The sequence below is a fragment of the Delphinus delphis genome, chromosome 6, assembly GCF_949987515.2.
Source record: "Delphinus delphis chromosome 6, mDelDel1.2, whole genome shotgun sequence".
NCBI classification, from domain to species: Eukaryota; Metazoa; Chordata; class Mammalia; order Artiodactyla; family Delphinidae; genus Delphinus; species Delphinus delphis.
Window position 1 is genome coordinate 10,865,441 of NC_082688.1, and position 1,153,433 is coordinate 12,018,873.

General features: G+C 44.8%; 7 protein-coding genes and 4 long non-coding RNA genes across 21 annotated transcripts in view; 5 read left to right on the forward strand and 6 right to left on the reverse strand.

Moving 5' to 3' along the window:
- Positions 1-241: 241 nt before the first annotated feature.
- Positions 242-58,772, forward strand: PSMB7 (proteasome 20S subunit beta 7). Its single transcript, XM_060014171.2, has 8 exons — positions 242-357; positions 790-883; positions 1,882-1,979; positions 3,449-3,589; positions 9,091-9,206; positions 28,473-28,531; positions 55,811-55,962; positions 58,542-58,772. The coding sequence occupies exons 1-8, from the start codon at positions 242-244 to the stop codon at positions 58,651-58,653; spliced, it is 888 nt and encodes a 295-aa protein (XP_059870154.2). The 3' UTR covers positions 58,654-58,772.
- A 1,060-nt stretch (positions 58,773-59,832) lies between these two features.
- NEK6 (NIMA related kinase 6) lies at positions 59,833-145,191 on the reverse strand. The gene is made up of 10 exons (XM_060014172.1): positions 145,070-145,191; positions 101,998-102,116; positions 92,186-92,326; positions 90,732-90,794; positions 87,575-87,685; positions 83,048-83,156; positions 81,893-82,000; positions 71,201-71,295; positions 64,636-64,749; positions 59,833-61,400 (listed from the first exon to the last, which is right to left on the reverse strand). The coding sequence occupies exons 2-10, from the start codon at positions 102,085-102,087 to the stop codon at positions 61,290-61,292; spliced, it is 942 nt and encodes a 313-aa protein (XP_059870155.1). The 5' UTR covers positions 102,088-102,116; positions 145,070-145,191; the 3' UTR covers positions 59,833-61,289.
- Positions 145,192-290,453: 145,262 nt separating this feature from the next.
- On the reverse strand, positions 290,454-322,130 carry LHX2 (LIM homeobox 2). Of its 2 annotated transcripts, none has more exons than XM_060013307.1 (5): positions 321,600-322,130; positions 307,481-307,683; positions 306,117-306,520; positions 300,275-300,480; positions 290,454-291,047 (listed from the first exon to the last, which is right to left on the reverse strand). In XM_060013307.1, exons 2-5 carry the CDS (start codon positions 307,678-307,680, stop codon positions 290,760-290,762), a joined length of 1,098 nt encoding a protein of 365 aa, XP_059869290.1. In that variant the 5' UTR covers positions 307,681-307,683; positions 321,600-322,130; the 3' UTR covers positions 290,454-290,759. The 2 variants fall into 2 exon arrangements, with proteins under 2 accessions (XP_059869290.1, XP_059869289.1); XM_060013306.1 differs by lacking the exon at positions 321,600-322,130 and adding an exon at positions 309,220-310,067.
- On the forward strand, positions 321,159-338,204 carry LOC132427081 (uncharacterized). Of its 2 annotated transcripts, none has more exons than XR_009519802.1 (3): positions 321,159-321,376; positions 336,996-337,073; positions 337,899-338,204. It is a non-coding gene; the product is annotated as an uncharacterized lncRNA (long non-coding RNA). The 2 variants fall into 2 exon arrangements; XR_009519801.1 differs by lacking the exon at positions 321,159-321,376 and adding an exon at positions 326,696-326,811.
- A 77,947-nt stretch (positions 338,205-416,151) lies between these two features.
- Positions 416,152-909,618, forward strand: DENND1A (DENN domain containing 1A). 5 transcript variants are annotated; one of them, XM_060014177.1, is made up of 22 exons: positions 416,152-416,322; positions 518,189-518,232; positions 541,484-541,533; positions 552,235-552,354; positions 628,282-628,351; positions 648,266-648,346; positions 652,256-652,309; positions 666,348-666,458; positions 686,356-686,456; positions 703,118-703,163; positions 726,979-727,080; positions 758,331-758,456; positions 840,763-840,867; positions 841,240-841,327; positions 843,251-843,291; positions 845,626-845,697; positions 846,920-846,976; positions 855,536-855,667; positions 887,911-887,999; positions 902,009-902,137; positions 904,898-905,153; positions 906,253-909,618. In XM_060014177.1, exons 1-22 carry the CDS (start codon positions 416,205-416,207, stop codon positions 907,441-907,443), a joined length of 3,183 nt encoding a protein of 1,060 aa, XP_059870160.1. In that variant the 5' UTR covers positions 416,152-416,204; the 3' UTR covers positions 907,444-909,618. The 5 variants fall into 5 exon arrangements, with proteins under 5 accessions (XP_059870160.1, XP_059870161.1, XP_059870156.1 ...); XM_060014178.1 differs by lacking the exon at positions 902,009-902,137 and having other exon boundaries at positions 416,156-416,322; positions 906,253-909,613; XM_060014173.1 differs by lacking the exons at positions 416,152-416,322; positions 518,189-518,232 and having other exon boundaries at positions 541,409-541,533; positions 906,253-909,617.
- On the forward strand, positions 737,812-738,760 carry LOC132426518 (mitochondrial fission regulator 1-like). Of its 2 annotated transcripts, XM_060013309.1 has the most exons (2): positions 737,812-738,265; positions 738,336-738,562. In XM_060013309.1, the coding sequence occupies exons 1-2, from the start codon at positions 737,812-737,814 to the stop codon at positions 738,500-738,502; spliced, it is 621 nt and encodes a 206-aa protein (XP_059869292.1). In that variant the 3' UTR covers positions 738,503-738,562. The 2 variants fall into 2 exon arrangements, with proteins under 2 accessions (XP_059869292.1, XP_059869291.1); XM_060013308.1 differs by having other exon boundaries at positions 737,812-738,760.
- Positions 909,619-911,405: 1,787 nt separating the features above from the next.
- Positions 911,406-932,980, reverse strand: CRB2 (crumbs cell polarity complex component 2). The gene is made up of 13 exons (XM_060013310.1): positions 932,887-932,980; positions 926,225-926,548; positions 923,665-923,860; positions 923,395-923,534; positions 922,712-922,897; positions 922,424-922,537; positions 918,408-919,280; positions 917,810-918,318; positions 917,066-917,231; positions 915,501-916,284; positions 914,581-914,697; positions 913,843-913,960; positions 911,406-911,939 (listed from the first exon to the last, which is right to left on the reverse strand). Exons 1-13 carry the CDS (start codon positions 932,978-932,980, stop codon positions 911,715-911,717), a joined length of 3,846 nt encoding a protein of 1,281 aa, XP_059869293.1. The 3' UTR covers positions 911,406-911,714.
- Positions 932,981-975,153: 42,173 nt separating this feature from the next.
- On the reverse strand, positions 975,154-980,714 carry LOC132426520 (uncharacterized). The gene is made up of 3 exons (XR_009519717.1): positions 980,510-980,714; positions 975,896-975,950; positions 975,154-975,450 (listed from the first exon to the last, which is right to left on the reverse strand). It is a non-coding gene; the product is annotated as an uncharacterized lncRNA (long non-coding RNA).
- Positions 980,715-1,009,724: 29,010 nt separating this feature from the next.
- STRBP (spermatid perinuclear RNA binding protein) lies at positions 1,009,725-1,147,347 on the forward strand. 4 transcript variants are annotated; one of them, XM_060014183.1, is made up of 19 exons: positions 1,009,725-1,009,858; positions 1,089,514-1,089,682; positions 1,092,891-1,093,111; positions 1,097,996-1,098,161; positions 1,102,484-1,102,628; positions 1,110,242-1,110,333; positions 1,110,870-1,110,965; positions 1,112,099-1,112,210; positions 1,112,877-1,112,974; positions 1,113,173-1,113,284; positions 1,123,683-1,123,775; positions 1,124,167-1,124,366; positions 1,128,488-1,128,646; positions 1,131,905-1,132,039; positions 1,132,243-1,132,383; positions 1,134,996-1,135,119; positions 1,139,381-1,139,425; positions 1,145,304-1,145,437; positions 1,147,301-1,147,347. In XM_060014183.1, exons 2-18 carry the CDS (start codon positions 1,089,680-1,089,682, stop codon positions 1,145,306-1,145,308), a joined length of 1,947 nt encoding a protein of 648 aa, XP_059870166.1. In that variant the 5' UTR covers positions 1,009,725-1,009,858; positions 1,089,514-1,089,679; the 3' UTR covers positions 1,145,309-1,145,437; positions 1,147,301-1,147,347. The 4 variants fall into 4 exon arrangements, with proteins under 4 accessions (XP_059870166.1, XP_059870165.1, XP_059870163.1 ...); XM_060014182.1 differs by lacking the exon at positions 1,147,301-1,147,347 and adding an exon at positions 1,146,134-1,146,283; XM_060014180.1 differs by lacking the exons at positions 1,145,304-1,145,437; positions 1,147,301-1,147,347 and adding an exon at positions 1,141,936-1,142,924.
- Positions 1,143,373-1,145,216, reverse strand: LOC132427087 (uncharacterized). Its single transcript, XR_009519804.1, has 3 exons — positions 1,145,050-1,145,216; positions 1,143,667-1,143,757; positions 1,143,373-1,143,497 (listed from the first exon to the last, which is right to left on the reverse strand). It is a non-coding gene; the product is annotated as an uncharacterized lncRNA (long non-coding RNA).
- A 591-nt stretch (positions 1,147,348-1,147,938) lies between the features above and the next one.
- Positions 1,147,939-1,153,433, reverse strand: part of LOC132427086 (uncharacterized) — a 7,360-nt gene continuing 1,865 nt past the window's right edge. Inside the window, exons 1-3 of the long non-coding RNA XR_009519803.1 lie at positions 1,150,263-1,153,433; positions 1,149,274-1,149,374; positions 1,147,939-1,148,422 (exon numbers count right to left, since the gene is read on the reverse strand). The exon at positions 1,150,263-1,153,433 is cut by the window's right edge and continues 1,865 nt beyond it. This is a non-coding gene — a long non-coding RNA (uncharacterized lncRNA). The remainder of the gene's footprint in view (positions 1,148,423-1,149,273; positions 1,149,375-1,150,262) is intronic.

Here is a 1,153,433-nt window from a genome sequence, read left to right on the forward strand (position 1 = left end):
ATTAGCAGTAGAAACCGCTCTGGTCTGGTGGGCAGGAGGCCTAGTCTCTGGTGTGCCCACCTTGGGTAAGTCCTTTCCCCCCGACTTTTCCGGGTGTCAGTTTCTCCTCCGCGCCACTTGGGGTGCTATACTCCAAACATCTCCAGGCTCCTCTAGGAGCCCCTAACTCTAAGATCCATCACCCTAGCGCGGAGTTTCCTCCGCCCCTTCAGCCCTCGGTTGCCGGCGGCGCCGGAAGTGCATGGCTATTTTCGTTTGCTCCCGCCCCCGGCCCGGAAGTACTTTTTCGGGAAAGATGGCGGCTGTGTCAGTGTATGAGCCACCGGTTGGAGGTTTCTCTTTCGAAAACTGCCGCAGGTGTGGCCATGTCCCGGGCAGGGTTCAGGGCGGGAGTGGGAATGCGGTGCCGGGGTCGGAGTTGGGTTGCGGTCTGAGCCGGGAAGTCCGAACGAATGGTGGAGCGCGGGGCCCGCGGCCCGCGGCACCTGTGACTCAGGGGAATTAGGGCCTGAGCGTGTTTCTCCTGAGGCCGGGTCGGCTCTTCCACTTCCCCAGCGCACCGGGACACCCTCCATCTCCGGGATGGTGGTGCGGACCCTCTCAGACGCTCTCTTCGCAGAAAAGCGGGACAGTAGTCCTGCTGTTGGGAGGAGCCAGTGAAACAGATGGGCTTGAAAGCAAATGCTAGTAGTTTTTGCTTCTCCCGAGTTCCCTATTAGAAACTCTTCGTGCCAGTGCGGCGCAATGTGGTCCTGCCCTTCAACCCTTTATTCTCTCATTTGCTCTCAGAAATGCCATCTTGGAAGCCGATTTTGCAAAGAAAGGATCCAAGCTTCCAATGGCCCGGAAAACTGGGACGACTATCGCAGGAGTGGTTTATAAGGTAAGCTGGGACAGGCTGAGAGCAGCAGTGTCAACTAATTTCAGGAACCAGGCCCCTTGGCCTCTTTTACTTCTCTGGGCTGTGTGAGGAAGGGCACATCTTACAGAGTACTATGTCAAGAAAAGCTCCTTTAGGAGAGACTATGTCAGTTTTGTGCACTTATCGGCAGTTTATATACTTTGCTCACTCTTCAGTTTTCGACAGGAAGCCAGTTTTCTGTCTTAAGTTACTACTTTAGGAAGCAGGATGATGTAATGAGAAAACAAAAATGTTTAACCATTTAGCTTTATTTGCGGCCTCTAACTTTGGGCAGGTCATTTTCCTTCTCACAGCCTCACTTTCTAATCCATCAGGTGGACATAATAACTCCTGACTTAAATTGTTGTAAGGGTCAAAAGAGATAACTGGTTATTGTTGTTAATGGTAATAAGTGACATCTTTTAAAAAGAAATTGACAGGCGTGGCTATTTTTTTTTTTTTTCCCGGTACGCGGGCCTCTCACTGTTGTGACCTCTCCCATTGCGGAGCACAGGCTCTGGACGCGCAGGCCCAGCGGCCATGGCTCACGGGCCCAGCCGCTCCGCGGCATGTGGGATCTTCCCGGACTGGGGCACGAACCTTTGTCCCCTGCATCGGCAGGCGGACTCTCAACCACTGTGCTACCAGGGAAGCCCAGGCATGGCTATTTTAATGGAAAGATTTCTGCATCTTAATCCAAACTTTTCTGATATTGGCTCTGTGATTTGTAAGGAATTCACTGACTCTCTGAGCCTCATTGAAAACAGGAATGATAGTTCCTACTGCCTACTGAGGGTTCAACCAATAATGTTTATTAATAAGCTTTTCGTTGAATGCCGAAAGTATAGCACAATATTTCAGCGCATGGTGGGGTGGTTGGGGGAGCAGGGGATGGTCAACATTGTTTTTTCTAAACTAGAGTAGAGAACTGTGGTTTGTATATGTGAAGTTGTTTTAAAGTATATATTTCTTAAAAATAGGATGGCATAGTTCTTGGAGCAGATACAAGGGCAACTGAAGGAATGGTTGTTGCTGACAAGAACTGTTCAAAAATACACTTCATATCTCCTAACATTTAGTAAGTATTGATTAGTTTGAATGACTCATTTTTAAACATGTCAGGGGTAAAATTGAATTTACTCTTTCTCTCTAAAACCTGTTGTTCAGCCTGTATTTTCTTTCTGTCTCCCTTAAATGGCATTTCCATCCATCTGAGCTAGCCATCCCCAAGTCCTCTTTTTTATTTTAAAAAATATTTATTTATTTATTTATTTGGCTGTGCTGGGTCTTAGTTGTGGCACCCTGACGCGTGCGGGATCTTTAGCTGCAGTGTGCGGGATCTTTTAGTTGCGGCATGCAGGCTCTTAGTTTCGGCATGCGGGGTCTAGTTTCCTGACCAGGGATCAAACCTGGGCCCCCTGCATTGGGAGCACAGAGTCTTAGCTGCTGGACCACCAGGGCAGTCTCTCAAGTCCTCTTTTTGCTTTAGTCTTCAGTTCATTTGGTACCCAGTTCTGCCTTCTGTGTGCCTTTTGAATCCACTCCCTTCTCTCCTTCTCTCTACTAAGGCCTTAGCTCGGATTCTTTTTTCTCAGCTGGATTATTGCAGTTGTCATTTAAATGGTCTCTCTGCCTTTGGTCTTTTCTTTATTTGTATTGTTCACTCTTCTGCCATGTTGGGTTTTGTAAAACATGGATCTATTATGTCCCTTTCCTGTTTAAAAACTTTTCAAGAGATTTTTCACATTTCCACACTGCTTTCAGGATAAAATCGAAACTCTAGCATGATATTCAAGGTCTTGTACAATTTCACAGAAAGCTTACCTTTTCATCCTATTTAGCTGCTATCACTCTATGTTCCAGTTATACCTGGGCTGTCCCTATTTCCCTCATGTCCCTGTTCTCCGCATGTCCAAGCTGTTTTACCCTTGCTTTTGCTAGCCCCTCTGCTTAGAAATGCCCTTTCTTCTTCTCTGTATAGTGTTTTTATTCTGTCCTTCCAAATCCAGCTCACATGAAACCTCTTCTCAAAGATCAGAGTTAACTGCTCTCTCCTCCAATTTCCTACAGCATTTTCTACCTATGCTACTATATTGTATTATATGTCTCCTCCACTCAAGTTTGAAATCAAGTGCTATTACTGTGTCATATTTTCTTTATTCTCAGCACTTTGGAGCTTAGTACTAGATATTTGGTATCTAGTACTAAATACTTGGTAAATGTAAATTGCAAGGCTTTTGACGTTCCTTGCTTTTTTGTACAACTTGGATATTTTCTAGGATCAGTAAAATGCACACTCTGTTCAGAACATAGAAACTAATGATTTGAAATATTCCACTGGGCTACAGAAAATATATTTGCATATAATTAGATGTGCATTCTTAATTTTATGTCTATTTAAGCTTGGTTAGAGCAGTTACAGTGCAGGTATACTCAAAAACATCTCTCTATGTCCCTGAACTTTGTGGAAGTTTTCCAAGAAGCTCCACTTCTAATTGAGCCCTTTGGTAATTGAATTTCAGCTACGTTTCTAATTGTATTTTTTAGTTGTTGTGGTGCTGGGACAGCTGCGGACACAGACATGACAACCCAGCTCATTTCTTCCAACTTGGAGCTCCACTCTCTTTCCACTGGCCGCCTTCCCAGAGTCGTGACGGCCAATCGGATGCTGAAGCAGATGCTTTTCAGGTAAGGTTCCAGGATGGGGATTTCTGTAGTATTTTTTTCTTATGTCTTAGATTTTCAGCCAAGGGAAGCCTGGAAGCTCGAGGAAAGGCATTAAGAAATACACATTTTATTCCAGAAATCAGTTGTTACTAAAAAGACACTTTAATTTCATAAGACTTTTGATAATGTATTTGAATTTACAGGGTCTGGGTTTTTTTTTTTTTCATGAATGAATCACATGTGACCAATTGAGTCATTTCCTGAGGCTTAGGGTATTGCTGGATAAAAAAACCTTTTTTGTTCATAGTAAGAAAGAGCTGGAAGGAACCTTTGAGTTCTTCTTGTGAACACACACAAACACAAATGATTGTTTTTTCTCCCTTTTTTAGGGGCAAGATAACAGTGAAATGAAAAGTGATTATTTGTAGTTGGCTGTAAGTGGGTAGGATAGCGTTACTATTAACCAACATTTATTTGTTTGTGCCAGGCCCTGTGCTAAGTGCTTTATGCATGATCTCACTTTATCCCTTTAACTCTGAGTTAGGGGCTATTAACATGTCTAATTTGTAAATGAACAAACTGAGGCTTAAAGAGATGCATTAATTTGCCTGACCTGACGTTCACTCCCTGCTGACTCCCACAGAGTTCCTCTTAGTAGTTTTGTTTCTCTTTAGTCCTTACGATCACATCATCACTTTGTGTTTGTATAGGTCTAGACAGTTTTCAAATTTTAAGTCCATTTTCTCATTTGCTCCTCATAAAGAGAAGAGAAGCAATGTAGTATAGTGGAAATAGCCTGGACATTTAGTCTTGGGTTGGAATCCTGGCTTCTCCTTTTGTGACCTACCTTAGCTTTAATAAATTCTCTCCTCTTTCCTTCTTTATAGAATGTGTATCATGATACCTTTTTAAAATTTTTTAAAAAGTTGGTCAGAGGCCTATATTCTGGTCCTCATCATTCATTAAGCAACCTGCACAAGACATTTTCTTTATCTCTGTCCCAAGTCGTAGCAGCTGCATCCAGGCCTGTGAGAGTTAAAGGGGCGCAGGAACAGAAGGCAAAGGTTGTAAGCCGGCAGCTCACAGGCCGTATTCAGCTTGTAAAGAAATTTCATTTGGGTCACATAGTGTTTTAAAAAAAATAGTGGCAAATAATTACAAATTGGGAGCTTTGAATTTAAAATATGGATTTCCAGCTTCTTCTGATAAAAGCTCATAAAGCGGGCGGTGATGTGGGACTGAGTGGCCGTTGTTGCCTTTGGAAGTGGGAGCATGTGTTCTGGCCTGTCAGACCTTGCATGGCTCACTTCTCTGTTTCCTGCCTGGCCCTTGCCTTCCTGTGAACTTGCAGGTCTTCGTCTACAAGTGTAGCATGGCCCCTGGGCTCTCAGGAAGTGGATATGAGGTTTAATATAGCTACGCAGCAAGGCCGGTAGAATAGTTGCCATTTTACAGCAGAGGATACCAGGGTTTATGAGTCATATGGGCAGGAAGCCTAGTCCATATCTACCCAATTCCTACTCTGGCTGTGAGCCTTTATGTCAGTGATTTCCATTTATTTATGTACATAATCATCATCCTAATCCTGGAGAATTATCACCTATCAAATAAATTCTTCCAGTGCAGTGTGAGAACTTGTTAAAGCACATCTGTTGTCAAGATAACTGAAGACATTTGTGATTTTGAATGTAAAGCTCCCTCTGGTGGTTTGTGTGGTGCATTACATTTAAAACAATTTTTAAATTTGTAAAATTGCAGTAAATATCATTTCAAGATTGCTTGCAGTGTCATTTAGCATTTAGCTAAATCTAGCAGATGTTTCTGTTAATCTCTTTAGAATGTTTCAGGAATTCTAAATTCTCTTTTTTCAGTGTTTTATTTTTAGTTTAACATACTTGGTAAAAGTTAAATTTTATCAGAGTTTTGAGAAGAACACAAAAATTTAAACCAGGATAATTATGGTTCTTTATGTCTTTTGACATTTTTGTTGAGTTACGTAAAGTGGGTCACTAGTATAAGAGAAAAATCATAGGATTTGACTTTAGAACTTTGCCTCAGATCCTGTCTACAGTGCTCACATTTGTGTAACTTTGGGCTGTTTACCTCACCCTTCTTATCCTCAGTTTCTTCCTCAATAAAATGGGGATAATAGTTCTGTCTCTATAACTTTTGGGGAGGAAATGAATAAAGAAACAAGGCTTATGCAATGCCTAGTACAGGGCCTGATATATAGTTAGATCCTCATTCAGAGGCTGAAAAAAGAATACAAGGTGTACTCTTGCTCTCTTCTTCCCCCTGAATAATCTATTTCCTTGTATGTGAATAAGTGAGAAAAGAGGGTTTGATAAACAGAAGTCTTTTTCCTTACTTCAGCAGTACTTTTATTTAACTTCTGTGGTGGCTATATGTAGAAGATATCTGTGATACTTGTTCCTTCTGAACGTAGAGGCTTCTTGTTGAGTCTAGCAGAGAGCTTTGATATACTGTATTCTGTATTCTGGAAACTATTTGAATATGTAGAGGCTTTAAAATTTTATTTTATTATATTGTAATTTTTTTTTCCTTACAAAAGTACTATATATTCATTGTAGAAAATTCTGAAAATACTGTAAAGCCCAAAGAAAAAATAGGCGAGAATCACATTTTGGCTGGTTGTATATACTCCTAGACTTTTAAATTTATTTATTCGTTCGTTCATTCACTTGATCATCCCTTCCTCCCTTCCTTCCGTATTATAAGTGCATGTTCACAGTAAAAAAGCTAGAAGATATAGATAAAAAATTATAGAAATTATCTGAATTTCTACCACCTATAAGCAGTCGGTGCTAACAGATTATGGTATGCTCTTCAAGGTTTTTCCTATGTTAAATAATACATATTTTGTTCTATAAAAATGGGATCATAGTTGTGCTTTCTATCCCATAATGTAACCTAATCTTTTCACCTACCAGTGCCTCTTCAATAGTTTCCATGTTGGGGTATTTCAAAAAGAAAACCTTTTTATAAATTATTATAAAAGTAATGTATGATCATTGTAAAAAATTCAGACACTATAGAAATGTGAAAAGAAGCAAGTAGATTTCAGCTGACACTCTGCCACTTAAGCACATACACTGTGAATCTTTGAGATCTATTTTCTTAGACCTTTTATACTAGGCATATATACTCATGTATGTATTTGCAAAAATGGAATCCTGCTATATGTGTTGTTTTGTAACTGACCCTGTTCACATAACAGTATATTGTGAATATTGTTCCCATCAGTAGACGAGCTCGGCATCCAGAGATTTTACCTTGAGCCATGGAGGACTTCTGTAACTCCTGAAATAGTGAAAAATTTTTGTGTGTACACTTGTTATGGGCGAGGGTTCCACAATTTTAATCATTTTTTCCGTGGGGTCTGTGCCCCCAAAAGTTTAAGAACCATAGATCGGTATCCTAATTTTTGTTGGATCACAGTAATCTATTTTATTAACCAATTTTTGAAGATTAACAATATTGCTTACTTTAAAGTGTTTAAGGTATTGTAAGGTATTCTGCCGATCCTTTGGAATATAGAATCTTTAGGTACTTGTGTTATTAATTATTTAAGCTATATTCTAAAATAAATTCCTAGAAGTAGAATTGCTGGGTCAAAGGTAGGCACATTTAACATTTTAATATATATTGCCAAAATTGTCCTTGAGAAAGATTACCATCGGTAGTGCATGAAAAATGCAGCATGGTTTTTAACGATTGTGTAGTGTTCCATTGTATAGCTGTATTAGTTTAGCTAATTCTGACTGTTTCCACTTCTTTAGCATCATAAGCAGTTACCACAAAAAACATTCTTATGCATTCATTTCTGCGTATTTGTCCTTTTATATCAATAGAATTAGATTCCTGGAAATAGAATTTCTGGATCCATTTTTAAGTATTTCATTGACTTGCCAAAATATCTTAGACTCTTCTAAAGTTATCGAACAGATTATGTTTTAGCTTGGAAGGGAACTAGCTGGTTATTAATTGACTTTAACTAAGCAGCGTGTTTGGCAGGCAGTTGATATAGTGGATCAAGCACTGGGCTGAGGGGGGAGTGGTGGATCTGGTGATTCTGGCTTCTCATCCCAGAGCGCTGGGATCTAGTCTTGACCCTTCTGCCAGCTCATGCGGCTTAGGACCAGTTTCTTCCCTTTTCTGGGCCTCTGTTCCCTCTTGAGGCTGCTTTTAAAATCCTTTCCTGCTCTTTATTTTTTCACTTATAAATGGAAGATTTGAAATAATAAATTGGTAATCAAGGGACACGGGAAATACTGGACTCGACCTAGAGCGCTTTCTGATGGGTAGCTATGTCTCAGACAGTCTAAAATTATGACTTTGATTGGTTCTTGTGTTATTTATATCAGTTTTAATGATTGTATCATTAGGCAAATTCAGCATGTGTTGGTTTCATTTTTCTTCCCAGAGATTTAAAGGCTCACAGTGGAGAACTTTAAATCCAGCATGTTTATCTAGCATAGCAGTTCTAATGGTAAAAAATTGAACCAGATACAAGGAAAGCAATCTGTAGAAGCGGAAAACCAACTAAGTAGAGGGTCCAAAGGAACAAATACGTGCAGAATTAAACAGAGGTGGGGGTGAGGCGGAAAATGTATTCTTGCCCATGTTCCTGAGAGATACAGTTTTAAACTGTGGGCAGGAGCAATGGGTTTTATATAGGCTGTCATGGAGTTACTTCATTCACTTCCCTGCATGATGAACTACTTCTTTCTTTTACTCAGTATGAGCTCATATCTGTCATAATTTTGTGGATTTATTCAAGGGAAAGGTTTTTTTTTTTTTTTGCGGTACGCGGACCTCTCACTGTTGTGGCCTCTCCCGTTGCGGAGCACAGGCTCCGGACGTGCAGGCTCAGTGGCCATGGGTCAGGGGCCCGGCCCAGCCGGCATGTGGGATCCTCCCGGGCCGGGGCAGGAACCCGCGTCCCCTGCATCGGCAGGCTGACTCTCAACCACTGCGCCTCCAGGGAAGCCCGAGGGGAAAGGTGTTTTGACATTAGCTATTTTCCTATGAGGCTATGGTGAGGTTGATAATTTGAACAGCTTTAGTTGAGCAACAACTCACTGTTGACTTGAAGGGAGCTTATCTGCTAAACACAGAGAGGTATGATGGGAGGGGTGCTGATGATCTTTGGAGTAAGCCAAGCTTGGCTCTGAGGCTTAAAAATGTCTTTGGGTTGGTTTTCTCTTCTCTACCATGAGAATTATAGTGTCTTCTTTTGAACGGGGTTGTGAGACTAAGATTATGTAAGGCACATGGAATGCCTCACACAATTTACAGTTTTTATTGGCTGATAGTAGATGTTCAAGTATGTTCGCTCCATTCCCTATTTTTTTCCCTTCAAAACAGTAATTATTTAATGAAGCAGTAGTAGTGTAAGAAAAGCTTTTTATTGTCTGACTTCAAATACAACTTTCAGTTAAGTTATAGTGATGCAATGTAGACTCATTTTTGTTTTTTCTTATGCATACTCTTATCACCAGGTATCAAGGTTACATTGGTGCAGCCCTAGTTTTGGGGGGAGTAGATGTTACTGGACCTCACCTCTACAGCATCTATCCTCATGGATCAACTGATAAGTTGCCTTATGTCACCATGGGTGAGTGTAATGTTTCCCTGATGTTTCAGAATCGTCTTATTTACTAAGGTGGTCTCTTAAAGTCGGTTTATTTCCTGATAGAGGAGGCAGTGCAGTACAGTGCTTTGATTCCTTCTACAAGTATTATTGAGTTCCTCCTAGGGATTAGGCCCTGTTTTATGTGCTTGGGATATAGCAGTGAACAAAATTTAGATACAGATTCTTGCCTGCAGGGAGTTTATATTTTAGTGGGGGTGGACAGACAATAACAGCAACAATTATAAATATATTTATATGTTAGAAAGAGATAAATCGTAGAGAAAAAAACAATGCAGGTGATATTATACTTCAGTTATGCAAGATATTACCTTTGGGGGAAACTGAGTCAAGAGTGTACAAAAATGTGATGTATTATTTCTAACATCTGCATGTGAATTTACAATTATCTCAAAACAAAAACTTAAAGAATGTTAATGCAGTGCAAGGGGACTTGAGAAGGTTAAAGTAGGTTCATGAAGAAGGTGAGGTCTGAGTGGATGGGCCTCCTGGGCAGAGGGAAGGCTAGAGTGGAGGCCTCACTGGGGGAATAGGCCCACGCAGAGATTTTTTTTTAAGCTAGAGTGACCAGAGTTCCTCTTTGCCACTTAATCTCTGAGGGATCCTGGGCATGTAATTCCTCTCTGAACCTTGATTTCCTTACTTGTGAAATGGTATCAGTAATACCTACCATGCATACCAGGTTATTTATAATGATTAGAAATAATGTGTATAAAGCATCTGGTCCAGTGCCTGGCCTATAAATAGTAGCTACGCCTGTTAGATCAGCCTTGTACATTTGTATTTTAGCTCTAAATGCTAGATAAGAGTACTTTTTTTTAAATGACTAAAAAAGTGATCAAATTATATTTAGAAGAGTTGGGATTTTTGAATTTAACTTTCATGCTAAATTTCTGAGTGAAGTTGCATATGTCCAGGGACTTCCCTGGTGGTCCAGTGGTCAAGACTTCACCTTCCAATGCAGCAGGTGCGGGTTCTATCCCTGGTCAGGGAGCTAAGATCCCACATGCCTCATGGCCAAAAAACAAGAACAGAAACAATGTTGTAACAGATTGAATAAAGACTTTAAAAATGGTCCATATCAAAAATCTTTAAAAAAAAAAAAAAGAAAGAAATTGCATATGTCCAGTAACTTGAACAGGTCATTTGTAGCTGGCGTTTTTCCAGCTGTTGTTTACCTTTTGCATTTTTTGTCTTGGTATCTTGGCTCTGCAGAGCCAGGAATAATGGCTGCCTTGAATAGTTTGGAAATTGCTAGCTTGAGACTTTGCTATTCCATTCCATGTAATGCACAAGCGTCTTATAAGATTTGTATGCAACAGATGTTCCATGTTTGTGAGAAGAATGATTTGTCCCCAGATACTGTATGGAATAATTATTTTTAAATGAAGATACTTACAGTAATTTTAGAATTGCTCTGTTCCATTTTATTTGTTATTTCCATCAAAGTAGTGTTTTTATTTCCCTCCATTTGATGCCTTTAAATGGTAGTAAAGGTGGAATAGCCTTTTCTATTAAGTAGTTTCATTTCTTCTTTTTTTTATTTAAAAAAAATTTCACACTTGCAGGAAAGTAACAAAAATGTACAATGAATAGTCATATATACCCTTTACTCGTGTTTGTCAATTGTTAACATTTTACCACGTTTTTGCTCACTCTCTCATACATTATTGTTATTTTTTGGTGTATGGAACCATTCGAGAGTAAATAGCAGACACCATAACCCTCTATCTCAAAATCCTTTAGGATGTTCTCTTACATCACCTTGATAAAGTCATCAAAATCAGGAAATTTAATATTGATACAAAGCCTTTTCATTTTTAAGATGGAAAAATTGAATTGGTTTCTGTTGCTTTTGAACTGTAGTAATTTGTCTTACGAGCATAATCCTGAATTTAGGAAAAGTTGTTGAAAGTGAGTAAAGCAGATTTGTGTCTGCTCATTTCATTCCTGCAACTCCACTTTGTGCTCTGTCCTGGCTGACAGTGATCTTGCTTCCCTCCAAGTCCAATGTGAGTCCAGGGTGATGGCTCCACAGCTTTGATTTTATGGCATACTTCTGCTCAGAAATCATCACTCTCCACAGTCTGGTTTTGCTTTCATAAGAGATTAAGAAGATTAAGAAGAGCAAGACATCAGTAACACCTGATTTTAGATACACAAGTAAGTTGTTACTTTGAGGTTTAGTTTGTTTGTTCATCTGTTCATTTATCAACTATTTCTTGAGTGCCTTCTGTGTAAAAGCACTGTAGCAGGCTCCACAGAGAGAGGTTGAATGTCTGGATCCTTACCCTCAACATATTCCCAGTGTAATGGGGGAGATAGCTGTATAAACTGACAAGGGCAGTAGGTACAAAGGCCATTGGAGGCCCAAGGGAGAAAGGGTCTAAACTGGAAGATTTCACGGAAAGCTTCACTTCACTTGAGCTGAATCTTAAAAGAAGGATAAGTTACTTTCATTCATTTATCAGATATTTATTTAGCATCTGCTGTGTGCTAGGCACTGGGAATATAGTGGTCAACACAGCACCTATCCTCAGAGCTTATAGTCTCTGCGGGAGATAGGAATTAAGTAAATACACATTAATCTAAAAGAATGCACTGTGCTAAGTGCCCTGGAGGAAAAAAACAGTAATAAGAGAGAATACAGGAAGGAGCATGTGGATAATGGGTGTTTGGGAAGTCCTTACTGGGCAAGTGACATGAAAACATTTTCTAATGAAAGTAATTTATGAACATGACAAAACATTCAAGTGGGGAGAAATATTACATGAAAAATAAGTCTCTTTCATATTTCCCCAAAGTAACCACTGTTAAGGGTTTATTGTGTTTTTTCCTCAAAAAATGTTTTATGATCCATCTATATATATCTCTATCATCTGTCATCTATCTGTCAATCCCTATTAAAAATACACAGCTGAGGTCATGCTGTAGATGCTGTTCCATTACTATTAACTTGTTTTGAATAAGTTTTTGTATCAGTGCTTGTAGATCTATATCAAATCTACAACAACACCTTCATAGAATTGTATTACATGTCTCTACCATGATTTAGTGACCCATTCTCCTATTGATAAGTATATGTCTTGGTGTACTTGTGTAAGTACATCTGACAAATTCCTAGTAGTGGAGTTCTGGATTAGGGTGTGTGCATGTATTGCTCAGAATTCTCTGTTGTAATCATTAGAATCACTGGATGATTTAGGAAAGGAGGAATTTTTATTTTTTAAAGGATCGTAGGTGGCTCACAGAATAGCTAGGAGGGCAAGAACTGGGTTTGGGGCCAAGAACAGTTTCAGAAATAATGCTGCAGAATGGGCCATTGCAGGCGAAGGCAGAATGCTGCAGATCACACTGCTGGCCCAGCTGGCGCAGGCCCTGGCTCGCTGCTCACTCTGCTGCCCTGGCTGCCTCATCTGGAACTGAGGCTTCCTGCCATCTCATTCACTGTCTGAGAGTTCCTTATAGGGAAGGGTGGTCACTGTCCGAGAGTTCCTTATAGGGAAGGGTGGGTGCTTGGTTGGTGATGATTGGTGAGGCTCAGTCATCTGTTTATAAGGTGGGGGGGTTCCCCAGACATAGAAAGGAAGTATAGCTACTGGGCAGCCCCCCAAAGTGACAGATGGCTGGTCATACAGTGCATTTTACCTTTTGAGAGCTGTTGCCAAATTGCCCTCCAAAAAGATTGTACTAGTTTGTATTCCACCAAGAGAATATGAGAATGCCTTTCTCTTATAAACTCTCCTACTTTGGATATTCTTGCCAGTCTGGTAGGTGAAAGATGGGGAAAAGAAACACTTAAGCTGAGACCTGTATGATAAGTAGGAATCAGCCAGGAATTTGCCACCCTACTCCCTACCCCCAAGGGAAAGACTTTTCAGGCCCTGCAGTGCACAAGGGACCAGTATGGTCAAAGAACTGAAAGGCCAGAGTTTGCTGGATGGGTGAGGCAAGTGCAGTGGGTGGGGGGAGTGTTCCATGCTGGGGGCACAGCGGAAGAGGTAGAGGGATGAAGATGTACTGACGTTCAGGAGGGTGGGGCAGAGGCAAGGCTGGAAAGCTAGGCCGGAGAGAGTCCCGACAGTACAGGCTAAGTTGTTTGATTTTGTCCTGGAGGTTCTCGTATACTCTTTTCAAGCCAGGGGATGATAGGATAAGATTCGCTTGTTAGAGCAGCCTGACAGCTGTCGGAAGGAGGATTGGCATGTGGGAAGTCTAGAGGCAGAGACAGAGATTACACCTGCCCAGAAATGTTTATGTGTGCATGGGTCCAGTGGCACAGGGATGGTCACGGTCGTCACAGAGAGCACTCAGAAACCAGCCAGCCATTAGGCCACCTGCCGGGTCTCTGACCATCCTCTCCTGTCTTAGTGCCAGTTCCTTCCTGGCTCTTGACCACAGTGTTGCAGTAACTCCTCCACCGGGGTCATCTTCCTTCCAGTCTGGCTTTAGACCCTTTTTCTTCCTCCTCCTCCACATGTACCTTAGGTGTTTGTGGCAATAGGCCCCTTGCCCCCCTCTGAACTGCCTTTCCCACCCCACTGCTGCTGTGCTGCCTTCTTTCAGAAATGCGTTTTCTGCCCGGAGTGCTCCTGCTCCTCATCCAAGGTCTAGCCCAGAGGCCGTTCGCTCGTGACTGCCCCAGGCTGTTAGCAAGTCCCTCGCCGGTAATTTGGTGTGCAGCTTGATTCCAGGGTTTCAGCCGTGTCCAGACTCTCCTTTCCCCAGCTCTTGTCCTTCCTGCCCCTACAAGAATCTGAGATCTCTGTCAGTAGAATCTGTCTCACTCCCAGAGTCTCACGGAGTCCTGTGTGACTCAGTGAATATTTGATGGTGAATTAATTTTCTGATTCTCTAACTTGCTCGTGCCAAAGCATGTGTAAAACCTAGTGTTAGAAACCTTAACTGCTGTTTATTGTTTGTGAACAGTTTACAGTACCCCTGGAGTAGAGTTGGTTTAGATTGTTCCATTTGTGTGGCTCCAGCTGAGCTGTAAGGGAACAGCACAAAGCACTGCATATGTGATAGGTCTTTTTTTTTTTTTTGCTGTACGCGGGCCTCTCACTGTTGTGGCCTCTCCCGTTGCGGAGCACAGGCTCCGGACGTGGCTCACAGGCCCAGCCACTCCGCGGCATGTGGGATCTTCCCGGACCGGGGCACGAACCTGCGTCCCCTGCATCGGCAGGCGGACTCTCAACCACTGCACCACCAGGGAAGCCCTTTTTTTTTTTAAAGCTTAGTATTATTTTAAATTTAAAGCATATTTGGAAGTGTCTCTGTGCCAGTGTCTGCTGGTGCCATCGCATTATTTTCAGTTAAAATTCTGTGCAAGGGATGCTATCATTACCTGCTCATTGATGAGAAACCTGAAACTTAGATTTACTAACCTGCCCATTGCTGCCATGCCTGTAAGCAGCAAAGCTGGGATTTGTCTTTCAGCGCAAGCAAGCCTGAGCTCATCACAGCTGCTTTGATTTTATCATCTTACAGATGTTCTTTCATTAAGCTATTAAGTTTTGCTCCTGAATACTAAAAATATTTATACAAATTCCCAAGGGGCATTTATTTGTTTGGCATATTTTCGACTGTTCTTTGTGTGGATTTTCTTTCCTGCGTATTAAAAACAGTATTTACTGAAACAGCTTTATAGTATCAAAGGAAATTTAAAAAAATTATACACAATTCTACCATCCGAAGACAATATGAATTTTATATTTCATTTCTTTCTGATCCAAGTCCGTTGTGAAGAGGCGCCTTTTATCGGAGAATGTGAAATAAAATACAGTTTTTGTGCTGTCCAGCTTTTGTCTTTGCCATTCTTTTAGTTTCTTTTGGCCATTGTTCACTTTTGAGCAGGGCTTGATGCTCTCCCTGCTGTGCGAGGTGTGCTGCGCTGCCTTTCCTCCTGATGGAGTTCTGGCTTCCGTGGAGGTGGTGGTGGTTTTTCTTTCTTCCCTTTTTTTTTTTTTGAGGGGATGGGGAGCTGGATATTGAGAGAACCCCAGAAGTGCCAAAATTTGGTGGTTTTGTTTTAATTCATGCGACTTATTTTGGGTGAGCTACAAACCAAACCTCCAGCTACAGATAAAATAGAAGGCCCTCCTAACTGAAATGTGCCCACAGAACGTTAACATTCCCTGTGGGATTGAGGCTTTCCGTAAGTGTGGTGTAAGTGAGAAAATGAATATTTCATGTAAATTCTCATGTTTTAGTGAAAGTAGGAGTTTTTTATTATAAATAATAAAAATACAACTTTGTAATGAATCTTTTCTTTTTCGTGAGTGATTTGACAGTAAGAGCTGGAAGCTACAAATTACCTGTAAGACAAGGGTGTCTACATTTTGTCTACCCATGGGCCTGTATTGGCGACTAGCCAGGCGCCTGAAGGCTACTCTTAATTTATATCGAATAGAAGACACCTGTCTTGTCTTGCGCATCTCTAACATGCTGGCACAGCTCCTTGAGCACAGGGTCCAGGAGCCTCCTCGCTGAGGGCTTGCTTTCCCAAGGGTTTGCTTAAGAGAAGAGGGTATCAAACTCCTCGTGGTGTGGCCCTCCCTAAAACCTTTTTTGTGAACGGGGTGTTGGCCATATCATATCGTGTCATGTGTGGCCATGATATCAAGCAGTGTTCGTCCAGCAGCTTGCCAGCTGCAGCGCCAGCAACTGTTGTGAGACACTTGACTGATTTAGTCTTTGCACCGCTGTGAAGTGGGTACTGTCATCCCTGTCTTGAGGGTGAGGAAATTGAGGCTCAGAGAGGTATGCTGGGGTCACACAGCCTGGAGGTGAATGATCTGGCATGAGAGCCCTGGTGTCTGTGACTTTTCCCCCTTGGCTTTGTTATTGCTGTGAGTAGTGTGTGGCATGTGGTCCAGACGAAATGTGTTTTGGTCCATTCTCAGAAAAGAAGAAAGGACCCCTTAGGTTTCATTTAATTATTTATTTTTTAAGAAAATAATTTGTAAGAGACTGCAGGTGGTTGATTAGTGTGATTGTGGAAAACCAGGCAAGATTTTTGACTTTCCTTTAGTAAGAAAGGGAAAAGGGTTATAGTTTTTTTTATAGACAAAATACGGGTTCTTTTAATTCTCAGATTAATTAGCTTATTCTTTTAACTTGCCAGCTTTTCTTTATTAAGCAAACTGAAGTACTGTCAGGAGAAGCTTGGGGACCATCTTTTGCTGTTAGTTTGGCAGTGTTCCTTGTAGCTGCATTGGCAACATATATAAAATTTTTATTTTGCCCACTTATTCACATAGAGAATTAATATGAATGAAATTTAAAGCACGACATTCCTGGAAATGAGGCCCTTGGACAATTTAGGAATACTAACTTAAGGAATAAACATTGATATGCACCATTAGGGAAGACTTTGGGTCACTGCCAGGGCCGTCCAGGTAAAATTCTATCTCTAGATAAACTGGTTATACAATTTCCTAATTACTGGAATGTACCTCAAGTCCCAGTTTACAGAGCCCCCTAGCAATTAAAAAGATTCGGGACAGAGTAGTAAACATACCAGATGTCTCACCTTGTGGGCAAAGAAGAGTCTTAGAATTAAGTTGGAACTTAGGAACATCAGTAGGGAATTCAGACCTGCCATTTCTCCATATTTTTACACTAAAGTGCAACCTTTGTGCAGACATTTTGTTATCTCCACATGACTCGATTTGAAAGATTGTCCTGCGCTGTATCAAATCAGTGCACTATAAGATGGCAAGTATTTCTTCCACATTCATTTTCAATGCTGAAGTCAGATGTGAACTCAGCAGCACTGTATTTAGTTTATAGGCCCACGTAAAGCCTTCTCAGAGGGCACATGACCTTGTAGCTCTAGTGTTGCTGGAAATTCTTTTTCCTGACTAGTGTGGGCCAGGTGACTGTGCAGGCGTTCTGTAAGCATGGGTCTCCATCAGGACTGGAGTGAGTCTTGTCCCCTGATCTCTGTGGGTCAAGGACTATGCGGTGGCGGGAACCCCATCCTGGTGGGAGCTTTGTCTGTACAGCCAGTGACCATCCAGAGCCGGCTTTTCTGTAACCAGCTGAGGTATTACCTAGAATGCTAGAGAAAGGGATGGAAGCCCTGGCTTCAGTCACAGCCCTGATTGACCAGAGCTAGTCATCACCTAACCTCTCTGAACCTCAAACCCCTCATTTCTAAAAAGAAGCTGATTTTTTTTGACTTGAAGGTCACTGGGTTATTGGGATGCTGCCATGTCATGTGTGTGAACACGCTCTGTAAAGCACTATGTGCTTTTCCCCTGCATATGTTGCTCTGGAGTTGTTTTTAATTTTCTGAAGTAGGGTGGGATAGTGAAAAGAGCTGGGCTTTGTAGTCATACTGGGTTCAGATCTAAGTCCAACATTTATTAGTTGTTTGACTGTGAGTGTTGATTTCTCCTTCAGGAAAATGGGGGTTAGAGGATCTGTTCCATGGGTAATGTGTGAGGATTAGGTGAGATAACCACATGTAAAAATCTTTGTGTGTAGAACATCATTGATGTTTGATGCATGGTGTTCTGATAATTTTAGTGCTAACACATTCTGTGTGCAGTTCTGTGTGCTGAGATTTTTCTGGCAGTTTTTCCTGCTTTGATTAATATATATAAGATGAATTTCAGAAGATTTAAAATGTGCGATGCATGGATATTATATCTTAAAATTTGTACCACTATGGAATGCCAGGAATTAAGCAGCTGGGAACCAAAAGCCCATGAAAGTTGGGTTATGCATCTTGATTCCTGGTTGTTGCAATGGTGGTACTAAGCCAATAGATGGTGCCATTATGTTAGGAGATGAGAAAATATTTACTTCTGCAAGTCATCATGTTGTTTCAGGGAATGTAATAGAACCAGTCCTTGCTGGTTCTTTATCTGTTATAATTAGAGTAGACTTTGTTCTTGATTCTGTGTAGAAAATATTAAATGTCTCGTAGGTAAAATAGTGAGATATTGAATTAATGTTAGGGTGCTCTTCCTCCTGTTTTTTCTGCTCTGACATTTCACCATGAAGTCTTTTGTGATTTGAGTTCAGTCCTTAGTCTATAACCAAATAAAAGCCCTTGCTAGGAGTACATTTCAGAACTTAAGTGCAATGCGCACAGTTTTAAGTCCTTTGCTTTTTAAACCCCATTTCAGAGAGAGTGGGGTTAATTAGTTCATCTTTACCTGCTTTTGTTTCAGAATTGGCCCTACTACAAAAAGTGCCTTTACATTCTCGTAACCTAGTGCTTGATGATCTTTTACTTTCTTGTTGGACAGACCAAGTGGAAAGTCGTTTTATACATCGGAAGACTTTTCATGTGGAGGTCATGTAACTAGGGATTTGTTGGCAACCAGATCTGCCATTACTAGCTGTGTGTTTTTGGTTAGGTTCCTTTACCTCTCTGACCTTAGTTTTTTTTGTTTTGTTTTTTTGCATCTATAAGGTGGAGATAATGCCATCTAGTCCACGGAGGAATAAAGTGAAAAAATATATGTAACAGTGTTTTGCACATTTTTCCGGTAAATAGGATTTATTATTGTTTGCACAAGGCTCTATGGACAGATAAACCTTTACTTACAATTAAGACTAAGTGTGTTTTTATAAATTATTAAACTCTGTAGTCCTTTGTCCTAGAGGGTTCTAAGGGACAGGAAAACTTGGAAAAGGCCCGCAAAGGGATTAACTTGCAGTTTGGGAAGATATTTTGAAATGTGGGCCAGAGTAAAGGGAGCCTTTGAAAGACCTGTCAGCTCTAACTGCCTCGAACTCCTGCAGCGGGAGAGAAGTGTGTGCCCCGCGCTCTGCAGTGCTGAGTGAGAGCTAGTTTCCTGGTGGGGCCTGATGATTGTGGGAGCCTGATGATTAGGAGAGGTAGTTTCAAGGTAATTTTCATCCTCCATCTTATCCTTTACACATAGGGTTAGGTGATGACTCCTCTGTTTGAAGAAGAACAGTTTTCTGTCCTCATACCTTGTGGCATTTCATTAAAATACATTAATAAAACACAGCCTTTCACTTTTTAGGCCTGAATGCCCCAAATGTTAGTCTTTTCTTAAGAATAAGTGTTTATAACCTGTCAGGTCAATGAGACATTGCAGCTGCAATTATAAGAAAAATCCCTGTTCTCTTCGAGTGGTGTTTTACATTATTTACGTAGAGCAAAATTTAACTCCTTTTTGACTACATTACATTTAGAAAAGGAACTGCATTTTTTGAGAAATTAGTTTCTGAATGAAATGTTGTTGGATGCTTTAAAATCTATTTCTTAGCATATTAAATGGAATATATATATATGTATATTTTCATTGGGGATAAAATGACATTGAGGTACATTTGCTGATGAAAAGGAAGCATTCTTTCCCCTCACGAGGGGTTTAAATGTAATACTCAGTGCTTACTCAGGAGTGAAAACATCAAATTAAACTGCTTATGCTGACAAAGGGCAAATCTGGATTTCAGCAACCCATGCAAGATTGTCTGATTGCTTGGCCTGCCTCTCCTGGAAGCTTTTGGCCAAGACTTACAATGAAATGCATGCATACATTTAAACCATTTCAAGTCAGTGTCTGAGTTTTCCCAAGCTCTAAGAGGAGTTCCACTGCTCTCTAGTGGCTGAATGTGGTCCCCCGACACCAACATTCTTTTATTTTCATGAATCAGCTCTTCACACATTGGCAGTATTGGCCTCCAGAGCAGGCACCAACACCAGGAGACCAGACCTTGTAGACAGAAACAGACTGAAAAATGATCCCCATCCATGGGTCCGTGGAGAGCACCAAATTTTGTCCAGGATGAGTGGCCAGTTGACTAACAATGAGCAAGTGTGAGTAAGCACTCTGTCAGGGAGAGCTGACACTGATGGATGAGAAAGTTCTTGGTGTTACTCTTTTATCGCTGCATACATCTTACACGTTGGCAGGCCACGGTGGCAAACAGGTCCTTGGGTGCTTAAAATGGACCACTTCTTAGCAGAAGGAGCAGCTCTTTTCCTGAAAAGATCTGGTTGAACTGATTTGGGGGAAAAGCAGTTAGAAATCCATTTCCTGCTGCCTCTCAGAACTTCATGACTTTGAGAGAAGAAATTTTAAAGACGTCCATTTCTGTTAAAGACCTGAGACTTGTTGAGAATGATTGTATAAAAGAGCCCCTGGAGGACGGGGACCTTGTGTTAGAGTATTTGTAACAGCTGACTTTTATTGAGCTTTTACTATGTGCCAGGCATTCTGTTTTACTTGTGCCATGTCATTCAGGTCTCAGCCGACCTATGAGGAAGACACATTCTGTCATCTTCCCCTTTGTGCAGGGAGGCAGCCAGGGCAGTAGGGCTGCTGTCCTGTAGTTTCTGGGGCACCATTCACCTTGTGCTTGCTGTGGTGGTGCCGCCTGGAGCAGCTTGGCAGTCGTGCAGGGCTGGGAGGGCCTCGATGGTGTGCTGTGGGAAAACAGGCAGGAAGCTCAGCTGTGCCACATCTTTTGCATCCGTGTTCCAGAGCCTGCCGCTCAGTGGGCACCTGGGATGGTTGGTTTGAAAGAATGAGTGGAGAGTTGCCCTTCTGAAAGGTGCATGGGCTAAAGAGCCACAAGACCTAGATTTGAATCTTGGCTCCTCTTATTGCCTTTAAATCAGCTGAGCCTCAGTTTCCGTGTCTGTAAAATGAGGAAATACCTGCGGAATTTACCTGAGGAAATAACAATAAATGAGTTAGGGTCTGGGACCGATAAGGTCCTAAGGGTAAATATTTTCCCTTCCCCAGTGTGAGAATTTGTGAGCCTAGACCTTATTAGAAAAAGCAGATTTCTACCTGCTGGCTTTCAGATCCTTCCTAGAGCTTGACTTAGAGCAGCATGTTTTAGAAAATTATTTGTCTTTTATAGTTTCTTCAGCATGTCTGATAAAATAGGTTCTAGAATTGCCGAGTTTGATTTCATACTTGAGTGAACCCTGACATGTATAAAAATAACGCGTTTCATGTTTTAAAAAAATTCCCACTCTCCTTAAGCCATATTAATGGAGGTATTTTTTTTAAATATATAGAGCAAGTAAAAGCAATATCTTAGTAAAATTTTCTTGATACATTTCAAATTTTGTCCTGAGTTGGATTGTTCTCTCAGAAAAAGTTAGGATTCAAATTGAACTACTAATACTAATGCTGATAAACTAAAATCAGAAACACTCTCAGAGGGTTTAGAAAATGGAGACTAATTTCACTGTTTTATTTTATTTTTTTTGAATGGGGCTATTTAAAAATAAATGCTTAGATACTTGAACAGCATTGCTAAATAGTGAATGGCATCTGTTTAATCATTTAAAACATTTAACTGAAATCCCAGTCTCATTTGAATTTCCAAGCAAAACAACACAAATTAACTGTATCCAGATGTGTGGAAATCATTCTGCTGTAATCTGAGCAAAAAGTAAGTTAGAAAGCATGCTTTTGAGGGTGGAGAGTTAAGAAAATAGAGCTGCTTCCATGCTTACTTGCTAATCTTAATTTCAAGCATTTGGCTCTGTAATTTAAGAGGCAGCACATGGAACAGAAGCAGTGTTGGACACTTTAAATTTAGGATGATTGGGGCTCACATTCCCAGATTTGCTAATCACTAGCTGTGTGATCTGGGCAAGTTCCTTATCTCCAAAATTCAGTCTTCCCTCCTGTGAAATGGGACTGCATTTACCTGCCATGTCTGAGGAGCAGACAAAACTCATGTGACTGTGCTTTGAAATTTCATAAAACACCACGTGGACTGTGTCTGTTGTGGTCTGTTTAGTAATTTGTTTGCCACATAGTATATACTTCTGGATAAGTGAGATCTGGCGTGGTGCTGATATGCTCAAAGGACTTCATTGTTAAGATGATTTTATCTCTTTTTAAAAAATTTTGGTGCCTGTTCTAAGGAAGCCCTCCTAAGGACTGTGGTAGAGAGACATGGTGTGTTTATTTGTGATGATTGACTGCTGTTGTTCCTTGGGACTGTTGACGCATGCGTGGGTTGACCTTCAGGCCCCTGTGTACAGATTTCAGGACTAAGCTGCCTGCTGCTGCTGTTACACAGCAAGACTGTGACAGCTGGCAAGGTCTTGGTCTTTTGGCTTTTTTTTTTTTTAATCCCTTAACAAAGTTGAATTCTTATTTTCTCCAAGTGTATATCTTAAAAAATTGTAAGTAATGCATTGTCTTTGAAAAAAAATAAGAAAACACAAGTAAACAAAAGAATGTAGCACCACCCAGAAATAAGCATAATTTTTAAAAATTTTCTTGCAGATGTGTATAATATGTATTATATAAACATATCTGTTAATTTTGCTTGGGAACATCTTTTTCCCTCAGTAAATATTGTATCATGGACATTGCCAAAAAATATTATATTTAATCACCATGTATATAGTATTTTTTAATTTTCCCTATCTCCTGATTGTTGGTGTTGGACCTTTACATTTACCTCCAGTTTTTGTTATTGTTGCTGTTGTTACTTTTGCTTTTTTCTAATCTAAACAGCGATCATAATGTCATTTGGGTACTTATCCATTTATTTCTTTAGAATATGTTTCTAGCAGAATTGCAGGTTTGGTGGGTGTGTATATAGCTTTATGCTTTCTGATTGATGTTTCTAAATTGTGTTAGAAAAGTTCTATCCGTTTGTGCTTCTACAAGAATGTTAGATTGCCCTTTTTACTACATCTTTATCGGCACTGGGTATTATTCTTTTTAATTTTTGCTAATCTAAAAGCCAAAAAATGGCTATTTAGTTTCAATTTATATTTCTTTGATTACTAGTGAACTTGAACAGTGTCTCTAAATGTGTATAGGCCTCTGCTTTTTTTCTTTTCTGTAAACTGCTGTGTCCTTTTCTCTGTTGGTGTATTGATGTTATTTATCTGTGAGCTCTTTTTACTTATTAATGCCCTGTGTGTTGCACATATTTCTCTGAGTTTCAGGGCTTATATTTTACATTGTTTACAGGTGTTAGTCTTTTTTTTTTTTAAGCCAGTCGCTTATTATTAATAAGACAGATACTTCATTTTAAAAGCATGGCTGGTCACAACTACTGAGCCTGTGCGTCTGGAGCCTGTGCTCTGCAACGAGAGGCCGCGATAGTGAGAGGCCCACGCACCCCAATGAAGAGTGGCCCCCGCTTGCCACAACTACAGAAAGCCCTCGCACAGAAACGAAGACCCAACACAGCAAAAATAAATAAATAAACTAACAAACGCCTACCCCCAACATATAAAAAAAAAAGAAAAAAAGAAAAGCATGGTTGGAGATGTGACCCTTGTGGCGTTTATGCCTGAGCCCTCTTCTCCTGGAGGTCTGCAGTGTGGGTGCCCCATGGAGTCATCTTGAAGGTCTGAGGGTGAGTCAGGCCCTGGCAGTCAGAGATGGGGAGCAGGACCGTGCTTTCTGGGACTCACAGGGGCGTCTGTTGAATTCTTTTAATAAGCATCAAACCCGGACAGCCAGGGTAAGGCGGTGCCCACCCAGGTGGCTGCAGTGGATCAGGGGGTGCAGAGCAGTTTCTGTCCCTCGTGGATGAAAGAGGGCTGAGTTGCGTACCCTTCCCCCCATCCCTGTCTCTCCCCACAGCCTGCGTGCTGGGCGGTTTGGGAGTTGGTGGTTGAGCAGATGGGTGTGTGTGGATGGCGTGGGTGAGCTTGGGGAAGGACAGTGGGTGCAGAGGCAAGTCAGTGGGTAACTAGGTAGCCGTCACAGTGTCGTGCACACCCTCTCTCTAAATGCTGGTCACTGGATTGTACCTCGTATTGCTGTTTTGAAGAGCTTTGTTCTGGAAGCTGGCTTCTAGTAACTGTGGGTGGGCTGAAAAAGGCAGACTTGGTGGAGGTTGCTAAGGAGCAGCTACCTGGAAACTACTGATGAGACAGAGCTTTGGTAGAAAAATGCAGAAATCCAAGGAGGGCGTTTCATTCCTGTGATATCATAGAGTTCAGACCAGACTAGGACGTATAATAGGACATGGTTTTGTGGGTTTAAAGGCTTCTTTTCTTTTGAAAATTGACTTGCTTTACATTTGAGTTTGTCTTACATTCATCCCGGTATGATAAATTAGGCAACAAATGTTCTTTTACACTTTATCAAGGCATTTATTGCTGTCACTCCTTCAGGGCCAGCTCCGTTTCCCCAGCTCCTCCATTTGAACCGTTGTACTCAAATCAGCCCAGCCTAATGTAGCAAATTCTATTTAGTGCTCACTGTGTGCCAGAGACTGCTAGGTATGGCGGATGCAGCTGTGAAGGGATGGGCAGTTGGCAGAGATGAGAGTGATAAACTCTCATGGGGGTGTGGTGGTCAAGGAAGCCTTCTAGGAGGAAGTCATCTCGCAGTTGGGGTTGGATGGGTGCCTCGGAGTTCTGTGGACTGTCAAGGGGGCAGAGGGAATAGCACGTGCCAAGGTGGGATAGGCTTGAAATGGTCTGGGCATTTAGGAAATTCTTGTCAGTTTAGTGTTGATAGAGTGTCAAGTGTGTGTGTACATTGGGGAGGAGGAGGGGCTGAGCGAGCCAGAGACCTGGTCATGGAAGGTCATGTGTGTCTGCTCTGAACTATATTGTGGCCTGTAGAACTTTATGTTTGAGAGAGTGACATAGGGTCACACCTGAGACAGGAATCCTCCCCTGTGCTTGTTAGTCCTGTAATCCTAGACAAGAAGCTTTATCACTTCATTGGGTTGCTGTGAGGATGACCAAATGACAACATACGATGTGTGGCCCACGGTGGGTGCCCAAACAGAATGCTCTTGTTCTTCCCTCTTGGCTTCCTCCTCTCTCCTATAAGAGAAATTGAGGGTAGGTCTCGTACTCCTTGCTCTTAGAGCTCGTCCTGCATTTGTGGAAAGCATATTCCCTCTGACATCCATTTCCTTCACCTGACACGCCCACTGTCTAAAGCAGAGCCCCCTATACCCGGTACACTGTCCCCTGGCTTTTCTGTTTGTTTATTCCTTAATGGGAAACCAGGCCGTTCTGACTGATTGTCTAAGGTGGCCTTGTTTTTGGAATAAAAAATCAGGATAAATCCTTCAGAGGATTTTTGCCTTGGTTTTGGGTATGAGAGTGCCAGGTTAATAGGTTGATGCTGAAATCATGGAATGTCTATGGACATTATTATTATTATGGTTTATGGGGAAAATGGGATATAATATTTAAACATTTTGTGAGTCAACTGGCTGCTCTATTACTATGGAATTTGATGATTTATTATATATAGTTTTAAGTGGCATTGAAGTAAAATCTGGGAAACTTGAATTGAAATTATTTAAAAAGACCTGTCTCATTGAGTTTACCATCTTTTTTCTTTTTAATGGCAAACTCCTTGTTCCTTCCCCCGGTTGCATTGCCTTGAAATTATGTGAGGATTTGCATGTTGTTCTCTTGCCATTTTGGGCGTTTGCAGTCATATTTGAAATTCTGTCTTCTCTTTTCTAAGCAGCAGACACACATTCAGAGTTTCCTAGAAACCTGTTGACAAAGTCAATTGCACTCCATTTCCTAGCACTTATGTGTACTTCTGAAAAGGGGGCGCCAAAGTCCTCCTTTCCTAAAAATGCTAGGAGCAGGAGCTAATTTGCAAGTGATTTAGAAATTGTTTTTAATGTTGAATTTCCCCTTCTTTTCAAGTTTATTTGGAGTCCACTTATCTTTGATCTCAGGGGAAGCAGAATCAGGCAGTTTAGCAAGCTCCTGTTTTCCTGAAAACATCTCAACTCTGTGCACGTGCATGTGTACACCTGCATGTATGTGTGTGTGTGTGTAAGTTGGTGTGTGTGTTTTGGGGGGGTGTGATGTAAATGGGGAAGCAGAAATACAGTGTAATAGGGATTCCTGTGTCCTTTCTATGTTTACCTCTCCTACACCTTCCACTCTAAAAAAAAAAAAAATCACTGTGATGAGAAGCATCACTACATTGATAGACACTTTTTGTTCTAAGAATTTAGATTTAGCATGTACTTCCACTTATGGAAATTTTTTCTGTGGTGGTGTTTCTCATGAAAAAAAGCTTTTGATAAAGGAAGAATTATTATATTAGGAGGGAAATAGTTTTCATTTCTTAAAGTATTAGGTGAAGCTAAGTAGAAGGAAATATATGTGCCTGGGAAAAATTAGAGTAAAATTAATTTCTTGTGAAACTGCGAAAGAAAGGATGGCCCAGGAGAAAATACAGGCTAGTAGTCTTTAGGGAAAGATGTCTTTAAGGTAAGTTGTGTTTCCCCTTTTACAGTAATTGATTACAGTTTTCCACAAAATTGTTAGCTCTTAGGTAAATAGCCGTCCTTCCCCTGTCCTTTTCTAATGTGTATTTCTGGCCTCTGGTGCGTTTACCCTTGGGCTCTTTGCAGAGACATTCTTGGACCAGGTTGGAAAAGAAGTATTTTTTTTCCTGAGGTTTCCTTATTTGCAATTTTCTTGTTTCTTCGTGACAGTTGTCCTCTGTTTTCCATACAAAACCAGCTCGTTTTTTACTACGAAGTCTGAGACTGGTTCTCACCAATGCCTTAAAACAGGTTACTTTCCCCCCTTGATCCCTGAAACTCAGAGTAAATGTGAGTCACAGAACATTGGTGAACTTTGACTCTATTTCCAGATTTTCCAGGACACATAAACTATGAAATTGCAAGGTTTGATTTTGGTGAATTTGTGTATATATATCTAGTTTTATTTGGGTACACTAGTTTTATATCTGTTTAATTTCTCTTTCCTTTCTAAAGGGCTTTTAATATCTCTTTAGGTTCCTTTTTTTTTTTTTTTTTTTGTGGAGAAAAAATTGTGAGAGGGGGAAAATGGGGTTGCCTTTTGCTCCCAAAGCTTAAATGAATAGTCATTGCCCGTAATGCCGTCTACGCTCATAGCTTCCCCCTGCTTTAGATGCGATGTATCCGGTGCTGTGAAGGTAATGATCCTCAACCACAGCAATATTCCCTAACAGGAGTATCTGTCATATTCATTGGGATTACCATGTTCATTGATTTGTGTCTGTAAATCTGCTGTTTCTACCCTTTAAATTTGATCTATAATTGGACCTCCTTAAATGGTTCAGATAAGGTAGTCTGTATTTTCTCAATGCAGCGATGCTGTCAGCTTCTCCTTTTTCATTATACATTCAGCAGACTTGATAAAATCAGCAGGACACCTCATTTGAAACTGTTTAATCGCTGCCTTTTTCCTTTGCTAAACCATTGAGGTGGTCAAGCGATGTACACAAATCATTTTAAATAGAAAATATGGTTTTCTCTGTGACCCAGCTAAATAGATAGTGTTATGCAAAACAAGTTAAAAAGTAATAAATGCCAAAAAAATCTTCTAATTGGAGTAAAAAATTGTGGGCAACTCTATCCTCTCTCCAAAAGTAGAGTATCCTAAAATATTGCCAGGACCCTGTAAAGACAAGATGATGGTTTTCTAAAGATTCTCTGGTTTCTGAACAAAACAAGTTTAAATTTTCATAGTGCTGAGCTGCCTTTTATATCCATTCAAAGGGAGCCCATACTTATTTGTAATGCCTTTACATCCTGCTTTTGTAGGGAGAAATTTGCTGTCTGTTAATATCTGTGCAGCATAACCTTTCAGCCATTTGCTATTGTGATAATAAATTTTTGTTTCTTTGTCATTTTGTCTACTCAGCTGTTACTCCTCAACGTACAAACTAAAAATAATAGCTCCAAATAAATGCCACATAATAAAGTGTTTTACAGTTGTAGCTGGAATAACCTGGTGGCCGTAGCTCACAGTCCTATTACCATTGCTGGTGCTGTAGTTTCTTCCCCGTGTGTCAAGGTGACTCTACCGGGGCCAGCTCATTAAAACAATCTATTCTTTCTAACTGGCTTGGTATTTAGCGCTATACCCAGCAGCCTGCCAAGGCACAGCTTTGGAGCACAAGAGTCACAGCACAGGATATATGAAATTATGTGGCATTCATTTTTGAACAAATACAAATTATCCATAACCTCATTTTCATGCTTCAGGATTTTATTGTGAATGATTTACAGTTACTCCTGTCAATAGTAGAAGTAGGGCCAGTTGCAGGTTTACCCGAGATAGTGGTAAGTGTGACTCCAGGCTTTTGAAGAGCAGTGTTTACCTGGTTTTTGTGGCCCTATAGTGTTAATATTTACATTGTACTTGAATGTGACATTGGGTGTGTTTTGCCATTTTTACTGCCCCGAGGTAAACTTGAGATGGAGAAGCTGGGAGTTGGTAAATATGCTAAAAATGCATCTTTTTTCCTACAGGTTCTGGCTCCTTAGCAGCAATGGCCGTGTTTGAAGATAAATTTAGGCCAGATATGGAGGTATGTAAGTTCCTGCAGTTTTATTCTCTTTCACATTATCTTTCTAGTTGTATGTTGGACATTTACAAATTGATTGCTGATTCCTCCAAAGTTTGAACAGCACTGCTGTTAGTTGGAATGCTCTTTGGCACAGGTACTATGTTTGCTGAGAAGACTGGTTACTTGGGAAAGCTTCATTTTGGAGTGGCCTGCTATGCCCTCCCTCAGGCTTGAGGAGCCTGTACTGTTCAGCTTTTTGCTCTGGCCTTTGGGCTGTCTGGGAATCTTCTTGGCTGTAAATGCTGCTGCAGTGTAGCATGTTTTCTTATGCGTTATCAGAATATCTCAAAATGACAGGTGTTTTGTTTTTTCACGAAGAATAGAGAAACTGTGTATGTCTTTGCATGTCACACAGACCTGGCCTGAAAACGCGGGCAGTTTGAAAAATCCCTGAAAATGCGGGCAGTTTGAAAAATCCCTATAGGTTGTTCTGCGTTTGGCAGAAGATGGGGACAATACCATGTGTGTAGTGGCCTGTTATCAGAGCATGATGTATGTATCTGGTGTCTCACATATATTTATAAGACATTCTTTTGTTATATTTTCTTTGGTAGTGGGGAGGGTGGTATCTTCTGAATGACATTCCACCTGTGTCTGCTTTAATGATAGATGTACCTCCATTAAGCAACCCCCTAGACCCCAAAATCTCCAAGAACAAGCCACAGGTCTTTCATTGTCGCTTTGGAAGGAGTGTTCAGTATGCTTGGATACTTTATGGTACCATGTTATTCCTCCACTGTGCTTTATCCTCGCTGCTGAACTAGCTTGTAGGCACATTACGTCCTGAAGGCAGCCCTCATCATCTGCCCTTGTTTTTTCGATAGATGTTAATTTTTTCATGGGTAGTATCAACTTGTTTTCAACAGTTATTAGGCTGTTTATGAGTGGTTTGCCCTATTCCTTAATATGTAGGTTTCTGCTCTTCCTGCTTTTGCAGTAGTGTTTTGTGTAGATACCAGCGGGTGTTTCTGGGAATTACTTTTTGACAATGCTTTATGCCTAATCATCTTTGGAAAAGATTGCATGTTTAAAAGTTTTTGTTCTTCTCTAGCTCATTGTCATTAGCGCATCAAGTGTCATTGGAGCTCGGAAGCTCTCTGATCTTCAGGTTTGGGCCAAGTGCCAGGAGAGCAGAGAATGTAGGGTCGTGGATGCTGCTCAGCCAGGACAGGGGTCTCCTGCCAGAAGCCACTACATCCTTGGTATTTGAGGATAGCACATGTAAGGGACTTGGTCACTGATGGCTAGTTTTCTCCCCTTTCTTGAATTATCTGCAGGAATTAAAACGTGTGACTAAAGATAGAATTTAGCTATAGGTGTTCTGTACTAGAAACAATAGTCTTGCTCCAATTAAGAATAGTAAACAGGTCCAAGTATCAACTGTAAATGAGATTAGAATTCTGTTCTCATTTCTCAATGTGAACATTTATTCCCATATCAGCATTATTTTCTGTTTGGGGTTCTTAAATACAGAGGAAAAATAAGATATACTAGGTCACTTAAAAAGAAAAATTAAAAACGATCTCCCAGTTTTCAAACTAAAGGAGAGGAATTCCTAATGCTCCACAAATCCATTAGAACTAATGCAGGTATAGAGAGAAGGACTGATGATTTTCATTTAGAAAATCACCTCAGTAGTGTCAGGCCCTCCTTTAAACCACATTAATCTTTTCAAATTTTCTTGAAAGCTGTGTCTGTTTCCAATTGATTGGGACTTCCATATGTTAAAGAAAAATGAGAATTGCATAAAAAGTTGAAAGCATGAGGTATATTAAAAGTGATTTTACAAAAATAAGCTCAAAATGGATTAAAGACCTAAATGTAAGGCCAGAAACTATCAAACTCTTAGAGGAAAACATAGGCAGAACACTCTATGACATAAATCACAGCAAGATCCTTTTTGACCCACCTCCTAGAGAAATGGAAATAAAAACAAAAATAAACAAATGGGACCTAGTGAAACTTCAAAGCTTTGCACAGCAAAGGAAACCATAAACAAGACCAAAAGACAACCCTCAGAATGGGAGAAAATATTTGCAAATGAAGCAACTGACAAAGGATTAATCTCCAATATTTATAAGCAGCTCATGCAGCTCAATAACAAAAAAACAAACAACCCAATCCAAAAATGGGCAGAAGACCTAAATAGACATTTCTCCAAAGAAGATATACAGACTGCCAACAAACACATGAAAGAATGCTCAACATCATTAATCATTAGAGAAATGCAAATCAAAACTACAATGAGATATCACCTCACACCAGTCAGAATGGCCATCCTCAAAAAATCTAGAAACAAGTGCTGGAGGGGGTGTGGAGAAAAGGGAACACTCTTGCACTGCTGGTGGGAATGTGAATTGGCACAGCCACTATAGAGAACAGTATGGAGGTTCCTTAAAAAACTACAAATAGAACTACCATATGACCCAGCAATCCCACTACTGGGCATATACCCTGAGAAAACCATAATTCAAAAAGAGTCATGTACCAAAATGTTCATTGCAGCTCTATTTACAATAGCCTGGAGATGGAAACAACCTAAGTGCCCATCATCAGATGAATGGATAAAGAAGATGTGGCACATATATACAATGGAATATTACTCAGCCATAAAAAGAAGCGAAATTGAGCTATTTGTAATGAGGTGGATAGACCTAGAGTCTGTCATACAGAGTGAAGTAAGTCAGAAAGAGAAAGACAAATACCATATGCTAACACATATATATGGAATTTAAGAAAAAAAAATGTCATGAAGAACCTAGGGGTAAGACAGGAATAAAGACACAGACCTACTAGAGAATGGACTTGAGGATATGGGGAGGGGGAAGGGTAAGCTGTGACAAAGTGAGAGAGTGGCATGGACATATATATACTACCAAACGTAAGTTAGTGGGAAGCAGCCGCATAGCACAGGGAGATCAGTTCGGTGCTTTGTGACCGCCTCTAGGGGTGGGATAGGGAGGGTGGGAGGGAGGGAGACACAAGAGGTAAGAGATATGGGAACATATGTATATGTATAACTGATTAACTTTGTTATAAAGCAGAAACTAACACACCATTGTAAAGCAATTATACTCTAATAAAGATGTAAAAAAAAAGTGATTTTAACACTCTGCTAAAGTAATTTTATATTATTTATTTAGACTTTGGATTTGAAATGATTCAAAGGCCATGAACTTAATATTGCTGATTTAGGGAAGCAAAGGGAAATGTGAATCATCCCTTCAATAAAATTTCTGATATTATCAGTCTGAAGAGTTGTGTTCCTTAGATCAATTTTATCTATAATTCAGAGCACTTGTTGTTTTGTATTAGCTGCGAGAGCTTGAAACAGGTTTACTGAATTCCCATTTCAGGTTGTTAATTAAATTTACAATTTTAGGTGAGTGGTTTTTATTCACTGAACTTATTGACACTTGACACAGACTGACAATCAAAAAAAGTCAGTTTATTAAGGAGAAGGTAGTACTTGCTTCTCCAGTGAAGTAAGTTTAAAAGTAAATAGAAGGCAGTGGTAATACTTTTAAAAATCTAAAGGGAGGGCTTCCCTGGTGGCGCAGTGGTTGAGAGTCCGCCTGCCGATGCTGGGGACGCGGGTTCATGCCCCGGTCCGGGAAGATCCCACATGCCGCGGAGTGGCTGGGCCCGTGAGCCATGGCCGCTGAGCCTGCGCATCCGGAGCCTGTGCTCCTCAATGGGAGAGGCCACAACAGTGAAGGCCCACGTACCGCCAAAAAAAAAAAAACTAAAGGGATATTAGATAATAAAATTATTGTGAAGACCAGGCAACTAACTGCTGGCCACCCTGCTTTCTTCTGGTGACGATTAAGTGATGTGGTTTCAGTGGAAGGCCGAGACTGCTTAGGAAAGTTGAGAGAACCCTGTTTTAGTGACTTTGCTGTGAAAGAGAATTCGGCCAGGGTGTCATTTCTGGCTCTGCATTTGTATAGAACTCATGGAAACATTTGGTTTCAAATTTCCAAACTTTATTTTTCTTTCCATGGAGGCTTTCTGTCTTTCTGTGGCAAGAAGCTCTCCATAACTTTTCTTTCTTGCCTATTTTGAGACTGAAGGGTTGGAATGACTAAGTCTGCTTATTTCCCTTCAGTAGGGGAAAGGATTCTGGACGTGTCTCAAACAAACCCAGGAGACCTGCCTCTCAGGTCTTGCATGGATCTCCAGGACAGTAACTGCTGCTCACTTCATAGAGAATTGCATGGGGAGGGGAAGTTTCAGGCTCTCATAATTACAAATCGTTTGCCAAACAGTGATTTTTAGGCCAGACTCATGAAACAAACTCTTGGCTTTATTGTTAAAACAAATAAATTAGGAAAAGCCCATAGTCTTTTTTTTTTTTTTTTTTTAAACTGCAAACCTGTGCCTTGGACAGTGCTGGGCCTAGACTGTAGTATTTATGGAATGAAAGTCCCTGCCTCCTTAAAAACCTTTAATGTTTTCTCAGTGTCTTTGGCTGCACAGTCTGGTATGGTAGCCACCAACCACATGTAGCTGTTGAGCACTTGAGTGTAGCTAGTCTGAATTGAGAGGTGCTGTAAGTAGAAAACACATCCCAGATTTCAGAGACTGGGTCCAAAAGTTTAAAAACATATCTCATTAGTAATACGGTTACATGTTGTAACAATATTATTTTAAGTATATTGGGTTAAATAAAAATATTATTAAATTTTTTTCACCTATTTTTACTTTTTTATACGTGGCTACTAGAGAATTTAAAACTAAATATGTGGTTCACATATTTCTATTGGACAGGGCTAGTCTTGAACTTGTCATTTGCATACTACATTTAAGGATTCTGCCATGTCTGGATGCCACCTCTACTGTTATTTTTTTTGAAAATTTTCTTTTACATCAGCTCACTGTTTTATAAATTGAGTTATCATTTACATAAAATAAAATGCACAGATCTGAACTGTATAGTGCGATAGATTTTGGCATTTGTAATTACCCAAGTAACCGTCAATCAGATCAAGACAGAACATTTCCTTCACTGCAGAAGTTCTCCTTGCAAGTCAGTTCCCTTTCCTCTCTTCCCTACAGCCACTCTAGTTCACCTATTTAATTTTAAGTTTATTTTTAAAATACAGTTTGTATCTATGAAATCCTGGGTTTGATATGATGGTTATTTTCCCCCCAAGACATGAAAATGAGTGCATACTATTAATATAAATAAAAAATGTATTCCTGTATCACCATCATGTAAGCCCAGGGGTATTAATATTAAACTTAGGAAACATAGGTCTGCATTCCTGCTCCACTTCAACCCTTCTCGCCTGCTTGCTGTTCCTTGAATACAGTGTGTGCTGGCTTGCTGTCGAATCCTGCTCGCTGCTGGTGCGTGCCAGCAGTGCTCTCACCTGCTTCCTCATTCATTTGTGTTCCCGTACTGCATTGTACACACCTGTCCCATTGTTTTATGGCTGTTTTCAGGGGCATCTCCGCTACTTGCCGAGAGAGGGGAGACCCTTGAGGGCAGGGACCATGAAATCATCTCTCCTCTTCAGCTCCTGATGTTCAGTACATGTTTATAGAGTTGAGACAGGATAATCCGGAGCTAAAGCAAAATCTGAGTCATCAAAAACCACCTGGGAAACGGAGGGGACTTTCTCTTGTTCCCATCTGGAAAGTGCTGAACTTTTTTCTTTTCTTTTTTTTTTTTGAGATAACAGAAGAAGATAACTAGTACATTTCTCATGTAATACACAGTATTGGGCCAGAGTCAACAAAGCAAACACCCCATTGAGTACACGGCCAAAATGAAGATGGGCCAAAGAGCAGATGCTCATTGGGAAATTACAGGCCAAAAAGCAGAACAGTGAAACCTAGCTGGGATTCATAAATGCCTAAGATGGGCTTCTGCCTTTAGAAGTAATCTGAACCAGTGATTTGCTTCAGGTAAAAGCTCTGACTCAAGGTTTCAGAGAAACCGCCGGCTAACTGTGAGTTTAAGGCCCATTAAAAATCTTTTAAAATTCTCATCCAGTTGTGGCCCTAACACTGCCTGTCCTAGTCTTGGGATGCTCATTTTCTTGTTTTTCTCCTTGCTGTTAGCCTGGAAGTTCTCTGAGGGCAGGAACTGTGCTTATTCGTTTCTATTTACTCACACCTAAAATGGTGCATAGTAGGTAGTCAGCCAGTATTTGTTGAATGAGTGGATAAAAAGATGTCAGAAGCAACCTTTCTTAGTTGGTCCCAGATTTACATTCCTTTGAAACAGTTTGATAACTTCACCTTTAGTGTTCATAGTTCTCAGATGGATAAAAATGAAGGCATTAAAAAATTGTATTACTGCTGATAAATCTCATTCTTTGTTTTTATCAGCAAAGGTGCTTATTTGGACACTGTACCTATGTATTAGCAGAATAGTGGATTTTGAAATGTGTGAGTTGACCTAATGACAGGGCTCAGTTGTATTAGAGGGTTTTTTGGTGACGATGAATTGTGTGGAGCCATTCCCCTAGAATTTTTTTTTTTTTTCCTATTGTTAAGGCTGGCATAAGAACTAAGCCCCTTATCCTGGTTATTATCCACAGGCTAGCTGGGCAGGAAATTAGTGATAAACACACTGTGGCCTTCTGAGTCCATTTTCCAGTTAAGTTATGAGGAATTTGACCACTGTACCTGGAAATATGGTGTTAGCTTTGTGCGAGTATGTATCTTGAAAATTGCTGAAATAAAAACTTTTATTTTAGGGTGGGGAGGGTTAAGGAAATGAATCTGATAGCTTAGGTTAGTTTTCCTTCCATCCTGTTTCTTTGTAAGAAGGAATGTTTCCATTTGGCCCAGTGAGAAATTTAAAGTCTTGAAGATTATAATTCATAAAAATGGGTAGAAGATTAATATTTAGTCTGTCAAGATCAGTACTGTCCCCTCTTTGCACTAATTGTCAGAAAGCGTGTGAGGGCTGCTGAAGGGTAGCGGTGTGCGGCAGGACCCTCACATCACAGGGAGATGATTCAAAGGCAAACTGTCCTGCACCCTCTGGTATCGACTTGCAAATTAGCATCTGGAATCTAATTAAACAAGCTTAATGAAAGTAGCAGCTGAATACTGCTGGAAAAGACAATCAGCTTTTTTCCCCTCTCTGATACATACTCTGTACTATTGAAGTTGGTCAACAAACACATCATGTGAGCACAGTTAAAAAAATTAGCATTTATTTGAAGAATAGAAACTGTTTTTCATTCTGTTACGCATTTGGCATGCTTTGGCGTCCCATGAGAGCCATGCCACAGCAGATAGTGCACAATATTTATAAATCCATGACAGGCAATAATAGCAACTTGAAAAATTCTTTTGCTAGAATCTCAAGTTGAGAGCTGCCAAAAGCTGAGAGGATCAGATCTGCAGTGGCAGCTGCTGTGCCCTACAGTTAGAATTCTAGACTTTGAAGATGCTCAACTTAAAGAAATGAAGACTGCAGGCTTAGCCAATTTTTGCAGGTTTCTAGAGCTCTGGCTCTCTGCCTTTTGAAGATGAGTTGCTGAAGCTTCTACCACTGCCTGAGGCGTGCTAACACCAGCAGGATCTTTTTTTCCCCCCAGTCTTAGTGTGTCTTCAGTTTTAAGTAGCACACGCTTAGTCAGTGCCAACTGTGATGGTCCTTTTTCTGGTCACAATACCGAGGGATGAGCTCTTACCCTATACCCTTTAGAGAGAAGCTGCAAAGATAGATGGTGACGTATACAAGTGCCACTTCAGCCGTCTGATTTATGGAGTCATATTTTATCACTTGGCAAGTGCTGGCCTCTAGAGAAGCCCTTACTGCTAAAGATGTGAGCAGTTATCGCCCTAAAGGCTTGTGTTTACCTCACAAACGTGATGCCAAACACGTAGCTACGGAGGAAACAGAATTAATCTGTCATTGCAGGCAGCTATAGATCCACTTTACATAATGAAAGAGTTGATACCAATATGGTGTTCTATAGCAAATTTTAGAAGTGACTGTAGTTTTTTGTTTGTTTAAGTCTAATAGTAGAAAGACACTGAAGTTTCAGATTTATTTGTGCCATGCAGATGGACAATAGTGTAAGAGATCTGCATTATTTTGATTAAAAAAAAAGAATCTATTCAGTTTGGCACATAGACTGGTCCCAAGGGGAAGCATAGAGCATGAGTTCAATGTGGTCAGATGGAAAAGGGCACAGGAGCTTAGGAGCTAGAGGATTGGCCTGTGAGTGTGTTTCCACTGTACGCACGGCACGACTGTGGGCAAGCCACAGCCCGGCACTGTTCATCCAGAAGACGGGGATCCAGAGACCTGCCTGTGGGTTGCTGTCAGGATTAGATGTGGTCTGTAAAGCACGTCATATGACGGCTCACACAAAATTGGCTCTAAAATATGGCAGCTGCTTCTGTTTTTTAGTAATTCAGTAGTAGGATACAAACATCACATAGCAACGACTAACATTATTTGTACTTGTGTCAGGCTTGATGATATAGATAGATATGATTCTTTTTAAAAAAAATTTTATATTTTATTTATTTATTTTTGGCTGCGTTAGGTCTTCGTTGCTGCACCCAGGCTTTCTCTAATTGTGGCGAGCAGGGGCTACGCTACTCTTCGTTGCGGTGCGCGGCCTTCTCATTGTGGTGGCTTCTCCTGTTGCGGAGCATGGGCTCTAGGTTCGTGGGCTCAGTAGTTGTGGCTCGTGGGCCCTAGAGCGCAGGCTCAGTAGTTGTGGCACACAGGCTTAGTTGCTCCGCGGCATGTGGGATCTTCCTGGACCAGGGCTCGAACCCACGTCCCCTGCATTGGCAGGAGGATTCTTAACCATTGTGCCACCAGGGAAGTCCTAGGTATGATTCTTCTTTCTTATCTGAAAGCTTAAAATCGGAAACAGGCCTAGCTAGTGGTCATGACAGTAGAAGAAGCCTGTTTAACACACAGCACAGGCTATGGAAATATTTGCCTTTTTGCTACGGGGCGAAGGTATTGAAAACACAGCAGTCATAGTAGCTGATGCTTTTTGAGTGCTTATGCTGTGCCAAGCTCTTTTCTAACAGCTTTGTCTGCATCATCTTATTTACTTTTCAACAGTCGTGTGGGGTCTGTACTTTGTTATCCCTGTTTTGTTGAGAAGAAAAATAGGGTGTAGGGAGGTCACATATCTTACCCGAGGTCACACAGCCGGGCAATGATGGAATCATGGTTTGAACCCTTGTCAGTCTGGCCCTCCGATGTGATCGATCACCCTGCTCTTCTGCCTCTTTGCTAGGCCTGTAGTTCTTTGACAACAGAGTGGGGAAGACATCTTACTCCAGGTGAGCGGAGGTGTGGGCTGCTTGGGCTATTCCTTTTCTCTGATGAGGTCTTGTGAAGATGGCACGAAGCCAGACGAATGTCAGAGGAGGTGTATAAACCTCTTTGGTGAGCTCAGTGACTGGAAGGAACCCAGGGATGGAAAGATGCAAAGTTAGAAATACAGAGATATTGGGAAATATAAGTAAGTCATTTGGCTATGGAAGGTTATTTTTTTCTTCTCTTTGAATTCATCAGAATTTATTTTCATCTTTTAATTGTCCTCCCCCGCAAATATCCTGAGGTTGTTTTTTCCCTCAGAGTTTTCAGATATTTACAGGGGAGCTGTTTTTCTCTATATAGCTAATGTTTAGATGGCATAGCCTTCTTCAAATTTAGTAATGAGACCAATAAGCCTTTAAATATTGGTGAATGGCATTTGTCCATTTGAGGCAAATCATAAATAACTTGAACCAAAAATAAATAAATAAGCAAGACTATCATATTTGAATAATGAGGTGTTCTTTTTACCCCAACTGCCAAAACTTTTTAATCTTCGTCAACAATTGTTCTGTCCTCCGTCTTATTTAGGTTGCATCTGTGCGACTCAGCTCAGGAGCCCTGACAAGCGGCATATGAATTCTGTATTCATTAGTGATCTTGATCCAAATGCCTCTGTCCCTGCCACGGGGGCTCAGGTGTGGAAGCTGCTGGCTAATCCCACCAGCTGACATTCAGAGGTTTAATGACTCCATAGGAAGGTGACCACTCGCTGGGAGGTTTTGCTGGCGGAACCCACACAGCAGACAATGGAGATCAAGGAAGATGATCAGTGTTTAGCCGAGCACCTTCCTGTGTGACTTGAACCCTGCTAGCATCAAACAGAGTTTTAAGTAAATGCAAAATTAAAAACAAAACAAAACAAAAAACTTGCCCTCGATAGCTATCATAAACAATGATTTTCCTGTCTGTATTGATATTGATGGTGTTTAAGACTGTTTTTCTTGTAGCAGTTTAATAGGTGTCAGCTTGATAAGCTGAACTGACTCACTTTTCCAGATTTTTAGATTTTAAGGTTATGTTTGTCTGGTACTACATCTGTTTAGGTATCTTGTATATCTGGGAAAAAATATATATATTAAAGCCAAAATTAATTCTTATGAAATGTTCCTAAGAATCTATGCTGACATTTTTGTTTCTTGTGATCTCTAGCTTTAAAAAAATTACTATCAGAATGTGAATTCTTTGATTGATGGGTGACATGTCACTAGATGTTTTGACTTTTTTTTTAAGTCCTCTGTTCTAAAAATGTTGGATGCCTTATTATTTTAATAACAGCTTCATTGAGATATAGTTTACATGCATACAGCTCACTTACTTTAAGTGTACAATTCTGTGGTTTTTAGTATATTCACAGAGCTGTGCAGCTATCACCATAATCCATGTTAGACCATTTTCATCCCCCTCAAAAGAAATGCCATATCCATTAGCAGTCACTCCCCATTTCCCCTCAGCCCTCCCAGCCCTAGGTAACAGCTCATCTGCTTTCTGTCTCTACAGATATGCATGTTCTGGACATTTCATACAATAGGAATCATACAATATGTCTGTTGTGACTGGCTTCTTTAACTTACAGTATTTTCATAATATTTCATCCTTGTAGCATGTATTGATACTTCATTTTTTTATGGTTGAATAGTATTCCATTGTATGAATATGTCACATTTTATTTACCCATTCATTAGTTAATGGACATTTGGATTGTTTTCACTTTTTGACCATTATGAATAGTGCTGCTGTGAACATTTGTGTACAGGTTTTTGTGTGGACATATATTGTCATTTCTCTTGGGTATATATATACCTAGGAGTAGAATTGCTGAGTCATGTGGTAACTCTCTATGTTTAACTTTTTGAGGAACTGCCAGACCGGTTTACAAAGTGGCTGGGTCACTAGTAGTGTATAAAGATTTTAGTTTCTGCACACCCTTGACAACATTTGTCATTTGGCTTTTTGATTATAGCCATTCTGGTGGGTGTGAGTTGGTGTCTCATTGTCTTAACTGATGGATTCCTTATTGGTTAAGAACTAATGCAACTACAGAAATGTTTAAATGTAACTATTGAAACATTTGACACACTTCTTTATGCACTGGATTTGGGCAGTAATTGGGATAGTTGTGTGTTTAACTATTGGAAGGTCCCTTTTAGAGGCTCTCCCTGAGGCTGTTTCTGTCATTTGCTTTTGGTCCTAACTCCTGCTTATTTGTTTTCCTTAAAACCTGAAACATTAGACATAGTAAAGTGTGTCTTTTTTGTTAGATCAAAAATGTATTAATTTTTCTCCAGTAATTTTCTCTTGTTGTATTTAACGTTAAAAAAAAGTTTTTAGAGGTGTCAGAACCCAAAGATATAATCCCTGGGGCCCTGTATAGAATTATTCCTGGTAGTGATTTCCAGTGGAGTTAAAGACTTAATTTTAGAAATGAACAGATACCAAAGTTGGCCTTATGGTTCAGTGAGTGATTTGGAGAATTACCATTCAACCTTTAGAATAGATGATAAGACACTGTTGATGGTTTAAAGCTTCTCACCAGCATCAGATGTTTTGAGTTGCCCCCTTTTGAAAGAGTGAGTTTGTTCTCCTGAATTTGAACCCACTGGTGGGCCAGCTTTGGAGAGGCAGAAAAGAGAAAAGGACTTCTTGAGTTAAGTTTACTCCCTTGGATCTTCTTGCTTACATTTTCATTTTGTGGTGTTTTGTAAGGCAGATGCAAGTTCTCTCTGCTGTTTCACCTGATGATTCAAGAGCAGGACTTTGCTCCCTACCATACAGAGTTTGGAATGTCACAGATATATAATTGCTTCTCTCCCTTTGGATTCCTTCGTCTTCCTTGACTTAGAAATGGCCACTTGGGGCCAGGCCTCTGGAATTCAAGAATCAACAAATCTAAGGGAATTGACCCTCTGTAAAATTTGAAGTACTCCATTTCGAATTCTTTGAAGAGTAATGAGAACACTGCAAATGGTATACTGCCATAGTTATTGACTTTGAAAACTCGTTGTTGATTTTTCCACCAAAAATATTTCTGTGCAAAAATTTTTCCAGGTCTTCTGCCCTGCTGCGTATACACTGAACTTCATTTTCTTATATAATCAGTAATATGTAATCGATCAGCAGGTGCTAATTGGGTACCAGCTGAATGCATACACTTGGTGCTGTAATTCAGAGGTAGTATTGAAAGAGACCATTCTGTATGATGGTGGAAATTCCTTAAACAGCTATGGGCAAAGTAGCTTGAAAACAAGGGATTATTTTACTCGGTAGTAGATAGGTGATTATTTATGATGCATTTCTTTGGAGCAGGTGTTCCATTTGAGATGTTTTTGCTTTACATATTTACTGTAACTGTGGAAAGTTAGGGGAAAATACACTGTACAGGAGAAATAGTTCACAAAGTATGTTGCTTGCTGCACCTGTGGCAAGGATCCAGCAGACAGAAGGTAACTTCTTTGTGACCAGAGACTCTTGAATCAGAGAGAGGTAAGAGCTAGGGATAATGCTGGATAGAAATAAATGTTTGGTGACTTTCAACTATACAGGTGGAATTAAAAGGAAGGTGTTATTGCTGATATATTCGGCATCATGATATCAAAGAGAATAATAGACTTCTTTATCTCTTATCAAATTGAATTGCCTTTGCTAACTTGGGACTCAGGGACATAATTTAAGGTACTAAAAAATGCTTCCTTTATGTAGGTTGTCTTTTTTGTTACTCAAGCCAAGCCAAGACTTGGAATGTCATAGCTCCTTGGGAGAAGAAGTAAAAGCAGCTCTTTTATTACTTACTGATTTCATTCCATTCTAGAAATCGTATTTTGTAAAAATTTTGAATCATAAAAACATTGAACAGTGGCTTTCAGGAGAAGATGGGAACCCACACCCTCCACCCCGGCTGCTTGAATTTCACTGTCAGAAGTGAGGCTCTGTGTCTCAAATCCAGGAGGTCATCTGTGGGTAGAGACTTGCAAGCTCTTGAACAATGGATTTCTACTTTTCTTGTGTATAGGTTAGAGAAATATAAGAAATGAAATATAGGACTGAGTGTTACTGGATGGTAGCTTAGAATCTTATAAGTTTTGCCTTGGCAGGTAATTTGGCATAAATTGTTAATGTAAATCTGGGTTAGTGGTGAAGACGTTATTTTAGTAAAAAAGATAAACTGCTGATTAATTCAGCATAGAACTCAATTACAAATTGAAAGTGTCTCTGCGGGACTCCCGGACCCTAAAGACAGCAGATGTTGAATTGATACTCCAGCATATTTCACAGTGGTATGAAATATTAACATGGTTTATTATACTTGTGTGGTGTGCAGTATTAGAAAGGGGGAGGTAGTGGGCATGTGGGTGTGCAAAGCAGCCACACATTATACATTCGCTAATGTACACTGAAGTGTGATTAAGGATTTTGAGGAAGTTTTGTCTTCTTATTTTTAAAAAATCAAATAGCTCTGTGGAAAAATTAAGTTTAAAATAACATTTGGGGCTAAGTATTTAAATGTGGTACCTATGTATGTTTACATTGTACATGTAAATGAACATAAATATGGTAAACTTACTGACACAGGATATTTAAATGTTAAATGGGACCACTGCCTACAAGAGTAGGGGAACTTGAGGGCTTGAACTGTATTTTAATGAGTTAATTGTAAGCTTTCATGGGCTGGAACGTTTTCATGGGCTGCTGTACTGTTTTTACCTTCTGATCTAAAACATATGGTAATTTTAAAATGCCCCTATAATTTTCACAGGCAGAGAAGTTTCATTTCTAGCCAAAAAAAAAAAAAAAAAAAAAAAAAAGCTTTTATAAGGTTTTCATATATCTGCATCAACTCAAGGGGGGAAAAGTCAGCAAATTTTATGTATCAGAAGACCTGAATAAATGGAGCTGCCAATATTTGAAGGGATTGGCAATTCTTAAGAGGTATGAGAAAGTTGGCTTAGATGAGATATTTCAAAGCCATTACTACTATTATGACAGTTATTTTTTTTGCATCTCAGCCTGTATCAAGTCGAGGTTTTGCTAACCGAAGTAAAAACAGTTCCAGAAATAGCCAAATGATTACAGTAAGAACAAATGTACCTTGGATACCTCTGCTGTTTTGAAGGCTTTTTTAAAAAGGTGCTTTCTCAAAGACTTCTGAGACACATAAAAGTTGGCAAAGGCAAACGCAGTGGGCAAAGAAACCAGAAGTTTCTTGGTACCTACACCACCGGAAGAACATCTTCTATATCCCCATTAGAGTCACCATTAAGGCTTCTGTAAACTATTGAGAGATGGTGGTCATTCTGAGATGTGAAGGGTGGCCTTGAGATCCATTCACCTGAGTTCTATTTATCTCCAACCAGGTGCCAAGCTCTGTGATTATGAGGCAGGGCCCTTTCTTAGTGACATTTACAGCCTTGGGGGGGTGGTGGACAGGCCCACAAACAGTACTGAAAGTATGAGAATGGTGCATATAAGGGGGGTGTAGTGGTCACAATCAGAGGAATTGGTGAAATCTGTCTGGGGAACTTTAAGGTGGCCTCAAAGAGTATGTGACTCCTCACTTGAAATTCTTTTTGTCTTGGGGTTTGACGAAGGGGTGGGGTAGGGAGACTGAAGAGGAGAGGAAGCTATTCCAGAAGAGGGGCATCACCACATACAAAGGTGTGAGGACTCCTGCTCTAACTTTCTCTCAGTTGTGTAATCCTGGAAGTTTGGGCAGCTGAACATGTTTGGAAATAGGAAAACAGAACTCCAGACAGTGTCTAAAGTTGTCTGAGTGGTCATTTCCCAAGTCAGTGTGGGCTTTTAATTAGCATCCGCTCTTCAGTGTGGGATAAGGCCGCGCTTAGCATCCCTGTCCCGGCGTGTGAATATTAGTTTAGAAAGCTGCCACGTTCCATTAGAGGTGGTTGTGTTTCGGCAGTGGGTGCAGGAGCTGTGTAGACTTTTCAAATGTCCTTTGAGATTTACGTTACAATGTAATTGGGAGATGCTGGTACTTAGTGTGTTGTGCATGGCAGAATGTGAGATTACCTGCTGTAATGAGACCCCAGCAGCATACCTCAGGAAGGTAGTTAAAGTTTTAACCTTAACAGATAATGTTACTTGCTGGTTTCTGTGAGGTAATTTATACCACTCTCCCCTAACCCTGAAATTGTGCAGAAACAAAAATTTTTTTAAATGATATGAAGTTGTGCTAAATAGATATTTTAAAATTCCACCAAGTAGTACAGATTTTTGAAAATATTTGCAATGAACATTGTATCTGTAGAACACAATCACTCATAGTCGTTGTCACCCTGTCATAATGTTGGAATATGTTTTTTTCTAAAATCAGAACTGTGGTGATATTGGAATGCTGAAAAGACTTAAGGCCTCATTAACTTTGATTCCTTGACAAATATATTAGTTTCTTTTAACTCAGATAAATTGAATTGGGGTGGTAGAGGAATAAGAACAGGGCATGGTGGAAAGTGTATGCATGGACTTGGAAGAGGTTTAGGTTGAAGATTGATTTTTGCTTCTTCTGTAACACCTGTAGCCCCAGTTTGTAAAATATAAAACTCATTTGTAAAATGGGCTTAAAGTCAGTACCTGAAGGAATTGTTAGGAGGACCATATTTGTAAATTGCAGTCAGGCTTAACAAAAGTTTGCTCTCTTATCCTCTGACTACTTCTTGCCCCAAAATGTTAAAAGAAAATTAAAATGCCTTTTCTTGGTCTGTTTCAGTTAAGATTTACAATCAACAAATGGCCTGATGGGAAAATTAAGTTAAATGGTATCTTTTTTATTGACATACAAGGTGGTTAAAAAACAATTTGACTCATTCTGTTTGCTGAGAGGTTTATGCTTTTTTTTTTTTTTTGCGGTACGCTGGCCTCTCACTGTTGTGGCCTATCCCATTGCGGAGCACAGGCTCCGGACGCTCAGGCTCAGCGGCCATGGCTCACGGGCCTAGCTGCTCCGCGGCATGTGGGATCTTCCTGGACCGGGGCACGAACACATGTCCCCTGCATTGGCAGGTGGACTCTCAACCACTGCGCCACCAGGGAAGTCCTATGCATGTATTTTAGGGAGATATAAACATTTGAATGTAGTACTGATACAGTGAATTTGATAGGCTTTTTGCTTTGGGATTTGATGAATGTACATTCTGTATTAGAAAAATTCATTAGGATGTTCTTAACAAGCCAGATGAATGATGGAATGATAGAGTAGTATTATTTAAGCAATATGTTTGCAACTTTGAAGAATTTTAGAGGTACTTTAAAAAGATAAACCCATGAGTGATTAACCAGTTATATCTAAGGACTAGACAAGTATCATTACTGTTTTTGGATGCTAATTGTTTGGAGGTTCTGCTGTCCTGAGCGAAAAATCCATGGACTCTGGAGTTAGACAAAACTATGTTGAACCTCAGGCCTTCTACCTGTTGGCCATATGCCTTTGGGTTAGTCATTTTCCCTCTCTGAGCCTTGGTTTCCTGGATTTGTAAAATGGGTGTAAGGGGTAGTACCTACCTTAAAGGGTAATTTGGAAGAGTAAGTGGAAGAATGTACTCGGCACAGTGCCTGCAAACAGTAAATGTAAGTTCTCTTTTCTCCTCCTTTTAGAATAGAATTTCTAGTGAAGTATAATAAGTGAAAATGTGCTACTTAGTACACTTCTTGACACGGCAGTGAAGTTTATGGAAGATGCTCATGTGAACAGTTTTATGGCATCATTTTGAATTTTATTTGCAGTATAATTGCTTGTTTCATAATTGATTTGCTTTGAACTAGAGGTTGAAAAAACAAAGTGTACTGAGTTATTATCAGTTGCCCACTGCATTGGTAGTTCTGAAAGGGTTAAGCTTTTTTTTTTTTTTTTTTTGCGCGATACCCGGGCCTCTCACTGTTGTGGCCTGTCCTGTTGCGGAGCACAGGCTCCGGACGCTCAGGCTCAGCGGCCATGGCTCATGGGCCCAGCCGCTCCGTGGCATGTGGGATCTTCCTGGACTGGGGCACGAACCCGTGTCCCCTGCATCGGCAGGCGGACTCTCAACCACTGCGCCACCAGGGAAGCCCAGGGTTAAGCTTTTGATAACTGTTTGTGTAAGTTAGAAAGAGGGGTAGAATCCAATCAGGTTAACATTCATCATGGGTTTCCTGCATACCAGGCACTGTGCTAGCAGTTTCTCCTGTGCAAAGAGTCTTTTAATCCTCATAACTGCCCTAGTGCTAGATGGTTTTAGGCCTTTTTTGCAGATGAGGAAATTGGGACTTAAAAATGTTGAGTGACTTTACCACCGGGGTAACATAGCTGTAAGTAACAAGACTAGATTCATACCTGGATCTCCTGGATCTTAATTCTCTTGCCTCTGCCTCTTCCCTCCTCCTCCCCAGCCCCCATCACCATGATCAATATGGCAGATATATCCATTGGCTCCAGAAGTTTCCTTACGCCCTTTTGGAAGGCTCCCTCTTCCCCCAAAGAACCTTAAGTAACAGTGTATCTGAAGGCCATGTGTGCCTGGGGTCCCAGGAAAAGGTGGTTGCGGAGGCCTCATGGAACAGTATCTGAGTTGGTAGCACCTCATGATCGGGCTCACCTGCCCCATCCTGTCTCTGCTTGTCTGCTTTACTTAGGCCTGTCTGCTTCCGCTTCCTCGGAACTGTACCTTGCACATGGCCAAACCCTCGTGACCATGAATCTCCCGTAGAGCTTCCTTCTTTACAGTCTTTTGGCTCTTGCCCCCGTAGGTAACTACTCCCTTATACTCTTTCTACCACGCTCCAGAGGCCAGACAGGAGTATTTTGAAAGCCCTGCCACCAGTGAAGTGGCATTTACAGGTTGGTTCCGGCCCAGGTCATTTTTTCCAGAACAACCTCAGTATACTTTCATTGGCTTTGCCTTTATCTTGTGCCTTTTTGGTGACACCTTCAGAGTTCCTGCTGCAGAATCTATAATTAAGTTAATCATTGTCTCCCATCAACCCACCAGAAAAACAGCTGCCAAGAAGTTACAAAAGGCCTTTCTGTGAAGGCTGAGTTTGCTTAGGGTTTGGTCAGTGTTCACGACTGATGCTGAACGTCCAGGTGGCACTCTCTGCTTCTCCCTCTCCTGCACGCCCCCCTGCCTGCTGCCTCCTCCTCTCCCACATTCACCTCCCAGTCCTGCTGTTGGTCCTCCCCCGCCAGCCCAGGCCCACCATCACCGGCATTCCCACCATCACCGGCACTCCCACCATCACCGGCACTCGTGGGGAATACTATCTCCTGCTTTCCTGTCGCCTGCCTTTGGCCTCTCCTCCCCCACTGCTTCCAGGCTGCAGTTTCAAAAAGCACACATCTAACTACATCATTTGCCAACTTAAAATTTTCCATGTCTTCCCACTAGTGTGAAGGGTCAGCTCTCTGCATGGCCTGTGAGGCTGTCTGGGATTCAACCATGCCAAACTAGCTACCTGACCACACCCTTTCTCCTTCCCATTTTCATAGTTTTATTCCTGCCATCACTTCTGCGCCTTGGCTTGGCTGCCATTCACGTGAGTGTCAAGACTCAGCCCAGTCTTTATCACCCGAGCCCCGTGAGACCTCTGTACGCTCGTAGTTCCATTGTCAGCCTTGCCTCTTAAGGACTCTCACCATATTGTACTTGTTTCCCTCTGGACTCTGCACTCTTTGTGGGCAGGATCTGTATCTGTTCAGGCCTTATTGCCAGTGTTTGTCATAGTGTCCGTGGAGTGTATTAGTATCAGAGCAGAGCATTAGTAAATGTTTGCTGAACTAAGCTGACCTGTACATTTGTTTCATGGGTTTTGCATCATTTGAAATTTGCCTCATTTTTAGCCATCTTTTTTTTTTTTTAGCCATCTTTAAATGTCCTAGAACAAGGGTGCTCTGTACTTCCTTGGATCTCCTTCCAGTCCTTCCTGATCCCTGTGGGGCTGTAGAAGCAGGATCATACAGTGTAACAGCCCCTGTAGCCTTCCCACGCACCCTACACTCGGCACAGGTTTCCTACCCTACAGGCTTTGGAGGTAGATAGGCTCCATGTGAACGTGGCTGTTTTTTACCTTTGTTGTGACCAATTTACTTCATTTCTCCCCCGCCCACCTCTTTTCAGGCCATAGCCCTTGCAACATCTCCAGGAGTTTATCGGCAGAGTTATCACTGACCGCATTGTTTTATGGAGAGAGAGAAATATTATTAAGATCTTATTACTACCTGGGGCGGCTTGGTTTTCATTCGGAGGATTCTTGAACATATTTCTCACTCTTTCTTTAAACCCAGTCTTTCTTGTATTTTGTTTTTTTTCTCTGATTATATTTGATTCAGTGCAGCCTTGGAAATATATATTTGTATACACATATGCTGTGAATGCTGATTTCTTCTCCTTGTGGAAAGCAATATGTTCCCGTCTCTCTTGGTCCTTTTCCCTCTGGAAGCCTAGGTGTTTTTCCTTCCATTCGCTGTCTCAGAATCCAGCAAAACCTCTTGCCCACCACCTTTTTTCCTGTGGTGGGATAGGAAGACGTAGGCTTTGGTGGTGCCAGGCACTAACTTGGCACAGATCCCTGAGTCCCACTTACACACAGCTGTGTGCCTTGATTGCACCAGCCAACCATTCTTGCCCCTTAGTTTCCTCTGGTACAGGTGGAGATAATGAGGATTAAATAAGTAACATAAGTGTTTGGCTCAGACCCAGGGATGTGGTGGGTGCCATGTTAGTTCTCCCACACCCTTACCTCTTTCCTTCTAACCCTTGAACTTGCTGCCACTTCTCTTTGTAAAGTCTGTGTGTCAGGGGCATTCCCTTCCCTTTATTCCTCCCAACAGCCCTTGGACAGAGGCATTATCCCCATTCTGACGGCCCCCTATGGCTCAGAGAGAGTTAAGCACTGTGTTCATTAGTGACCCAGTTCTTCCAGGCTTCTCTTGTTCTGGGATGGCCTTTCCTGGCCCATTGTGGTTGTGCAGCCTTTCATATCTCTCCTAGCCCGGGTTGTGCTCAGGCTTTTGCATCATTCAGTGATCTGGGACAGGCCAAGTTGGCAGGGACTTGGTTGGCAGTTCCTTGAATATGAACTCCCCTTCCCATCCCGGCTACAAACCTCTTAAATCACTCCTGCACCCTCAGCCGGCTTGTCCTTCATTATTTGCATCATCCAGATACTGGATGCCACAAAAGCTTCTGAGGGAAGAAATGGCAGCACCATCTAGACCTTAAAGACACAGTCACTAACTCACCCCCCACTCTGGACACACTTAGCACCCGCTGCAGCTCAGTTACACCTGGCAATTCAGGTGTTTACACAGGCAGACGGCGTTAACCCAAACAGCTCAAGCCAAAAACAAAACTCAGACAGCTTTGCTTTTGTCACACAGTCCACTCTGAAAAAAAAAATTAAATTAACTTTTTCCATTGTAAAATATGTGGCTATACAGGGGATACATCAGGTGTGTTGCATGGTACAGGAAGCACACTGCTTTTGGGGGGACGGTTTTAAACACTTTTTTGAGCTGTTTAAATTTTATTCAACCATCAGCCATGAATGACTCCTTCAGGCCACATCAGTGGCATAGTCAGAACCTCAGCTTGTCAACAGGCCACTGCAGAACATTGTGTTTAAACCTCTTCCTTTTGTGTGTTTAACTGTCTTTGAATCCTCTTGCTCCCTGGTCCCCAGTTGGGACTGGTGCAGTTAGGGAATTAGCCCATTTTGGTATTGATCTGTTTCATAATTAATTTTATGCTTTAGTTTGGCAAAGCCGTGAATGCATTTGAAGTTGATGTCTCATTTTTTTCATTTGTCGACATTCATGCCAAGCACTGTGCTAGCTGCCTGGGATGGAAATGGCATGATTTTGGTCCTCTTTTTAGAGTCCAGACTCTTGTCACACCCAGACTTTAATCTGTTCTGCTGCAGATCATCAGAGCAATAGCTTTTTTTTGCTGTTTCAAATCAGAGTGACAAAAGATTATGCAGATTTTTTCCAAGATGAATTTGGACTGCTTCAATTCTTATTGAGTAAGATCGTTAGTTTTTAGTAAAGGAGCAAACTGTTGTGAACTAAATGGTCCTTGTAGATTTAACTGCAAATAGGAAAATTGTTGAAAATTGTGAGAGAGTTCAGCTATGATGCCACCCACATCCTTATTCCCCTCGAGCAAAGGTAGGAGAGCCACTGTCCCCTGACTCTTGCCTTGCCGGTGGGACAGAAAGCAAAGGGGTGCCTCTGAAATGCCCTGAAGGACAATAGAGCCAGGGGAGCTCCCTTCTTTATGAAGAAGGCTGAATATTTCTTTCTTTTTCAACCGCCTTAATGTTAGCGCCTCAGCCACATAAATGGAATGTATTTTCCAGCAAATAACCAATTTTATTTTAACTTCTTTAAAAAATTTTAGTTACAAATCTATTGTTTCAGACGACTTGCCATATATGTGTATTTTCAGATTCCAAAGCTGTATTTTAAATAGTATGTTAGGTTTTTAGTCAAATGCATATTTAATATTTCGCCTGCCCCCAATGTAAGTAAAGCACGGTTCAGAAAGTAGAACTGAACAGTAGAATGTCGAGGGTTTATTTAAAGAGTGTTAATTTGATGCTGAACTGTCCAGGGTGCCCACTGGCTGGAGCACCTACATTTTACTCTGGTGACATTCCCAATCTAAAAATCACTTAAGTGAGAAGAGAAATTTGATTGTAGCTGTAGACAAGAATAATGTGGAAAAGTTTCTTTGCAGCACTACTTTGGACCTGCACCATAGCGGATGCTGAGGTAATCTATCAGTTTGTGAGTGTCTACAAAGTGCAACTCTCTAGATAACAGGTTTAAAGTAGAGATTTAATACAGCCTCCATCTCCTGTGATGTTGCAGTGACAGTTTAAAACTCATTCTCTGAATCTCAGCAGACTTTATAGCTAGCAGTGGGCCAATATAAAGTTTAATAGCATTACAACACATAAATCATCTTTTAAAGATGCTACTAGTAGCTGCAATATTAAATGCAGACAATCGCCTGTGTTATAAATAATTTATCAAACACCGTTTCAGATTAGCCTTCCATGCTGAGTTATTTATTTTAGCCTTTTCTGTACGATTCCTAAGGCACTTTTTGAAAGATCCATTACTGGTCAGTTTAATGAACTTGGGGGTCTGTTTTGTCCCCTCAAGCACTTGGGTACAGCTGTGGTGACCATTACATGGCCGACATGGACCTCTTTTTGCCTTTTACAAGTGCTGCCCATTTGTCATGTAGCGGTAAACGGAGCTGCACATTGGAGTCCAGGGACACATTGTGCGATGCAGTGATGGAGACAAACAGATAGCTCTATAAAGTGCTGCTTGTCACAGCTGACTTGTAGTACAAGTAGTACATCACTCTTATTGTAATCTCATTTAAGAAGCAGGGGCGGCCCGGGGGACTGATATTCCCAGTTAGTTTGGTCTTCGTAGCCATAAAGCAGGAAGTGCTCCTTTTATATTCTCTGAACTTTTAGGGGGTGTGCTCTTTGCTTGGATTAATTATTATAGGAGCTTCTCCACAGCACTGTGTGAAGATTTGTCAGCAGGTTTGTTTGGACCTCCTTCTCCTGGCCTGGGGTTTGGTACAGGCAGTCACTCCTTAGAGATAAATTGTGTTTCTAGGAGCCCTCTGGATTGCTGTATTAATAAATAAGTTACCATTTTTTAAGTAATAGCTATATGCCAGACCCTATAGTAGGTGCTTTCTATACTGCATTTTTATATTACAGAGGAAGAGCATGAACTCAGAGAGGTGAAATGACTTGCCCAAGGTTGCACAGCTGTAAGTAAGTAGGAAACTGGAGACTCAAACCCAGTCTGTCTGCTTCCACATCTGCCAGATGACCTTGAACCTGGGTTGCCCAATTAACTTTCGAGCACCAGGATCATGGTGATCTTTTGGCTGAGCAGCTCAAAGTAAAAGGAAGCTGCCATTGGCGTGGAGAGCCTTTTTTAAAAAAATTCATTATTTATTTTAATAGCCTGGATGAGTCTGGCCGCTCTGTCTACACATTGAATCCAAGTTCCCTTGTGACTAGCAACGTAAATCCATGAGCAGCTGGCCAGGGGAGCATGCTGGCCCGGCAGTGGGAGAGAGCCTTACAGCTGGGGTCACAGGCTCTGCAGGGCCCTCGTCAGAGCCCCTCTGTAGCAGCTGTCCCCAGGCGGATGCTGCTCAGAACTTATTAGGTCACTTTGCCTCTTCCAGAAAAGGGAGATGCAATTTCCTCATGAAGAATGAATCCTAAAGGAAGAAACAATGCTTCTGCATTTATTGTAAGCCAGAGACAGATAAAAATGTGGTGTTTTCCCCACCTCTTGCTTTTAGTTTATGGTTTTTCTCAGTAGTTTTCCTAAATATTTTGTAGCACGTGTTAAAGACAAGACTTGTTTAATTATGAAATTCACTATAAAGAAAACACAGTATGAATATGCCCAGTAGCATATTTGCATATGTGTCTAGAATTCTGGGTATGGAAATACTGTGGTAAAAGACCATATTTGTCATATGATACAATTCCTGGCACATAGTAGGTGTTTGTAAATATTTGTTGAAGACATTAACTATGTAAGTAATGGGCAGACAAAAGAGCCTTGGTAATTTTCACTCTGCCTTTTGAGGATTTTTGGTGGAGGTGAGGAATACGTGAAATAAGACTTTGGATCTTAATATCGATTTCTGCCATATCACATTGTAGAAATGTTTAAGTGGTGATCTGTGGGCAGTTTGGGAAACAGTGCCTCCCCCTGTCATGGAAATGACCATCAGAGGGACTGCTAGCTGGCTCAAAGAGAAGTTGGCAACCACCATCTTTCTCTTAAACTTGCTCAGGTTCTGAAGATCCTTGCTGATGGGGGAATGACACCCTGAATCAAGGGACTGCTGTCCACTGTCCCCAACTTGCTCAGGAGCCCCCAGCTCAGAGCTGAGACAGATTACTTATGAGCTGGTGTGGTGCTGTGGCATTCTGGCTCTGGAGCCCAGTTGGCCTGTTTTAACTATTTATTAGCTATGTGACCTTGGGCAAGTCATTGACACTCTCTCAGCCTTAGTTTCTGACAGTACCAACCTCAGAAGATGGTCAAGGGCAGGGGTAAAAATGGTGATGATCATCAAAGTGCCTAACTCAGTAGTTGGCACATTATAGTAGGTGCTTAATAAAATGTAAGCTTTATTCCATTTCATAACATCTTCAGTCCTGTGTGTATGAGAGGTGGGTAGGACTGGGGAAAGAAAATCAGAGACTTGTGATATTTCCTTCCTTAATGAATTATCTTCCCTGGAATTGGGGGTGGGGGGGGTGGGAGGAATTTAAACGGTATATTTCTCCAATTTTTATTTATTTTTATTTTATTATTATTAAATTTATTATTTATGGCTGTGTTGGGTCTTCGTTTCTGTGCGAGGGCTTTCTCTAGTTGTGGCAAGCGGGGGCCGCTCTTCATCGCGGCGCGCGGGCCTCTCACTATCGCAGCCTCTCTTGTTGCGGAGCACAGGCTCCAGACACACAGGCTCAGTAATTGTGGCTCACGGGCCCAGTTGCTCCACGGCATGTGGGATCTTCCCAGACCAGGGCTCGAACCCGTGTCCCCTGCATTGGCAGGCGGACTCTCAACCACTGAGCCACCAGGGAAGCCCCTTCTCCAATTTTTAAAAGCATTACACTTAAATAATAGCACACATGATAACTTTATGAGTAACTCAGGCTATATGTAATATATTTTACACATTTTTAAGTTTTATAAGTTTATCTACTCACATTAAAGAATATTTGCAAAATAGAGGAAGATTCACCTGTAATCTCAGCATTGTCAGCATCCTGGTATCAGTGGATTGTAATGGATTGATGTCAGATATGCATGCCTAATATAATGTGTATATCTCAGTTTCTTGTAAGTCTTCCCCCATCTCCGTCCCCAAATATAAAATAATTTGGGAAATTTAAATCTGCAGTACTAAGTGCTGCCAGTAGCATTTGTGACATCCACTTGGTACTATTGGCTGGCTCAGGGCATCAGCAGCAGTGATGAGAAAAGCAGTGATGACAAAGCAAAATAATAAAACAGCAGAGAAGAGAAGAGGAGATGTAGGTCAGGAGCAGAGGTATAAGCAAGATGCTCTGATACACAGGACGCTCCCCACACCCCCACCCCACGGGTTATGTATTAACAGGCGCAAGTTGGAATGGTTTTGCATTTGTTAAGTTAGTGGTTGGATTGTGCCGTCTCTGTGGTAGCAGCAGCAGCGGCAGCGGCCATCTCCTGCTCTAAGGTGCTTTATTTGCTACCACCTTCACTGGTTCTGGTAAGGCTTTTGGCCTTCTTAGGCTTGGGAATCCCAGGAGAGAACTTCTGATTAGAGGATCGTGTTTGAATGAATTCTGTGGGGCTGTATGTGCACAAGAGAATAACTGGTTCCGTTGACCCCACATAGGTGCCACTCAGGAAGTGGAAAAACCTGGTGGGATAAAGGTCAGAATAACCCCCCCCCAGCCCCTGCTGCTGGGTTGCTGAGGATCCCATTTCCAACAGGGCCTTCTCTATCCTTCTCTGAGTCTGAAGAGGGCGCTCATGTCACTGGAATCCCACTTACTGGCTTAGGGCCGGCAGAGGAGCAGGAGCTCTGAGAGCTCTCTCCCATCTTCTCAGGGCTTGAAGACAGTGGACCTGCTCTTTGATCTCAGGCTGGAATTTTGGGCAGGGCATCCGTGCTTCTCCAAGGATGTTACTTGGATGAGCTCTTTGCTTCAGCTTGCATGTTTATGGACTCTCATGCCCTGGTGTACGGGGAAAGTGGGCTACAGCTCAAGTTAAAGTCTCTTCTTTGGGAGATTGGTTCATTTTTTGTCCTTGTTACATAGAGAGCTTGAACTTGGTGTTCCCCGGGTCCTGCCCTGCTGCCTCTGGCGCCTGCCTTCTGTTTCACTGCCCTGTTTTCTGAGTGCCTGGTGTGCAACCTGTCCTTCAGCCCTCCCTGAAGCTTTACGGACCCCAGCCAGTGTTCTCACAGCTTCTTCTCAGTTATCCGTTAGCCCTTATTACACTGCATTGTAGTTAACCTGAGTCTGATGCTTCTTGGTAAGAAATAAATTAATCTACTTTTCCACCAGTAATTGTTGGAGACTTAGACTTGCTCTTAAAGGAAAAGTAAGAGAGTGATTCAAAGAAAGGAATCACTTCAGTGAACATGCAGACTCATTAGTGGGAGGGGATAGATTCTTTTGGGCAAGAGGTCCCACCCTTGGCTCTGCCAACATTTCCCCAGGGCTGTGTTTTGGTGTTAGTTTTTTCCCCATGATATTGACTTTCTTCATTATGTTACCAGGAAGCAGATTCCAGCCATTTTTGGACGTTTTTCATCAGGGGCCTGCAAACTACACTCCATGGGCCAAATCCAGCCCAGCGCCCATTTTTGTTTTACGACGTTTTATTGGTACAAGCCACGCCCACTTGTTTGCATATTGTCTGTGGCTGTTTTGTGCTACCATGACTGAGTTGAGTAGTTATGACGGAGACTGTGTATCTACAAAGTCTAAAATATTTACTACCTGGCCCTTTGTTAAAAGTTTCCCAACCCCTGTTTTAGATGATAAATTGCCCTGTCAGCCTACAGTTCTCAGTTATGTGGTGAGCGTCTGACGTGAAGCAGTTTGTTTAAGAGGGAGTGTGTGCATAAGGAGCTTGAAAGGCCTGGGTCTCTCACTTACCAGCTGATAAACCTTGGGCAGATATTGAGGTACTCTGAGACCTTTCCTTCATTTATAAAACAGGCACTGAAAACAATGCCTACCTCACAGGTTGGCTTTCTTTTTTTTTCCTTTTCCTTTTCTCTTACTGCTTGTGAAAGCACTCTGTGGACATCAGAACAGGCCCTCCATTTGACTGTGGACACTATTGTTACTATTTTCTTTCTCAGGAGGAGGATGCCAAGAAACTGGTGAGTGAAGCCATAGCAGCTGGCATCTTCAATGACCTGGGGTCTGGAAGTAACATTGATCTCTGTGTCATCAGCAAGAGCAAGCTGGATTTTCTCCGCCCGTACTCAGTGCCTAATAAGAAGGGGACCAGGTAAGTGAAGGAGATTCTTCCTGTGGCCACCCTTGTTATATTCATGGCATCTGGACAGGGTTTTCTTGATTCTTACCCACGTGAAGTAAAGCCAGAGTCCCCAAGCCAGCTTTATTCAAGGGACCTTTGAATCATTATTTGTTTTATGATTGTGGGCTGCTGTCAGGTGTAGAAAAGTGATACAATTTGTAAAATGTTGATGGAAAGACTCCTAGACTGGGGATTGCGGGGAGAGCTTTGAATCACGTGCTGTCCTTTCTCTAGTCTCTTAAAGATGCCTCAGAATTCCGTATGAAATTCTGTAAGAAGGTACATTCTCCAGGGCATCCAACCCATAGCTTTTCCTCAGAGTGGTTTTCATTCCCTAGATGGTTATCAACCATTGGTTAAGAGTCTCTGAAAGTTAGCCTTGGGAGCTAACTGTTGCTTCCTGCTCTGGAGGGAGCCATGCCATTGAGCCCATGGCACGTGCCGAGCAGGCACTGCTCTCCGTGGTGCAGTCCAGCTCGGAGTCAGGGGCGAGCTTATAGTTGATTTGCTGGCGGAACTGGAAGATGTCCAGCCCTGGTGGCAGGTGAGCTGCTCATCAGCAGTCCTGTATGGCCGTCCAGCTGCCTGACCTCTTCCTGGAGGCTGAGCTGCTCAAAATGTGGCTTCTGAGCTCTGCTCCAGCGTCTTCATCTGAATGCACACAGCAGCATTTATAAACTGAGCCCCAAGCTCCGCTGGAGGAGAGCAAGCACATCACCAGCCACGATGGTGCTTTAACTCCCACCACATGTACTCAACTCCAAGTCAGGAGTAATTCACAAGGAACAAATAGAACATTGAGAACCAGCAGGTATTCACCGCAGTGTGCGCTCAGCATTGCGCAGACGTGTTCACGATGGGGTAGGGCAGCACAGCAGCAAAGAGCTCTGGCTCGGGGTGGGGACCTGTCATGGCCTGGTGTGGTGACTTTGGGCATCTGTCTTGGAAATGATGGAGCAAGACTAGGTGATCGCTAATGAGCCCATGGAATTCTCGGGCCCTAGGTGGGGAGGGAAGCAACCTTTCAGGCCTGGGGCTGTGTTGGACCTGGCCTTGCAAGTTCCCATTGGCTCCTCTGCAGCCCTGTTTTGCAACCCACTGTTGCTTCAGGTAGAAGCCCTCCCTTCATGCTGCTGAAATAGGTGCTGTAAGCCAGGATGGTGAGGAGGCTCTTGTTGTGTCCAGACCTCCCACAGACGTTGTGGTTCAGATGAGTCAGGCGCACAGAAGTCACATGGGGCTCTGGCTCCAAGGCCACAAGCTGCCACGGGTCCATCCAGTGTGGGGGAAGGAACAGCGTCTTCACACCAGCAGGGGAGGGGCGGGGCACATCTTAAAAAGGTGCTGCTGCTCGGATCCTTTCAGAGAACTTTGTGGGGACTGTGGGAAGGTTTCGCAGAAATAAAGGCCAGCTTTTCTTGGCTGTGCCTACTCCTGGTTTTGTACAGAGCTCTGTTGTGTCGCCCTCTTCGAGCACAAGCTCCCATTTGAGAGGCTGGCTTTTCAGGGAGCACGTAGTCGTGGCACAGCCAGCAGCCTCCTCCTAGTCCATGTCAGGCTGACAGCTGGGGACAGATAAGAGACAGCTGGACTTGTGCTGCTGCTTGACAGTGTTGTAATTCCTGGCCCCACTGTAAAATCAGCCGTTGAGATTTTTATCTTCTAGACTGCCTTGTGCTCAGAGAAACCTCTGTCAGATTCACCTTGAGAAGGGTGGTATTGGGTGTGTCCTCATGCTGATCTACCATGTCCCTCTTGAGTCTCAAAGAGTGTGGTCAAAAGTGACAAGCCCAGGGCTTCCCCAGTGGTGCAGTGGTTGAGAGTCCGCCTGCCGATGCAGGGGACGCGGGTTCGTGCCCCAATCCGGGAGGATCCCAGATGCCGCGGAGCCGTTGGGCCCGTGAGCCATGGCCGCTGGGCCTGCGCGTCCGGAGCCTGTGCTCTGCAACGGGAGAGGCCACAGCAGTGAGAGGCCCGCATACCGCAAAAAAAAAAAAAAAAAAAAAAAAAAAAAGTGACAAGCCCAGAGTCTGGCTGCAGGTCATTTTTATACTGTTTATGCTTCCAAATATTTTTAAAGTGTTTAAGGTAACAGTTATGTCATTCTTGTTACTTCAAGAGAGTGGCCATGGCAGCTTAATGAAAAGGATTCGCTTCCTCCTGGTTACTGAAAGGTACTTTAGGGAGGTTGAAGCTTGAAGGCAGAGGCCGAAATGCTTTCCAGCATCTTCTGGGGATGGTGAGGTGGGGAGGGAGATTTGAATGTCCACCTAGTGCCTGGTGCTCTGTATTATCTCTTTTCACGTGCATCATGTCTATGAGGTATCCCCATTTTTTAGCACTTGAAAGCCGAGGAAAGTGAACCTTGGGGGAGCTGAATCCTCCCAAGGTCGCAGAACTGGGAGTCAGGAGAGCCAGGATTCCAGTCCAGGCGAGCCAGGATTCCAGTCCAGGCCTGCTTGCTGCCTGCATACTTGTCCCTCTCTCCAGCCCTCCATCAGGCCCCTTGGGGGGATCCTAACTCTCTGCGTTTGTTTTTCTCTCATTAGGTTTGGCCGGTACAGGTGTGAGAAAGGGACCACTGCAGTCCTCACTGAAAAAGTCACTACTCTGGAAATTGAGGTGCTGGAAGAAACAGTCCAAACAATGGACACTTCTTGAATGGTGTTGGTGGATGTCTGGTTATTGCTCTAGAAGACTGGGGGCAATGGAGGCTCCCCCTGTAAGACATTCGGCCAGTGTTTGCTGAATGAACCCATTAAAAATGAAAACCAAGTTAAGTGGCTGAAGTCTCGGGGCTGTGTGGTTTTTTGGGCTGCTAAGGCCCATCGACCTGGCCTCCCCTTCAGGATGTTACTCCCTCCCTGAATACTACTCTGCGTTCAGGTGGGTGTAAGAGCAGTTTAACCCTTCTAAAAACAGACGGGGCCTCATTTGTTGCAGGAAGTCAGACTGGGTTGCTCTGATTCTTCAGTTGAACATTTATTACACGCAGCCCTTGTGCTAACTTACTTACTTACTTTCTTTTTGTTCAGGGTAGTCCCAGGTTTTTGTTTTTGTTTTTTTAGGATGAGTGCAGCACAGCCTTTTACCCCAACAGCCAAGTAGGAAAGAAATAGAGATGATCAGTTCTGAGTACCAAGAAAAAGCAGGTAGGTGGACAGTTTTGCTTTGCTATAGCTGCATGAACCTGGGTGAACTCCACTTTGTTTGGCCAGTTTCACGAAGTCAAAAGAATGCTTTGAGCCTTACTATCTGTAATAATTAGGATATGATCGTTTCTCAAACAACACTCAAGCCTGGTGAATGGTTGAAATTGTATACCTCCAGAGGGTCCGAGTAGTAGGCAGAATTGTTCTCATGGTGTCGAAAGCGGATGGCATGCAGAAAGCAAGTTCATCTATGTCCAACGCTGATACTGCCAAGGGAGACAGACACAGTAGGGATTCTGAGAGCCGTAAGCAGAGTATTTGCAAAAAAATCTGTCTGGAATCAGAAAAACTTTCAGTGGTGAGTGCCTGACTGTCCCCCAGAGCGAGCATGGCTGGGGGGACAAGAGAAAGAGGCCTGGTGCCATGGTCTTCCAGAGTGAGCCCACTCTTGGGCCAGCCTCCCTCGTTAAACTGCCAGGAGTGGGTGGGGAGGACAATGGAATTATTTAGGATAGCAACTTGGCTGACGATTTATCAAAATTATCTGGGGAGCTTAAAAAAATTCCCAGATTACTTAGAATGTCTGGGGCCTGAGAAATTGTGTTTTTAAAGGAGGCTCTAGAAATTGTGCTGCGGTGTGAAGCTGTTGTAAAATTACTCATGAATCGCACTCATTCACGGAAGGAACCCCACTTACCCCATTTTATTTCAACCATGGAGAATGAGTACAAAGCAGAGGCTGCATCTGAAGAAAATTTCTCAAACCCGACAGTGTTACAGTAGAACAGAGTTCACACGTGGAAACAGCGCAGTGGCCCAGCCCAAATCCTTTATCCCCAGGGAGGCCTGGTCAGAGCTCCTGACCAGGACACCAGTGGAGCGGACAGGCATGTCCTCTTTCTGGAGGGCTGAACTGTCACTAAGTCGTGGGTGACAACTTAGACCATTTGAGGATTAACTTGAGTGTAAAAACAAAATTCAAACTATTTCCTTCAGAGCTTGAGTTTTCCTTAAGTTCACATTTATAAATTAGTCTTCACAGTTAATCCTATTTGGGAACAAGAAATAAATGAACACATTTCTGGTTTCCTACAAATAATACAGTTGTACATTAACTCTTGACTTACATGGTCCATGGACTTGAGCTTTGTGAAGGGGTGAGTGGCTACCATTTTTGGATCATCTACAATGTACTGTAAGGTAACTTACATATTTTATTTCAGATTCTGTCAGTCAGCAACCCTGAAGGTAGATGTTATTAGTCCCATTTTACAGATGAGGCAACAGGCTCAGAGAGGCTAAGAAACTAGCCCAGGGTCATGGTAGGAAGGTGCAGAACCAGAACTTGTACAGAGAATAGCCTGAGGGCAAAGCCCGCATATTTTTCGTATCCTGTGCTTCCTTCTCATGGAGGAAAACACTTAACACTGATCATTAAATGAACTGCCAGCATTCAAGCAGGTGAGGTGCCTAGTACTAGCAGGTGTTCAGGAGAGGATGGCTGAGCCGGGCTGCACAGAAAACACTCATGGCTTTCAAATACTATTTGCCTCTATACCAGATGCTGGGTTCGCCTCATCGTCATTCATCAAGTTATAAACGTAGATAAAAATATTAGGAAAATCTCCACTCTACTTAAAAAATTATTTCCACTTTCTCCCCTTACAAGGGAGTAAATTAAGCACACAGCTTGATTGTTTGAAAAGATTCTAAGAGCTAAACCAAACTTACTACTAACCATTTTAAAAGGCTCACTACAAATCACACAGTCTCCTGGATTCTCCTGTTAGTTCAAACCTTGACAGGTCACTGAAGGAATTATCCGAAAGATTCACATTACAATCCAGATACAAGAGGTGCCTCAGTGGCTCACTGAACCATCCACCATTGTTAACAACCCAGCTGAGAGTGTTCACAACAGTTTAAAGAAAGGACTTTCAAATTTGACCACCAGTAACACGTGACCAGTGCCCCTCCCCCCAGCAGCCCTGTATTCACCATCTGCTGTAAAGCCCAGCCCCTCTTTGGGGAACCTGCTGAACCCTCTTGTCTTAGTTGGTCTCGGCTACCAGGTGGCCACTTTGGAGAGAAGACTCAGGTAAGGCAGAGCGGCGTGGCTTCTGAGAAGGCGCGCTGCATCCACGCTCAGGTGCTCGAAGTCCACACGTGCATCTGTTTGGCAACCTGGTGCACGTAGCTGATGTCGGGTCTCTGGTTGGGGTCGGGGTGGATGCACATACTGACCAATTCTCGTAACTGCAAGGGAGAGAATGATCACGTATTATTCGTAAGCAGCCTTGTCGAGGCTCTGCATTAACTCATGAACCCTCAGGGCAACTAGAAGATGAGGAATGGCGCCCAAGACAGGTGAGTGGTGGGCGAGGAGTCACAGTCACCAGGGGAGAGCAGGACCCGCACCAGGCCTGTCTGGCCCCAAAGGCCATGCCTGGAGACCCTGAGAGTGGTATCTCCAAATAATTTTGAACTTTCAACTGCCTACACTACTGGCTAGATCTGTGTGTACAGTGTGTGTGTCTGCTGTCAGTCATGCAGATGCCCAAACCAGAGGACAAAACTCAAGGCAAGGGCTTATTGATCATAATAAATGTATTAACATGCAGCAGAGCTGCAGTCTGCCTACCCCCTGGCCTCTTTATTGTGCTCATGAAAGACGGAGCTTTTAATTATACAGACACTGAAGGCTGCTACTGCCTCGGGGTGGGGGAGGGGCACCTTGATCCTCTGATCACCTCCATTCTTCTGATAGCCAGAGTGCCAATTATTTTAATGGTAATTAAAATAATGACCTTAAAAAGCCTACATCTTAACTTGCATCACTGGGCTCACTGCAATTTTTTCATTTAAATACCTGCTGCTGGAGGGGCTGGCCAGGGCCGCAGCAGGGAGAGGGGAGATCCTGACTAAGGGGGCTCACGGGGACTCTGCGGCCATGGTCAGCAAGTCTGGGGTGGGCACGAGGGTCATGCGGAGGCCCGGGCTACGGTGCACACTCCCTGTTTCACTCCTGAGGTGTTCTAGGCTGAGGGGCCTGGGGTTGCTCCCCCAGGAGATGCTCCAAACTGCCTGCTGCCTTTCTGGGGATTTCACTGCTTTATAAACACTCGGAAGCCCCTGGGCAGATGCAGCTGCGCCTGCAGCTGACTTGGACCCTCCTAGAGTCTGAGGTTGCCCACGATGAGACCATACTCTTCAGAACCTTACAGTATTCAGGGGAAGGTAGCTGTGGTTGGCCTCTGACAGGTTAAAGTGCCCAAGAGAGCCACATTAAGGTAAAGTCTCTGTGGCCCGAATTGCTCATTTATAAACCACACAGTTGGCAATAAGTGCATGTTTGTAAAGTTCAGAAGAGAAAGGGTCTTATTTCCATTTCTAAGAGGACATATAACTTCAAAAGTGAGGTGTGCCGAGGAGCTCCAGTGCTAAGAATTAGCACCTCCAGAAGTTCCACGTAACCAGTGAAAGCCAGGTGCTCTGGGGAGTAGGAGATCTGGACGCTGAAGGACTGACTTGGGAGGGAAGAGGGCTGAGGGCTTTATGTGGACTTGTTCATTTCAGCTTCATAACCATGAGGCAGAGGTTATGGTTCCCATTTATAGATGGGGAAACTGAGGCACAGAGAAGCTGTCATTTGCTCCAGGTGGCATGGCTCCAAGCTTAACAAATTCCAACAAACAAAATTCCAAATTCTAACGAAAGATGGGGAAGAAAAACCAAATGCAACTATTAACTTGGTGAAGAGCTCTAACTAGTTTTTCCTTTCCTGCCAACTTCCACTCCGGAGCATAAGTACTTCCTCCAAAGGTACTCATAAGAACTCTATAGGAATCTGCGCTCCTGACCCTCACTCTGGCTGCTGGGAGCCCGCAGAGCCGCAGGCATGGCACTGGGAGCAGAGGGTGCCAGGAGAAAGGTGGCTGATGACCTTTCTAGCTGGCCTGCCGGGATACAGGGTTAGTGCACACTGGGGCACCTGGTTGCTACAGCTTGGCCGGCCCAGACCCAGGGCCCTGGTGGGCAAGGGCTGCTCCTTCCAGAGCTTTCAGGATTGTGAAGTGAGCAGCATGGATGGCTCCTCACTGTGGCTGGATGACTGGCTATAGAAGAGGGGCGGGTGCCCTCAAGAAACAGGATAGCGCAGTGGCTAGGTGCAGGCCATCTGGGCCAAACCCTGCCTTCACCACGAGCAAGTTACGTGACTTGGGCAAGTTACTTAACCAGTCTGTATCTCAGTTTCCTTCCTGGTAAAATGGCATTAGTGGGGTGGGGTAGGGGGGGATTCAACACAGTAAATCATAAATGTGAGCTGTTATTATTGTGAGGCAGTGGCCTGTGGTCCTGCAGGGTGGACCCATGGAGGACTCAGACTCCCGATTACACACACTAGCATTGACCTTGAACAAAAATAACCCATATTGAGCATTTACTCTGAGCCAGGCCCTGTGCTACGGCCAGATGATGATGGTTGTAAATGCATTGCCTTAATCCTTAATCCAGTAAGGTAGATTCCAGGATTATCCCATTTTACAGATGAGGAAACTGAGACTCAGTTCAGTGATTTGCCCAAGAAAGGTGAGGGGAGTGTGTAAACCTATGCATCTGTTTACACTTTTTTTTTTTTTTGCGGTACGCGGGCCTCTCACTGTTGTGGCCTCTCCCGTTGCGGAGCACAGGCTCCGGACGCGCAGGCTCAGCGGCCATGGCTCACGGGCCCAGGCGCTCCACGGCATGTGGGATCTTCCTGGACCAGGGCACGAACCCGTGTCCCCTGCATCGGCAGGCGGACTCTCAACCGCTGCGCCACCAGGGAAGCCCTGTTTACACTCTTAACCACGCTGTGCTGTAAGCCTGTCATCTCATCCTCACTTTTTATCCATGAAGGCGAAGTATTAGGCCTGTTTTCAAGATGAGGGAACTGAGGCAGATGATGCTCTCCCACAGCCTCACCTGTCACAGCCTGATGGCCAGACGTGTCAGGCTGTCCTGCGCTCAGTGTAAAATATTGAAAATAAAAGGCCAAGGGGTCTGACCTAGGTCTGTGGTGGCAAGGAGACCAGGCTGCTTGCTTTGGTTCCCTGTCATGGGAGCGGAGGGGCCGGCCAGGCCCTGCTACCCCCTGCGTCTGGCTCCTGTTGCTGGACGCCGGGAGCCTGTCTCTGGGCCCCGCAGCAGCGAGCCTCCCACTCGAGCGCTGGGTTGGCAGCCAAACGGGCAGGAGGGTGCTGACGGGGCAGCTCCTGCTGGTTCCTGCCAGTGGGTGGCCTGCAGCCCTGCTGTCGGGGGCTGAGACCTCTGGTAAAATCAGCCTGCTTGTTTCCCCTTCTGAGTCACTTCCCCAGAAATCTTCCTTCTCGGCTCTGTTAAGTGAACCCAAGCTCAGCCCCACAGCCCTGGGATCTTGGAGCTGCCCCTCTTCGAGCCCTGTGGGTCGCCTGGAGCTCACCAGGCCCAGCCCCGGCGGCAGCAAACTCACCTTCTCAGAGTAATGTTCTCCGGGGAGAGGCGGGTAGTCACACTGCTCAATCTTCTGGCAGAGGGAGAAGAGGTTCATTTTATCTCCATAGAAGGGGCTCTGAAGAGCTGCCATCTGCAAGGAGAGGGGGATGAGAGATGAGTTTTCAGCCTTGAGGTCCAGGGCAAAAGGGGCCGCTGCAGATGGGGGTGTGGTGCTTCCGGGTCCTCACCGCAGCGGCTGTCCAGCCAGACTCCCCTGTGTCCTGAGGAAGCTGGGGTTCAACAGAAAGTGGCAGTTTTTACACAATCCTTGTTATATAAGCAAATTAAACAGGACAAACGTTTCACTGACAAAACTGTAAAGTCAGTAAAGAAGGGGCAGCTGAGTCCTGAGGGCCAGCCGTGAGCAGGCACACGCCTGGCCTCTGGTTTCCTCATCTAAAGTGGACGCAGCTCCACCTGCAGGGCTGTGGTGAGGCTTGGCTGGCACAGGAGGCATCACAACCTGAGTGGACATCTGGCTCCATCCCGAAAGCAGGCCCTCTGCTGGGGGACCGTGGAGGCCCCAACGGGTTCTCACCCCGTCAGGGAACTACCCGGACTTCCCACCCCACCATTCAGAGCACGATGGGGGGGTGTCTTCAACAGGGGCACACAGGAGCCGTGCTGCCCGTGAGGCAGCCCAGCACGGCGCCCGCCAGCCACCTCCGCAATGGGATTCAAGCTGCCTGTCACTCCGGCTCACTGTTGCCTGCCTCCAAATGACGGCCCGACGACACCTGCTAATGAAGTGCCGTTGGGTAATGTGCCCACCTGTCCGTTTGGCCCTGGTTCCCTTCAAGGAGCCGGGCTGCCAGGGCCACTAGGCACAGACCCCACAGCCGGGGCCTGTGGGACACCTGAGGAATCCTCACTCCCCTTCAGGCTCCGGGAGGTGGGTGGGCGAACCCTGTCTCCGGGCTGGGGGAACCCATGGTAGCCCACCAGCTTTAGTTTCCTGGTCTGCCCCACGCTCTGTTCACCCCTGTGAACAGGTCAGGTGATCCCGAGAGGAAGAGCAGGGCTTCTCCTCCAGAAGAGCACAGGGGCCTTCAGAGCCCAGGCAGTGCCCTTGGGCGTCCAGATGGCCTTGGGAGAAGCAGTGTGGCCTGGAGACTTGGGGGGGCCAGGTGCCTGGGCCCTGACTGAGTGCTTTCAGGTGGGTGTCTCCTCCCCCTGACCAGGGGCTTGGGCCCCTCTGAGGAGGGCTGGGAACCCACCTAGACGGTGAAGCCCCCCCTGCGGGAAGGCCCTGGCACTCGGCGGGGCAGGGTGAGTATGCAGAGGCTCTGCCCGCTGTGGGCTCAGGCAGCCTGACTGAACTGGCTTTACCATCTAGCATGCAAGATGGCGTCACTTGGGTGATGTATTTCCAATAATTAAAATGAGAACCTCAGTGCAAAGGGTTAATTGGGCAGTTTCAAAAGGACATCTGTTGCTACAGTAGAGAGCAGCTGAGGCTCCAGGGCAGTCATTCGGGGTGATGTGGTGCCCTTCAAGTCATGGCAGGAGGATTAAGATGGATTTTCCTGGAAAGCGTGTCTGTTCAGAGTAGAAAGGATGTCGGCCCCACTAACACAGGCTCTGGTTTTTCACGTGTCTGACCTGGGAGAGGGACTGGGTGATCCTTTCGACAAGCCAGCCTGATCTGATTTGCACAAAACTTGCTGTGTGGGACTCCAGAAGAGCCCCAGAATGGCGAGGCATGAGCCCCGTATCTGCCGTTCCCTTCAGAGAATCTCTCCATCCTTCCTGGTACCTTCCCCACACTGTTTCAGAAAAGCTTTCTGAACAGGGTCAGCAGCGAGCTATGCCAGAGGAGCCCTCTCTGCCTCCCTGGCTCCCAGTGGCTTCTGCATCCATAAATGCAGATTCTAGCGGAAGCAGCGTCCCCGCCTGCTGCCCTCCAGCTGCCGGCCACGGGCCTTCCACCCAGATCAGAGCACTGGGCTGTGAAGGAACCTCTGGGGCTGCTTGAGACACTGGGATTAGAACGGTTACCCCGGATGGCGAGATCTCCTCGTACCGGCGACCACCCACCTCTGACTGGTTGAAGCAGAGGAGGAATTGCTGTTTGGGGCCTCGTTAGAACTGCCAAAGCCACGGCTCTCAGTGCTGCTCCTCAAACGCAGAACTCTTCCTGCCTGGCGTTACTGGGATGACACATAGCCGGGGAAATGGGAGAGTGTGGCCACTTGCCCCCGCCGGGAGGGCTCAGGGAAACTGGTGTGTGACTTACGATGTCAGAAGGAGAAGGGGATTCTGACTCAGTGGACAGCGACTGCCTTTGACTCTGGCCCTGTCAGGGCCTCGGACATCCATCTCATCACCAGTATCTCCCGAACTCTTCCAGGAGTGAAGGTTGAACTCAGAGGTTAGTTGCCAAGCAGTCTGCAGCCCTGCTTCCCCACGAGGTAGGGGGAATCCAGACCATTCTCAGGCTCAAGCCAGAATTCCAAAGCAGGATTCCATACAAGGCACTGCTGCACCTGTCCCCCGGCCCACTTTCTTGCTGGTCTCAGCCTCCTCAGGCTGAGGCTGCTGTAAGAAGGCCCCCCACTGAGGATCCTGATTCCTTCAGCTCTGTGCTCAGAGCTGAGCTCCCATAGAAGAATAAATCAATCCTGCAGAGCCCAGGCAGCCTGCTGAGTGCCTCCCGGGGTGTGCCGGGTAATGAAAATAAAGCGCCAGGTCTTCCAACAGGCCGAGCTTGGGCATCCCTGCTGGGAGCTCCTGGAGGGGCCACTGAAGTTGCTGGGGGATCCTCACAACCGGGCCTTCCCCTCAAAGGGGCTCTGAGCAGAGGCCCTGCATCTTTCTCCACCAGTCACGCCTTCCCTGGTGGCTGGAGAGAAGGGGAGAGGCCCTGGCTCCACAAGGACCACTGGTCCCTTCCTGGCTCCTGCTCACTGGAGGGCAGGCATCGACAACCTGGGTACCAGTGCCCATCTAGGTCACTTCCTTGCTGTGTGACCCTGGGAGGTCTCTCCGCATCTCTGAGCCCGCTTTCTCCCTTACAGCAAAGCTGGGACTGGCCTGGTGTGATTCTTGTGATTCACTACAGTGTCCAGGGCAGTGCTGCTCCCGGAGGCTGAGCTGTCTGGCCCATTTCTCCTATGCTGACCTCTTCAAGACAGATCCCACTTGGCACCCACCCTGAGGAGCTCAGGCCAGGTATCGTGCTTTGTGGCGGCTCCTCACTAGCCACGGGTCAACATCAGCATCTTAAGGTGACCTCGGGAGGTCCTCAGTGGACATCTGGACGCCCAGGTGGAAGGGGGTGTGGTGGGCCGAATAAAGGCCCCCAAAGATGTTCATGTCCTAATCCTTGGAGCCTGCGAGTGTGCTGCCTTATATGGCAAAATAAATTCGGCAGATGTGATGAAATTAAGGATCCCCGGATCGGGGGAGTGTCCCAGGTGATCCAGGTGGGCCCTAAGTGTAATCACAGTATCTTTATAAGAAGGAGCAGAGGGAGATTTTTGAGTACAGGAGAAGGAGCTGTGTTGACTTAAGTGATACGAGGAAGAGGCTACAAGCCAAGGCATGTGGGTGGTCTTTTCCTTTTCCTTGCCTTTAGTCCACTGAAATCGATTTTGGACTTCTGGCTTCCAGAACGTAAGAGAATAATTTTATGTTGTATGAAGCCAATCGGTAATCTGTTACAGCAGCCGTAGGAACCTAACCCAGGGGGCTCCTGAGACTTCCAGCCCGCACCGGGGCTTGTGGGAAAGGGCAGGCCTGTCCCCACTGTGGGCAGGTTTTCTCTGGCTCTGTGCCGTCACCTGCCGCGTGGCCCAGGTGTGTTCCCCTGGCTCTGCCCAGAATCCTCGGATGTGATCTGGGTGTGCGGGTGAGGTGGGGAGCCTGTCACAGATCTACAGCTGGCGGCCTCAGGACGCACCACAGGCTGTGCAGCGGGGGCTCCGGTCGTGTCTGGGGGTCGTTGCCTCCCAATTACCACGGCCCTTCCTGTCTGCTGGGAAAACATCTGGTTCTGTCTTCCCACAGGGCTCAGGGGTGGCAGCCTGGGGAAGGGCCCCCACCGCCTTTTGCCCGTAGAGGGGCCGCCACGCCAGCCCTCTTCTGTGGGAGGCCCAGGGCCACTGGGTTCAGGTCAGCTGTCCCCGCAGACGCAGGACTTGACTGATTTCATTGACTTGCTACTGCTGACACGCCCCTCCCTGGCTGCGAGCCTCAGTGATGAAATAAACCGGCACCTCCAGGCTGGGGCGCCGCTAACAGAGGCTGCCTCTTTAGAAGTGCGTTTAGGCGCCCAGGGCAGGGACTCAGGACTGCAGTCTGCCTCTAGGGAGCTGGTGGCACCAGCTCGGGAGCCCTGAGCACAGGAGCAGGGCCCAGTCACACCCTCGTCTACTGTTTGTCTACGTTTGAAGACTCACACGATTCACAGAGGCAGGAAGTGGCTTACAGAAATCCTGAACGCAGAATGGAAGAGTAAAGAACCCTGGACAAGGGACAGCATCCACGAGGGCAGGAGGACAAAGCCGAGTCTCCGAGGGGACAGACAACGGCTGGACTTTGGCTCCCCGCTGGCCAAAGCGAAAAGGGAAATGTGGCCAGCTGCTCGCCGGCACCAGCTCAGGGGGCTCTTGGGCAGCGAGGTCGGCAGTAACAGCGCTGCAAAGACCAGTCCCGCACTGCCGGAGGGCCGTCTGAGCCAGGTGCCGTCCACACCTCATGAGGCAGGTGTGACTCCCATTACACTTGGGCAACTGAAGCTCCTGGAGCTCCAGGGCCTTCAGGGGGTGAGCGGGTGCTGAGCTCTGACCTCGGGTTGGTCCTTCTGACCGAGGTCTGGGCCACACCAGGCCCCGCCTCTCTCCCACCCAAACTACCACAGCTATGGGAGCTGCGTGCTCCCCACGAGGAAAGGATTCACAGCTTTGCCCTCCTCATCCCCAGGGGCCAGAAGCCACTCTGCACCCTCATCCACTGCAGCCCCACTGGGGGCACCGCCTGGATGCAGCTGCTCCTGTTTGGTGCTCATTAAAAGAAGTCCTCCTACAGCAGATGCCCCTGTGAGTCCCAGAAAGCATGGTCTGCTCCCCACCTCTGACTGCCAGGGCCCGACTCACCCATAAACCTTCAAGATGACTCTGTGGAGCGCCCACACTACGGACCTCCAGAAGAAGGGGGCTCAGGTACAAACGCCACAAGGGCCACATCTCCAATTGGCTTCATCTTTACCCACAAGGCCACTCTTTTAAAATGAAATGTCTGCTATTAATAGGAGGCCACTGGCTTACAAAGAAAGATGCTGTGAAGTGTAAACCTTGCAGAGGGATCAGAGTTTTGATTTCATGGTCTCCATCTGTAATGCAGGGAGCGGGGAATCCCAGTGCCAAGAGACCCCGACCGCATAGCTGCCCCGGTCCCTGTGCATCAGCAGTGGGCAGCTGAGTCCCGAAGTTTATACCCACAGGCCATGAGGTCAATTCCCACCATCGATACTCCCAAGGAAGCAAAGAAGTCAGTCTCTGCAACTCCAAGACACTCCTAGTGGTCCCACAACATTATCCTGTGCATCGCTGCCCTAGGAGACTTCAGCTCATCAGTTCCAAGCCAGATTGCAGGGATGCTCAAGTCCACCCCAGGGAGAGCAGAAAAATAATCAAGGTTCCAACTTTAAACCCAAACCATGCTTGGTGTCTCACAGCCCTAGAGGGTCCTCAAAGCCTTTCATAACTGTTATTTCATTCATCTGGCCTATGACAATGCAGGACAGCTACTATTCCCATTTTACAGATGAGGAGACCAGTGGAATCCTGCCCAGCACGGGATGGGCCAGGACCAGGGCCAGGGCGGTGGGAGGGTGTGGCCGCCAGCTTGGAGATACTAGAGGGCTCAGGCTTCCCCGCCTCTCACCGGCAGCTGCAGCAGCTTCGTGGCCAAGTGTGGCTTGTGCTCCCTAGACCCCCGGTTATCCAGGGTCCCCGGTGGCTGGCCAAAATGGATGGGGGCTTTACGAGTTCATGTTGTCTCACGTCTGAGCCTACCAAGACTCAGAAATATTCCTGTCCCTCCGTCCAGGGTGGCCAGCAGATCTGGAAACGGCCATCTGGTGGCTCCATCTCCCAGCCCAGGGGAGACAGTGGTGGTCTCTAGGGAGACCCACGTTGCTGAGCTTGGAGGAACGTGACCGCCCCTCGTTGGGGAGCGTTTCAGAGGCATGGGGCCTGATCCATGGATAAATGCCGAATAGTGAACAGAATCACCCTGGTTACCAGGGAAACCGGGGCAGCCAGATCGCCCTGCCTGTGCTCCTTCCATCAGCAGACACTGGACTCTCCGTCTGGTTCTAGTTCATCTCCCTTCCCAGATCTGAGCATCCCAAGGGGGAGTGGCACCTAGCCTGCAAGTGACCACCCCTCTAACCTCTTCCAGCCTGACGCTGCTAATCAGGCAGACGTTGGACCGAGTGGGGTGAAGGACAGGACCCAGATGGTACCAGGCCTGCCTCAGCTGGGTGCCCACCATGCACGCCCCACCAAATGCCACTGAGCTGCAGGCCAGACACTCACCTCGTACAGCAAACAGCCCAGAGACCAGATGTCAGACTTGAAGTTGTAGCCGTTCTCATGGATCCTCTCCGGTGACATGTAGTATGGTGTCCCCACTGAAACACAGCAAAAGGATGCGTGCTTATCCTCTGTGCAGGGGCAGCACAGGAGGGAGAGGTGGGGAGGGTGAGGGCTGGGGAGAGGCCTGGCCTCAGCCTCACCAGGATCCTGGGCAGCCCCCTCGCCCTCTCTTCCTGTCCCCTCCTCTGTCAAATGAGAGGGCTGGGACAGACTGGAAGTTCCCACGCTGGCAGGGCCCTAAAAGCCCCTGGAGATAGGGACCCACCCAGACCTGACAATCAGTCTGGGGGCTGAGTGGCTCAAGACTGGTGTTTCTGCCAACTGCCCGGGGGGAGTGGGACACAGTGGCCAGGCTCTGGGAAGCAACGGACCAAAATACCCTCTAAGGTGACTGTTTGAATCCCAGAAGAGTCCAGATAAGGCTCTCAACAGTGAAAACAACCACTGTGAATGTGGACCAACCACAGTGTGTGTTAGCCCATCTTACAGATGGGGAAACCGAGGCTCCGAATAGTGGCAGGACTGAGGTTCAAACACAGATCTTCAGGCTCCAGAAACTGAACTCTTAGCCACCACCCTTGGCTACTAGCACCAATCAGCATGTCCAGACTTGGGGTTGCCTGAGATTTCTTAGCCAGAATAGAAAAGATACTAACCATTAAAGAAAAGATTGATTAACTGGACTTCATTAAAATTAGGAACTTCAGTTCACCAAAAACCCATTCAGAGAGTTAAAAGGCAAGCCACAGAGTGGGAGAAAGTCGTCTGAAAACATATACCCAACAATGGCCTCATATACAGAACATATTTTAAAACTTCTATAAATCAATATACAAAAGACAAACATCCCCCTCCCTCAAATTAGCAAAAGACTTGAAGGGGTATTTCACAAAGGAGAATATCCAAGTGGCCAATAAGCACATGAAACGATATTGTGTTTCTCATTACTCATCAGGGCAATGCAAATTAATAGCACAGTGAGGTACCACCTACCACCTACCCACCTGAATGGTTAAAGTTAAAAAGACTGAGATAAACCAAGGTGGTGATGTGCGGAGCAACTGGAACCCTCATGCATTGCTGACGGGGCCATAAAGTGGCACGATCACTTTGGCAGCAACTACTACAGCTGAACACTGCCTACACTATAACCCAGCAATTCCACTCCTGGGTACACGCCCAAGAGAAATGAGTGCTCTGTCCATCAAGAGACATGATCAAGAACGTGCAGAGTGGCTTTATTCATAATAGCCGGAAACTGGAAACAAATGGTAATCACCAGTAGAAGAGGTAAACTGATAATGTGGTCTATTCACACAATGGAATACTAAACAGCAACGAACAAGAGCAAATCTCAGGTATGCGCCACAAAATGGATCAACTGCACAGACGCAATGTTGAGGGAAAGTAGCCAGGCACAAAAGAGCACCCACTATTTGATTCCATTTTTATCAAAAACAGGAAAAATTACTTTATGGGGGAAGTGATCAGGAAAGGGCTTGAGAGAGCTTTACTGTATGCATATCATGTCTTAATTAAAAAGCAGAGGAGTCACACTTGAATATCTGGAGCTGGGCAAAGATGGGAGGATTTCCTGACAGGTGGTGAGCTCCCCATCACCAGAGGCGTGCAAGCTGCAGCAGAGGGGCTGAATTGGCATGGCCGAGGAGGGGCCCAGGAATCTGGATTTGTAACCACAGATTTGTAACCTGAGATTCTGATATCAGTCCATTTGGAGGATGACTGTTCTGGAGGCTTTAGGACCAGATTTTAAAGGTTGCTACACAGAGGACATTTTCACTGGCCTGGAGTCACCATGTGAATGTGACAGTGGCTGCTGCTGTTTTGGCCAGAGTCTGTGAAGGGAGCTGGAGTCCAGTGTGGCAGAGGCTGAGGCTGAGTTGTGGGCTGATGACCCTAGGAAGGAGGGATGTCCAGCACCACATGTGGGAACACAGGGGACCCTGGGAGGGGAAGAGGCCTTTTGATGAGCTAGACTAGGAAAGTGACGGGTGCCCCAAACCAGGGGCCCAGACTTCAGGCTGTCATGGGCCAAAGATGTTTCAGAGCAACTTATGTTTGCCAAGTAAAGGTGTTTAAATAAAACACAAAATCCCAACTACCATTTCGTGTCACTACTATTCAGTTTAACACTAGAACAAGTATTTGGGTTGGCCAAAAAGTTTGTTTGGGTTTTTCCATAAGATCTTAACAGAAAACCCAAACGAACTTTTTGGCCAACCCAAATACAGACTCCATCTCAAGATCAAGGACAGTACTTCACATTGAAAAAGTTTAGCTGTTTGAAAACTTTATCATCTTGCTTTTCTCATCTCATTGGAGACGGGTGAGAAATTCTATCATGCCTGACTTGTAGAGGCTGTGAACAGTGTCGGAAACCCACGCTCCTGGCATGAGCACGCTGGCGGCAGGACCTTGTTACCAAAGTGTCCCAGTGCCCTGCCCAGGGCTGGGTCATAGCAGGCACCTTCTAAGCATATACTCACTGAATCAATGAACCCATCTGCATGTTATCAGATAGTATGTAGCAGGGTTAACACTTTTTTTCTTGTAGTCTAACACACTATTTACTTAACTGACGTCTGCCCAAGAGGGACTACCTGATTAGTGCTTTATCAGGGTACCAAGCATCCTTTGATGGCAATAATCCCAGGAGAGCAGACATCACTTAAATACATGTTTTGCGAACTGTGTCATCCTATATGCATACTTAATGGCTGAAATCAGGGGGCTAATTGCTATTCAGCAGAAAGAGCTGTCAGTCAACACATGAACCCATGTGGGATTCTATAAGCAAACTGCGGCTTCCAGTAGCAACCCCTTGTATATTTCAGCCACAAGGGAGCAAAATGAAAATGAACGGGCAAGTGTGAAATGGATGACTTGTCATAGCCAAACCACAGGATGAAATCCAAACAGTTCTCACTTAACAGCGGGAACCTCAGACCAAACTATAAGTGTTTCTAGCACTCAGGGTGCTGTGGGGGCACGTGCCTATGAGGTGAGAACAGTCTCCTGCAGAGAACAACCACAGGGGGCTGATGGGGTGCAGAGACAGCGGGGGAGGGGCAGAGGTCAGAGGCCCTGTCCTCAGTGAGGGACAGCAGTGCCCACCGTCTGGCTGCACCACATCCTTAAGACCCCTGGCCAACCCTTGTCCCCGACCTGGCCAGGTTGGGAGTGTGGGCTGGCCCTGACACCTCTCACCACCCTCAGTCTTATCCTCTGCTCATTCTAGATGAGTGGCCAGGCTTTGGTCTAGGGCTGCCTTGGCCAGGCCCATCCAAAAATGAAGTCTCTGAGCAGCTGTTCCCCCTGCTCCAACCCCGGCCTGCCCTCCAGTTCACCTCTGTGCCTCTGCCTCCCGGTGAGTTCCTCAAGGTCAAGTTAAACTGCCCCCTCCCCTGGCCACAGAGAGCTAGCTGCTTGGTGAGGTCTGGACATTTGGTTTGTTCCCCTGTCCCTCTGCTGGGCCTCCAGATCCCTGCCTCAGCCCTGCTTGGGGTAAAAGCCTGGGGGCACCAGGGAGAGAAAGGTTGGGGGCTTCACCACCCCTTCCCTCCACTCTCCACCCCAACATTCTACCTCTTCATTGCTCCTTCTGCTTGTACCCCAGTTTCCACTGGTGTTAAGGGGGGAAAGGCAAACGCCCAAATGTGATTTGTACTTTCTTCAAAGATGCCACTGCTGCATACGCCATTCCATCCATCCATCCATCCATCCATCCATTCATCCATCCATCTATCCATCATCAATCCATCTGTCTGTCCATCCATCCATCCACCCACCCATCTGTATTCAATGTTAACTGTGCCTTGACGCTGTGCTGGGCCCTCCCAGGAGTGGGTCCATCAGGAGGTGGTGAGTTGCCTGGCCCAGCAAGTGTCCAGAAGGAGCCAGCTGCGCAAGGAAAGACTGGACCGATCAGTGGCTGCAGCCAAACCACCTGGAAGAAGTTGTCAAAAACCTGAACCCCCAGCCCAACCCCAGGCCTGTGGAACCAGAACCTCCAGGGCTGGAACTTGGACACCTGCATCTCCCACAAGCTCCCAGAGTGTCTGATACGTGTTACAACCTGAGAGGGGCTGTGCAAAGCCTCCCAGACCTGCCCTCCTTTCAGATGCGCAGAAACATCGTGGAACAAATGAATTCATGAAGCATTAACTGAGGGAAGTTTGGCCGGCCGCTGGGTCCTCATGTTCCTGCCTCTGGGCAGCTTCTCTTGTCCCCTGACCCCAGGGGAGGGGCTGCCCCCCCCCCCCCGGTCTGTGCTCTGCCTCATCAGAGGGGTTCTCAACTTGTGCTAGAGGCATGCAAAGCTGCAGGGGGCGAACACAGCGCCTCGTCCTGTTTTGCCAGCTTTCCCCGGGAATAAGCCTGTAAAACCCGATTTTTATACCAACAGGAAGTGCTCAAACATTATAAAGGGCAATGCACAACCTGCGTGAGTTTTAAAGATAAAAATGAGAGACTTCAAAGAAGTTCCAAGCTTGCAGCGGCCCTGGAAGATGTGACCCTGAACCCCGGGGGAGCGGCGATTCTGGGGAAGAGAGGTAGAAGCTGGCACGGGGAGGAGCCTCCACAGACAGTGGCCCTGAAGGTCCGGCTCCCTGTCCTGCCCAGGGGTGGGGTGGGGGGTGCCCCTGTGGGCCCTTGCAGCCGGCAAAGCAGCAGCACAGTCCCACGGAGATGCTCAGACGCAGAGCGAACGCAGCCAGGGTCTCAAATCCCCTTCCAGCATCTCCCCATCAGACCTGCAGGCTCCCAGCCCCGCCCCCAGCCTCCCCTCCGGGGATGGAGCTCTGCATATGAAAGAGGAGCCTAACAAACCCTGACCTTCCCCGCGTCTTCACCTGGAACTCCCAGATTTCAAACCGGGCAGATATCAGAGGAGAACGCGGGACCTCAAAGCAGAGGCTGATTAAAGGGCCCCGCTTCCCAAGATGCGCCACTCCTGTCAAAACAAACTCTGCCGTGTTTTGAAATGCTCACGGTGTTTGAAACATGTTCATTAGATATGAAAAAGGCAAAGATTTCACATGAAGGGGAGGCTGCGTCTGTGGGCTGCACTTCTTCCCCGAATGGTGGTTTTGAAAATGGCTGGGAAACGGGGTGTGGGTGCTGACACGCATCTGCTGGGCGGGCCGCGAGGCCTGGGCACCATCCTGACGGCAAAGGAGCTGCACCCCAGCTAGGTCTGAACCCACTGCAACCACTGGTGAGCAGAGAACTGAACGGCTGTCTCCGCCTCGTCTCCCCATCGGTGGAACACGGGGTGAACTCATGGTCCTCGGGGTCCTCTCAGCCACGCTTCAGAGCCTCGGTCTCCCTCTCTGGAAAAGGGGGATAGTTCAACCTCCTGGCACACAGACATGCAGGCAGAAGGGCTCTGGGAAGGCTCTGCTGCTACCACAGACCCCGGGGGGTGGAGCTGGGGGGCAGTGAGGGGAGTGGACTGAGGAAAGGAGGGCTGGGGGTGGCCAAGTGGGCACAACAAAGGAGCAGGTGAGGACCAGATTCCTCCTCGATGCTGCACGAGACCCCGGCCTATGAAACTCCCTCTCCGCTGCCCCCAACATCAATCAGGCCTCACATCCTGAGGGGGCTGGCCGCTGCCCTAGCAGCTCCGCCTCACCTGGATGACTGGCGGCTTAGCCCCCCGCTGTCCTGCCCCTTCCCACCCGTCCTACACCCCAAGGCAGGGGCCGTGTCCCTGCCCCTAAGGCCGACTGGCTCATCCCTCAAGAGAGAAAAGCCGGGTCCTCAGCCTCGCATTCGACTCCAAACTCCAAACTCTCCCCACTCCCCGCAACGCTGGATCTCTGGGCAGCAACACACACACATACACGCACACGCACACGCACATCCCTACAGGCTCACCTGTGCCGCCACTTGTTATCAAGTTCTTAAATTAATTACCAGCTGACCCCATGCCAGGCTACACTGGGCCCTCTGGAGAAGCAGCGATGTTGAGAAAACACTGCACTTTTATCAGCGTTGACTTGATTCCAGACTGTTATATCTGCCTATTTTTAGTTCCCACATGGAACATCTCTAACAGATATGAGAGTCAGGTAGCACGATTCTGCGATTCTACGCAGGACCCTGTGTTTTCCAGGTATCAGGGGCTCATCCAAGGTGGCTCAGGGAGCCTCGGATGGAAACCCTGGCGTGGCCATGCCTTGCCCGCCACGTGGCTCTGGCTGGAGCACCACCCACCTGGCATCACAAAGGTGCTCGCCTCACTGCACCTGGAATTCCTCCCCTGGTAACCGGCTGTGATGATTCCCACCCCCAGGGCGGCTGGAGCACTAAACAAGACACCACCTGGGACATGGTTATTAGAACAGCGCTTCCCCTGCAGGCTGTAGGCTCCAGCGGGCAGGGGCCTCCCGGGTGAGCGGCCCAAACCTCTGAGTGAGTGAATGAACAAGCTGGGGTTTGCATCCTAGGCCCGGGTCGATTCCTCATTGGCCGTCCCCTTGAGCCCTTCCCTTCCCTCCCTGCCACCAGCTCATCTTGTTCTAACGGTCTGTGTCCCTAAAATGCCAGGGATGCGGCAGACAAGCCAGGAGCCACTCACCAGCCACAGGTGATCTCCCCTCCGCCAGGTGTCAGCGCTTAGAACCTGGGCTCCACCTGCTGAAGCAGGTTTTCTGGGCCAGTTGTTCCCAGGTGTCCTGGGCTGCCAGGATGAAGCAGGAGGTCTCCAGGGACACATCTGCATGACGCTCTGAGCCCACACTGATGGGGCCCCCGGGGTGCCTGGCCGTGGGCACACTCACGGGGGCGCTGTCCTGACAGGAGAGGCTCAATCCTCCTTCCCTGTGGCCCAGGACAAGCCCCAGGTCCCACACGGCCCACAGCTATGAGGCTGGGTGGGCTTCCCCGCAGGGCGCTGTCAGTGTTCCCCACCCAGAGAGCTCACTGGGCCCCAAGCCCACTTCCCGGCTGGTGCCGTGGAGAGCTGCTGACCCCCCAAGGGCTCCAGTCCCTGCCCAGGGGCCACAGGGATGTGGTGGCACCTCTCTGAGCCTCAGTTCCGTCATCTGTCAAATGAAGGTATAAGCCTTATGGGGATAACGTTTTAAGAAGCAACATGTTTTTCAAACATCCTTTAAGCCTTGTCTTCTTTGTTAACCCACCTCCTTGGCGAGTTCAGTGACTATAGAAAACGGAAGTAAAGAGCAGCCCTGGGATGGGGTGCGGCAGCTCCAGCCGTGCACAGCCGAGTCACGGAGCCCAGCACTGTGCCTGCACACAGTGGGCCTGCAGGAGACGGTTCTGCCTGCCCTCACCCAACACCACCCTGGGACTGTCGGTCTCGCCACCAGTCTGGGGGCCCCGAGAGCAGAGAAGGCTGCATCCTCTCATGTCCCCATAACCTCACGTCTCAGGCCCAGCCCAGGGCCAGGGCGTTCGGCTCGGGAACGCGAGAAGGAGGGATTTATGCCCCACGGCCATGCCGGGGCTCAGCGGCCTGGGAAAGCCAGCATGCCCTGACCGCAGGTACCTGACAGGGGTTGCCCCCAACTGGACCTGTTCCCCCATCCCCCCGAGAGGCAGTGTGGAGCCCTGCACCGGCCTGGGTGTGAGCCTGCCTTACCTCCCACCCCTGATCCCAGCCCGAGGCTGCCCTGTCTCCTCTGCGGAGTGGGAAGGGCCTTGCTCTCCCAGCCCCACAATTTGTCTTGCAGCTGCTGCCGTTGCTTGGAGCGAGACTCTTGCTTGTAGCTTGTGAGCTGTGTGTAGGCAAATCTTTCATTTTTCTTTCATTATGCCGGCGTGTACTGTCACTTAATTTTTATGTATGCAATCCTTCCTGACAAATATGGTCTGCTGCCTGGTAATTCGTCTGACGCTCATTCTGTTCTGCGCTCTAATTACGGCTCCTATTCCTGACACCGAAGCAGCCGCTCTGCCACCGCTGGGTACCGCACCTGTCAGCCCGGCCATGGCATGACTAATGCCCTTTCATGCCAGCCTCGTGTTAGCAAATACGGAGGCGGGGAGGGGGCTGGGGGAGGAGGAGGCAGGAGGAGATGGGATGTGCATAAGCCCTGACGTGGGTCAGCAGCCTCCGGGGCAACGTGGCTGCCACCAGGGCATCCCCACATAGTAGGTGCGCAGAGATGCAATGGATGCATAATTCCTACCCACGCACAGGGTCTGGAGGCGCCTCCGCCCCCCAAGTCCTTCCCGCGTCACGACGCAACTGCAATTAGTTCAATCTCCTGCGCCACCAAACGTGTGCACAAGACTTAGCTGTGTGCAGAACCTCGCTACGGAAAGGGGCTCTTTCTCCTGTGTCTTGGAGACCTCAGGCCCTGGGCTTTGGCTCTGCGCTGATGCCGTCATGGGGCCTGGCCCTCAGTTCTCAGTTCTCGCAGCAGGGCCATGCCGAGCCCATGCTTCTCAGCTCGGTGGGCAAACGGCCCCAGGAGGGCTCCTTCCACCCACCACGCAGCCCGTCAGCCACTCAGAGGCCTCGGGAAGAGCCAGGCTTACCCGGGCGGCCTTTTCCCAAGTTCCAATTCCTTCTCATTAATATAATAAGTGCACCAGTCCAAGTCAATAAACTCACACTGTCGGACGAGCCCGAATTTCTGCCCGTTCCTAATGATGTGATCTTAACCAGCTCTGACGAGTGCCGCAGTCTCTTCCCCAGCGGGACGGAGGAGGGCTGGGGCCTGACTGACAGGGGACGGGAGACAGTGGTTTTAACTCTGCTCTTTGACGGTTCCCCCTGAATTTCTGGCCTTTTTGAAGCTCTTAAACCAGAGGGGTAAACGGTCCCAAACTGACAAGACACACTGATTTTCCCAAAGAGAAGGGTCTGAGGGGAGCGGGAAAGACAGTTTCCTCCCAGGAACGGGGGGCTGGTGGCTGAGTTCCCGAGGGAGATCCTTCCAGGACCCCTGAGCCTGGTCCCCTGGAAGAAGCATGGGCCCTGCCCCGGGAGGCCTGCATTTGGGTCCTGGCTCTGCTGCCACACGACTCAGAAGAATCACTCAAGTTCCTTGGGTTTTAGATTCCTCGTCAGCACAAAGGAAGGATCCCACAGACCCTCACATCTGTTTGAGGCATGAATGAAGTGTCACGAACTCACGGGTTGGCGGGTCCTTGAACATCCTTTCATTCTGACCTAACGGAAGAGCCATGACACGCCAGCTGCTAAGGAGGCCGGGCCAGGGGTCCTCCGGGGTCAGGTGGGGACGAGGGTTTCAAAACGACACACACACACACACACACACACACACACACACACACACAGTCCCAGCTGGGAGCTGCCATGTTTCTCCAGACTGTGTGCTGCACCCCGAGAGCCTCCAGCCATCAGGACCTGTATGAACAGTGACAGTTTCCACCAGGAAAGTGTGTCTTCCAGAAAGCACCTCCGCCGTCACCAGAAGACGCTGTGTGTCTCCCGGCATGCCGCAGGCTCTCGGGGACAGGGAGACACGAGATGTACTGGCTGGGCCGTGGAGTGCGGGGCGGATGAGTGCAGAACAGAGTGGTTTTCAAGGGGCCAGGCCTGTGGACGCGGCAGCGCACGGGGAGGTGAGCCTCAGGCACCGTCCCCTCAAACGCCACCCCAAAGAGCCAGGAATTGCTCAGGGAAAGGGGAGGTGCCCCCACACCCCTCCCCATCATGAAATGTTCCCCCACGGCCCTGGTCATAGCACATAGGGGACCCTACTTCTGTGTTCCACTGGGGACTTCGCTGGTTTCTAATTAAATGTCATTCTAATTAAACGTAAAATTCTTCATGGGTCCAAGTTTTGCATTCACTCACGTATCCGGATTCCGAAGCTGGGCAGTGCTTAACGTGACCCAAAACACACACGTGACCTCCAAGTCTCCACTGGCGTCCAGCCCTCAGCGCTCTGGCACTCCTGGGGTGGTGCCTACCCACTGAGCTTAGCATTCAAGGCCCCGCCCACCTTCCTTGCCACCCAAGGTCCCTCGACCCTGATCACCTCATCCCTTCCCCCATGCCCTGCCAGCTCCTATTCACTCCCCACAGCTCAGCTAGAAAGTCACCTCTACCAGGTGAGCACTTGGTCCCCACAGCTTTGAAACTGCCTATTTAAAAGCCCAAAACGGGAACAGCTCAAACGTCCCCCAGCAGGAGGAACAGCCCGCGTAGGTGAATGAAGTTTTGAGAACTCCCGGGTTGGCAGGTCCTTGAACATCCTTTCATTCTGACCTAACACAAGAACCACGACGCACCAGCTGCTAAGGAGGCCGGGCCAGGGGTCCTCCGGGGTCAGATGGGGACGAGGGTTTCAAAACAACCAGACGCACACACTCACACACGATGGGATACCACGCGGCAACGAGAAAGACGGAGTGGCTGCCAGTGAGACCACAGAGCCACATCTCCCCACCCCCTAGAGCGTGAGCGCGTGAGGATGCAGGGGAGCCCCATCCTGGGCTCCTCGGAGCCTTGGTTTACTCCCCTCTGGTCACTGTTCTGAAGAAGAATGTCTGGGGTTCAACAAGGCATTTTGCTGTGCTAACCAACCAAAGGCACCATGGGGACAGGGTCCGCATCTTCCCATGTCAGCCAGGACCCTGCGGGGGGTTGGGCGCGGACAGGCCCCTTACCTAGGGAGTGGGCCGCGGTGGTCTCGGAGCTGAAGAAGCGGCCCAGGCCGAGGTCACCGAGCTTCACGATGCCCGTGGCTGTGATGAACACGTTGGCAGGCTTGATGTCTGCAGGGGAAGGACAGGGGTTGGTGTGGGATCAGAGGTGGGGATGGCTGGGGAGGGGCAGGACAGAGGAGGCGGCCTGGGGGTGGGTGGAGGGGAGGGCCCTTCAGGTGATGGGGGCTGAGCCGCCAGTCCTGCTCCCTCAGGGCGAGGCCCCAGCCCTGCCTCTGCCCAGCTGTGGACCTTGAGAAACGTAGCCTCAGTTTCCTCATCTGTGAAATGGGTCTAACTTCACTCTGTCACAGGGCTGCTGTGAGGTCTAGGAGGGCAGGGATTTTTGCGCTCGTTTCCTCTTTTACAGCTAGAGCAGGCACTCTGAGAAAATTTGTGTAACAGATGAAGGAGGCGCTCAGGGAGGTAACCTGTGCTGTTCCCCAGTGACTAGGGCAATGCCTCGCATACGGCAGACACTGATAAATGCAGGTGGAATGAATGTAGGGACGAATCAGTGAAGTCATCTACGTGACTCCTTCCAGCAGGCTCCTTCCTCACAGTTCAGGATGATGTCAACTTTCAAAAACACTTACCTCCTCTGCCCAGCCAACTCCTACTAAGACTTCAAAGCCCATATTAAAGTTCCCTTTTCCAGGATGCTTTCCTTGCCCTCCCAGGCAGAGCTGGTGGCAGTACTGGAACTGGCCATGAACCGGTCACCTCTCTCCCAGTCTCTCCCCCCAACCCTTGCTGCAGCCCCCTCTGTGCTGGCTCCAGGCTGGTGTTGGGGGCTGGAGAGTATGTGCCGAGCATGGTCCCTGTCCTTGGGGTCCATGTAACTACACGGTATTTGGTGCTCCCACCATGGGGGGCCCCTGACAGGGGCAAGAGCCACGAGGCACGGGTGTACATTCGAGCCTGGGGCCTCACACGCCCATTCTCTGACCCCATAAGGACAGGCGAGATGCTGGACACCCACGGGATGGGGAATACAAAGTGGTCCAACTTCCACATGGCTGTCCCTTAAGAAGCCCGGAGCCGAGGGGAAAGCTGCGTCCTGGGGTCCAGCCTCCCTGCCGGCTCTGGGCCCCGAGGCCCCGGCGGGCCAGCACGTACCTCGGTGCATCACCCGGCGGGAGTGCATGTGTTCCACGGCGCTGCACAGCTGCACGAAGTACTTCCACACTGTCCTCTCGGGAATGAGCCGCTTCTGCTTCTTGAAATACTGCAGTGGGGGAGACAGACACATGGGCAGGCCTGGGTGATGGGCCGAGAGGAAGGGCAGCTGTAGGGTACTGGCCCCGTCCTATCCCCAGCAGTCGTCTGTCCGCCGCCAGCACCAGCATCGGGCCCCCTAAGGGCAGGGCAGACCTTACCCAAAGCGGATGTCCTGGACGGCTTTGCTGAAGGAATGCCTGGACCACATGTTTTTCTTTTTTTTAAAAAAATATTTATTTATTTAGGCTGTGCCGGGTCTCAGTTGTGGCACGCAGAATCTTCGTGGCGGCATGCATATGGGATCTAGTTTCCCGACCAAGGATTGAACCTGAGCCCCCTGCATTGGGAGCGCAGAGTCTTATCCACTGGACCACCAGGGAAGTCCCCCCGGACCACATTTTGAAGGCTACTCTCAATCACCCTTTCCCTGGAATCTCCTGGACACGCATCCGTCTCCTCCCACTGCCCGACAGGGAGTTCCTTGCAGGAGCGACTGGTGTGGACTCTCTGCCCTGGCCCTGCTCTGGCCCAGGATGGGGACACCCAAGCCATGCTTGTGGTTCAATCACAGCTCCCCTCCCTGGAGCCAGCGAACCCCAGCACACATAACCATTAACAAGCATGGCGAGAACCTCAAGGAAGCGGGCTTGACATTCTCAAATGGACCCCCTCAGCTTCGACAGGCAAAACCTACTCTGTTGCCTGGAAAATCACACATAATGCTCCAGAAAAAAAACAAACCAAAAAACCAAAAGCCACCCGGGCTGCACGGAGGGAGCTGTAAGTAACCAAAGGACCTGGAAGAAGTGAACTGGGAACGTGCCCTCGTCCACTGTTCAGATCAGCATCCCTCTGGGGGATCTCCTGTGAGCCAGGCCTGTGCGGGTCGGGGGGCATGACTCACACGCTGGTACCTTGGACCCAGGTTTTTGTGCCCTTCAGAGCAACCATCTTTTTCCAAAGCAGCCAGGGGAGAAGCCTTGGCCCCTTTGTCAGGGCAGCCGAGCTGGCACAGGGAAGACGGGGACCCAGGACACACTCCCAGCCTGGGATGGGGCATGGGGTAGAAGGTGGGACCCGAGCTAACCTCTGCTAGGCACATGTCACATGCAGTGTCTGTGCTGGGCCCCACACAGGGATGACTGCACCCATCTCACAGATGAGGAAACTGAGGGTCACATGGGAGCTAGTAAGGGGCAGAGTCACAACAGCTCAACCCCAGGCCTTCCACTCAGGAAACCCAAGTTCTTAACCCACTTCTAAGGACACCAGTAACCACCTGATGAAGGATCAAGATCAGAGAGGCTCAGTCACTTGCCAAGGGTCACCCAGCAGGGGCGGCAGAGCTGGGATTGGATGTGGGCCCCTCCAACATTGGGACAGTCACAGCGGAGCCCCTGGCCTGGCACTACAGCCCCAAGAGGCTCCATTCTCGGAGGAGGCCTCATGTGTGATCTGCCCCGGGCTCCTGGCACGGACCCCCCAGCACAGGACCCCCATCCCTCCCGGGCCGCCCCAGACCTCTGCGGTGGGCCGGGCTGGGGTGTTATTTATGCCACGATGTTAGCTTATCCTCATTAGAGCATTTAAGCGGGGATGTGCACGGCTGTGAGCCGTGACTTTCTAACTGTCACGTCCTGTTGGTGTGCGTGACATTTAGCAGGAATGCGCAGAGTCTCTGGTGGGCTCTGGGGTGGCAGCAGCTCCCGGCTTCACCATCCACTGTAAATAACGCCGGCACCATGGCCCTGGTGGTGTTGCTTGGCCCCTGAGGCTGGGGGCCCTAGGGACTCAGGGTCTGCTGGCCAGGGGCCTCCCAGGCCAGCCCTTGGTATGGCCCCAGACTGAGCCCTGGCAAGGCCCCTGTTCCCCTCAAAATCCAGAGGTGGCTAGAGAGTGGGAAAGGCCAGAGAAACCGAGCTGCTACCAGGCCCCAGGCACTGTGCTGGGTGCATTACAGACAGGGAAACTGAGGCACAGGGACCCGTCCAAGGTCATCCAGCAGGTGTATCTGACTCTGGGCCCAGGGTCTTTCTACTGCCCTGCCCTGCCTGTCCCGCCTGCTGGGGACAGCACCCAGCCAGGCTCTGCAGGTGAAGGGCCACAGCAGGGGGAACAGGCTCAGGGAGGGGCAGGGCAGGGTGAGGGGCCCCGTGACCGAGGGAGGGGAGGTGCCAGGCCAGGTGAGGAGAAGGGCTCCCGGGACAGGAGGGCCTGAGGCGCCCGGAAGCCGGGCCACTGCCCCCAGAAACCCAGGGGGTGAGTGACCGACTTGAACCCTGAGCCAGGGTTGGCCCCAGGGAAGTCTGGGAAGGGGCACGTGGTGAAGGGAAGGCACCCCACCCCAGGCCAGGCACAAAGGGTGCTGGACACCCACGTGCCTCCCTCCTGTCTCTCCTGGCTGGAAGAAGCTTGCATCCGGGTCCCGCAGCTCCCACACGGCCGTCCCCTGTGAGGCCCCCGGGACAGGGGTGGAAACTGAGGTTCAGGGAGGGGAGGGATTTGTAATTTGCCCAGCACCCCCTAGCCCACTGTCTGACTCCAGCCCCACTCCATGGACTGAGAGGCTGTGAGGGGGTCTGGGGTCCCCTGGGGCTGACAGGGTGCAGCACCCTCACCACAGGCCATATTCCAGGGTCTTTCCTCCCGCTGTTCTCCCCCCAGCCCCGCCCCTCCCTCCACTGGGCATCCAGTCCTTCTTCCAGAACACAAAGCTGTCATGTTTACTCTGCACCACGAGTCTCAGGAAGCTTCTTGCTGACCTCGGGGCAAGGTTCCAAATCCTAAGCCTGCATATGAGGCCCTGGTTGGTCCGACCACCCTCCGCCTCACGCTCTCCACCCCTCCCCTCGCCCAGTGCTCTCCCGGACCAAAGTACTTTGTGGACCCCTGGGTTTCCATCCCTCTGGGCTCTGGCACAAGCTGTTCTGCCTCTGGGCTGCGGGTATCCCCTCATGGGTCTCTGCTCATGTGTCACCTCCTCCAGGAAGCCTTCCCTGGCTCCCACAGACCCTGAACTTGGCTTGTTCATGGCAGCTCACGACTGCTTGTTCACAGCCCTGCCCTCCCATTAGAAGGTGAGCTCCCTGAGGGCACTGCCCCGCCAGCAGCATCCCTAGGTCTCAGCATGGGGGTGGGCACACGGTGGATGCTGGAGGCATGCGTGTTCTGTGAGAGAATGGCATGGGAAGGAGAAACAAAGTGGGGCGGGGGTGGGGGGGGGGAGAAAAAGAAGTAAGACGTGATATAGCACATCTGTTTCCACCAGGGATCTGTGTGGAGATTAACCTCCCTGCAAATGCATTAATATGTCAACGAAAATATAAAAACAGGTGATAACAGCTCAAGTAATGCCGCTTCCCAGAGACGCCTGTATTCCTAGGAGCCAAATTTCAGAATAGCAGGCGCCGGGCAATTAACTGCTCAATCCCCAGTGCCTGGTGGGAGAGGTAGAGAATCCATGTCTGGCCCTGTTTGCAAGTGTGGCTGAGAGCAGGGTGTGGGCTTGAGCGTGGCCCAGCGTGGCTCACGGACAGACTGGGCTCCTGGGAGGGAGGCGATGCAACCCCACGACAGCGCTCTGTGGATGAGGGTCTAGCCAGCAGGGGAGTGAGAACCTTGAGGAAGGAGCGAGGAGTGAAGCTGAGAGCTCAGGCCCGGGGGTCCCATTTAGAGGCTGTGCTGCCTCAAGCAGGTTACTAAACCTCTCTGAGCTTCGCTATCTAAGGACGATGTGGACTTGGTGAGTGATGCATGTGCTCGGCAGGGCTGTGGCCCACAGTAGGTGCCCATCAGGGGAGCCGTGATGGTCCCCGAGTGCAGACTCAGGCGGACCTGGTCCTGGGCCCAAGGAGGTGGGGCAAGGGGGACGGGGCAGTCTGGGGACTGCTTGTGGGACTTGGCAAGTTGCCCAACCACTCCGAGACCCCCAGCCTCAGCCATTATATGGGAAGGAAGACGCCTCTCCAGGGCTGGAGGGGCCGCAGGAAGGTCACCTGGGGGATGATGTCCACTGGAGGGCCCTAGGCCAGGAAGTAGAGACCTGGGCCAGAGGTGCCGGTCTGTCCCCACGTGTGGGATCCTCGGGCAAGTCTTTCAGCCTCTCTGGGCTCAGTTCTCCCTTCTATAAAATGAGCCAGTTGGCCCCAATAGACACTTTCCCAGATTCCATGAGCTGGGGTCCGACCTCCATGGGGCTCTGTCCCCATCCCTGTGCAAGGCAGAAGTGGCCCACGAGCCACTGCCCATAGCTGGCCTTCTCCCAGCAAGCGCGGGTGGGACCCGAGAGGGGCCACAGCTGAGGCCTGTGAGCATCGGCAAGGGGGGCTGAGTGTCCCGCAGTGGCCACCTCTGCCTGAGGCCAGGGCAGTGAGGAACCCGGTCGGAGGAGGGGCCCCCGACCCGGCCCCCACCAGGCGCCCTCACCTTGATCATCTGCGAGAGGTCGCCCGCGTCTGCCAGCTCCAGCACAATGTTCAGCTCGCTGTCCTCAATGAACGAGTCCAAATACTTGATGATGTTTGGATGGTTCAGTTGCTGTCCGAAGAGAGAAAAAGAGGGAGTAGGGAGCCCCTGAGAGGCGGTACAGCTGGAGAGGTGGGGTATCTGGGGGGAAAGGCCTGCGCTTGGGAGTCAGGCAGACCTGGGTGACACTGGGAAAACCATTTTGCATCCCCGAGCCTCAGTTTCCTCCTCTGCAGAATGGACATAATGTTTTGGAGAGAAGTTGTGAAGATTACAGGGGCTGATACCCTTGAAATGTCTGACATGGTGACTGCACAGAGCTAAGACTCACTAGACACTGTGGAAATGACCCCCCTCTTCACCACCCAGGCCCCTCTAGGGCGGGGCCAGGCCCCCACTGCTCCGTCACTGCACTCCGCAGAGCACTTAGAAGTGTCCGTCTCCTTCCTTCTTCCTTCCCACTTCCTCAATTTCTGACCCACTTTTTTTTTTAATTAATTAATTTATTTATTTATTTTTGGCTGTGTTGGGTCTTTGTTTCTGTGCAAGGGCTGTCTCTCTAGTTGCGGCGAGTGGGGGCCACTCTTCATCGCGGTGCGCGGGCCTCTCCCTATCGCAGCCTCTCTTGTTGCGGAGCACAGGCTCCAGACGCGCAGGCTCAGTAGCTGTGGCTCACGGGCCTAGATGCTCCGCGGCATGTGGCATCTTCCCGGACCAGGGCTCGAACCCGTGTCCCCTGCATTAGCAGGCAGATTCTCAACCACTGTGCCACCAGGGAAGCCCCTGGCCCATTCTTTGTGAAATCTTGGGGAAAAAAATCATTCCTGGTGTGAAAGCTGCCCTGAGTGCGGTGCTCAGTGCCAGAGCCCTGCCTCTGGTCTGATCACCATCGCCCGTGTGTTCTCCAGACAGGACAGCACCCCACTGACTGGAAGTCAGCCCCTGGCTGGCTAACAGGAGACCCTGGCAACTGCTTATAACTGAAACTGTTTACACCAAAATGATTCCAGGATCTGGGGAAGGCACAGGGGACGCAAATATTCTGCCACAGTGTGGTCGCCTGCCCACAGGGGCTCCCCTCCAGAGGCCACTTGAAAGCACATTTTCCCAAAGGCCCAGAAGGTTGCTGGGCAAGGGACGTGCATCTATGCTGCATGCCGCCCTGCACCCAGTCTTGGATTCTGAAATGAGGGGAACGTCGGCAGACATCACACAGCCACACATCCGCCTCTTGTTCTCTCCCTAAGCCAGCCCTGGAGGCTCCTACAGGGCTCGCCTTCCTGCCCCACGCCTGGCAGCCTCTCAATGGTCCTGGCATGAACGGTATGAACGATGTCGCCCAGTGGCCCCTCCGAGAACCGTGTTTCCCTCTGTTTTGTAGGAAACACCTCGTGCCCTGGAACATCCTGTTGACTTCCACGGGCAGGCCGGGGAGGTGGGTCAAGTTCTGGAAAGCGGCTGGCCTTGGGGCAGAGGTTATAACCATGGCAACGAGGGCTGCCTCTGACCGGACGCTACACTGAGTCCTCCCAATGCATCTTCTCACTAATTCCACCAACACCTCTGAAGACACAGCACTGCTGTCAATCACCCCCTTTGACAAATGAGGAAACTGAGGCCCCAAGTGGTCAGCAGCCTGCCCACAGCCCCACAGCTAGTGAGCAAGGGGTGGGTCTGCCTCGGAAGCCCACGGCCGACCGCACTTGGCGGCACTGCAGCCTGGGGGAGGGTCAGAACGCCCTCCCGCAGAAAGGCCGGGTTCACGCCACCTGGGGCGGCCTCACCAAAGGGGCTGTGGTCACACACTTCTGCGCCCAGGAACCGAACAGCCTGGCTCAGTGTGCACACGCATACAGTTCCTCACTCGTGTGAGCAGTACACGTGTTCTTGGCCACAAGTGGGAAGACAGGGCAGGGTGATCATGACAGCTGTTCCCCAGGGCTGGGTAATCAGTTCCCAGCATCACTAGCAGGTCCCGAATTTGACCATTTCGTAAAACTTTAAAAATGTTATCTGAAGGGTGTTTTTGGACCTGTGATAGCTACAAGCCTCCCGCCTCCAGCCTTGCCCCCAGGACCCATCGTGGCCAGGGGCCACCCCAGCGAGCGCTCACAACTCCCATCTGGCCACGGCCCCTTGCTCGCAGCCACTACAGGGCCCCCCCTCTTGTTCCCATGTTCAAGTCTCACATCCTGAGTGTGGCATTCAAGGCCACTACAATCTGCCCCCCTCCTTCCACACTGAACCTTAAGCCTGGGGAGTAGGGCGGGATCCCCAGGAGAGAGCAGCCCTTAGACCAGGCTTGGTCTAGTCCAGAAAGTTCTGTCATCTCTGACTCTCAGGAGGCCACTGGGGAAGCCAGCGGGGAGGGGGAAAGGAACGACTACAGACACCACCACCATCCCTCGCCTTAGATAGGCCCCTGCACGTCTGTCCTTCACATGACCCTGTCCAGTCAGCCCAGCTCTGGCTGAACCAGGGACTTCCGCCCACAGAGGAGCGGGCATACCAGCTACCCCTGGGGAGACCATCCCCAACTGTGCCTCCTCCCTGTGGGAGACCTAGCAAGAGCCCAACAGGCTGACAGCTCAGGGGCCCTGGGCCCCGCCCGCAGCCGGAGCCCAGGGCCACGTGCTTGGCTGTTAACTCTACCCAGTGCCCCAGGCTGGCTTTGCTGCGTCTCCCCAACAGAGAGCATCTCCTGGGGGGAGTAAGAGGATGGGAGAGAAAAAAGAGAACACACTGCGGCTGAATATTCAGATGTGCGTGCCACAAATACGAGACTGAGAGGAAAGACAGGATGAGACAGAGAGGGAGACAAGAGACAGACAAACTGAAGTTCAACCCAATGCCCACCCTCGCTCCTTCCCCAGTAGCCTGGTCCACGGGCCGCCATATCCAGGATCCACGTGGGACAAGGACAGCCAGTCTGGGGGCAGAATGAGGACTGGGCAGAGGTGAGGCGGGGTCCCTGCTAGGCCACAAGAAAACAAACAAGCTGCTGTCCCCCGCAGGTATGTTGTTTCTGAATCTAACGGGCTGAGGGCTGTGATGGACATGATGCGGCCCAGACTGGCCCAAGGAAGTGAGGGACCCCCGCTCAGCCCAGGGCACTCACCTTCAGGAGGCCGATCTCCTTGACACAGTCCTGCCGGGCCTTGGCGTCCATCATCTCAAATATCTTGGGTGAGAGGAAACAGAGAAAGAGTGGTTAAAACCCAGCACCCCCAGAGGGGGCACGAGGCCCAGGACCCCAGTCCGGGTTCTCCCACCTCCTCGCCGAGGGAACCCTGTAAGGACAACAGTTCGTATTACTGGGTGCCCACCACGTGCCAAGTGCTGTGCTGACCAATTTCCACCAAATCATCAGGGCAACTCCCATGAGGCAGGAGTTACTGTCGCCGACTTACAGAGGAGGAGACTGAGGTCCAGAGAAGCCCAGTGACTTGCTGAGGTCGTGCACTGGTAAGTGGCAGGAAACATGCTTGGAGCCTCAGTCTTCACGTCTGTAAATGGGGCCAACGGCCTGACCTCACAGGACCGTCATGTGGACCGAGTAAGAAGAGGGGGTACAGCATGCGCCCCCTGACCCCCAGTCCCCCTAGTGTTCACTGTGTGGGTCCTCCCAGCATCTTCTAACTCACAGGAACAAACAGGAGGGCGACACTGCAGCAGCCCCACCACAGAACCCATCCTGGCACTAAAAACCAACACCAAGAGAACCCGGGTAAGCCCTTCCTTGGCAGACAAAGAGCAGAACACAGGCCTTTTCTGAACCGAGGAGCCCATCTCTCCTCCGGCCATCAGAGGCCTCACGTGCAGCTCACAGATCAACAAGGAGGCGACCACGTTGGCCGGCTCCAGGCGGGGGGTCTTCGTCTTGTCTCCCCACCTCGTGACTGTGTCTCAGCTACCTTCTCTCTCCTGGGCCTCCTCTGCCCAGACTGTTAATCTCCTTCTTTAAGGTAAATGAGCAAATAGAGGGACCCTGGAAGCTCTGCTGGAGGATTCAAGACCGTTCCTGCAGCAAAGCAGCGTTCCGACGGGCTCAGTGGCTCTCATGGAAAAGCTTCCTGCCCGGGCTTTGCTGCCTAAAGCCCATCTGTCCGACCCCACTCCTCTGTTCAGGAGGGACTCAGAGGTCGGGCAGGGCACTCAAGCCCAGAGCTGACCACAAGCGTCAGTGGCCACAGATCTGAGTCTCAGCTCCCTCCATCCCTGGTGAGTTTTCCACCTCTGGGAGGATGAAGGTCCCTACCCACAGGGGTGCTGTCACAGTTCCGTGAGCGCCAGCGTGATCCAGTATACAGCAGGTGCTCAGCACATGCTCCTTCTTCTTCTCCTTTATGGCTTACAGTGAGCTTCCACAAAGACACGTAGCCCTGATTCTCCCACAGTCCCGTGAGTGAGATGCGCACTAGTTTCCCTCATTTACAGAGGAAGGGGGAGGGGGAGGGGGAGGGAGGGAGAGAGGGAAGGGAAGGGAAGAGACGGGACTAGACCAGAGCTACAATGTTCGGACACAAGCCACTCCTGCCATGTGGTCTTGACCCCATGGGGCTGTTGGCTCACCTGCACCTTCTTCAGAGCCACTGTCTTCCTGTCCAGCAGGCAGGTGGCCTTGTACACCTCGCTGAACTGCCCGCGACCGATCTTCTTCTCAATCTGGAAGTCAGCCAGCGAGCAGCGAAAAGACAGGGCGTTCGGGTGCCTCTGGAGGGGAGGAACAGAGGGCATCGGTGACCAGCCAGGCAGAGCGGAGGGCCAGGAGCCGTGGGGGGGGGGGCGGGGGGCTGCTGCCCCTTCCTGAGCTCCAGCAGTGCCCCTACAAGGTGAAGGAGGGACCCTGGTTGCCAACCCCACTATCAGAGCCCCCCTCGCCCCCTGGCGCTCTCCACACCAGCTCCATTTGATGCCAAGGACCCCACTCTGCAGATGTGATCTCTTCCACAGCATTTACCACCACCCCTCAGTATGTGATCACTTTTTCCTTTGCTCATTTCTGTCTCCGCCCCCTGAAGGCTGGCTCTGTGGGCCAGCGCCTCGCCTGCCTTTGTCACTCCTGAATCCTTTCTGTCCCGGTGGAGCCAGGCAGCAGAGTAGGTGCAATAAATGTCTAAGGAAGCAACTCACCGAAGTCACACAACCACGGGGAGGCCCTGTGGGCCCTCCATGTGCAACCTCAACCCTAACCCTGCAAGTCATCCTAAAAGCGGCAGCTTCCCTTCCCGGGGTAGCCAGTCCCATCACAGAGACGAGAACACGAAGGTTAAACTTGCAGCCTGACGCTCTGAGCCCATTTTTTGGATACACTGCCTCCTTTATGGCAACGTGAAGAATCTGGAGACTTCGTGATGACTCTCCAGGGGCCAGCATTGAAAGCCATGATTAAGCTGTAGGACCTGCCCAGGGATGGAGCCAACAGGTGAGGCAGCAGTGGCCAGGTACCTCCCCGCCACCGACACACACACAAACACACCTGCAAAGGTACTCTCGGGAAGAGGAGAGGGGGGGGCGCCAACGCTGGGCCCTGGGAGGGGAAGGGGGGGAGAGAATGCCCCACATCAGCCTGGCGGGATGCACCCTCCCTCCTGTTACTCTCAGGCGGGGGATCACTGACACTGGGGACCCTCCCCAGCTGGATGGTGGCATGAAGAAAGGGTGTCTGTTGTTGCCAGATGACTTCCACGTAGTAGGTGTGCAGAAATGTGTGCAGGATTCAGTCTGGGGAGCAGGGGTGGGTCAAGGAACCTGAAAGCCCCACTGCAGCAAGAATAAGCCGCTGAATTTTCTGAAGTGAAAAATGTCTCTTCCAGACTTGGGCCAGATCATCTGAGAGTGTGGAAGATCAAGTATTTCACTGGGCTGTGTTCTGGAATTCTCCCTACTAGGAATGCCAACGACAGACCAGTAGGCCCTGGAAGAGCCTTGGGAAACCTGACATTGGAGCCAATCAGCCTGGGTCGCTGGCTGGTGACCTTGGCGGCCACCCTGTGCCTTGGTCTCCTCGTCTATAAGGGAGAAGTAGGGTGGCCATGAGGGTCCCATGAGATCGCTGAGCCCTGCACACAGTAGGTGCTTCGTGGTTGCAGTCATGTTACGGGCAGGAGTGGGCAGGGCAGGAGTGAGGAAGCCAGGGGGGCCCCGAGCAACTACCCACCGCCTCTGCACCGGCCGAGGCTCAGCCGTGGGCCAAGGAGACCCTAACGGGGACCCTCTTGCCAGGAGTGAGAAATGGAACTCAGCCTCGCAGCCCGCAATCCCGCTGCCTCCTTCCCTCAGCAAGATGACAGCTGGGCCCACCCCGACTCTGAGGTCTCCAGGACTCCAGAGATTTGAAGATGCTCCACCCGGGGACCCGAGCAGAAGGGAGGGCTGGCGGAGGAAGAAGACGATGCTCTTACCAGCACCTGCTGGTCTCTGTCAGGTAAGTTCTTCAGTCACAGCAACTGACCTACCTATGCACTGCGTGTCCACCTAAGACGAGCAAGCATGCATTTACTGACCGCGGACTGCATGCCAGGCACCGTGCAGAATGCTTCCCAGGACGCTGCGAGCGGACATCATCGCAACCTCCATTTCAGGAAACCGAGCGGAGGCTCCAGACCCCACCACGAGTAACGGCGGGGATTTGAACCCGGGGTTGGGTACTCCAGAGCCTTCACCCTTCACCTATACCCGTCACCCTGTGCTGTGTGGCCTCCCAACTCAGACGCCACTTCTGCGTTTCCTCTGAGAGCCTGGGACTAGCCAGGCCTGCACCTCCTGCTTCAGCCACCTGGGTCCCACCCATCCCCCCACCATGGGCCTCACCAAGTGGGCCCCTGTCTTGGTCCCCTTTCTGCCCCTCGAACTAAGGCTCTGACCCACTCGAAGCAAGTGCTCAGGGCATGTTTGTCAAATGACACAACGAAATGCACCCAAAACAGCCTGGTGCAGAAGGGACTCTGACCCAGCCACTGTCACTTCTATGGGTGCAGCTGAAATCACGCACCCTAGAAAAAGGGAGCTTTCGTGGCACTTGGAGGGATCACACGTGGTCATGAAAATAACGACGACAGGCTTTCGTGTATTAGGCACCTACTGTGCGTCCGCTGCTGTACTAGATGCTTAGACAGGTCTCAGCACTAAAGTCTCCTAACGGCCTTAGGAAAACAAGACTTTTTTTTTTGCGGTACGCAGGCCTCTCACTGCTGTGCCCTCTCCCGTTGCGGAGCAGAGGCTCCGGACGCGCAGGCTCAGCGGCCATGGCTCATGGGCCCAGCCGCTCCGCGGCATGTGGGATCTTCCCGGTCCAGGGCACGAATCCGTGTCCCCTGCATTGGCAGGCGGACTCTCAACCACTGCGCCACCAGGGAAGCCCAAACAAGACTTATTAATCCCACTTTATGAATAAGGACACTGAGGCACAGGCAGTGGGGAGCTGGGACTTGAACTCCCTGACGACAGAGACCCAGCTGCGCTGCCAGGTGACGTGGGGCAGTGAAGAGTCTGGGGGATGTGCTCACTAACGAGCCTGGCTCTGCCAACGTGGGTCTGCTTCCCTCCGTGGCCAGTGGTCAGTCCCCAGTGCTCTCCACCCACCCCAAGGATGTTCCCCAGAGGCCACGTGGCCCAGCTCCACAGCCACTGGAAGCTCCCAGAGGATGCAGGCGACTTCCCAGCCACCATCCCTGAGACTCCCCTGCACATCTGCATATGCGATGACCCAGATTTGCATTTCCTGTCACAGCCCATTCGACCTAATTAGAGGAAAGCTCTGAGGAGGGGGCAGGTTACCCGGGCAGCAGCACAGCGGTGAGGGGGCTCAGGGGCCTCTGCTGCCCTTACAGGGGTTAGGACCGGGCCCTGTCCCCAGAGGGGCCTCTGCTCAGGTGGGGGTCACCACGGGACACGGGGCTCCTGGGCGCAGCTGCCTGAGCCAGCAGAGTCCTGACCCCGATTTAACTCAGGGGCTCGGAGAAAAGCTGAACTGAGCTCTTGCCCCCAAAGGCCAGGCCTCTCCCTGCTGCCACCCACCTCCTGGGTGGGCCCTGGCAAGTTCCACTCTTGTTCCTGCGTCAGAGAGAGGTCACCCATGATGGGGGATGTTAGAAACACCAGCCCAGGACTTCCCGGAGGATTCCAGGACAAGAGGGTCTGGGGAGCTCTAAACTGCTGGGCAAACACGGCGCTGGCCCCGAACAGCTCCCATGATGGCGGCTCCAACACATCCTCCTGATGGCCTTTCTGCAAATGGCTCATGCAACGCTTACTGTCCCGTTACGTCCGGGACCCCATGCTGCCTCCCGGGGAAAATAAACACAATCCCTGGGCCCAGGTTGGCAGAGGGGTGACTGCCACTCTGGCTCTGTCGGTTGAGACACTAAAGCTGGGGCCTGGAGGCCTGGGTTCCAGTCCTGGCTCTGCCCCTTCCCGGTGAGCCCTCTGGGCCTCGGTTTCCTCATCTGTCCAACTGAGATAGTCAGCGCGCCCTCCAGAGGGTTGTTGGCGGTTAAATAAGTTAATGAGTGAACACTTAGAAGAGGGCCCAGCACTTAGGAAATGCCGCGTGTTTGTGTTATTATTACTATTGGGTTGGCGTTGTAGAATGTCTGGAGAATGCCAGCACCCAGGGGCTGGGGGTGAGCTGAGGCAGGGTGTGCCTGGCCTGGCGGGAGCCTGGCCCAGGGACCCAAGCACAGGGAGTTGTCAGCTGTCATTATCATCACCCCCGTCCACACCCCACCAAGGGTCTGCGCCGGGCATATTTCTAGCCCCAGGCTCTTTAGCTATAAAAACTAAAATGAATGTTTCTTCTTCTTCTTTTTTTTTTTTTGGCCGTGCCGCATGGCCTGTGGGATCTTAGTTCCCTGACCAGACATCGAACCCAGGCCACAGCAGTGAAAGCGTGGGGTCCCAGCCACTGGACCACCGGGGAATTCCCTGAAACGAATTTTAAAATACAAGAATAAGATCAACGACATCCCATTTCCTTAACACCCCTGATGCTGGGTACCATGCTGGATGTTTAAAGTACACCATCTCACTTAGGTCTCCCCAGCCCCATTTCACATATGAGGAAACTGAGGCTCAGAGAGGTCATTTACCCAACATCCTCTGGCTACAGGGAAGTGGTGAGGTGAATGTACCTGCAGCTTCTGACTTTACCGACCTTGTGCCACTCACCCAGGGCCTGTGCTAGACAACAGGCTCGCCTCCCTTTCTAGGCTGTGCTGTGGGCACCAGAGGCCATTTCTGACCTACTCATCCCCCTTCCCCAGGGTGGGAGCCCCTTAGCTCTCCCGAAAAGGTAGAAGAGATGGGTGGAGGGGCAGGGAGGAGGTGGCGGTAGGCCTGGGGAGGACTCACAATCTCAGAGAGGAGGAGCCTTTGGGAGCAACTCCCTGGGCAGCAGGAGGAATTTGGTGGGATCAGGAGTCGATGACGCGGCCGAGGTCCTGAGTCACCTGCAGGCCCGATCGCACCCTCCCAAGAAATGGAGGACACGACCAGACATACAGCAGGGGGAGGGAGTGTCTTGGACCACCCCAGAAAGCTCGGAGAGACCCAGCTCTCTTCCCCAAGTCAGATCAAATTAGGCCACAAATGCTCCCCCACCCCGCGCTAATTTGAGTTTAAAATGTTTGAACCACAATAAGCCTCAGTCATCGACAAACCCTTTTTTTTTTTTCAAGCAGGAGCATAAAATTCCATGTTAAAAGAATAAAAATGCATTCGCCCAATTAATTTTCTGAAATCTCATTAAAAAATTTAGCCTGACTAAGTCAGACTTCTGACCTGAATTTTAATCATCTTTACCCTGGATGGGTCTTTTTTCCCTGATATTTGCAATGCATCATTAATTTTAAGGCAACCGCTTCTATGATTTTAAAAAGCACGCTTCATCAGAATGACATTTCCTGTAAACGAGTTTCACCTTTAAAGACATCTGACATCGTGTGCAGGGAACTTCTCACGGATGCGGCACATGCGTGTAGAGCAACGTGCTTTAAATCCATGTGGCACGAAAGAAGGGTGCGATTTACAAAGAGTCCATATTGTCAGACTCTGTACGAGGCCAGCCCCACTCAGCTCTTCACGATCTGGCTAATTTTGTCCCCGAAGCCAGTCTCCCCTCCCGCAGCCCTCGTGGCAAGAAAATGCTCTGCGGGGCCACAGGGCCTGGATCCACCCCTGGCTCTGGGCTCTGCCCCTCAACAGCAAAAAGGACAAGTTACCACTCATCTTGGTTTCCTCCCCTGCAAAATGGAGCTCTGAATAAGGTCTCCTTCTCTTGAGTCGGTAGGAGGACGAAATGAGGTAACTGCCAGGCATCGTAATGTAGGTACAACCACCACTGTGACTGTCTCAGCTTGGAAGTCTGTCTACACTCAGCTTTGTGCCATCAGCTCCCGGGAGCAGCGAGCAAGACGCCGGAACATGGGAGACGCCTGATGACAAAGCCTAAGGTCACCTCAGTTGTGGTAGCTCCCCCCAGGACGAGCCTCACTGACCCAGCTCAGAGAAAGCTGAGCTTAAACACACGGATGAGAGAACCTGGAACCAGCTCCAACGACTAACAGGCAAAGACTTGAAGGGAAACAAACCATAAAGAGCGTCGGCCCCCATGCCAGCAGGCTGGCCACGTCCTCTACCTCCCTCTCCCGAATCCCTTCAGTTACCAAGGGCAGTTGGATTTTCCCCCTGGAAGTCTCTGGCGTCTTCCCTCCCTGTGTCGGGCCCATTTAAGGCCAAAGCATCACGTGACCTCCTATTTTCACCTAACCTGTGCCTCGGGCCCCAGCTACCAGTGACCTAAAACCCAAGCCCCTTGTCAATTTAAACCCCAAATGGGCTCCCCATTTGCTACAGATTCAATTCCAAATGACAATGTGGATTCCAGGCTTCTCATAAACACCAGCTGTTACCTTTTCTAAGCACAGGTATTTAAATCCTTATCCAACCTGACTGGTCCTGCACCTTCAGGGCTGGCTCTTTCCTCTTCCTGGAACATCCTCCTCTCCCTGTTTTGCCCCAAACTCCTGCTCATTGTCAGCCCACGTGTCATCTTCTTTCTAGAGAGAGCTTTCCTTGTCAACCCTGATGCCCCGGGCAGAACAAGCCACCCCATTCTCTGGGCTCCCCCTGCATCGGTCCATCCCTCCCTGGGAGCCTCACCTCTGCATCATCTTTATTCACTTATGTGTAGGGCTCGCCCGTAGACCCAAGGCAGAAACGAGACAAGCACTTGCTGAATTTACAACACTTAGCAAACACTTCTTGAATTTTAATGGCCGTTAATATTTGGTCATTAAATCTTATCTATCATCATTGTTTTGGGAAGATTTTCATAAAGATTTTGGTGCAATGCAGAACTAATGACAGCTGTCCCCATCCCCTGCAAAGTTATGCACATTCCTCTGTCTCTGAACAGTGCCGAATATAACTGAACTTGGCACGTCCCAAGCAGGTTTGCAAAGACTTTCCAGATGGAAGACACATTAGCCAGGGATTTCTCAGACAAGAACACCTTTCTCCTTCTTGGAAATTCATGTGTTTCTTAGTGGGTCAGCTGAGCCCTGCGTTTCTTTCCTGATGAAAATGCTCTGAAGCAAATTGGTAAAACCATAAACCATGGGGGCATTTTAAGCTCTTCTTCTCAACTCCACTCATTCATTCATTAGAAACCTCAAGAAAACCAAGCATGTTCAGCTTTCCCAAGTATATATGAATTTCACGTATGATTCAACCCAGTTCAGCAAACATATTTTCATAGGCTGACAGCACCCAGAGCTAGAAAGTTCCTTGAAATGAACAAACCACTAGCCTTGGACACAGAAGGTTAACAAAAGCCAGAGTTTGAGTATTCGCTAAATTGTTCTTTCTACACTGGGGGTATTTCCAGCCCTGGGCTCTTTAGCTGTGAAAACCAAAATGATTTTTAAAATATAAGAATAAGATCAATGACATACCATTTCCTTAACCCCAACAACGCTAGGTACCATGTTGGGTGTTTAAAATATACCATCTCACTTTCTTCATGGCCCCATTTTACAGAAGAGGAAATTGAGGCTCAGAGAGGTCATTTACCCAATGTCACCTGGCTGGTGAGGGATGGAATTGGGAACCAAACCCAGCCTGGTCCAGAGCACAGCATTTTGCCATCATGCAGCCCGGCTCTTTTCTCTCAGGGTGATTTCAGGGAAACAGCTGTGCCTCTTGCCGTAAAGGAAAATGCCTGTGCCGTCACTCTGAGGTGTTTCTGTGTCCTGAAAACAGGCAAGATTCCAGCCGTGATCTCTCCCCAGACAGTGTTTAAATACCAGTGCTCTATGAGACGAGGAGAGAGAAAGCGCCTGACTGTTTTCATTCCAGCCCTGACCTGCAGCAGCCCCAGCGTCAATGCGGCTGTGCCCCAGTTCTGCAGACCCGGCCAGATGCTGGCGAACCAGGGGCATCCTTCCCGCCAGCCGCTAGCCAACGCTGAGTAATCGTATCTAATTACACTTAACTATGTCATCACCCACTCCAACATGTGCGAGGAGACACCCAGAAGATGCCACTGCCACGGGAGCCCACCACCTCCTCGCCTTGTTTGTGACATAATTATGGGACTCTCTGCTCTGCCAAATGAGGCTGTAATTAACCCTAATTGCTCAAAATGCAACTGGCTAATTCTGGGAGATTAATCAAGGGGGACTCAATTGTTAGTGAATGACTTAATATGACAAATTGCTACATTACCCGAGGAAGCCCCACTGCCCCCAGCCATCGGGGAGGTGTTCTGGTGGACCCTGGACCAGCAGTGTCTATGGGCTTCCCAGCTTTCTCCCCAAATTCCACCTAGGAAATGGGCCCCTGCATCCCAGCCAGTAACTGGAATGGGGAGGATGAACAGCATAGATGCCTTTGGACCCCCTGTGCGTGTGTGCACGCACATACACGGTTTCTCCTACTTAACGTGTCACCTCTGTGTGAATCTATAGATGTGCCCCTTCCCTTGGGCTGATGCAGCGTCACACCAGGAAGCACAGTTTGATGACAGCTCAGGCGCAGGAGAAGGATTTCAGACTCACCTGCCTCCTTGGCCAGGCACCTTTGGGCAGTGTAGAACCTATACAACTGTACATGGCAACCCTGCCCAAGCAGGTCAAACACCAGTCCACCTGAAGTCCTCCAACAGGACTAGGCAGTCAGAAGCTGTGACAATCCCTTCCGTGGCTCAGGAAGGTGGCTGACTCTGAGTCTCCTCCTGACGTAGGTCTCACAGGCCTGGGACACAAGCCAACTCTGGACAATTACTTTTCATCATTCCAGGCTGCCCACAGGATGCTACAGCACCCGGCCCTGGCCAATCTGCCCAGCCAAGCTCTCTGTCCCCTCTAGTTCTTTGCAAGCCACTTCCCCCAGGAGGCCTCTCTGGTCCCCTAGTTCAGACCACGTTCCTTGCTGGAGTTCCACTGACCCCCAGTTTCTTCTGCTTTCTTTCTTGTCTTTCTCTCCTGTGAGGCTATGTGCTCCCTAAGAGCAGACCTGGGTCTGTTCACACACGGCGGTGTCCCGGGTGGTGCACTCCATGAATCTGCAGTCCATGAACTAGGCAGGCGAAGCCCCACCCCAGAGGCTTCTGTCCAGGAAGGGAGGCAGACCCAGGCGCCAGTGACCCAGCGGATGCGATCACGGCCATGATCTAGTGCCTGTGCGCAGGTGTGGAGACAGCAAGAGACGGGAGTGCCGTGGAACAAGAAGGCTCCCCAGAAGCAGCGGCATTTGGACTGAGGCCTGGAGGTGTCAAGGAGGGCACCCCAGGCCCAGGGAATGGCATGTGCAAAGGCATGGGGTGTGCGAGCAGCTCACAACCCCAGATGCCACTTTCCGAAAAGCTGTCAAAGGCTGCCTGGCTGAGAGGGTGGGTGGGGCCCGTGTAGGGAAAGCAGCGTCCCCGAAGCTCCGCGGGTCCTAGACAAAGCGGCTGAAGAGGCCCAGAACACAGCTGAGACCGGAAAGGAGGCAGACCAGCTCAGAGCCAGGAAGCGCACCCCCTCCGCTCGCCTGTGCCCCTCACTCTCCTTGGGGCCTCCACGACTCCCTCTACGTCTGTCCTTCTAAGCAGTGCTGACCCCTCTGAGATAACGCTGTCCCATTCACACGGAAACCCCAGGGACAGGACCAGGGCCTGGCATTCCAGCCCAGAGTGTGGGACAGAGAGGCATCTGTGAGTGTGGCTGACTGGGACGGAGGGCAGAATGGTCAGGTAGTGACTCTGCTCCCATCACTGGAAGCATTCAAGGTGCCTGGGGGCTGCCAAGGGGCATCCTTCCGTGGCCGGGACAAAGCAGCCTCAACGATCTGTGTTCCTCCAAGACTCTCCAGTGCACTGCAGATGAAGGAGGAGGGCTTACCTGTGGGTCGGGAGGGTGCGCGGGCCCCGGGGTGTGGCAGAGGTTGTTCGGGCTCCCTCCATGGGGCAGGTGGCTAGGCTGTCCTGCCATCCTGCATGCCAGCCGCACGAGGACACGGGCTGCAACAGAAAAGAAGGGCTTTCTTACACACAGGCCTGTGCACTTTCTCTTCTCGATGGCCCTCGGATCGAGGAAGTAATTTCACTTGTCTCATTTTACAGATGCGCAGGCTGAGGTGCCAAGCTGTCAGGTAACTCGTCCTTGGTTATGCGGCTTGGAAGTGGCCGAACTAGCTCGATGGCCCATGTGACACACCTCCCTCCATCACGCTGTCCCGACTAGGTTGCTAGGGCTATCCCCGTTGGATAGAGGGGAACACAGATTCTGTGCAGGGAAGTCTAAAGGTGCCCCCACCATCCAGCAAGGGAGGCGCCAGATTCAATGCCACACGTGCCGGACTCCAAAGCCTGTTCTTGCCCCGTTGCTGTCCTCTGGGCCTCACCCCCATACAAACCCAGGCTGGCAGCCTAGTGGCCAGAAGAGAGAGACCTTGAGTCAGACTGCAAGTAGCAGCTGCAGGAAGGACCCCACATGCCCGTCCTTGCTGGGACCTGGTGCACCCGACACTGGGAAGGCCGAGGCCACGGGTCCTACTCAAGTCCTGCACAAACCTCCAGGCAGGGGCAGAGCCCTCTGCACAGGGAACAGCCCCCTCAACCTCCAGGGCTTGGGCTGCCACATCGGAGGCCCCCAGGAGAGTCAAGGATGCCACTCACCAGCGGCCATAGTAACCGCAGTAGCTGTCCTGATTAATTGCCCACCATGTGCCCAGGCCTGAGCTAAAGGCCATCTCAGTACCACCCCCAAGATCGCTTCCACTGCTGGTGTCACAGGCAGCCTCTGCTGGCCTCCCCAGCAGACAAGCACCTCCAGGGCAGGACCCAGGGTCAGGCGCACAGAAGACGCTGTGTGGCTCGCGGTGCTCCTGGACGCAAGAGGGAAAGCGTTCCTCCTCGGGAGGAAAGCCCTCCGTTCACCCACAAGCATTTCTACAACACCTAAACCTCGGTGTCCAGGGCCAGGCCTGGGTTCCCCCAGGATGCCTGGAAGACACGGGGTGCAGGGCGGGCATGTGGCGAGGGCCCCCTAATCAGGCTGCTGTTCCTTCCACCAGACCCCGCCCTGGCATTCCCACGGGCACCTCTCACTTGACCCTCCCCAAACAGAACCCCGAAGGGCTGGCCAGGCTATCAGAGCAGCTTCGTCTATACCCTCTGGAGCACTGGAGTCCCTAGGAATCAATGACCCAGGGGGCGAGTGTGCAAGCCAGTTCCCTGCCTCCGGTCAGGATGCTCTGGGGGTAAGTCACTCCAGAGACCCAAATGGGGTAGTGATTTGGTCTGAGATCACACCCTGCTTGTCTGCCTCCCCCACTCCCTCGTGGTTTCCCCCATACAGTCTCGTCTCAGGGTCTGCTTCTGGAGAACCCAACCCAGGACATCGTCTTTCTCTCCAGACGGACTCTGCCTCTCGCCACCTGTAAGTCACCTGGTCACCTGCACCCCCAGCCATCCCCACCAGCCGAAGCCCAAGCTGATAGGCGTCGCCTGGTCCAGTGGGTTGGCAGGTCCTGCTGCGTGAACCGGGTGATCTGGGCAGTGGGAAAGGAACCCACACTGATGGGGCTGTTACGGTCAGGGCCACTGAGATCTGGTCACAGATCACACTTCCTTCCTCCCCACTGTAGCTCTGTCTGGTAGCTGATGGGCCAGCCCTCCCGGGCTTAGAGATGTCTACGACACCTGTCAGAGTTTGGCCACCAAGTCCTGAACTGCCTGCCGAGCTGGACCTTCGGCCTCCCCGCCTCTGCCCTTGAAGGCACTCCGAGCCTCTCTAGAATCTGCACGCTGGCCTCCAGCACCCATCCTTCCTCTGTGTCCTCAGGGCAGCTCCTCCCTCACACCCCTTTCCTCAGCATTTTGGGGTAAAACTGCTCTCTAGCATACAAAGTAGATGGCAGAAAGCAAGGACACATGGAGCAGGGGCACGGTCTGCAGATGGTACCCGCCTCAGCCTCGCGGGGAGGCCCTGGTGGCTGAGAGCAACCCGTCAAACCCAGCCCGGCCTGTGCTGTGTTCTGCCTGTGCAATTGCCGGTTTTGCTCCTCACGCACGGCATCTTACGTGCTTCATCCTAACGTGTACATATAAAGAGGTAGATCTTGTGCTGTCGTCTCTTTGCTCTTATCTCAAAGGGGTGTCATGTGGAGGGTATTAAGGGGTGTGCCTGTACTTCTGAGGCCTCTCCCCAGCCCCATACTCCCACCTCTGCCCCAGCCCAGGCCTCGCCCCCGCCTGGACTCCTGGGTCTCCACCAGTGCCCGGTGCCCTTTCCGCCAAGCCCTCCTCCTCCAGATGGGCCACCAAGGTGGCTTCCTGCAATGCAGATGGGGCCACAGCACCTCCCCACCATCTGCGCCCGAGCTTCCGCACTGGAGCGCACACCCCCCGGGTGACACAGTGAGGACCTGGGTATGAAAAGCCCCAGGATAAACAGATAAACACGAGCAGCTTCCCAAGGCAGTGCTGTTACTCAGGAGGGAAATGTGTGCGGCAATAAACCGGATACAGAGGGGACAAAATGTAAAATGCGCATGAATTTTAAGATAAAACCGGAGACTCCTGCAAGCTCTGCAGCTGCTTCGGGCTGCAACCCCAGACCCCTCGGGGTGACATGTTCACCGTCCTCTGCCCTTAGGGAGACCTCCGGGGGAAGGCTGGAGGAGAACTGTCTTCAGCAAAAAGGTTCTGTCTTTATCTCAGAAGGCACCAGGTGTGGCCCAAAGGCCAGGTCCACACGTGACTGGCTCACCTGCCCACCTGCTCACAGACCACGCGGGCTGGAAACCACGGATCTCCATCTCGGGCTCCAACGTCCCGCCTCACCCAGCCTCCTAGGGCCAGCGGGCCTGGGTTTGTATCTCCACCCTGTCACTCCCCAGCTGGGACCTTGGGCAAATCACACTGGGCAGAGACCTAGGAGGTATTTGCGAATGTCATTCCCCACATGGCGATCTAGCATCTGCACCCAGAGGCGGTCTGCAGGCTCTCAGGAGCTCACCTTGCTCCTCACACAGGGCTCTAGGAGCAAAGTAAGGGGCTCTGGCCTCATCAGAAATAATAGTAATAATGATGGTGAGCCAACAACTGTGTGTTCTTATCATGCTGGGCCCTTTCTTTATACATTTCACCTCTGTTAGCCCATCTCACCACCATCTCACTAACACCACCTCCACGAGACAGCTTCTGTTACTGTTCCACTTTACAGATGAGGAAACTGAGGCACAGGGAGGTTGAGAGATTTGCCCAGATCACACAGATCACAGGTGGTGAAGCCAGGACTCAAACCTGTGATGCCACCTTTCCCATAACCCCTGCACTGCACCCCTCACAGGCTGTTACTAGCAATACATCACTTCCTTTCCAGGGGCTCCCCAAGGAACAAGGCCCCTCCACTCAAGAATGGGGCAGTGCTGAGTGGGTAGGGGTGATCCCAGGGCCGGTGGGCCACGAGGAGCCATTCCCCCGACAGGGGGCCCAGAGCCCTCTCCCTTCGGGATGGCAGCGAGCAGATGCAGCACTGCTGTCCACACGCCTGGTGTGCCAACCCCCGGGGGTAAACTGCTGTGCCTAAGAGCAGTTCTGCCCGGAACCTAATAGAACCGGCTATACCTCATGTCCCCGCGAGGAGGAAGGGCCTTTGCTCCAGGAAAGGAGTGTGCAAGTCACAGCCCACCCCCGCACCCTGCCCCCCAGTGCCAGAGAGGGCCAGATAAAGGGCAAGGGGGCAGAGGGGGAAGGAAGGGGGAGGAGAGAGGGAGGAGGAGGGAGGAAGGAAGTGAAGGTTCTCTGAGGCGTCCAGTGGCCAGATCTCTTCCACTTAGCCTGGGCTGTTGACAGACCCATTTTACAGACGGGGAATCAGGCTCAGAGAGGGGAGACTCAAGGTCGTGTTGTGAGTAGGATACAGAGGGCAGATCTGAACCCAGCTCTGATTCCGACGCGCCTCCCAGGTCCAAGACAGCCTCGGCCTCTTGAGGCTCTCCAGGGTGTTGGATTTCAGAAGATTTGCATTCTGTTTGTCTGCACCCCAACAGAAGCCCAACCCCTTTACCCTGGACATTCCTGCCAGAAACGCCTTCTTAGGGGGTTCAGATGCAGAAAGACCAAAGGGATCCGGAGGGATGAGACACGGAGAGCAGGGAAAAGCCCGGGAAAAGCCCCTCCGTGCACTGGGCACCTCCGGGAGCTGCCTGTGCCCTGCGGCTCCTGCCAAGTTGCAGAACAATGGGGCCCAGGCTGCCAAGCCCAAGTCAGGGGCCAAAAATCCGTGGAATGTGAGACCCGGAGCCCCAGGCCACACGGAGCTGCCACCTCAAAGAGGGCCTTTCTTCTGCCAGGAGCGGGCGATGGGGTGGCAGAGTGCTTCCCAGCCTGGGTTCCACACATGTGCCCGTCTACCAGGCACCCGGGGCCTGGATGAGGATGAGTGCCAGGGTAAGGCTGCGGGTCTGTTTGGGAGCCTGACTCGCCTGGGTTCAAATCCTGGCCCGGCTTCCTTTAACCACGCAGTGTCTCAGTTTCCTCATCTGGAAAATGGGGCTAACAGTAAGATCTACCTTTCAGGGTCACTGAGAATTAAATGTGTTAACAGATGTAAACTCCTCAGGACAGAGCCTGGCACATGTGAAGGGCCCTCTGAGGCTTTAGCTGTTACCAGCGTCATTACCACCGACCATCCCTGGGCAGTGGAGGACGAATTGTCTCCATGTGACAGACACGGGAACTGGGGCTCAGAGAGCGGCAGGGACTTGCCCAGGGTCACACAGCTGGTAAAAGAGCTGGGGTTGCTGGACCCCCAGATCATTCTGTCTACTGCACTGCACGGCCTCTCTGGAATGGCTCTGGAGCAAATACCCTCCTCGTCACCTACGAGATCTGGGGCTGCCTTTGCAAAGCCCCCCGACATGCTCCTCCCGCCCTGGCCTTCGGCAAGCCTCTTACTAACGTGGGGTGTGTCCCAGGGAGACGTGGGGGCTTGGGTTTAATCCAGGCACTTCCTGGAAGCGAGAGGTTCCCACACTGGGCTGGGCTCTGAGGCTTGCCGAGAGGCTTTTCTTTTTTTTTTTTTTTTTTTTTGCGGTACGCGGGCCTCTCCCTGCTGTGGCCTCTCCCGCTGCGGAGCACAGGCTCCGGACGCGCAGGCTCAGCGGCCATGGCTCACGGGCCCAGCCACTTGGCAGCATGTGGGATCTTCCCGGACCGGGGCACGAACCTGTGTCCCCTGCATCGGCAGGCGGACGCTCAACCACTGCGCCACCAGGGAAGCCCCCAAGAGGCCTTTCTGACCGTGACTGTCACCTGGGGCGCTTGCTTCCCAATTTCTAAAACTTCGTCTAGGGGAAAGTCACATCCCTCCTTTGTCTCCTGCCAAATACCACACTTCGTGGAGGCTGGCGGCTCATCGAGGCCTTACCCTCCCAGTAAAAGATGAACCAAGACACCAGAAGGCTCAGGCCAAAGACCCAGCTTGGGGCAGGTTTGGGGGCCTGAGTGGATAGGGTCGTGGGGGCAAGTATCTGTCTACACCTCACCTGGCTCCCCAACCCTGAGGTGGAGGCAGCGAGTGTCTGCCTGCCCTGTTCTGCATGGTGTATGTGCATGTATGCGTGTACGGTCAGGCCACAAGGCTTTGAGCCCAGCCGTGCTCTCGGTCTGTCCGCTGGGGTAGGGGCGTCACTGCCCCTGGTTTGGGTGGGGCTGGTAAAGGCCCACGTGGCTCCCAGGCTGACGGGGAGAATCACAAAGACAACCTTGGAGACTCAGCTTCGGCTGGACCCGGACCCTGTGCCGTTTCTCTGGGGAAGAGGCCCCTTTGCACTCCTTCCTGCTCAATGAACAGCTTCACACGTTGTTTTCCCAAAGGAGGAAACCATCCTGGTGACTTCACACCCTCCTACACACACGGAATGAGTGACCCAACGCCGGTGCAGGCACCAGGGGCTATCTCTGCTTGTCCAGCAGGCTCCTGGCAACAGAAGCTTAGGATAGGTGCCCGCTGCTGGGGGCCTTCAGCCAGCCGGGAGAGGAGAAGCGCCACAGACCAGTACGGCCCAGCACACCCCTACACAGATGGCGCTCTGAGGCCCAGCGGGAGACCAGGCAGCTCACAGGCTGGCCACTGGTGAGGCCAAGGCCGGACCAGCTGCAGCATCAGCCAGCATCCACAGCAACACCTCCCCTGAGCTGAGTAACCTGACATCTCCCAAGAGACCCAAGCGGTGCTATCACCCCCCTTTTGCAGGTGAGGAAACCAAGGCTCCACGGGAAAACGTGACTTGCCAAAGTCAGTCCACACAGAGGAGAGAGCTACCATTTGAACCTGCTCCTCAGACCAGGGAGCCTGTGAGTAACGAGAAAGGGGTGCCACCGACTTCGTGTCCCCACACGAGGCCTGGGCAGTAAGGAACGCCCCACCCACGCAGACCGGCTGTAATGACGGCGCATCGCTAGCGGAGCCCGCACTGTGGGTGCGCCAGGCACGCGCCAAGGGCCGTGCACGCCTCGTTCCACCTCACAGCCACCCTAGGTGGGGGCCGCTATAATCCACGTAGTGCAGAGGAGGAAATGAAAGTTCAGACTGGTTAAGCAACGGGCCCAACGTCACCCAGCAGGCGTTAGGCAGAACTGACACTTGAAACCACGTCTGCCAGACTCCCGTAGTCCACACCTCCTTGGACAGTGAGGGACTGAGTGAATGAATGAATGAATGAATGAATGAATGAATTCTGGCCCAGAGGTGTGGCTCTGGCTACTGTGTCCTTCCCCCACCCGGCCCCCCTTCCCTTCTGGTCTTGGGATAAGCAGACGTTGCCCATTCATCACTTGACAGGAAGCAGCTCGATCTCAGGCCAGAGTCACGGGGGCCTTGGGAGCTGTAGGGGATGAGCCACAGATGGTGTCTGGTTTCCTGACTGGGCCTGGTAGCCCTCACCACCCGCCCCCCCCCCCACCGAAAGCCACACTTGCCACTCAGATTCCGCAGCTCCACGACCAGCAGGAGCCTGGCTTCTCTGAGACACGGGACCCCGTGCAGCCCCGGGAAGGGCGGTACAGCCTTGCAGAGAGGTCCCTGAGCCCCCTCCTCAGGGCAGTGGGGCCGCTCACGGGGTGGGTCTGCAGAACCCGGAGGTCAGCGGCTGAGGGGCAATGCAGCACCCACCCAGCTCACCTCCCCGGCACCCTACCCCATCCTTTTCTTCCAGCTCCCCTCTCCTCACCCACCCCCCACCCCCATCTCTCTCCAGCCTGAGGCCTCCCTCCAGAGCTCCAGACGCCAACCACCAAAAGTTCCAGGCACTGAAGACTCACCTGCCCTTCCCTGGGTCTTCATCTCAGCGACGGGGTCTCCTGTCTGCCCAGGAACGCAGCAGGAACCCAGGCTCCTCCTCCGGACGCCTCGCCCTCCCTCATAGCCCACACCTGGTCTTCATCCAGCGCTGCTGATTCTTTCCCCAAACAAGTCTCCACTTACCCAGAGCCCCTGCCCTCTGCTGGCCTGGCCCCTTCTCTGTGGGGTCCCTGTAGTTGCCTCCTGCCTGATGACCTGACCTCCAGCCCCACCAAAGGAGGGCCCCCCCACCAAGACACAAATCTCAACCTGCTTCTCCCCACCCAAAACCGCGCAGAAAAAGGCCCACACGCCTGAGCAAGGCGTCCCAAACTCCGTCCAGCTGGCGCTGGCCTGCCCTCCTTAAAGTCTACCCCGCCCCAGGCCCCTGCACGTGGGGGTCTCCCCTTCCCAACCACACAGCACCCCGGACCTTCCACACACCAGCCTCTGCCTGGAACCTATGACCTCTCATGGGGTAAAGTCCCCCTCCTGCGTCAGAACCGGGTCCTGGGTCGTAATCAGGCTCAGCACTTCTCGTGGGATCCTGGGAAAGACCCGCCCCCTACCTCATCCACAAAGAGGAAACAGCTGGACCCCGCAGGGTGGACTCCCAGGGGCAGTCGGGTGGTACCAAGCAGCCTGCAATCTCCCAGTCAGTGGAGGGGGGCTCCTCCACCCTCCTGACGCCCCAAGCAAGAAACATCTGTGTCCACGCTCAGGATCCCCGAGGTCTCAGAGCAGGAGAGACCACCAGGCAATTCACAACACATCACACCCACACTGCAGGGCTTCCCTGAGCCTTTCTACAACTGAGGCGGCTCCAGATCGCCTTTCACTTTCTCCTTCTCGGGTAAGAAAACCCAATTCTGGAAGAAAAAAATGTAGGAGCTGTAAACATCTCTCAGTTCAAGGAGCAATGAGGCATTTGGGTTCTACCCGGGAAGGCCTTTGGCTCCAGGACCTGGTGAAGGAAGATCTGCTGAGCACTTGCTCTGCACCAGGGAGTGACACGCAGCACCTCGGCACACTCCTCCACAACGTCTGCGCTGCCCTCTTACAGATGAGGAAAGATCGGTGCCGAGCAGTTAAGTGACTTGCCAAGGCCTTGCCGCTGGTAAACGGCACGCACCCGTGTTAGAACCCAGATCTGACTCTCTCCAAAGTCTGGGTTTTAATCTCATCTACCTGGGGACATCCTTGGAGACCACTACGGAGCTGGGGGAAGCTGGGGGGTCTCACTCTGCGAGGAGCCTCAGACCCCTTAGGTAGGTCCACCATCCCAAGGACCCCTGCCCTCCAGGGAAAGGAACCTGCTCTCTCCTCGAGGCCTTGGCAGGCTCTGCCTCCCTTGCCTGGAATGAACTGCCTCCCGGCAAACCTGGATCCTCCTTCCAGGCCCAACCCAGGGCACCCGCTCTAGGCAGCCTTCCTGGACTCCTCTAGTCAGCCACTCCCAGGTTCCACCGACCTGGTCTCTGTGCCGTCACTGTCTGCACACGTCTTCTTCTCCCTCAAGTGGAGATTTCCTCAAGGGCAGAGACCAAATCACTCTCCTTGTGGCCCCAGCAGGCCGCAGAGGGGCGGTGACCCAGTACGTAAACACCAGAAGCCAGGAGGGAGAAGCCCGGGGAGAGCAGAAATTCCTCTTCTCCCATATCCTGTCTCAGACCACGGCTCCTGCCCTGCCAACCGACAGCCGAAGGGGGAAGCCCAGCAGAGCAGCCCTCAGGCAGATGGAGGCTCAGGGTTTGCAAAGAGCTTGCCCCGGGCCCAGGAGGACATCCATAATCCCACCAGTGGCCTCTACACAGGGGAAGTTCTTCAATCCCTGGCCTCCCCTAATTCCCTCTCCTGCTCTCTTTTTAAGGTTTGAAAGGGTGGCTGTTCCTGGCAAGAGAAACTTCTGTGGAGAACTCACTGCTCAGACATCAGGAAGGGGCCCAGGTAGCCAAGACCCAGGCGGGAGACATAAGAATTCCTTCTCCTGTTTCCCTCGTCACCTTGGGAGTTCTGGCAAAGCCCGGGATCACCCAGCATGAAACTTCCCCCCATTAACCTGAGCAGTGACAAAGGTCATGCCAGGCTGATGGCACTGGCCCACGGGCAGCTCCCACCAGGTGGGTGGTCAAGGGGGCAGCGGTGGCAGAGGTGCAGCCACGGTCAGGTGCTCTGTGAGCCCAGGCCCCGGAGGTCGCCAGGGCCTGCCTCCCTGTCACTTGCTAGGCACACCCTCAAGGGCAAAGGCTGTAGCCCCAGGTGGCAGGAAGGGGTGAGGGGCTCCCCACAGCAAAGGCAGGGCAAAGGCCGGTACCTTGCAAAGTGGCTCTTGAGAAGCTCTGGGGAAGGTCTCGGCTCAGGGTTGAAGTAGATGTGAGCACGGTACCGGGACTTCTGGGGATCTGGGTGGCCTCCCCGTGCCAGGGCTGGTGAAGGAGGGGAGGCCAGCCCTGTCTCCATATGGGACTTCCCCTGCCCAAGACTCCTGTCCCCGGCCACTGCCAAAAGGGAACTCCCCCACCATGAGCTGCTCCAAAAATAGCTCTGGCTGCCACCTCCGTGGTGAAAGGGACTTGTCACTGCCACCAGGGAGCCCACTGCTCACCAGGGACTGGAATCTGATGGCAGTGGCTGTGGGGTCAGTCCTGGAGAGAGCGCAAGTGTGCCGGAAGCCAGGGGGCGGCATGCAATTACAGTCCACTCTGGGATTGCCCAATCCTGCTCCCCCATTTTACCCTCCAGGAAACTGCGGCAGGAGGGCAAGAGACTGGCCCCGGGCCATGGGCACAGCAGTGGCAGTGCCTGGCTAGGACCCGGCCTCCTAAACCCACTCCATACCCACATGGTCAGGCAAAGGAACTTGCCCTGTAGGCTCTACCAACCCCTCACCGCCACCCCAGAACCCAGAACACTGACAGTAAACGCCGAGGTCCAACCAGCCTGGGAGGGATGAAGGGTGCTTCCCTCACCCACAGGGCTCCATTCCCACCCACCCCCATGGGGGCCAGCCAACGCTAAGAATCATAAATGTTCTTGCTGTCCCTTTAAAAGCTTAACCCTGGGGGCTTCCCTGGTGGCGCAGTGGTTGAGAGTCCGCCTGCCGATGCAGGGGACACGGGTTCGTGCCCCGGTCCGGGAAGATCCCACATGCCGCGGAGCGGCTGGGCCTGTGAGCCATGGCCGCTGAGCCTGCGCGTCCAGAGCCTGTGCTCCGCAACGGAAGAGGCCACAACAGTGAGAGGCCCACATACTGCAAAAAAAAAAAAAGAAAGAAAAAAAAAAAAGCTTAACCCTTTCTAATCTCTCTTTTGTGAGCTGAACCAAAAATATTTGCTGCCTAAGAGATGACAGCCTTGGTAGGCAGCAGCCCTGGGTTCAAGTCCTGGCTCTGGTGCACCCCAGCTACGTGGGCCCCAGGGTTCTCGCAGGTAAAACTGGGACACAAATAGTGTGCATCGCCCCGGGCTGTGGAGGGCTCCATAACATCAGGGGCCTCAAAAGTGCTTAGCCCCAGGCCTGACCCCGAGCAGAGCCCCAGTCACTGGAGCTACTGTTGATTATTAATCCTTATCCTGGCCCCGTGCTCTCGCACACCAGGCTGTGGATCCAGGATCTGAGTCTTCCCACCTTCCCTTCCTTCTACACATCCTTCCAGCTGCTGGCTCCGTTGAGGGCCTGTGCTGACCATGGGTGACCCCAAGATCGCATGAATGGAAACCCCCTTGCTCTTACGGGGTCACAGGAGAGAACCCAGAAACACAGGGACGGATAACCGCAAGCCAGAAAGAGCATGAAAAGTGTCCCCAAGAGAAGGACTGAGAGACCCTCACTTTGTGACCCAGGCAAGATCACGGACAGCTTCTTCCAAGGGTTGGAGTCTGGGGTAGCCTGGAAGGAGAAGCAGGGTGAGCACCAGAGGGACGGGAATTCCAGCTGAGAACGCAGTGGGGTCAAAGGCACGGAGGCTGGCGGACCTGCAGGCATGTGGGAGAAGGCAGGGACGCCTCCAGGCCGGCCCCAGCCCTCCATCTCCGAAAAGAGCTCCCGTGGTCAGAACACGCCTTCCTCTCCAGAACGAAAGCCAGCTCCACCCTGGGCAAAACCCACCCCCACCCCCCGCGCCCCATCTGCAGCTCGACCGCGGGGACTGACGAGGGCATATGGCAGCTGAGGCCCCAGAGGACACACGGAGCCAGATCCTGGCACCGGGACTCGGCCACCTGCCAGCACACCTTCCCCGCCAGCCGGGCCCAACTGTCGGGCAGATGCCAGGTGCCGGCCCCTGGGTGACTGCAGCCGGGCCCAGGCCAGCCGTCCACAGGCCTGGGTGGACTCCCCGCCCAGGCCCCGGCTCACGGGGCACCCCTGGAGGACCGTCCTCCACGACCCGGCGAGGTGGGCGGCATCAGCCTGCACGCACAGCAGAGGCTCCAGGCGGGCCGGTCGGGCCCCCAGGTTGGGCACTTTCTGCCTAACCATTGCTTTTCTTCTGCTTCCGGCCTCCTTTCTGCTGAGAGGAATTCCCTCCAGGGCTCCCATCTAGGACACGGTAGCACCCAGGGAAAACACAGATTCCTGGAGCCTTCCTCTTCCTCCTGGGCCAGGATGGCAAGAACCTCCCTGAAGTTTACCTTGGCTCGGATCAGCCTCCATGCCCGTGGGCACACACGCACTGCCAGTCACTCCCCGCCTGTCCACCTGGGACACAGAAGGGAGGGTGGAGCTGTGCTGAGGGGCACAGACGGGCTCGCAGTGCCCAGACTCTCAGGGCCGCCTGGGTCACCGGGATCCTCCAGCGCGACCTCCATGCAGCTCAGCGTGGCTCGGTCTGTGGGTGACAGTGTCTCGTCCATCTAGTCCTGCCACCCCACGCAGAGTGACGGGCCAGCGCACCATCTCCGCTTCCAGGCCACACCACAGTGGCCCTGGACCTTCCCGTGTCACATTCCCCACGGGATCCTCGTGGACTCCGCGTTGGGCCTGGGAAATTATGAGGCCGTTTTTAACCCCTCGAGGGTGAATCCCGCTCTGAGCCACGTCGTGTGGCATGGTGGCTCAGGACTCACAGGGTCTGGGACTCTCAAAGGGCCGCATGGCCTTGGGACAGTCATGGCCTGTCTCTGGGTCTTGGTTTCGCCACCTACAACACCGGTGGGTCGGGCTCTGCAGTCTTGGGAGGGCTATTCTTGTGCCAACACTTTTTATGAGGCTGAGGGAGAATTTGCAACTCGCTGGCGTGCCCTGAAACTGAGATCCAGGAGCTTGTTATCTAATCCTGTGCTCATGTCTGGGAGGAAAACCAGACCTTCTGGGTCTGGAATTGCTAAGGGACACTCTCTCTGACCTTGGAAGATTTTGTGAGCCCCCCAGCCCCCTGCACACTGCCCTCCCCACTCGCAACAAGCCACAGCCATGTGGGGGGATGGCTCAGAGGCCTCCCAGCTCCCAGACACACAGCCACGGGAGTGGCGATGTGTACACAGTGCGGTCCACACACAGAGCACCCCTTAACTGCCAGGTGCAGGGCCAGATCCTTGAGGGGTGCTGGCAGCTCATGTGCTTACAAAACGACCCTGTAAGGCAGAGAGTGCGTCCATTTGACAGATGAGGAAAGTGAGGCTAGTGAGGTCACGTGACTTGCTGGAGGTGTCCCAGCTGGAGAGAGGCAGAGCCTGGATGGAAATGTAGGTCTGAGTCCTCGTGGTCGTGGGGGAACCAGACCCAAGTGCTTAACTGTGTTGCAGAATCAAAGTAGGGGCCACTGATTCCAACTTGGGCCAATCAAGGGGGCTGCAGGGAGGTAGTGGCACTGGATCTGGGACCCAAGGGCCAGGAAGTGAGGTAAGGCCGCCCAGCACAGGCTCTGGAATCTGACGTTCAAATCCTGCACTGCCTCTGTCCAGCCGCAGGAGCTCGAGTCAGGCCTGTAGCCGTGTCTCTGCAGTTCCCTCCTCTGTAAACTGGGGGCTGTGTAGGACCGACCTCGTGGGGCTGGTTATGAGGACCGCGTGGAGGACACGCCGGCAGAATGCCAGCAGCTCAGGGCTATCAGGACTAGGTATACACAAGAGCTCAATCAATGTGGCTGTTGCTACTATTATGCTTACCGTTATCACCATTAAAAACCAGTGCTGGGCTTCCCTGGTGGTGCAGTGGTTGAGAATCTGCCTCCAATGCAGGGGACACAGGTTCGAGCCCTGGTCTGGGAAGATCCCACATGCCGCGGAGCAACTAGGCCCGTGAGCCACAACTACTGAGCCTGCGCATCTGGAGCCTGTGCTCCGCAACAAGAGAGGCTGTGACAGTGAGAGTGGCCCCCGCTTGCCGCAACTCGAGAAAGCCCTCGCACAGAAACGAAGACCCAACGCAGCCAAAAATAAACAAATAATAAAAATAAAGGAATTCTCTTAAAAAAAAAAAAAACAGTGCTCATTCAACAGCGATATCCCTGCAACAAATATTTCTGGCAACCCACTCTGTGAACCAAGTGTTACAATAAGGCTGGTCTTCCTTCCCCAGGGGACCCCAGTCTCGTGGCCAACCAGGCCCCTGGGCCTGTGAATGTGGCAGGCGGGGCCCACGGCCTCTGGGGATCTCCCCCTTTTAGGGAGGATGGGAGAGGCCACACTGGCTCCTGCTGCATTCTCCCAGAAGCTGGAAGTGATGGCAAAGCATTTTACAAAGTTACCAGGACGATGAACCTGAGTCATCCCCCTCCCCCCACTGCCTCAATAAAATAAATCTTGGCCGGTGCTGGCTGGCGAGAGACCCTATATATTTACATGACGATCGTGCCTCATGATCACACGGCTCGTGATTCCAGCAAGCAGCGTGTGGCAGGGATGACAGTGGTCCTAGGAGACTCACTATTTTCCGGCGACTTTTATTGTCCATTATATCCCGGCGTTTACAGGGCTCTGCTCCGGGCCTGGCAGGAATATCGCACACGGCGGGGCTGGCAGGCCTTAATATTCCAGTCGCAGTGTTGCGGATCAGTTTTCGCGTCTCATCCACGCCACCCCCCGAGTCTTTGTGTGATACCGAGACCGCAGGCAGCTCCAGGGGCCCTGGAGGGAGAGGGTTGAGGGGTCTAGAAGCACAGGTAGGCCCACCCAAGCCATCTGCTTGGCTCCAGTCTGCTGTCCCAGACCAGCGGACACTGCTAACTCCGTGGCCTTCCTTGGGCATAGGAGGGGGCTGCGCAAAGCAGAGGGGTGCACAGGCGCACCGGAGCCGCGACTAATGGCTTGCGGGGGCTGCTTGCTAAATTCTCAGGGACTTTGTGAGACAGTTATCATGTTGGCGCCTTGCAATCAGGCACGCTAGGAATACTTACACCCTGGAAATTGGCAAATGCTACAAATCAAGGCTTTGTACAAATCCCTCTCCCTCCCACCCCGCCACCCCTCTGCCCAGGGACCTGTTTGTTAAACACCAGCATATCCCAGGGAGCGGGTGGCCCAGCAGGCCCTCGTGAGCACCTGGAAGGACACGCGGACTTAAGAGTCAGGTGTGAATCCTGACTTCCTCACATACCACTTGTGTGTGAACTTAGGTAAAGTTACTTCACTTTTTGAGCCTCAGATTTCTTATCTGTAAAAGGGTGACACACCTAAACTCCCAGGTTGCTGTCAGGATTACAGCACCTCGTGGCAAGTTCCCTGGGTGATGCCTGATATATAGCAGGTGCTTAATAAATGGTACCTATTGTCATTCACTCATGCAACACTTACTGAGCACCTACTCCGTACCAGACACTGAGTGATAGGGATACAGAAATGCCCCAGGGGAGGACAAATATCAAATCCTTCACATCCGGACAGATCTTGATTCTCTGCAGAGGGATTTTTACCCACACCATCTTACGAAGCCTCATGACAACTCTGATAGGTGGGCACAGCAGGAATGGTGCCCAATTTTGAGATGAGGACATGGGGGCTCAGGGCTGGGCATGACTTGCCCGAGGCCCCTGCCAGGGCCTATCCAGATAGGGCTCAGCTCCAAGTCCACTCCAGGCCCACCATGGCACCCATCTCTGAATTCCCAGGCCCAGCCGGGCTGGCCCCGCTGATGGTGCCGGGAGAACCCAGGGCGAGGGGACTCCGGGTCTAGGATCCTCGGCTCTAGCCTCGGCTCCACGGCCTCCCTGCTCTGGGTCCTTCCCCTCCTGGGCCCTCAGCTCCCCATCGGAAGGCTGAGAGGACTGAGCTCAGGACGCTGTTGGCCCTGATGGGTGAGGGTCTGCCTCTAGGCTTCCTGGCTTGGCCAAATGTCCCTCTGTCCCCCCAGAGCCAGGGAGGCCTTGGGCATATAAACATCTCCTGAGCCCCAGCCAGAGCCCAGGAGAGCCAGGACCTCTTAAGCAGGAAGGAAGAGGGCCGTGAGCTGGGGCTCCCATCCCCCTATTCTGGGCTTGCCATCTCACCCTGCTGGCGGGGCTCACCCACCCATTTCACAGATGAGGAGACTGACGCTCAGAGAGGGGCGGTATCACCAGCCTGGGAGCAGGATTCATCTCCTAGCCTGGCAGCTTCCAGAGCTCGTGGCTGCAGTGCCCACCGAGCCCCTCGGTTCTGACGCCTTGGCGGCCTGCAGACGAGACCGTCCTGGCCACCCAGCCTCAGCCCAGAGTGGTCGAGGAGCGTTTCGCTGAAACAGGAGAACAAGAAAAGTACTGGCAACTCTGATGACTCAAATAACCTTTGAAACCAGGAGGTGGGCGGAAGCGGGCGGCATTTCTGATGGGTTTCACCTCACTTCCTAGAAGGATGTATCACCAGCTTCAGTTCAGTCAACACTCACCCGACCGTCAACGCAGACCTGTGCTCTGGGCGGCACGTCTCAGCTCGCTTGTCACCGAAGACATGACAGGCTGGCAGGTGGGAGTCACCCAGCCTGTCGTCGGGGGTGGGGGGGAACTCTTCTCATTTTACAGACGGGGAAACTGAGGCCCAGAAAGAGGGCAGGGGTTGGTTCAGGGATGCACAACAGGGACTTAAGTCTTCAAACTCCTTTGCCAAAAGGTTAATTTTTCTCTTTGGGGAGCTAGAAAAGGAGACTCTCTCGAGCTTTCAAAGGAAAAAAGGGAAGAAAAAAGAACTAGCAGCTGAATGGAATTGCGACAAGGCCCCCAGCCAGCCCGAAGAGGTTTCCGAAATTCTGCACAGTCTGAAATCTTACGGGCTGAGGGGTCACACGATTTCCTCTTCAGAAGGCAGAGTTGAAACAGTCTGACTGAGGGGGCCGGGGGAGGAGAGAAGTGTCCACAAGACTAGGAATCCTGAGTTTCTGTCTGGCTGCTCTGATGACTTTCTGGGTGACCACGGTCGAGTCCCTTGCCCTCTCTGGGCCTCAGTTTACCCTGATTTATTTACTATGCACCAAGCCTTACTCTAATGCACTTAAGTGAGGTTAACCTACTTACCCCTTATATAACACCGCTGGGGTTTGAAGCCAGCTAGCGTGGCTCTGGCACCCACACTCCAACCACTGAGCCACAGGGCCCTCCGGCCTGCAGCAGGCATATCTCCAGAGTCCTTCCTGCCCTCAGGGGCTTTGCCCATCTGTGGCCTGGATGCCAGCAGGCAGGTTTCTAAAGACACTACACCATCCTCCTTAACTCGCCTGCTGCTCTGAGCTGCTACCTTATCCGTGAACTCTGATTCCTTCACTTTGTTCAGCAGTCTTTATAACTATTTTAGCTTGGGAGACCCTCGGGAAACTCCCAGGTCACGGCAGCCAATGACCCACCTCTTTGAGCCTCGCTGGGAGCCGAGAGTCCAAGCAGGAATGGATGACCCTGCTCTGATGTCCATTTTGGAGTTTTACACTCAGGTCGGCCTCTGGGACCGCAGGAGGGAGACTGCCATTCAGGCATCCAAGAAAGAGAGAAAAAAACATCTATTCATAGCCAGACAGAACCTGCTCTATGGAAATCACGCTACCGACGCGACAAGCAGCCCAGCTGTGCAAGAGATTCCCGAAGAGCCTGACCTGGGAACATCCACGTGGAAGGCTCAAAGGCTTGGGTGGTCACCAAGCTTATAAAATCTGCCTGGATGCTCAACCATGAAATTCCTGAGGGCATAAGGTTCTGACCCAAAACCTGGGCTTGTCTTCCAAAACAAAATTCTTCAGACAACGGACATTTTTTGGCTTCGACGAACAAGCTGCTGATCTCTGTTTCACTCTGATCTCTATCTAGAGTAAGGAACACCATGGTGAGAACATGCTCCCACCCCATGCCACGCACTGTGCCACGTGTTGGGGTCCACCCGGTCATTCCCAAGGGCGGGTGTTACTATCTCCATTTTGCAGATGGGGAGACTGAGGCTCAGAGAGGTGCTGACTCCCACAGCTGGGAGACGGCAAAGGTGGGGTTTGAAATCTGGTGCCGGTCTGGAGCGTAGGGGGTTGGGGATGAATCCCAGTGGAGCCTGCTGTCTGCATCATGAAGGGGAGCTCCAGCTGGACATGGAAGCGTAGGGAGAATTCTGTGGGGCGGGTGCACACGGAGTCTCGGACCCTAGACGCACACAGGCTTCCCTCCGCACGTGGGAAGAATCCCTGCAGAGGGACGGGTTGGGAGGGGTGGCCCAACAGCAATTAAAATCACCCCGTCGAGGCTGCCTCAGTCCCACCTTTCCAAAGACACTGGAATCCACTAACTGGGAATGCGGAGCTGAGCACCCAGAAAATCTCCCACGCTGCGTTCGTATCATTGCATCAATGGCAGGTGATCATTAAACACACGTGCAGTGGCTGCCACGCCACTGGGAGCAGGAGAAACCCTGAATCCACTCATCTGAGGCCTCATTGTCTCACCAGAGACCTCAGAAAAAACCCCGAAGGATCCGCCAGTCTACTTCCTATACTTGAAAGCAGGAAGACAGGAAACCGAGGCTCAGAGCAGAGAAGTGATGTGTCCAAGGACATTAAACCGTTTGTTCAATCGACCAACACATAGTGGGACCAGCCTCCGTCCTCAGTGGGGCTCCTTGTTTAGAGAGAGACAGGAGCCGCATAAGCCGACACCTACAGCCCCACGGGATGGCTGCTTTGTACACCCAGGGTGTGGAAACACAGGGAAAGCTCTGTGCGGTCCGCCTGTGGAGGCGGGGGTGTTTCCTCGTAATAGGAAGCTGCTCTGAGCGGAGGAGCAGGGGGAGGCCACTCCCGGCGGAAGGCACAGCCTGTGCAAAGGCCTGGAGGCTAGGCGAGCCCAGCATCAGCTGCGGGACAGAGGCGCTAAGGACAGCAGTGGCCTCAGGTCTGCAGAGGGGAGGGACCGAACTTCTGCACACAGAGCTGGTAAGGGGTGCAAAGCCAGGGCCAGAACTCGGGTTTCCAGACCCCCCTTCCAGGGCTCTTTTGCACACTCTGCCTCCTGTGGTACCAAATCTAGGTATGATTTACTCAATGGGTTACGTGATGAATTAAAGCCCCAGTCACAGTTTAGCAGCACCCAGCCTCCACCTCTGCTACGTGCACTCTGACCTCCCCACCCCTTCCCTGGTCATCCCAGGTAACTGGCCACGGACAGGAGGAAGGAAATGCCTCCCTCTCAAGAGACCCTGCTGGGGCCCTATCTCAGGAGGGCCATAAAGTTTACATTCTGGGCTCCAAGACACTCTCTCCTATTTGGTATTTATTGAGCATCCAATGTGTGCCAGCCTCCGTGCTAGGCACCGGAAGGATTCATAAAAGGTGGTTACAACCTCTAACTCACTCAGCCATCCCCTAATCCTGAGATGGGCAGAAATCCCTACTCCTATCACCCGGGAGAGGAGCTGTGAGGCTCAGAGAGGCCTGGGACTTCCTTGATCAAGATCACTGGGCCAGGACGGGTCGGGCTGGGACGCTCCCCCGGAAACGTCTGGTTACAGGGCCTTTGCCAAAAGAGATAAGCGTCCCTGGGGAAACAGAAGAGCCTGGATCCCTCCTTCCCGCCCTGCAGGCTGCCCTTTACCCACAAAGCAGGCAGAGGCTGCACTGGCAGGCGCCACCCAGCAGGGCGGGGCACTGTCATTATGGGGAGGGGCCCCTCTCCCAGCTCAGGGAGCACAGCCAGGGTTGGCGGCTCATGCAGGGAGAGGAGAGGCTCTCGGCTCTAAGCTGCCCGGGCCGGTGCCACGGAAGGACTAAGGGCTTGTGGCCAGTGAGGCTAGGACGCAGAGCACGGACACTGGGGTCAGCGACCCCCTGGCCAGGTCACCTCCCGAGTCTCAGTCTATTCAGCGGGGGTGACACGACCCGGCCCTGGCTATGGTGACAGCTCTCCCTCCCTGGACCGGGGTCCCTGGGCGCCATCCGTCTCCTCTGTGGGAATGTTGGTGGGGCCTCTGGGTACCCTAGTTAACCCAACCCAAATGGCTGCAGACACGCCGAAGTACTAAGGCTCAGCTACGTCCTATCCAGACAGGGCTGCCTCCTCACCCCTCCTGTACCAGGTCGAACAGCATCCCTACAAAACTCACGTCTACCTGGAACCTGGAAATGCGGCCTTAACTGGAAATAAGGTCTTTGCAGATGGAATCAAATTAAGATAAGGTCACACGAGATTAGGGTGGCCCTAATCCAATGGCTGGCATCTTTAAAAGCAGAGGGAAACGTGAACTCAGAGATGCACAGGGAGAAGGCCATGTGACAACAGAGACAGAGATTGCAGCGATGTGTCTACAAGCCAGGGAACGCCAAGGACTGCCGGTAACCACCAGAAGCCAGGAGTGAGGCATGGAACAGACTTGCCCTCAGAGCCTCCGGAAGGAACCAACCCTGCCAACACCTTGAATTTGGACTTCGGGCCTCCAGGACTGTGAAAGGATAAATTTCTGTTGTTTTAACCCACCCCGTTTGTGCTGATTTGTTATGGCAGCCCTAGAAAACGAATACACTCCCCACCCCGGCCCACCAACCCCAGCACAGCTGGCTTTCACATGCAGCTGCAGTTTCCCAGGTTCTCCAGGCACTGCAGACTTATCGAAGAGTCCCTCAGCCTCAACTTCTGTTTTGGGTGCTGCAGAGGAAGTAAATCAGTGGTTCCCAGGTCTGGGGATTTCACAGGCCTGTAAAGCGTCCCCCAAATTCTGAAGACAAACATAAGGTTGCCAACGTTTTCTGACATCTAAATAAAATTTCTATCTGTGATCACCATCCTGTGTAAAAGAAGGACACCCGACATAAGAAAGTAGCTGATGCCAGGCCTGTCCTTAAGTTTTCTCATGTCACCATGGATCAGTGAGAATGTCACACAGTTTGGGAACCAAACTCCAGCCGCTGTGCCCTGCTGGGTGACTTTTTTCAATCCTCGCCGAGAAGAAGGGAGGCTAGCCTCCTCCACTCTCCTCTGAGTACAAAAAGGAGGTTTTCTCCATCTCAGAAACTTGGCAAGTATATTCCAGTTAACCTGTGGGTAACTCCAGTTAATCCCCTCTAAGGACTGGGTGATCTCCCAGCCCGAGGGAGGCGTTCCAGGCCAGTCAATGAGGGAGGATCAAGAGGAAAAGAAAATAAAAAGGAAAAGGAGGAGGGAGAGGGCGAGAGAAGCACTGACCCTTCTTGTGAAAAGAAAATCAAATTGTGAAATCATGCAACAAGCAGACATCACGGTCCGCATGACTCCAGCCCTCTTCAAAGACACCTCGTAAACCCACGCCCAGCCTCGGAGGGAGAGGCCAGATGCCTGGCGCTGTGGGGAGGAGCTTTCGAAACATCTGGCCCCGGAGGCCTGATGACCCAATGGAAGCCAGTCACCCTGTGCTCCGTGACCGCTGAACCCACGTCTGCCTCGTGGTGACCAGAGGTGTGCCGGCAGAGCCGCTGAGGATAAAAAGCTGTCTGAGTTCAAGGAATGTTTCTTTTCCAGTAACTCGAGAGCTCTTATCCCATCTCAGAGATGCCCCCCAACACTGGGGAAACTCTGGCCTGGCCGTGCCGGGGTGGCCTCGCCGGGACAGTCTCAAGAACCTCAGATGATAAGGCCGATGCCCTCGCCTTGCAGGGCTGGAGTCCATCTCTCCCTCCCTCCCCTTCTGCACGCCCAGGCCAGGGGCAGGGTGGGCCCCAGTTCTCAGGAAGCCAGGAAACACACTCTTTTCTGGGCTAAATGCCCAGATTCCTTGAGCAGTCATAGGACACGCTTTTTCTGAGCTGATCCAAAGCCACAGGCACGGACTGGAAGCTTCTTTGGGCGGCATGAACCTGCGGGGACCCAGGCGCACCTGGAATTCCAGGCTGAAGGCCGGTCAGCGAGAGAGGCCCCAGCTGGCCCCGTATGGGCAGGGGCTCCATCCTGCCCCGGTGGGTGACTGAGGGCTCAGAGCTGTGCTCTTGTGGGCCTCTGTTTCCTTTCCAAGAAAACGAGGTTCCTTCATTCCGTCATCATTTGCCAGGCTTTTCTTGAGAGGCTCGCGGAACCAAGCACTGTCTGCGGCACAAGGCAGAGAGGGCCTTGTCCCTCCAGAGGTGTGTGGTCAAGAGGTGGATCCAGACATGGCAGCAAACAGACACGGTCATTTCTGACACAATAAGTGCTACGAGGGAAATGCAGCTGAGGAGTGGGCCGGCGGGTACAAATAAGGCTTCACGGGGTCGCTGGGACAATGAAATCAGATGGTGCAGCAAATTGCTTAGCAAATAATCAGCACTCAGCAGATAAGTGGTGTCCTCCCTTCGTCCCACTGCACAGGTGGGGCAACTAAAGCCAGAAAGAGAAGGGCTGCAGCAGGCTGTCTAAGGATTGGGGTGCTTTGGGGGCCTTACTGCCCCACGTTTCCTGGGCAGCCAAGAGAGGCCCCACCGGCCCCACCTGACCCTGCTGGACTCCCTGCTCTTTCTTGGTGGGAAAGCCTCTGATATCATGCCCCAGGCTAGACCACTGAAAAAGTCTATCCTTCTAAATCATCAGGCCCCCGGCCAGCCCACAAAAACCACCAGCAAGACTGTTCCAGCAGGTGAATGTCCCCCCTGAATTTAAATCTGGGGTCCTTCGCCTATTTGCTAGGAAATCTTGGCCAACTTTCATCACCTGAGCCTCACTTTTCATGATCTGAAAACGGGGAGCCCTCCCTAAAAAGCTTGCTTGACATGTTCAATAAGATCATGGAAGCAAAGTGCTCAGGGTGTGCCTGGCACACAGGAGGCCCACCTGCCCTGCCTCCACCTGCACCAAGGGAAGGGGGAGTGTGGACCTGGTCTGGGCAGCCGGGTCCAGCCCTAGGGGAGCTTGGCATCAGGAGGGAAAGGCTAAGTAGAGGGGCTGGCGCTCTAACTGGAGTGGAGGGTCAGACACGTGTGAAGAGCGGCCCCGCGCCTTCTTTGCTGGGCGTCTTGGCCACGACCCTCACCTCTCTGAGTCTCAGTCTCCCCGGCAGAAAAATGGGTTCTGGTGATGATGCAATGAGACCTCACCCAGGTATGTGAAGTCACCCAGACAGTATGTGGTACGTTAGTCCACTCGCCCTCATTCATCCATTCTAAAATGTCTGGGCTGCATCCCAAGTGGGTGCTGGACCCTGTGGGGGGCCAGGGTGGGAGGGGTGCGGCCCAGCCCCTTGTTGGTGGGCAGACCCGTCTCCTCTAGAACCACCCTGGCTCTGAGAGGGGGCACAAAGGGGGTCCTGGGTTAAGCTAGGCTCACCCTCTGTGGGAAACGATGACCGGACAGATCCTGGGAACAGCCGGCTCACCCCCTGGGTGCCACTGACCCCATAACACGGCCTCACACCAAACCTGACACTGTGAGCCCCTCGCTGCGTGCCACACATCAGCTGTAAGACAGGCCAATGACCAGGCAGGCCAGGGGAACCTCTGACCCCAGCTCGCTCCCTCTAACACTCCGCAACCACGTGCCACAGACAAACATTAAAGCTCAGAGCTGCCCGTCTGAACAGCTTCCCCTCTGACTCCTCCACACCAACCAACCAATCAATCAGTCAATCAATCAGTCGATAAGGCGAGAATCGGAATTCAATCATGGTGACAATACAATGGGCTCCCCAGGAAGCGAGTTAGAAAACCGGGGCTCTTGCAGATTAATGAGCCTGCCTGGAAATCTGGGAAAATAAATGTATTCCCGGGGCGGACGCACTCCCATTACCTCCGGCTTCTCATCCCAAGAAGACAACACGCAGAAATTCAGATTTAGGGAAAATAACACATCCCTGGCACTTGTTTTCCCTTCGCAAAGTGGCTACTGTGAGCTTTACATATTTTATCATTTATTCACACACTGTCCCCAGCAAGTTGGTAGGCGCCGGCCTTGTTTTTCACAAGAAAGCTGTGAGAGAGGCTGGGGATGTCCGCCCCAACACCCAGCTGACAATGGGCTGGGGTGGTGGGTGGGAGAAAGCCAAAGGTTCTTCTTTTTTTTTTTTTTTTTTGCTGTACGCGGGCCTCTCACTGCTGTGGCCTCTCCCGTTGCGGAGCACAGGCTCCGGACGCGCAGGCTCAGCGGCCATGGCTCACGGGCCCAGCCGCTCCGCGGCATGTGGGATCTTCCCAGACCGGGGCACGAACCCGTGTCCCCTGCATCAGCAGGCGGACTCTCAACCACTGCGCCACCAGGGAAGCCCCAAAGGTTCTTTTTGGGTGGAATTGCAGCCTCAGGCAGCTGAGAGGCTCTGGGGGAGCCCACAACGACAACCACACCAGCCTCCTGGGCCGAACACCCTCCATAACACCAAACTGTTTGCCACACACGCCACCAAAAACGCCATCCTGGCCACACCTCCCTCCCTCATCAACCTTCAAGGCTTCCAGGTGGTCGTGACTCTAGAGCGCAGCATCCAAGGCCTCCTTCCTCCTGACCCCAACCCCAGCTGACACCGGTCATCCACCACATCAGCTCCACAGAGCCTCTTACTATTTCCTGCAACCCACTGCTGCACACCTCTGGCCCCTGCACATCCTGTGCCCTCCACCTAGCTCCCCCCTCCCGCCACCTGGCTAACCCTACTGATCCTCAGGTGCTTCCAGGGGAGACAGATCTGGGTTCAAATCCTTGCTGTGTGATCTTGGATAAGCCACTTCATGTCTCTGGGCCTTGAGTTTACTTATAAAATGAAGCCATGCCAAGGTGAAAACTAGATGATAGCACATGTAAACCCCTGATGGCTGCTCTGTTAAAAAGGAAATAATAGCAGTAGGAGGAGGAGTTGTTTAAAAAAAGATAGCGGATAATTCTATATAAATAATTCCATACTGTTAAGAGAAAAGAGCTGGCATTTGTGGAGAAGGCACCGGGCGTGGGGCATGGAGCCCCCACCCCAGCCAGGCCTTTCCCCTCTCAACACACCCCAGCCACACGCAAGCCCCCTGCTCACAATGAGCCACTGGGGAGTCAACAGCCCCTTCAGCCTCTTGCAGGAATTCCTTGTTGCTTCCTGATCCTTCTTGTTCCCCCCTCACTCTTAGTCTGACCCTATGCGCCTTGGCCTCACTCCATCCCCACCCCCACCCCAAGTCCAGGCATCAAGTCAAAGGGCAAAGAGCTCATCACCCCTTCTTTACTGATGAGGACACTGAGACGGGCCCATAAGGAGTCACTCCCGAGGCCCTGAAGCAGTTTAAGCCACAGCGGAATATTCTTTCAACTTGCAGCCTCGACTTCGCCCCCTGACACAGGTGTCTCCAGGTAGGAGTCCAGACTGCTGACACTGGGCCCCTCCTCATCTCTGCTCCAGGCTGCCCATCTCTCCCCCACTCACCAGGCCAGCCCCCATCCCCTCTCATCCACCCTAACACCTGCAGCGCCCTCCCACATCGCCACCACCAGCCTCCAACACAGGCCACGCATGTGCTTCAGGGAGCCACTCCCCAACTCAAGACCCTTCCAAACGCCCATCGCCCATAGGCTCAAACCCTGGATCATCATAGGATCGTAGGATCACCGCCCATAGCATCAAACCCTTAAGGGATCACCTGTAGCAGGCCCATAAGGTGTGTGAGTCATGACATTCCTCCCCTTGGAACAGATTCTCTCCCTCCAGCCAACCCATTTGCCCCCAACAGAGGCCTGGGCTTTGGACACAGTGTCTAAGTCTCTGAGTTTCAGCTGTCTCCATGATAACGACGCCTGAGGAGCAAACTGAGGGTGCATCACTCCTTCCCCCTCATCATTGTCACCAAGGCCTTCATGGGGCCAGGCCCTGGGCTGGGCCTTGGGCTCACAGAGGAAAGTCGGCTTGTCCCAGCCCTGGAGAGGCTCCAAGTCCAGGGGACTGACCCATCCGTGGGCCCAAGGGATAGGGGCACGCCAAGAGGGTAAGCACAGGGGGCTGTGGGGCTCAAAGCAGAGTCCTAAGTAGTGTCCTGAGGTCAGAGGAGACTCCAGGAGGTGGTGAGGTTTGAGAAGCAAGAAGAAAGGCATTACAGCCCAAGAGAGCCTCCAGTTCAGCACAGCAGAGGGATGGGGCCCGTCTGGGGGAGAAGGGGTGCAGCTGGACGGGACATTGCTGAATGCCAATCTGCCCACCTGTGGGCTCTGGGTTCCCTGATTGTTACCTCCTTGGCCACTCCTCACCACAGTCCCATGAGGAACTTCATTTCAAAGACGAAGAAACTGAGGCTTGGAATGGTTATTTATTCAAAGGCAGCCAGCAAATTAGTGACATGGAGGGGAGGCTCTTGGTTTAAATATGTGGGCACCTAAATCTCACCCCTGGAAGTTTAAATATATGTTTTTAAAAACATTCACTACGGGCTTCCCTGGTGGTGCAGTGGTTGAGAGTCCGCCTGCCGATGCAGGGGACACGGGTTCGTGCCCTGGTCCGGGAAGATCCCACATGCCGCGGAGCGGCTGGGCCCGTGAGCCGTGGCCGCTGAGCTTGCGCGTCTGGAGCCTGTGCTCCGCAACGGGAGAGGCCACAGCAGTGAGAGGCCCGCGTACCACACAAAAAAAACACAAAACAAACAAAAAAAAACATTCACTATAAGAGAATCCCAATGAACAGTTCTTTCAGAGATGGCAGAGCCTTCATCTATCCTTCCTTCCGGTATTTGTGGAATTCCCAGCGTGTGTCAGGCACACAGTCTCGCCCTCCCCAAGTTTACAATGTGATGAAGCACACAACTAACTCAGAATGAGAACAATGACCCCTGGGGTCAGAGCTCAGGTTAAGAATTGTATTAACTTGAGTCCGGTCCCTCTCAGACCTCCTCTCTTCATTCTTGTGCACACAGCAGACATTGCTAATCAATCCCAAAGCCTTCTCAACATGCCCTCTCAGGCAGCCATTACCAATCTATCAGAACTGGCACTGGAGGTGACAATTATTGCCATCCCTGTTGCCAAGGGGCACACAGGACGTTAGGCAGAGTGAGTAAAGAAAGTCCCTCCCCACTTCCCTCCTCCATTCTCAGGGGCCCAGATGCCTGAACTCCCACCATCAGATAGTGTTCAGCACTGCCCTCAGCCAGCATCACTGTATAACAGCAAAGACCCCTGGATGCTGGCTCAGTCGTGTGGAATCAGGGGCTGGAGCAGGGCAGGCTGGTGACGGGCATCTGGACTTGGGAGTCCTCGCTCTGCTACTTCCTATCACCTCTTGGAGGGGCACTGCTGTTCTCCAGAGGGCGGCCCAGGAAAACGAACAACCCCCAGAGCTACCACGTATGAAATATATGATCTGAAGCAAGTTTCTGGATTCTCTGAGCTTCTGTTTCATCTGAAAACAGAGCCAATGACACCCACTCCCCATGACATACCCAAAGCGGCTGGCACAGGGTCAGGCATATGTGACGACCCCATAAATACTGGGTCCCCCTTCCTCCCTTCCTCTGAACTCAAGGTGTGAGTTCAGGGTGACAAGCCCTTTCCTTATGCGTTGGGGGTAGGAGCCGTCCAGGTCCTGTCCACTCTCCTCCGAGAGGTGTCCCCGTGTGGCCTGCTGCCCCCTTCCTCCTTGGCCCAGTTTCTTAGGACCCAAGGCCCCATCCATTTGTAAGAGTTTGGTTTCTCTCTCTCTGTTTTTCTTTCCTTTCCCCTCTAAGCAGAACTGCTTGGTGGCTGCCTGCCTCTGTTCCCAAGGCAGTTCCTAAGGGCCCGTGTTGTCCCGCAGAAGTGATGGCGGTAATTCCGTTAATGGCAAGCAAGACGAATGGTACCTGGTGCCCAAAGGGTACGAAGCGAGCCGGAATTGGAGGAAAGTGTTGCCGGAACACACCCTCCTTTGGGGCCTTATTAGGTCTTAAAAGAGCTGCCGCACTCTCTAAAACCTGCTTTTGCCAGCAGAAGCTTCATTTTACAAATACACAACAACACAAAAACCCGTAAATGGGAAGAAAACCCTGAAGATTGCGCTCCCTTGCTGCAGCGAGGCGGTGAGCTGCCACTCAGAGCTGAAGTCTTTAGCCTCGGCGACTCCGGGTTTAAATAAATGAGCCTGAACGCCAGCTCACCATTTTGTGAACACAGAACATGGATGTTTCTTTGCCGTTTAAGGACTGTTTGCCAGTGGTGGGACGGGACGGCTTTGGGAACGTTTTCTTTTAAAAGGCTTGTTGGTCCCAGATGCCATAAAACCCTATGGCCCTTTCATCAGTCCCAGGAGGAATCCCTGACACAGCTCTCTTCCCCCAAGTCACACCCACAGGCCCTCATAACACACCATCATCTCTCCCGGCTTCTCCTGCCCTGAGAATCAGTGGCATCTCAAAAGCAACTTCACTGCAGAAGGGGCGTCCGTTTCCCCAATGACCCAAAGGGCTCACCCCTCCCCCCAGTTGGGGGTCAAGCTGCTGAACTGTTTTGGGGGCTTCAGTGTGTCCAAATGCAAAATGCGGGTGGAGGCCAGGGCTGGGACGGACATAGCCAAGGCAAATGACAGGCAGAGCAAGTGGACATGAAGTCAGGCTGCCCGGGGCTGTGTGACCTTGGCAAGCCGTGGAACTCCTCTGGGCCCTGGCCTCCTCATCCGTAACACAGGGCTAACCCCACCCACCTCCCAGCCCTGGAGCAAGGAGTAAATGCAATCCCAGCTCACTGGGCAATGGTCACTTCCCAGGCCACTTTGAGCACTGATGGTCTTTCTGTTCTCAGCACACCCTCCCATAGTACCCAGCATCACCCAGACACATAGTAGGCCATTCACACTAGAGCAGACTGGTTTAGGACATATGCTTCGAGAGCCAAAGGCCTGGGTTCAAATCCTGGCTCAGCCACAGACCCACCGTGTGCCCTTGGGCCAAGGACTCAGCCTCCCTTCCCTCGTCTGTAAAATGGGACTAATAGAACCTGCATCACACAGGGTCACTGAGGGGAGTCAGTGCCATAATACATGGCCAGGGCCTGCCTGGGGTGGCCCCGGGGGCCAGCAGCCCTGAGAGGGAGTGGTTGAGAGTCCTGGGGGAGCCTGAGAAAAACTCCTACCTCCTAACTGGGAAAACCACTTTCTCAAAGACACTGGAGGCAAAGCAACCCAACGAGGCCACCTCGGGCCCCCTGGGAGAGCCGGGACCTTGAACAACAGGCAGCATGTTAAATCCCCAACAACAACCTTCCCAGGGCGTTAAGAGACTTCGGAGAGCCTCACCCCATGAGGCAGACTGGGGACACCAAGCCCCCCACATCACAGCCCCTGGTCATCTGTCTCTAACACCTGGACCAGGGACGCTGAACCTACTTTCCCCATTTCTTGTTTCCGGTCGGTCTCCCCACAGGAATGCCAGCTCCATTTTGTCTCTTTTGTTCATTACGCGTCTTAGGACAGTGCCTGGATCTGTGGGATCAATGAATGACCAAGCCAAGCAAGGAAGGGATGAACTCCCCGGGGAGGGCGGTCCTGGGCTGAGTGATTTCCAGCGTGTCCCAGCATGGAGAGGTGTTCCTGAGTGTCACAGGTGCCACCACGCTGCAGTCCTCGCCCCACAGTGTCATGAATTATCAATACGATAACAGCCGCCAACGGCTGAATGCCTGTTATGTACACGCTCACCTCACTGGATCATGAAAACTCCCCCAGAGACAGGAATTGAAATTACCCCCTGCTTTGCAGTGAGAAAACTGAGGCCCCAGTGCGAAGTGACGAGCCAAGGAGACGCGGTGAGCAAGAGGCAGAAGTGTGACTTGCATCCAGGTGTGTCTGACCCACCATCGCCCTCCTTCCTCTCTGATCCGAAGAGCAGCCCCAGGGCTGGCTGGATCTTGGAGGAGGAGAGCTGGAGTTGGAGCCTCGGGACCGCTCCCTGCCAAGAAGGGTGACTGCCCAGAGGCAGGAACCGGCAGACAGCAGAGGCTGCGGTCCAGCTCCCTTCCCGTTCCACGCACACGCGGCGGTGGGGGCAGTGGCTCAGCCGGGCAGCGACCCCAGCCATCCAGCCACGCCTGGGAGTCTTCGAAGAGCAGTGGCTTTGGGGATCACCCGGGCCTGGGTTCAAACCTCAGTTTTCCAACCATGTGGCTTATGGCTTTGGACCGATGGCTTCTTTCTCTGAATTTCAGGTATCCTCATCTGGAAAATGGGGTCAGCCTAAAATCGTTGCAAGGGTTAACTAAGGGAACACAGATAAAGCACTTGGTCAGATCGCTGGTGCACAGTAGGTACTAAATAATAAGCATTAGTGAACTTTCCCAAGGCTCCCTCATTCATCGCTTTGGGAATGGCCAGACATGTACATCCTGTGGCTGCCTGGCTCTCCAGTTCCAGGGCTGGGAACAGCGTGGGTGGCTGGTGGAATCCGAGCGCCCGGCCCTCTCTGATCTCCAGGGCAACACCTGCTTGGCATCGTTCCCGAGGAAACAGGTCAGCAACCTTATCATTCGATTTCTGACCCTTGTCACTCAGGAAGTCAGAGGCGATGGGTTTGTCAACACAATAACATCTGGCAACAACGTAAGGGATTAAAGCAGGGAGGGCATTTCCAAGGAGGCCCATGATCACGGTGTGTCCTTTGCACGAGACGCCCAGGGTGAGGAGGGAGCCCAGCGGGCCACCTGATAGCGGTCACGTTCCGGGCCAGCGGTCTGTAGACAGTACCTCACAGCAGAATTTTCCCTTCCAATAAGGCTGGCCTCGACCACATGTCGAGACCCAATACGGGGACCTTGCTCTTTGTGAAGGGCTGTAGTTCTCCCAGCAGGGGCAGCTTCACGGGCAAGAGATCAGCATCGGCACATGTGGCCCTGTCCTCAGGAGGGAGACCCTCGCTTGGAGTTCCATGCTCTGTGTGCACTCTCTCGAAAGTCTTCACCTTATCTTTGAACTTGTGTTTTCTAAGCGAAGTTGGTGGAACAATGGTGCATGTGCTGGGGGTGTGAAGTCTCAGCTCACGAGTGGTCCTGCCTTGCCCAGGGCGGGTCTCAGCTGCCCACCTCCCTGCCTCCAACAACCTCTGCTGTTCTCCACCCTTGGCAAGGGCCTGGCTGCAGACATGGCGAGGGCTGGGGTCAGGTGTGCCTGCCCACCGAGCCACAGGGTGGAGCCGTGGGCACCTGCGAGGGTCTGTACTCACCCTGTGAGTGTCCCTGTGCCCAAGGGATCATGGGCACAATAACAAATTAAAAACATCACGACAGGTGGGGAGAGAGACTGTGAAAGGAAGGAAAAAGATTTCTGCCTGCTTTTTGAACAGGGGACCTACATTTTCATTTTGTACTGGGCCCCCCAAATTACGTGGCTGGCCCTGCCTTCCATTTATTTATTGATCCTTGGGGACACCCCTGCACCTCTGCAGAGCTAGAAGACACCGCTCTCGGGTCTGAGGCCATCACTGCCTAAGAAGCTTCTCAGAACAAGGCCCCCCCCCACCCCCTACCCACCCTGCCTGCCAGGCTTGTTCTTTGAACTCCTATCAATCATTGGTCACTGATTGCTGTCTTGTGGGCCAGGCCTGGTTTTCCGGTGCCGGGGATGTGACGGTAAACCAGATCACAGAGCACTGATGGAAACAGGCAGGAACGTTGGTAGCAGAGTCAGGCGGTCCCGCAGAGCAGCAGGGGGGGCGAGGCGGGAAGAGCTGGCACGTGCAGGCTGCCTCTCGAAAGCAGGGACGTGGGGGTCGGCTCTGGGAGACGGGCAGGAGCTCCTCCATCAGTAAGGTGGGGCCACCCTGACTCACCTCCCGGGGCTGTCGGAGATTGAAGGGGCTATCGTGCCTGAGGGGTGTCTCCAGCCGGCCGGAGCAGGCACGGCAGAGAGAGGGGACGGCACAGGCACGAGACACTAATGCAGGGCAGTCAGCAGCCGACTCCCCAAATGACTGCAAAGCCAACAATGAAAAAACATCGGAGACGCAGCACCGCCATATCCTGAGCCCCTACCACACGCCAGGCACCTGGCTAAGGTGGCTTGATCTCACCCCCGGCCCCCTCCTGGGGTAGATATTTATTCCTGTGGTTTCTATTCCCACTTGACATTTTACAAACATCACCTTACTTTCTGTGGTTTAAAAAGTCCAGTTGGTACCGAGCACGGGGTCAACCATGCTTTTCTGATATGACGCGTCACGGATAGAGAAGAATTCACACTGACTAAGAGCTCAGACTGCACAGTTGGGCCAACCTGGGTGTGATCTTGGACCACCCCCCAGCTGTGGGTTCTGGGGCAGATCTGACCCGCCCTGGGCCTCAGTTTCCCATTTGTAACTTGGGGTTAACAAGAGTCCCATCCTGGAGGGGTTGCTGTGATGAGTAAGTGAGGTGACGTCAGTGAAGGACGCAGCACACAGCCAGTGCTTGACAAACGTCAGCCAGTGCTCACTGCCGTGAAACCCCAAAACATCCAACGAGAAACCCGAGCATCGCATGGCGCTTCCCGGGACCGTGCGAGTCTGCTCCCTCCTTCCTAGCATCTGCCACAACTCTGCTCCGAGACCGCTCTCTCCCCCCATTGTCATGTCACATCAGTCCATAAATATTTAAACAACATGTCATCAGATTATTATAACATATGATCTATAGCACTGATGTGCTGCAGTTCTGCACATTTGGGCTTCGTTTTCGGAATATCGAGACATAAAATATTTATATATTTAGCCAACCACGAGATCTCACATTCTGTCTCAAAATGCTGGGTGGTGGCAAGACGCTGAACTGAGAGGCAACGTGTGAAGGGGATGCCTTGTTCTCACGTCGGTTCCTGGGGCATCTGGATTGTTTCTGGTTCATTCCGGGGACGTCATTGTGTGGCCCGTGAACGGGTTTATCGCAGCAAGCAGAGGGCCGGGACTAAAAAAACCCCGTAAGGCGGGGCAACAGTTCAGATCACTTGGGCTCTGTCATTTTCCTTTCTGTATCGCCACAGATCTGCGCATAGTAGGTGCTCTTAAACGTCTACTGGAAAACAAGTCAATTCACCTGCAGCCCACAGCACCACCCAATGGGCTGGCGTCCAGCAGGGATTCAGTCACATTTGCTCCCCTGTTTCATTCCATCCCCACTGCCCAGCACCAGGCCTGGCCCGGAGTGGGATCCAGTGAATGTTGCTGGATGAACGGCAATTGAAGGAATAAACGCGTGACCAGATAAATCACTTAATTAGCTAATAAATGAATGCGGGATAATGACTCTGGTCATGTCTGCTGGTCGGAATTATACTGTGTAAGACCCTCCTCCAGAGAAACAAAGGCTCTCCAGTCACCCGTAGTGGGTAGGCAAAGGGGTTTTCCTGGGTAATTAAATACCTCGATTGCTAACATTAGCACATCACAGTGACCATATGTCCTGGAATTTTCAGTACTATGCAGTTTCAAAGATGCCACCCCCTAAGCCATTCGAGCATCCAGGAACTTCTCACACACCAGCGACGAAACAGCTTCTTCCAAAACTGCCTCTCCTGTCCCCAAATGTCACTAAAATGCTTTTACAGACCACTGCTGTTTTGGGTGTTTGGAAACAGTGGTCATCATGTGTCCAACCTAGAGATGATCGACATCTGACGTCCTGGGAGGTCACAAAAGTATTCGCAAATTAAAGTTATTAGCTTGGAGTAAAAGTATTTTCTTTGTGTGCTCCCCAAATGCCATGCTGTCACCATCAAGAGCTGGCATGCCCCACCTTTGTCCCCAGCCTCTGCATAAAAATCCAGTCTTCATTTCCTCTTGGGTTGGCTGAGGCTGGCATTTAAAACAAACACAAAAGGCCACTAAAATTCCTGAGGGAGACGAACAAAGGAAATGCACACGCACTGAGTCAGGCACGCCAAGTCCATGCTTGAGATCCCGGTGTAACTAAATCCGGCTGGACTTGGCTGGACCCGCCAAATGCATGGGGTGGGCTCCCTGTCTGTCTGCCATGTGCTGCCCAGTGGTCCTGCCACCTGGGCACCCACCCTGGTGGTCCACCAAGGCCACACCAGCTAGGGAATCGTTTCCTCTTTCAACCCAGGATTCCCTGTTTTCTGGGCTGGGGCAGAATCTGGGCTCTTGTTCATTTGCTGCCTAGCAAATGTCTGTGCCCAGAGGTGGCGTGGGAGACTTAACCCCTTCCCCTTCCCTGAGCAACACCCCCAAAGATATGTCCTCTAAAAAATAAGCGTGGTTTATAGACAATGCAGCTTTAAGACATGGCGCCCACCAAATCCTACCCAAAGCCCCCCCTCTACAGACTTCAGGAGGCACCTCTGCAGAAAAGGGGCAAAGGAGGGAGACCCCTGTAACTCTGGGAGGTAACCTCCGTGTTTAGGTTCCTCTACTTGGAATAATCCAAGGACAAGTCTTTCTCTCAGAAACCTTCTCTGCACAGGGGAGGGGCCGTCGGGCACAGCTCAGCCTTTTGCTGGCCACTGGGAGGAATGAAGAGGGGGTGCTTGCAGCCAGTCGAGTTTGCCACCAGCTTCAGTAAGTCCACAGAAACATTCTTCAAGGATCCTGTCACTTACCCACTTAAAACTTTCCATCCATTCAGCAACTATTAATTGAGCACCTGTGTGCCAGGCACGGTACTGGACACTGAGGTACAGCTGTGGTCCACAGACCAACTCTTACCCTCATGGAGCTCACATCCCAGTCTGGGAGGCAGATAACAAACACACGACGTCAGGGATGGATAAGGGCCCTGAAGAAAAATAAAGCAGGGCCAGGGAATGGGGAGTGAAGGACGTGGGATTAATTTTGACAGAGTGGGGATGGTGGGGTCTCTTTGGAGAAGTGACTTTTGCAGTGTCCCTGTGAAGGCTAGGAACAAGTCATGGGAAGATTAGGAGGAAAAGGATTTCAGGGAACAGCAAGTACAAAGGCCCTGAGGTGGGAGTACGCTTGGCATGTTTGAGGAAAGGTAAGGAGGCTGGGGCGGAGTGAGTGAGGGGGAGACTGCTGAAAAGTAAGGCTGCGAAGTAGCAGGGGCCCCACTGCTCTTGCAATAAAGACCAAAGCTCACAGATCCTGGGGGGCCTTGGCAGCCTCCTCTCCCACTATTTGCCCCCTTGGTTCATACTTTTCCTCCCAGCTGCCTAGGAGGCCCTCGGCCTGGCCTGGCCACCAACGACAGCCCACACAACGGGCACTTCCAGAGGGCAGCCTTCAGACCAGACCCCAGGACACAGGTTTCTCACAGCACTAAGGCTTCTTTATGTCTGTTTCTCTGTCCATTAAATGGGCATAATGGTACCTGTGTCACAGAACTGCAGGAGGATGAAGTGAGTTAATCCATGTAAAGGGTTAGAACAGAATGTAACATGTGGTGAGTGCCTGGTACAAAGGCTCTATTGAAGGGTCCAAAGGCTGAGAAAGTGGTAGGAAGTTCCTGGCTTCGCACTGCTTGGGGTCTGTCTGCAGCACAGGACCGCAGTCTGGCTCCCAGCTTCCCATCCCACGGCCCCACCTACCCACTCACGCTGTGGGCTACCTGCCCTTCACCCCAGCCTTCTCAGGCCTCCAGGCCTCCAGCACCTTGCCTGGCAAATCTCACGTCTCCCTCAAGGCTGGGGAGTCCCTCCCTCCTGGAAGCCCTCCCACTTCCCCAGAGAATGAATCCCAAAGGTGTGCCTGCTGTAAACTGCTCACAAGCACCTACAACGGGGTCATGACACAACTTCTGCTGCTACAGGTGGTGGGTGGGACCATTATAGGGTCTCTGTGCCAGCTCCCAGCATAATGCCTGACTCAGAACGTCAGGACGTATTTCTTGAGTGAATGAGCGGACAGATGACCACATAGCAGCCAGCAAGGGCATATCTGCTTAACAAAATGGAGTCCACTTAACCCAAGCAACAGTGAAGGGTCTGTGTTTCCGCACTGAACTGTTCGCCCACATTCTGGGCCCAGGTGCCACGAACCCAAGCCTTGGCCTGAAAGTTGGGAGAACGATCTGATTTCAGCCACAGAACAGCCGCAGCCTGCGTGGGAGACCTTAGGCTGGTCACAATCTTTCTGTGGGCCTCATTCTCCCTATCTGTAAAATGGGAGGCTTTTAAGCTTTTATTAAAGCATCAGAAACTTTTCTTTTTTTTTTTTATTTCTTTTTTATTTTTGGCTGTGTTGGGTCTTCCTTGCTGTGCGCGGGCTTTCTCTAGTTGCGGTGAGCGGGGGCTACTCTTTGTCGCGGTGCACAGGCTTCTCATTGCAGTGGCTTCTCTTGTTGAGGAGCCCGGGCTCCACACGCGCTGGCTTCAGTAGTTGTGGCTCGTGGGCTCTAGAGCGCGGGCTCAGTAGTTGTGGAGCACGGGCTTAGTTGCTCCGCGGCATGTGGGATCTTCCTGGACCAGGGCTCGAACGTGTGTCTGCTGCATCGGCAGGCGGGTTCCTAACCAGTGCACCACCAGGGAAGCCCAGAAACTTTTCTTATAAAAATTTTTTTTCCAAATAAAATTAACCATTTTAAAGTAAAAATTAAGGGGCATTTAGTACATTCCCAATGTTGTGGAACCACAACCTCTACCTGGTTCCAAAACATTTCCATCGTCCCAGAAGGAAACCCTGTACCCGTTACGCAGTTTCTCCCCATTCTCCCCTCCCCCACACCCCCGATAACCACCAACCTCCTTTCTGTCTCTAAGGGTTTATAGATTCTGAACATTTCGTATAAGAACCTTTCTTAAAATGACACCTGAGCAAAACCTCCTTATATAAAACAGGAAGGAGGAGAAGGGCCGAGGCTGAAGACGGTAGGTTTATCTCTTCCCCTCCCCCTTCGGGGAGCTGACATCCCCCATCCTTAGTGGCCTTTCAGGGAAGGCTCTGATCCCAGACCCTTTCTTTTCAGAGTTCTAATCCTAAACTTGGGTTTCTAAGGCAAATCACCCCAAACGGTGCCCGAGAATCAAGGGCCTTGAGCCTGGCGTTACTGGCCCACTTGCCAGATGAGGAAGTAGAGGCTGGGCCCACATGAAGCCCTAGCCTGAGCTGACTGCTGGGGAGGAGCTGGATTCAAAGATCTCCAGAGCCCGCCGATGCTCTCCCCTCACCACACACACCAAGGTGGGGTCTCAGATGTGAAGAGCTGGCCAAAAGCCCACAGAAGCTACCTCACGAGGGCAGCCAGTCCCGGGGGACAAAGGTCACTCCTCTCCCTCGGGGAAGACAAGTCAGCCTGAGGGAGCCCCAGTAGCTTAGGGGGCGCCAAACACGCACAGTCTCCCTCAGCCCTCGCTGTGCAGACTCTCTGTGACGACCCTGTTGGTGCAGAGGGCCACCTGCTCACTTCCAACCAAGAACTGCCTGCCCCCGGCCCAGGTCTGCGACAGCCGCTCCGTCAGCACAGACCTCTGATGGGGCCAGTGCTGTATAAATAATTAACAAAACATCTGCCTTGCTTAATAACACACCGTGGCTGACACAGCTCTCGGGGCCTCCGGAGACCCTTCAACTCCAAGACGACGCACCAAAGGCTCACTTTCCTCTCCGTGGGGCTGGCGGGGGGGCAGGTAGACAGGAAAGCAAAATACTGATTTCTAAACATTTCCCTGAGATGCCCAGGGCTACCCTGACATTTAAATCTTGCCTCTTGGGACTTCCCTAGTGGCGCAGTGGTTAAGAATTGCCCTGCCAATGAAAGGGACACGGGTTCGAGCCCTGGTCTGGAAAGATCCCACATGCCGCGGAGCCACTAAGCCCGTGCGCCGCGACTACTGAGCCTGCGTGCCACAACTACTGAAGCCCGCGCGCCTAGAACCCGTGCTCCACAACGAAGAGTAGCTCCCGCTTGCTGCAGCTAGAGAATGCCCGCGAGCAGCAATGAAGACCCAATGCAGCCAAAAACAAATAAATAAATTTATTTAAAAAAAAAAAATCCTGCCTCTTTCCAAATTGCCATTGTCTCCTCCACTCTATTTTGAGGGTCATGGTCATCGAAAAGTGCTTCAGTGGCACCTACCCGGAGGGGCCCCCGACACCCCCTTTTAACCTTGTTTCGGGCCTCAAGATACAGGGGCACTGAAAATACTGCTGACAAAGAGATGACCTTCCCGGCCCTGTGACCCTGGGCGTGTCCTCGGTAATTAAATAGTTCCTAGTCTCTCACCAAGCACCCACGTGCTGAGCATTTTGTAGGCATTATTTTATTTAGTTCTTCCCTCGCACTTTATGAGGTCATAATACTGCTCCTGTCTTCTGGATGAGGAAACAGGCTCCCAGAGGTGAAGGACTTTTTCACAAGCGGCAGGTCTGGGCCTCGCACCTCACTCATTTGGATTGTGGGTGAGTGCCTTCCCCCTCTGGGCCTCAGCTTCCGTCCTGTAAAATGGGCGTGCAGCTCTTCTCTGGATGGCGAGCCTGCCGAATTCCTCACCTGCAGCTTGGACTGATCAGAGCTGAGGGTGGTTTGTATGGTAACCCTGTCCCTTTGCAGGTCTCTTCCGACAATCCCCAATTTCAAAGACTTTGGGGACAATAAGGAACAAGAGACGGCAGGCCTTGGGGAAAGGGGTCGAGTACAAATTCCACCTCCACTGCCCACTTGCTGTGAGAACGGGTCTGAGGGACTAAACCCCATGGCCTCAACTACAACTCAGGGACCTCGGAACATTCTCCTTAAACAGCTCTCGGCTCTCCATTCACTAGGATCGAGCACTGCCCCCTCCCCCAGCCTAATTTTGAAGTGTGAGGGTTAAACAACTCCGGGAAACGCAGGCCCTGCAGGCTCTCAGTGGCAGCCTCCCTCCCCCTTCCCTTGTCGGAATTCCTTCACACTCTATGGAATTCTTACATAAAGCCCCTTTTTCTTTTCTGTGAGGTCACCATCATGCAGATGTCTAAGAGAAAGAAAGACTGGCTCCACATGGATCAAGGCCGTTGGAACTGAATGCGTTTCAGATCCCAGCTGGCCACCTTTCAATTCTGTAGGCCCCTCATTCAGCCCCCCTCACCCCCCAAAACAGAGCCAGCTACAGTGTCGAGTCGGGTTTGGGGGGCAGTGATCCTGCTGGTACATGCTGAGAAGGCCTGGCGAGAAGACCCGGCCTTTGCCACCAGACCACCCGAGAAGTTGTCTGTGGAAAAATCCAGAATTGGAGACAACGGCAGAGGTTATGTATGAGGGTTTGTTTCCACACAAGTAAGTCTTGTTAGAGGGACAGATGTCAAAACGCTAGATCACTCTCCAAGTTCAAGTTCCCGAATTAAACGTCACAGGAAATTACACCACCAACTGATTTGCCCCAATGTCAGCTCCTGTCTGAGGAGGCCGTTGGTCTATTTCAGTTTGGGCCAAAGGAAGGGTCTGTGCGTATGCCACCCAGCTCAGACAGGGATGGATGAAGCCACTGGCCTGCTTTTTTTCTCCTTAAGTTAACATTTTCCCAAAAGGCTATCTTGTCACTACCCAAGAATCAGAAGTGAGAAAATAGGCAACTACCAAAAGCCACCGAGGGTCTTTGGCCAAACGTGGCCATCCTTCACCTTTCAAAGCAAATTCACAGACACCCAGGGGTGCCCAGACCACCCAGACACCCCCTCACTCCACAAGCACCCTTTCCCCAGAGCTCCAAGTTCTGACCACCATCTGAGGCGATGGCCAAGGAAGGGCCCATGGGCAAAACAGTTTCCTAAGAATGATGTCAGCAAAAAAAAAAAAAAAAAAAAAAGAGAGAGAGAGAGAGAGATAAAAATGTAGAAACAAGGACTATTTTTACCTCCCCAAATCACAGGCCAGACGGGAGAGAAATCCATCAATGCCAGAAATGCGGCTGGGCCTTCGCACAAGATCTATTATTTCACACCTTAAATTAACGCATCTCAAAGCAATTTGCAAATGTTCATCAATTTGCAGAACATACTTGCAAGGGAGAGAAATACCTTTATCTTTTCAACACCAAAGGACGCTCGCAGGAGCACCCCACACCCAAAACCACACAGGTCTTCGCACACAACATTCCTTTCCAGTACAGTGTAGTATAAACCGTGGTGTAAATGGAAATGAACGGGGAAGAGAGACAGGCACGGGACTGAAATGGTAAGGAAGTGACAAGAAGCCTACGTAGAAATGATGCTGTTGTCAGATATTCAGAATTGAGAGTCCGGCCCCGTGGGGGTAACTCACCATCATCAGGGGTCAGGACGCCGGGCTCTTCCTGAGGGCAGCGTCCTAGGTTGCTTCCACCCCACACAAGCCTGGAGGTGCCAACCCGTATTCAATCTCGGATGACTCACCAGGGCCCTCCACTCTCCACCCTCTACCTCCCTGGCTCGGTCTGACCCAAGAAGGGGAAGGGAATAGTCTTCTCTTTTTGACAACTGTTTTTGACACTTCCCTTCTGAAACCAATTTTTGGCACTTTGAGAGGAAAGAAAAAATGTAAACCGTGGCCCTTTCTATCTGACAGCTCTGGCTCCTCTGCACCAGAGGGGCAAGTGTGGACGAGGAAGGATGGCAGTGCCTTCAGGAAGACCTCTCCCAGAAGTCTGGAGCCCAGCAAAGAACCCAGCGTGTCTTAATCCGCAGCAGGACAAAGGCAGACAGACCTGGTTTAAAGTTAAGAACTTCAGCTCTGGAATCAGAGATGTGGGTTTGGATCCTGACTTTGCCATTTGCCAGTTTACGACCCTGCCCAAGTTACTTCATCTTCCTCTCTGTAAGATCAGGATAACAACCCCAAACGTTCGCACTGGGCCAGACACATGGTGCACAGCCACTGTGACCTTCCAGGTTCGGTGGAGAGACTATGGGCTCTGCCCAGTCACGCCTGGGTTCAAATCCAAGATCAACCGTATATCATCATGTGATCTTCAGCACATGATTTAATCTCTCTGTGCCCTAGTGCCCTCACCTGTAAAACGGGCATCATGATCGTTCCCATCTCATGATGTTGGTGAGTGGACTGAGTGAAATAAGGCAATTAAAGCTTTTAGTACCGCGCCTGGCACATGGAATACCCTCCATGAATGGTGGCCACTAGCCATGGTGCATAACTTTCATAAAATTGTGCACATTTCATCGCTGAGCCTCATTTTTCTCATCTGTAAGATGGAGATAATAACCCCTACCTCACAGTGAAAACTAACTAAGTATATGTACGTTTAAAGCACTCAGCACCCAGTCTGTGCCCCTTCAGAAGGCAAATCCTGGTGCAGTGGAAAGAGGATGGGCTTGAAGTCAGGCAGGTGATAGGATTCTGCTGCCACCTCCTCTCTGTGGTCCCAGGACACTGCTCGAACTCTCTGAGCCTCAATTTCCTTGTGCGTATAAAACCAGAAGCCACGCTCCACAGCCTGACGTTTGGGAGGATTGTGGCGCCCAGAACAGTGCCCGGCACACAGTGGGTGCTGCATAAATGTGAATTCCCTTCCCCCGCTCCTTCCTTGCTTGAAGCCTCCAGAAGTCCCATCTGGCAAAGCCAGGAGCTCCGTTTCTTGAACCCTGAACGGCCCTCTACCCAGACCAACCTGGGCTGCTGCTTACGTCGGGGACTTTATTTTGCGGAGGTAGAAACTACTTTTTAGTCATTTCCGAAGCAGACGGGACGGCAGAGGCTGACAAACCGCAGGGACCATTTTAAATCCTGGGCCTTTCTTCTGGGAAGTTAGGCAAGAACCTTCCCAAATGTTTGCCCGTGGGGCTCTCTGCCAGGGAGTGACTCATCCACAGCTCCCCACAGGCATATTTTATTTGGGGGTGGGGGATTGAGGGAGGGCCTGGCCTTGCTGGGGGAGGGGAGGCAGCATTTCCAGCACACCCAGAGGTGGGTTTGGGGTGTTTTTTTTTTCATTTTTTAGGACAAAAAAGAAAAAGAATGTGGGTCTTTTTTGTTTCCTTCCAGGTTTTGTTTGCTAAAAGAAGACATCCAGAGTTCACTCAGTAAGCTGCTGCGTGGGGAACAGGCGTTTTCAGCCGGCTCTGCAGCCCTTTCAATGAAATTCTTCTTCCATTAACGCCACGGTTTTTAAAATGTCCCTCCAAGGTTTGCCTGCGCACACACTGAGCTCCTAAGACGACATGTTCCCCTCAGAAAGGCAAGCCAAATTTTGACAATCCAGAGGAACTAGGGAGCTCCAGAGATTCAAAAGTTTGCCTTAAAGCAATTAAGACTTTCGACTGCAGAGATTTTCAACATTTATAAAGCACACCAAAAACTGTCAGTTAAAACATCAAGGACAGACCTCGGAAGACAGTGTCCAAAGCCTGCTGTGATCAATTTGTTACCGTCTTGGGGGCTCACACTTGGAGCCCAGGCTCGATACAAGTAAATCAGATGAATATCTATCTACTTAGGCAGGCAGAGAGACACCCCCAGATACATAGACAAGTGTCCCCGGACCCCTGGTCTCCCCAGGGTCAGCCCCACCCTGGGCCTGGGGAAAGGGTTAAAAATTCACCAGGGCCAGAGAGGGGCAAGAACAAAGCCAGGGGACACAGAAGAGTTTTTGGGAAAACTGAACACAGGTCCTCCAGTGCCAGGCCAAGAGGCTCCACCAGGCCCAGCGCAGCCCCAGCCCAGTCTGGAGCCCCTTGGAGGGTCCTGCCAGTGGTCCTGCCCAGGCCCGGCGGGGCTCTGCGATCTGACCTCTGGCCTCTCATTCACCAAAGAAAACCCAGCACCCATGGGGTGCCCACACCAGGCCTGCTTCTCTCCACGGGTTCCCCTGACATCCGGGCCAGCGGCGGGCACATCACGCAGTAGGCCTGGTGGGCGCAAAGGGGGGCCCTCAGCCTCCACAGCAAACATACTCGCATGCTCCTGTACACAAATTACACACTCACATCCACATATGTACACTTTTGCCCTCAAGGGCTCATAAATACACACACAAATCACTTGTGAACGCTCCCACGTGTGCGCGCGCACACATACACCCAGAATCCACACATTCTCGGTCACAAAAATGAGATCCCACACGAAGCGCCTGGCGCATAGTAAACACTCAATAAATGCCTAAGCGGGAGCCATGCCCGCTTGCCCCGCACTCACTCACACCAAACTCCACCACCCCACCACGCCGACGCTCCGAGGTGCACACGCACCAACTCGGCCACAGGCACGCGCGCACTCCTGCGAACACACCAGGAGGGACAGATGGACACGCCGCCCACGCACGCTCGGACGCACGGCCGAGGACACACTCAGACACGCACGCTCACGCGCGTCCCGACCTCCCGCATGCACACCCGCCCGCTGTCCCCCGCGGAGCCTCGGGCGCGTGCGCGGGCACGCGCGCCCCGCTCGGCCCGAGAGTGGGTGGCTGCCCCGCGGCCCGGCCTCCGCCCCTTCCCCGGCCCGCGCCGGCCCGATCCGGTCGGGCCCCGGCCCCAGGCCACTCACCGGCTCGCGGGCGGGCTCGGCTGCCGTAGGGAGGACCGGCGCACGGTCGGCGGGAGCGGTGGGTCCCACACGAGTTGGCGGCGCCGCAGCTGCACGCTCGTCCGCTGGGTTCCGCCGCCGCCTGCGCGGGCCCGCGCGCGCGCTCCCGCCCCTCCCCGCCGCGGGGCCGCGCCGCCCCCTGCGCTCGTGCGCGCTGCCGCCACGCAGGCTTGGGGGGCGCCCGGGCGGCGCCCTCACCGAGGCCGGATCCCCTCACTCTCCCAAGCCCACTTAGCCGAGGACCCCCTCCCCATTTCAAAGCTGGGGAAACTGAGGCCCAGATCACACAGCGAGTCAGGTCCAGCATCTCCCCTTCTTCTCGGGCTCTAGACACTTCGGGTCTGCAGTCAGTCAACCCCGTGGACCCCTCCCACGCATCTTTGCATACCCATCACCTAACTTTGCTCCGTCACAACCCAGAAGATACTAAAATCGGTTAATCAACAAGCGCTTATTTTGCGCCTGAATGCGGGCACTGAAGTAGGCTCCAAGGGTATCTCGCTGTGGTGAAGGCACTGCTCTCTGCCCTCAGAGGGCCAACGTCTCCTCATCTGGAGCTCCCCACTTCCTGTACACCCCAAGACCAGTAAGAATCAACGTGCAGAGGTTTCTGGAAGAAGTAAGACTCTGCTAATGAATGCTTAACACCCCCTCGAAGGAGACAGAGTCTGTATGGGGGCCCAAAGGCAGCAGCTCAGCTCCCTGCTTCACTTCCTAGGGGGACCCCACCCCCCAAAAGGGGACGCTCCTGGCCCAGACAGTTCCTGTTTCCACACTCGCTGCTTTTCCTCTACATGCAAAACTGTGCTGTGTCCCGCAGGAGGGCAGGAACCAGGGACTGACGCTGGCTGCCTGCCAGCTGTCCAGCTTGGTCACCGTGCTGGGCACAGGGGGATACCCACTGGGCCTGTTTGCCCAGTGAATGGACATGTTTCAGCTGGCTCGGATGTCTGACAATGATGACACCAACTGAACACCCACTGTGTGCCAGGCTCACGGCTGCACACTCTGCCTGCCTGGTGCTGTTCAGTCCCACAGCCATTATTTGAAGGAGACTTTATGCTGCTTTCGTGCCCATTTTACAGATGGGGTAAATGAGGCCTAGAACTGAAGCTTAGAGTAACAAATTCTCTTGCCCAAAGTCACCCAGCTGGTAAGTGGTTGAGCTAGAAACTGGACCACAGATGATCTGATTCCTGTGCCTGTGTGCTTAATTTAGGATGTGAAGAGTAGGGTTCTGTGCTGCTGATACAAGAAGGGGCAGACGGGGCAGCAGCCCATCTTTGTAGAAGCCAGCCCTTCTACAAAGCGACAGGGATGAAATGGATCATTTTGCAAATTGGTTAGCCGTTAGTTGGGGATCTGATTACAGCCTCACCTCACATGATATACTTCACAATAAATGCCAGATAGATTGAACAGTTAAATGTAAAAAATAAGCATTGCAGAAAACAAGAGGAAGTAATAGAAGTTCTGAGATTGTGTGGCAGTCTTACTAGTAGGTGAGTGATATTGACTATATTCCTGCAGGAAACATTCATTCATTCATTCATTCATTCACTCGACACATACAGCACCTTCTATGGGTCAGATGCTATTCTAGGCACTGGGTTACAGTCATGAACAAAATACAGCCCAGACTCTCTTGGGGCTTCAATCTGGGGGTGGGAGGTGGGGGAAAAGAGAAGTATCTGGCATGGCAAGGAAAATAGGTTTGATGGAGAAAATAAAGCAAGGAGGGAGGAGGAAAGCCCCCCAGGGGTGCTTTTTCATAGAGAGTGCTGGGAGAAGGCCTCTCTGATGAGGTGACATTTGAACAGAGGGCTGTATGAGGGAGTGAGGGAAGAGGTCCTCTGTGTATAGGACAGGTTCGTGCTCCAAGAACCATCCTAGTGCGCTACAGAGCAAGAACCTGAAATTCCTCTTTGAAGGAAACTTTGCGAGCAGCACCTGACCACCGAGGAAAGCAGCACTGGGACCCCCACGCATGTCTGTATAAGAATCTACCATTTGTAAAGCCTGTTCCCAGCCTCACAGAGCCCCTGTAACAGGTACTCCCAGTGTCCTCATTTGCCATTTAGGAAACGGAGGCTCAGAGAGGTCAAGAAGTGTGCCACAGGTCACACAGCCAACCACCATCAGCAGAGATGGGTCTGGCTGCAGGCCAGCTGTTGGCTGCTGCTGAGTGTTAGGGGACTGAAGAAGTCCTGGCCGCCACCTTCCCTCCCTCTGGGACTATAATTCAGGAACAGGAGGGCCTAGGGCATCTGCTGTAGGCTTCTAGAGACAGGAGGGTGCAGCAGCAGGACTTGAGGGGATGCGGGGGAGTCATCCCCACCCTGTTTTCCTGGCCTTCCTCTTCCTCACCTCCTACTTACTTCCCTCTGGCCTGGTCTCAGCCCCTGGTGACATGCTGGGGGGAAAATCAGGTTAAACTCTGCCCAGAGACCCTCCAAGTGCCCTGCACTACCCTCACTACCCTGGCCATGGCAGGGGTAGGTAGAGAGAAATGGTACAATGCAACCTGAGCCCCACTCAACTTTTGTTTTTAACGCAAAGCATTTTTCTGTGAGTCCCCAAATGAGTCACTGTTAAGAGGTGCTTTGCAAAACGAGTCCCAGAATTAGAATCAACATCTCCCCACACACAGTGCCTGACGCTCCCTCCCACGGCATTTGTGAATCTTGTCTAGGAGAAAGGCTCTCTGTTCACCCCCAAGGGTTTCAGGATTAAGCCTGTGTCGTTTCATTATCTCTCTGCATTAGGGGAAGAGAAACTACTCTTGCTGGGCACCTTCTCCATGCCGGGCTCTGCATTTTCCCAGCATCCCTCGAAGTGGGGGTCAGGATTTCTGTTTTACAGATAAAGAAGCTGAGGCTCAGAGAAGGAAGCTGGTTTGGACCCGGGTTTACCAAAAGCTTATATTGTTGTCAGTATTTTGGGGGAGTGGTAGTGGGGGGAGAGGGAGCCATAAAGTACTAGGATCACACCATGTTCTTTGAAGCCCCTTTGTCCCAAATGTCCTCTTGCCAGCTTCCCGTTGGTGGGCATTTTGGGGGGATGGTCTGGGTTTTCCCAGGAACTCTTGTTTGTTCTTATCGTCTGAGTGTGATTATTAATAGCACTCCTTTTCACTTCAAAAGTGTCTTGGTTTATTTGATAAACTTTAATTTAATTAAAGTTTAATTTAAACTTTAATTTAATTTAATTCAGATTTTACTTTATGAAATAGAGGCCTCTTGTCTGCTGGGCTTCTCTCCACCTCCTGATGTCTGTCTGTGTATCTGACCAAGAACTTTCACAAGAGTTTATGGGGATTTTCAGGAGCGGCAAACCCAGCTGGCTGGGAAGGGAGTCAGGACTGGAGTCAGGGCTCCCTTCCACCCCAGCTCTGCCCTTTGCTCCCTGTGTGACCCTGGGTCAGTTTCTTGACTGGCAAAATGCGACCTTGACCTTTTAGGATTTCCCGTTGCTCAGTGTAAGCTGGAAAACCAATTGAACATTTTGGTAAGGGCTGGGAATGCAGGAAGCAGCACTGCCCTCCATGCCATCATATGGCTGACCTTTTAAAATAGCAAACCTTCTTTTTAGCTAGTTTAATTTTTTAAAGATTTATTTTTTGAATAAATAAATGCCCACAGTTGCCCACAGTTCAAAGTTCAAAGGTGCAGAAAAAAAATGGTGAAAATTTCCTTTCCACCCCAATCCCCAGCTACCTCCTTCTTTTCTCTGGAGGGAACGAGTGTTGCCAAACACACTCTGTTCCCAGACAGTGTGCTTTGTGTGTGTGTGTGTGTATACACGTGTGTGTATTTTTTCTTCTCTTCTTTTTCACGCAAATGATAGCATCTGATCTACAATGCTATACAACTTGTGTTTCCTTCACTTCTTGGAGACTACTTCCTATCACTCCATAAAGAACTATTTCCTTGGGCTTCCCTGGTGGCGCAGTGGTTGAGGGTCCGCCTGCCGATGCAGGGGACATGGGTTCGTGCCCTGGTCGGGAAGGATCCCACATGCCGCAGAGCGGCTGGGCCTGTGAGCCATGGCTGCTGAGCCTGCGCGTCCGGAGCCTGTGCTCCGCGGCGGGAGAGGCCACAACAGTGAGAGGCCCGCGTACCGCACAAAAAAAAAAAAAAAAAAGAACTATTTCCTTTTCTATGACTGTGTAGTATTTCAGAATATTTGCATTTAATCCACATTTAGCAAGCACCTTCTCTGTATACTGTTCTAAGCACTGTGGGATATGACAGAAGTTTCAGCCATGGTCCCTGCCCTCAGGGACTTATGGTATGATTGGGGAACAAGAAAAACAGAAAACACTGGAGGGGCATAGAAGAGCAGTTTCTCCAATGGCCCCCATGTTCATTGTGAGGTTTGGCTTTGGGGCTAATTCTTTTTTATTATTCTCAGCTCCAGAGATGCGTTGGGTGGATGAAAGAGGCCAGACATGGGTTCTTTTGAAACTTGAAAACTCAGCTGTGTGCGTTCAGGCAATCCACTTCTTCATTCTGGGCCTCAGTTTGCTCATCTGTAAAATGGGGACAGTCAGCCTCTATCACAGGATGACAGTGGTCACATGAAATTGTATTCCTGAAAATGCTTGGTGAAGAGTTAAGTGCTGTGCTCCTAGGCTGGAAGATCTGGGGAGGCGAAGACGATGCCCTAAGAAATGGTACATTAAGTGCAAGGTGTCAGCGCTCTTCTGCCCAGAGGGAATCATCCTGTAAGCTTTTCACGCTTTGCTGATCCTGTGATAACTGCTAAACTGTTATCTCCTCCAGCCTTTGGCAGCCTTAGTCGCCAACTTTGAGTCTGTTAGAGGCTTGACCTGGTAGACCCCCCCCGACCCAGGAGGCCCCGGGATGTGGGAACAACACAAGTTCACTGTCTACAGTTAAGGTGGTGGTGGAGGGGGACTTTGGGGATTATCATTCCAGATGGGACTGGCTCAAGGGCATGCAGACAGGAAGAGGCAGAGATACACCCAGCGATGTTGCTACGTCCCTGCAGGTCCTGCCACCAAACCTCCAATACTTGGTGTTTCAACAAACAGATTCAAACCCTGACTCGTAATGAGTACCAAGAACTGTGCCTTTCATGTATGTTCTCTTAACTGACCTCCTCAGCTACAGTTTGAGGTAGTGATGCCCATTTGCCCGTTTTGCAGATGAGCAAACTGAGACTCAGAGACTGTTGATACTAAATTAACAAAGGAGTGGGTGCTCTGTCAGTCCCCACTAGGAGCACTCAAAACCACTGCGCCCCTATGTAAAAGGGCTGGCATCAGATGTGGAGACGGGGGACTGTGGAAATGTTATTTTGGCCTCCGAAGGATTTTCATAAGCTCACAAAACACTGGGACTTTGGCCCAGCTTTGCTTTCTGGATGCCTGTTCTCTCCTGATATTGAGCTGAGGGAGACTGTCTGGCTGTGGCTTCTTTTCTCTCCTCCCTGGGGGAGGGGTGCTGATGGATTCGCCTGGGCCTCATGCAGCTGCCCGGAGCCTGACACAGGGGAGACATGAGATTCATGGTGTGACTGGAAGTTCTTGCGTGCCCAGGACAGTTCTGGGCTATGCCTACTGTCTCAGCATCGATGGTAGTGTCCCCTTTCACTCTCAAAAGTGTCCTGGATTGGACAATAAGTTATATGGCCACCCTGTTATTCATGTCAAATAGAACAATAACTTGCCAGGTGAATAAGTAACTGATCATCTCAGTCGGGCACTGAGTCATGCCCTGTGTGGTCCACTCATTGGCTCTGTGTGTGACATGGGTGTCAATGTTCAGATGAGATAGTTTACAGATGAGAAAATTAACGTGGTTAACCGGTCTGTCTAAAACACAATTTAAGGGGGCATCTGGTGAGTCCAGAATTCTGCTTTGAGCTGAGTTAGCAGGGTCCCATGCTGGCCATATTTCTCTCCCAGGCATCCAGGTGTCTCCCTGGCTTTGGGGGCCAAGTGAGGGGTCCAACTGCCCTTCCTGAGATTCCTGGGACATGGGGCTAAAGTGAGTCTCCTCTGGGCCTGAGGCCTCCCCTGTGCCCACCACGGGGCTGGATGCTCTCAGAGCAGATGGAGGCTGGGAGACCTCTGGATTTAGGGCTGATGACACCATCCATCCATCGACCCCAGATACCCCAAATGAGGGAAGTGCTCTGAAGGAGGAGATGGGCCTTTGGTTGCTAGGTTTCCCAGCCCTGCCCCTGGCTTTCTGGGAATGGGTGTCATTTTTCCAGGCATCAAGACGTGCCAGGATTGTGCTGGGGGCAACGGGGTGGAGGGACCAGTTGGAGGCTGGAGGCTGGCGGAACGGGCACGGGAGCAAAAGGAGGAAGACGGCTGCGGCGGGAATCAGAAGAGGCTTCATTAGGTTTCCCTGAGGAGGGGCTTCGCTGCCACTCCCTCCCCCCAGCCCCAAAGCAGCCCTCTGTGCCAGAAGTGGGGGCAGAGAAGGTCTAACCCATTGTTGGGAAAGAAAATGCATTTCCCCTCATTCAGTGATAGTCTGAGGGACTTGGTCCGGGGCGGCCATTGCTGTTTTGGGGTGATTCCCCTGAGGCAGGGTGTATGGGTAGAGAGGTGCATCGGAGGAGAGGCAGTGAGTTCTGGGGGCTCCAGAGCCCCTGAATAAGGAGCTGTGTTTGGGCACTGCTCAGCTCAGAGCTGCAGGCTTTGGGTTCTGAGCCGTGTTGCTCAGGCCGACCTAGGCAAGGCAGCCACTTTGACCCCATGCGTTCTTCCTGAAGCCAGTTGCCAAATACCACAACCCAGGCTCTGCAGCCAGCCCCCCAGAGCTGGGCTGGGGCCAAGGCCCTCGGCAGAAGCTCAGCCCTGGAGCCAGTCAGACCAGGCTTCAAAGTCTGCTTTGCCACCTACTGGCAGCACAGCCCTGGATGAAGCTACCTCACCAACCAGAGCCTCAGGGTCCTCGCTGGGAAACCTTCTCACCAGGTTAGGGTGAGGTGAAGATACCAGGCCAGCTCCTGGCTGAAAAGCATATCAGTATCAACTGTTCGTCAGGCTCAGAAACTAGCACTTTACATTTTACAACTGTCATTTCTTTTAATCATCCCAACAAGCCAGTGAGATGGGCGCCAGGGTTACCTCCCTTTGCACCACCCATCCAGCTGGGTGTTTGCCTCAGTTTCTCTGCCTGACAAAACAGGCTCAGAGAGGTCAAAGGCTCGCCCAAGCTCACACAGTGGGGAAATAGTGAAGCTGTAATTTATGTGATATGCAGATACATTTCACTGGCACAGCTAGCTCCAGGGTCTCATCTATAAAATAAGCATAATGATACCATGAGTCACTTCCTACTTCCGGCAAATCCCATACTATATGCCTTTACGAGAAAAAAAAAAAATCCCTTAGTAGTGTTTGCCAATTTCCATGGTGTAAAGTACTCCCAGCACAGCCGATTTAAACCTATCAACATCCGCTCTGGAATTCCCAAATATTTAACAATCTGCTCTTATTCAACAGTTTGCTCTCACCAGCCAGTGCAAACCAGCTCTCATACGTCACTGGGTCCTATTATCCCCCCCTTAGGCCCTGTAAAGGGGTGGCCCTAGTCTCAGTGCTTTAAGATTCCATTTTCCTTTGCTAGGAAAGAAGGAAGGCAGCCAGCCTGTACTGAGTACCTACCGTGTGCCAGGAGCTATGGCACTGCATCCAAACCTAGAACTTCCTTTAATCGCTACAACCCTTCAATGATCCCCATTTTATAGGTGAGAAAACTGAGGCTCACAAAAGTAACACCTACTGGCCACGGTCATGCAGAAAGTAAATGGCAGATTGACGTGTATACACTATTGATACTATGTGTAAAATAGATGAGAACCTTCTGTAGAGCACAGGGAACTCTACTCAATGCTCTGTGGTGACCTAAATGGGAAGGAAATCCAAAAAAGAGGGGATATGTGTGTATGTATAGCTGATTCACTTTGCTGTACAGTAGGAACTAACACAACATTGTAAAGCAACTATACTCCAATAAAAAATGTTAAAAAAGAAAAAAACCAGTAAATGGCAGAGTCAGCCTGCCTGACAAGACTCCACCTGAGTGGGCTGCGTCTTGGGAGCTCCGGGTCTGACGTGGGCAAGCCCTGGCCCTTTCTGGGCTTCAGTTTCCCCATCTGTAAGAAGGAGTTGGACAAATCAATTTCTAACCATCCTTTCTGGACTAAATGAGTCATCATTTTAAGATTCCAAGAGCAGAGTGGGGTGAGGGTGAGGGCTTACATCAATGGAAAGAACAAATCCCTAAAGGGAAGGGTTTTGCTTGTTAACAGGGGAGAGGTGTGCAGGAAGGGCATATTTCCAACTGTGCCTGGGACACATGTACTTGGAGGTGGTGTGGTGCTGCAGAACCAGCCTGGATTTGAACTCTAGCACCTCCACTTCCTGGCTGTGTGACCGTGGGCTACTAGCTTCACCTCTCTGATCGGTCCTGCAAGTAGGATCTTCCTGTTGTTCTGGAAGCCTAAGGGGCAATGAAGGGTCCCCGATGTGCAAACTTCTGCACCAGGTAGATGTGGCAACGTCCCTCTACCTTTACAAACCATCACAACTTCTTGTCTTTTCTGGCCCTCATCTCCCCAAGTGGATTGAGCAAAAGCCAACCCTCTTTTCTCCCTGGCCTGGAAGCCCAGAGCAGCTGAAAGGGGATGGGAAAGCCTGAGGTTTCTCTTTCCAGCGAAGGCAGAAGCCAAGCCCCACCTCCCACCCCCCCACACACCCCCGTCTGGGCCCACCTCCCTCTGGCCTGCACCGGCTGGTTGGTCTTCTCAGATTTCTGAAAGCCTATGTTCCCAGAGGAGGCATTAAGGATGGAGGAATGCAGACCCGGGTGTGCCGCGCTGAGGGGGCTGTGAGAGAAGCAGTCTGGGGGAGAGCCCCCCCCCAGCCCCGCCAGCTGCATCCCAGCCCCCACCAGAGAGGAAGAGAGAGGAAGCGGAAAGGACAGCAGTACAGCAGCTCTCAGAGGAGTTCAGGATTCTTGCATGGGGAGGCGTGGGGAGTCGGGAGGGCCCAGACTACTTGCAGAGTATGAAGGCACTGGTGAGTCTGGGGGGTTGCGATGACCGTGGACAGGGTCCCGGTGCAAGGGCGCTGTTGCTGAGGATGATGGAAGGGGAAGGATATTCTCTGAGCAATGATTGTTTTCTGAGCATCGTAAAGCTCTTTACCTGCAGAGCCCAGCTGTAACTGGGCCTTCCTGCCCCCAGCCCGAGAGCAGGCTTAGCAGGGAGTCACAGCCAAGAGGAAAACGAAGCAAGCAACCAGCAAAGCAAATGCATGAGATTAAAAAAAAAACCCATCCAACTCAAATCCAATTCCCAAACCGCTGCAAAGAGGAGCAGCTCTTTACTGAAGCTCTTCTGGAACACTGGCAAGGGGAACTAGACTAATCAGCACGTCCTGCAGGAGAACGTCCTAAAGCCAGCGTGAGACCTCACGCCCTCTTCTCGGTGCCTGCTCCCGCCTCCCCTCCCCTCTGTAGCTCATTCTCCATTTCTGCCTCTCCTCTTATCGCCAGGGTCATAGATTCCGGTTTCCGTAGGACACACCGGGCTCGTGTCTGTTTATTACTCATAGTGCCCTCTTCTGTGCCCGAAAGTGTCCTGGCAGAGCAGTAAAGGGTACGGCCTTCCTCCCCACGCCCCACTGACCTCCAGCTTCAGCAAAGGCCCTGCCGCTGAGCAAAGGACACCCATAGAAGGTGAGGGAGGGAGCGAAACTCTTACCCGAAGTGTTCTCGTTTATTCTACACCATATCGACCTCGCCAATCAAGTCCACGTTCTAGAGATGAGGGAATGAAGGCCCAGAACTTAACACTTGCTCAAAGTCAAAGATCCAGGACATCCCAAAATTGAGACTCAAACTTGGCTCTGCCCAAGTTCAAATCCCTCACGTTTCCCACAAGGTCAGGTAGCGTGGCTGGTCGGAGAGGATCAGCTTGGCACTCTCTTCATTTCCAAGGGAGAAATCAACAGGCTTCCTCATGCTGGCTATGGAGACCCTGAGGCCCAGAGAGGGTTTGTGCCTTACTCGAGATCACACAGTACATAAGCAGCAGAGCTTGTGCTAGAACCAGGCCCCTTATTCCCAAAGCATCCCTGAGTTTTTCCTGAGCAGACGGGGGGCCTCAGTGACACTCTGGGGCCCTTGACTGAGCCTCTCCTCCTAGCCCACGCTTGTTGGACCCTCTCCCAGGAGAATGGAGCCAGACCCCAAGCCACGCCGCTGCCCCAAGTAGATGTCATGGGCCTGGGATGGGAGGAGTGTACAGACTCTGGAAACTCCTACTGCTGTGCCCGTTCGTCAGGGTCACGGGCATGGAATGCCACATCAGAAGTATCCTAAATGAAAAGAAGGAAAAGAAAGAAGTATCCTAACTGTGTCCCCCAAACTTAGTTTGGGATTCAAGACCTTCTCTTCTCCCCACCCGCCATGTGCATCTTACGCTCCAACCATATGGTTCTAGGCAGACCCTGCTTTTTCTGGTCCTCAGGCCTTAGCACATGCTGTTCCCACTGCTGGGAGTGCCCTTTTTTCCCACATGTCTGAAGAATTCTTATCCATCAGGACACAAATCAAATGTCCCTTCCCAGGGCAGCAAAATCACACTGATGGGTCTAGGGATTGTTACAGCCAGTGTCCTTTCTGATTGGCCAGTGACCACGGCAAGCAGGTGGTTAAATGTTTAGACCCTCCCCTGTGAAGCCTCTCCTTTCCGCCTCCTGGCTGTGCTGTGCATCCCTCTGCTGCAGCCCTTGTCCCACCGGCTGGCTTGGTTCTGCCAAGCAGGAGCCATGACTGGTCCATCACGGCATCTCCCCAGGGCTACACCAGTACCCAGGCAGGTGTGCTAACTGTTTGGACACAGGTTCTGCTCCTTGGAGCTGGAGGGGCACCAGGAAACCTTCGACAGCTCTCGTTCCTTGATGGGAAGCGCTTCCTATGGGCTCACCCCTTCCATCTGATGAGTATTGGTCCCAGATGGAGAAACCAAAGCACAGTGAGATGAAGAAACTTAGCCAAGTAAGTGATGGGACTGGGACTTTTGGGGGAGGGTCAGGGGAAGTCACAGGGTTCAGCACATCTGGAGTGCAGTGGATGAGCCGCACCCTGGGAAAGCCACCTTCGTGACCATGGTATCTCTCCTGCCAGGTAAGTTGGGGACTGGGATTTGAACCCAGGTTTCAACCTACAGTCTCTGCTCTCTCCATGCAGTCTCTGAATCCTAGGCAGCCCTGTTTGAGGAAGGGCAATCTCAGCTTGGGGGACTCTGCCCCCGCCTGCCAGACCCCTGCTCAGAAGAGTGAGGAGGGTGCTGACGAACGCAGGCTTACTCCACCCACCTGCGGGGCCCCTGGCCGGGAGGGCCACATGACATGGACTGAACCTTTGCCCTCAGCCTCCCTTCTCAGGCCTCCAAGGGCAAGCCTGGTCTTCGGCTGCCCTCGGCAGCCATTCCAGATAAGGATACTAGGAAGCAGTTCTGCAAAAGATGTGGGACTTTCCAGGACAAACCGAAAAGAGAAGACACGAATGACCCTCCCACAGGGTCACATTAGCCCTGACCACTTAGGTCCTTTCTGTCCCAGATATCACCCACATGTCCAACTGTTTGTAACTCTCAAGGGGACTTGAAGGTGGCTTGGTGGAACCAGCCCCAAGCCTGGAGTCATGAGATCTGGGTTCAAATCTTGGCCTCAGGGCTGAACTTGCCCTGTGACCTTGGCAAGCCACTTGACCTTTTTGACCCTTGCTGGCTTTGTACATAAAGGGATTGTTGGAAAAATTAAACGGAATAATACGTACCAAGCGCCTAGCGTGGGGCTGAAGTTCCCTCTACAAATGGGGATTGAATTGGAGTCTGAAATATCCGTTCCTCCAGAGAAAGTCCCTTGTTTCCTTCCCTGCCAGTCTTGGTAATCTACAAATTCCCCAGATACGATCAGCACGCCTCCTTGCCTTAGCGAATCTAGTTTGACCTTCATGCTCCGTGGGTGGGGAAAGCACAGTCTCCGCTTTCCTCTTCTGTCCAGAGCCCTCTCCTTTTGAGTCCGCCTAGGGAGGCCCTGGGCCTCTTTTAGATGAGATTATTGCTCCAAAGAAAGTCCCTGTACTATGAAAATCATAGAAATCGGAATCTTGCCACCTCCACCTCCAAGTGGTTTGAACTATTAATAATTTTTCAGAATGGCTGAGCTGCAAACCCAATATATGAAAGTTCCAATTTACTGAACACAAAAGTCATGCCTGAGGATTCACTGCTGGGTTCATTTAAGTAGTCCGTTCCCCCGTGCTGTAAATGGGTCTCCCTTGATAGAATTTCAATCTCCACACGACTTCTCAGATGCTTCCATGGAGCCAGATCAAGTTGGGTCTACCTGTTCCAGAAGTCACCTGAGCAGGCATTTCAACTGGAAGCTTCTACCCTGAGCTTCGTAGATCACGAAGCCAGCTCACATCCAGAATCTCACCTACAACAGACAGCAGAAGCTTACTGCGTCCATTTTCCAGTCTGAGAAATGGAGGCCCACAGGGTGGAAGGGGTTCACCTCAATTCCTGTGTGGAGTCAGGGCCGATGAGGACTACAGTGACCTTTCCCGGTGACCCTGAGCACTCTCCAATCTTAAGGCAGAGTTTGTAACCTTTCCTTCCCTGGTGATTTCTCTCCTCCCGGCTCCCTGTAACCAACAACGTGAAGTCCCAGTTTCTGAGGATGACAGCCTCGTGTCCCGGCATCTACTGACGTCTCCAGCCCCACTTCCGGTGCTCCCTTTGTGTTCTAGCTTCACAGGACATCCTTCTGGCCCTGCATGTGACTTAGAATTGTTGCCCATGTCAACCCCTCTGCCTCAAAGCTGCTGACGCGCGTGGGGATGGCGGGGACGTAGGGATGAAAGTCGTAAATGGGTGAGTGTGCACTTAGGGCTGCGCTGGGATGAAGCACCCTAGACGCTCAAGGTGCAAAATGTAAGGAGATGGTTCCTCAGTAAGTTCAACATAGATTAGCATATGGCCCAGCAAATTCCACTCCTAGGTGTAAACCCAGAAGTACTGAAAACGGGGGTTCAAACAAAAATTTGTCCGTGATCGTTTATAGCAGCAGTATTCACAATAGCAAAAGGTGGAAACCATTAAAATGTTCATCAACAGATGAGTGGGTAAGCAAAATGGGATACATCCACATAATGGAATATTAGTGGCCATGGCCATAAAAAGGAATAGAGTAATGGTATATGCTACAATGTGGTTGAACCTTGAAAACATTATGCTAAATAAAAGAAGCCAATCACGAGTGACCACATATTGTATGATTCCATTTATGTAAAATGTCCAGAATAGGGAAATCCATAGAGACAAAAAATAAATTAGCGGTTGCAAGGGGCTACACAATGGAGAAATGGGCAAGGATTACTAATAGGTATGGGGTTCCCTTTTGGAGTGATGAGAATGTTCTGGAACTAGATAGTGGTGATGGTTCCACAACATGGTGAAGGTACTAAAAACCACTGAATTGTACGCTTTAAAATGGTTTTAATGGTAAATTGTATGTAAGGAAGAATCACTCTTGGGTGCCAGCCTGCGCTTGCAAGCCCCGAGGGTGACTGCCTTCTCACATTTTGTGCCCTGGTTGCCTCACTCTAAGCCTGGTCCTGGTGTCCACAGCCTCCCCCATGGATGAGAGAATTCTGTTTGCTTGTAACTTCTCCTCCGCCCACCACTTCCCTGGAGACTCCTTTCGTTTGGCAGTTCAGTTCATGGGCTGATGCAGAATAAGGACGTTTGGTAAAAAGAGGCAGAGACAGAGAATTAAGAACAGGAATTGTTTGGGAACAGCCAAGAAATACTTAATGAAGAGAAGAAAAATTATAGAGAAAGGAAGTGGAGAGGGAAGAGACAACTCACCAGGCTCAGTTTTTTAAACGGCTTTATTGAGATACAATTCTCATACCATACAACTCACCCGTTCAAAATGTACAAGGCAGGGACTTCCCTGGTGGTGCAGTGGTTAAGAATCCGCCTGCCAATGCAGGGGACACGGGTTCGAGCCCTGGTCCGGGAAGATCCCACATACCCAGAGCAACTAAGCCTGTGAGCCACAACTACTGAAGCCCGCGCACCTAGAGCCCGTGCTCTGCAACAAGAGAAGCCACTGCAGTGAGAAGCCCACGCACCGCCACGAAGAGTAGCCCCCGGTCGCTGCAACTAGAGAAAGCCCACGCACAACAACGAAGACCCAACACAGCCAAAAATAAATAAGTAAATAAATAAATTTATAAAAAGTGTACAAGCCAGTGGCTTTGAGTATTCAAAGGGTACCAACTTCCGGTTATAAGAAGAGTAAATTCTGTGGACCTAAAGTACAGCATGGTGACTGTAGTTAATAACACTGTATTGTATACTTGAAAGTTGCTAAGAGAATAGATCTTAAAAGTTTTCACCACAAACACACACACATGATAACTAGGTGAAGTGATGGGTGTGTTAACTAACTTTGTTGTGGTAATCATTTCACAACATATACATATATCAAGTCATCTCATTGTACTTTAAACTTACATAATGTTATATGTCAATTATCTCTCAATAAAGCTAGAAATGAAACACATTTAAAATCTGGCTTTTAGTATAGTCACAGATATGTAAACTTATCAGCACAGTCAATTTTAGGACATTTTTAATCACCAAAAGAGAAACTATCCTCCCCTCCCCAAGCCCTTGGCCTCTGCATCAGTGACTCAGTGTTCATGCCTACAGGGATGAGGAATCTCTGGAAGGAGGGGGTGAGCCTAAACCAGGAAGCAGCATGGCAGCAAAAGGCCCTGTGCAGTCATGGGTGGAAGGGTGTTTGGTTGGACCGCTGAAGAGAGCAACCTCACGGTCCCTAGTAAAGGCAAAGATTCGCATGCCTAATGACCCAGCAATTCCACTCCTGATTGAAACCCTTGAGAAACTTTTGTATTTGTGCACAAGAAAACTAAGTAAGGGCATTGGCTGCAGCAGTTTGTGATGGGGTGGAAAAAGGACACAACCTAAGTGTCCCTCAACAAGGAAAAGAATAACTATATTTTGAAACATGCACACAGTAGGCTATCCCATGACTGTGAAAATGAATGACTGCAGGTGCATGTTTCAACATGGACATGTTTTGAAACCATGGTGTGGTATGAAAAAAATCAAGTTGTAAAAGAATGGACGTTGTCTAATGCCATATATGCAAATTTTTATCATACAAAAACAATCATATATAATTTCTAACTTTTTATTTTGAAACAATTTCAGATTAGAGTTGAAAAACGGAACAAAGAATTTCTGTATACTTTCAGTTTCCCCAAATGTTAGCATTTTACCACGTTTGCTTTATCATCCTCTCCCCCATATTAAAAAAAATATATATATACATATACACGTGTATCTATACATATATATTTGTATGTATATCTGATTTATCATTCTTTCCCCTCCAATCTCACTCGGTAGGCGTATAGATATAGTTATAGATATATACACGCATACATATATACACATACATACATATGCATGTGAGAGACACGTTTGTGTGTGTATATATACCCACATGTACATAAGACATCATTTTTCTTTGAGCCATTTGAAAGTCAGGTTTATTGAGAAATGAGTTACATATGGTAGATTCATCCTTTCTAAGTATAGGCTTTGATGAGTCTTGGAAATTGAATACAGTCTTGTAACCACGACCTCAATTGAGATACAGAACACTTCCATTACTGCAAAAGTTCTTCGTGCCCCCTCGTAGTCAATCTTCACCCCATCTCCAAGTTCCTGGAAACCAGTGATCTGGTTTCAGCTCCTTTAGTTTTGTGATTTCCAGCCCCTTATATAAATGGAACCATAGACTGTGAGTCTTTAATATCTGACTTTAATTATTATCATGCTTTTGAGATTTATCCATGTAGAGATTGTCCCATGTTTCAGTAGTTCATTGTGTTTAATTGCTGAGTGGTATTCCACTGTGGGAATGACCAAGTTTTGCTTATCCATCCACCAGTTGTTGAGCATTTGGGTTGTTTCCAGTTTTTGACTATTATGAATAAAGCTGCCATGAATATTCATGTACAAGTCTTTGTATGGACATGTGTTTTTGTTTCTCTTGAGTAAATATCCAGGAGTAGGATCATTGGGTCATATAGTTAACTAAATGAAACCGCCGAACTATTTTCCAATGTGGTTGTACAACTGCAGGAATCTGCCAGCAATGTATGTTTCAGTTGCCCCACACCCCTACCAGAAGTTGATGTTGTCAGGATTTAAAATTTTAGCCATTCTGTAGGTGTGTAGTGCTGACTCACTGTGGCTGTAATTTGCACTGACTAATGAATAATGGTGTTGAGTATTTCATGCACTTATCTGCCACCCATCCATATGTCTTCTTTGGAGAAGTGTCTCTTCAAAGCTGTTGCTCATTTTATTATTGGGTCGTTTGTCTAACTTAAAAGAACTTTAAGGGAATTTCCTGGCTGCCAAGTGGTTAGGACGTGGCACTTTTCACTGCCAAGGGCCTGCGTTCAATCCCCTGGTCGGGGAACTAAGATCCCACAAGCTGTGCAGCATGGCTTAAAGAAACAAACAAAGAAACAAATAAAAGAACATTAAAATTTTTAAATTCTGGATCCTAGTTCTTTTTTTTTTTAATATTTATTTATTTATTTGGCTGCGTCAGGTCTTAGTTGCAGCATGAGGAATCTTTAGTTACGGCATATGGGATCTAGTTCCCTGACCAGGGATTGAACCCAGGCCCCCTGCATTGGGAGCGTGGAGTCTTAACCACTGGACCACCAGGGAAATCCCTGGATCCCAGTCTTTATCAGACATTTGCTCCCAGTCTTTGGTTTGTCTCTTCATTTTCTTAACAGTGACTTTCATAAAGGAGAAGTTTTTCATTTTGAGGAAGTCCAGTTTATCAATTTTTTGTTTTTTATGGTTTGTGTTATTTGTATCCTAACAAATCTTTATCTGTCGAGGTCACAAATATATTCTCCTATATTTTCTTCGATAGTTTTCATAGTATTATATTTTACATTACATCTAAGATCCATTTTTGAATTAATTTTTGTATCTTGTGAAAGGTAAAGGTTGAGGGTTTGTTTTTTTTTTAAATAGATGTCATTGTTTCAGCATCATTTCTTTTTTTTTTTTTAACATCTTTATTGGGGTATAATTGCTTTACAATGGTGTGTTAGTTTCTGCTTTATAACAAAGTGAATCAGTTATACATATACATATGTTCCCATATGTCTTCCCTCTTGCGTCTCCCTCCCTCCCACCCTCCCTATCCCACCCCTCCAGGCTGTCACAAAGCACCGAGCCAATATCCCTGTGCCATGCGGCTGCTTCCCACTAGCTATCTACCTTACTACGTTTGTTAGTGTGTATATGTCCATGACTCTCTCTCGCCCTGTCACAGCTCACCCTTCCCCCTCCCCATATCCTCAAGTCCGTTCTCCAGGAGGTCTGCGTCTTTATTCCTGTCTTACCCCTAGGTTCTTCATGACATTATTTTTTTCTTAAATTCCATATATATGTGTTAGCATACGGTATTTGTCTTTTTCTTTCTGACTTACTTCAGTCTGTATGACAGACTCTAGGTCTATCCACCTCATTACAAATAGCTCAATTTCGTTTCTTTTTATGGCTGAGTAATATTCCATTGTATATATGTGCCACATCTTCTTTATCCATTCATCCGATGATGGGCACTTAGGTTGTTTCCATCTCCGGGCTATTGTAAATAGAGCTGCAATGAACATTTTGGTACATGACTCTTTTTGAATTTTGGTTTTCTCAGGGTATATGCCCAGTAGTGGGATTGCTGGGTCATATGGTAGTTCTATTTGTAGTTTTTTAAGGAACCTCCATACTGTTCTCCATAGTGGCTGAACCAATTCACATTCCCACCAGCAGTGCAAGAGTGTTCCCTTTTCTCCACACCCCCTCCAGCATTTATTGTTTCTAGATTTTTTGAGGATGGCCATTCTGACTGGTGTGAGATGATATCTCATTGTAGTTTTGATTTGCATTTCTCTAGTGATTAATGTTGTTGAGCATCCTTTCATGTGTTTGTTGGCAGTCTGTACATCTTCTTTGGAGAAATGTCTATTTAGGTCTTCTGCCCATTTTTGGATTGGGTTGTTTGTTTTTTTGTTATTGAGCTTCAGCATAATTTCTTGAAAAGTGAAAAGACTATTCTTTCTCCATTGCATTACCTTGGTCCCTTTGTCAAAAATCAACTGACTACATGTGTATGGATCTATTTCAGGACTTTCTATTCTGTCCCATTGATTCATAGGTCCAAACTTAGGCCACTATTACACTGTCTTTCTTACTGTTGCTTTATACTGTCTTGAAATAATGTAGAGTGAGTCCCTCAACTTCATTCTTCTTTTTCAAAATTGTTTTGGCTATTCTAAGTCCTTTGCTTTTCTGTGTATAGTTTAGAATCAGTTTGTCAGTATCTACAAAAAAGTCCTGTGGGATTTTGATTGGGATTGTGTTGAGTCTATAAATAATTGAGGTAGAATTGACATCTTAAAGTATTGAGTCATCTGATCCATGAACATCGTATATTTCACCATTGATTTAGTCACCTTTGTTTTCTCTTGGCCATGATTTTCAGTTTTCAGTGTACAAATCTTACTTCATTAGATTTACCCTTAGTTTTTTCTTTTTTTTTTGCAGTACGCGGGCCTCTCACTGTTGTGGCCTCCCCCGTTGCGGAGCACAGGCTCCGGACGTGCAGGCTCAGCGGCCATGGCTCACAGGCCTAGCCGCTCCGCGGCATGTGGGATCTTCCCGGACCGGGGCACGAACCCGTGTCCCCTGCATCGGCAGGCGGACTCTCGACCACTGCGTCACCAGGAAAGCCCTCGTGGTTTTTTTTTTAATGCTATTGTAAGTGGTATTGATTTTTAATTTTAATTTCAAAAAATTTATTCCTAGTACATAGGAATGAAATTGATTTTTGCATATCAGTCCTGTAGCCTGCAACCTTGATAAACTTACTTATTATTTCTGTTAGATTTTTAGTAGATTTGGGGGATTTTTCTACACAGATGACTGTGTTATCTATGGATAATCAGAGTTTTAGTTATTCTTTTCCTATCTCTTTGCCATTTATTTGTTTATTTGTTTGTTGTTTTATTGGACAGGCTGGGACATTCAGTACAATGCTGACAAGTGGTGACAGTGGATATCCTTGCATTGTTCCCAGTCTCAGGAGGAAAGCATTCAGTCTTTCACCGTTACGTGTGGTGTTAGCTGCAGGTCTTTTTTTGGATGCTCTTCATTAGGCTGTAGAAGTTCCCTTCTATTCCAAGTTTGCTGAGAATTTCTTTTTTCTATCATGAGTGGGTTTCAAATTTTGTCAAATGTTTTTTCTGCATCTATTAAGATGATAATATGTTTTTTTCTTTCTAAATCTGTTGATATGATGAATTATTTTGAGTGATTATTTAGTGTTAAACCAACCTTATGTTCCTGAGATAAACCCCACTTGGTATTGATGCGTTATTCTTTTAAGATATTGCTGGATTTTGTTTTCTAATATTTTGTTAGAGATTTTTGTACCTATATTCATGAGGGATATAGGTTTATAGTTATCTTTCTTATGTCTTTGTCATGTTTTGGTTATCAGAGTAATTCTGAACTCAGAGAATTAGTTGAGAGGTACCCTCCCCTTCTATTTTCTGAAAGAGTTTATATATAATAATATTTTTTTCTTAAGTTAATTTAACTTGGAGAATTTACCAGTGAAGTGAAATTCACTGTGAATTTCCAGTGAAGTGAAATTCCAGTGAAGCCCTGGAATTTTTTTCATGGGAAATCTTTTATTAGCCATTCATTCCTATTCCTTAATAGATATAGAACTATTTGGGTTATCTATTTTTTCCTGAGTGTGCTTTGATAGTTTGTGTCTTTCAAGGAATTTGCCTGTTTCATTTTTTTCTTTCTTTCTTTTTTTGGCCGCACCGCGTGGCTTGTGAGATCTTAGTTTCCCAACCAGGGACCGAACTCGGGGAGCTGGCAATGAAAGCGGTGAGTCTTAACCACTGGACAGCCAGGGAATTCCCTTCCTTGTTTCATTTAAGTTGTCAAATTTATGGCCATAAAGTTGGGCATAAACATTCCCTTACAGCTTTTTAATGTTCCTAGGATCTGCAGGGATGTTCTTTTTCATTTTTGATATTGGTAATTTGTGTCTTCCTTTTTTTCCTGTTCAGTCTGGCTAGAGATTTATCAATTTTGTTGACAGTTTCAAAGAGCCAGCTTATGGTTTCATTTATTTTCTCTTTTGTTTTTCTGTTTTCTATTCACTGATTTCTACTCTTATCTGTATTATTTTAACATTTCTGCTTGCTTTGGGTTTAATTTGCTCTGCATTGTTTAGTTTCTTAAGCTAGAAGCTTAGATAATTAGTTTGGGAACATTCTTCTCTTTTAAATGTATCATTTAATACTATAAGTTTTCCTCTATTATACGGCTTTAGCTTCATCACACAGACTTTGATATGTTGTGTTTTCATTGTCATTGAGTTCAAAATACTTTCTAATTTTCTTTGTGATTTCTTTCCACGTATTATTTACTGATGCATACAAGTATATTAAAAGTTAAAACAAAATCCATAGATGAAAATTATACACAACAACTTCCAGATGGGGCTTATCCCTGGGAGTGAGGGATAGATGGATATGGGATGGGGAAAGTGGTAGATATTAACAATGCTCACCAACGTGTCAGTTCTTATCTTCTTCTAAGCACATGAGAGGATTACACTTCACTGCTCCTTTGAAGTTGGACATAGACACATGACTTGCTTTAGCCAGTGAAACATGCGCAGAACTGACTTATGCCACTGCCATTTGTAAACATTTAAGAGCAAATGTGTGAGTCTTCATGCTCCTTTTCCTACATGGTGAATCCTGAAGTCTCCTACTGAGATCACAGCATCATAAAATGGTGGGGCATTCATCAGCCTGGGTTCCTGAATGACTACAGTGAATACAGCTCTCTCTAGTCAACCCTCATTGGATACAGAGAATGAGAGAGAAATAGACCTTTCTTATTTAAAGCTTCTGCGATTTGGGGATTGTTTGTTATTACTACATAACCTAGTCTTGCCTGACTAATATAGGGAGCTTTGATTGTATTTGTTACGTTTTGGTTTTGGTTTTTTACAAATCTAAAAATTCATTTTTTTAACATGGGTAGTTGGTACATGAGTATTTGTTACAAAATTTTCTATAATTTCTGTGCATTTCAAACATTTAATTTTCTAAAGAAAAGAAATATTAGAGGAAGAGAGGAAGTTGAAGAGGAAGAAGCGACTGGGGAGATGAGTTCCTTTGTTCTACAACCCACATTTTTCTCCATCTATCCTTTGGATTTGGTTGGGTAAATCAGGGGAGAGAGGCTTGACTGTTTCTCCAGCCGGATCATCATCTACGAACAGGTGCTCCTCGCCCTACTTCTTTATATCACTTGTCACCATCTGGTACATTATATATTTATTTGTATGTTTATTGTCCTTCATCCCTTAGAAGTAAACTCCTTAAGATCAGGGACTTTATTTCATAACACCAGTGCTTAGAACAATGCCCGACACGCAGAAGCAATTTAATACTTGTTTATTAAATGAACACATGCAAAATGTTGCTTCCATTGGCCATCTCTGCTCAGAGAGGAAAAAACTCCATCTTCTTCCTGTTCCACATTCCTTCTGACCTGCCCTTCCACCGAAGCAAACACACAATGCAGCTGATAAAAGTGTAAGCATCTCTTTACTCAAAGGTTCAGATACAAGTTCCAAAACCGTGTTTTGGTGTAAAGTGTATGTGTGTGTGTGTGTGTGTCTGTCTGTCTGGGGATGGAATGAGGGGACCTGGGGTCTGTTCTCTTTGTGTAGCCATCTCCTTCTACTCCTTTGTCTGCCCAGGTGGGAGTCTGGCTAAGAACATCCAGCAAGGCATGAAGGACAGCACCTTTCCACCAAGACCCTCCCCACAGCCTCAGAAAGAAGCCTGGAGGTTGGCTTTCTCCAGCAGATGCAGGGAACATGGGCTTAGCTCCCAGGGCTGTTGTAAGGACCTTTGGCAGCCCCTGCCCCAACACTCAGCTGCAGAAATTCCCTGGCCACCTGGGCACAGAGACACTCTGGCTCCACCAGCCCACGCAGAAGCCTCAACTCATGTAATTAAACATAATGACACATGGTGTGAGCTCCCAGCATCTCATGCTCTAATGACACATCTGCTTCCCAGCTCATCTCCGGGGCCAGCGAGGCTCTAATTAGGTCTGGCGTCAGCAGGTGGGAGAGCCAAAAGGCGAGGGAGCAAGAGAACCCTGGCCTTAGAGTTCATCAACCTATGTGCCAAGTCCAGTTAGGCTACTTTTTGACTGTGGGTCTTTGGACAAGTCAGTTCATTTCTCCAAGCTTTCATTTTCTCATCTGTAAAATAGGGTTATAACTTTACACCACACAGGGCTGTTGGGAAGAGTGTGAGTCCTCTCCTTCAGGGAGGCTGCCAATCGGATTGGAGCTGGACCTGGTTGAGAATGGCCTGGGTCCTGGGGAGGGTCTTTGGATGCAGGGGAAACCACCAAACCTCCAAAGGCCAGTTTGGCCAAAGTTAGTTCTCCAAAGGCTCATTAAAGGACCACTGCCCCATATTACTAAATTGACTGATTTTCCAAAAATCTGTTTAAGAAATATTCTTTTTATGTTCAAGGTACATTTTTCTAATGGAACACCTAGCAGTGTTGCAAGGACTATTCAACGAGGCCAAAGCTAAGGGTCATATTTACATATTTACTCATAATACCCTATGAATAGCTTTTCATAGTTTCACATGGAAAATTTTCATTAGAAACTGATTTTTTTAAAAAATCCCTTAAAAAGTCATTTTCTGTTTCATCAGCACTTTAGCATCTGGCAGATTCTTTTGTAGATTTTGCTAAAGAGTTAACTCCACCGATTGTCCACATTTACTGCTTTGCTCAAAATGTATTTCTTTTAATTATCCTTTTCTATTTTGATTTCAACTTTTATTAAAATTACACATGCACTTTGCTCTGGATGCAGTCTCCTGTCTAATCTGCCTTTGCCCCCGATTCCCAACCACCAGAGGCAACTGCTTTCAGCAAGATACAGCAGCGTCTTTTTCCTTTGCCTTTATACTTCTAAATAACAGGCTTGCATGGTTCTTTCTTTTTAAAATTTTTACATAAATTTATTGTTTACTCTGACTTATTTTCTTTATTGAGTTAAATGTATAAAATAGCAATGTATATATAGAAGGATTTGACACATAATATATACAATCATCTTTAAAAAGTCAGGATGCAAGTTATGATAAAAAGTTCTTTTCTATCCCAAATATAGGGTTATTTCTTTTTTTTCTTAATAAATTTATTTATTTTTGGCTGCTTTAGGTCTTCCTTGCTGTGCGTGGGTTTTCTCTAGTTGCGATGAGCGGGGGCCACTCTTCATTGCAGTACGCGGGCTTCTCACTGCAGTGGCTTCTCTTATTGCGGAGCACGGGCTCTAGGCGGGCGGGCTTCAGTAGTTGCAGCACATGGGCTCCGTAGTTGTGGCTTGCGGGCCCTAGAGTGCAGGCTCAGTAGTTGTGGCACTCAGGCTTTGTTGCTCCGTGGCATCTGGGATATTCCCGGACCGGGGATTGAACCTGTGTCTCCTGCATTGGCAGGCGGATTCATAACCACTGTGCCACCAGGGAAGTCCTAGTGTTATTTCTTGATTTTCAGTTTTAGACATAATCTAAAATCCCTTTCCCTGCTTCTCCTGGTCCATCTTCTTATATGATCATAGTATACATTTTGGTTAGATAAATATTCTGGGTTTAGTTTGTGACAATGTAAATACTGTTGACAGCCCAGCCATGTAGAGTACTATGATTGGTACTGGATTCGTTTTTAGGGGAGAATGGTGTTTTGAAAATATGACCTCAGTGCTAGGTGTGCTCATTGCTACTGAAGCATTGTTGCTCTCAGTCCTTCTCAGTGAACAGAGCCGAGAAAACGCAAGCACACGCACACACGTTAAACCATGTCTGTCACTCATAGGTCCACTGGTAGTCCAACGCGATAAGGTTCTTCAGGGTCCTCCTTTCCATACTTGTACCTCCCTTGTCCATGAGAAACCTGGCTCCTTTAATCCTCGGTGGGTTATTCATCTTCTCCATCCCCCGTATAGACCCGTTCTCTGAGCTACCAGGCTGCTGTCCCACCCAACTTTAACTCTGACCATAACGGCCACCATACCGCCCCATTAGGAACTGACTTGTGAATTTCAGCTGGATGAGATGAGGAATGCACCCAGGCAGGAGGAAAAAAGGAAAGGGGGAGGGGAAGGAGGGAGGGAAGGAGAGAAGATAGGCTGCCGGAGATGGGATGGTTTTGAATAGCTGTAGATTTCAGGGATTTTCAGGAATATTCAGTTTGTCTCTACCCCACCTCCCTGATGCTGCCGTTGGAGGGACTTGGAAGAAAGACAGGAGGGAGAAGAGGTGGCACCCCAGCCTGAGCTGCAGCTCCCGGAGGTGGAGAGGGGTCTGGCTTCCCATGGCCCTCCAAGGCCTCGCCAATTCATCTCATACACCTTGCTAGAAACGTTACAAATGAAAAACAAATTTTTTTCGGTTGGGGTAAATTTGGTTAGCTCAATGAGTTGGCGATATGGCAAACTGATCCTTTGATGAACTAACTCAGTCATGGTGGAGGCTGAGGGGTGAAGGGTAGTCTCTACTCACAGACTCTGGGGTCCCTGCGTCTAAACCCAGAGTGGCTCTGCTCATTTGCATAGAACTACTGAGATTCCTTAGGTTTAGAGAGAAAATTGAGCTTGGGTGCAAGCCCTGCTGTGCCTCCAGCTTGCTGTGACCCTGGGCCAGCCTCCTGCCTTCCCTGGGCTTCAGCTCTCCAGCTGGCAAAGAAGAGATTAGGTTCTAAGTTCTGTGTGTCTCTGCTTCAGGTGGGTGACACATAGAGCTGGGGACCAGTAGAGTCCTCTTCGGCCGTCAGTTCCCAGGGCAAGGGAGACAGGAGCCACCTTCCGCATCCTCCCCAGAGAAGCAGGTCAGCCGGCTGGGCCTGGGCCTGCGGCCAAGGGGAACCTGGAGACAATGAGCCGGGTCACTGGGCACTGGGGCAGGTTTATGCAACTTCCGCCCCGCGCCTGCAAACAAGACTTTGGCCCCAGACTTTGAGCTGGGCAGCCCTTCCCCTTCCCCCAGGACCTGGGCCACCCAGCATAGGGGACAGGGCTGGGGAGCGGACAAGGTGCTTTCTTAGTCCCAAGGGCAGCCAGGTGGCTACTGATTCCTTGAGGAGGGTCCCCCCAAGAGGTGTCAGAACACCTGCCGCAGGGAAAGTGGAGGAGGCTCCTTGTGACTGTGTGTGTGCACGTGGGCAGTTGCGCCGTGCCTGCGGCTGTGGTTATCCCCGCGGTCACCTGCATGGGCGCAGTCCTGGAGGGTTGTCTGTCCGCTCGCGTGGGGGACAGGGATGAACGCAACAGCCTGCACGGTGGGAAGTGTACCCTGGTGTTTGAGGACACCTTGGCGAGCTGATGTGTGTGTGTGTGTGAGCTCTTTGCATGCACACATGTTATGGGACGTGTAGCAGATTGCATACATGTGAGATTGTGCATGTGGATGTGGTTCCCTGGGGGTTTGTGTAGGTGTGTGGCTGTGTGTGCTGATGAGCGCGCATGTGGGTGAAAATCCATGTGTGTGCATTGGGGGTGGGTGTGTCTGCCCATTGGGGTGCACGTGCACTTACGCATGTGTGAGTCCCCAGATTGCTGAGCCTGTGGCCTCTGTGGGAGTATGACGGTGTGTGGCCTTGTGTGGCCTCTTTGGTACCTGTGAGTGACGTGAAGTATAGATGCTCCTCCAGGTGCTGGTGCAGGACACGTGCCCCTTGGGCCTTGGTCCAGCTTCTCACATGCTTCACCCCTATGGCTCCCCGCAACCTGCCGATGACTCTGCAGACTTCCAGCAAGTCTCTGTTCTGAGCCCTCATTTCCCCACTTACCATGGAGGGTGAGGTTAACCTGGGGGAATTTGGGGGCTCCTCCTACCTTGTGGGGGCCTGTGCAAGCACCCCAGAAACATGCAAATAGGGGAAAATTGAGAGCCCAGAAATCCTAGGATTTACAGTGGTCCCTGGGTGAGGGGCAAGAGGCTTCAAAGTGACAGATGAAGCCAGGGACCCAGAGCCCCAGATGGGACACACCCAGGAAGGGCCTGTGAGACCCACCAGAGCCTCCCATGTGACCAGCCTCTGCTGTGGCCTAGAGGCAGGGGGCTGGCTAAAGTGACCTCTACCCAGGGCTCTGGAAGGGAAGAAGGGAGGGGAGGACCTCTGTGAGCAGCCCCCAGTAGGAGTCCCAGAGGTATGGTTGGGAGGCAGGACTCCACCCCTCTACTCACTCAAACAAGTCTGTCCCTGCCTCCTTTGCTCTTTGGGGAGTGGGGCCCCGGGGCAGCTGTCCTGGCTTGGAGAAAGCCTTCATTCCCCTTAGGGCTGGTTTTAACATTCAAGGCTTTGGCCTGAGTCCCAGGGACAATCCTGAAGGGGGAGGACAAGGTAGGCTTGCTGAATGGCTGCTCTGTCCAGGTCCTCTGCAAGTGTGGCCAGATGGGGCTTCCTTTGCCTCTTTCACTGCTTTCTCCTCTCCCCCGACTTCGTGCAGGCGAGCCTTTGGGAAGCCATAGTGAAGAGACAGCCTCGCCGCACATGACACACTCCAGCTGCAGGAGACGGTGTTAGCACCAGACAGCTTTGTTCGCCTTGGAGCAGTTTCACTGCAGAGAGCTAGAAGGAGCTAGAGCCCTGTCCAGCCGCCCTGTCGTGTGCCCTCAGGGGTCTAACTCCAGCCCTCCAGTATAAAGACTCTGGGCTTGGAGAAGAGGGAGGATGCCTCTCTCTATAGATAGATAGATAGATAGATAGATAGATAGATAGATAGATGCCTGCTGTAAGAGTCAGGGCCAGTCAGAAGCCTCTCTAAGTATTTCAGACAGAAGTTTAATACAGGGAATTGATTACACAGGAGAGGGAAGGGCTGAAAAGTCAGACAGCAAATGGTGAGGCAATCCCATTTGGGCAATGGCAGAAGCGGCTACCGCTCGTGGGCTGGAGGGACAAATGGGGGAGGTGATGATACTGCTAAGCAGTAGTTTGAATCACGGCAGGAGCCACCACCCACCTGAACCACCGAGGAATGGATGGTTCTGCAGGCGCTAAAGACACAAAAGACAGCAGCCAGTGCTGGAAAAATGACACGCGGCCCCCCCACCCCGGCCCCCACTAAGCAGAGAAGGTAGGGGGGAATACCCTGGCTTCTCCCACTCCCCAGTCTCCTACCAGAACCTCCCACTGGCTCACCCTGGCAAAGGAGCCGGGGAAAAGCAGTTTGCAGGAGATGGGCAGTCGCATTTGAAAGCAAACGGGCAGTGGCCAGCCTGCTTTCTCATCATGTACTCTGAAGACTTGTCGGGAAAAGCAAAGCAATACCTGGCACCATCCCCAGGACTGTGGATATGATTAACTTTTGATAAGAGTTTGACGGACCGCACACCCTTCCCAGTGCCACAGGCTCCCTGAGTGGAGTTTCATGCCGTCCCCACCACAGTCCAGCAAACCCAGGACAAGACTCCCTGGGCTGTAGGTGAGGAAACGGAGGCTTTCGGAAGGGAAGTGGCTTCTCCCAGGCCCCACAGCTGGAAAAGGCAGAACCAGGGCTCACGCCCACATCGCGGGGACTTCAGGGACCGGAGCCTGGGAGAAAAGTTATGTCAGGTGTCAGGTGCTACCGTTGAGAGCAGATGCTGATTATCAATCTGGGTTGGGGGCTCTGGGTAAAATTCTGAGACGGAGAGAGGAATTGAACCGGGTGAGGCCAGCCAGGAAGAGAGCCGCTGATGGTAAAATCTGGGAGCGTGGCGTAGCGGTGAAGAGCGGGACCTTGGAGCCCAAAAGACTGGGTCACATCTGCTCTGCCACTTCCCAGCTGTATGACGGGATCTCTTTGCGCCTCATTCCTTCACCTGTAAAATGGGTGTAATAGTGATAGTAGTACCTGCTTCATGGGTCTGTTGCCACCATTATGTGTTATTTTTATTTTTATTTTTGCAAGTGAGGAAATGAAAGCTCTGAGAGGTAAAGCAAACAAATGAAGATGGCACTACGAGGATGTATGACTGAAGTCTGTACTGAATCTGTGGCATTCTCTTGCATCCCTTCGTTCTCTGCCTGGCCCCCCAGACTCTTTCCTCTCTGGCCCACAAGCCCACAACCCCTCACCACTGTCGTGTGGATTCTCTCCACTCCTCTCATACTCCACCCTGATAAGCCACCTCCTCCTGCCGGCCTCCACGCTTCCTGTTGTCGCTGATCTCTGGGTGGTGGCAGCATCCCTAGTATAGTGTCTCGGCTCTTTTACACTCGAGCAACTAGTCCCTGTATTAACTTCCTTCTAGTGAGAACTTAGAGTGTTTCAGTTTTCCTGAGGAGACCCTGTCTGATACTGTCATCACCCCCATCGCGGGTCTCCTTGGACCAGTCCCTCTCTGCACACTTTCCATGTGTTCATGGATTTAATCATGTTGCACTAAGCCTAGGTTAGGTACCATTACCCCACTCTACAGAAGAGGAAGTAGGGGGTACGGAGAGGGGAAGCATCTGCCTGAGGTCGTGCAGCTCATGAGGGGCAGAGCTGGGGCTCCAAGTCAGGAGGTTCAAACCCAGAGCCCACGCTTTGACCACTGCACGTACTGCCTCACTTGCTGTCAGCCATCGTGACTGCCAGGGGACCGCTCAGCCTCAGAACCCTGCCCCAATGGTGGACAGTGGCCTCTGTGACTTCCCTGTCTAGCCCCAAACGCCCTGCAACAGTGCTCAGAGATACAACAGGATGGTGTCTCCCACATGTTCTCTTCTCCAAGCTGAAGACCCCAGGGTCTGGGGAGGGCCAGGAGGTGATTTCAGGCCCTTCCCCTCCAGGCACGCTCCCAGGTCTTCCTCCAGGGTCCTGGGAAGACCTCCCGCTCTGGCGTCTCTTCGCGTCCAGCCGTTCCCTCCACGCTGCCCCTGGACACTCCCAGGACCCTCGATGACTCACCCGCACAGCACTTTCACTTCCTCCTTCTCTGGAATAGGTTTTTGACCTGCCGCAGCTGCAGCAAGGAGGCCTCCTCACTGGGGGCTTGAAAGGCCATGAGGGGTGTCCGTGGGCCCAGGCCTGAGGGGCTGGAGTGCTGCCTCTGCTGAGGGCAGGGTGGTGGGAGACTTCCTGGGCCTCCTGGCCAGACACTGACCTGAGCTGGACTCTGTCCGAATGGTCAGTCACCCCCAGCACCTACGCAGGCTGGCACACAGGGAGGTCAACTTAGCATTTTTTTAAAATTATTTATTTATTTATATATTTTGGCTGCGCCACACGGCATGGGGGATCTTACTTCCCTGACCAGGGATCAAACCCATGCCCCCTGCTGTGGAGGTGCGGAGTCTTAACCACTGGACCACCAGCGAAGTTCCCATCCTAGCATTTTGAAGCTGGAATGATGCCACTCGTATTTATTGATGACACTGGAGGGACCCATCTTCATTCATTCGTTCATTCCCTCATTTAACAAATCCATCCTAGCCTCCTGTGCACCAAGCAGGCTCCCGCGGACCAAGAACCCAAGGCTTGGTCTCTGCCCGTGAGGAGCTCACAGTTGGCAGCGTGGTGGGTGGGGTTGGCTGGGGGGCAGATCCATAAACAGAAAACCCAACTCAGTAGGAAAGCCTTGGAGCTATTTCTGAGATCTCTTCACACAGTTTACCAGAAATGTTTACACCCAAGTGCTTCCTGATTACAACCTGGCTTCCTTTCTCCCCTTAGAGCACACGATAGCTCCCAGCTACTCCAGCGAGCAGGCAGAGGCACGGCTGAAAGCTAAGCCTCCTTAGCATCTCAGCCCAGCCTCCTGGGTGCAGGTGTGCTGTACTACACTGGGGGCAACATTCACACCCTAGTCTAAGTGGATGGCACCTGGTGAAATGACCCAGTTGTGGAGGTTACGCTCTTGGCTCGGCCATTGTCTGACCGTGTGATCTCAAGGAAGTTGGTCATCTTCTCTGAGTCTTGGTTTACTCATCTGTAAAATGAAGCTATTGATAGAACCACAGCATTGTGTTTCTTAAGAAGTCAGTAGATCATCCAGGCAGAGCACCCGGCACTGTAAACATGAAATGCCTGCTGTCACAATGAATGCTACTGTTTATGATGAGGGTCTGTGAGTACCTGATCCTGCGTGCTTGTGAGTGTGTGTGTGTGTGTGTGTGTGTGTGTGTGTGTGTGTGTCTAGGGGGTGATCAGGGAAGGCTTCCCAGAAGAGGTGACATTGGTGTTGGGTGTTAAAGGAAAAAGTGGGGAAAAGCATTCCAAGTGAAGAGAAAAGGGCAGACATGGTTAGGGAGTGAGGAGGCTTTGGGGGATCCCAAGAGTGGCCTGAGGTGTTCTCCAGCTTCTGGGCTGAGTTAGGGCTGGGCCTGAGCTCCCCAGGCCCCAAGGCTGCAGGCTGGCTGAGGGCCCCTGTTGTGTCTGGGTGGGTGGGGGCTGCCCCAGCTTGGTGTCTGAGGTGCTGGCAGCAGTTTCAGGCCTCTCACCTTTCTGCCCCCTCCCGTTTCCAGGCCCCCACTTCCTTCCCCTGCACAGACCGCAGAAGCCCTTCAGAGGAAGCTGCTACTTATTTTAGCAGTGATCCCTGGACCCTCCCACCCACAGCTGCCCCCGCGCCCGGGCCCCTTTAGAGGCACCAAGTTATTCTCCGAGCCTCAGCTCAGAGCACTCAGGGGTGAGGAATATTCTACCTGCTTCCCTTCAGCTGAACCAGGCTGATCTTGGAGCTGGGAGACACGACTCAAGCCCAGCCCTGACACTAACTTACAGTACGCTCTCCAAGTTCATCTTCCAAGCCCCCATGTCCCCATCTGTGCTACAGGACCTGACACTAGGCAGGAACTGACCTCTGGGCAGAGAATGGGGTGGGGTAGGGGTGGATGTTCTGCAAGCCGGCCTGGCGTTTGGCTGGAAAGGCTTGAGAGAGTGTCTTGGGGAAGATCAGATTCGGGGGACCTGAAGCTTTGAAAAGTACTTTGAAAGTCCATCTTTAATAAAAAGAAAAGAATCACAAATACAAATTTACTTACGTAAGTGAATTTTTATTTAGAAAGAACCAGTGCAACCGAGGAACCATGAAGCCTCAGCTTTTCCAGCATAGTGGAAAACTGCCCCTGGACAGGGCCCCCAAAGTCCTCGGGAGACAATGGGGAAACTGAGGCAAAGGGAGAGGGTGTCACCAGCCCAACGGAGTCACACAGCTGGTGAGCGGCAGACTGGGATTTGAACCCAGATTTGTTAAAAATCAATGCCCATGTTTTACCCATTACCCTCGTAGCCTCACTGGGGTGAAGAGGGCATTAGGGAGGAGGGAAGAGTGATGGGCACACAGGGAGCCAGGGTAGCGCAGCACAGAGAGAACACAGGCTCTGCCCCTTTCTAGCTGTGTGACCCTTCCTGAGCCTTGGTGTCCTCATCGTAAAATGGGGTGATGTAGGGCAGTTGTGGCCACTGACGGCAGCTGGCACATGGCAGTTCTGTTTCTCCTTCCATTCAGGGCTTCTAAGTTCATTCCAAACCACGCTGATGGTAGTAAAGGCTAACACTTACCTAGCGCTTGCCTCGTGCCAGGCACTGTTTTAAGTACAGCGTCTTAAACCCTCAGTCTTCTAATCCTCACAACAATACGATGAAGTACGTAAGATAATCAACCCCATGTTCCAGATGAGGAAACTGAGGCCTCAGATCCATGCTGGGCTCTGAGTTGGGCACCAGGACTACAGATGTGACACGGCTGTGGTCTGTGTTCTTGAGGAGCCCAAAACTGGTGGGGACAGAGGTGTCAGCACGTGTATTATTAGAACCCCAGATGGATGCTGGTTTGGGGTCCCAGGAAAATCCTCAGGGAGCAGAGGGGAGGGAGGGATTCCTTTTGACCAGATGGCTTGGTGCCGAAGATGACATTCGAGGAGAGCCCTGATGGATGCCTAGAGGAATTTTCCAGGTTGATCACAGTGGAAAGACGTTCCAGGTAAAGGGAAGAGCACATGCAAAGACAAGGAGGCAGAAGAGAGCTTGTGGGGAAGGGAAGGACCAGGAGGTTACGGATCTGGGGGGTGCAGCCAGGAGCAGCACAGATGCGGCTGAAGAATTAGCTTTTTGCCTTCTGCTTTCCTTCTTGGGTTCCACGCCCAAGCAGCAGGTTCAATACGGTGGAAGAAACGTCTGTGAGGGAAAGGCCTGCTGTGTGATGGTCAAGGGCAGGACCTGGCACCTCAGCTAGAGGCAGTCCCTGACACCAGTCTATTGGATTGGCCCAAAAGTTCATTCGGGTTTTTCCATAACGTCTTATGGAAAAACCTGAAAGAACTTTTGGGCCAATCCAACAGAATGGCCCTTTGCTGCCTCCCCTCCTGCTTTTCCAGCTTTGACAATTCAGGGGCCTTCGCCAGTCCTGCAGGGGAAGATGTGGGCCCCAGGTTACCCCAATGACCAGCTTCTCTCCTCCCCAGTCAGAGAAAGCTCACCGACCTCCACATGTCCATCCATGTGTCTGTCCACCCTCATGTCCATCTGTGAGTCCGTACCTGCAGTGCTTACCCAGAGCAGATGCTCTTCATGCACTGCCCGTATCCCCCTGGTCCACCTTTGAGGTCCCTGCTCTGCAGTGATGGTGTCCCCACCACAGAGGCATCTTCCCGTCCCCAGCTCCCACATCTCCACTTCCCTGCCTGGAACTTTCTCTGGTACCACAGGAACCTGACCATTTTCTTGCAGGGTACTCAGAAATACCAGGGCTGGAAATGTCCCCAGAGGGAGTCCTCGCCCAGTGAGGAACAGAGGACACTGGCAAAGCACTCCAGCTTGCCCATCGCCGAGTCTGGGCACATTTCATAAACCATCCTGCGGGATCCCCACGGGACTGAGCTCCAAGGACCCACCCAGTAGCCTGTTCACTTGCATACTTCTGCTTCCCGAGATCCCTGTCTCCCAAACAATCCACCTGCACCCCTTGGCCACCCCATCCCCCTCCCGTTCATCTGTTCACGTGTTTGCCCAGGCAGCACATGCTCACGGTGTCTGCTCTGCTGGACGCTTTGAGAGATGAAATGGGCACAGCCTTGCCCTCAGGGCCCACAGGCTTGTGCAGGTCGACGTGGCCTCCCGAGGGGTACTCCTGAGCACCACAACCCCCACAGGATGAGCTGGGGCAAGAGGAGAGCACGTGCCACGCTAAGCCGCTTCCTCAGCGACTCGTGGTTCCCCACCCTTGGCTTTCTCCTGCATGTAACTTTCCAAGGAAGTTTCCAGCAACCTGTGCCATGGCCGAAAGGAAGGAAGGAAGAACAATAATTAACACTTGTACCCCCTGCACAAGAGCTGCTTGACACATATTAAAATGCATTCGTCTTCCCAGCAGCCCTAGGCAGTAGGTACTCTTAATCCGAACACCATTTTACAGATGGGGAAAGTAAGATGCCAAGAGTCTTGCCCAAAGTGGCCAGGTAATGAGGCATTTCAATCCAGGCAGTCTGACCTCAGAGCCTGTGGTTTAGCATCTGTGTTTTACTGTTTGAAGAAGGAGGGAAGGCAGGAGGGGAATTGATTTGATGCAGAAGAAATGATTCAAATGCACATGAGGGTCTGGGAGGAGAAGGCAGGTCAGCTTAGAATAACATGCCTGAACCCACACTTCCACACCAGCGTGCCATGTGTACACAAAGACAAGTCTGTACAAGCATGTGTGTTTTGCCAATGCAGATGTAACACATAAGTTGCAAATACACACATGCTTTGCGCACTCGGGGATGTGTTTATGCATAGGTGCATGCATCGGGGGGTCCAGAGGCGGCCACACCAACACACGTCTGCATGTGCGAACAGGCATCAGCACACGTGCATATGCACAGACAGATGCACACGCGTGCACCGTACACCTTTATTTGCACCCATGAATGTCTCACCGCCCATGGGCACACACACAGGTACCCGCATCCGTGGACCCCTGTGCACAACGACACACACAAATACAAATCAGTGGCCGGTTCGAATTCTTTGCTTAAAGAAAAGTTGTGACTGTATTAAAAATGTAGGACACATTAGCCAAATAATTAAAGTGAGGAGCGTGGCAGTGGGACTTCCCGCCGCTCTCTCGGGGCCACCTGCACTAGGCTGGGCTCAGCGTGGCTTCATCCTGTGCATTTGAGGGAGAGGCACTTTATTGCAGTAATTTATCACCCCCATAAATGTGGCTCCTCTGTAACGTGGAATAATTTGGGAAGAAATATGTTTTCAAAATTAAAAATGCAGTTGGCATGTGCCCCGTCAGGTCTGCAGGGAGACATCGCAGCAACTCCGGTAACTGCCCGTGTAGCTCTAATACCTACAACTTCCATTATTTAAAGTGTGATTATATTTTTCCTGCTTGGAGCTTTGTCAGCTATAAATAAAATATAAGGGTGAATTGTTGTGGGGCCTGGTAAGCACTTCCATTATTGGTACTTAAGGGGGCTTGGGGATGGAGGGAACGGGCAGGGGGTGGGGAAAAGAAGGGAGGCCATTTGCGGGGTACCGACTGGGCCCGGAAGCTGAGCTGTGGGTATGGACGGGCCCAGTCCATTTTCTGGTCGAGAATCCTTTGAATCCAGAACGACATGACCTCAGGAACCTCGGCTCTGTTGCCCGAGTCCACCTCCAAGCATAGCGGGAAAACCACCCAGAGCAGTTGCTGTCCGCAACGTCTCCCTACGGGCCTGCCCCCTCCTGGCCTCCCCAGGGAGTCCACAGTCATGGGGCGCCCAGGGAAAAGGGGTCTGTAAGAGAAAGGGGTTCATCAACTAGAAGATGTTTGTTTTTCCACAACCAGGAGTTGTTGGTTCCAATCGAGTCCAGAGCTGTGGCTGGGTGAGAAAGGGGGATTCACAAGGAAGTGTGTATATGGATAGGGGCGTGGGTTGCTGGCTTTGAGTCAGAGAGCTATTCCAGAGAGAGAGCCACTAGGAAGGGAAGGACGCTCTTCCAAGAACGACCAGATTGGAAAACATATATATTTGTTTTGTCAAAAAGAGAAAAGGAGCAAATCAGAGCTGGATGCAAAAGAAAACTGGAAATCATCTCTTTGCCCTTCCTCCTGTGTCTTCCATGTTTCTCTAAACCTGAAAGCTTGGATTGTGTCCTGGAAGCTTGGATTGGTGTCTGCCAGTTCATAGATACATGACCAGGGGCAAGTCTTTTTTTCACTTCATTGAGCCTCAGTTTGCTCGTCTATAAACTGGGGATAACAGTGCCCATTTCCAGGGTTACCGTGGCAGTTAAAGAAGATAACATCTATAGAGAGTTGGGATTGGCTCTTGCCGCACTCCAGGTGCTCAATCACGTTGATGAAATAAAGTCGAACAGGGGTCCAGCAATCATGCTCCTTGGTATTTATCCAAATGAGTTGAAAATTTAGGTCCATACAAAAACCTGCAAGCAAATGTTTATAGCTGCTTTATTCATGATTGTCAAAACTTGGAAGCAACCAAGATGTCTTTCAATAAGTGAATGGATAAACAAACTGAAATGAGTTGTAGGAACGGGAAGTTATTGTTTAGTGGGGATGGAGTTTCAGTTCGGGAGAAGGAAAAAAGTTCTGGAGAGGGGTAGTGGGGATGGCTGCACAACTTAAGGCCAGGGAACTGTACACTTAAACGTGGTTAAAATGGAAAACTTTTATGTTATGTATATTTTACTACCAAAAAAAAGACGAGCTATTAAGCCATGAGAAGACTTGGAGGAAACAAATGCATATTGCTAAATGAAAGAAGCCAGACTGAAAAGGCTACATACTGTATGATTCCAACCATATGACATTCTGGAAAAGGCAAAACTGTGGAGACAGTAAAAAAGATCAGTGGTTGCCAGGGGTGGGGAGTGGGGGAGGGGAGGGAGGGATGAGTAGATGAAATACAGAGGATTTTTAGGGCAGTGAAACTATTCCACATAATACTATAATGGTGGATACATGTCATATCATGTTTTCCAGAACCCACAGAATGCACAACACAACGAGTGATCCCTAATGTGAACTACGGACATTAGTTGATAATAATAATGTATTGATATTGGTTCATCAGTTGTAACAAATACACCACAGTGATGCAAGGTAGGGAAAATGGGGGGTTATATACGAATTCTGTGTACTTTCTGTTTCTTTGTAAACCTAAAACTGCTCAGAAAATCAAAGTCTCTAAAAGTGAAAAATTAAAACAAAACGTCTAGGGCTTCCCTGGTGGTGCAGTGGTTAAGAATCTGCCTGCCAATTCAGGGGACACAGGTTCGAGCCCTGGTCCGGGAAGATCTGACATGCCGCAGAGCAACTAAGCCCATGCGCCACAACTACTGAGCCTGTGCTCTAGAGTCCTCGAGCCACAACTTCTGAAGCCCACGCGCCTAGAGCCTGTGCTCTGCAACAAGAGAAACTACCGCAGTGAGAAGCCAGCGCCCTCAACGAAGAGTAGCCCCCGCTCGCCGCAGCTAAAGAAAGCCCGTGCAGCAGCGAAGACCCAACGCAGCCAAAAATAAATAAATAAAAAAGTAAAGTTCCCTTTAAAAAAAAAAAGGTCTAAAAATTAATAATAGGGCTTCCCTGGTGGCGCAGTGGTTGAGAGTCCGCCTGCCGATGCAGGGGACGCGGGTTCGTGCCCCGGTCCGGGAGGATCCCACATGCCGCGGAGCGGCTGGGCCCGTGAGCCATGGCCGCTGAGCCTGCGCGTCCGGAGCCTGTGCTCCGCAACGGGAGGGGCCACAACAGTGAGAGGCCCGCGTACCGCAAAATAAAAAATAAATAAATAAATAAAAGTAATAAAAAACACTGGGCAGAGGTCAGCACTGGCCTTTTCCTTAGATGCCATAAAGAGCAGGGCTAAGAAAGAGTGGATATATGTACATGTACAACTGATTCACTTTGCTGCACACCTGAAACTAACACAACATTGTTAATCAACTATATCCCAATAAAAATTATTTTTTAAAAAAAAAGAGCAAGACTGGAAGGCATCTTAAGCAATTGTTCCCCTGGTGGTTTCCAAACACTTTTTTTTTTCCAAGCAAAAATGTATGGGGTTCCCAATATACTTAAAAAGTTTACTACGACCAGAGCAAACCGGATGGGACCAGCAAACAGGTTTGGACTGGCTCAAGCTACATGCTATGGGGGGGGGGGGTGCTCCCTGACTCTACCTGTCCACAGCTCCCCTGGTTGGCCTGCTTCAGCCCTGCTGGATCAGCGGAATTTTTCTGAGCTACATAAACTGATGCAGCTGCTTCCAACCTTTTGGAGCTGGCCCTAGCTGGTTGCATTTGTCCTAAACTAGCTCAAACCACTCTGAACTGGCTGAAATTAGGCCCAGATCTAGAGTCAAGGGGTGTGTCCCCAGATGGAGCCCCAAAGGGAAGAGAAGCTGAGATTCCATTTGGGAGATCAAACAGGGAGTCTGGATGGCTCAAGCTGGATCAGACCAGTGGAGACAGATGAGCACATTGCTGCTGGAGCTGGAGAGAGAGTGGGGGACACAGGCCTCTCGCCTCTGCCTCACCCCCTGGAGAACCTCCCTGGAGGCCCAGGGCTGGGAGGAACAGAGGCCGTTTGGGTTGGGCGATGGGGAGGGTCATGGGAGGTGGGGGAGGGGGAGACTCTCCTGAGGACTTGGGAGGCGGGAGGGATGGGATGGGGCCCGAGGGAGGGCTTTGTAAAGAGGCAAGACCTGGAGCAGGTCTGTGTGCTGATGGGAAAGGACCAGTGAAGACGGAGGGGCTGATGACGGAGGAGAGAGGAGACATGAGGATTCAAGTCCTTGAAAAGGTGAGAAGGAACAGGACCCAGAGCACAAGAGGCAAGATCGGCCTCTGAGAGGAGAGGGGACATGGCCTTTGGGCTTCAGGAGTGAGGAAGTGAAGGCGATGGCAGATACAGCAGGTCCATGCGGTGGGGGGAGACTAGGAACCAGTCATGGCTCCTGGCACCTGCTCTCTGAACCTAAGTCTGGGGCAAGGTCATCTACTGAGAGCCAGAGGGGTGGCCAGGGGGTGGTAAGTGTGAAAGAGAGACGTAGGAAGTGGTCACCCCAGAGAAGAGATACACAGAGGGCTCCGTGGGCCAGTTCGAAGTGCCCATCTGACGTCTGGGTGGTGAAGTTAGAGTGAAACCCGATTTAGAGTGAAACCAGGCAACTTGGCCGTGTGATTTTCTCCAGCAATATTTACCGGTGTGAGATGGCATGGGTGTCCGGAGTCACCAGGGGAATAGGGTGATGTGGTGATGGGGCTGATCAAGATGAGAAATGAAGCCAGGCGGGGGTCATTGGAGGGGAACAGTGGTTAGTGGGAAGGGAGCTGGGCTAATGGATCGGAAGGCTCCACGAAAATCTGGAAACGACCGTAGTGGGGGCACTTGAGCAAGGGGCTGGATGGCTAGGAGACGCGGGTTTGTGTGGGGTGTTCATGGGGTGGGAAATTGAGGCCACGTCAGGAAGGAGACTCTTCCAAAGTCACACGGTTATTGATAGCTGAGGAAGAAACTCCTAGCTCTTGGTCTCTTCCTAAGTCATTCACTCATTTATTCAATAAGTTCCTGTCAACTGTTTGTATGCTTTAGTAATTTCAATGCATGTGTATGTTGATTCTCAGCGGACTGTTTGCAGCAGCCATTGTGGGTGCCCCACCGATGTCCCCTTAAGCACTTGCTGATGGTGTCTGATGCAGGCACCTGTGATCTTCTGCCCGAGTGCTTCCACTTTACCCTGCTACAGAGTTGATTATCAGAGGCCAGAAGCACTGAACTGTTCACACCTTGAGAGGCAGCAGTCAGCCAAGGGTGCATAGCAGTGCATAGCAGTCCCTTCGAGCAGGACAACGCTAGGGCATGTTCTACTCTGTCGGTCTCCCAGGGAGACGGAGCCTCAGTTGTCCGTAGTGGGAATCTCCTTATTAATACACACTTTATTGCCTTTTCTTCTCCGTGTTCCTTCTCCATTTCCCTACTTCTGTTTTCCTTGGATAAACTTTAAAATAAACTAGCTGCTTATACTCCATCCTCATCTCAGGATTTGCTTCCAGGGACACCCAACCAAAGACAGTGGGTAATTCAAATGGTCCTAGGAACAGACTCTCAGGATGGACTTCGGGAATGGAATCACTGACCAGCCAGAGGGCAACAGTGACCGTATTGTTGGTGGTGAGTGGAGTGGTGCTAACCCCTGGCGTGCTGTAGCCTCACCTTTGCTGAGACTCTTGTCTTACTGGGTTAGAGGTGCAGGTGAAAGAGAAGGCGCTGATTTATCCAGTAGCTCCAGCGCTTGAGAGGTGAGGGGGCAATGGTAACTCAAAGGACTGCAGTTATTTTGCAACTGCCATGACAGCCCTGAAGGATGAAAATGACAGGCTCAAGTCAGCCCACTATCAACATGGGGCCCAGTGAGAAAGCCAGAAGGCTACCAGGGCAGCACTTAAATAAGAGCCTTTTAATTCCTGAAGCTGGAGGGCAGACTGTGCTGAAGATCAGACCCAAGACCTAACTGAAAGAGTAGTGGAGGAAAAAGGGGCTAAATTCACAGCCCCAGTGAGTCTTCTAGGCTGACAGAAGAGCTGGTATAGAAAGGCTGGGACCCCGAGACCTGGGATGGGAACCTGAGCCCCAACGTCCCCTGAACCTCTGGATGGTAGAAATGTTTCCTCCTCTTTGCTACAGCCTCCCGGTGGTGGGACGTAATGCCAAGGCCTCACCTGGGGTGGCTGCCTCTCAGAATGATGTGGGTTCCTCCACAGCACCCCCTACTTCTCCTAATGGCTATGCAGACTGGTCACTAAAATCAGTTCTCAGCGTGGTCTGAGGGGGGGTTAGCATTTCCTCTTTAGTAGGAGGAAACAACTTATCTACCAAAAGAACTGCAGGACCTGGCTCATGTGTGCAGCACCCCTGGGAGGGGGTCTCGAAGGTTCTATATCAGGGCAGGGAGGAAAGAGGCTGTCTGGGGAGAGGACTGGCAGGGGGCGCTGTCTAATGACTCAGGAGCCCTGAGCCACTCCTGACACTGCTGGAATGGCTCCATGAGGCTGAGACATGTAGACATGGGGCTTAGTCGGTCTACAGGGAGATGGAAATGACAAAGCCACCTTGCCAGAGCCCTGGGGAAGGGGCCAGGAGGCTCAGAGGGTGGACATGTGGGAATGGATGCGTCATGTAAGACCAGAGAATCACCAACATGCCATCCTGGGGTGGACAGAGGCCACAGATGAGTGCCGGCTTAAGTCCATCTCACGGTGGGTCTAATGGGTCCACGGACCCTCCCATGGTCATCTCTCCAGTCCCTGAGTGTGTAAATGGGACGGATGTACCTAACAGTTGGCAGAACCCTCACTTGGCTCCCTGCCCTGTGGTGTAGAAGACTTCATAATAGGGAAGGTGGAGGGGAGGGCCCTAAACTGCCCCCACCCCAGCCAAGATAGTAAATCAGAGGCAGGAATGGCAGAGATCGGCGCCACCCACAAAGATGGGAAGGATACAGGAGTCGTGGCTCCTATTATATCCCCATTTGGTTCAGCAAGGGAGCCCCTGTGAAAACCCAGCGGCTCAGAGATGACGGTGAATCACCATAAACTCGAGCGCGGCAGGCCCCATCCCAGGTGCTGCATCAGAGCGTCACAGCCGCCGGCGCCTCGCGTGGTTATTGATCTGTAGAATGTTATTTTCCATCCCCGTTGGAGAGGAGGGTCAGAAGCAGTTCATATCCACCTGGGCAGAGGGCAGTATTTTCACTGATTTACCCCAGGTGACGTTAACTCTCGTGCTCCCTGTCACGGTGTCGCTGAAGGGGTCTTGAGCCTCTGAACTGGGGTGGTTTTGCACTGTGTCGACTTAATTAAGCGAAACTGCATTTCCCAGAATTTCTTTCGCTGTGTCACTCTGGGGTAGTGGGTCACAGGACTCGCAGAGGGAGATTTGGAAGATGGAAGTGAACAGCACCATGTTCATTTCACGCCTGGAAGGTGGGTGCCCGGGATGGGGCGCTGGGGCAGCCCACGAGCGGCGTCACTGAGCTGCTGACTCCCGGGCCGCCTGTCGAGGGCAGCAGCCGGGTCCGCGGCTTCTCCGCCTCCTGCCTCTTCTGTGCGCCAGGCACTACCCCAGGTGCCGGGATGTGGCAAGACAGGCCAAGTTCCTACTTTTTGTCATGCTTATAACTCTCTTGGAGGTCAGTGAGGGGCCCAGAAAATGCTTCCAAAACCGGTTCTTCACAGCAAGCCTGTATCCTCCACCACTTCCCTGTACAGTGTGATCCCATTGTTGTGGTTACAACAGTCAAGGCCATTCATGTTCCCATCTCTCTCTATTTCCATCTTTGTTTCTATCTCTCTCTTCTGGGTTTGTATCCAGAAGAACACTCTGAACCATTAGCAGCGGTTATCTCTGGGAAGTAAAATCGGGAAGGAGACTTTTCCTGTTTATTTTACATACAACCGAGGCAAAAAGAAATTATGCCATGTGCCCAGGATCACACAGTTGGTGAGCGGCAGAGCTGAGGCCTTGTGCCCGCCCCGGCTTACACATCCCATTTCCTCCCTGGCTAGGACGCAGTCCCCCGCCTCTCTCACCCCGTTCAGCCTCGCCTGGCCTGTAGATTTCCAACCCAGACTTTCCCCTGAAAGCCCCTTATGCTGTCACTGCCTTTGTCCTGGCTCTGTGGTGAAAGGACAGAATTAGAACCTGCTTCATGGGGGAGGGGGGTGGCGATGGCTGCAGAAGAGAAGTGACTTTCAACTTCTAGGAATCGGCTCTGACAATCAGATAGGGCAAGGGGCTGAGTCACTGGCGGGCCCCACCAGCTGGGTTTTAATCAGGTCAGATGGTGGCAGGGCGTGAGGGCGGGTGGAGGTGCAGAGGCTCCAGATGCACTTCCTCTCTCAGAGGCCCAGGCCCCTCCATGCTACTTCTGCCTCATCGGTGGGCAGGACTTGCCCAGCACGTGTCAATCCAGGCCAGCTGGCGTGGCCTAAATGTAGGTCCTAGGACGTCAGAGCTTGAGAACCCAAAATGTCATTTTGCGGATGAGGATACTGAGACCAAGTGAGGTCAGGAGACTTGCCTGAGGCCACACAGCAAGTCAAAGTCGCAGCTGGAACTCAAACCCCGGCTTCCCCGAAAGCTACCACTTGCCTCCAGAACGAGTGCTCTTCCCAAATACCTCACTACCAGCCTGGGGCACTGTCCTGCAGCCAGTTCCCCTGGTGGGGAGGGGAGGGAATAGGGCACTGCATAAAGGATATTGTCAGATTAAATGTGCAAATGTGTACACAATTGCCTAGAACATAGTAGATACTCAATAAACGTGGCTTTTGTTTTTGCTGTACAATGATTTCCTAACTGACTTTGGCAGAATCCTGGGCTCTCTAACCATATCTCAGTGATCCTGGGTGGGAGGGGGTGAAGAAGGAGGCCGAGAAAACGGGGCTTGGGGCTCCCCGCCATTCTCCCTTCCCCCCACTGCCACACACACATATCCCCTACAGACCAGAGTATTTCTGTCTTTATCTGTCTTACGTTTTGGAGTTCTGCTTAATTTTTTTTAATGGTTCTGCTAAAACTCTAGCAGTCCACCTCTGCCTTCAGGTTGCAAACATAGAGAGGACCTACTGGGATCACAGAGAAATAAGAATCACGGTGCTGTTTTAACACATGCATTTGTTACGCGTTTGACATACGCGTTAAGAAATATTACATTTGATTGTCGGTTTCCTGGGGCCACAGGAGACTGTGGCCGCATCTGTGGGTTCCCACTCAGTTGCTGTGGGCTACTTCCTCCCTGGCTAATGGAACCCTCTCGGTTTGGTTGACCACTGGACACTGCTATGATTCACAGAGGCCCTTCCTCACCGCGAGGAGGGAGGAGATGTTCTCTAATGAACCAATCTCCGTGATTTCATCCCTCGTGCCCGTGATCGGTTAGAGCACAGGTGACAGGCCCGTGACGTGACTTTGCCCATTAGACAGGAGGAGACATGTATGGGGGAGGAGGCTTCTGGGGAATGAGTCCCCTTTGATGAAAACCAAAAGATACATGAAGAAAAGCTGCTTCCTTCTCCTGCCTCTCCTCGTGGCTGCGTGAAGACATGACTCCTGCCCCTCCAGCAGCCATCTGAGACCTAAGGGGACAGGCCTGAGGAAACTGACGCCACTGCCCAGAGTGCCCGGACTCGTCAGCTGTCGCTATGATAATGCCACAAAACAACAGTCCCCCAAACTCAGTGAGTGACACCTCAAGGTCACGGGTCAGCAGGTTTACTGTGGTTCAGCTAATTCAGGCTGGGCTGGGCACTCCGCTGCAGGCTGCGTTGGGTTCCGGTCTATTCAGCGTGTGTTTATTCTGGGGTCCAGGCTGAAGGGGCCGCAGTGAGCAGAAGACAGCTCCTCTCCTGGCAGATCACAGGGACTTGAAGACAAAGCAACTCACACAAGCACTCTTATTAGAGACTTGGCTCACATTCCAATGGCCGGAGAGCTACACAGCCACACCCAGCACGGCGGGTTGGGATACACACGCTGCCCGCCAGGGGAAAGGGGGCCAGCAAATATCTGCTGACTGACACACTGCAGCCTAGCACAGAGCCGTGGACCTGGGAGCAGCCCCGCCCCCCTTCAGCTTTCTCATCTGTGAGACGGGACATTCTGCCAGCAGAGCTGGGGTTTCTGCTGCTTGCAGATGGGAACGGCCAGCAGAAGCCGGGGTACAGGGAGGGGCTGCAGGGCCTCATAGGGAGAATGAATCTTTAGAAAACATGGATTCTGGAGTAAGCAACAGGGCCTGAGCAAAACGGAGCATTCCAGATTTGAAGCCCCCCCTAATTCTACTATCCCAGTGAGGTGTGTGCCACACAAGGACAGGGAGAAAGCTGTCGTGTGGTTTGAACTGAAAGAGCATCTTCATCCACATCTGTATCACGTTGGGGCTTAAGCAACTCCACTGTAGGCACCTCCTGACTGAGCATAAAGCGATTTGTCGCAGACCTAGGAGCTGCCTGGGCTTTGGGCTGGGAGACTTCAATAGGGTCTGAGGCTGGGCCGAGGCAGAGGCAGGGTCTGGGTGGAGCAGACGCTGAGTGCAGTGTCTCAGAGGCCAGCCGAGGTGTCCGCAGGGCCGGAGAGGTCCACGGCCCAGTGAGAGAGGCAGAGGCAACAGAGGCCAACACAGCCCAGTCAGGTTCATGGGCCCATGCAAGACTCCGCTGGGGAACAACCGGAGCTATCTCATGGGGGTGGCAGAGAGGGGGTTTGAGGTGGACTGGCATTCTGGGACGAGGAGGTGGGCCGGGGACTGGGTGTGCATCTTCATGGGATACTTTTGCACCCATAGGCTGGTGAGACCTGGGCAGCCTTAGGTCATTGGCTGAGGTTCTCAAGTTCAGCACCCACTCGGCTGCCCCTCCAAATCTCCAGTGCCCAGCCCCCAGCCAGAAGACAATGGGGAACGTGTGCTCAATGGATGAGGAAAGAACAGCAACAACAAGAAACATAAAGCAATAGCTGCTTCTGTCCAGGGGTTGTGGAGGGTGTCCCAGGAGGACTTTAGAGACACCTGGGGCGTTTAATGTCCTATAGACACTGGGGTTTCCTGCCTCCCTCCCTCTGATGTCTGGTACCCCCTACCTGATTTCAGGCAGGGGGGCTGGGTGGCAAAGGCTGGTCCACAAGGAGCCCATCCAGACTGGCCATGAGGCTCAGTGACCAAAACGATGGTCAGAGTTTGTGGTTTCAGTAGCTAAGCACGGGCACCCTGGTGTGTGTCCCAAATTAGTTATACGTGTGTGGTGAGCGGGGCCGGTGTGTCTCACTGAGCATGACCACAAGGCATCCAGGGACCACACTGGCAGTGGGGGAGGATGGTGATGGCAGGAGAGGAAAAAGGAGGAAAGGGTAGGCGGGTGAAGCCCAGAGGAACTTCTGGGACTTTAGGGAACTCAAATGTGTCATGGTCAATGTGACCAACAGGGCCTTGGGGACTCTGCCCACAGAATGTCACATAAGATCTTGCAACTGCCTTGCTGGGAGGGGTCGTTGTCACCATTTCACAGATGAAGGAGCTGAGGCTCCAAGACAGGAAGTAGCTTGTGCTGGAATGAAGAGGATGGGGACCCACCAGCAGCTCAGATGGCAATGGCCAAAGGGCCGGGGGATTCAAGCTTGATTCAAGTCAAAACTGATCGCCAAGAGGGTCCACCTGGGCAGGCAGGTGCAGTGAGCATTCTTTGTGCTCCTCCAGCCTCCCATCTCCCTTCTCTGAGACCTGCCCACCCCCCCACCGCAGGGCAGAGTCCCACCGATCCTGTTAGTACCCCATCTCTCTGCTCCCCTGACAACAGCTGGCTGGACTAGGGTTGGATGCTGACTCAAGCTGAGCCAATCAGCTTCTCTCTCTTGTGACTTTGGCATTGAGATTCAGAAATTCTGGGCTGCCTTTTTGGCTGGTTATTTGAAATGAGTCATAAGGCTGAGTCGGGGGCCATATTTGGCCACCTGTTCATAAAATAACTGAGAAAGGACTCGATCATAGAGAAGCTGAAATGTGCTTACAAGACAGAGAGATGAGAGAGAGAGAGAAAGATGGGAGAGATACAGCCATACAGGAGAGATCATGAGACAAGGAGAGAGACAGAGAAAAGAAAGTGAGACAGAAAGACAGTGAGAGGAAGAGAAAGGCAGACAGAGATGTGTTTGTGAGGAAAAAAAATGAGGAGGCAAAAATGTAGAAAACCAGAAGTGTGTGGTATGGTGGAAGGTGACAGGGGAGAGGGGCTTTCAAGATGGAACCATTCCTCAGCCTTGAGTGCTGCCAAGAGGGTGAGCGATGCAACCACTGGGCCAGGAGTGGGGCTGGGGATGAGGGATGAGGTCCTCGGGGTCAGCGCTTCTCAAATTATAATATGCACAAAATCACCTAGGGGTCTTTTCCACCTTTGAATTCCGATTCCTCAGGTCCAGAGTGGGACCAGAGATTCCACATTTCTAACAAGCTCCCAGGGGATGCTGACGCTGCTGGTCCTCGGACCACACTTTGAGTAGCAAGATCCTAGGGCAGTGATTTTCACCTTTGGGGGCATGGTAGCAACACCTGGGGAGCTTGACCAGCATGGAGCACATCTGGGACTCATTAAGTCAGAATCTCCAGGGATGGGGCCAAGGCACTGGGATGTTTTAAATTTCCACTCTTGATTCTAATGTGTAGCTGGGGTCAAGGACTCTTACTAGGGAGTTCAGAGCAGAAGCCAGTGGTTGTAGATAGCTCTTCCTGTTGAATTCTTCCATGTATATTATTATATATTTATATTATGTATATTTATTATTATCATTATTTAATACTATTGTTCTTAGCGTTACTATTTATTGCAGTGCATTGATTATCACCATCGATTATCATTATTATTGTTATTTTAAAAATAGGAAGCACTGATGTTTATTGAAGGATTGCCCTGTACCAGATACCATGCTATATGGTTTGCGTGTGTTATCGTATATCACAGATGAAGAGGTTCAGAGAAGTTAAGAATCTTTCCCATGATGACACAGCTAATACGTGGTGGAGACAGTTTGCAATCTCAGATCTCTCTGAATCAAAATTTGTATCCATTATTCTATAAAACTGTGTTTCTCAAATGTTCTTCGTGATAAAGATGATCTGAGACACATTAAAATACAGATTCCTAGGACATTCCTCCTGATAATTGGATTTATTAGCTCTGATTTAGTAACTCAGGTCTCTATATTTTGATCCCCAGGAGATTTTATTACCAGGCAAACTTGAGAAACACTGCTATAATAATTAGTGATAGGGTTGTGGCATATTATTTTATTGTTGACAATTATTCATTCCCTTCCCTGTAAGAGGATTATAAGCCCCACCCTTGCCATGCCTCCTGGTAGGTGGATAGAGTTCTCAGCACCACTGCCAGGCTCAGCTGTGTGAGTTGCTCTGACCTTTGGAAAGTGAGTGATGTGACACCCAAATGTCTAGCACAAGACTTGAACACAGCTGCATGGTTCACCTTGCTCTCTTGCCCTTTGCCCTCTGCCATGGGAATGACACATCCCAAGGAGGAACTGATCCTTCTGCCTAGGTTGCAGAACAAGAAGACACATGGGGCAGGGCTAACCTACAGTCCTTCTTGTGAGAAATAACAATTTGTTGCTGTAAGCCTTTGAGATTTGGGGGATTATTTGTTACACAGCACAGCTGACTAATATAATATTTATTTATAATATTATATAATAATAGTGGCCTCTATTGAGTGCTTTTATGTATGAAGCACTATATATATATAAATGATCTCTATTCCTAGCAAAAATAAACTGCAAGCTTAAGGATTATTATCTCCATTTTAGATATGAGGAAACTGAAGCTCAAAGAGGTGAGATGACTGCCTAAAGTCACACTGCTAGGACTGGCAGAGCCACTGTCTAATTCCAAAGCTCTTCACCCCACAACTGAGCTTTCTTCCCTCTTCCCCTTCCCCTTCCCTCTCTTTCCCATCTCTCCCCTCAGCTTTCTGCCAGCATCGGTCCCAAGTGCAACCTGTTGGCAGAAACAGACATATGCAATGTCTAATTCATTTTAATTAAAATATATTTTAGTGGATTTTTTTTCCTGCGGCATAACTCATTTTGATGGGAACCCATTGGATTTTAATGGGAAACCTATTAGAGGAACATATTGTGATCTTTAATGAAGCTGGGCTGTGTGGAGAACCACCTACAGGTAATTAGAAGCCCTCCAGGCTCTTGGGGAATAAGGTGAAATGAACTTCGGTTTGTTTAAGACAATTAGTGCAGACAATGATCTGGGAACGAATTAAATGGTCCTTGATTAGGAGCAGCTGTGCAGGTGGCATCTTCAGGAAAATGGGACATGCAAGTGGGGCTTTTAAGAAGGAGTGATTATTAGTGCTTATCTGTTTGTATTGGCAGCCGGCACTTCCACCAGGCTGTCGATTTGATCAAGTGGCTCCCTCTCCCCACCCCGCCTCTCCACGCTGCCTTCCCTCACTGGTACATGCTCCTTCTGGGTCTGCCAGGTGTCTCAAGGGACCTGCCTGCCTCTGGTGGCAGAGGGGTGCGTCCACATTGGCAAGGCTGGGGGCCTCTACACTCCCACCAGGAAATGCTTCCATACTGATGGGCACTTCTGCACTGGTAGGGTTGGGAACCTCTGTATTCTCAAGGATCACTGTTTCTACACTAGTTAGAATGGGTACTTCTATGCTTATATGCATATATGTTTTTATACTTGAAGCTCTAAGAACCACTGTACTCTTAAGAGGAGGCATTGCCCCAGGTCTGGGATGGGCTCACCCCTGCTGGAACCCTTGGCAAATCCACACTGGGAGGAATAATAAATAGTGAATCGACCATGCTAGGAACTTCTATACTATAGAGATGAGCATGTTTCTCCTTTGCCCTGAATGAGAGGCTCTTCACATGCAGGGAAGAATGGGAAGGCTGCCTGGAAGAAGAGACATCTAAGTTGAGTCCTGGTGGGAGTTAGCAAGAGGGTAGTGCTGTATTGAGGAGAATAGAGGGCACAGCTGTGGATGCTTCTACACTGATCAGAACAAAAGCATCTGCAGTGGTTGAGCTGGGAATGACCATCAGAAAGAATGGGTGAATCTGTACTGGCAGGGAAGGGTGCATCACACAAGTAAGGATGGGCATTTCTACCCTAAATTTGCTAGAATGATGGACACGTCTGTACTAGCAAGGATGGGCACTTCTATGCTGGCAGGGGTGTGGTCCTAGAAAAGAATAAAGTTTTTGCACTGAGAGGGAGGGGATTCTCTTCACTGGTGAGAATGAGCGCTTCTACACTGGTCTCTGATATCTCCTAACTCTTGACCAGTAAAACCAGAGTGATTCCTCTGACTTCCTCAGTCCCAGACCATTCCCTGAGCTTATGGTGTCTCAGCTCACAGCACAGAGGTCCTCTGCCCAGAGATGGAGGAGACAGCCATGCTGTGGATGGCATGGGGCAGGAGAAGAAGCAGGACCACAAGCTGTCTACTTGCCCAGGCACAAACTAGGAAGAGAAGAGCCCCCATCCCGGGAGATGCCCAGAGTGGATTCCAAGCAAACTTTCTGATACTCAGAAAGAGACCAGAGAGGGTGGCAGCCAGGACCCCCTACCAATACCAAGCAGCTCTGAGCCCCTTCCCCATCCCCTCACAGCTCTAGCTTCTGGCAGGGGCTGCTGTGAGATTCCCCGTGCAACCCTGACACGGGGCTGTAGCTAAAACATTGGTCTGGCAGTTTTCCCTCTTTAAGTTGAAGTGTGATGTTGGCAGGCAGTGAGCTGTGGTGGCAGGCTGCCAGAGGGAGCATGTGTTGGAAATCCTTGTTCCACGTTGCAGCAATCTGGGGCTCCCCCACCCACAAACTGCTCCAGAGCCAGCCAGCCGTGGGAGCCTCCCACTGATGCGGAGCAGCCACTGAGATTAGGGGACGGGGAGGCAGAAAGGCTTAAAGAAACCAAGGAGAAAGATGTAAATAGAGAGAGTCGGAACTGAGATGGAGTCAGAGAAAGACAGAGAAACAGAACCACAGTCAGAGACAGAGACACAGAGAGAGACAGAGAGTCCGAAGGACAGAGAGTTCCAAGGAAGACAGAGAAGACAGAATTTAAAGAAGATAAGAAGCATGAGAGGTTGGATTAAAATGACAGGTTGGGTCCAGTCCTATCTCCTCAAATCTCTAGTTATAACAGAAAAAATATATATGTATTGATGTAAATGTGTTCTATTGTAATAGTTGTATAAATCAAGAAAGAAAGTCCTCAGTGAACCAGAAACTTTGTGGAATTCCAGGAAGATGGAAAGTAGACAGGCTTGGACTGACAGAGGAGCCCATAGCCTAAAACACATGAGGAGGGCATCACTGTGCAAGGAGGCAGGGGGTGGGGGTTGGCTCCAGGAATGCTCCCAGCTCAGAGTCAACAGGACCTCGGGGTACCCAGAGCAGCAGGGGGACCTGGGAAATCATGAGACTGAGCAATTGAGAAGCTGCATTTAGAGCAGCCAGGCTGGCCCACCTCTGCCCAACTGCCCCCCACTACTCCAACCCCCACCACCATTGCTCATAGAGCAGCCAGGCTGGCCCACCTCTGCCCAACTGCCCCCCACTACTCCACCCCCCCCCCCACCATTGCTCATGTGAGCAGCGGACAGCAAGGGAGTTTACCCACAAGCCAGAGCAGTGAGTGGATATATTTGGGTCTGAGAGTGAAGGACATGCCCTGGGGAATCCAGTGACACACTAGGAAGTAGGAAGAAGACCAACTTCTATCACATACCATTGGTGGAACTCCTTCACAGTGATGATCAGAGACAAGCTTTTGTGATTGAAACCATCCTTCAGAGACAGGCAAAAAGGGATTCTCAAAGCAAAGGTGAACAGAAAGCCAAGAATACCCAAGCATTTGAGGAAAATCAACACTCTGCAAGAGAGGCATCAAACTTAACAAAAAGAAGGCCTAAGACCAAAGGGAATAGACCCAAGAGAGCCAACACAAACAAAAAGAAGACTTTAAAGTAGTATAATTACCATCCCTAGGGAGATTGGAGAAGATATCATACCCATAAATTGAGAACAGGCTGTTACTAAAATGACTCACTAAGAGATCTTGAAATTTTAAAATAATTGTTCAAATTTAAAACTCAGTAGGTTGGCTGAATAGTAGAATGAATATAGCCAAAGAGAAATTGGAATAAATTTAAATATATGCAGCCCCTATGCCACTTCTAGGTGTATGCTCAGAGAAACACTTATGTTTGTGTGTAAGGAAACATGTATGAGTGTTCACTGCAGAACTGTTTGTAATAGCAAAAAATTAGAAACAGCCAATAATCCAACAGACTGGATAAACACCTTGTGGTCTGGTCACGTTATAGAATCCTATACAACAGACAAAATGAATCATCTAGAGCTATATGTATCCAAAGGGATAAATTTCAGAAATATAATGCTGAGTGAAATAAAAAAGCAATGCAGAATGATAAATTGGTATAATACCTATTATATAAAGTTAAAACATGAATATAATAGTGTATATTTTTTGATGCATTCACTATAACATGGATGATTATACTCCAATAAAATTTACATTAAAAAACATACGTGAAAAGTGCGTATCCAAAGTACGTAAAGAACTCTTATGATGTGAGACTTCTTTATATAGATTTTAACAGAAATTCCACAAAAAATATATGAGAATGGAAATAGTTACATGAAAACATGCTCAGCTTCACTAGTCATTAGAGAAATACAAGTTAAAATAATAATGAGGTACCATTACATACTAAAGTTAAAAAGACTGGCAATACCAAGTGTTGGCAAGGATATAGAGCAACTGGAATTCTCATATACTGCTGGCAGGAATGCAAAATGGCACAGCCACTTTGGAGAACAGTATGTTAGCATCTTATAAAGTTAAACACACACTTAACATATAACATAGCAATTCGACTTCCAGTTATTTACTGAAGGCAAATTAAAACATATATCCACACAAAGATTTGTACATAAATGTTCATAGTTGAATATTACTCAGAACAGACCCAAACAGGAAGTAATCTAAATGTTTATCAACTGGGTAATGGATAAATGAATTATTGTATAGCCATACTTGGGAATACTACCCAGCAATAAAAAGTAATTAAACATTAAATAAGGCATGCAAAAACATGGCTGAATCTCAAAAATATTATGTTAAGCGAAAGAGACCAAACTTAAAAGACCATTCACTGTATAATTCAATTTATATGAAATTATAGAAAAGGCAAAGCTATGAGGACAGAAAGCAATTGTTGTCTAGGACCAGGGTTGGCAAAGAGGATCAATTGCGAAGGGGTACAAGGAGGGACTTCCCTGGTGGCACAGCGGTTAAGAATCTGTCTGCCAGTGCAGGGGACACAGGTTTGAGCCCCGGTCCTGGAATATCCCACATGCCGCGGAGCAACTAAGCACATGCACCACAAATACTGAGCCTGTGCTCTAGGGCCCATGAGTCACATCTATTGAGCCTGCATGCCACAACTATTGAAGCCCTCTCACCTAGAGCCCAGAGTGGCTGTTAGCAGTTTAAATTCCCAGCATCAGCGTAATAGGGTTCCCTTTTCTCCATGCCCTCTCCTGCATTTCTTGTTTTTACACTTTGTGAGGATGGTCATTCTGACTGGTGCAAAGTGATACATCTTTGTAGTGTTGATTTGCATTTCCTGCATGTCTGGTTGGCCAAAAAGGGCATCTGCAACAAAGACAAGCCACTTCAATGAGAAGTCTGTGTACCGCAAGGAAGAATAGCCCCCACGTGCCTCAACTAGAGAAAGCCCCGTGCACAGCAATGAAGACCCAACACAGCCAAAAATAAATTAATTAATTAATTAATTTAGAAGAAAGGGGGGCACAAGGATACTTTTTGGGGTTATGGAATTGTTTTACATCTTGATTGTGTTGGTAGTTACACAATTTCACACAAATGCCAAAATTTATCAAATGGCACAATTAAAATAAGTGAATTATATACTACAGAAATAATACCTTCATAAAAGGTATTTAAAAGTTATAAAGGCCAAATTCAACATAACTGTTATCCCTAGACAATGAAGGAAGGGAATGGAATTGGTAAGAGAACAAAAAGAGCTTCAACCGTATCGGCAATATTTTATTTCTTAAAAATATAAATATGAAAAAAATAAGGCAAAATTGTAATAACTGAAAAGTTGGGTGGTGTGAACCAGTATGTTTGTTGTATTATTAATTCTTTATACCTTTCTGTATTATTGAAATACTTCAAAGTTGTTGTCAAAAGAACAAATTAGTGGGAATTCCATGGTGGTCCAGTGGTTAGGATTCAGCACTTTCACTGCCATGGCCCAGGTTCAATCCCTGGTTGGAAAAATGAGATCCTGCAAGCTACACAGTATGAAAAGAAAGAGAGAAAGAGAGAAAGAAAGAAAGAGAGAAAGAAAGAGAGAGAGAGAGAGAGAGAGAAAGAAAGAAAGAAAGATGGAAAGAAAGAAAAGAACAAATCAGTGAGTTAAAAATAAGCTGAGGGGGGCTTCCCTGGTGGCGCAGTGGTTGAGAGTCCGCCTGCGGATGCAGGGGACGTGGGTTCGTGCCCTGGTCCAGGAAGATCCCACATGCCATGGAGCGGCTGGGCCTGTGAGCCATGGCCACTGAGCCTGCGCGTCCGGAGCCTGTGCTCTGCAACGGGAGAGGCCACAACAGTGATAGGCCCACGTACCACAAAAAAAAAAAAAAGCTGAGGGATTCTCTCAGACTGTTGTGCAAAATGACTGAGATAAAGACAATGACAAAAATAGTTAAATGACATAGAGACTAGATACAGAAGTTTCAAGATTCATCCAGCACTTTGTAGGTGTTCTGTAAGCAGAAGATGGAGAAAAGAAAACAATTAATTAATCAATAAGAGAACATTTCCATTGAAGAAAGGCAAGAGTCTTCAGGGTGAGAGGATCAATCAAGTGCTAAACAGGTAAATGGAGGAGGAGGGTTCACCCCTTGGACACACTGTGGTAAAATTTCATGGAGAAAAGTCTTAAAAGCTAAAGTTAGAGAGATAAAGAGAGAGAGAACTGCTCATCCAATTGGCAAATAATTTCTCTTTGGAAGACAAGGAAAAAGAGCTTCAAATTTCTGGAGAAAATTGTTTTGATCTTAAGATCCTATACCCAACCCAACTAATCTTCAAGAGTGAGAGGAAAATGAAAATGTTTGGGACAGATGCTCTGAACAAAATTTATTATTCACAGAATCTGTGAAGGAACTACTCAAGATTGCACTGTCATAAAAGAAAACAAAAATGAACACAAGGCCATAAAAAACATGGGATACAGGAAACACTGATTTTAAAAAAGAATAGTAGAGCAGAAGCAAGAAGAACTACAATCCTGCAGCCTGTGGAATGAAAACCACATTCACAGAAAGATAGACAAGATGAAAAGGCAGAGGGCTATGTACCAGATGAAGGAACAAGATAAAACCCCAGAAAAACAACTAAATAAAGTGGAGCTAGGCAAAATTCCAGAAAAAGAATTCAGAATAGTGAAGATGATCCAGGACCTCGGAAAAAGAATGGAGGTAAAGATCGAGAAGATGCAAGAAATGTTTAACAAAGACCTAGAAGAATTAAAGAACAAACAAACAGAGATGAACAATACAATAAATGAAATGAAAACTACACTAGAAGGAATCAATAGCAGAATAACTGAGGCAGAAGAACAGATAAGTGACCTGGAAGACAGAATGGTGAAATTCACTGCTATGGAACAGAATAAAGGAAAAAGAATGAAAAGAAATGAAGACAGCCTAAGAGACCTCTGGGACAACATTAAACGCAACAACATTCTCATTATAGGGGTCCCAGAAGGAGAAGAGAGAGAGAAAGGACCTGAAAAAATATTTGAAGAGATTATAGTCGAAAACTTCCCTAACATGAGAAAGGAAATAGCCACCCAAGTCCAGGAAGCACAGAGAGTCCCATACAGGATAAACCCAAGGAAAAACACACTGAGACAAACAGTAATCAAGTTGGCAAAAATTAAAGACAAAGAAAAATTATTGAAAGCAGCAAGGGAAAAATGACAAATAAATTACAAGGGAACTCCCATGAGGTTAACAGCTGATTTCTCAGGAGAAACTCTACAAGCCAGAAGGGAGTGGCATGATATACTTAAAGTGATGAAAGGGAAGAACCTACAACCAAGACTACTCTACACAGCAAGAATCTCATTCAGATTCAATGGAGAAACCAAAAGCTTTACAGACAAGCAAAAGCTCAGAGAATTCAGCACCACAAAACCAGCTCTACAACAAATGCTAAAGGAACTTCTCTAATTGCAAAATACAAGAAAAGAAAAGAACCTACAAAAACAAACCCCGAACAAGAAAATGGTAATAGGAACATGCATATCAATAACTACCTTAAATGTGAATGGATTAAATGCTACAACCAAAAGACACAGGCTTGCTGAATGGATACAAAAACAAGACCCATATATATGCTGTCTACAAGAGACCCATTTCAGACCTAGGGACACATAAAGACTGAAAGTGAGGGGATGGAAAAAGGTATTCCATGCAAATGGAAATCAAAAGAAAGCTGGAGTAGCAATACTCATATAAGATAAAATGGACTTTAAAATAAAGAATGTTACAAGAGACAAGGAAGAACACTATATAATGATCAAGGGATCAATCCAAGAAGAAGATATAACAATTATAAACATATATGCAGCCAACATAGGAGCACCTCAATATAAGGCAACTGCTAACAGCTATAAAAGAGGAAATCGACAGTAACACAGTAATAGTGGGGCACTTTAACACTTCACTTACACCAATGGACAGATCATCCAAACAGAAAATTAATAAGGAAACAGAAGCTTTAAATGACACAATAGACCAGATAGAATTAATTGATATTTATAGGACATTTCATCCAAAAACAGCAGATTACACTTTCTTCTCAAGTGCACACAGATCATTCTCTAGGATAGGTAACCTCTTGGGTCACAAATCAAGTCTCAGTAAATTTAAGAAAATTGAAATCATATCAAGCATTTTTTCTGACCACAATGCTATGAGATTAGAAATGATTTACAGGGGAAAAAACGTATAAAACACAAACACATGGAGGCTAAACAGTACGTTACTAAATAACCAAGAGATCACTGAAGAAAGCAATGAGGAAGTCAAAAAATACCTAGAGACAAAGGACAATGAAAACACGACAACCCAAAACCTATGGGATGCAGCAAAAGCAGTTCTAAGAGGGAAGTTTATAGCTATACAAGCCTACCTCAAGAAACAAGAAAAATCGCAAATAAACAATCTCACAAATAAACAATCTAACCTTACACCTAAAGGAACTAGAGAAAGAAGAACAAACAAAACCCAAAGTTAGCAGGAGGAAAGAAATCATAAAGATCAGAGCAGAAATAAATGAAATAGAAACAAAGAAAACAATAGCAAAGATCAATAAAACTAAAAGCTGGTTCTTTGAGAAGATAAAATCGATAAACCATTAGTCAGACTCATCAAGAAAAAGAGGGAGAAGACTCAAATCAATAAAATTAGAAATGAAAAAGGAGAAGTTACAACAGACACCACAGAAATACAAAGCATCCTAAGAGACTACTACAAGCAACTCTATGCCAATAAAATGGACAACCTGGAAGAAATGGACAAATTCTTAGAAAGGCATAACCTTCCAAGACTGAGCCAGGAAGAAATAGAAAATATGAACAGACAAATCACAAGTAATGAAATTGAAACTGTGATTAAAACTCTTGTAAAAAACAGAAGTCCAGGACCAGATGGCTTCACAGATGAATTCTATCAGACAGTTAGAGAAGAGCTAACACCCATACTTCTCAAACTCTTGCAAAAAATTGCAGAGGAAGGAACACTCCCAAACTCATTCTATGAGGCCACCATCACCCTGATACCAAAACCAGACAAAGACACTACAAAAAAAGAAAATTACAGACCAATATCACTGATGAATATAGATGCAAAAATCCTCAACACAATACTAGCAAGCAGAATCCAACAACACATTCAAAGGATCATACACCATGATCAAGTGGGATTTATCTCAGGGATGCAAGGATTCTTCAGTATACGCAAATCAATCAATGTGATACACCATATTAACAAATTAAAGAAGAAAAACCATATGATCATCTCAATAGATGCAGAAAAAGCTTTTGACAAAATTCAACACCTGTTTATGACAAACACTCTCCAGAAAGTGGGCATAGAGGGATCCTACCTCAACATAATAAAGGCCGTATATGACAAACCCACAGTAAACATAATTCTCAATGGTGAAAAACTGAAAGCATTTCCTCTAAGATCAGGAACAAGACAAGGATGTCCACTCCCACCACTATTATTCAACATAGTTTTGGAAGTTTTAGCCACAGCAATCAGAGAAGAAAAAGAAATAAAAGGAATACAAATTGGAAAAGAAGAAGTAAAACTGTCACTGTTTGCAGATGACATGATACTATACATAGAGAATCCCAAAGATGCCACCAGAAAACTACTAGAGCTAATCAATGAATTTGGTAAAGCTGCAGGATACAAAATTAATGCACAGAAATCTCTTGCATTCCTCTACACTAATGATGAAAAATGTGAAAGAGAAATTAAGGAAACACTCCCATTTACCATTGCAACAGAAAGAATAAAATACCTAGGAGTAAACCTACCTAGGGAGACAAAAGACCTGTATGCAGAAAACTATAAGACACTGATGAAAGAAATTAAAGTTGATATCAACAGATGGAAAGATATACCATGTTCTTGGATTGGAAGAATCAATATTGTGAAAATGACTATACTACCCAAAGCAATCTACAGATTCAATGCAATCCCTATCAAATTACCAATGGCATTTTTTACAGAACTAGAAAAAAAAATCTTAAAATTTGTATGGAGATACAAAAGCCCCCCAATAGCCAAAGCAGTCTTGAGGGAAAAAAGCAGAGTTGGAGGAATCAGACTCCCTGACTTCAGACTATATTACAAAGCTACAGTAATCAAGACAATATGGTACTGGCACAAAAACAGAAATATAAATCGATGCAACAAGATAGAAAGCCCAGAAATAAACCCACGCACCTGTAGTCAACTAATCTATGACAAAGGAGGCAAGGATATACAATGGAGAAAAGACAGTCTCTTCAATAAGTAGTGCTGGGAAAACTGGACAGCTACATGTAAAAGAATGAAATTAGAACACTCCCTAACACCATACACAAAAATAAACTAAAAATGGATTAGAGACCTAAATGTAAGACCGGACACTATAAAACTCCTAGAGGAAAACATAGGAAGAACACTGTTTGACATAAATCACAGCAAGATCATTTTTGATCCAACTCCTAGAGTAATGGAAATAAAAACAAAAATAAACAAATGGGACATAATGAAACTTCAAACTTTTGCACAGCAAAGGAAACCATAAACAAGATGAAAAGACAACCCTCAGAATGGGAGAAAATATTTGCAAACAAATCAACGGACAAAGGATTAATCTCCAAAATATATAAACAGCTCATGCAGCTCAATACTAAAAAAAAAATAACCCAATCCACAAATGGGCAGAAGACCTAAATAAACATTTCTCTGAAGAAGACATACAGATGGCCAAGAAGCACATGAAAATCTGCTCAAAATCACTAATTATTAGAGAAATGCAAATCAAAACTACAATGAGTTATCACCTCACACCAGTTAGAATGGGCATCATCAGAAAATCTACAAACAACAAATGCTGGAGAGGGTGTGGAGAAAAGGGAACACTCTTGCACTGTTGGTGAGAATGTAAATTGATACAGCCACTATGGAGGACATTATGGAGGTTTCTTAAAAAACTACAAATAGGGCGCTTCCCTGGTGGTGCAGTTGTTGAGAGTCCACCTGTCAATGCAGGGGACACGGGTTCATGCCCCGGTCTGGGAAGATCCCACATGCCGCGGACTGGCTAGGCCCGTGAGCTATGGCCGCTGAGCCTGCGTGTCTGGAGCCTGTGTTCCACAATGGGAGAGGCCACAACAGTGAGAGGTCCTCGTACCACAAAAAAAAGCAAAAAACCCAAAAACAACTACAAATAGAATTACCATATGACCCAGAAACCCCACTACTGGGCATATACCCAGAGAATAATAATAATTATTATTATTATAATTATAATATAGTAATTATAATTATTATAATTCAGAAAGACACATGCACCCCAAAATTCATTGCAGCACTATTTACAATAGCCAGGTCATGGAAGCAACCTAAATGCCCATTGACAGATGAATGGATAAAGAAGATGTGGTACATAAATACAATGGAATATTACTCAGCCATGAAAAGGAACGCAATTGGATCATTTGTTGAGGCGTGGTTGGATCTAGAGAATGTCATACAGAGTGAAGTAAGTCAGAAAGATAAAAACAAATATCCTATATTAACACATATATGTGGAACCTAGAAAAATGGTACAGATGAACTGGTTTGCAGGGCAGAAATTGAGACACAGATGTAGAGAACAAACATATGGACACCAAGTGGGGAAAGCGGTAGGGGGGTGGGGTGGCGGTGTGATGAATTGGGAGATTGGGATTGACATGTATACACTGATATGTATAAAATTGATGACCAATAAGAACCTGCTGTATAAAAAAATAAATAAAATTCAAAAATTCCAAAAAAAAAAAAAAAAGAATGGACAAACAACAAGGTCTTACTGTTTAGCACAGGGAACTATATTCAATATCTTGTGATACACCATAATGGAAAAGAATATGAAAAAAGTAATGTATATACAGGTATAACTGAATCAACTTGCTATATATTTGAAACTAACACAACTATATGTCAATAAAATAAAAAGTTTTTAAAGTAAAACAAAATAAAAAAATAAAAAAGAATCATAAAACTTTGTGGCTAAGTCTAATTTTTAATAGATAATAAAACAGCAGCAGTGGCAATGGCAACAACTACCCAGGAACTAAAACCCCAGATGATCTCAATGTGGGGTGTATTCAGGGGTGGGGAAGGGAAGTGAAAGTGTTCTTAACTTGTTCAAGGAGAGAGTGTAGATACTGAGGAATCCTAGAAACATATAGAAAAATGTAAGTTTAAATATATGTTAAACATTTAAGAGAAGGAGATTTCTCTTTCTGAGTAAGATGTAGTAGGCTATGGCAGGCCAGGACTCTCACTACATTAACTAGGAATAAAAGAGATAAATTGCAAAATCATATTATTAAAAATATCACAGAACTATGGTAATGAGGACTAGATGAACTAAAATCCAGAGGAGTAAGAGCCCTTCCCATACGAGTTGGTGATCTGCCTCAAGAGAATTTTCCAATTCTAAGCTGGACCTGAGGGTCTTATTTAGCTCAGGCTGAGGATCTACGTAAGGAAAGAGAAGAGAACAAAACTTTTGATGATCTTGTAGAGCCAGTGGAATGGGTGGAATCTATAGGAGTACACAATGCAATGCGCCCACAGAACATTTTTTGAGTTCTGGGTTATGTGGGAGGATGAGTGGCTGAGCCCAAAACTTCTAAAAAGTGGAGTGAAATCTGTGCTTTAACAGTGCTTTATTGCACTAGAAGGAGGAGACTGCCACAAACACTGGTGCTCTCATCATCAAGAGGCTCAAAACTCCAAAGAGAAAAACGGAATCTCTCATAGTCATTTAGAGCTGAGGAGTCAAAGACATTCCAGTCTCTTAATCAAAAGCTCCCAGGGGTTTGGAAAAATCAGAGGTAGGCTGAGACTTACTAAAAGGGCAACTCAGCCCTGACCCAGCTCAATCCCTCATTGTACTGAAGTGATCAGTTCCCCCATTCTATCTGCCTAACAGAGGATTGGGGAAATCTTCATCTGGAGCCTCTATGATTCTTTTATATACAATGTGTGGCATATTTTTTTTTAATTGCTAAACATGTATAAGGGCAGGGAAATGTGAAAAATAATCAATTTTTTAAAATAGAAGCAAACACTCAGATAAATGAAATATTGGAATTATCAGACAAGGACTTAATAACTATGAGTAATATGTTAAATTGAATCATGGAAAAGAAGGACAAAATGAATGATAAGATGGAGAATTTCAAGATATTTGAAATTTATAAAAACAATCAAATAAGCATTCTAAAACAAAATTATGAAAACGAAAATTAGAACTCATTAAATGGGCTTAACAGCAGTTTAGACACAGCTGAACAGGTAATTAGTGAAGTGGAAAATATGTCAGAAGAAAATATTCAGATAAGTCAGCAGCATGGAAAGAGGCAAAGATGGCAATACATAGAAGAGTGACAAAGAGCTATGGGATACAACAAGAACAGGGAGCCTTCCTCTCTTTTCTCTGTTATAATTGTGTAATTGTTGTTCACGAAGCAGGGAAGAGTGGTAATGTGGCAGAAAAGGTATTTTGGAGAGATAATACCTGAGAATTTTTCAAAGCTAGAAAGGCAGTAACCCCAAAATACAGGAAGTTCAGCAAACTGCAAACATATAAAACCAAGAAAAACCACATCTGAGGGCATTATAGGCAAAATATTGAAAACAAAAAAGAAAGATCATCTTAAAAGGGAAAAGAGACAGGGCGAGAGAGAGTCGTGGACATATACACACTAACAAACGTAAGGTAGATAGCTAGTGGGAAGCAGCCGCATGGAACAGGGATATCGGCTCGGTGCTTTGTGACCGCCTGGAGGGGTGGGATAGGGAGGGTGGGAGGGAGGGAGACGCAAGAGGGAAGAGATATGGGAACATATGTATATGTATAACTGATTCACTTTGTTATAAAGCAGAAACTAACACACCATTGTAAAGCAATTATACCCCAATAAAGATGTTAAAAAAAAAAAAAAGGGAAAAGAGACACTGAAGAGGAAGAGACACGTTACCACATTACCTTCAAAGAATTACAGTAAGACTTACAGCTGACTTTTCAATGGAAACCACAGAAGCCAGAGACAGTGGAATGAAATCCTTAAAGTGTAGAAAGAAAAAATCTGGCAACATAGAACGTTATACACAACAAAAATAGCCTTCAAAACTGAAAGTGAGATAATGATATTTCATATAAATATAGGTTGAAAAATTCATTGTCAGCACATTGGTGCTATAAGAAATACTAAAGAAAAAATTTCAGATTACAGAAAGCTTTTTCAGATTAGGAAAATGAGCCCAGATGGGCATATGGAACTGCAGGAACAAATGGAGAATGAAGAAAATGGATAAATATAAGGGTAAACGCTGTTTATAACAGCAATGATGCAAATGTGTTGTGGAGCTTATAAAATATATTAAAGTAAAATATATGACAACAATACTACAAAGGTTTGGAAGTGATAAATGGGGTTAAATTGCTGTAAGATGCTTGCATCCTTCAGAAAATGGTAAAAGGACCCGCAGCTGTGGTACAATATCAAATGGTCTAATATACATGTAACTGGAATTCCAGAAGTAGAAAAGAGAGAAAAATCAGGTCAAGAAATATTTGAAGAGATAATAACTGAGAATTTCCCAAAATTAATGAAAGACACCAAATCACAGATCCAAGAAGCTCAGAGCACACCAAGGAGTATACTTTTTTTTTTAAGAGAGAGTTACAACATATTCAAACTGCTAAAAATTAAAGATAAAAAAAAATCTTAAATCTTATAGGTGCCAGAGATAAAAGGCACACTGCATACAGAGGAACAAAGACGGGAATTATAGCAGACTTCTCACAGAAACTACATAAGCAAAAGCCCTTAGAATGACATCAACAAGGTTTTAAAAGGAAAAAAAAAATGTCAACCAAGAATTATCTACTTAATGAGAATATCTTTTAAAAATTTAGGAGAGGGTTTCCCTGGTGGTGCAGTGGTTGAGAGTCCACCTACCGATGCAAGGGATACGGGTCCGTGCCCTGGTCTAGGAAGATCCCATATGCTGTGGAGCGGCTGGGCCCATGGGCCATGGCCACTGAGCCTGCACGTCCGAAGCCTGTTGCTCCACAGCAGGAGAGGCCACAGCGGTGAGAGGCCCACGGACCGCAAAACAAACAAACAAACAAACAAAAATTTAGGAGAAATTTAAAATTTTTAGATGAACAAAAACTGAGAAAATTCACAATCAGCAGATCCACACTAAAGACATGTTGGAAGATTTTTTTAGGTAGAAGGAATAAAATACCAGACAAGAGCTTGGATCTACACTAATAAATGAAGAATAAAGAAAATAGCATAAGTTAAATACAAAATTCAATGTATTGTGTGTTTATAGCATATAAAAAATAAAATGTATGACTAAATAGCACAATGGATGGGAGAGAGAAATTAGAAATGTACTGTTGTATGATCCTTACACTATGCATGAAACAGTATAATATTCAAAAGAAAAAAGAATCATAAACAAATATTGAATACTAATTAAAAATATGTATGCTAAAGTGCTTAAGGATGAGGTGTACTGATGCCTGAAACTTACCTTTAAAGACATAAAATATAAGATAGATTGGTGATTTGGTATTAATATTGAAAAGCAAAGACCAACTATCAGTGTTTGAAGGCAATAAGTGTAGAAAATCCAAGAGGGAAAATGATGAAAAGCTGTAATAAACTAGTAGGAGAATTTAGTAAAGAGTCTGGATATTAGAACAACATACAAAAATCAATGACTTTCCAAACCATTAGTACTAACCAATTATAACATTTTACACAGAAATTCTCACTCATAATAGTATCAAAAAGTGTAGAGTACTCAGGAATAGACTTAATAAGAAAGGTGTCTAGCCTCTATAAAGAAAAGTGCACAACTTTATTGATGTAAGTAAAAGAATACTTAAAGAAAGATATACAGCGTTCCTGAAGGAGAAGATTTTTAAACCACAAAAATTCTGTTCTCCCCAGATTAATTTATAAATTCAATGCAATCCCAATTAAAATTCTAATGGAAATTTTCAAGCTGATTCTAAAGTTTATTGGAGGAGGCAATATATACAAGAAACCTTAAAAAGAGACTTTTTAAAGAGACTTCATGGGGCTTCCCTGGTGGCACAGTGGTTGAGAGTCCGCCTGCCGATGCAGGGGACGTGGGTTTGTGCCCCGGTCCAGGAAGATCCCACATGCCACTGAGTGGCTAGGCCCATGAGCCATGGCCACTGAGCCTGCGTGTCCAGAGCCTGTGCTCCGCAACGGGAGAGGGCACATCAGTGAGAGGCCCGTGTACCACAAAAAAAAAAAAAAAAAAAAAGAGACCACTATAATCTATCCAAATGCAAAGTTATATCTATGAAAGCTTTGTGGTATTGATGAGGGAAGATATCAGTGGACCACCAAAACATATGGGATTTAAAAAAAATAACTATAGGCACTTCCCTGGTGGTGCAGTGGTTAAGAATCCACCTGCCAACTCAGGGGACATGGGTTCAATCCCTGGTCCAGGAAGATCCCACATGCTGCAGGGCAACTAAGCCCATGCGCCACAACTACTGAGCCTGTGCTCTAGAGCACACAAGCCACAACTACTGAGCCCACGTGCCACAACTAATGAAGCCCGCACATCTAGAGCCGGTGTTCCACAACAAGAGAAGCCACTGCAATGAGAAGCCTGGGCACTGCAGTGAAGAGTAACCCCTGCTGGACGCAACTAGAGGAAGCCCACGTGCAGCAACAAAGACCCAACGCAGCCAAAAATGAAAATAAAAAAACTATAAAAGTTTTAGGAAAAAATAGTAAAAGAACATTTTCATAATCTCATGGCAGGAAAACCTTCATTACAAAAAAATAAAATAAAGTAAAAAGCAAACAGTACCTAAAAGGAAAATATAGACAGATATAACAAAACATATATAAAATTTCTATATGTACCTTAAGAGCTAGACTAGACAAAAGAATGACAAACAAATAACAAACGTTCCGTGGCTTACTCATTTTCTACCTGTGGCAGACATCATTAATCAATCTTAGAACAATTTCCTGTTGAAACTATACAAGGTTTTACAGTTCTCTCCAATAAGACAATTTGGGCAGACACTACCAGTCCATTGTACTTAGCATAAAAGGTGAAACCCTTTGACACCCCAGTGATATACAATTCTTTCCTGTAGATGTGACCTATAGAGGTATTCATGAGCTTCCCAAGATAAAAAACTTTTGTCAGTACGAGATCATCCTGTTCCCTCAGAGCTCTCCTTGGTGCTGAAACTTGGTCTGATTCTCCCTGCGATGGATCCTGCCACTTCTCACGCTGCCACCATTGTTCATTAGGACCAAATTTCCCAACGCTACCAGAGATACACCTTGTAAATAAACAGGACCCAGACTATGCTAAAGGATGAGAAAAGAATAGTTCGAAAGTAAATAATTCTGAAAGGGAAGTGTTAGAATTTGTTATGAGGTAGGATCTAACAAGACCAGAACCCAGGCAATTGTGGGAGTCAGAATCAGAGAAGCTGTGATGAACATTAGAGCATCCTGTAAATCATGAGTGAAAGTGTGGGTAGGGGATGGGAATCCAATAATATCAATCTAGGTATCACACCTGGGACAGAGTGAAGATGGGGCAGGTCTTAGAGACAGGAAATCAGACCCAAGTTCAAGCAGTGGGAAAGGGGAGTTAGAAATAAGTATATGGACATTGATTAAATTCAAGTGGACAGACTCTTGCTGGCTAATTGATACTTATTTCTTCATGGATACTTTTTTATCATATGTCTCAAAGCCTCAACCCTCTAATCACATGGTTGACTTTCTGGCATGGTCAGCCTCCATCCTGAGTCATCCCATTAGCATAAACTTTCTAAGGGCCCACCACAAGTCACCTTACTAGCATAAACTATCATATGTGGTCTGAGGAGGCCATCACGAATAACAAAGATACTCCTGTCACTCAGGAAATGAGAAGGATTTGGTGGTTACCTTCCGGGAACCAGAGATAAAGGCCAGCAAAGTTCTTTATTACACACTGGCCATACCTTCATAAATTGTCCCTATGTTTAGCTCTCCCCAGTTTACCCAATTTGAGGACGCCGTCTCTTTCCTGCTGGGACCCTGATTGGTACAAGTGAAACTAAAATTAGACGCATCACTTCTAGCACTTCCTTTGACAATAATTTAGTCACATGGCCATACCTAGTTGCAAAGGAGCATGGAAATATAGTCTCTAGGTGGGTGTGCATGTGCCCACCTACAACTCTGCTGTGATGGAAGAAAGAAAGGATGTTTTTGAGGGAATAAATGGCAGCCTGTCACACCGTCTAGGCATTTTTAAAAAATAAATTTATTTATTTTTAATTTTTTGGCTGCATTGGGTCTTCGTTGTGGTGCACGGGCTTCTTATTGCAGTGGCTTCTCTTGTTGTGGAGCACGGGCTCTAGGCTTGCAGACTTCAGTAGTTGTGGCATGTGGACTCAGTAGTTGTGGCTTGTGGGCTTTCTAGAGCGCAGGCTCAGTAGTTGTGGCGCACAGTTGCTCCGCAGCATGTGGGATCTTCCCAAACCAGGACTCGAACCCGTGTTCCCTGCATTGGCAGGCGGATTCTTTTTTCTGTTTTGTTTTGTTTTGTTTTTGCGGTACGCGGGCCTCTCACCACCGAGGCCTCTCCTGTCGCGGAGCACAGGCTCTGGGCGCGCAGGCTCAGCGGCCATGGCCCACGGGCCCAGGCGCTCCACGGCATGTGGGATCCTCCCAGACGGGGGCACGAACCGACGTCCCCTGCCTCAGCAGGCGGACTCTCAACCACTGTGCCACCAGGGAAGTCCCTGTCTAGGCATTTTTGGGTTTTTTGTTTTGTTTTGTTTTTGTTTTTGTTTTGCGGTACACAGGCCTCTCAGTGTTGTGGCCTCTCCCGTTGTGGAGCACAGGCTCCGGACCCACAGGCCCAGCGACCATGGCTCACGGGCCCAGCCGCTCCACGGCATGTGGGATCCTCCCGGACCGGGGCACGAACCCGTGTCCCCTGCATCAGCAGGCGGACTCTCAACCACTGCGCCACCAGGGAAGCCCTGTCTGGGCATTTTTAACATCTTAAAATCCTTGCCAATTTGATAGACAAAAGACGATGTTTTGTCTTTTTTTTTAATTTATTTTATTGAAGTTAGAAAGGTATTTTGTCATTTTAATTTGCTTTTTTTTTTGCTCACTAAAAAGGAAGGCCACATTTTCACTTTTTACTGGCCATTTGCCTTTATTTTAATGTGATTTATCTTTTAGGTATTTGGTCTACTTTTCCACTGACTTTTTAGAGACTTTTACTGATCAAATGAGCTCTTTTAGGTTTAAAAATAATAACTCTTTGGGCTTTCCTGGTGGCGCAGTGGTTGAGAGTCCACCTGCCGATGCAGGGGACACGGGCTCGTGCCCCGGTCCGGGAGGATCCCACATGCCGCAGAGTGGCTGGGCCCGTGAGCCATGGCCGCTGAGCCTGCACGTCCGGAGCCTGTGCTCCGCAACGGAAGAGGCCACAGCAGTGAGAGGCCTGCATACTGCCAAAAATAATAATAATAATAATAATAATAATAACTCTTTTTTGTCAAAAGGACTTAAAAAAAACAACAAACCTAGTTGAAAACTGAAATGAAGAAAGTAAATATAAAAATCACAAAAAAGGGGGACTTCCCTGGTGGAGCAGTGGTTAAGAATCCACCTGCCAATGCAGGGAACATGTGTTCGATCCCTGGTCTGGGAAGATCCCACATGCCGCGGAGCAACTAAGCCCATGCGCCACAAATACTGAGCCCACGTGCCACAACTACTGAAGCCCATGTGCCACAACAAGAGAAGCCACCACAATGAGAAGCCCAAGCACCACAAGGAAGAGTAGCCTCTGCTCGCCACAACTAGAGAAAGCCCGCACGCAGCAACGAAAACCCAACGCAGCCATAAATAAATATCCTTTAAAAAAAAAATCACTGAAAAGAGACTTCCCTGGTGGTCCAGTGGGTAAGACTCTGTGCTCCCAATGCAGGGGGGCCCTAGTTCGATCCCTGGTCGGGGAATCCCGTATGCATGCCACAACTAAAAGTCTGCATGCTGCAATTAAGAAGTGTGCATAGGGCTTCCCTGGTGGCGCAGTGGTTGAGAGTCTGCCTGCCGATGCAGGGGACACGGGTTCGTGCCCCGGTCTGGGAAGATCCCACATGCCGCGGAGCGGCTGGGCCCGTGAGCCATGGCCACTAAGCCTGCGCGTCCGGAGCCTGTGCTCCAGAACGGGAGAGGCCACAGCAGTGAGAGGTCCGCGTACCGCAAAAATAAATAAATAAATAAGCTGGGCAATCCAAAGGCATTGATTACAAATCATGGCACGACCATTAAAAATGAAGACACTTTGCAGGAACTACAGCAGACAGAGGACGTGGTGAATTGTACTGAACAAAATCCAGACTGTGAAAACCCTACAGGCCAAATGGGCAGATTTCCTCAACACATAGATTTTAAGGAAAAGAACAAGATGAAGGGGGAAGCTGTAGATTAAAAGAATTTAGGCATATTGAATTTTTTAAATGTCCAACTAAACTATAGTGTCTAAGTGTATCCAATAGAGCGATAAAACTACAAAGAAATGCAAAGGAGTAACTGACATAAAAATCAGGGTAGTGGCTCTTTTGCAGGGAAGGAAGCAGTTGTGACTGGGCAGGGCACCGGGAGGCATTTGGGAAGCTGGCTAAGTTCTCTTTCTTGAACCAGGTGGTGGCCACAAGGGTGTCTGTTTATTATTTCATTAAGCTATACATTGTGCTGTGCAGCTTCTATCTCTCTATTTTATCTTATAATAAGAAGGTTTTTACAAAAGAAACGATGTTTCCCTAAAAATAGGGAAAGGTGTTATAGGAGAATGTTAGATTACATGGGAAATGCTCACACGTAACGTGAAAAGGCAGACTGAACTTATCAAGCGATGCCTTTTTGTAGGTAGATGGATGGATGGATGGATGGATGGATGGGTGGATAAATGATAGATGGATAGATAGGTAGGTTGGTAGATAAGACAGATGAATAGACAGATGACGGATGGATAGATAGACAAATACAGTGAAAGAAATGATTATGGATGAAAATATACCAAAATATTGTTATTAGTTAATATCTAGACGTGGGCTTTTTCTGACTTTTGTTTTCGTTCATGTTTCTGTACCATCTGAACCTTGTCCAGTGAATCTTTTTGTTTCCAAGGAATCTTTTAAATAGACTACTTTTATTTAAAGATGGTTTAATTTTCGGGGGAAAGAAAAGAATAAGGCACATACCAGACACCAGGCCAACCCCATGCCACCTGTCCCCGGCCGGCCCAGCCCTCCTGCACTTCCCTCTGCTGCTGTGGTTCCAGCAGGCACAGCATTTCACAGAGGCCCGCGTTTCTCGAGCCCTCACTCTGGGCCTCAGCCTCTGGTGTTGGCTTCTTTATTCCTCTTGTCTGCACTTGTCAGGAACATCAGGGTGCTGGGAGGGTCCTGGAGAGAGCATGGAAGCTCTGGGCTACCCCCATCCCCATACCCTTATGCATCTCTTTCATTTGGCTGTCCTGGGGTTATAGCCTTTATGATAAACTAGAAAATGCAAGTAAAGTATTCTCCTGAGTTCTGTGAGCTGTTCTAGCAAATTATTGAACTGAAATAGGGGTCGTGAGACCACCGATTTATAGCCAGTCGGTCAGAAATACAGAGGCATCTGGCATCGGAGGTGGGGGCAGTCTTGTCAGACCTTTAACTTGTGGGACCTGATGCTAATTCCAGGTAGGTAGTGTCAGAATTGAGTTGAATTGGGACTTCCCTGGTGGCAAAGTGGTTAAGACTCTGCGCTCCCAATGCAGGCGGCCCGGGTTTGATCCCTGGTCCGGGAAGTAGATCCCACATGCATGCCACAACTAAGAGTTCTCATGCCACAACTAAGGAGCCTGCCTGCCGCAACAAAGGAGCCTGTGAGCCACAACTAAGGAGTCCACCTACTGCACTTAAGACCCCATGCAACCAAATAAATAAATAAATTTTTAAAAAAAGAATTGAGTTGAATTATTGGACACCAGTGGGTGTCTGGAGAACTGGAGAATTGGTTGTTGGGTTCAGAAAATACTGCAGAATTCCCATGCCCATTTAGAGGATAAACAAACTGAGGCTCCAACAGATGAAAATAACTTGCCTGTTGTTCAAGATGTGGAAAGACCTAGCAGGAGTTCACAACCGGGGCTGTCCGAATTCAAAAGTGGGTCCTTCATCCCTAATTTACACAACCCCACCCACAGGGACTCTTATTTGGTACCTTTTGCCTGATTTTTTTCTTTTAAATTTTTTGTAATGGCATTTATAGTAGAAGGCTCAGAAGAAAGAAACATGTGTGGCCAGGCTTTTTCACAAATATATCTATTCTTTCTAAAACACTGAAAAGGTCTTGGCATCCTAAACACTCCCCAAATGACATATTAGGAGGAAATCTTACGTTTTTAAAGAAGCTCTTACTTTTCTGGTAGTGGTATTCATGTTGACTCAGGGAGAACACTGGAATCACACAAGGAAAAGATCCAAGGCCTCTAAGTGCACCTGCCCTGCAGGGCCGCCAGGCCCACTCAGCATGGATTTCTGCTGGGAGTCCAGCAGGGCGCTGGGAGTGTCTCTGAGGCTGGATGGGGGACCCCAGATCTGGCGAGGAGACAGCCAAGGACATGGGGCTCTCCTGGGAGACTCAGCTCAGAATAGGTCATTGTCTGAGTGAGGGTCAGGGCCAGGAGGAAGCTCATGGGTCTTCTCCTAGGCTGCAGAGGCAGGTAGGGACTGGTGGGTGGGTGCAGGATTCTCACAGGAGCTGGGGATGCAGTATCCCCATGTCGAGCTCATCCTCCAGTCCCCCAAGTGAGTGAAGAGCCCTGCCAACTGCCCAGAGCCCCCAAGATAGTCAGGACACATCCTCCACTCCTCCCTCCTTGCCCTCCCACCATGTCCTACCCACTCCGCCCCCTACATCTCTCAGGTCCTCCCCCTTCTCTCCTGCCCAGAGCCGCTTTGCCTGCCCAGGCCGAATAGCTCATGGCTGTGGCTCTGTGATGGACAGCACGTGACACAGTGCGTGAGCACTGCCTGCCAGGCTCTGTGCCGAGCCCTTTACATGCATCAGCTCGCTTGATTCTCAAGGCCCCGTGAGGTGGACGCTATTACTAACCTCACTTTACAGATGAGGGGACTGAAACCCAGAGCTCTGTCAGTTGCCAGCATGATGTCAGAGTCACATGTTCTAGTGAAGACTAGAACCCAGGCAGCCTGGACCCAGAGCCCATGCACTTCACCCCAGGCTCAGAGACTGAGAACGAGGGCTGTGGCATCAGACGTGTCTGGGTTGCAAGCTGTGTGACCTTAGGAAATTCACTTCATCTCTCGAGTCCCGGTTTCTTCATCTATAAAACCAGGATATTGATCTTACCTTGAGTTGTGGAAAAGGTAAGGTGAAATAACACACATAAATCAATGGATGTTCGCTATTATTTCATCACTGACAGCCTTCCTGCCTCCCATCTCCTCTCCTGTGTCCCGCCCAGCAGGCTGAGTAATCTTTCTAAAATGCCATCTTGATTCCATTATTCCCTGATTAAACCCTTCCACATCTCTCCAAGGCTCCTCATTGCTTCAAGATACAATCCTCTCCCTTTACCCTGGAATTCAAGTGCTCCCTGATCTGGCCTCTGATGTTCTTTCCCCAAATCCTCTCCTCCCCCAGCCCCTCCTGATCTGGACCCTCCCTCTCATGTCCCACGCTTCATCCCCCCGCCTTTTCCCTTACGTGTCAGACTCCTCACGCCCCTCCCTCTGCACAGCCTGTTCCAGCCTCCCCAGAACACATTTCCCCTCCATGTCCTCTTGGCACTCTCTGGCTCAGACCTCAAGACTCAAGTTGAAGTTCACCACCTCTGTGGCTCCCTTTCTTTTCCTGGGTGAATGGACCAACACTTTCCCCTCCACCCAGCCTTGTAACGCCTTTATTGTTACCCTTGCCATGGCTTATGGAGTTGTAGTTTCTGTCTCTGCTACTAGAATATAAGCTCTTTGAGGCAGAGACCGTATGCAGATGAAGCATGCCTGGCTTGAGGTTGGGAGTCCCAAGTGGCCCTGCCCCCCAGGGTTCCGAGGGCCACTTGGGACTTCCAAGCAGCCTTTCCATCTGTTTCCCTGGGGAGACAGGGAAACACCTGCCCGGGGAGGATGCTCTGACACTAAGGGTTGGGAGTGGCCCTTGTTGCAAGACACCTTTGGAGGGATCTGCCTAGCTCACAATGGCCCCCTTCTCCCCAAACTTTTCTCCCACCAGAGGCAGACTTGGGCATAGCTGATTAGACTATAGGTGGTGGCCCCAAATGGTCCAATCTCAGCCCAGAATCACATTCAAAGACACAAGAAACAGCCGTCCAATAGGATGTTAAGAATTCTAGCCGGTACCTGAATTTCAAGAACATTGAAGGGGATCCAGGTCAGAGCTCACACTGCAACTTCTCACCAACCCCTCTGTTCTCCCCAGGCTCTCACGCTGCCTTTTCCACACCCAGTCCCCATGATGCCCCCTCCAGTTTCCCTCTCCTTCTTCTCCCTTCCTCCCAGTTCTTTATCATGTACATCATCTCAGCCTCTTGCCTCTCCTTCCTTCTCTCTGCTCCTGCCTCCTATACCCATTCTTCTGACTCTTTATGACTCAAGATCTGGGAACCACGTTGGCAGGGGATGTAATGCACTTGAGACTGGCACATTAATAAACACTGTCCCCAACATGTACACCAGAGACCGGGCATATTAGGGCCTGGCACTTCCTTCTACTATTCTCTTATTCCTGATACGAGTCTCACATGCGATTTGAATAGTATTACCGTATTTATCCTCAGGACTCACCGCAAGCCCATATCACCTGTCTTTTCCCACACCCTGTCAGCCTTTTATAGTTCACAAAGCCCTTTTACATTCCCTGTTTCCCTAGAACTCCACGGTAACCCTATGAGAGTGCTACTAGTATTGTCCCCATTTTACAGATGGAAAACTAAAGTTTACAGGCACTAAATCGCCTGCCCAAGGTGCCACCAGCAGAATTTGAACCCAGGCCTTCCTGAGTCCAGGGTAGAGCTCTTCAACACTGCTCTCCACTGTCTTTTAAATGAAATCCTCTCAACAGCTGATGCTGAGACCACCATCTTTATATTAAGATACACACAAGTGCACCGTCACACCCACCCACATGGAAATGCCCCCAGGTTTACACACACATACACTCCGATGTGAAAAATGCCTTGCAGACACCCACTGGCGCATACATACACAGAACCCCGCAGGGGTGAGGACACAAACTTGGGTACACGTGTCCGCACGCAAATGTACAGTCTCAGGCAACACACGTGTGTGCACCACTAGAAAGTTTCATTAGTATGGACGAGAGCGGGGCCAACCCCACAGCTCCCCCTGTGGTCCTGTATCGCCGTTGATCACCCCCGGATCCCCCAGTACCATGGCCTGCCCTGCCTGAGCCCCTCTGCACCCTCTTCCTCCTGTATGTTCTTTGTGCCCCTTCCTGAACTCAGCTCTGCCACCAGACTCTGCTGGGACCTTGTTATTTTTGCAGCTGCAGGGAGCAAACCCTTAGAGAGAAGGGAAGCCTTTGCTAAGAGGTCGGGTGCCTAAGGCTCTGAGTCACTGCCAGCCTAGCCCCGTGGGGTGAAGTTTCCCCAGCTCAGCTGAGATGAGGCTGTGGTCAGCCTGGACCAGCTCCAGTGTCTGCCACAGGGACCTTCCCTGGCAAGCTGGCTCAGTGCTCCTGCCAACTCTCCCCTCAGGGCTGGGGACACCCTGAGTTGGCTCTGGGCCTGGAAAGGTCCCTAGACCAGCAGCCAGGGGAAGGGGATTCTGCATCGGTGAGGGTGGAGGCAGATCCCTGGAGTCTCCCTGATTCACTTCCCCTTTGAGGGCAGAGAGCTTCAGGGCTCCGTCCATTTGTGTGGATCAGAGAAACTGCAGGGGGTTCGTAGGACCAAGGGGCCCACCCAGGAGCCTGGAGGGGGTCAAGCTATTTCTGGGTGGGGATCTTCACAAGAGGGAAGGAGAGAGTGGGGGAGAAGGAGAGGGAGAGACTTGGGGCTTGGGGACAAAAGGAGGGAAGCAGAGTGTGTCTTATCATGGGTGGAGTCTCCTGTTGGATGCAGAGACCAGGGAAGACCACCTCCTGAAGACACTTTCATCTTGCCGTCTCGCACCCACCTCCATGACCCCTCACCCATCAGCCTGCCGAGACAGTAGAATGACTTTTTGGATTCATATTGATAACTTCTATTCCACTCAGGGCAATCAGTTTAGCCAAAGTGATGTCCTTCCTACCAGCCTGACATCTGGCTGGAAAGACCCTCCCAGGGTCCTTTCCTTGCTCTCCCACCTCTGAGACACACACGCAGCCTCCTGGGTCCCAGAGCCTCCGCCAAGGGTTGTCTACAAAGTTGGGCACCTCTGAGTCCTTGGCTGTCAAGGAGCGGCTCCCAGGACAGCCTGGGGGCACCTTTTCGGGCCCAGGGCCTGGGAGAGGTCTCTGAGAGTTCCCCAAACACACCCACCCTCTCTCTGCTGCAGAGAGGGAATGTTGTTGATTTCAGTGTAGAGACCTCATTATTTTGCTTTCCAGACCAGAAAGCCCCACACGTGGAGTTAATTCCCCATCCTGACATAGGGCTAGGGCCAGCCAGAATTGGGAGATCTGCTGAATACCCACTGGACACCACTGTTTCCATTACAGGGTTAATTAGTCCCCAGGAGCCTCAGCCGAGGGAGGCTGCTTGGGCTGGGAGTCCAGAGACCCAGATGCTACGTCTGCATCTGCTGGTGACTATCTGGGTGAGCTTCATTAGGCAAGCCCCTTTTCTCCTCTGGGCTTCAGTTTTGCCATCTGCAAAATGAGCAGGTGAACCTGGAACCCAAAGTCTTTTCCAACTGACTGGAACTTTCCATGACATTCTGTGATGCTGACATTCTGTGATGCTGACATTCTGTAACAGCCTACCACAGTCTAGGAGATCTAGGATGACGTTCCAAGTCATTCCATGACATTTACAGCCATCTACAGCATTCTAAGATGACATTGGAAGGCAGTCCTTGACATCTGATGACATTTACAACCATCTACAGCATTCTATGACATCTTTTGACATTTACAACAATTTATGACATTTACAAGAATTCACGATATCCTGTGACATTCTCTGACATTCCAGAGCATTTTACGACATTCCTTGACATTCAACAGCACTCTATGGCATTCTAGCCACGATATTCTGTGACATTATGTGACATCCTAAATTTATATCATGTGGGTTTATCTCTCTTCCAAGAGGTCTCCCTGACATAGCCGGAGAGACCATATCTCCCCTCAAGACCCTCCTCAATTTTCCTCCTGCCCAAGATGCATGACCCTTCTGTGGTCAGAGGTCCTTGAACTGGGGCCTATAGAGCCAACTGGCCATTCCAGAATCCTGATATGGGCTTTGGGGTTGCAGGAGACAATCTCTCCAGCAACAGTCATCTCCTTAGGGTGTTTTGCTCCCAAAGAAATCTTTCTCCCATCCCCTGCTGCCACCAGAATATTCCAACTGATGACCCCTTCCTTCAGGATAAGAGAGTCTCTTTGGCACAGTATTGAGCTTAAGCATATAATAGCAGATATTTTAAAAACTTTGACCTCTGGGAATGGCAATGTTATATGGTTCTACCTAACGGAGCAGAAAGAACGTGGGAATGAGACAGCCCCAGGGACAAATACCAGCGCTGCTATTTCTTAGCTGTGAAACTTGGGGCAACCTCGTGTGACCTCACTTTCCTCATCCATAATTGGAGATAACAACTTCTTATCTAAGGGGTTGGTAGAGGATTCAATGAAATAATGCAGGTACAGAGTAAGGCCAAAGATCTGAACAGCATAAGAAGACCTCGAAAATCTTCCTTCTCCTTTTTTCCTTCCCCTGGAACAAGAGTAAAATAGCTCATGCATGAGATGGCACAAGTTGAAAAAGAGAACCCAGGTTTTGGTCTTGGTCCAGCTACCTCCCCACTGTGTACTCCTGGGGTCTTTTCTGTGGACCTCAGCTTTCCCATCTGTTAAATGGGGTGGGAGACATTCAGATCAACTTGAGGACCTTCTGGCTCTGATGGTCTGGGCTTTTCTGGGGAGGGAGGGTGACAGAACAGGGAATCCTGAAGTCTGGTGGGGTAAGCATGGGTAGCAGTGGGTCACCATAACCTGTGAGGACAGGACACTGCAAAGTGGGAGAAGCAGGTCAGACCTGAAAAGTGCTTCTTTCTAACCATTGTGAGATTACAGTCTTGGTTATTATGCTCCTCCTCCACAGCGTTCTAGGAGAACGGCCCCAAGATCTCTGGCTGACGGGGTGGACAGGTACCTCACCCGGTGAGCGGTACGGTCTCCAGCCCTCCAGGCCCCTGAGGAGTGGGAACGACTCCGGCTGGTGTGGAAACCTTAAGAGACTGCGCCCCCTGGTGGCCAGGCGCTGTCGTTGCAGTACAGGGCTCCCAGTCCGGGGAGGTGACACTCGCTGACCAGTGGCTTGGTTCTGGCAAATTTCTTTCCAAGACAATACTGGTAGCAGGGCTTGGAAAGAGGTTGACCCAAGTTGGGGCAAGCCTATAGGGCGGAAGGCTAGTAAGAACCCTTAAGTAACCTCTTCAACGGCACTTACTGTGTGCCAGGCAGCATGTTGGGCTCTCCAGCCCAGTGTTGAAAATGAGGCATTGCTCTGCGAGGAGCTCACAGCTCGGCGGGCTGAGGACCTACTATGTGCCCAGCTCGTATCTCCTGGACTCCTCACAAGACTCCTGGGAGGTGAGAATGATCGTTCCCATTTTACAGGTGAGGAAACCTATGTCCGAGGCCACACAGCTCTAAGGGGCAGAGCTGGGATTCATTCCTAGGTCTGGATGAGCCCCAAGCTGCCCATCTCATGATGTGTGTGTAGTAGGAAGAGCCCACGCGCTGCCAGGCAAACGACTCATCCCGGGTAGCCTCCTTCGGGAAATGGGGCCTGTGAGGTGCCTGGGGGTCCCACAGGGGGGGAGGGAGTGTCCTGATGCCCACACCCTGTGCCCAGTGGGACCTCCTCGCACAAGTGGGATGCTCCCCAGAGTCCAGGCATTGTTCTCATTGTCTCGGCCCTCTCTTTGTCTCAGGAACCTCCCGGGCTGGCTCCTCCCCTGGCGGAGATGGGGGCCAGCTGCCTGGAGAGCCGGGCCGCACCGGCTGGCCATTAGAGTCCTCACAAATGCCTCTCTCACGGGACTCCCCACCCCAGGGTCTGAGGGAGTTTGACACGAATCTACAAATAGCCGCTGTTTTGTTCCTTTGTTGGAAGGAAGGGGCAGGCAGAGGGGCTCCAGCTCCTCTTAATGACCTGCCCACGAAGAACAAAGCCTTTTCTCTGCATCCGCTCTGCTTCCGCAGCAGCGCCCGGGCCTCCTCAGCCCACTGAGATGCAGCCTGAATAGTGGTCCTGCTGGCGGAGGCAGGGCCTGGGTCCAGGCCTCCGAGCCGGAAGACCCAGGCCCCAGGCTGGCCTGCGGCAGTGCCCAAGGTGTAGTGAGGCCTGTGGGAGGGGCTCCGCGGAGGGCGGGGTCTGCCTGTGTCCCCTGACATCGTGTGTGATGTCACACCACGCGGCGCAACGGATGGAGTATGGGACTGCAAATCGTTGTGTGTGGCTGTTTGTGGGCAGGTGACTGTGGGGCTGTGTGTCACTGAGCTGGGGACACTGCGTGGCTGCGTGCAGGTGACACCATGAGTGAGTGAGCCTCACGACACACAGGTGATGCACAGTTGGTGTGTGTGGCTTGACACGGGGTGATGCGGCCGACTCTACAGGTGACACTGTGTGTGACTCTGTATTGCTGACCCTGGAGGTGGGGCTAACTGTGCAGGGGACGTCGCAAGTGGCATTGGGGAAAAAAAACTGGGCCAGAGGTAAACACACCACATTCCTGCTGAAGCTTGTCCAGGGGAAAGGGGGGAAGAGTGGGACTTGGGAAGTGGTGAGGAGGGTCCCAGCTTCATCTGCAACGTTTGGGTTCGTTTCTCGAAGGAAGAACATATGCATATATTACTGTCTAATTTTAAAAAGATTTGAAGCAGATGTGACCAAAAAGTTATTTGTTATTAATCTAGGTGGTGTAATTCTGAGTGGTTATTTTACTGTCCTTTGGGGTTTTCTGAACTTTTAACCTCTCAAAATCATTAAAAGCAATACATGCTCATGATGGAGTTTGTTATACGCAAAAGTTAACACTGACTTCATGTCAGGCACTGTGCTACACGCTTTACATAGATTATCTCATTGAATATTGACTACAGTCCTAGGAGGGAGGTACTCTTAGCATCCCCCCATTATAGATGGGGAAACTGAGGCTCAGAGGCCCTCTGGCAGTTCTGCCAGCTCTCACCCCAACTTCCACACCACATGGGATTTCAGGAAATTTCAGAATCTCCTTATGACTTTGGTTAACCTTAATCCTTATCTCCCTATCTCCACATACAGTCACATTGTGGGTTAGGGCTCTAACGTATGAATTTTGGAGGGACACAATTCAGTCCATAGCAAGCTCCAGGAGAGTTGGTCCCAACAGGGATTAGCCAGAAGGTGACCATGAGGGTCACCTCAGATGACCCAGGTTTTGAGGTGGCATCCTCAGATGATCTCTTCCTGAGGTGAAAATGGGGAGTGGAGGCCGTAGCCTCTTTGTTATTAATTATAACATCCCTTCACTTACCCCCTTAACCCACTGCCATCCCTCTAAGCCAGGCCCCAAAAGGTGGAAACTGGGGCCCTCCTGGCTCGCTGCCTCACTGCCTTCCTGACTTTCTCTCACTGCTCCATCTTTGTGGTAGGATTTCCCCAGTGTCACCTCCTCCTTCCCAACTCTAACCACATGGCTAAATTTTTAATTGATAAATAGGAACTTTTAATTGATAAATAGGTAGTTGACTATCGTCTAGCTACAAAATCCTATTTTTGAATGTCTGAAGTTGAATGTGCCTTTCTCTTTTTACTTCTTCTATAATGTTCCCAATTCCCCCCAGGCCAATGGATGTTCCCTGACCAACTGTTGCAAAGATCAGAATTTTATTTTTAAAGTACATTAATAATTTTCAAACTATTAAGCCCATTTACACACAGAATTGTTCAGAAGCACAAGTAGAATCATCTAACACATATTGTTGTAAATTTTGCTTTTCATATTAGAAAACATATTAGAGATTCTATATCAGTAATATACATCTACTTTATTCGTTTTTGATAGTGCTATAGTATTCCAGAGTTGTAGATATACCACAATTTATCCAACCATAATTCTTCTGAAGGACATTTAAGTTGTTTCAAATATTTTTGTATTACTGGCAATGCTGTAGGGAGTAACCTGATCCTTGTATGCATGTGCTAGTAATTTTGTAGGATAAATTTTTACAGTGGAATTGCTGGCAGATAGAATATACATACTTTTCATTTTGATAGATATTACTAAATTGCCCCCTTAATTAATTACAATTAATGTAAAATTAATTTACATTTCCTCTAACAGCATATGAATGTGCTCATTTCCCCACCCCACTCCATCACTGAATATCACCAGTTTTTTAGTTTAGTAAATCTGTTGGGCAAAAAGTGGTTTCCTCACATGTTTTAATTTTCATTGTTACTAATGAGCTCAAGTTTTCTTCATCTATTTACTGACCATTTGTAATATTTCTTTCTGAAATACTTGACCATATACCTAGCCCATTTTACTATTGGATTGCTGTTGTTTTCTTATTTGTTTGTGGGAACTCTTTATATATTGTCGATATTACTCTTTGTCTGCAATATAAATTACAGATACTAACTCCCAGTCAATTTGTTGGTCTTTTAAATTTCTTTGGTGCCTTTCACTGCATAAAATATTTTATTTTTTGTGGAGTTGGATCTGCTTAGCATTTTCTTTATAACTCCTGGGTTTCATGTCTTTCTTGCACAAGCCTTTGATGGAGTAAAGATATTAACCCTTTCAGTAAGAAGGGGTCTTGCTCTCTGAACATTGTCGGATGCTGCACCTGATTTGAGGTCCTGAGACTGCAGCCAAAGGAAGTCACCTACCCCCAGCCTGGCATGGGGGAGGGGGCATCCCAGAGGGTAGCGATGGAGGCACTGAGGGCCCCCAGTGATGTTTGTTGAACAAAACAAGCTGAACTCTTGGGAGCTGGTCCCTTTGGAAGGGCATGGCTTCTTAAGAGGCCCCAAGGGGGACCCTGGGAGGAGCCACTCGTTGATCCTCAGCTGCCTGGGAGCCTGCAGGAGGAGCCCGTGCCTGCCACTGTCAGGTCTCCTTCCTGCTGTGGCTCTGGCAGCCCACATTCATAGCCACTCACAGTCATTCCCACCCCAAAGCACCAAACACAGATGACATACACACGGCCATGCAGAAACACAATAAAAAATGCATACGTGTATACCCACATGGGCATCCATGCCACTCCCAGCCAGAGGAACTTTTCTGAAATGTAAATCAAATCATTTTCCTCTCTTGCTTAAGATCCTTCAAAGGCTCTCCCACACCCCATGCCAGATAAAGTCCCAACTCAGCCTCTTCTTGCACCATCTGGTCCCTGACTCCATTCCCAGCGTCAAGGCTCACCAGCTGCCCCATCCCATGCTCCCAGTTCTCTAGGTGTGCCAAGCCCTCTCCTTCCCCTGGGCCTTTGCACATGCTGTTCTCTCTGCTTAAAAGCCTTTACCCCAATACTTCGTCTACTGACTTCTCCCAAACTAGAGCTTCTCAAACTATCTATGGGGTGGAACCAAGCTGGGTTTTTTTTCACTTTCCATCCCATGATGGAGAGATGTTTTTGTAGAATACAATAAAATAAGTTACTTCAAAAAACTTAAAAACAAAGTGAGGTATAACCACCTTGGAAAATAGTAGTTTTACATAAAGTTAAATAGTCACTTACCATATGACCCAGCAATCCCACTCCTAAATATGTACCCAAGAGAAATGAAAACCTATGTCCACACAAAACCTATATGATAATAGTCATAGTGGTTTTATTTACAATCATTGTAAACTGAAAACAACTCAAATGTCCCTCAATGGTGAATAGATAAACTATGGTACATCTATGCACTGGAATACTATTCAGCAATAAAAAGGAAAGAACTATTGATACCCACAGTATGGGTGAATTTCAGATGCATTATGCTAAGTGAAAGAATCCAGACTCAAAAGCCTACATTCTGTATGATTCCATTTACATGACATTAAAGAAAAGCAAAACTATGGTGACAGAAAACAGATCAGTGGTTGCCAGGGGCTGGGTTTTGGGGAGGGGAGGGCACTGATGATAAAGGATCATGAAGGAACTTTTTTTTTTTTTTTTTTTGCGGTATGCGGGCCTCTCACTGTTGTGGCCTCTCCCGTTGCGGAGCACAGGCTCTGGACACGCAGGCTCAGTGGCCATGGCTCACGGGTCCAGCTGCTCCGCGGCATGTGGGATCTTCCCGGACCGGGGCACAAACCCGTGTCCCCTACATTGGCAGACGGACTCTCAACCACTGCGCCACCAGGGAAGCCCCATGAAGGAAACTTTGAGTGATGGAGATGTTCCGTATCTTGATTGAGGTGGTAGTTACATGACAGTGTTTGTCAAAATTCATAGAAGGATACATTCAAAAGGGTGTATGTAAGTTATACCTCCAATAAATCTGACTTTTAAAAAAATGTAAATACAAACTCCATTTGCTTATTGTGGTAAAATCTACATAATGTAAAATGTATCATTTGACCCCTTTTTGAGTGTACAATTGAGTAGCATTAAGTACTTTTGCGTGTACAACCATGTTACATAACCGTCATCGCCCTCTATCTTCAGAACGTTTTTCAGCTTACAAAACTGAAACTCTGTCCCCGTTAGACAAGAGCTCCCCATTCCCCCTCCCTCCGGCTCTTGGCAATCACCATTCTACTTCTTTCTCATTGTATGTATAGACCACATTTTGTTTACCCATTCATCCGTCAACAGATACTTTTGCTGTTTCTGCCTTTTGGCCATTGTGGATAATCAGACCGTTACAAACATTGATGTACAAATACAAGCCCCATTTTAAAATGTATCAGATTCAACAGACATAAAATTACTCTGTCCATTTTCTCTCAGTTTCATTATCCATCTCCCTAGTCTGCCTTTGGAGCAGCAAAGCCAGCCTGGTCCCTGGGCTGGCTGGACTCTACCTTTCCTGAGCTCCCAGTCATCCCCCACAATCCCCTGGGTGTGTCACACCTGCTGGGATGGTCTGTTTGGGATCCAGAGCCTCCTGAGGTAAGACTAGGTCTGAGTCTTCTCTAGCTGCAGCCTTGGGGCTGGGGTCAGGCCCAGGCAAAGGGCTCAGGGAAACTGCAGCCAAGTGCAACACTCCCGTGTCTGGGGCCACTGCAGGGCTGAGGCTTGAACTCGTATCTATCTGACGTTGTTGGAAGGTACATGTGGTGACACTGGCCCTGAGCTGGAGGCAGCGTTCAAGGCCTGCCCCTCTCTAGCTGTCATGCTCAGGACTCTTCCCCCTTGCAGGCGCTTCTGCTCCCTTCCAAGCTCAAGATGGAATCACTCAGTCAAGGAGTACTAGTTTTTGCCCACCTTGTGCTGGCCCCTGAGCTGCGGGCTGGGCTACACAGGTGAGCCATGGACGATCATGGACGTTAATATGCATATACACGTGTGCACTACATACATGTTTCCTAGGTATGGGGGTTTGATATGTGTGTGAGTTCCAGATAACTCAAATTTTGATTTTTTGAAAGAACAATCATCTCCTTTCAAAGACTAGGGGTCAGGGAAGGTGGTTTTAAGGCATGTTAGGAATATAAATCTCATTCCTAGTGGTTACCCTGGCACCTGAGCTTCCAGGGGACCATAGAGAGTTTTTTTTTAAGGTGAAATATAGACACATGTCCACACTGACGTATGTGCTTACACATAAACACACAATACTGTATGACTAACCCCAGACTGGCCCATAAACGCATGCTTAGATATACACATAAACTCACAGACAACCACACATAATACAAAGGCCAACTGCCAATATTTATTATTTCCAATGAACCAAGCACCGTGTTAAGTACTTTACATATACTGCTACCTAATCCCTTTGCAAAAATCAGTCAGGATGAGCATTATAATTTTCACCCCCATTTTACAGATGAGGAAAACAAGGCTCAGAGAGGTGAAGTGAATTGCTTAAGGTCACAGAGCTTGGAAGTGGTTGAAGTGGGATTTGAATCCCAGTGGGTGAAAGTCCGAGGCCAGCGTGCACAATCATTAGACTGTTTGCTGACACACAGCTGCATATGTCACGAACCCACGAGTTCACACACAGATCACAGGTACTGACACATTGACGCACACCTATAGGCACACACATGCCTGTGGACCCCCACCTATGGCGCACTTGTGTGCAAAGACACACACAGGCACATAAACACGCAGTCAGTTCCCGGCAGGCTCACAGCCACACATTTTAATGTAGGCCACTTGCAGCTGCATCCGCTGAGTTTACTGACTTGAGTTTGTGCAGAGCTAAGTCCAGACTCAGATCTGGGTCCTCGCATAGATTTCCTCCCTGCCTGCCCCCTCTTGGGGCAGGTAGGAGCTCGGGGGTTGGGCAGTGCTGCGTTGAGCCCTGCCAGCTGGTGGCCCCGATCCTCTGAGGACACCTCCCACTCCAATCCGCCAGGTAAGCAGAGCCACCCTCGGGGCCAGCTTCACAAAGCGCCACCCCTGGGAGCCTCCCAGGAGAGACTGAGCTCAGGAAACCTTCCAGGCGGCTGCCACAGTGGCGCACCCCGGCCCCAGCCCACGCTTCCTGCTGCTTGCAGCTCCCTCTCCGGCCACAGGTGTGGATTATGGAGGCAATGACCCCCACCTCTCCTGCCTCATTTTCCATTCAGCCCCCAAGTCACCCCACGCCCCAGTGCACATGGGGCACAGAGCAGTGATACCTACCCCAGCTAGCAGTCAAGGAAGAGGGGTCTAAGCTGAGATCTTAACCTGAAGGTGTAACAGGAATTAGCCGGTGAGTCGGAGTGGAGGAGAGCTTTAGCCAGAGGGCAGCATGTGCCAAGTCCCAGAAGTGAGAGAAAATGACACCTCTGGGGACTTGCAATTGATTTGTCATGCCCGAAGCGGAACAAAAAGGATTGCAGAGTGATCAAAAGCCTTGGTTATGGGGTGCTTTGAGTCTTATGAGACTGAACCTTCCCAGGGTGGGTAGGGGTAAGCTCAGAACCACAAAGGCCTTGGGCAGCTGCCAGAGTGGCCACTATTTTAGGCCTCCCTTCTTTGGCCACCAGACCACAGAGCACGGCCACTGACGCTCTCAGACCCAGAGCACTGACTCACTGTCCTGGGGCCACTTGGCAGCCCAGGGCTTGCCCAGCCAAGCCGGTGGCCATGTCTCACCCTCATGAGCCAGGCCAGTGACACTTCTGGGTGGATATTACTATTCCCACTTTACAAGTGAGGAAACTGAGTCCTGCAGAGGCATCTTTTTAAAGCAAGAGATTGATCCGTCTAGAGCTGGCCATGAGCAGAAAGATCCCTCTGGGCGTGGCCTGGGAGGACTGTTCTTTCATCTGGGAGGGGCAGGAGAGAATTAGTGGGGCTGGGAGGCCTGGGAACAGAGACTCAAAGATTGAGGCTGGATTCCCTTGGATGGGAGTGGGTCTCTGGTCTTTGGAGTGACCTCTCATGCCACTCCCAGCTTTAGCCCCCTCCCTGAGAGTCCGGAGACCACCCCCACCATTGCCATATAGACAGCCCCAAATAAATCTTTTTAAGAATCCTAGAAAATGCCGTTAATTTGTATGGTTCCCAAGTAATTTCCCTGTGAAGTAGGTTTATGGCTGCAACTGTGGTGACTCCACCCCTCATGAGAGAAACCCTAAATCCCTTTCTGTCCAGCCTCCAGCTCAAGCTTTCTCCTGAGCCCTGGGTCCTTGGTCCTCAGCGGATCAATGTCCCCTGGCCATGAGAGAGTAAGCATAGAATTAGGAGTTACACAGGCCAGAGTTTTCATCCTGATTCTGCACCACAATCAGCTCTGTGACTTCAACAAGTCCCTTCCCCTCTCTGGATCCCAATTCCATCAACTGTAAGAATCGGGATGATTGTTAACTATTCCATGGTAGTTTATTGCAATACTGCAGTGATGATTTAATGATAAAATGTATAGAAATGGCCAAGCGCCATGCCTGGCTCTTAGTAAAGACTTTAAAGTTGGATGGCGATTCTTAGAGGGCTCCATATTTTCTGTGTAAAAGAATCTAAATTCTGGGGCTTCCCTGGTGGCGCAGTGGTTGAGAGTCCGCCTGCCGATGCAGGGGACACGGGTTCGTGCCCCGGTCTGGAAAGATCCCACATTCTGCGGAGCTGCTGGGCCCGTGAGCCATGGCCGCTGGGCCTGCGTGTCCGGAGCCTGTGCTCCGCAACGGGAGAGACCACAACAGTGAGAGGCCTGCGAACCGCAAAAAAAAAAAAAAGAATCTAAATTCTGTAGCTCAGAATTCCAATCTCTTCTAAATCAGACCTCAGCCCAGCCCTTCAGACTTATCTTTCCCAGAGAAAGCAGTGGGGCTCCACAGTGGGACTCAGGGGGCAGGAGGTTCTAGCTGTCCACTGGGCAGCACCCCCTGGGGGAGAGGGGCTGAGACTGCTAATGCAGCCTTATAACCTCTGCTAGTCTGGAAGGGCTCTGAGATGGGGTATCTGAGCCTGTGGGTGGAGATCTCTGTGCCTCCATTTCAGGTGACCTGCATGACACCTCTTCCCCTTTATCAGCTAGGGCTGCCACTATCTCCCGCTGATCAAAGTTTTGGACATGGTTGGAAGACAGGTGTGTGCCTGGGAGTGAATAAGACACTCCATTTCCCAGTGGCCCTGTTCCCAGTACTAAAGGACTCACAAACCAGGCCCTCACCAGCCTGAGCCCAAGATCACCTATGTTTGATGATTGCCCTAGAGAGATCCAAGGTGGACTCCCCACTCTAGTGAGAATGGAGAGTGGGAGGCCTTTAGTATCTGTGGAGGCAGCAAGGAAAAGGGGCTAGAGCAATAGCCAGATACTTGTAGATTCAGATCCCAGCTCTATTATTTGCTGTATGCCTGTGGACAAGATGCTCTCTGTCACTGATCTTCAATATTTGCATTTGTAAAATGGGAGAAATGACATCTACATTGCAGACCCATTGGGCATATTATTTATTTATTTATTTACCTATTTATTTATTATTTTTTACTTTTTGGCTGCATTGTGTCTTCGTTGCTGTGAGTAGCTTTCTCTAGTTGTGGCGAGCGGGGGCTACTCTTCGTTGAGGCGCGCGGGCTTCTCATTGCGGTGGCTTCTGTTGTTGCGGAGCTCAGGCTCTAGGCTCACGGGCTTCAGTAGTTGAGGCACACGGGCTCTAGAGCACAGGCTCCGTAGTTGTGGTGCACGGGCTTCAGTAGTTGTGGCTCACGGGCTCTAGAGAGCAGGCTCAGTAGCTGTGGCTCACGGGCCCAGCCGCTCCGCGGCATGTGGGATCTTCCGGGACCAGGGATCGAACCCGTGCCCCCTGCATTGGCAGTCGGACTCCCAACCACTGCGCCACAAGGGAAGCCCCCATTGGGCATATTAAATGAGATGACATATGTACAGCATTGGAATAGTGCCTGGCACATAGCCGACTTGATAAATGTCCTCTTCTCCCAGCTGTTAGCACTAGTACCCAGGACAGCTCCCCATCTTGGCCCTCTTGGCTGCTGTCCACGGTGCTGATAAAAGATAACAGTCTTTTCCATTCTCTCCCCCTCGCTCCTCGTCCATTGACCTCTGTGATATTCTCACAAGTCTTAGAGATCAAGGGTAGTGATTTCACAATTTTCTCTCAAACCATTATCACCAGGCTTAAAACACAGTTGTAGAATGAACGCTCTCATTCCCACAGTGGGCAGATGTGTGTCTTTTTCCTCCTGTACATTCCATTGAATGCCCATTGTGTTGGGTCCAAGAGCTCCAGGTTAATAAGTAGAATTATAATAAAAACAAGAAAAAAGCACAATACTGGTTGTTGACCACGGATTGTTAACCAAGTCTTCTCATTACTCCAATCTCATACACCACTGTCCAGAAATCCAAACATTTTCAACAGCACCTAATAATGCTTGCCTCCTCTCTTCCTTTCCAGTACTGATAATGTGTAGAAAGAAAGCACCAAGGCTCCCAAATCTCTGTTACTACCCATTTCTCCATTCAGGGGTGTGGTCAAAGCCATGATGATTCTCAGCACATCTTCCAGCAGGGCGAGTCAGATACAGACAAAGCAAGAAAAGAGCACGGGATTTGGAGTAAGCCAGATCTGGGTTTGAGTCCTAGCTCTGTTACTCACTAGCTCCCTGATTTGGTAACTTCTCTGAGCCTCAGTTTTCTTTTCTTCTCTTCTTCTTTTTTTTTTGGAGCCTCAGTTTTCTTATCTATAAAGTGAAGTTAGTAACTGCACCTCCTCCATAGGGTTATTGGGAGGATCAAAGGAGATGTTGCTCCTAAAGTCTTTAGTAGTATCTCAATAAATGCTCCATTAATTGGTAACTATAATTACTTCAGGTATCTGACTCTGAGACTCAAAGAGGAGACACCCATCACCATGTGTCCCTTCCAGTGAAGTCAGCTTTAGACTCCTTAATGTTGGAGGCTGTCCTGGGGGCTTGGCTTTCCTCCCACTCCCATGGGCTGTTGTACCTCCCAGAGCACCAGTTTACTCCTCTTTCTTTCCCTGTTCAGTATAACACCCCCACCTCCCCACACACACATACTGCCCGTCTTGTCAATTTTTATTTAGTACAAGTCCACCTCTTCTGAATCTCATACAGAGTTTGGTTAATATCTATTGGAGACAGACAGGCAAACTTGGGCTTGAATCCTGGCTCAGCACATGCTAGATGTGGTACTTTAGACAAGTCACTTAGCCTCTCTAGCCTCAGTTTCCTCATCTGTAAAATGGTGATGATAATATCTCTTTCCTCATGAGATTCTTACAAGGAGCAAAGGAGAAAATGCATTAAAGTTCTTAGCACAGATGCACATGGCAAGTGCCGACTACCTATTAGCCATTATTGTTGCTCTTCTTGGTTTCCTGATTTTTGTTTCCATCATTCTTTTCAAGGGATGCTCTGTTTTCTCCCTGACAAGTTGGAGAGTAGAGAGTCTTACCTCAAGCTCTTTGGAAGCAGAGTGAACACCTGTATTTGGAGCCCATCTTGTGTACTCTCATCTCTTCAGGAAAGACATGCATGGAGCACAGCCTGAGTCCTCTGGGACTTACTTAGGGTTGGGATCCTAAGTGGAGTACTCAGCCTTTGTGGTTGTCTTTGTTATGTTGTGTGTGTATGCGTGCACACGTCAGATTGTGTGCTTGTATATCTGTGAGTGTAGGAATAGGTGTGTCATGTGATTGTGTGTGACTTTTATGGAAGTGCACATGTAATTGGGTATGGAAGAACATGTGAAAATGAGAAATGGTTGTGTGTGTAAGGTTACGTGTATGTGTGTAACAGGGGTGCAGCTGTTGGATGTAATGCCAGCTCTTCAGCCATCTGCAGGCTTGAGGGGTCCTGGGCAATTCACAAGGTTGCCGGTTGCCAGCACCTGCCACTCTGAGCACCATCTCAAGCCTGTCGTTTTGGAATAGCACGCTTCAATGACTCACGATCCTGCTTACTCGGAATTTTTCATCATCCAACCTAAGTGGGGTATCATGAAAATATTTGCCAAACACACCAATGGTATCCTGGGAGGATGGGTAGCTTTTTTAAGAAATTTTTCCAGTGCTTTAAAAATCACTCAGTTTGTACCCTCTTGTTTATAGTGAACGCTTAATTACCCATGATTCTTATCTGTTCATTAAAGCAATGCTCCTAAGGGACCGTGTCTTGACAATACAGGGTTAGTCATTAATTCGCATTAATTTGAAAGTAATAAAAATTTCGCAGTGTCCCATAATTCAGACTTATCACTAATTCACAAACACCTTCCCCCCAATTATTCCAAATCAGGAAAGTTCTATTATTTAATAGCAATATATACAATACTCAAGGGAAATAATTTCTATGTTACTATTTAGAATTCAACAACAATAACCTAAGATCTTCATCTGAATAGAGCTGAATTCTTTCAAGGCGTTTAGCCACCTATTGTTTTCTCTGATTCTCATAACAGGTCGGGGTGATGATGCCTGTTTGTCGGAGGGAAACGGATGCTCACGGTGGTGAAGCGAGCTGCAAACCAGGCTCACAGTCAGTTAGTGAAGGCAGTCAGAATTAAATCCAAGCAGTCTCAGTGGACTCAGTTTCTCAAAACACAGTGAGTTGACCCCCCCAAAATTCAGAAGGAACTCTCACCCTTGACTGTGGGAGCAGGAAAGATGTAGTTCTCAGCAGTTTGTCATTTCATCTGCCCCAGGGCATTGTTTCAGGAAATAGTAAGAAGCAGAAATTTTAGCAACAGGAAGGAATTCCTCAAAAACCTCTTCCTCTGTGCCTCCTTCCATTTTTTCTGCCTATGTTCAGCCATCTCCTAAACACCTACTGTGTGCTGGCCTTGTGCTAAGGTCAAAGGCAGGCTCCCAAGTGGGTCTGTCAGCTGGACTCAAGGACCTCACAGTCTAATGAGGGGAGGTGGAGACATAAAAAACAGTTACTCCAACCTAGCATGCCCTGTGGGGGCAGGGCAGGCAGTTCAAGGGATTGCAGAATAGGGTGGCAGATGCCACCCTTCGGGGTGTGGAGTCGGGGAAGGGGAGGGATAGGGAGTTGAGTTAGCCAGGCCAGGTGTCAGGGGCTGAACTGTGTTCCCCAGGAATTCATATTGAAATCCTAAGCCCCACTATCTCACAATGTGACTGTATTTGGAGACAGGGTCTTTGAAGAGGTAATGAAGGTAAAATGAGGTCCTAAGGATGGACCCTAATCCAATATGACTGATGTCCTTATAAGAAGAGGAAATTAGGGCTTCCCTGGTGGTGCAGTGGTTGAGAGTCCGCCTGCCGATGCAGGGACGCAGGTTCGTGCCCCGGTCCGGGAAGATCCCACATGCCGCGGAGTGGCTGGGCCCGTGAGCCATGGCCGCTGAGCCTGCGTGTCCGGAGCCTGTGCTCCTCAACGGGAAAGGCCGCAATAGTGAGAGGCCCTCATACCGTAAAAAAAAAAAAAGAGGAAATTAGGACACAGACATGTACAGAGGGAAGACAACGTGAAGACACAGGGAGAAGACAGCTGTTCCCAAGCCAAGGAGAGAGGCCTGGAACAGTTCCTTCCCTTAACCCTGCCAACACTTGATCTTGGACTTCTAACTGCCAGAACCGTGAGAAAATACATCTCTGTTGATTAAGCCATCCAGTGTGTGATACTGTGTTATGGCAGCCTGAGCAAACTAATACACGAGGACAGAATCTGTCATGTGAGGGGAGCTGCACGTGCTCAGCTGGCTGTGGAGCACGGTTGGTGGGGGTAAGGGCAAGACTAGAGAAGGACTCCAGGATCAGAAGATGGGGGCATTGTGTATGCCAGGCTCAAGATTTTAGATTTTTCCTAAAGGCCATGTGGTACCATGAAAATTTTTAAGCTAGAGAGAAATAGGTCTCTAACTATAAGTACCCAAAAGGGGGGGAAAAACCCAACAAGGCCATAACAGAACAAAGAAATCTTAGGAGTGGCCCCCTGAGGCTTCTGGCTCATGGAGATGACTACAAAGAAGGCCTTGCAGCAGAGAGGGAAGGCCACAGGCTATGAAATCAAACAGATCTGGATTTGAATTTCAGTTCCACTATTTTGTTCATGCATTCATTGATTCACTTGGCTCACAAATATTAACTGAGCACCTACTATGCGTTCTAGGCACTGGGAATGTAGCCATGACTAAAATATGAAGCCCTTGCCTTCAGAGAGCTTACATTCTGCCATACGCAATAAACAAGTTCATCAGTAAATGTGTAATATGTCAGGCCACGAAACTGTGGGGAGAACAAAGCAGGGAAAGGACACAGAGGGGAAGAGGGACACTTTTTTCAACCAGGTGGTCATTGGAGCAGTAACCTGGAGGAAGTGAGGGATTGCATTGTACAAAGATCTGGGGTTTCTAAGAGTATCCCAGGCGGTGGGACTGAGGGGCAAAGTCTCGGCAGGTGTGGCAGACAGACTCGTAGCTGCTTTCCAACACTTCCAGAAATATGCAGAAGCCAAGTTCCTGGACTGGGGTGCCTTGAGCAGAGCGTCCTCAGGAGTGGTAGGGATGAAGGTCTAATCAGGTAGGCTGAGGAGTGAACGGAAGAGGAAGGGGCAGAAACAGCAGCTCCAGACCACTCTTGCAAGACTTTTTGCTCAAAAAGAGATGAGCCAAATGGGGTGGTGCCTGGAGGAGGATGCAGGGTCCTGGGAAGGTTTTCTTCCAGGAGAAATCACAACATGTTTGTGTGATGGTGGGATGGATCGAGTGGAGCGGGAAATTGCTGGCTCAGGAAGGAGAGGCAGTACTTGCAGGGGTCCGATCCTTGCTGGGTGAGGGGGAGGGTTCTGGGGCATTCCCAGGCAGGCACCTGCCTCCCGAAGGAGCAGGGGCAGTGGGGAACACTCTGTGAGAGCAGGGAAGGTGGAGAAAGTGCGAATTCATTGGTGCAAGAAGGTTGGAGGGCCTGGGGCAGGTAGATTCAGGCTGGTGGTGCCCCGGAGCTGGCTTGGAAGAGCTGACGGTTACATTTTCAGGAACGTTTTGTGAGCTGGTTAGTAAACCATTGGCAGGTTGAAGTAGGCTACAGTGGGAACATTTACACCATGGAAATTGGCAAGTGCTACAGATCAATGCCTTCTTATCCAGAGAGCCATTGTCTAACATTTTCCAACACATCCAATCCAAAGAGATGGTTCTCTTCCAATTGCCTCAATGTATCAGTGAGCCTGGAAAGCAAGACAGTGAGCTGAGCATGAGGAAGGGGGAGGGGCGTTAGAGATTTCAGGAGAAAGAGAGAGTTGTATGACAGTCGTCTTGGAGTCATGGAAAAGTCATGTTGACCAGGAAACTCCCTGGCTTGTACAGCAGTGCTGGGAGCCCATTCCCTAGCCTCGCGCCCCTGGGCAATTCGCTTGGCCACTCTGAGCCTCACTTTACACATCGGTAAAATTGGAGTTCTGATTCCAAGGTTATCGGAAGCATGAAGTAAGGTCAGGCACATGAAGCGTGCTGCCAGAGAAGGGGACAATGTACTGGCTGAATGGGCTGTGCTCTGGATCTTGGGTTTGCAAAAGAAAGGCTGAGGACATCTCTTGCTTTCGGCTATTCAAGGAGGGTGCCTGATGCCCCTCCCCCCAGCCAACCTCCTCCATGGATTGGGATGGATGGAGTCCAGCTTCAGGCTCAGAACATATTACCCCAACTTCCCCCGATCTACATATTTATCACAATACTGCAACTGCATAATTTAAAGTGGGTGTTAAAAAATATTCCAATGTGTTATGTGATTTTTGCATTCCTGGGTGAAGAAAAATTGCTGCAAGAAGGTGGTTAATTATTTCAAAAGGCAAATTCCATGGAATGAAATAAAAATAGACTCCCTGTCCAGAGGGAAAGTGAGAAACAAAGGGGGAGACATGAGGAGTGGTCCCCTCTGAATAGAATGTGGATGTTTCAAGTAGTGAGTGAGTACATGGGACGGACGCAGACTCTGGGCCCCTGTCACATGGCCAGGAGAGAAGAGGACAGTGGGCAGAGAGGGTGCCGGCAGGGAGAACGGCGAGGGAGCTGTGGCTGCTTGGGACATGGTGGCGTCCTCGACAAGGGAGAAGCGTGGTGGTGCAGCGAAGTGGTTGAGTCTGGCAAGCATTGTGTTGACAAGCATTGGTTAAACTCGAGGCATGGAGGTGAGGGAAGAGGTAAAGTGGACTTTTTATTTAAGGGAAGGGTGGACGGTGGTGCCTTTTGCTGGAGGTCTGGATGAAGTCCAATAAAGAACCACATTCTTCCCCATCTCAGTTCTGATCAAATTAAGAAATAAGGTCAAGGCTGATGAAGGTCAGCTGTCACCTTCGTTCCTGACGAAAGCATATTTGTGGCTGAGAGCCAAACAGGCCTGCAAGCCGAGCCTCAGAATAAGGTCCATGTACCCCTGGGAAGTGCTGAACTGGGGAGCCTGCCCAGGGGCATAGAGGAGCAGAAGAGAAGCCCTGTTCCCTGTGGGCAGCTTGCTCCCAGGGATAAAAGGGAAGCCCTGAGCCCAGTTGATTCTTCCCAAACTCATCAATCAGAAAAGTTACTCTGCCTCCTCTGGGGCAGGAGGGTGAAGGGAGCGAGGGAGCCACGAGTTATACTCACTAAGGCACAAGGAAGGCGGTGCCTGGCATTACCCCGAAACACCTTGCACACAAATGGGGCGGCCAGAGAGACAAGTGGGCTTTGGGGAGGACAATGGATTCAGTGTTGGCTGCGGGGGACCCAGGTGCTATGCGACTGGTGGGTGGAGGTTTGCTTTGCCGTAGGGTGCAGGAGTCCCAGGGTCGAAGCTTCCCTCTCACTTGCTTCTAAATGATTTCTTGAGCAAAAGAGGAGGAAGTGGGAATTCCCTGGTGGTCCAGTGGTCAGGACTTGGCGCTTTCACTGAAAAAAAAAAAAAAAGGAAGAAGAAGAAGAAGCTGCTTTAGGAAAAGTGACAGGAACTTTGCACAAAGCCTCCGTCTCCTCTCTCCGTTGCTGCACTGAGGTTGGCTGTGTGTCGCTAACCCATTGGCTCCCTGCTTCTGATTCTTTTCTGCCCACATCTCCCAGTCCAGAGGAGTCTCCGGAGGTCTGTTGAATGAGTGGATCATTGCTGGAGAGGAAAAGGCAAGCCCTTCTCTCTACGGCAGCATGAAATTTCCTTCTCGAAACGGCTGGGTGTGTCACTGAACACAGACCTGCTTGCCCCCCACTGCAGGTAGGGGTGTGGGTTCATGTCTCAGTTTCTTCTCCAACTCAGACGTGGCCTCAGTCAGGTGAGTTAGATCAGCATTGTTGTGTGACGGGTGGCAAGTCTTGTGTCCTGATGCAATGAGATGGCAAAAATTGCTTTTATGAAAGGTGGCAGTGCTGTGAGCTGGCTGGCCTGGGAGGGTGCAGAAACCCTTCTTGGGGAACTCTGCTCCTTTATTAAGGAGGCACCCCCGTGAGCCCATTTGGTCAGGCCAGGCCTCTGGACAGGGCCCAGGGGGAGAAGGTCAGACAGTGGAGGGTCAAACGGTTCTGCCTGGAAAGGAGTTCAGAATTGCTCAGGGGCACTGAGAAGGAGGGGCTGGGGAAGAGAAGAGCCTAGAGGGGGCCCCCACTGTGATGGGGGGAGATAGCATAGGTGGGAGGTGGGAGGGTTTGATGCCTGCCAGCAGGGACCACCTGACGCCCATGCAAAATTGCTTCCTCTACACACAACAGCTTTGCATGGGTCACTCTTTGGGGAATGAAGGAAGAGAGCTGGCAGCGCCAGGATGCCTTGCTGTGCCCAGCAGCCGGGGGAACCATGGCCCGTGAGGGAGCTGGGCACGAAAACGTGGAGCCATTGGAGAAACAAGCTGCAGCGTGGGCTTGAGACAAGCCCCCCCCCCCCAAATAGACTGAAGGAAAGTGACAAGGTGACCGTGAGGGGGCAGAGGCAGGAGGGGGACCAGGTCCTGCTCTTCAAGGAGTCAGGGTGGTCGTTTTGTCTAGATACTAAGGTTAAAGGTGACTCCAGGATCCTGAAGGCCTCGGAGGCCCACGGGCAACACTAATAATGAGTCACGTGCCCAGCGGTTTAGGGTCACCGCTATGATGACATCGCTTCCGCTCACTGGCTTTCTGTCACGACTTCTTGAGTGTGAGAGAAAGGGTGGGCCTATCAGCCTGTGCCTGCGAGCACCAGGGTGTGAGCAGGTGGCTCATGTGAATGTCACATGTCATGTGTGTGACAGTGGAGAAAATGTCGTGTCTCACTGGCGTGGACATAGACAAAGGACCAGATTGGTGGTGGACGGTGGGCACGTTTGGCCATCTCGGGGGCTGTGCGGGACACTGCCTCCTCCAGCCCCTGCAGCCGGGCAGTGGTGAGAATGCCAGGAGCTCGCCAGCCCCACCGCAGGCCCCAAAGAGGCCAACACAGCCCTGCCCTGAGCGAGTGGGGTGGAGGTGCAGCTCTGTAGGGACTGTGCCTGGTCTGTGTTCAGAACTGTAAGAGGTGAGCCTGTGAGGGCTTTTGAGGTTGGGATCGTGCTTTACCATGTTTGAGGTTAGTGCAAGTGGCTGTGTAAGGGGGGATGTGGTGTATTCGCGTTTGAGGGGGAATGTATGTAGGTGGTGGATACACCTGTGTGCTTGAGGGGGCCACATTTGCATGTGTGATCACGTGTGTGTGCGTGTGAGCGTTGGTTGGGAAGGCAGGCGAGTATTTGGGTGTTTTCGTCAAATGTTTGTGAATATCTGTAAGTGGGAGCGTGTGTGGTGCAGTTGGAGGGGCAGGCATGTTCCCATCTGTGTGTGTGTGTGTGCATATCAGTGCACCGGTGACCATGCGTTACTCACTGTGAGCCCTCTATGCCTTAGTCTCCTGGTGGGTGAACTGGAGGTGGTGAGCACACACCTCCCGGTTTGTTTCAAGGATCTGATGAGACTGTGTGTACAGAGACTTAGCAGAGTGTCTGGCGTGCAGTGTGGCTCTACCAGCACTTGCGACTATTATTGCAAGTGTGGTTTGCATATGCGGATTAACATCTGCATGTGTGAGTGGGTGTGTGGATGTGAAGGGGTGGAGGTGCCCAGGTCTCAGGTGCGTGATTCCTGGCGCAGGAAAACGGAAGACAGACGGATGGGAGACCCCAGGGCTAGGTGAGGCACTAGCTATAGCCCGAGAGGCCAGACCCAGGCTCAGCTAGTGTCCCAAAGGCACTGAGCCCTTTCCCGCTGCCTCCTGGGAGGACCGAGGGCCTGGCCAGACAAGGGTTCAAGGGGCCACCCTGCCCTCCTGCCTCTGAACCTACCCAAAGATCTGACAGGAGGTAGTGGCTGCGACAGACCAGCCAAGGGACCAATCCCTTCCCTTGCAAACTGACAGCTGTGGCTCAATTAAAATCAACAGTTCACAGGTGTTCCTGGTAATGACTCATGCACGGAAAGCTCCACTCCCTTTAGGGCTCTTCTAAAAAATTTCAGAGCTCTTTAAATTTTATTCACCTCCAACATCAAACCCACAGAGGAAGTAATAAAAGAGGCTTGGGGAGGGGCACTGCACACACGTGTGTGCACGCACATGCTTGCTCACTCATAGACACATACATGTGGTAGCACACACAGGCACACCCCTTTGCCACTCCCACACACGGACCCAAACATCCACACACCGAGATGCACACTCAAACACACACACACACTCTCCAACACATGCCATCCAAATCCACACCCAAGCTCACAAAGCCCCTGAGTGACCCACACCTCAAACACACTCGGCTGTATTGACGTTCTCTCGCCACATAACAAATGCCCACAGACAGCTGCCTAAAACAATGATATTTATTATCTCACAGTTTCTGCGAGTTGGGAGTCTGGCATGGCTTAACTCCAGGTCTCAGAAGGCAGCAGAGAAGGTGGCTGCTGGGCTGTATTCTCATCTGGAGGCTCAAGTGGGTGGAAACCCCTCTCCACACTCATTCAGGTTGTTGGCAGCATGCATTTCTTGGCGGCCTATGATGGAGGGCCCCAGCTGTTTGCTGCCTGCAGCTCCTTGTCTCACGGGCTCCCTCAACATGTCCACTTAACTCATCCAGCCAGCACAGGTTTGTGTTAGCGAGATGGAGCAGTGTGTGTGTGTGTGTGTGTGTGTGTATCATGTGTATGTACCTAATCATAGGAGTGACATCCCATTACCTTTGCCGTGTTCTATTGGTTAGGAGAAAGTCAGAAGTCCCACTTCACTTGCTCACGTACACTTAGCCACCCTGGATGCACACACTCAGAGATCACACACCGCATAAGACCATCCGCCAACCCCCCTACCAACCCTGTACACGCACACAGCACATCCAGCCCACCTTGGAAGGTCCCACATAGGCTGGTCAGACAGAAGAGCACTTGACGCTAAAGCCACCCTGGTGGCCAGACACCCTCAGAAACGAGAAGCAAAGCCACTGCCCAGCACCTGCTCCCCACGTCACTGCCTCTTGTGGCCTTTTCTGGTTTCCTGGTTCCTGGTCCCACCTCTTCTCCACCCTCTGTTCATACTCCCAGCAACTGCACAGGCCTGATCCCTTGACTCCACCCCCAGATGGACACCCACCACCCCTTCCCCCAGCCTTGGTCTTGTCACAGCCTAGACCCCACCCAGTGTGACTGGCAGCTCCTTTTCAAGTAAAATCCGTGACACTTTTTAAAGTCCCAGCACTTGCACCATCCCTTCCAGCTTCACGTCAGCACAGATCCATTATTTTGGTGTCTTTGACAAGTCTATTCAATTGTCTGAAAACGCTCGTTAACAATATAGAGCCCCATAGCACATCACTAGAGACCTCTCCAAAGGCTGATAGTGTGGGAGGAGATGACAGGAACCTGGGCATCCTCGGGTGAATCACTTCTCTCTGAGCCTCAGTCCCCTTGTTTATAAAATGTGAATAAGAATTTTTCCTAATCAGTATCAATTAAAGCTAAGCCTACACCCACCCCATGTCCAGCAACTCCACTTCTAAGTATCTCCCACAGAAATGCGTACACGTTTCCATCAAAGCACAATTATAGAATGTCCACAGCACAGCTATTCGTAACAGCCCAAACTGGAAACTACACAAACGTCCATCAGAATAGAATGGATTCCCACTCTCTCCCCTTTTTCTCCTTCTCTTTCTCTTTCTCCATATACACACACACATACATACTTTTTTTCTGAACTAACACAAGGACATTCTCTTTCATACCTTTTTCTTACTCAAAAAAATTTAATCCCGATTGAACGTGGACTGTAGAATAGAAGGGGAAAAAAGGCTAGATTGGATACACACCTTGTGGTGTATTCACACAATACAGCAATGGAAAAGAACCGTCTAGAACCACAGGCACCAGCGTGTATGAGTCTCGCAAAATCAAGTGAAAGAAGCCTGACACAAAAGTGAACATACTTTGTGATTCCATTTACAGGAAGTTCAAAAAGAAGCAGAACCAATCTAGGGCATTAGAAGTCAGGGTAGTGACAACACTTGGGGGAGACAGTGACTGGAAAGGGGACAAAACGGGGACGGATCACATGGGTGTGTTCAATTTGTGAGAAGCCGCTGAGCTGTACACCTATTATTTGTGCAGTTTTCTGTACGGATGTGTTACAGCAACAAAAACTCTAAAATAACAGAAGACTGATGCTGGATGCCTGATGCACGCCTGGTTCATAAGAGCCACTCCCGTTAGGATGAGCTCTTCCTTCTCTCTGAGAACATTCTCCTTCATGAGGGGGAGGGAAAAAAACAGAATGTTCTGTTTTCCGTTAGCATTATACTCGCACCCAGTAGTGAGTCTCTACCTCATGTCTCTCTCCCCAGACCCTTTGGTTCTGTTCTAAACATTTTTCACAAGCTTTGACCTTTCCCCCCAGGCTTCAGACCTTCAAACCCTCGTTCCTACCCTGTCGTGCTCCCCCGGGTCCTCCTTAATTACTCTCCTCCTTCCGTCCTGGCTGGGCTGGGTAGCGCGCCCGGGGTGTTCACGCTGATGTCTCTGGCTGCCCCTCCCCTCCTCGCCCGGCCCTCACAGTCGGATCATCAGCATTTCCTCTCTGCCATCTCATTCTGCAACTTCATAATCAGCCTCAGCTTTCCTGTGAATTCTTTGACATCTACTCTCCAAGGGAAGAGAAAGCCCAGGGAGCAGAGTCTGATCCAGGCGCTGCTGGAATGCTGGCACAGCTGGGGACACCGGGCATCCTATCTGTGCGAGGACTCCCCAGGCCTCCGGGGATACAACCCAGTAGTGACTTCAGAACTGACAGGTGGTCCCTGGTACACCAGGACTCACACTTTTGAATTAAAAACAGATTTTAACCTGTGCATCTCGGAGGCTGTCTGGGTCTCACTCTGTGGAGCAAGAGATTTGTGGTCCTTGGTCTCTGGGGCTGCGTGACAGTGGCAGCGAGAGGGAGCTAGGATCCACTGATATGGAACAGGAGTCAGAAAACCTTCTCTGTAACGAGCAGGGAGTAAATATCTGGGGCTTTGCAGGCAAAACAATCTGTAAATGAATGAGTGGGGTTGTGTTCAAATAAAACTGTATTGGACTTCCCTGGTGATGCAGTGGTTAAGAATCCGCCTGCCAATGCAGAGGACACGGGTTTGATCCCTGGTCCGGGAAGATTCCGCGTGCCACGGAGCAACTAAGCCCGTGCGCCACGACTACTGAAGCCCGCGCACCTAGAGCCCGTGCTCCGCAGCAAGAGAAGCCAACACAATGCAAAGCCCACACACCTCAACGAAGACCCAATGCAGCCAAAAGTAAATACAAATAAATAAATAACTTTTTTAAAAGAAAAAAAACCCAGCAGTAACAAAGACAAACAAACAAAAAACCCAACTGTATTTACAAGAGTAGTTTTCCAGCTCTTGATACAGAAGTTATGCAGCCTTTGAGAACTTCCTTGAGCCTCTTGGCTGTGAAAACGTCAGGCCCATATTCCCTTCACGAGATTAATAAGATCATACCAACTGCTTTCTCCTTGTATTGAGGATTAATCTCAGATCTCCTCTTCTCTTTAACTACCCTGGGAAGGGATTCAGGTGGATTCCAGGTGTGAAATATTGGCCTTCACCAGGGTTCAGACCCATCACCCACCACAGGAATGACTCCCAAACAATGAATGGGCCCTAAGTCACCGAGACCACAGACAGGATTCACCCTGACTCCTTCCTGTCACTCATTCTCCATTGATTTCCTGCATCCCACACCTCTTCTTCTTGCTTTGTTACCCTTTAATGCAGGTCCTCATCACTTCTGTCCTGGAAAACGGTAGTGGCCTCCACTGGTCCCTCTCTGCTCCTTCTTCTTCTACATACCTATGAGAATAATCTTTCCTCATTCAGACGGTGCTATGCCTCTAAAACCTTCCATGGCTTCCCATGGCCTATTTACAAAGCCCACATTCCTTAGTTTAGTCTAGTGGACACTTACTATTTGGCTGCCCAGCCTCTTCCCATTTCGGGGACCCCTGTCCTCTTTTGGAAACCTCCCCTTAATCTCACGTTCCCAACACAAATGCACATTTCATCCGGAGGATTACAGCATAAGCAACTATATTAGGCAGCATGACCCCACCCTGAGCCACAGTTGATTGGCCCAGTGGTGGGCACATGACTCAAGCTGGATCAATCAGAGGCCGTCCCTGGAATTTGGGCCCTGAAATGGATGAGAGGTCAGGCTCTTTGTATGGCTGAACCTTAAGACGTATAAACTTAAGAGGCCTTGTTGGCCATGCCCTGCCATGTGGACCCAGGAGAAGGAAAAGTCAGGTGTCAGAGAGAGCAGACAGAGAAGCACAGAGAGAAGTGGGGCATGAGACAGAGCTCATTTCCTGGGCTGGCTACCAGGGGCTTCAGGCCCTGGTTCTGTCTGCACCCAACCCTTGCCCTCAGGGAGCCAGCCAGGTCCTCCAACTCACCTTCACTTGGACTTGGGTCTCCCAGAGGTGCTTTCTGTTGCTAGCAGCCAAAAGTGAGATTCCAAATACGTAACAGTTGGACCATGTGGCCCTAACAATCAGTGACATTGGCCCTGGAGTAGGGTCTCAAAGATCACCTGGTATTCAGGACATTAACCCTTTAGTTGCTTGAGGATAGAAAGATCCAGCTGTTCCAGGGGGAGCCAAGGTGGCCTGGTGTCAGAAGTGGCAGTGGTTGCTGTCCAGGGATTTGGGCCAGCAACTATTTACCAACCAAACAGAAGTGTTACAGTATCTGAAGAAAATGCCAGAACAAACCAAACCAATACAGCCAGACCCGTCACACTCAGACTCCCCCATCTTAGTCAGCCTGAGTGGCCATAACAAAAGACCGTAAACTGGGTGGCTCAAACAACAGAAATTACTTTTTCACTGTTCCAGAGGCTGGGAAGCCCAAGATCAAGGTGCCAGTTGATTTGATTCCTCGTGAGAGCTCTCTTCCTGGCTTACAGATGGCCTTCTCACTGTGGCCTCATGTAGCCAGGGAAGGGTAGGCAGGGAGGAGGGGAGGGGAGGGAGAGGGAGAGAGAGAGAGCCCTCTGGTGTCTCTTCTTATAAAGACACTAATCCCTTTATGAGAGCCCCACCCTCATGACCTCATCTAACCTCAATTACCACCCAAAGGCCCCACCTCCAAATACATTGGGGATAGGAATTTCAACATATGAATATTGGGGAGACACAAATATTCAGTCCATGACACCACCCTACCTTCAACATTCACTCAACAAACATTTATTGAGTGCCAGGTGCTGGGAATCAGTAGTTGGTCCCTGCCCTATACTGATGGTCACCAATGGTCACCATTCTGTCAGCATGCCCCACAGCAGTCCCTTTCCTTTCTTCCCTGACCTCTTACCAGCCTCCAAAACTTCTCCTCCTCTCAGAAGACCTCTCAGAACCTCCCTCTGCCCCTTTTATTCCCATCACTCTTCATACTCCTCTCCCTGAATCTATTGGAATTCACTTTATATTCATATCCTCCGGGTGTCTGTCTCTACCACCCCTCACCCTAAACACACACAGGTCGAGAGCTTTCAGCAGATGGAGATGAGGTCGGGGTTATCTTCACCTCGCAGAACAGCAGCTAGCCCTGAGCTGTGTGTATAGCAGGGGCTTTGACTGCCCTCCTCATTGATTGCTGGTAATCCAGTTGTATTCTGCAGAGATGCTTTGCGATGGGGTTTGGTGAGAAGCTGGAGCCAGTGGGATGACTGATAATTCTACAAGGCAAAGCTGATTGCTCTCTCCCCACCTTAAGCTTTTCACTGTTTTCCCCATCCATTCCTTTTGGATAAAGGTCAAGCGCTTTAACCTTAGGGGTCAGTAAGCTGCTTCCTGATCTGGGCCCTGTGTACAGATCCAGCTTCACCTGGAAATTCCAGTCACGCTGAACCACTAGCCCTTTCTCCCCTCTCTTGCCTCTGACCCTTTGCACATGCTATTCTGTCTGCCTGCGTCAGTCTCCCCAGCAACCCTCCTCTTTCTTCTGGCTAACACGTAGCTTGCTCCAGGAAGTCATTCCTGCTGCCGTCCCACCTCCACTCCCAGAGACTGATCTGATGGTCCCCTATGCACTCCCACAGGGCCCTGTACTTCTCTTGTTGTAACCTTTATCATGGTCATCGTCTATTTAATTGTCTGTAATCCTTGTAAGATCTACGTAGGCAGTAGCTGCCTCTGCCCAGCCTAACTTGGTACACACAGGACCTGACAGTGCCTAAACGTTGCTATTCAAGCGTGGCAGCATCAGTATCACCCATGCACTTGTTGGAAATGCGGCTCTTACTGGCCCTGCCCCAGTCCCCCAACCTACTCTACCACAATCTGTATTTTAACAAATCCCAGGGAACTTGTGTGCACATGAAAGTTTGGGAAACACTTATCTAGGTCAGTGATTCTCAAACACTGGGGAATTTAAAAAGCTGATGCCAGGGTCCCCTTGCCCTGAGATTCTGACATATTTGATCTGAGGGGGGCCTTGCACGTCTGGCCTGTTTAAAGCTCTTCACGTGATCTAATATAGAGCAGGGCTTAAGCATCCCTGATCTGCTCAGTAAATAGCCCTGAATGAATGAACTAACATCTAATGAGCATTTCATAGACTCCTCACAACACCCCTGTGGGTGGGAAATAATACTCTCCCCATTTCATAGATGAGGAAGGTAACGCTCAGGCAGGGGGGAAGAATTGCCAAAAGTAGTGGCAGAGTCCAAAGCCCATGATCTTTGCCCTCCTCTGAGCTGCCTTCCAGGACAAGGACGAGGACAGTCCTCAGGAAGGAGGCTCCGTTCCGTCCTGCCTGTTCTGCCCGCACAGGCGGCAGCCCCTGTAGGCACGTGGGAAAACAAGCCCCTGAGGGCACCAGGAGGCAAAAACACACATAAATAAAACTTGAACCTCAGTGCCCGCCGTGAAGATGAGGCATATATTTATAAAAACCAGCAGAGCCACTGTTCCTCGGTTTCGTGTTTCATTTACGGCGAACACAAATAGCTTCAGCACGAATATCTGGGATCAAAACAGAGCTGCAGGTTCCGGAGCATCTGTGCTATAGGAGGTGCAGTATGCACTGAGATAATTTTAGCCAAATGTGTTATAAACAAGATCTGCAGAACCGCGCGGCGGGCTGAGTTTTGAAAACTTAGGATTCTAAATGTATAAATTGTTTGGAACATTTAACATCTAGTCATTAAGCAGTCACCCCCTTGCCCTTCGTTTTCAGTGAGAAGCTTGCAGTGCGTCAGCCTCCAGCTGACACCCCCTTCCCAAGTATTAAATAGGGACCACTAGGCTGTGATACACACACACACACACACACACACACACACACACACACACACACACAGAGGTATGAGCGCACACACCAGCTGGTCCAGACCATTCCTTGGAAGGCAAGAGCAACACCGAGGCAAAACGTCCGTTCACCGCTGTGCAGTAAAGAATGTTTCTCAGGGACTGAGGCCTTTTTTTTTTTTTTATTGAATTTTTAAAGTAGTCTTACACCTCAGGTTCCAAACAGGCCCCTAGGATGTCAGGAGGGAGGAGGGGAGGCAGGGAGGGAAGAAGGAAGGCACAGGGATAGTTATACATCATGATGTAGTCTACACTACCTGACTAGGCAAGGGTATTGTTCCCCTTTTACAGGAGATAAAACTAAGGCTGAGAGAAGTGACATGCCTAAATCATAGAACTGTCAGGAAGCAAAGCTGGGATCTCAACACAAAGGGAAATTGTTTAAATGGCAGCCAGATGGCAGACAGGGAGCCTTGAACCCACTTGCGTCGTTTCCTTTAGAATATCTGGAACCCTTCTTTTTCCTATTAAACAACACTATGCCTACATAGTAACAAATGGTACAGAAGAGGCTGTGATAAAAAGCAAGGCTTCTACCTTTTCCACCCAACCCCAGCCACCCATCCCACCTGGGAAAAACAACTTTTTAAAAAAATAGTTTGTCTTTCTGATTCTCTGGTGGGTAGCTCGATAAGTCTAGCTAATTTGCTTTTCTTTCTGTTTCTTGGTTTATCATCTTTACACAGTATCAACCCCATGATCTGAAAGATGGGAATTTAGCTTTCTTAGTCTATCTCTTTTCCTGTTATTCTTCCAATGTTTGGAACTTAAATAATTATTTTTAAATCTTCCAACTCTTAACCTTTGAAACTTTAAATGGTATGTAAATAATTTACTTTAAACCATTTCTTGTTCACTACTGTTAAACCATCATTTATTTTAAAGAATATTTCTTGGCTCCCTACTTTGCACCCCTGCCCTTTGTTCCTCCTTTCTTCCGGCTACACTTTTATTTTCACATTGTCAAGGTTGCTAGTATTTATATTCTGATCTTCAGTCACAGCCAATACCTCTGTGCTTTGGCCACAGTTTGACTCTAAAAACTGATATTCAAGAAAGGACATTTATACTATTGTGATTGTGTAAATATTATCCATTAATGAGTCAAGTAATATCTTAGGATTCCATTTCTTCTCTTAAAATCCAGTGTCAGGACCCCTGGGTCACTGGTAGGAGACGTTTCCTAGCATCACAGTCAACCTGATTCTCTTTTCTAAGCTCTGTCAAACACTCAAAACATTGCCACATTTTAGTTTGATTTGTATTTGGACCATGATTTTCTTACAAATTTTTGCTTTTCCTGGAGTTTTTAATTGCATTTTTTTCTTTCATACACTTTATTATATCTTCCTTTTTTTCAAATTACTAAGAGTCTATCAAATCCCCCATTTCCTCTTTCTGACCCATCCATTCTCCTTCTTCCTTCTGGACAGGTTGCTTTCTAACCCTGCAAACTCATGGTCCTCCTGCTGCCTTGGGTAGGGCCCACTCTTCCTGAGTCTCATGTCTTCCTCTTTCTGGGTGTATTTACTTTTTATTGCTAGAATACATCCTAAAAAGGGGTACATGGAATTATACATTGCTGTGTGTCTAAAAAATCCTCTCCCTTGTGTTTGACTGACAATAAGAATGGATTTAGAAGCTAAGTTGAGAATAATTTTCTTTCAGAATGTTAAAAGTATTTCTCCTTTGTCTTAGAACCCCGTGTTGCTGATGGAATGGCTAGTGCTCGTCTGATTCCATTCTTATGTTGTTGGACTGCTTTTTCTCTCTGAAATTTTTTAAGATTTCTCTTTACCTTGATATTTCATGAATATGTGCCTAGGTATGGGTATTTTCTCGTTCATTGTGCTAGGTACCTTGTGGGTCCTCTCACTGTAAAGATTCTCTTTGGGAAATTCTCTATTTCTTCAGCTATTTCCTCCCTTCTGTTTTCTGTTCACTCTTCCTAGGACTCAAGATGGTCCATATAGAACTCATCTTTATAATATATATTATATAAATTAAACTCTTTGGATTTTTGCTCTGTGTTCTGGAATGTATCTTCACCCTTATGTTCCAGGCTTTCTGGTGAAGTTTTTCTCTACAGTCATAATTTTAGTTCTTCAGAGTTATTTCTTGCCCTCTGATTATTCATTTTTTCATGACAACCTGACTTGGTTTCATGACTATAATATTTTCTAACCTGAGTATATTAATTAAGGATCTTTAAAAGTTATCTTCCATTCTCTGAGTTAGTTCTATTTCCTCCAGATCAATTCTTTTAAATAGTTGAGGACTTTATTTTTTTTTAACTTTTTGTTTTATATTGGTGTATAGCCGATTGACAATGTTGTGACAGTTTCAGGTGCACAGCAAAGTGACTCAGCCATACATATACATGTATCCATTCTCCCCCAGACTCCCTTCCCATCCAGGCTGCCACATAACACTGAGCAGGGTTCCCTGTACTATACAGTAGGTCCTTGTTGGTTATCCATCTTAAATATAGCAGTGTGTACATGTCGATCCCAAACTCCCTAACTATCCCTTCCTCCTACCTTTCCCTGCTGGTAAGCATAAGTTGATTCTCTAAGTCTATGGGTCTGTTTCTGTTCTGTAAATGAGTTCATTTGTATCATTTCTGTTTAGATTCCTCATATAAGGGATATCATACGATATTTCTCTTTTTCTGTCTGACTTACTTCACTCAGTATGACAATCTCTAGGTCCATCCATGTTGCTGCAAATGGCATTATTTCATTCTTTTTAATGGCTGAGTAATATTCCATTGTATATATGTACCACATCTTCTTAATCCATTCCTCTGTAGATGGTCGTTTAGGTTGCTTCCGCGTCTTGGCTATTGTAAACAGTGCTGCAATGAACTCCAGGTCAACTTTTCTGTTTAGCTTCATCTTTCTCTTTCATGATGCTGGTTCTCTTCCTATGCCTGCTGCTCTTTGGGTGTCTGTTCATATCTATAAAAGGAACGGGTAACTGGGTTTCCTCTGCTGTCTTGTAAGGAGATTAGTTTTCTCTGAGGCCTCTCACCAACTGAAGATTTTGACTGTGTGGTCTGGTGGGGTAAGGTGGGGCACGTGACGACTTGTGGGCTTTGTTTTAAGGCAAATATGTTGAGAGCCAGCTGGAAGGCCCCCAGATGTCAGAATGAGGAGACCTTCACTCTAGATCACCAAAATGCATACCAGGAGCTTCCCCAGACAACATGCTTACTCTCTTTACACAAGAGCCTTCTGCTTTTCAGCCTGGGGTAAATGCTGCAGGCTACTTTCTACACAAGATTAAAGACAGAGCTGGAGAGACACACAGCTGTAATCCCAGGTCCAGACCTACAGGTAGTGCACTGCCTTCAGCACCTCTTCTGCCTTGACTCTAGGGCAGAATCTCTCCCTTGGCGTCCACTGCCACCTCCTCTGTAACCCTCTTGGAGTGTATTCTAGGCTGTGCCCATTCCATCCATCAGCCCACTCCCATCTGTTTTCTACCTTTCACACATTTGTTGAAATTCCTTGTTTCCAGAGAAAGATGGTGAACCCTCTCCCTCTCAACATTTGCTCCTGTGGACTTATTCTTTGTTTAACTTAACTTTTCTCCTTTTATTTTTATTTTGTCAGGATAGGAGATGGGAGACAAAGGCATGGACCCAGTTGTGCATCTTGGAGTGGAAGAGCTGAATGCCTGCATTCTACCAGGAGTGACTGATGAGTACCATATTTTACAGGTTCTAAATATTAATGACTTTACATTAAAGTTATTTTGTATAATAAGATTATTTAATATTGTAGAGATTACATTAAGTAAATGACCACCCACCACAATGATGATGTCTTTACACATTTGAAGTAGATTTCAGGTAGATTCCAACTGTAAAGGCTGTCAGGAATTACATTTAACCAGGTAGCTTTCATTTCCTTACCACGTTGTTTCTCACAATGACGCAGGCATTGTGAAGCAGGCATCATGGCCCACCCTTTGCAGATGAGGGAACTGAAGCTGAGAGGAATTGAGTTACTTGCTCATGACCACACAGTCAGGAAGCAGCATCCCCCAGAGAAGTTTCCAGGATTTAGCAAAGCTGAGATCAGGTGGAATCTGGAAGGAGAAACTCCAATTTAAGAGAGAATGAACCCACAAATGGGAAAAAATATTTGCAAATCATATATCTGATAAAGGATTTGTATTCAGAAGATATAAAGAATGCTTACAACTCAATAATAAAAAGACAAATTAAAAAAATTACACGTTGGGCAAAGGATCTGAATAGACATTTCTTCAGGGAAGATATACAATGGCCGATGTGTGAATTATATCTCAATAGAGATGTTTAAAAATAAGAGGGAAAACAGATGGGAAAAAAATGAGGGAATGAAACCAGAATATCATCGTTTAATTTGTGGTGCAGTGCCAGGACAAAGCAGGAAGGACCCAGGCCAGCTGAGGTAGGGGTGGGGGACAAGTGAGACCTTATTAGGAGTAGGGGGGTAGGTGGCACAAGGAGGAAAAGAGACAAACAGGGCAGGTCAGTGACCATTTTTAACAGTTACTCCTGACCCTTTGGGTGGCTGCACCTGTTTTAAGGTGACAGTAATCCTGTGTTATAGGGTGTAGTCTCCTGCTGGGAGGGTTCCCCCTCCCCTCACCCACTCCTGTCCTCCCCCCGCCTTCCAGTAACAGGCTCCACTTATAATAACAGTTAACTTCAGTGGCAGGCACTGGTATAAAAAACTCTTTTACAATCTTTTATGACAGAAAATTTAAAACATACATAAAAATAGGATGAACTCCCACGTCCTCATGCCCTAGCTTCAACAGCTATCGATGTTTTGCTAATCTTGCCCCATTTATGCATCCCCCACCAGCATGTTCTAAACTCTCTATTTATACATAGATCATCTTGTTGAATTCTCACAACAAGCCCATGACGTCGATACTCTGATCATCCCCAATTTTTAGATGAGGAAACTGAGGCTCAGAGAGGTGAAGTCACTTGCCCAAGGAAGTGGCAATGCTAGGATTTGCACCCAGGACCACATGATTCCAGACCCTGTGTTTTATATTAACCCCAGCTGTGTGCAAAAGAGGAGTAGAGAAGGATGCCCCCATCTCCCTGCAAGCAACCCCCAATCTCAACACTTCCTGCCATCTTGGACCCATCTTGGAATGAGTGTTGACCCAGAGAGGTTAAGTGCTGTCGGTGCCAGAGTAGAAATAGCAGAGTCAGAAGCAGGAGCTCTGCTATAGCTGACTCTGTGACCTTGGGTAAGTCACTGTCCCTCTCTTGACCTCAGGTCCCTCGTGTGTCAAATGGGAATAAGACTTCCTACCTCATAGAATTCTTGTCAGTTTTCACTGACACAAATAATAAAAATGCCCAGCATATAGTAGGTGCTCTACAAATAGTAGTCATTCATTATTTTTTTTAGCAGCAGGAAAGTCATATGGAAGAGAAGGTGGGCAGTACAATCTACAGGCTAGTCTAAGCTGGGGGTCTGGGGTGTCAGGCAAGCAGAAGAAGGAGGGCCAAACCCATCTGGGTTATCCCTTTTTGGTTGGAGTGGAGCCTCTGTAGAAATCAGGAGCTTTTTCTCTGTGTTTTCTTCTAGGAGTTTTATGGTTTCAGGTCTTTAATCCATTTCAAGTTCATTTTGTGACTGGTGGAAGGTAAGGGGTCTAGTTTCATTCTTTTGCATGTGAATATCCAGTTTCCCCAACACCATTTATTGAAGAGGTTGTCTTTTCTTATTAAAGAAAAGTATGATTCTTGGCTCCCTTGTCAAATATTAGTTGACCATATATATGTGCGTATGTTTCTGGGTGCTTGATTCTGTTCCATTGATCTATGTGTCTATTTTTATGCCAGTACCATATTGTTTTGATTAGAGCTTTGTAGTATAGTTTGAAATCAGGAAGTGTGATGCCTCCAGCTTTGTTCTTCTTTCTCAGGATTGCTTTTGGCTATTTGGGATCTTTTATGGTTCCACACAAATTTTAGGATTTTTTTCTATTTCTGTAAAAAATACCATTGGAATCTTGATAGGGATTGCATTGTATCTTTAGGTTGCTTTGGGTAGTGTGGACATTTTTAACAATATTAATTCTTCCAATCCATGAACACAGGATATCTTTCCATGGGTGTCTTCAGTTTCTTTCATCAATGTCTTACAGTTTTCATTATATAGATCTTTCACCTTTGTGGTTTAATTTATTCCTAAGCATTTTATTGTTTTTGATGCTATTATGAATGGGATTATTTTCTTTATTTTTCAGATAGCTCATTGTTAGTGTGTAGAAATGCAACTGATGTTTGTATGTTGTTTTTGTATCCTGCAACTCTACTGAATTTGTTTATTAGTTCTAACAATTTTTTTGGTGGAGCCTTTAGGGCTTTCTACACATCCCAATTGTTCTAAACAACCCATTTTAATGATGTGGAAACTGAGGCTCAGAGTAGTTAAAGAACATGCCCAGAGTCACAGCTAGAACTCATGGTCCTGACTCATTTCAAAGTCTGCCTAACTCCAAAGTCTTCCTAACGCAAGATATTGCCTCTGCTGTTCAGTCCTTGAAACAGTACGAAGGACTAGATGGTATAACACCCATTTTTGAGAAGTAACAGAGAAGGAGAAAGTTCAGATTATGCACCTCAACACCTGTAGCTTCCTCCCCATCCCAACTGCTCTGCCACTACCTGAATGCATATGTGATGAGTGGCTGTCTATACAGAGATTGGGAGTGACCGTGTGCATCTGTATATGCCTCTGGGTGTTTGTGTATCTGTGAACGTGTGGTGCATATGTGTGTGCTCCCATTGTGGCATGTGTTGATATGTGTCTGTATGATGTAGGTTGGGGGAGTGTCTGTGGCGTGTGTTGGTATGTGTCTGTATGATGTGTGTGGTGTGGTTGGTATGTGTGTGATGTGTGGTGTGTGTTGGTATGTGTCTGTGTGATGTGTGGTGTGTGTTGGTATGTGTCTGTGTGATGTGTGTGGTGTGTGGCGTGTGTTGGTATGTGTCTGTGTGATGTGTGGTGTGTGTTGGTATGTGTCTGTGTGATGTATGGGGGGAGTGTGTGTGGTGTGTGTTGTGTGTTGGTGTGTGGATGGTGTGGTATGTGTGGAGATCTGTTTATATGGGGTGGTATGGGTCTTCAAGGCATGTTGTGCTGTGTGCATATGAGGGAGAGACATGGGAGATGAGTGGCGCAGTGTGTGCTCCAGCAGAGGAGCTCCAGCGACTGGTCTCGGGCGTGTTTTCCATCCTCGAGCATCCCAGCATCTTGCTGACACTGATCTGGGTCTGGGAACATCCTTCCTGAATAAACATGATGTCATTTCCATTCCATTCAGCCTGCACTGGGACAGCTGCTGTCAGCATCACTGAGGGAAATGCCACCTCGGCCCTGACAGCTGCCACTTGGCACACTTTGTAGAGAGCTTCTCCGGGAAGAAAAAAACCAACCAGTCATGCAGATGCTATTTAAAGTATGTTGCATCTTGATGAGAAATGTAGAGGAAGCTAAAGTGTGCTGGAGGGATGGCTCAGGACCCTGGGCTGGGAGGAGGGGGAAACTTGGGTGCCCATATCACACAGGCTCTATGTATCTTGGGCTAAGTATCGCCCTACCTCCCATTTTACAGATGAGGCCTAGAAAGGGGAAGGGGCCTGCCAAAGATCAGAGAGCAAGTCAGAGTCACAGAACATGAGAGCTATAAGTCATGGTCAAAATTCCCAATCTAACTCCCACATTGTACCAATGGGGAAACTTTGGCCCAGAAAGGACAAGCAGTTTGCCCCAGTTCATACAGCAAATCAACGGCAGAGCTGTGGCTAGAACCCAGCTCTCAGGCATGAGTATTTGACCTTTGACTTGAACACACTGATCGTCTCTGTCTTGCATATAGTAGGAGCTAAACAAATATTTGTTAAATGAGATTTGCATTGCTTCGGATGGCTTAGAAATGCATTGGATTATTCTTTTCTCATCCCTGCCTTTCACAACAAGGAATATCACGTGCCTGCCTTATCCAGCTACTCTGGAACCTCTAATATCCTGGAATTAGTTTCTACTGCAGCAGGAAGCATGTAAGATGCTCCTGGTCAGGCTGACTCTCACTCTTTTAAGTTGGTGCCTTGAGTATTCAGCAAACCCAGGTTTGAGTCTGACACTTCCCTGACTTCTCCTCCTTATCCAAACTCCTAATAGTGGCATTCAAGGTTTTTCACCACCTGATCTCTTTCCACCTTCCCATGCTCATCCCCATCTCTTCCCATTAACCAGTGATCCTGAAATTTGTCTTTCTCCCTGAGTAAGCCATGTCCTTTCACACCTCCATACGTGCTTTTCTCTGGAAAGACCTTTCTCTGCCTGTCAAACTCCTACTCATCCTTCAAGACCCTACTTTAATATCACAGAACAGGCAGAGTAGCTGATCTTGGGCTCACAGCCTCTTGGATATCCCTTGGTCATAAATCTTACCACAATGAGTTGAAGCTGATGATCTGACTCCCCTAAAACGTCAAGAGCAATCAAGGGCAAGAATAGAGACTGAGCGATGTCTATATCCCCAACATCTAACTCAGAGCCTGAAATGAAAAATGTTCTGAAGAAATGTTCATTGAATGAATGCCCTGCACAGTGACTTGCTGATAGGCCATGGCAGAAACCCTGGTCCGGAAGGCCAACCTGTCCCTGGAGAAGTGAAAGAAAGAATGGTACCAGCATGGCATTGAATTCCAGGCCAAATTAAGAAGTCACCCTCGAGCAATTCATAAAATTCAGTCAAATGTGTCTTTAAGATCTTAGCTCAGTCCTTTCTGGCCCACCCCTCCCACTGTCTGACAGCTCCACTCTCACACCCAATCCTGCTAACTCGCTTATACCTAAAGCATCCACCAGGCTTGCTTTCTTTTTGTGGCCTAAAGCTCTAAAATAACTTATTTCAACCTTAATCTCCAGAAAAGTTCCATTATTCTCATTGAGACAGACTGTCTTGGATGTTGGGAAAGCAATCTGACTCATAAAAATGTGTAAAGGAGCAGGACCTCATTCAACTTTCTCAGAGATCTCTGCAAAGGAGAAGAAAGGAGTTGAGAAATATTAGTAATAAAGGGATTTAGCAATAAAACAGAATTGGAAGTGAACTCAGACAAAAAGCACTTTCCTAATGTTTACAAAAGCTTTGAATGGCAGAAATTTACACAATAGATCTCTATGGTTCCTTTGCTTTCTCTATCACCCCGTCTAACTACTTTATTTTATTTATTTATTTATTTATTGCGGTATGCGGGCCTCTTACTGTCGTGGCCTCTCCCGTTGCGGAGCACAGGCTCCGGACGCGCAGGCTCAGCAGCCATGGCTCACGGGCCTAGCCGCTCCGCGACATGTGGGATCTTCCCGGACCGTGTCCCCTGCATCGGCAGGCGGACTCTCAACCACTGCACCACCAGGGAAGCCCCCTAACTACTTTAGAATATTGCTGATATTGGCATCCTTCTGATAGACACCAGTCTCATTGATATGTAAAGTTCAGATAATCTTTGGAATCTTCAAAAGTGCTTACTTTTAACTTATGGAAAACTTATTATCTTTCTTATTTTTCTTTTAACTTATTGAGAGTACAACATAGGCAATGCTTTTGGACCAGATAGGAATAGAAATCTCTCCTCCTGCCTCTTTTGAAGTCAATTATCATGGTCACAAAAGGGCAGAATTAGGAGAAGACTAAAGAATATATTATAAGATTGAGGTTATAAAATAACTGTCAAAGTATCTCAGAATCAGGTTAGGACTCAGACATCAGTCAGCTCCAACTATCAATGAATCCTCTGTAGATCTGTGAGTCAAACAGCCTGAGACTTAGGTCTCCCTAGGTCTCCCAGATGTGGGAGAGTGGATGGGCGGGAGGACTGATCCTATCGTTTCTAATAGAGTAAAGGAAGGCGTTGATGAACAGCCCTCTTAAAGAAGTAGTCATAGGGGCATAGCTGGAGAAGAAAAGGAAACGACTTGAGTTGAGAACCTACATGATGCCATTTAAGTATATGATCACAGTTATTACAACATCTCACTAAATAGGGTCAGCAATTTTCAAGGTGTGATTTGCAGATCCTAGACATCCCCAAGACTCTTTTGGAGGCTTTGCAAGTCAAACATTTTCATAGCAGTACTTGGAAGTTATTTGCCTCTCTTTCCTGTAGTTTGACATTAGTGCTGATGGGGAACAAGCAAAGGTGAATCGAGACAGTGTCATCAAGCTGTACTAATGATCATTATATTCTTTATCACCACACGCTGCAGTATAAAAAGTGCCCCTGATGAATCGGTAAAAATTACTATTATTAAGTTTCAACCCTGGAGTAAATATCTTTTTAATATGCTGTGTAAAAAAAATGGGAAGTACACAGGAAGCCCTTCTGCTGCATATTTCAATACAACATTTGTCTCAAGGAAAAGCACTGTGTGACCGTTTGAATTGCGAGCTCAACTACCCACTTTTTTTTCACAGAATACGATTTTCCCTGAAAGTTCTTTCACGCGCTGTATAAATTTTGATTAATCAGACTTGGGCATTTGACAGACATTTCTTCAAAAATGAAAGAAGGAAAACAACTCTTGGTGTTTGTTGCCAAAGATAAAATTTGAGCTTTCAGGGGAAAACTGAGTTTGCTTCCTTACACTTAAAGACTAATGAGGTGCTGTCAAGTATAATTTTTTGATATTATATATTGAGATGTGTCACTATTTGGAAGATACGCCTAGTACAGTCAACCAATATTTTCCAAATGATGCATGTGTAGGTAAAAGACCCATTCAAAATGCAAGACAGGCCAATATATTTTTATGAAACAATACAAAATGTTTACTGATATGATTCAGAGTCTACATTGCAACTCACCTTTTAAAAAAATATTTATTTATTTATTTATGGCTGCGTTGGGTCTTCTCTGCTGTGGGTGGGGGCTACTCTTCGTCGCACTGCGTGAGCTTCTCATTCCAGTGGCTTCTCTTGTTATGGAGCACAGGCTCTATGCGTGCATGCTTCAGTAGTTGTGGCACACGGGCTTCATTGCTCCACGGCATGTGGGGTCCTTCTGGACCAGGGCTGAAACCCGTATCCCCTGCATTGGCTGGCAGATTCTTAACCACGGCGCCACGAGGGAAGTCCCTGCAACTAACCTTTTAAAAACTACTACTTGTCAAGTTTTGGTGTAGTATCAAAGAAGAATAGCCATAATTATCTGAAAAGTCTATTAAAATACTCCTCCCTTTTTCAACTACATACCTGCATGAGATCAGATTTTTTTTTCACATAATTCAACCAAAACAACATATCACAACAGACTGAATGCCAAAGCAAATATGAATCTAGTCTTCTTCTATGAAGCCAAACATTAAAGAGACTTGCAAAATGTAAAAGAATGCCACACTTTTAACAAATATTTTTTAAAATATATTTATTTTTCATAAAAATGTGCTATTTATGTTACTAGGTAATGGGTTTTGTGTTGTTCTTTTTCAATAAATTCATGAATATTCTTAACTTTTTACTTTTAATATTAATATAGTAAATATAACTAACGTAAATTAAAACTCTTCCTGTTTATAAAAACAATAATTTTTAAGGAATCCAGAGACCAAAATGAGATCCACTGCATAGAGTTATTATCTCCACTTTATAGAACAGGAAACTGAGGTCCAGGGAGGTAAAGGGACTTCTCAACAGTCACCCAACTACTGGGTGACGAACCAAGATTTGAGCTCATCTGATTGCAAAGCCCACATTTTTCATCGTTCTCTACTTTATTGCCTTGACATTCAAAAAACATCTCAACAAGCACAGGAATCCTGCTTTGCAGCTTTCAAAGAGCTTTTACTTTCGTTATCTGCTTTCATTATCACAACATCTTGGCAAGACTGGGATTATTTACATCTTCTCTGAACAGAAAGGGATACTGAGGCTCAGAGCGTTGTAATGACTTTGCCCAAGGCCCCAGCTGGAAGGTGCAGGGCTGGGATTTGAGCCAGGATTTTCCAATCGTAGAATTTGCCTCCTTTTCACTACTCTCAGGTGAGCCAGTGTATGTGTCCATCTACACAGGTTCTCATACAATCACTTGTTGGAAACACTTTGACTATTTGAAGTCACTCTGTGATATTTACTTTATTTTTATTGAAGTATAGTTGATTTACACCGTTGTGTTAATTTCTGCTGTAGAGCAAAGTGATTCAGTTAAACATATCTATATACATTCTCTTTAATATTCTTTTCCATTATGGTTTATCACAGGTTATTGAATATAGTTCCCTGTGCTATATAACAGGACCTTGCTGTTTATCCACCCTGTATATAATAGTTTGCATGTGATATTTACTTTAAAAATACTTTATAATTTGGAATTAGGCTGGTTCATGTTTCTCACATACGGAAAAGTTAGTACATTTGGAAGATGGGGAGAGATTATAACGCCAGGATAAAACACCGTAACTATTTTTGTTCCCTAGAACAATGCGTTGATTCATAACTACTCAAATAAATTAACTTTCTTACATTGAGTGATTCATGTGCTGAAAGACAAAATTTTCGTATCATTTGTCTTAGCTTGGATTCCTCAAGACAATGATTTGGGTGCAAATAATTTATTTGGGACATGATCCCAGGAAACGTGGTGAGGGGGTAGAGAAGTGACAGAGAGAAAGGAAAAAGCTGATAAAGGAAGGGTCCATTTATGCAGGGGTGACCACTGTGGGCAACTGGGTCTTAATCCCACTGAGGATCCTCAAGAGGCTGTATGGAACATGCATGCCTTAAAAGTGTCCGGCTGAGGGGCAAGGAAGCTGGAGTTTTGGGTTTTTTTGTTTTTTTGTCCGCACGGTGCTACACGTGGGATTTTAGTTCCCCCACCAGGGATCTAACCCATGCCCCCTGCAATGGAAGCACTGAGTCTTAACCACTGGACCACCAGGGAAATCCCAAGCTGGGGTATTTATCCACTAGTTCCCTTCCCTTGTTATTGAGGATTTCTGCTAGGGCAGTAACTCTCCATCACTCGTGACTACCCACAGGTGGGCTGAGAATGACCAGAGATGCCCTCAGGTGGAGAGATAGAGTAGGCCCCCAGCTTGTAGGGAATTGTCTGCAGGTGACCTTGGGATAGGCTGATGGGACATGGGTAGGGCACTGGCAACATGTTCCTAATAGCCACACCGTTCATTCCTTTATTCAACAAATCCATATAGGAGCCTCCTCTGTGCCAGGTCCTGTCCTGGGCGCTGGAGCTACAGAGGTGATTGACCACCTCAAGCCCCGCCCTCATGAAGTTGCACATGGGCGGGCTCTCATGACTGTACTTCATTGAAACAGAAGAGTAGATCATGCTGCTTTCACAACAGCAACAGATGTTGGTTGAGTTAATGGATAACAAACACTTTAGAAGCAGACTTTATTTAATTAATTAATTAATTTAAATGATGCTTCTGTGAACCTGTGCCTGGGCATTTTGTTTAAAAGACACACTTGTAAAAGATTAAAGTTCAATTGAAAAAGAAGAAGAAGAGCTCCAGGGAAAGGGTAGAAAGAATGCAACAGATGGATATTTAGAGGGTCTCATGATACTAATGGCAGCTCTCTTTTTTTTTTTTTTGGTAGTTAGGGTGATATTCTTATAAATGTAAGAGAGGCTGATGGTGACAATTGTATTGATAAAAGCAATAACTACAATTTTGCTGTCCCTGTTATGAGACACTTTGCACACATTTTGTCATTTAATTCACACAACAACCCTGATGGTTGGAAACTGTTAGCTCCATTTTACAGATTAGGAAACTGAGGCTCAGAGAGGTGCAGTAACTTGACCAAAGATATAGCAGCTTAAAACCAAAATTGATCTAAATCCAAAGTCCTGACTCTTCCCCAGCCATGTGGTGAAGGAAAGAGCAAAGAAAGGAGAAGAAATGGGTAAGAGATGGGGAAGGGGGAGGAGGGGCGAAGAGGAAGAAGAAAAGGAGAGGAACAAGGCAGAAGAAGGAGAACCCGTGGGAACAGAGCCACCTGTCACCTAACAGTTGTCTTCATCTAAATTAGGAAGAGGCACCCCTCTGAGCCGTCACAGCCCTACAAGCTTGGCTGGGAGGAACACATTGTGTGTAAAGAAAATGATGCCTCTTCCTGTTGATGGATGAAACTCTTACCAAGGCATGCAGCTTGGCAAGCAGAATGAGGGCTGGATTTCAGACATTCTTTGTCCCTTGCTTGGCGATATTGAGGGAGGTGAATCAGAAGAGAAAAAAGTTCCAGTGTGAATGGGTTCAAGAGAAGTAGGAGAGCTCCCAAGAGGGGTTGTCTTTGGAGGTCCCTCAAGTAGAATCATGAAGATGTTCAGTGTCCGGAAGCGACAGGAGAGCATTTGATGGAGAGAAACCTTTTCTCATCCACACTTCCATCTCCCATCCATCTTATTCATCTACCCACCATCCACAAACTCATTTGTGCTTCCGTCTCCTTCCCACCACCCGTGCACCCATCCTTTCATTGTTCAGTCACCCCAAAAGCCCTTGGAACCCACTCTGTGAAAATGTCTCAGGTGGATTCTGGGGGCCCAGAGGTGACTCAGTCAAGGTCCCTGCCCACCTTAAGTCTGAAACTGGAGACAGAGGTAGTCAAGAATGCAAGTCCTCAGGGCCTTCAAAGAGATGCGAACAATAGACGTTAGGAATCAAAGCAGGAAAATGAAGAGAGAGGATGGGAAGGGAGGGAGGAAGACAAAGAGAGAGAGAGAAAGAGAAAGAGAGGGGGAGCAAGAGAGAGAGAGAGATAGAGAGAGAGGAACTGTGTGGAGACAGGAAGATATGGGAAAACTACATGGAGGAGGTAACATCTGGTTTAAGCTTTGAAGAATGGGTAGGATTTATTAGGGAAATGTAAATCAAAACCACAGTGAGATGCCACCTCACACCTATTATGATAGCTACTACTAAAAAAAACATACAGTAACAGGTGTTGGAGAGGATGTGGAGAAATTGGAACTCTTGTACACTGTTTGTAGGAATGTAAGATGGCACGGTCGCTGTGGGAAACAGTACAGAGGAGCCTCAAAATATTAAAAATAGAATTACCACGTGATCCAGCAATTTCACTCAAATTAATTGAGAGCAGGGTCTCAAAAAGATATTTTTACACTCATGTTTATAGCAGGATTATTGACAACAGCCAAAAGGCAGAAGCAACCCAAGTGTCCACTGATGAATGAATGAATAAAAAATACAATACCGTATACACATACAATGAAATAGTATTTAGCCTCAGAAAGGAAGAAATTCTGATGCATGCTACAGCATGACTGAATCTTGAGGACATTGTGCTGAGTGAAATAAGCCAGCCACAAAAGGACAAATACTGTATGATTCCACTTATATGAGGAACCTAGAGCAGTTAAATTCTTAGAGACAGAAGGTAGAATGGTGGTTGTCAGGGTAGGGGTAGGGGGGACAGTAAGTTGTTTATGGGTATAGAGTTTTAGATGTACAAGATGAAGAGAGTTCAGAAGGTTGGTTGCACAACAGTGTGAGTGTATGTAATACTATTGGACTGTACACTTAAAATGATTAAGACAGTAAATTTTATGTTATGTGTATTTAACCACATTTAAAAAAAAAAAAAGAATGGGTAGGATTTAGACATATGGAGATAGGGAAGAAGGAAATTCTAGGCAGAGATAATGTTGAGAAAACCCTGGAGGTACAAGATGAAACCTGAAGGCAGAGAAACATTCGTTTTACCTTCAGCATAGAAAAGAAGAAAGAGGCATGGCTAAGACGCAGCTTCCTCAAGGACCTGGGCAGGTGGCAGAAAGAGGGCTTGGATGGAACTGACAGGATGCAGGCACAGGAACATGTCTTGATAGAGAGGACATAGGATCCATCACTCCTTAGAGACCTCATAAGGTCTTGGAACTTTGACCAAGTCATCCCAGTTGTTTCCTGCAAGATGGAGATGGGGATACCTGCATCAGGAGTCTGTTTGTGAATATCAATGAAGATCATGGCTGGGAAACGGTTTTTTATGCTAGAAATTCCTGAAGAAGAATAGCTATTGCTGTTATTATGTAGCAGCTAAGTCCAAACCAGAAATTAGAGTCTGGTTGATTATGGAACTACTAAACTAGTCATCCTTAGCATGGGTTGACATCATGGAAGTTTTAGTATTGTGATTGTTGAATAAGAATAAATTATTTTGATGCAGAGGATCCTAGAAAAAAGAGTGTGGATGTTCAAAGACCTTGTAGCAAAAGGGATGGTTTTCAGCCCTCTATTAGTCAGCTATTGCTATAATAAAGCTGTATAACAAACAGCCCCCAAACTCAATGGCAAGTAACAATAAGTATTTACTTTTTACTCATGAGCCTGTGGCTGTGCCAGCTCTGCTGGGCTCTCCTGTTGCTGGCTGGGTTTGGCTCCAGGCTGCAGGTCAAGTTTAAGTCTGCTCTGTGTGTTTCGCATTCTGGGAGCAGCAGCTACCCAGGGCATACTCCTCTCATGACGGATGGCTAAGACCAGGAGGCCAAGCAAACAACAGGAGTACCTTTAAATCTCTGCTGGCATCATGACTGCTAACTCTTCATTGGCTGAAGCATGTTACCAGGAGGCCCAACCCCAAAGCAAGCTGGAAAATACACCACGTGCTCTACTGGGAGGCACTGCAAAGTTGGATGGGAAAGCGTGTGACTGTGTATTTCACAGAAGCAATGAAGAGCTAGGAGCAATAATCCAGTCTTCTCTAGGCCTCTGTGCCAGAAGGATCAGCCGAAGAGACTGAAGGAACTGGGTTTGGGATAGATCCAATGAGGCCCCCAGCCCAGGTGATGCTGCTTCCGGGCCCAGCAGACAAAAAGTGACCCAGAGACCCAGAGTTGGAGAAAGGAGAATCCTGCTCCCCTGCCTACAGCCCCCATTTCTCCTCCACAAACCAGAATGCAACTTGGCTATCTTGAGGGCTCCTGGCAGCAGGGGACAGCAAAGGACATCTTGCTGTGCCTGACAGGGACCATGAGGGGCACCTGCAGCCCAGGTGGCTCTTTCTCCCTTGTGGGCTGGTGAATGGCCATGTGGTGCCTGGAGTGGGAGGATGTGTTCCGAGCACTTACCGGTCCTTCCGTTGCTGGGGACAAACCAAACATCTGGGGAGACTGGTGGCATGGCTGAAGTCTTGCAGGCGACTAGGCAGAGCCCAGGACCAGTTGGGGATTGGGGGCTAATGTCAGTGGGGCAGCGTTTGTATTCACAGGCTGGTGAAGTCTGGGGTGGCCAGGCTGCCACTACAGTTCTACTCTAAAGATAGTTATTTAAAAGAAAAAAAAATGCATATGCTCTTTGACCCAGCAGTGCCACTTTTAAATTTAACCTACAGAAATACACCAGTGACCGAAAATATGTGTATCGAAGGATGTTCATTGTACTATAGCTTGTAACTTGACAAGACTAGAGACAACTTAAACATCCCTCATTAGGGGGTTAAATTCATTCTGGGAATTCATCTAATGGGAGCCTAGGGCATGCCATCTTAGAAGGTCACAAACCTCAGGGGCCACCATGGGGGTACCCAGGTGGAATTGTTTGCCCCAACTGCTTCCTTCCTTCCACTCAGGACCTGGGAACATAGCTCTAGACATGAGGTCAGCTCAGCCCACCACTGCCTGGGCCCACCTGGGCTGTGGGAACTTCCACAGGGCACTCACAAGGGACCTGGAAACTGGGTGTAAAAGGCAGGGTCTTTCTCTGGTTTTCAGAAGGATGTCTGGCCCTAGGCAGTGCCGTTGTGCCTCCAGTACTTAGGCATGTGTGTTCAGTGGTAAAGAGCACGGGCTTTGGAACCAGACACCATATCAAGTCCTGGCACTGGGCTCTGAAGAGAGAGAAGAAGACCACGCCCTCAAGACGTCCCCACAGTGCAGGGTGTCAGTCACGGGCCCTGACAAGTCAGGGGGACAAGTGCTATGACAAGATACACAAGGGCAGCAGCCAGAGCCACAGGTCACTGAGTGCCCCCGTGGGCTGGACCTGAATTATTTCTTATGCTCCCAACAGCCTTGTGACACGTGTTCAGTAAAAGTTATCTTAACTGACCTGCATGTAACCAACTTACCAGGCCACTGGCTGCCTTCCAGTCCCAGGTCAGAAGACACTGACGCAGCCTACCAGCGCTGGTGGCTCAAGCTTCCGTAGCATTCTTCACCTCACCCAAGCTCTGCTCCCACTGGCTGAATCAGGAGAGTCTGATCCCCAGAAGGTTTGGCCAATTTGTATTTATTGTTGTGATCATATAATTTAGCTAAATAAAACAAAAATCATGAAATCTGACTGCAAGAAAGAGAGAGAGAAAAAGTAATGTTTTGAGAAAAACTAAGTCCAATGCTTTGGAAATATGCAATAAAGATGAATTGCTAAAAATAAATCTGTTGATTTCGTGTGGGAGAGTTTCTGGGAGGGAGGGGATAATAACAATGTGGAATTACAAATTCAAATTGCTTCACAAGTGTCCTTGCATTCCATTTAAAAAGAAACAAAGAACTGGATATTTTTAGTGCCGTTCTGTGGGTACAGGCAAAACAGACAAAGCAGAACTCCAGCCAGAGGACTTGAACTCAAGGCAGTAGCTTTGACCTATACTGATTGTTCTATATTAGAACAAAATGTTTAAAGTATTTATGACTCCATTTTTAATAACTGCCTTTCTTAGCCAACATTTTGATTATCTAAACAGCTACTTGGACCAATCAGGTTACCTGAGAGTTTTTACAGGACTATTATGCCCATTTTACAGATAAGGAGAGTAAGGCTGGGAGAGACAAAGTGTCTTGTTCTAGGTCACACAGCCAAGAGGTCCTGTATTGGAAACCAGGCTGAGTGGCTTCCCAGCCAGGATCCTCTGGTGGGCGAGTCTATTGAGTGTGAACTAGAAACTGAGTGTGAGGGTGTGGGTGTGAGAATGAGTGTCTGTTTGTATGTGTGTGTGTGTGTGTGTGTGTGTGTGTATGCACATGCACATGTTTCTGACACGGGCTCAGTGCCAGCCTGGCCCACCTGAAGTTTCCTTTTACAATTGTGCTCAGACACCAGCCCTGGGCCCACCTGCGTGACCTCCATGCAGAGGCAGGTCTAGACACCCCCAGGGAAGAGCCTAAGGGATCTAGGCTCTGAGGAGCAGGCTTGCACATAAGCAATCAGGACACAGCCCAGAAAGGCCCCCAGCTTGCCTGTCCTCCTGGTCCAATGAAGGCAGAAGGTGGTCAGCCCTACGAACTCCTACACCCTAAGGAGGGGCCCAGCCATGTTGGCAATCTCGAACCCCACCCCCTCCTCAACCATGATGAGGCTGCCCACATGGGCCCACTGGGGACCAACACCTTCCCAGGTGGCAGCCTCACCCTTTCCCAAAGGTGGTGGGTGTAGCTTCTGTATGGGATACCTCCAGGCTCAAAGGACCCCAATTTGGAGCCCCTATACTCTGCTATTCTTCCTGAGAGCATGCAGGTCCCACGGCAAATTGGGATGGTGCAGGAAGAAAGCCAGGCAGGCTGGGCTGAACTCACCACTGTCCACTCAGGGAGGCCTGGGCAACGTGGGCATTTGTCCTCCCCAAGGCTGTCTTCTCATCTGTTAAATGGGGGTGGCAGCACCCACCTTACGACAGGCAGGAAAGGCTCACACTCAGACTATCTAGGTCCAAACTCGTGTTCTAACACTTGCCAGCTGTGTAAGCTTGGGCAGGTGACTTAACCACTCTGTGCTTTAGTTTTTCTCCTTTATAAAGTGGGGATGATAACTGTACCAGTCTATTGGGCAGTTGTGAACATAAAATGAATTAATACGTGTAAAAAACTTAGAATAAGGATGCAAGACACATAGAGTTATATCTGTCTGCATTACCATCATTATAATAATTTTTAACCTTGTGGGTGAGCAGGAAATTAAATGGATCCAACATGATGCCCATAGGAGCCCAGGACATCCCGGCTACCCCTCCCAGCCTAGGGAGAAGGTGGGGAAGACACAATGATGATAGACCTGGGAACTGCCCAGCCCCTGAACCAGACTCTACTGTACTTTCTAGGGCATAAATATCCTTCCCATGCTCTGTACTGTCTGCTGTGAGCTCATTCCATGTCTTCTCCCTCATTTAGTCTAATAGCAGACCTCAGAAGGATTCTCATTCCCATTTTCCAGATGAGGTAACTGAGAAAGTTTCCAGGGTGTTTTACTGCCACCCAGAAGTTAGGATCCCAGAACATTCAAGTCGGAAAGACCCTGAGGGCTCATCCACCCCAGGGGTGGTTTCATCTCCCACGCAGCTGGGGCTGACTGGTCTCAGAGGCCTGCTTGAGAAGGATTTGGAGGCTAGATGGGACCTGAGACAGAAAGTGCTCTGTGATTGATTAGTGATGTCTTCCACGGAGGCAGGCGTGTTACGTGGAGATGTGCACCCTTGGTCAACCTGTTCTCATCCATCCCCCCTACTTAGTGTATGGCCTAGAGACGGAGGCACTTGCCCATGGTCTCAAAGAAGACAGTGCACAGTGGAGCTGCCCAGCCCAGGATCTGTTCCCTGCCTGGCACTGCATCATTTCCGCTTTCTTGGGGAGATATTTACTTGGTGCTTCTACCCTCTGTGGTCCTGGCTTCTAGGAATCCAGGAATTCAGAGTGGACTGAGGAGCCAGTGGGTGGCAGCCCCTGCCTCTGCCGCTGCTCCTGCCAGGTCCAGAGGCGTCTCGTGTGCCCCTGTGGGCTACCACTCTGGAGGTATTTGTTATCCAGAAAATTCAGGAGCTGCCCCCAAGGAGACTTATGAAGAAAGCAGGTCTCTGGTACGCCATCCAGCTGTACCCATCACCCAGGGTCACTGGGTGACCCAACAGGGTTGCTCCCACCGTTGTACAAGCACGATGCAAATGTGTACAGCAGAAGATGTTGGCCAGGCAGCTAGAGCAAGCAGGAACACGGGAAATGCACGGAAATGCACACACCCTCAAGCCAAGATTTGAAATTCATCTGTGTACACAGATACGTATTAGTCACAGAGACTCAATAACAGAGAACCCGGAGAATATAAAGTAACAAATACCCACACACACCTACCACTCTGAGTTAACAAATGTAGATGATTCAACGTTTTTGCTTTAGACATTTTTAATAAAAGAAGAGGTGTTGAAGATTTTTAAGTTGCAGCCCTTTTTTATACCCCTCTCCAGTACCATTCCCTTCCTTACACAGAAGCAACGACCACCAAGAATTTGGTATGCACCCTCCCGGTCCTTTTTTTTTCTTTTAATTTGGTTGCGCCAGGTCTTAGCTGCAGCAGGCGGGCTTCTTAGTTGTGGCCTGTGAACTCTTGGTTGCGGCATGCATGTGGGATCTAGTCGCCTGACCAGGGATCAAACCCGGGCCCTGCGTTGGGAGCGCGGAGTCTTAACCACTTCGTCACCAGGGAAGTCCCACAGTTGGTTTTTTAAATCCACAAATAATACATAATATGATTGTCTTTTGAATTTTTACATAAGTGATGCCATATGTATTAATAATTCATTAATTCATCTCATTTATTTTTCTGTATGGTGTGAGATAGGGTCTAATTTTATTTTTTTTCCGTTTGGAAAGCTTCTCCAAACCCTAATTATGCATAGTCCATCCTTTTCCCTCACAAATTTGTAATGCTTTTTGATCATACACCAAGGTCCCATATAACTTGGGTCTGTTTCTGGACTCTCTTTTCTGTTCCATAGATTTATTTGTCTACCTCTGTGCTAATAACTAAGATGTGTTCATTATCAAAGCTTTATAATAAATCAGGATTTTTAATGATTTATTTTTATTGAGGTAACATTGGTGTGTAATATGTTTCATGTGTACAATGTTACATTGTATATTTGTTTCTGTATACCCAAAAGTGTGCTCATCCCCCAAAATTTAGTTTTCATCATCACAGTTGATCCTCGTTACCCATTTCACCCTCCCTCTCACCCCTTCCCCTCTAATAACCCCTACTCTGTTCTCTGTATCCTTGTGTTGGTTTTTGTTTGGTTAGGTTTGTTCATTTATTTTTGTGTTTGTTTTTTTTTTTAACTCCACACATGAGTGAAATCATATGGTATATGTCTTTCTCCATCTGACTTATTTCACTTAGCATAATACCTTAAAGGTCCATCCATTTTGTAACAAATGGCAAGATTTCATTTTTTTTTATGATTGAGTAGTATTCCACTGTATAGATATACCACATCTTCTTTATCCATTCACCCGTTGATGGAAACTTAGGTTGCTTCCATATCTTGGCTATTGTAAAGAGTGAAAATAGGGGTGCATATATCTTTTCAAATTAGTGTTTTCCTATTCTTTGGATAAATACCCAAAAGTGAGATAGCTGGATCATACGGTAGCTCTGCTCTTAATTTTATGAGAAATGTCCAGACTGTTTTCCATAGCAGCGGCACCAATTTACATTCCCACCAACAGTGCCTGCGGGGTCTCATTTCTCTACATCCTTGCCAACACTTGTTGTTTCTTGCCTTTTTGATAATAGCCATTCTAAAAGGCATGAGGTAATATCTCACTGTGGTTTTGACTTGCATTTCCCTAATAATTAGTGATGTTGGACATCTTTTCATGTGCCTATTGGCCATCTGTGTGTCTTTGGGAAAATGTCTATCCAGTTCCTTTGCTTATTTTTTAATTGGGTTGTTTGGGTTTTGTTGTTGCTATTGTTGAGTTGTATAAGTTCTTCATATATTGTAGTTTGGATATTTACTCCTGGTCAAATATATCATTTGCAAATATCTTTTCTCATTCAGTAGGTTGTCTTTTCATTCTGTTGATAGTTTGCTTTGCTGTGTAGAAGCTTTTTAGTTTGATGTAGTCCCATTTGTTTATTTTTGCTTTTGCTTCGCTTGCCTGAGGAGACATATCTAGAGAGATATTGCTAAGACCAATGTCAAAGAGCATACTGTCTATGTTTTCTTCTAGGAGTCTTACATTCAAGTCTCTAATCCATTTTGAGTTGATTTTTGTGTATGGTATGAGATAGTGGTCAAGTTTCATTTTTTTGCATGTAGCTGTCCAGTTTTCCCAACACCATTTATTGAAGAGACAATCCTTTCTTCATTATATGTTTTTTTCTCCTTTATTGTAAATTAATTGGCCATATGTGCATGGGCTTGTTTCTGGGCTCTCAGTTCTGTTCCATTGACCTATATATCTGTTTTTCTGCCAATACCGTGCTGTTCTGTAAATCAGGGTACTTGTTAGGGTAGGACCCCTACCTCACTCTGTCTCAGATTTGTCTTAGCTATTTGTGCCCTTTCACATTTCTGTGTGAATTTTAGAATCAGTTTAACAAGTTTAATGAGAAATCCTATTGAAATTTTAATTAAAATTACATTGATTTTATTAATTAATTTGAAAATTAAAGTATTTATGATATCGAGTCTTCCTTTCCATAAACATAATACATATCTTCATTTATTTCTTATGTGCATGTGTGTGTTCTTCAATAATATTTTGTATTTTCTCCATTGAGAAACATCTTTTGTTAGTTGACTACTAGTGTTTATAGTTTCAAACCTATCTTTTTTCTGTTACATTTACATTTTAATTGGTTATTGCTGATGGATAAGCACACTATGGATTTTCTATGTTGATCTCATATCCAGCAACATCAATTCCTTTCCAGTTCCAACCAGAAAGATGGGGAGCTTTGGACTTGGTAATTTGCAGGGCCCAAGGCAGGATGCAGTGCAGGCTAGGTGTTTTGCTTTGTTTTTGTTTTTTGTTTTCTTGGCCGTGCTGCATGGCATGTGGGATCTTACTTCCCCGATCAGGGATCGAACCCACACCCCGTGCAGAGTCTTAACCACCTGGCCGCCAGGGAAGTCCCTAGGCTAGGTGTTTAGAGTATGGACTCGGCCATCTGACAGGTGAATGGGGTTTGAATCCTAGATCTACCACTTACTAATTGGGTAAGTTACTTAATCTCTCTGGACTAATGATCACACCCATTCCCTGGGTTATTTCAAGGAATAAGGCAGATAAAATGCATAAAAGTGCCTAGCACAGAGAAAGAACTGAGGCTGGTTCTTGTAATTATTACTAACTGGCTTCTCCTGCATAACCAGGGAGATAATTACCCATAGTAAAATAAATCAATTCTTGACTCTATTCATCACGGAGAAGCTACACTGAGTTGCCAGTGTTTAAAGCAGCTTGATCACAAATTATCCCCCATAATCAGTGATGGCCCTAGTTACTGCTGACTTGGAGCTCACATTTGAAACCCATTTGTTTTCTCTGTCTGTGCCATTTTAATACATGGCCTCCCATTCAGAGAGCAAATGGCCTGTCATTGACCGTCCATATGAGAAGCCTGGAGGACACCTGCCCATCTTTCTGACCCTGCCCCATGCCCCCACATCCTGAACCACTCTGAGTAATTTGGTGAACATCAAGTGCTATAGACTGAATGTGCCCCCCGCCCCGAATTCATGTGCTGAAATCCTAACCCCAATGTGATGGTATTTGAAGGTGGGGCCTTTGGGAGGTGATTAGGCCAAAAGGGTGAAGTCTTCGTGAATGGGATTAGTGCCCTTATAAAAGAGCTTTCCAGAGAGCTCCCTCACCCCTTCTGCCATGTGATGACACAGTGAGAAGATGGCTATCTTTGACTCAGGAAGAGTCTTCACCTGACACAGCATCTTCCAGCTCCTTGATCTTGGACTTACAGATTTCCAGAACTGTGAGAAATAAATTTCTGTTGTTTGTTAGCTTAGTATATGTCATTTTTGTTATAACAGCCCAAGTGAGCTAAGAGACCAACTCAGACCATCCCCAATATACCCTTCAAACAATTCATGTAGCTATTTCTTCATAATGTGGAAACAGACAAATGGACAGACATGCAATAATATTAATTTTACTGATATTATTAGTAGTACCACTGCTCTTCCTAAGATTCCTAAGACACTCTAATCGACTATTTACACAGGGTTCAAGTCCAACATCTACGAAACCCAATGCCCAGAAGAGAGCTGGACATTGGGTATGGTTGACAAAGCAAGAGAAATGCATCTGGGTGTGAGGAAGGGCTTGGTAAACAGTCAAAGGAGAACCAGAGAGTACACCCAAAAAGGACTCCAGAAAGTCCCATACTGTCTCAAGCTGTGGATAACATTCGTGCACTTTGTTCATAGAATCCTACCCTGACCGAAGCCCCAGCTCCCAGGACTGCCCCCCAAGGGCTGTGGGAATTGCAACAATAGGATCTGGTGTATCATTGCTGATGGCACTAAGAGAAGCACTTTGTAGACATTATCCATTTAATCCTCCCAACAAACCACAAAGGAAGTGAATATCCCTGTAGAGGAAGCATGCCTCAGGAAGGGGCAGGGCTAGGATGTGAATCCCAGAGCCACTCTGAGATTCTTAGTTTAGTTTTTGTTTTTTTCCAAATGAGTGATTGCTATCATGGACTGCTAAGTATTATTCCAAGTTTAGCGAGTGCCTTCAGCTGGCCCTGTAAGTAGTGCCGCCGGGCTGCGGAGTTTTCTGCACTGCTGACTGTTTTCAGCAGACTGAGGAGTATTTGATTGAGCTGATGAGTACTTCTGCTCAGCTGCTGGGTATGGGGGCAAGTCCTGAGCTCATCTGGGGGGTGATCTGATCGCCCAGCCATGGCCAGGGCCCTGGCTCTAGCATTTCCCTTGGGGTGCCCCCTGGCAGAACAACTTCCCAAACTCTGCACGGCAGCTGCTCTGACTTCTCGGAAATAGCTGAGGCTGGCACACCTCGTCCCTTCTTTCCCTGGGTTCCCAGGGAGCCTGAGACACAGCTGAGGCCTGGGTTGAGGTGGGAAGAGGCCTCTGGGGCCCTGATCACAGAGTTCACCCTGGCAGAAGCTTTGGGGCTCAGGGACCTTCCCCCACCCCTTTAAAATCTGCCAGAGTCAATATTGCCACAGACAGCAGCCTTGGCGATCAGAGGAAAGGGACTGAAAGAGTGAACTGCCAGGCAGATGCTCAAAGACCCCAAAGCCTCAGAAGCCATTGAGTCTACCACTCTAACCCATTGCACAGGTGGGGAGAGTGAAGTCCCAAATCAGCCTCTTTACAGAAATCTTATAGGATCTGCCCTTGGAGACATATATTAGCAGACCTTGCCCTCTCCTCCCTGGGAGGGGGCCTGAGAGGGACCAGACACAGCTTATGCCCTCCATGCCCCACCCCCAATGCCTGTGCTTGACCTTCCCCTCTGGAATCGAACCACACATCCCAGATACTAGAACTGGGGCCCCAGAGAACTCTGGATTCACTTCCCATACAACACTCTGTACGTACTTTTAAAGTGATAACAAATCACTTGTCAACCTTTCCAAATTTATAACAAAGGTAGTATATGCTTTGCTAAATATACACCTACCCTCTGACCCAGCAATTCTACTCCTGGGTGTATGCCTAAAACTTGAGTGCATATATCCACCAAAAGACCTGATACATGTGTTCACAGCATCCTTGTTCATAACAGGCCCAAACTGGAAACAACTAAATGCCTTCAACAGGAGACTGGATCAATGAGCTGTGGTGCATTTCTGTGACAGGGTACTACACAGCAATGAGAAAGGAATGAACGACCGGCACGTGCAACGTGGATGAATCACATGTTTATTATGTTGTGCCAAGGAAGCCAGACACAAAGAGTACTTACTTCATGTATATGAAGTTCAAGAACAAACAAAACTATTTGAGATGATGGAAGATAAGATAGTGACTACCTCTGGAGGTAACTGGGAAAACCGGGAAGGGGCAGAAGGGAACTTCCTGGGATGCTGGAGATGTCTACACCTTGATCTGGGTGTGGGTATGTGGGTATACATACATATGTAAAAAAGTTATCAAAAATGCACTTATATACACACTTTCTGTATGTTATGCCACATTCAAAAATTTAAAGTACATATAAGCTGAAAAAAATACAAAAAGTACAGAATTCCTGTCAGGGAGTAACAAATAATTCAGTAATGCAGAGTCTAGGCTGTATGTAGAGGAGGCCAGAGAATTAGGCAGTTGAGAAAGAATTTTTTTCTTAAAAAAATAGGAAAATATTTAAATACAATAGAATATACTTATTTCAATGCAAAAGCCAGCATCACGCTTTAAGGGAAAACATTGAAGGCATTCCCATTAAAATGAAAAATAGGAGAAGTGTGTCTATTATCAACACTATTATTCAATGTAGTTCTGGAGGTACCAGCCCACACAATAGACAAGAAAAAGAAATGAGAAGTATAAAAATCAGAAAAAAGGAGGAAAATTGATCATTACTTACAAAATCAACTTAAAAACAATTATAAATAATAAGAGAACTCAGTGAGGTAGTGGGTGCAAAATTTAATACCTGAAATTAATAGCCTTTATAAATACAAAACAGCCAGTTAGAAGAGATAATGAAAGAGAAGTCCCTGTTTACAATAGCAGCAAAAAGATAGACTATTTAGAAATGAATTTCACAAAAATAAAATGTATAAGATTTATTAGAAACATACTTTAATAAATTGCTGAGGGGAACAGAAGAAGACTTGAACATTATTGTCATATATATATATTCTGGTAAAATACCAATAGGAATTTTAAAAGAAGCAAGCTGATTCTGAACTCCTTATGGCAACATAAGTAAGGAAATTCTGAGAATTCTGAAAAAGAAGAGTAATGAGTGGGGACTAGTCTTAATAGATATTAGAACATAGTATAAACCTACAATGTTTTAAACAGTGTGCTATTGGTGCATTTTAGAAAGATGGATCAATAGAACAGAATAGGAAATTTGAAAGCATATTTGTAGTGGGTAAAACTGTGTCCCCTCAAAAGATATGCTCAACTCCTAACCCCTAGTAGTAGGAGTATGATCTTATTGGAAATAGGGTCTTTGCAGATGTAATCAAGTTAAGATGAGGTCATACTGAATTAGGGTCATATTGGATTAGGCCTTAATCCAATGGCTGGTATCATTATAAGAAGAGGGAAATTTGGACATAAACACTGAGAGGAGAGGTCATGTAAAGACCAAAGTAGAGATTGGAGTTATGCTGCCACAACCCTAGGAATGCCAAGGGTTGCTGGCAACTACCAGAAGCTAGGACAGACCAACTGGATGGTTTGTTCCACCGGAGTCACCAGAGGGAGCCTGGCCCTGCTAACATCTTTTATTTATTTATTTATGTGTTTGTTCATTTATTTTTGGCTGCAGTGGGTCTTCATTGCTGCACGCGGGCTTTCTTTAGTTGCGGCAAGGGGGGGCTACTCTTCATTGCAGTGCATGGGCTTTTCATGGAGGTGGCTTCTCTTGTGGGCTCTAGGCACGTGGGCTTCAGTAGTTGTGGCATGCGGGCTCTAGAGCACAGGCTCAGTAGTTGTGGCGCACGGGCTTAGTTCCTCCACGGCATGTGGGATCTTCCCGGACCAGGGCTCGAACCTGTGTCCTCTGCATTGACAGGCGGATTCTTAACCACTGTGCCACCAGGGAAACCCCCTGCCAACATCTTGATTTTAGACTTCTAGCCTTCAGAACTTTGAGAGAAAAAGTTTCTGCTGCTTTAAGTTACCCAGTTTGTGCTAATTCGTTACAGCAGCCCTGGGAAACTAATACAGTAGCTAAATGCCTACAGGAATTTAGTATATGACAAATGTAACATTGCTAATCAATAACAAAAAGATGAATTATTCAATAAATAGCACTGGGACAACAAGATAGCCTGCCAGAGAAACAGCTGAAACCCTACCTCACACCATACACCAAGGCAAATTCTAGAATGAATAAAACCTGGGAGTAATTTCAAAAGGATTCTTAGAGTAAGGAAAGCCTTTAAAAGTATAATTTGAAAAAATGAATCCATAAATGACAAACTTGATAAATTTGGCCACACAAAAAATTTTAATTCTTCATGAAAAATAATATAAACAAAGTCAAAATATATATATATATATTATAGACATATCATATGCTATTGACAAGGGCCTGATATTCTTGCTATTTTAAGAGTTCTTACTTATCAGGGAGAAAAAACAAAAAACCTAATTAAAAATAGGAAAAGTGTATAAACAAACAGTTCCCAGGAAAAGAAATGTAAATGATTCTTAGTCTTATAAAAACATGGTCAACCTCCCTTGTAGCAGGAAAAATGAAATTACAGCTACTAGATATCATTTTATATCTAACAGATTGACAAAGATCAAAAAGTTTGATAACATGCTGTATTGGCAAGGGTGTGGGAAACAGGCATTCTCATTCATTGCAAGTGGGAGGGCAAATTGGTACAACCTCCGTGAAGAGTGATTTGGCAATATGTAAGTAAATTAGAAATCTACATACCCTTTAACCCAGCCACTCCATTTCTAGGAATTTACCATACAGATACACTTGTATATGTGCAAGTTGATGTATGGATGTGGCCATTTATTGCAGGTTTGCTTATAATAACAATAGACTTGAAACAGCCTAATTTCCCATCAGTAGGGCACTAGTGAATGAATTATGGAACATCTATTAGGTGAAATACTATGGACTGCTTTTTTGTGGGGTTTTTTGTTTGTTGCTTGTTTTTCACAGAGGCTTTCAGGATCTTAGCTCCCCTACCAGGGATGGAGCCCGGGCTCTGGCAGTGAAAGTGCCGAGTCCTAACCACTGGACTGCCAGAGAATTACCTGGACTGTTTTAAAAGAATGGAGGGCTTGCCTGGTGGCGCAGTGGTTGAGAGTCCGCCTGCCGATGCAGGGGACACGGGTTCGTGCCCCAGTCCGGGAAGATCCCACATGCCGCGGAGCAGCTGGGCCCGTGAGCCATGGCCGCTGAGCCTGCGCGTCCGGAGCCTGTGCTCCGCAACGGGAGAGGCCACAACAGTGAGAGGCCCGCGTATCGCAAAACAAAAACAAACAAACAAAAAGGTTAGCAACTGGTGACTCCAGGAAGGTTATGTGGGCGTTCATTGTATTATTGTATTACTACTTTTCCCCGTGATTTTGAAATTTTTTCAAAATAAAAAGGTTTTGTTTTTATTTTTTGCTGATAGTGTGTCCCACCCCAGACTCTATTAAATCAGAATCTCTAGAGGTAAAGCTCGTGAGCCAACCTTTTCTCCCAAGCCAGCTGTATTCTGAGAACCACTGGACCAGCACAAACCTGGGGTGACTGGGGCACACCAGCATCTCACTGCAGGCTGCTTTCCTCCTCCGTGGAGCGCAGGTAAGGTGGGCACGTGCAGGACTGGGAACTGGGAATCGGGGTCTGGGGGCAGACACTAGCTCCCCCTCGTTATCTTGGGGGAAGGGAGCCCTGCACTTTCCTGCTCTGGGATTGGGGGAGAGGAGGGGAGCCCAGTGCCAAGCCCCGCTTCCCACCCACCGCCAGGGCTCTCTCCGGTGGCCTGTGCCGGGACACGCAGGGAACCCTGGCCCTGGCAGAGCCTCTATCAGATAAGGCCGCCTCCCCCGCGCTGGCAGCCCTCGGAGCCCGCGAGAAGTTTACGTAAGCCTGTTGTTGATGGAAAACAAACGCACAAACGGGCATTTCCTGGCCTGCTCAGAGCCGCGGCGGCCCCAGACGCTGGCTCACCCCAGAGCGGCTCCGTCCTGACAGCTCCCCTGGGGCCTCGGGCGAAACTCTGGGGGTCCAATTTGCTGGAAGCCCGGATCTCAGGAGGCCACCCATAGCTCCTGCCCCAAAGCCCAAGCTACCCTGCACACGAGCCCAACATGCAGGGGGCGTTTAATTAATTCTTGTTCTTAACCTCTCTCCTGCGTGCGGGCCCTAGCATCAGCCTGGGCCTCCCGAGGACCCAACTCCAGCCCTGTCCCCGCCCCAGCCTGGAGCCCAGGTGGGGCCCATCCAGGCATCCATCAGCACCACTCTGTTGAGTGCTCGTTGCATGCCTGGCCCTGTTCTGGGGCAGCACGGGTGATGGAGGTATGGGAACCAGGAAAGAACTGAGAATGGGCATAGCTAGCAGGAAATTAGGGGGGAAATCTCATCTATACATGGTGCCTCCTCCCTTGCTTTTAAAAGTAAGGAGAGCTAAGGCAGACCTTCACAAAGCTGTTGGAAAAAAGAAATGAGACTGCTGAGGGGGTCCTTTACCCACTCCCCATCCCATCCCCATCTTTGCCTGGAGGGAGGCAGACGACCAAGTTTCAAATCCCAGCTCCATGATCTCACCACCTTATGCCCAAGTCTCTTTATCTATGAAATAGGGCTAATTCTTGTGCCAACCTCAAGTATTGAGAATTAAATGAGACATTTTGAGGATTAAATGTGGTAATGACTATAAAACCTTTTTTTTGGCCATGCTGCACAGCTTGCAGGATCTCAGTTCCCCTACCAGGGATTAAATCTGGGTCTCACTTTGTGACCACCTAGAGGGGTGGGATAGGGAGGGTGGGAGGTAGGGAGACGCAAGAGGGAGGGCATATGGGGATATATGTATACGTATAGCTGATTCACTTTGTCATACAGCAGAAACTAGCACCCCATTGTAAAGCAATTATACTCCAATAAAGATGTTAAAATAAAAAAAAAAATCTGGGTCTCAGCAGTGAAAACCCAGAATCCTAACCACTAGGCCACCAGGGAGCTCCCTAAAACTTTAAAATCATAACTATCGTAATGTCAGGCACAAAATATCACACAGAAACATGTCACTATAGATATAAATATATTATGCCCACCTGCCCTTTCCATCTCAACACAGATATCTGCCTTTCAAGGTGGGCTTTCCTGATCCCCACCATGGGTCAGGTGCCCCAGTTACATTCCCTTCCAAGTCCCCCTTCATCCACTCCTTCTGGCAGCCCTCCTCACCCATGTCACCACCCAGATGTGTGTCTTCCCCGTCAGACTGTTCACTCATTTTGTGCCAGGCTCTGTGCTGGCCCTGGGCACCCAGATGTAACTCACATTCTAGCCCTGTCCTCTAAGGGGACTCCACCTGGAGGGTAGAGATATATGTCTACAGAGAGCAAGGAATCACTATGAGAATGTTATAAGAATTACAAAGGCTTATGTGGGCACAGTGCTGGCATGCTACCTGACACACAGTAGGTTCACCCCGAAACCATAATTACATAAAATGATGCTGTTTAACAGTGGAAAGACCTGGAGTCGAATGCTGGCTCTACCATTTGCTTGCTGTGTAAACCTTGGGCAAGGCACTTTCTCTGGACCACAATTTCTCCATTTATCAGGGGAGATGCTAACATTAAATCCCCACCTTAAGGCCCTGGTGGAATTCAAACAAGTTGATGCATGTGGAAGCACTTTCTATCAGAGGTTAACCTTATCAGCTACAAACTATCCTGTCAAGGCCAGTATGGGGAATACAGCCTCGGACAAAGGCTTTGGTTTCAGGACCCAGCCTGGACACCCTGTTGTTTTGCAACCTATGGCTAACGGCTCAGCCTCAGTTTCCTCATCTGTAAAGCAAGGATAGCAGTGTGTACCTCCTAGGATGCCGTGAGGAGCTGAGGAGATCACAATGATAAGAGTTAATATTTGTTGCACATTTAATCAATGCTAGACAGGGTTTTTAAGTGATTTTTGTATGTTAACTCATCTACTGTCATTTTACAGCTGGGAAAATTGAGGCAGGGAGATTTTAGGTCTTGCCCAAGGTCACACAGCTGGGAAATAATCCTGGCAGTCTGGCTGTCACTGGAGCCCAAGGTCCTAACAACCCTGCCTCACTTCCTCCCGGGAACCTGTGTAAAGAGCTTAGAAATGCCACACAGTCAGGCCTCAGCAAACAGTACACATTATTATGATTCTATTAATACATGTGTTGATATCATTACGATCTTAATTACTCATCAATCCCTCCTCAGAGCAGGGCAAGCTGAAGCGCTTTGGGCCTGAGTGGGTGCCAGCTGAGAGCTGGCGCCATGAGCCCAAAATGTGGGCAAAGCTTTCTTTCCTTGTCACACCCAGTGAGAGTCAGCGCATGGGGCGGTGGGGCAGGTGGGTCCGGCACTGGGGCTGGCCCCCGGTGAGCATGGATGTCACAGGTGGCCCCCTTTGCCCAGCCTGGTGCTGGACACCCACCTGGCTCCTGGAACAGGGCGGGGCCGGGCTGGAGAGGCCGGGGCAGACACTGGGCCTTTTGTGTCCTACTCCCCACGCAGCCCAGCCCAGAAACCCATCCCCACCCCTGCCCCAGGCTGGGCACAAGGTGTGCAGTGCCCTCCTGGAAGAGGAAAGAATTCAGGATGGAGTTGGGAGTCCAGCCAGTACCCTGGCTCCACTGCCTTCTGGCTGAGGTCCTTGGTCCAGTCCCTCCCTGCTCTAGGCCTGGTTTCCTCATCTCCAAGGGGAGGCATAGAGAGCTGGACTCAGTACAGGTAGGGCTTAGGGAAGGGGGAGGAAAGGAAAGTAGTGGTCCTGAGGGGCTGCAGTAAGGGAACAGGGCAGGGGCCTGGCCACCCCTCTGTTGGGTGCAAACGTGGTTAGTTTTTCACCCCCTCCCCAGACAGGCCCAGATCACCCTCAGCTCCCCGCCGCAATCTGCAGCACACACACACACCACCTTGAACACCTGTGTTCACCTGAGCTCTCATCCCTGTGCAAGCACACAGACTTAAACACACCCCTGAACAAAGACACACACGCCTGATCTCACACACACACACACACACACACACACACACCCTTGATCACAGACATATACAGACACACACTCCTAGTCATAGACACACATGGACAAACGCCCCTGAAAACAGACTCACACACGGACACACACACCTGATCACAGACACACACATCTCAACAAAGACATAGACAGCCCCAAATTAACATACATACCAACACGACTACACACACAGATACACTGACATCCAAACACACCTCCCTCCAACCCACACCCACCACACCTCGGTGCACACCTCACACCCTGCCTACCCATCATACACCAGGCAGACGGGGCTTCAGTCCTCATTCGTGGAGGCCACTGGCGGGGTCGGCAGGGGGCAGAGTGAGCCCCCCAGGGAGCCCAGGATGGGTGCCTGGAATTGCACCTTCTCTTCTCTTCCCATACTTGGGGAGTCCCTCAGGCTTGAGCCCAGCACCTCTGCCCAGAGGCCCGCAGGAATGAGCCTAAAGGAAAGGAGGGCATTTGGGGGGACCTATTGTGTGCCGATCCCTGTGCTGTGTGCTTCCATGCTGTCACAGCCCCTTGACTCTGCCTAACGCAGTGCCTGGCACACGTTAGGGACTCCAAAGCAGAAGCTGAGGAAAGCGTCCAGAGCCCCGAATAGAATAGAGATCGGTCTCTGACCTCCCTGCGGGGCATTTCAACAGTGCAGACCCCACCGGGACAATGTCGCGGTGCACCGCCAGGCGGCGCCCTCCGCCCGGCCCCTGCGGGGGCTCTGGCGTCCCTCTGCCAGTTCCTGCTGTGCCAGGGCGGCTCCCCCGGGAGCTTCGCTAGGTCCCCGCGGGCGCCCCCGCAGGATGTCTCGGCTCCTCACCCTGCCGGATCTGACCTCAGCTCCGGCTTCCGCCCCCTCCCCAGTCCCCAGGGGCCTCCTCGTACAGCTCCGGGCTCGCAGCCGCCCCCTGTGCCCGGAGCCGCCCCCAAGCCCAGCCCCACCCCAGGCTGTCTGAGAACTTCTGAGGCCGTCCCACAGTGGAGCCTCCTCCCTCGCCTCTTCTCTTGGAGCAAAGACTCATAAAGGTGCCTGAAGTGAAAGACCGAACTGAATTGAATAAAGAGCAACAGCTCCCTCGAGCCGAGCAGAGCATCCTGTGGGCCAGGCACTGAGTCACATGCTTCAGAGTCCACAAAACTCTATGAAGTAGGCGTTACCATTACCTTCAGAGAGGTTAAGTAGCAGCAGAGTCTAGGGCCAAAGCTCTAAAGGCAAGATTCTCAGCCACAGTGAAGGTTCATGCTGACATTTATTCTCTCCAGGACCTAGGAAATATTTTTTAAGGACCCACCATCTGCCAGGCACTGTGCTGGGTGCAATATAGAGACGAACACGGGGATACTGGGTCATAGAGCTTACAGTGGCAGGAAGGAGAATAAAATAGTCAGATTCATCATTGATTTGCTCAACTGCTAAAGAGATGTTACTAGGGACCCTGTGCCCAGCAGTGTGCTGGCAGTGCTGACCTAGGCAGGAAGAGGCCAGCCTCGAGTGCCCCTGTTGCAGGGTAGAGGTGAGTGGGGACAAACAGACAATTACTGCCCTGTGTGGTGAGTTCACTCTGAAGGACACAGTTACAGCACAGTCAGGAGGGAAGAAGGCTAAGCAGGAAAGGCTCCACAAAGGAAGGGGCTTCTGAGCAGGAGTTTTTGAGGAGAGAAGGGGGTAGGACCCCCATGCAGAGGGCCCACCCAGCATATAAATCATGGATGAGTTTGGTGTGCTTGGCTAGCATTAAGCCCAGAGATGGTCCTGAGTCCTGCACCAGAGGAGAGAGACCAGATTGTGACTGAGTTTCACACACCAGCTTAAGGACCAACTTGCTCAGGAGGGATGGGAAACCCAAAGCAAGGAGTAAATGTCCCAGATCCCTTTCATGCCTCCGTCACGTGACTCAGAGGCCCCTGATGGGAAGGATGGGCCAGCACTTTGATGTCTTAGAGGCATCGAAAACTTGACAAGTGCAAACCCCAAATCCCTGGTCATTTTCCCCCATCCTCTTGCCAATGACTTTTCCCACTGCATCGAAGGGTCCCACCAGCTGCCCAGTTGTGGCTCTGCCCCCTCTTCGCTCTCCCTCCCCATAGCCAGCCCACCTCTTCTGCTCCCATGCAGTCGGGTGCCCCATCATTTGAGTGACCGCACATTTGTCTCTGTCCCCAACTGCCCTGATTCATCTCTTCCAATTTCCTGGTGCTCTTGGAATAAAGATACAGGCAAGCTGCCTGGAAAGCCCATGGCCATGTCTCCAGCCCCAACTCCCACCATTCTGGCCCTTGCCCTGAAATCTCCAGTCATACTAACTACCTTTGAGTGCCTTGGACCTACCGGGCTCAGGGCCTTTGCACATGCTGTTACTCTTTCTTCTCCCCCTCCCCCTCCCACTTGCTGAGTTAATTCCCACTCACTTATCTGATCTCTCAGTGACACCTTCCTCCAGGAAGTTGTCCTTTCCCTCACCTGTGTGTATGGTCTCACATACACCTTATCACATACATCATTAGTTACTTTTGAGGCTATTTGACATTTGTATCCCCCACAAGACTCCGAGTTCCATAAGGTACCGTCTTATTCACTGGTATACCCGGTGACCAGCACAGGACATGGCTCTCAGTAAATGCCCTTTAGCAAGATGAACTTCTGCTGCTTACTGGCTGGGTACCCTTAGGTTAGTCCCTTCCCCTCTCTGAGCTTACACTGCTCATCCCTAAAATGAAGGGGCCAGGTGGGTAGTCCCCAACTCAGGCTGCCTATCAGAATCCCTGATTTTTAAAAGATGCACAGGTAATCATCATCATCATCATCGAATTGGGAGTGGAGAGTGGGTGGAGGTATAGATGTTACAAGAATGAATGAACAGTGATACCTATAGAAGCTGGGCAATGAGTACAGAGGGGTTCATTATACTTTTCTGTTTACTTCATCGATGTTTGAAATTTTCCATAATAAAAAGCTTTGTGTGGGCTTCCCTGGTGGCGCAGTGGTTGAGAGTCCGCCTGCTGACGCAGGGGACATGGGTTCGTGCCCTGGTCCGGGAAGATCCCACATGCCGCGGAGCGGCTGGGCCCGTGGGCCATGGCCGCTGAGCCTGCGCGTCCAGAGCCTGTGCTCCCCAACGGGAGAGGCCACAACAGTGAGAGGCCCGCGTACCGGAAAAAAAAAAAAAAAACTTTGTGTAAGATACACCAACCTGGGCTCCCCCACAGTGTGGGTATTTTAGATAAGCTGCTGGTTCTGAGGAAGCTAGTTCTGAAGCACAGGTCTGGCTAGAGGCTCTCCAAGGCAGCTTCCATCTCCAAATTTTCGGTGATTCTCTCCTGCCCACATGAGTGCTGCTCACTGGTGGAAAAATCCCACACCCTGAGCACCCTTCTGCCCTCTCCCTGGATCCCCCTGTGGCCTCAAACACTTCCAGGTCAGTCGCCGGATCTTCCAACTCAAAAAGTTTCCCCAAACATCCACCCCCGTTAGGACGCTCTTCTGGGCTCCCTCTGCCTCTTGAACCTCCAGTCCAGGTGCACAAGACCCCAGGATGGGCCGGAATTGTCTAAGTGCCCCCAGCCACAGTGCCTGGCACGGTGGATGGATGGATTGATAGGTGCCAGCTGAATTTCTAGAACTGCAATGAAAATCTCTTTGTGGCCCCCGAGCTGTGTGATCCTGAGCAAATGACCCCTCCTTGGCTTCCTTCTCTGTGAAATGGAATGACACTCCCTGCCTCCTGATGCTGTGGGAAGGGCTCAGTGAGATAATGAACATAACGGCATGGCAAGCTGCGTAGGGCTTCCATCCCACGCAGAGCCGGACTCTCCTTCCTTGGGGCTCCTGTAAGCCCCCGGGCTTCCCTCATGCTGACAGTGTCTGGCTGTTGACGCGTCTGTCTCCCAGAAAGCCTGGGAGCCATAGGGAGGGGCCGTTGGCCAAATTATCTCCACGTCCCCAGACCTCGATGCCCAGCACTGGGCCACGGAGAAAGGGAGGAAGAGAGGAGGGGGAAGATGGAAAGGAAGGTATTAAGGGCCCACTGGCCCTCCTAGAGTCCCCAGGGGCCAGAGGGTCCAGGGCGGCCCCTCCCTGGGGCCTCAGCTGGCAGATGAAGCCTGGAGGTGTTCACTCTTGCCAGCAGAATGCACAAGCCATAGCGGCCAACGCTTCCTCTCCAGGAAGCTGGTTCTGCCATGTGGGACTCTGACCTGAGTACAGGGGTGGCAAGGGGGTCTGCTTGGTTGTATCCTGGGCCTGCAGCCCAGGAAAGAACAGGGGAATCAGAGGCATCTCCCCAAGGCCCCCAGGGCCAAGCTCCAGCTGGTGTTCAAGGCTGTCCATGAGCTGAACCTGACCCACCTCCACAGGAGCAACCCCGGCCATTAACTTACTCTCCACTCCCCACTGTTCTCCGTATCCTCTTGCCTGTGCCCAGGCTGTGTCCTCGCCAGGAATTCTCACCCTGCTCCCCTCCTCCACCCGGTCACCTTCGGTTCATCCAAGATCCCCACTCACATAACATCTCCTTGGAGTCTCTCCCAACTTCTTGAGACAACTCCTCACCCCTCCCCTGTAGCTCCCCTCATATTTAGTCAAACATGAATACAGCATGCATACATTCTCTCATGGAATCCTAACAATCCTCCTACAAGGCAGATAGTGTTGGCCCCATTTTACAGATTAAGATACTGAGGTTCAGAGTGGCTAAGTACCTTGCCAGAATTCTTGCAAGGCAGAGAAGACTGTGGAAGGTCTCTTCCATCTGCCCCAGGCCTCCCCTCTCTAGGGAAAAGGAGAATTCATAGGATGAGACAGGGCAGGGGACAGTCATTGTCAAAACCTCAGCCCCTGCAAACTGCCTAATGCCAGGCCTGGGTATAGGTCCCCAGAACCAGGAGGCTCTCCATGTTCACAGCAGGTTGGAGACCAAAAGGTTTTGGTGATGGTTCCTTGGTCCCCTCTGGAGCCAGCATGCAGGGAAGTGGCAACACTGCCCCAGAGTCTCAGGTAGCAGTGATGACAGCGTCTTCTCCCTCCCTCCCATCACCAGGGGACAGCGCTGGGCTGGCAGCCTAAGCCCAGCCTCATCCCCTGCCCCACCGAGTGCCTGCTTTCCAGTCTGAGTCTCTGTTTATTTGTGCTGTCCTTTTGGTGCCACCTTCTCCCTCTCTGAGTGTCACTCTTCACCAGTTCAAAACGACCATCTCTATTCCTCTCGCTGTCTCTCTGTCAAGGTCTCTGTCAGCCTCTGAGTCTGTCCCAGGATCTCCCTTTCTCTCTGGGTCTTCTCTATCTCCATCTGCTTTTCTCTCCATCTTGTCATCTCTCCACCTGTGACTTTGACTCTGTCTCTTAACCTGGATCCCTGTCTCTTGTCTCTCTGCCTCTTCACTGCTCTGTGGCTGTTCTCTCTCTTTCCATCTCTCTTTCCCAGTCCACTGCGGATCCGCCTCTCTGCCCTGTATCTTTGTCCCCATTGTCATCTCTCTCTGTCTCTGCGTCTGTGCACATCTTTGTCATTGTCCCTTTCTGCCTCTGTGTCTCACTCTTTCTCTGCCTCTCTCCCCATCTCCCCGTCTCTGTCACTCTCTCTGAGTGTCTCATTCTGTGTGTGGTGCTCTCAGTCTGGACTCAGGGGAGAGCAGTGCCTTCTCCGCAGCACCCCCCATCCCTGGCCCAACAGCAGGCCCTGCTTCCAAAGTTGCTCCCATGTAGAGGGCAGGGGACCCCTGGGCATCATTCCAGGGCCTGCTCCCTCTGGGTGGCAGTGCTGACAGACAAGATAGGGATCGGACTCAGGTCTGTCCAGGCCTGAGCAAGGAGCACAGCCGGGTTATGTGGGGGCATCTGGGTGCCTGCAAATGTTTGCACGTGTGCAATCTGGGTTTGTATGCGGGTCTCCCTGTGTGGGGTGCTCTGGGTGTCTGTCTGGATAGATCTGTGAGCGTCTGGGCCTGTTTATGTCTATCTGCTAGATTTCTGCACGTGCGTCTTTGTGTGGGGCTGTCTGGGTGTGAGCACATTAGCCTGTGGGTCTATCCATCCATTAGAGCCTCAAGAGTGTGCCTGTGTCTGTGGGTCCCTGGGAGTACCTGGAGTTGGGCTATATCTGTGTGGCTGTCCACGGGCCAGGCCCTCTGCTTGCATTCTCTTACCTAGTCATCAAGGAGGTGTAGATTCTGTTACCCTATTTGACAGATAGAAAAGTTGAGGCTCTTAACCCACATGCTTGGATGTGTGACTACGAATGTGTCTGCTTGAGGTTGAGAGCTTGGCATCTGGAGACAGACCTGGTTCAAACCCTGGCTCCTCCACCACTAGCTGCCTGACCCCAGGCAAGGTGGTTAATCTTGGGCAATCCTGACTTCATTCAGCAAAAATGTATCAATCAAAACCAGATAAAACTAATCCATGGTGCTACAAGTCAGAATAGGAGCTACCTTGGGAGGGGTTGACAGGGAGGGGGCCCAAGGGAGACTTCGGGGTGCTGTAAATGTCCTGTATCTTGATCTGGGTGGTGGTTACATGGGTGTGTTCATTTGGAAAACAGCAATCAAGCTGTTCATTTCAGAAATGTGCCCTTTATGCACATTATACATCAATATAAAAGTTTACAAAAAATTTATTGAGCTCCTACTATTTGCCAGGCATTAAATTGCAATAGAAACAATAGTGCTGTGTGTGTGTGTGTTTAACATTTCAGAAAGTGAGTCGCTTCAGGCTTTACGTACTTTCAACCCATTCCTGCCCTACTCCCTTTCCCCACATGGTCCCAATCATGATGGCAGGAGGAGGAAGGGAGAGGGACCACAGTCCTGGGCTGGATTGCTGCCCTGCCCAACCTTGCCTGGCTGTGTTCTCCTCAAAGCAGCTATGATTTTCCCTCTGGGTTTTCAAATTGGTGGGCACTGTGGGGCATTTTGCTAGACGACGGCTGGCATTCGATCAAGCTGGTAACAGAGTACTCTGCAGTAGGGCTCAGGGCAAGAAAGGAGAGGTATAAGATGCTCAGTGGACAGACGTCACACTTGCTTGATGCATCCAGCAATGACAGGCAGTGCCTGGATACACACATTCCTGCTCTCCACCTGCAAGGTCCTGACGTGTCACTTGTCATTCCATAAAATATATTGAGCTCCTACATGCCAGGCCCTCTGCTGGGCCCCGCAACACACCTCACTTCACCCTCACTACAACTGTCATATAAAGGTCATGACTGTCACCTTCCAGCTGAGGAAACTGGGGCCTGGAGAGGTGAAATGACTTCCTTCAGCTCACGCTGCTCCACAGTAGAGATTCCAACCTCATTCTGCCTGGCTCTCAACCTCCATCCTCTCTGGATGCATCTTTTCTCTGGGCTTCTGAGGTTACCTGAAGCTTTAGTAAAGGAACCAAATTCATTTGGTTTTGCCCTCTTGGAAGATTTTGAAATTTTGTGTCTTATATTAGGAAAACTTGAGCTTATGCTGCCCTTTGGTGACAGCGTTCACTCCTCATGGGGAAAGGCCTCCCTCATTGCCTGACATACCCTTCCAGCCCAGGGAAGAGCAGAAGAGGCAGGTGTAATGACCTTTGAGCTTTGTCAAAGGATCCAGCAGGGCATGCTTATTTAATATTTGAAAGAACACATGCATGAATGAATGGTATTTTGCTTACATGCTCCCCACTTAGCACACGTGCTAAGATGATCTCTTGTCTGTCTCTGCCTCCACTCTAAATTCCTTAAGGGCAGGGACTGTGTCTACTTCATCTCTGGATCCCAACAAGCAGCCCAAAGTCTGGCACAAAAGAGGGTCCTCGCAAATATTATAAATTATTATAAATAGGGGAAGACCTTGGAATTGATCTCTGGGCTTCAGTAAGACTCTTAAGTCCTGTGAACTCGGCACACCTCTGAACAGCAGTGGCACCAGCTAGTTTCAGTAAGTGGTTTTATTACTGGTTAGATTTTACAAATTCTGATATTTGAACAGACTTCCACCTTAAAATTCTAAAACAACAAAGCGACTGTTGGAGGGGGTTTGATTTTTTTCCTTTTTTTTTTTTCTTTTTTAGGACTATTCAAAGTAACAAACTTTTTTTTTTTTTTTTTTTTTTACATTTTTGCTCTGGTCATAAATATACAGAGAGAAAAAGAGGGAGAGAAAAATGAACAAGTCATCCAAAGTATGGAGATAAAACAGTATTCCTAAGGCACGTGGCAGTCTTTGAAAATACAGAAGCTCTAGCCAACTTAAATTATTTGTTGTTTTTCCTCGCTCAGTCCACAAAACTGTACAGTGACACAAATGTTGTGTTGCAGATAGATCTTCCAAGTAATTCCAGTCCACACCGCTGTGTCTGCAAGGGGCGTAGTTATTTTCTTCCTCATTTTCCAGGCGAGATCCTAAAATGTGGTTAGTTAGTTGCTCAAAGCCTCTATTTTAAAATACACTTGGAATTCAACTAAAGATAATTTCTTTTTTAAAGAAATTGTGGGGCGGGGGCGGGGGGCCGAGAATCATTAGAAAAGGTTGGTAAGAGTCGTTTGCGAGGGGCTGTGAGGCTCGTGGCCCTCCAGGTTGCCAGGCACAGAAGTTAAGACGGATGTCACAGTCGGCAGGGTGGGGCTAGTCAAGTCTGTGAGGGTGGTGGGCGTGCTGGAGGGGCTGAGCGAAGCGTTGGACAGCTCCGAGGCCGGTCCTGACGGCGTCCCCGTCTGCAGCGCCGCCTCCGTCGACTTGTCCACGCCAGTGTTTTCCTGCCGTAAAAGGTTGCGCCTGAACTTGGCCCGGGCGTTCTGAAACCAGACCTGCGTGGGGGAGAGGGAAGGGCTGGTCAGAGGAAGGCGGGCAGGACGAGGAGAAGAAGGGCAGAGCATGCCTCCGGACTGTTTAACTCAGAGATGCCAATCGGTGTTCTGCCGGAATGGGGGTGGGGGGGTGGGGGAGCTGTGTATTAAAAAGTTGGGCTGGCAATATTTTGTTTTGTATTTTTATTGTTAATACAATAAAAATGTCCTTTCCTCGAATTGCCTGTTACTGGGTTTCCCCTTCTGTTAGAAGTTTCTCAAATATTGTAGCCACTAGCCACATGTGGCCACCCAGCACTTGAAATGTGGCTAGCCCCAAGACGGCTGGTCTATAGGTGAGAACCACATCAGATCTGAAGGAAGTAGAATATCTCGATGGTAATTTTTATTTTGATTACACGTTGAAATGACAATATATTGGGCCAAACAGGATATATCCTTAAAATTAATTTTACAGGTTTCTTTTTGCTTTTTTAATGTGGCTACTGGACAGTTTTCAATGTAAAATTACATATGTGGCTCACATAGCATTTCTATTCTGCTCTGGCAGATTCACACAAACCGAATCTCGATAATTTTCCACCACGGTTGAGAGGTTCGTTTTTTTGGCAGTCGCCTTTAAGCGGGCAAGAGATCCCACAAATTCTTGTGGGTACCATTTTTCAAGTTTTTCATGGCAAGTCTGGGAAATACCAGAACGATGTAAAGAACACACAGGAATCAGTCAATAAAGAGTTACTAAGAGGAAGAGAAAGACGCAGCTCCTAATCCCTGCCGCTATCTGCTGGAGAAGCCGCCAGCATCCTGGGCCACTGGGTTTCAGGTCTCAGGGCGGAGTGGACAGAATGGGAAGAGCTGCCCGATGAAAGATTCCCTCTCCCGACCTGCCATGTCCCAGTATCCTTTACGAGGGAGGTGGGGTGGGGGGCCCAGTTACTGAGCTCTGTGTGAAGAGAATGCCCAAGAGAGAGAATAAGGGTTTGCTTTCATTTTCCCTTGAGCACCGACACACGCACACATTCACACCCAGACCACTGCACACAAGCCTGTACACACGAAGCATCGACACTTATCTACACAGCACCCCCCAGCCAGTATGCCCACCCGTCGAACTGCACAGAGAGATCCCGCTGTACCCCGAGGTCCTCAAAGTACTTTGGGAGAAGCCAAGAAAATCTGGGGGGAGGAGGGTTGGGGGATGGGGTGGGAGGTTGTATCTCCCAGAGAAAAAAGCCCAAAGGGCAGGGCCCCTTCCCTTCCCTTTGCGTGAAGAAAACGCTCGCCGGAAGCCTCCCGGGAAAACAGAGGGCCTTGGGGAACTGAACAGATTCTAGGGTGTCCAGCTGCGTCCTTCCAGGTGCACCTGCATCTCCTGTCTTCCCAGTGTCTCAGACAGGGACCGGAAGGGCCAGCCCTCGGCCCCACCCTCCCCTGGGGACCACCCCAGCTGCAGGGGCCTGTGGCCTCAAACCCTCTTTTTGGTGGCCTGATACAACTTGCGCTCAATTAAAAAGCACAGCCTTTAGAATCCTGGAGTAAGGAGGGAGATGCAGACCCTGTGAAGTTGGGAAACAAAGCTCTCTCCCGCTGGCCTTTCCAGGAAGAAAGCACATTTTCCCTGGCCTTTGCCCAAAGCAAGCCCATCACCTCTTCTGGGGGCTTGCAAATAAGTACAGTGCTTCTAAGACCAGCCTCGACAGGCACTTCTTGCGATGGGGGCTCCTTCCCTGCCCGGCCTGCAGGAATCTACAGAGGTGGGACTCTGTGTCCGTCTGGCCCAGAGAATGACCGACGGAGAAAATGATGGAGAAAGCCCCCAGACACCCTCAGAGAGAAGAGGCGACTTCCCCAAAGTAACACTGCAGATTGGGGATGAGGAAGCCTGGAGCTGTGACACTCTTGCCACCGTCCTGTCCTGAGCATGTGTGGCCCTGTGAGCGTCCTGTGGGCCTGACTCTCCAAGTGGTAGCAGGAGCGGGAAGCCCCGGGGGCAGTGCATCGCCCATCGGTCCGGGGCTCCAAGCCCTTGGGAAGGGCTGGAACAGTTAGTTGCTGGCTGTTTGCTATTTCTCTGGCATTGCCCCTAACAGAGGTTTGTAAACAATGACACCATCTTCCACAACTGCCTTCTCTGCTTTACCGAATCTGAGGCGCTGGGAATCTGGTGGATGAAAGTCAACAACTCAACTAAAAGCCATCTGCTGCGGGGGTTTGTGTGGAGTTTGTTTCTCACCTTAAGCCAGGCTTCACCAGAATTCTCCTGGGTATTTCAAAAAAATCCCCTCCCAAGAGGTTGTTGGGACAGGGACCTTGTCTAAGTCATCTTTATATCCCTGGGGATATGGCAGAGGGACTGGCAAAGATTAAGAATCAGTCACATGCATTGAGTTAATAGTAATACTAACAGATAACATTTACAGACCTCTTCATGCCGGGCACCCAGCCATCCTCTAACATGCACGGTCACAGGTTATCTCCATGATAGGCCAAGTAGGGAGGTACTATCATTATCCCCACTTTATAGATTTAAAACCAGAGAGGCTTGGAGAAGCAAAGTCACTTGCCCAAGGTCACACAGAGGCCAAACTGAGATTAAGATCCAGGATTATCTGCCATAAAAAGTCCATGCTTTCCCTACCACATGATCCGGTGTGAGTCAGTGAATGAATGAATGAATGAATGAATGAGTGAATAAACACAGAAGCAACTATGATGTAGTGGAAAGAGCACAGGCTGTAGCTTCCAGCTCTGGTTCTGCCACTGACCAATCAAGTGACCCCTGCTAGTCCCTTACCTCTGGGTCTGCCTGAGTTTCCCTACCTGTACAACAAGGGAGTTGGACCACACCACATGATCTCTATGGCCTCTTGGAGTGCTGACAGGCTGCGATTCTCTGGCAGCTGCAACAAGGAAGATGATCTGCTCTACCCACCCATCTTCTTAAACTGACAGCCCTCTCTCTTCATCTCCAGGGAGTGCCTCAGTCAGGTGCCCAGGGGATCCCCAGTAGGTCCTGGGTGGAGGAGGAAGCCCACATGGTTACATGGCTCCTCCTCAGACATCCCCTGGCCCTGAAGGCTGAGCTTTGCCTCGCAAATCCCCTTCCCCAGGATTCGTTCATCAAGGAGACCAGGAGGGTCAGTGGGAAACCCACTCTGCCCCACAGATCCCCTCCAGGGCCACTAAGGAAACCAGCCAAAATACAAACGCTTCAAGACCAAAAATGTCCACTGGCGGTTTCTTTTTATGACATCAAAACCAATGGCTGCATCCAAAGCATCTGACCAGACGGGACAAGTGGAAGTCACCACACAGCCACTCCACGCAGTCGCAGAGGAAATGCCTTGTGACGAATGTTATGTGAGGGAAAAAAAGGATAACAAAATGACATCCTCTGGTATTGCAACTTCATAAAGCAAATAATAACGACCAATATTATTCACTCAGAAGGCAACGTCTAAGCAACGTTCTAAGGATTTTACACATATGAACTCCTGTTAGTGCCTTACAAGGTCAGCACTGATATTATCATCAGGTGAGGAGACTGAGGCCCAGAGCCCAGCCAAAGACACAGAGATGAGATGTGCATCCCAGCAAGCTGGGCCCACGCCCCTACCCACTACTTAACTTCCAAACTGCACACCTGGATTACTGGTTTCCTGTGTCTTCATATGGGTAACTTTCCCCCCTAGTTTTCTAACCTGCCTGTATGGTGGTTCTATTATTTTATAAACTTTAAAGAAAGTTTTCTTTAAAGAATAAAAAATAATGAGCAGTGGACTGGATATCAGGACCCCTTAGGTCCAGTTCCAGGGCTACAACTACTTTGCTCTGGGGCCTTGAACAAGTCGCTCCACCTCTCTGGGCTTCAGTTTCCTCTCTTCTAAACGGAGAGATTTGGGCCAAATCACCTATGAAATTCCATCCAACTTCAACCATCCGTGACTGGATCAAACACTCTGTACAGCCCTGTGCAAATGACATGCAGAACAATGCTCACTCTCCCCATTTTACAGGTGGGGAAGCTGAGGCTCAATGAACTGAAGTCCTAGTTTAAACCTCACCTCCTCAGGGAAGCCACTCCTGACCACCTCCCTCCCCAGGTCAGGTCCCCGTGTTTATGCTCTCGTTGCACTCCTAGATTTTTCCATCCTAGCACTTCTTCTATTTTATTTTTGTCAAGAGTTAAATAAGGGTTCTGTGGTCAAATACACTTGGGAAATGTTGGACTAGACAAAGTTGAATCTCTTCAAGATTTCTCAATGCCTGTATTAATGCCAGTGTGCTCTGCTCTCTAAGAGAAGGATGCAGTCAACCTTTGGCATTTCCCAAACTTATTTGGCCCTGGAATCATTTAAAGGTATTTTTACTATGAGATATTTCAAATATACAGAAAAATACAGAGGTCAATCTTATCACCATTTTAATTATTTATAAAGTACCTTGCTGGACATTGTCTCCCCTGTGGACTGTACATTCCAGCCGGGCCTGTTCATTGCCAGGGTCATCACTGAATCCTCAGTACCTCATGCCCCGCCCAGAACACGGCAGGTCAGTGTATTTGTTGAAGTGAGTGAATGGAGGAAAGCTAGTGTCCTCAGTTCTTGAGCTCTCACATAGGCTAATGATGACTAACTGGTCATCTGAAGAATGCTTTTAAACTGCTGGTTGTTAAAATGTATTTTCCTTCAAAGTCACACTGGGAACCCCTAAGGAGACGTTCACCCATCCAAATCCATCAGCTCACCAGCCCCTTCCCCAGCCTAGGGCATCTTAATATTCTTCCTTCCTAATCCTTCCCCAGGAAGGAAGAGAGGCAATGCAGAGGCGCATGGATGTGCTGAGCAATGCTCTCCAAGAACTGGTAAAGCTTAATGTCTTAATGGACTTCGGTCCAAGGAGCCATTCTGTCTCCCGGTCACCTTGCCCACTGGTGACAAGTGAGTACTGTGATTGTCATGCTGCTGCTTCTGGTGACAATTCTGAGCACTTTTTACACCCCTAGGGCTTTACAACAGAATTCCTGCTTTCCTACCAAGACATGGCATCTATGACTCACTCCTCCCCTTGTCCCCCATCTGTCCTGCTGCATTCGGCAGCTACATCCAAGGGGAGGGGGCGCTGAGAATCCCAATCCCTACACTGTGCCATATTGGAAAGAGCTGTGGAATCAAACCAATCTGGGCTTGACCCCTCCCATCACTTATTAGCTGTGAGCCTCACTTATTAGCTGTGAGCCTTATTAGCTGTGAGCCTCAGTGCAAGGGTTTTAGCCTCTCTGAACCTCAGTTTCCTCATCTGCAAAATGAAGATAATTAAAATTTCTAAATGTGTGCAAAAGGGGATGGTAGACTGAACCTTACTAGGTAAATGTGTATGAAATTAATATTTTTGAGTCCCTCATATACACTTTATACATTACACTTTATGTCATCTTATTTACTCCTTGCAACCACCTAGTGAAGCACTGTTATCATCCTCATTTCATAGCTGAAGCTTAGAGAGGTTAAGTCACTCGCTCATAACCGGGGCCTGCCCCCCCCCCCCACACACACACACACACACACACGCCCCTACCTCATCCACTTCTGCGAACTCAGCCTCAACCTCAACCTGCCCTGCCCTTCAGACTCTCTCCACAGGGTCGAGGTGGACCACAACCTGCAGGGGGCACCCGAGGCCTAGCACAATTAAGCTTGTGTAGCCAGTGATGAGAAGCCATTTCATGGGCACCTACTTTGTCTACTTTGTACCAGCAGGCACCATGCTGGAGCCTTCCCATTCATTGTCTCAATCCTCAGGAATCCTCAAGGTACAAGCTATTATTATCTCCACTTCAAAGACAAGGAATTGGGCTCTGAGAGGAGAAGTTAAAGTGCCCAAATCACATTGTTGTTATGTCAGAAAGGACTTTAATCTCTGTTACCTTCCAAAGCCACACCACCAGCTGCTTCGCCCCAAACTGCCCCCATCCCATCTCCCCTAGCTGGCCCATCAGTAGTCAGAACACCTGGGAGAGAGCCCCACCCTATCAATGCCTGGCTCCTGTGTCCTCAAGTAAATCACTTCACCTCACTAGTTCTTAAGCTTCTCATCTGTAAAATGGGCAGGAAAATATTAAGGTAAGGAAGACGAGTGGCTGGAAAGACAAGGCTTTGCAAACTGCTGCATAATCATGAGCTGCTGTGCTGTTAGGGAATACTAAGCATTTGTGCAGGAGATTGGGAGGTCTGGGAGGAGGGAGAACAGGGGTCTGATGTGTCCTGTGGGTATGACTGCCCTCACCCCAACAACGTACAGGCCATAAACGATACTCACACTCAGAGGCTGTCACTGCTGGGTTGGCTTAGAGGAGAAAGGGCAAGGCCCACTGATCAGACGCGCCTGGATTTGGATCCAGCTCTGCTACCTACCAGCAAAGTGTGACTTGGGGCAAGTGGAAATCATTTGGGTCTCAGTGTTCTCCCATCTGTACAGTGGAGGAGAAGGGATCATGATGCCTGATAGCGAGGACTCAATGAGCAAGTGTACTTCATGAGTCTTTCAACACATAGCAGACACATAGTAGAGCACTCAAACATTTATTGATTAGTGCTTCTATCAGTGATTCTCTCTCTCAACTAGTCCCATGCCCTGGCTTTTCTGAGTCCCCATGGTGGAGAGGGCATGCAGGTGTGAACAGCCCTGGCTCAGGATTCTAGGGGAGGAAGAGCAAGTCTAGACCCAGGTCACACAGATGAACCCTTCCTCACATACAGGGTAGGTAATTGGTTTCTCCCCTGGTCTCCCATAGAAACTCCCTCCCGACTGATCACACTATGGGGAAACTGATTGTGGGTCTGTCTCGACACCTAATAGGTGAACTTCTTCAGGGCTAGGACTGTGGTTCATTCACCTCTGTGTCCCCAGGGCCTGGTGCCAATAGCTATTTGGTCAGATGAAAGAATGAGAGATAACTATGCTGGAAATCCAATGTGTTCCTAAATCAAGCTTCCTGCCTTACAGAGGCCAGCAGAGATCAGCTCCCCACCCCAGATTCAGACCCAACCATGGACATTTACTCTTTGTTTCACTTAATCTGGATAATTGGCGAGGTATGTGCCCTAATGGTGCCCATTTTACAGATGAGAAAGCTATGGCTCAGAGAGGGTAACTAATTTGTGCAAGACACACTGCCAGTGAGTAGACGGGCAGAACGGAACCCAGCTCTGCCTGACTTCAAGTCCCTGTTCCTGCCCCTGCCTGCTCTTAGGGCTTTTTTCACGGATCCCTTTTCCCCCACCAACTCACCATAAGGGCATCTAGAGAGAGGAAGGACTACTAACCAGAGAAAAGGCAGCAACCACAGATCCTGCGTCCAAATTCGCCCAGGGCTGAGGAACAGAGGGGGCGCCAAGAAGAGTCGCCCGACCTAATCCCCAAAAGGAAAAGTCGGAGGAAAACGGGCCAGCGGGATCTGAGACCCCAAGGGGCCGCCTCTTCTAGTGCCCTGGTCAGAGGGACCTTGGGCAAAACGGATCCCAAACAGGAGGGGCGGGGCATGCGGGGAACTCCAGGGCGGGGGGCGGGCCCAGAGAGGCGCATCGGCGTCTCATTGGCGGGTCCTCAGCTCCCTCCGCTACGTCACTGAGACCGCGCGAGACCAAGCTGCGCCAGACCCGTCGCGGTGCGCCTGGCCGGCAGCCGGGAGCCTGGGCGCCCGGACTCCAGGCTTCCCGGAGATCTGCGGACCCTCGCCCGCGTCACAGTCCCATCCCGCCACCAATGTCACCTCCAAAATGCTTTCTTAAAAGTTCTAACAGACTCGCAAGAAAGCTTAGGGTGGCTTCACAGCCTTCGGTGTCGTCACCATCACCCTCACCCACTCGGTGTCGCCACCCACCCCCGGGCCCTCAGTCCTCAAAGACTTAGGGCTAGGGGGTCGGTCGCACTGGCCTGCCCTCAGATTCCAGCACCACTCCTCCTGCTGTGGGACCACAGTCAACTCACTTCATCTCTCGATTTTCTTACCCAAAAATGTGCATTGTTATCCCTACAGTCACACGTTCTGAGGAATAAATTGGTTAAACTAGCTATAAAGGGAGCTATTCTCCCACCTTATCATTGTACAGATGTGGAAACTGAAGTCCAACCACCAGAATAATTGTTTATACTAGTTAATATCAGTCAACTGATTATTCTAGTTAATGTTATCCTAGCTACCATCCACTGAGCGGTTGTCAGCTACTGTGATGGGCACTTACATTATCTCAATTGCTCCTCCAATAAGCCTTCAGTGTAATTTCTTGTGCCCATTTCACATACAAGGAAACTGAGGCTCAGAGGAGTTAGGTGACTTGCCCAGGACCATGAAATGAGTAAGAGGAGGAGCTGAAGATTTTAAAAGTGGTGACCCAAGGCTCTGCCACAAGTTTGGGTCATACAGGCAGCTGGGATACCTGTATCCCCAAATGGGGTTCTTAACATTTTGGGGGTGGTGGACAGACCCTTAGGGTATCTGGTGAAAGCTCTGGATTCTCTCTATCAAGAAAGCACCCTCACATACAAGTGCAATGCTGCTTGTTTTCAGAGGCACCCATCTACTTCCACCCAGGGGATCTGCCCTAATCCCTCTCCCTTACAAACCTTGCTTCTGGGAGAGTCTGAGAAGCAACAAAGAAACAGAAGGTAAATCTAGAGAGAAACAGGAGAGAGAGAGAGAAAGAGAGAAAGAGAGAGAGAGAGAAACTAGAGAGAGCAAGTGAGGAACAAGAAGCAGAAGGAGCAAATGGCTAACAGCAGGTGCCTTGGACGGGCATCCTGGTTTAAGGGGCCAAGGTTGCCGGTGGGGGTGTGGGGGGAAGCTCTGGTTTAACTGAAATGCTTGAACCTTTTACAACATGAGCATATTTGAGTGTCACTTGGGTAATAAATAGCAACTAAGAATTGCTTACAAGAAAGAAAAGAGACTGAGTGTGTAGACAAAGAGGACAGAGGGACACACAGACACAAAACAGAAACACTGAGGGACAAAACTTGAAGGAGAGAAGACAAAGTTAGAATGGAAAAAAAAAAGATTGAAATACAGCTAGAGATAGACTGAAGAGATGGAGAAAGAGAACAGAGAAAGATAAAGAGATAGGCCGACATAGAGCGGAAGGTCCTTCCAAGGCCCACGGCCACTGTGGGATTCCACCCCAGGTCCTGACGCCACAGATGCCCCCACCCCTAGCCCCGGCCTGGCTGACCTGGAGGACCCGCTTGGTGAGGCCCGTCTTTTGCGCGAGCTGCTTCAAGTCCTTGGCGTCGGGGTTGTGGTTAATGGCAAAGTAAGACTTCATGGTCCGAAGCTGGTGGTGCTTGAAGGAGGTGCGCATGCGCTTCGTCTTCTGGCTGCTCGGGTACGGCTGGTCGCGGTCCAGGTGCTCCGCATCGTTCTCGTTGCAGCTCAGGGCTGGGGAAGGAACGCAGAGGCAGCAGGTGAACCTCCTGGCCCGGACCCCCACAACACTGCTACGTCCACACCCACCCCACGCTTCGCCAAATGTTTCTAGCCTCAGAACCACACGGTGGGTGCTGCACCCTGGTGAGGTGGAGATATTATCCCATTTTATAGATTTATAGGGGAGTTTGAGGTTGAGAGCCATCTACCCAGGGTCATTCAGCTAGGAAATGCTAGATTCAAACCCAGCTCTAGGAGAATCCAAAAACCATTCTGAGCCATCATGTTACAATAATAATAGTAATAATAACAACAGCTACAACTTGTCAATGACATTCAACTCCACAAGATGTGCTAAAGGGCTTTACATGCACATTTTCATCCTCAAAACAACCCTTTGAGCCAAGCATTATTTCCCCCTTTTTACAGATATTGAAACTGAGGCTCCGAAAGGGAAGTCACTTGACTGCAGAAGCAGGCCCATGATCTCCCCGTTTCTCCCTGCACTCCCTAAGGAGGAATGCAGTCTCCAGTCTCCCCTGACCCTTCCCCCCACACAGTGTCTCGGGCAGGCACCTGGAAGTCACAGGCTTCAACTCACTTTCCATACTCTCCACTCACTTTCAGTTCTCCCTCATCAGTTCCTACAACCAAAGGTACTGGCACGATCCCTTAGCCCTGGGCCGCGGGCACTGGGTCGAAGGTTGGAAATTGTATTTTGTAGCTTAATCCTCACCACTGCCCTATGAGGCAGCTGTTTCCCAGTTTGACAAATGAGGTGAATGAGGCAGGGAGGTAAAGCTATCTTTGGAAATCTCATGGAGTGGCAGAGTTCTAACCAAAAGGGAAGGAAGCTGGAGGAAGAAATGAACATGTATGCCACACCCAGGGTATGCCTTTGGCTCTACATACATGGGCGGAGGGGGGCTTCACTACTGCTCCAAGGGGTGGCTACTGCTATTCACCCCATTTTAGAGATGAGGAAGCTAATGCTAAGGAAAATAAAGCCACACCATTGGTTATGGCTGAGCCTAGATTCAACACTGCAGTGCTTGCCTCCTTGCTGTTTCTTTCCCCTACACCATAAAGGCAGGCAAAGATGAAGCATGACTCTTTGGGGAGCCCGTCCCCATCCAGAAGGGGCCCAGCTGGGCCTGCCAATGCCTGGAAGGCACCGGGGTGGGGGACAGGGATGGAAAACTTGGGCCTCAGGAAGTTGCTTAGCAACCTGGTGGCTGATGGGGACACGCAGGACCCCTCTCCAAGATCCCCTCAATACATCCTGAGCCATTCCACACATAAGGCTTACTTTGGGGAATGCCTCATAAGAGATTAATTCATTCCCCCTAAAGTGGGCAACTGGGAATATATCTCCTGTCTCATCACGTGCCCATAATAGAGCTGCAGATTTAGCAAATAAAAATACAGATTGTCCAGTTAAATTTGAATTTCAGATAAACAATAAAAATTTTTTTAGTATGATGTCTCAAATATTGCATGGGACATACCTGTACTGAAAACTGCTTTGCTGTTTGCCTAAAATTCAAATATTGCATGGCATACACTCATACTAAAAAATTATTCATTGTTTATTTAAAATTCAAATGTTGTATGGGATACACTTACACTAAAAAAATTTACTTGTCGTTTACCCAAAATTCAGATTTAACTGGGAGTCCTGCATTTTATCTGGCAATACTACCTCAGAAGTACTCCTGCTCTCCTGGTGACCTACTCCTCCCCTGTCCAAGTGAGGAGTGGTCCCTTACAGAAAAATTTCACAAGATGCTGGTCTTGTCCCTAACCTAGGAGTTGTCAGCAAGTGGCTACACCTCCTAAGGGCTCCTCCCATAGGCACCCAGGCACCCAAGTCCTCCAGCCAGGCTACTCCCACTGAGAGTGCTCAGAGTGAAGAACGAGGATCCAGCAATTTAAAGGGGATCACAGAATGACTCCGAATGGGATCCATGGAAACTGCCCTGCCCCCACTGTGGGGAGCAACCCTCTTCTTGCCCCTAGTCCCCAGCTCCACGGGAGGGGGGGGCAGGCCTCCCCACAGGGGATCTCTGGGCCCATTCCTCCGCCCAGCCCCTGCCTGGGCCTTGCTGCTGTTAATGAGCTCCATGGGGACCCTGGCGCCCCACGAACCCAAGGGACGTGCCCTGAGTGAGGCCTAGATGGGGGGAGGTGGTTGGGGGAGGGAGAAAGAAAGGGCAGAGAAAGGAAAGAAAGGGACAGATGTAGAAAGACAGAGAGAATGGAGAGAAAAGGAGAGATGGTAGGGAGGGAAAATGGACAGAGCCAGGAAAAAAGAGAGAAGAGGCAGAGGGAAAGAAAGCAGTGGATATGGAGAGAACCAGAGAGAAACAGCTACAAAGACAGAAAGAAACCAGGAGAGACACAGAGAGAGCCTGAGGGGACAGCAAGGCCCGGAAATAGTAGGGATGTTGTGTGGTGGAGGGTCCAGGCCACGGAACTGAATCCCAGGTCTCAGGGAGACTGGGTCCCTGCGGGGTGGCTTTTTCGAAGCTGTTACAGGCTGGGGAGCGGTGAAAAGGGGAAAGGGAGAAAAGGAGAGGAGGGCAGAAAAGGAGTCGGCCCAAGGCAGGGAGGCCGAGGCCGGCCAGCGGCTGGGGCAGGGGGCTGCGCTGGGGGCAAAGAGGCTGTTGAGCCCAGATTTGGTCGGTGCCCCAAGCCCCGCACTCTCGCCCCCAGCTCCCCAGAAGGATCACGGTTCCCCAGGATTGGGTCCAGGGAGGAGCAAGGGGATGAGGGGAGGGGGAGGACCAAGCTTTCGCTCTCCTTTTTTTTTTTTCCTCTCAATTAGGCCGATTCAATGGAGCTAAAGAGCTCGTAAAATCATGAATAATTTACTCGTGATCTGTTATTAACCCATCGGGTTTCGAGCTCTTGTCGCTGGGACTGAACCTGTAATCAAATCTGACTTCGCCTCATTTTACTAAAGACTAGATTGTAGGTTCAATTGTCTAAATAATGGATTGGAATCAAATCAGTAATTACGCCGCCAGGCACACACACACACACACAGAAAGCTGGGGCTGGGGGAGGCCCGGGCATCCGGCCGGTCCGCGCGGGACTCCCGTGGCCGCGGCGCGCAAACCCGGGCGCAAAGCGTGCGGCCCGGGCCCCTCACGGGCTCCGGCAGCCTTGTCCGCGACCCCGGCCGGCGGGCAGCCACGCTCTGGGGTGGGATAGGTTTCAGTTCCGCCTCTGGGACCTGGGCTGCGCTCTCGGACCAGAGGGGCAGCCAGAGGAGGACCGCCGCGGCCATCGCCCCGGAAGGACTTTCCGACCCTGCGGCCCCGCCGCTCTGACTGCCCTTCCCCGAGCGAAGGGCCGGGCGCACCGACGGCGCCCCCTCGCCACTCTGCCCGAGCTCACCGCGCTGTAGTGAGGTGCCGCCGCTCCTCCACCGGACTGTCCCCCACAGCGATGGGCTTTGCAGGGGGTCCGTGTGGCTGGGCCCCTGGGTGCGGGACACTCACACAAACAAGCTCGAGTTCTCAGTCAGAATCACGCACACACGCACACACACACTTGCCCGGACACACGTCCGAAATCTCACCCTCCACCGGGCCCTCTTTCCAGTCCCAGCGGCCCCGCGGCCCACACTGCGGCCATTTCTCTCCTGCCAGCGCCGGGAGGGGAGGGAGGGGGACAGCAGCCAGACCAGGGGAGGCCTGGCCGGGCTGGAGCAGCGAGGGAGGCTCCCCCTTTTCCCAACCTATCCCGGGAGCCCCGAGTAAGCGCGCCGCAAAGCCACCGGCGGCTCGCAGTGCGCGGTTAAGCCCGGGCCAAGGCCAGAGACGTGAGCGTCGGGAGAGAAAGAGACAGGAACAGAGAAACGGGAGACGCACGCAGAGAGAGAAAGTGGCGCCTAGAGAGCCGAAAGGAAAAAAAAAGGAAGACAGGGACCAGAGAGAAAATGACGAGATGGCATGCGTGGGGAAGTCTCGTAGAGGTGCCAGCTCCTCTGAAACTCAGCCTCCAGCCACATCTTGCTCGGTGCGGCGCGGCCTCGCCAGGGAGGGCGGCGGAGCAGCAAAAAGCACAAATACACCTCGGTACCTCCTACCTTTCAGTTGCGAACCCGGTTGCGAACCTGTCTGCCCGGGAAAACATAATCCCGCTCCCAACCACCACGCGCCCTGTGGCCCAGCCCGCCTGCTGTTCCTACTGGAGGCCGATCCCACTTGATAAATAGACCGGCCTTGTTTTGGGGGACCTGATCTGGACTCCGTGTGGTCTATTCAGGGTGGTGGGTGACGAGGGATGGAAGTTTTGGAGAGCCGCATCTCTGGTAGAGCCTTCAACAAATATTAAATCCGCCTCGCAGACCTGGCCGCAGCCCCCTCACCATTTACCAGACTGGGGGCTGTATTTTCCTCCCAGCTCCGCACACCAAGACACACATGCCCCACGATCACCCAACAAGCAACTTCGTTGGAGCGAACAGGGGACCCCCACCCGCCTCCCATCCCACCCCCCGCCCGCCCCCCGCCCCGAGCCAGCTCAGATTTTTAAAAATCAAAATAATCCTGACTTCTTCCCCACCACAGCCCTCTCCGCACAGTTCAGGGTTTTTGTTTTGTTTTGTTTCCACTTGTGCATTGGACTAAGGGGAAAAGGAGAAAGAAAACAAAGTCTCCGAATCCAATTCTGTCGCAGACGAAATAAAGAAAGTAATTGCAAATAAACTCTATCAAGTTCAGAAGCCCAGGGAGTCATAAACCTTTCCCGGCCGTGCAGACTTCGGGCAGATGTTAATGGTTCAATTTGCCGGGCCTCAGAACCCCCGCAGCTGTCCTGAGCGTGGAGGGACGCGAGAGGGGGCAGAGCCTCTCCCGGAACAACCCGGGGTTCAAAGATGCCGGAAATGCGAAACAAGTCCTCCACCCTACCCCGGCGCAAGGCCAGGCCTACTGGGTCCCAACCCGGGGCGCCGACTTTGGAGGGTCGCGGCTCTCATCCCAGCGCCCCGCTGTCACCCGGAACTCGGAGGAAGAGCCCCGGGGGGAAACCGAGACCTGGCAGAGCAGGAGGATTGGGTGGGACACTACGACCCACTTTTTCTCAAAGGCTCCTGGGCCCAAGTTTCCCGAGCCTGCCACACTCAGGACACTTCGCATGACCCCAGCTGCAGGCCAGGCCAAGCTCGGTGCCCGAGGCCACAGCCAGTGCTTTCTCTTGGGACCCCTGCCGCTCTGCTTCGCTCATCCATCGCCCCAGATCCTCTCCCTCAGCCACGCCAACCTAGAGCCTGTTTGGTGTCGGCTCTGCCTTGTTTTCTCTATCCTTGCACTTTCTGCACAGCAAAGTGGGTAAAAGGCCCAAACCAAAAAGCTGTTTCTAAAAAATTTCTCAGCGACATGGTCCTGCACCCAGAGCATCAGGACCATTAATGCACCCTCTCCTCCCGCTCCAGCCGAGAGCGCAAGGGCTGGAGCCCAGGGAGCTAATGTCCCTTCTGCCAGGTCGTCCGGTGGGCCTGGGGAAGCTAAAGGCTGGAGTACCCAGAGTGCTATAAGTATACATGTATAAGACACTGAAATTCACTCGGCTCTTGGCCGCTGACGCAGTGCACTTTCCCTCAACCCGTCGGGGCGCTCGGGGCGCCTCGCACTCACCAGCGTTGTAGGCCGCCAGGTCCGCCCCGGGCCCGGGGCTCTTGCGCTTCCTCGGCCGCCCCTTCTGCACCGTGCCCACGCCATTGTAGTAGGGAAGACCCAGAGGGTTGGCCCCGGCTGCACCCAACCCCGCGCTCTTGGCCGCGGCAGCTGCCGCTGCTGCGGCTGCCACATCCGCGTGGTTGAAGTGCGCGGTGTACTCGCCCTGCAGCAGCGCCTCGAAGTGCAAGCGGCAGTAGACCAGGCTGTCCTTCATGCCGAAGTGGTCTCCCGTGGTCAGCATCTTGTTACACGTAGTGCACGTGAAGCAGTTGAGGTGATAAACCAAGTCCCGAGCTCGCATCACCATCTCCGAGGCCGAGATGCCTAGGTGGCAGCGGGCGCAGCGCTGCACAGAGAACCGCCTGTAGGGACCATCGAGGGAGGGACTGTGGGGACACACGGTTGGGTACCCCCCCATATCCCTCCTCCAAGTGCCATTGCTGCCACTGGCGGAACTCCACTCCTCAAGACTGGCAACCAGGTCTTAACTTGGAGGATGGGGGGAAGATGGAACTAGATTTTGGCCCAGGTCTGGTCCTACCCTGAAATATAGTTTCCCTTAACCATTTTCGTGCCTACAAAGACTTTACCCAGAGTCTGAGCAAGCCCTGGGAAAGCCTTTGCTCGGGAGTAAGGGGAACTTCCCAGTTACCCCTTCCTCAACCTCTAATCCTGCCCTCCACAGCAGTGCCTGGGCATCCTACAGACGTTTGTAATTTGTAAGAAACACAGAGACAGAGAGAGAGAGACAGACATACAGACAGAGAGAAAGGGAGAGGAAGAAAGAAAGAAAGAGGGAGAGAGAATAAGCAGACCTAACCCTAAACCCAGAGAGGAGAACCAAGGAACCTGGAGCCTGTTAGTGATTCCCGTTCTTCAGTCCTGGCCAGTTTTCACTCCCATCTCCAGGAAAGACCCGGAAATGCACCCAATCCCCCAGCTCTCCCTCCAACTTTGTTCCACACCAGCCTAGACTGCCTGGGTTTGGGGGGGGGGGGCCTGTTTCTGTTCCCTCTAGTTGACCCAAGAAACTTCAAAGGGAGAAGGGTGCAAGGACCCCCAACCTGAGCTTATTTTTGGTCTAAGCTAAGAAGAGGACACTTTCTGCTTTTCTCTGGGTCCCTACACTTCGCAGATCTTTCCAAGATTTCCCTCAAATTGCTGTTTAAAAAGGATGTCAACCAATTTGTACTGGCTTGGAGAAGGGAGGACCTAGGCAGGGAACCCTCCCTTGGGACTGGAGGGAAGGCAACCAGAGAAGATTGCATCTGAGATGAGGGGTCCTGGGTGCCCAGGTCAGTGGGTCCCGAGGTGGGGGCTACCTGTAGTAGTCTTCCTTGCAGTAGATGCTTCCATCCTTGCTGAAACAGGTGAGCTCCGACTCCAGGTTGAGCTTGCACTCGCAGCACTTGAGGCAGCGCATGTGCCACTGTTTGTCCACCGCCAGCAGGTAGTAGCGGTCGGAGATCTTGCCCCCGCAGCCGGCGCAGAGCGCAGCGCGGTCACTGCTGATGGACGGCATGGTCTGCGGAGGGAGGGAGGCGCGAGTCCGCAGCGCCTGCGTCAGCCTGCGACCCCGCCGCCACGCCACGGGGAACCGGGCACCTGCAGCTCCCTCCGAGGCTCCAGCTAGCCCTAAACGCGGGGGTGGGGGTGGGGTGCCTGCCAGGGTGTGCGGTGCTCTTCCTGCACCCCAAAAGGCCCATATCCAGGGGGCTCAGGACCCAGGCCCGCCCATGCAGCCCAAGCCGGCCACAGGCCCAGGACCGGCTGCTGGCCTGGATAGATCTTCCTCCTTACTTCTCCCCCTTCCTGTCCCCTCTGCTCTTTTCCCAGAAAGGCTCATGCTGTGTTTGGGGACTGGGGGCAGCAGTGGCTACTTCAGCCAAGCCCTCCAAAAGCTTCCCCCGAACTGTTTCTTAAAGGAGTCACTCTGCTGGGTCCCAGGAAAAGGGGTAAGATGACCATTAAAAGTCACCCTCCACACAGACTCCTCTCCAGAGACTCGGTGGAGCTCCTGGCCCCTAATCCCAGTGATCTCTGGATCCTTAAGCCGAAGGTTCAGGCCAGGGCAAATCGCGGGGCAACCTCTGCCCCTCCACCACCTCTGCCACATTGTCTGGGGCCCTCTTGGGTCCTGGGAGATGGTGAGTGGGGTGCATGGGCACCCTCAAAGTCTCTGAGCGCAGGATAGGCCCAATCCAAATCCTCTCCTAACCAAACTGACAGGCTGAGAGGGTTTAACTGGGGAAGAAGAGCTCAGAAGCAGAGGCACGGGGGCTGCTGCTCTTGCTTTCCAAGCAGAGAAGCTTCGCTCGTGCTCCCCACCTCCTTGGCCTCTAAAGGTCACTTCTGGGCCCGGCTTGGGCAGCGTCTGCTCATCGGGCCCCCAGGGAGGTCTGAGGCAAGGAACTGGCTATTTGGGGCTGGGCTGGTGGAGCCAGGTGTGGAGATCCGAACGGACTCTCCTTCCACAAGAGCCAGGCCAGAGCCTGAACTCCCGGCCCTAACCGAGCGAAGTCGGGCCAGCCAGGAGGCCCAAGATGCGAACAACGAAAAGCCCTAGCCTAGAAGACTTCGACCCCTGAAACTGCGCTGGGACGGGAACCCCGATTGCCAGGAGGCGGGGAGAGGCCCAAGTCGGCTGGAGCCCCAGTGCTGCCGGTTTGTTCGCCTTCCCCGCGCCGCAGGCGGCGCCGCCAGCAGCCAGAGCCGAGTGGTGGAGGAGAGCGAAGGGCTGGCGACCAAAGAGCCCGTTGAAGTGAGAAGAGAGCCATCGGGCCGCGGGTAGGACTTCGCTCCCACTTCGGGAGAAATGCTCTCTTCCACCCTCAGCGTCTGAAATTTCGGTTTCAACCTTGTTTCCCTCCTCCGCCAGCAGCCGGGTTTCCCCTGAGCCGGGAGCTACGGGCCTTGCATCCTGTCCGCGGAGCCCCAGCGTCCAGTCCCGTGCGGCACGAAGGACGCTCCCCAAATTGCCCCCAAACTTAGGAGAGCAGAGGAGCAGACCGAGCCGGTCCCGTCCCAGCTTTTGGCCCCGACCCCGCAGCTGTGCGCCTACCGTCTCCGTGTCGCCGCGGTCGATGGCGGAGCTGATGGCGGGAGCCTCGCTCTTGGCCCTGCGGTCCATCTCGTCGATGACCCCGTGCACCTCGGGGCCCGACAGACTGTGGAACAGCATCGCGGCGGGACCGGCGGGGCCGGGGGCGCGGCTCCTCCGCGGGAGGGCTTGCCCCCCGCCTCAGCTGCCTGGCGCTCCCCGCGCTAACGGGCCCGGTGCATAGCCACCGCGGCCCCGGCCCCGCCCGAGCTCGGCTGTGCCCCCAGGCCGGGCTCCGGGCCCCGGGCGCCCGCGGGCCAGGACGCCTCCCGCCGAGGAGCGGGGGCAGCTACATCGCGGGGCGCCTGGTCGGCGGCGCCAAAGCCAGGGTCACAAGGGCACGGGGCGGGTGGGGGGGTGGGTGCGGGAGGGGGCGAGAGACCAGGGCAGAGGTCAGCGCCCGCCGCGGGCGCTTTCACGCCGCGGGCATCGCTCGCCCGTCTTCGGCGCCCCCGGCGCAAAGCAGGAGCGCAAACTCTGCCCGAGGCTGCGACGGCTGCGGTCGGGGCTCACCCGGGAGCGACTAGGTGCCCGCGGCCGCCCAGCTGCCTGGACCGCTCCCCTCCCCGGGATGTGCCCCCAGCCCAAGGCAACCCGCCTAGGCGCTGGGTCGGCTACTGAAGTAGGGGTTTCTCGGAAGCCGGCGAGCGGAGCAGAGACACCGGGAGAATTGAAGAAGAGGAGGAGGAGGAAGAGGAGGAGGAGGAGGAGGAGGAGGAGGAGGAGGAGGTGGAGGAGGAGGTGGAGGAGGAGGAGGAGGAGGAGGAGGAGGAGGAGGAGGAGGTGGAGGAGGTGGAGGAGGAGGAGGTGGAGGAGGAGAAAAGAGGAGGAGGAGCAGAGTGGGAGGAGGAGCCGCCGGCCGCGGGCCCAGCCGCGCGCAATGCTCTCCAAGAGCGCGCCGAGCCCAGCCCCGGCTCTGCAGTCCGCGCCAGCCAAGCGTCCGCGCCTTTTCTACAGCCGCGCCTGACATCACGTCCTGCTGCCGCGCCATTGGCCGCCCGGCACCCCGGGCCCTGGCAGCGCGTGCTCCGGGAAGGCGGGAGACCCGAGAGGGAGGGGAGCAGCTAGAGGAGGAGAGGAGCGACGAGATGGTGGGAGCTGGTGGGCGAGGCTGGAGGGCGGGGGCGGGAGGGAGGAGGGAGAGCGCGGGGTTTAGAGTTTTAAGCTACAAACAGTTTCCTGCGATTGCTTCGGGAAGGAAATTTAAACCCTCTTTCCCCGCCGTCTCCATCCTATGAAGGCGCAGCCGCCAGAGGATGCTTGAGGAGGTCTCACTCTGGTCTCCCCTCGGCCCGGAGCCGCCCCTCGGGCACCGGCTGGGGAGGCCTGGGAAGGCAGGCCTTGGAGCAGAGCTGGGAGAGCCTTGGGCCGCTTGCCGCCGAGTTCTGCCTTCGGCCCAGGCTCCGCGCCGCGGGCTGCGGACTGCCGCGCAGGACTCCCGCGGACCCGACTGAGCCAGAGAGGCAAGAACCGGTGGGAGCTGTGGCTCCTGGGGAGTGGGGCCAGCCAGCTTATCCTCCCTTCAAGTGAGCTAGGGCCCAATTAATGGTCCAGCATGCAGCTCCTCGCTCTTCCCAGTCTCTCTCCAGCCTGGAAGAGTGGGTGCGAGCATGGCTGTAGGAACTAGGAAAGGCATGGGTTCGGATCCTAGTTCTGCCATTTACTTGCAGTGTAACCTTAGGCAAGTGACTTAACTTCCCTAAGCCTGTTTCTGATCTTTAAGTGAGGGACAGGAAAGCCCTCTCCACTTGGATGTGATGAGTGAAAGAGATCACGGCTGTAAAATGCCTGGAACATAGTAGGCACTAAGCAAATTCTTTCATCACTTCCTTTTCCCTCTCCCCCCTTTAAAAACTTTCCCACTCCGAGCTACATTAGGCATCAGTGAGGTTCTCAAAAACCCCAGGCCCATTCTCTGTCCGCTGGGTGCCTCATGCCACAGACCCAGTTACTGAAGGGCATCCATCCTGCCTCCTGGCAGCACCACTTCTCCACCAACCTGGCCTGCCGCCTAAATCCCAACTGCCACCCCAACCCCCAGACTTTAGGCTCAACCAAGGATCTCTTGGGAGCGATACCCGGGTGTGTGGTGAAGCGGGATTTAGGAAATAAAAGGTGATTGTAGAGAAAAACTGAATGAGCTAGTCAGTTATAGGGTCCCATCTCCTGGCTCTGCTTTGGAGGCGGGTTAGTGTGAAGTGACTTGATTGCCAACAGGAGGTAAGGGGCTAGCCAGGATCTGTGTAGTTTATCTTACAGGGCATAGAATTGAGGCAGCACAAAATCATACTTTACACAAATCTTATATAAGTTTCAGGCATAAATATACGTGTGCTTGTAACGTCCAAGCACAGTCATGCTCATGTGTGCAAATGCACACGTTCATCTTTGTTGGCAAAAACACGGCCAGCAGGAATGTAGAGCTAGCACGTGCACTGCCAGTATAAGTGTACAGTGCCAGGCAGGAGGGTGCATCTATATACTGGAAACTTGCACAGTTATATGTACAGTTGCACACTCAGGCGACTCTACCTAGATCCCTGCGAAAGATTCTCCGAGGCCACACGATTCTCTGAGGCCATGTTTTGCATATTTGCAAAACTCTTGAAGTTACAAGTATGTGTGTTCATGCTGCACATGCACGGATGCCCCAAGGCGAGGCAAGGAAAGGACCATAATCCCAAAGGTGCGCGTGCACGAGTGTTCACACAGACGTGTGCTCTGGCGCCTGCACACGGCCAGCGCCCAGCCACACGGATGCCTAAAACACAAGCATGTCTTACTGACGCATCTGGGGTACTTTCTTTCAAAGAAAGTAGGGAGTGAAAATCTAATCTGGGAGTCAGTGGGGTTCATTGGGAGGTCGCCCAACGTGTAGGAAAAAAATTGTTAACAACGCTGGAGTGTTTGTCCTTGGTGCAGCTCTGCGCCCAGGCTGGTGGTTGCAATACGTTTTCGAGAACTCGAGGGGCTGCCTTAGGAGCTGCGGGGCGGGGGGAGGAGCACTCGGTAACTCTTGCCGCGGGCTTCCCAAGAAACGTGGAAACACACCCTGCGTCTCTTCACTTCCCCCGTATCTGTAAGCGCACGCTTTCTTCGACACCTCACTGACCAGCAGCCCACACCCATCGCTGACCTACCCCAAATTCCCTGGCAGTCAGGATTCCCGCCGGGAGCGCCCGCCTATTTATCCCTCCGTGGCAGGCTGGGACGGGCTCCGGTCTGCAAAAGGCTCAAACCCATGTCCCGCCACGGGATCTGGGGACCCCTCCCCGCCCCCGGGTTCAGAGGCCGGTAACTTTGCTAATCTCCCCCAGCGGCGGGGGGACGTGGTACAACCGCTGAGCCCTGTCCGCGGAGACTAAACAAGGAGAGGAACAGGCTGTAAACACACACCCTGACACGTGAGTGACATTTACGCGGTGCGAGAAGCCGCAGCCGAGGGGATGGCAGAGGGTGGGGGGCGCAGGCAACCGCGGGTAAATGGAACCTTCTGGGGCGCCGGAAACAGCGGCCCTTCGACGCCCCTCCCCCAGGTAGGGGAAGAAACTCCCTAGGTCCCTTGAACCTGCCTTTTGTGGGAGGTGACAGGTGAACGGAATTCAGGTCTGGCTACTCTCGCCGCTGCCTACCTCCCCACCATCTGCTTCCTCGCAGACAGACAGACCGGGCGCATAATGAGGTAGCAGCCTCCAGCCGGCCACCGTGACTAACTCAGAACAAAAGCGCTCCCTCCACGCCTCTTCCAACAAAGGGGCCACCAGCCCCGGCGCTCCCCGAAGGCTGCGGGGCTCCCGGCTGCCGGCTGCGGAGCTGCGGGCGCGCAAACTTCCCGGGGCTCCCGGGGCTGCCGGCGCCACAGAGCCGGGGCCGCGGAGGGAGGAAGCACATGCCGCCCAGAGAAAGTGAGGCCGGGCCTGGCGGGGGAAGAGGGGGCGGGAGCCCGGCAGCCGCGGAAGGAGGGTGATTGATCAGTGCGCTGTTCCCGGAGCTCCGTCCCGTTATTAGAGGCGGCCAAAGCAGGGCCACGCAATAACCGCCGAATCGCCAACTAATTGACGCTGCAGGCAACTACTTCATTGTGCGCGCTGGTTTTATGTCTTCATAGCCGGTGATTGACAAGGTGTAATTAGTCATCTCACTCGGTGATAAACATGGGCACCCTCCTCCCGCGGCATCAGGCCGTGTGTACCAGCAGAGGAAGCGATAGTTGACGCTGATATACCATTAAATCAAAATGAAGACGTTCAGAAGTGTGTGTTTGCTGTGACGCTCTGATGGTTTATTTCTCAAATACGGCACCAACAGATTTACTTGATTTGCAAGTTAACTACAACATTAACTGGTTTTATTTATTTTGCCTCTTCTTTCCTTTTCCTAGGCAGGGATGTTGCTCTTGGAGAATGTGAAGACAGTTTGCTTCTTGACAAGCGAGCGAACGGGCGCCCAGATTTTTGCAGCCTCTCGAGTCTCCCCCGAGGGAAATGCAGGCAGAGAAAACGCCTGATTTGGGAGCCACCAGGGAAGGATTCCGCGCAGGGAGAGCCGCCCTCTTTGGCCCCAGACCCGCCTGCCTGGGGACCCCCTTTGGGCACCGCCAATGGATTATCTGAAACACTGAGGATGGTGCCGTGGACTGGGGTGGGGAAAGCCTCTTGGATAATAACTGCAAAGAAGAAAGAGGCAAAGACAACTGTTTCTTCTCTGCTTTGCAGCAGGAAGAACTGTGTTCTTAAAGCTGTTGGCTGCAGTCACAGGGCCAGTTGCCTGCCTCGGTTCCCTGAGTAGAGTGTAATGTCTCCCGCTCTCAGGGTTGCACCCTTCAGCAAATTGTACTCCTTGCTCGGCTGCAAAGTGGGTCTTGCTTAGGGAACTCTGTGTGTGTGTGTGTGTATGTGTGTGTGTGTGTGTGTGTGTGTGTGTGTGTGTGTGTATGGGGGTGTGTCCCTCTACAGTGAGGCTGCTACTGGAGGTGCTGGTTATTCATTTCAGAAACCTGGTGGTTTAAATCTTTAAAAGGGAGGGAGCACTCCTGGTTGGGCTCTCTAGAACTGCTGTGGTCTGTCTCAACCCTAATTCTGGTTAGAGAATGGCAAGGACTGAACAAAGCCACCAATATCTGAAAGTCCACTTCCAGTGTATCACACATGCCCCCAGGAACCCCCCAGGGGGGTAAGCGCCCTGCATTTTCCCCTTCTCTCTAACCTCTGGCTCTCATTTATATAGCAGAGGAATGGTGATTCCTTGCCACCACGCAGGAATGTGGGGTTGTGGACCTCTCCAAGAAGAGATGGGGTGAAGCTGAGTCACAAGGATGGCAGAAAAGCCCCATATCTTCAACAAGGACACCCCTTCCCAGGCCTGGGGGAGGAGGTGAAGGGGAGAGTGTTTTATATTATGCGAGAGGCTGTCAGTCAGCAAATCAGCTCAGGCATGGCCACCTCTTGATGATATCAACTCATTGCCTTGGTCACACCTTACAGAAAATCTGCTGGTTACCACTATTGACAATACAAATTAGTGGGGCCTTAGCTGTTTCGAAGAAGAACCCCAGTGTCTGTGGATAGATAAGTGGCTTGGCCCGACTCAGGCATGGAGGAGCCCAATTCCTCCTCCTCTTCTCCCTGCAGCGATCTGAACAGTTCCGAAACTGCCTCCCAGAGCGTTAGCTGAGCAGGTTGGGGGAACTAACCAGGGCCCTCTCTCTAGGGCCCTGTTAAATGCACTGAACTTAAAATGAAACACGAAGTGTGAATTTCAGGTTTGAACATGATGCATCAGGAAACGTGGAGGTTGGCAGCCCTTTCCTCCCTCCTGCCTTTCGGTAGCAGGTATTAATATTGTATTAAATGTTATGAGAAAGTAAGGGCTGCGGAGAGGAATGTACTCAGATGCAATTTTGTCAAGGTTTTTATCTGTGATTATGATTCCAGATGTAGAAACTCCCGGAGGAGGGAAATGAGGGGCTGCTGGCGTGTGACATGTGTTTTAAGGTGTTTGGCAGTGTTTCTCAAAGTGGTGACAAAACGTTCAATTTTATTACAGGGAATCGGCAAAAGAAACATGAATATACTAAGTCGGAGATTGTTCATCTCAGCAAAAGGATTTACCATTATTGATTAGGGTGGGGAAAATTTTTATCTGGGTCTGCTTAAATCACATTACATTGTCAACAATGTAAATCTGTCAGATCAGATTATTCTTAAAGAACAATTGTAACAAAATACACAATAGCTAATTGCATCTCCCCACCTACTAATTTCCATGCAAAGATGTAAACTATTCTGGAAGGAAAAAAAGTAAATATTGCAACAAGATGTCATTTTTTTTTCAACGGGTGTAACTACCACCATTCCTTGAGGGTAATTCTTCTTAATCTAACCCAGAATACTACCCAGTCCTAGAAGAGCCCCAGTCCTAGAATTCTGCCCATTTTGTTAATCTGGTTGCTTTTTAGATAGAAGCACAACTAACAGCTGTAAATTTCCTCACACTGGGAACCTCATTTTGCTAACAGGAGAATCAGGAAGATTGTGTGGAAAAAAAGTGGGGATGGGGGAGGAAGCAGCTGAACTCTTGACTAACTGACAACTCTTGTATTGACATGCATTTGAGACTGGAAAAATTCCTACCACGGTCTTTCTCCATTCAAAGGCATCTCTGCCACCCCTTTCTGACAGCAGGGCACCCCTAAACTCTATTTCCAAGCAAGGTTTCCTCATAAACATTTTATGAGCTTCACTTACACTAATCGACAGGGGTACCCAGCCAGCGCTGACTAGACTGGAGGAGGATTTGGTAAACATTTCCACAGAACAAAAAGAGGGGGTTTTGGCTAAAGATGCTGGACTTGGCTCTCCCCTGAGTCCCCAACCAGAGGATCTCTGCACACTCGCAGGATGGATCGCCCCATACCTAGCACACTCCAGACGTCTGTCAGCCCATTTCACGAAGCTCACAAGTATTCAGCCCCAGCCTTTCCTTAATCCAGGCTAAAGAATGTTGATTTTGGTTTCCCAGCCACTGGCACTGTTTTACCATCACAAAAACATACTCGCTCCGAGCACAAATCGCACCTTCTTGGGAAGTAAGAAGGTTCCTCTCCTATGAGGTGATGTAGGACGTGGTACATTTCCAAGGGGAACAGTGAGGTTGCAGGGAAGGGAAAATGCTCAGCGTGATCACCACCTTCTCTCACCCTGCACTTTCAGCAGAGCCCTTTCTCTACCCCAGCCCAACTTTCCACTGGCTTGATTAGCAAATCTCTACTGCTATTTGGGGAGCTGGCATTGTCTCCTTAGGTGAGGAGTGAGTCATTTCCCACATAAGCTTCAGCCTTAGCCCAACCTCTTGCCCCCTCCCCCATTTTTATTCTTCCATTAATTAAAACAACTAATGTTCCATCGATTATCTTTGCATGAATGAAAATCGTTACGGGTCCTTGCAGGTATATGGGAAATTCTGTTTGCTTAAGTATTCACACTTTGATTTCCAATAGACTCATTTTCTCAGGCATAAAGAAATTCAAACAAAACAAAACAAAAACAATCTCCTGATACTTTGCAGTAAAGCACGAAGACCAGTAGTAATGAGTTTGTGCCGATCTCTTGCAGGAAGAAATGTTCAGATGGCCCCATTTTAGAACTGAATTATACTATCTGGTAAAGGCTTCTAGACAGTTAAGGAAAACATTGATAGGTCATCAGACCTAGGTTTTGAATTTGTGCTTGTGTTGAATCAGATGAGCTCATCCAAATTTACTTTTAAGCTACCATCAGTCCTCAAAAGTAAAGAGGCAGGGGACAATCAGCTCTATTTGGAATTTCCCCGCTAGTTGGCCATTTCAGCTTGCATCTCCATTTCTGGGGGCTGCCATAATTAGAGCGATCTATTTTGCATTTACTTCTCTTTGCAAGCACTACATTATTCACTCTTTCCTGTGCTTATTAAACAGTGCCACCTGCACCAAATTCAACAAAGCTCTTCCATCAGTCAGCCCAGTAAGGATCCAAGACCATATATTATCATTAATTGAAGCTCAATTGAATAGTTGACGATAGAGGCATGAGTAAAAGTAACACATTTTTCTAGGACCTGCTTATAAGAATGTTTTAAGCTAAAAAAAAAAATTCCCCAAATTGTCGTTTTTTACAAACTCATTTCATTCTCTCTGTACAGTAATTCAAGCAGCAATTAGCAAGTCTTTTAATTAATGAACTATTCCCTGTATGTCACCAAGGTGCCTCCAGCACAAACGTCCTCCTTCATAAGGTACTAGAAAATGCAGTCAATATTTTGTCACCCAAAGCCTTCGAAGCTGACCACCTCGATAGCCCTAATACTATCAAAAGGATCTGAAGAGCCAGGGACAAAGCTGGGAAACAGAGGACAATTTTCAGAAAACTAGCCATGAATAATCTGAATCCAGAGAGAGGGAGTGGCAGGAGGAAGGGAACCAGAGACAGAAAGGAGAGGCAGAAAATGAATGTAGATAGATACCAGTGGTTAAAGAAAAGCACAGAAAGTTTGTAGCAAAGATGGGACCATCTCTGAGCCTCAGCTATAACAAACTCCATCAAAATGTTGATGATTTACACATTTTTAGGAGCTTGAAACCTCACTGTGCATTGTTCTTATAAAGCTTTCTGCTTTGTTCAAAATACTGCTTATCTTTGGCATTGTCAACAGCTCTGCATCTGGGAGAGATTAATTAAGTGATAGGTCAGACACAATGAGGTGAAGGGGCATGTCCACCCAATCAGGACTGATTCATCCATTTCTAGGTGAATCAACTTTGTTGAGGGATGCCAATTTCAGTTCCATTTCCAGGGAGGATTTATCAATAGGAATGCCTGAGCTCCCCCAGTGAGGGGCTCTTAGCTGGAAAAGGTATTTCCAGACAGAAAAATCTAAAATCCACACTCTGTCTTTTTCAGATGTGAAACCAAAACATAACTATAAATTGTCTGTATGCTTAAGTTTCACTGATCTGGGTGAAGGCTGATTTTCTTGAACATGATCTTTCTACAAAATAGCTAATTGGATGATTACAAATAAGATTGCCATGCAACACAATAAAAAAAATTTAAAAGTCTGCTTTCTCTTCTCCCCCTTCCCAACTATTTCTCATTGCCCCTTCCTTTCAAAGTCCACTTTTAATTTCTAGAAGGCAAACTGAAAGAAAGAGACAGGAAAAAGAGGAGGAGAGGATGAAAGAGAGAATGAAAGAGAAATAGAGAGGTTTTCTAATGTGTCGGCTGAATTTTTCCAGACCAGTTAGAGGTTATCTTTAAACCTTCACCACCACCCCCATACACCCCACACCTTTCTAAAAAATCTTTAGATCAGTGAGAAATTAGCTAATCAGGAAAGGCTATGTGGCCAGTTCACCCTATTCTTAACCAGAAGGGTTTTAAGGACCTTAGACCCTACTCCCCAAAATGACACTCTCCCCATCTCTTCAGCAGCATGTCAGTCTGGGTGAAAATTGTGGTTGCCTCTGTGTGTGTGTGTGTGTGTGTGTGTGTGTGAGAGAGAGAGAGAGAGAGAGAGAGAGAGAGAGACAGAGAGAGAGACAGAGAGAGAGACAGAGAGAGAGAGACAGAGATAGACAGAGACAGAGACAGAGAGGCACACAGACAGAGACAGAGAGGGAAGTAAACTCCCAGCCTGTGAATAATGCTCAAGTAAAGTGACTATTCCAAACAAAACACTTGGAATATTTTTACTCTATTCGTGAACACCCCTGCAAATGAAGTTCACCTTTTCCAAGGTGTGTGTGTGTGTTTGTGTATGTGGGAGTAAACAATGGTTTGTGTTTTTTGTAACCAATCAGCCATTTCCCCTTCTCCAAAGAAATGTAGAATGCCAGTTTCTTAACTATCCAATTCTTTAAATCATCTGGGATCCATCTATATTTATAAAACTGAGCAGAAACACTTAGCAGCCTGATCAATAGCCATTGACTGGCAGCGCACCTCACACCCGAACATGCACAGCTTGATCATGTATATTTGATCATCGAAAAATTCAAAGCATCTTGCAGAGTGTATCAAGCTTCCCATAAAATAGTCTATCTTTTTCTGTGGTCTTAAAAAGAGTGCCGGTTTCTCTCTCCCTTGCATTCATCCATCTATCTATCTATTTACACATACACACACACACACACACACACACACACACACACCCCTCCCTTCCTGGAGAGTTTATTGCTCATATATTTGATGAAGAACAAGGTAATTAACTGCAAGGCTGTACATCTGGGCGGCACTTCATATCCATTGTAATAATAAAATTTTTTTCCCATTTCAGCAGAAGAAAGGCTAGTCCTGCCCACAGATTCAGAGGACCCCAGCATCTCCGTCTGCAAAGCCTCCTTTTTATAAATCCTGCCTCCCTCTTAAGTGATGGCATGCACAATTGCACCAAGGGGCACTCAGTTTATCTGTAAAAAAAAGCATAGTTGGAAAAGCTTGTCCCTTCTCAGACCTTCAGCATCAGCTACTGGGGGTTTGGAATAGACATGGCTGGCTCCTCTGTCCCTAGTCTCCTTGGCAGCAAACAGGGACAAGAGTCCACAGGGCTTGTCCTATGAAGAGCCACAAGTAGAAGAGGTGTATTTTGGGATCTCAAGGGTTGATGTCCTGAGCACATGCCACTAAGTTCCAGTATCCGAAAAAGACTCAGCCCTGTAGACTTTTCTGATAGTCTGGGGTCAAAAGGCTGGTTCTAAGTTTCTCCATAAAGTATGCCAGATCTGTCCAAACCGCTCCAGTCATCTGGCCGGAGGACTACCAGCTGGCAGGCCCGCTCCAAGCCTGCAGCACAGCCTTTCTAACCGCAACCCCAGAGACCTCCCACCCCACCCCCAGCCAGCAAAACAAATTACCTGCAGAACCTCCCATTTCTGGAGTCCCCTGCTCTGTATTCCGAATCGTGCCCAGGACAAATTTCTCGGGACCCTTCCTTCTAAAAGCAGCAGCATCTGGGCCGAGGCTCCCTCCTTTATGTGTGTGTGTGTGGGAGACTTCATATGATAATACATGTAATATGATATAGAATGACAGAATGCATGACGGTTGCCCATAATACGGAGAAGTCAGTCAAAGGACAGAGGGGACATTTGGATAATTACCATCCATTGGGTAGTCAATCACTCGAACAGAGAGAAACTGCACAAAACCCACAATGGAGTTGGGAAACAAAAGAGACCCGAGCCAGACTCAGGATTAACCGGTCTAAAGCGATCTAAATGCTTTTGTATCTGAAGAACTGAGGCTCCCGGTTGCCCCCCCTTCCCACTCCCAGGGAACTAATTGCGGGGATCAGAGTTAAAGCCCTCTCCCTCCTTTCCCCTTTCTCTTTGTAGACTGCTCACCACGTAGAAAAAAAAAAAATGATTTCTCTCTCTGTGTTCATTAAACTATTTTAAAGTTAAAGGGATGGGGGAGGGTGGCTCCAGGTGGGCCCTCAGCCCGGAAGCTGGGGTTCTTCAGCCTTGGAAGAGGCTGGGACAGTCTCAGTCGATCTCAATTCTTTGTTTCTAGGTGAAGTCTTCCCTGCTCGCCCCTGGAAACAAGTGCCCCATTCACCTGGGCAGCTGCCCTTTGCCTGGAGGCTAACATGGATGGCTGGTACCCTGCTTTGGATGAGGAGTCCCCATAATTGGCCCCTGCACTAGAAAAACAGAAGGTCCACCCCCTAGCTGAAAACTCAAATGGAGTCAGCACCCTCAGAATTACACGGCGTAAGGCGTAAAAGGGTGACAGAGAAGGGGGTCTAGCCTTCAAAATGGGTAAGAGAGAAGACGGTGGCAAATTGTGAGCAGACAGAATTTGCTTCTCAACTGGGCAGTGAGAAAGAGAAAGAAAATCCTTCTCAATGGGGCAAGGAGAGACTATGCTTATTTGGGGAAAGGGATGAGAAGAGACTCCTTCTGACTGAGAAAGAGAGAGGTAAAGAGGTGATTCCTCAAAAGAGACATAGGAAAATGGTCCCGTAAATGTTGAGACTCCGAGATGAAGGTGAGAGAGGAGGAGAATTCCTTAAAAGAGAAGATACAGACCGAGATGTCCGTAGCTGAAAGAGAGACTCCCCGAGTCCCGGGACAGAAAGATGGGTAACTATCTCACCCAATTCCCACCGGGTCCTCCCGATGCGATTCTAACTCTCCCACGGCCCTCCCGGCCCGGCGGGACTCGCGTGTCCCCGCTCCTTGGCAGCGGCGGCTCCCGGTCCCCGGCCCGCGGGTGCCCGCCGTGCCCCCGTCCGCACGCGCCCCCGTCCGCACGCGCCCCCAGCGCAGCCCCCTACCTCTCGGGGCGGCCTGGGCACCTTCTTACCTTTCCGAGTCCTCCGCCGCGGGTGTGGCCGGCTCGGCGGGCGGCCCCGGGCCAGGGCCGGGGGGCGGGGGGCAGGGGCGCCGGGCTGGGGGGGAGCGGCAGGGTGAGGGCTGGGGGGGCTGGCACAGTGCCCAAGGGGGGCGAGGGGGCAACGGGCTGCCCCAGGGCCCGCGGGCGAGCCCGGCCGAGCCGGAGGAGGGGCGGGGGGCGGGGGCCCGAGGAGGGGCGCCAGGGCCCTGGCCGGCGGGCGGGGAGCTCCAGCCTGCGGGACCGGCCGGGGAGCCGGGCGAGGCGCGGGAGGGAGACCCCGACCCCGGGGAAGCGGAGGACCAGGCGCGCGGATCGGGGGTCGGGGGACGGTTTTGTCGCCTCGGCTGACAAATCAATCAGGGCCCGCCGAGCCGGGGCACTGCCACCGGCGCTGCGGTGCTCGCGGCTCTCCGGCCGGCCCGGCGCCGCCAGCTACCGGCTGCCTCGGGTCCGCTCGGGCCGGCGTCGCGGGCGGGGCGGCGGTCATTAGGCTGCGGGCGCGTGCGGCCCGGGCGGGGGCGGAGGCCGAGCGGCGCCGCATCCCGGCCTCCACCCCCGCCCGCCGCTGGCCCGGGCCCGCTGCGCACTCCCCCTCACCCCCGCTCCCCCGTCACTGTCACTAGCTCTGGCCGTTCCGTCTGTCCGTCTCTGCCCGCCTCCCTCTGTCTCTCTCCATCTCCCGGTCTCTGTCGCGTTTCTCTGTCTCCCTTCCTCTCTCGGTCCCTCCCGAGGTCCCCAGCTCTCTTGCTCACTGCGCCTCTGTATTCTCTCTTTGCAGCCGTGGTGCTCTCTTACCCTCTCTCCTCGGTCGCTCTCACCATTTTCTCCCACTCTCTCTTCTTTCTTTCTTGCTACCTACTCTCACTCTCCACCCCTTGCTCCCTTTGCTCAGGAGGACTATTTATCTCTCCCTCCTTGGAACAGCAGCCCCAGCCCCAGAATCCAACTTAATGCATTTTCTCTGCTCTGAGACCTCGGACAAGTCACTTCCTCCCTGCCAGCTGCAGTTTCCGTGTTGAAGGAGTTAATACGCTGCTCTTGGTGATGTGGTTGGGAGGGGCGCCGCAGGCAAGGCATGCGGGAAGTGCTCAAGGACTCTGGTTCTCCCTCTTGGAGTTCATACTTACCCAAGTGCAGCAGCCACTGTGGCAGCCGCCTATGACCAGGGCTCACCAGGTGCCAAATGGGCCCCACAAAACCTCTGTCGCTAGCTTCCTGGGCCAGGACAAGTACCAAAAGGCCAGTTCAGCAGGGAAAGTCAAGGGTGGTTTCTTCTGGGGTCTCGAAAGCCTCTCCTGAGGAGCATCTGTGGTCCCCAGGGCAGATCCCAGAGCTGGATCTGACATCTCAGGCCCTGTCACCTGCTGGTTCCTCCTTCACTGACACCAAGCAGAAGGGCAATACTCTTTCCTGTCCTTAAACCCAAGCAGGAGAAAGATTATTCCTCCCTGCCTTCACACACACACACACACACACACACACACACACACACACAAAATGAATGACTTTTAAGCTTCAAAGACGTTTCCTGGGTAGAGTGCAGCTTCAGAGTCAGACAGCCTGCCTTGTGAATTGCTGTACCCTAAGTGTAATCCTCATTAAGAATTTGTTGAATAAAAGCTAGACAGAAGAAATAACCTTCTACAGGCACATGATGAATACCATGGAAGATCCCAGCCACAGTCCTAAAAGGGAGGCAGTTATTGTTCTCATTTCACAGATGACGAAACCAAAACTTAGAGTGATGTGACTTGCCCAAGGCCACACACTAAGCGGCCTTGAACCCACACCTGTCTGCCTTCATGCAATTGGCAGTCTAGCTGGGGAGACAGACTATAAAAAGCAATTCCATTATTCTTTCATGACAAGTGCCAAGTAGAGAATGCAGTTGAGACCAAACATCCAGGGAAACTGACCTGGGCTGGAGGCTCAGGAAGGGCTTTCTCAAGGTGAGACCTGAAGTCAGGTGTGGGGCTTGCAGTTGGCAGGAAGTGGGAAGGTGCTGCTAAAGGGAAAGTGTTCCTGGAAGAGTGACCAGCATGTGTGAGGCTGGAGAGGTGGGCGGGGCCAGGCCTAGAGGGGGAGGGGCTTATAGATTGAGGAGGAGCCTGCACCTCAGTACATGCTAACCACATGAGTCCTGATTTCCCTTTTCTTGACTGGAAGGGGGAAGCCAGATTCAGTCCCCTTACATGTTCTCTGCCTGTCGTCTGTCTTGGGGGTTGTCATCTCTTGTCCTTTCCTCTGCTCAGTCCCAGCACTGTCCACCCGCAGTGTCATTGCCTGCCTTGGCATCTGTGTCGCCCCGTGAGTGTGACCTCCCCCAGACCACACATCCAGGCTTGGTTCCTTCCTCTCTGTGCCCCTACAGTCAGCCGCACAGGAGTGTCTTCAGCCGGCATTTGTTGTTGGACCGAACAGTCGGGAGCCATTGAGTGCCAGCTGTGTGCCAGGTTCTGTGCTGGGCATTGTCCCTGCCTTCCCAAAGTGCTTGTTTCATGGGGAAGACACTTTTGAACATACAGGATGGTAATGACCATTATGAAGGGGTCTTGAGGTGTGGGAATGGAAGCTGTTTGAGGGGAAGCCTATCCTGGTCTGTTCACCTTGTACAGTCTTCAGGGTGTGGCACAGGGCCTGGGACAAGATGGACACTCAGTAACATGCATTGAGAGGATGAAAAAGAAAAGTGAAGTTTAAATGCAGAAGGACTAAGGATAAATCGGAGTTAAGTGAGCCAGGAGAAAGGATGGGGAAACTTGTCTGTGAAGATCTAGATAAGAGCAATACACAGACAGGAGGAGAGAGGAGGATCTGTAGAGAGGGAGGGAACGAATGCTTATTGAGCTCTTCCTCTGGGCCAGGCAGGATCTGGGCACTTTTGTGCAGTTATCTTGACTAACCTTCACAGCACCCCTGCCTTGGAGGCCCTGTTGCTCTCCCTTTTCTGAATAAGCATTGGGGTCCAGAGAGGTTAGGTCACTGGTCTGAGGTCACACAGTCAGTAAGAGCCTGCATCTGAATTTGAACCCAGGTCTGCCTGCTCCTCTCCACTAAAAAGAGGAAGCAAAAGAGGAGGAAAGGGAGGAGGAAGGAGATGACTGAGAACAAAAGAAGAGCAGTGGCAAAGGAATGAACTCTACGAGGAATTTTTCAGCTTAAAAACAATTCCCATTTCCTAACTCTGCAGAGGCTGGTGCGGGTCGATCTGAGGCGAGCCGGCCCTCTGACTTGCAGGAGCCTGCGGAGGGGCCCCAGTGAGCTGCTTCAAAGCCGGCCTCTTCAGTACAGGCGCTTTTAAACTTCACACGGGAAACTTTCCAGGGTTGACTTTTTGCACTTTGTTTCCAAATCAAGAGATGGGGAAGTCCCTGTCAGCCCAGCGGGGAGGAGATCTCAGTGAGAGTCTGGCTCTGGGTTTCCAGGCTTGGCATCAAGCTCCCCGACCTCCCAAGGGAACCTGGAGGGTGGGGCAAGGCGGAACCTGTCCCCTGCCCTCAGTGGGTTCCCAGGGAGAATTCAGGGTGTGGGCATGGCAGCTGATCCCTCCTGGGGGGCGGGGGGGGGATGAGGCTTCTCTTCCTGTGTCCTTCCAAGCCTGGTTTCTCAGTGGGTTCCTGGTGGTGTTTGCTGACAGGTGTGACCGGCTCACGAGGGTCATATGTGTGCCTGGCTCTTCTCTGCCCAGCAGCCTCCAAACCACAACACACCGTCTGTCATCTGATCACCATTGTGAGAGGTGGCAAGGGTCTTCCTAACCCTCAGCTCCTTCTGATTTTTGGAATTCAGATTTGGATTTTGGATGTACATCAAGAGGCTGGCTCCATGCATTTTAATTAAGCTGTCTTTTTTCATTTATTACGAATACACTCCTCTTAACTATGATTTATTTGTTAAACAAAGCACCATAAGCCATCACTTATTCATCTTAATTTCAACAAAATTAAAGTAGTCGCTGTTAGATTGCACCTAATTGCGCTTGCAAGGAAGAGAATGGAGATGTTAATCAAAATAAATTGAAGATAAACAATAAAATCATTACATCTTTGCGGCGGTAAGTGTAACTAATCAGTTTTGACTCCAAGCGACCAAATAGGAATAATGAATGTGTCACCAAAGACACATTCATTAAGGAAAGCCACAGCGGCCTGGGTCCTCGGGGCAGCAGACAGCCATCCTGCCCAGGTGGCCCTGAGAGTTCCCGCCCCCCTCGGCTGGGCAGAGGAGCCCTGAGGAGCGAGGGCAGCGAGGAGGAGGCTCAGAGAACAGGAGAGTGTCCTGGCTGGGAAGCCCCGAGGCTGCCCTGCTACAGAAGGGTTCTCTCAAACTGATGAGAAAACTAGAGGTTCCAGGCCCATTTCTGGACATTGCAAATAACCAAGGATGGGGAGAGAGGCCAGGAGAGAAACAGACAGATATACAAGAGACACAGTCAGACACATGCCAGGGGACATAGAAGAGATGAGTCCAGCAGAAAGAGACAAGGAGAAAGAGAGACAGGCAGACAGAAAGAGACCAGGACGAGAGGCAAGGAGATAGAGGGAGAGCAAGTCCAGGGATGGACAGACGGACAGGATGGATAGAGTAAAGAGTCTGTGAGGAAGAGGCAGCTTAAACAGAGTGATGGAGGAGGGATGGGGACTGAGCCCCGGTGGCAGAAGGGAGACGGAAGAGACAGAATCAGGCGGGTCTGCAGAAGTGGAGGCTCACTGGCCTGAAGGAAATCATCTTTCCTGTGAGGACAAGACATAAACACATGTTAATTTCAATCCAGTTAAAGCTCAGGAGGTTTCGCGTTAGGATTCTGGACAGAGTGGTCTTTAGGAGTCTGTCCAGGTAAGTGACTATCGGGACAGAACCCCTGTACTGGGCTCTGAGAACACAGAGGAGGAGGGTGGCACTGAGGTGGGGGAGACAGGAGAACACCTGGGGTGGTGGGCTCATCCTCAAACTGCAGGGATTTTATGAACCTAAACAGTCCAGACTGAGGTCCCTTCCTCATGTCACAGGTTTCTGTGCCAGCCCTTGGGTCGCTAGCCCGGCTCCTGATGCAGAGCCAGAGAGATGCCAGCCCAGGCTGCTCTGGCTGAGGCTGTCCAAGCGGCAACACTTTCCAGGCTGGGAAAACCAAGAATGTGGGCAACTTTGGGAAATGGGAAAGTTCGAGGACGTGGCCATCGTGGTAAGACTGGACAACCAGGAGAGACAACCTGAAAGACACATGTGTTTTGAATACCTGCCATGTGCCTAGCCCTGAGCTGGGCCCGACAAACACAGAGTTGAATCAGATATAGCCTCCCTATCTCAATTTCCCCATCTTTAAAGTAGGATTAATAATAGAGCCTTCTTTCTGTGTTTGTTATAAGATTAAATGACTTAATATATGTGAAGAGCTCGGAACGGTGGCTGACCCTTGGAAAGGACTTTGTGTTTGTTAAATAAAAATATAATAAATCCCTGCTCTCAGGGAGTGCAGAGTTCAGTGGAGGAGACAGACTCATTAGCATTCAAGTTCAGTCCAGTGGGGTAAGAGCCATTACAGATACACTTCAGGATGCTCTTGGGGGTCCAGAGTGGAGATGAAGCCCCCAGCAGAGCAATCTTGAAGGAGGAGTAGGAATCAGTCAGATGAACGGCATGGGGATAGGGAAAAGAATATTCTAGGTAAATGGGCCATGTGAACAAAAGCATATGGGCAAGAAATGACAGGATGTACCTGGAGATGTCAAGCAGATTGGAATTGAGGTGAGGCTGGAGACCAGGGACTGAGATCTTGATGTGTCTTTGCAGAACCAGTGAAGAGCATCTGAGTGGACATTTATTCTTTTTCATTGTTGCTGTTTGTTTATTGTTGTTTTGGCTGCACAGCAGTCGTTTGCTATACTTGGAGTGGGACTTTTCTTTTGGGATTGCATCTTCCCCCTTTTTACCCCTTTGTCCCTCCCAGTCCATGTGGTTCTAGTAGAGGCAACACCACCATGACTCCAGGGGAAGGACCTAGACCTAAGCCAGTCAGCACATTCCATTCCTGTGGCCACAGTGATTGGTTGAGGGAAGGCTAAGCGGGCCCAACGGGAGCCAATCTAGGACTTTGGCCTGAGGACCTGACAGAGGTCTTTGAACCTTTCTGCTGGTCTCTAATCTAACAGGATGCAGGGTTTGGGGCTGCTGCCACCATCTTACCGTCATGTGGAGCTTGAAACCAAAGCCAACAGAACAGAAGGCAGCATGACAGAGCAAAATGAGTCCCAGTGACATCGTTTGAGCCCTGAATCCAGCCAACATGAATCTAGCCTTAGCTCTTGGCCTTTTTGGTTTCATGAGCCAATAAATTCCTTTTTGTGTAAGCCAGTTTGGGTTGGGTTTTCTGTCACTTGGAACAGACAGTTCTAGCTGATAGGCTTCAAACAGGAGTGCGATGCTGTCATGTGTTTAAGTAACATCACTCTGGCAGTCACAGTGCAGCAGAGGGACTGAAGGGAGTGAGCTTGGAGGCAAGGAGGCCAGAGGGGAGGCTGGAGTGGTCATCCCAAAGAGGGCTTATGATGAAGAGCAGGCCGAGCCAGGGACTTCTGTCACCACCAGTGTGTTAGGTTCTTACTGCCGCCGTAACAAATCACCGCAAACTGGGTGGCTTAAAACAGCAGAGAATTATCCTCTTACAGTTCTGGAGGCTGGAAGTCTCAAATTAAGGTGTCAGCAGGGCTGAACTCCCTCTGAAGACTGTAGGGGAGAATTCTTCTTTGCCTCCTCCAGCTGCTGCTGGCTCCAGGCATTCCTTGGTTTGTGGCTGCTTATTCCCACCTCTACCTCCGACTTCACATTGCTTTCTTCTCCTCTGTGTCTGTGTCTTTTCCTCTTCTGCCTCTTCTAAGGACACTTGCCATTGGACTTAGGGTCCACCTGTGTAATCCAAGATGACTTCATCTCGAGTTCTTTAACTTAATTACATCTGCAAAGACCCTTTTTTCCAAATAAGGTCACATTCATAGGTTCCTGGACATGTACATATCATTTTGGAGGTCACCATTCAACCCATTACAGCATCCTTAGTAAGGACTGCCTAAAACAGAAAGAAGTGTTTCCAACTCCAGTTCTCTGTGGAGCCCATTTCACTTCTCAGAGCCTCAGTGTCACCATCTGTAAAGTGGGTCAAGATGACCAACATACTAGGTGACAGAATTGTGTGAACACTAACATCCAGTTCAAATACAGGAATTTAAAGAGAAATGAGAAAGCAACTTCCATATTGCTGCCTCCTGTTCATGCCCTTTTAGGAGTATTTTGATGGCAAAAAACAGGACCAATTTTCTCATAAAAATTCTTCTATTCAGTTAAAGAAAGATGAAATTGTAAGGACTGCCACCTTTTCCCTGAGACACAATGAGGCCCAACAATGATATTCCATAAATGTGCGCTCCCTTCCCCACCTTCAACTCATAATAAGGAAAGGGAATTCAAATTAAGATAGACCCATGGGGAGGAGAGGAGTTGGGTTCCACCAACCTGGAATCTCCTTCCAAGTGTCCTCAGCTGGGACCTTGAGGACCCTGCTCAGAAGTGCTTCCCCATCTCAGCTCCCCTCCATCTGGAAGCTCTGCCTCCTTCAGTCTCCTGCCTGACCAGGTGAACAGCATGGTCATGACAGCTCCATTTACTGAGCATTTGCTCTGTGCCAGGCAGAAGACTCAGGGATTTCCATGCATTAGCTCAGTTTTCCTATTAACAGAGTCTATTACCATCCCCTTTTTATAGAAGAGGAGACTGAGGCTCAGAGGGGGAAGTGGCTTTCTCAAAGTCACACAGCCAGCAACTGCTAGAGCCAGGTCTCCAGCCCAGATCTGTCTGGTGCCAAAGCCCACGCTTGTAACTAGGGCACTAACCTGCTGGGGTGCAGACTCTGCAGGGCCAGTGGGGCTGGGGTCTCCCAGGCTGGCAGCAGGAAGAGGTAACCCCTCTAATGGTGTTGGGCCAAGGCGGCAGTACTGTCGCTTCATCTAGGGGGCTCTATCAAACAGGAGGGGGCCCCTAAATTCCTCTTTGAAGTGGGAGCCAGAGGCAAGAGCTGCCCTACAAGGGATGGCCGGATGCCACGTGTCCATGGAGGGCCAGAAACACACCAGCTACACCCACCACAGTAGAAGTCAGCATAACTCAGAGGAGCCTTGAGTTGGGCACCAAAGCCTGGTGGTGGGCAGAGGGAGGACCTGTTTAAGCTGAAGAAATGGAGGCCTTAAAACCCACTATATAAAAATTAAACGCAGAATTACCGTATGATCTGGCCATTCCACTCCTAGGTATACATCCAAAAGAATTGAAAGCAGAGATTCAAACAGGTATCTGTACACTCATGTTCATAGCAGCATTATTCATAATGGCCAAAAGGTAGAAGCAACCCAAGTGTCTGAGATAGATGAATGGATAAGCAAAATACGGTATATATATACAGTGGAATATTATTCAGTCTTTAAATGGAAGGAAATGCTGACAAATGCTACAACATGGATGAACCTTGAGGACATTATGCTAAATGATATATGTAAGCCACTTACAAAGGGACAAATACTGTATGATTCCACTTGTATGAGGCACCTAGAGTAGTCAAATTCCTAAAGACAGAAAATAGAATGGTGGTTGCCAGGGGCTGGGGAGAGGGGGAATTGGGAGTTACTGTTTAATGAGGGCAGATGAGAAAGATGAGAAAGTGGAGATGGATGACAGGAAAGACTGCACAATAACGTGAATGTACTTAGTGCCATTGAACTGTATACTTAAAAATGGTTAAAATGATCAATTTTATCTTATGCATACTTTACCACAATTAAAAAAAACAAAGCTGAGAATTCCCTGGTGGTCCAGTTGTTAGGAATCCGTGCTTTTACTGCCAAGAGCCCGGGGTTCGATCCCTGGTTGGGGAAGTAGGATCCCACAAGCCACACAGCGCGGCCAGAAAATAAAATAAAATAAAATAATTTTTAAAATAGTTTAAAAAACCCACAAAGCTGACATTTCCCTTACTTCTAATAAAAAACTTCCTAAACTAAAAGGCAAAGGCAACCCCCCCCCAAATATAATCCTTATTGAGTGCTGTGTGTCAGGCATTATACTGAATGCATTCCATTCATCATCTATTTAGCCCTTTGCAACAATCACAGTGGTAATTATTTCTCCTAGTTTCCACATGAGGAAACTGAGTCTCCCAGAGACTCACCCCAGGCCTTACAGCTAGGAAGGACCTTGAACCCATGCCCTTAAACTACTATGCTCAGAGGGGGAAATCGACTTGCCCAGGAGCACACATCCAGAAAGTGGCAGCTCCAGGCTTGTCACACTTGCCTTGGTGCAGGGGCAGAGTGAAAAAAAATGGGAAAAAACAGAAGACTTTGGCATGTTTAACCTCTGGGCAGAGTGGAAAAGCAGCCCGGAGGCTGGCAGAGAGGGTCTATAAGAGGCCAGTAGGGAGCCCAGCCTTACAGCAGATATCTTTCATCTTAGAAAGTCCCTGGGACAGCTTTTCCACCCTGTGTTTTACTGCCTGCTGGGAGTTGCAAGGAATCAGAGCATGTCCAATAAATGTTTTATTCCATCCTGAGCTGGTCCTCCTCTTGGGCAAAATAAGCTCCTTTCTCCAGGTGGAAATGAAGGGGCAAGCATTTCTAGGGCAACTACATAGGGAATGGTCTCATTATTTCACACAGAATAACCAGCTCAGAGAGGTAAAGCAGCTTGCCCAGGCCCACACAGCAGATCAGCCCCCAAGGTCCAAACCCAGGGTGCCTGGCTTCTGGCCCAGGACCCAGCATATACTATACTCCACTCCGGAGCTGTCTGAGAGTTGGGGCTGCCTCCATCTCAGCCTCCGGGTCTCCCTTCTCTGTTCTTCTAATGGAGGAACACTCATCAGGCTGTGGCCACTGAATTGCCAAGTCATCAAAAATCTATGATGGTGACTTTTCTTGGGAAGGCCCTTCCTGGTGGGACCTTCTGCCTCCTTCTCCAGCCCCATCTCCCACCAGCCTCTGCCCTCCCTCCTCCCCCAGTTCCTCCAAACCACTGTCTTCTTTCTCACTCCAGGCCTTCACCTCTGCTGCTCCCCCTTCTAGAGGCTACCCCACCCCCTACTTTGCTGACGTAACCACGGCTCATTCTCAGGTCTAAGCTTGAATGTCTTCTGGGAAGCTTCCCCTGATCTTTACCCTGTCAGCACCTGCACCCTCTACCACACATGCACGCATACACACTCCTACACACTCATACATATATACTCACTCTCACACACACACATACCCACTCACACTCAGACACGCACACACACGCACACACCTTATCTAGTGTTCATGGCTATGTCCCCAGTGCCTAAAACATCACCTGGCACAGAGCAGGCCCTCAGTAAATTTTGACAAATTGAATACATACACGAGAAGAATGCCATCAGACTCATTTAACAATCCTGGATCTGTCACCAAGCAAATGAGGAGGCCTTGGGCAAGATGTTTAAGCTCTCCAGGACTCAGTTTTCTCATGAGTAAAATGGGTATAAAAAAGAACCTTCCTCACAAAGGTGCGTGGAGTCAGTGAGTGATTCTATGTAAAGTGCTCGGCCATGACCTAGGTCATAGCAGGGCCTTAGTGAACCTTATGTACTGCTGTGCCTTGAAGCTTGTGCCCTCACCATAGCCCTCAAGTACCCTCTGTTGAGGAGAAAAATCGTATGTGCAGAGATCAATATCTGCTTCCGAAATCTCTGAGCTCTTGAACTGGAAGTTTGAGGCACACAAGCACCATGGCCTTCAAGGGCTTTGTGATTCAGTGGAGGAGAAAGCCCTTAAATAAACAACAGAGTGTCAGCGGGCTGTGGTAGAGGGGTTCTCATGGGAGCCCCAAGGATGGCTTCTCAGACGATGTGAGGCTGGAGCTTTGCTGGGAAGGAAAAGTAAGTTTCCCAGGCAGAGATTTAGGTGGAGGGAAGTCCTGTCTGCAGAGGGAAGAACATGGGCAAAGGCCTGAAGGTATTACTGAGAACGGTGAATCAATCAGAAAGACAAAGTGCCAGCTGCGGGCTGGAGGGGGCTCAGGGGAAGGTTGAGGCCAACCAGTGAGGAGATGTAAGGGAGCCTCCGTGCTAAGAGAGCTTTGACCAGTAGGCCAAAGGGAGCCGTGGCGAAGTCCCAAGCAGACTGGGGGTGAATATTAGAGGGTGACATCATCAGATTTGCTCTCTGGAAAGAGTGTGAACAGGGCTTAGCCTGGCAGAAGAGATTCCTTAGAACATGTTCCCCCTAAGTTCATAGAAATAAAAGTCAATGGGATTGGGGGTCAGGTAGACCTTGCTTCCTCTGGCTCCTCGCTTTAGGGCTTTGTGGTAAGTGGCTGGCCCTTCCTGAGCCTGGAGTCCCCATCTGTAAGTCAGGGACAAGAAAGGTGACATGCAAGTGTGACTGAGAGGATTTGGCGAGATTCTGGGTGTGCAAGTGCCCCACGAAGCAGTCACACAACCAAGTCTGGCTCCTTCCTCTTTGGGCCCAAGGAAAAATTTACCCCAATTATCTCAAGGACTTGGGTATGACCAAAGCTCCAGGTCTGTTTTATGCCCATTAGCCAGGCTCATTCCAGAAGCAGCCTCTGGGACTTTCCAGAGCATACCCCTTATTAAAGACATCCTCCAGCGCTTCCCTGGTGGCGCAGTGGTTGAGAGTCCGCCTGCCAATGCAGGGGACACGGGTTCGTGCCCCGGTCCTGGAGGATCCCACATGCCGCGGAGAGGCTGGGCCCGTGAGCCATGGCCGCTGAGCCTGCGCATCCGGAGCCTGTGCTCCGCAACGGGAGAGGCCACGACAGTGAGAGGCCCGCGTACCGCAAAAAAAAAAAAAAAAAAAGACATCCTCCAAAGCGGGTGGGCTGCCATCACCCGTGTAGACCTGACCGCGTCTCAGGCAGAGGCAGGTAGACCTTTGTAGCTGCACATCAGAGCTGCCCACCCCTGATCCCAGGGTTTAGAGACAGAGTGACACAGACCCTCGTGCTCAGGGAGACCTCCTTGGTGCAAAACTTCCATCCACCTGGCTAGCACACCCTCCAGGATGCAGGGAGATGAGGGCCTTCAAGGAAATTCAAGGCATACTGGGCACAAGCTACGAGTCCAAAGAGTTTACAAAGTAGCTGGGAATATGTAACGTTCCCTCCCTCCCAGCACTGTAAACACATTAAACGTTGCTCTCTTCCCCTAAGAGGTCATGCTTTGTTAATAATAATCACATCGACCATTCGCTGAGCCTTACTACGTACCAGGCACCTTGCTAAGTTTTTCCTTGGACTGTTCCTCTTTAAACATTGTGAACTATCTACAGTTGTCAGTCCCATTTCACAGACAAAGAAACTGAGGCTCACAGAGGTTACTTCACTTGCCAAATCAGCCATCTGGAAATTGGTTGACTGGGATGTGAATCCAGGTCCCAAACTGTTTGTTTAAAAAGCCCCTGTCTAGGGGCTTCCCTGGTGGCGCAGTGGTTGAGAGTCTGCCTGCCGATGCAGGGGACGTGGGTTCATGCCCCAGCCAGGAAGATCCCATACGCTACGGAGTGGCTAGGACTGTGAGCTGTGGCCGCTGAGCCTGCGGGTCCGGAGCCTGTGCTCCGCAATGGGGGAGGCCACAGCAGTGAGAGGCCCGCGTACCGCAAAAAAAATAAATAAATAAAAATAAACAAACAAACAAATAAATAAATAAAAATCCCCTGTCTAGGAAATTCCCTGGTGGTCCAGTGGTTAAGACTCCGTGCTTCCACTTCAGGGGGTGCAGATTCAATCCCTGGTTGGGGAACAAAGATCCCACATGCCGCGTGGCATGGCAAATAAATAAATGAATGAATGAATAAATAAATAAATCATCCTTCTTAAAAAAAAAAAAAAAGCCCCTGTCTAGATGAGGAGATGGAGGAAAAGATGTTATCAGCTGGGCAAAGGCTGGGCTCCGTTGGGATCTGGGAGGCAGGTAAGGGGGTCTGTGGGAGGTTGCTAAGCAACAAGATGGATAGACTAGAAACAGAGCAGGGACTGGTCTCACTGGGGCTGCACTGCCAGACACCAAAGTGGGAAGAGGGGGCTGGGGGACCCCTGACTGATGCTTCTTACAGCCCAAACTCATCTCTCACCTAACCCATCTTTTGCCCAAACACGTTTTCTGGCTCTCCATTAATGTTAGGGCAAAGTCCAAATCCCTCAGTCTGGCACTCAAGGCCCTTCACGAGCTCTCCATGCCTAACCCTCTGGCTCCACCACTGCCCCTCAGCCCACAGGAGAGCCTCATTTCTCTTTCACAATCCTATGCTTTCGCACATGTTGACTCTTCCTGCCTTTTCCATTTGATGAACCCTGGCCCATTCTTCCACACCTAGCTCACACGTCAGGGAAGCCAAGTCAATCTCTCCTACTTGGTACATCTGTGTGTGTGTGTGTGTGTGTGTGTGTGTGTGTGTGTGTGTGTGTGTGTGTGTGTGTGTGAGAGAGAGAGAGAGCGAGAGAGAGAGAGAGAGAGAGAGAGAGAGAGAGAGACTCTCTGTGTCTCTCTGTGTTTCTCTATCTCTAGCAGAGACTAGGTCACAAGAAATGTTTGGGAAACAACTAATGAGCCAATGGAATGGACCAAGGCTACAGCTATGCTCATAGGAAGCTCAAAATGCTGTCCCTGGGAAAGAAAAGAAGTGAAAGCCCATGGGAGAGGTCAGGGTGGCTGGAGGGTTAGTCCAGTTACCTTTGACTGGCTAAATTAAGAGACTCCAAGATTTTTGTCTCAAGAAATATTTTTAATGGGCTTCAGATGACTCATTCCTTGACAGCCTCACCCCACCCATAACTTCCAAAGGGGCCTCATGCCACTGCCTTAACTCGGAAATCTTCCCTCAGCTCCACTCACTCACTCACTCACTCACCCACTCCATTCTGTAAGTCAGGAGAGGTTGGGTTCTGCTGCAGTAACAACCCCCCCACCAAGAGTCTTCGTGGTTCATCCTGTATGTACACTGCAGGTCGGCTGGGGACCTCTGCTCTAAATTGTTCCCCTCAGGGACCCACGCTGAGCCAGGCTCTTTTTTGGGCTTCTGTGATTGCTGAGGCAGGGAAAAGTGAGCACCGTAAGTCACTCACTGGCTCTTAAAGCTTCTGTTCAGAAGTGACTCACATCACTTCTGCTCATACTTTACTGGCCAAGGCAAGTCACATAACCACACCCAATTCTACATAAGGCAGCGAGCTGCAATCCTCGCATGTGCCTTGGAAGCTGAGAGACTGAAATATTTAGCAAATTACATTAAGTACCTCTCCACCCATCACCTTTTACTGTGCACCTACTACTGCATGGCATGCATGGCAGGAGTTCCAGAACTGGAGGGGGAGAGGGTTCTGCTCACCTGTTACCTCTGGGACGTCACCTATGACCCATTTCCATGCTGTTTCATGTCGCCAAAACTCTGCACACATAGTTTCTTCTGCTTCAAATGCCCTTTCTCTCTTCAGCACTTGGCAAATTCCTACCCTTTCTTCTTCCTTCTCTTCCTCCCTCCCTTCCTTCTTTCAGTTAATAAATATATACTGAGCACCTCGATGTGCCAGCATGGTGCTTCGTGTTTCCAAGATCCAGCTCAAGTATATCATGTGTTCTTGGAGGTCCTCCCCAATCCTCCCACTTCAGAAACAAATGCCCTGGGTTCCTAGCACCTTGAACATCATCCCTCTGCGTGTCCCTTTGGCTTGTAAGTATCTGTGTCCACACTGTCTGCTCATTAGGCTATGAGTTTTGCAAGGGCAAGGCCTGTCTCTCATTCATCTATCTCCCCAGTCCCTGTGCTTTTGCTCAGAGAAATATTGTTAACTGACTGGCCAACCGGCTGATTGAATGAATGAATGGATGTTCAACAATAACTTGCATACGAAGTAGGAAATGACTTCCCACTACATGTAGAACAAAATCCAAACCCTTTCCCACAGCCTACCAGGTCCTGCCTGATCTGACCCCGGCCTACCATCTTCCAGTTCTGATCATCTTTCAGACCATCAAACGCCAAGCTCATTCTTGGATCAGGGCCTTTGCACCTGTCATGCCTTCCTCCAGGAATGCTCTGTTTCCAGTTAATCACTGGGCTGGCTCCGTGGCCTCATTCTAGCCCCAGCTCAAATGCTACCTCCTTGGGGAGGCCTTCCCTGACCACCCAGTCTAAAGGCAGTCCGCACTGTTCTCTTGAGCACATTACCTGTTTTATTCTGTTCAAAACACTCTCCATCTGAAGTTATTTAGTTCATTTATTTACTTGTGTTCCTATAGTCGGCTCCCTCTTAAAATATGAAGTTCAGGGATCTTATCTGGTCTGTTGACAGTGCTGTCGCCGGAGCCCTGAGGAGTGCCTGGCACAGAGCAGCTGCTCAATTCATATTTGTGGAAAGAATGAGTGAAAGGTAAATATGACATATTATCTAAGAGGGGTGCAGCCTAAATGGGGGGATTCAGCTGTTTCCTGCCTGCCAACCAAGCCAGAAGTCTTGAATCCCTTGGCCTTCCATTGCTTCCTTAGATGTTGGGGGCGGATGCCTGCACCTGTGCTTCTAGGACACGTACACTCTTTTTTTTTTAATTAATTTTTATTGGAGTATAGTTGATTTACAATGTTGTGTTAGTTTCTGCTGTACAGCAAAGTGAATCCGTTATACACATACATATAGCCACTCTTTTTTAGATTCTTTTCCCAGATAGGTCATTGAGTAGAGTTCCCTGCACTATACAGTAGGTCCTTATTAGTTAGCTATTTTATATATAGTAGTTAGGACACTCACACTCATGATGTACACATACACATGAACCCTGTGCAGCCGTCCCTTAGGTCAGAAGAAAGTACTTGGTCTGGAGCAGAGAGGTCCTGCAGGCCGTCTCCTTGCTCACCTAATTCTTGGCTCCAGGCCGCATTTCTGCCCACTGCCCGAGCTCCCAGCCCCATGCAGCTGTGGCATAATCCTGAGTTTTAAAGCAGGCTTGGGTGTTGCTCCTATTCTGCCTTTGAGGAGAGGGCACGGGGCAGCCATAGCAAAGCTGGCAGGGCAGACAGAGACTTCAAAGGCTGCATCTTTAACTGTCGGTTGCCAGGTAGCTGGGAGACCAAGGGGCTCGAGGCAGGGTGGGGCGCAGCTGGGAGCAGGCAGTGCCCACACGTGCTGAGTTTGGGGAGGGGGCTGTCTCCCCTGCTGAGGCAAAGCATCTTCATATTTCCTTTCTTCTCTCGGTGGCAGGTGACAGGTGAGAGCTCCTGAAGGGCAGCCTGGGGAAGATTCATCACTGGGTTCTCTGCACCCTATATGGGACAAAATGGAGTACAACTATACTCTCACGTCCTCCCAAAGTGTGTCTTCCTTGCAGTGTGGGGAAACCAGCCCTTTTCTAAGCTCACATTGGTTCATTTTTTTTTTCCAGAGGACAACTTTGCAGCCTGTAAACACACTTCAAAGCCGCACACCCCGTGACCTGTAACGTGCCCTGCAGGCACAAACACAAGTATGCATAGATCCACTTAGTAATGTGCTCCTTTAGTTGTTCACACAAAATGATTTATTGAGGTTCCACTATGTACCAGGCACTGAACTAGGCACCGAGACATTCTCATGAACACACAGACATGATCCCTTTAGTTTCCCTTAAAAAATCTCAGAGCTTAGTAAGGGAGAGAAACATTGAATAAGCTATTCACAGTAATCCTTAGTTGAGATTATACTAAGTACTGCAAGTGAGAAGTGCAGGGCACGGTGGGAAAAGGTTCAAGAATCCTTCCAGACTAATAAGAACCTGCTGTATAAAACAATAAAATAAAATAAAATTCAAAAAAAATCCTTCCAGCAATGTTTTTTGTAAGTGAAAAAAGGCAGCAAGCGAAATATGCATCCGTAGGGGAGTGGTGAGAAAAATTGTAGATCTATACTTTGAATTACCATGTACCTATGTCTTGGGCAGTTTGATCTGCTATAGCAAAAATACCATAGACTGGGTGACGGGTGACTTATAAAAATAATTTTATAGAAATTTGTTTCTCACAGTTCTGGAAGCTGAGAAGTCCAAGATCAAGGTGCTGGCAGATTTGGTGTCTGATGAGGGCCTACCTTCTGGTTCACAGATGGCCATCTTCTCACTATAACCTCACATGACAGAAGGAAGCAGGGAGGGTGCTCTCTAGAGTATCTTTTATAAGGGCACTAATCCCATTCATTAGGGCTCCACCCTCATGATATAATCACTTCTCAAAGGCCCACCTCCAAATACCCTCACGATGGAGATTCTGTTTCAACATTTGAATTTTGGGGGGACACAAACATTCAGTCTATAGCAACCTATTAAAAAGAATGAGGGATTTCCCTGGTGGCGCAGTGATTAAGAATCCACCTGCCAATGCAGAGGACACGGGTTCGAGCCCTGGCCCAGGAAGATCCCACGTCTACTGAGCCTGCACTCTAGAGCCCATGAGCCACAATTGCTGAAGCCTGTGCACCTAGAGCCTGTGCTCCTCAACAAGAGAAGCCACCGTGGGCTTCCCTGGTGGCACAGTGGTTGAGAATCTGCCTGCTAATGCAGGGGACACGGGTTCGAGCCCTGGTCTGGAAGGATCCCACATGCCGCGGAGCAACTAGGCCCATGAGCCACAACTACTGAGCCTGCGCTTCTGGAGCCTGTGCTCCACAAGAGAGGCCGCGATAGTGAGAGGCCCGCACACCGCGATGAAGAGTGGCCCCTGCTTGCCACAACTAGAGAAAGCCCCCACACAGAAACGAAGACCCAACACAGCAAAAATAAATAAATTAATTAATAAGCTCCTACCCCCAACATCTTCTTTAAAAAAAAAAAAAAAGAGAAGCCACCGCAATGAGAAGCCCACTCACCGCAACGAAGAGTAGCCCCTGCTCACCACAACTAGAAAAAGCCTGCGTGCAGGAATGAAGACCCAGTGCAGCCAAAAATAAATAAATAAATAAATAAATAAATTTATTTAAAAAAAGGAAGAATGAGGCAGGTTATATGAATTGACAGTGAACAATGTTCTCAATATAGTGTTAACATTTTTTAAAGGTGTATGGTATTTATTTCTGAAGTGCTAACAATTATTTGTGTGTGTTATTAATATTTGCATGGGGAGAGACTGGAAGAATATGTTCCATATTGTTAACAGCTGTTATTTCGGGGGAGAGGAATACCTGTGACTCACACTTTTTAAATGTTCCAGTGATATTTGAATTGTTAAAAATAGGCATGAAGGGGCTTCCCTGGTGGCACAGTGGTTGAGAGTCCGCCTGCCAATGCAGGGGACATGGGTTCGTGCCCCAGTCCGGGAAGATCCCACATGCCGCGGAGCGGCTAGGCCCGCGGGCCATGGCCGCTGAGCCTGTGCGTCCGGAGCCTGTGCTCCGCAACGAGATAGGCCACAACAGTGAGAGGCCCGCGTACCGCAAAAAAAAAAAAAAAAGGCATGAAGTACTTTCATAAAGAGAAAAAATAAAGATTTGAGGCAAAAACTGACGCTGATCACTTTTTTTTTTTTTTTTTGCTGATCATTCTTGAGATGATCCAACCAACCAGAATCAAGGGCATTCAGAGAGTAAAATCTTCCTTCTTGAAGACAAATTTCCTTCCACCTAGGATTAAATTTAAAGGAAGAATCACAGTAACTGGGGGCATTGAGGGCACTTTACAGGTCAGCATCATGCAGTGAATGAATGTGAACTTCAAAGTTGGGGAGAACTGGGTTCTTATCCTGGCTCGGTTGATCTGGGTAGGTCACTGGGTCTCGGTTTCCTCTCCTGCAGGAAGGTTAGAATAATCTCTTCCTCACTGGGTTGTTTGCAGATTAAATGGAATGCTACATTAGAATTTTCTTGGAAAGCTACAACTCGGTGATTCTAAATAGAGGGAATGCCTTTGCCAGACCTGGAAGCATCATATGGAATTGTTGGAAGAAAAAAAATAATTTTGTTCTTGGCTCTTCTTGCAGGGAAGTGGAGTTTGCTTACATCATCCACCTAGGAAATTTCAGTAACATGCCTTGCTCGTTGATAAGAAGCAGTGATTTCAGTGTGCTTCCCTCGGCATCCCTCTCTGGCACAGAGGAAGTATCAGAGTTTGCTGACTGAATAAATGAACGACCTACTCCAACCTAGAAGTGACTTATGGCTCAGCCAGTGTGAAACTCAGCTGAACAATTCACTGAACAAAATCCACACCTCACTCCCCAGATAGTCTTGGTAAAATTGTCTGTGAAATGTCTTAAGCATAATCACACCAGGCACACTTCCACAGCTAATACTTTGTTGTATTATATGGAGTCTGGGGGCTGCTTGGACCTAAGCTGTGTCTCAGGGCACTATTCAAGGGGTTCTGGCTTCAGGGGTGATCTCCAAATCAGAGGAAAAAATAGAATTCTTATGAGAAACTCAAATAAGATACCATTTTATTTTTACTACATGCTAGGCGTTGTCGTAAGCCCTTTACCTGGATTAACTCACAATTCCCTACAATACATACTGGTATTATTCCCATTTTACAGGTGAAGAAACAGAGATCTGCTGAGGGCAATTTGCCCAAGGTCACACGACTAGTAAGGACCCCAGCCAGGGTCATCAGAGAATACAAGGATGACAATCACTGTCCCATTCATTTAGTACCCACACGTGTCTGACTTTGGGCACAATGCTTCCAACATCTCATGCAAATCTCCCAAGTCTCCAAGGGTGAAGACCAGACTCTCATTTTGCGAGTGAGGAAAGTGGCCCAGAGGTGCAGAGCCTTGCCCAAGCACACACAGACAGGAGCCCAGATCCTTCTGGCAGTCTGAATCTAGATTTTGAGGCTTTTCTACAAAGCTGACTCCCAGCCAGCAGGTGGGTGGGTAAAAACCGAAACTAGGGGGGCACCTGGGGCCTCAGAGCTTCACGCAGACACATGGGTACCAGATGGGTAATGGTCAGACTAATCCCAGGCCCCACCTACCCGAGGTGTTGCGCTTCTGTGTCCCTCCCCTCCCCACCCCACTGAGGTCAGGATCGGTCCAGAAGCCTGGCAGGCTGAGGCCAGGAAAACCCAGCTTGGGGCTGCCTGTCCTGGCCCAGTCCTGAAGGCCTTCATGGAGAAGGGAATGTAGCTACCCAGGAACAAGCTGCCCTGGCACACAAGCCCAAGGTGGAGACAGAGGCTGATGGAAGGGGGACCCATTGTCCCCAGTGCAGGGGACGGAGGCACCAGAGAGAGGTGGGGACTCCTCTTTAGTCTCCCTGCGTCCCACTACCCCTTTCCTCTTCTACCCTGAAGCCACAGGGATCTTTTTTTTTTTTTTTTTTCTTTTTGCGGTACACGGGTGTCTCACTGTTGTGGCCTCTCCTGTTGTGGAGCACAGGCTCCGGACGCGCAGGCTCAGCGGCCATGGCTCACGGGCCCAGCCGCTCCGCGGCATGTGGGATCTTCCCGGACCGGGGCACGAACCCGTGTCCCATGCATCGGCAGGCAGACCCTCAACCACTGCGCCACCAGGGAAGCCCCACAGGGATCTTTGGAAAACACAAATGTGACTCTACCACTCTCTGTTAATGACCTTTGGAATAAGGTCCTGGCTATTTAGCTTGGCTTCCAAGGTCCTCAGAATATGACCTGGCTTTTGCCTTCCTCTCTAGCCTCATCTTCTACATATCTTCCACCTCCCCTACACACACACACACACACACACACACACACACACACACAGTCATTCTGAACGTAGTTTCCTGGAGGTACCAGGCTCTCTACGCTTTTATATCTCTCTACCTGTTGTTCCTTTTGCGTAGAATGTTCTGTCTTCCTTCCTTGCCCAGCTAACACCTACCTGACCTTGATGTTGATCTTCACAATTCAGCTCTGGCAACACTTCCTCCAGCAAGCCTCAGGGACCCCAAAGCTGTGTTGGGTGCCCCACTTGGTACCCTAGCACCCCCCTCCCCCATCACTGTGTTTATCAGGCTGGATATGAACTGTTTTGCTGTGTGTCTCCCTCCTTATATTATGAGCTCCTCTCAGGCCGGACCAGCCTGCCTGCTTCACCTCTACTTCCCCTGAGCCCAGCCAGGCCCCATGGAGGGCAGGTTAGGGCTGGACCAGTCGTTGCTGGGTGAATGAATAAACCAATGAGGGAACCCCAAACGCTTTCCCATACTCTTCTCCTTTCTGTCTCTTCTCTCAAGACTGTGTAACCCGCCCCAAGACGGTTAAAGCATGGAGATGCTCCAACATATTAGCAGCGTGAGGACCAGGTGAAAACAAATGGTTACCAGGCTGCCACGCCACGTCCACCAGGCTCCTGCTTGTTCCTGGCATCACATACGGTCTATACGCCTGCCCGGGAGAGGGGCTGAGCCCAGAGGAGTCTGGGGGCTGCAGAGCTCAGAGTGTGTTGTGTTTTGTGTGTGTGTGTATGTGTGTGTGTGTGTGTGTGTGTGTGTGTGTGTGTGTGTCTGATAGGGGAGGAGGAGGAGAATAGAGGGGAAGCAGAGAGATAAATGAGGAGGGAAAGAAGGGAGGAGAAAGAGAAAGTGATGGAGAATGAAAGAAACAGAGAAGGCAGAGAAAGTTAGATGGAGATGAGAGGAGCGGGGAGGGGAGATGAGGGAAGGGGAGCTGACTGTATACCACTTACCCAAAGGAGAAATGGAAATGAAGCTGTGACTTCTTATGAGCTTGAAAGCCAGTAGACCAAGAATTCAGCCAGTTAATGGGACTCTCGGGAAACACAGAATCCAAACAAGGAGAAGACAGGAAACTGGACTGTGAAGGTTTGATCACAGAAGGTCTCCCAGGGTCCCCTGACCTCACTCTGGTGTCACTGTATCCAGAATTACCCTTAGACCCTCCTCCACACCTGCTTCTCAGAGGATCCTCCTGCTTGAAATTTTCTAAGCCCCCTTCTGGTGGCCGACACTGGCTAAGCTGGCTGTACCATCCGGTGTGGTACTCTGAGCTTAGGGCCTTCATGGACCCTAGGATTCATTTCTCCCCTTAATCAGATGACTGACGAGCTTCCAGACTTGTGCCCACATGGACCAGACATACTCCAGTTCTAGGAAGACAGTCCGGTGAGTAGATAACTCTTTCCTGGTGGCCCATGTGGAATTTTGCAAAATCTTGTGAGATTGGGCCACCAGAATGGTGCTGACTTGCTGATTTTGAGTGACTCAAATTGTTTGTATAGACAGGAGGCCCGCAAAAGGTATTTTCCCAGTGCCCTGCACACTCTAGGAGGGGCCCTGGCAGCACCTTCAGATCAGCCAGGTTGGAGTGGGGAAGGGGTGTCTCTCTGAAGAGCTAAAGAAATGATTGTTTTAAGCCATTAAGTTTGGGGATCTTTTTTAAAAATAAATTTATTTATTTTTGGCTGTGTTGGGTCTTTGTTGCTGCATGCGGGCTTTCCCTAGTTGCAGTGAACGGGGGCTACTCTTCATTTCAGTGCGCGGGCTTCTCATTTCAGTGGCTTATATTGTTGCGGAGCATGGGCTCTAGGTATGCGGGCTTCAGTAGTTGTGGCGCTCAGCTCGGTAGTTGTGGCTCGCGGGATCTAGAGCGCAGCCTCAGTAGTTGTGGCACACGGGCTGAGTTGCTCCACGGCATGTGGAATCTTCCTGGACCAGGGCTCGAACCCGTGTCCCCTGCATTGGCAGGCAGATTCTTAACCACTGTGCCACCAGGGAAGCCCTGGGATGGTTTTTAATGCAAAAATAGCTAATGGATATATCCACAAGGCCCTGTATGAGCTTCAGCGGAATGGCCTCTCCTTCCTCAAGTTCCCAAGCACTATGCAGACATCTGTCTTACCTTGATCTCATGTTGCAGTGGCAGGGAGATGCATCCTAACTCTCCTCCTAGACTGTGAACCTCTTGAGGGCAGGGAATCTGGCTTGATGTTTTTGCCTGACTCTGGGGCCCTTAGCAGGCAGGTAGGCAACTAATGTTGGTGTGTGAACACATGGGTGGCATCAGTCCACTCATTAACATGTGACACAGCCAATCAGGACAGTCTCACCAAGCTCACAGCAGTAACCATCCCATGCATGTGAGTTTCATTCATTCATTCACAGGCAGGGATGGAGCAGCTCCAAGTCCCCACAGCTGAGGAGCTCATGGCCAAGTTGGAGAGATAAACTCATACAGAATAGATTGCAGCGAAATGAGGTAAGTACCATGATGTGTAAAGAGCAGTGAGGAATTGCAGTATGGGGTAGTGGCTAAGAGTGTGGGCTTTGGTGTCAGAAAAGCTGTGAGTTCAAGTCTCAGCTCTGTCATTTACTTGGGCAAGTTACTGAACTTCTTGTACCTCATGGTGGCATACGGATGAGATTATTTATGTCTATCGCTTTGCATAATTCTTAGTGAATAGTAAGTGCTCGTATTGGTCCTCAGGATTGTTGTTACAAAGGTAGAACAAAAGATGGAATCATAATAATATAGGTCCACAATTTCAAAATCCTAAATGCTCTGAAAAAGAACACCAACATTTTTTTCCCAGAAGTTTAGTGACAAAACCTTGCCTGACCTGACATGAAACTATTTATAATCTTCATTTAGTGTGTGAATACTCAGGAATGTCCTGCAGAAACAGTAATGATTTTAATGGTGGCCTGCTCCATATTCTGCCCAAGCTTTTTTTTTTGTAAGGTATGTTATATGAAATTTAGCTATTTGATAAAATCCGAAAAATTCTGAATTTTGAGGCACATCTAGCCCTAAGGCTTACTGTCCTCAGCATTCCACACAGAGTAACTGATGTAGTCGGTATGTATTTTGCCGGAGAAGGGGAAAGGTCTGGGAAGTTTTGCGCGGAGGTGACGGTTCAGCTGAGTCTCAGAGTTGGGTGCAGATCAGCCATGGGAACAAGGCAGGGAAGGGCTGGCGGGGAGAGGGCGAGGGGAGAGCACCAGGATTGGAGTTTGACAGAGACCACCAGAGCACTGAAGGCCTCGTGTGCAGAGCCGAGGGGTTTCCACCCTATCCAGTTTCAGCAGCGGAAGGGCCAGGTCAGAGTTGCATTTTAGGAAGATCCAGGTGGGCAAAATACTCCTCCAAGTGTCTTGCTAGAACTCAGAATCACTCTGCCTCCAGCCTCCCCCAATCCACCCAGACCACACATGGAAATGAGGCTTCTTTGGCATGGTTTGCCTGGCACAACTCAACTTCTAGAAAACGTATCTGTAAGAATCGATCATGCCATGGCAGGAAACCAACAAGTAAGCAGGCAAGTGTGGCTCTGGGGAGTGGGGAAGCAAGGTTCTGCGGGCAGTCTCCAACCCTGATTCCCCTGCCGCCCCACGGCTTCTGTGGCATCGTGGCTGACCTGGCCCACAGGACAGGCCCAGCCCCGGAAGGGCTCACAGCTCAGTTGCTCCTGGTCTCTGCTCTGTGACGGCTGTCACACACGCTCGACAGCACCCATTTGCAGCCCAAACAGACACTGTTCACTTCTCAATTTGGTTTCAAATTTTGCTCTTTTTGTTCCTGTTTTTCATTTAGATTTTTGGCTGGTTCAAGTTCGACAGGCAATTTCGACACTGAGATTGAGGGGAGAGAATATCGCCTGTAAAAGAGCAGATGATGTGTGTGTCTTGTGATGTTATTAATTTTAGAGGGGCCCTAGGAGGGCCCTTACACAAATCGAGTCTGTCAGCCAGGTCCCCTGGTTTGTGGCACCCCACTGTCTTCATCTAGCGTGACCACCCACCCCTAGTTTTTCAGTCCCCTACCCTTAATTCATAGCCCTGCTCCTACCCCCCAAGGCATCCATGCTTGTGTATTTAATGTGACCTTTCAACCCATCTTCTATATCTTTATTCACATATATGTAAACATATTGCATTGCTTTGAGTGTGCCTTTAAATTTTTATGGAAGTGATATGTTATACATCTAATTCTGTTACTTACGTTTTCCTTTTTTTTTTTTTTTTTGCAGTGTGCGAGCCTCTTACTGCTGTGGCCCCTCCCGCCGCGGAGCACAGGCTCCGGACACGCAGGCTCAGCAGCCATGGCCCACAGGCCCAGCCACTCCGTGGCATGTGGGATCCTCCCGGACCGGGGCACGAACCCGCGTCCCCTGCATCGGCAGGCGGACTCTCAACCACTGCGCCACCAGGGAAGCCCACGTTTTCCTTTTGACATTATCTGTAAGTCAACTTAAGTCATTCCTTTCAACTGGTGTAATATTTCATCTCATGCATTTCCCACATTTTATTTATCCATTTCCTAGCCAAAGGACGTACAGGTTGCTTCCAGTTCTTTGTCACTTTAAGCACCGTTGCCATGAGCATCTTTGTACTTGGCTAGAACACAAGTTTCACAATCAACCAAACCTGGATTGAATTCTGCTTCCACTGCCCCTTCATCGTGTGACCTTTAACCGCAGTTCCATCATCCGTTAAAAAAAGGAGAGGAAGAATAATAGTGACTTCTCACACCAGGCCACGTGCCCAGTGAGAACAGGCCCTTACATGCCTTCTTTACTGCTCCAGCCACAGGCTTCTCAGAGCCTGGCATCAAGTAAGTGCTCAATAAATATGCATTGAATAAAATGAGTGTTGTGTAGATCACCTGACATACTACATATGAAAGCGCCTTGGAAATGCTAAATATACCTATACAAATATGAGTTAGTTTTATTAACAGTTCTGTAAATAAAATTAACAATCCATGTATAATTCCAATAAATTAAAACATATTTAAATAACACCACTACCAGGGTTTACATTCTGCAGGTGTTCCGAGTTCTTCTGCCTCTTCTTCCTACCCACCTTTCTTCACATCCGGAAACAGTTTCTGAAGATTAATCAAATGGGCCTGGTTTGGGACTGGGAAATCCTAGACTGGCCTGCCAGAGCATCCAAAGGCCTCCTCCGGGCCACCTTGGCCTATAAAACCCAGGTAATGCCATGCACCCACTTCACTAAGGTGTTCTGAAGATTAATTATGGTTCGTAAAGGGCTTTGAAGATGAAACACACTTGTTATGGAAATAAATGCCTTGAGAGGCAAAGCTTTCTTCAAGTCTTCCTTCACGCCTTCTCTCTTGCTGTTCTTGCCTTTAAAGAGCCCTGGATGAGTTCAGAGGTAAGGGTAACCTCCCCACGACTCCTGTGGGAAGCCGACTTTGAGTATAGACTTCTGCAAACAACATATAGATGTGACCCCTCGCTGCTAGTTTTAAAATTTAAACTCCTGCTCTATTTCCTAAGTAGCTGAACTAAGCTGGTTCAAAATACATTAAACAGATTCAGCAATGGGGTGGTGAAAAGTATTTCCAATACTGAGCTTTTTGCTTCCAAATTTAATTATTCAAATTGGTTTAAAAAAATTGGGTTCCTTCTCCCCATGTCTTCCCAGATTTAAATATATTTGAAGTGGAGGGAATGTGAGCCAAATGTCTTCCAATGGTGAGGTGGAGAAAGCATAGGTGTTAGTGTCAGATCCCAGCTTGCTGTGGGCAAGTTTTGTAACCTTTTTGAACTTCAGTTTCCCAATATGTCAAATGGGGTTTGTAATAACTCATATTAGGGTTATTGCCAGCAGTAATTGAGTGGATGTAGGAAATGCAAGTAGAGTTCATGCAATAAATGTGAGCCATTAATAATAACACAGCCAAACCTGGTGAGAAAGGTGGTATCATCCCCACTTGACAGATATGGAATCTGAGCTCAGAGGGGTGAGGCGCCTTGCCATCATCTTGCAGAGGGAAAGTGGGGTGCCAGGATTCAAACCTGCTCTGCCTGACCCCAAAGCCCTGGTCACCCACCAGTGGCCTCATTCCCTGGATGCAAGTTTGTTTCCTAAAACCAAAGCCTGCAGTATATGCCAACCCCAGCAGAGACAGAAAGAGGGAGCCCAGTGGAGCCACTGAAGCCTGGAGGGTGGCAACTCCATGCCACTGAGTTGTTTAATCCCAGGTTTCTGCATTATAATGGCATTCCATATGTTCACTCCTCATTTCTCACTATCCTGTTAACACTTGCATGCCCAGGTGAGAAGTGCTGACTAGAAGCATGTTTTCTCACACACCACGGTGGCTATAACATCCTGGTGGCTTTGAGGGCTCCTGACACTGAGGGGTGCTCCTACAGTGGAGGGTCTCAAGGCTGCTGAACCTTCCCCTCAGTCTAGGCCCGGGGGCCTCATTTTAGCTCAGATTGAAGTCAGCTTGGCCAGATCCCTCATGCAAGCTCACTTTCATTCGTGTCCATGCACTGGTCTTCCTTCTTTCTTTCAACAGACATTTATAGAGCTCCTACTACGTCCCGAAACACTGCTTGGTCACCCTGTTCAGTGTTTCCCACCTGTCAGACACTGCACTTTTTAGGCATCATCTCATTTAAACCTTACAACAGTGCTTTGAGGTAAATGTTACTATCATCACCATTCTGCAGTTGAAGAAAAAAGACTCAAGGGCACAAGCGAGTGTCAAAGTAAGGAATGGACCCCAGGTTTCTCTGACTTCACCGTGTGTGCTCTTAACCATGACAACATACTGCCTTCTTGAGGGCAGGCCAGCATCTCATTCATTTCTTAGCACCAGGCCCATAGTGCCATATACAGTAGGTGCTCAATAAATGCTTGCTGTTGAATATATACCTGAAGTGCTGGGTGATCACTAACACTTGTATGATGCTCTACAGAGTTTGCAAACTGCTTTTCACAGGGAAGGTCGGTTTCATGACCCCGCTTTATAGATGCAGTTTGCAGGGTAAATAACGCATTTCAGGGCCATGAATAGATAAGAGGCTGGAGCTTGGATTTGACTCAAATAAACTCACAGTGAAGACACAGCACGCAATGGAGCTGCAGAGCAGAGAAGTATCAATCTGGTTGAAAAATATGGAAATTACAAAGCACTAGAGCTTAAGCTGAAATCATATGAGCTTAAGCTGAAATCATATGCCCAGCACATGTTTTCTGAAAACATTCACATCACTAACATGGTTGGTGTGAGGTTTCGGATATTAAAATTATGAAAGAGCAAAGCAAGATGTGAGAGGCTGAGATGGAAAGAGAACAAAGTAAAGTTTAACCTTGTCACCACCTCCTAGAAACCTCTCAAGGATCCAAGTTTCTGACCCAAATTCATCTTGAATAGTACAGCGTGTGGCTGGCAACCATGCTATAAACAGGCAGATTTAAAGATTTGAGACAATGTTCAAGTCCAAACTCAGTTACTTTCCAGCTATGTGACCTTGGACAAGCACCCTTGACCTCTATGTGTGAGTCTGTAAGATGGAGATAAATTATGGCTTGCTGGGATGATGAGTGTGCTTTATAAATGATCATGTCACATGTATATATATGTATATATATATAATAGTTTAATATATTAATATTATTAATTTATTAATAAACTAATCAATTAGCTTATTTAATTAATAAACTACAGTTTATAATAAACTATTAATATATTAATAGTTTAATATAACTGCTATATAGGTTAAACTACATTTTGTTACAATAATAATAAGCAAGCCTAAAACTTCAGTGGCTTAACGCAATAAATGATTTTTTCTCACTCATGCTCCATGTCCGTCACGGGTCAAAATAAGGACGCTGTTCATCTGGTTACAAAGGGACTCAGGCTGAGGAGCAGCCATCTTCTTGTTTATGATTATTGTCTCTAAGGGGAAAAGGGGATTTGGAGGGTTTCCCCTGGATAATCAGGTGTCCTGGCCTGGAAATGACACATACCACTTTTTACTCACAATTCATTGGCCAGAACATTTCACATGGTCCTACCCAATCATCAGGGGTTCAAGAAGTGCAACTCTACTGTGTGCCTATAAGGGGAGAGAATCAGAAATACTTGTTAAATGGTATCTACCATTCCCTGAGCATTTATCTCGTGCCAGGATGCATTTATCTGGTGCTGAGGGTTTTTCAGATACACCTCTTAATTCCCTCAACAATCCTCCAAAGCAGGGACTTTTATCTTCAGTTACTACTTGGGCAACCTGGCACTCAAAGACGCGAAGTAGCTTGTTCAAAGGTGCGCAGTGAGTAACTAGCAGCATCAGAGTTGACAGCTAGGTAAGAACCCCTGCTCGATCCCCTGAGTGAGAGGCAGTTATCCGAACCAGGTGGTCAGACATGTTGCTGGAGCAAGAACTAGTATTAACTGAGCCTCTCCTATGTATTAGTCTATTTACTGGCATCTTAGTTATGCCTGAGAGTTCATTTCCGTGTTAATGACAAAGAATCTGAGGCTCAGAGCGGTTAAACAACTTGCCCAGGGTCCACAGCAGAGGTAGCTCTTGAACCCACGTCTTTCTGGGTCTAAAATCTGAGCTTGTTTTACACCCCTCTGCCCCACTCCTCCTTACTATTAATCATAGTAATGATCATTACTTATTGTTTATTATAGTAATGATAGCACTCTGGAGTGGGAGGCAGAGTTTGTAAGAGCATGGATGGCAGAGCTAGATTGAACTTGGGTTCTGCCACTTCCTAGCTGTGTGACCTTGGGTAAGTCTGTCACCTCTCTGGGTCTCAGTTTCCAAATCTGTAACATGGGACTAATAATCATACCTACTTCATGGAGTTGCAACGAATAAATGAGATTGTCATCATGATGATAGTAATAACTAACATTTTTCAAGAATTTACTGGGTCTAGATACTGTGCTCTGTGCTTTACAGACATTCCTTTTCAACTTTTTATTTGGGAATAATTTTAGATTTACAGAAAAGTTGCAAAGATAGTACAAAGTGCTCCTGTATCATCTTCACTCACCTTACTCCTAATGTTAATATCTTAACATAACCAAAGTACATTTGTCAAAACTGAGAAATTAATATCGGTATGACACTATTAACTAAACTACAGACTTTATTCACATTTCATCAGTTTTCCCACTGTTGTCCTTTTTCTGTCTCATGATTCAGTCCAGGATAAAACACTGCATTTAGTCATGTCTCCTTAGTCTCTGCTCACCTTTACATGTGTTCTTTCATCCTCATTTTCTGTTGAGGAAACTGAGGCTCAGGTGATAAAGTCACTGGTCAAGGTCACAGAGCCCCTAAGTGGTGGAATTAGAATTCAAGCCCAGGCCTGTCTGATTCAAAGCCCAAGTCTTTACCATTCATAAAGAAATTATCAGAAAGAAATCCAATGTTCTGAATCAGATCAGCACACAGAGAATACGAAGCTCAGAGGGAGAAAAAAGACTAAAGCAGAGAGAACGGGCTTCACAGCTTTAGAATACTAACTCAGCATGATCTCCTCAAACCACGGCCAAACTCCGGGCAAAATGTTCAGTGAGGAAGAGCCTCAGGCTGGTGAGTGTGCACCTCGGGAGCTATGCGAAGGAATCAAGCTGAGCTCCGGCTTAGCCACTAGCAGAGGGGGTTCCCCAAAGGGCCAGGCTGCCCACTTCCTGGCAGCAAAGCCTGCTGCAGAGCATCCTGATAGAGGCAGGAGGTCAGCAGGATGGGGGCCAAAGACAGGACCACAGAATTCATTTAACAGGTGTTCTGTGGTGGCTCTCGCTGCCCAGAGCACAGAAAGGAGTGGCTGCACCCACACCAGCCACCGCAAATGCGGCCTTATTAATACTTCCCAGAAATCATCTCGGCTTGCCTGGTATTTTAGGTCTTTAAGCTGCAGGGAGGAAGAAACAAGAGGAGAGTCCTGATCTTTTGTTTCTTTAGGGGGAAAGAAGGGATCCAGTTGGAGCAGTCAGTGCATGGAAATCCAAGGGAGGGCTCTCTGATCCTTCCTGGACCCCCAAGCCCTGGGTGTCAGGCCCAGGTATGGCTGCTCCAACACAGGGCTGGGCAAACAGCAGGTGCCAGTGACTACATGTTGAGCATGTGAGCAAGTGAGCTAACTAACTCACATGTTCTCCAGTACCTGGTACAAAACGTGGTACCTAGTAGGGACTCGTGGGAAAGAAAAGAAATTAATCAATTTACTTAGATCTGTGCCAACATGCAGGATTCGAATTGGCACTTGAAATCCTTTAAATGTTTGTTGACCCAATGGATGGGCCATGATTAATGTCTCCAGGGATAGATGTCTCGTCTGTGGATTGCAATCCGTTAGCACAGAGGTGCAGTGGGCCAGAGTGGCTGTGAATACAGAATCTAGGGCTAGGGCTCTTAGGGTTGAGTCCCAGCTCTGCCACCTACCAACTGTCTGACCTTCGGCAGGTCACTTAGCCTTATCTGTCTGTAAAATGAGGGATGAAGATGGTGATAATATTATGTACTTCAGAGAGCTGGTATGAGGATTAAGTGAGTCAAACACACACACACACACACACACACACACACACACATCCCCAAATGTGTGTGTGTGTGTGTTTTAATCTGTTCATCTGGAACTTAGCTCAATTTTATAACTGAGCCTGACACATTGTCAGCACTTCACAGGGTTAGCTATCATAAGAAACCTTCCCTGCCTCTCTCTCCCCCCAGCCCAATTCTAATTTAAATGCCCCTCTAAATCTGACTTAGAGGCACCCTGTGTGTAATCTATTACAGCATCTATTTAAGTCAGCTAATATTAGTGATTGTGCAATGAATGTTTTTAATGCTCAATAAAACCAAAAATCTTAGAGTGCATCACACAGAGCGGGGAGAATCCCTGTTTTGTGTTTCCGTTGTAACACATATGCATGTATGGGTTCAGGGTGGTGATGTAAAATGAATTTCTTCCAGTGGGTCACAGTAGAAAGTCTGAAAGCCACTACCTCAGAAGGGAAACGCTAAATGGTCTTCCTCAGCAGAGAAGAGGGCTGGCTAGCCCTCAGATGAGTTTCGCTATTCACTTCCTCCTGGCCTCTGTGGCCAAACGACCTCTAGGAAGATTTCACTCCTCTTCTCCATGCCCCATGTGCTTGTCCAGTGCTGTATATGTAGGTCTATGGTTTATACAGAGAATCACTGAGCAAAGCTCAGACAGGCATTGCACTGGGTCTTTCACACACCTTAGCTCGTGTAATCTGCCCCACCAGGCATGAAAGTGGCTCTCAAAGTGTGGTCCCCTGGGAGCTTGTTAGAAATGCAAATTATCAGGCTGAATCAGAAATGCAGGGGCTCAGCAACCTGTGTTTTACAAAGAACTCCAGGTGATTCTGATGTAATCTAAAGTTGGCAAGCCACTGCCCAGTGAGGGAACTGCGGCGCCTTTGGGGAAACTGAGGCTCAGAAAGAGGAAATGACGTCCCCAAGATCACCCAGGGAGGAAACGACCAAATCAGGATTCCAACGCAGTCCCCACAAGGTAGGACAATTTTTCATGAGCCCATCCCTCCCACTAGATACCGAGTCCTTCCTGGCAGAAGTCAATACTGATACATTTCTATTTTCCCGATTTTATATACAAGTGAGCCTGATCTACAAGTGCTCTGTGACCTCCGATGGCTGGATAAAAATCATACACATCCATTAAAAATCAACCCAGGTGGATGCTCTCATCGGGTTCAAATGGGCATAACAGCCCCAGGCTGGAAAAGGAGATACACATGAGGATGGGGAGGGCGCACCTCTTGATCAGCAAATCTCCCGAGAGCCCCTCATGCAAGTTGTAGCCCAGAGCCGAGTCATGCTCAGCTTTGACTCCACTCTTGAATGGGTGTCAGTTCCAAGAGGCTGTGTGTGTCCGGGGTGGAGTGGGGTAGGAGCCAGGAAATGGTTAACAGTTTGATAAAGTAAAAAAAAAATTCTCTCGTGGTTGTGAGACTTTCCAATAATGAGAAGTCAACACAATTAGACAAGGCACTAAATTTGTGTGCAGAATGCCAGCTGTCACTCTTCTTGACTAGCTCAGATCAAAGAAACGTATTTTATCTCCTAAGTTATTAGACATGATAAGGCTATTAAGCAGAGATATTGTCATAAGAAATATAAGAACATAAGAAATACGTTGCTTGCTTTGAAAATAAACATCTCGCCTTTGCTTCTTTTTCTCTGTGAAAAGCTGAGAGAAATCAAACTATTAACTTGGGCCTTTCCAACACGCTCGCATCCTGTCATCTTTTCCCCCAATCAGATCTGGGATTTTAGCTGCAGTCCTTCTCCGTCTCATTCCAGAATGTCTGAATATTTTGGAACTATGGGACTGAGAAGCTGGGCAGAGATGCCTGTTAGCTGTAGTCTATCCCTGCTTTCACCAGTCATAACAGAACTTGCCACTGTTCCAAAGCTCTGTTTGCTTTGAAAGGAGTTCATCCTCAGATGTCTTTCCAAGTGCTTATCCTTATCCTTTCTTCATCTCTAACCTAGATCTGGAAGAGCTCACTCTTTATTTCTACAAGTAACAAGGCTGATTGTCTGGACCGAGAAGGGCGCTTGAACTGATGACGTTCTTTGCTTCATTCACTGATTGCGTAGGTGCTGAGGAGCTCTAGGGGGAAAAGATTTCGTAACACTCAGGGTCTGAGATGGAGAGAGGGGACATGTTCAAGAGGGGATACTGAAAAGGAGTTCAATGAAGAGACTATTTGCATGGGTAGACGGGGCTATGGGATGCTGAAGCACCTCAGGATTAGCAAGAGAAGGGAGCCATTACTATCCTTGGTGTGAGAGGCAAGGAGAGGGGGGGCTTCCTGAATTTGATGAGAGCTGTAGCTGCGGACAGGTGCCAGTGATGTGGAGTCGTGGCCATGGAGAGAAGAGGCAGCTTCTGCCAAACCACAGTGTACGGGGTGTGAGGCTCCATCCCTCTCCCCTCCTGCCCTCCAGTCTTCTGCTGGTGTTCCCTATTGGCTGAACCCAGCCAGAAGCCAGAGGGCAGCGGAACCGGGGGCACAGAGCAGAGTGATGGAGAGGGGAGAGTGGATCTGGGGAGCACACGGAGAATACCCAGTAGGCACTGAGCCCTGCCCCCCACAGAGGTTTGGACTTACCCAGAGTTGGGGTGGTGGAGACCCTGCTACATGGCAGGGGAAGGATGAGAGCTCTGAGAGAACTTCCCATCAAGTTGTTTGGTATAATGAGAGAGACTTTAAAAGGAAGGTGAGAGCAGGCACTCATGAAATCCATTCTGTCGTGTGCCCCAGATAACAAAGGGCTACATCCTTGAATTGAAAGAACCTAAATACTTCACTGAATTCTGTGACACTCAGGCCTCAAACAGCCTTGCTGTGGGGACCCGCCCTCACCAACTGAGCACACAGAGGGGGGCGTTCTCCTCACTTCACAGGGCGAGGAGCATCCCTGGATGGTGGCTCGAGCTGCAGGCCCAGAGGTACCAGAAGTGCCCTCTGTACAGGGCCCCACCAGTCCTAGTCTGTCCAGATGAGACAGTGTGCGATGTCCAGGTCTGGGATGTGGACAAATGTAAGCACCCCTGTGAATCCCAGATCTGCTTGGAACTGTGAAAGCCTGGTTTTCTAGAACCCAGAAAGAGAAGACTTTGTACTAATGCACCTGTTCTCACAGGCTGGCGAAGCCTGGGACCTTTTCCCATCCTTATGGCTGACCTTCAAGGTAGGGATTCTGGCCCATTTTTAGAAATGAGGATTTGGTTCAGAGGAGGTCATGGGCTGCCCCCTTCCGGACACTCCCTCGTTCCCTCTGCTTCTGTCACACCAGCCTCCTTGCTGGGCTACAACTTGCCAAGCTCATCCTTCCTCCGGCACCTTTGCACCTGCCCTTCCCTCTGCCTGGAACATTCTTCTCCCCCAGGTATCCACATCATTCACTCCTTCACCTCACTTAGCTCTTTGTTAAATGTCATCTCTTCAGAGAGCCCTTCCCCGAGCACATGACCAAAACCATTCCCCTTCCCACTCAGTTTTTCTCCCTACACTGCGTTAGCTGTATCACAAGCTGCAATCGTCTAGTTTTTGTTTTGTTTTGTTTACTCATTTGTTGACTGCCTGCCCCAGGCTCCATGGAGGCAGGGATTTTGTCTCATTCTTAGAACAAGAGCCTAATTCCCTAAAAATCACATAAGGATTTTTTTTTAGGTGAAACTCACGTAACATAGGATTAACCATTTAAAAATGTACCATTCAGTGGCATTTGGTATATTGACAATGTTGTGCAGTCATCACCTTCAACTAGTTCCAAAACATTTTCATCACCCCCAAAGGATACCCTGCACTATTAAGTAGTTTCTCCTCATTTCCTCTTCTCTTCAGCCCCTGGCAATCAACAATCCGCTTTTTGTCTCTATGGATTTGCCTATTCTGGACATTTCATATCAGTGGAATCATACAATGTGTGACCTTTGTGTCTGGCTTCTTTCACTTTGCATAATGTTTTCAAGGATCATCCATGTTGTAGTGTGTATCAGTGCCTCATTCCTTTCCATGGCTGAATAATAGTCCATTGTACGAATACGCCACATTTTGTTCATTCATTTGTTGGTTGATGGACATTTGGGTTGTTTCCACCTTTTGGCTATTATGCATAATGCTGATAAGAACATTCATGAACAAGTATTTGCTTGAATACCTGTTTTCAGTTATTTTGGTTGTATACCTAGGAGTAGAACTGCTAGGTCATAAGATAATTCTATGTTTACATATAAAGGTTTTAAATAAATATTTGTAGAATGAATCAGCGAGTGAGTGAATGAAAGAAAGAATGAAAAAAATATCCAGGTCTTTCCAACTCCCAGGTTCCCTCTGTTCTGTCACATTACCTCCCTAGGTAATGAAGGGGACTTAATGGCCCTGGGTAAACTGAGGTCTTATCTACCACAGGACAGTGCCATGCACTGACTGGCACATAGTAAGTGCTCAGTAAAATACCGAGGATATATAAGTAATGTTGCAGAGACCATTTTTGTGCATTTATTTTGTCTCCATCATTGATTGTTGATGTCAGATTTTTGAGAAGGGAAATGACTATATCAAAGGGCATAAACTTTTAAAAGTCTTTTGACACATCCACCAAATTGCTTTCTGAAAAGGCTCAAATTTTTTCATGACCAGTCTGGAGAGTGTTTGGGCTCATTTAGATTGTTCTAACTGGTGGCTGATTGCTTCCTGTTGGAGGAGATTTTCTTCTGGAACTGTCTCTACCATCATCTCTAGCTAGGTAAATGGTAGCTGGGATGATTATTAGTGTTACTTTGTTTTTCTCGTCTCTGGATCTCAGTTTCCCCACCTGTATGATGCACTCCAGCCAACATGTGCTTCTTGGAGTCGATGGTCTTCTTTCTCTTGAGCACTGGCCCCAACTTGAGCCCAGGATATACCCCGGCCAGTTCGAATCTCTGTACTTAGAGGCCCCAGGAATGCAGCCTTCTGGAAATGAGGCTAAATTAGTTCTTCCAAAGAAAATGCCCATTTGGAAAATGACTTCCCATGTCTGTGCAGCCATGGACTTGCCTTTCTAGTCGTGTCAGAATGCGTTGTGCTTGGCATTAAATGAAAACTGAGTGGTTTATTACTGCTGTTAGTGATTATTTGTGTGGGGCTGTAGGTGTACACAGCACCTTACAATGCCCAGAGGAAACCGGAACAGAGGGCAATGTTTCTACCCTCAAGGTACATCCTGCCTTGCCTGATGGTGAGGATGGGCGCCCATTGGAACTGGACAGGCTCACACAAACCAAGACTGTCTGAATGACTGGGAAGAGCTGGAGGAAGGGAGCAAAAAAGGATTTCTCAAGTGCCTCTATGTGCCCAGTACTTAGCAGACATGATCTCATTTAATCTGCTAAATAATTCTAGGGTTTAAGGGGTTTTATCTCCATTATCAAGTGAGGAGATTGAAGTCTAGGCTGGATGCTCTTTTTCCCAACTGTGTCAGGTGTGATGATACCACTGTGGATACATTTCCTGGGTGAGGACTGCAGGAGACAGTAGCATGCCCTAGAATCCTGCCTAACTTGGAAGTTGGGGTGAGCATGTGGGCTTTGGAATCAAACAGACCAGGGTTTAAGATTTTCTCCAACCCAGGAACATGGGATGAGTCACTTCTCTTTCTCAGCTTCAGTTTTCTTCTCTGTAAAATGGGGATAAGAACCACTTCTACCTGGTGGTTCATGTGAGGATTAAATGAAACCATGTACGTACAGTGTGTGGTACATAGAAGAGATCAACAATTGTTGATCCACCACCAGAAAGAGTTGAGGAGGGACAAGGGGTGGGGGAAGTACAATGGGTGCTGTTATCCACAAGTCACTTAATAGCTTGATGCCTCAGTTTCCTCATCTGTTAAATGGGAATGATCAAGTGTCTTCCTCGCAGGGTGAGTGGGAGGATTAAATGCATTAATACAAGTAACAGCACTTAAAACAGTGCCTGGTGTGGGATAATCGCTCAACACATCTCTGCTATTATTTTCCTAACCCTCTTGACTTTGGGTTGGATCAGGAGGCCCTACAGAATAAATCATTTGTTAGGAGGGGGTGGGGAAAGTAAAAGCCACAGTGAGGAATGTTTGATCCCCTAGCAAGGAGGGGAGGGATGTTCTGGCTCTTAGGCCCCAGTATTTTCTGTCCTACCTCTGGGCTCTGGGCATTGGGGTCTGGTTGGATAATTGGCATCACCCATTCTTGAGATAAGAGCTGTGTTAAGAACCTGGTCTGCCAGGGTGAGGAGGGGGCAGGAGCAAATTGTGAGTTATCATCATAAAGGAGCAGAAGAACCCTGAATTGGGAATTTCCCTAACTGTGAGGATGGTGACCTAACCTCATTGAGAGGCTGCGAATTTGAACTCTGATTATATACAGAGAGCCACTGCAGGTACATGTTTAACAGTATTGTTTATTGATTTATTGTTAACATTAACACGGTGGGGGGTGGGCACATATTGAGGCTCTGCATATGCTGTTCCCTGCATGAAATTCCTACCCGCACCCCCTCCTATTTTCTTTTTTAATTAACAAATATGTGTGTATGTGTACTATATGCCAGACCATGGTATTGACTGGGGCTTTGCCTCCTAGAGCTTATCTCAGATAGTCAGGCAGGTACCATCTACTTCTCAGGTTCCATGCAAGATTTCCCTCAGACAGAGGAGGAACCCAGAGACTTTCTTTGGTGTCTTGATAAAATCTGAAACCAAACACACAGACCCATCGCTCCTTGCCACTCTTCGGTTAGATAACTTCTTCTCTTAATCGGGGTGTCAGCTTCAATCTCACTTTTTCTAGAAGATGCCACTGATGGGCCCTGCCAGAGGTCAAGTCTCCCTGTTACATGTTTCCATCCTGGACTTCTCCCTCATCCAACTCATCATGAATTGCCATTATGTGTCATATAATTTAATATCACTCCCTCCACTAGACTGCCACCTCCAAGAGGGCAGGGGCTGTGTCTTTTCTCACTTCCATACCCCTCAGCAACAATTGTCCAGCAATCGGGAAACCATCAATAGAAACTTATTGAATGAGGAAATGGACGGAAAAGAAAGCATTCTGAGGGCAATCATTTAAAATAACTGAGCATACACATTAAAAACCTTGTCTTTCTTCCCGCTTGAGCAACGGAGATGAGAGACTAGAGCTTTGGCAAACCAGGTTGAGCTCGGCCTTTTGGGGCCGAAACAAGAAGAGAGAGAATTATTTTTTATTTTTCTCACCTGCTTCTTGTTGCCGGATGCGCCAAAGGCAGCTGAATGTAGGCTTTGCTGGGTCCACAAGGGAAGCCCCTAAAGGTCTCCCTTTTGAGGCTGGGCCTCCCCACTGCCAGGCCTGTACCTCTGTCTGGGGTTTCATCTACTCTTTCGGGTCTGGCTCCTTCCCCCACCCGCCTCCCCGCTGCTTGAAAATCTTTTTCTGTCTACCTTTGTTTTTGGGTAAGTGCCTCATCTCTCCCAGGAGGGCCCAGGGCCTTGTCTCCACTCAGGGCCTGGAGACCCGGGGCTGGACGTGCCAGCAGGCCCCAGCCACTCAGACCCCCGCACGGCCTTGACTTCTTTCCTCAGAAGCTGCGCTGGCTGGGCTGGTTGGGATCCGGCAACAGTTCCCTCCAAACTCCCAAGCTGACTGCAGACATTTGTGCTGTCAACAGAATTGCAGAAAATGCAATTCGTGTTGTTAATGAGCAGCTTGTTTGGGTAAACAAACCAGGTGAGGTGAAAAAAGTGATGCTCTCCAGTAGAAAACACAAGTGAACATTAGCCAGATGGAGAGCTGCACGCTTCCACACGCGTCCTTTTCAGAAAGGCTCTGGGTGGCTGGAAAGGACGTCCCTTGCACTGCATGGGAGCTGGGACTCTGCGCACCAACTGCCTGGCCTGGATTTCCTCCCAAGGGAGCAGAGACACCTTGTACCCTGCACTACCCTGAGCCTGGCACCGGCCCTCCCGTCCTGTTAAGCCTTTACCTGTTTCATCATTAGTTCTCATAGCACCATGCCAGGGGTTGTTATGAAATCCATTTTACAGCTGGGGAAACCGAGGCTTCAAGATGAGGAAGAAGCTTGCCCAAAGTCAGGATGGTGGATTTGAACCCAGGTCAACCTGACTCTTCAAGTCTGTGGTCTCCCCACCTTTCCACACAGTTCTCTGCCCTCAGCCCTGCCTCCCTGGCCCCTCTCAATCTGATGGAGGTGTCTGTGGCTGCCATGAACTACTTCCTCCCTCAGACTGTGAGGTTGAGGAAAATGTTAACTTCCCACAGCGGGGATTCCCTACCTGACTGGTCAGGATGGCATGGATTTCTGAAAGTCGTGCAGGTGGATCTTTGACCAGCTTCTCCATAACAGTGTGTGTGTGTGTGTGTGTGTCTGTGTGTGTGTGTGTGGATGTGTGTGTGTGTGGATGTTTACCCATCCATTCCAAGGACAACCCATGTGGCTTGTCCCTGGAAAATCAATAATTTAGGGGCCTTCACATCCTCTCATCATAAACTGACTGCGTCCTGCGTCTAGATCATTCAGGGAAACACACACACACACACACACACACACACACACACACTCACACACATGCACATGGCTATGGCTATATTTTACAAACCTGACTTATTTGGTTAATTACAATGGCTAAATCTGTCCCCCCATACAGACAGGACCAGGAAGAGGGAGGTTCACATTGCTGGCTCAAGTCTGCATATGTTTCTGACTCTCTCTCTCTACATTGCTCAAGAAGAAGAAGAAAAAAAACCCACATTACATTCATATGTTATAATGCCATGAGTTATTTCCCCCTTAGCATTCAAGGGTAAAGAGTCCATTAAGCTGTCATCAGCCACATTACCAGCAGGAGAAGTCGGGGCAGACAGTTTGGCTTTGGCTGCCCGGAGCACACATGCTCTGCCCCAGGATGAGCGCTCTGTGGTGTCCGTGTGTGCGCTGCCCTAAAAGCAGAAATCAATTACTCCCACTGCTGTTAGAGAGATGATCTGGTTGGGGAGGCTTGCTGTGAATGCAGCCACTGTTCATTATTGAGCTCTTTATATATATTATATCTTTTTTACTGCAGGAAAACTGAGGCTTGGGGAGAGAAAGAAACTGTGTCATAGAACCAGAGCCTGGTACATGCTGGGGTTTGATCCATCATCACCCTGACTCCAGACCCTGGGCATTTCATCACTAAGCCATCCTGCCTCTCCTGCAAGTGTTGGTTGTTTATTCTATACAGGATGCCTATGTCGTAGAAGCTCCCAGATTTTGAGGGGCTGTATACTAAATGTCAGGCCCCACATATTATCTCATTTAATCTTCACCACAACTCTAAGGCAAGTGCTTCTAAGAGCTCCATTTAACAGCTGAGGAGACTGACTCTTGGGAAATGGGAAGGGACTTGCCCAAAGTCACTCAGCTCAAATGTGGCGGGAGTGTGTGAATGGAAGATTTGTTTTCCACTCTGCCATGCTGCCATCCAGCTAGGGACACAAGCCTGGAAGCTGAGGGGCTTCCCCAGGCAGCTGACTTTTCTGAATTCAGATGGGTTTTCATAGAGCAGCTCAGCTCTTTCCTTCATGTAGGTGGAAGCCTTCCCTTTGAATGAGCCAATTATGTTCAGAAAGCAAAAAATAATGTATGCATATTAGCTAATGAGGATGCTGCTCAGGATATTTTTAGCTGAGCTGAGAGAGACAGAGAGAAGAGAATGAGAATTGGTGGAAAGTTGTTTTGGAAGAAGAGGCAGCTTGGGAATCAGACAGCCCTTTAGCACAACTCTCAGCTCCTAAATTGCTTTTGGCTGGGTGACTGTGGGCAAATCACCTCTCCTCTCTGAAAATGTTATATCTGAGTACCAAACTTTCAGGGGTGTTGAAAGATTGAAGATAATGTGAGTAAAGTATGTGGTCAATGGTCACCAATTGTACCTATGATAATTCTTTTTTCAAATACTCACTGCTGAGTCTTCAGTGTTTATGGATATAATAATTTTATTCTTGTTACCTACCCATGAAACAAGTACTAACAATACCTCCGTTTCCCAGATGAGAAAACTAAGTTAAGGTTAAGTAATTTGCTCTAGTAGGGCCAGGATTCAACCCCAGGCAGCCTGTGCCCTAACCATCACACATACTGTCTCTATTGTTCCTAAAGAGATTTGACTTTCACCACTGGAGGCAGAGCTCACAAGAGGTTGGGTCATTATTTTCAGGAGGTAGAGCCACCTTTGAGGACCTCAGTAAGTTATCTACAAATTAAGAACAACTCTGTCATTGAACTGGATCAGAGGATCTCCTCCCCAGTGTCATGGCCACTCTGACTGACCAACAAAAACCCTGCCCAGGCCAAGAGGTCAAAGAACTATGGTATTAATCTCCACTCAGATGCTAAGGCAAGTATGTTACCATCACTCACTTTGTGTTCCTTGATTTGTGAAGTGGAAGATATATTAGGATTGAAACTTTAGAATTCCATCAACTATATTTTCTGCTCATAACCAAAATACTAAAATGGTTATGTGAGCCTTAGGAAAAGGGGCAGTTGAAGTAAGCAGGGAAAATAATTTACATTATATATATTAGTGATATATATAAATACATAGGGAGAAAGGTATAAAATAAAGGAAAACTGGCAAAAGAGTCCAAGAGTACAATGGGGCAGAGTCCTACAAACTCTCCAGCTCACTCCCAAAAGGGTGGGGGTACATGGTGACCATTTTCAATATGGAAGAGGAGAACAGGACCTCTGGAGTTTAGGCCTGAGTCTTGCCTAAAATACTGGTAAATCAGGTGGACGTGGAAGCAGCTCTAGAGCAGGGGGCCCTAGAAGTCCTGACAAGCAGAATTAATACCCAAGGTGGTTTGAGAAGAGCCAAGGTCAGCGCTGGGTAGACAATGCATGTATAAAATGTAAAACAGAGGTAAAAATAGAGGTGCAGAGAGAAGGAATGTGGAAGAACAAATTGCAAGGTAGTGAGCCGGAAAACCCAGAGATCTAGGCACCAGGGGCAAGGCGAGGGGGTCAGAAGCAAGTTCAGGAACACAGAGATCCTTTTATAGGGTGTCCAGTCTGTACTGTGTCTAACCCACAGACCCTCTTATTTATAGAGGTATACCCGGCAACGAGCATTAGGCGCCAAGCACACAGTAAGGCCACTGAAAATGTTTGCTCAATGCTACGCTGAGGGGCTGGGGAGAGGAATGGGCCTCAGCTGGGAGCAGAAGAAGAGTTCTAAGCACGGGACCTGGCACAGAGGAGGGATTCGGTATGTGAGTGAGTGGATTGTTGATGACACCTACCTTGGGTCTCTAAGTACTAACAATGTTAAGCGAGATGCACTGATTGTTTTAGGAAGACAGCAGGAAGAATGCGGGATCCAGAGCTGGAGGCTGGTGACACTTGGGAGAGGAGCCGGTGGCCTGTTGAGGCCCTGTAGGTTCTAATGGGAATTCAATTCATGTTGGCATCTGGGTAAAGCTTAAATCAGTGGTTCCCACAGACCCAGTGATCATGGAGCTGTATCACCTGAGGAACTTGTTAAACCCACAGTTTCTGATCTTGCTTCTAAATCAGAATATTCAGGATCAGAACCCTGGACTCCATATGGCTAACAAGCATCACAGGTGATGCTGATACACATGGCTAATTATGGGAACCAAGGCCTTAAATCATCAATTCTCACTGGCCTTTCTTAGAATTTGGCTTTTATTGGTAGTTTGTTGTTAAGAAGACAATAGTTCACATTGAGCCATTACTAAAAGCAAGGTAAATCTGTGTGCTTCACATGCGTTCACACATTTAATTCTCACAATGACCCTGTGAGGAAGGCACTATTATCCTCATTTTACAAATGAAGGCACTGAGTCTGAGAGAGGTTACTAATTTGCCCATGGTCATGCACACAGAGCCCATGCTCTTAGCTTCTATAACAAAAGACTTAAATACATCAATCTCCATTCGTGTATGGCCAGGAGAGGACTACAAAGGAATTACATGTGCTATATATTCTTGTTTTTTTAATTTTTTAACAATATGAAGTTATTATTATCACTAAAGAAAATATCTGATGAATTAATGAATAAATTGGTGAAAGAAAACCATAGTAAAATAAAACATTATATCTTAGGGAACGAACAAATAAGCCCACGATAGTAGTTAGGGCATCTGGGCTAAGTCCTGGTTCCATCACTTTCTGGCTGTTTCACCTCAAGTAAGTCGCTTACGCCTGCTGTGTGTCAGCATCTTCATTTTTAAAGCAAGGATGATAGCTCTCCCTGATTATTGAGCAGTTGGAAAAATATAAACCAATAAGTATTTGCAAGGTATTGAATAGTACTGTTAACAATAATGGAATAATGAATCATACGATCAGAGAGCAGGTGAGCACCCTGGCTGGGGTTACTAACCAGTAAGGGGAAGGGCTCAAGCATGCCTTTAGCCCCCAAAGAAAACAAAGACCTTTCCCTATAGAAAAATTAACTCAAGTTAGATAAAAACCTAGATGTAAGAGCTAAAATTATAAAAACTCTTAGAAGAAAACATAGGGGGAAAGCTTTACGACATTAGATTTAGCAGTGATTTCTTGGATATGACACCAAATGCACAGGTTACAAGAGAAAAAATAAATTGGACTACATCAAAATTTTAAACTTTTCTGTCAAAGGACACTTCAGAATGAAAAGGGAACCCACAGAATGGGGGAATGTATTTACAAATCATGTAAATGATAAGAGGTTAATATCCAGAATACATAAATAACTCCTACAACTCAACAACAACGACAACAACAACAAAACAACCTGATTAAAAAAGGACTTAGACATTTCTCCAAATAAGGTATACAAATGGCCAATAAGCACATGAAAAGATGCTCAGCATCACTAATTAGGGAAATGCAAATCAAAACCACCTCACACCCATTAGGATGGCTACTATTAAAAGAAAACAGCAACTAATTCACACCCATTAGGATGTCTACTATTAAAAAAAAACAAAGAACTGGACTTCCCTGGTGGCACAGTTGTTAAGAATCCGCCTGCCAATGCAGGTGACATGGGTTCGATCCCTGGTCCGGGATGATCCCACATGCCGTGGAGCAACTAAGCCCGTGCACCACAACTACTGAGCATGCGCTCTAGAGCCCTGGAGTCACAACTACTGAAGCCTGTACGCCACAACTACTGAAGCCCGCATGCCTAGAGCCCGTGTTCCACAGCAAGAGAAGCCCGTGCACCGCAATGAAGAGTAGCCCCGGCTCGCCGCAACTAGAGAAAGCCCGCGCGCAGTAACGAAGACCCAACGCAGCCAAAATAAAAATAAATAAAATAAATATATTTTAAAAAAACAAAACACACACACACACACACACACACACACACACACACACAGAGAAAATAACAAGTGTTGGTGAGGAGGTGGAGAAATTGGAACCCTTATGCCCTGCTGGTGGGAATGTAAGACAGTATGGTGGTTCCTCAAAAAAAATTAAAAATAGAATTACCCCATGATCCAGCAATTTCACTTCTGAGTATATACTCAAAAGAACTGAAAGCATGGACACAAACAGTTATCTGTACACCCATGTTCATTGCAGCATTGTTCACAATAGCCAAAATGTGGAAGCAACACAAGTGACAGATGATTGGATAAACAATGGAAAGGAAGGAGATTCTGATATATGTTTCACCATGAATGAACCTTGAAGACATTATGCTAAGTGTGATAAGCCAATCACAGAAGGACAAATACTGTATGATTCCACTTATATGAGGTACTTACAGTAGTCAAGGTCGTAGAGACAGAAAGTAGGATGTGACTGCCAGAGGCTGGGGGTGGGAGGAATGGGATATATTGTTTAATAGGTAAGTTTCAGTTTAGGACGATTTTGGAAAAAGCTCTGGAGATGGGCGATGGTGATAGTTGCATAATAATGTGAATATACATACTACCACTGAACTGTACACTTAAAAATGGTTAAAGTGGTAAATTTTATATTATGCATATTTTACCACAATGTAAAAAAGAAAATATGAAAAATAGAAGGTAAAGATGTACTAATTCAGTTTACAAGTTCAAATTTAAGAAAAAAATTAGTACCAAATCTTGTTCTGAGGCTTATTATTCTTAGGAAATGTGCCTCAAATGAGTAAATAATTCAATATTTATTAGTCACTGCCTGCATGCCAGGCTCTGTACTAGATGGTGAGGTCTAGATATGGACAAGCTGATATTTTTCCTGGCTTTATCAATATGACAGTTTAGAAGAATAATAATCTCAGGAATTCCCTGGCTGTCCAGTGGTTAGGACTCAGCACTTTCACTGCTGTGGGCCCTGGTTCAATCCCTGGTCAGTGAACTAAGATCCTGCAAGCCGCACGGCAAGGCCAAAAAGAAACAAAAAAACAAAACAAGAACAATAATCTCCTTTATTAAATACCAAATATTAAGCAGGAACCTTACATTCTTTATTTCATTTCATCTTCATGAGGTGGGTATTATAATCCCCTTATTAAAGATGAGGAAACTAAGGCTCAGAGAGTTTAACTTTCTCCAAGTTCACTCAGCTAGCAAGTTGGGTCTGCCTAATTCCAGAGTTGGTTCTCTTAACGACTGGTACGTATTGCCTACATTCACCTCTTAGGTGATCCACAATGCACTTTGCCAACCTGCAAGTTCCCGAGAAGTTCAGTAAAGAAACCCATTTAACTTGGTATGATTCTGCATATCCCAAATCTACCTCATTACATAACCCTCCTTTTTTGGGTGAGGGGAGCAGCACCCCTATTTAATTGAGCTGTGGATTCTTCCTGCAGAATATAACCACAACACCCAAGAGAATTAAAAACATATGTCCACACAAAAATAATCATAGGAATCATAATCGCCAAAAAGTGGAAACAACCCCAATATCCACCAATAACAATTGTGCACAAATTGTGGCCTATCCATACAATAGAATATTATTACACAATAAAAAAGAATGAAGTACTGATAGATGGTACATGGATGAACTTTGAAAATATTATATTAAGTACAAGAAGCCAGACAGAAAGGCCACATTATTAAATGATTTCACTTGTATGAATAGGCAAATCCACAGAGGCAGAAAGTAGGTTCATGGCTGCCAGGGGCTCGGGGGAGGGCAGGAAAGGTGAGTGACTGTTAATGGGTGCAGGGTATCTTTTGGGGATGAAGTGTTCTAGAATTAGACATTGGTGGTAGTTGCACAACTTTGTGACTATGCTAACAACCACTGAATTGTACACATTAAAATGGTGAATTTTATGACGTGTAAATTATATCTCAGTTAAAAAATATATATAATCACAACTAAGTATACTAGGAATAATAGACCACTGGCCCAGCAGTCCTGCCGTTTCATACTGTATCATTAGTGGGGTATTAAAACTCCTTGGGGTTGCTCTTCTCCCCTCAATAGACACGATCCTTTAAATCCTGAGCAGAAAAACCAAACAGGTACAGAGGAGTGAGAGCCAGCTTGGAAACCCAGGAGCATCAGCGTCTGCATGGGTGGTATCACACACACTGTTGGACTTTTTATCTGCTAGATGTGCTTAGTTAGCCTATTCTGACAATAGTCTAGAAGGTAAAGTTCCTAAACCCCTTCTCATCACCAGCAGGTTTTAATTCCAACAGGTGATTCTGCCACGTACTTGGCAGAGAGGTCTCCTTTTGTTTGAACGACATCAGATTCACTTAGATGTAAAGGAATTATAAAACAGTAAGCTACTGATTAGAGAATTTTGGAACTGAAAAGGACTTTGGAGAGAGGTCATCTGGCCTGAATCTCTTACTTTGGATATAGGGAAACTGAGGGCCAGAGAAAGTCAGGGGCTTGTCCAAGGTCACACAGCCAAGCATGGCTTGGCTGAGATTGCAATGTCTGTACTCCCCTTCTTCCCTGGAAACACACCACCCACCCCGGCTTCAGCTGTGCACATGATTTCTGAAATAAAGGCTATATTTCCTAGTGAGATGTGGTTGTATAACTAAGTTCTGACCCATGGAATGTAAATGGAGCAGTAGGTGCAACTCCAGGGGACTGTACTTAAAGATTAGGGCTTGGGGTGGGGCATGACCGTCTTCCTTTCCTTTGGCTTGGTCACAGATTAGAAGGTGAGGTAGTTCAAGCAGCCATCTTGGACCATGAGCTGGAAGCTGCATCTGGAGAATAGGGGAGCAAGAAAGTAGAATTGTGGCTAACCAACCTCAAAGAGGTCACAGTCTGAGGAATAGAAGACACGTTTACAACCTAATGCAGAATAAACACCAACCCAAGACCAAATCAGCTGCCCTGTCCTGTTGATATGCCTTCAAATCTTAGAGTATGATTTATGGAATTGTCATACCAGCTCTGGAATGTTCATCTCCTGACCTTATGTGAAAGAGAAATAAACTTCTATTTTTTTCAGCCACTGTTATTTCAGTCTTCTATCATCCACAGTTGAACTGACTTCTAATTGTTTTAGAATGTAAACAATTACATCCTGGGCTGGGAACTCAGGTCTACTGAATTCAAGTACAGGACTATTTATTATGAAGATTATTACTATTAATAATAGAAGCCAAACTGTGCTAAGCGTCTTGCATATAATAGTTGCTGATAATTTTTGAGTGCTTACTATATATTAGTCACTGTTTACGTAATTTGTGTCATTAACTCATTTAATTCCCATGCCACCTCAGTAAGAGAGAGCCATTACCATAATTTCCATTTTACAGACAAAGAACCTGAGGCACAGAGAAAGGGAATAACTTACCCGAAGGCACATATTTAGTAAGAGACAGAGCTGTGATTTGAACCCAGGCAGTCTGGCTCCAGAGCCTGCCCTCTTAATTCCTCCATCACACTCTCTCTTATGATGTGAGCTCCTCCTTGAGCTCTCTACCCATTCTACTGAGGAGGAAACTGAAGCAGATGATTGTCTAACCATTTGCTTAAAATCTCTCTGCTAGTCAGTGTTGGAGCTAGCATTAGAAGCCAGGCTCCTAACTCCCAGTTCAATGCGTTCTCCCCAGACCACCCTGCAGTCTCAGAGGCCACCTGGACAGATATATAGCCCTCCCCATCCAGTCTCCCCCTCTGTCATACACACACACACCACCACCACCACCACCACCACCCAGCAGGCACTCAGACATTTTTGTGGCCAGGATGGCTACAACCTCCTTTGAAAAGCAGCCAGCTTTGCCCTCCACCAAATAACTCTGTTTTATTTATAGTCTCCTGCTCAGAGCTTTTGAACTGGCTGCTCATTCCAGGCAAGATCTTGATAACAACTGTTCCTTGGACAGGGTTCATAGGAAACTAGGTGAATAAACACCACAGAAGCCCTGCCTGTCTAGTAGAGCTTTGCTCCTGGGGTTGTTTATAAGTCAGTGTTGGTGTCTGGATGCAAAAGATTTGAATTCAAAATGGCAGTTTGGACATTTTAAATTTTTGTTTGTTTGTCTGAATTCAAAAAACTTCATTCTGTGCCTTCAACAACCTCAGGGCATAGGCAAAAGAGAGATATTATCTTTATCCAGAATGTAACTCCAAAAGGAGTTCTTGCTTTCTCTGCTCCCTGCCTGGCTGGGACTAGTTACTGTAGTGACTGTGGGGTGGGGAGCCACTCCATGATTTTATAAGAGCTAAAATGTTAGAAGAGATGAATGGAATTTCAGAACAGAAAAGTATAAAAAAGAGAAGAAAAGCCTAATTTCAAAAGTGAACCATGAACCTACAGTGTCTTCTGACTTGTGGCCAAAGGTGCCATCCTAAAGCATAACTATGTCACGTGTCTGGAATTATTCAGCCCGGATGCTAATCTCCACTCCACCAGTTGCTAGCTATGTAACCTTGAACACATGCCTCAGTTTCCTCTTTGTGAAAAGAGGGGGTAAACTCATAAGATTATTGTGAGCATTGGTGCTAACCATGTAGGGGAAATAGCGTGCCTGCTTCAGAGAGGGCACTCACTCACCCATGCACTGAGCAGTAGCTAATGGTAGTGATCATTACTGCTGGCTTTGTGATTCCTCCAGGCCTAGAGGGGATGATATTGGGGCATTCATTAAAATGAGCCCCAAGGGGGAGCAGGTTGGTGATCTTGGCTCTCAAGTACCTTCATTTGCCTTGACTGAGTCTCCATCAGGGACTGTTATGGTGACATGAGATTTCTCTACTGGAGGCCCCCAAATGGCTAACAAAGGGAGGCAGAGATCCTCAAGGGTAGGGCAGAGCAGAGCGACTAAATGGGTCCTATGAAGCCCTCAGGTGGCTTTCCTGTGGGGATGTGAGGTCTCCTTAAAGGTCTAAGAGGTTTAAGGTCTAAGGGGGTCTCCATCAAGAACCATGTTGGGGAAGTGGCTGGTGTGACAGAGAAGAGGGGCTATGGCTCCCTTAAGGAACTTACTGCAAGGTATGGGATTTTCAAAGGAAAAAGTTGTCTCTTCCTGGAGGCCTGAATGGGAGACAGATTATCTCTAAGCCAGAGCCACTGGCTGGGAGGACTCCACAGGAGAGGAATGGGTGAAGGTTTCTTCAGGTGGGCTTGGGGATCTCTGTGGGATGAAGATCTTTTCAGAGGGGTTGTAGGCGTTGGTTTCTATAGGAGAACAGTGGGAGGGGAGGTCTTTAGGGGCCTGCGCCCGGAAAGCACCACGCACCGAGCTCCATGAGTCCACCGCCCTCACGCGGCACTGCCTCCCGCTAGCGGACTACACTTCCCGGCAGCCCCAACGGGCGGCGGCGGTGCGGGCGGGAGGGGGCGGCGGTGTGAGAGGCGGAGGGGGCGGCGCGCGCCGGGCACGCGCGCCGGCGACCATGGCGTTCGCCGGGCTGAAGCGAGTGTATTAACCCCGGGAAGCGGCGGCGGCGGCGGCGGGGGAGCGAGCCTCGAGCGGGCGGGCCCCAGCCTGAGGGAAGGGAGGAAGGGGCGGGGAGAGCGCCGGAGGGAGGCCGGTCGGCCGCGGGCGGGCGGGCAGCGCAGCGCAGCGCCGAGCGGGGCCCGCGGGCCCATGAGGAGGCCCGGGGACCATGGGCTCCAGGATCAAGTGAGTGCGGCCGGGCCGGGCGGAGCCGGGCCGGGCGAGGGGCGGCGAGGCCGGGCAAGGGCTGCAGGGCAAGGGCTGCAGGCCTCGGGCCGCGCGGGGGACTTGTTGCCGGGGCCCAAGGGGCTCCCCGCGTGCCGGCGTCACGCGGGGAGGGGGACGGTTGCCATGACGATCCAGGGAGGCGCGGGGGCGGGGTGGAAGGGCGCTGGTGGTCAGTTGTCCCCTCCTCACCTGAGGGCGGGAACAGCTGAGATTACAAGGTGGACCCCTCCCCGGGGTTACAGAGAGCCTCTGAAAACGGTCACACAACTGTTGGGGGGAGGGCGAGAAATCTCTAGAAGCAACTCCCCAAATGGGTGTTTGGGGCGCCCCTGAGAGTCGGGCAGGTCCTGGCTGCTTAAGGCCTGCGGGCCCCCATAAAAGTCGCGTGAGATTTTCAGAGGGAGGGGCCACTCAAGGACTGAAGGTCTGGATGGCCCGGGGAGGAAGGCCCTTTTCTCTCTGCTCCTGTTTCCCCCTTCTATCTATGCAAGTCTCCCCACAGCGAGGGCCAAAAGCTGTGAGGGAAGATACCTCTGTGCTGTAACCGAGCACCTGATCTTGATAATCGTTGGAAAGGTTTTGTAATTCAATCTGGCAAATTCCCTCACTCATTCATTCATCTGGAGTCCCTGGTGAGGGGTTAGTTTTCCCTGGAAAATGTTGATACGTCTGACTTGGGAACCCATTGAAACATTGTTGCCCTCTTTCTAGACCTAGAAGTTGACTTTGGAAAGTGCAACTTTTATGCAGTCCCATTTGGGTGTGTTGGTTTGAACTCTATCTCCCCTCCCAGCCAGGTCCTCTTTTGGCCTCTCCCTTCCTCAGTTCCAGAACATGAGATGCCTTATCTCTAATCACTAACAAATGTTCACTTTTTCTCTATGAGTAATAGAATTGTTTAACGGCACTTACAAACCCTGTTAGCAGCACAGGCTTTTCCTTAAAACAGCTTTCATAGGATACTTTAAACCCGCTTACAAGAAAGTCTGAGACATGTGTTTACTTCAGCATTTTGAGAATTATGCTAGGGAAGTTTGAGAGGGGAAGGACCTTATGAGTGAAATCTAATAATTATTCAAGCATTGCATCTCTTGTCCCGTCAATGTCCATGCAGTGTTTCCTTTCCCAGTCTTGTAGACCCCTGACCGGCTTAGGCCTCCATTCACAGAATGTATTTTAACAGGCTGCAGCAGCCCGGAGACTAGAAAAGTTTGCTTATGATAATGAAAATGGAAGAGTTGGATGAGTACACTGTTAATTCTTGATTTTTGTGGAAACGAGGGGAAAAAGAAGCATGCTCCAAATACGAGCTTAAGAAGCTTGGGAGGTAAAAAGACGTAGTGTGAGAAGCATTGGGATTAAAGAGGCGCTCCAAGTTCAGCTCCTGCTTCCAAGTAAGCGTTGTAAACTTGGGATTTCAATAGCACTTAGAAACACTGCACAGAAGCCACCATAGAGTTGCAGAGTATACTTGTGAGGATGCTTACCTTTCATGTTACAGAGAAGTTCAGAAACTTGCCAGATGTGGGGCAAGTCAGTGTCAGAATCAGCATGAAAATCCAACAAGTGGAAGTTAAGATGACTAGGCATCAGGTCTCTGTCTTGCTCTTGAACGTTGCAGGTTGGCAAATACATACCTTAAGAGTGTTTTGTGGAGCCCATCTATTTATCTCAGCGCTTGGGCGAGAGAACTTACACTAATGCATGAAATTCTGTTAAGCAAATTAGTATAAGGGATAGCCCTTTTGATCTTGAAACTAGACTGCTCGGTGATAAAAACTTAGACATGGGAATTATGTTAGCTTGTGGTGAGGCTGAAAGAGTATGAAGAGAGAAATTATGAGAAGTAGTTGTGATTTATGGTGACTGTTGACTATGTAGCTTCTGCCTGCAGGTAGGAATGAGGATGGACAGGTGGTGAGGAAGCCATCTTCTTAGGCGCTCCCTTAATTTTGGGGGGAAACAGGGCTTTGATTACTACTGACCGTCTGTTCCATCCTGATAGGAAAGAACAGACTGAGCTCAAGGTGCTCACCCGGCTGAGGTGTAGTCTAAGTGTGCAGGCTCTATTTTGTAGGACAGTCTTGGGGGTGGGGGAGGAGAGCATGGGGTGCCCCTCTGAGCAGGAGAGCGCTCTGGCCGCCTGTGCTTTCTCTCCTCATCTCTGATATTGTGTGGTCCAGTCACGCTAGCAATGTGGAATCAGATTTGGATTCCTATTCCGGTTCTTTTGTCTGCTGACTCGGAAACTTTGTACAGACTTTGTACAAATACCTCTTTCTGCCTCAGTTGCTCTCAGGGTAAAATGGGGAAGACTATATGTTGCAGGGTCCTTATGCGCAATAAACACAGTATCAACATGACTGCTGGGCCCATATTAAAAAGTCAGTAATTGTTAGTTTCTTTTACACCTTCTCTATCAAAAGACTAAGAAAACTGTTATATTTTATACCAGAAATGTCAGAGAACTGTGAGTTTCAGGTAATGGAGAAAAAGGTTTTGATGATCCAGGAATTAGACCGAACATGCAGAGCAGGACTCAACATTCTCTCATTAAAGCATAAAAATTGATTAAAAACAGTACTCTGCGTAATTGTGAAGCTGGTCTGTTATGTGATCAGTAGTAAAGCAGGTGAGTTGCTAGGCACAGGTGTTGAGGTTCAGTGCTTGTTCAGACTTTCCTTTTAAGCTAAGGCTGGTTGAACACAGTCTCTGTGTTAGGCATGGTGATAGTGCTTTATGTGAACCATTTTATCAAATCCTCACAACTGTCCTGTGATGTAGCTACTGTTGGCTACATTTTTCAAATGAGAGAATGGGGGTTTATAGGCCTTAGATCAGATGCCATCCTGAGGAATCCTACCCTGATGACAGTGCCCTGCCCCCACCCCTCTTCAGCCTAGGCCAGGTGTCCTTCATCCATGCCCCCTTATCCCCAACCTAGGCCAGTGTCCTTCATCCGTGCCCCCTCTTCCCCCACCTAGGCCAGGTGTCCTTCATCCGTGCCCCCTCGTCCCCAGCCTAGGCCAGGTGTCCTTCATCTGTGGACCCCCCCACCCCAGCATAGGCCAGGTGTCCTTCATATGTGCACCCTCTCCCCCCACCTAGGCCAGGTGTCCTTCATCTGTGGACCCTCTACCCCCCCACCTAGGCCAGGTGTCCTTCATCTGTGGACCCTCCCCCCACCTAGGCCAGGTGTCCTTCATCTGTGGACCACCCCCCCCCCCCGCCCCACCTAGGCCAGGTGTCCTTCATATGTGCACCCTCTCCCCCCACCTAGGCCAGGTGTCCTTCATCTGTGGACCCTCTCCCCCCACCTAGGCCAGGTGTCCTTCATCTGTGGACCCTCGCCCCCCACCTAGGCCAGGTGTCCTTCGTCTGTGGACCCTCTCCCCCCACCTAGGCCAGGTGTCCTTCGTCTGTTTCTGTGGCTCCCTGTGTTTATCACTGTCATAGCACTAAATCCAGTTCCTTGTGTGTCTCCTATACTAAGCCCGACATAAACTTCTTGAGAGCAGGGACTGCCTTATTTGTTTTTTGAGTTCCCTGTGTCAAACCCAGTACCTGACACATAATGCTGTTTAGGAAGAGTTTATGGAATGCTTTTAAGAAATATGTTAGGATCTGAATTAAGTTCCTAACTAAAGGCTCTGGGTTGAATGTACATAGAGCTAAAAAATAACAGTTTGCTATTTGAACTCTTGAGGAGGAAGAGTGTTTAAGTGTTAAGTTTTTAAGCCAGATTGCCCCGGTCTAGGCAGCAGTTCCTTATTTTTTTCTGAAGAGTGTTTAGTTCATGTTCATTTTAATAAAGGAAACTTGTCTTGCCTCAGACCAAACATCTACTTGACAAAGGAAACAAAAGGTCACCAGTATGCAGGTAGCACTCTGGAAAGCTCTAAACCTTAAACCCAGCAGACATTTATTTGTCTAGAGAGATAAAAGGAGCAATGGTAACTGCCAGTCTTCAACAGGTATGTTTAAATCTTATTTAGTGTTTGAGTGATCCCAGTGGACTGGAATGTGGTTAATATGAAGCAATTTAACTGATAATGTAGACACACAGCAGGAAACTGTGGCAGTTTAATATTGCTTGTGGTGACATCCTAGAAATTGTTTCCAGGCACCAAGGGCAGGAAGTGGATTGTAAGTAATTGAAAGAAGTATTCTAAGTGAGTTTGAAGAAACCCGACATTTATGGACTTGGAAAGAAGCGTACTCAAAGATATGAAGGCATACAGACAGGACAGGGCAGCTGATTGGGCTTTGTGGTAGTGTTTATTCTGCATTATCCTGTATACCTGTCTTCAGTACTATGTTATGTGCCCGGTAGTATGCTAAGTACTAGGGACACAAAAATGAAAAGATCTTGCTTTAAGGCTCTCCAAAGTAGTAGTGAGACAGCAGTGTAAAGCAAAACCAACTCCCTCCAAGTCCCCTCCCCACCAGGAAACCTGAGTGTCGGACAGTAAGATCATTGCTATAATGGAGATGGAGCCCGTGATGAATAGGTGAATAAGTGAAGGAGAGACTGTCTCCTAAGGAGGGCTTCCAAAGAAAGAATGCTTCATCAAGATGATGTTTCAGTTGAGACAGGAGAGATGAGTAAGGGTGTGAAAGGGGTAACAATGGTGGCAGAGGGAGTAGAAGCCATGGTGATGGCTGTGGTGATCATGGTAGTGACAGTGGTGGCAGTAGTGGTAGTAGTCTCAATAGAGGGTACAGTATGTGTGAAGACAGGACACATTAGGGAAATAAAAATGTTAATTACCACCTAATAGACATTAAAATGCCAGGAATTGTTAGACATTGGGAGTTAATGGGAATAATATTTATTCCTACTTTCATGGAGTTTACAATCTGGTGGACCTGACAGATTAAAAAAATCAGTTCACGTGAAAAAAAATCAGTTCACGTAAAGCTACTTGGATGTGCTATAAACACAAGTTGCTGAGAGAGGATGGTGGGAGTGGCTGCCCTATTTTAGATAAAAGTAGTGAGGGAGGGCTTACGGTGGAGATGACATCTGAGCTGAGACTTAAAGGATGAGAAGTCATTAGCCATGTAAAGAAACTCACAAGACTTCATTCCAGGCAGGGTGGGGCTTACCTGAAGCCTCGAGGCAAGAAAACCCTAGAAGGATTCCAGGAACTGATAGTGGGTTTGGGTAGAGACTGATGGCTTGGAGGCTGGGGTGAGGTCAGAGAGAGACTGGGGCCCTGAGCAGGGCCTTATAGGCTGTGGTAATCTGCAAACAACTTTACTAAATAAACCGTAGTATAACACTTATTCTTTTACAGTATATAATTAAATGGTTTTCAGTATACTCCAAATACCACTATCCAAATCCAGAACATTTTCATCACTCCAGAAAGAAACCCCATACCCATTAGTGGTCACTCTCCATTCCCCCCAAACCCTCTCAGCCCTAGGCAAGCACTAACCTACTTATTGTTGCTATAGATTTGTCAATTCTGGGCATTTCATATAAAGGGAATCATATAAAATATAATCCTTTGTCTTTCCCTAAACGTAATGGTTCCCAAGTTTATTAATGATATAGCATATATGAGCATTTCATTACTTTTTATCATTCAATAATATTTCATTGTATGGTTAAACCACATTTTATTCATCCATTCATCAGTTGTTAGGTATTTGGGTTGTTTCCACTTTTTCACTGTTAGGAATAATGTTGATGTGAACATTTTGTTTGGACATATGTTTTCATTTCTCTTGGGTATATACCTAGGAGTGGAATTGCTAGATCATATGGTAACCCTTTTTAAGGAACTGTTAAACTGTTTTCCAAAGCAATTGCACCACTTTGTGTAAAGTGATATCTCATTGTGGTTATGATTTGGTCCACATGAGTTGTATAGAAAACGAAAGATCAGAGTAGACAGAGATAGGCTCTCAGAAGAGGGTGAAACTGGAACTGAAAGAAAAGTGAGATTTGGAGAAGGGAGGAGGGATTTCTGGGGGAAGAACAGCGGAAGTTTTATGACTTGGAAATGGGGATAAGCCCATCATTGTTTTCTGATACAGAGAAGCAGCCTTGGCTTTTTAAGATTGCTCTGCTCCAGGCTTTTTCTGGATAGCCCATTAAAAGATTCCATTACCAAAATGCACCACAGGCTGGCTGCTTCTTGAGGCCTGTTGTGTAGCACAGCTGACATATCTTCCTTCTGTGGGATAAGACTAGGGAGTTGAAATGTGACTTCCTCTCCAGGGCCGTCCCTGCCTCTTTTTCCTCTTTCCACCACGGTGCTCCCCTCCCAGTCTCCATAGAAGAGAGTACAAAGACTTGGGGTGGTGGAACGGAAGTCTTGCTGGAGACTGAGCTCCCCATTATTAGTACCCAGAAGCAGTCCCTTGAATTTTCATGACTTTTCTGGAAAATGTTTTGCTGCAACTCCATCATTCTAATTTGAGTCATTGCAGTCAACTTGGAGGGGTTTGCACAGCAGATAGGAAGGTTGAAACAGGGAAGATAAAAACCTGGAGTATTGCTGTAGGAAAACATGTTTTTATTCACACTGTTAAATCTGTGTGTAAGTTCCAGGCTGGAGTTCTTGTGAGTTGCAAAGGTTCAGCCTTTTACCTGGCCCTAGGGGGAACTAATCTCTGGATTTGAAACATCCTTTTTGCTTAAAAGGATTTTGTTCTAAAATGGAAAGATAAACAAGGAAGTAAACCAAAGGAAACAAAGCAAAGTTGGTCTCCTCTACTTTAATTGAAATCCATACCCATTCTTTCTAAGTATTTCTAAGTATGGACTTGAAAAGGAGCCAAATAAAGGAAGTAACAAAATATATGTTCAAAATATATGAGTTCTTATAGAAAAGGTAGGTTACATCCCAAAAGTTTATTTGTAATTTGGTTATGGCAGTTAGAATGTATTTTTGGGATTTCCTTGGCGGTCCAGTGGTTAAGGCTCCACGCTTCTAATGCAGGGGGCACAGTTTCGATCGATCCCTGCTTGGGGAACTAAGACACCACATGCAGCACGTGCAGCCAAAACCAAACCAAAACAAACAAACAAAATGTATTTTTCTCTTAGAGATACTGTTATGTATGTCAGCCATAAGGACATTCCAGAGGAAAGGAACTGTGTGTGTAAAAGAGATTAGGGAGATGACAGGTATAGCTGAAATACAGAATATGTGGGAAAAGATTATAGGTGTTGAAGTTGAAAAAGCAGGTTTGTGCTACGGGGATCTCATGGCATTGAAGGATTGAGTTGGGAATGTAGTATGATGAGACTTGGGTTTTTAGGAAGATTACTCGGGCAGCAGTAGTTTAGGATAGTGGTATCTCTGGGTTGTGCAGCATGATCCATGGGGGTGTGAAAAAAATATATTAGAACCTATATTTGTTTCTATATCAATCTTCAAAATTTGTTTTTGTGTTTTCTAATAATATACTATAGATGAGTGTAGTAAGACATTCTTATAATTTATAAATAAAAATACATATATCAGATGTATGCTCAAATTTTTTTCCTGATAGGGAGGAATGTGTTCAAAAAGTTGGAGACCACTGGTTTATGGAAGTGTTTATACTGCAGAAGATCAAGGTCCAAAGTGAGGTTTTAGTTTTCAAAAGAAAAAGGACGACTTTGAGAGAGATTTTAGGGAGAATTGACAAGACCTGGTGACAAATTACATGTAAGAGGTGAGAGAAGAATCAAAGATGACTTGCCAAGGTTAGCAAAGTTATATTATAAATGAGTGTTTGGAAGGTGAGGACTGGTTATATAATGTGTTTGCTTTTCTGAGGAAAAGTGAAAAGTTATAATTGGGAGAAGGCATTTTAGTCTGTGGTGAGAAAGGAAGAAATCTTTAAGGGCGCCGTAGTGAATGTGTGTGCTTGGTTAGATGAGTAAGATTTCAAGTGGGCTGGGCCAAGTTGCCGAGGGGAAATTTGTCCGTGTTAGATTTAGGAAGAGAAAAAATAAACTTCTGAACTCACTTTAGCCACAGGAAAGGTTTCAGGGATGTTGCATTGATCTCGCCTAGACTATGAATAAATAGGAGGAAGGAAACCAATCTAGAGAAAGATGCTGTTTGACTTCAAGCAAACAGTTCTTGTACTCCAGGACCTGAGAGGAGCGAGGGGGATGTGGGCCTCCGAGACGCTAGGGTTTGAGTCCCCACAAACACGCACGATCCCCATCTGAGTTCTAAGTTTCTGAGCCTCAGTTTTTTAATTTATAAAAGGAAGCTAATAAATTCACCTCTAGTGTTGTTGTGAGGATTAAAAGCAACCTTATGTCTAGCCCTCAGCAGAAAAATGACCGATTAGTAAATGACAGCTGTCATTAATATTGTTTGGAGTGGATGGGACACTCTTGTCTGAAGAACCTAGGGTTAAAAAAAAAAGTCAAAAGAAAGCAAGTGTTCCTTTTTATAGTTGTTGTTTTTTTTTTTTTAAAAAGACAAAGTATTTGCTTTTTCTCTGTATGTTAGGATGATGTGTTGTATATTTTACTGAATTTATTGGAAGGTTTGTGATCCTGGTATGTGCAAAGCACTATTTCTCTTACTGGTTGGGAGAAAAGAAGCTTAAAGTCTGCTAAGAGAAATAAGATGAGCATGTAAATAATTAAAATGATAATAGCATTTAAGAATATTTTATGCCTCCTCTTTCACCAATAACTAAAAATTTTATTCAGTTTTAGAAAAGATTTACCCCATTTATATTTATCTGTTTAGCTGGTATCAGTGTTCACTTCTTGTCTTTTTAATATAACTTCATTCCTTTTTTTCTGAGTGTTAAAATTATTTAAATTTTTTTATTTTGGAAAAATGTAAACATTATAATAGTAGAGAGAATAGTATAATGAGCCCCCAAATGCCCAGCACTCAGTTTCAGCACTTACTAATTTATGGCTTTCTTAGTTCCATTTATAGATAACTGACCATAACGCTCCTCTGCCTCCTAGTCCTAGATTATTTTGAAGTAAAGTATGTCTGGTTATCTCTTTTTGATCCATTAATTTATTAGGGGCTATAAAATGGTGATATTTTATTTCCATCATTTCTTCTTGATATTAGCTAGAATACTTCTATAAAGAAAAACTTCTTCATATCAACTGTTTGTTTACCCTAAGGTGCAGTTCATATAGGAAAGGCAGAATAAATATTTGATTCAGTTTATTCATTTTTCAGACTGAGTTAGTTTCCTAGCATTTTCCCAAGGTGACTGATTCTTTTTTTTCTGTCACGTGAAACGCATAGATTTAAACCTGTTTGCTATATTTCACTCTTACTGTAGTTATCCTCATTGATGTTAATTTGCCCTATCTTTGTCTAGTGGAAGCTTCTTTAAGTTAATTTCTAGAGTCCTTTTGACAGAATCTCAGTAGTTTTTAGTAGCTCCCTTGCCTTTTGGTATGATGAGATGTTGCAGACTCATCTTGCATGTTTCCTGCTCCAGACCTGTTTTCTGCTGTTCCTCTAAGGAGTCTTGCTTCCTTTTGGTGGGAAATGGTGTTAGAGATTAGAGTCTGGGTTTTAGAACTTTTTTTTTTTTTTTTTTGCTACTAGGTTATTTCTAGTAGCAAATATTATTATTTGCTACTAGGTTATTTCTAGTAGCAAATATTATTATTTGCTACTAGAAATAACCTAGCAGCATTATTTCTAGGCTTCTCCAGGGGTCAGAACTAGGAAGAGTGTGTGCGTGTGTCTGTGTGTTTAAGGTAACTACATCACATGTTCACATTGGTATTTACAATTCAAGACCATAGCATTTTAATTTAACCTCATTATTCTTACATCTGAATCTCTTATCACTCATGTCGAAAGTCCTGATTTCCAGTGACACCAACAGAAGTACTCTTTTTGCTTTATCCCACAATATCCAGAAACTCAACAGCAATACCAACATTACCACCAATAATATGTACTGAAAAGAGGTTTTTGGGTTTTTTTTTCAATTTGGCGATTCTTTTTGTCCTTAGAGTATATCACATTAGGAATATATAGTAGTTACTGTTTTAAAACTAGAAATAGTTTCTCTGTGGTTGTGTCACCAACTCAATTCATAGTGTTATTTTTTTTTCTCTTTCAATCTTTTGGGATTGCTTTTTGAAAATAATTTTGTTTTATAATTATATTAAAAACTTCTATGGTTTCAAAGCCAAATCTACAAAAAAGGTATGTTCAGAAAAGTCTAACTTCTATCCTTCCCACACCACCCTGTTTCTTCCCTCCTCTGTAGGTAACTAGTTTAAAAAATTTTTTTTCATTTTTAATTTCATTAGAAAAAAGTAAACACGTAAGTATATTCACACTTCCCCTCACCAACCCTTCAGAGAAATGATAGCATTCTGTGTGCACTTTTCTCCTTTACTTTTCTCATTTTATACCCTCTAAAGAGATCACTTGTAGTACATATAGGTCATCCTTATTCTCGGTAGCGACAGCATAGTACTCCATTGGATGGATGGTCCATGGGTTATTCAACCAGTCTCATGCTGATGGTCATTTAGGTTGCTTCCAGTGTTATATGATGCTATAATGAATAGTCTTGTGTATGTGCCTTTTTTGTATTTATACCATTATACCATTGGGATAGATTTTTAGAAGTGGGATTGCTGGGTCATAGAGTAAATTTATATGTAATTTCACTTTAGTAAAATTGTAAAATAGTAAAGTAAAATTTTACTATAGTGAAAAGTGTCAGATTCTCCTCCACACAGGTTGAGCCAGTTCATATACCCATATATGATAGTGCCTTGTTGCCTTACAGCTTCACCAACAGAATGTGTTTGTCAAACGTTAAAAATTATTTTAGTCAAAGCTATAAATGCGCGTGTTAACAAATCAAATAGTTGTAAGAGCTCATGATGAAGAGCAGTAATTCTCTACCCTACCCCACACTCCTTCAGGAACAGCCTCTACTAACTGATTTTATTTTCAGTTCTTCTGGTGGTTAACCTATAACCCTTAGATACATCTCTGTCTCTTAATTTAATTAACTTTAGGCAGTATTTGTTGATACCCTGAAACGAAAGATGATGAGTACCTTTATAATACCTCTCTCTTTCCTCTTCCACTGTTTTATTTTGAATTTTATTTTATTTATTTTCTTATACAGCAGGTTCTTATTAGTTATCCATTTTATACATATTAGTGTATACATGTCAATCCCAATTGCCCAATTCATCACAACACCACTACCACCTCCCCGCCACTTTCCCACCTTGGTGTCCATACGCTTGTTCTCTACATCTGTGTCTCTATTTCTGCCCTGCAAACTGGTTCACCTGTACCATTTTTCTAGGTTCCACATATATGCGCTAATATACGATATTTGTTTTTCTCTTTCTGACTTACTTCACTATATGACGGTCTCTAGATCCATCCACTTCTCTACAAATGACCCAATTTCGTTCCTTTCTATGGCTGAGTAATATTCCATTGTATATATGTACCACATCTTTATCCATTCGTCTGTCGATGGACATTTATGTTGCTTCCATGACCTGGCTATTGTAAATAGTGCTGCAATGAACATTGGGGTGCATGTGTCTTTTTGAATTATGGTTTTCTCTGGATATATGCCCAGTAGTGGGATTGCTGGGTCATACGGTAGTTCTGATTTTAGTTTTTTTAAGGAACCTCCATACTGTTCTCCATAGTGGCTGTATCAATTTACATTCCCACCAACAATGCAATTTCTCCACACCCTCTCCAGTATTTGTTGTTTGTAGATTTTCTGATGATGCCCATTCTACCTGGTGTGAAGTGATACCTCACTGTAGTTTTGATCTGCATTTCTCTAATAATTAGTAATGTTGAGCAGCTTTTCATGTGCTTCTTGGCCATCTGTATGTCTTCTTTGGAGAAATGTTTGTTTAGGCCTTCTGCCCATTTTTTGATTGGGTTTTTTTTTTTATAGTATTGAGCTGCATGAGCTGTTTATATATTTTGGAGATTAATCCTTTGTCCGTTGATTTGTTTGCAAATATTTTCTCCCATTGTGAGGGTTGTCTTTTCGTCTTGTTTATGGTTTCCTTTGCTGTGCAAAAGCTTTGAAGTTTCATTAGGTCCCATTTGTTTATTTTTGTCTTTATTTCCATTACTCTAAGAGGTGGATCAAAAAAGATCTTGCTGTGATTTATGTCAAAGAGTGTTCTTCATATGTTTTCCTCTGAGTTGTATAGTGTCCGGTCTTACATTTAGGTCTCTAATCCATTTTGAGTTTATTTTTATGTATGGTGTTAGGGAGTATTCTAATTTCATTCTTTTACATGTAGCTGTCCAGTTTTCCCAGCATCACTTATTGAAGAGGCTGTATTTTCTCCATTTTATATCCTTGCCTCCTTTGTCGTAGATTAGTTGACCATAGGTGCGTCAGTTTATCTCTGGGCTTTCTATCTTGTTCCATTGATCTATATTGCTGTTTCTGTGCCAGTACCATATTGTCTTGATTACTGTAGCTTTGTAGTATAGTCTGAAGTCAGGGAGTCTGATTACTCCAGCTCTGTTTTTTTCCCTCAAGACTGGTTTGGTTATTCGGGGGCTTTTGTGTCTCCATACAAGTTTTAAGATTTTTTGTTCTAGTTCCGTAAAAAAATGCCATTGGTAATTTGATAGGGATTGCATTGAATCTGTAAATTGCTTTGGGTAGTATAGTCATTTTCACAATATTGATTCTTCCAAGCTAAGAACATGGTATATCTCTCCATCTGTTGGTATCATCTTTAATTTCATTCATGAGTAACTTGTAGTTTTCTACATACAGGTCTTTTGTCTCCCTCGGTAGGTTTATTCCTAACATATTTTATTCTTTTTGTTGCAATGGTAAATGGGAGTGTTTCCTTAATTTCTCTTTCAGATTTTTCATCATTAGTGTAGAGGAATGCAAGAGATTTCTGTGCATTAATTTTGTATCCTGCAACTTTACCACATTCATTGATTAGTAGTTTTCTGGTGGCATGTTTAGGATTCTCTATGTATAGTATCATGTCATCTGCAAACAGTGACAGTTTTACTTCTTCTTTTCCAATTTGTATTCCTTTTATTACTTTTTCTTCTCTGATTGCTGTGGCTAGGACTTGCAAAACTATGTTGAATACTAGTGGTGAGAGCGGACATCCTTGTCTTGTTCCTGATCTTAGAGGAAACGCTTTCAGTTTTTCACCATTGAGAATGACGTTTGCTGTGGGTTTGTCATATATGGCCTTTATTATGTTCAGGTAGGTTCCCTCTATGCCCACTTTCTGCAGAGTTTTTATCATAAATGGGTGTTGAATTTTGTCAAAAGCTTTTTCTGCATCTGTTAAGACGGTCATATGGTTTTTAGTCTTCAATTTGTTAATATGGTTTATCCCATTGATTGATTTATGTATATTGAAGAAGCCTTGCATCTCTGGGATAAATCCCACTTGATCATGGTCTTTGATCCTTTGAATGTATTGTTGGATTCTGTTTGCTAGTATTTTGTTGAGGATTTTTGCATCTATATTCATCAGTGATATTGGTCTGTAATTTTCTTTTTTTGTAGTGTCTTTGTCTGGTTTTGGTATCAGGGTGATGGTGACCTCATAGAATGAGTTTGGGAGTGTTCCTTCCTCTGCAATTTTTTGCAAGAGTTTGAGAAGGATGGGTGTTAGCTCTTCTCTAAATGTTTGATAGAGTTCACCTGTGAAGCCATCTGGTCCTGGACTTTTGTTTTTTGTAAGATTTTTAATCACAGTTTCAATTTCATTGCTTGTGATTGGTGTGTTCATATTTTTTATTTCTTCCTGGTTCAGTCTTGGAAGGTTACACCTTTCTAAGAATTTGTCCATTTCTTCCAGGTTGTCCATTTTATTGGCATACAGTTGCTTGTAGTAGTCTCTTAGGATGCTTTGTATTTCTGCGATATCTGTTGTAACTTCTCCTTTTTCATTTCGAATTTTATTGATTTGAGTCCTCTCCCTCTTTTTCTTGATGAGGCTGGCTAATGGTTTATCAATTTTGTTTATCTTCTCCAAGAACCAGCTTTTAGTTTTATTGATCTTTGCTATTGTTTTCTTTGTTTCTATTTCATTTATTTCTGCTCTGATCTTTATGATTTCTTTCCTTCTGCTAACTTTGGGTTTTGTTTATTCTTCTTTCTCTAGTTCACTTAGGTGTAAGTTTAGATTGTTTATTTGAGATTTTTCTTGTTTCTTGAGGTAGGCTTGTGTAGCTATAAACTTCCCTCTTAGAACTGCTTTTGCTGCATCCCATAGGTTTTGGATCGTCGTGTGTTCATGGTCATTTGTCTCCAGGTATTTTTTGATTTCCTCTTTGATTTCTTCAGTGATCTCTTGGTTATTTAGTAATGTTTTGTTTAGCCTCCATGTGCTTGTGTTTTTTACGTTTTTCTCCCTGTAATTCATTTCTAATATCATAACGTTGTGGTCAGAAAAGATGCTTGATATGATTTCAGTTTTCTTAAATTTACTGTGTCTTGATTTGTGACCGAAGATGTTATCTATCCTGGAGAATGTTCCGTGCACACTTGAGAAGAAAGTGTAATCTGCTGTTTCTGGATGGAATGTCCTATAAATATCAGTTAAATCTATCTGGTCTATTGTGTCATTTAAAGCTTCTGTTATTTATTTTCATTTTGGATGATCTGTCCGTTGGTGTAAGTGAGGTGTTAAATTCCCCCACTATTACTGTGTTACTGTCGATTTCCTCTTTTATAGCTGTTAGCAGTTGCCTTATATTGAGGTGCTCCTATGTTGGCTGCATATATGTTTATAATTGTTATATCTTCTTCTTGGATTCATCCCTTGATCATTATGTAGTGTCCTTCCTTGTCTCTTGTAACATTCTTTATTTTAAAGTTTGTTTTATCTGATATGAGTATTGCTACTCCAGCTTTCTTTTGATTTCCATTTGCATGGAATATCTTTCCATCCCCTCACTTTCAGTCATATGTGTCCCTAGGTCTGAAGTGGGTCTCCTGCAGACAGCACATAGATGGGTCTTGTTTTTGTATCCATTTAGCAAGCCTGTGTCTTTTGGTTGGAGAATTTAATCCATTCATGTTTAAGGTAATTATCGATATGTATGTACCTATGACCATTTTCTGAATTGTTTTGGGTTTGTTTTTGTAGGTGCTTTTCTTCTCTTATGTTTCCCACTTAGAGAAGTTCCTTTAGCATTTGTTGTAGAGCTGGTTTGGTGGTGCTGAATTCTCTTAGCTTTTGCTTGTCTGTAAAGCTTTTGATTTTTCCATCGAATCTGAATGAGATCCTTGCCTGGTAGAGTAACCTTTCATCACTTTAAGTATATCATGCCACTCTGTTCTGGCTTGTAGAGGTTCTGCTGAGAAATCAGCTGTTAACCTTATGGGAGGTCCCTTGTATGTTGTTTGTCGTTTTTCCCTTGCTGCTTTCAGTGATTTTTCTTTGTCTTTAATTTTTGCCAATTTGATTATTATGTGTCTCGGCGTGTTTCTCCTTGGTTTTATCCTGTATGGGACTCTCTGTGCTTCCTGGACTTGGGTGGCTATTTCCTTTCCCATGTTAGGTAAGTTTTCGACTATAATCTCTTCAAATATTTTCTCTGGTCCTTTCTCTCTCTCTTCTCCTTCTGGGACCCCTATAATGTGAAAGTTGTTGCATTTAGTGTTGTCCCAGAGGTCTCTTAGGCTGTCTTCATTTCTTTTCGTTTTCTTTATTCTGTTCCACGGCAGTGAATTCCACCATTCTGTCTTCCAGGTCACTTATCCGTTCTTCTGCCTCAGTTATTCTGCTATTGATTCCTTGTAGTGTGTTTTTCATTTCAGTTATTGTTCATCTCTGTTTGTTTGTTTTTTAATTCTTCTAGGTCTTTGTTCAGCATTTCTTGCATCTTCTCGATCTTTGCCTCCATTCTTTTTCCGAGGTCCTGGATCGTCTTCACTATCATTATTCTGAATTCTTTTTCTGGAAGGTTGTGTATCTCCACTTAATTTAGTTGTTTTTATGGTGTTTTATCTTGTTCCTTCATCTGGTACATAGCCCTCTGCCTTTTCATCTTGTTTGTCTTTCTGTGAATGTGGTTTTTGTTCCACAGGCTGCAGGATTGTAGTTCTTCTTGCTTCTGCTGTCTGCCCTCTCCACTGTTTTATATATTTATATTATTTCTAATTTTTATAATGGTTACATTTTAATGTAATATACTTAATCCTCTATTTCATTCACTTTCTTGTTTTAAAATTTTATTTATTTATTTTTGGCTGCATTTGGTCTTCGTTTCTGCATGTGGGCTTTCTCTCGTTGCGGAGAGCCGGGGCCGCTCTTCATTGCGGTGCGCAGGCTTCTCATTGCGGTGGCTTCTGTTGTTGTGGAACATTGGCTCTAGAGTGCAGGCTCAGTAGTTGTGGCACATGGGCTCAGTAGTTGTGGCTCACGGGCTCTAGAGCACAGGCTCAATAGTTGTGGCGCATGGGCTTAATTGCTCTGCAGCATGTGGGATCTTCCTGGACCAGGCCTCAAACCCTTGTCCCCTGCCTTGGCAGGCAGATTCTTGGCTACTGTGCCACCAGGGAAGCCCCTCATTAACTTTCAATAGTGTCTTTGATGCCCCACTTTCTAAGGGAAGGATAGCTCTTCTACTTTCTCTTAGCTTATACTTTTACTTTTATGTGGTCATTTTCATTCTCATCTAAGACCAGGACCAAGTTTTCCTTTATTTATCCTTAGGTTAACTCTGAAAATTGTGTTATTATGAATATTTAAATATTGTTTCATACAGGTCATGTAGGGTGCTAGGATAACACTTTCTTCCTTTTTGGTGCATTGTCATGATCCCATTTGAAGGAGCGTGTTCTTAACATCAGGGTCATATAACTTTTTATAATCCATTCAGAATTTAAAATTATGCTAAATTTCTTTTGTCCTGTATCTGGATATGTATATATATTTTACATTTATATGCACAAAATAGCACCAGACAACAGCGTTGTGTAAAGAGCAGCCCAGGGCACCACATGAGTACTTCCATCCTCATGTTGGCAAACTGAAACCTCTACTTTGCAGCCTTTGTGGGGGCTGGGACATCTTTGGGAGCCTGAGCTCTGGCTTCGACTTTGGCCTTGGTGGAAGCCTTAGATCAGCAGAGGAGTGTCATTAGAAGCATGTCTCCCAAGCTTTCAGGACCTTGAGCTTGACAGAGGCCTTGATGGTCTTCGTTTTATTGGTTTGCATCTTCTGTAGACCATTCTTGTGTTTCTAGAAAAAGTTCAAGATCCTTAGGAACTTAGGTTCCTCCTCCTTAAAAGATGTCTTTATGATTAGGGTTTATTGATGCCATTTTGGAACTAGTTATATGTGGTGTGGTTCTTGGACTTGGCCATACGTGCACTGCTGTTTGTAGCGCAGAAAGTGCTTGAGACTGGAAAAGAGTCATATCTAAATTTGGATTTTTAAAAATTGTATTCTCTCCCTCCTCTCTCCCCTAGTTTTTAAATCCCTTTTTTCTCCCTTGCATTATTTGCTTCACCATATCCTTAATTTTTTCCAAACTTGCAATCATACTTGCAGTTTTATCGGGGCTTTGTTTTTTTTTTTCCTTTTTCCTGATGATTTCTTCCTAACTTCCTGTTCTGATCTGTATAAAGTCAGCTATATTCTTGTAATTCTGGAATGTCCCTTCACCACTCTCCCATTTCATTATTTCCTGGCCCCTGTGTTACTTTAATTTGTTTGCTGGAGGACAGATTTAAGTTCTTGTAGGAGACAGTCACATCAGTGGACTTTGCTAAAGGGTGCATTTGAGTTCTTGCAAGTCTTTTCGTGTCTGAAAAATGCTCCTTTCTCACACTTGATCAGTAGTTTATATGGTCATCGAGTTCTAGGTTGGAAAAATTTCCTGCAGAGCTTTGAAGGCATTTTCCCACTGTCCTTTAGCTGGCTTCCTGTGACACTGCTCTGGAAGGGGAAGGGGGCACTCTGCCTTCATATTGTCAGGTTGGGGTATATGACTAGGTTCCCTGTTAAGCCTTCCTTCACACCCAGGATGCAGAATTCCCCTTTACTGCAGGGTTGGGATGGGAGTTCTGGTTCCCAGGAGACGTCCACCGATATCTCCCTGGCTGGGTGCAGTGGTGCCTTGTTGCTGTTCCCTCCATGGCCTCATTTACTGCCACATGAGAGTGGCAGGCTCTCCACAGCCTCCACTGAAACCACGTTGAGAGAGTCTTCGTTACTGTGCAGTGAGGATAATGAAAGCCCAGGCTCCCTACTTGGCTTCCTCTAACACCAACAGGGCAGGGGGTGGGTGGATGGGATACAGTACAGCCTGGCAAGGGTAGAAATCTAAGTTCTCTCCCTGCTCGTCCTTTGCTGACTTGAGTGGTGTGAGACCACACAGGTTTCTCAGTCATGTTTGGCTGTATTGTTTGGTGCTTATTTTCTGAAAGTTTTCTGACTTGTTAGGCTGCCCCTTTTCAGGTTATTTAGTTAGAGAGAGCTGACTTTTGTTGGAGCTCTTTTTGGTCTTCATCAATTGGTGTTTCAGGTTGCCAGCTGCTGTAGTCATGAATGGATGTTCAGTTTTATCAAATGCTTTTTCTACATCTATTGAGATGATCGTATGATTTCTCCCTTTGTTAATGTAGTGAATTACATTTATTTTCAAATGTTTAACTTTGCATTGCCGCGATAAACGCATTTGGTCACAATATCCTTTTTATACATATTGCTGGATTCAATTAACTAATATTTTATTTTTTTGTTTGCATCTGTAGTCATAGGATATTTTGGCTATAATTTTTCTTTTTTGTAATGTTCTTGTTCGATTTTGGTATCAAGGTCATACTGGCCTCATGAGAAAGAGGACTATATTAAAAAACTATTCAAGAAGTGGTATGATTTTTAGTGTAAAAAGAAGTTATCAGTGGTTACCGATTTTTTGGATAGACAAGGGAGGTGTCTATATTGAATTTAAGAAAATTAAGTATTACTCATAAGTAATGAGAATAGGAAACTGCTTATATGTGTTTCCCTAAAATATGAGGGGTTAGGTAATCCCTCCCTTCCCCCTTCCACATTCACACTCACTCTCCCTTCTCAGTTTTATTTACACAGATTTACTTTTTTTGGCTGAACAATTCAATATCAAGTTATGGTCATCATGATGTTTTATCTCTTAGTATGTTAGCATATACCTCCTAAGAACAAGTATATTTTTCTATATAACTACAATTCTTTTATCACCATAAAGAGATTTTACATACATACAATAATGTTATCTAACAAAATTCATATTTAAAATTTCCTAGTTCCAATACTGTCCTTTGTAGCTGTTGGCTTTTGAGTCTGAGTCTAGTTAGGGATCATATGTTGCTTTTAACTGTCGTGTTTCTAGTTTCCTTTCAGCTATAATAGTTATGCCTTTTTTTTTTTTGTCTCTGACATTGACTTTTTAAAGAATCCTGACCATTGTTTTGGGTAATGTTCTACATCTAGGATTTGTCTCATCGTTTCCTCATGCTTAAGTTCATGTTTAAATATTTTGGCAGGAATACCACATACCATAGGTAATGTGTCTAAAACTATGCATTTGTATTCTGCTTGGAAGTCACCAGTTTTTCTTTCATCCTTATTTAAAAGGCTCTCATTTGTTGTCTTTTTATCCTCTTCTTTTCTCTCCCTTGTAGCTTTCTGTTGCTGTTTTGTTGAAGTCATGTTTCTGTTCTATTTAAGTATGCCACTTTCCTGACGCAATATTAATGTTTTTCAGAAGTATGTTTGTTCACCAAGAGATGATATTCTCTTTCCCCCATTTGCAATATTTTTAACAGGTCTTTTATTTTCCATATGCTCTTGAACAAGGGGGGCTCTGTCTAGATTTGCTGTTTGCCACAGGTGGGATGAATGGGGTACCATGGGCACTGTTCTTTATTCCCACGGGTGACAGTGAGATCCCCTTCTCAGATCTGTAGTTGAAGAACTCATTCATGTTCATTGCTCCCAGTTGAATTCCTAGTGACTAGCAGGTGTTTGCACTACTGAGGTAGTAAATACTGATTATCAGCAGAGAAAGACAATTCAGAATGTTCTGGTTTAAGTGAAGGATGCAGCCTGGGGTGTCTCATTTGCTGTGACTAGTATATAAAGTTAGTCTTTCTAACACTGATCAATGAAAGTTGTTTCTCCTCTGCCTGTTAGCTGGTTATTCTCTTTGGTGCCAGAGGATAGGTAGTCATAGCCTGGAATTAAGAAGGAAGAAATTATAGAGTTTTCTGATGGCCTACTTCTTCTTTTTTTTTTAAATTAATTTTTATTGGAGTATGGTTGCAGCCTACTTCTTAATCTTTTTTTTTTTTTGGTACGCGGGCCTCTCCACCGTTGTGGCCTCTCCTGTTGCGGAGCACAGGCCCTGGACGCGCAGGCTCAACGTCCATGGCTCACGGGCCCAGCCGCTCTGTGGCATGTGGGATCTTCCCGGACCGGGGCACGAACCCGTGTCCCCTGCATAGGCAGGTGGACTCCCAACCACTGCGCCACCAGGGAAGCCCCTTCTTAATCTTTTCTCAGGCAAATTGGTCTGACCTTTCCCACCTTGGTCTGACTTCCTCATAGGAAAAGTTCCATATTGCACAGGAAAGAACAATTTAGCAGGAATATGAGTTGCACGTTATTAGTTCAGTGGTGCTCAGACATGTTCAGGTGATGGTGTACCTAAAAGTAATGGTATTCTGAGGAATACTATGAAATATTTATGTATTAAATTTCAAACTACATTTTTTTCCCCTAAGTCAGATACTACTTTATATTATATTTTAAAACAGGGAATAGCAGGTGAAAGAGGTTTAAGAAAAATTTATAGTAGGAAAACTTAAAATTATATTACCTTAGTTTTTTCATGCAAATTGGGAAAAGGCCATATATGGCACCTTAGTCTATTTCCCAAACCACCAGCGTTTCAGGTATTTTATTGAAATCCAAAAAAAAAAGAATAGTTGATAAATTGGACTTTATCAAATTTAAAATCTTTTACTTGTCAAAAGACACTTTAAGGGCTTCCCTGGTGGCGCAGTGGTTGAGAGTCCGCCTGCCGATGCAGGGGACACGGGTTCGTGCCCCAGTCCCGGAAGATCCCACATGCTGCGGAGCAGCTGGGCCCATGAGCCATGGCCGCTGGGCCTGTGCGTCCGGAGCCTGTGCTCCGCAACGGGAGAGACCACAACAGTGAGAGGCCCGTGTACCGCAAAAAAAAAGACACTTTAAGAAAATGAAAAGACAGGCCACAGACTTCTAAAAACTCACACATTTGACCAGTTCTTTCTATTTCCACTGCTGCCTTCATATAAAACATTTGTCTAACATATATTTATATATAAACTCAGTATATAGACTTTTACAACTCAGTAAGACAGAATCCAATAGAGAAAAATGGACAAAAGATTTGAACAGGCACTTTATCAAAGAAGATATACAGATGGCGAATAAACTTGTGAAAAATGCTTAGCATCATTAATCATTAGGAAAATGCTAATTAAAACAATATTGAGAATGCCCTAACACACCCAATAGAATGGCTAAAATTAAAAAGACTGACAGTGTCAAGTGTTGATGAGGATTTGGACCAACTGGAACCTTCATACATTGCTGATGGACTCAGAGGTGAGGCTTGAAGTTCAAAGCTAACTTTATGGGGTCATTTTTCTGAGCTTTCGTCTCTCTATTATCTCCCCAGTTCCCTAGGGCTCCCTTTTTGTTCTGCTGGTCAGAAAGTAGGGGCTTTATTAACCCTGTTCTGCTTTGCTCTTCCCATGACTGCATCTATAGTCCGGACCTAGCAGTGGGAGGACTGAGAAGATTAATTACATTAATTGGGCTTCTTGAATGTGTGAATGTGTATCTGTTGTCAGTTCTGGAAATTTTTCAGCTATTTTCAGACCCAGTACTAAGTGAAGAGGGGAACCCAAAAGGGTAAACAGAGTATTAAAACCAGCTTTCTAAAACCTGCTATTGGTTATAACCCATTCTTTTCTCCTCTTCTAGAATATTGACTAGTTTTATATTATATTTTCTGTGCCTATCTTCTGTGTCTTTAGCTTTTATTAAAAAAATATTTTCTCGGGCTTCCGTGGTGGCGCAGTGGTTGAGAGTCCGCCTGCCGATGCAGGGGACACGGGCTCGTGCCCCGGTCCGGGAAGATCCCACATGCCGCGGAGCGGCTGGAACCGTGAGCCATGGCCGCTGAGCCTGCGTGTCCGGAGCCTGTGCTCCGCAACGGGAGATGCCACAACAGTGAGAGGCCCGCGTACAGCAAAAAAAAAAAAAAAAAAAAAAAAAAAAAATATATATATATATATATTTTCTCTCTTTCTGAGTACTATTCTATATAGTTTCTGTATATTCATTAATTCTCTTTGGTTGTATCTTTTCTGCTCCTAAGCCATCCATTGTGTTACTCTTATTTTGGGAAATTTTTTGTTCTTTTTCAATTTTGCTTGATCATGTCATAATGTCTTACTCTTTATTAATTTTCAATCCCTTTTATTTCTTTAAGCTTATTAAACGCATTGCATATCCAGACTTATAATTCAAGTATCTGAAGTCTTTGAAAGTCTGATTCTGCCATTTTTTATTTCTGAAGTTCTTATTTATGGGCTTTGTTTCCCTGAGGGTTTTCAAATTTTTGCTCATGAGCTCATTATTCCTGGAACTTTTTGTGAAAATTATTTTGAGGCCAAGGTTGAAGTGAATTTTTCCAGAGATTATGTAATTCTTTTGTTAGTGTCCTATGGCCACTTTTAGTTTGTGACCATTTCAACTTAAATTCCTGGGTTGAAGTTTTTTTTTGTTTTTTTTTTGACCATTCAGTAGGAATCCCTTGTGAGAGACAGCTTGTGGTTGAACTTGCAGAAAGATTTTTCCTTTTTTTTCAATACCAAGTTTTGAGACTAGTGGTTTTTACTATAGTTCCTGAATGTGTACATGTGTGGATGGTTTTCTATCTTGATCACCTTTGTAGTTCCCGTTTAAATTATGAGGGAGGGGTATCTATTACACTTTCCACCTTAGTTTTTTACTGCATTCCTTGAACCCCATTAGATTGGGAGAATGAAGCTTGCATTGGTCTATGTAAATGCCCTCAAGGAGAAAGCTAGTTTGTGTGTTTTGATTGCTTTCTTGGGTTTCAGTCTTCACTTAGTTCTTTATCTGAATCTTCCTTATTTTCTTGTAAGCTCATCAGTGTGTTTATTTGAGGAGATGAAAAAATCCATTATTTATACTTGTTTTCAGTGGAAGTTGAGAAAGGTACTTAGCTTGTCATATTGCCAGAAATGGAATTTGCAGCTGCAGTTTTTCCAAGTTTTAATCAGGCAGATTTAGTTGCTATTTTTCAAACTTTACATGAACATTCATACCTCTGTACTTTATGCAGGCTGTTCCCCCTGCTTAAAATCTCTCTCTCTTCCCCAACTAGCTAAATCCTGTTCATCCTGCAGTGTTTGCTTCAGGTTCTCCCTCTTTCTGATGCTTCTCTTGAATGCTTTAGCTCAGCAGTTCCCAGATGCTTGATGTTTATACCAATAAAATTTTTAAAACAAGTTTTGTGGAACTGCATAAAACTGGTCATCTCCTCTCACCATTATTTTTGAAAAGAAATTACAGTTTTACATCAAGAGAGCAGGAGGAACATCATGTCAGATTAGAGACAGTTTTAAAAATTCAATTAAATACCTTTCTATGGAAAACACACTGCAGTGTCCCATTTCCCCCCTCATTTTGCAGCTGACTGGAAATGGCCTCAGTGCCGACTGTCCACAGATAATCAGACCCACAGCCTTAGCCCAGAATGTGGTCTTCAACTTGCAAACCCACAGCATTTTGTTGTACCTTTTATGTGACATCTAGTCATGTATTTCCTCATGGTAGCTCATGTTTGACTGTTTGCCTTTATATTTTATTATGTTTTGTCTCGACTAGATCGTAAGCTCCTTAAGAGCCATTATATGTATGTATTTAGATTACTCATAAATGTGTTGAATGAGTTAAATTTAGATGCCACAGATGATAGCTGAAACCTAGAAATATGTACAGAGCACACATTCGAGTGTATCACAGCTCTCTTGTTTATTTCCCAAGAAAAAAGAAGTTTTAATAGGAATTGTGAATCTCTTACTCATCGCTCTTTGCCTCCTCAGGGAAATTAGTTCAGTTAAGAAACTTAGTGCTTGTTAAAAGCCAAGCCTTTTGTTAAGGGGCTGAGAATAGAACTGAAGTGAAACAAGGTTCTCAGTCTAGTGGATAACATGTACATAAAAGTAGAAAGTGTAGCCTACCTCCTGGGAAGCCTTATAATAGAGCTTTGAAACAAGTCTTGTGACAATGTAGAGAGAGCAACTGAGTTTTGTAAGGGAGTCAGAGGAGCCTCCAGAGAGGACACATTCGTTCATTCATTCATTCAGCACATATCTCTTAAATGCCAGCTACTTGCCAACCACTGTTCTAGATGCATCTTGAATGAATTGGACATTGTTTGGGAATAGAGCAAATTTAGGCAGGGAAATTGGGATCCAGAACATGTCCTTTGAAGTAAGAACAGGCCTGGGTTTAAGTTCATATACTCAAGATATTTGTCCTTGGGCAAGCTATTTAACTTCTCTAAGACAATTTTGTAAAATTCAGAAATACTCCCTACCTCACAGCATTGTCATGTGGATAAAATGAGGTGTGGTGTATAAAGTGCTTTGTTCAGTGCCCAGCCCTTCTGAAATAGCTCAATAAATGGTAAAATTCACATACACGGCATGCGGGGTGATTAAGGCCTGATGAGAAGCGCAGTTGTGACTGTAATACTTGTGTGTGTGTGTATGTGTGTTGGTAGGGGGTGGTGGCAGATGAGGCTGCAGGGTCTAGCCAAGGCTGAATCGCAAACAACCTTGCATGTCATGCTAATGAGTATCTTTTTATTCCTGAATGCATTTGGGAGCTTTGGAGTTTATATTTTTGTCTTTATTTTCTAAACTGTGTTGTGGCATGCTGAGCTGTGGCATAGTAATTAAGAGCATGGAGTTGAGCTAAAATGCCTGGGTTCTAGTCCCAGTGTCTTCATTTCCTACATGCCTGACCTCAGGCAAGTATTTTAACCTATCTGTACCTTAGCTTCATTGGTAAACTGGATAATAAACATACCTATCTTATATGTTTGTTTTGTTTGCATGTATTCTCTTTGAGCCACTTTTGTTTTTAAAGCTATGGAACTCTTTGTCAGAGGAAATCTTATTTGAAAATTAGACATCTAAAACAGTAAAAGTAGTTCTGTGTAGTGGGTCCCTTTCATTTCTCTCCCTTTCCCGGTGAGACATATCTGCCCTACCCGGTGAAAACCACTGCCCCAGAGCAAGTGACCGAATGTCTTCCACTTAAGTATTTGTTGAATTGATATTCAGGGCAAAGAACTTTTATAAGTTGGGAACTTGGGAAATTATCATTTGTATTAATCTAAATCAATATTTTTATATAGAAATCATGAAACTTCATATTAACAACTAAAATATGACTGTATTTTGCAAAGAAGATTGCAAATCTTTTTGATTTAGAATAATAGAGCTACAAGATGTCAGAACTGGAAGAATTGATTCTTAGAGATCTGTTTAGAGATGGGGAAATTGAATTCTAGAGAGAGAAGTCTTTAAAGATATGTTACAGCCAGTCCACGTGTGCTCATGTTTCACGTGTGCTCAGTCCACTTTGCTCATGTGCAAAGATGCACAGTAAGTTCATGGCCAAAACCAGGGCAAGCAGAGAGTTTTCATCACTCTAGGACTCATGTTTCTTTACCTACTGTGGAACAGCGAGAGATTTTCTTGGCTTTAATGTTGACTTTGCTCTGAAGGGTTATTTGGTGGTCTATGGATTGTTTTCTGTTCTTCTAGTTGGTCTTGAAGTTCTCTGAAGGACCTTGGACTTGGGCTGCTTAGGTATTCCAAGATGCCTTTCCTTATATCGATAAGTTTTTATGTCTGTGATTAAGTGCTATCTATCAATAAATCTAGAGCATAGGCAAACTATATGAAAAGTAAAGATTTTTTAAATTAAAAATGGGCATTTTATTATTTACCTGGGTGAGTAAGCAGACCAACTGTAGCTGAAAATCTTATGGAAAATTAAAGTTTTCCTGTCTCTTAGTGATCTTTATATTAAGGGAGTAGCAGACACTTGAATAGGTGTCCTTGGGAGGTCACATAGAGCCTGGACCTGAACACTTGGGGGAGCTGAGGTTCCACAGTCAGTCTCTCAGGCATTCCCACAGCCTCCAGGCTCTTCTACTCTCTCAAGGACCAAATAGACTCTTGTATTGGGTTTTCTCTATTTCCCTCCTCTCTGTGGGCTCTTCCTACTTGTGATCAGTGTTGGCACTATTATTTAAGTAGGTCCCAAACCCGTTGGCTATGTACTAGAATCACCTGGGGAAATTAACACTTTTTTCAGGGACCCCATCATGGACCCTCTGAATGACAATCTCTGGAACCTGGGAATCTGTGTTTTCAAAAAGTTTCCTCAGGTAATTTTGGTCAGTTAATAGACCTAAGTTCTAGAACAAGTCATATAACTGACTCCAGCTCTGTGACTCAGTGCTGGATTCCAGGGAAGAGAATCTGACTGACTCAGCATGTCAGGTATCAATCCTGGTCCGTCCCCACACCCGCCTTTTTAAAAGGGGAGGGGTGTGTGTGTGTGTGTGTGTGTGTGTGTGTGTGTGTGTGTATACACACACACGCACACACACACACACACGGATATAGCATGTATATATCCACTTCTTAGTGATGGATGAATTAATAGCAGTTTTCAAGGTTGCTGTTAAAATTGAATGTTGCTAGATGTTTTCCCCCAAGTCACAGAAAAAAGTAACTACCTGGAGAGAATACTTCAATGTTAAGCAAAATTTTCCTTTTTTGAATAGAAATTCTTAATTTGATGTAATCAAATCCATCAAATTTTCACATTATGGTTTGTGCTTTTGAAGTCTCAAATCTTTAGCTATCCAAGTCTCTGGTTTTGACTTTGGACACCATTAGGGAATGATTACAGAGAGAAATTCCTAGAAGGAGATCAGCTGGAAATGGAAAAATTGTAGATAGAAAAGGGAGAATGAGATTACCTCAATCTAAATTCCAGATTCTCTTCTACGTAGATGGTTGTGTTGTCTTCAAATAGGAGCAATTTAATTTTTTCCTTTCCAGTTCTTATGACTTTTCTTTTTCTTTCCTTATTGCCCTGGCTAGGCTCTCTAGTGTGATAGAGAAGTGGTGAGGATGGACATCCTTGCCCTGTTCCCAATCCTAGAGGGAATATAGTTAGTCTTTCACCATTAACTATAATGTTAATGGTAGTTTTTTTTGTGGAGGTCCTTTATTAGGTTGAGGAAGCTAGTTTTCTGAACTTTTTTTTTTAATCGTGAATGTGTTGAATTTTATTAAGTGCTTTGTTTGCATAAATTGATACAATTATGATTTTTATTCTTTAGCTTATTAATATGGTGTAGACTTCATTGATTTTTTCAATATTGAGCCAGCCTTGCATCCCAGGAGTAAACTTCACTTGATCATGTTGTATATTATTGAATTTGCTAAAATTTTGTTAAGGATTTGCATGTCTATATTTGGGAAGGATATTGGTCTATAGTGTGTGTGTGTAGAATTTATTTTATTTTTTGGTACTGTCTGTCTGGTTTTGGTATCAGAGTAGTACAGGCCTTGTAAAATGAGTTGGGAAGTGTTTCTTCCTCTTGTTTTCTGGAAGATATTGTATAGAATTGGTATTAATTCTTTAAATGTTTAGTAGAATTCTCCAGTGAAACTGTCTGCATCTATGAGATGATCATTTGGCTTTAGTTCATGTTGTTACATTTCTGATGTTCTTTATTCCTTGGTACAGGTTTGTATTTCCATCTAGCATCTCTTCTTTCCACTTGAAGGACTTCTAACATTTCTCGTAGTGCAGGTTTGTTGGTGATGAATTCTTTCAGCATTTGTAATGTCTGAAAAATCTTTATTTTGCCTTCTCTTTTGAAATATTCTCTGGGAATAGAATTCAACGTTGTCAGTTTTTTCTTTCAGTACTTAAAAGATGTTTCTCTGCTGTCTTCTCATTTGCCTTGTTTCTGACAAGAAATCTGCTGTCATTCTATTCTTTGTTCCTCTGAATGTAACACGTGTTTTTTGTTCTGCTTTTAAGATTTTCTCTTTATTACTGGTTTTGAGCAATTTGCTCATCATCTGTCTTAGATTTCTTCATGTTTCTTGTGCTTGGGGTTTGTTGAGCTTTTTGGATTTGTGCATTTATAGTGTTCATCAAATTTGGAAAGTTTTTGACCATTATTTTTTTTTCAGATATCTTTTCTGCTCCTTTCCCCCTTTGGGGATTCCAGTTACTGATATTTGAGGCTGCTTTAAGTTGCCCTACAGGTCATGATGCTCTTTTTTTGTTTTGTTCTTGAAGTTTTTTTTTCAGTTTCATCTTGGATAATTTTTAAAACAATGTCTTCAAGTTTACTAGTCTTCTGCAGTGTTTACTCTGTAGTTAGTCCCATTTAGTGCATTTTCCACCTAGTATGTTGTAGTTTTTATCTCTAGAAATTCATTTGGGTCTTTTTAAAATTTCCCATGTCTCTAACTTTTTGAACACATAGAATACAGTTATAACAACTTTGAATGTCCCGACTGCTAATTGTAACATCTATATAGTTCTAGGTTGACTTCAGTTAACTTTTTTCTCTTCACTTTGGGTTGTATTTTCCTGATTCTTTGCATGCCTGGTAATTTTTTATTGACTGCCAGACATTGTGTATTGAACCTTGTAAGGTGCTGGGTATTTTTGTATTCTTATAAATATTCTTGGGCTTACTCAGTATAGTAATGTGAGGCAACCATAGGCTCATCTTATTTGTTTTCCATATCTCAAGGGATTGCTGTGCTATGTTGCCTAATGTTTTGAAAACCACTGTTTCATATATTTTGTCAGTTAAGTTACTTTTAAAGAGTTTGATCCTTCTGAGTCTTGCTTTTAAGATTTGTTAGGTGGGACTGAAGCAGTACTTGGTCTGGGGATAATTATTGCCCATTACTAAGGTAATACCCTACTAGGTACTCTGCCCCATGCATTATGAATCATGAGGGGTTTTTTGTTGTTATTGTTTTTGTTTTTTAACGTTGGTTGGTGGGAACAGGCATTATTTCTGGCCCTTTGTGAGTACTAGGCACTGTTACCTCTAATCTTTTCTGATGATTTTTCTTCTAGCCACAGTAATTTCCTCACACACATGTACTCATCAATACTTAAGCCATATACTCAAAGGGGGCCTTTTGCAGATCTCTGGGTTCTCTTTCTATGTAGCTGTCTCCTCTCCAGTACTCTGTGCTGAGAAAAAGCAGATCTACTCTGTCATTCCTGAATACCCTGGAACTTTGGTAATCAGCTCTCAGGGAGGCCCAAAGGACTGCCCATGGAGTGCTCAGGGCCTTGAGCCCAGTGTTCTGAAGACCTTTTTAGTTGTCCTTAGGTGTTAGCAGTGCACTTGGATTGCTTTTTGAAGGGGGTGGAGGAGGAAAATAAATTGGCTATAGTAAGTTTCATTAAAAAACAACAACAACAAAATTCAGCAATGTATAAAAAGAATTATACACCACAGTCAAGTAGGATTTATCCCAGTTATGCAAAGCTCGCTTAACATTTGAAAATCAGTTAATGTAATCCGTCACATCAACAGGTTAAAGAAAAAATAACACATGATCATATCAATAGATGCAGAAAAAGCATTTGATAAAATTCAACATCCATTTATTATAAAAACTCTTAGTAAATGAGGAATAGAGGGGAACTTCCTCAACTTGATAAAGAATATCTATGAAAAATCTACAGCTTACATCATACTTAATGTTGAGACAATAGAAGCTTTCCCATTAAGAACAAGAACAAGACAAGGATATCCCCTCTCATCACTCCTTTTCAACATTGTACTGGAAGTACTAGCTAATGCAATAAGACAAGAAAAGGAAATAAAATGTATACAGAATGGGAAGGAAGAAATAAAACTGTCTTTGCAGATGACATAGTCATCTATGTAGAAAATCTGAAAGAATTTACCAAAAAAAAAAAAACAAAACTGCATAGAACTGGTAAGTGATTATAGCAAAATTGCAGGATACAAGGTTAATATACAAAAGCTAATTGCTTTCCTATATACTAGAAATGAGCAAGTGGAATTTGAAATTAAAAACACAATACCATTTACATTAGGACCCCCCAAAAATGAAATAGGTGTTAATCTAACAAAATATATACCAGATCTGTATGAGGAATATTTCAAAACCCTGAATGAAATCAAAGAACTAAATAAATGGAGAGAGATTTCATGGGTAGGAAGATTCAATATTGTCAAAAATGTCAGTTTTTCCCAACTTGATCTATAGATTCAATGCAGTTGCAATCAAAATACCAGGAAGTTATTATGTGGATATTGACAGACTCATTCTAAAGTTTATATGGAGAGGCAGAAGACTCAGAATAGCCAACATAATATAGAAGGAAAAGAACAAGGTCATATGACTGACACCAGCTGACTTCAAGACTTACTGTAAAGCTATAGAAAACAGCAAAGTGAAAGAATAGGCAAATGGATCAATGGATCGACAGAGAGCCCAGAAATAGATCCACAGAATATAGGCAACTGATGTTTGCCAAAGGAGCAAAGGCAATACAACGGAGCAAAAATGATCTTTCCAACAAACAGTGCTGGAACAACTGGATATCCACATGCAAAATACTGAGTCTAGACACAGACCTTTCTTACATCCCTCACAAAAATTAACTCAAAATGGGTCATGACCTAAATGTAAAACACAAAACTATAGAACTCCTGGAAAATAACATAGGAGAAAATCTACATGATCTTGAGTATGATGATGACTTTTTAGATACAAAATGAAACATAATCCATGAAAGAAAGAATTGATAAGCTGGACTTCATTAAAATTAAAAACTTCTGCTCTGCCAAAGACAATATCAAGAGAATGAGGGAACAAGCTGTAGACTGGAAGAAAATACTTACAAAAGATACATTTGATAAAGGACCACTATCCAAAATATACCAAGAACTCTTAAAACTCAAAAATAAGAAAACAACCCAATTAAAAAACTGGGCCAAAGGTCTTAACAGACACCTCACCAAAGAAGATACACAGATGGCAAATAAACATATGAAAAGATGCTCCACATCATATGTAATCAGGGAGATACAAATCAAAGCAATGATATACCACTGTATACCTATTAGAATGGCCAAAATCCAGAATACTGACAACACCAAATGCTGGTGAGGATATGGAGCAGTAGGAGCTCTCATTCATTGCTGGTGGGAGTGCAAAATGGTACAGCCACTTTGTTTTTTGCTTTCTTTTTTTTATATATATTTTTATTTGGTTGCACTGGGTCTTAGTTGTGGCAGGCGGGCTCCTTAGTTGTGGCATGCAAACCCTTACTTGCAGCATGCATGTGGGATCTAGTTCCCTGACAGGGAACAAACCCAGGCCCCCTGCATTGGGACCACGGAGTCTTAACCACTGTGCCACCAGGGAAGTCCCTGTACAGCCAATTTGGTGGTTTCTTTCAAAACCAAACATACTCTTGCCATACAATCCAGCAATCAGGCTCCTTGGTATTTACCCAAAGGAGTTGCAAACTTATGTCCACACAAACACCTGCACGTGGATGTTTATAGCAGCTTTATTCATAATAGTTAATACTTGGGAGCAACCAAGATGTCCTTCTGTGGGTGAATGGATAAGCTATGACATGTCCAGCAATGGAATAAGATTCAGCACTAATAGGAAATGAACTCTCAAGCCATGAAAAGACACAGGAATTTGAAACGCATACTACTAACTGAAAGAAACCCATCTGAAAAGGCTACACATACTGTATCATTCCAACTATGACATTCTGGAAAAGGCAAAATTATGGAGACAGTAAAAAGATCGGTGTTTGCCAGGGGTTGGGGGTGGTGGGTGGTACATGGAGGGATGAATAGGTGGAGCACAGAGGATTTTTAGGGCAGTGAAAATACTCTGTATACTATAAAGATGGATACATGTCATTAGACATTTGTCCAAACCCATAGAATATACAACCCCTAGAGTGAACTGTAATGTAAACAATGGACTTTGGGAGATAATGATGTATCAGTGTAGGTTCATCAACTGTTATGAATGTACCACTCTGGTGGGAGATGTTGATAGTGCAGACGACTGTGCGTGTGTGAAGGCAGTAAGTATGTAGGAAATTTTAAAATTTTCCTTTCAGCTTTGCTACAAACCTAAAACTTCTCTTTAAAAAAAAAAGTCTTAAAAAATCAGTGGAATAGCGACTTCCCTGGTGGCACAGTGGTTAAGAATCTGCCTGCCAGTGCAGGGGACACAGGTTTGAGCCCTGGTCCAGGAAGATCCCACATGCCGTGGAGCAACTAAGCCTGTGTGCCACAACTACTGAGCCTGTGCTCTAAAGCTTGTGAGCCACAACTACTGAGCCCGTGTGCCAGAACTACTAAAACCTGCATGCCTAGAGCCCGTGCTCCACAACAAGAGAAGCCACCTCAGTGAGAAGCCCACGCACCGCAAGGAAGAGTAGCCCCCGCTTGCTGCAACTAGAGAAAGCCCGTGTGCAGCAACGAAGACCCAACACAGCCAATAAATAAATAAATAAATAAATAATTTATTTAAAAGAAATCAATGGAGTATTAAGTTACATGAATGTATACAGTTGCAAAAACTCCTAGAACTGTACACTTAACTGGGTGCATTTTAGTGTGTATATATTAATATAGATACGATTGTATATTATATATGTAGAGTTGGTTTAAAAAATAGGAACTCTAGCCACACTGAGTTCATATTCCAGCTTTGTCTCTTACAAGCTGTTGACCTTGGGAAGTTAAGCTTTTATTTTTATTTTACTTCAGTTTCCTCATCTGTAAAATAGGAATGATAATAGTAGCTGTTTCACAGGTTGTTGGGAAGATTAAATGAGATAATACGTAAAAAAGTGCTTAGAACAGTATATGACACAGAGTTAAGTGTTTAGCAAGTATTAACAAGGTTTAGAAGCTGCTTGCTATTGTGCAGAGTATCTGCTCTTTTTAAATGTGGTAATGATATTAACCTTCCTCTCATAGGCTTGGCTTGAGGATTAAATGAGAAAGAACATAAAAACAAGTCATCAGTAATATAAGCTATTTATTTCCATATGTAGGCTCCCTGAAAATTATATGTAATTTTCCCTGGGAAGTTAGTGAAGCTTTTCATGAGCTCTTTGGAATGGTCTGTCACCCCCACCCCTAATCTAGGATTAAGAGTTGCTACTTTAAACAACCTGAGAGTAATTTTTGAAAAGTCATGGAAAAGTTATGGGCTTTGTAATCTGAAAACCAGGAATCAGTTGGAGTATTACCACATCCTAGCCTCAGTTTCTTTTTCTGTTAAACAGGGAGGGTAATACTATCCCATTACCTTGACAAGGTTTTGACAGGCAGGTTTAGAAATGTAGGTGAGAGTTCCACATTAACCATAAAAGTATACAAATAGTCACAGTATTACCGATTGAGAAGTAAAGTTGTATATCAGAGACTCTTTTGATTTTCATATATTGCATTTGTTCAGGAATTTTTCCCTGTAGAGGAGATTTTTTTTTTTTTTCACTTTTTGTTAAGTGTGAACTCTTACCCCTTGTTCTTAAAATGCATTTATTCCCTAGATTAATGTTTCTATTTGGATAGTTCCTTATTTTCTGGATTGCTTTTAGTAACAGTGTTTGAAAGCTTAAGAGTTTTGAATCTTTGAAATACACAATAATGTCTGGATTACTTGCAAAGCCTGTGATTTGTAAAGTGAAGCAATTTTATTTTTTATAATAAATAGTACTCTTTACCTTGGTTTAGTATCTTTTAGTTCACAAAGCACTTGCTTGTTTTTCTTTCATTTGATCCCTAAAACAACTTTTGAGTTGAGCAGGGCAGATGTTATCTCTTGATGGAGGAGGAAGCTGATGTGTGAAAGGGTAAATGGCTTGTTCTAATCCCATAGTGAGTAAGGGATTTACCTGGGATTGGAACCCAGACTCTCTGATATTTAGTCTGGGGCTCTTTCCATAGATCCGCATACTATTTTTGTGAGAATATCTTGGTAAAATCAGCTCAGGGAAATTGCTATTAATGGTTGTTTTTGTTTTATTAAATTTTTTTAAAAACCAGAATCTTACAGAAAAGTTGGCAATATAGAGAACTTTTTGAAAAACCAGTTTTAAGTGAGGTGCTGACCTGATACCCCATCACCGCTGAATACTTCAGTGTGCTTTTCCTACAAACAAGGGCATTCTCCTGTATAACCACAATACAACCATCAAAATCAGGAAATTAACATTGATTCATTACTATCTCTAGTCATTAGACCTCGTTCATATTTCAGTCGTTGTCTCAATAACATTCTTTAGAGCAAAACAATCCAGTTCAGAATTATACATTGCATTTATTTGTCATGTCTCTTTTGTTTCCTTCAGTCTTTCCTTGATTTTCATGGCATTGACACCTTTGAAAATTGCAGGTCAGATATTTTTTAGATGGTCCCTCAATTTGAGTTTGTCTGATGTTTCCTCAAGATTAGATTCAGGTTAAGCACCTTGGACAGGATTATCATGGGTGTGATGCTGTGCTCTTCTCATTGCATTCTAGTAGTTTGTCCATTCCTGACGGTGATCACTTTAATGACTTGATTAAGGTAGTTTTTGCCAAACTTCTACACTGAAGAGTTACTCTTCGTCATTGCAATTAGTAAAGATTTTGTGGGAAGATACTTTAAAACCTCGTAAATACTCCATTTCTCATTAAGTTATCAATTTATTCATTTATATCAGTGTGGGCTCACAGTTTTCTGTTTATTTGATTGGTTAATAATCTGTTAATATCATTATTGATTTTGATGCTCACATTACCCAGATTGGCAGTGGGAGCCTTTTTAAGCTGTCTCCTGTATCCTTTTTTGACATGTCCCCATCATTCTTTGAGCACTTCTTTGCTTTCTGGCACAATGGGATGTTTCAGTCTCATCTTGTACTTTCTCTGCCCCAGCCCTGGAATCAGGTATTTCTCCAAGGACCCCGGTTGCTTTTAGAGGATGGTTGTATTTAGAAGCCAAGGTCTGGGTCCTAGATATGCTCATTGCTATTGGGGTGTTACTCCTGCCAAGGCCCTTTCAGTAGACAGAGCCAGGAAGTATGTGTGTGTTAAAAGTCAGGTCATACTTACAGTTCTCTATTATATATTTACTGAAAACCTTGAAATCACATTAGTATCTCCAATTCAAATTCAACTCCGTAGAACTCATTCTATTATGGTTTTCTGCTAACCTCAACTGTGAGAAAGCAGGCCTTCCGTACTGGTCTTGGGCTCGCGTTAGGCGTGCTCCCCCATCACCTTCCACCCCATGCGGGTGCTCCACTCATTTACCTTGCTTTCCTGGGATTACAGTGGTTTGACATGCCCCTGGTCTCCCACTGCCCTGTGGATGCCCTGCTTGCCCTCTGATTCCCCATTATGCTAGGCAAGTCTCCTCTCACCCCACATAGCCTCCTCATACCTGCCCTGGCTCCCCACCCCACTCTAGGGTCCCTCGTGCTTGGACATGCTCCTCACCCTCTTGGGCTCTGATACCCGTGTTGGGCTGTCCCTCCATGGGGCACCTTTCACACTCCTTGTGTTTCAACATCCTGGTCGTGGCTGCCCTTGAGCATGAATGCTTTTTCCAGCCCACTCAGGTTCTGGCTCCACATGCCAGGGTGCTTCCCTCCAGTGGATGCCTTCCTCATTCACTCTGATTTAACATCATATTGGCCAGGCCACCTCTTACCGTGGACGTTCTCCTACCTCGCTCATGATCTGATGCCTCTTGTTAGGTCACCCCCTCTGAGGGACATTTTCCTCACCCTGCTCAGGCTTTGACATCTCACGCTGAGCCATCGCCGATGTGGGCATCTACCCTGCTCTGCCCACATGATAGTTTTAGGAGTAAATTTTTCAGAAAGAGCAGAGGAAAACTTAGGGAAGGGGAGGCTCTTAAAATTTTTTTAAGAACAAAAATATTTATTGACAAGGAAATGGATGCCATCTTTGCAAATGCTATTAATACGATTGGAGAGTCTAGATTTTACAGTGCTGCTCAGCACAGGAGAGAATTTATTAAAAGTGCATGGAGTACTGCACATTGTGGAGGGATGTGCAGGCTCTGTCCTTCTGCTTGGGATCCAGCTCTGCTTCTTCCAGTTAACTTGCTTTGCACATTGTGGCATAAGAATCTTTCCATAGGAATCTATGGTAAGGTAAAACTTTGTAACTCCTCTCATAGTAGTATCTATGTATCTTTATTAATCTGATCCTGAGAACAGTATTAGAAATGAAAAGTTAAGTGCAAAATCTTGAAATGACTTGTCTGTATAATTACACAACTAAGTTAATCATTTTCTGACAAGTCTCAACAGTGACAGCGTTCTTCTATGGAGGTGTTAACTTGTTATGGGTTAGAAAGCACCCTTTGATACAGCATTTTCAGCCTGGAAAAACGGCTTTAATTTCAGAGTCTACTGAAACAAATGGAGACTTGTTGGAAATATTAACACTACCTTTTTTGCTTGTATATCTAGCTTAAAGGAATCAGTGTTTATTAGGTGATGTTTGCTAGCACTTTCTGAAGTGTATACAGTTACTTTTGACCGTGTTGTCAACTTTTTTTTTTTTCCTTGTGGTACGTGGGCCTCCCACTGTTGTGGCCCCTCCCGTTGCGGAGCACAGGCTCCGGACGCGCAGGCTCAGCAGCCATGGGTCACGGGCCCAGCCGCTCCGCGGCATGTGGGATCTTCCCGGACCGGGGCACGAACCCGTATCCCCTGCATCGGCAGGCGGACTCTCAACCACTGCGCCACCAGGGAAGCCCCATGTTGTCAATTTTAAGACAGTTCAGTTGGTATGAATTTTGAAATACTATACCTCAGCCCCCTCGGCATATAAATTTGTAACTAAGGAGACAGTGCTGAAGTTTTACCCTAGTCCATAGAGAATAGGTTGCTATTTTGCTTTAGAATACTAGCTGGTGTGAAGATTTGATAGCTGTGAACTGAGTAAGGGATCCCAGTACTGTGTGTGTCTCAGTTTGTACTTCTAAATAACAAAGGGTTGAGGGCCTAGCATGATGGCATAGTTATCATATGCAGCAGATACATTTTGTGAGGAGTTCGTGTTACATTTTTCTCCTAATCTCATAATACGTTGTAATTGAAGAAAAGTAGGTCCTAATTGAAAGCTGATGATCCAGCAGAGTGATCAATAGCATGATGCTCTTTTAAAAAAATTAGCTTTCCCGCTGCCTGAATATTGTCAAAGCCTTTGTTTCATGACTTCAAGCTGAGTGTACTTAATCATTTTGAGAACATGGCCCTGAGCACAGAGCATGGCCCTTCCAGTCAATCACTGAGAATTGTGTTCAGAAGAGTGTGGTATTGAATAGAAATGCTCTCTTGCCTTACTCTCAGGCTTCATTCTCCCAGAGGCAAGAACCTACCAGACCTCCCTTCTTTCAAACACATTTTAACTGCTTGTGTGTCATTTTTCATATTTAAGAGCCAAGGCTGTTGTCAGCAGGTGTGACTTATTGATACCTTTGACTCCAAAGGAAAACATCTTAAAGAATAACAGTCAGGTGTAAGCAGTGTATATTCAGTAAGTTACCTCTTGTTAGAGAAACAGTTACTGGGAACTGGAAACTATGTGTCAGATGTTGGAGGAAAACTCATTCATCAGACATTTATTGTGCCAGGTGTGGGACTAGGATATGAGAAGACATTTGGCGCCCTCAAGGAGCTGCCACTCTAGTGGGGAAGACAGATATTTGATTAGAGGCACACGGGTGGTTCTCCACCTTGGCTGCACATTGGAATAAGTTGGGGAGGTTTTAAAAAAACAAACAAACAATGCCTAGAGATTCTGATTTAATTGTTCTGAGGTGTGGCCTGGGCGTCAGGACTTTTAAAAGCTCCCCAGGTAGTTGTGATTGTGTCAGGGTCGAATGTGGTAAGAGCTGCAAAAGTGGGGAAGTACAGGGTGCCTTGGGAGCACGGAGGAGGGGCACTTAACCCAGTCTAGGATGTGAGTGTGGGGGGATTGAGAAGACTTCCCAGAGAGGAGGAAATGCCTGAGCTAAGGCTTGATGAAAAAGACTGGACAGATAGTTCCTTCCAGAAGAGCAGCTGAATAAGGTAGAACAGTAAAGTGGTGAGTGCCTTTGGATGATCCATGCTGATTCTGCCGCTACTTTGCTTTGACTTTGGCTAGTTTATCCTCTGAGTTTCAGTGTCCTCATCTCTAAACTGGGGGTAATAATACTTACAGGGTTGTTGAAGATTATCTGAGATAATGCATGTACAGTGCTTAGGATCATGCCTGGCACCTAGGAAACAGATACGGGCTGTGGTATGGTAATGATGTTATCGTTAGAGAATCAGAGCATGGATTGTTCAGAGAGCTACAAGTAGTTCTCTATAGCTGGATCTTAGGGTGCAAGACTGCACGAGGTAAGGGTGGATGGCAAAAAAGAGCTTGGCAGATGGGCGGAGTTCCAGATCATGGAGGTATAAGAGTATAAGGCAACTAATGATGGGATATCATGGCAGAACCAGGACATTTCCATGGTAATATGTTAAGATATGATGTGCTCTGGGAAAGCTTGGGTCTGTATTGGAAAATGGCTCAGAATATAGTATTTTTAACTTCATTACATGTACTGAATTAGCAGGAGTGTTAATAGGACAGAAATAGGATTTTCAGTTCCTTTAGCCAAGTAGTTAAAAATATTAAGCATCTTAAAGAGTAATGGAGGAAATAAGTAGTCTCAAGGTATTCAGTAGTTCCAGAGATTCTCTGGAAATTGTTACAGTATTAGTGGTTTAATAAAAATATTAAGTAAGAGTTGCTTGGCCATTTACATTTAGAGGAGACACATTAAAACTTATTTTTTGATGTGCAGAGAAATAGAAAATGCTTCCATCTGCATTGGCTTCACTGGCCCTTATGTATATTTGTCGGTATGTTATATAACTTGTCACAGTGTCACAACATTAGTCACTACTTCTTCTGGGTCCCTTTCTTTTTCTCTTCTTCTGGGACCCCTATAATTCGAATGTTGGTGCGTTTAATGTTGTCCCAGAGGTGTCTGAGACTGTCCTCAATTCTTTTCATTCTTTTTTCTTTATTCTGCTCTGCAGTAGTTATTTCCACTATTTTGTCTTCCAGGTCACTTATCTGTTCTTCTGCCTCAGTTATTCTGCTATTGATCCCTTCTGGAGTATTTTAAAATACATTTATTGTGTTGTTCATCGTTGCTTGTTTCCTCTTTAGTTCTTCTAGGTCCTTGTTAAATGTTTCTTGCATTTTCTCTATTCTATTTCCAAGATTTTGGATCATCTTTACTATCTTTATTCTGAATTCTTTTTCAGGTAGACTGCCTATTTCCTCTTCATTTGTTAAGTCTGGTGGGTTTTTACCTTGCTTCTTCATCTGCTGTGTGTTTTTCTGTCTTTTCATTTTGCTTATCTTACTGTATTTGGGGTCTCCTTTTTGCAGGCTGCAGGTTCGTAGTTTCCGTTGTTTTTGGTGTCTGTCCCCAGTGGCTAAGGTTGGTTCAGTGGGTTGTGTAGGTTTCCTGGTGGAGGGGACTAGTGCCTGTGTTCTGGTGGATGAGGCTGGATCTTGTCTTTCTGAGTGGCAGGTCCACGTCTGGTGGTGTGTTTTGGGGTATCTGTAGCCTTATTATGATTTTAGGCAGCCTCTCTGCTAATGGATGGGGCTGTGTTCCTGTCTTGCTAGTTGTTTGGCATAGGACGTCCAGCACTGTAGTCTGCTGGTCGTTGAGTGAAGCTGGGTGCTGGTGTTGAGATGGAGATCTCTGGGAGATTTTTGCCGTTTGATATTAAGTGGAGCTGGGAGGTAATATCGCAGCTGTGGACCAGTGTCCTGAAGTTGGCTCTCCCACCTCAGAGGCACAGCACTGACTCCTGGCTGCAGCACCAAGAGCCTTTCATCCACACGGCTGGCACAAGGTGGCCATCCCTGGTTTCACATCAACATGGTCTCAGGCACAAACCTCCTTGTTTTTCCGTTTTGTCTTTAAGTTACTTGTTGAACCAACCGGCCCGCCGTCCCCACGACTGTCGCGGCTTTGGCCGCCGGAGCCCCTCCAGAGCCGGCAGCCTCAGTGAGGCTGCCCTCCCCTCGGGCTCCGGGGCAGTTCCGTGACGGCGGAGGGAAGAGACCCCGAGCCAGGCGTTCCAGCTCTGCGGAAACGCGGGCTCCGTTCTCTCTCTACTTCTTCTGTAATGTAACATGTAAATGATCATGGATGAGCATGACTATAACTTGTATAGTCCAGTTTAGTTTGTTCTTAGGGTTGTAGTCAGCTTTTTTCTTTTTTTTTTCCCTAAAGAGACTGTCATAATCTTTGGCTCCATGTAATAGAGCTCTGGCAGCTATTTGAACTGAGTAAGAAACTTAGGTAGTTTTATTATGCATTACAATGAGGCAGTAACTATGGGTAACACTAGAAGAGAAGTTAGCTTCATGGCTTCCACAAATGCTTATTTTCTTTGAAATCTTTTATTGCAAAAGCACTGTTGAAATGATGGATTATTGAGGTATACCTTATGTTTATTTTATGTTATATGTGCAAATTATTTGGAAGAAGAATTCCATTTAACTAGATCAGTGGTTCTTAAAGCGTGATCACTAGTCCAGCAGCATCACTATTACCTGGGTACTTATTGGAAATGCTAATTCTTGGGTCCTACCCCAGAAACCCTGGAGGTGGGGCTTCAAATCTATCTTTTAACATGCTAAAGTTTGAGTCATAAAAGTGTATAATCACTCCAGTCATTTATTGAAATCCTTTAGACCCCAGGAAAGCTAGTCTGTACTTCCTTTATTCCTTCTCAATATTTATTTGATTCTGGCTATGTGCCAGGCACTGTTTAGGTACCTGGGAAAAGCTAGTGGGTATGACAGACAAAAATCCCTGCTCTCCTGCAGTTTACATTTAGAGGAGGGAAACAGGTTGTGATTGGTGTGATGTGGAGAATTAAAATTCGATGGTAGAGAGTGTGTTGGGGAAGACCTTTCTGAGGTCAGGTATAAGCCTTATTTTGAATGACAGGAAGGACCGCCTGTATGAAGATCAATACAAAAGGCTATAAGATAGGAATGAATTAGGTGTGTTTAGGAGCAGACAGAAGGCCAGTATGGCTAGAGTGCAGTGGGCAAGGAGAGAGAGGTATGAAATGAAATTGGAGAGACAGGCAGAGGCCAGATAATGTAGGACCTTGTAAGGACTTTTTTCCTTCTCATTTTTTTAATTATAGTAAAATGCACATAACATAAAATTTATCAGCCTAACCACTTTTCAGTGTATGGTTCAGTGATATTAAGTACACTCATATTCTTGTGCAACCATCGCCACCATCCATCTCCAGAACTGAGTTTGGTGGGCTTTTTTTTTTTTTTTTCCGCTTAACTGGTGGATATCAGGAAATGCAAGTCTGAGGAAGAAAAGTGCCATTTGTTAAGTTAGAAATGCTTCTTAGAAATCCAGATGGGAAAGTTGAGCAGGCAGTTGCTAAGGGAATCTGGGGTCAGGGAAGAAGTCGGGTTGGAGACAGGATTTTGGGGCTCATCAGCATTTGCCTGGTAATTAATGCTGTGAGACTGAATGAGATCATTTAAGTAATGAGTGTAGACAGGGAGAGGTCCAGCACTAAGTTCAAGGGTAGGAGAGCTTATGTGAGAAGGAATCAGCAAAGGAGCAGCCAGTAAGGCAGGAAGAATACCAGTTGAGTGATGTCCTGGCAGGCAAGTGAAGAAAGTGTTTGGAGAAGGAGGGCAGATCAATCAGCTGTGTCAAATGCTGCTGAGAGGTTAAGACAAGCATCGAGAATTTACCATTTTGGCACATTTTAGCAATGTGGAGGTCATTGGTGATCATGACAAGTTGTCTCAGTGGTGTGGTGGGTTCAGAAGCCTGGTTGAAGTGTGTTAAAGAGAAAGGGAGGAGAAGCAGCAGAGATATAATGAGTTTAGACAACATTAGGATGTTCTTCGCTTAGAGAGATAGCAGATCTGTACAAACCACCTTAACTTAGTGGCACAGGTTAACATGTCGGAGCTCCAGTGTTAAAAAATTTGATATGTAACACCTTTGTATGCTCATGTTTTTTCCTTTCAATTTTTTAAATGGGGAAAAATAAGCTTAAAAGTGGACATTTGGGTAAAAAATGCGTGGAATCTCCAAGGAATCTCCATGGAGTCGTAGGGTCCTGCAGAATACGTTTTGAAAGTCATTATCTTAATCCCGAGGAATGAAATTCTGAGATGAAATTCAGCCAGTTGCAAAATAGGCTTAAAGATATTTTTAGATTTTAGAGGGAATCTTCCTCGTACTCTTCAGATGACCTTAGAACATTCCTTTCTTTCAACAAACCCTCTACTTTGAGATTATTTGAATGAAGGGGATATTCCATATGGTATTTTCCACAGATGTTTTGGTGACCAAAGGATGCTGACCTTGTAGGTCTTTTTGTACTCTCTTGCAGGAAAAAAAAGGCATGAAACATTTTTAAACAGCTTTCTTAAAACTTGAGTTTACTTTTATTTAGTTAAGTAAGATACTCTGATTTAATGTCTAATTTAAAAATTATATTGGACAAAGGTATATTTAAATTCCTTGACTTTTAGAGCAGCCAACTCTTTTCACTCTAGGTACTTATTTAAGGCACAAGCCCAAATTTCTCCTCAGTGAGGAAGTAATGATCCTTCACATGAGAAATAAGTAGATCCCTGATCGACAGACAACTACCCCTGAGGAAGTAGAGGGAGTATTACGGTATTTTACTGAGTCTAAGATGCCATTATTTATAAGATGCACTGTTACTATATGTACTACTTACTACCAGGAAAGAAAAAAATGTTGCCATTTAGAATTGTAAGATGCAATAGATTGTAAGATTTGGGAAAATGTGGGGAAAAAATTTCATCTTAGAATCAATGAAACACAATTTGAGCTCCCGGAGGTCTGAGTTGCAGCTCTGACTGTGTTTCTAACTAGTTGTGAGACTACTGACAAGTCACTTAGAATCTCTTTGCTTCAGGTTTCTCACCTGTATGGTGAGGGTGATGACTGATCCACATACCTCATAGGATTATAATGAGGATGGAATGAGATAAATGAGATAGTTATTTTGAAAAGTGGAATCTACTGGGCAAATTCAGGGTATTTAGTTGATTGAAATTAAGCCTTAGATCTGATTAGGCAACTCAGAAAGTTTCTTCTCTGAGCTTTGTTGTCAGGTTTAAAATAGAATTCAGTCATAGATGTTTGAATGTGTAACATTTTCTTCTACTAAATGATTTTCATGCAACCTGGAAAGAATCTTTTTATTGTAGTTTTAGAATCAAAGAGAAAATCTGAAGATACTATGACTCCGATGTTCTTATCACTCAGAATGAGCAACTGTTAACATTCTCTTAGTGCTATGATCTTTTAAAAACTTAATATAAAATATTTATGACATAAAAAGGTAAAAGGATATAATAATGAACATTCATATACTTGCCATTGACAATTTCGGCAAAGCCCCCTATTAGCATCCTGTCTTTATTATAGCCTAATGAGATAGGATACTGTTTCTCTTATTTGAGTCTTTAAAACCTGTAAATAAACAAGTTAACTTCATCTGAATATTTTATCCTGGCGTATGAGGGAGAAGGTTACTTTGTGCTAGTGTTGCCTTGGTTTGAGTTTCCTCAAAATTCTATTTATGGTTTTGGAGATCAGCTGTGTAAACTGGAAATATGACATCTGTAAAATCATAATAATGGCTAAGCTATTATATGCCAAACATTGTATCTAGGCAATTTTTGTGTGTTTTCTTTACATTTCACAATAGTTCTTCTGGTTAGCTATTTTCATTTTATAGATTAGGAGGGCGTGGCTCAGAGAAGTTGAGTAACTTGTCCAAAGTTCCACAGCCATTAAGTTGCGGAGCTAATGATTTTAATCAAGGTCTGCCCTATACCACAGCCTGCATATTCTATACCATGCTCCCTCAATACTTGTCAGTAATCACAATCTGTTTCTTTTATAGGCAAAACCCAGAGACCATGTTTGAAGTGTATGTTGAAGTGGCCTATCCTAGGACAGGTGGCACTGTTTCAGGTATTTGCATGTTCCATTATGATATGGCGTGTTTGTTTATTGTATGAGCTAGCCATGCACATCGGATAATATGTGAATATTCTAAGCGGTTACTTATCTTTAAGTATGTTTAAGTGTCTTTCCCTTTTATCTGTGCCCACATCATCCTAGGGAATGGAGAATAATTGCAGTGAACAATTTAAATTAAGAGTTTTACTATAACAGCCTTGAAATATGGCTTTATTCATTGTAATCATTGGGTTTTGGTTTGTATCTTTCAGAGATGCCTGGAAGTCAACTATTTAGTGTGAAATATTGTCACCTTGCTAATAAGGTTTAGAATTAGGTTACAAAATAATATAAAGGGAAATCTCTGCCAGTAAACTGGAAGGAGATGTTTGAAATGGATTTAGTTCAGTAAATTTTGTCAGCTGGTTAGAGAAAGGTTGGAACTTAATTGAAGGAAACACCTCCTCTGGCTTTAGCTTTTGGACTAATTTGGACATGTATTCCTGAGCAACAGGGTCTTGGATAAGGTTAGAGTATCTTGTGTAGGTTGAGTAAATCACTTCTTGACCTAAAATCCTTCTTGGTTAATGAGAAAAAATAACCTTCTGACCTAGTGTTCTTTTTCCTGGTGCCTAAGAGAGTGATGCATTTGCCAAAGGTCTGTTAGGGAGCGGCTCTCGGTCCACACACCAACAGTTGCATGTATTATTTGGTGTTTATGGAGAATGAATTTATTTGGATTAGAAACTTGGAGTAATCAGGATTCCAATGGCAGTTATGCCCGTAATTGGCTATACAAACCTTGGACATATTTTCTACTTCATTATTTTAATTAGATTGTAATACTCATAAAATAGTTACCTTTTATTGAGTATCTGTTGTTCTGTTGTCCTACATGCTTGACATACATAGTCAGTCCTTACAATACAACCCTTAAAGATAGTTGGATGGTGTCTCCATTATGCCTATGAGAAAACAGAGTCTGAGAGGTCAAATAACTTACCAAGATTTTACAGCTACTGTGTGGAATAGCCAGGGTTTTAGGTTCAAGTCCTCTTCATTCTGCTAAGTTGCCTTCTTGAGGACAGTGACCATGTTGTACACATCTCTCCATGTCATCTGCAGGGCTTTGTACAATGTCACCAATATTTGTTAAAATGAATACATTTCTCAATATCAAAAGTGAGAATTGCGTGTGCTCCACTTTCTGGATTATTTCATGAAGGCTGTGAAACATGTTATATAAACTTATGGTCATTCTAGAAGTAGAATGTTAATATTCATCTTAAGTTATGCCTCTAATTGTGCAAACCATTGGATTGGGAAGGGAAGTAGCTGATACTAGGTGTGTTCGTGCAGCAGTACCTCTGTGAGCTGACTCGTCAGAGTAACCAGTTGGTGATGGCTGTGATTTGACAGATTTAAGGACAAAAACTTTTCTTATTTCTACAGTTGCTAATGTTCCCCCTTTCAATGCTGTAGGATTTTTTCCCCCAAAGTTAAAATGAATTTTCTTGGGGAATGTGAACGAAGTTTGATGAGTACAAATAAGAAAAAGGAACAAAATGGAGTCTTTACCTTATCCTCTTCTTTCAGTCATCTAATTCCTCTCCCCGTAGACAACTCTTTTCTTGTTTAACCCTTTAGTTTACTTTTTAAAAACTTAAAATTTTGAAAATATTTTATTTCAAGTTTTTTTTTTTCCCGGTATGTGGGCCTCTCACTGTTGTGGCCTCTCCCGTTGTGGAGCACAGGCTCCGGATGTGCAGGCTCAACGGCCATGGCTCATGGGCCCAGCCTCTCCACGGCACGCAGGATCTTCCCGGACTGGGGCACGAACCCGTGTCCCCTGCCTCGGCAGGCAGCTCTCAACCACTGTGCCACCAGGGAAGCCCTGAAAATATTTTAAAAGATAAAAGTTACAAGAATAGTTATGTGCATACTCCCTTTTCCTTAGATTCATCAATTGTTACTATTTTGCCACATTTGCTTTATTACTCTGTGTGTATTTTTTGCTGAACCTTTTGAGAATAAGTTGCAGACTTTGTGACCCTTCACCCCTAAATACTTCAGGATATATCTCCTAAGAATAAGGACATTTTCTTAAATAACTCCAGTACAGTTACCAGAATAAGAAAGTTAATGTCATTTGTCCATGTTCAATCAGTTGTCCCAATAATATCCTTTATAGCACTTTCGCCTCTGATCCAGAGAATTCAGGATCATGTAATCCGTTTAGTTTTCACATCTATTTATTTTTTTTTAGTCTGGAACAGTTTTGCAACCTTGTTTTTTTATAAACCTTTGTGAAATGTTTTTGAAGAAATTAGGTCTCTTGTTTTGTATAAAGTCCCTGGGTTTGAATCTGATTGTATCCTCATGATTAGATTAGGTTATGGATTTTGGGTGGGAATATTTCAAACGTGATATTGTATCCTTCTCAGTGTATCATATCAGCAGGGACATGATGTCCATCCCATTATTTGTGGAAAAATGTGCATAAAACTTTTGTGTACAGTTTAATAATTATAAAGTGAGTACCCATGTTACTGCTATTCAGGTTAAGACAAATAATATTGCCTGGTTCTAAGGAAATTCTGGTCCTGGCAAGAAGACCCCTGCCCTAGCCCTGTGCTTTAGAGGGCCATGCTTTGGCCTTCTTCTGAAGTGCCCCCTTCAGGCAAGGAGTCTGTGGGGCCTGTGGGACATGCCCATTTAGAGCCCAAACCCTTCCATCCTAGACAAACTTTGAATACCTAGGATCTAAGAATTTCTTGACCCAGTGGCCCCAGGTTTATTTCCAGAGTCTGTGTGAGTCTTCTCTAGGGTTTGTCCTTCTGAGGGTAGACTGGCTACTGGTGTACACACCCCTAGGCCCAAGGGGTGGCCTAAGGGTATCTGTTTGTGGGGAGTAGGGTATGCAATGGAGCTTGGGCTTGTGAGTGGAGGTGACTGCATCCCTGTGTGTGAGGTTCCTGGCAGTGTGGGATGGAAAAGGGGGAGATGGACAGTGGGCCAGTGGCCAGTTTTCCCTGAACCATGTTTCTACGTGGAACCCTAAGGAATCCAAGAATTTTCAGTGTGAAACTGTCCTTCCAAGTAGTTATGATAGGAGGATGGAACATATTTTATTTAATAGTTTGTTAGCTTATTTCATATCTTGTAAATATTTAGACATTTGGTTTGTGGGCCTCTGTTTGTACTCTTGCCAAGGCCCTGTAAATGTTAGAGGTGGGGCTGGCCAGTGCCCCAGAAGTCCCTCCACTCCCCTTCTCCAGAGGTAACTACTATCCTGACTTTTATGATACTCATTTCTTTGTTTTTCTTTGTAGCTTTACCACATAAGTATAGTTCCTTGAAAAATTTAATTTAGTAGTGCCTGTTTCTGAATTTTATAGAATTATTCTGTGTGTAGTTTTGCTGCTTGTTTGCTCAAGTCTGTGAGGGTCCTCTGTGTTGTTGTGTGTCATTTATTTTCATTGCAGTGTAATACACTTTAATATTATATCACAGTTTATTCATTCTACTGTTGAAAGCACTTGAAGTTGTTTGCAGTTTTTGGCTATTACAAGCAAGGCTGCTGTGATCTTTATACATAAATCCTGGAGCATGTAAACATACTTTTACATAGGATATATACCATATTTGATTACTAGATAATGCTAAACTGTTTTTCAAAGTTGATTGTGCTTGTCTACACTCCCTTCAGCAGTGTTTGATAGTCTTTATTGTTGAACATCTTCATTAATTCTTAATACAATTAAATTTGTTGGGTTTGGCCAACCTGATAGTTGTGTGGTAGTATCTCCTTGTTGCTTTTATTTGCATTTTCCTGGTGACTAATGAGATTGAGCACCTTTTCATATGCTTATTGACCTCGTGAATACCTTTCTTTTTAAAGTGCCTGTTCAAGGCTTACTCATTTTTTAATTGTTTTCTATTTTTTCCTTGTTGATTTATAAGAAATTGTTTGTCCTGCTACTATTAATTATCTGGTCAAGTGTGTTGTAGATATTGTCTCCTACTCTATGATTTGTCTTTCCCTCTCTTTCTGGTATCTTTGATCAAAACTTCTTGATTTTCATATCTACAGTTTATCGATGTTTTCCTACCCTACAGATAAGAAACTATTATCCTATATTTTCTTCTGAGAAATTTATAGTTTTGTCTTTCACATTCTTTAATATATCAAGGATTTTAATTTTCTATTAGATGATTAATATCCAGAAAAGCTAAACTTAAATTTGATTCCTTATCCATGATTTTTAAAAATTGGGAAACTAAATAAAGCCAAATTACTAAGATACACTATTCCTCTACATAAAATGTGTTTGTATAAAATGGTCAGGTACTTCTAAATAATACCTAAAAAATTACCTCACAAAGAAAGAGGGTGACAAATGTGAGAAAGGCTGGTAAGAAATACTACTAGACGTTAAAGACAGTTCTTTTTCCCATCGATTACTTTTAATGTCTGAACTAGTGAAGGTATTGTCAACTCTCATGTGTTCTTTGCTCTGAAAGCATTCCATGACATCCATGGAAGGGACATGTATTCTGTCAGTTCTACTTAGATATTGCATCCAGACCTGTGGCACTGAGTGGGACATCTTCCAAAGATTGTGCAAATAAAATTTGGGTACACAAACTGAACTCATGGTGCTGCTTACTTTCTTTGGGAATTCGTAAGATTTCCTAGTTCCTAATACCAGTGAATAAGCTGTCACTTAGTATTTGATTTTAGGTAACTTTTGTCTACTTCTACAACCTCTTTTTTTTTAATACAACTTATTATATCTGCCTTTTTCTGATACTATTTAAGCCTTATTTTTGCCATTTAGATGATTGCAAAGAATGTGTCTTAAAATTAGTCTTTGTTCATTGGATCTGCATCTCTGATCTCTGCCAAAATATCTGAGCAAACTTAAATATAAACCTTACGCTATACAGTACTAGTGTCTGGGCATAATCTTCTCTTTGAAGTTTGTTTGCATCCCCCAGAGGGCTTAATTCCCTGCTGTGAGAAGGTGGGTTAGAAAGCACTGAAACTACTTTATGGGTCTTTAATTGGAGGATTTAGTATACATTTTGTTCTATAAATTTCTGTGGGAGTTTCATTCTTATGATTTTTTCTTATACTGTGGTATATTATGTTCTCATTGTAAATTAAAAAAAATACTAAAAATTTTCCAATTATTTGAGTACATATTGGCAGATCATCCCTGGTGTGTATTTTTTTCTATTTATCTTTAAATTTTTTTAAAAATTTATTTATTTAATTTTTGGCTGTGTTGGGTCTTCATTGCTTTCCGTGGGCTTTCTCTAATTGAGGTGAGGGGGGGCTACTCTTCGTTGTGGTGTGCGGGCTTCTCATTGTGGTGGCTTCTCTTGTTGCAGAGCACGGGCTCTAGGCGCATGGGCTTCAGTAGTTGTGGCACATGGGCTCAGTAGTTGCGGCGCGCGGGCTCTAGAGCGCAGGCTCAGTAGTTGTGGCGCACGGACTTAGTTGCTCCACGGCATGTGGGATCTTCCTGGACCAGGGCTCGAACCCATGTGCCCTGCATTGGCAGGCGGATTCTTAACCACTGAGCCACCAGGGAAGCCCATATTCATCTTTAAATTTTTAGTAGCTTGTTTTCTTACTAGTTTTTGACTATGTATAAATTTTTAGAAATTTTTAAAAATTACAAAGAAAAGAAAAATTATTACTCAGTAATAACTACTGTTAATGTTTTGATTTATTTTCTTGTAGCCTTCTTTTGTGTGTGTATGTGTGTGTGTGTAAATATATAAACTTCCCCCCCAACTTCTGCTACATGTGTGTGTTTTCCATGTTCTCCCTCAAATCATTAAACTTTTCCTAAAATTATTAATATAACTTTGTAAAAATCATTTTAGTTGCTATAAATTATGACATCATGTTTATGTGCTATATTTACTTGTAATTACATCTTTAGATTTTTTTCAGGGTATTTCTCTTGTAAATAATGCCAGTGAACATCTTTTGTGTATAATCTTGTTATTTAGGTATGTGAGTTTAATGTTTTAAAAAGAAGTAGGATCATTTTGAGTAGATCTTTGATCTATCTTGTTCTTACTTTTTTAGTGCTTTCTTTTTTTTTTTTGCCAGTTTCATTTTGTGTACTCTAATTTATGTATTTGTTCAAGAACCCACCAGAAAATGAATACAGTCACCTCCAGTTGTGAAAGCTCCCAGAGCTGAGTTCAGCCTGTCTGACTGAAGGTCTGGAGAGAGGGTGCTCTTGCAAGAGGGATGAGCTTGCCCAGTCCAATGATCAGATGGTACTGGCATGCTGAAACTCTGGAATGCATTTCAAATACAAGTGTCTCGTTACAGCTGGCATCTCTGAGCCTGCTGCAGGCACTTTTTTTTTTCTTGTTCTTAAAATATATATTTTTTAACATCTTTATTGGAGTATAATTACTTTACAATGGTGTGTTAGTTTCTGCTTTATAACAAAGTTAATCAGTTATACATATGTTCCCATATCTCTTCCATCTTGCATCTCCCTCCCTACCACCCTCCATATCCCACCCCTCTAGGTGGTCTCAAAGCACCTCGTTGATCTCCCTGTGCTATACGGCTGCTTCCCACTAGCTATCTATTTTATGTTTGGTAGTGTATATATGTCCATGTCACTCTCTCACTTTGTCCCAGCTTACCCTTCCACCTTCCCATATCCTCAAGTCCATTCTCTAGTAGGTCTGTGTCTTTAATCCCGTCTTACCCCTAGGTTCTTCATGACCTTTTTTTTTCTTTTTCTTAGATTCCATATATATGTGTTAGCATATGGTATTTGTTTTTCTCTTTCTGACTTACTTCACTCTGTATGACAGACTCTAGGTCCATCCACCTCACTACAAATAACTCAATTTTGTTTCTTTTTTTGCGGTACGCGGGCCTCTCACTGTTGCTCCCGTTGCGGAGCACAGGCTCTGGACGTGCAGGCTCAGTGGCCATGGCTCACGGGCCTAGCCGCTCCGTGGCATGTGGGATCTTCCCGGACCGGGGCACGAACCCATGTCCCCTGCATCGGCAGGCGGACTCTCAACCACTGCGCTACCAGGGAAGCCCTTAATTTTTTTTTTTTTAATTGCCACAAAATGCCAATCTCAGAGCCTCATTTTTCTCAACTATAAAATTGGGGCCCTGATAGTGTCTACTTCATTCAGTCGAAAGGATTAAAGTAAAATGCACAGTGCGTGGGACATGGGAAGTTCTTAATTAATGGGAGCTGTTGTTATTTATCATTTGTTTTGAAAGATTTAATTTTTTTAGGAGAAGATTTAGGTTCACAGCAAAATTGAGAGGGTGATACAGAGATTTCCTGTATATGCCTGCCCCACACATGCACAGCCTCCCCTATTATCAGTATTCCCCACGAGAGTGGTATGTTTGTTACAATTGATGAACCTACACTGACACGTCACAATCACCCAAAGTCCGTTGTTTATGTCATGGTTCACTCTTGGTGTTGTATATTCTGTGGGTTTGGATGAATGTATAATGACATGTATCCATCATTATAGTATACAGAGTATTTTCACTGCTCTAAAAATTCTCTGTGCTCTACCTGTTTAGCCCCCCTTGCCCTCCACACACTGTCCCCTTCCCACCAACCACTGATCTTTTTACTGTCTCCAGTTTTGCCTTTTCCAGAATGTCATGTAGTTGGAATCATAGTTGTATGTAGCCTTTTCAGATGGGTTTCTTTCACTTAGTCCTATGCATTTAATGTCCCTCCATGTCTTTTCATGGCTTGATGCCTCATTTCTTTTTAGTGCTGAATAATATTCCATTGCCTGCATGTGCCACAGTTTATGTATCCATTTACTTACTAAAGGACATCTTGGTTGCTTCCAGGTATTGACAGTTATGAATAAAGCTGCTAATAAACATCCACGTGCTGGTTCTCATGTGGACATAGGTTTGCAACTCCTTTGGGTAAACACCAAGAAGCCTGATTGCTGGATTGTATGGCAGGAGTATGTTTAGTTTTGTAAGAAACCACCAAACTGTCTTCCAAGGTGGCTGTACCATTTTACACTCCCACCAGCAATGAATGAGAGTTCCTACTGCTTCATATCCTCATCAGCACTTGGTGTTGTCTGAGTTCTGGACTTTGGCCATTCTAATAGGTGTATGGTAGTATAACATTGTTTTGATTTGCATCTCCCTGATTACATATGACGTGGAGCATCTTTTCATATGTTTATTTACCATCTGTGTATCTTCTTTGGTGAGGGGGTTTCTTTTTTTAAAAAATTTATTTATTTATTTTTGGCTGTGTTGGGTCTTTGTTGCTGCGTGCCGGCTTTCTCTAGTTGCGGTGAGCGGGGGCTACTCTTTGTTGCGGTGTGCGGGCTTCTCACTGCGGTGGCTTCTCTTGTTGTGGAGCATGGGCTCTAGGCGCGTAGGCTTCAGTAGTTGTGGCATACAGGCTCAGTAGTTGTGGCTCACGGGCTCTAGAGCGCAGGCTCAGTAGTGGTGGCGCACGGACTTAGTTGCTCCGCGGCATGTGGGATCTTCGTGGACCAGGGCTCGAACTCGTGTCCCCTGCATTGGCAGGCAGATTCTTAACCACTGATGCACCAGGGAAGTCCCGTGAGGGGGTTTCTGTTAAGACCTTTGGCCCATTTTTATTTATTTATTTATTTTATTTATTTATTTTTGCGGTACGTGGGCCTCTCACTGCTGTGGCTTCTCCCGTTGCCGAGCACAGGCTCTGGACGCGCAGGCTCAGCGGCCATGGCTCACGGGCCCAGCCGCTCCGCGGCATGTGGGATCCTCCCGGACCGTGCAACGAACCCGCGTCCCCTGCATCCGCAGGCGGTCTCTCAACCACTGCGCCACCAGGGAAGCCCTGGCCCATTTTTAAAATTGGGTTGTTTGTTTTCTTATTTTTGAGTTTTAAGAATTCATGGTATATTTTGGATAACAGTCCTTTATCAAATATGTCTTTTGTAAATATTTTCGTCCAGTCTATAGCTTGTTTTCTCATTGTCCTGATATTTTGTCTTCGGCAGAGCAGAAGTTTTTAATTTTAATGAAATCTGGCCTATCAATTATTTCTTTCATGGATCATGTTTGTGGTCATCACCATAACTAAGATCATGTAGGTTTTCTCCTATGTTATCTTCTAGGAGTTCTATAGTTTTGTGTTTTACATTTAGGTCATGATCCATTTTGAGACAATTTTTGTGAGAGATGTAAGAAAGGTCTGTGGCTAGATTCGGTATTTTGAGTGTGGATGTCCAGCTGTTCCAGCAGTGTTTGTTGAAGAGACCATTTTTGCTCCATTGTATTGCCTTTGTTGCTTCGGCAAAGATCAGTTGACTAATTTCTTTGGGTCTATTTCTGGGCTGTCTGTTGATCCATTGATCCATTTGTCTATTCTTTCACCAGTGCCATCCTGTGTTGGTTTCTATAGCTTTATGGTCAGTCTTGAAGTCAGTTAGTGTCAGTCTTTGAACTTTGTTCTTTTCTTTCATATTGTGTTGGCTATTCTGGGCCTTTTGCCTTTCTCTGTAAACTTTAGAATTAGTTTGTTGATATCCATAAAGTAACTTGCTGGTATTTTGTTCGTTTTTGTATTGAATTTTTAGATCAAGTTGGGAAGAACTGACATCTTGGCAATATTGAGTCTTCTGATCTGTGAACATGGAATATATCTCCATTTATTTAATTCTATGATTTCGTTCATCAGAGTTTTTTGTAGTTCCCCTCATATAGTTCTTGTATGTATTTTTTTTTTTTTTTTTTTTTGCGGTACGCGGGCCTCTCACCGCTGCGGCCTCTCCCGCTGCGGAGCACAGGCTCCGGACGCGCAGGCTCAGCGGCCATGGCTCACGAGCCCAGCCGCTCTGCGGCACGTGGGATCCTCCCAGACCGGGGCACGAACCCGCTTCCCCTGCATCGGCAGGCGGACTCTCAACCACTGCGCCACCAGGGAAGCCCTCTTGTATGTATTTTTGTTAGATTTATTCCAGAGTAGCTGTTATTTTAAATTCCGATGTTATTTTTATTTAAGGCAAGAGTTCCTATCTGTGTAGAACTCTGCTGTCCAACAATTGTTATCAGTCTAACACAGCTGAAAAATGGGAAGTAAGTAAAAGTAACTAGCCAAAATAGATTTCTCAGAATCCATGCATTCAAACTTAAATCTTTTATTCATGGGAAAGCACTTAGCTTATGCCCTATGTGCTTTGCTTTGCCCTGAGGATTCTTCTGTATTATATTGATCAGCACAGTTATTGATTATGCTGATGACATTAAATCATTGTATTAGGGCTCTTTGTTGTAAGTGGCAGAAACCCAACGAAATCTGGCTTGAGCAAAAAAGGGAATTTGTTGGCTCTCAATACTGAGAAGTTGCAGTGGTAAAACTGGTTTTGGGTTTTGATGGATCTAGGTGTTCTACATATATTTTCATAGATTTGTCATATCTTTATCTCTTGGTTTTCTGTCGTCTGTGTTTGGTTCATTTCTGGTCAAGTGCTCCCTATATAATTGCAAAGATGGCTACTAGCAAATTGAAGATTATATTCTACCAATTTAGTCACCCAAGTGGAAGAAGAGTGTTTTATGTTTTTCTGAGCCATTAACCCAAGGACCATTGTAATAGGCCTCTTTGGGTCATAGACTGATCTATGAACCAATCATGATGGTTTTGGGTAGGTGACTCAGATGCTGATTGGGGAATGAGGGAGTATGTATGTGGGAGGCCTATTCAGTGCCACTTGGATTCTCTAGCCTGAGAATGGGGCAGGGTAGTTACTCAGAGGAAAATCTGGTGCTATTACCAGAGGAAGGGAGAATGGATGCTAAGCAGGCAAAATAAATATACATTGCAGTCATCAAGAAAATGTTTTGTTCAAAATATTCTTTTCAAAAAAGCAATGAGATATATAATGTAGTTTGGAATTACAACCAAAAAGTTAAAGTTTCAGTGCTGAAAAATGTGGGTCTTCAGCTTTCTCAAACTGCCACATAAGCCTCATTTCCGCAGGAGTATACATGACTGAGGTCTTATTATCACACGTCTATTTTTTGGTTAGAGTTCTTTAATCACTTATTTGAGCACTCACTTTAGGTTCAGCACTGTGCTAGACCATAGAAAGTGGAACGTGAGCTCTGTAAAACAGGAACCGAACCTCATGTTTTAAATGCTTAGGACACTTTTTTTTTTTAACCTTTAAGAAATTATATTCTAGCCTTTGCATTTATTTTGGTATTATTTCACAACACTTTTTGCATTTCCTTCTTTATGTTGCATTGAAAACATGCAGTCTCCTCAAAGGCTTTCATTAGAAAAAGAAATCTTCAGAGAAGCTATTGCTATAAGCTTGCTTTGCCCAGCAGGAAACTTTAATAAGTTGCTTGATTTAAGACAGTTTTTTTTTTTTTTTAACCTTTAATGTGTTCTTAGGCATTAGAATTTTATGTTATCACAAAGCCTTATTTGAAGAGAAAATAGATGCAGATGAATTGCTGTCTAGATTATAACAATGTCAGTAAGTATCTTCATGGATAATTTGTAATAGAAACAACATAATGGAAAGACTGTAGGCTTTGAAGTTAGATTTCTTCTGCCACCAACTAATTATTTGACCTTGGAAAAGTTATTTAAACTGATTCTAGTTTGCTTCTTGTTTAAATGGGACTTATATCTATTTGTGAATTAGAGACAATATGGATTAAAATGTCGAACACACAAACAAGTACAAATTAGGCATTCTTGTGATGACTTAATTCAACATCATCCTTAAATGAAAAATAAAACCAAAAACCCAAACTTCAAACCAAAACAAACTCCAAACAATAAAACTTCCTGCAATTGTGATTTTGTTAAGAGATTAAATTTTCCTTCTGATATAATTAATTTAAATTCCTTTTGAAATGGTTCAGATACTAGAACAATAGTGAGGTGAAGATATTGAACTCACTTGATGAAAAGAAAACTGTCTGAATAACCAATTTTCTCTTTCAGAAAATGTAGGATTAATTCTGAGTTCTTTCCAGAAAAGCACACTTTGGACACATGGATAATTTCAAATGATTAACCTATATATTTTTTTCCTCATGTCACAGTTCAACTTTAACAAGAACCCAATGATCAGTCCTCAGTTACCAGAGTTTTTTCTTTTTTTGTTTTGTTTTAACTGTCTAGTTGTGAGAAGAGCCAAATGCCAAGAAAGTAAGCTGGTATCAGAGATTTATTAAAAGAGCCCATTTCTGGAATATGGTCTATAATTAGTGTATATTTAGCTCAGATTTCTGTCCTCAATGGTAAGCATCACTAATACTCAGAATGTTGCAGCTGACTTCTAGAACATCACAGGAAAAGGGTTTCATTAGTTTGTTAGGTTGTACTTAGTATGAAAGGAAAATTGACAGAAGTATATGGGAAAGATTTTCTACAAAGACTGAAATGAAAAATATTTTCATCATGGCTCTCAATGAAGTAGAAAATCAGCTCAGCAGAACATTTAATTTATTCCCTCTTCCTGCTAAGTATTTTGGTTAATAGGAGTTCCTGCTCCTCTTCCCCCTAAAACTTCAAAAGTATAATTAGCAAAAGTCTAGTTAAGAGCATGGTTTCTAGGATCAGATCATCTGGGTTCAAATTCCAACTCCACCTATGACTTAATTCCCTGTGTGATTTTGGGCAAATTACTTAGTCCTATTGTTGTCTTATTTAGTTTCCTAAATTGTAAAATGGGGATGATGATGGTAGTACCTCATAGTGTTATTGTAAAGATTAAATGAGAAAAAAATATTAAAGAATTAAGCACAGGACACAGCACAGAGCACCCCTCAGTTTGAACTATTATTAAAAAAAAGTTGGACTCATTTGTTTTGATTCTTCAAACTAGAAGTTGAGGGTCATCGGGGGTCTGAACTGGGGAAATGTCATCTGTTCCTACTGAAGGCTCATTTCTTCTACACTGTGATAGCAGGGCACTGGGACCAGATCTAAGGCAGTTCTAGGCCCAGGGCATTTGGAAGCCTTCACTAGGCCCTTTCTTGCCTCTAGTAGCCCTAGCAAGTCCGGATTAGGTTTTGAAAAAATTCTTAATCCTGGGGGTTGGACCCTGGAACAAGCCGACCTAATTTTTCTTGGGTTTGCTGAATGGAGATTGAATTTACTGAGGTTTTATTTGGACTTCTCTGGGTCTGCTGTAGGATAAAAGTTCAGGTCTAGACCCAATTTAAATTGAGATTTAGATCTGTCCACTACTACATTTCCCCCATTTTGTTTAGAAAGGTGTTTTTGTATCATACTTCACCCATTCAGCAATGTTTTTTTTTTTTTAGTTTATTTTAAAAATTTATTTATTTGGGTTTTTAAAATTTTTGGCTGTGTTGGGTCTTTGTTGCAGTGCACGGGCTTCTCATTGCAGTGGCTTCTCTTGTTGGGGAGCACTGGCTCTAGGCACGTGCGCTCAGTAGTTGTGGCTTGCAGGCTCTAGGGCGCAGGCTCAGTAGTTGTGGCGCATGGGCTTAGTTGCTCCACGGCATGTGGGATCTTCCCAGAGCAGCGCTCGAACCCGTGTCCCCTGCATTGGCAGGCGGATTCTTAACCACTGAGCCACCAGGGAAGTCCCTCAGCAATGTTTATTAAAACTTGCTGTGTGATAGGTACTGGGGAGGGGAGGAGGCATTTCAGACAGAAGGCAAAGCATTTGCAAAGCCATGGAGGAATAGTTTATTTCTTTTTATTAATAAGGAATCTGACTTTTAAGCAGATTCTGATCAGCTTGAGGGACCCTGTGTGACCACACTCAGTCTGTCAGTTCTGTGAGGGCAGAGGTCTTTGTTTATTCAGTTCATTGATGTGCGCCCAGCACCTAGCCCAGTGAGTGGGACGTGGTAGGCACTCAGTACATATTTTTTGGACAAATAAATGAACTGACACAATTCCAGCTGTTTACAGTGAACCTTGATATTTTGATTAGTCTCTGCAGTTTTATTGTTGGTAAATATCTCATTTCTAGTAGGTTGAATGGCTGCTCAATTTGCTATATTTTGCTTTTTAATGGAAATCTTTGGGTAGAACTAGGGGGAGGGCATTTATTTTAGAAGCAAGAGTTATCTTGCAGTTTTCTCTCTAGTGATTTTTCTGGAAGATGCTATTCTGCCTTTTCTACGAGCAGATGTGCTCAGGATGAGAAGTTTAAAGGAAGGCGCACTTACATTTGTCCCACTAGGCGAGGAATGCCTTTTCCTCTCCATTTAGTACGTGTCCATCAGACTTCCCAGAGTACAATGAGGCATTTACTCCAGGCCTCGGTGACAGCCCATACTTTTTGCATTTTAGGCTTTTTCTGCCACCCCTGGGAAACTGCCTAGTGGTCTGGCATCATGAGAATTTGTCTTACTAAAAGCTGCCCATCCTCTCCTCTAGCAGAAGCAGTGGGTGCAGTGGAAGGAGCTTTGGAGTTGGGTCTGAATTATGGCTCCGCAACTAATAGCGATCTGACCTTGGGGAAGTTACTCATCTTTTTGCACTTGCAAGTATGAGTTTGTTAATGCTTATCTTTTAGAGTTGCTGTGAAGATTAAATAAAACACTATAAAATAATTAACAGTGCCTAGTTTGTTTTCTTCTGTCAAGTCATTGTCTTCTACTCTTTCAACCTCCTGACATGAAAGAACACCTATATTATTTTTCATAGCTTGGAGGACTATAGAGTCTTTGAAATGCTTGATAACGATTTTCTGTGTTTTTTTTTTTTTTTGCGGTACGCGGCCTCTCACTGTTGTGGCCTCTCCCGTTGTGGAACACAGGCTCCAGACGCGCAGGCTCAGCGGCCGTGGCTCACGGGCCCAGCCGCTCCGCGGCATGTGGGATCCTCCCGGACCGGGGCACGAACCCACGTCCCCTGCATCGGCAGGCGGACTCTCAACCGCTGCGCCACCAGGGAAGCCCCCTCTGTGTTTTATTTTTTCTTTTTCTTTTGATGAGCAATGTGGAGTTTTGTTAATGTATTTCCAAAGACATGGAAAAACTACTTCACAAAAAGACTTACATACTTAATGTAAAAAACTTATATACATAATTTAAAAGTTTTCGAGATATAAACTTAAACTAAGGGTCTTTCAAGGGTCCTCCTTTGCCTATGGAGGGCATAGCATGGTTTCATGTTTACATGTTGGTGAGTGTGTGAGTGAGAGAGGGAGTGGGGAGGAAGAGAGAGAGGAAAAGAGAATGAAAATATATGTGTGGTGAAAGAGATATTTTAGCCTGCTTTTGTAACTTTAGCTTTGCTATGCAATGTGCCAAAAGTTATTTCTCCCTAGGGAGTGTCTCTTTCAACAGTTTGTGAAGGCAGCATAAATTCTCACTTGGTGTTCAAGGAAGATGGTAATACAATTTAGTACAACCACAGTATTTTTTTTAACTTGTTAGAAACCAAAATGTGATTGCAGTGGCAAAGTTGTCAGCGCGCTCAAGTTTAACAAGTGTTCGAAGGATTAGTAAAGGAAATGTAGTTTACTCTGCAGCTTTTATGACAAAGAATTTAAAAGGTTTTGCTCTAAGCCCCACCATGTGTTTCTTCCTTTTCTCCAAAACATACCTCTAAGCTGAAAAGAGAGATGAATCTCTTAGGGAGAAACTATTAACTCCGAGGGAGTTTATCATTGTTTGAGAGGAAGCAGAGCATTTACATTTGAATCGACTCTGAGTGTAGTTTGTGCCCTAATCTCGTTCGTCCTAGAAGTTGGTGAGGAGTTTAAGTACTTCCTACTTTGTGTTCTGGTCCTTGTAGTGCCATCCTAATTTTCTCAGGGATCATAAATTTCCTAATTCAAAGTAAGCAAACTTTTGAGACACTGTGCTTTGGCTTTGTATGGAAGTACTTTCTGTAGTTGTCGTAGTCATCTAAGTAGGGCCATTGGCCAGAATTGTCTCATTTTCACAGCATTGATGATCGCACTAAAAATACTATAAAAAAGACAAAATATTACAGGAAGTTTGAAAGAGAATAAAATCACCTCCATTGCAATCCCACTTTCAAGTTTCGAATACTCTCATTTGACAACCTTGCAGTTGGTGTACATTTTAATTAAAAAAATTTTTTTTACTTTATTTATTTTTTGGTGTACATTTTTAAATGAGAGAAAGTAAGACCTTAAGATGGTTATCATAGGGACTTTCCTGAGTGTCCAGTGGTTACGACTTTGAGCCTCCACTGCAGGGGGCACAGGTTCCATCGCTGGTTGGGGGGAACTAAGATCCCGCATGTCCTGCGACGTGGCCAAAAAAAAGATGGTTATCTTCAACATTTCAATTAATTTTTGAAGGTTACATCAGAGTCTTATAGTTTGATTAACCAGTTGTCTGTTATTATACATATAAATTCAGCCCCTTTTAAAACAAGACAAATTATATCACTCTCAAGTTATAAACATTTGTGACCAAAATTTTGGTATTACCTTTTTAAAAATTTTTTTTGTGTTTGGGCTGGGGGGACAGGGAGAGATCAGGGAGATGGAGAGGCAGATAGAGGAATAGAGAGAGGGCTGAGAAAGGCTGTGTCAAACATAAACTGTTACAGATGGAAATGTTTTTTTTTTTCTAAGTCCAAAATTTGTAAGAACCCTTAAATTGAACCATTTTCTGAAATCAAAATAAAGTATTATTATCTTAGTATTTTGCTCTATGATGAATTAATGTACCATTTCTTTTAAAAAATTAGTTATATTTTAGGGATTCTTAGGTGTGCTTTTTTCTAACAGTGATTATTTTACTTTCTTATTTTACTTGAAGGGCATTCTTCTGATGGTGGATTTAGGTCATTTTAGCCTAAAAAGAATAGAAATCATCTACCTGAAAGACTTGTTGTTGGGAGAAATTCTTTGTATTTGCTCTCATAAATTGTTAGACAGCTGTGTCCTGGACTGGAGTTAGCTTTTGTAGCAGCTGTGGAGTCCTCACCTTACATAAAATGTTCCCAGTGAAAGTTTGTTGCTGTGACTTGGGACTGTCATTCAAACCCACCCCAAAGAAACAGGGTGTGTATAATACTTCATGGGTGTCAGATGAGGAAATCTTGTTGGAGCTATGGTTTAATTAAATCCAATGTTTTTTTTTTTCTCTCTCTCTTTTTCAGAGGAATTAGTAAGTTAGGGGTTGGGGAGGTAGCCTATGCTTGTTCCTTAGAGATTGGGACAAGAATTTTGCCTTTGCTGAAAGAGCTTGTGTGGTAAGGGACTAGCCTGAAAATGATTTGCCTGGCATTTGCACTGGGCATATTTGGAAAGGAAAGCCTCTTTGCATTGTGCGTTTAAAAAAGTGTCTGTAAGCGTGCTTAGAAAATGGCAGCATTTGCTGGTCTTGGCTGTCAATGTCTTGCTGCTATGGGCTGTGTTTAACCAGAAAGGGAAACTCAGAGTAGAAAAAGTCTCACTCCCAAGACTTTACAAGAAAACCCCTCTTTGTTGATTTATATATATATATTTTAAAGGAGCTTGACATCTTCATCAAGTTCACAGTGGGCCTGCTTTGTTTGCTTTCTCTTGAATGCTTGATAAGATTTTTCTTCTATTGTTTTGTGCAGCAAGAACAGATCTTTCCATGGCTGGGGTGGGTTTTTTGTAAATCCACAATATGGTCATTGTCTGGTGGTGAATAATTGTGGCTGCTTTTTGTACAACCAGAACTAAGGCTTTGGCTGTGAACAGATTCCTTCTTAGCGTGAAAAGGGACTAATCCATGTAAATACAGCCCCAAAATAAAGCTTTACAGAAAAAGGGGAAGGCCGCTAAGCAGGAGGGCACAGGTCAGCAATTTAACCTTTAACCTAACAAATAAGAAGCATGAAAGTTCCAGAATTGGTTTACAAAAGAAAGCTCCTGTGATCTGTCAGTTTTTCTTTTCAGGAGGGAACTGGGTGAGAGATCTGACTGACAGCTAGTGCCTTTTAACTGCAGACTGAAATTAACTGCCAAATTGAAACTTGAATATTTGAAGGAGAATTTTTCTTAAATAAATTGAGATGTCAGAATAGGCTGCATAAGCATTGGTCAGGTCTTACGTAGGATTTTTATCCTTGAAGTGGGGGCATAGGCATGGACTGGACTACCTTTAAGATCCCTTCCAAGTTTAATAGTCTGTGGTCTGACTCTTACCAGTCAAATTAGACATGAACTTTGCAGTTTAAGGCCAGATGAAACTCTTTCACTTTTCTAGTATTATCACTGATACCCTTTGTAGACTTTTCATGGCTCCATAAATTAATTGCAGCCTTTACTAAAGATTTGTTAAGAACTTTTTGTAAATATAATTAATGTTTTCCGCAAAATAGCCGTCTTGAGATTTCATAATATGTACAACTTTTACGACCTGATGCACTATTAGAAACTCTATTGTGCCATGTGGAGCACTGTAAAGCGGAGGAAGCAGGCTTTCTTTCATGTGCTGCTGTTTTGTTCAACATGCTTAGCCATTATTAGCAGATACAATTGAGGAAGTTAAAGCAGCAGAAAGTGGAGTATAGGTGTTTATTAGGCAGTGCAGTGGGGAAGTGGGAAACTGAAAAATGAAGGCTTGCCCTGTTTCCTACATGGACTTGAAGAGTTAAGAAAATAAGGTTTGTGCTAAGTGGTAAGTTTTACTTTTATGCTGTTGTACTCATTTACAAACTTTGCAAACAGTTTGTATTTATTTAATCACAACAGGTAATCTTGTTAATGAGTGTTAGTTTTTGCTTAAAGCATTAATGCATCCAAAATCAGCTGTTGTATTTCACTATAGAGAATTCTGTAACTGATAAAAACTTTAATGACTGAGAATCATTCAGATTAAAAAGAAACAATAAACTAATGGCTTTAAAGTAGGCTCCCTGTAGATTAATAAGAATAGTAATTATACTGTGTAACTCCATTGCAGAAACAAAGTCCCAGGGATGATTCTGTTTTAGTTTTTCAGTTGTCCATAGTATGACTTGCAGCTTGTTTAAAACTTGTTGTAAGGGCCTATTGGGCTGTCTCAGTTTCCCTTAGATCTTTAGAGGCCAGAGACAACTTAATGTTACAGATTAAAATTAGCTGAAAGTTAAGTGGTTACCTTCAATTAGCTCACCCTCTTTTTCCTAGCTCATTACTATAGCCTCCTAACTGGCCTTTATGCTTTCCTTCACATCCATATTTAATGTTGTCATCTGAGGGATCTTTCAAAAGCACAGCTGAGACCACAGCACTCCCCTTCTTATATTTTTCTGTGTCCTCTTTTCACCACAAGCTAAAGTCAAGCTTATTAGCAGGGCAAATGAGGTCTTGCGTGATCTATCCTCTACCTATCCCAGCTTCATCTTGGCACACTCCTCTACTTCTAGATATGCATTTTACTATATGTCCCAACAAAATTTCATGCGTGTTTTCTATTTCCACATCATATTTAGTTTCCCAAAAATGTATGAAGGGCTGATATCTTTAAAAGGGGGATCTAATGATGATGCTTTGAAAATAGCTAACATTTTTTAGGCTTCATACTTTGTAAACAGTACCATGTTCTTTTATTTGATCTTCACAGCAACAGTACGGAATAGGCAGTGTTCTCTGAGAGGTGCTCCATAAACATTTGGATGGATGAATAAATGAATGAGTGAACTATGGAGTCAGAAAATTGGAATTATAGTCCAAATTCTCTTAGTAGCCATTTAACCTCTTTGAACCTATTTGCTAATCTGTGAAATTAAGTCTGCACCAGTCTTGATTGTCACAGTAAATGGTATGTGGACTGAATGAAATAATGTACAGTAAATGCAAATGCTTTTCAAACTGTAAACCCCATGCAAGTGTTTGTTACTGTTGTTAATCTTCTTAATTTATTCCAGGTCCTATAAATGAAGAGAAAGCATTCATGGTTGTAGATAGATTTGTGCGTGTTTTTTTTTTAATTAATGAATTTATTTATTTATCGCTGCATTGAGTCTTTGTTGCTGCACGTGGGCTTTCTCTAGTTGTGATGAGAAGTGGCTTCTCTTTGTTGCGGAGCACGGGCTCTAGGTGCGCAGGCTTCAGTAGTTGTGGCACGCAGGCTCAGTAATTGGGGCTCGTGGGCTCTAGAGCGTGGGCTCAGTAGCTGTGGCGCACGGGCTTAGTTGCCCCGTGGCATGTGGGATCTTCCCGGACCAGGGCTCGAACCTGTGCCCTGCACTGGCAGGCGGATTCTTAACAACTGCACCACCAGCGAAGTCCAGATCTGTGTTTTAATGACTGAAAAAACATCAGAACTGTTTTATTCATATCATGTTAAAATGTAAGCCTATTTTCATAGCAAACAGAAAATGGTATACTGTAGTTTTCTTTCAAAAGGAAAATGTCAGATTTATACTGTTGGTAAATGCTAACAAAGGAAGTGCATACTGTATTGTAACTGGGTGTCCATGCAGCGTTTGTGGTCTCTTTGCTGTATGTTCTCTTTGGCCTCTCAGGAACCTTAGGGCTATATTTGCCTTCTAGCTCTGTGAGCTATATGCAACTTTCTTAGTAAGCTATTTTTTTTCTTTTTTTTTTTTTTTGCGGTACGCGGGCCTCTCACTGTTGTGGCCTCTCCTGTTGCGGAGCACAGGCTCCGGACTCACAGGCTCAGCGGCCATGGCTCATGGGCCCAGCCGCTCCGTGGCATGTGGGATCTTCCCAGACCGGGGCATGAACCCGTGTCCCCTGCATCGGCAGGCGGACTCTCAACCACTGCGCCACCAGGGAAGCCCAGTAAGCTATTATTTTTATATGCATTTTTTATTATGCGTTTTTGTATGCTATTATTTTCTCTGGCTTTACTTTTCCCCCTTTTAATCTTCCCTTTGTCCTTCGTCCCTCAGTTTACATGTGTATTTTTTTAATCCTTTTAACTTCATGTATTTTTTTTAAAGTCATCTCAGATTGTTTCTGGAATGTGGTGGAATTTAAACTCTCCCAGTATGATCTCAGTCACACCTTGGTTTCTGCTATCACCTACAGACGGATAGTTTCTGTCTGTGTCTTTGACCCAGACTCCTGAGTGCCAGACTTGGCTCCTCTGCCAGCAGCTGCTGCTTCTCAATGTCCCACAGGTTCCTCAAATTGAATATAGCAGCCCTTCCCCCCAGTCTTCTACACTCAATCCTGGCCACTCAGCAAAGAAAAACTGAAAAGCCAGTCCTAAAACTGTTCCATCTATTCTAAGGTCTTGCTGAATAGCATTAGTACTCGTTCATTTGCTCACTTCCAGAAGCCTGAAAGTCATACTAGACTCTCCCTACATCCATTTGAACCACAGTATTTTTTTTCCCATGTTTTTAAAAAGCTTTGAAAATATTTTAAACAATCTCAAAGTTATAGAAAAGTTGTAATTACACTTCAAGCAAGTCCCTCCCTCCCTCCAACCTGAGCCATTTGAGAATAAGTTGCAGACCTCCCCTTCAAATAATTCAGTATTTGCTGCAAACAGGGCGATTCTCCTGTATATAACCACAATATACACATCAAAATGAGGAAATTAACCTTGATATAGTCCTGCCATCTAATTCCCAGTTTTGCCAGTTTTCCCAGTAATGGTCTTTAAAGCAATAGGATTCAATTCAGAATCACAAATTGCATTTAGTTTTATGTCTCTTTAGTCTCCCTCAGTCTCGAACAGTTCTCAGTCTTTCCTTGATTTTCATTATCTTGACATTTGAGAAATGTAGGCCTCAATTTGTGTTTGTCTGATGTTTCCTTATGATTAGATTTAAGTTAAGTATCTGTCTTTGGCAGGAAAATCATAGAAGTAATGCTGTGATCTCATTATGTCAGGTAGTGCACAGTTGCGACTTGTACCACTGCTGAGGATGATTACTTGATCACTTGATTAGGGTAGTGTTTGCCAGGCTTTCTATTGAAAAGTTACTCTACCTCTTTGTAATAAGTGTTTTGGGGGAAAGTATTTTGAAATGATATAAATATTCCATTCCTCATTACACTTTCAGTTTATTTGTATGTTTGACTTTGGACTCATCATTTCCTTGTTTACGCAAGGTTATTATTGAATTACCCAGACTATTTTAATAAATTGCATTATTCAGTTTGTTCCAGCTTTGATCAGTAAGAACCAGCTTGAAGGGGCACCTATGCTCTTTTGACACATCCTCACCATTCCTTGAGTACTTCTTTGCTTTCTGGCACAAGATGTTCCATGCTCATCTTCTACTTTTCTTTTCTTAGCTCTGAAATCTGCCATATTTCCAAGAGCTTTGGTTCCTTTTAGTGGAGAATGCTATTTAAAAGCCAAAATCTCGGACTTCCCTGGCGGTCCAGTGGTTAAGTCTCTGTGCTTCCACTGCAGGGGACATGGGTTTGATCCCTGGTCGGGGAACTAAGATCCCACATGCCACGAGGCACAGCCCAAAAAAAAAAAAAAAGCAAAAATCTGGATGCTGGGTGTGCTCATTGCTCTTGAGGTGTTGCTGCCCCTAGGCCTTCCTGGTGGACAGAACTAGAGAGTATGTGATGTGTCTGTGAACACACATACATTTACATCTAAGTGTATTTCTGTATCCATCTGTGAATATTAATGTACTTCCAGTACTTCCAATTTCAATCCAGCACCACAAGATTCATTCTGGTTTTCTCCCTTTCCATATTATTAACTTCTTTTTTTTGGCAGCAAGCAGCTTGGTTCCCATTATACTTTTTTTTTTTTGCGGTACGCGGGCCTCTCACTGCTGTGGCCTCTCCCGTTGCGGAGCACAGGCTCTGGGCGCGCAGGCTCAGCGGCCATGGCTCATGGGCCCGGCCGCTCCGCGGCACGCGGGATCCTCCCAGACCGGGGCACAAACCTGTGTCCCCTGCATCGGCAGGCGGACTCCCAACCACTGCGCCACCAGGGAAGCCCCCCATTATTCTTAATACACTAACTTATTTTATTATTCTCTTGTACATGACCAATCTCTCATCATGGATGCCACCACCTCCTTCCCAGCATGGATGCCCTCCTTACTCCACTAGGGTTCTGATACCACATTGGCACTCTGCCTCTGCCATATGAATGCCTACCTCATCCAGCTTGGGCTTTCATAATGCGTGACAGGCTGGTCCTTCATTGTGGAGGCCTTATTCACCTTGGGTTTGGACACCCCCTACATGACTGCCACCTTCTTCCATGTTGTTGCCCTCCTCCTCCTGCTCAGGATCTGATCCCCTGCATTAGGCAGCCTCTCCTTGGAAGTCCCTTCATCCTGCTTAGGTGCTCTGACACCGCATCAGTTCACCTTTTTACATGGAAACTCTTTTCAAACTGTTTGGGCTCTGATAACCCATACCAGCCAGCTGCTCCCTGTGGATTCCTTCTTCTCCCTGGTTGGGCTTTGACTTCCAATGCTGGGCAACTCCCCTGTGTGTATACCCTCGTTATTCTTCTTGGGTTCTGACACCATATACTGGATTGCCCCTTAGAGTATGGACACTTCTCGTATGCTTGGACTCACTCTCTCTGTGTTGGGTGCCCTTCTGTGTGGACACTACCCTGGACCACTGTGGTTACTTCTCACCAACTGTGGATGTGTACCTTGGCTTTAGGATTAAACTATTGATTAGGAAGAGGGGGAGAGAAAGGGGAAGTCTAATTTCTTGGTCTCTTTCCTATCATTCTTCTTCATCATCCAGCTTTGCCTTTGTCTTAGTTCTGGCTCTCCTTATTCTTCCTTGAGTTATTGCCACTTAATTGGTTTCCTAGGCTGGAGTCTTCCCCCTTCTAACCCATCTTCTGTCCTGCTGTCAGTGAGATGTGTATGTTAAACAGAGTAATCACGATCATATCTTGCTTCAACTCTGTAATGCCTTTCCATTACCTATATGGTAATACTCAAATCCTTAGCATCCTACAAGGCCCTTCATGACTCGGTGCCCACTCTTCCCTCTTCTCTCACCACCTGTCATTGACCTTGTGCTCTAGCTGAATCACTTAAATCTCTTCTGCTTCCTCCTTTTTCTGTACCATCTTCTTTCTCCTTTCCCGCTGGTTTACTTGCATTTAAGACTCAGATCAGGTGCCCCCTCTTCCAGAAGACCTTCTTTAATCATCCCTTTTCTCTGTCTACCCTTACCTCTTCCTCTCCCTGACCCCATTCAAACTTGGTTAGATGACTTTCCTTTTGATACCCTGCATATTGTACCATAACTGTCTTTTCTTTTATTCTTTAGGTCAGGAACGAAGTTGCTTAAATTCTTTCCAAAGGAAAGAATTCAGTAGGTATTCAGTAGGTAGCTACCTAAATGAAGAGACATTTAAAAATATTTGTTTTAGATAATTTCTCATTCTGTAGAAGGTATTTTGTCCAAATAAGCAAGGCAATGTTAGTATCAGTTGTTTGTGAGGCTTTTGAAATGGCCCCATTTACTCTGAACTAGACATTATAATTGTGTTTTTTAGAGTGGGATTTTACCTGTAGTTACATTTACTTCTAGAATATCTCCAGGGACTTACCCTTGTTTTTCCTAGCAGGGTGGAAAAGAGATTTAGTATGTATCAAGCATTGGTTCATTATCTTCTCTTTCCCATCCACTGCATTTATTACCACTATGTATGCAGTAGGCTGTGCAGTGTCTGATATTATCTAGGTAACTGATAAAGATATGCTTGACCAAGAGACAGAAGAGGAGAGACAGACTTCATTTGGATTGTTAACCATTTGCCTAAATTGATTAAATCACTCAATTTATTTCGTTTTTGGTTTGCTTTCCGGGTCAGTTTGAATTTTATTTTTTTGATATGAGGCAAAGTATTAAACCTCAAGGGTCTCAGTAGTTCTTTAGGAAAGCTGTGATTGGGGTCAAGCAACAGTCTTAGGTTCCTGGGCAGAAGAGTTAGCTGAGGGCTGGAATGAATGTTCACTACTTGCCATTTGTTTAAGAGAGACCAGGAGGGTTGATTTGCCAGAAGAAAAGTACTAAGAATGTCAGGCTTAAAATGAGGTATGCAACACATTCAAAACTGATTTATAAATACTTTCATCTGACTCAGTTATTGCTGCCCAATATTTGTTTCACCCAAGGTTTCCCTTTTCTTGCAAATTACATGCTCAGACAATAGAAGTGACTTTTTGAAGGTGAAGGTATATACTTAATTTTCCCAGAAAGATATCTTAGAAGTTGCTCTTTTAGATGTACTGCAGTAATTATCTAAAAGAGGTTCTGCTGCTTCTGAGAAATCTTCCAGGCCAGTGAAAGGAGCAGTAGTCCTACTGAGAAGCTAGCATCCTCAAGACAGAAAGATGTCTTCTAAGTGCTGCCCTGGAGTGGTGCTGAATGGTTTCTTTACTCTGTCATCGAGCTCTTATTGTGTCAAAAAAGAAATCTCCTGAAAACCCTCATGGAAGGATTTGTTCCCTCAAGCCAGAGTGTTAGCAGAATAAACTACCTGGACCTCATAATTTCAGTGTCTTCCATTCAGGAGCCTTTTTACGAAAGTGTTGTTTTAAGTGAAATATTTCCTTCCCCTTTCCTTCCCTCCTTTTTCCCCTTCCTCCTCCTCTTTTAAACAACAGCTGGGGAGTCAACTCTACTCTTCCCTGTTGATAACCTATCACTTATTATTTACAGTAAAATTAAAAATGAAAAAAAAATCACCTTCGGAAGGTTTTTTTCTTTAACCAGTTGTACTCTGATCAGATAATGCTTTTGAGCTGTGTCAGGCTACTAAAATACAGGTTTAAAGGGTGATGTTTGGGCTTCCCTGGTGGCGCAGTGGTTGAGAGTCCGCCTGCCAATGCAGGGGACACGGATTCGTGCCCTGGACCGGGAAGATCCCACATGCCGTGGAGCGGCTGGGCCCGTGAGCCATGGCCGCTGAGCCTGCGCGTCCGGAGCCTGTGCTCCGCAACGGGAGAGGCCACAGCAGTGAGAGGCCCGCGTACTGCAAAAAAAAAAAAAAAAAACGGTGATGTTTTCAGGATGTTCTTGAGAATCAGTTCTAATTTTCAGTATTCCATGCACTGTTATGGTCTATAAAGTGATCATTCTTGTTTTTTTTTTTTTGGGTACGCGGGCCTCTCCCGTTGCGGAGCACAGACTCCGGACGCGCAGGCTCAGCAGCCGTGGCTCACGGGCACAGCCGCTCCATGGCATGTGGGATCCTCCCGGTCTGGGGCACGAACCTGTGTCCCCTGCATCGGCAGGCGGACTCTCAACCACTGCGCCACCAGGGAAGCCCCCCATTCTTGTTTTTAACTGCTTAGTGTTTCTGACTGTTTCTTTGAGGGCTGCCTCACAAGTGCCCTGGAAATGTGACCTTGTCTATATCAGTGTGGATCTGCATGACCTGAATCCCTGACATCCTGGGCTTGCTTCGTATACTGATTCATACAAACAAGTAGTTTGAGGGATTATTCAATGTTATGGATATAAATAAAATAAACACTTTGTTTCTTAAGGAGTTTAAATTTGGTGAGGGAAACAAATTGTAAACCAGCAACTATAAATATTTGGGGTAAATATATTAAAGATAGGCACAAGGTGCTGTGGGAACTCAGTAGAGGAGTAGCGAGCAATTTTGTACCCAGTTGCTATGGAAATAAATGTACACTCAATCTCCCCCAAGGCACCCCCAAAATTTAATCCCATTACAGCATCAGCTTATACCCCTCAGTCTCCTGAACTATATATCAGGCTTAGATGAGAATGAGGTGCCTTAGATATAGTTCCTTAACTACATCTTCTCAAGCACAGGTCCTCTTAATTTGTGAACTAAAGAGAGAAGTTATTTGTCCCCATCACCCCCACTTCCTCCTTTATTCCTTCCCCAGCATATAATGGTGGGACAGGCATAAGACAACTACTGGAGACACCCATCTAATAAAAGGGGGCAGTGGGAAGTACATAGGAGTACACAGGAGACTGTGCTCCATAGCGGTTCTGAAATACAGCTGGGCACATGGTGGAAGTTTCTTGATGGAGACTCAGTACTCTCCCTGCCTGAAAACAATTATCCGTGGCTCTTAGTTCCACCTTCTAGGCATTTGGGTTTTGAGTCATCTTTTCTTTTTCAATAAAAGGGAACCTGTTCTAGCAACTCAGTAATTTTCTCAGCCTGCTTCAGGCCTGTAGAGTTTGGTGATTCAAATGCATTTTTTTTCCATTTTGTATTTTCTCTGTTCCTTTTAGTCCAAGCTGGCAGTTTTTCTGCCAATACAATTCTCTTTAAAAATCCTTGGTTCTCTTGTGAATCTATTGGAATTACTCCTTTGTATAATATTCATATCTACAAATGAGATGAGCCCCTTTCTACTTTGGGTTTCTAATTAGACCACTGACGAGCTATACTCTTCAACTTCCTAAAAGCCCTGTTTTTGACTGAATGATTCTCTACAGTACCACATTGGATCTTTTGGAGGTCTTACAAAGAATTTTAAAATTATGCCCTCAGCTTCATCTTGAGATGGTGGTATCCTAAGAGTGCCCTGGGTTTGATGTTTATCCAGAAGCTATTTCTTAAGTTTTACATCATTTGTTGTTGGGAGAAGCTGGGAATGGATAAACAAATTGTGTTATGTACATATAATAGAATCCTAGTAAGTAATAAAAAGGAACAAATTGTTGAGCAACTTGGATGGATCTCAACATGATTATGCTGAGTGAAAGAAGCCAGAATACAAAAGAGTACATACTCTCTGATTCCGTTTATATAAAATCCTAGAAAGTGAAAACTAATCTATAGTTTGTGACAGCAAGCCCATCGGTGATTTCCTAGGGATGGGTGGTGGAGAGTGGAGAGGGAGGGATAGATTTCAGAGGAGCAGGAGGAAACTTTTAGGGGCGGCTGACTGTAGTCATGGTTTCATGTGTTAATACATATGTCAAAATTATACATTTCCATTGTTTTATTTTCTTTTTCAGTCTTGTTATTAAGTATGTCTCTTGTAAGCAGCACATAACTGGATCTTTTAAAATGCAGTCTGATATCTGTGTCTTTCACTGGGAATGCTTTTTAAGTTTTCTTCCCCTCTTTGGATTAGTCAAGCATTTTTATTCTATTTTTTTCCTCTTATAATGAGAATTTAGATGCTTTTTCTATGCTTTTAATAGTTAAACTAAAAATCATGGTGGCTATGACCTACATAGAGCTCACTATGTAACTATGCTTTACCTGTAACTCATTTAATCCTCACAAAAACCCTAGGAGATACAATGTTTTAAAAATTAATTAATTAAGTAATTAAGTTTTGGCTGCCTTGGGTCTTCATTGCTGCGCTTTCTCTAGTTGCGGCGAGTGGGGACTACTCTTCATTGTGGTGCGTGGGCTTCTCATTGCGGTGGCTTCTCTTGTTGCAGAGTGCGGGCTCTAGGCGTGCGGGCTTCAGTAGTTGTGGCGCGCAGGCTTAGTTGCTCCGTGGCATGTGGGATCTTCCCAGACGAGAGATCTAACCCGCGTCTCCTGCATTGGCAGGCGGATTCTTAACCACTATGCCACCAGGGAAGTCCCGGAGATATTATTTTTGTCTCAGTTTTACGGATGGGAAAACTGTGGGATGGAGACATTATTTAACTGCCAAGGCCACATGACTGTTAAGTAGTAGAGGCACTACTTTACTACTACACTACTAAGGTAGTGTGCTTTCGGAGTCTGTGATATTAACTGATAGAAATATACAGTCTCTCTGAGAAATTTTAGCATGCTTATGTAACCTAGCAAAGTTAATTGGTATCTTTACTCTCCTCCTGAATACTTTATATAGTTTAACTTTAATCACTCCTCTCCCAGTTTAAATGCTTTTATTGTTGTGTATTTTACTTTAAACCTGTAAGACATTATTATTATTTTTTAATATAGCCAGTTATTTAGATTGACCCACATATATTCTACTTTCTTTGTCTTAGGTGTCTTCTTGCATCTCAGACTTTTTCCATCTGGGATAATTTCATTCTTTCTTGAATAGTCCTTTGCTGCTGGCAAATGTCTGTTTTTGTTTATATGAAAGTTTTCTATTTTTTCCTGGGTTGGTACTTTTTTAAACCACATTGGAGATGTCATTTATTTATCTTCCGGCTTCTATGTTGCTGTTGAAAAATCACTTTCCATTCTAATTATTATTTTTATGTAGACAGGCTCTCTTGTTCTTCAGTGTAGCAATACGTATGTCTACTGGTGGATTTTTCTTATATATCCTGATTAGGATTTAACTCTTTGAGATTGGGATCTCTTTTTTATATCTCTGGTTATTGTTTCTCCCCACCATTATTTGCTTCCTTCTTCTGGAACTTTGACTAGACGTGGATTGGACCTTCCCACTTTGTCCATCACAATTTTTAACCATATATTTTTGTATTTTCCATCTGTCTGCTGCATTTCAATAAATTCTTCAAATCTTTCTACCAGTTTACTAGTTTTCTCCATAGCTGTGTCAAATTGCTGTTAAAACACCAATTTAGTGTTTAATTTAAATAAATTCTTTACAGCTTTATTGAGATATAATTCACATACCATACAGTTCTCCCATTTAAAGAGTACAGTTTTATGGTGCTTGGTATATTACATTAATTTATTTAAGTTGTGAGATATATATCTCATAAAATTTGCCATATTAACCATTTTAAGCTTACAATTCAGTGGCACTGACTACATTCACACTGTTAAGCAACCATCACCACTATTTATTACCAAAATGTTTTCATCACTGAAACAGAAACTCTGTAAGCATTACGCACTAACTCCCCATTTCCCTTCTCTCCAGCCCCTGGTAAACTGATATACATTCCTTTTTTTTTTTTTTTAATTTTATTTATTTTTTATATAGCAGGTTCTTATTAGTCATCTATTTTATACATATTACTGTATATAAGTCAATCCCAATCTCCCAATTCGTCCCACCACCGTCCCCTTGGTGTCCATAGATTTGTTCTCTGCATCTGTGTCTCTATTTCTGCCCTGCAAACTGGTTCATCTGTACCATCTTTCTAGGTTCCATATATATGCATTAATATATGATATTTGTTTTTCTCTTTCTGACTTACTTCACTCTGTATGACAGTCTCTAGATCCATCCACGTCTCTACAAATGACCGAATTTTGTTCTTTTTTATGGCTGAGTAATATTCCATTGTATATATGTACCACATCTTCTTTATCCATCTGTCTGTCAATGGGCCTTTAGGTTGCTTCCATGACCTGGCTATTGTAAATAGTCCTGCAATGAATATTGGGGTGCATGTGTCTTTTTGAATTATGGTTTTCTCTGGGTATATGCCCAGTAGTGGGATTGCTGGGTCATATGATAATTCTATTTTTAGTTTTTTAAGGAACCTCCATACTGTTCTCCATAGTGACTGTATCAATTTCCATTCCCACCAACAGTGCAAGAGGGTTCCCTTTTCTCCACACCCTCTCCAGCATTTGTTGTTTGTAGATTTTCTGATGATGCCCATTCTACCTGGTGTGAGGTGATACCTCATTGTAGTTTTGATTTGCATTTCTCTAATAATTAGTGATGTTGAGCAACTTTTCATGTGCTTTTTGGCCGTATGTCTTCTTTGGAGAAATGTCTATTAGGTCTTCTGCCCATTTTTGGATAGGGTTGTTTGTTTTTATAGTATTGATCTGAATGAGCTGTTTATATATTTTGGAGATTAATCCTTTGTCCGTTGATTCATTTGCAAATATTTTCTCCCATTCTGAGGGTTGTCTTTTTGTCTTGTTTGTAGTTTCCTTTGCTTAGCAAAAGCTTTGAAGTTTCATAAGGTCCCATTTGTTTATTTTTGTTTTTATTTCCCTTACTCTAGGTGGTGGATCAAAAAAAATCTTGCTGTGATTTACGTCAAAGAATGTTCTTCCTCTGTTTTCCTCTAAGAGTTTTATAGTGTACGGTCTTACATTTAGATCTCTAATCCATTTTGAGTTTATTTTTGTGTTTGGTGTTAGGGAGTGTTCTAATTTCATTCTTTTACATGTAGCTGTCCAGTTTTCCCAGCACCACTTATTGAAGAGACTGTCTTTTCTCCATTGTATATCCTTGCCTCCTTTGTCATAGATTAGTTGACTACAGGTGCCTCAGTTTATCTCTGGGCTTTCTATCTGCTCCATTGATCTTTGTTTCTGTTTTTGTGCCAGTACCATATTGTCTTGATTACTGTAGCTTTGTAGTATAGTCTGAAGTCAGGTAGTCTGATTCCTCCAGCTGTTTTTTTCCCTCAAGATTGCTTTGGCTATTCCGGGTCTTTTGTGTCTCCATACAAATTTTAAGATTTTTTGTTCTAGTTTCGTAAAAAATGCCATTGGTAATTTGATAGGGATTGCATTGAATCTGTAGATTGGGTAGTATAGTCATTTTCACAATATTGATTCTTCCAATCCAAGAACATGGTATATCTCTCCATCTGTTGGTATCATCTTTAATTTCTTTCATCAGTGTCTTATAGTTTTCTGCATACAGGTCTTTTGTCTCCCTAGGTAGGTTTATTCCTAGATACTTTATTCTTTTTGTTGCAGCGGTAAATGGGAGTTTTTCCTTAATTTCTCTTTCAGATTTTTCATCATTAGTGTAGAGGAGTGCAAGAGCTTTCTGTGCATTAATTTTGTATCCTGCAACTTTACCAAATTCATTGATTAGCTCTAGTAGTTTTCCGGTGGCATGTTTAGGATTCTCTATGTATAGTATCATGTCATCTGCAAACAGTGACAGTTTTACTCCTTCTTTTACAATTTGTATTCCTTTTATTAGTTTTTCTTCTCTGATTGCTGTGGCTCGGACTTCCAAAACTATGTTGAATAATAGTGGTGAGAGTGGACATCCTTGACGTGTTTCTGATCTTAGAGGAAATGTTTTCAGTTTTTCACCATAGAGAATGATGTTTGCTGTGGGTTTGTCGTATATGGCCTTTATTATGTTGAGGTAGGTTCCCTCTATGCCCACTTTCTGGAGAGATTTTGTCATAAACGGGTGTTGAATTTTGTCAGAAGCTTTTTCTGCATCTGTTGAGACGGTCATATGGTTTTTAGTCTTCAATTTGTTAATATGGTGTATCACATTGATTGATTTGCATATATTGAAGAATCCTTGCATCCCTGGGATAATTCCCATGTGGTCATGGTTTATGATCCTTTGAATGTGTTATTGGATTCTGTTTGCTAGTATTTTGTTGAGGATTTTTGCATCTATATTCATCAGTGATATTGGTCTGTAATTTTTTTTTTTTTGTAGTATCTTTATCTGGTTTTGGTATCAGGGTGATGGTGGCTTCATGGAATGAGTTTGGGAGTGTTCCTTCCTCTGCAATTTTTTGCAAGAGTTTGAGAAGGATGGGTGTTAGCTCTTCTCTAAATGTTTGATAGAGTTCACCTGTGAAGCCATCTGGTCCTGGACTTTTGTTTTTTGTAAGATTTTTAATCACAGTTTCAATTTCATTGCTTGTGATTGGTGTGTTCATATTTTTTTATTTCTTCCTGCTTCAGTCTTGGAAGGTTACACTTTTCTAAGAATTTGTCCATTTCTTCCAGGTTGTCCATTTTATTGGCATACAGTTGCTTGTAGTAGTCTCTAAGGACCGTATTTCTGTGGTGTTTGTTGTAACTTCTCCTTTTTCATTTTTAATTTTATTGATTTGAGTCCTGTCTTTTTCTTGATGAGTCTGGCTAATGGTTTATCAATTTTGTTTATCTTCTCCAAGAACCAGCTTTTAGTTTTGATCTTTGCTATTGTTTTCTTTGTTTCTATTTCATTTATTTCTGCTCTGATCTTTATGATTTCTTTCCTTCTGCTAACTTTAGGTTTTGTTTGTTCTTCTTTGTCTAGTTCCTTTAGATGTAAAGTTAGATTGTTTCCTTGAGATTTTTCTTGTTTCTTGAGGTAGACTTGTATAGCTATAAACTTCCCTCTTAGAACTGCTTTTGCTGCATCCCATAGCTTTTTGATTTTTGTGTTTTCATTGTCATTTGTCTTTAGGAATTTTTTGATTTCTTCTTTGATTTCTTCATTGATCTCTTGGTTATTTAGTGACGTGTTGTTTAGCCCCCATGTGTTTGTGTTTTTTACATTTTTTTCCCCTGTAATTAATTGCTAATCTCATAGTGTTGTTGTCATAAAAGATGCTTAATATGATTTCAATTTTCTTAAATATACCGAGGCTTGATTTGTGACCAAAGATGTGATCTATCCTGGAGAATCTTCCGTGCGCACTTGAGAAGAAAGTGTAATCTGCTGTTTCTGGATGGAATGTCCTATAAATATGAATTAAATCTATCTGGTCTATTGTGTCATTTAAAACTTGTGTTTCCTTATTAATTTTCTGTCTGTGTGATCTGTCCATTGGTGTAAGTAGGGTCTTAAAGTCCCTCACTATTACGGTGTTACTGTTGATTTCCTCTTTTATAGCTGTTAGCAGTTGCTTTATGTATTGAGGTGCTCCTTTGTTGGGTGCATAGATATTTATAATTGTTATATTTTCTTCTTGGATTGATCCCTTGATCATTATGTAGTGTCCTTCCTTGTCTCTTGTAACATTCTTTATTTTAAATTCCATTTTATCTGATATGAATATTGCTCCTCCAGCTTTCTTTTGGTTTCCATTTGCATGGAATATCTTTTTCCATCCCCTCACTTTCAGTCTGTTTGTGTCCCTAGGTCTGAAGTGGGTCCTTGTAGACAGCATATATATGGGTCTTGTTTTTGTATCCATTTAGCAAATCTGTGTCTTTTGGTTGGAGCGTTTAATCCATTCACGTTTAAGGTAATTATCAATATGTATGTTCCTATTACCATTTTGTTAATTTTTACGGTTTGTTTTTGTAGGTCCTTTTCTTCTCTTGTGTTTCCCACTTAGAGAAGTTCCTTTAACATTTGTTGTAGAGCTGGTTTGGTGGTCCTGAATTCTCTTAGCTTTTGCTTGTCTGTAAAGCGTTTGATTTTTCTATCGAATCTGAATGAGAACCTTGCCGGGTAGAGTAATCTTGGTTGTATGTTCTTCCTTTTCATCACTTTAAGTATATCATGCCACTCCGTTCTGGTTTGTAGAGGTTCTGCTGAGAAATCAGCTGTTAACCTTATGGGAGTTCCCTTCTATGTTATTTGTCGTTTTTCCCTTGTTGCTTTCAATAATTTTTCTTTGTCTTTCTTTTTTGTCAATTTGATTACTGTGTGTCGGTGTGTTTCTCCTTGGGTTTATGCTGCCTGGGACCCTCTGCCCTTCCTGGACTTGGGTGGCTATTTCCTTTCCCATGTTAAGGAAGTTTTTGACTGTAATCTCTTCAGATATTTTCTCGGGTCCTTTCTCTGTGTCTTCTCCTTCTGGGACCCCTGTGATGTGAATGTTGTTGCATTTAATGTTGTCCCAGATGTCTCTTAGGTTGTTTTCATTTCTTTTCATCCTTTTTTCTTTATTCTGTTCCGTGGCAGTGAATTCCACCATTCTATCTTCCAGGCTACTTATCTGTTCTTCTGCCTCAGTTATTGTGCCATTGATTCTTTCTAGCGTATTTTTCATTTCAGTTATTGTATTGTCCATCTTTGTTTGTTTGTTCTTTAATTCTTCTAGGTGTTTGTTCTTTAATTCTTCTAGGTCTTTGTTAAACATTTCTTGCATCTTCTCGATCTTTGCCTCCATTCTTTTTCCGAGGTCCTGTTATCAGCTTCACTATCATTATTCTGAATTCTTTTTCTGGAATGTTGTCTATCTCCACTTCATTTCGTTGTTTTTCTGGGGTATTATCTTGTTCCTTCATCTGGTACAAAGTCATCTGCCTTTTCATTTTGTCTGTGAACAAAATTATCACAGACAAAATTATTAAATTTTAAAAAGATAAAAAGATAACCATATTATCTTTCTGTGAATGTGGTTTTCCTTCCACAGGCTACTGAACTGTAGTTCTTCTTGCTTCTGCTGTCTTCCCTCTGGTGGATGAGGCTATCTAAGAGCCTGATATACGTTCTGTTTCTATGAATTTGCCTAATCTAGTTTCCTCATATTAGTGGAATAATACAATATTTATTCTTTTGTGTTTGGCTTATTTCACTTATGGTATTTTCATTGTTTGTCTGTGTTGCAGTATGTATCAGAACTTCGTACCTTTTTGTGACTGAATAATATTCCATTGTATGTATATACTGTATGTTTATCCATTGATGGACATTTGGGTTTTTTCTACCTTTGGCTATTTTGAATAATGCTGCAGTGAATAGTGGCATCCAAGTATCTGAGTCTCTGCTTTCAATTTCTTTGGGTATATACCTAGAAGTGGAATTTCTGGATCATATGGTAATTCTGTTTTTAGATTTTTTGAGGAACTGCCAAGTTGTTTCCAAAGCAGATGCAGCATTTTACATTCTATGAAATAAAAAGAAATATATGTCTCTGCTCCCAGTTTTTGACACAGGGCTCCTTGGAATTTCCTGGGAGACAGGAGTATCTTTTGTTCTAATGAGGCAACTCTTGAGTGTGCTCCTGGGTGGCTCCTGGCCATCAGAAAGACCAAGGTATGATTAGAAGCTTAGAATTTTCAGCCCATTCACCAGAGAGGGGAGAGGGACTAGAAATGGAGTTAATAATTGATCATGCCTATGTGATGAAGCCTCCATAGAAGTCCCCTTACTATGGGATCAGAGAACTTCCAGGTTGGTGAGCACACCTGTGTACTGGGAGCATGACGTACCCGAACTCCATGGGGACAGAAGCTCCTGCACTTGGGACCCTCCCAGACCTACATCTGGCTGTTCAGCTGTATCATTTATTACATCCGTTATTAAATAATAAATTGGTAAACATAAGTGTTTCCCTGAGTTCTGTGAGCTGTTCTGGCAAATAACTGAATCCAAGTGGAAGAGGTCATGGGAACCTCTAATTTGCAGCCAAATGGGACAGATGTTGTGGATAATCTGGGGACCTACTACTTGTGATTGGCAAATGAGGTGGGTGGCAGTCTTTTTGGGCTGAGTCCTTAACCTGTGGGCTCTCATGCTATCTCCCGGGAGATAGTGTCAGAATTGAGTTAAATTGTAGCTGATATCGTAGAGAATTGCTTGACATGGGGAAAAAAACACACACATTTGGTGACAGTAGTGTTGTGAGTGTGGTAGTAGTGTGAGAATAAAGGAGAGAGACATAGGAAGAATGGGTTTTTCCTAAGCACATTCCCACCAGCAATGTACAAGAGTTCCAGTTTCTTCACATCCTCGTCAATACTTGCTATTGTCTGTGTGTCTTATTATAGTCATACTAATGGATGTGAAGTGGTATTTCATTGTGGTTTTTATCTGCATTGTCTATTGACTAACGATGAAAAGCATCTTTTCATGTGCTTATTGGGCAGTTGTATATGTTCTTATGTTCTTTGTTCTTTAAAACCTTTGCCTATGTATTGGGTTACTTTTGTTGTTGTTGTTGTTCTAAGAGTTCTTTGTAAATTTTGGATACAAGTCCCCAGTCAGGTATATGATTTTCAAATACTTTCTTTCATTTTGTAGGTTACCTTTTACCTTTCTTGACAGTGTCCTTTGAAGCACAAAAGTTTTTGATTTCAAAGTCCTATTTATTTTTGTTGTTTGTGCTTTAGCTGTTGTACGTAAAATAGTTAGTGTCCATCCAAAGGGCAAGAAGATTTACTCATGTTTTCTTCTAAGATTTTAATAGTTTTATTTTACATATTTGGTTCTGTGATCCATTTTTTTTTTTTTTTTTTTTTTTTTTGTGGTACGCGGGCCTCTCACTGTTGTGGCCTCTCCCGTTGCGGAGCACAGGCTCCGGACGCGCGGGCTCAGCAGCCATGGCTCACGGGCCCAGCCGCTCCGCGGTATGTGGGATCTTCCCGGACCGGGGCACGAACCGTGTCTCCTGCATCGGCAGGCGGACTCTCAACCACTGCGCCACCAGGGAAGCCCCTGTGATCCATTTTGAGTTGCTTTTTGTATATGGTATAAGGAAGGAGTCTAACTTCATTTTTTTGCATGTAGATATCCAGTTGTCCTAGCACCATTTGTTGAAAAGACTATTCTTTCCCCATTGAATTGTCTTGCCTCCTTTGTTTAAAATCAATTGACAATTACAATTGTAAATGTTTATTTCTGACTCTTTTTTTTTTTTTGGTCAATTAGAGATTTATTTTATCATGTTGATTCCATCAGATTATCATGTATGACTATGCCATCATTTATTTAGTGCACTGACTACTGATGAGCAATTGGATTACTTTTTTTTTAAATTTAATTTGTTTTTATAAGCAGGTTCTTATTAGTTATCCATTTTATACATATTAGTGTATATATGTCAATCCCAGTCTCCCAGTTCATGAAACCACCACCCCCTCACCCTGCCACTTTCCCCCCTTGGTGTCCATACATTTGTGCTCTACATCTGTGTCTCTAGTTCTGCCCTGCAAACCGGTTCATGTGTACCATTTTTCTAGGTTCCACTATATGCATTAATATACGACATTTGTTTTTCTCCTTCTAATTTACTTAACTCTCTGTGATAGTCCCTAGATCCATCCACATCTCTACAAATGACCCAATTTCGTTCCTTTTTATGGCTGAGTAATATTCCATTGTGTATATGTACCACATCATCTTTATCCATTTGTCTGTCGATGGGCATTTAGGTTGCTTCCATGACCTGGCTATTGTAAACAGTGCTGCAGTGAACATTGGGGTACATGTGTCTTTTTGAATTATGGTTTTCTCTGGGTATATGCCCAGTAGTGGGATTGCTGGGTCATATGGTAATTCTATTTTTAGTTTTTTAAGGAACCTCCATACTGTTCTCCATAGTGGCTGTAACAATTTCCATTCCCACCAACACTGCAAGAGGGTTCCCTTTTCTCCACACCCTCTCCAGCATTTGTTGTTTGTAGATTTTCTGATGATGCCCATTCTAACTGGTGTGAGGTGATACCTCATTGTAGTTCTGATTTGCATTTCTCTAATAATTAGTGATGTTGAGCAGCTTTTCATGTGCTTTTTGGCCGTATGTCTTCTTTGGAGAAATGTCTATTAGGTCTTCGACTCATTTTTGGATTGGGTTGCTTGGTTTTTTAATATTTAGCTGCATGAGCTGTTTATATATTTTGGAGATTAATCCTTTGTCCGTTGATTCATTTGCAAATATCTTCTTCCATTCTGAGGGTTGTATTTTTGTCTTGTTTGTAGTTACCTCAGCTTTGCAAAAGCTTTCAAGTTTTGTTAGGTCCTGCTTGTTTAGTTTTGCTTTTATTTCCATTACTCTAGGAGGTGGATCAAAAAAAATCTTGCTGTGATTTACGTCAAAGGGTGTTCTTCCTCTAAGAGTTTTATAGTGTCCAGTCCTACATTTAGTTCTCGAATCCATTTTGAGTTTATTTTTGTGCATGGTGTTAGGGAGTGTTCTAATTTCATTTTTTTTTTTTTTTTTTGTGGTATGTGGGCCTCTCACTGTTGTGGACTCTCCCGTTGCGGAGCACAGCCTCCGGGCGTGCAGGCCGAGTGGCCATGGCTCACGGGCCTAGCTGCTCCGCGGCATGTGGGATCTTCCCAGACCGGGGCATGAACCCGTGTCCCCTGCATCGGCAGGCGGACTCTCAGCCACAGTGCCACCAGGGAAGCCCTAATTTCATTCTTTTACATGTAGCTGTCCAGTTTTCCCAGCACCGCTTATTGAAGAGACTGTCTTTTCTCCACTGTATATGCTTGCCTCCGTTGTTATAGATTAGTTGACCGTAGGTGCGTTGGTTTATCTTTGTATCCTGTTCCATTGATCTATATATCTGTTTTTGTACCTGTACCATACTGTCTTGATTACTGTAGCTTTGTAGTATAGTCTAAAGTCACCAGACCTGATTTCTCCAGCTCCATTTTTCTTTCTCAAGATTGCTTTGGCTATTTAGGGTCTTTTATGTCTCCCTACAAATTTTAAGATTTTTTTGGTCTAGTTCTGTAAAAAATGCCATTGGTAATTTGATAGGTAGGGATTACATTGAATCTGTAGATTGCTTTGGGTAGTATAGTCATTTTCAGAATATTGATTTTTCCAATCCAAGAACATGGTATATCTCTCCATCTGTTTGTGTCATCTTTCATTTCTTTCATCAGTGTCTTATAGTTTTCTGAGTACAGGTCTTTTACCTCCTTAGGTAGGTTTATTTCTAGATATTTTATTCTTTTTGTTGCAGTGGTGAATGGAATTGTATCCTTAATTTCTCTTTCAGATTTTTCATCATTAGTGTAGAGGAATGCAAGAGATTTCTCTGCATTAATTTTGTATCCTGAAACTTTACCAAATTCATTGATTAGCTGTAGTAGTCTTCTGGTGGCATGTTTAGGATTCTCTATGTATAGTATCATGTCATCTGCAAACAGTGACAGTTTTACTCCTTCTTTTACAATTTGTATTCCTTTTATTTGTTTTTCTTCTCTGATTGCCATGGCTAGGACTTGCAAAACTATGTTGAATACTAGTGGTGAGAGTGGACATCCTTGTCTTGTTCCTTATCTTAGAGGATGCTTTTACTTTTTCACCATTGAGAATGATGTTTGCTGTGGGTTTGTCGTATATGGCCTTTATTATGTTGAGGTGGGTTCCCTCTATGCCCACTTTCTGGAGAGTTTTTGTCATAAACGGGTGTTGAATTTTGTCAAAAGCTTTTTCTGCATCTGTTAAGACGGTCATATGGTTTTTAGTCTTCAATTTGTTAATATGGTGTATCACATTGATTGATTTGCATATATTGAAGAATCCTTGCATCCCTGGGATAAATCCCATGTGGCCATGGTGTATGATCCTTTGAATGCGTTGTTGGATTCTGTTTGCTAGTATTTTGTTGAGGATTTTTGGGTCTGTATTCATCAGTGATATTGGTCTGTAATTTTCCTTTTCTGTAGTATCTTTGTCTGGTTTTGGTATCAGGGTGATGGTGGCCTCATAGAATGAGTTTGGGAGTGTTCCTCCCTCTGCATTTTTTTGCAAGAGTTTGAGAAGGATGGGTGTTAGCTCTTCTCTAAAAGTTTGATAGAGTTCACCAGTGAAGCCATCTGGTCCTGGACTTCTGTTTTTTTGTAAGATTTTTAATCACAGTTTCAGTTTCATTGCTTGTGATTGGTGTGTTCATATATTTTATTTCTTCCTGGTTCTGTCTTGGAAGGTTATATCTTTGTAAGAATTTGTCCATTTCTTCCAGGTTGTCCATTTTATTGGCATACAGTTGCTTGTAGTAGTCTCTTAGGACCGTACTTCTGTGGTGTCTGTTGTAAGTTCTCCTTTTTCGTTTTTAATTTTATTGATTTGAGTCCTGTCTTTTTCTTGATGAGTCTGGCTAATGGTTTATCAATTTTGTTTATCTTCTCAAAGAACCAGCGTTTAGTTTTATTGATGTTTGCTATTGTTTTCTTTGTTTCTTTTTCATTTATTTCTGATCTGATCTTTATGATCTCTTTGCTTCTACTAACTTTGGGTTTTGTTTGTTCTTTTTTCTCTAGTTTCTTTAGGTGTAAGGTTAGATTGTTTCCTTGAGATTTTTCTTGTTTATTGAGGTAGGCTTGTATTGCTGTAAATCCTTCTTAGAACTGCTTTTGCAGCATCCCATAGGTTTTGGATTGTTGTGGTTTCATTGTCATTTGTATGTAGGTATTTTCTGATTTCCTCTTTGATTTCTTCATTGATCTCTTGGTTATTTAGTAACGTGTTGTTTAGCCCCCATGTGTTTGTGTTTTTTATGTTTTTTTCCCCATAATTCATTTCTAATCTCATAGTGCTGTGGTCACAAATGATGCTGAATATGATTTCAATTTTCGTACATTTACTGAGGCTTGATTTGTGACCCAAGATGTGATCTATCCTGGAGAATGTTCCCTGTGCACTTGAGAAGAAAGTGTAATCTGTTGTTTTTGGATGCAATGTCCTATAAATATCAGTTAAATCTATCTGGTCTGTTGTGTCATTTAAAGCTTGTGTTTCCTAATTAATTTTCTTTCTGTGTGATCTGTGCATTCGTGTAAGTAAGGTCTTAAAGTCCCCCACTTTTATGGTGTTACTGTCGATTTCCTCTTTTATAGCTGTTTGCAGTTGCTTTATGTATTGAGGTGCTCCTGTGTTGGGTGTATAGATATTTATAATTGTTTTATCTTCTTGCATTATTCCCTTGATCATTATGTAGTGTCCTTCCTTGTCTCTTGTAACATTCTTTATTTTATTTATTTATTTATTTTTTTGGCGGTACGCGGGCCTCTCACTGTTGTGGCCTCTCCCGTTGCAGAGCACATGCTCTGGACTCGCAGGCTTAGCGGCCATGGCTCACAGGCCCAGCTGCTCTGCGGCATGTGGGATCTTCCCAGACCGGGGCACGAACCTGTGTCCCCTGCATCGGCAGGTGGACTCTCAACCACTGCGCCACCAGGGAAGCCCAACATTTTTTATTTTATAGTCCATTTTTTCTGATATGAGTATTGCTCCTCCTGCTTTCTTTTGATTTCCATTTGCATGGAATATCTTTTTCCATCCCCTCGCTTTCAGTCTGTATGTGTCCCTAGGTCTGAAGTGGGTCCTTGTAGATAGCATATATATGGGTCTTGTTTTTGTATCCATTTAGCGAATCTGTGTCTTTTGGTTTGAGCATTTAATCCATTCACATTTAAGGTAATTATCAATATGTATGTTCCTATTACCATTTTGTTAATTGTTATGGGTTTGTTTTTGTAGGTCCTTTTCTTCTCATGTGTTTCCCACTTAGAGAAGTTCCTTTAGCATTTGTTGTAGAGCTGGTTTGGTGGTGCTGAATTCTCTTAGCCTTTGCTTGTCTGTAAAGCTTTTGATTTCTCCATGAAATCTGAATGAGATCCTTGCCGGGTAGAGTAATCTTTGTTGTAGGTTCTTCCCTTTAATCACTTTAAATATATCATGCCACTCCCTTGTGGCTTGTAGAGTTTCTTCTGAGAAGTCAGCTGTTAAACTCATGGGAGTTCCCTTCTATGTTATTTGTCATTTTTCCCTTGTTGGTTTCAATAACTTTTCTGTCTTCATTTTTGTCAATTTGATTACTATGTGTCTCGGTGTGTTTCTCCTTGGGTTTTTGCTGCTTGGGACTCTCTGCCCTTCCTGGACTTGGGTGGCTATTTCCTTTCCCATGTTAGGGAAGTTTTTGACTGTAATCTCTTCAGATATTTTCTCGGGTCCTTTCTCTGTGTCTTCTCCTTCTGGGACCCCTGTGATGCGAATTTTGTTGTGTTTTATGTTGCCCCAGAGGTCTCTTAGGTTGTCTTCATTTCTTTTCATCCTTTTTTGTTTATTCTGTTCCTCGGCAGTGAATTCTACCATTCTATCTTCCAGGCTACTTATCTGTTCTTTGGCCTCAGTTATTTTGGTAATGATTCCTTCTAGCGTATTTTTCATTTCAGTTATTGTATTGTGCATCTCTGTTTGTTCCTTAATTCTTCTTTGTGTTTGTTCTTTAATTTTTCTAGGTCTCTGTTAAACATTTCTTGCATCTTCTTGATCTTTGCCTCTTTTCTTTTTTTTAGGGAAATGAATTTACTGATTTAATTTATTTAAAAACTATTCACCACTGTTTTCCACTGCATAGCATCAATAAACTTAAAAAATGTAGAAGATGATGATGGTACTGCATTTCTAAACAACTTTCCAAGCCACTACTTTTGGCTTTTAGAAGTAATTTTTTTCTACTTTAGAGTGCTCACGATTCAAATAATGCTGAAGATAATAGATAAAGGTAGGTAAAGGTATGTCATGGAAAGACTGTCAAAAGAGTTGATACAAGATATCAAAGGAACAAGAATGGAAATCCGTGTTGGGCAGATAACAGTAAACAAGCAGAAATGGTAACCATACAAAATCAACATGGACAAAATTGGCAATGGAATGGAATGAACTATTCTTGGCAGAAATCCTCCCCTACCTAAGCAATTTCAGTAATGTCGGTGATTTCCTGTGCGGTATCAGGATTATGGAGTTAGAAATGGAATGCTCAGAATAATCAATGAGGAAATTAGTTTATCTAGGCCTCAATTCCTTCATTTGAAAAATGAATAAATGTATATATGACTGCTGCACAAGAGGCAGGATGTGTAACAGTTAAAAGTGCAGGCTGTGACTATCATTATATAAGATGTTACTAATGGAGACAGCTGGGTGATGCGTACATGGAACTCCTTGTAGTATTTTTGCAACTTTCTGAGAGTCTGTTATTATTTCAAAACAAAAGTTTTTTTGTTTTGTTTTGTTTTTTTGCGTTATGCCAGCCTCTTACTGTTGTGGCCTCTCCCGTTGCGGAGCACAGGCTCCGGACGGGCAGGCTCAGTAGCCATGGCTCACAGGCCTAGCCGCTTCGCTGCATGTGGGATCTTCCCGGACCGGGGCACGAACCTGTGTTTCCTGCATCGGCAGGCAGACTCTCAACCACTGCGCCACTACGGAAGCCCAAAACAAAAGTTTTTAAAAGTATTATACAGGCATGAACCCAGACCACCAGGGTTTAAATACGGGCACAGCCAATTACTGGCTGTGTGCCCTCAATCAAGTTATTTATTTTCTCATGTGTAAAATGTGGTTAAAAACAGTATTTACCTGAGAAGGTGCTGTGTGAATCAAATAAGCTAATACATGTAAACCATTCACAACAGTGCTTGTCACATAGTTTTTCCTCCATTCTTTTTCCAAGGTCCTGTATCATCTTCATTGTCAGTATTCTGAATTCTTTTTCTGGAAGGTTGCCTATCTCCACTTCATTTAGTTGTTTTTCTGGGCTTTTATCTTGTTCCTTCATCTGGTGCATAGCCCTCTGCCTTTTCATCTTGTCTGTCTTTCTGTCAATGTCGTTTTTGTTCCACAGGCTGCAGAATTGTAGTTGCTCTTGCTTCTGCTGTCTGCCCTCTGGTGGACGAGGCTATCTAAGAGGCTTGTGCAAGTTTCCTGATGGGAGGGACTCATGATGGGTAGAGCTGGGTGTTGCTTTGGTGGGCAGATCTCAGTAAAACTTTAATCCACTTGTTTGCTGATGGGTGGGGCTGGGTTCCCTCCCTGTTGGTTGTTTGACCTGAGGCGACACCACACTGGAGCCTACCAGGCTCTTTGTTGGGGTTAATGGCGGATTCTGGGAGGGCTCAAGTCAAGGTATACCTCCTAGAACTTCTGCTGCCAGTGTCCTTCTTCTCACATGAGCCACAGCCATCCCCTGCCTCTGCAGGAGACCCTCCAACAGTAGCAGGTAGGTCTAGTTTAGTCTCCTATGGGGTCACTGTTCCATCCTCTGGGTCCCGATGCGTACACTACTTTGTGTGTGTCTTCCAAGAGTGGAGTCTCTGTTTCCCCCATTCCTGTTGAAGTCCTGCAGTCAATTTCCCCCATTCCTGTCGAAGTCCTGCAGTCAAATCCCGCTAGCTTTCAAAGTCTGATTCTGTAGGAATTCCTCGTCCCATTGCTGGACCCCTGGGTTGGGAAGCCTGACATGGGGCTCAGAACCTTCACTCCAGTGGGTGGACTTCTGTGGTATAAGTGTTCTTCAGTTTGTGAGTCACCCACCCAGCAGTTATGGGATTTGATTTTATTGTGATTGCGCCCCTCATACTGTTTCATTGTGGCTTTTCCTTTGTCTTTGGATGTGGGTTATCTTTTTTGGTGAGTTCCAGTGTCTTCCTGTTGATGATTGTTCAGCAGTTATTTGTGATTCCAGTGCTCTCACAAGAGGGAGTGAGTGCACGTCCTTCTACTCTGTGCCATCTTGAACCAATCTCCTCTATTTCTGGACTCTTAATTCTATTCTTATCCTCTGGTAGTACTGTGCTGTCTGTTTTCTTTCTTTCTTTCTTTTTTTTTTTTTGCACTGTCTTGATTACTGTAGCTTTGTAGCAAATTTTGAAATTGAAAAGTGTGAGTCTCCCAATTTTGTTCTTTTTTTGAAGTCGTTTTGGCCCTTCTGGGTCCCTTTCATTTCCATATGAATTTTAGGATCAGGTTATTAATTTCTGCAAGTAAGCCAGCTGAGATTTTGATAGGGAGTGAGTTGAATTTGTAGATCCATTTGGGGAGCATTGACACCTTAGCAATATGAAGGCTTACAATCCATGAACATAGAGTGATTTCAATTTATTTAGGTCTTATTTTCTTCCTATAATGTTTTATAGTTTTCAGAGTACAAGTATTGCAATTCTCTTGTTATATTTATTCCTATGTATCTTATTCTTTTTGATGTTACTCTAAGTGGAACTTTCTTAATTTCATTTTCATATTGTTTATTTGTAGTGAATAGAAATAAGAATTTATTATTGTATAGTGATTTTTTTTTATCCCGCTGCAACTTTGCTGAACTAGTTTACTCGTTCTAATAGTTTTTTAATGGATTTCTTACGATTTTCTTTATATAAAGATCATGTCACATGCAAATACAGTTTTACTTCTTTCATTCCAATCTGGATGACTTCTTTTTCTTGCCTAATTGCCCTGGCTAGCACCTCCAATACAGTTTTGAATAGAAGTTGTAGGAGTGAATATCCTTGTCTTGTTCCTTATCTTGAAGGGAAATATTTAGTGTTTCACTCTTAAGTATGGTATTAGATGTAGGTTTTCGTAGATGCCTTTCATCAGTTTGATGAAGTTCTTTTCTATTCCTGGTTTGTTGAATGCTTTTTTATCATGAAATGATGTTGGGTTTTATTAAATGTGTTTTCTGTGTCTGTTGAGGTGGTCATGTTATTTTGTTCTTTATTCTCTTGACATGATTTATTACATTCATCTGTTTTTGGATGTTAAACCAACCTTGCATTTTTGGGATAAATATCAGTTGGTCATGGTGTATGGGTCTTTTTTTTTCCCTCATCATTTCTTTAACTGGAATATAGTTGACATACAATATTATGTTAGTTTCAGTTTCACTACATAGTGATTTGCCTTATGATTACCATGATCAGTCTAGTAACAATTTGTCCCCATACAAAGTTATTACAGTATTATTGATCATATTCCTTATGCTGTATGTTACATCCCCACAGCTTATTTATTTATTTATTTTATAACGGGAGGCTTGTACCTCTTAATCCCTTTCACCTATTCTGCCCACCCTGTGTATAATTCTTTTTTTTTTTTTTTTAAATCAGCAGTTTGGCTGTGGCTGCTATACCTGCAGGTGCGGTAGTCCTGCTATATCACTGAGTCTGTTAGCCCACTGCTGGGTGGAGATGGAGCTGCTCAGCCCTGGCTTAATTCTTTGTTTATGTGTTGCTAGATTTGGTTTGCTGATACCTTGTTGATTGATTTTTGCATTTCTATACTTTTCTTGTGATATGTTTGTTTGGTTCTGATATCAGCATTCATTCTGTCCTCATAGAAGAGTTGGAAAGTTTTTCTTCCTATTCTATTTTTTGAAAGACTTTGTGAAGAATTTGTATTAATTATTCTTTAAATGTATGGTAGGATTCATCAGTGAAGTAATGTGAATCTGGGCTTTTTTGGTTTGTTTGGTGGAAGTTTTAAAATTAGTAATTCATTGTATTGTTATAGGTCTATTCTGATAATCTGTTTCTTCCTGAGTTTTGGTAGTTTGTGATTTTCTAGGAATTTGTCCATTTCATCTAAATTATCTAATTTGTTTTCATACATTTGTTCATAGGATTCACTTAAAATCCTTTTATTTGTGCAAATTTGGTCCTTACGTTTTTTCCTTTTACTACTCACTCACACAGTTTGTACTTGCAGCCACTGCAAACTAATTATCATTTTCAGATGCGTTTCCTCTGTGTAAAATGCCTTTTGCCCTTCTCCATTTGAGGGATTGTTGTTTATCTTTCAAGATAATTTTCTTCATGTAATCTTCCCTGATTGTCCAGGCAGACTTTGTTTCTCCTTCCTTTGAACTTCAGTGCACTTCTGCACCTTTGTTATTGTGTTTGTTTCTTTCAAAGAGCAGCTCAGCATCTTGTTCATCTCCTTTTCCTTCATGAGGAGCATGGGGCCTGATACATAATTGTTTCTTAGGAATTGCATGTCGAATAAATGAATGAGGTATGAAATTCTTCCTCTGAGCTCCCATTCCATTTGGATGCCTCAGAGGCATCTGAAATTCAAAATGTCTAAATCCTAACTCATGATCTCCCCACTAACCCTGCTGAAGATCTGGTCTACTTCCAGTGAGCAACACTTTAAAAAATTGTAATCCAGTTCTGCATGCTAGAAACCTACTGCGTTTATGCTGGTCACCTACCTTCCCACTCAGCCTGTTCAGTGTATCACAGATATTTGATTGATTTACCTAAATGTCTTTAAAAACTCGTTCTTTCCATCTCAAGCATCACTGTCCTAAAACTTAATCACCTTTTATTTTTTTAAACTAGGCAACTCTCATTCTTTTAGCTCTTACCTCAGACATTACTTCCTAACGGAACCCTTTTGAGATCACCAAAGTAAACTTGTGGCATATACTGTATCCTCTTGTAGCATTTATCACAGCTTGTAATTAAGTTACTTGTGTGGTTATTAGTTTGTTTGAGCTTCTCCACTGGAGCTAAAACTCTGTGAGGGTAGGATTCCCTGCTGTTTTCTTTACCACTGTATGACCAGTGCTCAGTACTAAGATTTAATAAATGCTTATGGAATGAATGAATCAGGGACTATGAGACAAGTTAAATGGAAATGCTTTTAAAGTGAAATTTGCTAAGGAAACATTGTTTTGATCTCTTAACATTTAGAAAACTGATTAGTTTATTGAATTTACAATTTCTTTGTTTGGATGTAGAGAAATTCTAAATTTTAGTGTTATTTAAGGGTGGATCATCTTTGATACATCCACTTATTGCCGATTAGGTTTTGTTTACTGGGATTATGAAATTGGTATAGCTGTTACAAAGTATATGGTAAAGTCTCTCTGGAAAGCACTATAATACTTCTTAAATAACACCTTCTTGGTAATTAGCATATTTGGTTTAAGACTTCACTTAGCACAAAATGGGTTGCAGAAAGCCAAATCCTCGTATATATTCAAGTAAAGGTGATGACTTTCTTCACGATAGAGCAGAGATGAAATAGCTCCCACATTTGTTATTCTGAATGGAGCCTTGGGATAAAATTCCAAGCAGCAGAATGCCACTTAACATTCTGCATGCTATTTTGCTCTTTAGTAGTATAATTGTAGAATGAGGCAATAAAACTGGAGAGGATATAATATTTATACCTGTGCAGGCACTTCACATGATAAAATGTCACACGGGACTGTTTACTCCATGCCGGTTATTTGGATAATGCCCCACCTGCCTAGAGACAGGGGGTGCTGAGTCTTGCATAAATCTTGAAAAGAAGGTTAGGGTTAATTTAGTGAATTTTTCAGCAAGAAAAAGGAATACATCGTGTGTGATAATAATAATGGCTACTCTTTGAGCACTGTTTTTGTGCCAGCACTGTACTGGGCCTTTGGAGACCAGGGAGGGACAAAAGGGGAGAGAATTAATATCAGTGAGTACCTTCCATGTGTCAGTTACTGTGCTATACACTTTACTTACAACATATCTAAACATTATAACAATTCTGCCAGGTAGGTGGTGTTATCCCCGTGTGTACATGACTGACTCTTGTTTATCTCATAAAAAAATTCTAATGACCTCACTAGAGTTCTGTTATAATTATCGTATTTAAAGTTTGGTATGTATGTATATATATAATTTTTTTTTTTAGTTTAAATAGTCGTCTTTTTTTTTTTTCTGAGACAAAAAAAGATTAATGAGAAGAGACAAAGAAACATCAAAGAGCTTTTTCCTCTGATTGCTGTGTTAGAACTTTTGCCTGAAAATAGGTTACATTCCTTCTGTTTTCAGAATCCTCATTAACTTTACATTTTAATGATGTTCAAGGCAAATTACACCATTTATGGTCAGTGCCATAAAGGGATGCTTAAAGGGGACTCAGAAAAAAAATTTTTTTTGAATGGTGGATGTATTTACTCCAGGAATATAAATTGATGCAGAATTCTTAAGAAGATAGACAAAAAATTCTTGAAATGTGGGGTTGGTTTTCCATTTCCGACTATCCTAACAACTTAATTCAGAGGAAATTATTTGCAGCTTAAGGTAAATTAATCATTGAAAAGCATATTTATAATACTCAGGAGCATGTATATGGAACCAGTGTCCTACATTTATTTTCAAAAATAGTTCCAGTTTCTCATTTACTTGGATTTAAATTGAATTTTACTGCTTAGCTTTAGAAATAATTCATAGGTGGTATATGCTCAACAGGAATAAATGAAGACAGCTTCTCCCAGTTATGAAAAAAGCAAAGGTGATTGAAATGCTAATATGTTGATAGACAGATTGTATTTGCACAAGAATGAGGGAATATGCTGTAAGGTGGAACTCTTCACAGGATTCCAAATTATTTAATTTAAAAGAACAATATGAACTGCAGAGCTGTGCTTTCATTGTAAGCTTCGACTGCTTAATTATTATTGGATGATAAGTTAGAATAAATTGTCATGTTGTGTCAAATACTGTTTATTTCCTCAACAATTATTTGGTAAGTGGATTAAGGGAAATTGGCCTGTCTGTTGAGGGAACTGTAATTACGGGACTGCCCATCTAACATCAGGTATTTTATAAGGTTTGTACTCCTGTTTTTAAATGTTTAATTGAATCCTTTTTGTGTGCCAGGCAATGGGCTAATTTCCTTGTTAAGGCTTTTTTGAATGCAAGGAGTGGAATTTCACTAAAACTAGCTCAAGAAGGAAGGGATGGAAGTAGAGGAGTCTATTGTACAGGGAAGAACAGGAAGCAAAATGTAGCTGGGCTTCATGAGGACGAACTAGAACTGGAAAGTCGTGGACTGGGGTGATTCCATCTCTTTCATCATGGCTTTGCTCATTCTCCTTTCTTTCGCTACTGGCTTCCTTGGTTCACTACTGATCTTGATAATGGTTCAAGTTGGCATCCTCAGACTATATGATCTTTCAAGCTTGGCTTCCCATGGCTAACAGACACTTTGTGTCTGTTCCCAGCATAGAGCATGTGCTCAGCCCAGGCCTGGGATACCTGTGGTCACCCAGGTGTGTTATGCTACACTGCCTTTTCTGGGGGCCATAGGTGAGCAGAGAGTGAAACATGGCTGGATTGATAAGGCATGACTCTTGCCCATGTGTGCCTTTTGTGGAGATTATATACACGTAAAGATAATTTCTACTTAATGTGCTGAGGACTTCCCTGTAAATAAGTGTTTGAACTCTCTCAGTCATCTGCAGTGTTTGGAAACTGAGGAAATGGTTGGAGGTTTTGGGGTTTACCCTTGAGGACAGGTGATGTGATTTTCTTTTGGAATTAGATTTCTAAGTTAGGACTCCCCAAGAGTCCATAGCTGTAATTGGTTCCTGCTTGCCACTATGCAAGGAAACTGAGTTTAGAAAGAAAAATAGATTTTCTTAGTTGGGTTTTCTTTCCAGGTGCCACATAGAGTGATTGGCAGAAATATCTAATGCAGTTTAAGGAAGTTTTTGCAGTGTTTGGGTTTGGTCCATTGTGGCTAATGACTCTTGATATGGCTACTTCCTTGTCAACATTTCAATTTTCTGATGACCTGGTTAAAAGTGCTGGTAGGTTCTGCATTTGCTCTTTAACAGTCATCATCATTTTTCTTCTGAGTACTGAAATGGAGCAAACTTAAGAGGTACGTAACAGCGTGGATATGACAGCATTTGTTGAGCTTCTATTTGATATGTATATACATATATATTTATATACACACACATATGTGTACACACATGTATATGCACACATGTGTGTATTTATTCTTCCTGGAGTCCATAAGATATGAATTATTGTCTGTATATTTGTTCCAAACCAAGGCACAGAGAAATTAACTTACCCTAAGATAATATAGTTAGTAGGTAGTAGATTGGTGATTTGATTCTAGGCCTGCTTCTTCCCACTATACCATGCTGCTTCCAAAAGAATATGCCTATGTCTACGATATCTCTGTTTAAAGATAATGGTTCAGGTGTGTTCTGAACTTCTCTGTTGGAACAAGGTTTGGCTTTAGTATGGTTCAGTTAAAAACATAAGTTATATAGTTCAGTTACTACCATTTATAAGCTGTGCGATGATAGGCTGGGTGAGTTAGCTTTTAATTTTTTTAATATGTAAAATGGGATTATTAATGGGGCCCATCCTAGAGGCTTGGTATGAGGAATAAAGGAGCTAGTACGGTTTTTTTACAACATGTGTTTCTGTAATGAAAATTCACTCGTAGGCAATTGGAAAGAGGAATGTGTGAGTGTTGGAATAATGTAGAAGTTGCATTGGTTTGTATGTTTTATGCCTCCAACTTACATTAGCTGAATTCAAAGTAGACCAACAGTTTCTCTTGGTCTTTACATTTGAGCACATTTTCACTTTCTTTATTTTTGCCTTTTCTTGGAGATCTTTAGGAAGAGAGATTCTGACCGGGAAGGTTTGGGGTGAGATTGGCAATGATAGAGTCAAGGACTCTTGAGTTGTGCTTGCAGCCTTTCCTGATAGAAATTATATAGTCTTGAAAGATAATTTTAAAATAGTTTAGTTTTTCAATTTTCAGAAAAGCTATATATGTCTGTATGTTTGTATCCATATTTTTAACCCTGGATAGAAGAATCTGGTTGCTTCTGGGTTGTGCTGATGCAACAAGACTTTTAAAGTTGTGTTTTCTTCTCCTTTAACTTGACCTGGTTTGTTGAAAGATGCTCAGTCCTTTTGGGAGCAGGCAAAGGGGGCTAATTGTGCAGTATCTTTGTTGAGTGATGAGACACTGGTGTCTGTGAAGGCAGTGGGATGGTGTATCTCTTTGATTATTTTAATACAGAGAAGGTAGGAATATGGGAAAGCAGCCTGCATAGTCTAAGATGCACGGGTTTTTATGCTCAGTTTAGAATTTAAATCCTGGCCCTTCAATGGTCAGTATACTAATGTGGGTGAGGCACTTAATCTTTTTGGATCTCAGTTTTCTCATCAGTAATACAGAATTATTGCCATCTGCCTCCTAAGGTTATTTTGAGAATTTAATGTCATAAGACCTTTAATGATATAAGGTATTCAGAGCCCCTCACTTACTGTAGGTATTCAACAAATGTTTAGTAAGGGAACTATAGAAGATAATAGAAATATAGTTGTAGCCTGTTTTGTGCAATAAATATCCCAAAACATTTTATAGTATTAGTGTTTTTTGTAAACTAGCCACTGTTAAATGAAACTTCTTTTTAAAAAGTAGTGAATTCTGTAATGTGAATAAACACCTATTTTAAAGACAGCATTAAATATTATTTTAAAAAAAGCTTTGTATACCTGTATGGAAAATTGTTATAATGCAGTAGTATTTTAGTATTTCCTCAAACTTGAAATAAATAGTGTATGATATTGTCACTTCGAAAGAATTCTAGAATATGAAATATTAAAAAACTTAAACCCAAAGTATAATACATTTCACCTACCTACCTACCTTTTGGGCCACTTTTCTTTTGGAAATTTTATGATATATCCTCTCATTTTTTTGAAAACTGTATTCTTTTTTTAACCATATTTTTCTTCATTATAATTTTATTTGAAAAAATAAATGTGTGTTTTTTTTTTTTCTTCCTCTTACAGGCAGCCAAGTTTAGTGAATAAAACACCTATAGTCAGGAAATTTACATGAGCTTGGATGCATTGTTAACTCTCTGATTTCCTCAAGTCTTGTTAATTCATATGTGAATTGAATTGATATGCCAGGGGTATCATTGCCTATTAGCCTTTCCTCAGTTATTTTGTAAAAGTGCACGCTTGGTGTGAGAGTGCTGTGAACTCTTTGGAAACACAGTGCCTTGGACATACTGGGATAAATTTTGTTCATGACCAGCGTGACCTACCATAATCTGCCAGTACCTTGTTTATGTTATTGTCAATAAAATTTCAGATTCAGCAAAGAATCTGTATTATCCTTGAAACTTTACATACCATATGCCTAGAGCCAAGAAAAATAATAATAGTAACTGTTAAACACCTGCTTTGTGTCAGACACACTTTTGGATACTTTACAAATAGTATCTTTAATCCTTATACTGCTTCAAGATGGAGCATATTCATCATTTAATTGATGGAGGCTAAGAAAACTGCCCCCAACCATACTGCTTTTGCCAAGCTTCATAGCTGGAGCTCTTCCCCACTTTTATACCCTATATTCATAGAAACCCTACTGTAGATAATAGAAATCAGAATGTATTTTGATGGAAAGTTAGTAATTACCTTCTACTTATTTTTTCCCCCCATTGGAATAAATGAAGTGCATTGTGGAGCAGGGAATTTTGAGTTTTTGCTGTAGAAAGGTACTTAGATTTCTCTAACCCTTTAGGGAAATTAAGAGGAAAATTCAGAGATATCCAAGATAGAGTGAGGGCAATTAATAGTTTGTGGGCAGAGTCTAGATTAACTAGACTTGTGGAAGGACCCTTTGATTTTTGAGTTTATTATTTTGATTGGGTATTTGTGTGTGGTGGAGTTGGAATTGTGATGTATGTGCTTGGTCCTCATAAAACTAGAATTTTTTTTTCCCTCCATGATTGTGTCGTTGAAAGCTTTCTTTTATCATTTTGCTGCCATATGTGTTTGTGAAAATCAGTTGCGTTGTAAAAATTCTTACTTCCTGGAAACCAGAAACCCATTCAGTAAATGTCCCTACCCTGACCACTTCCTCTTCGTTATTTCTAAATGATAGTGCTGTTCTTGTAGCATTCCAGGCGTTCATCTAGCTAGGATTCCTTTTTCACATTTGCTCTTTGGAGCATTTTCTCCCGTTTTATTTTGTTTCTTTGTCCTCATTAGGTCACCAAGTATAATAGAAGAGACATTGGCTTTGTTTTTTTCTCTAAAGCAAGGTATTTTAGAGGGAGAGTTTACCAGTGATAAGAGCTGTTTATGTCCTAAGCGATTGATTTGTAATTAATATTGCCTGGGCTCTCTCATGTTGGCAGAATTGGCAACAGCTTGCAGCATTTTTTTAAATTCACTTTTCTTTTTGGTATTTTGACAATGTCATTTGTATTTAATGAACAAGTACCTCAGACAGGTTAAATGTGTTAAAACACGGAACGAAAAGGATGGAAGGAGACCCAGTGCTGCTTAGAAACCTTGATCTTTTGCCAAAGTATTTAAACAATTTAGTGTTTTGGTTTCCTAGCTCCAAGCTTCTCCTCAAATCCCTTGCTAATTAATCCAGTTAATGCTTTGTAGACTTACTATATGCAGTGCTTTGGCTTGTTCGTCTATAATTGAGAAGTCCATTTTGTTTCTTGGAGCAAACCTAAGCTCTGTCCTGGCGCAGTGCTACACAGCGGGCTTGCAGATGTGAGTAGTTTTTTGTCTTTAAAACCCCTTTGAATGTGTATGTATGTACATATATTTGCACGTTCCCTGCCCTACATAATACTTAGGCTCAAAATTTCAAGATAAAAAGAATGATACAAAATAGAAAATATAAATAGAAAACTGATCTTCCACACCAAACTAAAGAACTGATTAAATGCCCCCTCTGCTACTTACTGTGTACAAATTATTTGACTTTCTAAGCCTCAATTTTCTCATCTATAAAATGGGAAAAGTAATCCTATCTTTCTCATAGTGGTGTTGTTTTGACAAAATAAGTATCTTAAATGCTTAGCAAGTGCCCAGCACATAATAAAACTCAGTAAATGATACTGATTTATTTTTTATTATTATTATGCTGTGATCCTTATGTATTGAATAAATTATTTTGGTGCTTGCTAAATTTTGGAGTAGGTAGATACCTTTCATCTGTTTTTCTTTTGGCAAAGGAATTTCAAATGTCTTAATTTGTGTCAAGGATATAAGAATCAAACACACATTCTTTTAACAGTAGTAATAAGAAGAAATAAGCAACTGTATTCTGCTTAAACTGTGGTTTTGAGACCCACTGTTGTGTGTTAGCAATACAAATTATCTTTTTAAAGTTTAAAAGATGAATTTCTCTCATTTTCCTACCGGAAAGCTTATGTGCAGAAAAATATATGGGCTGTTTTTTCCCCCAAGTTAAATCAAACATGGAGGCAAATGCAGGAACCTTCACTGCTGGTGAAGCTGATGATGACTTTCTGAAGTCCAAATAACCCATTTCTGAAATCCTAATATTATGCCTTTTAAGCTCAGACTATATCCTGTTGATTCAGAATTAATAGGGTCCTCATTTGATCATTATAGGAAATTTCACATTCCCTCGCCGACCCTCAAGGATTTTAGAGAAGAAAACTGGCTGACAAAACATGTTACATTCTAATTTTTTTCCAGCTGATCATTTTTGTTTTTATGTTTAGAAAAAGTTTATTTAAGCACACAGGCAGGAAAGTAAAAAACTATAAGTTAAAAACTTGATTAGTTATAACAAAGTTAAACCATCCGTGTTACTCCCACCCAGGTAAAGAAAGAGAACATTTACCAGCATCTTGCAAGCCATCCGTATGTGTCCTTCCAATCGTCACCCCTTCCATTTTCCCTAAAGAGAACCATTATCTTAACTTCTAATAACATTGATCATTTTTGCCTGTTTTTGAACATATATAAGTGAAATCATATAAATAGAGTCATGAGTGTATTTATTTCTTCACTTGACTTCTTTTGCTCACCATTACATTTATGAGATTATCCTTGTGTGGTACTATAGTTTGCTCATTTCTTTCCTTGCTATACAGTATTCCATTATATGAATATACCATAATTGATCCATTCTATTGTCTATAGACATTAACACTTCCCCCTTGTTTTTGGCTATTTCAAATAATGAAGCATATGTCATCATTTTTTTCTTTAAAAATTAATTAATTTATTTATTATTTATTTTTGGTTGTGTTGGGTCTTCCTTGTTGCACGTGGGCATTCTCTAGTTGCGGCGAGCGGGGGCTGCTCTTTGTTGCAGTGTACGGGCTTCTCACTGCGGTGGCTTCTCGTTGAGGAGCACAGGCTCTTGGTGCGCAGGCTTCAGTAGTTGTGGTGCAGGGGCTTAGTTGGTCTGTGGCATGTGGGATCTTCCCCGACCAGGGCTCGAACCCGTGTCCCCTGCCTTGGCAGGCGGATTCTTAACCACTGTGCCACGAGGGAAGACCCATATGTCATCATTTTGAATATATTCGGTGCTTACGTACTCACATTTCTGTTCTTTTAATATACTTAGGAGTGAAATTGCTAGGTCATAGAGTGTGTGCATATTTAACTTTAGCATAAAATGCCAAGCAGTTTTCCCAAAGTGGTTAAACCAATTTGCTTCTCATCTAACTATGTGTGGGAGTTTCTGTTGCTCCACATCTTCACCAGCACTTAATATCAAAAGTCTTTTCGGGCTTCCCTAGTGGCGCAGTGGTTGAGAGTCCCGCCTGCTGATGCAGGGGACACGGGTTTGTGCCCTGGTCCGGGAAGATCCCACATGCCGCGGAGCGGCTGGGCCCGTAAGCCATGGCCTCTGAGCCTGCGTGTCCGGAGCCCGTGCTCCGCAATGGGAGAGGCCTCAACAGTGAGAGGCCCGCGTACCACACACACACACACACACACAAAAAAGTCTTTTCAATTTTAGCCATTCTGGGTGGTTGTATAGTGTATTTCATTATAGTTTGCATTTTCCTGATTAGTAATGAAGTTTGCATTTTCCTGATTAGTAATGAAGTTGTCCATCTTTTAATATATTTATTGGTTATCTGGCTATTTTTTTTTCTTTTAGGAGTTTTTTGTATATTCTGTTTATAAGTCCTTTGATGGTTGTATTTGTTACAGTTATCTTCTATTCTGTGGCTTATCTTTCCACTCTTTTTTAAAAAATTGAGGTAATATTGGTTTATAACATTAAGTTTCATGTGTATAACATTATATTTCTACTTCTTTATACCCTAGAGTGTGCTCATCATCAAAAATTTGGTTTCCATTCATCACTACAGTTGATCCCCTTTACCCATTTCATACCCCCCCCACCTTTCCCCTCTGGTAACCACTACTCTGTTCTTTGTATCTACGTGTTTTTGTTTGGTTTGGTTTGGTTTGTTCATTAACTTTGTTTCTTTGTTTTTAATATTCTACATATGAGAGAGATCATATGGTTTTTGTCTTTCTCCACCTGACTTATTTCACTTAGCTTAATACCCTCAAGGTCCATCCATATTGTCAAAAACATCAAGATTTCATCTTTTTTTATTTTTATTTTTATGACCGAATAGTATTCTCTCGTATACATCTACCACATCTTTTTTTATCTATCCATCCATTGATGGACACGTAGGTTGTTTCCATATGTTGGCTATTATATATAATGCTGCAATGAAAATAGGGGTGCATATATCTTTTTGAATTAGTGTATTTGTATTCTTTGGATAAATACCCAGAAGTGGAATTTCTGGACTGTATGGTACTTCTATTCTTAATTTTTTGAGGAATCTCCATACTAGTTTCTATGGGTGGCTGCACCAATTTACATTCCTGTCAACAGTGCATGAGGGGAGACTTCCGGGAAGATGGCGGAAGAGTAAGACGCGGAGATCACCTTCCTCCCCACAGATACACCAGAAATACATCTACGCGTGGAACAACTCCTACGGAGCACCTACTGAACGCTGGCAGAAGACCTCAGACCTCCCAAAAGGCAAGGAACCCCCCACGTACCTGGTTAGGGCAAAAGAAAAAAATAAACAGAGACAAAAGGATAGGGATGGGTCCTGCACCAGCGGGAGGGAGCTGTGAAGGAGGAAAAGTGTCCACACACTAGGAAGCCCCTTCGCGGGCGGAGACTGCGGGTGGCGGAGTGGGGGAGCTTCGGATCCGCGGAGGAGAGCACAGCAACAGGGGTGCGGAGGGCAAAGCGGAGAGATTCCAGCGCAGAGGATCGGGGCCGACCGGCACTCACCAGCCCAGAGGCTTGTTTGCTCGCCCGCCGGGGCGGGCGGGGCTGGGAGCTGAGGCTCTGGCTTCGGTCGTCGGAGCGCCAGGAGAGGACTGGGGTTGGCAGCGTGAACACAGCCTGCAGGGCGTTAGTGCACCGCGGCGAGGGAGTCCGGGGGAAAAGTCTGGACCTGCCGAAGAGGCAAGAGACTTTTTCTTCCCTCTTTGTTTCCTGGTGCGCGAGGAGAGGGGATTAAGAACGCTGCTTAAAGGAGCTCCAGAGACGGGCGCGAGCCGCGGCTAACATCGCGGACCCCAGAGACAGACATGAGACGCTAAGGCTGCTGCTGCCGCCACCAAGAAGCCTGTGTGCGAACACAGGTCACTATCCACACCCCACTTCTGGGGAGCCTGTGCAGCCCGCCACTGCCAGGGTCCCGGGATCCAGGGACAACTCCCCCGGGAGAACGCACGGCGCGCCAAAGGCTGGCAACCTCATGCTGGCCTCTGCCGCCGCAGGCCTGCCCCGCACGAACAGACGCCCTCCAGCGACCTACACACACAGGCGGGGCCAAATCCAAAGCTGAGCCCCTGGGAGCTGTGAGAACAAAGAAGAGAAAGGGAAATCTCTCCCAGCAGCCTCAGTAGCAGCGGATTAAAGCTCCACAATCAACTTGATGTACCCTGCATCTGTGGAATACCTGAATAGACAACGAATCATCCCAAATTAAGGAGCCGTGTGGATGAAAGGCTCTTGGTGCTGCAGCCAGGAGTTAGAGCTGTGCCTCTGAGGTGGGAGAGCCAACTTCAGGACACTGGTCCACAAGAGGCCTCCCAGCTGCACATAATATCAAACGGCGAAAATCTCCCAGAGATCTCCATCTCAACACCAGCACCCAGCTTCACTCAACGACCAGCAAGCTACAGTGCTGGACATCCTATGCCAAACAACTAGCAAGACAGGAACACAACCCCACCCATTAGCAGAGAGGCTGCCCAAAATCATAGTAAGTCTACAGACACCCCAAAACACACCACCAGACGTGGACCTGCCCACCAGAAAGACAAGATACAGCCTCATCCACCAGAACACAGGCACTAGTCCCCTCCACCAGGAAGCCTACACAACCCACTGAACCAACCTTAGCCACTGGGGACAGACACAAAAACCAACAGGAACTACGAACCTGCAGCCTGCAAAAAGGAGACCCCAAACACAGTAAGATAAGCAAAATGGAAAGACAGAAAAACACACAGCAGATGAAGGAGCAAGATAAAAACCCACCAGACCTAACAAATGAAGAGGAAATAGGCAGTCTACCCGAAAAAGAATTCAGAATAATGATAGTAAAGATGATCCAAAATCTTGGAAATAGAATAGACAAAATGCAAGAAACAGTTAACAAGGACCTAGAAGAACTAAAGATGAAACAAACAATGATGAACAACACAATAAATGAAATGAAAAGTACTCTAGATGGGATCAATAGCAGAATAACTGAGGCAGAAGAACGGATAAGTGACCTGGAAGATAAAATAGTGGAAATAACTACTGCAGAGCAGAATAAAGAAAAAAGAATGAAAAGAACTGAGGACAGCCTCAGAGACCTGTGGGACAACATTAAACGCACCAACATTCGAATTATAGGGGTTCCAGAAGAAGAAGAGAAAAAGAAAGGGACAGAGAAAATATTTGAAGAGATTATAGTTGAAAACTTCCTTAATATGGGAAAGGAAATAGTTAATCAAGTCCAGGAAGCACAGAGAGTCCCATACAGGATAAATCCAAGGAGAAATATGCCAAGACACATGTTAATCAAACTGTCAAAAATGAAATACAAAGAAAGCATATTAAAAGCAGCAAGGGAAAAACAACAATTAACACACAAGGGAATCCCCATCAGGTTAACAGCTGATCTTTCAGAGGAAACTCTGCAAGCCAGAAGGGAGTGGCAGGACATATTGAAAGTGTTGAAGGAGAAAAACCTGCAACCAAGAGTACTCTACCCAGCAAGGATCTCATTCAGATTTGATGGAGAAATTAAAACCTTTACAGACAAGCAAAAGCTGAGAGAGTTCAGCACCACCAAACCAGCTCTACAACAACTGCTAAAGGAACTTCTCTAGGCAAGAAACACAAAAGAAGGAAAAGACCTACAATAACGAACCCAAAACAATTAAGAAAATGGTAATGGGAACACACATATTGATAATTACCTTAAATGTAAATGGACTAAATGCTCCCACCAAAAGACACAGATTGGCTGAATGGATACAAAAACAAGACGCATGTTTTTGCTGTCTACAAGAGACCCACTTCAGACCTAGAGACACATACAGAGTGAAGGTAAGGGAATGAAAAAGGTATTTCATGCAAATGGAAACCAAAAGAAAGCTGGAATAGCAATTCTCATATCAGACAAAATAGACTTTAAAATAAAGATTATTAGAAGAGACAAAGAAGGACACTACATAATGATCAAGGGTTCGATCCAGGAAGAAGACATAACAATTGTAAATATTTATGCACCCAACATAGTAGCACCTCAATACATAAGGCAAATACTAACAGCCATAAAAGGGGAAATCGGCAGTAACACATTCATAATAGGGGACTTTAACACCCCAATGGACAAATCATCCAAAATGAAAATAAATAAGGAAACACAAGCTTTAAATGATACATTAAACAAGATGGACTTAATTGATATTTATAGGACACTCCATCCAAAAACAACAGAATACACATTTTTCTCAAGTGCTCATGGAACATTCTCCAGGATAGATCATATCTTGGGTCACAAATCAAGCCTTGGTAAATTTAAGAAAATTGAAATTGTATCAAGTATCTTTTCTGACCACAACGCTATGAGACTAGATATCAATTACAGGAAAAGATCTGTAAAAAATACAAACACATGGAGTCTAAACAATACACTACTTAATAGCGAAGTGATCACTGAAGAAATCAAAGAGGAAATCAAAAAATACCTAGAAACAAATGACAATGGAGACACAACGACTCAAAATCTATGGGATGCAGCAAAAGCAGTTCTAAGAGGGAAGTTTATAGCAATACAATCCTACCTTAAGAAACAGGAAACATCTCGAATAAACAACCTAACCTTGCACCTAAAGCAATTAGAGAAAGAAGAACAAAAAAACCCCAAAGTTAGCAGAAGGAAAGAAATCATAAAAATCAGATCAGAAATAAATGAAAAAGAAATGAAGGAAATGATAGCAAAGATCAATAAAACTAAAAGCTGGTTCTTTGAAAGGATAAACAAAATTGATAAACCATTAGCCAGACTCATCAAGAAAAAAAGAGAGAAGACTCAAATCAATAGAATTAGAAATGAAAAAGGAGAAGTAACAACCGACACTGCAGAAATACAAAAGATCATGAGAGATTACTACACGCAACTCTATGCCAATAAAATGGACAACCTGGAAGAAATGGACAAATTCTTAGAAATGCACAACCTGCCAAGACTGAATCAGGAAGAAATAGAAAATATGAACAGACCAATCACAAGCACTGAAATTGAAACTGTGATTAAAAATCTTCCAACAAGCAAAAGCCCAGGACCAGATGGCTTCACAGGCGAATTCTATCAAACATTTAGAGAAGAGCTATCACCTATCCTTCTCAAACTCTTCCAAAATATAGCAGAGGGAGGAACACTCCCCAACTCATTCTACGAGGCTACCATCACCCTGATACCAAAACCAGACAAGGATGTCACAAAGAAAGAAAACTACAGGCCAATATCACTGATGAACATAGATGCAAAAATCCTCAACAAAATACTAGCAAACAGAATCCAACAGCACATTAAACGGATCATACACCATGATCAAGTGGGGTTTATTCCAGGAATGCAAGGATTCTTCAATATACGCAAATCAATCAACGTGATACACCATGTTAACAAATTGAAGGAGAAAAACTATATGATCATCTCAATAGATGCGGAGAAAGCTTTTGACAAAATTCAACACCCATTTATGATAAAAACCCCGCAGAAAGTAGGCATAGAGGGAACTTTTCTCAACATAATAAAGGCCATATATGACAAACCCACAGCCAACATCGTCCTCAATGGTGAAAAAGAAAGCATTTCCACTAAGATCAGGAACAAGACAAGGTTGCCCACTCTCACCACTCTTATTCAACATAGTTTTGGAAGTTTTAGCCACAGCAATCAGAGAAGAAAAGGAAATAAAAGGAATCCAAATCGGAAAAGAAGAAGTAAAGCTGTCACTCTTTGCAGATGACATGATACTATACATAGAGAATCCTAAAGATGCTACCAGAAAACTACTAGAGCTAATCAATGAATTTGGTAAAGTAGCAGGATACAAAATTAATGCACAGAAATCTCTGGCATTCCTATACACTAAGGATGAAAAATCTGAAAGTGAAATTAAGAAAACAGTCCCATTTACCATTGCAACAAAAAGAATAAAATATCTAGGAATAAACCTACCTAAGGAGACAAAAGACCTGTATGCAGAAAACTATAAGACACTGATGAAAGAAATTAAAGATGATACAAATAGATGGAGAGATATACCATGTTCTTGGATTGGAAGAATCAACATTGTGAAAATGACTCTACTACCCAAAGCAATCTACAGATTCAATGCAATCCCTATCAAACTACCACTGGCATTTTTCACGAACTAGAACAAAAAATTTCACAATTTGTATGGAAACACAAAAGACCCCCAATAGCCAAAGCAGTCTTGAGAAAGAAAAATGGAGCTGGAGGAATCAGAGTTCCTGACTTCAGACTATACTACAAAGCTACAGTAATCAAGACAGTATGGTACTGGCACAAAAACAGAAATATAGATCAATGGAACAGGATAGAAAGCCCAGAGATAAACCCACGCACATATGGTCACCTTTTCTTTGATAAAGGAGGCAGGAATGTACAGTGGAGAAAGGACAGCCTATTCAATAAGTGGTGCTGGGAAAACTGGACAGCTACATTTAAAAGTATGAGATTAGATCACTCCCTAACACCATACACAAAAATAAGCTCAAAATGGATTAAAGACCTAAATGTAAGGCCAGAAACTATCAAACTCTTAGAGGAAAACATAGGCAGGACACTCTATGACATAAATCACAGCAAGGTCCTTTTTGACCCACATCCTAGAGGAATGGAAATAAAAACAAAAATAAACAAATGGGACCTAATGAAACTTAAAAGCTTTTGCGCAGGAAAGGAAACCATAAAGAAGACCAAAAGACAACCCTCAGAATGGGAGAAAATATTTGCAGATGAAGCAACTGACAAAGGATTAATCTCCAGAATTTATAAGCAGCTCATGCAGCTTAATAACAAAAAAAAACACAACCCAATCCAAAAATGGGCAGAAGACCTAAATAGACATTTCTCCAAAGAAGATATACAGACTGCCAATAAACACATGAAAGAATGCTCAACATCACTAATCATTAGAGAAATGCAAATCAAAACTACAATGAGATATCATCTCACACCAGTCAGAATGGCCATCATCAAAAAATCTAGAAACAATAAATGCTGGAGAGGGTGTGGAGAAAAGGGAACCCTCTTACACTGTTGGTGGGAATGTAAATTGATACAGCCACTGTGGAGAACAGTATGGAGGTTCCTTAAAAAACTACAAATAGAACTACCATATGACCCAGCAATCCCACTACTGGGCATATACCCTGAGAAAACCATAATTCAAAAAGAGTCATGTACCAAAATGTTCATTGCAGCTCTATTTACAATAGCCCAGAGGTGGAAACAACCTAAGTGTCCATCATCGGATGAATGGATAAAGAAGATGTGGCACATATATACAATGGAATATTACTGAGCCATAAAAAGAAGCGAAATTGAGCTATTTGTAATGAGGTGGATAGACCTAGAGTCTATCATACAGAGTGAAGTAAGTCAGAAAGAGAGAGACAAATACCATATGCTAACACATATATATGGAATTTAAGAAAAAAAATATGTCATGAAAAACCTAGGGGTGAAACAGGAATAAAGACACAGAGTTACTAGAGAATGGACTTGAGGCTATGGGGATGGGGAAGGGTAAACTGTGACAAAGCGAGAGAGAGGCATGGACATATATACACTACCAAACGTAAGGTAGATAGCTAGTGGAAAGCAGCTGCATAGCACAGGGAGATCAGCTCGGTGCTTTGTGACTGCCTGGAGGGGTGGGATAGGGAGGGTGGGAGGGAGGGAGACACAAGCGGGAAGAGATATGGGAACATATGTATATATATAACTGATTCATTTTGTTGTGAAGCTGAAACTAACATACAATTGTAAAGCAATTATACTCCAATAAATATGTAAAAAAAAAAAAAGTGCATGAGGCTTCTCTTTTCTCCATATCCTTGCCTACACTTGTTATTTCTTGCCTTTCTGATAATAGGCATTGTAGCAGGTGTGAGGCAATTGTGATTGTGATTTGCATTTTTCTAATAATTAGTGCTCTTGAACATCTTTTCATGTGCCTGTTGGCCATCTGTATGTCTTCTTTGAGAAAATGTCTATTCAGTTTCTCTGCCCATTTTTTAAATTGGGGTTTTTGTTTTGTTTTTGAGTTGTATGAGTTCTTTATATATTTTGTATATTACCCCTTTATCAGATATATCATTTGCAAATATCTTCTCCCATTTGGTAGGTTGTCTTTTCACTTTGTTGATGGTTTCCCTTGCTGTACAGAAGCTTTTTAGTTTGATGTAGTCCCATTTGTTTATTTTTGCTTTTGTTTCACTTGCCTGAGGAGACATATCTAGAAATATATTGATAAAACTGATATCAGTGAGCATATTGTCTATGTTTTCTTCTAGGGGTTTTATAGTTTCAGGTCTTACATTCAAGTGTCTAATCTATTTTGAATTGATTTTTGTGTATAGTGTGAGATAGTGGTCTAGTTTCATTTTTTTGCATGTGGCTGTCCAGTTTTCCCAACACCATTTATTGAAGAGATTATCCTTTCTTCATTGTATGTTTTTTGCTCCTTTTTTGTAAATTAATTGTCCATATGTGTATGGGTTTATTTCTGGGCTCTCAGTTCTGCTCATTGATCTATGTATCTGTTTTTCTGCCATTACCATGCTGTTTTGATTACTGTGGTTTTGTAATACAGTTTGAAATCAGGGAGTGTGATACCTCCAGCTTTGTTCTTTTTTCTCAGTATTGCTTTGGCTCTTTGAGGTCTTTTGTGTTTTCATCTAAATTTTAGAATTTTTTGTTCTATTTCTGTGAAAAATGTCCTTGGGATTTTGATAGGAATTGCATTGAATCTGTAGATTGCTTTAGGTAATATGGACATTTTAACAATGTTAATTCTTACAGTCCATGAGCATGGAATACCTTTCTGGTTGTGTGTGTCATCTTCAATTTCCTTCAATAATGTCTTACAGTTTTCAGTGTATTGGTCTTTCATCTCTTTGGTTAAATTTATTTCCTGAGTATTTTATTCTCTTGATATGAGTATAAGGGGAATTGTTTTCTTAATTCTCTCTCTGCTAGCTCATTGTTGACATACAGAAATGCAAATATGGATTTTTGTATGTTGATTTTGTACCCTGCAACTTTACTGTATTCAGTTATTCTAATATTTTTGGTGGAATCTTCAGGGTTTTCTATATATAAAATTATGTCATCTGCAGATAGGACAGTTTTACTTCTTCGTTTACAATTTGCCTTTTATTTCTTCTTGCCTAACTGCTCTGGCTAGGACTTCCAGTGTTATGTTGAATAAGAATGGAAAGAGTGGGCTGTCTTTCTACTCTTGATGGGGTCTTTTGCTGAGTAGAAATTTTTACTTTTCATGTAGTCCAGTTTATTAATATTTTCTTTATGATTTGTGCTTTTTGTGTCCTATTTTAAAACTCTTTCCCTATTCCAAGATTTAAAAGATTTTCTTCTATATTTATACTAGAAGTTTTAACATTCAATTTTATCTTTCATATATAGTCTGTAATGCACCTGGAATTGATTTTTTTGTTGGGGGGGAGGGGAGTATGGTATGAGGTGTAGGGCAGCTGTTCTACTGCCTATGCCACCTTTCCCTCCCCCCCGTCTCCCCTACTTTTCATTAATCAAAAGTCCATATATGGATGAGTCTCTTCCTGATGTAGTCATCTTTGCTCGTATGAATATCAACTGAATGAGTACTGAAGTTTTAAAATAAGTTGTGTTATCTAGTAGAGTAAGTTCTTCCATTCTGTTATTGTTAAACATTTTTCTTGGTTATTGTTTGTCTTTGTAGTTTCATATAAGTTTTGAATTGGCTTGTTAATTTCCTTAAAACACCCTGCTAGAATTTTGATTAGGATTTTATTGAATTGGTAAATTTGGAGCAGGTTGATTATTTACATATTTAGTTTTCACATGGAGAATATGTAATAAACATGACATATTTCTCCATTTAAGTCTTTTGTAATTTCTCTCAATTGTTACAGCTATCTGCATAGGGGTCTTGTTCATCTTTCATTAGACCTGTTCCTGGGTATTTGGTATTCTCTGCTATTCTAAATGGTGTCTTTTAATTAGAATTTTTGACTTTATGGGTTCTATTACAATTCTCTTACAACTCTTCACCTCTGCTGCTGTAAAAGGGAAGCAACCATAGACAATATGTAAACAAAGGACAGGGCTGTGTTCCAATAAAACTTTATTTACAACAACAGATGGTGGGCTGGATTTGATTCTGAAGCTATAATTTGCCTATCCTGCCTTACATCATTGATTTCCAGGCTTTCTTGCTTTCTGGTAAATCTTTTAAAAAATAAAGGCTACATTTTCCCCTATAATCATGATTTTGGTTGTATCACACAAGATTTAATAATGTTTTAATTTTAAAATTCAGTATATCTTCTAATTTTTATTTTGACTTTAACCCACATGTTATTTAGAAGTGTATTGTTCAATTTCCAGCCATCTAGAGATTTTTCTAATTATTATTTATTTTTTAGCTTGATTTCAATTTGGTCAGAGTACATAGTCTGTTGGGGGTTGGCAAACTATGGCCCAGGGGGTCAGACATCTGTTTTTATAAGTGACATTTTATTGGAATACAGCCATACTCATTTGTTTATGTATTATCTATGACTGCTTTCTTGCTACAACAGCAGAATGGATAGTTATGACATAGGCCATTTAGTCCATGAGCCTAAAATAATTAACTGTGTGGCCCTTTAAGAAAAATGTTACTGATCCCCTGTTCTTTATGATTTTAATCATGTGAAATTTGTTGCGACCTGGTTTATGGCCCAGAATTTGGTCAGTTTTTGTAAATGTTCCATGTGTCCTTTAAAATATATGTATTGTGCAGTTGTGGTTGCAGTGTTTTATCTATGTCAACTAGGTCAAGATCTTTTCAATTCATCTGTGCCCTTACTAATTTTTTGTTGTCTTGTTCTTTTAGTTGAAGGAGAAATGTAAATGTATATTAACCATAATCATGAAATGATATTTTGTTATTTCATTTATCCTCCTAGTTCTATCAACTTTTGCTTTATACATTTTAGGAGGTGTTATTAGGGGTGCATACTAATTGAGAATTATTTCTTCCTTGTAAATTGAACTTTTCATCGTTATGAAAGGACCATTTTCATATCTAGTAATGATTTTTGTCTTAAAGTTTACATCATCTGATATTTTAAAAATTGAGATTTAATTCACATACCATGAAATTCACCATTTTAAAGTGTACTATTCAGTGATTTTTTGGGGGGGGGAGTGTATTCACAAGGTTGTGCAATCATCCCCACTATCTAATTCTAGAACATTTTTATCACCCTTAAAAAGGAACCTCATGCCCATTAGCAGTCACTCCCCATTCACCTTTCTCCCCATCCCTTGGCAACCATTAATCTACTTTTGTCTCTATGGATTTGCCTATTCTGAACATTTCATATAAATGGAATTATACAGGATATGGCTTTTTGTGCCTGGCTTCTTTTACTTAGCATAATGTTTTCAAGTTTCATCAATATTATAGAATGTATCACCACCACATTCCTTTTTAATGGTTGAAATAATATTCCATGTGGCCCATCCCAATCTTAACTCTCTCCTCCCTTAAAATAACCACTATCCTAACTTTATAGTAATCACTTTCTTGTGTTTCTTTATAATTTTATCACTCAGGTGTGCCTTACTAGGCAGTGTAGTTTAGTCTCATACATTTAAAGTTTTTTAATGTGTCCATTTAAATTTCTTTTAAACTAGAAGCTTACCTTACACCCTGTTCTTTTTATTGAAATTTATCTGCTGAAGAACACCAGGCATGTGACTTATTAGTTTCCCATAGTCTGTACTTTGCTGATTGCATACTCATGGTGCACTTTAAAATGTTTCTCTCTCCTTTGTATTTTCTGCAAATTGGCTCCTGGGTCCAAAGGCTTGATTAGAATCATGTTTGATCTCTTTGTCAAGACATAGGTGGTGGTGTGTGTGGAGGCACAGAATGTCCAGTTGTCTCCCTTTATGTTAACAGCTGTTGTTGTTCACTGCCTAGATCCATTAATTTGTTAGTAGGAATACTTGTACAAAGAGATACTATTTGTCTACTGTTTGGTCAATGTGTTACTGTTCATAATTGAAGGCAAGGTAAATGGTGGTTTCTTCACCTTTGTTTACCAATTTTCAGGATAATGAATTAGTTTGTATTTTCCCACTTCTTTGTATGCCTGGTAACCTTTGATTGCATGCCGGAGATAATGAATTTTACCTTGTTGGGTGCTGGATATTTTTGTATTCCTGTAAATATTCTTGAGCTTTTTTCTGAGACATAGTTAATTTACTTGGACACAATTTGATACTTTGGGGTCTTGCTTTTAAGATTTGTTAGTGCCAAAAGCCACATTTAATCTGGGACTAATTATTCCCCATTACTGAGGTAAGACCCTTCTTTGTACTCCACCTAGTGTCCAGTGGATTATGAGTGTTTTTCCAGTCTAGCTGGGAGGAACAGCCACTGTTTTTGCCCTTGTATAAGTGTGGGCATTCTTCCCTTTAAACCTCTTGGATGATTTTTCCCCATCCTTGGATAATTTCCTCACATGCATGTGCAGATCAGCACTGTCCTGAATACTCAAGGGGGACCCTCTGAAGATTTCCAGAGTTTTCTGTGCATTTCTTTCCTCTTTGGTACTCTGCCCTGCTAACTGTAGCCACCTTGATTTTCCTTGACTTCCTCAGCTGTGTCTCTTCAACTGAAGGAGTCTGCTGGGATTCTCCTGGCTTTACCTTCCAGTGCCTTGGCCTGGAAACTTTCTTTAGGCAGCAAGCTGGTACAGCTGTAGGCTGGTACAACTGTAGGCTTACTTTGTTTCTCATTCTCAGGGACCACTGTCCTTCACTTCCTGATGTCTAGTGTCTTGAAAACTGTCGTTTCATTCTTTTTGGCTTGTTTTTGTTTTTTTTTTTTGGTTCAGGCTGGAAGTAAATCTTGTCTTTGTAATTATTCCATCTTGACCCAAAGCCACGTAATTTTACTAGACTTTGTCTTGGTGTTAGATGTTCTAGGTCAATATTCTCAGGTACTTGTGTTTATTCAATATGTAATTTCAGATATTTAATTTATTTATTTATTGTACTTTTTGTCCTTTATTATGCATCTGTTTGATTTTCTTTGTCTCTCTCTTCAACATTTGCTACTTTATTTTGAATTCTTTCTATTTTCTCATTTCTTTTGGACTTCCCCCCACCGTATGTTTCTCTTAATGCGTTACCTGTTGTTTGAGTTTGTTTTCATGTTTCCTCTAATTAGTTTTCATATCTGAAATGATTTTTTTCTTTTAACTCTAATTCTTTCCTGAGTTCATTACCTCATTTGTACACTTTTTTAGCTCTGACTTCCATTCTTTTGTGTCTTGTACAGTTTTCTTTTTTTTTTAATGTTGTTTTTAAACTTTATTTATTTATTTTTGGCTGCTTTGGGTCTTTGTTGCTGCATGCGGGCTTTCTTCTAGTTATATGTGAAGTTAATTTTACTGAACTTGTAGAGGACGAGTGGTTAGGGAGCTTTTATAACTTCACTAAGCTCTGTCTTCTGGTGTTTGCATTTGGTAGTTAAAAGCATGTAATGATTTTCTACCTAATCTTTCCTGGCTCTGTTCTTCTCTGTCACTTCTCTTTGCTTCCTCTCTAGTTTTTCTGTTCAATTTTAATTTCACCCCCAAGTTTCCCTTCAGTGTAGGGCCTTATCCTGGAAGAAGGCCCTAGATGAGTATTCAGAATCTCAAAAACTGTGCCGCTGCCCCCCAACCTTCTTCCCACAATATCACTTTCTTTCTTTTTTTTAAATAAATAAATAAATTAATTTATTTATTTATGGCCGTGTTGAGTCTTCGTTGCTGTTCGTGGGCTTTCTTTAGTTGTGGTGAGCAGAGGCTACTCTGCATTGCGGTGCATGGGCTTCTCATTGTCGTGGCTTCTCTTGTTGCAGACCACGGGCTCTAGGCACGCAGGCTTCAGTAGTTGTGACACGTGGGCTCAGTAGTTGTGGCTTGCAGGCTCTAGAGCTCAGGCTCAGTAGTTGTGGCACATGGGCTTAGTTGCTCCGCGGTATGTGGGATCTTCCCGGGCCAGGGCTCGAACTTGTGTCCCTTGCATTGGCAGGCAGATTCTTTTTTTTTTCTTTTTTTTTTTTGCGGTACGCGGGCCTCTCACTGTTGTGGCCTCTCCCATTGCGGAGCACAGGCTCCGGACGCGCAGGCTCAGCGGCCATGGCTCACGGGCCCAGCGGCTCCGCAGCATGTGGGATCTTCCCGGACCGGGGCACGAACCCGCGTCCCCTGCATCGGCGGGTGGACTCTCAACCACTGCGCCACCAGGGAAGCCCAGCAGGCAGATCCTTAACCACTGCGCCACCAGGGAAGCTCCAGAATATCACTTTCATCTTTGATCTTTTCGTTGGGTGGAAAAGTCTAGTTTGGCAGCTAATTTTTTCCAGAATCTTAACAGTATTATCTCATATCTTCTGGCTTCCATTTCTTGTACTGGAAAGTCAGTTATAAGTCTTATTGTTATTCCTTTGATGGTGATTTTTCTTCTTTTTTTCTGGCTGGTTTTAAGGTTTTCCTCTTCATTTTTCGTTTTCAACACTTGTACTGTGTTGTATTTACATTTGTCCTGCTTGAGGTTTAGAGTGTTTCTTGAATCTAGGATTTGATTTTTCATGTTAATTTTCACACAATTCTTACTGTTATTTATCTATTGCCTGTAACCCTATTGCCCCCACCCCCCTGCCCTGGGAATCCAATTACATATAAGTTAGACCTATTCACAGTAGGTCATATATTTCTTATTCTTTTTTTTCTATATTCCATATTTATATTTTCTATATTGTCTTTTTGGACTTAATCTGAATATTTTCTTCTGGCCTATCTACCATTTTACTGATTTTTCTTTTCAACTAATTGAGTTTTCTGTTAAACCTGTCTATTGAATTATTACTTAATTATATTTCCAGTTCTGAAATTTCAGTTCTTTATCATCTCTAATTTTCTGCATAACACCTCATCCTTCTTATCTCCCAGTCAGGGATTTAGATCATTTGAAGATGGGCTTCAGTCTCTGAGGATTTATTTATTTCCTTTTCAGTTTTATCATGGGGTATAATTATTTGGGGTTCATGCCCAAAGCCTGAGGTGCTTCCTGAGATGACCTCCCTTTTATGGGCCTTGAATTCCAGTTTCATCCTGTTAACGTGTTGGTGATTTGAAAACTCTGATCACCTTTTAGCCTCTTACTTGCCTTTCCTGGAATCAGCCCACATCTTTAGGAGAAATGTGGCCTCAAAGGTAGAATAATTTTTTTTTTTTTAAAGGATCTCTGGGATCTTGGCTCAATGTAATTTGATACTTTTTTGGTAATTCTTTGATGCCTTTGAACGGTTGTTCTTTTTTATATTTTATTCATCTGTTCTATTTTTTCTGAATAGAAACATAGATCTAAATCCTAGTTCTCTTTAACTGGAGTGGAAATTCAGCTAGCTTTTTTAAAAGGAGCCCTTTATTCAGGCACTGGTTTAAGTTTGTTATAATGTTTCATAATCATAACATTCATTCCTTGAGGAAGATGGTACTATCCCCATTTTCCTTATGAGGAAATAGATGTTTGAATAGGCTAATGAAGTTGTCCAAGATCACAACAAAACCTTTCCCTTGAGGCAGTAAATAATCCTGTTCTAGTCCACCTTCTCTTTCAGACTTTGGACTTAAGGATAACAAGTACCTTGGTATTAAATGGCAGGTACACAGGAAATCTAAGTGATAGAGAAACAAGTCCAAATAGAATCAGTATTATGTGGGTGTATATATGTAGACTATAGAAACCTATAATTAATTTTGTATGCATGAATAATTGGATGTGAATCCACCCACACAATTAGTTGAGTTGTATTTCTCTATTTTTCAATGGAAAAATACTTTCCAAGTATTTGCTATACATTACAAACTTTGATTTCCTGTTAAATATCTATGTGTGTATAATTTTCAATCCATAATGTGTGATTAATTAGGGGTTTGTTAGAATTTTAGAAGTTATTTTCCAGCTTTAAGTTAGGTTTAAATTATTATTTCTAGAGTCATACGTTACACTTTTTTAAAATTTTCATTTTGCTTTGGATCATATTCAGTTTGAAAGAGGAATTTTTAAAGTACTTCTTGATAGACCTCCAACTAAGAGAATCTAGTTGGTGTTTGAGCCTCACGTCTGATGAATGAGATGGTTGTCCACAGAATATGTGCCAAAGTTGGTGGGTTCTGGGACATGACAGATGGGATGGCAGGCCATGGCAGAGAACAGAAATAGATTAGATGGGGATCCAAGGGAAGATGGTATCTTGAATCAAGCCTGAGGAGCAAGATGAAAATGAAAAGAGGAGAGCTAGTAATGAGAAGCTTAGCCAAGAGAATCAAGGAATGTGGTGTGAGGAGTGGTTTGATTCAAGTAGTCTGGAAGTAAGGTGATGAAGGGGAAGTGTGTGCCGCAGCAGTGACTGGAGGATCACAGGGGAGAGCACGGTGGCCTAGAGGAGGCTTTCTGGCCCAGACACTTGGAAATAAGTTTTTAGAGTCCATAGTTCATATCGGGAATCTTCTGTTCTAATAAACTTTCCCTAGGTTCTGCTGCCTTAACAAATTAATGGAAAGGACCCCAGAAATCTCAGTAGCTGAGAAAAACAAGTTTATTACTTTCCCACAGTATGTTTTGGTTGTAGCTCTGCTCCAGGGTCAGCTTTGTATCTCAGTCAGGGACCCAGACTGAAGGAGCAACGTTCAACTGAGACATGCCTTTCTCATGGTGAAAGGAAAAGAGAAACAATGCAGTTGTAATGGCCTGTACAGCTTTGGCTTCGAATTGGCACAGGTCACTTGCATTCGCATTTCTTTGGCCACTACTTCCACAGAGAAGGGCACTGCAAGTCATGTGCCAACAGGCAGGGATGTATAATCTCTCCAGGGAGGAGCAGTGAAAAATTGGGTACAAAATTACAATCAGCCACATCTTCCTTTCCGGGTGAGACTTTTGTGTGATAAGTGTGCCGTCTTGTAGAATTAGAGCCTATTTACCTTATTTCATCACTTCTGGAACACATTTTCTCCCATAGTTTAATGTCTGAAATCACTATGCGTCTTACAATAGATGGGGTCTTATAATCACTGCAAGCCAGGCAGCTGTCATGATGTCATTGCTGAAGCATGGAAGAACTTAGCTCTTAGTCCTGGTGATATGGTTGGACACCTGCAACTACTGACATTTCAGAACCATTTGAGAAAGGAATATGAATCTAGATTTTCATCTGAAAACTGTCTATTGACATCCTGTAGTGAGATCAGCATCCATTGTGGCATGGGTGTCAGCAGCTTGGAAAAAAATCGTGGAGGCAGTAGTGGAACATTAAAAAAGTTTTTTTTTTTTTTTGAAAAGCTGCATCACCGAGTGCTCCTGGTAGCACAGGGGATGATACTGTTAGGAAAAGTCTGGATTGAGGACTTTGAGTTGAAGTGATTCAGAAGAGTTGCTCTCTGAATGTGAAGAACTTTTAGAAATACTGTCACTAATTTATTGATTTATTGTGGTTATATTTTACTTATTATGTATGTATAATAGTGTTAGATGAAAAAAATCTGCTCTGAAGAAATAAATTAATTTTACATGGTAAGAAACCATTACACTGTAATTTAATTCCCCCTACTTTTTTTTTTTTGGATAGTAATAGACTGGTGGTGCATCTTACTCTCAGTGTCTTATTAAAGTCTATGGAATGTGGTAAAAATGCTTCCTGCACATTAAAAAAATGCTCAATATTTATTGAGTAAATGGAGCCAAGGTTTCTTTCTTAGAAGGCCTTCTTATAATACATACCTTGAAATTAACTTTGAACTAATTTTATTCATTCTAATTGTAAATAAGATTTATATAAGATGTGTAAGTAATACCAGTGTTCTTGAACTGAAATTTCACTCCATTGTTTGGGACTACACAGTGAAGTTAACCTTTTTCTCCAAATGGTAAAATTTTGGTAAGGAGAGTTTTGTTTTATTTTCTAAGTATTTAATCCTATACTAGAGTAGATGGCTAAAACCTTCACTTTTAAAACAAAGTAACAGCTTATAGTAGTACCTTAGATATAGATTGTAAGGTGTGCTGGTGTCAGGAAAAAATTGCGTAGAATATCTAACTTGTCTGGAAGAGTATTTTTGCCATTTTGACATCTTTCACTTACTGTGTGACCCTCTCAGTTTTGAAGTTACCTAAGTGTTTTTAATTTAAATTATACACATTAGAAAAAAAGTTAATAATATGTAACCTCTTGGTGATTTTCCAAATCTAAAAAAAAATACATTTAACTGCAAATTGAGTACATACTTTTCACATTGCATTCAGCAAACCACTAATGAGGCATTGTGGTAGAGTTTACAAAGATGAATCAGCACTGCTCTGCCTTCAAAGAACTTTCATTCTCTTGTTGGCAAGTGATTGGGAGTTAAAGGTATTGGTATCCCCATTCTGGGTTTGAGAGACACTGTGGTTTAGAGTTCAAGAGCTTAAATTTTAGAGCCTTTCTAGATCTGAGTTTAAATCTTGGTGTTGCTCCTTTGTCAACTTCTGTGAAGTACTTCACCTTTCTAGCCCTCAGCAGCTTCAATAGAGTGGTTGTGAGTACCTAGAACATAGTAGAAGTTTAATAACTGTTAGCTGATGCTGTATCATATTCATCATTGTCATAATCATAGTTCTCATCTTTATTTGGATGTAGTGAAAGAATTTTGATTTTGGTGGTTAAATAGCCCTGGCAGGATTCCAGTCTGTCTCTGACATTTTAGGTGTGTGATATCACACTGTCTGTTGAATGGCTCCTCTTGAATCTCTCCTTATAGGCATCTCATACTGAACTTAGGATCTTTCCCCCAAATTTTGTTCATTCTGTAGCTTGCCCATCTTAGAGTTGTTTGTACTAGAAACCTGGGAGTCATTCTCTCCCTGTCTCTCTGTCTTGGTCTCTCTCTTTCACTCACTCGCTCACTCACTTTTATCTCTCCAATTCTACCTCTTATCTCAAGTCTGCTAACTTCTCTTCACCTCCATTGCCGTGACCTGTGTCAAAGTGAGAAACAGTATGATCAGACTACTGTTATGGCCACCTAACTAAACTTAGGTTCAACTTTGCCTAATTCTAGTTCATTCTCCATATCTGATCCCCTTCAGGATCTTGTAAAATCTCATGCAAGCACAGATTACCCCCTTCCTTACAGTTAATCTGTTTTGTAGGTATTAGGGACAAATGCTCAAATAATACAATTTTTTTCCTGTAATCCATCATAAGGAAAGACTGTGGTCAAGTTACAGAGTTCAGTTTTCACATTTTCTTATTACGAATTTCTGTCAGCTGTTGCAGACTGGGGAGCTAGATGCTGTCCTCCTCTTAGGACAGGAGCTATACAATGGTTTCTTGTTTATTCTTTACATTCTTTTTCATTTTAAAATGGTGACATTTATTTTGGCAAATTTGGGAGATAAATTTAAATTGCAATATAAAACTTTTCCAACACTCAGAGAGATAATTCCTGTTATTTTATTATATATATATGCAGTCTATTTTCTGTTTATACATGAGAACACTGTGTTTTTTTTAATGAATTTGAGATGAAATGAGTATTTTAGAGGAAATTACATATTACCAAAGTAGAAGAAGAAGAAGAAGAGGTAGAAAACTTACCTGGAACAACATTCATGGAAGAATTGATAAAGTTGTCAAAATACTACTCCTAAAAAGTTGCCAGTTCCAGATGGTTTGGCTAGTCACTATTCACATCTTTGCACAGGTGCCTGTGCTATTTAAACTGTTATAAATGTTTTTCAATGGCATGCTTCTTCATCTTATTACATTGTTGTACCCAAACACAAAAATATTAGGACAAAAAGATAAGACAAAAGAAAAGTACAGACTAATCTTATTTATGACAAGGAAACTGACATGGATAATCAGGGATAATGCTATTCTTCTGGCTATTTTTTGAAATCCCACAAGAAAATCAATATATTTTGAATATAAAATGCTATTACATTATTCACTCTGAATATAAACAACTTATGAATTAAAACTTTAATCCTACAAAAGATTATTTATTACTTGTAAGATATAAAAAACAGCAGTAAACATTTTTTTATTTTTGGTTATCTATTGCTACCTAGAAAAATCACCCCAAAATTTAGCTACTTAACACAACACTGATTTATTATTTCTCATGTTTCTGTGAATTGGCTGGGCTCCCCTAGGCAGTTCTGCTGCTCCACAAGGTATCAGCTGGAGTTGCTCATTCAGCCAGGAGCTCAGATGTGCAAGATGGCTTCACTCATGTGTCTCATGCTTCACCTGGGTGGCTGGAGCAGCTGCATCCTGGCTGAGCCTTTCTCTGTCCATGTGGCCTCTCTTCATTCAGAAGTCCAGCCTGAGATAACATGGAAGCCAGATCCCGAAAGAAGGAAAGCAGAACCTGCCAAGCTTCTAAAGGCCTAGGCCCCAAAATGGCTGCATAATTTCCACTGCATTCTGTTGTTCAAAGCAAGTCACGAAGTCAGCCCAATTGAAGGAGAGGGCAAACTGACTCCATGACTTGGTGGAAGAGAGGCATGTGCCAAAGGGATGGTAGTAATTGTTGGTGACATTTTTGGAGACAAACTACCACATTAGCTTAAATAGAACATTGCTAAGACCTTGAAGCCCTCTGTTTGCTCCTTCCCTGAATCTGCCCTCCTATTGTCCCTCATTCCCACCCTCAGATAACCACCCCCCCATATTTTTTCACATTTTCTTGCTTTTCTTGATTATTTTACCAGGTATGTAGGTATCTCTAAATAATGTATTATTTAGTTTGCTTGTTGATATGAATTTATTTCTTAAGATAATCTTTTAAGTTTTAATTTAGAATACCTACATTGAAGATTATTTATGAAACTCAGAAAAGCAAAAGGAAAAAACTAAAATAGCTTCTAATCTCAATTCCTAGGTATAATCATTGGTAAGATTCTGGGATATGTTAACATACATGTACACCGCCCCCCCCCCCCAATTTATATCAAATATTTCTTGTTCTCTGAATTTCTTTTTTCTTGAGTTTGGATGGCAAGGCTACTGCATTATCTGAATCTATAATATTTGGTTCCTGAATTTTGGATGACAAATAGTAAGAACTTGGATTTTCGAGAGGCTCATCCAGACATTTATTTGACTGTTAAGATGGTTAGAGTTTGGATAGTGAAGGCTACCTCTGTATGTGTACGTATGTGTGCATGTGGTTAAATGGTGTGTAATTTTAAGCAAAGGAGGCAAAGGGTCGAGTGTATAGTAATGCTGCTCTTTAAAATTTAGAATGGAGAAATGGTCTCAGTAGATAGTTGTTAAATACTATTCTGCCACAATTCTCAAACTTTAGTGTGCATGATAATCACCTGGAGAGACTGTGAAAGCACAGCTTGCTGGAACCCATGCCCAGAGTTTGATTAAGTAGGTCTGGTGTAGGCCTGAGAACTTGTATTTTTAATAAGTTTCTTTTTCTTTTTTTTAATTTATTTTTGGCTGCGTTGGGTCTCTTAGTTGCAGCATGCGGGATCTTCGTTGAGGCATGCGGTTTCTTTCACTGTCACAGGCTCTTTGCTGCAGTGCGCGGGCTTCTCTCTAGTTGTGGTGTGCAGGCTCCAGGGTGCATGGGCTCTGTAATTTGCTGCATGCAGGCTCTCTAGTTGAGGTGTGTGAGCTCAGTAGTTGTGGCGCATGGGCTTAGTTGCCCGCGGCATGTGGGATCTTAGTTCCCTACCCAGGGATTGAGCCCGTGTCCCCGGCACTGTAAGGCGGATTCTTTACCACTGGACCACCTGGGAAGTCCCAATAAGTTCCTAAGTGATGATGATTCTGCTGGCCCAGGGACCACACTTTGAGAACTTCTATTCTACCATATGATTTTTGATGGATGTGTTTTAGTTCATCATATAAATGTATCATTATTTAGTCAATCCCTTGTAAGACAGGTTGTCTAGTTTTGCTGTTGTAAACAATATGATAATGACCATCATTGTGTACATTTATTAACATTTCCTTTTAATATGTTTCTAGAAGTTGAATTACCTAGTCAAAGAGTTGGCACATTCTTAAGGCCTTTATTATATAATGCCTAATCATATTCCGACTGTATCCATTATATTCCATCTACGAAGATATGAGTGATTTAAATGAACATTCTAAAGTCTCTGAGGAAAGTTACTCCCAAAATAATTTAGCATTGAAATAAGTGTGTAGCCTTGTTATTATTTTGTGAGGGTAATAGTCATTTGGATGTAAAAATTCCAGTATATTAAAAAGTTGATCAACTTATATTACAGTTACACCTTACATATGGATGATTAGCATTTTTAAGTGTATGTCTTCAGATAAAAGGATCTGTTCTTCCTCAAGCCTCCCAACATGTGGACCAACATGCTATTTATTATTTATAATCTCCTACAGTGAAATCTCTGTAATTTTACATTTCCTGTTATAATTTGGTATAATGATGAGTTATCTTTCAGAGCAGTACTAGAGATGGTAATAATCTCAGATCTTGAAGGCCAAAGATTGGTTCTGAATCTTGTCCCTGCCACTTAGTTTGTGACCTCATTAATAATCTGAGCTCTAAACCTCAACCTTGTCATTTCTGAAAGGATGATAGTAACACCTGGAGTTGTTTATATAGAGAGTTTGGATATTTTTAGAACAGGGCAGTATTCTCTTGCTGTAGCCCATGGAGTTCTGCCAGAAGTGACCTGCTCCCTCAGCCTTGAGGGAGGATCACAGGCAAGAGACCAGTTAGCCATCAACAGCTCTTTCCATTCCCAGTGGCCATGTTTTTGCCTCTGAGAAGGTGTGGGGATAGAGTTAGTGGGACTGATGAGTACTACTGTCTGCATTTAGAATACCTCTCTTTATTTTCCTCTTTTACATATCCACTATACTCCTTTAACTTTTTCACTGGATTGTTTTGAGGATTTTATGAATTCTAAAGCTTGTGAAAGCTCTTTGAAAACTGTCCAGTCCTTTGTGAATTCAAAGTAACGTGATGTTTTTCTCTGTTCAAGGAACTATTGAAATGACTCACTCCGTGGCCCCCAAGGGTAGTTTTAGAGAGACAGGTAGTTATTTATATTCCTCCAAATTGTCTTCTGATATTTGTTATAGATTTTACAGATATTTGTCATAGATTTTTGATTCCCAAATTAACGTTCCCAGTTAACAAAGGGTCATGTTGACTAAGTTTGTAAAATACTTATTTGAAATTATAAATCTCCTTAGAAAGAACTTCATCCCAGCATTTAACTTCTCAACCTAGCCCATGAAGCCTATTTCACCTTCTTCTTCCTTTTTTTTTTTTAAACGGGGAGAGTTTGGTGCAGATGAAAGTTTGGACTTCGAAGTCATACAAATTTTAGATTAAATCTTGACTCTGTCACTTAATAGCTGCATAACCTTGGGGAAATCAGTTAACCTCTAAGATTTGGTTTCTTCATCTGTAAATTAAGAATGATAGTGCCGATCTCATGGGATTATTGTGAAGATTAAAAACGAAAATGTTAAGTCAGTTTGGGGCCTGTTGCCAAATAGGTCCTCAATAATTGTTTCCATTCTCTTTATCCTCTGGATATATTGCTGTAAGTTTTCCTTTTGAATTATTACACCAGTTTTTTTTGTTGTTGTTGTTCAGAGTGCTAGATTGTCCTGAAAGACTAAATTATAGATATGTTTTAGCCTCCCCATATGTTAGATATTAGGTAATAAAGGAGAATAAAGTCAGTTTGGAAGTTAGATAGGCCATAACATTGTATATCTTTAGGAATTCTCTTAGAAAACTTGCTTTTAATAAATTAAAACCATTTCCCCCTTTTGTGGTGGTGGGAGTTATTAGAGGTTATCCCTGATCTACAGTACAATGGCTATTTGCAGTAAGTGACTTTCTGATCCTTTTTTTGATTAGACTTGTTCAGTGTGTTGCAACTGTCTGTAGTCATGTGAATTTATTAAAGTAGTTATATGGTCAATATGAGGGGGGTGTCAGACTTTATACGTTTGCTGAATATCTAGTTAGGAATACTGCTTATGCTGGTCAATGGTTCCTGCTGATTTAAAAACAGAAGGTGCATATGTTGACAGTGCTTAGATTGTATAAAATTGGTTGCGTTGGCATCTGACCCTGCAGGAGAGCAAATTATATCTTGAATGAATAATTTTAAAGAATAAAGCTGTTTGTGATATCTTTGTTGTGAAAGTACTGTTTCATTTCCATCGTCTTAGTTTTAATAACATTTAATTTCCTACCCAACCACAACACTTCTTTTCTAGTGGGGTTTGGCCTTTATAGATTGAATCATTTTCAGTTTTATATTTTTAATGAAAAAGGTTGTCAGCATTAGGAATTCCTTTAAGGAATTGGAATTCATTTGTTTTCAGCTAAAGTTGGAATCATTGCTAGACTCACAAAAATATCACTCAGTGAATGAGATCTAACTGATCAGTTTAAAAAATATTTTGTTAGTATTAATATTATTCCAATTATTGCCTCTTTAGTTTTTCTTTAAATATTTTTTAGGTAGCATCACTTGGACACAGGAAACTAGTGTGCATTGTTCTATTAATAAAGAAGTGGTTGTTCTCTGATTTGATTGTTTGAATTGTGTGAATTGGAGAGTAATTTTTTTTAGCATGACACTTTGGGAACTGCTACTTGGTTAGGATACTTTTGTTTCAAGGTCTCTTTGAGTCAGTTCCTATTAAAAGTGAAATGTGACAACCTGCATAACAATGAGAATATTTGAACAATACAATACTTGTATTATTATTGTATGGCTTTGAGGAGAACCTCATACTGTGTCTAATTGAATTTATTATGCTTAATGAATTTTTTAAACCAAAGAGTACCTTTTTTGTTTTCTTGACCATTGCATTTACATTTTTAAGTGGATATAAAATATACTATAAAGTACGTAGAATGAAAATTTGCAGCCTAAAAGGTAATTATACAGCAGTTACAGTTTAGCATTTGCAAAGAAATGCCATAAAAAATTATATTCTCAATAAGTTAGGTTTTAATAGATGGCAGGAGAAGGAAGAGGTAAAAATATCGAATTAACATTTGCTTTATTAACAGTTCCTGTGAATTTTTAGAAAAGAATTGATCACAGTGAATTTATTTAGTAAATTATCAATGTTCGTATTACATACCTCCTGAAGAATGCCGTATAGCGTCATATTCAGAAACATATCATTAACTAAGATGGTGTTCTTTCCCTTTTTCAAGAGAACAAAGTATTCAAATTTAGCTGCTTGAAACTAGCTACATTATGTAAATTATTGTGGTAAATGTAACATTATGTAAAAATCTCCAAAGTAGTTACATGAGGATTTATATCGGTGAAATAATTTTTGTTTATGTAAGTATCTCTGTGGATGAAGTTTAGAGATGATTGAAGCAGTGTTAAATGAGCCATTTCTTTTCTCTTAATATTGTAATTATTGAAGTAAGCATTTACCTTGTGGCCTTTTTCTAAACCTAAGCTTTGGAAAGGAGAGGGAAGCTTTGAGATTGTGAAGTTTGAGGGCTAGGTAAAAGTTTGGATTTGTGTCCCTGTGAAATGCTCTTAAAACTTGGTATTTCATGATTCATGAAAGAAAGCTGGTAGAAGCATCTGACCACTTTGCTGTTGCTTAGTATTTTCACTTGCTAGGTGGTCCAGTTATCTGTTTGGATTCATTGTGCTTTTGTTGGATAAAGGTGAAACACGTCTTTCTTTGGGTCTAAGAAAAATTGACCCAATGTATTCTGGTATATCCTGTCCTACCAAATATCACTAGCTATGACTTATCATATTTAAAGGAATTAAGACATATCAAACTCTCTAAGCATTTTTTGGATGAGGAGGGCTTTGCCAGCTGCCCTTAGGAGTTAAGGAGCAAAATGGCTGTCACCAGGCAGTTCTATTTGAGAGACATTTGGCTGTCCATTTGAAACAAGTTTCCTGCCTGCTCATACCATTCATAAAAATAAATTGCAGCTGGATTAAAGAACTATTTTAAAAGCAAAAGTTCATAACTTTTGAAAGAAAATGTGAGGATATTTTTAAAGGTATGGATAGGAAAGGATTTCTTAAATAAGATAAATAAGATATCACAAATCATGATGTAAAAGACTTGACTACACTAAAATTTAAAATTTTGGTATGGCAAAAGTAACTATAAATGAAACAAAAAGAAAATGATCAGACTGAAGGAAAAATTTTACAAGGCTTGGGATCCAGAATATATAAGAAATTTGAAAGAAATAAGTAGAAAAATAGGCAAAAATATTAAATAGCAAGTCACAAAAGAAGAAATTCAAATGGTTAATAATCATATGAAAAGATTACATCACGAAAAATCAAGGAAGAATACAAATCAGAACCATGAGATACTATTTCATATGTGAGACTGGCAGAAAATTTTAAAAGTAGAATAATACCAAGTATCAGTGAGCATGTTGGGGAACAAAAACTCTTAAATGCTTTGGCAATACCTAGTAAAAGTAAGTGGAGGGTTTTCATATACTAGGAACCGGCAGTGTCACTTATATATAGATAATGTAGAGGTATTCTCACATGTGCACAAGAAGACATAATCAAATGTTTATAGCATTTTTTTTGTAGTAGAAAAATATTGAAAACTTAAATGGCCATCAGTAGGGGGAATGGATAAATTATGACTTATTCATAGTTGGAGAATATTATAGCAGTTAAAATGAATGAATCCAATCTACTTGAGACAAAATGAACAAACCTCAAAAATATAATTGTGAGTAAAAAAAGCAAGTTTAAAAATATTACATATAGTAAACCAGATATGGAAATGTTAAAAACACAAAACAACTCTATTTTTTGTCATGGGTACATTCGTATGTATTAAAAGTATAAAAGAGTGAAGGGGAAGGCTGCATACCAACCTCGAGACAATGGTGACTTCTGGGAAGGGGAGGAGGAGGAGAATGGGATGAGGGTGGGAGGTGGTGCTTTAGCTATATTTGTAAATAGGAATGTTGCAAAAGTTAATATTTGTGTCCATCAACTGGTGAGTTAATAGACAAAATGTGGTATATTCATATAATGGGAAACTATTCAACTATAAAAAGGAACAAACTGCTGATATATGCCATGATGTGGACAAACTTGAAAAACATTATGCTAAGGGAAAGAAGCAAGATGCAGAGACCACACATTGTATGATCCCATTTAGATGAATGTCCAGAAAAAGCAAATCTAGAGGGGCAGATAGATTAATGGTTGCTTGGAACAGGAGTAGGAAAATAGATTAACAATAAAGGGACATGAGAGACTTCATTAGGTTGATGAAAATGTTCTAAAACTGACTTAATGATGATGGTTGTACAACTTGGTAAATTTACTAATAATCATTGAATTATATACTTAAAATGGGTGAATTATGTGATATATGAAATATACCAAAGTCAAGTTATTAAAAAGTTAATATTTGTTAAATCTCTATGGCAGTCAATATAAGAGTATTTCAGAGGTTTAATTAAAAATTATTAAAAAGGACACCTTTTCATGTCACTTATACGTGTTCTGATCACTTCATTATTTTAAAAAAGGTATTGCAGTTTACAAAGAGGTAAATCCAGAAAGTTAAGTGTACAGCTTGATGTATGTATATACTTGTGTAACTCTTACCAAGATCAAGTTCAGTTACGGTACAGCAGTGTGACTATAGTTAACAGTACTGAATTGTATACCTAGTTGAAATTTGCTGAGGGAGTAGATCTTAAGTGTTCTTACCACACACGAAACAGGTAACTGTGTTAGTTAATGGATAGATTATTTAGCTTGATCGATTATTTCACAGTGTTTACATATATCAAAACATCAAATTGTACCTTAAATATATACAATTTTTATTTGTCAATTATACGTCAGTAAAGCTGGGGAAAACACCGGTTGTGGCACCCTAGAAGGTTCCTTTGTGTGTCCTCCTAGTCAGTATCCTCCCTTCTCCTCCTGCCCCTAGAGGCAACTACTGTTTTGATTGTTATCACTCTATATTAGTCTTGGTTTTGAATTTCATATAAATGGGATCATCTTGTGTCTTTTGATCAAATTTCATCCATGTTGTTGCATGTAGTGCATTCTTTGATTGCTATGTAGTATTCCACTGTAGGAATATACCACAATTTATCCATCCTTCTGTTGATTGACACTTTTGTTTTACCATTAGCAATAAAGCTACCATGAATATTCTTGTATATGCCTTTTGGTAAACATGTACACTTATCTCTCTTGGCTGTATGCCAGTGATCTCCCTGAATTCCATGGTTGCTTTCCTAGAAGTAAAATTGGTGGTTTAAAAGGCATAGACATTTAAAATTGATTCTATTTGTGCTGGTGAAAATGATACTAAATTACTTTCCATCCAACCACACTCTTAATTACCAAGTATATGAGAGTGATTATTTCCCCAGATTTTCAATTTCCAGATGTTTCCCATACTTTGAACCTTTGCTAATCTGCTGAGGGGGTGGGGGGAAAAGACAGCAGTTAAGAGATTGTAAAACTTCAGCATCTCTTTGCCACCCTTTTCTGGCATCTTTCAGCGTGGTAAGGTATGGGGTTTGGTGTCCCATCTCTTTGGGAAATGCTTTCAATTTTGGAAGATGTGAGGGGACGGAGAGGCCCAGTTGATTGTTTAACAGGGTCTGGTCAAGGCTTAAGGCAAGAAGGGTGAAAGAATTCAAGTTCAAATTGAAATGTTGGTTACCTAGGTAACTCCAGATTATGTTGATGTGAAAGGAGAGCGGATACAGTTCTCTAGTAGAGGCTACTACTTTCTTATAATTCACCTACTTACCCTTCCTTTCCAGACTTTAATTTCTGTTGTACCTGGGTCATTTTAGGAGAGTATTTGTTGTGTTTTATCAAGGAGAGACTACAAGATCATGTCTCTTGATGCCCTCTCAATGCCTAACACACCACTAGTAGTGAGTGCATAAAAATAATCTTGCAATGAATGACCCACTAGTGCACTGGACCCCTTTTTTTCACTTGGGAAGGGAAATGTTGTCAGGATAGTCTGACAACCTCACATTGCTGGTTCTCAAGATTGGACCTTCTTGGATAGGGCCAATGATGGGCAACCGAGGGCAAGGACAGGGTAGGAGCCCAGGATGAATTAGTAAGGGCTCCTGTTGGGCGTAACCAGGATAACAGGACAAATGTAGAAGATCAGACATCTCACTTGGAAAGGAATGGGAGCCAACAATACAGCAGGGTTGACTGGGAAAGGTCAGGATTTCCAGTACAGGTTGGAAATAAAGCTTTGGTAAAAACTCCAGCGCTACGTAAACAGAAAGTCACAGTCAGAGGAACTGTATAGTTGGTTACCTCCGAAGTTGTTTATAGTTTTTATACGCTTTCTACATGTGAGTGGCCTTGGGAGGAAAAAGAGTGTTATGCATCTACTAAATGCCAGTCATTGTTCAAAGTGCTTCACATCCATTATTTTACTTAATCCTGTAAGTGCCAGGGGGCCCCAGAAAGGAGTGTAGCTGAACTTGGTTTTGTATGTTGAGCTACAGTGGCAGCAGTACATGGGTTGTCTTCCATAGGGTGAGATACTGCCTGGACGTAGAACAGGGCTGTGGTGGTACAGTGGGGTGCAGGGCTGGTTTGTCCCTACTAGGATGTGTAGGGAGAATGTGTGGTCAGCGTCTTGGGAAAGCATTCTCCAATCTGTGTTTGCTGCATTCCTGTGAATTCAGTCACCCACAGACTGCAGCTGGGAAGAACCAGCCCAGACAAAGCCTCATTCCTATTCTCAGGGATGAGTTGTTTGTTTATTCAAAGGTATCTGTGTGAGGGACTGTGTGAGCAAGTCTTTGAGAGGCAATAAGATGACAGCTTTTCCTGCTATACCTTTGTCTCAGAGCACCCCTGAGCACAGGCTAGTTCACTGAGAATCCTAGTTTATTCGGGCTTGGAGAAGAGCTGGAAAAAGTTATTGAAACTTTGACAGTGGTTAGCTTTAGGCACCGTGGGGTTTGGATTGTTTTTCTTCCCTCCCCTTCCCCTTGTGTACCAGTCTCTGCTGCCCACTTAACTGCCCTTCTACCCCCAACCTCCAACAACCCACACATCCTGTACGCCCTGCTTATCAAGCCCTGGTTCCTCACCTGGCTCCACTGAGTCATCACGCCCTTAGCGTGATTGTAGAGCCCAGAAGCTAGGGAAACCTTGATGAATTCAACCCAGGAAGAACTGCCTTGTAACATGAAAGCACACAGGTGATGGTGTTTATAAGACTACTGTGGAAATGCAAATTGTGGAGGAGAGGTATCATAGAATTACTCCAAACCAAGAATCCTGTTATCTCCTACCAGGTTTTACTGGTTCTTGAAATGGAGGCTGGGCCTTTACAGAATGCAAGTTTCATAGTAATGGCAAGAAAGAGGAAACCCCTCCACTTTATGAAGTGAAAGCATGGAAGCAAAGTTGTGGAGCCAGGCAGAGAGGATGAGTGGAGTCTTCAAAATTCTCATTGTTGTGTCAAGTGTGTAGGTCTGGTTTAGGATAATTATTGAGTTAATTGCTTCTTAACGGGGAATATTTATTTTAGTGTTCAGATTTCCTAAATCCTTAATTAAAAAATCATAAGTAGAATGATATTAAAGTAGCCATGCTGCTTAAATTTAGAATTTTGCTTCATTGAAAGGACTTTAGAATTGTTTTCTGTCGCTTGTGAGAGTCTTATTTACTCTGTAGGGTGGTTGGCCACAGGGAAAACCAGAAAGAAGTGCTTTCCTCAGGGCCACTCTGCTTTAAAGGTTACTTAAAGGCATGGATGTCTTACCAAAGCAATGAGTTGTCTAAGGATTTTAGATCATAGAATCATAGAATTTAAGAGTCAAGAAACATCGTTTAGTAAAAAATTTCAGTTTGTATTTGAGAGAATTCAGGTTCAGAGACTTATTAATGATCACATAGTGGCAGAATCTAGGCCTGCTGATTCCCAGTCCAGCACTTTAATATTCATGCCAAATCTTTCTCATGTTATAATGGCTATTGCAACTGTCTAAAAGCTTACTAAAAAAATGACTGTGTGCTATGAGTCAGATATTGTTCTAGGTATAGAGGATTCAAAGATAGTTAAAAGTGGTTCCGTCAAGAAAGCTAGGGTTAGGTAGGGAAGGTCAGTAGTAAATGGAAGATTACAGTCCAGTGTGATAAATACAGGACAGAGGTATACACGAGATGTGTATCAGTCAAAGTCCAGTTGAAAATAAGAGAAACTACTCTATCAGAAAAAGGATTGAATACAGAGAATTCTTACAGAGTAATTGGAAAGGGTGGAAGAACAGGCTTTAGGCTGAATCTCCAGGAATAACTTGCAGAGAAACACTACAGAAGTAACACACCAAGAGAACTACTACCTCTGCCATGTCAGGAAGCTGGGGGAATCTGGAATCTGTCACCCCAAATGTCAGCCCCAGGATATTCCCACCTTTGCCCTCTGGGCTCAGGAAGTCTCCATCAGGGTTGTGCCTCCAGAGCCATCATGCCATTCCTGCTAGTTCTGCATCAGAAAAGTAGATTCTTCATGTTACCTCCTGGCTCCCCACTTGCCTGTGCTGATTTCAAGTCTCACCAGGTGGATCTGATAGGCAGAACCTGATTCACACCTGGTATCCTAGTTGCAGGATCCTGTAAGAGAAAATTTTTAGCCCAACACCTCTCTAATACTGGAGGGCCCATAGAGGGAGATTATAAGAGGTGTCAAAATAGTAATGTAAAAGTAGTAGTAATAATAGTAACAGTAACATAATGTAATAATAACATATATATAATATATAGAACATATATGATGTAAATAATACATTACGTGTATATACATACACACACATGCTTTGGAAATATGTTACCAAATTATTTGCCAGAAGGAGTAGTTGAATTTTTTGTTCCCTTCCTTCATTCCCTCTTTCATTCGTTCAGTATTTATTTGCTAGGCTTTATTCCAGGTTCTGGGGATAGAGTAGTGAACAAAAAAGGCAAAAATCCCTTCCATTTTAAATCATACATAGCAGTAAGGCAAAACATAATAAGACAGTATATAGTATGTTGGGTGGTAAAATGTGCTAAGGAGAAAAATAACTCAGGAAAAGAGACTATGGCATGACGGGGGTAGGGAAAAATTATAATTTTAAATAAGGTGATTGGGGAAGACCACACTGGGAAAGTAACTTGTGAATGAAGACTTGTAGGACATGCTTCATTCCTTGATGTTTATCTGACAGAGTGAATGGCAAGGGCAAAGGTCATGAAGTGGAAGCATGGCTTGCATGTTTGAGGACAACAAATAGACCAGCCTGGCTGGAACAGAATTAGGAGGGGAGAATATTAGGAAGTGAGGTCAGAGAATTGCTGGTGAAGGGAAGTCATAAGAGGACCTGGCTTAGGTTGAACAGAATTACTGTGGCTGCTGTTTCAAGAAGAGTCTATAAGGAATCAGAAGCAGAAGCAGGGAAACCTTTCAGGAGACTGTTGTGGTAATCCAAGAGGGAAGTGATGGTGACTTAAACCAGAGTGGTAGTGGAGGAGGTAGAGAGAAATGGTCAGAATTTGAATATATTTTGAAGATTTAGTTGACAGGATTGGCTGACAGATTGGATCTGAATGTGAGGGAAAGATCAGGAGTTCAGTTATGGACATGTTAAATTTGAGATGTCTGTTAGACATCCGAGTGGAGGTGTTGAGTAGACAGTTAAATGAGTCTGGAGTTGGGAGAGGTCTGAGCTGGAGAAATATAAAGTTGACAGTGCATATTTGCATTTGAAGTGATGAAACTGAAAGAGACCAGCAAAGGAGGACATCAAGAAGAAAAAGTGAAGAAGTGCAAGGACTAAACTCTGGGGCTCTTCAGTAGGAAGAGGTCAACGAGAAGCCCAAGGAGCAGCAGTGAGATAGGGAAGTGGGATGCTCTGGAAGCCACATGAAGAAAGTGGTTCAGTCCGCCTGCCAGTGCAGGGGACTCAGGTTCGAGCCCTGGTCCAGGAAGATCCCGCATGCCACAGAGCAACTAAGCCCGTGCACCACAACTACTGAGCCTACGCTCTAGAGCCTGTGAGCCACAACTACTGAGCCCACATGCCACAACTACTGAAGCCTGTGCGCGTAGAGCCCATGCTCTGCAACAAGAGAAGCCATCACAGTGAGAAGCCTACGCACCATAAAGAAGAGTAGCCCTCGCTCGCCACAACTAGAGAAAGCCCGCGCGCAGCAATGAAGACCCAACACAGCCATAAATAAATAAATAAATAAATAAATAAATAAATAAATAAATAAATAAATGAAAGTGGTTCAAGGAGGAGGAAGCAATCAAGGGTGTCAGTGGTGCTAAAGGTCAAGTAAGATGAGGACTGAGGATTAATAGTTGATGTCAACAGTAAGAAGGTCATTGGTATATGAGTCGTTTCAGAGAAGTGCTGAGTCGAAAGCTTGGTTGGCATGGGTTCCAGAGAGTAGGAGGACAGGAATTGGTGACAGTGAGTATAGATACTATTTTGAGGAATATAGCTTTAAAGAGAATGAGAGAAATGGGGTGGTAGCCATGGTGGGGAGGTGGGCTTGACCTTTTAAAAAATATTTGTAGAAATAACAGTTTGTTTGCATGCTGATGGGAAAGATCTGGCAGAGAGGTAAAATTAATAGAACAAGAGAATTGGTAGAGCAATGACTGAGTTGCTGAGAGGAGATGGGGTCCTAGCTCACAAGTGGAGGAGGGGCCTTTGCAAGGGACATGAACAGTACTTCATGGTAATGGGATGAAGGCAGGTCTGTGGGGTTGGAGATAACTAGTGGTAGAGTGGTGGAGGGAGCTTGTGAGAGCTCTCTTCTGATCGCTCGGTTTTCTCAGTGAAGGGGCAAGTAAGATAAATGGTGGCAGTTGAGGTTGGCGAAAGTTGGAGGTCTGATGGGAGAGGAGAAAGTATGAAATAGTCACTAAGGAGAGTGAGAGAGTAATGACTTAAGGAAAATGTGGTATAATTACTAAGTTGCATTAAAGCTCTCTTACAGTGAGTAATCCAGATTTAAAGTTAGATTAGTCAGCACAGTTGTGTGGTTTTCTTCAGCCACAGTCAGGCACATTGTGGTGGCTTCTCTTGTTGCGGTGCAGGTAGATAGCTGGATTTAACAAGGATTGTGGTTTTGCCAAGGGAGGACAACAAAGTAAGAGAGGCATGAAGGAGTCAAGGATGTATGTAAAGGAACAGTTACAAAATAGAATTTAAGCTAGGTAAGGAGGATAGTGTAGACCCGAGGTGGATGAAGGGCAGAGAAAAGATTGATAGAGTGAATGTCTCTGTGGGACTGAAGAATGAAGTTGGAATGCTATAGGGAATGAACTGGGAGGAAAGGAGGTAGATCATGGTTGGAGACTGAGGTACTTGAAATTGTGATTATTGAGGGGGTTTCAGTTATTGGTAACTGTAGAGTTTGGGTATGACCATGGTAGTGAGTAGCTGAGACTGGGTAGAGGGCAAGTTCCTTGGTGAGGAGGAGGCCAAGGAATCAAGAATTCCAGGATTTAGAAAGATCATCTATGTGAATATGTAGTAAAATCGGTAGGATCGTGGTGGGAGTAGTGGTAGAGTGAGGGGCAGTGCACCAGGATCCATAAGATTCAAGGAATGAGGAGTGACCCTGGGATCAGTAGATGACAGCAGAGTGGGGAGTGGGGTGTAGTCTGGTGACTTGAGGCTGAAATCTGGGGTTTTGGAAAATGAGGGAGAAAGTTCTGGAAGTGTCAGCAAGGAGCAGAGGCCACCTACCCCACCTCCAGGCCAGTCTGAGGAGGGGTGGAGAGGAAACGTTTCACCACTTGAGAGGGCTGCAGAGGAAGCCAGCTTTTGGCCACAGTAAGAATGTGATAATGCGAAGGGAACTTCGAAGAGGTTGAGAATTTTGCTGCCGGCTGAGCATGAGTGCTAGAAAGCAAGTAAAGGAGCTTCTTGAGTCGGGGAGCAGTGTAAGTGAATGTGCCAGTTTTGCTGTTCCTTTACCAGCTACATGTAAAATTCATTGCACTTTTGACAGAGGACATGGTTCCTTGTTTTTTAATTTTTTTTAAGTACTAGGGTGATTGAATGTTAATTCATATAAGAATATATATTTGGCTACATTTATAAATTCTGATGCCTAACAGCATGTTTTGGAAGCATCTGATTTAGATGTGAAAAGAGGAGAAAGATGAGCAAAGCATGTCAAGTTTTGTGGGAAAGTGAATTGATCAGGCAGTCTAGATTTGGGGATTTATTTTTAAGAGATAGAGATGAAATGGGGTGGGTTGGTCTTAACGGCTAGGCTAAGGATTCTAGCTTTTTAATAACATAAAGGTCTTAAAACATATCAGAAGTGATATAGGTCCTCAGAAGAATTAAATGTAGAATTGCCATCTGATGCAGCACTTCCACATCTGGATAAATATCCAAAAGAAGTGAACGCAGGAATTCGAACAAATATCTGTATACCCATGTTCATAGCAGCATTATTCACGATAGCAAGAAGATAAAAGAAACTTGTGCCCATAGATAGATGAGTGGATAAACAAGATGTGACATGTACATACAATGGAATATTATTCAGCCTTAAAAAGAAAGGAAAGTCTGACACATTCTACAACATGGATGAGCCTTGAAGCCAAGTGATGAGCCAAGTGAAATAAGCCAGTCACAGAAGGACAAATATTGTGTGACTCCACTAGCATGATGTACTTCAAGTAGTTAAATTCATAGAGGCAGAAAGAAGCATGGTGGTTACCAGGGGCTGTGGGGAGGGAGGGAACAATGGGGAGTTTTTTAATGGGGTCAGAGTTTCAGCTGGGGAAGATGAAAAAGTTTTGGAAATGGATGGTGGTGATGGTTGTACAATAATGTGAATATGCTTAATGCCACTGAAGTGTACTCTCTTTATTTATTTGTTTATTTTTGGCTGCGTTGGGTCTTCGTTGCTGCGCAAGGTCTTCCTCTAGTTGCAGTGAGCGGGGGCTACTCTTCGTTGCGGTGCACGGGCTTCTCATTGCGATGGCTTCTCTTGTTGTGGAGCATGGGCTCTAGAGCACTGGCTTCAGTAATTGTGGCGCATGGGCTTAGTTGCCCCGCGGCTTAGTTGCTTCCCGGACCAGGGATTGAACCCGTTTCACCTGCATTGGCAGGCGGATTCTTAACCACTGTGCCACCAGGGAAGTCCCTGAAATATACTCTTAATGGTTAAAATGGCAAATTTTATGTTATGTATATTTTACCATGCACACACACAAAAGTGATAAAGGATGTAGGTATTGCTTCTCTAATGATACAGATAACAACTAGCCAACAATGGCTTGTTTCTCTGGGAAGAGAGGTGGAATTTGGTATAAGAGTCTTCTGGTTGACGGGCATAGCATGTTTCCCTTGCTGGGGTGTCAGCTTTATCTATGCTGTATGTACTAGTTTGGCCTTAGTTCTCAGTGTGGTTTAGAGGTACTTGGAAATGCATTTTCTTACACAGGAAAACATTTTTTCTGTGTTCTTATTCATTCTGTTTAGCCAATGACTTTTTTCATAGATGATACAAGGATAACCTCTAGCTTTCAAAATTACTCTTGAGTTTTTTAATACGAATTTATCTTTGAAATACTGTATTTACTAGTTGAATTGAGTGCTAGTTACTTTGGAGTCATTTTATTTATATCCTGAACTTGGCAAAGAAATTTAAATAGAGAAATTGGAAAGCTCTCATTCATAATCTGTTAGGCCTGTTTCATGACAACATGTTTTAGTTATTTGTCCAGATGTATTCTTATTGTTGAGTCACAATAATGACTAGAAGACAGATCAACAGGAGGACATAAATAAATAAAGCCGAAAAGGAAAACCAGTGTTGGACTCTTAGGAGTCTGATAATTCTAGGCTGAATCCCAGCTCTGTTACTTAACTCTGAATTTGTTCTTAGTGAGCCTCACTTTTCCTATTTATAAAATAAGGATACATCTACTACCTGGTGGAGTTGTTGTTAGGATTAAATAAGATGATAAACTCCCTTTGGCAACGACTGATATATATCTAGGCATTCAGTAAGTGGTAGCTGATAGCATTATAATTATTACTGCAAAAATCTTTAATGAAACTCTGTTTCTGAAATCCAGAATGCAAGTTTAGAAAGCAAAGGAATTAGCAGAAAGGTCCTTCAATTTATACAAAGATTCACCTCAGGGTTTCGGTAAGTCTGGGAGAGTCCCTAGTGCGTTTGATGTTTACACATCATTAGCAAACAGATGCCAGGAGGCAAATAAACTGTATCTAAGGATTTTTGAACCATTGATGATGGAGAGAAAATCAGTTTCTGATAAAGTTATAACATTTCTAAGTAACTAATAGCAGGCCGTGGGAAATTTTTAATTGGGCTTTTAAAAGTTTATTTCAGGAGCACATGTATTTCCAATTTGAGGCACACCTATACATCTGTAGCCATCTAATTTATAGTGCTTGCTTATTTCTCCATTGGGGTTAAATAATATAATAACAACTAATATTTATTGTGCACCTACTATAAGCCAGTGTATCTTTAGGAAGCCTGTAGCATTCAAAGGCTTCTTTTCAATTGGATGTTTTGAAATTGGCCTTTCATCCATTTGGAGAGACAGGGTATTTAATGAATTTATTTTATTCTATTCTATTTATTCTGTTATGCCAGCGTATCTGTTGGGTATATATAATCGGCAAGACATTTTGTAGGAGACAAAGCTAAGTAAAACGTGGGCCCTGGACTCACAAAATACTTAATTCACTAGGCTGTTCAGAAGGGGCGTGTGGTGGTATGACATGAACCCTGGTGTAGTCCTGGGCCCTACACCTGGCTCTGCCACTTCTTCCCTGAAGCTTTTTCTGTCTCGGCCAGGACTAGGCTCAGTGCCCCTCTGCTAATCCCTACCAGGCCCTGTGATGATTGCTTGTTTAATTCTTTGTATTCTCTATTAGAGTTAGACTGTAAACTCCCGGAGAGCAAAGACTATGGCTTATTCATCAACTGGGCCAGTCACATCAGAGTATTCGTGCTGTGTATAAATACTAACTTTCTAACTTTGGGCTAGTGATAACTTATGCTTTCTTTAACTATGATAAAATTGATTGTGATAGTCCCAATGTCATAGGTTTGTCATGAAGATAAAATCAGATATTTAATGTAAAATGCCTATTATAGTGCCTGGCACATAGTGGGTACTCAGTCAATAGTTGTATTTGAGTAGGTTAATCATCTCTTTTCACCAAATTTGACAAATGTGATATATCTATTAATGAAGACCATATGCAGTGATATCACTTTTGTGGTACATAAAGGGCATAGCTGTTCTTCAGGTTAAGTCTGAAGTAATTATTCACATTGGAATAAAAATTTTATACTTACGGTACTTATTCAAAAAGGTGGAGTAAAACTAATCTTAACTCATAGAGAAATTAAATGGAAGCCCGAGATTATAACCATTAAAAACCTTCATCAGTATTTATCAGTTTGATAGATTTTTATGGATTAGTGTTCCAAACTTTGAACCAATGTAAGAAACCCTAAATACTTAAATGATAATGAAAGTTGAAAACTAGTATATTCAGTAGGGAAAAAGGTAAGTGTAAGTGAGCATGTTCTTTTGATTTTTTTTTCCCTTCCAGCACACCCTCTCTTTTCCATTTAAAATCTCCCTTTGGAATTTGACTTAGGTTTGATTTTTGGGTTTATGCAGCAAAGGTTTGGTTAATGATCAGATGTATATTTCCTGTAGGTGAAATTGGTTATGAGAAATATTTCAAATTATCAGTAAGTAGTAGCATTTATTTACTGGTCAAAAGCTATCAGCATTCTCTAGGAAGAAAGATGAAACTGTAGATTTTACTGCGTAAAGTCAATGGACTCATTATTTGTAGAACAGCTGATGCATTTAGTACTTGTTGGTTCACTTAACTGGTAACTGTACTATATTCATAACTCCAACAACTGAAAACAATAGGTCAGTGTCCACTGTTTATTCATAAATAGTCACATCAGAGCAGGATGTATCTGAAAGGCAGAATATGTTAGTTTGAGGAGGAATCTGGCACACGAATGGTTCCATTGCTTGCCATACTGAGGTGGGTTGCGCTCTCCTTTACTGAATAATGCTGTTTGGATTTTCATTATAGCTGTAGATGGTGAACTGTTCCTGTGTTTGTCAGGCTGATTGCTGTGAAGTAGTATTTGAATGTATTTTAAATGCCAGTGTTGAGGGGAAAGGCTAGAATAGAAACATGGTTTAAAATTGGTGATGACTCAAAGTTTTTATGTCTTACAGTCTTCATGTTTTATAGCAAAAAGGTTATACCTAGAATAGATTTTTAAAGTAAGAAATTCCATTTGTGCATGCAGTACTTCATTTAAAGTACTTTGAGATGATTTTTTAAAAATTAGTGAAGTATACTCCTTTGTAATTTCAGGATAAAACCTGCATTTTGGAATCAGTAATTTTTTTGAAATGAGTAATTTTCAATTTAAAAAAATTAAAAAAAAAGACAACATAAACCATTTTGTTTTATTGTCATGGAAAAGGAAAATGTGTTTTTTTTTGTTTTGTTTTTTTTACTATGTGAAATATTCTTTCCAAAAATATTTTTTAATAAGTGAATTTTAACTATCATAAATGAAATAATTTACTAGAATAATTGTATTAATGGTTCAAGTATTTTATAATATAAAGTAAGCAAAGCTGACTTTTTATAGCTATAACATTTAATAGGTAGTGTCCTTGAAGCTCTTTATTAGTTTAGTGCAGTCCAGTTTGCAATCGTACTGTCAAGAAACTTTAATTCTACATTATACAAAAAATTAACTTTTCTTCTTGAAGATTAAAAGAAAGTTTATTTTTAAGTGTGTTTGGAGGAAGATTGAGTTTGTCCTCAAAATGTACAACTTCTCGGACTGTTTTCTGAGGGTCTACATTTTTAATATATAAAAATTGAAAATGTCATTAGGGAAAGAGCAGTGTAATGGACTATTACCCATTTGCAGCATATTCCCATCTTCTCATCTGGAAAATTAAATCTGAATACAGCTGGGATTAACATTTATGGTTTTTGGGGAGAGGAAGATAGTGTCTTAAACTCCATGAAATTGAACAATGAGATTATGTTGTTTATAGCTATTTTTATTTTTAAAAGTTTTTTTATTTTTTAAAAATTTACTATCATAACATTTATCATCATAACCATTTTATTTTATTTTTTTATACATTTATTTATTTATTTTTGGCTGCATTGGGTCTTCGTTGCTGCGTGCGGGCTTTCTCTAGTTGTGGCGAGCAGGGGCTACTCTTCATTGCAGTGAGTGGGCTTCTCATTACGGTGGCTTCTCTTTGTTGCGGCGCACGGGCTCTAGGTGCACGGTCTTCAGTAGTTGCAGCACGTGGGCTCAGTAGTTGTGGCTTGTGGGCTCTAGAGCGCAGGCTCAGTAGTTGTGACCCACGGGCTTAGTTGCTCCGCGGCATGAGGTATTTTCCCAAACCAGGGCTCAAACACGTGTCCCCTGCATTGGCAGGTGGATTCTTAACCACTGGGCCACCAGGGAAGTCCTATAGCTAATTTTAAAGTCTCACTTTTAAGGAGCAGATTTTTATCATTGTAAGCTTTAAATGTGTTCAGTATTTTGTCTCTTATTGACTGAAATATCCTAGAGATAATGACTGGATAAATTTAGTAGGCATTAAATGTAATGTTTTCTGCCTTGATACCTAGCATGCTAAAAGTGAAAGCAGTGTAGATTCCCATGTTAATGGCTATATTTGCAGTTTCCCTTATATTTCTTAAAAGAGCTCCAGTTATATAAGACTAACATTTGACAGCTTTCACAGAAAATGAAGTCAGTGTATCTTTCAATAATCAGTTAAAGTGTCATGCCTTGACCCTTCAAATGGAGTCAGTCATTAGTGTGACAGAGAAAAACGGGAAAATAATTTGGTAAGGTGTGTGTGTTTGTATGCTTATTAGTTACCAATCTACAAATGAGTCCTCATACATAAGCACAGTACTTTTATGAATTATCTTGCATTTCTGTTGTAAAAGATCTGTCTACCACATTTTCTAGAAACTTTAAGCCTAAGGCAGAACTCAAGGTTTTTTGGATCCTGTGTAAAATAATTTATAGTGCCTTTCCAGTAAGTCTTGCCCAAACTCTTATTCTATTAATTAAACATCCTGTGGCAATCTGGTATGTCTTAAAGATTTAAAAGTATGTTGTAGTAAAAGAGTAGAAAACATGGACTATTGAGATTGAAGAAAACTAGCTTTTCTTTAAAAAAAAAAAGTAAGGCGTTTGTTCTGAGATCAGTTTTTTTTTGGTTTTTGTTTTTTTTGTTGTCGAGACACAGGCTTTTAAGTATGGTCATGTTCTGCGCCTGAATGAGACTGTGCTGTTGGGAGTCCTGTACTGTGAAATGTCTGTTTTAAGTATAGAAATGCTTTTGTGACCTCCAGTGGAAGTGGTGCACATGTGTCTGTGTGGGGTCAGCCTCTTGCATGGTTGCAGTGCTGGGAGAAGGTACTGGCTGGTCAGATTGACATAATGCGAAACCTTGTTCTAGAGCCAGCTGTCTCTTTTAGCCTTATGTGGTTAAGTCATGTGTGGACTTTTCTATACCATACATCTTGCTAGCAAGATATTTTAAATACTTTATAACAAAAAGATTGTATTTTCCTGGGAGATGATGAAGTTGATTTTTAATTTTTTAAGAATCTATTACTTGAACCTGGAGAAAGTTTCTGAGAAAGAAGGGTAATGCATTACTATATGTTCTTAGTTTTCTGTCAGAGGGACAGTTCTTAGAGAGAAAGCTTGACATATGCTGATAACTGTATTCTTACTGCCAATTGCCTAAACAAATTGTTATGTTACTTTTTTCCATGGTAGTACTCTCATCTGCAGATTTTTGTGTTGAAAGTTAGCTGTTTGGTGACACTGTATTTGGCAGTGAGGGTATGAATGTGAGAAGAAGTTTTGGAGCATTAGCAATTATAGTATTGGATAGTGGGTAAAGAAATAGATATATAAATATTAGATCGATGCACAGTTTTCCAGTGTATGTTATTTTCCATATAAAGATATAGAACATTTCATAAAATGTTACCAGACCATTTAAAACTCAAAGAAATGCAGCTGATGCAATGAAATACATAGAGTACTTGTAAAAACATACAGACACGAAAGTGGATTGCTGCCAGACAGAAAATTTAAAGGCGGTTTGCTGAACTGCAGGGTGCTAGGTTTTGTACATGTGCCATGCTGAAACTGTTAGTAAGGCGGGTGTTGTGTTGCTTGAGAAAAGCAGATTGTATTTGGACCTTTTTAACTCAGATGTTTCCAATGTCGATATTTTGGTGACATTATGGCATTATGATCGACTCAATGTGAAACATGATTTCAGCCTCCTGTGCAAAATAGACATTTAAAGAAAATTCATACAAATTATTTTTAGTTTTTGTGTTAATTTTTACAAAATGGCTTTCATAGTTTTGTTAACTATCAGACTGAATCTTTGAGCTAATTGAATGGAACTTTATATAGGTTGGGCTTTGGTTTTAAAAAGCATTGCCTTTTTTTTTTTTTGATGTTGCTTTTGAGAGTGTTAAAGACCCATGAAGTTTGCTTTTGTAAATCTCAGGGCCTTAAAGAAAGGGAATCAAAAGCTTTATGCTTGAATCATAGTAAATAATAATCCATGTATTATCTTGGAACATGATTTTGTTAAAATCTGGGAATCTCACTCTAGGGGTAGTCTTAGGGCAGTTGAAGGGATTTAGTTGATGAAGGTGTTTAGTTGATGTTGCCTACCACTGAGGCAGTGTTTAGGGTGATATGATGGTTTGAATGACCCCCATCTTGGGGTTCCATGGTCATCTTTACCTTCAGTGTATTAAAACAAATTGATTTTTCTTTTCACCTATTTTCCTTCTCTTTTTTCAATTCTATGTTGTATATATGAATAAAATACATTTTAAAAATGGCAAGTTAATTATTAATGTAGTTTCTTGTTAACAGTTGGTTTAGTTCATTAAAGAGATTTAAAGACCTTTCCTTTCCCACTTACAAGCAAGAAACATTTTTTTAAATTGGAGAATATACCACAAATTTTGGTTTCTGATATTCACCCCTCAGAAAATGGTGATAAAAAATAGTCTTTGGGGCTTCCCTGGTGGCGCAGTGGTTGAGAGTCCGCCTGCCGATGCAGGAGACACGGGTTCGTGCCCCGGTCCAGGAAGATCCCACATGCCGCGGAGCGGCTGGGCCCGTGAGCCATGGCCGCTGAGCCTGTGCATCCGGAGCCTGTGCTCCACAACGGGAGAGGCCACAATAGTGAGAGGCCCGCATACAGCAAAAAAAAAAAAAAAAAAAAAAAATAGTCTTTGGTTTTATTCCCTCTTTATTTCCATTGGTATTTTGTAGTTCCCAAGAAGCAAACTATTGCAGGAAAGAGGACCTGATATTAAAGATTTATATGTGAGTCATTTCTGTGTGAAGTTTTCTGGGTAAAGAGTAATTGTTAACCACATGACAACTGGAAGAAAAAAAAAATAAGCCTTAGATTATTTTGCGGCTTTTCCAGCCTCTGTTTTACTGTGTCCCTCAGGGACTTAGAGCTGCATTTTTGTGGGGGGTGGGGGCAGGTCTCAGTACCAAATTTTAAATCCTAAAATACCAGTTATTTTGCTGAACAAAGTCATTTACATATGTGTTAGGAATCACAGCCACTGCCCTCTTTTTGGATCCTCTACCCCAAACCCACAGTACACTTTTAGAGGTTTGCTGGGCTCGTAGCTGTCTCTTTGCATCCTGCTGGCCCGCCCCCAATTCCCCCGCCTAGACCTAGTGCTTTTCATGCCACACCATTAGCGCCCTCTGGCCTCCTGTCACAAGAGGGCCAAGTCTTTGTGTGGTTTCAGCCCTTTAGGCCAGAGAGAATAGAAGCAACAGCTACTTCCTCTGACTTACCAGGGCAACCCTGCAAGATACTGCAGGAGGGATTATGCCAGAATTCTACTAGTCCCAGTCTAGACATGTCATTGGTCTCTTCCTAGTATTTGAAGATGAAGGTAAAGAAAGTCAACCAGAAGACACTTCAAGAGCCAAAGTAATCTACAGATAGTTTCAACTTTTCTGCACCACCCATTTTGGGAAGATCTTCATTTGGTGTGACCTTTTGAATATTCCTACTTTTGTTATTAGTCTTGAGTTTTGAAAAATAATATCCATTGACTTCAATGACTTGAAAACTGATATTTCTAAGATTTAAATGTAGTTTGTGAATAGGCCCATTATTTTCTCCCTTTTTGATTCTTTAACTGCAGAACAATTAACCGCATTTTTATCTTGTGGCATGGAGGGCTTTAACTTTTACATGGATTCACTTTCATGGAGAAGTAAACTGGTATTTTAAAGGATATATATGAAAACTGAGTAGTATATATTGTGATCACTGTGGTTGGGGACCTTCAAATATTGTGCTTTTCCACAGCCTTTTGCATTGATACATGATTTCTCAAATAGATATTATTCTGATCACTCTTCTTAATGTGTCTCTGAGGAACCAGATCTCTCTCTTATTAGAAAAGATTGAATGTTTTCCTAATCAATAGCAAGTGGAGTGCTAATAGCTTTTAATTAGTACACTTCTGTATTGACTTACAGACGATGCCATTGGATTATCTTGCAATTATGATTGAAGAATCAAGTGACCCCTTTCCTAATTCTATTTTAAACAGATGGTCATGAAAGATATCTTCACCTATGTATTTTTAGTTTCTGAGCAAGTCTAATTATGTTAGAACATAATATCTCATATCATGATATTTTGTTAACTCTGACAAGCTAAAAGTGTATTGTTTTCTTTTCAAGAAAACTTCATCTATTTTCAAGAGACCATGAGTATTTTGAGAAGGATATATTTTATTTTTAAAAGCAGGGAGTTTTGCATTTGTTCCTTGAAAGAATTCTTATCTGATCCTTCCCTCCACCCTGCCCTCTCCCCCACCCCACCCTGCCCAAACACACACAAGATCTGAAACTGGCCTTTAAGGTGGTTTATCAAGCCCACATCTGTAACTATGAAAAGGAGGCCTCTGATAAGAAAAGTCAGGCAGGTTTCCGATTGACTTTCTCTGGAAAAATATATCGAGGGCAATTTGCAGCTGGCAAAATTTTTTGCATTAGGTAATAGTCTAAAGTTAACGGTAGTATCAGGTCTTTAAAATTTTTCTTTTTTATATTTCTGGAGGAGGGTAATGGGAGTGCCTTGCCGAGTCCTTCCTTGTGCTCATCAACATAGCAGCCTCAGCTGCCCCCCTTGGATCCCCTGCCAGGGCTGCTATCATCTTCTGATCAAATATTAATGTGTGATCCTCTGCTTGCTCACTAATCCAAAGCCAATTAATATTATCTGTCAATTATTTACAGATCCTGAGGTGCAGAGGCAATTCCCGGAGGACTACAGTGACCAGGTTCGGAATGCGTAATTAATTTTTTACATGACAAAATTTATTTCAGAGTCGTTCAACATATTATTACTGTTCTTTTTACTGAAAGAGATAAATGAATTTTTAGAACGGAAGAGAAACAGTAATTAGGAACCCAAGACAAAAAGTAAAACATATTGAAGTAGGATCGAAAATATTGGTGCTAGATTTGGGGTGTTACCTTCAGGGGAAAAATGCACAGAAAGTAAGGAAGAAAACCTATCACAAATTTTACTTTTTATTTTGCTACAGTCTGCAGTTCATTAGCAAATCCTTTTTGGATTGCCTGTGAACTTTTTTTTTTTATGCTATTTAAGCAGGCAAGAACTGGCGTAACAAAAAGGTAAGGATGGAAGTTTATAACATCTCCTGGAATTGGAAATAGATTATGAAACTGTGTTATGGTAGTCCTTGAAGGAGATGATACACATGCGGGAATGGTCTTTAGGGTGAGGGTGGTTCTAATGATGGTAGTGAAAGTTGTTTGGCCAATTGGTCTTGCCATCTTGAATTTCCTGCATTCTGCAAACATGGAATGAATGGAGTGGAAGGAACTATTTTACTCACAAAATACTGCTGAAGTTCCAAAGCTGCTCTACTCTTTATAATTAGATCCAGGTTATACATTCTGGATTCCAGTTTCTATCTTGAGAAATATTAGTAATGTTTTGTAGCTTTTTGGGGAACCTTACATTTTTAGTTCAAACATGCAATTTGGTATGCTTTTTTAAAGCAGTTTTGAAATAAAAGCATTCTTGATTATACAGTAAAACAACTTTTTAAAGCCTTTCACATGTGGGATATGGTACATAATAAAAACATTTTTCTGAAGTACATTCATTTAATTTTGTATATTAAAAGAATGTCCTTGAATGAGGATAAGTACAATGGAATATAAATATCCAGTACAGTAGTAGTAACACCTTTGCAATGTGGCTTGCTGTATAGAGGGCAAGGTATGTGATACATCTTTAGGAATATAAGTGGATAATCAGGATAATGAGATGCTTTGTCATGAGATTTTACTGTACAAGAACCCAAGAAAACTGGTATGGATTGCTTTGCATGTGATCTCAAGACTTTAAAATGAGATTTAACAAAAATAGTAATTTTCTCACTCTACCCTTTGCCTCATCTTCCAACAGGAGAGTTAGATTTTTATCTTACCCTATGTTGGTATGGGATTGAGCCCTTCGGATTTAATTTACACAATCCAAAGATTATAGGACCTTTTTATTAATGTTTTTTTTTCTTTCGACAATGTTTAAAGGGTGGAAGATCATAAAGTATTACTTAGAATAGACTTGAGGCCATAGCTCTTAAGAAAATCATTCTTTTAAAATATTGTTGTCTAGGTAAATAACCTTTGTGGTCCCATGATCTGAATTACCCAATGAGAAAAAATTATGTAGGAGAAAACTTAAAATAACATAGTTAACATCTGGGTTTATTCCTTTAAACATAGTTTCTTGCTATATCTGAAAATTTGTGAGCACCATGATCTTTTTTTTTTTGGTGTAACTTTAAAAAAATTACATGGTAATATGTTCATTAGCAAAAAGCAATTTAGGAAATAAAAATAAAGCAAAAATAAAAGAAAGAATGAAAAGAAAGAAACTACAAGTCATTGAACTTTTACTACTCATAACTACTGTGACAATTTGGTGTTTATTTTTTCATGTTTAGTTCTTTGAGTATATATATGTGTTTATGTTTGGGTAGAGTATGTATATATACAGGTACTCCACATACAAACACGTGAAATATGAGATAGAAATAGAAATATAGATTATCATCAATTTTGTCACTGCATATGGAGCCCAGTTTACTGATTAAGTATTGTTGTGTTGTGAACTTAGTTCTCTTTACTTTAGTTAATGGATGATCTTACAAGTATTTTATATACTGAAGTTGGAATTCAATTATAGTAGGAATCTAAAAAATAACTTTTAGCTATTTTAAAGTGCTCTTAGGATAGGCATTTGTTTTCTTTGTCTGGATCAGTGACTTAGTTTTGAAATTTGGAGGTTGATGCTCATAGGCTGCATGTAGACTTATGAGGGTATGCACATCACTGCCTTATTTAGCATCTCTTCCAACTTGACACACAGTTTCCCTTCTTTACCACATGTAACTCAAGAATGAAGGATGAATGAAAGCTCTACTTTGTTTGGAGAAGTTACCTCAAAATTCCAAGAAATTTGAGAGTTGATCTATTAGTAAAGGAAATGAGACCTGCATATTTCTTACTTACATTTTTATAATTTGGATTCTGATCTTATGTGTTTTCTTTTTAGCATTTGTTGGATTATGCCAAATTATCTTTCCCTTTGGTGTGCTATTATAAAGGGATTCTTAGAAATATTTCTATTACATACAAGCTTTAAATGCGGAATGTGTACTTAATCTAGACAACATTTCCAGTATTAAAACATTTATGATGCAGTCCATAAGGAATATTTGAGATAATTCACCACAAAATATAGCACTTATTACTACACACACACACAACCCCCCCGCCTCCCCAGTTTTTCTCCCCATTCGCTTAAACTACTAGTGCTTGTTTTTACATATAGTGTATTTCCCATGTACCAGCACACTTGATCAGAGACGCTTGCTGCTGCTAGATGTTTTATTCTGTGTGTTCTTTGTACCTTACAGTAAAAGAATCTGTCACAAATTATTGTGGCTCACTGCTTTAGAAACTGAGAAAAAAGGGAGGTTAGATTGACATCTGTGACTGAATAATGATGACCAGCCTTTTGGCTCTCCTTGAGCCACAAAGCTAGCACTGCCTTTAGAGTGGAAAAAGAAGTAAGAAGAAAGGGGAGGGATAAAAGAGAGTTACAAATCTGTGGTCCCAGAGATGTATTACTGTTGGGCCAGTTGTCTGTGTGGTATGATAATCCATTTTGATCTTCTCTGTCTTAATTGTCTGCTAAAGACAAATGGGCAGTAAAAGTTCATCAGTTTCATCTTTTTTCTTCTCGTTTAGAAGCAGAATAAATGATCCATCACTACAGAAGTAGCCTTTCTTTCTGACACGGAAGTAATGCAGGCCCAACACGTTTTATTAAAATGTTTTTCCCTCATTATTTCAGTCCTCTCAGCTCTGATAGATCTTACTGTTTCATAAAAAATGTAATCTGAAATGTAAATAAGGGTCTTGATACAGAAGGAAGAAGTAATGAGCAGCCTGAGCCACATTTTCGGACTCTTGATTGTAATTACTGACAAAGTGATTTCTCTGTGCCCCATTTTTTTTTTCTTCCTTAAGTTGTCTGTGACACCCTCAGACTGCGATGACATCTATGGTTTAAAACCATTAAATCACTGTAGCACTCAATATTTCATTTAAAATCTGGTAGGCCTGCTATCTTAAAACCTGAAAGTACAGGCTTTGTTAATTCCTGAAAGATATGCAATGCCTATGTTTTCTAAAAGAGAGAAACAAACAACAACAAAGGCAAAAGCAAGGTCTTTTCATAGTTCATATTATTTATTCATCTGCTTTTGTTTAATGTTTACCTAGTTTAAATACTAAAACATTAACATTGGTAGGATCCTGACTTGGAAACGATCCTGCATTTGAAAAAAAAACCACCTCTAACAACTTACTTGTGAAATTTAAAGAATTGTATCTCTCATAAGCGTAATCCGAATTAGTCTAAATCATTTTTTTAACGTTAAGATTACTAAATTACAGACACAATTTTCAAGTTACTTTGAGTTTGGTAGCTTAAACCAGATTCTTTTCATTCTCTTACTACAAGTTTAGATAATGTGGCTCTTAATAAAGCCTGTCTAAGAGAAAATTTTTGTTAAAGAAGAACAGAATCACAATGTGTTTCTTTCATTTCTAGAAATGGTTTCTCAAAGATACCAACATGTCAATCTGGCATTAAAAATAAGAAAACAAAACATGAATATCTTTCCCTGCTGGAAACAGCCTTGTAATTAATTAAATGGATTTATAATTATTCTATTATGTTTACTGTATTCATTCATAATTATGGAAATAAATGGTAAAACTTTATTCATTGTGATTAGTGCAGTTTTAATGAATATTAATTGAATTAAAGGAGAAAAGGATAAATTAATGTGTTAGCAAATTATGGTCACCACTCTCATCAAAACCCCATCTTTGGGTTCAAAACATATGATTTTTCAGATTAAAAAAGAGCCTTTAGTAATTATAACATGTAGTATGGGATAATTTAGAATAAAGATATAATAACATATCACAGAGATTTCCATAAATAGCCTTGTAATGTGTCAAGTACAATAGGCATTACACCTACCATTTAAAAATGCATTATTTATTATATGATTTACTTCTTGTACTAAAACATTAAGAATTAATAATTTGTTCTCACAATTGCACTTTTTATAGCCTGTTTGTTCTAAGAGTGGCGATTAGAGTTTAGTGTGCTAGAAGTTGCTTCTCCACTGTGCTCATCTATATTCTGATGAAATATAGCAAGTGTCTTAGAGCTCTTTAACTAGAGGTCTGAACATACCCACCCGTCCCTGTACATGTAGATCACTGTTCAGAGCTGCAGGTAATTTTTCTTTCCACTGGCACTGAAACAGAGGTTATAATGAAACCAACAGTCTTTATACATTTATAGAAACTATAAAAATTTTATGGAAATCTTTATATAGAAACCAACAGTGTTTCTTGTATAAGCTCTGTAAGCAATGTAGAAACATGGTACATTGGGAAAAATAAAACGGTGCGCTTTCTTTTATGGTTATATATGGTCTGTGTGATTTTTAAAATTTCACTATAGGCAGTTAAGCAAAGTGGAAAAACATGCATCACCTATATACTAAAAAGGAACAAAAATATGTTGCATAACTTAGGCTAATTGTGATGGAAATCGGCATTTCTGAGTTGCATGTAATTGCTTAAATATGGAGTTTTCATTTGTTCATGCTTCAGGTATGCTCTAAAAAAACATTTAAACTCAGTTATTCACAGTGTAACCTATGTAAGTGGATTGAAAGATTCTGATTTGAAAGACAACGGAGATAATATTTAATCAAGGCTCCCTACTTGCTTGTTGGTGATTGCCTCCTTCTTTTAGTGAGCAGCTGTGTATGGAAACTTGCAAGTTACTTTCTTCAAAATCTTGATAATCCAGAGACTAAACATTTCTATTCAAAACTTGTTCATGTCCTGATGCATTGAAAGAATACTATCTAATAGGAAAATTATAGATATAATCCACAGCTCCTACATTTTTTTGTTACTGTGAAAGGAAGCTTCATTGCACCAACATTGTGTAATATGACGTACATGTACAGTATTTACACAAAATGGAAAACAAATGATAAAATTTGATTTTCCCATTATTGTCAGGCAGAGAAACATAAGCAGCAGTGTACCTGGTCTGTATAAAGTGTGACATTGATTCCACAAAGTTTCCACCAGTCTTTCTATAGTGACTTGTCTAAGCCATAGAATCTTCAAGTTGGAATTGAAAATTTGGGTTTGTGGGTTTTTGGGCCATGCATTCACCAAGCTCACAAAGAATGGAATTGGACCTGGGTGTATCCTGTTCCTCTTGGAAACTTTTGAGCTTTCTTTATTTTCCCCATTCTTCTCCAAAGTAGGTGCTGTCATGCTTCCAGCCTACTCATGCAATCCGTTCAGATTTGATCCACTTTAAATGGTGAAGTCAAGTTTGGTTCTGGAAACTTTTCATGACACCATATGACATGGAACAGAATTTGTCATTTCATTTGAATATTATCCAAAGGATTTATTTATATAAGGTTCAAATGGGTCACCATTTAAAATGGCTCCACAACTCAGCCTTAAAAAGACTAACTTAAAAGTGGCTAAACTTTCTGGGTTTTTTTCCCCCTCATGTCTGTTTTTGGTGGCAGAAACCGTGTTGGAGACTCGATACGATTTGGTGCATTAATTGTGTGAGAGTTTAATAAGTGTAGTGTCTGCAGAGTATGAGCTGGATACCATACCAGGTAAAGATGAAGAAAGATGTAGAAGATTTCATCTCCCCCTTGAAAGACCTTACTGTCTGCTAGGCTACAAAGGTAATACATGTTCAGGTTGTTTCAATAGCTTGTAGAGCAATGGCAAGGCCAGAAATTGGGGATATCTCTTTGAAAACTAGGACCTTTGGGTAGTGATGCCACAATGTAATCACATTTCTGCAATTTCTTGTTTTTTTTGTTGTGAAGCCATAGAAGTTAGTAAGTTAGCCAGAGTGGTACAGAGAAACCCAAGTGGAAAGTCTTGGGGCTGCCTTTAAAGAAGATCATCTTTTAAGTCTGTTTTAGATGTGTGCTTTTCTAAAAGTCACTGTTGATTCATGGATTTTTTTGAAACCTCTTGCTCAAAAAGGTCAGTTTCCATATTTCTTAGTAACTTGTCAGCCTGGGATTATAGGTAGAAATGTAATTTTCTCATCCACAGATAGAAACTCTTAATTTCTTCAGACCCTGAAACCTGGGAGGTGACTGTTTAGTGTAATGGCAACAAAGCACCCTGCTGAAGCCGCTTTCTTCAAGTAGTGGGTCAGTATCCACAATTGCCACCAAATGTAGCCATTTTGACGGACCACATTACAGATTCAAAGATTTTCATTGATAGATTGCAGATGTATAAATGCATCCCAGATTAAGTGTCTACTTCTTTTTATATGTTTAAAAGTGTCCCATTCTTGATGATTGCCTTGTTTAAATGTTTTTTAAGTTACAGGCTCATGGATGGGGAAAAATAATCCTAAAAAATTATCTATCACGGGTTGCCTCTTATTTCTCCCTGTGCTGTTACAAGTCAAATTTATCACCTTGGATGAATGCTTTTCAAGTGTTTGCTGAAGAAAAACCACTTTGTATATAATAGATGCTATTCTGTCATATCTATATCTTTCATTCCCCCCCACCCCCATTTCCAGAAAAGGGTGAATTTAAGAATGGGATGGGGGGCTTCCCTGGTGGCGCAGTGGTTGAGAGTCCGCCTGCCGATGCAGGGGACGCGGGTTCGTGCCCCGGTCCGGGAAGATCCCCCATGCCACGGAGCGGCTGGGCCCGTGAGCCACGGCCGCTGAGCCTGCGCGTCCGGAGACTGTGCTCCGCAACGGGAGAGGCCACAGCAGTGAGAGCCCCGCCTACCGCAAAAAAAAAAAAAAGAATGGGATGGAGTTGGACTGGCTTCTTCTTTTTTTTTTTTTTTTTTTGCCATATGCGGGCCTCTCACTGCTGTGGCCTCTCCCGTTGCGGAGCACAGGCTCCGGACGCGCAGGCTCAGCGGCCCTGGCTCACGGGCCCAGCCGCTCCGCGGCATGTGGGATCTTCCCGGACCGGGGCACGAACCCGCGTCCCCTGCATCGGCAGGTAGACTCTCAACCACTGCGCCACCAGGGAAGCCCTGGACTGGCTTCTTAATGAAACTGTATTTCAAAACCTTAAACATTTAGCCAAACTCAGTTGAAAAAGTGATAAATTTTCTGATTTAAGGCTCTTCTTTTGAGTTGAAGATTCTTCTCAATTTGGTCACTTCCCAGCTGTTACAGTTATATAGAAGGAACCCATTAAAAAGACAAATTCTTTTTGAGCTATTCTTTCTGAAGGCATGCCAGGCTATAGAGCTATGTTGTACTACTACTTACTTGAATCTGACTCTAGGAAATGGAAGTAGGCAATCCCTATTTATACATTCTTATTAGAAGTGTTCTCCTGGTTTTATTCTGGCTCCAAAAAAGCCCTGGTAAATTTTAGACATCTCTGAATACTACTGGATGGTCTTATTTCTGGTGAGTTACTCAGTGATGATAACTAAGTGGACTGTGGCTGCTTTTGAGAGCTGTAGTCTGAGTCTTAACTTTAACCTCATTTAATCAGTCTCTGTTGCTTGTTTGGATGGATCTGCAAGTCTGCAGTCATCAAGCCCTTGCCCTGTTCATTATCCCTCCTAAATTGCTCTCTAGTCTGTCCTAGTCTGCTATTTCCCTCTGCATTCACACTCTCAGCTTCTCTCCTGTGGAGTTTTCCTAATGACCTGCAACCTAATGACCTTGTAATCACTACATTCTATAAGATGGCCAGAGATGTCTTTCTAAAACCTAAATCAAATCACACCATTTCTCTTAAGTCAAAACTCCTGATGGTTCCCTGGTGCCTTCAAGATCTACTGCAAATTTCTTTACTTGGATTTGAGGCCCATCACAGTCTGTCCTTGCCCCAACCTCCAGCCTGGTTTCCTACCACTTCCCTTCATAACCAGACTTAGAATATCTATTTCCCAGCAAATCAAGCTCTCTCCCACCTCTATATTTTTGCCCAAGATGGTTTTTTTGGTTTTTTTTGGGTGTTGCTACTATTTATTTATTTATTTATTTTTCACATGTTTATTGGAGTATAAATGCTCTACAATGTTGTGTTAGTCATCACTAATCATTGGAGAAATGCAAATCAAAACCACAATGAGGTATCACCTCACACCAGTCAGAATGGCCATCATCAAAAAATCGAGAAACAATAAATGCTGGAGAGGGTGTGGAGAAAAGGGGCCCATCCTGCACTCTTGGTGGGAATGTAAATTGATACAACCACTATGGAGACCAGTGTGGAGATTCCTTAAAAAACTAAAAATAGAACTACCATATGACCCAGCAAGTCCAAGATGTTTTTATGGTTAAAATGCCTTCCTCAGTTCCCCCTCCCACCCAATATACTTCTTTTCAGCATTAAATGCCCTGCTTATATCACTTCCTCTGTGAAACTTGCCCTGACTGAATTAGTCACTCTATCCTCAGCACTTGGAGAGCACTTGGAGCATTGACTCCTTACATTGTATTGTTTATTTACTATGAACTCTTCAAGTACAGGAATGACTATAATCAGTGTTACTGGCTCTTCTCAGCAGCTAGGATAAATTAGGGGCCAGTGAATGATTGTGAATATAAAGTATGTAATACACAGACATAATTGCTAAGGAGTTCAGATTCCAGAAAGGATAGTACAGAGCATGGCCTTTGGAGCCAGACTGGGTTTGAATTCCAGCTCTGTCATTTACTGGGATTTACCTCTTTGGGGTTTCATTTTCTCACCTGTAAACTAGAGATAATCATAGTAAAGATATCATAGGATTCTTGTGAGGTTTAAGGGATTTTGAATGTGTAGAGTGCTCCGAATAATACCTGGCATTTAATAATAACCAATTATTAGAGAGTGCCTACTGTTTTTAGGGGGTGGATTCAAGGTAGCAGGGTAACCTGGTTTTGGTGCTTTTGTTTTATCAGGTATTAGGATTATGTGTGATAAATTTGCCTCTAGAATTTCAGACTGATCCTAGGAAGAATTCTGAAAAATCTTTTCTTTCTAAGCCCACACTGTTCTACAGCAAAATTTAGAGAAGTCACATAGGTAAGAGAAATTTGTCAAGTAAAGATGAAGAGATAACCAGAAACAGTTTCTGAATATTTATGTTCTATAATGTACGGAAAATATGGAAACTCTTTAAATGGTGATGAAGGGATTTTAAATAACTAATTACTTTTATTTCTGTTGTGAAAGCTGTATTGAGACTTTCCATTTTCAAAACCTCAGAATTTAGTAATGGGTCCCACTGTCCTTGTAAATTAGCCTTTTTGGTTGCATGTAGTACTTTTTATTATTGTGTTAACTTTCATTTTAAAAATATATGCAGTAGAGTTAAGATTCCTCTAGCTACCATAATTTCAAACTGTCTAACTGACTGAAACTGTCAGTTTCAGATTTCAAATGTGAGATAACATGAAGCCCAGACTTTGAACTATGTATGTATATGTCTGTGTGTGTGTGTGTATGTGTGTGTGGGTAGAAATGGAAAGGATAATTAAGATTGTTTTTAAATAAAATTGAGCTTACCAAAAATCATTTACTTTCATATCAACCTTGTGAAATATATAATATTGTTTCACATTGCTTTTATTCCTGGAATATTTTTATGTAATATTTTATACTTTTATTTATATAATATTCTAAGTATTATTAAATATTAGATATTTATATAATATTTTAAATATCTAGTCTGCTTGTCTAGTAAATGCTGACCCAACTCTCAAAAGTCAGCTCAAATATCACCAGCTCTGAGGAGTCTTTGATATCCCCTGGGTAGACCTGACAGTGCCTGTCTTTTTTCCTTGACCATGCTTTCAGAAACCTTAAAACCCGTTATTACACATACTTGTTTATGTATCCTTTCTCTCTCCCAGGCAGAAAGTCAGGGATTCTTTCCTGCTACATGTCCACATCTGTAGGACCTGGTACTGTACATGGATGCTAATAGGCCAAATATTTGATATATAATAATAAACAACCAAATAGTGTTCACACTGTGATCTTTGGGCTCAGAATTTGAACAAAGTAGGACAAACCAAAACATACCTTTATTAAGTCTCACCTTGCCTAACAGAGAGGAATTTAAGATTCTTATATTTGAGTATATTTCAAACATGATGCCTCGTTAGTAACATCTAGTTTTAGAAGTGTCAGCAGTAATTGATAAGAACATTATTTTTATTAGAGAACTCTTCCAGCCTGCCAGATACTTATCATTCCTAGAGATCTAAACCCCTGGTAAATTGAGAAATATTTTTGCATTTTTAAAATGTATCTGTTATAATAAACAGATTTAATGGCAGCTAAAATACTTTTCATTATTCACTTATTTCTTAACAAATATCATCCCCTCTAAAAATTTTAAGTGCCTTTTTTTGGGTATGTTTGGCCCAAAGAATAGTAGAAGGCAAGTATCCCCATGTTATATGAGATTTGGCTTTGGAAATGTTACTTTGGGCAAAGGCTTTACTTTTTCAGCATCATTTTTTTTCACCTATAAAACAAGGAAGTAATGAGGATTTTGTAGGAGAATTAGGCATAATGTGTACACAATACCTGCATTAGTCTAGTTTAATAAATGTTTTCTAATGTAGCGTGAGGAAAATGAAGCAAAGGGAAGATTTTGCCGTTTCCATGTCATTGTTGATGTCTAGTATTGCACTAAGCCCTAGAATGTAGATAACTCCTTAATGTGGTTAAAGAGCTTGGAGTCAAGAGATAAAAACTAACTCTTCTAACACCGCTCCCCAGTTTCCCATTACAAGGCAGATGGAACGTCTGTTTGTTCTTTCAGTACCCTTCAGACAAGCCATGGTTTTCCCTCTCTCTAAGACTAATGACCATAGCATCCAATCCAGGACACTTGTGAGAGCAAAAGGGGGCACCATGATTACACAGAGATAATGAGCATAACCAGGATGTTCTGGGCAAGCTGGCACATAACGTTACCCTAACCTAAGACCTTTTGACACAACAAAAATCTTTTACTCCACTGCTGCAATTGGAAAGCAAGGTGGGAAGAGCTTGAGCTCCTAGGAGAATGAAGTTGGGTTTGAATCTTAGCTTTTCCATCACTATCTATTTCCAATTAGGCAAGCTACTTCACCATTCTACCTGAAAGTAATTTTACTTGGCTTTCAAGGCCTCAGTTCATGTGTAAGAGGGTGATAATATCAACATCAGATTACTGGTAGGATCACTGAGTATATATGTAAAGCTTCTAGCACAGGATGTGACACTTATTAGCTGCTTTGTCAGTCCCCTTCCACTTGTCACTTAAGCCCCTCCAGAGTATTTCGGAAACAAAATACAGGCTGAAACAGAAGAAACTTAGGTAAATCAATTAGATACCTTAAATTGTATACATAATTCTTAGCTTTTAAGTCATAAATGGTAAACCCTTGACAGGAATGACTAATACTACATTTATACAGACTTTAATAGTTTTCTCTATTCCTTTCATTTTCTACATCAAGACTAAATATTGATTCTCTGACAAACTCAATTCTCCTTTGGTCCATGTGGTCTCACTGCTTTCCTATGAAGATTAAACAAGAAGACATGTAGACTGTTAGGTTCTGAAGAGAGATTTAAGCTGGTCCTATTCAAATCTATTACAGTTCCTATGTTGCTGTCTTCAACCACAACCCCTCTCCCTGCTGCCAGGGTTATTATTAAGGCTCCTGTGTGAGGCTCCTCCTCCATCTCGGTGGCCTGACAGGCATCCAGTTGTGTGTCTGTCCCTTCCTGTGGAAACGGAGGGTCTTGAGATCTATGGACAGTCTGATGATAGGAATGACGGCAATAGGAGTAGCATGGGAATTCAGGAGACAAGAGGAGATCAGTGAGAATAGCTTCTGAATCCCCCTGGAATCTAGAAGACTTGGGAGTAGATAGAGGGGTTAGGAAATGACATGCAAGTGGGATGCGAAAGATTCAAACCCTCCTAGTGACTTCCAGTGCACAAGAATCAAGTCCAGACTCCTTAACATGCCCTCTAAGGCCACATGTGATTTGGCCTCTGCCAACCTGTCTGACCCCATCTTCTGCCACTCTCTCCCTTGCCTCCTCTGATCCAACATGCCAGGCTTATTTTAGTTCTTTGAATGTGCCAAGGACTGTTGTTCAGTGGCCCTTGCTCATGCTGTTATTTATTTACTTATTTTTGGCCTTCTTCTCCCTATCCCTCTTGCAATCTTTGGCTGGTAAACACCTGCTCATTCCTCAAGTCTCAGCTCAAAATGTCGCTTCCTGAGATGCCTTTCTTGACCCTTCCATCTAAATTCAGGCCCCTGTGTTTTTGTCTTAGAGCACTTTCTTCTGTTCTTTCACAGCTTCTGTCACAGTTCCAACAATGTATTAGTGTATTCCTTTGCATAGCATCTGTCTTTCAACTAGATCAAAAACTCCATGCAGACAGGGTCTTTAGCACATTGTCTGGTACTAAATATATTATCTTGCCTAGGGAAATGTTTCAGTTTTCTTTTCTAAGATGACTTGGAAATATTCTTGATTTCTGGGGCTCCCTTGTCTCCTTCCTTGTTAATTGACACTTGGGAAGGTTTCTTCAGAGTTATTTTGAAATTCAACAACCACAGCAAATATTTGAATCAAAGTCACATGAATGGATCATCTGTCCCCCAGCAAGTGTTAGTAGTGAGATTCTTTCTTGTTCTGATGGGGTGAAAGAGATTAGCAGGCAGCAGCTTACCAGGACCTAGATGGTACATCTGGATTTTCGACATGTTGTGCTTGAAGTAACTATGGGACATGGGGCAGAACTGTCAAAAGGCAGTTGGAATGGGCGCCCGGAGCTGGAGAGGTAGTTTATAAATGAAGATTTGAATTTGAGTCATTTACACAGTGATGGTAATTGAGATTAAAGTATAAGTAGACTATGTTAATGGAGGAGGATACAGAGAGAGAAGGGAGATAAATTCCTGGGAATACATATAAAGGAAAGGAGTTGGGGGGGGCAGAAATTGAGGAGTGAGAGAGGCAGGAAGAGGCCCTTCTACATCTAACAGAACGTTGGGTGTACATATAACGTATTTGAGTGAATGTGGTGAGGAAAGCACCAGAAAAAGCTTTCTTCTCTTTTAATATTGCTTTTTAAAATATTGTAAACAATGGAATCACTTTGCTGTACAGCAGGAATTAACACAACATTGTAAATCAACTATACTTCAGTAAAATAAAATTTAAAAATATTATAAACAAAATAACTCTCAAATTGAAGAGCTCTTGAGAATCCAGAGAGCATGATTTATCTGTCAAGAAAACTCCTGGACCTAAACTGTAGTAGTGAACTGTTAATATAAGAAGGAATTGTTTCTCTGAAGAGTCCATGCCACAAAACAGCTGTGAATTCTGAGTAGTGGAAATATGTTTTCTTTTTAATTCTTTGTATTATTTTGTATTTTAAGTAAATTTTCCAGAAGAGAGTATGCAATAGACATTTGGCCATTTAGCAATAATCATGTGTGAATTGTTGGATCACCAGAGAACCAACATGATTGACATTGTCATTTTACCTTTCAGGAATTTCTAAATTTGAGTTTTGGGGTGTTCGTGAGTTTGTTTGGGTAATGGTGTGTGACCAGCTCCTTGACACTCTAGATCAGAGGTTGGGGCTGGTTTTTTGGGGCCTTTGAGCTAAGGTGATTTTTATCTTTTTTGAAGAGTTGGGAAAAAAAAAAACAAACCAGAAGAATCTGTGACAAGAGACCATAAGTGGCCCACAAAGCCTAAAATATTTACTACCTGACCCTTTATAGAAAAAGTTTGCTGAGTCTTTCTTTAGTTTGTAAGTTGTGTATGAAATAAACCAAAAATTTCATAAGAAAACCTCAAATGATGACTGCAGTTCCAGAATGTCTTACATGTCTTAAGGCTTTTCTTTTAAATAGTGACTTAGCTGTTAAATTATGAGAGCACATTTTCTTTGGTGATATATGAACTTGACTGATTGAAGACTGCCTTATGTGACTTGACAGTATGGTCAGAGGCCTTCTGTACTGTATGGTTTATCACAGAATAGTTCTGGAAAATGTTTAAACCTATTTCGGTTGTGTTTAGTTTATCCCAGGCAGCCTCAGGTAAACACTAGCATTGACGTGTTGGAGCAAGATATGTAAAGTGAAATAAAACATATATGTGGAATTGAATTATTTTCTTTGTATTTTGCTGGCCCTCTGAAGAGACATTTTCTAGTTGCAAAAGAGTAAAATCTTTGAGTATTAGATTTTAGAAAACTATTTGAATTGTATACTTTTTTATATCAATAGTGTTTCATGTCACTTGCCTTCTGTCTTTGTAATGAGATGTCGTTGATCTATTCTGTTCTGAGTATAAATTTCCTCAGTTCTTGAATCCTCCTGATATTGTTCCATCAGAATTTGCAAGTTGTGGGAAATAAAAGTTGATTATGAAACAGTTCTGTAATTGGAAATGACTGTGAACCGAGGCCCTATCTAATCAATTGCTAAATAATTCCCTCTCAAAAGCGGATTTGATATTTACATTTTGATTTTCATATTCTGCTCACAGTGTTTGTTGACAGTGTCTGACATCCCCTGCCACTGGATAAATAAAGCCTATTATTTCCTTTTTAACATTTTAAGTGATTACTCTCATACAAGAGCTAAGGTTAAGTATATTATCAAACTATCATCCTGTCTATTTGAAGAAGCTGGGAATCTTGATTAATATGCCTTGTTAACTGATGATTTCAGTTCCATACTGGTAGTGCTAGAATAATTTGTATAAACCAAGCAGTACAGATTCCTTATTTTAGCACTAAGACTTACAAAGGCTTCTTTTAGCAGCCTTTAATTTTGTACCTTTGTATGTGACATAGCCTGTGGCTGTGATAGCTACTGTGAATCTCCAGTTGTTTGGGGATGAAAGGAGGAGGCAGCTGGAAACTCGGTAGCTGCATCTAGCTGTCTACCTAGAGAAGGCCTTGATTTCAAGTTTATCTAAACAAGCTCGACTAATCCCAACTATCTAGGGGGATCCACTGTCAAAACAAGCAGCGTGGCCCTGAGGCAAACACAGCTATACAGAAATGAAGGCTGGGGCTTCCAATACTCTGATGACTGCATACTGGAGGCTTTTTTCCCCCCTGAAAGGGGGTAAGAGAGGTAGAATTTGCATAATGCCTTTTCATTGGAAACTTTTGGAAGGCTGACAGACCTCCAGCTTATAGATCTGTAGCCACAATACATAGTCTATAGGAGAATCCTTGAATGACCTAACCATATTGAAAGGAAATATAAAAGCGTCCAAGTATAGCCAAGTGAGAGAGGAAAAGAGGCTGATGCATTGTCTAACATCTGCTGTACTTCTCGTTAGTTTTGTTCTTTGCTATTCTGTGTGGACTTTGGAGAAGCCTAAGACAGCCTAACATGAATCCTATAATCTTCCTTCTGAATATTTATGTAGTGTGCCAGCTTCTAAGCTGTCCTTTGCGTTTTCCTACTTCCCCCTCATTTTCATGCTCTCAAATGAGGCCAACATTTCAAAAGCTAAATAAATGTTTGTGAATGTTTATAAAAGATTTGCATAAATTTGTCCTTGTCTGACAAAGATCACTTTTTTCTTATGCCAGTTCTGAAAAAAATTTTTTTAAGGTTTTGGTGCTTGTCTTGACAACAAAGTCCTGCATCCCAGAACAATGATTGCTGATTAAGTGGGTATGCAATTGTGATTGAATAGGCTTTCAAGATACTGGGTAAAAAGGCCTATCATCTGAAGGCTGAATTATAGAATTTAGAAAATGTTATCAGAAGTACACATTTAAATCTATTTTTTTGGTACCATATCATTAGGTTAGACAAAGGGTTCTTACAATTTAAAGTATAACTACCCACGGTTTTAAAAATCTACTGTATAAATTTTAATAGTTAGAATGTTTCAGTAACTCAGAATATCACTTTTCTTTCCTATGGTTGAACATATTTAAAAATAACTGTTAGACCTTTAGGGGCTTTTGGGAAACTGTAAGGCTACCAGTTGTACGTGTTAATATGGTTATTGGGATGGTAATCAGAGGAAATATACCAGGCAGTCCTTTAAGATATCTGAATGTACAGTCATACCTTGAGAAAATATAAACTACATGGAATATGTGTTAAGGCTTAATTATAGGACACACACACACACACACACACACACACACACACACACACAGACACACATATACACAGAGCCCAGATACTCATGCCGCCGATGTGTTTGCTGAATTCATTTATTTTTTAAAATTAGAATGGATTTTGTGGGGTGACAAGGGATGTTGTGGGTAGAGGTGCTAATTTAGTTCAGAGATATTCGAAGATTGGCAGGAGAGAGAGGTAACAGCCAGTTCTGTTAGTCCTTTGGTTGTATTGGTTTAGAGGTTTAAGTTGTCATTAAGGCACAAACTAGAGCCACTTCTCTGACACAGTTTTTATCACATCTGCTAGGCTTGTGTCCCAAGAGGAGACGTGGAGAGCAGTGAATTCAGCATGGGCCCATTATCGACTGCTTTTTCGCGTGTTGTAAAAGCAGTGAGACCTCAGGGAGGCTTGGAGCCTCCTCCCGTGTAATGTCCAAGTCAGATTTGAAGGACTGGTGGCAGGAAAGCTTTGGCCTTGGGGTATGAATTCTAAGAAATAGAGGCACAATTAAGTTTAAAAAATTCAAGGACTTTGAGCTTGATAATGAAAGATTTTTTTCTAGACAAATGTAAGTAAAAAAGTTGCCCATCTGTGCACATTTTTGTGTGCTTTTAAAATATTTAAAAGCTGACAGATTTTAAATGCTTATAAAATAGTATTTCTATTAGTGCTCTTTTTTTTTTTTTTTTTAATAGTATCTTCCTGAGGGCAAGTTGCTTCTTCAGTGAAATCATGTTTGTAGTTTCACTGTTGGGACTCTGTTCCTTTGGTATGTGCTGACTTGTGTGTCCCCCACCAACCATTCCTCCCCCCGCCCCCGCATTTTCCCCAACCTTTCTTTCTTTTAGATAAATTCATAACATAAATGTTCAGATAATAGGATTTCAAATGTCTAAGGAAATGAACAAAGCAAAATATTGTAGAGTAATACTGTTAAGTGCAAGGAATTATATTACCGATACCACTGAATGCTAATTGCAAGAGATTCAAACCAAATCATTTATTCATTTTCGAAGTATTTGAAACAGTGTCACAAAGTTTATTGGTGTTTAACATTGACCTTATAAATATAGCTCTCTCATTTTCAAACCTTTTGCTGTAAGGTTTAAAGTTAATAAACTGAAATCCGAGAATATAGAATGTTATATAATATCGTAATTTGGGGACAACTTTAAGTAATTTTTGAAGAAAGGGAAGGATACAAAAGGATAAAGTGATTGTGTTAAATTAAAAAAATTTTTGTATAAGATTCAGTGTTTTTACTTTAGACTTCAAAGGTCATGAAGGTTTACACTTAAAAGTAGTTCTAGAGGTGGCTCTTCTGCTGTTGTAAGCATTCCACCTATATACTTAGTGTCCTTGATAATTTAGATATAAAGTTTACATGGTACAGAAAATAGTGAATTTCTATATCTTATTGTAATTTAATTTTTGAATTACAACATTGACTATGCATATTAGATATTACACAAGGTAGCATAATGATAACATATGCATGACTCAAGATTAAAGTTTATAAAAAGTGAACTGAGAGTAAATATTGAAGTATACCAAAGAAAAGAAGCAGACTCTGTAGCATTTGAGCAGCGTTGTTAGAAATTTGACCCGGCTTTTATGTTCGGGTGTTGAAAGGCCTTTCTGTAAAATCCCTTATTCAAAGCTTTTTCTCATTGGAAAAAAATAAAAGTTTGGTTGTAACTATAGTATGGATCTTGGGTTTAAGTTGACATTTATAGGGAAGGAGAAAAATTGTATTTCCTGTTTTCATATTTAGGAAATTTCTGGTCAACATTGTTGAACTTGGTGCTAATTAAGCTTCTAAGAACTTCTTACCATTCTGTTTTACTCTTCTGAATCATAAGCATTAAAACCTCTGTTAGCTTTCACTTGGAGTCCCTGGTTTTAACTTGAAATGGCTTAAGGTAGAAATTTTGCTAGCTTTTTTGTATGTTTGGATTTTGTGTGTGTTCTGTTTTTAACTTTCAACTTGAGTTTTGAGATCATCAATCAAAGCCTTTTCTTTCAAGTCAGCTGCACTGATCTCACTTGCAGGACTTAGAGGGTCAGCATTTACCTCATGCTATTAAAAATTGTTTTTAAACATAGAAATAGAATATTTTAGGAATTTGGGCTCCACAGATCTTTTCATCACACATCTACATTCTGAAATGAACAAATAAATTACATATGAGAGACTCAGGAAATGCTCTCCTACTGTCTTCCTGCTTCTTCCTCCTTCACTCCTTTTTGGACAAAGGTGAATTATCGACCACTATACCAGCAATTTCCAAAGAGGGTGATTGTAGCTTTACGTATTTTAAAATACATTAATTTATTCAAGCAGTCTCTTTGCTCTATTTAGATGTTTTCCTGCACACATTTTCTTTTTCTTTTGGACTACTGAGAATGTGCCTCACCTCCCAACATTCTGTGACCCCAGTGGACGTTATAATCAGCCTGCACTTTTGTCTTTCAGATGGCATTTATTTGCGGGGTGTGTATGTCTGTGTTTGACTGTCATTTGTTTTCATCTGCCAAATACAACTAATTTTTGTTTATGGGTTTCAATGAAGTAATGAAAACAAAGTATTTGACATCTGAACTGATGGCTGTTGCAGTATCTCATACACCTTCCCACCCCGCACTCCAAATTCAGGGGGAATTGGTTTAGCCTCTCATTATTAATGATCCTTGTTAACTACATCAAATTTAGTCTTCGAAGTTTTGCCTCCAGATAGGATTCTATTATGGATAATATTATAAATGTAAAATTTTACCAGGTTTTTAAGGGAATAGCTCGGTTTCATTAGAACATAATGGACTTTGTCCGGATTGGAATAAGGTCCCTTGATGGGCCTTCTGACTGTATGAGAATTCAAACTGGGTGAAATGAATCCAAAGAAGACTGAGATGAAACTTGAATTCATTTCTGATTTTCACTTGCAAATGAATCCAGTGTTAGGGTTGTTGATTTCATATTTTGGTTCACACTCTGAGATTTGGTATCTCCTTGTGGGCAGAGCTTTGTAGATGTTGTCGCGTTTCTACTGCATTGTGTGATCTGCTGCTTAATATACCCATAACTGAAAGGTTAGTGCAACTGCCTGCCCTCCACGCTCCCCCCCTGCCCCTTCTGCTCTTACTTATTCCCGCATGAAGTATTGTATATTGTGTTGGGAAGAAAAGCCCTTTTGGAAATTGCCTATTTCATAAATTGTCTGGTGACACAAAGGGGTTGAATTCTGTATTCTTGTCTCATTTATTTTGAAAACTTTGCTACTGAACTCACCTTAATCAATGAGCTCAGTGTTGTCTCCAATAAGTTATGTGTTGGATATATTGATTGGGAGGGATTTTAGAAAACCCGTCTGGGGTTTATAATGTCAGCAGTGTTTTGATTATGAAAAGAGTTGGAACCTGGGGACATGGAACCAGGTGGCAAATGTCCTAAAGCCAGTGGTGACATGGTGGACTGGTTCCCTCCTGGGATCTAGTTCATGCCCTGCACTTTAACTGTGGTGACTGGCTACTATAGATGCACTTTTTGCTCATTAAAATGTTAAAAAATCAAACTGTACATAAAAAGATTTGTGAAAATATAAACTTGGGAATTGATCTGGAGAGCTGGCACAATCTTCCCCACCCCCTGCCTTAGCAACGAGGTCATTTACATTTCATCAGCTGTATTGCATCTCCAAGATCCGATTTATGATTTACGTGGCAGTTGAGGTTGTACTGAGGCTGGTCGTCTGAAAGAGCTTGTGTAGGCAAGGGAGGGAGGGAGAAAGAGAGAGAGAGAGAGGAGAGAGAGAGAAAGAGAGAGAAGAAAACAGGAGAATTACTTTCTACAAAGAAAGTTCCCTAGCCAGAGACACAGGTTCAAGAGAGAAAAATGGGTTGGTAACTGGCTAGTGACTGTTTTCCCAGTAAAGTTAATATTGAAAGACTGTGGGACACTCTGCTATAACCATGATGCTCAACATATGTTTAAATCAGTGTTTTAAAGTCCCCTCTCTCAGAGAGTGGTACTTTTCATATTGAAGTAATTGTGTTTTTCTTTGGAAAGAGAGGATAAGGTAGTTACCTGTTTATATATGGGGAAAACATCAGTATTAAGAAAAATTGGTTTATTTCAGCCGTTTTTATTTACAGGAAACATTACTTGTTTTCCCCTCCCTGTTCCTGTCCTCCCCTTCCCAAACTGAGAAGTTTGATTTTGCAGTTCTGATTGAGATAATGTGTGAATTTGCCTAACACGGAGCAATGCTCATTTTTGTTTTCTCCTCTGACAGCACACTACTGTGCTGTTTGACTTAAATTGGAATATCAAACTCTTGTAATATCACAAACATGAAGAAACATATTGTAATGCACAAACATGTGCCTACATTTGCCTATATTCCCTTCCCTCCTCCCCATCCCCCTGCCCCATTGCTTAATTAGACTTATCACTGCTTTCTTGGGTAAAAAGGAAAGCTCTTGGGAGGTGGGTTGTACTCAGCCTACATTGGGTATTTTGATATTTGTTCTAATATTATCTGACAGACAAGTTCATGGTTGCTTATTACTCTTGACATTAGAAAGTGGTAAGTAGTTTCTGTATTGTAGTGAGTAATAAGTTGGGCATATTAGATTTCTCTGACTCTGCTGTAGCCATGGGGGTCCTTTCTTTCAAAAATCTTGAGGGCTTTTGTCAGCTCAACTCCAGCATAGAGTAGAGGAGTACGTCTGCACCTGTAACTTTTGAAGGGTAAAGGATAAATGTCTTTGTAGCTGGTGTTCGCAATGAGTGAGCACTGGGGACTGAGTTTTAGAGAATGCTTGGTACATAAACTAAAGTCAAGCAATGCTCTGTGGTATTTGAAACTTGATGTGAAAGGAATTTGTAAGGAATTTCTTTTTGTGTGTAAATCCTAAGAGTTTTGTTTATGGGGCTTATAATATATTTTATAATGAAAACTGCAGACATTAAAATGAATGTGTTGTATGATCTCTTTGCCAATATTTGCCTGATAATAACATTATGCATTGAAAAATTGCTGTTGTTCTTCTGATTCCCCATTACCTATTGCAATTTATTTTACTATGAGTTTTAAAACAGTATGTGTGCGGTCTTATGAATATGCCACATTATGAAATTAATTAATGTATCAGTAATGCCTCAGGTTATGCTGAAGTACTCTTACCCGCCCTTTTTCATTTTTCACTTTTCTATTCCTTTACTGTATCATGACATGCCTTAACAGTGCTGTGATATACACCCAGCCCAAAATGATATTAAAAAAATAGGATATGCTCAATTGAATTATGTAGGCAGAACATGCTCTGGCAGAGAAAGTCAGTGTGCTTTCTGCTTCATTGAGTGGGTTATTAGATTGATGTGGTTTATTTCTTGAGTGATAGAACTGGTTTTAAAAATAAATGAAGCGAGAAGCATCAATTCAGTTAGCATTGATAATTCATTATTATTGGTTAGAAAAGTGCTACATTTGTAAACTGATCTTTAATTTATCACTTGGATTAGGATTTGCAATGGGCAGGTTTGTTTTAATTTGAACCAGCTTCTCAATGACCGAAAAATGTGTTCTTCATTTTGTCTTGAAGTTGGATTTTAAATAGTTAAAAGGCAAATCAAGTGCATGAAAGGAATACTTTTTTAAAATTTATAATATTGGTCTATGAACTTATGATAAGCACCAACTGTGGTCTGTCCAAGTCTGCAGTTAAAATTAAGTCAAGTTAGAGAAAATTCTGTGAAGGAAGTAATGATTAATTACTTGGGTCTGTGTGTTGCTGTTTGTATATATTCTGTGTACGTGAAATGTATCTATTGGGAAAAGTCACACACCACTGTATGTTGTGTCTCATATAATATTCTTAATGTTAGAAGTTTCTCTTTTATGAATAAGTCTTTGAAATGTCACTCTGGGTTTTTTTTTGTACCCTTTTTGTATACTTCCCCTGAGTAATGTGCTTGGTTTTATGTACCTACATATTTGTAAAAAGACATTTAAACTGGTAGTGTGCTTTGGATTTTTATAAATTACAAGCAGGTAAGTGTGTTCCATTTTGATAATGACGTTTAATGATAATGACTAAAAATACTGCACACTTAAAATTGTTATAGTTTGATTACAAAATAAATTCATGCCAGAAATGGCAACTTCTTTATAAAGTAAATAAAGTTTTAAACTCTAAAAAAATGTAGTTGACAATGTTCGGGGACAATTATCTTCCAGTTGGTTTTCTGTTTTGCTTGTGATTTGGCCTATTGATGTTGGGAAGCGTTGTCTAATCCTGGCCCCCTCTGTTCCTAGGTAACAGGCAAAAACGGTGCCAGCAACAGCGGCCCTGCCAGGCCAAACCCATGTGGCTCGGTGTTATTCACTCTGATCCATATGGTCAGGCTGGAGATGGTCCCTGGAGGGGTGTTAACACTCAGCAGCCCACCCGCCTCCCTCCCTTCAGAGCTTTCCTGCACGGCTCCTGCTGCTTGCCCATGTGTGATTCTTGATTAATTTTTCATTTTTAATGAAGTTTGATCATGTTTATTATTTCTCATGATTGACTGCCTGGTACTCCTCCCATGTAATTGATAAAGCCCATATTTCTTCATCTGTCTCCTCTTTCTTTAGGGTAAAGTTGCTAGATTGTGTGCCATGGTTAATGTTAGATTTATTGGTCCCATTAGATGTATAAATTATCTCTCTTTCTCTCCACAGGAAGTTCTACAGACTTTGACCAAGTTTTGTTTCCCCTTCTATGTGGACAGGTAGTGTCAGATTTTCAAACTTTACTAGAAAAAAAAGTGTCAATAAACCTGCTATGGAAAATAAAAACCATACCATTCTTAACAGTCTGTCTGTTTAACCATGATTTAAAACACCTATGTTCCAAGGAGAGTTGCAGTATTCTCCTTTCCTGGGGATTTTATTGACACTATCAAAAAGTTTAAAGCCTAGAGCTTTGCATTGGTTAGTTTGTGAGATATATTTTGCATGACATTAAATTTTTTATTTTGGTTATCAGACTCAAACCATGATTAAGAATGGTTGGTATTTAATCCAGTGCTATTTAATTTTTATTGAAATAGGAATATATTTGACTTAACCAAGTAGTATTGCGTAACTCCATGGCCTTACGAGTATTATATAGACTTTGTTTTTCTTAGACTTCAACTTAAAATTTAAATCAGCATAGGCCCAACTTGTTTAAAGGTGTTCAGCTATTTAAAAAGCACATTGCCGAATAGTGTCTTGCATTTTGTTTAGGTGTCTAAGAATGGTATCTCTGGGGAAATAAGCATTTTCAGTAGATTTCTAGACTAAAAAATAAAAATCATCTAAACATTTCCTTAGTATTTGCATTATGATTAACTGTTTCTTGAAGTGGTATGAATATCAGAACTTGAAGATAATTAAAATAGTCTGAGGGTCTTTTTTTGTTTTTTTATTTTTAAATAAGCCAATAGCTTATTTTTAAATGGCTTATTTTTAAAAACAATTTTAGAAGAGCTTTTTTGACTTATAAAACTATAATTTACTAATAATGCTAATAAAATGACAAAACAGTCATCTTAATCTTATTTTCAAGGAAGGTCTACTGTATTTTTCATTACAGTTTAAGCATTGTTTTTGCAATCATTTATTTTTTCACTTGACTGCTGCCTATTCGTAATGTTGTCTTCATGGAAAATTGAACTATTAGACTGTATAAATGTTAAGTTCCACTTTTAGCGACAGAGGTTTTAGAAAATATCATTATAAATAATAAGTGGCATAATCTGTTCCAAGAAAGCTATGCAATGTGCCCATCTTCAGGAAGGTTCTATCATATATTTTAGTGTACCCAGACGAGGCAGACCTGAAGGAGTTTAGTGATTTAGAGTGCATGTGGGTAGTGTACTGCTTGGATCTTTTCTACACTCTGTAGTAGCAGTGTCCTGGTTTATTTGGCATAAACCTAAAAATGGTGTGAGATGAGAACTGGTAGCCAAAGGAGTTTAAAAGAATACTAAAAAGCAAAGGAGTACTAAAAAGCAGCTTTGGAATGTTGCCAGCCACTTATAATCACTGTTTTCTGTGGTTCTAACATGTTATTTTTTAAAGCCAATCAACCATCGTAGTATTTCCAGACTCGGGCCTTTTAAAATCCTGGTACCAGTGCTGTTTTAGTAGCAGGTTGATGCTCAAAACAGAATAGCCTTAATTTTAAGAGGGTCAGCCTTTGTAATGAGAGTCTTCTTGTCTCTTCTTTATCCTATTCCTTCTAAAAATAGCAAGGAAGTAGGGTTTTGTTTAGAGACGTTTAATGCAAACTTCACATTTATATGTATGAATTAGTGATGCATGAAATCTCCTCCAGTTGCTTATAAAATGTATTACAAATTATGGCAAGGGCATATTTATACAAATTAATAAAGGTGAAATGTTTTTAAAATGTCGCTAGGTATTTAACAAAGAAAAATAAGAATATATCTTTACATGACTCCTTGATAAGAGTGGTGATCTGTTTTGGATAGGTATTCCTTAATTGACTTTATAAACTAATATTAGAAGAAATAAGCAATGAGATTAAATCCCTCCCAGCGCGCGCGCACACACACACACACACACACACACACACACACACATGCCCCACACACATCTTTACTTACCTACCTGTCTGGGTGATTACATTCTGAAATGGAAGAAAAACAGAGTCCTTAAGTTATAGTGCTAAAATCTGTTTTGTCACCAGTAACGGCTGATGTCCTTTTTTCTAAAATGCTTCTCTCCAAATTACCCTCCCCTAATCGTGTTCCTCATTTTTTTTTTTTCACAAAACAATTTGGGACAGAAATGTCTCTTTATGGGTATATTTTAATCTTTACTGTATACAATGGTTCTTTCTTACATTGTGTTGTATTATGCACCCTGTAGGCATTGATAACTTTTATTGATACAAAAAAATCAACTTAGTTGGGGGACTATATTTTTTCTCTTCTGTTGCCCCACTTCTAACTGTGGCATACTTCACTGCAGAAGAGATAATAATAATTAAGTTTGTTTACAAAAAAATACAAAGGTTCTAACGTCACTGCTTTTTATTAGCTCGCAGTTAGCACTGTCAAATGGATATGCCCAGATTCTGAGGCCCACAATGCCCCGCAGAGGTATTTATGATATTGTTTGACTTAGAAAATATGTCGTCATGGGAGATGAGTAATGCCCCGGGTGATTATGTTCAAAAAAGAAAGCTACCTAATCTTTTCAGTATCTGTGCTTTTCTACCTCAAGGAACAGTAAATACAACTTTCTGACATTTCTAGTCTATATCAAGAGTGGGATTTTCACAGTCGTCATCAAATCACCCATTAACATTGGCATCTTGCTGTCTCTTCTGTTGTTTTAAGGTTTTTCTTTCTGAAACTAGGGCTTATGAAAAATAATAATGCTGGTAGCCCTTCAAAAGAAAGTGCTTTCTCATGTGTTATCTCATTTTATCCTTCTGTCATAAAAGATGAGAACAAGTGCTGTTATCATCACTGGAAGAAATCTAAGCTGTAGAGAAATCGTGACTTGCCCAAGGTCCACTTAGGCTGCTAGCACAGTCTAGACATCCATCTCCCAAATGAGTACATTTCTCAGTAGACCACCTTGTGGGAAGACTAGTCACCAGATAGAGGGAGGTAAGGAAGGAAATTAGTATTTCAGTTCTTAATTGATTCTAGTCAACATGCTGGACGTTTTTACAGTAATACCTCATTTATTCTTCCCAGCAACTCTAGGAGATAGGTGGCGGTGGTATCTCTTTTACAAAAGGGCAAAGGAAGGTTCAGAATGTGTAGCATTATGTTGGGTGGTGTGGAAATGGTATCAGACTTGGAGCTCTGCTGTCCATGCATTTCTCAGTCTAGTCCAGAATGTATTGTAAAGACACAGTAAACAATATCTATCCAAAAGGATAATGAGGTTGGGAAAGACTGAGATGGTCAGAGAAAACATCATATAGTGGGTGAGGCTTGTGTTGAGACTGCAAGGACAGCAAGAATGGGGTAAGTGGAAGGGAGAGCCCAACACCCCACATGCGCTGAAGAACAAGGTAGAGGAGAAACTGCGAATGAGCCTAGAGATCATTTGGCCAGAGCAGATGGAGCCTCCTGCTGAGAGGGTAATGTGTGCGGTAAGAGCTTGGGCTCTGACTACAGAAGGCCTTGAAAATGTGTGGGAATGAGACCACAGGATTTTAAAGCTGAAATTCATCTGGCTTAAGCATCCCATTTTACAGAAGGGAAAGTAAGATCCATAGAGGTGAAATGACTTCCTTATGTCACAGCTATGTAATTACAGAGCCGGGGGGCGGGGGGACGGATAATCTTATTCCCAAGCCAGAGTTATTTCTACCCTACCCTGTACTTGAAGCACTTGGTGGAAAGGAGCAGTGAAATGACAGTGCTGAGATCCCTGTATCACTCTCAAAAAGTTTTTATTCTTGATGAAAGCAGGCTCTTCAAAAAAATAAAAAAGATTTGAATCCCATTTCATATTGTGGTGCTACTTACTTGCTCTTGATAGCTGGCACCCTGCTTCAGTTAGTCAAAGCACTCAAGAGACTCACTGGATGGTGGAAAAGCTATTCTCCATGTTTGTGCTTATCTTCTTTCAGAACCCAGAAAACCAGCTACTATTCAGTTGTCCTGTTAATTATACTAGTACACACAAGTGACATGAGCATGAAGTGAAATGACATCTTTTCAAGGGCAGAGGCACAGTTTAATGGTTTAGGATGTAATCACAGATGCAAATGTGGTTCAAATGCTATTTACCATTTTATTATGTATCTGTTATGTGCCACGCATTCTGTTGTGCTCTTTTCCTGCATTAAAATCTTACACATTTGCAAGGTTGCCATTATCATAATGCCACATATGAGGAAACAGAGGCTCAGCTAGGTTCGCTAATGTGCCCAAGGTCCCACCATTGGTAAGTGGCGGAGCTGCTGTGGGAACCCACGTTTGTCTGACTTCCAGTTCCATCATACTTGTTCTATATCATACTGCCGTTGTTAGATCCATCACACCACAAAGAAAGCCACCAAGCAAACTCTTAACATTTATTTCAAAGGCAATATGTAGTTATTGTAAAAAAGTAGAAAATTCAGGTAACTGAAGACAATGAAACCCATTTTTATTCAGATAATTGAAAGAAAATGAAACTAAGGTGCATGATTAGTGCATTAGTATATGTCTGCCCAGATCTCTCCTTTCGCTTCCACTTCTATGCATTCATCCTGCTGTGCTTTTCAAAACTGAATCCATTTGGCCACTTGCATCCCTTGTTTTCCACCCTTGGTTTAGTCCCTTGATTTAGCTTAAGCTCTTGGTTAAGCTGTACCCCATGGTCATTTTCTGTAGCATTTGAGAACCATGAAGCAATTGGGCTTTAGTGGACAAAGCATCGGGGGTATCAACCAGGAGACCTAGGTTACAATTTTGGTTCTGCCGTTGACTTGCTCTGTGCCGTGAGGCAAGTGGCCTCTCCCATGACTACCTTAGTTTCTTCATGGATGAAATGAGGGAATTGAACTAGGTCTCTGTTGTTCCTTCTAGTTTTGATTCTTTGTTTTGTTTTGATACTTTTCCATTCTCCATTTATGATTCATTTTTACACTGTCCGGCTCATGTAGATGAGGGAGTGGAGGGATCTCTCTTCTTAGAATTATCCAGTGAGTTTCTCGAGCAGAGTGTGTGACCTGCTCTTGGTCCCCAGGCATTTTGGGTCAATGCCATCTTTGCCACTTGGATCTTTGAGCAGGGAATGTGAAAAACTCGAGTTTTAGGCAGATGGAAGTTGTGTTTATGGAAAGAAACTGTGAGGCTCATGTAACTAAAGGTTGGGAGATGTGGTAGTTTGATAAAACTTGATTCCTGCCTGATGTCTCATACACAGTGAAGGAAAGGAGAAGCAGCTCTTATGGATGCCTTGCAGTAGATGGCCCAACAGGTCAGCTAGGAAGCTGTAATGAACAGAACAGCAAAATATTTCTATTCCATCTCTCAAATTTTATAATTTCATAGCAATGGTAATTATTTTCACTGTGTACCTATTAGATGTCATTTACTTTGTATACATTATTTCTAATCCTCAAAACCACTTTGCAAGGTAAGTATTATTCCCATTTTAGAGATGAGGCTCAGAGAGGTGCAGTAACTTGCCTGTGCTCACATCCGTAGTGAGTGGCATATCTGGGATTCTAATCCAAAGTCCAAACCTTACTGTTTCATCTTCTTTCTCCTGCATCATAAGTCTCTGCCTCTATTGAATCATTCCCAACAGCTTAAAAACAAGCTCTGGTATTCCTCCATCCTAAAAATAATACCCATCTTCGACTCTTCATTCCCATTCAATTACTGCCTAATTCTCCACTTCTTGGAAGAGTTACCTACACATTTTAACTTATTGCTCAGCCCTCTTCAGCTTGTCATTCTACTAGAGCTTTTCTTATCAAGACTGTCTAAAACCTCCATGTTGCTCAATCCAATCGACGTTTTTTCCTCTTATCCTGATGCCTGTGGATTTGGTCGACCACTCCCTCCTGCTTGTTCTGCCTGGTGGCCCTTCTTTTCTTCTTTGATGATCTCTTCTCTAGCCATCCTCTAAATTGCTATTTCTGTAACTTAGTCCTGGATCCTCTTCTGTTTCTCTCAATTCTCTTCCTAAGTGATCTTATCCTTTACCATGGTGTTAAATACCATCTTTGTATAGATGATTTCCAAATTTATAGCTCCAGCCCAAACTTTTCCCCTGATTTCCTACGTAGTATGTTCAGCTATGTACTGGACATTTCTATTTACAGGTTTCTTAGACTTAACATGTCCCAGATAAAACTCTTGGAACTCTTCCCAAACACGTTAGACTTTCCTACCATTAAATGGTAATATGCTGCCTTTTTACTCCATCTCAGTCCATCTGCTGGCTCTAACTTGGATCTATCCACCTGATCCATTTTCACTCTCACTACAAGAGTTAAGCCACCATCCAATCTCACCTGGACTATTGCTGTAGCCTCCTGACTGCTTTCTCTGTTCCTACTTTTGCCTTCTTCCAAACTGTTCTCCACGTAAGAGTCAGATAAAAATTTTAGAACTGTAGGCCAGACTGTTACTCGCTTGATTAAAATCCTTCAATACCTTTCCACTGCCCTTATTAATCAATCAATCAGCCAATCCTAATTCTTTACCATGGTCTATGGGGCTCTCTGCATGATCTGGTGCTTGCTTTATCTTGCACCTTGTTAAGCCACTTCCTCCCTGTCTCTGGGGCCTTAACTGTGCTGGTGACCTTTTAGTACCTTGAACATGCCCAGCTCTTTCCAGCTGAAGAATCTCTGTGCAGCTCTTTCTCTGCCTGAAACACCCAGTGCCCTGCTTGTGGAGTGGCTGCTCCATCCCATCCTTTAGGTCAGTATTGTCAGCATTTTTGAGAAGCTGTCTCTGACCACATTGTCTCAGTAGGGCTTTTCCTTCTCTTCCATTTTCTTCTGTCTTTGTTCTTTCTTTCGTTTCATATAACACTAACACAAGCTGTATGCTTTGAGTTTATTACGCTTTCTCCAACTAGACAGGAAGCTCCACAGCAGGATGGATGTTGTATATCCAGCACTTGTTGCGGTGCCCAATGTAGTTGCTCAGTTTGTAAGATGGGTAACTAAACTTAAAAGTGAGGCTGATAGGGCTTCCCTGGTGGCGCAGTGGTTGAGAGTCCACCTGCCGATGCAGGGGACACGGGTTCGTGCCCCGGTCCCGGAGGATCCCACATGCCACGGAGCGGCTGGGCCCGTGAACCATGGCCGCTGAGCCTGCGCGTCCGGAGCCTGTGCTCCACAACGGGAGAGGCCACAACAGTGAGAGGCCCGCGTACCGCAAAAAAAAAAACAAAACAAAACAAAAAAGAAACAAAAAGAAAAAAAAGTGAGGCTGATATAGAAAATCTGATTTCTCACTGGAAGATTGGAATCAAACTATCCATCCACTTGCTTCATGCCATTTATACACTGAACCTATAAATAACTTGAATATTAGGCACAGTGCTGTAGGAGGGGTCTTGAGTGGCTGACAGGCATTTAAGAGGCAGCATGAATTTTAAAGTCTGTGGTTGGAATGGTCATTACTTTTCTCCTCTGTTTTCCGTATTCACCTAGGCATGGGAAGCACAGCTAAGGATGATTTTGGTCCTGGTCACCTGGCTTAATTCTGGAAATACTCAAATTTGGTTTCTCTTGCTTAGTGGGAAGTATAGTTAGTCTGTTTGATGAGACAACTATTTGAATTCCTCACATACCTGATTTCCTTAAACCGAGTTGACAACTTCTTTGGAGGGTTTTCATCATGTTTGATGCAGCATGGAAAGGACTTTGAACCAGAATTGGGCTTGGGTTTTTATTTTGGTCCTGGTTACTTTGAAAAAAGCAAACCCAAACCACCATCACAACAAAACACCCTGAGCCTCAGTTTCCCCATCTATGAAACAAGAGAATTGGACGAGATGGTTTCTAAGATTCCCACTACCTTTAATCATCATGAAATCTCTGATTCCTGTAAAAAATGCACGGATTCTGATCCTGGAGGTAATCACAAAAACTGCAGCCTTTAAGGGAACCAACGCTTTCTTTCCCCAAAGTCATTTTTTATAGAGAAATAGTAGAGAGGGAATGACAAATTCCTTGAAGATTCAGACTCCTTTGAGTTAATCTGAACTCAATTTGACTGTTAATTTGACTGTCCAAGGAAAAAATATTTTAGAGTTTAATGGTCTGGGGCTTTTAATGACTTGTACTTCACCCTACTAGGAATTTAAAAGGTGAATCAACTGAGAATAATGTGTCCCCTTCTAAGTTGTGGCACCCCAAAAAGAATCTTTTTCACTTTAATGTAAGAATGAGTAACTCACTTGGTCACCCAGAGGACTCCCCCTTGCTGAAAGGCAGCCTTCCTTCCTCCATTTATAAGTATTACAAAGCTGAGTCAGTCAGGAAGATTCTAAGCAAATGGATGATTTTAACATGAATTTTAGTTTTCATTCAGATTGGTAGCAGCTTGTATCTCTTTTATTAATTGTTCCTACAATGGTCTAGCCTTTATACCAAATGCTTATCTCACTTATTCCTCAAATATGCTTTGGGTTGGGTGGTAGTTTCCAGGAGAAGAAACTGAGCTACTTAGAGGTTAAGTAACTTGCTAAATTAAGGCCCAGTTAGCAAGTGATTGAATTGGGATTTGAACGAAGTAAATGAGTAATGAATCTTTCTTTGAGCCTACAATGTAGCTGAAAGAATTTTCAGCCTTTTTAAAGGTAGTGAAAAGATAATAGAGAAATTAATGACATTCAAATCACAAACCAAGTTGTGTTCCTTCTGTGTCCTTTTCCTAGAAATCCTGGGTGTTTTCTTTTCATCTAGTCCTATCAATACCCTTTCCTTCTAGGATGCTTCTTTTTAAACAGTCTAGAAGTGAAGTCAAACCCTGAGTTAAAATAATGAACAGTCATATTTTACATGATCACATGATAGTATTTCATAAAAGCATGACCTTATTTGTAACTTAGAATCATCCTGACCTGTTGGTTTAAATATTTCAATAATACAGGTTTTCCCCCTCCCCCAATGAGGCCCACTTTTTTCCCCAATCACTTTAATTATGTGAGCTAGAATCCTGTTTCTCACACATCTTTAGTTCTCAACCTTGTTAAAATTAATCATATAATCCCCCTTTAAAACATAGTATTAAATCACCATAGTAACACAGTATCCAAGCTTTATAGATAAAACATAACAGCCATAAGAAGGTAGTTTGGTGTCCCCTTGACAGCTCTGTAACTTTTGTAGAAATATGTTCCTCTCCTGGCTTGTGTAAGGTGGAAGGATAGCGTTACTTACCCCTGTTTTATTACCACATCGCTTTTAAATTGCTACCTTGTTTTTGTTCACCTTCCTAGTTAAAAAAGGAGTGTTGGAACATTCTTTTCTTTCTGAATTATTTTCTTGTACTCTCTAACCACTCCTTGAGGGCTGGAATTGTTTCCTTTAATATGACCAGTAGGGTCCACTGACCTTTTGTTCTGGAATACCTTGAAAGTCTCTTTAATTTTCTTATGTGGCCTGTATAAGGGAGTTTTAGGGAAAAAAAGGCTATCCATATTTGAAAACTTAATTCACATCCTATCAAAAAACTCAATCAGTCTGCCTTTGGAAAAGGCCTGGTGAACCATGATTTTTCATTTCTACTGACAATTTATAACAGATTATAGGTGAGAGCATCAATTTGAATATTTTATCAATTTGAGGATATTTTGTAAAATATGTTCTGTATAAGATACAATACTAGTTAATGAGTTCCTTTGAATAATTCAGTGTCACATTCTAAAATATTATGTTAGCATAAATTTGTGTATTAGAGTTTGTAACATTTAGCTTCTTTTTAAAAAGGAATCTAAGCTAACTGGTAAACTGATTTTAAAAAGTGGATTTTTTAAACATTTTGTAACTTTAAAAAAGAGTTTCTAGATTAATGTGATTAGTAATATGCTTTTTAATTTTTTGAAGCAGATGTTTTCTATTTTATGTGTGGTTTGCTGATTTTTGTGTTGATGCAGGAATTTTTAGCTTTTATCTTAAATGTTTTTCTTTAAAACCTTGTTTCCATTTCTTAGAAAATACCTTGCATTGATAAGACATTTGCTATTTCTGTCCTGTAAGATATAAAATATATTCCTCATAAATTTGGAAATTATGAAAGATACAGGAATTTAGGAATATAACAGCTAACCTTTCCCTCTTTTGAATTCCAGGTCCTCCCCTTAGTAGCTCTGTGAACTTGATTCAGTTATTTACCTGTTCAGTTCTATAGTTTCCTTTTCTGTAAAATGGGAACATCTTCTAAATTCCAGGGTTGCTGGGAGAGTCAATGAGGTGGTATAATATCAAGTGTCTAACTTTGTGGCTGGTACTTCAATTCTGCTGTTGCAATCCCTGTTATTTTCTGAACTAGAGGAATGATCAAGTGAGCATCATTACCAGCGAGCTGGCAGAGAGGGCTTTGGCGTCAGATGGGTCTGGGTTTAAAATTCAGCTTTTTGCAGTTTACCAGCTGGCACCTTAGGCAGTGCCACTGTAGGTTATTTCTTCATCTATAAAATGAGGTTAATAGAATGCACCTTTCAGAACTGGATGCAGTGATCAACAGGGACACCTGCCTGAGCTCAGCAAGTAGGAGGTTTGGTAGCTGTGATGACGTGGTCACTGCTTGCTGTCATTTTTTTGTTTTTAAATACTAGCTCACAGTCTGTTCCCTTGAAGTGTGTAAATTTTAAGTTCATTTATAAAGAATTCCACTGAGAAAGGAAATGTTACAGGTTCAACGACTTGTTGTGATTAGATACTTTATCAGGAAACTTACTGCACATTCATTTTCCCCTTTGTTCTGTCTCTGCCGCAGCCTCTCAGTTAGCCAAGTTGGCCAGAACTTCACGTTTGTGCTCACTGACATTGACAGCAAACAGAGATTCGGATTCTGCCGCTTATCTTCAGGAGCCAAGAGTTGCTTCTGTATCTTAAGGTAAGGAAAATGGCTTTGGCTATTGGCTAGTTCTGTGAAACAATGTCAGCATTTACGTTGTTCTTCTGTAATTAAATTTTCCAGCTGTTCTTTTTATTTTCCTATCTGTTTCCCAAAAGTCACTGCACTTGGGGCGAAGGACTTCACAGTGTTGTCCTTGCACTTTAAGTTCTACAGATAATTGTATTTATTTATTTGTATCACATCCCTTGGGTGGGAAAAGGGATCATTGCTTCTGGGGAGTGTGTAGAAGCTGGAGAATCAGCATGGCTTCAGTTCCTCCTGCTGTTATCTGGAGCTGTCAGAAATTAGCCTGTTAGGCTTTCCCTTGGACATTTTGTGTATGTAAGATTATTAATAAAGTATGTGTCTGTAGCTCAGGACGTCTTGCAGACACTGATTGTGTCCTTCTCAGAGTAACACCCCTGCGCCCTTTGGGTCAATGAGTGAGTAACTGTTTCCCAACTTGGCTCCCTCTGTAGAGGTTTGAAAAAAGTGCAGAATCCTGTAAGAAGGCTTCTTTAGGTCTTCTAAAACCCCCTTCATACACTAGAATCATACTTGCTTACTGCTCCATTTCCTCCTGCCAGAGACGTAAGGCATGTTCTGGGGTGGGAGGATGTGTGGAAATCTGATTTTGGAGCTGCTGGCTCTGGGCTCCTGCTGGGAGCCTCCTGAGGGGGAAGTAAAGGCATCCCACACACCCTCCTCCCCATCTGCCTCGGTTAAGTAGGTGTCAGAGGGGCCTGCCTCCTGTCTCTCTCTGCTCATGTGCAACAGCTCAGGGCAGGACAGCAGGGAGGCGCCCCTGACAAAACCCGGGTCCCCAGGCTTGGGGCTGGGGATAAGAGGCCAGACCCTCTATGAATTCCAGAAAGGGTAGTTCTCTGGTGTACTAGTCTCTGCACTTTCTTCTCCTCCTCACTAGGAAGAGACCGCCCCTGCCCCCCAAACACACACACCCTCACACCATGAGCGGGTGAGGGCTGACTTTCGAAGTGCCTGAGCTCGATAACTGTCAGTCGGGACTGCTACTTCTGCGTTTCTCTACACAAATCTTATTAACATTATTATTTTTAATCAGTGAAATCAACTTTCTTCTTCATCAAGCATAGCATCTAATTTGGGCCCTAGAGAACAACCGCTGGAAAGGCCTTAAGAAGAAGGGACAAAGCCGGCTGCTTGTGAGGCTGCTGTGCTCACGCACACCTCAGTAGTCTAGGCCCAAGGATTGCCTGCCCAGGGTATTAGACTCTGATGTAAATTACTACTTACTTTTTATTTAACAGTGTTTTTTTCAAGAAAATTTTCTCTTCCATTTTTGTCTAATGGTATATTTCAGCCTTGGCTAGGACACTGCATATTTATGTAGTCATTCAAAGGAGATGAGGGTTTAAACCACGTTCTTGAAGTTTTGCAGAAAGGTTTTTGTCCCATGGTGTTTTGGGTTGTGATGTTTCTTTCAAAGCTTGGATGTGTGTGTTGGGGGAAAGGGGACTCTTGAATTGCCATTATTGCATTCTCTCAGCAAATTTCAGAGAGTGAAAATCTGTTTATTTAAAAATTTAAGTTTAAAGATTGCTCGCATCCGATTCTGGCGTTTGACTCTGTGTGTCTACATGTAGGGCCATGGATTTCATGTTTGCGAGAAGCTAGTTGAATAGCCTCTTGCTGTCATCATTTAGAATGAAAAATAACAGCAATTTGTGTGTTTTCTGTCTGTTATACTCGCTTGGAACTATGGAAAAAAATTTGGTGGGTTAATTCATTCATTTGTTTGTCAGCCCTTAATTGAACGCCTACTATTAGCTAGTCCCTGTCCTTGAAGAGTTCCCAAGACGAGCTGGGGAGACAGATGATTATGCTATAATATGCTATATATAACACATAGAACGACCCCATGGCATAATGTCTTCTTACTGTTGATAATCTAGTGCCAGAGGATAGTGGCTGTAGTTAAAAATAGTCTTCTGTGACTCCTGGGACATGAATTTCATGGGTATTTAACATGAGGGCGGAAGGCTCTCTTTATCTTATCCACCTTTTGCTTATATACAGGGCACACAAAATGGCACTTTCCCTGTGCTTGGTTTGGAAACATTGCTGGGCCGAGACTAGCATATGAGTGGAACGGTTTCTGTTAACCCTGGATGACTGGTTGGTGACATGTCCAGTGGAGAGTGGAGAAATCTGCCAAGAGAACGTGGGTGGGATTTGGGTCTGGGTTACATTATAAGTATCATCCTCTTTTGCTGTTTGGTCTCCTTCCTTTAGTTAACCTGTGTCTTGAGGTCCAGTCATCTTTCTCAGTGTGCCTAGTACTATAGCTCAAGTCTGCTCGGAAGCCACCTTTACTTTTGTTTTCCATTTTTTCCCATGAGGGATGTAGTTCCTAGTGATGGCATCCATGCAGACATAGCCTCCACTGTTCTAGGATTAACTTCTTAGGGTCACTTTCTTTCTGGCTGCTGTCCCAAGCTCATATGCTTCCTGGCCCATATGAGCGACTGGACCTTTCTGCCTTCACACATTTACCCATCCTCCCAGACTCAGCTTGGCCACTTCTCAGAGTAGCCTTCTCCAGGCAGAGGTAATCATCCCATCCTCTAGATGCACCCAGCATGCTTTGCACACTTCAGTTACACACTCATAAGCCTTGATCTTCCTTTGTCTTTCTCCTATTGAACAGTTAACTCTTTAGGGGTAAAGACTGTGTCTTAAACAACTCTGTATCCCCAGCACTTAGTGTAGTGCTCGACCAAGATATTGTGTGCATGGCCTTCAGAGACAGGGAGATCCGTTCCATTCGGTTGGAAGAACAGGAAACGGATACTGAGGGCTCTGAGTGAGAGGACAGGCCACATTGGACACTAGTTCAAAGAGAAAATATGAAATCCAGTTATTGGTTCATATTACCAAACAATTCATGTTAGTCATAAGAGGTGCACCTTTGAGTGTCACAGTGGAGATTCAATGACACAGTGGACAGACATTATGTCCATAAAGGACTAGGTCATCAGTATTTACAAAATTTGAACTTAATTTCACAATGAAAGGTTCTTAGACATCCTTTATTCAGTATAACTTATTAGGTTCATTGTGAGGGGCATTGTCCTTCCCCCTAGAATGTAAGCTCCATGAAGGCTTGGAATTCTTACCTTTGTTTGTTTTGTTCACAAATACACCCAAAGTGTATTTAAGAATGTCTGCACATAGTAGACAGTTAGTAATACTTGTTTTATGAAAGATTGAATCTCTGAGTTTTTTTGTTTCTTTTTTTGCTGTATGCGGGCCTCTCACTGTTGTTGCCTCTCCTGTTGTGGAGCACAGGCTCCGGACGCACAGGCTCAGTGGCCATGGCTCACGGGCCCAGCCGCTCTGCGGCATGTGGGATCCTCCCGGACTGGGGCATGAACCCACGTCCCCTAGCATTGGCAGGCGGACTCTCAACCACTGCGCCACCAGGGAAGCCCTCTGAGTTTATTTTTAAACATTTTTTCAAAGTTGGTTTGAACTTTTGTCACCAGCTAACCTTGACAGAGATGTAGTTGTACTGAAGTATAAGTCTTGTTAATGAAAGTACCGTGGTATATAAAGTCAAATGCACTATTTCTTCCCACAATTGACTGGTTCTCTCTATTAAAGCATTTTAATTTACCTTGAGAGTCACCATTATATTATTTAACTAGCTGCTAGTTAAATAATCTAGTTAATACTAGATTAAAAGCACCAGCTAGGAGAACAGGAGTTACGGGTAAGTTAGTTGTTCTTCATTATAAACCCAGGAATCTGAGAAAGTATTTTAGCATTTTTAGATAGCACCATCTGAGTCTAAGATATAATAAGTATTTACCTCTGAAATCTTTCAAATATCATAAGACAGAGTGACCTAAATCACTTTTTTTGTGGCTTCTATTGCCCAAATAACACATGCCCCATCAAGGCTTAAACTGTAATGAAATATGCTATTTATAGCCAACTTCTGGTTTTGGATGAACAGAAGGAATGCCAAAGTTCAAACCCATAACTGTATTGCTTGGGGTTGGGGGGAGTAGATTATGGAAGATAAGCCATACAATATTAAATTTCTTTACTCTTTATAAAGGAACTTTAAAAATATTTGTGTTCTACAATTTTCCCCTGTATATATAGGGATCTTATTTCAGCTCTTGAGAACGCTTGAGTAACTATCTTTATACCCAAATAGGATTGTTCAGAACCTATTATACATTTCGGGAAGAAATAACTTGTTTCATCAAGATGGTATCTAAAATTTTTTTAGTTTAACATTTAAAGTTTTTATTCAATTAGTATCTTTGTATCTAGTATATACCAGGAATGAGCAATGTATAACACGTGGTCTTTGGCCTTTATTTACCTCGGGGTCCCATAAAATAGACACAGATCTAGCCCCAGCGCTGCATGTGAGAACCTTTCAGATGTCATATTCATCCAAGATTTTGGTGAGCTGAATTTTCTGAACTTGGTATTACAAACTGAAAACAATGTATACTTTTTGTCCTTTACCAAATATAAAATTGAATATATTTCTGGGTGCACTGTTCCCAGGCCACCTCTGATTTTGATACCCACTTCCCATTTCACTTCTACTACCCTTCCTGTCTTAGGAGCCACTTAATCTTTGGGAAGGGACTCTGTAAACAAGTAATTAAAATATAATGTGATAAGTGCTATTTTAAAAAATATGTATGTGTAGGGTTCTTTGGGGTAACAGATTAGGCAGCGCCCATGTCTGACTTGGAGAATTAGAGAAAGTGTTGCTGATGGGTTCCAGTTAAACTGGGTCTTAGAGAATCAATGGGGGCTTGCCTAGAGGAGAAAGGGAGAAAAGCTCTCTGGGCAGTGAGAACTGGTACACAAAGGCCCAGAGAAATGAAAGGTATAGCAAGATGAAAGAATGATGAGAATTCTGATGAGAGGGTGATAGCAAGAGATGATGCCATAAAAGTCTTGGGGCCAGGCTGTGAAAGCCCTTGTGGGACATGCTCAAGATTTTGGATTTATCCCATAGAAAATGGTGCGCCATGCAATGATCTGGGGCAGGCGTTAGAAATATTGTTTTTACACCAAGGGTAAAGTGGCTTTTGTACATGAAATTGCTATCTACACAGGCTTGGGATTTTCTGGTTATTGTTAGAGGGATGCTGCACATCACTTTGGGAGTAACACCTGATTTAGATTGGAATTTTCAAGCCTCAACTTTAGTTGTTTTTTTTTTTAAAATTATACCTTAATGAAATATGTTCCTTGGCCCTCGTTGGGGAGTTATTGTCCTTCTTCCCATGCAAATTGGCACGTGGGCTTATGTTTAAACATTAATTGTGTTAAGTGAGAACCATCCTCCTTCTGGAACACTTTCTGTCTTAATGGCAGGAACAACTGTCGCATCGTTTTTTCATCTGTATTGTGCTCATTTCTACTATAAACAGGAAAGCTCAGTTTTCACAGAGAAAAAGAAGCTAGAAGTAATAGAGTCTGGTTTTGAGAACTTTGGCTTCTCTAACTGTTCCAACACATACAGTTTAGGAGAAAAATCAAAGGACTCTTTCCTTAGGCAGGTGCAGTGGCAGAAGCGCTTTTGGATTGTGTTTTAGCTGCTTTGGTTTAAAATAAGTCTATGGGGGATGGGGAAGGGAGTTGGGAAGGAAGGCTGTGGGGACAGCTCCCAGATTTTTACCTTGAAAGCAGGTGCTGCTGAAATACTCCAGAAACAGATGGAACCTCCTATTCTTGTTTTAAGCTATTTATGGTTGTCTCGCCTGAGGGTATCCTGCTATACAAAAATGCACAGCCTGATGTTTGAGGGCAGTTTGGGCATCAAAGCTGGGGCCCCTCTGGGAGAAATCAGCCTTTCTTCCCAATGCCTTAAATGCCATTTGGGAAACCTGGATCTTTCATACTATTTAACAGAAGACTTTCCTCTGGTTTTCAAGTGTTTCCATCTCTCTGGGGCTGTTTGGTTTCTTTTTAATTCCTTCTCTTAAAAGTACGATGGGTACAATGTTGTTTTCTGGATGGTCAACTGGGAGAAGGCCTGACTGCTACGCAGATTATAACTCCACTCATTGTGGGTCCTGGCACATGGCTCTGTCAGAAACTGAACCCATGGGATGGGGCTTGCAGAGGCTCTGGTTTACTAGGCCTAGGGCCCTTTCTCAGAGTATTTTGAAAGGCTTGCAGGGGGATGTGTTCATCAGAACATCACTTTGTGGGAGGCTGTAACTTTTTCTTTCTTAATTAAAAAAAATGAAGTGGTTGGGGAATGTTGCATGTTTTATTGCCACACAGATGCTTTCATGCTTAGAAATGTATAATCCTCTAGGGAGTCACAACTCAACAATAGTAACAAGCTGTACAGTTTTAAGAAAATCACCTTTAAAGAGGAGAAAGGAAGATAAATAAAATTGCCCTTGCTCTCCTAGCAGCCTGCTGTTTGAGGGGCTGGGAAGCTGGACAGTTGGAAGGACAGGTGTGTCTTCTGCACCAGCAGCCAGCCTCAGGGCCGCCCACCATAGGAGAAAGCTTCTTTTCTCCTCCTGGTCCTTTACAAAGGAAACCAGCCTGTGAGTTGTGAGTATTTGCAAATCCAAGACTTTGGCTAAAAGAAAATTCTCATTTTGAGATTGAATGAGTTGGGCATTACAATAGACATGGTATCTTCTCTGTTTTGAAGGCAGAGCATTCATTTTCCTAATGCTCACGAAGCTTAGTGTAGGGCAGCAAGTGAAACCGCCCTAGGAACGCCAGGAGTGCACTTTTTTGTTGTTTCCCCTCCATAGCTTATTCATCTTGCTGCCTCTAGCAACTGCTGCTGATGGCTAATGTTATACCGTTTTGTAGATGGATAGAGTTAAGGCAGGAGAGCTCACTATAGAGGATTTGGAATGGAAGGGAGGAATCAGCATTTATTTAATATGCCAGGTGGTTTATATAATTCTCATTTATTCTTATTGCAACCTTATGAAATTATCTCCCTTGTAGAGATAAAGGGCTGGAGACTGAAAGAGATACAGTGACTTGGCCAAGATCTCACAAAGAGTAAGTGAAGGAATTTGGTTTGGAACCTAAAATCCAAACCAGAGCTCATACTCTCAACTGCTTTGGGCTTATTGCCATACCTTTATTTTGTGTCTGATGCAAAACTTCAAGTTTTATTTTCTTGCCACCAAGCAAGCTTTACGGGTTTCAAAAGTTTGTTTCTTGGGCTTCCCTGGTGGCGCAGTGGTTGAGAGTCCTCCTGCCGGTGCAGGGGACACGGGTTTGTGCCCCGGTCCGGGAGGATCCCACATGCCGCGGAGCGGCTGGACCCGTGAGCCATGGCCGCTGAGCCTGCTCGTCCGGAGCCTGTGCTCCGCAACGGGAGAGGCCACAACAGTGAGAGACCCGCGTACCGCAAAAAGAAAAAAGTTTGTTTCTCTTCATATATATTTAGATAAAAGAGCCATGATCAGTTGTTTGCCTTTGCAGAATGATCTCAGAGGTGAGTTTAAAGAGCTCTTAAGAATAATGTACTACAGCCCATCCTCATTTTATATATGATGAAATTGAGACCTGTTCCAAGTTCTTTAGCTGGCTAATAGCAATCTTCTGACCCCCAATCCAGAGTCTTGTCCAGGATATGGCAATGATTTTTCCAACTCAGGAGAATAAGCCCGAGACCACCTGTGACTAAGGTTTTTCAGGACTCAGTAACCTCCAGTTAGCATCAAAAAGTCACATCCGCTTTTGGCCAGCGTCATTGCAGTCTGTGTGGACAATCCAACCATACTATTATAAAGAAAATGATACAGTTTTGTTTAAATCTGATGCAGGGTATGTTTGAATGGAAAACCAGTAAAACTGATCCTGCTTTCTGAGAGAAAGAGAGTCTTAAGAATTCCATATGAGGGACGCTTTTTGGGAGACAGGGAAAACATTCTATAGGAGAGGCCAGTTGGTGCTTTTTGGTTGAGTCTGAGTGTCAGCAATTTTTATTGGACCTCCCTGCAAGCAAACCACCTTCCTACAACAGCAACAATAAGCAGAATGTATTTATTTGAGCCTTATCTTTGCTTTTCACTGGGCAGGGGGTAGAAAGGAAGATAACTCAATATGCTTCACACCTAAAATTGCCCTTTGGATCTAAGCTGCACTCTTATTTTAAGAGCAAGATAGATTTGTGAATACAAAGAAGAGTCTGAATTTAGGTTTTCTGGCCCTTCCAATGATCAGTTTTAGAAGCAGTAGGAGGCCTAACATTTATCCCTCGTGGAAAGGCCCCGGAAGACTGAGATAATAGTGTGCCTCTTTACATCATTTCAAACAGAAAACTCATTATGCCATCTGAAGTTTGAAGAGCCCACAATTCTTACAATCAATTATGAGTCACTTATTTTTAAGCTGTAATTTTTTTGAGATTATGAAGATATACTTCCTCATTAGAAGACTTTAGAAAATTTCAGAAAAGTAAGAAAAGCAGTCTATCATCTTATGACTCTAATAATGACTAGATGTGTTTCTTTCCTTGGATTGGGATCATGCTGTAGATATAGTTTTCTACCTAGCTTTTCCATTTATCATATTGTAAGCAAGCATCTTTCCATATCATTAAATATTCTTTCCTGAGAATCTTTTTGACTGTATAACTTATTTTTGTGAGATTGATTTATAAGGGAAGACGCTCTTAGTTATCTTAAAAAAAATTTCTTGCTAAGACTTAACATGCTTTTAAAAAATGGATTTGTTCCAGTGAATTTGTCGTTCAGCTAATTACTTTGGTATTTTTGTTTAAAAGAAAAGCTCAACTACTTTTTATCTTAACGTGTGAGCTATTACCCAATTCTTGACACTGAAGAATAATTATTAACTTATGAAAAGTGAACATAAAAGTATGGAAATAGTATCAAAAGTCTTATTTAAATCAAATGACAAATAATGTATTTAGTTTACTTTTCCTTTTCCTATTTTCACTTTGACATATCTTCAAAGTAATCCTTTTTATTAGTGTGAGTTGTGTTGTAAATTGCAAAAATAATGTAGCATATAGGGAATGCTTTTAAAGTTACATAGCAATATAAATTTTGATTTTTAATATATTACATTCTGAATGAAAAGAAAGTATATGCATCTTAAAACTTTATGTAGAGATAACTTAGGGAATTTTTAAACGTTGTAGGTAAAATTAAGTTCTGTGCTGTAGTATGCAATGGAAATTGAATAGGTGTTTATTTCTCATTCATGGGACATGTAACTACCAGTAACCTTCAGCAAAACTAAGGGCAATTGTCCTCTAACTCAATTCACAAGTGTTAGACTGCCACTATGGAGACTTTTAATCCCTTATCTATAATATAAAACAATATTTATTACAAAATTAATTCTGAGAGGCATTATTTATGGTTTCTAATCCATTGTATTTCAGATGTCTTTGAAGTAAGGTGGGTGGAGCTTTGTATGTGGGGTTAATTGTCCCATTGTTCATTTATTCAGTCTGGTATTTTAACTAGCTCTTTATGTGTATTAATGAGCCCAAAATGCAGCAAAAATGCTGGGCTCTAAAAAAAACTTGACATTTTAAAACTTATTTAAACGTGTGGTGGAAAAAGAAGTTGAGTGAAATTCAGTGTCCTGTAGTTTTTTTGCCTGAGCTCCTAATGACTGGTTTCCTTTAAAAAATTATTTTTTAAATTCTAGTCCTATAAGAAAATGACAAGTTTTTTGGGGGGATACAAAACTAAAAGCCACACACACACAAAAAAAACCCAAGTCAAAAAGACTCTAAAGAAACTATATTTGCTAGTGTCCAGTTTTCTGCTGAGCTAGGATTTTTACCATCATCTGTTTAAAAAAAAAAACTCACATATATAGTAATTTTCATTATCATTTTAAAGAAATTTTTAATTTGTACTTTTTCTTTTTTATTAGTATGTGGAAATATACTAAATGTTGATTATCCTCATTAAGTAAAGGTAGCCATTGTTCCCTAACTACTGGAAACAATACTTGTTTTTATCGTTTTTCTCTTTATTAAAATTCTCCAGAGATTATAATTCCAGGTCTTTTTATTTGAAGAGATAGTTTAACTTTCATACAATGGGACTCCCTGACTTTGTCCTCTCCTCAGATTTACTACTTAAATTGGAATGAACATTGGTACTATATTTGATTTCTTTTTATCTTAAAAATTGGATTAATAATATAAAATATTTTTACTTACCCATCATTCATCTTTTTTCTTTTTTTAAAGGAATATCTATCTATTTATTTATTTATTTATTGTCTGCGTTGGGTCTTCGTTGCTGCACGCGGGCTTTCTCTAGCTTGGGTGAGCGGGGGCTACTCTTTGTTGTGGTGCGCGGGCTTCTCGTTGCGGAGCACGGGCTCAAGGTGCGCGGGCTTCAGTAGTTGTGGCACGTGGGCTCAGTAGTTGTGGCTGGCGGGCTCTAGAGCACAGCCTTAGTAGTTGTGGCACACGGGCTTAGTTGCTCCGCAGCATGTGGGATCTTCCCGGACCAGGGATGGAACCTGCATCCCCTGCGTTGGCAGGTGGATTCTTAACCACTGCACCACTAGGGGAGTCCCCCCATCATTCATCTTTGTCTCAGTTATTTCAGTGGTGAATTGAGGATAGTACTAACTGAGAATTTTGTTGTGATGACTAATAAAACAGCACTTGATAAATTTCTTTGTGTGTTATATCTACTGTGTAAGTGTTTAACTACAACCCTGTGCCTTTCTTTTGTAAACTGTGAACTGTAACCTGCAAAGAGAAAGAGCACTGATTTTAACTATATGTACACACATAAGTATGTATACATAAGTGTACATATATATTATATATACTCACATAAGTACAGACTTACATAGCAAATACTCAAGTAATCACTAAGTTAAGAAATTTCCAGCACCCAGAATAATATTTTCGCCTATGTATGTATCCCTGAGTAATATGGTATGGTTTTGTCTGGCTTGGAACCTGTATGAATTGAATTATACAATTTGGAATTGTTATTTTAAGTCTTCTTTTGCTTAATTTTTGAGATTTATCTATGCTGTTTCTTTTCTTTGCTATATAGGTGTTCCATATTGTATGACCATACTACAGTTTGTTCATACATTCAACTGTAGGTGGCCATTTGGGCTGTTTCCAGTTCATGGCTTTAATGAACATTTTTGAACAGATATCCTGGTACACAAAGGCACTAGGTTCTTTGGTGTATGGACCTAGGAGTTGAATAGCCAAATGTCTTGGGTACATACATCTTCAACTTCATTGGATAATGCCACATTGTTTTCTAAAGCTATGCCATTTTATGGTTCTGCCAGCTGTGGATAAGCATGCTTCTAGTCCTACACTGCTTCCCCGTCTTGCTTTTTAAAGAAGACATGCAGCTTGCTATTCTCCTTTCACGAAGTCTGTGAGATTTAGGTGTTGTCCCTCTTTATTTCCCTAAAGATTAGTCTGGCCTCATTGTCTGAAGAGGCATTGCTGGAGAAAGAGACAGTGCTGGGGTTGGAAGAGGCAAGTTGATCATCTCTGACGTAAAATGAGCTGTAAGGTGGCATGGCATGAAGAGCATGGTCTGGAGTCAGAGCAGGACTTGAATCCTGGTCCAGCTGATGTAGAAGTGTGCTTTTAGGTGCTCCATTTACTCTTTTTGAGCCTTAATTTCCTCATATCTGCTTTTTTTGGGGTGAGGACTAGAGATAATATAGGCAAAAAATCTTGGTAAGGTAGTCACTGGTACCTTACAACATTACATAGTGCAGGAGTTATCAAAAGAAGGATAGACCAGTTGTAACATACACATGCCATTGTCATAGATGTGATTTGTGTGGGCATGTACATAACCAAATCTATGTGAGCCTGGTCACATCAACTTGAAGATGATACTTGGTGACCATGAGGTGGGCACTTACACACTGTGGGTCAGGGTGGAAAATGATGCAACATTCCTGGAAAACAATTGGCAATGTATATTCAAAACTTTTAAAATTATTCCCATTTTTGGAATCTCCTAAGGAAAACTCAAATATATGTATAGATACATGTATGAGGATGTCTATTATAGCATATAGAATGAAAAATTAGAAACAATTAATGGAGGGAGATAGCTAGGTTAATACCATTAAAATTATGTTTTCGGTGATTAATGACATGGAAAATATCTAGGACATAGTGTTATGCAAAAAAGCAAGAGATGAATTTTCATATATGATATCTCTATTTTGTAAGAAATTTATAGAAAAAAAACCTGGTGGTTGAATATCAAAGCATTAACAATGAGACTAGTTAGGTAATGGGATCACGGGTGTTTTAAATTTTCTTTTTTGTATTTTTTAATGAAGTAGTTCTTGCAGTTTTATCCTGTCAAGTTCAATCCAAATATTTATTGCACCACAGTTTATGTGTTTTTTAATTTGGAAAAATGATAACTACCTTCATATAGAACATGATTCCCAGTATAGGATGCCACAAATGGTAGTACTTTAACTACCAAAATGACCACTGATGCTCTAGTATGTGTTTTTCTCCTCCTAAGTTTGCAGAATGGACTTGAGCTCTGGAATAAGACCTGTGTTTCAAATTTTCGTTCTACTACTTACTAGCCATAGGAATGGAAGAAAGTCACTTCATCTTTCTGAGCCTCAGTTTCCTCATCCATAAAAACAGAAAATACTTACCACAGTAGCCGTGAAGATTAAATGAGATTTTTGGTGCTCAATTCCAAGTAATTATTCCCATGTTGCCTTGCAAGATTTAAAAATGCTATCAGCTATAAAGTGTACCGTAGAGGTAAAAACAGATTTTCAGGGGGAAAAAAGGGGCTGTATTGAATTTTCAGATTGATTTCACGAAGCATCTTGATTTTAGAAACATTAAAAATGAGTAAGAGTTCATCTTAATTGAGAAATGATTGCATTAATTTCACAGTGGGATATTTAGCACCTATCCTATAGATTATCATTGTTTTACACTCACCTAGTTGACCTTTTAATTTTCTCAGAAATTTCTGTTGTATTTGTGTGAAAGGACTAGGAACCTATTCCCAATTCGTGCCTCAAACCTGCTTTTTATGGCCTCAGGATCTCTGTCATAACCCGTTTTATGCTTTCACAAACTGAGCCCCTGGGGAGCTGTCTGCACTTTTCAGTGTGATCCAGCTGAATTCCTTCCCTTCCCCACTTGAGCCCTTTGATTTGCCAGGTTTTTGTTCATCTACCCTAAGGATGGACTGAGATTGCTGAGCATGGCCTCTCTTGTGGTGCAAAGTGAGAATTGTTTCTAATTGAGCAGAAACATGTGGAAGGATCAGGAATATCTCAAGGGATTACAGAAAAATTCCAAATTTGTACTACTTACAGCTTGTGTTTAGAACAGGGTCTGCTGGGAATAAATGTTAGTTAGTGTGGCCTGTGACCTTAAAAACTGTTGACATGGACTTCAGCCAGAAACTAGCCACAGACCTCCTTTGTTAAACTCATTCATAGCTCTTTGAAAACTCTAGTCAGTGAAAGTTGCCAGCTCCAATCTAAGCAGAGCCCTTTTTTTTTTTTTTTTTCCCATGCTTTGGAAACAGAGGACGCCCCTTAACCAGCAAGGCTTCTTTAATAAGACTACATGGCCTTAAACGCAATTGGAATTGACAACTTCCTGGCTTGGGTTTGCCAACTGGCAGGGCTGTGAAGCCGAGGGGACAAACAGCGTTGGGGCGCTGTGCACTTGTGTTTGTGTATGTGCAGAGGAAACTGAACTCCAGAGCACTGCGATACCCCTTCACTCCAAAAGCAACACTGTGGCCTGAACTGGACACATCTTCCTAGTGTTCTGGCTGGGGTAGACAATTCAGAATTCTCTCTCAGCATAAGGAAAAAGAGAAAATGACTGCACTTTCTTTCTTTTTTTTTTTTTTTTTTTTGCGGTACGCGGGCCTCTCACTGTTGTGGCCTCTCCCGTTGCGGAGCACAGGCTCCGGAAGCGCAGGCTCAGCGGCCATGGCTCACGGGCCCAGCTGCTCCGTGTCATGTGGGATCTTCCCGGACCGGGCACGGACCCGTGTCCCCTGCATCGGCAGGCGGACTCTCAACCACTGTGCCACCAGGGAAGCCCTGCACTTTCTTTTTGATGGCGATGATTCTGGCCTTTCCCTTCTTTCCTCAAAACCCTTGTTTTAATCTTTTCATCAGTGTTGTGTTGCTCAAATATAGAACAACACATTTTTGGATGGTACTCAGCATCCACTCTGGAGTTTTACTTAACAAATTTCAGTTTCTATCAAGCTGAAGGGATAGTCAGGATATCTCTTCATTTTACTGGTTGAGGAAACTGAGGCATGAGGATGTTAAGCAGTTTCTTCTCCCTTGCTCTCTATCAAAAGGAATCTTAAGAAAAGTCCTTAAATGATTTGCTGCCCCTGCAAAGCAGCATAGTAATTGAGACTAGAGACTAATATTTTCTCTGGTTTTCATCTTTAATCCAAAGACTACATTATGTGAATTTAAAGACAGGGAGGCAAATAGAATGTTTAGAAAAAATGAATAAGTTAATCAGACTAGAAAGAGAAAGCAGTTATTCTGCTTACGAAGTTGACTTATTTTAATACTGTAACATGTTGATGGTGGCTAGGAAAGCTATCTTGGTTATGAATTGTCATCCTGAGATATACAATCATATCAGTCTGTATCTCTGTCTACTTGACTACTTGTTAAATTTTGGTTGTTGGAATATAATATTTATTTCCAGTTATGCTGTTGAAGTTGTTATTTTTAACATAAATACTCCAGCAAACTTATCACTTCTAAAAGCTGCTGAGGTTTGGTGTGATTTCAATCAGGCATGTGTGAGGAGAAAAAGGAATGTCACATTGGCCTAAGAATCAATGGCACATAGGCTAGGAATATGGAAACTCTACGAAGAGAAATTATATAATTTCCTAGAGACTTTATAAGAATTTAGATGTGATTAAAAGAGAACGCATGAGAGAACCTGATCTATCGTAGGTGCTCCATAAGTATTTGTTGAATGAATAAAATTGGTAAAGGAAACTTATTTCCCAGTCGCAGTATTTGCCCGTTCACACACACACATATAATATCTCTTCCTCAAAACCCTTACCTTAGAGCATTTATTACTCCCACAGAGGGTAGATGATGCCCTCATATTTTAATTACCTAAAGTTCTAACACAAAGCTTTTAGATTTAGTCAGAACTAGATTCAAATTAGCCACATGACAAATCAAATCACTTAACTTTTTCTGATCCTCATTTCCCACATCTATAAAATAAAGATAATGAGATCTACTTTGTAAAGTTGTTAACCTATAGGTAAAAATGTTATCTCAAACACCTGATTTAGGCGTTAGAAACACAGAATTGTTTTTCAGAAAGGAACTTATTTTCATCATTTGTTTCTCTCCTACCCTCTATCAGAGGGAGTCGTAAGAAAAGGTCTCAAATACTTTGCTGAGTCTAAGACTCTCCCTGCTCATACAGGGAATGTAGTTACTCTGAAGACCCAAACTCTAAATACAATAGAAAATCTTTATTAGCCTATGGAAATGATGGTTGTTTTCTGTGCCTATGCGCTATACTAAGAGTAGATTAGATTGTTAGAAAATATATTTAGATAAATAGATGATTAAGAAAGCCAGATTCTATTTTTCCTTGCTTTTTGTCAGTTAAGAAGTTGCTAGTAATTTTAGAACGTTACACAGTACAGAGAATTACATAGAATTCTTTGAACTTGTGTTGAGTTCCGTTTCACACAGGATTTCACTGTAAGTGCTCTCATTCTTAACCACACTTAAAGGTTGTTTTACAAGTATTAATTCTGAAGCTCTCCCCCATTTGAGCTGATGAAACCGTTGGTTTTTATAACCTCTCTATTTATTATGTGAGTCTCAACCTTGGTGTTTTGTGTGAATAGCAAATTATATGAAGCCCTTTTTTCTGTCTCCTACATTCCAGGGGTTTAAGAATGTGCTCTGAACAAGGTGGAGGAGGGTGAACAACTCTCATGTGTAGAAGAGGGAAGATTATTTGTCAGATTTTATTTTAAGGGAATATTTTCCCCTAAGAGTTCATAAAATGAGAGTATGTCATCTTTTCTTCTAAAGATTTTCCCCCTAATGCTACCTCATTTTCCAAACTTTCATTAATAGCTCTTTGCAGCTGGAGCAAATATTTTGGATCTTTCTTGTACTCTCCTCCAGCTGGGAGTGTCTCTCACACATCAAAGGCAGATATGAGCCTCTCATTAAAAGATACTATGAGTTCATCATCTCAGAAGAGTGGGACCTGAAAACCTAAGATAACTTTCAGCTACAGGTCCTATCTAAGCTGGAGTGAGATTTTTCCGTGGTTTACCACATTTCTTTTCTCAATTTGTCACTCCCAGATGCTTGAAAGTCTGGTTTTCTCTCTTGGTTTTATTATATCTGAAGATTATCCTTATTCAGAATAGGAACTTAGTTGTAGGGCTTAGGAAAGATAAATGCTTTAAAATTTATTTTTAATAGGAAAATAAAGAATCCTCACACTTAGGAAGGAAGCCCGAAGTTTGCTTGTTATTTTCTCTCCCTCCTCTCCTACATGTGTTTTGTGCTAGGCCTTCTTAGTCCCTCACTGCACTAACTGTTCTAGGGTCTATAAGGGAATTAATTTGAAACTTAAGTCAGCTCTGAAAATTCTAGAAATCCCTCTTTTCCTACCTTTTGCTAATGAAAAGCAACACTGAAATCAGAGTTATTCAACAGATTTCTTGAGAATATGGCAGAAAACTGGTTATGTCCTTCAGATTTTATTTTTGAAAGCATTTCTAGATTAGGGTAAAGGCTGGAATGTTATACTCTAGCTAAAAGACATACTAAATGTTTTCAGCTTCTTTTATATTTATATGTGCACAAGCATACATGTGAATGTGTTATAACAAAATATTGCAGGTTTCATCATTTGAGTAATAGCCACAGCAAATCCAGATTATGTTTTTTCCATAGTATTTACTTTCCTTACTTTGGTCATTTTCAAGCTCTGTGTTAGTATTTTCTAGCCAAAGGTGAAAGTTGTCCTCAGATAAATATTAGGATGGCCTGCCTGCCAAATCCTAGGCAACCCAGTGAATTACTCTCTTTGATAGTAGAAGGGTCTAGTTCAAGTTGCTCTGAATGGCATTTAACTATAAAACAATAGCCTTAACAAAAGTTGCTGGTGTCCTTCAAATTGTTTCTGTACCAGTAGCCAATTCTTTTGGCACTTTAGGATATGAGGTTTGTTCCATTAATAATTTGGAGTGCAAGTTTTCAGAGCATTACAAAGCCAATGAATGGAGGGGCGGGGGGTGGACAGAACAGTATATAGATGGATTGAACATGCATGAAGTAAAAACTGAAAAGCAAGCAAACAAAAACATCACCTCCCCCCCGCCCCCCCAACACACGTACACACGCACGCACAAACCCAGAAGCTGTTGACTTGGCAGTTTTTCATTCTTTATGGCTCTAGGGACAGGTTTAAATTGGGATTTTTTTTTTTTTTTTTATTCTCTTGTGCTGTGTTGAACCGGAAGGCAGTGTTTGATGTAATCTGGCCCAGATGTCAGCAGTGTGCAGCTTTGTGATGATTATTTATCTTCAGGTTTTTACTTTGTAAAAGGAGAATCAGCAAACAGTTGTTTAGCATCATAAGTTTTATTCAGTGACTGTTTTTGAGATTCTGTGTGTGTGTACAAACTAACGTAGATTAGTTTAAATATGCTTTAAATGTAATTTCATTTTAGCTATTAATCTTAAAATCCTCTGTAACAAATGCTGGTTACGAGTCCCCTGATAAATGTTAGTATGTTTAGCGCTTTGCATTCTGGATATTGTTCCTCTTATTTCAGTTTCTCGTTCTTCTAGGAAGTTTTCTCAGCTAAGACCATCAAAGTGGTGGGCTCTTTTTTTTTTTTTTTTTTTTTTTTTGCTGTACGCGGGCCTCTCACTGTTGTGGCCTCTTCCGTTGCGGAGCACAGGCTCCGGACGCGCAGGCTCAGCGGCCGTGGCTCACGGGCCCAGCCACTCCGCGGCATGTGGGATCTTCCCGGACCGGGGCACGAACCCGTGTCCCCTGCATCGGCAGGCAGACTCTCAACCACTGCGCCACCAGGGAAGCCCTAGTGGGCTCTTTTAAATGGTCTTGGAAAAAATTTTCTCAGAATGTTAATTTCCCAGGATATTTGTATTTTCTGGTTACATAATAGCTTAGAATGTAAATGGCAAAACGTCAGTAACAGTTACCAAATAGCAGTCCATTTAGTCACTTGGATTTCAGGTGTATTTGTTTTGAGAGTATTGTTTTCAAAATATTTCCAAAGGATGGGAGTTGCTCAATCCACTGTTTGCCCCCTTTGAAGTGCTATGATGGCTGCTAAATTCCCTGAAGAAAATGGAGTTTGAAATCTCTTCCTGGGACATCCTGTTATCATAATACTATTTTAAAGATCAAGGGATGCACATGAAAAATCTTTGCTTCTGTTATGTTTTTTCCAAACACAACTAGGTTTTCTTAGTAAATTTAATTCAAACGACACAATTACATAGTGACTGATTTCAATTCAAGGTTAAATTCTAAAATATTTTCCATATTGATGCCAACAGTAATTCTAACCTAGTATAAAAATAATTCTAACTCAGGCAGGATTAACTACTATACTCCCTTAGCTCACCTCACTGGCTTTAATGAAATTTTTGTCTGTCTTAAAAATGCCAATAAATTACATTGACATTCTATAACTTTAAGATCAATAGCATCACAGCATTGGTAGTTAATTAAGACAGTCTTCATCGGCAGCAGTGTAGTATATAGGAAAGATTAGTTTTAGGACTTGGGTTCAAGTTTTGTATGTACTTCTGCTAGGCCAGGTGACATTGGGCAAGGTGTCTGACCTGTATCAACCACATCTATAAAATGAGGGGGTTGGACTAGATAGTTGTCAATGTCCCTTGAGACTCAAATTTTATGTGAGCTTTTTTTTTAAATTCAAGTCATCTTATTAAATTCCAGGGAGTTCATTAGGGCTTTATTGCTATAATTCATGTTTCTTGGATGATTCTTTCCTTATTCCCCTGAATGCTTTTGAGGTGCATGATCAGAGGGATTCTAGAAGTTTTAGTATGGTCTTGCCAATGCATGGACGTATTTAAAATTTTTTTTAATTGCTTTTGATTCTTAGCATTTTTGTCACTTTTAGATGGAACATTAAATATGAAACCTCTTTCATTCTTAAGGTAGGTAGGGACAGTGGATCTACGCTATTACTGTCTTTCCCCTAATAGCTCTCCCTGGGGAAACTAAGAGGGCAGGGCACTTTTTCCTTGCAACGTTGTAGAATGACCTAGCCTGGAACCCTTGCGTAGTAAGAGAATAACCACTGGATCAGGAGAGGAAAGACCTTGGATCTGGACCCCACTCTGAGACTCATGCACTATGTGCCTTTGGGTAAGGTGCTGGGGTTTTCTCCCTGTTTAAAATGGTAAATGATAATGTTAGCCCTTCCAAGCTCACGGTACAGCTCTTACAGATCATCTTTTCTCAAATACTTACTGAGACATCCTTTTCATTTTTTTTCTTTGTGCTTTTAGCTTCAATAAAGACAAAATTGCTATTAGTATGTATAATTATTGTAAGAAATTTTATTTCTCATCAGAACTACATGTCCAGCTATGAGTATAATTGTAGAAAAAGTGTGTTCTAACTGTCTTCAGTGATTTTTCTAAAAGGTGGTTTTGGGAATTCAGAATTCTTGGTTAATAATAAAACTTATTAAAAGGAAATATACCTCAACACTTACCATTTTGAAAGGATAATTTATAGAAGTTCAGGTAAATACTGAGTGCTGTGTATGCAGTGAGGGTGATGAGAGGAGATCAGGAAGCCAGCTTCTCAAAAGTCTGCAGCATCTTAAAGCTTCTGGCAGTGAGTGCTGTGATAGAGTAGAAACAGAGGAGCTTTGGAATCAGACAGGTTTGGGTTTGCTTGCCAGCTGCCCACTTGCCAGCTTATGATCTTTGTTAAGTTACCTTGCTTCTTGAAACTAAGTTTTTTTTTCATCTCTGAAATTCAGATATAAGGACCCACCTCAAAGTGTTGTTGTATGAGATAGTGTTTGCAAATCAGCAGAGTCCTGGTAAACAGTAGGGGCTCTCTGTGAGTGGTAATTACTCATTCCTCCCTGGATGAACAGGTTTAGAGCATCTAGAAACAGTTATAGTAGGATTGGAGTATTTTAATTTTCATCAACTGGTTAATATTGGGAAGGTCACTGAGCCCTTAGATGAATGTGTCCTTTGATTTGTCCCTTGATTCTCCTGGGGAAAAAAGCCCAGAATATAAACTCAGAAGGTTCAAGTCCCAGCTCTTATTTTTCCAGCTACATCTCCATGAGTGTATCCTAACTTTTCTGGACTTCTTTTCCTCCATCTATATGATGAGGACAATCATACGTCCTTCAAAGTATTATGGGTATCAGATAATAACACATGATACTTCTTTGTAAGAATTGAATTGATCTCTGTACAAGTTTTACCTGGTGACCAACTTGAAACCTAATAGGGCTTTTTTTTTTTTTTTTTTCCTCCAGCTTTGTTCCCAAGCCCTTCCCTTTCTTGGGATGTGTTAACATAAGAGAATGAGACAGAGATTTGCCATAGCAGAAGCCCATCACGTTTAGGGAACTGAGTGCTCTGTATATTCACATACGTTATCTTATTCAACCTTTACAACAGTTCTGCAAGGGAAACATTATCTTTATTTTATAGAAGAGGAAAGGGAGCCTTGGCAAATAGTTACTAGCTAATAAGTTAATATTAGTTATTAATATTATATTGTCAGGATTTGAAGTTAGCTCATCTGATTCTAAAATCCATATTCCTCCTACTTTTATGTGCTGCTTCCATCACATACTTTCTGCCTTATCTGACTTAGGTTACGGAGACATTTATTGGGTGTCTATAGGTGCTGGGTATTGCACTGTAGGCACTGATGATGCAGTATTATACAAGACACTCACATTAACCATATTCATATGGCCCAGGGTCTGAAGGCAGACACATAATTAAACAATAAGTTGTAATATTGAGCCCTGCTAAAGAAAGCACAGGATATTAGATGGCTATGTAAATGGTTCATCATCTGTGTATATTGAACACTTTCCTCTGAAGAGTTGACTTCTCTTGGTTTCAGGTATCACAATATAATCTTACCACATTATAATCTTAAAGTAGTTCTGCCTTGGGGGTGAATGTAACATCGTTTATTTCCATAATTTTAAAAAAACTTGCTAAAATATGCATAAAAGTAAGTAACAGCTCATATTATTAAATGCTTACAATTTGCTGAGTGCTTTCCATGCATGCTCTCATTAAATCCTCATAATAACCTTGGGAGAGGGCACTATGGTCCCCATGGTACAGATGAAGAAACTGAGGCTTGCAGAAATTAAGTTGCTTGCCTAAAGTGATACAACTAAAAAGTGACAGAATTCTTCTGATTCCAGAGCCTACATTCCTAAACAAATTCAATTAGATAAGTGTATGTATTAGAAAAGTTTAAATCTATTTCTTTTTCAAAATTAAGAGATACCATGACTTTTAATCCTATTTTGTCATTTTTAGTTTACAGAAAATTCACTTTTTGTAACATACGGTTTTATGAGTTTTGACAAATGCAGGGTCACATATCTACTACTGTAATCAAACTAGAGTTCCGTTAAGTCCTTACAAATTCCCTTTGTAGTTAAACCCTCCTCCTATTCCCAGCCCTGGACAATGACTGATCTGTTCTCCATCCCTAGAGTTTTGTCTTTTATAAAATGCCACAAAATGTAATCATATGATCTGTATCTTTTGGGGACTGGCTCTTTCACATAGCTGAATGCGATTAAGTTTCACCCATGTTGTGTGTATCAGTGACTCATTCTTTTTATTGTTGAGTAGGTATTCCATTGTATGGATGTTACAACAGTTTATTTATCTATTCACAAAGGATGTTTGGGTTGTTCTAGTTTTTATGATGATGAATAAAGTTGTTGTAAACATTTGCATAAAGGTTTTTGTGTGAACACAAGTTTTTGTTTCTCTTGGGATTGCTAGATCATATGCTGAGTATATATTCAGTTTTACCAGAAACTGCCAGACTGGTTCTCAGAGTGGCTGTATCATTTTGCATGTCTACCAGCAACGTATGAGAGTTCCAGTTGCTCCTCATTTTCACTAGTATTTGGTATTATCACTATTTTAAAATTTTGGCTATTCTCTTAGGTGTTAGTGGGATCCATTGTGGTTTTAATTTGCATTTCCCTAATGAGTGGTTTATTTTAAGCATCTATTCAGGTGCTTATTTGCCATCTGTGTATCATCTTTGGTAAAGTGTCTGTTGAGTTTTAAGAGTTTTTAAAGTATTCTTGATAACAAACCTTTTGTCAGATATGCGATTTGCATATGTTTTCTCTGAGTCTGTGGCTTGTCTATTCAAAGATTTTAATTTTGATTAAGTCTTCATACATCAGTCTTTTATGGATCATGCTTTAGGTGTCGTATGTATTGCCTAACTTAAGGCTACAAGATTTTCTCCTATTTTTCTTTTTTGGAAGTTTTATAGTTTTATATTTTACATTTAGGTCTATGATCCATTTTGAGTTATTTTTTTCAAGGTATGAGGTTGAGGGTTTTTTTTTTTTCTTCTTTGCATACAGATGTCTAGTTGTTCCAGCACCATTTGTTGAAAAGTCCATCTTTTCTCCATTGAATTACCTTTGCACCTTTGTCAAAAATTGACTGTATTTGTGGGATCTGTTTCTGAACTCAATCCTGTCTAAGTGTCTATCAACACCAGACTGTCTTGATTACTTTAGCCTTGTAGTAACTCTTGAAATCAGCGTGAGTCTTCCAGCTGTGTTCTTTTCAAAATTGTGTTTGCCATTCTAGCTCCTCTGCCTTACTACATAAATTTTGCTCTTTTAGCTCCTTGGCTTTTGATATCTACAGAAAATCCTGCTGGGATTTGGATTAATACTGGGTTGAATATGTAAATCAGTTTGGGGAAAGTTGACATTTTAACAAAATTTTCAGGTCTTTCAATCCATGAAACAGTACATTTTTCTCTTTAGGACTTCTTTAATTTCTTTCTTTTGTGTTTTATAGTTTTCAGTATACAACTCCCACAATATATTGTTAGCTTTATACCTAAATGTTTCCTTCCTGTTTGTTGTTGTTGTTAATGTAAATGATACAGTGAAAAAATTAAATACTGATTTTTCATGACTTTCCCACTAATTTATAGTCTTTGTTTTCTGAAGGTATTTTCCCATCATTTAGGGTCTTTAGCAAGTAAAAGATTATTTCTTTTTTTTTTAAAAGAAGATGTTGGGGGCTTCCCTGGTGGCGCAGTGGTTGAGAGTCCGCCTGCCGATGCAGGGGACGTGGGTTCGTGCCCTGGTCCGGGAAGATCCCACATGCCGCGGAGCCTGCGTGTCTGGAGCCTGTGCTCCGCATACGGGAGAGGCCAAAAGAGTGAGAGGCCCGCGTACCGCAAAAAAAAAAAAAAAAAAAAAAAAAAAAGATGTTGGGGGTAGGAGTTTATTAATTTATTTTATTTATTTTTGCTGTGTTGGGTCTTCGTTTCTGTGCCAGGGCTTTCTCTAGTTGTGGCAAGTGGGGGCCACTCTTCATCGCGATGTGTGGGTCTCTCACTATCGCGGCCTCTCCTTGTTGCGGAGCGCAGGCTCAGTAGTTGTGGCTCACGGGCCCAGTTGCTCCGCAGCATATGGGATCCTCCCAGACCAGGGCTCGAACCCGTGTCCCCTGTGCTGGCAAGCAGATTCCCAACCACTGCACCACCACGGAAGCCCCCTCTCCATTTTTATTACCTCACAGGGCTAACTTTTTTGAGTGATGGGTATCCTTTGAAAATCTGCTGAAAGCTCCAGCAGCTATCTTAAAAAAAAAGTTTTTGGATGTCCTTATAAAGTTTTATAGACATTAAGGCTTTTCACAAAACTCTTTCTATGGTCTCTGGAGCCCAGGTTAAAAATCCATACTCAAGACCTCCTTTTTTTTTTTTTTTTTTGGTGCGGTACGCGGGCCTCTTACCGTTGTGGCCTCTCCCGTTGCGGAGCACAGGCTCTGGACGCGCAGGCTCAGCGGCCATGGCTCACGGGCCCAGCCGCTCCGTGGCATGTGGGATCTTCCCGGACCGGGGCACGAACCCGTGTCCCCTACATCGGCAGGCGGACGCTCAACCACTGTGCCACCAGGGGAGCCCAAGACCTCTTTTTTATGCACTAATTTTTTCCCCCCCAAGTTATGAAAACCACCCAGTACTGTATTCTCTCCTTTGACACTTGGAGTCAACACTACCTATCCTGGGTGCTTGCATGTGGGCAACTGGTAAAAGCCTGAGGCTCTTCCTTCTACTACTCTTCATTCATTCTTTTCATCCTTTCATGCTGGGTACTGGGGATTCAGCTATGAATAAAGCCCTATCCCTGTCCTCAAGGGCTTCACGGTCCAGTGCATTTCGGAAATAGCCATGCTTGGAATGGCTAAAGTTCGTTCAAATGATGTGGAGTGGCAGCACGGAGTAGTGGAACAATCTGGATTCGTAGTCAGACTTAGATTAAATCTCAGGCTAGTTTTTATTGAATTATCCTAGGCCTTTGTGTAGAGGGAATAATGATATTAACACCTGTCTTACATCATTTCTAAATGAGAGCTTTTCTTGGTAAAATGACTTTTTCCAGAAATTTAATACACATAAAGACTTCAGAAGAATGCCTGTTGAAATCTAAGCCTTTAATAAAGTTTAGTCATTATTAGCAATTAAAACTTTTTATTCAACAAATATTTGAGGGTGAGTGAATGCTGTGAGTCGGGACCTGTTAATGGAGACAGACATAGAAAGAAATGTCATAGTGCAACCGAAACTTTTTAAATTTGAGGTCTAATAAAAATATCCAGCTAGATTTTACTTAAAATTCGTTTAAATAGTGAGTAGAAATTATACTTGGCTGTGCAGTTTTTCTTCCTTGCTAAAGGTTGTGCTTGTTTTTCTTTTGTTGTTTGCTGTTTACCTGTTAGAATCCAGTTTATAAGCGACTGCATAGGTATTTATTTCCTCAGGAAGAAAACTGCCTCAGGATTTCCATGGCATAATTTGTGACAGGATTAAGTTATGCCACCTTTGAAGTCAGTCACAGCCTGAAAGCACAAGAAGTTGTTTACAAAGGAGCCCATCGATTCTCCCTCTTTCTCTGGAAGCATCCGAGCAGTGAGACTCGCACAGTCTGTTTGGCACAGTGGCTGCTCTCAGCTGGCCTGGGGCCCTCCTGCTGCTGGGCAGAGAGGATGCGCCAGAGCTCTGCTTGTAGCTGAGCAGAGCCCACCTGCAGGTCTGCTTGTGGTTAACTGGGGGCTTGCAACTGTGTACCACAGCCTCTGGTTTTGTTGTAATATCTTGTCCTTAATATTTTCTATCTGGCCAACCATGACCTCTAAAGACAGACACAAACCAGGGTTTGAATTAGGAGGAGTGTGATGCTAAAATGCTTCCAAATCACACTCTAGAACCTGTAGTCATGGGCAGCTGCCTTTGCATACTGGAGAGAAGGAAACTTTTCTCCAGTTGGTTTGCAAAGCATTCAGTCACATCAAAGACCTGAGCCACTCAGCTTTTAAGTGTCTTAAAAGGCTTTGTAAATTCTGTCTCTGAATGTCGCTGAATTTTAGCATTTAACTCACAATTATGCTACTAATATTGAAATTTTTTGAAGAAAAATATAATGAGGGTCATGAGAGAGTTTTATATTCAACTTCTAAATTTTTAGCCTTATCAAAATCTTTAACAATTACTGAGGCTTGGGGCATACTTAATTGGTGTCATTGCTCTCTGAATGGTATTACAATTGCAGGGATGTTTTACTATAGACTTAGAGAACTCATTGAAACTGAGATCTCAAAAATGACTAAGAGTTGCTTTTGGATTTCTCTTTGCTAAGAATTTTCTTGTAGATAGATTTGTTAACGGCTTTTGAGCCAGATTGAAGTGGTATACAATAAAGCCAATTTCATGTTTTTGAGTCATTAGAAATCAATTTAGAATATTAGTCAAAATTAGAATGCAAGTTCAGATTTTGACAATTTTGTATCAGCTGTGAGAGCACTGGGAATTGATTTGTATTTTTACAGCTTGATTCTTACAGGAATTGCTAACAATCTTTTGTCGTTTTATTCTTAGAACATCCTTTAGACTAAGAAAAATGAGTTGCTCCTCCCTTTTTTAGAGGACAGACCTGTGCTCAGAGAGGTTATGCTCTGGCTTCAGTGGCACAGCCTTGAAGAAAAGGCTAGAGAGGCCTGGCCAGGCATTTTGCTGCTCAGACCTCAAGTCCATGCTGCCACCTCCTGTCTGCATCCTAGCTTTCATTTTAAATCAACCAGGCTTTTCTTCTCAAATGTGCTCAATGGATATTTTTGCAATTTTATGGTCCTCTGCTTCTTTTCCTGTTCTCTTCTCCTCCCCTTTCTTCCTCCTCACTTCAGGTGGTGAACTGTCAGTGCCAAAGTTGAGGACAGATTTGGCCTGGAGCCAGCATTGAGAACGCAGTGTTTATTTTTCAGTACTTCCAAAGGATGAAGTTCATACTAATGTCTCGTTAGGAAAGTTTAGGTATGTGTGATTTTAGAGGTTGATTAGATGTTGCACATGTGTGATCTCTGGGATCCTTCCTCTCTTCTGAGGAGTGGTGCTTGTTTTATATTGTGGCTCTCAATTTCCAACTCCAGGGGTAAGGATGAGAAATGCAGGTTCAGTGGAAGATCTCAAATGACTTTAAAGATGAGAGTGAGCACCACTGCTAAGACTACAAAGGTTGGACCCATTCAAGGAGGAAGAAGAATGAAGGAAGGAAGGAAAATTTGGAATTTTCTTTTTTAACAATCTGGGCAGCAAGCAAAGGTCTAACTAGAGTAGTCTGTTATTGCTGTATAAAATTGATAGTATGTTATAGTTATATATGCTGTAGTTAGTTATAGTCCTTTCATTCATTAAATAAATATCAGTTCAATAAATATTTACTGCATTCTACTATGAACAGGGCAATGCAAAGATGGGGTGTTCTTGTGGGAGAAGATGGTAAAGCTAACAATTTGAGTGTCATAAATGTATAAAACAACCAAGCCCTAGGGAAGGGCACTTAACTTGATGAAGTCAGGAAGTGAGATGACATGAAAAGGGCAAGTGAGAATGTTACCCAGGTAGGTGGGGATTGGGGTAGGAACAGAGATTAGAAAGAGCAAGCAGAGGACCGGAAGCAGGGGACCACAGTGCTACTGCAGAGCAGCAAGTCACTCAGTGTGCCTGCAGCAGAGTGGCCCAGGGTGGGGAGGAACAGAGAACAAGGACCTCACATGCCATGTGTGGCTTTTGGACTTGAACCTGACGTCAGTGAAGCGTGACCCAGAGAATCTTGGGGCAGTGGCAAAATCAGACGTGTGTGTTGGAAATTCTTTTGGCTCCATTTTAGAGGAATTAGTTGATAGGACAGAAGGGAAGCTCTGGGGGCCTGCATTAGGGCAGAGTAAGTGAGCAAGTGAGTGAGCTTTGCAGTCTAAGGCAGAAGATAGTTCTCACTTAGTTATACAGTTGGAAGGACTATCATTTATAGTCTAAATCTTGAAGGCTTGTAATCTAAAAGGCCTATTTTTTGTACTTAAATCCCTAGCATTTGCCTTTAAATGCTCATGGAATGTTCTGTTGAATGAATGAATGAATGAATACCGTTTCTTTTGGGCAAAGGCGATTAATTCAGTCTTCTGATTCCATCTTGCTTAAACTAGTATTGTTTGTCTTCCCCAAGTGTACACTCACAAACAGCAGGACTGAGGCAGTCCACATGGATACTGAGTGGCCCCAGGAAGCCAGTCTTGGATTTTAAAACTTGCCATAGATAAGCACGAGTTAGTTGTAAATAACCGCGGACCAAACCATTTCAAAAAAAAAAAAAAAAAAGTGAAATTTACTCTGCCGTGATTAGTCCGAAAAGGTTTGAACATATTTTAAATAGCCCTGATAGTTAGAAAAGCGAACGTTTGTACTAGTTGTGGGCCAGGTGAAAAGACTGTATTTTGGTGACTGAAAGGATTGGAGGGGCAGTTCTTCTGATCTTTTGCTAGACTGAGCTGGTCCTCTACTTTGATGACATTTGAAGTTGCAGGCCCCTTAATGAGAGTAACTGGTCTCAACCTTTCTTCCTCCTCTTTTCACCTTTGTCCATCTGCCCCCCAACCCCTCCCACCACCACCTTGGCCCCTCAGCATGCACAAACCTTCCTCCCTTAAAGAATAAGAGCATTTCCCCTAGGAGCTCAGGCCATCAGAGATTGCTTCCTCTTCTGTCCCCCCAACCCCTCGTTTCCTCTGTTTCCTTCAAGACTTAGTTGTGGGTTGCGGGGAGAAAAACCTTTTTTTCTCTCGTGCCAATCCATTACACCTGCTTTCAGGGACCTTCCCCTGTCTGAATAGGTGGTGATTTTGAGCTACATTCTGGTGTAGAAGGTATACTCTTTAAAGAAATGTTCACATATTTAATTGATGATCATGGCATGGAGGGAACAGAGTAATTGAGTATACTGTCCATTTTCAGGATGGAAATTAGAGCCAGCCCTTGATTAAGAGCTGAGGTAGTGTGGCACAGTGAAAGCAGAGCGGCTTTGAACCCGCAGATTTGAGTTCAAGTGTTGGCTTCCCCATTTACCAGATTTGTGACTTTGGGCGGATACCTGAGTTTCATTTTCCTTCTCTTTAAAATGGAGATTAATAATTCCAGCAGAATCTCCGTTGCTATAAGGATGAAGATCAGATAAAATAATAGATGTTAAGTACTAGTTCTGTGTTTGACACCAAGCGAGTACTCTCAGGAGGGCAGTTGCCATCATGATGTCATCCATAGCACTAGCAGCATAGCATGCTGTGGAGAGAATGGGCTTGGGAGTCAGGACAGGGTTTGAATCCTGGCTCAGCCACATTCTGGCAGTGTGTGTGATACTGAGCAAGGTACTTAATGTCTCAGAGCCTTAGCTTATAAAGTGAGAGTGGCGATTTCTACCTTACAGGGCTGTGGAAAGTAGAGATAATGAATGTAAAGCACTAGTACAGACCCTTGGCAAGTCGTGGACACTCCCATTGTAGTTCTTTGTTACTGTCATCTGAAAAGAACATTTTCCCAACAAAGCCTATAATTTCAGTGGCATTCAATTTTGACCCCAAATTTTGATTACTTTTAATGTTACTGCAGCAGAAGAGTGCTCAGAAAATAATCATCCCAGTGTTCCTCTGGACCTGGAACGTATGAGGAATCAAATGCAAGCATATAATCCCCGATATGAATCTTTGTAGGAGACTCTTGTTTCAACTGACTTGAGAAATTGCCCTGAGTATGGAATGGATGTCAAAACTTTAGCCAGAGCTGCAACTATAATCACATTATTTTGCTGCTACTCAGTGGAGCTAAGAAAGCTTAAGAGTATTACCATCTGGGCAAAGCCAACCAATGGTGAACTGTGAACTGCTTACCAAGTTAACAGAAACTCTTGCTACCTCGTTCATTAATTAGGCCTTTATGGCACACCTTCTCTTGGTTGCCTGGCAACCGTAATAGCAGTCATTAAATTCTGTCATTTTGTATTAACCCTTTGGCCCTGGGTGGATTGGGAGCCCCCACCTTAACACTAATGCATTTTACATTAGTACATCTACCTGGGAAATCCCATTCCCTTGACACATAAGCTGTAAAGAGCAAATAGCCAGATTCCAAAAACAGAAAAATTTTCTTTTTTTTTCTTCACATTAGTGTATGTGCTTTTAAGGCTTTGCAAAATGTATCTGTCAGGATGGAGGCCATCTCCCAATTTGCTGACAGACAGACATAGCAGACACCCAGCAAGATGAAAAGACAGCTAGTTTCCCAGAAAACAGGAGCTGCCTGTGACTTCTGCGGGCTTATGGAGGAAGGAGCCGGTGTGAAAACCAGATGGGAGAGTTGTTAAGAGTTGTATGTTTCCAAATTTGCTTTTGTAGCTGCTTTGCAAAAATTTGGACCGTGCATGCTAGAGCGATAGGGCCATTGCAACAGCACAGTGTTTGGCATTTCAGCAATGGATTAGAATGGTAGGAAAGAAACTATGCACTCTGGCAAAAGCTGGAGGAAATGAAGTGGCCAGAGGGCAACCTGTGGGAGAGTGTGAAAGGCTCTTGCAATGCTCTGTCCATTAGGTTACTCACAACGCCAGAAATGTAAGCAAAGTGTAAAAGTCCTAAATTAAAATGGGGTTTAGGAGTTAAAAATGATGCATATCCAGTTTTCTTGAGTGGACTAAAATGATATGGGGCGTGTGTGGTATAGGTGAAAGAATTCAATTTCACAGAAATACTTACTTTTCTCTTAGTAGGAAAAAAAATGGGAAGTTAGGTTTTGGTGTTAGACAGATCCCCCCTCCGCTCAGTGGCTGTGTGATCTTGCACAGTTGGCTTTCTTTTTAAACTCCATTTCTTTATCTATGAAATGGGGATAATCATTTCCCTTCATGGTGTTGTTATAGGGATTAAATGAGTTACACTATATACATCTTGTAGTCAGGATTTGGCCCATGGTATGGACTCTGTTCGTTTTTTCAACAAATGAATATTGGGGCTATAGTGGTAATCAAGAAAATCTCCACGCTCGTAAAATTTACAGCCGCACTTAGTATCAGAGCCTCTTTGTCCTTCAGTTTCCCAAAGAGACCCAGAGAAGGTGTTACTTGTCCAAGGTTGTTTGATCAGAGCTGAGAGTGGTATCTGGGTCACCTGACTCATCTGGTGGTCTTTCAATTAAATCTTATGTAGACTGCCACCAAACACTGCCAAGTTTCTTGGGCTGTAATGTAACTGCGTATTTACTCTTTCTCGGTATATTTTACATAGTAACCTTAGCAGGCAAAAGGAAAAGTAAAATAGGAAGTAGCATATTCACTCACCAAGACAGAGTTATTTGTATCAGACTTAAAAACTAGATTATGGGGGCTTCCCTGGTGGTAAGTGCTTAAGAATCCGCCTGCCAATGCAGGAGACACGGGTTCGATCTCTGGTCCGGGAAGATCCCACATGCCGCGGAGCAACTAAGCCCGTGTGCCACAACTACTGAGCCTGTGCTCTAGAGCCTGCGAGCCACAACTACTGAAGCCCACACACCTAGAGCCTGTGCTCTGCAACAAGAGAAGCCACTGCAATGAGAAGCCCGCGCACTGCAGTGAAGACCCAACACAGCCAAAAAACAAAAAAAAGCAAAAAACTAGATTATGTATTTGTATTTATGGTTCATGTGATTATGGTAAGGTGGTCCCCACTTTAAAATCTTGGCATAGTTTATTGAGAACAAAAATTTATTCCTTATTCCTCTGTCCCACCAAGAATATATGTGATACTAACAGCATCTGGGATTTTAAGTGGCTACTGTTTGTAACAAAGCAGTAACTTCCCTGAAGGAGTTTTGTGAGTTGGGAGAACTCACAAAGGCAATTAATTTTGTTCTTCAGAGCAGTGCCTCCACTGACTTAGTTTGCACTTCATGCAAGCTTAAATTATAACCCAGGAGCCAGCCGTACCATGATCCGATTTGATATTTAGTTTTGATTTTATTAGTAGTTGTCTTTAATAGATGTCTTGTCATGTGCGTTTTCTGATTATTAGTAATTTAAATTGACTCTGAGAATGAAAGGAAACCACAGGCATGAAACTGATGGACTGTGACTACAGTGGTCTTCCAGCTTTCAAAACAGCTGTGATGCCTCGGCAGGCTCCCTTCCTTCCGCCCTTCTCCCTTTTAAGGCTTTGAACACTCTTTCGTCTAATGCTGAAAATGAGAGCTTAATACTGTTACCGTATGGGAACCTTTAAAACACAAATGGGCATCGTAAGTGTTCTTTCCTCTTTGAAGGTAAGTGTTGTCCATGGGTCCACTCTCTACTTGATCAGATCTAATTTGACCTAGGAGTAGAGATCTGTGAAGATGCTAACTGAGAAACAATGATTGCAGGAAAGGTAATTTCCCTTGTTCTTATGCTGTGCCTTTCCATCACTCGCTAGAATTTCTTACGGTGTCTTTGTTAAGGGAATACATGAAAATATGCTTTTCTCTGCGGTGCTTTTGGTAGTGACCGAGATCACATATATCCTGAAAGAGGCTTCTCCCTAGAGTGGTCCAGGGCAGCAGAAGGCATGCTCTTAAGGGACAGTTGTTGTGGCTTTAAAATCCAGTGTTGGTCAGGCTTCCCTGGTGGTGCAGTGGTTAAGAATCCACATGCCAATGCAGGGGACACGGGTTCGAGCCCTGGTCCAGGAAGATCCCACATGCCACAGAGCAGCTAAGCCCGCGAACCACAACTACTGAGCCTGCGCTCTGCAACAAGAGAGGCCACTGCAATGAGAAGCCTGCGCACCGCAACAAAGAGTAGCCCCCACTCACCGCAACTAGAGAAAGCCCTCATGCAGCAACGAAGACCCAGTGCAACCAAAAATAAATAAAAAATAATAATGATAATAATAAAATAAATAAATTAAAAAAAAATCCAGTTGTTGGAGCATTAATTTCCCTGAGCTCCAGTCTTGAAGTTGATGGCCCTAGAATCTGGATACCTTGGGTTAGAATCAGCTGAGTTTAAATCCAGAGAAATGGGCTTCCCTGGTGGCGCAGTGGTTGAGAGTCCGTCTGCCGATGCAGGGGACGCGGGTTCGTGCCCCGGTCCGGGAAGATCCCACATGCCGCGGAGCGGCTGTGTCCGTGAGCCGTGGCCGCTAAGCCTGCGCGTCCGGAGCCTGTTGCTCGGCAATGGGACAGGCCACAGCAGTGAGAGGCCCGCGTACTGCAAAAAAAAAAAAAAAAAAAAAATCTAGAGAAATGCTGCTTAACCTCTGAAAACGAACCCTAGGTAGTTTGCTACAGAATTCTCCTCACTCACCCACTAACCAAGCATGTGTTGAACACCTCTTTTGTTCAGGTGTCTCTGTAGGGGAAGGAAGTAAGTTAGTATAAGGGTGAATGAAGAATGGAGGAGCTGTGCTTTCTGTCTTCAGGCAGCTCCGTCTCTGATAGGATCATCTGACCAAGGCAGGTGTTATATGAGTGAATTTTAGAACCTCATGCTAGTGATGTACTGCCAACCCAGGGTCTCTGAGCCTCAAAGAGTTACTTTTTGCAACAATGTTGTATTCTCATTTCTCTTGCTAATCCAGAAAAGTTAAGCTGTGAACAAAACATATATTGGAAATCAGTGAAAAATAATTTTTAAGAAGTCAGTGAAATCTGTTACTGAGAAATGTTTGTTCCTGGCAACCAACCTGTGGACTCTAATTAAGAAGAGAGAGCCTAGAGTGGCATCCATTTCAATTTATCTGTTCTCCACAATTTCCCCCATTGTTTTATAGTTATGGTAGTATACAGGCATGTAAAAGTGTGTGAAACTGTGCTGCTTTTTTCATACCAGCGCACTTATGGCGCTCTCTTATGAGAGTGCTGGCTCTGAGGGTTTTTGTCCTGCCAAGGCAGTGAACAAGGTGGCCTGGAGGGAGCCACTTGAACACTTTCTCAGCCTCCCCCACCACTGGTGCTAGTATCTGTGACTGAAGCATCGTACAGAAGAGAACACCAGTCCCAGCCCACCAGAATCACTTTTGGGAGTGTTCTAATGAAACAGTGCTGTGAGGGTGAGTGCTGGTCACCACCACCCAGGCTGATCCAGCCAGCTGTGCATTTTCCAGCATAAAATGCCACTACTTTGTCTTTCCTTTATTTGATCAATTCCAACATGCCTGCTAGGCAAGAATGCTTCTAATTAAACACATTACTTTTTAAGTAATTTTAAAAGTAAATTCCAGTCTTTAGATGACCTTTGTCTGTAAGCCATTGGTTTAGCTTTATAAAGGGACATCATTTTGGGACTTTTTTTTTTCCCCCTCCTCTCCCTATATGGAAAGGTATAGTGGCAAAGTCAGATAGATCAAGGGTCAAATCTCAGCTCATCTTTTATGAACTATATGTCTCTGGGCAGGATGTTTCACTTCCGAATGTCAGTTCAGAGATAATAACATTATTAATTAATCAACTAAATAATTATTATCCTCTCATTGTGAGAATTAATTATACTATATGTGAGAATTACTGGCATATTAGGATGTTTAACATAGTCTATTTTTTTTTATATTCTCACTCTTTGTCTTAATTTTAAAATTTATTCATTGTATTTACCCTGATTTGTGGGGGAACTATATAGTTTTAAATGCCATAATAAGGAGTTTGTGTAAAGCTGTGATGAAAAGCCCGAAGTCCCATAGCCCTACTCGTATGAACAGTTTCTGTGGAGAAATGGAAATGCTATTCTGAATTGACCTAAACCAGTGGTCCTGCGCTCTAATCTCTGATTCCCAGATGATAACAGATGTCTCTTAAGTGATTCCAGGTGTTCTGAACATAGTGAAATCTCTTATCCGCCACCTCCACAGTTACTCCTTAAAGTTCTTTTATATTACCTCTTTAATAGTATTTGAAGGATCGGGATTCCTTGACAGCTGTTGGAACTCTAACTCCCTACTTGAAGGGATGCCGCTTTTAGTCCTCAGGTGATCTCCAGACTTTCATGCTCTACCGTTTGATTCGGGCCCACATGCCAAATAGTTTTAATATGTTCTCCTTTTTTATTAAACAGATTTTGTCATGTCCAGGAGATTTCCTGCTGGTAGCAGCTCTAACTTTTTCTCACCATCAAGGCATTCCCTGCCCCTTGTTAACACTCAGCCAGGGATTTTCTGCATACTTCTGTTCACACACAGTATTCCCCTTGGCATCCTGTAGACTGTGAAGCCTTCTCTGACCACCTTCAGATTCAGTACTCCCTCTTCCATAATTTAGAGTGTTTTATGCATACTTGTAGTTTCAGGCCTTTAAAGGCCCATATTTACTTTGGAGGAAATACTCATTTGTCAGATCTGAGCTTCACTTCTGTAGCAGGAGCTGAAGTATTTAGGGAGAACTTTCTGTCAAATCTGAAGGAAATATGGAAGGCAGAATGATGTAGTTACAGAGTTGAACTTGATTTCTAATCCCAACTCTACATTTTAATAGCCTTATGACCTTGGGCTAGTTACTTTTGCCTTTCAAGTCTTCTCACATTAGGCTGTATTTATTTTGGTTTTTATCCTATTCTAAACCCAGTTGAAAGAAAGAGAGTGGAGGTATTGGCCTTAGGTAGAGGAGGCACAGACATTTCTTATGTTGTAACAGAAGAGAAAGAGGAAAGATTGGGTATAGATTTGTATACATCTGGTGCCTGGCCCATGTAGTTGTCATCATTGTGGTAGTAATGGCTAAAATTTATGGCATGCTTACTCTGTGCCAGGCACCATTCTAAAAGCTCTAAACATGCTTCTTATTTAACTTTCACAACTACCCTGTGAAGTTGGTACTATTCTTATCTCCAATTTAGAAATGAATAAACAGAAACACAGAGAGGTTAAGTGACTTCTCCAAAGGACAAAACTGGAATAAGAATGTAGGTGATCTGGTTCCAGAGCCCAGATATCCAGTGGTGTTTAATAAATAATGAGTGAATGAGTGACTATTGTTGGAAAGTTGAGGCAACTCCTGTCTGTTAGTTTCTGTTTTCTTGATGAAGCAGATGGTGAGATCAGATACTGAGAGTAAGGAGGAGAGTATATGGAGAGTAGATGTTTGAGTAGATAACGGAGAAGATTTAAAATAGTCGTGTAGGGGGCTTCCCTGGTGGCGCAGTGGTTGAGAGTCCGCCTGCCAATGCAGGGGACACAGGTTCGTGCCCCGGTCCGGGAGGATCCCACATGCCGTGGAGCAGCTGGGCCTGTGAGCCATGGCCGCTGAGCCTGCGCATCTGGAGCCTGTGCTCCGCAACGGGAGAGGCCACAACAGTGAGAGGCCCGCGTACTGGGGAAAAAAAAAAAAAAAATGTAGGCTGACTAGTGAAAAAAGAATTGCTGGGTGGTGTTGAAGGCTTAGTTGATGCTGTAGAATTTTTACATGTAGAATTTTTAGAGGTATAACATTGGTGGAGAATTTTTTCCCAGCTGTGCATATCAGCCTAAATGTAGATAGGTACAGAGAACGTAGATAGTTGGATTCATTCAGGGATAAGGCATTTCCATGCATACGTGATGAAAGGACAGGAGACGTGGACCTTTAGGGTCTTAATGTGATGGACCTCCTGGATAAGGCAGGAGTGAAGAAGATAGGGTCTGATAAAGGGAGAGAATGAAGAGACTATCAGTGATGAGGGTTAAGAATGAGTATAGCAGGAGTTGTAAGGTGAACAAACACCAAGGATAGGAAAGTAGGTTTAGAACTGGGAAGTCTTAATTTGGCAATGAGAAGGTCAAGGGGAGACCAAAGGAAGAGATGGCTGAGGTGCAGTAAAGAAGGTGGTCAGAAAGATGACAGGTCACTGAAATACCTGAAAGGCCAGGGTGTTGGATGTCTGTTTTTGTCAGATGTACAAATGGTATTTCTGCGTTTTGGTGGTATTTCACAGTAGCAGTGGAGTTGGAAGACATAATTTTTTTAAATTCATGTACAAATATTGATGGATATTTGTTTATTCCTTTTTGTATAAACATTCTCAAATACCTGTTACTCATCCAAGGTAAATGGAAGAGATAAATTGAAATGATCTCTTTCAAGGTTTTTTAGTTATGTTATAATTTTTGGGGGGTGTGAGGACCCTAGCAACATTTTTAAGTTATCAGAATTTCTTAAAAGCACAAACTAAATTTGTATGATGCTGAATTTTCTTTAGATAAATCACCTTTACATGACTTGACAGTCAAACTGCACTTGGGTTATCTTTCCTTGCCTGGTGAGTGATCAGAAAGGATTGCCTAGAGTGATAGTTTTGTTGAACTCAGCCTTCAGAATTTGCCATTCAAACTCTGATAGTGATTTCCCAATTGCTTGTTACCTGTAACCAAACAAAAGGCCCTCAAAACTCTTAATACATGGTGCCTTGTTACGAAATCTGTTTAGCAGTATAAAAAACAAAACAGAACAATCTCTTTCATTATATTGTTCTGTAATTACCTTTTCTTCGTTTTTACAATTTTAGATGAATGCTTTTTAGCAAAAATAAATGTACGAATCTGAATATTATTTATATAGCTAAGGAATTATTTATATAGTTAAGGAATTTGGACTTTGAAATCAGAAAGACCTGAGTTCAAAACATTGTCTACCAGTTGCTGGCAAGTTTGAGAAAGTTATTAAACCTTTCTGAGTGTTGGCTTCTTTATCCCTAGTGGTAATTCTTAATTCATTGAATTGTGGCAAGGATTAAATAGCTTGTATAGGTAAATGTCTGGTACATAGTAGTTGCTGAACAAATGTTGATTTTCCCTTTAAAATACCTCTCTCCCCATATTCCATTGAATTTTAGATCATTTGGCTTGAGGAAACCTTGGTTTCAGGTTCCTTAGATTCTAGGTGGAAAATTTGCCATACATTTTCTAGCTCTCATGAGTATGGCCAAGTTTTAGGGGAAACTTCAGTAGGTACTATCAGAAATACAGTCCACAATGTAGGTACATTATATCTGGCAGAACTGGCTCCTGCAGAGTTGGTGGGTGGACAGTAGCCATTGTTGAGCAGTAGGTCATGTACCAAGGACATAGTAAGTTTTGATGCTACCGGAAGGCTGGCCTTTGCAGAAAACTTAATGGGATATGGGAAAGTGCCTGGAGGTAGGGGGAGGAGGGTGGGGCAGAACAGGCCTCTGGCTTTCTGAGGTCAAGTTCAGAAGTTTAACAAAGCAGAATCAGTGCCAGGCCAATCATAGAGACCTGAGGGTAATCTAGTCTGGGGAGAATGAGGCAGCAAAGCCTTCAGGGCAGAGCTGATCCCTATATGAGAATTGATGCTTGATGAATACAAGAAGTCCATCCCAAAGGCACCAGAACAAAGAGCATACCTTCTCACCTGGAAACTGGGGCACTAGTGCTCAGAGAGGGGCCAGAGGCAGGGATAGGGCTGGGGAAGAGAAGTCCCAGGAATTGAGGAGGCCAATATAGAGGGCCCACTGAGCCAACAGGAAACTTGTCTGCACCATTTAGGCCTTCTCCCTGGTCTGGTTGCATAAATGCTTGGCATCTTCACTTTTAGACAGAACAGACCTGACCATTTAAAACCTGCTGGTTTGTGGAGTGATAGCTCTTGACATGCTAATCAGGTGGCTTAAGGTCGATTCCAGAGGAACAGAAGGCAACCTACCAAAAGCCAAAAGGGCCTGAGGCAGGAGTGGTTATCCCAATGCTGTAAATGAAATTCAAGTCATGTGTTTAACCCAGGGTCACCCATTTAGTAGGTAATACCTGAAAGTGGAGTGCTAGAGCCAGTGACATCATGAGGAAATGGAGTGATCATTTGTTAAGAGATTAGAATCCAGTTAAAAACAAAATTCAGTTTTGGATACTGAGAATGCTAAAAGAGATGGAAAACAGAAGTCTCCAGGAGTTTTTCTTTTTTAAAATTTTATTCCCAATTATGTAATCAGTACATGCTGATTGCTCATCCTACTGCACCTGCCAAAGTGAAGGTACTATAAGAAAATAGAAGGGACCCCCCCCCCCGCCCACATAACCCTCTACTGTGTGTAACAATTACGGCATATTATTCTTTTAGGGTTTTTTCATATACATACTTACAATATTTTATATATGGTTATTGAAATTTTATTTTTCCAGCCATGAATATATTTAGGCTCTGATGCAAATGTACAGCATACCAGAAAATTGAAGAAAATGACCCATAATGTCATCTACCCAGAAAACTTAGGTGTTCAGAAATGTTATACAAGCAATATATCAGCGTTTTCTTTGTAAAGCATTTAAATCGTGCATAAATATTTAAATAATATAGACATAATGCAAGTCTCCTTTGACTGCCCTTCAATTCCAGTGCCCTATCCAGAACAGAACTACATAAATAGTTATTGTATGTATTATTTGATGCACAAGAAAGAATAAAACATATATATAAGGAATGATCAAACGAACACCTGAGAATCTACTGTCTTACTTGAGAACATGAGCAATGGCATTAAAAGTACTCCTGTTGATGGACACGTGTCATTTCCACGTGTGTGTGTGTATGTGTGTATGTTTACTAGAATAAACACTGCTGTTATGAACAATCATAAGATAAATTCTGCGAGCTCCTGCTACCACATCTTCTGACCTGTCTGCAAGTTTGTCCATTTTTTCTGCTTTCTCTCCTGTTATCAGATGTACTTTCCAGATTCTCAGCAAGAACAAAACCCTGCATCTGTATACTAGATCCCATCCCCTCTTACCTACTCAAGATATGATTCCATTAACTCCTCTCTTTCTATTCTGGATTGTCATTTTACCCCCTCTCTCCTGTATCTTTCCCATCATTGTTCAAGCATGTGGCTGTTTCTCCCATCTTAGAGGGGGAAGTAGGAAACCACTCTGTTGAACCAATTTTTGATGCATTTCATCATATCATCTCCAGGGAACTCTACTTTCCTGTTTTCCTACTATCTCCCAGCCTTTTCTTTCTGTCCCTTTTTCCGGTTCTTCTCTAGGTCCCCAAATCTTTTAACAGTGGTGTGCTCCAGGGCTCAGTCCTTGTCGTCTTTTCTTAAAATATATTTACTCCCTTGATTACATACAGTGTGGTGTCATGGCTATCAATACCATCTGACAACTCCCCAAATAAAATAACAACCTCAAACCTGGGCTTTCCCTTGATCTCCAGTTGTCTGCAGCAGCTCTTGGCTGTCCGGAAGGCAGTTTTACATAACAAAGTTGAGCTTCTGATTTTCTCAGTCTTCACCATCTCAGTTAATGGCAATGCCATCTTTGCATTCAGTCATGCCAAAAACCTTGAGCTGTCCTTGACTTCTCTTCAATATGCTGTGTATCAAATCCTTTGGCAGAGTCAACTTTAGCTTATATTCAAGTATATCTAGGAGCTGATCACTCTCTTCACCTCCACTGCTACCACCCTAGTCCAAGTCACCACCGTTTCTTGCTGGATTGCTACAGCTATTTTCCCTGACTCCAGTCTTAACCTCCCAGATGCGACTCTTCTCCAACAGCGTTCCTCATTTGATCCCAGAACACAGAAAAGGATTTAAATGACTGTTTTCTCAGTTCTCCCAAGGCTGGTCATAACTTGTATTATTCTTGATGTATAGAAGAGTAGTTAGTTCATTACTTACAAAGGAATACTTAAGGCGTTAAGCTTATCACCCCCCCACCCCAGTTTTACTGAGATATAATTGACTTGTGACACTGTATTGGTTTAAGGTGTACGACATACATAATGATTTGACATATGTATGTATTGTGAAATGATTATCACAGTGCATTGAGGCGTAATTCTTTTCTTAAAATCCCGGTTGAGAAAGAATGATAATGTCTGTATTTGGCACAGCATCTAGAGGGGGCCTTTGAAAAGGCTGTCAAATTAGACCACTCCTTGGCCCCACGTCCTCCAGTGGTTTCATTCTGAAGGAAAAGTCTTCGCATTACAAGGCCCTAGGCGATCTGGCTGCCTATTTACCTCTCCTTACTTCATTTCTATTATTCATCTCACCCATTCTGCTCCAGCCATACTGACCTCTGTGTTGTTCCATCCGCTTGGATACTCTTCCGGATACATTACTCGCTCTCTCCTCTTCTTCAGTTTTGGGTACTGAGAATGCCACCTTCTTAGTGAGGCCTTCTCTGACCCACCTGTTTAAAATTATCCCTTTATACAAATGCCCCTATCCCCTTGCCCCGATTTATTTGTTTAACGATATCTTTATTTTCTCTTTTTCTTTTCCTTTCATTTGCTCTCATTATCCTAGGAAATTTTATTTCCCTGTTACCACTTACCTCTTCACTTAGCGTTGTCTTTCTCCTTCCAGTATTTAACACTCATGTCCATCACCTAGATTTTACAATTGACGTTTTATTATACTTGCTCCATCACATGTCTATCTATCCATCAATATATCTTTTTTAATGCATTTAAAAGTAAGTTGCAGACATTAGTACACTTCACCTCTAAACACTTCTACTTGAATGTTATTAACTAGAATTCAGTATTTGTTTCCCATTCTTTTTTTCTTTCCCTTCCTAGAGAAAAGTTATATATTTGGTGAGTTGACAATTGCATACACTTGTGTGATCCAAACCCTTATCAAGACATAGAACATTACTGTCACCCCAGAAAGTTCCTATATGGTCTTTCACAGTCAGTCCCTATGCCTGTCCCCTAAAGGAAGGCTACTTCTATGATTTTTATTCAGTAGGTGTTTTCCCTGTTCTAGAACTTCATATAACTGAAATCGTATGTACTCTTTGGTGTAAGACTTCTTTTATTCAGTGTTATGTTTTTGAGATTTATGCAGGTTGTTGGTTTATTAATAGTTCTTTGCTTTTTGTTGATGAATATCCATCCATTGTATGATTATATCACAGTTTGTTTACCCTTTCTCCTATTTAATGGACAGCTGGGCAGTTCCAGTTTTTGGCTATCATGAACAAAGCTGCTATGAACATTCTTGTACAAATCTTTCTGTGACCACAAATTTTCATTCTCTTAGGTAAATGCAGGAGTAAAAATGCTGGATCATAAGATAGTTGTATATTTAGTTTTATAAGAAGTTGCCAGATCTTTTCCCTAAATGATTGTGCCATTTTGCACTGTCACCAACTACGTATGAGAGGTCCAGTTGTTCTACATCTTCACCAATATTTCATGTTGTCAGTCTGTTTATTTTTAGCCATTCTGGTGGGTGTAGCTCATTGTGGTTTTAATTTGCATTTCCCTGGTAACTAATGAGCAGTTTTTTAAATTAATTAATTTATTTATTTTCATTTTTGGCTGCGTTGGGTCTTCATTGCTGCACGTGGGCTTTCTCTAGTTGCAGCGAGCGGGGGCTACTCTTCGTTGTAGATCGCGGGCTTCTCATTGTGGTGGCTTCTCTTGTTGCGGAGCATGGGCTTTAGGCACGCAGGCTTCAGTAGTTGTGGCATGCTGGCTCAGTAGTTGTAGCTCGTGGGCTCTAGAGCGCAGGCTCAGTAGTTGTGGCACACGGACTTAGCTGCTCCACGCATGTGGGATCTTCCCGGGCCAGGACTCGAACCTGTGTCCCCTGCATTGGCAGGCGGATTCTTTTTTTTTTTTTTAACATCTTTATTGGAGTATAATTGCTTTACAATAGTGTGTTAGTTTCTGCTCGGAGCTAAGCAGGGTCAGGCCTGGTTAGTACTTGGATGGGAGAGGGCAGGCGGATTCTTAACCATTGCGCCACCAGGGAAGTCCTAATGAGCATTTTTTTAATGTGTTTATTGGCACATGAAGAAAATGTTTAAATCTTTGATTTGTTTTTTTGAGTTGTAGCAATTCTTTTTATATTTTAATGATACTGATCCTTTGTCAGATATATGTCTTGCAAATATTTTCTCCCATTCTAGAGCTTGCCTATTTTTTCTCTTTTAAAAAAACATATTTATCTATCTATCTATCTCTTTGTTGGCTGTGTTGGGTCTTAGCTGTGGCACGTGGGCTTTTCTTTAGTTGTGGCATGCAGGCTCTGTAGTTACGGTATGTGGGCTCTCTAGTTGTGGTGCGCAGGCTCAGTAGTAGCGGCACATGGGTTTAGTTGACCTGTGGCATGTGGGATCTTAGTTCCCTGACCAGGGATCAAACCTACATCCTCTGCATTGAAAGGTGGATTCTTAACCACTGGACCACCAGGGAAGTCCCTTGCCTGTTTTCTTAATACTGCCCTTTGGGGAGCAGAAGTTCTTTATGTTGATGAAGTTTATTTATCAATATTTTCCTTTTATGCTTAATGCTTTCACTGTCCTAAGAAACTTTTGCTTACCCTCAAGTCATCTTACTATGTTTTTTCTTATGTTCTCATTTAGAACATATGTTCTTTTATGTTTTCATCTAGAAACTTTATAACTTTACATTTTACATTTAAGTCTGTGGTCTATATGCAATTCACTTTTGTACATGGTGCAAGGTATGGGGTCAATGTTCATTTTTTTCCCACGTGGTTATCCAGTCATTTTAGCACCATTCATTGTGAAGACTTTCTTTCCCCTGTTGGATTACTTCAGTGCCTTTGTAGTGATTGTGTTAAGTATGAATCTATTCTATGCCATTGATATATTTATTTATCCTTATGCCATGCTGTCTTGATTATTATAGCTGTTTTTTGAATTTTTGAACTTTATTTTATTATACAGCAGGTTCTTAATAGTTATCCATTTTATACATATTAGTGTATACATGTCAATCCCAATCGCCCAATTCATCACCCCACCACACCCACCCCACTGCCGCTTTCCCGCCTTGGTTTCCATATGCTTCTTCTCTACATCTGTGTCTCTATTTCTGCCCTGCAAACTGGTTCATCTGTACCATTTTTCTAGGTTCCACATATATGTGTTAATATACGATATTTGTTTTTCTCTTTCTGATTTACTTCACTATATGATGGTCTCTAGATCCATCCACTTCTCTAAAAACGACCCAATTTCGTTCCTTTTTATGGCTGAGTAATATTCCATTGTATATATGTACCACATCTTCTTTTTTTTTTTAATATTTATTTATTTATTTATTTATTTGGTTGCGCCAGGTCTCAGTTGCAGCAGGCGGGCTCATTTGTGGCTAGTGGGCTCCTTTAGTTGTGGCATGCGAACTCTTGGTTGCGGCATGCATGTGGGATCTAGTTCCCTGACGAGGGATCGAACCCAGGCCTCCGGCATTGGGAGTGCAGAGTCTTAACCACAGCGCCACCAGGGAAGTCCCCTTGTACCAGATCTTCTTTATCCATTAGTCTGTCAGTGGGCATTTAGGTTGCTTCCATAACCTGCCTATTGTAAATAGTGCTGCAGTGAACAACGGGGTGCATGTGTCTTTTTGAATTATGGTTTTCTCTGGGTATATGCCCAGTAGTGGGATTGCTGGGTCATATGGTAACTCTATTTTTAGTTTTTTAAGGAACCTACATACTGTTCTCCATAGTGGCTGTATCAATTTCCATTCCCACCAACAGTGCAAGAGGGTTCCCTTTTCTCCACACCCTCTCCAGCATTTGTTGTTTGTAGATTTTCTGATGATGCCCATTCTAACTGGTGTGAGGTGATACCTCATTGTGCTTTTGATTTGCATTTCTCTAATAATTAGTGATGTTGAGCAGCTTTTCATGTGCTTCTTGGCCATCGGCATGTCTTCTTTGGAGAAATGTCTAATTAGGTCTTCTGCCCATTTTTGGATTGGGTTGTTTGGTTTTTTAATACTGAGCTGCATGAGCTATTTATATATTTTGGAGGTTAATCCTTTGTCCGTTGATTCGTTTGCACATATTTTCTCCCGTTCTGAAGGTTGTCCTTTCATCTTGATTATGGTTTCCTTTGCTGTGCAAAAGCTTTGAAGTTTCATTAGGTCCCATTTGTTTATTTTTGTTTTTATTTCCATTACTCTAGGAGGTGGATCAAAAATGATCTTGCTGTGATTTATGTCAAAGAGTGTTCTTCCTATGTTTTCCTCCAAGAGTTTTATAGTGTCCAGTCTTACATTTAGGCTTCTAATCCATTTTGAGTTTATTTTTGTGTATGGTGTTAGGGAGTGTTCTAATTTCATTCTTTTACACGTAGCTGTCCAGTTTTCCCAGCACCACTTATTGAAGAGACTGTCTTTTCTCCATCGTATATCCTTGCCTCCTTTGTCATACATTAGTTGACTAGGTGCGTGAGTTTATCTCTGGGCTTTCTATCCTGTTCCATTGATCTATATTTCTGTTTTTGTGCCAGTACTATATTGTCTTTGTAGTATAGTCTGAAGTCAGGTAGTCTGATTCCTCCAGCTCCGCTTTTTCCCCTCAAGACTGCTTTCGCTATTTGGGGTCTTTTGTATCTCCATACAAATTAAAAAAATTTTTGTTCTAGGTCCATAAAAAATGCCATTGGTAATTTGATAGGGATTGCATTGAATCTGTAGATTGCTTTGGGTAGTATAGTCATTTTCACAATATTGATTCTTCCAATCCAAGAACATGGTATATCTGTCCATCTGTTGATATCATCTTTCATTTCTTTCAGCAGTGTCTTATAGTTTTCTGCATACAGGTCTTTTGTCTCCCTAGGTAGGTTTATTCCTAGGTATTTTATTCTTTTTATTGCAATGGTAAATGGGAGTGTTTCCTTAATTTCTCTTTCACATTTTTCATCATTAGTATATAGGAATGCAAGAGATTTCTGTGCATTAATTTTGTATCCTGCAACTTTACCTAATTCATTGATTAGCTCTAGTAGTTTTCTGGTGGCATCTTTAGGATTCTCTATGTATAGTATCATGTCATCTGCAAGCAGTGACAGTTTTACTTCTTCTTTTCCAATTTGTATTCCTTTTATTACTTTTTCTTCTCTGATTGCTGTGGCTAGGACTTGCAAAACTATGTTGAATACTAGTGGTGAGAGTGGACATCTTTGTCTTTTTCCTGTCTTAGAGGAAATGCTTTCAGTTTTTCACCATTGAGAATGATGTTTGCTGTGGGTTTGTCATATATGGCCTTTATTATGTTGAGGTAGTTTCCCTCTATGCCCACTTTCTGGAGAGTTTTTATCATAAATGGGTGTTGAATTTTGTCAAAAGCTTTTTCTGCATCTATTGAGATGATCATATGGTTTTTATTCTTTAATTTGTTAATATGGTGTATCACATTGATTGATTTGCATATATTGAAGAATCCTTGCATCCGTGGGATAAATCCAACTTGATCATGGTGTATGATCCTTTGAATGTGTTGTTGGATTCTGTTTGCTAATATTTTGTTGAGGATTTTTGCATTTATATTCATCAGTGATATTGGTCTGTAATATCTTTGTCTGGTTTTGGTATCAGGGTGATGGTGGTCTCATAGAATGAGTTTGGGAGTGTTCCTTCCTCTGCAATTTTTTGCAAGAGTTTGATAAGGATGGGTGTTAGCTCTTCTCTAAATGTTTGATAGAATTCACCTGTGAAGCCATCTGGTCCTGGATTTTTGTTTGTTGGAAGATTTTTAATCACAGTTTCAATTTCTTTACTTGTGATTGGTTTGTTCATATTTTCTATTTCTTCCTGGTTCAGTCTTGGAAGGTTGTACCTTTATAAGAATTTTTCCATTTCTTCCAGGTTGTTCATTTTATTGGCATAGAGTTGCTTGTAGTAGTCTCTTAGGATGCTTTGTATTTCTGCGGTGTCTGTTGTAACTTCTCCTTTTTCATTTTTAATTTTATTGATTTGAGTCCTGTCTTTTTCTTGATGAGTCTGGCTAATGGTTTATCAATTTTGTTTGTCTTCTCAAAGAACCAGCTTATAGTTTTGAGCTTTGCTATTGTTTTCTTTGTTTCTATTTCATTTATTTCTGCTCTGATCTTTATGATTTCTTTCCTTCTGCTAACTTCGGGTTTTGTTTGTTCTTCTTTCTCTAGTTCCTTTAGATGTAAAGTTAGATTGTTTACTTGAGATTTTTCTTGTTTCTTGTGGTAGACTTGTATAGCTATAAACTTCCCTCTTAGAACTGATTTTGCTGCATCCCATAGGTTTTGTATCGTCGTGTTTTCTTTAACTTTTTTCTTTAGGTATTTTTTGATTTCCTCTTTGATTTCTTTAGTGATCTGTTGGTTATTTAGTAACGTATTTAGTAACTCTCAACCACTGCGCCACCAGGGAAGCCCCACAGTGATATTTTGATTGGACTTTTCATTGAATACAGAGGTAAGTCTGAGGTGAATTGACATTGTTCGTAATTGAGTCTTCCTACCCAATTTTTGAACATGATGTAAGATTCTTTAGGTCTTATTTTAATATCGTTTAGTAACATTTAAAAGTTTCTTGGGACTACCCTGGCAGTCCAGTGGTTAGGACTTGGCGCTTTCACTGCTGTGGCCCGGGTTCCATCCCTGGTTGGGGAACTAAGATCCTGCAAGCTGCACGGCACACCAAAAAAAAAAAAAAAAAATCTTCCATAATGATCCTGCATATCTTTGTATCATTTTTCCCCTAAGAACTTTTTTTAATAGCTTTTATAAGTGGCGTCTTCTGTTGTTTAGAAATTCAATTGATTTTTGAATATTGATCTTTTTGCCCAGCTACCTAATTAATTCTAGTAATTTATTATAGTTTCTTTTGGTTTTCTGATAGAAAATCGTGTAACTTATAAATGACTGTTTTGTCTTTTTTTTCCTTTCTATTCTTTATACCCTTTATTTTATTTTCATGTTCAGTTGTGGTGCCCTGTATCTCCAGGGCATTGTTGAGGAGAAACAGATAGTGAATATCCTTTTATTGTGCCTGATTTTAAAGGAAGTATTTTAACATTTTTCCAGTAAGATGGGTCTTAAATATTATTCTTTATTAGATTATGGAGGTCCATTGGTGTTTCTAATTTGCTTTTACTTGTTTGTTTAATTTACTTGCCACAAATGTTATATCTAATTGTTGTTCTTAAATGAAATCATTTATTCTCTCATGCTGTTTTTTGTTTTTTTTTTTTTTGTGATACGTGGGCCGCTCACTGCTGTGGCCTCTTCCGTTGCGGAGCACAGGCTCCGGACGCGCAGGCTCAGCAGCCATGGCTCACGGGCCTAGCTGCTCCGTGGCATGTGGGATCTTCCTGGACTGGGGCACGAACCTGTGTCCCCTGCATCGGCAGGCGGGCTGTCAACTACTGCGCCACAAGGGAAGCCTTCTCATGCTGTTTTTATTTGGAATTCTGCATTTTCACAGTGCTTTGCCTCTGGTATGGATTTCTTTTGTCTTGCTTGGGATTTCTGGATCAGCAGTTATGGAATACCAATTCTGGAATGTTCTCAGCCATTATTTCTTTAACTATTGCCTCTTCTCCGTTCTTTTTATTATATCCTTCTGGAAATCTGATTAGAATGTGTTCAACTTTTTCACTCTCTTTCATGTTGTTTATCTTTTTTCTTATTTTTTTCTTCTATTTGTCTATTTAAACCATGTTATGGGTAGTGTATCTGGGTTTATTTTTCAGTTCACTAATTCTACCTTTACTTGTATCTAATCTTTTCATTTTGTGAAGTTCCATTTCATTCTTTTATAAATCTACATGGCTGTTCATAGTCTTCTATTTTCTACTCATTTCCATTCTTTCTTTAGTTTTTTAACACATTAAACACTTTTTTTTATTTTTTATTTATTTATTTTTTTTTATTTTATTTTTTTTTAACATCTTTATTGGGGTATAATTACTTTACAATGGTGTGTTAGTTTCTGCTTTATAACAAAGTGAATCAGTTATACATATACATATGTTCCCATATCTCTTCCCTCTTGCTAAACACTTTTTTATATTCTGTACCTGATTATTTTAGTTATTCATAAAGCATATTTGGAGGGTTTATTTTTTGAGGCCTTGGTTAAATTTTAGTCCCTCTCTTCTGGCTGTCACCTAGGAGTCCTAATGATTACGGTGCTCTATATATTATCTGTTTGCCATTTTGTCCGACTTTGTAGGTAAATTTGGATTGCAGATCTATGTGAGAGCATACTTTTAGTTAGAAATTGTCAGTGGAGTTTTTTTTTTTTTTTTTTTTTTTTTTTTTTTGGTGGTACGCGGGCCTCTCACTGTTGTGGCCTCTCCTGTTGTGGAGCACAGGCTCCGGACGCGCAGGCTCAGTGGCCATGGCTCACAGGCCCAGCCGCTCTGCGGCATGTGGGATCTTCCCAGACCAGGGCATGAATCCGTGTCCCCTGCATCGGCAGGCGGACTCTCAACTACTGCACCACCAGGGAAGCCCATCAGTGGAGATGCTTGCCTTCCACCCTGTGAGAGCATCAAGAATGAAAAATTCTCTACTGGCAGAATGCATTCAAATTTTTTTACCCTTCCACTAAAGATGTAGTCCACAAGCTTTAGGTTGTAGTGTCCTTAGGAGGTTTCTAGGCTTTACCTCCTTTCAATTCTGCCTTCTATCTGTATTATTTGGGAGCTCAAAGTGCCCATAGTTTGGCAAAGAGCTTCAGGGTAAAAGCCAACTTTGTTGCTAATTTTCGTCTCTGAGTTCGAGTTTCCATTTCATTTATTTTGCTCTCTGGAGCCTTTACTTTTTGCCAGATTAGCAGTGTGTTTAAAGTTTGTGTGTGTGTGTGTGTGTGTGTGTGTGTGTGTGTGTGTGTGTGTGTGTGTCTGTACTGTGTCTGTATAAATATATAATCTGTGATTTCAATTATATTGATTGGGAGGGTTTTTCAAAATATCTCCATATGCCAAAATGGAAGATCTAAAGAAATGTAAACACACACACACACACACACACACACACACACACACGCTCTTTCTCTCTCTCTCTTACCAGTTTTAAGTGTATACTTTAGCGAGTTTGACAAATGTATACAAATGTGTAACCACGACTATAGTCAAGATATACAACATTTTTGTTCCCTCAGAAGTTCCTTGTTCCCCTTTTAGTCACCCCCAGCAACCCTATGCAACCACAGATCCGTTTTCCTTCACTATAGATTTGCTTAGTCTTTCCTAGGATTTCACATAAATGGAATCATACATTATGTTCTCTTTCAGGTCTAGCTTCTTTTGCTCAGCGTAACATTTTGTGGTTCATCCATGTTACATTTATGAGTAGTTTTTTTTTTTTATTGCTGAGTAGTATTCTGTTGTATGGATGTATCCCAGTTTATTTACTTCTTGATAGACATTTGTGTTGTTTCCAGGTTTTGGTTGCTGTGAATAAGACTGATGGAAACATTCACGTTTAAGTTTTTGTACGGACATATGATTTTTCTGGGTGTTATGGTATGATAACTTTATAGGAAACTGCAGAGTTGTTTTCCAACAATATACAAGAGTTTCAGTTACTCCTCTTCCTCACCAACTGTTGATACTGTCAGTCTTTTTCATTTTAGTCTTCCTACTGAATTATGGCAGTATCTCATTGTGGCTTTAATTTGCATTTCCCTGATGACTTATTATGTTGAAAGTCTTTTCATGTGCTTATTTACTAGAAGATATTGCATATCATCTTTGGTAAAGCATCTGTTTAAATCTGTTGATCATTTTTAAGATTGGGTTCTTTGCCTTATGATTACTGAACTAGGATAGTTTTTTTTTTTAATATGTTCTGGCTATAAGTCTTTTATTAGATATGTGCTTTGCAAATATTTCTCCAGTCTGTGGCTTGCCCTTTCATTTTCTTAACAGCATCTTTCACATATCATAAGGTTTTAATTTCAAAGTCCAGTTTATTGATTTTTTTTCTTTTATGGTTCATGCTTTTTGTGTCCTGTGAAATCTTTGCATAATACAAGAGCACAAAGATTTTCTCCTATATTTTCTGCTAGATACTTTATAGATTTATCTCATATTTAGGTCTTTGATCCATTTCTATTAATTTTGTATATGATGTGAGTTAAGGAAATTGGTATTAAAATTATAAATTATAATTAATAAAACAGTGCTTTTATAATAACATCAAAATAGTAAATACTTAGGGGTAAACTGAACAAAATATTTTCATGACCTGGACACCAAAAAGTATAAAACATTGCTGAGATATGTTAAAAGAAGATCTAAATAAGTAAAGAGATAAACCATGCTCCTGGATTCAAAGACTCACTGTTGTCAGGATGTTGTGATGCCTAATTTGGCTAGGCTCTGGTGCCCAGTTGTTTGGTCTAATACTAGTATAGATGACGCTGTGATTAATGTTTATAATCAGTTGACTTTAAATAAAGGAGAAAACCCTCCAGAATGTGGGTGGGCTTCAACCAATCAGTTGAAGGCCTAAGAGCCAAAAACAGGTTTCCCAAAGAAGAACGAATTCTGCCTCACAATTGTAAGAGAAATCCTGCCTGAGGGACTTCCCTGGTGGCACATTGGTTAAGAATCTGCCTGCCAATGCAGGGGACATGGGTTCGCTCCCTAGTCCAGAAAGATCCCACATGCCGCGGAGCAGCTAAGCCCATGCACCACAACTACTGAGCCTGTGCTCTAGAGCCTGCGAGCCACAACTGCTGAGCCCGCGCTCCGCAACAAGAGAAGCCACCGCAATGAGAAGCCCACACACTGCAGTGAAGAGTAGCCCCCACTCGCTGCAACTAGAGAAAGCCCTTGTGCAGCAATTAAGACCCAATACAGCCAAAAATAAATAAATTAATTAATTAATTAAAAAAAAGAAATCCTGCCTCAGTTTCTAGCTTGCCGACTTGCCCAGCATATTTTTGACTTGCTTGAACCAATTCCTTAAAATAAATGTCTTTATTTATATATGTTCTATTGATTCTGTTTCTGTGGAAGACCGTTAATGGTGTAGATGTCAGTTCCCCCAAATTGATCTACAGGGTCAGTGCAATACCACTAGGCTTTTTAAATAGAATTTGACAAGCTGGATTTTAAAATTTGTTTGGAAATTCATATGGCAAAGGACTTAGCCAAAATAAGTTTGAAAAAATAGAATAAGTTTGGAAGAACGATATTGCCTGATTTCAAGTCTTATTGTAAAGCTATAGTAATCAATAGTAGACATTGTGGTATTGGCACAAGGATAGATGTATAGACCGATGGAACAGAATAGAGAATCAATTGATTTTTTTTTTTTTTTAATGAAGGTGCCAGGATGATTGAAAGGGATGGGGTAGGATCGTCTATTAGGAAAAAATGTTGATGGAACAGTTGGATATCCACAGGAAAAAAACGCAGCTGACTTTTGAATGAATGTGTTTTTCAGTACAGAAGAAGAAAATACCTTTAATTCCACCATCCAAAAGTAGAAATTGTGGTGCATTTCCTTTTAGTCTTTTACTAATAATATATGCAATATGCATATAATGCATATGGACATAATAAATTTTTTTCCACTTTCTTTTATGTGGCTACTAGTAAATTTTAAGTGACGTAATAGTTGATTTATAATATATTCGTTTCAGGTTGTACAACATAGTGATTCAATATTTATATAGATTATTCTCCATTTAAAGTTATTATAAGATATTGGCTATATTCCTGTGTTGTACAATACATCCTTGTTTGTTATTTATTTTATACATAGTAGTTTGTACCTCTTAATCCTCTATGCCTAACTTGCCCCTTCCTCCACATATTCTAAAATTTACATATTTGAGATCATATACAGTTTTTATTTGATATTCTTTTTACATATTTTTGTAACATTAAAATTTTCTCCCTGAAGGACATTTTAATGGCCACATAAAACTAAATCACAAAGGAGGCCCATACTTAATCTCATTATCTTTACTGTTGGAATTAATAATTATGGTAATAGTAGTTGCCATTTATTGATTACTTTCCGTGTGGAAACTGTGCTGAGCGCGTCACATGAATTATACTGTTGAATCCTTATGACAACTATTTCCGGCAGTTAGTTCCATTTTAAAGAAAAGGAAACCAAGGGTTTTTAAGTAACTTGCATATCTCTAATGTGTGAAGCTTGGTTTTATAATCACATGTCTTTTATTCCAGTCCCTAAGAAAAACACACTGCTACTTTTTAAGCTCTTTACATTTTTTTGCTGTCATAAGTAGCTCTGAGGTAGATATCATTGTGTAAAAATCATTGTCTGCATTTCAGACATCTGAACTTCTTTTCCCCTGCCAATCCTTCATATAGTTTATCCATCCTCATCTAATGAAATATTTTCAAAGCCAGTGTGGTTTCCAACATAGCACGCAGGGCGAAACAGTGTACAAACTGCAGAGCTGTCCTTTTGGTTGATGAAGGCCGAGGCCAAATAAGCACCAGGCCAGGCCAGGCATTTCTGTAGGAATACATATCTGCAGGGGAACGGATCTAACGAAATATTTGGAACTAACTATCTGGTGGTTACTCGTTTTGGAAAACAAAGGGGGAATAATTTTTAGTAGTCTGCCCCCTAGGACATTTAGTCCCACTTTAAAATGGAATTACGTAATGTTGGTCAAGTCACTTAACCCCTCTCTCTCTACCTTGTTTTCTCCACCCCAGAGAAGGCCACTAAGTTTCTGGCCAAGTGAAATGTTCTAAAGAGGTAGTGTAGCCCAGTGGACAGACTCTTCTCTGTGATTTAGAAGTCACTAGGGAGGCAACAAGGTCTTGTGGCTTTGGAGGGACTTGGGTTCAAATATTTAACATTTATCAAGTGATCTGAGCCTTTCTGAGCTCCCCTGTTCTAATTACTTAGAATGTAGCGTGCGTGCACAGTGATCTTTTAGCAAAGGGATCTTTTCTCAAAACTCCTCGGTTTGTTCCCTGGATTCATCCTTATTAGGGCTTTGATTCTGTAGAAGAAGCAGGGTAATCTACCACTCCCACTCATGTGATTCAAGTCTTCTTTCCTCTAAGGAGTTACTGAGTTCCACCTCTTCTGTAGGACTTGGTAATGATAGAGTTAAATCATCTTGGTCCTTAATTTCTGTTTTCTGCAGGTCTACCTATCCGTTGCGTTCTGTTAACCTGTTGTTGAGAGCACAAGTGACCTGAGATAGGAAGTCATGCCTAAGTTTGTGAAAGGGTTGTTTTTAAGCAGCCTAAAGATGGTGTTTATGTTTAGAATGTCCTTTCATTTTCATTTCCAAGTTTAAGGCTTAAGTACCATTGGTGTTAGGGGAGAAAGACGAAGCAGCTTTAATAGTCTCTCCGTTATTCCTTGTGTCACTCTACAACTCCAGTGGCTCTTGGTTTTTATACTGAGTACTGAGGCTCCAAGAATCCTGGAAACCCACCGTCGAAGAAGAGGAGGAAGACTGATAGATTAAAAGTTGGAGAAAACTGGTGGGTAGAATAATGTCCATCCAGTTTCTCTCACCTCTGCTAATGGGAAGATGTCCCTTTAAATTTTCTGTCTGTATTGATAGGAACACAGTGAGTTTTGCTTGGAGAAACCTCTGTTAAAATGGCTGTTTTTAAATGCAAGGAAAAAAAAAGTAATATGGAACCTAGGTGGAGGTGAAATAAATATATATGTGTACATATTTATAAATATGCATAATATTTTTCCTTTTCTCTTCTTAAAATGCCAAGAGGGATATCTGGGGAACAGGATATACTCTGCAAGCAGCTCTTCACTATGATGGAATTTGGGGATTCCTTTTAATGAATGCAAAAGACATGCCTCTTTCATTGTTTGTATAGCTCTGATTTCATTTTAAACTTTAACTGGCACTTGTTAAGTTAGTGTAGTAGCAGGTATTTTGTAAGGCGTGCTGTTAACATAGCATCTTACAAGGTTTGTTTGGAGTGAGTCACAACAGGGTGCTGGTCAGTAGAAACTGTTTTAAATTTGTGTTTTTTATTTTCCTGTGCCCCACCTAACTAACCTTGGGAGGATATGATATGGATAAGATCTCCGTCATAATTTAGAAAGGAACATACTCGATCCTTGCCTCTTCTCCGTCTAATGAGTTCGTGTAAAAAATGTATCAAAAGAAATTCTCATAGCGAATCCTCACATTTCAAAGGGGAGTATATTTATTATAAGAACTGCTGATTCATTAGGAATGCTTCCTAATTCGAACAGCAACAGCTGCTTCTGGTTAGAATAAACTCCGTCTCTTTTGTGCCCTCTCTCTCCAAGGAGAAGTTAAATTTTGGTTTAAGATTTTTCTCCTGCTCTAGCTTTTCTTCTCCCTTTTTTCAACTCTTTCTCAATTATGACGCCTTATCCTCCTCAGTGTTCACAACCCACTATACCCACCCCCCACCCTTAAAAATGACTTTCGTTAAGATTATAAATGCTAATAAAACTCTTCTGATAATGTGGGGTTTTTTGCATTCACAGTGGCAATGGAGTGTATTGTACAGCAGTAAGAAAAAAGTTGAGACACGTTGTAGTCATGAATTCTAAGTGTAATAATTTAAAGTACAGGGAGCCTTTCAGAAACTGCCATTGTCCATTAAATGAAACCACTGTATTAACGTATCATAGCATGCTGTTCTAATCACTTTTCTCTAAATACCAGCTTTTGAAAGAAACACGGCTGTATTTTTTATACAAAATCTGAAATCGTGTAATTGAATGGCTTGGCAGAATAGGTAAATGAATGTAGCAACATGCATTCAAATATGTCCCTTTGGTTTGTAATGAACTGATTGAAGTTCACAGTTGTAAGACTTGCCATTTTATTTCCTGATTTTACATTCTGGACCCAGACAAAGGTGCCAGTTTTTCTGTATTAACAGGAAAAGGAAGAAGAAAATTGTTCATAAAAATCAAGTGGCCCTGTTGGGCGATCACTATTGGATCCTGAGCTCCAGTACCCTTTGTTCAACTGTTCTCTGTAAAATAAAGTTTCTTCTAATGTGACCATTTCTATTTGATTTTAGAATTATTAAGTCCTGTTAGGATTTAAAGAAATTCTGTCACATATGATGGGGCTGGTCATCTGCTCTGTGTGTGTGTGTGTGTGTGTGTGTGTGTGTGTGTGTACACGCACGCACGCAAGCTCGTGTGACAGATAATCGGTGCCTATGCGCACTTCTCTCATAGCACTTATCTCAGTAATTACCCTTGTTGATTTATGTGTCTTATTTCCCCTCTAGACACTGAGCTCCTTAAAACTAGAAACTACATCTGATTCACCTGTTAGCCCCAGGACCCAGCAAAGGGCCTCACAGTCAATACATTTTTGATGTCCATATGAGCCATAGAATACTAAAACCAGATGTGTGTCAGAACAGATATCAAAATATACAGTAGACAGAAAGACCATCAGGTTTGGAGCTAAACAGACATTATTTCAAATCCTGGTTAGTAAGAGACTGTGGGACTTCTCTGTGGAATCCGATTGAAATTTTGATGTTTCAGGACAATTCCGGATATCGAAGACCGCAGCTACACTAGATTCTCTCACACAAGAGAAGCCATGTTCTTTTGCACCCTAGTTGGTAGAAAGTATAGCAGAAAAAGAAACGAGAGAGTAATACTGAGGGATTGCTAATCCATTCAGTGAGGACAACATTCTGGGTTTGTTGAGATACCCTTTTGATTCTGCAAATGGGTGGCTCCGGGTAAATCCCTTCCACTCTCTGGACTTCCCTTCCTTCTGCTACAAAATGAGACGGTTGAACAGTTTAGAGCAACTGGCTGCTCTCACACCCCCTTTGCCTCATCTGGTTGGGCAGGTGGCAGAGAGCTTGGGTTCTGCTTTTTCTGGTCATGGAGCAAACCCTTGGCACTACCCATAGTATTATGGTCAGACCTCCAGGCTGGGCATGGTTTCATAGCTATAGGAGAAAGCATGGTGCTACAGAGGTAGGATGTACTACAACCCCAGTGTAGACAGATTAGTTTCTTTCATTCACATGTGAGATGTGTCTTACTTAATTTATTAGTATTAAATAACATAGCTAATGAAGTTGGTAAATAACATACTGTTTCAATGCATTAGGTGGACTGAAGGTATTCCTGTAACATTTCCTCACTTGGGGCAGAGCAATAGCTAGTGCCTTGGTGTTGTGATATATCGGAATGTCCATGGGAATATGTCACTATAAAAATTTGTCTTTCATGGGTCAGCAGTGGGGAAAAGGCTAAAATATACAGTGTGACTTAAAAGTCATGACAGAAGCCATGATAGATCATGATAGTGGCTACATACTGTATTACTTCATTTATATGGCATTCTGAAAAAGGCACAATTATAGGAATAGGAAACAGATCAGGTGCTGGGAGTGGGGAAGTGTTGACTACAAAAGGGCAGCATAAGCAAATTGGGTGGTGTGGGATAGAGGTGTTCTGTGTCTTGATTGTCTGTGGCAGTTACACAACTGTGTGCGTTTGTCAAAATTCATAGAACTATACAACCAACAGAGTGAATTTTAATTGATGTTAAAAGGAAGTAAATTTTAAAATGGTAATGGTGGGGAAAACAGGTGGTAAAGAGGTGATCTCAGTATAGTGTGGTAGACACCCTGCAGCGGGTGAGGGGATTGATGGGGGTACAAGGGAGCATTTTGGGGTCCTGGAAATGTTGTATATACTGATTGTGGTGGTGGTTAAACAGACGTATATGGTTATCAAAACAACTCTAGGGCTTCCCTGGTGGCGCAGTGGTTGAGAGTCCGCCTGCTGATGCAGGGGACGCGGGTTCGTGCCCCGGCCCGGGAGGATCCCGCGTGTCGTGGGGCGGGTGGGCCCGTGAGCCATGGCCGCTGAGCCTGCGCGTATGGAGCCTGTGCTCCACGACGGGAGAGGCCACAACAGGGAGAGGCCCGCGTACGGGGTGGGGGAAAAAAAGAACTCCTCTAAATGTACACATAGAATGGGTGGGCTTTATTGTATGTAAATTATAATTTGAAGTTGGTTTATGAAAAAGAAAAAGGACCATGAGCTTTGGAACCAGAAGACCTTACTTCAAATCCTGACCGCTGCTTTACTAGCTTGATGATCTTGAGCAAGTCGCTGTACATCTTTGAGCCTCCATTTCTTCATCTATTAGTTATAGCTGAAGATTCCCCATGTCATGTAGCTCAGGTAAGGAGTAGAGATGGGGAGTAGAGATAATGCCCTTTAACTGCTGGGTCACTGCCTGCCATAGCTGAGGGACTAGATATTTTCATCCTGTGAATGGTTCAATGTGGAGAACTGATCTTTAAATTAACTGAAGTTGCTCTATTTTAGAATAGAAGTTAAGTTCAAACATTTGTGAAAGGTAAAAATATTAACATCCATATGTTTAACGACAGCTCTTAGAGTCTTATTACTGTTGCTGTCTTTTATATCATTATAGCATACTAAATCTTCTAGGCTTAAGTCTTATTTAATTAGTCAAGAACAATACGTAATATTCCTTCAGTCAGGAAAGCCTAAGGAACTATTTACAGTGTTATCTTGAGAAGAGTCATTCATTGAGGAATGATTGGAAAAATACTGGTGACACATTTATGATCCCTATCTTTTTTCCTTTGTTTTCATTCTGTCTTTGAAATGAAATCATCTTGTATCAAGTGGGTAAATATTTTTTTCCTTTTTTGGGGGGGAGGGATAGTGTATTTTTATTGAAGTATAGTTGCTGTATAATACTATATAATTTATAGGTATACAATATAGTGATTCACAATTTTAAATGTTATACTCCATTTATAGTTATATTCCCCATGTTGTACAGTATGTCCTTGTAGCTTACTTTATACCTAGTAATTTGCACCTCTTAATCCCCTCTCCCGTTATTGCCCTCCCTTCCCTCTCCCCAGTGGTGACCACTGGTTTGTTCTCTATATCTGTGAGTCTACTTCTTTTTTGTTATATTCACTAGTTTGTTGTATTTTTTTAGATTCCACAGGGAAGTGATATCATACAGTATTTGTCTTTCTCTGTCTGACTTATTTCACTTAGCATAATGACTTCCATGTCCGTCCACGTTGCTGCAAGTGGCAAAATTTCATTCTTTTTCATGGCTGAGTAGTATTTCAAGTGGATAAATATTAATAAAATTTCTATTGACCCTAGTTCCCTCTTTTATGACAAATACAGTGTGAAAAGTAATTGTAAGGAATATACATATGCTTGTGGTGCTCAGCATTTTAAAGGCATTTAAAATAATCCAAAATATGGCTTAGAACCACTTGTTCTCCTGAGAGAGCAGGTAGACATCTCCTACCTAACAATCATAACAGAAGCCGTCTGTTTGTGAGTGCCTGGTATGGTCTGTGAACTCTGATGGGCACTCTGTATTATTTGTATTAGAAAGTTATTATTAAATTTGTATTAAGTTGCCTAATTCGTTCCATACCAATGGCCTTGTTAGGTAAATAGGAAGTATTGCCCTTTGGCAGAGGAAAGTGGGCATGGAGAGATGAAGTCACAGCTCAGGGGGAGCCCTCTGATAGGTTGGGGAAGCACACCTGTTGCTCCGGGCTATCCTCCTCTCCTACCATATCACACAGTGGATGCTGCTTCTGCAAGAGTCTCACTCTTCAGGCCAGCCTTTGCCTAATAGGAACTCATTTTTTAGTTCTTCTCTTGGAGCCAAACGCTCTTTTTAATTGCATTCAGTAGTCTCTTTAAGTGATTAAAAGAGCATTGGCATAAGCCTTCACTATTAGAACCTTCTTCCTAGAGGACTTTGCCAGCTACCTGGGTCTTCGAACCTTTGAGTTTATCTGCTTCCAGACTTCCCCTTTCAGTTCACCTCCCACTCTGCCATTAAAGTGTGCTTCTAAAAAGACAAAGCTGATCAGATCCCTCCTCTGCTTAAAACTCTTCTTTGCTTTTAGGAAAGGAGCTAAACTCCCTAGTCTTGCACATAAAACTCCTCACAAGCCGGTCTTTTTGGATTTCTCTAGTCTCAGCTTCTTCTGCCAAGAATTCCATCTGCACCCCCAACAGAACCTCCCCCCCGCTCCAAAATCACACAGAGAAATATCTTGCCCTTACCTTTAAGTGGAAACCAACCACCCCAAGCCATTTGTAGTCCATTGTCTCTATGCCTCTGGAATATTTTGTCCCCTCCAGATGGAAGTGCACTTTTCTTTCATCTAACTACTCTTCCTCATTTAGCTAATACCCCGGTCTGGTTGAGACACTTTTCCTCAGTATTCCCACAGCTGTCAATGCCTCGTTGTATCACAGCAGCCTCACATTGCATTGAGATTAACCGTTTCCATGTTTGTCTTACCCTGAGAGACCTAGGTTCCTTGAGGACAGACAGTGCTGTGTTTCGCTCATGTATTTATCCTGGCTGTCTAGCACAGGCTGGTGTGTATTGATGCCTGCTAAATGTTTATATGAACCATCCAGCCTTGAGGATTTGGCCTCAAAATCTAGCAGGGATAAAAAAGACTCTGAGCCTTTTTCTTCCCCCTCTCAACTTAGGGTGGCCTTGCACAAGTGAGTGTGTCTCCTTTCTGAGATCCACCAGGGTTTATGGAGGCTGACTGCTCCCACAGTGAGGAAGGTCACTGAAACCCTTATTAACCAACCACCCCTCCCTGGAGCTGAGATCCATGTTAAGCGTGGTGCAGTGGAAAGAGCATGAGACTGGTGTGATCAGTTTGTTAAAGAGTGCAAACGTCCATTTCAGCTAGAGAACCTCTTTGGGAACTGAGTCATCACAGTTATTAAGCACACTTAAGGAAACAAGAGGATAGGCTTTCGATTCTGCTCTCCCTATCCAATCCACCTCCCTACCACCAAACAAGATGACTTGGAAGTTGGTAGGCAGGGAGGATCATGCATGTTGCTTTTTTTTAAACTTAAAAGTGCATAAAAATAATGCATATTTATTGTAGAAAGTTTGGAAAATAAAGGAAAACACACAAAATGAAAAATCATCTATATATATTATAGAGCCTGCTTTTATATCTAAATATATAGTAAATATTTTTCTATGTTGAAATACTTTTCTGTAGTCTGATTTTAATGAATATATAATATTCCAAGGGGGGAGGGGCAGTATAGGGATAGAGGAGTAAGAGGTACAAACTATTATATACAAAACTACAAGGATATATTGTACAACACAGGGAATATAGCCAGTACTTTATAACAACTATAAATGGAGCATAACCTTAAAAAGCTGTGAATCACTATATTGTACACCTGGAACTTATATTGTATATTAACTATACTTCAATAAAAAACAAATAAAAAATAAAATTTTATGCTTATAATTATAAGCTTGTGATTTTTTCTAATAATATCAAACTTTAAAAAAAATAAATTTTACACCTGAAAGTTTTAAAAAATATTCCATTATTTCGATAGTCCAAATTTGTGAACTATTATTGTACATTTAGCTTGGTTCCAAGTATTTGCAACCATGAATAAGATAAAGTACTTAAAATGCAACACAACCTTTTTCTAATTTTTAAGGCATTGCATGCTCAATACATAAGCCTTAGAAAATGTAGAGAAGAATGTAGAAGGAAACAAAGATTATCTGTAATCCCACAACCTAGAGATAACCACTATTAATTTTTCATCTTCTAATCTTTCTATGAGTGTATGATTGCATGTGATACATAATTGCGAACATTGCTTCTTTTCAATCTACATTTGACCCTTGAACAACATGGGGTTAGGGGTGCAACCCCCATCGCAAGTTGAAGATCCACATACTGCCTCAAAAACAGAGGAAATGATAACAGACTCACCCAAGGGCAGGAAGCTGCAACAGTTTGGATAGAAGCAGGGTTCAAACCCTAGTTCTTTTGATTCCACATACTATGATCAGTAATTGAATGCAAACTTTTCCCTTCAGTTAGTTAAAGATCTGTAAAATGAAAATCCAGGTACTGTATTTACTGGAAAAAATTCATGTATAAATGAACCTGCACAGTTGAGTCAACTTTATATTATTTCATGGGCATTTTCCTATAGTATTACTAAAAATATTCTAAACCCTAATTTTCTGTTGCCTGGATTTATCATAATTTATTTAGCCATTCTCTTAGTACATACTTAGATGTGAGTACATATGTTTCGCTATTATACACATGGTAAAGAACTTCCATTTACAATATAGTACCAAAAAATTGTTACAGCATTTAATGCTGGTGGAAATAAAGTAAAAATAATTCCTGCATACGTTTTTTTTAACCTTCATTTTCTGCTTTTTTAAAAAAATTAATTAATCTTTGGCTGCGTTGGGTCTTCGTTGCTGTGCGTGGGCTTTCTCTAGTTGTGGTGAGCGGGGGCTACTCTTTGTTGTGGTGCACGGGCTTCTCATTGCAGTGGCTTCTCTTGTTGCAGAGCATGGGCTCTAGAGCACAGGCTCAGTAGTTGTGGCTCACGGGCTTAGTTGCTCTGTGGCATGTGGGATCTTCCCGGACCAGGGCTCGAACCCGTGTCCCCTGCATTGGCAGGCGGATTCTTAACCACTGTGCCACCAGGGAAGTCCCCATATTCTGCTTTTAATGGTTACTGAAAGATAATTTTCCTGCTGTCTTTCATATTATATGAGTTTAAGAATTTATGTCAGAGAAACCTGTTTCTGCCAGCTTTGCTGGCCAAGCTTCCTTTTTCTAAAAATTAGTTTTTAGGGTTTCTTTTGAGGGAGACGCACAACTGGTGGTGCTGCTGGGGACTGCTGACTTATGACTTGTTTAACCAAACACTTGACCTTCCTCTAACCTACCATACTTTAAGAGAGTTAATAACACCAATTTTAGACTTTTTTAGCATTACGGACTCCTCCTGGATTATAATAAAACATAAGCCATAAGCACAAAGATTGTTTTAAAACTAAGGAGTGGCCGAGGGGCAGGATTTTTTGTCAGGGAAACAACAGAGAGTGACTAACGGCACTTTATGTTTCAAATCTGATCACCCAGTAGTGGACGCCCACCTTCTCAGGTTGCTCAGGATTGGGTTCCTCCATCCTGTTGAAGGGCTCAGCTGAGGAAACTGCTCCAGGCTCTGGCTGTGTTCTGTGATTATGGTGCAGAGAAAAGCATGCCTTAGCTCCTTGCACGGAGGCCCAGCCATTGCTTCCCACGTTTTCCAAGTTTTGTTTTTGTTGCCTCTATCAGATCATTCCTAATGCCATAATGGTTTCACATACAAATTTAAATCAGGGACCTACTTTAGTGGAAGCTATGCCTTGACTCTCTGTCCAGTGCCTGGCTTATATTAGGCAATGAATGAATGAAGGAAAGAAGGAACGAACGAACGAACTAACGAGAGCTAGCTATAAAACAAATGAGCATTGTCCCATTTTGACAATTTGAAAACGCCTGATCACATGTAAAGTGTATGCGCTGTCTAGTGTGTACTTCAGTGATACTGTTCCCTGAGGAAGATTTTTTTCAGAAAAGTACCTACTGGTATAGCAAGCCACATAGACCTGGATCCAGCTCTGATCTACTCTGTGGCTGTGTGAGTCTGAGCAAGTTACTTACTTTTTCTGTGCTTCAGTTTCCTCATATGTTATCTGGGGATGTAATGGTACCTACGTAATAAACTACTATGAGGAGTAAATAAACAAATGCATGTAAAGCTCCTGGCATTTGGTGTTCCAGAATAAGTGGTGGTCTCTACTATTCTTTTTTTAAATCAGTTTGGTACATGATGAGTGGTAAAGGTACTTGGTACGAGGTGGATCTTGCAGTTGGACAGATTATACCCTGTTCAGCAGGGTAGCTGTGCCTCTGTGTGTACAAGAAATCTGCTTCCCTTGTGTTAGCCATGGAGGTTTTCTTTGGAGTAGGAGAATCTGCTGGGCAAGACAGATGCCTGTGGCAGAATGAAGCGAGGAGAAGGGTTGTTTGGCTTATACAAATTCCTGTTTTACCTTCCCTTAAAACCTCAGTCTCATTTCCAAAAACATTTTGGGAGAAACCTCTTGGTGAGAGAGTTGCTCTGTCACGAAAGGTAACTTGAGAGCAGTTTCCTGTCCACCTTTCTTGCCAGCTCTCTAGTCTCAAGATCCTGCTTTGTACCCAGAGGAGTCTTTGAACATCAGCTGTCTTGAACAATCTCTAGTCTTATCACTTATTTTAATGTTCCTTGCACAGGTCACTCTTGGATGTGGTGCTCTGGGCAATCTCACCCCAGAATGCTTCCCTTCCTTTATTTAACCTCTGACCTGTGAAAACAAGAGTTAATCAAGAGTTCTAAGGTAGCAAAGAGGAAGGGGAAGTGTTTGGTTACAAATTAAATATGAACAAGTCATAAGTCATAAATCCCCAGTAGTGCTACCAGTTGTGTCTCAAGTTGCATATGGTACAGGGTGTTTGGGTTATAAATTCAAGTTCAGGGCTCTCTGATTGCTTGGGGGTAGGTGGTTTAGTTTTCTTTTGGCCAAAAACTCTTTGCCTTCTAAAACATTACTTTTATTGGACCAGCTACATTTATATTCTACCTTCTCTCTATGTGCCCGTCTCTCCTTTTTCCTTTCTTTACCTCTCTGCTTGCTTGTGTTGATTGGTGTGCTGTCCTGTGAATTGAGACAGAACTGCTTTCCTGAAAGAAGTTAAGCATATGGAAAAAGTTGCCAAGGAAAGGCATTGAAGCATAGAGCGTAAATGGTTTTAAGAGACAGCCAGACACTTTTATAGAGAGATTTGTGATTGAATGACGTAACAGAGATCTGCAGAGATCTGGGGTGGAAATGAACTTAAATGAGTGCTATTCGTGGAAAACTGATGCCCTGTCTAATCTAGCATTTCCTTAATTGTCACCATAAGCATACATTTAAAGCTTTATGCTTTAAATTTTAAAAAAGGCAACAGTCTGTTTAAGAATCTATGACACAGGCCATTGTTTTTTTAGATAAGTTCTTAAAAATACACCTCTAAGGTAGCAGAGGCATTGGGTTTTGACACGCAGCACTGGAAACTTAAAATATCTCTTTTGCCATGCTTGATTAAAACATTTTAAATTGAGCTATTTATATTTGTGTTTCCGAATATAACATGTACGCTAATTCCTAAAGCAATAAAGAGCTGACACATGACTAGTGTCCCTGGAGCTGGCAAAGTAAGAAAATATGCTGAACTGTTGGGAGGCAGCCAAAGTTGGATTGCTCAGAACGCATCGAGCTGAGGGACCTTTGGAGGCAAGCTTTCATTTTATCAGGGCATTACAGTAAGAACTGCAAGGTAAGGATTTTAAATCCTAATCTCAGGATTGACTATTGTGCTTGATCAGGTTGTACAACTGTTACTGTGTTGTATGGAGTGAGTAGGATAGAAATCACATTGGACTAGTTTTGTGTCTGAGCTGTGCTTTTAGTAACTGTGCTGTCCTAGGTAAGTTACTTCACTTCTCTGAGACTCAGTTTTCTCATCTGTAAAATGGAATGATAGTTCATCTCATAGAGTTGTTTTAAAGAATAATAGTTCAAAGCACCTATTGCTTGATAAATTTCCCACTTTTCTCCATTAGCTTCCACTTCCTAGCTCTGAAATGAGAATAATATCAAATGGTGTCTCAGTGGGATAATTAATTTTGTTGTTTACTTCTGAAAGTAGGACAGGACTTCTTGTGTAGCCATTTCTTCCTTTTGTTGTGTTTTTCATTTTCAGTAGAGACAATGTGTTTCTCTTTTAGTCTGTGAAAGCTTCTGTAAGGTGGGCCATGGTTAGACCCTCACTAACCCATTATATTATATTACAGTAGTAATTTAAACCATAAAATAAGATGCTCTGAATGGGGAAAAAACTTGCAGGTGTGTGAATACAGGAGGTGGGCTGCATCATAAACTCTCTTAGGAAAATGATGAAAGGCCTATGTGCTCATCCTCTCTGGGCTCAATGGAAAATATCTGAGAATTACACTGAATTGTCAGTGCAGGTGTCATTACTCCACAGATCTTCTGTTACCAACACTTCACTGGTGATAACAGAAAAGTGCCTCCTTGCTTTCCTCCTGAGCAATCTCCCTCAATCATAGTAATACTGTCATAGAAAAGAAGACGACACATCCGCTGTCTAAAAGCAACAATTATTGAATACCCATCAAGAGGGAAAAGAGCCTTGTTTCCAAACTCAAATCCAAGTGTATGTTTGGGTAGATTTATGTAAGCACAGATGTTTTACGGGAGCTTGTTGGTTTTTTTCCTAATGCAAATTAATATTTCTGCTCATTCAGTGCATACAACATATTTTCCTGCATAGATGTAATAGGTATCACAATGGGATATTAATTATGGACACAAGTCAGAGATTCTTGAGCTTAACCAGATGCCATAATAAATTTACAATTTGAGATCAGCAACTGTGAGCAAAGCAGAATGCTCAGATTGAGTGAGACTTGCTCTGATCTCCCAAAGGGGATTGTTCGTTTTTTCTTATTTAGGTTCCTCCAACTTTTAATCTTAATGGCAAAAGAGTACAATTTCATCAAGAAAAACCATTGTTTATTCTGTTCCAGGCTCAATGGTGGGTGCATATGTTTCCCCCTAACAACAGCCATGTGAGTGTAGATAGTATATCCCCATTTCACACGTGGGGGAGAAGAAACACAGTTCAGGCCACAGCTAGTGACAGAACAGTGGGTCTCCTGACTTTGCAGTCTGTGTAAAGTTGATCAGCGAAGTGTCATTTCCTGTGGGAAGACTTTCCAGAACCTCTCCTCTGTTCCCTCTGTGAACCTCTGTCATAGCACTGACCCAGCGCTGCCGACAGTATTTGCCAATGTGTCTGCTTCCTTCTTGAGACAGTGAGCTCTCCAAATGCTGGGTCCTGGGTCTCATTCCCCATGCACCTTGCAGAGTGCCAGGCATATATTGGATGCGGCTTAATAAATATGGAGGAATATGTGATTTCATGTATGATTGACTGCAACATTTGAAAAGTGAATGATCTGGAAATGTGTGATGTTTGGACTGTAAACGTCACCTCAATTTTAAATTCCAGAGTATGTTCATTGAAGTTTAGTGTGGTTAGCTCAGGAGGTTGTGGTATGTTTTTCTCATAGGGAGGAATGTGTGCACCTTGGTGCTAAGGCTGTAGTTTTGAGAACTGTAGACTAGCACACAAGGATGGTTTTTGTTGGGCTTAAAGATGGGAATGCTTGTTGGCTGAGTGTAATGAGAGAGAAGATGAGTCTTATAGAAGGCAGTGTGGTTGGAGACTAGGGTCTTCCCACTTTCCATCTCCGATTGGGAGGGAAAGGGGAGGGCATGAGAGGTGTAGGAGTAGGAGAAAGGGAAGCTCATGTTAGAGCTATTCTCTTCAGTAAGTTTGGAGAGAAGAAAATCTTCTGAAGAGCAGGAGAGATGGATTAGAGATGGGAGAAAAAGTAAGTTTAGGGCAGACTCTGTGGGAACATGGGGCCTGATACACTAACGGATTAGAGGATTCTTGAGCAGTTTTAGAGGTTCACCTGTGCTTGAAAAATTAAGTTGCCAAACTACAATAATGAGCTTGGTTTTTGACATTTTCCCATATTACATCTTCCCATAGTACTTGAAGTAGAAACAAAAAAAGTAGATAGCAGGGTTTACTTGCATTGAAGGGATGGACAAGGAGCAAGAAATCTTAAGTTTGTGGGTACTTCTTGATCTGCTTAGAATATTTATTTGCTCACTCTATTTTAAATTATTTGTCACTCCAGCAGTCCATTGATAGGAGTTGTTTTTGGTTCTGGATCATTTTTCTAACCAAAATACTGCCTCCTAAACTTGGAGCCCCACCTCCTAATAAGAGTTGGTTGACTGTTTCTCTGTGGCTCTAGTGGTAATGGCCTTAGTAGAAACTATAGGGATGAGTTACATCTGTCAAGGGAAGTTCTGACTTAGTGGATGTCTAACATGTGCCAGGCACACACTAGAGATGAAACAGTCAATATACAGTCATGATCCTTGCTCTCATGGAGTTGATACTAGTCAAGAACTGAGGTGAGTCTTCATATAGGGTAAGCCCAGGACGGCCTCATATGCTGGGACTAAAATGCATTTATTTAAGTGGGACCAAAATTTTATAGTAAAAATGGGGGGGTTATTTAGAATTTTTATCTAGAAAAAATGCAACAAACTTTGAAAATCAATTCATTTTGACAAAATCTAGCCTTTATTCCAACAACACATTAATTCTTAGAATAATGAGTCAAGTGAGTTTTTTGTCGGTGGTGGTATGATTTTTCAGACATAATAACACTTCATGTTTGACTTTCATAGCATAATCATAAAAGGAGTCATTTTTCCAAAAGTTTTTGAGGACGTCATCAATTTCCCCAAGGCCTCTCTTAACCCTTTGATATTGAATTCATTTTCTTTTGATGTGCCACCATCCTTGTTTTTCTTGATTTTTCTCTTCGTCTCTTGCTACCTGGTCTAATGCTGCCAGGTCTTTATATATCAGTCACTTTTCCTTAGCTCTGAGCGGTTGTCCAGCATCTCTAACAAGGGCTTCATGAAATCCTGCATCGTTGCAAAGGTTGAACTTTTATTTGCATTTTTTAAAATAAATTTATTTATTATTTATATTTTTGGCTGTGTGGGGTCTTTGTTACGGTGCACGGGCTTCTCATTGTCGTGGCTTTTCTTGTGCAGCACAGGCTCTAGGCACACAGGCTTCAGTAGTTGTGGCACACGGGCTCAGTAGTTGTGGCTCGTGGGCTGTAGAGTGCAGCTCAGTAGTTGGGGCGCACAGGCTTAGTTGCTCCACGGCATGTGGGATCTTCCCGGGCCAGGGCTCGAATCTGTGTCCTGACCTGCATTGGCAGGAGGATTCTTAACCACTGCGCCACCAGGGAAGTCCTTTATTTGCATTTTATTGTAGACATTTGACCAACGAGACACTGACAGAGGAGTAGGTATAGATGCTAGTCAAACTGGAAGGGCTAAGTGGGGACTTACTGGTTTAAGCGGTCATATCATTTGTGTCTTCCTCTTATAACAGGTTGTAATTTCCTGTCTGCTCTGGTGACTGCGGGGCCTGATGAATTAATTCCTATACAGAGTCCTGGAGGAACCTCTGAAGCAGACACCAGGAATGTTAGGCAGAGAGGGACAGGAAGAGTATTCCAGGCCCGGGGTTGGGTGTCTCTGTATACATCAGTTACATTAGTTAGATGGTGTGTATCTTTTTGTAGAAGAGGAAACTGAGTCTTTGAGAGATTGCTTCCCTGAGGTGTCACAACTACTAAGTATCAGAACTGAGATTCATACAAGGTTATTCGACTCAAGTCTGTGTTCTCCCGATGTCCCATGCTGCTCTGCTTGTTTAAATTTGGGGGTTGGGGGTTGGTAATATGCCAAGTAGCCTTAGCCAAGGGATGCTTTGTCATCCAATGAATCGGCAAAATCTGCTGGCAGGAAGTAGGAAAAGAAGGGATACCTCTCTTAGAGTACCTGCAATGAAGTTTTAAGGGCTTCTTAGGCAGTGGAAATCACAAAGAAAAGTTGAAAGACTGTATTGCATGTCACTCTTCTTAGCTTTAAACTCATCATTCCAAACATGAGTAGATGCACATCTGTGGCAAGCCCTCAGGGAGGTACTATTTCATTATATCTTCTAATATAATGGTGCCTGAGTGTTTAAATGTTAAACTTTTTGTTATAAAATACTTTTTCATTTCACTTTCATACTACAGCCAGGGCATTTTGTTGATCTTTTTCAAATTATGTGTATAACTAGATCATATATGTGTGTGTGTGTGTGTATATATATATATATATATATATTTTTTTTTTTTTTTTTTTTTTTTTGGCTTTGTTGGGTCTTCATTGCTGTGCGCGGGCTTTCTCTAGTTGTGGCAAGCGGGGGCTACTCTTCCTTGCGGACTTCTCATTGTGGTGGCTTCTCTTGTTGTGGAGCACAGGCTCTAGGCGCGTGGGCTTCAGTAGTTGTGGCTCACGGGCTCTAGAGTGCAGGCCCAGTAGTTGTGGCGCATGGGCTTAGTTGCTCCTTGGCATGTGGGATCTTCCCAGACCAGGGACCGAACCTGTGTCCCCTCCATTGGCAGGCGGATTCTCAACCACTGCGCCACGAGGGAAGCCCATAACTAGATCATATTATCGAAGTTTTTCTTTTTAGGGTAGCAAAGTGGACAGTGGTTCTGGTAAGGCTGAGATGACCCACTGGGCTATGGTGAGGGGGAGATAATCACTTTCTGCCTGGCTCTAAATACTCATCTTCAGAATGTTGCTTCTCTTTAACTGGCCCTTTGGTTCCCCACCGATTCCAGAATAAAAGGGAGGCCCGTGCATTTGGCATATGAGAGCCCCTCCAGAGCCTGGCCCTTCTGCCCCTGCCTCATCTTTGTCCTCCTGCAGCCTGCACACCCTACTCTCTGGCTATTCCAACTGCACAAGTGGTTTGTGCCTACAAGCCCTTGCTCATGAGTTTTCCCTGCCTCTAATGCTCTTTATCCCCACCCATTCCAACCTTCTTCCCTTAGGCAGAGAACAGCCTCTTTCAAGACTTAGCTGAAGCCCAACCTTCTCTCTGTGATGCGTATTGACTCCCACTCACAGTTGCAACCAGCTCTTCTCTCCATTGCATGCCCCTCCCTATAGCCATGGTTTTAAATTTTTTATTTTAGTTTCCCAACTCATGTCATTATTCTGTATACTCTAGTTGGTCTACTGTTTATTTATTTATTTGGCTGCACTGAGCCTTAGTTGTGGCACATGGGATCTTCTTTGCGGCATGCGAGTTTTTTTTTTTTTTTTTTTGCAGCATGCGGGATCTTTGTTGTGGCATGTGGGATCTAGTTCCCTGACCAGGGATCGGACCCAGGCCCCCTGCACTGGGAGTGCAGAGTCTTAACCACCAGGGAAGTTCCTACTTATGGTAGTTTTTATGGAAGAAGAGACTCTTTAGATTCTCTCCTCCCCATTTTATTTTTAATTTTGAAACAATAACAAACATATAGAAAAGTGTGAGTATAATACAAATGCCCCATTTGGGAGATGTTGCCAAAATAATACCCAGTAACCCTCGAATACTTTAGTATGTGTTATAAAAGATTCTTTTTTTACATAGCTACATTACAATCATCAAAATCAGAAAATTAGTATTAATTTTGATGCAGTACTACCATGTAATACTTGGACCTCCCATTTGTGTGTATGTGTGTAAGTGTGAGTGTATATAAAGGATATAGTTAAGGATCGCATGTTGCATTTTGTTGTCATGTCTCTTTAGTCTTCTTATTCTGAAATAACTCCTCAGTGTTTCCTAGACTTCTATGAACTTGACACTTAGGCTATTAATTTGTAAAAGCTTCTTCAGTTTGGGTTTATCTGATGTTTCCGTAGGAATTAAGTTCTACTCTGTGGCAGGAATGTAATAGTATTCTGCGTTCTTTTCATTGCATTCTTCCAGGTGGTACACTATTTCAATTTGTCCCACTACTTGATTGAGGACATATCTCCTAGGATTCTCCATTCTTTTTCCCTTTTTAATTAAAAGGTATACTAGGAATATCCTCATCCTATCCTTACCAAACTTTTAATTTGCTTATTATTCCAGCATAGACTCATGATTTCCTATTTTAGTTATTATTAAATGATCTCTTTCTATCCTTATTTGTTTTGATGCTCAAATTGTCACAGATACGGTCAGTAGGAACCCATCCATACTAGCTTCTGTGTCCCATTGGTATGCCCTAAGCATATGTTGAGCACTGCCTTTTTTCTAGCACAAGGTATTTCCCAGCCCTGGCCCTGGAATCAGGCATTTCTTCCAGGAGCCCTGGTTCCTTCTAGTGGAGAATGGTACTTAGAAGCCAGGATTTGGGCATTAAGTGTGCTTATTATAATTGGGATGTCTATGCCAGGCCCTTCAGTGGCTAGAGCTAGAGAATATATGTATCTGTATGTGTATCTGTAATATCTGTAATAATGTACATACATACATTTGTATTTCTTTTATCTCTCTCCATGATTTCACATAGTTACGTCTAATTCCAGTTCAGTGTGGTAGGGTTCATTCTTATTTTCTCCCTATTCATATTAGTAACTCTCTTCTCTAATAGTAATAAGCTTGGTTTTCATTATATATTTACTTACTTGATCAGTCTTGATCTATTACCCTGTGTGTAACCAGTCTCCCTCTTTTGTAGCCCCCCTCCTCTGTGGCTGCCGTCCTCACCCCATTTGAACTCAGACTGTAGGCAAGGCAGTCACTGCTGTCTCCTACTGCCATAGACATCCTTCTCAACTGCTTGAACTCTGCCTGGCCATCCTTCATGGAAGCCCTCCTGTCCACTTAGGCTCTGGCATCCCACACTGGACTGCCTTCCAGATGCTCTTTTTTAATCCTCTTGGGTTCTAATACTACTCTAGTCAACTTGTTTCTACTGACATAGATGCTTTCGTTACCCAGTGCCAGGCCTTTCCCCTACTTATACACCCTTCTTACCCCTTTTGAGTTCTGACACTCCAAGCCAGGCTACCTCCTGTGTAGACACCCTCCTTATCCTCCTGGAGCCCTGACTTTCCCTTACCAGGGAACCCTCCTCACCCCACTTGGGCTCCAAAACTCTGTGCCAGTTTGTTCCATCTGGGGGATATCGTCCTCTCCATGCTTGTGCTGTGACGTCCTGCTCACGACTACTCTTCTCGCAGGTGGTCACCTTTCTCAACTTGGTCCGCTTCTGCCACCATTGCACCCCATCTCTCTGTCTCTCTCTCTCTCTGTCTCTGTCTGTCTGTCTCTCTCTCTCTCTCTCTCACACACACACACACACACACACGCACACACCCCTCTACCTTGCTTGGGCTCATTTAATGGCTTTGAACTGAACTATTAGCAAGTGAAGTGGGAGAGCTTTTTAAAATTTGTAATGGTTTTCTATTTTAGTACTTAAGACACTGGAGTGGAATCCCATCATATACACACTATTCCAGGTCACTCGTACATGTGTGGGAATGATTATACTGAAAGTCCATTCAGTGGAGTGAGATTAGAAAAGTGAGTCATCTATCTATCCTCTGTTGGACTCAGTTCCTAAGTTCACCTGGAGGGTAAGCAGCTCACCAAGCTGACAGATTTGAACAGAGGCAGTTTTCATTCAATAGGTCCCCCATACTTGGGCCATCTGCTTTGTTTCTATACAAACCAAGTCTGCTGTACATTGGAGTCATCTTAAGGGAATTTTACAGGTGATTTTGACTGTGAGCCATTTGACTCTATGTGCAATCTCTGGGACCTGCCCCTGCACTTCACACAAAGGCTTGTGATAGCCCACGCTAGTGAGGTCATGTGTGTAGCAATACTTGAGTGCTGCCTGAGCTCTTCTCAAGTTTAAGAATTTATATTGCCTCACACAAAACAAAAGCCTCTTCATTTGACTGTCAGGTCAGGGAGTAAGGACAGACCCTGGGACAAAGTTACCTGACCTATGATTTGGCAAGAGAAGCTTGGATCAAGGCCGGTGCCTGGGAAGCAGACTTTTCCCATTTTGGCTTTTTCCCATCAAGGCTCTGCTGATTGGGTCATGATAATGCTCATTTTGGTTTAATAATTTGATCCAAAAGCCTACGCTAAAGAAAACACTTGGGGAAGAGTTCCAACCCCCCACCTAAACTATTACTCCTTGTTGTATATGTCTTTTTCCCACGTAGGACTGTGGCCTTCTTGAGTGCAGGGACCCTTTGTGATTGGGATTTTGGGCCCCAGCCTTGGACTGAGCCCACCACATGTTGATGCTTTGCATTGCAAACTCGAGCAGTTGCATTAAGGTAGCAAGTGGAGCAGGCGCCGTCCTTTAGCCGTCCCGGGAGGAGCAGTGTAATGGAGTGTTTGTTTCCTGTCTCTGGATTGGGAAGTAGTGTTTACTCCATGCTGACAGACAAGTACAAAATGGAGTGGAGGGTCTCCATATCCTCACCTGCACCCTCGCAGGCAGCGTGAAGCTGTTGTGTCCGCACTAATGAAGCAGTACAGGAAACGCCACTGGATAAAGTTCAGCTGTGAACCCTGGCCTCCCAACAGGGGAAAAGAGGGATCCTTTGAAGAAGACAGCTGGGTTTTGGTTTCAAGACCTTAACACTCCCATCACTAGATATTCATCTGTCAGTGCACAGGGGACAACATGTGGGGAACAGTTGTGTCCAGTCAGGCTGAAGGAAGAAAGAGATGGCTGATTTCCAGGGTAACTACAAAACCGCCCATGGCTGAGGGCTCTGCTTAGCGTAGCCAAAAAGAATCGATTTGGTGAGGTCGAGGCTGAGTGTGAGAACCTGGGCACAGTCTGCTGTTGGCTGGGTGGCCGTACCATGTCAACCTCCTGCATCCTCACAGCCCGGCAGGACGCGGAGGTGTGAGGTTCTGGGCCCAAACTATGTTGGTCAGTTGAACCTAGTGGCCAAAACTGCTTCCTATATACCACAGTCCTAAGTTATCAGAGAAGCCAGCCTGTCCCAAGTCACTTGATCAGGACTTCCTAAAATAACTTCAGCTTTTCTCTCATTTACTTGAAGCCATGGTTTCCTTACAAGAAAATATTTTCTCTTCTTGCTTCCCCTCGACCCCTTCCTGCTGGATTTAACTAGTGGTATTTTTTTCTTTCAGGGAAAAAAAAAAGATATTTGTAATCCTTGGTTGAATTTGTTTGCTACCAGTCCTCTAATCTGGGCAGGAGTTTTCTTCTGAGGGGATTTATTGTTCCTTCTATAATGGCTTTTAACTCAGCCGAGGTTTATTTAACAGAATAGGAAGGGAGAAACTTATCTCCTCCCTAATCCCTCTTGAATGTTTACATTACTTTGCCAGAGTAAATGCTGTGTAAAGTGGCAGCAGTCATTTGCTCTGTAATAATCAATATGCAGCTGCCAGAGCTGATTGAAACATATTAACATAAGTGATAATACTGTCATAGAAGTGAAAAGTTAAGTTGCTTATCAGTATATTGTGATAAGCTACTTAAATTTTACAGTAGCATGTGCTGGCTTCGGACAGACGTTAATGACAGAGAACTGTGCGCTTTATCTGTCCTCTCTATTGCCTCTCACTTCATTTATTACCCTCAACGGTACAGCTGGTAATCTGTCCAGGGCGCTGATTTCCCTCTGCTTGGCAGGATGGAGTCAGTGCTCCACTCTATCAGTAACGGATACTGTTAGCACAGCAGGGCAGATGTGAGCAGGTCGGCAGGCGCTTGGGATGACGCTCTTCCCACATGAGTATTTGATATTGCTTTGGAAAAGTTTCTTATGGAGAACAAAGCCATTTAAATTTTAAGTGAAAAAACTTCTTGGGAGTAGGGGTATGTTTCAACAATAATTCTATAGCAACAATGCGCCTTCGTTGTTAGTCTTTGGTTTTGTTTGTTCTATCAACACTGAGCACTGAGGGTCTGCTAGGCTCCATGCTTGGTCCTAGGAAGACAAAGTAAAGAAAGATGTGATCCTTCCTCTTCGTCATGCTCAGTCTGCTGGGAAGACAGACACGCCATTGAGGGCCACATGGTGTGTGGACTGTTCTAACAGGAGTTTGCACGTGACAGGGCAGCACAGAAAAAAGGGAGTTAGGGCATGAGAGGTGGGGATGGGGAGGGGTTGGGGAACTGTTAGGAGGATGAGTAGAAATCAGCTAGACTAGATCATGAAGGTCAGAGGGAGAAAAGTGCCGAGTGTATGCAGTGCAAGCTCTGGCAGGCTTGAGGATGCCTGGACATTCCTCGGAACGTGGCTGCAGTGAGAGGAGTATGTATGTGGGGCTGCAGGGCGAGGACAGCCGGAGACACAGTCAAGGACCTGACAGAGGAGCCTTGAACACTGTCCTAAGAAGTCCCGTAGTGATGGGGCACCACTGCAGGAATTTAATCCAATGTGCCGCTTAGATTCGCACTTTAGAAAGACCATTCTATGAGCCACACAGAGGGTGGAGTAAGGTCAGGACCAGGCTGTCATCAGAGTTAAGGGACATGATGGTCAGAACCCGGTGGAGGGCAGGGTGGGGTGCAGAGTTAGAGCTCTTTCTGCAGTAAGTACAGGGAAGGGTGCATTGTAATAGAAGGTTTAATGAGTGGTTACAGGCTCATGGGGCCTTTGGGACACCTTGCACATGGCAGCAGTGGAAGTGCTGTGTGTGTGTGTGGCTGTGTGTGTCCAATCATGAGAAACTTGAACAGAAGCTTTCCTGGAAGGGGTGGGTGTGGGGCCTGGGGGGCTATTCAGAGATGGTTCCTGATTGCAGAGTCTGCTTTGAATTTCTTCTCTGTGAACCTGTTCTAGCTCTGAGGCATGGGAATAATTTATAATGGACATTCAATCTTCTGCCTTACACAGGCAATTTTTTAAAATCTCAGAAATAATTAACATTTTACCAGTCTGCGTTTCCAGCACAGCCTACGACAGGAAGGCTCTTCACGATGTAGAGAGAAACCGAAATGTACCATCTTGAATTAGCTCCTGGTTAAAGTTTTTGACCTGCATACTAATATTCCATGTGTTTCCTCTTCTTCCCCCAGCTATCTCCCCTGGTTCGAAGTATTTTATAAGCTGCTTAACATCTTGGCAGATTACAGGACAAAAGGACAGGTATTTGCCTTTTATTTTATTCTTTTTAACAACTAAACTTTAACTTTCATGCCTTGTATTTCACTAAAACATTTACTAAAAAAGTAATGCATTCCCATTACAGAAAATTTGGGAAATTCAGAAAGCAGTAGGAAGGAAGAGAAAAATCACTCCTAATACGTGTCCCTCCCCTGCCCCCTCCCCCCCACCAAATAAATATTGCTAGCATTTTGGGATGTTTTCTTCCTTTACCTTTTGAATTAAATAAGTAATAAATAGACCCTTCGCATTCGGAGTTAATAGTCACCATCTTACATTCCCAAGCAGCTCCACAAGTTCATCGTATGTATTAATTAATAATTTTGCTGAGGCACAAATTTGAATTGCTGGGATTTGTGAGTAAAACACTTAACTGGCAAGTGACCTAACCAGCTGTCCAACTTCCCATTTCAGTAGGGCTTTCTTGTGCTTTTACAGTAATTTTTTTAAGGGTCTGAAAATCACTTTAAAAGTTCAGCTCTACCTCACTGTACTTTTGGAAGAAATGGTATGTTGAAGTACCCTCCATGGGCGTCAAGGGGCAACTGGATCTGTATTTAGACTTTTCACGCCCACAGTTTTTAGGTACCGTAATAATAGAAGCATTTCCCCCATGCTAATAAAAACGTTGTAAATCTTTTTCACAGCTGCATACCATGTACTTTGGTTTACTGAGACATTTCCTATTACTGGAAATTTTCATTATTTGGGATTTTTTTTCACTATTATAAGTGTAGCTATTAGCATCTTTGAGCATAAAACATTTTCTTCATTTTGGAATGTTTCCTTAAGAAGAGAATCTCAGATGGGCCATTTTAAGGTTAGTGGACATAAACATTTCAAAAACATTTGCCAAACTGCTTTCCAAAAGAATTGTACTGTTTTCTTAAAAGATAGATACCCTTTACTGGCAATGTACAAGAGTGCCCGGGTCACCATACTCTCACCAGTATCATTTGTTGAATTCATTGTGTTCTTGACAAGTGAACAGTTCTCATTGTTTTAATTGCATTTCTTTGATTATTAGTAAGTTGAATATTTGTCCATATATCTAACTTCTTATATTTTCCTTTTTTGTAAATGGCCTAAGATTTTTAATTAAAGAGATATATTATTATTAACTGTTAGAGAATTTTTTTCATCATATTTTCTACAGAACATTAGTTCTAAGAAATGCTCCACTCAAAAAAGGTTACCAGGGCTTCCCTGGTGGCACAGTGGTTGAGAGTCCGCCTGCCAATGCAGGGGACACGGGTTCGTGCCCCGGTCAGGGAAGATCCCACCTGCCGCGGAGCGGCTGGGCCCGTGAGCCATGGCCGCTGAGCCTGCGCGTCCGGAGCCTGTGCTCCGCAATGGGAGAGGCCACAACAGTGAGAGAGGCCTGCACACCGCAAAAAAAAAAAAAAAAAGGTTACTATAGTTGAGTGATATTGGGTCAGGGAAAGGGAAAGCTGTGTCTCATCTTTGTCTCCTTAAGATTCATGTAATATAGGCTCTGAAAAGTCCTACAGTGGAGAAATCTGTGTCACCCAAATATTCCCAACTTATTTGGCCCCATATGCTTTTAATTCCATGACAAGTATTAACATTCTGAGATGCCAGTGTTTCCTGGAACACACTTTGGGAAATGCTAATTTTGGAGAAAAGGTGGAAATTGTGTGAATAATGGATAAATCTTTAAGTTAGATTGACTTACTGGCAAATGTATTCCAGAGACCACAGTAAATGGGAGGAATAACTAATAGAAATGGCTCCCTAGATCACTACACTCACTCTGAAAGGATGCTTAGATATCAGGGAATTCTGTCCTAAAAGAAGTGATGTACTCTTTGATGAATGAGTTAAGAGGCCACCTTGGGTCTGTTCATTGATTGCTGATTCACAGTTCACTTTTGTCAAACATTCAGTTTTTCATTCAAAATGAAAAGAGGTCTTTAGTAAATAAAATTATATAGCATGTAGGCTCTTAACAGTCTTAGAATTGGAAGTTAACTCACATTTTTTTCCTCCCATATATAAGCTCCAGTCAGTTAAAAAAAAAAAAAAAACTTACTAGACTTTGGAAAACATGTCTTGGGATACAGGAAAGATTGGGTAGGTACAAACTATGCATAGGAGAGATAGGATTATTACCCTGTAAAATTGGTGTATCCATCCTCTGCGCTGTTGCCCCAGATAAGGACCCTGCCTGTTGGAGTGTTAAAGACTGAGATTAGTGATGTGTTTTAGTGAACTCTGTTTCCCTTATACAAAGGATTCTTTTTATTAAATTTCTTCTGGTTAAAGGAATTATGACACACATGATAGGTAGTCTGCCTACAACTGGCTTAATTGTTTGCAAGGTGTGGGTTATCAGATTAGAACATGAGGAAAGAGCTTTCATTAAAAAAAACAGAATCCCTTCCCCAAGTCCAGAAGTCATTGGGAAAGTTGGGCAGGGTAGGTAGGCTTCAGCTGGAGGCGTGGGGAGTGACCATGATGGCTCAGCATGGAGTGCCTGAGCCTAAGCTACATTATGAGAGTGTCTGTTTAATTCACTGACACAACAGGGTTATCAGGCCCTGAGTAGGGCAATGATGGCATCCCTGTGGAAGGGATGGCAGAGGGTGAGGAGGGCATCTAAGCCAGAGAGCAACCTGGCTGAGGGTGTTGGAGGCTGAGGAGTGAGGCATTTATTTTTGTGGAACAGTGGTGTCAGTGGCTTGGCATCATCTGGGCACCAGATATCAGAACTTCAATGGGATCTAGAGGAGCCATGTGGGGAAGAGGACAGCAGCAGTGGCCCAGCACTAGGGTGTTGGAGCCTGGGGTGAGGAGGGCATTTTTTATTGGTGGGAGGTCTGAGGGAGGGAGGCAGACATTGGTGGCCTAGCATTGGCTGTCAATGTTCGAGCAGGGCAAGGAGGGCATCTAGATGGAGAGGGAGGTAGGGGCAGTGAAAAAAGATTGCTTACATACAAGCAAGTAAATATAACAGGGGCAGGATTTTTCACTTTTGTTAGATTATTGTTACAAATATGTAAAGGGAGGAAACTAGAATGATTCCCATGTTGGATTAGAATTAGAGCCATGGGTATGAACCCATGGCTTTCAACGTATGTGATATAGAAAACAGAGATGTAACTGTGTATTGTAGGGGGTGGGTGGGTGTGTGTGTGTGTGTGTGTGTGTGTGTGTGTGTGTGTGTGTGAGTGAGTGATATATTCCCTGTCTCTATCCACGGAAAGGGTCTGGGGTCAACTATACACAAGTAGCAATGAGCACACCAAAGTGCCCAAATCTTGGTTTCTAAATTCATTTCCTACTAAAAGGAGCCAGGACTCCCTGAAGAAATGTCTAGTTCCAGAGCTGAGGCACGGAAAAGTATGAGTCTGTAATATCTTTTTGTGCCAGAAGTAATGTCGTGCTCAAAACATGATGGAGAGAGGGGAGGAATCAAGATAGCGCAAGAGGAGGACGTAGATTCACCTCTCCTTATAAGGACATCAAGAATACATCTACAAATGGAGCAGTTCTCACAGAGCACCTGCTGAACACTAGTGGAAGACTTCGGACACCTAAAAGGACCAGAAAAATCCCCACGCAACCGGGCAGGACCAAAGAAAGAAAAAAAGAAAAGAGGAAACAGAAAGGGACCAGCACCCCTGGTGGGGAGCTGAAGGTGAGGAGAGGTTCCTGCACTCAGGGAAACCCCCTCAGGGAGGTAAATCAGCTGGGACAGAGAAGGAGCTTCAGGGCATCGGAGGGGAATGCAGCAACCGGTCTGTGGAAGGCAGGAGAGAGATGTGCGTGCGTGGTCTGTGCTGCAGCGCTGCGCACCCCAGCCTGAGTCGTGTGTCTCCTGGTATGGAGGGGTGCTGGGTGCTGGAAAGTGGGGTTTGGAGAGCGGACCCACGGAGGGAACAGCTGTGGTCTGTGAAGAGACAGCCTGAAGGGACGGGAGTAAGGAACTCCACAACCGGGCAAGTTTGCGGAAGCCCAGGCCACCGTAGAAACAAGGCGCCATTGTTGAGTGGTGCACAAGGGGCGGGGCGGCCAGGGCAACCCCCTTCCCCACCCATCGGCCCCTGCCTCCACAGGCACTGGGAGGGTCACCCATCTGAGCAGGATTGCCCTTGCTTCAAGCCAAGGCCTCCTCTGCCTGCGCAGGCTCCGGGATCCTGAGCGCTGCCCCCACCAAAGCCTCCTCGGGAATCAGCCCTGGGCGCCCCAGCCTGAGACAGGAATCGGCCAAGGCAGGCAGGGGCTGAGTGCTGAAGCGTGGGGTTGGGAGAGCGGACCCAGGGTGAGAACGGCTATCGGCTGCGTGGAGACAGGCGGAAGGGACTGGAGCGAGGCGCTCAGCTGTGTGGAGACAACCTGAGGGCGTGGCAGTGAGGGGCTCCGCGGCCAGGAGCACTTCTGGAGGAAGAGTGGGCTGCCTTGGAAGCGAGGCGCCATTGTTGAGTGGCACACAATGGGCGACGCCGCCATCTTCGGACTCTCTCGCCACACGGCAGCCCCTGCCTCTGCAAGAACTGGGAGGGACTCCCACCGGAGCAAGCACGCCCCAGTCTGTTGCAACTTCCTGCCAGTCCCGCCCCTGCAGGCACTAGAAGAGGATCCCATTGGAGGAAGCGCATGCACCCCACTTGTGGCCGCCTTATCCCTCCGCGGCCTGAGCCAAGCAAGTGTGCCTCAGTCAGCCGCCGCTTTTCCCCCCCCTCACCTGGGCGAGGTCCAGATGCCTGAGGGTAGCCCACATGCAGAGGCACAGGTGGGACCAAAACCAAAGCTGACTCCCAGGGGCTGTGCAGCGAAGGCAGAGAAACAGAAATCTCTCTCTGCAAGTGCGCAAGCTGCAGATTAAATCCCCGCCATCGGCTTGGTATATAGCCTGCGTCTGTGGAATATCTGAAGGGACAACGAGTGCTCCCACAACTAAGACTGGTGTAGCTTTAGCAGCTGTGGACTTTGGGGGCAAGTACACGCGGGAGTTGGACCAGGTCAGAGTCTCAGCTGCCCCCACTGTGCCCAAAGCGGGCCCAGAGACCTGCCTAAAGGTATTGGAGGGCCTCCTGGAGAGGCGCGGGGTGCTGTGGCTCACTGTGGGGGCAAAGACACTGACCGCGGAGGCCCCAGGAAAATATGTGGTTTTGGTTTCATTTTGTTCTGTTATTTTATTTATTTTTATTTTTATCTTTTTAACATCTTTATTGGAGTATAACTGCTTTACAGTGGTGTGTTAGTTTCTGCTTTATAACAAAGTGTATCAGCTATACTTACATCCCCATATCTCCTCCCTCTTGTGTCTCCCTCTCACCCTCCCTATCCCACACCTCCAGGTGGTCGCAAAGCACCTAGCTGATCTCCTTGTGCTATGCGGCTGCTTCCCACTAGCTATCTATTTTACATTTGGTAGTGTATATATGTCCATGCCACTCTCTCACTTTGTCCCAGCTTACCCTTCCCCCTCCCCGTGTCCTCAAGTCCATTCTCTAGTAGGTCTGCATCTTTATTCTTGTCCTGCCCCTAGATTAGTCAGAACTTTTTTTTTTTTAGATTCCATTTATGTGTTAGCATACGGTATTTGTTTTTCTCTTTTTGACTTACTTCACCCTGTCTGACAGACACTAGGTCCATCCACCTCACTACAGGTAACTCAATTTTGTTTCTTTTTATGGCTGAGTAATATTCCACTGTATATATGTGCCAAATCCATTCATCTGTCGGTGGACAGTTAGGTTGCTTCCATGTCCTGGCTATTGTAAATAGAGCTGCAATGAACATTGTGGTACATGACTCTTTTTGAATTATGGTTTTCTCAGGGTATATGCCCAGTAGTGGGATTGATGGGTCATATGGTAGTTCTATTTTTAGTTTTTTAAGGAACCTCCATATTGTTCTCCATAGTGGCAGTATCAGTGTACATTCCCACCAACAGTGCAGGAGGGTTCCCTTTTCTCCACACCCTCTCCAGCATTTATTGTTTGTAGATTTTTTGTTGATGGCCATTCTGACTGGTGTGAGGTGATACCTCATTGTAGTTTTGATTTGCATTTCTCTAATGATTAGTGATGTTGAGCATCCTTTCATGTGTTTGTTGGCAATCTGTATGTCTTCTTTGGAAAAATGTCTATTTAGGTCTTCTGCCCATTTTTGGATTAGGTTGTTTGTTTTTTTTGATATTGAGCTGCATGAGCTGCTTGTAAATTTGGAGATTAATCCTTTGTCAGTTGCTTCATTTGCAAATATTTTCTCCCATTCTGAGGGCTGTCTTTTCGTCTTGTTTATGGTTTCCTGCGCTGTGCAAAAAGCTTTTAAGTTTCATTAGGTCCCATTTGTTTATTTTTGTTTTTATTTCCATTTCTCTAGGAGGTGGGTCAAAAAAGATCTTGCTGTGATTTATGTCATAGCGTGTTCTGCCTATGTTTTCCTCCAAGAGTTTTATAGTGTCTGGCTTTACATTTAGGTCTTTAATCCATTTTGAGTTTATCTTTGTGTATGGTGTTACGGAGTGTTCTGATTTCATTCTTTTACATGTAGCTGTCCAGTTTTCCCAGCACCACTTACTGAAGAGGCTGTCTTTTCTCCATGGTATATTTTTGCCTCCTTTATCAAAAATAAGGTGACCATATGTGCGTGGTTTTATTTCTGGGCTTTCTATCCTGTTCCATTGATCTATATTTCTGTTTTTGTGCCAGTACCATACTGTCTTGATTACTGTAGCTTTGTAGTATAGTCTGAAGTCAGGGAGCCTGATTCCTCCAGCTCCATTTTTCTTTCTCAAGACTGCTTTGGCTATTCGGGGTCTTTTGTGTTTCCATACAAATTGTGAAATTTTTTGTTCTAGTTCTGTGAAAAATGCCATTGGTAGTTTGATAGGGATTGCATTGAATCTGTAGATTGCTTTGGGTAGTAGAGTCATTTTCACAATGTTGATTCTTGCAATCCAAGAACATGGTGTATCTCTCCATCTGTTTGTATTATCTTTAATTTCTTTCATTAGTGTCTTACAGTTTTCTGCATACAGTTCTTTTGTCTCCTTAGGTAGGTTTATTCCTGGTATTTTATTCTTTTTGTTGCAGTGGTAAATGGAATTGTTTCCTTAATTTCTCTTTCAGATTTTTCATCATTAGTGTATAAGAATGCCAGAGATTTCTGTGCATTAATTTTGTATCCTGTTACTTTACCAAATTCATTGATTAGCTCTAGTAGTTTTCTGGTGGCATCTTTAGGATTCTCTATGTATAGTATCATGTCATCTGCAAACAGTGATAGCTTTACCTTCTTTTCCGATTTGGATTCCTTTTATTTGTTTTTCTTCTCTGATTGCTGTGGCTAAAACTTCTAAAACTATGTTGAATAATATGGTGAGAGTGGACAACCTTGTCTTGTTTCTGAGGAAATGGTTTCAGTTTTTCACCGTTGAGGACGATGTTGGCTGTGGGTTTGTCATATATGGCCTTTATTATGTTGAGATGAGTTCCCTCTGTGCCTACTTTCTGGAGGGTTTTTATCATAAATTGATGTTGAATTTTGTCGAAAGCTTTTTCTCCATCTATTGAGATGATCATATGGTTTTTCTCCTTCAATTTGTTAATATGGTTTATCACATTGATTGATTTGCATATATTGAAGAATCCTTTCATTCCTGGGATAAACTCCACTTGATCACGGTATATGATCCTTTTAATGTGCTCTTGGATTCTGTTTGCTAGTATTTTGTTGAGGATTTTTGCATCTATGTTTATCAGTGGTATTGGCCTGTAGTTTTCTTTCTTTGTGACATCTTTGCCTGGTTTTGGTATCAGGGTGATGGTGGCCTCGTAGAATGAGTTTGGGGGTGCTCCTCCCTCTACTATATTTTGGAAGAGTTTGAGAAGAATGGGTGTTAGCTCTTCTCTAAAGGTTTGATAGAATTCGCCTGTGAAGCCATCTGGTCCTGGGCTTTTGTTTGTTGGAAGATTTTTAATCACAGTCTCAATTTCAGTGCTTGTGATTGGTCTGTTCACATTTTCTATTTCTTACTGGTTCAGTCTCAGAAGGTTGTGCTTTTCTAAGAATTTGTCCATTTCTTCCACGTTCTCCATTTTATTGGCATATAGTTGCGTGTAGTAATCGCTCATGATCCTTTGTATTTCTGCAGTGTCAGTTGTTACTTTTCCTTCTTCATTTCTAATTCTATTGATTTGAGTCTTCTCCCTTTTTTTCTTGATGAGTCTGGCTAATGGTTTATCAATTTTGTTTATCTTCTCAAAGAACCATCTTTTAGTTTTATTGATCTTTGCTATTGTTTCCTTCATTTCTTTTTCATTTATTTCTGATATGATTTTTATGATCTCTTTCCTTCTACTAACTTTGGGGTTTTTTCTTCTTTCTCTGATTGCTTTAGGTTTGAGAGGTTTCTTGTTTCTTGAGGTAGGATTATATTGCTATAAACTTCCCTCTTAGAACTGCTTTTGCTGCATCCCATAGGTTTTGGGTCATCATGTTTCCACTGTCATTTGTTTCTAGGTATTTTTTGATTTCCTCTTTGATTTCTTCAGTGATCTCTTGGTTATTTAGTAGTGTATTGTTTAGCCTCCATGTATTTGTATTTTTTACAGATTTCTTTTTTCCTGTAGTTGATGTCTACTCTCATAGCATTGTGGTCGGAAAAGATACTTGATACGATTTCAATTTTCTTAAATTTACCAAGGCTTGATTTGTGACCCAAGATATGATCTATCCTGGAGAATGTTCCATGAGCACTTGAGAAGAAAGTGTATTCTGTTGCTTTTGGATGGAATGTCCTATAAATATCAATTAAGTCCATCTTGTTTAATGCATCATTTAAAGCTTGTGTTTCCTTATTTATTTTCATTTTGCATGATCTGTCCATTGGTGAAAATGGGGTGTTAAAGTCCCCTACAATGATTGTGTTACTATCAATTTCCCCTTTTATGGCTGTTAACATTTGCCTTATGTATTGAGGTGCTCCTACGTTCGGTGCATAAATATTTACAATTGTTATATCTTCTTCTTGGATTGATCCCTTGATCAATATGTAGTGTCCTTCTTTGTCTCTTGTGATAGTCTTTATTTTAAAACCTATATTGTCTGTTATGAGAATTGCTACTCCAGCTTTCTTTTGATTTCCGTGTGCATGGAATATCTTTTTCCATCCCCTCACTTTCAGTCTGTGTGTGTCCCTAGGTCTGCAGTGGGTCTCTTGTAGACAGCATATATACGGGTCTTGTTTTTGATCCATTCAGCCAGTCTGTGGCTCTTGGTTGGAGCGTTTAATCCATTTACATTTAACGTAGTTATCGATATGTATGTTCCTATTACCATTTTCTTAATTGTTTTGGGTTTGTTATTGTAGGTCTTTTCTTCCTCTTGTGTTTCCTGCCTAGAGAAGTTCCTTTAGCATTTGATGTAAAGCTGGTTTGGTGGTGCTGAATTCTCTTAGCCTTTGCTTGTCTGTAAAGGTTTTGATTTATCCGTTGAATCTGAATGAGATCCTTGCTGGGTAGAGTCATCTTGGTTGTAGGTTTTTCCCTTTCATCACTTTAAATATGTCCTGCTACTCCCTTCTGGCTTGCAGAGTTTCTCCTGAAAGATCAGCTTTTAACCTTATGGGGATTCCCTTGTATGTTACTTGTTGTTTTTCCCTTGCTACTTTTAATATTTTTTCTTTGAATTTAATTTTTGATAGTTTGATTAATATCTGTTTTGGTCTGTTTCTCCTTGGATTTATCCTGTATGGGACGCTGCACTTCCTGGACTTGACTGACTATTTCCTTTCCCATATTAGGGAAGTTTTGAACTATAATCTGTTGAAATATTTTATCAGTCCCTTTCTTTTTCTCTTCTTCTTCTGGGACCCTTATAATTTGAATGTTGGTGCATTTAATATTGTCCTAGAGGTCTCTGAGATTGTCCTCAGGTCTTTTCATTGTTTTTTCTTTATTCTGCTCTGCAGTACTTATTTCCACTATTTTATCTTCCAGGTCACTTATCCGTTCTGACTCAGTTATTCTGCTATTGATTCCTTCTAGAGAATTTTAAATTTCATTTATTATGTTATTCATCATTGTTTGTTTGCTCTTTAGTTCTTCTAGGTCCTTGTTAAACGTTTCATCTATTTTCTCCATTCTGTTTCCAAGATTTTGGAGCATTTTTACTATCATTACTCTAAATTCTTTTTCAGGTAGACTGCCTATTTCCTCTTCATTTCTTTGGTCTGGGTTTTTACCTTGCTTCTTCATCTGCTGTGTGTTTCTGTCTCTTCTCATTTTGCTTAACTTACTGTGTTTGGGGTCTCCTTTTAGCAGGCTGCAGGTTCATAGTTCCTGTTGTTTTTGGTGTCTGCCCCCAGTGGCTAAGATTGGTTCAGTGGGTTGTGTAGGCTTCCTGGTGCAGGGGACTGGTGCCTGTGTTCTGGTGGATGAGGCTGGATCTTGTCTTTCTGGTGGGCAGGACCGTGTCCGGTGGTGTGTTCTGGGGGTGTCTGTGACCTTATTATGATTTTAGGCAGTCTCTCTGCTAATAGGTGGGGTTGTGTTCCTGTCTTACTAGTTGTTTGGCATAGGGTGTCCAGCACTGTAGCTTGCTGGTTTTTGAGTGGAGCTGGGTCTTAGCGTTGAGATGGAGATCTCTGGGAGAGCTTTCGCCATTTGATATTATGTGGAGCCGGGAGGTCTCTGGTGGACCAATGTCCTGAACTCGGCTCTCCCAGCTCAGAGGCACAGGCCTGACACCCAGCTGGAGCACCAAGACCCTGTCAGCCACATGGCTCCAAAGAAAAGGGAGAAAGAAAGAAAGAAAAAATTAAAATAAAGTTATTAAAATTAAAAAAATTATTAAAAAGTAATAAAAAAAGAAAAGAGAAAACAGAAAGAAGAGAGCAACCAAATCAAAAAGTAAATCCACCAATGATAACAAGCGCTAAAAACTATACTAAAAAAAAAAACAACAGAAAAAAAACCCTAGGACAAATGTTAAAAGCAAAGCGATACAGACAAAATCACACAAAGAAGCATACATATACTCACAAAAAGAGAAAAAGGAAAAAATATATATATATAAAAAAAAAAGGAAGAGAGCAACCAAATCAATAAACAGATCTACCAATGATAATAAACTCTAAATACTAAACTAAGATAAACATAACACCAGAAATAAATTAGATGCAGAAAGCAAACCCCAAGTCTACATTTGCTCCCAATATCCACCACCTCAATTTGGGGATGATTCTTTGTCTATTCAGGTATTCCCCAGATGCAGGGTACATCAAGTTGATTGTGGAGATTTAATCCGATGCTCCTGAGGCTTCTGGGAGAAATTTCCCTTTCTCTTCTTTGTTCACACAGCTTCTGGGGTTCAGTTTTGGATTTGGCCCCACCTCTGCATGTAGGTCACCTGAGGGCATATCTGTTCTTTGCTCAGACAGGCGAGGGTTAAAGTAGCAGCCGATTAGGGGGCTCTGGCTCAGTCAGGCCAGAGGGAGGGAGGGGTATGGAACGCGGGGTGAGCGTGCGGCAGCAGAGGCCGATGTGATGTTGCAGCAGCCTGAGGCATGCTATGTGTTCTCCCGGGGAACTTGTCCCTGGATCATGGGACCCTGGCAGTGGCAGGGAGCACAGGCTTCCAGGCGGGAGGTGTGGATAGAGACCTGTGCTTGCACACAGGCTTCTTGGTGGCTGCAGCACTAGCCTTAGCGTTTCATGCCTGTCTCTGGTGTCTGCGCTGATAGCCGCAGCTCGCACCCATCTCTGGAGCTCATTTAGGCGGTGCTTTGTATCCCCTCTCCTAGCCCACCCCAAAACAATGGTCTCTTGCCTCTTAGGGAGTTCCAGACTTTTTCCCGGACTCCCTCTGAGCTAGCTGTGGCACACTAGCCCCCTTCAGGCTGTGTTCATGTAGCCAACCCCAGTCCTCTCCCTGGGATCTGATCTTTGAAGCCAGAGCCTCAGCTCCCAGCCCCCGCCCGCCCTGGCCAGTGAACAGACAAGCCTGTCTGGCTGATGAGTGCTGGTCAGCACCAATCCTCTGTGCAGGAATTTCTCCACTTTGCCCTGTGCACACCTATTGCTGCACTCTCCCCTGTGGCTCTGAAGCTTCCCCCCTGCCCACCACCTGTCTCTGCCAGTGAAGGGGCTTCCCAGTGTATGGAAACTTTTCCTCCTTCACAGCTCCCTGCCAGAGTTGCAGGTCCTGTCTGTATTCTTCTGTCTCTGTTTTTTCTTTTTTCTTTTGCCCTACCCAGATACGTGGAGAGTTTCTTGCCTTTTGGGAAGTCTGAGGTGTTCTGCCAGCGTTCAGTAGGTGTTCCATAGGAGTTGTTCCATGTGTAGATGTATTTCTGTTGTATATGTGGGGAGGAAGGTGATCTCCACTCTTACACCTCTGCCATCTTGAAGGTCTCTCCCTGTTTTTATTTTTATGTGTTCTCTAAGAAAAACGTTTTAAAATATATTTTTTATTTTTCTATCTTTATTTTACTCTTTTGTTTTGTGTTTCTTTGGTTTTGTTTTTCTTTGTTTTCTGTTTTTATTAGTTTTTTTTTTCATTGTTTTCATTTTGGGGTTCAGCTGTTTGTTTTCTTGTTTTGGGGGGTTTTTTGGCCTTTTTTTTTTTTTTTTGCTTGTTTTTGTTTGGTTTTGTTTTTATCATTTGTCTTGGGTTTTGTTTGTTTCTCTTCTTTTGCTTTTTTTCTTTCCTTTTTTTTGGGGGGGGGCCATGCCATGCAACTTGCAGGGTCTTAGTTTCCCTGCCAGGGGTCAGGCCTGAGCCCCTAGGGTGGGCGCGCCAAGTCCAGGACTGCCAGAAAATTCCCAGCCCCAGGGACTATTAATTGGGGTGAGCTCTCACGAGGTCTCCACCAAGATCTAAGATCTCACAACTGCCTGCATGCTCCACTGCTGGATGCCTCAGGCCGAACAACCACCAAGACAGGAACACAGCCCCACCCATCAGCAGACAGCCTGCTTAAGGTCGTACTAAGCTCACAGACACCCCAAAAAATACCCCCTGACACAGCCCTGCCCATCATAGGGACAAGACTCAGCTCCACCCACTAGAGCTCAGGCACCAGTCCCTCCCTCGAGGAAGCCTACACAAGCCCCTGGACCAACTTCACCCACCAGAGGGCAGACAAAAGAAACAAGAAGAGCTAAGACCCTGCAGCCTGTAGAAAGCAGACCACAAACATAGTAAGTTAGACAAAATGAGACGACAGAGAAATATGTTTCAGACGAAGGAGCAAGGTAAAAACCCACAGGACCAAATAAATGAAGAGGAAATAGGCAATCTATCTGAAAAAGAATTCAGAGTGATGATAGTAAAGATGATCCAAGATCTCAGAAATAGAATGGAGGCAGAGATCGAGATGATACAAGAAATACTTAACAAGTACCTAGAAAAACTAAAGAACAAACAAACAGTGATGAACAGCACAATAACTGAAATGAAAAACAGACTACAAGGAATCAGTAGCAGAATAACTGAGGCAGAAGAATGGGTAAGTGAACTGGAAGATAGAATAGTGAAAATAACTGCCACGGAGCAGAATAAAGAAAAAAGAATGAAAAGAAATGAGGACAGTCTCAGAGACCTCTGAGACAACATTAAACAAACAAACATTCAAATTATACGTGTCCCTGAAGAAGAAGAGAAAGAGAGAGAGTCTGAGAAAATATTTGAAGAGATTATAGTTGAAAACTTCCCTAACATGGGAAGGGAAATAGTCACCCAAATCCAGGAAGCACAGGGAGTCCCAAACAGGATAAACCCAAGTAGAAACACGCCAAGACACATATTATTCAAACTAACGAAAATTAAATACAAAGAAAAACTAAAAGCAACAAGGGAAAAGCAAAAAATAATGTACAAGGGAATCCCCATAAGGTTATCAGCTGATTTTTCAGCAGAAACTCTGCAGGCCAGAAGGGAGTGGCAGGATATATTTAAAGTGATGAAAGGGAAAAACCTACAACTAAGATGACTCTACCCAGCAAGGTTCTCATTCAGATTCGACAGAGAAATCAAAAGGTTTACAGACAAGCAAAAGCTACGAGAATTCAGCACCACCAAACCAGCTTTACATCAAATGCTAAAGGAACTTCTCTAGGCAGGAAACACAAGAGAAGAAAAAGACCTACAAAAACAAACCCAAAACAATTAAGAAAATGGCAACAGTAACGTACATATTGATAATTACGTAAATGGATTAAATGCTCCAACCGAAAGACACAGACTGGCTGAATGGATAAAAAATACAAGATGTGTATATATGCTGTCTACAAGAGATCCACTTCAGACCTAGGGACACATACAGACAAAGTGAGGGGTTGGAAAAAAATATTCCTTGCACATGGAAATCGAAAGAAAGCTGGAGTAGCAATACTCATATCTGACAAAATAGACTTTAAAATAAAGACTGTTACAAGAGACGAGGAAGGACACTCCGCAGTGATCAAGGGATCAATCCAAGAAGATATAACAATTGTAAATATTAATGCACCCAACATAGGAACACCTCAATACATAAGGCAGATGCTAACAGTCATAAAAGGTGAAATCGACAGTAACTCAGTAATAGTGGGGGACTTCTACACCCCACTTAACACCAATGGACAGATCATCCAGACAGAAAATTAATAAGGAAGCACAAGCCTTAAATGACACAGGAGACCAATTAAGGTAGACTTACTTGATATTTATAGCACATTCCATCCAAAAGCAACAGAATACACATTCTTCTCGAGTGCACATGGGACATTCTCCAGGATCGATCACATCTTGGGTCACAAATCAAGCCTCAGTAAATTTAAGAAAATTGAAATTGTATCAAGCATCTTTTCTGACCAGAACACTGTGAGATTAGAAATCAGTTACAGGAAAAAGAAAAACTGTAAAAAATACAAACACATGGATGCTAAACAACATGCTACTAAATAACCAGTGGATCACTGTTGAAATCAAAGAGGAAATAAAGAAACAAATGACAGTGAAAACATGATGACCCAAAACCTATGGGATGCAGGAAAAGCAGTTCTAAGACAGAAGTTTATAGCAATACAATACCACCTCAAGAAACAAGAAACATCTCAAACAACCTAACCTTACACCTAAAGCAACTAGAGAAAGAAGAACAAACAAAACCCAAAGGTAGTAGAAGGAAAGAAATCATAAGATCAGAACAGAAATAAATGAAATAGAAACAAAGAAAGCCGTAGCAAAGATCAATGAAACTAAAAGCTGTTCTTTGAGAAGATAAACAAAATTGATAAACCGTTAGACTCATCAAGCAAAAAAGGGAGAGGACTCAAATCAGTAAAATTAGAAGTGAAAAAGGAGAAGTTACAACTGACACCACAGAAATACAAAGTATCATAAGAGAGTACTACAAGCAACTCTACGCCAATGAAATGGATAACCTGGAAGAAATAGACAAATTTTTAAAAAGGTACAACTTTCCAAGACTGAACCAGGACAAAATAGAGAATATGAACAGACCAATCACAAGTAATGAAATTGAAACTGTGATTAAAAAATCTTCCAACAAACAAAAGTCCAGGACCATATGGCTTCACTGGTGAATTCTATCAAACATTTAAAGAGCTGACACCTTTCCTTCTCAAACTCTTTCAAACAATTGCAGAGGGAGGAACACTCCCAAGCTCATTCTATGAGGCCACCATCACCCTGATACCAAAACCAGACAAAGATATCACACACACACAAAAAAAATCACAGACCATAATGTTCTGGTGAACATAGAGGCAAAAATCCTCAACACAATACTAGCAAACAGAATCCAATAACACATTAAAAGGATCATGCACCATGATCAAGTGGGATTTATCCAAGGGATGCAAGGATTCTTTAATATACACAAATCAATCAGTGTGATACATCGTATTACAAAGTGAAGAATAAAAACCATATGATCATCTCAATAGATACAGAAAATTTTTTTGCCAAAATTCAACACCCATTTATGATAAAAACTCTCCAGAAAGTGGGCATAAAGAGAACCTACCTCAGCATAATAAAGGCCGTATATGACAAACCCATAGCAAACATCATTCTCAGTGGTGAAAAACTGAAAGCATTTCCTCTTAGATCAGGAACAAGACAAGGATGTCCACTCTTGCCACTCTTATTCAATATAGTTTTGGAAGTCCTAGCCATGGCAATCAGGGAAGAAAAAAATAAAATGATTACAAATTGGAAAAGAAGAAGTAAAACTGTCACTGTTTGCAGATGACATGATACTGTACACAGAGAATCCTCAACATGCCACCAGAAAATTACTAGAGCTGGTCAATGAATTAGGTAAAGTTGCAGGATACAAAATTAATGCACAGAAATCTCTTGCATTCCTATCCACTAATGATGAAAAATCTGAAAGAGAAATTAAGGAAACACTCCCATTTTCCACTGCAACAAAAAGAATAAAATATCTAGGAATAAACCTACCTAGGGAGACAAAAGACCTGTATGCAGAAAAGTATAAGACACTGTGAAAGAAATTAAAGATGATACCAACAGATGGAGAGATATACCATGTTCTTGGATTGGAACGATCAATATTGTGAAAATGACTATACTACCCAAAGCAATCTACAGATTCAGTACCATCCCTATCAAATTACCAAGACCATTTTTTACAGAATTAGAACAAAAAATTTTACAATTTGTATGGAAACACAAAAGACCCTGAATAGCTAAAGCAATCTTGAGAAAGAAAAATGGAGCTGGAGGAATCAGGCTCCCCGACTTTATACTACAAAGCTACAGTAATCAAGACAGTATGGAACTGGCACAAAAACAGAAGTATAGATCAATGGAACAGGATAGAAAGTCCAGAGATAAACTCACATACTTATGGTCACCTAATCTATGACAAAGGAGGCCAGAATAAAAAATGGAGCAAAGGCAGCCTCTTCAGTAAGTGGTGCTGGGAAAACTGGACAGCTACATGTAAAAGAATGTAATTAGAACGTTCCCTAACTCCATACACAAAAATAAACCCCAAATGGATTAAAGACCTAAATGTAAGGCCAGAAACTATAAAACTTTTAGAGGAAAACATAGGCAGAACACTGACATAAATCGCAGCAAGATCTTTCTCGACCCACCTCCTAGAGTAATGAAAATAAAAACAAAAATAAACAAATGGGACCTAATTAAACTTAAAAGCTTTTACACAGCACACAAAACTATGAACAAGACGAAAAGACAACCCTCAGAATAGAAGAAGATATTTGCCAACGAATCAGCTGACAGGGATTAATCTCCAAAATTTACAAACAGCTCATGCCGCTCAATATCAAAAAAACAAACAACCCAATCAAAAAATAGGCAGAAGACCTAACTAAATAGACATTTCTCCAAAGAAGATACAGAGATGGCCAACAAACACATGAAAAGATTCTCGACATCACTAATTATTAGAGAAATGCAAGTCAAAACTACAATGAGGGGGCTTCCCTGATGGCGCAGTGGTTAAGAATCCCCCTGCCAATGCAGGAGACATGGGTTCGAGCCCTGGTCCGAGAAGATCCCACATGCCACAGAGCAACTAAGCCCGTGCACCACAACTACTGAGCCTGCCCTCTAGAGCCTTTGAGCCACAGCTGCTGAAGCCCGCGCGCCTAGAGCCCATGCTCCGCAACAAGAGAAGCCCGCACACCACAACGAAGAGTAGCCCCTGCTCGCCGCAACTAGAGAAAGCCCGCGCACAGCAACGAAGATCCAACACAGCTATAAATAAATACATACATACATAGATACATACATACTACAATGAGGTATCACCTCACACCATTCAGAATGGCCATCATCAAAAAATCTACAAACGGTAAATGCTGGAGAGCGTTTGGAGAAAAGGGGAGTCTCCTACAGTGTTGTTGGGAATGTAAATTGGTACAGCCACTATGGAGAACAGTATGGAGGTTCCTTAAAAAACTAAAAATAGATACATGCACCCCCGTGTTCATTGCAGCACTATTTACAATAGCCAGGACATGGAAACAACCTAAATGTTCATCAACAGAGGAATGGATAAAGAAGATGTGGCACATTTATACAGTGGAATATTAGCCTTAAAAAGGAATGAAATCATGCCATTTGCAGAGACATGGATGGACCTAGAGACTCATACAGAGTGAAGTAAGTCAGAAATAGAAAAATATTATATAATATCACTTATATGTAGAATCTAGAAAAATGGTACAGATGAACTTATTTGTAAAGCAAAAATAGATACACAGATGTGGAGAACAAACAAATGGATACCAGCGGGGGAAGGGATGGTGGGATGAATTGAGAGATTGGGATTGACATATATACACTACTGTGTATAAAATAGATAACTAATGAGAACCTATGCACAGGGAACTCTACTCAATGCTGTGTGGTGACCTAAATGGGAGGGAAATCCAAAAAAGAGGGGATATATGTATAGCTCATTCACTTCAGGGAAAATGAGTGATCGCACAATAGAGACCTCAGGTGAATTAATCAAATGATTAAAGTGAACATCATCAGAAATGGGATGAATTGAAATCTGAATCAATAGAAAACATCAAACAAGTGAGTGTTATTTTATAAAATGGTTGGTCTCACTGTCAGGTTCATACAAATCCAGGAAAGACTTAGGAACTGTTCCTGACTGATGAAAACTAGAGAGTCACAGCATTTGAAGGCAACATGTGATTCTGAACTGGATAATTTTGCTATCCAAGGACATTATTGGCACAGTTGGCAACACTTGGTGGGATCTGAGGATTAGATGGTAATGTTGTTTCAGTGTTAATTTCCTGATTTTGATGATTAATTGTTGTTATGTAGGAGAATGTCCTTTTTATTTATGGATGTTGGGACATAATGTGGGTAACTCTCAAATGGAAATAAAGTTTTTTTGTACTGTCGTGTGATTATTCTGTAAATTTGAGATTGTTTCAGGGCAAAATTAAACTTGTGTACCTGCACATTTCTACCCCCTGAGAAATTTGAGTAACTTATGAATTCAGATTGAAACAGGATTTTACTTTGGGCCCATCCTCTTTTCCCTCTCCTTTAAATTCACTAGCAAAGACAGCTGTGGAACAGGGGAGAGGGCTCCGGGTTTGAACACAGAAAACCTGTGATTAGCTCCTGGCTGTGCAACTTACCAGCTGGATGATTTGAGTCAAGTTCCTTTACCCTTTGGAGCCTTAGTTTTCAACCTGTAAAGTGAGGTAGTTGTGAGGCTCAAACACCTACCAAATGGGTACTAATGTAAGTTTATTACTGTTTTATCAGCACAGAGAATTCCACAGGGTGGGAGAAACAGCTTTTGGATAATTCCATAAACAGTGTTCTTTTGAGCATTTTAAAGGTGAACCTGTTTTCAGTCGAAGAATTTGTACTGCTTTGCATTTCATTTTGTGGCTCAGTTTCACTAATTAAAATGCACAGCCACCATCCTGTATTCCATGCTGTTGTAGTAGTTCATTTTTAACTTTCCATAATTGGAGGCTGCTGTGTATCCAGTGAACACTCAATAAAATTAATTGAGGGTAATGATGATGAAGACAAGATCTATAGTGTCATCGTTATTTCTCCCTACCACCCCCGCCCTGTAAGCTGGGGTTGTTTGCATTTAAAAGTTGTTGCTATGGAGTTGAGAGGATAGATTTGCTGAGAGCTTATGGTATATGATCCATAAAAGGCGGTCATGGTAGGTGTCTCACTAAGTAGAAAACGTCAAACTTGGTGTGGGCGGATCTGTTTGGCTCTTTTATTGAGCCTAAGCAGTGTCTTTTGTCCAACCCTACTTGAATATCAAACCTATTTCTGTTGTGTGCCCAGACCTCCCTGCAGGTCTCTGACTAAGGGCTCAGCCCTGCCTTTGTTACTTAGGCCTTTTATTTCTTTCAGGAGAGTCAGTGGAATGAGCTTCTTGAAACTCTGCACAAACTTCCTATCCCTGACCCAGGAGTATCTGTTCATCTCAGCGTGGTAAGTGGTGGCAGAATATTAGCAATCACTGAGAAACCTTTCCATTATTAACAGTAAGAAAGAGCCAAATGGGATTGTCTTCTGTCATCCGCACCTTCCCCACCTCCAAGTACTCTGAGACCTCAAGACAGGCCAGGGAGATGTATTTCTTTCTTTCTCTGGGATCCCAAATGCCCCCAGGCTCCTCTCTTCCTGGCTGTCATCCCGTTGCTATCATCTCCTGAATGGCAGTTGCTGGGCTTGGAATGGGATGGCTAACCCCTGCCTCCTCAGCCCCTGTGGGGCTCCTTGCCTCATGCTTTGCCCCCCTAGCACTGCTGTGTCTGCCCCTTCACTGAAGCCCATCCTGCCACCCCTGAACCTTCACCGCCTTTCCCCTGTTTACCAGGGTAACCCCCCTTAGCTAAGGTTTTCTTTTTTTGCCCCAAGCAGCTTGTACACTTTGCAATACTTAGTCACAAAACACGTTGGAACAACCTGTTTTCCTGTCTCCGCCACTGGACTGTACGCCCTCAAGGACAGGGATAGAGACTGTCTAGCACAGTTCCTGGCCAGATCGTTTCCTTGAACTCTTCTATGTACATGCTATGTGGTCTGTAGTGTGCCAGGGTGGAAAAGCCTCTGAATTACAAATTGGGAGATTTCGATCCCCAAGTCATAGTTTTGCCAATGACCTGAGTGATCTTAATCAAAACCTTTAACTTCGTGGGTCTCAATTTCCTCATCTGTCAGATAAGGCATCAGATAAGGAGTTCTTTTCCATATTTCAGTTACTGCAGTTCTCTAGGTCAAACCCTTGTCACCACCTTCATCAGAATTCTCAGATGGATCCCCTTTGACCAGCTATTGATTATCCAGGGGCTATTTCCCCCGTGTTGTGGGGTCTGAATGTTTAAGAAGTTTTGTCTTTCAGCTTCAGTAGAACCAGGTACAGTGTTGGTATTCAGTGGTAATTAACTTGGTATTTTCCCTCTTAAAGAAAATGAACATATAGGGGGGTTTTTTCATGATGATCACATTGAAAGCAATATTACTGCCAATAACTAATAATAGATCTGTTATATACTAAGTTCCTAATTTATGCCAAGTATGCATCTCTAGTGTTCAAAACAACTCTACAAATAGCTATTAGCATTCTCATTTCATAGTTGAGGCTTAGAGAGAAAAAGATTCTTGCCCATCCAAGGTCGTGTGGTTAATAAGTGAGATCGGGGCTTTTAAACCCAGGGCTGACTTCCAAGCCTATGTTCTTTCCACTAGGCCATGAGTGTTGAAAGAAAGGGAGGAAAGAAGGAACTGGTAGAGGTTTTTGCTCATTTTAATGGAGCATAGGAAGGAAAGAAACCTTTTTCCAGAAATTTGTGTAAGGAAGAGTGTCTGGAAAAGATGAAGAAATGAGCTTTAAACCTGCCCCAGTCATTGCCGCATAGCGAAGCAACTTTGCCTTTGTCTCTGTCCCTTTTCCTAAGCAGCTTGATCTCACCGTTTCAGTCTGTAATGACATCTGACAGGTAGCTGGGGAGTAGCCTGGGTGGGTCACCAGCTACTGGGGAGGAAGGGCCTCTCCTTCCTTTGAGTGGCTGCCAGGCCTCAAGGACAAGCCATCGCAGGGGCAGGAAGAACTGTTGGGGGTGGGGGCGGGTTGCAGCTGTTTCATGCCAGTGGTTTCTAGGAATGTTTCTGACCTCCTCTGGTCCCAGCATTTCATGGGCGATGGAGCAAGACAGAATCTCAAAGGACAGCCTGGGGAGTAGTTGGTTTTGGAATTGAGTAGGCTCACTATTTACAATCTGTTGCATTTGTAAAGGCAGATATTTTCTTCTTTCCTCTTCACAAGGAATTCCTCTCTCCATGTTGCATTTCTGAAGGGTTAGTCTCAACTGTATTATAGAGCCTGAAAAATTGAAAAATGGCAGTCTTGGACTTTCTGTCTTGAGTCACGAGAGAATGTTTCTGTGTGTCTTCTATAGGTGATTGAGAAAAATAGGAATATAAACGAACAGTTGAGAGAGTAATAATAATTTTCTATTAAAATACCATTTATGGAATGCTAGGCACTTCACATATATAACATTTATTCTTCACAGCAGTTCTGAAGTAGGTATTACAATTCCCATTTACAGGTTAAAAAATTGAGGTTCTGAGCTATTAAGTGAAGTGGCCTAAGATCACATAACTATTAAGTGTCTGACTCTGTGGTCCCTGTCCTTTCTCCCTCACTGTGCCGATCCTTATTCTGTAACTCCATCACCATGTGGACTTCCATTACTGAACATTTCCTGGGACTCCCTTTTAGCCATTTGGTATAGAATTTGGTATCTCATGGTATGAAATTTAACCTGTATTTTACTTTTATTATTTTAATCCTCATTGTTGACTTGAATTAATTAACTAGTTTCCAGTTAGTTTCCCATAACTAATATGCTACATAATCTCTGTCATAATACTTCATAGATAATGTTTTGACACAAACCCACAGATTTTGGAATAGTGCACTGCAGGGGGTGTTTTTTAAGTTATCTTTTAATTTTTTTTTCTTTTTACTTTTCAGTTTATTAGTTTAATTCAAATGGCTTTAGCTATAATTTTCTCATTAAAAAGCACAGGTATAACAGTCTGTTATCGTGGAAAGGGCATAGCTCTAGTTATGCAGACCTGGTTTCAATCCTAGTTCTGTCACCTACTAGCTGTATGACCTTAAGTCACTTTACCTCTCTAAGCCTTAATTTACCCATTTGTAATATGGACATAATATCTATCTTAAATTTTGCTGTGGAAATTAGAGATACTATTTATAAAGTACCTGATATAAAGCCTTCCATGCAGCAGGTGTTCATAAATATCTGCTGAATATTAGACAAATAGCTTATACTGTTATTGTTGCCATTTTCGTTATTGCAGTTGTCCCCCAGGCCTTTCATTTCAGGAAGCCTGTACAACTCATTTTTCCAGAGACCTACTTATTTTGCAATTATCCAAGAATGGGGAGTGGGGAGAACTTCCTGAAATGTCACTTGGGGGTCTAGGTTTGAACTTTGGCCATGGCTAAGCTGACTTTCTCTGTATGTGACCCTTCCTGGCCTTTGCACAATCCCTTCTTTAATTGGCCAGCACCAGGCTCTTTCCATTCCTGCTTGCCATTGTTCTCTGAGTCTTTAGTAGCACGGAGGAGGTGTCATCAGTTCAGCCTGTTTTCATTTAACTCAGAGACACATGCTTGTTACAAACATGGAGATGCCTCCTTGAAAGTTCTCTGAACAGGTCAGGTTTTCAACTCCACTGAGTCTCCAGCTCCCTTCACTGGAATTTGCACTGGAAGTCAGGAGGCTTATTTGCAGAGCATGCATAGTGGAGAGACTTTCTCCACTGTTAGCCATCTGCAGTGTCTCAGGGCAGCAGTCCTTCCACTGGAGCTGTCCTTAACATCCCTTGGGCCTTCGGGGCAGATTTGGCCCACAGCTTGTAGATGGATGTAATCTCAGGTGCTGAAATGAAATGGCAGGTTTGGTTGGTAAAGACCATTCCTAAGTGAACCTAGTGATATTTGGTCCCCAGTGTCCACTTGCCTCACCGAACAATAAATTATGAAGTCTGTAGCTTTCATGTGTTCAGAAACCTGCAAACATCGTAAAAGAATTTGGCCTTTAACTTCCTTGAGCTGTTCTTTTGTATCTCAAAGAAGTTCCTCTTTCATAGAAAAGAACTCCATCTACCAAACGAATGATTTAATGCATCTGGCTTTAATCCAACATTATCCTAAGGAAATATTCCATAGACTGTTCTCTATGAGTGAAACTCTGTTTCTTCATCTGAGTGAGGAATTATCTTCAGATCATCTACCTGATTTCTGAATAATGTGCTTGTTACATACTTTTGCAGAAATAAATAGCTTTTGTTTTTCTTTTCCAGCATTCTTATTTTACTGTGCCTGACACCAGAGAACTTCCCAGCATCCCTGAGAATGTGAGTACTTGGGCAGGGGTGGATTAAATTTTTATTCCTCTTTGTTTTTTTTACTAATTTTGAAAGAAAATAAAAGGGTATATTTTCCCATTATAAAAATAATGCATTATGAAAGTAAAACCAAATAGAGAATATTTTAAAAATATAGAAAGTATAAAGACAAGGAAAGATCATTATTCATACTTCTCAAAGGTAATCACCTATTAACATGTTGCTGTCTCATTGTAGTCTTTCTAGAATGTATTATTTACATAGTTAGAATCACCTATTACATGAGCATTTTGCCATTTCATTCACAGTCATTTTTGTTGGCTGCATAACATTCAATTTGCTATGTAGCTTATTTAGCTATTTCCTCGGTGTTGTGAATTTAGGGGTTTTTAGTTTCTGCTGTTGTAAATAAAATGCTTCTATGTAAAGAACTTGCCGTATAAAGATTTCTTTATTAGGGTAGATATACTCAAGTAAAATTATGCTCCTACTACATTTCTATATTAACTTTTAAGAAAGTAAAAGTAATTGTGGGTAGAAGTGTGAGGACCCCCATTCCCACCTCTTAAAGACTTAGCAGTGAACTTGAGTCTGAGGGAGCAGAGGGTAATATTTGCCCTCTGAACAAGCCGAATGACGTTATCTAGCCTAGGCTTAAGACGTATTTTCAAAATGTTTTACTCGGATTGTGAATAGTACTACGTAGAATTAAATATAGAATCACCACCACTAAGGCACTTGGTTGCTTTTTAAATTGTGGCAAAATGTACATAATGTAACATTTACTGTTTTAACTGTCTTTAAGTATATATTTCATTGGTAAAACATTCACATTGTTGTGCAACTGTCACCAACATCCATCTCCATTTTTTCATCTTTCCCAACTGAAACTCTGTGGCCATTAAATAACACTTTAAACAACAACTCATTTCCCTCCTCCTCCCATCATCACCTGGCAACCACTATTCTCTCTGTCTCTATGAATTTGATTACTCTAGGCACCTCATTTAAGTAGAATCATACAATATTTGTCCTTTTGTGTTTGGTGTACTTCACTTAGCATAATGCGTTTGTGGTTCATCCGTGTTGTAGCATGTGTCAGAATTTCCTTCTTTTTTTAAGGCTGAATAATATTTCATTATATATACGTAACATACTACGTTTCATTTATCGGTTGATGGACGCTTGGGTTGCTTCCACCTTTAGGCTATTGTGAATAATGCTGCTTTGAACTTTGGTGTACAGATTGAACTTTGTGTTCAATCCTTTTGATTCTTTTGGGTATGTACTTGATTACTTTTTTAAAGTACTGGAATAAGTCAGGTAATCACATTTAATTAATGAAGTTAGGCTATAGTGTTGTGATTAGGTAACAGTCTTAATAAACTGGGATTGTCGAAGATATTCACAAAGTTTACTATCTATGTGATTAGGCTCTGGTGGAAAATATTGCTTTTTTCTGGTTTGACATTAAGTAATAAAAAAATCCACACCACAGTTACCATTTTAACAACAATAGCTAATGTTCATTGAGTACTAGTGCTTGTCAAATAAGGTATTCAATGCTTTACCTGTATTTTCTCATTTACCTCTCGTAATAAGCTTAGGTAGTCAGTACCCTAATTATTATTTTATATAAGGAAACAGAGGTCCTGAAAACTTAAGTAACATATTCAAGGTCCTACAGCACAGAAATGGTAGAACTGGAATTCAAACATTGATCTTTCTGATACTAGAAACTGAGTTCTTATATATTGTGCTACACTTTGAGCCCATAATTTTACCTTTCATCTCTCAAAAAATTCCATTGAAATGATAAGAGAACTATAAAATTAAGGAGAAAAATGTCCACGTAATGGCAGAAGGAGCCACCATGAGCTAGAAAATTTGAGGAATTTCTGCAACGTAAAGGAGATGGTTATTGAGCAGTCAAGAAGGTGTAGACAGTGAAGGAACCCAAAAAGAACTGGAAAAGTCCTGCAGAAAGAGCAGAAGCCAGGGCTGTGGCATGGAACATTTATAAAAATTGATTATGGGGCTTCCCTGGTGGCGCAGTGGTTGAGAGTCCGCCTGCCGATGCAGGGGACACAGGTTCGTGCCCCGGTCCGGGAAGATCCCACATGCCGTGGAGCAGCTGGGCCCGTGAGCCACGGCTGCAGAGCCTGAGCGTCCGGAGCCTGTGCTCCGCAATGGGAGAGGCCACAGCAGTGAGAGACCCGCGTACCGCAAAAAAAAAAAAAAAAAAGAAGCAAAAGAAAAAATCATTGTAATCTCTGAGAAAGTCATGTTCTGAGTTTTTCTTTTCTTCATTTCTGTGATAGTAGTAGTTTTCAAGTTGTTCTGCCTGGAGCCCTGCCTGAGGTTCTTTGGGACATGGGAAGGACTGAGGGAGCTAAACGGCTGACCCACCAGGGCATGGATGCTTCTGCTTTATTCAGAGCAGGTTCATTTCTATCTACTTAAATTGGGAATTCAGTAATATTTTGTTTGAGATAAAAGGGTTCTTTTGATTTTTTTTTTTTTAAAGCTTGGAAGCTACATTTTGAAAAACACAATGGGGGAGGATCATATCAATTATATACCTTTATACCTGCTTTTTCTATGACAATGTATTATGAACATTTACCTGTGTTATGAAAAATTCTTTACAAATATCTTTGTTGTAAAAAAAAATCAATTCAGAAGTACATATTAAAAAAAGTGAAAGGTCCCACATTACCACCATCCCAGCCCCACCATCCCTCCCCCATCCCAATCCCATTCTCCATCCAGAGTTTGATGAGTGTCATTTCAGACCTTTCTCTATGAATTTACATGTTAAATGTATGAATCCGTGTGTGTTGTAGACATTTTTTTAGACATAAAACAGTACTATTCATACTGTTTGGCAACTTATTTTTTTAATGTACTCTCAAAACTGTTCATATCTTTCATCTATGTTAAGTGATATTTTTATTTAATGGTATTTTATTCTTATGAAAGTAATACATATTAACGGCTTAAACAAACATGTAATATCACATAATTGTTGATGAAGTTTCCAAATTTTCCTTTATTCCCGTTCCCCAGAGGCAGCTACCTTCAGGTTTTTAGCAGTTGTAGTATTTCTCTCCATGTGTTTACCTGACATGCTCATATTGCTGTTCTTAATTTTTCTGTTTCAGATAACAGTTATTGACTTTCTCATGGAAGATGAATTTAGGTCTTTTATTACCTCTGATCCCCTCTCCCCCAGAAACACACATATACATGAAGTATCCTTTTCTCACTCACGCTTCCCCTCCCCCATCCTTTCTCTGTCTTCAGGAAAAAATTTAAATCAAAAGTTAATGTTTACATTTCAATGAGCAAGCTGAATCATATGATAGATTATGATATGTTTTCTTTCTTATACATTTGTCAGATAAGAGTTCCTGGATTTCACATCTTACTGCTTATCTTATTCCTTTATTTTGGTGAAACATTTTCCAGTAGTTTCCTGACAGTGTTGGGGGCAACATGTTTAGACCTTGCATGACTGCGAATGACTTTATTCTACTCTTGATAGGGTTGGGAATTACCCTCAGAGGTTTGAAGACATAGCTCCATTGACTTCTAGATTTCACATTGAAGCTTAGAAGTCTTGATCCATTCTGATTGCTGGGGTCTTTTTTTGTTTTTATTTTGGGTGGGGTTTTTTTGGGGATCCTTTATTTGTCTCTAGTATCTTGAAATTGTACAGTGATTTGCCTTGCTATGGGTCCATCTTCATCTACTGTGCTGGATATTTGGTGGACCCATACAGTCTGAAAATTCATGTCCTTTAGAGCTGGGAAATGTTCTCACATTATTTCTTTGAAAAAATTCTTCTTTATTTTTTTCTCTTTTCTTTTTCTGGGGTCTCTGTGGTGGCATGTTAAGCTTCCTAGTGTTGATCCTTTAATTTTCATAACTTTTCTATTTTCCATGTCTCTTTTGGTCTTCTTTCTACTTTCTTCAACTAGTCTTTCCACCCTTTTGAATTCTTTACTTCTGCCATCACTGTTAATATCCAAGAGCTTTTTGGTATCGTACAATAGATTATTCATTCTTTAATGGCATCTTGTTTCATGGGTGCAACATTTCTTCTTATCTCTTTGACACTGTTATTCATAAATTTAAAAATTTTTTCTTCTCTTTGCATTGTTTTCTTGCTTAGAGGTCCTCTCTTCTGTTTGTTTTTTTCTGTATCTTTGATTGTAGAGGCCTTTCCTCAAATAGGTGCCCAATCCTATCTGCGTGAGGCCTTAAAAAGCTCTGTGTTCATGAATGGGGCTTGTTACCTGGTGGGCTTTACTGTAGATCATGGCTTAGAGACCTGGCTACTGGGGATGAGGGGAGGATTTTAAATGTCAATATCAGAATCTTTTCTTTTGGACTAGTCAGTTTTCTCTTGCCAGTGACTGTAAGCTTCATAACACGTGTTCTGGAAGCTGAGTGGGGTGGTAAGTTATAGGATATGAACATTTAGCATGTATACTTTAAGCTCCCCTCCCATTTTTTGTTTAATTCTTTATCCCCTGTCCTCAGCTGTACCTAGTGTTCCCAAACCTTTCTGGTTACTAGAAAGTAAACAGTTTTTCCTCAGGAGGGGTGCCAAAAGGCCAGTTGACTAGCTGAGTGAGCTGGGAGAGGAGAATCTTGGGATCGAATTACTCTTCTTTTTATCGGCACCCTTCCCCTAGCCTTTAGAGGTGCTCGGTGTCTGCAGTTCCTGAACTTTTTTGGAGTTCTGTGGTGTGAGTTGGGTTGGATGCTTGCTGCCCTGTGCCCCGGGCCCAGCCTTTTCTGGGCTGCCAAGTCATTCTTCTTTAGTTTCTCAACTAAAGTTTCGGTTGACACTCTTGATACCTGGAACCAGATCATTCTTTGTTGTGCAGGATCGTTTTGTATGTTGTGGGGTGTTTAACAGCATCCCTGGGCTCTCTCTACCCACTGTAAGATGGTACCGCCCCCCCCGCCCCCCAGCTGTGACAACCAAAAATATCTTCAGACATTGCCAGAAGCCCACTGGGGTGAATGACCCAGGTTGAGAACCATTTATTTAATAACATCTGGCTTCCAAAAAATTTGACATCTCTCTTCCATTACTATCTTTTCTCTTGTTCTTTGAGGTTTACATCTTTTAAAATTATTTCATTGTGACTTTTCCTGGCAGGGGGTGGTGAGGATTGCATGGTATCAGGAGAGAGAAAATATGTATTAAACAAATACATATGTTTAATCCACCATATTTTACTGGAAATCCCCACATATTTTAACTATGTTTCACCTACTAACAGACATTTAGATTGTCTCTAATGTTTTGCTATTATAACAATGTTATAATAACAATTATTGCCTAGGTTAAGTTCATCTTTCTATTTTTTAATGTTAAGGACTGAGAATTACTCAAGAACTTTAAGGTACCTGAAAGGCCTGACAGTTTCTCAATTTTCAAAACCACAATTACTGAGATTAGAAATAGTGTAGGAAAAAAAAATTTTATCTTCTTCATAACCCCACCTCCAATTCCTGTTTGCACTGTATGCTACCTCCCCTGCCCCCGCCATTAAAAAAAATTTGCATTCCCTCTGCTGGTTTTGCCACTAATGAACCAATTCCCTGTGTATGACCCATTGTCCCCTAAATCTTCCTTTGCAGACCAGTAAAAGGCTGGCCTTGTTTGTTTCTAAGTGAGAATAATAAAAACAATCTGCCAGACTCCTAACATACATGGTTCCATTTAAATCCTTACAGCTATTCTGTGAGAGGTAGACGTGAGCCTCATTTTACATGTGGGGACCCAGGGCTCACAGGCCTGAGGTTATAGCACAAGGTCTGCTTCCAAATGGGGTGTAGTGACCCAGGTTTGTAAGGAACCAAAACATTTTGTTTCCATTATACCCCCCTGCGTCCCTACAGTTGACTTTTGATATTCATGAGGAATGGAAAAAGGAAAAGAAATGATTTTTCATATTTCAAGTATGAAATGAAGCAGGAAAGCTTTTCCTCTAAGGAGAATCTGAACTTTTGTAGGACCAATTTGTGTGATTTTTGACATAGAATCGCTATTGAGCTCTAGCCATGTTGAAATTTGCATTTTAATCTCTTGGCAGGTTTTCAAGGATTAATTTAAAATGACTAAATTGCTGCATTGCAAATTGAAACAAGCAATAACGAAGGGGTTGTTAATATGATATAGTCTGCTGTAGTGGAAAGAACATGAGTTTTGGAGACAGCCAGACACTGGGCTCCACCACTCTGGGACCTTGGGATACTTACTTATATTCTCAAGCCTCCTTATCTAATAAAGGAAAGTGGGAGGAACAAGTGAACTATTACATGTAAAGTTCCAAGTTCAATGCCTGGTGCCGCAGAGATACTGCTTTTGATGGTCCTTTCTTTCCTTTTGTCCTTCAACTTTCCTAAAATTCTAGTCTTAACCTCTCTTGAGTTGTGGCCAAGGGCTAGGGAGCATTACTTCTTGGAGCTTATCTTTTCTTGGTTTTTGCTGACATTTTTGGTTGTGAAGAGCAACACTTTTCATGGAGTGTATGTTTGGCCACAAAAGTCTCTTAGCAGCCGCCATTGACTGGAAATGGTACAAGAAATAGAGTCCAGGACTCTCGTGCCTGTCATGTGGGAGATGTTGTGTACACATTTATTGATAATCTCCTCTTAGGGACTTCTGAACTAAGAGAATAAGCAAAGAAAAGGGTAAAAGGACTTTGGGATATGGAACTTGATTCTGTCAGCAGATAAAATTCTTCTGGACAGCTTCAGAGAAGGGTTAATGTGAGAGAGAGAAAGGAGGTAGTATTGATTGAACATGCACTGTGGATCAGATCAGGTACTATTTGTTATATCATGAAATCTTCACAGCAGCCTTACAGTATGGTTGTTATCCCTGATCTGAAGAGGAGATAGAGCCCAGAGACATGAAGTAACTTACCCCTAGCCACCCAGCCAGTAAATACTAAACCAGCATTCACGCTCAGGTCAGTCTGATTCCATCACTAAGACGCTGCTGGGTCCTGGGCCTCTGCTCCTTGGCTCCCAGTACCTTCCTAAGAAATCACTCATCCTAAGTGTAAATTATAGAATTAATTGTGTGACTGTTTTTATCAGTTCTCCTTCCATAAGGATAGGGATCAGATTTTTTCATCACTGCATCTCCGTAATTAGCACTGTACCTAGAACAGAGTAGATATTCAGTACGTATTTACGGAATGACTGAATGAATGAATGAATTAGCAATGCAGTCACTCTCAGGAGAAGGAAAAATAACAGTTCCTTTCACTTGGCTTTTGGGCCAGTGCGTCTGCAAGATGTTAATGAAAAGCAAATGGAGAAAATTAAGTCTTTCCACTTTCAGATCCCTGTTTAACTTAATTCTCATTATTTCTACAATTTCTGTGTAAAAATATTTTCTTCTTTTTCACTGAAAAACTATCACTATGTAATTGCTCTTCAGGGTTTTTTCTGTCTATCAAGTTAACACATGTAGGAGTGAATTTTATACAGGCAATAATTAAATGAGCATAAATCTTTATAAATTTAAACAGTTGACCTGCATTTTAAAAAAAAGTCACAGATCATGAACAGATATGTATTCATAATTACATTGTAAACTGGCTCTCTAAGGAATTTTTTTAGTGGCCAGGGTTTGAAGTTTACTTTTGATTAATGGATAATCATATAGACCTTCTTTTAGAATATTAAACAAACCTGTCTTAATTATCTGGCCTGTGTCATACCAAGTGGTTAATGATGCGAGGAAAGCATTTAGAACGGACAGTTACATATAACATTGCCCAGACTCCACTTTGTCAAAAGATGCACCATGATATAGAAAAGATTTATGAACTCATCATGACTTTCAAAAATAAACAAAGTTGAAGTGGTAGTAGAAGACCTATTTTCAAGTACTGAGATTATAGAGAATTCCATTGTTGCTGTTAAGAGTTGTCAGGTAATTGTTTATTCTAATGGTTTTTCCATTCATACAGAGGGATAAAAGTTGACCTCCGGGTAAACTCTGCTTTCTTTCCTATAAGATACTTCTCTGATTTGATTGCTTGTGTGAGTTTGTGGGATTCTTTCTCAAACAGATTATTTTAGAATCCAAATTTATAATTTCTTTTTAAGAATCCTACACAACTAAAATGACCTAAATTCTTATTTTAAAAAATTAATTGAGGATTTTAAAGGTTTACATTATGGTAAAATAATCTGAGCAAGAGTTATTTCAGGAAATAAGGCCCTTGGACAAAACCAGCCTCTTGCCTTAGAAACCTCCTCCAGACACAGTACAGTAAGTCTTTATCATCTATACTGTGTATAAAGCTGAGAGTGACAAAGACTAATAAAATGACAGACCGTGGGGCGGACTAGCATCTGTTTCGAAGGCTCCAAGGAGTACCCAGCTTAGAGTCAGTTCTTTAGTTTGGGGATTATCTCATTTCCCTAAGGTACTGAACCTAAGACCCTTTTTCTCTGAGCCCCACTGTATCCCCTCCCTTCCGAGGCCCATTCCACCTCCCATCAGCACCCCCACCCCCACCTGCTTCCTCACCCGGGGCGTGGATCGCAGTGAGCCTGAAGTCCCCAGCCACCTGGATCGGCACAGGAGCCAGCAGGGACAACTAAAAGGGAGCAGCCATTATGGGGCTTCTCCTGGGGGAAATGGGGTTCTGCCAAGTGTCTTCCTTTCTTCTTTGTCTGGATTTAGAGCCACAGAGAGTTAGAGCTGGAAGTGTTCTTCCGCGCTGTTGCTTTTGTAGAAATGAAAAGCCTGGAGAGCCTTGTACGTGCCTCTTCTGAAGCTCAACTTCCGGGCTGCTCTTTCTCTGTTAACCAGAGACCTTTCTCGGACTTGAGCCCTGTTCGGCCTGGAAAGTGGTCAGCTTTGTGTCCCTGCTACCCAGCCCTACAGAGTGGGCCCAAATAATAATTACTAGGCATATAGGAGGATGCTCAGAGGCACATAACTATATGTAACTGAAAATATGCTTAAACTCCATGAATAGAAAAGGAACGTTCTTCCTTAAGCCTAAAAACTTACTAGCACTGAGAAAACTGAGCCCTTTTGAGCATGGACACTGGGAAGTAGTCTGTCTAAGCAAGGTTTTCCTTTTTAGCAAGTGAGTCACATGGAGGAGTAATTGTCAGGGAATAAAGGGGGTGGTTATTTAGGCTTCGCCATGATGGCATTATAACCCAGGACACTGGGCCTAAGACTAGGTGGACAGCAATACCATGTTTGACAGGATTGATGGTTCTTTAGAAGGAGGATTGATCCTTCATTAAAAGACTGGACTCTCCCTTTAAAAAAAACTGTTGGGCAAGTGGACAGATGTGGAGCACAGGAACCTGGAAGTCTGGGCCTTGTCCCAGATCCTTCCTGCCCCCGTTCAGAGTCTGATCCATTGTCAAGTTCTGTGATTCCACTTTACAGAGATCTGTGACATTCATATTCAAAGCTTTTATCTGAATAGCTTGTACTCATTCTTTCCCTGAATGTGGCAGTAGCCTGTTAGCTGCTTGCCCTGCCTCCTGCTTGCCCTCTCTTGTGCATCCTCTACAGGACCTCTAGGAAGATCTTTCCGCAACAGGATAGGACCATCCTGATTCTTCAGCAGCTCCTTGTTACCTCCCTGTTATTATCAAGTCTAGGCTCCCACAGGATCTGAACTCAGCTCCCCTGCCCCAGCACGCTCCCTGCCCTGCACCCTGCCCTTCACTCCACTGACCTGCATAGAGCTGCTCTCTCCCCCTTGCCTCTGGCTGGAACACGCTTCTCCCCCTGTCCCCTAAGTGAACCCCCTGTTGGGAGGCCCAGAGAAGTATCTTCTCCTCTGTCAAGTCTTCCCCAGCCTTCCCCCCATATCCATCTGGCAGAGTTGAATCTTCCCTTCTCAGCCAGCCCTGGCGCATGTCTAGCCTGGATCACAGTTCTTGGCATATGAGGTTTCTGGGTCTAACGCTGCTCCTAGAAAATGGGGATCATGTTTAGTTAATCTCTGCAGGCCTAGCTCCCAGGGTGGTACTAAGCACTTAGTAGGAGTCAAACAGGTGTTTGTTGACTGGCTGATTATAGGAGACAGAAATGGAAGATTGAAGACTTAGTTCCACTGAAGCCAAATGCTGGGAGAAAGTGGCATACCTGTGTTTTTTAATAAATATAAGCTCACAGTGTGTTCTGGCTACAGTCTTAACTTAGGACAACTTGCCGTGGAAGCCTTCTCTTCTTATTCCTCGTCCCCTGGCCTCTCTGTGAAATGTACACCTGCCTCTGTGTACAGTTCTCCCTGCCCCCTGCCCCAGTTACCTGAAGAACAAATCACCTATTTCTTTACATTTTAAATGAATGTAGGGACTTCCCTGGTGGCACAGTGGTTAAGACTCCACGCTCCCAATGCAGGGGGCCCGGGTTCGATCCCTGGTCCGGGAACTAGATCCCATATGCATGCCACAACTGAGAGTTTGAATGCTGCAACTAAGGAGCCCGCTTGCTGCAACTAAGACCCAACACAACCAAATAAATAAACAAATAAACAAACAAACAAAAATGAATGTAGCCACTGACACCTTTAAAAGCTCTCCCTCCTCCAGCTACCTTACCTGACTTTGTGAGTCTCCAATGTCAGTTCTTTTCCTGTGGGCCCTTCATCATTACTAAGTAATTGATCACTTCATCCAACTCAGACCCAGGTTTTCTGAAGTCAAGTGGTCCATTCTTCCTAACGTACCACGTTGTCCCCCTTCGAGGCCCTCGTGTTTCTCCTATACCACCCTGCTCACGCCTGAGCTAACGAGCAGTAGTCTTCAGTCAGTTGCTTTCTCCACTCATTGATTCTCTCTTTCATCAAACTGCTAAGATGATGGGGTACATCATTTTACCCAAAGGGATCTCAGTCTGGTGGCAAAAACATACTTGTAACTGAGTGATTATATGATAGAGACAAATTGTCATGGAATCACAAAGGGCAGCTTGACAAATGAGGAGTTGAGGAAGCCTTTCAGGAGAAGGTGACATTTGAGCTGAGTCATGAAAAGTAAATGGGTGTCCTCAAGGAAGAGAAGAGCCTTCTAGGCAGAGGAAACAGAGGAAGTAAAGGCCTGGGGGTGTGAAAAGCATGGCAGGTCTGAGAAATTGAGGGTGGTTGTAGCTTAAGCTACCGGATTCTTAAAGGCAGGGGGAAGGAGGCCCCTCTCTCTGAGGGCTTTTCTTCTGAGATAAGCCTTGATGGGAGCTGCAAGGGCTCCCTCCAGGTGTTCCCAAGGTCCGTTCTGCCCCACAGGTGCTGCTGTGACTGATCGAGGTTTCCAGTCCATTCCCACCCACTCCCACTGCCTAGGCGGGTGGCGTCCCAGAAGGAAAGAGGCAGGGAGGAAGCAGATAAGAAAGACAGCTTCTGTTTAGACACAAATATCTTGGTAATCAGCACAGATGGGATGAGAAATACCAAAAAAAGTACATGACAGTTTAGAGAGAATTTGGTTAAATGTTACATATTTTTAACATACCTGTGTAGAGTTTTTGGACCAAGCACCTGAATCCTTCAGAACCTGGTTGGCCTGGGGGTTATGCCTCAACCAAGTGGTGTTTTTATTTCAGAAATGTTCCCTTTCCCATCCACAAAAGTATCCTTGTGATTTTTTTTTCTCCCACCAAAATAAGGCGCAGGATTTGTCTCTGACGCTGTGTCTCCCTATTTGGACGGCAAGCTGTGTAACATATTTCTACCCAGCGTGAAGCTTCTTGGCAGACTCTTGAGGCCACGTTTTGGTGGCTTCAGAGTTATCTTTGGATCTGTCAAAAGTGCTAATGGGCTTTCTGGCCTTCTTTAAGCTCCTCATTTCTATTTTCTTTTTACTTCCATCCTCTCCTAAAAGAAAAATTCATGTAATTCATCAGCAGTTAAGCATTTTACTGAAATGCTCAGCTGAGGGCCTTGTATTTTTGTTTGCGAGAATAACTCTGCCATGTCACTGTCTTCAGAACAAACCCCACCCTGACTTCATTAGCTCAGCACTCCTCAGTCCACTGGACCAGAGGTACACTTGTTGACTAATTTATACTGCCTTTCTTGTTTGCTCAGTTTTGTTTTTCAAGTTTGTGTGGCGGTTAGAGCGAGAGTTTGGGGTTCAGGAAACCTGGTTTTGAAACTTGGCCCTGTCCAGCTGGGTGACCTTTGGAAGACTGTTTAACCTTCCTGAGCCTCAGTTTTCCCATCTATAAAATGGAGATGATAATGCCTTCCTCAGGGTTGTTGAGAAGATTAGAGAGAACGCAGGTAAAATACCTATTTTCTGGCCCACAAGGATTACTCAATAAATGGAATAACAATTTTTAACAGAAACACTTTTTCTTTTGCCATACTTTGATCCTGCATGTTCTTTCCAAATACAAGTTTTATCTACTATTTTTAGTGGTGGTTAAAAAAAAGAAAAACAACAACAATAACAACACAGATTTAAAGACAAACCCACCCAAGACTGAGCAATGCCTTATCCCGCTTACTGTATGACCTTGGTCAAGTTACTTCTCTGTGCCTCTGTTTTCTTATCTGTATATAGAGATGATAATGTTTGTTCAAGGAGTGGCTTCAAGATGAGTGAAATAATATATGTAAAGCCTCATATATTGTAGATATTTAAAAGTTTTTAAGAGGGAGAATGTAATGTAAGGGAAAGTATAGGGCTATGGTGTTGCATCTGTGTCCAAAATCTGACTGTACCAGTTACTGAATCTCTCCCAGACTTAGTTTACCTATATGTTGGAAAGAATAATACCTCATTGGATTTTTGTGAAGATTGCTTAAAATTACACGTTTAAGAGTACCTGGTCCAGTGCCTGGGAGTTGGTGGGTAGTCAGTATGCAAACCTATTAATTCACTCATGCTTTATTTATAAAGGTCGATAGTTAACCTGGTACTCAAATCAAACAATAATAAATCATAAGTGCTCATTCTTATTCCCAACCCATAATATTGTCAAAAAGCACTTTATGCTACTTTGCATATAAAATCCACCTGGTTTACTTGAATTTATGGGTTATGGATCTTTCATCATTATAAACTGCAACCCCTGGCAAGAGCCATCCTTCCCTCTCCAACCCCCTTCATTTTCAGAGGATTATGTTGTATGGCATTGAACACCTGTAACATTGAAGAAATTAGCATATTCATGTGTATTATTAAAGTCAGGTGGGTATAGAAAAGGTTGCAGAAATGAAACGCATTACATTTTTTCTGAAATCTGAAGAGTACCGATCTACAGTACTAATAAAAGGAGTGAAGCGCAGGCTACACACAAAAGCTAGTTTAAAACACTGCTTTGTCACAACTTGCTACTGCTTGTCTTCAATGGCTTTTTCCCCCTTTTGATGAAATACCTGGAAATTGTAGATCTTGGAAATTGCTTTACTTCCAGCCGAGGCATTTTAGAGAATGTAAACTGTGGAGGAGGGGACCCCAGCAGTGATGACAGGAGAGGAGCATGCCTGGCCTTTGCAGGTGGGGCCTGTTGGACAGAAACAGGCTCTGTGCCAGAAGCGTTTTGGTCCCTGGGTACTTTCTTTTGCTTAGACGTATGGCACAGTGCATTGGGAAAGTTCTAGGACCCAGGGTCAGAGGATATGAGCTGCGGTCTCATCTTCACTGCTCATTAGGTTTTCTGATCTTGGCATCTCTCTCTTGCCTTGGTTTCCTCATTTTTAAGATTGCAGACTTCTTGTCCGGCTCACCTTTCGGAGCTGACGTGAAGAACAAGCACAGTGCTGCATGTGACTTCACGTTGCAAACTGTAATCACCACCCAAAGGTGTGATTGCTCAGTCTCCTTCATCTCTAAGGTCTCTTCCAACTTTACATTTCATGATTTACATGTGAGTGAGATTTGGCCTCCCAGGGAGAAAGCATAGGACTGGGGAAGAGGGGAGTATACTTTCTGATCATTTTCTGTTTGGGGTGCTTCTGTTAGATTCCGTTTTTAATAAGAACAAACAAAGTAATCCCCAAACCTCCCTTCTTCTTTCTCCTAGAGAAATCTGACAGAGTATTTTGTGGCTGTGGATGTAAACAACATGCTGCATCTGTATGCGAGCATGCTCTGCGAGCGCCGGATCCTCATCATCTGCAGCAAGCTCAGCACTGTGAGTAGACAGTCGAGGCGGGCTTTTGAATTTTATTTTAATTGAAAGATGTATCGGAAAGATTAAAGGAGAGTTTAGAAGAAGAAATCAGCCACAATCCCCTCAGGTAGTAACATGTCATTTTCATTAATTATTCATGTTCCTTCACAGTGTCAATGCACATTTCATTTATTCTTGTAGTTTCACAATCAATTATAAATAGTTTCCCATTTGATCGTGTGTTATGAACACTTTACATATTTCCACATTCTTCCATTATTGTCATTTGTTATATGTCTGTATCATATTCCATTATACTGATGTGTCATCGCTTGCTAAATCTTTTTTCTCTTCATGGCCATTTAGGTAGTTCGTAGTTTAATCCTTTAGTAGCTAACACTGCAGTGAACATCTTTCGGCTGCATTTGACTGATACAGTTTGTATTCTAAGCATTGGGACCACTGGGTCAAAGGACTGAATAAGTGCTATGACTTATGGATGCCAAATTGCTTCCCAAACAGGCTGTGCTTTTTTATAGTGGATGCTGCCAGCTGTGCGTGAGTGTACCATTTGCACTGCAGCCTTGCCAGAATTGTGTGTGTGCTCGTGGACATGTGCTTTAATTTACCTAATAAAATAGGCATAAAATGGTATTGCAGGTTTGCTTTATTTTTAATTTCTTTGGTTAAAGGTAACAACATTTTCCATGCGTTTCCCCCCCCAATTTGCATTTTGTTAATGTCTTTTCTCATTTATCTTATAGGGCTCTTGATTTAAAAAAAATAAATTGGGATGAGCTCTTTTTATATTGTAAAAACTTTTACTATATAATATAAATACTTTTCTTATTCTTTTTATGTTAGTTTTTTTAACTTGCTAAGTATAGGAGTTTATATTTTTCCCAGTATCTATTATGAAAATTCTCAAACACAGAGAACTGAAATCAGTTTGCAGTGAACATCCACGTAATTCCATCTAGATTCTGCCATTAACATATTTCTATGCTTGCTTTGGCACATCTTTATCCATCTATCCATCCCTCATACCATCCATCAAGCCATTTTATTTTTTGATGCATTTCAAAGTAAATCAGACATCACTATGCTTCCCCTCAATAATTGCGTATGTTTGTTATTAACTAAAGTTCAATATCTGTTTACAGTATCTTTTTTTCTTTTTGAGGTAAAACTTACATAAAGATATTGACTAGGAGAAGTTGACTGTTTGAGAGGGTAGAAAGACCTTCTTATGGTGGGAATTTCCCTATTGAAGTTCCTATGGATAGAATCATAGGCCTATGATTTACCGATGTGTTTACCTATGAATTCAAGGCACCTAATAATGCAAACTTAGTGAGACCATTAGAGTTTTCTTTATGGTTTTCATTGTAATTTTATTATTTTTTCGGTATTGTTTGCTTGTCAAGAATGCACAATTTTTTTTTTTTAATTTTTTTTTTTATGTTTGTGGTATGCGGGCCTCTCACTGTTGCGGCCTCTCCCATTGCGGAGCACAGGCTCCGGACGCGCAGGCTCAGCGGCCATGGCTCACGGGCCCTGCGGCTCCGCGGCATGTGGGATCTTCCCGGACCGGGGCACGAACCCGTGTCCCCTGCATCGGCAGGCGGACTCTCAACCACTGCGCCACCAGGGAAGCCCAAGAATGCACAATTTTTTAATTGCCTGCTAGGTGCTAGGCTTACAATGCATACTAGGTGATAAAAGCATGGCCCTTGCCCTCAAGGGAAAAACAGCCCATAATAGACCTCTTGCTTTGTTTTGCGTTTGGTTTTAAACTCGTAAGTGTAGTTGGTAATCTCAGGGCCTGAACACCCAGACTGAGGTTCAGAATGAGAATATTGTCAACCAGATTTATCATTGCCTCTTTATGAGGCTGGATAGATTAAGAGTACGTTTGAAAGAGTCTAGTCCCTAACCAGTTACTGTTGCTTTGAAGAATTAAACTTAAGTAGAACAAAAGTAGGACATCATAACAGTGGAATTGAATTCCCATGGTGTTTTTGAGCCTTTAATATGTGCCAGGCACTGTGCTAAGCCCTCTTCATCTATTAACTCATTTAATTGTCACTACAACAGTTTGTAGTAGGTTCTGTTATTTTTCCATGTGATAGATAAGGAAGAATGTATCTTCTCCGTGATTTTGTTTAGATAAATGTAGGAGATTAAACACACACAGTTATTTCTGCTCCTTCCCAAAACGAAAATGAAATAAAGGAGTAAATCAACAAGCACAAAGAGCAGATGCAGCAGAAATCTTAGATATTAAGAAAATGCTGTTATCAATGTTATGCCAACATTCAAAAACTAAGGTGAAATGAATAGAAAAATATAATTTACCAAAATTGAATTAAGAAGAAATATAAAAATTGAATAGGTCATTTAATTTATAGAAATTGAATCGATATATAATTTTTTTTTCCAAAACACTCAGCCTGGATGGTTTTACAGGTATGTTTTATCAAATATCTCAAGGAACAGGTAATTTCAATCTTAGACAAACTCTTTAAGAGTCTAGAAAAAAGAAGGAACACCCCCTGAGCTTTTCTTGTGACACTTGTATAATTTTGACATTCAACTACACGAAGAAACACTACAAGAAAGAAAAGTTATCAGCCAATCTCACTCAGTAACATAGCTGTAAAAATCTTAAACAAAACAGTAGCAAATAAAAAATATAATTCATAATAACTGAGTTGACTTTATTCCAGAAATGTAAGGCTGATAATACTAGAAAATCTGTTACTATAGCTCACCACATTAACATATTGAAAGGGAAAATTCAAATGTTCAATAGAGAAAAAGCATGACCATGTTCATGAATAGGAAGACTCATTATATTAAAGGTATAAATGATGTATATTATAGATTACATATAATTCCATTCAAAATCCCAGTAGGATTTTACATAGTACTTGGCAACCTGATTCTAAAATTAATATGGAAAGCCAAAGGGAGAGCCAAGATATACTTGAAGAAAAAGAATGGGTGATGAAGCTTGCTTTACCAGACATCAAGACTTCTTATAGACCTCTAGTAACTAAGATGCTAGTAACGGCATAGGGATACACAAATAGACTGATGGAACGGAATAGAGGTTGCAAAAACGGACCATGTGTGGAGGTTCTTCATATACAACAGAGGTGGCATTGTAAAATCTGGGGGAACGGATGGACTTTTCAATAATTGATAATCCACATGGGGAAGAAAAGGGAGATAATTTATATCTTACACAACTTGCAAAACTGAATTCCAAATGGATCAAGGACTTAAGTGTCAAAGGCAAAACTTTTAAACTTTAGAAGACAAAATAGGAGAATAAATCTCTGTGATCTTGGAGTAGAAATGGATTCAGTTAAATAATGCAAAATATGCATCATATAAAGGAAAAGATTAAAATTGTGAATTTTGTTCATTAAAAAATACCATTCAGGGGCTTCCCTGGTGGCGCAGTTGTTGAGAATCTGCCTGCTAATGCAGGGGACACGGGTTCGAGCCCTAGTCTGGGAGGATCCCATATGCCGCGGAGCAACTAGGCCCCCAACTAGCAACAGAGCCACAACTACTGAGCCTGTGCGTCTGGAGCCTGTGCTCCGCAACGAGAGACCACGATAGTGAGAGGCCCGCGCACCACGATGAAGAGTGGCCCCCACTTGCCACAACTAGAGAAAGGCACAGAAATGAAGACCCAACACAGCAAAAATAAATTAATTAATTAATAAACTCCTACCCCCAACATCTTAAAAAAAAAAAAACCATTCAGAGAATGGAAAGACAAGGCACAGGCTGAGATGAGGTATTTGCTATATATAAAACTGACAGAGGATTAATATCTGAAATATATAAAGAACTACTACAGTTAAAAAAAAAAGCAGAAGACAAATCTATCAATAGAAACATTGGCAAAAAGCACAAATAGGCATTTCACAGAAGAAACCTAAATGGCTAATAAATATATGGAAAGATGCTCAACCACATCAGTAACCATGGAAAAGCAAATTAAAACTACAGTAATTAAAACACTAGGTTTGCAAAAATTAGATGTCTGATAAAGCCAAGTGTTATATTGCAGATGTATTGGAGAATTTCATGTACTACTCTTTGAAGAGTATGTGGCATAGAACTATTTGCATATGCCCAACACTTAGCAGTTCCACTCCTGGGTGGAATTGTGTGTGTGTGTGTGTGTGTGTGTGTATACATACACATACCTACACACTCTTTTTGGTCATGTATAGTGGGATACATGTGCAAGCATGTTCATAGCAGCAGTGTTTTGGGTTTTGTTTTTTAAACCTGGAAAGAGCCCACATGACCATCAACAGAGAACTCATAAATTGATGCATAGTCATACAGTAGAACACTGTGTAAGTGAAGATGAACTACACTATCAGCATGGTGGGGTCTCTAATACAGAATTCTGAGTAAAAGAAACAAGCTACAGAAGAATATACAGTATGATTTCATTAATATAAAATTCAAGTAAGAAAAACTAAATGGTATATTATTTAGGGATACATACAAACTACGGAGGGGGGAAATGATTAACAGAAAATTTAGGTAGTAGTTTCCTCAAAGGGAGTGAAAGGAGTATAGTTGGGAAGAGGCATATGTGGGACATCAGAAGTATTATTTTCTGTCTTGAGCTAGGTTAGGGATCAGCAAACCTTTCTGTAAAGGGTGCAATATTGCAACTACTGGACTCTGACCTTGTAGTCATTATTGCAACTACTGGACTCTGACCTTGTAATTTACAATCAGTAAACTAGTGAGTGTGACTGTGTTCCAAGAAGCTTTATTTACAAAAATAGGAGGCACACCAGACTTAGCCTTCGGGCTGTAGTTGACCATCCCTGAACTAGGTGCTGGGTTTTGGCATGTTAAGTTTTTCTCCTTTAAATGTCACTTATATGATCTACATACTTTCATATGTATATAGTTTTTAGAATTCTTGAAAAGTTAAAAAACAAGATACCAAGCCCTTTTTTTTTTTTGCGGTACGCGGGCCTATCACTGTTGTGGCCTCTCCCATTGCGGAGCACAGGCTCCGGACGCGCAGGCTCAGCGACCATGGCTCACGGGCCTAGCCGCTCCGCGGCATGTAGGATCTTCCCGGACCGGGGCACGAACCCGTGTCCCCTACATCGGCAGGCGGACGCTCAACCACTGCACCACCAGGGAAGCCCAACCAAGCCCTTTTATCATGAAATTTTACAATACAGGGATAGAGACAAAATAGTTCTTGTACAAAGGTTAAGAATCAAACTTGCACAAGATTTTGTAATGGCAATTGTAGAAACCAGAAGATAGTGAAGCAGTGTCTAAACTTCTAAGGGAAAATTATTTCTAACCTGAAATTCTGTCCTTATCTAATGGAAGTGCTCAGGAGAGAGTGGCACCAGCCCCTACCACACCTGTCAGCCTCCTGTCGTCACTAGTCCTCCACTCACCTTCTCTATTGTGGATGTACTGTCCATCCTTTCTAGGCCAGCCACTCCGCTTGTCCACCTGACTTCATTCAACAAATATTTTTTGTGGCACTTTCATAGGTACTGGTGATACAACAGTGAACAAAATAGGCAAAAATCCCTGTCCTCATATGAAGCTTACATTCTAGTAGGGTAGATCTTCAATAACTGAGGTGAATTAAATATATGGTACAGGAGCTAGTTCTAAGTACAAGGAGTACAGTAAAGCAGAGGAGGAGAGTGGATAGGGACTGGTGAGGTGGCAGGGATTACCGTTTAGATAGATGGCCAAGGAGTGCCTCATAGAGAAAGTAACACTTCAGCGTCCTTCCTGTTACCTTACGGAAATTCCTCCAGCACTGAGCTCCTCTCTCCTGCATCATTATTTTTTTCTTCTCTACTGGTACATTCTTAGGCACTTGCTAACACGGTATAGGGTCTCCCAAACTTCAAAACAAAACATGCGTAACCACATTCCTTTTATCCCATTTGTTTTCTTCCTTTTAGAACAAAATTCCTCGAGAGATATTTCTGTTTCCTGTCTAATTCCTCTCCTCTCATTCTTTCCTCTGTCTTGTGTTAGGATTTAGCCCCCCACCTCCACTGAAACGGCTTTTGTTCAGTCACCAGTGACCTCATGTCAAATAAAGCGAGTTGATATTAATACTTGCAAAACTCTTAGAACAGAGTCTGGCATAAGGTGTATATGTATGTTTTTGATAAATTATTAACATCTGTAATGGGAATTCAAATGTTAATGTGTAAAAAATTTTTCGTAATAAATTTATTTATTTTTGGCTGCATTGGGTCTTAATTGCTGTCCGCGGCTTTGTCTAGTGGCGGCAGGCGGGGGCTATTCTTTGTTGCAGTGCGTGGACTTCTCATTGCCGTGGCTTCTTGTTGCGGAGCACAGGCTCTAGGTGCGCGGGCTTCAGTAGTCGTGGCACACAGGCTTAGTTGCTCCGCGGCATGTGGGATATTCCCGGACCAGGGCCCGAACCCGTGTCCCCTGCATTGGCAGGCAGATTCTTAACCACTGTGCCACCAGGAAAGCCCTGATGTTTAAAATTTTAAATCAAGAAATCATGAGATGGACTGCTATTTGCCAGTAGTATAAGCCTTTAGCAGTTTTTGTTTTGTTTTTCAAACTATAAACACATTACTTTGACTCAAAAAAAATTTTTTTAACAAGCAGTTGACTCTTAACTGAGTTCTGAGTTTTACTAATTGATGGTAGAAATCTCTTTAGGGAAGGGGAGGGGTCTCCTTGTACCTCACATGGGATCATTAGCATCCTGACCAGTTATGTGCAGTTTCTCTGGGGATAAGTAGCTGAGCAGACATCAGGGTTTTTTTGTTGTTGTTGTTGTGTTTTTTTTTGTTTTTTTTCAGACATCAGTTTTATCCAAGCCTCTGGACCCCTTCAATTTCAGAATTAAAAAGTTTTCTAATTGTTGTCTTTTACTTCCTTAATAGTGGCTTTTTATTATCTTCTCGATGAAGGAGAATGCAAAGGCTACTTTAGCCTGAAGTTTCTGATGACCCTCTCTTGACAGATCCAGATGTGGCCTGTCATACCTTGACAAACCAGATTTTTCTCAATTTTGTTTGATAAGATGTAGGCTTAATGCTTCTCAGAGCCATCAAGAATCTGAAAGATAAAAGCTGTTGAACACCCCAGAGTGCCGTCTTCCATAAAAATGACTGTGCGTCAATAGAGACAAACCCAGCCATATTTAGTCCAGAGTCAGGTAATATTCATTTCAGGCTTTCTCGGTCAATAATGTTGTCATATTCTGTATAAGAAAAATGTTAAGTTTTTGTTCTTTTTGTGCAGTTAATGTATATTGATCGTTTTCCTTTATAAATGATAAATAGGGAAGGCTTAACTACATCTTGTTCTCTAATGTAAATACTTCAGTGAGATTTCTTCTAACACAAAGGCCCTATTTTTCTTACAGATTTTCATATCTGAGTTTAACTCATATTGCTTTTTTGATAACTCTTCTGGATAGCAAGTAGGTCTAAAATAAGACCTTTATAGCGATAATATCATCTAATTGCAACAGAAGTCCTAGAAGAGCAATATTATCCCATTTTACAGACTGGCCCATCCACTCAGAGAGATGGGTTAACTTGCCCAAGGTCACGTCCTAGTCATAGAAGAGACAGATATGCAGGTGGGTCATTATGATGCAGTGTCAGGGGAAGGGAGCCTTCGGCTTCAGGAAAGGGAGAAGCAAGCAATAATTACACGTACAAATGACTCTTAGCCCCTTCAGAGTGCTTGCTGTGGAGACCAGGTTATGTTTATCAGGTGCCACCTCTTAAACGAACATCAGAATCCTTGTGTGGGAACTGTCACAAGAACCAGAGACACATTGTTAAGAGTATCTGTCACACTTGAGGGAATCTGAAAGTTCTCATAAACAGCCAAAAAGATACTCTGAGTCAAAGCTGGTGGATGATGTGGCTGGTGGAGCTGGTAAGGCTGGTTTGGGTAAAAGGTATATCCTGATTGTGTAGTATTTAGGGAAGCTTCTTATGTAGCCTGTACGTAGCTCCAAGACTACCAAAAGCGTATTGACAGCATCCGTAGATTAAGCATGTAGGACACCCTTCTTTAGATTTGCTCTATATTTTATATGGCAGGTCCCCAATTATCCCCCACACTCTTTAAAAATTCTCTTAACTTAACCTTTTTGAGCCACCTACTATGTGCCAGTTACTGTGCTAATCTTTTTTTTTCCCCCATTTGTTCTTGCAGGAACCCTAAGAACTAGTTGGTTTTATTTTCCTTTTTCAGATGAGAATATTGGCAGTTGGAAAGTTGAAGTGCCTTGTGTAAGTGAGCAGCGGAGATGGGATTAAAACCCCCTTCTCTTGGCTCCAAGCCAACCCCCTTCTTACTATCTCATACTGCCCTGCTGGTAGCTCGTTTGTCATGAGTTCCCTTTGACACTTGTACCCAGAGAAATATTTTTGGTATGATTCTGTTGACCATGGATCTGAAATCACAGAAAGAATTTCAGTCTGGATATTGCCTTGGAATGCACACCTAAGCTTTTCACTTCAGATTTAGTGAGCATTTTCTGTGTGCCTGGCACCAGGGAAGCAGAAGGCCAATATGTGAATCTCTAACTGGCATACTGACCCTATTGGCCAAAGCCCCGTTTCCATGAGCACCATTCAGATTCAGTCCACTCTGTCTGCGTGTTGTTAGACTCTCCCAGCCCCACCTGTGCCGCTCCTCTGCTGTGAGTCCAGCGTTGGTGCGTCCCTGGGGCATGTCTCCCCCAGCTCACTGTGGCTTCAGGTTTTGTGTACTGCAGTTCCTTTCAGCCCCTGTGTGTCTTGGCCCTAATCGCTCCCTCTATGACATAGGGGTGCTGCAAGAAGTTGTGAAAACTAAGAATGTCCAGTTAAATGATGACAAAAGCATATTTACTTTACAAAGGAACGTGTATTTGTTTTATTCAGCAGGTGCTTTTTAAAACAAGTTCTTAGGAAGGAAGCACAGTTTAGTGGCAAGACTGTTACCTAATTAATTGAGCCTCCACACCTAATTATTTGTGTGGTACCCATAACTGTGAAAATAATTACTACTTTTCTGATAGTACGTCATATAGAGAAGGAAAAAAAAAAAAAAAACCTAATATCTTCTCCCTGTCAGTGTCTTCCTGTTAGTCCGAGAGAATGTGGGCTTTGCGCAGGTCTTGGACATTGGTGGCCTGGAGAGTGGTGGGTGATACTTGTCTCTCCCCCACCCGCCCCACCCTCCACACCCTCAGGTCTGACCCTTAGTAGACACTTCAGTGTTGGCGTGAAGGGATGGGTAACTTCCCAGCCTTGCTCCAGTCCTGTCCCATCCACTTCCACTGACAGCATCCACTATCTTATCACCACCTGGTCTTGTGACCTAAGAAGGGCCAATTTGTGGACTAGGGAGTTTTTCAGATTTAGCTTCATCTTTACTTCTTTCCTGATGAACTCCACCTGGCCGTGACTACCCCAGCCTGTGTAGTGGGTTGGGTATCTAAATGATGTGTGTAAGGCTTTCCTAGCTCTTCTGGGCTAGAAGTAGCTAATCCTGTTTGCTTATCTGCAGCCCTTGAAGCCTAGATGAGAGTGGCAGTTTAAGAAGGTTTGAAATACTGGACTAGAGCCAGGGCCTCTTTGCCTGCGCACTCCACTCTGCATGTTCCAGCCGTAGGAACAAACTGCATTATTTTGTTTCAAACTGTGCTCAAGGGAAGCCAAGACCTTGTAACTGGAAACTTACCAAACAGAGAATTCTAAGACTAAATTTAGTGTTCCATTTAAAAAATAAAATAAATCGAACATTTTTTCTGTTCATCTTTTATATGTTGAAAAAGAGAGAGATTAACCTAGTTCACACTAACAACCTAAGAAGAGTATTCAAAGAAGTGAGAAGAAAACTAATCCCTTTTGGTGAAGAGGGAAATCCTTAACAAAATGTAATGAAGTGGCATGAAACACAGACTCTGCAGCCAAACTTTCAAATAGCATAGCCTGTCTAATCTCCATCACATAAAATTTTATTGTGGCTCAGAGAATATTAAAAACTTAGAAATAGATGAAAGGAACTTCCATTGGCAGGAAATAGGAGTAAAGATTGGTATGTTTTATTTATGTGGTTTTTCTCTGGTTTTTAAATGTAAATACAATTAACTGCTTTTTGAACTGTGTTCTCCATGTAATTATGTGTGAGTTCGTTTTCTCTTGTTCATGTTGAACTATAACTAGAATGAAGAACCTTGATGTTATGGAGACTATATAAACTATGTAATATAGAGAGTAACAACAGTTTAATTTGCAATACTTTAAAAATTGTTGTGACATCAACCAGCCATGGTCTCCCTACTAGTTCTTACCTTCCTCTCCTGCCTCTTGCTTCAACACATTGAGCACATGTTTTGGACTAGCCAGAGGATTCAGATTGTTAGTGATTCCCAAATTCTGATCCATGGACTAGTTGTGTTAGAAATCACTCAGAGAATTTGTTAAAAATTCAAGTTCTTGGGCACCACCTCCAGACATTCTGATTCAAAAGATCTAACATGGGACCGTGGGATGTCTATTTTTTTAAGGTTCCCCAAATGATTGATACACAAGCAGATTCAGAACCAGTGAATAGACAGTTCTCTAAGACAGTATTTATTCTTTGATTATTTTGCATCATTAGAGTTCCTTTCATTTTGAGACTGTGTAATAGAGGCTGAGTAAGTTTGTTTAGAAAATATTTGTGAGTACAGATTAGCACTAAAAAATTCTTTGTTTCCATATTTCTCTTTGAGAGACCTCTGATTTTGACATTGGCAGGTCTAGAACAGGACAGAGCTAAGTATATCCTATTTAAGGTCTCAGTAATGTTGGGTGCTGATGTAGTCCACCAGTGTAATTTTAGATACATGTGTATAAATAGATCTAGAGAGGTGATGTTTCTTTTTAGCCATTGCATTGAGAACATTGGCAGGGTATCTTGTTTATTATTTTAGTAGTGTGGTCAATTTGTGAAACAAATCGTACGTTCTTTAGATTATAAGACTGATAGCTTTTTTATATGACTCTTATGAATCAGATCTCTACTAAAAAACACTAACAGGTAATATTCAAGTCACTGACATCTTAATATACTTGCAAAAGCCCTAAATGGCACTCACATTGGCAGGCATCTGTGTGGATTTCGTTAAAGAAATTGGAGCACGTACTATGTGCTGAGTCAGTGAGAATAAGAACTCAGAATGTCCTATGGCTTCTGCAAGCTGAAAGTGTGGTCCCTGGTGAGCAAGTGTCGTGTGATGTGAGGTTAGACTAGGTAGTTAGGGGCTAGTATAGACCTTGTGAAAGTTCACATTTTTTCTCTTCTGCTATCTCGATATCTATGTGTTCTCCCAGCTAGATGATTCAGACAGCCCTGCTTCTGCTGTATTTTCCCAAGAAAAAGGACAACAGGGCTGAAGGAGAGAGCACCAGACTTCAAGTCAGGATGGTTTTGTTCAATTTCTACCTGTGTAACTTAATCCTCCCTAGCCATGTGGCCTTGGGCAATTTACTTAATCCTTCTGAGACTCTCTGTCCTCTTCTGTAAAGAGGTTAGTAGTAATACCCCCCTCAGGGTTGTTGAAAGGATTCAGTGGCCATAGATATGAAAGCAGGTAGCCCATTGCTGGCACATACTGCTCATTTAGTAAATGTTGACTCTGAATCCTACCTTTTCAGGGCAGTAAGGTCTGATTTGACTTTCAGAAGCAAAGAAGGCAATAGAGATCCTGGAAGAGCTCTGAAGATTTAATTAGTACAACTGGTGAGAGTGGATGGTGAATGAATCCAAAAAACAGAGAATAGTCATGGCAACTCGTATGAGATTTTCCATATCCACCCACTTCTCACTAGTCACATAGTCATTGACTAAATTGTCATTTCTCCTTCAAGTCTCCAGTCATCACTACGTAGAGCTGGAGTGGCCTAAGAAGCTGCTATGTTCACTTGACCTAGCATTACCACCTGACCAGCCTCCCAGGGAGGAAGACTAGCCGCTTCCTGTCTTCATCTTTCCAGGTTCTGCTCTCCGGCCTCCCTCTCTGGGAAGCAGGCCTGATTCCTGCCCCAGGCAGAATTAACGATTCCTTCTTTATACACTGGCACACTTGAACCTCTGTTACAGCACCTCTTTCCTAATGCATTTGTGTTGAAGTTGATTATTTGCATTTTGTTCTATTTTAAATTGCTTGAGGGCGTGGCATGTACACATAGTGGATACTCAGTAATTGTCGGATTAATACAGATCATAGCACTGAGGCAGTTTCCTATGAGCTAAGAGCACGAACTCCAGAGCTAGACTCCCTAGGTTTAGAGCCTACTTCTGCCACTACTGTGACCTTACACAAAGTCCTTAACATCTAGGAATCTTAGTTTCCTCATCTGTAAATGGGAACAATAATGCTACCTACCTTATAGGGTTGCTGTGAAGATGAGGTGAGTTAAATAGTACATGTAAAGCACTTAGAACAGTGCTTGGCGGATAGTAAATGCTGAGTAAGTGGTCATGGTGGTGTCTGTTTATAGCTTCAATCTTTCTGAATTTACTGTCACTTTCTGAGGTTGGATTTGTCTGACAAAACTATGCAGGGGAAATTTTTTTTTCCCTATGCCTTCAAATCTAGTAACTCCTACCACCTGCAGGTTTCTTAGTTTCTTTTTCACATGTGGATGCCTGACAGATAGGTTCTCATGATTCTGTGTTCAGTTATGCTTGCTTTCTTTTAAAAAATGAGATTCTTTATTAAAGCAATATATAAATTAGCTAAACATAAATTATGATCTTAGAAATATTTTCAAAGAAATGTAAATATCCACTTATACTAGACTTGGGGATGAAAATAGATTTCTTCTTGAGTGCCAACTTGGATCCACTGCCAACGGTTGCACTTTCAGAGGGATCCGCAGGCCATGTCCTCACTCCACAGTCAAGAGTATCTGTCATAGGCACGGAATGGAGAAGTAGCTGTCCATGTATTTAAATGAATTGTTATCAATCCCAATGTAATTTTACCTTTTTCTTTTTCATCTTAAAAAAAAAAGTCTGCAGTTTCCTCACGTATGGTGCTATAGGCTTATTTACACTGTAGTTTACTATATCATAGTATCTGCCTCTGCTTTGGTAGCTAAAGCTTTTCTCTGTCAGTTTTATTTGCTTTGATGTTTTGAAGTGTCAGATCTTGGCACGAAACTTGTTACCCTTGTTAATAACTTACTCTGATTACTCTAGTTAGTAGGTAGCTTTAAGAAAAAAGAAGAGAAGGCAGAAAGAGAAGTGATTGAGTAGGCAGGTGATTGCCTGGAAAAGCTTCCTTCTTGCCTGGATGACCTTTCTCTTAGTGTAGGGCACTCGACTTGACTCCATGTTGCTGTGTTGGTTTTTGTGGGAATTTTTTCCTTCCCTTTCCCCAGAGAATAGTGGAGAAGCAAGAGGTATGATGAGTTCCACCCAACTGAATGAAAAACTCCTTGAAGATAGATTGCCCTTCCCACCCTACAAAAAATAAATACAGAAAGCATTACATTTCAACTTCTAAAAAAAGCAGGACATTCCTTCTTTCTACTCACATGTCCGGCATCTGTCTAGAAGAGCTGAAGGCCTTTGATTTCTGAGGCTTTCTAATTTCTCTTTCTGCTAAAGCATCTTTGGTAGTTTCTTAAAAAGCCAACTCTTCCCTCACTAACTATAGTAAACACAATTTTAACCATTTATAATTAAAGGTTTTTCTCATACTCTTCGAAGGGTTGAGTACATTAACTTTCAGAGTCCCCGAAGGTTTTACTTAAAACTTTTTGCTGATCTTATAGTGGGTTTTACATGTACGAAGAAATAAAAATCAAAACACTGTTTGAATCACTTGTCTGAACCATGGCACCATTTATTTCCTTATGACTACAAGGGTGGTTTATGATTAAATAGAAGAATCTAGTTCTCAAATTGAGAAAGCTAACAACTTCTCCAAGACACATACGGTTTTCTACAATTGTTCTACATAGGATTATTTTTTGTTGAAATGGGTAGATTGAAAAGTGACCCTTTAAGGTTAATAATGTGGTACTCTTTCTATATTCTTTGTTTTATCAGTTTCCTGATGTTTATGTTCAGAGGAGAAATCCAAATGGCTCTAACCCTGTGATGAAGCAGGTGTCAGTTTAATCTTTTAACATTCTGAGTTCTTGGATGTGAATAGTGACTCTGACCTCTGATTTTTTTTTTTTTTTCCTCTTTCAACTTTTGGAACCTGGAATCTCATACCTCTTCGGAATTTACAGCTTCTAGTTGTGATCTGTTAAGCAATTGCAATTTGTTAAATGTCTGATAATCTTGTCTACCATTCCTCATGATGTTAGGCTGGAGACATTCTAGCATTCCCCAAACATTTACTCAGCACCTGCTCTGTGTCAAGCATAGTTAGAGATAAGGAGAGAATCAAATGTGGTCTCTGTCCTTGTGGAGCTCACATCTTTAGTCTCATGCCCTTGGTCTCCTGAGATTATCTACCTCTGAGATCCTTAGAGTGTCAGGGACCAAGCATGGAGGAAGGCTGTGCTCTCCACAGTCAGGTGATGGAGATGGGGTGGCTGAACAGTGGTGGTTCCTGGATAGCACATGAATTTCAGGTGCGCCCCTGTGACTGCAGAGTTGAGAAAGCAAGACCAACTTTGAGACTGAGTCTGTTGTACTTACGCTTAGTCAAGTATGGCTGAGGAAGGGAGCTGGGGCAGGGGAGGAGAATTCTTTATGTCAAAGGATGGCAATTGCTCTAGATCAAAGTTGTCAAAGCTGGAAGGGGGGACAGGGATCGTGTAGTCCAGCCTCTTGTTTTCCATATTGAGACCCAGGAGAGGAAGTGACCTGCTCAGATCAAAAAGAGATTTAGGGCTTCCCTGGTGGCTCAGTGGTTGAGAGTCCGCCTGCCGCAGCAGGGGAGACGGGTTCGTGCCCCGGTCCGGGAAGATCCCACATGCCACGGAGCGGCTGGGCCCATGAGCCATGGCCGCTGAGCCTGCGCGTCCGGAGCCTGTGCTCCGCAACGGGAGAGGCCACAACACTGAGAGGCCCACATACAGCAAAAAAAAAAAAAGAGATTTAGTGGAAGCTCCATGAAAGTATGTGACAGAAAGCCAGACTTTCCAGTCGGTGCGCCCACACTGGAATCTAAACCTTTTAATACTCGTTACCTCATTGTCTAGAATTTCCTATGGATTAAAGATACTATACCACCTTACTTAAATGTAACTAATCCTCAGGAAGTGATCAGCTCTGTGTGTGTTTTTAAAATGATTATTTTCTGTTAATTGGCATTTTGCTTTAGATATTTGGTCATCTAACAGCAAGGCAAATTCTAGATAATTTTCTACATAATTTGGCCATGCCAACAGGGACAATATTTCACCTAGCTCAGAATCCTGGGCATAATGTATTGGCACAGCATAGGCACTCAACACAATAGTTAACTTATGCATTGTGGAGATGGCCATTATAGTCTGATAGACCTGGATACGAGTCCCAGTTCTGTCACTTACTAGCTGTGTGGCCTTGGGCAAGTTATTTCACCTCTGAAACTGTTTCCTTATCTGTGAAATGTGGTGTTGAGTGTATATGTGTGTACACACACACACACACACACACACACACACACACACACACACACACACACACACACACACACACACACACACACACACACACACACACACACACACACACACACACACACACACACACACACACACACACACACACACACACACACACACACACACACACACACACACACACACACCCCTAACTCTAAAATAGTACTTTGCAAGATCCTAAACCCCCAGCATGGTGCGTGGCACATGCTCTGTTGAAATTCCTTTTTTTTTTTTTTTCCCCCATGTTAATTGCAGAGTTACTCTTAGGAATCAGCTGAATTGGTATCTAAGATTGTGACAGTCTGGGCATTATCCCTAAGTAATACCTCAAACTGAAAAAAAAATGTGTCTTTGTGATTTTTCAAACCCTATCATTGACGGCTCTCCATTCATGTCCTACCTCCATTGCCTTCTCCTTTCTCTCCCTTTGCCTCAAAGGAAACTATGGAGCCATATAGAAAGCTCCAAAATCAGACTGACCTTATGTACCTTTAATTGAGGACAGAATTTGCGAAAAGTGAGTCCAAAAACCCACCAGTGGTTTACTTTACAATTTGTGTCCTGGCTAGACTGGCTGTTGGCTGTGTAATTTGTCTAGTTTTGTCTGGAGTCTTAGACTATTCAGCTGCTTCAGGGCAAAATCTTTTGGGGTGTCATTAAATGGGATTGATAATTGGCTTCTGATGAATATTCATTGTGACTAATGACTTTGGGCAAATTTTACACATACTATCTTTCTATTCTCCCACTGAGTGAGATTTTGATAGGATCATTTTCCTCAACTTGCACTTCAATTAAATATTCACAATACTCCTTTGTTGACTACAATCCAAATTGTATACTTTCATTACTTTTAAATTTTGTATTCTGTAAGGAATGAGCATAGGCCTTTAGGATCCTTCTTTTTTCTTAATGGGGTTGGTTTTAGAGTTTTGTTGTGTTTTTTTTAAGTAAGTGGCTAATGATAATTTATGGGATGTATGTTATTTCTGATTAAGCATAGATATGTCATAACACTTTTCTGTGGTCCACTTAGCCACTATTTCCAAGAAATGATGCACATTGTTTGTGCTATTTAGTATTTTGGAAAAGAGCCAAACAACTCCTTGTTTGTTTTCTTAATCAAATGGGTAAAAGCATTTTACTCCAATTGCAGAGCTTTGGCCCTCAGAAAACCCCACAATGGAAATGATGATCAGTCATCTTAAAAGTTTGATTTTTATGAGGGATAAGTAATTTTAAAACCTTGTCATTTAGCTTGCTAGGGTTTTTTTTTGAGGCTAAGGAGACATGAAAAGAACATTGTCTGAAGATAAGATCTCTGCCACTGTGTCGCTTGAAATAGTATTTTGACTCAAACCAATTTAAGCTAAAAAGAGGCAGGTATTCAAGTTCTCTCTCAACCAGGAACATTCTGTTGAATGACTTTTTCAAAGAGAATTACCAATGAATACATGTGATGACGATGCCTTACATTTGTATGGCACCATATAGATTTTTAAGTGCTTTTATTTAGTTAGTTATTGTGTTGTAGAGTTACAGAGTAGGCATATTATTGAATAAGTGGATGGATGAATCCATTGACTTGATTTTCCAGAAGTGGCATATTTGTATTTCTAAGCTTGCTGTTATCATTTTGGAATTTGAGTCATATATATATATATATATATATATATATATATATATATATATATATATATATATATATATATATATATATATACCCTACTCTGTGAGACTCAATGAAAATGTTGGTCCAGTACTATGAAAAGCCAAGCCACTGACTATCTTTATATTGTGAATATATTCTAAGTGTGAATTGTTTTTTATTTACTCAAGAGACATTGCATTATCTAGCACATATACATACATGCATATGTATATATATATTGTGCCACTGAGCAAAAGAGAGACAGGGTCTTTCTGTACTTTACAGTGAGAGGACAAACATACAGTCATAGTCCCATTAATAATGGGGGCACATGCCCAGTGGAGCCATGCAAGGCTTTGCAGAGGAAGGTAGTGCACAGAGACCCGGGGCAGGAGGAGTTTGCTAGGGGCACAGATCTGGGCCAGTGGGAATACAGAAGGGAGGAAAAGGAGTACATAACTACTCCTAAATCTGCAAATGATTTATTCCAAGGATAAACTTGGAGGAAGTAGTAGAGATTGTGGCTGGAGATGCTTCTTTACAGGTAGACAGGGAACTGGTGAAGATATGAAGACATGCCTGTTCCAGGTGTGCCCCCAAGTACATTTCCGAGCAGGATGTTACATGACTGGACCTGCACTTTAGTAAGAGTACTTTGGCAGTTGGTTAATGGATGGGGAGGAAGAGCTGGGGCCAAAGGCCAGGGTAACCCTCCAGCCTGACTTGAGGGTGGAGTTGGAGTAAAGTTGGTTCATTTTCCATTCACTCAATACCAGCAAAGATTTTTTTATCTCTTCTAAGCCCAAAGAGATAGTCATGTATACTATGACAGACAGCCTCCGTTATGTTGTAACCTACCGAAATGGGTTGAGAAAAAATGTATTAAACCTACAAGCCTTGGCAGAGTCACTGGGAACTGCTCTTGCGAGCTTGTTGGATAAGCTCCTGTTCATGGCATGTACCTGATTTAAAGAACAGGGTCTGGAGGGAAAGGGAGGGGGAAATTTAGGCCCTGGATTTAATACACAGCTCTCAACTGTGAACCATCAGCAGAATATCCAGTTTAAAGCTGTTCATGTTACACTAACCTCTGGGATTCTTTTAACTGGGCCTTGGCGCGTCACTCTTTTGCCACGTAAATGTCCTTCTGTCAGCAAAGGCCAGTTAACAGCTTCCAAAAGAAGCAAAGTCCTCAGGGGAACAGGCTTCCCAGAAACCAAAGAAACATTAAAGAAAAAAGGCAGAAAGAAACATTTGTTGTTGACTTTTGTCACTTCATAGTCCTATCTCCAAAGGTGTTGGTTTTTTTCCTTCTTTCACCATATTGAATTTTGTAGCAATTTTATTCCATTGTATCTTTGTTTCCTAATTTTTCTGTTATATAAAATACTGATTGTATGAAGTGTCTAGCTCTTAAGAAAAAAAGGAAATATGAAATAGGGACAAGTCAGAAGAGGAGGGAGTGGAAGGATTAGTCAGTAAACAGTGCTGGAGCATTTGATTAACTAAGTGGAAAAAATAAATTCTCACCTCAGTCCTTAAACCTAAATTAATTCCAGCTGGATTAAAGAGTTAAATGCTGAGGAAAAATTTGGAGGACTTTCTTAGTATAAAAGCAGTGGAAACCATCATGAAGGAAAATATTTGCCCATGTAATTATTTAAGCCTTCTCTTTACCCAAAAATTCAAAGAAAATTAAATAAGGATAAATTATTTTCAAAAACATTGCAAAGGATTACTATGCTTTGCATATCCAGTATTTGCTTTTAAATCAATTAAAAAATGCTAATTCTCATTAGAAAAAGTGGACTAAGAATATGAACAGACCATTTACTTAAGAAATATAGTTTAGAACATATAACAAGATGTTCAGCTTCAGTCATGATCAGAGAAATAAAAATAAAATGAAGATAGGTACAGTGAGGTACAGGGAGGCCAGCATTCCAGTACATGGGTGGGGGGGGTAGAAAGAGCCTCAATCCTTCTCTATTTATTATATTAATACAATTATTATATTTATTAAGTGCCTTAAAATATTTATAACCTTTGTCTTTAAATTCTGCATCTAGGAACCATATATAAAAATTATTGACCTGATCCGATTATATGAATTAATGATGGAAGAGTGGTTAAATATAGTATGGGAAATTCATTGAGTGGCATGAAAACATGTTTTCTAAGAATGTTTAAAGATATGGGGAAAATGCTGGCAAATAATGTTAACTTAAGGGCAAATCAACACTGTCTTTACAGTAATCCTGATTTTTATTAGAAAAATCCATATGCATGTAATACCCCAAAATGTTAAATTATTTTCAGATGGTGAAGGCTTTCCTTTTATCCCTTTCTCCATTTTCTAGATTTTTCTACCGTCATTGTGAATTAGCTTCATAATCATGAAAAAAATACATTGTTTGGAAAAGGAAGCTCTTATTAAATTTGAATTAGGGTCATTGAGTTAACTTATAATTTTAAATATATTGATAAGTATATATTTGGTTTTATTGCTGAACTCAAATGACAGTGTCTTCTGACTTTAATTGTTTAGCTCTGAATCTCTAATTTGCTTCCGTTGCAGTTGACTGCTTGCATCCATGGGTCTGCTGCGATGCTCTACCCCATGTTCTGGCAGCACGTGTACATCCCCGTCCTGCCTCCACATCTGCTGGACTACTGCTGGTAAGGCCACTGCTTACCCTGTCCTCTGCTTTTCCTTCTCCAGAGAATGACCAGGCAAGTTAGGTCTATAACTTGTAAGGCAGTTGGTGACTCTAAATTAAAAATACTAACTTCAAAGTGATCTGAATTTTAGATCACCTGATTGCATGGCCTCTTTGTTTCCAAACAGCTTTTCATATATGTCATGGCATTCTTAAGAGTTCAAGTGGATAGATAATACCTTCTGCATTCCTCAGTGTAGGGAAACCAAAGCACCAAGGAGTTGTGTGATTCTTTTTTTTCCTAAGACACATTGGAAACTGGTGTCAAGAACAGTTGAGATCCCCAAGGTCTTCAAGTTTCAGCCGTGCCGTGGCACGTTTTGTAAGACTTGCCCTCAGCTGTGCTTTGAGAGCACAAACCAGCCTTCAAAACTCTCTGAAGTCTTTTGAGGGGAATTTCACTATTCAGTGAAATGTGTTTTAGTGGAAGGAGAGAGGGGAGGAGGGAGGGAGGGAGGCTGACTTGCTTTAGAGTCAGCTAACCACTTGGGCAAGTCACTTGGCTAAAAGCTTTGTTTTCTCATCTGCAAAATAAAGTTGTTCTATACATAATTATGTGAAGATGATATGAAATAACGTGAAAGGATACCATGTAGAAAAGCTGGCTCGTAGTAGATGCTCAGTAAATGTTTCTGCAGAATCATCATCTTCATCACTTTCTGTCTCCAGTAGATTAACAAAAAAGACTGTGTGATCTAATGTCCTTATAAATAATTTCTTTCCCCAGTGTATTATGATTAAAGACATTATCTCCATACAGCTCAAGTCAGCAGAAGTTGATAAGGGAGCGATACACATGTATAGAAAAGGCTGTGCACTGTCTGCCAGAAATTGAGAGCTTCAGGAGAGAGGGCCCCATTTGAGGGGTCACAGCCCTGTTACTTAAGAACTGATGATTCAGGACATTTACCATTGGTTCAGAGAGATTGAGTCCAGGTCAGTCATAATTTTTGCCAGGATCTCCAGCCCGTTTTGCAGTCCTCTCAGTGAAAAGGTTCACCCAGGTAGCCAAATTATCCTGGGAATTTAAAGGTATTCAGGAGTCCTTCTCATGTTATGTGTTGGGCTCCTCCTCATCCCAAGAAGCCATGGGTTCAGCAAAGTTGTAGCTCAGGGCCATGAAGTGAAGATCAGCGGCCCTCTCTAGTGCATAGCACTAAGTGAATTGGCTCATTTCTCTCTTTAGTGTGTATCTTTCTCATCAAGGTGGGTCTCTTTATCCATGCCTTTCTCCTACCTCTCATGAGATTAAAGGGCAATTTCTCTGTATAGATTTGTTGCTTCTTTTGAGCTTCTGAACCAACTCTATTGGTTTTTTCTGCTGTCACGTATCTCAAAGGAAAGGACCGTGTTCTCTATCCAGTTCTCTGTTTGAATGAAAGATTGGGGGGCTGGGCAGAGGCAGACACAGCTGCCAGAGAGGAGGAAAGAGGCAAGGGGAGAGAAAGAACAAGCATACCCAGGGAAGGTGGAAGGGAGATAGAAAGAAGAGGTGGGAAAGGGGACATATGTCCCCTAAGACAGACTCACACAGTGACACCCAGTCCCCTTAAGCACAGAGGATCTGCTGACACAGTGCCCCAGCCCTGACATACAGCACCCTTCACAGGCACCACCCCCCCTCCGCAATACATGGCCCCATACTTACACACACAGACAGAGGTCCCTTCCCTACAGACATGTGCCTCAGGGTCCCCCACACACCTCACCCCAGACATGTGCTCTACAGGGAAACCTTAGAGTTCTCCCTGGAAGAGACTCACCTGTGTGTCTCGATGCTTCAGGTAGGAACACCCAGGGGCTTTTGTGTGCAGGGATTGGTGGAGCTGAGAAAGTCATTGGAGTCCCTCTGCCTCCCTAATGGTACAGCTTTCACTTTCCATTATTTGGAAGGTTTCAGTTGCCAAATTGTTAGCTAGTTGAAAACCAGCAGCTTAGAGCCCCAAAACTATGGAGAAGAAAATGCTCTGTCAGTAACATCAGTGATAACAGTAGTTGCCACTGCTGAATCTCTCCTTTGGCCCCCACTCGTTGGACCATCTCCTTACATCTGTGATCTCATTTAATTTTTCCAGCAACCCTGTAAGGCAGGTATTATTAGTTCCATTTCATAGGTCAGTAAACCAAGGCCGCTAGAGGCTTAATAACTTACCCTAAAATAGATGTTATATATGTATGATTCCAGTTTTACAAAAACAAACAAAAATTATGTGTATATATGACACAAAAATTAGATACACACACACACATACATACATACATACATATAGAGAGGCAGAAATCTGAAAGGAAATACACCAGAATGTTAACAGTGATTTGTGTTGGGGAGGAGGGGAGGAATTCCGCATGATCTTTATTTTCCATGCTTTCAAATATTTCTATCGACACAATGAAAAAGTATAGTTTTTTTATAATTGAAAAGTTTCATTTAAGAAAAAAATCAGTGTTTATTCTGGCCAGTTGTTCTTTCCAGCTGCCATCTCAGGTCGCAGCCCTCCTTTCTTGTTTGCTTAGAGGATTTATTAGCTGTTTCACTCTTTCCCGTGGAAGCTGACCCAAGATCCTCTTTTCAACTTCCTCTCAAACTCTAACCCTTTCAAGAACTGTCACCAGCCTGACCGAGAGCAACGGTGCTGACAGCTCTAACCGAGAAGGGGAGACTTGGCAAGGACGGCTGTGAAGCCCTTGTCACCCCAAACTTTCACTCCAGAAACTCAGAGTTAAGGCTGGTAATTTTTGGAGCCTGAGTGGGTTTTGTGATTAGGCTCCATATTGGAAGTTTCTGTTTGTGTGATAGCAGTCTCTCTCCCATCTCTTGTTTTCATGAAAGGACTTTTTGACATCTGACATAAGGATGATTACAGGCCTGTGGAGATTGGTATCTGTTTATTAATTGCAAGATGTAGGAATGATGAAATAAAAGACCCCAAGAGAAAAAACATCCTCTATTCAAGGCTTGATTTGATCACCTTCAGCCTACTACCACTGCTTTGGTCAGAAACTACAAATGTCATGAAATTTGAGTCAATGCTAATAACTTTATTCTGTTGTGCTCGGTGACTTTCACCACCGTTGAGTTTAATCTTTGGTGGTAAGAGCCAGCAGGGATAACTAGCATTTTAAATAATGTGCTAGGAGCCTGAAACATGTCGATTTGAAGGTTTGTTCCTCTGCAGATGATTTAAATGTTAAGTACGTCCCCATGCAGGGGATACACGAAATGGAATCTGAAAACTATTATCTCCTGTAGAAATGAACTCTCAATTTACTCACTGCACAGGAAGGGCAGATTCTAGTCATTTTCACTGCCAGCAGGTGCCCTTTCTATGCATAATAGACTTCACAAGTGTAATTAACACATGAAGACCACTGCTGCCAGTTTTTCTTCAGGTACATGCTGCTAGGAGTTTTCAGGACAACAGTGTAGGTTGTAAGAGCTTTTTACATTGCAATTGAAGATGAGGTGTTCATTGACTTTTGGACAAAGACATGCTAAATGGGGCTGAGCCTAGACCCTACTATTGGTATCATAGGTCGTGGACCCAGAGACCCTGAGAGCTGTAATGTGGCCTTTGGTAGAACAGAAGTCAGTGTAGCAAAGCTCTGGGATGCAGTGAATAAATAGAAAGTATGATGCTGAAACCCTGCAATTATGTGGAAGACTAATTGCACATTCACAAATACGACAACCAATTATTTAAGTTAACTTTAATTAGAGCTATAGTCACAAATTTTAACTATCTGAATAAATCCATTAAATACAAATAGTCTGCCCTAAATATTTCCTAAATTAATTCTTTTTCATGTTCCTTCCCATTTTTGGAGAGGGTGGTCAAGAAAGTGCCTGGGCTTTGTATTCAGACACACCGAAGTTCAAATCTGTTTCATCTCTTACTAGCTGTGTAACCATTAAAAGTCTGTTTTACCTCTCTGATCTGCCATTTCGTTTTCTGTGAAATGGGTTCGCTTTACCTACTTTGAAGAGTGGCTTTAGGAATTAGAGTTACTGATCATCAAGTGGCACATAGGGGCCATTTAATAAATGGTGGTTGCTCTTACTATGGTTATTATAAACATGGGGCATGGATTTTGGTTTCCAGAAGGTCTAACTCACATCAAACGTTCTTCTTGCTTCTGCTGCCTTGTGAACTCAAGGGAAAACTTTATAATTCATCTTCTCTTTTTACCCATCAGATTGTTTTTATTTTGATTTTTTTTTTATTTAACTTGGGTTATTGTATGGTTGTTTTCATTTGCAGCTGTGGCATAAGAATGAAAAGAAAAGAAACAAAAGCAGATGGCAGAGAAAACGAAAGGAGTAAGACATTTCCAGCCCTTATGAATATTTAAAAACATGTGCTGCTGGTTCCTTTCTACTTAGATCTGTGCCATTCTCTTGATTTTGAAAGTGAAAATGAGAATGTTCCCTACCTTGGCTGATGGCAGCCCTGACCTTGGCCAGTGTTGGAAGAGCTTTCCCATTTCTGGGACAGAAGGATTAACTTGCTGATGAAAATCAGTGTTCCCTTTCATAATAATAATCACCATCTATTGAGTACAGCGTGCAAGTCAAGCTCTTTATAAACATGATTGCAAATCTTTAAAATCAAACTGTAAGGTAAATACTAGCTCCATTGTATAGGTTAGAAAATTGAAGCTCAGAGGGGTTTAGTGACTTACCCACCATGACACAACTAAGAAATGGTAGAGCCTGCGCTTGAAATCCAAGGCCATCTCATTAAAGTGTTCCTTAGTAATATCCTTTAAAGAATTATGGAATAAGTTGTACCTATCACCAAGATTTTGTGAAAAAAATCCTTTACATAGGCTTTTTGATGACTTGCTAATAATTGCGGACTTACGTTATCATTCATTATTCATTCGTTCAACAAATATTTATAGAGCACTTAATATGTACCAGGCACTATGCTATGCTATGCTAATTAAATGTTGCTAATAAAAGGTCCCAGTAGAAGCCATATGGTATTTCCCATGTAAATACTTTTTTCTCCCTACTCCTTCAGAAGTAGTCCTAAATGAGGACCACAAATCAGTTCCCAAATTGAATTGTACATTTGGATTATTCTGGACACCTGTTAACATATTTTCAAGTATGTGATAAAATATTTCCAAAGCAGATCAGGGCAGGTTCATATTTTACCCCAAAAAAGGCAGCCAGGCCAAGAGCCAAGTTAGTAGCGAACTCCTGATGTTCTCTGAGGGCATGGTTGAACCGAAAAGTTAAATCAAGTGTGTACAGTTAAGGTTTGGATTTTGTATTTGACTTTGTAAAACACCTCATATTTTCTGACATTTCTCGGTGCCTCTGGAATCCATTCTTCCACCCAGAGTGGAAGATTCTCTGTAAGACGTACTAGTTCTAGCCTCTTTATCTGTGCTGTATGTGGGGTTCTGAATCAACCCCCACAGGCTGCATCATGTATTCCATCTAGGATTTTTAGCAAACTGTCTTAATATGCCTTTTCACAGGGTGCGTAGTCCATGTGGGTGATGGGGCATCAGTCCAGACACAGCTGTGAAGTGACAGCTGGATGATCAGAGCTGGGTCCATTCTAATCTCTGTCTTCACTGATGCCATGAAATTTTGCGCAGGGAATAGATTGATGCTAAAGTAAGTGGGATTGTTGATACTCTTGGTGGCAGTGATAGAAATCAACAAAGTGTGGTGTGGTAGAAACAGGAAAACCCGGCTTCGGTTCTGGCTTCCCCATTTACTAGTTTTGAGGTCTCTGAACACCCCTGAGCCTGTTTTCTCTTCTGTTGAATGTGAATAGTAATAAGCTACTGATGAAAAGCAGGTGTTCCATAAATAGTAGGTACTATTTTTGTTATTACTGACTATGTGTATGTATTTGTAGTCAATATATATTAACGTGTATGTGTTTGTATATGTGTATATATAAAAATGAACCAACAATCCAATTCAAGTTCACAAGACCCAAGTAAGGTGGAAGTGGATTAGGTAGACAGGTATGACCGAAATTCTTTTCTATTTATCAAACTCTGGGCTGTGCAAGTTTTGTTCAAGATTGAATTCTAACACATAAGTAAAAACTCTGTCGTTTCCATTTTGCAGCAAGTATTTATGAGTGCCTTTTATGTCCCTGGCATTGGACATAGGGAGATAGGAACTTATAGATGGTTCCGGATCTGAGGAAGCACTGCTTCACAAAGAACTCAGGTGTCCAGGCAAGAGTTGGGAGGTTTTTTTTTTTTTTAAGCTAAGAGGCATCAAGGGGCCATGATAGGTCCATTGCTCTGGGGGTACAACCACTGCAACAGGAGCTCATCTGGGAAGGCAGGAGGGGATAAGGACCAGGATTTCAGTTTGAAACAGAAGGAGGAGGTAAGGTGGGTCTGTGCTGGGCCTGATGGTTAGAAAGTGCACAATGTGTGCTGGTTGAACAAAGTGAAATTATAGATTCCTGGGTAAATCCCTTAGTAAGATTTGGCTGAACTTGACCTTGAGGTTTGAGCAGAGAGGGTAAGGAGTAGAAAATAATTCGGGCTTGGAAGTCAAAGCTCTGGGTCCAAATCCTGGCTCTGGTCCTACTGAATTTATGTCTTTGGGTGAATGACACAGTCTCTCTTTCCTCATCCACAGAATATAGCTAAAAATATAGTTCTCCGTAAAGAGCCTGGCATCAAGTAGGCACCTAAAAGGAAGTTGTTAGGTGATGACAGTCACTGAGCCCTATATTGAGATGCACCTTCATTTTCTTCAGCAGCACCTAAAACTGAAAATGCCAAGAGCCTTTGGAGGAAGCTTTGGACAAGTTCTGAGTAAACTGTCTCCCTGGTGGAAAAATGGGAGAGAGAAGAGATGGCTCTTTGCATTATCTATGCTGTGGATTCTGTAGGAATCTATATCTATACTATATGGGTTCTATAGGAAAACTGCCTTTTCAAGTTCTTCATTTGATTTTTAAAAATTGAAATGTAGGGCTTCCCTGGTGGCGCAGTGGTTGAGAGTCCGCCTGCCGATGCAGGGGACACGGGTTTGTGCCCTGGTCCAGGAGGATCCCACATGCCGCGGAGCGGCTGGGCCCGTGAGCCATGGCCGCTGAGGCTGCGCGTCCGGAGCCTGTGCTCCGCAATGGGAGAGGCCACAACAGTGAGAGGCCCACGTACCGGGGAAAAAAAAAAAAAAAAAAAATGAAATGTAATTCATATACCATAAAATTCATCCTTTTAAAAGTGTACAATTCAGTGGATTTTAGTGTATTCACAAGGTTGTGCAGCCATCACCACTAATTCCAGATCCATTAGGTTTTTAATACCTAATTTTTATCGTTGTTGGTAAGGTAATCCACCCTTATTAGTTAAAATAATACTTTTTAACCTTTCAGAAGTATATATAGCAAATGCAAATGTTCTATAAAAGTGAGTAGTCTGTGTAGATGGTTGGCATCAGACCCTTAATCTGATCCCTCCAAGGTGCCCCTGCTGGCACAGATGCTAGGAGTACAGTGTGTGACAGTGCTCATTCAGCCTCAGCGTTGACATTCCTGTGAGGGTGCTGAGGCTTGCAGGGTTAGAGGAGACATAGTGTCCCTTTACCATGGAAGTGACCCTTCCGCAGTCGGGGATGGTGGTTGTTGGCTTGCCCACCCCCCCTTCAGGGCACTCTCCTGACTGCAGCCCACCGCCCCATGGTCCTTCACATCCTTTGCTGCAGCATCTACATCTGAGTGTCTGGACCCACCCTGCCAGTCCCACCCTCCCAGTCCCCTTTCTGCTGCCTGATGTGGTTAGGGGCAGCAGCCTGCCTCCCTTGCCCCAGTTTCTGCCTGGCCTCCATGGGACATAGCTGGCTCTTATCTGTTCTTATATGACCAAGCCTTGGCCTGGTTTTCCATTTCTTGTGATACATCCTGTATGTAATTCCTCACTCCTCCCTGACCTGGAGCCTGTCTTGAATCCAACACTTAGAAAACTCTGGAATTTCTAAGACATAGTGTAGTGGTCTCTGCAGCAAAGACATTCTACATATGTTCATGGTCACCAGTAGAGCAGGAGCCACAGACCATGTAATGCCATCCTCAGAGAAGCTTCAGCTCTGGAGGAGGTTACCTTGTGGCAGGGATTTGCGGTTGTGTTGCTACCTCTCCCACAACGAGAATCCATGAAGCACCAGCGTAGTGCTAGGCTCAGAGTTATCTCTCAACAAATGTGGGTTTGTCTTCCCTGTGAATATTTGAAAGAATGAGAGACTAGGCTAAGAAGGTAATTGGACACTACGCACCTTGGCATGTGGCGTATCTTAGTCCTGGAAAAACAAGAAGAGATTTTTTTCCCCCTTGTTACCACTTGGGTTTTCAACGTTTACACTCTTTTGGGGTGTTACTTTCTCTTGGTTTATTTATCCATAAACCTCTTTTTCTCTTATTTCTTCTGTACATCATTCTTTCCTGGATTTCTACGAGGGTCTCATGGGTTCCTGGTGGCTCAAACCTGAGACTTCCTTTTGTGACCTGGCTCTGGCTGTCAATGGTTCTCACTGAACTCTCTGGGGCGATAGAGAGACCTGTCTCCTGACCTTTCCTCTGTGATTAACTTCTCCTGCTGCAGTGGTCTTAGCCATGGAGCCCTTCCTGATGTTTTCCAAGTCTGTCTCCTTCCGGTAGACTGAGGAGGCATAAAAGGGCGGACTACTCTAGGCTTTGATGTTGACCTCTCTGGGTTTTCGTCCAGGCGTTATCTTTATAACTTTTGTGTTTGTTTCGGTTGGGTTTGGTGGCTTGGAGCGCTTTCCCAACCCCCAAGGTTACCCCAGGAAGCCACAGGGCCACACTTAGGAGGGCATCGTCCCCCCTCCCCACTTTCACCCTCAGCTCAGATACACACGTGTCTCGCATTAGCAGGCCATTTCCAGTGACCAGCACCGCGCGCCCAGCTCCTCCACTGCTGTGAGCCCCATGCTCTGGCTGCCGAAACCACGGATGGAAATGAGGCAGTCTGTGCCGCCTCTCCTAATCTGGGGTTGCTCCTGTCCTCATACGTAGGGATCCTCCTCCTCTGTTGCTCATAAATCAGGGAGGGCCGGTTGGAAACCAGACAAGAAGTTAAATACTTTTTCCCCTAAGAAAATCTCGATTACCTAATGGCATTCGCACCCCTTCTACCTTTCAAGTCATATTTTCTGCCTCTCACCAGCTGTGACCTTTGTCAAGTCACTTAACCTCTTGGAGCCATGGGTTCCTCTGTGAATTACGGAGATCAGCCTTTCAAGATTGCTGTGGGAACGAGATGAGGTCATCTTAGGTCCGCCCCGCAGCACTTTGTAAGTCGCCTCACGGCAGCCTACACACATACAAGAATATGCTTATTGGCTGTCTGCTATTAATTGTAAGCTCCAAATAGGTAGGGATCAGAACTATTTTTTCTCTCCTCTATCCTCAGCCCAAGGTGGTGCCCAACATATAGTAATATTTACTGACTGACTGACCAGCACACGGAAAACACTGAGCACGTAGTAAACGCACCGTAAGTTGTTAGTTTTCTCTCTTTCCCTCCCCGGTTGCCTTTTTAAAATGGAAGCTCCTGAGAGACTAGTTTATTTTTCTCTATGGACACCGTGAATCACATTACAACCCTGTTTCCCTCTTTGGGTTGGCAGCTGGAGGACTCAGAGCCAAACCTGTGGCCGCCCCAGCAGGTGTGCAGCACCTCACGGCACACATAGAAGTGCTCACTCACTCCGACTTATGCTTTTTCCCTTTGCCCCTGTTTTTTTTCCCTATTTTTGCTGCTGTATTGAACATATTTCTATAAACTGCCGTAAATTCTATTTAGAACAAGAAAGGGTGTCAATTCATTTAAGCTAGTTGGCAAATGTAGTTTTATTCTGGCTACAAAATGTCCACTTGCTATTTTATTTTTCAGCTGTAATTATCAAATACCCATTTTTTTTTGTTAAGTGTAACATAATGGTTAAAAAAAAGTTAATGTAAAGCAACAGTAGTATAAGAGACTCCTGAAGTAGGAGGATATGGGCTGGAATCACCATTAACTGTGACCATGGGCAAGTTTCTGAGAATCCCTTTTTTAATCTATAAAATGGATGGTATAAATTGGATTATTTGAGGATTAAATGAGATAAGGGCTCCCACACAGCCCTTGGTATTTGGTGAGCACTCGGCACATACCCGCCTCTTTATTCCTCCTGCTCTGCACACAGCCCCACCATGGACTCTAGGGAATCAGAAACAAAGTTTGGTTCTCCTGTGACTGACAGTCTGGAATAACCATACAAATTAGCGCGTGCTTTATGCCAAATGGGCAACCCAGACAAAAGCCTCTGAATAGGGAGGTGTTAGCAAGCCCGGCGTGATCTGAGAAGTGGTGCTTGGCGGACAGCACAGGTTCAGTAGGACTTAGAGGAGGCGGGGACTGGGGCCCACGGGGACACTCGTGGCTCAGCTCAGAGGCAAGTTGGGGTTCCTGTGGTGAGGGGCTGGCCGGAGTCTCGGACAGAACGTGGAGGGGCCCGGGACTTGGCACAGCTGCTGGCGGGCCCCCAGGGAGCAGGTTAGAGCAAACCTCCGAACCTCCTTCCACTTTTCTTCCACAGCCGGGCACGTGCTGGGCTCCTGGGAAGCAGTGAGCTTGCTCTCTCTCAGTGTGACAGACTTGGGTTCTAGTCTCAGGGCTGCTGTGTGACCTCAGTGAGTTGTTTAGCTTCCCAGCCCTCGTTTCCTCATCTGTATGGGGGGCGGTGCTGGTACCTACCTCATACCGTTGTCCTGAGGGTCCAGTGAGAAAGTGCCTGTCAAGCCCTTAGCCTAGTGCTGGCTATGGCAAGTGCACCATGAACGGCACTGGCTCTTCCTGGCTCCCTGTGCGACACTGGCCATCGCATTAGCCTGCGGCCCATCTGTCTGGTCACTTTCAGGAAGATGAAGACTAGGATTATCTGTGTTCTCCAGCAAGGTGTGTTGTATGGTCTTTGTTCGCTTTCTTTTCCCCGTTCTGTTGTCCTTTAACCTCTCTAGCAATGCCAGGCTTTGTTATTTCAGAGCAGAATTTTAAACTGTAAGACAAACTGTGTTTACACGTTTGTTTCTTTTCAAAAAAGAAGGAGGGGAGGGAGCGAGGGAGAGAGGAGGGAAGAAGGAAGGAAGGAAAGCTCAAATGAGTAAGACCAAGAGTTTTCCTTTCCTTTAAAGACAGTGAGCTGAGGAAAGACTTGTGGGCTCCCTTTGCAGATCTGGGTATTTGGCTAAAAAGGTTGAGTGCCTCTGAGAGGCGAGATGGGTGCTGTGATGTGTACACTGTAATGCTCACTATGCTTTAATATGGGAAAAGAAAAAGAGTAGGCCTTCCAAACCCCTGGGTAGCTCTACGCTGTATCCTTACTAAGGTCAAAGAGGTGTTGCTCCTGGGGAGGCGGGGGTGGGGGCCCTCCTACCTCTCTCCACATCTCATCTCACCTCCCCTCCCCTCCTCTCCCTCTTTGTCTTGGGAAGCTGCCTTTTATATATTTGAGCAGCCAGTGTTCCTTTATTTCACCTGACTCTTTTCCAATTAGTAGCCGCTCACCTCAGGGGAACATAATTAAAAGGGCTCTAGTTATCTGGGGGAAAGGAATTAACAAATTGAGAAAGTGCAGTAATAATGAACGGGGACTATAGGATCATTAATAAGTCTGCAGTATCCATATTCATGCCTGTCTATTGCTAGGAATGAGCTCATGCTGCAGGACTTACCTATAAGAGCAGTGCTCTGCATTGCAGGTCTGGAGTTGGTGAGAGGACTGGGTGAATAGCCCCCTTGGTTTTCCAGCACGCCTTTTCTTTTGGCTTAAGTTCTGAGTATGTGCTGTGGGACAGTATAGGCTTTCAGTCCAACAGCCCTGACTTTGAATTACAGCTTCACTCTAGCTTTGTGACCCTGGGGCAAGTTACTTCACCTTTCCAAGCAAGCCTGTTTCCCAATCTGAAAATGTGGATAGCAGTGACACCTTGCAGAGTTGCCTTGAGAATTATGTGTGAGTGATGCACAAAAGCACCTGGGTTATAGTAGCTCAATTGATATTAGTTCCTTTTCCCCTTAAGAGGATTCAAAGTAAACATACCTTTCAGGTAAAGGTCATTATGTTGTCACTGCCTTGACACTAGCAATATAACCCCTCTCCTTTTCAGGGGAGAAGGAAGAAAGAATAGCTTTTACTCTTCCAAGATGACAAGTGATGAAGTCAGATAGTGCCGTAATTCCCAGAGAACAAAGGCCTAGGGCAGATACACCCTGTCCCGCTACTCAGAGATGTACAGTGGCAACCCACAATCGCCGTCAGCCATAGGGCAGTTGTGACACGGTTGTGATGGCCCGCCTATGCATGAACTTGGTCGTAGCTGTTAATATTATCACCCCTTTAATTTAATCATGTGCATTGTTGGTTCTGCACATGTTGTATCTAATTGCCATTTAAAATGTCTTCCAAATTGCAGTCAGATTCAGCATTGAAATGTAAAGTCAGTGTGAATGGTGAAAGGCACCAGAGCAGAGAAGCATGGTGTTCATTTACTATTGGTGAAACAGATATTTGCGTTGATATTTTCTTGATAAGCAATAAACAAGTTCTTTCTGGGACCTAACAAATGAAGATAGCATCTAGATAAAGTATTATGTTTTGTTACTGAGATACCTTGGATGAAACAAGGGCATTGATGACTCTGAATCAGAAAATGATTCAGAAGAGTCAGGTTCTGAATGTGAAGTTTCTTAGGACTAGCTTAACCAATTTTTTGCTGTATTTTCTTTTTAAGAAAGCGTGATGAGTGGTTTTACAAATTTGTCATTCTGTGTGATAAGCAAGTAATGAGTCATAGTTTACTTGGTGGTTTTTGCATTTTGGGTGGTACATAAAATCAAGTTTAAATGTTACCCTCTGAAGAAAGTGATAAACAACCCTACTGAGCTCAGTAAGTAGACAGGTGACAAGGGAGTGTGCTTGGGGTCAGAAACTCATGTATAGAGGTGATGCATGTCAAACACCTCACGCTCATCACGGAGTCTCGACTGTCCTCACCAACACTTTGCCAGGTATCCTTCAGAACCAGGGAAGGAACAAGAAACCATTCTTTGGGCACTAAGAGAATGGGTCCAGTCACACCAGCCATGCCAGGGCTGTGAAGAGAACCCACTTGGACATAATAGCTTACTGAGCCTACCATGTGCTGCTCCTGTGCTAGGCACTTCATGGGTTCTCTCTAATCCTTGCAACAATCTTGAAAGATTTCCACTGGGGCTGGTACTGCCCTTTTAAAAGACACTTTACCAAGATATAACAAAAGATATTAAAAACAGTCCTGCCCTTTGACTTGGTAATTCCGTATTTGGGAATTCATGCACATGAAGTTGTTCATTTTCATTACGATGTTACTTATAGTGAAAAGTTGGAAGTGGCTTAATGTCTAACTCTAGCAATAGGGTTCAGCAAATTAAGGGACATCCATACTTGGTTGAATATTACATAGTCTTTAAAATAATCACAAAGTTTACAGTATAATATGGGAAATGTTAATGTAGCCAGTGAGAAAACAATAAAATATATGCACTCTATAATTTCAAAGATATTTTTAAATATTAATGTTAATATTGGAGGAGAATAATACAAAAATAAAAGTAGTTGTGACAAGATGACTTGATCGTGGGTGAGTGTCCCCTCCTCCCAAATTTCTCTTTACAACAACAAGAAAAAACAAACAAAAGAGAATGATTCAGTAGCTGCAAAAACTATTGAGGTATATTGAGAATACAAATTGTTTTCAGAATGCAGGTAGAATTACCCAGTTACATATTTGCTGCATTCAGATGTTAAGGAGTCTCTGGGGTTTCTTTTTTTCCTCTCTCCCTCTCCCCACTTGAAATTTGTAATCATTGTATTTGCAGAGCAAAAATGCAGTAGATTCAGGGACACATTTGAGGTTTTGTAAGCAAATGATGATACAGTAAAAGGTATTTGTCCAAATTTGCATTCATACAAAACATGGTGTGCTGTGATTTCAGAATAAATGTGTTTTAAATATTTTCTAAATACAGAGCTGTTGCAGCCCTAAGTTGGCTAAGAAACTACATTTCTGTGACAGGCCATAATTACCCTTTGGTAAATTATTGGGCTTAAAAAAAAAAAAAATAGCCTACCTAATGGTACCTGAAGAGTGAGTCTCACTTTGTCCCTTTCTACATCTGCCATCACTTCTAAGACTCCTTTTTACTCTCTTTCATTGATTTTTATTGCAGGACAAAAGGGCATGGCATTAAAACCTACATATTTAAAATTCTAGAAATTTTTTTTTTCAGATAAGAGCCTATAGTCTCAGATAAGAGCCTAAATTATACAGAGGCTTTTGCTGTAGGTATTTATTTTTACCTTTTTCTCACAGTTGTTTGAATGTCCTTTTCTATACATTAATTCATTTGTTGGAATTTCAGTTCAGAAATTCTAATTAAAACTCACGGTCATTTGTCACTTGCATGACAGTGCTGGTAGGAGCTGGGAAAGTTTATAAGATTTGGTTAAATATTATGGATTTGAGTTTTCTCCCTTCTATGTGTTTGGCTGTACTTCTGGACACATTAATAAGTGGCCATTTTTCTGGAATTCTGCACTCTTCCTGCTTCCTTTCATTACATTAGGCAAGGTTCCACTAGATGAGGCATTTGCAGTCTTAAGACTTCCTGCCAGGGTTCAGACTTTGTATTTTTGACATTGAAGCTGTCGTGTTCCTGAAGCTACTTAATTAGAAACACATTCATTTCAATGTACACTGGAGAAAGCTTGGACAGCAGAGCCAGGCACACTGGGAAGTTTGAGCATTTGTGTAGCTGGCAGCTAAACTAATGGTTTACAGTTTAAGGGGAAAAAATATCATAGGGCATTTCCTTGCCCCTAGAAGCGAAGGGAAGCTGAATGTGCACAGCAGATACCTTTTTTAAAAAGGAAAGAAGAAGAAGAAGAAAGACAACTCCACTTTCACTGCAGTTTTGTGTCTAATTCTTTCTTTGGCTATTATCAAATCCAAAAATCTTCTAGAAGAATAGTTGCCAAACTGGGCTGCTAATATTCAAGACTGTTTTACAGGCTCCCAAGATATATTCCTGCAGAGGTCTGTAGTAAGGAGAACATTTTATATTCTGGGGAAGGATTTTTGCTTGAAGAATTTTATTTGTTGAATGGTAATGAGGGAATTGTGCTCTTTCTTATTTTTAAATGTTTGAGCAATTTTAAAATGCACATATGATGTTTAAAAAACCTTCGTTGCCCATCCATTGCTTTCAGGATAAAGCCTAAACTCCTCAGCATTCAGTGGAAAGCAAACCTCTCCTTTTTCATTTCTTACCCCTCCTCACTTCCCTACCCTGTCCCCAAGAAAGCCACCCTCCTAGGTCCACTTCCATGCCACCAGCTGCCCCAGAGGAAAGGTACCTGGGCACCTCAAGTCTGAGCCAGGTATCTTTCCACTGGGCTCATAAAATACCTTTTTGTACCTTTCTCAGGATGTATCACATGCTGGAGAGACAGATGGAAACATTGTCAATGTCTTGCTTCCTCTCTACTCCTTGACCTCCCTACCTGCAGGAAAAACACTGGGTGGGAGGCGGGCCTGGGGATTTTAGGTCCAATATTACAAAGTCAGTGTGGCATGGAGGAAGAGGGTTTGGAGTCAAATCCTAGGGTTGCCGCTTGTTTTAATGGCATTAGAGAAGTGATTTAAGCTCTCTGGGCCTATTTCCTCCTCTGTAAAATGAATATAATACCTACCTTGTGAGGTTGTGTGGGTTAGGAAAGATGAATTTCAAGTTCCTTGTATAATGGCTAGCCCATTTATCGTTGGTAAGTAGCATCATAATGATAATTTATATGTGTGCCCCTGAAACCAAAGGAAGTCAATCCATAATGCCCAGGTTTTAAAGCCCCTGGAGTTGGGTTCTCATCTCCTGCTCAGTCACTAACTAAGGGAACCCATTGCTCTGGGAATGAAGCAGTTGGAAGGGGCTTTTTGAATTAGTGTCATCAGATGGCATGTGTGCAGTTGGGGTGGAGATGCTTGCTGGCTTTGATGCACTTCGTCCAACCAGAATGAACAGTTAGATCACATCTCTTGATGGCAGGAGGAAACAGCAAATAAAAAATCATTCCTCTTTGAAGCACATCATGCCCTCCATCTGACATTGTTAACTGCTTTTTCTTTTGTAATCATGGCAACAGTGGTTCCCATTTGTACCAGGAACTGCACTAATCACTCGACGTATATTTTCTCATTCTGATAGCAAGCTGCCAGTTAGATTCCAAAGTGCCATTTTAAAGATAAGGCAACTGAGGCTATGCAATCGCATGGCTGCTACTTAGGGACTAACGCCAGGGTCAGTGCTCTTCCCGCCACCCATGCTTTTAAGGCTGCCCACATTTTGAAATTCTTCCGAAGTTTCTAGGCTTGGGAACAAAATGTCACATTAGGATTTTTGTTGTGAAAGGAAATGTAACTGTGCATACGTTTATTAAAACAGTTTTTCTCCAAATAGTGAACCATGTGTAATTTTCTGTCAGAAGCAACAGACATTAAAGCAGCTGTGTGTCTCTGTTTCTCTTCACAGCGCTCCCATGCCCTACCTCATAGGAATCCATTTAAGTTTAATGGAGGTAAGTGGGCTCCTCTCCTCCCCAGATATCTCTGTTTGCGGTTGTGTTTTGCTATGTGGCAGTGGAAAAGACGCAGTCTCTGGATTCACAGCTCTACACACGGGAGCGTGTCAGAGCAACGCCTCATGCACAGAGCTGAGCGTTCAGCTTAGACCCTTTCCACTGGGCTCTTGTTTCCAGTGTTTTTCCACTTTGTTTGGAGATTGTCAATTTTCATGGGTGAGGGAGTGAGGTTCAAAGAGGCAGGAGGAAAGGGTTCTTTAAGGGTTTGAACGAGGGAAGGAAAATGATTCACTTTTCAAAATGATGTTTATTCTAAAACACTGCAACAATATTATATTACATTTTTTCTCTGTAGAAAATGTGGTATAGAAAATATACAGAAGTATAAGTAGGAAAATTAAAATTATCCACAATACCATTATTCCAGATTCAACCACTGTTAGCATTTTATTTTTCTTCATCCTCGTCTTTATTCCGTGAATATATATTTTGTATAAATGTACTTCACTGTTATGGTATAGAATTTTATGTCTTTATTTCATTTAATATTATGGCATGGGGATTTCTACATGTTTTTGTCTACTCTCAGTAATAATTTTTAATTTGCTACTGGCCCTTCCACTGTTTGGATATGCCACAACTTAGCCATTTTCCTATTACTGTTGGACACTTAAAGCTGTTTATAATATTTCACTATTATAAATAGCATGTCAGTGAACATCTTTATGCATAAGGCTTAATCTGCATCTTGACTTAACTTCCTTAGCGTAGAACCCCTAAAGTAGAAATGCTTGGTCAAAGCTATGAATCTAAGGCCAGATTGCTTTCTGCATGGCTGTACCGGTTAGATAGCAATTCTTTTAAGGGACTTTTCTGTGCTTTTGTAAGTGCCACTGGTTTGTAGACATGAACCCTAAGCTTTTCCCTCCTCAGGAGAGAGCTGAAATTTGCACTAGAGCAAAATGGGGCAGGAGGTAGGGGGCTTGCCTGTTTTGCACAGGAGATAAGCTCTCAGAGGGAAAAACTAAAGCCATGTCCGTCTGTGATGATGCTTTGCATGTCTTAAAGGAAGTGCTACTTCTCTTCTTCTGTTGCCTTCATTTCACGTCGACGAGGACCACCTGCTTCTTCACTGTTGCACACTGTGCTATTGTGCTTACGAAAATGAAACAAGTTGGTTATCGAAAAACCTGTTTGTTTGACATTGAGAATCTTGATCAAAATAGACCACAGAAATCTGCTCAAATTTCTAATTTGACAGGACGGCCATGTGGCTCCTACATTCTGTTAACAGTTCCTCCTTGTCATCACCCAGCCCTGAGCACATACAGTACACAGTTTATGGACTATCTTGGATGGTGTATTTAGATCAGCTTGAAGAGATTTCTTCTGTGTTTTACCTTTGTTTGTCAAGTTTGGGGGTGTATTCAAAGCTCCTGTGTGAAAAATTGAAAGTGAGTACTTGCTAATAGAACTTTCGTGTCAATTGTTGTACAGTTGGAAACTCTAATCTAAAGACCATTTGGTCTATCGGCATCCACGGCTCTTTCCTGCCTCTTCTGCCTTCCAGGCTGTTCCAGCACGGGTTTTTTCAGGCTCCGTTTCACAGCCCTTTACCTTGAGCATTGTCCAGGTTTCTAGTCTTGGCTTGCTTTTCTTTTCTATATGCCCTCTGGCCATCTTTTGTAAGGCTTTTTGCTTTTGCCACCAGGGTAATGTCAGTGACTCCCAACTGTGATTCTAACACTGGCATGCCTCTCTCTGAACTTAAGGCCCAGAGCTGCAAATGCCAGTGGAAGGTCACCAAGATGTACTGTCGATGTCTCAAACTCAGTCTTCCCCAAACCCCTTATTACACACACCCGTCGAGTTACTCCACTCCCCTTCTGCTGTTCCCGGTCCCCGTGAGTGGCACCACTGCCTGAAAAGGCACCAAAGTGGGTCACGCTGAGCATGGCTGAGTGTCCTCTTTCTCATTCCTTTCTCTCTAAATAGTCACCAAGTCTCTGCCATGTCTCTCGCCCTGTTCCTTCCTCGCTGCCTTCGTTGACATTTTACCTTGCTTGCTTAGATTTTTGCAAAGCCTTATTCGTTCATTCGAGAAGCAGGATCAAGGCCTCTTGTTTTCCGAACATTTTGCTAGGTCATGGAGGTATGCAGATGAGTATGAAATTCTGGTCACTCCGTCTTTAATAGCCTGCCTTCCAGCCTCCTCTGCCCTACCCCCGAGTCCTGCTCAGGCTCCCCGCTGCTGTCAAGCCTCCTGTCCTCTCGCTGTCCCTTGTTAGCCAGTGCTCTGGCTGGTCTCTGAAACACCCCCGTCCCCACGCCCCTGCATGGCTAAACCTTCTCTTCCCCAGCTGTTGGAGGAAGTCCTCCCGTTGGCCGTTGTCTTTGCTTGCTGTACCTCTTGCTCAGGATGACAGCTGTTTGCTTCCCTGCCCTCTCCTTCAGCCCTGGGAGCAGGAGCTCTTTGGGAACAAGGCCTGTGCTTCATTCACTGTGGTGTCCTCAGCACCTAGCAGGATGCGCAGCAGGTGCGTTCTGAAAAGAAAGATTGAGTGAGTGCTTGGGAAGCTGGAATTTGGGACACATTTAGAGCCTCCCGTAGGCATTGCTGTTGTCAGGGAACCCAGCACCATAATTTTACTTAAAGGTGGAGGGAGTAAATTTTTTTACTTTTTATGTGATTGTAAGTAATTTAAAACAAGGGTTTTTTGTAGTAAAACATGCCGTGCACAACAGGCATAAATTTTGAAGCTAAAACTTGAGACAGAGTTTTGCACTTAGGTGAATGGGTGCAAGTCCACTCTCCTTGGCCTTTGAAGGGTTTTAAATGAGGAGGTTTGGGAAGCACTGGCCAAGATAAATCTTAGCCCTGCTGATTTAAATTAGGGAGGGTTTGCCATGCTGAACTACTATGTGGTCAGCAGTAAGAGAAAAACAAAAATAGTAGTTACCCCACTCCTGAAGCCAGCTAAGACACTTTCCAAGCAAAATAGCGTTTCCTGCATGTGTGAGGCAGCTGTGAACTACCAAGTCATGAAGTACAGTCTCCTGATCTCCTCCCATGGATTTCAGCTCAGACTCGGAGTCCTCCGGTCATGCTTTTTGATTGGGCTTATCTGGTTCTATTAGACCTTCAAGTGAGAGAGATGGTTCCCTGAGATTTCTTCCAGGAACCATGGGCTATAATGCTTGGGGGTGGAGCTCATACCTGGGGCCAAAGGAAGACTCTTTAGGGAAGGAGATTGGGAAGGCCCATCTCCTCTCGCACACTAGTTTTCTTACTGGCAATTCAGCAAAAGGCTTATTTTTGACTGTCTTGTTATTTTTTCTTGAAAGCTATAGGCACCTTATTATGCCTTTGCATATGTGCCAGAATTTTTTAAACTTCAAATGAATGTGGCAGATGTTCATAAAAGTTTAGAAAAAGCTACCATAGGAAGACTTTTTAACCATTTTTATGACACTCAAATTTGTTGCACAAAAAGAAATATAAATTATAACCTACTGTTCTCATTTGAAAGAAGGTTATTTGGGGGGAAGATCTAATTCTAGCCTTCAAGCTCTTACAGGCTGTCCTATTTGTTAAGTGGTAACCTAGTCACCTAAAAGAGTACACCTTCCTTCTAAAGTGACAAGTTTCTAGCTGATCGTCATTCTTAGACCTCCACTGCCTTTTTATATCCTTTCTCTCATTTAAGCAAACACTAATTTGAGGTTGGTGGTAAGTTAGCAGGATAGCCAAGGGTTTTGGCATAGACCTAGTTTCTTCTTGGAGAGAATGATCATGTTAGCTGGCAGCTAGGAAACACCAAAACGCGGCCAGATTACACAGTGACTGTTTCCTTTCATTCCCTCCACCTCAGTTGAGTTCAGGAGATGCTCTGCAGCTCCTCTGTGCCATGTCTGGTAGCAGGTGCCAGGTCAGTGCTGGTAGATGGGTTCCTTTTCCTTTTTGATAAATGAAGACCTTCCTTTCCAAGCCTCACAAATAATGCTTTGTGTACAGACCTCAGAGCCACATGAGGGATGCATGCAGAAGGTGTTTTGTATCATTCCTGGTGATGGTCAGGAAGGAGGAAGGAAAGGTGATAGCAGTGACACAGTGCAGACAGAGGCTCAGGTTAGACTGCAGATGAAGCTCCACCTATATGCAGAGGCAGTAGAGTGTGGTGGTTAGAATGTGGACTCTGGGTTCTGGCTCCCCTACTTCCTGCTTGTTTGATCTTGGGCAAGGTGATGGACCTCTGCACCTCTGTTTTCTCACCTGTAAAATAAGGGCAATGGCCATAGCTCCCCCCTATAGTATCATTGAGGGTCTAGTGAGATGCTTATCAGGTACTCAGCACAGTGCCTGGCACATAAAGAGTTCAACAGAGGTCAGCAACCATTGCCATTTTTATTTCCTCAGTGGCCTTAAAGCCGTTTACATTGTTAAGTTGATGCCTTTGAAATTGTGTTTTAGGGACTCTTGGGTTCCAGGGATCATCACCTTCATTCCCTAGGGAAAGAATTTCACTAGAATTGGCTTGTGCCTGCTGTTTTCTTCTGGTTGACAATGCTGGGGGCAATGTGTCAGGGATGGGAGTGGTGTTTTTAAGGAACTTGATAAATGCACTTCCAGTTCCCTGCTTGACCACTCCCTTGCAGTAGTAATTTCAGGTGTGGTACTTTGTCTCTGTATCTTACTTTCTTCATCTATAGGAGTGGTTAGTCCCCATCTCTTAAGATTGTGGTAAAGATTAAATAAATGAGTCCTGTATATGTCCAGCATATCCCAGTGTCTGGCCTGTGGTCGGTACACAATACACATCACCTTCTATAGTAATGTTTTGGTAGCCTTCTGTGTACCTGGCATTGTATCACACTAGGGGTTCTATATAAAATGGTGAATGTGACATAATCTGTGCCTTCAGAGTTCTGTCTAGAACATATGCAGACAAGGAGAAAGTAATTGCAGGGAATTTGAGAGGCTATAGGCTCTGGTAGGGAAGACAGTGAACTGAGCCTTGTGGGCTCTGCTTCTCAGAGGAGAGGAATGCCTAAATGGAAACCTAGCAGATAAATTTGAGTTCCACCAGGAGGACAGGGAACAGCATCTACAAAGACTTAGAGTGTAGACCATGGTGTTTCCCAGGAAGTATGAGCAGTTCAGTGTCTGACAGGAGCGTGGAGCTGAAGGGGAGAGGAGCACTGTGGCAGGCAGGCAAGGGCCAGGCCATCCAGGGCCTTGTAAGCCGTGTTAAAGAGTTTCAACTTTACGGGGCAACGGAGAGCCACTGAAGGGTGTAAATAGGGGAGGGTCAGGCCTCCTCCTCCTGGGCCGTTAGAAACACGGTCCTTCCATATAAAATGCTTGGAAACGGCTTAACCATGTTCATAAAGTAAATTGTTGTTTGTAAGGATCAAGGTAATTCTTAAGTAAAATTACACACCACAAGGGGCTTCCCTGGTGGCGCAGTGGTTGAAAGTCCGCCTGCCGACGCAGGGGACATGGGTTTGTGCCCCGGTCCGGGAGGATCCCACATGCTGCGGAGCGGCTAGGCCCGTGAGCCATGGCCGCTGAGCCTGCGCGTCCCGGGCCTGTGCTCCACAACGGGAGAGGCCACAACAGTGAGAGGCCCTCGTACCGCAAAAAAAAAAAAAAGGGGGGCATTTAGGGTTTTCCTGGTGGTGCAGTGGTTGGGAGTCCGCCTGCCGATGCGGGGGACACGGGTTCGTGCCCCGGTTTGGAAGGATCCCACATGCCGCGGAGCGGCTGAGCCCGTGAGCCATGGCCGCTGGGCCTGCGCGTCTGGAGCCTGTGCTCCGCGGCGGGAGAGGCCACAGCAGTGAGAGGCCCGCATACCACAAAAAAAAAAAAAAAAAAATTACACACCACAACCATGTACATAAAATTCAGATGTGTTAGCGTCCCAAACCCAAGCTTCCAAATGGTTTCCTTGCTACCAAACTACCAAACTGTGGCAGAGGTGTTTGTAGTGATGACTTACTTTGAGGTTTCAAGCACCATTTTTACTAGATTTTTGTTTCCTCTCTGTTTCCAAGTACTTTTTATGAATTAGATAATCTTTTTACAGTGCAGTTTGAGAGGATAAATTTAGGTTATATACTAAATGCTAAGTTCCAGGCACTAGGAACAGGGGAGTGAGACCCAGGTACCACAGGGGTCTACCTACCTCTCCCACCAATGCAATTTCAAGAGACATGTGGTGGGGGCATGAGGAGACAGGCCCAGCTCACAGCTTTCCTCTCTTCCTCACCATCCTTTATGTAGGAAGGCTCAGCGGGAGCGCATGGAAGCCTGGTTTTACAGATGCACCAAGTGCTTGGGGCAGCGCTGAGCCACCGCTCCAGGGACACATCCCTGTCCACACTGAAGCACCTCTCCGTCTCTGGGATGCAGAGGCCATATCGTCATTCTGTGTCTGCAATGGTTTAACTGTGGAGCTTTTACACAAAATAACAGCACTGACTTATTTACAGACAAAGAAAAATAACTTTTTTTTCCCCTTTACCTCTAAAAGAACCTGAATTGCTGTCAGCTGAACTGGTGCCATTTTAACTAGCTTTTTCTTTTCATTTTTCTCTGGCATAGGAAGTCTTTAATCCCTTGTTCATTTTTTTATGTTTTTTTTTTTAAGTTTCACGGTCAGTGTAGAAGAGTGTTTCTTGTTTACCATTGTACCATTTTGCTTCGTCACAGGACTCCACAGGTAGACAGTATAAGATGTAGTTTGCCCTTGTTAATACTGTGATTCATGCAAAACTCTCAGCCATAATTATATGCAGGTATAGGTGGTGACTTGTGCATGTGTTCTCACGAGAATTGAGAAACTCCATGTGAGATCTCTTTGTTAGTGATAAGTAATCAAAGTCCTGCTTTGTAAGATGGTGATATTTGCATGAAAAATTCCACCTGGTAGTTTCAGTCATAGGTTCATGGGGAGAGATTTAGCAAGAAAGGGAGAAGGTTGGGAAGAAACTGCCGTCTCCTGTGTCCTTGTTCCATGCCAGACACAGTGCCCGGTGCTGTACCTGTTCTCACTTTTGCACATCCTAAGAATCTCTCTGCCAAGGAGGAGACATCCATATTTGCAAATGGGGAAGCTGAGGCTGAGAGAGAGAAAGTAGTTTGCATCCGGTCCCTCTGCTGTGCTGGGTTTGTCAGACCCCAGAGCCCCTGGATCAGGCTGTGTGGGTTACGCCTAACCCTGCCGCAGTCCCGGCAGAGGTTCCCAGGACCTTTGCCTGAGCTCTTCCTTCTCGGCGCGGCCTCCAGGCCATGCCCTGAGCACTGTGGTGAGGGGACGGAGGGCTCACGTCTGGCAGCCTCATATTTCTCCAGAGGAAAGCTCTGAGTACACTTGCGACTGGGGCTGGGTTACTTAGCCTCTCCGAGGCTCCATTCTCTAATCAGTGAAATTAAGGTAATATTATCCATCTCAGAGAGTTGTGAGAACTAACTGATATAATGGATGTAAAGAGCTTTTTAAAAAATTCTACCAAACATTATTCTTCATAGTGAGTAGTAAAAACAAGAGACAAAGTTTAGATCAATGAAACCCTGACGCTTGCTTAATTATATAAAGAGAAAAGTAATTGGACAGTAGCTTGGTCTTGCTGGAATTTCCTTAGCGTGCTGTTATCAAGCGATATCACATGTGAATCTGTCACATCCAGTGCATTCAGAGTGAAAATTCAGCAGCTCTCTTCAACTTAGGGCCTGAAGAATGTTCTGGATTTCGCCTGATGGATTCCCCCGGAAGCTCTCTCCTCCTCATGTGGCGTCTGCTTTTAAAATGTGTGGTTCTTAAATGCCACTTAGCCTAATGTTGGAATTAGTTAATATGAAACAACTTAAAGCCCTAGTAGTAATTTATGTTATCAAAGGGAACAAGTACTTCTGGCTGATTTAAGTATCTCTTGCAGTCAGTACATTTTCAGTCTAATTTGTCGTGACTGAAATGTTCTCTTGTGAGATGAGATAGCCCTCTGTTATAGATTAGAAAAATTGAGTAATTTATGAGGGAGAGTCCCAGTAGAAAATGTGAAACCATCATTGATGCTTTTGTTTTCCAATTTTCCTATCATCACTTAGCCAGTCAATTGAGCAACGTTAAAACTGACTTCAAAGAAGACCCAAAGTTTCTAAATTGTTACTAAGAGGAGCTTAAACTAACCAAATTCCTGTCAGATTAACACAAGGAGCAGCATGCAGGAGGCTGTGGAGCAGAGCGGAAGAGCTCTTGAGCTCTAGAATCATGGGGACCTGGATTCAAATTCTAGGTCCGCCGCTACTGGGAGACTTTAAACAAGCTCCTTTGTTTTAAGGAGAAATCAGTTTAGCAGGGGGAAAAGTACGGCTACTAAATCTCACAGTTCGACCACTCCGTACAAAACTACTATTATGTTATCCTCTGAAGAGATGCCTATTGGAAATATTTAATAATAATATCAACCATTGAATGAGCTTCTACCAATATACATGGCACTTGAGCTGTATAATTTTTCATTGTCACGCCTTTGTGAGGGGTGCTCCTGTTTTGCAGATGGGGATGTAAAGGTGTCTCTTTGAGCTTCAGACTCCTTGGGTAGATTCTCCACTTCATAGGAGTTTTTTAATGAGGAGTAAATGAGAAAATCGGTCCCTGACACGTTGTAGGCGCCAAGTAGATGAAAGTGATTATCAGTATTATGTGTGTGTAGAACTGGTAAATTTTCTTTAAAATAAGCTGAGACATCTACCTAAAATTGGCTCTGCCCTTTTTTTCAGCCTCCTTTTGTAGTTTTTATTGAGTGACTTTTTCTAAATCAACATTAGCTTAAAGGCACTCTCAACTGAATACAGCCACATGGGACTGGTGACTTCTTTTCAAACTCCTTGCAAGTGATTAGGGGCGGGGCCATTGTGGGCGCTCAGAGACCAGCAGCATGATGATTGAAAAGCGGCGCCCTTGGCCTAGTCAAATCCCACTTGGAATCAGGGCACATGTGGTTTTGTTTAACACCATGCTCAGCAGACTCATGGTACAGGTTTGTGACCATGAGACGTTTGTTGTTGATATGTGAGGTCACCACAGTAGGGGTGTTTGTCAACCAAATTAAACTTCCTCTTAATGACCTAAAATAATTGATTCGGAAGGCCTTTAAATGGGCCATGGCAATGTGTAAGCAAGCTGAAATCTGGCATTTTCTGCACAAATTATTGCATATTGTTGTTTTGTTTGTTTTGCTTTTGTTGGGAAAAATGTGGCTAGACCAAGGGCTGAGAAGGCAGGCAGTGATCCCGAGTTTGAATCCGAGCTCCACTATTTGTCCCTCTGTAACTTGGGCAAGTCGCCGAGCATCTGTGCGTGTATGCTTAACATCTCCATCTGCAAAATGGGGTCACCTGCCTCAAAGTGATGACAATTAGAAATAATATGGCTAAAGTTCCATGCACATTAGTAGGCCCTCACCCAATGGTAGCTATTATTATTAATAAAGTATTTCCAATAGGCATCTCTGAAGAAGAGCACTTAATAATAATTTTATACAAAGTGGTCAGACTGTGATATAGTAACTATTCCTTTTTTTTCCCTTTACTAAACTGATTTCTCCATAAACTGCTCTCCATACTAAACTTAAACATCCATAGAGAAAAGTGTGACTAAAATTGGAGCCTATAAACCTCTCTCTACATACTGTCTGATTCTCAGCTGATTTCAAAATGAATTTAAAGTTGAATATTTAAAATATATGCCATTTAGGCTACAAAAGAAGTGGGTTTTTTCTTTGCCCATTGGGTTCAGACATTTGTGACCTAAGCTCAGGCCATTGCAGGTAAGGAATGGGGCCACCGTACTCTTTTTGTTTACAAACAAAGGCATGGGCTCAGGGCTTTTCCTAAGTATGATCAACAGTGGCAGTGAAGTTGGACGTTATCAACATCCCACAGAATGGTTTATGTGCCCTGCCTAAAATCCTTTCCTCCATAAACCCAAATACCTGACAAAAACTAAAAGCTTCAGACTGGGGCTGCCTAGACTCCTGGACATGTCCTTAACCAAACAGAATATCTGTTAAACCCTGGTGCCTGGGAGTCAATTGTTTTAAAAGATGCAGTGGTAATAAATTTATATCCTGCCTCTTCAGCATTTTATTGAAAGTATTTTGTACTGACCGAACGGGTTAAATTATGAAGCTTGATAAGTACATATGCACATTACCCATCCTTAGCTTTAGAAGAAAAAAAAAAGGAAGAAAAAGATAGCTATGATTTTGGAAGTCATCCCAATTTTTAAAAATAAGAGAATTTGGACATTTTGGCATATGGGGTTTTTTAAATGAAATTTCATGGAACTGAAAACAGTCAATTTTAGGTTTCCAAAAATTGTTTTGATTTTCATTGGTATAAATTTGCTGCACATGGTTTTAGGGAAGTTCTGAGAGATGCATTTGGGACTTCGGGGTTGATTTTTTTTTTTTTTTTTGAGCTTTGCGATTTATTTTTAAAAGGTGATTTTTTTTTCTAACTCAAAGTATAAATCGGAGGAGACCAGAGTTCCATTTCTAGGACAGTTTTTGGTAATGACATCGTTAAGCATTTCCAAACAACTGGACTTGGGGCTGAACTATTGGGCATCATTTCAGCACCATTTGGACACTGCACAGCAGATCCCTCTCCCCCTCATCTCTGAGTTAGAATCTCGAGGCCAAGTGATTTGGGCCATTCCATTAGCAGCAGCTGCTGGTGATAAGCACTGTGAGAGTCACCTGTGTAGGGTCAGGCTTATTGCACATCAAGGTTCAGCAGTGTCGGAAGAGAGGGAAGATGCCCAGGAGGGGGCTCCAGGCCACCTGCTGTGTGAGGATCAAAGGGTTGAAAGGTCAGAAGGCACAGCTTCCTTAACCATATCTGTCTGTGCAATAGCTATTTCAGATTGTAAATCTTGGCGATTTCATTAAGTCCTCCTGGCTGCTACTGGGGCATTGAAATAATAAAATTTTATATCTGTTGCCTTTCCTGCCTCTGGCAGCCAGGCTGATACATTCTCTGCAAAATGGGGCATCTTTATGAAAACCTTTCCTGGAAGGATCAGAGCAGCCTTAATGAAGCCTCCCTCAAATTAGGAAGTTGGGGTTCCTAGGACCTCATCCTCATGTTTTTTAAAAAGAAAAAAAAAAATCACACAAACTGTTTAGCAGCCTTTGGGATTTATGTAGCACCTCTCTTCTGAAAAGCTGGTCCCCAAATATTGCCTATTGCTAAATGCTTAATCGTACAAACAGGATGAGAGGTGAGCTTTCCCAGTGCTGCTGCTTATTAAACAGACCCTGTTCTAATGACCACAGGGTCCTTTCTTTTAGGCAGCCCCAAGCAACTATACAGATATTACTTCCCACTCAGCAGACCTTTCAGGTGTTTTGAGAGACATGTCTCCTGAATATGATTTTCCAAATATTTTTCCTAGATCTTAAAGTTGTTATGGACCTTTAGGGCTCCTTGGCTCTCGGGCAAGACAAATCACAGTAACGGCTGCCCCTTTACTGCCCATATGTTTAAGACCCCCTGTAGTTTGTTTGAAAAGTTAAGAGATTTTCACAGTGAAGGTGCCATTTCTGAAATTTAAAGTGTTCCTTTTCACTGGGAGATAAGTTCACTCTGATTAAGTCCGTAATTCTCACTAAGCCATGTTTATGGGGGCAATAAACAATGTTTCAGCATGCTTGTTAAATTGGGTTTCCAACCTCTCCACTCTTTAAAAGTTGACATTTCAAATAAAAGGCAGGTGGAGATGGGAGTCCAGGTTTGCTGTGCTTGTGATGAATGAATGATGGCAAGTGGCAGTTGTGGGGGAGGAAGGAAGGCCCTATTTTATGAGAGGGTGACTCCAAACCATTTTGGGACTAGGGAATCAACATCCCCTTAAACCCCAAGTGAAACTCTTAAATTCAAGTTTCGTCATTTCAAATTGGATGGATACTATTTTTGAAATACTGCTGGACGCACTACGCTCATCATTTAATTTTCACAACAAGTCTGTGCTATAGAAGTGGTGGCTTTGCTTTACAGATGATGAAATTTGGGCACAGAAAGGTTAAGTAACTTGTCCAAAGTCACACAGCTAATAATTAGCAGGACCAGGATTCAAACCCAATTATTTTGTTGTGTGAAATATTTTAGTGCGTACAAATAATAATAATAAGACCCTGCCTTTGGGGTCTTTTTGTTATTATATATCTAGCCTATGATAAGTCTGTGTATGGAGGTTACAAAAGAAATATGTGATCTGGTCACTGTCCTCAGTATTTGCTAAACCAGGAATGTAGACGGGGCTCCACAGAGAGAAGGGGCCCAGGCTCTGGGGAGTGGCAGTCCAAAGCTCAGGTCCTGGCTCTGTTATTACTCTGGACCTGGAACAAGAGCTTCATTTTTCTCTTCTGTGAAATGAGAATAATAACGCCTATTCCATGAGGATCAAATGAAATCAGGTATTTAAAAATATAGTGTTTTCAAACTCGATATTTTATAGATGACAGTGGTGAGTGTTACTGCAGTGTATGTAAATATAGAATGGTTAAACCAGTTACTTTAAGGGAAAAGTGACAGGTACACATGAAACAATTAGAAACATCACTAATCAGGTTTTAATTGAGGATCCAAGTATGTGTTGCCCACTGTACTTGCTTAGGACCAAAGAAGGCCACTTGCTGTGGGAGCAGGAATAGTCAGGAAGGTTTCGTAGAAGAGCAGGCTTTTGCAGGATGGAGATAATCATGGTGATCCATGTCTGGGCCATCTTCACATCTTACCAAGTGCTCTGCCACCTCATCTCTCGTTTGCATTTTGCAGCAGTGGTGAAAGGTGTTGACACCTTCCTTGTCCTCTTTTTACACATGTGGAAACTGAATCTCTAGCAGTAGGAAGGGTGTTTCAATTTGGGGCAAAACCCCAGCAGTGTCAGGCGTGCACATGGGCTCACCCCTCCATTTTGGGGGCCAGAGTGGAGGCCAGAGTGGATGGTGGTGCTGTGTTGGGTGGACGTGTAGAGTGAGCCCCAGAGCTGGCAGAGCTGGCAGAACCAAAATCTCAGACGGAGGCTGGCTGGCACTGACTAAGCTTCTGCCCTGTGGCTGGCCCTTTAGGAAGCACGTGTCCTACCGTAACTCCTTTTAATCTTCTCAACAGTCCTGAAGGTGGGGATCAAGACCCAGTCTCACAGAGAAGGAAACTGATGCTAGAGGAGGCAAAGGGCCTTGCCTAAAGCTACCTGGCTAGTAAGTGAGTGAGCCAGGACACCAACCTTGGGACTCTGCAGCTCTGGGCCATGACCATCCTGAGGAGGCAGCTGGGCAAGCTCTGTGTGAATGGAGATGTTCCACCAGATTGAGATCTTTTCCACTCCATATGACTATGCCTTTTCTTATTGATTATAATTTATTGATTTATAATTTCTTATTGATTATAATTTACCCCACCCCGCCCTACCCACACTCCCACACACACAAGTGGACCGGGAGCCCCTTGAGTTTAGAGATCATGTTTTAGTCATCCATCAGTTTGACATGACTAGCTAAATGGGTGAATGAATGAATGTCCAATGGATGGATGGTCAGGAAAGGAGGGAAAGCACTACTGAAGAAATAGCCCCTTTGCTGACCTGGGTTGAAAATCTCTGGACTTGTTAATGAGAGTCAGTGCTTACTACCTTGTGAGGAGTGGATTTGGCCTGACCTGTGAGGTGCTTACACCACTTCCCTCCCCTGCCAAGCTTCTGTTTCTGTTTAAAGCACACTGGGAAATTCCAGCAGTGTTTTCAGGGGTCCTCTGAACTGTCAGGCTTAGATTTTTAATTTTGCAGAGCAGGAAGGAGCAAATCAGTGACTCCTGGCTCCAAAGAAAAGCCACTACGTTTATCAACTGCTTGGCAGCTCAGTGACCTTTGGGGCCAGAGGAGGGGAAGGAAAATGTCACTCTTCCCTCTGTGTGTATCTGAGATTTCAGGAGGGAATAGAGAGTTTAGACTACCTGCATATTTGCCTTTCCTCTTCTTGTCCTTTCCACTTTCCTTCTGATTTCTCTTTCCCTTCCTCCTAGGAGGCCAGCAGCTCCCCGTGCTGTTCTTTGTTATGTTCTCATATACATGCGCATGCATTTGAGTACATTTGATGTGGGCTGTATAGTGGAAAGAAAGAACGCTGGCATGGAGAACCCAGATTCAAATCCTTTCTCTCACAAGCATGTGAGAACATGGGCAATCTGTTTAATCTCTTTAGCCTCAGTGTCCTCATCCATCCAATGGGTACAGTATTCCATAGGAAACCCTCTCCCTTGAGAATTTTAATGGAGTCCAGACCAACCATCAAGCCACTTGGTGTGTCCCTGACAAACATCTATTAAATTACAGTTGCTCAGTATGTTTGTGATGGAAACAACATGTCAGAGCAGTTAGTAAGGTGCATTGGATACTACAGAGTTCTTGGTGTCCATCTGGGTTCAACTGCTATGGCTCCACTGCTGCTAGGCCATAGGACTTTGGACAAGTTACTTCACCTCTCTGCCCCTGCATTTCCTTGTCTCTTCACAAGGGTGTCGTGAGGATTGCGTTAAATGGTACGGCATGTAAGGGCTGGGCCGCGGGAGGAGCACATCAGCTAGCAGCTCTCATTTTCTTACTGTGGGCGTCAGGCACGTGATGGATGCGGAGCGTGTAACACAGTTCCGGGCCGTGCAGGCCCCTGGGAAGTTAGCTGTGCCTCAGTCCACACGTAACCAGGAGCATAGGCAGCCTAAGAGGGGACTGTGTGAAGGCCAGCAATAGTCGTTTAGGGTAAAGTTTAAATGGACGAACTATGAAGATGTAATTTTTGGTTTTGTTTTAACCATATTTCCTACCTTTCAAAACTTTAAAAAAAAAAAAAAACCTGCCAAGAAGTCATACTTAAGTGAGACATAAACTGTAATGCCAGGAGCCATATTACTGTGCCTTTTTCAGAGAGAAACAAACACTGGACTTTCTCTGAGCCAAAGCAAAGCACTCTGTGGACTTCGTAATGCTCTGATTTAAGAGGATGATGCATCCTCTTGAAGCAAAGTGTCTTTGCAGGAAGTCATTGTAGACCCGTGCCCTTTGCTTGGTGGTCTAGATGCTGGTGTCAGAGGTGCTGCCTTAGGTGCTGGCGTGGCCATAGGAGAGGAGACTCCTTACAGGCCTCAGGGGTCACTCCAGCAAGGAGAAGGCCTGCCTGTATAAAATGAAGAGCAAGGATTTGTGCTGGTGATGTAATCCAGGGGATCCAAAGAATGGTCAGGAGCATGTGCTGTCTCCCTGACTGAGCACGGTCCTGCCTGTAGCCAAGACCAGTACCCTGGGCAGATGGGAACATGGCCACATAGGTATAAAATGAATTTTTCCATTTTTTTTTCTTTTTACTTAATCCTGTCACAACCCTATGTAGCACGTGGTCATAGCCCCATTTTATAGAGGAAGAAACTGAGGTTCAACTGTGTTTAAATAACCTGCCCTGGGTCCTGTAAGTAGGCATTAAAGAAGATAAAACTCAAAGCCCAATCTGACTCCTACTCAGTTCTGCTGCTCTCCCAAAGCAGGCTGACTCAGGACTGCAAATGTCTCTCGGAAGGTACCCAATAATATTGCTGCTTTGCTCCTCAACTGGAGAAGGGGACAGGACTGATTGGAGAAGCAATAGGTGTCCGGGAAGGGTCTACCTTTGCAAACAAATTTTCTGACAGATATATTCTAGATTGAATCCTTTTTATCCATAGAATTATTGCTATGTTGTTTTCATAATAATAATAGTCAATACCCAGTGCTTATTATATGCCAGACACTATTCTAAGTACTATACGTATATTAACTCATTTAACCACCATAACAATCCAGTGAAATCTACATTATTTGCTTTTCCTAAACATTTCACTGAAGTATGAGATTTATGGGAAGCGTACGCTCATCCAAAGTATAGAACAGGGTGAGTTTTTACAAGGCAGGCATGCCATGTAACCACCACCAGATCAGAAACAAAACGTTACCAGCCCCCAGAAGCCCCTCTTGTGCCTCCTTGTAGTCATTCTCCCTCTGACCCAAGAGTAACCATTATCCTGGGTGTCAGTACTATTTTAATCTCATCAGACACATGCAGAAACTGAGGCACAAAGAGGTTAAAGGGTTTGCCCAAGGTAACACAATTATAACTGGCGGAGTTGGGATTCGGACTCGGGCAGTCTGGCTCCAGAGAATGTGCTCATGTCCCTGAGACATAGCCAGGAAAAAACAATAGGTTGGTGGTAGTTTTCAGTGGCACAGAATCATAATAGTGGAGTCATTAGCCTTTGCCTTTAGTCTGAAAATCAGTTGTTCAAATTCGTATAGTCTTGGAACTCTAATCCTACTTTCAAATCGCAAGGATAGAAACTCGCTTTTCAGAGCCTCCCATTCATTGTACTTACTGCAATCAGGTACTGTGTTAAATTCTTTACATGTATTATCCTGCTTAAACCTCCAAACACAGCTGGACGGTAGGTAGTATTATCCCCATTTTATAGATGAGAAAACTGAGGCTCAAAAGTGAAGAACTAACTGAAGGATACTCTGTGGCTGAGGCAAGGCTTGAATCTGGCTGTCTCATTCCAGAACCCACGTCTTAAGCTACCATGGTAATGCCTATCTTACTTTCTATGTCAACTGTGAATTAATTCTACACACGTTAATCATGATAATTTTATGTGATTATTGTCATTGTCATTACTATTGTTACGCCCATCACACTTCCTTGTGCAGACTTTTACATTGGGCTTACCTTGTCCATTTGGGCTCACATTGACATCTGTGCCAGGCCTGCCTCCCAGTAGAGTGAGAGGCCACAATATTTAATTCATTCTCCAATTAATGAGCATTTGCCCTGTGTCAGGCACTGTGCGGGGCACTAGGGATGCAGAGACAAATAAGACATAGCTCTGCCCTCACGATGGTCCTGATGAAAGGACAACAGAAGAGATTCACCGTGTGCTGGCTCATTTATTCCATGCATGCCACCTCACTGACACCCCCCCCCCAACAACTCCCATACAAGATAAGGACCCCCGTTCTCAGCTGAGGCAGCGGAGGTGGATCTGGGCCTCTGCTCCTCAAGGTCCAGCACCAGCTTCTTTCCTTCACCTCCAGCCCCCGGCTTCCTCAGCCAGGGAGACAGCACATGCTTCTGACCATTCTTTGGATCCCCTGGATTGCATCACCAGCACGAGTCCTTGCTCTTCATTTTATGACCTGTTTCTAAATCCTGTCTTTTGTCACTAGCTGCCCAATCCCCTCCCTAGATAGGCAGGGTGAGCCCCATCTGTGCAGAGGACTGGTGTGGTTTGAAAAGGTACAGCTGATACTTTATATTTTAGCACAGGAGTTGAGGGGACCCATTGTTTTCATACAACCAACTTTAGAAAGTAAGGTTCAGTAGAATCTTCTTGACTCGAGAAGATACACCGAAGGCATAGTGATCCTCAAGTGGACCCCACTTTTACATAGGGATGTATATCATGGGCATTGGATTCTATATTTATCCTAGAAGGGTATGAGTAGAAAAAAAGTTTAAAAAACCTTAGGCTAGACAAAAAAGGAAGGAAGCAGGGAGCCAAACACAGCTGCAAATCAGAATTTACATTGGTGATGGTTCAGGGCAGAATTACCTTGTCGTGTGGCATTTGGTCACCATCATTCATGCGTTGTTATTTTTCGCTGTCTGTTATGACTTTATTCTGTGTTCTGGACATAACGCTAATATGTTTATCAACTCATTGTGCTGTAATTTATACACAGCAAACCATCCATTTAAAGTGTACGATTCAATGAATTCTGAGTTTTATACATTCATGAAACCATTACCAATAATGATATAGAATATTTCCATCACCCTCAAAAGACCATTCTTTTTTTTTTTTTTTTTTTTTTTTTGCGGTATGCGGGCCTCTCACTGTTGTGGCCTCTCCCGTTGCGGAGCACAGGCTCCAGACGCGCAGGCTCAGCGGCCATGGCTCACGAGCCCAGCCACTCCACGGCATGTGGGATCTTCCCAGACTGGGGCACAAACCCATGTCCCCTGCATCGGCAGGTGGACTCTCAACCACTGCGCCACCAGGGAAGCCCCATCCTTTTTTTTAAAAAAATATTTTGTTGCAGTGTTTTGGGGTTTTTTAAAATAAATTTATTTTATTTATGGCTGCATTGGGTCTTCGTCGCTGCACACGGGCTTTCTCTAGTTGCGGCGAGTGGGAGCTACTCTTCGTTGCGGTGCGCGGGCTTCTCATTGTGGTGGCTTCTCTTGTTGCGGAGCACGGGCTCTAGGCGAGTGGGCTTCAGTAGTTGTGACTCGCGGGCTCTAGAGCGTAGGCTCAGTAGCTGTGGCGCACGGGCTTAGGTGCTCCGCAGCATGTGGGATCTTCCCGGACCAGGGCTTGAACCCGTGTCCCCTGCATTGGCAGGCAGATTTTTAACCACTGTGCCACCAGGGAAGCCCCATTCATTTTTGTTTAAATTTTATTTTATCTTGAGCTTCTCATGTGCCAATCACTAGTCTACATGATTTAAAAATGTTAACCCATGTAATCCTCTTCACACGCATGAGGTGTAAGCACTGTATACAGAGGAGAAAACTGAGGCACAGAGAAATGAAGTGAAATACCCAAGTTTACACAGCTGGTGAGTGGCGGAGCTAAGTGAGAACTCAGACGGACTGGCTTCCGGATCCTGTGGGCTTCCTCTCTAGGCTCTACTTCCTGTCGTTCATTCATGCATTCATTCATAAATTGCCTGCTGTGGGCCAAATCTTGAGGTAGGAGCTGAGAATACAGAGATCTGTCTTGGTGGCCCCAAAAAACCCACAGACCAGGGAAGGAGTCAAATGCCTGTATTAATGACTCTAGATTGATGTATTTTTCTGGTTGTGGGAGTAAACCATAGGCTACCATGGGGAAAGGCAAACTTTCTGCTCCCTCGGGCCCTTTGGGGTAAGGTTAGCCAGGCTCCACTGAGGTTCCGAGAAACATTGAGGGAGACGGGACGGACGGGCAAGAGAGCCGCTGTTGGTTGAACGCCTCTTATGGATGTCCTGGCAGTCTTGCTAACTCTTCTACGTACATTCACTTATCTAATCCTCACGACAACTCTATGAGGTGGGTACTATCGTGATCCCCATTTTACAGATGAAAACCTGGAGAATTTATGAGATTGAGCCTGTATCCATTCAGCCGCCCTGACCACCTCCCATATTCTGATTTTCCCCTTTCTTGTCCCGAAAGGCAGAGGTCAGACTAAGTCTGTCCGTGACAAAGTATAAAGGGAAAGACATTTTTGATTAATAATATTTATGGGAAGATGCCATTTTTGTGTGTTTCTCTGTGTAAGAAATGCCATTTGGAAAGCCGGTGTGCATGTCAGTATCATTTTTTTTTTTTTTTCATTCTGAGAAAAAGCCTATAGAGTCTGGTGGGGGGAGGGTTTGCAGCTGGCAGGAGCTTTGGCATATGTTGTAACTAAAAAGAGAGGGAATGTGTTGGTGGGACGAGCTACCGGAGAGCTGTCTCGGTGTGCTGCGGTACTAGTAAGTGTTTTAATTGGGTAGGGTTTTTGGAGGACTATTTTGACATCTGCTCGTGTCTTTGCTGATTTTTCTTCACTTAGAGTAGGAAACACAAGCTGTGGATAAAATGACTTTAAAATAATTGGAAGTAAAGATATCTCTCTCAAAGTCGGATTTGAGAGGGACATTTCTTTAAGAAGTGGAAAGGAAATTCCACTTCTAGGAAACCATGCTAAAGCACAAGGCTTTATGCCTACAGATTTCACAACAACATTATTTATAATAATTTCTGAAAAACTGGAAATAGCCAACAAAAGGGGCTTAATTGGGTTTGTTTCTATGAAGTGGAACATTTTGTAGCAATTAGCAATGATCTTTACAAAGCTTTTAATGAAGTGAAATATTGCTTATATTGTAATAAATGAGAAAATCAGAAAGAAACATTACAAATTGTTTCAGCTGTGTTTTAAATAGTAGGGATTGGGGCAGAGGGTTGTGGAAGGAAATACACCAAAACATTATCTCCAGGTAGAGGGATTAGGATAACCACAGTTTTCTTCTTTGAACTTTTTTGTCTTTCCCATTTTTTTTTACATATGTAATTTTTATGATACAAAAGACGTGTCATTTTGCGTGAGAGAAAGCAAGCCCTCAGGGTGCTGGTGTAGTTGCATGCCCTACGTAGATACTTGTTCTGAAGTCTGAGCAACGGGTTTGAGGACATCTTCAGAAGAGTCAGACTGGGTTCAGAAGTCAACTCTGCCACTCCCTAGCTGTGTGATTTGGACCAGTTTCTTTGACCTCTCTGAGCCTCCTCCTTACCACAGAGCTGGTGATACCTCCCTCATAGCATGGTCAGGGTTAAATGCGGTCACCCAGTAATGGCCCAGTTTCCTTCTCCATCAGCACCGCCCACTCCATCCCCCAGTTTGAGGGGCTTTGTTTTGTTTTTTGCCTTTCTTCATTCCTCTTGTTTCCTTGAGCCTTTCAGGGATAGGGCACCATCCGGCCAAGCTGGCCTCCGATTCTTTCCTTGGGAACATGAGCTTCAGGAAGGCCCTTGAGTCCCCGCCAGCCCCTTTGGAAGAAGCCTTACCACCGGGAGGGCAGCATTGTCCTATGAGAGGAAACTGTGCCGACCCAGCTCCTCCTGGAGCCTGGTGCACGGGCATTTTGGTTACTAAGGGGACCCTGGCCTGCTAAGTCAGAAGAAAGAGCCAGGTTTTTTCCTCTTCTTCAGCCTGCTGCCATTGTTCAAAAAGTAAACACTCCACACAGCTTAAGCAGCAAGTCCTCCAACCAGGAGTGGGAAGAAATCAAAAGCCCATTCCAGCCCAGCCGTGGAGAGCCCACAAGGGCTGGTCTGTGTCACTGGGCCCCCACTGGGAACGCAGAAACAACACCCAATTCTGGTCCAGAATCAACAGCCCTGTCTCTGGGCCTTTCAGACCGAGGCTTCTCTCCAATGGCCGGGCCCCTTGCCCCCATCTGTTTGGGGCTCTCTGGAGCTCTTTGGAGGTCAGATGAGGCAAAACTGGCGATTGTGAGGTGCAGCGACCCTCAGCTCAGTCCTCAAGGCCTGGAGTCACCGGCTGAGTTCCGGAGCCCCTCGTGGCCCCTTCTCCGATTCCGTGTCCAGCGCCAGTCTCAGCCTTTGAAGTGAGAGCCCAGCAGTTACCAAGAGGGGCCAGAGGATTTTTGCCCTTAGGCCACTGCCGCTACAGTTTCCAGACTGGCCGTGGGTGACGTGTATATTATAAAAGCAATAATAATAGCGACTGTGAGGCCTACTGTGTGCCCAGTGCTGTGCACACACCGCCTCTGATTCGCACAGCAGCCCCGGGGAAGAGGGCTGGGGTGGGGTGAGCAGTCACAGCTATCTTCTCGATTTTACAGATGAAGAGGCCAGTTAGTAGCCACATAACCTTGGGCAAGCCACTTCACCTCTCTGAGCCTCAGTTTTTCGTCTCTGAAATGGTGATCCCTCACCTCCAGCTGCTGTTGAAAATGAAAGAATCTGTGTGAAAGTACTTTGAGAGCTCTGAAGTGTGATGTAAGTGAAAAAGGTTCTTGTTGAGGCTGTTTTGTAACTTCCTGCTCGTGCACTGCGAAGTATTTAACCTGTCGGACTGCAAAGTGAGGCAGCTAAGGAGCCCTGGACAATTCACCATGAGGCTTAATGTTGTCACCTGTAAAATGGGATTGTGCTTTGTGAAACACTAGTTATCAATGCTGTTTGCTGATAGCTTTTTACCCTGTGAATAAAGCAGTCAGTTAATATCAGTTTTGGGGTTTGGAGGAAAGAATAAACTTCTAAGTAGGCAAAGCTGTCCCTCCCCTGCGGCTCTCAGCCCACAGGAAGCATTTAGTAAATGTATGAATTGATTGATAGGTTTGTGGACTGACTAGCCGCTGGAAAAGTCAACAGCAGAAGAAATTTGAGGCTCCTGGTCTTGTTGAGCCGAAGGGTTCCAGGATCCTGCCCTCTGGGAGTGTTATTTCAACCCTGGGAGGCTTCTGACCAGCATGGTTCCAACCCTCCTGCTGGGAAGAATCTCAAAATGTTTACTTAGGTACGAAAATTCTGTCCTAGAGGCTGGGATTTGAGACAACAAACATCAACCGATATTAATGAGCCCTTACCAAGTGCCAATCATTTTTTCTTTTTTTTTTGTGGTACGCGGGCCTCTCACTGTTGTGGCTTCTCCCGTTGCGGAGCACAGGCTCCGGACGCGCAGGCTCAGCGGCCATGGCTCATGGGCCCAGCCGCTCCGCGGCATGTGGGATCTTCCCGGACCAGGACACGAACCCGTGTCCCCTGCATGGGCAGGCGGACTCTCAACCACTGCGCCACCAGGGAAGCCCGTGCCAATCATTTTGTTGGGTGCTGGTTATTATGCAGTGCTGAACCAAACTGATGAGCCCCTGAGGGAGGGGGCTCCTGGGGCCAGCAGGGGGAGGCAGGCAGGCAAAGGGGTGCTAGGGCTCAGAGCAACAAGGATGGCAGAGGTCAGTTTCACTGGGGGTATCTGATGACGAAGAGGTTGAGGTGCAGTGCAAGAATATGAGCTGTGGAGGTGGCCGGTGCTGCGTTACCTCTGCCACTCACCTCACCTCTCTGAACCTCATTTTCCTCAAGTTACCTAACATGAAGGTAATAGTGTGCACTTTGCAGGATTTGATAAGAATTAAATGAGAATTAGTAAGTAAAACATAGAGCAAGCACTAGTAGGCATCTACTACACTTTAATTGTTGTCCATTTCCAGGGCATTAGCAAATGGGTCTTTCTGCTTAATCAGGACAAAATGAAGGTTCTAGACTCTAAAGAAATGAGCTTTGATATATGATGGGGTAAGAGGATTGAATGAGATTGGAAGTGGTAGGTAGGCAGGAGGGAAGTAGAGATGGATTCTAGCGGTGGGTAAACAGTGTGATTGAAAACTAGCTTACATACAGTCTTATACTTCTACAGACGATGGACAGTTGCTCCCAGATGGTGGGCTCTTCTTTTCTCCATACTGTACTTTCATCCTCTCACCAAACACGAGCACCTAGTAGGCACAAGTCTCCCTTACCCTTCCTACTACTGTACCAGTAGAATAACGAGTTATAGCCAGAGCCTCGGAGCCATGATTCACTAGCTGGATTTCTATGGAAAATGGAACCAGTTTGAAAGTGTGACCTTTCTACTTAATGTTAAAGAGAAATGTTAATGTGTTAACACTAGGCTGTACAACGTATTCCATACCCCAAAATGCCAAGAGCCGACAGAGATGGGCAAGTAGTCTTTGGTAAATGAGAGGGGATGGGTTGAATGGGGCTGTCATAAGACCCTAGCTGTATATCAGAGTTCCTGGAACCAGAGGTTTAGACTTCAGCTTCTTCTTCTTCTTCTTCTTTTTTAATTTGAAAATATAGGAAAATAAATCATGTTGGGGTGTAAAGATCTCTCCCCCTAGCTGTGTGACCTAGGGCATGTTAACTTAGTCTCTGAAACCCTTTCCACTCCTGGGACTTGGGGATGACCATACAAGCTCACAGAGTTTTTGTCACAGTTAAATGGCCTCACACATGTGAACTGCCTGGCATTGAGCCTGCCACGGAGTATACCTTTGTCAAATGTCACTTTTCTTCCCTACTCCCCTTTCCCAGAGAAAGCCAGAGAAATGCCTGTGTCTTCGTGGGGCTTCAATGATTTTCTCTTCTGGATTTTTTTCTTACTTGCAGAAAGTCAGAAACATGGCCCTGGATGATGTCGTGATTCTGAATGTGGACACCAACACCCTGGAAACCCCCTTTGATGACCTCCAGAGCCTCCCGAATGACGTGGTGGGTAATGAGCCCTTGAGTTCTGACTCCCGGGAGCTCATGCAGTGGACGTGAACATGCCTTTGGGGAGGAGAAGGGATGGATACAGCTGTGGTTTTCCTGTAGCCTAAGAACTGCGGTTGGTTTCTGTTACCTCTGGAACCTTTGTCTCAGTGAAGGAAGTTGGGAGGTGGTTCATTTTTTTAGTCTTGTTTTGCTCTCATAACCCTCATCTGAAGTGACCCCAGGGTCTAGACGGCCCCTCTTTCTGTGGAGCCTGGGGGTCTTGCCATCCTCATTGCCATTGCCGTGTCCAGAGAGCAGGACAGCCTCCCGGGGTAACCCCACTGAAGGCGGGTGGAAGGGCTTCAGTGTGAGCAATTTGGAGCACTTCAGACCTACGTTTTTTTTCCTGTGCCATCGTCAAACGCAGCTGTCCCCACGCAGCGGGGTGTCTACTGCCAGCGCTCTGCATGTGGCTCCACGCGCCCTAGATCTTTCTTAGTTACCTCAGGTCTAGACAGAAGGTGGGCCTATTTAGCGAAAAGCAACTGGCTGCCACATTTGCCACACTGACATCTGACCACACACCTGTCTCATGTTGCCACCCAGAGCTGCCTTGTGGGTGGCTGTTCGAAGTAGACCCAGCCTCCCCCATTGTTCATACGGATGAGGAGGGTCGGGGCTCCCTGGGAAGTACAGTTCTGATGTTTGTGGTTTGGCCTCCAAAACTCTGCTTGTGAGAAAGTCTGTAAAGTCACACTGGCTTACAGACTGGAAGGAGTGGGTGTTCCTGGCCGTGTGTGCTGATGCGCGGCTGGGCTTGCGTGGTGGCAGGTGGCCACTGCCGCTGCATTACCGCCAGGAGTCCCAGTGGCACTTGGGGGTTAGCTGTCTGGGGGAGATTGCCGCTTGTTGGTGAATGGTTTGCAGCAGGGTTTCAGACTCCTCTGCTCTTAACTCACTGTGAGATTTTGGGGGGTCCTTTGTGTTCTGTAAGAATGTGTCCTTTGTGCCGTAATTAAACAGTGGCTACAATTCATTGACTTCTGTGTGTTAAACACTCATCACTGACTTCCCATTTACTCTTCACACAACTCTGAGGAAGGTATTTCTCTTATCCTCACTTTACCTCACAGAGCTAAAAAGAGGGGGAGCCAAGAAGTGAACCCAGCTCTGTCACTCCACAGACCCCCGAGCCCCGCCGCCCCCTAGGTGCCTTCTGCATTCGGGGTCTCACTCAGTTGGCATCCTAGCCCCATGGAGTAGGTGAGGGAGAAAAGAACCTCAGGGAGCACGTGTCTTGCCACAGATCATACGGCTGGTGGGGGCAGAGCTGCGATCGGAGCCTAGTCTGGATGACACCCAGCCCGCGTTGTCTCCAGTCCGTGTACACGGTCCCACTCTGAGGCAGAGAGAGATGACAGCGTAGGAAAAATACAAGTGCCAGACCCTATGAGGTTTGCTGTTGATCATGTCAGGACAGGGTACGTGGTTGGTGTCTCAGGGCCTCTGGGCTGTAATTTGAGTTCTTTTTGGTCCAAGGAATTTGAGCTTTCTATTCCGGTTCCCTTTCAGTGGAAAAGTTCTCCTTTTAAGTCATGGGTGTCTTAGGTATGGACCTTGTAAGTGCTGAATAAATGTGGCAAGTGAGCCTGGGGTATTTGAAGTACAAGGAATGGCCAGGGGCCCCAGGCAGCCCAAGATGAGTGACTGATGGCTCAGAAACCATGGAGTGGACTGACTATCCCATATGCAGTGCTCTGAGCCAGGGCTGGGCATCAAATAGCAAAGATGAAGCAGATCTAGTCCCTTCCTTCAAATAGCATATTCCAGTGGGGGAAACAGACCTGTGAATCACATATATCTCAGGGTATAGCGTAACAGGGGCCACAAAGAAAATAGGAATCAGGCTCAGAGGAGTCCAGGGAGAGGGCACTGAAGGCTTCCTGCAGATGGCGCATTCCAAGATGCCTTTCAGGTGATCAGTGAGGTGGCCTCAGGGAACCAAGGAAACTTGAGCAAGTTATTTTCCCTCTCTGAGCTTCAGTTTCCCATCCTCAAAAGAGGACTGCTAGGCCTGTCATTAGATCGTTGTGGCAGGTAAGTGAGATGGGGGTGTTCATCAGGTGCTTGACACCGTGCTCACTTGTCAGTGTTTGATAAATGGTGCTGCATTTGTTCTTAATAAAAATCATTGTCAATAATTACAGCCAGAGTTAGAGGACAGTTGGTTCCCTCCATGTCCTAACAGTTCTCAGCCCACATGAAAAGGACCTCCCATTTGCAAGCTGGTTTGTGGAGGGTGAGAATGTTCCACAGCAGTTGTTTCCAGAATGGGGCTTTAGACTCATCAAAGATTCCAAGATAGTAGTGAGGAGGGAATATGGTCCATATAGTACTTACTGTGTTTCAGTGGAATTCATAGATTTGATTTTTTTTTTTAACTCAGAAAACCAGTCTTTTATTTTTAAAGCTCTGCCATATATCTCTAGTGGGTGTCTATGGTCGCCTACCACACTCGTTCCAGATTGTCCGTGTAGCCAGCAAACAGAGTCTGGCCAACAGCAGACGAAGCCAGAGAGTCACACTGGGGCAGCCGTGCCTTGCTGCTGGTACTGATAACTCGTTGCTTCAGTTCATCTACAATGACCTTGCCCTTCAAGTCCCAGATCTGGATGCTGGGCCTGTGGCAGCAGAGCCAGTGTCTGTTGGGGCTGAAGCACGGGGCGCTGATGATGTCCACCCCATCTAGTGTTGAAAGGTGCTTGCCTTCATCGAGGCTACATGAGCTGTCAAGTCCTTGAGAGGGGAAATTTTGTCCGGTACACCTTTGCATCCTCTGCTCGTGGTACAGAACCAGGTCCTTTCAGCGTATCAGCATGTCCACAGTTGACCTCACAATCTCCCCTTTTGCCAAAGCTACTTGTTTACTGCATCTGACAGATTCTGCTTCTTAAACTTTCCCAAATCCTTGTCTCCATCCCTCCTAAACACCACCTAGTCCAAGCTCTTATTTCTCTCCTGTACTGTTTCCCTCAGCCTCTGAACTGGTTCTTCAGAGTCCAGCCCTTCTTCCTCATGTACTAGAGAGCCCTTTCCAAAACATAAATTTAACTTTATTTCTTCCTACTGAAAACCATTTCATCAGTGAATATAATTTTAAAAACAAAAAACAAGTTCTGAAGACAAAAGCATCCTTCTATAACTTCCCAGTGCCTACAGATTAGAGGCAAGTTTCTTTTGTTGGCTTTGGAATCAGACCTTTGTTTAAATTCTGGCTTCTTCACTTACTAATCATGTGATCTTGGGCAAAATTATGTAAGCTCTCTGAGCCTTAGTTTCCTTATAATATATGGTTGTGTGAATTAAATGTAATGAATATAATATGTATAAAGCAGTTATCCTCTGAGCTCTGTAGGTGGTAGTCAATGATGATGAATTACGGATGCAAATGATGGTTAGCATGGCATGCAGGGCCCTCCTTTATGATAGGATCCTCCCATTTTTTTCCCATAACTTTAGCTCTTTCCTGTCCCTGCTTCAAACCCTATGTTATAGGTGTTTGGAATTAGTAGTTCTCCCAAGCTTACATGTTGTTTCATGACTTTATACTTTGCATACAGTTTCTTTTGTCCCAAATGTCCTACCCCATCTGTCAATCACTAATGAAAAATGAAACTCATTTTTCAAAACTTAGGCTAAACCTAAGTCTGTAAAAACCTTCCCTGACCTCTCCAAGTAGATTTGACCGTACCTTTCTTTTTGTCCTCTCAAACCCTTATACTGCTTATAAAATTATACTTACCATCCAGCGGTATAATTTATTACACATTTCTGGCTTTCTCTTTTAATTGTGAGTTCTTTGAGGGCAGGAATCAAGTTTTATTCATCTTTGTTTCCGAGGGATGTAGCAGCCACTGAATAGATAGATGGAAGGATGGAAGGGACATGTGGATTGGGTTATTTTGGTAGATGAAATGTTGCAAAACATGGCATCCATGCTGGAAATTTTATTAAAAGAGGCCTTTGTTCTGTTTCTAGCCATGATGGAATAATTGGAACTGAATTTCTCCTCCCTCCATTTACAAATAAAACTCTGGGCAAATATGAAAACAGCTGTTTTCACGTATTGGACAACAAGCAGTGCAGGAATATAATCCCTGAGAGAAAGGAAGCAATTGAGAAGAGGCCTGTGATCCCCCTGGCTTTCTGCCTTGAGGCATTTTCTGGACCCTGTTGCCAGAGGGGACTCCCCAGCAAAGCACACCATCTTGCTGAATCAAGGGGGTAGAGATCTGAGTTTGAGGGAGAGGTGGTTTAAATTTGTGGGTCAGAGTACCAGATAGGAGGGAGCTACTCAGCAAAAATCTGAATTGAGTCCCCTTCACTAACCTTCTGTAGGCTGATCTGCCCGTGTATAGAGGGGAGCTCCTAAGAGTAGGAGCCATTCAAGCTCCAGCCGGCCAGAGTAAGATCTTGTTGATCACTCAGGCAGTCGTTAGAGACCCACAGAGGCCATGCCTTGGTGTAGTAGTCTAAATTAGCTCTAGGGTAAAGATGATTTTAGCCCTGCCCTAACACAGCTTAAAATCAAGCCTTGAGGAACACAAGACAGATCTTCTGTGATACTGGTAACGTGCTGGCTTTTGATCTGAGTGCCAAGTACGTGGGCAAGAATTTATCAAGCTGTACACAAATGATATGTGTACTTTTATGTATGTATGTTAAACTTCAGTAAAAACTTTTAAACAAAACCATTTCTTTTTAAGCCTTATCAGGATCAATCTGATATACAGGAAAATTAACCTGTCAAAGTAAACTTCAACCCTCTTTTAAAAAAGACAACAAAATCTGATACCCAACAATGTAACGTTCACAATATCTAGCATCCTATCAAAAAAAATACTAGACAGGTGGGAATGTAAATTGATATAGCCACTATGGAGAACAGTATGGAGGTTCCTTAAAAAATTAAAAATAGAACTACCATACGACCCAGCAACCCCACTACTGGGCGTATACCCTGAGAAAACCATAATTCAAAAAGAGTCATGTACCAAAATGTTCATTGCAGCTCTATTTACAATAGCCAGGACATGGAAGCAACCTAAGTGTCCATCAACAGATGAATGGATAAAGAAGATGTGGCACATATATACAACAGAATATTACTCAGCCGTAAAAAAGAATGAAACTGAGTTATTTGTAGTGAGGTGGATGGACCTAGAGACTGTCATACAGAGTGAAGTAAGTCAGAAAGAGAAAAACAAATACCGTATGCTAACACATATATATGGAATCTAAAAAAAAAAGGTCAGAAAAACCTAGGGGCAAGACGGGAATAAAGATGCAGACCTACTAGAGAATGGACCGGAAGATACGGGGAAGGGGAAGGGGAAGGGTAAGCTGTGACAAAGTGAGAGAGTGGCATGGACATATATACACTACCAAACATAAAGTAGCTAGCTAGTGGGAAGCAGCTGCATAGCAGCGGGAGATCAGTTCAGTGCTTTGTGACCACCTAGAGGGGTGGGATAGGGAGGGTGGGAGGGAGGGAGATGCAATAGGGAAGAGATATGGAGACATATGTATAACTGACTCACTTTGTTATAAACTAGAAACTAACACACCATCGTAAAGCAATTATACTCTAATAAAGATGTTAAAAAAAATACTAGACATGTTGAGAATCAGGAAAAATGTAACCCGTAACCAAGAGAAAAATTAGTTAACAGAAACAAATTAAAAAATGACGATATGATGGAATTAGCAGATGAGAACCTTAAGATAGACATTATAAAAGTTATAAGTATGCTCTTGAATTTAAAGGAAGACTTGAACTAAATGAGGGGAGAAATGGAAGCTATAAAAAGAATGAATGAAAGGGAATATCTAGAGGTGAAAGATATAATACCTGGAATGAAAATTTCACTGATAGGATTAAAAGGATATTAGACACTACAGCACAAATGATCAATGAACTCGAAGACATAGCAATAAAAACTATCCATTATGAAGCATAGAAAGGAAAAAGACTGAAAAAGGTTGACAGAACCTCGAGGACCCATAGCACAATATCAAGAGGACTAACATACATGTAAGTAGAATCCTAGAAGGAGAGGAGGGTGGAGAGAGACAGAAAAAATGTTTAATGAGATTATAGACAATTTTTCTTCAGTTTTGATGAAAACAATCAACTCAGTTCCAGGAAGCTGAATGAACCTCGAGCATAATAGACGCAAACAAAACCACACAAAGGTGCATCATGATAATTACTCAAAACAAGTGATACGAAGAAAAGTTTAAAATTAGCTAAAGAAGAAAGACACATTATGTAAAAGAAAAAAGTGATTACGGAAGACTTCTTGTAAGAAACAACATGAACCAGAAGATAATGGAATGACATTTTTAAAGTAATGAAGGAAAATTTTCTTCAACCTCGAAATCTATATCCAGTGAAAATATCCTTCAAAAATAAAGGCAAGGGCTTCCCTCGTGGCGCGGTGGTTGAGAGTCCGCCTGCCGATGCAGGGGACACGGGTTCGTGCCCCGGTCAGGGAAGATCCCACATGCCATGGAGCGGCTGGGCCCGTGAGCCATGGCCGCTGAGCCTGCGTGCCTGGAGCCTGTGCTCCCCGACGGAAGAGGCCACAACAGTGAGAGGCCCGCGTACCGCAAAAAAATAAAAGATAAATGAGTATTTAAAGTAAATAATATCAGTGTATTATGTGCTGTACGTAGAAGTAAAATGTATGACAACAGTAGGACAAAGCACGGGGAGAATGGAAGTATACTGTTTTAAGGTTCTTAAATTATATGTAAACTGTTATAATATTATTTGAAAGTAGACTATTAAGTTAAAAATGTATATTGTAGGATTTCCCTCGTGTCACAGTGGTTAAGAATCCGCCTGCCAATGCAGGGGACACAGGTTCGAGCCCTGGTCTGGGAAGATACCACATGCCACAGAGCAACTAAGCCTGTGTGCCACAACTACTGAGCCTGTGCTCTAGAGCCCATGAGCCACAACTACTGAGCCTGCGCACCTAGAGCCTGTGCTCTGCAACAAGAGAAGCCACCACAGTGAGAAGCCTGCACACTGCAACGAAGAACAGCCCCCGCTCGACACAACTAGAGAAAGCCCGTGCACAGCAATGAAGACCCAACGCAGCCAAAAATAAATAAATAAAATTTAAAAAAATGTATATTGTAAACCTTAGAAGACCACTAAGGAAAAAGAAAGTGGTATATAGCTAATAAACCAATATTGAAGATCCAAAAGATTTTGGAGGCGGGAAGGGTAAAGGAACCAAACACAGATGGAACAAATAGAAAAGTTAGCAAGATGATAGATTTACCCAACTATAGTGATTATTACATTAAATGTACGTGGTCTAAATACTCCACTTATTGGAGATTATTAAATTATATTTTAAAAGTAAGACCCAATTATATGCTGTCTACAAGAATTCCACTTTAAAGAGTCAGATGAAAAGTAAAAGGGTAGAGAAGATATACCATACAAACACTAATGAAGAGAATTGGTAGGGGAGAAGAGACAAATCTTCCTTATAAAAGAATTTCAAATTAATATCTGTAGATATTGTCCTGTCTAGGAGAAGGAGCTTAATCTCTGTGCCCGCACCACACACACACACACACACACACACACACACACACACACACACACACCACACACACACTTGAGTGTGGGCTGGACTTAGTGACTCACTTCCAAAACTAGTGTATATAAAGGGAAAAAGAGTAACTTTAGTGGAGAAATGGCAGAAACTACCTTAACCAAGTGATGTCATGTGAATATCACTGTAAACTTGATATGACGTGATGAGGAGGATATGTCACTTTTGTGTTATTCTTTCCAGAAACCCAGTAAAATCATGACAAAACCTTCAGATAAACTCAAATTGAGGGACATTCTATCAAATACCTGACCAGTACTTCTCAAAACTATCAAGGTCAGGGACTTCATTGGCGGTCCAGTGGTTAAGACTCGGTGCTTCCACTGCAGGGAGCACGGATTCAATTCCTGGTCGGGGAACTAAGATACCGCATGCCGCGCAGTGCAGCCCCCCCCCCAAAATTTTTTTTTTTAAATTGGAATTCTGGGTTGAATTCTAGGATAGAAAAGACGCATTAATGGAAAAACTGATGAAATCACAATAAAGTTTGGAGTTTAGTTAATAATAATGTACCAATGTCAGTTTCTTAGTTTTGACAAATGCACCATGGTAATGTAAGGTATGGGAAACTGAAACTGCGTTGAGGAGTATCTGGGCACTCTCTCTACTATCTTTGCAACTTTTCTGTGAATCTAAGAATATTCCAAAATGTATATTTTTTGAAAAAGAGAAACAGAAAAAAGGAATTAAGGGAGTATTAGTAACAATTTGATGCCTATAATTTTGACAAATTGGATGAAATGAACAAATGCCTTGAAATACACAGTTAACATAAAGTGACTGAAGAAGGAATAGAAAGTTGAAAAATAGTACTGTTTCTATTAAAGAAATTTGAATTTGTAATTAATTAAAACTTTCCCACAAAGAAAACTCCAGGCCCAGATAGCTTCACGGATTAGTTCTATCATATATTTTAGGATACATCTTACACTAACTTTTTCAGAAAATAGAGAGGAAAGGAACACCTTCCACCTTATTTTATGAGGTCAGCATTACCCTGACATGAAAATCAAACAAAGAATTTACAAGAAAAAAAAATATTGATCAATATACCTAATAAATATAGATGTAAAAACCTTTAACAAAATATTAGCAAATTGAATCCAGCAATATAAAAAGGATAATACATCATGATCAAATGTGTACAGATTGGTTAAATATTTGAAAATAAATCAGTGTAATTTACCATATCAACAGACTAAAAAAGGAAAACTATATCGAAACATAAGCCAAAAAAGTATTTTAGGAAAAATTCAACATCTGTCCTTGATAAAAGCTCTTAGCAAACCTAGGTATCCTCATAGTGATAAAGAGCATCTAGGAAGAACTTAGAGCCAACATACTTTGTGGTGAAAGACTGAATGCTTTCCCCTTGAGAACGAGAACAAAAAAAGGATGTTAGCTCTTCCCATTTCTATTCAGCATTGTACTGGAGGTTCTAACCACTCACTAAGACAAGGAAAAGAAATAAAAGCCCTAAAGGTTAGAAAGAAGGAAGAAAAATTGTCTTTATTCAGACAACATGATCATGTATATGGAAAATCCAAACGGGGTCTCATAAACAAATTTAGCAAAGGTACAGGATAAGGTTAGCATATAAAAACCAAATGTACTTCTATATACTAGTAATGAGCAATTGAAAAATGAAATATTTTAAAGTACTATTTTAAATAGCATACAAAACACAGAATACTTAGGAATACATTTAACAAAATATGTGCAAGATTTGTATACTGAAAGCTATAAAACATTTCTCAGAAAATAATTTAAAAGACCTAAACAAATGGAGAGATACTCCACTTTTTGGATTGGAAGACTCAATATTTTTAAGATGTTAATTTTTCCTAAATTGATCTATAGATTCAATATAATCCCAGCCCAAATTCCAGATGGCTTAAAAAAAAAAACAACTTGAGCTGATTCTAACATGCACATGAATATGCGAAAGATCTAGAATAGCCAAAACAATGTTGAAAAAGAACAAAGTTGTAGGACTTGTATTACCTACTTTTAAGGCTTCCAGTAAAGTTACAGTAAATGTAGATCAACATTGTAGGTAAACATAGAGTTCAATAGAACAGAATAAATAGTTCAGAATTAGGCCCACACATAAATGGTTAATTGATCTTCAACAAACATGCCAAAGTAATTCAATTGAGGAAGGATAGTTTTCTTCAACAAATGCTACTGGAAGAACTGGATATCTATATGGAAAAAAAATGAGTGTTGACTTTTACCTCTTTCAAATATTAGCCCAAAATGGATTATAGACCTAAACTTAGAGGCAAAAACTATAAAATGAATAGAAGAAAAGATAGGAGAAAATCTTCATGAACTTAAGGTAAGCATAGTTTTCTTAGTTAAGACATAAAACACAGGGACTTACCTGGTGGCGCAGTGGTTAAGAATCTGCCTGTCAATGCAGGGGGCGTGGGTTCGATCCCTGGTCCTGGAAGATCCCACATGCCACGGAGCAACTAAGCGCATGCACCACAACTACTGAGCCTAAGCTCTAGAGCCCTCAAGCCACAACTACTGAGCCCATGTGCCACAACTACTGAAGCTCGCGCACCTAGAGCCTGTGCTCCGCCAGAAGAGAAGCCGCTGCAATGAAGCCCACACACCGCAACAGAGAGTAGCCCCCACTCACCGCAACTAGAGAAAGTCCGCGCACAGCAACGAATACCCAATGCAGCCAAAAAAAAAAAAGTCACCATTTTACAAATGAAGGGGCAAGCCACAGACTGAGAGAAAATATTCTTGATACTTATATCTGCAAAAGGACTTTTTCCCCAGAATATATAAAGAACCCTTAAACTGAATAATAAGACAGCAGCCCAATTAAAAAGTAGGCAAAAGACTTGAAGAGTCACTCAACAATAAAAGATATTCAAATGGCCAATAAGGCTGTGGCAGGAGGGGCCCTGAGGAAGATAAGTCTGGTGTTTCTTAAAATGGCCTGATATGAAGGCTTCACGCCTCCTGCCATTCCAAGCCTCCAGAGCTGCCCTGTGGCTGCCTTGTGCTTCAAGTGCAGGAGCCAGTTGAAATGTCAGGAATGGAGGCCAATGTGACCATCCCAATCTGGCAAAACAAGCCGCGTGGGGCTGCTCAAAGTATAGTGAGAAGAATCGGGACCGACCTGCCCCTGAAGCCATGTCCCCGGGCATCCTTTGAGACCCTGCCCAACATCTCTGACCTGTGTCTGAGGCATGTACTGCCAGTCCCTACTCTGGCTGACATCGTCTGGATTCCTGCAGATGTAGAGGAGACTTATGTCCTGGTCAGGAGTGATACACGCCCCCTGAGGCACACCTGCAAGCCCAGCCCTCTGATCGTCATTCAGCGCAATGCCTCAGTGCCCAAACTGCGTGGGTCGGAGGAGAGGCTTCTGGCCTTGAAGAAGCCAGCCCTGCCAGCCCTTGGCTGCACCAAAGAGCTGCAGGATGAGCTGAGCCACCTGAGCAGCCAGATTGCTAAAATGGTGTCAGCTGATGCAGGAAGTTCAAATGTCTCTTCTCCCTTACCTTGTTTTGGATCTTCATTCTACTCTACAACTTCCTTTGTCATTAGTGACATCACCAAGGAGACCAAGGTACAGGTCCCTGAGCTTCCATCAGTCCCCCTGCTTTGTTCTGCCAGCCCTGAATGTTGCAAACCAGAACACAAAGCTACCTGCAGCCCGTCTGAAGAAGATGACTGCGTCTCTCTGTCCAAGGCCAGCAGCTTTGCAGATATGATGGATATCCTAAAGGACTTCCACCGAGTGAAGCAGAGCCAAGACCTGAACTGGAGTTTATTGAAGGAGGAAGACCCTGCCATGCTTACCTCTGAGGTCCTAAGGAGGAAGTTTGCTCTGAAGGAAGAAGATACCAGTAGAAAAGGAAATTGATAGCACTCAGCTCTGCAAACTCAGCCTCAGGCTCCTGGAATTCCTTCAATAGCTGCCTTCCTCACCGCAGATGCTTCTGCCTCTCAATTAGAAATCTTCTGCAACAGTCTTGCCGAAAGCTAGAGCTTAGACCAAGAGAAGAGCTGCACTGTATGTTTTCCATACTTCAAACCTTAGCAGAAGCTAAGGCCTGTTTTGAGCTGAGACACGTTACAGGTAATTGTATAGGTTGGAATGTCCCAGTTTAAAGGGTGAGATAGAAGTTTCTGGTTTTTCCTTGCCCCTGTGTGAAAATAGGTCCTAAATGAATGACTGACTTCACTGCACTAGACCCCATAACTGGTCTTACTGAACACTTTGTGCCCAGCTGTCACTTACTCTGAGTGGCTTCCTTGCAGCAGAGCAGGGCTGAGGGCAGGGGGCTATGTTTATGTGCACGTTCACAGAGCAGGGAAGATCTTATGCTGCTCCATCATGAGCTGACACCAGTGCCCAGCAATCACTCCCTCCCCCTTCCCGGTCCAACACCTACATGTAGAGGTCGGGCCACTGGACCAGCTGACACTTGGGCTGCTGGGAGGCCTGGGCTGTTTTTTTCTTAAATATATTTTGTAATACTGTACAACCAAATCTACCTTCCAAGGCCCTGGGGCCTCATTGGTTCCACTAATTGAAAGCTCTTTCTCTTCCACAAACTTGAGTTTAAGCCCAGTAGGAAAGAGAAATGGAGAGGGGAAAGAGAGTACCATCCGTCTTCCAGGCCCTTGACTGCTCCTTTGCATTGGGCCAAGGTTTTTACCTACCACACCGTCCATGACTCGGATGCCCTCAGGTCCGTTTTCTCTACGGTATGTATCCTGTGTGTGTTTAGGTTGAAGCACTACCTGACATTAAAGGACGGATTTGGAGAGAAAAAAGAAAAACAATAGCCAGTAAGCACAGGGAAAGATGTTCCATGAGGGTGTAAATTGATACCACAAGGAAGGTACTGCTATATACCCACTGGTATGGCTAAAGTAAAAAGACTGCATTTCTTATAAATGAGTATCTTAAACAAATGTTTACTCTGTGACCAAGTAATTTCAGTCTTAGGTATACACGCAAGAAGATGAAAACTTATGTACACACAGACGCATGGACGTGAATGTTTTTAACAGCTTTGTTCATAATTGCCAAAAACTGGAAACATTCCAGATGTCCTTCAACTGGTGAGGGACAGTGGTGTGCCTGTAAAATGGAATACTGCTTGGCAATCAAAAGAAACTAAGTACTGATCTATCCAACAAAATGGATGAATCTCACATTATGCTAAGTGAAATAATCCATTTATTTGACGTTTTGGAATAGGCAAAACTGTTGAGCGAGAACTCGGATGAGCGGTTGTCCGGAGAAGGGCTGGGAGGAGCAGCTGACTGTCAAGGGGTGTGAGGGCATTTGGGGTGACGGAGCTGTTCTGTATCTTGATTGTGGGGATGGTTACATGGCTATGTGCATCTTTCAAAATTCATAAAACTAGCCACCAAAAGTGGTAAATTTTACTATATGTAAGTCATACCTGACTTAAAAAAATTTTTTTTAAAGACTGACAATAACAAGTGTTAGGAAGGATGTGGAACAACTGATCTGAAACTTTCATCACTGGTATTGGGAGCATAAAACAGAACAACCACTTTGGAAAACAGTTGGGCAGTTTTCTCTGAAGTTAAATGTACACCAGCAATATAACCCAATAACCCCACTCCTGGGTATTTATTCAAGAGAAATGAAAATATATATCCAAACAGGTTTGTACACAAGTGTTTATAGCAGCTTTATTCACAGTAAACAATACCTGGTAATAATCCTAATGTCCATCAGCTGATAGATGGAGAAACACTATATTTTATCCCTACTTTTTACTACATGAGTCATTATTCATTGTAACATACTTGTGATACACAAAACAACATGGATGAATCTTGAGTATATTACACTGAGCAAAAAAAGCCAGACACATGAGAATGTACTATATGATTTCATGTATTTAAAATCTAAAAGAGAGAAAACTACTCTATAGTGGGTGAAAGCAGGCCAGTGGTTGCCTCGGCCTGGGATGGAGAAGGCAGGAACTGATTGAAAAGGGCAGGAAGGAACATTCTGAGGTGAAGGAAGTGTTCTATTTCTTGATTGTGGTGATGGTTACACAGATGTATATATTTGTCAAAACTCATTGAACTGTACTTTTTAAATATATGCATTCTATTGTATATTAGTTATGACTTCATAAAGTAAATTTTCAAAAGGAAGAGGACTTGGAAATTAATTTTACAAAGGAAGTTCTAATATTGATTAGCTTTCAGAGCAGCTCTGCTGATTTTCACATGATTTATGAACATGGGTTAAGGGGTAACTTTGGAGGCAGGGTGGCTCTGGCTTTCTACTAGTTACCTAGACAATTTAGTCTTAAATTTTGTAATCTTAGTTAGCTTTTTGTACCATTAAAAAAAAAAGAGAGAGAGTTGGCAAGGTTAATACTGTTGTACTTTGCTGGGTTCCATGAAACTTGCCAAATGTACTGCTTTCACTGACAATATTGTATTGTTCCCTAGCTATGGATTTGGGGAAAGGAATATGGCAAGAATAGTCCATCTTTTATTGGTATAAAGGCCTGTTTACAGACTTCTTTTTTTTTTAAATAAATTTATTATTTATTTATTTTTGGCTGCATCGGGTTTTCGTTGCTGGTGTTTATCTCAAGCCCATGTGGATGCTTTGAACAGAAACATAATGTCCCTCCCTCCGCAGCCATTTAACCAAGCACTCTTCATCTGTTTCTCTCTTAAAATTTAAAGAACATCTCTTGTTCCTTCAAGAGTGTTAAGTATACACTGTTTAGCCAACGGATAAAATTTGTAGAGCTTTTTAAAAGCTTGGCAAAAGAGAGCTCAGACGCTTCCAGGCTTCCAGTGAGGTGAACATACCACACCTCATCACTGATTTCCCAGAGCTCAGTCGGGGCCCTTTCTAATATTCTTTGGCCTGAAACTCACAGGTTTCTGTGTATGCACGTATATGCGGAGACCTTTACCATCTGCTTACACTCTCCTTTCTTTTACTTCGTGCTTTCTGTAACCTGATCAATGCTCTTCTAAATCAGGCTTTCTTATGTGGTGATATATGTAATAGGACATTAAAATACGTATTACCTTTTGACTCAATAATTCTACCTTTAAGGGTTTTTTTCTGGCAAATCCTTCTAAATGGAGAAAGCCACCTAACCAAATAGCACTGTTTATGTTAACTGAAGTTGGGAACAACCTTAATATCCAAAATTAAGGGGAGTGTTTAAGGTGATCTATTCCACTGCCATTCAATGGAGTGTACCATACAGTCACTAAAAATGATTGCTATGAAGAATGTGGGCAACACAGGAAATGCTAAGGATACAGTTCAGTGGAAAAAGCAGAATATTGAATGATATATCTACCATGACTACAATTAAGAAAAACAGCCAGATACTCAGAAGTAAGAGTTTTAAAAGAACTTCCCAATTGTCAACAGTGGTATATTAGGATAGTAAAGTTATGAGTTAACATTTTTTTCTCTCATTTTCTAAATTTTCTGTGATATGATTATTACTAGTTTTATGATGGAAAACTCATCTTTCCTCCTCTCTCCTGAAACACTTGAATCTTGGCTTTTGGCTTTATGGTTTGTATGTCTTCAGGACTGTAGTTTCTCTTTCTTCTCCATATTCTTTGGATAAAAAGATCACAAATGACTTAATGATGCGTTTTAAATCACTTAAACTTCTTGTTCTTCCTTGGTGGAATTTTTGAGGGATATCCAAGAGGTTTCTAAGCATGTGAAGAGAGAGAAACCATCTTGAGCAGTCTTCCTTGGTGTGAGAAGGGGGAGAAGGCAAGGGAAGAAAGATACTGTTTACAGAGCACCTGCAGTGCCCCAGGCCAGAGTAGTTTCCAGTCCTGCTATGCTGCATCCAATCTTCTTCACAAGCTGGACGCTGACCCCAGGCAACCTCTCAGCCTCATCTTGCATCACTTCAGTACTCATACCCCGTTTCCCACCCACTAGGAGAGTGATCCTATTCCCCAAGGCCTCATGCTCTTTCACATCTCTATGCTTCTTTCCATGCTATTCCCTCTGGTGAGGATACCGTTCCTTCTCTACTTGGCTAAACCTATTTGCTCTATAGGGCACTCCTCAAATGTCACTTCTGTGATGCTTCCACAGCTCGGCACTGGGATTTCATAACATTTTTCCCATACTTCTTTTATACCATGTACTATATAATAACTCTTTCCCCTCCTAAGCATTTGGGCTTTACATGGTTGTGAACACAGCCCTGGCACAATGCATGACTCACTGGGGCATTCAATGAGTGTTTGTGGAATGAGTGAATGAATGAAAGAATGATCAAATATGCAATCTGCTTTGAACTCTAGATCTTGGAAAACTCATTTATTCAACATTTGACTCTTTACTTTGTACAAGTAACTGGAAAAGCAAAGATCTGCAAAGATCAGAGTTCCCTTTTTAAAAGAGACAGGAGAAATTCAGTGTACGTTACAGCTACAATTTACTGGGTAAATTGAGTGCCAAGCATTTTGACTCTTTGGTCATGATTACTAAATGCCATTGGGATTTTATTTTACACCCTAAAAATGGATTTCTTCAAATTGCAAGTAGTCACCCATTAGTGAAACCATAAAATCAACTTAGTGGCTCACAGCAAGCTTTTTTTTTTTAATGGAGTTGAACAAGGAATATCAGAGTATATCTCAAATAATATGGGTAAGCATCAATTCATGAAACTCTTAAATATACGTAATATACATATAATACTGGTTTACAAAATATAATACATTCATTACTGTGCAACACAGTAAAAAAAAAAAGGAAAACTTGATACATTGTGACCATTTTAATCATTAAAATTCATACCTTTTAATGTGTGAACTACCATTTCATTGTATGGATATACACCATAATATATTTGGCCTGATAATTTCAAGTTTTGTGTTCTTTTTTTTAAAAATAAATTTATTTATTTATTTGTTTTTGGCTGTGTTGGGTCTTCGTTGCTGCGCACGGACTTTCTCTAGTTGCAGCGAGCAGGGGCTACTCTTCGTTGCGGTGTGCGGGCTTCTCATTGCAGTGGCTTCTCTTGTTGCGGAGCACAGCTCTAGGCACGTGGGCTTCAGTAGTTGTAGCTCACAGGCTCCAGAACGCAGGCTCAGTAGTTGTGGCGCACCGGGCTTAGTTGCTCTGCGGCATGTGGGATCTTCCCAGACCAGGGCTCGAACCCATGTCCCCTGCATTAGCAGGTAGATTCTTAACCACTGAGCCACGAGGGAAGTCCCTCAAGTTTTGCTTTTTTTTTTTTTTTTTTTTTTTTTTTTGCGGTACACGGGCCTCTCACTGTTGCAGCCTCTCCCGTTGCGGAGCACAGGCTCCGGACACGTAGGCTCAGCGGCCATGGCTCACAGGCCCAGCCGCTCCGCGGCATGTGGGATCCTCCCGGACCAGGGCACAAACCTGTGTCCCCTGCATTGACAGGCAGACTCTCAACCACTGCGCCACCAGGGAAGCCCTTGCATTCTTTTAAACAGCAGTATGATGGACATATTTGTAACTAAATCTCTATATCACTTACTTGAATTCCATGAATTGCTAGAAGTAGAATTTTTGAATCATATAAAAATTTATATAAAAATTTAAGGCTTTTGATACATACTTTTAAATACCACCACCTCCCCCAAAAGATTATACCAGTTTTCACTTTTATCAGTAACATGAAAGTTAACACTTACTCTTGAAAAATTGTTTAAAATTCATATAATTTTTTTTTGGTGGAAACTATATGCATGTGTAGCTATCCCAGTCACCTGTGTTAGGCCCAGCAGTCACTTGGACCCTGTACTTCTCTTCTGTGCTGTGAAACTGGAAAATGGACAATGGCTTCCTAATTACATTCCTGTCTTCAGTCTCTTCTAACTCCAATCAGTTTTCTGGTCTTTCTAGAGTAAAGTCTTCCTTGACCCTCCCTCAGTAGTTGATTGCTCTATCTTTTGTATTCTCAAAGCACATGGCACACCCTTCTGTTACAGCACTCGTCATGTTATATCGGAATTATTTTTGGCTTCTTATGTCCTCTCTTCCAACCCCTCTAGGGTAGGGACTAAAAATTCTTCCTTCTTTACGTTTGTATCTGCCCCAGAGTTAAATATATAGCATGTACTCAGTAAATTTTCACTGAGTGAATGACAGCATCTTGTTTAATTGTGACCTCAGGACTGGTTCAAATCACATTAAAATTGGGCTATACCATGTAGGTGACTGTCTGTGGGAGTCCAAAGGCAAAACTTTGGTTCTGGAGGGCCCAGATTCAAATAAGCCCGGAGTCTAGGGCTTCCCTGGTGGCACAGTGGTTGAGAGTCCGCCTGCCGATGCAGGGGACATGGGTTCGTGCCCCGGTCCGGGAAGATCCCACATGCCGCGGAGCGGCTGGGCCCGTGAGCCATGGCCGCTGAGCCTGCGCGTCTGGAGCCTGTGCTCCGCAACGGGAGAGGCCACAACAGTGAGAGGCCCGTGTACCGCAGAAAAAAAAAAAAAAACAAATAAGCCCGGGGTCTGCTTGCTGCCTCTTCTCTGGAGTACCCCCACTTAGAATGCTGGTTGGAGAGAGAGCAGTCTGCTCAGAGATAGCCTTGCTTTGTTATGCCATTGCTAACAGCTTTGTTGGCTGGAGCTTCTCTATGCCATGTTTTTTCCAAAGGCCCGGAAACTTCAGACCCTAGAGATGCTGCTACAGGGCCTCCTAGATGCTGGTGTGCCATCCTACCTTGTAAGTCAACAATGCATTTAATCCCAGAAGCAAGGGAGCAGACATCACAGGCTGTCTGGCTTAGTAGTCTGGCCCGGGAAATGTCTGAACTAATAGTAGACCTTGCAAAAAACCCATTCTTAAAATCCCAATAGGAAGAAAAATGCCGAGTGGGGAGATGGGTGGGCTCTGATTGTCTTGAGTATCTTATGTAACTCTTTATGTGTATAGACCTTGTAGACTTAGTATCCTTGTGGAATTGATCCTTCTGCCACCGGTAAAACATGTATCGTTAGTATTCTCTAATAGAATGTTTATTCATTCAACAGGTATTTCCTATGGGGAAATGTTGGTCAAAGGTTACAAACTATAACATGAATAAGTTCCAAGGATCTAATGTACATTATGGTGACTGTCGTTAGTAATACTCTATTGCATACTTGAAATTTGCTAAGAGAGTAGATCTTAAGTGTCCTTATCACATACAAAGAAAAAGTAACTATGTGAAGTGATGAATATGTTAATTAACTTAATTGTGATGATTATTTCAAAATATATACATTTATCAAATCATCACCTTGTGCACTTCAAATATGTATAATTTTATTTGTCAATTAGACCTCAGTAAAGCCAGAAAAGAGAAAAGAAACCAAAACAGGCATTCTCTGAGCACCTACTATGTGTCAGGCTTTGTATTGGGTATAATGGATGCAGAGATGATTAAGACATGCACCTTATTCCCAGTGAGGTCACTGGCTGGTTAGTAAAAGAGGTAACAGAAGGCTGGGCTGCCAGTATTGCCCCCACTTCTCCAATCCCAGACCATTCTCTGTTGCTGTAAATGAAGGCATAATCTGGAACATGAATGTCACTGTTCAACTTAAAACCCTTTAATGGTTCCTCATTTTCTTCTGAGTAAAATTCAAGCTCCATAATATGGCCTTTTATAATCTAGTCTCTGCTTGCCTCTCCTGGCACATCTCTTGCCGCTCTCCTACCCACTTATACCAGCAGCTTTGTTTCCATCCACAGGAACCATTCAGAGTGTCCCCAAAGGGCAGATCAGTAGCCAGTTCAGGATTGGAGATTATTTATCCAGCCAACGTTTTCTGGAGGTGTGCTCAGTGTGTTGGACCATAGGAACATAAAGATGTACAAGAAACAGTCACTGTTCCTGGAAAAGGAGAGATGAGCATGCTGGGAGCGGGAATGGAATGCATTGAGGCTGGAGGTGTGAACAAAAGTATGATGCGTTTGGGCAGGGAATAATAGTTTAGTCCAGCTGGAGCACAGGGTGTGTGTTTGGGAGGGACAAAAGATGAGACCAAAGAAGTAGGTGGGAAGGACCAGATGGGAAATGGTCTTCTGTCATAAAAACAAGTCTGGACTTCATAGTTTGGGCAGTGGGGAATCAACTAAGGTAGTTAGGTCAGGTAATGACTAGACTAAGGGTGGAATGTTGGACCCAACCTCTTGTTGCTTCTCTGGTTCCTAGAATCTAGCCAAGCTCTCCCCACCCCAAATCTGATATTGGACTTGGGTCAGGGGACAGTTTGCTGAAGAGAATTCGTGTCAGTATCACCTGTCACCATTATCCAGTCATTCGTCCCTCATGCTTCAGGGGATTGTCTGTAGGTCTCTCTTCTGTGTTGGACCACTCTCCATGACAGTGTCCACTCCGTGACTTCTAAATTTCATGTAGGAAGGAAAGGAGCATCGTGATCCAGTGTGCCTTGCCCTGAGTGTGTGTGTGTAGGATTTGTCAACAATTGAGTATTTTATGGGAGTTTATGGGGCTTCATTAAAGATGCTGGAGCAGAAGCACTGTGGGACATCAGAAGAGACCTCAGCAATAAACCGCAACTCCAAGCTCTGGAATGCAGTAAATGTTTAAGAGACTTCCTTCCTTTCATTACTGAATTTTACTTTACTTTTATACCAGTTAAGAGTTGTGTTTTATTGGTTGAAATTTCTTGATTCCGTTTTCCCCAGGTCTGTTTAAAAGCTACATTTTATCCTTGAGGATGTTTGGCTCCTGATAGAGGAAGTGCTGCCAGCGAATTCAATTAACTGGCAGAGCTCACAGATATTATACACGGATTTCTTTTTTTCCTTCTTTTTCACAACTGCTACATAAACACAGCTGGGTTTAATATTTGTCGTAACAAAGATTTAACTTGAATCGTTTTACTCTGGGTAATTAATGCTTGGAATCTCGGCTACTTCTTCATTCATTTGTGATCTGCGTTTTTGACTCTGGCTATCTAGATAATGAAGTGTGCTCCTCTAGGTCTTTGCCCTGCCTTAAAACTGCTTAATATTTGGCCGTTCCCACTAGAGAGCAGATGCTTTTCTTTGCAAGAATTGAATTTCTGTCAGCTCTTTTATGCATCATGTGTTTGGAACTGTAAGTGGATCAAGTTGTTCATCACAGCGGGGACACTGTGAAACACATCTATTATACACACTTCCCACCACCCCCCTTCCTGTTTTGTTTTGTTTTTTTTTTCTCCCCTGAGGAGGTGGAGATGCCCAGATCCCCTTGGGAGATATCTCACTCTGTGTGGATGTACCCATGTGATCCACCATGGATCTGGCCTGGCTACATCCGTAAGCATGGAAATCTATATCCATTCAGCCCAGGATTGTTGCTGAGCCGAATCCTGCTTTTATCTTTGTAAACACCAAGCACTTCATTAACTCCCAAATACACATAAGTTTGGGTCACTAGATAAACCCACTAGGCTTAGCATAATGAGTGACATTTCAGTCATTGATGCCCCAGAAAATGTTAATTGTGAGCCCATTATTCTTTTTTATGCTAAAATAATGGCTTGGGTAGTTTTGGCTTTGGAGTTGGGTTAATGTGGAAGAATAATCAGCATCTATTAGGCTCCTGCTGTGTGCCAGGTACTGTGTGAGAGGCTTTGAAAACCTTGACATTCAATCTACATAATAATCCTGAGGGGAAGGGGAGGTACTTTACCCCTTTTTTGTTAAATGAAGAGAAGAAAATAAGATGCCTAAAGACATCCAGCTAATAGCAGGCAGCTGAGTCAGAATCTGAACTCAGGGTTTGCTAGACATACATTCATTGGTTGATCGATGCATGGATTTATTATACATGTTCATTACATGCAGCCACTGCTCCATTTGGGTTGTCCCATTCCACGTCAGGTCTCAGGCCAGCTGATCGGCTTTTATGAACACCTTTGTATCTATCTGAACATGAACTATTGGTGGTGATTGAAATCATTTATTTAGTTTTGCTTTTTCCATCAAGCTCAATGCAAATACAATCCAACTTCCCAAAGCAACCTACCATTTTCTTGCAGTTTTCATCTTGTGAATTTCAATCCCTAGATTCAGCTTTGAGCTGACAGCTGAAAATTCCAAATCTAAATAGTTTAGTTTGTCAACACAGCTTTGAAAAGCAGGAGTCTTGATGATGTTCCTACTGTGATATGCTCATCTTTTGGGCCTCAGATAATGCTAAAGGCAAAAGTGCATTCTAGTGCATTTTTCATTGATATCATTCAATTTGCAGGAGTCATTATGGGACATTCACATGTCTGAGTGAAAGACTGCTGATCTGTAGGATTAATTATAGTTAAATGGAGAGGTGGCTTTTGCTCATGAAGAAAGTCTCCTGCTAAACATTCTTAGGTATGAAAAACTTCAGTCTTCCTCCAAATACTTTTCATTAGAAGCAAGCATTAGTGTCCTGGTTCATTAGCAATGGAGTAACTGCTTTATTGTTGATCTGCAGTCCATTTTGTTGTTGGAAGATGTTGGTATTTTTTTTTTTAAAAATTGAAGTATATGTTGTAAAAAACATGCTTTATAACTTTCCTTTTACAAGAGTGTATCTCTCTTTTCAAAGGTAACTTACATTTGTATTTTGTGCCTTGTGTTTGCAAGAGACTGGTTCTTGGTTTATTCATGTTGACAACTGAAAAGCCTTAGACCTAATTAAAAGAATTTCCACGAGCACCTTTACTGAACCATTTCATTACCCAGCACTGCACAGATTGCATTGTGAAACATGATGATAGTTTAAATCTGACCTTTAAACCTAAACTGCCAGAAGTATGGGGGAGAAAACCTTCTTTGAAAATACTCTATGGATACATACATACACAGGCATACGTGCATGAACATCTATGGATAGAAATAATCTTTATTGAATGACCACCTAATATTATAAATGCACATTTACTTTGAGCTCAAATCTTGTAACCTTCTTTAGTGTTCAGCTGCATTAATTGTGTGTGTGTGTGTGTGTGTGTGTGTGTGTGTGTGTGTGTGGTGTGTTAAAACTAAATTGTTTTTTAGGGAAAACAAAGACAATTTCACTTCGGGCAAGAAAAAAAATGTGTTTGGAGGAAGATGAGTATTACAAATAGATAGGAAAATGCAAAAATCTTTGCTCCTGTGTGTTTCCATTTACAATGCGGAGGTGCTGGGATTAACCAGGCAGGGAGGGGGCTGGAGTGCACTGTGAGTGCAAGACTCCTCCTGAGCTTTATTTGGCAGATAGTAGAAATGGACCTTTTTGTTTTTAAATTGTACTTTTTTACTCCAAGAATGTCATCCTGAGAACTTGATAGTTTGTTCTCAGGATGCTCAACAAAGCCATTATAGCATGTAGTTAAGTAGCCACTCACATAATGAAAATTGATCCTTTTGTCTGACAAAAAGCTGCTTAGAATTGTAATGCTCACCTCTTAACTTTCCGACTTAATACTCGGCCCATAAGATGTCAGGAGAGACAGAGGGAGCAAAGACCTGGGCCGCTGGGGTCATAGCCGGCCCCAGCTTGGAGCTCCGCGTAACTAGCACAGTCCCCACTCCCCCATGGAGAACCAGGCTCTTTGAGGGGAAAATCGGATGCAGAAGAAGCAATTAAAGCCAACCGAGGTCAAGGTACAACCATGTTCTCAAGTAAGAAACAGAAAAGCAAGGAATGAAAGGAAGCAATAATGGAGATATATTAAGTTGTGGAAAAAAATAAACCAGTATCGTGGACAAATCTAATTTGCTGGTCTGAGAAATCCTGGCAGCAGTAAGAATTAATGGAATAGCACAGACTTTGGAGTAAGATCGACTTGTGCTTGACTTTAGCCTCTGCCCCTTGCTGTACTCTCTGTGTGAGATGGGGCTGAGGCTCACTTTTCTCATCTGTATAGTGGGGATAACTGTCTCTGCCTGGCGCACTTGTTCTGAAATTTTAATACAGTGCTGGGCATGAAAACACCTACCATGGCTATTGGTACCTAGTAGAGTACTTGATAAATACTAGTTCCTGTTCCTTTTTCCTGATGAATTCCTGGTTTTCTCAGGAACTGTTACTGGGAAAGAGAGTGGGGTGAGATTGCCCTTACATATCAAGACTTTTTGCTTCAAATTTAGGCAAGAACTAACTAAGGCACAGAGAGATGCACCGTGCCATTTCATTGCCCACGTGAAGGTAGCAGAGGAGCCAATATACACATGCCCCTGAGGATGGGAAAACAAGGCAATAGTTCCTCCACCCTCTCCAGACCCAGACGTTCCCCAGGAGATCTTATAACAAAGCCTTGATGTCTAGTTTATTCACGAAAGGAAGAATCAATCTGCCTTAGTCCTTAAGGGCTATTTTATAAAGGGGGAGAGAAAGTAATTCTATTGCCCCCCCTTCCAGCTGCTGCAGGTGTCTGATTTATCAAAAAAAAAAAAAACTTTTAACTTCAGTTCTGACACTGAGCAGTTAATGCTCAGTTCTGACACTGAGCATCCTGCCCAGGATGACTTGAGTCAGATTTTGAGAAGAACTGTATCTCTACTTGCAGTGTTGTGCCAGCACTGAGGGTGGCCATGGTCCCTGCCTCCCTAGAGCCTTCAGTCTAATGGAGGAGACAGACGTTAATGGACTGCCACATAATATATCATCACTTTGCTGCTTGTCCCTGAAGGAAAGGTACAGGGAGAGTATATGACAAGGGAACCTTGGCCTAATCTGAGGGGGTCAGACCGAGGCAGTGGTATTTGAGCTGAGATCTAAAGGATGAATAGTAGTTGATCTAGGGCCTTGGGTTGTCCAGTATGGTAGCTACTATCCACATGTGGCTATTTAAATTTAAATTGATTAAAATGAAATAAAATTCAGTTCCTCAGTCGAAGCAGCTACATTTCAAGTGCTCAGTAGCAGCTACCACACTGGACAACACAGGTGACCGATCATCTGTGGAAAGGCCTGTTGCACGGTGCTGAATGCTAGGCAAGCGGGTGACGGTGGAGAGAGCACTCCAGACAGAGGAGTTAGCCTATCCAAAGGTCCTGGAGTATAAGAGAGGCCAGTGCAACTGGAACCCGGTTGGTGTGGTCGAAGCCATGGAGGGGGTACAGGAGCCTCGGATCTGAAAAAGGCTGGAGCCTTGCAGGCCAGGCTAGGACTGCCTTTATCCTCAGAGCAACAGGGAAGCTGCTGAAAGATCTTAAGGTGCCAGCACTGATGGAAAGAGGTGGATAGGAGTGTCTCAGAGGTGACTAGGTGAATAGCGTGCCGTCCTTATTCTCCTCTCCCCCTACAAATTGCAACCAAGTGATGAAGAAATAATCTTATACTTGTTGAGTGGTATAAATTGCAAGGGTTATCTTCATCGTAGCGGGAAGGAAGATATGTAAGCTGCTGGTTATACAAAAGAAGCTAAATATGATGATGAATACAATGGGAGAGCCCCTTCTGAAGTAGTAATAAGCTAGCTTGTGGCTGGTCTGGGGGAGCTTGACTGCAAGCCCTCGGGAGCTGGGCCCTGATCATATGCAGCTCTGTTCCCAGCACATCTCCAGCATGGGGCTTGCAAAGATTAGGCATGAACAAAAGTAACAGAACTAATGTGCCCGGAGAAAGAACTATTTGTTCTGACAGGGCATCACAGAAAGTCAGCGGCTTTTTAAAAAAAATTTTAATAGAAGAGTTTTTTTAGAGAATGAGATAAAGAGTATCCCAGGCTTAGGGATAGTTTTGAGGCCTCTGAGATTGAGTAGAAGATAAAGTTGGAAACAGAGCTGGAGCCAGACCCATAGAAGGCCTTGAATATTGTGCTAAGGAACTTGGACTTTATATGTTAGCACCATGGAGTCACTGAAAATTTTAGAAGAAGGAAGTGATGTGATTCAACCTCTTGTTTTAGAAAGATAATTCAAAGTGCAAAGGATGGATTAGACCAGGAAGAAAACAGGAGAAGGGCCACCAGTTGAAAGACGGGTGCAGTAGTCCAGGTACTAATTAAACAAAACGCAAAGCCAGGCAGTTTGTTATGTCAGTTCTCCATTTACATCCATTATATTTTAATCCTCACAGTGTATGTATGTTACAAATACCTCATTTTACAGCAAAGAAAGCTGAAGCTCAGAAAGGTTAAGAAAGTAAGGAAGACTGATTTCTAATCTTAGACTTGGCTCTTGTGACTCAAGCTCTACACTCTACTGCCTGAGGAGTGCGCGGGGATAGAGGAGCAAGTGAAGCCAAGAGACCCCAGAGGTAGAGCCTGTAGTGACCAGGGCAAACAGGAAGAGGGTGCGGGACGGGGTGGGGAACGCTGCATATGGTACTGGACATGTGGCACGTGCAGTGTTGTGTAAGACTGGCCCCGTTGTCCACTTTAATTCATTCAGCCACCAGAGCTTCATTTTCCTTGCAATTTTGGTTGCATCTTAGTGATGACCCTCTGCAAAAGGGAAATGGATGAGTATCAATTTCTCCCCCAATCCTTCCCAACTGAGACCGTTTCTTCCAATGATCATTCACTGAAGAATGTAATCCTAGACTTTCCTCCAAGCACGGAGGCTCGGCCATTGGAAATGCCTTTTAAGATGTCAGAACACTCGCTCATCTGTTCTTCTATTTAGCAAAAAGTGCTGAATGATGACACTGGGCCAAGTACTGCTGGACCACTGCTGGCCCTTCTAGGAACTCACAGTCTAGCAGGAAAGGTAGTAGACACTACAATTCACTGACAACTCGCAGTCCAAGGGGGCCCAGGCTGGGCGTCATTAAGCCTGTCTTAGTGGTCAGGGAATGCTTCACAAAGGAGGGGACATTTGGATTCCCTCTCTCCTTTAACCCAAGGCAATGTTTAATTTGACTATTAAAGAAAAATACCTCATTTAAATTCTGTATTATAAAAGTAACATGTTTTTTTATAAAGCATAATCAAAAACAATCAGAAGTGCATGAAATAGAAAGTGAAAGCATCCCTACACGGTTAAAGTTTGATACGTGGCATTTTAGATTCTTACTACGTATATATATAAATGATTTTTATACATATATATTTTTTTAAATGATTCATGTTATATATATTGCTCTGTAACTTGTGTTTTCTCCCCATTTGGGTGTAGTTTGTGGACATCTTTTCATGTTAGTTCACAGAGTACTGCCACTTTTTTTTTTTTTAGCAGTTATGCAATATTTCAAGGATGTGGTATAATTTACTTAATAGGCCCCTACTCATGGACACTTGGATGGTCTTTCAAAGGGTAAATAGATGTTCACAAGTAGGACAGAAAGGGACAAGGGACAACTCCATCTGAGTTGTCAGCATGTGTTTAGGCTGGAGAGTAGTATATGCTTCTAGATAGCAATTCAGTATCAATCAAATACCCATTACGGGGGGCCAAGGGAAGCGAGGCCAGCTGAGGAAAGCGTCACAGACTACTCGGAGGAGTTGGGATGTTTTCCTGCAGGTGGTGATGGCCAAGGGTGGGGGCACTGAAGGATTTTGATAGAGATCAGATTCATATATTTCCAAGAATACTGAGACAGCTATGGGTAGATGGCGTTGAAGGAAAACTAAAGACAGAGAGCCCATCTGATCTGGGAAACTACTCCACTGATCTGGGCCAGAGAAGATGGGTAGAGCTGAGCAGCACAGGGCCAAGGTCATGGGCACTGAGAGATTCAGGATATATTGGCAGGAGGGTGGTAAGATGTGGAGAATGGTTGTAGGAAGGGAAGGAGAAGAATGGAATCTAACATCTGAATCTAGCCTAGGAGACTGGCTGGATGATGCTGCGGTATCCAAGATGGGAAAAGAGGAGGAGGAGGGAAGTTAAGATGCTGACAAGTTCAATTTTGTACTCTCTTCCCTTTGTTTTCTATCTCCCTCCTGATACCTCAATAAAGGAGGAAACCACCCTTGCTGGCTTTTCTGTCCCTCCAAATTATGCCTGATGATCCCTGATGTTAATGACTTGACCAGCACCCCCAGGAGCACTCAGAGCAAGTTGGGTTTTAGATGTATGACTGTGGGTTATTTAAGCCTTAGATTTTCCTTCCTCACTTTTATTTAAAGGACAGTATGCTATCACCAGTTATCAGTTGTGCATATACTTGAAGTTTCGAAGTTTGAAGTGCTGACAAAAGCTTCTCCTTGTTGTAGGGTGAGGAGAGGTCTTCAGGAGTCTTGGCCTGAGTGGTCACAGGGGCACCAGGAGCCCAGGACCACTTGGCTGGTTCCAGAGCAGCTGGGGCAGGCCGGAAGGCACACACTCCTATTTGCTTAGTTACAATCAGCAACGGCTTCTTTGTGTAAAATGGTAATGAGGCCATTAGGAGAGGCTCACCTGAAGTGCAGCCTTGTGAGTCCAAGGTAATTAAACACCTCCCGAACGAAAGCAAAAGGCCAAGGAAGGTTAAGTGAGGAATAATCTGCGGCACAGGTGGCCCAAGGGCTTTGAGGAGACAAAAGAGAGACACCGGCTTGTACTGTTTCAAAGGATGGAAATGTCACCCTCGTCCTGGGAAAGGCAGGACTTTTATTATTTGGAGGGTGAGAAGTGGGCAATATTTTTAACATTTTAATAAAGCATATTTCTTTTTCACATTGCTATTTCAAGTTGGAGGTCCATGACAGACTGCCAGGGCACTGAGTGGCCTGTGCTGCTTCTCGTGAGCTCTCACCACTGTGGTGCTGGGGCGCATGTGTGCCAGAATCGGGGGGCAGGGGGGGGTCATGATAAACTGAATATTTTCACCCAGGTGTCATGACAGACTCCAGGCTGCTTCCAGAGGAAAATTGTTTTCCTTGGCCCACGTCTGAGTGGAGATGGGGTGGCCGCCCCCTCAACGCATGTTCCCGTCCCTTCTGACTTAGCCAAGAAGTAGATCATCCCACCTTCACTCACTAGGTTGTCCAAGCATGTGGCACGCCCCTTGAGCAGCAGCACAGGATTTCTTCCCCTACACTCAGTAAACACGGATTCTTTTTATTTTAAAAGATTTGGCAACAGAGGATTCTTGCCATTCGGTTTCTTGCCTCAGAATCTCTGCTGTCTCCACATAAAAGCTTATACATGAATGTTTTTAGCAGCGTTAATTATTATTATTAATTAATATTATTAATAATGAAGCTGATGAAGAGATAAAATGTGGTCTTTCCATAGGATGAAATATTATTCAACTGTGGAAAAGAAGGAAGTACTAATAAGTGCTACAATGTGGATGAAACATGTTTATAATGAGCAGTATGCTAAGTGAAAGAAGCCAGTCACAAAAAAAAGACCACCTATTGTAGGATTCCACTTGTAAGAAACGTCCAGAATAGGCAAATTCATAGAGACAGAAAGTGGATCAGTGGTTACCAGAGACTGGGGTGAGGGAGGAGGGTGAGGATTAGTGGGGAGTGAGAAGTACCTGCCAGTAAGATGGGTTTTCTTTTTGGGGTGATGAAAGTGTTCTGGAATTAGATTATAGTGATAGTTCTACAACATTGTCACTATACTAAAACTACTGAATTATAGATTTTAAATGAATGAATTTTATGATATGTAAAATATATCTTAAGCTATTACAAACCCCTTATCAGAAGCTTGGTAATAAGAAATAATGTCCATGCAGCATTTCAAGAGTATATGTAATCCGGGCTTCCCTGGTGGCGCAGTGGTTGAGAGTCCACCTACTGATGCAGGGGACATGGGTTCGTGCCCCGGTCCGGGAAGATCCCACATGCCGCGGAGCGGCTGGGCCCGTGAGCCATGGCCTCTGAGCCTGCACGTCCGGAGCCTGTGCTCCGCAACGGGAGAGGCCACAACAGTGAGAGGCCCGCGTACCGCAAAAAAAAAAAGAGTATATGTAATCCATCCCAGATTCTTAATATTTTTAGGTTCACAGGCACCTTTAGGAACCTGAGGATAGCTATACAGCCTATACCCAGAAAAATGATCATTACTCATTCATATTAAAAATTTGTAGATGATTCATGGACCACCTGCATCTAATTTCCTATTTCATCTTTAAATTTTACCCTAAATTTTATCCTTAAATAATGTCAGGCCCGTTAGGTAGTCCTATATCTAAGCCCCATATAGATTTCTGAAATGTTCTCTTCATATGTCACCTACATGCTTAAAAACAGTCATTAGCTTTACCTTTATCTCAAAATGAAGGAAAAAATTTCGTAATGTATTCACAGCTCTTTACCCCTGCCTTTCCCTCTATCCTCATTTTAAGCCATATTCTCCATTCTCTCCACTGAAGCCACAGTTCTCCCTAGTCTCTGAACTCCTCCTCACTACAGTGTCTTTGCAAATGCTGATCCCCATGTTTGGTACACTGTTCCTTCCCCTCTTTGCAAGTTAATTACTTCAGCTCATCCTTCAGATCTCAGTCTAAGCCTGTTTCTCTCTGGGAAGCCTTCCTTGACCTCCTTGGTGAGCTCTATCACAGGCTTGTCATGGTAGCAATGTCATATGTATTGGTATTTTCTTCACGAGAATATAAGTTTAATGAGGGGAGGACCCTTGTCTGGTTTTGCTCACCATTGTATCACCATTGACTCAAGGCTACCAAGTTGCACAATTCCAGGGACACTTTTCACATGGAACATAGTGTGAGTGGTGTGCCCAGAAGTTGTGCAATATGGCTTCCTGAGATGGATGGCATATTGGAAACAGACCAGGAAGCTTAATGTAGTCTCTGACGTTGAGGGCAACAACCGTCATGTCACACAATCTTTCCTGCATTGAGGACTCATAGGAAAAAATCTCTTTTCATTCTCACTTTCAGGAAATTTTGTGTTCATGTGTGCAACTGCTTTGGACCCAAAGAATCTCACAACTTCTCATGTTTCCCTTTTTGCTTCGCCATGACTTTCTTGTCTATTTTGTTTTAATCTGTTGGGTGCATATCTGTAAGCTATATAAGTGTGTTTCTGTAAGTCTATATAATGACTATTCCTTTAGAATATGAGGTTTATAATAATATATTATACATATTATATATACATTATATATATTTAATAAATATATAATTTATAGTACATTTAATAAATACATATTTGAGTATGAGGTATATTATAATCTGTTATAAATAAGCCATTTATTTCTAATATTTGTAAGTAATCTGAAGAGGAAATGGAATTGGAACTAAAAAAATTTGTGTAGTTTGGGCTCAGATTATAAGACTTCAATTACTATTCCAACTTGGTCACTTCTTGGGTTTGTTACTAGGCATGTAATATAACCTCTCTGAGACTGTTTCACCCTTGTAAGATGGGAGCACAATCCCTTTTCTACAGGATTGTTGAAAGAAGTAAGAAAATTTATGTGAAAGCAATTAACCTGGCACATTGAAACTGCTTAGAAAGTGGTTTTGTTTTTGTTTTTATTAGATACTCCCTAATAGGAGCAAGATTTATTTAAATTTCAAAAACCTGCCCCAATACTGAATGTGTGTTTGTTCTCCCAGCAGTTGATGTGTCAAATCCATCCCCATCCTGGGGGTTCTCTAGAGCTCTGTGTGTGCTGGGTGTAGCCAGCCATCCTCCTCCGACCCTGCCCTCAGCCTCTCTCTCCTTTGTGTCACCAGATCTCTTCACTGAAGAACCGGCTGAAGAAGGTCTCCACAACAACTGGCGATGGTGTGGCCAGAGCCTTCCTTAAGGCCCAGGCCGCTTTCTTCGGCAGCTACCGAAACGCTCTGAAAATAGAGCCGGTGAGTAGCTTCTTGGCATGTCATGAATCCATGTTTGGTCAGGGCCACAGGAAACCTGCTATTCATCTGGTTGTTGAATTCACCAAAAGAGGTTGTGTGTGTGTGTGTGTGTGTATTGGAGGGCTGGGGGAGTGGCCTCCCCTCAAGCTACCTCTTAGCACAAGGAAGCCGAGCTGCCCTGTGTGAAGCACTCTCTGCTCCTGTGAATGTTAGGGCCCCTCCCCTCCCTGGTCAGTAGCACCCTCTGTGGGTCACAGTGCTCAGCACTGCACACACACCTGCTCTCACTGAGGAGTCCAGTAAGCCTGTGAGGTAGCAGTGATCATCTCCACTTGACAAATGGGGAAACCAAGGCTCACAGAAGCAACGACTTGCTGACCAGTGGAGGGGCCAGGTAGGTCGGCCCAGTGCCCATGCTTTCCCACTGTGCCTCAACGCCCTTTTCCTGCACGGGGACCTCTACTCCACACTTGAGAAAGCAAGGCATCCAGGGAGCTCACTTCTTAGATGTTCCCAGAGTGGTCTTGATGTATTGACTACAAAGTATACTGAGGACTGGGGAAAAATGTCTTCTGCCTCCATGGCCCTTCAACCTTTCTGAGCCTCTGTTGCCTCATCCGTGAGGTGATTAGTTATAGTGTGGATATGAAGACACCAGGTCATCCCTAAAACCAAAGAAGCTACCAGCTCTCCCAGCTTCAGTGAGAAGCTGTCATTGGATATCCGCCTCCTCGTAGGCTCTTGGCCAAGGAGAATGGAGAAATTGGCCCAGGGACCTGGGTCGCTGCATAGGAGAGGACATTGGAGGGGACCTTGCTGACAGCCCTTTTCTCTAGGGAGCACGGAGCTCCATTCATCCTGAACAGGCGGAGATGGCAGTCACACTCAGCCTAGTCACAGTGGCTGTGAGGGACCAGCCCAGGTCGCACTGCCTGTAGGTCAGGATGTTTGTTTTTGTTTTAACCCATAGCATTTTATTAGATTAAATGACAGAAGATGAGTAGATATCAGGCAGTGCATTTCATGTGCAGACTCTGACAGTGACTCTTGACCATGCTTCCTCATAAGCCACAGTTATACCTTGCTAAGTACTTTTTCACTATTATGACTCCATTGCGTGTGTAAGTGAAGCACAGAGTGATAGCAAACACCTTGTTTTCCCTTCACCCAGGGCGCATGCTCTGTGAAGTGGCTGGGGCAGTGGCTGCTCAGGGAGCAGCAGCCTAATGCCACCTTGTTCCTTGTCTTCCATCCAACACTTGGGCCTGACTCGCTAGGCTGCCTCAGCTTCAGGCAATGTCATGGTCACATAATAGAAGGGATGCACTCTCTTTGCTTCCTAAGAAATACTTCCCTTAGGTCCTAAAAAGCCCTTCAGCTTAAAGCAAGTTTCTCACATCCTGCTTGTCTCCAAGACAGATGGCTCTGATTCTTTGTCCTGACCTTGGGCCCATCCAAACCAGTCAGGTTCAGTGCTGTTTTGAGAGCTGGTATAATTCAAGGAAAATTCTGTCTTCTTCCCATCTTTAAAGTGAGAATGGGACAACTGGCCCAGTCCTTTCCTTAGGCTGCTGGGAACTGATAGACATGAAGTATTTCCACTCTTACAATGACATCATTGTTGTCATGTATACGTCTAGAATCCAGAGGCTGTTGAGTCTGGTGCATATTGCTGGGTGTATGATCCGGGCAAAAGTTGCTCCTCCAGAGAAGTTTATGGTTGTACTTGCACTTGGCTCTCAAAGGCATCGGATTTAAGGATGGAAGTCCTGGAGTTTAAAGCCTGGCTCTGTACTTGGGCACTTAATCTCTCTGAACTTCAGCTTCTCCACTGTGAACTGAGAATAAGCATACCTATCATTCTGCATCTCCAGATGGTTATAAGGAGCTAGTGAGCCATAGAACCTCTCACAGGAAAGCTGAAACTTGGAAAAAGAAAGACAGCAGCATCCCTTCCTGTGGTGGGCATGGGGTTATCTGAGTGAGCAAAGGCTTGGAGGCAGGACCCTTCATGGCCCCTTTGTCTGGAGTCATGGGTTTGGGTGGGGAGATGGGGCTGCAGGAAAGGTTGGAGCCGGATTTGACAGAGCCTTGGATGGTAGGCTAGGAGTGTGGGCAGAGATGAGGTGTGACTGAAGTCATGTTTGACCAGTAATCCAGTGCTGGACTGAAAAGGAAACTGGAAGCAGAGACTGGGGGACGGCTGGGGAACTCAGAAGAAAGCCCTCCAGTGGTTACACCAGGAAAAGGTACCACGAAGAAGAAATGACTAGATGAGTCTAGAAATAGAAAAAATATGGGAGATGAGGGGCAAGAAATGTCAAAATATCTCCCAAGATTTGGATCAGGAAGAGAATGATGATGCCCATAGTAGAAAAAGGGGAAACTTGAAGTAAAGGTGTCCCCAGTAGCAGATTTATAATGATAAAAACATGGAATGGACTAAGTGTCCATAATGATAAACAACTGGTTAAGTAAATTAAAGTATATCCATATGATAGAATATTATATAGCCATTAAAAGTAGCATTTTGAGGATAGGCTGATGAGTTTGGTTGTAAACATGGTACATTTCATTGAATTTTAGCTGTCATTCCATCATAAGATGTACCACTATTGCATGTATCATTAAGAAAGGGTGCTGCCAATTATAATTGAAGGATGCCGTCAATTGTAAGACATCCAGATTTCAGAGATGTTAAAATGTGAAGAAATTTGTGTCTTAGAATCAGTGAAATAAGGCAGACTTGTCGTGCTTTGGTCTGATTTATCTGTACTAGAATGGCTTTTTTCTGTAAGGCCAAGAGGGAAGCCAGAGGGCCTGAAAGTTTCTGACCAAGCCTCACCATGTTATCTAGATGGTTTTTAAACCATAGATTTAATTATAGCCAATTTTCCTCATCTAAAAAATGGAATAACAACACTTCCAATGCCAGATTGTTTGTGAGATTAATTAAAATAATGACTGCACAGTGCATGTGAGCTCAAGAAGGGGTCAGGGGTTTTAGAGTCAGGCCACATGGTGGGGGTGGTGCATGGGGAACGGTGACTGGGTGAGCCTGCTTGGGTGACAGGCAGCACAGTGCTGAGGGGATAGGGGCCACATTGTTTTTAGTTGTTTCTCTGATTATTTAAAAAAAACAAAAAACCAAAAAAACCCTGCTCTTGGTTTTTAAAAAAAAAAAAAAAGGTTTAAAGTAACAGGACTAGGGACTTCCCTGGTGGCGCAGTGGATAAGAATCCACCTGCAGTACAGGGGACACGGGTTCAAGCCCTGATCCGGGAAGATCCCACATGCCACAGAGCAGTAACAACTATTGAGCCTGCACTGTAGAGCCCGCCAGCCACAACTACTGAGCCCGCGTGCCACAGCTACTGAAGCCCACGCGCCTAGAGCCTGCACTCCACGACAAGAGAAGCCACCACAATGAGAAGCCCGTGCACCGCAACAAAGAGTAGCCCCCGCTCGCCACAACTAGAGAAAGCCTGCACGCAGCAATGAAGACCCAACGCAGCCAAAAATTAAATTAAATTAAATCTTTTAAAAAATACAATAGGGCTTCCCTGGTGGCGCAGTGGTTGAGAGTCCGCCTGCTGATGCAGGGCACATGGGTTTGTGCCCCGATCCGGGAGGATCCCACGTGCCGTGGAGCGGCTGGGCCCGTGAGCCATGGCCGCTGAGCCTGCGCGTCTGGAGCCTGTGCTCCGCAACGGGAGAGGCCACAACACTGAGAGGACCGCGTACTGCAAAAAAAATAATAATAAAATAAAATAAAGCAACAGGCCTAGAAATGAGAAAATACCCATAATCCTACCATCTGGAGTTGAGATAACATGTTAACATGTTTCTACCAAGGTTCTAGGGTTTGGGGGGGATTTTATTTTGTTTTGTTTTGTCTGTTTGTTTTTGAGCCTGTTTTCCTCATCTTTTTTTAAAAATTTTTATTGGTGTATAGTTGATTTATAATGTTGTGTTAGTTTCAGGTGTACAACAAAGTGACTCAGTTATACATATACATATATCCACTCTTTTTAGATTCTTTTCCCATATAGGCCATTACAGAGTATTGTGTAGAATTCCCTGTGCTATACAGTAGGTCCTTATTAGTTATCTTTTCTATATACAAGGGGGAGGGGGGATAAGTTGGAAGATTGGGGTTGTTTTTGTTTCATTTCGGTTTGGGGTTTTGATTTTTTACTTTTAGTTAGTTGAGATATTCCTGGCAAACCAATCCAGTTCCCTGTTATTTAGTTTTGTCTTTTAGTGTATCGTAAGCATTTTTTCATATCATATAGAAACTCCTCTTTTTTTTTTCTTTTTTTTTGCGGTACGCGGGCCTCTCACCGTTGTGGCCTCTCCCGTTGCGGAGCACAGGCTCCGGACGCGCAGGCTCAGCGGCCATGGCTCACGGGCCCAGCCGCTCCGCGGCATGTGGGATCTTCCCAGACCGGGGCACAAACCCGCGTCCCCTGCATCGGCAGGCGGACTCTCAACCACTGTGCCACCAGGGAAGCCCTGAAAACTCTTCTTAAACATTGGCTGCACATCTCCCATCAGGTGACCCCAGTGGGTCTCAACTCTGGCTGTGGATCAGAATCACCTGTGGGGCTCTTAGAAAGGCAGATGTCTGGGCCCTACTCACAGAGATTTTTATCAGGTTCTTGCCATCTGAAACCAGTGCCGAGGCCCACCACATTATCCCAGCACTGGTCCTTTTGATTGTCAGTAACCTTTCACCATCTTGAACCACACTGTGGTGAACATCTTTATATAAACCTTCATTCCATGGTCTGAATTATTTCCCTTGGCAGCATCCCCAATGTGGTTTTACTGAGTCAAAGGACCCGAGTACACTTAAGGCCTTCGATTCATAAAGTAAAGGAGAAAGCTGGTGGCCAGAAGTGGTTGGTAGCCTTGAGGGGAGACTCTGGGACAGGTCAAGTGGAGAACAGTCCGTGGCTGAGGACGAAGACTGCCTGCAGGGGCGGGCTGGGAGGAGCGTGTGGGCACAGAGGGTGCCAACGGGGCACACCGCACAGTGCAGCCTGGGGGCTTTTCCCACCTGGGCCAGCGGGTGCCATCATGGGACTTGGGTCACTGAAAAGTCACAGGGTTTGGGTTTTTTAAAACATGAAACATCACAGACTCGACGGTGCTCCTTTCTGCTCGGCTCCCGCAGGACCCCTCAGGAGGAGCCAACCCCAGCCCTAGAAGCAGAGATGGGCCACAGCTCCTCCGCGGCCCAGAGCTTGCTTGAGATTTTCAACTCCTTGGCCTTTTTTTTCTCTCCTACTGGAAAAAATTTAAAACGCAGCTGGCTGGGGAGTTATTTTCTTTCCCCTGCCTGGAAGAGAAGAGGAAGGTGGCCCCCTTGCTGAGGCCCGGCCATGTGCCAGGTGCCAGGCTGCTCTTCTCCGTCCGTGCCTTCTGCCATGTGCCTGTCCCAGAGCCAGAGGACCTTTGTGGGCTCCCCGGTAGGGTCTCTCTTCAGGGCCAAGTGACCTATTCCTCCCGAGGATCAGAAAGTGAGTCTCCTACCTGCTCGGCGGCCTCCAACAGGCTTCACCCCCGAGTTGCTTTGCATCCGTAGTCTCAGTAATTCCCTGTGACTGCCCCTTGCTGTCCGCGTTACAGATTTGGGAGAGGGGCTTAGGTTGCCTTGACTTCCTGGCAAGTAGCAGAGGCCAGGAATCGGACTCAGGTCGGCCTGACTCAAAAACCCAGGTTTCTTCCACCCCACCCTCTCGCCTGCCTTTGTTCTGGTTTCCTGGTGTTCCACGTTAACAACTCTTTCTCTGCATTTCCAGTGCTGGGCATGGGTCATAGCATAGCAGAGGCATCAATGCATGTATTTTGGAACAGTGGTTGGAAGGATGGGTGAAAGAAATGGAAGAACAGAGAAGTGTGTGGGGCCGGGTTTGGCCCTTGACCCCTGTTCAGTACATACACATTGCTCCTGCCCTGTCTTTAGGCTTTGGAGATTGGTCCTGCCTGGCAGAGGGGAGAGTGTAGGCAAATCAGAAGGGCATGTGACCCATTTTTCAATCACTCAGAGAATATCAGGTGCAAAGCCCAAGGTATTTAACAATATCGGCCAAGCCAACTTGTTCTTCTCCACTTAAATGACAGAACCACAAGCAGCCAGGCAGCTCCATTTGGAAAAACCCCCTTTATCCGTGTCAAGCGACAGCCCAGGCTCCAGCTCATTTATTTAGGCCTTTCTTGCTCTCTGACACGCCTCCTAGCAGTTGCCAGGCAACTCTGGGAGTAGCAGTGTGTGTTAGGGATTAACTAGTTAGGGCTGGGGTCCTTTTTGGCAGGGAGGGGATAAAAGACAAATGATTTTAATTGCTAGGCCAAGCATCCTTTCTCTGCTGGGTAGAAGATTGCAACTTTGGGAGGATGTGTATAGCAGTGTGGGTCTTGAATTTGCCTCGAGTCCCCTTTCTCCCTCCTAGGGAGAACGAATGAATTTTAGAAAGAATCTTACTTTACCTCACTCCTTTGTTTAAAATTATATCATCTTGAAATCTGAATAAGACTAAACCACCACCCTCTCTTTGGAAGACACAGTGCCCTCAGTTTTAAAGAACTTTCAAAAATAGAATTGTGTGCTTTAATTGCATCCTTTTTTCTGTCCATAGTTTCTTATTTCATAGCTCATGGCTAGGTGGAATCATCTTAAGGCAGTGCCTGTGAAGGTGCTTTTCCCATGTTTGGCCCATTGCAGGTCCCTGGTAAATGTTAGATCAAAGAGCAAAACTGATGGGAATTGGTGCTTTAAGATGCATCCTCTTCTGTGCCAGTAGCTGTGGAAAGGCCAGTGTAGATGGAGCACTGTGAGAGTTGTTTATTCAACAAGCTCGTGTGGCTCTCTCTGGGCCAGTGTGCTGGCTGGGCTTCCCCAGGATGCATGGAGCCCAGCCCTGCCCACAGGGAGCGATGGCCGAGGTGGGGACAGGAAACTGGCAGTCAACATCAGTGCCGCGAAGGAGGCTGTGAAGGCAGCAGCCAGCTCCTCCGGTGCTGCTTGCTTAGTCCTTCCCAAGAGGCCCGGCTTCCAGTTTTAGCTGTGGGTACACTGGCCTCATCCACCATACAGCCCCTGATTTGTCACATGATTCTGCTGAGTCATATTTATCCACCCAAAACCCTTGAAGAGAGAGAAGTTAAGATAAAAGCAGATTGATAGCCTGGCTTACAAGCATGAATGGACAGGGTTATGTTGGGGCAGGTCAGAAAAATACTATATATATCTCTCTCCTGGTTGAGTAACACCATTGATCTCATGGTTTAAAAAAAAAAAAACCCAAACTATATTTATATGTTTTTAGTGTAACAGAAGTAGAAAAATATGTACAAACTAGAAAAAATAACGCTGTAGTTCCACTGAACTAACGGAACTACCTCAACTACAGTTTGTGTATTCTTATTATTTTTCATTATGTCAAGCTTTTACAAAGTTGCTTTCAAATCTAAGTTAAAAGTTTTTTTCTCCTCCATTTAACATTATTACATCCTAGGCTTTTTTACATGGCTGCAGAATAGTCTATCAAGTACAGCTACCTTAATTTCTGTAAACACTCTCTCACGTCGGACCTTTAGATTGTTCCCAGTTTTTTGAGATTATCATTAATATTTCCACCAGACATCTTTGTGGATAAAGCTTTGATATGCTTTATTTCGATGTCTTCTGAGTAGAAGAAATACAAGTCTGCATGCAAGAGCCTGACTTTGGGTGCTAACTTGTCACAACATGGTTAGGAAGCAGATTTCTGTTGACTCAGCCTAGGAGCAGCTCAAAATGGAAAGAATTAAGAATGCTTCGTGGTGTGCGCTCCCTGCCCTCCACAGAGGCAAGCAGAGTATACCCAGAACACATATAAAGGATATTACTGATTTGTCTGTGCCTCTATCTTGTGCTAAAAAAGAAAAAGCTTGAGGAACCTTAAAGCAATATGTACAGTAAAACAAGATGAGATAAGGAAGTGACCAAGGGAAAGGAGAAATTAGATGAAGCCTGGAAGGGGTGATATGCACACCCCTGGGCTGGCTCTGAGATTCTCCACACAGCTTGGCAATGGTTGAACTGGGAGTCAAATCCATGTCTGTCTCTCCAGAGCCCTTGCTTTTCTTCTTTTTTTAAACTGTGGTAAAACATAAATAACACAAAATTTGCCATTTTAACCATTGTTAAGTTACAATTCAGTGACACTAATTACATTCACAATGTTGTACAACCACCAATCACTATGTATTTTCAAAATTTTTCATCACCGCAAACAGAAACTCTGAATCGTTAAGCAGTAACTCTCAATTCCCCCATTCCACCAGCCCTTGGTAACCTCTAATCTACTTTCTGTCTCTCTGAATTTGCCTATTCTAGATATTTCATATAAAGGAAATCATATCATATTTGTCCTTCTGTGTCTGGCTTATTTCAGCTAGCATAATGTTTTCAAGGTTCATCCACATTGTAGCATCTGTCAGAACTTCATCCCCTTTTACAGCTGAATAATATTCCACCAGAAGTATGTGTAGACCACACTTTGTGTATGCATTCTTCCGTGAATGGACACTGGATTGTTGTCACCTTTTGGCTATTCAGAATAATGCCACTATGAATATTCCTGTACAAGTATCTGAATCCCTGGTTTCCATTCTTTGGGGTATATACTTAGGAGTGGAATTGCTGGGTAATATAGTAATTTTATGTTTACCTTTTTGAGGAACCACCAAACTGTTTCCACACAGAGCCCATGCTGTTTTTAAGTGGACAGTGGTATGTTTGTGAAGCATGGATAGGTACCCATGAATGTTCTGTAGGAAGAGTTGGTGAAAGATTTTCTTATTTCCCAGTTTGTTTTAGGCAAGTAGGTAGGGTATTATAGCCAAAACCCACAGGCCTCAGCTAAATAGATGCATTGACACAGGAGTATATGGTGGACTAGAGAAGGGGCTGGTGAATTACTGGTTACGATTTTTTCTCATTTCAGTGTTCATCCCAAGTCAAGATCATGTCCTGGGAGTGAAGCAGGGTTAAGGGGATGGGCTCCCAACACCAGGGCTCCGGGGACCAGCACTGTAGCTCTCTGCCTCCGAGTGGCTAAGAAGGCTCCTGAGTGTGATGGAAAGAGTGTGGTCTTTGGAGTCACCTGAGTTTTAATCCTGGCTCAGTCATCTGCCCGAAGATGGCCTGAGTCTCAATTTTCTCATCTGTAAAATGGAAATAATGCCTACCTTGTAGGACTATTGAGAAAAATAGCAATAATGTAGCTTTTTGCTGATAGCAGATTTCAACTAAATGAGGATGACCTTTCCTGGGTGACAATAAGGTAAAGGAGGAAGGGGAGGAGATGAGACTGCCACATTCTAGAACAGTGGTGGTGGCCATAGTTGTTCAGCAGGTGTCAGGCTACCTGGAACCAGTGGAAACACGAGATTCTGGCCCGTTTATTCCTGTCTTTTGAAGTAACTATGAAAGTTCAGCTTTTATCTCAAATAATGCATAAAGGATTTATAAGAAATCCCATTTAATTATTTCCTTCAGCATTTATTTTATATTTATTCATTCATGTTACTACTCACCAGCACTTACAGGCAAATGGGAGGGGTGGTACCGAGGTTTTAAAAGTCAGAAATGCATTAATTTCTAAAATGCATAAGAGAAAATATAATTGAGAATCTTTTTTCCTAGTTCATCAAAACCTTTTTTGCCTATTGGGAGATGACCCTTGTTCGATATTGGCACGAACTCTCCACTGTCTACTTCCCAGGGACACTGATGTGGCTTGGGAACACAGTTTGGGAGTCCTGGCACCTTGAGCCCCACAGTGAATGCTCACTGAACTAAGAGCTGTTGTTCTAGAAGTAGACTGCCCAAGTAAGAAGTCGGTCCTTAGGTGAGAGAAGATGAGAACTGGCAGGAAATCCGCTTCAACACAATGATCAAGCTTAACTGTATGATTTCAAAGAGCATCACTGAATATGATCAAAATGAAATCCCCATACGTTCTAAAATACTTGAAAAATAAAACACAGCTAGTGTATCTTAGACTATCCAGGAGGAATTCCAGGCTTTAACTTGATCTCATTTAATAATCCTGGCTCCTTTCTTACTTTGTTCCTATAGGATGGGACCATGTTTGGTACTCCTTGGTGTCCTTTACATAGTCTAATATTTAGTAAGTGCTCATTAAATGTTTGTTGAATAAATAGATGAACAGATGAATGAATAATACCCTTTTTCCCCATACTATGCATCAGAAAGACTGGTGGTCATATTTCAGTGTTGCACAATATAGATGCTTAGTTTTAAAAAACCATCCATCCACAGCTTCATCTTAGAGCATGAGAAGAAGAATCTGACACAAACGCCACACCGTGAACATGTAAATGTAAAACAAGGGCACAACCAGCATCTGCATGGTAGCTAACCCCAGGCAGTTAGGATCTGGAGAGGATCATCCTCTGTGAAATCACCACGTGCAGTAAATATTCAGTTCTAGTTAGGAAAATACACGAGGCGTGTATATTAATGGAGTAAGCTGAATCCATCCTGGCAGTTTTATTTTTGTTAACATAATTTTTATATTTATTTATTTGGTTGGTTGATTGCGCCAGGTCTTAGTTGCGGCAGGCGGGCTCCTTAGTTGCGGCATGCGAACTCTTAGTTGTGGCATGCACGTGGGATCTAGTTCCCTGACCAGGGATCGAACCCAGGCCCCCTGCATCGGGAGCGCGGAGCCTTAAGCACTGCGCCAGATACAGTTTTAAATACTGTATCTCTGCGGAAGCAGTGGCAAAGAAATATGGTTATTGTTACCAGTGTTTTAAGTCAAATGATCTCGCTTTAGGGTCTCTTACTTTTTCAGTGAGACTCTGAAAAAGAAACCTTTCTGATCCGTTTTCAAGCAGTTACAACATTTGACAATTTAGAGCCTGAAGCAGTGTTATATGACTTCACGTACATAGCTAGACTGTGAGCTTCTTGAGAACAAGATTTTGTCTTATTCCTTCTTATACGCCCAGCACACAGTAGACGTTCAGTAACGTACGGAGGAGTGATAGTGGGTTCTTTCTGTGGAGGACATGATGGTATTTATGGTGATTAGGGGATAAAATTGTAGATTTCCTTCCCCCACCACGCAACCCCTCAGACATGCATCCACACTGATCTTCTATGAGGTGTGGGTATAGTCTCAGAAATAGACAGTCACACTCAGCCTTATGCTACCCTTTCACAAAGGAATGGAAGCCACAGTGGAGTGTCGTGATTACTCATGTATCCCTGGCACGGAGCCTGGTACATAGAAGGTGCTTGATAACTCTCTGTGGAGTGAATGAAATTAGAATAGTCCCTAGTTACAGTGTCCTTAGTAGTTTGGGAGCTGAAATACAGTTTTGTTAAATAAATCATTGAGACTTGAAATACTAAGAAAAAGAAAACAATATGAAGCATCTGTTCTATGCTACATTCTTTATATATATGTTCCCTTATTTGATTTTTACAGTCCTCATATGGAGGAAGTGGTGTGGTCCCATTTTGCTGATGAGAAACCAAGGCTAGGAAAGGTTATGTCACTTTTTTAAGAAGTGGCAGAGCCAAGATTTGCCTGTCTCCCATCTGTCTGATTCTAGCAACCATGCTCTTTCCTCTGACCGCTCACCCCAGTGGTGATTACCATATAGTCTGTGTTATGTACAATTTGAGGTCATTTCAGAAGAATACTGAGCTGGTCTCTTAGGAGTCAATGTCTCTAATCTGTGCAAATGTTTCTTGAAAATACAGGTAAACTAAAACCATTTATAAACAATTTTACAAAGGGGAAATTTCAAAATTTTAGATATATTCTTAAAAACATCGCTTTAATAGATAATTTTAGTTGCCTAATATTTTGTTGTTTAAATATTTGATATTTATGGCGATAATTGGATGAAAAAGTAACACTTCTAGGTACAGCCCTTCCTCCTCTTTTCCTTGGCTGACACCTAGTGGCGAGCTTTCTGGTAGCAGTGTTAATCCAGGTGCTAAATATTCCTGATGGTGGTAGTTTTTCAATTGATATTAAGATTTTTAAGAAAATCAATTATTTTCATCATAATAAAGGCTACATTAATATAAGGTTAATTTTTTATGGGTCATCATAACAATGGAACTTTTATCTGATTTAACATGAATTTTAAGTCAATTATAAGCAAACCTTAGCAGGAAGTGGTTACAAGTATTTAAAATCCTGGTGTACTTGTTCCCCCCACAAACCTGACCTGGAGACCACCTGCCAGGGCACTGGCTAGCGCACACTGACAAGTAAGACTCGGTCCTGTTCTTAAGGGCCGTGAGGGGCAGAGACAGAAGGTAAGCAGAGAGTTGCGCTAAGTGTGGTAACTTCTATAGCGGAACGTTGTACAAGGTGGTAAACATCCAAAGGCACGACCAGTCTCTTCCGCCTGGATGCTGAAGGCAAGCTTCCCAGGGAAGGATGCACCTGGGATGGTGCCTTGCAGGAGGAATAGCAGTTCCCCAGGAGCAGGGGCAGAAAGTAGCCCTTGCAAAGGCAAGGGGCATTGACACTACATGGCATGGTCGTCCATGAAAGACCTTGAAGGCCACAAGGGGGTTTAGCATTAATACCGTAAACCAGCATTTCTAGAAGAGTGGTCCTTGAAATATTAGATCCACAAGATATTGATATGTTTTCTGATCACATAAAATTTGTGATCGTCACATATTGCATACTATAACTTTTTTTAAAAGATATTTACAATGTACATTACTACAGCTCTGCTGTAAAGAAATCAGGTTAACTTTGCTTAACCCAGCATTTTTCAAAACCCTTTTCCCCACAGACTACCTATTAACATTCCATGCATCTACTACTTCTCACCACAGTTTGGGAAACACTGCTGTAGCTAAAGATTGATGATGAATTTTTCTTGCTATTAGGCCATGGAATTAGGATACCAAATGCATTCATTTCACCCCAGTCTCATTGCTATGAGCCTCAGGGAAAAAATGCATGTTCCTTTTCCAAAGCATTTCTTGTCAGACAGAGGACTGTGGCCAACAGGTGGTCTTGCGACATAGAGCCTAGCCATCACTCAGCTTTCTCAGTGCAGGGCCACAGGCCACCAGTTCCTGTCCCCTCAGTCCAGCTACTTGATCCGTGTATCAGTCAGGATCTAACCAGGACAACAGGAACCCCTTCATATGTTTACAGGAGGGAAAACAAGGAAATGGTTATCCCGCTGACAGGGGAGCAGAGAGGTAATCCAGAGATTAGCAACAGCAGAGGCGGTGGCCTGTGTCCAGGGCCAGGGTCACCTGATGAAAGCTGGGACCTGTGGGTCTGTATTGTGGGTGCTTGGGTCAGAGAGGAGGTGAACCACTGCTGGACAGCCCACCCCAGCAGGGTAGAGAGGAGAAACACTCAGCCTCTCCCTCTTCTCCTCCTCTTCATCTCCCACCAGCACCTCACACGTGCCAAACCAGTCAGGAAGCCAGCTGACTCGGGAGCCCAGGGAACTCAGCCTGCTCTCTGTACAGAATAGAGAGAAGTGGAGAGTGGGTCTGAGATCAGACGAGCTCAGAACCACCACTCCCAGATCCTGGATATTAAGGCTATTTAGTGACACCCCCCACCCCCGGCAAATAATAAACAACATGGTGAAGTTAAAAAAAAAACCTGGTTTCTAGTTAGACCTGGTGCCAACCTGGACTCTGCCTCTTCCCAGCCGTGTGACTCTAGGCAAGTTACTATACTTTCAAGAAGCTTACCTCCTGAATTGTAAAATAGGAAGGAGAATCTCTACGTAAATGATACCTTCACAGGGCATCTTTGACATATGTCTGGCTGGTTCCTATTTTACAATGAAACAAGAACAAGGTATTTAAAACTTTTGGGGTTTAGCCTGGAACTAACAGGAGTATTAGAAATCCACACATGTTGATTGACTACTCCAGACTTCAGTGAATTGGCTGGTGTTTTGTTAGCTAGCAACTATTATCTAGTAGATGTCTATTTTCTTAATATATTCACTTCCTAGGGGCTTTGGAGTGGGGGGCAGCTTCTAAAGTGTGCAGTGGAATATTCCAGTGTTGGCCAGGTACCCCGCATATGTTGTAGTTAGTTATCAGTTCAGTACAGGCTAAAGAAAGTTGCGATTCCAGGAAAGCCACCACTTAAGAGATGTGAAACCTCTCGAAGCCCTTCCCTGCTGAACCACAGGTTTTTAATTTGTTTCATGGGGATAAAAATGCCACCCTCCTAAAATTGCTTTCAGAATTAAATGAGATGGTGAATATAAAGCACTTGTTCTCTATTAATCCCCCCCACCATCCACAACAGACTACCGAGGCAGCTTCCCTTTTATCCAGTGAATGCTAAGTTCACCAGCAGTCACATTCCATGGAAGTGTGGCAGGAATTTTGGAAAGCCTTTAACCGGAGATTATTTATGTTTGGTTTGCTGGTCCCTGTTAGTGATGTGACCTGGCAGATCTCCACTCACCCTGCTCTCCTCAGTCACAGCTCATTGGCATTATGCATGAGCCATTTGCTTGAGACTTTTCTCTGCCCATGTTCCTACTGTGATGCACTTTTACTCTCATCTTCACAGCATTAAAAATGGTCTGTGGGTTTGAGGGTGTCCTGAGCAAGTCAGTTGCCAGCTTAAAAGGTCATTATCTATTCCTTTGAAGGGAACTTTTCTCCTGAGTTGATTAGTTTTATCCTCCGTTTTGGAATGTTAGGCAAAAGAAATACGGGAGGGAATACCCGCTATCTACTGAGCCCCTACTTCTTGCCCTTTACTTCTATTTTCTTGGTTAAATGTGCGTGGTATGTATCCCCAGTTTGATAGGGAACTTAGAGCATAGAGAGTTGAAATAATTTAAACCAACAACTTTGAACAGACATTTAACAAGACCCTACTATGCCAGACACTGTTCTAGGTGCTCGGAGATGCAGCAGTGAACAAAATAAAGTTCCAGCCCTCACATCTCTTATATTCTAGGCAGACACAGACAGGAAACAAAGGTGAAAGTCAATATATACTGTATCAGGTGGTGATAAGTGTTGTTCAGAAAAAGAAAGCCAAGGAAAGGGATAAAGAGAGCTCCCAGGTGAGGTAGATGCTGGTAGGAGATGGAGCCAGGATTGGGGGCCCTGGCTGTCTGCCTCTAGAACTCACGTTTTCTCCACTGGTCCCATGCTGCTTCCGATCCTCTTTGGTGATGGTTTCCAGCATCTAGTGAAGAAACGTGAACTCTAACATTTCGCCTCTTAGTCTGGAGTTGATAATTCAATGTCTCAGGTGACTTTGCATTCCTAGGGTACAGAAAACATTTTTGCTGCACTCCCTGCTGTCAGCAGCATGGAGCTGTTTCTTTCATCTCTCTGGTTTCCCAAACACATTTAATCTTGATGCAGAAAGCATCAGCCAGCTTGGACTCAAGCCCTCGTGCTGGGGAGATCAGTCTGTCCTAGAAGAGGGTCTCTGTGACTACCGGGCTCAAAGGAGCCCATGCCTCTTTTCTCTCCACTTCCAAGAGGTGATGCTATAGGTAGTAGCTTATGTAACCTTAATATCTGTTTCCTGATCTTTAGTATTCAGTAAGTCAGTTTAATTCCAAAAGTTGAGACTGAGCACCAAGAGATGGATCAAATATGGAACCTGCCCACAGGAGTCATATAGACCTGGGTTCTACTTTTCTATTGAGGCAATTCTGAGCAAGTTTATTAACCCCTTTGTGCTTTAGTTTCCTTATCTGTAAAAGGGGGAGAACAAATGTAATCTGTCTCATAGGATTGTTGTGAAGATTAAATGAGATAATACAGCACGGGGCCTCGCACGTGGAAAGAACTTAATATTAGGTGTGTTTTTTAAAAAAAAATAAAAAACTTCGTATTTTAGAGCAGTTTTAGTTCACAGAAAAATTAAGTGGAAGGTACAGAGATTTCCCATATAACCTCCTGTCCCCACTCACGCAGAGCTTCCTCCATTATCAACAATATTAGTTTTTAAGTAGACAAAAATAACTCTTTAATTTATAGCTGAGTTTTCTCTACATTCTATCCTGTGAGAAAACAGTGGAGTTGATATGAAGTTTTCTTTTCAAAGTCAAGATAGTGTACTTTAATGAAAAAGATAGTAAGAATTCTCATCATGACGACAATATTTACAAAGAAATGTTGACGTTCAGTCATTACAATATTTCCCACTAGATAGGTATCATTATACATTTAAAAAAATCTTTCTATTGTAAAACAAATTGTAAAACAGGTAAAGAAAACTGCCTTAATCAGATAAACGACTAAAGACCAACACTACCCAGAACAAAAGTGAAATTTCACCACCCTCTCCGGAAACCCCTTCAATCAAAATCCTTTTCCTCCTGCCAAAAGTAACCACCATCCTGACTTTAGAATTTTTTAAAAATAGTTTTATTACCCAAATGTGTATCCCTAGATGCTATAGTTTAGCCTTGTCCATTTAAAAAAAAGTATATGGCTTTTAAAATTCTCTTTTAACTTATAGGTTCCTCCTCCGCCCTTTCATGCCGATTGCGTGATCATGGTGCTCTTCACCATGTTCCTCTGTCCTCTATATTTCCTACTAATTGGCGACTGGGTTTTGAGATTGGATAGACTAAGGTTCAGTCTTTTTGGTGAGATTGCAAGTGGTATTTGGTACGTCTATGTGAGACATATTAAGTCTGGTTGCATTTTTTTTTTTTGGTGATTTTTAGTAGCCAGTGATGCTTAATACCTATATCTCTTTATTCATTGGGAGTTGTAAAATGATGATGTTCTCAGTTTATTGTTTATTTTTCATTTATTGGTTGGAATATTTTTATAAAGAGACACTTTCCTTCATTTACTATTATATATGTTCTTACCCAGTGTCACAGTTCATATAGCAAAGACAAGATAAATGCTTGATTCTTTCCTATATTTACCAGTTTTTAGTATAAGAATTAGTTCCCTAACACCCTCAAAACATGACAGTTCTTTTGTATGTGTATTATTATAACCTGGTGGATTTAAACATATTTTATGGGTTTGGGTTCATTGCAATTATTATTGTTATTGAAACTCACACTGTACCATTTTGGTCAGTGAGAATTTCTTCAGGTTGGCCCTGAGTTGTTGTTTTTTTTTAACGTGACCCTAGCTCCCTTGTTATCTGAAATTACAAGATGCTCCAGGCCCATCTTGTACCTTTCCTGCCCCCAAACCTAGAATCAGACAATTCTTTAGGAAGCACTGGTTTCTTTTAGTGAGAAGTAATGTCTCGAGACCAAAACCTGGGTGCTTAGGATACTCACTGCTACTGGGTTGGTCATTGTTTCCAGGCCTTTTCAATGGACAGAGGAGGGAGATACACACACATATACATGTATACATGTGCATATGTGTATATATATAGTTTCCTCCATTCCAAATTCAAAATTACAGACCTTTTGCTTAACCTCTTCCGTATTACATTTGTACTTCCTTTCTTCTGTGCTGAGGATTCTGGTTCTAAAGGGCACAGGGGATAATAGAATTACAATATCCCATAATTACTCATTTATTTTCATATACAGCAGCTTCAGTAAACACTGCAAATGTTACCACCAGCATGATTACAGATTATCTTTTAACTTTGTTTTGCATATTCTCTCCCTATTCTCCCAGCAGATTTTGGCTAGTTGAACTGTATTTACTTTGCTAAAACACACAGCCATTACACACTAGACTCTCTCCCTCTCAGCCCTCATTTAGTCTCAGGCTTCAGGTAACTGTAACCAGTTCTAATGGTGATAACTCTTTGGCCATTTCTGGTTGTCTGAAGCTGGCTCCCTAGTAGATTCCTCAGGAAGACTCAGGAGAACAATATTCCCTCTGTAGTTAAAGGTTGATAACAACTTTTCTGTGCCCTTTCTAGATGAGCCAGTTTTGCTGGATATAAAATCCTTGGCTTATACTTTCTTTCCTTGAATATCTTAAATGTGTTACTACATTTTCTTCTGGCAAAAAGTGTTGCTGTCAAAGTCTGATGATAACCTTAATTTTCTTTCTTTAAAATCACATGTTCTTTTTTATATTAGAGCCTAAGTATTTTTTTCTCTTCTGAAGTCCAGTAATTTTATTAGACTGTCTTGGATGGTCATTTTGGATCTGTCATCTCAGGTATATAATGTGGTCTTTCAACATATATGAAATATACAATTTCAAGTCTTTTTTTTAATACCAAGAAAATGTTCTTGAATGATAGGTTCTAGCATTGGTTCCATTCTTTTGCTTTATTTTTCTTCTTCAGGGGCTCCAATTATTTGTGTATTTGATCTTCTTTGCCTATCTTCAATATTTTTCCCTGTCTTTAAAATCTTTTTATCTCAATTGCTTTTTAAACTTTATATTATTATTGAGATGGAATTCATCTTTATTTTATTTATTTTTTTTTTTGCGGTACGCGGGCCTCCCACTGCGGTGGCCTCTCCCGTTGCGGAGCACAGGCTCCGGACGTGCAGGCCCAGCAGCTGCGGCTCACGGATGCAGCCGCTCCGCGGCATGTGGGATCCTCCCGGACCGGGGCACGAACCCGCGTCCCCCGCATCGGCAGGCGGACTCTCAACCACTGCGCCACCAGGGAAGCCCCTCATCTTTATTTTTGATTTTTGAAGTTTTTCTCTTTTTCTTCTGTTTTTCTTAAAGCATCATCTTTTGAGTTGATATGCTCTTGTATTCCCTCTAGTTTAGTCTTCATTTCAGAAAATTTTTCTTTTGTTTCTAATTCTTTCCTGAGTTCTATCCCCTCATTTCTAAGTTTTTATAATTTGTATGTATGTTGTTCTTTCATACTTTGTATAATCTTCTTAGCGTCTTTGGCTCATTTTGAAATAGTAGATTGCAAGGGGTTTTTTTATAGCTCAATTTTTATTTTATTTTATTTTTAATTTTTGAATTTTATTTAATTTTTTTTCTTATACAGCAGGTTCTTATTAGTCATCAATTTTACACACATTAGTTTATACATGTCAATCCCAATCTCCCAATTCATCACAGCACCCCCCCACACCCCACACCGCTTTCCCACCTTGGTGTCCATATGTTTGTTCTCTACATCTGTGTCTTAATTTCTGCCCTGCAAACCGGTTCACCTGTACCATTTTTCTAGGTTGCACATATATGCGTTAATATACAATATTTGTTTTTCTCTTTCTGACTTACTTCACTCTGTATGACAGTCTCTGGATCCATCCACGTCTCTACAAATGACTTAATTTCGTTCCTTTTTATGGCTGAGTAATATTCCATTGTATATATGTACCACATTTTCTTTAGCCATTCGTCTGTCGATGGGCATTTAGGTTGCTTCCATGACCTGGCTATTGCAAATAGTGCTGCAATGAACATTGGGGTGCATGTGTCTTTTTTTTTTTTTCTTGTGGTATGCAGGCCTCTCACTGTTGTGGCCTCTCCCGCTGCGGAGCACAGGCTCCGGACACGCAGGCTCAGCGGCCATGGCGCACGGGCCCAGCCACTCCGTGACATGTGGGATCCTCCCGGACTGGCGCATGAACCCGCGTCCCCTGCATCGGCAGGCGGACTCTCAACCATTGTGCCACCAGGGAAGCCCGCATGTGTCTTTTTGAATTATGGTTTTCTCTGTGTATATGCCCAGTAGTGGGATTGCTAGATCATATGGTAATTCTATTTTTAGCTTTTTAAGGAACCTCCATACTGCTCTCCATAGTGGCTGTATCAATTTGCATTCCTACCAACAGTGCAAGAGGGTTCCCTTTTCTCCACACCCTCTCCAGCATTTGTTGTTTGTAGATTTTCTGATGATGCCCATTCTAACTGGTGTGAGGTGATACCTCATTGTAGTTCTGATTTGCATTTCTCTAATAATTAGTGATGTTGAGCATCTTTGCATGTGCTTCTTGGCCATCTGTATGTCTTCTTTGGAGAAATGTCTATTTAGGTCTTCTGCCTATTTTTGGATTGGGTTGTTTGTTTATTTAATATTGAGCTGCATGAGCTGTTTATATATTTTGGAGATTAATCCTTTGTCCGTTGATTCATTTGCAAATATTTTAATCTATTTTTTGCAGTTTTAATCTATTTGTGGGCATATCTTTCAGTATATATTTTTGTGGACATATCTTTCCCCTATTTTTCTTATAACTTTGTGGAGGATGTTACCTCAATGCGTTTATGTAGGATTTTACCTCAATACCTCCTGCCTTTAGGCAAGAGTTCATATCTAGGCTCAGTTTCCTTATCTGTAAAACTGGAACATTAATACCAATTTTACAGAGCTGTTATGAGGATTAAATGCATATTACCATAATGTGTATAATTACCACATTGTAGATGCTCAAAAAAATGTTAGTTCCCAACCTTCCTCCTCCAGTCACAATAGCCTTCTTAAAATATTAGTGTGAATGTCAGACTTCTAAAAATGACTGTTCGGTGAGTGACATGTACTTCTATACTTCGGAGTATGGTAAGCCAATTACCTTCTGTGGTAGATGGGCTTTCTATGTGTCTTTTAGTTTTTAATTCTCTTAAAAGAAAGGATTTTTATTTTAAGGACAGTTAGGTAACTGCCATTGTCTAGGTTTCCCAATGCAGATTTTACTTGATTTTTCAAAGGGAGCTATGATAAAAGACGCAGACCCTACCTCCACACTTGAATTGCATTCAGGAAGATTTCAGACGTTAATAGTGCTTCAGCTAACAGTGATAGATTGAAGTAAGAGTAGAGGGTTTGACCTGAATTGAGGAACATTCTACAAAATAGCTGGCCTGTACTCTTCAAAAATGTTAATGTCTTGCAACAAAGAAAAACCCAAGAACTATTCTAGATTAAAGGAGACTAAGAGACAGGACAACTGCATGCAATATATGAGCCAGGATTTTCTTTTGCTGTAAAAAGACATTATTGAGACAATTGGTGAATTCCGAGTAAAGTCTGTAGATTAGATTTTTACTGTACCATTGTTAATTTCCTGATTTTGATCATTATACTGTGGTTATATAAGACACTGTTCTTGATTTTAGGAAATACAGTTTGCTGTAATGCTTGTTTTTTTTTTTTATAAATTTATTTCTTTACTTTTATTTTATTTTTGGCTGCATTGGGTCTTCGTTGCTGCTCACGGGCTTTCTCTAGTTGCGGTGAGTGGGGGTTACTCTTCGTTATGGTGTGTGGGCTCCTCATCGCGGTGGCTTCTTTCGTTGCGGAGCATGGGCTCTAGGTTCACAGGCTTCAGTAGTTGTGGCTCGCAGGCTCAGTAGTTGTGGCGCACGGGCTTAGTTGCTCCGCGGCATGTGGGATCTTCCCAGACCAGGGCTCGAACACGTGTCCCCTGCATTGGCAGGCGGATTCTTAACCACTGCACCACCAGGGAAGCCCTGTAATGCCTGTTTTAACAACACAAGATTGTTCGAATGCAGTTGATATATTAGGGAACAATTTGAGCATAACATGTTCAATTATGTTTGATTATGCATGATATCCATGAGAAATACTAGGTGAATGCAGAAAACTGCACCCAAATTAACCAAAATTTCAAATTAACCAAGACATGTAGCAATACACAGAATGCACACATGTACGCACCTCTAACAGCTACCTCAGTTCACCATGTGTGTGATGAGCCACACGCTTTCTGTCCACAGTGGTCTTTCAGTTCTTCATCCTTCTTCCACCACTTCAGAATCTACCCACGTGCTGCAGTCCTTCTGATGCCCACTTCCACAGCAAATTTCAGGTTTTTTAAAGGTAAAGATGACATTTATTGTAGTATTTATATATTTCTTACCCACTGAACATGTATATAATGGTGTACTGTTTTTATCAGGTTTCTGTCTTATTTCTAACATATCACTGATGAAGTTTTTGAGCATTGTGCCCCAAGCATGGTGAGTTTTAGGAAGATATATGTCACATTATAGCAGAACTGACTATACTTAAGTATGTAGGGGTAAAGGGACATCATGTCTTAAATTTATTCTCAAATGGTTCAGAAAAACATTTTATACAGATAAAACATACATGTAATATAATAATATGTGTGTGGGAAGAGAGAGAAGGTAAAGCCACTGTGGTAAAATGTTGACATTTGGGGGAATCTAGGTGATGGATAAATAGGAGTTCTTTATACTATTCTTGCAACTTCTCTGTAAATCTGAAATTATGTCAAAATAAAAAGTTGAAAAAGAAAAAAAGAGTAGAGGGTTGGGGAAGCTATTTTTTTAATTGAAGTTCAAATGTGAAAAATGAAGGAAGTTAAAAGGGAAGGGAAATGACTCAGCTGGGAAAAAGACCAAAGCAGAGGGGGAGAGAGATCCTAAACAAAACTTCTACAGAGTAGCTTGAAGCATGAGCTTAGTTTAAGGCAAGCTGTTTATAAAATATGATAGGAAGACTACATCTACAAAATGGAAAAGGGAGACATTTTGCTTTTCCAGGAAGATTTTTTTGGGAGTCTAGCCCAGAATACTGAAAAACCTACATATATGGAAGTTACATAAATTAACAATACTAAATTATTTAGCATCTTTTTTCTCTTCCTAAACAATATAAGGATTTTAATATACTTTAACTACTCATTGTGCACCTGTATCTACAAATCTTAACATTATTAGAATATTAACTTTTAAAAAAAAAATTAACAGTAAAACAGACTGTAGTTTTACAATTTATCAACATCTGTGTTTACCATTGTTTCCCTGTGGGTTCACTTTTCTTCTTGCTGAATTGTATCTAATATTTTGTTCAGTGAGGATCTGCAAACCCCTTTCATCTTTGTATGTCTGAAGGATCTTTATTTTGCTATGACTCTTAAAGGATAGTTTATCTGGATATGAAACTGTACATTGACAATTTTCCTTCTTCCTTTGAAAAATTTGTCTTTTATCATCTGTTTTTATTGGTGAAAAGTCTGTGATCAATCACTTGTCATTCTTTTATAAAAATCCATCTTTTCTCTCTGGGAACGTCTTTCACCTTATATTCTGCAATTTTACTATCATGTATCTAGGGATGGGTTTATTCATGTTCCTTGGTACTCACAGTTTTCAGTCTGAGGGCTCATCTTTCTTCAATTCTGGAATATTCTCAGCCCTTATCTTTTTAAATATTACTTCTCTGCCAAACCTAGAGTTTCTTTTGTTTGGTTGGTTTTGGTTTTTATTCTGGAAACTCCTATATAAATATGTTGGTACTTTTCAATCTATTATCCAACTACTCTTTCATCTTCTTTTACTCTTGATCTCTCTCTGCTTTGTTCTACTGAACTCTTCAGTATTGTCTCCAGAATAGGTGATATTCTCCTAATTTTATGGATTTTTTTTTAAAAACTGAGATTGGAATTTACCCTAGGTAAAATAGCTAATAAGAGGTAAGAGCCTGGATTTGAACCCAGATCTACCTAACTTCTGACCTGGGTCCAATCATTTGTGAATTAATGAGTTCATCCCAGAAGTTAAAACCCCAAAACAGTGCAATAGCTTCAGATCACTGCATTATTCCTGTCATGTGGGTGGATGTAACTGGGAGGATGAATATGACTTCAGCCTCAGCCTGTGCAGGATGCCACATGCGAGAAGACCTGAGAAGTGTCAGGAGTTATATTTGGCCTCTTTTCCATTTTCATCCTATGTTGTTTCTGAGAAAGGAAACTTTAGTTCCTTTTTATCTTTCATGGTGCACAAAATTTTCCATCTTTCCCATTCTTTTGGCTGTCTAAATAGACTGTTCACCAGGGTTTGTTTGTGTACCACTTATCTCTTCTCAGCAGAATTTTGGTTTTGTTTTATTGGGCAGATGTTGTTAAACTTAGAATTTTTCAGCCACAGGAAAGTGCTGAAATGTTTACAATGTTATTCTATAAATAAGAAAAGTCTATTGTTATTTTTCAACATTTGTTAAGCACCCACAGAATGCTGGGTGTTGAGTATCACTATAGTGGGGGAAGGAAGAATCCAAACTCACACAGATTCTTTTATGCGCAAATCACATCACTTGTAATTTCTTTGTAATATTGTATCTGCTGTTTATCTCGAGTAGCTCAGTAACATTTTGTAGGAGCTCACAATCACCCAGTTTGGGCATTACAGGCAAAGATGAGGGTGACACATACATTACTTTGTCATTCATTCATTCATTTTAAAAATATTATATTAATCATGTTATTTGACAGGGGAACTCAAAGGCCCATGAGGAAACAAACATGAAAAACAGTTGTAATGCAGTAACATGAAGGAAAGTTCTAGATAAGGGAATGGCACAAAAGAAGATGTGATTAACTCTGCCAGGATACGTTAAGGGTGGCTTCCCAGGGGAGTAGATTACTCACTTGAAATGGGTCTTGAAAGAGCTTTCCAGAAAGCAAAAGATTACTTTAAATAGATGGAACAGCGAGAGTAGTAACCCTTTAGAAAAGACTTATTTGTTCCACATGACCCATGGGAACGCATGGGTTCGCCGTGGCGCATAGGCTGGGTTATAGAGTGTGTCTCTGAATGATAACACTAGGAGGCAGGGGCCAGTTTGTGGAATCCTTTAACTGCTTCATTTGAGGTTTGGGTGTCCTCCTGCAGTCAGTCAGTCAGTCAGTGGAGCCACTTAAGGATTTGAAGCAGGGAACATTTGCATTTCTGAAGGCATCAAGAAAGTTGGTTGGAAGGAAATGAGACCAAAGCAGAGGCTAGTGAGAAGGCTGTTAATAGTTCTGGGAAGAAAAACTGAACTCAAAACTCTAAAGCAGTGGAAATGGAGCAAAGAGAACAAATCTGAGAGAGAGTTAAGAGATAGAATCAGTCAGTCAAAAAAATGTAGGGCTGGGGACTTCCCTGGCAGTCCAGTGGTTAAGACTTCGCCTTCCAATGCAGGGGATGCGGGTTCGATCCCTGCTCGGGAAGCTAAAATCCCACATGCCTTGTGGTCAAATAACCAAAACACACACGAAAAAGAAGCAATATTGTAACAAATTCAATAAAGACTTAAAAAAAAATGTAGGGCTAGCTGGAAAGGGAGTGATCTAGGGTGACTTCTAGGCTCCCAGCTTGGGAGCCTGTATGGAGAGTTTTTTCACACCATCAGGCTCCAGCAATGAATATGGCAAATATTTCTTCTCATCTTGGTTTCTGTCAAGCAACCCCCAATCCTGGAGGAAATCAACAACATTGGTTTTCTGCAAGAACAGTGTACTAGAGAAGCTGCCCAAGAAAAATGGCTTCACGTTCTCAGCAGCTTGCTAGGAAAGTAATGAGAACAACGTGTGGAAGCTTAGTTCTAATTTAACGTCTTTGGAGGAATCCTCTCCTTTGCACAGAATAGCTTTGATATTGGGTTCGTGACTCCTGCCTTTAGCTCTCTTTCATCATTGCAGATAGAGTGCTGGTCATGTGTCTTACCAGCCAGCTCTATTGTCATGTACCTCGAAATGTTCTTTTTGAATAATTAGACTTATTCACTTAATTTTAAAAAACATTTCTGATGCCTATTATGCACCCTGCATGGTGGCAGGTGCTTTTACATGTCATCTCATTTAATACAGCAACCTGAGAGGTAGGTGGTAACATCAGTTTTACAGATGAGGAGCTGAGATTCCAAGACATCAAACGATCAGTCCAGGTCACAAAGCAAGTCACTTGCAGAATCAAGGTTAGAAGCTGATTCATACCAGAAATCTGGTGTTTTTTTCCCTACCATCCTATGGCCGTCCACTCTTTTTTTTTTTAATTTATTTTTAAATTTTTATTTATTTATTTTTGGCTGCATGGGGTCTTCGTTGCTGCACACGGCCTTTCTCTCTAGTTGTGGCGAGCAGGGGCTACTCTTCATTGAGGTGCGTGGGCTTCTCATTGTGGTGGCTTCTCGTTGCGGAGCACGGGCTCTAGGCACGCGAGCTTCAGTAGTGGCATGCAGGCTCAGTAGTTGTGGTTCGTGGGCTCTAGAGTGCAGGCTCATTAGTTGTGGCGCAGGGGCTTAGTTGTTCCACGGCATGTGGGATCTTCCCGGACCGGGGCTCGAACCCGTGTCTCCTGCATTGGCGGGCAGATTCTTAACCACTGCGCCACCAGGGAAGCCCCGTCCACTCTTACAGCATGAACTTTTTTAAAAAACAAATGCACCTTTCTTTGAGCTCTCTATTCACTCATCCGTTCATTGTTTTAACCACAAATAGCCCCTCCTATGTCTCAGTAATCACACTGGGCACTGGGTTAGCAACAGGGAATGAGACAGACGAGTGGAAAGAATGACAAGCAAATAGGCAATTATAACACAGTTTAATGGGTGCTCCAAAGGGGAAGTAGAGGATGAGGTTGGACCCTAGGAGAGGCACCCAACTAGGAACTAGGGCTCAGTGAAGGTGCCCCAGGAGAAGTGATATCCAAGCTGAGACTTGAGATGTGAGAGTTAGCCAGGGAAAGGAGAGAGGGAGGCATCCTCTGAGGGTAACAGACATTGGCACAGGGAGCGGCGTGGTGAGAAGTGAAATTTAAAGGCAGGTTTGGGCCAGATCAGGGAGGACCTATAAGCCATGTCAGGAAGCTTAAAATGAATTCTGGTATCACTGGGGCAGCGATGGAAGAGTTGTTAAAGCAAGGAAGCTGCATGAATATGCAGGCTTTTTTTTTTTTTTTTTTTTTTTTTGGCAGTACGCGGGCCTCTCACTGTTGTGGCCTCTCTCGTTGCGGAGCACAGGCTCCGGATGCGCAGGCTCAGCGGCCATGGCTCATGGGCCCAGCCGCTCCACGGCACGTGGGATCTTCCTGGACCGGGGCACGAACCTGTGTCCCCTGCTTCGGCAGGCGGACTCTCAACCACTGCGCCACCAGGGAAGCCCTATGCAGGCATTTTTTAAAGGCAACTGTGGTGGTAGTGTGAGAAGAGAACCGATTAATAAGAAGGCAAGCTTAAGGGAAAGACCACCCAGGAGGCTGTTACCATAACCCAGGGGAAAGATGATGGCGACCTGGACTGGGGAAGGGACTGAAGGGGTGGAGAGAAGTGGATGGGCTTGAGAAACATGATGAGGTAGAATCCCCAGGTCTCGGTAATTGAGCGAATGGAGAGAAGAGAGAAGAAAAGCAAGGCTGAGCCAGGTGACTGGGTAGGGCTATTCCTGTTCCCTCGGATGAAGGAAGAACCAGTTTGGGAAGGAAAATGAGTTTAATTCTATACACGTTGAGTTTGACTTGTCAGTGGACATCCATCCAAGAAATGTCCATGAGATGAGAAGTGAGGGGTGGGATGGAGATAGAGATTTGAGAGATGTCAATATATGGGTGATAAATATTTAACCAGGGGAAGTATATGGCATAAGAGATAAAGAAAGCATGAGACAAAGAACGTCTGTATGTAAGAGGCTAGCAAAAAAAGGGGAGCCAGTGAAGGAGCCAGAGAAGGCACATCCAGAGAGATGAGAATAAAACCAGGCTAACACAGCAAAGCCCAGAGATGAGAGTGCTTAGTAAACGTGTCTAGCCACTGAAGAGAAGTTAATTAGATAAAGACAGAGACTCTCCTGTGGGTTTTAGCCACAAGAAGGTCTTGGGAGTCTTGGGTGAGATTAGACAACTCCTCTGGACAGTTTGGCCGGTAGGAAGTGGAGAGAGGGGATCGTGGTAGCCAGATGGCTTTATAGGAAGGAGGGAAAACTGGGGACAAGGAGGAGAGTGTTTGTTTGTTTTAACACTGGAAGAAACATGAGCACATTGAAATGCTGATGAGAAAGGAAGGGGAGGTAAGGGGATTTGACAGAACCAAGGCCCTGAAAAGGAAGGAATTTGGCAAAGCAGGGTGGTTAGGTTGGCCTTGGAGCAGAGAACAGGCCCTCTGCCTGAGTATCAGTGGGGAAGGAAGCCTGAGGGGTGGGGGTTCTGGTGAAGGAAGACGGGGAGGGGAAGGGGGTCCATCTGATGGTTTTAACGTTCTCTGCGATGTTCTCTCTGCAGTGTTCAGGCAGGCGCGTGTGTGTGTGTGTGTGTGTGTGTGTGTGTGTGTGTGTGTGTGTGTGTGTGTGTGTGTGTGTGTGTGTGTGTGTGTATTTTGGGCAGTGGTTGGGGACAAGAGGGACAGATCAGCAGCTGGAGAGGAGAGAAGGTTTGACCAGAGAATGATGGAGAGCACTCACTGGGTGAACCTGGAAGGCGTATGGTTTTCTTTGACCTAATGCTGGGGGGTTTGCCCATTAGTGAGGAGGAAGTGGACTTTCCACGGTCTGCCTGTTTTGTCCTGTGTTTGGAGGATGTTCCTAAATGCTTTTCCTCTGTGACTCCTGTGGAGAAGGGTCATAATGCCAGCTGATTATTGTTCAGTGAGTTATCGATCAGAAAGAGAAGGATCCGGTGAAAGCAGTCTTCTCTCTGCCCCCTGGCTTGTGGCATTTGTCTGCCACCCACCTACGTACACAGGTGACTGAGGCAAACTCTCAAACAGTGTCTTCTCTCATGGAATTTAGATGGTTAGCACATATTTCAGGGAAGGCCTCAAAAAATGAGGCTGGAATTCTTGCTATGCTCCTTCCTTTAGTCACCTTCCCACTCGCCAGTGAGGGTGAATTGAACCCAGCAGGCCAGATTGTGCCTAACAGCGGCCCTGAGAGCAGGGGAAAGAACCCCTTTCTACATAGAATCTCTCCAGAAAGACTGCTCCACTTGTCTAGGTTCCAGTACCAACCTCTACTATTCCAAGAACTAGCTGTGAACTTTCCAACTAGTGACCTGTCAATCTGAATCTATTCAGCATACCAAGTAGACAGGACAGGTTTTTTAATCAGGATGGCTTGGGTTCAAATCTCTAACTTACTAGCTGTATGACCCTAAAAGCAAGTCACAGCTAGTTGAGCTCTGGTTCCACATCTTATTGTACACATGAAGTTGGAATTACCGCTTCCCATGGTTCTTGTTGGGTGAGGAGCATCTCATCAACAGGGTGAGGAAGAGCACGTGGCGTGCAGTTGGGGATCTGCCTGTCATGTAAGGGGTTATAATATTGTCCATGTGTAACGTAGCTAAGGGACCTAGCCCGTCAGCTGTCAGGAGGCAGCTCTCCCTAAATGCTCAACCTTCCCCACACACCCCTCCTGAAATCTGTTTTGTTTTGTCAATTACTGAATGTGATCTCCTAACTCCATATGTAAGCAATTAGATGTGGCCTCACATTAATGCTTTACCTCCATATTTCTCCCCCACGCTAGATTGTGAGGTTTTTGAAGAAAAAGAGAGTTTCTTATTCATCTCTATATCCCTAGCACATAGAGTGGCCACTGAGTGTTCATTCAAGACTTGGCTCAGATGCCACCCCAACTCATAAACAGATTTGCGTATGGCTCCATCTCACTTGCAGGCGGGGACAATGTCCAGGACGTCTCACATCCCCAGTGCAGATGTAGTGTGCACTCAGTAAATGCCAGTTGCTAGAATTATTAGGTGAAGTTTTCATCAGCCCAGGGCCCAGGACATAGTAGGAGATCATTAAAAGGTAGCTGCTGTTATTAACACACACAAAAAAAAGAAAGAAGAAGAAGAGAGATGGGCACCTAGTCACCCACTTTGGCATGAAGTATGGACATCGATTGGAGGACTGTTTTAGAGAAACAGGATGGCCCTTTCTTCATTTTGGGGAGGGGAGGAGGGTTAACAAGAGAGTCTTTTTCAAGTGTTTGCTCCATCTTGCTGCTCCTTTACTATGTGTGCCTGCTGTTGCTATGGCAATTCTTTAAGCAGTCGAATAGAACAGCCCTGAGTTGTTGCAGACCTGCTCTAATTGTTCCCATGCACCAGGCCTGCCCACACGACCACTCTCTGCACAGCATTCCCTTTTTCAGATGCGTATTTTCATAAATCTCTGGGCATTGTGCAGCTCCCTTGCTCCTGTCACATTGCCATCCTCGGGTAGAGGGCACAAGCAGCAGCTCTGGGTGGGGGAGAGCAGTCTGCCAATTTTCCCTGTGTGAGTGAGCCGTAGAGACCCCTGTGTTCAAGGGGGTAGTAGGATGCAGGCACAGCAGGGCCTTAAAACCAAACAAAACATTTGTGGGATAGGTTTATTATACGTATGTGCCATTGTTGGGCAATTTAGTCATCTTTTTAAAGCCAACTTACCAGTCCTGCGCCCTCCTGCCAGGGGGGCCCAGTTCATTGTGTAGTGAGAACTTCTGGTTTCAACCTGAATTTGATTAGGAAGAGCTGATACTGAAAGACTTGAAGGGAGTTAGTGTGTATTGTGTCCCTCCTGTGTGCCAGGTACAGGACACTTTCTATGTGCTCTGTCACTCAGTCCCCAAAGACATTGGGCAGGAGGTACGGATGGGAATAGTAGGACCCCAGTTACAGATGAGGAGACTGAAGAGTGGAGATTTCATGTCAGACCTAAGGTCATAGCCATTGAGTTCATGGCTAGGACTGGAGCCCAGTTCTCACTGATTCCAAGGCCTGTGCTCTTTTCAGTGGGCACTGTCTCCCAGGAAGGTGGCCAGCCTTTGGCAACCCTGGAAAGCCAGATCTCAATTGACTTGCGGCACGTGGCATTTAGGCAACACCTGTGTCAACATGAAAGGCGCTTCCTTTAAGGAATCATGAAACTTAAGGATGATCATAGGAACAATTTCATCATAACTATAACTAATTTTGAGCATTAACAATATATTAAACTCCAAGCTAAGGTCCATATCATACTTAATCTTACCAAAAATCAAACAAACTATGAATTAGGTATTATTCCCACTTTATAGATGGGGAAGTTGAAGCTCAGAGATGGTAAGTGACTTGCACAAGGTCACACAACTAGGTGTGGCAGAGCCAGGATTCAAATGCAGGTCTCACTCCAAAGCCTCTTAACCACTGGGCTGCTTATTTGGAAATGGATGTTCCATATACATTAAAAACTTTTCCTGTGAATATTCCAGGAAGCTTAATAGCCAATGGAAATTTTTCTTTCTATTCCTGAGAAATGTAAAAAAATTTAAACTCACACTGCACTAGTGCCTAAAGGAACTGGGGAACTGCATCTCTGCGAGCTGGCTCGGTGCAAGGAGTCCGTGTTTACGGTAGGAACCCTTTACTATAACGGCTCAATCCTATACTACATTAGGATGGTAGAATTGTATTTTAAATTTTTTCTTTGTCTCTTTTTTCTTTTAATGTAGTTTGTTTAATTAAAAAAAAAGTGGGAGAGGGAAAAAACAACACTTTTCTCATAGAAATGGTATGAATCCTACTCTAGAAGTGAGTTTTTTTTCTTAATACTTTACAACAAACACTCTCATTCGTTCATTCAAATAAGTTTTATTGAGGGCCTACTGTGTGCTAAACACTACACTGGATTGTGGGCGGGAGAGAACAGATTGATGTACCAGGAAGTTTTCAGCTGCTGGTGACAGAAATCTGGCTGAAATAATGAGAACTTTATTATCGATCATAGAAAGCTCAGAGGTGGGCAGTTCTGTGACTGGCTAATTGAGCAACTCATTGATGATATTAAGTACCCCATTCTTTCATTCTTGAGGCTGCTGATTCCAGCCTACTGGCCGTGCCACCAGGTGGCTTCCCTCATGGTCTCAAGATGACTGTGTCACTTGCAGGCGTTACATCCTCACAACAATCTCAAAAGGCAGCAAAAGGACCTTCTCTTCCTGGCATCTCTTAAGATTCAGAAAACCTTTGCCCGAAGCTCTCCTGGTGACTTCTCATGCATCATTGAACAGAACTGAGTCATATGCCCATGCCCTAACCAAGCACTGATAAGGAAATTGAGACCACTGGGATTGGCTTAAATGTGAGGACCCACCCCCTGCCTCTGGGATGGGACCTGAAACATTTGTCCTCATGGAGGAGGATGGGGGCATGAACAAATTGGGTTTGTGTTAGAAGAGGAGGGAATGAGGCAACCAATAGTAGTGACTAGAGATAGATGTCCTCAAGAAGCTTACAGTCTAGTGAAATAGACACAGTAAACAAGGAGATGGACATCTATATCATTTAAAATGTTTCCTCTGAGTTGTACTTCAGTGCTTCTACTTCACATGGAGTAGTTGAGGAAGTCTTCTTGGAGCTGACCTTTCACCTGAGAGGTGAAGGGTAAGAATCAGCCAACCAGGTTGAGTGGGGGCAAGAAAATGTTCCAGGCACAGTGAAGGGGTTAACACTGCACTGAACCAGAAGGAACTAGGGAGCCCAGGATGTAGCAGTGGAGGAGGCACGTGGCCTGAGTTGAAGCTGGAGATTTAGGCAGGGCCAGATCACACAGGTTTTGGAGGCCATGGAAAGGAGTTTGGATTTTATTTAAAGTCAGTGGAAATCCAGTGAAGGGTTTTTAAGATAGGTGTGACACAACCAATCTTTTTTTTTTTTTTTTTAAATCATGCTGGCTGCTGGGAGGGGGACCTTAACGGAAGCACAGAGAGCAATTAGAAGGTCACTGTGATCGCCCACGCAGGAGATGGGGGTGACTTGGACTTGCATGGTGGCAGTAGGAATGGAGGAGAATGAGTTCTTTTGAGATGGGATCAATGTTACTTACCAGGCAGTGTGCTAGGTGCGTCCCCATGCCTCCTGTCCAGTCTTCTCTGTACTCCTATACAATAAATTTTTTTTGTAAAGTAGATTATTATACCCACTTTATAAAAAAGAAAGTTCCAAAAAGTGGCCTGCACTGGGTCATGGCATTCGGACCGAGCCAGAGCGGGGAGGAAGAGAGCTGGATTCTGAGAGAAGTAGGCAGGACCAACTGAATTAGCATTGCACTGGGATTGTTTTCCTAGATGAAGCTTTTGTTTTTGAGGGTGATATTTTGAGAACTGCTGTCTCCGTGGGAATATCTTAGTTGTGTACAGCAGAGCCATCTCTGCATCTAACATTTTCTTGTTTAACCCATGGCTGTCTTTATAATGAGTGCCTTCTTTATATGGGGTTATCAGAGTAACTGAATCTATTTTACAACTAAATTAATGATATCCAGCAAACATTTATTTGCCTGCTTTTCTATTTATAATATTGTTACCAGCTAATTGACTGAATGTTCCTACTTATAGGGTCCTTTGTGCTAGATAAAATCCAGCCCACGAAGGTGAATCCCTAATGCCACTCAGGGCTACCCAGTCACGATGTTTCTCTTCTTGTTGTGATAACAGTAGCAACCATAAAAATTTACACCAGGGCAAAGGGCCAGGTTGAAACAACATCCAAAAAATAATAATGTATATTGTTTTTTCTGATTGTCAATGTAATGTATTTTCATTTTAGAAAATTTGGAAAAAACAGAAAAACATGAGGGAAAAATGTCACTCACATTCCCACCACTCTAAGGCAACCAGCGTTAAATATTGGTGCATTTCTTTCCAAATGTCTTTATGCCTTTTTACATAATTGAGCTCATACAGTCAGTACATTTTTTTTCTTCTTTTTTCATGTGATCCTCATCATACCGATTTTCCTCAGGCCATGAGATAGTGTCTTTATGAATGGCTATATAATTCCTTTGCTTAGATTTGCCACAGTTTACTTAACTGTGCCCCTCTGGAGGGAAATTTAAATCTTTGTTGTTGGTGGTGGTTTGATGTGAACAACTTTATAGAGAGAGATTCATTGGCATTTGAGTTTTTCCTTAAACTAAATTCCCAGCAATTTCAATGCCAGATTAAAGGATATGCATATTTTTAAGGTTCTTGATACACTTGTCAAATTACTTTTCATAAATGTTTTACGGTTGTCCATTCTTATCTACACTCTACCCTGGGCTACAACTAGGAGTCTTTATTTTTTATCTTTGTTAATTTAATGTGTGAAAATAATTGAATTCTGTTTTAATTTTCATTTCTTTTGATTACTAGTGACATTGAACTTCTTCTCATGTGTATGAGCCAGATACTTATTTTTCTGCTACAAAACCTGCCTTTTGCCCATTTATCTGCTGGGCTCTCTTTGTTTTTTATTTTTTATTTATGTGAGCTCTTTATGTAAAGATTTCCAAATATACCCAAAAGTACAGAGTACAGATCCCTCATCTATCCATCACACAGCTTCAACAGCCATCAACATTTTGTCTTATTTTTTTCACTTATTTCCTCTTTTATTCTGCCCACTCTTTTTGCTGAACTATTTTAAGACAAATTCAGGTATTGTATTTCATTTTAAGTTATATTAGTAAGCACTGTAAAAAAATTAAGAATTTGGCATTTTCTTTTCCCCTCAACTTTTTTATTTAAAAGAATTTCAATCCTGTGGGAAAGCTGAAAGAACAGTACAATGAATACCCATTTAACCCTTCACCTAAGTTCACCAACACTTAATGTTTTACACATTTACATAGCCTTTCTAAATATGTATACACACCTCACTTCTTGTTTATTTTTTTGCTGAATCATTTGAAAGTAAGTTGCAGATGTCATGATACTTCACTCCTAAATATTTCAGCCTTTGTCTCCTCAGAAGCAGTACATTCTGTACCGTAACTACACAGTCATTATTACTCTCAAGAAATGTGACATCGTTATAAAAATATTATCAAATATGCAGTCTATATTCAGTTTTGCCAACTGGCACCAAAATCTTTTATAACTGTCTTTCTTTTTTTATATACCTGAGCTCAAAACTGTATTTGGTTGTTATTGTCTCTTTAGTGACCTTGAATCTAGTAGGGTCCCCTCGCTTTTTGTTTGTTTTGTTTTGGTCTTCAGTGACATTGACATTTTTGAAGATTCCAGGCTACTTGTCTTATAGAATGTCCCATAATGTGGATTTTCTGATTGTTAACTCATGACTATATTCCAGCATGATAAGATGCCTCAGGTTCATCTTGTAAATTTCCTGTCCCAGATCTGGAATCAGTCCTTTCTTCAGTGAGCCCTGGTTCTTATTAGTGGGGAGTGGCATTTAGAGACCATTTTCTGAATACTGGGGGTAGTCATTGCTACTGGTCTGTCATTACTTCTAGAGCTTTTCAATGGACAGAGTCTAGATGTGTGTGTGTATATATATATATATATATATATATATATATATATGTATATGTATATTTATGTTTGTTTTCCTTTTGGTTTTTTGGCCATGAGGCATGTGGGATCTTAGCTCCCCAACCAGAGATCAAACCCGCATCCCCTGCACCAGAAGGCGAAGTCTTAACCACTGGACTGCCAGGGAAGTCCCTAGATGTATATTTTTAAAAGAAGGAAAAAAATGAGTTCATACTGATTTTCTTTTCAAATTTAAAATTTCATAATTTTTACTTTTTAAATTTTATACTTATATGATTATTCTATCTTGAAATTCTTCATTCTTAAAAAAGTTCATACAATGTGATTATTTGTTTTATCAATATTTATATGATAGTTTTAAAACTAAAACATAAAATTTATTGCTGCCAATAATTTTCAAATTATGATTTTTTTTTTTTTGGTTCTTGTCATTAAAGAATGCCCCTTGGGCTTCCCTGGTGGTACAGTGGTTGAGAGTCCACCTGCCGATGCAGGGGACACAGGTTCATGCCCCGATCCGGGAAGATCCCGCATGCCGTGGAGCAGCTGGGCCCGTGAGCCATGGCCACTGAGCCTGCGCATCCGGAGCCTGTGCTCCGCAACGGGAGAGGCCACAACAGTGAGATGCCCACGTATCGCAAAAAAAAAAAAAGAAGGCCCCTTGAGGATATACAGTTAGAATATTGTCTGTAGGGTCTGTTGCAGTAATTCTTTTCTCCAAGTGGTTATGTCACCAATGTAATATATAGTTAGGTTGATTTGTTTCAGTATCTTTTCAATTCTTAGGAATTCTTTAAAATTTAATTTTTTTTTAATCTTATGAACTCTTTACATAATTTAGAATATATAACAAGATTCATTCAGAGAAATCAGGCTTTCATCCCTATTCCTTCTACCCTTATACTTCCCTCCCCCATAACCTCTATTTGTTACTTAAAAAAAAGTAACTGCTGCATACATTGTTCTGCATCTTACCTTTTTTGCACTTAATCTTTTTTGGAAATCAGTCCATCACAGTGTATAAGGATCGTCATCATTCTTTTTTCACAGCTACCTAATGCTCCATAGAATGGATGTGTTACAGTATTTTTTCAGCCAGTACCATGTTGATGTTCTTTGGATGTTGCTATTAGATGTCACAGTGAATTACCTTGTACATATACCATTTTGTACTTTTCTAAGTATATCTTTGGGTTAGGTCCTAGAAGTGAGGTTGTTGGGTCAAATGGTAATTGCGTATGTAATTTTGCTAGGTATTGCCAAATTCCCCTCCATAGGGGTTGTAATTTTTTTTCATTCCTATCCTGTTATCCCACAGCTTCACCAGTAGACTATATTGCTAACTTATGGATTATTTCGAGTCTGGTGGGTAAGAAGTGATATCTCAGTGAAATTTTATATACATCCCTATTATACAAGTGAGGTTGAATATCTTTTCTTACATTTAAGAGTAATTTGTGGGGGGGGGTTCTATAAACTATATGACTGTCTATTTTCTATTGGGTAATTTTTCTTCTTGATTTTTTAGGAACATTTTATATATTGGGCTGAATAAGCCTTTTGTTTATGATATAGTTTACAAATATTTTTTTCAGACGGGGAATCTTTTAGATGATTCTTGACATTTAGTTTCTTGAGTGTCATGTATATTCTTTGTCCCCAGCTGATTCCTTCCTATCTTTTTCATCCTAGAGAATAGAGGCTTTGGGAATAGGTGTTGGGCAAGGCTGCAATGAGATGAGGAAGGTTTTGAGTTTTCATCTAAGATATATCTCAAGCAGACACCCTAGTGGGTAGTGTAGGCAATTGTCAACAGGGGTGTGTCCCACTACTCTGTAGTCATTTGCCTTCCAGGCAGCAGCAAGCTCAGCTGTACTGACCAACCCATCCTGTCCATGAAGCAGCCAGCTAGTCCCATCCTCCCAGTGGTCAAGGGCAGTGCTCTATGTGTTGACTTCGGAGCCAGCTCAGGGTGGCACCAACCCAAAGCAGTACTTCCAGTTCCTTGTGTAACCTGGGTGCAAATTGCCTAGTCCTTTTGGGCCTCCGTTTCTCCAACAGTAAAAGGAAGAGATGGACTGGATGTAGTCCAGAGACTCTTCCAGCTCTGATGTCCTCAGACCCTGGGCCTTAGTTGGCTTCCTGGCAAGCTGGGAAAAACGTGGAGATCTTGACAGAAAATTACAGTGTAGCACTGAGGTGTATAAAGATTCTTCCATTTGCATCAGTCCTGTTGAATCTCACTTGTCCCATTGGGACTGACCCTAAAAAAAAAAAATGTATTTCCTTCTTGAACTTTCCAGTAACACATGCATACAAGGTGTATAGACAACTTAGAAACACCTTTACCACTGAGTCAGTGGTAGACTTGGGCTTCCCACCTGAGTCTCTGACCCCAAAGTCTGAGCTTTTTCCCCTGTGCCAGGCTCATTCTGGGTGTGGAGTAAACAAGGAGGCCTGGGCTGCAATGAGAATCAGAGTCAACAGAGAAGCGAGCCCTGAGCTCTTCCATCCCAGAGTTCAGGCCAGGCCGCCTCACAGGTCACCAGAGAAGAAAGGCCAAAGGTAAACAGGCCTCAGAGTGACATTTCAATGGATGTAAACTTGAATGATCCAAGTTCCTGTAGCTCATTCAGAGAAGAGCCACAAGTTATATGTAGCTCATTCTCTAGTTTCCAGAATACCAGAAATGTTTTAAAATATGGCAGCATGTCTTCTTCAGATTACGTAAATTGCACAGCAGTGAGGCAAACACACTTCGAGGCATCTTCACATCTCGTTTAATTTAATCCTCACAGCATCCCTTAGGGTATGTATCATTCATTATCCCCATTTTCCAGTTTAGGAAACCGAGGCTCAGAGAGATGAGGTAATTTGGCCAAGATCACATAACCGTTAATGGCAAAGCTAGTATTAGAACCAACATCTGCTGGCTCCAAATCCGCTGCTCCTTCCACTGTTCCAGGCTGCCTACAGTTCTTTACTGTTGCCAACCAAACTTATATACACCCTTTCTGGGGCCACCCCACACACTTGGGAGTCTTCCAGTTGCATCATTTCTGCTACGTTTCTGGCTTCTGCTTTGTAGAGATCTGCAGCGCTCTGTCATTGCCGGCTGCTGGAGTAACCAGTGGGCCCGTGCAGCGAGGAAGGAGCGCTGAAAAGAGAAGCGAAGGAACTCTAGTCCCCATGGTGCTAAGAAGGACACTCACCTTTCCTCATTTGAATCTATAAGTCCACGTCCCAGGATGCTGTTCTTGCCCGATATCTGCGTCTATAGAGGCCTCCGAGCTTTCAAGTGAAGTGAGCCGAGTGCTGGCCCATTCACTCGCACCCCACTCCCGTGGCCAGGGGCCACGCTCCCCCTCGAAGCCAGCACAAGGCGAGGTCCTCATGGGGCCGGGCCCTCTGCGTTCACAGAGGAAAAATGAAAGTTGCTTTATTCCCCGGTTTCTTCATAGCTCCCATTATGCCGAGAGGGCTCCACAGTGAGGAGCCAGGGCTGTGATATTTCTGCTTCAGCGTGAGAGATTCATATGTTTGACTAATCAATTCTTTGGCACTGACTTCCCGGCCTGCATTTTGTTCTCTTGCTTTTGATCGTCTGTTTGCCTTTTTGCTATTCTGCTGGCTCTTGTTTGGAGCTTTTATTTTCCAGGAACACTTTGACCTCCTCGATCTTCTGTATTCTTCTCTCTCTCTCCCTTTGTCATTTTCCTCTCTGATTTTGGTTTCCCGTGTGATTGACCGCACACAGCTTCCACATACGAGCAAAGCAGAGACCCTCGAGTCACAAGGCCCCAATAACTGCTGGGTTTTGTTGTGAGAGCCAAGGACCCCAAACCACAGCCAGCCCCCAGCCCCCCAGCCCAGCTGCACTGCAGCTCTTCTGCCTCTCCTGTCCCCATCCCAGCCTCACCCTGCAGCAGCCATCACTGGTGTTGGCTTGGGCTCTGTGGTTCACAAAGCCCTCCTAACACATGCAGCCGACTGTCAGGGAGGAGGCGCAAGTACCAGTATTGGTCACATTCCTCAATTGAAGAAACTGGGGATTGGACGTAAGAGGTGACTTTCCCAGTGTTCAGAGCTAGTAAGCAGCCAAGCAGGGAGCAGACCCAGGTCTGCGCTGAAGCCGGGCCTCATTCTGCTGCGCTGCTGCTACTGCTACAGTAGTCGGTTGCAGCCGGGGGGGGGGGCACCCTCCTCTGAATTCTTCTGGTTTCAGTGTTTTCTTCAAGTTTGAGAATGTGCTAGGAATAAGACAACATTATGATAATTGGAAATTCAGTCATTTTTCTCTATTCTTTTATACTTTTTTAGATACAGTTTAACACTTCACACTTCACCTGGTTCCACCTTCGTTACCTTTGACCCTTCCTTGACATTTATTTAGATGCTCATGGCACCTTCGCTTTGAACTCTGGTTAAGAGAATCAATAACTTTTAAAATAAACGTTTTCCCTCACTGAAGATGTGCGATTAGTGAATTACATACATGTGGATGTCCACTTATCTTTTTTATTTGTCCAAAGATTGTGGCACAATTATATGAAAATAGTAAAGGAAAGTGATTTGCCATCAAATTAAATTACCTGCTGTGAAGTTGCAGAAACAGCTCATTTTATTTCATTTTCCAGAACAGAGCATTTCACAGAAGATGGGAAAATGTAGAGAGAGAACTTCATAGGTGTCGTCTTAGAATTTATGAACCATGAATGATGCATTTAATTTGAAATAGCTGTATTTTCTGTAAGCATGTATGAATGCAAATTTCAAAGACATACTGGAATTTGACTCGCTCCTATCAGGTGCAGACACTGAAAATGAAAGTTAAAAATGTGCCTTTTGCCAAACTTTGCTACTTTCATTTTAGGAGCCTTGTCGAGTGTAACATTGGCTCTGGACTTGCCAAGTCTAGCTGAGGCAGTATTTTCTTGATTAGTTCCATCTCTCTGCCTGTGTTATTTGGGAGCTGTCAGATAATGTCATCATTAACCCATTGCCAATGTGCTTGAAAAAGAATCCTGAAACTCTAGCTGGATTTCTATGCTAGAAGTTAAAAGATGAAAAGCAAGTTGTTTTCTGAGTGAATACATTTTATGGGGAACTGAGTAAAGCCAAATGAAACTTCACAGGGGAAATGGAAACTGTCTTTTGACTCTCTGAACACTATTATTTTAAGTTATTTTAAGACAAGAAGTAGTATTTCTATATTAATATTTTCCTGCCTTAATCCATTTGGGGGGAGGGAAATCATAATCTCACATAATCAACTTGAATGGCTCTCAGCCTAGAACCTTGCACATAAACACATAATGAATGAGTTAATACATTTAATCATAACTAATGTTATCCTCAGTTATAATAAAGATGCCAGTTTTTAAATTTGAATCATTTACTGTATTAGATGACGTAGGTCATCTTTTTGTAGATAATATCTATTTAGAATTCCCTTTGGGACACAAGTTATAAGAAAAAATCGTAGTGGTTACAAATTTGTTCTCCTCTTCCCAGTTACCCATGCAGAAATGTTATGTGTTTCTTTTCAGAGAGTATATAGAAATTTCGAGCCACCTCTGGGTTCTAAAGTTCGAACGTGTGTTTATTCTCTTTGTCCTGAAAGCAACATCTCTTTGTGGAAAGAGCCTTGAACTTAAGACAAGCCTGGGTTGAAGTGGCTGTGTGACCCTGGACAAATAACTTACCCTCTCTGAGCCTGTTTCCTCGTTTGTGAAAGGGCCTTGCTTACCCTTACCTCAGTAAGTTGTTATGAGGGCAAATGTGGAAATATTTATTAACAGTAATCATAATAATAGCACTTACTCTGTGTCAGGCACTCTTAAAGCACTTGACACATGTTATCATTTATCCTCACAACAACCCACAACCCTGTGAGGTGAATACTGTTCTTTTTCCTTTTGTACAGATGAGAGAACTGAAGCATGGAAAGCCTAACTAAATGACTTGCCCAAGGTCACACAGTGTTAGTGTCTAGCTCCAGAGTCCTTGCTCTTAATCACCATACTGTGCTGTCTCTCAGAGCCTGGCATGTAGTACGTGTTTATTAAATGCTTGTTGATAAATCTGGAACCTGTCAACTCAGGTGCCTGAAGGGCACACACTCATGCATGCTGAGGGGCAGTGGCACAGTGACGGCTTCCTAGCCTACTCTTCTCCACCACAGGGCCCTTGTCTAAGGGAAGCCACATTGCTAGATAGAAGAACTAGCACCTCTGACCCAAGGCCATCTGGGATCATCATGTTGCTGGGGAATCTTTAAGTATTCTATTTCTAAATTTCAAAGCAAGCTTAGGCTATATTTACAGCATTTAACATATGAAAAATCGTTGGGAAAGTGGGCTTTTAAGTGGAACGGTTGTGTAATGGAATATTTCACATTCCGGTTCAGCCATAAAGCTCAGGGCTGATAAACAAAGCATCTGAATCCAAATGGCTCCTCATCTGACCCCAATTAAAATAAAGATTTCATTCCATTCTGTCCTGACAAAGAGGAACATATTGTTGCCTTTAAGGGAGTTTGGTTTAGTTAATGAAAGAATTTTTTCATTTCCCGCCCCCCAAATACATTATCTAATTAAATAAGATTCAATTTGTTAAGACTTCTGGTAGAGACATGTTAACTCTTTTAAAGCTGTGTTGCTTACATGCCTCACGATGTAGAGGGTACTTGTAAATCCCACTTCACAATCCATTGTTTAAAGAAATAATCCCAAGTCATGGTGAAGACAAACATTATCTTCTCCAACGTATGTCTGTTTACACATCTATTACAGCAACCTGTGTATGTAGGTAGCATGGATTCTGTATAAAATATCACATATTTACATAAAGTTCTGTTTCCTTAGAGGCATTTGTACTTGTACATATTGTAATTTACCAATCACCATACATCTGTCCATATAGAATATCTCATGCAAGGAGTTGTAGTCTTAAAATATGTTAGGTAACATAAGTTGGATATTGATGCCAAATTATCACAAAGTTCCTTCAGAGTTACATTGAAGAAATATGTGACTGCCATCATTTAACATTAAGAGTGAACACCAGCCAACTTTTCTGGAGGTGCGGAGTCGGGGGTGGGGGTTGGCTTTTCTTGTGTCATGCTGTCACTGCTTTTTTGTAGCCATTCTATGTGTGCCACAGCTTATCATGACTGTTGAGTCCGTAATTACCAGGCAGCACATTTTGGTGTCATTACAGAGAAGTTCAGCTCAGCTAGGCATGAGGAGGCAGTTGGATTGCGAGACCCTGATTGGTCACCTCCATACCCCCAAGGAATTGCCTGTATAGTCCACGGAGCTGCAGGGAAAGAGGGCTGGCCTGGGCATCAGGAGAGCTGCCCCTGGGAGAGCCCCTCCCTTCTCTGGGCTTCGGTTTCTTCATCTTTAAAATGACAGAGCAGAGTCAGCAGATCTCTGAAGGCCCCTGGCTCTGCCTTTCTCAGATTCTGTATTCAGTAGAGCAGAAAGTACATGATGCTTTTAAATCCACTAAGAATTTATAGTCAGATGCTAAGGATTTATGTTCTGAGAAATAAAAAGTCTAAGTCTATAAAACCTAAGGCATTTAAACCACATTAAAAAAATTCTGTTACTTTGCGTGCAATGGCTCCTTCTGACTGAATAGCAAGTATTTACTCAGCATAATTGAGCACCTATCCTGTGTAGGCCTGGCGCCAGGTGTTCAAAGCTGTATCATTCATGGCCCTGCCCTGCAGGAGCTTATCTCCTGTGGTGGGGGGCTGGGGGTTGTATGAAAAGCAAGTAAAGAGGTCATCCCTTTGTTAAAAGGGATCCCTATAGCATACTCGGTGGGGAGGGGCACGGGTCACAGAGGAGGGGATATTTGGGCTGGACCTTGAAAGGCAAGTGCAGTTTTACCAAATGGGGAAGGGGTACTCTTTCTAGGAGGGAAGGGAGGGTGCAACATATTGGAGCAAAGCAATGAGTTCTGCAGTATCGAAACATGGCGGTGGGCTGAGGAAGGGCCAGAGGGAGGGATAAAACTAGAAAGGAAGGTTTGTGAAAAGTCTCAGACTCTTAGCAGTTCCATTCCAAGGAGTATGCCCAGTGTTTTTCAAACTGGTGGTAATGGGTGTTCTTGCAATAAAAAGGGTTCTGTGACCATCAGACTCTGGGAGTACAGTTGACTTGATTCACCTCTTGGAAGTACACCGTGTACAATAAAGACTCTATGTGTGCTCAGCAATGACCCATACTGAATTTGGTTTCTCAAACTTTTAACCATCAAACCCTTCTGAGGCAGAAGTCCTATTGATGCTGTGGAGCTAACTTTAGGACATAGAGCTTGAGATGGGAAGTCCCACTGGAGAGCTGCAGTTGGTAGAAATACAAGATCTGGTCAGCATTTTAGAAAGATCACTCTGACCTGGAGGAGGGACTGGAGCTGGGAGAGAGTGACAGGGGAGCATCACCAGTATCTGATTAGACACCTGGTTACACCTGGAGGTGTTCAAGGTGCATTTCAAGGAGAGCCCCCTTTGGATACAATCCACACCTTCTCCACGGATGTGGGCCTTCCGGGAGTCCTACAGGCAGGAGGCTGGCCAGATGGTGATAGTCAAAGTCATCTGCCTGGCAGCCTTGCCAGAGCCCGCAGATAGAATTGGTGACTGACACAGGATGGGCTCCGGGTTAGGAGGCTGGAGGCAGAAGGTGAAGACTTCTGCTAAAGACTGATGCTGAAGGTTTCCCTGGTCCCCTGAAGCCATTTGTTGGGGGCCTGCTATGTGCCAGGGACTGTGCCAGGTACTTTTACATACACTCCCCGACTATTCCTTGAAACCATCTGACAGGAATTGCTGTTGTTCCACTTTGATGAATAAGGAGAAAGAAGCAGAGAGAGGGTGGTTGACTGTCCCGAAGTCACGTGGCTGATAGGCCTCGAACCCATCCAATTGACTCCCAAGTCCATGATCTTAACACTGAGCTGTGCGGCCTGCCCCAGAAAGCCTCCATGTAAGAGCCCTGACCAACTGCCAGGCACTGTGCAAATCACCTTGCATGCACTATTTAATTTACTCTCCCCAGTAGCGCTGCCAGGTAAGTGGTGTTATCCCTGCTTAATCGATGAGCAAACTAAGGCTTTGCTTAGTAGCCAAGGTCACAACTAGATGTTGCAAAGCCAGGTACTGAACTTCAGTCAGCCTGCTCACTACTCCTCCTTAATAATTCTGAGGAGGTTGTTCCAGAAATAGCCCAGAAATATTTCTCTGTAGACATGTTAGAAAGTTGGTGGGCTTTATTTTTGGTGCAACAGTACTCTGGCTCTGAGCTGAGTTGAGCCCAATGGTTAGATCCTGACCTTGATGCTGGAGATGAGAAACCCAGATTTGAGTGAAGACTTTTTACATTAAATTCAGCACATGTTATCAAGCCCCTACTCTAGTCCTGCCACTGAGCTCAGAGCTGGAGACTCGGACACGAGCAGAACCCTGCCTTTGCCCTCACTGTCATGTGAGAGAGACGTGGAGAACTCTCAGCGCGGCATGTTAAGTGTGGTTATTGAAGGCTGTTCAGGGAACCCAGAAGAGGGGTTAGGGTAGGCTTCACAGGAGGTGTGTCTACGGTGGGTCTTAAAGGATAAATAGGAGTTTGCAAAACTGTGAAGGGGGAACGTGTCTGAGCTTATTTTTCTCTCTTGGATTGAATGTTTGATGATCCACTTAGGAACAACAGCAGTATTCACGGAGACCTTGAAACTGGTCCTCTTGGTGCTCTTGGTGCCTTGATTTGCTTTTAAGAAAATCTAGTCCCCCCCTGCCTGCCAACCTGACATGGTTGGAATCCTGAGTTGTAGGAACCTGCAGAGGCCTTCTGCCTCTGTCTTCTGTGAGTGGCATTTACAAATGTTTATTCATTCAGAGACCATGGTGTATCCAGGTGACCTGCTTCATTTAAAATCATACAAATGATGAAACCTAAGGGGAAAAATAAGTAAATTTTCAGGCTTTCTGCTTTTTAATTAAACTTTCCCCTCCCATGTAGGCTAAGTGACTGATATAAGCGTGGGGCTTTTGTTTGCCCAGGTGTGAAGGGAGGATGCTTGCTCTATGCTGGGCTCTGAGGGTGCAGAGAAGGGAGGACCCAGGTCATGCTTGCCTGGTGCTCAGAGATGAGTAGAGGAGTCAGAGGTGTTTACTGTGGGCAAGAAGTGCCCTGAGGCATTTTCCTGAGGAGGTGACAGAGCTGAGCCTTGAAGGATGAATTACCACTGTCCATCAACCTGTAAGCAGGAGAAAGTGGTTGGATAAAATTATAGGGATCCCCTTATGACACGTGGTTTTATGCCCATAATTCAGGTAAGGAAACGAAGTACTGGAAACAGCTAAGTGATTTGCCCAAGACTCTGCATCTAGTAAGTGACTGAGCTGGGAATTGAATGCCAGCCTGTTGGGCCTCAAAGCCCTGGCCCCCTTCGTTACAGCTTCTGCTCACACCTTTACTGTGTAGCTGCTTCTTCCAAGCTCCTGGATAGTTTGAGTAGTATTTTTGCTTTAATGGTGGTTAAAACTCTTTTCACAAAAGAAAAATCGTTGACCTTTGCTAAGACGTGGCATGGAGAGAAAGGATGGGCTAGAACAAGGGAGACCTGAAGTCAGATCCCAGCTCTGCCCCTGACTAGCACACTGGGGATCTTAAACAAGGTATTTTACTTCCTTGAGCCTCCTCAGTAAAACAGGGACAGTCATTCCTGCCTCACAGGGATGGTCGTGGAGACCGACTGAGAGATGCGTGTAAAGTGAGCCTGTGCAAAGTCACCTAGTGGCCGCTCTGTAAATGGTGTGTTCTCCTTCCCCACCCTCCTGTGTTGTACAGAACTCTTCTTTATAATCAGAACTTCCCAGCAGTTATTTCACCCAAGGCTTTGCATATTTAAACCATCTCTTAGTTGTCAGCATTTAAATTCTTCTATTAAAAGTGTCTTTCTGACATGAACCCTAAAATTTCACACATCTTGTTTCATACCCTGTTTCATACCACGTCCACTCTTAAGGCTCCTTGCACAGTAATTACCACCTTTCCCTCTCCCGGCGCGGGGTCTGGGTTGATGAGGCCACTGCTACTTTTTTGGTGTTGCTTATAAAACCAGTGTCCCATTCCCCAAGGTTTGGGTGGGACTTAACTTGAGAGGTGGAGTTGGGGGGGGGGGTGTTTGTGTGTTTGTTTGTTTTAGGTGGAAGGGAGATGGGTCTGTGGAAATAAAACTAGAAACAGCCAGTATTTGTGAGGTGAGCCATAGCAGATAGAGTCAGCACACCCAGTTTTTAACAATTGAAATAATTCCCACAAGACACTCTCCTGTGCTGCTGAGAGGAGTATGGAAGCAGCGTGGCAGTTTACATCAAGAGCTTTAAAGATACTCAGGCTCTGTTGGATTCAGCAAGCTTTTCTTGAGTCACTGCTGCATGCGGGGCCCTACACTAGGTGGTCATCTCTACACTGTAGCTGCGCACGCTCAGGTAAAGGAAGTCAGCCTGGGAGCCGGCACTTCCCACACAGTGCTGGTAGGTGCTGTGCTAGCGGGAAGCATGGGGGTCACGGAGCCCCACAGAAAGCTTACCAAGCCCGGCTCGAGAAAGGGATGCCGGGCTCAGTGTTGAAGGTTGTCACTCAAAGAAAATTGGTAGAGGGACCCAGCATGGAGCTGAGCAGCACTGGTTGCTGTGTGTCTGGAACATACCAGAGGAGGCGGGGGCGTGCGGGGTGTGCACGTTCTGGTCCTCAGCCGGCGGGGGCGTGCTGGGGGTGCACGTTCTGGTCCTCAACCCAAAATGAGCTTGATTTCAGCGTGGTGCAGTCAGCCCCACCAAGACGGCTCTCGCCAAGGGCACAGGCAATACACAGGCTGCAGTTTTAGCTCTGCTTGCTCTGGCACATCAGTAATGTCCTAATAGCAGCTTCTAATTAAATTTTATCACAGTCCTGAATGCACCAGTGACCTGCACACTCTTCCAAGTAGGTCTGATTCATAGGACATTTGTGCAATTCTGCAGATTTGAAGAGGTATTTATTCTCATTTTTGCCTTCCCAGTCCGGCAGAAGTTCTAATGTGTGTAAGGCAGCTTTGATAATTAACAAAGTGTGTTGTGGGGACTGAAGCAGGAAAACTCAGGACTGGGTCATCTCGCACTGTGTACTTATGCATTTAAGCTGTGAATACTAGTGAAATCCTTAAAATGAAGACCTGTTTGCGTTAAAAGTAAAAAAGAGTCCATGCCAAACTTGTCCTGTTCAAAATCACTTGCTGAAGCTGAGCTTTTTGAACTCTGACTAGTACTTAATTTTAGCTACTTTTTTGTTAAAAACACCAAGGAAAGCAGTGAGGCTTTCAGATCTTTAAATTTCCTTTTTTGGGAGAGATGACAGTGCTTCTCTAAAGTTTGTTTCTTACCTTTCCACCCTTGAACAATTGATTTTGATTAGAAACATTACACCCAGCATTTACTTTGACATCCCAGAGTACAAACAGTCATTTTAATGATTTTTTTTAAAAAACAAAATCATGACAGGGACATCAATCCTTTGCCTGGTGTATGAAGGCCTGGTATATTAATTGGCTGTCAGATTCTGAAGAAATATTGGATTAATGTGCTTGATCATAGCGGTCTGTTCAGAGACTGAAGTTTGATCCTGATGTCCCCAGTCTCTCTGCTTAATGCAATTACAGATATGCATTCAGGACATTTGAGTGGATTGCATTTCATTAATATGATTTGAGGGGACAACACTAGGCTGCTGTTGGGTCCTCTCTGACAGCTAATTATAGAATGAAGCGTGTATACCGCTAAGGAACAATGGTGCCCTTAGTGGGGCCATTAAAACAATAGAAACATAGTGCTTAAAAACTCTCAGAGAGTTACTTTCCATACTTGTCATGGGCCAGCAAGATGGCTCAGAGGGGGAAGTTAGAAGGAAAGAAATGGATGGGAACTGGAGGGGTCTCTGATAGCATGACTTTTGCTTGTCTTTGAAAGAATCCAGAAGTCTAAGCTGTTGTCCTTCTCTTGGGACACTGCTTGCTTAATATTGGTCAGGGCTTCTTTCAGGGTAAGTAAAAATCGTGATCTTTGACCACACAGACCTGATACTTTGCCGCTCCCCTTTGCCTCCTCCCCAACACGCCTCCTCAAGGTGTCTTGCATAAAGTGGAGAAAGTGACCATTTGGAACGCCCATAGTTTATTAAATTATTCCTTTGAGGAGAAAAAGGGGCCTTGTCTTGTGGGGTTGTGACTCAGCCACATGGGCCATTCAAATGTCTACCCGTGGAGGGAAGAGCTGCGGGGTATTAATGAAAGTGTGTCCTCCTAGGGCTATTTACAGCTCCCTGAACCCCAGCCTAACTAAGACCGTCCATTCGAGAAGCATTCAGTTGACTCCTACTGTGTGTCAGCACTGCTGGCTGTTGGCAGTAAAAAGATGAATAGGGTGCAGCCCCTTGTCCCTGAGCTCAAGTCCTGTGAGGGAAACAGACATTTTTAAAAAATACATGAATAAGCCAGTGATGGGTTGGAGTAGATGGATGTATAGAAGAAGTACAAAAAAAAGAAAAAAAAGAAAGTCTGAAGAGAAGGTAGCATATGAGGCGGACCTTAAAAGTTAAGTAGAAGTTTGCTAACAAGTTAGGAGGTGAGGTGGAGCTTCTAGAGAGAGGGCAGCTATGCAGAGGCTAGGAAATGGGATTGTCAGATTGTGTGTCCTTAATACAGGGGATCTGGCTTGATGACCTGTCCAAGGACCAAACTGAAATAGTATTCTTAGCTGCTCTCTTGAGGGTGTGTTCTTCAGAGGCTATGGAAAAATCTTGAACTCAGTATCAAGAGTCTTGGATTCTAGCCCTAAATCTACCCCTAAAAGCTGTGTATATCCCCCAAAAGTCACTTGGCCTGTTTTCTCATCAATGAAACTGAGATACCACCAACTCTGCCAGCCTCATGGGTGGATCAGGTTTGATTAAGGAGGGTGCAGTTGTCTGCCCAGGCTCCCCCAGCGGCTGGGGAGTGTCAGAGCCAAGAGCCACACTGAGATGAGGCCAGCTGCAGGGCCCAGCTCCACCATGCGGCTCCAGCTTCCTTTGGAGCGGCGGTAAAAAGTTGGTATTATTGGCTAAGTAGGAAGCTTTAGGGTATCTAACCTCACATTTGGAACCGCTTCAGGTAGTACAAGGTGACACGAAAATTCCTGGCACTGAAGCAGCTGTCAGCTAAGAGACTCTCAGGCCTGGCCCACTCAGAAATGCGCTCTACCATCCCACCAGGAAAGGGGAAGAGCGCCTGGCTGCATGTCAACATCCTCATTTTCCCGGGATATAGCACCCTTAGTGGAGGGGATTTCCCCAGCAACCTTTGCAGAACGTTTTTACAGTCCCGGAGACAGATTATCCCAACTACCCGCCCCCCCCACCCCCCGCCAAGATGTCTGCTTCTCTTTCAAACTGCTATCAGGAGAGAGAACCAGAAGCTGTTCAGGAAGCAGTCACCCTCCAGTCCCCCGGCCTCCGCTCTCTCCCCACAAGCTGTTCTCCACACCCTGTCCTCCTCCCACCTGTAACCCTTAAGCAGTTCCTCATCATCCAGCAGTGCTTCTCAGAAGGTAGTGCATCCCTAAGGCAGAATGCCCAACTTTGACCCCCAGAACTCAGACCCCTGGCCCCCGCTGAATTCCTTCAGGGATGCACACCCCTGTTAGAAGTGCCACGCTGGACTGTACGGCGTAGGGCGGAGGCTGTGACTCTTCTCTGGCTCCTGGCCTGTCACACAGGCACTCCATGAAATCTTGGGTGAAGGAGTATCTGAAACCTAAGAGAATTAGGAAGGGTAGAGAGTTACCACTGTGATGGCTCCGCCCTCTGGGTCACCCCTCTTTGCCGTGAAAACAGCGTTGGCAGCTCCAACCCTCAGTTTTCATTCTGACCAGTGAGTCACCTCCCCTTTTTTACGCTCTTGGTATTCTGAGTGATCACTTCAACAAGAGGAACTTGGGGCTCAGCGAAGTGACAGGGAACGGATGCATGACTAACCCGAGTCCCTCCCTCCCTACTGCCCACAGTGGTGGAATGGGGATGACAGGCCCGCCCTGCCTCCCTCAAGGCTCAAATGCCACCACATCGGGGAGTGCTAGCTTCCTGGGTCATCACACCATCCCTGGTGCATCACCTGGTGGCTGGGAGAGTGGTTCGGGGGTGAAAGGCCAACCCTTAAGAGGGCCCTGGGGCTCGCGGCCCTGCCTGGGAAGTCTGCTTCTGCCCACCTGAAGCCTGCCGCAGAATGCCGGGCAAGTCTTCAGTCTCATCAGAGTTCGTCGGGTGGCAGTGCTGTTATTCCCCAAGAAGCTCAATGGGCAAGCCCAGAAGCCCCTGCCTTCTCTGAATTTCATTTGCTAATTTCTCCATGGGTAGCACAGCCCTGCCAGGGCCTGTTTCCCTCCTATTACCTGGCTGGTATTTTTCTAATGGCTCCTTTCCTAATGATGCTCAAACGAAGAGACTATGGCGGAGGGTAATGCACCACCCCTGCCTCTCACTCCCTGGTCATTCTTGCTAACAGGCTCAGCCTCGCTTCACAGTCATTATCACATGTCGCACTGTCTTTGGGATGCAGAGGTGATTTGCCAGCTCCATAATGCTTCATTTTTACTAAAATGAAGGCAGAGCAAAAAAAATTCTTGCATTAAAAAAATGTACACTTACTCCTGACAGATCTGATCTTAAAACCCTCCTGTGCCCCCCAGTCTGTAGAGGATAGCATTTCAACTCCTTGGCCTAGCATCTAAGACCTTCACGATCTGGCCGGTGACTGCCTCTTTTCACTTCCCTTCACATTCTCCTCTCTCCCGCATATCCTCTTGTGGAGGGACTTGCTCTTTGGGGCCCTGGGCCCCGGGCTACTCTGCTCCATGCTCTGGCTCGTGCACTCTTTGCCCGGAACACCCTCCAGACTCCATCCGACCAGGTTCAAGGCTCAGCATGAGCATCCCACCCTCTGTTCCTCTGTGTCGCTTTTCCATGACAGCCCCCGTGGGATCCATCCCTTCCTCTTTCAGGCCTTCTTTATGCCCAGGCAAGCCGCTGTCCCCTCACCTAAACCCTTTATCACCCTTATTTGTGTGCCCGTCTCTCCCAGGAGGCTGCAGTCACCTCAAGGGCAGAAGCCCCATCAGAGTCCTTGGTGGCGCCCAGTGTCCAGTACACAGCTGACAGACGTTCCCCTATGAACGTCAGGGGAAGGAAAGGAAGCCCTCTCTTCCAGCCAGTTTGCTTTATATTAGAGTTACGTGTACCTCTCCCACCAGGTTGTGAGAGCCAGTACCCAGGTCAGAGACAGCCGACTGGCTCAGCAGAGAACTCAGCCAAATCTGGGCTCACAGAGGAACAGGGTGTGGGTGGGGGTAGGAGATAAAGCGTTGAGTTGGGGACATGTTGATGTTGGGGTGTCCACGGTACATGCAGGTAGAGGCGACCGGTGGGTAGTGAGACGTCCAAAGCAGAGCTCTGGGCTTCCCAGGATCTTCCATGGGCTGGAGGCCTCTCTAGCCTTGGCGTCCATGGGGAACTGGAGGTGTCCTTTTCCCATGACATGGCAGATGGAGTGCTCACACAGAGACCCTTCTGGCGGTACTTCTGTTCACCATAGTCAGCTGGGAGCCAGCAAGTTGACAACATTAACGAGGAATGTTCACTGCACACCCTCACTTGTAAGCTCCTTGATGGCAGGGACCATGCGAATTCAGGCCCCCCAGTGCCTTCATCTGACAATCAGAACCACACGGGCAGCCCGTGAGGGTCAGCCAGAATAAATCTATACCCCCAAGAAGACTGCTCGCCGGAGGAAACAGCTTTGGCAGTGTACGTTCTGGGTTGTCAGCTAGACAGCCAGCCATTCTACTTGATGGTCACACTTAGATCTCGGAGTTGACAGGGACCTTAGAGGACATCCACTTCTATGTACATCCTCTTCTGCAGGTCCACACTGCTGGTGTCAGAAAAACTCACTCTTAAAGAGCCAGATCTTCTGATCACAGTTTTCATCCTCTAGCCCTAGTTTTATGCTCTGTAGCCACATAACACTAGTATCACTTGGTTGTGATTTTCCTACCAGTCCTAGAAGTCCTTCTGCACTCAGCCTTCTGATCCCAGTTCTTCAGCTAGTCTCTGGAGGGCTCTAGTTTGTCGTTGTCCCTCCTAAATGCCTAAAATACCAGATATTCCACATGCGATCTGCTGAGAAGAGAACTTGGTGGGCCTGTCCCCACTCTTACTCAAGACATGTGGTGTCCAATACAGTAGCCACTGGCTACAGGCGGCCCTCGGACACTTGAAATGTGACTAGCCGAAAGGAGATGGGCTGTAAGAGCAAAATATACAACAGATTTCTAAGACTTAGTGAGAAGAAAGAATGTTACATGTTGAAATTAGTTACGTGTTGATTTTCCATATTAGTTACATGTTGAAATTATAATTACTTTATTTATTGGGTAAAATGTAACACATTATTAGAATTAATTTCCCGTTTCTTTTTTTACTCTTTAAATGTGCTACTAGAGAATTTTTTTTTTCTTTTCAGTTGTTTATTTCTCTTGTCGCAGGATGAGGTAGAAATTTGCCCCAGAACCAAATTAGAGAATTTTAAATTGCATGTGTGACTGACATTATATCTCTATTGGACTCTATTGCCCTGAGTGCAGCTCTAGATTTTCTACTTCTGTGAATGTAGCAGGTTGCATTATTCTTTTTTTGAACCATATCACGCTGTCGGCCATTGCTGAACATGTATTGAACATAAAATTCTGCCACTTTTACACCTGCCATACAAATTTCTTTTAAAACGGGTCAGCCTTGACTAGTACTTGTAGGGTTGATTTTTTGAACTTAAGTGTAGGAAATGACATTTGTCCCAAATACATCTCAACTTATTAGTTTCAGCCCATTGTTCCTGTCTCCTGAGAATTTTTTTCAATCCTTGCTGTCACCATGTCCTTTACAGATTTGATCAGCGTTTTCTGTGCTTCTATCTAAGTCGCTATTGATGATGTTGGTTGGCATCAGAACAAAGTAGAGAGTTCTACCACACACAAAGCTCATTGGCCAACAGTTTTGATAACAGCTACAAACCCACCATTTAGCTGTGGTTGTTCAGCCCATGTTTCTCCATTTTGCCCACATGGAGACTGATTTTCTCCACATGTCTCACTAACTGCAGCCTGTATTGTACCTAAAGTAGCCGCCTCCCCTTCTGCCCCAGCCTTACCCCCAAGCTACCTCACCACCTATTAGGAAAAGAAACACAAAATCTGATATGACTTACTCTCCTGCTGTTAGACACCAAATGGATTAACTAATTTTCACTAAAGTGTTAGCGACTAATAGGGGCTGAACATGACTTTTGTCTCTTAAAAGAGAGCATACAACATTTAGCTGGGACCTTCAGTACTACAGGCAGACAGAGAATTTTGTTTGGAGCCATACCGCTGAGGCAGAGTCAATAGGGAAGAAGTTTGGGGCCTTAGGGGAGGAGGAATGGTGCCTTGTCCAGTGCCCCTCAAGACTTCCCTCATTAGTTGTTACTGAAGAATGGTCTTTCCTACAGTTGGTAGTGAAGACCCAGTCAGTGCAATCTAGTGAGTGCCAGGATCTGTAGGTGTGTATGCCCACTGCTGTGCTAGCAGTTCACGTGGAGTGCCTCTTCCCACACTCTCTCTTAATCTCCTTTAGTCCTAGTAAGTTTCAGAAATAGGAATTGAACCTCTCACTCTAGATCACGTGCTTTGGGCATGACTTTCATCTATGGTCTCAAACCCAATCCCCTCCTTTCTAGCAAGGTGTGTAGTTTTGGTTTTCTCCTGTAGCTGTGTGTGTGCGTGCGTGCGTGTGTGTGTGTGTGTGTGTGTGTGTGTGTGTGTCAGAGGGAACAGAAAGATATTCTCTTGGCTGGCGTAGGGCAGAGGGGAAATCTTTTTTCCCCTTTCTACCTTTGAAGCCCTCACTATAGGAAATGTTTTGAGTGTGGGAGGCTAGAGGGGAGCGTTTGCAGACCTCCTGCCTGCCTGAATTGTGAGCATTAGCTGTCTTTCCTGGGTGGCTCGCCAGGCCCTTTCTCCCTTTCTTTGGGCTCACAGATGAAGGCAGGCACCACACGAAGGTGCCTGTTTTCAAGTGCACTGCGTGAGGGATATTCACTTTATTTCTGGTTTATGGAGCATTTCCCCCCCAGAGGACAGAGTTTACTTTGTGTAATGTTAACATCTTGCTGTAACACTGTCTCTTTAAGAGAATTAACATCCTCCACTTTGCAGATTTTGAGATTCCTGACCAGAGAGTCTCTAGTTCACAGCCATAAGGTGGCGAGACCTCTCAGGGACCGAAAGGAGGGTCTTTTACAGAACTGAAACTGAGATGGGGTGGGGCATGATCCCTTGGGCACAGAATTAGTGGAGGATGGAGAGCCTTGTGGATACCTTGCCCATCAAGAAGAGAATGATTTCTTAAGTCGGACCAAACAATTCTGGTCCACTCCTGCAGCCAGAAACCAGACTCCTTCATTTGGGTCTGTCTCAGAGGATGTGGTGTCTTTTGCATTTGGAATTAGCTGGATGTAATGAATTCTGGGTTTTACATATTTATTACCATTGTCCATGCTCCCTCTAGTCTTGTAACCACTTCTCCTACCCAGCCTGACTCCCTCCAGGGAGAACAAGAGGCAGTCACGGAGGCAGCTGGGGGAGGGAAAGCTCTGTCTGGCTTACAGTTGAACAGGCAGGGTTCAAATCACGACTCCTTCAGCCATTCATTTACTCCAGCAAAGATTTATTTCAGCCGTGCCCAGGGCCAGGGCCTGAGCTGATGGACAGAGTGTAGAGATGAATGAAAAGGTCTCTGCCTCGAGATCTTACCTACTGTGGAGGCCCACCTGTAACCATGAGGAGGACACCCCGTGGTAACTGCTGGATGGAGGGCTGTGGGAGCTTTGCTGGAGACGCCAGGAAGAATGCTTCAGGTCACAGGGGAGACGACGCTCGAGCTGGGCCTTAAACGGGGAAAAGTAGGCATTTGCCAAGCTGTGTGATGGGAAGCAACTTACTTCACCCTCTCTGAGCCTCAGTTTCTTCATCTGTGAAATGGGGATCATAATATGTACATAAAGCACCAGCGCTCCAGACATACCAGCACCCCTTTCAGAGTGCTTCATATACTGTTACTGGGAACAGGTGTTGGGCTCCTCTGCTCCCCTTTTTAATTCCAATTATTTTAAAGCTATTGATTTTACAGGACATTGTGTATATTGATATTTTCGTGACTTGTTGTTCAGACCGAGAAAATGGTGGAAAACATTCTAAGGGATCTCAGGAAAAAACTCTGAGAAACAAACAGTGGTTTTTGTAAGGAGCATGTGGCGCCAGAAAATGTCCACAGGACAGCTACAACCAGGAGAGCTATTTGGAGGCCGCAGGCGTTGGTCTGAGAGCAGCCTCGGGTCCTGCCATGTCTTTGCTTGTCTCTGGTCTAGAACTGTGATCTTGCCTCATAACTAAAAGGCAAGAGGGGCAGAAATGAATATGGAGTCTGTTCTAGTTATGACAATAGCAGCAATAATATTGGGGAGGAAAAAAACCCTGCAGGCTGGCTAAAACGGCCCTAGACCTGGTTAAACCCTGGCTTGGCCAGGGTATAAACCACATATAAAAGTAGTTCACAGGGCTTCCCTGGTGGCACAGTGGTTGAGAGTCCGCCTGACGATGCAGGGGACATGGGTTCGTTGTAGACGGTAGAACTTTAACTTGGGCAAAAAAAGTCAGGAGGGAGAATTTCTTGGCTCACATAGCTGAGAACCCCAAGTCTTCCCTTGCTACAGCCATGGCCGGATTCAGGAGCTCAGATGATGTTATCTCATCTCTCATCGATCACTCTTTGGCTTGGCTTGGCCTAGCTTGGCTTTGCCTGTTAGTTTTTATCTCAGACGTTCTCTTGCTTTGCAATAGAGGCATGAGGGCCTGTGTGGTCCTTAGAACTTGAAATGAGTCTCCACCCCTTGTGTCTGTGCATCAACTCTCAGAGGAGACTGCTTAGCCCAGCTTGGCTACATCTGGGCCACCCTGAGCCAATCACTGACCAGAGGATGGGGGCCTCCAGTTGGCCAGACACAGGTCACATGCCTGCCCCTTGGCTGTTGGGGGTTGGCAAGATCAGCTCCATTAGGAAGAAGGAGTTTTCTTTTTTTTTTTTTTTTGCGGTACGCGGGCCTCTCACTGTTGCAGCCTCTCCCGTTGCGGAGCACAGGCTGCGGACGCACAGGCTCAGCGGCCATGGCTCATGGGCCCAGCCGCTCCGCAGCATGTGGGATCTTCCCGGACCGGGGCACGAACCCGTGTCCCCTGCATCGGTAGGCGGACTCTCAACCACTGCGCCACCAGAGAAGCCCCCAGAAGGAGTTTTCTTACTTCCCATTCACGATGGAATGGGAGAGAAAAACATGGGAACAAGTGGTCAGTGGTGGGGTGGAGGGTGCCCAGAAGATGGAAGGACTACAGAAGATTGGTTGGGAGAGGGATGGAGTTGGATATCAGGGGAGACTTCACCAAGGTGCTCATAGCAGAGCTGAGGCTCTAAGGGCAAGGAGGGTGTCACCAGCAAACTGACCCTCAGGGTGTGTTGGCTGGACACTTGCTGCTTGGTTGGCGCTGGCTTTGAGGGCTCCTGTTGGACATGGCTGCAGGTGTAGAAGGTTGAGAGGGGCTGTGTGGAGTGGGTCTCATGGGGGAGACAAAGAGCCAAGCTGCTTCCTTCCCTGCTTCTCAGGAGTCTCAGGGCATGTCACTGAGATGGAGAGCCTCCTGGGAGGCTGGCAGCCGGGCCGAAGCCGGTGAGAGCTCTGTAAACAGTGCAAACACTCCTCGGCACCAGCATCCAAGAGCCCAGTTTTCCAGGTGCGAGCCTCTGTGCCCCTATGGCCCTGCCCAGGGATGCCCTGCCCTTTGGCGAGCTCAAGCCCAGAGTGGGGACTTTATTGGAATTATTTTCCCACTCCCCTGATGATCAGCCTCTCTCTTACTTTTACCGAAATTTTAAACACACAATAATTATACGTGAACTACTTTTTTTTTTTGCAGTACGCGGGCCTCTCACTGTTGTGGCCTCTCCCGTTGCAGAGCACAGGCTCCAGACACCCAGGCTCAGCGGCCATGGCTCACGGGCCCAGCCGCTCCACGCGGCATGTGGGATCTTCCCAGACCGGGGCACGAACCCATGTCCCCTGCATCGTTAGGCGGACTCTCAACCACTGTGCCACCAGGGAAGCCCTGTGAACTACTTTTATACGTGGTTTATACTTTCGAAAATGCTCTTGCGCCCATGATCTTCTTACACTCCTTTCACAGATGAAGGAATTAGGGCTCAGGGCTGTGACCTGACCAAAGCCACAGAGCTGAGAAAAGTGGCAGTGCCACAGTCCATCCATGTGTTCTCTCCCCACCGCCCTCCCTGCCGTCCATCCCACCACGCATCCAGTGTATCCATGACACCTTGGGATGCCAGCCACTGAAGATCCCAGGGAAGCAGCCCCCGGCCCACAGGTCACTGAGCTCACAGGCCAGCAAGGAGAAGGATGCAGAAAGAGCAATCCTCCCAGTGCCAGCTAAACCTTCATGGCGGCTAGAGAACCTGGATTCTAGGCTGAGAGTTCCATCTTCCACGTGTGGAGGCCAAGAAGGAGACTCTTTGATCCATTCCTTATATCCAGGAAAACTTGTAAAGCACATGCTCCTCAGGGGTGAGGGAACACTGAAAGCAAAGCCTCTTCGCGCGCGCGCGCGTGCGTGTGTGTGTGTGTTCGTTCTCCTGGTGGAGCATGGCAGGGCGAGAGGTAAGGCCTTTCAACCTCTCCAAAGGCCGTGGTCAGGTACTCAGGTGTGGGAGCCTGCTCACAGCCCCTGAGCCTGATCTGCTTGTGCTCAGTGGAGGAGATTACAGAGCTTAATGATTAGCTCCTTCAAGCTGCAGCTGATGCCAGCCTCTACCCCCTTTACACCTAATTAGTCTCATTAATGAGCTCCTCTGCTCTCCATAGAGAGAGTTTCCTCTTTGGAATAAGAGGCAAAAATACCTTGCCCAGGTAGATTGCTGAAGCCTTTAATTATTGCCCACACCTGCTAAGCCTTGTGACTCACACCCAGTGATAGTGCTGAGCTGAAGTGGGGCTTGTTTATAAGCGTGAGCAGATTTTAACTCCTTCAACACCAAAGAGGCTTTTGATTTCAAGAGACAGATTTCCCCAAGGCTTGTCACTTGCTCATTTCAAGTGTGCCAGACTCTGTCCCTCACATGGAGTGTCCCAGGGTGGCAGAGGCACAGCTCCTGCCCTCAGGAAGCTCAGGGTTTAGAGTGACAGGCAAGAACTACGGAGACACTTAACAGGGGCTGCCATTTACCATACCCCTAGCACGGGTCTCCTGTGATCCTTGAAATGAAACTTTGAGGCAGACATTACCACCTCTGTGTTACAGAAGAGGAGATTGGGGGCAGAGTGGTGATGTCACATGCCCCAGGTGCCACAGGTGGGAAGGTATGGAGCTGAGCAGGGCCAGGTCTGCCGGCCGCTATGGCCGGTGGACTCCCCACGCTTGCCCAGGGTCTCCCTTTCGTGCCATACCATTCACTGAGGACCCCAGAGGGGGCAGGAGTCAGTCAGGCAGGTGGATGATGTGTGCAAGGACCATCCGAGCAGAAGGAACCTGGGCAGAGACTCAGTGGTGAGAGCAACCCTGTGTGCATTCACAGACCCGAAGACACTTAGTACGGCCGCGGAGCAGGGAACGAGGGGCAGCGAGGCAGGAAGGGCAGGCAGGGGCCAGAGCGGGAGGCCCTCAGATGCAGGGTGAAGACTTCGGACTTCCTGACACTGCACTCTCCCTGTGACCTAGGTAGCACCCAGTACATAGTAGGTTGTCAATCAGTGTTGGTGAATGGAGGGACAGTCACCATGAAGGCGGGACAATCACTGAAAGTTAAAGACAGGGGAGGGGGCTTCCCTGGTGGCGCAGTGGTTGAGAGTCCGCCTGCCGATGCAGGGGACACGGGTTCGTGCCCCGGTCTGGGAGGATCCCACATGCCGCGTGGAGAAGCTGGGCCCGTGAGCCATGGCCGCTGAGCCTGCGCATCCAGAGCCTGTGCTCCGCAGCGGGAGAGGCCACAACAGCGAGAGGCCCACATACAGCAAAAAAAAAAAAAAAGACAGGGGAGGGACAGTATCAGAGGGCTGGCTGGAAGAATCCCTGGGTGGCACTGTCTGCACGTGCTCTGATGGGTCAGATGACACTGGGATCCGAGGATCAAGGCCTCATCACTGCCCTTTGCCTCCACATGAGAGGTTTGCTCTAAGCTGCCCAGGTGCTAGGGAGTCGAGGTCCATCTGTCTCCAGAAACCAAGCCCCCTCCCTTCACCGTGTGGCCCGCTAGATAGACGTTTGCTAAATGAATGGGGACACGAAGAGTTTCCTGGCGTGGGCTCCCTGGATTCTGAATAGGGAACTTTTAGGATAGACACTCGGGCTTCCCAAAGACCAGAGCTGCCAACTCAACCAAGTCACTCTGACCAGATTTAGACAGATTTTTAAATGAATAAAGTAATATTTAATAGCTTATATTGGTTAACCACAATTACTAGGAGATGACCCGTTTACTGTGCAGTCCTAGGAGACTGGGAATGAATAGGACATTAATAACTACCGACCATGAGTCTCCATTGCATGTCTGGCCCTGAGTCAAGTACTTTGGGGAACTGTCTGTTCCCCATGACAACGCTGTGAGGTAGGTTGCATTGTTTCCGTTTTACAAACGGCAAACTGAGGCTTGGTTAGCTTAAAAATGTTCCCGCAGCCACGTGGATAGTGAGTGACAGAGCCGGGATGCCCCGCCCAGCCCCCTGTGGAGCCTGAACCACGCCAGAGCACACCCTCCCTCAGAGGCCATCGGAGTGGAACATAGTCAACACAGGGCACTTCCTTCACGACAGATGGAGCGCAGGACAGACCCTGACAAACACCAGTTCTCAAGTATCGGGTCAGCTAAAAGCTGGGGAACCCACAGAGCCCCGGGTCTGGGCTGGGAATCCTCAGCTTTCCAGATAGAGAGTCTGCACGCAGAAGCCGGCATTGCAAGGCCCAGGCTTTGCTCGCTGAGTTCCTGGAGGCCGCCTTGGGGGGTCATCAGCAGCCAGGTGGAGGGGCTGAGGAGCCCCTCAGCCAGGCATTCACCGGCAGCTCCGGAGCACCTTCCATGTGCCAGGCCCTGCCCTTGGGGTTGGGGATTCAGTGGTGAGCAAAACATAGTCCTGACTCGAGGCCTCTGCGGGACTCTCAGAATGGCGGGGGCACCGTGCAAATTTGGGACAGGCTTCTTTTTTTTTTTTTTAATAACATCTTTATTGGAGTATAATTGCTTTACAGTGGTGTGGGACAGGCTTCTTAAAGGCATAGTTTCCTGAGCTGGGTCCTGATGGATGAGTACACAATTGCCAGGTCAAGGGAACAATCGAAAACGTATAATGTTTGTGTTAAAAAGGAAGAATAGGGGCTTCCCTGGTGGCGCAGTGGTTGAGAATCTGCCTGCCAATGCAGGGGCCATGGGTTCGAGCCCTGGTCTGGGAAGATCCCACATGCCGCGGAGCAACTAAGCCCGTGAGCCACAACTACTGAGCCTGCGCGTCTGGAGCCTGTGCTCCGCAACAAGAGAGGTCGCGACAGTGAGAGGCCCGCTCACCGCGATGAAGAGTGGCCCCAGCTCGCCGCAACTAGAGAAAGCCCTCGCTTTCTCTAGTAGAAACGAAGACCCAACACAGCCATAAATAAATAAAATTTAAAAAAAAAAAAAGGAAGAATAGTGTTCACAGTGGATTCCAACCACGTGCTAGTGCTTTCATCCTCACAGCATCCCCATGAGGCTGGCGGCATCAGCTCCATCTTCTTGGGGAGGTAGCTGGGCTCAGAGTGGCCCAAGTTCACTTGGCTTAAAGGTACAAGAGCCAGGATGCAGAGTACCTGCTGGCTGGCTCAGCAGGGGCACAGAATCTGCCGTGGAGGACAGGTACTTCACACACCCCAGGGTGGGGGTCTGCTCAAGAGGCTTTGCTGAGGTCCGGCTCACTTTCCTAAGCTGACAGCTCTCTTCTGAGCAGCAACAAAGAAGCATAATCAGCTTCAGCTAAAGTGTTCCCCCTTCAGGAAGCCCTCCCTGATCACCCTCCTCTGGCAAATAGCAGGGACAGTGACGCCTACTGCAAACTTGTCTTAGTCACTAGCTGGTGGCAGAGTGGCTGGTAGACACTGACACACACACCCCGGCTTCCTTATTTGGGTTTCTTCATCTCTCAGAAGCTCAGTCTCTTCACCTTTACAACAGGAATAATGTAGCTAGTGGGCAAAGGCTGAACAAGCAAGGCCACCTTGCACAGTACCTGGCACAGGTGGGCATCAGTAAACGTGCACTTCCTTCCTGAAGGAAGCTTAGACTTCCCCCACCATTTCATTCTCCCATTCCCTCAGTCCTATTTCCACTTCTTCCTGTGATTCCTCGCCATTCTGGTAGGTTTCTAGGTAGTTGCTGTCCTGCCTTCACCATTCCACCAACTAATAGCTGCTGTTTAGCTCACCCGTGCATATTTTAGCCTCATAATTTTTCTTCCTGAATCAGCCTGTGCAGATTCTAATCACCTCCCGTTCTCTTCCCTGAATTCCCTCCAATTTAGAGATTCAAAAGAGGTGCTTCTCTGCATGAACATGCTGTGATTCAATTTGAAAATAAATTTCTCCTGGCAGCAGCCATCTTTCTGAAAAGTGACATTTAAGACTGACAGTGGACAAGATTGTAAACAGGTTTCCAATAAGAAAAAAAAGTCAGTGTTAAGTGCATTCTATGAATTTTTTTAAACAATGTGTGCTCGTGTGTGTGTGTGCGTGTCTATAATTGCAGCCTTGCTGTGCAGCCGTCTGCTCCAGGAAGAATTCTGGGATGGTGTGGGTCTGTTTCGAACTATCTTGGTATTCTTTTACTTTTCAGAAAGCGGCTTCATTTCATGGGACTCACTCCCATATATGATTGTAGACGGTTCATTCATTTATTCATTCATTTAACACACAGGTATTCAGTGCCACTTGTGTGCCAGGCTGTGTGCTCTCTAAGGGAACTGTGGGCCAATAAGGCGGTTCACTGCCTACCCATAAGGAGCTCACGTCCCCAAAGGGGAGGCCGGTGGGTGAGCAGGGAACTGTATGAGGTGATAGAGGTCGGCTTAGGGTGCCCTGGGAGCCCACGGAAGTTCCAGAGAGGGGGGCCCTGGGGACAGGGGCCGCTCCTGCAGACCATGACACCTGAGTTTGGCCTTGTAGGATGAGTAGCAGTTAGCCTGGTGAAGAAGGGAGGAAAGAGAAGAGCGGGAAGGTCCGAAACAGTATGGTCGGTGCAGGGGAGCTGCGGGCAGCTTGCAGTGATTGAGACTTCTGGTCTGCAGGGGGAAGTGTCAGGAGGTGTGGCTGGAGGTGCCTTTGGGCACGTGCCCAGTTGAGAGGAGCCTCGGAGCCCTCACAGAGGCAGCCGGAGCAGGGCCGCGCTTTCAGCGGGTGTGATGTGATCGGATGGTGGGAGTGGTGCATTAGTGGTGCACTCCGGGTGGTGGTCAGCAGGATGGGATGTTCAGGAAGTAAAGCCCTGCGGCAGAAAGTCTGTTACCTTGTGTTTCTCTTAACACAACTTTGTTCATAAGTACCTCAGATTACCAGCTCTCTTTTTTTTTTTTTTTTTCTTTTCCCCCTGTCTATCCTGACACGGGGAATGTATTGCTAGTAAAATGAACTTAGCTGACACTTGCTTTCCCCATTCATCATTACCAAATAAAAGCTCTTTCCAGGGGTTCTTGGGATAGTCTTTTAACAGTCCCCCTGGCTGGAACCACACATGACCCTGCAGTTATCTTCTAAAGGAAGCAAGAAGTGAGAGGCGCCCAGTGTACCACCAGAGCAAGAGGGAGAATCGTTTGGTCCCTGTGAAGAGGTTATTGGCAAAAGGCCTTAGGGGTCCTGAAGGGGCAGACAGGCCAGTGGGCAGTGAAAGGCCTGGAACTGTCCAGTCAAAACTCTGTCATCCACGTGCTCTCTTTGGGCAGCTTCTCTTTTCCTTCCGCCAAACTCACCGACCCCCACTAACCCTGGGACAGAGAGAAGGGAGGGCTAAGCAGACAGCCTGTCGCAGGTCAAATGGAATTCCAGAGTCATCTTTCGGGGTCACATAAGCATTAAATAAGGTAACGATTGGGAAGCCACCTTAAAAGCCGAAAGAATTCCCAAGTGAAGAGAATTAAAAGTTGTTTGCTGGTAATCTGGGACCAAGTCTGATGAGGGGCAGGGTTGAAAAGAATAATTGGAATGAAACTTGTAAGTGATCTTGGAATGTCAGTTTTCTGTGTAGCTCCTCTCATCAAGAGCAGATGAGATTCAATGATGTTAGCGACCTTTTGAAAGGTGGCAGAAGGCACCGAGCCTTTACACTTAGACATGCCTAGATGTGAATCCTCACCCACCACCTACTTGTTACATGGTCTTGGGCAAGTCGCTTGACCTTTCAGAGCTTTATTTCCAGATCTGTAAAAAGAGGATGGATGCCTTCACGTGCCTGTCATGTACACGTCTATGTGCGGGGGGGGGGAGTGGGGCGGGGAGGGGGGTGATCTCCCCACACTCTCCGAGGGGAGAGAGACGGACCAGTTTAATCATTACTCTTCCAGTGCCTGGCTCATAGTAGATGTGCAATAAATAGTTTGTTTTTCATTTATAACTCACTTTTAATACTTCCCTGTCGGGCTTCCCTGGAAGCGCAGTGGTTGACAATACGCCTGTCGATGCAGGGGACACGGGTTCGTGCCCCGATCCGGGAAGATCGCACATGCCGCGGAGCGGCTAGGCCCGTGAGCCGTGGCCATTGAGCCTGCGCGTCCGGAGCCTGTGCTGCACAACGGGAGAGGCCACAACAGTGAGAGGCCCGCGTACCACACAAAATAAATAAATAAATAAATACTTCCCTGTCACTAGGTCAGCAATAAATTAGATAACCCAATGTCATGTTTGGTGTCCCCTCAAGACTAGTTGATTGTGGAATAATACATCCTGCCTGCCACCACCCTTGCCCCTCTGAAGTCTAATATTTCATGTCCCCCTGTGGGGTTTTTTTCCCCGACATTTTGTTGCAAAATGTTTCAAGCATACAGAAAAATCGAAAGAATTTTACAGTGAATACCTACATACCTACCAACTAGGTTGTACCATTAACATTCTACTATGCTTGCTTTATCACGTATCTGTCCATCTATCACTGCATCTTTTTTGTTTGTTTGTTTTGGGGTGTTTTTTTTGCAGTACGTGAGCCTCTCTCTGTTGTGGCCTCTCCCATTGTGGAGCACAGGCTCCGGACGCGCAGGCTCAGCGGCCGTGGCTCACGGGCCCAGCCGCTCCGCGGCATGTGGGATCTTCCCGGACTGGGACATGAACCCGTGTCCCCTGTATCAGCAGGCAGACTCTCAACCACTGCACCACCAGGGAAGCCCTGCATCTGTTTTTTGATGCATTTTCAGAGTAAGTTGCGGATATCAGTACAGTTTCCCCTAAACAATTCAGCATGTTAATCGCTAACTAGAATAATACTGTTTGTGAAGAGCAGACACTCAGTAAATGGTTACTGCTATTACTATTATTATTATTATAATTATTATTATTCAGGAAAGAAAGACAGTCATGGTGATTTGATATTCCCAAAGGTAAGACACCTGCTAGCCACATGTTGGGAGGGGCCTGCCATTTCCTGGGAACCAAACTGTCCTTATTTTGTGGACTGGTCTCAGGCAGGGAAATGGCTGGAAGTCACAGCCAACACAGTGCCCCTGGCACAGACTTCAGCCCAGCCCCTGGGTGCTCATCCCCTTGACAACCTCCAAAAGCCTTTGGAAGACTTAATAGCCCAACTGTGACAATGGAGGCTGAGACTGGGCACTGAGGACAGAGTGGTGATGAAGAGAAGCAGAGCTACTGTTCCCTTAGCGCTTACAGTCTAGGTGAAGCACAGACCCGAGCCAGACCGCCTGGGTCAAATCCTGCCTGTGCGAACCTAGAAAAGTTAACTCACATTTCTGTGCCTCCAGTTCCCAACTGTGAAACAGGGACAGCAGCAATATCTACCTCACGGGGTTGTTATGAGGATTAATTGAGTGCATACATGTAAAACGCTTACAAAGGTACCTGGCACCTGGTAAGCAAGTGTAAGTGTCTACTACTCTTGTTAACTGCTACTCCCCCAACCCAGGTTCCCAAATGCGTTATAATCATCTGAGCAGCTTTGTAAAGGTCTGAGCCACAGCCCAGGAATATGCATTAAAAAGACCCTCCCTAGGTGAGTCTTCTTGCAATACCGGATGTAGGAACCATTGATCAAAGTGATCAACAAATGTTAGCTCCCCATACAGGTGATGAAACTGAGACTCAGAGAGGGAAGGAGCATGCCCAAGGGGACACAGGTAGTAAAGCACTAGAACCAGAACACCATCTCAGACTGGTGACCCCCACCTCCAGGCTCTTGGGCAGATACTTGCCCCAGATCGGCTGGCCAGTGTGCTGGGCCTTGAACCAAATCTGGGTTCTCCACGCCACTGTGACAATTCTTCATGGTAGAGGGTCCAGTAGAACTGAATCAGCTATTTGGTCTGGAGAAGATCATCTCTCAAATAGGAAAATCCCTATATCTCACATATTAAGACATTTCCCAACTCTTTTAACCAGGAATCGCCCAAATATTTAGAGTCCTCCCATCATTCAATAACTCCTTGGACGAGGTATGTAAGAAGTTATCTCCCCACATGGGCTCTTCACCTGCATATGTAGATGCAGAAATATTCATGCCACTCCAGCACTCTATCTGGGTGACTCTTATAATTAATATTTACTTAAAACAATCATTAGTCTCTGCTGGGCGACATTAAACCCACGTTAGCAATATTTTTAGCCGGGCCTTCCCCACACCTGCGATGGCAGGCAAGTGTGGCAGCAGGAAGCCCTGCGGTGCTTTATAAATAAGCCTCCACGCACCTGGACAAGCCCTCCCCACACGCAGTGACTCAGGCAGCAGGCTGGGCCGGGACGCGTCCTGATGGGAGCCCGAAGCAGCCCACACCTCCAGTCCGGGTCCTCACTACACTTTATGCCCCGTCCACCCAAAAGGAAACTCATTTCTCCTGAGATAGCATGGCAATATGGGCCCCAGGCTAGACCCACGTGAAAGGTGTAATTTTTCCCAAAAGGGTTGAGAATTTCTCCAGTAAGAGTGAGAGGATCATGACTACCTTTATTGGATACTAACTGCTTTAAGTTCACTTTTCCCGTTAAACCACACAACAGCGTGACAGGTATGTCCTGTTCTCCTCCTTTTCCAGAAGAGGAAACTGAGGCTCAGAAAAGATGACTGCTTCCCCAAGGCCACACAGCCAGGGGGTGGGACTCCAGCCTGCTCTAACTGAACCCACGCTTTTCACTACACTCTTTCTCACCCTCAGTCTTACTTGATGCTGTTAAATCATCAGGAAGAAGGGAAACGTTTATTGAGTGCCTACTATGTGCCTACATATGTTGTCCCAACTGGAATTAGCTCATAGGAGGTAAAAATGATTATTCCCATTTAATGGATAAAGAAACCGAGCCTCTAGAGAATTCTCAGTTGCTTCCTAAAGACCACACTGCTAGTAAGCATCAGAGCCAGAATTCAAACCCAACCTGATTCTCCAACACTAGATGCTTTCCCACCTCACCAAAGACATAAATGAGAAATTTGCCATATACGTGGGTAATGAAGCGTCATATGGGAACCTAAGATTTTGTCATTTTCCTGCTCCTCAGATGATAATGAGCTTTCTGCCTAAAATGAAGTTTATAAAGAACTTTTATCCTGGTAAAAATTTTATATAAGATTTTATTATATTCAGGGATCTTCCATGATTATTTAATTTAATCCTTGAAATAACCCTGTGAAAGTAGGTGTTACAAAGCCCACTTTACAGAGAAGTAAACAGAGCTTGGAGAGGCCCAGTGCTTCCCCAGGTGAGTACCAGCCCAGCAGGAGCTCAGCCACAAAGCCTGTGTTCTCCCCACACTTGCTCAGCATTGCTCCCGAGCCAGGATCTGTCTAGTGGGGCCTAAAGAGTGAGGAATTTAGACACTTTTCATTAAGAAAGAGATTGGAAGGGGGAGGAGCCTTGCGGCAGTGGAGCCCAACGTAGAGGACCCCTTCATTAAAGGTGGCGACATTTCCTCACCCACAGGAGCGGGCTGGAAGTTGTGATGGTCGGAGAACTACAGAAATAGCAGCTTTCACACTGATTCCTACACGGGAGGAACTGGTGGTTCCAGGGCAGATAAGAATGACTTTACAAGATGAAAATGATCAGTGAGGGCACACAGGTCTGGAGGGGAGCGGAGTTGGCATTTTTTGGCCCTGCAAATAGCTGCCCATCTGCTCTCTGTCAGAATATGTTAGGAGTGCATCTGGATCGCTGCCCCTGAGTCTCAGCTCCAGGCTGGTCATGTGCTTGTCTCCACGACAACTCCAGGAGCGGTGTAAACTGCTGCGCTTTGAGCCAGATGCTGCTCTGCACATGTGGTCTAATTAGATGGTGTTCCCGGCCTCCCGCCTCCCTCCACTACCCCTCCCAGCATACACACCGCGTTCTCTCTTCCCTTCCTCCTGCTAACCCTCATCCTCGCATCCTCAGTCTGTTTGTCTTGCTCTCCACCCCGTTGGCGTCTTTCTCAGAAATGTTCCTGTTGCCTTATCTGCAGTGAATAATTCATTCAACACAGCATCACAGTGCCTGAGCTGACCCAGGCACTGTGCTAGGAACTGGAGATGCAGAGCCAAGTAAGACTCAGCCTGTACCCACGCGGAGTCCACATCTAGCGAGGGAACGCCCGGGCAGCCAGGAGTGCAAAAATGGCAGGAAGGGCTATAGTAGAGGCCAAGGAAAAGATTGTTTGACACAGAGATCTCGGCCTGTCCCTGTTTGGTGTCCTGCTGGGGAGAGCACGGCGCTCCGCTGCAGTGAGGGGTGGTCACCAGTTCTCACTGACCCAGCCGCTGCGGAACCCCGAGCAGGGACACCTAACCCAACCAAGGCAGGAAGAAGGAAGGCGAGGGGGAGTGTCCCAGGGCAGCTGTCCCCCAGTTAATCCTTGAAGGGCGAGGGGGGGACTTCCGCAGCCTGGCGTGTAGGGGGTAGATTCGAAGATGAGGCTCTGAGAAAATGAAGGCCTTCATCCCTGTGAATGAAGTCTGCTCCTCGGACATGGGAAGCTCAGCTCAGGGCTGGGTGGGTTGCTCAGGGGCGAGCCACCAGCATGTGCTGAGTAATTATTTTTTGCACCTTTCTTGGCAGTTGTGTATTCTAGGGGTCCAGCATTCACCACTCCTCAGATCTCTGGCTCTCAGGGAGGATGCCCCCAAATAAGGAAGGAGAGAGTCAGCATCTCTCTCGCTCACCCCATCTGTGACGTGCCCCTTGAGCCCCAGGGACTTCACCTCCTCAATGTGCACCGCCTCGTCACGGCCCCGCTCCCCTGCTCGTGGCCTCCTCCGCTTTTCCATCTAGCTAGTGCCTGCTCCTCCTTGGAGCTTGGTTTTTATATCAGCGCCGCGCCCCACTCTACACCCCGGAGCCCGCCCAGCCCCAGCATAGGCACCCTGTCTGTGCTCTCCCAGCACCCCGTCAAAGGTATTTGTTGACGGAAAGAGGTAGAAGGTCCCGCACAAGACGAAACACCCAGCTCTCAAAGGGCATCTGAAAAGTGCTGTTAGGACCTGAACTGCCATTGTGCACCTGCTGTGTGCCCCTCAGAATTGGCACCTGGACAAATATTATATCATTTCAAACCTCTTGATATAGAGTAGGTAATATCCCCAATTCACAAATGAGGAAACGGGGCTCAAAGAGGCTCACTTGCTTCCCCATTCATGGAGCTCTGGGCTGCACTGAGCCTCTTTTGAATCCCCGGGCAGTACATAATCCCCACCTAGAGACTCCAGACTCCTTGAGCTGGGGCTGCAGTACGTGGGAAAGGATTTTTGTTGTGTGAGAAATCATCTTCTGTATCTCAAATTCCCCCAGAAACCCAGAGGGGGAAAAAAAAAAGTTCAGGCAACTGAGCATGCTCAGAGTGCCCTGGGGTGTTGTAGGAAGAGTCTGCCTGGGCTTTGGGGACAGGCAGAAGGGGCTTCAAGTACAGCTCTGGCACTTTGCAGCACTGTGGCCTTGGGTAAGTCATGTCCCTCTGTAAGATGAGGATCAAGAGCTTCTCTTAATAGGGTTGTTATTGCAGATCCAGCCTTCGCCAGGCAGGGGCGCCGTCCGCAGAAGGCAGCTGTGGGGGTGGGGGCGGTGATCCCTCTTCTCCTCGCTCCCCGTCATGGTCCTGACTCCACTGACCCAACACATGTCCTGGGCAGGTAGTGCACGTCACGTGCCTTGATGTGAATCGCAGAAAGCATGCTCTGGGCAGAGAACTCTTTGGGGTAGAACACCAGGTTTTTCTTGCCCCTCTAGGAGTCAAGCCCTGAGCTAACTGTTGTACACGAATCACCTATTGATCCCCACATAGCCCCAGGAGGTAAGAAGTATGTCTTACATCTTGGGAATAAGAAAACTGTCTCAGAGGGCTCAGGGCCTTCCACTGTGCTCTCAAGGTAGTAAGTGGCAGAGCGGTCATTCCCGCTCGAGTTCATTCCCTGTTCCCAACTCTGCACCAAGGGCTCTGCACACTCTCTGTGAGGGGCTGTCGGTGACCTCATAGAGAAAGGCCCTTTTTAGAAAGGCCTAGTTGGGTGTCTAGAAACAGCACGTGTTAGCTCAGCACCTTCCCATCTGACAGATGAGGAAATTGAGGCCCAGACAAGGAAAAGGAATCAAGGCCAAGTCGAGTGTTTCAACTCTTCTCTTTGTGCCCTTTCCCCTTCACGATTCTGCCATTTATTCATGACTAAAAACTTGCTGCCAAAGCCTCCTGGGCAACACACCCCATCCAGACACCGGAGGTTGGCCCTGAATAAGTGACATTCGGGAGAGGGCTGGTCATAAATCAGTGACCCCGTAAGTGAGCCCAGTAACCCAGCGTGTGGACAGTGCTGTGGATGAGCTCCCTCGGAGCCGTGTGCCAAGCACTGGCAGACTGTGTGTCTTACGTGAGGTCCGTCTTTTTTCCCCTCACTTAACTCAGCTAGGGGGTTGGGATTTTTCCTCTCTACACACTAATTTGTGTTCCTCCAGTTTTATCTCCATGTCCTTTAAAAACCTTTCGATCCATGAGTCCCGTGTTCCCATGGCCACAGCTAACATTGGTTCTCCTGCTGGTCACTCTTCAGATTGATTTACGTTTCTCAAAGGGGCCCACCAGGCCCTCCAAACCCACCTGCTCTCCCATACACGCTCTCAAACTGTCTTCTCCTCACTCTCAGGAAACGAAATCCTCTTCTCTAGTCAGTTTGGCACATCCTTTCCTGGGATTTGGAATGCACGGGTCATTGTGTTAAAACCCAGAATCTGGCTCTCAGTGACAGCAAGGCACGCTCTGGTGGCCAAGGAAAAGATTGTTTGACACAGAGATCTCGGCCTGTCCCTGTTTGGTGTCCTGCTGGGGAGAGCACGGCGCTCCGCTGCAGTGAGGGGTGGTCACCAGTTCTCACTGACCCAGCCGCTGCTCCCTGGACCTGCCAACATAACGATGTGAACGCTCAGAGGATGACGATAGGGATTATTTCTGGCATATTGGTAAGAAAACGGAGGCTCCAGGATGGGTGGCCCCTGCGTGCAAGGAGTGGAGCCCAAACCCACTCATCTCTCCAGAGCCTGCTCTCTTCATCGCCACCTTCTGCTCCATCTCCGAATTGCTAGGACAGTCCCAGGGGCGGCTGATAGGTCAAATACTATCTCGTGGTTATTTCTTTTAAATAACATTGTGTCACATGAGCACCAGGGGCCAGTCAGACTTGGCTTCAAAGTCTGGCTCTGTCCGTGACCAGCTCTGCAGCCTAAGGCTGGTGACTTCCCCTTTCTGAGCCTCAGCAGCATATCTGTAAAATGGAGGTCGCGGCGACACCTACCTCACAGGTTGCCTTGAGTCAGCGAGATAATGCACACGACAACACCCAGGGCAGGTGGTGCTCAGGGAGCAGCCTCTGTTTTAATCGCCGCACTTGCTTTCCCCGTCGAGCCGCCTCCATCTGCATTCTTACGGGAAGGAAATCTTCCACGGGTATGCACGAGAACCTGCTTCATTGTGTCTCCTCAGCTGGCTTCTGCGGGCCTCCCCGCTCGTCTGCCATCCCGCGCTAATCAGGATTTCCTGACTTCCCCCCGTTTGTCTCGGTTAATGCAGAAGGAAGGGGCTGCTGGCACAGAGGAGCCAGGCGTGGGCCGCCGTGCCTGTGATTTGAATGTCTTTACTGTAATCTAGCGAGTGTGTGGGGGGGCTTCTGTCAATACCGAGCGGCTGGCCCGCCTGAATGGGCGAATGCTGTCAGCCCGGCTGTCCCTGCCCCTGCAAATCATCCGAGCAGCCCTCGTCAGGCACCCACATTTCCCCCGACTTAAATCATCCCAGTAGTGAGCCGCCTTCACAGTGACACATTGATACTTTGTTTAGGGCTTATTATATAGTCACAGGGGCCCTGGCTGAGAGGCTGTCTCCAGTGTACCTGGACTACCACACCCATGGTTCAGAAGGCCAGATTGGCCCTGTCATCCCCAAACGTGGCTCAGCGCAACCCAGCCAGAGCCATGACTGTGGCTATACAGGGACCACCTTTCAGTACCCCTGGCGGCCCTCGTGCACATACCACAGCGTGCCTCTGAAGCTGGGGAAGAGCGTGCTTGCATTTGGGAGTCATTCAGACCCACCAGCTCTGGAACCGTGGGCAAAACATTTCACTTGCATGAGCGTCCTTTCCTCATCTATAAAATGGGAGCCATTTATGGACGCCCCCAGCTCTGTTGAGGGTTCAGGGAGGGGAAGGTACACATTGGTCCAGAGCAAGTGCTCAGCTGGCATCGGCTCCCTCTCCCTAAACTCGTGTCTGCTTCTGGCTAACTTGAAGTGATTGGATCCCGCTAATCCTGCTGTCCCAGCTCTCCCACCCTCCTTCCCTGCCTTCCAGTAAGTAAGAATTTGGCATTCTCTAGGCTGGATATCGCACTAAGCCTTTTCCGTGTTGCCTGGGAGCTCACCCAGGTTCCTTGGCCCCCACCACAGCTGACCCCATGAGGAGGGGCCAGTAGGGACGTACTGGCTGCCCAGGGGAGGCTACAGAAGCACCCTTCAGAGCAAGGTTTTGGGTATGCCGCACTTTGGCCAATGACTTGGGTATTTTATTAGGAATTTGGAGGTATTTAAATAAAATGCAGAGAGGGCAGACAGCAGAAGCAAGAAGAACTACAATCCTGCAGCCTGTGGAACAAAAACCACATTCACAGAAATATAGACAAGATGAAAAGACAGAGGACAATGTACCAGATGAAGGAACAAGATAAAACCCCAGAAAAACAACTCAATGAAGTGGAGATAGGCAACCTTCCAGAAAAAGAATTCAGAACAATGATAATGAAGATGAACCAGGACCTCGGAGAAAGAATGGAGGCAAAGATCGAGAAGATGCAAGAAATGTTTAACAAAGACCTAGAAGAATTAAAGAACAAACACCTAGAAGAATTAAAGAACAAACAAAGAGAGATGAACAATACAATAACTGAAATGAAAAATACACTAGAAGGAATCAATAGCAGAATAACTGAGGCAGATGAACGGATAAGTGATCTGGAAGACAGAGGGGTGGAATTCACTGCCGCAGAACAGAATAAAGAAAAAAGAATGAAAAGAAATGAAGACAGCCTAAGAGACCTCTGGGACAACATTAAACACAACAACATTCGCATTATAGGGGTCCCAGAAGAAGAGAGAGAGGAAGGACCTGAGAAAATATTTGAAGAGATTATAGTCGAAAACTTCCCTAACATGGGAAAGGAAATAGCCACCCAAGTCCAGGAAGCGCAGAGAGTCCCAGGCAGGATAAACCCAAGGAGAAACACACCGAGACACATAGTAATCAAATTGACAAAAAATAAAGGCAAAGAAAAATTATTGAAAGCAACAAGGGAAAAACGACAAATAACATACAAGGGAACTCCCATAAGGTTAACAGCTGATTTCTCAGCAGAAACTCTACAAGCCAGAAGGGAGTGGCATGATATATTTAAAGTGATGAAAGGGAAGAACGCACAACCAAGATTACTCTACCCGGCAAGGATCTCATTCAGATTCGATGGAAAAATCAAAAGCTTTACAGACAAGCAAAAGCTAAAAGAATTCAGCACCACCAAACCAGCTCTACAACAAATGCTAAAGGAAGTTCTCTAAGTGCGAAACACAAGAGAAGAAAAGGACCTACAGAAACAAAATCTTAAAATTTGTATGGAGACACAAAAGACCCTGAATAACCAAAGCAGTCTTGAGGGAAAAAAATGGAGCTGGAAGAATCAGACTCCCTGACTTCAGACTATACTACAAAGCTACAGTAATCAAGACAATATGGTGCTGGCACAAAAACAGAAATATAGATCAATGGGACAGGATAGAAAGCCCAGAGATAAACCCACACACCTATGGTCAACTAATCTGTGACAAAGGAGGCAAGCATATGCAATGGAGAAAAGACAGTCTGTTCAATAAGCGGTGCTGGGAAAACTGGACAGCTACATGTAAAAGAATGAAATTAGAACGCTCCCTAACACCATACACAAAAATAAACTCAAAATGGATTAGAGTCCTAAATGTAAGACCGGACACTATAAAACTCTTAGAGGAAAACATAGGAAGAACACTCTTTGACATAAATCACAGCAGGATCTTCTTTGACCCACCTCCTAGAGTAATGAAAATAAGAACAAAAATAAACAAATGGGACCTAATGAAACTTAAAAGCCTTTGCAAAGCAAAGGAAACTACAAATAAGACGAAAAGACAGCCCTCAGAATGCGAGAAAATATTTGCAAACAAATCAATGGGCAAAGGATTAATCTCCAAAATATATAAATAGCTCATGCAGCTCAATACTAAAAAAACAAACAACCCAATGGAAAAATGGGCAGAAGACCTAAATAGACATTTCTCCAAAGAAGGCATACAGATGGCCAAGAAGCACATGAAAAGTGGCTCAACATCACTAATTATTAGAGAAATGCAAATCAAAACTACAGTGAGGTATCACCTCACACCAGTTAGAATGGGCATCATCAGAAAATCTACAAACAACAACTAATGGAGAGGGTGTGGAGAAAAGGGAACCCTCTTGCACTGTTGGTGATGGAATGTAAATTGATACAGCCACTATGGAGAAAAGTATGGAGGTTCCTTAAAAAACTAAAAGTAGAATTACCATATGACCCAGCAATCCCACTACTGAGCATATACCCAGAGAAAACCGTAATTCAAAAAGACCGATGCACCCCAGCGTTCACTGCAGCACTATTTACAATAGCCAGGTCCTGGAAGCAACATAAATGCCCATCGACAGACAAATGTATAAAGAAGATGTGGTACATGTATACAATGGAATATTACTCGGCCATAAAAAAGAACGAAATTGGGTCATTTGTAGAGACGTGGATGGATCTAGAGACTATCATTCAGAGTGAAGTAAGTCAGAAAGAGAAAAACAAATATCGTATATTAACGCATATATGTGGAACCTAGAAAGATGGTACAGATGAACCAGTTTGCAGGGCAGAAATAGAGACACAGATGTAGAGAACAAACATATGGATACCAAGGGGGGAGAGTGGCTGGGGGGGGTGGGGGTGTGATGAATTGGGCGATTGGGATTGACATGTATACACTGATGCGTATAAAATGGATAACTAATAAGAACCTGCTGTATAAAAAAATAAAATGCAGTTGGGTTGGGACTGCTGGTGATAAATGGGGCCAGATTCTCTGGCTTTCTTTATAATATTTCTTTATTCTTAAGTTTTTAAAAATGAGTGTTGATTGGTCTGGGTGCTGTGCTGGTCACTTTCACCTACACCCGTGGTTCTCAACCTTGGCTACATTAGAGTCACCTGGGGAGTTTTAGAAACTACTGAAAAAGTGCCCCGGGTGATTCTACTGCATGGCCAAGGTTGAGCATTGCTAAATACACTATCACATTCATCCCTGTTTAACCCCCCAGCTATCCCCATGTGACAAGTGGTGAGAATGGGGATCTGAGAGGTGCAGCTGTTTGCACACAGGGGCAGAGCTGGGACTGGAACCCAGCTCTGTGTCCCACTCACCCATCTGCCTCTTCCTGGAGTGACTCAGCTGTTGTCCGTTGCATGCCAGCCGTGGGGAGTAGATCAGAGCCTCCAGGAGTCTGTAGTGGGCTGGGAGTGGCCAACAGGCACAGGTGGTGTTGGTGTGGAGGCTTGGAGGAGGAACAGGGGCGCCCTCTTCACCTGAGGGTATCAGGTAAGGTTCTCACAGGAAGTAACGTGAAGAAGGAAGCCAGAGGAGTGAGAGTGTGTAAAGTGGTTGGGGGGTGATCGACAGTCCAGAATTTCTGGAAGGGAATGAGTTATGTGGAGAAAGGTGGACAGCATCGTAAGCAAAAAAACATCAGCTGGGGAAGGTCACAGAGCCTTGAGTGTCATGCTCAGGAGTTTAGAAACCCCACCTCCGTCAACCCACAAACTTGCCTGAAGCTGTTCTATGCTGCGCAATCAGATGGCAAACAGAGTCAATAACCAGAGTTCCTACGGAGTATTAGCCTCTGAAGGGAGAGGGGAGAAGAGAAATGTGAGGCCAGGTGGGCCTCACTGGTGTATGGTGTGCGACTGGGGCCCCACGCTCAGAAAGGCCTGTGCCTGGTTTATGCTCTGCCATCACCGTCTCGAAATTCTTAGTAATTTTACCTTCAAACTCGTGCTTTGTGAATGAAGTCCGATGGGACAGTAGAGCATGTGCAGGAGCAGAGGAGATCTGCACAGACACCCTCCTAGGAGCCTTGCCTTCCTCCTCTCACAGAGCTGCTCCAGCCCACCCAGTGTGAGTGGAGCTCACTTGCAGGGTAAGCGCGTCAGTGTCTGTGGCCGAGGCACGGGGCACTGACAGCCCCCAGAGGCCTCACTCTGCGTCAGAATCAGAACTTCTTCACACTGAGAGAAGGCAGTGGTGTTCTAGGAAGCACCAATGACCACGGAAATCTATCACATTCCTTACTCATCCTTGTGTTAGCCAACCGCTTCTTGGGAAAAGGATGACATGGAAGGAGAGGAAAAGGTGGAGAAACCGTGGTCCCTTTTCCTTTCTCATCAGTAAGCCGAAGACAGAGAGTGTTAATAAAATGTGCGTATATCAAGAACTGAAATTAAAACAGTCGAGTTAGTTTTGCGCAGCATTTCCACTGTCTGGTGAGAACAAAATACAAATGCATATATGATTTACAAAATACGATTCCACATATGTTAGCATTCAGAACTGGCATTGCACGATAAAAGCTGAACAATAAAAGCTATGCTAATAATTTAAATTCTTATTTTTTCTTTACATGGAATGACATTAAATAGCAAACTTAAAAAACACCATAAAGGGTCTAGAAAGAGACCATGAAAAAAGAAGAAAGCTTCATGTTGTAGTGCTCAGCAGCGCTTTTTCCTGCACATTCACTTTGCACTGGGTCCCCTAAATTATGTTACCAGCCTCAGCAAAACTCAGTCTCAGCCCTCAAGAAACGGTTATTTGTGCAAAATTTATTTGCTGTCATCTGTCTTAATCTTCTAAGCAACCCTAAGAGGTGGGCCAGCCTTGAGTAATTGTTGCAGATGAGGGAAGACAAGTCACTTGAGACCACGTGGCCAGTATCATCAGAGTCCAGGTTCAAGTCCAGGTCCTTCTCACCCCAAGACATGTTCTCTCCCCACCATGTTGTGTTACCTCAAATGGATCAGAGTTCTTTTTTAATTTTTTTAAAGATGGCTTTACCCCAAAAAAACCAAAACCAGCCCTCTGGTGTGCCAGTTGTCACGCTGTACTGTACTTATTTGTTCCCTGAATTAGGCAAGATTCCTTGGTAACAGGAGCTTTTCTTTTTTATTTTTGTTACGGAAAATTCAAATATATACAAAATAAATAAACTATGTATCCACTGCCCAGCTTCTACAACCATAAACATTCTATCATTTAAAAATTTTTTAATTATGGTAAAATATACGTAACATAAATTTTACCACTTCAGCCATTTTTAGGTGGACAGCTCAGTGGCATGAAGTACATTCGCACTGTTGTGCAGCCATCACCACCAGGCATCTCTAGAACTTTTTTCATCTTGCAAAACTGGAGGTGTGTGCCCTTTAAGCAACAGCTCCCTGTCTCTCCCGCCAGCCCCTGGCAACCACCATTCTACTTTCGGTCCCTATGAAGTTGACAACTCTAGAGATAAGTGGAATCAGACAGTATTCGCCCTTTTGTTGCTGGCTTATTTCACTTAGCGTAATGCCTTCAAGTTTCATTCATATTGTGGCATGTGCCATAAATTCCTTCCTTTTGAAGGCTGAGTAATATTTCATTTTATGTATATTTTGTTTATCCATTCTTCTGTAGACATTCGGATTGCATCCATCATTTGGCTTTTGTGAATAATGCTGCTATAAACATAACATTCTGCCATTCTCGTATCATCTCTACATACCTTCATCTACTCCCCACCCGTCATTTGATTATTGGTGTTACTTGTAGGAACTGTATTTTATTCATCTTTGTATTCCCCTAACTCAGAGCCTGGCACACAATAGGTGTTTTAAAAATGTTTGGATGGATGTGAATCTTCCAAAATTATCATTTTTTTTTTAATTTAAGCAAGGTCCATAAAGAGTGGACACCTCCTTTTTTCCTTAGAATTTCCGGGTAAATGCGCACATAAAATTTTGATAAAAATTAAATTTGTGAAGGAAAATAAGAATTTGATACTTTGAGTATGGATCCGCAGGACAAGGAAAGATGCCAAGGAATCTGATGGGAGATTTTATTTTTATGCCAGTACCCACAATGCTGTGGATAAAAGCCATTTATTTCTGGAAGTATCAAAAACCTTTGGAATCACCAACTTCACCTGTTAACATAGATGGACTCATTAATAATGGAATTTCCAATTGATTCCATGTGTCAAGAGGATAAACCAAGAGTAAAACTTGTCTTTCCATAACAAAGTCCTTGATAGGGTTAAGCAGCTGTGTTTAACTGTCCTTCAGGTCATAGATGGAAAACTCTACTAATGCGATCTGAGCTTGAATGCTCACGGCCTGACTTGCCTGAATTAACGTCACTATCAGTCAGTAACCCCAGCGCCTAGAGTGTCGCCCAAGAAGACAAGAGGTTTAATCCTAACAGGAGCCTAACAGGAGAACTAAATCGGCACTTCTTGTAAAGGAGGGAATTAACGAGACACCTTGCCTTCTCCCCTCCGCTGCAGAGAGCAGAGTGGGGGCAGCCATTTCAACCGCAGGAGGAGGTGGACAAGTGGGTGCAAATGGTTAGGTGTCCAGTTGGTTCCATGACAGAAGGAGCACCTCCTTCACGACGCCTCGCCTACTCCCTCCCAGGAGTTGTTTGTCTCTGAGGGGCTGGTACTCTGAGTGTCCACTAGGAGAACATGAGGGGCTCCCACTTTAAAGAGAACGCTTGTGCTCCCCAGCAGGTGTCCAAGAGCAAGCAAAGCTGAGGCCCCAGAGAAAACCCAAGTCTACAGCAGACCGTGCATGAGATGGCTGAGCTCTGGAGGCCACCTCGTATTAAACCCCGACTCTGCCATGTGCGGGTCATGTGACCTCAGGCAAGGTACCCTACCTGCTGTTCTGTAAGGTGAACCGTGATCATTGTCATTTCCTTAGAAGGTGAGTTGTGCAGGGGAATGCGCCCTCTGTGCCTGCTGCCGGTCAGACCTTTATACATGACTCTGAGTGACAGTGCAGGGTTAGGGTAGAACAGTTGCCCCGAATGGGTGGGAACGGCTCACCTAACTGACTCACCCTTCCAGACTCCACTGAACGTGCCGACTTCTCCTCATATGTCCGCACCCGCTGCCCTGCAAGGACCAGCCTTTTCCTCTCTGACTCCAGTGTGTATTTTGCTACCCAGCCCAGCAGCACGACACTGTAGCCAGTACTTGTTTCCATGTCCAACTGACACTGCTGATGTTGTTCTTTAAGCTCTCTGCGGAAAGAGCCCCCCTTGTCGACGTTTCCCCTGAGTCTTTCCCATCCGTGCCCATGTCCTTCTGTTCGTTTTTATGGCGCAGACATCTGACCAGGGGATGTCATCTCCATTAAGTAGACAACAGGCCCCCAAATGTTCTTGTCTGCCCAAAGATGAGATTCTTTCTGCTCTCCTACAGCTAAAGCCTGCCTCAGGCTACTCTTCCATGCAAATTCGGTTGCAGACTCTCTTGAATTCATTGGTCTCTCGGCAGATTTCTCCTTCCTGGCAACACTGGGCCAAAGCTCCAGGAGTGAATGCTAACAGCTCCAATGAGCATTTCCTCTGAGCAGCTCTAAACTCCCTAGACATAAGCGTCACTCAGCCTGGCCTCGTACTCTGAGACCTCTCCACCATCAGACTAAGCGGTGTCTCAGCCACACAGAGATCGCAGGGCTCATGTGACAGGAGCCAGGCCAAGCACATTCTGCAGCTCTTTAACCAACATCCTCGAGCTTCTACCTGGGGGCTGGCTGCTGCACTGTCCCCAGGGAGTATAGTGATGCGTCCAGCAGGGCCTCTGCCCTCTCGAGCTTCTGGTCACAGGGACACCACTGAAGATTACCCAGCACGCAGGGTGCACAAGGCACTGTGGGAGCACTGAGCAGGGGTGAGTGACTGCCGCACACAGGCCTGTGTTTAAAGCATGACAGTCCAGGTGGAAGGAGTAGAACTGGCAAAAGCACGGAAGAAAGTGGGAAAGGACATGGCCTGTGATTAGGAGATACCTCTGAAGCATAAGGTGTACGGGGGAGCATAGGAAAGTGACACAAAAGGACTCTGGAAAAGCGAGGACTCTCTCAGCTTAGGAAAGGTTTGTTTGCCTGACTAAGGAGCAAGGACTTGTTCTTTCCTCCCCCGCACAGGAGCTCGCGTGTGTGACACTTGCTGTTAGACAAACGGGGACTGTTCCTGCCCCCATGAAGCTTATAGTCTAGTGCAAGAATTAAATAATCACACAAATGTAACATCTCCACCATCAAAGTTCTTGAGTAGGATAGTGACATGATCCAATATGCATTTTAGAAATCACTCTGGCCAGAAGGATTGAAGTGGACGGGGAGGAACGAAACAAGAGAGGGACATGAAGCTGAACGTCCACCATGGCAGTCAGGCCCGTGCCAAGGGATAGAGAGCAGGGGACAGACAGATGAGACGTTGCAGTGGGAAAATGGGAAAGACTAGGGAATTGATAGGTCTGCTGTGAGTAGCTATGGATAATGATAACTTCAGAAAGAAAAAAAGATTTAGAGTGCAGTCCAGATGGGATAGTAATTGGGAGTTTTGGCCATTCTGAGTTTGAGGTTCTGGTGGGCCATTCAGGTGGAGATGGAGACATATGGGTTTGGGACAAGAGACGTCTGAGCTGACGGTGTTTATCAGGAGTGATCAGTGTACGGGTGACACTGTGCTCGTGGATGAGGCCTCCTGGAGAGAGAATTAATTGCCCTGCTGTGGTTCCAAGGGTGAGGAGCGACACTTCTAGGCCACAGGAATGGAATTCCAGGTGGGCTTCTGTTGGTTCTCACTAGCTGATCTTTCCACTGTTCAGCAAGGAAGGTATAAATCCATGCCAAAGTAATAAATGTCATGAAAACCCTTTTTCCTGAGGAACTGGTGTGTATTTTTTCCTCACAGACAATATAACATTTGCATTGTTCCCTTCTTGCTTCGGTGGCAGCCAGGAAGCTCAGAGCTAATTTTGTAACTGAATTTTAGAAACCATATAGGATCTGCATATCCAGATACTATTTTCCCAAATAAATACGTTTTACATATTTATGTATTCTCCAGCGCTGATTTTTTTTCTTTGTTTTAGGTGCTCATGTAAGCTGCCTCAGATTCTTTGTAAAATTAGGTGAGGTGTAACTGTATAAAAATAAACATTCCCCTCACCCTAGTATTTTAGGGTCATCCTTATCACCCTTGAGCAGTAGGTCTGCCCAGTTGCTGAGCTAATATTGGCTGGATTTAAGCAGGAGGGACTCTTGGAATTTACAGCCGCTACACAGTAACTTTAACACTCACCTAACTCATTAAAAGTAGAGCTTCAAACGTCTGTGTTTGCCACCAAGTCTGTGAAGGGAGAGGTACCTTTAATTTAGTTCAACATGTAAAAGTCTGATCTTTCAGAATTGAGAATACACTGTTGAAATTAAAGACTTGTCTGTGTAGATGAGTACCACATACCTTCAAAGGAGGAGTGAGGTGCTGACTACAAAGATGGGTGGTTTTTTAAGCTTAGGGTGTCTCTTCTTGACTCATAAAATGTAGTCCTCATGAAGCAGCATAAGCACAAAGTTGACTGGATGATAAATCTTATTTTTGATCATCCCTGGTTTTTAATATAATTAATTATTTTAAAATTATAACTCGCTACTGGTTAAGCTCACTCTGTAAATAGTTTCCACACTGCGTTCCACGGCTGGTGCCTTAGGGACTGCAAAGGGGCAAGTGGGGGGCAGGGTACCACCCAGCAAGGAGAGCCCAGCCTCCATTCCTGCCCCCAGCCCTCCCAGAGCAGCTGGGCTGTTGAATGCGGCAGGTCTCCTTCTGCCTAAGGTGCTGTCCAGAGAAAGAGTTCCTCTCCTGAAAGTGAAAAGAAGAGTTTGGAAATCATCCCCCCCGAAGGGCACATCCCACTAACTTGCTGTTGGGGTGTGCCTGTGGCTGATATGGAAGGGGCGGGGTGGGGTTTGGAATACCGCCTTTGGTTCCCACCCTGCCTCTTACCCTACGACCTTGGGAGATGTCTTTTCCTCTCTGAAATAACCTCCTCATCCAGAGTAGAATGCCATCGAGCATAACAGCCACTTCACAGGTAAGTGAGGATTAGATAAATCAGCAGATGTAGGAGTGCCACCTAACAGAGTTCAAGCACTGATCTCTCTCACTCCATCCCTCTAACCCTCCTCTCCCCGTCTCATCTCTGTCTCCCAGGAGGAGCCAATCACCTTTTGCGAGGAAGCCTTCGTGTCCCACTATCGCTCCGGAGCCATGAGGCAGTTCCTGCAGAACGCCACACAGCTGCAGCTCTTCAAACAGGTGCCCGGCACCCTCGCCTGTTCTGCACCTGGGTCCCTGGTGGGGTTTCTGCAGCTGCCTCCACTCTAAGCACTGAGGCTGCAGGCATGGGGGGAACGCAGGCCTCAGCCCAGAGAGGCCCAGAGTCTGGGGAGGGAGATTGGGTGAGAAGGGAGCTCAGCCACCAGACGGAGCCTTTGCAAATATGCCATGCAGGTTTATAAGTTATCATAAACACGCAGCGAGTTTTTCAGAAACTCGCCTTTTTAAGCTCACAATTCCAAAGACCCTTTCCTGTCTTGGTTCTTTGGTCATCTACTAAGGAGCCCAGCTGAACGTCCTTTCCCCGTTCCTTTGCACTAGCTGTTACGCTTTTGTTCTTTCTTTGTATAGTTTATCGATGGTAGATTAGACCTTCTCAATTCCGGTGAGGGCTTCAGTGATGTTTTTGAAGAGGAGATCAACATGGGCGAGTATGCTGGTGAGGGCATTTCGTTTTTCTTTCTGAGCTGTGGGCTGTCTGTGGGATTGGGGTGTGTTCGCTAGGAGCGGCAATGACTTCTTTTTTCCTTCACTGGGGATTAGAGAGACTGATTGCAACCTTGGCCTTGAAGTGTTGGAATTCCTCTTCATGTTCTGATGAGAGGCACACTGGCCCATCTGAAGTCCTCTGTGCTGGGGTCACTTGCTTCTCCTGGGTGGGCGAAGTCTAGGTAACGTAGTGGCCTGCACGATGCAATGGAAAGCACATGAGGAATCGAATTAGGACACCAGGATTCACTGCCCAGCAGTGAGAACTTGGTCGAGTCACTTCACCTCTTTCAGCTGAAGTGTTCTTATCTGTGCATGGAGTGTAACGGTGCCTACCTCACAGGAGTCCTGTTGAGATTAAATCAGAGACCCCAAGGAAAGGTTTGTGCAGTCGCCCAGGACAGACCCTGGCAGAGGATCGCAGCTTAGTCGATGTTTCTTTAAAATGTGAAGATCATCGTGGGTGCCCTGTCTCTGCAGGCCTTTAGAACCAAAGGAATCATCCTCTCATTTTTCAAAGGAGGCATCTGAGGCCCAGAGAAATGTTAGTGGCTGACCCTGCCTCCTGAATCCCAATCTGGCTGCCTTGCCAAGACCCAAAGCCTCAGTCTCTGTCAGCAAAGTAAAACTAAATGCAAAACAATAATCATCACACTGCTAGCCCCCCCTTATTGCTGGGCGTGTGTCTGGTCTCGACTGAGCTGATAATCCAGCTGGCAGTCCATAAACTCATAGAGCCAGGTGTGATCTCACCTACAGACCCCTTTGTCAGGCCCTACCAGCCTGTGCTGCATGGAGAGCACAGTAATCAATAAAACTGGGGTGTGAGTCGTTGATGAGCATTTCCTGGACATCTACTGTGTCCACAGCCCTGTACAGTAAGAATGGGGGCCCAGTTCTGCCCTCAGGGAACTTTTAGACTGATGGGAGAAAGCTCATAACTAAAGACAAATACAGACTAAGCCACTGCAGGAAAAGGAGCAGACGCGGGGTTTTGTGCGGGTAGAGCAGGGCTCTATTAATGCTCACTCTGTAACATGAGGGCTTCACAAAGCAGGCGGGTTTTGAGTAGCGTTCTAACAGTTGAATATGGGTTCTGGGGAGAAGACAGGCTTTATGTGTTGCTAAACTAAGTCTAGTCATTCGGACTCCTAGAAAAGCTGTCTGCTGATAAGACCTACTTATCCCACCAGATAAAAATGAATCAGTTCCTCACAGCACCTCCTTTTTCTTTCCCTGTCACTGCTTAAGCATGAGAAGGGCCGAGTGTATGTCCAGCAGTGTGCTTACACTGGACACACGGCCCTGTGGTTCCTGCTCTGGTGTGGCTCACAGAACTTTAGAGAACGTGGACCTCTGAATGGGTGTCACCTATTCTAGAGGGCTGTTGAGAGGAAGGAGTAAGAGAAACTTACAGAGGAAATGACTGAGCTGGTCCCTGCAGCAGAGAGAGCAGGGAACGGTGGCCAGGCAAGGGGAACAGCATTTGCAAGGGCATGGACGGCTTGGAGGAGGTGTGGCCAGGGAACCTGAGGTTGTGCAGGATGGAAGCACAGGATGGAGAGGCAGAGGGTGGGTAGTGCCAAGACAGGACAGGGGAAGAGAGCAGGGTTGCTAAGGGGCCCGACCTCTATCCAGTAGGCAAGGAGGAGGATTTGGGTTTGTACTCGGGGCACTGATAGGATCAGATCTCACTTTGAGAAAGGAAACCTGTGGCAGCAACTCCTTCAGGGAGTGGTGCATGGGAGCCTCCACGTGATTCCGCAGATTTTGAACTTTCCAAGTCCTGCATGCTGAAAGCAACTTGAGGAACTCCTGAGGGCATACACATGACTTCTTTAAATACCAGCTTCTCTGCTTCTTCCTTCCCCAGGGAGCGATAAACTGTACCACCAGTGGCTCTCCACAGTCCGGGTAAGTGTCACCCCCGCAGAGCCACCTGGGCCCCTCCTTAGCCTGCTGGCAGCCCTCCTCTTCCCCTGCCACCCACCAGGCTGTCATTCGGCCCAGGGCACTCTGTTCTCCCAGCTGAAGATGCTTTTGTTTGTAAAGCCAGGCCCTTCTCGGGCCAAGGATGAGACTGTCCAAAGCCATCCCTCGGTGAGGATGATGAGAGCCAGGGGAAGCGTCCGTGTCTCAGGAAGCAGGCCAAGGCGTGTTGAAAGGATGTTGCCATCTTAGAGCATTTTGCGGGGTCTCCTTCTAGGGCCAGACCAGTTGGGAACTCTTCATGGGAAAACCAAAAATTCGTGCCTCTTGCTGCTCTGAATATGTTTCACCGCAAAGGCTCCTGAGAGGATGGAAAACGCATCCCTGAGAGTTTTCATCCCCTCGCTGTTGTTGTGAACAGTTTTTTATTGTGTTGGAAGCCAGGTGCTTAGGACTTCAGAAGCCACTAAAGAATTCAGATGCTTGCCTTTCCTTTACGTGGGTTCATTAGTGAGTGTGTACCAAAGGGCTTCTGTGTGCTGGGCGCCACGCTGGGTGCTGGGGAGACAGTGGAGAGCAGGACGCAGGCCCTGCCCTGGGGGAGCTCCCGGCCTTACTGGGGAGGCAGGCACATAGACGGGCAGCTCCGACATAGTGTGACAAGTATTCTCTCCTGCTTGTGGGCCAAGTGCGCTACTGCCAAGGCAGGTTCCTTGGAAGTGGCTGCAGTGGGCCGAGAGTAAGCAATTCCTCAATGAAAGGCTTCTTTTGTTCCTCTCATATGGCCAAACACGGCACTTGGCAAATCACAGACAAGCAATAAGGACTTGTTGATTGATTGATAAAGGGAGTTTTAATACTCTAAAGGACCATTGAAATAGGATACTGAGTAATTTTGGAAAGCAGTGTGGAATATGTGAGTGGGTGAAAATTTCCTATTATCCTACAACAGAGAATGCTTTCTAGGTCAAATTTTGAAGTTCTTAATTAAAGCTCAAATTTTCTAATGCAGGCGGTTACCAAAACTTGTGCTAAAAGTTAATCCTAATAATTACATAGCGTATCTTACTCTGTTGTATACGCACTGGATCAGGTCTCTCTCTCCATTCAAATCAGCTGGAATTACCACAGATCTGATTATGTGATGCATTTGGTTAAAAATCTTCTGGAGTGTGGACTCCTTGTGCTGGCCCTCTGTGGGCTGACCCTGTCTGGCTCTCAGCCCCACTTGCCAGTCCTCCCGCGATGCACGGCCCTTGTTACTCACAGAACACACCATGGCTTTGCAGCTTCTGCACTTATTTATGTGCTGTGTCCTGTCCCTAGAATGTCCTTATCCTTCCTCTCCCCACCATGAGCTCCTACTCATCCTTCATGGCCCAAATATTTCATCCTCGAAAGCCTTCTCCGCCCTTCCACACAGTGAGCTGCCACCACCCTCCTTGTGCACACGGCCAGTGCAGCTCTCACCATCTCGGGTTGCACTTGTTTACCCCCCAGACTGGAGGTCTTTGAAGGCAGAGACCGGTCCTCCGGTGGCTCGGTACCCTCAGAGCCTAAGCCAGGACGTCCCCACAGTGAGCCCTCACAAAACGCTTCGTACACATGCGTTGCCTCCTCTGTGTACTGGGAAAGCCTTCCCTCCTCCTTTTGCTCCCCTGCTCTCCTGAAAAAACAGAGCCAAAGAATCGGTATGTCGGATTTATACTAAAGCATAAACAACGAACGTCTGTGGCTATTCATTGTCTCCCTTTGTCAAGATGTATGTGTTAGGGAGGCAGCCTACCACAGTGATTTTTAAAAAACAACACAGAAAACCAGGGTGAGGAAAGAAGGGTTCATGGCTTAAGGTAGCCACAGTAGCCAGATAATCTTGCCTAAGTGGGCCCCCAGTTTCCTGCCCTGGCTCGGTGTTAGTTAGAGTCCATTGTTATTAAACTTCCCTTAATGTTGTCCGTGGTAACTGGAACTTCTTGAGAAGCTGTAGATCACTCTGAGGAAACCCTTGCCTCAGAGAGCCTGTGACGAGCTTTCCTCCCAGCCAGCAGACAGGCGCCAAGCAAACTACTGAGCCTGGGGTCTCCCCGCTCAGCTAGTTCATCTCCATCCTCATTCGCCACCCGCTCCCATACCCCTCCAGAGGGATTCCGCCGTGGCGGTAACTTAATTGCCCGGGACCAGTCACCATCTAGGGCTGTTTCTCTAATTAAGTTACACACTTATGAAATGTGGCTTAACTTGATTAAAGAGAAGAGGTCTTTGTTGGTGTTGGCCTACTATATCTTCAGTCCAAATTGCTAACTGGCGTTTTTTTTATAGAAAGGAAGTGGAGCAATTCTGAATACTGTAAAAACGAAAGCAAACCCAGCCATGAAGACCGTCTATAAGTTCGTAAGTACTGGTCTTGGTCTCAGGATCCCAACAGATCTGTTCCTTAGCATGACGAGACTCTTAAATAGGCCTGATCCTATGTTGCCGAGATGGTTCGGGGGCTGCTGTGCAATTTCCTAGAGCTCTCAATGCTCTTAGAATTATTTGGCATTGATGTTTCATGACCAGGTCAGTGACGTTTTTAATTTAAAATGTTTCTACACACAGTTGCTGCAATAGAGAAAAGGGAGGCTACTGGTTTTAGCTTTTAAAATGTAGACAGGGTGGCTAAAATTCAGGCTGTCCACGCCTACATCCCTGAGAACCAGAGGTGTGGTCTGTCAGGTGTTCTGGCAGACCTTTCCTACACGTATCCTTGTTAGAATGTTAGAATAAAGCAGCTCCTTTACAGGTTACTGAAGAGTGCTCCTGGTGGGACACCCCCCCGAATTTTTGTCCCAAATTCTTCATCATCTCTCTCATCACTGCCCTATATAGGAAATGCATTGTTTGTGAAACTCGTGCCCACAGCAGAGTGAAAATAAGAGAACACACCAGTTCCCGATGCTCCATCTTTTACGGGCCTCAAGTATTTTTTCTCATGATTTCTCTTGCTTGCTAATTTGACTCTGAGCCACTTAACTGGGGTGGTTTTGTTTTATTTCCATTTTTAATTTTGTTAGTCCTTTCTGTGCTTAAATTGTAGCTATTTTAATGGGGCGGGTGGCTGCCAAGAGAACCACACAGGTCTTAGAATGACAGAAAATAAAAGCCAGGGTGTCTGCCGAAATGAGATTTAAGAAATGGCACCAGAGGAACCCAGCGATGTGTCTGTTCAGCCTGGGCAGAAAATTGGTCCTGAGGCCCTGCCCTGGTGAAGTGTAATAGATATTCTGAATCTTGCAGCTGAAGAAGCTTCTGCTCTCCTCTTACTGGTAGCTGTCACCAGGCTGCGGAGATAAATAATTACAGAGAGCAGAAGAAGGGCTTCGGAGGGGAAAAAAAAATCAGTCCCATCAAAATGCAGAAAATAAAATCTCTGTAGCCTCTTTAAGGGATTTTTTTTTTTTAACCTTTCAACATTGTATTTGTTTTCATAGCCATTATGTTTTCAACTTGATGATCCCATTTTTCCTTCCTTTTTCTAGTAATCAGAGAAGGTGATTCACGATGGACTGAAATCAAGCATAGTCCCTGCTGGAAACAGAGAGGGAATCTTAACTTAAATTAATTTTTCATGCAGGCAAAAGATCATGCAAAAATGGGAATAAAAGAGGTGAAAAACCGCTTGAAGCAAAAGGTACTTGAAGTTCTTATTCAAAATGTATAAGCACCATGTATGAAATGCGTGGCCACAAAAAAGTACGATGTGATCAATAGAGGCTGTTTGATACAGTGTTGTTAGCACACTTCAAAATGCATTACCAGCTGTCCGGGAGTTTTCACACTGTTATAAATATTCACAGACAAAAAACTGTCTTCAAATAACATTAAGACTGGCTTAAACCCACAAAGGCAAGCAAGTTCAGAGTTACCACTGTCAGTCTGTCCCCTGCCCGCCCCACCGGGCCTGAGCTTCACCAGGGTCCATACAAATTGGCTCGGCCTCCCCATCCCGGCACCACCACCGCCTACAGCTGACCTCTGCTCTGGGGCTGACTGTAACCAAAACCAAGAAGCATCTCCAGGAAATGACTGCCATGGTTCTGGCACGCACGCGGCCGCCACACAGAACGGGGCACAGAGGGTGGGTTTGAGGAGGACACTTCGGGCTCTACTCACAGTTCATGTGTGAGACTCAGAGGGGCAGGGAGAGGCTCTGATTGTCTTCTCGGACCATCAGTAAAATCGTATAAAATCATACAAACTACATCCTGACCAAGAGTCCCCCTACCTGATTCTCTGGACTTGTACAGAGAGGTTCATACAACAGAGAGGGCATCTTTATATTGTTATGAATATCATCGTCATTAATAGCATTGCCAGCCTTCGTTAAGCACTTTCTAAGGGTGGTCCAGGCCAGGAGCTTTCACATTTAATCCATAGAACAACACTGGGGGGTCTTATTCTCATTTCATGAGTAAGGGGACCACGGTTCAAAGGTGGCGTAATTTGCCCAAGGTCATGCTGTTCGAGCCTGGCAGAGCCGGGATTCGATTCCAGATCCATCTACCTCAGTGTTTGCTCTTACCACTCTAGTATTTCATACTGCCTTCCTGAAACAAGTGTTTTGTTTTCCAGAAGGTGTTTGAGATCACTTATTTGATTATTCCCACACCCCCGAAATTTACCAGGCTAATAAGGGCCTTCGTCTGTCTCGGCAGTTTTTTAAAAATTGAAAGCAGTTTTAATTTTAGGAAGTCAGAAAGGACCTCTCATTAACTTGAAATGGTCAAAGGAATTGATTCCTTAACTTTAATTGCAAAATAATTTGTTCTGACTAAGATTCAAATGCTTAGTTTCAGCTGAGAGTGAATTTTTAGCAGCTGAGATTCAAGTCCTGAAATTAAAATCTTGCTAATGTAAGTTCACATAGACCTTAACTGTGGTCTGTTGCACCCTGCCAGAGACTGGCAGGTGGAATTCTTTACTTGGATGTTATTTAAGTCCCTAAATATACCTTTTTATCTCCTATCCCAGTCACATGTAACTGAATTGGACTGCTGATATAAAATGGAGGGGCAGGGAGGGCGGAGCTCTCACCAGGTTTTCCCTCCTTGATAACTGCATCGGGCTAGTATTAGAATATTACCTAAAGTAAGCAAAGAAAGGGTCCCTCCTCAAGCAGAGGACACGTGCGCCTCCTTGGTCAGATCCACTCTCTGCAGGCCATTGCCTCCCTCCTCGTATGAGTAAGCATCGGGCCTTAAGAAAATCCCCTTTTTATGATGTGTAACATTTCTGCAGATAACCAGTTAAGCTCAGGTTTTTGATGTTGTTCAAAGGTTCACTTAAACAATCTAGATCACTCTCCTTCACGCCATCTCCCTTTCCTTTCCTTGATGGTATCTGAGGCAGAGCCTTTTCTCCCCTTCTCCTCTTCCCCCGCCAGTCTTTTCAAGAATAGCTTCAGGAGATAATGTTCTGTAGAGAGTGTCAGTACATTTCAGGTGACACAAATGGTGACGGCATTTCATAGAAATGCGGCTTGTCACCATCGGACTGTTGACAGATCTATTAGTGCACCCTTTTCAATTTTCACTTTTCCCCCCCTTCGGTTTTACAGATTTCTTCAGACTTGATATTTTGCAGTTGTTCTTGGAAGAGCTATTTTGTAATTGAAACTCTAGCATTGTTTGGGACAGATGGGACCAGGTCTTCCACAGTGCTGCAGCTCCCCTTCCTGAGCTAATTTAGGATTTGGCTTTGTCTGACCTCTCTCAGTGCGGTAGAAAATATTTCCTTGGCTTTTTTGTTCCTCTCCTCTGCCCCTTCCCCTTTACGTGGCAACATATCTGTGTGGCTCCCTAGATGCGTCCAATACAGACATCTCAAGTTTGGTTTCTGCTATGAAATTGAGGCAATTCCCAACAAAGACCCAATTTTCAAATGTACTGGGTTGCCACCTGGCCTCCTCTAACTCTGCATAGCAATGGTGACCCCTCAGGTATAATCAAGAACCCAACCTTGCCCTCTTCACTCTCGCCTTGGGTTTGAATTGCAAATAGAAAATGTGGGGCTGACCTGTGGAGAGGTCACCATGGTGTGTGGAGGGTCCATCTCTAATACGACTGAGCAGGGCCCCTTCTCCATCCCTCGTTCATTTGTGCTGCAGACTTTCAAAGCATCTGAAAGAGGCGCTTTCAGGGTATCCGTGTGACCATTGGCAAATAATTGTTAATAGAGACTGTAGTGTGGCTTTATTCCATACCTGCTCTGCTTCGGCCCAACAACAAAAAAAGAAGGAGGGATAACACATTTCTCTGGATAAATGGAACAAGGTGGTCAAGTTCTTCTATAGCTTGGCCTTCTTTGAAGTTTAACTTGCTCAAAATTAGGAAGAAGAAGAAATGGCAAAGAATGCTACCCAGCCGTCGCTTTCTAAAGGGAGAATGCAGTGCTTTTGTCCAGAGCACCTCCCTGCCAGAGCTGGCCTGCAGGAGGATGCTGTGTGGCTGGGCTTGCGGCTCTCAACAAATCGCATTCTATTGCAGTGCCGTACGCAGCTGGCACCAGAATGCCCTGTTTTAAAAGCAGTGGCTGCGCACACATTCTTTCTCACCTACAGGAAACATTAAGATATTTACATGAGGATGTCATTCTTTTGCCTGCCGGGGAACCCCTAAAAAATTATCTTTTTTCTTCAGTATCAAAATCAAAATGACTGAATCAACTGTGTCCATTTCACAGCCCCCTTTTTTTTTTTTGGCCGCACCACACAGCTTGCAGTATCTCAGTTGCCGGACCAGGGATTGAACCCGGGCCACAGCAGTGAAAGGGCCGACCAAGTCTTAACCATTGGACCACCAGGCAATTCCCTCACCGCCCTTTTTAAATCTTTGATCTTTTAAAGATAAATTGAGCTTGTTGATTTAGAGTCTGTGTGATTGAAGGGAGCAAACTCACAGTTGGGTTAGTGAAGCCTTGAGTTTCTGGCTAAACATTTCCTGGTGTATTGAAGAGAGTGAGGAAGCACGTGTAGGGCAGGGAGATCCCGGTAGACTCTTGTAGAACAGACGTTTTCACACCGTATCACACAACTGTCAGCTCCCTGTCTCCGCTGCAACCTCAATCACAGACATTCCAACTCTGGATACTATTTCGATATCAATATTCATATTGTAATTTGCATTTGCTGTAGTGTGAAGTAGACTGGAAAAGAAGGGCACTGCACAAATCCGAACATGGAGACCAGCAAACTGAGTCAGAGATGGGAGGCCTCGGCCTCCCAGGAGGCTTTAAAGCTCCCCCCTGCAATGTGGAGTGGTGTTTAGGCTTCTGAGGCAGGTGGATGAACCAAGTTCAGTGCTGGTTGTGTAGGATATTAACTGTGTGACATTGAGTAAGTTACTAGACCTCTCTGAACTTAGTTTTTCTCATTTGTAAAGTAGGGGAAATACAGATTTTTACTGGATTGTTGTAAGGATTAGAAGAGGTAGTGGATTTAAACAGCAACACGTAGTAGCCACTCGGCAAGTGGGAGTTACCATCCCATCTGTCCTCTCACATCCCACACCTGGAGCAACCAATCTGTCCACACGCCTGTGGGCACAAACCCTGAGAACATGGCTGGCGTGGGACCCTCTCCCTTTTGGTCCTCCACACACAGAGTAGTCTTCCAGGCACCCTGCTCCCTACCTCCCCTGGGCCAGGAATGTTCTCCTGGAACCTCTGCCTCATGAAGTCACATCCTCAGCTCCTTCACCCCAGCTCCCACCCAAGGCCACACAGAGCCCCCTTCCTTCTCTGGGTTCCTGCCTCCAGGCTTCTGCTGGGGACTCTGGCCCTGCCTTCTCCGCAGACAGGTGGAAATTAGATCCCAGTCATGATTTTTTATTCCAGCTTGGGGAAGGTGATACGAATCGGATTATTTTCTGACTCCTTTGCTTTACCGAGGGATGGGAACTAATAGTGTCCCAGCTCTGAGCCGAGCTGTGGAGGCTCCTGGGAAGAAATCGGCCGCCCTGCAGTGGCCTCTGATCTGCAGCTCTGTCTAGTGTCTTCCTCCTGTGTGACTCTTCAGGAAGGAACAGATTTACACTTCCCACCAGATTCATGATTTTGTTTTGTTTTTTGTTTTAATTTTAATTTAATTTAATTAAGTTATTTATTTTTGGCTGTGTTGGGTCTTCGTTTCTGTGCGAGGGCTTTCTCTACTTGCGGCGAGCGGGGGCCACTCTTCATCGCGGTGTGCGGGCCTCTCACTGTTGCGGCCTCTCTTGTTGCAGAGCACAAGCTCCAGACGCACAGGCTCAGTAGTTGTGGCTCACGGGTCTAGTTGCTCCGTGGCATGTGGGATCTTCCCAGACCCGGGCTTGAACCCGTGTCCCCTGCATTGGCAGGCAGATTCTCAACCACTGCGCCACCAGGGAAGCCCTTGTTTTTTTTTTTTAATGACACTTTGAACATTTACAAGTGAAAAACATGTTTGTTGGAGAAAATTCAACAAATCCGGCAAGCAAAAATAAAATAACCTCATTTTATAACCTGCATTTTCACTAACTGTATCCTGACCATTTCTCAGACCACTAAATGTTTCCTGCACATGTTGTTGTTTTAAATGGCTACATATAATTTTATCTGATGGACATACATACATTCATTAATCCCATTATTGGACACTTTAGTTCCCATTTTTTCTAGGCAAACGTCCTCATAGGTAAATCCATGCGGGAATTCTTAATTATTTCATCCAGATAAATTTCTGGAAGTGGAATTAGTGGGCCAAAGGCCCTTTACCTCTTGTAGGGTTTTGATAGGAATTGCAGTTTGTGTTCCTACCAGAAGGGTATGAGAGTGCCCGTTCTCCCATACTCTTTGCTGATGGCATCTTAGTTAATTCTTGGAACACAATTTCTTTAATCGTGAGCACCAGGAGTTGTGGTTTTGGATCCCTACAGTGTGTAAGGTCTCTACTGGTACCTACAGTAGAGGACGTAAACGGGCCCTATTTCTTTCCTGACTAGGGCTCCTCCCGCCCTGCTCTCTAGGACCCTGGGAAGAAGCAGCCATCCTTCCCCAGGTGGAGGAAATAGTGAAGAAGTTAACAGACTGGTGGGGCGAGCTACAGGACTTTGTAAGAAGCCTTGGGCACCTTTGGCTCGTGTAACTAAAGAAAATTAGCGTGCAGCGCTGCTTACTGATGCACAAGCACGTGTGTATATTGGACACATTTGCCTTCCAAATGTTCAATTCAACAAAGATTCGTCAGAAAGCATGTACTATATTCCAGGCTCTGGGGCAGAGAACCCAAACCCCAAGGCATTCAGACTATAGGGATAAGATAAGTGTGCAGAGAGCACACAGCACGGCAGCTTAGGATCAGTGTGACAAAGGGGTTTCTGAGGACGAGGTCACACCTGATGATTTGTTGAGCACCTTCTCAACTCAGAATACCTTCTCTTGTGCTATTGTCATGGGTCGATATGGTATAAATGCCAGAAATCACATTGCTCTGGGCTCCTCCACTTTCTAGCCGTGTAGCCTTGGGTAACTTGCCCTCTCTGAGCCCTGTTTCGTCACCTATAAAAGAGCGATAATCCTATTTACCTTGTGGCTCTTCTGGAAACTAAGTGTGATAGTGAAGGTCAAGGGTCTGGAGAAGTGACTTCAAGTAGTAGACACTCAGCACAGGGAAGCTCTTCCTTTTAGATGGTGCTTTTTCCATTTTGCAGGGAATAAGTCTCTAACGTTCAATTTGTGCAGGACTTTGACATTTTTCAACGCTTCCTCACATCTCATCTCATTTAACCCATTCTCTTAGTAGCTTTGAAGTTCGCCAAGCAGATGGTGTCCGTTGCAAAAATAAAGAAATAGGTGCAGAGAGGTTGAGTGAATTGGAAAGATCAGACAGGTAGTTAAATGGTAAAAACAAAACCTAAGAAATTTTTACTTAAAATTTTAACTTAAAAACGTAAACTAAGACATTTTTCCCAAAACGACCACAGGCGTTTTTAAAAATAGTTATCATCTTATAGTTTTCATTACTATCAATATTTTCTTTCTAGATTACCCTACTGCTTCATGTCTTTATTTTTTTCCCCAACCAATCATACACACATGCAATATTTTTCCTGAACTAAAAGTGAATTTTTTTTTTTTTTTTTTTTTTTTTTTCTGTTTGGCTTTACTCAACCTCTTATGTCTGTCCTCTCAGTAACCCCACTGGATCCAAAATGCCTCTTTTGCCCTTTGTTACTTTCTGACACAGAAGGAGCCCCTCCCCGTCTTTGTTCCACTTGACCTGAGCACCTTAGGGCAGCCCCTTTCCAAGAAAGCTTTTTCTAATTGGCTGGCGGCAACTTCTCTCATCACTGAGCCTCAGCCAGGCTAAGACTCGGGGGCCACTTGATGCAAGCCCTCCCCACACAACCAAAAGGTCACCATTTCCCTGTGTTGTTACCGAGCAGTGCGGAGACTCAGCTGGGTGTGTGGAGTTGAACATACAGAGAAGAGGGGTGGGGGAGGGATCCCTATTGTTTATTTATTTTTATTATTAAAGTGTAGTTGACTTACTCCCTATAGTTTATTGAATACCTTATTAGTAGGTACTCAGTTATTATTACTGAGTCCTGTATATAGGACACTACTGAGTAAAAATGTTCAAGACACGTATGTTGTTTAATCTCCTTTACTCCTCATAGCTGCCATAGCTCCATTTTACAGATGAGGAGACTGAGGCTCAAAGATGTTACATGTGTTTCTTCCTTAATGCATTATTATTTAGTAAGGGATCACTTTCATCCATGCGTCACCGTTCTCTCTATTTGACTAAGTAAGAACAGCCAGTTGTCTTTTATGTGCAGAATTTAATGAGTACTAAGGGTGTGTGTTTTGTTGACCAAAGTGTGTATTTGTTTTTGCAATGAAAATCATTGGAAACTGTATTTATTATTTTATTCTAGCTGTTATTTTTACTTAGAAAAAAACAATGATTTAAGTGTTTTTTACGTGTACATTTAATCTCTGCCTTGCTTCAGTGAAGATTTAAGCAAGTTTCATGACTTGAATAAAGCCATATGATCCACACTGCACAACCCGGCACCATCCATGTCCCAAAGAACCCATGGGTACAGTCAGCTGCCAGCGTTAGGCAGAGGAGCCATTACCTGCCTTCGGCACATTGGGATTTTTCTTTACCTTAAAATTTGACTTCATTCATCACAAGCACAGATTAAATGTAAATTTCTGATTTAAAAAAAATGACATTGGCTCCCTAAATACTCTCCAGGTCATAGAATCCTAACTTAGACTTCGGTCTCTTTCTTCATTCTCTGCCAGAAAGACTAGGGCTAAGAAAGAGGGAGCAGAAACACATCGTTTTCACAAACAGTAACATCATCAGTAAACAAATGTGGAGAAAATGTCCACACTCACAAATAATCAAAGTAATGCAAATTAAAACAACAATGAGGTCTAATTCTTCACCTCTTAAATTAGCAATACATTTTTAAAACGATGAGGCTAACACGCACGGTGAAACGGATAACACATCCATGGCTGGTGGTTGGTGTAAATTGGAAAGCAGTTTGGTAGAATGAATAAAAAGCCTTAAAAATGTTTATGTCTTTTGATCAAGCAGTTTCATTCCTAGGGATTTCTGTAAAAGAAATAATACAAAAGAAAGAAAGACTGCAGTGTTTATCACTGTGATGTTTAGATGTTTAGAAAGTTAAAAAAAAAATTAGGAACAATCTAAATGCCCAATAGTAGTAAGAATGGTTTATTAAATTATTGAGTATCTGCTCAGTGAAATATTACGCATCCATTAATTATCATTCTAATGACTATGGAGCACCGTGGAGATGCTTATAGTAGAAAAAAACAGAATGTAAAACCATGCACGAGCTATGATTGCAAGTAATTTTTAAATGTCTGCATGTGGACAGAGTGAATATTTGAAAATTAAAATAACCATGTAAGGTAGTAGGATGAAACATTCCCCCCCACACACACTATTGTGAATTATGATGTTATCTTTGTAATTTAATATGCATGATTTTGGTTTCTCTACTCCTTAAAAGTCAAAGGGCCAAGTTAGCCTTCCGTTTCCTTCATCTTTAGCAGGGGGATAGGCTCAGAATGTCCCAGAGGGAGTTCCCTGGCAGGCCTCTTAGCGATGGGGTTGGATGGAGCCCCTGTGCTCATGGCAGGGGTCATGACCCTGACACCAACCCCCTGACCGGACTTCTCCCTGCAGGACATCACCGAGAATGGCTGTGTCCCCACCACAGAAGAGCAGCTGCCGAAGACGGCGCCGTCCCCACTGGTGGAGGCCAAGGACCCCAAGTTCCGAGAAGACCGGAGGCCAATCACAGTCCACTTTGGACAGGTAGGTACCCTGGCCCTTCCATCTGGGCTTTTTGTTATGTTTCAGCAGACAATATAGCACATGTAACAGTTTTTCATTTCGGCTCTCTCTGGCAAAACAAAACAACTCCATGGAGTTTTGCACGTCTCAAAGGTTCGCTTGGTGCAAACATGTTTCAAAAAGGTGAATTTTCAGAAATTTTGAGGAGACAGCATGGCTCTGGTCGTAAACCAGCTGAACTGTTGAATGAAGTCATTAAATGCAGCTGCTGCCTCCCCACTCCAAGGTACTCCGTTTAAGGTGCCTCTGTTAGCTAAGCATCTCATTAGAACACTTTAGCATCCCAGGCCCTTCTTTGCACCTTCAAATAAAAGGTAACAAGCAAAGTCTTAAAAAAAATCAATTAGGAGTTCTTTATTAATGTACTTCCTGAAAATCGATTCTGGGTGTCGTGCTTCTCAGAGTAAACACTCACGCTACGATTCTCATGATCCGATTCTGTAACCAACTGTTTTCGACCTGAGCGTTTAAAAATTGTCCAGTTGTTTGATTCTTTGCTCTTAAGTAAAACATATAGAAACTGAAAATTTTCTTATCCATTTCCTATCAGTGGTTATATTTTTGGTTGAAAAAGGTTGTATACCCTCCTCTACTCTTGAATTAACTCTCTTGATTAGCAAAAGTCATAATTTTTTTATTTGTGAGAAATGGCTCTGTTAGCAAGCTATGACTGTAACAAGAATTTGCAAGGTTATTCATTCTTAAATCACCTGATTCTTTAACCATTTATTAGATGATGAATTCCATCCCCATGATTTAAATAATCTTCACGGTTTTATCTTAAATATGATGCTATTTTATCACCTAAATGATCTAGAAGCATGCATTTAAAACGTTCCTGCTTTTAGCAGACATTTATCAAGTGCCTGCTATGTACCAGGCTTTGAGCTATTTAGAAATGAAGGGAACTAATGAAATTGTTGCTGTGGGTTATTATTGTGAGGGATGAGTTTGTTGAAACATTAGAATCTTCCTCTGTAATCGATATTTTTAGATAATACATTCATACGTCTTAAACTTGGGGACATCCATCCCCCTTTTCTGATTTTACACTTAAAAGGGATGTTATAAAAATTGAAATGTAGCCCAAGAAAGAAACGTCCACAGGGCAGTGCTCATCTGATTAATGATTATCTTCAAATTGCGTCAGTGTTTGCACCCCTGAGGAGCTGCCTCCTCCTGGGGCTCAGGCCCGGCTGGAGAAATCTGCGCCCCAGTTCCCTGGCTGTGTTTGCTGAAAGCACAGCCTCGGTCGTCGCCAGCATGGCATTCCAGAGCCAGCTTCCTGCTTTCCTTTGTCCTCATTCCTGCACACACTAACCTTCCCATGAAAAGAGCCCCTCTCTGGAGTTTGGAGCCCATTACAGAGAAAGAGGGGGCGGGGGGGGGAGGGATTTCATGGTGTTAAACATTCCGTTTTCGAAACACAAAAAAGGAGGCCCTATTTGAAATGGAGAAAGACCTTCTTTCCATTTCAGCGAGAAGTAGAGATGCTTTAATGTCATTCCCAGCTAAATGCAGAATAAGAGCGTGTGTGCGCACGGGTGGGGGATAAACAATTAAAAAAGCCACCCCAAACTCTGTTGAAATAAGAGCTGTCTGTGCCTTCACAGGTCTGTAAACTGGAGAGGATGAAAGTGGCTTTTTTTCCCCAGTTTGTCACTTCCCTCACGTGGCTGCCAGCATTATGCAAGTGTACAGGAAGGCAGGGTTTTTTTTAATGCATGCATGTGGATTAAGGTCAAGCCCCAAGTATCAGCCATGCAGCGGGCTCTCCCTTACAGCTGCAGCCGCAGAGCCTACCCACAGCCGCGAGATGCCTTAATTGAGACGTGCTGTCAAAGTGACAAACACATTTGCATACAGTCTACACTCTATTTATTTTCTCTGGAAAGGTCTACAGTCTGCTGTTGGTTGAACATTCTTAATCAGTTTGCTGTAAGTGAACTGCCAGCCAGCTCACTTGTGCCGGCCGCTTCTTCATTAGGTGACAGATTAGCTGCAGGGGGGATGGGCCACAGAAACCGCAGACCTCTTTCTTTTAACTCTTTCCAGCTTTGCCCTGGTACTAGCTTGTCCTTCAGTCCTTCCCTGGGCGCCTGCTTTGATGGGCCATTGACCGGAACACGCAGCGTTTCTAGAGCACCTACTACCGGCAGACATGAGTTTTAGGGGCTAGGTATTCTCAAAGAAGTCCTTTGAGTTCCATTTCAGAATTTTTTGCCACTCTCTCCTCTGTACTCCATCTGTACCATTTTTTTTACTTGACATTTTTCTTTAAACAGACTCCAGCCTGACATTTATACCAACTTTACCCTCATCTTATGCAATGATTGTTGGTAAAACCATAGTTCGATGTACTGGTCCAGTGTTTTTCAAAGGTGTATCCAAAACAACTTTTATAAGTGTCCATCCATGTATCACCTAAACTACTCATGTAGCCCCAGCAGTACATATTCTCCTCTTGGAAAACATGTGTCATCTCTGTCATAGTCCTTTGAGGAAGGGATCATTAGCTGTATTTTGTGGACCCAGAGCCCGAGCTCAGGGACCTTCCCAGGGCCACACTGCCAGCACAGAAACCCAGGACAGTTCAACTTCAGAACCCATTTCAGGTCCGTCACCAAGCAGAGACATCAGCTTCTGTTTGAAATGTCTAGTAAAACTAATGTGTCCTGGAAAAATAATTTAAGCTAGCCAGACAGTGCACACTAACCTCAGAAAGACCCTTGCCTTGAGTCTGTGTTCCTGTGGATTTCATTCTCTAAGAGCAGTTAGCTTTCCACTGGGGGCAGAGACTGTTGAGATCTTTATTACATTAATCCCTCCACCTTGCAAAGCTAGTGCCCATGGAGCCAGCCAGGGGACGCCATGAAGACATTTGGCAGGGTGGCAGGGAGCCCGGGGGAGGCCTTTTCAGACCCCCTGGGGGAGAAAAGGTGCTCTCTTGCCTCTACTGCACCAGAGCTTCCTCTTTCAAGGCTATGACCATTCCTCCCTTTAATTCTGCATCTATTCATCCATGTATTGAGACCTACCATGTGCTTAAAAAAAAAAAAAAGTACTTGTAGGGCGTTATAAGGGGGACAGAATAGCAAGTGGACAGCCCAACTCAGAGTGATGAGAACAGCGAGAGAGGTAAGCTCAGGGCACTCTGAGGGCCCCACAGGGGCAGCCTCTTCCCCTGCAGGACCACTGTCTGTAGACCTAAGCTGAACCCTATAATTGAAAGATATTTTGTCAACAAACTGAACTCACTAGCATTTCATTTGTTTTCTAAAGCAGACATACGTAACGCCCCTCAGACCTCATCATGAGCCATGTCAATAGTTCCAGACAAGGGCAAATAAAGGGATTTTTAGTTGGCCTCTACATCCTTATCGTGTCTGATTTCTTTAAAGAGTTCAAAAGTCTCTGACTTGAGGGACTTCCCTGGTGGTCCAGTGGTTAAGACTCTGCACTACCAGTGCAGGGGGCCCGGGTTTGATCCCTGGTAAGAGAACTAGATCCCACGTGTCACAACTAAAGATCCCACATGCTACAACTAAAAGATCCTGCATGCTGCAGCTAAGACCCGGTGCAGCCAAATAAATAAATAAATAAATATATTTTTTTAAAAAAAGTCTCTGACTTCAGAATACCTATTCCTACCTTGGAAAATGTTTAGGTTTAGGGAGGCTGTAAATAGCTTTTCTTTGTTATTTTTTTAAGCAGTGTTTTTGGTATTTTTAAAATTTTATGTATTTTTGGGTGCATTGGGTCTTCGTTGCTGCACGCGGGCTTTCTCTAGTTGCAGTGAGCGGGGCTACTCTTGGTTGCTAATGTGTTTGGGCTTCTCATCGCGGTGGCTTCTCTTGTTGTGGAGCACGGGCTCTAGGTGCACGGGCTTCAGTAGCTGCGGCGCTCTCGGGCTCTAGAGCACAGGCTCAGTTGTTGTGGCTCACGGGCTTAGTTGCTCCGCCGCATGTGGGCTCTTCCCGGACCAGGGATCGAACCCGTGTCCCATGCATTGGCAGGCGGATTCTTAACCACCGCGCCACCAGGGAAGCCCCCTATAAATAACTTTTTTTATTCTCCCAAGTTCAGAATTAAATGAGAAATAAGGCCCAGGAGACAGTCAAATGAGGTAAAAATGCCAGCTTTTTTACCAATAGGCTAAAAGGAGAATACTGCTTTAGACCTGAGGCCAAATGGGCTTGCTGAAACCTCACCTCCAAATTGAAAAGACTGAGCTACTCGCCACAGGAGACGTGGACAATTGCAGGCAGCGCCCAGGGTGCCTGTGGACTGACTGATGGGCGGGGGCAGGGCCCCCGGGAGCACAGAGCCTGCTCAGTTCCTTCTCCCAAAGTCAGAGGGAAACACTCCTCCTCCCCTGGGCAGCCGAGAGCAAGAGGGCGCAGAGAGAAGCTAAGGGCTCCCCCACGCTTTTCTCTCCTGGGCAGGGAAGTGGACATTCTCTCTATTCTGTGGCTGGGGAAGGAGTGAGGAAGCCCTGCCCTCCCCAGCAGGGTCTGGGCGCCCCTCAGCCAGACGTCTTGGCTTGACCCTTCCCCATCTGAGAAATCAGAGGAGGCAGCACCCCCATGGAAACTGCTCTGCTCCCTGCGCTTAATAAGTGGACAGGCCAGGCGCTTTCACTTCTGTACTCGTTTAATCGAATCGACATTAGCTGGTAAGGAAGAAGGCCTCATATCCATTGTACGGCTGGGGAAACAGGCCCAGAAGACGTTTACTTGATCTAGGAGCTAATTCATACTCCACCCCCAGCAGCACCCCTGCTTCTCTCGCCTGAGTGCAGCTCTCCCTCCCCGGCTTGAGGAACTGGCCTGGCAGTGGCACCCAGTGACACTGGATTCTAGTCCTGCACATGTGCTGCCACCTGCTGTGGGCCTCGGCCAGGGGTTGGGCCTTCTCAGGAGGTAGGAGGACAGGGCAAACCCACTCCAAGGCCCCCTTCGTTGTGTCCCCCCCCCCAGTTGATCCTACAAACAGAGTAATTGCCTGTCTTCCAATCTGCTAGATTCCAAAAAGTGTGCATTGAAAGGTGTCTATTTAGAGAGCAAAGCTCTCTAAACCTCTTTAACATAAAGTTTGAAAAGCCAGTTAAACCAAAGCTCAAACTAAGCGCTACCAGGCTTCCAGAGACCTGGGACGGAGTGGTTTGGATACACCCCCAGAAGCAGCTCTTGGAATACGGTTGCCTGCTTATCTGTGCATACGGAGAGTTGTGCTTTATAAGCGTGAGCTGGGTCACTTAGTGCCAGTCTCATGCTGCTTTGGAGAAGCTGCCCAGCCAGCGAATGCCTGCTCAGCACCCTCAGCTCTGAGCGCCCTGAGAAACCCCTTCTGTCCCAATGAGTCTGGAAGTCACACACGATCCTCTTCAACTCAGCCGTTGCCTCCCAAACACCTCAGACAGATGTTCACATGTTTCCAGACACCTCACACCACAGGCCTGCAGTCTGAATGTGCACTCGCGCCACGTTCACCCCCCTCCTCCATCTCCCACCACAGCGAGGTCCATCCACAAGCTCAGGTCCACTCCCCACGCCCCAGAGCCTCTCCCTTCTGCCCTCTGCCACCGCCCAGTCCCTCTCCTCTCCAGCGCCTCTGACAGCTTTGGTTCAGGCTGCGTCATCGCTCACCTGGACCGCTCCAGAGCTTCCTAACTGGCCTCCGGGCCTCCAGACTCCCCCGCACTGCATTCCCCACACAGCCTCACACACAAGTGGCCGTGCCACCTCCCTGCTCCCTGTCTCCCCTGAAGATTCCACCTTCACCCTTGGCAGAGCCCGCGAGGCCCGGGGTGATCTGCCTGTCCGCCCTCAGAGCATGTCCCTTTGGTAAATCTTCCCGACTGATTTGGTCGCTCCTGTGTTTGTGCTGCCCCAGAACTTGGCACATGCAGTGCATCTCACGCAGCCTTGTAACTATACCTTTAGGCCCATGAGAATGTGAGCCTGGAACATCCACCATAGGGCTTGGCACTGACCTGGCAGTCAGTAGATGTCTTGGGGTTTCATTATTGATGTGGATTTTCAAATTGCTTAATAATTAATTGATTATTGTTTAAGTACTTGTTGTGTGTCCAGGTTACTTGGTTTTATTTCCGTTGCTATGCTTGTAATTCCATTCATTTGAAAAAGGAAAATGAATATTCCATTAGTGGTCAAAAACTACTTCCAAATCACTTTCCATAAATAAGGGTTCTGTTTCCGAGTAGAAACAGATTTGTATTATAGGAATTTAGATCCTGTCTCATTCTGTGTTTTTATGAGCTCCTAAGGTCTAGTCCTAAATGCCCCAGGAACGGAGGGGAGGGGAGAGAGACGAGCACTGGGACACCCCCAGACTTCCAGGATGGGTCGACCTGGAAAGGAAGAAAGCTGGGAAGAGAGCAGGCAAGGGAAGGAAAGGCCCGGTGTCCCCTGAATTCTATCAAAAAAGCAAAGATTTTATCTGTAAAAGAGACTGAGCTGTATAACCAAATGCAAGGTATGAACTTGGATTTTTTTTTTTTAAAAGCTTCCAAGATATTCTTGGGAAAGTTGGAAGATCTGAAGATGGGCTGGGGTGTTAGGTGATATGTTAGAGCTATTGTTGATGTATGTCATGGTTTTTAGGGGCTTATCTTTATGCCTCAGGGGTACACACTGCAGTATTTAGGTGATGTCTGAAACTTGCTTTCAAATGGTATGGCCAAAAAATTACACACATGCACATGCACAGGCACGCACATCTGTAACAGCCATTCACAGAGAGAGAAAGCAAATACAGCCCCCATCCCCCCAAGTATGGAGCTGCTGAAAGGCAGAGGCTGATCAGCTGAAGAGGGTAAAGCACAGCTTTTAGCATCAGGCAGCTGTGGACTTAAATTCAGTTCTGGCACTAACAAGCTGGTAACCTTCACTACGTAACTTAACCTTAGTGAAATCAGTTTTCTCAGCTTTAGGGTGGGGATAATAATACTCACGTCATAGGTCTTTATAAGGATTGAGTGAGGTACTGTCTGTCTGGATCAGCGCTACACATGGGCGCTCGGTAAACATCAGTCTCTTTCTCCAGTGGAGCAAAAGCAGAGCCAGATGTCAGTCACCCACTGACACGGCCTCCCAGTCAGCCTGTCTTCCCAGCGCCCATCACACCGCGGCTCTCAGAACACACACCCCTCAGTGGCAGCCCCCCTGCACGTGCACACGTGTAACTGACCCTCGTGCCTACAGCTCTTGTGGGAAAGTCAACAGCTAAACCGAGGAGGGCTGGCATCGTGGGGCAGGGGGAGAGGCACTGGGGGTATGGCAGGGAGACGGCGCCCAAGTCTGACTCACACACCTGAGGGGAAGGGGCCAGGGGGCAGGTGGGGGCACCGGGCGTGAGTGAGCAGGTGAGTGTCGTGGTCTGCCATCCGAAGTCGTTTTCTTGGCCTAACTTATCAGCTGTGCCTTCACAGGCCACAAGGCAGAGCTCCCTGCACGATGCCCTGTGGTTTTCAAATCGTATTTCCCCCTTTTCCATTGCCCCTATTTCCACTCTTTCAACCAGATTTTTGCGTGAGAAAGCGAGCACGACTGGGGTGGCCTCCCGCTCCATTCCCTCCAGCTCCCGCGTGCGCCTACAGGGTGACCAGCAGGCAGCTCTGCCTTCAGTGCAGGCTGGTGGCTGTGCAGAGTTGTTCTGACTCACGCCCTGCCGTTACCGAAGCAGTGTGGTCCCTCACTGGTAGTGGGTTTGTCAGATCTTCTGGCGAGGGTGGCTGGCTGGTCCTGTCTTTCCAGGTGGCCTCACTTTCTCATAGCCCAGGTAGCCCAGAGACAGCTTTCTGATGCCAGGTTAACAAGGCCAGGCTTTGCTCCGCAGAGCAGACATGTTCGATTTCAAGAGGAAAAACTTGCCAGTGAAAAACAGAGAAATCAGATTCTGGAAGTTATAAGGATTGGGTTGAAAAATCCAGGCGATTTCTGATTAAGCGTGTGTTGTTGCCTTCTCAGCTAGGATGCCACAGGTAGCTCAGGGGCTCCTGATGTGCCATGGAAGGGCTGAGGAATGTCAGCGGCCAAATGAAAATCCAGGTTCAAAGTAGCAATTTGCTTTCTAAGCTCCACCACCTGACCTCCATTCAGCACAAGTTAAGGAGGACTGCAAAGGGCCAAGGACCATAGTCCAGCCCCCTCCTGCTAGGTCTTGGGCACCTCCACAGCAGTTTGAACACGTCTTATGGTCGAAGAGCAGTGAGGGAGGGGAGGGGGGCCATGAGGCTGAATTGCTCACCACATGCCAGGCACCGTGCTGAGACCTGGAAAAGGGGGTCTGTTTTCCAACTCCAGTTCCCACGAGTGAGTCCACTGAGTCCTTTTAACCAGCCTACTGGGTCTCAGGTATCATCTCCTCTTGCAGAGGAGACAGGCTGAGAGAGATTGGGGGCTTAGCCAAGGTTTACAGCTGAGGAGCAACAGTCAGGATTCAAAGCCATGTTGTCTATTACTAGACCTCAGGTTCACGCTCCAGCTCTGTGCTAAGAACATGGCAGTTTCCTGCTGAGTTTGTAGTGATGGAGCCAGTGCAGCAGCCTTGGCAGGTGGCCCAGGATCCCAGGATGTTGGACCACAGGTAAGGCCTTGTTTCTGGTTTCCTTCCAGATCCCAGGCCTTCCTTAATATTTCTGGGCCTCGGTTGGCACCAAGACAAGAAAGTTAGTATTCTGCACCCAGCGTAGACTCTGCACACCAAACCCATCACTAGACACCAGAGGCACGCTGGGTGCTCTCTTCGTATGTGTGAGGGATTAGAATGCAGGATAGAAACTGGGCATGTGTAGGAGTTAGTATTGGGGGTGTCAGGGGCCAGCCCAGCCCCCAGAGACCGGGGCAGGGCTTATACTAGGAATCTCCATCAATTAGGTTACTTTGGATTGCAAGAGACAAAAAAAAAAAAATTGTTCACTCATACCAGCTTCAAGTACGACTTGATCCAGGCATTAAATCATGTCAATCAGACCCAGTTTTTTGCTGCATTCTCCCGGCTTGGCCTCCTCTGCTGGTACCATTCTCAGGGAGGCTTTCCCTGGCTGCAGCAGCTCCAGACTGTATCCTTCCAGGGGTGAGACCAGCAGGAGGGTGTCACTTCCTAGTGACTGCCACACGAGGCATGGGTTCACTCATTGAACCAACTTTGATCATATTGCCTGTCTTAGAACCCATCATTGTGGCCAAGGGTTTTCTGTTGGCCACGAGTAAGGCTCTACCTGAAACACATACCTAAGAAGCACAGGAGGGGTAGTTCCTGGAAGGGAAATAAGGGGGCTATTATCAAAAGAAGGGAAAACAGATAAATGTGCACAGAAGCCAAACAGGAGACATTGTCCCAGGCCCTTGTCCTCTTGTCTGATGGCAGAGAAAGGTTCACACCCAGAGTGGTGGGGGTCTTGAAATCAAGAGTATACATGGTGGAGGGCCAAGGTCAGAGGTCACCCAGGGCACCAGATAGAGAGGGGACAGGTGAGTGCATGGCAGGGAGGTACGAATCAGGGCTTGCAGGTTACAGAGATGGGCACAGTTGCCTGTGACAGCTTCTGGGGAGTGGAGTGTGCCAAGTCAGCCGCAACCCAGGGCCCAGAGGTGGAGAAAGAGCCAAGAACCTAGGTCACTTGTTCAGCAGATAATCACGGATACCTGTTCTGTGCCACATCTGTGAAAACAGGGTGACGATCGCAAGGCCCCTGCCTTCAGGGAGACCGCGGTGTCACAGTGAGTGGTTCAACTTTATCCTGGTGGACAGAATCCATCTGGTGGTTTTGAAAGGCACAGACCCGTGCTGTATGATCATGCCACAGAGCATCTCAAAGTCCCTTTTCGTTTGTTTTAAACTCCAACCAGTTGGTCCTCGGGGTGATTCCCCACCGGCATGCTCAGGAGGTGCCCGTCACCTCATCACTGCTGACTTGCTGGAGATCACTGCAGAGTAGATGCAATGTTTAATTATTGCCCTTGCTGTCCATCAGCTTCAAGGACTAGGTAGAGAGCCCATTGTCCTCGTTTAGGTGGGAGCAGCCTGTCCAGGCTGTGTCTCAGATACCTGATGATGGTTCTGAACCTGAGCGACCAAACAGAGCTGCTGTTCTAGCCTGTTCTAGGAGGGGGTGGCAACTGACTTCAGGTGGAATTCCGGGCACCTTGCCCCATGGCTTTCTCTGGCTGGTTGCAGTAGAGAATTCTTGCCTTCTAAATCGCTCCTTTGGCCCAAGGTAGAGTCTCCAGAAAGGTCCAAGTAAAATACACCAAGGCATGGAAATGGGGCTGGCTGGCGGGAGCCTGGTGGATGGATGAAGCGTCGAGTCCAGAAGGGCAGGAGTTCTGAACTGGACTTTGTACCAAGGGAGCTGTCTTTGGTCCTCCTTCCCTTGGACAGAGCTCCTCCCCAGCTCTGGCCTGTCCCCTCTGACTCTCCACTCAGTGGGGAGCTCGGCTACCCCTGTGGTTTCCAGCACCACCTTTGCTCTGGCAGCTCCAGTGTCCGCTTTTCATCCAGCCCTGCCTCACGAGCTCCACTTGCTGCAATGTCTTAGTCTGTCCCTGGCCTTCCCCAGACTTGCCCCACCCCAGCTGCCCTTGGATGTCAGCCGCACCGCACCCGTACATCCCTCAAATTCCTCGAGTCACCCGTCGCTCTCCTCCACTGGTCTGTGAGGCACAAGGGGCATCAGAAAACATCAGCAAGTAGTGAGATGGGAGGGCCCGTCAGCCCTCCACAATGTGGGTCCCTCTCCAGGATTCTCTCCCCGGGGCACAGACTTGCTGGATGAAAAGGAGAATTTACCCAGCCACCAGGGCCCCCTCCCAGCCTCCTGCCCACGGCTGGGCCTGCTGGGCTGGAGGTACCTGCAGTCCTTGACATCTGGCCAGTTCCTTCTCACCCTGTGAGACTCTGCTAAGTGTCCCCACCCCAGGCAGAGTCCCTTCCTCTCCTCTAGTGCCCAGCACAATTCCGTGTTCACTCCTTCACCAGCTCCTCATGGGCGTCTGCACCAGGCCAGGCCTCGTGCTGGGCGCTGGGGGAACCCAGAGATGAATGGGCACCTACTGTCTCCAGTGCCAGGAATGGCCTTCCTCTTCTGCTCCAGCTGACAAAACGCCATCAACCTTTCAGGGCCCGCTCAAGCGCCTCTCGCCCCACGAGCCCTCCCCGACTCCTCCAAGCAGAGCCATCCGTCCCCGCCCTGGGCCAGCACCGTCCCCCGCCTGACGCACTGTCCCCAGACAGGGAGAGTGTCGGCCTCATCTCCGTGACCTTAGCACCCTTGCAGGGCCTGGTGCAGATGAGTTGCCCAGTGAGTCTGGGGAGTGACTGAGTGGTGAGCGGTGAATACACGGAAGGCCGTGGGTCGTGGGGGGTGAGGGCAGCTCTGTGCACTCCCCATGCGCTTGAGCCACCAGTCAGTTCAGGGCAGGAGAAATCAAAAAAGGGAGGTGGCTCTTGGTCTGCAGGCCTGAGTTCACTTGAGGACCCCTGCGTGCGGTGCCATGTGTGCGTGACAGGCCTCCTGCGTCCCCCAAGCCTGTCTACGTTCAGCAGTGTGACAGCAGGGTCTCTTTGCCAGAGGACTGACCAGAGCCTAAAAACAGCATTTCTTTTAAGGTCTGTGCTGGAGCAGCTCGGAATGCAGCTCCCCGCCAGGGAGAGATTCAGCCCAGCGGGACAAGAGCAGGAAATCTGATTCAGCGAGACCAGAGGAGGCATTTTCTCAGATTAGAATTCTATGTGCCAAAGGTGGAGAGTTTATCCCAGTAGGGAAGGGGAAATAAAACATAAAATATTGAAAATAAATTCTATCCCACAAGCACAATCCTCCGGGAGAATCAACTCAGTGTCGCTGCCGGTGTGGGGAGTCCCCGCCCTGTGGCCACGGGAGCGCCGTGCCCGGAGCTGCCTGTCACATTGTCCCCCATCAATCCCTGAGCCCTGCTGTGGACGAGGTAAATAATTAACCTGGCCATGCCTGGGGGAAGGGGTGTCAAGGACTACCTGAGAAGTGGCAGGCTGAGGAGGCGTCGGATGGGTCATCCGGGTCAGTTTTCATTCTCATGCAAACCCCTCCACAAGTATCATCTCACTGCATCTTCTCAACAACCCTGTGAGACTGATACGGTTATTATTTTCCCGAGAAAGCTGATGCTCAGAGAAGTTAAGCAACTTGCCCAGGGTCACACAGTAAGTGGCAGAGCAAGATTTCCAAAACAGGTCTACCTGATGCTGGACCCCAGGCCCTCCCCTCGCTGTACCCCTCCATCGAACCTTCTGCCTCAGTTCCTTCTGGTTCCTGGGGTATCTGGTTGTGGCTGCCAGTGGTTTGGGGCAGGCTTAGACTCCAGCAGTACGGCTTAGGGTGGCTAGGGAGGTCAAGGTCACTGTTCTGCTTCTCCCCCACTCCTGGCTAAGGTTGACGGCTACTTCCTGGATTTGAGACTTTGCTTCCTCCCCAGAGTAAACCTAACAGAGCCCTGGATTCCTTAACACAGGGGTAAGACCAGCAGTGGTGCTGCCCTTCTGAGCGCCTGCTGGGCTCTGTGCAGGATGCTCAGCAGGTGTTTGCATTTTCTCACGTTATCTTTCCCAGACTGATGCAGGAGGGACCACGAGTGCCCCACTTTTCACTAGGGTCCAGCCCTAATCCCCTGGCTGGTAGGATGGATTCAGATTCAAAACCCTGGCTTCTTCCATCATACCGCCCATCTCAGCTGACCTGGGACAGCTTGGTGGTGACGGCAGCTCCCTGGCAGCAAAGGCTGCTTGCCAGCCTCCTGCACACTGGATCTGAGATGGCACTGACCGTCTCCCTAATTTAGGTCACTGTTTTTGCCAGCTTAGTTTTATTGTCAGTCTGCTTAGTTCCACGTCTTCTAGAATATTGAATCACATTTAGTTTATACTGCAAAGAATTTTAAAATGTAATAAAAGTACTAAAAGAGAATGTATAAAAGGGACTTCTCCCAAGGGATCGCTGATTATATCCCACTTAACATGCAAAATGTGATGGGCGATTAACATTGCCTGGCAGCAGTCTAAACTGAATTTCTGAGATGTTACTGCCCATAACCATGGTATGGTCCATGGTTACAGCTACCTCTCAGCCCTCCTTGGGAAGCCCTACTCCCTGACGCCTTCTAGATGGATCCCTGTTTGCACTTTCTGGAGAGGTTGATAGAGAATGTTTCCAGAGGGGCAGTAGATTGAGCCTTGGCAAGATGGCGCCGCGGGAGGCCAGGTGGAGTGAAGCGATCAGCAGAGATGGTGGCTCTCCAGGCGTGCTGACCAGGGGATGGTTCTCTCCACAGAGACAGGGTGGGACAGAGGGCCACTTTCACCCCAGAGCTATCTACCAAACACTTTCCATTGCCCAAACCACGATGACCAGCTAAGAATTCTTCCCCTGCTTTTTGTGATTAAAAATCCTGATGCCTTGGAGTATTTTGCCAGGCAGAACTCTGAGTCACTTTTTTATGCCTTCATTAATTCTTCCTTCACTTATCCAACACGTCGAGCTCCAAGCCCTGTCCAAGTCCCCAGGGTCGCGAAGGAATGAGATGTGTGTCCTGCCTTCATGGCACTCTTTGTCTGGGAGACACAGTGAACAAACCATGCAGAAAGAGAAATGCTGGTAGAGGCAGCTGGTGAGGTAGGCGGAGGTAGACAGGGGCCAGGCCCTGGGGGAGCTTGAATCATACCTTGTGGGTGTCAGGAGCCAGTGAGGGATTATATTCAAGAGAATGGCATCTGGGAACATTGACTCTGGGCCACTGCTAGAAGGGGTGGAAGCAGGTAAGGCCAGGAGACCACTAACAATGCTGCCAGCATTCAGACGAGAGCTCGTGGGATGTGAGGATGAGGGAACGATGGGAGAGAGGTCCAGGGGACCAAAGGGACAGGACGCCGTGGTCCGCTGGATGCCTTCCGTGGGAACTGTTGAGGTTCACCTTGGAATGGCACAGGGCTGGATGCAGGCTGAATTTCTCTTCCTCTAGCCAGCATGCTCTAATGAGATTTGAGGCACAGCCCATGATGAAAGGAGTGTCTGTTGGGATATACGGGGTCAATGCGGAAAGGCTCTGCAGAAGGACAAAATGGCCAGCTGAGAGGAACAGGGCACCTCCACCCTCACTGTCCTGCTTTTGCCCTGGGGCTGTCTACCATCCTCCTTCCTTTCCCCCCTTGCTCTGGGACCTGTAACCAGGGTACCCATGGCTTACTCTACCCCATGCCCCATCCCAGGGTAGGAAAGGTTAGGGCTCCTTCTCGCTGGGTTGTCAGCTCTTCAGCGTCCCAGGGCATTTCTGCCAAGGATGATGTACAGTATTATGCTAAACCAGCTTTACGGACAGCCCCTTAAAATGCAAGCCTCTGTCTGTGATGGATGGAGAACATCCAGTTGTTTAGCCAACCACTTACGGTTTGTTGCAAACCCGCAAGAACCACACATGGGCACCTTGTGAGGCCCGTTATGCCAAGGACCCCATAAATAAATAGCAGAGTATGTCTTGGTGCGTCAGGGCTGGAGTATGGAAATAGAGGCGCTGCATAAATAATACACGTTTACAAGGTAAATACACAGCACGTTAGCGTGTGCAGCCATAACCAAACCACCCCACGTAACAACCACGATAAGCTCCAGGGTCTACCATGTGACTGGCTTCCATCCGTCAGTGTGCATGCGGATTCAGAATGACCGCCGAAGGGAGGGGTCCTCCTGCACACTGACCTTGAGGCCTTGGAATCGAGGCGAGTGGTGAGATCGCAGGTGGGCACCCTGACCCAGAGCTCTGCTGCCAAGGTGTGAAACCTACCACGGCCATGTGTTCCTGCAGATGTCTGAAGGTCTGCCGCCAAGCAGCGGGCTGATTAGCACCAAGGTGCAGGATGCGATGGGTTGCACCTACAGGAAGAGGGCCGGCTGGGGGAAACGGATGCAGATTCTCTCAGACTTAGGAGGGAGCCAGTGGATCGACTTTCCAAGTTTAAACGACTCTCACCAGAGCCCTGTAACTTTCAGCCTTTCACCCTGAAGGTTGGGCTGGGTTTTCAGAAAGTCAGTTTCCCGTCTCCGCCACCCCTTTTTCAGCCCTGAACCCCACTGGGCATCTGGAGCTCCGAAGAGGCAGCCGACAGAATGGCCGCTGGAGTGGGTGCCCCTCCCCTCGGTTGTAATGGCACAATGCTGGATTTCAGTATTTTAAATGAAAAATATATGCAGTTAGCTGTGCACTGACAATGTCCTTGAGGATTTGACAGTGAGATTTTCCAGCAGTTGGTCTTCGTTAGGATCCTGGCGGTGTTTAATAAGGCAGTCGAACTGCTGGCACCTTGGGTTCCTGTTTGTTCTCCGAGGGCTCTGGGGCTGCTGCGGTAAGCACATCGACCAGAGCTGATCATTACAAGGGCGTACGCCACCATGAATAAAAATGTCACACGTTTTCCCATCTCACAGCGGTACAGAATGTCAGTCCTGTCAAACACACGTTGCAGGGAGCTGTGTGCAGTCCGTACAAATTGGAGAGCTGCATTCCCCCCCAGCCTTCTGATATTCTTCATTTGAAGCTGAAGAAAAACAGTTGTTAACCTATTAGCTAGGATTTTAAACTCTGCTGAGGCGGTGGAGGGCTAGACTTTGACACAGATAGAAATGTATGCCAGGGTCCAGGAATTTTAAAAACAGGTTCTCCATCCATTTGTTCTGAGGGAAGGAAAAAAAAAAAAAAAAAAAAAAAAAAACACCTCTGTCTGGCGAACCTGACTGTCTTTAACAGACACTGGGGAAATTTGGGGATATTTCCCATCTAAGCTTCCCACCTTTGCATTCTCCTCGAAAAGTCTCTTGCTCTTCAGGGTGGCCTTGGGCTCAACCTGTTAAACCAGGATAGCTCTAGGTTGGGAGTTTTTCCTGATCAGAAGCATGCCGTTCCTGATCAGAAATATCGCCAGCCTCGTGGACAGTGCGACTCAGTGATAGGATGACAACTAGTTGGTTCACATTAGTCAAATGCTGGGCAACGGCCTTACTGATCATTTGAGTCTAGTCCCACAGTCTTGGGCGAGCATTTACTTTGAACTGACCGCGTGCGGGCCTTGTGCCTAGAGCCCAGGATTCAGATGTGACCAAGACGCCACGGCACTCTCGAGGAACCCCTCGTCTTTAGGGGAGGGACAGAAGAAAGAAGCCGGGCTCTATCCAGCCAGGAAGAGAGGGATAGCTTCCAGGGAAGGGACAGAGGCTTGAGGGATGAGCCGAACCCACCGGGTAGGCAGGTGCAGGAAGGGCACCCAGGACGAGCACGTGCGTTGTGAAGGGCTGTGGCACATGAGTGGCAGGGCATGTCTTTGCAGGGCTGGAAAAATGGGCTGCTTGTGGTAGGGTGCAATATGGGGTGGGTGGGCCAGAGACTGGGTCTCGAATGGCCTGCCGAGAACTGTCTGCAGGACATGACCAGCTCCCCGAGCTGCGGGTGGACCAGGGCGGGGGGAGCTGGTGGCAGGGAGAGCAGCGTGGAAGCTGTCGTAGTCACCAGACTCCCTTTCCGGAAGATGCTGTGCGATCCTATCTGTACAACTGCAAAATCGGGAGAAGATCTTTATTTTAATTTCCTAGTGGTAGTACTGCTTGGGGTGGACACCATTCCAGAGATGATAAATTAGCCTTGGTTTTGCTGAGCTGGCCCCAGCCCTTAAATGCACCGAGCAAACCCTCCCCAAGTTAGGACACAGGCCTGGTGAAATGTAGGCGGCTGCAAAGACAAACCTTTCTGTGTGGTCAGAATGGACTTAGCAAGACAAAAACCTCAGAGGATATTGGGGGGAGGAACTCCCCAGGGAGAGGGGAGCACCCTCATTCTCAAGGGGATAAGATCCAGCATCTTCCTTCTGCCGTTTGTGTATCGGGTCTGATGGAAGGAGTGTGGGCTTCCTTGGGGTCAGACTTCCCTGGGTCTGGAGCCTGGTTCAGCCACCTGTTAGCGGTGAGGCCTGGGCAAGTCACTGAGCCATGCAGACTCGGTTTCTTCATCTCTCAAATGGGGATTTTTACCTTCTCTGCAGGGTGGTTGGGGTCATTAGAGACCTTACAGGCAGAGCTTCTAGTACAGAACCTGGAACATAGCAAGTGCCTCAAAGCAGCTCCCCTGCCTCTGTCAGAGGGGGATTCTCTCTCCCAACATCTGGAAGCCCCTCCTGGCATCCCCCACCTCCTGGGAATGTCACCCAGGCACCCTTGATGGCATCCCAGATGGCTGCCCCCACGTAGGTAGCAGCAAAGCCCCCGCCTCCTGTTTCTGTCTGGGCAGAGAATGGCACGCGTCAGCAAGGCTCCCTGCCCCTGCCCAGCCACGGCCCGCATCTGCTGCCTGACCTCGGGCCGCCAATGGGATGCCACCTATTCAGACCGAGCAGCTGCACCTGACTAAAAACAAAGGGCTCCCCTCCCCCGCCCCACTGCTGTCCCCCCTCCCTCCCCCCGCCTCTGTCCCCCAAGCGGCCTGGGGTCACCCGGCCCCCTCGCAGCCTTCCCTCACAGCTGCCTTGCTGCTTTTGTTCAGCATGTGAACTTCCCCATCAACCGAGCTCCTTGCACGGGAAGTAATCAGGGATCTTGACAAGGCTTCAAACCACAAATGCCACTACAAATTAACCAGCACCGCTACAAAATACTACTCCTGTCAACATCGGGGAAGAATGCGCTGCTCCCAGGACCGGGAGGAACCGTCTCTCAGCTCAGCTCTCACTGCCGCAGAGTGCCTGGGCCCAGCAGGGAGAGTGGCCTCGCAAGGTGACTTGTCGAGGGGGCTGAGTCCCCGGCAGCCGCTCTCCAGAGACAACGGCGTACAGAGCCGACAGCAGGTGCTACAGCTTTTCTTCAAGGGCCACCTTCAGTCCCCAGCACCACTGCAGAGGGTGCCTCAGGACGGCGAGTTGCAGGCATGTGGGAACCTCCCCCCGGAGTCCGACAGCCAGCTTCCTAACGTATTGTGCGAATTTGGGCCGGAGGGATTATGGCAGGGCTTCTGTCCAGAGGTTTAGGACTGACTGAGATATACTGGGTAACACCTGGCCCGTTGAGGGTGCTCCAGGATGAGGCTCCTCCCAGCCTCCCTTTCCCAGTAAGAAGCACCTTGTCATCGTGTACGGGCGGGATGGAAACTTCTTCCTCAGCTCTGATGCAGAAGTCCATCCTGTGCAGTGTCTTTCCATGAGCGTCCCTCCCAGATGACAGCCTGGAGCTGGGAGTTACCTCTGCGGATGCTGCAGGGCCCGAGGACCCCAGGGTCCGCTGTGGGGGCCCAGGGCCTGCCCAGTGCTGTTGGCACAGCGCGAGTGCTGTAGGACACCAGCGCTCAGTCTTCTCCGGCATCCTTGCTGACACTCTGAAGCGGAGGCAAGCATTTGATCCTCCCCAACAAGCAGGATCAGCTCTATCAAGTGTGGACGAGAGGATTCAAGATAATGACAGGAGTTGGGGGACAGGCGAGAGCTGTGCCTGAGAGAGCTGGTTGGGCATTTCAAAGGAGACACTCCACACAAATATAGCTTCAATACACTCCTTTTTGGAGGCCTATCAAAAGAAGCCCTCTTTTATTTTCATACCTTGCATAATAGCGGCTCTCCCTTCCCGAGGAGTAGAGGAGCCTTGCTCTCAGCCCAGAGGCCCTTTGTAAAGCCACAGAAAGCTTTGTCTTCCTCCCCAACCAGGCCCGTTTCATGCACAGGTCAGAGCATTGATGTGGCTACTAGCCAGGAAAATTAACCAGGTGAACTCTCCCCTCGTTAAACAGTAACAGGGTTTAATTGTGAATTTTCTCTTTTACCCTCTCCATTCCTGGAAGCGTATCTGGTTGGGGCACATCCCTGGCACAGAAAAGCCCGCAGCATCTCCCCAGGCTCCCCTTTGGGGATGCCAGGGCCTCTTCCAGGTGAGCTAGATGGGAGTCTGACAGAAAAGGGACAGTTCAGAATACCATTCAGACCCAAAGGACCTGAGACCCCCTTTGAGGCTGACCTTGGAGGCCACCGTTCTCATGCCTCCAGCCGCCATCGGGCATGCCCCACCTTCTCTGGCCCTCAGAAAGGGTAACGGCAGGGGCTCTGGCTGCCACCTCAAGCAGGTTGCCTCCCTACCCCAAGCTTTGCATGCATAGACCTCGGCCTTCAGTGAAGCTGCTTGATCCCTGTGGCCTCGGGCATCTCCGATCTTCTGCCCCCTTCCCCTCACCACCGGTCCCCGCTTGGGGTCTGACCTGTCCGCCCACTGACTTTGACATTTCACTTTCTGTGTGGCCTTAGGTAGCGCCTGTTTGCCCTCCCTGAGTCTGCTTTACCAGCTGTGAAAAGGGGAGGCTGATTCTGACCTTAAAGGGATGTTAAAGGGATAGTCCAAGGTGTGTCCTCCATGGGGACTGAGGAAATCTGTGCACTGGTTCCCAAACAGCCGGCCCCTCCCACGTCCATCACAGGACTCCTGCCCCAGTGCACAGTTAACTTGAGACGAGCTCTTCGACCCTCTTCTGAAGGCCTGTCATCCACTGCTTGGTGTGACCCTGGGCAAGTCTTTGCCTCCGCTCATCTGTGAAATGGAATAATGACCCTCATTCCCGGGACAGCACATGCGCTGGTTAGGCGTTAGAAGACAGCGGGCCACCGGAGCTTCGGTTCTGCCCACCTCGCAGGCTGCCCCCACCTGTAACCCCGCTTCACTCTCTGCCCCATGTCCACGCCTGGCGGTGAAGCATTTTCCACCCTGCAGCCCCGTGTAGGGCGCCCGTTCATTCATGCCACCCAGGTAATTAAGTTGATATTCCAACACGGCTTCCCCCCCGACCTTTTGGAAACAATGTGTTTTGCTGCATCAACAAATTAACTGCAAATCAGATGCTGTCCTCATAAATGTGGGTTTCATATCCAATGAGCATACTCACCTGGTCCACACGGCTGACAGATATAAACGCCGAGGGTCAGGCAGAGACCGTCAGAGGCCAAAAGAGTTCCTCTCTTCTCTGGGACTTCCATGTCAGTCACACTTTGGGGCTTACCCTCTCACGTTCACATCTCCCAGCAGTCACATGCCAGCTGGCGAGTTGACAGCATGGAGGTCTGGGCGGGCCCCTTGGCCGGAAGGGAGTGTCTGTCCTCAGGAGCCCACCCGTCCTCCTCCCATCCATCTTTGACACCACGGCCTCTGATATGTCCCTCCCTGCCTAAATCCCTCCCACTGCACTCAGGAGGAAATCCACACTTCTTAGGCTGACAGTCAAGGCCTCGTATTATGTGACCCCACCCACCAGCCGTTCCCCCTGGCCTGCCCCATCATCATATTCACCCTCACTTGGTTTTGTTGGATCACTGGGGTTCCCATCTCATGCACCTAAATTCCGTACCCCCCCATCGGGTAGAAGAGCCCCTCCTTGGTACCTCCACAGACCTCTTTCCACCTGTATTATAACCCCACCATCAGAGTGGGAGCCCTTTGAGGGCAGGACTGGGTCTTATTCACTGGTGTGCCTCTTGCCTGTACAAAGCATACTGCATTGTTTGTTGAATGAATCAACACGCGAATCTCCTTTGGAAAGCACTGGAAAGAGATGCTCAAATAAGGAAGGAAGGGGAGGATGTCAGTCATTCTTTCACCAGCCTTTTCTCTAAGGCACAGATCTCTTAACAACATAGTGCAACTTCAGAAGGGATATGGGTTAGAAAAACCGAATCAGAAAGGATTCCAGGTGACTTTGGAAATTTTGGTTGACAAGGATAGCACAATGGACTAAGGATGCCTGCTTGTTTTAGTTCCTGCTACTAGCTCTGTGACCTCATACTAGTCACTTAAGCTCTCTGGGCCTCCTGTTTCTTGCCTCTGTTACAGGGAAATAACGCTCCTCTAACTTGCCTCACCAGGGAATGTGAGGCTCAAAGGAAAGAAGGGAAGTAGAAATGCTTTGAAAGGAAAACGCATCATGTAAATAGAAGAGATTAGTAAAATCCAGTCCCTTTCAACAGCGCCCTGCTCACAGCACACTCCCTTGAAAAACCAAGGTCCTCACGTTCACAGGACTCTACTGGGAAGACTGGGGGGTTTAAGGGAAGGACAGAGGATTGGATGGTCTTGTTTCATCGGCAGGTTGCCAGACCAGCGCCTCCCACAGCTGTAATGCACTCTTGTAGCCCCCTCACACCAGTGCCTGTGACTCAGGAGTTATTTCCATTTTACAGAAGCGTTAACTGCGGCTTAGATTAAATAACTTGCCAAATGGCAGAGCCAGTATTGAACTCAACTAGAAAATGACAGAGTCAGGACACGCACGTGAGTCTTCCCACCAAATTACGTGTCTTGGGGTTTTAGCCCAAATGCTCTTTGTACTCTAAGAAAGGTATTTTTCCGTGATGTGGGTCAAATTCCATTAGACCACACACTCCTTAAGGACAGACTGTGTCTTAGTCTCCTGAATCCCCAGGGCCTGGCCCCAGGTAGTTTTTCCCTCACTTCGCATGGGGGAGTGAATCTGCTTCCCGACTACACGTGACCCTCAGGAAGGCATGTACCTGCGCCCCATCCCTCCTGCCACAGCTCAGCTCACGCAGTGCCAGGTGAACTGTTGAACAGAACTCTTCTTAGCCGAAGGTTGCCAAAGGCTCAGCCTTTCTGAACTCGCTTAAGAATCAGCAGTCAGTGTATCTAGGGTACTGAGGATCACATGCGACACGATTTCTCTGCAAAAGTGCCCAGACCTCTTGATTCTCAGCTCCAAGGCTCCTCTGGTTTTGTCTCCTCTTCCTCCAGCAGTGGGAGGAGCCCTGGGTTGGCAGTCAGGCGGCCTGGGAGCAGGTCACTTTCCCCCCCTCCAGTCTGTCTCCTTGTCCGTGGAAGGATAAGCTCCTGGCACCAGAGCCGTGGGAAGAGACAGACAAGCGCGCACTGGCCCTGGCCCGCAAGGAGTGCGGCCGGGGGTGGGGACCCCGGCTCACGGACATGACTTTAACTGTATCTGGCCAGCTCTGCAGTCGTGTCAGACCTCACCTCACCCTGTTACAGCCCCATATTCAGTTACTCCCTGATTCAGCTTCCCCAGCCCTGGAGCCACGTTCTAGAAAACGGTATGTCGAGTTGATTCTCCCCTAGCTTCTCTCTTCACCCTCTCCTCCCGCCCAAGTTACCACCATTCCACCCTTATGGGCTGTTCTAACTGTCCCCAGAGTACTCAGCTCTCCCCAAGCTGTGTCCCCCACTCTCATGCCACCCAGCATATTTGGGAAACTGCAACCACCATGACCCAACAGCCTACTACTTCCTCCCCTCCAAGAAGCAGAAGCTTCTTAGCAGCATATCCACTGTGCGCCTTGCCCCGAGGGATCTGCCGTGATATACCCGGCATCCCTGCAGTGGGTCCTCACGGCCACACTCAGGACAGTTGTACCACGTTACCATTTCTTGGTGTCTATAAATTCCCCTGGTTTACTAGCTTCTAGGTTAGGTGTGGTCAAGAGGCTGCTTTCCTCCCACCGTTTATAAATTCAGTTACAAAAGAACTAGCACTTCCTGATGACAATCAAAGCAAAATAAATTAATCACAGAATCTAGAGAACTAACATGTGTTGAGTTTCTACATGTGCCAGGAAGCTTCAGCCAAAAATCTTTGCTGAGCACCTATTTAGCCAGTACCATACTAGATAAACAGAGAAATGCAATGAGTGAGCTGATAATTACAGCCTTTGTGCTGTGAATACATGGGGGGCAGAGCACCTGACCCATGCTCCTCAGGGAAGGGCAGGGAGGGCCTCCTGGGGGAGGCAGTGCTTGAGCCAGACAGTGAAGGACAAATAAGAGGCACCAAGAGTGAGACAAAAGGAGATGCAAGGTGTTTAAGAATCCGCCTGCCAATGCAGGGGACACGGGTTCGAGCCCTGGTCCGGGAAGATCCCACATGCCACGGAGCATCTAAGACCATGCGCCACAACTACTGAGCCTGTGCTCTAGAGCCCGCGAGCCACAACTACTGAGCCCACGCGCCACAACTACTGAGCCCACGCGCCACAACTACTGAAGCCCACACGCTCTAGGGCTCGCGTGCTGCAACTACTGAAGCCCTTGCGCCTAGAGCCGGTGCTCCGCAACAAGAGAAGCCACTGCGATGAGAAGCCCACGCACCGCAACGAAGAGTAGCCCCCGCTCGCCACAACTAGAGAAAGCCCGTGCACAGCAACGAAGACCCAGCCAAAAATAAATAAAAATTAAAAAAACACTTGAGCTTTCAGGGAGAGCAAGGGGCTGAGCAGGGCGGGGTTGGTGGGGGAGATGCACCAGAGATGAGATTGCAGAGGCTTATGGGTGGGGCCCAGAATCCGGAGGGCTTTGAGCACTTCAGTTAACATTTTCCAGGCGATATTAACAGGTGTTATAGGGGAAGTGAGTCTATATCCAAATAAATGTGGGAAATGGGACTTTTACAAAAAAAAAAAGGAGTTAAAAGTGTTTTGCCTGTTCACGGTAAGGTGTTTTATTGCAAGGGTTGGCGGCCTTTGCTGTGCTAACCAGCATTGTGAATCCCCAAATGGAGCAAGATACAGCACTTCCCAGACTTGTCTGTCTGGAGAACCCCCTTTTCTTCTTTCATACAATGCATCTCCCAGGATGGTTTCTCAGAAGACACCTTGGGAGATGCCAGCCTTCCACTGAGATGCTCTAGGCTAGCAAATGACATAATTGGGCGTGTATTTTTTTAAGTCCACTCTGGAATAAGCATGGAAGATAGATTGGGAAAGGGAGAGGCTGGAGGCAGGCAAACCTGATAATGATGATAGTTGCTGGCGTCTATGGGCTGAAGATCTTGGCGAACATCTTCTCATTGAAACTTCCTAACAGCCCCCTTGGGTAGGTAGTGCCATTACCTGCATTTACAAATGAGGAAAGTAAGGCTTGATGGTTAAATCTTGGGCCACAGGATGAGTGGAGGGATGGGGTTCAGTCTGAGATTGTCTGACCCCAGAGGTCACCTCCTGAACGCTGCCACCCCCGCCAGCAGGGACAGAAATGCAGGTCAGAGGTGACTAGTGGTGAGGGCTCTGGGGCTAGAGAAGGAGGTCACCCAGAAGCAGAGTGGCCGAGGACAAGGGAAGCTGAGGGTGATGGGGGAAGTGGGGGTTGTGTGTGAGAGTCGGGGGGTTGGGACAAGGGCAGCAGCCTATGCACTTGTGGGTGGCCATGCTCATCTCGTTGGGTGGCATCCTAACCCCAGATAGCCTCCAAATGAAGAAGGGTCACCGAGCACGGTTGGCCTACACTCCTAACGGCACAGGATCTGGGAAGCCAGACTTTATCTCCATCCACATATGCTCTCGATGTGCCATGAGGGACCCCAGTTCTCCACCAAGTCAGTCGGCCAATTTTCTCCATAGGCCACTCTGACAGGCCCTTTGCAGACACCAGGGATCCAGGGACGCCTGAAGCATGGCCCGTCTCTCCGGGAGCCGGTTGTAGAGAATGAGTTCTGAGGCAAGTTTACTACCTGGAGGACCACTCCAACCAAGTGAAGCTCTGAAGTGCTGTCCACGAGAAACGTAACAGGAGCCACACATGCAAGTCACATACGGAATTCTAAATTTTTTAGTAACTGCATTTAAAAAGTAAAAAGAAACAGATGAGATTAATTTTAATAATATATTTAACTGTAAATATCCAGAACATTTTCATTTCAACATATAATCAATATAAAAAATTATTGAGATATTTTGCATTCTCTTTTCAAACTAAGTCTCCGAAGTCCAGCGTGCATTTCACACTTACAGCGCGTCTTAATTTGGATTCGCCAGGTGTGGCCATTGGCTCCTGTAGTGGGCGGTGCAGGTCTGGACTTTGCGGCGTGCTGATGGACCTCTGTGAACCGCGAGGTTCACAGAGGACCCAACTGGAAGCCTCCCAGGGCTCACCGAGCGTCTGTGACCTTGGTCTAGTGTGGACCTTTCCTCTCCTTACTCTGTCTGCCCCACTGTCCAGGGCATCTAGATGGGCAGGCCATTGACAGAACAAAGCTTGACTTTCGAGATAAAGGGTTTGAGGAGCGAGCTAAGAGGTCTGTGCTCTGTTGATTTTTATTCAAGTCCTGAGTTCAAAAGTCAAGCATTTTGTGCAAAAATTTTATTTGTTCCTCAGACATTTACTGAGCAGATATTTTTTCCCAAGGCACAGGGATGAATCCCTTAAGGAAATGAACATCTGAAGGAGAATGGGGGGCGGGGAGGGGAAGATACGTGGTGGTAGTGAGCGATGAGTCAGAGCACTGAAGGCAGCATCTGACCTGCGCGAATTCTTGAAGGATAAGTAAAGGTTTGCCGGGCACATCAGGATGGGGTTGGTCATTCCACCTGCTGGGCAGGCAGGAAGCAGGCCTGAGAACCTCAGGCCATTTGAGGGTCTGCTGGTGAGCACAGGTTGGGAGGGGTCTGGGTGGGGCACGGCAGAACCCAGGTCTTGGAGGATTTGGAATGCCAGCCCAGGGCCTTGTTGAACTGTGTGTGGCCCCAGGACAGGAGGGGACAGCAGAGGTCTCGAAGCTGGGGTGCGGCAGGGTCACATTGCATTTTAGAAGATCCCCCTTGGCCTGTGTGGAGAATGGCTGAGGAGATCCGGCGGGGGGGGGGGGGCCTGTTTGGAGGTGATTACAGTGATCCAGGCTCGAAGTGGAGAGGAGGGCCTCGGATGCGGGATGTGCAGGAGCCGGTGACCGGCCGAGGCAGCAGGAGGCGTCGAGGACGGCCCTTGGGCTCCCGCTTGGGGGGCTGAATGCTTGGAGCCGTGTGTGGAAATGCATCAGACCATCTCCGTGTGTACTGATTCCTTAAGTTTCCACTTTAATGCAGCCGCCGAGACTCCATCCCACTCGCCCGCCGCCTCCCAAGATACAGCGCTCGAGGCCCGTGAGTAGCCGGTGGTACTGCCCTCCCGCCTAACACTGCCTGAGCCGTCTCCCCGCCTGACTAAACCTCGGGGGTCTGAACTCAGCTGCCTTGCCAAAGAAAACCATGAAGTGGGTTATTCAGCTTCCCTCTGTGTGGCATGTCCCTGGACTGGCACTTTCTGGGCTTCTCTCTCCTTTTTCTGAATCAGTTTGGTGACTCGCAGGTCAGAGCTGTAGGCAGCAGGGTCGCCGTGTGGTGTGTTTGCCGTGTGTGCATCGTTCGAGCGCATCTCCTGGCTTGAGCCACGTTGCTAGCCAATGAGCTTTAAAGGCTGCAGCTGCCTCTTCCTCACAAAGGAAGCAGAAATCTGGCAGCAGGGGTCTGTTCCGCCAGATCTCGGTTTGCAGATGCATTTGATATCCCTTCCTGGGGGGTAGAGGCTACGCCCAGAGAATATTGAACCGGCTCAGATGGAGACCGGTCGCCTCATCTCCTGGGCCTCACGTGGGGCTCCACCCTCCCGAGCGAAGCTCCAAGTAAGGGCAGAAAAGCAGGGTGAGATGTGATGAACCCACCAACGCCTGGGATTGGGTGGGCAAGGGAAAGAGACCCATCTGTGTTTTCTCAAGAGAACATACCTTGGGAACATATGGGGTGTGGGTCCCATGTTGAGCATCGGTGAAGTCCTTTTTCTTGTGGGCTCAGACTTTGGTCGTGCTGAGAGGCCTGATAACTTTAGCAGGTTCCCTTAAAGTGGGAAGGAAACTTGCCGGGACCATTGAGTGAGGGCTGTTTACCAAGAGAAGAGTTTCTCTGTTTCTTGTTCAAAGCGGCCACCACTCTTGCAGTCCAGCAAAAGCGGCCCTCAGAGTTCCCCATGAGCCCGAGTCCCACTCCCTCCCGCCGCCCCACGGCGGTGTCCACATCCATCTCGAAAGGTGTGGCGGCCCAGGGGTGCAGCTGACTAGGCGGAACTGTATCTGTTTCTTTTTTTTTTTAATTTAAGAGTTTATTTGAGCAAAAATTGATTCGAATCAGGCAGCACCAAGCCGGAAGTGGTTAGGAGCGCTCTCAAACTGTGTCTGTTTTGAATCCTAGGCGCACGTACCCAGCATCGGTTGGGTGGCCGCTCTCTGCGCGGATATTGGAAAGTTCTGTGGCACTGTTTCCCTTCCCTTCCCTACCGCATGTGGGAGTTAGAGGGCTGGGGTGGAGGCAGCCGTGACACTGCAGTTCCAACCACATGTGGCAGATCCATCCTGTACCCCAGTCCAACCGTGATCAGCACTGCTGTCGAGGGGCTGGAATGTTTCTGCTCGCTGTCATTGGAAGGAAGTCACAAACAGCAAAAAGAAAGCGCTTTGGGGGACAGCAAGCCAGCTACTGGGTCAAAGCTTGTGTGATTTAGTGAGAATTTCAGTACAGTCATTAGCAACATGGCTTTGGAGAGTAGACAGAGCCAGGCTTGAGACCAAAGTTGTGTGACTCGGGGCAGGTCCTGAAGCTCTCTGAGCCTCTCTCCTCTCTCTCGAATACACCCTCATTCATGGAGGTTTTTGTGAGCATGATAGAGATGACATTTGTAAAGCACCTAGCACAGTGCCTGGCACCCAGTAGCAGTTCTTACTCTTCTTAACAGGTTTCTAAATCTTCCAGCTTCTAAGGAATGGCCCAGTTTCTTAATAATCATCATTCACCTAGGATTTTCATAGTCGGCAAATCATTCTTGGCCACATCAACCCAGCTGACCCTCACAGTGACTCTATGAAGTAGGCATTGCCTCCACCTGTTTTAGAGATGAGAAAACCGTGACTTAACCCAAGTCCCTCAACTCCACAAAGGGGTCACCAGACTCTAGAACACATGGTCTTTTCAGCATACCAAGCTCCCCAGACCCTTCATCTCCATCTCCACAGAGTACAAAGGACTGGGGCAGAGCCTTCAGGTGAGAAAAAATTCATCAGCAGCTGGCTGGGCTTCCTGTGGAATCTCTGCGGCAGTGTTAGACCCTGGCAGGCATGCAGAGGTGAAGGGGATTGACGTTTACTGAGCACCTTTTGTGTGCCTAGACTGTGCTCCTTTGTCCTTACGACAGCCTGCAGGAGGCAGACGCTGTTTCCCCAGATGGCAGCCGAGACCACAGAGATGGTAAGAGGCCACGCTGGCCCTTGAGCCCAGGCCTGCCTCTCTGCCCTGCCTCTCCCCACTCCTCACCACGCAGCCTCTCCCAAGCCAATGTCATCCAGAGGGTAGCTCTCAGAAGTCCTTGAAGAGACCTAGGATCCAAGACAGGCAGGGAGTCTCTTAGAAAGTGTGATCCGGGGCAGGATTGCTCCCCTTGGAAGCACTCAGGTACTGGAGACAGCTACTGTGGGCTCCACGTTGTGTCACCCGTGTGGGGACTCGTATAGATTGGGGGGCGAGGGGGCTGGAATTCAGCCGCATCCGTTGGCGACTGAGGACTTGGGAAGGCAAGTATTGCCCTGAGCAAAGCCTGAGCAGCAGCTGCCGCTGCCTCCGCCCTGGTGCAGGAGGTGACCAGCCCGGCACGCAGGGCTGCACCCCACTTGGGTTATGAGACTTTGAAGAGGCAGGTACCTAGCAGAACTGATTCTCCTGGGATTGGAAGTCAGAGAGGCCTGTCCTGGTTTGAATCACAGCTTGGACACTTCTTGACTGTGTGATGTTAGGCCAGACGCATACCCTCTCTGAGCCGTAGTTTCATGATCTGTAGAATGGCTTGCTACACCTACCTGGTGGGTATGAGGTCATATATGTGTAGCACCTAGCACAGTCCCTGGCAAGAGGTGGGTACACGTACCCCAGTTCTGCCAACCCAAACACCTTCTGCCAAGCAGAGTCACTATGGGACTAATTTGGGAGCCGTAGAAGTTTTGTGCTTTCTCGGCCTTGCGTTCCCCAGTGCGCCAGGGTCTGTTCACTCCGAGTGCATTCATGCAAGCATTTCCAGTGGGCGCCACTGCACACTAGGGGTGAACCTGGGGCACGTGGGCTATGGAACCCCTCAAGGGCCTTGAAGAAGATGGCCTGACAAGCTCCCATGGCAGGAGCCACTGGCCCATAGCCAGGCTTTGCCGGGTCACTTAGCTGCAGACATTCTGGGCAGAAGTGTGGCCATCGGCCCAGGGTAGTGGGAGCATGGGGGCTCGCCATTCAGCCTTTCTGGAAGGAGCCTTGTAGCCCGGCACCTGTGGCTGGAGTTCAGATGTGACCAGAGGGTTTAGATTTTCTTTTTAAAAAGAAGAAAAAGGAAAAAGCAGAAGAAAGCCTTGCCAGTGTCTGGTGGGCCCAGGGGAGTGGGCCGGGGCGTGCAGGGGAGAGGCAGGCTGTGGTCGGCTGCATGTGAAGCGCTTTATAAGCTCTGTATTTATTATTTCTTGCTCACCATTAAAATCAAATGTACTCGGTGCTTTTGTATTCAATACACATTTAACCCTGCCGACTTAGATTTCTCAGGTTTTAAATCCAGTGGGGAATTGGCTGGTTTCCCAACTTTCCCCTCAAGTCCCCCTTGAACAGAGCTCCAAATCCCTGTTTAGCATTTTCTCCCCCAGCGCTGCTGGGATCCTAGCACTGGTGGGGCCGGTCGTAGTTGTGTGTGCATGTGGTTTCTTCCCTCATCCCCAGCCCCCGCCCTTCCTAAGCACCCCGGAAAGACGGATGTGATCGCTGAAATATGACAGGCCAGTTGTCTGTATCGTCTTGTGATTCGGGCTTAATTAAACCATTTTGTCTGTGTGTGTCTGTGCCTGGTTACGGCTCTAGCTGTACGTCTGCGGCCGTGTGTGTGTGTGTGAGTGTGTGTGTGTGAAAGAGAGATTTGTGCATGTGCCTTCTCCTCCTGTGTGTGCCTCTGTGAGTGTGTATTTGTGAAACTGGGCATGTTGGTATCTCGAGGCCTGTGCGTGTCTCTGGGTGGTTGTCTGTCCATGAGTGTAATTTTGTGTCTGCTATTTTGTGTGTGCTTTGTCCACACCAGTCAGATGTGTGTGTGACTCTGGGTGTGTCTGCAGCCACGCGGGCGACTGTCTCTGGGTCCGCCGTGCCTTTCTCCCTCCCCTGCTTTGCCGCCTCCCTCCCCCTCCCGCCCCCCCTTCCTGCTCTGTCTGGTTTATCATCCCTAATGAAGCAGTCTTCTCCATCGATCCTGCTGATTGCCAACCCATTCCTTTTGTTTGTTGGCGCTGAGCCATTCAGCGGCGCTCTGACAGCTCAGCTCGTCTAATTAGCTCTGTTGTTCTTTTTCCCCATGTTTCACCACGTTGCAAGTTCAGTTGAAGTTGCCACAAACTTAATCCCCCCATTTCAGCCACAAGTTCACATTCCTAACCTGCCTCTATTGTACAAGGAGCAGCTGTGGGCGAGGACAGGCGAATGGGCCTTAATGTCTGACCTTCCCAAAGCCCCACCCCGGGACCTCCGGGGCAGGGCATCGCTGCCCTGACTGCACCCCGCCTTTGTGGTGCAAAGTCAGGTGCAAACCAGGTGATCCTGTTTACCAGCTGCAAGAGGAGTCCGGCTCTAGGCCGGGAAACCGGTTCAGGGTTCGCACGAGTGGGGGACGGATCTATTCGTTTATTCAGCAGCCGGTGACTGGATGTCTGCTTTGTGGCAGCACTGTTCTAATAACAGTTATCATAATAGCAACATTATTATGCACTTCTTAGGTTCCAGGCAGCAACATCCATTTCTAAAAATCTTGCTGAGGGGTCACTGTAAACCAGGCAGTGAGCACCGTGCTAGGCAGGGTAGGCCACCATAGATCCATCTTCTAATTTGGAGACACCCACACCCCGTCTCCTTTTTGTTACTGATAAGGTCACAGAGAAACAAGGCGAGCGTTTATTGAGCCCCCACTGTGCGCCAGGCCCCGCGCAGGCACTTTCCCCGCATCACCTCATTGGATCTTCACAGTAATCCCAGAGCAGACAGCAAGTTTGGTGGAACGCACTTGGCTCTTACCACGTCTCTGATTTGCCAGACCAGGCTGAGATCAGACTGGCCGTTCCACAGGAAAAACTCTGGTTAGGTCAGACACGTGGAGACGTGAGGGCTTGATGAGGTTATTAAAGACGTGTCTCTTACACAGCCAGCTTCGGTGATCTGTGTTCCGAAGCCATTGTGTTGTGTCGCCCACCAGTGCTGGGTTGGGGGCTGGTGGGAGGGTGGGTTCAGGGAAGAGGGCGGCAGGGATTGGAGTGAGTATGTGCTCCTCTTCCCTGTCTTGCCTGCTAAGCTCAGCGTCCGTGGCGTTTCCCGCCGTGGTCCCTCATCTGCAGAGAGAAAGCGGCCCCCGCACTGGGCTGCTCATTCTTTCTTATTGGCAGCAAAATTCACAGACAGGCTTTCTTCGCTTTCTCCAGTCCTTCTCTGGTGGTGTTCAGATGATGGTGCCGGAGTTAAAGCCAGCTAATGTTGACTGGACCAAATGAGCGTCCTTCTAAGGACGCCTAGAAATTCTTAGCCTAACTGTCATCACGGGCTCTGGTGGGAGAGGGGGGTGTCTTTTTATATGATCCCTCATCTTGGCTTTCGGAGGCCTCAGGTCAGAAAAAAGCTACCTTGCCGCTGCAGCCTGGTTGTGGACAGGGAAGCCGTGTACTTCACTGTCAATACGCCCACCTCCAGCCCTTGAGCTAGGTCCGCGTGGTGAGTGCAGTGCCCACACAGGCTGTGTGGCCTCCAGGCCGAGCCCTGTCAGGAGGACTACACAGGGACGCCCAGGGACTTTTATTGGCGCTCTAACGCTGTTAGTATTTGCTTCTCCCCACTCCCACTTAGAGAGGAAAATAGGCCTCCTGTAATTCAGTTGTAAAAAGAACAAAATAGGCATATGTACCCCAAAAACAAAGTCTAAGTGAAACCTTTTTGTTCTACCAAACTGGTTTCCGGGTTCCAGGAGAAGGCAAGAGGGACTCGTCATTAATGAGAGCCTCTTTGTTCCGGGTCCTGCACAGACAGTGTCTCACTGAACCCTCGCGGCAGCCCTGAGAGGAGGCAGGTGGTACCACCCCCGACCTGCAGATGAGGACACCCAGCCCTTCAGAAGAGCCTTTCCCCTTTGAGTAGGCCACAGAATTCCAGTTCACGGGTCGGCTGCAGGTTCAACGGCCGTGTCTCCACGATAAGCAGAGCCTTTGAACCTATGCTGTGAAAATTCCTCAGCGTTTGTTTTAGGGCCACTTATCTGCATCTCGAGAACGTTCCTACGTGGCTTTTCCAACTGAGCCCTTCTTGGGGATTTCCCCCTGTGCCCATTCTAGGTGCGCCCTCCCCGGCCACACGTCATTAAGAGACCGAAGAGCAACATCGCGGTGGAAGGCCGGAGGACGTCCGTCTCGAGCCCCGAACAGTGAGTACCCTGTTCTCCCCTCCCCTGTGTCTGCAGGAGCCCAGCGGGGCCAGCGCTTTGTGGAGACCATGTGGCAGCCCCGGCCTTTGAAAGGCTTCCCTGGAGCCCCGAGCGGGTGTTTCACAAAGAGGTCAGTCGGGGAACACGGCTTGATCTTCAGTGTCAGTTCTGCTGGCAGTTGTCACAGCCAGCAGGAGGCCCCAGAGGCCAGGGAGCCGGGCACCCGGGCTGGGTTTTGAGTGGTGACGCCCAAGGGGTACTCAAACAAGCTCAGAAAAAGATTCTAGGCCTTTTCTTATGCTGAAGATAGCTGGTCAGAAAAAGAGAGTTAGGAACCTGGTCGAGGAGGCAACCTATTTAACGAGGGCCTCCACCTTCCTAGGCCTGGGCTGCTCCGGGTCTCCAGAGCTCAGATTTATACACAGGACTGTCCTCATCCACGGCCCCTCCCCCACCAGTACCTTTGCTCACCTGTGCCTTAGCGTTTATTTTATTATGACTTTGCTTTCCTACCACCCCTTGGGCCCAGAGCTCCACGGGACAGGTGCTGGGTTTTATGCCCAGTACCAAGCATAGGGCCCAGCTTAGAATCACTTGCTGGGTAGACATTGGGTAGATGAGGGGAATGACGAGGCAGCTGGGCAGGCAGTGGCCAGAGGCTGAGCCGTCTGAACGTGGGAGGCTTAAAGCTGCTTGCGGCCCCGACTTCAGAGCCGGCTGGAGAAGGTAGCACTGCTTCCGTCAGAGGAGTGTGCCTCCATCCCCGAGGCACACGGCCGGTGGCTTCTGCCCAGACAGCTCAGCAGCTACACACCGGCTTCCAGTGATGCCTTGAAACAGTGCATGAAGCCATCTTGGTCTGGGGTTGTTGGGGGAACCAAAAAAATTTGCCCCTGGGACCCTGAGGTCCCTTGGGTGAAGAGGGGAATGCTCCTCGTGTCTGCCTTATTTTCAGAAAAGTTCTCAGGGAAGGAAGTTAAGGGAGATGGGAGATGGCACGTCCTAGCCAGAAAAGGAGCCAAAAGGAAGAAATAATTCCCAAATGTCAGGCTGTGGCCTAGCTCGGGTTGCAGTCCACTTCAGCTCTTCCAGGATTCTCTGGTTTATAGGATGGTATCACTTGAGACTATCATGTTGTTACAGAACCAGCCTACCTAGACAGCCCTCAAACCTGTGTGTGTCTGTGTGTCTTGGGAGATGCTTGGTGATGCAGAATTTGGAAGCCGGACTCCAGAAGTTGGGTGTAGGTTTAACTTCTGCTGTGCACAATAGGCCGGTGGGAGTCTTGAGGACTCTTTCCCTGCCATGGATTATGATTGCCCCCTTGTGGAGAAAATGCTGCATGTCTTCGGAGTGCCTCAGACCCCAGAGATTTCTCCTTAGGGGAATGAATTTAGTCACTTTTCTTTAGAGCCGTCTCTTTAAAACTGGACTAAATATTTTAGACACTGTACTGGGATACAGGGTCATGGTCCTGTAGATATTGAAATGCAAATCCAGAATATCCTTGCTTTGCACCAAAAACACCCTGGACCAGCAACACTTCCCATTCTACAGAAAAGCATTACCCATTTTGTGGCCGGTTCCCGATTAGAGCTCGGACTCCCTCACCACGTTTATTTACACTGTTGCTTTTCCAGCCCAGTGATAGGGAATTGCTTCATCAGTATATGCAGAGAGCCAGTGTCTGGTAACCCCATCATTCTGGAGATTACCAGAACTATGTCAGTACCACTTTTTGTGGGTTTTTTTGTTTCGGGTTTTTTTTTTTTTTTGCAGTACACCTTGTTTTAGATTTCTTTTGGGGAAACATTTGGGGTTGAAATGAACCAGAGGGAGCAGCGGTGGCTAGTTTAGTGGGTTGGCAAATTGGCAGTGATAGAAAACAAATGACGGTTCTCTGTGATCGTACGTAACCGTGACCCGGGTCCACCAGGAGATAGGGAGGTATGTTTTAGAACATCATTCCGAGAGTTTCTGTTCACATTTTTTTATGTGATGGGGGTGGGGCATGGGGGGCCGGCAGAGCTGTTCTCCCATAATGCCAGTGACATTTCTGGTGCAACCCGGGTGTTTTCCTGCGTCTCTTCCCATGCTGCCTTCTCCCCCCCCACCCCCCGTTGTGCTCCTCCACTTCCAAATGCCATGTCACAACAGCACTTGGATGTGTTTTTCTCAACTGTCATCAGCTCCAGCTGGCAAGACCAACTTCTTGAAACACAGGAAGCATCCAGCGGAAAATATTTTAATAAAACAGACTCCTCATAAAATATTGTTTTGGGGAGGAAGAAACCAGCCCCACCAATCTGTCAGCATTGTGTCGGGAGACACAAGAAGACAAGCTGGCGGGCAGGAGCCACATCCTAATGGGCCTTTGTTGCTGGTGGTTCAGTGTTGGGCACACGGACTCGGTGCCTGGCCCTTTAATCTGGCCTGGATTTTCTTGAATCACAGATCTTTGTCTCCACTGGGAATATCAAAGTGCATCGGAAACTTAGAGGATTTGGGAGGCACAAAGAGACACAGGATCTTTGAAGTTAAGGGAAGGATTCAGTCCTCCCGACTTCTTGCCCCAACTCTCACTTCCAAAGAAGGACATTAAGTAATTAACTTTGTGGACAGCAAAACGGAGATGATTAAGAATTAGACAGTCTCCACGGCCTCCTGCAGCAGCTCAGCATCTGGAGTTCGTCGAGGCCCAGTAGCGTCGCCAGCAGCTCTAAGACCACTCCATCCATTGAGGTCCGTTTTTTGCTTTCTAGCTCACGTCCATTCTTGCATCCATTCATTCAGCAAATATCTTCAAAAACCTACTAGGTGTGAGCTTCTTAGGACTTTTAAAGGAGGCCCCAAAGGGAATCCCAGTGCCGACTTCTTTTGACTTGCATTTTCCCAGAAAGAAATTTTTCCCATGTCAAATTTTCTCCCTCAGTGGAAGGTAGGTGTCCTAGCCCCTCAAAACCATGTGATAGCAATTGGAAGAACAATTTACAAAGACTTCTGGGGAAAACATTCCCTCTGTTTTTCTGTTAACATTAGCTAATTAATATTCAGTGACTACTTCTCCTCAAGAAGTATTAGCTACTTACATTATTATTCAGAACAGGGCTGATGGTATGCCCCGAGGATCCCCTGGGGTAAGAGTTGGGGTTAGGAGGAATCAGACAGCTCGGGCTGTGGGTCAGAAGCCAGGTGGCAGTGAGTACAGTGGAGCACCTCATGTGTTCTAGGTCCTCTTAGGCGTCCCTTCCACAGAACAGGAACGCTGGCTCAGAAAATGTATTGACCAGTGTTCCAGGGTCATCCGGTTAGAAGGCGGCATGGCCAGGCCTCCAAACGCTGCTCAGTTTCATTCTCTCCATTGCACTCTGCTGTCCACGGGGGTCCATTGTTCTCCTGGCTTTGCCCAGGGAGACAGCTTTGTGTCCCGAGATGACTTGCCCCGCACACCACCTTCCTCTCTGGGGAAGGTTCCCTGGGGTTGGGAACCAGAGCTGTTCAGTCCTCTTCCTGCCAAGGAGGCAGTGTTCCCTGGTGCCTGAGTGTTCCTATCTGGGGAAGGAAAGAGAAGTAACATTTACTGAACATCGCTTAAGATCATGAAGGGTAGGTGGTAGCTTTACCATTTAACAGATGGGGAAACTGAGGCTCAGAGAGAGACTTTCCATAACTTGCCCAAGGTCTCAGGACTGGAAAGTGGGGAGGGCCTGGCCCTTTCTTCTTCAGCATCCAGGCATTTTGTTAAGAACCTAATTATGACTATGAGCTACCCTGAGTGGTGAGGACGATGGCGGCTGCAGCGGGCACGGTGAGGTCACAGCTCCCCACCTGTTAAAGGTGGGCTTTGGTTATTTCAGCGGGAGCGTGCATGGCTGCCAGGCCCTAGCTTATCTTCCCTTTGGCTTACTAGATATAGGGCAATTTCCCTGTATTTCATCGAATGTGAGACTTTGAAAGAGCCGACAGCAAGCCCTAAAAGGCATTGCTGTGCTAAGTACTGCCCGCCCCTCAGGACCACACTCAGCGAGCAGACAGAGGCCAAAGGCGGGGGTGGGTGGGTGGGGGTGACCTACTGGTCCCCAGGTGCCTCTCTCTTTCACTCTTTCACTGCCATGAGAGTTGGGAGGGAGATAGTCACAAGCAGCCTCCACCTTCTTTAATCTTCGCAATAACCCAGAAGGGTAGGGCTGTCTTCCAAGTCCTGATGGTGACGGGGCTTGTACTCAGTGTGGATCTGAGATGTGCCCAGTCCCAGCCCGCTGCAGAGCCCGAGCTCTTGCAATGCACACCTTGTCCTCTAAAGGTGGCGCACAGAACACCCTCCAGTCACCCGCATCCTGACTGGCTGCAGGCTGGTTATTTGGAGTCCGTTGTACTAAGTGAGAAAGGTCCAGATTCAGCCACCAGGGGCCCGTAAGCCACTGCCCTGTCACCTCCCTGGCCAGAGGCATGCAAAAACATGCTCTTTTCCAGTAATTTTGTTTGTTTTTAAAAATAACCCAATAGCCTTATAGGCAGGCTGGAAGTTAGGGAGAAGAGACAAGTTCATTCATCCCACTAGTTCAGCTCAACAGTGTACTAGCGTTTCTGCAGACTCCTGTCCAGTCTTTTTTCTAGATATATTTTGCAGAGCTGCCAGCTTCCTTGCAATATCCCACAGTACAGACTTGCCTCATGTCCTTGTAAGCCCCATTGGTGGTGACCACAGAAGATCTCACTGTGTGTATGTGTGTGGTCTGCCTGACCGCGCTCCTCTTATGGGATTTGTAGATTGTTCCACGTTTTCACAACTGTGAAAAATGCCTAAGTGAATGTCCTTGTTCTCCAAGTTTTTTCTAGTTTTATGTTATTGTAAGAACAACTACCATTAACTGAGCACTTTACGTATGTTGTTTTGTTAAATCCTCACAAGAACTCTGGGGGCGAGGGTAGGTGTCATTAGCTCTATTTTATAGAAGTAGCTGCCACTCTGAGAGGTGGTCACCGCCCTCGGTCACACAACTAGTTAGTGGCAGAGCTGAGCTTCAAACGCCTCTAACGCCAAAGGCCAACCCTTAACGTCTTATAGGCAGATTTCTGCTCCCTGTTACTAAATAACTTTCTGAAAGAGTTGTACCACTTCACACTCCCATCAGAACTGTGGACTCCCTGGGAATCTGCGTCTGGGAGCCCCAGAGGAACGTGCGGCTGGCATTAGAAATCCTTCTGGCCAAGGAGAACATCTGCAGGTTGCGCTGCCTGGGCAGGCTGTGTGTTCACCAAACGGCCAGCCCACACTCCTCAGGAATTGGAGAATCTGCTCTGCATCTGAATTGCACCGCGTGACCCCAGCACCCAAAGCCCCAGAAGATTAAAATAAGATCAGAAGAAGCTGCCAGAAGCATTTAGTGGGAGCTCTGCCCAGAGACCAGGTCTCAGAACACTTTGCAATTGTACCTCTTCATGCTGGTTGCACACATGCGCTGGCAGGAGATGACATGCTGCTCCACCCCCACTTCCCCCAGCCCCAGCCTCCTCGGGACCTGCGCTCAGCACAGCCCCCTGGCTGAGGGTCACAGCCGGACCCCTCTCCCTCCTGCACAGACCCAGAGCTGCCCGAGGGTGGGGGCCTGGTGCGCAGGCCTGGCTGGGCGTCCGCAGATCTGGGCAGCACCCTGGCCCACCAGCTGCCAGTCTGAGACCGTGGGCAAGTCTCTTTGCCTTCCTTTTTTTTTTTTTTAACGCAATGCCTGTTAACATCTCGAAGAACACAATTTGGGAAACTACCCACGGGAGCCACACTAGCATCCCCAGCAGCAGTGAGTGCTGCGGCCTCACCGGTCTGACACTCCCCCCACACCTCCGCCACGAGCTGCACGCTCCCTCCTCGCAGGGTCGCCATGCCTGGGACTTCTGGCATAGCCGTGACCTGCCACGTTGTGCGTCACCCACGCGCACCCACACACGCTTGCCCACCCCGGTAGCCTATGAGCAGGGCAGGGTTGTGTGACCTTCAGCTTTGACTCTTCAACTCCCCGACCAGAGCCTGGCCCAGCTCTGCTCAGGGATATTTACTGAATGAGTGAACAAAGGAATCACTGAGAGCAGCTTACAGCCCAGCGTCCTGGAGACGGGGGAGGGTATCAGTTAACAACCGCAAGTACGTAAAGAGCACCTACTATGAGCCAGGTGTGATCGGATGTGAATCTGAAGCTACCAGCACGTGCCCAGCCTGGCCCTATGAGAGCCAGAAACTGTGATCAGCCCCGGGAGCAAATCTCCAAGATGCCAGCTGGGCCCTGAGCCCCAGGGGGTAGGGGCAGCTGTCTGGGCACTACCCCCTGGCAAGCCGCCAGGACACCAAGCAGAAGGGCACAGACCCAGTTAACAAGGTGAGAGGCGCCTGACCTGACTCGGGCCCCCTCCCCTCTCCAACGGTGGGGTTCGGGCCCCGGAGACAAAGCCAAGCCAGAGGCCAGGCGTGGAGCCTGAGCTCAGACTGGAAAAGCAGGAGCTGCCGCAGAGCCTCCGGGGATGTGCAGCAGCCCAGGAAAACACGGGACCTCCTCGTCTCCACCACTTCTGCCTGCTGCTTGGAAGGAGGGACTCTCCCAGGAGCTGTCACAGTAGGGCGAGTTAGTTCCAGCTGGAAAGCCAAGCCTTCAGGAAGCCCTCAGAAGAGGTGCCCCATCCTCAGGGTGTCACTGAGCTCTTCTCCTCCGAAAGGCTTCGCCACCCCAACAAGCACCCTCCCCATTCCAGATTTCACGTCACCATTTCCCAAGTGCCTGTTTCAGGCCTGGTACTTCGATATATGTCATCTTGGTGAACCTCCCCTGCTCCCCAAAAGTCTTCATAGTGAAGGCACTGTTAGCCCATTCAGCCACGGGGGAAACAAGGCTCTGACAGGTGCCGTGACCTGCCCTGGGTCCAGCACAGATACCAGGGTCTGCTGGGTCCCGCGTCCGTGTCCACTGCTTTCTCACCAGCCGCCCCCACTGACTGCTGCCACGGTCCCCAGAAAAGACTTTGGCTCTCAGCAGGCAGAGGCTGTCCTCGGGGTGAGGGGCAGTTGTTCCTCACAATCTACACAATTGCTCTTCCAGGTAGGGAAAGTGCCCCCAAGGTGTCCCCTTCCCCGTCTTCCCTCCAGCAAAGGGCATGAAGGGTGGGAAAGTGAAGCCAGGCCTCTGCGCCTACGTGAGTGTCCACCCAGCGCCTGGGAAAGGCTTCTCAGCCTGCTGGGCGTGGGTGTGGACAGGGGAAGTCGACACTAGTGATCTCTGTGGAAGGAAGGAAGATAGACAGACAGACAGACAGAGATGGGTTGATAAATAAATGGATAGATGAACGAAGGTTGCAAAGGCAAAGGGCACCACCAATCCAAGAGACGGAGATCAGGGCAGCTGAGCCCCCCATCACCCCCTGACCTCGCACGTGGCCTTCAGCCCTCACGCTGGGGGGAGGCCCTCCTCCAGCTGGTCCCTGCCAACCCTGCCTGCCTCTTCTCTTGACACCCCACCCCAGCCTCAAGCCCCTGTGCCCCCTCCTCCACAGAGACACCTCCAGGCCATTGCGCAGCCTCTACTGGACTCAGATTAAAAGCCCCATGTCACCTCCCAAATGGAGGCTTGTCCAGCAGCCCCTGAGCCAGGCATGCCCACCACTGCACTGTGGCAGAGCAAGTCCCTAGCAGGGTGGGCAGGACCTGGCCTCATACCCGCCCATCCCCTCTGGACCAGTCCATGTGACAGGAAGACGCCTTCTCATTGGTGATCACGGCTCATTACAGCAGTGAGCCTCTCATTACTGTTCTAAGTAGACATTCGCATACTGCTGAGTACAGAGATCCCATGTCCAACAGGTTCCCACATCTGTCATCAGGCCTTCCTCCCTGGGAACAGTCCCGGCCTGGCCCCAGGCCACACAGGGAATAGCTCCAGTGCAAGTTCCGGAGCGTCCCCCGTGGGCCCTGCACCAAGCTTGTTTCCCCCAGAGACCCCTCTGACTTGCTTCAGAGGCTTTTTCTCTGTTTTTAACCCATGCACGTGCTAAGGTGTGCTCTAGAGTGTCAGCCCTGTGTAGCGGTGCTGGAGGTGCGGCATGGCGGCGTGTCTAGGCGGGGGTGCTCGCAGATCATTCTGATGTGCTGTGACATGCCCAGCTGGGGACCGGTGACTTTGACTGGGAAGGTCTTTGAAAGCAGGGACCACCCTATTTGTCCTTGAACACCTAGGGGAGACTCTGCTCAGGGTGAAGCGGCCCAGTGTTTATTTGTTGGCAGGTGACTGTGGCATCTGGGTAGTAACTGAACAGGCACTGGGCACTGTGCAAAGCCCTTTACGAATATTTTCATTCAACTTTTGTGGTAAGACTAACTGGAGGGCTATAGAATCCCCATTTTGCAGCTAAGAAACTGAGGTTCAGGGAGGTACAATGACTTTGCTGAGGTCATCTGGCTGGCACGTGGGGATTGGTGGAAGGCTGGACAGACGGGCCTCGTCCAGGGGCCTGTCCCTGCCTGTCAGCCCCACAGGAGCCCTGTAACCAAGGGATGCCAGAGCGGCCGAGACATTTAAAAGTAAAGATCCTTTGTGCAGGAGCGAAATGATCCTTTTAAAAATGATCACCAGCTCCCCTCGTTACCTCTGGAGACCAAGTCCCTGCTGACTTTTTCCCCTTCTTTATCTCAAGTACATTTAAATGTCAATTAAATTTGAAATATCTACATTTGTCAGCATTTCATTTTGGGCCAGCATGACGTGCTGCTGATTTGTCCACGCGATGTGACACATGAAAAAAACTCTCGAGATGCAGATCTTCCTCATTAAAAAATAAGCCTGTGCGATCCCGGCACGGCAGAGAGCCACAGAGCACGTCCCCGCTTCCTGACGCCGTGTCTCTGACATGGTATTTAAAAAGGAACAGCCGCGCCTGTCACCACTGTCACACGCGCACGCTAGCCGGCGACACGTTAAACCAAACATTAGAAAGGGTTCGGGGAGTCATCTGCATGGGAACTCCGTGCCGAGATGAGGTGGGCAGAGGCGGGAGCAGCCGTGGGAGGTGATGGGATCTGAACGTGATGGACAGCGGGCCTTTCTTTCTCGCCGAGACTCCGGCAGTCCTTGCTGGGTAGCCAAGTTCGCCACGACCTGCCTTTTCACAGACAGCTCTTTGTGTATAATAAAATCCAGGCAAGTGGTGGGTGGCAGACTGCAGGGTAGTAGCTGAATTGGGTTAATGAGGGAACAGGTACGCGCTTTTTTTTTTCATATTCTGCCTTAAGTAATAAAAAATTTAAACCTGGACATGTTCGACGGTTCGTCCTTTATCTCTGACAAATATCTGACTGTATGTTTCATGGGAGAACATGAGCAGCTGAATTTAAATAAGTTTATTTTGAAATCTCACCTTTTATCAAAAGCGGAAGGGGAAACACCCTATTTCACCGTTTCGGGTCCACAGAACTGAAGAGGCAGGATCGCAGAGTGGTTCAGAGTTAGGCATATCTGGATTCCATGCTCTACCCTTAACTTCTGTGTGACACTGGGCAAGTGACTCCCCCTCTCTGAGCCTTGGCTGCTTTATCTGAAAAACGAGGATGTGATGAGTAATTAATCAGAAACTGTACGGACAGCATTTAGCCCAACACTAGGAAATACTGCTGGTGTCATCATCCTTATCCGTGTGGTCCAAAGCCTGGACCTGAAGAAACTCTGATCAAACCACATGGCAGAGTTCTCATCTGGGTGTTCCATCACTCTTGAGAGACAGATGGTGTATCCAGGAGACACCCTGGACCTCTTCTTGAAGTCAAGACTGCCCGACCAGCCTGGCCTGGCCAGAAGAGCTGTCTGGAGAGGAAAACGGTGAGCTGTAAAGTGAGGCTCCCTGTCTCCCCCCACCTCACCCCCAAGCGCCCTCCGTGATCTCGCGTGTGGGAGGCACTGGATTTTGAAAGTGATGGGAGGTGCAGCAGCCTGAGCTGATGAAGCCAAGGTCCAGTCCAGCACAAAGGCTCTTTGCTCTTGTGTGAATCCAGACATTCCTGGCGTTCAGCTAACGTGCCAAGCTGTGCTCTCTGCTTACTTGTCAAAGCCAGAGGAGGGGGCTGTGCTTGGATGGGTGTTGGAAAGGCATTCAAGATGGATTTGAGGGCCACCCAAAGCCTCATTCAGTTTGACCCAAGCAGAGGTGTGGGTCCCCCTCATACACATCTACGGCCAGCCCGGAGGAGAGGAAAGAGAGGGCCCTGGACTCATCACTTCCTGGCTGGGTGGCTTGGTCACACCTCTCCTCTTCACACCTCTCCTCTTCACCATGAAGTGCTCAGCTAGGACTGGGCCTGCTCACTACAAGCACGCGGGAGGTGCCTCTCGGTTGGGTGCGTGGATGAACAGACGGACGGGTGGATGGACGGACTAATGACAGCCTCATCCTCTGTAAAATCTGTACAGCGACGCCTTTCTGCTTCCTGCTGGGGGGAGTGGTAGAAATAACCTGTGTGAAGCCCGTGGCACAGTGCCTACTTGTGGATATTATTTTAAGCATTTTTCTGAGACTCCCACCTGCCCCAATATACCTAACACGCTCACCCCCAGACGTGGTCCCGTTCTACAGGTCTATATTCTTTTTCATGTTCTTTTCCATTATGGTTCATTACAAGATATTAAATATAGTTCCCTGTGCTCTACAGTAGGACCTTGTTGTTTATCTGTTTTATATGTAGTAGTTTGTATCTGCTGATCCCAAACTCCTGATTTATACCCCCCTTTCCCCTTTGGTAACCATAAGTTTTTCTATGTCTGTGAGTCTGTTTCTGTTTTGTAAATAAGTTCATTTGTGTCATATTTTAGGTTCCACATATAAGTGATATCATGTGATATTTGTTTTTCTCTGTCTGATTTACTTCACTTAGTACGATAATCTCTAGGTCCATCCATGTTGCTGCAAATGGCATCATTTCATTCCTTTGTATGGCTGAGTAATATTCCATTGTATATATGTATCACATCTTCTTTATCCATTCATTTATCGATGGACATTTAGGTTGCTTCCATGTCCTGGGCTATTGTGAATAGTGCTGCTATGTACATTGGGGTGCATGTGTCCTTTCACATTAGAGTTTTCTCTGGATATATACCCAGGAGTGGGATTGCAGGATCACATGACAACTCTAGTTTTTTTGTGTTTTTTTTTGACAACTCTAGTTTTTTAAGGAACCTCCATAACATTCTCCATAATGGCTGCACCAATTTACATTCCCACCAACAGTGTAGGAGGGTTCCCTTTTCTCCACACCAGAGAGGGGACCCTCTTATACTGCAGCCACGAGCTGAGGAAAGGGGCATGTGCCTGGCGGGGATCCAGAAGAGGGGTGAAGCTGGTGTGTGCGGGGCCTAGTCTCTCCAGTACGCTGGCTTCCAGTCATTCCCTTAGCAAACTTTCCTCTGCACTAGCACTGTGCCGTGGGTGGGGAGAGAAAGAAGAACGTGCCAGGGCCCCTGCCCTCGAGGACCTCCACTCAGAAATAGAATTGCAAGAGGTTCAACTATATTAACGAAGCGCTAAGCCACGCAGCCCAAGGAGAAGCCAGCTCTATCTAGGGAGAAAACTCTGCTGGGACCTCCAGGAAAGCTTTGTAGGAGTGCGGTTTGAGCTGGGTCTTGCAGGCCAGGGGCAATCAGTGCACCAGGCAAAGGCAAGGGCAGGTGGCAGGAGGTGGCAGGGAAGGAACACAGAGGTGGGCGGGGCCAGGCGCAACGCTCGGTGTCTGCCCTGCTTGGAGCTTGGACTTGGCGGCCCTCGCCCCGCCCACCCAGTGTGTTCCACGAGCTGCCCAGAATGCAGCCTGAGGCAGGGTGCCTGCCCCCCTGCTCGGGAGAACAGCCCAGTGCTGGCGAGTGAGAGCGGGTCCCCCAAACTCTTAAACAGACGTGTAAGTCGTTCCAGACACACCTGAACATTAGTACCGCTGACATTTTACCCACCGCATCAAGCCACAGTTCAGAGCAGCAGACTTGCAGGTGTGAAGCGGGAGAGTGATGAGGTCAGGGCTGTGATTCAGAACAGGATTCCAGTGGCCCTCCTGCTGGGCCTTGTTTTATGTCCCGGTGGACGAGGCAGGAACCGGGCAGCCTAGCCCCTGTGCTGGCCAGGGCACGTTTCTGCAGGTCAGGTCCTCCCACCCTCTCTCCTGAGTTCAGAGGAGAATGAGCCTCCTAGGCCATGCTCCCACCAGTCCAGGACAGGCTGAGATACGCCTTGTCCCTGACACCCAGCAAGGCAGCCTGGGAGAGGAGAGGAACGCTGTGACCTCCCTGTGCAGCCCCCGGGCAAGTGGCTTCCCCTCTCTGAGCCTCAGCCTCCCCTTCAGTAAGAGGACAAAAGTCTTTGCCTGGCTAACTTCCAGGGACAATGCGAGGAAATGAAGGGTTCAGGTGTGACAGTGCTGGGGAACTCAGTCCTGGGCGCCAGCTTTGGTTCCACTTTTAGAAGGGCAGCATATATTTGGGGAACAACTGGCTTATGACTGGTGATGGTGGACCATAGCAGCAGCCGGTCACAATCCACTCTCCCAATCCCCACAGGGAGAGCTGCTGTCCCTCACTTACTCTCCAGCCCTGGTTCCCATGCACTTTTTTGGACATGTTTCCTCTTCCTGAAATGAAACCGGAAAGGAATTGCATCATATAAGGCAAAGAAAGGAGACTGCTCTGGCTGGGGGTGGAGGGGAGAGGAGATAGCCACCCATCAGGTACCCCTGTGTCTCCTACCCCACCCACCTCCCCAAAGTTCACCATTGCCCCTGGGATCCTCGGTGTGCGTCCAGCCCGCTGTACAGGGCAGAGGCGTGGGCTGCCTGCTCCCCAGCCGCGTGCCGGAGCAGCAGCCATGGGGCCGGGATTTGAACCAGGGGCTGCGGGGTCCAGCTCCCCTCTCCCAAGCACACACCTCTCGCGGGCCCTGGTCAGTGTATAATTCATAAAAGCTGGCGTGGAGTTTCTCTGGGCTGTGTATGTGTTTGTGTTTATAGAGGTAGAGCTCACAGGTGGCTGACAAGGGAGATGTATTTTTTATAACAATGAATATTTAATTTCCACATCACAGATGAAAAAGACTCTCTGAAGAGGCATCTGAGGGAGACTCCAGAGAGCGGCCGCTAATCAGAAAAGGGCCTTCTCGCGAGTGCCCTTCCACATGGCTCACTTTCTTCTTGAGCTTTTTTATTTTTTATTTTTTCCTGATTATTGAAGTAGATATGCACATTGGAGAAAACGGAGAAGACACAAAAATAAAATTTGGCAGAGGGGAAAAAATCCATAATCCACTAGCTTTTTAAATTTATTTATTTATTTATTTTGGGGGGCTGCTTTGGGTCTTCGTTGCTGCGAGTGGGCTTTCCCTAGTTGCGGCGAGCGGGGGCTACTCTTCGTTGTGGTGCGTGGGCTTCTCACTGCAGTGGCTTCTCCAATGCAGGGGACATGGGTCCCCTAGCTTTTGTTGACATTTAGACACATACCTTTCCAGTCTTTTTTCTGTGCATTTTGCCATAAGCAGATGAGAGAGAATGCAGTATAACTGCAATTCTGCATCCTGGCTTGTAGATTTTTCTTTATAAACATTATAGTTAATGGGAGGATACTCTTCAGCCAACCATACCATAATTCACCTCACCAGATTCCCACTGCGGAAGTTCAGGTGGTCTCATGTTTTATAAACATAGCAGCAATGAACATCTTTGTGCATAATTTGTTGCTACATTGGGGTTATCTAAATGGAAGTGGAATCACAAGGTCATAGATGCATTTAAGGCTCTTGACACAGGTGGCAAACCCAGTTTCTTTTCTGTTCGGGACCAGCTTCCTCACTGTGGGGCCCGTCAGGCCTTCTCCAGGCAGCCTTCTCCCCGGCCGGCAGAGGGAGGCCAGGGTCAGGTGCGGAGCCTCAGGCCTCCTTCCCACCCCGCCACGTGGAGTCCCGAGGTGCCTCCTAACTGTTTTCTCTCTTGTCTTCCTCCGCCCCAGCCTCGTAAAGCCCTTGCGACACTATGCTGTCTTCCTCTCCGAAGACTCCTCTGACGATGAATGCCAGCGGGAAGAGGGCCCGAGCTCTGGCTTCACCGAAAGCTTTTTCTTCTCCGCTCCCTTTGAATGGTCTCTCCTTCCTTCTTCCATTTCCCTGAGCTCGGCTTGGTGACTCTCCGGGGCCACTTGGAGGGCTGGGGGTGGCCAGCTTGCGCTTGTGTGTGGGGAGGGGGTCTGGGGCTGCTGCCTTCCGGTGCCAGCTTGCAGGACGGACGCCCCCTCTGTGTGCCTCCTCTCAGGGCGTCATTCTGCCAGCCCCATGGGGGCTGTGACCATGGGGTGAGGTGACAAGAGTGACTGGGCTCTAGAGGTGTGAGACAGGAGCATGGGTCTCATTCCTTTGGGGAAAATGCACTTGGCTGTTAACGGAATTGGTGGCTGCGGTTTCAGCTACAGTTGGCCTGGTTGTTGCTGCCCGAGTCTTCCTTTATCTCAGCACATCTTGGAAAGCCATGGAGATGGAGCGTCAGATTTTAAGTTTTCAAACAACGTTACCGATGAGGAATGTATGTATTAATGCTGGCATGTCCAAAGGTTTTACTGACCTGCCTGACTTCAAGATAATTTTTATCATTATTATTTATAGCCTAAGCCTTCTTCTAATTACAAATTGCAATAAAGAAAGAAAGAAAAAGAAGGTTCACCACGATCCAGCCGCCCCTGGAATTGGGCTTTGGTGGCCGCCCTTTCTTTGCAATTCCTGCCTCTCCACGCACAGGCTTTTCAGGGCTGGGACTGAGCAAAGGGACAGCTTTGGTTCTGTGTGTATTTGTTTGCATGGTGTTTTTAATGGAAGCCTCTAGGGGAAGGGAACTGCCCACTGCTGAACACACACAGCAACCCTTCGGGGAGTAAACCGTTTCAGCCAGATTATAGAAGAAGGACTCTTCCCCCACCTTCCCCCTCCCAGCCCCCTTCACCATCTCCCTGCTCCCAGTCTCTCCCCCGAGGCTGGGCCTGTGAGTTCCTCGGGGCACCTGATAAACCCAACAACTCTGCTCCTGCCACTGCCCGCCCCCCAGGGGAGGAGGGTCCTGGCCCTTTCTGCCACCAGCTCACCTGTGACCACGGGCAAGTCAGTCCCCTCCTGATGTCCTCACCTAGAGCAGTGGCCTAAGCCAGTGTTGCCCAAGCTTGGAATGCCACCTGGTCTGTACAGTGAATCTTATTCTTTAAAACTAGAAGAGAAGCCTTGTCCTAAGCAATAATATTCATGGTATCATAGGCTTAATATATGTTATTTCTATTATTAATTAAAGTAAAGATAGCATCATTGGAATAAGAAAAGTTCATCCATGTATCAACTTAAAATCACCTTGCAGGTAAAGGCACCCACACAGGTAATGTCCAAGGACTCTCCCACCACGGAGTCCAGCAGGTCACGTTCTTTTTAAATTAATTGATGCCTTAATTATTTAAAGTAATGCTCACTTCCTGAGCCACGATCTATGAAAAGCATAGGCTTTTGTGTGTGTTTAAAAGGGAAGTGGCCATCTCAACTCAAAGCAAAATGGGTTCCTTCTGAAGAACTCTACTTCCTTAACTACGAAGCACACTGGCTTTTCTTTATCTCCTTCACTGTGTTCAAACTTGGTTAAAGGAGCTTGGTCAGATGGCTTAGTCAGAACAAGTGAGAGACTTCAGAAGTCTCTCATACTTGGCTTCCATTTCCATCTCTTGCCAGGTGCTGTGTGACATACGTTCCATTACTTAGCCTCTCTGAGCTTCAGTTTCCTCATCTATAAAGTGGGGGGTGTGAGTCCTACTTCGTGGGCTGCCTGTGTGGCTTCAGGGAGTTAGTACAGTCTGATGCAGTCCTTGCCAAGAGTCAGGGCTGTTAGTTGAGCCCCTTCCCTCTGCCAACTGTCCCCTGCCCAGGTTCGTGCAAGTGGGCCTCCAGGACCAGCAGGTGGCACCCTTCCCCCACTTTACCAGAGCCGTGGGCAATTTCTGCCTGACCCAGGAGCCAGAGCCTCATGGTTGGAGGAGGTGGGATGCTGCTCTGGCCCGGGCTCCACTAGAGGTCTGGGCAGCGTTCTCCAGGTACCCCGGGGCTCAGGCTTGTGAGAAGTGATAGCAAGAGGCACCCTGTGTCACCTGCACCTGGTTGACTGCAAGGTTTTGGTGCATGAATGCTGCTAACAGCCTCAGCATGCCTGCTGGGCACCAGGCACTGTATTTGCTCATGTAGTCTCCACCACCAGCTGCAGGGGAGTGCAGTCTGGAATGGGGGAGCGTATGAGGCTCAGAGAGGTGGTGACTTGCCCAAGGTCCCACAGGAAGAGATGGCACCAGGGCTGGAACTGAGGTCTGCACAGGCTGAGGCCCAGATGGTTCCCCACTGAGGATCCTGGGGTGCACTGGGCAGCTCCCTGGGGAGAGTTCTCCCAGCTCAGTTCCCACGAGCTGTTCCCAGGACCTGCTGCAGGGGTGGGAGTGCAGACTGTGGGCTCAGGATTGAGTCTTCCTGCCTGTTCCCTCTCCAGACATGTCCTATTCCTCACGCCTTGTGTGAATGGCGTGTGAGCCCACTAGCCAGTTCTACGGTGGGTCCTGTGGTTTGGAGGAAACTAAGTGGGCCCCCCAGTGCAAGCTAGAGCCAGAGCAACTTGCCCAAGGTCCCTGAGCGAACAGAAGCCATGTTCAGCCCAGGTCTGTCAGAGTGCCGCTGCCCAGACGCCTACACTCTCAGGGACCCAGGACAGCTCTCCTCTCCCAAGGCTCCCGGGTGTGCTCCCCGAGGCCTGGAAGTTCTCGGGGGTGAGGGCTGCTTGCTCCTCCCAGGGAGGCTCTGAGTAGGAGAATCCAGCCTGCTCTGCCTCCTCCCAGGCCGCAGCCGTATCGGACACTCAAGGAGTCAGACAGCGCCGGAGACGAGGCGGAGAGCCCTGAGCAGCGAGCGCGGGAGCCTGTGGGCCCCACCCCAGCTCCGCCCGACCGGGCTGCCAGCATCGACCTCCTGGAGGACGTCTTCAGCAGCCTCGACATGGAGGTCCCACTGCAGCCGCTGGGCCAGGCCAAAAGCTTGGAGGACCTTCGGCCCCCCAAAGACCTGAGGGAGCAGCCGGGGACCTTTGACTATCAGGTATGCTGGGGAGGGGCGGGGGGCGCTGGCGGGGGGTACTTTCTGCACATGAGGTAGATTTCCCCATGTGACAGTAAAAGACACCAAGGGAGAAACAGTGACTTTTCTGAGGTCCTCAGCCAACACTCAGAGTCACTCTGACTGCAAATCCTGCCAGGCGGGCCAATGGCCACACCCCCCCGCACCCCCTCCGCCCCGCTCACAGGGATCACTGGGGAAGATGCTGGAGCCTGATGGAAATCTGCCCCCCACTTCTGCTTATGCAGCAGAGGTGGGCAGGGCTATGACCCCTGGTGGAACTGGGATTAATGATCCCAACCCCACCAAGGCTCCTTGGAGAGCCTATGAATCAAAGTTCCTGGGCTCTGGATAGTAGCATGTGACCCCTGACCTTCCTTGTGACTTTCAGTCAGGCACACCTCCTCTCTGTGCCTCGGTTTCCTCACTTGTGACGGGGGGCTGCTGACTCTGCAGTCCTTGGGTCACAGTGTGGAATTCACAAAGCTCCCACGTATCTGATGATTCATGCTTGCCCCTCTGCAGGGAATTGCTATTCCCAGGCTGCCCACGAGGGAGCTCAGGCCAGGAGAAGGGATGTGACGCCCAGGTCGTGGGCCCTGTAGGTGGCAGAGCTGGGACTTGAGCCCAGCGCTCCTATTTCCTTCCCAGCCAGTGTGCCTTCACCCAGGCCCCGAGCCTCACTTGCCCTCTTGGGCTAATGGGTGGTTGAAAGTGCCTGCACGCTTTGAAAAGTAAAATGGGCCACCCCAGTAGAGGGTCAGTAGGTGGAGTCCTTTTCCTAAAACTACTTGGCAGCACTGGTTTGAAAAGACAGAGCCTTCTCTGGAGGCCCTTTGTGCCACCCAGTGAGAGAATCCCGGCCTCTAGTGCAGACAGACCTGGGCTTGCTTTCTGCCGCCGACCTGGGCCGAGCCCCCAACTGCTCTGGGTCCCAGGGACTAGTCAGCCACATTCCCGGGACCACAGTCCCAGTGTCCACCTGGCACACAGGAGGGTGGGTGGGGGGAGGGGCACATGCTGCCTGCCAGTCTGTCTCAGGTCAGCCTGTGGTCATTGCCTCCCTCATTCCCTCTAACAGAGGCTGGACCTGGGCAGGAGTGAAAGGAGCCGTGGGATGCCGGGAGCCTTGAAGCTCGCCCACCCACACAACAAGCTCTGGAGCCTGGGCCAGGACGACATGGCCGTCCCCAGCAAGCCTCCTGCCACCTCCCCCGAGAAGCCCTCGGCCCTGCTTGGGAAATCCCCGGCCCTGCCCAGCAGGCCCCAGAACCGGGACGGCATCCTGAACCCCACCGACAAGGAGGAGGTGCCCACCCCCACTCTGGGCAGCATCACCATCCCCCGGCCCCAGGGCAGGAAGACCCCGGAGCTGGGCATCGTGCCCCCGCCCCCCACTGCCCGCCCGGCCAAGCTCCAGGCTGCCGGCACTGCCCTCGGCGACTTCTCCTCAGAGCGGCTGCAGGCGGAGCGGGAAAGGCGGGCTGCCCTGGGCTCAGCCGCGATCCCCGGGCTCCACCCCAGCGCTGCCCCCCAAGACCCCACCGAACTGCTCCAGCCACTCAGCCTGGCCCCGGAGGCTGCGGGCACAGGCAGTGATGCCCTGCTGGCCCTCCTGGACCCACTTAGCACAGCCTGGTCAGGCAGTACCCTTCCACCAGGTCCTACAGCCCCAAATGTAGCCACCCCATTTACTCCCCAGTTTAGCTTCCCCCCCATGGGGACCCCCACCCCATTTCCACAGCCATCACTCAACCCCTTTGTCCCATCTGTGCCAGCGACACTGCCTGCCATGCCCCTGGTCTCCACACCAGCTGGGCCTTTTGGGGCCCCTCCTGCTTCCCTGGGGCCTGCTTTTGCCCCCAGCCTCCTGCTGTCCAGTTCTGGCTTCTGTGCCCCACAGAGGTCTCAGCCCAACCTTTCTGCCCTCTCCATGCCCAACCTCTTTGGCCAGATGCCCATGGGTGCCCACTCCCTGCAGCCCCTGGGTCCCCCAGCAGTCACCCCTTCAAGGATCCGAACATTGCCCTTGGCCCGCTCAAGTGCCAGGGCCGCCGAGGCCAAGCAAGGGCTGGCGCTAAGGCCTGGAGACACCCCACTCCTTCCTCCCAGAGCCCCCCAGGGCCTGGAGCCAGCACTGCAGCCATCTGCTCCACGAGAGGCCAGAGACCCCTTTGAGGATTTGTTACGGAAAACCAAGCAAGATGTGAGCCCGGCCCCAGCCCCCGGCTCAGTGGAGCAGCTCAGGAAGCAGTGGGAGACCTTCGAGTGAGCGGGCGCTGAGTGCTGGGGGCGAGCTGAGGCCCGGCTGCCCACTGCGGCAGCTCTGCGGCTGGCTGGCCCTGCTTCCCCTGCTGCTATTTCTGTCCAGGTTCTACTGGTGGGAAGGGTTGGGAGCCCTCTCTGCTGCCCCTCCTCCTCTCCACACTGCCCATCTCTGGAGAACGGCACCAGTTCCAGCCTGGGAATCAACCCAGTTCCTGGGCACTTGTCCCGCCCTGCCACCACCCCTCCCCTGCACCCCTGATTGGGTTTTGCACTAGAGAGGTCATCTGGGCCGATGATTGCCCCAGACCCCATCCTACCCAGCTTCCTTCTGGAAACTGCCCACCAGGAGCCCCACGCCGCCTCAGGATGTGTCCTCCTGAGCCCTGTTCTCCTGCCCCAACTGCAGCCCAGCCCTGCACACCCCACCTTGATGGGCGCAGGCATTGGCAGTGCCCTCGGCATGAGCTCGTGCACGAGACGCACATGGTTTGGAGTTTGCAGTAAGGAACCCCCCTCCCCGGCTGGAGGAGCTACTGGCAAGGCATTTCCAAATCCTCTCTAGCAATATGCACACTCGTTCTTTCCTGAGTCTTCACCCCAACCCCCAAACTTCGTTTTTCTGGCTTGGTAGGGACTTGGGGGCTGAGGCATCCTTGCAATCCCTCCCGGTAGCCAAAGCAAGCCCCAGGCAGCCCTGCGTGGGGCCCGAGAGCACCAGCAACTCTGATCTGTAGACGACAAAACGGCAACAGGTAAATCTGAGAGCACCAGGAGGGGTCAGGCTGCCGCCCCGCACTCTCCCTCTGGTCCCCACAGGTTCTCCTGGTCTTGAGTTACTGTCAAGTGGGACTCGGCCTCTTGCTGAGTGGGTCTAAGGGGGCAGAGTTGAGGAGCAGACACCCACATTCCCACTGGAAGACCAGGCTTAGCACCACAGAGGTGCAGGAGTCCCAGCTGCCTGGCAGCTTGGGGCAGGAGGGCACCGAGCCCCTCTCCAGGCCCCTGGGGAGTGGGCGGGCCTGGCCACTCACACTTCTTGCAGCCTGGGGGCAGGAGAAGGGCTTGGAGCCGCCCCTCCCTATTTCCCGGAGGCCAGCATCCCCAAAGCTAAGTTGAAACGTTTTGTTATTGTTTCTTTTATCTTTCTTTTCCTTTTTACTTTATTGATTTGATGAATCTTGAAATTGACTAGTTTCAATAAACCAAGTTAAAATGTGGCCCAACCATTTAAGAAAACAACCATCTGAGACATGCAGGAAATTGGGAGCATTTGGACCTCATTTCTCATTTCCTATTTGTGAACGGTCAGACATACAGTCTCAGGGGTGTCTGGCGGGGCAGGGGAGTTCCTGGAGACCTCGTAACCCCGGGGAGCCTGGTCAGCATCCGAGGGGCTAGGAGACCACCCCCTCAGGTTTGCTCTGATGCGGGGTGTGAAGAGCTGCTGGCCCAGCACGCAGCTCCTTCCTCTGTCAGTCAGAGCCCCTCGGGCAAGTCTTCTGTCTAAATCTCGGCAGTGTCCTCTGGCTGCTGGAAGCGGGGGAGCCGTGTCACGTCTGGGCCATGTGGGCACCTCTAGGACACTCAGGTGTTTCAGTAGAGATTCCAGATCCACCCACCCTGGGCAGACCCCTGAGCCCCATCAGGTATAGGGTAGCCCACCCAGTGGGCAGAGTCTAAGGCAAGAGGTACCAGGTGGCCCCAGGGAAGCGGAGCCCACCCCCTGGTCTCCCTGGCTTGCTGGGGCCTGGTGGCAAGCGCTCCACATTCACACGAGCACTGCTGTCTCTCCACTTGCTGGACTGAATGTGAAAATCCAAGGATGAATTGTGTGTGTGCGTTCAATAAAATCTTCTTGGGAGAAGGCTGGTATCCCTGTGTCCTGAGGAAGCTCTGCGGGGAGGCGAGGCCTCAGGCATCTTCAGCATCCCTGTTTGCAGAGGTAGAGGCCGGGCTTGGAGCAGTCAGGGAAGGCTTTGACACCTGGCCCAGTCCTAAGCCTGTTACCATTCGGGCCTCTGAGCCCAGCTTAGCCCCTTCTTCTTACAAGCAGGACCCAGGGGCTGGACTGGTCACAGGTGTGCACAGGCCTGCCGGGTCCACAGAGCAGGGCTGCAGGTCACCAATCATGTTGAAGGCACCCAGGCTCCAGGGAAGAAGTTCAAGGGGACACCTGGAGCTTTACTCCCACAGACCTCTCAGTAGCAAGGGCAGAGCCTGGAGTCTGCACCTCTATTGGCTGTGCTGGGGAGGGACACCTGGACCAAGCACCCAGAGAGGGTGTTAGACACACCCCGTTCCCCCATCTGCCCTTCACTCGGCTCCCTGGGCTGTGTCCCCCTCCCTGGGCTGCGCTTGAAAATGACAGGTACCCAGAACACTTAGAAGCAAGAGAAGGACAAAAAAGAACAGCCCAGCTTATATATATTGGGGTTCCACCCAGAATGTCTTGTCTTAGGAGTCTGCAAGAACACAGGTTTGCCAAATCTCTGACTTAATAAACCAACCAAGGCACCAGCTGGGGCTAAGTTGTTGCTACCAGATGTTTTCTCCCCCACTTTTCCAAGAGTCAGGGAGAAAGTTGGGGGAAAAGGTGGTCCCACCTCCTACAGGATAAGGACCAAGCAAGCCCCGTAACCTAGGGTTCAGGGCCCTTCCCATCCCAGTCTTAGCCCGCTCACCCCTTCCCTTGCCTCCATCACCACATGCCTCCACCTCACATTTGACTCCTGTGCCTCTGGAAGCTGGCTGAGGCCCCTAGGGGAGATGGGTAAAGTCCACCTCCAGTCGGGAAGTGGAAAGGGGTCTCCTGGCCTTGGCACAGGGGGCGCTGGCCTGGGAAATGGGAAGGACCAAAGGGCACATCTCCAGGTCAGGGACCAAGGGACTCTGAAGCTCAGAGGCCAGGCCCTCAGGCAAGTGCCCCTCAGAGATCAGAGATCCAAGTGAGATGGCATCACCACGGAAGGGACTGGAAGCAAAGCGGCCAGTTCTTCCCTTCATCTGTGTCTGTCCGCAGGACCAGCCCCGACCCAGAGACAGTGCCAGCATTTGCCAAGCACCTGCCTCAGCAAACAACCCTGAGGGCTTCCTGCGAGGCCCTCCTCGAGCCCTCCCAGCGGCCATTAGAGAGGTGACTGGTCTGCAGGTGAAAGAGCGGACTCGCCAGGCAGCCTGGAGAGGAGAGCGCTGATGCCGGAGGGGCTGGAGAACCACAAGGTGGGCAGGGAGGGTTGCTCCTCTGTCATCATCGCCCTCTGGCCCCCTTGCTACCCCTCAGGGAGGCCCCTTCCCCGCTCTCACCCTCTCCCTTCCCGACACCTTGGGATGGCCCGGGCAGCCCTCACAGCGGACTGGACTTTAACGAATTCCAGAGCTCCTTCCCCACTGTTGCCCTGCCCATCCTCACAGCAGCCCCGTGAGGTAGGCAAGGGCTGCTTTCCTCATTCTATAAGTGACAGGCCTGCAGGAGGAAGGCTGCAGTGGCCAGACACCCTCCCCCGCCCCCCCGCTCCTGCAGGTCTGCCCCTCAGTCCTGCATCCCAGCGGGTGCCTGGCTGCCGCAGAGGGCAGAGACAGACCTGCCTCAGGGAGCACTTGTCTGGGGAGCCAGGAGCTCACACATTAACCTCTGGCTCATGCCCCCCACCCCACTGATTTCCAGCTGCCTCCAGGGCCGGGGCAGCCTCCGGAGGTGGGAGAAGTTGCCGGAGCTGGGGCTTTGGTCCTTGGGCAAGCCCTGGCCTGGCCTCCAGGAGAACTCGTGGCCCTGGGCTGCCCCTGCCCCGGGGCTGAGAAGGTGGTCTCCACTGCCCAGCTGCCCCTCCGCGGGGTCACCTGCACTCACTACACAGTCACGTGCACAAACAGCAAAGACGTGGACGTGCCCGTGAGCCCCATCCGTAGCACTCACACTGGTATCTGCAGATCAACAGGCCCAGGTACAAACACACGTGCACGCGCTCACACTCACACACACTCCTGAACACGTCGTGTGCACCCGCAGGTGCTCCTCCCGGCACAGCCGTGTGCCTGCCAAGGTTAAGACCGGGCGGTTGGATGGAGAATGTCCACAACCTCGCCAGGCCTCTCTCTGCTTCCCCGAGCGCGCCCCTTCCCCTCAGTCCAGGACGGGGCAAGGGGCCACTTCCCCAGCAGGTATCCTGGGCCCGGCAGCAGCTCCCCGAGGCCCGGGAGGCTCCCGAAAGCGGCCCCCTTCGGTCTCCAGGTAGAAGGCGAGGACCTCACAGGTGCTGGAGCCACAGCCAGGTGGGCCTAGATGAGTCTCTCCTCGGGTGGCACCTTGAGGACACTGTCCATCTCCAGCCGGGCTCCAGCCACCTCCTGCTGGCTCGGGCTGTAGGTGCCCTCTGACTGGCGGCGCTTTCTGGCCGCCAGGATCCCTGAGAGGAGCCCCAAGAGGAGGAGGAGGAGGCAGGCGCAGGCCGCAGGCACTGCCACCTCCAGCAGCGGGAACGGCAGCGGCAGCGATAGGCCCTTCTGGAAGAGATGCAGTAACACGCCTAAGACCATGGAGGCGGGGAGACCCCCCAGTTCCTTCAGAGGAGAGGAAAAAGCATCGCTGGGCGGAGGCTTCCCTGGGAGGTAGTGAGAGACTTGGCCCCAGAGGTATGCAAGCGAGTGCCTGGGAGCTACCTATTAGAGGCACCACAAGGGGATTCCTGTACAGCAAAGGGGTTCTGGCTAGGAGGAGAGAAAACACATTTATTGAATGCCTACTAGGAGCTGAGCACCGTGTGTGGGATTTCATGTAAACCTTACAATGATCTGATGAAGCGGAAGTGAGGACACCCCCTTTCTTCTGTGAGGACAGGAATCTTTGGTTTATTTTGTTTACCCGTGTATCCCAAAACGCACAGCAGAGCCTGCTCAGTAGGCACTCGATAAATACTAGAGGAGGAAACAGAGGCTTTGCCCAGATCCCCCCAGACACATGACTAGTGGGTGTCAAGCCGGGACTGGCACTGCCCTCTGTCCTCCCCCAACGCCATGCCCATGCCCAGCTCACACCACCATTCTTCAGTCTCAAATTCCAGCCGAAGGTCCTTCCTTCAACTGGCCAAGGTGGGCCTCAGTGCCCAGCCCTGCCACCCTGCCTCTCTCAATAAACACCCAATCTGAAGTGATGGGACCTGATCCCTCCCGAACCCAAAGGGCAGTCTGGGTTTTTAAGTGTCTGGAGACCATGCTCAACCCTGAAGTGGGAGGCATCTCAGGCAGTAGCAGGAGAGGCTCCCCAGCCAGGGGGCCCATGCAGGGCATGAGCTGCAGCAGGCCGACCTGGCTGCTGGCGAGCTCAGAATCCACCCCCACCCCCACCCTGGAGACTCAGACCAGGCTCTGGGGGCCCAGGAAACCACCTCCCTGGCTCGTCACAGACTCCGGGATGCCCCCATCAAAGATTCTACAGACCTGGAGTTCTGAAGCTCCAGGATCACCGACTTCGGGGGCAGAGGCCCAGGGCCTCAGATTCACCGGCCCCCCGTCTGTCCCATGAGACTTCTCAGCCCACTGTGACCCGGGTCCCAAGTCTCAGCCCCCAGCCCTGAAGAAGGTGCCCAAGACTGTAGAGAAAAATTCATCCCAGTCCTGAATGGGCCCTCCCCAGGCTCCGGCCCTGGGCACTTCAGGAGGAGCTGTAAAGCCATTTCCTCCCTAGGAGGAGGGTGGCGGGGGACGGAGGTAGGGGGGGGGGATGTGTGCCAGCGGCTGTAAAGTTCAACTTGAAAGGAAACATTCCCCAGAAGCAGAGAGGTTTGGGGTTTATGACCCAGGCCGCCAGAAGCCTGTGGAGATCAAGGCTCCTCCCCAGGCTTCGTCCCTCGCTGCTGCGCCCACTCTGGGCTCACTTCCCGCTGGGCCTGCAGAGTCTGTTCTGCCCCTTAGTGGGGAGGGGGCCAGAGGGAGGTTCAAGCTCAAGCTTCCGGCTGGCCCCCATCTATTCGGACCCCTCCTCAGCTGAGCTTCCCTGGGGTCAGGGGCTGCCTTCACGGCAGCCAAGCCTTCCCAAGCCTTCTCTGGCTCAGAATCCCGGGCTCCCCACATCTTCCTACTCTAGAATCCTGGCTCAGAAACCACCAGAGATTACAGGCTCTCGTATTCACCAACGTAAATCCCAGAATTCCAAGATCCCGTGGGCCCTGAATCCTGGCCCAGATCAGACTTGGCAAAGCCCAGCTGTTTCACTGCAGCCCCCAGAGGGATGCTGGGGGCCCCTCCTGTGTGGGAGTGTGGAAGCGGCCTGAGTCTCCTTTCCCTGCTCCCCCCGACCCCGTGACAGGCCTGGCCCAGGAACAGCTCCACAGGTGCTATATACGCTCCCCCGTAACATCATCTCACTAAAGTCCAACACAGGGCACCCACCCCCTCGGGCATCGCTCACCACCACTTCGCAGAACCGGCCTGAGAAGCTTGAACTGCAGATACATTCATAGACCCCACCAGCTGCCCGGCAGGTGCCGCCATTCAGGCAGGGGTTGGCTTCACAGGGGATCTGACACCTGGGAGGCAGGGACAAGGGCGGGGCTGAGAGAGCTGCTCCCTCCCAGGCTGCCTCTTGTTCCCCCAGCTCCTTTACTTCCTCAAACCCTCCCCCACCCCCTACACACACCGGCATCAAAGCTCATTCATCCACTGTCCCCAGCACTGTCCCTACCTGGCTGGGCCCTGCCAGGTGACTGATGCTGAAAGCGATCTCCATCACCTACCACGCCCCTTCACCCCAGCATTCATGACAGAAGCACGGGGGGAGCCTGTGTAAAGCCACCTGCCCAGGGATGCCGACTCTGTCTGGAGCGGGCCCAGAACCTGCATTTTTACAGTCTCCCCAGGTGGAGGAGTGCGAGGTGGGCTGAGCACGGAGCTCTACGCAACACCACCAGGCAACTACTTCCCAGCAGGTGTCTGCATAACCCAGGATGGTCTTGGAAGCCCCCGAGGGAAAGAATTCAAGCAAGAGAGGTGCACTGTCTGGCACTGTGACGACAGTGAGGGCTGAGAAGGTGAGCAGGGATCCACACCCCACTTCACCTGCCCTGGCTGGAGGGAGTCCAGAGGCCCGCCCTGCCCGACTCTGCACACTCAGCAGCCCACCTCCCAGGCCCCTGGACCCCAGACCCACCTCTGGCCAGCAAAGCTCTCCTGGCAGCTGCAGTTGGCACCCTGGGGCCCACCCTCACACGGGCCACCATCGAGGCAGGTGACATTCAGGCTGCACTCCTCTGGCAGGACAGGCAACCTGAGGAGAAAGCACAGAGGCTGGCCTGGGGACAGGACACCCAGGACCTGGCCCACCCCCACGCCCGCGGGTCACTCAGGTGACCTGAGCCCCTACATTGTCATCCAAGGAATTAAGAGCCACCTCCTGGAGACCCTGCCGTCAGTCCTGGAAGCCGTGTCTAGGGTGGAAGGGGTGGGACATAGGGCTGCCACTCTGTGACTCCAGCCCTACCCCCACCAAGGTGTACAACATCGGGCTGCTGAGTCCTCCGAGGAGCTGATGAAATGTAAGTAGTCTCCCGGGGCAAGAGCAGCCTTCTAGACATAGAGCTTGGGCCTGACATTCTTTGCGTAGAGAGGGGGATTCAGGCCTCTGCCAGATACCACTCCGTAAGCTTGGCTCCGAAAGGAGTGGGGAGTCATGGCCAGACTGAATAAGGGAAGCGGTCAAGACTCGGACCATCTCTGCCTGGCCCCGTCCCACGGGACTCACGAAGGAGGGCATCCGTGGTGGGCAGCTCGGCAGGAGAGCCTCTAGGCTTTCTTCCGACACTAGCTCGGGGTTCCCCCACCCCGACTGCCAGACGGCAGCGTTATCTCAAATTCAAATTTACCCGGGTGTCCTGTATTTTTTCTGGCAACTCTAGGGAGTGCTGTTCCCAAGTTACAGATAACAGCGCGGTGGCTCAGAGAAGGGACGTGCGCATCCGCACCCGGGCTTCCGGACTAGTCTGACCCACCCCCCGCCCCCGGGATCCCCACCCCTGCCCCGTAAACGCCGGACCCTTCGGACCCAGGCCGCCCCCGGCTGGCCGTGCGCACCGGCAGCGCGGGCCCGCGAAGCCAGGCGGGCAGCGGCACTCGAAGCGGCCGTCTGGGCGCGTGTGGCAGCGGCCGCGGGCACAGGGCGCTGAGCGACACGGGTCGGCGCGGGCCTCGCAGCGCGGACCCTCCCAGCCCAGGCCGCAGGCGCAGGCGAAGGCGTCGAAGAGGTCGCGGCAGACGCCGCCGTGCAGGCAGGGCGAGGGGACACACACGGGCGCACCGCGGCAGCCGAGGCGCGGAACCGGCGCGCCGGGCCAGGCCGAGAAGGGCTCCCGGGAGCCGGGGACCGCGTCGGGCCGCGGGCCTGCCAGGGGCAGCGGGAGGCCGCCGAGCGCCACGCGGCCCAGGCAGCCCGTGAAGTTCTCGGCCAGCAGGACGCGCGCGCCGCCCGGGCCGCGCAGGAAGTCCAGGTCGCTGGCCAGGCCCCGCAGCGCCACGGGCGTCGCCGCGCCGTCCAGCCACAGCAGCCAGCGCGACGCGGAGGCCGCGGGGCGCTCCATGGCCAGGCGCACGCGGTGCCAGGCGCCGTCGGCCACGCGCGGCCCGGGCGCCGGCAGCACCGCGCCGGGCAGGCCGGAGCCACTGCGCACGCCGGCCGCCAGCGAGCCGTTGCGCACGGCCAGCCAGACGGTGTCGGGGGCGCCCGCGGCGCGCAACAGCCCGGCCTCGGGGTCGCGCGTGCGGAAGGCCAGAGAGAGGCCGCTGAGCGCGCGCCCGGATGACGCGTTGTGCCCGCTGAATTCCGCCGGGGGTCCCTCGCGGAACGTGGCCTCAGCCACACCTGCAGGGAGAGAGAGTGTCAGAGGACGGCCTATCGGTACCCAGCCCAGCCCAAGCACACCTGGGTGATGCGGGGACCCGCTTGCCGCCCCCGTTCCCCCCACCCCCGCGGTCTGGGGGCGGAGGCACACACACCCACCTATCATCTAATTCCAGGAACTGCTCCCCCCACCTCATAACTCTCTACCTCCAAAGAACCAGCTCCGGGCTGGGGAGACCTACCCTACTGTGCCCACCCTGCCCTCCAGGTCACAGACCAGGCAATAGTAACACCTTGGAAAATCTGCCTCCTTCTCTCCTTAGTGCAGTGGCCCTGTGTCATCACCGTGGCTCACTCTTCACTGCAATCATTTTAATATTATAACACAGTCATCTTTTAAAACTGCTGACCATGGCCTTCTCCTGCTGGTCCTCCCATGGCTCCCCATTGCCCTTGGCAAAAAGTCCCAAGCTGCCTGGCCTAGCATTCAAGGACCCTAGCAACGCTGATACCTCTACTTGTGTTTCAGTTCTTATAAACCTCATGCCTTTGCGCGTGCTTTGCCCCTTTCCTGAAATGTCCTTCCCTGTGCCCGGTCAGAGTCTTATTTGCCCTTGAAGACCTAGCAAGTGCTCTCTTCCCCTAGAAAGCCTGTTCTTCTGGATGCGGTGGCCCAACCACACTGGGCTGGGGCTGTTGGCACCCTGGTCCACTGTCTCTGAGTCCTGAAGGCAGGGCTGGGATCTAACCCAGCTTGGGCGTCCAGCACCCAGCATGTGGGCTTTCCAGGGCAGGCACTCACAGACAAAGCCATCAGGGACCTCCTCACAGGTGGCAGGCGGGAGACAGGGCTGGCCAGGACACCACAGCTGCTGGGCACATGTGGGCCCAGTGAAGTTAACAGGGCAGGTGCAGTGGAAGTCATTCCAGGAGACAAGGCAAGTCCCACCATTGAGACAGGGCTGAGGCTGCAGGAGAATCAGGGCGGGGACTGGCTCAGGCCTGGGGCTAGCATCGCCCCACCATAACCATCCTTACAGTGGTTCTTCATTGAGCACCTAGTACAGATACATTACCTCCTCACAAACAAATAGAAAAGTAACTAGCGTTCCCATTTTACAGATGAGGAAACTGAGGCTCAGAGAGGAGAAATCACTTGCTGAGTCACCTAGCCAGTAAATAGAGGAGCCAGAGTTCACACCCAGGCTATTCCAATCCTAGAGCTGGTTGGTGCTTTGTTCATGAACCTGGGTGTCCCTGTGCCCCAAGCAACTCCCACAGAAAGGCTTGGGCAGCCCTCTGCCTGGGTCAGGGAGTCTGTCTCAGATTAGGACTGAGAGGAGAGGTATGGAGACTACCATAGGGCAAGAGCAGCTGGCCAGAGAGGAGATGAAAGTGAACCCTGCTCTGTCTCTCTCCAGCACTGGGACCTTGGGTGGGCACTCCACCTCCTGGTGCCGACCTGACCAGTAGAAGGACATGCTAACCTCCAGCGAAGCAGGGTGGATCCCGGAAAAAGGACCCACCCTTTCCCCGTGGCACTCACACTGCACGTGTCCTCGGAGACACAGCCCATGGTGAGGTTCCAGGACCGCCTGCTGCCCGGCACACTGGGCAGGCTGGAGTTCTCCAGCAACGGTGGAAAGAAGGGGAGGTGGAGGCTGTTGAGTCGCAGGTCCTGAATGCAGCCTCGGAAGGGCCCACCCCAGGGCTGGGCGTCAGCAGGGAGGAGCCTCCCGCCCACGTGCACCTGCTGCCCCAAGCCCTGCAGCTGATCAGGCCCAAAGCTGAGCGTCACCAGGTGGCGGAGCCCATCATCCCAGCGCCCGGGAAGCACCAGGGCAGGACTGCCCAGCACCTCAGCCCGGATCTGGCCCTCACGCAGGAACACCGTCAGGCCAGCTACTGAATCGTTGGCAAGCTGGAGCAGAAGGCCAGCACGTTCCCGGGTGCGGAGGAGGAAGGACATGGTGAGGTTGGGGCCTGGCAGCTGGTCGAGCAGGAAGGAGGCAGAGCTCAGGGTGCCCCCCAAGCCAAAGGTGGCAGCAGGAACCTCTGCAGGGAGAGAGGGTGCCGGGCATGAGGCCTGTGGGCTGGGGGCAGGCACAGCCCCTGCCCTGGGGCCCACCTGGCTCGTTCCTCACCATCAGCACATGTGGGACCGCTATAGGGCCGGGGGCAGTCACAACGGAAGTGAGTCCACAGGTCCACGCAGACCCCTGCGTGGGCACAAGGCGGAGGCTGACACTGCTCCTGGCGCCCGCAGCCCAGGAGGACATTCTCGCCGAGATCCTCAGGCAGCAGGAGGTGCCCGTCCACGTGCACGTCCTGGAGGCAGCCCGTAAAGGCCACACCACCCAGCTGCGTGGAGCAGAACCCAGCAGGCGTCGGGGCCGGGGAAGCCGTAGGAGGCGGGGCCACAGGACTGGAGGCCACACAGAGGTGGGCAGGGCAGCCCTCGTGCCAGAGCCGCATCTCCAGGACCCCGAAGCGGAGCGTCACCTCCACTCGGTGCCAGTGGCCGTCGTTTAGGGGCAGGTCCAGCAGCCTCAGGATGCACCCATTGCTGCCGTGACTCCAGAGTGTGGCCTGAAGCGTGGTCTCCACCAGCGCCAGCTCCAAGCTGCCCTGAGTGTCAGAGCGAGCGGCCAGAGCACCAGCAGGTATCGTAGTACGAAACCTCAGTGCCAGACTCAGGGAGCCACCAGCTGGCACCGAAGCCCGCACAGGGTTCCCAGCCACAACGGAGAAGGTGGTATTCTGGCCACAGAAAGGTCCGTGGGTACCAGGTGGGCAGCGGCAAGCATAGCTGTGGACCCCTGACTGGAAGGTGGGGATGCAGGTGGCGGCCAGCGGACACGTGTGGCCTTGGCAGCCAGCGAGCTGCACGGAACAGTCACGGCCACCCCAGGCCTCTGGGCACCAGCAGATGTAGCCCGCCACGGTGTCTTCGCAGGTCCCGCCATGGAGGCAGGGCTCCGACAGGCATTCGTCCACATCTTCCTGACATGTCAGGCCTTCAGGAGAGACCAGGCCAAGGCTCAGCACCCAAGGCCAAAAGCACAGTCTTGACCCAGAGCTTAGCTGCCTCTTGGGACGGGGACCTCAGTATCTATCAACCAAACCCATTCCCAATTTCCAAAGGATTTCTCAAGGTCCCCTGAAGTCCCCAGAGGCTGGAATCCAAGGTACTCCTTCCTTTACCATATCTTGTGAGTCGATTCAATCCCCTAAATACTCTCCAATGCCCCCTTTCCTCCTGCCTCACCAGCTCTCTAGGCCATAGTCTAGTGTCCTCTAGTTCACCAGCCTCTATCATCCATCTCTACAAGTAGCCAGAGATCTCTTTCTAAAGCATCACCTGGCCAGGTTCCTCTGCTACTTAAGGTCCGATCACTCACCCTGGCATTCGAGATTCCTCGTGGCCTGGGTCCTACCAGGAGTTCATATGTCAACCCTGCTCCCTGGAAACCCTGAGCTGCCTGTTCCTCCAAACGTTTCCTGGGAAGTCCTGCCTCTGGGGCTTTGCTCATAGCGCTCTCTCTGGAATGCCTCCTTCTCCCTAATCCTGCCTTTCAAACTCCGACTCATCCAGCAAAGCCCAGCTTCACATGGCCAGTACCCTAGAAGGCTTTCTCTGACTCCCAACTCCAAGCTGCTGTGTCACTCCCAGCTCCTTGCCCACTCCCAGGCACAGCTCCCCAGAACCCAGTATTGAAAATATCTGTTTACGCAGCTGAGATCTCCTCCAGGGGCCTGGATATGTCATTGGTGCCCAGAAAGGGACTTGGCATGGCCTTTGTGGACAGAGAGACGAAATGGAGGAGGGAGTGGGGATGGGTGTATGCATCTGTGGCACTCGAGTAGCCCCTGGTTCTAACCCCCCACCCCCGTCCCTCTGCCCTAGGGCCCTGGCACTGGCTGTGAGGTCACCCTCCCCTCCAGGGGCTCCCATGCCAGGTGCTCTGGCCCCAGCATGGGTCAAGAGGCTACAGCCCAACCCCTGCTCAGCCAGAGCCTCCACAAGACCACTGAGGCCAGCCCTGCCCATGTAACCCAGTCAGGGGAACCCAAGCCCAGAGAAGCCGCCAGGATTTGAATCCTGGCCCCAGTCAGCCCACAAACACCACCGCCTCCTTCTGGGGATGGCCAGTCCCACCTCCCCCTGCCCAAGGCCCCAGCCCTGCATACCTGCCAGGAGCCACAACACCCCCAGGAAGGTCCGCAGAGCCCGCAGCCCCATTGCATTTCCCCACAGACAGGCTGAGAGTGGTGGGCAGGTACCAAGGCTGGGGAGCAGAGCTCCCCGCCTGGCCAGCCGCCTCCTTCAGAGCTGGCTCAGGAATGCCAGGCACTGGCCTCCCCCACGCCCAGCACAACCCCAAGGGAGGATGGGGGCGGACCAGCCCCACAGCCGGGGTTCCCCCTCCGGGTCCTTGACCTCAGAGGTCTGACCTCCCTGCCACCCGTCAGCTGAGCTCAGCTTGGGGAGGAGCTGGGCTCCCGCTAACACTGTCGAACCTGGGGGGATGACACGCCCTCTCTAAAGCCTCTACGGCTTCATCTGTAAGATGGGGATTTAGAACCCCACCTCGTGGGGCTTTGGTGAGGAGGAAAACAATGCAGAGAATACTCTTCAGCTGCAGGGCATGCTGCAGTGGGCCCAGTGTGTGCCAGGCACCCACGAGGCCACTGTTTCTGGGGCACTGTGCCTGGGAGTGGGCAAGGACTCAAGGAACCTCAGCCCATGGGGGCAGGAGATGGGTTTTCAAGGTGCCCAGAGGTTTTGGCCACCCAGAAGTGGGATGCCGAGCCCCCAGCACCTTTGGGGGGTGAGAGTGGAAGGGACGGTGGTGATCACCACCTCCTTCCCCCAGGCAGGGGAGCCTGTGCCCAGCAGCCGTGCCAGGGAGAGGAGGCAGCTTGTCGGAGCAGGAATGCGGGCGGGTGTGGGGGAAGCGTCACAGGCATTCCAGAGGGGGCAGGGACACTCCGTGCTGTGTGAGGAGGTCCTCGGTTCATCAGTATCCGCAGGGAAGGGTGTCTGTGTGTCTCCGCATCCTCTGTACCCAAGGCAGGGAAAGGCTTTCTGCAGGCCCAGCTCCTGCCCAGCACACCCCAAAGGTGTGCCCAGCTCTCCAAAGGTCAATCATCCTTCTCCAGACACTGCCCACAGCTTTCCGTAACAGCCCCCACCGTCCACCACACTCCCCCATAATCCACCACACACACCCCCACCTCCACCACACCCCCCACCACCACACTCCCCCCACCTCCACCACACACCCCCCACCACACTCCCTCCACCTCCACCACATACCCCCCCACCACACTCCCTCCACCACACCCCCCCACCTCCACCACACACCCCTCCACCACACACCCCACCACCACACTCCCTCCACCTCCACCACACCCCCCACCATACTCCCTCCACCACACTCCCCCCACCTCCACCACACACCCCCACCACACTCCCTCCACCACACACCACACACCCCACCACCACACTCCCTCCACCACACACCCAACCACACACACACACACACCGTTTTTACCTCCTCTACCCTGGCCGAATTGCCCTGTCCTCCCTGCAGGCCCCTCGGCCTCTGCCCAGCCCTTTGATGTCAGGTGTCTAGGGCTCTCTCTGCCCAACACTCCACACTTTCTCCTGGATAACCTTGGCTACCTGAGACTCCAGCTGCAGGACCCCCAGTCTCAGGCCCCTCTCCTGGGCCACAGGCCCCAGATCACCAGCCCCCACCCAGGCTTCTCCCTGTAGGTGCTCCACAGGCACTCAGACTCAGTATGGACAAGGCTGAGCTCGCCATCCTCTACCCAATGTCGCCCAGGGCAGAAACTCGGCCAGCATTCCTGACACCTCCCACTCACACCTGGAAAAACCCTCAGGGCCTGTAGCGTGCCCCTCATAAATATTTCTCAACCTCCACTCCAGAAGGTTTCCCCCCCACTCCCACCTCCAAAGCCCAGGTCCCAGCTCAGTCCTCTTACCTGTCAGCTGGCCACTACACCCACCTCCTCCCTAATGTCCTTGACCCCATCAATCCAGCCTCCACACATCAGCCAGAAGGCACCTTCTCGCCCCAGGTCCACCGCATCTGACCTTGCCCTGCCCCAGTGCCCACCGCACCCCAGGCACCTGTGTAGCCATCTGAACAGTGGCACTGGAAGCCATTGGGCAGGTCCTGGCAGAGGCCTCCACTGAGGCATGGCCGTGAGGCACACTCGTCCACGTCCACACTGCAGTCGTCCCCTGCAAGAAGCCCAGCTGTGGTTCCCACAGCTCCCTCAGAGCCAGACTGGAACTGGAAAGGGCCCATCTTATAGCTAGGGAGACTGAGGCCAGAGAGAGGTGCTTGAACCCAGCTTCGGCATCCCTCCCGCGCATCTGGACACTACAGACCTGCTTCCCTGGAAGGGGGCTCACCCTCAAAGCCCAGAGGGCAGCGGCATAGGAAGCCAGCAGCATGGCGGAAGCTGAAGGCTCCTGGGAAGGCGGCCTGGATGCCCCCATAGAGGGTTGGGTCGGAGCGCTGCAGGCACTGGCCGCCGTGCTGACAGGGGCCCACTGCACATTCATCCTCATCCACCTCGCACCGCTCGCCGCTGTAGCCTGGGGACACACACGGGTGGGCGTCAGGTCACAGGGGGTCACCAAGCAGCACCCCTCCACTGCTGCCAGGCCAGCCCAGGGCCAGGCGGGGACAACAGCTCAGATATGGTCACGGATATTCCGAGGGAGGGACACACTGAGGGGGTAGGAATGACCAGCGCAGGCTTCACCAGCATCGGCATCGTGTTACTATTATTACTAGCATTACTGAGCGCTCTGCGCGTGCGGGGCCCTGCACCAAGGCTTGATGGGCGCTACACGTTTTTACTCTCCTCAGAACAGCCCAGGAGCAGGTGCTGTGATTAGCCCTGTTTAGCAGATCAGGAAACTGAGGCTCAGAGAAGTTGCAGTCACAGGCACACACTGGGCTTAGTCCGCTCAGGGTGTGTGCGCACCGCCAGGTTGTCCCAGGGCAGTCCTCCTCGGCCTGAGCCCCCGCCCCCCTGGGCGTGCGGGCGCGCACGCGCACACGCTCTCGCGCACGCGCACACACACACCTGGCCAGCAGAGGCAGCGGAAGCTCCCGAGGCCCTCGAGGCAGGACGCGTTGTTCGCGCAGGGCGCCGACGCGCACTCCAGCACCTCCTGCTCGCAGCGCGCGCCCTCGTAGCCCGTGTCCGCGCAGTCGCACCGGAACCTGCAGGGGGGCGCGCGACCGGAGCTGAGCACGCGCCCGAACCTGCAGCTCCCCCTATCTCCATCGCGACCCCCACCCCGCCGCCCATCGCGCAGCCTCACCGCTTGAGGGCACCCGGCCGCCCGCTCACCCGTTGACCAGGTCGTGGCATACGCCCCCGTGCACGCACGGCTGGCTCTGGCACTCGTCCAGGTCCAGCTGGCAGCTGGCGCCCCCGAAGCCCGGCGCGCACACGCAGCGGTAGGAGCCCAAGCCGTCCAAGCACGAGCCCCCGTGCAGGCAGGGCCCCGAGGCACACTCGTCCACCTCCGCCTCGCAGGTCACGCCTGGACAGGAACCGAGACAGACAGAGAGATGGCCGTCCAGAGGGAGAGCGAATGAGGCCGAGCCAGGCTGACCCGAAACCTGCTCCAGACTGACCAGAAGCGGAACGTCAGGATCCAAAGAGAGAATCCGTTGTTCCATTCATCCAGAGCAGGTGTTTCTTGCGCCAAAAATAACAGTGGGGTTGAAACAACACAGACATCCCTGCCCCCTTGAGCTCATACCAGTCTAGCCCAGGAGACGGGGATTAGGTCCATATTACGTAAATGAGGACTGATTTTTACTTTTGATAAGCTCAACAGTGGGTACGTGCTAGCTCCTGTGACAGCAAGAGGCAGGGTCTTAGCCTGGGGTATTGAGAGTCAGGGAAGGCTTCTTGGAAGAAGAGACTTGAAGGATGAGGGGGCATTCGCTGGACTAGGATAGGGGGCTGTGTGGAATCAGTTGGATTCCAGAGAGACTATAAGTCTCTCCAGAGAGACTATTGGTGAAGACCTGCTTGGGGCAGGGGCATGATGCCCTAGGGCAGGGGTGCATGGAGGGTCGGGGAGCAAAGGGGAGAGTTAAGGAGGTGGGGCAGGAGTGGGGAGTGTCAAGCCTTGGGGGCCAGGTAACACAATCCGAGCTTATCCTAAAAGTTTTAAGCAGCTGATATATAGTCCTCTCTACATTTCGCTCTGCTGGCTTTTTGTGGAGGGTGTAAGGAGGGACCCCAGCAAGGAGGGGCATACCCGGTGGGAGATGCTGGACCAAGGTAGCCAACTCCTTCAGGCTTTCCCTGCACTGTCTTGCTTTTACAACTGGAAGTCCTGTGTCTTGGGAACCCTCTCAGTCCTGGGTAAAACCAAGACGGTTGGGAGGCTCTCAGGGGAGGGGCTGTGGAGATGAAGGGAGATGGAGGATCTCAGGGTTTGGAAATGTACTGCCCGAGCTCATCGTGGAGCCCGCTTGTCATTGTACACTCCAGTGGCCCTGCCTCTACCCCCTAAGTGGGATTGGTCGTGGGGGTCTGGGGACCCAGCTGGCTCCAGCTGGAACCTTCCCCCCTTCCTGGCTCAGTGAGCACAAAACAGGGGCCCTCCTTCCTGTGACCCAGCCCCACTCCCACCCTCTGTGCCAGGGGGAGCCAGGCCCAGGCCGCCTGGAATCCCAACCTCCCCCGCCTGGCTAGGAAGGGAAGGAGGAGGAAATGAATCACAGCAGACGCTGCCCCCACTCACATCCACAACTCACCCAGAAAGCATTACCCAAAGCGTCTGAGCACCGCACATCTGGGCACGCACACACCTGCTGGCACCCACACACAGACTTTCCCACAAACGCATTCAGGGATCCCAGACACCCGTGGATCCTGGCAGACACAGAGGCCTTTACGTGACCTACTCACACATCCACCACTAATCTATCCAGACACCTGAACTCTCAAATGATGAGAAAGGTACATGGAACCCGTTTCCAAAGTTCATTTTCATCTGTGTGCTGAGATCCACCTCTCCACTCTATGCCCCCTCTCCCGGAGCCCAGCCCCCAAGTCTGTACCTCTTACTCTGAGGTGACCTCAAACTGCCCTCTGCCCTCAGAGAGCGTCATCTGAATTCAGGGTTGAATAGAACCTGGAGTGTCCACACTGCAGGCTCCCAGCTGCCCTAGACCTAGCCTCGCTCCCAGACCTGTCCCTAGCTGCGCCCTCCTTCCTGACTTCCAGGCAGTTGCTCCAGGATGCTCTCGCCTTGGAGGGTGGATGGGACTGGGACGGGGCCATACTCTGGAGGAGGGAACTGTCCCCCTCAAGACAGCAGATATCCCTGGGGGTACATCTACGTTACAATTTGAGCAAGTCCACCAGTGTCTCTATGCAGGAACTCTGGGGGCTCCCGCCCCCAGGGGAGAGGGTCCACATGACAACCTGAACCATACCGGGGTATCACGCTCCAGAACCATCAGACGAGCCACCAGAGGATGTCTGTGCTACAGCCTGACGGGTCTGGAGTGAGTCGATGCTAGAAGTACTGTCTAGATGTGTCCTCGTTAAAGCCAAGCCAGGCACATCTACCCTCTAGTCCCAGGGATGCCTGAGGGGTGTCTCTACTACCAGCACCACCTGAACCCTACAAGGGACTGAAGTAACATTTGTCCAGTGTCTGTAGTGTGCCAGGCGCCGTGCCAGCGCTCGCTCGTCACACTCTCAGGTTAGCCCGAGAAGCATTAATTCCGCAGCATGACCAAGAGTGGGTACACCCTAGAGCTGCCAGGATGCCTGGGGGTGTCTCTCCTCTAAGGTCAAAGCTGAATTCGTGATTTGACAACTCTGAGCCGCTGATGGGGTCGACATTACACACGCCTCTGGGAAGAGCTGGGGCCATTACCTGCATAGCCGAGGGGGCAGTGGCACTCGTAGCGATCGGCCAGGTTGTGGCAGGTGGCCCCGTGGTGGCAGGGCCGGGACGCACACTCATCGATGTCCAGCTCACAGCGTGGGCCCTGGAATCCGGGCACGCAGTAGCAGCGGAAGCCACTGGGGTCTGGAGCCTGGGGCACACACAGAGCACCGTGGCGGCATGGCCGACTGGCACAGCCCCGGGGCTCCAGGGGCCCACAGGTGTAGCCACCATTCTCTGTAGCCTGGCACTCGGTCCCTGGAGCACATGGGTCTGAGGCACAGGCACCCGGGGGGTCCGAAGGTGCCGTTCCTGTAGAGAGAGGAAACTGGCTGGGCAGGGTGGACGGGGGCTACCAGGACACTCCCCTCCCCACACCCAGGCCCATCCCCAGACCCCAGAGTCAGCAGCAGGGCTCCGTCAGTACTCAGGAGGACGCAGGGAGCGCCAGGGGTCTACACACCAGGTGCCAGCAGGCTGCCCGCATCTGCACCCAGAACTGGGAATGGTTTCAGGGATGCCTCCATAGCAGGGAAGTAGGACCCGGGATGCCTGGCTCCCCGGGCAGGATTAGTGAGCAGACGCCCACTAACCCTGTGAGCTTTTCTCTCCACGGTGTCAGTGCAGCCCCGCAACGCCCCTCGGAAGCAGGCCCTGTCAGGCCCATTTTACAAGAGAGCGGATCCAGGCTCCAGAGTGAAAGTGAGGACTTGCCTGAGGTCACACAGCAAGTTCGTGCTGGCTTAGCCCTCAGGGTCTGTCCGTGTGCTCCAGCCCCACCTGGGGAGGGGATCCCCGGCCTGCTCCCTCCCAGGAGGGTGTCTCCTCCCACTGCCCACTCCACTGCTCCCGCTGGGGGTCTGGTAACTCCATCCCTGCGTGAAACTGGAGATGGAGGACTTCAAAGGCCCCTCTCCCCCCTCCACCCCTCCTCCCCTCCTGGCCCTGCTGGCCTGGGAACTTCTCAGAGGATCCCTGACCCTCACAGTATCCGCCGCCATCAGCAAGTGTGAGTGGCCAGACTGGCCGGGGTCACAGGGTTCAGGGCAGGTATTGAGACCAGCCGGCTGAACTCCCAGCTCCAGCCACTGCGACATCTCCACAAGGCAGAGCTCCCTCACTTAGAGGGTCAGCTCCTGATCTGGAGCCCGCCTCCCTCCCACCCTCCCTTGCTAAGAGCCTGTCAGTGTCATGCCAGCGTAAGAACTTTTGAAGCTTTGAAGTCAGACAGCCCTGGGTTCAAATCCCCACTCGGCCAACAAGCTATGAGACCTTGGGCAAGTCATTTCTCCTACTGAGCCTTCGTTCCCCAATCTGAAGAGGGTTAATAATAGTACGTGCCTCGTAGGATACGGAAGGATTGAGAGCCTCAGGGACGGCAGTCAAGTGCCCACTCGGGGTAGGAACTCAGTAAGTGATGGAGGAACGGGAGCCGCCCACGAGAAGGAGGCACCTCGGACGGACCTGGGGCTCCGAGAGGCGCCCCTCCCCCACCCAGGTTGTCAACCAGACACTAACCAGGCCCCAGAACAGCTTCGGGCCCTGTGCCTCCCCTCCCCCACCCAGCGAAGACCCCCAGATAAGGCTCGACAGCCTCTCAGGCGTCATCCACATTCCACCAGGCAGGGCTGTCCACCGGCCAGCCCCCACCCTTGCCAGCCAGGGCCAAGCAGGATGGGGGACAGGGAGACACAGGTACCGACCGACCGACCGATGGACCCAGGGAGAGAGCCCAGCTGTCAGCCCCACCGCCCAGCTCCCAAAGCACCTGGTACAGCTCAACATGGGCTCGCTCTCCAAGATTCTCACCAAGAGGGGGTAGGGGCAAGCACCCACCCAGGGCCAGGTGTGTGGCAAGGGGACAGAGGGTCTGAAACACTGTCAGGCCAAGATAACCTTCTAGGGCTCTGGGCTCCACAGACCCTCTCTGCCCGAAGCTCCCCTCCCCCAAGCCTGGTCTCATCAGTGAGGGCAGGGGCCATCTGGGCCTGTCTGAGGGGCTTATGGGCAGCTTGTCTTTCTTCTTCCCACCCTGAGCCATGGTGGCGGATCAGTGTAGAGCCTGGTCCTCCAGGGCTAAATAGTCCGATGCGGGTGGGAAGATGGTCTGATTGGGAGGGGGAGATGCTCTGATGGGGGTGAGTGGATCAGGCTCCCTTGGGAAAGGACACAGGTTTGGGCATCAGCCCCGGCTTGTATCTGGGGTGTGAACAGTGCCCGCCTTGTGAGTGTTGTGAGGGGCCACTGAGGGGACGTGAGTGAAGCCCTGGCACCAGCGAGCCTTCAGCGAGGGCTCTGGCCATTACAGTCGGGGTCCCTGGACCCAGCACACTCAGGAGGAGCGGCACAGTCACAGCTCCCACTTGAAGGGCCCTGGCTGTCGGGTCCTATGCCAACAGGCCCTTCGTTTAATCCCAGCAAGCGCCACCCCTCATCTGTGTGACCCAAGGGACCCCACCCCAGTCTGGAGCTTTGCCCCTGATTCAGAGCAGGCTGAGGAGGCAGCACTTGTGGGGACAGGGGAAGGTGCTTCATCACTGCGGGAGCAGGTGGGCCATGACCCTGTATGACGGAGCCCCAGGAGGCCGAGCCCAGCCCCACTGGAGGAAGGAGTTCCTGCAGGCAGAGAGGGAGGGAGCTGTCTGCCCTAGGAGACCTGCAGTGGTGCCAGAAGCCTGCATGTGAGGCACAGCCGTCTCTCTTGTGCAATCTCTGTCTTCACAGTTACCTTAGGGGGTGGATAGAGCTATCATTCATTTTGTACACTTGAGGAAAGTGAGGCTCAGAGATAAGCGACTTCACAGTTCCCTAGGAGGGGCTGGAATCCAAACCCAGGTCTCACTGCTCCAGAGCCTCCACTCTGGGCGCTCCAGAATCACCCCAGGACCTATATAAAGGATACGGATTCCTGGGCCCCACCCCAGACCCAGAGATGCAGAACACTTGGGCCTGGGGCCCAAGAATCTGCATTGCAGCATGCTCCCTGGGGACTCCTTTGCACGTTGAGGCCTGGGAACAAGCACTGACCTTGGGCTCTCTGCCTCCAGGGAGCGAGCCCAGGGCTGAGGGGAGGAGAGGTGAGCATGGCGGGATGGAGAAGGGGCCTTCCCAGCCTGGCTGGAGGGGCGTGGCCTGTTGCCAGGGTGACGAGGGGCCTGTGCTTATCTTTACAAATCCCTCCTGACCTCTCAGGCTGCCTGGGACGACCTGGCGGGGGAAGGATTAACGGACACCCGCCCCTCCCCTTGGACCTGCTGCCCTGCCCTGGGAAGGCCCAGAACCCACCTCAGGGAAGAGAATTTTCTTCATGGAAAGGACAGGATTATAATAACAGGAACCATTTCGTGAGTGCACGTGTAGCTGTGCTACACATCTTGCATCTATTATTACATTATTGCGTTTGATTCAAACTGGAAAAGGTGGGTGCCGGTAAGAAAACTGTTTCTCTAACTCAGAGAGGTTGATACACTTGCCCAGGATCACTCCTCAAAAAACTAAGAAGCAGATCATTTCCAGACTTCTGTGAAGTCCACATCTCCCGATGCATGTGAAATTCCCACTTTGCAAACTCTAGATTGCCACCCATGTATTGTCATTTTAGAGCATTCTAGCCCAGCCTCCCCCAGGCACTGAAAGAGTCTCGGAAGGCTTGCCTGAGAGTGAAGGTTCCAATATCAGCCTGGGCAGAGCGGGCAGTCTTCCCTGTCTATCCAGATCCAGCTGCTAGCAATCGCACGCTGCTTCAGGCTTCACTCCGTGCCTAGTTACTCCTACTTTATTTGCACTTGTAACAGGCCTAATGAGAACCGCCAACGACTAATGAGAAGTGTTTGCTGAGGGTGGGTTTTGTAAAGCTTCTCATCTTGACAAGGCAAAAAAGAGAATACATCTGAGAAGCCACCCAAGATCCCATAAGATGTGCTTCTGGCATAGGGAAAAAACTGCCCATCTAATAGCACGAGGCCCCAAGGGTAGGACTGAATAACGGTGCAGCACAGCTGAGGCAGAGCCATCGGGAGAGGGCTAAATGCCTCTAATAAGGCAGTAGAGTTTGGAATAGTCTTTTACAAAAATGTTTATCACCTGAGGTTAAAAGACATCATTTTGGTAACCCCCACAATAGCTGTCGCGGATCCACTGCCTACCCTTTGCCTGGCGTTGGCAAATTCCAGTGTTTCCAGACCATGGCCTCAGAGGGCTGGGGCCAAGGAGGCGCTTCCTGGAACGGGCGTGAGACCGGGCAGATGGGTTCCCAGGCCTGCCACCCCAGCAGGCCACTTTTAACTATCAGTGGCTTCCAGCTCCTTTCTAAAATTTCCTTTGAAGCGGGATTCCATGCCAAACCTAAGTTGGAGAACTGCTGCATTTTCTTATCGGATTCTTGTAGCAGCCCTCAGAGTGAGCTGGTTTGCCCCCTTTAGACAGAAGCACAGAGAGGAGATGTGACTTTACATAGACTAGTCCCATAGGCGCCTGTGAAATGCTGGCCCTGCCACACACAAGCTGTGACTCTGGGCAAGTTACTGACCCTCTCTGGGCCTCGCCTTCCTCCTCTGTAAGCTGGGGGTATCAGAGTCGACTTCACAGGGCTGTTGTGAGAATTAAATTCGATCACGTTAGTCCAGGAGCAGCACGTACAGGCTGATGGTGTTGTTCACTGGCCGACAGATCTTGACTTGGGGCAAACACCGACTATCCAACAAACCCTGACGTTAGAGCATTTGTGTGCGGCTCCCTGCTCCCTGCCTCTGTCCTGCAAGCCCCCACCCAGCTCTGGCTGGAGGAGGGGCCGGACTTGGGGGCTGGACTTGCTGCCCCTTTGTCAGCTGGGCTCCCTGGTGTGCAGGCAGCCGGGAAGGATGTGAGAGCCCCGATGTGCCCCATTGTGCTCCAAGATGCTTGGCGCTCTCCTAGCAACCAGCCGGGCCTTTGTGGCAGAGTAGGCCCAGGAGGGAGGGGCCCCGCTCAGGGCCTGGCAGGGGTGGGCGGCAGAGCCAGGGGCCCAGGGCATCCAGAACCCCCATCCCCTCTGGAATGGAAATTACTTTTCAAGTGACATCATCCCTGGCCCATCTCCTCCTGGCAGTCAGGGCTTGGGTCCTGGCATCCAGAAATGTTCATACCCATAGCACCGCACCCCAGCTTTCAGGGATCCCCAGGGAGGGGGCTCCCTGTGCCAAAATTGCAGGGGGAAAGGCTGGTCCTGGGAATCCCAGCAGGGCTGCGTGCGGGTGAGTGTGTATGTCAGCGTCCGCTCCCTTCGGTAGCATCCATCTACTTAGTGTCCACTTTGCCACAAGGTTCACGTGAAGGTACATCTGAGTGTGAGTGCACACCTGTGTGCAGGCACGTGTCACGTACAGCTAGGTGTGTGTGCTCGAGTGCGTGTGTGGCGGGTCTACACGTGCCTCTGTGTGCCCTTGTACGTGCCACACCGCTGTGCTGGTGTGGGGGCAGTGCACGTGTGTGTGTGCAGGTGTATTTGTGCGATCTGTGCGTGCACGTGCCTGGGTGTGTGCACTGTACGGTAGGGGACAGACCAGGATTTCATGCCCCTTGTGCAGAGAGCAGGCCCCCAGCTCCTCTTTGGTTTGCCTCAGGGGCCCAGCTTGTAAGCCCCCATCCTTCCATGAGCCTCAGTTTCCTCCCTTGCAAAACAGGGGCCTTGTCCTCCACAAGGGCCCTGCGGAGAGGAGACGAAGGTTTTGTGAGCCGGGCCGTGCGAGAGGCTGAGGAAGGCCCCAGGGAGGGGCCTGAGAGGTTGGACCCACATCCTGGGACTCTGAGGAGGTGGGGACTCCCCCGCTGCAGCGGAGCCCAGGCCGTCCTCCTGCACAGGACTTCCCAGGCCTGGCCCCGTAGCTATAGTGACCAAGACAAAGCATCCCCCAGACCCCCCAGGAAGAATTCCAGGCCGGCGCACACGTGAATCCACTTGGACAAAAGCAAAAACCTCTTGGTGAACGGGGTCTGGCTTCACGAAGCCCTTTCAGCTTGATCTGGGAACGCTGGGGGGCGGGGAGGGGGCAGCGGTGGACACATGTGTTCCCAGATGCCCAGCCACTCCCCAGGGACGCCAGAGCACCCCCAGCCCTGCAGTGCAGGCAGGGTGATCACCAAACGGAGGGGATGCAGGCAGGAGCCCTGGGTCTCCTTCCCTCTTCTCCACCCCAATCCACTGGGCTGGGGTCTGCTGCCCCCACCCCACGTCCCCGTGTCGAGAGCAAGGACACAGTTCAACCCACTCAGTAAGTTGCACCCCGCAACTCGCGCTGGGATGTAGCCCACCACACGCACAGAGCCTCAGACACAACCGCTGGCTCGCGCGGGACAGCTGCCCAGCCTCACAGCTTAGACGTGCCTGCAGCCCACAGCCCGTAACCTGCGCACAGCTCACATGAGAGCCCCCAGACTCGGGCCTCACAGGCCAGCACAGCCCAGCCCAACACCCCTCCAAGACACACGGCCCACCCGTTACCCGGACCCCGGCCGGTGGCGGTCCCCCCACAAAGTCCCCCGTGACCACGCAAGCTCCAGGGGCCCCCAGATGCGCACCTCCCTGCACCCTGCAGTCGGGCCCGGCACCCACACGGACACCCCACGGCCTGGGGTGCTGCCCTGGGTCCCGCAAGGCTCGGCCCCCAACTCACCGACCGGGAGGGCGAGGGCAGAGCCCCCGAGCAGCAGCAGCAGGAGAGGGGCCGGGGGCCTGGGGTCCCGGGTCCCAGGCCGGGCCAGCGCCATGGCAGCGCTTTGCTCGGCGGCTGTGGGAACGGGCGGCCTGGCTGGCTCCACACCCCCGTCTCCCTCCAACCAGCACTAATGCCGTGGACAGAGGCCCGGCCCCTCCCGCCTGCCCCTCCCCCTCCCCTCCCCCTCCCCACCCCGCCCTCCCAGGCGGCTCCACCTTGAGTAGGGTCTAGAGGAGGGGTCTGACCCAGCCCGCTCCCCAAGCCCAGGGCTCCGGACTCCAGATGAGGCCTTGGGGGCCCCCATGTGTCTGACCTTGTCCAAGGGCCCACCCTTCTCTCCCTCCTGACCTCCCCCCCGCCTTTTCCTCCCACCTCTCAGGTCCTGCTGCCTCAGCCTCCTCATAGACATTTCTGTTCTGGGGGCTGTTCTTCTCACTAGATGATACCAGCTACTCCCAACTCCTCCGTGATCCCACCCTGCCCACCCCCATCTTCTCTTAGCCCAGGCCTCCCTCCCCAGCCCAGCCCGAGCTCCCCTCCCACCTCCTCTCTGCTGGAAGCCCCAGCCCCTCCCACTCAGCTTGTTCCTCCCAGCCTGCTCCCTCCCAGGGCTGCCCACCTGAGAAGGCATCCCGCCTCCCCCCCCACCCCTCCAGCACCCCCTGCAGCTGACGCCTCGCTCCCCACTCCCCACGTTCAATCCACTGCGAGCTCCTGGCCGCTCCTCACCTCCGTGTCCCTCAGTCCCACCCCACCTCTTCACTCCCATGGGCCCCACACTGCCACACACAGCCCCTCTCACCCCCGCCCTCAGGATGAGGCCCCCGGCTCCCCCGACCCTCACCATCCCTTCAACCGCCATACTGAGTCTTTTCTATTTCTCCCCTTTGGCCTAGATCTTCTGCCTTTGCTGTTTACAACTCCAAAAACCGCATAACGATCCAAGGCAGCCCATTCTAGGGAACTGGCAGCTCTAACTAAGCAGCAAGCTTTCCCTCTCCACTGGCTGGGAAGTCCTTCCTGTTGTCTAACCTTACAGTCTCCTGCTGCACTTGATGTTTGCTTGCCCCAGGCTGGAGAGGGAAATGTTGTTTGGGTGGAGAGGAGGAGTTCTTGCGGGGACCTGGACCCAGGAATCTAGGTCATCTCAAAGGCACTACAACATCAAAAAACAGCCCATTCTTCCACTGCCCTCAGCTCCAGTGAAAGGAGAATCCCCTTGCTGAAAGGACTTCCTGAAATGAGCAGCTGGCCCCTGTGCCTGTTTGGCACAATTCAGTGACCATGGACTCAGGCCACCCAGGCCCTATGCTGGGCTCTGGATGTGTCCCTGACACCTCGAGGGCACAGTCTGGAGAGACAGAACTGAGTAAATTGGTGGAGCTCCAGGCTAAGCTTGAGGGATGGGCAATGGCCCGTGGAACTTCCAGGAAGGGAAGAGTGGGCGTCACACAGGGCATAGGCAGTGGCGCTGGTTCTCCAATGCTGGGGAAGTGCTCAGAGAGGACACCAAAGGCCTGGGTGGACCCCTTGTCCACATCCCTGCTCCCTCTCCACCCTCCAGTCTTGGTCCTTCTGGGGTAGGAGTTGCTTCTTGGTTTCTGGAGCTCCCCATACTCCCAAATCACCTTTAATTCCCTGCCTCTCACATATACCAGGAGCCCATCCCCCTCCACATGGCGGCCCCTCGCCACTCTGTTGGGAAAAGCACAGTCTCATCAGCCGAATAGATCCAGGTTTGAGCCCAGCTCCACCACTGACTAGGGAGTGACTCCAGCACGGGAATCCCTTTTCTGGGCCTCACTTTCCTCATCTGTAACATGGGGGTGATGATGAGTTTAAGCAGCAGTGCAAATTCTCTTTATTCTGCTTCTCAGAGATCCAGGCAGCCCCAAGCGGAGAACAGGAGGACCACGAGGCTCCCACAGCCCCCTGGGTCTCTGGATACACAGACACAAACACGCACGTTTTTACAATGAGCTCCGAGGTCAGAACGGCGCCTGAGCTCTCCTTCCAAGCCCCGCCCCCTGCCCCCTGCCCGGGTCCTGCAGCCGCCACGCGCCACCTTGTGGCCAGAACTGGGAGTGTCCTGCGAGGTCTGTGGAGCACCCAGGCGAGCGATGAGGACACCGAGGGAGGGATGCGGGAACTAAACTGCACCCGCAGGAGGAAACAAGTGAGCGGGAAGGAGGGGCCCGGGAGTCAGGTGGGCGGCAGGCAGGACTGAGGTTAGACAGGGCCGATCATCCTGACGCACTTCCCGGCCTGGATCTGGAAAAGAGACAGTAAGAGTGGGCCAGCCCCTCTGAGAAGATGGTCCCTCAGGAGAGTCCACTTCCCCCATCCTCCCGACCTGGGGGTGGGGCTGAGGAAGGGGAAAGGAAGCCAACATAATCTCATCTTACCTCCTCAACGACGCTGCAAGGTCAGCATTGACCGCATTTTACAGATGAGGAAACTGAGGTTGGGGGAGGTGAGATTGGCTGCTCAGGGTCCCACAGCTAATCAGTGCAGGGGTGGGATTCGACCTGGGGGCTGCCCAATGCCACCCCTTTTCCCTCCCCAGCCTCTGACTGTAGGTTGACTAACTGTGCTCCATTCAACTCAGGAATGATTTGCTGCCTGCTCCCTGGTCAAGGGCACCCAGTCCTGGGGCAGGTGCCCACCAGCCTTATGGAGATGTGACAGTAAAGTTTAGTGGTTTGGTAATGCCTGCTTTGGCATCAGGCCCCTTGATTTGAATCCTGATTCTGCTCTGTGCCCTTAGGCAAGGTTTTGTTGGTCTGTTTTTACTTTTCTGAACCTTAGCTTCCCCATCTGTAAATTGGGGTAATACCAGTATCAACCTCAGAGTTCTGTGATGAGTGGGCTGCTGCCCGCAGGGCCCAGGTGGGGGAGGGGATGGTGGGGGAGGGGATGGTGACGCGGGGCTGCTTCCCACTCAGGAGAAGCCTCCAGACTCTTCCAAGGTGACCTCTGCCCTGGATGCCCCCACCAGGGTCCTGCACCTCCCTTCTCAGGGGCTGTGTGATTATTCTGTCTGTCCCCTGCTCCCCAGCCAGATCCACCCTCTTCTCTCTCTGCCCTGCTGATCCTCTGGCCTTCCTCACGGCTCCCTTCCCCGGGAGGGGGAGGCAGCAGGAGCAGGGAGGGCTCCCGCTGCTCTTTCTTCCTGCACTGGGTGCACCGCTGACTACAGCTGCAGCGGAGGCCCCTCTGCTGCTTCCGCTCTCACTGCTCAGGTAATGCTGTTCTCTCTGTGGCCAGCTGCGGGGCCACCTTCAGCCCTGACCTGGCTGGGTCTCTCCGAAGCCTTCCTTCTCCACTGTCATCCACTCCCTCCTTCTGGGAACCCTCTCCCCTGGCTTCCCTCCTACCTGCCTGGCTGTTCCTTGCTCGCTTTCCCCCCAGAATGTTGGGGTGTGTCTGGGTCTGCTCCCAGCCCCCTACCCTTCTCAGACGACCCTCCCCGGGTGAACTTCCTGACCAACCCAGCTCTCTCATGAGCCCTCTACCTGTGGTTCTTAACCCTGTTTCAACTCCCCCTTGGTAACAAATATCTTATATCACTCCTTATTACCCTGAAATGAAATGACGTGCGTATGCATACAATTCCCCAACAGAAAACGATCCCAATGCCCGGACTGAAATATCAGAGCGAGCCATTGTAGGCTAGCGGTGAAGTGCACAGACACTGGTTCAAATCCTGGCTTCTCCACTTCCCAGCTGTGTGACCTTAGGTAAGTTACTTAACTTCTCTGTGCTCAGTTACCTCCCCAGTCAAAAAGTTTTTTGTTTTTTGTTTTCTCTATGCAGCACTTTACTGCATAGAGTTGTTATCAGGATTAAATGAGTAATTATTCACGAAGCATTTAGAACAGTGCCTGGCGTATGTTACAAGCTGAGTGAGTGTTGGTTAAATTTAAGATAATAGGTCTTTCAAGTTGTAAATACTCTTACTGATACACTAGAAGACATGATAAAATAATGAGAAGCTTGCACCTATTCATAGAACCCCCCTGAATGCAACAGCCCCAAATGCAGACCTATGCACGGTGAGGTATTGGCAACTCAAATACCACAAGCACTGTTGAAATTAAGTAGGTAATTTTCCCAAATGGTGGCAACCCTGGGTAAGGTTCTGAACAAAATAAAGAGCAATCTTCCTTCAATTTACATGGACGCTGTATTTCTGGCAAATTCAGTGTATGTTAAAGCTCAGAGTATTCATGCAAAAGTGCTCTTATTTCTGTGCAAGCCAGACCTGGGTTCTGGGCTCAGACACAAGTGTTTTTCCTTCACGTAAACGTCTGGCAGGACATTCAAAAGTCAAAAGGCACGTGGAACTTTCTCCATGGTGTGGAATGTCCTGCACGTTGCAGGGCAGCCAGCATCCAGGGCCCACCCACTAAATGCCAGTGGGGCCCCCAGTCATGAAAACTGAATGCACCCCCACAAATTCCCCAAATGGCGCCCAGGAGGCTCCTGGGTTCTACGCCAGCTGCCAGAGGGACTTTTCCAAATCCCAGACTGTCGACTCCCAGTTACCCTCAGGCCAAGTCCAAATTCCTGAACCCGATGCCCAAATCCTCGTCATGCAGCTGCCGGCTTACCTCCACAGATGCGGACCCATACCACCAGCATACCACCCATACCACCCTACACCCAGCTGTGCCACGTCCCCAACCCCAACTGAACACACACACACGCGCATGCGCACATGCACACGCACACATGCGCACGCACACGCACGCACACACACACTCCCTGGCTGGCTTTTGGCTGACTAGTCTTTGCTCTTGGGCTCTGCTCCCTGGAAAGCCCACCCTGGTTGAATGCTGTGCTGACCTCTGGCTGATCCTTTAAGACCTGGCATCACTTCCTCAGAGCAGGCTTGGTTACCCCCAGGCTTGGTTAGGGCCTCTTCTGTGCTCCCACAGACCCCATGGCTTTGATCGAAGCCCCGAGGACTGATTGACCATGCCCTGTTCTAGTTGCCAGTATAGATGGCTGTACCCTCCTGAGCAAGGGCACGTAGTAGGTGATTAATACACAAGCAAGGTCCATTGAGCCCTTGCCCTTGGGGAGCTCACATCTAGTAGAAAGACAGACGCACAGACAGTGCTGGGAGGCGGTTGCTCAGAGCCTGGTGAGAGCCCTAAGGACAGAGAGGCCAGCTGTCGGAGGGCAACTTCCCAGAGGAGGTAGGAGTTTTCCAGGTAGAGGGGAGGCAGAAGACATATCTGGCTGGAGACCCAGCATGGGCAAAGGTCAGGTGTGGGAGAAGGCATTGTGCCATCGTACCTTCAGGACGGCAGACGGGTGAGTATTGCCCGAGGTCAGATGTGGAGGGGCTGTGATCCGAGGTGAGGCTGGGGAGTCAGCAGAGGACAGCTCGTGAAGAGCTTGTAAGGTACCAAGGAGGTTGGGCTTTGTGCCGGGGGTACTGGGGAGCCATAGAAGGGGTTAAAGAAGGGGGGTGACATGATCAGGTTTGCATGTGGCAGAGTGTCCTCTGGGAGGAGTGTGGCAGATGCACTGCAGGAGGGCAAGAGTAGAAATATTCCAGGGAAAGGTCATGGGGTCTGAATTAGGACAGGGAGGAAAGTAGAGGACAGGGATGAGAGTGGGCATTTGAGTGGCAGAAAAAACAGAATATGGTGTCTTCTGGGGCTGAGAAAGAGGGAGAAGGCTGGAGTGTGCAGGATGCCTCGGGGAGGGGGATCCAGAGCCCCGTCCTCTCCACTCTAAAGGACAGCCTGCAGGCCCCTCTGGAGACACTAGAGGGAGCTCCAGGATAGGCCAGGCCCCTCTCCCACCAGCCGCCAGCCTCCACCCGCTTCTCAGAGGGGGACTGGACCCGCCCCACGGCTCAGATGTAGGCTCTGAGGTTCCTGCCAGGGCCTGGATCAAGCCCAGTGGCTCACAGTCTCGGGCCTGCCTCGTCCTCCAGCCACTGGCTTGCAGGGGTGGGGGGCCATCTTGCAAGGGTGGGCAGGTGGAGACAGAGGTTGGGGATTGCAGGCAAGAAGGACTGACAGCCCGTCCCGTCGCACTCTGTGCCCCATCTCCTTCTCCCCGTGGGAGTAGGGGAGCGACCCATCCAAGGTCACACCACTGTCACAGCAGTTAGGGGATGGGAATGGACCAGAGCTCCCCAGGTCAGAGCAGCTCGGGAACTGGAAGAGTACAAGCCACTTGTCTACCCCCCACCCTTCCTACAAAATCCTGGGGTTGGAGAAGGGTCCCGTGAGCCACCTCCCACATCACCTGGGACCCCCAGAGGCAGGGGAGATAGCATTCCAGGCAGAGGGGGTCCATGGGGAGAGGCATGGAGGCAGGGGGAGGCTGCAGTTTCCAGGAGTAGGGCAGAAGGCAATGTGGCAGAATTGCAGGGAGCAGGGGTGGCCCAGAGGCGACCGGGAGGATGGGGCACCATTAGGGAGGCTGGGTGCCGCCAGGGAGAAGGGGGGAGCCTCGGTGGCAATGCCAGGACAGCTGGGCATTTGCGATGGGTGGAAGGATCGCTCCAGCTGCAGGCAAGGGAGTGGCAGAATTACAATTTTTGGAAAAGTTCTCGGCCTCCCCAGTTGAGTCTAAATAGTACAACCTTTTAAACTTTTATGAAAACAAAGAATGAATAACAAATGGAGACACTGAAACAGGAAATCCATTTACTTTTGAATCTGATGGAAAGGGCAAATCGAAACCCAAAATAATGCTAACAGGATTTTAATAACCTGTAACAAAACCTGCCCACAACACCATCAGAGCTCACTTCCAGCTGCCTCGTGGGCTGAGCCAGGAGCCTGGAATCCGGAATCCGAGGCCTCGTGAGCAACAAAGCTTCCCAAGGGGAGACTGGGGCTGAGATGGGGCGGGGTCTATATGAGGTCACACAGCAGAGCTGCACCTGGAGCAAAGACTCCTGACTCCCAAGCTCGGGTCTCTCTCTGTACACTCCTGTGTGTCTGCACACATCACACACCAAACACACCCCACAGGAAATGCTCTACAAACTCAGATACGCAAACACCTGGACGGATGCAAGATTCCACAAGCTCACAGATTCACTCACATAGACCTACACCTGCCTGGATAGAAGCGTGCAGACGTCCCCATAGTGCGCCCCGAGAGCACCCCAATATATACAGGAACATGCTCACCTTCATACACAGGTGCTCACGCATGTACATCTGATCATCCCAAGTCTAAAGCTCAGATAGGTATAGACACCCACGCGGAACCCACACCGCCCCCTGCAGACAGCCGCAGATAGACACAGGATTCAGAACTACGCCTCAACGCACGTCTACAAACACACCACTCACACATAACAGACGCACAGACTCCCATTCGTTCACAGACACACACAGTCCTATGGCCACAGGCCGACACTCTGGGCTAAACAGCCAGATCCCATGCTCACATCAGGGTCAACGTGGAGTGTCCAGAGACCACACCTTGCCTCGGCAAGGGCCTGGGAAACTGAGATGGGCAAACTGCCGCCCGCTGTGGGAGCCCAAGGACCACACCCTTCGGAAGAGCCAGGGTGGTTCATTGCAAGTGCGCAGGCAGCTCTGTCCCCCAGCCCCGGCTCCGCCCCCACCCCCTCCTCACCCCAAAGGAGTGCGTGAGCGGGTGTGTTCCAGTGTGTGCTATGGGGGCGGGGCAGGGCAGTGGAACAGTGGAAGGAGAGAGCTCATCTACCACACCTGGGTTTAGGATTCCTTCCCTCCCTCCCTCCATCTGATATTTAATGAGGACCTTCTGTGAATCAGGCAAAAACAAGATGTAGCCTCTGCACCCAGGAGTGCTGTCCAGGGGTGAGCAGGCACCCCCAGAGCTGAGCTGTTGTTACATTACAGTTGTGACGATGGCTGTGAGGCCCCAGACAGACCTGGGTTCCATCTGGGGCTGTGGGACACTGAGCGATTCACGTCCTTCTCTGAGCCTCAGATTCCTCACCTGAGAAATGGGAACCACAATCTCCCTGACTACCTGTTGGATTTGTTATTAGAACCAAATTCAATAGTGGATGTGGGGAGAAAGGGGAAGTTTCAGTAAAATAAGAGTGGGATGTTTATCAGACACCAGCTGTGTGCCAGGCCCGTGATATGGGAATGTGGATAAGTGCACAGGCCCTGGAGTCAGAGAGGCCTGGCTGGGTTCAAATCCCTGCTTTTCCAGGACTAGCTCTGTGAGCTTGAGCAGGTTACTTAACCTCTCTGAGCTCCTACTTTCTCACCTGTAACATAGGTATAATAAGGATGCCCACTTTATGTGAGTGCTGTGGGATAGCGCCTGTAAAATTTTTGGCCTGAGGCCTGGCACAAAACAGGTGTATCAGCTCTCCTTTATTTGGTCACCTACTAGCACCTACTGTGAGCCAGACATGATTTGAAGCACTCTCCAAATTCTGCCTCATTTAATCCTTCTAACAGCTCTATTATCCCTGTTTTACAACTGAGGAAACTGAGGCACAGAGAGGTCAAGTCACTTATTCAAGGTCACACAGCCGGTAGGAGGCAGAACTGGAATTGGAAGCCAGGTCTGTAGGCCTCTCTAAATCTATCTACAAGGCATGCACTTTCCTCTTGTAGTTCAAAGTCCTCCTCCCCTCTCCCCAGCAGCAGCCCCTGGTAAATAAATCATCCAGTAACAGTTTCTAATTCCCAGACTTGGTTGCAAATGAATTATTCACATGGTAAGGCCTTCAAACCGCTGGCTGGGCCTCATTACCCAAGAAGGGCCACCCGCCCAAAAGATGCCACTCCCTCCTCTGGGCATGGGTCCTGGTGGGCCAGCCAGAGGTCGCCAGAGTTGGCAAACGCCGGGGCCCTGCACCAAGAACTGGGCAGAGCGTCTTTCCTCCTCCCATCCCCAGCCTTTGCTTTCTAATAAGCTCATAGCCTGGTGTTGTCAAGAGAACAGAAACTCTGGACTCAGGCAGTCCTGGATTCCAGGCCTGGCTCTGCCCTAAGCAGCTGTGTGACCTCAGGCAGGTGGCCTACCCTCTCTGAGCCTCTGGGGAAGGCTGACCAGCTGGCCCCACTTCACACTTTCTCTTCTCCCTGCTTCTGTGAGCTGAGGCCTGTGCTGGAGGCTGGGGACAGAAATCCTGTCCTGTGGGGACGTCCAATCTCCACGTGTCATTCTTCTACTCTCAGTATCCGGCTAAGACCCTGGTCTGACCCAGAGCCCTGAGGCGGGTTGTAGGGGATCCTGGAGGCTCCAGAGTCCCCTTCAGGGCCGATTACCCACCCCAGCTGCTGATGGCTCACGGGGTTACGCCCCCTGCCCGGGGCAGCTGGAGGCCAGTGCCTGACTGATGTGAGGATACAAAGGCCCAGCTACCAGTTGAGACTGGGACAACTGTGAAGGGTTGTCACAGCTCCAGGGAACCCTGCAGGGGCCTCTGTTGTAACCTCATCACCGGTCAGCCTCTCTCTCCCTGCCCGGCCCTGCCTTCCCGTTTCCTTCCAGGTGGACACGCCCCAGTAAACCTGCACACAGTCCTCCAGCTCGGAGTCGCTTTCCAGGAACCCAGCCTAAGGTACTTGTCACAGACAGAGCCCAACCTCAGCATTGAATGAGACCCAATCCAGGTCACCAATACTCAGTACTGCTTACAGGCCGAGCCTATGTCCTGCCCCGGTCCACGCTCTGATCCTGGTCCCAGACTGAGCCCTGCTGTCGGTCGCAGTCTGCGCCCTGACTTTAACCTTAGACCTGGTCCCAGGCTGAGCCCTGATCCTGGTTCCAGATTCAACCCTGAGCCTGAACGGAGGCTGAGCCCAAGTAGCCCATGGAAGTCAGAGGACACTTAAGACAGAACTACGGGACAGTAAGTGGGAGGTAGGAAGGGACTGGAGTCTGGCTGAGACCGAGGGTAGGACCAGAGTAAACCTCACCGGAGGAGACCGACTGACAACCCCGTCAGCCATGACGGCGGAGTCACAGAATCTCACTTCCCAGAGAGGTATTTTCAGAAACAACTAACCAGGATCTTCTTCGTGAAACAAAAATATGAACCAGGAATGATAAGAATCATCACAATCACTGCCCTTTCTCAAGCAGGGAGTGTCCTGGGCACCACGGAATCATACATCATGACCCTGCTGTCCCCTCAGGACAACCACGTGGGGTTCTCTCGTCACCCATTTGACAGATGAGGAAGCCTCAGCTGTGGCAGAACCAGCATTCAAACCCTGGACCATTCTTTGCTTCTGTGGGATCTAGGCTCAGGCAGGAACTGGTCTCCCAAAGAAAGGCCCCCATATCCCCGAGCCTGCCCAGGGCAGCAGGGCAGTGAGGAACAGAGTGGTGGGCAGTCTGTGAATCTGTGTAACTGCAATCAACCCCAACTTCAGGCAGGCCCCCGCTCCTCTCAGGGCCCTCCGATTCATCTGCTCTGGTTCCCACACCCATCTCCTTGAGACAGGCACGACGGTTATAGGCACAGATGAGGAAACAGGCCCAGGGAGGGGACACGGCCTGCCCAGGTTTGCAGAGCTGGGATTCGCTTTGAGAATTCCTGATACTCAGTCTTCCATCCTCTGTTCATCTATATGGAAGAATGAAGGCCACAGGCAACAGAGTGAATGTGTGGATCCTCCAAAATTCATAAGCTGAAACCTAACCCCCAATGTGAGGGTACTTAGAGGTGGGACTTCTGGGAGGTGATGAGGTCTTAAGAGTGGAGCCCTCAAGAATGGGATTAGCGCTCTTATAAAAGGAGCCCCAGAGAGATCCCTGGCTCCTTCCACCTGTGAGGTTATAGCGAAAAGATGGCTGAACCAGGAAGTGAGCTCTTACCACACACTGAATCTGGTACCACCTTGATCCTGGACTTCTCAGCTTCCAGAACTATGAGAAAAAGTTCTGCTGTTTAAAGGCACTCAATCTGTGGGATTTTTTTATAGCTGCCTGAATGGACTAAGTGGCTAAGGCAGCCACTTTCCCCATCTGTTCCACACTGTTGATTCTTCCATCCATCTATCCACCCATCCATGCATCCCTCCATGCCTCCGTCCATGCGTTTATCCATGCATCCCCCATCCATCCACAGCTGTGCAGTGAGCATCCTCTAGGTACCAGGTCTGGGCTGGGTGTGGGGACAGGGTGGGCAGGGCCTACCCTTTGTGGCACGTACAGGCTGGCAAAGGAGCCACGTATTAAACAAACACACTCACAAAAAACGAATGCATCACCCTTGTGCTAAGCGCTGGGAAGAAGCAGCCCAGGACGCTGTGAGTGGGTGTAACAGGGACCGTCTCTCCTGGGAGTGTTCCCTGGGCCTCAGGGAGCTGGTAGGCAGGAAACCTGCTGAGATGGCCCTGTAGGCTTGGCCTCAGGGGACAGAAGCTCCCAGAAAAGCGTGAATAATGCCCCAGCTGAGCCAGCTGGCTTGGTGGGGCTGTAGCCAGCCCACTGGCTCCTCCAGCAGGTGGGGTCCTGGGGGCTTGGCTGCAGCAGGAAGTAGGTCAGGAGGTGAATGGTGGGTGGGGGCCTTTGGAAAATCTCCCCCCCAGATTTGCTTTGCAAACCGTGCCAGCTGGGTCCTGAAGCCTCCAAGAACTGTATCAGAGCTTTAGGAGACAGGAGAAAGGTTATTTCAGGAAGAAGGAACGGCATGAACATCGGCATGGAGGTGGGAAACAGTAGGCAGACCTGGGACAGTGGAGCAAGGAGAGGAGAGGGGGTGGGAAACTGGGTCTCGGCCCTCGGGGGTTTCATAGCACCCTGGGGAGCCTCGGGTCCCACCAGACACCAGTAACAGTAACTGCTGCTGTTGTTGAAAGCTGACTACTGTGTGCCCAAGGAGGGTCACGCTGGATCTCATTTCCTCCTCACTAGATCCAGTAAGGTGGTTACTGCTCGGTCCCTTTTTACAGATGGAAAAACTGAGGTCATGGTGAATTCCCTGGAGGTCCAGTGGTTAGGACTCTGCACTTTCAATGCAGGGGCGCAGGTTTGATCCCTGGTCGGCAAACTAAGATCCCACATGCCGCACCTCACAGCCAAAAAATAAAGATAAATAATTAAATTAAATTAAATTAAAAAAAGAAAAACTGAGGTCAGGAGGGGTGCAATCTGTCACCTAAGAGCACAGAGTTAGCAAGTAAAGGATTAGCCCATGCCCTTAACCCTCACCTGTCGTGCCCTGGAAACAAAGGGAGGAAATCCAGACACAGGGTGGGCAAGGCCCACACTGGCTCCACCTGTGGTCTTGTCCATCTCTTGCCCTAAACAGAGAGCTTCTTTACCTCTGTCACCACATGACACGAGGAACAGAATTGGTGCTTAGAAAACACTGTGAATGAATAATCAGCCTAAGAGCAGACACTCCTAAAGTGCTCACCATGTGACCACGAGCCTTTGAGGTAGGTACTATCATTACCCCCATTTCACAGATAGGAAAACTGAGACACAGCTGGGAAATGGTGAAGCCGTGATTCACCAGGCAGCAAGTACGTGCATAAATTAATGAACTAATTGATGAATAAATGAGCGTGAGCCAGGATGAGGGAATAAAGGAGAGAAAAGGTGAGTAAGCATGTGAGGTTTTGAAGGAGTGACGGAGCAGCCAGGGTGAGAGGTTGGTCTTGCAGAGTGGAGCAGAAGTGGAGGCCATCACCGCTGTTCCACCTCCAGCTTCCAGGAAAAGGCCCCATTCCCCTCCTCTCAGGGAGGCTTGAAGCCTTTCCACGCTGTTGCCCGGCAACGGTGCCCTTGTTACCGCCCACCCCCCCCACCGCCCCCGGCCCCACCCCACTTCAGTCAACCAGAGCTGTGGGGCTGGGGCCCCTGGCAGGTGGGGTCCCGGGCTGGGGAAAGGAAGCTCAGAGGCCGGAGAGGTGGGCCTGGATGGGCTTCAAGACTGGGAGAAGAGCCCTGAGTCCCGTGGGGAAGGGCTGTTTAGACCAACCTTTATTCTGAGGGCATCTGCCTGGCACAGGGCAGGTGGAGATGCCCAAGACTGCTCATGGCAATGACCACGGGCCTTGAGTTGGAAGTCCTGATTGGAGGAGATCTTGGATGACTCACTTTCCCTCCTGAATCCACTTCCTCATCTGCAGAATGGGGATACGGTGCCTGCTTCCCAGAGGGATGGTACGAGGATAGGACCGGCACGGGAAGGCTTTGCACTGGGAGGGGACGGGCTATTTTTATAAGCAAGGAGTGTGTAAACTAGCTCTAGAGGACAAAGAATACTGGGGCAAAGAACTCTGAGAGTTCCTCTCCAAGAGAGGATGGGTTGCCCTGCGGGAACCCTGGGGGGCTCCCTGAAGAGGTGGGCCCTGAAAGACTTTTCCAAGTGGAGATGGGGGTCAGAAGGAGGAGAGAATTCCTGGCAGGGAGCGGGGCGGGGGAACAGCCCGTGCAAAGGCCTGGAGGCACGAGACTGGAGCCCATTCAACGACAGCCACTGTTCATTCACATTTGCCTTTAACCTTCACAGCAACTCCATGAGGCTGGGAGTACTGCTCCCATTTCACAGGACAGGAAACTTGGCTCAGAGAGGGTAAGGCACTTGCTCCAGGTGGCACAGCCGGTGAATGGCAGAGCTAAGTCCAGCGCACTTTCTCCTGCATTGTGCACTTCCAGGGAAGCAAGCGGCTCAGAGGAGTGGAGCTAAGAGGGCAAGGGGAGAGAAATGCCGTGGGGCCCGGGGGCCTCCTCACGCCACAGGGAAGGGGCTGACTCTGTGCAGAGGGTGCTGGGGAGCCATTGATGGTTTCTAAGCTGGAGAGAAATGACCCAGGCTAGGTCCTCAGGTGCCCAGGTGCTGTCCAGGCCATCTGTCTCCACCTCCTACACCTCCACCCTGTGTATCCATCCACCCACACTGTTTCTCAGCCACGTTGAGAAACCATGTGTGACGGAGGAGAATGTAAAAATATATATGCAACCGAAAAACAACGAGCTGACAGAACACAGCTATAAATACTCTGACGGGTGCGGAAACGTTCCTGCAATCCTGCTTCCTGCTGCCTGAGGAGCGGGGGCATGGAGTTTGACAGGTGGGGTGGGAACTCAGGGGAGGGAACGGGAAAGCGGACAACCACGTGTGGACCTACTTTGTGCCAAGCGCTTCAAAAGCGGCACATCTCTGGGTCTTCACAAAAACCGTCTCAGAGAATCACCACTGTCATCCCGCTTCACAGATAAGGAAACTGAAGCGCAGAGAGGTACGTCATCTGGCCAAGGTCACACAGCAGTGGACCTTGGGAAGCAGTGGAGCTGGGATTCCAACAAGCCCTGCAAAAGGGCCAACTTTCTGAAGAAGAGAGAGCCAGCTTCAGGCTCCGCCTCCCTTGATCCTTGCCCGGGGCCAGAGAAAGCTTCAGGCTTCCAGGAACTCCCCTGCTTACATACCTTCCATGGCTCCCCAGAGCCCTCCAGATAAAGACCAAATTCAAGGCCTTTAAGGCCCTGTGATCTGGCCTCTGCCCACTCCCAGAGCCCACCTCCTGCCACTGCCCCGGATCTCGGAGCCACAGTCAGGCCACGCTGACCTGCTCTCAGGACCCCTTCAGGGCCCAGCACTCTCAGCCTCGGCACCTACTGCTCCCAGAAGTTCCATCCACCTACACCGGGGCCTCAGCTCAAGTGCTGCCTCCTCCTGGCCTCCTCCACTGGTCAGATCCTCCTGTGCTTTCCCTGCAAGGCCTGAAGTTCAACTGTAATCAGGTGGGTCATTACAGGTGCTGGGCCGCAGCTGTGAGGACAGGGCCAGGCCCGGGCGCAGGCGCTGTGGCCACAGAGGGTTTTCCCCCCAAGGGCTCAGCCGCTCAGGAGGGCCTGTGAGAGGTGAAGTAGGTGACTACGACGTAGGTACTCCTCTCTGATGGCCTTGCAGCTGCTGGAGAGCCTGGATGTGGTGACGTGAAATGGGACTGAAGGGGAGCTGGCCTCAGGCTCTGGCGGGAGAAGGAAAAAAAGGAGGCAGAAAGATGAAAGGGACTCCTGGGGCCCCCAGGAGAAGAAGAACTGGAGATAAGTTGGCCCCACCTCTCGGACCTTCAGCGTGTCCCGGGTCAGCTTTCCACGAGTGGTCTGAGCCTGTTTGCACCTCTGGCCAGTGTGAGCATAAAGGTAAGGCTGCCAATGGGGTTATTTGTTCCTTTTCAGACTTTCCCTATAGGCCAGCGCTGCCCAATAGGAACATAATATGACCAGTTACGTAATTTTTAATTTGAATTTTCTAGTAGCCACTTAGAAAAAAAGAAGCAGCTGAAGTTAATTTTAATGTTTTATTTCACCCAAAATATCCCAAATATCATTTGTGCATGTAATCAAGATAATCACTGATATTGTTTTTTATTTTTATTTATTTATCTTTGCGGTACGCGGGCCTCTCACTGCTGTGGCCTCTCCCGTTGTGGAGCACAGGCTCCGGACGCGCAGGCTCAGCGGCCATGGCTCACGGGCCCAGCCACTCCGCGGTATGTGGGATCCTCCCAGACCGGGGCACGAACCCGTGTCCCCTGCGTCGGCAGGCGGACCCTCAACCACTGCGCCACCAGGGAAGCCCTGATATTGTTTTTTAAACTTTTTTTTTTTCTACTAAATCTTCAAAATCCAGTGTGTCTTTTACACTTACATTTTGGACGGGCTGCATTTCAAGTGCCGAAGAGCCACATGTGGCTACTGTGGTCAGAGAGCTCGGCTCTAGACTGTAAACTCCATGAGAGTCGGGACGATGATTGTACCCGTCGCTATTATTTCCAGGGTATGGCATGTAATGGAGACTAAGGGAATGTTTGTTGAATGACTGGCTGACTGACTAGCTGAATGAATGAATGAATAAATGTCTGAGGCCTTGTTAGATCAAAAGGCAATTCCCCTCATGGGCCATGGAAGAGCCTAGAAATAAGTTCTAGTCCCACCTCTGCGTCCAGTGCTCTGCATGACTGTAAATGAGTCCCTTGCCTCTTGGGCCTCAGTTTCCCCATCTGTACAATGGGTTGGGGGATTGGACTGTATGATATTTTTTTCCCCCCAGGCTCTCAGTAGAGTTTCTCCAAGGGAGCCCACTCTTCTCTCTGCAGCTCCCTTCCCTGAGTCAGGTCCCCAGAGAAGTTCCCTGCTCCCTCAACCCCCCTCACCCTCCCCTCCCTCCTCCTGTGGGTGACAGGAGGTGTCGTGACAGGCCTCCAGGTGACCTTCTGTGCAGAGCCGAGCCGAGCCCTAGGGGGGAAACCAAGGTACGGCTCCTGCCACAGGGCAGCCACACAGGGAGCAAAGCCAAGGTGGGTGCTCAGGCCTGGCCCTGCTCCAGCTGCCCCTGTCACTGCCGTGCCTCACATCTGTTCAGAGCGGGGAAGAAACCGGGGCAGGCTTAACCCTTTGATTCTGCAGAGAAGAAAAAGGGAAGCCAAGAGATGTGCCAAGACACAGTGAGCGGGGCAGAGCTGGGCCTTTGTTTTCCTCATCTGAAATATGGACACAAAGCCTGCCTGCATCCCATCAAACATCAATGCCTCAAATCCAGGCTCTGCTACTTAACAGCCCTGTGACCTTGGGCAAGCCGCTTTACCTCACTGTACCCCAGAGTCCTTATTTGTAAACAGGGATGAGAAGGATGCCAGCTTCACCGGTTGTTGTGCCCATGAAGTGTGTCAACAGACGTAAAGCTTTCATACGGCTGCCGGGCACACTCTAAGTGCTGTACAAGGGGTAGATGTTATTAGCCTTCACCATGGTGCTAATTCTGCAGTTCAGATGAGGCGATGGGTGTGACCAGGGTTTGCAAACTATAAAGGTCTCTCCGGAGAGGCAGGCATTTTTGGGTTGCAAAGGACGATGCAAACTATAGAACACGTTGTGACTTGCAAAGTGTTTTGTAAATGTTGCCGCATTAAGGAGGCGACTGTGGATTAGCTTTTTATAATCCAAAAAGCACTTCAGAATCATAAACCACTTTAGAGGCCGTGGAGCTCTTTGTAAGGGCTTTCTAGACTGTTGAGTGCTGTGAAGTCTGAAACAAGTGGCCTTTCAAAAGCATGGGCAAGTCGCAGGGTGGGAGTGGGTAGAGAGAGCAACCAGAGCTAGAGAACAGCAGCCCGTTTCCCCTTGTTCTCGGCACCGTCACCACCCCTGCCCTTGCTGGCCATGCAGAGAAACTCCAGCTTATCTGCAGGTCCCTGCGATTCTGTTCTGAGGCCAGAGAGGCCTCTCGGCATTGCTGACTCAGCCAAACAGGAGGAGTTCGGCAGGAATCAGCCCCATCTTCCTTGCGTTCCTGCCTTGTCTTTTTTCTTTTTTCTACCACAAAGGCAATGAACCCGATGCCCTGGGGTGACTGGGAAGGTGGCAGGCTCCCAGGCTGCCCGATAACCTTGCTCTGAGGCCCGGGCTTGGGCCTGCTCCGGAGACCCAGGCCGAGTACCTGCTGCCCCATCGCTGGCAGAGCAGCAGGGGTTCACGGGCTGAGGACGGGTGAGGGCTGCCACCTTCCGACAGCTGTGGGGGCAGAGCGAAGGCCTGGCCTGTGACGTTCCTGGGTTCCCATCCCAGCTCTGCCACTTTCTCATGGGTGACCATGGGCAAGTTCTCTCACTTCTCTGAGCCAGAGTTCCTCAGCCATAACGTGGCTCCTTGTGTGTATGTCACCCCTCTTTGTGTGTATGTCACCTGTGCATACGCGTTCTGTCCCTTCTTTTGTCCATAGGCCTGCGGGCCTTCTAATGAAAGAGAAATAGAAGGTGAGGCAGCTTCAACGGGGTAGGGGTGATGAGCATGGGTTTTCAAATCACAAAGACCTGGATTCAGGGAATTCCCTGGTGGTCCAGTGGTTAGGACTCTGCACTTTCACTGCGGAGGGCCCAGGTTCAATTCCCAGTCGGGGAACTAAGATCCCACAAGCCACGTGGTGCAGCCAAAACAAACAAGCAAATAAAAAAGACCCGGATTCAAATCCTGACCCTGCCACGTGCCAGCTGTGTGCCTTTAGGCCTGTCACATCACCTCTCTGAGCCTCCATTTCCTCATCTATAAAATGGGCATAATGATAGTTGCTACCTCATAAAAAGTTGGTGAGGATTCAAAGACGTGGTGTGGATGGCATGCAATGTACCAGATCCAGAGCACAAGACCTGCTCAGTCAGTGGTGACTGTGATCTCCCCTCCCCAGATTATTCTGTACTCCATAACGCCACACGCTGCTCCTTCACGGGCCTCCTCACGTTGGCAATTACTTGAATAAAAAGCCCACCTTCCCCTGTCACCCTGATGGCAGCTGGGGCCCTGGGCACTCTGGATGCAGCTAAAGGCTTCCATTCCTGGACTTTCTTCAGAGAAACTTCTTTTTCCCAGCCCCTCTCCTTCTTGTCCCTCGGCTGGGTGGTATTGACCCCAAAGTGCAACTCAGCTCTCTGAGACCCTCACACAAACCATGTGAGAGCAACGTGCCCTTTGCCCTAGATTTCCTAGACCAGAGAGGGTCTGCGCTGCAGCTACGTGGGCGAGTTGAACAGATGCTGTCGGAACCCTGCTCTTGCAGCGACCTGGCTCTGATCACCCTGCCCCTGAGCCCAACTCAGGCTCTCTCCCTCCTGCCCTACCTTCTTCTCTTCCTCTCCTTCAGAAGCAAGATATCAACATTGCCCTCCTGCCTCCTGCAGTATAATCCATTTTTCTGAACAAAGCCAGAAAATTCCTAGCAGTGGTGAATATAGGTTTCTTCCTCTGGTTGCATGCACTGGTCTGTACATTTCTCGAGGGCCAGTACTGTGCACCATGGTCACCAGTTGTACCCCAGCACTCAACCCAGTGTTTGACCCTATGAACATGTGCTGAGTAAATGAATAAATGAGTGCGGTGGGCTACCGAGTCAGGAGGAGAATGGAAGCTGCCCTGTATGCTTGTCCAGCCCCTCTTCCCCCTCTCTGTCACCCCCGGTGCCCCTCTTCCGAGGGGCACCGGTGGTGACAGAGAAACAGGGCTGTGGTTCCCAGGACCAGCTGCATGTCAGAATCCCCTGGAAAGCTTTTAAACACCAAGGCCACTTGGTTCTCGTTCCTCTTCCGGGAGATTCTGATTCAAATGATCCAACAGGGGTCCTGATGATTGAGTTGTGGTTTGTTTGTTTTTTTTTGGTACGCGGGCCTCTCACTGTTGTGGCCTCTCCCTTTGCGGAGCACAGGCTCCGGACGCGCAGGCTCAGTGGCCATGGCTCACGGGCCTAGCTGCTCCGCGGCATGTGGGATCTTCGCGGACCCGGGCACGAACCCGTGTCCCCTGCATTGGCAGGCGGACTCTCAACCACTGCGCCACCAGGGAAGCCCCGATTGAGTTCTTTAAAATCCTAGTTGATCCAAATCTACACCACTGAGACAGAGCAAGAGGGTGAGTTCTGGAAACAAATGGGTCTATGAATGCCCATGGAGTTTCCACATGGATCCCTCCATGGATCAGGCTGGTGTGGCTGGGGGCTGGTGTCCAGGGGGAGGGTCTGGCCAGATGGTGGAGAGGAAGTTACGTGGGCTTTAGAGTCATTGGAGGCCGGGGTTCAAATTCCCAATTCTACTTCGTTCCAGCGCTGTTGCCTTGGACAAGACACTTCACCCATCTAAGCTCGTTTCCCTCCTCCATTAATTGGCAATCAGAATTCCTGCCTCACAGGCTGTTGGCATCAATCAGTAAGAGAATGTCCTCTTTAATTACCTGGCACAGAGCGCAGCTTGGAGCCGGCGTTCCGTGAAGTGTGGTTCTCTTGGCTTCCTGAACAAGCTTTGGCGTGGAAGGGGGCAACAAGGTGGCCCCAACGCTGTCCTGAGTACCTGGTGGGAAGAGCACTGGACTGGGAGAAAGGAGGTGTGGACTGTCCTGGTTCTGGCCCATCATGATGTGTGACCTGGGCCAAGTCATTCAACCTCTCTGAGCCTCAGTTTCCTCATCTGTAAATAGAGACCCAGCAGTGCCTGCTTCTCACTGTAACTGTACAGTGACATCATGCTGGCAGCTGGCCATGGTGGGAGTGTCTACATTAGGAAAATTGGCAAACATTACAAATCAGGACTCCCCTGCCCCACTCCCCCCAGTCAGTTTACCAGCATGCCACTGGGACTCAGATAATAATACCCTTCACCACAGCTATTGGTAGATTCTGAGAGCTAGTGCCTGTTAAGCCCTTAGCATAGTACCTGGGACTTAGCGCAGCACCTGGGCACTAATACATGATAGTTAAACACACTTAACACTTATCAGCCTTCCCTTTGTCTCTGGCCTGGTATAAGGTGATCACATCTGTCATCTCATTTACCTTTAACAACCCTAGGAAATTTCTAGAGGAGGAAATTCAGTTTCAGAGAGGCTTGCCGATTTTATTTATTGTATTTTATTTTATTTTTATAAATTTATTTATTTTATGTATTTATTTTTGGCTGCGTTGGGTCTTCGTTGCTGTGCGCGGGCTTTCTCTAGTTGCGGTGAGCGGGGGCTACTCTTCATTGCAGTGCGCAGGCTTCTCATTGCGGTGGCTTCTCTTGTTGCGGAGCATGGGCTCTAGGCACGCGGGCTTCAGTAGTTGTGGCACATGGGCTTAGTAGTTGTGGCTCTCGGGCTCTAGAGTGCAGGCTCAGTAGTTGTGGTGCACAGGCTTAGTTGCTCTGCGGCACGTGGGATCTTCCCGGACCAGGGCTCGAACCCGTGTCCCTTGAATTGGCAGGTGGATTCTTTTTTTTTTTATTTTTTATTTTTTATTTTTTTTGGCAGGTGGATTCTTAACCACTGTGCCAGGAAAGCTCAGAGGCTTGCTGACTTTAAATGCAGTTAAATTTTGCAGGCCTACGATGTGCTACGTTTATTCTTCTATATCCGTTTCATTTCAGCCTCACAACCCCCTTTTTCTCATTACGGTTGAGGAATCAAAGGCCCAGAATGGGCAAGTGACCTGCCCAAGGTCACACAGTGAGCCCAGAGGCCTTGGTATCTGTCTTGAATGCTCATGTGCTGGCCTCCCTTCCCACCACACCCAGCTGCATCCCCTTCCGGATGAGGGCGAGCTTTGCTGATATGATCTCTCTGGCTCTTTCCAGCTTTGACATCCTCGGTATTTAAATCAGTACATGAATATTTCATGAGCATCCCCGGCACAAATAACCCCCTGCCTGGTTATGTCAGGCTACAGCCCCAGTCGCTAGGCCAGGGTGCACCTGCTCTTTGCGAGACAGGCAATTCCGTGAGGCCTCCCAGCGGCGGCCAAGGAATCGATAGCCTTTAAATAAGTAATTAGAGGAGCTGAAGACGTCGGCACATCCAGGAGCAAGCGGGGGAGTATAAACTCCTAACTCTCCCAGGCTCACTGGGAAGGGCCTGGTTCTGTTTCTTGGTCAAGAAATGTGACAGGGCCTGGGACGGGTGAGGATGCGGAGGTGCAGGGAAGAAGAAGAAGGTGGAGACAACCAGCACTTCCTATGTGTCAGGCTTTGTCTCATTAAATACACTACCCAACATTCTCCTAAAGACACTGAGGCTCAGAGAGCGTGAGCCGGTTTCCCAGGGCCAGACAGCTAGGAAGTGGCACAGGTCTCAGGCCTGCCTGACCTCAGAGCAGGGTTTCTCAACTTAGGTGCTGTTGACATTTGGGGCTGGAAAATTCTTTGTTGGGTGCTGGGGCTGTCCGGGGCATTGTAGGATGTTTAGCAGCCCTGGTCTCTACCCTCTAGATGTCAGCAGTCCATCCTTCCCACTTGTGACAATCAAAAATGTCTCCAGACATTGCCAAATGTCCCCTGGGGGCAAAATTGCCCCCAGCAGAGAATCTGTGTTGACTTTACTACTCCTTTCCTCTGCTTCTGGTGGCTTTTATGATAAGGATCAGAACCTTTCTCCCAACCTAGAGAGGCAGCTCTGGAGCCAGAGCTGGCTAGGTGAGAATATCAACTTGTTTACTCACTGGCTGTGTGACCTCGGACAAGTTCACAACCTCTCTGTGCCTCAGTTTCCCTATCTGTAAAATGCCCCGCCCCCGGCGAAAGTAATATATCATGAGGTTTAAATGAGTTCCTACTATATGCAAAGCACAGAGAGCAGTGCGTGGCCGATAAGTGTGAGCCATTGTTGCCATCCAAGGACCTTTGTGACTACGTGCCAGCCCAAGACCGCAGCCTCACTGGTACCGCTCTCTCCGTGAGAAAAGGGAGAAGGGCCATAGCCGGAGCCTGGGAAGAAATCATCTTCGACAGCATCTGCTCTTCTTCCCTTCCTGCCGCACCCCTCCTCCCACCAGCCCTGGAGGAGTCAGAGAAAACAGCCAACAAGGATGGCCATTTAGTCCCCACAGAATCACGAGGTTATAAGAACAAAAGCTGCCACTTCCTCTCTCCCTGCAATGCTGTCTGTGCATGGACACCATCTGATGAGAATGTAATTCCTTTTATGATCCAGGAAGGTACAAAAATACATATAAACAAACACATTTTATCCCTGGAGTTGGTCATCGCATTTTATTGGTCTACAGCATGTGTTTTTGTTATACTGATATCTGGTAGAAATGAGGTTCCGGAATGCTGTCCTCATTTGGGTGCTTTAGAGAAATAGTATCGAGAAGCCATTCCGGGGCCTATCCTTACAGACACAGCCCCCAGTGCAAGGAGTGTGTGTGTGTGTGTGTGTGTGTGTGTGTGTGTGTGTGCGCGCGCGCGCGCGCGCAAGTGTGTGGCTAAAATTCTCCCTTGCCCCAGAAGGGAGGGTCCCTAGAGGCTACCTGGTCCAGGCTCTCATATAGTCAAAGAATCTTTGTGTGTGTGTGTGTGTGTGACTTTTTTTTTAATTGGAGTATAGCTGATTTACAATGTTGTGTTAGTTTCAGGTGTACAGCATAGTGCTTCAGTTATACATATACATGTATTCATCCTTTTTCAGATTCTTTTCCCATATAGGTTATTATAGAATATTGAGTGGAGTCCCCTGTGCTATACAGTAGGTCCTTGTTGGTAGCCAAGGGTTCTGAGGCCCAGGGCAGGGCAGTGCTTTGTCCAGGATCACAGAGCAGCTTGGTTCAGCAGCCATGTTCAGAGGGTATCAGTGATCCCCAGCTGCTGCTCTAGCCAGGCCCCCAGTCTCTGTGGTACAGTGGAGCTGCTGCTCTAGCCAGGCCCCCAGTCTCTGTGGTACAGTGGAGCTGTCTTTCTGGCTCACATGGCAGGTATTGTGGTGGATGGTGGGTGGATGGGCCTTCCATGTGGTGATTCAGGGACCCAGGCTCCCTCCTTCTTGTGGCTACACCCTCCCCTAGAGCCTCAGAACCACCTGCTTTTGGCTGGATGGGGGAAGAATTCGGAGGCTTGCAGGGTTTTATGGGTTTTTACGGAGACATTTTTTTTTTCCCTCCCTCCCACCCTCCCTACCCCACCCCTCCAGGCGGTCACAAAGCACAGAGCTGATCTCCCTGTGCCATGCGGCTGCTTCCCACTAGCTATCTACCTTACGTTTGGTAGTGTATATATGTCCATGCCACTCTCTCGCTTTGTCACAGCTCACCCTTCCCCCTCCCCATATCCTCAAGTCCGTTCTCTAGTAGGTCTGTGTCTTTACTCCTGTCTTTACGGAGACTTTTATGTTGGGCCTGGAAGTGTCTCAGGCCATTTCTGTCCATGTTCCATCAGCCGACCCAAGGTCACATTCGATACCTAACTGCAAGGAAGGTTGGGAAGTATAGCCTAGCTGTGCGCCCGGCAGGAAGAGGAGACGGACGGGTGAGCAGCTGGCCGAGTCTCGGTGCCGGGCCCTGGGCTGCAAGCTGCCTGGGCAGAGACGGCTGACGTGGAGACACAGGTGACCCCCAGTGTGAGGTTCCGAGTAAGGGCTCATCTTCTTGAGCCCGGTCTATTGATCACTGGAAGCCCATGACTTCTCTCTAGAGAGACCCCACCCCATGATAAGTCTAAGACTCCCAGGGTCCTTGCTAACTCATTCCAAATGGTGTCAGCAACCCTTGTCCCAAGATGGTGAAAGAACCCCACCACCACCACAGACGCTGACCGGGGCACGTACTCTGCACCCCCAGCAGCTAGAATATGGCCTAAAGTGTGGCGAACTGACACACCCTCCCGGGACTTTGAATCGTTCGAGCGACACAGAGGCCCAGCGTCCGGCAGAACTTTAAAGGCCACTGCGGCAGAATGGCACTGTCTCCAGGTGCCAGCAGGAGCCATGGTGACCAGCTGGCAGGCATGGCCTTCAGCGTGGCACCTTGGCTGGGCCTTCACTCTGCGTTCCCGTCAAGCCTGTTTGTCCAGTCCCGCACCCCCCGCCCCACCCCCATCAGTTGCACATGCCACCTGACACTTTCCCAAACACCTCCTTTAGGTTAACCAGAATCAGTCTCCACTGACAGCTGCAAAGAACTCTGCCTGCTGTAGCCTCAGCGCTGCATCTGGTCACCGACCCACTCCCTGCAAGGATCTCCTTTGCTGGCAGCTTCCTCCAGGGCCATCCCAGGCCCCAGGCAGGTCTAACAGCTTCCACCCTCAAGGGAAAGGCCAAGGTTCCCATCTCTTCCCTCCAGGAGATTTCAGAGCAAATTTCTAATGTCTTTTTACACTCCTTCCGCAGTTAAGGTCCTCAAGAGGGCTGTGGACAGAACCAGCATAATTGGTGTTCTTTGTAATCCCATGTATTTTATTTTATGCATCTAAAACCATTATTCTGAGAAGAGGCCTACAGTCTTCACTTGATGCCAGCGGGGTCCAGGGCCCCAAGAAGGTGAGGATCTCTCTGGGCTGTTGACCCCAAACTGCTGGTACCAGGATTCCTTCCTCCACAACATGGGACTCCTTTGCCTTATGAGACCCCTACTGGTTTGAGGACCAACCCATCCTCCCTGCATAGTTCCTACTGGAAAAAGATCCCTACTTTTTTGGGGGGGCCAGCTGCTCTCCCCACCCTAAAGAGCTTGGTGGGCCCAGCAGGAGTTGCCACACTGTCACATGACCTCACTCTCTAGCTTTGACTGATTGGTTAAGGAGGGGTGGGCTCCTGACCCAAACCTGGCCAACCAGCTCCTTCTCTGCAGTTGTCTTTTTAAAACCGGAACTGGGGGAAATAGTTATTCCCTCCCTGGTGGGGATCCGGGAGCTAAGAGCAGTTCTGTTTTCCACAAAGTAGGGGAAGCCAATTTGAGTAGGAAGGGAAGCTGAAGAGAGATAGACAGAGACAGAGAGACAGAGGAGAGAAGAAAAAGAAAGAAAAGAGAAGAGAAGAGAAGGGGAGGGGAGGGGGCTGGCAGCACCCTAGCCCCTGGTCCAGCTGTGACCCTGCCCCCCTGGCAATCTGGTTATTCATTGCCTCCTTGAGTTGCCCCCTTTTTGCCTTGGCTAGTTGGAAATGGAGTATGTCACTCTTTGTCTTGTTTCCACTGAATCCCCAGGGTCCTCACAGAGCCTGGCACATAGTAGATGTACAGTCAACACCTATCAATGAATGAATGAACAAATGAACACGTGCAAAAGAAGAAAGGATGTCCAAGGTACAGAGGGGAGAGGAATTAACTCTATGTGGGCAGATGTCAGGAACTGTCTGGGGTGGGAGGTGATATTTGAAGCGGGATTTGAAGGGCGAATAGGAGTTTTCTGGATGACGATTGTTGGGGGGAAGAGGCTAGAGAAGACAACACGGACTAGGTTGGAAAGGGATTAAGTATCAGACAAGAAATTAGGACTTCTACAAGTAGGGGCTGATCTAGGTCTAAATCCTAAGTGGTCCTAATGATGCCAGAGCTCCCTCCGGGTATCACCCACGTGAGTGCCTGGGCACCCTTAAGCTCCCCCTGTGGCCCTGTTTATATCAGGAAATCGGGCCCGCCCCCAACAACTCTCCTACAGCTACCCTCACAGGGGGACCTCATAAGCCCCCTAGATCCGGAAGACAGACCCCTCTCAGTCTTGATCTTCCCTGACCTCCGAGCAGCTTTCCACGTTCCGACCTTGCCCCACTCTGCTCCTCCCCGGCAGCTCCTTCTCTGTCCCCCTGGGGTCTCCTCTCCCTGGGTCCACCGCTGTTCCTTAAATGTCAGTGGCCTCCCAGTCGCCTTGCTCTCCACTCACCCTGGACACTCTCATCCACTCCTGTGGCTTTGGGAACCACTTAGAGGTGGGGACTCCTGAAGTTCCACCTCCCATCAGCTCCAGACCCAATTACCCAGTGACTGGACCTTCTGTGCCCGGCTGTGTGGCGGGCACCTCAGACTCAAACCCCTCCCAGACCAGACTCTTCACCCTCCCCCTCCCACCAGCTCTTTGTATCCGCATTCTGATTACGGGCACTCTCCCGCTCTACCTGCCAGTGAGGAGCAGATGCCTGGTCCCCCAGAAGAGAAGGAAACAGGCTGGCAGAAGGGCAGGACTGAGCGCACAGACGGGTCTGTCTGACTCCATCCACATTGCCTGGTTAAGACTCAGGACGGGTCAGTTTCTCACCTCTGACCCCCAGGCCTCCCGGGGCTGGGGCAGTAAATGTCGACCTGATTGATTTCCACCATGCTTGGAAGTAGCGGTCAGCTGCTGACCACACTGTCAATTATTCAGGCTCCCTGGGACTCTAGCAAGAGCGACGGTTTAACTAAAACACAGCTCTGTTGTCCTCACACCCCCCACTTGCCCTCAGAGGCCTGGGCAGGGATGGCCAGCCAGCCCAGGGCACCTCCCCAGGCCCTTGCTCCACTCCCCAGCACGCACCTCTGTCCAGGATTTGCAAGCTTCTCTGTCCTCAAATCTCTTGCAGGTATTCTCAGGCCAAGGCCTAAAGGACAGAACTGGGACCAGGGGCAGGAAGTGACCTGAGGCACATTTCAGTTCAGTTCCATGGGACACAGACTTTTCTTGTAACCAGCAACAGATGCTCTGGGAGGGAGGGAGGCCCCAGTGCCAGTGGGCGCCTGCTGGTCTATAGCAGACTATGATTGGGAGGTATGGTCATCCGTGAGGAGACAGCAGGGCTGGCGAAGAGAAATAAGTAACATCTTAAGCTTGTTTTAAAATTTGCAAAACTCTCAATAACATGCGTCATCGTGTGGCCTTAAGTCTTTTTTGGAACCAGGTGGGACATAAACAAAAACGCGTTCGCTTGCTGAACAAGCCAGGCACTTTACTAGGGGCTACAGGGTGAGGCAAGAAGATCAATTCAGCCCTGCCCTCAAGTAATTGTAGTACTGAATGCTAATAACAAGGGGACTTACAATGTGTCCGGGAAGGTTCTAGACTTGCGACGTGCTTCAAAGCACACTACCGTCATGACCACCCAGCAAGGTGGCTGCTGGAACTGTCTCCATTTTACAGGCGAGGAAAGATTTTACAGATGAGGCACAGAGCGATGCAGCCCAAGGCCACACAGCTGGAATTGGAGCCCAGGTGCCTGACTTCAAGCCGTCTGACCAACGTTGTACGAGGGGCTTTGGTCAAGGTTAGTCGGACGATCACATAAGTAACGATCTAAGGACAGAGCCATGGAGGAGAGATCAGAACCAATCTATCCAGGTAGGGGGAAGGGGCGATGGGTCAGAGAAGGCTTTCTAGAAGTGTCCTTGGAGCTGAGAACTTCCAGAAGGGGAGTTGGATAGGGAAAGAGTCCAGGGAAGGAAGGACCTTCCGAGCTGGGAGCACTACCAGAGTGAAGACCCTGGGGCACCAGTGCCCCCGCCAGGACACCCTCAGGGCAACAGGCAGTGCAGAACAATAGCTGTGCCGTCCCGCGCTGCACCCACTTCCTCTCTGTCTGCCGGCTGTATTTTTAGATCTCTTACTTTCCCTGGGCCAGCTTCTTATAGTCTCCCACCGTGGTGTCTCTATCTCTGCCTCTCCCCCCAAGAACCTGAGTTGTGGGGCTGATGGGAAGGCTCGGCTTCCTCTGAGGCAGGTACTGACTGGTTCTCTGGGGTCCCAGGGCCCCCACTCCAACGCCAATCGACACCGGCTCTCTCCATCTCTCACCCTGCAGTGTGCTTTCTCTCTTTCTTCCTGCCAGTTCACTTCCGCTCCAGTCCAAGACCCCTCTCTGGGCACTGGCAAGACAGACCTAAAAATGACACAGGCGCCTTTAACATCATATGCGCTAGAGTCAGGGTGAGCATACTCGATTCATAGTGCAGCCTGGGACATGCATGAGAGTAAAGGGATTCTGCTAATAATTACGATGGGGCCGCAGCACAGACCTGGGCAAACCAAGATGCAAGGTCACCCCAGTTAAATAGAAAGAAGGAAAAGTGAGGGGCGACTTGACAGATGGAGGACAGGTAGAGGGGAGTCTCGCCAGGGGTAATGGCGTGTGCAAGGGCGGGGACAACGGGCGAGTTTACGGTGGCAATAACGCAGTATGTGCGCTGCGGAGAGTCCAGGGTGGACTGCAGGTGGGAAAAGGTGCACAGTTTGGAACAACTAGAACAGGGTGGCAGAAACCCTGCAGCTCTGCCAACCCTGGGCCCATGGCAGGCATCACTAATTGACCACAGCACTCTCCTCGCAGCCCTCGACACAGCTCCGGGGGCCGGTCACTACCAGTCGTCAAGCTGTGCACGAGATGAAGCCACCAGGGGCTAAGCAGTGGGTACGCGTGTGGATTTAGCTGGAGCTGAGGCTGGACTTCAAATTGAGAGAGGCCTAGAATATTCTCTAGGTATTAGGAACCATCAGAGGATGTTAGGGAGAGGCATATAGCTAGACTAGCATTTTAAGAGTTTTAAGGTCACTGCCACTGATGGAAGGAACTGGGGCAGGGGAAGCACCGAGGGGCCTGTCCAGGTGAGAATGGGTGGGGCCCCGATTGAATGGGGAGCAGAGAAGTGGGTCTGATGGCTGAGGAGCGTTTGTCATGGAGCAGCAAAAAGAAGAGGAAGGTGGTTAGGATGACTCCTGGGCCTCTGGGGTCCCAGCCCAGCGTGGGCAGATGCTGTCAGCCAGGCAGGTATAACAGCACAGCAGGACGTCCTGATAGGAATCTGCGTCCCGGAGATCGCCCTGAGGTTCTGAGCCTCCCGTGGGAGACAGGCCAACAGATGTGGTGGGTTTGCTGTGGAGAGCATCAGAGCGTGGAGAAATGGGAGCCCAAGGGTACTGCCTGTAAGGTCTGGGGGTGACTTCGAGAGGGGACCTTGACGCGTCATTCCCCTGTTGGACGTCTGCTTAGCCATCGGCTGCCACCTGCCCCAGGGCCACCAGAGGGGGCTGTGGTGGCACAATGCCAGGGTCAAGTCGTCTGGGTTCTGGCTCCTGGGAGGCAGAGAGGTTGAGCAGAGCACAGGAGTGGAGGTTGAAGGGGCCGGAGGGGCAGGCTCCCTGGAACCTTCTCAGCTTGGGGCTGGAGTCTTGGCACTGGAGGGATGTGGCTGAGGGGTCCCTGGAAGGTGTAGTTTGTCTGGGGAGGGACCACCAGTGCCTGGGGGAGGGGCTGGGAATTAAGTCCCTGGTCAGTGGGACCCTGAGGGCCTCCACCTACTACCAGCAGACCTGCAGGCATTGAACTAATTCCACCACAGACACGACTCACAAAAGGGGAACCGCAGCCTGGCCAGGTGCCACTGGAGGGACAGCCATTTCCCTCCTTCTTCTCCCCTAACCCCAGCTCTGGGGGTGAGCCCAGAGGAAGGGTGTGTGAGTGTGTGTGTGTGTGTGTGTGTGTGTGTGTGTGTGTGTGTATGACAGACCACACATTCACATGCACACACACTCACACCTCAAGCCCCCGGAGCTACCAGCTTACCTTACCTTGTGGAGGAAGAAGCAAGTTTAGAATAAAATCTGAGCCCAAAGTTTTTTTTTTTTTTTTTTTTTTGCGGTACGCGGGCCTCTCACTGTTGTGGCCTCTCCCGTCGCGGAGCACAGGCTCCGGACGCGCAGGCTCAGCGGCCATGGCTCACGGGCCCAGCCGCTCTGCGGCATGTGGGATCCTCCTGGACCGGGGCACGAACCCGCGTCCCCTGCATCAGCAGGCAGACTCTCAACCACTGCGCCACCAGGGAAGCCATAGCCAAAAGTTTTAAAACAACCCGATCTTAACCAGAATGAGCTTGCTTTTATAACCAAAAGTGTCTGAATGTTAGAAACTGGATCAAAATACTGTCAAAGGTGCATAGCTCCCCACTGGTGGAGGGGTTCACAGAGTCCAGCTGGCAGCCATTATTAGAAAAATAAAACTGTGCCATAGCTGTAACCCAATGACCTAAAAGTCCTTAATAAACCGTTTACGAGGGGAACACAAAAAGGGCATCAGATTTGAAGGGGAAAGACTGTTAGAAATCAGGATGGAATGAGGCGTTACTGAATGTATCAGACAGAGGGACCCAGGAAGGACACCTGTCTCTCCTCCACTCACCCGTTGGCACACGGCCTGGGGCAGCTGTATCACAGGAAACGCGGGGTCACTGTGTTATTGGTTGGGCTTCTGCCCTCAACCCAGTGCCAAGCACCCTCACCCAGGTCAGTTTAAGGCCCAAGGAGGCCTCTCCCTCCAAGGCCAAGCCCGAAGTGGGACAGGCCTGAAGCAGCAAGGTCATGCAAATGACCTTCCAGAGAGGAAGGAGCCTGCAGCAGCGAGCTTGGGCCACGCTTAGCCAACCACCTCTGCAGCAGGGATGGGAAGGCAGCAGAGGGAGAGCACAGATGCTAAGGCACAGGAAGAGGAACGCTTCAGCCAAGTGGGGGGCACGGCCAAGTGTGGGATTGGATTCCCCCAGCGCCCACCCACTGAAAAACGTGGCTCCGTCGGGGGACCTGACCCCGAGGTCTAGCTCTCTCCTGGCGGGGTGGGGGGTGGGGGGCGGGGTAAGGAAAGGAAGGGGCTGAAGCAAGGAGTGCTGCTCCCAACACCTAGAGCTGCAGAGAGGAGTGCGGATCGGGGCCTCTGGTGTGAGGGGTGTGTGGTAGTCCGGGGGAGGGGGTGGACACGAGGTCGGGGAATCTCCGGAGGTGGACACCTGGGCATCATCAGGTAGAGGGGATGCTGCAGCCTTGGAGGGAAAGCAGAGGACGGGAAGAGGCAGCGAGGAGAAGGGAGCCTCGGAGAAGCCAACATAACATTTAGAAGAGGGAGGAAGAGCTGCAGGAACTCGCCTAAGAGCCCTGCAGCGGCCAGATCCTGGCCGTCCTCCGGGCCCCTCTGGCAGCTGACAGGATGCGTCTCTCAGCTGCTCTGGGAAACCTAATGGCCTTGAGTCTGCCCAGGTGGGCAGCGGGACAAGTTTACCTCCCTGCTTCCTGCATCGCTGTCCTCGGGCTCTGGCTGCTGCTGAGGGCTGCCTCTGAGACAGCCCCTGCCCCGGCCAGCGGTGCCCTCCCCCGGGGGGCCCAGTGTTCCAGAGTGTCTTCTCATCAGAGTTTACCAGGCAGGTCTGAATCTCTCTCCTGAGTCCCCGGCCAGGTTCAGCCTGGCTCCCTGGCCCTCTCTCTCCTCTCCTTATAGCAGGAGCCATTTGAGGCCTGTCTACAGGTATAGCCACATGCCAGGCCCTGGGACCCTTCCCACCTAAGGCAGCAAAGCCAGCCCGCTCCCCCTTAGAAGCTCCTCTCTGTGTCAGTTCCGACAAGAGGGCTTATGCTCTGGGTCAGACACACAGACCCAAGGACTCCAATCATCTCCCTGGTCCCTTTCTCACATATATCATTGGCCCACCCCATGCCAGACGTAAACTGGAGTCTCCAAGGCTGGAGGCTCAGGGATGCAAAGGGGGAGCTGATATTCTCAGGGTTTGGGGGCCTCTCTAAGCCTCAGTTTGCCATCTGTATGGAACCCATTTGTCAGCTGGAGCCTCCCATCCCTTATGATTTCAAAAATATCAGTTCAAATCTGGGACTTCCCTGGTGGTCCCGTGGTTAAGACTCTGCACTTCCAATGTAGGGGACATGGGTTTCATCCCTGGTCAGGGAACTAGGATCCCACACGCGGTACAGCCAAAAAAAAAAAAAAAAAAAATCAGCTCGAATCTATATTCCATACCCTGTGGAAATGCAAAGATATCCCCAATGCTTTGGAACGTTCTGGAATGATTTACATTTTGTTACACTCCCCTCTGCATCAGAGTGGCAACTTCTGCTAAATTCGTTTAGTGTCTGGATTAGGCCTCTGACCCAGGTCTGCTGTTTTGTTTCCACACAGCTCTGACTGAGATGTGGAATGTGGCCGTCGCCTCCCGCTATTTCCACCAGAAACCCACCACAGAAGGTATTTGTGTGTAAGGCCGGCAGAGGGAGATTCAGGGAAGTCAGAGGGATGGTTTCAAGTGCTACGATAAAAACAACTTCAAATGGACATTGGACAGTCCTGTTCTTAAAAGTTCTTTGGTCAACCTACCCCTGAGAAGCTTTCATGGGCCCCTTTACCTCACCCAGTTCCCCAGTCTCGTCCTGGCTCTTGTCGTTTTGTTTTTTTTTTAATCTAAGTATAGTTGATGTATAATATTATATAAGTTACAGGTGTACAATATAGTGATTCACAATTTTTAAAGGTTATACTTCATTTATAGTTACTATAAAATACTGGCTGTATTCCCTGTGTTGTACAACAGTCCTGGCTCTTTTCTTCATCTTCCTTTTCACATCTCTCTTCCTTGAGAGTCAAAATAGTCCAGTAGTTAAACACAAGAGTTCTGTTCCCAGATGGCCTGGCTCTGTGAGCCTGGCTTTGCGTCTTATCAGCTGTGTGATAAGATGGGAGTTACCTAACCTCTTTGAACCTCAATTTCATCTGTTAATGAGGATAATAAAAGCTGAATAGGCTTAGTGGTGAGGATTTCATAAAGCCATCCACGGGAAGCCCTTAGAAGAGTGTTAATAATGTCAGCTGCTATTATTATTATTATTATTATTATTTACCCCTCCAAATTCTTCTACTCTCCTAGGCAGAACAATTCAACCTCCTCAGGCCCTGTCCCAAACCCAGCCCATCTTTGCATATTCAAGCCCAGGAAGTCTCAGGCACAGGAAGGAGCGTTCTTTGAACAGGATAGGTCCTCCTCCAGTCAGTCAGCTGTGAATGGACTCCATCACAGGTAAATGAGCTGAACAGTGACCCCCCCCACACTTTGGTATATACTAAACAAACGCTATGCCCTTTCTTCCTCTTTCTCTCCTCCTCCCCTCCCCCAGCCCCATTAGGCTGAAAGTAAACAGCAGGGACAGCAGTGGCAGATCCAGGGCCTAATGGGAATCTGTCTCCAACCTTGCTGAACTACTAGGAAAGAGCTGCTGTCTTTCAGGGTTCTCTACACAGCCTGGAGTTGCTGGGGCCATTTTGTCTACCTCATTGGAAAACCTACCTAACAAGGTAGGAGAGACAGCTTCTTGGTGTATCATTTGAGAATTTGAGGTCCTAAATTTCACCATACCTGGATTTATCCCTTGAGTTTTCTAATTTTGTGAGCCCGGAAATCCCCTTTTTCTTGTTTAAACTAATTTGATTTGAGCTTCTGTTGTGTAAAATTGAATAAATCTTGACTAATCAAGAATTTCAACTAGGGGCTTCCCTGGTGGTGCAGTGGTTAAGAATCCACCTGCCAATGTAGGGGACATGGGTTTGAGCCCTGGTCCAGGAAGATCCCACATGCCACGGAGCAACTAAGCCCGTGCACCACAACTACTGAGCCTGTGCTCTAGAGCCCGAGAGCCACAACTACTGAGCACGCGTGACACAACTACTGAAGCCCACGTGCCTAGAGCCTGTGCTCTGCAACAAGAGAAGCCACCACAATGAGAAGCCTGTGCACCGCAGCAGAGCGTAGCCCCAATCACCGCAACTAGAGAAAGCCCACGCACAGCAACTAAGATCCAACGCAGCCAAAAATAAATAAATTTATTTAAAAAAAAAATTCAACTAAAAATAGGGTGTATTATAAAATGGTGGGGGGAGCTTCCCTGGTGGCGCAGTGGTTAAGAATCCACCTGCCAGTGCAGGAGACATGGGTTTGAGCCCTGGTCCAGGAAGATCCCACATGCCGCTGAGCAACAAAGCCTGTGTGCCACAACTACTGAGCCTGCGCTTTAGAGTCCGCGAGCCACAACTACCGAGCCCATGTGCCACAACTACTGAAGCCCACGCGCCTAGAGCCCGTGCTCCCAACAAAAGAAGCCACCGCAATTAGAAGCCCGCGCACCGTAATGAAGAGTAGCCCCTGCTCGCCACAACCAGAGAAAAGCCCGCATGCAGCAACAAAGACCCAACGCAGCCAAAAATAAAATAAATAAAATAAAATAAATAAATTTCTAAAAAAGGGGGGGGAATGTCATAGAATCCACTGCAGAAAGCATAACCAGAAACCACAGGAATGAAAGGCTGCCTCCGACTCCGTGTCTCTCTATGGATCTCTTTCCCTGAGCCCACACAGTCTCCCATTTCTGCTTTTTCTCTGCAAATCCCCTTCTTTTTTTTTCCTCTGCAGACCAATGTTTCTGCTGACTCATTTGCTCATCTAGAAGAGGTCCCAGGGCTGATTATCACTGGCCCAGATTGCGTCATGTGACCACCCTGAACCATTCATTGAGATTGGCCAAACAGGGGCCATTACCTCTGGATGGGTCCAGGCCCACTGAAACCAAGTAGACTAAGAGAGGGTGAAGATTGGATTTTCTTTAAAAAAAATCAAAGTGCTGTTTTTGGAACAATGGGGAATGAGTGCCAAATACCACGCCCCCACCCCCCAAAAGTCTCTAACGTGGTACTGAGTGAATTTCTGTTTTACAAACCAATCCAGCCCTGAGTAAGCTCAGGCCCAGCCCCCAGTCCCAGAGGAACAGCTCTAATGGAAGCTTTCACCTGTGACAGCAGCTTCTGGAGAGCTGGTTTGCTTGGGCTTTCTCTAATCTCTGTTCCAATCATACCACATGCCAGAGGGGAACTGGTTCTGACTGTGGCCCCAGCATGAGGCCCTTCCATGGCATCATTGGAGTTTTATAAAGGCCCCATTACATGGAATCATAAGGAGGTGGGGGAGTTCCGAGGCAAGAAGCCAGGGAGTAAGCAGGGGATCGTGGAAGAGGTGGCCTCAGAACGAGGCCTTCAAGGATGGACAGTAAGAACTTCTCAAGGCTGCATCAAGAAGACAAATAATGGCAAGCGTTGGTGAGGATGTGGGAACTTGGATCCCTCACACACTGCTGGTGGGGATGCAAAATGACACATCTGCTTTGGAAAACAGTCTGGCAGGTCGTCAGAAAGTTGAACGTAGAGCTACTGCATGACCTAGTCATTCCACTCCTAGCTATATACCCAAGAGAAATGAAAACGTGTCCACACAAAAACTTGTCCATGCATCTTCACAGCAGCATTATTCATAACTGCCAAAATGTAGAAACAACCCAAATGTCTACCAGCTGATGAATGGGTAAATAAAATGCGGTTTGTCCATACAATGGGATATTATTCCACCATAAGAAGAAATCAAGTACTGATATCTGCTACAATGTGGATGAACCTTGAAAATCTTAAGTGAAAGAAGCCAGCCACAAAAGACCATATATTGTATTATTCCATTTATCTGAAATATTAGGCATAGGCAAATACATAGAGATAGAATGTAGGGACTTCCCTGGTGGTCCAGTGGTAAAGAATCCGCCTTCCAATGCAGGGGACATGGGTTCAATCCCTGGTCGGGGAACTAAGATCCCACATGCTGCAGGGGCAACTAAGCCCGCGTGACTCAGCTACTGAGCTCGTGTGCCTCAACTAGAGAGCCCATGTGCCACAAACTACAGAGCCCATGTGCCCTGGAGCCCGTGCACCACAACTAGAGAGAGAAAACGCTCACGCCACAACTAGAGAGAAGCCCGCTCACCGCAACTAGAGAGAAGCCCGAGCACTGCAACGAAGACCCAATGCAGCCAAAAAAAAACTGGAAAAAAAAAAAAAAGAGAGAGACAGAATGTAGATTAGGGATTGTCTATAGCTGTGGGGGAAGGAATCGGAGTGAATAAAGGGAATGCTAATGGAGATTCGGAGGGAGATGCTGCAAATTGACTGTAGTGATGGTTTCATAATTTTGAATACAAATTATGCAACAAAACATTGAATTGTATACTTTAAACAGGTGAATTGTATTGTATGTGAATTATATCTCAGGATAACTATTACCAAAAAAGAAGAAAAAAGAATATACTGGAGGTAGGAGAAGGGGGCCTAAGCCACATAGCAGCCTGGGAGCCCTGGGATGTCAGGGCCAACTGTCTGATAAACTGGCCGCCCTTCCTGCCCCTCACCCCTTGGATTCCATAACACGTGAAGGGAATTTGGGGCCTGAGAGTCCAGCCCTGGAGTGTAAAGAATAGCCCTCAAACGAAAAAGGGGAGAAGAAAGTCTGTCTCCAAGGCCCGAGGTGGGCAGGACGCTCCAGGAGGAAACAGAGGATCCAGGTGACTGATGCCAGCTTGGGTCACTGGCTCAAGCGCCGGGGAGAGATCAGAGACCTGATGGCACAGGGCAGCATGGTGACGTGTGCCGGGTTCCTTGGTGTGAAGGCTTGGCCCTGGATGACCCCCTCCACTCTTCCCCATTCCCTGTCTTTGGAGATGGTTCTGACACGCTGTAGCTGATTGTGCAGGTATGGACCTCTGACCCCAGCTGAACCAGTCATGGTCCTTCCTCTGGAATTTGGGATCTTGACAGAGGACGAGGCCTTCTCTCCAAAGGGCTAGAATATATGAGCTAGAAGGTTGTGAACAGCCATAGCCTCCCCGACCAACTCCCCGTGGGCAGGGCTCAAAAGAAGAGGAAGCTGTTTCCCCAGCTGATGGGAATATTCCGAGTTCCCAGTGGCAGGAGCTCTAAAGTGAAAGCACCTGGGAGCACTTAGGCAGTGTGGGGATCTGCGAGCCTCCTCCGGAGAGCCCTGAGCAACCAGAGCGGCAGCAGAGAAGCAGGTAAGGAAGGTTCTTGGTGAAGCAGCACTAAGGGGAGGAGGTGGAGGGAGGCTGGGTGTCCCAGCAACTTCCCTGGAGAGGGGTTTGGAAATCAAAGACCAGGGCCACTGAAAACCACTGCCCTTGGCCAGCAAGTTCTAGGGAAGGAAAACATCCATGCGTAGTGACATGATGGCCTTGTTAATGTTGTAAATAATACATATATTGTGCCAGCAGGCCCGTTATACTTTTCAATGCACGTTCACCTCCGCACTCTCATTTGCTCCTTCCCCATGTATATTGGAGAAAGATGTATCGTGCTCTGGGAGCTGCCAGGCCCACAGCCCCTTCTGGAATAAAGCTACCTGGGTGACCTACCCTTGCATACTGGATTGAGGTGTGTACCCGACACAAAGGCAGCCAGTGGCCTGGGAGCCCGGTACCCAGCACGGGTAACAGTGACCAAATGAGCCAACATGCCTCTCTCGGGGCTTGGGAGGGAGCCTATGGAGAGAGGCAGAGCTCTGTTTTTGCAAGGCAAGAAGCCAAGAGACACAGAAAGAAAGCAGAGAACAGAAGCCGAGAATGAATAAGAAGTGGTGGTGGCAGCCAGGAGGTGGGATGGAGGTAGGAGAGAGACTTCAGTGGGGCGGGGCAGGGAACAGGACGGCTGAGAGGAGGAGCCAGCGCAGGGGCCCTAGAACAGACCAGCTTTGGCTGGCGGCAACCCATGGCCTGGCACCAGAACCGCACTGGACCCTCAAGGGTGTTCCTGGCCCCGTCTGCACAAAATGGAGTCAGGAGGCTGCGATTCCGGTCTTCCTTGCTGTCCTGGGCATCCTCACCAGGAACCCTCAACAGGTACCACCTGAGTCATCGCTAGTCCTTAAGGCAGCCACACACACCCTGGTTAATCTCTGGCCTAGCGGGAGGAGGCCATTCCTGGCCAATGTCAGCACATCTCGGCAGGGTCCTTCCTCTTGTCTGCCCCTGAACCCTCTCTTCCTCACAGGGGTCCCTGTCAGGGGCAGACCATAGGAAAGACCCTCTGTGATGTGGTGACATCAGTCAGGCCTTCAGCCTGGACAGTTCAGGGATAAGTCTCAGGAGAGGTACCCAAAGCCTGGTAGCTGATCAAATTAGTAGCTGATCAAATTAAATCAAGGTATTAACGAATCTTCCATTCCTTCCTTCCTACCTTCCTTCCTTCCTCCCATTCTCCCTCATTCTCTCCCTTTCTCCCTCCCTTCCTTCGTTTCCTCAAGCAAACTTGACTCTCAAACGTGTCACTTGCTGGCTCAAGCATCCAGCAGAGTCTGACTGGTGTCTCTTGCCCCAATTCCAAATTCAATCTGATTGGCCCAGTTTGGGTTAGGTGACCCCCTTGGTCCAATCAGCTATGACCAAGGGAACAGGGTTATGTAATATTCATATGACTGCTGGGGTTCAACCCTGGTACTAGGGCTTCTCAGAGGAAAAGGGAACATGGTGCAGATTAAGACCTAAAATATGTGCACTAAACAGAGAGAAACAAAATCAGGGGATGGGAATTAACGTTTTCAAAAACTGACATAGGTTGAGTGCCCTACATACAGTCTTTAGTTTACCTAAATCCTCACGACAACTCTATGAGATAAGCGTTAATAACCTTGTTGTGCGGTGAGGGAAATTAGACTTGGGAAGTTAAGGCACTTGCCCAAGACATTGGGTCTAGGAAGGGGTGTGTCTGCATGAGGGTCCAGGATGGTGTGAGTCCTGGGATTATGCGCTCTTCCTCTTTCCTCTGTACCGCACTGCCTGGCACGAATTTGAAATGATGTTTCTGCCCCTATTTTGCTGAGTCTCAAGACTCCACCAACTCAGTTTCCCTGAAGGGCCTTTGAAACTTTCAAGCTCATCATACAGACAAGGAAGTCGAGTCCAGAGAGGGTTAGTGTCTAGAGCAGAGTTACACAGGGATTCAAATGCAGAAAAGGAACAAGCACCCAGGTGTCCCAAGTCCCAGGCCAGGGCCCTCCCCAGACAGCAGGCCACCTTGAAGGTGTCCTATTTCATGGCTTCTTTCTGCCTGCAGAGCTAAGGGGTGAGGCTACCTCAGCGTGGTTCCTGCCTATCTCTCTAATTCCACTTTCTCCTCCAGTTCCTCCTTCTCTGTCTGTCCCCTAAATGTAACCATTGGTTCCTCCCCTGGGAAGTACCCTAGCAGCACGGTTGGTTCCTCCCCTGGGAAGTACCCTAGCAGCAAGAGTACTGTGGCTCCACAACTGACCCTCTGCTCTGCACTTAGGACTGCAAACTCCCCAGGGGGCATGCTGTGTCTTTCATCTTTGACGTTCCCTAAGTTCCTGACCCAAACATCAAGGGTGTGCTCCATAAAGACTGAGATAAGTGTTGGATAAGATAAGATAATGAGGTTATGTGTGCCTATGTTGCCACTGCATCCAGACACCCGCCATCCATCCATCCACCATCTATTCACCCATCCATCCACCCATCAGTTCATCCATCTGTCCGTTCATCTGTCTAACAATCATCTATCAAGCCCTGGACCCAGGCAGACCGGGCCCAGGAGGGGAGCTCTGGGGATGCCATGCTTATTCATACCTCCGTATCTTTATTCACGCTGTTCCCTCTGCCTGGAATACCCTTTCCATCTTCCTTCATTTGACATTTAACTCATCTTTCAGCCATGACCATAGCATCATCTGGACAGCCTTTCCCAAAGCCCAGACCTGACTAAGAGACTTCTTCTGTGTCTCAAAACACCTTTTACACTTATCACATTTTAAAACATAACAGCCTTATTGAGATATAATTCACATACAGTTTACCAAGTCCAAGTTCATACTGCTGGTTGCACGAGAGGCCGATAAATCTAGGGACTAGTTGTTGGGGCAGGGAATAGCGACTTTATTTGGAAAGCCAGCAGACCGAGAAGATGCTGGACCAGTGTCCCAAAGAATCATCTTCTCTGAGTTAGAATTCAGGCTTCTAAAAGGGGAAGAGGTAAAGTCCTGGTTCCAGTCAGACTACGAAGGGGATATGTTGATTTCTTCCTTCCTGCAGCCATTCACATGTGGGCCTGGTAAGGGGGTTTCCTATGAGCTAAACAAAGGTATTTTATCTTAATGCTCATTACATGGGTGGCAGGGTTCCCAGAGATGGGCATTATGTATAATTTAAGCTTATAGGCAACATCCCTTTGGTGATTAACTTGTAGCAAAAGCAATAGAATACAAAAATTAAAGTAAAAGAAACATCCAATATGGAGTCAGATTTGTTCTTCCCTATTACAGTACCATAAAACTCATCCTTTTAAAGTGTCTAGTCCAGTGGTATATTCAAAGTTGTGCACTAATTTCAGAATACTTTCCTCACTCCATGAAGAAACCCTGTACCTACTAGCAGTCATTCACCATTTCCCCTCAACTCCTCCAAACCTTGGCAGTCAGGAATCTACTTTCTGTCTCTATAGATTTGCCTACTCTGGAGATTTCATATAAATGGAATCATACATCATGTGGCCTTTCATTCAGCATAATGTTTTCAAGGTTCACCCATGTTGTAGCATGTGTCAAGACACTTCCACATTTTTAATAAGGGTTGAGAACCTAGATCCCCTTTTGGTAGCTTTGGCCCTTTCTGGTCCTCAGGGGAGCTAAATAAAAAAAAAAAAAGTCCATATGGTTGCAGAGCCTTAAGACTCCTAGAAAAATTATTGGAAAACCAAAGACAGAAAGAAGCCATTTCTGGCTTTGAAGACGGAGGAAGGGGCCACGAGCAAAGGAACACAGGCAGCCTGCAGAGACTGGAGATGAGAAAATGGATTCTCTCACCGAGCCTCCAGAAAGAATGCAGCCCTGCCCAGCTCACATTCTTCATTTTAGCCTTGTAAGACCCTCTGGAGACTCTGACCTCCAGAACCATAAGATAATTAGTTTGTGCTGTTTTAAGTTTGTGTGTAACTAAGTTTGCGTTAATTTGTTACAGCACCAATAGGAAACTAATACAGATTTTGGTACCTGGAAATGGAGAGCAGGACTGCACCTAATTCATCTCTGAAGCATGAGAAGGCGCCGTATACCAAGTAAGCACTTAGATTCTGCCTCAGATGATCAGCGTTTATAGCACAGTGTTGCATGTGTGTGTCCTTGAGCAAGTGATTTGTCCTCTCAACAGGATTTCCTCATTGGTGAGATGGAAATGATAACCATATTCCTTCATAAGATTGTTGTAAAGATTAATAAATAGCATATGTGTCAGTGCTGAGCACCATGCCAGGCCCATGGGGAGCACTGAACAAATAAATGTTAACCAGTATTACCACTATCACCATGCATCATTAACTGTTTCTTGAACTGACCTTAATCAGGGCTAACTCCTCCTCCCCTTGCAGTATCTAAAGGGACAGGATACTTGGGCTTAATGTGGGCTGGACTCTGTAGCCAAGAACATTGGCTCCTAACACCTGAGGCTCAGACAACAGCCATATTCCTCAGGCAGTTGGCCATACTTGGTTCTAGATGTTTGTCTAGTTTGGAGTGGGACCGCCACCAAGGGCACGGAGACAAGGGTGTCTCAGTGCATAAGAAGGTGAGGGTTGGAGCCAGGAGGAGGATGAGGGATGCTATGTGGAAGCAGAGTTGGCTGAGATGGGGCAATATGGTGAAGGATGGGCGACAGGGAGGCTGGGTGGACTCCTGAGTACCCAACATTTACCCCAGACACCACAATGAATATTACGTGCTACCTCTACTAGGATGGCTAAAACAAAAAGACAGACAATAACAAGTATTGGTGAGGATGTGGAGAAATTAGAGCCCTCCTACATTGCTGGTGGGAATGTAAAATACTGCAACCACTTTTTTTTTTGGCCACACTGCGTGGCTTGTGGGATCTTAGTTCCCAACTGGGGATTGAACCCGAGCCCTCGGCAGTGAAAGCTCAGAGTCCTAACCACTGGGCAACCAGGGAATTCCCAACTAAAACCACTTTTGAAAACAGTTTGGCATTTCCTCAGCTAGTAAAATATACAGTTACCATATGACCCAGCAATTCCACTACTATTATATGCCCACATCCACACATTTGTACACACAAAAGCTTGTACATGAGTGTTCACAGAAGCATTTTTCATAACAGCCAAAAGCAGAAACAACCCAATGTCCATCAAATGAGGAATGGATGGAAACAGAATGTGATATGTCCATATCCAATACAATATATGTATATATTATCCAATACAATAGAGTATTATTGGCAATAGAAAGGAATGAATTACTGAGACATGCTACAACATGGATGAACCTTGAAAACATGTTGCTAAATTAAAGAACACAGACACAAAAGACCCTATGTTGTATGATTATTTATTTATTTATTTATTTATTTATGGCTGTGTTGGGTCTTCGTTTCTGTGCGAGGGCTTTCTCTAGTTGTGGCAAGTGGGGGCCACTCTTCATCGCGGTGCGCGGGCCTCTCGCTATCGCGGCCTCTCTTGTTGCGGAGCACAGGCTCCAGACGCGCAGGCTCAGTAATTGTGGCTCACGGGCCCAGTTGCTCCGCGGCACGTGGGATCTTCCCAGACCAGGGCTCAAACCCGTGTCCTCTGCATTGGCAGGCAGATTCTCAACCACTGCGCCACCAGGGAAGCCCTGTATGATTTTTTTTTAATATGAAATGTCCAGAATAGGCAAATCTGTAGAGACAGAAAGCAGATTCGTGGTTACCAGGGACTGGAGAGACGGCAGAAAGGAGAGGGGACTGCTAATGCCTACAGGGCTTCTTTTGGGGTGATAAAAATGTTCTGCAAAACAGGTAATGGTAATTGTTGCACAACTCAATATATCACTGAATTGCACACTTTAAAGGGGTGAATTTTGTGGTGTGTGAATTATAATCTCAATAAAAGTGTTATTAAATAAGTGCTAGCCATCTTTGAGCACTTCCAGTGCGCCAGCAAGTGAGCTGAGTACACGTTTGATCCCATTTCATTACCAGGTTTTGGGGACAGGGCTGACCTATTGATGAGCCTGAGCTGGACCCAGGTGAATCCTACCTTCTTGGAGGGAGGTGAGGAGGAAAGAGGGAGAGAGGCCCAGTTTGGCTGACAGGTGCTCCCGGATGGATAAGGGATCACTCACCCAAGGGAGTGACGCTGAAATCGTGGGGATGAGCATCCCTGAGACATGAGGCCACCTGGAGAAAAGTCAAAGAGCGGGTCAGATGTCTCCATCTGTGGCTGCCTAAAGTCAGGTCTCCAGAACAGGGAGCCTGGCCGGCTCTCACTCTATGGCCCTCTCTACCCCAGAGGAAGCCCTGATATCTTTAAGCAGGAGAATGACACACCCAATTGGTGGAAAATGGACCGGGGAGGAGGCAAAAGGAGAACCGGAGGGATGAATTAGGAGGCTGGAGCCATCACCTGAAGTGAGGTGAGGTAGCTTACACTCCAGTAGGGGAGATGGGCAATATAGTAGGTTTCCCCAGAGAAACAGAACCAATGGGATATGTACCTATATATATATATGCCTATATCTACACCTCTATCTCTGTCTCTATCATCTGTATTTATATCTCTATCTATATCAAGAGATCTAGTATAAGGAATTGGCTCATGCAATTTATGGAGGCTTAGAACTCCCCAAATCTGCATTTGTCAAGCTGGAGACCCAGGAAAGCCCGTGATATAATTCCAGTCTGAGTCCAGAGTCCTGAAATTCAGGAACGTCCATCGTATAAGTTCCAGTCTGAGGGCAGAAAAAAAGCAATGTCCCAGCTCAAACAATCAAGAAGGCAAAGTTCCCACTTCCTTGGTCCTTTTCTTCTACTCGGCTCTTTATTGACTGGATAAGGGCCACCCACATTAGGGAGAACAACCTGCTGTACTCAGTCCATTGATTCAAATGTTCATCTCATCCGAAAACACTCTTACAGACACCCCCAGAACAATGTTTGACCAAATGTCTGGGCACTCTGTGGCCCAGTCATGTTGACTCATAAAATGAACCGTCACAGGTAAACGTATAATGTGTGCTCGGGGAGCAATGAGAAAGTAAGAAAACAATAAAGCAGGGTGAGGAACTCGAGAACAGTGGGGACAGAATGACAGGCAGAGAGAGTGTCAAAAATAAATATTTGTTAAATGAAAGGCTGAATCTTGCACTCCTCCAGATGCTACTTTTTTCTTTATGCCCCAAATCACTTTGCCTTCTGTTAGGTTTTAACTGTAGTGAATGCTATTGTCACTGGGAAATAAGGTATTTTCTATTTTTTTTTTTAAAGAATCAGCGGCTTGAAAGATACCACGTTCAAACATTCTGGAGGAATGTCACATTTGATATGGCCACTGGACACGCTTGACTTCTTCTTTATTTATGATTTCTGGTGCTTTTCCTTTGAGGCCGCTCAGAATAGCTTCTGATCCTGTTCGCTCACAGAAACGGTGAAATCAAATCTTCCTGCGCTCGCCCCATCGGAGGCCAGTTTGCTTATGTAAGCTGTTCCCGCCCTCACTGAGTAACTGGATGGTGAGAGCAGAGCCCCGTACAGATTTCAAATGCGGCTCTCTTCACATAAACGTCTTTGACTTGCATACTATTCTTCTGGTAAATTACATTTGGTCGCAATCGATAGAAGTTGTGTGCGCCCTACGGGAGACCACATTCGAGCCATTTGCTCTTCACTAACCTCTTTATACCCCTTTAAATGTTTTTGGTCTTTCCCTCAGTGATATTCAAATCAATGTCCTGACTTATTTATCCTTTGGAAGTCTCAGTACCTGCCTCAGTATCGCACCACTTCTGTTTGATTGCTTTTGTTGAACTTCTGCACCCTGGGCAAAACAACAGGCTCAAAGAACTATCTGTCATGTGGGTGTGACGTGTGTAAGTGTGAACGAGTTTGCATGAATGTGGGTGTGTATAGCCTAATAGAGTTGAAAGACATTTGAGTTTGAAATCAAACAGTTCTAAGTTGGAGGGACAGTTCTTCCATGCTCTAGCTGGTAACCTTGGGCAAGTCGTCTCATTGGGGCTCAGGTTCTGCAGCTGGAAAAGAGAAATATAGGTCTATACCCAAGAGAAATGAAAACATACGTCCACATAAAAACTTGTACATGAATGTTCATAGCAGCATTTTTCATAATAGCAAATAAGACCCAAATTACATCGATGGATGAATGGATAAATAAAGTGTGGTATATATCCATACAATAAAATCCATACAATAGAATATGATTTGGTTTTCAAAAGAATAAAGTACTGATACATGCTACAACATGGATGAACCTTGAAAACATGATGCTACCTGAAAGAAGCTAGCCACTAAAGACCCTGTGTATTAGAGCGCCAGGGCTGCCATAACAAAGTACCAGAGACTAGGTGGCTTAACTAACAGAAATTTATTGTCTCCTAGTTCTGGAGGCTAGAAGCCCAAGACGAAGGTGTCGGCAGCATTGCTTGCTTCTGAGGAAATCTGTTCATGCCTCTTGTAGCTTTTGGTGGTTTGCTGGCAATCTTCGGTGTTCCTGGGCTTGTAGAAACATCACCTCAATCTCTGCATTCATCTTCACGTTGCGTTCTCCCTGTGTCCAAATTTCCCCTTTTTATAAGGACACAAGTCATTGGATTACGGTCCACCCTAAAGACCTGATTTTAACTAATTACATCTGCAACACAACCCTATTTCCAAACAGGGTCACATTCTGAGGTACTGAGGGTTAGGACTTCAACATATGAATTTTGTGGGGAGGAGACACAATTCAGCCCGTTAATACCACATATTATATGATTCCATTAATATGAAATGTCTGGAATAGGTAAGTCCATAGAGACAGAAAGTAGATTAGTGGTTGCCAGGGGCTGAGAGAAAGAAGGAATTTTGAATGACCGCTAATGGATACAGGGTTTATTTTTGAAAGTGTTCTGAAATTAGATAGCGGTGGTGATTGCACAACTCTGTGAATATACTAAAAACTAATGAACTGTACCCTTTAAATGGGTGAACTGTATGGCATGTGGATTATATCTCAAAAAAGCTGTTTTTGTTTTGTTTTGTTTTGTTTAAAGAATGCGTGCAATGCTGGCCGCTCTTTCCTGCCCTGTTAGGGTTCTGCAGATCATGTGACTTAATGCAAGTGAGAATGTTTGGGAAACTCTCCAAAGATAAAATACAACTGTAACCTTTGGTCTTCAATTTTTAAATGCCTTTGGTATTTGTTAAGTGCATTCCACCCTGCATGGTGGATTCCCTATTAATTCCAAACCTTTCTAATGTAATAAGGAGAATTCCAGCTCTCCTTAACAGCCAACTTGAACAGTTGCTGCAAGCTCACTGTCATATTACTGAGAAAAACATCTTTCCTAAACCTGTGATTCCCACGAAATGGTCATCCTTTCCAAACGGATGTCTCTTTTACCACTGAATTTATCTCAGTGCAATCTCTGGAAAGCACCTTCAAGCCTTTGCATTTTAAGAGACTAGTTTTTTTCCTGCAGCTGCATTTTTTTTTTTTTTTTTTTTTACGGTACGCGAGCCTCTCACCGCTGCGGCCTCTCCTGCTGCGGAGCACAGGCTCCGGATGCACAGGCCCAGCGGCCACAGCCCACGGGCCTAGCCGCTCTGCGGCATGTGGGATCCTCCCGGACCGGGGCACGAACCCGCGTCCCCTGCTTCGGCAGGCGGACTCTTGACCACTGCGCCACCAGGGAAGCCCCTGCAGCTGCAATTTTGCCCTTGTTGGATCACAGCTAGTTCTTTCACCAGAGGCCAAATAAAATTTCATGAAACAGTTGGGATTTCAGCGGCTAGCAAAGTCCTTTCTTGTTGTCTGAGACGCTTTCATGCGTCTGCCCCTCCCTAACCCCCAGGGGTTGCTGCACAGAGCCTAGCACCTCTTAAGGTCAAGCCTTAGGGACCACTATGTAGGCAGCCAGCCTGTTCAGCTGCCTCTGGCCACAGGAGCGGCGGGTATCCTATTCTTACTCATGACCTTGGCTGTATGCTTCATGCCTGCTGTAAGGTGAATTGTCTGAGCTGCAGGTCTCTCAGGCAGCCTGTCTCCGGTTCTCTGGAATGAACTGCGTATAGATTAATAGGTTGTAGGTAAACAGTGCAGTTGCCGAATTCAATTTGGCAAAACTTAATTTTCAGTCCCTCCAATGTCCTCTTCTCCTATCTACCTGCTAGATTTTATGCTTTGGGGCCATTTCAAACTGGCCCCCCTCCTAGCTCTCCGCTCCCATGCTGTGTGACTTTGGCTGAGCTGCTTAACCTCTCTGGGCCTCAGTTTCTTCAGCTTTCAAAGAGGGTAATGATCTTTGTCTCATAAGGCTGTGAAGAGAATGGAATGAGGTTTTTCTGGTACGTACTGAGAGCCTGACTTAACGTTGGCTGTCTCTCTCTCTCTCTCTCTCTCTCCCCAGCCCTGAGGGAAAGCAAGGTTGCTCTGCACCCTGTACTGAGGACTGAGACACAGTGGAAAGAGCACTGCCCTCAGGGTCACACACACCTAATTTGAAGTCCCAGCTCTGTTGTGACCCTGGGCAGACCCGTCTCTTCCCATGTCACTGGGGTTGGGGAAGGGACCATGAGGGGCACATGGGATCACGGATAAGAAGCTGCTTAGAAGCCTGTAAGGAGCTGTCTGGCTGGGAGAGTCTGTTGTCACAACTGCCCTTCCAGAAATCATGTGACCTGACACCCTTCACACCCACCCAGGCTGCTCCTCACAGGACCCCACACTCAGCTCCACTTACCTAAGACCTGGGCAGGTTTCCCGGCTCGCAGGAGGGCAGCCTCCAGGTCCCTCTCTGCAGCCTCCTCTGTTTTCCTTTCTCACCACCCTCCCAGCAGATGGCTTCCTAGCCCAAGGTGGCTTGGAGGAGCCCTGGGCCAGCTGAGCCTCCATTTTCGCCTGGTTTATGGGGGCGTGGCACTACTGAGGGACCAGGGAAGCTCCTCCCAGTCATTCCCCGCTCAGCCACTTAGAGCAGTGAGGCCCTGGGCACGTTCCTGAAGTCCTCTCTGCTTTGGATGTCTCCTCTGTATGTTGCAGATAATGATAGCTCCTCCCTTGTGGGTGGCCGTGTAGATGAAATGTCATCACGCATAAAGAATTTAGATCAGAGTCAGGCACGTAGGAAGCAGTCAACAAATATTTGAGATTACTGTTGCTTATTCACTCAATTATTCATTCACTGGACACCTTCACTCTGCTGGGTGCTAGGCACACAGATGAATCAGATGGAGACCCCGCCTTCACGGGGCTCCCAGGCCAGAGGGGCAGGCAGACAAAACTCCGGGGTCACTAGTGGACGCAGCGATAGCACAGGGTCGGTACAGTGGGAACTCCTGCACAAGTGATAAGGAGAGTGGGTGGTATGGGGCCGCTGGGAGAGGCACGGACTCCTCTGGGGTGGGTCAGGAGAAGCCTCTGGAGAGAGACCATGTGGCTGGGCCATGTAGGGGCGTAGGAAGTCACCTGCTGGAGGGAAAGGCCCGGAAGAGGGCGGTCCAGGCATGGGAACAGCACAGGCAAAGATGCAGAGGCTAGGAGAGCAGGGCCCGCATTTGGAGGTGAAGCCTGTGAAGGTGAAGCCGCACACCCTCACCCCTCCTACTCATCTGGAATCTGCCCGTGGGGTCCTGCTGTGAGCAGCTGTGTGGCCAGGAGCAAAACCCCCAGAACTGCCCTCAGCCAGGACGAAAGGGCGATGACAGGGAAATACCCTAGAGCCCTTGCCCCTTGCTGTGGCAGCAGCTCTAACTGGTGTTTCATCCCACTTCCCAGAAGTCCCCAGTGCTAGGAATGCGACCTGCTTATGAAAGCACGCTAGACTGACGCTCACCTCCAAAATGCACTGTTTGGACCCCAGTCCTTTTCTCAGAGGCTGCTTCCCGGGAACCCCACCCTAAGACATCCAGCTACGAAAGAGCTGACCAGACAGGTGGATTGTCCAGAACCCTCTCCACCGTTCTGGTGACTTGATTAATTCTTCTGGCAATTACTGAGGATTTGGTGTATGGCCAGCACCAGACTAGACACCGAGGGAGAGTTAAGCAGTGGAGAAAAGAGTCCCTCGAGGTGCTTTTTGAGGAGGTAAGACATAGCTGTGAAGAAGAAAAAACACAAAGGCTGGGAAAGGTAGAGATCATTCAGGGAAGAGCATGCAGTTGGGTGCATTAGATCCCAGCGTGGTGCCACAGAGGGAGGGGGCAACAAAAAGCTGAAAGGACACGCAGGGCTGGGGCCAGTGTGTGGACACAGAAGCCTGGAACGCTTCATCTGGGTGGTTCTCTGAATGATAAGCAATAGGGAGCCCCGGAAGGATTTTGAGCAGTGGGGGGATGGGGCAATCTCTCTGTTAGAAGGAACCCTTGGGACCCAGTGCAGGATGACAAGGAGTGGGCAGCTTGGGAGGCGGCTGCTGGAGCAGGGTGGGCTCGGTGCTGTCTCCGAGCTGTCTCGGCTCCAGCTGTCCGTTTGGAGCTGTCTCGGCTCCAAACGGATCTCCCCCCAGACTCAGAAGGGCCATCCTTTCATAAAAGCTCGGAAAGCTTCCTGCTTTCCCACCCTTCCTTTCAGACCTGTTTCCTGCTTGGCCTCCAAACCTATTCCCACTCCTCCTACCTTCTCCCATTATCTCTGACTTCAGAATGTTTGCTTTGGCTCCCACTGTCTCCCGCCCGCTCTCTCCTGCGGTTCGTGGTGGATACTCAGCAAAAAAACGCTCCTTCCTGCAAGCCGGCTCAGACTCACTGGGGCGGGATTGTCTTCTTTCTACTTTAAGTAAACGGAATTGGAGCAACCTTGGCCTTGGAAGACAGACTTTTTCTTCTAACGACTTTCCTTCGAAACCACAAATGCATTTTGTCTCGATTTGAGGTGGTTCTTGCCTATCGGCTCAGCAACCTCAGGGCGAGTGCAAAGCGGCAACCGGCAGCCTTAAGGTTTCGCGGCGGATGCTGTGCTTTTGGGAGAAGTCGATTTCTCTGTGAAGAAGCCGAGAGGGCAAAGATAGCACAATTCTCTGTCCATTCAATAAACGTCTAAGAACCAGGCCTTGGGCTGGGTCTCCGAGGATGAGACATCTCCTCCCCAGGTGCCCATGGCCTTGTGGGGGAGATGGACAGAGAGACTGGTCACAGGAAAAGGTATAAAGTACCGCAGGGTCCACACTGACCTTGCACCTGCACCGCAAGGATCTGTGCAACCTCGGGCAAATTATTGAACTTCCCTCTGCCTCAGTTTCCTCATCTACCGAAAAGCAATAATGAGAGTCCTTCCTTTAGAGGGCTGTTGGGAGGATTAAGGTAAGATGCAGGAAGGGCTTAGCACAGAGCTGGGAGGAGTAAGCACCAAGTCAGTGCCACTTCTTCTTCCTCTTCTTTTTAATTCTCATACCATAACATTCTCCCTTTTAAAGTGTACAGTGGTTTTTAGTATACTCTCAAGGTTGTGTACCCTTCACCACTATTTCCAGAACATTCTCATTATCCCAAAGAAACCCTGTACCCACTAGCAATCACTCCACCCAATTTCCCCTGCCCCAGGCAACCACTAGTCTACTTTCTGTCTCTGCGGACTTGCCTATTCTGGATACATATATACTTTTTAATATTTATTTATTTATTTGGTTGCACTGGGTCTTAGTTGTGGCAGGCGGGCCCCTTAGTTGCGGCACACGAGCTCCTTAGTTGTGGCATGCGAACTCTTAGTTGTGGCACGCACGTGGGCTCTAGTTCCCTGACCAGGGATCGAACCTGGCCCCCTGCATTGGGAGCACAGAGTCCCAACCACTGCGCCACCTGGGAAGTCCCTATTCTGGATATTTTATGTAAATGGAATCACATATATATGTGGCCTTTTGTGCCTGACTTCTTTCACTTATAATGTTTTCCAGTTTCATCCATTTTTATAGCATGTAGGCAGCACTTGATTCTTTTTTATGGCTGAATAATATTCTACTGTTTTAAGGATATCTTGTGTATTCGTTCATCAGCTGATGGTCATTTGGGTTATTTCCACTTTGAGGCTGAGTAATGCTGCTATGAACGTTTGTGTACCCGTTTTTGTGTGGATATCTGTTTTTGTTTCTTTTGGGTGTGTACCTAGGGGTGTGATTGCTGGGTCATATGGCAACTGTATGTTTAACTTTTTGAGGAACTGCCAGGCTGTTTTCCAGAACGGCTGCACCAGCTGTTCTTGACTCCACATCTCAAAACACTTTCCCACACACCATCATGCCGCAGCCCAGAGGGGAGCTGTTACAGCACCGGCGGGGAAAGTAGGAAGCTCAAAGCCCCAGGGAAAGTTAGTGACAGAGCCAGGAGCTGAACCAAGAACCTTGGGGCCCAGATTTACCGTGTCACCCTTGGCACCCAGGATCCATCCCTTGGATTTTTTGTTATGCCCCCAGTGGGTGAGAAGCGGTATGAGGCATGGCCTCTGCTCGTGGCAGCTCGCTTTCTAGAAGGTCAACAGTGACAGCCCTAGCTTATCTGAGCTCCCCCAGATGCCAGAAGGCCCTGAGCACCCCACCTCCATCCCTCTCAGCAGATCCCTCAGCCCAAGGCCAAGGAGAACAGTGGCACGTATGATCTAAGAATAGCTGTGCTGTACCAGACAGGTAGGTGGTGTTTCTGGGGTGGAGGGGAGCCCTGGGAAGCTCCCCTTCCCAGCTGTTACTTCTCTTGCCAAGATTGGAGCCCAGCAGTGAATCTCAGACTTCCTGGTGGGGACCTTAGCCCCATTCCTCACCCCCACCAGACTCTCCCCTTTTGTGACCTTCCTATTCATCCAGTGCCTCACCAAGACCAGACCTGGGCTAAACTCCCAGGCCCCTCTGATGCTTTGCTGAAATGACCTTGAACCATAACTTAACCTTGTCAAAACTCAGTTTGCTCATCTCTCACACCTATCTCAGAGGGTAGTTGTAGGAGCAGCAAAGGGTACCAGTTAAGGGGATGAATTTGGTGCTCAGACAAGGATTGCTTTGAGATGGGGCACAGCCTCTTCCGTACTAGCTCTGTGACCTTGGGTAACTCATCCTACCTCTCTGAGACTCTCTTTCATGCTTGGGAGAATGGGGTGCCTGTGAAGAGTTGAGCAAGGACTCAGTAAAGGACAGCTATGGTTATTATTATTATGCAGATTAAAGGAGATTGGCCAGTGAAGCACCTGGCAGAGTGCCTGGCACATAGTCGGTATTTGGTACATGAAAGCTATGGTCATTATCCCCCCCTGACTTCGTGCAAGTGATTGGTGAAGGGCTGGAGGACCAGAAGGAAGGTGGCCTTGCTTATTACCCAGACATCACTGCAACCAGAAGATGAACTCCAAAGCATGGGCAGACCAGTGGTCAGAGCAAGGCAAGCCCACAAGGTGCTGGGAGTTTGGGGACAGAACCAAGAGATTAGTGAGCTGAGCATGAAGAACAGAGTGAGACTGGTTGAGTGGGAGAGCCGCCGATGAAAGCCTGTGGAGGGACTTCGAGGGCTGCTGGGCTTTAAGGTACCCAAATGCCTGCTGTGTAAGCAGCCAGGTCTATTTAAAGGACCGGGGACTGAGTGCTTGCTTTGGAGATGCCTTAAGCTTCCTGGCTGATGAGCCACTTCCCAGCGTACTTTGGCGGTGTCACATGACACTTGTGTCTCATGCAAGAAGAACAGAAAGCTGAGTGTGAGCTAGGGAGCCCAGAAGCCAGCAGAGACCATGGCAGCCTTCCTGGAGGAGCTGGCCTTGCAGAATGAGCAGTGTTTGCCAGGAGTAGAGAGGGCAGGGGTCTGGGAGGGAGGAAGGCACAGAAGTTGCTGCACGGGGAAGAGCAAGGAGATGAATCTCCTTTAAAAAATGTGATACAATTCAAAATGATACACTTTCATTGTAGGACATTTAGCAAGGGGGAGTTATAAAAATACAATTAAGAAAAGGAGTCAAGTAAAAAATCTTCAGTAATCTCACTTCCCAGAGGTAACTAGTACTAACATTTTGGTGTGCTTTTCTCTATGTGTGTATATTACTTATGTTCCTTTTTTCTTTCTTTTTTTAAAAGCAAAAATAGACTCATGGAATACATACTGTTCGTGACCCACTTTTAAAAATGCATCATGAACTGTGTTCCCTGTCATTAAATATTCTTCTTCACCACTATTTAATGAACTTATAATATTCTCTCATATGAATGGAACATAATTTATTCAAGTAATTTTCTATTCTTGGGTATTTCAGTGGTTTCTAATTTTTCAGTATCATAAGCATCTTCTAAATGAACATCCTTGTGGCTGAAACTCTGTGCATGTCCTTAATTATATCCTTGGGATAAATTTCTAGAAAAGGAATTGCTAGGATAAAGGGATGTAGGTTTTAAAGAATTTTAATACATATTGTCAAATTGCTCCCCGGAAAGCTTGTACTGACTTACACTCCTGCTAGCAGAGTACAGGGAGCCCATTCTGTCATTTCCACTAGCATTGTATAATTCTTTTTCTTTGTGAATTTGATAAATTCAAGACACTCATGAATCCAAGTTTCCTGAGATGTAAGATGATGGTGATAATAAAGACGTCTATCATGGGTTTGTTGTGACAATCAAAACGCATAGCAGCAGGTAGGATACGCTTGAAAAGAAAACATAACTGACAGTTGTTAGTGATTATTCTAACTCGATTATCCCTGGAATGAGGAAGCCCTGTGAGTTAAGATTGAGAAGATACTTGGAAGCCAGCTTTGTAAAGGGCTTTATCTTCCCTTTAACTACAAAATTAATATATGCTTGTAAAAATGGAAACCACCCACAGCTGGGATGGTAAAAAAGTGAGCGTACTCCTTCCCTCCCCCACAATTCTCTCCCCAGAGATTAGATGTGTAGCCTGCTACATCTTCTCTAATACCTTTACAAACTCTGTATGTGTGTGTGTACACCCATGTATATAATTTACTGTTGTTGTTGTTTTGCAAAATGGAACCCTATATAGGATTTCACTCCCATCTCATGACAGACAGATCTACCTTACTCTTTTAAACATTTGTTTGGATTCTACGGCTGGATAAGGCATGATTTGCTTATCTTTCCTCCTAACAACGCAGCAAGAGCTCATCCTCACATGCGTGTCCTTGCGCAACGAGCTGGTATCTCTCTAGTTTGGGTTCCTAGCAGTGGGATGCGAGGTCAAAGTGGTTAGACATTGTCATACTGTCAAATTGCTCTTTTAACTCTAAAAGTTCTGAAAGAAACTTGAAGCGAAGCTGGGATCTGTCTCCAGCACCAGCTTCTGGCTGTCCTCCGCCTTGAAGCAAACCACAAAGGAATCTTTTTCTTGTTAATTAACTGGGGTTTTTATTAAACACCTTAGCAGCTAGCCAACCGCTCTGACCCAGCCATTCCTGGGAGACATCTTGATGAGAAGTTTTGTGTTTTAATTTATACATCTTTGATGACAGCTTTTGTGTCAGAGTGCGTCCTCTATAATCAAATATTAAATTATCAGAGAGACACTGTTCTTCAACAGAAAACATGTATGAAGCCCTTACTCTCTGCCAGGGGAGGGAAATGTAGGCACTAAGTTTCTGCCCCCAAGGATGCAGAGTGCAGTGGAGGAGCTGGGGACTCATGCAAAGAATGATGACAAGGCGTGATCATTGTATTACGGGGGCACGGGGACGGGACCAAAGCTGTCTCTCTTTGGGGAGTCAGGAAAGTGGATATTCAGCTGGATCGCAAAGGCTCAGGAGGCCTTTGCCAGGTGAGGAAGGGAGAAGGGATTCCGGGCAAGGAGAACAGTGTGGGTGAAGGCCCTCCGTTTGAATGGGAAGCAGCAAGTTGGAGTCTCGTGTGGCTGAGAGATTAGCTGTAGGGTCGGGGAGGTACGGTCTGGGGGAAGTCCGTAGGAGATGAGGCTAGAAAGGGAGGTTGAGGTAAAACCATAAGGGGCCACAAATGTCAGGTCGAGGAGCTTACGCTTTATCCAGTAGGGGATAGTGAGCCATTGAAGGTTTTGGAAAGAGGTGACACCATCAGACCTATGTTTTAGAAAGATCACTCTGATGCTACTCGGAGAGTGACTCAAAAGAGGGTAAAACTAGAGAAGAAAAGACCCATAATTCTTTTTTTTTAATCTATTTATTTTATTTATTTATTTTTGCCTGTGTTGGGTCTGTTGCTGTGCGTGGGCGTCTATTCTTCTTTGCGGTGCACGGGTTTCTCAATGCTGTGGCTTCTCTCATTGTGGAGCATGGGCTCCAGGCACGCGGGCTTCAGTAGTTGCGGCACATGAGCTCAGTAGTTGTGGCTCATGGGCTCCAGAGCGCAGGCTCAGTAGTTGTAGCGCACAGGCTTAGTTGCTCCGCGGCATGTGGGATCTTGCCGGACCAGGGATCAAACCCGTGTCCCCAGCATTGGCAGGAGGATTCTCAACCACTGCGCCACCAGGGAAGCCCTGACCTATACATTTTTAACTAAAGCTATTAATGTTACTAAAATTATATAAAAATGCGAATTAAACAACAAAGACTGTTTAAAAATCTGTGCCTAGTTCTATGATAAAAGGTGGAGGAGACCCCAAGCCTAGAGAGCACACTTCCTCCAGCCCCCATCACCGCCAGCTGGACTGGAAAAATAAGACACACCATCAGTTCATGATGCAGGCTCATTTGTAGTCAAAGAAACAAAACTGAAAGTAACAATGAGATGCCTTATTTCACTGAGTATTTCAATACCCAGTTTGGCAAGAGTGTCAAGAAACAGGCACTTTTTTATATGGTAATGGCAGTGTTCGTTGAAACAGAGTTTAAGTTATGGGAAACCTTAAAAAAAATTATTTGTGGGAATTCCCTGGTGGTCCAGTGGTTAGGACTCTGCACTCTCACTGCCAAGGGTTTTTTTTGTTTGTTTTATTTTATCTTTTGGACACACCGTGCAGCATGTGAGATCTTAGTTCCCTGACCAAGGATCGAACCTGTGCCCCCTGCATTGAAAGCACAGAGTCTTAACTACTGGACCACCAGGGAAGTCCCCTGCCAAGGGGTTTGATCCTTAGTCAGGCAACTAAAATCCCACAAGCCGTGCAGTGCAGTCAAAACAAAAAACCAACAACAACAACAACAAAAAAATTATTTGTGCCTTTTTATCTAGAAATTTTGCCTCCAGGAATTTATGCTAAAGATAATAATAAAAAAATGAAAAAAAACTTGAGGATAAAGATGTTTATTACTCTGTTATTTATGACAGCAAAAGATTGGAAGGACTTAAATGTCTCAATTAGGGCAATTATTAAGTAAATTATGGTATAACTACATTTTTGCACATATTAAAATCATGTTTTTAAAACAATACCTAATAGCATAGGGAAATGACTGCTCTGTAATGCGTTTAAAAGCAGTATATAAAGCTATATAGAGCATGATCCTATTTTGGTTTTCTAAATATGTGATCTGTTTCTAACCCTCTCTATCTGGAAAAAATCCACAATATGGTTAATTGTGGGTATCTGACTAAATTTTATTTTCTTCTTTATAGTTATTATTTTCTAAATTTTCTGTAGTCAGAATGTAGTGCTTTAATAATTAGAAAAAGCAATGAAATTTTTTTATATATTAAAAAAAGGCAAAGGAGGGCTTCCCTGGTGGCGCAGTGGTTGAGAGTCCGCCTGCCGATGCAGGGGACACGGGTTTGTGCCCCGGTCCGGGAAGATCCCATGTGCCGCAGAGCGACTGGGCCCGTGAGCCATGGCCGCTGAGCCTGCGTGTCCGGAGCCTGTGCTCCGCAACGGGAGAGGCCGCAACAGTGAGAGGCCCGCGTACCGGAAAAAAAAAAAAAAAAAAAAAGGCAAAGGAAGTCCATGCAAGTAGAAACGATACAAGTGACTAATAAACATGAAAAATGCTCAATCTTGCTAGCTATTAAAAAATGCACATTAAAGCAGCTTTGTGATACCATGTTTTAACTGACCAACTTTAGAGGAAAAACTTGCTAGTATACAATATGCATTGGCAACAGTTTGGCAAGAGAAACACTCATATACTGAAAATTTGAGTCAGGCTTTCTGAAGAGCAGTTTGGCGATATATATCAAAATCATTAAAAATGTGTAATTTTTCAATAAAGTTGATTTTAAAGATGTATAACTGTGTTCCTTGGATATCTTAAGGAAATAATTAAGGAATTGTGTACAGTTGTTATAAGCAAGAAAGCTTATCACAGCACTTTTTAAAAATACAATAATAAAGAGTTGTTTGTTCTAGAACTGTATTTATAGACATGGAAATGTGTATAACATATCATTAAATTTTAAAATATGGATAAAAACCTGCCCTTGGTGTTATCCATTAAAAAATTATATCTATACAAAATACATACATATATATATATATATATATATATATATATATATATATATATATATAATAATTAGGTATGGAAAAGGGTCTGGAAGAATATATGCCTAAATGCTAATATTGGTCATATTTGGGTAGGCGAGATTATGGCTATTTTTAAATATCTTCAAAATAAGAACTTCAAAACCAATTTAAAAACCTTTACAGATTTTGAAATACAGATTAAAAATTCAAAAACCTACCAGTTAACACGCAGGCTGAGTGCTGAGTGCTCAGAGCTAAGTGTTACCATGGGTTCTGCAGGGTTAGCCTCTAGAAATAGGCCACAGGAGCCTCCCTGGCTGAGTGAGAGCCCTGCTCTCTTGGTCCATGGAGAAAACGTTTCCAATTTGCCTTCCTCCTTGGGACCAAACCTACCTGTAGCAGGATGACGAGGCTGGGAGAGGCCTAGACCACAGGGCGGGGCCAGTGCAGGCGCTTGTAATCTGACCCCTTGGAACTGCTTCTGCCCCCTTTTCTCTGCTCCCTACCCCCCAACACTGCACTCCAGCAATTCGGAGTTTCTCAGCTGAAACTTGCTCTTTCTTTCCAAAGGACCTTAGCTGGTAGAGTCCCTTCTCCCTGAAATATTCTTCCCTCCTCCTTCCCACTCCTCCATCACCTGGGCAACTTCTGCTTCCTCTTTCATCTTAAAAGTTATCTCGGGCTTCCCTGGTGGCGCAGTGGTTAAGAATCCGCCTGCCAATGCAGGGGACACAGGTTGGAGCCCTGGCCTGGGAAGATCCCACATGCCTCGGAGCAACTAAGCCTGTGCGCCACAACTACTGAGCCTGTGCTCTAGAGCCCGAGAGCCACAACTACTGAGCCCGTGTGCCACAACTACTGAAGCCCTCGCGCCTAGAGCCCGTGCTCCGCAACAAGAGAAGCCACCACTATGAGAAGCCCACGCACCACAACGAAGGGTAGCCCCTGCTCGCCGCAACTAGAGAAAGCCGGCGCACAGCAACAAAGACCCAACCAACACAGCCAAAAATAAATAAATAAATTTATATTAAAAAAAAATTTATCTCCTACTTTTGGTGATGAAGGTTGTTTATTATCTTGAGTGTGGTGATGGTTTATGGGCATTGATATATGTCAAAACACACCAAATTTTACACCTTCAATATATGTGTAGTTTATTGCATATGAATGATACTTTAACAAAGCTGGAAAAAAAGGTCACTTCCCCAGTAAGGCAGGTCTTGAGCTCCCTCTGTCCCCATGTGCAGTCCCCCAAACCACATTAACCTTCTTTAGTCTGTACCGTGAACAGGAGTAAATGGCTCATGTTTTGCACGGCGATGAATGAATGAATGAGGGCAAAGGAGGTCCAGCCTGTGTTTAGAGGGCAGTGGAGCAGCGGAGACTCCAGGAGGAAGGAGGGGGCGTAGTAGGAAATCCGGAAATGGCAAGTCCAGAGAGGTGCTCAGAAGTTGGAGGTCAAGCCAGAATCTGGGTCTCCCATCATTTGTGGGGTCAGGTAGGCAGGTAGTCTGCTCCAATCTGAAAATTGAGGAGAATAATAATATTAGTAACGATCATATTAATGTTAAGCATTATTTTTGTTGAAAATTAAATGAGTTAATCCACGTACAGGGCTGAGAACAGTGCCTGAACTATTGGAGATGCTAAGTGTTCATATTGAGCCTTGTTTGGCTGTGAATAGCCCTGGTGATCGGTAAGTCTGGGAGATCCTGGTTATAAACCTTTGGTCAATTTGGATTCAGGTTGATGGTGGGTGACTTCAGGGGTCATCTCCTCTCCCTAAGAGACCCGTCTCATCCTCTGTCCTCTTTCACCCAGCTGCTGGACAACCCCCATCCCTTCAACCCTCTCTGCAGTGCTTGGAACCCCTGCCAGTTTCCCTACATTATTTTGCAAAGCTGTCTTTCTAAAGCCTCCTCTCTCCTATCGACAGGGAAGCACATATGTTGCAGCTTATGCTTCTATTTAGAGTTGGGAATTTGAAAAGAGAGTGCACGCGCACATGGACAAGCATTTGTGTGCATTCTCGTGTGGGCTTATGGTTGTGAACACGCGTGTGCCTGCGCACGCACATGTGCTTGCCTATAGCCACGTGGTTGTGGGTTTACCCGTGTTCATGGGAACATGAGCTTCTGAATGACCGCATGAGCACGCGGATGAGCATGTGTTTGGAGTACGTACACACATACGTGTGAGCAAACAAAGGTACCCACGACCATGTGCTTTTTTGTGTGTGGTGTGGTAGGGTGTATCCCATGTGCGTCTGGGTTTGTGTGCATGTTTGCACATATGTGGTTTTGTGTATCTGTGTGCATATGGTGTGAGTTTGCCTCTCCTTACGCCCCAGGAGGCACGGTGGCAAGTGCAAACTACAAGAAACAAAGGAATAATCTGCATAATTTAGCCTTTGATCTCTGCCACCCCCAATCCTCCTTTGCTCTCGCTAGGCTGCCAAGCTGTTTCCCCAGCCCTGCGGCTCCATCTTTGAGCTTTGTCTTCTAGCAGCCTTAGCCTCTCCTTGCCACCCCATGAGAGGAACAGGGCTAGAGAAAGGTAATGAGCATTCATTGAGCGCCTATAGTGCACCAGGCACCTGTACCAGATGCTTGACATACATTCTCAAATCTCTGCAGCAATCCCGCAAAGTATAACCATTTTCCCCACTTGACGTTTGAGGAAGCTGAGAATCAGGGGAATGAAGCCATTTCTCTATGTGCTGGAGCTACAATTTGAACTCAGGACTGCAAAGCCTACACTCTTTCCGCTCCACCAAGTTGTCTCCCTGGAGCATGCCTAGCGGCCAGGTACTGAGAAGTCAAAGCTGCAGCCAGAGCGCCTGAGGGAGGAGATGTCCTGGGAGACACAGTCTGATGCGGAGGGAAAGGGAGCATAAGCCGGGAATCAGTAGGGGCCCCAAAGGCTGGCACTTACTCAGTTTTCATAAGGAGGGCAGAGTGGAGAAATCCCAGGTGTCTGAGTGGTCCACGGATGGGGTGGGGAGAGCAAGGGATGGACCAATAACAGAAAGAGCAAAGATGAAAAGCATCACCTTTTCCACCTCTATCTTCAGGACCCTGGATAGGTTACATCAAATTTCTCCATTTTCTCAGCTGGAAAATGTGCGTGGGAGATGGACTTTAGGTATTTACAAGCTCTTGTTAAAACTAGTATTTGTTGATCTCTTATTGGGCTAACTCATGCAATCTCACAATCATTTTATAAGATAGTTACTATTATTGTTCCCATTTTACGGATGAGAATATTGAGGCTCAAAGGGGTTACATTGCTTGCCCAAGTGGCAAGGCAGGACACAAACCTGGGGGCTGTCTGACCCCAAAACCCCCACTAGGCTTCCCTGTTTTAACGTTCACAGGTATAAAATACCAGTGACATAGCAGGTACTCAACAAATAGTAGCTAAAAATAATCACAGTGATGATGATGATGATGAAAGTGTGTTTTGCTGAGAGTTGAAGCGGCATTAAATTCCTCAGGTGTCAAATTTTCTGAAAAATCCCACACTATTGTGATCTTTTTTAGAACAAAGACTTCTTTCCTTTCTGTTCCTGTGACAGCCAGACCAGACTCAAAGCCCAGCCACCACTTTTAAGCCTTGTAGCTCTGAGTGCCCTAACCAATCTGGGCACCATTTTCTTATCTATAATGTGAGGATAATAATAGCCCTGGACAGTTCCTCAAAAGTTTAACCATAGAGTTAGCACATAACTCAGTAATTCCATTCCTAGGCGTTTACCCAAGACAAATGAAAATAGATGTCCACACAAAAACTTGTACATGAATCTTCCCAGCAGTGTTATTCATAATTGCCAAAAAGTGCAAACAGCTCAAATCTTCATCAGCTGATGACTAGATAAACAAAATGCAGTCTATCCATACAATGGACTATTATTCAGCAATAAAAGGGAGTGAAATATTAATATGTGCTGCAGCGTGTATGAACCTTGAAGACATTATGCTAAGTGAAGGAAGCCAGTCATAAGAGATCGCATATCGTATGATTCCACTGATATGAGATGTCCAGAATAGGCAAATCCTTAGAGGCAGAAAGTAGATTAGTGGTTGCCAGAGAGAAGAATGGAGAATGACTGCTAATGGGTACGGGATTTCCTTTTTGGGTGACGAAAATGTTCTGGAATGAGATCGTGGCGATAGGTATACCACTTTGTGAATATACTAAAAACCACTGAATTATACACTTTAAAAGAAGGAATTTTGTGTCATGTGAATTATATCTCAATTTAAAAACCCAGCTTGACCTCATAGGGGGGTTGTGAAGTTTAAATGAGATAATTTATGTAGATCATTTAGCACAGAGCCTGCTTTGTAGCAAGCACTCATTAAATGGTAAATATTTTTTTTAAATGCTAGCTACTGTGACTATTGTTGTTATTACTAAATAATAGGCGTTGCTTTTAATTGCCTAACCTCCTAAGGGCTTCAGACTCCTCACCTACAAGCAGAAGCAATACTCCTTTAATTGGTTAGGGTTTCTTAGTCATATACACCTACTCTGGCTCATGAGTAAAAAGGGAATTTATTGGAAGGCCGCAGTATGGATGACTTTGAGGCAAGGACAAAGAGCCAGGCTCAGAAAGAGAAGGCCCGGGCTTCCCTGGTGGCACAGTGGTTGAGAGTCTGCCTGCCGATGCAGGGGACACGGGTTCGTGCCCCGGTCCGGGAAGATCCCACATGCCGCGGAGCGGCTGGTCCCGTGAGCCATGGCCGCTGAGCCTGCGTGTCTGGAGCCTGTGCTCCGCAACGGGAGAGGTCACAACACTGAGAGGCCCGTGTACCGCAAAAAAAAAAAAAAGAAATATAAGTTTGGGGTGGATTATAAAAGGCCTTGAATGCTGTGTCAAGGCATTTGCCCTTTATTCTAAGAAACAGTCAGGGAGGACCATCTCCTGAAAACCCCACGGCATGCTCAGAGCCCCTGTGGGCTGTGGTCCACATTCCCCAAGCCTTTCAGCTGTGTGACCCCTAAACAACTTACTTAACATCTTCAGCCTTCTGTTTCCCTGTGCATAAAAGGTGGTCACATTTTGGGTCACCGTGGGGCTTAAATGAGATACTAATATTCGCAAAATACTTAGAACAGTGTCTGGCCCAAGGGAGATGCTCAAAAAATCATAGCAGTTATTTATATATAAAACATAATTAAAAACTCTGCCGCACCAGGTTGGTGGGAAAACCAACTGGGATCAAAGAAGTTATAGCACTTTGCACATGCACAGCGCTGTGTCCCGGAAAGATGTTTCCTTGATTGGGATCACCACTGGCAATAAGACATATCTTTAGGGACTTCCCTGGTGGTGTGGTGGTTAAGGATCCTCCTGCCAATGCAGGGGACACAGGTTCGAGCCCTGGTCCGGGAAGATCCCACATACCATGGAGCAACTAAACCTGTGCGCCACAACTACTGAGCCTGTGCTCTAGAGCCTGCGAGCCACAACTACTGAGCCCATGTACCACAACTACTGAGCCCATGCGCCGCAACTACTGAAACCTGCGAGCCTAGAGCCCGTGCTCTGCAACAAGAGAAGCCACCACGATGAGAAGCCCACACACCGCAGTGAAGAGTAGTCCCCACTCGCTGCAACTAGAGAAAGCCCGCATGCAGCAACAAAGGCCCAACACAGCCGAAAGTAAATAAATAAATTTATTCAAAAAAAAGACACACTTTAGTCCAATTACGGTTTTTTGGCGAAATAAAGTAACATTAAATGTACACATTAATGATAAGATGGAGCCTGAATTCAGAAATATTAAACTATGAAAAGGGTGTGTCTTAGAATGCAGGAAATGAAGTAGTGATAATTCAACGTTTCAAATAATTAAAGAATGTTCTCATAGAGTCTATTACCAATTTCCCAAAACTTAGAACACAATATTGCTTACTTAATGCTAAAAGGACACTGAGCATAATTTAATCTTTCCTTGAAGCTTCTGAATTTCCTTGAAGGCAAGATCAGCAATTTTAAAATACACTTTTAGATCCTCTAGCTCAATGGTTCTCAACTCTGACTGCACATTAGTATCCCCCTGGGAGCTTTTAAAAAATACTGTTGCCTGGGTCCCATTTCAGACCAATTAAATCTGAGTCTCTGGGGGAGGAGCCTGAGCCCTGGAATTTTTTGAAGCTCCCCGAGTAATTCTGAGGCATAGAGAATCTGAGCACTGCTCTTCCCAGCAGAGGTTGCCATTGTGTTTGGAGATGAGGCTGAAGAGGTCTGTGGAGGCTGGATCACAGAGTGTTTCACACACTGCAACACAGAGGCTTGGGGTTTCCCTGGTGGCGCAGTGGTTAAGAATCTGCCTGCCAATGCAGGGGACACGGGTTCGAGCCCTGGTCTGGGAAGATCCCACATGCTGTGGAGCAACTAAGCCCATGCACCACAACTACTGAGCCTGCGCTCTAGAGCCCACGAGCCACAACTACTGAGCCCAAGTGCCACGACTACTGCAGCCCGCATGGCTAGAGCCCATGCTCTGCAACAAGAGAAGCCACTGCCGTGAGAAGCCCGCGCAACACAATGAAGAGTAGCCCATGCTCGCCGCAACTAGAGAAAGCCCGCGTGCAGCAACAAAGACCCAACACAGCCAAAATAAATAAATAAAATTAAATTAAATTAAAATTAAAAAACAAAAACACAGAGGCTCACTGTTACCCTGTAAGATAGGGAGTTACTGAAGACTTAACAAAATTGTTCATCCAGTGTGAATTCAAGTTAGAATGACCACTCTAGTGACCTGTGGGGCTGAACTGGAGTTGATAAGTTTGGAGGAAGAGAACCTAGAGTAGAGGCCACTGTAACTATCCAGATTGTATCAGTTATCTATTGCTGTGTAACAAAACAGCCCCCAAATCTGGTGGCTTAAAGCAATGATTTATTTCTTATGATTCCGTGGATTGGCTGGGCTGTTCTTCTGCAGGTTTCACCTATGCTCCCTCATGCAGCTGCATTCAACTGGTGGGTTGGTTGGGAGCCAGGCTGGCTGGAGCAGCTGAACCTCTCTCCAAATGGTCTTTCATCCTTGACTTCTTCTCAGCATGGTGATCTCAGGGCAGTGTTTTAAGAGAGCGGAGATAGAAACTGCAAAGTCTCTTAAGGCCTAGCCTTGGCAGTCATACAACAATACTTCTGCTTGATTCCGTCGGCCAAAGCAATTCACAAGGCCAGCCCAGATTCAAGGGGTAGGGAAAGAGGCTCCACCCCTTGATGGGAGGCAGGGCAAAGTCACATTGCAAAGGGGTGTGTGTGTGTGATAAGAGGAATTTGTAGCCATATTTCACAGTCTACCATACAGATGGAAGATGCTGAAGCCTGGCCTATAGCAGGGCAGTAAAAAGAAGTGAATACATTCATTCAGTCAGTCAGGTAGCCGTTCATTCAATAAGTATTTATTGAACACCTCCTGTATATCAGGCTCTTTTCTAGGCACTGAGGGGGATACAGCTGTAGCTGATGATGGTAGAGTACTACTCTTATGGAGCTTACAATCTAGGGGTAGGGGAGACATACAATAATACTATGGTACAATGTGAAACTGAAAAGTGCTGTGAAGAAATATAAAGTGGGATAAAGGATGAGAGAGAACTATTTTAGATGGGGTAGTCCAGGAAAGCCTCGTTAAGTAAGTAAAATCTGAACAGAAGCCTGAATAAAGTGAGGGAGAGAACCACGCAGATGTTTACAGGTTGGGAGGAGACCAGCAAGTGCAAAGACCCTGAGGCAGGAGCATTCTTCATCTGTTTGAGAAATGGCAAGGAGTCCCATGTGGCTGGGACACAGTGAGTGAGGGAGAGATTGAAAGACTGAGGTGGGAGAGGCAGGTAGGGGTCAGAGGGTGTGGGACTCTGTAGGACATGATAAAGACTTTTGGTAAAGGGAGAAGCCATTGGAATTGTATGTAAGACTGAGCATAATCCTTTGTTCCCAGAGGCTGATTCTAGCTACTGGGTTGAAAAGATTGAAATCAGGGTGACCAATTAAGGTGTTATTGCTTGGACAACAGTTGTAGTGGAGAAAGTGGTGAATAAACATCAGTTTCCAGGTATATTCTGAAGACGGAGCCAACAGAATTTTCTGAACTATTGGATATGGGGTGTGGGAGAAGGAGAAATTAAAGAGCAGTCCAAAGATTTTGGCTTGAGCAGCTGGGTGAATTGTGGTGCTATTTACTTTACTGTGATGTGAGGATCCCTGGGGAAGGAATAGATGAGTTGAGGGTAATCACAAGTTTGGCTTTATTTTTTTAATTTTAATTTTTTAAACATTTCTTTGTTTTTATTTTATTATTTTTGTTGTCGTTGCTTGGCCGCACCGCACGGCTTGCGGGATCTTAGTTCCCTGACCAGGGATCGAAGCCGGGGCCCCTGCAGTGCAAGGGCAGAATCCTAACCACTGGCCCGCCAGGGAATTCCCACAAGTTTGGTTTTAGATGTCTGAAGCTTGAGATGCCTTTTAGATGTCCAAGTGAAGTTACTGGGTAGGCAGTTAGCCCCCGAGTCTGGAGTCCAAATTGGGGCTGCAGATGGCAATCTGAGCGTTCTCCAGGGCTACGTCAGACCTTGAGACTGGATGGATCACTTAGAGAGTAGGTTTGCTAGTGAGGAGATCTAAAGACTGAGCCATAGGGCACTCCAACATTTAGAAGTAGGGTTGAGGGGAAGGATGCAGCCCAATGAGATTGTGAAAGAGTGGCCAGTGAGGTGGGAAGATAAGGAAGGCATGTGGAGTCCTGGAAGCCCAGGAAGAAAATGTTTCTAGAAAAGAGCAGGAACAATGGTGTTGAATGCTGCTGAGGCCTGGCAGAGTCACAGTGACAAGATAGGATAGGTGCATTAGATAGGAGGTAAACTGAGGCAGAGAAAAAACTGACCATTGGGATTTGACAACATGGAAGCCACAGATGACCTTTTTTTTAACTTTTTTTTTTTTTGGCTGCACCACGCAGCATGTGGGATCTTAGCTCCCTGACCAGGGATGGAACCTGTGTCCCCTGCAGGGGAAGCGTAGGGTCTTAACCACTGGACCACCAGGGAAGTCCCAAGCCACAGATGACCGTGATAAGATTAAGTGGAACAGAATGCAGTGGAATGAGGAGGGAATAGGATAATTGCAGAGAAAGGCGTCTGTGTGTGTGTGTGTGTGTGTGTGTGTGTGTGTGTGTGTGTGTGTGTGTTTAGCTGAGAAAAAGTGGAGTATTTGTGTGTTGGTGGAATAATTTACCAGAAAGGGAAAGTTATCAATGATGCAGGAGAAAGGGGGTCAATTGCAGAAACAAAGGGCACGTGATCCAGTGGTCACAGGCAGCAGCTGGCCTTAGGTAGCAGCGAGGACAGTTGCTCCTTTGTATCCAGAATGAGGGCAGAGCTCAGAAAGGGCTCAGAGGCAGGTAGATTGAAAGATCTGGCATTAGGAGGGTGTGGAGAGTCAGGAGGCATTTGGAAAGTGGAACGAGGAATGAAAGCAGTGACTTTAGGATTGAAGGCGGCTCCCAGCAAGACCATCTCTTATCAACAACCTCTCCTAACACCCCGTCCGTGCCAGGCCTGGCGCCAGGCAGAGGGGGTCATGGATGACTCACCCAGTGTCCCTGCCGATGAGACATCACAGTCTAAGGGAGACAGACCTGTAAAATGACAACTTCAATACAATGTGCTAATAATAAAGACACGTTCAAAGTGTTTTGAGAACAAAGAAGGAGGGAGTGACTCTGGCTGGAGGGGTCAGAGAAGGCTTCACAGAGGTGAAATTTAAATGAGGCTTCAAGGAGGATGAGAATATTATCGGCCGGCTGGAGAAGGAAGGTCGTTCAAGGTGGAAGGAACTGCACGTGAAAGCCGCTTTCACATGATGAGAAAGATCCTTTTACTGCTTTTCTCCCTGCTCCACCTGTCTGTCTCTTTTCTTCTTGCCTCTCCCCCCACCCCACTCCCAAGCTGTTGTCTCTCAGGCTTTCTCGGTTCAAGAGGAAATTTTTCTTTTTGGAAAGTTTAATAAACTTCAGTTCAGCCTGTACTGAGTCATGACAAAGGTGTGTTTCACACTTAAACAAACGTCTCAGATGTTATTTTTTGCATTGAAGAACAAGCTATTTTTAAAGAAATCCAAACTCACTGGGACTCAGCAAGGACGATTTCTGTGACCTGTTTTTAAGAAGTGAGCTTTGGAAAGGAACATAGTGGCCAGTGGTGGCAGCATCAGAGGACCTCCTGGCAATTCTTTCCTTTAAATGTTTCAGTGAGCCAGTGAGTAGTTTCACCTTACTAAGGTGCTCATTTTATCTTGGCTATCTGGTCTTCTGGAAAAGTCTCAGGGAGTATGCAACAATTATTGAATAACAGAATGAGGGGAGATGAGACCACCACCCTCTTAGAGGTAGTGGTGGGGAGTGATGGAGAGAAGAGGGTGGATTTGAGAGAAGTTTAGATAGAGCCAGGAACAAGGGGCAAGGCCATTTCCCCATGCTTTGGACGTGTCACTGTACTCAGCTCTGTATTGGTAGCCTGTCATGGTCGTCAGTTTCTTCCCTCTTTGAACATGCATATACCCCTCCCCCACCACGGAGTCTATACCTCCACCCCCCCTTGAATCTGGTCAGGCCTGTGACTACTGTGATCCATTGAACACAGGGAAAGTGACGCTGGGCCAGTCCTGGGACTAGCTTTAAAAGCTACTGCTGTGAGAAGCTTAAGACATATGAAGAGGCTACATATAGGTAGCAGTTGAGCTTCCTAGCCAACAGCATGAGTGCACCATCTTGGACTTTGAGCCCCGTTGAACTTTCAGATGAATCCAGCCCCAGCTGACCTCTGACTGCAACTGCATGAGAGACCCCAAGTGAGAACCACCCAGTTAAGCCCAGTCAACCTACAGGGCCATGAGAGATAATAATTACCAATATGTTTTATTCCATGATAGACATATTTTAAAATAGCAACACTAATATCATTACTAACAATAAGATTATTGAGAGGAATTTAAGATTTGTTATTGTTTTTTTCCCTTTATCCTTAGAATATATCTCATTGAAGATGTATGGTTGAAAGTACTTTGTTTCAAGGTCAATTGGGGTAATTCTTTTCGTTATCTGGGCATGTTAGCAACCTCATATAAAGTTATGTTCGTGTTTTGGCTTGTTTTTCATTTTAGGGATTATTTAAAATTTTATATCACTTAATGATTTAAATATTTACATGAATCATTTATGAGATTTCAAAGTCAAAGCTATCTAACAAGGCTCATTCAGAGAAGCCTCACTTCCAATCCTTTCCCCTCTACTCTGTTCTCTTTCGCCCCTGTAAAACTCCATTTATTTTTTATTTTTTAAAATTTATTTATTTATGGCTGCGTTGGATCTTCGTTGCTGCACCCGGGCTTTCTCTAATTGTGGCGACCGGAGGCTACTCTTCGTTGTGGTGCGCGGGCTTCTCATCGTCGTGGCTTCTCTTGTTGCGGAGCATGGGCTCTAGGCGCGCGGGCTTCAGTAGTTGTGGCTCGCGGGCTCTAGAGCACAGGCTCGGTAGTCGCGGCGCACGGGCTTAGTTGCTCCGCGGCATGTGAAATCTTCCCGGATCAGGTCTCGAACCCGTGTCCCCTGAATTGGCAGGCGGATTCTTAACAACTGCGCCACCAGGGAAGTCCCAGAACTCCTTTTAAAGCTTGGTTTCTCACCCTTGGCACCACGACATTTTGGGCTGGATTATCCTTTGTTATGGGGGGCGGGGCCTATCCTGTGTATTGTGGGATATTTAGCATCATTCTTGGATCCTACCCACTAGATGCGAGTTGTTATAACAACCAAAAAAACGTCTCCAGACATTGCTAAATGTCCTAAAGGAGGGGTTGGGGGGATGGGGAGGGAATTACAAATAGCTGAGAATCTCTGTTTTAAGGGAAACGATTTCTTGCTGGCTTGAAAATTTGACCTCTAGTCTAAGATATCTGCATTTAATGTTAAACTCATCATTTTAGGCAATACCTTTGCACCAACATGAGCACTAAATTTGGGGCGTCAGGAATCATTTACAGGATGGCTGTCCCAGTGATCCAGAATATGCTTTTATTATTATTATTTGTAGATTATATTTGAAGCCAAGACTCACATTTAGAAACTTTTGTTAGAACTATTGGACCCTAAAAATGTGTCCATTCAGAGATCCAGACAGCTCAGTGCTTTCCCTGGTTTGCAAAGTACAGGGGTCGGGTGATTTCTTAGGGCCTTCCTGCTGTCTGAAAGTATTCTTGTTCTAAAAGTCTAGAAACTTGCTTTTCAAACTGGGGTGGACAGCACAGTGATTGAGGACACCAAGTTGAATCCCAGGTCTTCATCAGCTCTGTGACATAGTGCAGGTTACTTACCTTCCGGGAGCCTTAAATTAAGATGAAAATTGTGCCTACTTTATAGGATAGTTGCAAGGATTAAAGACATAATGCATGTTAAGTGCTTAATGTACTGGCTGGCATATAATAAGTGCTTAATAAATGTTGGCTGTTAGTATAATTACCGTCAGGGCTAGATGGTGATGTGCCAGGGAATATTCAGAGCCACCTGATAGATAAGGAACATCTTCCTAGAGTGTGAATTTCTTTTTGAAGTGTTGGAAAAATGGGCTTTGAATTTTTCTCCTAAAGGGAAGTAATTTAAAATGTTATTTTCATGTTAAAACAAACATGGGAATAAAAAGTGAAATGTGCATGAATTTAAAAGATAAAATGTGAGACTTCAAAGAAATTTTATGCTTGCGGCTGATGAATTTGGGCTTCATCCTCAAACCTCCAGGGAGGCTGTCTTTCCCTCCTTTGCTGGGAAAGTTTCAGCAGTAGATCTGGGCTGTTTTGCTTCTTTCACTGATACAAGTATCAGGGATATTAGAAGACATTCTGTAAGACGTGGGGACTCTCTGACCAGGAATCCCCGGTATCTTCATGTCTTCTTTGAGGTTTGTTTCCTGAGGAAGGGGACTGGGAAAATTTGCTGGGCACACATTCAGTAAATATTTAAGTGACTACTCTATGCCTGGCACTATTCTAAGGCATACAAAGAGAACAAAGCAAAGAAACATCCTGCCCCCGTGAAACCTTCAGTCTACTGGTCATTCAATATCAATAGCTATCATAGCCTCAACAACAGAGCTGAAATGGGGAACAGTAGGGGCAATAAGTTTGGGGTTTAGGGGAAAGATCCATCATTTATGGACAGTTGAGTAGCATGTGAGACATCCAAATAGAGATCCTGAATAGGCTGTTGAATGAGAGTCTAGAGCCGTAGTTCTCACTTGGAGCTTTTAGACATTTATGGTGGAGTTTGGGTAGGCATAATGGCATTTATTGGGAGGAAGCTCAGAATGCTAGATGCCCTGCAACGTATGGACAATTACACATCATGAATTTTTGTATTAATTTTTTTATTTGGCTGCACTGCGGCATGTGGGATCTTAGATCCCTGACCAGGGATCGAACCCGTGCCCCCTGCAGTGGATGCGCGGAGTCCTAACCACTGGACCGCCAGGGAATTCCCTGCATCATGATTTTTTTTTTTTTTTTTTTTTTTGCGGTACGCAGGCCTCTCAGTGCTGTGGCCCCTCCCGCCGCGGAGCACAGGCTCTGGACGCGCAGGCTCAGCGGCCATGGCTCACGGGCCCAGCCGCTCCGTGGCATGTGGGATCCTCCCAGACCGGGGCACAAACCCATGTCCCCTGCATCGGCAGGCGGACTCCCAACCACTGCGCCACCAGGGAAGCCCCATCATGATTTTTTGAACGTCACACTGGACATTTACATAGGTGAAAGTCCTGTGTACAATTATCTGAGCCTAACAACTAACTCCCATTTTCAAACAGAGTATATTCTAGCATGATTTTAATATTCCAGGGAGGCAAATACTATGCAAAGTGAATGAAGATTACACCTTGTTGTGTTCAGACTCTACCAAGAGTTATTCACCTTTTCAGAAAACCGTGTCAGCAATGGCAATTTTGCTGTGATAGTTGAGTTTCCTCCAACTGACACCTGAAGCTGTTGATTTTGGGTCAGTTGTTCTCAAACTACAAGGTGCATGTGATCACCTGGGGATCTAGTTTCTTTTCTCCTTCTTCTTTTTTTTTAAGAAGAGAAGAGACTGTTTGGATAATAATGGAAGGAATCCAGGAGAGGCTGACCACAGCAGAGAGGGGCACATTAAGGCATGAAGTTCCTTAGAGGGTAGGTAAGGAGGGCGTCCAGATGCAGGCAAAGGACCTGGCCTTGGTTGAAAAGAGCCAGTTTTTGTAAAAGGAGGGAAGGAGGAGAGAATGGCTGGAGATACATGTAGATTTAGAAACATGATGGCACAAAGTTGAGGGATGTCATATCCCCTAGGTCCCACCCCTCTGACCTAGGGCACGACTAGCCACCTTTCTGTCTTCGGCTTCTTTCTATAGAACTGGTCTATGGTGGGGAAATGAAGAAGAGGGAGACCAGACTGACCTGTACCTCCCAGGGCAAGTGCTTTGGAAAATAATATACAAGTTAGATATTACTATTACTACGAATATATTATTATTGTTCCTCTAGGTCAGCCCTGACTGATAGGACTTTCTACAATGATGGAAAAGTTTTATATCAGAGCCATTCAGTATGGGAGCCACTAGCCACATGTAGCTACGGAGCACTTAAAATATATCTAATGCAGAAGAGAAATTGAATATTAAGTTACTGCCTATTGTATCGGATAGTGCAGCTCTGTGTGTTTTCTGCCTCTGTCTCAACGTGGTCCTTCAAATATGAATGCCCTCTCTAGAGGCTGGTGTCCTTTGAGACCAAGAGCACTGGGCTAGGAGTCAGACCAGAGTCTAATTTCAGCTGTGCCCTTCTTTCCTGGCCTGGTGACTTGGGGCAATTCACTTCCTTCTCTGGGCCTCGATGTCCTCTGTTTTCTTCTCTTCTGTGGGGAGATGAGAGGGTCAAATGAGCTAAGAGTGTGAAAGCACCAGGAACTGTGAAGGGCTGCACATCGCTCAGGCAGGGCAGCCAATTCACCTCCCTTTCTTAGGTGCCTTCTGGAAGAATAGCACAGCGCTATGCCAAGTATATACTCCAAAGACGCCTCCTCAGAGGACCCTACTTCTCCCCTCCCCTCCCCATTGCCCGGAGGCTCCCCTCTCTGCGGGCCATTCAGTGTTATTATTTGATTAAAGTACGTCTCTCTCCCACTGGCCTTGAGCCCCATGAGGGTAGGGCTGGGTAGCTGTTTGCTTGCTTTTGTGTCCCTAGGGACTAGCACATAGTAGGTTCCCAGTATATATTTGTGCAGCCAATGGATGAAACAAGAAGTGCTAGTATTTGAACTTAGGTGTGATATCAAAGCTCACTGAGCTCTAGAACTTTACAACGTCTATTACCTTCCCCTGTTTATAACAGTGAAAATACTGGAAAAGACTCAAACACCCAACATAGAGGTTTGGTTTAATTAAATCATTCTTAAGGTACAACATTATGCCAAAGAGTATTCAGTGACACAAAGAGAGGTGTAATTACTTTATATTGTTAAGTGAAAAAAAAACCCAGAAGGTATACTATAATCTCACTTCGTAAAAGTTATATATTTTTATGCCTAGGAAAAGCTTGGAACAACAGATACAAATATATATATATATTTTTTGCGGTACGAGGGCCTCTCACTGTTGTGGCCTCTCCCATTGCGGAGCACAGGCTCTGGACGCGCAGGCTCAGTGGCCATGGCTCACGGGCCCAGCCGCTCCGCGGCATGTGGGATCTTCCCAGACCAGGGCACGAACCCGCGTCCCCTGCATTGGCAGGCGGACTCTCAACCACTGCGCCACCAGGGAAGCCCCAGATACAAATATTAACAGTAATTACTATCACTGGGTGGGCTTAGGAGGTGATACCTTTCTTTATTTCTTTTCCTAAAACTTCTATTTGATTAAAAAATGCACCTAGTATAGCTAGAAAAGCAAAAATAGAGCAAGAGTAGACTAGTCATTGCCTGTGGCTAAGGGTGGGAATGGGGATTAACAGTAAATGGGAATGAAGGGTTTATGGGGAATCTAAAATGATTTGAAACTGATTTATACTGACGTTGCACCACTTGGTAAAGTTACTAAAAATCCCTGATTTGTATACCTGAGATGCATGAATTTTATATGTAAATATACCTCAGTAAAATTTTAAAAATGTGCTTTATGTATAATGTATATGTATTCTTAAAAAATTAAAACAGGGGCTTCCCTGGTGGCGCAGTGGTTGGGAATCCGCCTGCTGATGCAGGGGACGCGGGTTCGTGCCCCGGTCCGGGAAGATCCCACATACCGCGGAGCGGCTGGGCCCGTGAGCCATGGCCGCTGAGCCTGCGCGTCCGGAGCCTGTGCTCTGCAACAGGAGAGGCCACAACACTGAGAGGCCCGCGTACCGGGAAATAAATAAATAAATAAATAAAATAAAATAAAACAGTGCAGAAGTATTTAGTCCCCCAACTCCACGCCCAATTCTACTTTCCAGGCATAACAGTAGTAACTGGTGTTTAATCCTTTCCAACCTTTTTCTATGCAGAATACAAGTATACATACACATTATAAGTACATAATTTTCTGCAATCTTCTTCTTTCTCTGGACATACATTATAGGACATGGAAAACTTAAAAGTAGCTGCCTTGGAAGGTGGGATTAGGGCTAAAGAGAGTGGAGGGGGGACAGGAAGGAAGAGACATACTTGAAAAATTTTACTTTCTTTACTGTGGTTTCATTTGCATGTTTTTGTCAGGAATGTTTGGAATTCTAAATCCAATAAAGATATTGGAATAAGAGAAAACAGAAACAGACTCACAAACACAGAAAACAAACTTTTGGTTACTAAAGAGGAGGGGAGAAGGGAGGGATAAATTGGAGTATAGGATTAACAGATACATACTACCATATATAAAATAGATAAACAACAAGGATTTACTGTATAGCACAGGGAACTATATTCAATATCTTGTAATAAATAACAACAAAAAAGAATCACTTTGCTGTACACCTGAAACTAACACAATATTGTAAATCAGCTATACTTCAACTAAAAAAGATATTGGAGGGGACTTCCCTGGTGGTCCAGTGGCTAAAACTCCACACTCCCAATGCAGGGGCCCGGGTTTGATCCCTGGTCAGGGAGCTAGATCCCACATGCCACAACTAAGACTTCGCATGTTGCAACAAAGATCCTGCACGCGGCAAGGAAGATCCTGCCTGCCACAGCTAAGACCAGGCACAGCCAAATAAATAAATAAATATTTTAAAAAATATTTGAATAAGAGATACCATTAAATGCTTAATGCTGTCCAATCCTCCTATTTAAAAAAAATTAAAAATTTTACCAAGTGCCAAGCACCATACTTAGTTCCTGAGATATATTTCTCATTGGATCCTTAGGACAACCTTTTGCATATTGTTAGGTATGACATATTATTATCTCACTTGACCCCAGACTTTTTTAGTGCAGCTTGTCTCTCCTCCCCCAACAGACTCATGTCCTTCCTGCAAAGCCCAGCTTTAATGATCTCAACTCATGTCCTTCCTACCCCACGAAGGTAGAGAGATGACGCTGTCCTCAAAGTGCTTACAGTCCAGGGAGGTGACAGACAGCAAAAAAACTACAATCTAGTGTTATAAGAATTCATGGTTTCATGGGGCTATGTGCAAAGCAGTGGGAGTTTAGGCAATGTGTTGAAGGCAGCCAAGGAGTTCTGCAGAGAATACATTCTGAGCTGACTGATAAGAACACCAAGGAGTTTTTCAGGAGGATAAAGAAAGGTATGGTGGTTGGAGGTGGGGAGAGGGTATAGAAAAGGATTTGGGGCCTAGCACTTGACTCAGGAGGCTCAGAAGTGCCATATTATGTCAACCACAGTTCTCAAGTTCAGTGTAACTGGAGGGTCAAGTTGGCCTGAGGAGGGGGCAAAGGCAAGGGCGTGTAACTTGAAATTTAAGGCCAGATTATCAAAGCCTTTTTTTAAAAAAATGTATTTAATTAATATATTTATTTATGGCTGCATTGGGTCTTCTTTGCTGTGTGTGGGCTTTCTCTAGTTGCAGTGCACAGGCTTCTCATTGTGGTGGCTTCTTTTGTTGTGGAGCACAGGCTCTAGGCATGTAGGCTTCAGTAGCTGTGGCGTGTGGACTCTAGAGCGCGGGCCCAGTAGTTGTGGCATACGGACTTTGTTGCTCTGCATCATGTGGGATCTTCCCGGACCAGAGCTCTAACCCGTGTCCCTCGTAACCCATGTCCCCCGCATTGGCAGGCAGATTCTTAACCACTGAGCCACCAGGGAAGCCCATCAAAGCCTTTTAAGTTGAGTTAGGGTGTTTACACTTTATCCTGTGAATGAAGCAAAGCTGTTAAAATATTTGAGCCTAGTATGTTAGAAAGATGGAAACGCCCTGAATGGAGCCGCTGTGGGAGATCCCTCCCGTACCCCCAGCTCTCCAAGCCTTGGCTCTGTGTGGTCAGGTCATTTCCACCCTAGGCTGGGAATTCCTTTAGGGCAAGGACCTATCTCATTCACCTGTGCATCCCAGCCCCCAGTACAGCACCTGTCATGCATGAGGTACTCAGTAGTAGGGGCCCACCTCGCTGGCAGAATGCTGGGTACCAAGAAGGTGCCGGGATAGTGAACGTAAAATAAAAAGCAAACCTTCATTTCTTCCCCAGCACAGGCTGGGCAGGAGTTCAGCCAAAGTCTGACCTAACTCTAAGGAGGTCAGAGAGGTCCTGGCCCCAACTCAGTCCCAGGGAGGTCCATGAAGAGTGGGAGAAGGAGAGGAGGTTGCTGACTAAACTGCAATGTGCTAGGAGAATTCGCACCTATTGTCTTTTATCTATCCCTCCAACAGCTCCTAAATCGGAATTATTGTCCCAGCTTGCCGGACCAGGAAACTGAGGATGAGTGGTTCTGTAATTTGGTCAAGGTCACACAGCTGGTTGGTGTAGGAGGTGTGGAAGCTGGGTTCCAACCTTTTAACTAGTCAAAGCTCACTGGGCTCCCCCTCCTCCACCTGGAGAGGCATTATGGCACCTACTCCGTTTGCGTAACTACTTGAGTTGGCGGATACCGAGCACTGGGGCGCTGAGCGGGAAAGGCCGGCTCGCCCCGGCGGCGGCCGGGAGCCGCTCCCAGATTCGGAAGTTACGAAGTTTCCGTGCATTTCGCTCGCCTCCCTGCGCAGCTCGTCCCCGCTCCGCAGCAGTTACGCCGCTAGCGCAGCGGGGCTCAGGTGCTGCAGCAGGAGGGGGCCAGGCGCTGGGAGGAAGGCGGGGACGCAGTTTACGTAAGCGTCCGCTCGCAGGTGCATGCGGCCGCCACCAGCGTGTGCTCCCTGCGCGCTCCCAGGTGCGCAGTTGGCGCAGGCGGTGGCGCGGCACGGCGGCGGCGGGCGCTGGCAGGCGCTCTCAGGTGCGGCAGAGCGCGCGTGGAGGGGGCGCGCGGCGAGCGAGGGGGCGGGCTTTCCGTTTCCCAGCAGCCGCGGGGCCCGCCCCCCGGCCCGGCCAATGGGCGCCCTCGGATGCGTCACGTGCTCGCCGCCGCCGCCGCCGAAACGGAGACCGGAGCCGCGAGCGCCACCAGGGCAGCAACCGCCGCAGCCGCCGCCGCTGGGCTGAGGGGTCGGAGACGCAGGCGGACGAGGTGGCGGCGGCGGCGGAGCGGGAGCGGGGACCGGGAGCGGGCAGAGCGCGGCGGCGCGGGTAGGCTGCGGCGGAGGGGCAGGCGCCTGCGCGGCTGGCCGTCCCGGGCGGGCGGCGGTTAAGGCGGCGGTTGAGGCGGTTGGCGGTGCCGGCCCGGGCCCCGCATTGTTTGTTGTGCGTCCTTAGCAGCGGCGGCGGCGGCGGCAGCGGCGGCCGGGGCGGAGAGCGGGGAGCAATCCCGGCCCCCGTGGCTCCGGCATTGTGGCGGCCGCCGCCGCCGCAGTTGCGGTACCCCGGCCGCTTCGGGCAAGGGCAGCGGGCAGCCTTCCTCACCTTTGGGGGGCACAGCGTCCCGGCCCCGAGCGAAGGGAGGGCGTGGGCAGTGTGGGGGGACCTGGCACCGGGGGCTCTGGGTGGGATAGAGGACGAAGGGTTCTGGGCAGGTGTTGGAGGACGTTGGGGGCAGGGGCTGGGGGAGAGACTGCGCGGGGGCGGGTGGAGGGTGTGGGCAGATTTGGGGGAGAAGGAAGGGTGAGGGATCCGGCCCAGTGGAGGCTGAGGGCCTTCAGGCAGGTTCTGGGGACCCATGGGGGCCGGGGCGAGCGCGGAAGGGCTGGAGGGCGGTCGGGCGAATGGGGGGCAGCCCGTGGGGGTTCGGGAGGGTGTGAGGGAGGCTTGGGGAGGGCAGGGGCGAGTGTGATGGGAATGGAAGGAGAAGACTGGGGACTCAGGGGAGTCATGGAAGAGGCGATGTCCCGGCCGGGGCTGCGTGCGAGGGACAGGGACTGGGGGCAAGATAATCAGGAAGACCGCGGACAAATGTGAAGGGAAATGCGGAGGTGTCCGGCTCGGGGACAGTGTGGCAGGGTGAGCGTGGAAAGGGTTGGCGGGGAAGGAGGGTGTCGGGGGGGGGGGTCTCTGGAGTGATGGTGAGGTGTTCAGGCAGGAGGTGCGGGAGGATAGGCCCAGAGGCTTCAAGAGACCTGTGAGAGGTGTGAGGGCAGTGTCTGGCCAGGAGGGAGGCAGGAGGGTGTTGAGGCTGGATAGAAGGGCCCTGCCAGGGGAAAGCATGTGAGGGCAGAAGGCAGGTATCTCTCTGGTAGCCGTGCTCAGGGGAGATGAGTAGAGGGCAGAAGGGGGAGGGCATTTGGATCAGGGTCTGAGTTTGAGGGGTTTGACAGAGAAGTGGGGACAGTGGGAGAGAGTGATGGGGATGGAGAGGAGATGCCGGGGCATTTAGTGAAGAACAGGACAAGTGAGTGAAATGGAAGGTGTTCTTTTTTTTTGGGGGGGGGGGGCCATGCCACATGGCATATGGGATCTTAGTTCCCCTGCATTGCAAGTGTGGAGTCTTACCCCCTGGACCACCAGGGAAGTCCCTGGAGGGTGTTCTTGAAGTATGGATGAAGGTGGGGGAGCAGTGAGAGAGGGGACTTCGGGGTTGGGGAGACCTTGGAGGGGACAGGTGGAGTGGAGTGTGTGTGAGGTGGAGGGCCAGAGGTGTGGGGGGAGGGAGATGTTCTTCGAGTGGCAGGTGAGGTGGGGAGGGGGAGCAGATGGAAGGAAATGTTTCTGGGGCAGCACGTGTGGAGGGAAGTTGGGGACAAGGAAAGGGGGGTGGAGTGTGTGGGAGGGAAATCAGTAGAGGGGATGCGTAGGGGATAGGTTTGAAGACAAGTATACAATATGTGCAGGGAGGGAAGCATGGGTTTGGGGAGCTAGATTTTGTCTGGTAGAGGGAAGGAGGTAGGTAGGGAATAAAGGGAAGGAAAGGGGGAAGACAGGATATCTTTGGGTAGAGGATGTAGAAGAATGCGTAGTGCCTGTAGTGGGGTAAGGAAAGGGTAAGGTGGGGATGTGTGTGGACATGTCTGTTACTAGAAAGCGGTAGGTTGTGTATTGGATTGGGGCAGTGGTGGGGAAGTAGGAGGCCCAGGTTTAGAGCAGGAAGTGAGTATTCAGGCTGGAGAGAATTAGGAAATCACATTGCTTCATAAGAGTATGGAAAGAGCGGGTCCTGAAGTGTGGAGAGAGATTGGAAAACTTGGGGTCTTGAGAGATTAAAAGGGCCACAGTTTTTTAGGTCACTGTAAGTATACAGAAGAGCGGAGTGTAGAAGTTGGAAAAAAAAGAAACTAAAGAGGAGGGGATTAAATTCTGACCTTCACAGGAACTGGAGAGTGTGTGGGGTTGTGTGTGTGGATCCTGGAATGATGGTACTGGAAAATAGAGAACATTAAGCCCTTTACCATATATGAAAGTTCATCCTTCTAGGATCAGAGAGATCGTGAAGCCTGATTTTAGTTCCAGAACCCAGTGAATGGGGAAGGGCTAAGGGAGACCTGAGTACACACTCCCAAATTTGGAGGAGTTGTGTGGTGGAGTATCGTCCTAGTGCATTGGCCAGATGAGTGGGCAAATAGAAGAGGCATACAGAGTCAAGAGGAGTACACCAAGAGTGAACAGAAACAGAATTGCAGCAGGTGAAGGGCAGATGTCTTTGTGAAGATACTGCAAGAGAGCAGGGCCCAGCGTGTTTGAGGGCTATGTATCAGAGGGAGGAAGGGATACCTTGGTGCAGTGTCTCAGGTACCCTGGTGCTTTCTGGGTAATAGGGCAGTTTTCAGGCATTTGAGTGATGTAATATCTGAGTCCCATGCTAGAGGCAGACAGAGGTAATGTACATTCAGCTTCTGAAAGTGGCAGGAATGGAGTTCTATGGCTCTTCAAGGTGCAGATAACACATCCTTTGTTGTCAGCTTTTATCCCCAAATAGTTCATGTAAAATTTAGTTAGAGGCTTTTGGATTTTCTGGTATTTTAATTTAAGTTGAGGAGTGCAGTGTTAGCTTTATTTAGGAAAGACTTCATGGATTGTGTGGACATATGGAATAACCTTTAGGGGTTTGAGCACAGACATTTCAGCAGGTCTCATTCAGTGTTCTGTGGCTTGTGTTAGATTCTTTGGGATTTGGAAGGATTAAGGAAACTGCTTTGAGATTGCCTCGGTAAGCAGGGTTTTCTACAATCTTGGAAAACGATTTCCCTTTTGACAGTTGAAAATTCAGTCTTGTCAGATTTTGCAAAAAAAATGATTTCATCATGTTGCAGAGATAACTTCAATTATTGCTTTGTGGGCTTCATGTATTGTATAATGTGGTACCTAGTATGATCTCAAATAAAAGGTCCTCTTTGGTACCTTGGGAAGCTTTCTGGGTTGATTAGTTTTCTTCTTTTATCCATTTAGGAAGTATCTAAATTCTAAGTTTGAATAATGCAGCCATTGTAAGTTCAAATAATAAGTTTGAGTGGAAGTGGGAATCTTGCCTAAACATAATGAGAGCTGAGCAGAACACCACATTTTAAGTAATCTGTATCTGTAAATATAAATATTTTAAAAATAAACTGGAAGCTAATCATTTTTAAAATTCAAATTTGAAGTGTATACTGAAGCGTATCATGAAGGCAGCAAAGTAACGCTCTAAAGACATTGCTATAAGATTTTATTTTTGGAGGGCAAAGTTTTTAAAATATAAATGGCTTTGATTGAAACTCTTAGCGGTATTTTGAGATTTTATATATGTGTTGAATATAATTATAAGGATCATGTTTGACCCCTTTGGCTTCCTGGCAGATAATTTGAGCAGTAAGATATAAGATGAATAGAGTGACCTTTGAAAATTCTCTCCCGTATAACTATTGTTTCCTCCTTGTATTTTTAAAGTCCGTTGTGTTGGTTCATTTCATTGATTTGGCGCAAGCAGTACTTTCTTGTTCAGAATACTCAATTCTGGCATAGTGTTCTGATTATATGTATTGTTCCGTGAAGTTCTATGGTTTGGGATAATTTGTAGGCACTTTAAAATATTATCCTAAGTTTATGAACCAAGGAAAGCAGGTTGTTTAGACTTTGTAGGCTAAATAATTGGGTCTGGTTTTATTTTCACTGGTGACTTGCTGGACAAGATACTTAATCCCTTTGTGCTTGTTTCTCCTCCAGAAACCTGACTCTTTATCTATCTCCCATGAGAATTGAGATGGTTTATATAAAACAAGTTTAAACCTTTCACGAAGATTAGGACTATGTAAATAGGGGTAATAGATGTTATTTCTTTGGTTCTTTTTTTCCTTTTAGCCTGGTCAAATAATAATTAGTACTTCAGAGTTTGGCGTTAGGTGGGTTAATTTGTAATGAGAAACTTGGATAGAGATGAAACTTACGTGAATATCAGAGATATCTGCAAATTGAAGTTTGTTCATTCTTTACTGTCTACATATCTTTCCTGGCTCATTTCTGCAGCTGAGTATTGGTGCTGATTTGAATTCTTGAGTCAAGCAGAAACTTGTGAGAGACATTCTGAGTTCTAAGCATGAATTTCCAGACACAGAGTACTTTTCTCACTCAGTGAATTCAATTTTTAAATCAGGAATAATATAATTTCCCTATGTTTTTTGCAGAAAATTGATTAATTCTGAGTGACTTGAACAGAAAAATGGGGCTATCGCTTCTTCTAGTGGCATTGAGCCTCCTTTTTCAGATTTATTGCATACTTTTTCCTTTTTTAAGTTTTAGTTAGCAAATAATTACCTATCCATTTCACATTTCCAAGCCCATTGACAGGTTATGCTCTATTTGAGGGGCAGTGATTTTCATTTTATTTTTATTTATTTATTTTTAAAATTTATTTATTTATGGCTGCATTGGGTCTTCGTTGCTGCGCGCAGGCTTTCTCTAGTTGCGGCTAGCAGGGGCTACTCTTCGCTGCGGTGTGTGGGCTTCTCATTGCGGTGGCTTCTGTTGTTGTGGAGCACGGGCTCTAGGTGAGTGGGCTTCAGTAGTTGTGACACGTGGGCTCAGTAGTTGCGGCTCGTGGGCTCTGGAGCTCAGGCTCAGTAGTTGTGGCGCATGGGCTTAGTTGCTCCGCGGCATGTGGGATCTTCCTGGACCAGGACTCGAAGCCATGTCCCCTGCATTGGCAGGCAGATTCTTAACCACTGCACCACCAGAGAAGTCCCAGGAATGATTTTTAAATGTTTATTTAATGTTGTGTTTGGTTTATTAGTTGTAAAAAGCCTCCAGATCTGGTCCTGATTGACATTGCAAAAATGTAAATAGTAAGTTGCTTTATTAGGCATTAATTTGCTTGAGCTTGGTAATACCCAGCTCTGATAGTCTTTCTATGCTAGCTGATCTATTCTTAATAGTTTACTCTCTTTTATAACATGTTTGGACACCATTACCCATCTTACTGCTCTTCTGCTTTCATTTGTTTTGCATAGACCCTTTTATTGGAAAATTGGTTGTTTTAAAAATTTTGTTCAGCTGTAGAAAAACTTTCTGACAGGTAATTATGAGAGGCTTCATAATTCAGTTTAATTTTAGAAAACTGTTTATTGAGAGATGTAAGTTAAACTTATACGTCAGTTGAAACAGAAAGGAATAAAGTAATGAGACCAGATTAATGGTGAGCTGAATATTTAAATGGTTTGAGCCTGAAAGACCTGCAAATCTTTAACTTTTAGGTCTTGCATTAAATAGTGAGGTGACCAAATGACCTGGTCTCTCACCTTCATGTCTTTCATTTCTTGTCCTGAGGGTCCTTTAAGTGTATCATTTTTGAGAAGTATGGTGTCTGTCTCAACAATATGTGTGTTGTGGAGTGAATGAAGGCAGTCCTAAATTTTAGTTATTTGATATTCAAATTCTCTTAACTTATGACATAACTAACACTGTGTAGAACATCTGCTTTCTTTAGTTAACTTTAGCACAACTCAAAAGGGTGCAGTTGATTATATCAATAATTAAATCACAGCTTTGGGTTGTGTGACTTCATGGTTCATTTCCATTTGAAAAGTGAGAATTCTGCAGCAGGTTGTGTGACAAATTCTAAGGCATTTCTGGGTCATGGATAAGGTGTAGTTTCTTACTGCACCTGCAGAATTTCCTGTTCTTTGCAGTTTTCCAGGTGCCAGGGCTTTTCATGATATCCAGTTGGTTAGATCAGCATTTTGTTTATGAGTTGAATTTAACGATATTAATACCATTGACCTAAAGCAGAAAGTAATTGTCCTAAAGACTCTGTGTAGATTTTTATTTATTTTTTATGATGCTTACCTGTTTTGTCAGTTTACGTCAGCAAACATGTGCTGGCTTTAGGCTCAAAGGCATGTTTTGTGCCAGACCTGAGATTTCTTAGTAGGGCTCAATAATATTGTTTTGAGTAAAGAACACGTCCTTCCCTAGATAGATTGACCCTTAATGTGAAACTGGAGTCCGTAATTTTGGTTACCTGTGTTTAGTCAGCCTACTAAAAATCAGTATATTTTAAGACAGCTGGGTAGTGTTTTGTTTCTAAAAGGTAAGATGAAGGCAGTTCATTATTATTATTTTTTGTTGTTGCGGTACATGGGCCTCTTACTGTTGTGGCCTCTCCCGTTGCGGAGCACAGGCTCCGGACGCACAGGCTCAGCGGCCATGGCTCACGGGCCTAGCCGCTCCACAGCATGCGGCATCCTCCCGGACCGGGGCATGAACCCGTGTCCCCTGCATCAGCAGGCGGACTCTCAACCACTGCGCCACCTGGGAAGCCTGTTCATTCTTTTTTTAAAAATTTATTTATTTGTTTATTTAGTTTTGGCTGGGTTGGGTCTTCGTTGCTGCGCGCAGGCTTTCTCTAGTTGTGGCGAGCAGTAGCTACTCTTCATTGCAGTGTGCAGGCAGTTCATTCTTATGATGTTTATAATTCCAAGTAAGTCTGAAACTCCTCAAACATTGCATCTAATCATGCAGTGATTAGGCTTTTATAGAGCTTAGGCAACCTACATTTTAACCTAATGGAACTACTGGATACTGGGTGGCTCTTGACTTAACTCTGGACAGCTCAGTTTTAGTTAGCAAAGTTAGTGAACTAGAGGGGAAAGGTGTTGCAATTTTGGTAGTGTAGGTTAGCAGCTGGAGAGAATAAACATGTAGTGCCCTTGGTATACATATTTTCGGTTGCTTTTGTTTTTAAAAATGTATTTATTTACTTATTTGGCTGCATTGGGCCTTAGTTGTGACACGTGGGATCTTTGTTGCAGCATGCAGGATCTTTGTTGGGGAATGTGGGATCTTTCATTGTGGCGCGCGGGCTCTTTGTGGCACGGGCTTCTCTCTAGTAGCGTGTGGGCTCTGTAGTTTGCAGCACTCAGGCTCAGTAGTTGCCACACGTGAGCTTAGTTGCCCCATGGCATGTGGCATCTTAGTTCACCAACCAGGGCTCGAACCCACATACCCTGCTTTGGGAGGCGGATTCTTAACCACTGGACCACCAGGGAAGTCCCTTTCGGTTGTTTTTGAAGTAAGCTCTAAATATGCTTATAACGTCAAGTTTAGCATGGGAGGACAGATATCAAAAATAGTAGTGATGAGGCTTTTTAAAAGATGGTATCTTAAAAATAAGTATCAACTGTGATGCTTTCTGATAAGCCAGCTTTGTGGTAAGTGTTGTGGAGTTACACAAAATTGGCTTTTGAAATTGGTCAGTATTGTTTAGTAGTGTTGTTTATTTTTAGAGCTCAGGGTTCACATACCTGGACTTTGGTCCCTATGATAGTTGTGTAGGTGAACAGCAGAGTATTACATTTGAAGAAATGGAGGCAAGAAGAGTTGACCCTGGAGCAGAGATAAGCAGGCTTTCAGAACACCCTTTCAGAAGTTGTATATCAAATTGCTGATAGTTCCCAAATTTGCCAAGGAAGGTTGATGGCTGCAGAAATTTGAAACCTGCCTCCTGCCTCTTTTAGTCAAGCACCTGAGTACAAGGCTTTTTAAGGGCTACCTGGAATAATGCTTCTTTCTTAGGAAACTCAGGGTCCTAGGATTATGCAGTAGCACTGAATCTGAGGGAAAGGGCTAGCACTTGGGTGGACTCTCCTTGTAGGTATGCCCAGAGGTGACCCTAGTGCAACATCGATTGCTCTATTGGGTAGTAGAAGAATGTTTTTGACACAAAAAGACTTGGCTCAGAGGTCTGATCCTGCTGTTTACTAGTCATAGATCTCTTTCCTCGTGTATAAAATTGGAATAAAACCCCTAATTTACAGAATTATAGTGAGGATTAAAGAAGATAAGAAAATTGTTTGTAAGCTGTGAAGCACATAACTTTCTTTGAAAGGAGGTTTGAGTAGAAATTAAGGACAGGCTTTGAAGTAATGAGCAATTTGACTCAGAGGACCTGGATTTTTTTTTTTTTTTATCATGGCATTTTCAGATGTACATAAAAGGGAACAGTACGGTGAACGTCCATGTACCCGTCATCTAGCTTCAACAATTACCAGCATCTTGTTGCTCTTGTTTCATCGGTCTCTCATTAACAATTTTTGTTGTTGTTTTTGCTGGAGTATTTACAGCAGATCTTTTTTTTTTTTCCCTGCAGTACGCGGGCCTCTCACTGTTGTGGCCTCTCCCGTCGCGGAGCACAGGCTCCAGAGGCGCAGGCTCAGCGGCCATGGCTGACGGGCCCAGCCGCTCCGCGGCATGTGGGATCCTCCCAGACCGGGGCACGAACCTGTGTCCCCTGCATCGGCAGGCGGACTCCCAACCACTGCGCCACCAGGGAAGCCCCTACAGCATATCTTAGACATCATACGCTTTCATCCATAAATACTTTAGTGTATATTTCTAACAGATAAGAACCTCAAAAAAAGCCCCACAAGACTATTTTAACCCTCCAAATTAACAATAATTCTTTATCTAATACTTAGAAGGAGCTGAATTTGAAACATAGCTCTACCACTCACCAGCTTTGTGTGTTAATCAAATTACTAGCTCTCTGAGCTTCTGGTTCCTCATCTGTAACATAAAGATAATACCTCATGAAGTTATTTTGAGCTTAAATGAAATAACACATAAAATGCCTAACATGAAGTTTCTCAGTAAATGGCCCAGCCTCCTATGGCATGTGAATTAGAATTATGGGTTGCCCTCCTCCCTTCTTGAATATCCCAAAGAATAACAGTACTCTGAAATTATTGCCCACTAACCTAGTGAAATTTCTCATCATTGAGCTATTTGACTCTTCTGGTGAAATTCTGTTAGCAGTTGAAATCATGTCCGTCTTCCTTCTTTCCTGCAACATCATTATTCTCCTGTCTACAGGCTCATTCCAGTCAGCATATATATGCTATTATTTAATCTATTATTTTTTTAAATGACCTTTTCTTGACCACACTGTCTCTCCTAGCTACAACCCAATTTCTCAACTTCTTGAAAAAGTTGTTTCTACTCATCTACAGTTTTCCTGTCTTCTCCTGAACCTACTGCAGTGAGACTTTAACTCCATCACCATACTGAAACTGCTGTTGTCAAAACTACCAAGTTTAATTTTTACTTGATCTTTTAGCAGCATTTGGCACAGTAGATGCCTCCTTCCTTGAAATACTTTATGCTCTGCTTTCTAGGACACCACACTCTGCTGGTGTTCTTTCTACCTCCTTGGCTTCTTCTCAGTCTCCTTTGTTGGTTCTTCCTCATTACTCCTACCTCTTAATATTGGACTGCCCCATGGGATCTCTGCTCTTTATTCTCATTCTCTTGGTGATCTCATTCAACCTCATGACTTTAAATACCATATATGTGCTGATGACTCCCAAAATTTTTATCTGAAACTCCAGGTTACTGCCTATTTTGATACCTCCACTTACATATTTCATTGACATCTCAGACTGAACTTGTCCTAAATCAGACTCCCTATTTCCTCTGCCCCTCTTGTCGTCTTCCACATCTTAGTAAATAGCAATTTCCTCCGACTTTCCAGTTGCTCAGGCCAAAACTTGGAGTCATCCTTGACTCTCTTCCTCTCACACACATCTGACCCACCAGGCAATCTTGCCAGTCCTTTCTTCAGAATATATCCAGACTCTGACCACTTTTCATCACGTCTACTGAGTTGAGTCTACATCAGCTCCTCTGAATTACTGCAGTAGCTCTTTTTGCTTTTGCCCCCTTATAGTCTGCTTGCAATACTGTAGCAAGAATGATCCTTTTAAAAAGGTAAGTCAGGTTTTTGTCTCCTTCTGGTCAGAACCCTTAGTGATTCCCCATCTTTTTCAGAGTAAAAGGGCAAGTCCTATCAAGGCTGTAAGTGATTGGATCCCTTCTTTCCTCTTTATTTGTTTGTTTGTTTGTTTATTTATGGCTGCATTGGGTCTTTGTTGCTGTGCGTGGGCTTTCTCTAGTTGCGGTGATTGACGGCTTCTCATTGTGGTGGCTTCTCTTGTTGTGGAGCGTGGACTTTAGGCACGCAGTCTTCAGTAGTTGTGGCTCGCAGGCTCTAGAGTGCAGGCTCAGTAGTTGTGGCGCACGGGCTTAGTTGCTTTGCGGCACGTGGGATCTTCCTGGACCAGGGCTCGAACCTGTGTTCCCAGCATTGGCAGGCGGATTCTTAACCATTGTGCTGCCACGGAAGTCCCCCTTCTTTTCTCTCTGACCTCTTTTTTTTTTTGCTTACTCCATTCTGACCACAGTGGCCTTCTTCTTGTTCCTTTAACGTGCCAGGCGTATTCCTGTCTCAGGTCCTTTGCATTTGCTGTTTGCCCTGCCTAGAATGCTGTTTCTCAGATACATGCGTGGCTCCATCCTTTTCAGGTCTTGGTGCGTATCTCCCCTTTCCAGTGAGGCCTTTCCTTCCCACTCTGTTAAAATGGCAGTTCATCCGTTTCTGGCCCTCCCTAGCCTCCTTTTCCCAGCCTCTTTTTCTGCATACCACTGAAACCATTTAACTTATAGTATATTTTCCTTGCTTATTTTGTTTATTGCTTTTTCCCCTTCACTAGTGTTTAAGCTCCATAAAGGCAAGGATTAATGTTGGTTTTGTGTTCTGTAGATTCTAAAGCATCTAGAATAGTGCCTGGCACTAAGGCACTTGAGTATTTGTTCAGTGAACTATTCTTTTATTAGTTGTAGTCTATTACTTTGGTAAAGGATAGTATAGTTGTAGTGTTTAGTTGGAATTTTGGTTTTTCCTATGGAATACTGTGCACCTTGATGTCTTTTTGATGTATTTCTGATTCTTCTGAATATCCTTTCTTCAGACTGCTAATAGGTTTTATTATTTATTTGTTATAATTTTGAGTACTTGTTATGTACTATGCTAGTTGCATTGGGGGATACAAAGATAAAACATAGACCCTGAACTTTAAGAGCTTACGGTCTATGAGGGGAGGTGATGGTATGATTTTGAGATATCTGTAAGATTTTTTTTAAAGTAAGTACTTAAAATGGTCCAGAAATTTAGAAGAGCAAGGAATTATTTCTGCTAAGGGGAATAAGGGAGAGACTTAAGAGAGGATGTGGTATGTGGTACCTGTGCTGAGTCACAGGAAAAAGTGGGATTAGATTATGAGATAATGCAGAAGAGAATTCCATACGGAGGGCACTGTGTAGGCAAAATAAGAATGCTCAACATTTCTATGGAAAAGAACAAGTGGTTCACTTAATTAAAGATAAGGGAATATGAAGGAAATTGGTAGAGTGTAAGTTTGGAGTGGAATATTGGAGTCACTGATAGAGGCCTTGAATGTAAGAATGAGGAATTCAGACTTTTTTCTGTTGACAGTGAGGCTTCAGTGAAAGGTTTTGATTGAGCAAGAGTGGAGGGATGACATTAGAGCTACCTTTATGAATTTGACAACTTTATGTGAAAAGAGGCCAGAACACATACTGATTAAGATGCTGTTGTAACAGTTTGAGGAAAAAAGTGATAAAGGTAGTGCAAGTGGGTATAAAAAGAATGCCTTGGTACTGACGAAACTTGGTAACTGGATGTGAGGACTGAGCTCCAAGTCTACAAGGTTTCAAGCTTAGTTGACAGGCCGGCTGGGGTGTCCTGAAGAGAAGTCGGGAAGCCAGGAGAGGTGGGATCAGGGACAGGTTTAGTTTAGTTTTGGTATTGAGTTTGCAGGTGTGGTGGTGACACCAGGTGATTATTGTTCTGATAGAAAGTAAGTCAAGAATCTTTTTATAAAGGATGTGCATCTGTGGCTCTATGCCTTCATTTATTTTTTATTTTTTTATTTTTTTTTTTTGCCGTAAGTGGGCCTCTCACTGTTGTGGCCTCTCCCATTGCGGAACACAGGCTCCAGACGGGCAGGCTCAGCGGCCATGGCTCACGGGCCCAGCAGCTCCGTGGCATGTGGGATCCTCCCTGACCGGGACACGAACCTGTGTCCCCTGCATCTGCAGGTGGACTCCCAACCACTGCGCCACCAGGGAAGCCCCTATGCCTTCATTTTGATACAACTAATTGGCAGAAAGAGAAGTAAGATTCAATTCTGAATCTATTATTGAGGTCTGAATCTAGATAATTGATTTGGGAAACTTCTGGTAAGTCATCCAAACTTTTCTTTTGATTTGTAAGTGGCTCCACTTGTTTCACTAAGTTTGTTAGATAAGCTGCTTTAAAGCACTTCAGCAGCTTGATACAACCTAAATGTCATCCTTTGAGTGTCCCTTTACTGCTGATTCACTGGCTGTGGATATCTAAGGAGTGTCTGTCTTACCCCTTTGAAAAGAACAGAATGGGAGTTCCGAACTAGTTACCTCGATCACTTTGTTGAGATCACTTTGAGTTAAAAGGTTTAGGTTTGCATGATCATGCCGTAGCCCTCTTTTTTCCCTTAGGACTTAGCGGTGTATTGGAGGAAGACAAGCCCTCTATGCTAATTAATGGCAGTTAAGGTGTTAGTTGCCAAAACATTTCTTTAACAACCTAGACTTAACAAAATACCAGAAGATATCAGAGGATTTAGCTTCTATTCCAGGCAAATTCAAGAACAGAATAAAGTCCTTTTAGATTTATATCCTTTTAAAGAGCCTTGTAGCAGGAGGAGTTTTTGACCCCAAGGTTATTTATAGGAAAAAATTATTTGCAAAATACTTTGATTAATGTATACAATTTTTATTTATAGGCTAGCTAATGATGCATGATATTTATATTTCTATACTTAATGCATTTTTATTTTTTAAATAAATTTATCTGTTTATTTTTGGCTGCGTTGGGTCTTCGTTGCTGCACACGGGCTTTCTCTAGTTGCGGTGAGTGGGGGCTACTCTTCGTTGTGGTGCGCAGGCTTCTCATTGCGATGGCTTCTCTTTGTTGCGGAGCACGGGCTCTAGACATGTGGGCTTCAGTAGTTGTGGCACGTGGGCTCAGTAGTTGTGTCTTGAGGGCTCTAGAGTGCAGGCTCAGTAGTTGTGGTGCACGGGCTTAGTTGCTCCACAGCATGTGGGATCTTCCTGGACCAGGGCTCGAACTCATGTCCCCTGCATTGGCAGGAGGATTCTTAACCACTGTGTCACCAGGGAAGTCCCCTTAATGGATTTTTAAATAGTTGAATAAAAAGACATCATTGAGTTTGTTAGTTGAAAACTTGCAGTTCACCAGCTTGGTTTAGAATGATCTTGAGCTTACCACATTAGTCATCTCTGAATTCTCTTCCTTTGTGCTTAGATCATCATGTCAGTGAATGTGATTTTGGCAATATCCTTATGGAGCCTGTTCTTGTTTTCCAGTAAATAGGAGTCAACAGGACCCAATTACCCTGAAATGAAAAAGTTTTCCTATTTAGGATAACTTACATTTTTCAGTCCAATGGAGGTGTGGTGGCTTTTAGTTTGTATTATATATGTTGTAGTTAATTTTGCAGATGTAGCACATATTGTAATTTTTTTTAATCTAGGCAATTTTATTTCACATAATTTGTTTGCCAGGACTATAACATGTAACATCTTAATCTTGTGAGGAACCTGTGAGATTCTTTTAGTCTTGCTTTGTTCTTTGACAGATGTAGAACTCAAGATACATCGAGTGGCTAAGGCACTTGTCCAAAATCACACACCTCACTGGTGGCAGAGTTGGGATGAGAAGTGGATTTCTTGACCTCCAGGCTTGGGCTCCTTCCACCGTCTCAGGCTGCTGCATTAGAAATGTAGACCAGAAAACTTTGAATAAACTTAGTTTAACTTGTCACATTGCTGGCACCTAATGACGTTCAGTAGGAACAATTAGGATATTTTTTTCCTTGTTCCTTCTGAAAATTAACAGTTTTAGATCAATCATTTTAAAGTGAACAATTTGGTGGCTAAAATTTAGTACGTTCACAGTGTTGAGCAACCACCACCCTACCTAGTTCAAAACATTTCCATCACTCCAAAGTGAAACTCCTGACCCATTAAGCAATTGGAAAAATTTTTAAGTGATTAAAATAAAAATCTTTAAACAATTAAAATAAAAATCTTTACTATGACCAGGTCAACAATAGCAGGTTTGTATTAGAGGTCACCCATCTCTGATTTGCCAATGAGAAATAAAGAGAATCATCTTTAATGCTATTTAGTAGTAGATGTTATTATACTTAACAAACAACAGCATTACAAAGAAAGTGTCAGGCACATAATGATTAACAGTACTAATAGCAGACAAGCATTATGCATATTATCTCTAATCTTCACACTAGCCTTTCAGAAAGGTTTCTCTATTTCAGATAAGAAAACTAAGGCTTTGTTCAGTAACTCTGAAATCACTTAACTGTTAAGTTGTGGACTTGGGATTTGAATCCATGTCTATTTGGTTCCCAAAAGTTTGCAAAAAGCAGCAAATGGAAGGGATCATCTTCCCTGGTCCTAGGGGACCAAGACTGTTTTAGCAGGACAGCGTATAAGGGAAGGGGAGTTGAGTTTGCTGGTCTTGTTAGTGTCTGCAGTAATAACCACTTTCTCCTGACCAATTGATATCCATATTCCATAGGGGGAAAGCAAAATAGGAAATAACCTTTGGAACTCTTTAATGGACATTATTATAAACAATTAGAAGAAATTGCATTGTAGCTACTGAGATGTGTTCTTAGAAATTCTATATTTCCTTTTTTCCTTTCCATTTATTTTTAGTGAATTGTTATTTGATTTTAAAATTATAAGTTGATTTGCTTGAGTAATTAGTGATTAGTCATAACAGTATTGGAGCTTGATTGACTTTCCATTTTAAGATACTTTAAAAAAGTGGTTGTTCACTTCCAAAGAAGAATAACTCAAATTGTGTGTGTCGAAGGATTTTGTAATTACACTTTTGCCCCTGTTGGAAAAAACCCTAATTGTATCTTTTTTAAAGTTTGAAAGAACTTTAGTAGGCCAATTTTCAGTTATTCCCCTGGAAGTGGCAAGTCACCTCATAAACCTTGTCACTTTTTTTTTTTTTTTGTGGTATGCGGGCCTCTCACTGTTGTGGCCTCTCCTGTTGTGCAGTACAGGCTCCGGACGCGCAGGCTCAGCGGCCATGGCTCACGGGCCCAGCTGCTCCGCGGCATGTGGGATCTTCCTGGCCTGGGGCACGAACCTGTGTCCCCTGCATCGGCAGGCGGACTCTCAACCACTGCGCCACCAGGGAAGCCCACCTTGTCACTTTTTACTGTGTTTTGAATGATGTGACTTCTCCTGAGTAATAGGCACTGGAGTAATTTGCTTCGATATGCTGGATTTCGGGTAAAAAGGATGTAAAAGATAGCTTCCTGGCTACTTTGGACAAAAGAGATTTTTTTTTTACGTTATGTGAGCATAAAAAGAATATAAGCTGTAGCCACAGCAGCCATCTCAGATGTCCTGAGTTTAAGTGTATTGATAGAAGTCCAAAGAAGTATAGATTTTTGACAGTGACCTTGTGACTTTTGCTAATATCTAAACAGTAGGTACTTACATAAATGGATTTTAAGCTTTTAAAAACTTTTTATTTAAACTTTTAAAAATGCCCTTTTAACTTGGCTCAAATATTACACATCATTTTTCTCCTTTGACCAAGGGATGAGTTTTTTTCTCTCTGGAACCAGGAAAAACATGTCATAAAGAGTACAGACTTTGGGATTGGTCAGATTTCAAATCCTTTCTCTGCCACTTACTAGCTGTAAGACCTTCTCTCACCTTTTAAAATGAATATAATACCTCACAACTTTGCAGAGTAGGATTAGAGAGTGATGTCTCTAAAGGGCTCAGCACAGTGTCTGGCACACATTAAACTGTGTTCAAATTGTAGTTTTTGTAGAAAGAAGTCTAAATTTTGCTAGCCTAGACAAATATCAGTGCAATGCAAATACAGTAAAACCTCGTAATGTATACTGTTCTGCAATCAATACATTTCTTCTTGGTTTTTTGGGGTTTTTTTTATGTTGAAGTGCCATGTGTCAGTTTTCACAGCTTCCTGCAGCTTACCCTCCTTTCCTCAGAAATGCTTGGCCAATATCTCCATTGATTATTGTATGATTTACCTCATAGAAGAGATGGTGCTCCCTATACAAGCTAATGATGAGGCATTTGCTCCTCATAGCAATCCTTCACTGAGGTGTTCGTGTGTTGCATGCTAACGGGTTCTTACCACCTTCAGAGATGTCTGCTGGCTGAATGCCCAAGCTTATGTCAGAGAAGGAAGCTCTGGTTGCTTGGAATGAAAGAGGTACACAGTGCCTGCTTAGTGTTTATAGTATATTTTATGATGATTGTTAGTATTAAAGCATGAAAATCTATATCCTAGTCTATTAATGTTACTCATTACTTCCCCCATTACTTGTTTCGCTTCTGTTGTTCAGAAAAGCGTACAAAAGGCCTTTTACTCTAAACTGTAGGCTTGAGGTTGTGATGAATTATAATCTAAGAATATCAGTTATGGAGGGGACTTCGGAGATCAGCTCGACTTACTCTTTTATCTTGTAGATGAGAAAACTGGCTGAGAGAAGTTGCGACTTGCTCAGGGACGCTGAGAGCAGGTGACAGGTCTAATTTCCAGTCTAGTGTTATGAGCTAACCTGGTAGAGTGGGGAGAACACTGGACTTTGAGTTGCACAGTCCTGATGTTGAGTCCTGGTTCCACCATTTATTAACAGTATGACCTTTGTCAAGTGCATCCGAGTCTCTTTCCTGCCCTGTTATACTTTGTTTGCAGGGTTGTGAGGATTATGAAGTAATGTAAGTAAAGCACAGTACCCGGCATAGGCTATGGACTCAATAAGTACTGTGTGCTATGTTGTACTGTTTTTCTTGATTACTTAAAACAGGTCATATGGCTAAGTGATTATTCTTTATGAAATGGGAATCAGTGAGAATGGTTGATGTTTTTGCCAAATCCTTTCACTGAAAATCTAAGTAGTAGTTCATTGTAAGAGGGCTGCTTACTGCAAAATGAGAGCAAAATTCATTTTGTGCTCAAGAGCTGCTCCGAGTCGTACAGTGTTGATGTGGTTCCTTCCTGGGAAATGTCTTCATTTCCCAGGGAAAATGGGCATAGTATGGGGAACACCAAAATCAACCTACATGTAGTTACGCTAGCAGTTCTCAAACTTACTAAACTTAAGATTCCTTTACACCCTTAAAAATTATTGAGGGACCCCAAAGATTTCTTGCTTATATGAGTTACATCTGTTGAAGTTTATATTATTAGAAATTATATCAGCTAAAAATGTATATATTTATTAATTCATTTAAAAGTAACAAATGTTAAATTATATATGTGTAAGTATATTTTTTAAGATTTTAGGTTTTAAATTTTTGTTTCAAATTACAAAAGTAATACATGCAAATTAAAGTAATATAGAATCAAAATAAAAAATGAAATTATTTAATTCCTGTCATATACAGATTGCAACCCCTGTGGTCAAGAGTTTAGCATGTATTCTTCCAGAACTATTACTGTGCAGTTATAAATTCTCTCTCTCATACTACAAATGTTGATTGGTGACTTCGTTTAAAATAAAAATTGTATATATTTAAGGTACACAACATGATGTTTTGATAAACATATACCTATTGAAATGATTATTGTAGTCGAGCTAATTACCATATCCATCTTTGGTATAGTTACCTTTTTTTTCTTTTGGTGGTGCGACCACCTGAAATCTACTGTCTTAGCAAATTTCTAGTATCCAGTACAGTATTATTAACTATAGCCATCAGGCTTGACATTAGATTACTAGGTTTATTCATCCTATATAACGATAACTTTTTACCCTTTGACCAACATCTACCCATTTCCCCCACTTCCTGCAAATGATATATTTTTAATGAAAAATAACTCTTTCCCAAAACACAAAATAATTTAGCAAGAAGAGTGGCATTGCTTTTACATTTTTGCAAATCTCATTAATGTATAGCTTAATAGAAGACAGCTGGGTTCTAATAGCTGCTTCTGCATTTAGTCTGTTGTGGTATGTTGTTCTGGTTGAATTTGGCTTCACACAGATTTGAATTTGAAACAGGGGAGGTGTATTTTAATAGCCTTTTCTGATAATTGTGGATATTCTTCTTTAATACTATACCAGTTCCCCTTCGGACTTCCCTAGTGGCGCAGTGGTTAAGAATCCACATGCCAATGCAGGGGACATGGGTTCAAGCCCTGGTCCGGAAGATCCCACATGCCTTGGAGCAACTAAGCCCATGAGACACAACTACTGAAGCCCACATGCCTAGAGCCCGTGCTCCGCAACAAGAGAAGCCCACGCACCGCAACGAAGACCCAACTCAGCCAAAAATAAATAAATTTATTTAAAAAAAAACCCCAAACTTGACAAATGGTAGTTTCTTAATGGAATTTGAATCCAGATCAGTGAGCTTTTCATATTTTGTCACATTAAAATTTATTGATCTGTTGGAAAAAATTATTTATTTATATTTCTGCTGCGTCTGGTCTTAGTTGCGGCACGCGGGCTCTTAATTAAGCAGTGCACGGCTTCTCTCTAGTTGTGTCGTGCGGGCTTATTTGCCCTGCAGCATGTGGGATCTTAGTTCCCCGACCAGGGGTCGAACCTGCATCCCCTGCATTGCAAGATGGATTCTTAACCACTGGACCACCAGGGAAGTACCTGATCTGCTGCATTTTGAATGGATCTTTATCCATACATAGTTTTGTAACATTGTTACATTGGTCATTTGGAAAATGTTGGTTCACTGAATTATGTTGAGCTTCCAAATGTGATGCATTTCATTTTGTTATATCTCTGTACATTATGTAGCCTCTGGAAAACTCTACATTTGTGAGAGAATGAGAGTTAAAAAGGCATGTAATGCCTTAGTACTACTGTGAAAATACTTTTGGCCTTGTAGACCCCTGAAAGGGTCTTTAAGACCTCCAGAGGTCCCTGGATCACAGTTAAGTTAGACAAATTGGTAAATTAAAGATAGTGACTAGATTTGCAGACTGCTGCTTAATAATGGGTAATCTGGGAATTAAGATGGAATGGATTGTTGTATAAGTCTCAGAAACTATCTTTTTCCTTGAAATAAGAAGTGGCCTAATTTTGAAATGCAGTGAATTGGTCATTGAATATTTAAGTGCTTTTTATAGATAAGACTTTGTGTTAAGGTACTACTATGCATTATGAAAATGGATTCCTTCTCTTCAGTAGTTTATAGTCTAACTAGAGAGGTTAGACATACAATTTCATGACAAGATAACTAATGCAGTGTTCTCTGTAACAAGTGTGACATACAGTGTTGGGTAGAATGAGTTTTAAATAGGTGAGGGAGGGACTTCCCTGACAGTCCAGTGGTTAAGACTTTGCCTTCCAATGCAGGGGGTTGCAGGTTCGATCCCTGGTCGGGGAGCTGGGATCCCACAGGACTCACGGCCAAAAAACCAAGACACAAAAAACAGAAGCAATATTATAATATTGCTACAAATTTAATAAAGACTTAAGAAATGGTCCACATCAAAAAAAAAGAAAATCTAAAAATAAGTGAGAGAAAGAGGAGGCCATTGTCTTTATGGGGGAAAAGTGTAGTGCTTATTCAGATAGTCATAATGTCAGGCTAGACTGGAGAATTCATATAGAATAATTAATCTAGGCTTGCAAAATTAGATTGCATTTATATTTTTATTCTCACGTTGTTACCCTATTTTTTTAGGGTTGTATGTTTTCCAGTATTTTTATAGCTTCTTATTTGTCTTTTTAAAAAATAACTAATTCACTGTGATGTGGGTAGGACTAGTTATCTATCAGACAACTATCGAAAAGTTATAACTATTTGATAAATAAGAAAACAAGATGAAGTAAAATGTGCCAAGAACACTAGATATGAGTAATATGTTATTGACACATATTAGAATATATATATATTTTCAGAATAGAATGAAAAATATTCAGATCCCTTTCTTTGGGGCAAAAGTATGTATGTATGGGTATACACAGTAAATATCTCCACTCAAGACTTTCCAGGAATATTTTAATGTTGCCTAAAGTACCTTGTGTACACCTTGTGCTTGGTTCTTCCCTTATTAGGTGTTACAAAGATTTTAAAAAATTTATAAAATGCCTAGCATGAGAAGGCACTCATATGGCAGCTATTATTATTGTTGTTGTTGTTATTACAGCTTTTTCAATTCAGGGTTATCTCTAATGTACCCCTTAGATAAGACATCAGACTTCTCAATAGTGTGAGTGTTCTGACTAGTCCCTTTGTTTGAATATAGTAATTCAGCTATGTTGGCCTCCATTTATGGAGTGCTCATCACGTTTTCAGGCACTGTGCTAAGCACTTTACATGTGTTGCTTCTTTAGATCTTAACAGTTTCACTGTGAGGTGAGTAGTGGTGTTTCCGTTTTATAAATGAAAAAAGTGAGGCCTGGAATGGTTAATTGAGCAAGGTACTTACTAGCTAAGAAGTTGTGTAGCTGGGATTTGAACCCTCGTCTGTCTCCAAAGTGAATTTTTTTTTTTTTTATATTTTATTTATTTATAGCTGTGTTGGGTCTTCGTTTCTGTGCGAGGGCTTTTTCTAGTTGTGGCAAGTGGGGGCCATTCTTCATCACGGTGCGCGGGCCTCTCACTATCGCGGCCTCTCCCGTTGCGGAGCACAGGCTCCAGACACGCAGGCTCAGTAATTGTGGCTCATGGGCCTAGCTGCTCCGCGGCATGTGGGATCTTCCCAAACCAGGGCTCGAACCCGTGTCCCCTGCATTGGCAGGCAGACTCTCAACCACTGCGCCACCAGGGAAGCCCTCCAAAGTGAATTTTACATTTCTATTTGGGCAGTAACTTTTAAGGAAATATTTTGGGATTGTAGTGGGAATTTTGCTATTTTTCAATGGACAACTATTTTAAGGGGGAGGGTGGTAGTTGGATGGTGGTTATTCTCCTCCTTTAAAGTTATTGATTGGTATTTGGATTCCAAACTTAAAAAATTATTTTTACTTAGTTGTGTGATGAAATTATGGTAAAATAGTAATGAATTGAAAATTTTCAAGGTGACGTTTTGCTGTGTTGGTGAACAGTTTGTTTGTGGATTTTTACAGTTTGTTTTAGGCCAAGAATTAACTTACCTTTACTGTCTAATAATTACTCTTTGATTCAATAATATGGTTATAGTCACATTTGAAAGAGTATTGTGGCTTACAAAGCTGGTTTGAGGGAAAAAATTCATTTGTACTGGCAGTCAGCCAATATTTTATAAGCTACAATTTTCTTTTGAATAGCTGGTGGTTTGTAGCTCCATAATTTGTGGTTCTTCTGAACTTGTAAAAAGATTACACATATTTAAAAATGACCTTATCACTTTAATGTTTTAAGCACCATACAACTGTCGAATTCTGTTATGGGATAGGATTCTTGTGTTTTTACTTAATTTACCTGGGCTGAGAATCTGTTTTAAATTAATAATTTATACAGTGGAGTTCCCCGCCCCCTACCCCCACCCCAAACCTCCAAACAAACCTAAAACCAAAAGCTATTTGGGTAATGTAAGAGGCAGTTAAAGGCAAAGGAAATGTGGATCTCTCTACGTCAGTCTGCCAAATCCTTGCAGTATCCATGCTATTCCATTTCCTAGACACTGCTACTCGGATGTGTTAAATTATGTGGTATGTGGGTTTGTTTGGGTGTGTTTAGTGTTCCTGCGTGACATTTAGTTTTAAATCGTTTTTTTTGTGTGATGCTGCCACTGCTGCTTTTTCACATGCAAGTGGAAAAGAGCACTTCATTTGAAATGCTTCGTGTTCTGTGCCTTGTTCTCATGGTTTGTGTGTAGGTAGTTAAATTTGTGAAAGTCATGAGATTGTTTCAAATCCTTCCTATTGATTTTACGTTAAATCTTAAATGGAATATGGTAACCTTTTTTGCTTGAAAGATTTTGGAAAGCCAGATTAATAGTTCCATTTTTACATCTGTAGAAGTTTCACAGATGAAAGTGAACCTAGAATTCAACTTCTGACTCAAACTCCATTACCAAGGAAGGACGTTATTTAAAAATATACCATAATGAACTGTTGTCTTTCTAGGGCTAATTCTTTGAGTCTTCTGTTTTTGGAAGGTGGGTGAGATTTGGGTTAAAGTTTCTATGTATCAGTGGAATGATTTTTGTAGCTAAGATTTTAGCAAATTGTTAATGGCCAGATCCTTAACAGTTGTTAATAATCTTGGCATGCTAAAAAGGGTTGCTTTTGAAAAGACTCTTCTTACTCTGGCAGATACTAATGCTCAATCTTAACTGCACCTTGGAATTATCTGAGAGCTTAAAAAATGCAGATGCCTGGGTTTCACCTTGAGGGAGTCTAATTGAGTTGGTCTAGGATACTGCCTAAGCATCGGAACTTTTAGAGGTGATTCTTGTGTGCACCTGAGGCTGAGACCCACTGCTCTGGGAAATTTGTCAGCCCACCCAAGAGGAAATACTTGATTTTGGAGAGTATATCTTTATCTTTGGAGCATAAAAAACTTCTTTTTTTGAGATAATTGTAGATTCATTTGCTGTCGTAAGAAATAATAAATTCATTAATAATCCATCAGTATAATTTGGTCATTTCAAGAATGTTATAAAAGTGGAATCATATACTATGTAATCTTTTCAGATTGGCTTTTTTTACTTAGCATAATTCCATTGAGATCCATCCAGGTTGTTTGAATAGTATCAATAGTTTGTTCATTTTTATAGCTGAGTAGTATTCCATGGTAGGTAGGTATGTCTCAGTTTGTTTAATTGGGGGACATTTAGATTGTTTCCAGTTTTTGGCTGTTACCAATAAAGCTGATGTGAACATTTGTATACAGGTTTTTGTGTATACATTTTCATTTACCTGGGATTAACGCCCAAGAGTGCAATTGCTTTGTTGTGTGGTAAACATAATAGTTTTGTAAGACACTGCCGTACTTTTTCAGAGAGGCTGTAGCATTACATTTCCACCAGGAAATGTATGAGTGGCTCAGTTTCTCTACACCTTAACCAGCATTTGATGTTATTACTGTTTTTTAAGGAAAATTAACAGACTTTATTATTTAGGGCGGCTGTAGGTTTACAGAAAATTGAACAGATAATACAGAGTTCCCATATGTATCTTCCTTCCTCACTGGTACCCCCTTTTATTAATATCTTGCAGTAGTTAAATTGATAGACCAATATTGGTACATTATTAACTAAAGTCCATAGTTTACATTAGGGTTCACTCTCCGTGTTGTTCATTCTATGGGTTTTCACAAGTACATATACATCCACCATATCATACAGAATAGTTTCACTGTCCTAAAAAAAAATCTCCTGTGTTCTACCTATTCATCCCTCCCCCACCCCCAGCCCCTGGCAACCACTGATCGTTTTCCTGTCTCTATAGTTTTCCCTTTTCCAGAATATCATATATCTGTGGCTTATTAACCTTGGAATTTCAGTCTTCAGTTGGCTGAATCCACAGATGTGGAACCCAACGGGCTTAAGCATAGTGGATACCAAGGGATGACTGTAATTGGAATTATATGTTTATATAGCCGTTTCAGATTGGCTTTTTTCACTTAGCAATATGCATTTAAGTTTCCTCCATGTCTTTTGGTGGTTTGATAGCTGATCTTTTTAATTGCTGAATAATGTTCCACTGGGTGGATATATCACAGTTTGTTTATTTATTCACCTATTGAGAGACATCTTATTTCCAGTTTTTGAAAATTATGAATAAAGCTGCTATAAACATTTGTGTCCAGGTATTTGTGTGGACATAAATTTTCGACTCATTTGGGTAAATATCTAGCAGCGCGATTCCTGGATTGTATGAGACTGTACTTAGCTTTGTAAGAAACTACCAAATGGTTTTCCAAAGTGGCTGTACTATTTTGCATTCCCACTATTTTGCAATGAATTATTTTTTATTTTAGCCATTCAGATCAATATGCAGTGATATCTCATTGTGGCTTTAATTTGTATTTCTCTGATGGCTAATGATATTGAACATCTTTTTATGTGCTTATTTGCCATCTATATGTCCTTTCTAGTGAAACATCTTTTACTCATTTTCTAATTGGATTGCTTGTTTTTGTTTTTTTACTGTTGAGTTTTGAGCATTCTTTGTATATTTTAGATAGAAGTCTTTTGTTGGATATATGGTTTGCAAATATTTTCTCCCAGTTTTTAGCTTTTTTTTAAAAATCTTCTTAACCGGGTCTTTCATAGAACAAAGGTTTTTAAGTTTGATGAGGTCCAGTTCAGGTTTCCTTTTACAGGTCTTGCTTTTGGTGTCAAATCTGAGAACTATAGACCTAGCTCTATGTCCTGAAGATTTTCTGTAGTTTTACATTTAAGTCTGTGATCCATTTGAATTAGTTTTTTTGTATAAGATGTGAGATATAGATCAAAGTTCTTTTTTTTTTTTTTGCCTATGAATGTCCAATTCCTCCAGCATCATTTGTTGAAAAGGCTATCCTTCCTCCATTAAATTACTTTTGCACCTTTTTCAAAACTCAGTTGGACATGTTTGTGTGGTTCTAATACTGGTCTCTATTCTGTTCCATTGATCTATGTGTATTCTTCTGCCAATACTCTATACAGTCTTTTTTATTTTTTGCGGTACGCGGACCTCTCACTGTTGTGGCCTCTCCCGTTGCGGAGCACAGGCTCCGGACGTGCAGGCTCAGCGGCCATGGCTCACAGGCCCAGCTGCTCCGCAGCATGTGGGATCTTCCCGAACCAGGGCACGAACCCGTATCCCCTGCCTCGGCAGGCGGACTCTCAACCACTGCACCACCAGGGAAGCCCCATACAGTCTTTTTTTAAAAAAAAAATATTTATTTATTTGGCTGCATCCAGTCTTTTGGCGCAGTTGTGGCACGTGGGATCTTTCGTTGCAGGGCGCGGGCTCTCTGTTGCGGTACATGGGCTTCTCTCTAGTTGTGGTGTGTGGGCTCTGTAGTTGTGGCACACGGGCGCCAGAGTGTAGCTCAGTAGTTGCGGCACGTGGGCTCTCTAGTTGTGGCTCGCGTGCTCAGTAGTTGCTGTATGAGGGCTTAGTTGCCCGCGGAATGTGGGATCCTAGTTCCCCAACCAGGGATCAAACCATGTCCCTTGCATTGGAAGGTGGATTCTTAACCACTGGACCATCAGGGAAGTCCTCCCCATGCAGTCTTGATTACTGTAACTATATAATAAATCTTTAAATTGGGTGGAGTGACTCCTCACCTTTTATTCTTTTTCAAAATTGTTTTAGCAATTCTAGATCTTGTGCTTTTCCATACAAATTTTAGAATAAGTTTGTGTCTAAGAAAAATCTTGATAAGAATTTCATTAAATCTACAGATCAGTTTGTGGAAAATTGACAGCTTTACTATGGTGCATCTTTACCTTTCGTTTTATTTATTTATTTTTTAAATAAATACATTTATTTATTTATTTATGGCTGCGTTGGGTCTTCGTTATTGCACGCGGGCTTTCTCTAGTTGCGGTGAGCGGGGGCTACTCTGTTGCGGTGCGTGGGCTTCTCATTGCGGTGGCTTCTCGTTGCAGAGCATGGGCTCTAGGCGCACAGGCTTCAGTAGTTGTGGCGCTAGGGCTCAGTAGTTGTGGCTTGTGGGTTCTAGAGCGCAGGCTCAGTGGTTGTGGCGTGAGGACTTAGGTGCTCCGGGCATGTGGGATCTTCTCGGACCAGGGCTTGGACCCGTGTTCCCTGCATTGGCAGGCGGATTCTTAACCGCTGTACCACCAGGGAAGCCCCACCATTCATTTTAAATAGATTGGAATGAGATTAGAGAGAAGGAGTTCTGTAGAAAAAGTACTCACACTACTTCAGTTGGGCGGAGAGATTTGTTTATAACTAGCAAAATATTAACTTTTTAAGTGCCCCCCCATTTGGTGCTAAAAAACACCATTAATAGAGTGATGGAAATGGAAGTAATTGTTAATTTACTCATAGATATATTCACTCAACACCTTTATGAATATCTGTTGTGGGCCAGGCACTGTTTTAGGCTCTGCAATACAGTGATAAATAAGATAGGCAAGGTCCTTACTTTTGTTGACCTTGTGTTCCTGTGTGGAAATAGAAAACAAATAATCAAGGAGTACATCAGGGGACTTCCCTGGTGACGCAGTGGTTGGGAGTCCGCCTGCCGATGCGGGGGACGCGGGTTCGTGCTCCAGTCTGGCAGAATCCCGCATGCTGCGGAGCGGCTGGGCCCGTGAGCCATGGCCGCTGAGCCTGCGCAAACGGAGCACGTGCTCCGCAACGGGAGAGGCCACCGCAGTGAGAGGGGCCCGCGTACCACAAACAAACAAACAAAAAGAAGTACATCAGTTAAGTGCTATGCAGAGAATTAAAATACAGGTTGATATTAAGATAGGAGAGTGATGGGGTGGCTAGTTGATTGGATGATCAGGGAAGGCCTCTGAAGAGATCCCGTTTATGGTTAGAGCTGAAGGTTAAGAAACAGTCAGCCTTAAAAAGAAAAGGAAGACTCTTCCAGTCAGAGGGACTGCTAGTGCAGTGCAGGGACACAGTTGGTATGTGGGAGGAACCAAAAAGGAGGACAGAGTAATTGAAGTGTAATAACCAAGAAGAGAGAGGAAGAGCGAGAGAGCGAGATACAGATGAGAGTTTGGTGAGGTAGGCAGGGCCCAGATCAGCTGAGACTTTATAAACCTGGGTGAGGAGTAAGTATGGTTTTTATTCTAAGGATGATGAGAAGCCCTTGGAAGATTTTGAATAGGGGAATGAACAGGTGTGATGTTTTAGACAATGACTCAGTTGTTGTTTGGAGAAAGGATTGTACATTGGGGCCAGAATAAAAGCAGGAAGATGATAAGGAGGCTGTTTCAATTTAGGTGAAAGATGATGCTAGAAAAAGGATTCAGGATATATTTTAGAAGTTGAGTTATAAGATATATTGATAATCTACGTCAGGACTGAATTTTTCCCTTTTAGAGCTTTCGTGGATGGTTATTACTGTTTATTGAGATGGTTAAGACTTGGGAGAGGAGTAGGTTTTTGGAGGAAGAATTTCAGTGTTTTTCAGTGCTGTCAGGCATCAATTGGTTAGAGAAGTCCAGAGTTCAGGTAGAGGCCAGGATTATAGGTATAGTGTGCTGATCTGTAGATAGACATTATTTAGAGTCATGAAACTGGGATAGGCCACTGAGAAGAAAGTATGATGAAAGACAAGGGCCAGGACAGAGCCTTGGAGCACTGGAACATTATGAGGTCTGGAAGAGGTGGAAGCAGAGCCAGCAAAGACTAAGAAGGTTTAGTCATTGGTGCCTGGCTCTTTAGTTTGCTCCCTTGAATTCATAGACTTGATAACATTAAAGAAAATGCAGTATCCCTAGATTTTGGTGTGGTGGGCAGACAACGCTTAGAATTTTTATATGTAACAGTATAACAGTTTCATCAAGAAAGCATCATGTATGTATACAGTGTGTATATATATTCACATATATATGACAATTTTATATATACATATATAAAACAAGTAACTGCTCTGGGTCTAGTGTTGTGCTAAAATTAGGGGCGACAACAAAGGAAGTGTAAAATATAGACCTTGCTTTCATTGAACTTTGATGAAAAGGGAAGTGAAAAAAGGTAATTAAGTGTAAGCTATGGTAGTTGGAGAGGATTTCTTAGAGGAGTTGGGGCTTAAAGTGTAAGTAGGACTTAAGTAGGCAGAGGAGAAGAGCAAATCCAGGTAATAGAATAGATATGGTGGAAAGAAAATTGGCTTTTTAGACAGAAGACTTGGTTTGAATGTTGGCTCTATCACTTAATAGCTTTGAGACTTTGTTTAGTCCCTTTGAGCCTGTGTCCCTCTTGGGGGCATAACTGCCTCCTCAGGGCTGCTGTGAAGATGAAGACTGTATAGGTTACCTCCACTGTAATAGTAATGCATTAGTTCTGTTGTTGGATGGCTGGTTCACAGATGCTATTTTTATTAACATGCTTCATAAATTCAAATGTGTCATTTAGTAATTTGTATTTATCAAATATTTTGTAACTTTCAATTAAAAATTATTTAGGGGGCTTCCCTGGTGGTGCAGTGGTTAGGAATCCGCCTGCCAGTGCAGGGGACACGGGTTTGACCCTTGGTCCAGGAAGATCCCACATGCCACAGAGCAGCTAAGCCCGTGAGCCACAACTACTGAGCCTGCACTCTAGAGCCTGAGAGCCAAAACTACTGAGCCTATGCGCCACAACTCCTGAAGCCCGGTGCCTAGAGCCCATGCTCTGCAACAAGAGAAGCCACCGCAATGAGAAGCCTGCACACCGCGACGAAGAGTAGCCTCTGCTCGTTGCAACTAGAGAAAGCCTGTGCACAGCAATGAAGACCCAACGCAGCCAAAAATAAATAAATAAAAATAAATAAATTTAAAAATTATTTAGAGTGCCTAGCTCAGTGTGAGGCGTTCAGTAAATTGTAGGTGATAATCATTATTGTTACTCAGCGCAGGCTGTAAGAATAGCATGGCAAAACAAGATGACAGTCCCTGCCATTCAGGAGTTTTGCTCTTGGTGTTAAGTCATACTCATGAATGCAAGGCATTAAATGCCCTGGAGTCTAAATTTGTGGTTACAGGTACAGATAAAGAGGTCCGGATAAGCATCTTCCCTAGGCCTCATTGTGGCATTGACAGTAAATGTGGCCAAGGAAAAAAATTAAGATTTGGATAGGCAGAGAGGGCAGGGTAGGCATTCTGTATACTAAGAGGGCTTTTATTTTATTTTATTTTATTTTATTTCATGTATTTATATTTAGGGATAGCAAAGCATAAATGTTACTGTCACTGCTGAGGAAATCATTAGTAGCACTTAAAAGATTCTCATTCTAAAAGTTGTGTAATGTTTTAATTGAATTTACCTTTTTCCTTATACAGTTTATTGAATTTGTGCCTGCTCTCCAGATGGCATTATAGTGTAGAATTTATTTTTGGAGTGTCCTTTTTAAAAATATGGAATTGCTTTTATGATATACCTAGGTTTAATGTCTGTTACCAGTTTTTGCTTGTATGTGTATAAAAACAAAACTATTTTATGCTGTAAGATTTATTGTTACAAAGGCAGGGCAGATTTCTGAAGTTTCCTTGGTAATTTCCCTTCACATCTTTGGATTATTTGTTTCTCAACTGTTTATAAATTCATGTGCATATGTGGGCCGCTAGGATGACTATGTTTTGGAAGACAGTGCCATTAGAGTCCCTGTACAGCCTGTCGTGAAATTGGGTTGTCTTAATACAATGCTCTGTTCTCTCTTGGTCACTGTAATGGTTTGCAAATTGCCAGACTCCAGGTCATGCTTCTTGAATGCAGCTGTCTTTCTTGATTTCTGGAAGTGAAATGAATGGCATCCTACCTCCTAGTCAGCAAGGAGCTCTTAATTTGCCTTTCAGAGAATCTAGGTTTAATTGCATATCTACTAGAATACTTTGCACCACTAACTAGACTATAGAGAACCTTTGATAGCATTTCAGTAACCTTCCTTACTGATACGTGATCAGCTCAGTGAAACTGTACAGAATCATGACGATTTTTTAGTTTTAATAATAAAAGCTGACATTTACTGAGTGTTCTTGTGCCATGCACTCTGCTAAGCAGCTTTAAAACATGGAATTTTTTTTTCACTTAAACATCACCACACGTAATGAGGTGAGTACCGTTTTTATTCCCACTCTACGTGTGAGACAAGAGAGGTTAATTTCCTGTCCCAGCGTTATACACTTAGCAAGTGGTAGAGCAGGGATTTGAACCTAGGCAGTCCAATTTCAGGGCCAATTCTCTTATCCACCGTGCTTTACAGTCTTCTCAGATAATGTCCATCTGGGAAACTGTCATATTGGGGATTTTATCTTTTATGTGTTACTTGGTGGGAAGGCATTGGAAGCTTGTTAAGTTCTTGTTAGGGATTTTTTAGTTGCACCCATCACCTTGTGTGAGGGGTTGGCCATTGTATTAGTTAAGTAACCCCAGCTACTGAATTAGAGCCCTGAAATACGTTGGCTAAAATGCCAAAATACAGTGCATAATAACCCAGAGCAGGTGTCCACCTCAGCATGTGGCTCTCCTTTATATAGGCATTTAGGGACCTCAGACATTAGGGCTGATGGGGATTCTACCATCTTTAGTGCCTGGCTTCCAAGGTTGTTTTTGTTGGAAGCATTCTCTAAGTCAGTGAGATGGACGTTGCAAATATAATTTCAGCCCACTTTGATTGCTGAGGGCTTAATCTCATTGCCTTATCTAGCTGCAGAGGGATTGGGAAATGTCACATCCTTTCTCCTTGCTGACTAGGAGGTAGGATGCCATTCTGTAGTATTTTGAGTATTTCGTCAGTGTTGAAATGTTCTTGGGAGGAGTTCATTTTCAGCTACAGAATGTGAAGGTGGGTAACCTTTTCCCAGCTACAACTCTCTTGCTTTGGAAGAAACAGTGGATTTTGGTGGATAGTTAGCAGTCTCCTCCGCAGTTGTAGTGCTGTAGATTTCTATAGGAATGTCACAGCAGCCCGGTGCTGACGTTTACAAAGTATGCTTGCACACATACAACTCTTGCTTCTTGGACCAGCTCTGTGAGGTAAGTAGATAAAGCAAATAGTGGTATTCCCATTGCAAATGAGAGAACTGAGACTCGGGTGATTAACATTGAAGGAAACCGGCTAGGAAGTTGTAGAACTGGGACTTAAATCCAGATCTCATGGCTTCAAAGTCAGTGCAGTTTGTATAACACACCATTTTGGGGGCAGAAAATGCTATACAACATTTTTTATGCTTACTGCTATCACTGTTTCTTACATCTTTCCTTAACAGTGTGTCCAATATAATACTACTGATGTCCAGTATAATATACTGACAAATTACTGGTACAATTTGGTCTTATTTTGAAGATTCAGAAAGTACATCAAGAACTTGCATTGCTTCATTGTCATCATTACATTCATAAATGACATCATACTTTAGATATGCCAGTTAATGAAATACCAGGCAGCAGAGGTTTTACTCTCTTTAGAAGTTACATTTTATAGCCTTGCTTCTGGTAGATAAAATGATGTGTAAAATGAGCAAAGGAAATAAAAAAGAAAATAAAAAACAAATAAAATAATTGCGGCAGTTACATTTTCTCTCAGTAGGAAAAATATATTCCTTTTGAAACACAGTGCTTATCTATGTAATTTCACAGATAATTTTGCTGTACTTACTATGTGGTAAAAAACATTTTCGTACATGCTACTCAAGAAATTGGGAACATTTTCTGCTTTGTAGCAGTGAGGGCCTTTTTCCTTGCTGACACACTACAGGTAAGATGCCATTCTGTAGTATTTTGAGTTTTTCATCAGTGTTGAGATGTTCTTGGTGAGGTGATTTCAGCAGCAGCGCTTGTGGGAATCTGATTTAGGGGTTGGAAGCTGTGGACTACGATAGAATGTTAAGTATTTGTACAGATGGATTATTAATCAGAGAGTAAGCTGGAGACTTCTCCACATCCCCATTTTAATATAACAGAGACAGCAAGCTCATTCTGGTTGACTTATTTTTGGTTATTTTTCTGGGAACCCTTGGAATTATTTCAGAGGAGGTGACTTTGGTACAGCTGAATTTTAATAGAAGTAACATGATTTAAATTTATTTTACATATAGCAAACTACCCTTTCAGCATTCCTTACAGCTTTAGTTTTGTTATGAAAGGGACAGAGATCAGACAAAGAAACACCATTCTGTTTGCATCTGACTGGTGATCTGTAGCTCTACGGGATAAAGTGTATTTTGCTGAAGTTGTACCTTAGGGATCCAGTCTTTGCTTAGATTTTCAGTTGTCTGACAAAATATGAATAGAAATATAGTAATTGCATCATAATTCACTGAAGCCTAACTGCAGTCTTTATACAATACAGACTAGCATTCCTTGAATGCTTTTGCAAGAATAAATAGCTATCCAGATCTGTAACCCATTATTTTAGTGTATACACTCTGAATAAAAAGATAGATTAAAAAATAGGATGAATTAAGGCTTATCCTCCAACCTCTGTAGCTTTGAGTTATTCACTTTTGGGAAAAGTACATGTTAAACTTTGACCTTCTACCACAGACAAGGAATGCAGGCAAATGTACTGCTAAAATTCTGTCAGTGCCCCTTTATTTGCCTAAAATGGTGGGACAGCACTTTCAGGCCATTTTAATGAAGTTCAGTGAATGACACGGTATGTCATTTGAATCCTGGTCATAATATGATTCTTGTATTCACTTGTATTTATAATTTGAATGTGTAGTACAAAAAAATTAAGCCAGTTGGACAAATACAAAATATTTAAGCTGAGACGAGGCACTTCATGTTAATATTACTCTTTGAAAAAAAAGATCTAAGACTACAAAGGAGGATGGAAAGAGCATGGGTCCAGGGTTTGAGTTTGAGCCTTGCTAAAAAGTTGTTTGGTGACTTCGGGCAAGATACTTCACCTCTTTGGGTCTTAGTTTTCTCTTTGAGAAATAAGGATCTTGTATTAGTCTTTTTGACCATTTTCAGCAGTTTGTGATTTTATGATTCTTATCTCCTTATTCTCCTAGTGTGTTTTTCTGTCTTGTCAAGAGAAGGTTTACAGTATAAAGCTGCTAGCTCTTTTTCTTTTGTCTTGATGAATGGTCTTGATAGTAGAAAACATTATTTGAATTTTCCCATCTAGCTTTATTGTGTTTTCTAAAACTAGTTTTAAAGGAGACATGAAATAAGAAGTATTTAGTTTTACATTTTAATTGTGCCTCACTGCTGTCATAAAACAAACGTGAACTGGAAGGACAAAACACTTTTAAAACCTCTTAATCAGTGAAAGGAAAACACCTAGGTACCTATTGTATCAAACTCCTTTGAAATTTCATATTAAGGCAGAGAGCAATACAGTCAGTTAATGTGAGTATATATATAGACTTTGTATAAGTCATTGCAGATGTATTGCTGAAAAATGTTTTTCTCTAAGCATTTTGTTATTAAAGTTTAAACATGCAAAAAAGTTGAAGGAATTGTACAGTGAACACATATATTCTACAGTTAGCTCAGCAATTAACATTTTCTTTTATTTGCTTTATCATGTTTATCCGTCTATCAATCCATCTTTTTTTATTTTTATTATTTTTTTCTGGTACGCGGGCCTCTCACTGTTGTGGCCTCTCCCGTTGCGGAACACAGGCTCCGGACGCGCAGGCTCAGCGGCCATGGCTCACAGGCCCAGCGCTCCTCGGCATGTGGGATCTTCCCGGACCCGGGCACAAACCCAAGTCCCCTGCATCGGCAGGTGGACTCTCAACCACTGCGCCACCAGGGAAGCCCAATCCATCTTATTTTTGATGTATTTCAAAATAAGTTGCAGACATTCTTACAGTTTATTCCTAAGCACTTCGACATACATGTAACTAGCTGGAGTTCAAACTTGTTACACTTTTTTAAAAGTTAAAATTTACATATGTAAAAATGCACAGCTCTGCCATGGATGGCATTTATTAATTGAGCACCTGACATTTCCAGGGCCTGTGCTAGGCTAGCAGATAGATAGAAGAAACAGCCTCTGCCTTCATGGTGCTAATAGGAGAGATATGTGTAAGAAAGTAAATTCAGGATTTCTTGGACCTTTTAGTTGCAAGTAATAGAAATCTGTAGGATCTCAATATATAGGTCTTGCTTTCAAAACTCAAGGGCAGGAATCAGAGGGGCTTCTAGGAATAACTGGAACCAAGAACTGGAAGGCTGATAGGACTGTCACTTCTTACCTCTGCTTTACTCTGCCCATCTGTTCCTTTCTCTTTGGAGATCTGCTCTCTTCTCTTTTTAGTACATATGGTAGAATATGGCTTCTTCCATAGCCTTTCTTTTAAAACTAACAGTTCTCAGCCATACAGAGACACCAATTTTCTATTTTAATTTCAATTCCTAATTCCTGGGAGGGGGAATCTGATTGGCCCAATCTGGTCCACCTATGCTTGAGGGCAGAGTTTTGAAGTACATATCTCCTGTTGGAAGCCTACCTTTCTGTAAGGAGCTAAGTAATGGGGATAGAAGAGACTGTTCCCGGAGCGAGTGTGGGGCTATTGTAAGGAGGCTGACATTGAAAAATGTTTCCAACTCCAAGTGTGATAAATAATTCTACAGACAATCACAGCATACACAAATAGCATAGAGGGGGAATGAATCACTATTTAGGGATGGAGTGGTGGTCAGAGACAGCTTCCTGAAGAAATTGGTGGCTGAGTTGGGTTTTGACAGATAAATTCAAGTACAGCAGTGGGAAAGAAGGATATGTGCTACAGAAGAACAGCAGTAGAAAGATAGTGTTTAGGTAATTGTAAGCACATTAGTACATTTGTAGTATACTTTTTGAAGTGGGGCAGGTTTGTTAGCGGCAGGGGAGAGAGAGAGGTGGGTAGGGAGATAGATAGATATTTAGGTATTTAGATAGATCAGGGCCAGTTCAAAGGAGAATCTTACCTTGCTAAGATGGGAAACCAGGAGGAGTAGATGACGATCAGATTTATTTTCTTAAGCGATCATTTCATTGGCTAAATTGGAGGCAAGTTCATCCTCGTGAGAGCCTGCACTAAGAAAATGGCAGTGAAAAAGGAGAGGGGAGATATTTAGGCAGTAAAATCTTCAGTACTTGGGATTTATTGAATGTAGGGGGAGAAGGAGAAATCTTAAGATGATGCCCCCTGGTCTTCTGATGGGTGACTGGGTGAATTGGGATACCAGCCAAGATAAGAAATATAGGATACTGAGGTGCTGTTGGTTGTGCATTTCTTGATCTGGCTGATAATTACAGGCGTAATTTTTTAGGACTGTTAAATTGTGCATATATGTTTTATGCATTTTTCCGTACATAAGTTATATTTCATAATCTAAAATGTTACAGAATAAAAAGAAACAGAAAATATGCTTTGGGAAAAAGATGCTGACTTTAGGAGTGGACATTTGCATTTGGGGCGTCCATGCGACCTTCCAGATGGAGATGTGTAGAAGGCAGTCGGATATGAAATTTGAAGTATGGGAGAGAAGTATGGGCTGCCAATGAAACGATTAGATTAGGTTTGTAGTTCACCTGCCTGGCTGTGAGTTAGGATCTCCTGGAGAGTTAAAAAAAAAAAAAATACAACCTAGATCCCACCCCAGCCCAATTAAATCAGTCCTTGGTGATTTATGGTGGTATGAGGGCACAACGTCTAGCTTACAAAGCTCCCTGTGCTGCTTATTCTAATGCACAGAGATGAGAACCACTGGCTTGCAGGGAAATTACTTATTTCCTATGTTTTGTGATGGGGAGGTAGAGTTGAGCAGAGAGGATTTTGTAATTGCTTTAGAATTCAATATAGGTATATATTTGGGGGACATAATTCTTAAGACTTGTGCTTTCCCGCCATTATTACCTGAAGTTAAAAAAGGTATGCTTTTTGTTAAAATAATGATGCACATGTGTTCTTGAAGAAAAATATGTGGAAGATGCAAGCTGTTTTAGTTAAAACAGTTTTAAAACAGATTTCCTTTGATGAAGTGGCTATGTCTTCTCTAATTTTAATTATTAATAATGTATAGTCTTTGCAGCCAAACACAGAAAATCGCCTCATCAGCTGCAGTGTCTTTGAATAGTAAATATGAAAGACAATGATTGGTAAATGAGTTATGTGTGTGATGTAGTCTGAAAGGCAGACAGCTGTAAATGCTGAGCAACTGTCTCTGATATATGTGATATGGAAAGGACAATTGTTCACTGGTTTGTCTTTTCATTCCCTCACTGCATAGCTTTGTGACTCATCAGGGTCCTGTATCCATCAATAAGTATTTATTAGCACATGGAATATGCCACGGGTATATTAGGAAATTTATGTAAGTTACTAAATAAATAGATTAAAATGCATGGGACTTGGACCAGGCATGCCAGTGTTTGAGTTTTGGATGGCATATAAAGAGCAGCAGAGTGCAAAATTATTTGATAGTTATAAGAATCCATTTGCTACTCAGAAACTGGAATGATTTCTTGGGTTTGAGCCTTTAGGTATGACTTACACATAGACGATTCTTCTAACTCACTGGCCTCTAGTCCCTTGAACTCTCCTCCTCTAGTGATTTTGTTTTCTATGGACTTCATTCAGACCATGGACCTCAGGTCCATGATCTTACCACTTTTTTCATTGTGTTTTATCTTCTTGATGTTCTCACTCCCTTCCTCACCCAGTGTAAATTCCATAGCCAGTCATCATACAAACTGTTCTGCATATACCCTCAATTCCCATGCCCTTCTTGCTTTATCATATTATCATAAATTTGGCAAAATTTATAATCCTGGTGAAGTCTGACTCTCCTACTCTGTACCTGTGCATCTGAACATAGATGGAAAAAGCATGTGTGCACATGCATGCGTGCACACACACACTCCCGTAACTGTGTTGACTGATCTTAAAATTCATGCCCTTGAACCTCAAGGGGTCCTTAATGATGCCAGGCAGTCATATGTACGTAGTCCATTCACTCTGTTACTCTTCTAGACAGCTCTTTTACACTATCACCTTTCTCTTTACACCCATAACACCTTCTCTCCCATTCATCTGATGACTTTACTTCCTAGGAAACTTCCTACTTCATTAAGAAAACTCAAGCATTCTGTGCATATGCATTCTGCTCTCACTCCTGTTAACATAGATAAACTATCTGTGCATCTATCAAAGGTAATTCCTTTACTTCTGTACCAAATACCATCCACTCTCAACTACTCAAGGATATTGCTCCAAGAATCACCGCCCCCCTCCAATTTCCTGCATCACTATTTTGCTTTCCATTAGGTCAGTCATCAGCATATAAACATGTTATTTTTCCCAGTTTAAAAAATACTTTTTCTTGACTCCACTTTCATTGCCAGGTACTGTCCCATATATTTGCCCTCTGTTGTAGCAGAACTTCTAGAAAGTTGTCTCTATTCAACTGTTTCTGATTTCTTCCCTCCCATTCTCTCCTATTTTTTTTGTTGAGATATAATTCACATACCATAAAATTCACCACTTTACGTGTACAGTTTAGTGGTTTTTAGTATATTCACAAAGTTGTGCCTCTGTCACCACTGTCTAATTACAGAACATTTTCATCATCCTATGAGAAACCCTACACTGCTTAGCAGTCACTCACTATTCCTTCTGTTCCCCAGTCTGCGGCTCTGCCTATTCTCTTGGAATCTGCCTGTGTCTCTATGGATCTGCCTATTCTGGAAATTTCACATAAAGGGAATCATATAATATGTGACCTTTTGTGTCTGGGTTCTTTTACTTAGCATGTTTTCAAGGTTCACCATGTTGTAACATCTATCAGTACTACATTCCTTTTTATGGCCTAATAACATTCCATCATATGGATGAATACCACGTCTTGTTTATCCATGAGTTTTTGGACATTTGGGTTGTTTCCACTTTTTGGCTCCTATGAAATACACTGATATGAACATTCATATTCAGGTTTTTGTGTGAATGTGTTTTCAGTTCTCTTGGGTGCATACCTAATTGCTAGATTATATGGTAACCTTATGTTTAACATTTTGAGGAACTATCACACTGTTTTCCAAAAGGACTGCATTTTACATTCCCACCAGCAATGTATGAGGGTTCCAGTTTCTCCATTTCATTCTCACTTAAGCCAACTTGATTCAATCAGGTCTTTCTCCTACTTCTTGACTGAAACTGCCTTTGGCAAGGTCATTGGGAACATCAAAGTACCAAAATTCAGAGTATGTTCTCAGTTATCATTGTGTTTGACCTATAAACAGCATTTGACACAGCTGATTACTCATTCCTCCTTGGTACATTTTTTTTACTTTTGGCTTCCAGAATACCACACACATTCTTTTCCCTCCCTCTTACCCCCCATTTTATTGGCCAGTCCTTCTCAGTTTCTTTTGTTGTTTCCTCCTTTCTCCCTGCTTTTTAAAATGGAGTTTCCATTGGGGATCCTATCTATACTTATACTTTTTTTTTTTTTTTGTGGTACGCGGGCCTCTCACTGTTGTGGCCTCTCCCGTTGCAGAGCACAGGCTCCAGACGCGCAGGCTCAGCGGCCATGGCTCACGGGCCTAGCTGCTCCGCGGCATGTGGGATCTTCCCGGACCGGGGCACGAACCTGTGTCCCCTGCATCGGCAGGTGGACTCTCAACCACTGCGCCACCAGGGAAGCCCTACTTATACATCTTTTAATACTGTCTTACACTGGCTCCCAAGTTGATAACTCTGAAATCTCTTTTTTTGTATTTCAGAGCCAAATATCCAACTACCTACTCAGCCTCACCAGGATGTCTAATAAACATCTTAAAATGGAACATGTCTAAAGCCAAACCCCTTTCCTGCTCTGTCTAATATGCTCCACCTACAGGTCTCCCTGTCTTTGATGAAGACAATTTCATCCTTCAGTTGTTCAGGCCAAACACCATGGCATTAACTTTGCTCCTCCTTTCTCACATGCCACATTCAGTCACATGCTGGGAAGTTCTTTTGGCCTTACCTTCAAAGTATACGCAGAGTTGGAACACTTCTCCCCACCTCCACTGTTGCCATCTTCTTGGTCCCATCATCATCTCTCACCTGGATCTTTGTAAAAAGATTCCTCATCAGACCCTCTGCTGTATGTATCTTTGCCTCCAACAAGCTAGCTCAACACAATAGCTGGAAGAATCCTTCAGGAATATGTCAGAACATAATCATTTTCTGTCCAAACACTACTTTGGCTGCCCATTTCACTCAGTAATAGCCAAACAAGGCCCTGTTTCGTCTGACCCCATTATTTGTCCAGCCCCATCTACTATTGTTCTCCCTGGTTCACTCTGTTCGCCTTCTTGCTACTTTTCAAGCAGGCCAGGCATGTTTTAGATTCAGGGCCTTTGCATTTGCTGTTCCTTCCACTTGAAATATTTTTCACTTCTCTCAGATCTTCTCAAAACTTACTTTGTCAATTAAGCTTACTCTAATTTTTAATTCCGTAACTTGCTTTTCCTATACTCTGGGTTCCTCTTATTCTGCCTTTTTTTTTTTTCTTTTTTTTTGCATAGCACTTGACGGTAATATTGACTGCCTTACTGACTTATTTATGATGATTATGATATGTTGCTCTCCCTCCCAATCCCTCTGCTAGGATGAAGCTCTATGTGGGCAGGGATTTTTGTTTTGTTCACTGATGTGTCTTAAGTGTTTAGAACAGGGGATGGCACATACTAGCCATTCAAGAAATATTTGTGGAATGAGCAAATAATGGATAGCTTTATGAGGGAGGTGGTATCAGAGGCAGGCCTTGAAAATTTTTGATAAGCAAAGTTTTGGGGAGAAAAGAACAGCTTGGAATATAATTTTTCCCACTCCCTTCTTTGTGTCTTTAGCAAAATCTCCTTATCTTTCAAGGCATGGGCATTTGAATTTGCACCTGAGTTTGAATCTGCTTCTTACTGTATATGACCTTGAGCAGGATTTGTGGCCACTCTTGAGTCTTTTTTAAGTCATTTTTATTGAGGTATACTTTACAGAGAGTAAAATTCACCCTTTTTGGGTATACAATTCTATGAATTTTGACAGATTTTTTCAGTCATGTAACCACCACCACAATCAAGATATGAAATACTTCCATCACTGCAAGAAGTTCCTTGGGTTCCTTTGTAGTCGGTTCCCTTCCTTTATCTCATGCCCCTGACAACCTGATGTAATTTCTGTCCCTGTAGTTACGTTTTTTTCCAGAATGTCATATACACGGAGTCATTTAAGTATGACTCCTTTTTTTTTGGGGGGGTATAATTGCTTTACAATGGTGTGTTAGTTTCTGCTTTATAACAAAGTGAATCAGTTATACATATGCATATGTTCCCATATGTCTTCCCTCTTGCGTCTCCCTCCCTCCCACCCTCCCTATCCCACCCCTCCAGACGGTCACAAAGCACCGAGCCAATATCCCTGTGCCATGCGGCTGCTTCCCACATGGCATGTGGGATCCTAGTTCCCCGACCAGGGATCGAACCTCTTTCCTCTGCAGTGGAAGCGTGCAGTCTTAACCACTGGACCACCAGGGAAGTCCCAAGTATGACTTCTTTTGATTCAGTCCTCTTTCATTTAGCCTAATGCTTTTGAGGTTCATACATGTTATGGCATGTTTCAGGAGTTGATTTTTTTTAAATTTTATTTACAGTGATTTACAGTGTTGTGTTAATTTCTGCCATTTAGCAAAGTGATTCAGTTATACATATATATTCTTTTTCATATTCTTTTCCATTATGGTTTATTACAGGATATTGAATATAGTTCCCTGTGCTATACAGTTAGGACCTTGTTGTTCATCCATCCTATATATACTAGTTTGCCCATCTGCTAATCCCAAACTCCCAATTTATCCGCCCCCCGCCAACCACTTTGGCAACCACAAGTCTGTACTCTATGTCTGTGAGTTTGTTTCTGTTTTGTAGAATAGTTCATTTGTGTCACATTTTAGATTCCACATATAAGTGATAGGTATTGATATCTTTTTACTGCTGAGTAGTATTCCAGTGTATGGTTGTACTGCAATTTGTTTATTCATTCACCAGTTGATGGATTTTTCAGTTTCTAGTCATTATTAGTAAAGTTGCTCTAAACATTTTCATGTATCATCGATCTATCTATCTATCATCTCTATATCTATGTCTCTGCTAAACCTGTATATATATAGTATACATATATTTTTTGTGGTGGGGGGGAGTTGCGGACATACATCTTCATTTCTCATGGGTAAGTACCTGGGAGTGGGATTGCTGGGCTGTATGGTAAGTGACTTTAACTTTATGAAAACTGCCAAACTTTTTCAAAGTGGTGAATCTTTTTTCATTTTATCAAATGAGCCTATTAGTTAGGACTCGTAGTTGGAAACAACAGAAATTGACTCTGGCAAGGAAACTTCTGAATAGAATATTTTTAGGTGTCTGATAGAATCCCTTGGAGGGCTGGAGAGACAGGCTCAGAAGTTCTGTATCCCACAATGTTATCCTAGGCACAGATACTGGAGTTTCAACTGCCAACACTGTTGGGGAATGCTGGACGCTGTAAGTAGAACTGTGGTCTCTAGAAACCAGATGAAGCTGCTCTGCTGCTAGCACTTGCCAGAATGGATTCTCTGAGGGCCCAACTTCTTTGAGTCATTATTTTTGCATCACCTTCTGGAGGTGAGCTCTGTCTCATGAGGTGGGAGACTCCCTAAACATGGAAAGGGGGTTCAGATGTGGGGCTGCTAAAATTAATGACACACACATATACCCCAAATACCTAACTCCAGAGGTGGTTGTGATTAGATAAAATAATGTCTGTACAGTGTCTAGTACTAGATGCTTCCTACTTAGTAGGTTGTAAATGTTAGTCTGCTTCCCTGTCTGCTGTTTTCCCATCTGTCTTTTTTAGGTAAATTTTTAGTTGAGCTTTAATAAAACAAAGTACATAAATTGTAAGCATATACAGCTTGATGCATTATCATGAAGTGAAATCATCCTTTTAACATGCAGAAGAAGAACTAGAACATTACCAGCACCTCAGAAATCTCTCATGTTGCCCCTCCTGGAAACTGCCCACTCCCTCCCAACCCCCTGCCCTGTCAGGTAACCACTATCCTAACTTTGACTAGTTTGCCTGTTTTCAAACTTTATATAATCAAAGCTGTATGTTCTGTTTTTTGTGTGTGATTTCTTTCAGTATTTGTGAGCTACATCCATGTTCTTGTGCATGGCAGGAGTTGATTTCACATTGTCCCATTGTATGAATGTAACAGTCTGTTGATGGACATATAGGTTACTTCCAGTTTTTGACTAATACGTGTAAGTGCTGCTATGAATATGAACATTCTTGCACATGTCTTTTGGTTTACATATGTGCACATTTCTGTGGGTGTGTAACATGGAGTGGAGTTACTGGGTCATGGGTTCTGTGTATGTTCAGCTTTAGGAGAGAATGCCAAAAAGTTTTCTAAAGTAGTTTTCCCACTCCGCACTCCTCTTAGCAGTACATGTGAGTTTCAGTTAGTCACATCTATCTTCTTGACATGTCCTTTCAGTAAAACTTTTTACCCCAGTGTAATATTTGTTTGATTCTACCTAATCTTATGCTTCTCTCTATTATGTTATTAACTCTTTGATGTGAGATTCCATGTTTCATTTATCTCTGTCTTCTTAGTATTAAGTACAGAATATAAGATATACATAGTAAATGCTCAGTGAAAGTTTCATGAAAAAAGTGAAAAAAGAATATGTCTGTAGGCTGGAATAATCCTGGCATTTTTGGTGGGAGAGAGACTTCAGTGATCTGACTGGAATTAAAAATGGATGGTATATTGGAAACAGTGGTGGGATAGGGTGGAATTAAGTCAGGTGGAATCTGATTGGATTCCATAGGTAATAAATAGCCCTTTTTGGTTCCTGAACTGGGAGAGAATTAATGAAAGCAGTTTTGTTCTGTGAATGAAGAATTGTGTTTTTCTTTAAAGGTATGCCCAGCTTTTAGGAAACAGTTTCAAAAAAAGATTTGGACCTGTGATTGGACACAGATTAGACAAGGCATGGGTTGGTGTTTATTTGTTTAGCTTTATCTCTTAGATCTTAGTTTCTTTATAAATGGAGCTCACACCTTTCTTACAAAGATTATAACTAATATAAAAATACGAGTAGATTTTTTTTTCTTATTCTCTGCATATTATATGGTTCAGAACTTTTATTTATTTTTTAATTAAAACAATTCTTTTTTTTTTTTTGTGGTGTGCGGGCCTCTCACTGTTGTGGCCCCTCCCGCTGCGGAGCACAGGCTCCGTACGTGCAGGCTCAGCGGCCATGGCTCGAGGGCCCAGCCGCTCCGCGGCATGTGGGATCTTCCTGGACCAGGGCATGAACCCGTGTCCCCTGCATCGGCAGGCGGACTCTCAACCACTGCGCCACCAGGGAAGCCCTAAAACAATTCTTTTACTTTGAGATTGAGTTCTTTTTTTTTTCTTATTTAAAAAAAATTTTTTTTGAAATATAGTTGATTTACAATGTTGTGTTAGTTTCAGGTGTACAGCAAAGTGATTCAGTTACACATAACTATCTGTATTCTTTTCTAGATTCTTTTCCAGTATAGGTTATTATAATATATTGAGTATAGTTCCCTGTGCTATACAGTAGGTCCTTTCAGTACTTTTAAAATGTATGTTGTAGAGTATAACTTACGACAGAGAGGAAATTCAGCTTCTGCCAGTGTAAATCCATTTGGAATTTTGACTGACTGTCGTTATCTCCAGAGTGGCTTGCCCACCTTCTCTTCTGCCTTGTTGTTGTTCTTCTACACTAGCACCTTTGTTTTTTTGTGTGTGTCAGAAATCAAAAATAAAACATTTATAAAGTGGCTTGAAGCTTCTTCCCTTTGAAGGCTTATACCACAGAAGGGAGGGGAAGGGGAAGTGGGGGAGGAAAGTCTTCTTTGGATAGGAAGGGAAAATAGCTACATGGGCTAAGAAGGGAAGGGAAACTCTTTACAGAAGGGAAAAATAACCTTACAATATGGCTGGCATTCACCACCTTAACCAAGTGATTAAACTTAGGATCACTATCAGGTACTCCCTCACTTGGTACAGTAGAACTACATAACATCATCTCTAGTTGTATTATTGCCAGAAATGAGGAAATAATCAGAGAAGTTGTAATGTGGGGTATTTGATAAGACACTTGGCCTGCACTCGTAAAAAAATACTGACATGAAAAACAAAAGCAAAGATGAGACTGGATTTTTTTTTTTTTTTTTTTTGCGGTATGCAGGCCTCTCACTGTTGTGGCCTCTCCCGTTGCAGAGCACAGGCTCCGGATGCGCAGGCTCAGCGACCATGGCTCACAGGCCCAGCCGCTCCGCGGCATGTGGGATCTTCCCGGACCGGGGCACGAACCCGTGTCCCCTGCATCGGCAGGCGGACTCCCAACCACTGCGCCACCAGGGAAGCCCCTGGTTAGTTAACTTTTTAAAGGCTGTTTCCCGTGAATTCGAAGTAATAATAGTACTTACCTCATAGAGTTGTTGTGAGGATTAAATAAAGTAATATGTGCAATGTACTTAGGACAGTATCTGGAACATAGTAAACACAATTTAAGTGTTAGGTGTGATTTTATTATTATTGTTATTATTAAATAAAATTATGCGTGTTAGTAACCAGTTCCTGGCACAGGGTTAATTGCAATTCTAGTCACTAGTAGAATGTGTATAGGATAAATGTTATTAACCAAGTTGTATTTTTATACCTCTGCACCTAGGTATAGGGAACATAAAACCTTTGAAGTTGTATTAATGTATGTAGATGAGCTATATATTCACTTAGGTCTTTTCCCCATTGTATCATTTTTGATTACATATTATATATCATTCCTAATCTACTCCTCAGTTTATTCATTTTATCATTAAAAATAAGAGTGAAGAAGACATTCTGTGTTAAGAATCTGTAGTCAGAAGAGAGGGAAGGAGGTAGTGTTAGTTAAATCTCTGAAGAAACAGGATATCATAGAAGGAAGCTATAAAGATGCCATAGGAAAGATGCAGGAATTGTGCTGGTTGCTGAATTTAGAAACATTGTCTGTTTAACTTAGTTTCTTCAGGAAATTGTGTGCAACCTGAGGATGCTAACTAAGCTTCCGTTACAGGTGTAAAGAATAAAAAAACTGCCTGCTCTGTTAAAATTTTATTCCGAGGGATATTGTAAAGCCATCGAAGCATCAGGACTGACAGACTAGAAATGCGTTCAAGTGAAGGCTCATTAATCTTTAAGAAGAAGAAAAGCAAACATGTGTCAGATGGGGCTTCCCTGGTGGCGCGGTGGTTGAGAGTCCACCTGCCGATGCAGGGGACACGGGTTCGTGCCCCGGTCCGGGAAGATCTCACGGCTGGGCCCGTGAGCCATGGCTGCTGAGCCTGCGCGTCCGGAGCCTGTGCTCTGCAACGGGAGAGGCCACAACAGTGAGAGGCCCTCGTACCGCAAAAAACAACAACAAGAAAAAAAAACCGTGTCAGAGAAGCAGTGTGGATTTGCAATATTAAAATGCCAGTGTCTTTAATTATTGTCATAAAGGACAATGGGAAATAATTTAAGAATGAACATTACTTACATATTTCTTTTAAGGTTAGGATAGTTACGCATTAAATCAGATGTTTTTAGTGACGATAACCTAAGAAGTAGCTAATTGTAATTTTAAGTGAGGCTTAACTTTAGTGACTTTATTAAAAATTATGTAGCTGTGCATTGATTGGATTGATTTCACTAGAGAAATTGCTCTACAGGTGCTTACAAGTGCTGTTATTAGTGCTAATTAATAATGATTTGAACCTTTTTCTTTTAATTGGCTTTTTTTTAATAAAAAGAGAATTCCTGTAAAAACTCTTACATTTTCCCTATTTTCTGTATTCTTTGTGTTTCTTATAAATTGGCAAGGGACTAACTTTGCATATGGTCTGTTATTTTTGGAATAAGAGACTTTTTTTTCCTCTCTTCTTTCTGGTCTGCTTCTCTAACCTTTAACCACCCTGTTAACAGATGTTCATTTTATCCTTCTGCTCCGTCATTTTGAATAACTGTTTTTGAAAAAGGCCACCTTCTAACAGTGACTTAAATTTTCTTATGACAGCATCATTTAGGATTGTATAACTCTTATTCATCATGACAATTTTGATTCTTGAAGTTCCTTTTATCTTTTTGATTGAGTTCATATCTGTATATAATACTGGATGGAAAGCCTGTCCTTACATTTTAGGTTATTGGATGATCATCTCTTCCAGACTGCTTAGCTTAATTTTTAGTTGGTTGACAATACCTTATGAAGCAGATAAAGCAGGTGTCTTTTACCTGAGGGAACTTTAGTGTAGGGATCCACAGATTTAGGTGCACTTAACAGATTTGGGTTCAAACTATAGATTTGCCTTGTGGTGCTGTTGGGCAATTTACTTAACCATCTGAGTCTCAGTTCCTCAACCTTAAAATGGAGACTGATCATATGCTTTTTTTTTTTTCTTTTTACCTTGTAGGGCTGATGTAAATATTAAAGTAGATGATTAGTGTAAAGTGTCGTGTACAGTCTGTGGAACATAGGGGTCAAAAATAGAGGCTTAACTGCCAAGGTGATCATTTTACCGGATTGGTCATGTAATTGTGTATGATATAGCAGCAGTGTTTACAATTTATACGAGCAGTTTCCTTAAATGAATTATCTGGGAATAAAGCACCTTCAGGATGTATTGTGGTCAGCATTTCAGTTGAAGCACACTCTTAAAGAGCTTGAATTTGATTCTCAGCAACCAAAGGGTACACAGTAGCTGTGATCTTAGCATCTACTTGCCTATAGCCTGGTAGAGAGATAGCCCTATGGCAAGTTGTCTAAGTTATGCATCTAGCTGTGCTGCAGCTATGGAGAATGATGAGGAGCTGTTCATATGGCCCACTAGAAGTACCAGGACAGAGTCATAATTGGGTCGTTAGTCATTTATTCATTTGGCAAATGTTTGAGAGCTTACTCTCCAGGCACTGTGTCATGCACTAGGAATACAGCAGAGGACAAAACACGATATCTGCCTTCAAGGAACATGTAGTTACAAAACTGGTAAGTGGTGAAACATAAGGCAAAACTGGTGTAATGTAGTGTACTGTAATCAGCCCAAGCTTGCCAAATGGTTGAGAAGGAGTAGAGGTGGAGGTCAAGATTGGGGAAGGCTTCCTACCAGAGGTGCTGTTTAAGCCGAGCGCCTAGTGAGGGTAGAGGGTTTAAGAAGTTAAGGATGGTATTTTGAAAATTTCATTCCACGAGTTCAGCATCTTATTTCTTATATATTTTTTTAATTTTATTTATTTATGGCTGTGTTGGGTCTTCGTTTCTGTGCGAGGGCTTTCTCTAGTTGCGGCAAGTGGGGGCCACTCTTCATCACGGTGCGTGGGCCTCTCACTATCGCGGTCTCTCTTGTTGCGGAGCACAGGCTCCAGACGCGCAGGCTCAGTAATTGTGGCTCACGGGCCCAGTTGCTCCGTGGCATGTGGGATCCTCCCAGACCAGGGCTCGAACCCGTGTCCCCTGCATTGGCAGGCAGATTCTCAACCACTGCGCCACCAGGGAAGCCCCTCAGCATCTTATTTCTGGGAATAGGTTATTGAGTAAGCATGCTTAAATCTAATTTCCAGCAGAAAAGTGGGAAATCAGATTTCAGAGATCCTTTCTTTCTCTCCATATTATCGGGCATGGGGAGTAGACCTAACTTTGTGCTCTGGAAAGACAAAGGTCCAGGATCACTCTTGGAAGCTGATGGCCTTCTCTCTCATGGAATTTTAGAACATTACCAGCAATGTATGTATTGAGTTTTTAAAATTTGGTTACAGTAAATATTTGTTGACTGAGTAGCAAATGGGATTGGCATGGTTCTGGTCTGTAGCCCAACTTCAGCCTTAAGATCTGAGAGGCTCAGAGATTGGGTGAGCTAGTAGATAGTACTTAGAACATTGGGCTTTGGAATCAGTCAGTTGACTTAGTAACATTGGTTATTAAACAAATAAACATGAATTCATATCTTGGCTCTGTCACTCACCCTATGGTATTGGTCAGTTAACTTAATGTCTCTGTTAAGCACTTCAAAGACATTCTTATTTAGTTTGAAAACAATTCTTGTTGAAGCAGATGGTTCCTCAGGGATGAGAAACCCAAGACTCAGATGAGTTACATGCTTATTCTTTTATACATATATGTGTGTGTGTATGTATAAATGTGTATATATACAAATATATATATGCGTATGAGGGAGAATTAGTTTTACACTTTGGTTGGGATGAAGGAAGCCTTCCTGGAGAGGTAGCTTTTGAGATCGGTGGGCCTTTTTGGCAGATGCTTTATAGCATAGTGAGTCACAAAGAGCTCCAGTTCTGTAGACAGGTGGTCTGGTTTGAATCCTGGCTTTGCCACTGACTAGCTGCTTGATCTCAGATAAGTTATGTCACTCCTTTGGACTATTGTTTCCTCTGTAAAATCGATATAGTCACATCTCTCACAGAGGGTTTTTTTTTTTTTAACATCTTTATTGGAGTATAACTGCTTTACAGTGGTTTGTTAGTTTCTGCTGTATAACACAGTGAATCAGCTATACATATACATACATCCCCATATCTCCTCCCTCTTGCGTCTCCCTCCCACCCTCCCTATCCCACCCCTCTAAGTGGTCACAAAGCACCAAGCTGATCTCCCTGTGCTGTGGCAGGGGGTTTTTGAGGATTAAATGAAGTGATGCATGTAAGATGCTTAGCCAAGTTGCTATTATTACTGTGGCAACAAGCTCATGGTACTGTACTGCTGTCTCTTGAGTTCAGGACTCACTGTCATTGGTTCGATTGGAAGGGTAAACTCCCATGTTTAATATAACACTGTACTTTTCAGAGTACTTCCGCAACTGTTAGTCAGTTGATCCTCACAGTAGCCTTGTGAGGCAGGCATATAGGGCAAGAGGTATTATTTTTCAGGAAGCAGAATCCACAGGGCCAGGGGAAAGGCCTTTATAGCTGTTAGTGGCCATTCCAGCATTATAGCCCTGGTCTCCTGACTTACACTCTGCTTCTTTTTCTTTAGTTTTCTGTGAATAGAAGTCATTCAGCAGACCTGAGTTTGCATTTAATCACTGACATTTACTGGTTACATGATCTTGTCAGAGTTATTTGAGTCTGTTTTACCGTCTGTCAAGTGATGAAACTTTGAACCACGCAGGATTGTCTGTCATGCTAAATTTACTTTGCATAATGCTTTATAAGAATTGCTTTGTGCAAACTACTATATATAAAATAGATAAACAACGAGGTACTACTGTATAGCACAGGGAACTGTGTTCAATATCTTGTAATAACCGATAATGGAAAAGAATATAAAAAAATATGTATGTATAACTGAATCACTTTGCTGTGTACCAGAAACTAACACAGCATTGTAAATCATCTATCCTTCAATTAAAAAAAAAAAAGAATTGCTTTGTGTAATGTTGTAGGGGAATGTGTATTAAGATGCAAGTTTATTCACTAATTGTTATCTTATTTGCCTAGTGATAATGCCGGTAAGAAGTATTCCTATTTCAGTATTGCCTTTAATGTTCTTATCCTGCTTTTTAAGGGTAATATCTTTGATAGTGATGTGAGGACTCCATCTTGGGAAAACCTAGGAGACCTAAGAGTGTTTTGATGGGTTTATAATAACACTTCACAAAATAATTGAATTCATTTTTCACATTATTATTTGCATTGCTTGGTCTTTCCCTTTTGTGTGTCTCTGTCTCTCTGTTTCCCTTTCTCTCTCTCTCTCTCTCAGCTTAATATTACTCAGATGGTTGAGCGCTTTAAAGCTTTTCAGCTAATAATAAAGTACATCATTTAGAAGTTTGAAGTTTGTTTCCCACTGGAAATTCACACAAGGGGATGCTTTTTACATATGAAGATCATTCTTCATGAGTGTTTATCAGTTATTTATATACTGTCTTCCTTGTGAACCTCTGTCAGAGGTAGGTGAATATGTAGTTCTGTAAATACCATATTAACTGGAAATTACGAAATGTAGAAATTAAGTAGAACAAATTGTTTTTATAGTCTTAATTTTTTCTTGAAACATTAAATATATACCTATGCATTTGTCTATTAAGTGGTTGAGTTGTTATGAAAACCCCAATTTTAAGTTTTCTAATAACTGAGAATATCTGCATTAAGGAAGAAATTTTGCATTTTACTTGTTCTTTTTCTGTACAGAAGGTTGGGGAAAATTGCTGAGGTTAACTTGAAAGTGTCACTTATGAGTAAGAAGACTTTTTTGAGTTGGCATCTATATTTTAAGAGCTGGTGAGAAACAAGTCATCCTGTGAAAAGTAAGGATGTTTTCTGTGGATCATGGAAGTTTTTGTTCCCTTTCCAGTATGTAGCAAGCTTAGAGCACTTACTACATTGCAGTTTCATGAATACTGTTGTACTGAATATACCATGAGTTGAGTCATAGTATGTGACTTTTACATAATAATAGGCATAATAACTTAGGATACTATATCAGAAATTCATATTTTTTGTTATCCACATTAGGAAAATAGCTTAATAACTGTTTATAGCTGAGTGGTTTTTATTTAAATAAAAAAATTATACCCCAATCAGGAAGATCAAAACTCAGTTTAGTAAAAAGTTTAACATAGGCTAAGAAGCTTTTTAAAAAATTGGATAATGTGCACAGAATTGGATAATGGATTAGACATAAACATTGTTTATGACATGCTCTCATTTGCCCATGGATAGTCTGTTTTTATATTATTTTTAAAAATTTAATAAGCTCCTGTGAACCCACCATCAGCACAGAAGCTAGCCCTTAATAACCTACATCTTACTTTATAGGTTCCCCCAACCATCCTTATTCCAGTTCCTACCCGCAACAGAATTCACAGCTGGAATTCTGTATTCATCATTCCCTTGCTTTCTGGTTTTGTATATACCTTTATTATATCTTTATGGATTCTTAGATTCTTTTTATTCTGGTCTTAATTTTACAAAAAAGATATCATTCTATACGTAATCATTTGGGACATAGTGTTTTCACTTAATATTGTACTGCTAAGATTTATCCATATTGCTGCATGTCACTGTAGTTCCTTCACTTTGCTGAATAATAATCCATTGCATTAATATACCATAGTGTATTCATTTATTCTCCTGTGAATGGGCATTTTGCATGTTTTCCAGGATTTTGCTGTTTTGAACAATTTTGCTATGAACACGCTAATGTACACGTCGTGTCTCTTGTACGTGTGTAAGTTTCTCTTCATGTATGCTTAGGAGTAAAATCCCTGAGTAACAGAGTATGGGATTATTCGATTTGTGGAAATTATGCCAAACATTTTTTTCCCAACATCCATCATAAAAGTCCCTACGGATCTATACCCTTTCCAACACTTGGTATTGCCAGACTTCTTAATTTTTGCAGCTTTAATGGGTATAAAGTGGTTTTCATTTTTATTGGTCTTGTGGTGTTTTTTTTCCCCCCTGTGAAATGCTTGTTTATGACTTTTTTCTGTCCACCCTCCTTTAAAAAGTCTTTATTTATTTAGCTGCGCCAGGTCTTAGTTACAGCACACAGGATCTTCGTTGCAGCATGAGGGATCTTTTAGTTGCAGCACATGGGCTCTTAGTTGCAGTATGTGGGATCTAGTTCCCTGACCAGAGATTGAACCCGGGCCCCCTGCTGCACCGGGAGTCTTAGCCACTGGACTGCCAGGGAAATCCCTCCCCGCTTCTTCTGTGTTGTCTGCTTTTCATTTGGATTTTAAGTCATCTTGGTATATTTTTGGTACTTTTGTTGTATGTATGTTTTCCAGAAGTCTTTTCAGTTTGTAACTTGTTCTTTTTTTTTTTTTTACGTCTTTATTGGAGTATACTTGCTTTACAATGTTGTGTTAATTTCTGCTGTATAACAAAGTGAATCAGCTATATGTATACATATATCCCCATATCCCCTCCCTCTCGTGTCTCCCTCCCACCCTCCCTATCCCACCCCTCTAGGTGGTTACAAAGCACTGAGCTTATCTCCCTATGCTATGCGGCTGCTTCCCACTAGCTATCTGTTTTCCATTTGGTAGTGTGTATATGTCAGTGCCACTCTCTCACTTTGTCCCAGCTTACCCTTCCCCCTCCCCATGTCCTCAAGTCCATTCTCTATGTCCGTGTCTTTATTCCTGTCCTGCCCCTAGGTTCTTCAGAACCTTTTTTTTTTTAGATTCCATATATATGTGTTAGCATACGGTATTTGTTTTTTTCTTTCTGACTTACTTCACTCTGTATGACAGACTCTAGGTCCATCCACTTCACTACAGATAATTCAATTTCATTTCTTTTTATGTTTGAGTAATATTCCATTGTATATATGTGCCACATCTTCTTTATCCATTCATCTGTCGATGGACACCTAGGTTGCTTCCATGTGCTGGTTATTGTAAATAGAGCTGGAATGGACATTTTGGTACATGACTCTTTTTGAATTACGGTTTTCTCAGGGTATATGCCCAGTAGTGGGATTGCTGGGTCGTGTGGTAGTTCTGTTTTTAGTTTTTTAAGGAACCTCCATACTGTTCTCCATAGTGGCTGTACCAATTTGCATTCCCATCAACAGTGCAGGAGGGTTCCCTTTTTTTTCTCCACACCCTCTCCACCATTTATTGTTTGTAGTTTTTTTGATGATGGCCATTCTAACTGGGGTGAGGTGATACCTCATTGTAGTTTTAATTTGCATTTCTCTAACGATTAGTGATGTTAAGCATCCTTTCTTTTTTTTGAATTTTATTTTATTTATTTTTTTGTACAGCGGTTCTTATTAGTTATCCATTTTATACATATTAGTGTATATATGTCAATCCCAATCTCCCAATTCATCCCACCACCTCCGCCACCACCACCACCACCACCACCACTACCACCACCACCACCACCACCACTTTCCCCCCTTGGTGTCCATATGATTGTTCCCTGCATCCGTGTCTCAATTTCTTCCCTGCAAACCAGTTCATCTGTACCATTTTTCTAGATTCCACATATATGCGTTAATATACAATATTTGTTTTTCTCTTTCTGACTTACTTCACTCTGTATGACAGTCTCTAGATTCATCCACGTCTCTACAAATGACCCAATTTTGTTCCTTTTTATGGCTGAATAATATTCCATTGTATGTATGTACCGTGATGTTGAGCATCCTTTCATGTGTTTGTTGGCAATCTGTATATGTTCTTTGGAGAAATGTCTATTTAGGTCTTCTGCCCATTTTTGGATTGGGTTGTTTGTTTTTTTGATATTGAGCTGCATGAGCTGCTTGTATATTTTGGAGATTAGTCCTTTGTCAGTTGCTTAGTTTGCAAATATTTTCTCCCATTCTGAGGGTTGTCTTTTTGTCTTCTTTATGGTTTCTTTTGCTGTGCGAAAGCTTTTAAGTTTCATTAGGTCCCATTTGTTTATTTTTGTTTTTATTTCCATTTCTGTAGGAAGTGGGTCAAAAAGGCTCTTGCTGTGATTTATGTCATAGAGTGTTCTGCGTATGCTTTCCTCTAAGACTTTTATAGTGTCTGGCCTTACATTTAGATCTTTAATCCATTTTGAGTTTATTTTTGTGTATGGTGTTGGGAAGTGTTCTAATTTCATTCTTTTACATGTAGCTGTCCAGTTTTACCAGCACCACTTATTGAAGAGGCTGTCTTTTCTCCATTGTATATTCTTGCCGCCTTTATCAAAGATAAGGTAACCATATGTGTGTGGGTTTATCTCTGGGCTTTCTATCCTGTTCCATTGATCTATATTTCTGTTTTTGTGCCAGTACCATACTGTCTGGATTACCGTAGCTTTGTAGTATAGTCTGAAGTAAGGGAGCCTGATTCCTCCAGCTCCGTTTTTCTTTCTCAAGATTGCTTTGGCTGTTCGGGGTCTTTTGTGTTTCCATACAAATTGTGAAATTTTTTGTTCTGTGAAAAATGCCATTGATAGTTTGATAGGGATTGCATTGAATCTGTAGATTGCTTTGGGTAGTATAGTCATTTTCACAATGTCAGTTCTTCCAATCCAAGAACATGGTATATCTCTCCATCTGTTTGTATCATCTTTAATTTCTTTCATCAGTGTCTTATAGTTTTCTGCATACAGGTCTTTTTTCTCCTTAGGTAGGTTTATTCCTAGGTATTTTATTCTTTTTATTTCAATGGTAAATGGGAATGTTTCCTTAATTTCTCTTTCAGATTTTTCATCATTAGTGTATAGCAATGCAAGAGATTTCTGTGCATTCATTTTGTATCCTGCTACTTTACCAGATTCATTGATTAGCTCTAGTAGTTTTCTGGTAGCATCTTTAGGATTCTCTATATATAGTATCATGTCATCTGCAAACAGTGACAGTTTTACTTCTACTTTTCCAATTTGGATTCCTTTTATTTCTTTTTCTTCTCTGATTGCTGTGGCTAATACTTCCAAAACTATGTTGAATAATAGCGGTGAGAATGGGCAACCTTGTCTTGTTCCTGATCTTAGTGGAAATGGTTTCAGTTTTTCACCATTGGGAACGATGTTGGCTGTGGGTTTGTCCTATATGCCCTTTATTATGTGGGGGAAGTTCCCTCTATGCCTACTTTCTGGAGGGTTTTTATCATAAATGGGTGTTGAATTTTGTCAAAAACTTTTTCTGCATTTATTGAGATTATCATATGGTTTTTATCCTTCAATTTGGTAATACGGTATATCACATTGATTGATTTGTGTATATTGAAGAATCCTTGCATCCCTGGGATAAATCCCACTTGATCATAATGTATGATGCTTTTAATGTGCTGTTGGATTCTGTTTGCTAGTATTTTGTTGAGGATTTTTGCATCTGTGTTCATCAGTGATATTGACCTGTAGTTTTCTTTCTTTATGATATCTTTGTCTGGTTTTGGTATCAGGGTGACGGTGGCCTCGTAGAATGAGTTTGGGAGTGTTCCTCCCTCTGCTGTATTTTGGAAGAGTTTGAGTGGGATAGGTGTTAGCTCTTCTCTAAATGTCTGATAGAATTCGCCTGTGAAACCATCTTGTCCTGGGCTTTTGTTTGTTGGAAGATTTTTAACCACAGTTTCAATTTCAGTGCTTGTGATTGGTCGGTTCATACTTTCTATTTCTTCCTGGTTCAGTGTCGAAAGGTTGTGCTTTTCTAAGAATTTGTTCATTTCTTCCAGGTTGTCCATTTTATTGGCATATAGTTGCTTGTAGTAATCTCTTATGATCCTTTGTATTTCTGCAGTGTCCGTTGTTACTTCTCCTTTTCATTTCTAATTCTGTTGATTTGAGTCTTCTCCCTTTTTTTCTTGATGAGTCTGGCTAATGGTTTATCAATTTTGTTTATCTTCTCAAAGAACCAGCTTTTATTATTATTGATCTTTGCTATCGTTTCCTTCATTTCTTTTCATTTATTTCTGATCTGATGTTTATAATTTTTTTCCTTCTGCTAACTTTGGGGCTTTTTTTGTTCTTCTTTCTCTAATTGCTTTAGGTGTACGACTAGGTTGTTTATTTGAGATTTTTTTTTTGTTCCTTGAGGTGGGATTGTATTTCTATAAACTTCCCTCTTAGAACTACTTTTGCTGCATCCCATAGGTTTTGGGTCATTGTGTTTTCATTGTCATTTGTTTCTAGGTATTTTTTGATTTCCTCAGTGATTTCTTGGTTATTTAGTAGTGTATTGTTTAGCCTCCGTGTGTTTGTATTTTTTACAGTTTTTTTCCTGTAGTTGTTATCTAGTCTCATACCGTTGTGATCAGAAAAGATAATTGACATGATTTCAGTTTTCTTAAATTTACCAAGGCTTGATTTGTGACCCAAGATATGATCTGTTTTGGAGAATGTTCCATGAGCACTTGAGAAGAACGTGTATTCTGTTGTTTTTTGATGGAATGTCCTATAAATACCAGTTAAGTCCATCTTGTCTAATGTGTCATTTAAAGCTTGTGTTTTCTTATTTATTTTCATTTTGGATGATCTGTCCATTGGTGAAAGTGAGTTGTTAATGTCCCCTACTATTAATGTGTTACTGTCAATTTCCCCTTTTATGGCTGTTAGCATTTGCCTTATGTATTGAGGTGCTCCTCTGTTGGGTGCATAAATATTTACAGTTGTTATATCTTCTTCTTGGATTGATCCCTTGATCATTATGTAGTGTCCTCTTCGTCTCTTGTAAGTCTTTAAAGTCTGTTTTATCTGATACGAGAATTGTTACTCCAGTTTTCATTTGATTTCTATTTGCATGGAATATCTTTTTCCATCCCCTAACTTTCAGTCTGTATGTGTCCCTAAGTCTGAAGTGGGTCTCTTGTAGACAGCATATATACGGGTCTTGTCTTTATATCCATTCAGCCAGTCTGTGTCTTTTGGTTGGAGCATTTAGTCCATTTACACTTAAGGTAATAATTGATATGTATGTTCCTATTAGATTATCTTAATTGTTTTGCGTTTGTTATTGTCTTTTCCTTCTCTTGTGTTTCCTGCCTAGAGAAGTTCCTTTAGCATTTGTTGTAAAGCTGGTTTGGTGGTGCTGAATTCTGTTAGCTTTTGCTTAAAATTAAAATCTGTAAAGATTTTAATTTCTCTGTCGAATCTGAGTGAGATCCTTCCTGGGTAGAGTCATCTTGGTTGTAGGTTTTTCCCTTTCATCACTGTAAATATGTCCTGCCACTCCCTTTTGGCTTGCAGAGTTTCTGCTGAAAGGTCAGCTGTTAACCTTATGGGGATTCGCTTGTATGTTATTTGTTGCTTTTCCCTTGCTGCTTTTAATATTTTTTCTTTGTATTTAATTTTGATAGTTTGATTAATATGTGTCTTGGTGTGTTTCTTCTTGGATTTATCCTGTATGGGACTCTATGCTTCCTGGACTTGATTGACTGTTTCCTTTCCCATGTTGGGAAGTTTTCAACTATAATCTCTTCAAATATTTTCTCAGTCCCTTCCTTTTTCTCTTCATCTTTTTGGACCCCTATAATTCGAATGTTGGTGTGTTTAATGTTGTCCCAGAGGTCTCTGAGACTGTCCTCAATTCTTTTCATTCTTTTTTCTTTATTCTGCTCTGCGGTAGTTATTTCCACTATTTTTTTTTTTTTTTTTTTGCGGTACGTGGGCCTCTCACTGTTGTGGCCTCTCCCATTGCGAAGCACAGGCTCCGGACGGGCAGGCTCAGCGGCCATGGCTCACAGGCCTAGCCACTCCGTGGCACGTGGGATCTTCCTGGACCAGGGCACGAACTTGTGTCCCCTGCATCGGCAGGTGGACTCTCAACCACTGCGCCACCAGGGAAGCCCTATTTCCACTATTTTATCTTTCAGGTCACTTATCTGTTCTTATGCCTCAGTTATTCTGCTATTGATTCCTTCTAGAGAATTTTTAATTTCATTTATTGTGTTGTTCATCATGCTCTTTAGTTCTTCTAGGTCTTTGTTCAACGTTTCTTGTATTTTCCCCATTCTATTTCCAAGATTTTGGATCATCTTTACTATCATTACTCTGAATTCTTTTTCAGGTAGACTGCCTATTTCCTCTTCATTTGTTTGGTCTGTTGGGATTTTACTTTGCTCCTTCATCTGCTGCGTATTTCTCTGTCTTCTCATTTTGCTTAACTTACTGTGTTTGGGGTCTCCTTTTCGCAGCCTGCAGGTTCAGAGTTCCTGTGTTTTTGGTGTCTGTCCCCAGTGGGTAAGGTTGGTTCAGTGGGTTGTGGAGGGGACTGGTGCCTGTGTTCTGGTGGATGAGGCTGAATCTTGTCTTTCTGGTGGCCAGGACTGCGTCCGGTAGTGTATTTTGGAGTGTCTGTGAACTTGTGGTTTTAGGCAGCCTGTCTGCTAATGGGTGGGGTTGTGTTCCTGTCTTACTAGTTGTTTGGCATGGGGTGTCCAGCCCTGGAGCTTGCTGGTCGTTGAGTGGAGCTGGGTCTTAGTGTTGAGACAGAGATCTCTGGGAGAGCGCTTGCCGATTGATATTATGTGGGGCCCGGATGTCTCTGGTGGTCCAGTGTCCTGAACTCAGCTCTTCCACCTCAGAGTCTCAGGCCAGACAGCCGGCCGGAGCACCAAGACCCTGTCAGGCACACAGCTGCTAGTGTTGGAGGGTCTCCTGCAGAGCTGGGGGGTGGCTTTCACTCACCGCGAGGACAAGGACACTGGCAACAGAAGTTCTGGGAAGTACTCCTTGGCGTGAGCCCTCCTAGAGTCCTGTGTAACTTGTTCTTTCAACTTCCTTTAGGGTTTTTTTTTGATGAACAGAAGTTCTAGGTTTTAATATACTCAACTATATTTTATTTTATAGTCAACACTTTTGTGTCTTTACGGAATCGTTTGCTTTTCTTTTTTTCATTTTATATGCCAATTTCTGTTAACATTAAAGCTGACATTTAAAGTCCTGAGATTGCAGTGGTAGAATAACAGTGAAGGAAGAAGATTGTTTAGGAAAATGAAAGCAGAATGAGAAACATTTTGGCATATACCCATGTGTATGTGTAACTAGTCATTGCTCATTCCCAACCCCCAACAGAAAATAAGTCATTTTAAAAAAGCTGGATTCACGTTTGTGCTTTAAACTCAGGTACCTGTGTAGGGATCACAGGTCTACTAGTCAGCGTGACTTTTCCCTAAACTCTCACCAGCCTGTGTTTCTTGAATGATTTACCCTTTCTCTGGACTTTATTATGTATTTCATTTTTTTTTTTGTGTCATGACTGTTGGTGAGAAAATGATTATGACCTTTGTGATTCATTTAGACAAATATTAAAAGGATGTTACATGAATGTTATTTATATTAGAAATTACTTCTAGAATTTGAAAATGGTTGGAATAAAGCTTAACCTAAAGAAATTTGTGGTAAAGCATTCTATAGTAAAACATTTTCAAAAATTATTTTTTCTATACGCTGATTTTAAATTTCAAAAAAGTGCTTCACTTAAATGCTATTCTGCTCCTCGTTCAGCTTATCAGAAGCATTGTATGACAGATACCCATATCTCCTGTCACTTCTATAAATGCACTGTGTTTTCTAGCAGATTTGAATTCTGGAATCCCTTCACCTCCAGGGAATGTCTGCGCAAGCATACACACGGACACACACACACTCATAATAGACACCATATTCTTTCACAGCTATCCTTTTACATGCAGTTTCTGCTGCTGGGAGAACTTCTTGTGCTTTATTTATTTATTATTATTTTTTTTGGTACGCGGGCCTCTCACTGTTGTGGCCTCTCCCATTACGGAGCACAGGCTCCGGACGTGCAGGCTCAGCGGCCATGGCTCACGGGCCCAGCCGCTCGGTGGCATGTGGGATCTTCCCGGACCAGGGCACAAACCCGTGTCCCCTGCATTGGCAGGCGGACTCTCAACCACTGCGCCACCAGGGAAGCCCCTCTTGTGCTTTATTAATAAGGGTATAGTTGTTGCCATCACAGAAATAACCTGTACTGGTGTAGTGCTTTACCAAGTGCTTTTATGTACATTTTCTCAACTTTAACCCTTACCTAAAGCCTATGTGTTTGGCAGGGCGAGTTTTAGTCCTACTTTGGGCTGGGCTAATACTAAGGCTCAAAGTCATAAAGTCAGCACTTTCCTGGTACATTAAGATGCTTAGTAAGTATTTATTGGATGGAGGAATGGATGAATGAATGAATGGCTGTTCTCACCCTCATGCCCTTTGGATTATATCATGGCTGCAGATTTAGTTATACCCCAGCAGAGGACTTGGTATATAGTAGAAACTAGAATGTTTATTGACTACAACTTCCGCTTCTGGCTATGTTGGAGTAATGTTCTGGACTAGCCTTCTTGCCTTAAAAAAACTGTAAAACTGGACAAAATATATGAGGCAGCTCTTTTAGCCTTTGGGCAACAGGCCTGTGGTCTTGGAATTCATGGAATGAGCCCCATGATTGACCCTGATTTCTACCTGAAAACAATTTCCTGAGCTGGAGTCCAGGCAGAGCATTGTGGCCTTACTGTTCTGAGCTCAGAATTTGGGACAGCTAAAATGTCTAGCATCTTCAGGGCAGGACCTTGGAGAAGAGGAAGGTGTGTAGGAGGGGCGCTCAGATGTTTGTGTGTGGGTCCCTTGTGAATTCTTGGCAGAGGGTTGGGCGTCCATGAATGAGAAAGACCAGAAGGGTGCCTTAGGGTTGGGAATGGAACAGAGATACTAGAGGTCGTACAGCTGGGGGATATTGGAGCTCTGGCCCAGACGGATTTGAGAGACATGATGGACACCCCAGGCAACTGATGAAACACTGGAAAGAACATGAGATAAAGCAGGGATTGGCAAACCGTGTCAGTAAAGTTTGTTAAAACATATCCACGCCCATCATTTACATATTGTCTGGTTGCTTTCAGTCTACAATGGCAAAGTTCAGTATTTGCCACAGAGACATTAGGGCCGGCAAGGCCACAATATTTACTATTCGGCTCTTTAAGAAAAAGTTTTCTGACTACTGCCCTAGAGTTAAAGCCTATTCTAGACCTTCCCATAGCAAAGCCTATGACCAAATCTAGATCTTCCTATAACAAAGCCTATAAGGCAAAATCTGCAGGGGAGACAGAACTTGGAGGTTGAGTTCTCCCAGGTGAGGGAAACTTGGGAAGCATCTTGAACTTTCCATAGATACCCTAACAAAAGTATTACTTGACATTTTATTTAAAATTAGAATGTTTCTGAGCAGTATTGCCTCCTGTAGTGCTTTGGGACCTTTCTAACAGTGACAGTGGCTTTAGCCTACACTCTGATACTTTGCAAGTCTTTGGTTACTCCCCTGGACAAATTCTATGTAAGAATATGTCTCATTCCACTTTAAAAGAAAAACCCTGTAATCTTTCTTGATGATGGAACTTTCTAGGATCTTCTATCCAATGTCAGTATTTAGTTTAAATTGAAAAAGTTGCTAATCCCCAAAGGCTAGAACCAGAGCTAAAGTAGCTTCCGATTTAAGAGGAACAAGCAAGGTTCCTTTTGTTTCTGAATATTTACAAATTGTTTCATGCATATAGACAAAATAGAATAACAAAAAACTGGATGCCCACCACACATAGCTTTTTTTTGCATGTTAATGTTTTGCCAAATTTGCTTCACATTATTTTTCTAAGAAATAGTATCTCAGATACATACTGTGTGTGTATCCCTCCCTGATCCTGTTCTGTCCCTTCTTTTCCCAGTGATAACTACTCTTGAATCTTTTGCTTGTCATTACGTTAGATGTTTTTATACCAACAAAGTGTGTATGTTTGTATCTATAAATTATATGTAATATTTTATGCATTTTCAAGTTTAAATAAAAGCCATCATTTTGTACATATTATTCTGCAACTATTAGCTTTTCCACTCAGCCTTGTTTTGAATTTAGACATGGTAAAATGTATCATTGTAATTCATTTACTACATGATTTGTATCTTCATTCTTTTGTTGATGGACATTTAGGTTTCCAGTATTTTGTGATTATAAACAGTGCTAAAGTGAATATTGGTGTTATCTGTCTTACTGTGTTTATATATTGGAGTTTCTCTAGATAATGTAACTGGAAATAGTATTGTTGCTTGTAGTATATCCACATCTTTGACTATTCAGTTATTACTGAATTGCTTCGCAAAATGGTTTTATCCTTTTATAATTTCACTTGCTTTGGTTTGCACAATTACATCATGGGTACTCTAAAGCAGACACGTTGTACCTGAAGAGAATATGACATATGACAATCTAATTTTACTACAGATAAATTGAAAGTTGGTTGTTTAGATTCTTGATAAATTTATTCCTGTTTAAAAACCTTCTTATGGAAATGTTCAAACCTGTACAAGTAGAGAGAACCCCTGCGAACCATAGAGAAAACCTCCATCATCAATTTTCAGTAATTATTAACATATGGCAGGCCTTATTTCATTCTCCCTCATCCCCTCAACTAGATTATTTTAGAGATCACAGATTTTCATTTAATTTCATCTGTGAATACTTTAGTGTATATACTAATCTTTTTTTTTTTTTTTTTTTTTTTTTTTTTTGGTACGCGGGCCTCTCACTGTTGTGGCCTCTCCCATTGCAGAGCATAGGCTCTGGACACGCAGGCTCAGCAGCCATGGCTCACAGGCCCAGCCGCTCCACGGCATGTGGGATCCTCCCGGACCGGGGCACGAACCCGCGTCCCCTGCATCGGCAGGCGGACTTTCAACCACTGCGCCACCAGGGAAGCCCTATACTAATCTTTATATACTATATATCTCCTACCCCCCCCAAAAGAAATCCACAATACCATTGTCACCACACAATACCATTATCACCCTCCAGAAATAATTCCATAATGTTATCAAATATTCAGCATTCAAATTTTGCCAATTATCTGTTTTCTCATTTTATCTACACTATTTAAAATATGATTACATTGTGAAAATATATACTTTTAAGGAATATATTTAAGCAGTGTCATATAAAATGTACTCTTAGATTTCTGGTTTTTCATAGAATCATGTTTAAACAAATGGTACCTATAAAGTAATCTAGGTGTAGTCTAACCCTTTTACTTTGTAAATGAAAGAATTGAGGCTCAGAGAGGTTGAAATTTATTTAAAATTGGCCAGCTCACTGTAGCAGAGTTGGAATTAGAAGGCAGATCTTCTGACCCTAAATCCATTGCTCTTCCACTAATTACATAGTGTTGCCTGTCTCATGTTTTTCATCAGTTTTCTAAATCTGGCATTTAAGTACTTTTTCCAGTGGCTTTTCATAAATATCAGACTACTGTACTGTCTGTACAGTACTAATCTTGTGGTTTACAACAGGTTGTATTTTAAAAGGAGTTTGTGAAAGGGTTGAATTATAATATCAACACTTGTGCCAAAGATACTGAGCTGTTCTGAAAAGCTGCTTGTCTTTTCTGACCTAGATACACAGTTTCCAACTGTGGCAGAGGATGCCAGAAAGGGAGAATGAGTGCTGGCAAGAGGCTGGAAATTAAATTATTATATTACTGAGGAATCTAATATAGTTCTTCATTTTTAGCACTGTTGTATGTGAAATATTTTCTGTATTGCTGTAATACTTGGTGAATCTGTGTACTTTTTTGGCATACAAGACCTATTGTTTATTTTGCTAAGGTGAAAACAAAAAGACTTCTTTTTGTTTTAAAGTTGGTAGTTTTTAACATTACTCCTTGTTTATTACTAGATTGCAGGTTCTGAGGTCATTTTGCAAACCTAACTAATTAAGAGAAATAATCTTGTCCTTTCTATCTTCAGATATGGTTTCTTTGTGATGCTCTCTCCTGTAGAATAACAACAAAAAGTCTTTTGGGAACCAAAGACAATATTTGAACCTTGTTTACCAAGGTGCTGGTTTTCCCTCCAGTGTTAAGTGTGCTGCAGTGGGCACAGTAGGGCAGAGAATACTGTTTCTTGGCACATTCATTACCACTTTTTTCTTTTGATCAGAATTGTCACCAGATCTGTAAATTCTAAAGATACTCTGATGACCTCTATCACAGCCATTTAGTGAGAAGGCAGTTAATAGGTACTGAGGCACATATAGTTCAGGTGCTACTTCATGTTTAATTGTGATTTAAAGGACTAGATCTTTTAAAGATCACTGTGCAAAATTAAATATATACCTGCTCTTTGATTTGCTTGTGGACACGGTGATATGAATCGTAAAGATGCTGGAGACCCAACCCAAGTTCTAGGGATAGCTCTGCCAATGTGTGATCATAGATAAATAATTTAACATCTTTGTATATTTGTGCTTTCACATTTTAAAAGTTTAAAAAATGAAATTTATAACATTCTGTTTTTTACTACTTTTCAGGGCTGTTGTAAGCAATGAATGTGATGCTATATGAGAAAATATTTTGAGAAATTCATTTGAGTTTCTCCTTTGTGCCAGGTATTCTATGTTTGCAAAACAAAAAGTAAGCAAAAGATGTCATATGGCAATAGTAAATCCTATGGAGAGAACAGGGTCAGAGGTGTGCTGGAGGAGGGCGTGCTGTTTTATATAGGGTAATCAGGGATGGGCTTATGATAAGGTGACATTTGAGCAGACGCTTGAAGAAGTAAGAGGAGTTATGTGGATGTCAGGGGTAAACTAGCTAGGTTCCAAGGGTGCGGAATTGTGTGCCTTGTTTGAGAAATAGCAAGATACCAGTGTGGGTGGAACACAGTGTGTGAGGAGGGGAGTGATGGGGGATGAGGCCAAGAAGTTAATGGGAATCAGATTATTGGAGATTTATAGGCCATTATGAGGTGTTTACTCAGAGACCAGAAGCATTGGAAGGTTCTGAGCAGAGGAATGACATGACCTAATGTTTTTTAAATTTTAATTTTATATTGGGATATAGTTGATTTACAATGTTGTGTTAGTTTCAGGTGTACAGCAAAGTGATTTAGTTTTATTAATACATATATATCTATTCTTTTTCAGATTCTTTTCCCATATAGGTTATTATAAAGTATTGAGTAGAGTTCCCTGTGCTATACAGTAGGTCCTTGTTGACTAATTTTTTAAAAAAATATTTTATTTATTTGGTTGCGCCAGGCCTTAGTTGCGGCCAGTGGGCTCATTAGTTGTGGCTTGCTGGCTCCCTACTTGTGTCATGGGAACTCTCAGTTGCAGCATGCATGTGGAATCTAGTTCCCTGACCAGGGATTGAACCCGGGCCCCCTGCATTGGGAGCGTGGAGTCTCAACCACTGTGCCACCAGGGAAGTCCCTGATTTTCTATTTTATATATAGTAGTGTGTATATGTTAATCTCAACTCCTAATTTTTCCCTCCCCCCCCCCCAACCATTCCCCTTTGGTAACCATAAGTTTTTCTATGTCTGTGAGTCTGTTTATATTTTGTGAATATGTTCATTTGTATCATTTTTTAGATTCCACAATATAAGTGATATCATATGATATTTATCTTTCTGTGTCTGACTTACTTCACTTAGTATGATAATCTCTAGGTCCATCCATGTTGCTGCAAATGACATTATTTCATTCTTTTTTATGGCTGAGTAATTTTCCATTGTATATATGTACCACATCTTTTTTTTTTTTTTTTTGTACCACATCTTCTTTATCCATCTGTCTATTGGTGGATATTTAGGTTGCTTTCATGTCTTGGCTGTGACATGACATAATTTAAATTTTAAAGGGAACACTGGTTACTCTTGCTGAGAATAAACTCTAGGTGGGGAAGCAAGAGAACAAGGTAAAAGTGAAGGATTTGGTGATGGATCAGATGTGGATGTGAGAGGAAGAGAGGTGTCAAGGATGACTCCCCAGGTTTTTGGCATGAGCTGCTGTAGGATGGGGTATTTGCCTTCTTTTGAGAGAGGGAAGACTGGGAGTGAGTAGCAAATCTCGTTTTAGTTTTGTTTTTTTGAGGGACGAGGTCACGAGTTGGTCTGGGACATATTAAGTTTAACATGTTTATTAGACATCTAGGTGGGTATGTTGATTGTGTACTTGAATGTGAGTCTGAAACTCAGGGTGATATAAATTTGGGAGTCCTCAGTGTACACATGGAATTTAAAGCATCAAGCCTGGATGATATTGCTAAGGGAGTGTGTGTAGAATAGTAAAGAGATTAAGAGTGAGGTGTGTGTCCAGAGGCACTCCAGCATTTAGGTTGTGGATATAAGAAAGAAGGGAGATGGCAGAGTAATTTATGAAGTAGGGGGAGAGCAAAGAGGGTAGTGTACTGGATGGGAGCCAAGGGAAGTAAAATGGTTAAGCAGGGAGCAGTCAGCTGTGTCAGCTCTTGCTGAGAAGTTGACTAAAATGAGGGCCGAGAATCGTTCACAGCATTGAACTCCATGGAAGTCCTATGGGACTTGACAAGAGCTGTTTCGGTGGAGCATTGGGGTGAGAGGCTGATTGGGGTGAATTTAAGAGAGAATGGGAGGAGAGGAAATGGAAACCAGAAGTGTAAACTCAAAGAATTATGCCTTAAGAGAGGCAGAGAATCCGGCCGTGGGGAGGCAAGAGGTCAAGGAACGTTATTCAAGAGAGTGGAGGGGGGTGATTACAGGAGTGATATTCTTGAGGGGATAGGATCTAGAGGATTTGAGTGGAAAGATTTCCATTAGATAGGAATAGGGACAGTTCATTTGTAAAACAGGAAAGAAGGAAGAATATATGGGAAAAGATGCAGCAACGTTGATATTTTGCATGAAATAGGAAGCAGGAGGATGACCAGTTGAATGCGAGGATATGGGAAGAAAATACAGATGTGATGAGACAAGAGAAGATGTGAAATAATCATTAGGAAAGTGGGAAGTGAATGAATATTTGTTTTTTTTAATGGGGCTCCTTGGGCGTTGCAGGTGTTTAGCATCCCAGGGTACCCAGTGCCAGGATTACCCACCTAGTCATTGTGACAACCAGCAAACTTTACCTCACGTTTTTAAATCCCCCAGGGTTGCAGTACCACCCCTGTTTGGGAACTGTTGATTATTGGGCCTTTTGAAGTTAAATCATGAATTTAGAAAAAGAACTGGGACTTCCCTGGTGGTCCAGTGGTTAAGACTTCGCCTTCCAATGCAGAGGGTATGGGTTTGATCCCTTGTCAGGGAGCTAAGCTCCCACATGCCTCTCGGCCAAAAAACCAAAACATAAAACAGAAGCAATTCTGTAACAAATTCAATAAGGACTTTAAAAATGGTCCACATCAAAAAAAAAAAAACACCTTGAAAAAAAAAAAAGAACCAATTAGCACTATTGTGTGATTTCCCCCTCACCCCCCTGCCACATTCCAGGGTTACTGGTGGGGTATAGTTAAGAGTCTTGGGTATGATCAGGGTTGGGGTTTTGCCAGGGTAGGATAACAAAGGAAATTGCTGGTGAAAATCAGTGATAGATGATGGATTGTGTAATTTCAGTTGGATAAGGACAGAAGTGAGGGCATGCAAAGGGTGAGGGACTCTGAAAGGTGGTTGGGTTAGTAGATTATGGGTCCTGGTGGGGAGTGGGTACCTCGGGTAGGAAAGGAGATGAGAACATTGGAGGAAAAGAATACAAGGATTTTAGAAGGATCATCTGTGTGGTTCTGGAAATTACTAAGAATTATGCCAGGAATTAGAGATGAACTAAGTACTAAAGTCCGTCCTGAAGGAGTGGAAGGAAGTTTGGGGGATTAATCTAAGATGGGTGGAATAAGGCAAATAAACAGTGGAAATTGTGCTTATGGAAGAAGAGTCAGAAATTGCCTGTAAGTCACTATGATGATGACAGCTGTGGAAATATATGGGAAGAGACAGTGACATTTCAGATGGAGCCTTCTTGGATTCTACAGTTAATGGCACTCTCTAAGGAAAGAGAAATCTAGGGTTGAATTCAGATTTTTATCGAGCCTCTCCTGAGTGCAGGGCACTGTAGGTGCTGTGGAGATAAAGATAAGTAATTTCATTAAGGAGCTTGTGATAAAAATAACTAAAACTGAGTAATAGAAATGTCATAAAGGAAGTTGAAAAAGGACTGGATGGCTCAAAGAAAGAAGAAATTTATATTAACCTTAAGTATTAGGTAAGACTTCCTGGAAGGGTAGATTTGAGATGGACATTTGATGAATAGAACAAGGGCAAATCATAGTGGAGTAGAGGTTGCAGTCCAGGTAAGGGAAGGGTTTAACTTGGAGCTTAGCGGTAGCACATTGTATGGTATTCTGGGGAAGATTCATTATTCTCTTTTTGGCTGGAACTACAGTGATGAGAGAAATGACAGGGACAGAATTGCATACGTGTTGTATTATGGAGGGCCTTGGTGACACCCAGTATTTGAGTGGAATGCCAGTTAAGCTATTGAGTAGTCAATGAAAGTTTTTCTAAAATTTTATTTATTACTTTATTTTATTTCAGTTAATTAATTAATTTGCACTGGTCTTAGTTGCAGCAGGTGGGCTCCTTAGTTGTGGCACACAGGCTTAGTTGCGGCATTCATGTGGGATCTAGTTACCTGACCAGGGGTCGAACCCAGGCCCCCTGCATTGGGAGCGCGGAGTCTTAACCCCTGCGCCACCTGGGAAGTCCCCATCATTGAAGGTTTTGAAGGGGAGCTTGATGTTCTCAAAGTAAAATTTTCCCCAAAGATGGGCTGAAGTGGGATAGAATAGTTTAGGAGAAGATAGATTCCTGTAAATAGTAAAACATGGCAAAACTATTCACAGTAGTATACAAGACTTCTATATCTTTGAGTTATAAACATCTTTAGTAGTAAAACAAAGACTGAAACTCAGGATTTCCATTCTCGTGCTGTATCCCTTTTCCTGTTTTGAATTCAGAGAGTTTGCCTCATTTATGTTTTCTTTACATGGCTCTCAGAACAGCACAGTCTTCGTTTTCCTGGTATCTCTCAGGCACTTCTCTGGCTAGTTGTGCCTCTTTTTCCTGTTCGTTGGTGCACCTACTCCCTTGGTGATCTTGTGGCTTTGCATACTACCTATATGCTGAAAAGTACCAAATTTATAACCTAATCCAGATCTCTCTTCTAAAGTATAGGTTCATATGCTATAGTTGCCTACTTGTATATCTAATAATTATCTCCAGCTCAACATGTCCAAACCTGAATTCCTGTTCTTAATCCCCAAACCGCCTCTCCCTGCACCTTCCCTAACTCAGTTGCTCAGGCCAAAAACCTTGAAGTCAATCTTGACGCCTCCACCTCGCTCCCACTCCACATCCATTCTACTAGGAAGACATGCCATCTTTCCCTTCAGAATGTATCTATTCTCTGATTGCTAAACTTTCTTAGTGGTCTCCTTCCTTCCACCCTTGCCCTCTCTACAATGTATTTCAACATAGCAAGCATAGTGATCTTTTAAAAACATGAGTCAGATATTGTCAGTGCTCTGCTCAAAACCCTCTAAGGGTTCCGTGTCTCACTCAGAGTAAAAGCCATAGTCCTTAAGATGACTAGAAGGACCTCCTGTTTTAGGAATTGACAAACGGTGGCCCCTGGACCACATTTGGATCCATTGCCTGTTTCTTGTTTTGTTTTTTTTTTAATTTTTTTATTTTGCGGTTTGCGGGCCTCTCACCGCTGTGACCCCTCCCGCTGCGGAGCACAGGCTCCGCGGCCATGGCTCATGGACCCAGCCGCTCCGCGGCACGTGGGATCCTCCCGGACCGGGGCACGAACCCGCGTCCCACGCATCGGCAGGTGGACTTTAAACCACTGTGCCACCAGGGAAGACCCATTGCCTGTTTTTGTGTGACCTGTGGGCTAAGAATGATTTTTACATTTTTAAATGGTTAAAAAAAAAAAAACCTGATACTTTGTGACATGAACATCATATGAAGTTGAAATTTCAGTGCCCATAAATAAAGTTGTATTGGAACACAGCCACACCCATTTGCTTGCACACTGTGTTATGGCTACATTTGCACTACAAAGGCAGCGTTGAGTAGTAGAGACCTTATGGCTCAAAAGCCTAAAGTACTTTTTATCTGGTCCTTTAAAGAAAAAGTTTGCCAACCTCTGCCCTGTATGATGTGGTTCCTCACTCCCACCCTCAGTCCTCATTGCCCTTCTCTCCCCACCCAGCCTACTCCAGCCGTCCAGCCACAGTGGCCTCCTGTGCCTCTATCTAACCAGGCACAGTCTTCGTCCCCTGCCAGGAATGCTCGTTCCTGAGATCTCTGCATGGCTCACCCCCTCACCCCATCAAGGTTTGCTCAGGCATCACCTTCTCCATGAGGACTGACCATCTATTTAAAATCGCACCCTCCTCTGTATAGTACCTGCACGTACATGTGCTGTCCCCTGCTCTTTCTTTTCCATAGCACCTCACACCTTCTCACATACTGTTTAAATTACTTGTTTTTACATTTACTGTTTTTTGGTTGTTTCCCCAACTCTGGACTTAAACACAAGAGCAGGGCTTTTTGTCTGTTTTGTTCACTGATGCATCCTAAGTGCCTAGAACAGTGGCTGGCTTATTGTAGGTTCTCAATAAAGACTTGTTGAGATGCACTAAATTTTGGTTCTTTAACCAAATGAGTTGTCTAACTGGTGGATAGAGTTCTTTCACTTCTGTCACTATTCCATCAGGAATGGGGAAGGGCTAGTGTGTGTGCTTTCAGTGAGGAGATGTGGTTTCCTGTCACCACTTCCTTGGATTGGTTACTTGATAACATCTTTTTCATCCTGCTCACTGACAGTAAGTGTTCAGAAAGCATTCTGATTGACCTAGCCGGCTTGTACAGTGCATTTTATGTTAGCGCTGCAGCCGTTGTGCCATCCTTGTTTAAATTGTTAATTGAGCAGGGACCTTTTGGCCTGAGCCCAGTGTTGCAAGGCTTCAAGTGATGTGGTGGGATTGAGCTTTTCCATCATTATAGGTGTTTTGGGGTAGGGATGAAGAGCTGGATTTTTGGAGTAGGTATAAGTAATTTAAAGGTTTTTCAGTTTAGCATTCCCCTAGTGCCGTTTTAATATAGAAAATAAAAGGAAATTTTCTGAGGAAAGTACGGAAATTCAGTATTCTTTTCACATTAGTATTGTACAGAAACTGAATGCCACCACGTAGGGAAAGTTTAGTTTATTTGAAGGGATTTGGAGGAAGTATTGAATTTATATGTATTTGCTCTTCTCTTAATGTATCTGAATTGGTTCATTTTCATATGCCCTGTGCTATCAAGCACAGTACCAAGTTACAGAACAGGCAATTAGTAAGTATCTATTTACTAGTAAATCTCTTTATCTTAAAGTAATCCTCTTTGGCGTATCAGTGAGGTATCTTTTTCTAATTTTATTTGCCCATCTTTAATATAGTGGACATGTGATTGTTCTTTTGTAATGGAGAAGTAGAGCCTGGATATTTGATTTTCACATAGCTCCTTCTGGAGAGGTTGCAGATGTTAGTATTAGCAAAATTTAAAGTTTTCTATTCAGTTATTATTTTGAGAGTAAATAATTTCTTGGATTCTATGTCACACTGTTTACAAGACATTATTTGGAATTTTTCAAGAAAGTAGGTATATTTAAATATTTTTTGCCTTAATTTTTAATATTTTCTCCTAATTGCATTTCAGAAAAATTCCTAAATATTTGACTAAATTTTATAGTTTGAATATAGAAAGCATCGTCATTCTCCAGTTTTGAGATTTCATACATTACAAAAACCTAGCTTTGTGGGCTGGGTAGCCTGACATCTAAAGCTTTCACCTTTAAAGGTTAGTTAAAAAGGACATACAACGCCACCAAAAATATGATCCATGAAAGAAAAATTTGATAAGCTGGGATTCATTAAAACTAAAAACTTCTGTTTTATGAAAGACACTCTTTTTAATTAATTAATTAATTTATTTTTTTTTTTTGCGGTACATGGGCCTCTCACTGTTGTGGCCTCTCCCGTTGCGGAGCACAGGCTCCGGACGTGCAGGCTCAGTGGCCATGGCTCACGGGCCCAGCCGCTCCACGGCATGTGGGATCTTCCTGGACCGGGGCACGAACCCGCGTCCCCTGCATCGGCAGGCGGACCCCCAACCACTGCGCCACCAGGGAAGCCCGAAAGACACTCTTAAGAGGATGAGAAGACAAGTACCAGACTGGGAGAAAATCTTCGCAAAACACATATCAGATAAAGGACTGGTATCCAAAATATACAAAGAAGTCATAAAATTAAACAGACAACCCAATTAAAAAAGGGCAGAAGACCTGAACAGACACCTCACTAAAGAAGGTATACACATGGCAAATAAGCATATGAAAAGATGCTCAACATCATACGTCATCAAGGAATTTCAATTTCAGATGATAGTGAGATACCATTACACACCTATTAGAATGGCTGAAGACCCAAACTTGGACAGCACCAAATGCTGATGAGGATGTGGAGCAGCAGGAACTCTCATTCTTTCCTGGTGGGAATGCAAAATGGTACAGCTACTTTGGATGAAAGACAGTCTGGAAGTTTCTTACAAAACTAAACATAGTTTCACCATATGATCCTGTGGTCATACTCCTTGGTATTTACCCAAATGGGTTGAAAACCTGCACACGAATGTTTACAGCAGCTTTATTCATAATTGCCAAAACTTGATAGGTGAATGGATAAACAAACTGTGGTATATCCAGACAGTGGAATATTTTTCAGTGATAAAAAGAAATGACATGGAGGAATCTTTTTTTAAAAATATTTATTTAATTTATGGCTGCGTTGGGTCTTTGTTGCTGTGCGCAGGCTTTCTCTGGTTGTGGTGAGCGGGGGCTACTCCTCGTTGCAGTGCGCAGGTTTCTCATTGCGGTGGCTTCTCTTGTTGCTGAGCATGGGCTCTAGGCACGTGGGCTTCAGTAGTTGTGGCACGTGGGCTCTAGAGCGTGGGCTCTAGATCGCAGGCTCAGTAGTTGTGGTGCACGAGCTTAGTTGCCCTGCGGCATCTTCCTGGACCAGGGCTCGAACCTGTGTCCCCTGCCTTTGGCAGGCAGATTCTTAACCACTGCTCCACCAAGGAAGTCCCGGCATGGAGGAATCTTAAGTGCATATTGCTTAGTGAAAAGACTACATACTGTATGATTTCAACTATGTGACATTTGGAAGAGGGAGGGTCAAATAGGTGGAGCCTGGGATTTTTAGGGCAGTGAAACTGTTCTGGATGATTCTGTAATGGTGGGTGCATGTCATAATCCTTTTGTCAAGACTCAGAGAAGGTATAACACAAAGAATGAACCCTGATGTAAACTGTGGTCTTTAGTTAATAATATTGTATTAACATTGGTTCATTAGTTGTAACAAATGTACCACACTAATGCAAGATGTTAATAATAGGGGAAACTGTGTGTGTGTTAGGAAGAAGTGGTATATGGGATTCTTTCTATTTCCCACTCAATCTTTCTGTAAACCTAAGGCTGCTCTAAAAAAACAATGTCTACTAATTGAAAAAAATAGTAGTTAATAAAAAAAGTGATACACAGGCACACACATGATGCCCATATATACACACTCCACCCTCTGCATACAACTACTCTTACTTAATAAGTAGAACACAGCTAATGTTTTTCTGAGCTCTGTTTTTCAGAGAAATATATATCTGATATATATATCAGAGAACGTATATCTGATATATAAGCAAAACATTTTATTTGATACTTGAGGTTTTTTTCCCTTCTGAAGCCATATATTGAGCATATACTATATGCCAAATACTTTTAAGTATTTTTAACAACCTGCCTCATTTAGTTTGAAGTAAATACTGTTCACCTCATTGCACAGGTGAGGAAGCTCTGGCTAAGAGAAGTGAAGTGGCAACGAAGTTGGTAGTTGAATCTAGACCTGACTCCAAAGCCGGTGTCCTATATGGCCTTTGTAATTCACATAGACATATTTGTTGAAAGAGCTAAAGTTTATCCACTAACATAAGTGTAAGTGCCTTTAGAGCAAAAATATTATGGAAAGGGATTGCCTTGGTTTGAATCTTAGCTCTGGTATGTACTTTTGCTTTGTGATTTTAATTAGATTATATTGTCTCTTTATGCTCTAGCTTCCTTATATGTTAAGTGGAGATATTAAGATTGTTGTAGGATTTACCTGGTGGTCCAGTGGTTACGAATCTACCTTCCAATGCAGGGGACTCGGGTTCAGTCCCTTGTTGGGGAACTAAGATCCCACATGCCACAGGACATCTAAGCCCGCGCACCACAGCTACTGAGCCTGTGCGCTCTGGAGCCCACGCACCACAACCTGCATGCTGCAATGAAGATCCCGCGTGCCGCAACTGGGACCCAATGCAGCCAAATAAATTAAAAAAAAGATTGTTGTGAGGATTAAATGAATTAATATATCAAAAGCTCTTAGAACAGTGCCTGGTACAGAATGTGAGTCCCATAACTGTTAGCTGTTAATTAGTAGTGGAATATTTTCTCACTGTATAGGTTAAGGAAACTGAGACCCAAGGAAATTAAGTGATTTTGAGTCACATAACTTTCTAAGGTCACAGATCTATTAAATGGTGAAGTTGAGTCTTTTTTAAAATTTCAAGGCCAGAATTTTATCCACTAAGTTAATCACTTTTTTAGAGAGAAACTCTTTAAAAATGTGTTGCAGTTTCTATCAGCTCACAGTCTACCAAATATAACTTTTTTTTTTTTTTTCAGTCAGATATAGTAGGGAAAAATCATTGGGCTATGACTTAGGTTTTGGACCACGCTTTGTCCCTGATTAGTTGTGTGACTTCTTGAATATCTCTGATTGTAGTTCACTTTAAACTGAGGGGTAGGTGGAATTGGACCAGATGATTTCTAAGTTCCTTTTACAGCATCGACAGATTATGATTCTGAGATGATATCATGAATTATTGCACTATGCTATAATACCCTGAAGTTCCCAGAGCTGCTTTTTAAAAAAAAATTTAATTTTTTATACAATTTTAAAAGGCTACACTCCATTTACAGTTATTACAAAATATTGGCTATATTCCCCGTGTTGTACAGTACATCCTTGTGGCCTATCTTATACCCAATAGTTTGTATCTTATACCCAATAGTTTGTATCTCCTACTCCCCCACCACTGTTTTGTCCCCCCACCCCCTGCCAGTAACCACTAGTTTATTCTCTGTATCTGTGAGTCTGCTTCTTTTTGTGTTGTGTTCACTAGTTTGTTGTATTTTTTAGATTCCACATATAAGTGATATCATACAGTATTTGTCTTTCTCTTTCTGACTTATTTCACTTAGCATAATGCCCTCTAAGTCCATCCATGTTGCAACAAAGGGCAAAATTTTGTTCTTTTTTATGGCTGAGTAGTAGTCCATTGTATTGGGTTGGCCAAAAAGTTCCTTCGATTTTTAAGTAAAAATAAAAGACACATTTTTCACTTTCACCAAGAACTTTATTCAACAACATAGTCACCATTTCGTTCCACTACCTTCTGCCATTTTTCAGGCAAATTCATAATTCCATCTTCCCAAAAATTTTGTATTTTTTTTTTTTTAATTTTGTATTTTTGAGCAAAGAACTGTTCCAGGTGCCTTTTACCGTCTTCCAGGGAATTGAAATTTTTTCCATTAAGAGAATTTTGTGAAGACCAAAATAAATGGAAATCCGAAGATTCAATGTCTGATGGGTATGGTAGATGAATCAGAACTTCCCAGCCAAACAGTAACAGTTTTTGCCTGGTCATGAAAGAAACATGCAGTCTTGTGTTATCCTGATGGAAGATTATGCGTTTTCTGTTGACTAATTCTGGACACTTTTCGTCAAGTGCCGCTTTCAGTTGGTCTAATTGGGAGCAGTACTTGTTGGAATTAATCATTTGGTTTTCCAGAAGGAGCTCATAATAGAGGACTCCCTTCCATATACACAACATCACCTTCTTTGGTGTGGTTGGTGGTGGTTCATCTCACTTGCCCCATGATCTCTTCCATTCCACATTATTGTACAGTATCCACGTTTCATCACCCATCACATTTGTTTTAAAAACGGAACGTTTTCATTATGTTTAAGTAGAGAATTGCTGCAGAAATACGGTCAAGAAGGTTTTTTTCGCTTAACCTATGTGGAACCCAAACATCAAAGTGATGAGCATAACCAAGCTGGTGCAAATGATTTTCAGCGCTTGATTTGGGTACTTTGAGTATGTCCGCTATCTCCCATGTGGTATAATGTTCACTGTTCTCAAGTATTGTTTCGATTTGATCACTATCAACTTCAACTGGTCTACCTGACCGTGGAGCATCATCCAGCAAGAAATCTCCAGCACGAAACTTTGCAAACCACTCTGACACGTTTGATCAGTCACAGCACCTTTTCCATACAGTGCACAAATCTTTTTTCTTTTTTGCGTTTCAGTGCGTTTTTACCTTTCTTGAAATAATAAAGCATAATATGCTAAAAATGTTGCTTTTTTCTTCCATCTTCAGTATTAAAATGGCTACACAAAAATTCACCCATTTTGATAAGTATTTAAAACTCCAAGTGTTTTTAATTTTTTTAATTATTTATTTATTGGCTGCGTTGGGTCTTCACTGCTGCGTGTGGGCTTTCTCTAGTTGTGGAGAGCGGGGGCTACTCTTTGTTGCAGTGCATGAGCTTCTCAGAGTGTAGTCTCAGTAGTTGTGGCACACAGGCTTAGTTGCTCTACGGCATGTGGGATCCTCTGGGACCAGGGCTCAAACCTGTGTCTCCTTAAGTCTTTTTTTAAATGCAAGCTGATGTGACAGCTGTCGCATACAATCTAACAAAATTGTTTTGAATGAAGTTAAAGACAACTAAGTGCTACTAGAGCCGTCTTATGGGAAAAAACCAGACGAACCTTTTGGCCAGCCGAGTACATATATACCACATCTTCTTTATCCATTCATCTGTTGGTGGACACTTACGTTGCTTCCATATCTTGGCAATTGTAAATAATTCTGCTATGAACATTCGGGTGTGTGTATCTTTTCGAATTAGTGTTTTTGGGTTTTTTTAGATGTATTCCCAGGACTGGAATTGCTGGGTCATAAGGTAGTTCTATTTTTAGTTTTTTGAGAAACCTGTACACTGTTTTCCACAGTGGCTGCACCAGTTTACATTCCCTCCAACAGTGTTTGAGAGGTCCCTTTTCTCCACGTCCTCGCCAACATTTGTTATTTGTGTTCTTTGTTATGATAGCCATTCTGACAGGTGTGAGATGATATCTCATTGTGGTTTTGATTTGCATTTCACTGATGATTAGCTCTGTTGAGCATCTTTTCATGTGCCTGTTGGCCATCTGCATTTCCTCTTTAGAAAAATGTCTATTCATTTCTTCTGCCACTTTTAAATTGGGTTGTTTATTTGATATTGAGTTGTGTGAGCCATTTACATATGTTGGTTATTAACACCTTATCCATCATATGGTTTGCAAATATTCTCTCCCATTCAGTAGGTTGTCTTTTCGTTTTGTCGATGGTCTCCTTTGCTATGCAAAAGCTTTTAAGTTTAACTAGGTCCCATTTGTTTATTTTTGCTTTTATTTCCTTTACTTCAGAAGACGGATCCAAAAAAACATTGCTGCAATTTATGTCAAAGAGCATTCTGCCTATGTTTTCCTCTAGGAGTTTTATAGTATCCAGTCTTATATACAGGTCTTTAATCCATTTTGAGTTTATTTTTGTGTATGGTGTTAGAGAATGTTCTAATTTTATTGTTTTACATGCAGCTGTCCAGTTTTCCCAGCACCACTTACTGAAGAGACTGTCTTTTCTCCATTGAATATTCTTGCCTCCTTTGTCATACATTAGCTGACCATAAGTGCGTGGGTTTATTTCTGGGCTGTCTACCCTGTTCCATTGATCTATGCGTCTGTTTTTGTGGCAGTACCATACTGTTTTGATTACTGTAGCTTTGTAGCATAGTCGGAACCCAGGGAACTTGATTCTTCCAGCTCTGTTCTTTCTCAAGATTGTTTTGGCTATTCGGGGTCTTTTGTGTTTCCATACAAATTAAAAAATTTTTTGTTCTAGTTCTGTGGAAAATGCCATTGGTAATTTGATAGGAATTGTATTGAGTCTGTAGATTGCCTTGGGTAGTATGGCCATTTTAATAGTATTGATTCTTCCAATCCAAGAACATGGTATATCTTTCTGTTTGTGTCATCTTCAGTTTCTGTCATCAGTGTCTTGTAGTTCTCAGAGTACAGGTCTTTTGCCTTCTTAGGTAGATTTATTCCTAGGTATTTTATTCTTTTTTGATGTGATGGTAAATGGGGTTGTTTCCTTAATTTCTCTTTTTGTTACTTCATTGTTAGTGTATAGGAATGCAACAGATTTCCGTATTAATTTTGTATCCTGCAACTTTACCAAATTCACTGATGAGCTCTAGTAGTTTTCTGGTGATATGTTTAGGGGTTTCCATATATAGTATCATGTCATCTGCAAACAGGGACGGTTTTACTTCCTTTCCAGTTTGGATTTCTTTTATTTCTTTTTATTCACTGATTGCTGTGGCTAGGACTTCCAAAACTATGTTGAATAAAAGCGGCAAGAATGAGCCCAGAGCTTCTTGATGTATAGGTAGGGTGGTTACTCTCCATACTGATGACTGAAAAGTGCTATTGGTGATCCACTGTTTCTCCACTACATCAGCTTTTACTTAACATTCTTCCCTCTTTTTCTGCTTTCAGTCAACTTTCTTAATATGTTTGACTTATTGGTTTTACCTTTTTATAGCGAGCAGCTTGTGGACTTTGTTTTCAGTTCTCACCTGTGAGCAGTTTAGTTCAGTTCTCATCAGTGCAGCAGTCTTTGGCTGCAGGATTCACAGCTAAGTACTGAATGGTTGAATCTTCTAGAATGGAGTAGGGTTGGGAATGGGAAGTGCCAAAGACTCTAAATTGTATAGGGCAATCTTTATACAAAAGGTATAATTTTAGTGACAGGAGGATCTTTGAGATATCTCTTACCATGGGATCATGTTTTAGTTTGTTTCTTAACTTTGTTATATAAAAGGACCTTATGAATTGCAGCATTATGTGTTCCCTCCTTACCTTGATTTGATATGTGTAGTAATCAAAGTAAGTTCTATCTATTCGTTGTTACATAATTTAAAAAAAATCAATCTTCACTAGCTTATTTCAGGTGGATTTTGTTAAGTCAGAGTCAGGGAAGTTGGTTATTATAAGATACGAATAGTGTTGCATGTAGGTCACAACTGAGTATCATTTGACTGTAAATGTGGGTCTGTTTTTTCATTTGTAGTATTGGGGAGAGTTAAATGTCACCTTTAACTTTCCTGGTCCCAAGAATTCAAAAAGGATTTTTTTCTTTAAGAGAGCAACTGATAGGAAATAATTGTAGATAGAAGTAAAAGGGGGGGGCTTCCCTGGTGGCGCAGTGGTTGAGAGTCCACCTGCTGATGCAGGGGACACAGGTTTGTGCCCTGGTCCGGGAAGATCCCACATGCCGCGGAGCGGCTAGGCCCGTGAGCCATGGCCGCTGAGCCTGTGCGTCCGGAGCCTGTGCTCCACAACGGGAAAGGCCACAACAGTGAGAGGCCCGCATACTGCAAAAAAAATAAATAAAAGTAAAAGGAGGTTTCATTATTTAAGGGAAAATTTAAAGGAAAGATATTGAGATGAAGAGGGAGCTCTTTCTTTGTGGGTGTTTACATATCCTGTGGTGTGTGTTACTCCTGATAACCATGTAAGGCATATGTTCTATTTTAATGGTCTCTCTCTAGTTTTTTTGTTTTTTTACCACTGGGCTTATATAAGGACTTCAGTGCTCAGAAAAGCTTATTTTTTACCTTATCTGGAATAAAATCTTATAAAAGTGGAACAAAGGGGTAATAGAATGGTGTTTAGGCCTCTGGGCAGAAATATACTGTGGGATTCTGGTGAGAGTCATGCATGGGTAATGAAATCAGGATTTAGTGAATATTCAGGAGTCTGGCATAACAGTGCATATAGGTTGAGAGGGAAGTAGGGTCTCTTGGGGGTTAGGGGAGCAGAGCCAAAAAAGCATTCTGAATTTTAGGCCTAAAATGATTAAAGATGAAACGTGGTTCCAACATTTGCTGTAAATCTGATGGCAGTATCAAATGGAAAAGCTTCATGGTTACAATCAACAGTGTTATATTTTCAGGTGTCTTATCTACTTTTCAGATAGGTCTGACTAATGCCAGTTTCTGTTGAAAATCTCATGGTTAATTGCAACATTTTTGCCACCAGTAGTAGTATTACTTTTTCTGGTTGTACTTCTTTAATGAATCTCTGTCTGTTAATGTATTCATCTCATTGAGTGCAAGTCAGCCAGCTGCCACATTATGGCTACCAGGAGGGTTATTTTTCTGGCCATATCACTTAGGCTTTTGGGCCCAGGCCTTCAAAGGATGTATTAGCTTTTTGTTTAAAATGAAGTAATTTTCCTCTATAAAGATTGTTTCATTTTTCTCAATAACACGTTTATGGGTTCCACACTCTGATATGAAACTAATTCTAAATAAGCATTTTTGAAAAGTTGTTTTTCTTTTTCTTTTGCAGGTGTATTCTAGAGAACAAGTCTTCAAACACCTTTGCCGTATTGACTCTGAGCTGTCAGGGGACTCAGGCTTATGAGGAGGTACTGTCACAGAAAACAGTGTCTAGTGAAGACGACAAGAAAGAGGGAAAAGGATCGGAAGAAGAAGCTAAAATACTGTAGAAAACCATGGTAGGTTATTATTTATGTTTCCTTAATTTAGTTACCAAAGATCTCAGTCGCTTGAAGTTGAAACCGTTAACAGTGAGGGCAAGTGAAAAAAAGTGGTGGTAATTTTTTGCTCCAGTGTATCAGCTAAAGATGGCATTCTACGATTTAAGCAAAGCAAATGAGTTCAGATTTATTACGAGCCCTTTAAACCACAAGATGGAGCCCCATTAGCCTGCAGGCCGTAAATTATTAAATACAAAGGAGGGAATGCTCATAAATAATATTTTCTAATAAAACTGGCATTAGCAAACTGATACAAATGGCTAAGGTGACCTTGAACTTGAAATTATGTAATTTTTCTCTAGCTTTCTACCTGAAATTCAGTTTTTTTCCCATGGAAATTAAAACCAGTCCTTTAAGTAATGATATGAAGGGTTTGGAGTTTATAAAATGTGTGAGTATTTAACTCAAAAAGACACCTTTTTTCACATGCTTTTAATTTTAAAATAATAGGGTCAGGTGTTGAGTGTATTGAGGGCACTGAACTGAATATCATGGAAACCTTGCTTTTTGTGGAAAGTTAATACTTAAATTGAATTTGAGATGTTAGATGAGGTCATAACATCTGGTCCCTAACTTTTTAATTGGTAAAATGTGCTGAATATTTTTCTCCTCATATTTTGGTTCTGGAGGATGCTGTGTGAATTTTTCCATAAGTGAGAAAAGGCTTTAAAAAGATGTTGTAAGTGAGGGAAAAAGCACAAAAATATTAATCATCAGTATGTTTGAAATACGTTGTTTAGCAAGTCTGATGGTATTTCTTTAAATGACATTTGATTTTTAAAAAATTTGTTTTAGAGGTTATAACTTAGTTGACTTACTCTTTAAAGAAGGAATTCTACTAATATTTTAGTTCTGGATGGTGGGGAAAAAATGTTAACTTGGGATTTTCTCTGTCATTTACGTTTATGGTGAGATGTGAAAAATGACACTGTAACTTGTGTTTCTTCCCACATAAATTATTTGCCTTTTCAGCTTATTTATCTACTATAGTCTTGATATTCTTCGAACTTAAAGAAATGTTTTATATGTGTTACTTGCCATAGTTGATGAAAATTCCTTTCCTAGTTTATTCATCTTAAATGTAGCTTTAGATGTCTGGTGTAGAAATTTTGTGTTTACGTAGTTTAATTGGTCAGTAGGTGTTTTCCAGTTTTGCCTTAGATCTCAGGTTTGAAAGAGAACTTTGTTTCTGCATAGTTCTTCCAATTAATTTTTTAATACTTAAAATCAATGTGGAGCTTATTTGGGTAAATAAGGTAGCTTTTTTTTGGGGGGGTGGTAATACCATTCATTCAGTTCTTTCATCACTGTTTCATGATGCTTGTCCTATCACATCCAGTAGATTCTTGGGTTTAACATTGGCAGTCTTATGTCTTTTGTGAGAGAAAGGCCAAAGGTTTGTTTTAGGTAGCAGTATGTAATTTTCCTAAGGTGTGGCCAGTGTGCAGGACTGAGTAACTTAATTTAGTAACTTAGTAACTCATCATAAAACTAAATGACAGAGAAAATCTCAAGTTAACAATTTTCCCCCCACCATCGAGAACTCAAATATTAGTGGAATTTTTTCTTTAAAGAGCAAGTTAACTATCAATAAGTTATAATCCCTAGAACAACCTAGCATCTCCAATTTGTTACATGGCTCTTTTGTTTTCTTGTTAACTTATTTTGGGATATATAAGTAAATCTCATGAAGTGGTTAAAAAGTTTTTTTCTTTGTAGCAAAAGACTTCGCCAGTTGGAAAACTGGTCATGGACTTTGAGAGCAAGAAAGAAATCTAGACAGAGATTGGCTTTTGTCTAGAAAAAAGGAAAGCTTCATGATTGATTTTAGTAACTTTTATTATGTAATAATTGAGGGTTTCAAAGGATTACTTACCTTTTTAGTTATAGCTTCATTTTGTAGGGGACAGTGATACTGTAGTATTAATTTACTAGTGTCCAAATTAATCTGATTTTAAAACATTGACATTCAAACAAAAACAAAAGAGACAAGACTGATAAAGCATTGCAAATATATTATTTTGCAGTAAAGACTTTAAAACAAAATATTTACTGTCTGCTAGCACATAATTTCATGTAAGTTAGGGCACTGTAGCCACCCTTTAAGTCAAATACTTTTGGCTTTATGGAAACTCACCAAGTTTTCCTTGTTCATTTTGCTCTGTACTGGTACAAGTGTCTTTATGGTATTTGTAAATTTGGAAATATTCAAAGGTTTTTGGATGTGTGACTCATGAGTATGAAGGATCTACTCTATTAAATTTTCATGAAATACATTCTGTTTCTAGGCTGTAATCTGTTCCACTGATTTCTGGGCCAGCATGTCATTTTAATTATTGCTTTTAACATTTTTGATATTTTAGCATAATGGTACCACCCATCCACCTTTGTAGAATAGTTCTTGATACACTCATGACTTCCCTCCCCCCACCCAAAATGAGCTTTAAAATTATTTTTGTTGAGTATTAAAATCTATCTTGAGGGGATTTTGATTGAGAATGTGAATACATTTGTAAATTAGTTTGGAAAATTAATTCTTTTACAATATGTATTTTCCCCATTCTGGAATTTGGAATATCTCCTACTAATCTATTTAAAAAATTAAAGCTGCACACCAAAGTTTGAATGCCAAATAATAAATAATATTCTAATGTGGTCCATAGTTTTACTATCTTGTTCACATATAACTTTGTATTGTGTGTTATTACTATGTTACAAAATCTCAATTTTTCTAGATGCAGAAGTGTCCAGGAGTTTGGAAAGGAGTGACTGGGTATCATGAGTCACCCATATGCATTTCTAGATACTCTGTCGAAGCTAGGAAGTATCTTGTTTCTTGTAGATGATGTGTGATATGGATGACCTTTTTTGACGTGGTATTGAAAACACATAGATTGAGCTAAAATGTGGCATATACATAATACTGAATGTAACTTGGGTGAACTCTTCCAAAATATGAATGAAAGATCTCTAATTTTCTGGTGTGGAGTTTGGCAGGATGGGGTTTTACTTCCTTTCTTGAGCAGTTTTTCATTGCCTCAGTGTTAACTGTTTCACAGCAGTTTGACAATTAATGCTATGACTTGACTTAAATATATTTGTAAGTCATCCTTTTCAGGTAACATTTCTTTTATTGAAGTAATAGTTTCCTTTCACCTTCTGACAGAGATCTATTAGATCTTTTGCCAATGATGATCGCCATGTTATGGTGAAACACTCAACAATTTATCCGTCTCCGGAGGAACTTGAAGCTGTTCAGAATATGGTGTCTACTGTTGAGTGTGCTCTTAAACATGTCTCGGATTGGCTGGATGAAACAAATAAAGGCACAAAAGCAGAGGGTGAGACAGAAGTGAAGAAGGATGAGGCTGTAGACTCCTATTCCAAGTGAGTGTGACCTGACATTTGTGGTGCTGTCCTGTAATGCCCAGGGTCCCGTCCCACTGGGTTACATTTGCTGTTTGGTGTTCTTTGGGTTCTCTCATTTATATGACTGTAAACAAGGAAGTAAATGTTTGTGGAATTTTTCTGAGTTAAATTTGCAGGGAAAGCAAGAAAGGAATAATGATTAGACCAGAAAAAGAAGATAGACCTGTTCAGGATGCCTTTCGAGGGAGCAAGCACCAAGCCCTTTTAAAAAAACTTCTCTTTTTTGGAGGTTATGCTATGTCATCTTTTTCATGTGTTGGTTTAGCCTCCTAAATTCAGAAATAAATAGTAGTGTTTTTGGTCTCTGGGAAAATCATAGAATGTCATTTTTGTCAGGTATTTAAAAATCCTGGTGTAGAAGAGAGAGTGCAGGAGAATATACTGTAAAGGTTTTTATGACTGTATCTGCCTTGTTGATTTCCAGGATCCAGTACAGTATCTTGCATATAGTAAATGCTCATTGGGTATTTGTGGAATGAATGAAGGCCTAATGGGAGCCAGACCCTTCAACAATTATAGCACAGTATTCCCAGTGCTGCAACAACAGTAAGAGATTAATGAGATGAAGCTGAATGATAACTAGGAAACTTTTTATGCCTTGCTAAACTTAGAGTTATTGTTTTGAGCAATGTCACTATGATTGGAATAATTGTATGGTTTACTTCAAAAAATGTAGCTCATTTGACTCTATTGTATTAATAGGATTAAGAACATTACTTTGGCTGCAACTGGTAAATTGAGGATAGAAGTTACAGAATTTTTTCTCAGGCTTTCAATTCTAAATCTGTGATAAGTAGATAATAGTGGGAAGGTAGTAATAAATTGATATCTTTAACTGAGTGATAGTGTAACCTTTCCATCTTCAGATGAAAGAAAATCAGTATCAGTTTTTAGCTGAAGAATGTATTTTCTTGACTTTGTTAGCTTTTTACAGGTAATATATACATTGTATCTAGTCAGGGACGTGTCAGCTAGAAGTTTCTTGGCAGTAATTCACTTTTTCTTGCATATGATGGCTTTAAAAAAGATACTGTCAAATTTGGGGGTTCTTGGTAATTAGTAGTATCATCCAGTAATCTAGCCCATTCCCAGTGCAAGTTAAATCCCAGTCCCTGTGCAAGTGAAATAGTCATGCATTCCTTATTTATTGATTGACTGATTGGCCACGCTGTGTGGTTTTCATGGTCTTAGTTCGTGGACCAGGGATTGAACTCCAGCCATGGCAGTGAACATGCTGAGTCCTAACCACTGGACCGCCAGTGAGTTACCACATTACATATTTAAATTGCACGTTGGAATGTGTTTTTACCCTTTTAAAAACTTTTTTTTTTATTGTGGTAAAATACATATAAAATTTGCTATTTTTACTATTTCTAAGTGGAGTTTTATTTTTCAGTGAAGTTCAGGCCTTCTAAATACATCTTCTGTTTGCTGTCAAGGCTGAGCAGACCTTTGGAAAGTGCTCCAGTAGACTTTTGCTTAACTGGATCAGGTCACTGAGTTTTCAAGGTTTTTAAAAGATAACATACTCCGTGCTTTGTTTGGATCTTTAAATAGAGTGCTCTGTGTGCAGGCTATCAATTGTCTCTGTAAAGTGTTTCCAGTTTGTGGAACATTCCGGGGTTGAGCACTTGTGTATGGTTCTTCCCATGTGGTAGAACTCAAGGAGTGCAGAACGATCGTGTCCTTAGAACAGAGGCGTCCAAGAACAGAGGTGTGTTCTGGTCATAGATACGTATTATGCTCCTGGAGTATGCTAAGCACTACAGAGGGCATAGAGATGGGGAAAGCTAGCTTATATTTACTAAGCACCTCCTATTGCCAGAGACTGGTAGGCAGCTTTAACCTGTGTGCTGTTACCTTACCTCTTTACAAGCTGACTCACAAGTCAAATAAATTGAATAAGTTTACACTATTTGTATTTTAGGAATATTAGCTTAATTTTAATTAGTTCCCTGTATCTGGGTCACTTGCGTTATAATACGTCATATTCAAATTCATTATTAAAATTCAGAACTGAATTAGGACTTAGTTTCTCTGCTCAGTCATGCTGTCTTGTACATGATAAGACCAAGTATATCATAATTATGATATGGAATTTAATAAGCAAGCTAATAATGGCTAGTTAAGAATGTCTGCCATTTATTGAGTGCCAATTACTGTACCAGATTACTTTTCACATTATTTTACAACAAACCTGCTAGTCTCTATTATTGTTATCCCCCTTCTCCACCCCCATTTTACTTAAGAGATTTCCACTACTTATGAAAAAACAGGAACTCAGAATCATTAACAAACTTTAACTTGCTTAAGGTCAGTGAATGAGTGTGTGGTGGAGTCAGGATTCACATTCAAGTCTGTCGGACTCCCGATCCAGTTTTCTTAGCATCTTTACTTCACGTATCTGTGACAAAAATGTGAAAATACAGAGCAGGGAGAGACTATATGCTGGTTCGGGGGATCAGAAAAAACTTTATGAAGGAGGTAGCGTTTGCAGTAGGTCCAGAGGATGAGTAGGGTTTTGTCAGGCAGTGGAAGTGGAAGAAGAAATAAATCTCAGCAAAGATCTAGGTGTGAGAAAATATAGGGACTGTTTAAGGAATATTGAGCTATTAATATATGCCAGGCTCTGGGCTAAGTTCATTACTTACACTAATTAAATGACATTCTCAGTACCACTCTGAGGAAGGTATTATTTCTTTTCTACAAATGAGAAGGCAGGCTCAAAAGAGTCAAGTAATTTGTAATTTGTCCAATGTCACACAGTAAGTGGCAGAGCTGGGATTCGAAGCAGGAAGTCATGCTGTCTCCTCAATTGCCTCCCAATATGCTCATGTCTAAGTGTTCAGTGGAATACCAGGAAAATAACAGGCAGAGTTCCATCCATGTGGTGCTTTTGGAAGACTGTTCTGGTTGCAACATACTGTGTACATACAGTAGCTGAGATAGATGGTAGGGGTTAGTTTTAGTAAGGCCAGTGGAGAGGAAGTTATTGAGGTGGTCTAGGTAAGAGGTAGTAAGAGCCTGAAAAGAAGCTAGTTTGAAGGCAGGGGTTTGAGGGTGATTACAGAGGGGGAATTAAAAAACTGTTACTAGATTTGGGAGAATGAGAAGATGAAAGAACAGGGATATAGAAGAAAAAAGAATCAAAGATGAGACTCTGTTCTTTTTTTTTTTTGCGGTACATGGGCCTCTCACTGTTGTGGCCTCTCCTGTTGCGGAGCACAGGCTCCGGACGCCCGCAGGCTCAGCGGCCATGGCTCACGGGCCTAGCCGCTCCGCGGCATGTGGGATCTTCCTGGACCGGGGCACGAACCTGTGTCCCCTGCATCGGCAGGCGGACTGTCTACCACTGCGCCACCAGGGAAGCCCTAGACTCTATTCTTAATATCAAATAATTCCATACTTGGTTCACTTCCTTCAAAATGCTTTTTCTTTCTTTCTATACTTGTACCACCCTTATAGTTTTTCATCGATTTAACGTTTACTGAATCTCTAAGGAGTGTCAGGCACTGAGCCGTGGCTGGGTTATTTATAACTTCCTGTCTTGTTTCCACTGCCACAATTTACTTCTGTCCCTTCTCCTTTCTCTAGTTCATTCCCCACTCTGCTGACTTGGGCCCAACTCTGCTGATTCTTTGCCTCCAGCTAGAATGACCTTTTTTTCTATTTAACCAAATCACGACTCTGCTGAAGTCACACTTGCAGGTTGCCTTGCTTGACCTCTCTAATTTTGACCTCTCTCTTTTCTGAAATTGGGAAGCAGCTGTAATTATATAAAGAACTTGAGTGTTATGGTCAGACCAACTTGAGTTTGAATCTCGGCTTTGCCATTTTACTCTCTCTGTGAACTTGAGCAATTAATCACTTTTTCTGAGATTCGCATTCCTTGTCTTTCAAATACAGGGCTCTCTTTTTAAGGTTTAATGAGATCTGTGGCACTCAGTTTATTCTCAGATGTCACCTTTCTCTTCCCTTTGAAGCAGGTTTTAAACAGCTTTTGTACTTAGTCTGCAGTGTGAGCCTCAGGAGCTGGAGAGTTTGGAGCTCCTTTAGTATGTTTTCCATACTCAAACAGTTGCTTGCTTGTTGAATGACCGCTCAGTTTAGTTACATTTTCACTTGTGATTGAGGGAAATGAACCAATAAGAAACTTTTGGTATTAAAATCAAGGATAGATGTTAACAGTATTCTTACACACCATTCATGACTTGATGTTCTTTGAATGTTTGTTCTTTTAGCTACCACTGGATATGGAATGCCTGTGTTGGCAGATCATCTTTGGGTTCCTCAGCTCTTTACTTTTATCACATTATTCTCCTTTCCTCAGAAACTTTTATGGATTCCTAGAATGCTACAGCTAGAAGGGATGAGCTAAGGCTTATCTAGTGGATAGCCATTTTACAGTTACATATACTGAGCCAGCAGGCACCACTAGGAGTAGAGCTCAGGTCTTTTAATTTCCACCCTGATGTTCCTTCTTAGTATACCATGGTGTTCATGTTTCTCACAATTCTTTAATTACTTAATTAAAAGACAGAAGGAGGAAGTTAGAAAAATTGAAAAGATATTTAAGGGGATACAGTATTTTTGGATTTTCCTAAGCAATATAGATTTAATAAAGTATTGAAAGATCTGTAGTCTGAAATATTCTCCCTATTGATTCTTTGTGGTAGATAGTTTATGAGCCTTAAATCTGAGATGTACTTTTGCAGAATTTTGGATATTTGGATTTATGTTCTCCCTTATCAATTCATATGGTTAGCCAGAAAGCCAAGTGATGATGAAGTTATAGTTTGGGAAATAGGTTGTGAAAGTAATCATTCAGACTTTTATTTTTAGGGATCAAGGTGGTCGGACATTATGTGGTGTAATGAGGATTGGCCTGGTTGCAAAAGGCTTGCTGATTAAAGATGATATGGACTTGGAGCTGGTTTTAATGTGCAAAGACAAACCCACAGAGACCCTGTTAAATACAGTCAAAGATAATCTTCCTATTCAGATTCAGGTGAGTACAGTTTAATTGTACCTCTAGGAGAATTTGTAAAAAGGTAAAAATAGGCCGTGACCTTGATAAATTTAATAAGAAATTGGTAATAGTAAAGGGTAGGTACAGACAAGTGGAATTGCTACTCTGGGTCAGTGACTCATCCATCACATCTAAGGCAAACTTCTGGTGATTAGTATTAAGGATATATTTACCAAATTAAGATGGCTCTTAAAGTACGGTCTTAAATTTTTCAGATGTGTCTTGCTGACAGTCTTCATGTTTTCCAGACTAGGCCTCTCAGCATTATAAAACTCTTAGAAAGGTTGGTATAATGCAGAAAAGAATTGAAAGATCAAAAAGAGCCTAGACAACTGGAGACTTCCATAGATGATAATTTTTTAAATTGAAGACTGTTAATTTAACTTCACTCATTCATTCTGTTGATGGAAAGTCGCTATTAATTCCTTGTTTCCAAACCTTTTTCACATTGGGATGCATTTAGACAATTTTAATGTTGTCATGCTTCCTGGAGGATGCTGCTGGAGGCTGAGGGCTCCTCAGGGCTGAAGTCAACCGGTTCATCTGGGGCTGTGGTCACCTTAGGACCTGCTCTGCCAGCCTGCTCCAAGGGCTAGTTGCATCACTAATTGGGAAGCAATGATCACCTTTCAATTTCAGATGTGTTATCTGTGGTATAATTAGATTATAGCTTTTTGATGATTTCATATTAGTTAGTCTTTACATCCATGTCACATAAATAGATACGAGTATACAAGGTCAAACTGTTGAGTTGTTGAATGCTCTCTTTTTTTGTTGTTGGTTTCCTGTATTTGTATTTCTTCTAAAGAGACTTTTTCCCCCCAAGTAATATGAATTCTAAATTTGTTTTTATTAGCTTTGTTACTGGATCATTTTCTTTCATAGTCACCAACTGATCTTCAAAACCATCTTCCTGATTTTTTAATCTACTGTTCCTGACACTCAAATTTGTGTTACTTGTTGACACATTCTCCTGTATTAACTTCTGGAGCACTGTTTTATTTTATCATTTGTAGATCTTAAGGTTTTCTAAGTGACTGAACAAACATTTGGCTTTTCCATTTTCAATTCTGATTGAAGAAAGGTTTCTGTTCTTTCAAGGGTTAAATTCATTTCTTTTAAAAAATTATTTTAAATCCTTATGTGATCATTTGGGGAGGGAGAGTGGTAAGCAACATGGAGTACAAATACAATAAAGCTTTAAGAAATGGAAAGCTCAGTAACGGTTTTCTGAATAACTATACTTTTTGTTTTCAGAATGTTAACAAAATTCATCTTTTTTCCATTATTTTTTATATTGTTTTAAAATTTAATCTTTATTTCTGCTTTTATTGTAGTGAACATTGTTACTCTTAGATTTATGCTAAAGCAGTGATCAAAGGGTTGGACATAGAGGCTTTTCCAACCATCTCACCCCCTTTTCTGTTCCACTTAGTGCGTCCTGTTTATGAGAGTGGTCATATTTTCAGGTATGTCAGGATGGAAAAAGGGTTGAGAACCATTTGCACTAAGAAACTGAAGTTCTTATCCTGACGATCTGTGGTATTTCTTGAGTATTGAAGATAGAGAAGATTGGAGCTTCAGTTGCATTAATAGAACTTTCTCTGTGTAGATCACAACTGTGTGAACTCTGCATTTTCTCTCCTGAGTGAGGGTCTTTATTTCTGGGCACCACAGTTTTAAAATGTTCTTGTCGAGCTAGCAGGTGTTCAAGGGAGGGACCCAGGAGAGAGTGTGGGCTGTGTAAACTGTTTCAGAGTTGAAGAGAGGAGGGCTTTTTAGCCTAGAGAAGCTGAAAAAAGACACAAATATCTTTAGATCTTGAAGAGCTTCTTGGAAAAGGTAAAGGTGGCCTGAACTCTTAAGACCAGTGGTGGACATTATAAGAAACAACAGAAATTAACACAGCATTGTGAAGCAATTATACTCCAATAAAGATGTATTAAAAAAAATTTTTTTTTAAACTGCTGAAAAAAAAAAAAAAAAGAAATATATTTGAATTTACCATAGCCAATAGAGTAATCCGGCAGTGAAACCGGCTGCTTTGTGTGATGGTTAGATCCATGACCATAGGTGTTTGGGTAAAGGTACCCAAATAAAATGGGTATGTAATTGTACACCCATTTTATATTAAATTGTATACATGTACACACATATATACACCCACATATATACACATAAGCACAGACATAGTTTTATTACTAATAATATTTCAGAAAATCATTTTAAATGTCATTTTTACCTTTAAAAATCACTACCTCCCCTTTGTTTTCTTGGTGTTTATTTGGAAAACCAGTCTCTGATATGATATGATCTTATTTTCTTGTGAATTAAAAATCTTTTTCCTGAGTACTTATTATAGCAAAACTTTCAGTTATCAAAGTAGCTTAATTAATTGGGGTTGTACCTTACCTTTTCTCTACATACTCTTTTCTAGGGTGATTTTAGTACTTCCTTGAGCAAGGGAGAAGGATGACCAAAACCAGAATCACTTAGAATTAGTCTATCCCAAAACTCATACCATATGTTTATTACTTTGGATGTGTCTTATGGTGATCTGCATGTATAATTTTTTTTTAAGACATATACATGAGACCTATTTTTTATTTTTTTAAATTTTATCGTTTAAAATATTTTATCTATCTATCTATCTATCTGGCTGTGTCGGGTGTTAGTGTGGTGTGCGGGCTCTTCATTGTGTCACGTGGGCTTCTCTCTAGTTGTGGCGCATGGGCTCAGTAGTTGCAGCACGTGGACTCTCTAGTGGCTGTGGGCTCTCTAGTTGTGGCACGTGGGCTCAGTAGTTGTGGCATGTGGACTCTCTAGTTGTGGTGTGCAGGCTCTAGAGCGTGCAGGTTTAGTTGCCCCGTGGTATGTGGGATCTTAGTTCCCCGACCAGGGATCGAACCTGCGTCCCCTGCATTGGAAGTTGGATTCTTAATCACTGGACCATTGAAATTTACTTGCAATTTCAAACTAAATTGAAAAATTTAGTTTGCTTTTTCTCTGATACATCTTTAATACTCTTATAGTGGCAAAATGAATGTGAGCCGTTTTCTGCTTTTTCTCTGTATTCTAGTTCTGGTTTTTCTAGCCACTGTGTGGCTTTTCCCTTCCTTGGTTTCCTCTGTTCAAAATTAAGGTAATGAATTTTCTATTTTCTGTCTTTTTTGGGATGTTTAATGGTAAAATGCTGGTTTTATATAAATGGCTTTTAGTTCCTTCAATGCTCGGTGATGAGCAGGGACCCAGGAGTGTTACCGTTCAGCTGTTTATGTCAGATAATAGATACTAAATTTCACCACCAAGAATGGCCCTGCACAACTTATTAAACTATTAACTTTAATGATACGTTAAATATAACAATATATGATTCTAATTGGTGATTATTTTTTGTATGTGTATAATTGTATGTTAAAAGAAGCAATGTACATTTCCCTGTGGATGTCAGATGACTTGCCCTGAAGAAGGTCTCACTTGAATGATCTCTGAGACCTGTTGTTAGGAAGTTAGTTACTTGTTTATATTAACTTTTTTGCTGATGAGTGACTGTGCAGAGATCCTTTTTTATTCATTCTTACTTGATTTTCTTTAAAAATCTACATAATCTTATATAAAAACCTATCTAATCTTATAAGTTCTTAGCAAGTAGGAGTTCCTGTTTAGGCTGTCCTATCAAAAAGTTATCAGTTTAGAGCAGTGGTCCCCAACCTTTTTGGCACCAGGGACCGGTTTTGTGGAAGACAGTTTTTCCATGGGGGTGCATGGGGGGCAATGGTTTAGGCAGTAATATGAGCGATGGGGGGGAGCAGATGAAGCTTCCCTTGCTTGCCCGCCACTTACCTCCTGCTGTACAGCCTGGTTCTTAACAGGCCACGGACCGGTACAGAGGAACAATTATAGAATAATAAACTGCTGGGAATGCTCTCTAAACTGGGGGTTTATTATTCTATACTTGTCCTCTGTAATAATTTCAAGAACAATAATTTACCTTTTCTCATATAATGATGCTTTTGGTAACTTTCATTTTCAAATATTAGAAAGAATGGTTTTAAATGTTGTTTAATAATTGTATAGGTGATTGACATTGTGGTTGCTATCTGAGGGATGGAGAAAGGATTTGCTGGTAAGTTGGGAGGAGAGAAAAATGTTACCTCTACACTAAAGAACTAGTTAAAGACTACTTGCTCTTTTAGCACAGTAATACTAATCGTTAATAACATTTAAAAACTTAAGGGGCAATCATTCATTTTTTGAAATTTTAATTAATTGGGTATTTTTGAAATCTCTGTGACTTTCAGAAACTCACAGAAGAGAAATATCAAGTGGAACAATGTGTAGATGAGGCATCTATTATAATTCGGAATACAAAAGAACCCACGCTAACTTTGAAGGTGATACTTACTTCCCCTCTAATTAGGGACGAATTGGAGAAGAAGGACGGAGGTACACATGTGTATATATATATATAGATATAGATAGATGTATATATATAAATATATATTTGTTTTGTTCACATAAGCACTCTCTTGAATGCTATGTTAATTGTTTTATGGATTTAAGAAATACCTGTCTTCATTTGTTTTACGCCACTTATAGTATTTTAAGCAGCTTTATTTACACAATCACTGTATTTTACAAAAATGTTTATATTGGAAATATAAGATACGTTAATTAATTCAAAAACCTGTGCTTATCATGTTGGTCTTAAATCCACTTTAATTTTTATACTGTTTTGGTGTTCTGTTTTACTTTGTCTAGTATTGCAGTGTTATTGGTATCAGCCAACCTATTCTGTGTGGCTTGGTTATTAGGTCTGATTTTAGGCTTAAATGTGGTTCAAAACAGTATTATTTTCAAATTTACTCGCTTATTGTGTCAAGTTACTCATTTGCACATCTCTCTTGACTTCTAATAACTATATAACCTCTTAAGAATTATGCTTTATCTAATTGCCTAAGTGTAAATGTTTTATAATGTAAGAGATACAAATTGGGGGACTGATTTTTTTTTTAATAAATAATCTTTAGTAAATTTCTTTTCTAGGAGGTTTGTGATCCTGTTAACATTTAAAATTTTATATATGTGGGAATCATGCTTTAAACTAACTTTCTTCTGAAGTTGAAAAGAATTTCTGCATGGCAATGCCATCGTACAAAAGAGTGATAAATCTCTTCAGTTTTGAGAAGTAATGATGGAGCTGGGTTTCTTTTTTGATATTTTTATCCTTTCACATTAGCTTGTTACTGCCTCTCAGTCCTGTCACTAGAAACTTGCCATGTGATATTTCCCCTGTGTCAGACCTTTGACCAACTGGCCCCTCCCTATCATGACAATTTAGAGGCAATGCAGCTTAACTGGACCAACGTGGGGTGGGGGGGGCTCCCTGTTGCTGTTTTTTCATCACTAGACATTCAGCAGGTTCCATTGCTTACTCCCCTACCTGAAATACCAGTGCAGCAAGAAGTATTGGTTAGTGTCTTAATTTATTTCAAGTTGATGATAAAGGAAGAAAAAGACACATTTACCAGAGATGTTAGAATTTCGAGTTTTGGCCGACATGACTCAGGATTTCTTAAAGTAAAAGTGATAGACTCCTTTTGTAAAAAGTCTTCTGGGGTAACTAAAATCAGCTATACCATACCCGACGGATATAAACTAGACACATTTATGAGTCATAGCTTAAAATTAAAATGCATCCTATCTATAATTAGGTTTATGCCTGTACTTCTTTTTTTTGGCTGCATATAGTATCTCTAACACCTCTGAAGAACCAATCTTAAATGGCTTAATTTCTTTAACAGCTTTACAGTTCACCATTAACTGTAGAACTATAAAATGATTTCTGAAGTATCAAGATAATTCTGTTAATTCTGGTAAGCTGTGTTCTCTTGACCCTCTAGTGTAAAACTAACCATTTCTAAGTATAGTTATAATTATAGATATTATTAAAAATTCTTTGAGTATAGAGAGATGAAAGAAGATTGAAGTTGCCAAAGGCTAGATTTGTCTAGATTTGAAATTGCCAAAAACTGGATAATGTTTGCTTGTAGCTGTAGACATCCCTTCCATTACTTTAAAAGTATTGAGAATATCAGGCTTCTTTTTCCCCATGGCTTTGTGCACTTACATGGGATTTTATCAGTTTTCAGTGATGCCCTTAAGCTTAGTCTGTTGCCTTTATAACTTTATGTTCAGAGAACCTGAAAACAGATTCTTAGAATATTGCACCCTTACTAGAAGACTAGTTATTACAGAATGGAATTTGTAGGAGAGTAGGAGAGTTATAGTCTCTATTCAAGGTGTTTGGGTTACTAAAGGATCCCAAGACCTCTTTATAATATGAATCTCATCAGATGATGTTAGCATAATTGTGTGGGATCAGGTAAGATGAAAGAATCAGCTTGGATCTAATGATTTACACGTTACTTCCTCTCTTTTTAAATGGCAGAAAGATTTTAAATGGCAGAAAGATTTGCTTTGCCGTTTTCCTTAACCTCACTGCCCTGTTGACTCGCTTGTTATCTCTTATAATTTGCCCATTTTGTCTAATTTGGACTTTGTCAAAGTTTTGTTTTTTTAAAATTTTTAATTTATTTTTGGCTGCGTTGGGTTTTTGTTGCTGCGCGTGGGCTTTCTTTAGTTGTGGCAAGTGGGGGCTACTCTTCATTGCGGGCTTCTCATTGCAGTGGCTTCTCTTGTTGCAGAGCACAGTCTCTAGGCATACGGCTTCAGTTGCGGCACACAGGCTCAGTAGTTGCAGCGTGCAAGCTCTAGGGTGTGCGGGATTCGGTAGTGGTGGCTTGCGGGCTCTAGAGCGCAGGCTCAGTAGTTGTGGCACGGGCTTAGTTGCTCCGCAGCATGTGGGATTTTCCTGGACCAGGGATCGAACCCGTGTCCCCTGCATTGGCAGGCGGATTCTTAACCACTGCGCCACCGGGGAAGTCCCTGTCAGGAGGTTTTTTTTGATCTGCACTAGCAGTTTTTTGTATTCCTGGGCAACTTTGAGGATCCAGTATAACTAAGCATTTGAGATCTGGGCTATACAATTGTGTAGGATTTGTTTTATCACACCAGATGGCTCCTCTTGCCTTGATGCAGTTCTTTTCAGCTGCATGGGGTGAAAGCACAAGATTCATTTGGGTTCCAGGGATTTCTGAGTTTAAGAGAGATCTCTTTAAAAAAATCTGCGTTCATTTTCTTTCTCAGAGTTTAAAAAAATAGGCATTGTAACTTTTTGGGAGACATTTTCCTATAGAATTTCAATTTCTCCCCTCCCACAAAACAAACAGGCTGTTCACAATACATACCTTATGTCTTTCTCTTCCCTCTCTTCACTTGCCACATATTTGGGTAAAATCAAAAAAGGGAAAAAATGTCCGAGAGCAGGCAGAACTGGAGGACTGGGGCAGGTGAAGAGCATCACACTTACCTCCTCAGGGTTGTCTCTGCAGAAGTGTATCTATCTAACTACTCGTTTCAAATCACCGTTTAGATTTTCAGTGGCCAGAGTACATAGTGAATCTCTTTGGTGTGGTTTAATGTTTCACAGGTAAGAGTTCTCCTGTGCCGCCAGTCTTTTTTCCATATTCTAACCCTTTACTTGAAGGCCCTGTAGAATAACCATTCCCCATAACTACATGTTTCCTGCTAAAGAAGGCACAGGAGAAAAAGCACAGACCTTGGTGCCTGGCAGCCAAGTGTTTGATTCTTAACTCCATTAACTATTACTCTGTGACCTTGGACAGGTTTCTTTATTTTAAAATGTGGGTAATGAATACTTTAGAAAGTTGTTACATGAGAGAATTTATGTAATGTAACCTGTACGATACTCAGCACAAAGCGATTGCTTAGTAAATAGTAGTAGTTACTCAGCTTACTAAAAAATGTCACAGCACAAACTCATCTACTCAAAGTGCCTTGAGTTCACAGTGAGAATAATATGTACATGATAGGTCTGAAGAAGTGAACGTAAACACAGTTAAACTCATAAATAGCCATTGAAGTGTAGTATTGGAATCAGTATACTGTGTTTACTGCAGTGCTAATAATGAGCTCTCTTACTATAAAGTTTATGATTCATTGAGACAGGTGTCTTTTTCCCTACCTCTGTCCTTTATCCCTAGCACCTGGAGTGGTACCTAATACTTAGTAGGCAATCAAAAGAAAATCTGTTAAATGAATTTTTGTAGCTAGCATATTATCTGATCAAATAGAACTGTCTGGTATGCAAGAAGCATTAACAGTGGACATCTCAGAATTCAAGTAATATATATTGAAGATTTAGCTTTGTTAAGGTATTTTATAACATGCTGTGTTATAAGCACTTTCTCATATATGATTTATTTGAACCCTCACAACAGTTCTATGAGGTAGATAATTGTACTGTTGTATAAATGAAGAAAGTCTCACGTTTTACCCGTTTCCTCTGACTCTTAAGTCCAGTTACTATCTAGGATGATCATAGGAGCATCTTAGCTGATTTAGTTATTCTGAGCATCACACAGTCTAAGCTTCTTTTGGTGCTTGTGATTTTAAACCAGAAGTATATTTGCTATGAGGCTGATAAATCCAGCTGCTTATTGTATTTACAGTGCAATTTGAAACCAAGTGGATAGGGAAACTACAGAGGCACTTGTGGCTAAGGCTAAGATAAACCGCAGCCCTCAGTATGAAGATAGATTCTCAGGGGTTCACAGAGAAGCTGCCCGAGAGTCCCTTTTCCGTATTTGTGCCAGTGTGAACTTCTGATGCTTTTTGGCAGAAGTTCGCTAGCATGAGTCCTGCTAGGTGGCAGACCAGTCCAGAGATCACAACTAGGATTTATAACAATGCTGCAGGCTTTATTTTCCTGCCTTCCCCAGCTGCTAGACCTACATTATCCAGTGCAAACCTGTAGCCACTATCTTTCCAGTGGCTCACTGCCTACTGAGGCACTGAAGAAAAGTGATATCTAGTGATGTTTCTACCATAAAGTAGGAGAACAGTGCTCTGTTTTACCCTAGTGCTACATTTACTTGTTCACATTATTGTGGCCTGAGATTTCACACGGGCAGTGACTTGAAGCATAATGTCTGCTCTCCGCAAAGCCTCAAGGAATTAGGAGAAGGGACTGCATGAGTATCTTCGGGCTACCCTGGAAATGCTGTCAGCTCAGTAGCTCAACTTCATTCCAACTTTGAAATGTTAAGGAGGCCTTCGTGATAACTCAGCTTGGTTATTTTACCTTTGAAGAGCCCAGGTTCCAGGCACAGAAATCCTATTTAACACAGTCATGTTCTGGCTTTTCCCCACCCCATCTCCAGGCTAGTGTTTTTGTGAAGGGGCAAAGAGTTAGCTTGCATGTAAGGGATGGAGGGAAACTGACCAGCATTTCCTGCCATACGGTGTGTTTCTGGTCACTGATCTAACCTCTAACCAAATAAATGAAGTTAGGCATAATAGACTTCTTTTCAGCGCTTCCATTGTTTCGAATGTTTTATGTACCTTCATGCCCTGATACCAGGTTACTGAGCAGTGAAGTTTTTAAAAAGCTGTTTTCTTTGCTTTTGTCATTTTTGTTGCTATCCCCTATCTGTTTTACTGGTCACTGTAGGAAAAAATGAAATGGCTCACAGTTCCATTGTTTCTAAGTTAAAGACTCCAAGATGCCTTTTTATCAGAAAAGCTTTGCTTCCCCGCAAAATTGAAACATCTATGTTAAAGTTCACACAGAAATGTTAAACTTGAGGTTCTTCTTTGAGAAGTAGCAGTGTTTTTCCAGCAACAATCCTGTGATTGCCACATTAAGTAAGTTATTTTTTTTAATGAATGAAAATATAAAAAACTATGTAATTAATTATATAAAGGAAATAGGCAAGCAGGGCTTATAAGTAGCACTGCAGTGCCATATAAATTTATGTAGTTTTAAAATAAGAAACTTTGAAGAAGATAAAATAAGATAAATGATTACATCTCCTCTGCTGTTTCCCACCTCATGAATATTGAAACATTTTGGATCTTTTGACTTTTTGATGGTCAGAGCATGAAGAAAAGAAACATGGCCATTGTGATGGTGATATAAAAAGGAATCCGGTGGAAGTCTTCTGTTCACTGCCTGTCCCTTTCATCTCTTTTTAGTAGAATCTGCTGCCTCCAAATGTTGACTGTCTGTAGCAAGCAGATGTCAGTATTTTTATTTTTATTTTTTAATAAGAATTAATGGATATAATCTGACTTTGGGAATGAAAGAATTTGTCTAAACATTTTTGCCATTAAATAAAAATGTCTCTGTGGTGATGAGCAGATGTTAATTACAAGCTCTGTTCACTGGACGAAAGTATCAGAAAGTTCAAAGAGTTGTTTTGCCTTGTCTTTTCCTATCCAAACTTCCTCTGACTCACTCCCTTCTTCCATTGACCCTCCGCTTCCAAATACTCCTACTTGATACAATGATAGAATAAAACTTAGTTTGCTTTACTCTTAACTTAAAGATTGAAGTCCTAAAAAATAAGCACGGTCCATACCTTTTCTTGGGATTACATTATTTAGCAGTCAGTCAACCTTTGTCATGTCTAACTTTTAAGAGATCCTAATTGTTCATTTACAGTAGTTTGTGCTACCTTGTACGTGAGCTTTACACAGATGCTTGTATTGACCACAGTTAAACATTTTCACATATAAACATGAAAATGAGTGAGTTGTATGCTTTGTGTCATTAAAAAGACATAATTAAGCAAGGCCAGGAACTAGATCACCTATGAAATAAGTACCCATAGTATGTTTGCTTATGTTTATAAATAAAAACATATTAACAGTTCTTTTTGAGGCTTTCCATTTAATGAGTAAAAAGGGGTGATGAAATGAGACCCCGTGTTCTGAATTTGTTGGCAGAGATTAATGTGAAACAATGCAAGTATCTGCTGTAGAGCTCGCCTGGTCAAAAAATAAGTGTGTAGCACTTCAGCCTTTACGTGTTGCAGCCAATAAGGAAAGCCCACATAGACATACTGCTGAGTTTGTGACTGTCATGATTATACCAGGAAGGAGTGTTGGTGGACTTGCTAAGAGAGTTCTTAAAAGAGGATGGTGAATATGACTTAATTGGATTAGTCAAAGAATTGTTCTCCAAGAAACATTTGTATGTTGTATGCATTTAAGTAATGCACCAAGTCTTCAAAAGTTTAAAAACCCACTTCCTAGTGGCTTAGAGGAAATGAATTTGGCTGTCTAAACATGGGTTTAGTATCTTGTGACAGCTTCTCGAATGTGGATGTTTGTCACTAATCACACATTTGAGTTCTTAATTTTGCTGCTCTGGGCCATCTAATCCAACTTTGAAATGTTAAGGCAAGTCAAATAGTTGTACTTAGATAGTATTTTTTGCTGCTTTTTGAAAAAAAGCTATGTAAAACTTGAAGTGTATTTCAGTGTTTTTCATATTTGTAGTTTTAATAATTTTGGTTTAGAAAAGAAATAATTAGAAAACTCCAAGGTAACACTGGCAGAGTTCTCATCAGTGGGGTAAAGTTTCTATTAATGGTTATCTTGTTGGATGAGTTTATTCAGTTGTAAAAAAATAAAATTGCCATGCTCAGTGTATTCTTAGGATATCTCAGATTGATGACCTAAGAGAGCCCTAATTTTCCTTAAGAATTGATGAGTGATTAAAATCCCTTCTATAGCGAAAAATTGTTATTGCTAGTGGTCCCAGATTGCCACTCTTTGTCCCCTGCCAAAGGAAAAAGTGCTATGTACCTATTTTGTGCCCTGTGGTGTTATATACATGCTTAATAAGATCCCAGATTGGATGTAGCAGTGGTCATTGATTTGTTTACTGAACGAATGCCTTTGTGCTCCTGTTGGACTTGTGTGCAGAATGGCTCTGTTGACTGTTTACTTAAGTAATCATAGTGCACATAATTTAAAAAGAAAGCAACAAAGCCAAAACCTGAAATCTTCTGGGAGTCTTATTAGTTCACTCAAATGCTGCTCTTCTTTTTATTTTTATCGTTTGGTAATTTGACAGGAACCCCTTGGTCAAACTGTATCTGTCTCTCTTTATCCCATTTTCCCATTAGAAAAGGTTGCGATGAAAGATCCTCCGGACTTATTGGACAGGCAGAAATGCCTGAACGCCTTGGCGTCTCTTCGACATGCCAAATGGTTTCAGGTTGGCTCTTTGTTATTATCTTATTGTTATTGTAGCCTTGTGCAGGTTTCATTTGGAACACCTGCCTCTTAATGGTTTCTGTGTAATATATAAAACAGGGATGCTCTCTGCCTCTTAGGGTTATTGTAGGAGCAAATGCTTTAATTTAGGTAAAGTGCCCAGTATAGCTTCTCCTGTAGTTAGTGATATTTAATTATCACATAATCCTTTTTGGCTTAGTACTCTGAATTTCAAATGATAGCTTATAAAATCCAAACATGGGGTGAGAAAAGCTAAAAGTTCAGACAGAGTTGCCTGGAAATGGGGTTGCCATGAGGCTATAAAAGTGACTTTAATAATATGCTTCCTTTACTTTAAAACCTGCCTTTCTAAACCATAATTTTACTACTCTTAAGAACTTGATTTTTTTGTTTACTTGACAATTTATGAATGACTAACTAATTAGTATTCATTTTAAAGAACCTATCCGTGATCAGTGTCCTTAAAATTAAGGGTGGATTTCAACAGGGATATTGGAACCATTTCGTTTGTTTTAGGCAAGGGCAAATGGATTAAAATCATGCGTAATTGTCCTCCGAATTCTGCGTGATTTGTGCAACAGAGTCCCCACATGGGCACCATTAAAAGGATGGGTAAGTACTTAAATATGATTAAAAGCACATTCTGAAGCTATAGTTAGAGGAAATCCTGTAGAAATTATATGTTACTGTAAAATGGCTATATTCTGAGTTAGCTAAGGTGTGCATTATCTATTTTTGTTCTGGAAAAAAATTATGGATCTTTTTATATGAATTCTTTTTTATGAATATAACTTTTCTACTTCATCATATTCATACTATACAGACTGAGCTATTTTTTCTGACAAAAAGTTTCTATACCTGTTAAAAGTAAGTGTGTTCCTGCACTTCACTCTGCACTGATGGTTGATTATTCTTCACCTACTGCCCAGGAAAGCCTGCGTGACTGGCACGTTTCTCTTTCAGTGCTACTTCCGTTTAAAGTAAAAATTACCTGGTATACCAGTGTAAGGCTCCCTTACCCTCTTTTTCTTTCTCTTTGAGTATAGACACTTAAAAATAAGTTCATATTAGTAATTGAAGTCAGGTGAATAGTACACTTAACTGTAGTTTATAATGTATATTGCCAAACTTACTTAATTTGGAAATTATTTTGCTTGAACCAATTAAGACCCAATAAAGAACATTATAAAACAAATAAAGCTATAAAAGGGTCATTTTAAATTAATTTAGCAATTATTACTTTGATATTGGCATCGTGAGTTTTCAGTTTATTAAATATGGAGATTTGGTCCTTCTTTAATTCCAGTTGTAATAGTTGGGGCAGGATGTCTGAAATGAAGTCTTACTGTGGTTTGAGTGCTTCCTAGGTTAAGTGGGAGATATAGGTGGGCTGGGTTTGAACACTGATTATTTATTGGCTATTACTAACCTATATGAAGGCTTGTTAAAACTTTGTTAAGTCAATTAGATGACTGCAGTTTCTTAAGTAATCCTTTCAGGGTAAATAAAAATAAAGTTTTGGTGACAAAATGTCTTCTGAATATATTATCTCAAAAATGGTTGATTTAAACACTCTGGCTGGGGTAAAAGTTGATAATCAAGTGGGAAAAGTTAATTGGGCCCTAAATGTTAAATGGACTTTAACCTTTTTGGCCTCCATTGTAGATAGAAATGTCAGCTCACATTTAACTGGAATCCTTTTAACACTTGGTGCATGTACTAATTTGTAATTTAATATCTTCTAGCCACTAGAGCTTATATGTGAAAAGTCTATAGGTACTTGTAATAGACCTTTGGGCGCTGGGGAGGCCTTGAGACGAGTAATGGAGTGTTTGGCATCTGGAATTCTACTTCCTGGTAAGGGTTTCAAACTGTGGAGGCAGAAGAATCAGAAAAATTTCATTTTAGTTTAGTTTTCTATTATGTGCTAAGTTTGTCCTCTGCCCAGGGAAATGATGTGTAGGAGTTGTTTTGCTTGGAATTTTAGCAACTAGAATGCTTGAATGTTGGAGAAGTGCCATAAAACTCTCTCTCAATAATTGTAATTTATGTTCCATATGTACTAACATAAAAGGTACTAATAAGATATTGTGTCTGCTATGAATTTGCTTCACCTAGAGCTTTGAATTTGAAAATGTTTATGTTGAGTTAAAATGTATGAAGTTCATTCTGTTTGCAATCTGGTGATTAATTTGGAAAAATTCAATTTGGTCTTATTTTCCATATGTAATCCCTTTAAAGATTTGGGATGATTCATCATGCCATTTCTAAATTCTCAGAGTTAAAACCCAATTTCGACCTTAGATATACAAGTGACTTCTAGTAAAATAAGGACATTTATATGCTAACATACTGAAAATGAGTGTCCTTTTTACTCCATTTAAATTGAGGAGATTTTTAACCTCGTTCCTTAGTTTTTTTTTCTTTTTCTCTCCATTCTTTTCTTTCTATTTTGTGTTAGTTTATTGAATTCTAAACTCAGTTCTGAATGATACTTGAGTTTTTCTTTTGCCTTTGCTAAAGGGGGTCCTGGTCTTCATGATCCTTGCGAGAGGGACCCAACAGATGCTCTGAGCTATATGACCATCCAACAAAAAGAAGATATTACCCACAGTGCACAGGTATGAGATGGGCCATATCACTGTGGTCTATTAGAGGGATATCATGTAATTTATTTAAACACTTTATTCTTGCCTGCTGTTAGGGACTTTTGTCATCATAATAATAGTATTTGATGAATGTGTTTTTAGCTAGATGTTCTAAGGGCTTTATGAATGAAACATTTGAAATTTGAATAAATACAATCTTTTGTTCTTTAGCATGCACTCAGACTATCAGCCTTTGGCCAGATTTATAAAGTGCTGGAAATGGACCCCCTTCCATCTAGTAAGCCTTTTCAGAAATATTCCTGGTCAGTTACTGATAAAGAAGGTAAGTGTGCAAGTTTTTTATTGGGGTTGGATGTGTGCAGTGATGGAGATGGCCATGGGATGCGTCTCTTGTTAGAGCTGAGAGAACTTAATTTTTAACCCAAGTCATATAAGAACGTTTATTGGTTTTCTTCCATCCCATTAGTGACATCAGCTTGCTGTCATTTATTCTTATTAGTGACGAACTCATTTGGCTATGTTGATCAGATTCCATTACTGCATAGACTTAGGGACAACACTTTGAGAACCGCTGGTCTGAGGCGAAGAGAAAAGTCACAAACGAGGAGGAGACGTTGTCACGGTCACTCATCAGTTTGATGATCTTGTCATACTTGGAAGTGTTAATGTAACCAAGAAAGAGAAAACAAAAACATAGAGGAGGAGAAAAGTGTATTGGAAAATTCAGGACTGTCTTCCATTTGTACTAGTCTGTGTGAACTCAGATTAGAGTTTCAGCAGAAAGAGCACAGGCGTTAGTGTCAGTGTGACCTGGTTCCAGTCATAGCGCCCCTGCTTACTAGCTTTAGCTCTTGAGCGATTAGTTCATCACTTTATGTACTGATATTATTCCAACCTTATTGGCTGTTGTCAGATTAAAATGCTCAATTCAGTGCCTGGAAACAGTAGATACTCAAATGCAAATCCACTTACTCTTCTCATTATGCCACAAAAAACATTCCTCCCTCCCTCCCTCCCTCCCTTCCTTCCTTCATCTCTATTTATACTAGAAGGTGGGATGTTTAACACCATATTTTCACCTGGGACAACCCACCTACCACAAATGATATTATTATTCTAACAATTTTGATATGACAAAAATAGTGGAATGGCCCAATCTATTTATTTAAACACTGGAATTCCAGTGGGTCTAAAGACTTTTCAGGGAGTCCACCAGATCAAAATTATTTCATAGTAATACTAAGGCTTTGTTTTTTCACCCTTTCCACTCTGTCTTTCATGAGTGTACAGTTGTCTAGAAGCTGTATATGACCGGTGATGGCATCGTCACTCTGATGGCTAATGAAATTTTTTGTATATTGCATTAAAATTTTTTTGTTTTAACTTCTAATATGCTAAATATTGATAGATATTACCCACAAAACAAAGTTTTTTGGGTGCTCAATAATTTTTTAAGAGGGTAAAGTGGTCCTGAGACTGAAAAGTTTGAGAATCACTGCCTTACACTGTAAACTCCTCAAGGGTAAGGAATCCTCCAGACCTCGCCACATAACTATTACTAAACCAATGCTCAGGAAATGCTGTGGAATGAAAGCTGTTTTCTTCCAGAGGGTGCTCACACAGCAGCAAAGAATTTTTGAAAGAGATTCACATAACCATGTCTCTGGATTGAATGACTGAATAAATATATAATAAATGATTGAATAAATATGTCTCAAATATATGTGTAGATTCTTATGGTTAATAATGAAAATTTTTATTTCAGTCACTGAATTCATAGCAGTTCTTTGAGTTTTGTATTTTTTCTTTCTCTAGATAGTAAAAGTATATCTATTGTTAACGTGACTTAGTTTTTTATGGTTTTTTTTTTGTTTTGTTTTGTTTTGTTTTTAACATCAACAGTCTTTCTCAAGAGTTTGGGAACTGCTGGTCTGTCAATTTATAGCTTAAAATAGAACCAGACAGTTGGTGTTTCCATTTGAGCCCTGTCAGTTACTAGCTACATGACTTGGGCAGGTCACCTACACATTCTGTGCCTTAGCTATAAGATGAGGGAGCCAAGGTCATTGCCTCCAGACACTTGCTGCAGTCTTCCTCATACTTTCATGTTTTTACCACCTAGCCTCCTGACATTTGCTTTTAAACTTTATTCTTAGAATTCTTGGTGATTTCAATATGCATTTAGACGATTTTTTTTTTTTCAGAATTTTGACTTCTTAATTCCTTGACTTCTTCTCCCACAAATACCTTGTCTTCTACCTTACCTCAGGTGCCCATTCTGTGGACATATCCTAGACCTTGTCTTCAGTAACTGTACCTGTGCCCTCTCCCTAATTCATTCTCAAGAATTCCACTTCGTAAACCGCCTCTCATCATCATACTGTCAGGAGCAGTCCTCCTGCCCCAATTCTTGAACCTCACCATTGATTCTGTTAACTTTTCTTAGTCCCTCTCCTTCCTCATGTACTCACTTCTGTCCCTTCTCTGCTTATATTCACGTGGTCTGTCATTAATAATCACGCCCTAGCATATACCTTCACTTTGTTGATCCTGTCTTCCTGACAGCTCTGGTTGAAATCCAGCTGTGTGCCTACACCAGGTTGTTGGACATCGTTGGAGAAAAAAATACATAGTCATCTTACCTGTTTTCCCTTTAAGTTTCAGACATTAACCTTAAGTAGACTGTTTGTGTTGGCTGGAAATCATCCTGTAAAGTCTAGAGTTCCCCAGTTTTCCTAGACAGCTGTTGCAAATCTTCTGTCATTTCACACTTCCCTCCCCAGGCCTCCCTCTCGTCTGATGACCTTATTTGCTCTAAGTACTCATGCGCTTTGCTTTCCCTCTCTTGACCGAATAAAGACCAGCCTTTCTACTTGTCCACTATATCACATTCCCTTTTGTCTACAAATGGACATTATTCTAGCAGTTCTTTCTTTTCTCACCAGCATCATTTCCTCCTTTTCTGCTTTTCTACTGGATCATTCTCATCAGCATAAAAACCTGCTATAATGCCTCCCATTTGAAAGACAATGCTTAACTCCCCCTTGATTCTGCAGCTTCCTCCCATTTCTCTGCTCCCCTTTATAGCAGTACCTTCAGAAAGAGTGGCCTATTGTTTCTTTCTCCTTTTCCACACTTTCTTTAAAACTTATTCTAGGGGCTTCCCTGGTGGCGCAGTGGTTAAGAATCCGCCTGCCAGTGCAGGGGACACGGGTTTGAGCCCTGGTCCGGGAAGATCCCACATGCCGTGGAGCAACTACGCCTGTGCGCCACAACTACTGAGCCTGTGCTCTAGAGCCCACGAACCACAACTGTTGAGCCCACATGCTGCAACTACTGAAGCCCTTGCTCCTAGATCCTGTGCTCCGCAACAAGAGAAGCCACCACAATGAGAAGCCCGCGCACCGCAACGGAGAGTGGCCCCCACTCACCACAACTAGAGAAAGCCTGCGCACGGCAATGAAGACCCAACACAGCCAAAAATAAATTAATAAGTTAAAAAAAAAACACAACTTATTCTAATCAGCCTTTCTTCCTTGTCACTCTACCTAAGTCTGTCCTGTGACCTTCACGTTATTGCGTTCAGTGGTTAGCTTTCAGTACTCATCTTAGGCAGCTTTTCAGCAACACTGGACACAGATGAACACTTATTTCTGGTATATTTAGTTATGAGATATGGCACGTATATATAAAAGTATAAAATATTTATCATTTAAAAAGTAATTATTTTGGGCTTCCCTGGTGGCACAGTGGTTAAGAATCCACCTGCCAATGCAGGGAACATTGGTTCGAGCCCTGGTCCGGGAAGATCCCACATGCCACGGAACAACTAAGCCCGTGCGCCACAACTGCTGAGCCTGTGCTTTACAGGCCGCAAGCCGCAACTACTGAAGCCTGCATGCCTAGAGCCTGTGCTCCACAACAAGAGAAGCCACCGCAATGAGAAGCCCGCGCACCTCAGCGAAGAGCAGCCCCTGCTCACCACAGCTAGAGAAAGCCCACGCACAGCAGCAAAGACCCAACACAGCCAGAAATAAATAAATAAATTTAAAAACAAGTAATTATTTAACAATTCCATATAATCACCATCCTAGTTAAGAAACAGAACATTGTCACCTTCTCAGAAGCCATTTATTTATCCTGTACATCACCTCCGTGCCCCATGAACTACGATTCCTGATTTTTTGATAATTGTTTCCTTGATTTTCTTTAAAGCTTTTCCACCTTTGTGTGCTTTTTAAACAATTAATTGCATATTGCCTAGAACTTTTTAGAAATGGAATCATATTGAGTTTAATCTTTTGTGACTGACGTCTGTCTGTCCAGCATTGTTTGGGATATATTCATGTTATTGCATATAGCTATAGTGCATTTTTATACCTATATAGTATCCATTATGAATATACTACAACTTATCCATTGTGCTTTTGAAGGACATTAGGATTCTTCTTATTTTTTGGCAGCCACCCACATTGTTGCTGGGAGCCTTCTTATTCATGCCTCCTGGAGTATAGATCCAGGAGTTACTGTGGACCAGTATATGACCTAGGAAGTGGTATATATAGCAATTTATGTTGCCACCAGCAGTGTATGAAAGTTCCTGTTGTTCTGTATCCTCAACAACATTTGGTACTGTCAGACACTTTTTATTTCTTTTTTTTTTTTTGCGGTACGTGGGCCTCTCACTGCTGTGGCCTCTCCCGTTGCGGAGCACAGGCTCCGGATGCGCAGGCTCAGAGGCCATGGCTCACGGGCCCAGCCGCCCCGCGGCATGTGGGATCTTCCCGGACCGGGGCACGAACCCGTGCCCCCTGCATTGGCAGGCAGATTCTTAACCAATCTGCCACCAGGGAAGTCCGTCAGACACTTTTTCTGGCGTGAAATACTACTTTTTTTTGACTTCTAGGTCATTACTTTATCTTGGGTCTGCTATCCCACTGCCCTTTCCTCAGCTGTCTTTGTTTTTCCTCATCTTCCTGATTTCTGAATATTAGTATCCCAGGGTACAGGCCTCAGACCATTTCTCTTTATTTACACCCATTTAGACTCTTTAGGAGATCTTATCTAGTCTCTCATCTTGAAGTACCTTCTGTTCAGTGAAGATTCCCAAATGTATGTCTTCACTCTAGACTCCCAGCCCTTGACCTCAGCCCCAGCTATGCACGTGTCTCCTCACTGTCTCCACACGGATGTCTAACAGACATCTCAAACTTAAGATGTCCTGTCCTTACTCTGCTTCTCATCTGTTCTTTCCATAGTTATCACCATCCCAGTCTTTGGAAACTCTATGCATTTCTGTGCTCAGGCCAAAAACCTTCACCCTTGAATCTTCTCTTTCTTTCACCCATATCCAAACCATCAGGAAATCCTAGCTGTTTTACTTTCAAAGTGTGTCCAGTATTCAGCTGTTTTATTTCTTCACTGCTACCATCCTGGCCTAAACTGCTGTCATCTCTTACCCTTGTTATTGCAGCATCTTCCCTATCTGGTCTTCCTTGCCCCTCTTGTCTGTTCTCAACAAAGCAGCAGTCTCTTTTTGTTCCCCTTAACATTTTATCTATAATTACAGATTCATAGGAAGTTGCAAAGATAGTACAGAGAGGTCCTGTGGACCCTTCACCTGGTTTCTTCCAATGGTTACATCTTATGCAACTTATAGGAGAACATGGAAACCAAGAAATTGACATTTATACAATGTGTGTATAGGTTTTATGCCATTTTATCACATTGTAGGTTTGTGTAACCACCATAGCAATCAAGACACAGAACTATTTCATCACCTCAAAGATCTCGTTTATGCTGCCCCTTTATAGTAACACCATTCCTCTTCCCACAGTCATCCCCAAGCCTTGGAAACCACTAACTTTTCTCCATCTCTATAATTTTGTTATTTCAAGGATTTTATGTCAATGAAGTTATCATTATCTGATCTTTTGAGATTCTCGTCCCCCAACTCAGCATAATGCCCTTGTGGCCCATCCAGGTTGTTTGGCATGTGTCAATAGTTTTGTTTCTTTTTGCTGTTAAGTAGGATTCCGTGGCATGAATGAGTCAGAGTTTGGTTTAACCATGCACCTATTGTAGGACATTCTGTTTGTCTCCAGTTTTGGGCTATTACAAATAAAGGTGCTGTGAACAATCTTGTGTAGGTTTTTGTGAGCAATTCACAAAAACGTAGATGTTTGTGTGTTAGATTGGCCAGCAGTTTTCCTTTGTTGTAATGTTTCATCAAGTTTTGGTTCTGAGGTTATGTGGGTCTTATGAGTTGGGAAGTGTCCGTCCTTCTTTTTCTGTTCCTTGGAAGAGTGTGTGTAAGATTGATGTTATTTCTTCCTTAAATGTTTGGAAGAATTTATCAGTGAAGCCATTTGGGCATGAGGTTTTCTTTAAGGAAAGGTTTTAAATTATGGATCTGATTCCCTTAATAGGCATCGAACTATCATCTTCTTATGAGAGTTTTGGTAAATTGTGTTTTTCTAAGAATTTGTCCATTTAATCTAAATTTAAAAATAAAGTAGTTTATAAGATCCTTTTATCTTTTTATTGTCTGTAGTATTGATGTCCTGTCTTATACGTTTTGTACCTCCTTTTTTTCTGATCGCTCTCACTAGAGGTTTATCAGTTTTTTTAGTCTTTAAAAAGAAATAAACTTTTGACTTTGTTGATCATCTCCTGGTATATGCTTGTATTTTATGTCATTGATTTCTGCTCTTATCCTTTGTTTTTCCTCACTACCTTCTTTAGGTTTAATTTGCTGTTCTTCTTTAAATGTTTTGAAATAGATGAATACATTGTTGGCGTTTTTTTAAGCCTCTTACGTTATCATATATACTATTAAGACTAAGTTCTCCTTTATGCCCAGATTTATGTGCTTTGTACTCTTTTTACATTAGCATTTTCATTATCAGTTAGTTAAAACTATTTTTTAATTTTCCTGTTATCAGTTCTTTGACATGTAAGCCATTTCGATGTCATTGCTTAATTTCCAGACAAATGAGGATTTTTTAGTTATCTCTATTTTTTTTATTTTTTAAATAATTTTTTAATCTTTGGCTGCGTTGGGTCTTTGTTGCTGCACGCGGGCTTTCTAGTTGTGGTGAGCAGGGGCTACTCTTTGTCGCGGTGCACGGACTAATTATGGCGATGGCTTCTTGTTGTGGAGCAAGGGCTCTAGGTGCACAGGCTTCAGTAGTTGTGGCACTCAGGCTCAGTAGTTGTGGCTTGTGGGCTCTAGAGCCCAGCCTCAGTAGTTGTGGCTCACAGGCTTCGTTGCTCCATGGCATGTGGGAATCTTCCCGGACCAGGGCTCGAACCCGTGTCCCCTGCATTGGCAGGCAGATTCTTAACCACTGTGCCACCAGGGAAGTCCGTTATCTCCTTATATTTGAGCTTATTTATTCTACTGTGATCTGAGAACATGCTTTGTGTGATTTTTTTCCTTTGGTAGTTCTTGAAACTTCATTTATGGCTCAGCACATGGTCAGTTTTTATAAATGATTCATACTTTGAAAAGTATGTATATTCTGTAGTTGGTAGAGCCAGAATATTCTTTACATGTCAGGTTGCATTTGTTCATTGTGTTGTTCAAATCTTATATACCTGTATACACACACACACACATACATACATACATACATACATACATACATACATACATACATACATATTTTTTTAACTTGTTCTCTTAATTACTGAGAGAGGTATGCCAATTCCCCTCTATTGTGGATCGTCTGTTTCCCCTTGCAGGTCTGTCAGTTTTTAATTTCTACAATTTTGGCTCTTTTATAGTTTCAGATTTTCTGCCACAAATTATTCTTGATTTTTTATTTTCATTTTGAGCATCCTAATCATTCTTTTTAATAAAGTTTGTTTCTGAAAGAATGCTTCATCGTCTGGGTCTCTTTGGGATCTGTTTCTGTTTTCTGCTGCTTCTTGTGATTTTTGATCACAGTATCTTGTCTTCTCATGTACCTGTGTTTTGTTTTTGTTTTGAGTGATGGAGACTTAAATTTAAAAATTTTGGAGGGAATTAAAGCTTAGAGTAATGATATAGTGCTCCAGGGAGGATTTATATTTGTTTCTGGGAGATGACTAGTGGAATTGGCAATCTGGATCATATTAATGCAATCAGGGATTAAGGTGATTTGAAGGTGGGCTTCAGTCCTTCTGAGATCCAGACTATTTCTACTTCATTTACTTCTAGCATGTGGCATTGCAGAGGCCCAACCCACAGCGTGGGGAATTCACCAAGCCTTCCCCTTTTGGAGGTCCGTAAAGTCCAGTTTTTGACCCCTGAGACCTGGGGTGCCTGAGGTGCTCTGTTCAGTTCTTAGTGGCTTCTTCTGGATGTGCAAGATACCCCCAGGGGAAGTGTGGCCCCCAGAGCAGGGTTTCCTTTGTCTCTCGGATCTTGACTCTATTATAATTCTTTGTTGCCCAGGAACAGACATTTGGTCCATCTTTTCTGGTTGCTCTCATCTATTTCAGTTGACTTACTTTCTCGTACTAGAAGTGGAACTTGTGTATTTTGCAGAAGCTCCTCTGGTGACTTAGTGGCAGCTAAGGTTGAGAGCTCCTGCTGCTGCTCATCTTCTGCTCCTGTCCCGTCCTCGTCATGCCACTCGAACCACTCAGGCCTGTATGCTGTTTCTTAGCATGTTCCTGCCTTAAGACCTTTGTACTTGATGTTCTCTCTTCCTGGGGCTCTTTCCCCACATAGCTGAATAGCTTACTCTTTTACTTTCGTTAGATCTTCATCAGAAAGCTACCTTATCTATAAGTGATACCTTTCTGACGGGCATCACATGTAAAAAAAATAGCAACACATCCTCCTCCGTAAGCCTCTTATTTTTCTCCATTGTGCTCGGGACCATATGACATGTTGGGCTTAGTCTCCACCACCAGATGCAAACTCTTTAAGAACAGGGACGTTGTTTTGTTCTCTGTTAGATGTCCAGCGCCTAAAATTGTCCTGAACATAGAAAAACTATTAATATTTGTTGCTGGATGAATACATGAATAAAATTGTAATGAGGATGATGAAAGTACAGGCTTCATAGGGTGCTTGTGAGGCTTAAATAAATTAATTCATATAAGGTATTAAGAACAGTGCCAGGCATATGGTAAGCCTTCTTCACCTATTGTTTTTAAAAATTGTTGCCTCTGAAATGGTCACTTCTTATTTCTAGATACTGTAGATGTTGAAAACAACTTGCTTTTTGTAACACAAGCCCATCCCCCCCCCACCCTGCTGCTCCCCCCCATTACTATTATGATTAGCTCCAGATTTTACAGCCCTTGTCCAAGGGCAGGGATGGTAGAATGAAGCTTAATCCATGCAGCACTGTTCACGTAGCTGGAGGATTTAGAGAATAGATCCATACGTCTAAGCCAGCTGGTGAATTCCAGGCAATCAGGGAGCAGCTTTTAATGTAACTTAATGAGTGGGAGAGTGATTGAATAGATGTTGTTCCTTTTTAACTTTATCTCTTAAAGACTGCATTCTGGGAGACTGGCAAACTCACAGTTTTATGTAATGCAAATGAAATACAATACTAAGCACATATAAGCAGATATTGCCATCTGTTGAAGAGAGCACATCAAGATTGATTGACCTGAGTGGTAAGTATTGACTCAAGCAAATGCTGAAGTCAGTGTTTACCCCAAGGGACAATAAATCTTGATGATCAGAGAATATGTAGTTAATCTCAGTGTTATTACAAGGTTTCACTAAGAAGTATCTGGAAATCTTATGGCATGAATCTTTTGAGCATAACTTTCCTTTAGGAAAAACCCAACAACCAACTTTTACGTTGAAAACACAGAGTTCTTTAAAGTAGTACTTGGACAGGTTGATGAGCTTTTCTCTGATTGTTTTTATCTTGGACAGCAAAGCTCCTGCCTTATGTCTTGACGGCATTATTAACTAGCTGCTTTATCTAAGAAATTGAGTAATATTAGTTCAGTTAGTTTTTGTTCCATACCCATTATGTTGTTTCTGAGTCTTACGTTAGATAGTTTATAAGATACAGACAAGGAGAAAATATCTTTGACCTTCATGGAACACTAAGGAAACACAAGGTCTCTGTATATGAAATAGGCAATGACACAAGACTACGTATGACACTTTATATTTCTGATACCATAGAAACTCTTCTAAAAAGTTGAGATGAGAGGGAAACTGAAGAAAACTTCATGGGGAAGACGAACTGTAAATAAAATCTTGAATAGAAATTTGAACAGGCAGACAGAAGAATATGTCATAGTATGAGAAATAATCAGATTTCCATAAGCAGAATATTTAACATGTGGACTTTAAAAATTAATAGTATAATAAATGTGAACTTATAGAAATATTTGAAGAGACATAAGTGAAAATAAATCTTACTGCCACAGATAACCACCTTTAACATTTTGATACATCTCTTTCCAGACTTTTTTCTATTTATGCATATACAGATGTGAATATTATGCATAGATATTTGTATGTGTATATGTGAATAAATGGGAAAATATTTATAAAAAGGGATAATATTGTTTCATAAAGATTCACTTAAAACTTTTTGCTGTTACAAGATTATAAATATTTAATTTATCAGTGAAAGGGTCTTATGGTCCTTGTGATTCCTAAGATTTTTCCTTCCTGAACATATTAGGTACATTTGTTAGAGTAAGTAGAATCATTGTTTTGACTGATAATGAATCTCTTATAATTGTTTAGGTGCTGGGTCTTCAGCTCTGAAGAGGCCATTTGAAGATGGATTAGGGGATGATAAAGATCCCAATAAGAAGATGAAACGAAACTTAAGGAAAAGTGTGTAAAATCTTTATTCTTATAGATGTTAACTAGAAAGGATTTATGTCTCAGGAAAATAAAAATTAAAAAGTGATTGATTTGATTGATTTGAATTGGAGTTTTAAGAAACTGATTGAATAACTTTTGTTTCCAAGCATCATTTGCTTAAAATATACTGACAAACTAAAACTAATGTATAGCTATGGTAATGCATATTACTTTTACAATGATGTTACCATAATTATTTAAGCAGTAGTTTTAGAATTACTTACGAAGTGAAGTTAATTTATATGTGCGTTTTGAAATTCTTTTTTAAAATCTGAATTTATAGTGGTCACTAGGAACCTACAGAAACATAGATTAAAGCAAAATGGTTTAACTTCTGATCTTATTCCTCTTTCTCTTACAGTTCTGGATAGCAAAGCAATAGACCTTATGAATGCACTAATGAGGCTAAATCAGATCAGGCCTGGGCTTCAATATAAGCTCTTATCTCAGTCTGGCCCTGTCCATGCCCCAGTCTTCACAATGTCTGTAGATGTGGATGGTACAACATATGAAGCCTCAGGACCATCCAAGAAAACAGCAAAACTTCACGTAGCAGTGAAGGTACAGTATTTCTTTTATTCAACAGTGCTTTGTTATTTTATGTTGTAAATAAGGTGCTTGTTTATCTATAGTAAATTAACAGAATTTTTCAAGATTTTAATGACAGTGACATACAGTCTTTTGTCACCTCTGGATCACAAAACTCTTCTTTTTTTGGTTATAAAATGTGTTGATCATATAAAATTTGCAAAACACAAAAAAGTAAAAGAATAAAAACTGTTGGTTGCTTATCTCTGAGGCAGTTCATTAATATTTGTATATAGTATATGCTTGCAGTCCTTTTCTGTTTCTTTTTTTTAGGTTGAGCTCACAGTGTATATGTAGTTTTATGCTCTGATTTTTTTTTTTTTCATTTCACATGTCATCAGTGCCTTTCTATGTTATTAAAATCTTCATAAATAATTTTAAATGGCTGTATGATTAACATGATATAGATGTACTATTGTTTGTTTAAACATTCCCCTATCATTGGATATTTTGCTGTTTGCAGATTTTTTCTGTCATAAATAAATTTAATGTGTTTTTTTTGCATGTGGTGCCTTTTCTGTATTTCAGAATATTTCCATAGAGAATAAGGTCCACGATTGAACCAGTCAATTATGCATATAGGTTTATAGAAAATTCTTAAATATTGGAATCTCTCCATGACTACATTTGACCTCTTGCAGACAAATGCGAAAATGTCAAAGATCAAGTAGATGGAAGATTACTTTTCACTAAAGAAAAGTTCTGTTATGTTACAGTATGACATAAGATGTAATTGGTCTGTTTTCATAGTCATTCCAGTTTGCAAGTATTATTAATGTAGATGCAAACATTATCCTAGATGCTAAGGATACAGCAGTGATCAAAATAAAGTCCTTGCCCTCCTGGAGCTTGCATTCTAGTGAGGATAGAATGGGGAGAAAGACAGCGGGATATACAAATGGGTCAATTATTTGTCAGGTAGTAATAAGCACAATGCAGAAAAATAATAACTAAGCTGTAAAATTATAGAACAATATGTTATGTTGTTTACAAAAGGGGTACTTTTTAAGTATGTTGAAATAGTATGAGTTTAAAATGAGGCAGAGAAAGAAAACTAAGAATGAGGGAAAAAGTGAATTTAGGAATAAGGCTAAAAATACAGTTTAATAACTTAGCTGTAAAGTATGCTGAGAATGAGTCACAAATTTGGATCTAAGTTCTCTAGCATCTGACCCAGAAAGCTTTTGAAATATCAATATCAATTCACTGTCTATGACATAAGAACAGAAGGAGGAGTGTGGCTGCCCAGCAGCACGTACCCTAAAATGATGAAGATTAGTGGCCAGTCTTCCCTTTCCTCCTCTAGTCCTTTTTCCTGACTGTCCCTCACAAAGGACACCTTTAAGGACATAATCAGCCATATTCCATGAAAAGAATCTTAATCATTGTGGGGAAAAGATCGGCTGAAGGGGACAAGGGGTAAAGCCCCTCTGCAGAGGTTCCGGAGCCATCGGCTCTCTACTGTGCGGAAGCCACGAGTATGACTTTCTCCTGAGTGGAGAGCCATGGGGTAGGGTGTGCTGCATGTTTTCACTCTTGGCCCCTTGTCTTTGAGGGTATCAACTTTCTCAGTCTCAACCCCTCTCCAGGAGAAAACAGGCATGGTTACCCTGGATTTTCCAGTCACCTTGTTTCCAAGAATCATTTTGTGATTTTTCAGCTCAGTTGATGTGTTTATTAGGCTTGATTTGTTTGCCAGACATTTGAAGCTCACTTTTCTTTGGTATACCAGTTTTTTTGGCCTTAATATATGTTTTTTAAACTTTTTATTATGAGAATTTTCAAACACGAAGTAAAATAATGCAGTACACATCCATGTGCCCATTATAGAACTTCATCAATTGTCATCATTTTGCTAACCTTGCAGATACAAGTGTTAATTATAATCAGAGATAAAACAGGATTCAAACTTAATGGAAAAGAGTAAAATATCCTTTTTTACCAACAGTCAAATGGTGAAGGTGGGCAGAAACATTGCATGGTGCAACATGGTAAAGTAAATAGAGGGTTATGGTCCTTAATAGGAGGATGCATCTTGCATGAAAGGAGGTGGGACATATTTTATAGGCCCCTCTTCATGCTGCAGGAAGAATCATGGCCTTAATATTGATTCCAAACAAACTGGTTCTATAGGTCCAAAAACTCCATACTTTTTTCTTTTTACTTCTGTAGCATATGTTAGTTAATAATCTTAGAATATGTTCATAGAAAAATAATTTGAAAATTTTTTGTTAGTTGTGCTGTATTGCAAGTACACTTCTAATATCCTTTGAGATTATCCATCAGTTATATAAAATATTTGTAAATGTATTGAAATATGTTGCTACAAAAACAATAAATGAATCTGATATGTGTGGAAAGGGCAGAGAGAAGTGGTGTTAAATAATTCACATTAGACTTTTAACAGTCTGTATTAAATTGGGAAACTGTGTCTTTAGTTTTTTTTGGAGTAAACAAATCAAATTTCCTTGGGACTCTTGGCTTTTGACTTGCAGCCTGTGTTAGCCTGGTGTTAACTCCAGACCGATAACTGTTCCTTCTGAGACGCGATTTCTTAGGGAGAGCATATTTGCAGGACTCAGGCAGTGGAGAAGGTGTTTTCTTTATAAATATTGACAAGGGTATAGGCAAACGATGTTAGTGTATTTAGTGCGAAGTCCTACCTGAGTACTCTTAGAACTTACGATGTTACAGAAGTATTCTTGGCCTTACTCCCAATGAATATAAGGAATTTATTTACGATTTGAAACGTTCAACAGAATGTCAGGTTCTCCATATGAATTGGGTGAATTAATTTCAAGTTCTCTAGGTACAGAAGTCTACTTCTGCCCATTTTTTGTTTAGAGTAATATTTTATTTATATTGGCAGAATCCTTTGTACAGAATGCCATTGTTTATAAAGGCTAGACTGTTTGGCTACTCATTTGTGTGGCAGCCAATAACAGTTTTTTGAGACACCTATTGGGTATAGTTGGGATTATAAAGAAATATGCTGTTGCTTTTACACTCCAGCAACTTTAAACATTAGTCAAAAGCTAAAACAAATACAGGGATTTTTAGGCACCTAGTTCTGGTACAGACCTTTAAGTCAGTAACTGACAATGCAATGTCAACCAGTTTGATAGAGGCTTATAAAAATGCTAGTGCACATATTCTTCTGCAAACATCTAAAAAGCAGTTTAACCTGGAAGGAGATATTAAAAGGTGTACCACACACACACACACACACACACACACACACACACACACACTCTCTCTCTCTCTATCTCTCTCTCTCTCTCTTCTGAAAACTGTATTTTAAAAAAGATGAGAAATGCCAGGCATGAGTAGAAATATAAGAAGAGTGAACACTGGGGGAAGCCATAATGCAACCGGGCCTTGAGAGGCAGGGATGGAGATACAAACCTAAACTTGTTCCTGGTTCACTTAGTGGTAGAGAATAAACCTAGAGGCTGAATCTTTTCTTTCAAGTCTCGATTATGGTTTTAAGTGGAGAGCCAAAGGGATGGATAGTAGAAAGCTTCAGATGTAATTTTGTAATTAACAGGCATATTGGCTCCAAGGTAAAGAAAACTCCTTGATTTCCCTTCTGTGCTAATTTCCCCTATTGGATTGAGTCATAGAACTTAGAGGTCAATTAATCAGTCTTCCTGTTTTGCAAATTGGAAAACTGAGGACCAGAGGAGAAATAAAGAGTTAGAACATCAGGTGTTTTCCTTTCTAGCCTCGTGTACTTTTCATAGTGTGCGATTTTACTTTCCCCCTCACCTCACTGGTTGAACTTGGCTATTCTGTTTCTCTACCTCTCATCTCCAAATTAAATGAACCCAGGGTAGCCTCCGGTTTGCATTTCTGTTTTCCGTTATTTAAACCTAAATACTCTGAGGAGGTTTCCCCCATTTTCCACGGTGACACTCTGGTAGGTAAAACTTTTTTAACCGAGGATTTATAGATTTAGCACCATCTTTCTCTTTCTGCAAGGTGTTTCACCGTTTCAAATGTTGTGGGTTTGAAACTGTTGTTCTCAATATTTCATCTGTTCTCTGTGGTGTCTGGTATTTGAATAAAACTGAATCTTAATGTAATTTGTACAGGTACTGCAGGCAATGGGATACCCAACGGGCTTTGATGCAGATATTGAATGTATGAGTTCCGATGAAAAGTCAGATAATGAAGGCAAAAATGAAACAGTGTCTTCAAACTCAAGCAATAATACTGGAAATTCTACAACTGAAACCTCCAGTACCTTAGAGGTATACTTATATATTTTTTTCCTTGGAAAAAAAGTAATGTATGTTCATTGTCAAAAATTTGAGAGGTATGGAGAAGTATAAATGAGACAATCAAAAGCATATACAAGTGTATGTATTCCAGAGGCAGTCATTATTAATATTTTGCTTTATTTATATCCAGCCTTTTTTCTATGTGTATTTTTTATGAAGGCAGTCATATTTTCATATAGTTTTACATCTTGTTTTTTCACTTAACTTTAAAAATCGCTGTAAACATAACTGTATACTGTACAACACATGGATGTATCCTAATTTAACTAGCATTTCTCCTTTGCTGGCCATGGGAGTTGCTTCCAGCATTTCAATCATAATGTATCAGGAATGTCATAATGTATCCAATCATAATGTATCAGGAATGTCAACAATAACTGAAGAGTGAAAAACAAAAAGATCTAGGGACTTCCCTGGCGGTCCAGTGGTTAGGACCCCATGCTTCCACTGCAGGGGGCCCCGGTTCCATCCCTGGTCGGGGAACTAAGATTCCACAAGCTGCTGTGCTATAAACGAATGAATGAATGAATGAATATGTGTATGCATGTATGTTTGCAAACTTAAAAAAAAATCTAATGGGGAAATTTAGAATTATTCGAAATTTGTGCTAAGCTATGGGGGTCAGTGGGGTCATCATTGAGTTGGTCCAGCCCTAAAGAGGGCGTCTGATTTAGTATGTTCCTCAGACTCTTGAGCAAGTCCTGACCTATGACGTATTGTCAGAGATAATAGAACGAGACAAAAATCCAAGTACTGAGTATACACGGCTTATTTGGGAATTCATGGGGCCCTTGCTTATTACATTCTACATAAGAAAAATTGGCTTTAAATAACCGCAGGAGCTTACATTAAATTTAAAAAAATGTCATTTGTAAGAATGAGTATCTATCAAGGACTTAGTGGACTATAATTTTTTCCCCTTTTAGTACCTGCTTACTGCTAGATGCTGCAGAAATTGTGTCCAGAGCCTTAAGATGTTCTCAGGATAGAAGGGCAAAAGATACGCTCATAATTACAATGTAATGTGATAAGCACCGTGATTGCAAAATGAATTTAATAATGTATAATCTCAAAGGAGGATGTGATTATGAAATGTACACACATGTAAAATCAAAGGGAGTAAACTGTGAGCTTGGTTTGAGATGATGAGTAGGATTTTGCTATGTGGGGAAGAGGTGGAAAGAAGGCATTCTGGGCCAAGGAATAGAAGGTATAATATCTGGAGTTGTGAAAGTAAATGTTTGAGAAGTACCAGGTAGACCTGTATGGTGGGGACTGATGGGGCTGAGGCCTGTGGAAGCCATGCCTGACTCCTCATGTGATGCTGTGGAGGATAGAAGACATGGCCCTGGCTTTAGAGAGGACCAGTCATTCATAAGTGGTTGTCACAGGCAGGCCAAGATGGTTTGCTGGCAGTGTTGTAAATAGTAAGAGAGAAAGAGCGCATTAATTATGAGGTACAGACTGTTAAGTTCAAAGGGAATTAAGAGAGCAGCGTGGGCTAAACTAATAGCAGTTACGAGAGTATGTGGAGGTTCTGGTTGTGAATCCATCTCTGCTTTGCTTCTGTATAATCTAGTAATGGGGAGGGGAGAAAGCTCTTATTCTTCATTAAAATAGTAATAATTGATTAGAACCGCAAATATTTTTATCTTGACTCATTTTTATAAAGTGATTTCAGATTTGGAAAGCAGGGAGTGATTACCATAGTTTCAGAAGTTACTCATTACCTTTTAAAGATGGACTCCAGAAATTTGCCTTGAAATTAAAAAGATGTAGATTATTAAAAACTCTTCAAGAAGTGGTTTATTGCAAAAGACCCAGGAATGTTTATTAAAATTGTCTTTAAAAATTGGCCAGTGTTTCACTTTTATAGCATCAACCACTTATTAAATCAGTGTAGAGTATGTTAAGAGAATCTTGCTGTCCATTAGGTTTACATACATGAAAATCCTATTATATGTAATAATTCATTTTTGTTCAGCATTTCTTGAGCAATTACTGGGATAGAATTACAGACATGCTCTCTAACCTCAAAAAGTGCTCAGTCGTTGGGTCTTTCTAAAATTTTGTGGTGTTTTGTGGTTGGTTTTATTTTTGGTGCTAGCCTCTCTGTTTGAGCCTTCACACTCTTACGTGAATTACTTCTCTTCCTCACCTCTAGTCTTATCCTTATGTCAGTTCTTTCCACCACTCCTAGAGCAGTTTTCTAGTCTAATCGTGAATTTACCCAGATTTAAGTCTTTCAGTGGCTCCCTATTGTCCATGATAAAGTCGAAGCTCATTTGCATGACATTTGAAGTCCTTTATGATTTGGCTCCATCAAGAGTGTTTCTAATCTGGTTCTGCTTTCCTCTCCTCACTCGCTTAATACAGCCAAATGGAACTTCTTGCCATTTCCCAAACAAATGGTCTTTCTTTCTCTTGGGCCTTTGCATGGCTGTTTCTTCTGTCCAGAATGCCCTTCTCCTTCGTTTCCTCCTTCTCATGGTCTGGTACCTACCTTTTAAGGTCAGGTTTGCATGTCACTTCCAGGAAAACTATCCTGTTTGCCCTAGAAAATGATTCCTTGTACTATGTTTCCATAATATACATGGGCTCTATAATGTACATTGTTTTACAGTGATAAGATCAATCCCTCCTTCTGTACTCTAGCTCCTTGAGGGCCGAGAATGACTGCTTTTATTATTTTTAAATTTCAGAATTCATGGTCTGTAGCCTACTGTTTTTACTCTAGGTGCCGTTAAATCTCTTTAGAGAGACTGAGAGATGTGTAGGCACATTTTGTTTCCGTCTCCCAAATTGAGAGTTATTTCTTCCTAATCCTAAAGATGAAAAACAATGAATGCTCAGGTGCCATGTGAGTCTCAACTGTTCTACCTACATTGTCAGTCATTTAGAGTATTGTTCTTAGATCTTGAACACCCCAGATCAGACCCTGGAGTGCCATGTGATGGCAAGGCTACACTGCTCTTGAATACTGATCTGTTGAGACAGCCTGCTTCCATGGCAGGCTGGCCAGATGACTTACTGTGATGTTTACTGCTTGTAGAATTTCTATACCTTTAAAGATATTTTACCGTTTGTATACAGAAGTGATCATGCATCCTAGCCCCTGAATGCTTTAAAGTACAATTCTTGAGCCTCTTTGTCAACGGAGACGTAGTATAATTGTATTAATAAGAAATCTAATACTCTAAAATCTTACTTGATTGAACCTCCTTTTAGGTAAGAACTCAGGGCCCTATCCTCACAGCAAGTGGCAAAAATCCTGTAATGGAGCTCAATGAAAAAAGAAGAGGTCTTAAGTATGAACTCATCTCGGAGACTGGTGGAAGCCATGACAAACGCTTTGTAATGGAGGTGTGTACCTAGATACAAGCCAACCTTATTTTTCCCCTCAAAGACATAGGATATCCTCAGCTTATATATAAAAAAGCTTTAGACTGAGTCAAATCTCATGGTGCTGTTTGACTTTTGGTGTTTTCTGTGTTGTGACACATTTAAATTAAAACTACGTAGAGGAATTGCATGGGATAATTGCAGAGTGTTGTTCTTGATTTTAGGTAGAAGTAGATGGACAGAAATTCAGAGGTGCAGGTCCAAATAAGAAAGTGGCAAAGGCAAGTGCAGCTTTAGCTGCCCTGGAGAAGCTGTTTTCTGGACCCAATGCAGCAAATAATAAGAAAAAGAAGATTATCCCTCAGGTATGAGTTAAGCATTAAACCTTTGAAAGATATTACCAGAATTAAATTTCCTTTCCTGTCTTTGTGGCACTTCAGGTTTTTCTAAAGTTACTTCTTTTTCTTGGATTTGGCAACCCTTGCTTTGGGTTTGATCATGAATAATAGAAATATGATTAGTGGTTCTCTGTTCTGTGGTCTTTTAGGCAAATTATTAAATAGAGACTATTAGCATTATTTGGGGGATTTAGGTCATTCTTGAAGAGGTAGAGTGTTGGAGGGTTGGGACTTTAATGAGATACTAGCATTTGTTTAGTTTAGGGAAGCTGCCAAGAGTATTTGGGGCTTACTCTCATCAGAGTCTGCAGGTGCTCTTCCATTTCCTTTCCAGTTTTGTCCTTTTGCATTATTTATTTTGGGTTTTCCTTTGAGGGCGTCACAGTAGAACTTGACCCTTTGTTGCTTCTGTTCATTACCGACATTGGAAATGTCAGAGCTGCTAAAGGCCCAGGATTGTAACAAGGGTTGCAGTAAGAAAAGATGGCCTCCTAATTGCACGCTTTTGAATAACAGATTCTTCTATCCATTCATTTACGTATTCAAAAATATTTTCTAGACATATACCATGTGCACGATTGTGAGGGAAAAGGAGATACGTTAACTATAAGACACATTCTCTCCCTCGTGGAGAATACTGGTATAATAATGTCTGAATATATTATGTGATAGGAACAAGTCAAGTAAAAATGTTTAGACTAATAGAAGGAAGCTTAGATTATTTAAGATTCTGTGTTAAATATGCATATGCAAAGTCCATTATAAGAGGTTAGAATAGCTCTCATTTTATAGATGAGGAAATGAGGCTTGAGCAAATTAAGATACCGCTTGTAGTAACATAGCTAATTGATGGTAAGGGTTCCCTTTGGAACCTGGTTTTTCATCTTCCAAAGACCATTGGCATGCTCCTATTGTATATTATATCCACCTTAGAAATTTGTGTTAATTTAAACTTCTTGTATTTACTATAATAAACACTGCTTATATTCTAGAATTCAAAATATAAACAAAGAAAACGAACTTTTACTGAGATGAAATACAAATAAAGCGTTTAAATTGCAGTGGTACACATGTAGAGAGAGGATAAGTGGATTTTCTTTTTCTAAAATCTTCCTAGAATATGTTCTAAATTAGTGGAAGGATAATTGTTACCTTGTTTGTTTTGGTGTGTTTTTCTCATGCGTTACATCTTGTATATGGGTCAGTTAATTTTAGTGTTTAAAAAAGCCTGTGCTATGTGCAGATACTTACTAGGTAGTTAGGTTTGGTTCTAGGAGACATGAGCTTGCTTTGTGTGGAGTCACTCTGCTGCTGCCAGACTACTACTTTCTGACTGCATTTGACTAAGCTGTGTTTTAAAAAAAAATGCCCGCATGAAGTTCACTCATTTTTAGAAATTTTCCATACTAAAAGCTATAGAACTCACGTGTTCAATGTGCTTGACAGCCAAGCAGCAGTCTATTTTGGTTGGATTTTTTTCAGCCAAAAGGAAAAAATGGCTGTTCTCTGTGCACGATACATTTGACCTTGAAACTGTCTTCTACCCAGTTACAGAGGCTATCCTAGGATTTTTTCAGTGAGAGATAAATGTGTATATGCACTGACTATTTAAGCTGTCTGAGATGCTGTTGACTTGATCGTACAATGCCTTTGAGGCTCTGCACCTCCTTCCCTGCAGCTTGGTTATAGCAGGGAGTATTAGCAGTTTTATGAGCTTGAGTTTTTATAGCATCTTTATATTAAAAAGTAAATATAATATGTAATTTAAAACTAGATATTTTCTTATTTCTTAAATTTTCAGTTTTGGAAAAGAATGTTCTAGCAGCCCTGTGTACCGTTACTCTTTGTCCTTATCTGTTCTACTTTTCAGAGCTTTGTATCTATTTTCTCAGTTGCTCTTTCTACTCTGAAGTAAGGAAAACAAAATGGGTATCATAATTGTCATTTTGCAATTATTGGGGAGACTCCCATAGAGATTATGTGACTTTACCAGAGTCCCATAGCATTTTAGGGCAAGAAGAGACTTCAGAGGTGATTCACACACACACACATACACACAGAATTGCATGACCTTCCTGAGGTCTCAGTTACTTACATCAGGAACTGGCATCCACACCTTTGGTCTTCCTGTCTTAGTTCCTTTTTTTTTTTTTTTTTTAAACCCCATTCAGGTTCACAGCTAACTCCAGGTGGTTTGTTGTGCTATTTTTTTGTTTGCTGGGGGAGAATTCAGTAAATTTTGAACCTAGGTATCAAGTGTCTGTAATTGCTTTAGTCAGGCCTAAAATGACTTTGGATGTAATTTGACTGCTGAAATTTGTGTGCAGAAAACGAACTCTTTCTGGGTAACCCTCAAGTGAAAGGAAGAATTTATTTGCATACTTCTGTGTGCCAGCTCTTCTCCAGAACAACTCTGTAAGACAGATGTCATTTTCATTTTACAGATTATAAACTGAAGGTTCAAGGTCATAGACGACTAATCTCATGTACAGGCTTAAGTTTCTCATGGAGGTTATACATTACAAAGTTGATGAGATGATCTTATTTCTCTCAGTAATGAAATGTGTTATTTTTAACAGGCAAAGGGTGTTGTGAATACAGCTGTGTCCGCAGCAGTCCAAGCTGTTCGGGGCAGAGGAAGAGGAACTCTAACAAGGGGAGCTTTTGTTGGGGCCACAGCTGCTCCTGGCTACATAGCTCCAGGTACAGTGCACCCTGGGAGACATCTGCCTCCTTTTCTGGGCCAGAGTTCCAAGAACAGCCTCTCCTTTATTTTCCAGTGTTATACAGGGTTTCTGGAAACATAATATGGGTATAGGATGGGTGTGCACCGAATTTCAAAAGAAGAGAATCTACAGAATGTTACAGGTTTTCTCCTGGAATCTGCTGAGTGACTAGAGGCTTTCTGGAGGGAGGTGACAGATGAGGAGTATTGCGCTTGGTTGAGGGGACATATTTTGACAATGAGATATGAGCTCAAAGATATTCCACAGATTGGGAGTTTGGATACCTGAGCAGAGTGTATTCGGTGGGGACATAGATGACAGATTGGGTATCACAGGTGAGAAAAATGGCTGGTAAGAGCTACTTAATTGGGGTGAAGCCTGGCGATGTTAGCATTTCTTTAACTCTATGTTGGGGAACCATCAGGGGCTAAAGAAGTACAAAAAGAGGAAAGGGGGAACTTACTTATCTAGAGCTGAGTATACGCTAGATACTTTCATATAAATGATTTCACTTAATTGTTTTTAATCTTCACAGTGTTTCCTCAAGTAGAAATATTTTCCATTTTTCTGGGTGAGGAAACTAAGTTTTAGGGAGGTAAGGCAACTAGCTCAGTGTGAGACATCTTGTAAACAGCAGAGCAAAGATTTGAATGTCGGTGTTTCTAATTCCAAAGTTTATATTCTTTCCATTTCACCACATGGCTTGAGGAAGATGGGAAAAGATGCGCTCTGCTTGCCTTCTCTTCTGATCCTTGTATCATCTCAGCAGTAGCTGTACCTCTGTCTCATGAAAATCAAATTCTCTGTAATATTGCAAGTATGGAACTTTGAACTTGACAACTAAACCACTAGTAGTTGTTGATCAAGATGAAATGGTCATAAAGATTGGGTCTTATCCTGTCATTATTTTTTTGCGTAACACTCTTAAGAAGTTCACTTAGGTTGTGGTTTTTTTTTTTTTTTCTAAGGAAGACTTAGAATAGGCTTTTTGGGAAGTTCTGTGGATGATGTGGCTTTGGAATTAAGCTTCTAGAAGTTGATCCCAGTAGGGGCATAGCTCAAAGATGTGTCATATAAACAATGTGTACTCTTATTCAAATATTGTGTGCCTGCTTTGACACACAGCAGACATGGATTTTGTTCTCCTGCAGTGTTTGGTCTAAAGGTGAGACATACTAATGGAATACTCACGACTGACTGAGTTGCTGTGATGAAGGAGAGGGGCACGATGCTGTGAGGGAACGTGACAGAGAAACCTGGTCTAGTCTGTCGGGGACTCAAAGGTTTCCCTGAAGATGTGACACTTGAACTGAGCTTTGAAGAATGAGTAGGGGTTAACTCAGAGAAGATTGGGACAGAAGAACACCTCACACAGAGGGAATAGCACATCAGCACCCTATGGTGCTGGTAGGAGGGAACTTGGCTCATTTGAAGAATTAGGAGGAGGCCAACATGTCTGTAGTGTGGAGAGCACTGGGTGTGGGCGAAGGGGGAGGGGGTGGGGGGAATTTGGGCTAAAGTGGGTGCTCAGTCCTGTCCTGGAGGCTGTGGTTTGGATTTTGGTCTTAGCACCTAAGTACGGGGGACGTCGTGAAGGGTTCTAAGAGGAGTAAGGAGATAAGACTTTCAGACTTTATTTGTAAAGATCACTCTCTGTAGCATGAAGAATGGCTTGTAAGGATAGAAGTCGGCATGCCAAGACAAAGTAGAAGGTTTTTGTAAGCTCAGAGACTAGACTAGAGGCCGTGGAGGGATCTCCAGGGGGTGTAGGGAAGTAGATGGGGGTCATGAAGTGAGCAGATGGAAGAACTTCAGAAGCAGAATTGATGGATTGAATGTGGAGAACGAAACAGAGTGAGGTTTCAGGTCCCTCCCAGGATCTTATGCTGGAGGAAGTAGGTTGGATGGCGGCACCATTGAAGGAGACAGAGAGCGCTGAAAGACAGTGTAAGAGGGTGGTTACAGTTTGGTATTTTTTGTGTGTCCGAAATTAAGACATTTTTCTGTGCATCTCACTATTTCTATGGAAATTTATTTATTTATTTATTTTTGCCTCATTTCGTGTCTTATTTAAAGGAAGCAGCTTTCATTAAACAGTAGTAGGCAGGTTACTGAGGTGAACTCTCTTGCCTTTGGTGACGTGCTCGTCCAGTTTTGTCCAGCTGCTGGGCCATGGGACGTTTCCCTCACGCCCGAGGGGTCAGCAGCCATCAGCTAGTGGCAGTGATTGTGAGAGGAATCCTGCTGTCTGCCTCTCTGCTCTGTAGTAGCTTCTCTCTTACATCATTGCACTGACCTCTGTGAAAGGCCTGTCTTCTGAAGCTTTTAAAAAGGAAGTTCTTTTATAGCCTAGAGAAGATTCAGATTAGGTCAGTTTGGATTATGAATAGGCTATATGCCATTTGCAGAGTGTATTTTGTGCAGCAGGGAGTGTAGTAAGTATTTTTACATATGTTATTTAATTACATTCCTCTGCCATCAGTTTCTGCAGAAGACTGAGGCTCAGAGAGGTTAAATAGCAGGTGCAATTCAGAGTCACCTTAGTGAGATGTGAAGTCAGGATTAGAACCCCAGTGGCCTCATTAGTGGCCAGCTTAGTTGTTATAGTTTCATCTCTTTAAGGAGGTTTTAGTAAAACGTTTGAAACTGTAGCCTTAGCCAACCAGCTACCTTTTCCTGGAATAGATTTGATATACAGCCTTCTTTTTTAAGCATTAATCTTTTTTTTTTTTTTTTTGGCTTCTGATACTTTTCCTACTGTATATTTCCTACTGCTTATTTCAGCTGCCTTGTGTCCTCTTGAAATATATGATTTAGTGAGCACTAAAGACTAAGTTGTACAACCCGCAGTTTTATATGACTTAAGTATAGACTAAAAAGTGAAAAACTTTATCTCTAAGAAAATGTTTCAGTTAGTCCCCAAAAGCAATTTACTTATTCAACATATATTTGAATGTTTTATCTCAAACAAGAGATTTAGATCTGAGCATTCAAAGATGACCAACACTTAGCATCTGCCCCTGTGAATGCTCGGGGTCACATGGGGTAGGAACAGACACTTGAGAAAGTACCGTGTGATATGATGCAAGCTGTGACATGGGGTGGGCAAAGTGAACGGCAAGCCTGGGGGACTTTACAGAGGAGGTGATAGATACCTAAAGGATGAGTTGCAGTTGGTCAGCTAGAGAAGAAGGAAAAAAAAATCATTCTAGCGGCAGAAATGATTATAGAAAAAAGGGCTGTAAAGTAAAAAAGCTTGATTTGTTTTGGGTACAATGTGAAGGGCCCATGTAGATTTTGTGCCCTTGTTCTATTTTAGAAACCAGTTTTTCCTAGAGATTTACCCAAGTGATTTAGTAGTTATATGTTTTAAAGTCATTTTACTGAAAGATTAAAGATTGTCATTTCTATTAACGTAGTATTTCTAATCCCTTTAAAACTATAAAGTAGCTTGGAGGGTTTCCCATTTTATAGATGAAAGTGGCAACTCAGAGGTTACATATCTAAGGACATATAAGAAACTAGTGCCAGAACTAAATGGTTCAAAAACTTTTGTGTTCTTTGTACTTTATTGATAATATGAGCCTTCTTCATAGGCACCAGATGCTAATGGCAATTTTAACAACATTTACTGAGAGACCCTGTGCTGGGGCCCAGAATTCGGATTTCAACAAGACATGGACCTTGCCCTCGAGCCCACAGCCTGATCTGTGCGCCCTCTTCAGTGGCAGTTGAGGCTTTAGCCTGCTCTGTCACTGCTTTCTGAAAAAAAGACTTGGAAATTCCTATTTTCCAACTGTGAGAAATTGGTAACTTGAGTGGTTCTAAGTATTCTTTTGTTGAACAAATTAAATGTGTGAGTGGTTACTATATGCCAGACATTCTGCTAGGTTCAAGTGTTGCAAAGATGTATAAGACTTGAGTCTCTGCCATTCTAGGGGGGAACACAGACAAAGGGTTGATAATTATAATACAATGTGGTAAGTGTAGTGAGAAAGAAACAGGATATTCTGGTAGGTCAGGAGAGCTTGGTAGGCGTAGTAAAAAGCTTCCACTCTGCATAGGCATGGAGGAATCTCGGTGGACTCGGGCCATTCTGGGAAGGGTTCTGGTTGAGCCAGCACCTGGAAGGAGCCCTTGGGGCCCAAGGCGCCGGGCCGGGTGGTCCTTGTGAATCGGGCTGGCGCTGACTCTGCCCTTTTTCCTGGACTGATGTGCTTTCTCCTTCTTTGCACCAGGCTATGGAACACCATATGGTTACAGCACAGCTGCCCCTGCCTATGGTATGTACACCGTCTTACTGATTTCTCCTCTTAAGCCACTCTGCACAGCAGTCCAAAGCGCAGTTTGTATCTAGGGTTTCTTTAAATGAATTGGAGGATCTCAGACCTACTTATTCTAGTGACCCAACTTAAATTCCCGTTGAAAATGCCACAACCTTGTGGTTCTTGGTTTGGTTGGAGTTGCTCTTCTCTCTGCTTTGCCTGATTGAAGGACTGCTTGTTCTAATTGCCTGTTTCTGACCATATTGAAATTAAATATTTTAAGTAGTTCTTCTTACAGCCAACTTATACTCCATTCAAAGGCTACTGAAGGGCCATACTCAGTTTCTAGCTTGGCTGCCTGCCAGTTATAGAGCTACATTTAAGTTTCTGGTTTGTGAACTCTAGGTGATTTGAGTTAGAGATAGGAAGTGCTCACTTCAAATTCATAGCTGTCATCCTTTTTCATGAATTTTTCTGTAGAGGTGTAGTGAACAGGTCCTAGAGGGTGATGAGGGGGTATCTGCAGCAGTTACTGAAGTGCTTACTGCAGAAGGTCTGTGTAGTACAGTGAGAAAATCATAGGAATAGCTCCTCTCCCTCCAAAAATAAAAAACAAAGGCAGATGCGGAAATGAACCTCAGTGGCCCTTTGGATAACTTTTGAATGAGGTTTATGTGGCAATGGAGGCAGTAGGTTTGGAGTCAGTGATATGCTCTCTTAGGCATTTTTCCTAACTCGGGTGCTGTGTGGTATAGAGTTGGCCATCTATAGGATGTTTGTCGTTGAGAGAAAAAAGAGCGCGAGTGTGTGTGCACACATGTGAGAGAATGCATGTGAGTGTAAGAGTGGGCGGGTGCACACGTGTGTGTGCAGCAGTGCGACCCCAGGCTGGGTGTGTGTGCACACAGAAGAGAAGGCCCTGGACTGTGTTGCTACTTGTGGCGTTAGTCCTCCACACGAGCCTCAGACCTTCCATTATGCTTTTTCTCTTCATGCATCAGCTTTCCCATTTTTGTTTGGATGAAAATTATGGGTCTTTAAGACACTGCTAAACTGAAGCTTCATCTGATTTCCTAGCTGTAGAAATAAGTAGAAAGTGAACAGTTTGACCGCTTTCCCCATTAAGATAGATAATTTACATCCTGGAAAGATGTGGAGAAGCTGGAAGGCTCAGACGTTTGGGGTGAGTTTCCTCTAAGGCTGAGAGCAGAGTCTGGAGTTTCTTCCTTAACTGAATGTCTCCACTGACACATTCAGGATTGGCCAGGGCCTCCCCATCCAAGAATATGCTATCACTTAGAGTTCCTTCTGAATTCAGGCTCTCTAGCTCCTTTTGATTTGGCAATTTGCTTTTACCATTCAGCCAACTTCTGGATACCCTGACCACCTCATCCTTCCTGTGAATTAGGTCTGGTCAGTTTATCCAAATACATTTTGACTCACTAGACTCATTGTAATATGTCTTGTGTGAGAGCCAAAGCGTCTGCCTCCTAGGGCAGGTCCTGAAGTCCGTGTCTTTCTTTTAGACATAGTAAGTCCCATGTTCTTTCGTACAGGTTTGCTACAGCTTAATTTTTTTCTTTAAAACACTTGTATATCTAGGCTCTAAGGCACATTCACGTTTTTTCCTGTCTTTTTAGTTTTTCTCTCTTGTTCTTCCCTCTCTAACATTATGCTCTCACCCCACGGCCTCTGAGCCCCCCTTCAGAAGGCTCCCATGCGCCATATAACTGACTTCCAAAGCTGGTGAAATGTAATGCCCCCATTTTTCACATAAAAGATTTGGTTTTTAAATGTTACTGTGATGCCAACCTACTAAAACGATGCTTTCTTTTGGCTGTAAGGTAAATATGTCTTTTGGCCTTTGTAAAGCTGTTGCATGTGGGGTAACTTCCCTCTGATCATCTGGTGCCCTCGAGTACCTGCTGTTGCTGCTTTGTGATTTCTCCAGAGCTTAAATATTAGAATAGAAATAAGGATCAGATTTCAAATCATGCTTGAGTATGCAGAAGTTTGTGAGGCCACAAGAACTCATTAATTACAAAATTAAGCAAGTAATTAATCTTTCCAGATTTGCCATGCCAATATTGGCAGTAGCCAAGGTAAACACCTGGTCACGGCTCCAGTTGGAACTGTCTTTCTGGGGATCTGAGGCCTGCACAGAAAGCTGTGCTGTGAATCTTGACCGTCCCTGTTTCTCCTGTAATATGTGATGTGCCAAATTGAGAGTCACTTCAGAATATTAATCAATAGCATTGCTTTTGAGCTTTATAATTCATGACAGTTCACTCAGATGAAATCCCTTTTTGAATATCCTTCTTCCTATGATGTAGCCATCTTAATTTTGAGTGGAAAATATTAAGAGTAACTTCAAAGTTTGTGGGCCTCTTCCATAATGGTACATGTTGACTGACTAATCTGGAAAAGGTTAATGATAATTACTGTAAGATTCTTTTTTTTTTTTAACCTGAAATTTTTATTGGATTATTAAACTTATTTGGAGTCCTCTCCGTTTCTTTTCTCTGTAGGTTTACCCAAGAGAATGGTTCTGTTACCCGTTATGAAATTCCCAACATATCCTGTTCCCCACTACTCATTCTTTTAGCAAATGACAGAAGCTAATTCCTATTGAACAATACAGTACATACAGAATGTTAGAGAAAAAGCCTTTTTATCCTGCTTTCTTTGAACACATACTTGATCAAAATTATTTGTAAAGAACATCTTTCCTACTTTTTGATTTTAACAAACGCAAATTTAGTTCTCTAAAACTTGAAAACAAACAAACAAAAAGAAACTAGTTCTGTGAAACGGTACCTCATTTCCGGAAAATAACTTATACCAGCCCTTCTGTTCTAGGGAAATAAGTCTAGCAGTTCAAAGTTTAAGTTTTAAGAGGAGTATCAGATTATGTAAAATTAAATTCGTGAAGGATGTATAGAGTCTCAAACACTGATCACAAATAAACTGCTTTGTTGTAACACAGAGTGCTGCCTGGTTCCTGATGCAGTCACTGATGCTTAGCTGATTGATATGTATTTGCCCCAGGGCACGTTAATTCGGGCTGTAGTTATTTTTTTTTAATACAATAGAGACTTTTCATTTAAACTTTAACTTTGTAAATATTGAAGTGTGTAATTAAAGCCAATAAAATATGGGTTTGAATATTGTTTTAGCTTATTATTTTTGATATGTTTTGGTATCAAATTATAAAGAATTGAAAACTAATAATAACTTAGCCCTAGAAACCCATTCATTTGTAACCAAACTGATAAAACAAAGCAAAGGCGATTGTTAGTTTGAGCCACAGTCTATTTACTTTGTAAGCCCTTTGTACTCCTGCTGTACGAGGGCATCCCCATGATAAAGGTTTACTCTGTTATCTGAGCATTGCTTATTAAAATGATGGCACTACCCAGAGATGGGGAAGGAGGAATGTGATTATTTTAGTTTCCGAATTTCCAAGTTTTAAAAAATAATAAATTAATTGATCAATCACCCTCTCTTGTTCTTGTGGCCTTCTTCACTCTGTAAGATACTGTGTTCACTCCCTGGCTTTTTTCATGCAGAGAGAAGATTAGCGATTTTTCTGGGATTCTTTGAAGGGTCTCTTATCCTCTTCAATTACATCAGAATCTAAAGCAGCAACAGGGTCCCCATAAAAACTTGCTCTTCGATTGTCCCAGTTCTTGTTGAGTGCTGCTGTGAAAAGTGACAGGTTTCAGCCATGGGTCAGCATTTATTTTTTAAGACACCTGATTAAGCTGGTGAAAAATGATCAGTTGGTAACATTGTGTTGTTCTGTAAAGGGTGCAGACCTAAGTCTTCCACTTGCATTCTCACCTTGTTTGGAAGCCTATGATGTTACTAGAAGGTAATGGTTTTATTAAGGTACTCGCCCCCATGAAGGCAACAGTGTGGTCCCATGTTGATATTTACAAGTTCTGTGTCTTAAAAATGTCTGTTTTTAGTATGAATTAGCTTTCCTCGTCTTTCTTCATTTCTGGTTTTTGGAGCTGAACAGTACCCGTCGCTGAGAATGGGCTTCACAAAATACGGCAAATTTATGTACCAGATTTCTTTGGGACCGCTAAATGAGAATGAAACAGATCGTTTAAAACAAATGTTAGTGTTACTTATCAGAAATAAAATTTTTACACCATGCTTGTTACTGCTGCTCCTTGACCTTTTGTCTTTATTAGTGGTGGGTGATACTTTAATAAAACCTCATCACTTGCTGGAAGTAGCTGTGAACTTACCATTCTCATCCTGTGCATTAGTGGCTAGACGTACACAAGAGGGCCCATCTCAGCTGGGAGTTTTCATGTTTCATTGATTCGTTTTGCTGACCTATGGATGAAACAGAGCCATCACTGAGAAGAAAAAGCATGGCTGGTAGTGTCCATTTTTTATTAATTAAATATTTACAAACAGTCCTCTTTGTTTTTGGAATACTATTAATTGGCAGCTGCAGCTGTATTGTTATTTGAAATTGATTGTCAAATTTGCATTCCAAGTTGGAATCTCTTTGGAGATTTCTCTTTAGAAAATTCTTTTGAAGTAGCTGACTCAGCTTCATAACTCAACCCTTCTATAATGGTGAAAATGGAGCTGTGCTGTTTTCCAACATGATGGCAGTCATTTCAAATGGTTTCTACCAAGTCTTTTTTTTTTTTTTTTTTTTTTTTTTTGTTGTTGTTTGTTGGAAGTTACTAACCATGTTGTAAACCTGCCCAGTTGCTGCAAACTTTTACATTTCTCTGCTTTACTTAAAATAATTGAGCTGTCAGTCCTTTGTTAGAAGTGGTAACCATGCAAGTTCAACTGTTTAAATCTTGTAATGAATTAAGTGTCCTCCCCCTACCCCCACCCCCTTTACCCTTCCCACCCCTTCATTTTGTAATGAAAATTCCACTTACAGCTGAAAGAGCAGAGAAATATAAATGAAGCTTTTGGCTTCACCAAATTCTGTGAAATTAACATAAAGTTTTGCTTCTCTGCTCTTTTCTCCACTGTAGGTGGTTTTTTCATTGACAGCCCCTATTGCCAGCCTCTGAGCGTCGCACCATTTATTATTCACTTGGGCCCTCAAGATTTCTTCTCTGACTTCTAGAACCATCAGGTTGTCTGGCTTGAAATGGCAATTTCTATGTCTTAGTCTTAAGAGCAATGTGACCCCCTGAGGCTTTCCAGCTTTCAGACACAGCACTCTGACACCTCCTTTTGGAAAGCAGTGAATGAGCATTTTAAAGAAGAGCAATACTTTATTCAGAGCCACGGTGTCTGTTTGAAAACTTTTCCTTTGGAAACCTAGCAATATCTGGGTATACTTAGCCCCTCCTAGCCTAGTCTCTCGTCGGGGAGTCTACAAACCAATGTAGAACTTAGAATTAGTGTATGAGCTGTGCTATCTTCTGACAGTTTTTAAACTTTTTTAGCACATAAACTGAATAGTTGCATTCCTGACTGCGTCAGTTAGCGCTATTATAATTCCTCAGAGATAGGGGTCCTCCTTGAAGCCATATTCTTTGCATGGGGGCTGGCACCCAGCCAGGGAGGTGGCCTGCAGCCATGTTTCTTGAGGCTGTGGGAGCACCCCATCTCTTGTGCAAGGTAATTGGTCCAATAGATTCCCAACATACCTCATGCTGACTAGATGCAGTGCATGGTGCGGGGAAGCCAGGGCTCCTGGAGTCGTTTGTAGTCTCTCTCAAATTGTTAACCTGGGGAACAAACCACTGATAGATTTTGCTGGTATTAGCCTTTTCTTCTTTTTTAAAATTTGGGTGAATGTTTGACAATCATGAATCAGTCATTCACCATTATTAATTGAAGAGCTGGGAATACCTCGTTAATGTATTTTTAAAACTGGTGTTGGATCCTCTGTGTATTTCAGGTTAATACTTTTAAGCAGTTTTCAGCACGTTTATCTCACTTTATTCTCGTTCTCCTTGGACCTTCGTAGCCATATCACTTGTATAAAATAGGCTGAGATATAGTGACTGTAAGCTGTGGTCTCAGTATACAAAGGTAAGCGCTTTTATTTTCTGATTAAAGAGAAAATTAAAAATCGATGAACACAACATGCATATATGACAATCATATATGATGTATTTGATCTCTTAGGTCTTATCTCATCACATTACTTTAACATTTTTAATGATCTAAATGTGAAATAGTTATTTTCAGCATTTTGTTTTTAATACCCTTATAATTTCTCTTTGAGAGACATTTCACTTTTGAGTTAAGTGTGTGTATGTGTATAGAAACTTATAACGTATATGCGAATTACACACACTTACCTGTTTAAATAAAAGAATTTGGTGGTGGGAAGTGTTCACCTAAGAAGATTTTTACGTCAGGGCAAAAAGTGCTGGAATTTCATAAGCAGCAAGATTGGTAACAGTGCCGGTAGGACCCATTTATATGTAGCTGTTACATAAGCTGAGGATCCAAGTGCCAATTTCTCAAGGAGAGAGACTTCTCTGAGAAATGAGTATCTCTGATCTCTGTTGTATGCCCTAATACAACAGCAGCAAGAAGCCATAAAAAAAAAAAGCAATAGCAAATGAAAAAAACCAAACTATTAAGGTAACTATGGAAAAATATAAAATTGACTGAGTTAAGCTAAGTATTTGCAGAATCAATTATGGCAAGACTCAGAATGGTAAATACCTGGTGTGCAGAGACCAAATAGATGTAAGGCAATTCATCTTTCTTTTCCAGATTAGATAGATGATTTATTTCCCACCTGATTCAACCGTCATGGAGTTCATTTAAAAGAAGTGAGGGTTAGGCCAAGTATTTTTAAAAGGATTTGCTTCTTCCTTACGTGTATTCATTCCATAAATGCATTTCATATGTGTTAGATGTTCTGTGCTAAGGCTGTACTTGATATATATATATATATAGATAGATAGATTGATTAAAATGAAGTTTATGTTTTATATTTGTCTCTAAGTAGTAGTTTTCTTTTTATTGCTAACTTTGAAGGTTGCTGGAACAACTTTTTTCCCATACAGAATCTGTATGTACATTGAATGTGGCTTCGGCATCTATAAAAGGCTGAGTGAGGTCTAGTTGACTAGTACCAAGTACATTCCAGTCCTGATCAAACAGCCAAGTGCCCCTTACGGGACAGGTTCTTCTCTAGCAAAACAGGCTCCGCCCAGTGGAAACCTTTTAAGTCGGAGAGTCTCCTTGTTGGTGGAATTGGGCCTATTGTAAATATCCTAGGTTGGGAGCCAAATAATGCATTAGCAGTGTCAGAAGATAATTTACTTAGTTAATAGTTTATTTATAAATTATTTAATAATATGGGCCCCCTGACATCACTGAAAATGGGCATCATTTGGAAATTCACTCATTTTAAATTTCCCTGGCAGTTTTGAGAGCCTGAAACCAACTCTGGTTTATGTTCATGGACCTCTATCCACATAAGTGCAGTGAATGAAATGAATAACAAAGAGCCCAGTCCTTTAAAACTAGTTTTTATAGTGTAGCAAAGAACAAAAGTGGTTAGTTTAAACACTGACCACATTTTTTGATGACGAGTGAGGGAAATTTTACTCTTATAATCAATCATTCATTATCATTTCCCTGTTTCTTGGGTTTCATTAATAACTGCACTGGAGGTAAATCTTCAGTAGTGAGTTACAGGAGTGAACTAAGGAGATCTGCCCCCTTTCCCCCAACCCCAACAGTTAGATTTCTAGCAATCTAGAGCCCTAAAAATCAGGGACATTGAGAGCAGTTAAAGCTGAAGACAGCCTGCTCTGTGAGTGGTCTTCCTGCAACTTCCATTCAGCGTATGCCAGTGCCTCCCTGGTGGTGCTGGGATGGGGGTGGTCCCTCTGAAGTCACCCAGAACAAGAAAGGTTCTGTTGTATTCAGACTCCTACTCTGAAACCATCTGAGGCCATGCCATCCATTGACCAGAGATTTCTCAGTGTTACTAGGAGGCCGGGAAGGGAGATGGGTGGTAAGTGAACCTGCAGAGCCAGGAAGCTGTCTACCACTGAGGTGAGTTCAATATTGACGTGTTTCTCTCTAGCAGTTACTTACAGAGCACAGAGCTAGTACTTCTTATGTAAGTTCCTTCCTTTCCCAATAGCATCTTCCAGAAAGTCTGTTTTAAGTCAAGAATTGAAGTTGACTTAGTTGTAAGAATAGATATCCTTTCCCACATTATCATTTTAGGTAAGAGCTAACAGCTTCCATTGATGCTTGAAGCAGTGATCTTTGGAGATTTTTTTAAAATAGCAGCATAATGCAAATTAGGTTATGTAAGCTTTATAGCACAGCTAGAAATAGGGATTAGAAACCATGTGGGACTCTGGGCCAGAGTATATTTCTCTCCCTCCAGCAAATTCCTGTGGGGCCTAGGAATTAGATTCTGAGTTAATACACAGAGTGCTTTGAATAGGACCTGGTACAGAGTAAGTGCTCAGTAAATGCTGACCGTTCTTACTGTGGTTGGCTGAGGTGACAAAATTCGTGCGGGAGGCTGCGCTGTGCCGGCCTGTAGTGGAGAAGCCTGCTGGGGGGCGGGGGGAGCGGCGTGGGTTCTTTAGTGTTGGCAGGTTTGGGATACTCCAGGCTTTGGGAGAGGACTCCAGCAACTTCGGGTCAGTCGGGAGGTACAAAGCAAACACTGGATGAGACCTGGTGTGGGAGGCTGCTGCAGATCCGTGCTGGACGAAGATGCTCATGTTTCTGTGTGGTAGTCTGTTGCCAGGGGTTCGTAATACTTGCTTTGGGATTTAGGTGTGCTTGGAACTTCAAAGGGGCTGAGCTTATCAACCTGCTGATTCTAAGTTTCCTGCCAGTGCATTAGTAAGAAAAGAGTGTGTGTTTGATTACAGCTAGCCCCAGAATCTGACATGCAGAGCTCACCATTTATTTGGCAGGTAGAACGCAAGTTACTATAAATCACAGAAAAGAAAGAGGAGACCGGGTGGCATGCTTAGAAGGCTGTTGACTTGGATGCTTCTCTCTTCTAGTTTGCTGCAACACCTTGGGAAAAAAAAAATCTGTAGTTAACACCACTCGAGGCCTCCCTCTTGCCTGTTAATCTTAGGAAAAAACATACCTGTCTATCCATCCCTCTCTCTGTCCATATACCCATTTATCTATCTGGACACAGTTGGGAAGTTGCTTTTCAGCAAAAAGAAAAATGAGGAGATGGTTGGTCTGAATAAAGGGTGAGCATCTTCCTGTCTGTCTCTGGCTCGCACGTGTCTACGTGGACCTCCGGAACCTCTGGAGAAAAGTGTGCGGCCGCATTCCTCTCTGCTGGTAGAGGTGAGCTGAGTGGGGAATACAGATCGAGTTCTGTGATGCTCTAAGGTTATAAAAACTGTGTAGACAGGACTGAGTGTTACTTTTAAAGGCAAATAAGGTAGAGTTGCATTATAGTCAAGAGGCGCTTCTTCAATCCAGGATATATGTGTGTCAGTGATGTCCTGGCAGACGTGACCCCATTCCTCAGCTGTAGCCACCTGGGTGGAATTCTTGCCTCAGTAACGATCGAGGGTTCTTTTGTTTGTTTTGCCTTGATCAGTCAGTTGTTAACACCTTAATTACCTGGTCCTTCTAAGGAGGGTCTTAGGGTCTTTCTTGGCAGAACTTTGCTATTTCTGCAAACTATGCTGTCTCTGCTGGTGGGTAGTGTGGAGACTGCCACCATCTGCCCAGGCAGTTTAAGAGTCAGATTAGCATATCCTAGCTGGAGATGCGGTCCTGAGTCATCTTTTTGCTGCTTACAGCCCCCAGGAGGTAACGGGATTAGCCTGCTGCAGTGAGGGCATTCTCTTTGCGCTGCCTAGGAGCCTAGTCTCTCTCTGCTTTGTCGCAGTTTCTCCTACCTTGATCCTTTTGTGTGGTTTGGAAGAACAGTCTCTGCATTCACATGTCAGCTGAATGTCCCAGGTAGCTAACAGTGGCCTTCAGTTTAGGTCATTTTGGGCTGTGGGCAGCAGTGGATGGAAGAAAGGAGAGCGGGAAGAAAGATGCTAAAATTGGTACCTTGTGCGTGCCAGGCACTTGGACATTTTTCTTATTTCTCAGCCTTTTTGAAGGTGGTATTATTCTTATTTTACAGATGAAAAAACTGAGGCTCAGAGTTAAGTGCTAGAGTCAAGAATGAACTCCAGCTCTGTCCAGTGCCAGAGCCTCTTTCTGCTGTACCAGCTATGGATTAGAAGTCTGGAAAGAAGGTGAGGAAGCACATCGGGGGACAGGAAGGTGGTGTGTGGGCAGTGAGGCAAGGCCGAATGGAGCCTAAAAAGGGCCTGAACACAAGCCAGGGGCCTCACTGTCGCAGGATCTTTGGAGCTCACCGACTCAAACCAATCCCAGGCTCCCGTGCTAGAATCTAGGCTTTGGCTTGAGGTCATTTTAGACCAGATATCCTGGCCTAAAATAGGGCTGTTTTCTTTTAGAGCCGTTGGAAAAGATTAACAAACTGGAAAGATAGACTGGAGGGCTGAGGTGTGGCTGTATAAACAGAGGAAGCTTTTGCATTTGAAGCTTGTTTTTCTGTTTGAATATCAATGAGAAATTGAGGTGTGCGTTTTCATTTAGCTAATGCTTTCTGAGTACACGCTATCTGGCCTGAGATTGGCGATGGGGATGTCTTAAAAGATTTGAGCCAAACTCTGAAGGAGAGCTGGTGAGGCTGGGCTCATTGGGTCAAAGGAAGAGGGGTGGCCCAGGGTTGGGGTGTGAGTGCAGAGAGATGGCCCTGGGCAAGTGCTGCGCAGAGATGGGGGTGAGGGGCAGATTGCAGTGGCCTGTTCTGCTTGCCAGGAGTGTCCCCTGGACTCGGCTTCACGGAAGGCTGGGGTCCCCTCACCAGCTCCTCGGCAGACTGGGGCTGGCTGGGTCTCTGCTTAGGGTTAGGTGGCCGTGGAGGTGGATGCAGAATCCTCTTCAGGGAAAGATCTTCTTCCCTAACCCACGTCACCACCAGCCTTGGCAGTTGCCGTTTTTCTGAGCCACCTGCCAGAATCCTGGGGCGGAACAGGAAGAAGGAACCTCTTGTAAACCCAGGTTGTAGGAGTTCTTGAGCCGCGGCTTGCGGAGGGCATGGCACCTGCGTGTGTAGCGTGCCAGCAGAGCTCTCTCCGGGCCGTGACTGTGTTCCCTGCCCTGATGGTCCCACTCAGAGAAGCTGCAGCACAGGGGTGGTTGTTACCACCGCACAGACAAGAAAATTGAAGCCAAGAGGCCTCTGCAAACCACCAGCTTATTTGTGGTAAAACACTGTGGCTCCTGATAAGTGAGTTTTTAATCACACAGGAGAAATGGCATTTCTCCTGTTTTTAGAGTTAACAGAAGCCCTTTCTTAGGGATGAGATTTGAGCTCCTCCACAACTGTGGGATCTAGAAATTTTCTCCTTTTACAGATGAGGAAATAGAGGCTTAGACAAGATGATTTGCCCAAAATTACACAGCTAGTCCGTGGCTGAGCCCACCCCTCCTGCTGGCGCTGTGCTCACCACTGCTGGTTGGTGTTGACAGTCTAGGCTGCTGCTATCCTGTTTCCTAAAACTGTCTGGCAAGTTTCCTCTCCTCTTCACGAGGCATTCGTTCTACTTACCTTTCTTCCAGACTTCTGGGATGTGTCCTGTGTGGTTTGAGACAAAACACGCAGAAAGCCACCTCTCTCCCCCTGACCCCCCTCTTCTTCCCCTCCCCCCGTGGGAAAAAAGAAACCAGACTTCGGGCTCATCCTTCTCCCGCTAACCTGGCTCCTGGGCAAGGTTACCGACTGGCCAGCCTTGGGCCAGGTGGCCTGTTTGTTGTTTTCTTTGCCAGCTGCACAGTTGGGTCTGTTTCCACAGACCATCTTTTTGTGCTGTAACTGAACCCTGTAATAAAATGCAAACCAGTAACTGCCATCGGAGAGATCCCCAGGCGTTGTATGGAGGGAAGGGATGTGCTGTTTCCGCTGAGCTTCATCCACGTTTTGGTTGTCAGCTGTCATGATTCTGGCTAGGCCTTCCTTGTGTGCTCCAACTAAAGGGGTCGCCCTCACAGTTGCCTTCCCAGAGCGCTGGTGCCAGGGTCTCACTGGGCCCTTCCACGATGTAGACGGTCTCAGAAGATGCTCAGCTCTCTGACGTCCTTCAGGCAAGGTTGGAGGCTGTATTATGGGAGGTATGGTGGCCATCATCCTGGAGGGGATCACTCCTTCCACATCATCTGGAAGGTGGCACCTGAGGAACTCAGGAAAGCTGAAAGCACCTCAAGATGGGATAGGTTAAGGCTGCTGAAGGACAGACCTGGAGAGATCATGGACCTTTCCATCAGCTGTTCTTTTGGGGGTTTTTTTGTTTTTTTTTTTTTGCGGTACGCGGGCCTCTCACTGCTGTGGCCTCTCCCGTTGCGGAGCACAGGCTCCGGACGTGCAGGCTCAGCGGCCATGGCTCACGGGCCCAGCCGCTCCGCGGCATGTGAGATCTTCCCAGACCGGGGCACGAACCCGTGTCCCCTGCATCGGCAGGCGGACTCTCAACCACTGTGCCACCAGGGAAGCCCTCCATCAGCTGTTTTAAAGGGTTGTATTTACTTGTCGTATGTGGTTCTAGAAGGGGAAAGATAGTTACGGTAAAGCCAGTTGGGCAGTTTGAGCTAAAGTGTGCCTCCCATGAGGTGTGGTGAGAAGTGGGCCGCATGTTACCAGGAGTGCTTAGGCAGGAAGCCAGCTGTTTGCATACTGCAGAGGAAGGTCTTCTATGGGGTGTCAGTTTGCACAGAATGCTGATGTGGTTGGTGACACTGTCAAGACCGCTTCTCCCCTCTTGGGCACATGGATTTATTGGAAACATTCACTGTCACCTCCTACTACTAACCAGGCTGTGCTGGGGGAGGAGCACTTGAGGAAAACGTCAGGATTTTCAGCTTAGAAGGTGAAACCCCTGACCAAGAAGGAGCCCAGGAAGCGGGAGGGGACTGCTCGGGGCCTTGAGCAGAACAAGAGCCATCTTCTGTGCTTGGGAGAAGGGCTCCCACTCAGTCCAGGAGCAGAGCCAGGCCTGTGAAGAGACTTAAGAGCTGCGTGACTTAGAGAGTGAGAGGGGCTCCAGCAGATGTGGCCATGGCTTCCGCAGAGCCTGGCATCCAGCTGGCTGGGAGGTCTCAAGGAGGGGCGTCTGGTGTGCGCAGAAAGGCACAGCTTCTCAGGACAGCATGGAGGCGCTTGTTAATGGGAACCTGGGAACTGGGATGGTTAGGAGGGTGAAGTAGCAGATGGCATGTGTAGTTCGGGGCCACTTCGTGAAAGGCCTTGGAGGGCTTACCATCTTCCAGAACGGTGAGAGAATTCTGGAGGATCGGTTTGGACAGCTGGATGGGGAAGGACCGAAGGAAGGAGTCAGAAGCTGTTGCAGATGCCCGGATGAAGGAGGCTGGCTGAGGGCGTCAGAGGCAGGAATGGCATCTCTTCATAGTCCAGGCTCCTTGCCTGGGCCCAGCAGGTGGTTATGGGGCCAGGGAACCACAGGAACCCCACGTGCAGCCAGGGAACTGGGGGCCACTGTTCAGTAGGTGCCTGGGACCAAGACAGGAAAGGGGGGTGGTGGCGGGGAGAGGCGTTGCAGTGTAGCAAGGGCCATCTCCATTGGCCAGGAAGCGGGGATTCGGTGGGCCTGACTTTCTCGTGGGTGCGGGGGCTCTGAGCCCCCTTCGTGTGCTCTCTAGGAAGCGTCTCCTTTGGCAAAGGACAGAGAGGTTTATGGGCCGGTCAGTCAGAATCTTACCCTTTCCCTGCATTTCTGCTCTGCTGAGTTTGCCAGTCAAAGGGAGTGGCAGGTACTGGATATTCGTTGGTACAGAGGCTTCTGCTTTTAAAAAAAGTAATGTTTTGGCTTCTTTACCTGGGCAAGGGCTGGAGTTCATTGGATTCAGCATTTGTGGAGCAGGGTCTTTAGCCGGGGGAAGGTACACACTTGCTCCACAGAGTGCTACAGGGAAGGGAAAAAGGCGCAATTGTAAGATTACTAGAGAATTTGCTTTGGGCCTC

What these genes read in the sequence shown, in the direction of transcription:
- CRB2 (XM_060013310.1), bottom strand. Translation starts at nt 932,980, where the DNA reads ATGGCGCTGGCCCGGCCTGGGACCCGGGACCCCAGGCCCCCGGCCCCT. An exon ending in CTGTTCAGATGGCTACACAG is followed by an intron (nt 919,281 to 922,423) that starts GTGCCTGGGGTG and finishes TCTCTCCTGAAG; the next exon opens with GCCTGACATGTCAGGAAGAT. An exon ending in GGTCCCTGATGGCTTTGTCT is followed by an intron (nt 916,285 to 917,065) that starts GTGAGTGCCTGC and finishes CTCTCCCTGCAG; the next exon opens with GTGTGGCTGAGGCCACGTTC.
- LHX2 (XM_060013306.1), bottom strand. Translation starts at nt 309,339, where the DNA reads ATGCTGTTCCACAGTCTGTCGGGCCCCGAGGTGCACGGGGTCATCGAC. An exon ending in CCTGGCGGCCTACAACGCTG is followed by an intron (nt 300,481 to 306,116) that starts GTGAGTGCGAGG and finishes TTCCTTCCCCAG; the next exon opens with CCCTGAGCTGCAACGAGAAC. An exon ending in TCACCAAGCGGGTCCTCCAG is followed by an intron (nt 291,048 to 300,274) that starts GTCAGCCAGGCC and finishes TCCCCCACGCAG; the next exon opens with GTCTGGTTTCAGAACGCCCG.
- LOC132426518 (XM_060013308.1), top strand. Translation starts at nt 737,812, where the DNA reads ATGTCAGGAATGGAGGCCAATGTGACCATCCCAATCTGGCAAAACAAG.
- DENND1A (XM_060014177.1), top strand. Translation starts at nt 416,205, where the DNA reads ATGCTCCCTCAATACTTGTCAGTAATCACAATCTGTTTCTTTTATAGG. An exon ending in TCTGCAGCAAGCTCAGCACT is followed by an intron (nt 666,459 to 686,355) that starts GTGAGTAGACAG and finishes CTTCCGTTGCAG; the next exon opens with TTGACTGCTTGCATCCATGG. An exon ending in CAACATGGGCGAGTATGCTG is followed by an intron (nt 841,328 to 843,250) that starts GTGAGGGCATTT and finishes TTCCTTCCCCAG; the next exon opens with GGAGCGATAAACTGTACCAC.
- PSMB7 (XM_060014171.2), top strand. Translation starts at nt 242, where the DNA reads ATGGCTATTTTCGTTTGCTCCCGCCCCCGGCCCGGAAGTACTTTTTCG. An exon ending in TTCATATCTCCTAACATTTA is followed by an intron (nt 1,980 to 3,448) that starts GTAAGTATTGAT and finishes TGTATTTTTTAG; the next exon opens with TTGTTGTGGTGCTGGGACAG. An exon ending in AATTTAGGCCAGATATGGAG is followed by an intron (nt 28,532 to 55,810) that starts GTATGTAAGTTC and finishes TTTCTTTCTCAG; the next exon opens with GAGGAGGATGCCAAGAAACT.
- NEK6 (XM_060014172.1), bottom strand. Translation starts at nt 102,087, where the DNA reads ATGGCAGGACAGCCTAGCCACCTGCCCCATGGAGGGAGCCCGAACAAC. An exon ending in TGGCTCTGAAGAAGGTGCAG is followed by an intron (nt 90,795 to 92,185) that starts GTGAGCCAACAG and finishes CTCTCACCCAAG; the next exon opens with ATATTTGAGATGATGGACGC. An exon ending in ACCTCTCGCAGATGATCAAG is followed by an intron (nt 83,157 to 87,574) that starts GTGAGGGCGCCT and finishes CCCCCACTGCAG; the next exon opens with TATTTCAAGAAGCAGAAGCG.
- STRBP (XM_060014180.1), top strand. An exon ending in ATATTACCCACAGTGCACAG is followed by an intron (nt 1,112,975 to 1,113,172) that starts GTATGAGATGGG and finishes TTTGTTCTTTAG; the next exon opens with CATGCACTCAGACTATCAGC. An exon ending in TCCTGGCTACATAGCTCCAG is followed by an intron (nt 1,135,120 to 1,139,380) that starts GTACAGTGCACC and finishes TCTTTGCACCAG; the next exon opens with GCTATGGAACACCATATGGT.